This window comes from Ursus arctos, unplaced genomic scaffold (genome assembly GCF_023065955.2).
Source record: "Ursus arctos isolate Adak ecotype North America unplaced genomic scaffold, UrsArc2.0 scaffold_21, whole genome shotgun sequence".
NCBI lineage: Eukaryota > Metazoa > Chordata > Mammalia > Carnivora > Ursidae > Ursus > Ursus arctos.
The window spans coordinates 41,292,053-42,366,541 of record NW_026622886.1 but is presented as its reverse complement, the minus strand read 5'-3'; the positions used below and the strand labels follow the sequence as shown (position 1 = coordinate 42,366,541).

General features: G+C 40.8%; 6 protein-coding genes, 2 long non-coding RNA genes and 2 pseudogenes across 18 annotated transcripts; 3 read left to right on the top strand and 7 right to left on the bottom strand.

The window, feature by feature from the left end:
• Positions 1–42,425: 42,425 nt before the first annotated feature.
• LOC113256209 (ribosomal protein L18-like) lies at positions 42,426–43,075 on the bottom strand (annotated as a pseudogene).
• A 2,551-nt stretch (positions 43,076–45,626) lies between these two features.
• Positions 45,627–80,431, bottom strand: LOC130544464 (uncharacterized). The gene is made up of 4 exons (XR_008960747.1): positions 80,298–80,431; positions 78,811–79,069; positions 78,330–78,464; positions 45,627–49,030 (listed from the first exon to the last, which is right to left on the bottom strand). It is a non-coding gene; the product is annotated as an uncharacterized LOC130544464 (long non-coding RNA).
• A 60,966-nt stretch (positions 80,432–141,397) lies between these two features.
• Positions 141,398–148,848, bottom strand: LLPH (LLP homolog, long-term synaptic facilitation factor). The gene is made up of 3 exons (XM_026500095.4): positions 148,740–148,848; positions 146,606–146,825; positions 141,398–142,034 (listed from the first exon to the last, which is right to left on the bottom strand). The coding sequence occupies exons 2-3, from the start codon at positions 146,808–146,810 to the stop codon at positions 141,856–141,858; spliced, it is 384 nt and encodes a 127-aa protein (XP_026355880.1). The 5' UTR covers positions 146,811–146,825; positions 148,740–148,848; the 3' UTR covers positions 141,398–141,855.
• A 2,712-nt stretch (positions 148,849–151,560) lies between these two features.
• TMBIM4 (transmembrane BAX inhibitor motif containing 4) lies at positions 151,561–180,602 on the bottom strand. The gene is made up of 7 exons (XM_026500094.4): positions 180,506–180,602; positions 166,115–166,223; positions 165,015–165,120; positions 162,780–162,813; positions 160,728–160,845; positions 154,357–154,402; positions 151,561–153,821 (listed from the first exon to the last, which is right to left on the bottom strand). The coding sequence occupies exons 1-7, from the start codon at positions 180,600–180,602 to the stop codon at positions 153,615–153,617; spliced, it is 717 nt and encodes a 238-aa protein (XP_026355879.1). The 3' UTR covers positions 151,561–153,614.
• Positions 180,603–180,682: 80 nt separating this feature from the next.
• Positions 180,683–241,765, top strand: IRAK3 (interleukin 1 receptor associated kinase 3). 2 transcript variants are annotated; one of them, XM_057316260.1, is made up of 13 exons: positions 180,683–180,768; positions 183,073–183,229; positions 208,261–208,443; positions 211,467–211,531; positions 212,150–212,204; positions 213,444–213,595; positions 217,465–217,529; positions 223,460–223,574; positions 224,521–224,639; positions 237,088–237,286; positions 237,555–237,617; positions 237,706–237,870; positions 240,104–241,765. In XM_057316260.1, exons 2-13 carry the CDS (start codon positions 183,157–183,159, stop codon positions 240,617–240,619), a joined length of 1,770 nt encoding a protein of 589 aa, XP_057172243.1. In that variant the 5' UTR covers positions 180,683–180,768; positions 183,073–183,156; the 3' UTR covers positions 240,620–241,765. The 2 variants fall into 2 exon arrangements, with proteins under 2 accessions (XP_057172243.1, XP_026355877.2); XM_026500092.4 differs by lacking the exons at positions 180,683–180,768; positions 183,073–183,229 and adding an exon at positions 193,901–194,359.
• Positions 226,361–276,652, bottom strand: LOC123001150 (uncharacterized). Of its 5 annotated transcripts, XR_008960720.1 has the most exons (7): positions 276,277–276,630; positions 273,495–273,652; positions 270,739–273,099; positions 251,091–251,637; positions 250,149–250,409; positions 235,286–235,359; positions 226,361–233,801 (listed from the first exon to the last, which is right to left on the bottom strand). It is a non-coding gene; the product is annotated as an uncharacterized LOC123001150 (long non-coding RNA). The 5 variants fall into 5 exon arrangements; XR_008960719.1 differs by lacking the exons at positions 226,361–233,801; positions 235,286–235,359 and having other exon boundaries at positions 249,353–251,637; positions 270,739–270,857; positions 273,005–273,099; positions 276,277–276,652; XR_008960723.1 differs by lacking the exons at positions 226,361–233,801; positions 235,286–235,359 and having other exon boundaries at positions 249,353–251,637; positions 270,739–270,854; positions 273,005–273,099; positions 276,277–276,652.
• Positions 276,653–276,774: 122 nt separating this feature from the next.
• HELB (DNA helicase B) lies at positions 276,775–307,473 on the top strand. 6 transcript variants are annotated; one of them, XM_026500090.4, is made up of 13 exons: positions 276,777–277,024; positions 278,430–278,840; positions 279,726–279,895; positions 281,929–282,807; positions 286,227–286,404; positions 287,753–287,894; positions 289,780–289,934; positions 293,300–293,381; positions 294,113–294,172; positions 295,591–295,819; positions 296,591–296,734; positions 302,543–303,037; positions 306,187–307,473. In XM_026500090.4, the coding sequence occupies exons 1-13, from the start codon at positions 276,838–276,840 to the stop codon at positions 306,289–306,291; spliced, it is 3,237 nt and encodes a 1,078-aa protein (XP_026355875.1). In that variant the 5' UTR covers positions 276,777–276,837; the 3' UTR covers positions 306,292–307,473. The 6 variants fall into 6 exon arrangements, with proteins under 6 accessions (XP_044240567.1, XP_026355875.1, XP_048073914.1 ...); XM_048217957.2 differs by having other exon boundaries at positions 276,801–277,095; positions 278,722–278,840; XM_044384632.3 differs by having other exon boundaries at positions 276,775–277,024; positions 302,543–307,473.
• A 3,069-nt stretch (positions 307,474–310,542) lies between these two features.
• GRIP1 (glutamate receptor interacting protein 1) lies at positions 310,543–958,764 on the bottom strand. Its single transcript, XM_057316325.1, has 25 exons — positions 958,610–958,764; positions 488,526–488,606; positions 455,787–455,922; positions 453,254–453,399; positions 445,970–446,053; positions 441,554–441,629; positions 439,327–439,472; positions 407,474–407,621; positions 405,399–405,568; positions 399,458–399,613; positions 398,617–398,769; positions 389,232–389,418; positions 388,502–388,647; positions 378,299–378,379; positions 368,001–368,070; positions 365,997–366,142; positions 355,186–355,330; positions 352,892–353,031; positions 352,548–352,742; positions 339,042–339,198; positions 338,134–338,245; positions 337,971–338,015; positions 332,583–332,816; positions 313,256–313,402; positions 310,543–312,113 (listed from the first exon to the last, which is right to left on the bottom strand). The coding sequence occupies exons 1-25, from the start codon at positions 958,665–958,667 to the stop codon at positions 311,886–311,888; spliced, it is 3,387 nt and encodes a 1,128-aa protein (XP_057172308.1). The 5' UTR covers positions 958,668–958,764; the 3' UTR covers positions 310,543–311,885.
• Positions 824,972–825,545, bottom strand: LOC113255918 (60S ribosomal protein L9-like; annotated as a pseudogene).
• An 18,904-nt stretch (positions 958,765–977,668) lies between the features above and the next one.
• Positions 977,669–977,914, top strand: LOC113255917 (40S ribosomal protein S24-like). Its single transcript, XM_026499630.2, has one exon. It carries the CDS (start codon positions 977,669–977,671, stop codon positions 977,912–977,914), a length of 246 nt encoding a protein of 81 aa, XP_026355415.1.
• Positions 977,915–1,074,489: the final 96,575 nt, after the last annotated feature.

Genomic DNA, 1,074,489 nt, shown 5'->3' with positions numbered 1-1,074,489 from the left:
TTCATTGTGTATCAGTTTCCGTGAAAGACCTAAATACCACTTACCTCAAATCAAACGTATGTATTACTTCAAGTAATACGTTTTGACATAGGATGGTTGACTGAGGTGCTTGACTTTTGGCTTCAGTTCACCGTCTCTTCATTCAAACTGCACTTTTAGCCAGAGATGCAATAATATATCCCCACTACTCAATACTACCTCTGAATGTTACAATTAATTTACAGTCTAGTACTTATTACATGCTGCTATACACAAGCAATGCAAGAAAAGAAACGTAACGGGCAAGTGATGTCCATCATCGCGGTTCTTTTTCTACACGTCCTTACAGTTAAAGCAGCAGTCTCCTTACTGTGTTTCAGCATGGCTATGTATTTTTCTATTTTTTTTTAATTAAAATTTTACAAATACTTGTTTCAGCTTCTCTGCTAGATTTCTACGTTAACTTGAATATTGTTGTTGGTTTTTTTTTTTAACCAAGTCGCTCCTAGGTTCTTAAGGATAATTTTCCTCAGTCACACTACACAGCACACAAAATTTGACTGTAATGTTTCAATCTTAGCCTCCAAGTTTGTACCTCAAAATGCGTTGTTTAAGGAAATGGACTAATTGACTTGCAAAGACCTACCTCCAGACTTCAAAAGGCATGAACTTGTGAAACTTGCAGCACTCATGTTTGTCAATGTCTGAAACTGTTCAGACTGCCGCTAGCCCTAGTCCAAACTATTTTTGTAAGAGACGTTTGATAGAAAGAAACGCATTTTTTACATACTTCCTGCAAAGAAATAGATAAAATAAAAGCCAACCCTTCAAAGAAACTTGAAGCTTTGTAGGTGTGATGCAACCAGCTCAGCTTTTGCATGATGCAATCAAAAAATATGTGTTGTTAAGATTCGTCGAATATGAGAAAATGCTTGACAGATATTTTCATGTATTTTACACAAATGTGATTTTTGTAAAATGTCTCAACCAGATTTATTTTAAACACTTCTTATGTAGAGTTTTTATTGCTTTCTCTCCTAGTGAGTGTGCTGACTTTTTAACATGGTATTATCAACTGGGCCAGGAGGTAGCTTCTCATGACGGCTTGTGTCGGGATGGCTTTCAGTACTGAAGCCAAATGAAACTCAAAACCATCTCTCTTCCAGCCGCTTCAGGGAGGTCATTTCAGAGGCCACATACCTCTCTGAGACTGGCAGATGGCTCACGGTTGTGAATCACCAAAGGAGCTACGGAGAGAATTAAAACTCAACCTTACTGTTAATGTGCATTAAATAAGCAAATAAACAGTGGCTCATAAAAATAAAGGGTCCCATTCCATATCCTCGGTTGGGCCTTTTCGAAACCTCATTGGCCAGCTCATAAAACTAAAGCAAGTTGCGCAAGCTGGCCAAACTCGGAGCACCGAGCGATTTCCATCTCTGATGAAGTTACTCTTTTATTTCTTATACGTTGTACAATCAAAACACACTACTACCTCTTAAGCCCCAGTATACCTCATTTTTCATACTGAAAAAAAAAAAAAGCTTGTGGCCAATGGAACAGTAAGAACATCATAAAATTTTTATATATATAGTTTATTTTTGTGGGAGATAAATTTTATAGGACTGTTCTTTGCTGTTGTTGGTCTCGGCTAAGTAAGACTGGACATTTAACTTTTCTACCATTTCTGCAAGTTTAGGTATGTTTGCAGGAGAAAAGTATCAAGACGTTTAACTGCAGTTGACTTTCTCCCTGTGCCTCTGAGCGTCTTCTAACTTTATTCTTTGTTCTTCATGTAGCATTGCTGTCTGTGATTGTACTTTGAATCGCTAGCTTGTTGAAAATATTTCTTTAGTGGATTATCACTGTCTGTTCTACACAATAAACATAACAGCCTCTGTGATCCCCATGTGTTTGGATTCCTACTCTTTGTCATAATGCCATTAAACGCGTAATAAAGTTTGGTCAAAACAGGTCATGGAGAGAGACATTCATTCACAAGTCGTTTTTTCGCACCCCCCTGCACGTTGTGCGCCCGCACCACTATGAACACTGACGTCACGTTTTCAAGTATTGTACTTCTTAAATCAACTGCCCTAGAGTCACCTTCACGGTCTGGCATTTAATCCTACACAGGACCTTAGAATAAATGTAAAGGAAGAAGACACTGTAGTTCAAAACTAGAGAATTTCTACTGAAGGCTGGCATCTGCGATGTTGCTAAGGGGAAATAGCTGGTGATATGCTAGTTATCTTTCAAGTACCATTTGCAGGAGAGCCAAAAGTTTGGTGAGGAGTATAAGAAATGAAAGACACAGAGTTTCTCTGGATAGGAGTCTCTTATTTTATAAGAATCATAAATAAGCAGGGTCAGAATGACTCCACCAAGTTCCAGGTCGCCTTTACATATCAACTGCTGATCGTGAATAAATCCAGGATTCTTCCCAGGCAAAAATCTTCTGCTTTGGGCTGCCACCACCACTGCCACTAAAACCCTTCATTTAGCTTCTTCAGCAGGACTTACCCACATGAAAACATCTCCTGTTGGGGAATTTATTGTCAAATTTATTACCTGACTCTTTCATTCATTTATTTTCATAGCCAGTATTCTGTGAGTGCCTACTTTGTGCTAAGCCCCGCACCAAGAGGCCCTTCAAAAGATCATCTCCTTGGAGAAAATCATGCAGGTGCAGAAATCCAGGCAGCATGTGCAAAGAACCAAATATATTGCTTAGGAAACAAATTGCAAGGATTAGGGGGAGGGAAAGCCATTTCCTGCTGGAGTGGATCATTAGTTCAGCCCTATTGATAGATAGACCAAATGTAGCTAATACAACCCATATTTAGCCTCTTCGTTTTTATTATTATAGAAAAACACATAAGAAGAAATTACTTCTGGAAAATGAAAATACACCAACAGAGAATCTTTGGCTTGAAAAAAGAAAGAATAAGAAAGGAAGTGCCACACCCAGAATAGAATAAGTAGGTGAAGAGGGTAAAATGTTTACCATGGTGTAGAGTGGACACTCATTAAATGATCCCTGAATTAGGTTTTCTTTTTCATTTTAGAAAAATTATGTTGCTTTCACACAGTAAACAGTACACTTATGAAAGTTATTATGTGAAGAAGCATTTTAAGTTTAAACCTAAGTTCAAGGAGGGTGTCCATAAAAATCAGCCAATGCATTCAAATCACAGTGGAGCCCCTAGTATGTGCCCAATATTGTTTGGGGTGATAAAGGTAAACGAGATTTCATCCCTGCCATCAAGAGCCAGAACTTCTCACCGGGGAGCTGGACCCAAGGGGGAGGGGAGCTGCGTAAATAGAACCTTACTGAGTTACCCTGAAGGTGGTTGGAGGCATCCTGACCTCTCCGCCAATACCAGAGATGAATTGCTGGCCCTCTCACAAAAGGGGTTTTGCGTTACCAACGGGGAGGGATCCCGCGCTATGGGAACAACGAGTCTCAGCCTGTGTAGCATTTCATATGTGGGGTGTGGGTAGAGGGGGTGGTTTTTCAACAGGGCTAGGAGTACTCAACTCTTTGGTGAATTCAGGAATGGGAAGTGCTTTCGAAGTATGGGCAGTAATAAAAACAACCAAAGAATGAATGACATTGCCATCTGCGCGACGTGATGCGAGCTCACGCCACAGATGAGTGAATGAAACTTCAGAAAGGGAAAGCGATAGGAAGCTCAGGAGTGGAGAAGAGGACCGAATGGACATGCTTCTTATCAAGCGTGGTTTACATAAGATAACTTTTGATTGAATGAGACTGATTCTCAGAGTTAGGTAGGGTCACCCTTGAGCAATCACTCTTCAGATCTAGGAAATCTGGCGTAAAGGGGGAAGAGAAGTTGAAAAGAATCAAAGTTACTTGTGAAATATGGAATTCAGACGGGTAATGTCCAGACAGTCAAAAGGCAACAACAGAGGTCTACACCCCCAGTCTGAGTTTAGCCATCCGTGAAACTGGGCGGTCTGCACTCTGCCTGCCGTATGGGAAATGGCTGTGGGCAGGACCCTCTGCCTGGCTCGCTGTGCCTCCATCCTCTCCTCCTCATTCAGGACCCCACTCACGCTCAGCCAGCCCAGCCTCTGCCCTACTCTCATACCAAGGCCCGGGTACAGGTCAGCGAGCAAGAGTTGGGTTCTCACCTTCTGCCTCTGTGCTGGATTCACAACCTTGATAACTCCCGGCCACCCCATCTGTCCAGTGTTGACAGGAGTACAGAGAAGGGATTAGGGCCCTGGGAAGGCTGGTGGGAGGAAGGCGATGCCCTTGCCTTCCCAGGGCCCAAATCCCTTCCCTGTACTTCCATCAAGACTGGGGCTGACCCCTTGTGACCGGCTACTCCCGTGTCCTCTTCTCCTGTCATCTGATTACCTGTTTTCTCACTTTGGATTTCGCCTCTTTTGTGGCTGCCCTAATCCTGGCTGAAATATACCTTCTTGGAAATGTGGGATAACACCATTTGAAAATGCTCCTTCGCCAGACCCTAGACAGTGGGGTGCCTACTTTGGAAGAAACTCGCTGGAGTGGGGGTTGGGGGCAGAGGAATGGTAGCCGCAGATCAAGCCCTGTCCTCGGCTGCCCTAGAGAGATGGGAGGAAAGAGGAGCCCTATGAAAGCACGGCCACAACTGTCCCCGGAGTACTCGAGGTCTCAGAACCACCGGGGTCCTCTCAAGCCGTGTTCCTGATTGGTGTGTGCCTCTGCCGGGCATGGCAGCCACGTCTTAGAGGAACCTAAAGAAGAGGAGTTCCCGTTTAAGCAACAGCCCTCCGAGATCAGCTGTTCACTTCAGTTAGCATTGAAATTCAGGTAATTCAATCGCCTTTCGAAAGCGTGTGATGGCTGACGTCCAGGGACACTGGACAAGGCATCCCATGCCCCGGAGCTGCAACAGGTGTGAACCCTGGAACTCGACTGCCTAGGTGTGAATCCTGGCTCTGCCCCTAACTAGCTGGGGCAGCTTGCACAACCCATATAACAGTCGCGGGATCCATTTGTTCATTTTTCAGGAGAAATAATAACCTCTGCCTAAAAAGGCTGTTAAGAGGATTAAATAAGTCAGCACATGTGAAATGATTAAGAGCACTTGGCATATAGGAGATGCTCCCCAGTGCTGGCTATTATTTCTTTTAGCCTGCTTCTGGCTGCAGGGTGGGCTTAAAGCTAACATTTTTTCCTCTGGTTTCTATCATTATTTGAGCTTTGGCACACAAAGGATATCTAGACATCGTGGGCAAAAAGGTATCCGGGTTTTCAAACCCCATTTTTGGTTGTACATTCTATGCACAGAAAGCATTAATATATATACAGACTCCTTTTTCCCACTGGGGTTTGCACTGTATTTGACCTCAGTTGATTTGCTCACTGAAGAATCACCAATGAAAAATCAGCAAAATGCAAATTGCCTCCATTACAGCCCAAGTCTTGGGGATCCCTGACGCCCCACAGCTTCGTGTGCTTAAGGGGACACTCACTTTCTGCCATTGCAGTCCTGCCATCAGCCCTGGTCGCTCCAGGCGCTTGTCTTTGGCGTTGGTGAAAGTATCACAGTGTTGGGGTCCTGACCCTCCTGGTCTCCCTCCTCCTGCCTGGTGCATAGCACCCAACTCCTATTAATCCTTCCAATTCGAGCCGCTAACTGTAACCACCCACCTAGAAGACCTAAACCCAATGTACTTCTGCAGCCAGCCTTCACACCTCCTCTTCCGGCTGCCTCATTGTCTTCTTCTGCCCTGTCCTCTTCCCCCCGATTCTGCAGCCCCTTAGATTTCCCTCAGCTAAATCTCAATGCATTGGCCTCCTTGGACCTGGAATAACTGACTACTTCCTGGCATACTGGAAGGGAAAAGGAGAGTGAACAAGGAGACAGATTGTTCCTGCTTTTTATTTTCTCTGATGACGAATCAGAGCCGGGATGAGATGAGGGGGCTCATGCCCATGTCCACCTGCACCGCCATAGCCCAGCGGCCCCTGCACCGGAGAGGAGTGGCTGGATTAGCCAGGGCTCCTTCAGCTGCAAGGAGTATGAGCCTAGTTCACAATGGCTTAAGCCAAAAAGAAAATATTAGCTGACATAGCCGAGACATCCGGGCTACCGGATCTTTAGCGCGATTTGATCCAGGGACCCACGGGATGCGGGCAGGGTCTGATTTTGTGGAGTCCTCAGTTCGGCTTTTCTCTTTCTTTGGTGCCTTGTCAGATAGCTTCTGCTCTAGGCCTGGCAAGGTGGCTGCTGGAAGTCACAGATCCACATCCTGGTGGCCTAGCAACCTCTAGGGCAGTTGTGTTGTGTTTTGTTTTCCAGGATTTCCAGCAAAATCTTGGGGTTGAGTATTTTGGGGGTGACCTGGATCATAGGCTCATCATGTACCCATCATTCTGGCCAGGGGAAAGAAAACACATATTGGCCAGATGTGGGTCACATATCTGCCCCCCTGAGCCGGTCTGGGAGGGCTTGGCAGGGAGAGGTGGGCCTCCCCTGTGTGAAACATGAAATGGGCGATGCCCCAAAAGAAAAATCCACGTGCACTTCCAGAAGGGAAACGGGAAGGAGGAAAAGCGCAGCTGCTTGCTCTGGTGATGCATGCAGCAAGGCTCCCTGAAGACGCAGGAAGGGAGGTGAGATCCGTGCGCACAAGGCCCCACAGAGTTTCAGGCTCTAGCATCAACATGAAGAGAAGCCTGGGACCCCGGCAGTGGACGTCACAGGGCCAAGAAAGCAACGTTGTTTTAAGGACCCAAGATGTTGCTGCTTTTTACCAGGGCACAACTCAGCCCATCGTGACAGAAACAAAGACTGACAAATCTTTTCCTTCCTCATTTTTCACTTAACAAAGCACTTCTACAAATTTCATTTCTTTTCATCTTCATCACCAAGAATGGCATAGCAGGTATTATTACTATCGTTATTGTTATTATTATTATATTTATATTTATTTTACAGGGGCTGTTAACTGAGGCTCAAAGAGCATAAATGACCAGCCTGGGGAGACAGAGCTAGGAAAAGCAGAGCCATTATGGAACCTGAGGCCCCTTGACTAGCTCCATGCTCTCTCCTCTGGACTAATGCCGATCTGGAATATCTTACGCAATCGCTGCTCAGAATAAAACTGCTCTTGGGTGCAAACCCCGAACATCCTTAATTCTAGCTCCCCAGACTCCAGTGTGATTTAGCGAAGTCGGCTTTCTGGGAGATCACTGTAATTACAGCACGCTCGGTCTCCGAGCCTTCACTCCCAACCACCAGAGTTCTTTCATCCCACGGCACAGCATCTATCTGAACCCGACTACTTGTCCCATTTATGAATCCAAGAATATGCCTCAGGAGAATGTGAGCTCCAACAGATTTAAGGAATTATCCAAACTGCAGCAAGCAAGCTGGCTGGAGAACCCAGAACATTCTTCGGGGCCACCAGAGTTTAAAGTCCCAGTCCTTTATCTTTAGTTTAGTCACCCAATCTGTAGGCTCAACCAAGTTCCCTGTGGTCTTGTACTCTTAAATCAGGCACGTGGCAGGCTGATATATGGCCATTATTTATTACAATGGGATACATTTAGCCATAAAACAATTATGTTCGGCCTAATCCCCAGCTGATTTAATACTGTCATGGAAAATAAAAGCCACAATTCAACCAGCTAATGAAAATGTGAAACTTTCACAAATCCTCAGTTATATTGTACTGCCTGTCCAACGATTGCAGAAGTCATCTTTGCAAAACCAAGATTTCCAAATACCTCTCGAATGTGGCTGTCCTCTCTTCATTTCCATTGTCACCACTGCAAGCCAAGCCACCACCACTCTTGGGCGCTCTGACTGTGTAGTGGCGCCCCGTTTAATTCTTTCTCTACCCACAGCAAGTGAGGGCTTTCTAAAAGCACAAATCTAAGGCTGTCAGATAAAATTCAAAATCTCTCCTACGGCCCAAGTCCTGTAGCCCGGTTTGGCTCCTGCTTCCTTCTCCGGCCTGAGCTCTTACCAACCCCCCTCACTGGCTGACCTTCCTAGGAGAGCTTGGAATGCACCAGTCTCTTCTCTGTAACCCTGAACACTCTCTCAGGGGCTCTGAACACCCTCTGCCTGGAGAGCTTTTCCTTGTCCTGGCCCCTCTCCTACCCTAGCAAACCTCCTCCTCGTTCTTCCAGTCTCATTTTAAATGCTTCTCCAGGGTGCCGTTCCTTCAGTCTCATTTTAAATGCTTCTCCAGGGTGCCGTCTCTGCCTGTCTCACTGCTTGCACTCTCACCTCCACGCAGCCAGCTTCTCCAGGGTATGTTCCCTTGGCACATTCTGGACTTCTCCCTTCTGGCAATTACCGCTTTGATCTTTGTGTAATGCGCTGCGGGGACAACACAAGCATTGCCTCACCATGTCTGCATCCCTACCACCTGGCACAGTGAATGGCCACACTAGCCCCTCTGAAAGTACTCGAAGGAATGAACCATGCTCGGTCACCCCCGGGACTGAGCAGATAGAGTCTCCCTGGCGGTTCATCACATGGCCTTTGTCCAGATCTCTCCAGCCCTCTGGCACCCCACTGACCTTCATTCAGGTCTCACTTTTCCTCCCCTATGCAGGGCTCTGCACCCCAAGCCTCTCTCTGTTGCCTCCCCATCACTCCCTCAACACATCCAACATAATCATTCATCTGCTCCATTTCTGTTCATTCAACTTTCTGCCCACATGCTCATTTTGAAAAACCAACTGATTTTTTTTAAATGGATTAACAACAAATGCTACACAGACACCCAGCACAGTGTCTCAGAGAGAGTGGGTACCCGAAGCAAACCGTGGTTGCGTCACACTCCTCAGCATCGATTTTATTTTCCTTTGCTAACAGGGCACCCGAACTTCTGTTTGGTTCAGGGACAGGCGCATAGTCCGTCATAAACCCAGGAGGCTTACTGTCAGCACTTTTCTGGGGCCAACTAGGAAAGTGAGCCTTTCTCACTCTGGCAGAACTAAAGCTAGGAGGACGCACGCCTCTAACTTCGGAGGGAAGAATGGTAAGAGGGGAGGCATGTTGCCATCCATCCATGAAGCCAGCACGGGAGAAAGTGGAGACAAGATTGGGAGACAGACCAAGTGCTGAAGACCTTATTTGACCCACTGGATTCTGTTGTGCTGGAAGGCTCATAAAGTTTCCTTTCTTGAAGTGTGTCAGAGTTGGGTTTTTTTCACTTGCACCCAGAAGAATCCCGACTATGGCGTAAGTTAGAGAACGAGTAGGTGAAGGAACACAGGGGAAGGCAGGAACTGCCCTTCAGTAGGCCTTCCTCCTCGTCTTGGTTCTCCAGCTCTCAGAGTGAGACCTTGGACAAAGCTCTGAGTTTCTGTTTCCTTATCTACAGACTGAGGATAGTGGTTCGATCCACCTTTAATTTTCCTTCTAGGTTTAAAAGGCTAGGATTCTAGGGGCACCTGGGTGGCTCAGCCATTAAGCATCTGCCTTCGGCTCAGGTCATGATCCCAGAGTCCTGGGATCGAGCCCCGCATCGGGCTCCCTGCTCGGCGGGAAGCCTGCTTCTCCCTCTCACACTCCCCTTGCTTGTGTTCCCTCTCTCGCTGTCTCTCTCTGTCAAATAAATAAAATCTTTAAAAAAAAAAAGTCTAAGATTCTCTGATACTAAGATATCCCCAAAACCTAACACAAAGGAATGAGTTCTAAGTGGAGCAAATCTGCAAGAGAGGCCTATAGTATTAGAGGGGGGAAGGCTTCCTGGCTCTGCCACATCTCACGTGTGCACAACTTCCTATTATAGTTCCAGGTTAGAGAAACAAGCAACTTCCTGGGCTGATAATAGAACCTACTGGAATTTGAAGCCAATAGACAGCAAAATAGCAACCTCAGGGTCAGCAGCAGTTTCACGAGAGAGACTGTCTACCTCACAGCTGCTGGAGATGGTGTGCACCTGTGTATATATTACTCTAAGTTAACCATGCCTGGGAGATACGGCTTTTCTTAAACTTAAGATAATATAAAAATGCAATCAGTCATAATTAAGCATAAATAATAATCATTATTATAATAACAATTATAACTCGAGCCAGAGACTAGTTCTTAAAGTAGAGTTAGTAAAGAAAGTGAATGAGGGGCACCCGGCTGCCTCGGTCGGAAGAACATGTGACTCTTGATCTTGGGGTTGTGGGTTCGAGCCCCATGTTGGGTGTAGAGATTACTAAAAAATAAATAAACTTAAAAAAAAGAAAGTGAATTAAACATAACGTATTATCACACTTGGATAAATGAAAGATAATGTGTCTGTTGTTCTGGTCGTAATGGATAACATGATAAAGATTTGTGACCAACACTGTTTCAACTTTTAAGTCTATGTGTCTCTGGAACACCATTTGCATCAAAGATACATTCTGTTTGAAAGCAGTACTTTGCTTACAGAAGAAACAACTGCCATATAAAAATTGGCATTGAGGCAGAGTCTAGTCTTACATATCAATGAAAAATTTCCTACAATTATTGTTAATAGCGTCCTGATTTATCCATTGTCTTTCAGAGTTACCTAAACTGAAAATCCAGCATCATACATAAAACACATAAGCCAAGTAGAATAATTCTTTCTTCTCACTGCTCATTTGCATGTCCAGAAGGCAGTTCCAAACCATGGTTTTCTTTGATTTGTTATTCCTTAACCTGTCCCATAACTTGCACTAAAAAAATGAAATCTTGCCCAGCTTGGCAGTAATCACAGAAGGACCACACCCCCTTAAACCATCGTCTTGCCACTAGCCTTAGCTTCAAATTTTAAGACAACCTTTAAAGTTCTCTTTCAACTTTTTCATATCATTCGTGAGGGCATTCAGTGCCTATTAGCTCTGGTCCAATGAAGAGCAATAGAAAAAGCAGGAAGTAACCATGATGCTTCCAGGGCAACTCATGCCCCAGTGGGTGGGGGGGGGGGGGGGAGGCTGCACAGGAAACATTGCTCTTCACGTAACCCAGAACCCGATCGCCTGATGAGGCAAATTCATTTTCCACGTGGTCTTCGTTAACTATTACTCAAAGGCTCTGAAGAAGTAACAACTTTCCCTCCCCTATGTGTCAAACCCTGAGGACGAGGCTAGGTTATAGCAGGAGGAGCAAACCGTTTTGAAAATATTTTTACTTTCTTCTTTCGCGGGGCTATAAAATTATGGGGTGCATTCTCACTTGACTTAGGAAAGTGCTGGAGAAAAAGAGCTTAGGAAATACTCATTTCCTACCAAGCACAGGAAAGAGGCACAGCCTTCTATCTCTTTTTCCTCTGGCTTCGGGATTGAAGCCAATATTCTGAACTCATGAGCCTTTGACTTTGTAACTGTGAAGCTCAGCTATGCAGTTGTTCCGGTTGTGAGTGTGGACACACACTCAGTCTCTGCAGACCACGTGGGAACCGTATACAGTGACAGTTGCTTTCATTCATTCATCCGTTCATTCGTCCACGCGACCATTCATCCTTCCAACGGATGTTTACTGAACCCCTACTTTGTACCAGGGCTCTCCGCCACGTCCCGGAGCCAGCAAGACGAATAGTTCGGTCTCTGCCCACCGGGAGCGTCAGATTCAGCAGAGACGAAAAATAAACGGTGGTGACAATGCAGTATGGGAAGCGAAGTATTAGGGGGGTGCTCCAGAAGCTTCGGGAAGTACAGGAGTCCCATTTAGGTCGTGTCATGGCCCAGAAAGTCTCCTGGAGGGAGGACACATCTAAACTGAAGCCTGAAAGGTAGGAAGGAGTTGAGCCAAGGAAAAGGAAGAAGGGGAAGGAGAGGCGGCTCCCAATAGATCCCTGGCACAGTCTGAACACCAGAAACATCTAAATAAAAGAATCGTGCTTAAAAAATGTTTTTAACACCTAGCAATGTTAAATTTCACCTTTGGAATGATTGAGGAATGACTTGCTGTGGTGACTGGCTCCACATGTGTCTGAACAACGGGTGGCTGACCGCATAGCAGAAAATCCCGGCCCAGCCAGGAGGAGGCTGACCAGCCGAGGCCCAGTATGGACTCTGTCAGGGGTCATTTCATGTTGTGAAAACCACATAGATTTCCTGAATCAAAGGTCACTTACCCTCCAGATGAAGAGACTGCAAGAGAAACGTGGAGTGGAGAGAAGAGTGGCAGGAAAGTAAGCAGATGACACCGACAGATGTTTCCAGAAGAGTTTCCACACAATTTTCCCTTCACCTTCTACAGTTCCGGTTGCAACAAATCCCGTTGGCAGGCACGTTGGCAGTTCTACAAGCATTTCCTAGAGAATAAAAACTTTATTTAAAAAATATTTGTGGGATGCTTTTTTTCTTGCATTTTAAGGACGTGAGGAGGCATATCAAATTTATATCTTTGTTATGAGGATTGATAAGTGGAATTTATTCAACTGAGTTTGAGTTACTAAATATTTATATTTTTGGACTGAGGGTAGGTTTTTTCCTAGTTTTAGGTTAAATCCAGATGTTTTCAATCCATGCAAAATGACAACAGATATATAATACATTCTCCAATAATCCATTGTAAAGCTTAGCACAATGCCTGGCATGTAATAAGTGCTCAATAAATTTTAGCTATTATTATCATGGATATGACATATTTACAGTAAATAAATTTAAAAAATGCTTTTTAAGACATACACTCTTTTTTTTTTAATAAAACTAACTGTTCAGGCACATGGTGAAAAAGCAAGTAGTTCCCCCAAAATTATGAACACCGACAGTGACTGCCTGCTTGCGCTCCTGTCGTCCATCCCATCCCCGAGATGCCGTTCAGGGCCTTTAATTCCATTAGTGGTGCCTGCAGGTGGTTGCCTCGGATTTCTAAGTTCTAGGCTTTACATCTTTTTATTGATGAACCAATTGGAGGCATTATCCACGGACTTCTTTCCATCTCAGATGAGGCTCTAGGTCTCAGGCGTCGTTGACTTATGTATTCGCTCAACAAATAATTACCGAAGACCTACCGTGCCAAGCACCAGCCAGGCACCGAGGATGCCACCGTGAACAAAGGTGACAGAGCTCCTTGCCTTGGGGGCCTGACATTCCCGTGGGGAAGGCAGAGTTTAGATAAACACGTACAGTGTGTAATAGGTCAGGTGGTTACAAGTTCAATGGGGAAGAACCGAATAGGGAGGGAGAACACGGCGCTGAGCGGAAGGGCTGCGGTTTGAAGAGGTTGGTCAGGGAATGTCTCACTGAGAAGTTGATTATTTGAACAGACTCTAACCTTGGGAGATTTCCTTTTCCTTTGATACTTTCTTCACCTTCATTTTCTCTCTTCTGTCTTTTAGGATACTCCATTGGTCAGATGTTGACCCTGCTGGTTTAATCCTTCACACCGCTGGGATTTTCTTGTATATATTTTTCTGTCCTTATCATTTTGTTGTGTTTTCTGGGACATTTTCTTGATTTTATCTTTTTAACTCTTCATACACCAGGTATGTGGAGGTTATTTTTTTCTGAGATTCTTCAGGTCTCCTGGGAAGTGACCTCTGACTTCTTGGCTCGGTACAGAAACGAGGCTATTGATATCTTATGTCCAAAGAAATGGATGGCAGTCAAATGACTCATATTATCTCCCTGTGCCAGTTCTATGCCTAAATATCACTTGCCATCTGCCTGGCATTCCAAAATGCTTAGTCCTTCTAGGATTCCTCTGGGAAAATCTGATTTCTTTTGTCTCTGTCTCCCTCTGTGTGTAGTCAAAAAGACAGCCTCCCCTACTTTGCTAAATTTGCTAAATCGGTATTCCAAGATTGTGTAGAAATCTCGTATCTGCCATTGACTCCAATTCCATTCTTTTTATTCTCATGGATCCATACTTTTTATATGGTTTTACTAAGATTCTAATGGGGTCTAGAGAAAAAGAGGAAGTTAGTGTGTTGGTTAATCTACCATCTATAATTGGACATCCATGTATAATTTTTAAAAGCATTCATTGATTGTTATACTTTCCATCATATATATACACATTTACATACATTTTTCCATATATTTAACTCAAACATTTATTATACTTGCATATATGTATGTAAATATATGTATATACAAATATAAATATATGTATATATGTATTTGTGTGTGTATATATGTGTGTGTGTGTGTGTGTGTATGAGCATGTGTGTATAATCTTTTTTCCATCCTTCCACTCTTTGGGAGTTAAGATATGTAAACTCAAGAAATATCATCAATCTCAAAGACATAAAGCTCTACACACCATGTTTCAAGGTGACAGGGCATAGCCTCTTTTAGATCCTGCCAAGAATGGCTAGAGTGCAGATTCATTTTGGGAAGAGAAAAAAAGATCACAGAAGACGCTGGAGAGAAATTTTCAAAAAACGGGTTTAGATCTTGAAGCGTCCTGTAAGCAGAGTTAGGAGGTTTGAAGGGTGTTCTATGATCTGTAGAGCACCACTGAATGAGTTGAGCAGAGAATGATGTCATCAGACTTATATTTCAGAAAAATCACTGACTCCAGCGGAAAGAAGTGAGTAGGGGGTAAAACAGATAAGGACCAGTCCACAGATGATTGCAGTGATGCAAGCGAGAGATAACAGTGGCCCGAACAGAGAGGCAGAGGCAGAGGAGACTGACAGAAGTGGACCAAGGTGAGAGATAGTTGGGAAGTAGAGTTGATGAGGCTTGGTGTGTGTTAGAAATAGGGGTGGACGTAGGAAGGGGAGTCAGGGATAATTCCCACTGCTGGCCTAGGCAGGTGCATGCTGGTGCAAAGAAGGAACAGCAGGTGAAGAAGAAGCTGGTGAATGGAGAGAGAAAAACCGAGGATCCGGAAGTCAGCGATACGCACCAAGGCCGGGGACTGGCAACTACAGACGTTAGCGTGGAAGGAGGAGCGATCTCATCTGAACACAAACGAAGCATTGGTTGACATCTCCTGCAGGACCCTGCCCAGAGATGGGGATTTGGGGACCAAAGTGAGAACAGGACTATTATTTGGGAGTTCACAGAAAAGACATCACATTTTCCAGAATTTACATCCAGGGACAGAGGAAGTTTACTCCTGCTGAGTCAACTTAAAATTGCATTTTTGTTGCAGGCCATGCATCATGGATTCAATAGGCTAATTACAGCTATACGAAACTCTGTACTCCCCAAATTGAAGACACACATCCTATTCAAGCACATACAAAACGCTGATTATCACAATTGACGTACTAGGTTGCAAAGGATAACTCAAAATCTTTCAAAAATTGGATGTCATAGAGATTACATTACTTTAACCACATTCTCACTAAATGAGGTATCATCGACAACATAGAAAGGGAGGCACAGCACATTTTGATTAAATGCATCTCCAAACAATCCATGAACTAAAGAGGAAATGACAATGGAAATTATACAATTTTTTAACTTGAACAACCATAAAAGTACCACCTATCAGAATAATGGGGTACAGTTAAAATGATTCTTAGATATAAACTTATGGCTCAAATATTTCTTTAAAAGAGTATTGAAGTGAATAAGCATTCACTTCAAGAATACACATTAAATCATTCAAAATAAGGTCTCAACTTTTTTTTTAATACACAAAACATCGTTGTGTATATTTTACCACAATAGAGAAAAATGGGACCATTAGGTAAATAAATAAACACCTATTTGCTCCAAGTAAAATTTTTATCGGCCAAGTAATAAAAATGCTGGTTTTATTAACTCTGCCCTCTTTGTCTTTTTTATGTCTGTATTGGTCAGAAACTTCCGTGAGTTCGTGGGTACTTGGCTTTCTCATATATAGTATGTATATACTTGGCTTTCTCATATATAATATGTATATACTTGGCTTTCTCATATGTAGTATGTATATACTTGGCTTTCTCATATATAATATGTATATACTTGGCTTTCTCATATATAGTATGTATATATTGGCTTTCTCATATATAATATGTATATACTTGGCTTTCTCATATGTAGTATGTATATACTTGGCTTTCTCATATATAATATGTATATACTTGGCTTTCTCATATGTAGTATGTATATACTTGGCTTTCTCATATATAATATGTATATACTTGGCTTTCTCATATATAGTATGTATATATTGGCTTTCTCATATATAATATGTATATACTTGGCTTTCTCATATATAGTATGTATATACTTGGCTATCTACATGTATATGCAACATGATTCTCTGTGTGTATATATCATAGTGTAACTTGGACATTTTGCTGCTAAATAGAAAACAGCTCTGAGAAAAGCAGATGAAGGGATGAAAAAGACCGTGGGCCTGAGGTCAGGCAGCCCTGAATTCTGTCTCCACTTTCCCTTGTATTAGCTGGGCGGACTCCAGCACGGGCGTGCAGCCTCCGAGCACCTCCGTTCCCTACTCTGTAAACGACAGTTGCTGTAACACTGGTCCCAGCCACAACCGATTACTGTGATGATTACCATTACCACATATCGAGTGCTTTACCTTGCTGCCCAGCAGAGCTAGTCATCAGAAATAGATTCTTAGCATTAGAAAAGAGAATAATCATACTCTACCATGGACGGGCATGTTTAATCTTGATAAGCACTTCAGTATGCATAAAGGGAACCTGTGTCCTCCTTGAGCTAATAAAATGAAGGTCATTTGTCTTTTGATATTCATAATGCTCCATTAAGTAGTTTTGATCAGGACTTATTCCCATTTTACAGATAGAACAGCCAAGCCCTAGAGAGCTTAAGTGCTTTGTCTAAAACCACAAAACTAGGTAGAGGCTCTGTGGTCTTCTTGGAACCTTGATTTTCTGACCTCTTCGTGGGCTGTTTTTCCCATGATGTGTTTCAGCAGGGATGCTATTTGGAGATCTCTTTCAAAAGAACCTTTATTTCATCAGCTTAAGTGGGATGCAGGTTCACCTAAGTACTCTTAAGATAGTAGAAGAATAATGGGGCGCCTGGGTGGCTCAGCCAGTTAAGCATCTGCCTAGGGCTCAGGTCATGATCTTAGGGTCCTGGGATCGAGCCCCGCGTCAGGCTCTCTGGTCAGGTGGGAGTCCACTTCTCCCTCCCCCTCTGTGATCTCTCTCTCTCTCGCTCTCAAATAAATAAATACAATCTTAAAAAAAAAGAAGATAGTAGAAGAATTAATACTAGATAAAAATATAGACCTAGGATGGGGCCTTTTTGGGGGGACAAAAAGACCTGTAGAATTTGTACACATCCTTTTTTAAAAATTGAAATATAATTTACAGAGAGTAAAAATGGACCCTTTCTAGTGTAGCTTTGTGAGTCTTCACAAACACCTTCAGTCATGTAACCATCACTGCAATCAAGATCTAGAACAGTTCCATCGCCCCAAAAATGCCCCTGGGTCACCTGGCAGTCAACTCCTTCCCCCACTCCCGGTCCTTGGTAACTGCTGATCTATTTTCTCTCCCTATAACTGCATCTTTTTCAGAATATCACAAAATAGTATACAGTATGTAGCCTTTGGAGTTTGGCTTCCTTCTCTTAGCATAGTGGATTAGAAATCCATCCGTGCTGGGGCACCTGGGTGGCGCAGCCGTTAAGCGTCTGCCTTCGGCTCAGGGCGTGATCCCAGTGTTCCGGGATCAAGCCCCACATCAGGCTCCTCCACTAGGAGCCTGCTTCTTCCTCTCCCACTCCCCCTGCTTGTGTTCCCTCTCTCGCTGGCTGTCTCTCTCTGTCAAATAAATAAATAAAATCTTTAAAAAAAAAGAAAAAGAAATTCATCCGTGCTATTGCATTTATCTGTTCTCCCTTCCTTTTTTATTCCTGAGTAGTATTCCACCATATGAAAGTACCACCATTTGGGGGCACCTGGGTGACTCAGTTGGTTAAGTGTCTGCCTTTAGCTCAGGTCATGAGCCCAGGGTCCTGGGATCGAGCCCCACATCGGGCCTGCTTCTCCCTGCTCAGCCGGGAGCCTGCTTCTCCCTCTCCACCCCACCTGTGCTTTCTCTTGCTGTCTCTATCTCTGTCTCTGTCTTTCTCTCTCTCAAATAAATAAAATCTTAACAAAGAAAAGAAAAGACAGTACCACCATTTGTTTATCCATCCCCCAGGGAAGTGATATTTGGATTGGTTCTGATTTTGATGATTACAAATAAAGTCAATGTGACACTCACACGCAGGTTTTTATGTGTAGTATTTTTCTCTCGGGTAAATACCTAGAAGTAGGATTACTCTGTGTTTAACCTTCTGAGGAGCTGTCAGACTGTTTCTCAGAGTGGCTGCACCATTTGCATGCCTCGCAGGAATGCATGAGAATTCCAGTTGCTCTAAGTCTTGCAAGCACTTGGTATTGTTGGGGTGGGGATTGTATGGTTGATTTTGGATTTTTTCCTCATTATAATAGGTGTTAAGTGATATTATTTTTTTACTTAAAAAACTGTTATAGATGGAATGTTTATGTCCCTCCAAATTCATATGTTGAAATACTAACCCCCAATGTGATGATATTTGGAGTTGGGGCCTTCGGGGATAATTAGGTCATGACGGCGATGAAAGTGGATGAGAGCTCTTACAAAAGAGACCTCAAAGAGATCCTTCCCCCTTGCACCATGTGAGTTCATGGCAAGAAGATGGCCATCCGTAAACCCGAAAGTGGGCCTTCATCAGACACCATGGAATCTGCCAGCACCTCGATCTTGCACTTCCCAACCTCCATCATTGTAAGAAATAAATTTCTGTTGTTTATAAGCCACCCAGTCTATCGTATTGTGCTAAAGCAGAACAAAGGGACCAACATAGAGACATTCGTTATGATAACGACCTAGGGATTCCTGTGCAAATAAACAGCTATTCTAGTTGACGAGAGAAGTGTAAACAAGTCCCTAACCAATAACATTGCTAGTGGCTTTTCTTCCTTGTCCAACTGGGTGTGAGCGCACAGTCACATCAGTAAGTCTCACTACTCTGGTCAAGTGCCACCCTTTTGGGCCATCAGACAGGACTTCTTTCTAGGACGTGAGGTGTGGTGTGCACTCTTTTACACTTTTCCAAAGGGGAATAAGCAAGATTTGTAAGGTTTGGTGGGTAGATAATGACCCCCCAAAAAGATGTTCACATCTTAATCTACTAAATTTGCGACTATGTTCTATACCATGGCGAGGGAGAATTAATGTTTCAGATGGAATTAAGGTTGCTACTCAGGAGCCCTTAAGATAGGGAGAGTATTCTCAAATATGCAGGTGGGCCCCAGGTAATCACAAGGAGTCTTTAATAAGAAAAGATGGGGAGAAGAGAGTCAGTGTTAGAGTGACGCAGCATGAGAAAGACTTGACCTGTCACTTGCCGGCCTTGAAGATGGAAGCAGAGCACAAGCCAAGGAATGTAGGCAACCTCTAGAAGCTGGAGAAGTGCAAGGGAACAGGTTCTCCCCTGAGACTTCAGAAGGAATGAAGCCTTGTCAATGCCTTGATGTTAGCCCGGTGGAAACCATTTTGGACTTCTGACCTCCAGAAACTGAAGAAAATAAATTTGTGTTGTTTTTAGGCACTGAGTTTATGGCAATTTGTTGTAGTGCCAATAGGAAAATGATACCTAAGAGTACCTTACAAGAGGAAAGACTGCATGGCCATTAACTAGATTAATTTCTGAAAGCCTTTCTTTCCATCAGCCCACAACAGCCTCAATATTAAATGATTGTTACAGCTCCTTGGGACATCTTCTCATCCCTCACTCTTCCTTGCCCCTGTATTGTCATCCACAATCATGGCTTTGGATGCTACTTGCAGACGTGGATGATTCACAAGTTTGTATCTCTCACTGACCCTCCCTTCAGAACTCCACTCCAGAATTTTTCCATTTGGATATCTCGACTTAATGTGTCCAACACTGAACTCTTGATTTTCTACTCCCCACCCTCCATGCTCACATCACCAGCTTGCCTTTCCCTAGTCTTTCCCAATTGCTCATGACAGATACTAGTCAAAAAACATGGCACCTTTCCTCAACCTCCAATCACCAAGTCTCATCAAGTCTCTCTTCATATACAACTCAAAGTTACCCAATTCTCTCCATCTTTTGGCCCCACCTAGTCCAAGCTAACATCATCCCTGCTCGAGGCTACTTGAACAGCTTCTTCCTGTCCTGCCTCCCCCAGGCCTCCTCCAATTCATTCTTCACACAGCAGCCACAGTGAACTTTTAAAACACGAACAAGACAATATCACTCTTCTGCTTAAAACCCTTTAGTGGCATCCCCTTGTTTGCACAAGAAAGTCAAAACCCTTGAGCATGACTTAAAAAGCCCTGCATGGTCCTCCTGCATTTCTTCTAATCTACTCATACCAAATACTCCCTCACTGCTTCTGGAAAACTGTGTGGCCACATCAACCTTCATATAATTCCTTGAACATTCCAACCTCCTTCCAACCTCGGGGTCCTCATACAAACTATTCCTTCTGCCTAGAACATGTTTCTCCTAACTTTTCACATGTTTCACTAACTTTTCTCTTCATCCTTCAGGTTCCACCTTATCAGAGAAATCTCCCCAACTTAAAGTGGTTCTCTTAATGTCTATTACTTTCTTCCATCGTTCTTACCCAAATCTCTAATTACACATGTACTTATTTGTTAAGTTCTGTAACCCTTACTAGTCTGTAAGCTCCCTGGGGCAGGGAATGTCTGTTGTGTTCATCTCTATATCATTTGTCCCAAGCACCATGCCTGACACATACTAGGTACTCAGTAATGTTTGATGAAGGAATAAATTAATAAGTTAATGATGAGCTTGAATAAAGTAAACAGAATTTTAAAGATCTCTTATCCTATCCCTTTCAGACTATCTTCGCCTCCAACTCCTACCTCCCCCAGGCAGTGGCTGATGCTCTGAAACCTTTCTGCACCCGAGATACTGCTATCCTGTCACATTCTCACAGGGATCCTGCCCTCTTCTGGCCAACATGGGAACCTATTCTCTTTTAATGGATCCTTAAGGACTAATTTATTTCCCCTCTCAGAATTTTTCTCAATCAGCAACTTCTGGGCAAAGAGCTTGCCCCATAATAAAGACTCCAAATCCATTTCTATTTAGTAGTGTATAAGAATCAAGCCAGTTACCAAACTCTTGAGAGATGCACCCATAAATATAACCATGACAGTCTTCGTTCGTTAACCCAACACCTATTTATTGACTACTTTGGTTGACACCTGAGATTTTTCACGAAGCTCCAGATCCAGTAGGGGAGAAAGATACGGTAAGTGAAAGAATGAAACTCTTGCCTCTGGAGACGACTTCCCATCTCAACTTCCCTAGTCCAGATCACTGAGGAGAATGATCCCCGGGCTATAAATTTAATCAGCAACTACATCATGGCACACTACTAAGATTCTCTCGTATTTGATCATGCCTCAGAGAGTATATTTTGTGATAAAATTTAGAGGTAGGATCAAGCAAAAGAACTAATGGTACTCTGCAAGACTTCAGGAGTATGTTTGGGAAACACAGGCTCAGACTACACTGTCTTTGAGAATCATTAGTGCTTGTATGTGTGTAATCTTGCAGTTGATTGCTGGACAAGGGGAACCACTTGTTGGACAGGGTGTCTGCAACTCACCCTAGTAGGAAGGCCTGAAAAAACCAGTCTGGGTTTAGATTATGCATACTCACCTCCGGCTACTTACGAGGCACTTGGAATGCCAGAGGCCACCTCAGACTGGCCTCCCGGAGCTGCCTCTCCCCACCTCTCTTCCTCACGTCACGTTCGCCCTTAGTAGGATTTCCCAAAAGCTAGGTGGAGTTTCCCCATGAGAGTTTAGAAAGAAGAGGCACTTTTTTTAGAGAGGCACGCATCTGAGGACAGGGCTGTGAGGTTGGGTGTGGAACATCCCCAAGGGAATACCTTGTGAATTGTTCAACTTCTTAGATTAGTTTCTCTTAGACTATGGGAAATGCCATAATGTATTATTTTAGATATTTATCATTTTATTATATAATTATTATGTTATATTACTAACATAATCATAATATTAATATATTATATCCTGTTATTACTATAATCCCCCATTCGGTAATTCTCTTTAAATGCATCAAACCTTCAGTAAAAATCTGACTTGTGTGTACATCCGTGTGGAATGTGAAGACAAATATAGAAGTAATGCAGTATAAAAATATTCATCAGAATCTTTTGGTCACTGAAAATCAAATTGGCCTAAGGGAAAAAATGAATTCACTGGATCATTGAACTGAAAATCCAAGTGTTCAAACTACGTATTCAAGAATCTCTCTTTTCTTCTAGTGCTATTTTTCTCCATGTTGTCTTTATCCTTAAACAGTCTCTCCCACAGATTGGTGGAATGGCCACACATGGCTCCAATTTAGCAACTCCAACGAAGTCAGAACTTCTCTTTGCAAAATGTTTCAGTTACAGTACTAGCCAGGTACTTAACTTGCTTCACTGGTCCAATCCCAAAGCAATCACTGTGACCAGGCATGTCCAAACCTGGGTAAAAAGCAGGACAAGGTCTGCTTTTTAGAAAAGGCCAGCAGGGAATGAGGTTCAGGAGAGTTCCGGATTTGGGGAAGGACAGATGCGAAGGCTCTGAGGGTGGCTGGTGCTGAGAGTATCTGACAGATAGTATAAGACCCATGTGGCTGGAGTACAGAAAGCCAGGAGGAAGTGGTAGGAGATGAAGAAAAAGAGGGAGACAGGATGTAAATTAGGAACAGCCTTGTAGACCATGGCAAGGGAGAGTTTATTCTAAACGTGACAGGAAAGTACTGAAGTAATTTGAGCACAGGATTGACGTGACGTTTCTTATATTCTAGGAGGACGACTGCCTGCTGTTACAGACTTTAGGGGGCGTCAGGGGAGGGCAAGAGAGGAAAGAGAAGAGTCAGGAGGCACAGTGTACCAACAAGAGATGAAAGTAACAGTGGCTTGGGCGGCAGTGGTGGCGGTAGAAGCTGGGTGCACAGTCAGATTCAAGGGCGAGCTTCGAAGCTCACACCAACAGGATTAGGAGATGGATTTCATAGAGGATGTGAGAGAGAAAGAAAGAAAGAAAGAAAGAAAGAAAGAAAGAAAGAAAGAAAGAGAGAGAGAGAAAGAAAGAAAGAAAGAAAGAAAGAAAGAAAGAAAAAGGAAGGAAGGAAGGAAGGAAGGAAGGAAGGAAGGAAGGAAGGAAGAAAAAGAAAGAAAGAAAGAAAGAAAGAAAGAAAGAAAGAAAGAAAGAAAGAAAGAAAAAGAAAGAAAGAAAGAAAGAAAGAAAGAAAGAAAGAAAGAAAGAAAGAAAGAAAGAAAGAAAGAGAGAGGCCCAGGGTAATTTCAAGGCTTCATGCTAAAGGAACTAAGGGTTCTATCTAGGGAACACTATGTAAAAAATAATGGCAGCACGGGGTGCCTGGGTCGCTCGGTCCATTGAGTGCCTGACTCTCGGTTTCAACTCAGGTGGTGACGTCAGGGCTGTGAGATCGAGCTCCACATTGGGCTCTGCACTAAGAAGCCAGTCTGCTTGAGATTCTCTCTCTCTCTCCCCCTGCCCCTCCCCCTGCTCAAGCACTCTCCTGCACTCTCCTCTCAAATAAATAAATAAATCTTTAAAATAAATAATGGAGCATGTCACAACACACATTCACACATCCACACACATTTTATTAAAGAGCTTATGGACTCCGTTACTTAGGGTCTGGCACTCAGTGCCTGCACATGTCTGGTAATCCTAAACATCGCTCTCAAGACTAACATCCTTCAGGCCCCCAGGGAAACACTTCTCTCCATCTCTTGCCCCATATCCTTGAACTGTAAGCATATGTGCGTCCGGAAGGTATACAGATTGTACCATTGCCAAGGCTGGAAAGGAAGCACTGCTTTCATCTGGGAGACACTGAGAAGAGGACCTGAGCAGTGCAAGTGCTTAGGTAAGAGAGAGAGACAAATGAAGTGGTCACGTCTTTCCTCCTGCTTGAAGAGCGTCATTTCCCAGCAGTCCTGAAGATCAATTTTCCTGCTTCTCTTGATATCCAATTTGTGGCCTGGGAGATATTCTTCAATCGCTCATTATTCAACCTTGTCATACATGGCTTCTAAAGAAAACAATTTGCAACATTTTAAAAATTCAAATCACTCTTAAATTTATATCTAGATCTAGTTAATGCATGAAATAGAATACTGATTATTTACACTGGTAATTAGATGCCTACTGAGAACTAGATTTTTCCATACTTTTACTTTTATAAAAACATTTAATAAGGCTTAATTAACTTTTCAAGATAATGAATTTAAATATATGAAAGTTAGGAGAAGAAGGCAGAGCCCTGCAAAAGCAAACCTTGAACTTTACAGTCATCAGCTTCATTTCCTTATCCCTGGTCAACCCATCATGACAATCTCAGCACCAGTACATCAGTATGAACATTTCTGGGAGAGGAACTAGTTTTATTTTAATAATTATTTTAATAATTTTGATTTAAACTTTTGATATGCATTAATTTTCATGTGTGTTTTGCCTCCTAATTTTGTAGACAATTTAAAATATTTGGAAGAAATAGCTCTCTGGAAAACAAAACAAATTTTTAATTTTTAATGTAATATAGACACTTAGAAGATACATTCAATTTTGTATCCACCGAATACTACATTTTATTGTTTAATCCCTTAGATCATAACTGCCAAATGAAATGAAAATCTTTATTATAACATAATAAATGATTTTGCTGAAGTCAAGAAAAGTCTATTTTGTAGAATAACTATGTAAAAGTATACACAATAATTTACAATAATGTGTGAATTCTGTTTATCTTTCTTATTACTCATCCAAATATTTCCAGCCTATAAATTAAAGAACGTTTAATAATGATTGATAAATCAAATTCGGTCATCTTCAATATTTTGCCAACTTTCAGTCTTATAAAAATAGTATTTTCTCGTATTTTTTTTCTATTATGACGATGATATATTTGACAAGGGAGGAAGAGAGAACATATTTTATTTTATTGATTGATTAGCTTGATTTATAACTTCTTAAACATTTGGTCATTTGGTATGCAGGCCTCCATTCATGCTCTTGTCAGGGTCCTACGAATGTCAGGGGCAGCCTTGTTCAAAACACCAAGAGAACACCGAGAAGAGTGTGATTAACTCCCAGAGGCCAGAGAAGGTTCCACTGGGGAGACATACATCAGCGATAGTTAAGAGCTCATCAAACACAGTAAAAAGGGCAACCAGAGAGTGGGAACAGCACGTACAAAGCTCAGTAATCACGCACTGTGAAATGCAGTTAGTTTTACATGGTTGGACGTAAAGCTGTGTGAGGGTCAGGGAACGGTTGGACATGGTGCTAGAATAGGACCCAAAGAAAGACATCTAGGACTGATACACGTATTTCTTGTTGGCACTCACCATCTACTGCTTTTATTTTTTTATTATTATTTTTTAGATTTTATTTATTTGAAAGAGAGAGAGCTCAAGGGAGTGTGGGGGGAGGAGCAGAGGGAGAGGGAGAAGCAGACTCCCCACTTAGCAGGGAGCCCGACGCAGGACTTGATCCCAGGACCCTGAGATCATGACCTGAGCCGAAGGCAGATGCTTAACTGACTGAGCCACCCGGGCGTGCCTCATCTACTTCTTTTATTCATTCAGAAATATCTTTCTCGGCACTTATTATGCATCTAGGCTATGTGCTAGGCTAAATGCTGGAGGTCCACCTACAAACCCGGCACCATTTTTGCTCTCTGGGAGTCTGGTAGCGCAAGGTGTCGTGTAAGTCACTGTGCGGTAGGAAGGTTCTGCGTCTTAGGAAGCACCTTGAGTGAAGGATCCTGGTACACGTATTTTTACAAGCCCAGGATCTGAAACCAAATAAATACTCTATGAATATGGCTGAATCGAAGTGAAAAAATTACTTCCGGAATATTTGAATTTATTCTTAAGACTACGTTGCAGGAAGCTCATGTGTGAACTATTTCCCAAGTTCTCAAGTCCGAGGGATGTTTGGAATCCATTAGCTAATGAGAAATGCTGTGAGACAGTTGAAGATTTATGAACAACAAAATATTACAAATGTTAAAATAAGAACAAATTATTATTACCCATAATAATAGCTGCCATCTGTCCGTCACTGACAGATGCTGATTTCTGTGTTAAGTGCTTTGCATGAACGATCTCTAGGACCTCTTCATTCTTACACCAACCCTATGACAGAGATGAAGATACTGATGGGCAGCAAAATGAATTAACCCGCCCTGATACAACTAATAAGTGACAGACTAGAAGTTTGAACCCAGATCTGCCTGTATCTGGAGAGACTTGGAAGGTGTCCCTTAACACACACACACACACACACACACACGCACATACATGGAACAGACAGTGCTTTTAAAATAGTCCAAAGAGCTGTGATCACCCTCGAAATGCACAGCCTTGTGGTTTTTTTCTCTCTTGGCGATTTTATAAGATTTGGACAATGGCCACATCTATATGATAAACGGATGGAGTGTGGACGCTTCCCATCTGGCCCATCTCTAAAATACACTCATCTCAATAGATTGGTCCTGGGGTTTCTGTGGTGAATGAAAGGATTCTCTAGCCAAGGTGGAAACACAGTCACTCAATTGATAGAGCTAAGAGACAAGGGTTTCATTTGCAGGGTTCCTAAGTCCTGTTAATGAGAATCTGTTGCCTCATGAAGGAATCAGTTGAGAGACACAGGGTTTTTTTGTTTTTTGGGTTTTTTGATTAGAAGCATTTGCTTCTATCAGAAATGTTTAGAAGAATGTAAATATTAAGAGAAGGGAAAGAATTACTTCTCAGGATACCAAAGCTTGAGGAAGCTCTACAGATGAATCTTGGCCACTAAGGGCCAGAAGATGATTGCAGAGTTTGCTGAAGGTAAGGAACTGGGCCACCATGTGTGGCTGTGCGGGTTGTTCACTGCATAAGGGTTCCTGTCAGAGGTGGTAAGTGAGACTAAAATTTAGCAAGCACTCTGCTTGCCAAATCAAGCACCCTGGGGCAGGCTGTGTCTACCCAGGTGAAGGAGAACTTTGTTCAAATCTGTGTAAATTTACCAAATGAACTAGTGGCAGCCCTGCCTTACTTTCCTTCCATTTTAAGGGTGTTAGTGGTGACACCAGGTGTTCATCTCCACTCTTCCAAATCCCTCCCACAATCTGAAGCGTTTGAGAAACCATACGGTTTGGTAGACTGCAGCTCTGGGCTACCTACCCAGTTCAGTAGCCACTGGCCGCATGAGGCTCTTAAGCACTTGGAATGTGGCTGATACAAATTGACATGCTCCGTAAAGGCAAAATACAGTCTCGTATTTTGAAGACTTAGTGTGGAAAAGAATGTAAAGTACTCATTAATAATTTTTATACCGATTATGTGTTCAAAATCACAATAATTTAACATATTGAGTTAAAAATAATATATTATTAAAATTAGTTTCACTTGTTTCTTATTACTTTTTAAATGTGGCTATAAGAAATCTTAAAATTACATATTTGGGGTGAGGGGCTGGTGCCAGATAGTGGTGTAGGACCACACCTCCTCCCATGGACACATCAGATCTGTAACTACATATGGAATAATCCCCATTGAAAAAGAACATAAAACTAGCTGACCAGCTTCCTCCCCAAGGGGGAGGAGATGGACAGGAGGGGCAAAAATGTGGTCTTACCAAAAACCGCACCCCTGGTACAGCAACCCACAATAGGGAGGGATCTCACAGGCCGGGAGCCTCTCCCTAAGAAGTGAAGGGTTTTTGCTCCACATCAGTCACCCCAACCCTCAGAACCTATACCAGACAAACAAAGCCCCCAAAACGTCTGTCTTTGGAAACCAAAAGAGCTTACATCCCCAGGATCCAGGGGGGGATCTGAGACACTCCTTTTGAGAAGCTCGCCTGTGGACTCAATCATCCTGGGAACCAGCAGCACAAAGGCCGCAGTTTGAGAGATAAGGGGATTCTTTGTGAAGGTCATTCATTTGCTATCTTCAAGTGTCTGCTGGAGGCCAGAATTAGTTGGGATCTTCCTCAGGCACGGAGGTTCTGGTGAGCGCCAATTTTGGTTTCCTCACAACCTGGCTAGCACAGGCAGGCACATATGGACACCACCTTGCTAGAGCCAAAGGCATGCCCCACTTCCAGTGCCCTTCTCCAGCATCATTAAAGCATGGTTCTGCCCAGCCCCCAGTACTGTTTCCTGGCCTTGCTAAAACCACAGTCACATGTCCTCCTTCCCCAACACTCTCCAGCAGCTAAAGCCAAGGGACAACCTCAGTCCACATAGGGAACAGCTCTTGACTGCCTGGCTTTGGTGGCCAAAGAATCTTGTGTTCCTGGCCCCACAGAACCGTAACAATCAGAAAGACAGTTCTAGGCGGGGCACCGCACAGATGGCAGGCTAACACATACCTCCAGTCTACATGTGAAAAAGGCCCATTTAATTGTCCTGGAACTTCAACTTGAGGAACAAACTTCAAGTTTGCCACACATATAAAGGCTACAGAGGGGCTCTCAGGGAACATAGGCAGGGAGGTACCATCTATGTGCTCTCCTTGCTATAGCTTGCTGCTACTTCCCAGAAGACGCCACAATTCTTGCACCTGTCACCCAAGGGACACCTCCAGATCTCTCAGTCTGAAGGTCAGCAGGGTCTACAACTGCAGCCCCACAGAAGTGTATATATTTGGATACTTTAGAAGCTGCTGCCTGAGGATCTGGCTGGCAGCCTGAATCTATTGCTGGCTGAAATCTCTCCCTTTGGAACACTGACAAGTCCTGGCACACCCTCAACCACTGGGACCTATCAAGAACAAACCAAGCTAAAAATATGGAAGCAGCACAAATGAATGGATAAAGAAGATGTTCCATATATATATATATATATATATATATATATATATGAATATTACTGAGCCATAAAAGAAAATAAAATCTTGCCATTTGCAACAACATGGTTGGATCTAGAAAGTATAATACTAATTAAAATAAGTCAGTCAGAGAAAGGAATACCAAGAAACAAAACTAACCAAAAAAAAGGATAAAAAAGAGAGAGAGAGAGACAAACCAAAAAACAAACAACAACAACCCAGAATCTTAATTATAGAGAACAAACTTATGATTACCAGAGGGGAGGTGGGTAGGGGGATGGGTGACATAGGCCAAGAAGACTAAGAGTTGTTTATCTTGATGAGCACTGAGTAATGAATAAAGTTGGTGAATCACTGTATTGTACACCTGAAACTAATATAACATTGTATGTTAACTATATTGGATTTTTTAAAAAAGAATAAATCAGGCTATTTAAGCAATCACAAAAGTTTGAGAAAACACCAAGAGTTAGGTCAAGGTTGAACAAAAAGCATCATCACCTCCCCAAGGCCACTTCTTCAAGACCAGGAGAGGTAAGCTTCACCTCATACATAGAGAGTCAAACAGAGAATTGAGCAAAATGAGAAAACAAGAGTATGTTCCAAATGCAAGAACAAGAAAAACCTAAGAAAAAGACCTTAATGAAACAGAGATAAATAATCTACCTAATAAAGAGTTCAAAGTAATGGTCATAAAGATGCTCACCAAACTTGGGAAAAGAATAAATGACCACAATAAGAACTTCAAAAGGAGATAGAAAATACAAGAAAGTCTCCGTGCTGAAAAATATAACTGTGCTCAAAAATACACTGGAAGGGATTGATAGCAGACTAAATGAAATAGAAGAATGGATCAGTGACTTGGAAGACAGGGCAGTAGAACTCACTCACTTGGTATAACAAAAGGAAAAAATGAATTTTAAAAAGTGAAGATAGTTGAAGAGACCTATGGGACAACATCAAGGAGAGTAACATTCACGTTACAAGAGTCCCTGGAGGCGAAGAGACAGGAAAAGTGGAAGAAAAATTCTTTAAAGGAATTATGGCTGAAAACTTCCCTAATCCGGGGAAGGAAATAGATATCCAGGTCCAGGAAGCACAGGGAGTTCCAAATAATATGAACCCAAAGAGATTGACACTAAAATACAATATAATTAAAATGTCAAGAGTTAAAGATAAAGAATCTGAAAAGCAGCAAGAAAAGCAACTTGTTAAGATGATTTTTCAGCAGAAACTCTGCAGGTCAGAAGACAGTGGGATGATACAGGCAAAGTGCTGAAAGGAAAGAACTGCCAACCATGAATACTCTACCCAGCAAGGCTAAAATCCAGAAATGAAGGAGAGATACAATTTTTCCAGACAAGCAAAAGCTAAAGGAGTTCATCACCACTAAAGCAGCCTTGTAAGAAAGGTTAAAGGGACTTCTTTAAGCTGGAAAGAAAAAACACTAACTAATAACAAAAAAAAACACTGAAAGCAAAAATCTTGCTGGTAAAGATGAATATGTAGGAAGGGTAGTGAATTAACCACTTACAAAGCTAATATGAAGGTTAAAGCAACAAAACTAACTATAATTACAATAATCAGTTAAAGCATACACAATATAAAAAGGTGTAAAATGTGACATCAAAACCATAAAATGTGGGTTGAGGGAGTAAAAATGTAGAGTTTTTAGAATAAGTTCAAATTTAAGTTCCTACCAACTTAAAATAGAGTGGCATATACACAGGGTGTTATATGTAAAACTTATGGTAACCACAAAAGAACCCACAGTAGATACACAAAAGATAATAAGAAAGAAATCAAAACATAGCACTAAAGAAATTCATCAAACCACAAGGAAAGAGAGCAAGAGAACAAGAAAGAAGGATGCCTGCGTTGTTCAGTCAGTTAAGGGTCTGCCTTTGGCTCAGGTCATGATCCCAGGGTCCTAGAATCGAGTCCTGCATCGGGCTCCTTGCTCGGTGGAGAGCCTGCTTTTCCCTCTGCCTGCCACTCTCCCTGCTTGTGCTCTCTCTTTCTCTCTCTGACAAATAAATAAATAAAATCCAAAAAAAAAAAAAAAAGAGAGAGAGAGAGAAAGAGACAGCAAGAACAAGAAAGAAACATAGAGGAACTAAAAAACAGCCAAAAAACAATGAACAAAATGGAAATAAGTACATACCTTTGGATAATTACTTTAAATGTAAATGGACTAAATTCTCCGATTAAGAGACATACAGTGGCTGAATGGATTATAAAACAAGACTCAACTATATGTTGCCTACAAGAGACTTACTTCATATCTAAGGCACACACAGACTGATGTAAAGGGTTGGGAAAAGATTATCCATGCAAATGGAAACAAAAAGAAAGCTAGGGTAGCTATACTTATATCAGAAAAAATATACTTTAAAGACTGTAATAAGAGTCAATCCAACAGATGATATAGGATTTGTAAATATTTACACACCCAACATAGAAACACCTAAATATATCAAATGAATACTAATAGACTTAGAGGGAGAAATTGACAGCAATGCAATAATAGTAAGGATTTTTAATATTCCTGTTACATCAATGGGTAAATGATCCAGAAAGAAAATTAATAAGGAAACATCAGCCTTAAGTGACACATTAGACTAGATGAACTCAGTAACTATATACAGCACATTCCATCCAAAAGCAGCAGAGCATGCCTTCTTCTCAAGTGTACATGGAATATTCTCAGGGATAGATAAAATATTAGGCCACAAAACAAATCTCAATAAATTTAAGAAGATTGAAATCATATCAAGCATCTTTTCTGACCACAATGGTGTGAAACTAGAGATCAATTACAAGAAGAAAAGTGGAAAAATCACAGCTATGTGGAGATTAAACAACATGCTACTAAGCAACCAATGGGTCAATGGAGAAATCAAAGAGGAGATCAAAAAAATACTTTGAGAGAAATGAGAATGGAAATACAATAGCCCAAACTCTATGAGGTGCTGTAAAAGCAGTTCTAAAAGGGAAGTTCATGGCAAGACAGGCCTACCTCAAGAAACAAGAAAAATCTCAAGTAAATAATTTAATTTTACAAAAAAAGAATTAGAGAAAGAAAAACAAATGAAGCCCATAGTTAGCAGAAGGAAGGAAAAACTAAAGATCAGAAAGGAAAAATTAAATAGAGACTAAAAAAATAGAAAAGATCAATGAAAATTTGACAAACCTTTACCTAGACTCACCAAGAAAAAAAGAGAGAAGGTTTAAATAAATAAAATCAGAAATAAAAGAGAAGTTATAACTGGCATCACAGAAATTTATATAAAAGATCACAAGAGACTACTATGAACAATTATATGCCAACAAGCTGGACAGCATAGAAGAAATTGATAAATTCCTTGAAACACTACTATCTTTCAAGACTGAATTATGAAGAAATAGGAAATCTGAATAGACCAATTGCTAGTAGGAAGAGTCAATCAGTATTCAAAAACTTTCCAAAAAAAACAGAAGTCCAGGACCTGATGGCTGCAATCGTAAATTCAACTGAACATTTAAAAAAATTTAATGCCTATCCTTTCAGAAAATTGGAGGGGCGCCTGGGTGGCACAGCGGTTGGGAGTCTGCCTTCGGCTCAGGGCGTGATCCCAGCGTTGTGGGATCGAGCCCCACATCAGGCTCCTCCGATATGAGCCTGCTTCTTCCTCTCCCACTCCCCCTGCTTGTGTTCCCTCTCTCACTGGCTGTCTCTATCTCTGTCAAATAAATAAATAAAATCTTTAAAAAAAAAAAAAAAGAAAGAAAATTGGAGAGGAAGGAACCCTTCCAAGCTCATTTGACAAGGCCAGCATTACCCTGCTACCAAAACCAGACAATGACACTACCAAAAATAAAAGAAAATTATATATGATCAACACAGATGCAAAAATCATCAACAAAAATACTAACAAACTGAATTTAATAATACATTAAAAGGATCATACACCATGATTAAGGGAAACTTAATTTAGGGATATTCAACATCCACCAATTAATCAACATGATATACCATTTTAATGAAAGGAAGGATAAAAATTATATGATTATCTCAACAGACACGGGGAAAGCATTGGAAAAACTCAACATCCATCTATGATAAAAATCTCTTAACAAAGGGGGGAGAGAGGGAACATACCTCAACATAATAAAGGCCATATATGACAAGCCCCACTGTTAACATCATACTCAACTATGAAAAGCTAAGAGCTTTTCCTCTAAGATCAGGAACAAGAGAAGGATGCCCACTCTTACCAGTTTTATTTGTCATAATACTGGAAGTAGTAGCCAAAGCAATTAGGCAAGAAAAAGAAATAAAATGCATCCAAACGGGAAAGGAAGAAGTAAAACCATCACTATTTGCAGATGATAAAATTCAACATATAGAAAACCCTAAAGACAAAAAACCCCTAGAACTAATAAATGAATTCAGTAAAGTTACAGGATACAAACTCAATACAATATCTGTGATGCTTCTATTGAGAAAAAGAGAAATTAAGAAAACAATCTCATTTACAATGACATCAAAAAGAATAAAATACCTGGGAATAATTTTTTATGGCATCTGAAAATAAATTTAACCAAGGAGGTGAAAGACTTATACACTGAAAACTATTTGATATTGATGAAAGAAATTGAAGAAAACACAAGTAAGTGGAAAAACATTCCATGCTATTGGTTTGGAAGAATTAATATTGTTAAAATGTCCATACTACCCAAAGAAATTTACAAATTCAATGCAATCCCTATCAAAATTCCAATGGCATTTTTTTTAACTAAAGCAAATAATTTTAAAATTTGTGTGCAATCACAAAAGACCTCTAATAGCCAAAGCAATCTTTAGAAAGAAAAAAAAAAAGCTGAAGTATCACACTTTCTAATTTCAAACTGTACTACAAAGCTATGGTAATCAAAACAGTATGGTATTGGCATAAAAACAGACACATAGGTAAATGGAACAGAATAAAGAGCCCAGAAATAAATCTATGCATATATGGCCAATTAATTTATGGCAAAGGAGCTATGAATATACAATGGAAAAAGGACAGCCTCTTCAATAAGTGGTACTGGGAAAACTGGACATACATAGCCACTGCAAAAGAATGACACTGAACCACTATCTTATACTATACACAAAAACTAAGTTGAAATAATTTATAGAGTTGAATGCATGAAAAATTCAGAAGAAAACAAAGATGGTAATCCCCTTGACATCACTCTTACATATATTTTTTGGATCTGACTACAAAGGCAAAGTCAATAAAAGCAAAATAAAACAAGTGCAAATACATCAAGCTCAAATCTTCCTCACACTGAAGGAAACGACCAACAAAATAAAAATACACTCTTCTAACTTGGAGAAGATATTTGCAAATCATATCTCTGCTAAAAGGCTAATACCCAAAGTATACAAAGAACAAGAAATCAAATAATTTGATTAAAAATGGGCAGAAGATCTGAATAGACATTTTTTCAAAGAAAACATACAAATGGCCAACAAGCACATGAAAAGATGCTCAACATCACTCATCGTCAGGGAAATGAAAATCAAAACCATAATGAGATATCACCTTACACCTCTCAGAATGGCTGTAATCAAAGAGATAAGAAACAATAAGAGTTAGAAAGGCTGCAGAGAAAAAGAACCTTCATACACTGTTGGTGAGGCTGTAAGCTAATGCAGCCTCTATGGGAAAACGGTACAGAAAGTCCTCGAAGAATTAAAAATAGAACTACCATATGATCCAGCAATTCTACTGCTGGGCATTTTACCTGAAGAATACAAAAACACTAATTAGAAAAGATAAATGCACCTTTATGTTTGTCGCAGCTTTATTTATGATAGCCAAAATACGGAAACAACCTGTCTATCAATGATGAATGCATATAGATGTGTTATATCTATCTATATCCATCTATATCTATCTATCTATATATCTGTAGATGTGTATATACATATACAATTAATGCAATCTACTTAGCCAGAAAAAAGAAGGAAATCAGAAATCTTGTCGTTTGTGGGGCGCCTGGGTGGCACAGCGGTTAAGCGTCTGCCTTCGGCTCAGGGCGTGATCCCGGCGTTATGGGATCGAGCCCCACATCAGGCTCCTCCGCTATGAGCCTGCTTCTTCCTCTCCCACTCCCCCTGCTTGTGTTCCCTCTCTCGCTGGCTGTCTCTATCTCTGTCGAATAAATAAATAAAATCTTTTAAAAAAAAAAAAAGAAATCTTGTGGTTTGTGACACCATGGACGGACCTTAAGGGCATTATGTTAAATGAAATCAGCCAGAGAAAGACAAATGCCATATGATTTCACTTACATGTAGAATCTAAAAAACAAAACAAAGGAACAAACAAAACAAAACTCATAGATAATGAGAACAGATTAGTGGTTATCAGAGGGGAAGAGGTTGGGGGGTGGGCCAAAATGGGGAAGAGGGTCAATTGTACGGTGAGGATGGCAGCTAGACTGATTACGATGATCACTTTGTAGTACATTCAAACATCAAATGATAATGTCGTACACCTGGAACTGATAAAATGTTGTATGCCAGTTTTACCTCAATAAATAAAATAAAGTAAAATAAAATAAAATAAAATAAAATAAAATAAAATAAAATAAAATAATAAAATAACATATGCGGCCTGCATTATATTTCTGTTAAAAAGAGATGTTGTAGAGTCAGTCAGAGAAGACTTAAATACCCTCCTATCCGGTTACCAGTTCTGCTTCTTTGGGCAAGTTCTTTAATCACTTCTTTCATATAAAAATGAATTTACCAAACAAAAAGCAGAAACAGACCTATAAACTACAGAGAACAAACTGATTGTTGCCAGAGGGGGAAAGGGCAGGGAAATGGGCAAAATGGGTGAAGGGGAGTGAGAGACACAGGTTTCCAGTGATGGAATGAGTAAGTCACGGGGACAAAAGGCACAGCATAGGGAACACAGTCAATGAGGTTGAATGGCAATTTATGGGGACAGATGGGAGCTACGCTTACGGTGAGCACAACATCATGTATAGGTTTACGGAACCACTACATTGTACACCTGAAACTAATATAACATTGGGTGTCAACTATACTCAAATTAAAAGTAATAATAATAAAAATGAGCTTATAACCTCACGGTGTTAATTCTGGCGAGTAAGCATTCCTAAAGCAGGTGGGTATTCTCAGCTTCCAGAACACAGCTGAAGTTTCATGCCAGAATCAAGCCAGAGCCTCTAGCCAGGGAAAAAGACCTTGCAAGGGACCTTGCCTTTGAGCATCATTTGCATTTTTCAGAAACCCTGCCTTTGTTTCCGAGAAGGCTCCCAGCACCAAGGACCCATTCTTGCTGGCATTGTCTGCAACCACCTGCTTGCAGCACACTAAGCACAGGAACCCGGATGACAAGGATCTCAGGGCGAAGATGTAGACCTAGCCCCTTCACCAGGATCTCTACACCTAGGTTATGTGTTGCCATCAGCACCATTCATTGTACCATAATTACCCTGTTCTTTTCCTCTTTCAGGGAACTAAAACCAAACAAACATAACCCAACTCTTCTGCAACCATAATACTCAGAGCTATGTCTGTATCTAGCTTTTTCTGGGATAGGTGAAGTGAGGAGAGAATATTCACCATTTTCATTTTTGAAAAGACCTCAAAGATCTTTATGTCTTGGCCTGGATGTGTTTCCTTGTGGGTACATTTCAATGTTTTTATTCACAAATTAGAAAGCTAAGACAGATGTGTTAATATAAATGCCCAACTTCTGACCGAGCCTTCGTCTACTCATTCCATGTTTCAGGGGAGTCAATACCAGATACCCAGGGGCCAACAAGTCATAACCTGAGCCAATTGCGTGTATCACAAATATTTGTTTCTCAACCACAACCTCATATGCCTAATGGTGATTCATTCGGTTCAGTTTCCCACTAAGGCTTGTCCCTGGAATGCTACAACTGCAGTTTTCCACTACAAATAAACTGACTAATTGATAAACTCAAGTCCAACTGACAAAGAAAACAGCAATTAAAAAAAAATGGGTTACTATCTGTTGATCAGATCTAACCTCAGAGAATCATGCAACTTTCCGAGTTTTATGATTTTCTAGCTAAAATCAGAAAGGAGAGTAAAACTAAGTGCCGAAGTCTTTGGGAGGGGATGAGGAGGGGCAAGTGGATCAGAATAAAAGACAGGTAACAAGTATCATTTGTTTTAAGAAATCTACTCAATTAATCCCCGTGATCTTTGGGAGTTCTGGAATTGCCTAACATGGGACCTAGCCCTGGTTGTAATACATCAGTGGCTCCACACCCCCTAATGAAAACCAAACAAACCCAACTCCTTAGCATGAAATTTGAGGCCCTCCATCATTATGCCAGCCCATAGATCCTCTTTTCCAATCTTGACTCTGTCCCTTACCCCTGCCTCCTCCCCTCCAGAATGATCTCACTGCTATGGCTCCGTCCACACCATGTTGTGTCATGTCTCCGTATCTTTGCACGTGCTGTTCTCTTGGCTTTTCCCACATTCTTATCTGCCAGCATCACTCCAAACCCTGCTTAATCATGGCCTCTTCTACAAATTTTCCATGGCACTGACCCCACAACAGACCCCCTAAGGCTCCTCTATTTTTTACTTAAGCATTACAGAGATTACAGACATGATTACAGCTATGACACAGTGTCCACTGATCTGTGTAGATGGCTGTCTCCTCTTCCAATATGTCCATTCTTTGTGGATGAAACTTTGTGATTCAATTCCCTGATCAGGCTGGGCCTTGTACAGCTGTCTCTGCACCATATGGTCATTGTGATGCCTCCTTAAAAGGCATTCTCTGAAGGGTTTTTCCAGGCCTCACCTCCTGTACCTGTTCTGGGCCCAGTTACTCACTCTTCTTCCAGCACTTGATTTTATTCTTTGTGATCTGCTTTGGGCTTAATGTTTTAGATCCACCCATGTTTCCAGCCCCAGACTTTGCTTGAATGCCAAAAGCTTACAATCTTGGGTCTGTTTTGATCAATCCCGGGACCTGGACCACCACCAAAGCCAGAGTCCTGTCCTTTGGTTCAGCCAGCAGAGAGACACTGCTCATCTCTGTACATAACAGCTGTTCCACATAGGATTGCAGAACAAAGCTTTGCAGACGGGGGATAAACCTTCATTCTTCTTCACTTGTGTGCCTCTTTACCCCTGCCAATGTCTATCTCCATAGGAGCAGATTTTCAAAGTTTGAAGGGTGAGTGGCAGCAGCTTCCCAAGCAGATTGGGCGGACCCACTAGAGCCCATCAGGCTTATCTTACCCAGCCTCCCTCTCCCCGTCCTTGCCTGTCTCCTTTCTCCCTCAAGTTGCTGGAAATGCTTTCGGAGCCATGACTTACAATAGAATTAGTAGAATTTGTCCAAGCCTGTCTGAAATGGGGTACAAAAACCATAAGAATGAAGTTGTGTGCTTTTTAAATTTAATACTTGGCAATTCTTCTCAAATATGTATCCTGATATGGGAGAGGGGTCAAAATAAGTTATACTCCTTGTCAGGCTCTGTTATGTGAGTATGAATCTCCTCCTGGGGCCATTTTGCCTCAAAGAGTGTGTTTTGAATCTTCTCCGTCTTGGAAAAAACCCGCAAGAGTTGTGAGTAAGAATGGTGGCATGCAGGGGCCTGGGTGTGGGCTGGGAAGTCTCCAGAGTTTCTGGGAAAGCAATATAATTGTGGTAGAAAGAATTTCTAGGCAATACTGATTTCAGGCAATAAAGGTGAAAGTAAAGGGAAAATAAAGCTCAGAAATGCAAACGAAGGATCAAGTGACCTTCCTTTTCAATGGCCCGATTAAGCCCATTATTCCCCAGTTGATGGAAAGAAGATCCAGTGTTGGGATTGGTTAGGAATTTGCACTGTCCATGCTGCTTCACATCTAGAAGGTAAAAGGAGTTTTCAGGTCCCCAGCTGGAGGAAAAGGCACCTAAGAAGGTCAGAGATGGCATGGTGAGTTCCAGATCTCACAAAGGAAGGGGAGAACTGGTCTTGTCCATGCAGCCTCTTCTTTTGGAAGCCTATGGTGGCCTACAAACATCTGCAAAGAGCCCTCAAATGGTACAAGACTGACCCTGTGACGTCTCCTCTACTTTCTTGTTTCAGCAGGGATGAATGGCTCATGATATTGCTCGAGAGAGCTTTATTAAAGCCAGAACTAACTTCCCTTGGATTTTAGATATGGATAACGTTTATTCAGACACCACTGAGAATGGGTTGGATTCCAATGGAAAGGTATAAAAGCTTGTTTTCACATAGAGCCCATTACTCTCAATGTTTGAAATAAGGCCCTAACCCCACAAGAAGGCAATTTGCAGTTCACTTCACTGAGCCATGGAGAGACAGGAAAAGCTGAGGAGAAAGTTCCTCCGAGAAGTCAGAAGGCTAGGCCTGTGTTTCTCAACACATTGAGATCACCTGGAGTTTTTTAATTCCCAGAGAAAGAAGATAAGCTCAAAAGGTTCTAAAAATTGAAAACTAAGGCAATTACTGGGATACAGCTGCTGCCTCAACTGTAAGATAGAAGAAAATATTAAATATTAAGTGATATTCACTAAACATATGAAATATTTTAACTTAATAACTTATATATTAAGTTATATTATCAATGTATAATTTAGTGATCATATTAAACATTATTTTTATGACTTATTAATATAATCACAACTATTAATTTAATAGCTATAAATATTAGATTTATTAGGTACATGTTTGATTTAACATGTATAAAAGGTATGGAATCAGATATCACCCAACCTTCAAAGAACACTCAACTCTTATATAAGAGTTCTAGAGATTAAAAAAAGGGAGTAGTTCCCCAATTCCTTTTGTGAAGCTAGCAAAACCTTGATGTTAAAATTCCACAAGGCACAAAAAATAAAAATAAAACTGATTGTCCTCATAGTGAAAAAAAAATCCCTACAGACCTTCTATATAAAAATGAATTCTGTGCTAACTAAGGGTCTGTGAAATGCAAAACTTTAAAATTATGAGAAGACAACGTGGAGAGTATCAATAGAAAGAGAAATATCTTTATGACTTTATGGTACAGAAGAATCTCTTAAATAAGACACAAAATTTGCCTCATGAAAATAATTAAAATTTTCTGTATGACAAAGGCCATGTAAACAAAATGTAAAGACACACAGTTGGAAGACCATGTAGAAGATATTACTCAAGAAAATATCAGTATATTATTTAGTATATGGAATGTACATCTTAAGAATTTATACTAATATAAATATTAGTATACAGAATGTAATCTTAAGAATCTATAAATTAATAGGAAAAGGGCCATCAAAAAAAAAAAAAAGCAGGTAAATGATCTGAACAGGCAATTCACAGCGAAAAGAAACCCAATGGCAAATAGCCACACGGAAGGATTTTCCCCTTCCCTGTTAATTAGGAAAATGAAAATGAGACAAAAGCAACATAGCAGTCTATGTGAAGTTTTCTGGCAAAACTTAAGAAGTCTGACAACACACGTGTTCGAGCGTGAGTTATAGCACTGTCTGTGAGTTCATTGTTAGTGAATCAACAGCATATATTAAATAAGATGTCTTTAAACGGACACACACATAAAACAAGGTTATGTGTTGACAGGTTGATAAAAATGTTGTGACCAGAGGTTCACGGGAACCTAATTCTGTATTTTCATATGCTCTTGGTATGTCTCTTCCATTGAAACCAAATTATGGGTGGGGTGGTCCATCCTCTTTTTACAGAATGGCTCTAACACTTCCAATTCAGAAAGTCGATTCTAGGATTCAAAGAAACTAAAATGATCAAGGGCCTTGGGGGAAATAGATATGTTGAGAGATTAAGAAGACTAGGCGTAAATTTTAGAAAAACTAAAGCAAACCAACTTCTCTGGTGAGTGATAAATCAAAAAAGCCTCATTTGGTTTTGGTTCTTTTCTCAGTGCACTACACTTTAACCTGAGCAGAGTCTTATTTTTATGTTCTGGTAAAATATAAGTAAGAGTCTTTCTAAATTTATCTAAACCATTCCATTATTTGCCCAGTGCTCTTACTTTTCTTATTCATTGCAGAATCCCATAGCTGTGAACAAGAAGATAAACATCCCCTGAAGCTTTCTCTTACTCTCATTGTACCTCTTTGGCCCTCCATACCCTACAGCTATGGTTCACCTGAACCAGAGAGGAATATAGGACTCTCTGCCTTAATGGGAAAGCTATAAATTACCATTCCTGCCATAGGACCGGGCCCCCTTGCTAGCACGGAGAAGGAGGTCGGCGAAAGGCCTGTCACACTGCATTGGAGTTAGAAAACACTTCCTTATCTTCTCTCAGAATAGAAAGTGCAGCTGTAATAAAAGGCCTTTACTTAGAAAAAGGCCATTAGCTAAGTATATTACAACAATTTATTTGTGGGGTAACATTAGCTACCATATTCTGAACATTTACCGTATCCAAAATCACCTCATCTACGTCCAGGCTGTGGCGTTCTCCAGGGCCCCTTCCTGAGCTATGATATCAAAATGAATGGTAAAGAACATACTTTAATGAGGGAAAGAGATAAATAACAAGTATTTAGAATTTATAAAATAGTATCCCCTTTGTATTTTCCAAAGTACAAAGGGCCAGGATTTGAACCTAGATACGGCTGACTGTAGAGCTTGCCCTCTTAGGCCTTATGAACTCTACCAGGCACCACTAGTCACGCACTTAAGAGCCATTCCCCATATTCTTCTTTGCTAATAATAGAATCTTGATTTTTCTCAGCTGTCAGGTGGCCATGTGCTTCAGAGGAATTTGTCCCCCTTCCAGGCCAGAGACGAATCTTGATGTTAAATCAAATAGGGGAGTTCCATTCCTATTCTAGTAAACAATTGAGCAATGGGCATGTGACCCAGTCCTGTTGAATAAGACATGTGGCAAGTCTGATGGGAAGCCTTTTGAGATCTTTTTCTTTCTCTTAAAAAATAATGACACAAAAAGGTCATTAATTTTATTTATATTTTTAAAGTGTGGCTTGTTTGCTTTCACCTCTGTGATGTGATGTCCAGAACTTTAGTAGCCATCCTGGGACCCTGGAGTAAGTTACCCTAAAGGATACAACAATGTCCTGAGAATAGCAGAGTGGGAAAGAGAAAGAATCCAGAACCCTAACAAAATTGTTGACTTGATTTAAACCTGTACCTCCACTTTTCCCTTCAAATAAGACAATAAGAACTTCTGGTTTACATATTTTGGATTGGATTTTCTTTTACTTGAGGTCCAAAACTACCTGACATTTGGCTTATGAAATAAGATTTGCTTGTAGATGGTTTGAACACCTAGAAATAAATTTTCTTGTAAGTCAAGAAATAGGGTTTCTGGCTTCATATAGGAAGTAGGAAATAGGAAAGAACATCACTCCATACTTACGACCAAAAAAAAAAAAAAAAAGCTAGATAATTTACAAAATTGCTACTTTTCTTGAATCTATTACAGAGCTGTGGTCACAGGGCAAACAATTAACTTAAGAAATGCAAACAAAGATGCCTCCAAGGAGAGCACTTGCTCAGCTGCAGCAAAACACCAGATGCTATACAAGCTGGTAAAAAAAATTTTGGCTAAAATTGTTTTTTTTCAGCACGAAAATCTTTTTAATAACAAAGCAGGATCTGGGGTTAGTTTTTGTAGCCGAGGCTGGCCTTGCGGCGTCTGGCCTGCTCCAACTTCCAGCCCTTGGATTGCACATAGGGTTTGGTGTGGCTGTGCGGGGTTCCTGGGGCTTTGCCAACATACCTGTATACCTTTCGGTCCTTCCATGGGCCAGCGAACAAGATGGTGCCACAGCCCTTGGGAGAGTCCTGGCCAACTGGTCAAAGATGAGCATCTTGCTCCCAGCTTTGAGGATGTGGCTACAGGCATGGCTGCTCACACGCAGCGCACACACCAGTTTGGGCACCTCCTACCACACACATCACTGGTTATAGTCCCCACAACCACCACTATTCTGTCTTTCTGGCCAGGCAGCTTCCTCTTCTGGTTCATCCAGGAGAGGGACAGAAGCAGCTGGTCAGTGTGACTCACAAACAACCTCTTCAACACAACTTGGTTAAAGGTGGAGTTAGTTCATTTGGCCAGAAACCTATACAGCTTGACTAACTGTCTCAGGAAGAAGATAGAAGGTAGAACCCCCGATCTTGGGCTTCTTGCGCCAAACCTTTTGGTCCTTGTTGTGGCAAATGTAGGTGACATGGTGGAAACTCCTATTCAGCCAGGTCCAGAAAACAAACAAACAAACAAAAACTGACTGAAATTGTTGATAAATCATAAAGGTCCAGTGGGAGAGTATAGGGTATAGAGTTTAAAGTGAAAGCATAGAACTGCTGAGAGCCACAGACATAGAGAATTCACACCCATTTGCAGGCCCTTCTCACAGACCTCACTGAGTGTGCATGGGAAAACTAGAGACAGAATGAGTCTGGAGAAGCATCCTTGTGGTACAGCCTTGGAGAAGGAAAGAGCAGCCAGTGGGGTGAAGGCAAGATCTGCCCATATCCTTCTCTCCTATGTCTCCTACAGAATAAAAGCCTTATCCCACTGGAGGAAGGGCATTACATTCTGTTACCCTCAAGGTACAGGTGAAGACACATTGCAGGTGAGAAAAGGAACAGAAAAACCCCTGGGGAAGGGCAGGAATACATGTAGGCTCAGATCATTAGGGATTGCTAGGCCTTTAGTGTGTGGAATTGTCAGCCCAGACAGAAGGGCTGGATTTGGGTTATTTTCTTGCTTTGGTTACAATCACTATACTACAAGCTTTGGCTTCCAGCATTGCCTTGTGTTTAGGGTAGGGGGTGATTTGCCAGAAGGTCTTTCTCAATGTCTGCTTCACTCTAAGATTTAGGTCTTCCTTTTATGCCTTTGCCTCCAGAAGGACTCTCTCCATACTTTTGAAGACCACTGTTACTTGTTTCTAGAGTTTGCTAGCCTGGTGTTGGGAGTGGCATGGAGGTGTGTTTTGTTGTTCTGCTTCAATCCCAGTCTTAGATGGGTGCTCCATCCCTGCGCCTTAAAGGTGGGGCCTTCTCAATGATTCTTCTCATCCAGAAGTTGGCAATCCCTAATGATCTGAGCATTACTCTGATGCTGAAATCAAACAAAAATGGTATAAGAAAAGTACAAACCAATATCCATCTTGAACAAAGATGAAAAAAATCTCTAGCAAAAACTGAGCAAACTAGGAATAAAAGGGAACATCTAAAACCAACACAGGGCATCTATCAAAAATTAACACCTTATGTCTACTTAATGGTGAGAAACTAGATGTCCCTCCTCACACCCAAGACTGGAAACAAGTTAAAGATGTCCCTCAAACAGCTCCTTTTCAACATCATACTAGAATTCTTAGCCAATGCAATAAGGCAAGAAAAAGAAATAAGATGTATATAGATTGGAAAGGAATAAATAAACTAGTCAAGAATCATATCAACGGTCTGAAATTTTACCCTACTTGCAAATAAACAAGATACCTGCCCTGGTTTCACAGATGCTGGCAGAAGGCACAAGATTTCTGAGTCATAGAAAAGGATGTTATTACTTATAGCAATAGTAATCACCAGAATATCAGTATTTTCTTGTGCTAGTAACTCTAACTCCAGTTCCCACAGGGAAGCATAAAGAGGGCCAGATAATATCACAAATGGTTAGGGAATCCAAATATTCTATACTAGTTGTCACTAATTGTCAGAGACTGGGGTCAAGGGTAGAATTTGACTATAAAAAGGCACAGAAAATATTTTGGTGAGATGGAACTGTTCTATATTTTTAATTTGGTGGTAGTTATGTGACTATCATTTGACATCTAATAAAAATTTATACAAAAAAGAGTTAATTTTACTGTATCTAAACTACATCACTTTTTTAATGAAAAAAGTATGGAGAGAAATACAGATAAAACTGTTATCTAAAAAAATATGGATCCTACTTCCAGAAGTTTTTCAATTATTTCACCTTAATGGCCATCATTTTCTACATTTGCTTCAATTTTGATTCTCCATTTTGGGTTTCACAATTATTTGATTTTTTTAAAATTTTTTTAATGTTTTTTTATTATATTATTTTAGTCACCATACAGTACATCCCTGGTTTCCGATGTAAAGTTCGATGATTCATTAGTTGCGTATAACACCCAGTGTACCATGCAATATGTGCCCTCCTTACTACCCAACACCGGTCTATCCCATTCCCCCACCCCCCTCCCCTCTGAGGCCCTCAGTTTGTTTCTCATAGTCCATAGTCTCTCATGCTTCATTCCCCCTTCTGTTTACCCCCCTTCTTTATCCCTTTCTTCCCCCACCAATCTTGCTAGTTTTTATGTTCCATAGATGAGAGAAATAACATGATAATTGTCTTTCTCTGCTTGACTTATTTCACTTAGCATTATCTCCTCCAGTGCCGTCCATGTTGCAGCAAATGTTGAGAATTCGTTCTTTCTGATAGCTGAGTAATATTCCATTGTATATATGGACCACAACTTCTTAATCCAGTCATCTGTTGAAAGGCATCTCGGCTCCTTCCACAATTTAGCTATTGTGGACAATGCTGCTATGAACATTGGGGTGCATATGGCCCTTCTCTTCACTACGTCTGTATCTTTGGGGTAAACACCCAGTAGTGCAATGGCTGGGTCATAGGGTAGCTCAATTTTTAACTTTTTAAGGGACCTCCACACTGTTTTCCAGAGTGGCTGTACCAACTTGCATTCCCACCAACAATGTAGGAGGGATCCCCTTTCTCCACATCCTCTCCAACAATTGTTGTTTCTTGCCTTGTCTATTTTTGCCATTCTTTTTTTTTTTTAAGATTTTATTTATTTATTTGACAGAGATAGAGACAGCCAGTGAGAGAGGGAACACAAGCAGGGGGAGTGGGAGAGGAAGAAGCAGGCTCATAGCAGAGGAGCCCGATGTGGGGCCCGATCCCAGAATGCCGGGATCACGCCCTGAGCCGAAGACAGACGCTTAACCGCTGTGCCACCCAGGCGCCCCTATTTTTGCCATTCTAACTGGCATAAGGTGGTATCTCAGTGTGGTTTTGATTTGAATTTCCCTGATGGCTAATGATTTTGAACATTTTTTCATGTGTCTGTTAGCCATTTACAATTATTTGATTTTTGTATATAAAGACTATTCTTGTGTTATTCCTACATAATTATTTTTAGATATAAATTAACAGAAATTTAGTTTAAAATGTTATTAATACACTACCTTGAATTCATGAGCATTTTCAATTAACAACTTTATAAGCACCGTTAAAGCTGTTCCCACAACTCCATGAAGAAGAGAGGAAAATGTATTCATGAGACACAGAAGTTAAACAACTTTCTCAGACTCAAGCTATATTGACCAGTTCAGATGAGTCCAACTAAAGTCAAGTGTCTTGAGTCTTGTGTGCTACACTCCTATGGTTGGATCAACTGGATCTGGCTACTGTTCAAGATCAAAAATACATAACCCAAAACTGCTAGGCTAGGGGAGAAATCAGGAGTTGGAACAAAACTACCAGGCCAGAGGTAGACATCCAAAGGTGAAGATCTGAGACAAAACAGACACAACCGATCGGAAGCAAGGAAGGCCAAAAGCTTTGGGAGTTCGACCAACCTTTTAAGCTATGGTTGCACAAACCAGAGGTAAAGGGGACACCCTGAGAAAATTCAACCCTTTAGACTCTCCATCTGAAAATTCGTGGCGTCAGGAAGGCCAACTGCCAGGGGAAAGGAGAGAGTCTGAGGTTGAATAACCAGTTCAATGTGGGCAGTCTTGTAACCTTTCTGATCCAGGCTCACAGATCAACTCTGGCATCCTCAGTTCACCCAGTTCCACTGCAAGGGCCAGAAAACAACCAAATGGTTGATTTTGTGGAATAAAGAGCCAAGCCAGTTGACTAAATAGACAATGTCAGCAATTTGTCAGATGTTTTGGTGTTTTTTGGACAGAACTCTTTCATCATCACTTTGCTTAATGTTTCAAAATATGGTTTTATGTTTAAAAGGAAACACCGAGTAGCAGAAAGAGCATATATTTTGGAGTCAAGCAGACTTGAGTAAAAAATCATTGCTGTTTCTAAGTATGTGACTTCCCATGATTAAAAATCCCTGAATCTCAGTGTCCCTACATATAATGGGTAAACAATACCCATCCCACGGAATTCCTGTGAGAAATAAATAAAATGGAGTTTGTGAAGTACTTAACACATAGAAGGCATTCAGTGAACCGTAATAAAAATAACTGTCATTTTAAAAACTATTTCCTATTTAAATTGAAGCTTGCACATTTCATAAATAATCCAACTTTTTCATTCAAGAAATATTTACTGAGCACCTACCATAGGCCAAACAGTCTTCTAGGTACACAGAATTTGACAACAAGGAAAACAAAATCTCTGTCCTCCTGGAACTGGCATTCTATTGGGAATTTGTATATTACATGCCACCCACATAGCAAGAGATGCTTCTTACACCAAGCCCAGAATAGAACTGCTTACCCCATTGAAGCTGGGCTGCCAAGGACCAAGGCCACTGAATTAGATCTATTGAGAGAATGGTTTGTAGATTTCCCAAACAACTTCTGCATCAAACATAATGTCCTGCTAAAGAAAAGGGTTCGGTTCTGCACAATGGGTATCTATTGAGAACAGAACTTAAATTTTGCAGACTCCCTCATACGGACACACCAGTAATACTGTTAGTATTTCAGAGTAATCTTACTACAGGAGTCACAGACCCGAATGTCAACTGAAGGCCACAGGTAAATGAGTCGGGAAGCCCAATGTCATGGTTAAAGAGTAGAAAATATTTTAAAAATTAAACTGTCTCCCAAAAAAATGTGCAGCCACTACTATTTCCAGTTGTTGTTGCTGAAGAAAATGCTAATGTTGCCAGAACTGATTTTTCAATAGAAGCTGAAATCTGAATTTTAACATGAAATTAAGTGATCTTCCACATAAAATCAGTACTGATTCAGCATAGGAGACATCAGTTTGCAACTCCCGTAGAACTCTAGAAGACTCCATTTTTGAAAAGCAAAAGCATAAACAATCTTTAATCCTTTTTCACGTTTTATACTGAAAGATATTTTTAGAATTACAAAATGCCAAAGGGCAAAGATTTCTAATATTGTTTGTTTGTTTGATCCGAAACCACAACTGTTATCCAACATCTAAGAGTGTAGAGCTCAACCGGCGGATCCCCTCATTTGTGGAAAAGCTACAATTAGGTTGGAGTAACGATGGATTAGGGCAAACAGGAGGCTCTCACGCTGACGTGTTCTAGCTACTCTGGCCCTCGCAGTAAGGGGGACTTGTCTGTAGTTGCAGATCTTGTATTCTCTCGACATGGCTGCAGTGGAAAAGCACATCTGTGAAGTGTTTGCTGGCATGTCAAGAGTAACAGGACTCTTGAAGCCATTTCAAATGTCATGCCAATCCTTGTGCATAACATCTTTAAAAAGATTGTTGCTTTAGAGATCTTAATATTTAAAAAAAAGAAAAAACCTGAAATGCAATACTTTTAGCCACTTAAAAGTGGAGTTTTTTTCACTAAGCAAAGTTGAACTTTTTAAGCTTCTTTTTACCAAACAAGCCTTTCTGGTGGTGAGCAAATAAATTAGCATGTGAGTCCTAAGTGCTCTTAAAATCGTTTTGCTATAGATCTGTCCACTGTTTATAATTCTTGAATAAATCTAAAAGTACAGAAAGCCATTCTCTAAAGGTTTATGAGCATTTTTCCATGAAGCAGAAGTCAAACAGAAGATCAAAGACATCTAACAAAATGCTTCAAGCTCGGGGTAGGGTGGGCTGAAGCCTGGCGAAAAGAAACCAACCTCTCCAGATAGATTGGAAGATATGTCTTGTTCTTTCAAAATAAAAGGAAACTAAAACATGATAGTCTAAGTGTATCAAACTGACGTTTTTGAACAATGTCGTTAAAAGTATCAGTCTTTGATATTTTACCCATAGTATCAAAGGCATTTTAAAAGAGGTTAGACAACTGTTTTACCAAGTGGCAAATATGAACAAAACCAGGTGAATTTCTTCTCTATTCCTACCAGCCATTCTTCTCTGGCTTCTCTGAGTCTTTCGGCACAGACTTTTCCAGGTTCACCAAGGATTAGTATACAGTCTTGAGTTATCTTGAGCAGTATAATGAATTCTATATCTTGGACACTAATTATTTGATGCTTCAGCTTTTGATATGGTACCAATTTACGTGCCTACAAACCATTCACTGTAAAAAAGAAAAATAAAACAAAAGAAATAAAATGAATATATTTGCTGGAAAGGCATGAATCTATCCAGTCATGATTAAACCCTCAATAAATCTGCTTCTAATCATCCACTGGTATTTAAATATATAGCAACTACTCTATTAAATTTAATTCTCCTTATTTAATGACAGTTATTCTAAATTTAATGACAGTTGTTTAAAATGTATATCCACAGATTATTAACAACATTTTAACAAGATTTTGAAACCAAGGAACGCAAGTATGAATCCATCAAATGTCAATAAATCAATTGCTATTTAATGTAGAATGCCTGAATTGTTAATTTGAAGCATACACCAGTGAGAATACTTTGAAAACACTTCAATGAAAAGTAATTTGCTGGGCTGTGTGGCTGGGGGTGGGGGGAGGAGGGGCAGAGGAATCCATCTGTGAGCCGCTAGTACTATTTCAGCCTAAAATTAAGGATATATAACTTTAAAATATATTTACTTTGTATGAAAATATGCATTTGGTGAAACACATTAAATTTCTTGATTGGGAGTTGATTTTAACCAGAATACCATTTTAACATTATAAGTCAAGTGGTTTTAATATTTCTGTTGCCAATTAAATACGTGCTAAAAATATTACATACTATTTTATTCCGGGATTCACAACCAAGTCTATACAAAACATTCCTTTATATTGAATATAAGAAAAAACCTTTTTCAGGTTACAGTGACCACCAAGTCACCAACCCTCAGGCAAAACAAAGTCCTTAATCCAAATAATTCTGTTTCTGCCTGCTGGTGGAATTTGCTTGCTGTCAGGACTCTGGATGGCCATACTTTCCTGGTGAGCATGAGTGAGCCATACCATTCTTTCATGGCCTTGCCCTTCCAGCTATCCTCTTCCCCATCACTGGGGCATTTACTGGGATCAGAAGTGTAGACTGCAAGTTCGTGTGACGTAAGAATACTAACCTATAAAGCACATCAGTAGACACTTTGTAGCATATGCCGTTTATTAGAGTTTCCATTAAAAGTATTATGTTTCCATATTTTACAACCATAAAAGGGTAAATAATTTCAAAGGATTGCTTGATAGGAGACTTCTGTTTTAAATGGAACTTGGAAATATCTGGGAAATCACTAGAATAAATGTACTTAATAGACCCAATGCTGTGAAGTTCTTTTTAACTGTTTTCTTAAGCACATAAAAAGATACACCATTTCCTCCAACATTTTTTGAAATGGGTTTTGGTTTGGAGTTTTTCTCTGTAACATTTGACTTATAAATATTTCTTACAATGCTTCCTTTGTTCTTTCTTTCTTCCTTTCTTTCTTTCTCTTTCCTTTTTTTCTTTCTTGCTTTCTTTTTCTCTTTCTTCTACTACTGAGACTTCTTAACACCAACAGATTTTATCCCACTTCACGGCTCTACCCTATAGGATAAGTTCGAACTTCAAACCAGAAAGTAACATTACACGCCACTCAAGAAAACCTGCTCTACTACTTGATAAGTTGGCAAATGTATACTAAGTGCCCCTATTGAGATACTTCCTTTTTTAGAGGAAATAAATTCCATCCATGACACCAAGAAAATATTTCATCAATCTGGGCCGTATGGGAAGCCAATATGCCATTTATTGCATGGAAAAGATGAAATCAGGTTCGTTTCGGAATAAAACTATTTTTAAAAAATATTGCTAATACCAACCATTTGAAGAAAATTAAGTAGTCCCACAAGCATTAACGTGTTATAATGTAGACGGAATCATCTACATCAGCTATGTCTAGGTTCCTATGCTCCAGGAAACTATATGAACTTCTGTCTGGTTTTGTCTGTGTAGACATAGCATTAGATAGAGCACTTGCTTTTTTACAGGATCATTATTTAAAAGGTGAAGTGAGACATCTCTGAACACCAGCAACCCTAGCCATCAGAGACAAGCTGATGAGCAGATCATACCGACAGTGAAAATCATTTATCTAATTGTACAAATTAAAGGTCTCAAAAAGGTGGAGGTTAACTTTTTTAAACCCCAAATGGTAAACCCTCAGTAACAACCCTTGGAACTAAAAAAGAAGATGAGCATAACATGATCAGGTGAGTTCCCTAGACTTGGGGAAGAGGGTACGAGTCATTGAGAACAGCAACTACCAGATTTGCACGCATGCCACGCACTACACTCCATTCTTGGCTCACATCATATCCCTTCATTCTTACCACCTCTCCTCAGCTTCATTTTACAGATGAAGAAATTGAGTCCCAGAGAGACTGAGTAACTTGCCCTAGCTCACAGAGTTAGTAGTGTTGCTGCGTTTAACCCAAGTCTGGTTGAATCCCCTTGACTGCCATACCATTATCTCTGCCAAGCAGTATCTCCTTCTTCTGAGTGAGGTATGGCCAGAGGATGGAAGCCAGAGACAAACGCAGAGAGAAGCTTGATTCTTCGGAGGTGAGAATGCAGGGAAGTCAAGAAGGAAGTCACCCAATGACTGTGTACAGAACCAAGGCCTCCTCCTGGCACCGTATATCTAGCTGGCAGGGGAGAATACTGGGAGACACAGGGATGGCCTTTTGGATCTGAACACAGGATTTAATTTCTGTACTTTCTATCTAGTGGGAGATGAATAAAAGCTATGTCCTCGACCTGGTTCTGAGCCAGGCCTGCCTCTCTGCATGGTGGAAAGTGGGAGGATTCATCTAGCTGGAGTAGGCAAAGAAAGAGGAATAAAGGCAGAGAATGACAACCCAAGGCATTTCTTAAGGTGATCAAGGCCTTGTCCTTCCCATCAGAGTCATGCAGCCTCGTTGAAAGAGGACATGATCTGGGAGAAGCTGGGAAATGGAGAAGAGGAATTCAAGGCTATGAATCACCTTGCCTGCCAAGGAAGTACAGTTCAGAAGCCAAAAGGAAAAACAGGGCTCCATTCCACAAAGCACTCAATCTCCTGAAAGCAACAGCATAAATAGAGTCATCTATGCCAATGAAGGTTTCTAAATGTTTAAACTAGCCGGTAACACCACACAGATGGAGAAACTAATGCTTGCGGAAGTTAATGATTTGTACCATAGTCACACAGGGAGTTGGAGATAGAGCAGATGTGAACCCCCAATCTCTTGATTCCCAGATCTGCACATAAACCTTCAAAAATACAAAGCTTCGAGCCCTGAAATCTGCCCAGTCCTTTGTCTACTGTGTGGTCCCCTGTCAACCTCAACATTGCACTACGCAGAAGGGATTGTTTTCCCCTCACACAGTAAGTCTTGGTGATCTACGTAACTGGGTCTCCATGCTTTCTTTTTTTAGCCTTTCCTTCACTTGACAAATGTTTGTTGAGTGCTTACTATGCATCAGGCACTGTTCTAGATGCTGGGAATACGTGACGAACAAGACAAAGACCTTGTTCTCCCGGAGTGCAGATTGTAAGAGGGGCAGACAGACCATAAACAATGAACAATCAACTAAGAAAATATCAAAGAGTGTAAGGGCCATGTGGAAAATAAAACAGCTAAGACAGAAAGTGACTGCAGGGAACACGTTTGATTGAGTAGTCATGGAAGGCCTCTTAGAGGAGAAGGCTTTTGAGGTGAAAGCTATATGCCAAGAAAAGCCAGCCAAGTGAAGACTGGAGGAAAGCAGATTTTTCCAACCCAAACACACTCTTATAGACTTCCCCAGTTAAGGTTTCTTTAACCTGTTCTCTCTCTGTGTCTCTCTCCTCCTCCTCCCCTCTGAACAGAGGAAAGGTTAAGTGAAGTTACAGTGAGAAGGCCATCATCTGCAAACCAGGAAGAGAGGTCTCACCAGAAACCAACCCTGGTGTCACCTTGATCTTGGACTTCTAGCCTCCAGAACGGTGAGAAAATCACTTCCTGCTGTTTCAGCCCCCAGCCTCTGTTTTTGTGTTGTGGAAGCCTAAATACACTGCTACCTGGCTATTCATCATCTGCCCACCTCATTTTCCTCTCTCACTCATCTCCGGCCGGCCTCCCTTCTCCCATTTCATCCCAGCCACGTGAGTATCCTCCTTGTTCCTTATGCTTGAAATGCTCCTCTCCAATTATCCACATGGCTTTCTCCCCCTCGTCCTGCAGGGTTTTACTCAAATGTCCCCTCCCAGTAAGATCTTCTCTGACTACCTCTATTTAAAGTTATAAAAATGTCCCCTCCCCATTGGTTCATTGCATTTCCTGGCTTTATTTTTCCTCAGAGACTTATCACTTGCCAATATAATTGATGACTGACGTATTTATGTTGGTGTATTTTCTATCTTCACATTGTTATGTAAGCTCCATGAGGTAGGGATGGTTAGCTGTTTTGTATTCTGCCAAACAAGGATAGAATGGGGAGTATGTAGGCATGAGGAAGAGGAGAGAGACAGAAAGAGACAGAGAGACTGGGGGTGGGGGAGAGAGAGAGAGAGAAAGAGAGAGAGAGAGAAAGACAGAGAGAAGGGGGCAGAGAGAGAGAGAGAAGACAGATCAAAATTGTGCCCATAGGGGAAGTTCTATCGAGTTTTTTCAAAAATTTTGTAGGGGGAGGGGCAAAGGAAGAGAGAGAATCTTAAGCAGGCTCCATACATGGAGCCCGGCTCGGAGCTCGATCTCACCACCCTGAGATCATGACCTGAGACAAAATCAAGAGTTGGGACACTTAACCAACTGAGCCACCCAGGCACCCCTCTATTGAGTTCGTGGACCAAGTTCTCTAGATGTTGACTTGTAAATGTTAATAAAGTAAAATAACAAAAAATAATTTTAAAAGTTCAAAATGCAATGGAAAGCACTACTTACTACATAGCACCTGGCAGAGAGCCTGTTACAAAATAGATCTTCAATCATTACTTTTTGAACTGAATATAGTCATTGTTACCAAGACCATCATCTCCATAATCTTGTGACCCCCAATGACTACTGTCTGATTATGGAAAAGTTTTTCATCATTTGAAAACATATGAGCTTACAGTGGCTAGAACAATGCCTGACTTTTGGTGGACACTCAGCAAATATTTGTGGAATTAATTGAATGAATTTTAACACAGTAGAGCATCTAAAACTCATCTGTGTAGCCCATTATAAAGTGTCTTACAATTCCTTTTGGTAACTGAGCTTTCTTTATTCTGCTTGGCTCCAAGCATAGTGTTCAATTCAGTTCACATGCCAAAGACACTATGTTTTTATCTTTGGGACTAAGAAAACTCAGAGTTGCTTCCTTGGTAGGATGGGAAAACGTTGCCACAAAATGTAATAACAGCATTTCACAGTATGCCTTTCACAAGTTGTACAAGACACAGAAAGTATGTCTACCAAATCTTTGTTCTAAAACTTAACTTTTAAAGTGAACTATTTTTTTGAGATTTTTTTATTTTTAATTTCATTTTATCTTTTGGCTTTTCTTTTTTCCACCAGCTTTACTCAGTGAACTTTTTTTAAAAATTTTGATTTCAGTACAGTTAACATAGAGTGTTATATTAGTTTCTGGTGTACCATGTAATGATTCAGCAATTCTGTACAATACTCAGGGCTCATCATGATAAGTGTCCTCTTGATCTGCTTTACCTAATTCACCCATTCCCGCACCTTCCTCCCCTCCAGTAGCTATCACTTTCTTCTCTGTAGTTAAGAGCCTATTTTTTGGTTTGCCTCTTTTTTTCTTTGTTCATTTGTTTTGTTTCTTACATTCCACATATGAGTGAAATTATATGGTATTTGTCTTTCTCTGACTGACTTATTTCACTTAGTATAATATTCCCTAGCTCCATCTCTAGCTCCATGTTGTTGCAAATGACAAGACTTCATTCTTTTTTATGTCTGAGTAATCTTCCATTGTGTGTGTGTGTGTGTGTGTGTGTGTGTGTGTGTGTGTATCTCACATCTTCTTTATCCATTCATCTATTGATGGACACTTGGGCTGCTTCCATAATTTGGTTATTGTAAATAATCTGCAATAAACATAAGGGTGCATATGTTTTTTTCAAATTAGTGTTTTCATATTCTTTGGGTATGTGTCATACAGTACTTCTATTTTTAACTTTTTGAGGAACCTCCATACTGTTTTCCAGAGTAGCTGCACCAATCTGCATTTCCAACAGTGCAAGAAGGTTCCCCTTTCTCCACATCCTCTCCAACACTTGTTGTTTCCTGTGTTTTGGATTTTAGCCATTCTGACAGGTGGGAGGTGATATCTCAGTATGGTTTTGATTTGCATTTCCCTAGTGATCAGTGATGTTGAGCATCCTTTCATGTGTCTGTTGGCCATCTGGATGTCTTCTTTGGAGAGATGTCTGTTCATGTCTTCTGCCCATTTTCTACTTGGTTCTTTGTTTTCTTTTGGTGTTGAGTTGTATAAGTTCTTTATATATTTTGGAGAGTGAACTATTTTTTAATGCAATAGAGATTGCTGAGTTAAATAACAACAAAAAGATTGAGAAGGAGCTTTGCATAAAAAACCTATCTGCAAATAATCATCCTTCACTTAATCCTGAGGATTGGGAAAAGATTTCCTTTTTGTTATTGTTGTTGGCTTATTTTGTTGTTCCTGTTGTTTTATTAAGTGATTTTCTTTTTCTTTGGATTGAGATAAAATTGACATACAACATATTAGTTTTAGCTATACAACATAATGATTTGATATCTGTATTTATCGCAAAATGATCACTCCAATAAGTTTAGTTAATAGCCATCACCACGCCATAGTTACAAATGTGTGTGTGTGTGTGTGTGTGTGTGTGTGTGATGAGAAATTTTACGATCTACTCTCTTAGCAGCTTTCAAATATATAATGCAGTATTGTTAACTACGGTCATCTTGCTGCGTATTATATCCCCCAGAGTTATTTATCTTATAAGTGGAAGCTTTCATCTTTTGACAACTTCACCCACTTTGCTCACCTTCCATTCCCTCCCTCTGGCAACCACCAATCTGTGCTCTGTATCTATAAGCCTGAGAGACTTTTTTAGATTCCACATTTTTAAAAATACTACACAGTATTTATCTTTTCCTGTCTGACGTATTTCACTAAGCCTAATGCCCTCAAGATCCACCCATGTTGTCACAAATGGCAGGATTTCCTTACTTTTTATGGCTGAATAATATACCATGGAATATATGTACCACATTTTGTTTGTCCATTCATCCATTGATGTGGATGTTTGTTTGTCCATCCATCCATGAAACTTATGCTGTTTCCATATCTTGGTTTTTGTAAAAATGCTGCAATGAATGTGGGGGTGAAGAGACCCTTTTGAGTTAGTGATTTCATTTCCTTCTGATAAATACTCAGAAGTGGAATGCTGGATCTTATGGTAGTTTTATTTTGAGTTTTTTGAGGACCCTCCATACTGTTTTCTATAGTGGTCACACCAATTTTCATTCCCACTGACAATTCACAAGGTTCTCTGTTCTCCACGTCCTCACCAACACTTGCTATCTCTTGCCTTTGTGATACTAGCCTTCCTAACAGGTGTGAGATAATATATCAAGTGATTTTTGTTACAGTAGAAAGTTTAATATTAGAATCGACTTTGTTGCATATATCATAGTCAGTTTTCAGATAATTTCCTATTCATTTAAGGGCTTTTGTACTCTTATCCTATCTCTTAACCCCATCCACTGCCAGCCTCTGACTAAGCTCTTGAGTGTCTCCACCAGAAAGCAATGCAACCAGTCAACTCAATTCCAGGCAAATAAAAAGTACGTGAGGTCGCCAGTCAAAAATATTGTCAGAAATACCATGTTGTTGGGGCACCTGGGTGGCTCAGTCAGTTAAGCATCTGTCTTTGGCTCAGGTCATGATTCCTGCTCAGCAGGGAGCCTGCTTCTCCCTCACCCTGCTCTTGCTCTCTCTCATTCTCTCTCTCTCAAATACATAAATAAAATCTTTGTTTAAAAAAAAGAAATATCATGCTGTCATATTTTTCTGCAGACTCCCATAAACCTGGGGCCCTAACCCACTGAGCTGGATAACTGAGCCACATGGTTACGTCTATCTTTGCCAAGTGTAGAGTGATTTCTTAGTACATCTAATAGAATTGTATTACTATCTTCTCAATATGAAGAACATAGTAAGTTTATGTTTTTTACCTTAACAGATTGCAGGTGTAGATTTTAATGTGTTTCTTTTTCTGTTTGTTGCTTAAGAAAAATCAATACACTGATTTTATCAATTTGGTATTTGTTTGAATTTTGTTTTCCCAGTAAACATTTCCTCAGTGGTGCTGATATTGAAACATTAGAAAACCAAAATAAATATATGTAAACACTTGTCCTTTAAACATTGGTTAGGTAGCAGAAAAGGCCAACTTCTACATCTAGAAGGCAGAGAAATGAGAAAGAGAAGCAGCAGGGATGTGAGTGTAGGCTGAGACCATTTGAGGGCACTTGGGCACCTTTATATCTCATGTCAGTGAAGTGGTAGAAGTGAAAAAGTTGGCTCTCTTTGGAGACAGAAAACCATAACAATAGAGGAGGTTCCTTCTATATCCGTGCCAGAGTTTACTTTGGAATTTTTTATATCTTCCTGATAATAGTTTAGAAAGAGATCAAAGTTGAAACTATAAGAAAATAATTGAATTAAGTCACTACATTAAGTATCGCATCCAAATTACCAAAAATTGAAGTATATAGGGTTATTTTTTAAAAGATTTTATTTATTTACTTGAGAGAGAGAGACAGCCAGCGAGAGAGGGAACACAAGCAAGGGGAGTGGGAGAGGAAGAAGCAGACTCATAGCGGAGGAGCCTGATGTGGGGCTCGATCCCGGAACGCCGGGATCACGCCCTGAGCCGAAGGCAGACGCTTAACGACTGAGCCAACCAGGCGCCCCTGAAGTATATAGGGTTAAAAAAAGAAAAGATACGATACACGATGGGATTATACGAATCTCTAGACCCCCATTTTTGTAAATTACTCTCCAAATACTCATAAATCTAAGTAAATTCCTGCAGGACATCTCCCAAACAAAATGTGGCTGAACACAGAAAGCTGAAATACATAAAAAACAGGCTTTGGGCATATATTTTGTCTGGAATTTATTAGGAAACAGAAATGCCACCGAAATGGAAATTGCACACAGGGAAAAAAAATTCCATCATGCTTTTATCCAGATAGGTTGGAAGTGATGTAATAAAGGCACCATAATTTATGTACATAAATGTGTGGGCAACTTGCTCAGGGAGTGACAAATGCAGTATTCTAGTAAAAAAAAAAAAAAATAGTGAGCATCAAAGAAATTTGACCAGCTGCCAACAACCATGAATCTCTTCACAACCTTTTTACTACATAGATGCCAAATCCAGCTTGCCATTTTATTCCGTCCTCAAAGACATTCTTATTGATGAAGTTATGAGAGAATATACCATTATACTTCAATTGACATACATCCAGAGTGTATGGCAGCCTCGAGAAGATTTCATTCTTAAAATGAGGACATTGATAAATCAACAGCCGTACACCTCGAGGATAATGGCTTAAGTCTGACCATACGCCTCAACTTAATGGGACTGTGATCTTCATGCATCTTGCCATGGTCAGTAAACCACATCACAGAAACCACTGTACGTGATACATCACCAACAGCCTGCTCACTAACCAGGAGGGACTTCAAACAGAGACAGCACTGAATTGTTTCAGATGTGGAGGCATGCGAAAAACCTTCAGAATTAAGACAGAATACATTAAATATCGCACTAAAAGAAAACATTTGTGTCTTTGTCCAGAAAAGCTAAGAGCTGTTGGCTGCAGTTACCACAGAATTATAGCATTCCATGTGCTAACATTGTTAAGTGATAAACCTTTCCAATGATGTGGCTTTACCAGAAGCCACTTAGCACTCTTCAAATTCATAGCTTGATAGGTTTCCATGGAGAGCTTGCCATAAAGATATTTCCTTCTTTGGATTTCTATAATTTTATATCTTACACACCTCAGCAGTAAAACACAATGTGTTACTTATTACCCCTTCTGAAATGAATAACCACTATTTCCCACCTTGAAACATTACTTCAACCAAGTCTGGATGAAAACATTTCTGCTTATTGGGACATGAATGGAAGAGGCCTCACAAATAATCATTTAAAATTCAGTCAAGTAATAGGATAGCCATAACAGTGTCCCCCTCTCTGCAACCTCGATAAATATTTAGAATGAGGAGTATGTGGGTAGCGTGAGAGAGAGAAAACAGACAGACAGACAGACATAGGTAGTGAATCATTAGATCAAGATTTATTGAGTTCTTTAAGCAAGTTCCCTAAATGTCGACTTACAAATGGTAATAAAATAAAATAACAAAAAATAGCTTAAAAAGTTCAGAAAGCAACAAAGAGGTACTACTGCCCAGCCCCTGGCAGAGGGCCTATCACAAAGTAAAGGTTCTAGAAATACTTTATGAACAGATGGGTCATTGTTGCCATAACCATCCGATCCTTAATCTAGTGACCCTTCTTGCCTCAGCAACTATCCTCTGATTATGGAAAAGTTTTCCTTTGGAAACTTCACAGGAGAGGCAGAGCAAGGTTTTATGTGCTGACATAGGCCTGCTCATGGCAACCATCCCTGCTGGCCTTGAAAAATGAATTTCCCCATCTTCTTCAAAATGGTCCAAAACAATGTTACCTGGCACCTTATAAGAAAGTTATGAAGACATATAACGGGCCCCATTCTCCCCAAGTTGGTCCATTTGAAGAACAGACCAGAGTCAGAGTACATAACCTGATCCCAAGCCTCTGACAACATGCTAATATTGGGTCTGAAGAGAGAGAAGACCAAGTGACAGAATTCACAACCATCCTTCCACCTTCCTCTCTGCCGGCACCAACCTACTCACAGTATCCTCTTCGTAGATCTGTATTTCCGAGGGAGCAGAGACAAATGAAGCCAACAAAACCAGCATCACTTACCAATTACTCAGGACTGGTCCTTCCTCTCTTTCTCTTAATTACTGGCTCTTTCTGACAGTTCCTAAAACCAAAGCGGCCAACGTCATCACTGGGGAAATGGGGGTCAAGACCAGCGCTAAGAGAGCAGCCAGCTAAGGCTGTATCTTCACAAGCACAAGGGTGGGAGCGGAAACAGAAGACAGAGCAGAAGGGGCACAAAGATGGCAAATCACATGCTGGGATCGAAAATGGATCCAACCGAGACAGAGAGCATCCCTCTCCGAACACAGAATGCCTCAGACTTTTGGATGGGTCCTGCCACCCTGGAACACTGGAAGGGTCCCATAAGGGAGGCAAACAATTTAAATAGGGAGAAAAAAAAAAAGAAGAAGTTTTAGCAGTCCGAGGTATCCAAAGTGCAGTCAAATGTCACACCTACACCTTAGTGCCCCTGGACCCACAAAAACTCCCACCCCAGCTCTGCCATTCTTTTTTTTTTTTTTAAAGATTTTATTTATTTATTTGACAGAGATAGAGACAGCCAGCGAGAGAGGGAACATAAGCAGGGGGAGTGGGAGAGGAAGAAGCAGGCTCCCAGCGGAGGAGCCCAATGCGGGGCTCGATCCCAGAACGCCGGGATCACGCCCTGAGCTGAAGGCAGACGCTTAACGACTGCGCCCCCCAGGCGCCCCCAGCTCCGCCATTCTGTCCTGTATCTAATTCAACTTTAAAAGAGCCACTTCCTCTCAGCCACAATGAAGCCAATTCATGTCCGTTTGTTGCCACTCGCTGACTTTTAGTTCCACTTTTAAATTACATATATATATGAACTCGTCTCATGTTCATCCCCCCAAATTTACTTAGTCAGTGATTTTTTAAGATCCCAAGCTTATAAACCATTGAATTCACATGGTTTGAATACTGAGTAATTCTTAAAATCTCATTACTAGAGTGAGACATTTATCTCAAGTTAAATCTACAAAGAAAAAAAAAGATGTGATGGTAATAAAAACTATTGGAACAGAATCATAAAGTTGGATGTCAAACAATAGGGTCCTGTAAATGATAGCCTCCCCAGAAGGTTCTCTCTGATAGCCACAGCTACAGAAAACATACGCTAACAATAAATATGACTTCCACAATACCACAGCCCTTTCAGCACTTGGTCCGTGTGCGGACGATAAGTAATGGCTCTGCTCCGCATTTTTTGTTCAATAAGAAATTCTTCCTCGCAAATAATAAATTTATAGCAAGAGAATGTCTTTGCGACTCAAGCCTCCATTTCTTTAGCTTACTGCTTTTCTGGACATAAATTCTATTAGCCTACGTGTGGAAAGTGTGTGAGGGCAACCTGGAACCAGTGGGAATTGGTAAATGCCTCCTAGTTGAAAAGGAAAACATACAATTCACTTTAGAATCTTTGTAGCTCTCCACCATCTTCCTGGCCGTTTCAACCCAGCCTGTGACTTAACACCACTTCAGTCAACGGTGGACGAGGCAAAGGTCTACATTCATTCATTACACTGGGGTAAAGAAAGATCAATTGAAAACAATAACATGGCATACATGAATGTGTATATCATGTCAGTTAGCTGTATATGTATTTCAGAATACCATACCCTTATTTACATTGTAGAAATGGTTTCATTCTAAAGACGATGTCAGTGTTAAAATAGATTCATTCTTCCAGTCTTTGAGTACAAGCAGGGCCCATGTGACACCAGAGATACTCCATGTATGGAGTTTATTTTACTTAAACAAACACTTCAGTGATTTTTGTAAATCAACAGTGCCCAGGCAATGACATATTTTCTTTCAAAAGAAAATAACACATAATTATATAATGGAATCAGTTATTTGAAAAATACCAGAATTTCTCTCTCTGTATTTCAATAGCGATTTAACAGCTCTGAACTTAATCTATTATCCTTTTTCTTTTGTTCGTCAGCCCTGAGACCATCTACACTGGCACCACTCAAACGGTATTGACGAATAGAGCTGACCTCCGAGCTGACGGGCACACACCGCACTGAGTTAAGAACAGAAACTGAGAATAAGCACTTAGAAACTTTTTACGGCAATTTGACAGGTAAGTTTTGCCTGTTACGTTAAATCTAATATTAAATATTAGAGGCTTACCTTCTGCACGATTTGGGGTATTTTTTAATTTAATTTTTCTTGTAATTCGTTGTTGTTGTATTTTACAAAAATATCAATCATGACCAATTGGAAATTTTTTGAACTGGGGCTTTGCCAGTGTAGTTTGAGAGGCGTCGGCATGACTACAAAGTGACCGCGATAGTCACATAGTGGTCTTTGGAATTAAATGCACGACATCATATACATATATTTCTGTGTGGCCATGTATATGTGTAAGTTTTAGAAGTATAGATCCAGGGGCGCCTGGGTGGCGCAGTTGTTAAGCATCTGCCTTTGGCTCAGGGCGTGATCCCGGCATTCTGGGATCGAGCCCCATGTCAGGCTCCTCCGCTATGAGCCTGCTTCTTCCTCTCCCACTCCCCCTGCTTGTGCTCCCTCTCTCGCTGGCTGTCTCTGTCCAATAAATAAATAAAATCTTAAGAAAGAAAGAAAGAAAGAAAGAAAGAAAGAAAGAAAGAAAGAAAGAAAGAAAGAAAGAAAGAAAGAAAGAAAGAAAGAAAGAAACATAGATCCAGGGCTTATCTATGTAACAGAACAATTAACTCGACAAAAACAAAGGTCGAAAGTCTGTGAATTCATTCCTTCAATCTCTTCAGACGTGTTGCAGCTGAAGAGATTATTCAGAAATAGAAGTGGTTTGATTAAATGACTGAAATAACTGGATTTGCTATGCCCTGATCTTTTTCCTTCCTTCTTCCCTCCCTCCTTCCCTTCTTTTCTATGTAGAGACAGTGTCATCTTCTTCTCTCTCTTTAAAATGTAAAACCAAGAGCCCCTGTCGCACACGTCAATAAAATGCATCAATAAAATTCACTGCGGTGGGGTCAGGAGGAAAAAAGAGCACAGGAATATATGGAGAAACAAAACTATGGATGGGAAATGCAGTTACAGTAGGATCTAGAGAGAACCGTCCACCACAAAAGAAGCATTTCTTCATGAATCCCTCGAGGGCTTTTTTCCTGAATTAAGTCACTTTTTATTAGTGTATTTTAATTGTCTGGAAGAGTGATTTCTTTTTAAATCTGAATTTTTGAACAGCTCTGCTTGGTTGTTTACCTGTGAACAACCAAAGAAATTTCTTCGAAGTCGTTAATGAACATTCCTTTGGACTGTTTTAGGAAGAGAACTGGTGAATCCATTTCCCCTGCTGCTTGCCCCCTCCCCCCAGCCCCACACTGCAGACCCAGGACTTTCATTAGGTCCAAGTCATTTCTTCTCCTTTCTGAAATATGGATGGTTAGAAATAGGACACCAAAGCAACCATATTTCCTCCCACGACGCTGCCTCTTTCTATGTACTCAAGACACTGCAGATTTGTTCTGCCTCACCTGTGTCTAATGCTAGACACATGCCCGAGAATCTCTAGCAACTTTGGTGTGTCATTCCACAATCAAGGAAACGTATGGTGCAGGCTCACAAGAAAACAGAGAAATTAATCTATATCCCTTAAGCTTTGCAATCCATTTTTCTTCTCTGTCTGCTCTGAAAACTGAACTCCCCGGGTTGGCGTTTTATCCTACAATTTTGTCTTCTGCCCTTTTCTCTACTCCACCCCTCCCCCATGGGGTCTTTGGCTCCAAATCAAAACAGCTTTCAAGTGGCCAAGACCAAGTTCCAAAGCTCCTACGTCTCCTAGAGATTTTCCTTCTTTCCCAGATTTTCCCGAGTCCCCATCTTTGTAGGAGGGCATGACTCAAGGCGGGGCTCTGACTGTAAGTATTGTGCCTCGGCCCCCACCCCAACTGCAGAGTTTTATTTGAAGTATGTTACTCTTCTCCTGCTTCGTAACTTGAGGCCCAATAGTCTTACAACGTCATTTTTTTCCTCCCTACTGTAATTCAAGAGACAGCTGTCTTTGGAATAAATTCTAAATAGTTGGTCTGGAAATGAACTTCGCAGTTGGTCCCTCCTCCATTCTGGCTGATGTTTCCCCATTAATCTCTTTTTCTCTTTCATCCATTTATTGGCTGATGAGTCTATAAATACACCTCATCTGCTTTTACTTTGTTTTTTAAGAATAAACTGATACCAAACACACTGTCTTAATTACATCCACAGGCAAAAGCACAACAAGTTTAAATGTTGTCACAATATAGTTTAAAACACTTGACATCCTTAATTACGCCGGCTGTGATAAAACTGGCAAAGGAAAATCCTAATTTGAGTGTGTAAAAGAGTAGTTCATCTGAAAGGCATTCTTAACATTAATAAATGAAAATAAACCAGTAACCCACTAAGCCAAAGAAGACAGTCTGGCAGTGAACTGATAAGTGGATTGGTAAGGAGGCAGGGAAACAGGAGGCAGGGTAAGGAGACCTGCCCTCAGGTCTCAGGGTCACCACACTTCTAATACTGGGCAAGTCAGTCCTTCTCAATTCAGATCAGACTGGGAGAACACGAGTGTCCACATCACGTGCTGGCCACACGTTCGTAAGGATCGGAATCCTACGAGCTCTTCAGGAAGGAAGGCCCAGGACAAATTCTCAGAGGATGGTAGGTTTTGGAAAGTTCTGCTTGGGAGATGTAGACAAAATTAAAGGAAAGGATAAGGAAAAGATAAGATAAATGTCTTGGCAGGATCTTCCCAGAGAGGCTGCCCTATACCCAAGCCAGTGTCCCAAGCCATCTTTTTTGCGGTTATATTTCCATTCTATACTTTTTTTTTTTTAAAGATTTTATTTATTTATTCGACAGAGATAGAGACAGCCAGCGAGAGAGGGAACACAAGCAGGGGGAGTGGGAGAGGAAGAAGCAGGCTCACAGCAGAGGAGCCTGATGTGGGGCTTGATCCCATAACGCCGGGATCACGCCCTGAGCTGAAGGCAGACGCTTAACCGCTGTGCCACCCAGGCGCCCCTCCATTCTATACTTTTTAAAAAATACTTTCTATAAATGCGCCCATGAAATCATTGTCCCTTCCTTTTCTCTCCACCAGACGCAGAAAGGGAAGACGATCTCACTATCAGCCCAGAAGAAAAGCTACTAATCTACAAACTGGTTAAATAACTGTGGTCCATTATAGGACTTACTATTTGTCACTCAAGTCCAATACCTTCCAAGTTATTAAACTCATCAGGATTCACTTTTTTAAAAAAATTTACTGCTAATGGGATAAATAATGATCACAGTAGCAAGTATTACTTATATGCTCTTATAGAAAATAATGGTTGTGATGGTATGGCTACTAATTTTCAGATACTAGTAGGCTATTGGGATCAAGTAATATTCTGAATTTTGTAAAAAAAAAATCCTTGTTTTCTTGAGATATGCTCACATAATATATAATGCTTATTTGACAAAAAGCGTTGGAGAAATGAATATCCATTTTTGAATGGGAAATAAAAGTCAATGGGAACTTTCTCAGGTATGAAGTGATTATAATGCTCCATTCTTCACATACAAAAATGCCACAAGAAAATAGCAGTTGAGGAGCACCTGGGTGGCTCAGTCAGTTAAGCGTCTGACTCGTGGTTTCGGCTGAGACCATGATCTCAGGGTCATGAGATCAAGCTTCACATCAGGCTCCGTGCTCAGCATGGAATCTGCTTGAGATTCTTTCCCCCTTCTTCTCCCTCCCCTCTTTGCCCTCCCCCTGCTCTCCCAATAAATAAATAAATAAATAAATAAATAAATAAATAAATAAAATCTTCTTTAAAAAGGTAAAAGAAAATAGCCGTTGATCTGTTTTGAGTCATGTGTAAAAACTGGTAGACAGATCAAAACGGTTTTAAGTGAACCAAAAGAAAAAAAGACTTACAGATGGCCAAATGGTCTTGACATTGATGGAGAATCATACGAAGAGTGATGCTCAGATGTTTTACTATTTCAATGAGGACAACTCAGAATGAGTATGATTAAACTGCAGAAGAATCAAGTTTGGCCACATGTAAGAAATGTCAGACTAGCTGAAACCCTTTCATCACTATGAAAGCTACTAAAGGAAACTGTGGAAGAATCTATTTTCTTTGAAAAGAATGTTCCCCTTCCTTGAAAGAAAAGAAGAAAATCAAGGTCTATACCGGTAGTTCCCAACCTTCATTACGTCAGAATCACCTAGAAGGATTGTTGGCTCCACCCCGACAATTTCTGATTCAGTCGATCTGGGGTGCAACCCAAGAATTTGTATTCTGACAAGTTCCAAGGTGATGTCAGTGCTGTTGGTCTGGTGGCCACACTCTGAGAACCAGTGGTCAGTACTAACTCTGTGCTAGGCATTGTCACATAACTACCTCACTGACTCTGTAACCACTCAGAAGTAGATGTAACTCTGATAGATAGTACGGATATTCCACAACTTCCATAGGTTTCCTATATCATGGGGGGACAGCCATAAACTGCTTTCTATATACCCAGACTACCCTTTTGTACATCAGTTGATGAGCAAACTTCCTGAAAGACCCCCCCTGGTCGCTGCCTGGCAGCTACAATTCGGTTTGGGCTGCAAAGCTGACAGGCAAAGGCAATGTGATAGGTTCACCAAACCGTTTTGTTTCTCTCCTGGGCAAACAGGAAAACCACATCTCTCAGTTTTCTTGCATTTAGATGGGATCTTATACCGATTTATGCCCAATGGAATATGAGCAGATGTGATGTATGTACTTACAGGCCTGGCCCTTAAAAAGACCCAGCAGATTCTCTTCATCCTTTCCATTTGCTCATCAGCTAGTTGAATATAATGGACACACCAGAGGCCACCCAGGGAGGCCCTAATTGATGGCAAAGACACCAGGAAAGATGCCAGGATCCCTGAGTCCCCATCTTGGAGAAGAGCTGTGCAGGCAAGATCAGCCCCTTTGGACTCTGTGTGAACAAAGAAATAAACTAAGCCCCCGAGTTTCCGATATTCTCTGCAGCAACAGCTAACAGTAGCTACCCCAATAAATAACTTCTACAGATAAAGCAACCTAAACAAAGTTCAATATTTGTGCATAAGTCTTTAACTTCAGTGGGATTCTCACTTAAGCAAGTTGACTCTATGTTCACTTGCAAAGAAAAAGAAACTTAAAGAACATGGGTTAGATGCTAGAATTTAAATCACTCAAATGTTGTGTCTAAAAAGCAAAACTTACATGGAAACAGGATCTCTCCCCATTGAATCCATTGTTTCACTATCTTACAATCAACTTGCTGTCACGTCTTAAGGATCAAAAGTACAAAAGTGCCTATTCCCTCATTTTTGAATACTGGAAAATTAAAAATCAGAGAGGCTGAACAATTCCCTCAAAGTCATGTTAATAAATAATAGAATTAAGGTTCATTCCGACATTTGCATCAGCCTACACCCTCATTCTTTCCACTGTACCTCACTGCCTCTCTTCTCTAAAAACTTGGATGTCTGCCTATCTTGGAAAAAGAAAATATATGAAATGATCTTACAGTACCCCCTTTTAGCCATTTGGTTCTATGATAAAGTTATTCCCATACCTTTCTGATCTTGTGAATGCAGGAACCCTGTGAAAAGTGTCCCTTTGCCACCCACGCGGATGAGCCCCCAGACACAGGACTCTGGTCAGCTGGCCACGCTCACCATGCTCTGCAGAACATTGTTTCTATGAAGTGCTTCTGTTCATTTAATGTAGAAAACAAAGTTACCACCACATGAATGAGTATGCTACAGTTTGGTGCTCGACACTGTTGGCAGAAGAGTTGGCCTGCGTCCCACTTTGTGCCCCAACCACATCTCAGGGGGAAAGAATTGCTCACATCACTCCAAAGCAGCCCATTCTGCTCAACTCAGACCCCCACAGATGTGTGGTGATGAAGACAAAAGATTTCTGAAGACAGAACTAGCGAACAAAAACCTTGGAGACTCCCTAGCTCTTGAGAAGAAGGAAATAAATAATTTATTTATTAACATCACAATGGTCCTTAGAAGAATGTCATAAAAAGCATCCTCTGTCACCACTGCCATATCAAAGCAAATGTGTGTGAGATACTTGAACTGGAAAAATTATTTTTCATTGACAGTCCAACAACTTTGACCTCATGCAGTATTTTGAGAGCCCACTTTGACCATAAATCAGTTCTACAATCTCTTGGGCCCTATAAAATATGTATGTAGTGGTTAGACATTTGCGTGTGGATGGTAACAATGTAAAGATAAGCTTTAACAAAGTTATTACCATCTATGTACCTCTGTACCCATAACCACTTCTGTGCCTCCAGTTCTGCCAAGATCCTTGCTCGATGGGTGGTTCCTGTGAAGATTCCCCTGCCCTCCCATCCAGAGGACTTCCCAATGGACTGCATGGTGACAGAAGCAGCCACTGGGAGAAATTATTATTCAGGTGGTCCTCCAGAAAGACTCTACATTGGTCTGCGAACCTCCCAGCTCTCCTTGTTCACATCTTTGAGCTGTGTCTGAAAGTGCAAAGTGAAATATTATGATGGATGAGAGGAAGGTAGAGATCTTGGGGTGAGTATTCATGTCAACACAATGGAATTCTACCAACAAAACTTCTGCTGCTTACATCACTCCTGAAGAGGCAGTTGCACGCACTAGGAAGTGGACTGGGGCTTTCACCACAGAGTTTGGGCACTATCAGGAAGTATGTCCCGAACAGAAAGGGGTATCATGTAGACCAGTGTTTCTCAAATGTTAATACGCATTTGAATCACCTGGGATCATGCTAAGATGCAAGTTCTGACTCAGTAGGTCTGGAGTGGGACTGGAGGGACTACCTTTCTAACAGATATTGATGTGATGATGCTTCAAGGAACCAGGGTATAGAACGCAAGAATACAAAATTTAATTTCTGAATACGTGAGCTGTGAAACCTTGGGCTTCGGTTTTCTCACCTGTGAAATAGAGATCAAGTACTATCACGTAGGATTATTGTGAGCATTAAATGACATGATTTCATTGACCCAATGCGTAATAAGAACTCAATGCACTGACTACCATCAATATTGTATTTTTACAGCTCTGACATTGGAGCAGCATCCAAAAATAATGATACCCATTGTCAACTTGGTTTTCTAATAGTGAGACCAAGGTGTGCATAATAAGGTGAAAACTGGGTGTGTAGAAGGGTGTGCTGGGTAGGTAAAGAAGGGGGCTAAAAAGAAAATTGGGGATGAATAAAAGGAGACATCCCACCTATACTTCCATTCATGCTTAGATAGAAACTAGACCAATAAGAAATGCATCTCTGGGGCGCCTGGGTGGCTCAGCCATTAAGGGTCTGCCTCCGGCTCAGGTCATGATCCCAGATCCTGGGATCGAGCCCCACATCAGGCTCTCTGCTCAGCGGGAAGCCCTTTTTTCCCTCTCACACTCTCCTTGCCTGTGTTCCCTCTCTCGCTGTCTCTCTCTGTCAAATAAATAAATAAAATCTTAAAAAAAAAAAAAGAAATGTATCTCTGTGAAATTACATTAGAAGAAGTATGAGCAGTTATCAGGAGAAGATAAAGGACAATGTTTGTGGCTTCTTTTTTTTCCCAGAAAGCAAACGCATTAAGGCAAGACTGCAGCTACCAAAATAGCACATCACTTTAACCCTCCTACCTGCGATTCTCACAAACATTTCCACCGTAGGGATAACATAGACTTCACAACTGAATAAAAGAAAGTAAATTAAATTACTGTGATGCATTCCCAGAGCACTCTACCAAAATTTTAGTCAAGTACTTAACTCCTAAACCTTCCTCCAGTTCTCTGAGCTGCACATAAGATGAGCTCATTGGTATGAATAACACAATACAATGACCTCCAATTTAACAATCATATGTTAAGCATTTCCTATGCCAGGCTATGTATTAATCACTTGGAATATAAAAATAAATAAGACATGGGTTCTTTCCCATGACCGGTTTTAATCTAGTTGGGAAGCCACATATATCTACAAAAAAATTAGAATATCCTAATGACCCAAAGGCCAAATATAGCCCATGGGTATAAAATAGATATAGGGACTTTGGTTTGGATTTAGTCTAATTAGTTGACAACATTAAAATAAAGGACAACAATAAAATAAAATAAATGCTCAGTTTCTTTCCAGAAACAATCAGATGAAGCTGAGTAATGGATGCTCCTTTTGGATGAGATATTCATGATCTAGTTTACCACTGTCCTCATTATTGACCTAATCATATACAGGCTTCATTCATATACCTTACCAAACTGGACTGTATGGGGTGTTGAGTTTGGCCCAATGAAAGATGGTGAAGAAGTATAGAATTTCTTCCTAAAGAAATGGATACATGTGCATGGGTGGCTCAGTCAGTTAAGTGTCCAACTCTTGATTTTGGCTCAGGTCATGATCTCATCCCTGTGTTGGCCTCCATGCTGGGTGTGGAGCCTGGTTAAGATTCTCTCTCTCCCTCTCCTTCTGCCCCTCCCCTGCTTGCTCTCTCTCACTCTTTCTTTGAAAGAAAGAAAGAAAGAAAGAAAGAAAGAAAGAGAAGAAGGAAGGAAGGAAGGAAGGAAGGAAGGAAGGAAGGAAGGAAGGGAGGGAGGGAGGGAGGGAGGAAGGGGAGAGAAAGAAAGAAAGAAAAGAAAGAAAGAAAGGAAGAAAGAAAGAAAGGAAGGAAGGAAGGAAGGAAGGAAGGAAGGAAAAAGAAAGAAAGAAAGAAAGAGAGAGAGAGAGAGAGAAAGAAAGAAAGAAAGAAAGAAAGGAAGGAAGGAAGGAAGGAAGGAAGGAAGGAAGGAAGGAAGGAAGAAAGAAAGATGTGAAAAATGTATGGAAAAAATGACCCAAAAAAAACCAAAAAAACAAAACTCCCCCCCTTTTTTCTTAAGTATTTCCCACATACTTGCCATTTGGATTGCTCTTCCTCTATTTCTGTAGATCCAAATTACCATCTGGTATCATTTTCCTTCTGCTGAAAGAACTTCTCTTAACATTTCTTACAGTGAAGTTCTCTTACCTTTTATTGACCTGAAAGGTTTTTACATTGCCTACAGTTTTGAAAAATACCTTCGCTGGGTATAGAATTCTAGGTTGGTTTTCTTCTTTCAGCACTTAAAAGATAGCATTCTATTGTCTTTAGGCCGCATGGTTTATGATGAGAAGTTTGCTGAAATTATCGTCATTCCTGGGTACAATGTATCTTTTTTCCTCCAGCTGCTATTTAAATTCTCTGTTTGGCGTTGGTTTTGAAATCTAATTATGACGTGTCTTGCTGTGGTTTTCTTTATGTTACTTCTGTTTGTAGTTTGAGGAGATTCTTGGCTCTGTGGGTTTATATTTTCATAAAATTTGGGTACTTTTCAGCCACTATGTCTTCAAATAGGGTTTTCATTTCCCTAAAACACATTTCTAGGACTCCAATCACACATATGGCTTAATATAATCCCAGAGTTCACTTAGGCTCTATTTGTGTGTATTTATTTTGGGTTTTGTTTTTAGTTTTTGTTTTGTTTTTTTTTTTAATCTACACTTCATTTTGGAGAGTTTCTGTTACTGTGTTTTCAGTCATGGTGATCCTTTTTTTTTTTTTCTGCATCATTTAATATGCTGGTAATCTTAACTATCCTATTTTTTTATTCCATAAATTCCTGCAAGTTATATTTGGGTCTTTTTTTTATATCTTTCCTTCTCCTTTCACTATGTTTGTGTTTTTGTTTACATCCTCAAGCATAAGAATAAGCTTTGTAATGGTCCTGGTAAGGTCCTTGTCTACTAATTATCTCTGTCATTTCTCAATCTGTTTCTATTGATTAATTTTTCTCTTGTTATGAATCATATTTTCACACTTCTTGGCATGTCTAGTAATTACTTCTGGAATTTCACATGTTGTGAATTTTATTTCATTGGGTGCTAGGTTTTACTGTCTTCCTTTAAAGAACATGGGATTTTATGGCAGTTCAGTTTGACCCATGAGAGCCTCACCTTTAAGCTTTTTATGGTGCGTCCACAGTGGCTTTTATTCTAGGAGTAACGTAATCCCTCACTAAGGCATGACCTTTCTGAGGACTCCATCCAATGCCTGAAGTATTTTGAAGTTGCTTCACTCAGGCTGATGGAAGCACAAACTCTTCAGTCTTGTGTGACCTCTGGGTATGGTTCAGCCCCATGCATTCTGGGTAGTCCTACCCAGTCTTGGTAGTTTCTTCACTTGCCTGTGCAGATGACAATATTCAGCCAAACATTTGGGGTGAACTCTGCAGATCTCCACAGTTCCCTTTCCATTTAGCTCCCTCCTTTCTGGTAATACACCTTGCATATGCTAGCCTCCTGCTTCTTCCCAGACTTTGATCTGTGCCTCTTCAACTCTGTGAGACCAGCAGACCCTGATCTGGTTCCCCACCCTAGGAAGTGGCCTGAAAACTCTCTCCAAGCAGTAAGCTGTGGCAATCATAGGGCTCATCTCTTTCACTTTGCTACTCACAGGGATAAACCTTTTGTCTAATATCTGACCTTTTGTCTGATTTCCAGTTGTGCGTGGTGAGATGGCAATTGTTGTAGTAGTTAATCGATCACGAGCAGAAGCAGGAGTTAGCATAGTTAGGAGAAAATGAAGACGAGAAGAGGCAAGAATTTCAGGCAAGAGTGACCACGTGAGCCAAAGAAATAGGTGAGAGACAGCAAGCACGAGTACCAACAGTGACAATTTGGTGTTGCTTCTCCATAAGGTAAAGGCAGGCAAGGGGCTCGGAAAACGTGGGTCCAGAGTTGGTGTGTAGGCCAGAATTTGGGACCTCAGATGTCATGAGATTTAGAACTGTGGGACAGGAAGAAAAGCAATGGACAAAGAGGAGACCTGGGTTTGAGTTCTAGCCTATCATTAGCTGTGTAAACTTGAGCGATTTTTTGTGCTTTAGTTTTCTCATTTGTAAAACAAGAGGCCTTCACCAGTTCTTACCCAAGACTGTATTTCAAGGCAAAATTTCTCTAATTGAGCTCAGTGGAGGTAAAGGACACTTCAGTCTGGGATTTTTAGAGAAAATAGGTTATCAGCAAGTAGTATTTATTTATCACCTACCATACACCAAGATTTATGCTCAGTTTTAAATATATTATCTTTCATTCTTAAGAAAACCCCATCTCGGGGCGCCTGGGTGGCTCAATCGTTAAGTGTCTGCCTTCAGCTCAGGGCGTGATCCTGGCAATCTGGGATCGAGCCCCACATCAGGCTCCTCCACTAGGAGCCTGCTTCTTCCTCTCCCACTCGCCCTGCTTGTGTTCCCTCTCTCGCTGGCTGTCTCTCTCTCTGTCAAATAAATAAATAAAATCTTTAAAAAAAAAAAGACAACCCCATCTCACCGATTATGAGAAAGAGAAGTTAATAGCTTGTCAAAAGTCATATAGGCTAAAAATGATGGAAACAGGATCTGAAGTTTGGGTGAGTGCATTTTGCTGCTTCTGTCCTGGGACCAGGAAGCAGTATGTCCTTAAAGTGCCCTGGGTGATTCTAACATGCTTCCAGGGCCAGCAGCTGTCCATTAAAAAGGCTAAAAGCAAGCTCGAGACATCTACCTGATAATAACAAGTAACACCTTCAATAATGTTTCCCCTCCCCCACTACACCAATTCAGACAAACTGTGATTACACCTGTACTACACCCCAACTCTGTAAGGGACCGAGAGGTAGGTGGATAGAAAAAGCTTTAGGGGCGCCCGGGTGGCACAGCAGTTAAAGCGTCTGCCTTCGGCTCAGGGCGTGGTCCCGGCGATCTGGGATCGAGCCCCACATCAGGCTCTTCTGCTATGAGCCTGCTTCTTCCTCTCCCGCTCCCCCTGCTTGTGTTCCCTCTCTCGCTGGCTGTCTCTATCTCTGTCGAATAAATAAATAAAATCTTTAAAAAAAAAAAAAAGCTTTAATTTTCTGGAAGAGGGTGCATTCAAGAGGTGTCCACTTCATGGACCTTCTCGGCTCAGTGAGTGGTCAGTTGTCCTAGCTTGTCCTCCCTGTGCTTTTTGCAACAGTACTAATTGACTGAAAATATATTATTTTAGAATGTTGGAGTATATTGACCCATATTTTATGCAATTGATTTCTGGAGCACACTGATGGCATTAGGGCAAGATTTTCCTGTACTCCTAACAAACAACTGAAAGCTTCCTCAGGTCTAGCTGAGCACCCTACCTGTATTATCTCAGCTCATTCACGCCACAGTGGGTCACCCAGAAATGAGGCCAGGCAGTCCAGCTCCAGAGCCACAGGTCTGCACCCTGCGCTGTGCTGTTCCCCCCTTGCCGTGGCTGCTGGTGGAAGGGAGATGGTCTTTATTTCTATTTCAGCTATAAATAATGAAACTAGAATAAAAAGCATTTTAAAATGTTGTCCTACCACCCTTTTAAAAGGTAAACTACAACAGAAAAGGAAACTCTTGATACCCTGAGACCAAACTCTTACATTCTTCTGGTCTATTGTGGGTGAAACCTCATTTTTGGCACACGGGTCATTGCTCAAAAGCAATGTGTGCCTTTATCTTTTTAATCTGTGTGTGGTCTCAGTAATGTACGTGTGTTATGGGCCGTGCCACGAATCTGGCTCTCCCTTCACTGGCAAGGATTTTACTACGCAGACCACGTTAACACGAAAAACCTGGAACAGAGAGCAACTCTGACTAGCAGCATTGTTTCCACGGCTAAATGGGCTGCACGATGTACATCACCCCTTGATAAGAAAAACAATTTCAAAACATTTTCTTTCAGTAAGAGAACCAGCAACATCTAACTGAGAGATGAGCACTTAGAAGGGCCAGCGAGGTAAGAAGCCAGCGAGCACAAGCATGTCTCTGTACGCCGGTCTCTGACAGGAAGCAAAATGTTTCACAGAAAGCAATTTTACCTGAGACAATTTTGACTATCCAGCAGGCAACGGGCTTCGGTGAACTTCTCCAGAGACAAACAGGCATTTTCCCCCCATAGGAGGTGACTTTTCACACTTCCAGAAGAAAAAAGATAGGGGAAGAAGTTGCTTTCCTAGTAGCCTCTGATCGTACATATCCACCCCCCCAGCAAGATTGGCAGTGAAAACAGTGTCCAGAGGAACAATGCACAGATGACTCTATTGTTTCACTGAGGTATTAGTTCCCTCAAACAAGCAAGCAAAACTCTTTGATCAAGCTTACTACAAAATATGAACCTTAACGTACCACTCCACACATACTCCCAGCTCCAAACGCAGAGGAGCTAACAAATAACGGCAGAAAGAGAAGCCAGATCCAACGTGATGGCAAACCGGATACTGGCCCAGAGGACAGCTGGTCAACCTTACGTTTCTATCATTTTTCACTTAAGAAACTTTTGACCCAGGGTAGAGATTCTCTATTGTGTGGACCCCTGACAGTAGTGAGTGCTCCACCCCGGGGCAGATTCGGTGTCAGTCCTGCGGAAGGGAAGGCCCCGCTGGGCGGGAGACAGGCCGGAAGGATTCTGGATGTTGGATAGCATGTGCTGAGTTGGCTGACGGAACACATCCATCCAAGAAGACAGGAACGCCAACGCCTGACTGGAGCCACCGCCTACGTCAACAAAGTTTCCTTGTGGCAACTGGAGATGGGCTAGGTCCTTCTGCAGTGAAAACCCCACACAGCCCTGGGTGTGTTCTAGTGGACATTCGCTACATGGAGGGCGGGTGGGTAAAGGGGTCTCCACACCCCCCAGAGACTAGGCAGCCGCTTCTCTTGGCAAGGGTCAACTTCCCGAACTCCACTGAGGCGTCAATGCCTTCAGTAACTCAGCCCCTCAGATTCTAGTTTCCACCCAATGAGGAGGGGGTCTGGGACTGGACCGTGTGGAGTTCAAGGCAAAGCAGGGCCCGCGACCGCAGAACACAGTGATGCTGTGGGCCCCAGAGAGGAGGTCCCAATGCCTGTCGGCACCACTGTAACAGCTGGACTCCCACAGCACCCTTTCTCACCTACTGGTGAATCAGAAAGGCCTGCCAGCGGGACCAAAGTGATTCCAGTTTTCCAGATTAAAACCTGAAATCTCTTGGGGCGCCTGGGTGGCACAGCGGTTAAGCGTCTGCCTCCGGCTCAGGGCGTGATCCCGGCGTTATGGGATCGAGCCCCACATCAGGCTCCTCTGCTATGAGCCTGCTTCTTCCTCTCCCGCTCCCCCTGCTTGTGTTCCCTCTCTCGCTGGCTGTCTCTATCTCTGTCGAATAAATAAATAAAATCTTTAAAAAAAATAAAAATAAAACGTGAAACCTCTCTGAACAAAGTCCTGCGGCCATTTTCTTCTAGTTCTAAGTTTTAAAAAAACAAAATCACTATTGAAAGAAAAACCTAATAACTGCTTTATTCTTTCAAACTGCTAGCCTGAGTTATACAACTCACTCGATCACAATCAACACATCCGAACCCGAATTGAAATGCAGCTAAGACCTGCACAGAGCCTCGGACTTCACGGCCGCTAGCGCTGGCCTGGCAGCTGCGAGCACAAGAGACTAGAATTCACCCTCCTTCCCCTGTGCAGACAACTTTTGCAGGGCCGTGAGCAGAGCAGTAAGTGTCCAAGCCGGTGATGAGAGCTTTCCCGTGCGCTTCATCAAAACTGAAGCCGAGTCCAAAGGGTTATGTCAAGGAAATCACGTTAGACAGCGCCCTTTCAACATCTAAACACCCGCGCCTTTAAGACACTGAATAGAATTGATTATTTTTTTCCCCCGGAGCCATTTGCTCTAAGTTCATAACAACACCAGGAAAACCATCTCTCTTTTCTCTTATTTGCAAGAAGTATTGGATGGAAAGGACAGGCTAGAATCGGGGGGGGGGGGGGGATGCATTATTAGTAGACAATGCTAATGAGACGCCGTAAAAGTAAATGCGAGCTGTCGTGCTCCTCTTATTTTTGGCTGTCAGTGGTAGCATTGGATATCATAAAAATCAATACATTTGGTGGCGGTGAGTGTGGCTGGGGGCGGAGTGGGGAAGGAATTCCTTCTGGTGCTTTCCTATTGCTAAGCACCTAGAAACTGCTTCAGGACATTGTTTCTGTCTTTTCTGGCAGCATCCTCTCCTCTTACATTGGTGGTAGAGTGATATGGTTAAGGGAAAAGTTGCCCGAAACTTCTGAAAGACCTGAGTTCTAGGCTTGGCTCCACCACCAGCCTGTTTACAGTTGTGCTTACTACCTTGGGCAGTCAGAAAAATAAGTAATATTTATAGAGTACCTATGACATGCCAGGTTCTCCCGTTAATGTTTGGTGTCTATTCATATAGGTAATCCTCACAATGGTAGTGGGTACTGTTTTCATGGCACTTTATAGAAGAGGCGGCAACGCCCAATGTCATGCAGCTCAGAAATGGAGGACTCGGGATTCAGATTCAGATGCCCGGACTCGAGCGCAAGCGCCTACCGACTACACTATCTTTCATCTTCCCTTCGCAACACATGAAGGGTGTAAACCTCATAGATTTATTGTACTAGTTACTTGGCGCATATCCATAGCACAGGGCCTGGGGTATAAGAGGCAATCAAAAATGCCAGCCATGATTTTTGACCTTTCTTTCCTTCCCCTTTCATTCCAGACCCAAAGAGGCGGAACTCGCAGGGAGGACTTGAAGAAATCATGCGAGTTTCTTTTCTTCCCCACCCAGGGCGTCCTGTGTCCATATACCATTGTGCCGCACAGCTAACACACACAGGAATAACAATGAGGCCACTGGGTGCCAAGAACATGGTAGGCATTATACGGAACCCGTCATTCTACAAAACCTGTGTGCTTCCCAAGCCTGTGCGGGCTCTGCTGAGCAGGTTTAAGATTACTAGCAATATAGCCATTGCAAACCCCTTTAGTCAAGAGGGTCTGCTGCTTTGTCTTTAAAGCTTTGTGTCTGCAAGAATACAGGACTCTTTTATTTCAGCTGCAAGGGTGTTTGGGTAGCAGCCAGAGTCTGTAACATTTGGGGTCCTTAAGTCTTTATGCATCTGTTGTTTGGCCATCACAACTGACTGCATTGACTTGGTTGGAATTACAACTCAATTTACACCCTATATTTCCCCTTTACTTACTCTGCATCTTACAGGACTAGAGATTTAACAGCATTTCTCTGACTTTCTGGCCTCCTCTCAAGACTTTATTTGATTTCTACAAGCCGTATAACGGTGTTCTCTGCAGCCAATCATAAGTCTTCACTTGGACGTTCTAACGAGGCTCTTTTCCTTAGCAACAAGCTCTAGCTGCCTCCTCTTCTCTCCTGCCGGCCAAGAGAGACGACGCAGCAAAAAAATGTGCGCCATTTTTAGAACGAGGCTAAAGCTAGCTCAACAGGTAAAAGAAAGCCGACTATCACCCCAGTGGGAAGGCGGCTTCCCCTGAGAGAAAACTCTCCTTCTGCAGGCACGTGATTCCTCAGAAAGCGATGAGGCCAAAATACCTGTTTGTAATCCAGGGCATGGAGCGTTGTTCCGCTGCTCACTTGACACATGATTGAAGGCAAGCTCGTTTCTTCATATGTTAGCTCGTCTTCTCCCAATCCTGTAAGTCAGGCACAGATACTTTGCTTTAGAACCTGAAAGGAAGCAGAGGAGCAAAGAAATTTAGGGACCTGCCCAGAGTTGCAATATAGCTGGGACAGGAATTCACATTGTTTATCTTAATGGTAAATGCCCTTGTTCTCTAGAACTATCTTTGCCACAGAATGGAATTCTTAATATAGAATCAAACTGTCTTGCTTGCAAGTCGCCTCATCTGGGTATTTAGATAAACTTACAGGGTTTGAAAAACCAACCTAACAGAAAACATTAATGTTCAGTCAGGAAAAGAAAAAGAGGTTTGCCAGAGCTTCACGTTATAGAAATATTTCATACTCAGCGTCTGCCACCATGAAACACTGACTACTTAATCTTCACAGTTACCTTGTGAAATACATTCTTAGTCATTATTAGTTCCATTTTACAGCTGGAGGAACTAAGGAAGAGTGTTCAAATGGCTTCTCTGGGGCCTCAGAGGAAGTCAGTACTGCACGGGAGAAATTCTTGTATTTGCTCTCTCTCTCCCTCACACAGATAGAGAAACCAGGTTGTCTGCAGAAGTTCTCACAGCTGAAATTTTTCCTGCAACGAAGGCACAGTCACCTCACGCCAGCTTTGGGGTCCAGTAGCAGCTCTAGGATTTCTAAAAATACAAAATAAAAACAAATGTGAGCTCCAAAGCGGAAAAAAGCCTTTGAGGTTGTGTTTCTCTAATCGTAGTCACTGGGCCATCAGGAATGTGGGAGGACCCTAAAGCAGTCCCAGAGGAGGACACTTACTGGGGTCCTCATGAATTAACAATATATTTGATGGCATTCGATGAAAAGCTGATGTCTTTTGTACATGTGTGCCGGGCTTTCCATTGGTTTTCAAAACGTGGAGTGTTTGTGTGTGGTGGTGAAGTGTGTGTGTGTGTGTGTGTGTGTGTGTGTGGTGTCATTTCCTGAGCATTAACCACTTATCAAGCTCTGTGCCTACCTGTGGGAAATAGAAACAAAAATATTCTCTCTTCCCCTAAGGAATTTAGAAGTTAGGTGAGGGAACACAATATCCTAGATTCTAGTAAAACCTGGAGTTTAAATATATGTTGCTTTAAATTTTGCTGAATCCCACATTCCTTTAGCTTGTCGAATTCTGAAAAAAAAATTTTTTTCCGAAAGCACCTAATATCACTATCATGAGTTCTTTACATTTGAAAATTAATTTTTTCACCTCCCAATCAATATTCAGGATTAGAACTTCCTAAAAGGTCACTGTAACTTAAGCTCCCTTATAAAGCAATTACATAATTAAATGCAAACCAAGGCTGTTTAAGTCGCATTTATATTCCCTTGTTTAGGTGGCATCTGGGACCTCCTTCCGCCAGGTGCTACGCTGTGTGTCGAGCACAGAGGAATCAAACGTGAGCCCGACTCAGGGGGCTGGCTGGAGAGACGTAAAGCGGTGACTGCAATACAGTAAGGCGGACGCCGGTTAACATCCCAACGATATACGAGCATATAGGAGGAGCGCCCAGAGAGCAGCCCAAGCACCACGTGGGGCGCGTGGGGGTGTGCCGAGGGGAGGCAGGCTTTCTTTACGGAGGAGGTGATGTTTGAGCCATCCCGAAACAACAGCAGGTCCCCCAAGAGGACGAGGAGGATTTTTCCAGGCAGGAGGAGAAGCATGTGCAAAGGCAAAATGGCATGATTTGGGAGTCTCCGGGGGGTCTGCCGATCAAAAGAAAACCTCCTGAGAAGGTTGAGAAGTGGGGCTGTGTCTGCAGGGGGCTTTGCACAGCGAGCTGAGTCAGACACCAGACTGCTTCAGCGAATGGAATCTGCTGCCCACATCTGTTTCCCCGCACCCCGCGGTCTCAGAGACACCCCTACCTCCTCTCGCGTCTCCCCTTCTTCCTCTGTCAAATAATGGTAGGGTCTGCTTCTAACTTCCCAAGCGTGTGAAAAAGGACCTGGAGCTCCACCAGGGAGACTCCCGGAGGAGCCGCCTTGCCTGCCGGGCGGTGGTGTCGTCTTGGTCAGTTTCAGGAACTAGCTCCCCCCCCCCCGCCCCCCCCCCCCCCCCCGCAGGATCGTGTAGGGAAAATTCCAAAGCGTAATTGCTTAATATGTGTATTACGCATGCCTCCAAGACCTCTTCCTTGTGTTGTTTGCCCTGGGGCTGTCCCCCTGTTGACACGGATGCACGCAACTGGTTGCACCATTCCTCCCTCAGCTGCTGTGACTTCTCAGGGCGGCGAAAGTTAACGCAGAGGAGGGTGATAAGATTTGGGAAAGATTCGTGGACTGTTTTCAGTTTGCTCTGCATCACAAGAAAAATCGAGATTTTTTTATTTTGTGGAAAATTAACATGACTGTCAAAATGTGCTTTTACAGTGTTTTTCAGTGAAAACCCTTTTCAGCTGGTCTCTAAAGTCACTGGACAGCTAGACTGCTGCTGAATTATTTGAGCCTTAAAAGAAGTCCCCATAGCGAGCATAGGGTTTTGACATTACTAGCAAGGGAAAACACTGTATGGAGGTAATCATGTTGTGGCTAAACACCTATCTTAAGCTAAAGTCCTTGAACAGAAAACAGGTACAGGCATCTGGGTTTGAAGTTTTGTAGTAAAATAATAATTGGAAGCTTATGTAGATATGCCTTGATTGATAACTGTCCTATGAAAATATTTTTAAAAGGCTGAACATTTGCTAGGTAATACAAAGGACGTTTTAAAAATTCCATATTGGCAAAGGTTATGTATCTTCACTCAGCAAAATCTTTACTGAGTTACTTCATTTGTATAGATACTCTCAGATATAAAAGCTTGACATGTCATCTTGAAAAGAAGTAACAAGTAGGGGCGCCTGCGTGGGGCAGTTGGTTAAGTGACAGACTCTTGGTTTCTGCTCAGGTCATGACCTCAGGGTCATGAGATCAAGCCCAGGCTCCGCTTAACAAGGAGCCTGCTTGAGATTCTCTCTCCCTCTCCCTCTGACCCTCCCACTCACTCTCTCTCTCTAAAATAAATAAATAAATCTTTTTAAAAAAGAGTAATGGTTATAATTACCCAAGGAGAACTTACCGTGGTTACTACTGGCAAAGACAAAAATGCAATAATATTCTATTACTATATATTGAGCAATTACTAAGTACCAGGCACTATGCTTATCACTCAATGTATATATGACCACATTTAATCCTGTTGGTAACCCTTTGAGGTAAGTTTATTATCCTCTTTCTAATACGTGGGGAATCTGAGAGCCAGAAAGATAAACAAATTGGTCAAAGCTTGTCAAAGCTAATAATACCACACAGAGCTAGATTTTGAACTCTGGAATTGTCGAATTCCAGAGACTTTCCTCTCAACCACTATCTCTTCCTTGTCTTAGGCAATTTGCTTCCTAGTAGGAGAGCTACTTACAGTACATACTTACCCCTGGTTGGTAATATGGTAACATTCTCTCACAACAGTCTTGACGTAGGTATTATTAATTCCTCCTTTTCAGAGCTGAGTGCATTGAGGCTCAAAGAAATTAAGGAACTTGGGGCACCTGGGTGGCTCAGTCGGTTGGGCATCCAACTCAGGTGGTGATCTCAGGGTCATGATCCCAGGGTCGTGGGATCAAGCCCCAAGTCTGGCTCTGTGCTCAATGGGAAGTCTGTTTGAGATTCTTTTTCTCCCTCTCCCTCTGCCCCTCCCCTGCTCATGTGTCGACTCTCCCCCAAATAAATAAATAAATAAATAAATAAATAAATAAATAAATAAAATTAAGGAACTTACCTAAAGTTTTACCACAAGTATGAGGCAGAATGAAGACTGAAATCCAGGTCTTTCCATCTTAAATCCTCTGCTTTAATTATGATTGCCATTTTTATTCCAAATAGGTAGGAAGAGAAGTAATAGAAAGTTTGTTCTATACAAATATATATGCACATACACCCAACAAGTAAGGAGGCATTCCTATATATTTTTATATGAAGAAAATGATAATTCAAATTACAACGCATCAGTTTTTATTGTTTTTACCACAATTTAGTGGCAATTAAAACTTCTAACAATCCTAATGATAAATGTCAAGAGAATCAGATATTTATCAATCCTCGTGAAATAAGATTTTACTAATTATAAGATATATTTTTCTTAGTTCATCTACTTAATAACCTTTCAAAGACGGAGACCTATTAAAATTATAAACAATGATTAAAGTCTTTTTCATGGTAGGCCAAAAAAAAAAAAAAGGAATAACTCACTATCTACCTGTTTTAACATGAAAAAGGGGAAATTTTTCCAAAATGAGCTGCTAATGAAAGCTCTGAAAAGATGATGGTCCAAGAGACCTTTGGATCTTGTTAGTTCCTGGAGTTGAAATTTTTACATTTAAGATGGAGAGCAAAGAGTAGAACTTTAGCCCTCTGAAGGATGTTTAGAGGATAATATCATTCAGAAAGTCGGTGCCAACAACAATTTATACACAGCATGAAGAGCAACAAATTCCGCTTCTGTGGTTTGTATCTGGAGAGGCAAACAAGCCAAAAGGAAAAATTCCAAAGAAGGTTCAAATTTATTCTCCAACCTCAGAACCTAGTTCAGGTTCGCCTGTGTGGTTTTATTGCTTAGTTCACACACACAAATTAGCTCTGGAGATCCTAAAAGCCAGCTTAAAAAAAAAAAAAATCTTTTGCTCCTGGTGTTGATGAAAGAAAACACTCTTTCTCAAAAATGTGATTATTTGGTTCCTCACAAGTTCAAGATGTGTGAAAAGAGAGAGGGGAATTTCTTTAAAAGAACTTCCTTCTGCCACATTTTAAAATGTTGCTCTTTCGTCAGTGATAGGCGATCAGGGGCTTCTAAAAGCAAAGAAACATAATGGTATCTTTCAAATTAGTCAACAGGGAACTTAGTGTCAAATTATGTATATAACCAGAATACCTTGGAGTTGCTTTCTGTAGTTATTTCTTTACAGGGAAATATATATATATATATGTATACACCCATACATATTATAATTTACATTTTAAATCATTGGAACTTAACAGTGACCCTTACTACAGTAAAATCTCATTGAAACAAAAAATCTTGCTACAGCATTCCCTCAAGAATAACTTTTTATAGTTATAGCCAGATAAAATATGATTTACTTGTAAGGTGAAAGCTACTACTATACCCTACCATCTGCATTACATATTACTGTGAAATTATATTGAAGTTACATTGAAACAAGTATTAGAATAAGACCAATTGTCTAACCAAAGAAAACATTCACAAATCTAGCAGTTAAAAAAAGGATATGAGAAATGTAAGTTACGAAATGTGTATTTTGCTCAAGTCCTATAACACAACGATCAGGGAAAGAGTGTGCAAACTGCCCAGAAGGCCAGGAGTTCAGAGTTCTGCCTTGAGCTCTGAGATGAGAAGAGTCTCTGTCCCGGCGTAACCATGTGAGTCACTTGTAAACACACCATGTGCATTAGCGTTTGAACTTTATCTAATACCTTTCAACACTTCAGAGGCCACTGCCAATCAAACTAGTTTTTAAAAATACATTGGCTTTTTTTCTCCTCGTCAACCTAGTGACGTTTTTGTGATTTTGCTCTTGGTGGCGTGACAATGTTGTATGGATCTGTGATAAGGAAAATCTCAGAACTCATTGGTTTACTCCTGAAAACAGACACCAGCTTCTAAATCTGTGTTTTCATTCAAGTGTGCTCATTTCCAGTTATTTTTATCTCAGCATCTTTTTACATTTCGCAGATGAAAGTTTTCTTCTTGATGTACCATTGTCAAGAGCTAGGACTTCGGTTACATGTGAGGATTTCAAAGCTGCCTCCTAAATGGGAAAGTATTATTTACATCCTGAATGTTTTTAAAAACTAAAAATGCTCAAAAAAAACCCAAAAAAATCCAAGATGCACCAATATGCCCATTTAAATATTTTGAATAAATCTAACTTTTAAGTGATTAAAAAAACTAAACCAAGTCCCTTTGGCTGAACCTCCAATGACCACCTAGTCGGGGTAGATGTAATGAAGCTGAGGTATTGGGGTACGACATCTGGCAAGGACTTGTGAATTACAATTTTCTTTTACAACTGAAAACCATATCCTGGTCAGGCCTCGGTGGGGTTTAATGCTGTCAGAGCACACAAGGTTTGTTTTGATCTGTTATGGAGTAACACACATAGCTTTCAGTTCACACTAATGACATCTCCGCGTCTGGTATACGCCAGTCCAGAGGCTACTAATTAAAGGTTGGAATTGACCAAACAGTTTCACTACAAGACATGTGAAACTTATTAAAACTTAAAAGTAACTGCTGATTCTCAATACCGGCAGAACTAAAGAAGGTGGGAGTCTTGTGAGGTTACTTAAGCAAAAATTTTAAAGCACATTCAAGATGCTTTGGGTCTGCCCATTCAGTACACAATGTGTTAACATAATAGGAAAATGTGCTAAACTTTTAAGATTACTGAAACTAGGAGATGAAAAGGATTCAACAAGGAAACAGACCATTTCCCTCACCAGGGTTAACTCCTACTCTGAGTCTTTGGTCTAACAAATAATTCTATACGCAGTTGTTGGAACAAATACCTTACCATTTTCTCACCAGAAACTGTGTGTTGGCTTGGAAATGAAGGGGGAGTGGGGACCAATGGAAGATGGCAGAGAGGAGGTGAGTTTCAGCAGTTAAGTTGCATAATTCAATGTAAAACTACAGCTTTATTTTCTTTTTTTAACGATGTGTAATGTACAAATAGGAAGGTGCATAGTACATGAGTGTTCAGTTTGTGGAATTTTCACAAATTGAATTTATCCGTGTAACAAGTACCCAGATCAAGAAATAGAACATTCTTGGCACTCTTACAGATTTGTTTTCACTTAGCAGCATATCTTCACCCACAGTGGGCATTTAGATCTCACTCTATATGTGATTGAAAGAATAGCAAACCTCCAACCTGGAAAGCAGTAGGGAATGACAATAGTGTTGGGTTTTCTCTGCACGTAGTTTTTAATAGGGCTACTGGGTCCCAACAAAGCATGTGTGACACCAGCTGCTCAGGCTGGATCCAAGAAAGGCATAACAGAGGGGGAGAAGGCTTCCATTAAAGCTCTTTCCCTGGGAGGTGCCCTCAGTGCTGAGGCTTATGAAAGTTGTGGAAACACTGTGGTTTGGGAGGCTGAGACCCCCCGCCATTTCTGGAATCAGAGATACCATCCCGGCAACTTAGTAGAAAGAAGACCCAGTCCAAGAAATGTAATCTCTCTGTGCCTCAGGGGCCTCATCAATAAAATAAAGATGTGCCAGTCTCCTTGAGTTACTGAGAGGATCCAACGGGAGCCCCTACAGTTGCACGTGGAGGCGCAGAACACGAAGAAGTCATCAAAAGATGGCATCCATCATCGTTATCATCAGTACGTTGGCCCAAAAAAGCGATTCCTCCATTGGAGAAGAGACCTCCAGTTTTCTCCTCTGTTGAATACCAACTCATCCTCCTTATGCAGACGTTGTCATCTATCTCTTAGCCTTTAGAACCAAAATCAAGACAAAGAGTGAGTGATCCCTATTGGTGAAAGAACCTAGTGTACTCCATCCCTTCTCTCCTGGACTTACCTAGATCTTCAAACAAAATACCTCTTACCATTTACCCTACCCCAGGTTTTCAAAGTTTGGGGTGCATAGGCATCACTTGGATTTCTGGGACTCCGCAGCTAAATATTCTCTTTCGCCAGATCAGGAGTGGGGCCCAGGAATCTGTATGCGAATCAGTGCCTACGTGATTCTGACATGGGTGGTGTCTGGGCCACCCTTTCAGAAACACAGATCCTCTGAGTCTCAGGACCTCAGAGATTATAAAGAACGTCTGAGAAAGCCGAGGAACACTCACTGATTCTATTTTCTTTCTTTTTTTTTTTTAAGATTTTATTTAGTTATTCGACAGAGATTGAGACAGCCAGCGAGAGAGGGAACACAAGCAGGGGGAGTGGGAGAGGAAGAAGCAGGCTCATAGCAGAGGAGCCTGATGTGGGGCTCGATCCCATAACGCTGGGATCACACCCTGAGCCGAAGGCAGATGCTTAACCGCTGTGCCACCCAGGCGCCGCACTGATTCTATTTTCTATGCTGAGTAGACAGTATCCACAATTGACACATCCCAAACATTAAAGGAATGTTCCAAGGAATAAAAAAAAAAAAAAATTCTCCATACATGTGGGTTACTGGTCTTTATTTCAAATGGATTATTTGCGTATCATTTAAAGTCCTAAGCAAAAGTGAGATGCGAGTGAAATCAATGCAACTTTAAAATTCATGAGAGCAAAACTAAGATTCCTGTTCATATATAAATGTAGTATTTTTCTCATTATGGTTTTCTATTTCTTGGGCATATTTCTTGGTAGTGGATATTGCCTATTTTTTCACATTTTCGGTTCCTCTTATATTTTTCTAAAAATAGGACCATCGGCACCACAGCCCAAGACATTTTTGTAGAAAATTTTATTTGTACATATGCACTTAGAGATACATATTTATAGATATTCATTGAGATAAAAATAATGCTTTGTTGAATGGATAATTCTACCTGGCTTTCACATTTCCTGTTTCCACTGGCATCCTCATCACCTCATTCAGTGCATATTGAATTACGTCCACGTTTACTTAAAAGATATATCCTTTAAATAAGTTCAGTTACAGGTCATTGGCAAAAACAATGTGGTTTCCTTCAGTGAGGTTGCAGTCCAGGTGATAAGTTTCAATTTCTTCGATTGTGCTCCAGAAGCATTTATGTAGGACCTACTACGTGCTCAATTCTGTTTGCTGGGCTGCTTATTCTCACAAGTTGATAGGGAGATAAAAACCACATCGTGGCAGAGCACGCGTTAGAATAAGGACCTGGCATCACTTCTCTCTACCAAAGAAGCACTGTTAGCAAATCTGAACTGTGGATAGACAGATCATTCGGCACCCAATACATTTGAATTTGCTCTTATGGAACAGATCATTCTCATTTCCCTTCCTAGACACTCCACCCACAAATTCCTGCCCAGAGAACACAGTTGTTGGAAACTCCTCCCTCACACAGTTCTTGGCTGCCCAACCCTAGTTCATGGCCTGACATTGTCAAATTTGCCTGCCTTTCTAAGACAACCTGTGCCAATCCAGCCCTAGGAAACCACCTGCTGAACTGAGAAAGAAAAGCTTTGGGACTGGGTGAAAATATATCGATAGCAGCGCTTATCTTGAGAAGAAGTAGGGATACTTCAGAGTGTTTTTTTATGTCCTCCAATTTTTCCATAATTAATGTGTTACTTTCATAATTGGATAAAGCAACTTAGAAAAAGAATGAGGAAAAGTGTATCTTAAGTTCGGGTGTCCCACCATTAGAAAATAGGGTACAGAGCCATTGTAATCGGTGCTATTAGCAGATACACTCTTACTGGTATTTTATTTTATTTTTTTAAAGATTTTATTTATTTATTCGACAGAGATAGAGACAGCCAGCGAGAGAGGGAACACAAGCAGGGGGAGTGGGAGAGGAAGAAGCAGGCTCATAGCGGAGGAGCCTGATGTGGGGCTTGATCCCATAACGCTGAGATCACGCCCTGGGCCGAAGGCAGACGCTTAACCGCTGTGCCACCCAGGCGCCCCTCTTACTGGTATTTTAAATTCAAGCACATAGTAAGTTCAAAATATTGTTGCTTTGAAAAAGGACCCTCAATAGAATACACAATTGGGTTTTTTCTTGGATGTCAAGATTTCAGGCATGAGTAAGATCGAAGATAGTTTTGTTTTCTTCTTTTTTCCCTTTAAGTTTTCTAAAATAAGCATGAATAACTTTTATAATTAGAAACATACCAATAAATGTTATTATTTGAAAAAAGATTTTAGACTTGCTGAAGCCCACAGATATTTAGGCTGTGCCCACATTTATTTCTACACTATAGGAATTTGCCCAACTACTTTCAGTGTGGTGGACGATTTCTTAAAATAGCACTCAATGAATTCATTTGTTTTAATGATTTTATAATTAGATATCTTGTAAATACTCTTGATTTTTAAGTCTATCTGGTATTGGTATAAGGTGAATCCAGGAAACTGTACAATTAACAAAATTCAATCTCCTTTGGATATGGCCTTTTAAATAAGCAAGCATCAGATTTACAATGTGGGACTTGTGAAAATGTCTCATTACCTAGGATTATCATAATCCTGGAAATGACAAATTTTAAAATTTGTAGATTCATTTTAAGACCACAGAGAAGGCTGAAAGAAGGAGCCTATATTTATTGTGACCAGGTGTTCCTGGCCACTATCTTTAACAGCCGAGACCACATTGCTCTATCCCCAGAGCTCTGTTCAGGAAGGCATAAAAGGTATGAACGTTTAAGAGGGCCTGGTAAACTCTTCACCCTAACTGCTCAAAGTGTACCTCGTTCTTGGGGTAGAACTTAGCAGCTTCCAACTTAAGGTGAGAAGTGCTGAGATTTCTGAAAACAGATGTTGAAGTCAATAAACTCAGTCTATGTCTAACACTTGATCCCACTGGACCACATAGGAGTATAAGAAATTGAATTCATTAAAACAAACATGAGAAGGCAAACAAACAGGAAAAGACAAATGCTAGACCTGCCTGATTCTAGGCTCAACCTGAGTGGACTCAGCCCAGAAATCATTTTTATTCTTATGTGTCTTCTTGGAGGCAATATTTCCTACTGAAAACAAAATTTAAGACATACAATATTTTAAAAGAATACCAAGCTGAAAAAAGGAGAAAGAAGTGCACATCCGTCTGGTTTAATTTACAGTGTCCACAGTTGCAAGACTGAAAAGAGATTATATGTTTTAAATACCACCAAGGATAATTTTCGTCAATGGAACCATCACCGAAAAGGAAGTTGCCTTATTATTTTATCCTGTAAACAACCTTTGGCATAAGGATTGAATCGATCCTTAGAGGCTTCATACTTTAAGCAGCAAAGCGTTGAATGGCCTCTAGCGAAGGGCACAGGACCTGATTGTTCTCCAACATGAGACCCAGAGGCTACTGGTCACCCCATAAGTTTCTTCCGTAACTTCCGCAGTCGTTGGGTGTGAGCTATTTAGGCCCTCTCTGTGGTTCACTTTGCATAGACCAGGGCTTAAATGGCACTGGAGTGTAGTAGGCAAGGCTAGCATTACTCCGGGGCCAGACTGCTTGGGTTCAAATCCCGGCTCCCTTACTGACTAGCTTGACCTTGGGTGACTTATTTTAGTTCCTTCTACCTCCATTGCCTTGCCTGTAGATGAGGATAATACTACTACTGTTGCACTGGGTTGTCATAAGGTGTCAATAAACTTATCCATGTAAAGTTCTTCGATCAATACCTAGCACCGAGTAAATTACAAGTATTAACTATATCCATAAATAGAGTCAGTGTGAAGCTGCAAATGAGAGAGAGCTCAAGAAGGAAGAACAATTGCCAAAGAGAATTGTGAACATTGTTTTAGAAAAAATAGAGATTATATGCAACGCATTCATTGTTCTAAGTTATGCAGTTGGGGAATTTTCTTTTCTTTTCTCTTACATCCAGGTGAAAGTCTCCAGGAAATATGACCGGAAACTTCTATATTATCATCCAAACTACGCCATAAACAAACACCAGTTTCCCACGAGGCGGAGATTGCATTTTTAAAGGAACAGCAGTCACTTGTGAAGCATTTTCACCTGTAAAAGTAATGGCCAAAGCTTGTTCTCAATTTCACTTAGAACCCATTGTGTTAAGAAGTGAATCTCTCGGGGACTGAACATCAGTTGCATGTCGGTGTAGAAAGTATTTTTAATTGCACACCACCAGTGGGAAATAGTACGGAAGAGTAAGGAGGCTATCTAAGGAACGGGAAGCACAACGACGAGTCTAATTCAACAGATTTCTCGAAGGCCTTTCCAATAGCTATTACAGCGGTCAAATGAGGGGAAGGTAACAGTGGATTATTACCTTTCACTCAGCACTTCTCCCTCTGCCAAGGATTTTTTTTTTTTAAAGATTTTATTTATTTATTTGACAGAGATAGAGACAGCCAGCGAGAGAGGGAACACAAGCAGGGGGAGTGGGAGAGGAAGAAGCAGGCTCATAGCGGAGGAGCCTGATGTGGGGCTCGATCCCATAACGCCAGGATCACGCCCTGAGCAGAAGGCAGACGCTTATCTGCTGTGCCACCCAGGCGCCCCCCTCTGCCAAGAATTTTTTAAATGTCACAGGAATATAATTGACATGCTTCACAGATTGTGAACTATTTTCTCTAAACCTTCAACCACGTATCCAGCAGCACCCAAGCTCAATATAATCCAAGCACGGAAGTGCCCTGCCCTGCCCCTCCAAAGCCCCAGGATAGGGAAGAGAGGACTTCCTGTGACAATTGCCCTCAGGGGTGGGGGACAGGGTGCAGGAATGCTCCCAGGAGTGGGGCACCAGTAACATCCTGAAACATCTGAAGAATTGTGAGCCGTCATGCACCGTGAGTGTGATGAGAAACTCTTGTTGATGGTCATTTTGTCAGCTCGGCTGTTGTAGAAAGAAAGGCAAAGATACTCTCCGGCATTTCTGTGCCAATTATTCCTAAGCCATGAACTCACAAGAGTGAGAATTACCTCTTTTTAGGCTTGGATGGCCAGTTTAACAGAGTTCCTGTTAAATAAAAGCAAAATAAAAAAAGCAAAATAATGATAATCACTAACATTGTTAGTGATAATCACTAAATTAGATCAAAAACTTACTATATGCCAGGCACTGTGCTCAAAGGTTTACTACAAGTATTACCTCATTTAATCCTAAGAACCCTATCTTACACTTCAGCAACCTGAGGCACAGAGGTTAAGTATTTCACTCCATGTCACCCACAGGCAAGCATGACTTACGTCATCGAGACCCAATATGAACTTGAGTGAATAAGTGAAGTGAAGCATTTCCAAGTAGGAGTCTAGATTCCCAACACACGAGTTCACTAAACATGCACATATTACTAGAACTGAAGGGCAAGGACACCAAAAAATGGGTGAGAAACTTTGAAAATGACTAGGATTGCTGAACACAATTGGGAAGAAGCATTATTGCCTGCTGCAGAAAAATAGAGTGATCATGATACACCCTCCTCCTCGTTATCTTTTTTTAACAATCCAATTTCTTACGAATATGCTTCACTTGGCTTTTAACTGTTCTGAATAACTGTGATTATTATTGCTGTTTTGTTTGGAGCTAACAGTTTATTGGTCTCCAATGAATGGCAGCCACTTCTTCCCTCCTCCGGTCGCAGCAGCGAGCGCCATCACGGTCTTGTTCGTTCATTCATTCTACAGATACGCATGGAGCATCTCTCCTATGTCGGGCTCAGGGGATATGGTGGTGAACCAGACACAATCCTGCTCCCAGAAACTTACAGTCCAGCTGGGAAGCCTAATGTTAAACAAATAAGTGCTCAGAGAGTTAGCAAATTACCACCAGGATACATGCTATCAGGGACATGAGGGACGTAGTCGTGGTACCGCCCAGCCTGAAGGAGACGATGAAGCTGCACTGACGTGACATTGAAGCTGAGATCCAAATAGAAAATATGGAAAATGAATGGAAGCTTGCTGCCTGTGACAGCTGTGACAGCCTGTGACAGCACATATAGAGACCTTGAAGCAGGAAAGAGCTGGATGCGGTATGGATATTCATTTTCATTATTAAATAATTAACACGTCACTGGTTGGCAACAGAGCAGTATTTTCTAGAAACTGCTGTGTAAACTGAGCACTAGAAAATAGGATACTACCAGACAGACCAAGGGAAGTATCCAAACCCTAAACAATCACACCGCCAGCCTTGGTGTAGGAAATTCTTGGGAACTGTTTGCTCTGAGAGCAAGCTCTGGAGCGTTCACGAGCCTACCAGAAGATCCTATTGCCTCTCTCAGGCTCTGCCTGTCCCATCTCCCACCGTCCGGAATCAGCATGAGAGAGAGAGAGAGATTCCTACAGAAGAACCTCTTCCAAAACATTCATCGGATTCAGGTCTTCCAGCAAAGCAAAACTGGGTGGCAGCTGGCCCCACCGCATTTCCATTCTCTCCCCCCACACACTTCCTTCCCTGAATGCCTCCACCCACCTTTAACTTAGACTGATGCAAGTGCCAAAGTAAACAAGGTGCCTTGAGAGAAAGAGAGAGAAGAAGGAAAGAAAGAAGGAAAGAAAGAGAATAAGAAAGAAAAGACTATGAAGAGGAAAAAGAGGAGAATGAAGAAAATAAATCCCTTGAGGACTTCTTGCACTTCGGAATTCATACAGCAAAACTATCCGAATGCCAACCTGACTCCTGTAGCTTTTCAAAGTACACAACAACCCGGTCACCCAGCTTAAGTGGCATAAAAAGCAGACCCACCGACTAATTGCATTCATGGTGTGTGGTCCCGAAAATCAATCCGGTAGGAGGACAAAGCCCACACCTCTTCTTTGCAAGTTCATTCGGTTTCCTCACTTACTGTTTTCTCCAGGTAATGCCTGCAACCTAAGTAGGATCAGTCAAGTAAGGAGCCCTTGATAAAGTGCAGGAAACATGGGCGGGAGGGAGAGGGTAGATGGAGGGCAGAGGGGAAGCAGGAGAGCCTCCATTATCCTGGGAGCCAAGGAGAAGTGGGATCAGAGCCTTCAGAGGCTTCAGTATACTCTCAAGGTATGAAGAGTGTAGCAGAGAGCTCAAAGTGACTAAATGTTTACTCACAAATTAGCATAAAGCTCAATCACAGGTTACTCAGCATTTTCCTAATTTTGAATCCCTGGAGACCACCGCTACTAAAACAGCTCCACTTTGGCACATGGAAATGGGGTACGTGCCTCCCAGCACACCTGGGCTTTTCAACAATGACAACCCTTTTTCAGGAGGCCAGGCAGAGATTTAAACTTGCCCACCTCTCTACACAGAGTCATTCACGGTTCATGACTGACTCTTAAAAGTGAATTCTGACAACCCAGGTACTGGTTAAGCTTATCTTTAGTTCTGCTTTGAGTTTTAGAACAATCTGATTGTTCTTTTTTTTTTTTTTAAAGATTTTATTTATTTATTCGACAGAGATAGAGATAGCCAGCGAGAGAGGGAACACAAGCAGGGGGAGTGGGAGAGGAAGAAGCAGGCTCATAGCGGAAGAGCCTGATGTGGGGCTTGATCCCATAACGCCGGGATCACGCCCTGAGCTGAAGGCAGATGCTCAACCACTGTGCCACCCAGGCGCCCCCAATCTCATTGTTCTAACCAAACAAAACAAGTTTTGACTTGGACAAAATAAATAAATGTTACCTGAGAGGGGAAAGAAAAAAAAAATATATATATATATAGTATAGGGGCTCCTGGGTGGCTCAGTCGGTTAAGCAGCTGCCTTCGGCTCAGGTCATGATCCCAGGGTCCTGGGATGGAGCCCTGCATCGGGCTCCCTGTTCGATGGAGAGCCTGCTTCTCCCTCTCCATCGCTTGTGCTCTCTCTCTCAAATAAATAAAATTTAAAAAACACATATATAGTATATATAAATAAAAATTTAAATACATATAAATTACAGATATAAATATAGATCAAGTTCTCTCTTTTTCAGAGGAGTTCCTCCTTGTCAGTAGTTCTTAAAGCAGGAAAAGTTAGAGCCTGCAGGGTAGTGGTCTGGTTTTCATTTGGTTCCCCTCAGTTTCCACAAGAGATAAAGCCAAGCTACGATGTTGGGAGGCAGGGAGCAGGGAGCGCTGAATTTTTGTAAACCGCAGTGTGAATGGTGCAAGGTGAAAGAGCTGTTCCACAGAATATTCTGTTCGCAGAATATTCTAGAACATTGGTGAGATGCCTACCAGCTTCTTCTTTTACACATGGCTTCTCCCAAAATGATGCTTCTTTAAAAAAAAAAAAAAGATTTTATTTATTTGTCAGAGAGAGAGAGAGATTGAGAGGGAGAGCACAAGCAGAGGGAGAAGCAGTATCCCTGCTGACAAGGAGCCCGATGTGGGACTCAATCCCAGGATCCTGGGATCATGACCTGAGCCAAAGGCAAACGCTTAGCCCACTGAGCCACCCAGGCATCCTCAAAATGATGCTTCTTTTCGTCACAAATGTCCTGTGCAAGGGAGGAGAAAGAGAACTGGGGAAGCAGGGCCCAGTGAGAACCGAGTTTATAAGAAATGCACATTCAGTCATCTGCTGAGCTACTCTTGCTCCGAAGAAGCCTAAAATCCATTCGTTTTCTGCATCTCCTTAAAATGAAGTATTTTCCACAGAAGTGCCACCTCAGCCAGCCCTCCCTCCTTTGTGAACATTGCACAAAGTTTCACACAACTCTCAGAGCCTCTCACTATGGTTCACTCTGCAGCTGAGACCCTGAGCTTCTCACTCAGTTTCCAATTTCCCCGAAGCTTTTGCTCTTCAAAGAGGGACATCTCTGGGCAGCAGCACAATTTTACTGATAAAGCTAAACCGACCTTAGCCATCCAGGACAATTTGAGTTTAACAAAGGATTCAAGCCGGGCAGGATAAGGGAAGGTGCTTGGAAACTAATGGCTTGGCTTTTAAATGCTGGGTTCCCAGGCCGTACTCCCGGGAGTATCAAGCTTCGGGGACACTCAATATGCTGGTAAAGGGACAGTGCCTCCGTGATGGGCTGGTTACTGTATAGGGAACCAGAGAGAAACCCTCTGTCCCCCGGAAGCATTGGGAATACAGAGATACATGTAATAATAGTAGTTGATGGGGGTGGAAAAAGGGCTTTTTTTTTTTTTCAAGAGCTTTCTGTGGCATCACAAAATTAAAGGATTTTCTAACCCTGTCTTCTTTGCGTCTTTCCCAGAGGAGGAAATTGTAAAGGCCGGCCCTTGAAAAATAATATAGTAAAATCTAACTTTATTCCCCTAATCTCTTAATGATGCTGCAGCTGGCCACTATCTATTTCGCATCACACCAAAAATAATGTATTTGTACCAAGCAGCTTTGAAATGCTTTAAAATAGTGAAAGCTATTTACTTGATTGACTAAGTTAAAGTGTTTACATAAAAGTGTCGTATTTTGACATCAGTCATACAACACCACATCTGGTACTTCTAATTAAATTGTGTGAAAAAGACTACGTTTTTTACTCAGTCACAACAATATGGCTAATGGGAAGTACAAACGTATTCGTCATGCCTAGCCTGGGATCTGCCGTTAGGGCATGTGGCTGCTAAAATCCCCAGATCTGGATTTTGCAAAGCTCTCATAGCCTCCAACACATGTTTTGCCCGAACAAAGACGAAGTAACTGGGCCCCACCTCTGTGAGTCAACGGTTATTATTTTTCCTATTTTGATTTAAACCTCTCCAAGCGCCCTCAGTGAGCTAAAATGTAACAAGAATTAGAATGAAGTTATCTTAAGGAATTGGTGCTCAGAGCCCAGGTAAGGCGCTTTGTTTTGTTAAGCTTTAGTCCTGCAGATTAGACGTAAACTGGAGAAACCTTAATGGGGGAACAGGGGAGGGAAACCCTATTCTTCATTCAGAGCTGGAGTTCATTTGTATCTTTGGTGAAGTGTGGAACCCAGACGTACCTTAAAGGCGGCCTGCTCCTTACTGAAGCACTTGATTTAAGCCACTGGTGTTTTTTTTTCTTCCAGAATTGAGATGAAATATTTTAAATATAACAAATAAAGGACAAAATGGCTTGGCTTGTTAAAGCATGCTAACTTCACTTTTAATATAGACAAATAATACTTCAAAATCCTCTTCTTATTTTTTTAAGTTAAATTATGTCCACCCCATGTGCAGATTCAATTTACTGACTAAGTACACAACCAAATCTAGCTTCCCTGGGAACCATCCATTTGCCTAAGAAGGTAGAGGAGACACTGCTGTATTTTCTTAAGGAGATTCCTGGCATTTTTTTCCTCCTTCGTTTCGCCTTAAAGACTACCTTGAGAAATGTTGCCCAGCAGTAAAAGGAAAATGAGTTCAAGCTTCAAAATCAGGAAATTTGGGCCGTGAAAATATAAGCTATGAAGTCAATGTTGATCGGAAAATAAACCGAACTCTTTTAAATGGGTTAAGTGTCAGCCATGAAAGGGAAAGACCATCGGACTTCCTATGGAATTATTCATCCTTCCTCAGGCCAAGGCTGCCTCCAAAGGGCTCTGAAAGCTGCAAAAGGATCTGTTGGCCCAAGATGGGAAAGTATTTGAACGCACATATGGGGTATGCACTTATTTACCATGTACTATGTTCAATTTAAAGAAAATAAACGTAAAGGCAGGAACCGTGAACAAATGGAGGGCATGGTTTTCCATAATTGCAAGGAGGCTTAGGTAATGCTCTCTGTGGTGTTTGATTTAAAATGTTAAAATATTAACAGAAGTTTTCTATAGCAGTGTTCCTATCACAGTGAAATGACTCATAAGAATGCTAAATTCAAACCAGATGGGCACAAACATTAACCGAAAAAAAAAAAATCTGAATTTTAGGGGTCAGCATGGGCCTTCATAAAAATGAAGACCTTGTCTGAGTTCGTGAAAAATGAACTTGCAGTGATAAAAAAGAAAACAAGAGAAAATATTAGTGACTTTATTTTAATTATACAAGCCACTGTCGATTAGAAGAACTAACATTTACGAAACTTTACATTGCCATTTTTAATTTGAAAAAGATGACGAGGGTAATCTTGAGACTTCAGACAAACAGGGACCTCGGTGTCTCCTGGTCAGCCTGAGTCAGGGACACAGGGGTTCAGCTGCGTGCCGTCGGCCCGCAGATCCTGCAAGAATCTCCGGGCTTCCCACCGAGAAGGAACCCTCATTGAAGATTTGTGCGGTAGAGAAACCTCCAGCCGTCTGCCCACGGCATGATACCAGGCTCTGCTCTTCTTTCAACAGACCACAGAGGAAAATTCTCATTGCCGGGTCAGACACCCCCCCAACTCTCTACTCTGCTCTCTCGTTAAAAATATGTTCCCTCGCATTTCTTCCTTTTTGTTTTTTCCTCCAGAGCTTTTTACCATTTGAAGATCGTCTGCAACGTGCTGTGTTTAAATGTGTACATACCCTACAAGAAGAAAAATATGTGGGCTCAGAATTAATATTGTTTTTGACTTATAGGGAAATTCCAGTTGTGTTTAACTTGGACTGTGGGATCCAGGAACTTTACAGAGAGGAGAAACGAATATGTTTTGCGCAAAAATGTGTATGGGGAGTTCCCTACTGTTTTGTTGCTGGAATCTTGGACAACACAGGGAAAAATGACAAGCACATAATTTAGTCTGGCAGCCACACGGCTTTGTGCTGGGAGCCCGTCGGTTCTTACCAGCTAAGTAAGGGCTGAGCTGCTCTGGAGCGAGGATGAGAGACCTCCCAGGAACAAGAAGGTACTTCAGGAAATGGTGTTTCTCGTTCAGTAGGTGGCCTCTCCTCTCCGGGTCCGTGTGAATCGATGCCCCGCGTGGTGTTGGGGGCACTGCGCTGCACTGAGCTGTTTACCTTTTGGATGAAACCTAAAACCACAGACCTAACCATTTGTGGTCACCAGAGATCTTATGGCAGACTTTCTAAGAGCAGTTGTGTTAACTCCGGAATCCTGGCGCGAGGCCAACTAAAGTAATTACATTCTGCCTCCCTAAAATTCCCCCTGCAGTTTCCACTGAATCCGACGGTCTCGAGCCTCCCGGCTCACAGCGTCGCCGGGCAGGGCGGCTGGCGGGCCACGTCGGCGCGGGGAGAAGGGGGTCCCCGGTCCCCGGACTCGCCATGCTGCGGCCAAGCTTCATGCATCCGTGCGCGTAAAAGCGCGGGGAGAACCTCTGCTTAAAAGCGCTCGTGGTATGCGAAGGGGCAGGAACGTTCACAGGTCCATTTGTCCCTAAGAGCCAGGGGGCCATGTGCTCGTGGGCTGCTCGAAGGGAGTGCAGACTGAGGACGCGAGGCCCAGGGCTCTCGGGGCTGGAAATCGCGTGTCTGGCCTAGTGCGTCCAGTGCCGGGGATGCGTTTACAAGAGGCACCTTATCTCAACATAGTATGTCTTCAGAGATACACTGTAATGAAGAGGGATCTCGAAATGCTGTCATATGAGGAACAGGACTAAAGGAACTGGGGATGTCTAATTAAGAAGAAAGAAAGGAAGGAATGGAGGGAAGAAGCAAAGAGAAAGAGGGAGGGAGGGAAAGGAAGAACTGAAATTGGAAGAGCAAACAAACTTAGCGGCCTCACAGAAAAGAACCAGGACCAGTAAGTGGAACTTCTAGAGAGGCAGAGGAAAGCCCTTCCTCTCAGCCCCTGCCTAGACTATCTTTACCCACCCCCCACCCCCACCCCACCCCTACCCCCACCCCCACCCCCACTCCACCCCCACCCCCCGGCATCAATTCAACTCTTATCCATTCTCAAAGACTAAATTCGAATCTATCACCAGATGAAACTCATGCCGCGGAACACTTAGCTGATACCAAACTCACTCGCTGCTCACGGCGTGCAGTACTGAAGTGAGCACAGACGCTCCATGGGTGACTCATTCATTCTGCATATCTTTTCTCATCAATCTGTCTCTAAGATTTATCAGAGCATTACACCTCTCCATATTTGCAGTAGCGGTAAGCAAAGTACATTCCACTCAGTTCTTCACAGGGGCTATTTACTAAGGGACTGGGACATATGTGCTGGGTATACAAATATGGATAAGACGAACCTACCCTCAAGGGTGGACTCCCACTATAGGCCATATATTATTTTTAAACTAAATAAAGAAGAGGGGGAAAAAACATCATATTGGAAGGTTCAGGAAAGTTTTTCACGAAGAAGTGGTATCTGTGGTAGTCCTCAAAGAAAGAATACCTTTCTAACAGGTTGAAGTGTCAGTGGGAGACATTTTACAGGGAAGGAATCGTAGATGCAAAGGCTCAAAAGTGGGAAAACAGAGTCATTTCTTGGAACTATGTAAAAATGTTTCTTGAAATAGAGGAATAAGTTAGGGAAGAGCAGCAAACGAGAGAAAGGGCTAGTCGGAAATCTATTTTGGAGGGTCCTGAGAAAATAGTATGTAATCCAGCAATTAACAGCTGGCAGTGAAAGATTTTATCTTCGCGTTCAGTGGGGAAAATATTAAGATGAGATGTATCCGTTAGGATGTTGATATACTGCTGAGGGCTGGAGTCCAGGTTAAGGTAATTGCAGGTCTAACCAGGGTGCTAAAGAGGTGCTGGGAGGTGGGGTTGGAGGAAATGGGGAAGACTCATTGCACAGGACTTCAACAAGTTTGCCGTGGGGATGTGAAAGGAGATCTCTAGGTTGGAAACCAGATTTGAAAGAAAGAAAGAAAGAAAGAAAGAAAGAAAGAAAGAAAGAAAGAAAGAAAGAAAAGAAGAAAGAAAGAAAGAAAGAAAGAAAGAAAGAAAGAAAGAAAGAAAGAAAGAAAGAAAGGAAGGAAGGAAGGAAGGAAGGAAGAAAGGGAAAGGAGAGGAAAGAAATAAAGAAATCAGGATTCGGACTTGGTTTCCACGGAAAAATGATTCATTTTGTTTTTTATATGTTAAGTTCAGGGACTATTGCCAAATCCAGTGAAGAGTCCTAGCATGCCATTGGAAATGCAATATTGCCCCCAGGAATAAAATACACAGTGGTGGATCTATCGCCTCCATCGACAAAGGATAGAGTGTTTGCAAAAGTAAAATTCTCAAAAAAGAAAGGTGATCTGCCCGACCGTCTGCTGTAGAGGCCAGACGTGACAAAATGACACGGGACTTGATTACCACTGGTGACCTTCAAGGGTTCAGTAGAAAATTGAAAGTGCAACATCTCAGAGGAAAATAGGAATGGGAATGAATATAATAAATATTGGAGTTCTAGGAAATTTAGAAAAGCTTCCGTAAAGCATATGATAAAAAACAGAATCAACAAGAGTTGGATTTGGTAGTGTTGAGCATAGTGAGGGACCAAAAAAATTTCATACACACCAAAATCAACCAAAACACAGGCAATACACACTGGCTTATAGTTTTTCTTGGCAGGTGCACTGAGAAGACAGTAAGTGAGGGCTGATCTGGATGGGGATTTGATGGTGAGGGAGGCAGGGAGTACAGGCCGATGGCAAGTGCAACATGAAATTGACTCCTCAGATGGAATCTAATGAGGCTGGTGGTGAACCCGGCCACATGGTCTAGTTACGTAGAAATGAGAAGGAAGAAGTGGTAGACACACTCACCGACACCTGCCCGGCACCATTGGCGGGACTCTCTGAGGGAGTGTTCGAAGCGGGAACATTCGTGTTGATGATGATGCAAGGGCATGATGACCAATCCCAGACTCCACCACTTATTAGCTAGGTCATCCTCAACCTCTAAGCCTCAGTTTCCTATTCTGTAAAATGGGAGCGGCAACCTACCTCACAGGGTTGTTATGAGAATTAAAGAAAACACCCTTGGCTCAAGGTAAGCACCTAATAAATGGATTTCCCCATGTTGCCATGTTCTCTTTAACCTATTCCACTCTGTAGCCCTCTAATGTCCCTTTCCTGTGGTGTCACCATCCTGACCTTCTGTGAGCGGCTTGCCCTGATTACTTTCTCCTCCACAGGCCAACTGTGTTGTTACCCCGCAGGGGAATAGTTAAGAATCATGAGTCTCAACCCTACCAAGTCCTGGTAAATTTTCCAGCACTTTATCTCTCTGTCTCTATACCCCACAGCCGCTCAGATTAATAGTTGAGGGACTACTGGGGCGCCTGGGTGGCGCAGTCATTAAGCGTCTGCCTTCGGCTCAGGGCGTGATCCCGGCGTTTCGGGATCGAACCCCACATCAGGCTCCTCCGCTATGAGCCTGCTTCTTCCTCTCCCACTCCCCCAGCTTGTGTTCCCTCTCTCGCTGGCTGTCTCTGTCAAATAAATAAATAAAAATCTAAAAAAAAAAAAAATAGTTGAGGGACTAAACCCCAATAGGGATGGGATGTATACTGAGGGACACGGATTCACTCTTTAGTTGCTGGGCCTGTCTCCAAGATTTCTCTTTCCTCAGTGGAACACCTTAGCTACAAGTCATTTCCCAGGATCATTTCCTCAGGGAATTTGGTGAAGAAAGAACGTTACGTAGCCAGCTGGTTAGAGACAGCGATAGCCTAGGAATAGAGAAGAAGGAAGGAATCAGTGCATGGTGGGGGAGCCAAGTCCCTGCACTCTGTGCTTCTCTTGGGCCCAGACACTTTCTCTTTGTCAACAGTGTCATCTACACATCTGGTGGGTAAGAATTTAGCTCTTTGCCGCACTTTGTGGAGACCACGGTATATTTTGCCGTAAGAATAAGTCGAACATTTTACCAGCTTTGCAGTCTTTATATTTCATTTCCAACACCAAGGTAAGAGAAAAAAAGAGAAAAATAAAATTTTTTAAAAATTGAATGACATCAACAAGTTTTTCTTTCCTTTCTTTTTTTTTTTTTTTTTGGCATTAATTGTGACTTTCCCCAATGATTTGGCAAATTACTATGTCTAAATTCTAGGAATGTGTTTCTGCAGCTCCCCTGTTTTCAGGAGACTATGGATAGTCCAAAGATACAACCGACCATATGTCTTATCAAGAGAAGAGAGGGTGGGGACATGGAATAAGGGTCTTACAAAGAGGGTTGAGACCAGTAGGAAAAATAACCCCGAGTCGCGATCTGTCTTGGACCAGCGTTCAAACCTGGCCAGTTGTCAGCTCCTCTTAGAGAGTCCCTAGCAAGCTGGAAGTCCCCCTCATGCCAATACTTTCACTTTACAGGTGAGAAACGTGAAAACTGAAAGAGAAATTTTCATTAAGTCCCGTTTTAAGAAATAAACATGTAGAAACAGACTGGATACATGGCAACCTTTACAGTCCTAGGGTTTGGTTCATTGAACCTCTATTTTGTTGATCTACTAACTAGAAGTTCTTTTTTTTTTTTTTTTAAGATTTTATTTATTTATTTGACAGAGACAGCCAGCGAGAGAGGGAACACAAGCAGGGGGAGCGGGAGAGGAAGAAGCAGGGGGAGTGGGAGAGGAAGAAGCAGGCTCCTAGTGGAGGAGCCTGATGTGGGGCTCGATCCCAGAACGCTGGGATCACGCCCTGAGCCAAAGGCAGACGCTTAACGACTGCGCCACCCAGGAGCCCCACTAACTACAAGTTCTAACTCAAGAGGCACCACGACCTAAAAAATCCATCCTTTCCTAGATCCTTGAACAGGCAAAAGTATTCAATGATTATGAAAAGAGAAGATGTTAGGATTTATGTGTTGCAAACTGTCATCTCATTTCAGTCTCTTAGTGTCCCTGTAAGGCTGGAATGATCACTATGTTGTTAAGATGAGGAAACCTATTTGCCTGAACGTCTCACAACTTGTAACATGTGAAGGTCAGACCAAGCTGGCTTCCAAGCCCAGTTCTTTGTTGTTCTGTTTTTCACTCATGACACATTGTTTCTTCTGCATTGATTTCTGAGTTTCCATGTTAAAATTCCATTTGTAATTCCATTTTAGAAATGGCTCAAAAAAAAAAGTAAAAGTGAAAAAGAAAACCTTCTCCAAACAAAGTGACCCACAAATCAGATCTAGGGATGAGGGAAAGGGGGACAGAGGGGAGTCCATTCAATCCCACTTTCTTCTTGCTGGATCAAGCCTCTTCCTTCACTCATTCGGCCACGCCAAAGACACTTCGCTCGGCTTGAAAATGGAGGTGCAGCAACATTTCTTTCAAAAAACAGCTGAGGTAGGGGCACCTGGGTGGCTCAGTCGTTAAGCGTCTGCCTTCGGCTCAAGGCCTGATCCCAGAGTCCTGGGATCAAGCCCCGCCTCGGGCTTCTCCGCTGGGAGCCTGCTTCTTCCTCTCCCACTCCCAAATAAATAAATAAATAAATAAATAAAATCTAAAAAAAACCAGCTGAGGCAGCTTCTGTTATTTTTAGAAAAGAAGTTGAACGCAGAAGTTCTGTAAGTTTTCCAACACTTGTTCGTGGAGGCTATCTTTCTTTTTAATTGTGAACACAAAGGCGATGACAAGGAATATTTTCTTCAAAGTGATACAAATTGTTTCTAATGAAAAGATACGTCGCAATGCACTCTGTAATTAATACACCCATTCATTCTTTTAACAAATACTCCTCGAGTACTAATTATGGATTAGACACTATAGAACTTGCAATTTAGCCTCATAATTGAGATCTGAAATAAACAAAGATTTAGGAACCCTTGCCTCCCTTACTAGAAATACGATCCTAGCATTAAGGTATGTTTCCATCTAGTAATGTAAATCATTAGTTAGCCTTTTCATTTAAAAAGGGGGGGAAAAAGACAGATTTTATTATGGAATCTACATGTATTGATGTTAGTTGCAAGGAAAAACAACACAAAACTTCTGAAATTGATAATAATGCTCCAAGCATTTCTTGCTTCCCACACAAGCATATATCCGGCCACTAATATAAACACAATCCTCCCACGTCGTCCTGGCATTGCAGAGGGGAGGCATAAAGCAGGAAGGTCTCACCTCATGACCTCTTTGTTTCTCAGCTAACATATGGTAACAGAATTCTTTCTGATTTATTTTATTGAAATCCCGATGAACTGTCCTTAAATGATAAATATTTTTTCAATATCAAAAATATTTTCATAATATTTCCAATTGGGTCTTTTAGAAAGAAAATGGATTTTAAAGTTTGTACTCGCACCATTATTATTACTGCCTTGGACATAAATAACGTCTTTCTTAGAAAAAGTTAGAGGGTTTCTGACAGAGAAAGTAAAATTCAGATGATTTAATTAATTTATCCAATCATACAGATGGTTTCTAAAGGACTAAAGTAAAAATAAAACACTGCTATTGGAATTGCTACACCTATTTTCGGACACAACAATTTCACTTTCAGGATTTTACTCTGTAGATACGCTCACATGTGTGAAATATGATTTGGGGGGTGAGAGCAGAAGGAGGAAAATGCCTTACAGATGAGTTTGAGGCAAATATTTAATAAATCTTGGATTTAAATTAAAATGTTGAATGCATTCAATTTTCTTCTTAAATATCTGAGCCATTGTTACTTAAGTGTCCATATTACCAGTAGTATCCAGTCACTGCATCCAAAAACAAAAACAAAATTCATAGAGTAGAAGGATAAAACCAATTTGCCTTAGAGAAAAAGAAACTGAATTTCTCTAAATGTTGAGGAAATGGTGTAACAGAATGTACCCCAGATGGGAAAAGTTTTCACCTTCAATTTCCCTGCCTGGAGAAATTCTCTTCCACTCCTGCCTTGGTGCCATGGATGCCCCTGCTTTGCTCCTGGTGAGGTTGGGCTGTAATGGGCTGCAGTTCTTGCACTGTCTGTGCAAAACCTATGCAGCTAAGATTTTTATGAGGATGACATTGAATGCATCATATTAGTGGTTAATTGATTAACCATTTAATTCAAATGTAGGGCAAGTTCAAAAAGAACACAACTATTGGCACCCTGGTAAACTTTGGTTCCAAGAGGGCTCTCTTAGGTTAACAGCTTCGCTTAAGAATAACCCCAGGTCCTTGGTTTCCCCTGGGTTAGTTTGCAGTGCACCTGATTGAAAGGCTAAGCCTTTGAGACCGCACTTTGTTGGCCCTTTGATGCTAGATACATTAGCCACAGCATGACGCCAGAGTGTGGCCACGATACACCTTTCCAATCTCGTGATCACAGCCTAACCTCAAACCTCTGCTCCACCTTTCCTCCGCTTGTACTTTCCCCTCTTTCCCTGCAAGATAATGTGATGAATGACACTGTACAATCTCTGAGGTGCGGAAGGCAGAAACGGATCCAAATTAGCTTAAGAAAAAGACAAGACATTCAATTGGCTCATAAAAGTGAAGTTACCAGACACTCTTGAGTCAAGGAACCCTGATAATATCATGAGGACTTGTTCTGTCTTTTGACTCTCTTTTCCTCAGACGTATCTCTATTTCTTTTAAGATTTATTGATTGATTGATTGATTTGAAAGAGAGCATGGGGGCAAGGGGGCCAAAGGGGAAGCAGACTCCCCTCTGAGCCGGGAGCCCCGAACCTGACCCAGGCTCAGTCCTGATGGGAAGATCATGACTTGAGCTGAAACCAAGAGTCGAAAGGGCCACCCAGGGGCCCCGAGTTGTCTTGATTCTTGTGCAAACTCTGCCCTATGGTGGCGGGATGGCTGTCCTTGTTCCAGGCTTACAGCCCCATCTTTCCTCAGCTGTAAGAGATTTTTCTTTTTAGCTGCTTTGGTAAAAATTCTGAAACTGAGGTTTACTGATCTGCTTGGGTTCCAAGCCCCCATTCACAGTGTTCGCTCTGACCCAAGGAATGCAGTGTTCTGATTGGTTAGACCTGCGCCACTTGCCCACCCCTGAAGCCAGGAGTGAAGTCAGCTCCCCACAATGGACATGGAGTAAGAACGGAGGTGCTGTTATCAAGAAAAGGGGGAATGTATGCCGAGGGCGTGAAACAGAAACAGATGTCCGCTACAAAGATCAGCTTTCCTTGCTCCAAATGCCAAATTCTTGTGAGGGAGCTGTACATATGAATAGATGATTACCGATCTTGTGAAATTTTGCAGTTCTTAATATTTCCCAGAGAAATACATCTGTGCAATCATGATAAACAAGAGCTTATTTTACTTCGCTGCCATTTTTATGAATTACTGCTGTTTGAGGCAGAAAAACTAAAACTGGTTTGTCTCCAATTCGATAAGAGATTGTTTTATGTCGGGGGGAAAGAATACACATAATCCCATGCCTGAAAACTGTTTTCTTTTTTTGTAACTTTAGGTCCTTGTTTTTTAAGCATATCTTTTCATAGTTGAAATCTTGGTGGTAAACAACATGTTGCATTCATTTTTCAAGTTATATAATTATGAATATGTTTCTATATTTTTACAAAATAACCTAATGACCTGATTCAACGATTGCATAATATTCCATGGAGCAAATCTCTTCCGGTTTCCTCAGCCATTCTCTTATTGTGAGAAATGTAGGTGGTTTCCGGTATTTGTTATTATACAATCCTCTGCAACAAACATCTGTATATATGCAGTGGGATTTCTTTGTTGTTTTTGTTTTTTTAAGAACTGCTTCCTTAAGTTACATATCCTAGAGTAACATTACAGTGACAAAAAGTTTAAGTATGCAAAGAGGGTTAAAAACATGGGATTTGAAATCAGATATCCTTGGATTCAAATGCCAGCTCTGCCACTTAGTATGTGACCCGAGACAACCACCCAGCCTTTATGAATTTCTCCTTCTTATCCGTTAAGTAGGGATGAAGATAACTATTATTCTAGGGCTGTTGAGAGGATCATATGGAATAATTTATGTAAAGTATTTAACACAAGGTATATCACACAGTAAACACCTCCAAAATTATAGTTAATATTGGAATTACTGTCCTAAGTTTCTTGATGATACAGTGTCATATTGTTTCCTAAAAAAATTTACTAATCGGCACAGAAATTTACCCAGTTTTAATGCATTTGCAAAACATATTCGTAAGTCCTATAGTTTACCAATTTAAATTGGTACTACAAGGCTATTTGGGTTGGAAGTTTTATGATAACTTAAATAAATTAACTTTCTCTATGTATTTTAAAACCAAGTTGTTCTCAACTAAAAGGACACTATCAGCTCATACCTCAATAAGTGAGCCACTTACAATTAGTGGTTCTCGAGATTTCCCCAGACTAAAATACCTGAGGGATGCAATGTACTTCATCAATAACAGTGACATTTTATGGCAGAGTTTTTCCATCTGGAGACCATATCCCTTGGAAGTTATACTAGAATTAGAAAAGAGATGGTTTGAATAAGTCTCTCAGGTGATTTATCTCATTCAATTAGGAATCACCAATGTAAATAAACATATACATTTAACTGTATTAAAGGTTCAATCTACCAATACCCACAACTGTCATCAGCCTTGTTTTTCTACCTGTTAATATGAGATTGCACTGTCTATAAGATTGGGGAACTGAGAAACAGGCTATGACGTAGGAGTGTGAGAAGAGTAGATGCCCCTTAAATGGGACCTCAACAGCATACTTGCTCTAATTCTCATCGGTATAGAGGCTTAATCCTACACCCGACTCCCAGGGCTGCCGTGAAAGCCAGCAAGTGATGGAGAGGATGGTGATGTGGTGCAGTGGGGGACTGAAAGCTCATTAACACTTGGTGACAGATTGATTGATTTTCCCATTTCTTCCCTGACAACGGTGACAGAAATGGACTGCAACCACACAGGACCATGGATGGCCCCAATCTCAAAGGGCCTCTCTTCACATAGAGTCAGTATTTTGAGCCCACATAAGACAGAGGACAGGATTTTGTAAATTAAAAACCCAGCAGAATAAGCAAGAAGTAGGAGAAGAGAAGCCCATGGGAAGAGCGGGGGCAGAGGGTTTCTAAACAAAGTATAACAGGGCAAATTATTAAGAAAAAAAAAATAGGTAGCTTTAGCATCTTCTTTGCCCATCATCATCCCAGAAAGAGAAATCTGGATTGAGTCTCTAAGCTAATCAATAAGCCTTAGAACACTGACACTCATCCCCCATCACGACCACCAGCCGCCCTCACTCAGGGTGGCGAGTAAGTAGTAGATGCATGGATCATGCACACTGAAGACTAATCTGAGTAGCCTTTGAGGTAAAAGTGGTGGAGTTGAACCATTAGGGGAGTTGGAGTTTCTCTGGGCCTGGGGACAAAGTATCAGAGGAAGCATCCCTCCATAGAGAGGGACAGCTCTGAGAAGCTGATTCCGTGGCCAGGGGAGGCTTCCTGGGAGGAGCATCACGAAGCCTGGCCGGAGTGCTGGGCTGAAGAGGCAGAGGGCAGAGACTAGGACGAAGCAACTGCAGTGGGCGGCACAGGGGTGACAGGAAAGATGGCGTGCCTCCAGACTGCGGCCAAGCCCCGCCTCTTGTTTTTACTTAAAACCAGGATTCCTGCCTGACAACATGGCATGAAAGGAGCTTTCTAAATGAGAACAAATCCGTGGCCACTCAAACAGGTAATGGGTTTGAAGCAGAATAAACTTTATCTAGAAAAGTAAGGTAGGCTAGTGGTTAAAGAGGGCCATAGCCTCTGCTCTCTCCCAAAACCCAGTTGAAGCAACAATAAAGAAAAAATGTTTAAACCATATACCCACAAGGACAAAGAGAAGGAGAGAGAACACACCAACACTTGGAAAGCTAAAAAGCTAATGGACAAGGGGAAATGCATTTAGCGGACTTAAGAGCTAAATCCTAAGCCAAAAATTAAGAATATTGACAAGCAACCTGAATTACACTGGGGACCCACAAAGATTCAAATATCCATGGTACAATATCTCTGGTTGTAGGGGTGAAGATAGACTCAGAACGGAAGGATTCATTGGAAGTCGGCTCATGAGGTAATTAACTCCTCACCAGATCCTTCTCTCCGACTCCATGCAGTTGGGCATCTGCCCTTCTTCTACCCCAGCAGAAGACAGGAGGCTCAGTCTCTACAGACAGGGAAGTGGAGGGCATTCAGACTGGGGGAGACCAAGCTCAGTGGAACACAAAGGTATCATGTGGAAAACATAATGATGAAGTGAGAAGTGACAGTCTTTATGTTGAGACCCCTGAACCTTCTTCCCCATGATATCCAGGCAGAAGATTGGAAGAGTCTTCTCTAGGTCATGTGATTAAGGAGAAAATCCTCAAACAGCCTGGCCAGCTAACAATCCACGTACTCCAAGCCCCTCCCACAGGCACAAGGTTCTAATTGTCTTTTTACAGCTCAAATTTTAAGTATGAGCAGACAATAGGATCACCAGACATTTGGAGAAAACTTCTCCTGTAAAAGAGAGGGGTCCAATCCAACAGAGAGCAACAGCAATAGAGTAAATGACGATACTGCAGGAAAAAGAAGTCAAAGATAGTCATTGACATACTAAGAAAGATAAAGCATTCATGACACAAGAGTAGGAATTTTCTTTTTTAAAAAAGAAGTACATAGAATATTCAGAGACTAAAACAGGGGTTTTGTGTATTAAAATATACAATAGCAGAAATAAAAACTAAATTGAAAGAATCAAATTTTATTTAAAAAACTGTTTCAACATTATTAAGATCATATTAACCACTTGCTATGTCTGTTAGAATATGAAATACTTTGAAAGTATTATTTATCTAAAAATAGTCTAAATAATTGATTAATAATAGCTAAATAATTGATTGTCTTTGGCAAGTAGGAGTGAATGGAAAAGCTCTAAATGTCAAATTACCACCAGGATGGAGGGCTTTCAGAAACCTTATAGAGGGGCACCTGGGTAGCACAGTCGTTAGGCGTCTGCCTTCGGCTCAAGGCGTGATCCCAGTGTTCCGGGATCGAGTCCCACATCGTGCTCTTCTGCTGGGAGCCTGCTTCTTCCTCTCCCACTCCCCTGCTGTGTTTCCTCTCTCGCTGGCTGTCTCTCTGTCAAATCCTAAAAAAAAAAAAAGAAACCTTATAGAAACAAGGTCATTGAATTTTAGTACTTGGAAGCATGACTTCACATCACCAAATCTGTCCCAAATACTTGCTAATTTGTAAACACTTCCCAGCATCTGGCAGTTCATTGGAACACCACCTTAGGGCAGATTAGATGATTTTTCAGATTCCCTCTTCATCTTACCAATGTTGGGCCTGGATACATGATTTGCTTTGCTCGGTGGAATGTGGGCTGAAGTGACAGGGCAACAATTCCTAGCAGAGGTGTTAAAAGTCATCGCTTGTATCCCCTCCTCCTTCTGGGACCGTCTGACTTCTGCCACAGGAAGAACGTGCCCCAGTTAACTGCCATTCCTCCTGCTTGGGTGCTAGAGTAAGACGTGAATTCCACCTACACCCTAGACACACACAGACCCATGCAAGAGTTACACGCTTCTCACTGTCAGCTGCTGATGTATTGTGGCTGGTTATTGCACAGTAGAATGATAGACTTGTGGATTTTTTAAATACAGTGCTTCTAAATTCTACTAAGAAAAAACAAACCTAAAATTCCACACTGTTGAGAAGCTATAAACAGGAGAAGAACAGGGCTTCACACTCCCTTCTGCTACCGCAGATCACTTTCCATGTGTATTCAGTTGTCATTTGTGTATCGCTTTTCATGTGTATTCGGTTTTCATTTTACAGATAATCGTTTTCTGACTTGAGCACATATTCACACCCACTTCAGAACTCCGTTATTTAGAAACTATTAGCAATCCTTCAAACATGGCAGAACGAAGTCTAAATGGCTTCCCACTGAAGAAAACTAAAAGAGCAGACGTATCTTCTTAAAAGCATCAAAGAACTAACAAAATAGTGGAGAATCGCTGGGCCAAAATCCAGGTGAAGACGAGACCCCAGAGAGGTAAACCCAGGATTCAAAGCTGCTCTGCCCTTAGGGCATTTGCTGCTGTGTAAGAAACAATTTTGAAACTTAGCTGTACTTTGAGTGGGCTTCAAAGGATCAAAAGGATGAAGGTAAAAGCCTAGGGCTCGCCAAAGGCAAAGACTCTGGTAAACTCTTTCTTAAGATCAGGAGAAGGATGAACGGAAAATAACCCAGTCTTCACATGGATTTACATCTAGCATCATCTGGCTTGTTCAGGAAACTTTAAGCCTTAAAAGGAGATTAAGATATTCCCAGATTGGTAGTGTTCCCAGGCTCTCAATGGAAGCCAAATAACATGCTGTGGAAGAAGGCTTTTTGGGCTTCGGAGTGGTCCCGAATGCAGTGTCCAACACACAGACAAAAATAATCAGGCACACAAGAAAGCAAGACACGTCAAGCGACAACTGGAACAAGTAACAGCAGACACATAAACATTTGAGAGATTGAAATTATCAGACGAAGACTACAGAACAAATATGCTTACATTTTACTGAGAAAAGTGAAGCCTAAAAATGTCACTGGAGAACTGGGAACTATAAAAAGTGACAGAGCAGATTAAAAACGAACCAAATAAAAATGCTGCAAATTAGGAATACAATGGGAAAAATAGACAAAATCCAGATATTAGACAAACCAAAGGAGCCACGTGTATCAAAGGCAGGACAGATTACGGTACTACTCTTCTTCCAGCTCAGCCAACTTCGGCAGCAATGATTCTTGCAGTTAAGAGAATTCATTTAATTCTTCCAGCTATCACTAATAGTTGGTGCACAGCCAAGTCCATGAGAGAAGAATTGCCTACATGCAAATATGGGGTGTATTCTGTTGAGTCCGGGCACCTTAGCTTACTTTAGTTTGCATTTCTCTCCCCCCACCTCTCTCTCTCATTTAAAGACTGAATTATTTCTGTTGACGAGGGTAGAAGGCCAAGCCCGCAACACTGATCTGACCTGTGATTTGAGGCAGTGGCTGGCAGTTGTAGGCCCTCCAGATACACAGTCACTTTAAGCAGCGGGTCTATGATAAGATGTTGGGCCAGAGTCTCCACTAATTATTTGTGTCTAGAAGACATTTTATTTCAGAATGTAGCGGAAACAAGTTCAGAAGAAAACTGAGAAAGAATAACAATGAAAACACCAGGGAAATCCAATAATACATCTTGTTTCTTTCTCTTTAAAATGACAGTGATAATCCTTTCCTTTCCCATGTTTTCGTGAAGGGAAGAATAAGTCTGTCTTCAGAGGGCCTTGCAAAACAGCTCTTGCACTTTGGCTTCCTCGGTCTTTGGGGGAAACAGCTTCTCCCCCATGACACCAAGTTCTAAACCAGCGTCTACGGCATAAATAATTCTGAAAAAAAATTGTATAGAGCATCCATGTTTAGCATATAGTAGGCATTTGGTAAATATTTATCAATGTGAATAATAATAATAATATTTCTAGATTCATGGTAACATGTTTCCATTTAGTCTTTGAAGTAGATAAGATTGTCTTAACTCAGAGAAGTTAAGACACTTGCTGACGATCACACGTTACTACGTGTTGGAGCACCAATCCAAAATTAGGTCTGATCCCAAGACTAGAACAGTACAAACCATATAATAACACTCCTTTGTTGAATGAACCGAATAAACTCCCGGACTTGCCAACATCACTAGCTCCCCTGTGAAGTAGAAAGCATCAGACTTAGCTTGCTTTAGCCATTTAGAAGCAATTAGGTATATTTGCTCTCTGGGCTCTCTCCCTTTGAAAGTCTGAAACATGCCTGTGGACACTAAAGCAATATTGCTCTTGTGATGACCTGTCTGCTGGAACAATGGCCCAGTCCCTTTTTGTGTGTTTCAGGCAATTCATCAGTAGTCTTCATATTACTCTTTATGGTTTGCCATTTGAAATATCTCCTTGGAAGCCTGAAAGTAAAACTGCTTTTCCCTCAGACTAGTCTCTGTTTCCATTTGGTAAACTCTAATGATTTCTCTCTCCGCATATTTCGAATTCAACTGAAGTCAACATGGCTTTGCTCTTGGCCTCCCTTTAACTATTTTCATCCTTGTGCATCAAGGTCAATGAGCTCGTAAATGTACTTGCCTCGGGGAAGAGTGATACGAAGACCCTTAAAGCCAACTGCATTTGAATCTGCTTCCAGACACGGCATGCATAGAGCAGCACCCCTGGGGACACTAAGACTATATGATCGCTGACATCAGGCCTTGGGCATGGGTGCCATTGATCAGGATTTCTCCCTTCCAGCAGTTCCTGCGACCTCTTCTCCCACTCAACTTCCTGAGGCATTTCCTCAAACCTACTTGCAACCCAATGATTGAAATTCCCACAGAAACCCAACACCAGCTCACCCTTTCTGGACATCCCCAAGACTCCAATTCCCCTTTGCTACCAGCTTACCTCAAAGAATAATTATTTTATTTTCTACAAGGTATAAATCTATGTCAAAGCTAGAAAATAAATAAACTAGGACTTGATGATAGAAGTCAATATTGGGGATTAAAAAGAGATCAGTAAGTCCGCCAAATAATGCATACCAAAAAAAAAAAAAACAAAACAGGAGTGCCATCAAGAAGGGCAAAGAGGCAGCCTTGAAGGCAGATCTTGCATCTTCAAGTGGAATAAAAATAATTTTTTTGAAAGATTTATTTATTTATTTATTTATTTGACAGAGAGAGAGACAGCCAGCGAGAGGGAACACAAGCAGGGGGAGTGGGAGAGGGAGAAGCAGGCTCCCAGCGGAGGAGCCTGACATGGGGCTCGATCCCAGGACTCCAGGATCACGCCCTGAGCCAAAGGCAGACGCTTAACAACTGAGCCACCCAGGCTCAGTTATAATAAAATTATAACCAAATAATATAATAAATTATATATTATATATATTATATATATATATTAATTATATATATTATATATAAATTAATATAATAAAATTATAACCAAACGATGTTCATGATCCCAGGAAGCTAACTTTGTACTCTTGCTTACAAGTGTTGGTCATCATGTGTATACATTTTTAATCTAGACTCTTGAATGTTCCCATGATTTCTCCTTTTATATGTACCTTTGGGACTTTGGTATCTCTCATTAACACCCTTCTAATAATTGTCCCTGACTTTGTTTCTACTCCAAATACACTGGCGGCATTAGACTGGAGTATTTCACCCTCTACTCTGCCTTATACGTTTTGCTTCATCGCTACCAAGTCTTGTTTGACTGCTTCTCTGCAGGGAGAATGTCGGCAAAGAGATAGTTGAAGGTTTTGTTCACACTTCCACCCAAGACAATGGCTTGTTTAGTTAAGAGATAGCTTCTCTTCCAAATGCCGTATCTACCACTGAATTCTAAGTGTGATTTCCTACTCCCAAGTCTTCAGGTTTGGAAGTGGAGTGGAGTCGGAAATAGGGACGGCACCCTCTACAAAGCCATGTCATTTACTTGTTCATCTTGGTCAGGAGCTGGTGTTAGTGTTACGCGTTTGTGTACATGTCTCCAAATAGACACACTCATTGGAATAAAGACATTTTTTACGCTGTTCTTGAAAAAACACACACAGTGTGTTACACTGCACTTCTGCTTCTTCCGATAGGAATGAGTTTCTTTTACAGGGGTACTTAGATCATGAAAAATATTCTCCTGAGTTTTCCTGGGCAATGGTATGACACAGAACCACTAAGCCTCATATTAGGAAAAAGTTAGCTTAAATAAGAAATTGAAAAATCTGCCTGCAAATAATACTGCAAAAGTTTACAGTCCATCCTAACCATCAAGGATACTTTCCATAACTTTAGGGTTTGATAGTAAAATATATACACACACATATGTATGTTTCTAATAACAAAGCACTAAAGTAAAATAAACCTGCTTGTCCAAATACGGTTGCGTTTCAGTCAAAGTTTTGCTTAATATTTTGAGAAGAGCTTTGAGAAGATAAATGCTCTCAGCCTTGGATATGATAGCAGATGCTCATGGTGCCATCTACTGGCTCTTTACTGCATGACTCTTGATTGAGAGACGGGGATTCGGAAAGTTCTCAGCACAAAGCAAACGCCATGTTGCCATTAGGCCACAGCTCCAATGGTAGCCCAATTAAGATAATGTCACCTGTGTTGATTTTCTTTTTTATAAAAAGATATCCAAATTGCTGAGTGTTATCAGAATCATAAGGCATCTCCTTTTTGAACAGCAACGTGTCCAATAATAAAGAGCCTAAGCTCCCTTGTGCAGTAGCAAACACAGACGGCCGCCTAACTGCAGTGCGAGGCTTGCTTTGCCTGAGAATCAGAATGAGGAGGGGGAGCACACCTGGCCAACTGTGTCTCTATGGAAATACCACCTCGGGAGCATAGAATGTTCCCAGGAGGGTGAAACTGGAAAAGAAGGAAGATATTGGGTGTTGGTGCTCAAGTGAGCATTCCTCTGTAAAGACAGGAGTGGATAGACCTTGTCCCCCTGAACCCCCCCTTGGAAGTCATGAGATTACGGCAGGCTGAAGGAGAGGGCCCCCCTTCACCACGGACTTTCTGAGCAGGTTCTCTCTTGAGGGCCGTTCCTGGAGAGCAGTCCAATGTCTTCTTCCTTCGTGACCTCCCCGTTGAATGCATGCTCTTTCTGTGGTATCTTTCAACTTCCATTTGCCTTTCAGAAGCTAAGCTTGTTCTCCTCTTTAATACTTTCTGGGTCCCCCTGCAAGAGACCTTTAAGGATATTTTACACTATATCACTAATGAGCTCATTTATTATCCCCTACAAACTCCTGGGGAGATACTCTAAGTTTGGCGCTCCCATGGGCCTGGACGCTTTCAAATGTAAGTCCGCATCAGCCACAGCAGGAGGCCTTCAGGGCCACCCCAGCTGTTGGTTAAGCCGGTTGACTGAGCAGCCGTGGTCTTCTTACACGAGAGGTCACACGCAAATGAGGAAGCGGTCTGTAGGTCTCTGTGTGGAGACCACCTGATCAGACTTCTGAAATCTCTTTTTTATTAAAAAATCTATGAAGAAACTATTTTCCAAGAAGTAAATTAAATTCCAAACCTGATGTATATTTTGAGGCTAGAATCCAAGATTCTGAGAGGAGGGTAGAGTCCTGAAGCAAATATCAACCTAGCCCCTTCAAAACGCTATGATTATCTGAGGTCTCTAAGAAAAGACGAGGTGAAAAATTTCGTAGAAAGAGGAATCAAAAGCAATTCCTGGGGCGCCTGGGTGGCGCAGTCATTAAGCATCTGCCTTTGGCTCAGGGCGTGATCCCAGGGTCCTGGGATCGAGCCCCACATCAGGCTCCTCTGCTGGGAGCCTGCTTCTTCCTCTCCCACTCCCGCTGCTTGTGTTCCCTCTCTCGCTGGCTATCTCTGTCAAATAAATAAATAAAATCTTGAAAGAAAAAAAAAGCAATTCCTTCATCCTTTCACAGCAAACACAGGTCTGTCTGCGTGTCTTTAAAAATACTGGTATGACTTATGCAACAATATTGGAAGTATATTGATGATTTTAGCAATTATCCTCTCCTCCCGAGAAATAAGAATTGGAAATCTTGCAAGGATCTAAGTATTTACAAGAGCAAACAGTAGAAAGGCCCGGACCAAAACAAATATTTTAAACAACAGGTTTTATAAGCATGAGCGATTTTTAAAAATAAAGGTCGTACCTAAACATTGTTTTGCTTTTATGAAGCCTGTCTTGATCCAGTTGGCACAGAAAAGAGACCTAGGAAAAAAATAGTTGTTTCCTGAAAGATCATGCAACACTAAAGACCAACTGACATCTGTGTGTCAGTGGGGTAAATGGAGGGTTCATTACAAGAAACAAAACAGCAGGGGCGCCTGGGTGGCGCAGTTGTTAAGCGTCTGCCTTTGGCTCAGGACGTGATCGCGGTGCTCTGGGATCGAGCCCCACATCAGGCTCCTCCGCTATGAGCCTGCTTCTTCCTCTCCCACTCCCCCTGCTTGTGTTCCCTCTCTCGCTGGCTGTCTCTATCTCTGGCAAATAAATAAATAAAATCTTAAAAAAAAAAAGAAAGAAACAAAACAGCAGTTTTTCTACCTAAGATATCTGGGCTATATAAGAAGGCTTTTAGAAAAGGGTAAGTCCTTAATAATTTAACTAAAAATGAAGGGATACAAAATAGATTTGTGAAGCACAGAGAAAGAATACAGGATAAAATATTGACATCAATAACTGCATCCATTCAGCTGATATAATTTGTGAATTTTCTTTCTTTTTTTTTTAAGATTTTCTTTATTTATTTGAGAGAGAGAGAGAGAGCACAAGCCTGGAGAGCGGCAGAGGCAGAAGGAGAAGCAGGCTCCCCGATAAGCAGGGAGCCTGATGTGGGGCTCGATCTCAGGACCCTGGGAATCACAACCCAAGCTGAAGGCAGTCTCTCAATGGACTGAGCCACCCAGATGTCCCTAATTTGTGAGTTTTCAATCTGATATGCTAAAAGAGGAGTAAGATTCAGTCTGGGTGTTCTGAGGATCATTCTTTTGTTTCAAGTTTTCTGAAGAAAACTAGTGATTTGTAAGTGCCATTCTTACTATACGAAGGAACCCGGGTTATTCCAGAAAGACACCAAAAACGCACAACTCCCAAGGAAAAATGCTCCTGTTGAATTAAAACTTCAATCATATTTGCAATGACAATGATGAGATTATCAGCACAGAGAAACTAAGATAACATATTTTCTTTTTTTTTTTTAAGATTTTATTTATTTGAGAAAGTGAGAGAGAGCACAAGAGCAGGGTGAGGGGCAGAAGGAGAAGCAGACTCCCCGATGGGCAGGGAGCCTGATGCAGAGCTCCATCCCAGGACCCTGGGATCATGACCTGAGCTGAAGGCGGACGCTTAATGACTGAGCCACCCAGGCGCCTGAAGATAACATATTTTCAGTGCCCAAACTTCTAGCTATCCTAAATGTTCATTCCTCTTTTTTGAAAGAAATGCATCACCCATTCTAAATTTCCTTTGATGAATCCTTCTGGTGTCTTCCACGGATCTACTTGTATCTAAACAGTGCTGCAAAGGGAAAATAAGGTGGGTTGAAAGAAAAAAAAAGGAAAGTGTGAGAAAGCAGGATAGATGACAATATTCAGTGAAAAGAGATACTAAAAAGAGAGAGGGAGGAGAGTCCAAGAGACAAATAGCAAGAGAGGGAAAGAGGCATAGACAGGAAATCAAAGGAGAGAGCAAGGAAGGAGAGGGGTGTGGCCAGGCAGGCACAAGAAAGCTGAGAAAATGGGGGGGGGGGGGAGCAGGAGAGAAAGGATGGAAGAAGAGAGAAAAAGGGAGACAAAATTACGGGGGGGGGGGGGGATAAAAAGCCAAAGAAGGGCTCTGGTGGTGTTGGATTCCTAGAGAGGTTGAGCAAGAGAGATAAGAAAGTAGTCGCCCAGCCATTTACAAAGTCAGCAGGTTCGAGCTGGAGGGAGTATTATGGAACATCTCCTCAACCCTCCGGAGGACAGATTCAGAAATAGAGCCCAGCAAGGTTAAATAACTGGACGGAAGTCACAGAGCTAGATAGCACTGTTGGAAAAAAGTCCTAGAAATAGGACAAAGGAGCTCTGGGCATTTCTGCAATGAACTGCGTGCGCGCAGCCCGCCCCTTAGGCAGGTGGCGGGCGGGCTGGTCTGAGAAATGGGACCGGGCCCAGGACCGGGGGGGGGGGGGGGGCAGGCGCGTCCAGAGGCTTCGGTGTCCTCTGATGTCATTTCTTGGCTCGACGTGAATTCCCAAGGCAAGTGACAGATCCACAGTCAAACAGAAGTATCAAAAAACAAAAGAGCAGTACTAACAAAACTCTAATCCCTCTGGTATTCAGAGGAGGACGCGAGCTTGAACTCCAGGGTCAGGCTGCCTCCGTGTGAATCCTCACCGAGCCACTGCCCCGTGACCTTGGAAAAGCATTTTCTTTACCTCGCTCTCCTAGTCCGTAACTTGAGATAACAGTATTTACCGCCCAATCCTGCGGTGCGAATGAAATAACATGATCCGTGTCCTGCGTGGACGGCAGTGCCCCGCGCACGGACCAGCGCGAACGGGTTTGGCTCCCTCGTTGAGCCGGTCGAGCGGCAGCGCCACCCAGCGGCGTTCAAAGCACTGAACCGACTGCATTTCTTTTGGGTAAAATACTTGATTCTGAAATGCCTTTGGCATTTATTATGAATGTATGAGGAAGGAGAGTACTGGGCTGTGTCTCCGACGCTACTACTTGGTGCACTCCTAACCTGTTCTGGAGGACCCGAATTTCGTGTGTCACCAGGCTTGGTTATGAAGGATAAACCTCATCTGGTGCTGGACTTGCTCGGCTGCAGACCTACTGAACGCTGTTTGTTTTGAATGCAAACAGAACGTTTAAAACTAAGGCAGGACTTATGAACGTGCCAGCATTAATGCGGACCTGTGGCTTTTCCTCTTCAACAGAGCCTTCCTCGTGGCCATCTCAGCCAAGGTGCTGATCCCTCAGGGACCACCTCGCCGCTTGCTGTCACTTCTGAGTGCTCTTTCATTACAGGAAGTGAAGTCGATCAGTGGGGAGGCTGATTAGAATCCCTGCTAGAGGCAAGCGGATAAAAATGAGATTAGGCAATGTGAGTGCATCTCTAAATCACTGCACTTGACCAAACCAATTACATGGCAGTACGCCTTCTCCTTCAGTCCGGACGAGTGAGCAGTGATCCGGGAAAAGAGAGACTCAGATTCGGAGAGTGGTAAGCAGTCGTCACTGGCTCGCTCTCTCTCTCTCTCTCACGCACAGACTCACACACACGCGCGCGCACACACACACACACACACACACACACGAAAGCGTGCATGATTTTCCTCAGGTGAAGTGGTATTTTCCTTCTCCAAAACTTCTCCAGATGTTCTTAAATCTGCTTTGCAATAACCACCCTTCCTCTTTCCGGCGTGCACTCCGAGCACCCAGCCCCGGGCTGAGGGTTTTCCGAACGCAGCTTCACTTCATCTTCACAACAAATCTGGGACGTGCATAGTGTTGCCCTCTTAAAGATGAGGAAATGGAAGCTTAGAAAATAATAATAGCAATCCTCATAGTTACATTTTTCAATACTTACGTGTGCTAGATGGTTTTACATATGCCGCTTCATATCTTTTGAATGATTCTGTGAGATAGATTTTTGTCCCGTTCCAGTTTTTACAGGGGAGAAGAGTGTGGCCCATAATTATTTATGATTACTACCATGTTCTGCATATCAGTTGTGTACCAAGCACTGTGTCACACCTCTTAATAAACACATAACCTTTTGTAATTCCGACAAGCTAGAAACCTAGTAATACAAGTCTTATCATCTTCACTTTACAAATAAGTAAATGAGGGCATTGCAAGGCAAAGAACTTGCCCAATATCATTCAACTAAGACAGGACTAGGACAGGATTTTAACCAAGATTTTGCTGATTTCAAGCCTGATGATTTAACCTGTGCCATGAACCATTCCTACTTCATTGCTTTTCTAATTTTGCATTTATTTGTTCCTCTATCTCTATGTAATGTAACATAAAGAGTATAATGAAAGAAACTCCAGATCTAGAAGACATGGATTTGAAATCAATTTGAAGGGGCTCCCACTGTCCAAATCTGAAAAAATCTGAGTATCAAAATAAATAATGACAGTAATGGATTTTAATCCACTTGGTAAGTAGGAATTCATGGGCCCACACTGATATCAATGAATATAGGAAGGAAGGAAGGAAGGAAGGAAGGAAGGAAGGAAGGAAGGAAGGAAAGGGGAAAGCTCTTCCTTAAAGCAGAAAGCCAGACAATAAATACAAAAAAAATGATGGAATTAGAAGACCACCACAGTGACAATTATCATAGTAATAATTAACTCTTGCAAGAAAATCAATGGATGCCAAAAGTAGTGGATAAATGTGGAGTAGGGAATGAGACTTCATAATCTCAAAGTATCTCCCCACAAAATATTTGTCAATAACAAGGGAGAAAATAACTTTACAGTAGAGAGACAAAGGCAGACACCACAATCTTAATCACGAGATTAAAGTTAACACTACCGGTAATAGGACAAACAGACACATGCTTCTCGATGACGTACAATAAAAAAGATCATGAAAAGGCATCAGAAAAAAACACAAACTGAGACACAGTCTACAAATCACAGGTGTATAATCATCAAAACTGTCAAGGTCATGAAAAGACTGAGGATCTGTTCTGAGGATAAAGAGACTGGAAACTCAGCTGAGTGCAACGTGTGTCCGTGGATTAGATTCCTTGTTGTAAAGGACATAACTGGGAGCATTGGCCAGTTTTAAGTAGGGTGTCTGGGTGAAGAATGTAGATTTCTTTGTGCTATTCTTGCAACTTTTCTTTAAATCTGAAATTTGTCAAATAAAGAATATTTTTGAAAGAATTCAACCACTTTCTATGTGACCTTGGGCTAGTCATCAAACTTCCCTGAGTTTGTTTTCTGTTCTGTAAAAGTGGGGAAATAATTCAGTAGTTTTAATGGGACAACAAATGAGATGGTCCATACAAAAACCTTGGTGTTTATTAAGGGTTCAGTAAATACTGGTTCCTTTTCCTGTTCAACCTGCTTACTAATACTTTGAACTTGATCTATTGGTGACAAGAGGGGATTGGAAGGAAGAACATTATTTATGCTTTGTTTCACAAGGTGAACATGTAACATCGTAAGAAACATTCCATGAGCTCCGAGCTCACTGCTTTCCTTTGAGTGACCTTAAGATCTGCTAAAAAATTATCATTCCATAGAGCTGTGATGCCAAAATCAGGGTCCATAGATCATTCTGGGAGGTCCAGAGAGTTTTCTGAAGCAAGTTTTGTGTGTTTTCATTTAAACCAAAATAAAAATTAACATAATCTCATCAGCATAATCATATTTAATTGAGTGACTTTAGTGTCCATATTTTCAATTGTTTTTGCAATTTCAGAGCCCAAATTTACAATGGTGTTTATAATTGCTTAGAAACCAAATAGTCCTACTTTTATGTTCATGGGCTAATGAGAAAAAGAAGAGGATCCTATAAGTAATTGATGAATATATACCAAGAAAAGGTCACCGCTAGCGATCCCAGAACCCTTGTGTTAATACAAAAAAGATGTCCTGTCCTCAAGACATCTTACCTCCACCTGTCGAACAAATTATCCTACTATAAATAATAAGCATAACAGGTTAATCAATGATATACTGTCAGAAGGTGGTAGGTGTTTTGGAAACAGAAAAAGTGGAGCAAGTTAAGGATAATCAGGAGTACTGAACCAGGATTGGGGAGAGGCATCAGGTTCAATATTAAATATACTGACCAGAGTTAGTTCCATGGAAAGGTAACATTTAAGCAAAGACTAAACAGAGGTAAGGGAGATGTCTGAGGCAGATGTCTGAGAAAAGCAGGTATCTGGAGGAAGAGTATTTGAGAAAGAGAAAGCCAGACCACTAAGGCAGGAATAGGCCTGGTACATTCAAGGAACAATAAGGAGGCCAGAATGGCTGGAGCAGAGTAAGTGAGGAAGGCGTTGGTAAGACATGGACTAAGGAACAGATGATGTATTGGGTATCGTAGGGCATTGCAAGGATTCGGGCTTTTAGTTTGGGTGAAAAGGGGTTTTGAGCAAAAGAGTAACTTGATGTGAATTACATTTGGAAAAGATTACTCTGAATAAATTGTAGGTGGCGAAAGTAGAAGCAGGGAGATGGGTCGGGAGGCTGTCTAAGCAATCCACGGGAGGAAATGACCGGTTCAGACAGAGGGTGGTCAGTGAGGGTGGTAAGAAATAAGACTCTGGTTCCGTTTTGAAGGTAGAAGCAATGCATATGCCTAGAGATCAGATAACAGCGTGAGAGAAAGATAAGATTCGATGATGAATCCGAGGTTGTTGGGCTGGGTGCCTGGGGAGAGAAGGCTGGAGGTAGAGCAGTGGGACATACATACTGAGTTTGAGATGTCTGTTAGGCATCCAAAAGGATATATTCCGGGCCTCAGAACCGGTGGAGATGGAACTGTGGATGTCCTCAGTATTTATAGCCATGAGTCTACGGTGTGATGAACTAGGGGATACAAGCGAATAGAAAAGAATGCAAAGGCAGGCGCCCCAGGAATCTGCAGTGTCGAATGCTTGGGAAAAGAAGGATCCACAAAAGGAGCTCAGCGGGAATACGCAGTGGAGCAGGCAAAAAACCATGAGTACAATGTCTGGGAAGCCAGATGAAGATAGCAATCATGGGTGCAATTCTTCACCTGCCCGTAATACACCCACACCATCTGCCGTTAACTCTCTAGCGCCCTCCCACTGCGCTGGGGCTACTCCCCCGCTTCCACTGTGCCCGGGCACACAAACAACTTTGGGGGTGCCAATACAGCAGAGGCTTGAAGTGGACTTGCATGGTTGACTAATCTCTTGCATTCCTGGCGTTTTCCATGACAAGAACATGTTGTGAGTAGCTGCTGGTTGAAGGAAAACGAAAGACTTGTGCAGCACACCTGAACCCAACCTATAGCCTAAGCAGATCTGGCCCCCGTAGCTCGCAGCCCTGTGAGCGTAAGAAATAAATGTACTGTTAGGAGCCACTGATTTTGTGATACAACATCATCGCGGCAAGAGCTGACTATTATAGTCACACGAAGGTCCCCAGGAACATTTATACAACCCAACGAGAAAGGGAGTCCCCCTTTCTTGGTCACAACTGCCTTCATTTGATTCAGATAAATGATGTGACATTTCTTGCACCTGCATGACGTGGTGTAAATTCATTCCTGCCAGTGCATGTGTGTGTGTGTGTGATATTTCTCAGTTGATGCCTATGACCAGCCTCGGAAACCACTAGACTAGATGACCTCTGAGCTTTCTTCCAAATCTAAAACTCCACGAGTCTTCCTGTTCAGCTCACTCCATGTTTTCACTGTGCCACAATGTAGCTCCTTCATTGTGACAGCTTTTTCTTTAAGTCAAACGTGGGTCACTCTCTGTCCCTACGCTCTAGTACTGTTCCTCCTGAGGTCCTTCGCAACCGGCAAATACGAGAGGCCTCTGCCTTCCCCACATCTCGAACCACGGCCTGTGGATGAGTGACATGAGCATGGAGATTGGGTGGGAGGCGGGGTAGCTCCTGCGTGCTATGGAGAGGACCGTCTCCACGGTACCAGCCTCCGGATTCCTGGACTTCCACATCAAATGGCTGCTTGCCGTAGACTGGGAGGCATCCTGGAAACAGGGCAAAACTCCTTTAATAGCACAAATGTGGAAATAAAAGTATAATACTAGAAATATCAGATCAATATTAACACTTAACAGATCCTCAGTAGATTTGCCATTTTTTTGACAGATATTACTTTATTTTTTTATTAATTTCTTTAGGCTTATAAAGCTCATACAAACACAAATAAACAAACAAAAAGTCCTGTTTCCATTTTGGGGATTACTAGGAAGTTCTTAGCATTTTTATATTATAGTTCAATGGAAAAAAGCTACACATTTGATACTTTCTCAAATGTATACAGAAGACAGAAATTGAGTATTTAAATACTAATTCAAATAGTTAATAAAAAATAGAAGCGAAGTCAAACAGGTCATGCAAAACCCTGCTGACTGCAAGGGAAAGAATCTCCATCACATTTCAGGAGATTTTGCTGTGAACTGTAGGCTGTGGGTGCCAGTCTCATGTAGCAGAGCTGTCTCAGAGGTGGTCTGATTTCAGGCAATTTCCACTTTGGATTACGGAGCTACATGCATACAAATGATGAGAGAAAGTTTAAGCAATGGTCGACAGGTGAAAAAAGATTATTTCAATTTGTATCAAATCTCCTTCAATCCCATTTCATTTGAATGGTCTGCCCTTTGCTTACATCCAACATTCAGGGCAAAACCAATTATGTTGTATTTAGATATTCTAAAAGCTTATTTAAAAATTATTTTAAACAGCACAAACATTATGAAACTCTAAGGATAATTGTTCTTCCAATCTCTGAGCATGGAATGTCTTTCCATTTTTTTGTGTGTGTCCTCTTCATAGATTTGCCATTTGAACAGAAAACCTAGGAGGGAAAATGAACCTTTGTGGAATATTTGAAAGTCTCATCATCACGGATGTTCCACTGATAGACTGGGAACTCCTAGACAGGGCCTGACCTTAAATGTAGGTGGATTGGGGGGGGGGGGTGTTGTGTTCTCTCTCTCTTTCTCTCTCATTCTCTCTCTCTGTTTAAGTAAGCTCCCCGTAACTTCTAGAGAGCATACAAAATTAATGGGAGATGAATTCCAGCTTTTGGGGGAACTCTCGAGCACTTTTAAAGTTGTAATTCATCTTAATAAGGTGTCAACATAGAAAGCAGACCAGTCTTTACATCAGCTGCAAAAAGAATTTTCTCTATCCAAAGACATTGAAGTTTTCCTGGATTAGAAAGGAATTCCCCTCTTTATCTTCAGAGATTTTAGAATTCTTTCTTCTGTTATTTCCTTCTCTTTCTTTTCTGGAAGGTTGATCTATTCCTACAGTTTTCTTACTGATCCACCTCCTCCTTTCCCAAAGAAAGGGTTGAGGGTTAGACAGACCACAGACTACGTTTTATTGTTCAATGAAAGAGGCATAAGGATCCTACAAGCACTGATAACTTTTCTTGCATATCTTTAGTATCTTTCTCCAGGAATCTTTCATTCTATTCCAGTGGGGGGGGGGGTGTATGTGTGAGCACACCTATTAGAGGTGTGCTCTATATTTTTAAAACACAAAACACCCTTTCTTTGCAAACGTACTGGCTATTTAGTGACTCTGGGAGGCCATAGGCTTATTCCAGTCTTGAGACATTTGTTCCTCAAGAAGTTTTGAAAGGCTGGCTACACTGAGAGGAGTATAGTCATTTGACAATATACTTTATATTAGATTCATCAAACTCATTAAATAAATCAGTTCAACTAAATAAAAAGTATGGTGTGTACCTACAACGGGAAGTATTTCCCACTCTGCAGCTGTTAAAAATAATTGTTTAGCTTACTTCCAGGATTCATTATTAAGTGAAAAAAAAAAGATGCAACAGTGTGCAGAGTGCACTACCATTTATATAAGGGGAGGAAAGATTATATATATGCATGTTTCTAAAAACTCAAAATATATCTGAAAGGATAGACAGGAAAAATTAACTGTGGTCGCCAGGGGGAGCGTGGCGGCCGAAGGAGGCAGGAAGGACAGAGACTTCTTTGTGACTATGTACTTGAATTTATCATGCATATCCTTTACCTGTTCAACAAAAAAGCAAACACAGTAGGCACTCAGAAAACTGTAGCCCCGATTTCTTCTCTGCATGTAGGAAGAGGCCTGCTTTGGCTACATGACGTCCTTCGCAAGTCTTTTTTTTTTTTTCAAGATTTATTTATTTGAGACAGAGAGTGAGGGGGGAGGGGCAAAGGGAGAGAATCTTTGAGGAGACTCCCCATGGAGCACAGAGCCCCACGTGGGGGCTCAACCCCATGACCCACGGGATCATGACCTGAGCTGAAACCAAGAGTCGGTCGCCCAACCGACTGAGCCACCCAGATGTCCCCTTCACAAGTTTTAAAGAGTTAACTGATTGTAGCCTGTTCTTTTCCATCTGTCACATCCAAAGGAACAAAACTTTAGTAAGAAGCTCCTGACTCTGCCACAGGGAGCAGTTCTGGGTGCCTCAAAACCAAGATCCCATTGCCTTGAGGGGAACGTGCATTTGGAGAAAAAAGAGGGGAAGAAACTTTACTTGTCTTGGTACATGAAACTTCACCATTCAATGGCTCCCTTTTATATCTTGGTAGCTAGCAAATCCTAGCAGCCTTAGTAGAGATGATATTTAAACCTCATCTGCTAACACTTTGCTGGGAATTAGTTTAAGCAATTAAAATCTCCCCCTTCTCCAAACATCACCACCCATAAAAGAGGATTTGTGAAAGGCGAGGCCCACCAGTCTCCAGTCAAGTCCAAACCAACTTGGTGAGATTTTACAAGTAACCGTCCGTTCCCACCCCCCGAGACCCTTTACCGCCACCTGCTGGAGAACTGTGGGTATCAACTATGCAGATGTCCCCGTGACTGCGAGACCATGGCACCCCTTGGAATTGTGCAACACAAAGCCTGCACAACCAGGAACGATGTCCCCAAGCAAGCTTCACGGTATTGCCAAGGGCTGGCCCCACTCCTGCAGCGCAGGCCCAATGGATAAGTAGCTGTCACCTTCAGATGTGTGTCCCGCGGGAATTCTTGCTCGCGAGGACTCTCCTTGCCCATCCATGGTATCAGACTGCATTGCTCCTCCCTTTCCCCAGGATCTCTCGAATGGAATATCTGTAGGCCCCCTCCAGGCCATTTCTTAAACCCCTTCAGGAGTCCATGACCTCCCCAGGTGAAAAAGTTTTTAAGGCGTGTGAATTCATCTTTCGATCGTTGCTCCAGGCAGCGCCATAAATTGTGGCAGCCAGGGGAGGTCGAACGAATGCAGCATCGCATGCAGGCTCTGCGGATGGGAAACAGATCTGACTAGGTGCCATCAAAACAAGGCAACTGGCCATTGGAAACTCTGCTGAGGTCTCGGGTGCTGGGGAGTGGGAGCGGAGAGGAGGGGGAAGAAGTCCTGTGGGGCTCACACAGCCGGCCAGCTCCTCATCTCAAAGACACAAATGAGGTTTGGCTTCATTTCAGCCCACTGATTGCTTTATTTCAAATTACCCTAACTACTTAGCATGGTAAATCAAGTTGAAACCCCCAAAAGTTTGCAGAGGATGTCATCTAATCTGATTAAAAGGAATATTCCCGTCACAAGCAAGGGAGGAAATGGAAATTACTCTGAGCGCACTGCTATTAAATAATTTGCATAGACTTGCATATGCTATACATCAGAAAAGCATATGCTGTTTAGATTTAATGAAATAATTTTCCCTCTCTAAAGACTGTTACAGTTTCTGTCCTTCCCTATCTGTCTTTTTCTTTTCCCATCTGTCTCTTTTTTAATGTTAAAACTATTTCATGGGAAGGGTACATAGCTATGCACAAATTACATGAAATATGCTAATAATCTTCCTGCTGGCAGGGCTGGGAGGTCCTGAAACTGCATGGCCAAACTTCCCGTGTACCCTCCCCCACGCCCCCCTCACATAATTGAAGGCTCCCTTTACAACCCTTAAAAGACCCAAGTTGATTCATTTGGGGCTTCCATTGATGGGGGGGGGGGGCAGGGTGGTTAAAACCAATCCTTTGGCTCTAGTTTCCGAGTGATGTTTTCCTAACCCTAAGGAATAGCATCTAAATCAAAATGAAAATGAAAGGAAAAATCCCCATCAAGCTCATGTCATCCATATCCGTTGAGTCTATGATGCTGCCATTGTGGTTACACGTGTACAATAATCATCCTTGAAAGATTTTTGTGCCTGCACTGCTTCTCAAGGTTCAAAACCCTTGACAAATGTTGGCTGCTGTTAAAGTGTCACCCCTATTTTTATCAATGGAGACAAGGAAGCCCAGATAGACGAACATGAAGCAGGGGGGTGGGATGGGGGGTGAAATCTATCTATTTTTGTATCCTCTATGGATATTCACTAGTTTTTGGTAATATTTTAGCAGATCTCATGTTCAGTTGTAACGTAGCCAACAGAGGAATTCTAGTGAATTCCCCAACAAAATTACATTAGGATCAAATGTGATCGTTATAAACACTATCCAGATGTTGGGGATGGACTGGATATAACTCTTTAAGCCCCAAATTACAGTATAATAAATGCAAGCATGGGGATCTGCCAATACATCTGAACTTCGTGTCGGAAACCAGGTCTGACCTTAATTTAACTCTATAAGGAACTGAGAGTTTCCCCACTTGTATAGTTAGGACGCATCCAAAGATCTCCAAGTGCGATACTGTCACAAGTTTTATCACTTACTTGAAGAATGACCGTATCAGATTCTGGAGTCAAGCCAATCTTCAGGCAAGCATTTTATTAACACATTTAGAAAGGAAACAGAATTGCAAATAGAAATAACTACTGAGGTTATGAAACAAACCTGCGAAATGAAATACAATAGAATACTAAGATCACATTTGTCCTTGGTAAATCTCAGGGAGTTAAGATACTATAATAAGCACTAAAATATTTTACTACATAAACCAGGGATGCTAACTAACACAAGCCCACAGAGAAAGACGAAATGTAGCCAGGAAAAACTTCATCCTATGCCCCTGAAATTTTTTTTTCCATTGGTAGGGCTGATACAAACTGATAACTTTGTATTACGGCTCAGGATCAGTACTGAATGTATCCTAATAAGAATGTCCGTGGTTATAAGGGAAGATGCATATTTCAAATATTCTGGTGTCAAACAAAAAGAAAAACAGGTACTCTGAAAAGCTGGAATCAATAAACTAAACAATTTGTTAAGTAGGACACTACAGCATGCCTACTAGCTGCATACTCTTGTTTTGGATGTTGCTGGAAGAAACAGAAAGTAAAAGGAGGGGCGCCTGGGTGGCGCAGTGGTTAAGCGTCTGCCTTCGGCTCAGGGCGTGATCCCGGCGTTACTCAGGGCGTGATCCCGGCGTTATGGGATCGAGCCCCACATCAGGCTCCTCCGCTATGAGCCTGCTTCTTCCTCTCCCACTCCCCCTGCTTGTGTTCCCTCTCTCGCTGGCTGTCTATCTCTGTCAAATAAATAAATAAAATCTTTAAAAAAAAAAAAAGTAAAAGGAAACGTTTTAAGGAGAGCCAAATATGCATCAAGTCGTTTAAGAGATGTATGTTCTTTATCTGGATATGCCAAACTATAGAATGGTCTCCTCCCTGGAGAAACTTAAAGCATAGCGCCAAAGACATGAGATGTACAACCCCCAAAATTCGGAAGTTAAATCACCAAACAAAATCATAAATGTCACAAGTCAGTACTAACTACAGCATTGAGGGGCTCTGTGTATCACCCACCACCAGCTTTCTAAACAAACAAAAAAACAAAAGCTATTTGTAGCAGTCAAAAAGGATTGAAAAAAAAGAAAGAAAACCATAAAATCAGCTACCAAAAATGCGACACTTAAACAAGATGATAATTGTTGACCGCAAGCAGTTTTTTAAATCATATTTTTTGTAAAAAGAAATAAAAATCTATCACTATTACTTTTATATAGTCTATGAACTCTCCCTCTGCTCCTTCCCGATCGTCTTCCCCATTATTTTCGTCTCTCAGTACATGACTTTAAGGCAAAGGAGTTCAGACAAAGGAGTTTCAAGAAGGGAAGTTTGTCGGAGAGTGGAGACTTGGATGAGACGGCACCGTATTGAACCTCAGGATATTCTCAGTAGAATAACCCAAGTGTCGACTGACATTTTAACGGAAAAACAGAAGTGGTACATCCATACAAGAGAATATTATTCAGCCATTGAGATGAATGAAATTCTGATACATGTAGCAATATGGAAGAACCTTGAAAACATTATGGCAAGTGAAAGACACAAAAGGGCAAATATGGTATCATTCCCCTTGTATGAGGTATACTTACATTCATAGAGACAAAACAGAATAATGGTTACTGGAGGCTGAAGGGAGGATGGAATGGGGGGTTACTGTTCAATGGGACAAAGTTTCTCTTGGAGATGGCGAAAATGTTCTGGAAACAGTGCTGATGGCTGCACAACATTGTGAATGTACTTAATGCCACTGAACTGTACACTTAACAATGGTGAAAATGGGGGCGCCTGGGTGGCACAGCGGTTGAGCGTCTGCCTTCGGCTCAGGGCGTGATCCCGGCATTATGGGATCAAGCCCCACATCAGGCTCCTCCACTATGAGCCTGCTTCTTCCTCTCCCACTCCCCCTGCTTGTGTTCCCTCTCTCGCTGGCTGTCTCTATCTCTGTCAAATAAATAAATAAAATCTTAAAAAAAAAAAAAACAATGGTGAAAATGATAAATTTTATGTTATGTATATTTTACCATAATAAAAAAAATTTTTTTTTCCGGGCACCTGGGTGGCTCAGTCGGTGAAGCTTCTGCCTTCAGCTCAGGTCACGATCTCGGGATCCTGGGATCGATCCCACATCAGGCTCCCTGCTCAGTGGGGAGTCTGCTTCTCTCTCTCCCTCTGCCCCCACCCTGCTCGTGCTTGTGCTCTCTCTCTCTCTCGCTCTCCCTCTCTCTCAAATAAATAAATAAAATCTTTATTAAAAAATTAAAAATAATGTTAAAATTGAAATTTAAAAAAAATTTTAAAATACGTAGTCAGGAAAAAAGCCAGTGGAAACCCAGGTGCCCTGGCAGTGATAGAGCTGGAATACGCAAGGGAAAGATCAGTGAGGATTAGCAGAGAAGGTTGGCCGAAGGCAGACTTCCTCCCAAGGTCAGTCAATTAACTGTGTAGAAAACAGTATGGAGCAGGGATTACTGCAAGAACTTAGAAGGGCCTGGGGCACCTGGGTGGCTCAGTTGGTGAAGTGTCCCACTTTTGGTTTCGGCTCAGGTCCTGATCTCAGGGTCGTGAGATCGAGCCCTGGGTTGGGGTCCCTGCTCAGTGGAAAGTCTGCTTGAGACTCTCTCCCTCCCCCTCTCTGTGCTCTCTTGCTCTCTCTCTCTCTCTCCCTCAAATAAATATATACAATCTTAAAAAAAAAAAAAACTTAGAAGTGCTTGACCCACCTAAAGGCAACAATTCAACTAAAAAACAAAGCAAACACTGAGCAAAGTGTCTTTGGGGCGAGGGTACTAATTTTTCACTCTGGTTAGACATCAGTGTGACGTTAGAGCCACAACAGATATTTGTCGTAGGGCTTCTACTTCTAAGGACGCCTTCCCAGAAACCAGAGGTAGCCCTTGAGGAGTGAAGGGGGGAGATAAGCTACAACAACGAAACGGCCACCGGCAGGCATCGTAAGCTGTGCACTGGGTAAACACTAGACGTGTTTTACCTGTATTTTGTTTAATCCACACAACCACCTGGGAGGAAGGAACTACAATTATCCCCATGCGATAAACGCAGAAACAGAGGCACAGAGAGGTTAAGTCTCTCCCAGGTAGATAAATGGAAGAGCCAGCTGGCCATCTGGTTCCAGGCTAGAGTCCCAGCCCTCAAAGTATTAAAAAAAAAAAAAAAAAAAAAAAGAGTAGACCAGTGATTCTCAAACCGGAAAACTGTTCCAAGCATACAGTGTTAAAAGAGACATAATATTGAAAGCTGTGAGCGTAAATAAAGTTGGCAGCGGTAAGCATAGACCGAAAGGAGATGATGAGGTCAGAAGCGCATCTTATACCCACGTGTAAATGTAAAATGAAGGAAGAGAATGCACTGGAGACTGGGGATATGTTAGAGACAGAGAAAAACAGCAGGAGTGTTAATGGCACCAACACAAAAGAAAAGGAGCCTTCAAGACCCTCCGTGATATGAAATTCTGCAGAGGAAGGAGCACCAGGAGTAGGCTCAGGCCACCAGATGAGAGCACAATCGCAACAAGCCCCACCCTCAGGCTTTAGAACAGCCAAGTCTAACTCTTCCTCAAGATACGTGTCTGTCTCCGGTGGGCTGGGGATTCCTCTCCACACCGATGTTCTCTGTCCAGGAGCCAGGCTCCAGGAGCGACCACCTCCAGAATTACCCTTTGCCATGGGAGAGAGAACGGGACAGCGGCTGGCTAAGGACTAGCTCTTACAAGGTTTTGCCTGTCTGTGCACCGGTCACTTCCATTCCTATTGTGCTGGCCAAAGTCAGTCACGTGGTCACATCCAAATTAAGGGGGGTGGGGAAGTGAAATTCTACCGTAAGCCTAAATGAAATCAGAAACATTTGGTGAACAGCGCTAATAACTACCACGTTACCCCCAAGAGTAGTCTCGACAGCAATATACCCCCTAACATTTATAGATTAAAAACATTTCTTGCATATATTATCTCATAGAAGCCCCACGGTCTGTTTTATTATTTCCATTTTAAACCTGAGGAAAGCGCTCGGAGAAATTAAGTTACTTGGCCCAAGGTCACATACAACGAAGTGGCAGGGCTGGGGTTTGAACCCTAATCTCCTGACACTTTGTCCAGTCCGGGGCTGCTTCTTCAATGCCTCCAGGCAGACAGATGGGAGCAAATGCCAGATTGCAGTGGTTAAGAAATCAGTTGCAAGTGAAGAAATGGAGAGTTTCACTAAGAAGTTTAGACTTGAACTCGCAGCCATGGGACGTTTCCTAGCTAGAGAGTGACATATGAAAGGGATGTTTCAAAAGGCTTAATTTACAGCTCTTCACACGTGCCTCAGAAAGGCAGACACACACTCCAGGAAGAATTATTAATTGTTTCAGCCTTTTGGGAAAGTGGTTTGGCAATATGGATGGAAAGTCTTACTAAGGAAATTCATTGTCAAAAAATATATATAAAGAAAGGGAGGGAGGGAGGGAGGGAGGAAGGAAGGAAGGAAGGAAGGAAGGAAGGAAGGAAGGAAAGAAAGAAAAGAAAAAAGAAAAGAAAAGAAAAGAAAAGAAAAGAAAAGGAAAATTAAGTTTGTTCTCTTCTAGAATTCTCCTACAAGAATATAATCAGACAAGGATTAGTAAGACCATTAATACTACTGGGAAATATTTTTATCGAAAAAATTTTTTTCTGAAAAAATTTAAGTACCGAAAAATAGGCAAACAAGAAAATTTACAGTTTACCCACAAGATAGACTACAAGGGAGCTTTTCAAACAACACTTCAAGAATTTTCAGTGGCGTGGGAAAAATCCTCCTAATTCGAAATTAAGAAAGCAGAATATAAAATTATACAGGGTTAAGACAATTATGAAAATATATACACATGCATATATTCTCTGGGTGGCTGGATTATGAATAATTGTATTTCATCAAGACTTCCCTGGGTTTTTGAATTTTCTATGACAGGTACATGTTACTTTCATGCAGATGAAAAAATTAATAAAAGTTATAATAAACCATAGAACCTACACAAAATAATAAAAGTCACAAAAAGAAAATAAAATTGACAACCACACAGGTTGAATTACAAGAATAGAAACAAAACAAAACAAAACAAAACAAACCTTTTCTGGGGGCACCGGGGAGGAGGATGGTTTGTTGTTGTCCTGTTTCAACTAAAAGATGTGGCACCACATGTGGGTAAAGAGATGTGGCCACCGATGGGAAAGGCTTGGTTCTCAACCACAGCGGAAGTAGACCTGTGGAAAAGGCCACCAGTCACACACCCTCGCTTCATTTAATGGCCCCTCTCCTTATATATTTATTTTTTTAAAGACTTGTTATATTTATTTGACAGAGAGAGAGAGAACGCACACAAGCAGGGGGAGCAGCAGGCAGAGGGAGAAGGAGAAGCAGACTCTCTGCTGAGCAAGGAGCCTGATGTGGGGCTTGATTCCGGAACCCCAGGATCATGACCTGAGCCGAAGGCAGACGTTTAACGCATTGAGCCACCCAGGCGCCACCCCACCCCCCCCTTTCTCTTAGTGACCCCTCTCTTTAGAGAAAAAAAAGGAACAGAATTAATCTTGTCATTAGTCAGAATGTTACACTAGCACAGCCGGGTGTCACTGCATTAGGGTTTAGAAAAAGCCTGGTCTGGGAATAAAGAGACTTGGGCTCCTGGATTTGGGTTTCTGGTGAAGTTGGGAATATCTTGGGAAAATCAGGACCTCAGTTTTCCTCACCTGTTGAAAAGCACAGGGTTAAAATAAATGATCTTGAAAACATTTTCAACCTTAAATCCTATGGCCATTTTATTCCGTATTCATTTCCTGTCAACGAAACTAACCGGTAAGTGTATTGTATACAAAACTGTCAAAGAGACCGCCCGCCAAATCAAACTAAATTGGAATGCTTTTCTATGTGCCCCTATTCTAGGTGCCGTGTTAAATTAAAACAGTCTTTTCTCTAGCATCTAACATTTCCAAAAACGGTTTGTAGACATAAAATTGAGCTGTTAGATTTTTTAAAATATTTATAACGGAATTTCCCCCCCAAAGACTAAAAAGAATCCGGTCAGAGGTGGAAGGTGGGAGACACAACTCAACACAAACACACCACAAACAACAACGTTTGGTTGGTTGTAGTCGGGATGAGCTTTTCTTTTTTCCTTTGGATACCATTGCCTTCAGGTAAGAAATTCAGGGGAACGTGCAAATATAAAAGATGGCCTAATTTCACGAAGTAGAGATGGGAGATCTAAAACTGATCCAAATCACCTGAATTTCCAAATAAAGAACAAAAGCCTTCACTTAATACGCAAATGTTTTAAAGCAAGATTCAGCAAACTTCTTAAAAGGCTAGATAGTAAATATTTTAGGCTTTGTAGGCCAGAAGAGGGTCTCATTCATGACTACTCAACTCCGCCTTTGTAGCACAAAAGGAATCATAAAAAATATAGGAACGAGTGAGGGTAGCTATGTTCCAATAAAACTTTATTTATAAAGACAAATGGCCAGCCTGTTTGCCTGCCCCTGTTGTAAAGCATATTTTCCAGTCATGCATCCAGTTCAGGTGAGGAAAGGGGGGTGAAAAGGAAGAGGAAGAAAAACATGAGGAGCAGGAAGACTGAGATGACAGGGGAAGAACCAAAGGGGAGGAAGACAGAGGATGCAAGAAGGGTGGTGATTTGAGCCTGAGGAGGAAATTAAATAATATCCAAATAGAAGAGGAGTGTAGAAATGGCCGGGGCCGGGGGGGGGGGGGTAAAACAGAGGAAGAGAGAAAGACAAAGTAATGGAGAGAAACAGCACAGAAGCAGGAAATCAATTTCTACTATGGTCACTGGTCCACAGAGAAAAATGACCTGGCATCATTTATAAACAAGAAACAGAACTAAACTTAGAATTTTTTCCCTAAGAGGTAAATTAAAAAATGTTTGACTCACAGCTTTAAACTTTTGTTAAATAAAACAATTAAAAAAATAATTTGCAAGAAAAACAGACCGAAGGAGAGAGGTTCAAAGCGAAGATATGCAAAGAAAATGGAGGCGCAGAAGGGAGTGCCACGTGGGGACAGGGGCAGGGTGGTGACCGCCAGCAGGGAAGAAAAAAAGGTCAACTTTCCCTGACATTTGTCTCTGTCTCTGGAATTCAAAGTGCCAAGTTAGATCTGAAACCTCTGGTCTTGCTGGAGACTTCCTGGTAAAAATATCCTGCTGGCACAGGCCCCGTGGTGACATGGTAGCCCTAACTGCTCCCCAGGCCTCCCAGCCCATCCCACGCCCAGCGGTCTCAGCCTACCAACCACTTGCCTTTCTGGAAATTGCTCGGTGTCAAATTCCCCCCTGGCACACTGTGAACTCTGTGTGTGCGCTGGTCTTTAATGATAAGGGTGGAAAATTAACCATGGGTCCACTTCCTCATCCATTGGTCACACCTTAGCATTTCCTTCCAGTTCAGAATTATACCAAAAGGACATCCAGACCTCGGGGTCCTCTGGCATTTTAGTTCTAATGACTGAAGTCTGTCTATCCTTCAGGTCTGACCTTCTAAGCCTCATAACCTGAAATGTGAGTGTGAAAAAAAAGAATAAAGCCCTCATACCTATTGGGCAAAATTACATTTAAACCACCTTGATTAAGGGGGGATCTCCCACTCTACGGCCCCCTTCCATTTCTTTCTCTAGCATGCTCTCTCTCCTCCAGAGACAATTCGACAGCCTCTTTTCCATCCATACTTGGCTTTGAATAACACTCACATTCAGGAAGTTCTTCTTTACATTTAACCTAAATCCCTTCTGCTACAGTTAAAACCCGTTTCGTCAGTGGAGATTTGGAACAGCTGGTTCCCATTCTCTTTATGGCAACTCTTCTTAAAGATGCATAGGCTTATGCAGGACGTCCATACCAACTTCACCTAAGGCATATAATTTCCTTTTCTTTAGCATTTTCCACGCATGTTTTCCTATACAGTTACTAATAACCAATTGTCTAGCTTGTGGAGAGCTCCTATCCGATTACTCAAGGGATTACCTGAATTATTAAATACCTCTGTTTCGTGAAGACACTGTCAGAAGTTTGGGACAAACAAAGACTCAAACTAGGGCAGAATGCTTATGGCTGCGTTGGGAAGCACGTGGGAATGACCAATCTTTGGCCAACTGCCTCCAGTTCTGCTCGAGAATACCGCCTCTTGGCATAAGGTGAGGCATTGAAAATGTTGACGAATAGCACCCAATGTTGGTCTCTCACTTAAATTCGTAACTCTGCCCCCCACCCCGCCATCACATATCTCAAACTCTCTCTTCTCTATAGCATTAAAGAGCAAAGCAAACAAACAAGCAAATAAAAAACCTGGAGCAATAACAAAAGATCTTCGGCTGATCCTCAGGAGCAAACAACATATGTTCCCGAACATCTGTGCTTTTCTCAAGCTCTTTTTTCCCCATTATTGTCAAGAGAAAAGAAGTTTAGTGGAATGTTTCTCCACAGAGGCACAAGTCTATAATACTCCCTGTTGATTACATATAAAAGACACAAAATATTAGTTTATTAAAAGCAGCTTCAACCATTGCTGTACAAAGCAGTTCTCCGATGGAACAGATTTATGAAGTAACAGCTGAAAGGTATGCAGATCACAAGATACATGACAAATGTACTTTATTACACGGATCAGAAATACCATATGTATTAGCAGTTACTGTACAATGATACACAACAGCCGACTAAGACGATTTAAAGGTTTTGCCGATATTGAAACCTATAAAGACACAATGTGAGAGTGAGAAAGTGTTTCATAAGATAGCATAATGCCAAGACAAGTCGTCGCTTTAGGAAATTAAATACATTCTGCATATTATAAACAATGTATTATAAAACTCTGCCATTCTTGAAATTAAAATGCCAACAACTTTACCCCATTCATTGTTTAAAGCAGATGGTTATAAAAGATTTCCATACTTCAAAGTGGAACTTCGAGGAATAAAAACCAGACTTAACAACATTAGCAAATTTAAGATTTCAGATTTTGTTATTTCCACCAAAAAGATACTTAAGCCTGTAATCGTGGGCACCAACAGACTGGAAAGTGAAAGAAGCACAACACATTTCAGACATGACAACTTCCTGCAAGGCATTTCTTAGCTAAAAAGGGCTTTTGCAGCTTTTTTCCCCCCAGATTTTATTTATTTATTCGACAGAGATAGAGAGACAGCCAGTGAGAGAGGGAACACAGCAGGGGGAGTGGGAGAGGAAGAAGCAGGCTCCCAGTGGAGAAGCCCGATGCGGGGCTCGATCCCAGGACCCTGGGATCACGCCCTGAGCCAAAGGCAGACGCTTAACGACTGAGCCACCCAGGCGCCCCCTTTTGCAGCTTTCAACCCAATTTCCAAGTACCACGTTTGAATCCACTCTGCTACGTTCCAACCAAGTGGCTGTCCACCCTTAGTTTGACAGGACAGTGCCCCGAAGACTGCCTGTTCCATTTTCCAATTCGGTTAGAAGTTTCTTCCTTAGATTGAAAGAAGTGTGTCTCTCGGAAACTTCCCACCAAGGACATTCATTCTACACTCTAGGACAGCCTTGCTCCCATCTTAATAGGTGCATAACTTTGGGCAAATATACTTCCTTTTCAAAGCTGTTTCCTCATCTGAAAATTGGGTAAAAATATTGATCCCACAGCATCATTTTAAAGATTAAATTAAATAATATAGGTATGGCATTTAACACCACACGCCCTAAACATCGGTTATCATTATTACTATTATCTGCCAAATGAGTCTTATTTGACATCACGTATTTTTCTCCTGCTCTAAAATAGGTGACACCCGTTGGCATTCAATTACGTAAAATTTAGGGGGCTTTTGGTAAGTAGACACAAATCTGGCCCTGCCTCTCCTGCTGCCTCATGGGGCCCCGGGAATAGCAGAGTGGCCTTCGACCTGGCATGAGTCCTTAATACCTCTCCAGGCACGCCCTGCCCCACCCAACATTTCCTTGCAAAATTCGCACATATCTGCTGCAGTGGCCTCTCAGGGGAAAAGGATTCTATCTCGAGGCTAGCACGAATTTCAATCACCCTGCCAGGTGGCATCAGAAGTCAGTCACTTAGCTAGTAAACTCCGTCAACAGCCCAACACCTGCTTCTCGACTGCAGTATTTATAAATTTGGGAATTCCCTGATACCTCTTTGGATTCCTCCCATTTATGCTGTGGCCAGCACTTTGCTGATCTAAATTATACACCCCCAACCCTCACGGTCACAAGCAACCCATTTCAGGTATTTAAACCAAGGCATTTATAGCCCATTATTTTGAATTCTCCAACTCCCAAAAATCATATCCCAGATAGAGAAATCAAAATTCTGAAAATACCCAAATTTCCTAATGAGCAAATATATTCCGCTGCATATTTATTCTAGGCAGCATGTGACCTAGTAGAGGAACAAATAGATTGACATCAGTGCGACACTAGGAAAAAAAAGATGGGCTCAAAGTCACTACTTGACTCCACCTCAGGGCTTCAACGCAGCTCACATGACTCTCCGACTGGGAGCTCTGGCACCCCTGACTGGGGGCCATAGTTTTCGAACTGGGTCGGCCCATTCTATAGGAGGACTACCTAGGGAGCTCCAGTCCGGGTTAGGCTGAAATTTGAGAAAAGGTCTATAAATCCTGAGCCTGCAACATGGATTGAATCCAACGAAGGTATTCCTGGGAGGATTAAGTGAATGAATACTTTGGAGAGTTGAGGATTAAATAATATAGGCCAAGGCCTTTTGAACAGATAGCATATCAATGAAAACAATTTTGAGTCCCCTTATTTTAATTTTAAATTTAATTTCTTAAAAAGCAAAAATGAAATGTTATAATCAGTTCCTACTGGGGTTTAGCCCACTCTAATTCCAAAAATGATTTGGTGCTTAGCTTGAGCTCCATCTGGTGGTTTTTATAGCAATTCTCTGGAAGACAGGAGTCAAATAAATGACAGTTCTAAAAAGCTAAGCTAATTATGTAAAAGATGAAAGGACTGCACTATACTTACTGTATGACCTTGAAGAATAAAGCAACAAAGAAGTGATCGTACTCCTGCACTCATTTCGGCATGTTAGTCTAAATAAATTTCCTGCCAAGCTTTGGAGGTGGGAAGAATCTTGCTGGCAGTACAGTTCAGGATGCCTTCGAGGCCCCAGTCACACCCTCGTGCCAGAGAACTTCTCTCTCAGGGCCACCTTTCGAGAGGCCATAGGACATTTGAGAGCATGTTTCCCAAATAAGTTTTTCAACAGTGGTGTTTTGCTTCGTTATTTTAAGTGAAATCCTGAACAGACAAATTTTGTCACTGGATAAACTTCAGGGAACGTCCTAACATCAAGAGGCCCTGGATGAGAGCTCAGAGCTCCTACCAATGAGAAGTTATCGGCCACAGAACGCATGAACGTATCCCTGGCATTCGCCTCTGATATCAACTTAAAGAAAATCCAGCTACGTAATACCGGACAATGTTGCTAAATTCTAAGTAAGCACCAAGTGCGTAACGTCACTAATGCAGTCCGTTCGTACGATGGCATAACAAGTACTGAGCTAGTGTATTTAGGCTCATATTGCCAGTGGCTGAGATAATGTTAGCAACTTTTTCATTTCATGGATACGTATTTATGTATTTACTTTTCCTCACAAGCTATTTGTTGTTCATAACTATATACCAAAAGGCAAAAAAAGGCCATGGATAACATGTATTTTCCAACTAATGTCTTTCTACTAGCTTCTGTCGAGAAAATCTATGTTTTTAAAAATTATCTACTAACGTTTCGGTGAACTAATCACTGAGTAAATTGAGAAAAGTCTATTATATAAAATCATCTTAAGATTTTACTGGGATTCAATTTTATAGATTCAGATCTCCTCAAAGACTTAGATCATGTCCTCCTATTTATCTCTACATGGTGTCACAGCCTAGCAGCGTGCCTGGCATAAATCTGTGTCTTGGTGACCAAGTGACCTTATTCTAATAGATTTCACTTGTAACTTGGTTTTCCTCTGAAGCTAACAGCCTCTTCTGAGTAGATGCCCAAAAGGTCAAAACTTAACGCTGTCTCCCTCCTTGTGTCCTGAGCACCTGGAAAAGTTCCGAGCACATAGTAGGCACTCAATAAATGTTATTCCAGTGAACACACAAGAATGGTTAACAGAACTACAGTAAAATTTCAGAGCGAATACCAAGTTTAAATTCTTTAACTATAAATAAATTTAAACAAGAGTGAAATTAGTAAACTGTAGCAAGACAGACTTAACAAAAATCATCTCATTTTACCAGCATTTCTGAGAGTATATTCTATTCTTCAGAACACGAGTTTGAAAGAGTCAAAGTTGAACAGGCTTCTTTACTGATAGATCTCTAGAATACTATACTAAGCTAACACGTTTTTGTGAACCTTCGAGTATGTACCATTTCCCAAATTCATGTGACTACGAAATGTATTTTTCACCATGCATTCAGAAAAATTGATTCTGAGAAAGATACTCTGGGGAATGCTGTGTTACATTAAGCTACATAGTATAAAAACTGAAGATCGTTAAACTAGTTCCCAGGATGTTCTAGCTCCTAAAAAGATGGAGCGTACTAATTTGTAGATGTTAATATTCTACCAAAAGACGTAAGATTTTTTTTTAACAACTTAACTGAAGAAGGTGGTCTTCTCTATTACTAGGAAAACTTAAGGAGAGATGAAAGAAAAGCTCTTCAAGATCTTGACAAAATATCTTTTATTCTGAATTAAACAAAATTAAAACTCCAAACACGTAGTGCTTACAAGATCCACTGACATTATATTTTATATAAAAGTTTTCTTTAAACCTGAATCAACTCAAATTTGTCAGTGTATCTTTTTTTTTTTTTTTTTTTTTTTATCTTTACGAAGCCCAAACAGTTACCACCACAGTTAACAGTTGATAGAGTTGTGATGTTTGAGAATCCCTGTATACTGGACAGCATCCAATTAAAGTATCGGTGTAGCTTTCTTTCATCAAAGAAAATATTTTATTCAAGCTCCCAAGACAAAGTTGAGGAGTCAAGTTGGGTTTGAATTGAAGAACAAGGCCACGTTAAATCTGGAAACAACGTTTTCATTTGGTGGAAGCTGAAATCCATGTATACATTCTAATCAGAGACCTGTCCCATGTAGGAGTTTCCAAGTTTTTAAGAGTCTACCAGGCCAAACCCTTCGCTGCCTTTGCTGCTTCTCCTTTGCTTTTCCCCTTCCCTTTCTCTCGCTTTGCCTTCAGCCTTTTCCTCTGTCTCTGGTTCATCCATATGGGGTACTGTCCATGCTGGTCTAGAAGACTCTTCTTGTTTCTCTTAATTTCAGTCTCCATCTTCATGTCATCTGAATAGAAGACAGAAAACTGTTAAGGCTCGTGAATGAAGAAACAATCTTGTAAAAAGCACGTGAATGCAATGAGAACATCAGAACTGAAAGTGGTCTGAAACTACAAAAGAAAAAAATCCCTTCTTCTGTGGAATGCTCTTTGACTAACACTGAAAACTCCTCACAGCACATTCAATGGACTCAGACATGCTCCCATGTATTCCTACCACCATGAGAGACATAAAAAAAAGTATTTATAAGGAATGAGAGATGTCATCAATTTAGCGACTAAGAAACTTTCTGAAGAATATTGTCATGAGTGTCCGTCTTTGGAACAATAAAAGTTAAACAGGAAACATAGTTTTAGGATATATGGGTTTGAGTCACTGCGTGAAGGACAAGTGTACAGCTGTGAGCACATGTGAGTCAGAACACTTCTCTGATGAAGTGCTTTCTTGAGCTAAATAAGACAGCTGAGCCTATTAAGAGCAGCCACACTTTTAACGGACAGGCCTTAGAAGCAAATGAACTATTAGGGATGGCTGGCCACTTGCAAAGAGGTGTACCTGGAAGAAGTGGAGTAGTAAGCACCAAGCTTGTGATGACACAGATGGGCAGATGACAAAGAAAAACCTAGATGGGGCCTTGGCTGGCTCAGCTGGAGGAGCATGCGACTCCTGATCTCAGGATCCTGAGATCGAGCCCCATGGTGCGTGCAGAGATTAAATAAATAAAAACCTAAAAAAAAGAAAAAGAAAAAGAAAACCTGGATATAGGGGCACCACTGGCTCAGTCAGTAGACTGTGTGATTCTTCATCTTGGGGTCATGAGTTTGGGCCCCACGTTGGGGGTAGAGTTTACTTAAAAACAAAAGTATATTAAAAAAAAGGAAGGAAGGGGGCGCCTGGGTGGCGCAGCGGTTAAGCGTCTGCCTTCGGCTCAGGGCGTGATCCCGGCGTGATGGGATCGAGCCCCACATCAGGCTCCTCCGCTAGGAGCCTGCTTCTTCCTCTCCCACTCCCCCTGCTTGTGTTCCCTCTCTCGCTGGCTGTCTCTATCTCTGTCGAATAAATAAATAAAATCTTTAAAAAAAAAAAAAAAAAGGAAGGCAGGCAGGCAGGCAGGGGAAGGCAGGCAGGCAGGCAAACTTGCATACACACCAGGCTGCCACTCTCTCTTACCAGGTAACACCCAGAGATCCGGCTCCGCTAAGCAGGAGACTGGGCAGGAAGCTCGGAGCAGCCATGCTGTGGTACATCTATCACCAGCCTTATCTGCTGTGAATGGTTTGCCCAGAACATCCCTCCCTGGGAACTTACCAGGGTATATGGGTGCTTCCATGATCTCTACTGCCTGACATTATATTAATTCATTTATCTGGTTTACTTTTGGTCTCCTCCGGTGTAATGTAAATCCCATCAGGATGGAGGCCATTTCTCCTGTATTTATCATGTTTCCTCAGTGCCTGGAGTAGCGCCGGCTATATTCCAGCCATTCAGTAACTAGTTGTTCAATGATTATTTTAGGTACTGTTCTAGGTTCTGGGGATGTAGTGGTCCAAATGTGCTCCTTGCTGTCATGGAGCTCACAATGTTCTGTTGAAGGGAGCATAACAATGCCAACTGCAGCCTGTTTTAAGTGGCTTTTTTAAAAGAAGTACCAGAACCAGATTAAGTAGGACCTGGTAAACTCTGATGAGCACATGGAAGGACAAGGAGATGTTTTAAGCAAGGAAATGCCATCATTTGCCTTACATTCCAAAAATATTATACTGGTTGATATGTCAAAAATGAATCAAAAGGGAGCAAGAGCTAAGGAGAGAAGTAAAAAGGCTACCATCTCTGTTCAGGCAAGAGATAATGGTCATTTTAAAGTGAAAACACGAAAGGAGGAGGAAAATGGATAGATTCCTGCTGTATTTTAGAGATATTAAAGATGTGCTAATGGTTTAGAGGAGGGAGATAAGGAAAAAAGAGGTCAAGGTAACCACTAGGTTTGTGGCTTAAGACTGGATGGGGAGTTGAAGGAAATGAAATAAAGGGAAACGTGAACCTGAGGGCAGAGATGAGCAACATATTGAAAACAGGTACATTACTAAACGGAGAGACTCCCTCACCCCCAGGTCTATCCCTATTGAGTTCCTGAAATACTCCAAGAAGGAGGGTAGCCAGACATTGACGTGGGCAGGAGAGGAGAGAATTCCTCTCTGAGGATGATGAGAGAAGAGAAGAGACCTAGTTTCTGATCTAGATCCTCCACAACAAAACCTCCTAGGTTCAGCCCAATCATTCTGCAAGTCTAACACCTGATAAGCCCTCCCCACACCTCGTCCCCTCCCCGGAAGGCTTCCATTCATCATTTTAGTGCTTCACTTTTAAATATAAACAACCATTGATCACCAGACATTGGAGAAAGCCTCCAACATGAAGGAGAAAGACAAAAATAAAGGAATGGAAGGGGGGGGGAGGGAGAAGAACTCAAGAGAATAGACAGTGCACAGAGATCGAAATTTCTCAAACTATAATTAAGACCCTCAATGAGATCAGAGAAGATATATCCATTAAGAACCTCAGGCTGTAATAAAGAAACAATAGAAGAAAAAAAGAACTTTTAGAAATTAAAAATACAACAGCAAAACTAAACAAATCAATATAAGAAAAAGGTAATAAAGTTATGAAAATCAGAAAGAGTAACAAGAGAAAACAGAAAACAGGAGAGAAAACTAGAGACTAAATCTAAGACTCAAAAGTGAACAGGCATCTAGCATCCAGAATGTATGAGGAACTCTTACAATTCAATAAAAAGACAAACAATCCAATTTAAAAATGGCCAAAGGACTTGAAAAGATCTTTTTGTAAAGATGACATACAAATGGCCAACAAGCATATGAAAACATGTTCAACAGCATTAGGCATTGAGGAAACCCAAATCAAAACCACAAGTACCACTTCATACCCAACAGGATGAGGCAATTATCCAAAAATCCAAAAGAAAAAAAAAAAAAAGGAAAGAAACAAGTATGGTAAGGATGTGAAGAATCCTCATTCATTGCTGGTGAGAATATAAAATCGAGTGCCTGATACACAGAATTATCAAACGACCCGGCCAATTTCATTGTAAGTACAAACCCAAAAGAACTGAAACCATGTATTCAAGCAAGAATACGTACACAAATGTTCACAGCAGCACTCTTCACAATAGCCAGAAGGGGAAAGCCAACGCAAACGCCCATCCACCAATGGGTGGATAAACAAACTGCGGTACGTACATAAACTGGAGTATTACTCAGCCCTAAAAAGGAAGTACTGATACACGCTCCAACATGGATGGACCTCAAAAACATTACCGTAGGTGAAGGAAGTCAGACACAAAAGGTCACATGTTATAGGATTTCATTTATATGAAGCATCCAGAATAGGCAAATCCACAGATACAGAAAACACATCAGTGGCTGCCAGGGGCTGCGGGAAGGGAGAAACTGTTTTATGTGTAAAGAGTTCCCTTTTAAGGTGATGAAAATGTTTTGGAAACAGAGTATATCATCAATGTACCAAATGCTACTGAACTGTATACTTTAAATGGTTAATTTTATGTTAATGTGACTTTTACCTCAATGACCAAAAAAAGAGCAAATGGGCGGAGGCAGCGTACATATGAAGAAACAGAGACTCAAGTGTGCAGTGCCAGGGAGAGCTGAAATAAAGCGACAGACTGAGAAATGTGAGATCGAGGGAAGGCTTTTTCCTTCTTCTTTGAGAAGGGGCATTCCAGAACACATTTACGCTGTCTGAGCGACCCAGTGGAGAAGAGGGATTGGTAAGCAGGGTGCAGGAGTATACAGCCCTTGAGAATGGAGAGGATTCACAACACAAATGGAGAAACTGGCCTTTGAGAGGGTATCAGCAAGAGGGAAAACTTCTCGGATTGGAAGGCTGAGGATCACTGCTCTCTTCCTTGGACACCACATAAATTACTTCTATTTTAAGGGCCTGATTACTATGTGCGCTTGTTTCAGTTTGCTGCCAGACTGTTCTATGAGGATGTGAAAACCCAGGAGTCTTTTCCTGTGCTGAAACTAGCAACATACACAGCCTCCGACTGTAGACCGTGATGAAGACAGAGGTTGCTACAGTCTGTCAAAATTGAACACAGGGAAACTCTGATTTTTCAGGAAAATAATATAATGGCATATAAGGATTCTTTGAATGGGCACTAGATGTAGAAAAGGATAAAATGAAGAAAGATCTCCTATCTGGCCTAGTCCCGGACTGAACAGCGTACCCTTCCAACAAGGACGCGTCTACGTTTGTCTACTCCTGTTGTGCTGGGTCTGAGACACTCAGGCTATCGTACAAGCACCAAAGACACGCTCTGAATAATCCAAAACACGCCTATTCACATGAACTGGCTTTAAAATAGCTTAGCATAGGATCTCTAGCAGCACTATAAGCCTTCAAAAAATTATACGGGCATGTCAGGAGGTTTGTAGGGAAGCATGCGCAGAAAAGAATGGAGGACAAAGAGGGAAAAAGAGTCACAAAAGGAAACTGACAGAATTATTATTTTTAAAATGAAGCACATAAACTCACCTTTTTCATCTTGTACCACACATTGAGTTTTCTCTTGACAATGTTTGGGTACCACCACGGTGGCTATCTCTTGGACATCTTTCATTAAAACATCACTATCTACTTTAAGAATACTTTTAAGTCTGCTGAGTTCTCTTGGGGCATTCTTTTTTCTCTTTTCTGCACGCATCTTCCTTTTCCACTTACTCCGTAAGCTTTTAGCCATATTTTACCTGGAAAGCTAACAGAAATACAGAGACAAAAGCAAAAATTTACTATTAAAAAAGAAGGGCAAATCCTTGGAAAACCAGGTCAAAAGGTATTTCTACAAAACATGAACAAACGGAAGGTAAAACTCTTTACTCTGTTCACGATTTATGATGGCATAATGAACAAATTATGTGAGGGTCAACATGGCATATACAGCCGTTAAATAACAAGAGTACTCAATCAAATTCCCTGTGGTCACTGGCAAACCGTAAGTCAAGCCAATTCTGAAAGCTCCTGGAGTTTCCATACAAGATGCAGAAATTTACTTTCCCCCAAATGCAATGAGCATCATCACCTTATATTTATGCAACAACTTCCAAATTACAAAATGGGTGCTTTTTTGGGTACTTTTTAAGTAGGCTCCACATGGGGCTTGAACTCAGGACCCTGAGATCAAGACCTGAGTGAGATAAGATCAAGAGTCTGACTTAACTGAGCCACCCAGGCACCCCCAAAGTGTTTTTATAAATATTTTTAAACTTGATTTCCTCCATGCCTATAGGACATCTCACCTGTCTTCATCATTATCCTCCTCTCAATTTAATCTAGCTATTTTAAACTTGTCTATTTCCACTCTTGCTGCTCTTCACCCCTTAGCCTCAGACCTGAATCCTCCACAAGGCAGTTAGTATGAGCTTTAAAAAAAAAAATTTTTAAGAGAGAGACTGAGAGTGCCAGCAGGGGGAGGGGCACAGGGAGAGGGATAGAGAATCTTTACAGGCTCCATGCTCACAACCCTGAGATCATGACCTGAGCTGAAATCAAGAGTTGGACGCTTAACCAACTGAGAGCCACCCAGGCGCCTGTAGTGTAAGCTTTTAAAAACTTGGAGCTTTTCCTTCTTTCATGAGACTCTTTAATGATATCCCACCTCATATTCATGATCCACAAGATTATTTGTGACCTAGCCCTGCCTCCTTCAACTGTTTCACCTCATGTTCCAAGCTCCATCCCATCCCCAAGTACGAATTACATCTGAAAAAAGTTCCATCAGTGACAGCCTAAGGGCAGTGTGGGGATGAGGGAATGGGAAGGAAGGAATTCTAGGTTTTACAAAGGGTTGGGAGGAAGGCTTTAGGGAGTGATTTATGACATTATCTTGACTGTGCTGATGGATGTTTGTGTACATATATTAAAACTTACATTACACACTTTAAACATGTGCAATTTATTATACGCAATCAAGCAGTTAAATTAAATATTTAGACATGATTTTGGAAAAAAAGAAAGAAAAATTTAAGTCCCAACTGCGTCCACTAGCACCTTTGCAATTTGCTGCTCCTATGCCCGGGAATGATCTTCCTAACGCCTGCTCCTTCACTTAGGTACCCCTGACCCTCACCCCTATCAACTCCCCTTCTTTTATTCTCCACATATGATCCTTCTCTTTCTCTTTAAATAGGTGTTACAATCTGAAGTTATTCATTTCCGTCATCCCCGGTGGACTGTGGGCTCCACGAAGGCAGGGGCTAACTAAATAGACCTCGTTCACCGTTGGATCCCCCAATGTGGTGCGCGTTTGCTGAATGAATAACTAATGGAACAGCAGTTTTTGGACGCCAGCAATCACAACTCACTCGGTTCTCCCGTCTACAACAACCCAAAACTTCGAGGGGCAGGGACAGAAGGTGTGCGGTAAGCAACCTTGAGGGCCCAGGCCGGAGCGAGACTACCGAAGGAGGGCTCCATCTCGCACAGAGCAGGGGGGAAGCCCGAGGGCCACCACCAAGACTATGGGAGGCCCTCGGCCCTTAAGCAGGTCTGCGTCTCGGCCGAGCTCAATTTCTCCCAGAGAAGGACCAGCCTTGAGACGAGATTCTCTACGGGCGGCGGGCTCGAGCTCCACGTTCCATACCCCACTGGACCGGAGAAGCGGCGAACTCACCGAGAAACTCAGAGACCGCGCTCACAACCACGCTGACCGGAAGCCTCCGCACTTCCGCCTTCCGGACAGCCCGGTCCACAAACTCCTGGGAGTCCCGGTAGGGCGCACTGCACGCCGGGAGCCGAAATGCCCCGGAAAGCCCCGAGAGGCGGGGTCTCCTGGAGTCCGGCGCTGACGTACTTCCTTCGATGGGAGTGCGACTGTGGAGCTTGACTCCTCCCCTGTGAGTTCCCAAGTGGGATCTGGACAATGCGGAAAATAGCGGCGGAAGTTGGGCCGCCGGCTAGACCAACTTCCCGAGCGTGAGCGGGTTAGCCGCGACGCTCTAATCCCAACAGCGATCCTGGCCAGGTGACTCTGCCTGCCGAGTAGTGGGCTCAGAGCCGACCTTTACATCTCAGGTCCGGCATCAAGGTTCACATGGTACTCATGGATTTCCGTAGACTGAGTCTTCCGAGATCACGTGTTCTTCGAGAACCCGAACTGAAATCATCTTAATTTGAAGCCTTTAAAATTTCCCATCCCGGGTGATGATCTCACGGGTGTACGCATTTGTCAAAACTTACCAACAGTACACGTAAAATGTGTGCGACTTATTGTCAGTTATACCTCAAATCTGTACCCCAAAACGACCCTTTACCAATCCAAAGACAAATTCAAAAAGTAAAATGACCAAACTGATTCTGTTCAACCAATGTTTACCTGGCTAATAATCAATATAAACCAGACATAAATCTAAGCCTACGGCAGTTGATTTAGGTGACTGTCACATTGGTCACAAACACCAGTTCTTTTTATTTTACATATGCTAGTAGCATACGCTTTGTTTTTCAATTTTTTAATTTAAATTCAATTTAGTTAACATATAGTGTATTAGTTTCCGGGGTAGGATTTAGTGATTCATCAGTTGCATATCACACCCAGCTAATAGTATAGGCTTTGGAACCAGACAGGTCTTATGTTGCATTTTTGGTTCCAGCACTTCCTTATGACTTATAAAAGTATCTCAGAGCCTGGAATTCCTTCTCCATAGACCCAAGCTAATACAAGCTAATTGATCCTAGGCAGGTGATGAGAGCTCAGCAAATGGTAGCTTTCATCGTTTTTACATAATTTCAAAATGCACATGCTTGTTAAGCTGTATTTTCCAGAGATTTGTAACATACAGCAAAAAAACAGTAAATTGTCTTTAATGATGCCTAGTAAATTCCTGGCTGGTTGCTAGTAAAGGAGTTCTGAGATAATTTGTGTGTACCTTTTTTCTTTAAACTTGTGTCCTTGAAGAAACCCTGCATCATATGGAAATTACTGTATTCGAAACACGGCAGGGTTTTTTAACACTGGCTGGAAAAAATCCCTAACGTGCTATATAAAAAAGCATGCATGAGAAACCTGCTTTCTTTAAATAAGAGATTAAGCTTTATAAATTTATAAATATATGTGAATTTTCACATATTACCATATATTAGATCTTAGCTGCCTCTCCCAAAAATACATGTTCATTGCATTTTAGAGAAAGCTCACTTTCTGATAGTCCTAATTAACTGCATCTCGTTTAATATACCAAGCCAAGACCCGAACAGACACCTGGCACCAGAAAAGAGAAAAACTTATTACGAAAATGTCATGGCGTTAAATATATGCCAAAATTCTGCATTATTAATACTTTAAAAAGCTGAATCATAAACGGTATTAAAAAAAAAACTTTTAAACTTATTTCACCAGATTGTATAAATGCAGTTCTCAAAATAATTAAATGGCCTTAGTATATTTAAAAATCCTTAATTCATTCCCTCATTCATACATTTGAGTATGCAGAGTATGCACTCTGTTCAGGCTCTATGTTGGGTATACAAAGATGACTGAAAGTAAACTAACGGCTTCAGGAAACTTTGGCCCCTGATGGAGGGACGAGGCTTAGAAGTCACACCGAACATTGCTTCAGCTCCCTCACAGAGCTGGAAGAAGCCCCTGGAACTGGAGGCAAAGTGGACAGCACTGAATACGACTGGGAGTGCACTGGTTCCCACCTTAATGGCATGCTACACAACACACACCAGCCGGTAGAGCCTCTGCAGTTAGGCCTGTCCACGGAACGCCGAACCTGAATAGTCACTCATTCCGGACTACAAAGACTTCTGGGCTTCAGATGGTGACCCCATGCTGTCCAGGCCCTAGGTGTCGGGGACTTCAAGGCAAAGCTCTACAAAGATGAACCAACAAAAAGAGCCTAAGTTCCCAGCTGTTCCAAAAAGGCACACAGTTGGCTGCTGACATTACTAATTCTCCAAAGTGCATCAAGTGTACTGCGGGAAAAAAATGTGGGCAGGCAGCCAGAGCCCACTGCACCTTTCCCAAAATTACATTCCGTAAAAACGGTTCTCAGATACTGCTCTTTCTCTGTTTTCCTCCTACCTCTGGCTATACTTTGTTCCTCGCAGGTGGAGCTGCCAATCGCTCTGTCCAAGTCCTGCTCATTCCACTTTTTAAAGTATTTCTGGAGTCTGTGTATTTTCGCTTTTACTTGTAAAAAATTGAAGTTGCGTGTACCCTTTTATCCAGCAATTCCACTTCTAGGTATATTCCCCTACCTAGGCAAACTCATAATCTATGCACACTGGGGCACATGCAGGGACAAACATAGCAGCACTGATTTTGCCAGTAAAAAAGAAGGAACAGTATAAAATTCTTTGACAGAAGAAAATATGAATGATTATGGCTCACTGATAAAATATAATAGTCTGCATCAGTGGTTTTCAAACTTCTTGGTCTTATGATCTTTTTACAATCTTAGAAATTACAACATTTGTCATATCAGAAATTAAAACAATTTTTTAAAAATTTATTTAAGTCCTCTAAAAAAGATAAATGAATACATGTCTACATTATTTTTATTAAAAAAACTATTTTCCAAACCAAAAAATAATTTACTGAAAAGAATGGCACTGTTTTACATTTTTTAAATGTCAACTCTGTTTTTGCTTATTTAGAATCTTTAGTCACAATTCAGTGCATTCTTCCTTTGGACTGCCAATAAGAATTAATAGTAGCTGACATTAAGCACTCAGTTTATATGACATATCCAACTCATTTAATCCTTCTAACAGTCCACTAAGGTAGGTATTATGATTCCCATTATAAAGATGAGGCAAAAGACCTAAGTAAGAAAGGATAAATAACTTGTCAAAAGTCACATCATCCATCAGCTGGTAGCACAGCAAGGATTCCAATCTAAATGCTCTTACCCACTATACTATGTTAAACTTGAGTATAGCATCATGCGACAGAGTATTCAACAATTAATTGATAATGATGGAGTCAAATTTACATCTAAAACTCACCAGAGGCTAACTCTATAGTATTAATTTATTTCAACTTAATAGCTGGGGAATGATGCTTAGTGGGTGTTATGGGCTGAGTTGTGCCCCCAAAAATTCGTATGATGAAGCCTTAGCCTATCTGGGCTGCCATAACAAAATACTAGAGACTGGGTAGTTATAAACAACAGAAATTTCTCACAGTTCTGGAGGCTGGGAAGTCCAAGATCAAGGTACTGGCAAATGCAGTGTCTAAAGGCTCTTTCCCTGGTTCGAAGATTGTGTCTTTTCACTGTTACCTCATGTAACATAAAGGGTGAGGGATCTCTGTGGGGTCACTTTTTTAAGAGCACTAATCCCATTCATGAAAGCTCCATCCTCATGACCTAAGCATGACCCAGAAGCCCCACTTCATACTATCACACTGGTCATTAAGTTTCAACATGTGAATTGGGGGGGGGGACAACAAAACATTCAGACTATTACAAGGTCCTAACCCCTAGTACCTCAGAAGGTGACCATATTTGGAGACAGGGTGTTTAAAGAGGTAATTAAGGTAAAATGAGGTCATTAGGGTGGGCCCTAATCCAGTGTGACTTGTGTCCTTGTAAGAAGAGGAAATTTGGACACAGACAAGTACAAAGAGAAAACCATGTAAAAACATGGGGAGAAGATGACCATCTACCAGCCAAGAGAGAGATCGCAGAAGAAACAAACCTACGATCTCAGACTTTTAGCCACCAGAACTGTGAGGAAATAAATTTTTGTTTAAGCCACCCAGTACTATGGCACCTTAGCAAACTAATACAATGAAGGAATTCGCGAAAGTTTGCTTGGCCACTGGTACAACGTTATAATTTTTATATGGAAACTGTACTTAAAAAAAACTAATAATGTCAAATTTTATGTCAAAATATCTGACTTTCAAGAAGACATTTCATTTTTAATACATTTTATAATGAAATGTCATTAACATTTTAATAGAATGCTGAATAATTCAGTGGAATTTATCTTTTATGCTTTTTCTAAGTCAGATCAAAATCTTCTAGTAGAAGGAAATTTACACTTTATAGTGATAAGGATACAAGTACTCTAAAATCAAAATCAATTCTAACATTAATTAAGGAAAAATTTAGATAAAATCACTAGACACAGATAAACTGACAGTCTAATCTACTCATGAAATTATTTTTGAATTGCAGATAAACAATCTATATATGGCAAGTTTAGGACTGAAAAAATGGAAAAACAGAATTTTGGTATCTCCTACCTGAGATTCTAAATCAAGGATTTAGAAACGAGATACCATAAAGAATAGTAAGATTTATATTATTAGCATATAATCTAGTAATTACATCATATATTTAATATATTTACATATAATCAGAATTATTATTATTATAATCACTTTTATACAATAGTAACACAGATATTACTATTATACTATATAATAGCTCAGAAGTACATAGCATATGAAGAAAGTCACAAAAGTATTTAATAGTTAATTATATCTCAAACTTTATTACTTAATGAATCAGTTTCCATATACTGCTTTCAATCACTTTTTCTGAACTGCTTCCAAAAACCGCAACAGGTGCAGGAATAGGTTGATGACATCCAAGTAGAGGCTGATGGCGGCTAATACATACTCTTCAGGTGACAGCCTATGCATCAGTGAGTGTGTGTCATAGATGATGAATCCACAGAAAAGAAGGGCTCCCACAGCAGCCAAGACCAACTCCATTGTTTGACTATAGAAAAATAACTATAGGCAAGAAATAAGTTTATATTTAAGAACTGTATTAAGAATACTTAAGTTACTCGCTCTTGAGTTACATACGCTATAAACATATTTCATAATGCTTTACAACTCGGAATGCAAATGTTAAAAGCAGAAAAAGGCAAGGCAGGTCCATCCTTTCTGCTGGATGAAAGGATGAATGGATGAATCAATGGATAGCCTCCTTTCTATCAAATTACCCACAACTTCAAACAATAGCATTCCAAATATAAATTATTTAAAAATGTATTTCTTTTTTAGAATTATATGTGCCACTGGGAGGTTACCAATTACAAGTGAGGGCCTCTTTCTCTATAATTTAAGTCATATGTTCATCTTTCTTTCGATTGAGAATATTAACATAAGACCCTGATTTTTTAAGATAATTTTTTAATTATTCTATATATAAATGTTCCAGATAATTATAACTAAGTGTCCTATCATAAGAGTACTTCTTACAGCTTTTCAAGATTATTTTGGCCAGAATTATATTTCAAGTTACCATTTTAAAACAACTTACCTTCAAGATTCCTGACAAGCACAAAATCCACAAAACAGCGAACAGTCTATAAAAACAAAATATTAGTAATTTAAAATATTGTTCCTTTACCAGCTACGTACACTGATGCAACATTTTCTGAAGAAATAAATCCATCCTGATATTTGCCAAAGAATAAGTAAAATAGGGGCGCCTGGGTGGCTCAGTTGTTAAGCGTCTGCCTTTGGCTCAGGTCATGATCCCAGTGTGCTGGGATCAAGCCCTGCATCGGGCTCCCTGCTCAGCGGGAAGCCTGCTTCTCCCTCTCCCACTCCCCCTGCTCGTGTTCTCTCTCTCGCTGCCTCTCTCTCTCTCAAATAAATAAAATCTTTAAATCAAAATTTAAAAATTTTTAAAAGAATAAGTAAAATATAAGAGTTCATAAGTATACAATGAATACTGTTGAATACTCAGAAATTGGAAAAAAACCAGCCATCAACTCATTCGTTTTTATGGTGAACAAAACTAATTGAAAGTACTGTTTTTAATGTTTTCAATTTCAATTCGTGTTCAATTTCAATTCCAAAAGAAAATATTGATATAAGCAGAAATATCACTAGAAGCATTTAAAACAGAGACATATAAGACTTCTAGAAAATATATACATGAACAAATGAAACATAACTGCATTTTTAAACCAAATAACTATACCAAATTAGTCTGTGAACATGCATATCCATTAAAGTTCCCAATGTACTTCCTATTTTATTCTAATGTATTATAGAAATTAATATATGCAAATAATAAATTTGCCACTGCTATAATTTTATGAGTTACCATTCATACATATTATATATAATATATAGTTATAATATAAATATATGACAAAGGACATCAAAGCAGTCAGTCCTTTGTTATCAAATATGAGACTTATAAGCCCGAATACACATTTGCTGCTTCAGGGCACAAGGAAGTACTGGGGTCAAATTTACTGTCCCTCCTTAAATAAAAGCCACACAAAACCTACGACTGAACAGCAAGCAGCACAGCACAGCAATTCCTGACATAAGGGAAGCGAAGGAGGTATGCTCTGTAACTGACCCAGCTAGAAAGTGTTTCCAGACCACAGTGAGGTGACGAGAACCCATATGAAGCCCCCTAGTCTCCCTGAATTGAGATAGTGAGAATTCAGAGGTCAGAGAGGCCATGATGGCTAGAATTTGTGGAGCAAAGTTCCAGGAAGGAGAGAGCTATAAAGAGAGCTAGCTAGCTCTGGTGATATGCAGAGAATTCCCTTCAAGTCTTCAGCTGAGCACAGATCAATGCATACATATGAAGAAGGGACAAGGCTGGGGGAAGAAACACCATGGAGAAGCAGGCAGAACACTCCTCAAAGCCCACACAGGGCCAGGAATAGTTCACATTCACCCCAGCCAAAGTGGAAAGACCTCCTAAGACATGGGCTTTGAATAATTCTTAGAAAGGTGCTGTCTCAATAGTGCGGCCAAATTAGCCCTAACCTACACTCTGTTCTGGACCCACTTAACAAGTGCTTAAAGGCAAGCATCAAAAGGTTCAGACAGTTTCCAAGGAACTTAACAGCTTACTAGAAGAATAAAACCAAAATATTTAAAGGAAAACAACAACAAAAAAATTCACCACCCAACAATATAAAATTTACAATGACTTCAGCATCAAATAAAAAATAATAAAGGCATGCAAAAGAACCAGGAAATATGACCTATAACAATGAGAAGAATTAATCAATAGAAACAAATTCAGAAGTGACACAATGATAGAATTAGTAAACAATGACATTAAAAAAATATATTCCATATGTTCAAGAAGGTAGAGGGATGCATCACTATGAGAAGAGAAATGGAAGACATATATTTTTAAAAGACACAAACTAAGCTAAATTTCCACAAATGAAAAATATATTATGTCAAATGGGAAATATTCTGGTTGGAATTAATAGCAGATTATAGACATCAAGAAGAAAAGATGATCAAACTGAAAATAGAAACAGAAACTAACCAAAATGAATCACAGACAGAAAACTGGGGGGAAAAAACCTGAACATCCCTGAACTACAGGACGACATCAAGAAGCCTAACATATATGCTGAAGTCTCACCACAGAAGAGAAAGAAGGGGATACATAAAAATGTTTGAAGAAACAATTCCTGAAAATGTTCCAAGTTTGATGAAAACTTTAAACTGATAAATCTAAGGACAAGAAACATGAAAAAACCACACCAAGGAATATCATAATCAAATTACTAAAAATGTTAATTCAATAACTGAAAATTACTGAGAAAATATGAAAAGCAGCTGGAGGATAAAAGACATTATGTACAGAGAACAAAGATAAAGACAAAAGACTTCTTGTCAGAAAATACATGAACCAGAATACTATGGAATGACATCTTTAAAATACTGAAAATAGAAAAAGAAAAAACAAAAACAAAAAACCTAGAATCCTACACTCAGCAAAAATAACATTCAAAAACCAAGGTGAAATAAAGATTTTTTTCAGACATGCAATAGCTGAGATCAAGAGACCAGTACTATAAGAAATACTGAAAGGGGACACCTGGGTAACTCAGTTGGTAAGTGTCTGACTCTTGGTTTTGGCTGAAGTCATGATCGCAAGGTCATGAGATAGAGCTTCTGGGCGGGCTCCTCACTGAGCATGGAACCTGCTTAAGATGCTCTCTCTCCCTCTTCCTCTGCCCCTTACCCCTTGCTTGTGGGCACATGTGCTCCCTCTCTCTCTCTCTCTAAAATAAATAAATAAAATCTTTTAAAAAACAAAGTAAGAAATATTAAAAGGAAATCGCTCAGGCAGAAGGGAAATAGAAGATGGAAATTTGGGTTGACACAAGAAATGGAGAACAGAAATGACAAAGATGTGGGTGAACATAAAAGACTTCATCGATTTTTAAATCTCTTTAAAGGATAATTTAATGTTTAGAACAAAAATAATAGTATATTATGAGGTGTATAACATGTGGAACTAAAAGTTATAGCAACAATAGCACAAAGGTAGGGGAGAGGAGATGTAGCTATGTTCTACAGGAAATGCTGTATTATTTAGAGATAGACTACGATGATGGAAAGATGTACATTGTAGGGGCGCCCGGCTGGCTCAGTCCTTAGAGCATGCAACTCTTGATCTCAGGGTCATAGGTTCAAGCCCCATGTTGCAGAGATTATTTAAATAAATAAATAAACTTAAAAAAAATCTGGAGTAGGAAGAAGGAAGGAAGGAAGCAGGCAGGCAGGCAGTATACTGTAAAACCTAGAGTAACCCCTATTAAAAGAGCTGTAGCTAATAACTAATAAAGGAGATAAATCAAATAATCCAAAGGGAGGAAAAGAGGCACAAAGAAAAGATGAGACAAACAGAAAGAAAACGAATGGCAAGATAGTAGGCTTAAACCCAACCAGATCAATAATCACATTAAATGTCAATGGTCTAAACACTCTAATTAATAGCAGAGATGGTCACATTGGATTTTTAAAAAAAAGCAAGAGCCAACCATATGCTGCCTATAAGAAAACTATTTTAACTATAAAGCTGCAAAGAAGCTAAAAATAAAAGGATGGAAAATGATACACCATGTTAACACAATCAAAAGACAGCTGGCGTAGCTAGATTAATGAAGTAGGTTTTAGGGCACAAATATTACCAGAGATAACTACTTCAAAATGATAAAGGAGTCTTCAGGAGGACATGACAGTCCTAAATGTTTATGCATCTAAAAATAGAACTTCAAAATAACATGAAGCAAAACTTACAGAAATGGCACAAGAACCATAATTGTAGTTGGAGATTTTAATAACGCTTTGACATTAATTGATAGACTGAGCATGCAGAGAAGATTACAAAGTGTGCAGAACACTTAAACAATACTATCAACCAACTTGACGTCACTGGCATTCACCAAACACTCATCTAACAGCAGCAAAATATACATTCTAGTGCACAAAGAACATTTATTAAGTATCTAAAATGAATCTCACTAAATACCATGGGACGGAAATCATGCAAAATATGTTATTTAACAACAAAAAAATAGAATTAGAAATTAAGTATACATAGTATTATAATCCAGTGTGGTGAAATGAGGGCATGGTGAGATTCCAGCTCTCAATTCTCGTGCTGGAATGGCCACAAAATTTCTCTGGATGCATCGGGAATACCCAAGTTAGAATGAAGTATCATGCCACCATATAGTATAGACCCTCTAGGATTAAAGTGGACTCAGGACTTACTTTTCCATACTTAAACCTTAGGAAACTCCAAAGCTTCTGCCCCAAGGAATGTGGGGAAGGTGGTATGAAGAACTATAATGCATCTACGGTTTTACCCTACTCTCAGGCTAATAAGTTAGCCTGATATAGTTTCATGGATGCCTGTAGAAGACATGAGATGCCCAGGTCTGAGATGAAGAAGTTTATCACAGCAATAGCAGTTGTTAGAGAACAAGCACAATAGATAGGTGTTGTGGGCACAAAGAAACGAGAGAGCTAGTAGAAGGCTTAAGAAAGAAAGTCAGACATTGGCATTGAAGATTTCTTCAGTGGAACAATCTCTAGTGGCAACAAGGTCCCCAGTGTAGTCATGGCAGGGAAATGAAAAGTTGCTGAAGAGGTCCAGAGACACTGAGAAGCTAAGGTGATAGATGGGCCTACCATATGGTTCAATGCTAAAGTCTTTAAAGAATGACGAAGGCTTGGGGCACCTGGCTGGCTCAGCCAGTAGAGCATGTGACTCTTGATCTTGGGTTGTGAGTTCAAGCCCCACGCTGGGTGCAGAGGTTACCTAAAAATTAAAAAAAAAAAAAAAAAAAAAAGAGGGAGGCTTGAACAAAGCGAATCAGTGGCAGTAATGAGGAAGACTGGGAAATGGATACCCAGATACTCAAATGTTTTTTCAGCTGAGGGGTGCCTGGGTGGCACAGCGGTTAAGCGTCTGCCTTCGGCTCAGGGAGTGATCCCGGCGTTATGGGATCGAGCCCCACATCAGGCTCCTCTGCTATGAGCCTGCTTCTTCCTCTCCCACTCCCCCTGCTTGTGTTCCCTCTCTCGCTGGCTGTCTCTACCTCTGTCGAATAAATAAATAAAATCTTTAAAAAAAAAAAAGTGTTTTTTCAGCTGAAATAAGGAAGAAGAAAGAATACATTATGAAGAGGCTGAAATATAGGGAAGACTGTTTACCAGAATGGATTTCTAGAGACTATACTAGAATGGATGGGGAGGAGAGGTGCACTTGGGAGACTGGGATGGGAAGAAGCGAACAGCAAATCTTTCATCATATATACCACACGAATCTGTATCCCCTCCAAAACACAAAGAGCAGGAAGCGAGAAAAAATGTTGCCTCTCCTGAAATCACACCCCATTCTAATACAACTAGTTAAGCACCTTGCACAACTGTCAGTGTTGGTTGACCAATTATATTATATCCCCATAGAGATTTCTGGTAATCTGGATTACAGGGGGAAAGGGGGGGATGAAAGAATGTTTTGCAAGAGCTTTTGTAAATTCTTAGTGTTGTAACAGGAAAAAGAACAGAAGACGTTGATGATGTGTCAACAAGAAGCCACTGTGAGTTTAGAAAAGAGTATATACATTCCTACCAGCGGAGAGCAACACTGTACCACTATCCTAATATAAAAAGTATCATTCCATATATTTAGTAGTTTGAAGAAGAATACAGCTTAATCTACATAGGTCAAAAAGTTTTTAAAGTTCATGCAGATATCACCAACACCTGGGTCATTTACCTTGCTTCTGCCACGAAGAAGTGGATGGTCTTGGTAACGTTTATGTTAAGACAAAGACCTAAATACTGTAGGTAAGTTCCATAACATTCATAGAGCATACAAGCCTAGCCTCTCTAGAAAACTGGGGGGGGGGGGGGGGGGTGGTATTCCCCTTCCCTTTCAATATAGAGCGGAAGCAAATGACTCAAAGCCACTTTCCATCTCCTTCTATGTTCTGGAAGAGTAGAGCCTGGCTTTAGTACTTAGAGAGATGTCCTCTCATCACCCTCCATTTTATTTATTTATTTTTTTTAAAAAAGATTTACTTATTTGAGAGAGAGCACGCAAGAGTGAGAGAGACCACACGCCAGTGGGGGGAGGGGGAGAGGGAGAAAGAGTGAATCCCAAGCAGACTCCCCACTGAGCACAGAGCCCCACTCGGGGAGCCATCTCAGGACCCATGAGTTCATGACCTGAGCCAATATCACCAGTTGCACATTTAACCCACTAAGCCACACAGGTGCCCCTCATCACCCTTCATTTTAAAAGACAATACCCAAGCTAAAGGTATAGCACTTCTCTTAAGATGACCTATAATGTAAAAGATATTTATCTATCATAGCCATGAATATGCAACTTACCCTGCTCCAAATTTGCTGAAGTCTCTCTTAGATTGTAGAGTATATCCAGTCAAACCAAGAAATACAGCAGTAGTCAGTATAAATGCTTGCAGAATAATATATACATCATAGAAAGTAACTGTAAAATTAAAAAACACTGATGAAAATGCATTTAAACATACTCTATACAAAACAGCTTTTTTCCCCTGGCATTTAACAGAAATGCTATATTTTCTCCTTGCCAATAAAAATAATTATGAAAAGATTCTTTATTCAGCCTTTAATACTGGTACAGTAAAACCACACCCACACGGCAATAAATAGTCACTCATACAAAATAAGGTGGTCACCTCATTATGAAGCTAAAGAAATGACTGGAAAGATATGACACAGCTAGCAGGTTTGGAGTTTGAAGGATATGGTAGAATGACTTTCACCTATCTCTGTCCCAGCTTAGTTTTATCACCATCTGTGGTGATTGTTCTTATGACTTAAATATCAATAGGGACGACTCTGGGTCCTATGGCTGGCTGGAATTTCTGCGCAGTAGCAGCAAGTCTAGCAATCACCTGGTTAGCTGCATACCCAGTTCATCAGTCCAATCAAAGACACTAGGCAAGAAAAATATTGGGACCGTCTGGGGTTGTCTGCCATTCACGAACCCGGCAGAGAACAGGAACCAACCACTAATTGCTTTATACCCCAAAATGCATACAATGAATATAGAATTGGGGGTTTCCGGAATACATACCAAATTCCCTTTTGAAATTTTAGAATGAACACCTAGACTGACTGTGCCTATTGCAATTGTAATACAACTGCTTAGCATTTTAACAAAACACTGAATCCTAACCCATTTAAAGGAAGTTAAGTGCTTTGAACCCCAAACCATTTAAGTAATTTTTAATTTTTCGAGGATTAATTTCTATTCCTAAATACTACATTATTGGAATTTCGCTATTTCTATCACTACAGTTTTAGGAAGGTGAATGCAGAAATGAAAAAACCACAAGATTATTTTGCTTCTTGTCAACAATTTCAGTGTAAGATTAGGTGGAAAGGATATTATAATTAATGAGGAAAATAATGTTCTCAGATTATCCAATCTATGTATTTCTACCCCGATTCCAATAACTCTGAAATAGATCTCCCATCTATATCTGTTACAAATGGTGGGAGCCAAGGAGGACAGAGATGGACTTGATAATAACATTAATAGACAGTAACATTAATAATAAGGAAATATTAGTAATACTTCCTTTCTATGTTGAGAAATTTCAATGCTATTTATTTTAATAGTTATTATTACTTATGATTCCTTTACAAAAGGGAGAAGTGAATTACTGAACAATATATAGATTTAATAAAACTGGCATAGAAAGGTTAAAAGCAGTAATGACAAAAGGAAAAGATAAATATATCAAACATAATTAAAAATTTCTGTTATTGACAGTAATAGTTCATTCTAACCTTTTTTGTACCCCATGTTGATCATTTTGAGACAATCTAAATTTTTATTGTTAATAAGTCATGAAATTTTTTACTTGAGGCAATACATACAGTACATCAAATAATTATAACAGATACTTCTTTTCAAATATATTTTTAACATCAATTATAAAGCAGAAATTACCAAGTTTTTTGTGGGGCCATTTGATGAAATATGAGGCTATAATAATAAAACACAGTTCAGTGCAGCAACTTGAGAGGCTCGGCTCATGTGATGATAGTACATGGCTCAAAATAAATTTTATCAGTTCCTCTAAGATCCTCTAAATTAGGGGGGAAAGATTAGCTACAGTTGTCTTGTTTTTATAAATGGATAAACACACATGAATATTATCCTCGTTCCTATTGTTTTCCTAACTCTCTTCCACTTCCTTGAAGCTTAGTTGACCTATGTAAAGTATAAACATTTAATTTTGCTTATATTTTACGAATTCTTCATCCTACGCTATATATTTGAAATATGACATCCCATGATGTTAAGCTTTAGTCCCAAACACCTTTTAACTCAAAAGACTTATCTACATTAAAAAGTTACTGTAACATAGAAGCACAATTATGACTTACCAACAAAGGCCACAGTCAGAGCTTCGAATAGTGTCTAAAAAAATAAACTAAAATTACATAAATGCCCATAAAATTTACCCTACGTCACGTATGTGTTCTAATTTCTAAGAGTTCCATGTGATTCCATATGTATGATCTCATTTTAGCTTCAGAATAGCCTTGTGAATTATATGGGACACATGATAAGCCTACCATAATGAAAACGAGACCTCAGTGTATTGAGTGAGAAGATTTAGATCCTAATAGTGATGCTATTACTCTTCAAACCCCAACTAGATTTTTTTATTTTTGTAATAGGAAGATACAGAAACAGTACGGGAAATTCCATTTTTCTCACTCTCTGTAAGTAAAAATGAAATTGCAAATGACATGCACATTCATAAAACTTCAGTATCACACACAAACACAGGAAGAATAAAATATTTACGTAGCACTGTAGTGTGGCAGTCCTGAAACTGTCTCCCAGTATTCATTCTCTCTTTCTTTCCTAGTAACAGAGTTTTTACCTGGACACATAGCTGTTCAGATTAAACATTACATTTCTCAGCCTCCCTTGTAGCTAGGTCGGGTCATAGGACTTTATTCGAGCCAAAAGAACATGAGTGGAGAGGTGTACAATAACTAAAAGCAAAGGCGCTTGCTCTCCCTTTTCTCATTTTTTTAAATAACTGGATGGAATGTGGATATGGTGGTGAGCTCTCTTATGCCACACAATACTTCGGATACTTGAACCACAGCAGGTGCCTGGGCCCCTGACAACTTCACTACACAGTCACGCAGATTTTTACATGAAAGAGATGTAAACCATCTTGTTTCACGCATTCCCATGTAGCTGAACTCATATCCTAAATAAAATATCTTTAAAAATAAATAAATAAATGCTTACTCTAGTTAGATTTTAACAACTATCTGATAGGGCATATCACAAAGGCAAAGCCAGAAGTAACGTCAGTGGCTGTATACACATACTCTTGGTAGAAGGACTCCTTATAACTCTCCCCACCTGAAATCAAGAAACCTATCAGAACTAGAGCAAAAATGGCACCAGAAATTGTACATAGATGTGGAGACAATGAAGGCACCGACTGCCACATTTTGTTATAATGTTGTTGGCAGTGTCAGGGAAGTAGTAGCAAAAGATGATAGAAATATTTTTTCTGGAAAAATATGATTAAATCTCATTCTTGATATTTGTGACATGATTTTAGGTAAGAAATCCTACCCCAAGGAAAGAGGAGGGTATGAACAGGAGAAAAGATAATACTAGGAAAACATAACACCACCCCAAAATAGTACTCAGGAAACATAAGAACCTAAGATTTAAATGAATAAACTTTCCTATAATTGAAATTTCCAAAGTCATGAGCTTTTCTTTCATCATATTAACATAAACTTGTTACCAGAATTCACAAACTTTCTTTAGTTTAAAGCAGTTGAATCTGGTAAATAGCATTTTCACACTTATTTGACTATAAATATTATTACTAGTTTGAAATGTTTTGAAGTCAATTTTTGATTAGAACCCAAAGTTATACTGGATAAGACAACAAGAAAAATAATTTAAGAAACATATACCTTGAGCCTTACCAACTTATTCTGGTCATATTATAGGTTTGGGTTTTTATAGGTAGTAGTTTGGGTTTTCATTTTCACAAACATCTAAACAAACATGACCTAAAGGTAAGTTCCCCACTTACGATTTTGAAACATATTAGTAGTGCACATCAACTGGGAAAAGTGGTCCTTCAAAAGAACTGAGTACTAATATAAAAAATAACACTGAGGAGTTAATCATAAGAATTTTAATTTAAGGTCTATGAAATTAAGGCTATAATGTTTTCCCAAGAAAATCATAGAATATTAGGGGTCCAAAGTACCACAGAGATAATCTACTTTAATATGTTCCTTTTACATATGAGCAGACTTAGGTACAGAAAGGCTAACCACTCTGCCAAATGTCACATAAACAGAAAGTGGCAATGAGATTCCACTTCACTATTTTTCCCACTATACCATAATATTCACAGAAAAAAAAGAAAAAAAAAACACAAACTCTGAAACTGACAGGTGTTAAAAATTCTAAAATCACTTGTAATTTCCTAAAATATCTGAATTTATTAAAAACATTAATTTTGTTCTGCTACTATTATATATGTATTTGCGTTTGATTAAATAAATAAAATTAAAACACAGGAAAGTAAGTGTTAAAGTAACAGATATTGTCAAAATACTCACAAATCCAAAAAGCAGGTACAGGTTAAGGGGATGCTTATGTCTGTTTACAGTCAATGCTAAAATCAAACCCAAAGATCCAAGGGCAAACACCAAAATTAAGGCAGGACTGAAAAACAAAATTAAAAGCATTTTTAAGTTTAAAAACAGTATAAATAGTATTAACCAATTTAATAAAATTTCTCTATTTTATTTGTTTGTGAAGGTAAGAAAAGGAAATCTGGAAGGAACTACACCAAACTGTCAAAAGAAATGATTTTTCCATTCAGGGAATCTGAGGAGCGTGAGCCGGGGAGGAGAAGCAAGACAAAGAAAAGAGCCCACAATGAATGAGGAAGACTTTTCCTTTTTACCTCATGAACTTCAATCATATTTGAATAATTTTTGCAATTAGCATACTGTTTTTAACAGAAATACAATAAAGAATAGCTATTAGACAATAAGCAAATTTTATATACATTTACTATATAGCTGTAATCTAAATTAAAGAACTTTACCCCAAATAGCAAACTCATTTTTTTTGTAGGGGGAGGGATGACAGAAATTGTCTACTTCCAAGAAAATACTCATTCCTTATTTTTCCTTTAATATACAAAATCTATATAGCTTTTAGCCAAGGAAATAATTATTTTGGAGGTCAGATCTTAAACAAATTAGGGATGAACCAGATGATGCTCCTTTTCTCAGTGGTGAAATTTCTCAGTGAAATTATCCTCGTCATGAGCCAACACTAAGAAAAACTACACATACATTAATTAAGTACCTTTACTTTTCAAGCATTGTCTTAGGCTTTGGGCACTAGGCACGTGTAATAAAAGCAAAAAAATAAATTAATAAAAAAAAAGCTGCATACAGTAAAGATTCTTAATACTATCTAAGGAGATGAAGGTTTAACCCTACAAAACCGTAAGCTATAAAGTTCAGAGGTAAACACCATGTTGCAGAACGTTTTCTCAAAATTCGTCTTATTTATAAGAGTTAATGATGAACCTTTTTTACATTCTAACCTCAGAAGGTAATAGGAAAAAAAAAAGAACTTTGCTTATAATACGGCCTTTAGATCATAAGCAGCAGCTGAAAATGTTGCAGAATCATCACCTTACCTTTCATGTACAAATGTCCGTATAGACTCAAAGTATAAAAAAAAAGAAGCTGTCACTGTAGTTAAGAGAACTTGCAGAGAAAGGATGCTGTAGACTTTTCTTAGAAAGGCTGAAAAAGAAAAATAATTACACATGACTATTTTCTGAAGCATTTATCATAGAACAGCAAGATCAAATCTGTTCTTAGAAACATTAAATTGTTATATATAATCTTTAAATCTTAATACAAATAATGTAGTCTGTAACTTAAACTAAACAACAACAACAAAAACACTTCCAAAGAAATCACAAATTGTAAATGATAACTATTCTTCAAGAAGCATGAGTTTAAATAAAATTAATAGCCCGGGGGCACCCAGGTGGCTCAGTCAGTTAAGCGTCTGCCTTTGGCTCAAGTCATGACCCCAGGGTCCTGGGACTGAGTCCCACATCGGGCTTCTTGCTCAGCAGGGAGCCTGCTTCTCCCTCTTCCTCTGCCTACTGCTCCCTCTGCTTGTGCTCTATCAAATAAATAAATAAAGTCTTTTTAAAAAAATTAATAGCCCATTATGAAAATGTTTTCAGCAATGGGGCACCTGGCTGGCTCTGTCAGTGGAGCATACAACTCCCGATCTCAATGTTGCTGAGTTCAAACCCCATGTTGGATGTAGAGCTTACTTAAAAAAAAAAAAAAAGGAAAAGGCAAAGAAAATGCTATCATCAAAATAAAAAGAAAGTATGAAACATATATCTGTACACAGCAACATACAACAAAGCAAAAGATTAAAAATAGAACATTTTTTTTAAAGATTTTATTTATTTATTTGACACAGAGAGAGGCAGCGAGAGAAGGAGCACAAGCAGGGGGAGTGGGAGAGGGAGAAGCAGGCTTCCCACCAGGCAGGGAGCCCAATGCGGGGGCTCGATCCCAGAACGCTGGGATCATGACCTGAGCCGAATGCAGACGCTTAAGGACTGAGCCACCCAGGCACCCCTAAAAATAGAACATTTCTAAACAACAAATCTATCTTGAGACCAAAAACCAGGAAGAGAAAGCATATGGTTCAATAAAAATTTTTAAAAGAAATCTTAATTTCCAAGCAGTATAAAGGCTTCCTCAAAATGAAAACTTATCCCTAAAAGGCAAATAATATATAAACTTACTTTTACTCACCTGCTTCTATTTCTCACTTATAGTACGTCTGCCTCTAGCTTCTTCTATACAATAAGAAATTCTTACTTTCAGCATATTTTATTAAAATCTATAAATCAACTCCAAGGTTTAATGATTAAAAAACTTATATACTAAGTCATCTGACATACACATGATATAAATACAGTGAACACACAACTCACCACCAGTTTCAGAAAAAAAAAAACCATTGTTTCCACCTCCTCTATATACATACACTGATAATAACATCCTTCTCCCCTCACCCCCTTAGCTGCTAATCATCTTTCAAGATTCAGCCTTTCTCATTTCCCTAGTCTGAATTAAATGCTCCTTCTGTTCCAAGAGGCCCTAAACATACTTCTAATCACTTCATTTTATAATTAGTAAGCCTACTGGCCCTTCGTTCCCATTAAACTATAAGGACTAAAAATCTCCCTAATAATAGAGAGCATGTCTCACTCATTTTTATACCCCAAACACCCAGCCAAGTGGATAGCACACAATACTTAGTATATTTTATTTGCTTTTAAGTAATTTATACTGAATTTATGAAAGGTGAATTTTGCCACTCAATTGTATTACTCTAAAACAATAGTGGAGCCATGTGACTTTTGTAGAGCACTGACTGTGCTTAGGCAGGCAGTAAAAACATTGTTGAATGACTTTTACCCAACAAACAAGACGAAACATTGTCTCTTGCTTCTCATGACAATGCTCATACAATAAATATTCTCTTTGAAAAGAATTCCTGCTAAAGACCTGGCTTCCCAAGTGAGAATGAAGTACTTTTGATGGCATGTCAGCCAAATTACAAGTAATAAATATTCCATAAGAATAAAGGAATTTTCATAAATACCAAAGATTTAATCCTTAAAATGACCCCAAATTAAATCTTAATTAATGTTTCCTTCTGGTCCCTTTTCCAAAATATACAGTGAGTTTTTCCCGATGTCTTAAACAGGTTTTACTGAACATATAATTTAACCAATGACTCACGGTAACACTGATTATCGGTTGTATTTTGGCCTACATGCAGGTATATATCTTGAACGGAAAGGAGATAAATAGTGCTAATCTCCACAACAGATCTATAACTTACTTTCTTAAAAAGGCCCTGCTGTCTGTGTGCTGTGGAAGATCATTTCCACCTTTTTCACAAAAGCAGAGAAAAGCACATATTACTGTCATGGACAATGTTATCTGGGCTATCTTTCTGCAAATTTAATTACTAAACTAAAGGCCAAACTATTATTCCCTCAAGGGGTTTTCCAGAATGCCAAAACAACAACAACAACAACAACAACAAAAATATTATTTGATTTTCATAGCCTATTATGTACCCCACACAAAAAAAATCATATTATTTAATTTTGATACCCTATTATGTACCTCACATACCTCAAACCCATTCCATATATTTTCTCAATTAAGCGGTGAAAGTTAACGTTTATTTTTACCATTTTATGGAACTGTTCCATAGTTCAAAATAGTATATTTAAGGTTTATTCGTACATGGGTGTGTGTGCACAAGTGCATATGTAATAAAAGACTGGAAGGTAATAATGGTCTTCTCTGAGCAACATGACTGAAGATGATTTGCATGTTCAGCTCCTTGCTAATCTGTGTTTTTTATATATCACCAGTAAATATTTATTACTTTTGTAATAGAAAAACATTTTAAAGAAACCTGTGCTAAGCTGGGGTACCTGGCTGGCTCGGTCAGTAGAGAATGCGACTCTTCATCTTGGCGGCTGTAAGTTCAAGCCCCATATTGGGTACAGAGATTACTTAAAAATAAAATCTTTTTTTAAAAAAATTAAAGAATTTATTATGCTAAGCCAATAAATTCATCATAAAAATAATCCTTATGCCAATATTCTAGATTTCTAGACCCTTTTAAAAAAGGACCTTAGGGGCGCCTAGGTGGGTCAGTCAGTTAAGCTTCTGACTCTGGATTTCACCTCAGGTCATGATCTCAGGGTTGTGAGATTGAGCCCCACATCAGGCTCTGCAGTCAGTGTGGGGTCTGCTTGAGATTCTCCATCTCCCTCTGCCCCTCCCCCCACTCATGCATGGGCACTCACTCTAAATAAATAAATCTTTAAAAAATAAATAAATAAAATAAAAACTAAAAAGCACTTTAAATCAAATCCAAAGAAAAAGCAACACTGGACACCCATTTTGAATAACTAATATAAAACGTGGCAAAGTCTATATATACTTAGCTCACAGAGAAAAATAAAAGAGCCGATAGGAAAAGAATATAAGCCAAACAGCAATAATCTTTCCTTTTTTTAAATCCTGATTTCTACCCCTTCTACTTTTACTTCTCCCTTTTCTACTCAAACTTAACATGGCCAAAGCAGCAACTCTTCATTTCTACCCAGATCTGTCCTTCTCCCAGTCTTCTCATCAGTAACCAGCACCAACATTCCCCACACCAAAAATGTGGACACCATCTCTGATTTGCCTCACTTCTCCCAATCCATTCACAACTATTGGAGCTTCTGCTCAGAAAGTACAACGCATCCACCTCTTTGGTCTCTGCTACCTCTCCAGTAACAGGCTGTAGGACCTCTCACCTACTACTAAAGTGGTCTTCTTATCGGTCTCCATGCTTCTACTCCTGTCCCACCTCTTGTCCCAATCCATCCTCCACGCAGCGGTCAGAGTCATCTTTTTATAAAATGAACCATGTCATGTGACTCCCTGCTTAAACACTTAGAATAAAATTAAAAGCTTCTATGGGGCCTTTGAAAAGGCCCTACTTGATACACAACTTTTCCAACCTCATCTCACTCCACTCTTCCTTGGTTCACTAGCTTTACCCACACTAACTACCTCTCTGTTCCCCAAGCATGCCAACTCCTTCTTGCGTCTGGGCCTTCGCCCTTGCTGTTTCCCCTGCCTGGAATGCCTTTACCTTTCTTTACAGGAATGGTGGTTTAAAACATCCACACTTTTTGACACTCCCTTCAAGGGACTCACTTCCGACAAAAAGAATAAGGCAGAAGTGACAATGTGTGTTATTTCTAACACTGAGTCATAAAAGGCAATTTTTTATACCTCAGTTAAAAAAAAAAAGTAATACAGCTACCTACTTGCTCTTTCTTAGAGGACTCACTCTAAGGCATTGTTTCTCAATCTTTTTTCACTGGGTACTTAAGGAGCCTTCTGGACATTATTTTCCTAATAGTCCTCCAATAAAATTTTAATGCCACAAACATACTGTACATCTGTTTATGTATCATGGCTCTTTGGAAGGCTACAAATCATTGTAAAATCTGAGATTTTTTTGCCTTCCACCTCAAGAACTAGTTTTCACCCTCTTGGAGGCCATTACTGGCCCCATTGAGAATGAATGCTATAGGAGAAGCCAGCTGCCAATGTTGTGAGGAAACTCAAGCAGTCCTATGGAAAGAACCATGTTGTGGGAAAGTGAGGTCTCTTGCCAACAGCCAGCGAGAAAAAGGTCTTTTGCTAATAGTGATGTGAGTGAGCCTTCTTGGAAGTATATCCTTCAGTTGACTTCAGCCCCAGCCAACATTTTGACTAGAACCTATGACAAATCCTGATCTAGAATCAGTAAAATGCCCGGCTCTCAAAAACTGATAAAAAAAAAAAAAAGTGTATTCAAGCCACTACGTTTTGTGGTAATTTGTTACACAGCAATAGAAACCTCATTTAGATTTTGGTACCTGAAAGTGGGGTGCTGCCACACCAAAAACCTACAATATGGAAGAGGCTTTGGAATCAGGCAGTGGGTGGAAGATGGCAGGTCTCTGAGGTAAAAGCTCAAAAAACCTTGAAGAAACTACTTATAGAAGGATGATACCTTTGAGGAGACTGGGGGTCACAGCTTAAAGGAAAGTGAGGAAAACCTTATTGGAAACTAGAGGTAAGGGGCGCCTGGGTGGCACAGTTGCACAGTCGTTAAGCGTCTGCTTTCGGCTCAGGGGGTGATCCCAGCGTTCTGGGATCAAACCCCACATCAGGTTCCTCCGCTAGGAGCCTGCTTCTTCCTCTCACACTCCCCCTGCTTGTGTTCCCTCTCTTGCTGGCTGTCTCTCTCTGTCAAATAAATAAATAAAATCTTTAAAAAAAAAAAAAAAGGAAACTGGAGGTAAGTAAGAAAATCCTTGTTTTATACCGGCAAAAAAAATTTAGCAACACTGTCACCTGTGGGAACATGGAAAGTAGAAAATGTACCTAACAAAGTGTGGGATCAAACTAAGATTTCCAGACAAAGTACTGAAGGTATTGCTGGCCTCTTGCTGCTTATACTAAAATACAAGAGGAGAGACAGAGGATGTGACTGTAAAATCCTTTGTTAAAAACTCACAAATATCCAGTTTTGCACCTCTGACAAACCATTCAAACAATAGGGCTTCTGAGAAGCTTGAGGAAATCGTCACTCCACTAAGCTCACTCTAAGACATTTCTGGGTGTGGCTTATATCTAATGGAGTGAACCATAAAGAACCACAGGAAACCCACAAAGTTTTCTGAAGAATTTTATTGGAAAAAATACTACCACATTATGCCTGTCTTACCACTGGACACTGGGTGTGTGGGTACAGATTAATTTGTCTCTTTCGTTACAAAGTCTTCAAGAGGAAATATTCTCAGAGGATATACTTAAGGAACTATACCCAAGAGCCCTCATCCACATCTGAAATTGATTTAGATGACAAAATTCTAGATTTTGCAGTGATGCTATACTGGAATAAGACTTTTAGAGGGTATTAGCTTGCAAGTGGAAAACAGAAAAATTTGTGACCAGAGGAAAGACTGTGGTAGTTTAAAACATGCCTACCAATTATTTGACACTTACCTTCAAAAGCTGGAGCCAAAATCCCCTCCCCTGGAGTGTGGACTGGACTTAGTGACTTGCTTCAAATGAATACAATAAGGGAGATGTGATGGTGTGTGATTACCATGACTAGTTCATTAAAGACACTGTGGCTTCCTCATTGCTCTCTAATGGATCACTTGCTCTGGGGGAAGCCTGGTTCCATGCCATGGGGACACATAAGCAGCCTATGAAGGTCATGTGGCAAAGAACTGAGAGGCCTTCTGTCAACATCCACAGGAGTAAGATTTCCGGGAAGATCCTCCAGCCCAGTCACACCTTCAGCTGACTGCAGCCACAGTTCCCATCTTGAGTAGAATCTCATGAGCCAGAACCAAGCCAAACCACGCCCAGATTCCTGACTCTCAGAAACTGTGTGAGATAATAACTATGTGATGTTCTAAAATACTAAATTTGAGAGTAATTTTTAATAAAGCAATAGATAATTAATGAATGTAGCTAGCTGCTTCTCATACATCACAACTTCCATCTTCTTTAAGAGCTCTTTCCCTGACCATTCCTTAACTAAAACTGCTGCCACTCGAAACCTTAGTGTCTATTCCATCACTGTTTCTTTTCTTTGGAGAACTTATCAAAGTCAGTAATCTATTTATTTCTTTAGGGTCTGTCTCCCCAGCTCCCCCATCCAAATTACAATTCATGAAGACTGAAATGTTGTCTGGTCACTACTATATCCTTAATATCAGTATAAGTCCCAATAGTTTTGTAAATAAAGGAAAATGTGCTCGCCTTTGTTTACAAAGCTAAAGAAATGCAAATTAGAACAAGGCAAAATTTTTTACCTACCAGGAGAATCAGCAAACTAAGGCTCATGAGCTAAATGCGAGCCACCACCTGATTTTGTAAGTAAAGTTTTATTGGGCACCACCATGCTTTCCCATGTATGTTATCATCTACAGTTGCTTTTGCACTACAAAGGCAGAGTTGAGTAGCTGCAACAGATGCCTCAAGGTCCCAGAAAGCTGAAAACATTTACCATTTGGTTATTTGTAGAAAATATTTGCCAACCCGATCCAACAGACTGTTAAATATTAAAGAGTATGATGATATTCTGTGTTGGTGAGGGTGCAAAAAAGGTACCCTCATATATTGTTTGCTAAGAGTCAATAGGTACAATCTCTTTGGAGGGTAGCTGATGACATCAATCACATTTAAAATGCACATACTCTTTAGACCCAATAGTTTCACTTCTAAGAATTTATCCTAGAGCAATATTTGAAGAAATTCACAAAGATATGGGGGGATTTTCCCTAGAGCACTATTTGAAGAAATAAAAAAGTAACAGCCTAAATATCTACCAAGAGGAGATGATTAAATAAATTACAGTACATACATACTATAAAAGACCACTGTAGTTACAAAGAATATAATAAAGCTATAAGTACTGCTATTTTTTAAATAAAAAATTATAAGTAAAAGTACAAAGTTGCAGTAATGTATAATATAATCCCATAGATTATAATGTTGTGCTTCTGAGTCTATAAAATAGTATGTTTTAGTTATTTCACTAATATACATACAGCTAAAATAGACTAGCTTAATAGACTATTGTATGTTAGATATATATTACAACTACTTATATAAACTGGGTTAATTGGTACTGTAAAGAGCTCAAGATAGAGACTTTACTCAGAAATTCGTTCTCACATAACTTGTCTGTAGCTTCATGATTTGTGTTTTCCACCAATGAGCCATGACATTTTAGATGTAATATTCCAAAAGTATTTCCCCAAAAACCTACATTACATTTTTAAAGGAACTTCTTTTCACTGCATCTAAAGGCAAAGAAAAAGTAAAAGTTTTGAAGTCACAGTTGTTTTCCTGAAGGCATTAAGTTAGCCAACTTAACCTGCTTTAAAAAAAAAAAAAGGAAAAAGGAAAAAAAAAGCTTAATTTGCTTTAAAAGTGGGCGGGGGGTAGATTTTTGTTTTACCATTTATTTAGTAAAGAACCAGAGACAGATGAGAACCAGTTTTTTAATACGGATGTAGTCAGCTTAATTACCAGCCCAATTATCAGAGCTCCTAAGTAAAATGTTCCTGCATAATTTAAATATTCATGAATTATTGAGTTTCTGGTATTTTGATCAGCATTGTTATAGTGAAATGAGACATATACGGAGGTAAATCAAGCATAAGGCAAATTATTTCTTTAAAAACAGTCTACATATGCAGAGAGGTAGAAAGAACATTCACCTAGGGATTATGAAACCTGGTTTCTAGTTCCCCAGCCTCACCGAAAGAACTATGCTATTTTAGACAAGTGTTTTTAAACTTAGTTTTCTGTAAAACATATGTGTATATTATGTTAGGGATTGTAATTCCGGAGAAAATAACAATATTGTTATTACAAAATTTTTTCAGCATTTATATATCCAAACCCAAACCTCCACTGGGATTCTACTTCCTCCTTGAAGCTTTCCTAGATTATTCTGGTTCACACACTCTCACTTCCTGCCCTAAATTCCCTCCACACTCGGCACTTTAGAATTTCATTAAGTTGCTTCACAGATTAGTTTGACCACTGGCCAACCCAACTAATGCCTTAAGGACAGCAACTGAGACTTTCAAAACTTTTATTTCCTCACTACCTTTACATTCAATAAAAAGGGTTGCTTTTTTCAAAATGTAGTTTTAAAAAATGTAGTCTATCTACTAAATGTATATTAATGATTCAAATTTTTCCTTAATGGCAGTATCCTAACTCAGTAAGATTTCTCTAATAAATGCCTTCTATTCACACATCTAATACTACCTCCACAGAAATGTAATTTGCTGCATAAGCTGCCATTTTCTATCCCTGTCCTTCCCTGAAGCAACTGATTCTCTTTATCACCTTTGGGATCAGCAGAGACCCTCATTTTCCCTGGTATCTATGAGATAGCCAGGAGTTCTAATCCACTCTCTGTTCTTGCAATAACAGTTCTTAGTTACTCTAATGTATCACTTTATAGATGAATGGAATCTGACAGTGCCTTATTGGTTTAAACAAACATATAGTAAAAAGCTGAGTTTGAAAACCAATCCTCCACAAACAATCCCAAAAAGCTGAAGAGGGGATAATACTTCCAAATTCATTCTATAAACCAGCTTTACCCCAATATCAAAGCCAAAGACACTACAAGAAAAGAAAACTACAGACCAATATCCTTGATGAATACTGATGTGAAACTCAACAAAATATTAGCAAGCAGAATTCCTTAGCAGATTAAAAGGATCATACACCATGACCAAATGGGTTTTATTCCTGGAATGCAAGGATGGTTCATCATACAAAAATCAATCAGTAGAATACACCATATTAACAGAATGATGAAGGAAAAACACATGACATCTCAACTGATACAGAAAAAGCATTTGCCATTATTCAACAACCACTCATGATAAAAACACTCAATAAGCTAGGAATAGAAGGAAACTACCTGAACATAATAAAGGCTATTTATGACAAGCTCACAGCTAACATTATACTCAACAGTGAAAAAGTGAAAACTTTTCCTCTAAGATCAGGAACAAGTCAAAGATGTATGTTTTTGCCACTTCTATTCAACATAGTACTGGAAGTCCTAGCCAGAGCAAGTGGGCATGCAAAAGAAATAAAAGGCATCCAAATTGGAAAGGAAAAAAAAGTGAAATTATCTGTTCACACATGACATGATCTTACATGTGGAAGACCCTAAAGATTCCACAAGCTGTTAGAACAAATGAATTCAACAAAGTTGCAAGATACAAAATCAACATGCAAAAATCAGTTGCATTTTTACACACCAATAATGAGCAAGCCAAAAAGGATAAGAAAATAAATAAAAAAAAATTTCAGGGGCGCCTGGGTAGCGCAGTCGTTAAGCGTCTGCCTTCGGCTCAGGGTGTGATCCCAGCATTCCGGGATCGAGTCCTACATCGGGCTCCTCCGCTGGGAGCCTGCTTCTTCCTCTCCCACTCCCCTGCTGTGTTCCCTCTCTCGCTGGCTGTCTCTCTGTCACATAAATAAATAAAATCTTTAAAAAAAAATTCCATTTACAATAGCATCAAAAAAAAATGAAATACTTAGACATAAATCTAATCAAGAAGGCAAAAGACTTGTACTCTGAAAACTACAAAACACTGCTGAAAGACACATATAAATGACATCCAATGTTCACAGATTAAAAGATTTAATATTGTTAAAATGTCCAGACCACACACAAAAAGAGCTACAGATCTAACGCAATCCCTAATGAGGGACAGAAACAGATAAATGTTCACCTTTAGCCCAGAAAGCTGACCTATAGCCTGCACTGTTTTGATAAGGATCAAGTAAGCGCTGGTTGCTACATCCTTAAAGGGTCTCAAGACTGCCTGTACATCTCACTGCTAGTTAATACCTGAGCTGAGTGACAGGCACTGGAGAAATCTTGAGAAAGCAGTTTTACAAGCAGAAATTCAAATAAAACATTTCTGATCTAATTCTCCCTACATGTCCCCTCCCCCCGAACAGGAAGCATATAACCACCAGCTTCATACTGCAAAAGTGCAGCTCTTTCTGCCCATGGGCCCTGTCCTTATACTATAATAAAAGCACCTCTTTGTGCCAAAAAAATCTCAAGAATTCTTTCTTGACCATTTGCTCCCAACCCCACATCAATCCTTATCAAAATCCTTTTTTATCAAAAGCCTTTTTTTCAGAGATAGAAAAATGCATCCTATAATTCATTTGGAATTTCAAGGGACCCTGAACAGCCAAAATAATATTGATAAAGAATAACAAAATTTGAGGTCTCATATTTTCTGATTTCAAAACTTATTATAAAGCTACAGTAATCAAAATAGTGTGGTACTGACAAAAAGACAGACATACAGAACAACGGAATAGAATAGAAGACCAGAAATAAACCTTCGCATATATGGTCAAGTGATTTTCAACAAGAATGCCAACACCGATCAATGAAGGAAAGGACTGTCTCTTCAATAAATAGTGCTAGGAAAACTGGAGAGCCACATGCGAAAGAACCCTTAACTTACATCATATACACACATTAACTCAAAATAACTTCAAGGCCTAAACCTAAGACCTAAAACTATAAAAACCCCTAGAAAAAAACACAGGGGAAAAGCACAGGCAACAAAAGTAAAAACAGATAAAATGTCCTACATCAAAATTTAAAACTCTGTGCATCAAAGGGCACAATCAACATAGTGAAGGGGTGTCTGGGTGGCACAGCGGTTAAGCGTCTGCCTTCAGCTCGGGGTGTGATCCCGGCGTTCTGGGATCGAGCCCCACATCAGGCTCCTCTGCTAGGAGCCTGCTTCTTCCTCTCCCAATCCCCCTGCTTGTGTTCCCTCTCTCTCTGGCTGTCTCTTTCTCTGTCGAATAAATAAATAAAATCTTTAAAAAAAAAAAAAACATAGTGAAAAGGCAACCTACAGAATGGGAGAAAATTTGTAAATCATATATATATAAGAGGTTAATATCTAGAATATATAAGGAATTCTTGCAATTCAATAACAAAAAAATAAATAACCCAATTAAAATATGGGCAAAGTCAAGAAATGAGAAGACAGACTAACAGAAAATATTTGCAAAGATGCATCTGATAAAAGGACGGTTATCCAAAATATACAAAGAACTCTTCACACTCAACAATAAGAAAATGAACAACTCACTTAAAAAGCAGGCAAAAGACCTGAACAGACACCTCACTGAACAAAATATACAAATAGTAAATAACATATGAAAAGATGCTCAGCATCATAGGTCATCAGGGAAATGCAAATTAAAATAATGAGATACCACTACCTACCTATCAGAATGCCCAAAATACAAAACCTGACACCACTAAATGATGAAAAGAACATGGAGCAACAGGAACTCTCATTCATTGCTGGTGGAATGCAAAGTGGTATATAATGGTATATAATTTCCTGGGTGATAGGTGTGTCTTTGGTTCTACTGAGGTGACCCTACGTGAGCTCTTGGATGAGGGCCGGTCACCAGAAAGAACAAGCCATAAGTAAGTTTGGAATTTTCAGCCGTGCTGAAGTGGGGAGAAGGAAAAAGGCTGAAAATGGAGTTAATAATTGATCATGCTTAAGTGAGGAAGCCTCCATAAAACATTATGAGTGGGGGTTTAGAGAGCTTCCAGGTTGGTGAACACGTCCACATACTGGAAGGGTGACACACCTCAACTCTATGCAGGCAGAAGCTCCTTCTCCCAGACCTCCCACTGTATCTCTCTTCATCTGGCTGTTGATCTGTAGCTTTTAATAAACTGGTAAATATAAATGTTACCTTGAGTTCTGTGACCTGCTCTGGTAAATTAATCAAATCCAAAAAGGGGGTCATGGGAACTTTCAATCTATACCCAAGTCTGACAAGTTATGGGTAACCTGGGGACCTATTACTTCCAACTGGCATCTGAAGTGGGGTGGGAGCAGTCTTATGGGACTGAGACCTTAACCTGTGGGATCCGATACTATGCACTAGGAGACAGCATCAGAATTGAATTAAATTGTAGGGCACAGAGCTGGTATCTTGGAGAACTGCCTGGTGTGGAAAAAAACCCACACTTTTGGTGACCACAAGTATCAAAACTGAAGTATCCTGTGTGAGTAGTCAAGGAGAAACACAGGGGGAAGAACTGGGTTCTTCCCCTACTCAGGGGGGGGAATACGTTTTTCACTAAAACAACTATGATCCAGCAATTCCACTTCTGAGTATCCAGACAAAACAACTGAAAGCAGGATCCCAAGGAGGTACTGTACACACATTTATAGCAGCATGATTCATACTGAGGTGTCTACAAGTAGATACACAGATGAACAAAACGTGGTTTTGTCACACAATGAAAAATTATTCAGCCCTAAAAAGGAAAGTCTGACACATGCTACAAAATGGATACACCCTGGGGCGCCTGGGTGGCTCAGTCTGTTAAGTGTCAGACTCTTGATTTTGGCTAGGGTCATGAATTCAGGGTTGTGAAATTCAGCCCTAAGATGAGCTCTGCGCTGGGCATGGAGCCTGCTTAAGATTCTCTCTCTCCCTCCCCCTCTGCCCCTCCCCTGCCTCCCTCTCTTAAAAAAAAAAAAAGGATACAACCTAAAAACATGCTAATTGAAATAAACCAGTCATAAAAAGGCACATACTGTATGATTCCACTTATATGAGGAATCTAGTGAGGCCACGTTCATAAAGCAGAAAGTAGAATGGTCACTGCCAAGCACTGGGAGAGGGGAAAACGGAGTTCTTTGATGGTACGGAGTTTCAGTTTTACAAGATTAAAAAGTCCTGGAGATTTGTTGCACAACAATGTATCTTAACACTACCGAACTGTACACTTAAATATGGTTAAGATGGTATATTTTTAATGAAACATGTTTCACCACAATTAAAAATTTAATTTAAAAAACTATGCTCATTTGCCAAAATCATTCCAAAATTCAATTCCAGAAATATAGATGCTAGGGATCAAGATTCTTAGTGCATCAGATCTTCATAATTCCTTTTCCAGAACAAGTTCCAGCCACTGGGATAGGATGAAAATATGGGACAACTTCTGTAATCAATTGGCTGAACTAGAACGGACAATGAATTCCACTTACACGAAACTAAGCATTTTAAATTCAGTAAATACTGCATAATAACTTAAAACTAAAATTGCATTTTGATTGACCTCTAAAGCTTCCATTTCCAACAACTGCCTCAATTAATACTCAAACTCATGTTGAGTTCCAGGTCTTGTAGACACTATAAATAGTGAACAAGAACAGATATGGTCCCTGTCCTCACAGATCCTACAATCCAGAAAAGGGCTCAGACAAGTAAATAGAAACTTGAAACGCAATCACAACCCCTACACCAAAAACATGCAAGCAAATAACTGCATTCAGGTGTAAGTCACAATGATCACATAATAAACTTATTTTCACATTAAAAAATAGCCCTTAATTTCTTTTAATATAAAGATGCCAAATTAAGGCTGTCGAGGTTTTCATGTCCCTTTCTACGCGGAGGAAGGCAGGATTAAAGCGGGCTGGGCTCCCGCTCAGGTTCCCGAACGCTCGGGGCGCACAGCTAGGTGACCACCACGCCTCCCCGGAGGCGCGCTCGCCCTGGGAGCGCTGGCGGAGCCAAGCGAGCGCTTCCCCCCACCTCCCGGGGGAGGGCGCTCTTCCGCAGAGCCCGGGGAGCGGGGGCGGGGAGCGGGAAGCAGGGCTTCGCTCTGAACCTCTGGGGGACCCGCGCTCCGCCTGCGAGCCCAGCCCCGGGAGGAGCTGCCGGCGGAAGCTGAAAGCCACCCCCAGAGGCCAACAGCGCATCAGGCTCGGCGCAGGGCGGCCCGCAGAGACCGGGGCGGGGGGTGGGGGGGAGAGGGGGTAGGGGGAATGTACCCATTCGGATGTGCACACTGGCGGAGGCCACGCAGCTGCCATAGTTGAAATCGTCCTCGATGGAGGAGCAGGGGTAGCGGGGGTCGGGGTCGGCCATGTCGGCAGCAGCACCCCAGCGACCCCGCGGAGCTAGGGAAACGACTCGGACTCAACGGCCTTCAAGCCACTTCCGGGATGAAGCGATCCAGCCCCAACTAGCCGAGCGCAGCTCGCGCTCATCGATGCGCTCGCCTCAGTGCTTCCGTGAGGCTCAGAGGAAGGAGGTGGGTTCAGGTTGGGGCGGGAGAGAAAAGTGAATTACGTTCTCTGCGTCATGTGAAGTGACACTTCTCTCAGATTTTTCCTCAACAAGGTTTTTATTTTATTTTTTTTAATGATTTTTTATTATATTATGTTAGTCACCATACAGTACATCCCCGGTTTCCGATGTAAGGCTCGATGATTCATTAGTTGCGTATAACACCCAGTGCACCATGCAATACGTGCCCTCCTTACTACCCATCACCGGTCTATCCCATTCCCCCACCCCCCTCCCCTCTGAGGCCCTCAGTTTGTCCATAGTCTCTCATGTTTCATTCCCCCTTCTGATTACCCCCCCTTTCTTTATCCCTTTTTTCCCCTACTGATCATCCTAGTTCTTATGTTCCATAGATAAGAGAAATCATATGATAGTTGTCTTTCTCTGCTTGACTTATTTCACTTAGCATTATCTCCTCCAGTGCTGTCCAGGTTGTAGCAAATGTCCTCAACAAGGTTTTTAAATCCTCTGACCCAGAGAGTTGCTGAAAGTGATAGAAGAGAAGTCCCATCCGTCCGTCCTTTTAGCAAACACCCATCTCATTCACATAGTCCTTCAATAATCATGCGGGAGATACACTTTTAATTATTTTTAATATTAATAAAATTCCCTAAATTTCTTGAGCACTTTCTGTGCTCTGAATGAGATAATGCCCCATGAGCACAGAAGACAAGCGCCAACCAGAGAAGACCGGAATGATGCAGGTAGGTTCAGATGGGGGGCAAAGCTTAGTTAGGATAAGATACAGATGACAAAGAATGAGACTGGATAGATAAACAAAGGCTGGGTCACTGTGTGCCAGATGGAGAATACATGAGAGAGTGCCATGACCAAAGGCAGGGAAGAGGGAATATCATTTTAATCTAAAAGAAATGATGATGGCAAATACGATGGAATCAGAGTGAATACTCATGCCATTGCTGTCATTCTGATACAAATACCGGGTGTAGATATGCCCAGAGAAATATCATCCCAGGGTTCCTTGGAATTCTTTGATGAGTTTACTTTGACCCACCCACATTTGCCTAGTCCCCACCTTAACCATAACGTTCAAAAGAGTTAGTAAGTGGAGCTCAGAATAGCTGTGGGATTGTCTATTCTGAAACTAAATCCTTAAATTTGATGTTATTGGAAGATTTGTCAGAAGAAATAAACTCGCTTCCATAAAGATGAGCAGAAAAACCTTACCTTTTATGATTTTCATTTTATAAGCATATTGCTCGTGTCAATATAAAATCATAAAAGGAATTTTTTTTTTTTTAAAGATTTTATTTATTTATTTGACAGAGATAGAGACAGCCAGCGAGAGAGGGAACACAACCAGGGGGAGTGGGAGAGGAAGAAGCAGGCTCACAGCAGAGGAGCCTGATGTGGGGCTCGATCCCATAACGCCGGGATCATGCCCTGAGCCGAAGGCAGACGCTTAACCGCTGTGCCACCCAGGCGCCCCATAAAAGGAATTGTTAAATAGGACAAACTGGAGTTAAGCTGCAAATCCATGTTTGTATAATGAACAAAAACAGCACTAGTAAAGTTTGATCCCCTAACTCTTACCAATTACAAAAAATAAATTCTAGATGAATTGTGGAACTAAATGTGAAAGGCAAAACAAAATTTTAAGATAATAATAGGAAAATATCTTTATGATTTGGAGGAAAGCAAAGGTTTATGAAACCAGATATAAACTAGAGTTAACTTCAAAGGAAAATATTGACAAATTAAACTATATTAAAAGTTTGAACTAGTAATCAAAATATTTATAAGAGAGTGAAAATAGAATGGGTGAAGATATTTTACACATGTAATCTACATAATGCTCTTTTCCAGAATATAAAAACAATTGTTACAAATCAAGAAGAAAAGAAAGAGAGGCAGCCAATAAAAAAAATGGGCAAAAGCCTCAAACAGGCACACCACACACACACACACACACACACACACACACACACACACAAACACACACATGCCAAATGGATAAAAAACTTAAAAAGATGCTTTCCCTCATTAATGATCAGAGAAATGCAAATAAATGCCACAATGAGGTATCTCTACACAGATGGCTAAAATTAAGAGGTTGACAATTCCAAATATTGAAAAGGTTGTGGATTAACTGGGACTCGAACTAGAGCTGGCTTCATCGACATGCAACCTGGGAAATTGCATAGGGTCTTGCTCTCAGAAGGAATTTGCACTTGGTTTAATGCTCAGTGGTCACCATTTTGAAATGTTTAATAATGTTGCCTTTCAACTTGTGTTTTATGAATGAAAGCACGATGGAGCATGAGCAGAAGAAGTTTACACAATATACAAGTGTCCATTCTTCTTTGCCAACCATTTGCATTTAGCATCCAAGATGCCCCATGTGCACAGAATTCTATTGGACCTACAATGCATGGGAGTTAGAATAGACTCAAAACCAGTACAAGGTAAGTGTGTTATACTACAACTTAGTAAAGGAAAGGGGTGGGAGGGCATAGACAGTGCCAAGGGCTGTTTTACCAATCTTTCCTTACCTATCAGAACTTACTGTGAATGCAAAAATAAGGCAGTGGTGCTCTAAGAAGCATGAATGTCCGAGGAATCCTATCATATCCTTTTTCACTTGTGTCAGTTCCCAATATTAGCCAAGCACGAACACTAAAAATGAAGCTATTGAAGGAAAGGGAAAGAGGGGCAATCATGGTTTCTTCTCTTGTCCATCCTTATCAGTAAGCTGAAGGTAGAGAGTGTTAGTAGATTGTGCACATCTCAAGAAGTGAAATAAAAATATGTTGACCTAGTTGTATATGCAGCTGTTCCACAGTTCTAGTAAGAATGAAATGCATATGTATATACAGGCTATGAAATACAAACTGTGTAATTTTGGTGATCCACATATGAATTTGCATTTAAAACTGGTATTGCATGATATAAAGATCAATGATAAAATTTGTGCTAGTAATTTTAAATGACATTTTCCCTTTACTTAAAGGACAGTAAATAGCAAGTAAAGGGGCGCCGGGGTGGCTCATTTATTAAGTGTCTGCCTTCGGCTCAGGTCATGATCCCAGCATCCTGGGGTCGGCCCCCCCTGCCCCCCCCATCGAGCTTCCTGCTCAGCAGGAAGCCTGCTTCTCCCTCTCCCACCCCCCCCCCGCTTGTGCTCCCTCTCTCACTATCTCTCTGTCAAATGGATAAATAAAATCTTTAAAAATAATAATAATAATAATAAATAGCAAGTAAAAAAATCATGCAAGTAAAGAGACTGCAAAAGAAATGAGAGCTTTGGGAAGGTTGTAAATGGCTTCACAGAGTGTTTTAGTTTGCTAGGACTGCTGTAATAAATTAGTACAAACTGGTGGCTTCAAACAACAGAAATGTCCTCATTTACAGTTCTGGAGGCCACAGTTCTGAAATGAAGCTGACAAGCGGGGTTAGTTCCTTATAGAGGTTCTCAGGGATGATCTGTTCCATGCCTCTCTAAGTGGCTTCTGGTATTTGCAGTGCTTGGATTTCCTTGGCCTGTGGCTGCATCACTCCAGTCTCTGCCATCATCATCACTAGGCCTTCTTTCCTCGGTGTTTCTGTGTCCAAATTTCCCTCTTCTTATAAGGACAAGAGCTCTAATCCAGTATGGCCTCATCTTAACTTGATTACACCTGCAAAGACTTCACAGGCATACCTCATATTATTGTACTTCACTTTATATACTTTGAAGATACCATTTTTTACAAATGGAAGGTTTATGCAGACCTGCATCAAGCAAGTCTGTTGGCATCATTTTTCCAACAGCATTTGCTCGCTTCTCGTGTGTCTGTCACATTTTGGTAATTTTCACAGTATTTCAAACTTTTTAATTATTATGATGTTTTCTGTGGTGATCTGATCAGTGAATACTACCCTGTGAAAGTTCGGATGATGATTAGCATTTTTTCGCAATATTTTTAAATTAAGGGATATACTTTTTTCCTAGACAGGATGCTATTGCACACTTAATACACTACAGTATAGTGTAACACAGTATCGTGTACTACAGTATAAACTTTTATATGCTTTGGAAACCAAAAAATTTATTTGACTCACTTTATTACGATATTCGCTTTATTGCAGTGGTCTGGAACCGAATCTGCAATATGTTCCATGTATGCCTATATTTCCAATTGAGGTCACATTCAAAGGCATCAGTGGTTAAGACTTAAATGTATATCATGGGAGCCCACAAGTCAACCTACATCACAGAGGTGGTGCCTTTTCAATAGGATCTTGAAAGATAATTAGGGGTTCCTCAGGTAGGAGATGCTGAAAAAATCCAAACATGAAATAACTAGTTCAGATAAATTGGAAAAGACCCAGACACTCATGAGAGACATTACAGAAGAATAACATTTTTTTTTTAAGATTTTATTTATTTATTTGACAGAGATAGAGACAGCCAGCGAGAGAGGGAACACAAGCAGGGGGAGTGGGAGAGGAAGAAGCAGGCTCATAGCGGAGGAGCCTGATGTGGGGCTCGATCCCATAATGCTGGGATCACGCCCTGAGCCGAAGGCAGACGCTTACCCGCTGTGCCACCCAGGCGCCCCCAGAAGAATAACATTTGGTGATTCATTGGATGTAAACACCACCGAGCATGGTATCTGACATAGCAGGAGCTCAGTAAATCCTTCTGACTATATCAGTCGATCAGTCAATCAGAATTACTAAGAGTTCTTTTGGCTCCTGTGACCAGACACAAAGAAGCTGGTTTTCTAGGAAATGATCAGTTTGGGGCATGCTGCATTGAGATGAAAGAAAGACATCAAAATGAAATTGTTGGTAAATGCTGGAGGCGGGAATGAGAAGGGAAGCTGTGGAGCAGGTTAGGGCTAAGGACAGAGATATGAGGGGGGTCCACATAGAGATAATAGACGAAGAATGAGATTATATGAAATCTTCAAGACCTGGAATAAAAAGATCAATAGAATTCAGGGGCGCCTGGGTAGCGCAGTCATTGAGTGTCTGCCTTCGGCTCAGGGCGTGATCCCAGCGTTCCGGGATCAAGTCCCACATCGGGCTCCTCTGCTGGGACCCTGCTTCTTCCTCTCCCACTCCCTTGCTGTGTTCCCTCTCTCACTGGCTGTCTCTGTCACATAAATAAATAAAATCTTTAAAAAAAAAAATAGAATTCAGCCTGTGGGCGCACAGTACAAAAGGAAGCGTCAGTTGGGAAAACAGAAGAAACAATCAGTAACGTAGGTAGAAAACACTAAGTATTGTCAGAAGAGACCTCAAAAAAAAGGCAAAAATTCACGAAAGATGGTGTGATGAGGGACTGATGCTATGGAACTGTCAGAATAAGCCCTGAGGAAAGGCCATTTGATCTGAAGTTACTAATATTTTTAGATCCAAATATGCTGGATATTTTCACATACAGACTTACTGCCTTCATTGTCAAGGCACCAGATTAGAAATCCAAGCTTTTCTTTTTCTTTCAAAAGTTCGGAACAATGAAACAAATTCAGTACGGAACAAGAGGAACCATGGCCACCATGGAAGGCCAGAAGATGTGGATAACTAATTACCAAGTGTTGTTAGAACATGTACTCTGAAACCCAGTGATGTGACATTATTTCTTGAACTTCTGTGCAGAGGGTTTGTCATGGACTGAATGTGTGGCCCCCGTTTATATGTTGAAGCCCTAACTCCCATTGTGGCTGAACCTGGAGAAGGGGCTTGTAAAGAGTTAATTAAGGTTAAATGAGGTCATAAGGGTAGGGCCCTGATCAGACAGGATCAGTGTCCTTACAAGAAGAGACACCAGAATGCTGGTGTGTGCATGCTCGCTCGCTCTCTCTCATTCTCTGAATGTGTGTATGCACACACCCAGGAAAGGCCATCTACAAGCCAGAAGGAGAGCTTTTAGCAGACACTGGACCTTGTGGACACCTTGATCTTGGGATTTGTAGCCTCCAGAGCTGTGAAAAAATAAATTTCTCTTATTGAAACCATCCGGTCTGTGGTATTTTTAATGCCAGCCTGAACAGACTAATACAGGATTTACCTCGGGGATTTACTAAATAACAAGGAAAAGAGAGCCAAATCCTTGAGAGGGAAAATGCACAGGATTTGTACTTATAAGTTGACAAGAAAATTTGAAAATCTCGAGTGAGACTTTTTTTGCATGTATTTCTCCAGCAAACACTGCCTGCAGAGTTCACAGAGCCAGCAGCAGTTTGGCCATCTGTAAGATGCAGTAGTTGGATTCGGGTCTCTAAGCCATTTTCCATTATCAAACTGCAAACAGTCTGAGTAGAGTCTTGACTGCAAAAGAAAACATGGTGCCATATTCTCAGATTTATTTCACATGTATGGGGTGCTTCTAGAGATAAATAAATGATGGCTTCAAAAACAGGACTTTAGCTAATATTGAAATTATCATGAAAAGCCCTTGATTGAAAACTATTCAATTATAAAAATCAGATTTTAGAAGTCAGTGGTGACTAGGCAGAAGTTATTATAGCAACACACTCCAGGGTGAAAAATACTGTGAAAATGATTTTAAAAGAAAATGGTGAAATAGGACAAAGCTTGAAAATGTTGAAAGAGGGGTGCCTGGGTGGCTCAGTCGTTAAGCGTATGCCTTCGGGTCAGGGGGTGATCCCAGAGTCCTGGGATCGAGCCCCAAGTCAGGCTCCGTGCTCAGCTGGGAGTGTGCTTGAGATTCTCTCCCTCTGCCCCTCCCCCCTTTCTCTCTCAAATAAATCTTTAAAAATACATACACATTGGAGGAATCATTATTGCATGTTACTATTATTAAGTCATTTTTTTTCTTTTTTAAAACATTTTTTATTTAAATTCAATTGAATTAACATATACTGTATTATTAGTTTCAGAGGCAGAATTTAGTGATTCATCAGTTGCGTACAACAGCCAATGCTCCTTACTTCAAGTGTCTTCCTTAATGCCCATCACCCAATTACTCCATCCTCCCACCCATCTCCCCTCCAGCAACCCTCAGTTTGTTTCCTATAGTTAGGAGTCTCTTATGGCTTGCCTCCCTCTCGTCTTATTTTTCCTTCCTCTCTCCTATGTCCATCTATTTTGTTTCTTAAATTCCACATATGAGTGAAATGATATGGTTTTGTCTTTCTCTGACTTTTTTTGCTTAGCAAAATACCCTCTAGTTCCATCCACATCTTTGTAAATGGCAAGATTTCATTTTGATGGCTGAGTAGTATTCCTATATACACACACATATGTCTATGTCTATGTCTATGTCTATGTCTATGTCTATGTATATATACACACATACATATATACATACATACTACATCTTGATCCATTCATCCGTCAATGGACATCTGGGTTCTTTCCATATTTTGGTTATTGTGGACATTGCTGCTATAAACATTGGGGTGCATGTGCCCCTTTGAATCACTATATTTGTATCATTTGGATAAATACCCAGTAGTGCAATTGCTGGGTCATAGGGTAGTTCCATTTTTAACTTCTTGAGGAACCTCCATACTGTTTTCCAGAGTGGCTGCACCAGTTTGTATTCCCACCAATAGTATTATTAGGTCATTTTAATGAAAGCCTAAACCCATCCAAATTTTCCTTCTTAAAATTACCAAGTAATATGCACCACAAATGTTTCTCACCCCATTGCTGATCTTTATCTCACCCCTGAACCCCAATGCACCTAGGACCTTCTAAGGCTCAGGGGTGGGATAAGGCTCAAAGATAGGATAGGTTAGTGATCTTTGTTTTGGAAATTATTTCCCAAACCAGAAGATCTATGTCCCACAACTGGTTGTCCTTTGAGCATCCATCCTTAGGGATGCTGGATAAACAGCTGCCACCAAGATAGTTTTTCCTATCTACAAAGAGCTGTTACCTAACTCACCTGATTTTTTATTTCTTAGTCTTCAATGCCTGTGCTTAGCTGGGACTTTATCACTGATAATACTATGTATCTGTGCCATTATGTCATCTGTGCCACAGCCTTCAGGGTTCCCTCAGCATCTCCATTTGTGATTCTTTGCAGTTTATTACTCTCTTGCCTCCAGCTGGGATGGAAACTCATCTCCTAGTATCTGAAATTTGGGGCAGGGGTGGGAGGGTAGTGCGGAGAGGAGTTAGAGATTATCCTAGGGCAAAAAACACAGTGAAAGAGTTTGAGGGTTAATCACAGCCATGTTTTCGCCAGAAGCATGTATGCTGAGAGTGGGTGCATGGGGTGCAGTGCAGGTCTGGGTCTGCCTGGATTTTTAGTGCAGTCTCATGCACATCTAGGACTTCATACTGCTCCCTTCCATGCTGCCAGACCATTCTCTACTAACACTTGTTTTCTTCCAGGGGCCCAGCTATCTCTCTCTACAATGCAGTTTCCATGCCCATCTGACATTCCAGAGATCTAGCTGTATAGATTTGAACTCCAGTTTTGGACAGAGGTTTGCTTCCTTCCCATAGTTTTATGGCCATCAACAAACCAGGAACTATCACCAAATGTCTGTTCGGTGTATCTGTTAGGATGCATGTGGCTGCAAATTACAGGATTCTTTTTTTTTTTTAAAGATTTTTTATTTATTTATTTGACAGAGATAGAGACAGCAGGCGAGAGAGGGAACACAGCAGGGGGAGTGGGAGAGGAAGAAGCAGGCTCATAGTGGAGGAGCCTGATGTGGGGCTCGATCCCAGAATGCCGGGATCACGCCCTGAGCCGAAGGCAGACGCTTAACCGCTGTGCCACCCAGGCGCCCCAAATTACAAGATTCTTAGTAAGGAATTTCTGTGATAATTATTAGTCCATAAGCAGGACGTTCTCCAGGTATAGAACAAAAGAGCTGCTTAATGCCATTATGAAGGATCTGGTCTTCTCTCTCACGAGACCATCCCCAGGACTCACTTCATTCTAGTATTTATATCCATGTGGTTGCAAAATGGTTCCAGAGACAACCAGAGCTGCTGCACGTTCCTATTCAGATTCAGAGAGGAGAAATTTGAATGAGATTTGGTTTCCCAATCCATATATTACTGCCAGTTCCAGTCATGTGCCAACCTGACTCTCAGTGCATGGACCACTGCAGTTTTAAATATGGAGGTCAGGGTAGACTATAGCAAGATGGAAAGAGCATAGCAGGCAAGGGAATAGCAAGTGCAAAGGCTTTCATGTGGGTCTGCCTGGTGTGTTCAAGGACCAGCAAGGAGGCAGTGTGGTTATGCAGAATGAACAAGGAAGCAAGATCAGAGGGCAACAGCAGAGCGGGAGAGGGAGAGTGAATGCAGATCATACAGAGAGTTTGACTTCTATTCTGACTGAAAGTAGAAGCCATTGCGGGCTTCTAAACAGACCAGAGACATAATCAGATTTGATTTAAAAGGATGCATCTGGCTGCAGTGTTGAGGAAAGTCTATAGGAAGCAACAGTGGAAGCTACTTTAGTTAGGAGACAACTGTAGTAAACCAGACAAGACATGCTGATGGCTCAAACCAGGGTGGCAGTAGTGGAGGTGCAGAAAAGTATGATTGTAAACATATTTTGAATAGAGTCGACAGGGTTTGCTGGTGGATTGAACGTGGGCTGTGAAGAAATAGAGGAGTCAAGGATGACTGTATAGGTTTCGGTTCAAGCAACTGGAAGGATAGAGTGACCTGGATGGGGAAGAATGTCGAAGAGCAGGTTCAGGAGGCATGATCAAGGGTTCAATTTTGGACATGAGTGTGAAGTTCAAGGGAGAGGTCTGGGCTAACCATATACATTTGGCACACCTTGGTAGGTGGATGGTATTTAAAGCCTTGAAACTGGTTGAGATCACCAAGGGAGTGGGTGTACATAGAACTACAAACCGAACCTTGGGGCTCTCCAACATTAAGTTAAGGGAGATGAGAAGGAACAGCAAGGGAAGCTGCACAGTGAGCCGTGAAGTAAGCTAAAATGTAAGAGAATTTGGAAGATAAAGTGTCCAAGAAGGAGGGAGTGATCATTGTGTCAAAAACTACTGATGGGTCAAGTAAGATGAAACCTGAAAATCAAGTGTTATATTCAGTGATGGTGTGGACATAGAGGACTCTGAGAGCCGTTTCAGTGGAGTAGGGTAGGAGCAGTGGCTCTAGAATTGGTTCAAGAGAAGATAACAGGAGAAAAGTTGGGAGGCAGTGAGAATATTCAACTCTTTACTATGAAAAGGAGCAAAGAAAAGGGAGTAATTATGGCATCAAAGGGGGGAATGGCATCATAGTTTTTGGTTCATTTTAAGGTGGAAAAAATAACATCGTATTTGTATCCCAACTGAATTGATACAGTAAAGAGTGAGAAATTGATGATGTAGCTGAGAGTGAAAACAACTGCCCTCGATGTCTTTGAGTAGGAGGCAAGAAGGAGATCAGATCGAGTGCTCAAGTGAAGGGATTAGACTCAGATAGGAGCCTACATAATTGACCTATAGAAAAGGAGGGAGGCATGCATGTCTATTCAGATACTGGTAGGTAGATAGATGTGATGCTGAGATTCTGTGGAAGGGTGTTTTTGTTTTGTTTTTCTTTTTCTGATACATCAGTACTCTTAATACTTTCAAGATCATTGGCTGAGCACAAGGATGGAGGAGAGGGTAATGGGAGTTGAGAAAAGAAAAGGCTTAAAACAGCTGTCAAGGGGACCAGCAAAGTAAATGGACTAAAGGCATGTAGTGTGATAGCCTGGCAGCATAAAGGAGCCATTTGAAAGTCATGGTTTTGATTTTAAATTGAGTTCAATCAACAGGTTTTTATTCCCCACCTCACCCCCAGCCACATTCTGGTACACGGGTGTGAAGCCCAAAATTAGAAAATTGTATCTAATCAGGATGGTAGATTTGTTAAGAGAGCTCAACAAAGCCAGAGAGGAGCAAGAGAATGGAAAGTATATGCAAGAGAGGGATTGTAAAAATTGAATGTGGACTTTACGGATAAAGAGAAAAATAAGGACATCAAGAGGGTGGGGCAAGAGAAGAGGTAGCAAGATTTTGTATTTGGTACCCTGGTGATGGGGAAGGATTGTTGGGGTCAGAGTACTAGAGGGTATGCACTAGAAGGACAGGAGGTATGGTCAGAGAGTGGATTCATGAAATAGAAATTACAGAAGGGCTGGTTATTGATAATGACAAGTTCTAGGGAATGATCATGGGAGTGACTGGCTGAAATAGGGTAGAAGGTAAGATTACTGGAGGAGAGGATGAATCAAAGAACTGGGAGGACAGGGTATTGGGAAGATCATCATTTGCTCAACAAATATTTCAAATCACGGAAGATTAAGATAGGATTAGTCCTGGAGAGAATTGCAGTGAGCAGGAGCTATATAGTCTGAGAGGGAAGAATTAAGGTGGGGGAGAGCAGTGGATGACAGCAACAGTGAACAGCAGTGAGTGATATAACCTGATCATTTAAAATTCAAAAGCCAAAGGCAGTTTTAAGGAACAGGGAGGGAGCATGGTCTGATACTAACTGCCAACATTGAAAATACAAGAAATTTCATATAATCCATATACATTTCACATAATCTGGCTTTCACATAAAATTCTTGCTTCTCTGTAAATCAGAAGATCTGGAAAAGCGGGCCATGTTGACTGCTTCACTCAGTGACAGTGATTCCTGGTTCCTCTGCGTAGGAGAGTTTAAGTTTTGATCCCCTGTTCTACCAGTTCAGCTCAATAGCTGTCAAATACTTGTATCCCGCCTCTGTTGCTTGGTTTATTCAGGTAGTCCCTTTGAGAGATATAGGGCTTTTTTTTTTTTTTTAAAGATTTTATTTATTTGATAGAGAGAGACAGCCAGCAAGAGAGGGAACACAAGCAGGGGGAGTGGGAGAGGAAGAAGCAGGCTCCCAGCAGAGAAGCCTAATGTGGGGCTCGATCCCAGAACGCCGGGATCACGCCCTGAGCCGAAGGCAGACGCTTAACGACTGCACCACCCAGGCACCCCAGAGGTATAGGGCTTCTTAAGCGTGTTCAGATCGACAATGAAATTTTAGCTACTTGAACAAAGGGATAGAAACCTTCACCCCAAAAGTATTGTCTTTATCCATTTTCAAGTGTATTTTGTGGTATACTTTAGCTGAGAACGGCTTGGAAATTCAGGTAGTACCGGGGTTACAAAATGATAGTGTCTCATTAAATGTTGGTCTCTAGGGGGCACCATTGCCAAAGAGTACAAATCTGAAAGCTCTCAACTAGAGTTGCTATTTTTCAGTTGATGGCAATCGTCCACTCTACAGTCATTAAGGTTGGGATTTTTTTTTTCTCACCACTTTCAAAGCATCTCCTCTTTTTGTCAGTAGTATTTTTATCATGCCGGTGATGGGATATTACAGCATACACGATAAAATATTTCAAAACAGTCAATTTTACTTAAACTCCATGTTGAAAGCAAATGACTCTGTCAAACACTCTTAAGAAGGAAAAAGTAGTGGAACAATGTTTTACCAAAAAAGCCCAGGGAGAGGGGCGCCTGGGTGGCACAACGGTTAAGCGTCTGCCTTCCGCTCAGGGCGTGATCCCGTCGTTATGGGATCGAGCCCCACATCAGGCTGCTCCGCTGGGAGCCTGCTTCTTCTTCTCCCACTCCCCCTGCTTGTGTTCCCTCTCTCGCTGGCTGTCTCTCTCTGTCAAATAAAATAAAAAAAAAAAAAAAAAAAAAAAAAGCCCAGGGAGAAAAAAGGATGTAGTAAAACCAGAGAATGGGCAGCCTCAGGAAGAAAATGAACACAATTTTCTTCTGCTTTGTTCTCTCTTTTGTTTTCCTGTTGTTGGTTTTTTTTTGTTTGTTTTTTGTCTTTTTGTTTCTTTTTTTGGTCTTTCCCAACAATCCCTTCATATATGCACATTTATCTGTTCAACTTCGGTAAAAGTTGGAAGACGTGCCAAATGATTGTCTTCAGCTGAGTGATTATTTTCTTCTTGCAGTTTTTCTGGGTTTTCCAACTGTTCCTCAATAAACACGTGTTGCTTCCTGGCAGGGCAAAACAAAATGCATTTTTAAAAGCAGGATTGGCAGGTCGTCTGTCCATCCAGGCCAGGAAACAGCCCATGCCAGGGCACGCAGAGGGGGCAGTAGACTCCCCTCCGTTAGTTCTGCCCTCCTGGTCTTTCCCCAGTTCTCGCTCTCTGCTATGTTTCTCCAGTCACGTCCCAAACCCAGAGCAGCGAAAGGACTGTTCAAAACTGAAAGCCCGTGAGAAGGACCGCGCAGAGGCAGAGACACCCCGCGGCCAGGCCGGGCGGCCGCAGGGACATCGCTGCCGGGCAGCGCTCTGCGTCATGTGGGGACCGCCCCTTGTGGGGCTCGGCAAATTCTGCCGCTTTGGCCGCGGTCGTGGAAGCAGGATTTCCGCGGTTGTGAAATCGCACCTCACGGGCGCGGAGAGGCCCGGGCTCCGCATCCCTCCTCCGACGGGCCCCCGGTCTCCGGCAGCCGAGCCATGGCCTGGGCGGCGACGGGGAGCTCCGGGGCCCGCGGCGCCCTCACGCCGCACACGCTCCTGTTCGACCTGCCGCCCACGCTGCTGGGCGAGCTCTGCGCGGTCCTGGACAGCTGCGACGGCGAGCTGGGCTGGCGCGGCCTCGGTGAGTGCGGCCCGCGGAGGCGGTGGCGGGCGGACGGGGCGGACGGGGCGGACGGGGCGGACGGGGCGGACGGGGCGGACGGGGCGGACGGGGCGGACGGGGCGGGGGGGCCGCGGCGCGCATGCTCAGTCCGACCTGACGCGCTCCTTCCCGGGCAGCCCTGCGGTCTCTGGCCGCTTCCGACGGGGAAGCTGCCCCTTCCTCGTCTTGGGGAGTACACAAATACTCCCCGAGACCCGCAAAAGAGCTCCCCGTTCACTTTCAAAGACAGGGTACCTGTGCAAGATTAAGCGAGCGGGGGCTTGGGGAAAGTAGCTACCCTTGTGAAACCATGAGATCTTTATCAACTGTTCCCGCCTTGCTTGGTTCAGAATATTTTAAATCAGAACGCCTATGTGATGTCTTCTTATTGCAAAATTACCCTAGAATATAATTCTTTTATTAAAATATATTTATGCCTTTAAATTTATCCCTTGGTGTTTTCGGTGCACTTCCAAGTGCCCATCTTAGTTAAATTTCAGGTGAAATGCTAAAGTAAAATACTATTTGTCATTAATGTAGCTTCCAGTTTTCTTAATTAAGTATTTCTTGCTTATTTATCCAATTTGTGACATGAAGGTTTTAGCTAGATGATGTCTTTTTATTTCAATCAAGAAAGTTGCCTTTAAAACCATTTTAAGCAGTCATTGAGTAGTTGAGCAACTGCCTTTTAGAAGTCTTGAGTGTGATCACCGGAAATAATTCAGGGGAAAAAAATCTTTGTTTTGTTAAGTACAGGCATTTTTGTTAGACTTGATCTTCCATGACGACACATTTAATGTTAGTTGAAAATAAACACAATCATTTCAAAACAACTTAGCCTTAATTCTCTGAAATAGCCTTTGTTTTTTTTTAAGCAAGAATAGCAGAAGACCTATGAGAAAAAGTTTTGTTGTTGATGAACAATATGGTCACACTTTGTGGAATGTGGCATTGGGCTTCTAGGTATATTTAAGAAACAAAACAGAGGATCATAGGGAAAGAGAGGAAAGAATAAAACAAGATGAAATCAGAGAGGGAGACAAACCGTAAGAAACTCTTTTTTTTTTTTTAATGTTTTTTTTTATTATATTATGTTAGTCACCATACAGTACATCCCTGGTTTCTGATGCAAAGTTCGATGATTCATTAGTTCCGTACAACACCCAGTGCACCATGCGATACGTGCCCTCCTTACTACCCATCACCAGTCTGTCCCAATCCCCCCCCCCCCCCGAAGCCCTCAGTTTGTTTCCCAGAGTCCATAGTCTTAATCATAGGAGACAAACAGGATTGCTGGAGGGGAGGGAGGTGGGGGCATGGGGTAACTGGGTGATGGACATTAAGGAGGGAATGTGATATAATGAGCGCAAGGTGTTATATGCAACTGATGAATCACTGACCTCCACCTCAGAAGCCAATAATACATTCGTGTTAACTAATTGAATTTTAATAAAAAAGTGAAAAAGAATGGTTTATATATTATAAGCTCTGTAATTCTAAAGTATAACCCTTATGTAAAAATGTCAGAAAAGAATACTTGACTCTTTGACTTCTGGAAAACATAGAGTATTCATTTGAGGGATAAGATCCTTCCCACACCAGGTCTTTTTGATATGGAGGACGTGGGCAGTTTTAGCACCCATTGGTTTCCTAGAATCACCACGTTCTTGAGAGAAGAATGTCTTTATTTCAGTCCACAGGTAGTCAATGCGGCCAGGTGGCTATCATAAATGAGTAAAGCAGGATGAAGACAGAAAATGGAAAAGCGTATGCCCCATCTAAGAGGGGCAGTTAGTCCTCAGTCCCATGTCACTGCTGCTTTTCAGGAAGTCCAGCCCAGTATTGCTGCACTCTCTCTCTCTCTCTCTCTCCCTCTCTCCCCCCCCCCCTCTCTCTCTCTCTCTCGGCATTGAAATCCAGACATTCACACTTTACATGGATTGTCTCATACAGCACTTAACAGTTGCCCTGTGAGGCAGATGCTATTATCACCAATATGTTATCAGATGAGGAAACTGTGGTACATATTAGTTAAGTTACACTTGCCCAAATTAACAAAGCTAAGGAGTAGCAGAGCCAGGATTCGAACCATGGCACTTTGGATCCACTGCCTGTGCCCTTACCCACAGCCATGCTACATTAATGACTTCCTTAAGTTCACAAGTACTGACTGCTCTGCTTTCTGCTACATCTCCTAGCCTCTCTAAAGTACATTCATTTCAGCCATGAAAGAACAAGCCGGTGAGCCATTTCAAACATGCAGCCCCATTTTTCTAGTTGTAGAAATAAATGAAGACCATCCCAATGAGAACAAGCAAAGGCTATTTATTCAAAGCAAGGGAGTCAGCCACATCACTTGCATTTGACAGAGACCCAAAGGCAAGCGAGGACTGGAGAAGCTTTAGAGTGGAAAAAAAGAGAAGGCTTCAGGTCTGCCATTATTGGAGGCAGTTAGCTACGGACAGGCTAACTAGCAGGGGGGCATTTCCACGTAACTGTTGAGGGTGTATATTTGGTTTTTTCCAGATGGTTCTGAAGAAATCAGGGAAGCTGGCAGTTGTTCATTAAGTCCTAACTATTTGGGACTGATTGCTACAGGGATTATAGTTTGGCTTCTGGGACTAGCTGCTACAGGTGCTAGTATGACTTCCCGGACTGGTTACTGTATCTAGTAGATTGGCATCCTGGACTGGTTGATGCCTGTTGTGGGTTACATTTCCATTTTCATGTATAGTCTGGCCATTATTCCTTTGTCTATTCTTTCACAAGGGAAGAATGTAAAATGTCTGTTCCTCGATTCCCTAGCTATAATTTACTGTGCACGTAGCTAGACTACATAGCTCTGAAAGGAGACCTAGAACAGAGCAGCTGCTTCATGGATTATTGGCTCAGCCAGAAGGGAAGCCTGACTCAGTTCAGGGTGGTTGAGGGCAACTGCCCATGTTAAATATGCTGAGTTTTCCTACTAGCACGGTGAAAGGAGAAAGACGGGAAGTGGTGCAGGGAGGGAAAATTGACCTTAGAGAATGAAGGGGAGAGTGCTGGAGGACTGAATCAGGGATCCAGCTCCTTTTATGCTCAGGACAGCAGAGAGCCTGAAGATACAGAGTGTCCAAAACTCCATGTAGAAAACAACTGCAATAGTGATAGGTAAGACTGTCTCAAGCTGAGTATGATTCCTGATGATGGTGACTATCAGACTGTATTTGCAAAGGCAGCTCCAACAAAGGTAGATCATACGGCAGCCTAGTCGTTCGCAAACTGGAATCATCTGTGCAGTCTTTTAAACATACAAATGCCAGGGCACCTGGGTGGCTCAATCGGTTAAGCGTCTGCCTTTGGCTCAGGTCATGATCTCAGGGTCCTGGGATCGAGCCCCACATCAGGTTCTCTGCTCATGTGCAGCCTGCTTCTCCTTCTCCCTCTGCTCTTTATCACCCACCCCCCACCACTCATGTTCTCTCTCTCTCAAATAAATAACCTTTTTTAAAAAAATAAAGATACAAATACCTAGGCCCCACCCCCACAGCTGTTGATTCAGAAGGTCTGCTTTAAGGGTCCAGCATCTTTCTGTTTGTTTGCCGAGCTGAGCCTGATGCACACCTGGTTTGGGAGCCATTGCTTAGGCCAATTCTCTTCTTGAGTAGCATCTTAATAATAACCACACTCTTTCACTTCTCCCCGTAGTTGTTTTTTTATCTTTAAGCATAGTCTACATATTATTCTTCAAATCACTTTTATCACATATGGTTATAGGAATAGTAAATCACAAGATAATACAGTCTCTGGTTGATGATGATTTTATGGCTTTGTAATGAAAGGAGGAGCCCAAACGGAAAATGTTATTTATCTTATACTACCTTACAGACGGGGTCACAGAGCCCCTGGTGACAAGTCATTTCATTACATTACCATAGGGTGGTATTCGAATTAAATTATTTGGACACATTTGGAAATGTGTCACCCCATGACACATTTCAACACTTACGATACGCTGAGAAAGAAATCCTTTTATAGGTAGTCTGTTAATGGGTTGTATGCAATTTCCTTCCTCTCCAAAAAGGAAATAAAATCATCAGAGAAATTATTAATCACCTAAATCAAATTAAATATAAAGTCACATTAAATGTGTCTTTGAATATTCAATAAAGAATCAAAATAATATAATAATAATAATAGCTGCCATCTATCGAGTGCTTACTATTTGCCAGACACTCTGTGCTAAGAACTTCACATGGATTCTGTCATTTATCACAAAAATTCCGTGAGGTTGGTACTTTTCTTATTTCCACTTTATAGATAGGGAAACTGACTCTCAGAGAATTTAAGTAACTTAATTCAAGTCACAGTCTAGTAAAGCACAGACTAGCATTCTAATCAGATGGTCAGACTCCAGAGCCCATGTCCTTTTTTAAAAGAATGTTTAAATAGACGTTATTGTTTAGAACAGTTTTAAATTTATAGAAAACTTTAGAAGATTACACAAAAAATTCTCATCTTTTATATCTTTCGCATGTACTCTGCACTCAGCTCCCCTGTTATTAACATCTTACGTTAGTCTGGTACATTGTATATTTGTTACGATATCATTATATTTTTATTAAAGTCCGTATTTTATTCAGATTTCTTCATTTTTTCCTAGCCCCCACCCCTTCTCTCTCCCAGGATCCCATCTGGGGATTACATGTAGTCATCATGTATCCTTAGGCTCCTCTTTGCTGTAATAGTTTCTCAGACTTTTCTAGTTTTTGATGACCTTGATAGTTTTGAGGAGTACTGGTCAGTACTGGTCTACCATTTTGTAGAATGTCTCTTGACTGAGATTTGACTGATGTTTTACTCATGATTAGACTGAGGTTATGGATTTTTGAGAGGCAGACTGCCTTGGTGAAGCGCCATTTTCATCACATGAGGGGGACCCGCCGTTGACATGACTTTGCACTGTTGATGTTAACCAGAGCTGAGACAGCGTCTGTCGGTTTTCTACGCTGATACTCTTGCTTTTCCCCTCTCTGCATGCAGCCCACACTTAAGGAGTGAAGAGTGATGCTTCCCCTCCCCGAAAGTGGAGTACAGCCTGTGTTCTTTCGACGACCATGGAATTTCTCCCATCTTACAGTCTTCTCTCTAGATCTTACTTTTAGTCTAAGTTACCACCCCATTTCTCTGTTCCCTTTAAGATTCTGTAAAAGGGCTATTTATATTCCAGGCCCTCCATTCTCCCTGGAACCTGCTCCAATCAAGCTTTCACCCCCCACTGCTCTGTTAAAATACCTCTCATCTAGGGTCACAGAGGCTGAATCCAATGGTCAGTTCTCAGTTTCCTCTTATTTGATACAGTTGATCACTCCTTCCTCCTCGAAGCACTTTCTCTACTTCTAGAACTTACACTCTTTATTTTCTTCTCTTCTTGTAGGTTCCTCTTTATCTCTCTGACCTCCTCAAGTACCCCTGGGATTAGTCCGCAGACCTCTTCCTTCTGTTTACTTGCTCTACCCACTATCTTGTCAGTTCCGTCTACATGCTCATAACTGCCACGTTGCTAGCCTGGGTCTCTCTTTCCAACATCAGCACCATCTCTTCTATTTGCCTACTTGACAGATGTCTCCAACTTAACAGCCCAGAAATGCTTCCCTCAGAGAAAGTGTTTCCCCATCTTGGCTAAGGGCAACCCCATCCCTCATTTGTTCAGGCCAAAAATATTAGTCTTCTGTGACTTTTTGCTTTCTCTCACAAACCACATCCTGTCTCTCAGTCTATGTTGTTGACCCTGCCTTGAGGCTCTATCTAATAATCTGGCCTCTTCTTACCACTGCCGCCACCACCATCCTGGTCTAAACCACCATCAGATCCCACTGGATAATTTTAGCAGCCTCCTAACTGGGCTCCCTGCTACTGGTAGCCCTTGCCCTCCTCGAGTCACTTTTAAGCACAGTGGCCAGTGAGCTGAAGTCTCCATGCAAAGGATATTGTGTCATTGTCCTGTTCAGAACCCTTCAGTAGCTTCCCATCTCACAGTAAACCCCAAAGTCCTACATGGCTTTTCTCACTTTCTTCTTGTTTGCTCCACTCCGGCTACATTGGCCTCCTGGGACACACAAGGAACATTTTTCCTGCAGGTAACACTGAGGCTTGCTTCCTCACTTCCTTTGTGTTTTTAACTATTATCCACTCTGACCACCTTTTAAAAATTGACACCCCCATGCTCCTTATTCCCCTTTCCTGCTTTCTTTGTCTCCACATCACTTATCATCACTCACACACTTTATGTATCTTTGTTTTTTGCTCATCTGGAAATAAGCTGCAGGGGGCCAGGAGATTTTTTTGTTTGCGTTGTTTCCTGCTCACTCCTTTAGCATCTAAAACAGTACCTAGTACAGAGTAGGCATTCAACAAGTATCTGTGGTTGAATGAATAACAAACGGATGTCTGTTAAGCATCCAAAACCTCTTGGGGCAGAATATTAAACAAAGGGCTGTAGAGATACGAGTTGTGGTCCCTGCTTGTAGGGATTTTCCATTTGATTTGGCCAAGTTGTATAGGTAACAGGCCTAAACAAATTATATAAAGAAGTTTAGTGAAGAAAGTGTGGGGAAACAGTACTGATCATTACCTGGGTATGGAATCACACAGCTTCTGAGCTTCAGACTGAAATGCTGGTGTTGAGGATGAACTGTTCTTAAATTTTTTCCGAGAGGTAGTTAATGTTAAGTGCTTACCTGAATCTGGGATTGAAGGAGCAGGATCCATGGAAGGATACCTGAAAAAGCATGCATAGCCCTGCAGTGGATATAAGTCCTGCTCAAGTATGGGTAAAAAGTAAACATAAGCTTAAGTATGGCTAAGAATTACTTCTCATAAAATTTATTGGCTAGTGGGTGTTTGTTTAATGCTATGGTCTGGTAAGAGGAGTTGAGCCATGTTTGACTTACATGTTTGACTTTTGTTTGACTTCTTTTGGAGTTAAAAATATCTTCAGGTGATTGTTCTTTTAAAAGAAGGCCTGGCAAAAATAGACAAGGCAAGAAACAACAATTGTTGGAGAGGATGTGGAGAAAGGGGATCCCTCCTACATTGTTGGTGGGAATGCAAGTTGGTACAGCCACTCTGGAAAACAGTGTGGAGGTCCCTTAAAAAGTTAAAAATTGAGCTACCCTATGATCCAGCCATTGCACTACTGGGTATTTACCCCAAAGATACAGACGTAGTGAAGAGAAGGGCCATATGCACCCCAATGTTCATAGCAGCAATGTCCACAATAGCTAAATTGTGGAAGGAGCCAAGATGCCCTTCAACAGATGACTGGATTAAGAAGATGTGGCCCATATATACAATGGAATATTACTCAGCTATCAGAAAGAACGAGTTCTCAACATTTGCTACAACATGGACAGCACTGGAGGAGATAATGCTAAGTGAAATAAGTCAAGCAGAGAAAGACAACTATCATATGATTTCTCTCATCTATGGAACATAAGAACTAGGAAGATCGGTAGGGGAAGAAAGGGATAAAGAAAGGGGGGGTAATCAGAAGGGGGAATGAAACATGAGAGACTATGGACTATGAGAAACAAACTGAGGACTTCAGAGGGGAGGGGGGTGGGGGAATGGGATAGGCCGGTGATGGGTAGTAAGGAGGGCACTTATTGCGTGGTGCACTGGGTGTTATACACAACTAATGAATCATCGAGCCTTACATCGGAAACCGGGGATGTACTGTATGGTGACTAACATAATATAATAAAAAATCATTAAAAAAATAAATAAATAAAAGAAGGCCTGGGGCATCTGGGTGGCTCAGTCAGTTAAGTGGTTAAGCGTGTGCCTTCCGCTCAGGTCATGATCCTGGAGGGATCGAGCTCTGCTCTGAGCTCTGCATCAGGCTCCCTGCTCACTGGGGTGTCTGCTTTTCCCTTTCCCTGTGCCCCTCCCCCTGCTTGTGCTCTGCTTCTCTGTCTCTCTCTCAAATAAATAAATAAAATCTTTAAAAATAGATAGATAGATGCCTAATTATGTTGTTAAGAAAGAACAGAAGCATCTTTTTCTTTTCCCATCATGTTATCTCAAAACAAACCATGCAAGAAGGCAGTCTTAATTTACTAGGGGTTTTGGCATGTGGTTATATGCAAATACAGTTTCCAAACGGGGGTGTGTTGCGTTATTCTAAAAAACCCCTTCAGAGACGTATTTGCATACGGAGAGTGATTCTTGCAGTTGAATTCCCCAGTGGTTAGCACTACCTAGATAGTTCTGCCCTCTCAAAACAAAGCCTAAAAGGAACTTTGAACATTAAATGATTATTAAGCAATCAGTGCCTTCAGATAAACTAATCTCTGAACTTTTCAGGTGGATTTTTTGGCTCCTATTATGCCAAGATGCCTTTCAAACAAAAGATTTGCCTTCCAAAAAAAACAAAAAACAAAAAAACAAAAAAACCAATGTTTTAAACAATACTTTACTACAGCGTATTTTTCTTAATTTATCTTTTTCTTTAGAGTGCTCAAGTTTAACAATACAATTAGTCATTGAGAAGTTTACTCTTTGTTTAGTTAGGAAACTCAAGCCTCAGCTCTTTTGGCATTTGTTATGCCTCCAGACAGGATGAGAGGGCCCAGAATCACAGCCTGTTGCCCTTTTAGAAGGGACATTCAGAAAGTTAACTATGGGGAATAGAATTATGTGGGAAATCTGACTTGAAAAGTTAAGTCCAGATCTCCTTAGCAGTTGTAAACTATTCCTTTTCTACTATGAGAATTGTGAGCCATGAAATGTTTTTACCTCTCTACGTGCAAATACTGGTTGTGAGGCTCCTGCTACTGTGGCCGCCAGATGGATCCTCCCCAAACTGAAGCTTCCATCTTGACGCTACCTCCTCAGCAGTCTTCCATTGGCCTTGTTTGCTTTCAGAGAAGAGTTCCAGTTTGTATGCTAACACTCAGGGCCTCTGTCTGTCGCTCAGCAAATACGTACTGAACGTTTACTATGTGTCAAGTGCATTCCTACGAAGGGAACAGGGAGACTCCATGGGGCTCGTTCGCCTTTTCTCTAACGTGAAGTCTCTGCTCTGCGCATACCGGCCTCCTCTTTGCCCTCTCAGGCCCTTTCCTTCATTTCTGGAACAGTTCCTCATCTGACACTCTTTTCTCATCTTTTAGCCCTTAAACCTTGCCCCAATCCACCTCTGTCGTAAAGTGAGCTGCTGTTGTAACCGAACCAACAGGAGTCCACGCCTTGGTGAGTCAGGCACCAGGCTGAGTTGCCCCACAAAGAAAACTTTCATTTGCAGCAAATGAGGAGATCCTGGAGAATGACTTCTGAGGCCATGACTCCCAGAGAGAGGGTGCATGGGCTCCCCTTGTTTGGGGTTGGGATGCATATTTAGCTGGGGAAGCCCTGTCATCCTACGGAGAGGCAGGCAGAAGGTCGCATGCATATGCCGATCTCGTGTGCTATGTAAATGAGGCTGAGGCTCCTCTTCGGGCAGAAATGTTCATATTAGAATGACGTAAAGGTCATTGTAGGTCATTCCAGAGGTCACTCCATGGTCCGTCTGCGCAGGCTCAAGTCAGGTTTAGCTCAAATGATCTGGGTGGTCTGGGCCAGCAGGAGGTCTTGTGAGGGCAGAAGCCTTCACCTGGAGGGGTGGTTTGGGGGATTCACGTCTCTGAGTTAAGGGGAAAACTGGAAAGAAGAGCTTAGGGAAAAATATAAGACAAAGTGTACAAGCAGATGGGCAGTAAAGGCCAGGTCTCGGGGTCTAACTGGTGACAATGTCACACCCTCATGCCCCTCCCTGACTGTAGGAGCCCACAAGGGTGTCCTCTCTCTTCATGTCTTATCCCAAAGTTATGTCCTGTCTTATACCAAAGATTCAAGTGGAGAGGGAACTGGGGGCTTTTTTTAAGTTTTTTTTTTCTTAGTAATCTCTACACCCAATGTGGGGCTCGAACTCACAGCCCTGAGATCAAGAGTCACATGCTCTTCTGACCAAGCCAGGTGCCCCTGAGAGGGAGCTGTTTTATTTTATTTTTTTAAAAAGCCTATTGTATGTTGTTTAAATATCATTAGCTGATATAGTACATTATACCTACGTTATGCCTAATACTCTGTAAATGTTAGTCAATTAATTTACTAATAGAAAAAGTAGGAACCTAAACTTTCACTTTGCTGAAATTTGATATTTAGTGTTCCCCTGTTGGAATGTTAATTTGGAGACCGGGAAGTGTTCTAAAGACTGGAGATATTTTAAGGTCAGTACTCCTATAAACAGCAGACTACAGAGAGGCAACCAAACTTAGTGTCTGTTTTGGGAGGCATTTCAAATTGACTTCAAAGGGTATTTATTAATGAGAAGTTTGAAACTGCTCAGTGACTTGCCTAGATTTGCACGATAGGTCAGTGGCAGAGTCACCACTAAACCCACATGTTTATATCCAGGGGGCCACAGGGGCTTCTGTCTTGACTGGCGACTTTATCTTTTGAAGACAATAGAACCTCAGAGTTCATTCTTTTATCTTGTTTTCCAACTGAAATTCAGTGATTTTCTTTTTCCTTCCTGGTACAGCATATGCCATCCAATAATTCTCTTTAGAAATACTTACAGTTTTAAACTTGGCTCGGGCTCCAGAAACCACTCTTCTAGGAAGCCTTCTATGATGCCCTCATCTTTTTTTTTTTTTTAAGATTTTATAAGATTTTATTTTTAAGTAATCTCTACACCCAACGTGGGGCTTGCACCCACAACCCTGAGATCAAGAGTTCCATGCTCTACTGACTAAGTCAGCCAGGTGCCCCCATGATGCCCTCATCTTTAATTAGGGAACCCTCTTCTTGCTCCACACATGCTGCTTGGGTTTTTGTTTTGTTTTTTGTTTTTTTAAGATTTACTTATTCATTTGAGAGAGAGAGAGAGAGTGCATGAGTGTGGGGAGGGGTAGAAGGAGAGGGAGAGAGAGAGAATCCCAAGCAGACTCTGCACTGATCGTGGAGACCAACATGGGGAACAATCTCATGACCCTGGGATCATGACCTAAGCTGAAATCTAGAAACAGGCACTCAACTGATTGAGCCGCCAAGGCGCCCCTCCACTCACACTTGATGTATGCAATTACTGTACTGCTAGCACATTAAACAAATATTTGAACTTGTTAAAAAAAATGAAATTCAACCAAGTAAATCTGAAGATCTAACAGGCTTTATTTAATGATTCATGAATCAGTCCATATCCCATCTAGCAAATAGAGGGGAGTTCAGGGAGTTGTACAAAATGGAAGGTTTCTGTAGGAAAGATGGTGGGGCAAGAAAGTTATTAGCAGAAGAAAAGGATTGTTCCTGGCAAGATCACTTTCTCTAGGGAGAAGAGCAAGGTTTCTTATCATGCAGATGACCCCATATTCCTTTGGGGATAGAGAGGGCCCATGTAACAGATGACTTCATTGGCACTGATCAGAAAATTCCTGACTGACTGGTTATAATTTATATTTCTGGGGGAGGTTGAAACTACAGTTAGATTAGGTATTAAGCCCTATTTGGTGACTTGGCCTAAGTGATGCCATTTGGGGCCTGTGGCTTTCTTTTTAACAAACTATGCTGATTTGCACTATTTCTGCTAAGAGCTTCTAGAAATAGTTAAAGTGTTTATGAAAATTGTGCCTCAACCAAATAGGCAGATTACATCATCAAAGAAGTACATTAAAATGGAGTTACTAGGTCTTGCCAAATATTTTTGCTTTGAAGGTCCCCTTCAATTTTTTTTTTAGTCATCAACTATCTAAAATATATATTGACATTTGGATAGTCCTTGTCTCTTCATGAGATATCATCTCTTCAAAGAAATAAATAATAAAAATATTCTTGCCAGAACTTAAAATACGGAGGAAAGGCAAAGGCATTCCAACGTAACTATGTCAGATACTCTATTGTAGCTGTTTTTTCCTCTGCAGCCTAAGCATGCATTCGTGTGGAATGTCTCAACTTTATCATCCTTTGAAATGTAGTCACAAGAGCTGCCACTTCCTTTCACTCTTTTCTGCTACAAGATGTGACTGAAGTAACAGAACACCCAAGATAAAACTTTGTGTGTATTAATCAGGATAGACCTACGTTAGACTTCAGTAACAAGCACCACCAAAATCACTGTCCATGGTTAACATAACAGAAATTTCCCTTTTGCTCGTGGGAAGAGCACTGAGAGTCCAGGACAGCCAAGCTCCATGTGGTGGCCCAGCATTCCAGGCTGCTTTGATCCTGAGGCACCCCCGTTATCAACATGTGCTTCTACCATTGCTCTGGCGGGAATGAGAGCCCGGTGAATTGTGCCCTGGCTCTCCCGTGTTTCTGGCTGAAAGAGACACATATGCATAACTAACCCAAGACAGGACCTAACTAATCCTCCATCTCTGATGGGGTAGAGGACTGGAAATATTGGGAGGCCCTGGTAATATCTACCAAGTCAATTTTTGGTTCACAGAAAAGAAGGGCAGTTATGATTTCATATTGTGCTCTGTCAGCTTTCAGGATTTACTTATACTCTCAGCAAAAACATGAAGTTAGAGGAAGTTGAATAGCCCAGCAAACCCTTGAAGGACTGAAAATGTGGGGAGAAGGGATGCCATATTAGATCAGAAGATGTTTGCCTTTCTGATGTCTTGATTGAAATACTACAACTGGTGTACTAGCTTCCTAAGACATTTTTTAAAACTTTTGAGTCTGAAATAGACTGAACACAGATAGTTCTATAGGGGGCTTATTACACTTCTCTGATCTGAGCCCCTGTTCGTCTTTTAAAAGGACACCAACATTTGGAGAATATCATTGGTGAATAGGTGAGTCCTTCAATGAGGTTATCTTGGTTCCTGCTGGAGGGGAGCTTCCAAATTTACGTGCAACAAAGGAAGAGAAGGCTGATTTCCATAACCAGTTATGGTGATATGTTGGGGTTCCCCTATGACCACACTCAGATGATAGTTGGATTTTATCTATCGATGTGTATCTGGCTTCCTAACTGTGTTAGACTTTCCAGAAGATAAAGGTATGAGAGGATGCTGCCATCCTCATCACTGACTCCAAACCACATTGCTAATTTTAATACTTGAGATGACTGGGCTAATCTGGGAGTATTGTCCCAGGGGCAAGAAAGACACCCATTAGATCTGTCATTTGGTTGCTTTCTCCTTCCTTTGCCTTAAAATACACTTCAAAATTTGAAAGTTGTGCAGAAAGTCAGTATAATTTTTTACCTGAGGAATCCCATTAACTCAGGGTGTCATAAAAACTGATATGTTTTCAGTAAGTACAGCTTTAAGATATTTATACCAGACCTTAAATAAGTCATATACACTGTTTTTGAGCAATTAAAATCCTAGTCTTGTAGGATCAGAAAATAAGAAAGTGTTCCAAAAATGATGGGGCTTGTCAGAAGAACGTGGGAACCAACCTGAATGGACAGAGCTGGAAAAATTGTGACACCAAAATCAATAATAATAATACTGGATTTTTATCTGTAGAATAAAATAAACACTCATCAGTCTATACTGATATAAATAAGTTAATTAAAGGGGAGAGAATGGATTGCATTTTCGTACAGAAGAATTGTCTAATAATGAACATAGGAAGAGGAAGGGGAAATAGAAGATCACCATTAAGCAAAGACCACAATGTTTATTATGATAGACAAGATCCACTGGTGAATGAATGCAGATGCTTATGGGCAAAATCTGAGGAGAAGCAGCATTGAATAGTTGGGTGGGCAGTATATGCTAAACAATTTAATTACAATAAAAATTGTAAATAATATGAAATAGAACATATAAAATACCCCCAAAGAAGTATTCCAATAAAAATAAATTATTTTTTGGTTTTTCCTATTGCAATTTCCACAGCGGAGCGACTTTCAAGCAGCTGGCTGGATGTTCGTCACATTGAAAAATATGTAGACCAAGGTAAAAGTGGAACAAGAGAATTACTTTGGTCCTGGGCACAGAAGAACAAGACCATCGGCGACCTTTTACAGATTCTCCAGGAGATGGGGCATCATCGAGCTATCCATTTAATCGTGAACTATGGTAAACATTTATGATTCTTATGATGTGGCTCTCAGTCCACTTTATAGAAAATGTAATTTGTAGATGTAAATATTGCATTTTATTTAAGACATTGACTGGTCATGCTATGCCATTGATTCCTTATCTGAGGCAAGGCTTTTATTACTTTTTTTTTGGCGACATTTTCTTTCCTTATTGCCTAAGTTATACAACACATTCCTTTCTACCACTTGTTCAGTTTTTTAAATTTTTTACTTAGAAACTACACTTTTTAAAATGTTTCATTCTTAACTAGGAAAATCAGCTCTCCATCCAAAACTCTGAAACTACTTGAATCATAAACAGAATCACAATATTTGAGTAAAATATACTTTCATAATTAGTTTTATCATATGATTCGAAGTCAAAATATAATTGGATTCTACCACCTGTATTTTTTTTTAACAATTTATTTATTTATATGAGAGAAAGAGAGAGAGAACGCACACGCACATGCATGCTAGAGTGGGCCGAGGGGCAGAGAGAGAGGGAGACAGAATCCTTGAGCAGACTCCAGGGAGCAGGACTCAGGGCTCCATTCCAGGACCCTGAGACCATGACCTGAGCCAAAACCAAGAGTCAGACGCTTAACCCACTGAGCCACCCAGGCATACCCCCTGCCCTGTATTTTAGTGCAAATGTTACCTGCAGAATAACCCTGGGATATATCTTTTATCTTTACTGCTGTTTTTTGCCATGGCCTCTAACTCTACCTTACTTGTCTGTTATCCATTTCATAGTGGCTTAGTACTTCCCTCTTGTCTGTTTCTGATGCTGTGTCTCGCCTTCCGTTTAGTGCAACCAGATAAGTAAAGCTCATGAAGCGTTTTCCATTCATCTTTATCAATAACATAATTTTCTTTTTTTTTTTAAGATTTTTATTTATTTATTCGACAGAGATAGAGACAGCCAGCGAGAGAGGGAACACAAGCAAGGGGAGTGGGAGAGGAAGAAGCAGGCTCATAGCGGAGGAGCCTGATGTGGGGCTCGATCTCAGAACGCCGGGATCACGCCCTGAGCCGAAGGCAGACGCTTAACGACTGCGCCACCCAGGCGCCCCAATAACATAATTTTCTAATGTTATCTGTTCTGTGTATTCCACTTTAGATCTATTCACTTCACAAGAATGATCTTGAGTGACCTTGGGTCTTATGTTCTAGACTCAGGGCTCTGAGGCTGGAAATTCTTTTGAATCAGTATCCTTATTCTTTTGGCTTTTTCATCCAGACATATTTTTAGTCCTTGGTCTCATCGAACGATTTGGGAGTTGTTACTTCCTCTTCTACTTTGAAAGAATTTGTAAAGCACTGATGTTAAATCATGCTTAAAAGTTTGGTAGGATTCACCTGGGCTTTTGTTTGTGGGAAATCATAGATTATTAATTCAGTCACTTACGGTACAATACATCCTTTCAGATTGTTTATTTCTTCTTGAGTTAATTTTGGCAGTTTATCTTTCTAGGAATCTGTCTGTGTCGTTTCAGTTATCTAATTTTTTTATATACGGATGCTCATCATATTATCTTATAATTCTTTTTATTTCTATAAGGTTGGTAGTTGTGTCTCCTCTTTTCTTGTTGGTTTTAGCAATTTGAGCCTCCTCTCTTTCTTTCTTGGATAGTTAAGCTAAAGGATTGTCAATTTTGTGATAATTCCAAAGAACCCACTTTGGTTGCATTGACTTTCTCTTTTGTTTTTATATTATCTATTTCATTTATTTCCACTCTAATCTTAATTCTTTCCTTCCTTCTGCTTCCTGCGGTTTAGTTTACTCTTTCTTTTCTAGTTCCTTAAGATAAAAATTCAGGTTATTGATTTAAGATTTTTCTTCTTTTTCAAGGTAGACATTTACAGCTATAAATTTCCCTTTAGGCACTACTTTTGCTGCATCTCATAAATTTTGGTATATTGTGTTTTCATTTTCATTCATCTCAAAGTATTTTCTCATTTCCCTTGTGATTTCTTCTTGAACTCATTGGTTATTTATGGATTTGTTGTTTAATTGTCATGTGAATTTCCCAAATTTCCTTCTGTTATGGATTTCTATTTTAGGTCCGCTGTGGTCAGAGAATATGCTCTGTATGATTTCAATCCTTCCAAATTTACTGAGGCTCATTTTATTGCACAAGATATGGCCTATCCTGGAGCTTGTTCAATGTACACTTGTGAAGTATGTGTATATTCTTCTGTTTTGGGGTGGAATGTTCTATAGAGTGTCTGCCAGGTCTAACTGGTTTGTAGTTTGTTCAAGGAGGTCTGTTATTAATTGATTACGTTTTGTTGCCAGTCTTCTAAGCAAAATAATTTTTAAAACATTAGAATACAATCTAAGAAAAAATAGAAGATTGAAATAAAATTTTTCTGAAGTCTGAATGAAAATGTCAGATGTGACAGCAAAATATTTCAGGGTTTTTCTCTTTTGTAGGAAGCTACGTAGACTACCTCAATTCAAATAGAACAGAGAGAAGTTACAGTGTGCATTTGGAAAGGGGTGGTAGGTGTTTGTGGTTGACCACAAGCGCGCGCAAACACATACACACACACACACACATACACACACAAACACACACACGCACACACACACACACACACACACACACACCTCTAATACTTTATGGCATAAGTTGGGATAAAAAATAAACTAACCTAGGGAGATATGATCCCATGATTGTAAAACTTCAAAATATATGAGCAAAAAGCTGATACAATGTTGCTTTTTCCTTTCAGTTTTCTGCTTTATACTTTAATATTTTTAATGGTGTCTAACAATAATCTACGGTAGGTATTTATGTGTTAAGTGAACAAAAGCATGTTTGCATAATATTTGATCCTTAGAAAGCTATTCACATATGCAAATTTGTAACAATTCAAAGAGAATGAAACTGAGCTTTAGAAATTAACATTACTTGCAAGGTGTTTATTTTCACAGTCTAAGGAACAAAAAAAAACATGCTTATTAGAGACATAAAATTTTTCTGTACCTGGCTCCCCTTATTTCTCTTTCAGGAGCAGTCTTGAATCCTTCAGAGCAGAGTCATCAGGGAGATGGATTTCCAAACATGTTACCCAAGGTAGAGTGTATGTGCATAGTTAATGAAGCTTGAACTCTGTTGCAAGTATAATTGAGCATGGGGAATGAAATTGTCAGACAGAAAAAAGCTGGATTTGCAGGTACTTTTCTAAAACCAGAAAAGCCTCAGCTCTCTCATTACTCTTGTTTAGTTGGGGATTGAGGAAATTAGAGATTTGTGAGTGTTTGAAGAGTGAAGAGCTTTCTCTTCACAGTGATCTGTCATAGATGAGGCTTAGAACTATTAAGAGCGCTGTGAGCTCTGTATTTATCTTGAGTTTTTAATTTTCCTGTTCTAGTTGGCGTTTTGCATGTTGCTGTTGGTTTTTATTGGAGCAAATAACTTGACAGTGATCATTTTTTATAGCATTAGAAGTCATTTAAAATTGACTATAACCATGACATTGAGTTTCTGCAGTGGTATGGAAGACTTAACTGTATATGGCAATGAATACTGTTGAATTAAATAAAGTAACTTTGCTCTCTACTAGTTTTCTTCTAAATTAGATTCTACTCTATTGCACTGTATAGTCCAAGGGGAGCTTTGGATTTCTGTTAAGGTTCTGTTCTTTCTAGACTTATGAAATAGAATTACTTCAGTATGTATTTCCTCTCTTAGGAAACAGCCAATGTCACAGCGGATAATGTTCTTATTCCTGAATGTAATGAAAAAGGTAAAAAAAAAATTTTTTTTTTTTACTTTAAATCATGCTTTGCTTTAAGTTAACTTACAGGGAGAAGTAGCCAATAAACCTATTAACCATTCATTAATATGCAGGTTTAGGGTAAAATTTTCATGCATATCGAAATGCTTGCAGTTTTGACAGACACAGAGCTCTGATGGATGGTATTTTATAGTGATATTTAAAAAATCCATTGACCAGTGGGGAACATAATGGTGGTCTCTTCCCTTAGGGGGATTTCATATTTTCCATTAGTGAAATTTGCATTTTTATGTGTCATTGAAAAACATTTAAAAATTACATTGGGTTTTATATAATTTTAGAAATTTCCATAGTCCTTGCCTAGATCTTTAGAGATGTCTGTAGAGCAATGCTGAAGGTCACTATGAAAATCCCATTATTCTCCATATCAACTTTATTACTTTATTAGCAGGGAGAATAATTTGGTTCTACCTGGGACTCATTCTGATAAAATTTAATGGCTAATGAAGGCTGCATTGCCTCATCTTTACCACTAGATCTGTACGTTCTTTTGTTCAAAAGAGAATTAGAAAACTTGGATACGATTTTGGTCCTTTAAGATTTAACAATAAGATCTAAATCAAACATCAAATGTGGAAATAGAGTCAAAATTGGGCTCTGAAGGATTTAACTAAGCTTTTCCCTTTGGATATGTATTTGATTACCTTTTAAATGTTTTCTCCCCATCTCTGCTTTAGGTGATTTTTTGAAAAGCTGAAGCATCTTCCTAATTTATTCTGAGGAAGTAAGTTAGGAATAGAGAGGATTTGCCTCATGAAAAATGTTCCTATCAGTCATGCTTGGAGAACATCACTTAGTCATAACAAAATTTCCACTTCTATAGTTTTTGGGTTTTTTTTTTAAATGGTTTTAGGTTCATAGTGAGTCAAAAGCAACCCATTGATCTACTGACAAAGACATCGAATCTTGGAAAAATTTCCCCAATTAAGTTCTTTGGCTGACCTCTTTGGAACGGTGATAGAATCGCAGTGCTATTGTTCAGATATCTCAAAAAACGTTTGCTCTGTGCAATGGTGGGTGCCCGAGCGCCATGGTGGGCTTCAGTTTGGGTTCTCGGGCCTTGCCCTGCTGGCTTTCTGCTGGGCTCTGATGTATTTCTAATATGGAAGTCCTGGTTCTTTATCATGGTGGCACCGATTCGTAAGAAGAGAAAAAGTAACTTATCTTCTCCCTCTTTTCCTTCCTTAGGAATATTGTTTAAATCCTCCATCAGCTTTCAAAACATCAGAGACGGAACCAAAAATTTCCATAAAGACTTCCTCATTGGAGAAGGGGAGATTTTTGAAGTATATAGAGCGGAGATCCAAAACCGAACATATGCCATTAAATTATTTAAACAGGTATGGAAAGAATTACTATCACAGGATATCAATTCCATTTATTTGCTCATATTTCATGCTAGAATGTGTCATTTTTCATCAACATTGAAAGGAGGTATATTTGAAAATAAAGTTTCATAAATGGAAATAAGATATACGAGCTCAGGTGACTGGAGAAAAGACTATGAAATGAATGCCTGTCTTGCAGGAATGTGGAAGTGAAATTCTTCCCATCGCCAGATGTGTCGAAGGAGGACTTTCTGAAAAGCCTTGCAGGACCTTTGGCACTTTGCTTGTGCTGGTCTGCCCCGGTTTTCTTGTTCTTTTTAGGATGGGCAGTATGTCTTCCAGGATATTCTGTGCTACTTTATAAAGTATCATGCATCACAGTTCAGGAGGGCTGGAAGGAGGAGGCTTCAGGTAGGAGGAGCAAGGCAACGATCAGAGTAGGAGCTTCGGGAAAGCTGAGTGGCCAGAGCCAGTAAAGCAGAAAGGGTATTGGGAGTCAAACTCAGGAGTCAGGAGGAGTTGGGTGCACACAGATACCCCAAAGAGCTGCTCTTCATGTTCCTCATTGTTAGTCAACAGTCAATAAACATTTATTAAACTCTTGCTGGGCTGGGTGCTGAGCAAGGATGTATAAGGCGTAATTCCATCCTCAGGGAGCTCAGTCTTATGGGGCAAACAAACGGTCGGGGAAAGAAAAGATGAACCTGCTTGTGAGAAGTAGTTGAGCAGAGTTTTGGATAAAAGGTCATGGGAGCACCGGAAAGACAGCCGGAGCAGGGGCGCATCCAGCACCCGAAAGAGTGCCTGGCACAGAGGAACTGCTCCATAAACGCTTCTGCAATACGTAAATGGAAAAGTGGGTGAAAGGAAGAGACCTTTCAGCTGGGTTTTGAAAGATGAGTCGAATTTTGGCAGGCAGTGAGGGACAGGAAGTGCTTTCTGGGTGGACGAAAGAGCAGGTGCAGCGCCTGGAGGTGTGTGCGTGACAGCATACGTCTTATGAATAACAGATCATTCGGTGGAGGAGAGCCTGGGGCGAGGGTGGCAAGGTAGTGGCAGAGGGTCCTGGAATGATGGGTCAAGTCTGTGGGTGCTTTGTTTCTAAGTGGGAGAGTGAAAGGACTAGATGCGTTTTTGAAATAGAACCTTGATTACAGGTTAGATGATGGGTTGGAAGTTGGCAGAGGCATTGGAGGAGAGATGGCAAGGGCTAGATTGGAGATGAAAAGATGAAAAGAAAGATTTTTTTAGATGTGTAGCGAAGACACGAATGGGGCTTAAGCCAATGTCCTCAACCCTAATAATAGAGTCACCTCGGGAGCTTTTTTGAAATGATCCCGTCAGCGTCAGGTTAGGTCAGAGTAGTGGTGGTGGTGGCAGGCATCAGCCTGGGTAAAAAGCTCCCCAGGTAGTTCAGATGTGCGGCCAGTGTTGAGACCCACTGCTGGACGCTAGGGCAGAGGCAAGGAGAAGGTATGTCTAAGAGCTGGGGTGAAATGGACCAAATCTCGTGATCAGTCAGACAGGGCTGGGGAAGTAGGGGAGAGGATGGACCTAAGCCATTCCTCCTCTGCAGCTTAGATTACGGCCCCCTCCGCTTTTTTTCTTTTATTATTAACCTGATTTTTCCAGTTCCCTAAAGTGGATTTTACCCCACTAATTTTATACGGGTACCTCAAGATTCCTGGGGAGATGAATGTTCTAATAAAGAAATGAAACTATTAGGGCACCTGGATGGTTCAGTTGGTTGAGTGTCCGACTCTTGATTTCAGCTCAGCTCACTATCTCAGGGTTGTGAGTTCAGGCCCCTGTGTTGGGCGTGGAACCTACTAAAAAAAAAAAAAAGAAAGAAAAAGAAAAAAGAAGGAAGACTATCTACTGGTAAAACCATTCAACAAAGAGAATGTGGTTACTCTAGAGGTGGCCTAACTGAAGCCTGTTGCCTGGGGCCACGTGTCCCTACCCCATCTGTATGTTCTTTCAGCGTTGAGCCCCAGGGCCACCTCCCCCAAAGGCTCCAGCCGTCTACTTTCCTCTTCTCTGCGTCGCTGCCACCAACTCACACTCCCTTTTGGGAGGTTTTGGGGTTTTGGTTTCTTCCTTCCAGGAGTCTGGCTTCAGAATGGAATGTCATTGCCTTTAGATCTCCTTTGCTTCCTGTCCCAGAATTCCTGTCCCACAGTGATCGTTTCCTTGATTGCCTTCCGGTAGAGTTTTGGTGACCTCCAATGTGCAGCCACAGCATTGTAGCATTATTTCCCAGTACTGATTTCCTCATCCACCTCTCCCAATGGACTTGATGGTTTTCTTTAAAGAGTCTTATTTATCTTTGTGTCCCAGAGCCTTATTACAGGGCCTGGTTCCTGGAAATTGCTCAATAAATGTTCATTAGGTGAATTGAATGAAGCGTGTACATCCTTTTCATGAATTTGGCTGCTAAGCTCCCGGAGTAAAAAGACAGGAGCTGGCAAAGTTACCGAAGACTTAGTGACTGTACAAAGTCCTAAATGCCCGTGCACACACGTCAGGAAAGATGGGATAATTTAACTAACACTTGGCCACAGAGCATTTGTTTTTAAAGAAATATGGTTTGGTAAAATTGGGACATTAACTTCAATAAACTGTCTTCAAGGGACTGAAGTGGGGAAACGTACAAGATGCGTTAGGTGGGTGCGCACAGATCACCTGGAGATCTTACAATACGGATTCTGGTTCACACCTGGGTAGGGACCTGAGATTCAGCATTTCTCACCAGCTCCTAGGGAAGCTGCTGTTCCTCATGCACAGACCACATTTTGAGCATCAACAGTCCTGGGTTAGCAGGAACACAAAAACTAACCCCTTCATTTTTCAGATTAAGAAAACAACGACCTCAGGGATGTTAAGTGACAAAAAGTCACAAATATTGAGTGTTAGAAATGGGACCGAGACCCAATCCACCTGGCTCCCAGGACAATGGCTTTTTAAAATGTAAATTCTCATAAAACGGTTCTTGAAAATGATTTGTTAGCCTGGTTTATTGTTTCTGACTTCCTGGACTGACTTTTGGAAAATAGCTTCCAGAATTCCTGTTGGATTTCTCTCCCTTTCTTCCTGAGAACAGAGCTCTAAAAACCCTGCCCTGTCTCGCAATTTACAAATGATAGAAACTTACAGCTAATAGAGCCTAAGAATATTTAACTCTTTCATGGTAGAAGTTAGGAACTGGAGATGCGGAGACATGAAGTGACGTAAGGTGTATAAAACCATCAAGAACAATACCAGGTACCGAGTAGCTGCTCATACAATATTATTGAATTCATTAATCTATTCAATAAATATTCTTGTGTCAGGCACTGGGCTAGCTTCTGAAACTCCTTTGAAGTAAGGAGTTATATTTCACAATGTCTTAGTAAGCCCACTTTTTCAAAATTAATACAAAGGTAAACTTGAGTCGTCATCTCCAAATGACCCAAATCCAAAATGCCAAATTGGTGAAATAACTTCTCACCAGAATACAGCTACATCAAACTGGATTCTTTGTGAGACCAAGTGAGGAGTTTCTGTTATGGGATTTTCCTTAAATACATATATAACATTTTTAAATTTATGTACATATGTACAAAATATGGTAAAAGAGTTTGAATATAAAATATGGCAACACGATACATTGCATGAAAAACTTCTAACTCAAGAGCAGTGGTTCTCAATCTGTTTGGGAGGTAATGGGTTTTTGAAAGTCTGATGAAAGTTAAGGATCCCCTCCCCAGAAAAATGCTTCTAGCATTTACATCAAAAAGGGCAGCTAAGTTTTAGGAAGCCTTACAGACTCTGGGTTAAGAATCCCAGAAATAGAGATCCTTTCCTTAATTGTTTCCCTCATTTTTCTGTATGATATTTAGGAGAAAAAAATGCAATGTAAGAAACAATGGAAGAGGTTTTTATCTGAGCTTGAAGTTTTACTACTGTGAGTATATTTTGTCTGGAATTTCTCCCTCTGTGCCTGGTTTTCGGCTTTGCGCAACTTTGGTGCTTGGCATGGCTGGCATGTAATAAATGTGGGTTGGCTATGAGAACACTGGGTACGCTTCTGACATCTGCTTTCTTCTATTCCTTAGAACACATTTTAAAATAGACCATTCACATAATTCACCTGAACATATTTTAATAAGAAACTGTCACAAGGAAGTGGGTTAAATCATGTGTGACTAACATGGCTCAATGTCAGATAACTCCTAGAACATTAGAATTGTATATATTTGACCATTTCCCCCTTCCTTAGAGACATTGTAGTCAAGAAACTGTTTCATCAGTATAACCCTCTTCAGGAAGAGAGTTTAGACAAAGAAATCAAGCGCTTTTGATGTGCATATTATTTTCTGGGAATTCATTCATGAGCCCGGGAGTCCTCGGAGACAAACTAAAATGACTTCATTTTCATATATATTCATATCTGCAGCTGTGCTGTCTGCTCATCGAAGACCCTTAACCCTATAGAGCTCACTCATCACCCTTTATGAAAAGAAAATGTTCTTTTCAGATGTTTTCTGAAGCAATCAGTGCAGTGGGTGGTGATGGAGGAAACATTGTACTAAATCCTTCTTTTATCCCAGGGACCAGAAATCAAAACATGAGAAGACTAATCATAAAAACTTAATGCATGTCATTTAGTCAACCAACAACTAAAACCAAAATTGTAATAGTAGAGGGTTTCTATATTTAAGCTTTCTTTATTGGCTAATGAGTAGTAAGTTGGAAAATTTCAAAATTCCAAAAGTGCCAAGGACAGATTTTTTTCCCCCACCTTGATCTTTAACCACCCAGCTGATTTCCCCAAGGGCAACAGTTACCAGTTTTCTGCATATCTTCCCAGAGATACTTAATGCATAAGCATGTATGTATTTTGTTTTCTCATTTTCACACCAGGGGTAGCATAAATACATTGTTCACTTTGCTTATTTGAGTATTGCATTGTGTGCTGTTCTGTAATTTCATTAACCATTCTCATATCGATGGATTTTAAGTTTTTTTCTAATCTTTGAATATTAGAAAGTAATGATGCTGCAACAAGAAAAGCTCATATATATGTTATTTTGTACCTGTTTGAGTATATCTAAGTTCCCACAAATGCAATTACAGGGTCAAATGATTATATGCATTGCATGATACCAAATTGTCCTCCAAAAGAAATACCAATTTACACTTACAGCGGGCACATATACCTGGCTCTCCATGTTTTTGCCAACATAGTGTTTATTCTTAACTTTAAAAAAAAATTTTTTTATGTATTTCTTTGTCAGTGAGAGAGCACAAGCAGGGGGAGCAGCAGGCAGAGGGAGAAGCAGGCTCCCTGCTGAGCAGGGAGCCCCGATGTGGGACTCAGTCCCAGGATCGTGACCTGAGCTGAAGGCAGACACTTAACTGACTGAGCCACTCAGGCGTCCCTATCCTTAACTTTTAATTTTTGCCAGTGTGCTAGGTGAAAATGGGTTCTCACTGTGGTTTAAATTTTTCTATTATTAGTGAATCTTTTTACATATTAAGAGTTCTATGAAATATCTGATACTATTCTTTGCCCATTTTTTTTTTTTAAATTAGGCTGTTGGTATTTTTCTTTTTTTTTTTTAAGATTATTTATTTATTTATTTGACAGAGATAGAGATAGCCGGTGAGAGAGGGAACACAAGCAGGGGGAGTGGGAGAGAAAGAAGCAGGCTCATAGCGGAAGAGCCTGATGTGGGGCTCGATCCCATAACGCTAGGATCACGCCCTGAGCCGAAGGCAGACGCTTAACCGCTGTGCCACCCAGGCACCCCTGTTGGTATTTTTCTTAATGATTTGTAGGAACATTTTATATATTAGAGAAAATTAGCCTTATTCTTATGTTATGAGATAATTTTTTTTTTAACCAGATTGACAATTTGTCTTTGCTTATTCTAGTTTTTGCTATGTGGAAATGGTTTTAGTGTGGTGAATTGTTTTTATTTAAATTCAGTTAATTAACATATACTATATTATTGGTTTCAGAGTAATGTAGTGAATTTAATCTATATTTCCTTTTGATTCTGGATTTATATATATATAAAAATATATATATAAATATGTATATATATATGTATATATATATATATATATTTTTTTTTTAGGCTCTACCCATTTATTTGACAGAGAGAGAGAGCACAAGCAGGGGCAGTGGCAGGCAAAGGGAGAGGGAGAAGCAGGCTCCCCACTGAGCCAGGAGACCGATGCAAGACTCCATCCCAGGACCCTCCAATCATGACCTGAGCCAAAGGCAGACGCTTAACTGACTGAGCCACCCAGGCGCCCCAGATTGTGAATTTTATATCCGTTTCAAAGTCCTTCCCCAGTGAAAGGTTATAAAATAATTCTACCATGGTTTTATCAAGTACCTTTATGGTTTCATTTTTTACATTTATACATCTGATCCATTTGGATTTGTTCTGATGAGGTATTTATGTATGACTTCAGAAAGAATTAACAGCTCTAGGATGGTGAATCTTCTTGGTGTGCTATTATTATTATTTATATTGCTAATATTTAGTTTTAGGCTTTATGCAACAAGTACATTACATGTATTAATTCTTTACTCCTCACAACAATCCTGGGGCGCCTGGGTGGCACAGTGGTTAAGCATCTGCCTTCGGCTCAGGGCGTGATCCCAGCATTCTGGGATCGAGCCCCACATCAGGCTCCTCTGCTATGAGCCTGCTTCTTCCTCTCCCACTCCCCCTGCTTGTTTCCCCCTCTCTCTGGCTGTCTCTTTCTCTGTCGAATAAATAAAATCAAATCTTTAAAAAAAAAAAATCCTCACAACAATCCTGTGAAGGAAATACTGCCTTGTCCCTATTTTGGAGATGAGGAAATTGAGATAGCTCCTGCCTTTTTGAGAAGATCCACCTCATTTCCTAAATCGTCTTCAGTCTCCTTCTCAGATATTTATTAATGAATAAATCCGATGGAGCCCTCTCCTCTCAGAGCATGCTGCTTGGTGTGGGGTTAAGAGAGAAGTGCGTAAGTCAACAGGCACTTTCAGTAAACGAAGTGGTAAGGTGGAGACATAGCGCAGAAGGAGGGGAACACAGTAACCTGGGGGCTGGGCAGCAGAACAGGCTTCTCGCAAAAAGTCACGTCTAAGCTGAGACCGGAAGGTGAGTTTTTTTAGTTCAATATTAAGGGAATTGCTTAACCCTTGTCCCTTAGAATTGTAAACTCTTTGGGATGTGGCTTCTGATTCCTTTTTTCCCTTCTTTCCCAAGGAAGGGGAAGGAGCTAATAATTTTTGAGGACCTGGCACTTGGCTAAATATTTAACTTTCCATTTAATTTTCATAAGACACTTGAGAAGTGGTGTCTTAATTTTGGTTTACAGTTGAAGCATATTCATCTGCTAGGGCTGCCGTCACAAAAGAGACAGGGCGACTTGAACAACATTTATTTTCTCGCATTTCTGGAGGTTGAGAAGTCCAAGATCAAGGCAGTTTGGTTCTTGGTGAGGGTGCCCTTCCTGGCTTGTAGACGACTGCCTTCTAATTCTATCCTGACATGGTGGAGAGAGGGAGCAGATTCTCCAGTTTTTCTTCTTCTAAGGGCAGTAATCCCATCATGAGGGATACAGTCCTAACCGTGACAGGCTCCCAGAAGCCTCTCCAAACACCTTTTCATTGGAGGTTAGGGCTTTAACACAGGAGCTGGGTTGGGGTAGGGGAGGAGGGGTGTGGGGGAGAGACACAATTCAGACCATAGCAACGATACAGCTCCCAGAGATTAAATCCCTTTCCCAAGTTCACAGAGCTGATGAAGAGTACGGCAGAGAGTCAACCCCAGGTCTGTCGTTCAAGTCCGTCTGCTCTCCACACTGTGGTGCCTGCGTGGTGTTCTGGCTGCAGCAAGCACTCACAAATACTCATGGAATTGATTTTAAAGCATCGTATCTGCAGGCCTTCAGATCTATAGAATCTAAAATCTCACTGACTTAAAAGTTTGTAGTGAAAGGATGGGTGAGAAGGGTCCACAGACTCAAAGTCAGGAGGCCTTCTCCTGGCTGCTCCACGTTCCAGACCTCACTAACTGGTCCAGTGTCCGTTTTTCTGCTGGATTGGTAATATCTAAAAATAAGCAAATGGCCATTTCTGCCCTGTGCGCAGGAGAGCAGAGCGCCAGGCCATGGCTGTGTCTATGTGAGGTCTGCTGTCTGCTTTCCAAAAAGATTTCTATCTCATCAAATTATTGTACGGTGCAGGACTCCCAGGTAGTGGTATAGGTCAGTTGTTTACGCAGCCGAATACGCCAGCTTGATTCCATTTCAGTCCCTTGCTTTTCATTGTATCATGGTGGTCTGAATTATAATAGGTGTAGGGATCTTGTGTAACAGGCACTTTTGACGTGTTTAAAAGTAAAATATGCCTGTGTGTATGTACACACACACACACTTCCTTCTTTAAGGAAGAAGGAATAAAAGAAATCTGAAGCCGTGTGTGTATGTGTGTGTGTGCATTTTATAGGAAAGTTTTGCTATTGAAAAAAATAATAATAAGTCTTTATAAATAGAATGCTTTTTTAAAAAAAAAAAAGCTTTATTTTAATATCCCCAAGCATGCCTAGAACATAGTAGGCATTCAATAAATAATTAAATTGAACCGAGTTCATAGTGCAGGTGAATTTCACGTTTTATATTTCATAGTTTTTACCTGGGTTTCACTGTTTTTCACAGTGATACAGGCATTCAAGAAATAGAGTCTGGGGCACCTGGGTGGCTCAGTTGGTTGAGCAGCTGCCTTCGGCTCAGGTCATGATCTTGGGGTCCTGGGATTGAGCCCCATGTCAGGCTCCCTGCTCAGTGAAGAGTCCACTTCTTCCTCTGCCTCTGCTCCTCCTCCCCACTTGTGCTCTCTGTCTGTCTCAAATAAATAAATAAACTCTTAAAAAGAAAAAAAAAGAAATAGAGTTTCAGGGTGCCTGGGGTGGCTCAGTTGGTTAAGCATCCGACTCTCGGTTTCTGCTCAGGTCATGATCTCAGCGTTGTGAGATCAAGGCCCACATCAGACTCCATGCTCAGTGGGGAGTCTGCTTAAGATTCTCTCTCTCCCTCTGCCCCTTCTCCTGCTTGCATGCCCTCTCTCTTCTGTGCTCTCTCAAATAAATAATTTTTATTTATTTTTTTTTAAGAAATAGAGTTTTAAAGGGAAGGAGCCTGAAAATGGGTGCTACACTGACATAGAACTCTGGCATTTAAAAATCAGTGATATGTTGTACAATATCAGACTTTGCTAATCACATGAATTTTAGATAACTGTAAAGCTTTATGAAGACACTGGAAGACACTGGAAGACACTCCTTCAGCTGTGTGACTGGTGCCTAACACAGTATCTGACATAGTAATGCTCAGTAAATGGATGAATGAAAACAGTCTTCTGTACTTTTCTATTTTGGTGACTTATACAGTATACTTAAAGCAATGAAATAAATAGTTTCAGTTGTATTATCTTTATTTACTTAATAAGTAAGTTACATTGGGTCTCATATCGATAAACATAATTTAATATCAGATAGTGTTGTCTATTTATTGTAAAGTTCCCAAGACTCCCAAATCTTAAGAAATCATTACTTTCTTAAATTTTCTGTCTTATATTTGGATATTTTATTTATATTTGCATGATCACAATTAATCAAAGAACGGCTAGTATTTGTGAGAGCTCTTTAGACCAATTTGGGAAACAAATCTGTGTCATGTGTCCAATGAGATTACTTCTCCCTTGGCCAAATTTATGGTCTGCTTTAGACCTAGTCCCCATCCCAACTTATCACCCCCGAACCACAGTGCTGTTCATTTCCGTTTTGAATAAACAACCTGATGGATTTAAAAATCTTTTCTTTCAAGGTTTCATCATCCAAACATACTGGAGTTGGCTGCCTATTTTACAGAGAGTGAGAAGTTCTGCCTGGTTTATCCATATATGAGAAATGGATCCCTTTTTGACAGATTACAGTGTGTAGTAAGTCATACCTATGACTGTCCCTGACGCTCTGACCTCCTGAAGCCCTGAAAAAGCTGCTGAAAGCTCCTGTGGGATCCAGGAGGCCAACATGTATTCACAGGAAGGGATAGCCGACAATGGGTTTCCCAAGCAAGGGGAGGACTTTTCCATCAATTAGTATTTTACTCTAGAAAAAGACTGCCTAAATACCTGAATTATGGTGTGTTGTACAGCACGGTGGCCAAAAGATTGGCTGGGTCCTTACTCCTTAGTGATTCTGTATCTCAAATAAGTTTAAATTAACTACTCTTACTTCTTAGACAATTTTTGTTTGCATAACTTCACACAAAGTACCATTCAATACAAAGGATAGACATAAAGTTGATACGGACTGCTTAAAGAGAAAGAGGTTGAATAAATGCCTTGATTTCTCATGCTTTTGAAAGATCGGTTTAAAAATTCATTCTAAGTAGGTGAAGTTTCAGTTAGGATAAGAATAAAAACAGATTATCTCAATTACCCACACTATTATGCCACAAATAATTTTTAAGTCTTATTTAATGAACTTTTTTTTAAGTAGGCTCCACACCCAGTGTGGAGCCCAATGTGGGGATTGAACACATGATGCTGAGATCAAGACCTGAGCTGAGATCAAGAGTCGGATGCTTAACTGACTGAGCCACGTAGGTGCCCCGTATTAGTGAACTTTTAAACATAGTTACCTTACCGGCCATATTTTGATTAAGCTAATGTTAAAATTATTGGGTATTTCGATTGGCTATAAAAAGGCCTACTACCATTGGTAGCAGAGGAAAATGTATCTTGAATTTCAAATAGGTTGTGGGAAACCAGAATGTTCATTCCCCTGCCTTACCCCACTTCACCATCTGCTTTTCTTCTGGCATACTCCTACGTAATGAGTGCCCACGTTTCACTCCCAAACCAACTACTGTTGTCTTTTTAGGGCAACACGGCCCCACTTTCTTGGCACATTCGAATCAGTGTTTTAATAGGAACCTCGAAAGCCATTCAGTACTTGCACAACACGGAGCCGTGCTCGGTCATCTGCGGCAGTGTATCGAGGTAAGTGATCCCAGAGCTTTAGGGTGTACCTGAGAGCCCCTTTCATCATCACAGGTGAGTCAGACCTCACACTGTTTTCTGCCTGTAGTTTCCCTGGTAGATGTGTGTGTTTAAGGATTAAGGATTCTCACCTAAGAGGGGTGTCTGGGTGGCTCAGTCGGTTAAGCTTCTGACTCTTCGTTTCGGCTTGGGTCATGGTCTGGGCAATAGTCTCAGGGTCGTGGGTTAGGGTCGTGGGATCAGCCCGTGTCGGGCTCCATGCTCAGTGTGGAGTCTGCTTGGGATTCTCTCTCTCCCTCTCCCTCTGCCCCTCCCCACCCACCTCCGTGGGCACGTGCATTCGCTCGCTCGCTCTCTCTTTCTCAAGATAAATAAAATCTTAAAAAAGAAAAGAATGCTCATCTAAGTATTTAAAATCGTAACTTTTTTTTTTAGTGAAGTATAATTGACATACAATATCCAGTTAGTTTCAGGTGTACATTACAGTGATTCAATTTTTTTTATTAATGAAAATTGTATCTACCCAATTTAAAAAGCTACATTTATACAGCCAAAGGGAGAGTTTGTGTTATCTTTGGGAATTATTAATGAGCAACGTAGGATAGACAGTTTTGTGTATTTTACTAATTATACCTGACACTAAACTTTGACATGAACCTGTATTAATCTCCCTTTTTTCTTTTTAGTGAGTTTTAAGGAAAGCTTAAGTGACTTATACCGAGATTCCGAGCAAGATAACAGCAGTAGACAGTAGACGGTAGTTAAAATTCTTTGTCCCTGGGGCGCCTGGGTGGGGCAGTCATTAAGCGTCTGCCTTCGGCTCAGGGCGTGATTCCGGTGTTACGGGATCGAGTCCCACATCATGCTCCTCCGCTATGAGCCTGCTTCTTCCTCTCCCACTCCCCCTGCTGTGTTCCCTCTCTCGCTGGCTGTCTCTATCTCTGTCAAATAAATAAATAAAATCTTAAAAAAAAAAAAATTCTTGGTCCCTGAGTCTCCAGTGTCTTGCTGATTCCACTGAGCCTGCAGCCTCTTAGCTTTACGTGTTCATCTGTGACAAGCCAATCAGCAACTCCCGTGTTCATTTTTGAGACATGAGAACATTGGAAGCAACATCTTCCATCTTTCTTTTTTTTTTTTTCCAGTAGACCTAAAGAATCATTCAGATAGAGAGTAGGTACTCTGTAGCAAAATCCCCCTGGTGAATTTTTCCTGTGTGCCCTTCATCTTGATCTGTCTAAAAGTAGGTAAATACACCTTTGCAGAATAGCAGGGATGCCTGAATTTAAAAGGCTTCTACCTCTTCTGAACCATCTCCTGGTATCTTGAAAAAGCTTTTAGTGTACTTTTGAGTTGAGCAAAAGAGGGACTGATTACTGACTTCTTTGTTTTTCTGGTGGAATGAACTCTTTTTATATAAAAGACTCGATTTTTCCTGAGTCCTGGGCGTGTGCGGAAACAACCCATGGGTGTCTGCTCCTGTGACACTGTGGTGATTCATCAGCTCTGGTGGCCCCATAGAATCGGCACAAAGTGGGTGCTCCCTCAGGGGACCCGGGTCAAAGACGCACAGCAACGGAGTCAGGGGTCTACTCCGAAGGGCTGAGGTGGCCACCCACAACCGGACACAATCCACCTAGCTCACCGCCAGCTCAGCACAGTAGGTGCTCAAATATATTTTATCCGAGTAAATAAGTCTCTGGAATTTTGCTGTCCATATATTTTTCTTTTGGTTTAAACTTCAAGTAAGCCTAGCTTCTTTTCCATCCCAAGCAGTAACACATTAATGTTATCAGTTTTTCTTTTGTGTGACTGAGTTCATCACATCCTCTCCCGATCGTGGAACTTGATGGGAGAAAGGGGTGAGAAGCAATAAAGTGTCAGGGTTCTGGTCCCTGACGGGCGAGGGGGACAGGGAAGGCCACCAACTGGAGCAAAGGGAGCGTCAGGGGGAGGGCTACGGATCCAGCCTCTGCCCGCGTCCAAGGTTTGCCGCAGCTGTGGACATGCCCGCCCACATCTCCCTCCGGGGATCAGGTGAGAGCTCGGGCCGTGGCCCTGATACCAGCTTTCTCATTACCGATAGGTGTCTTCAGTCAGGTTCCCAGGAAATGGGCTCAGGAGAGATTTGCCCACAGGAGGTTTTGAGCTCTTGGAAACAGCAGGAGTAAGAGAGGGCAGGAGGAAGGTGGACCTGCGCAATTGAAGGAGCCGAGCTGAGATAGGGTAGTAGAGTCTGACCAGCCCTGCGTGGGGCTGTGACGGGGACTGTGACTTGGACGAGGCGGCTCCCTTCTACCAAGGGCAGGTTCCAGGGAGGGGTTCAGCTGTGCGCCCTCAACAGCCATCTGGCCCTGGCTGGGGAACTGTGGTCTTCCCAGGGCCTGAATGAGGGATCTGGGCCACACTACTGCGGCCACTGCCGGCGTGGGGAGAGATTTGACTGTCCCGCGCTCTGCAAAATGGGACCAAATGATTTTTCTTTTTCATCTACTTTCCTCCCCACCATCTTCCCATCCTTTCCTCTTAGCTCAGTATCCCCTAATGTTTCAGAGACATCCGATATAAGAAACTGACTTTCCACTTAACGTGATTCTGAGCAAATTGCTTAATTTCTGTAAGCCTCAGTGTTTCCCTCTGCAAAAGGCTAATAGAAGAATAATAGCAGCTATCTCTTAGGATTAAACAGCATAAACTAGATACGGTGCTCGGCAAAGAGAATGTACTCGTCAAATGGTAGCTTCTCTTACAATTGGTGAAGATGTGGTAGGAATCCAGTGGCAAAGGCTAAGAGGTATGATGGCCTATCTGTCTTATTACTTATCGCTCTTAATCCATTCAGGATGCTGTAACCAAATTACTAGAAAGTGGGTGACTTATAAACAACACACTTTTATTTCTCACGGTCAGAAGGCAGGAAATCCGAGACCATGGCGCCCAGCTGCTTCTGTGTCCGTGACGATCTACTCTCTGACTCATAGATGCCCATCTTTTCTCTGTGTCTTCACAGGGTGGAAAGGGCAAGGGATCTCTCTGGGCCTTCTTTTGTAGGGGTACTAATCCCAGGCGTGAGGGCTCTGCCCTCTTGACCTAATCACCTCCCAGAGGTCTCACCTCCACATACCATCCCCTTGGGGGTTGGGATTTCAGTATATGAATTTGGGAGGGGGACACAAACATTCTGTACATGGCCCGTAATTACCTCTGTCATCAACTTACCGTGTTTGAAACGTAGGTCCCTCACACTAAGCTCTGTTTTAAGAAAAATCCTTTCTGTGTCAACGTATATTTATTAAACATTTTGAAAATTATGTTGGAATTTACAAATATTTTGGAACATCTGTTGTATGCAGAGCATTGTCTTAGACCACATGGGGTAGATGCTGGTGATCGTAGTCTTGTCCTTGAAGGTCAACCTGGTGACCAGAGGGCTAACACAAACACGGAGAATACATAGTATGACACTAAGGATGCCTGACACCTGCCTGGTCTGAGAAGGCTCGTTCTAATTGCAGGGCTCCAAGCCCAGCCTTTGAGGAGTGGGTCATGGCAGTGGATTGGTTGAAAGAACAAGAGAGAATATTGCTAGTGGAGGCAATCATTTATTCAAGGGAAAGAGTCAAGTAAAGAGTTGCCAAATGTATAATGAAAGGGAGAAAAATGGGTTGACTGGAGAGGAAGGGACGAGACTGGAGACGGAAAGGGCTCCTGGGAGGGATGAGGAATGTGGGGGGCAGGGGTGCAGGGGGCTTGCATGCTGACCAGGCTGAGGACCTGGGTAGAATAAGCTAGGCCCTTGCAAGGGACTCTGAGGCATTTCCGGGACTATAGGTGGAAACAGAAAGGTTCTGGAGTCTCTTACGATGTCTCACACTTAGAAGGAGGCTATTTCTTCCAGGCCAGTGTCCCAGGGACTTGTCTGGATGTGGCCAACTATAAAATAATTTCAGTAACCCTGCTAGACAGAGTGCCCAAGAGTATCACAGATACGGAGCACCAAAAGAGATCTGGTCAGAGGCAGAGAATTTCATGGAAGAGGCAGGATTTAAACTGGGATATGCGCCACCAGTATACTTCATTTTTTTTAGTTGGTGAAGGGTGTGCTGAGGATTGTTGCCTTTCTGGGTTTTCCAAAGAGGTCGAGGACTAACCATCTATCGACTACGCCCACCCAGGCACGTGTCAGGGTGTGGAGTTCCGGGGCTGTGCGCATTTCTTTGAGATTGTGGTTTCACAGGGCTCATCAGTGTGTCCCTGTCTGTTCCAGAGCAAATCAGGCCCTTCTACTGCCAATGAACTCTTGGCCTTTCTGCTGAGCCTGCCAGCAAGGATGTTAATTAGTACCAACTATAACAGGAGAGCCTCCCCACCTTTCCTTGTGTGCACCTGTTCTCTAGAAACTGGAATGAAACCAACTCATTTCATTCAGGGCACTGAACATCTGATGGTAATGACATTCAGCCTCCAGCGGTCTTGACCAAATGTGAATTGGCTGACCCAGATTACCCTCTCGATTCTCCTAAAGGAACTCCTCACTTTGAACTTGGGCCTCCCTGATTCTTGGTCCCTGTTTGTACAGTGCTAGTGCTTTGAGGAAAATCTGAGATTCCTATTCTTCTGCCCGTGTCACATACATTTTCTCATTCTTTGTAAGGAAAGGCGGCTTCTAGGAGAGATGTCATCTTATTGCACGGCCCTGATAATTGGCTCGAACAAGGACATCTCAAAATGTGTTCAATAGTGACCTTCTCTAGGACTAAGTCAGGGCTGTTTGTGATGGCGTAAGAAATGGAAGATATTGTGACCTTGATTTTCTTTTCTGCATTTGGACCTCAGACCGATGAATCGCAGGAGAGTTTGTCATACATCAGTTGACATTACTAAATAATGTTTTAATGGTATGAGATAACATGGAACAATGTGCGTAAAGTAAGAGTAAGTGAAAAAAGCCAAACTGAACTAGTATACAGTATACAGTTACCACTTCGTAGAACTACAAATTCATGAATTTTTCAAAAAGATTAAGGTGTGCCTGGGTGGCTCAGCCAGTTAAGCCACTGGCTTTTCCTCTCAGCTCAGGTCTTGACCTCAGGTCATGAGTTCAAGCCCTTTGCTGGGCTCTGTGCTGGGCATGGCGCCTACTTAAAAAAAAAAAAAAAAAGATTAAAACATACCAAAATATGAATAAGGTTTTATTTAATTGGAGAGACTATGGCTTTTTAACTAATGGTTTATTTTTTACTTTTCTGTCATGTTTTAAAATTTTTTGGTTAAGGTTATGTTCTACTCTTATAATAAAATAAAACTCCTTGTCCGGAAGCGGGCAGGTGACTTCTGCACCTCCTCCCAGCGTTGCGGGGTGCAGTGAGTTAATGAGTGTGAAGCCCAGGCCCGGGCTTGGCAGTGAGCTGTCATTCCTCCCACGTCATGGAGACTGTCTCCAAGTGTCTCATCCAGCCTGGCCTTGGATCTTGCGCAGCGCGCCGTTAGCGCTCCATTTGGGTGCAGCTCTAACGATTGGAAATTCATTTATTTTGAGCTAAAATCTGTCTTCCTGTGACTCATCCATTAACCATTGTTTTTGCCACTACGATTATCTGTATATACCTGAAGGAAAGAAGAGATAAATTTCATTTTACGCATGCTCGGTAATCAGCAGCTTCTTATCTTTTATGAGTAGCTGAATAAAAAAGATGTTTCTTTCAGTTAACTGTAGTAAATTGAGAGAGGAGCAAATGGGAAGAGGAGGGTTAGGCTTTAGTCCTGGCTTGGCCACTAACAAGCTATTTTGCAAAAAAACAAGTCATTGCGGCCATGTGGGCTCATTTACCGCATCTGGAAAGGAAGCGATGATACTATAGCTTCGATGACAAATGTTTCATTGCACATGCCATCGTTGATTGATTGGTAATGACTTCCCACCTGCAATGTTGAAAGGGAACCTGGGGTGGGTGCATTCTGAACTCAATTAGTGATGTCTGCCAGGAAACGGGGAAGATGCTTTGGCAGCATTTGGGCCTTCTCTTTGCCATATGTGGCGGAGTGGTCTGGGTCCACTTATGGTTTCAAATTCTCTTAATTAACAAACTGATTATATCAACTGATTATACCAACTGATTATTTGGTATCTTCTATAGCTCCACATTATGCTTATGTAAAACAACATAAGCTGGTTTCTGGGTAAGTGCCAGAAGGTATAGTGCAGGCTGCACAGTGGGAACTTGGAGAAGGGAGCCCCACTGGACTTCAGGGTAGCGGAGGGAGAACTTCAGGGAGGAACTGAATCTTGGACTGCAAAGAGGATTTGAATGAAAATAAGGGAGGGAGCAGTACTTTGCAGGTGAGGGGAACAGGATGAGGAAAGTCCCCAAACAGGACTAAGCGCTGTCTATCCAGACTGCATTGGTAAGTGCTGATGCATTCAGGGAAGCTGATAGGCTGCAGACAGATTTGGGAACTTGGTGAAGGCCAGCTTGACTTTAGACCTGACATAAAAGCCCACTGATGAACGTACTCCTCCCAACAACCCTGAGTTTGGATATCATTGGTCTTATCTCAGTGTGACAGAGGAGAAGGCTGATTTACAGAGGTTTGTAATCTGCCTCTATCCCATGTCTGTAGATGGGGAAGGAGGTGGGGTTCCATGTTTGTGTGGGTCCAACAATCATGGTCTTATTAGGCAAGTAAGTGTTTCTAGCAGGGATTCCTGGGAGTGTGTTGGTTTCCTGGCAGAGACAGGGAAATTGGGCAGAAGAGACCATCAGGAGTGCAGATTTGAAAATGCTGACATTAACTTCTAGTGAAAATGTCAGTAGGCAGTGATTAAGCCTGGAGGTTGGTATTCGGAATCTTCATCTTGTTCAAGCAGTGAGAACAGATAGTCTTCTAAGGAGACACTGTCAAGGACACAGCTGCAGAACACCCAAGGAGGAAGCCAAGCCACATTTCAAAGGTATTTTCAAGAAGTCTGGTGGGTTAGTTAGCCCAAAAATGTCTTAGTAATTTGAACTCTTCAAAGAGAATGTTATAAAAACAAAATTCACTTCCAGATGGTGGAATTTAAGGAGGAAAAGGATTTAAAGAAAAGAATCTTGAAGAGCTGAAGTCTCTGTTCTTGGCAAAGTCTCTGTTATTTGGGAAACGAAGATGTTTTTGAATTATAGGATCACAAGAAAGCATCTGAAAGCAGTAAACCTTCTTGTTATTTCCATCCTATCCCTTAGCCAGCTTAATTGTTTTCACATTTATGAATGATTTTAAATTGAAATGCATTTTATCCTCGGCATTTTTCATCCCAGGCATTCATTCCTGTTAATGTTTCCAAAGCCGAGATAATCTCGGTGAACGTTTCTAATGTTTCCTATAAGATCATGTTCTCTGTCCGTATTGCCATGTGTCTCCTGCCAAGTGAAACAGCCTTTCAGACGAGGGAGGTGGTCTAGGAAAGAAAGGAGGGGAAAGCCATATGCTTAAAAATGAATTCTTAAAAAAGGGAAATTGATCAGAGATGTATGGTGGTAGTGAATGCGTGGAGAATTTCCTTTGTGAGGGACTAGAAACATTGAGTGGCTGGGAGGGAGGCTAGGAAGCCACAGATCGAGCCCCTTCCTACAACCGTGACACCCTTGCCTGAGGACCCAAGCTCCGCCTGCCTTTACCCCCCAGAGCTGATGTGTGTGGCAAGCACTCCCGCTCAGCTCTGTGTTTAGCAGGGGTGCTAAACCTGCCCGGAATGCAAAGTCTGTTTGTTTGTTTGATTGGTTGATTGTTTAGTTAATGAGTCCCCTCCCTCTCCTCACCCACCTCCCTCCCCGCCCCCCCCAAAGACGTACTTTTGTTTTTCAGAATCATTTTAGATATAAACAATTTCTTTTCCTCAGATTTTCCTATTTTCCCTGAGTGTCTCCCTTCTTCCAAAATGTCCAGATAGGTTCATTTTTTCGAAGGGTTGCCAGCACAATTAAATAGTACATAAATTTAAACTTTCTCTATTAATTCTGTTTGCCATCACTATCTCTAAAGCCCAACATTCGTTTATTTATACACGTGTACATACATGCATGCACACATATACGTCAAACAATTCTTTTTTCTCTCCATGATCTTAGAGTGTCTGGAAATGTTACTTTAGTCAGGTTCTTCCAGAACTTCTCTGGAACTATTCTGAAACTCAACAGACGCCCTGAAACTCATTAAGGCAAGGATCCTCAGATCTCCAGGGTCGTCGTGCAACCCCCTGTCCCTTTGTTACTTCGGACTGGTGCCTTGAACTTCCAGAACTACCCAGCCAAGTTTCTTGGGATTTTAGGGTGGGTGTAGGATGGACGAAGGCCAGCCTACATCCTTCAGAGTACATTTCAGGGCCCTCCCTGTGTAGCAGGCACTCTGATTACACTTTCTCATTTAATCCTTGTAACAACCCTGAGAGGTAAGCCTTCTCAGATCTTTTTACCCACGAGGAAACTCAGCCTTAGGTAAGTTGTGCTAGTTTGGTTAAAGACAACGTTTCCCACTTAACGCAAGAATATGCCTGATTAGCCGGGCCTTTACACAGAGAGTCTAGGACTCATAAGTCATCAATAAAGCAATAAGAACCTTTAATACTGTCTCTGACAGAGTCCTGCCTGGGTTCAATGGAAAAGAAAGAGAAGGTTGTTACAGTCGAAGGGGGAAGAAAGGGCTTCAGCTTCATCAGACGCAGGGCATGCTGAAGTGGGGGAATGGTGGGTATGCCCTTTTCCAGTAACCTGTAGGTTCCCTGAGAAGTTGGATCTTGCCTCATCTGGTGAGGGGTATCTTGGTGTCATAACAGCAGTGACACAGACAGCAAGATGTCCTGTTGCCTCAGGCTGTCACCAAAAGGCCGGTGGGTCCTCTTTGTCTCTGGGACCAATTTGTTGGAGTCCAGACTTTTCCAGAGAATTGCCAGGCACTCTCAGGGACTGGGCTACTTTGTACCAATAACTCCCGCTAAAATCCTTGAAAAATATGTCTTTTTAGGGGCGCCTGGGTGGCTCAGTCGTTAAGCGTCTGCCTTTGGCTCAGGGCGTGATCCCAGAGTCCTGGGATCAAGCCCCACATCAGGCTCCTCCGCTGGGAGCCTGCTTCTTCCTCTCCCACTCCTCCTGCTTGTGTTCCCTCTCTCGCTGGCTGTCTCTCTCTCTGTCAAATAAATAAAATCTTTAAAAATATATATATATGTCTTTTTAAAAACCAGTCACGTGCTTACATGTCAAGTGTGTATTTACTCTTCCGTTCAAATTGTGCATTATAATCTAGATGCATCATCATGCTCTATGTTTATATTTTAGGCCCAAGGGCTTCAACTAAATTAGGAAAAAAACTGGTGTGCAAAGCAAGCAATTCTTGTAACCTTTGGGAGGTTCAAGTCCCCCCAGAATATGTGTCATGGAGACCCTGCAATAGAGACATAAAGTATGTTACTCCCCAGAGTCAGGATACAAATTGACCACTTTGTGTGGGATTTTCCCAATCTCCTCACTATACCACCACTGATCCTTGTACTAGAAGAAACGGCGATAGTCTGTGTGACAGGAAGGAGCTTTGTGGGGAAGAATAGCAGAAATAGGTTGTGGAAACCCTAAACTGAAGGTGTGGGCCATTCCATGCGTCTCGTCTATCTCTTTGGTAAGCACGATAGCTGGCAAGCTGCCCTGTTGTTCGATTACGGTGTTACATGACTGCAGTGAGTTGATGTTGTCTCTGTTCGTCCGTTTTTACCCCCATAGCATAAACACATCCCATTGACCTGCATCATAGTTGAAGGCACTGCGTGAATGTTCTATTTAAAGCTGCAGCAAGGGAAAGGTTAGGGTAGACCTCATTGTTGAGGTGGCTTTTGCAACTCCTACTTTCTTAAAACAGAACATTCTTCTTCCTCAGCTCCTGTTGACTTTATTTAGAACAGAGTAAATCACTGCCCTCAAAAGCTGTGTCATGCACTAAAAAGTCTGCCGGTCTTTTCACCAAATATCATCATTAAAAGTGTAAATGCAGCGTCCCCAGAACGATCTCACATTCTTGCAGACGGCCTCTCGCTGACCCAGAGTCCTCTGTGGGTGTTATTGTGTCACACGTTGTGGTCCCCGCTCCCCCGAAGCCGGTCAGAAGCATGAGTCAACAGTTGCTGAGAGCTTCTCACTAGCTTTGCTGAGGCTCAAATAATGGGATTAGATGATGATTTTGTTTTTGATGCTTGTCTTTTTTTCTTTTGTGCTTAGAAAAGACCTATTCCTCAGGAATTCGAAGTGTTTTACAAATTCAGCTTTTGCATCCTCAGGGGTCTAGCATTTTAAGTTATGTTGTTATACCTTCCTTAGAGCTGGAGTTGAGGAAGAAGAGGGCAAGATGTTTGACACTGAAACTCTGGCATTCGGAGTGTGCCTGTCCCTCTGTGCTGAAATCCAGCGCGTGCGTGCAGGGGAAAGGGGTGTGTACAGAAGAGAGCTGGGCCGGCAGCGCAGCTGGAGGGGCAGAAGGTGGGGTCCTGCTAATGGGAGTTAATGAACCTCTCTGCCCATCTCACCTCCTGGCACATGAAACGATCCAGGGCTCTCCCGGAGCCTCCCTTGACGTGTACAGGTAACGATGGAAGAAGGAATTACGAACAAAATGCCTGCTCTTACCTGGAGCTGGAGCGAAGGTGGGATCCGGCTCTGGTGGACTCCACATCTTCAGGGCTTTGTCAGGGTAGTCGACACTGTTTTCCAAGTGAGACGAGTGAGGAGTGACCTTAGCACTGAGGGCAGAGCCCATCGCGGGGCTCAATCTCATGCGCTTGAGATCACAACTTGAGCTGAAATCAAGAGGTGGACACTTCGCCCGACTGCACCACCCAGGTGCCTCGCTGTTACCACTTTTAATAACAACGTGTAGTACTCCAAATATACCATTTGGCATTTTGGCTGGGCAGGCGTCGTATTAGAAGCTTTGGTTTCAGGGAACAAAAAGCAACTCTAAGAGCCCCAAGCAAAACTGAGAAATAGATTACTTTCTCTTGGCCCACCCGCCTTTTCTATCAATGTCCATCTTCTCTCTTCTGATTCGTTACTAATTTTCATCTTCCCTACCATTTATTGGACGTTATTGTATGCCGGGTAGTAGGCTGTTTGTATTCAGTTCTCCGAGTTCTGTTGTTTGCCTCATCCTACATGTGAGGAAAACAACACTGGGGCATATGGCGTGAGGTAAGCCACCTGCAGTCATGAGGCCAGGGAAGGACAGAGCTGGGACTCACGCCAGGTGTGGGCCATGTGAAATGCATGGGCTTAGCCTCTTGCATTCCTGCTGTGACAGCCCTTCAAAGGTAAAAGTAAGCTGATGCTTACCTTACTGTCAAAATGTTAAGTGATTACTAAGGTTTTTATGAGATGAGTAGCTAAAACTGACTCTAAGCACTTTGCCTTTACCTCGGCAGATAGTTACATTTTAAATAAGACTCAAAGACATTTTTGTCTTTACTCCCTAGGAAGTCCATAGAGATGGGACAATGGACTAGGGTTATCCTTAAGGTGGGGCTACCAAAGACTCCTCCCCTCACTGCAGGTTAGTGGCTCTCTGCTGATGGGCTGGGCATTCCACAGCACAGCTCTGTGCACGTAACAGGTACTTGATTGTTAGCTGATTAAAACCCACTTCATGGGGGCGCCTGGGTGGCACAGTGGTTAAGCGTCTGCCTTCGGCTCAGGGCGTGATCCCGGCGTTATGGGATCGAGCCCCACATCAGGCTCCTCCGCTATGAGCCTGCTTCTTCCTCTCCCAATCCCCCTACTTGTGTTCCCTCTCTCGCTGGCTGTCTCTATCTCTGTCGGATAAATAAATAAAATCTTTAAAAAAAAAAAAAAAAACAACCCACTTCATGTTCTCATTGTGTATCAGAAGAGCACCAGGAAAGCTGCTTTGGTTAACTTCAGTTTCTCCTATTGGCAAAGCATCAGCTTTATCCACCAGTTCCCTATGTGTATCTATAAATTTGAAAAGCTCACTGTTCCAAGGTCAGGTTTTCATTTGTTTTATTTTTTTGAGATTTATTTATTTATCTGAAAGAGAGAGAGAGACAGCATGTGCATGAATGGGGGGAGGATCAGAGGGAGAGAGAGAATCCCAAGCAGACTCCCTGCTGAGCATGAAGCCCAACAGGGCTCCATCCCAGGACCCTGAGATCACGACCTGAGCTGAAATGAAGAGTCAGTTACTCAACTGACTGAGCCACCCAGGTGCCCCAGGTTTTCATTTGAGAGTTTTATATAATACTTGTATTTATACTTTAAGAAAAATGAGAAAATACCGTCTAGTTCATGGAAAATTATGTATGTCTTTGTGTTGTCAGTGTTTGGAATTAACCAGATATGAAGGTGAGCTTGTCATTTTGTTTTTCACCGGAAAGCCTGTGTGTTTTTGTCTTGTTTGTCCTCCATTACAATTTTAGTGCAAACATACTTTTGGATGATCAGTTCCACCCCAAACTAACTGATTTTGGCATGGCACACTTCCGACCGCACGTGGAACATCAGAGCTCTACCATCAGCATGGCCAGCAGCAGCAGGAAACATCTGTGGTATATGCCTGAAGAGTACATCAGACAGGGCAAACTTTCCATTAAAACGGACGTCTATAGCTTTGGAATTGTGAGTACCAAGTACCAGTCAACAAAGGAGGAACACGTATTGCCAGGAATGCTCTAAATTCGAAGAATTTTTTTTAAGGGCTTTCACTTTTAGATCTATTGATTTCCTGTTACTCATTGTCTTATACATTAATTTTATGTAATCAGTCAGATAGTAAAATATAGTCATTAGTCAGAACGAATGATATCTATTATCAAGGTTAATCGCTGCGACTAAGTCTATGTCTGTATTTAACATATGTAGCTGACTTTCTCTATATTCCCTATAGGTAATAATGGAAGTTCTGACAGGTCGTAAAGTGGTGTTAGATGATCCAAAGCATATCCAGCTGGTGAGCATTATCTTCATCTCTGTTCCTATCTCTCCATCATCTGGGGGGTAGAGGTCTGAAAGATAAAGTTGTCTTCTTCTCTTCCTAGAGGGATCTCCTTATGGAATTGATGGAGAAGAGAGGCCTCGATTCATGTCTTTCATTTCTGGATAAGAAAGTGCATCCCTGTCCTCGGAATTTCTCTGCCAAGCTCTTCTCTTTGGCAGGCCAGTGTGCTACCACGCGGGCCAAGTTAAGACCGTCAATGGATGAAGTGCGTACACATGGTTTTATTCAAAACCAAGCCCGCAGAACCAAGGAAAATCCAAGTTGGATAAATTGTGTGTCTAAGTGAATTCTTTACCAATGAGGCAAATCCAGCCCCTAACACAGAATTCTAACCTCATAGTTTTTCCAAGTTACCAAGTCACATTATTTGGTACTCTGGTAGAGGTCATTGTTGGGTGGGACCAGGGCACCACAAAAAATTTAATGAAAAGACTTAAGTGAGTAGTTTGGAGAGAATTGTATTCAACACTCATTTAGAGATCTGGTCCATTAAAAATGCATTACATATTTCCTCTATTGATTTTTTAAATTTACTCATCAATTTAATCATCCATTCATTGATTGGCTTCTGTGTTCAACAAATATTTAGCTAGTGCTTACTTTGCATGTGCCAGACTTGGTCCTGGGTGCTGAGGGTACAACAGTAATCAAGACGCAGTTGCTGCCCTCAAACTCACAGTCCATGGTGAGAGCCAGATTAGTTAACGTGGCATTTCAGTATGGAGAGATAAGCGTAATGGTAGAGGAAGCCCAGGTCAGTACGGGAGCATAGTATCAGAGCACATACTGGCCGAGTCAAGGAAGCTTCTGGATGGAAGTGACAGCTGAGCTATAGTCTAAAGAACAGGGTGAATTTAGGCAGCCGTAAGGATAGAAGGACATTTTAGTCTGAGAGAATCTATACCTGCAAAGCTCAGAGGTGATGGATTTTATGGCACTAATATTGTGGGTAATTCATGGGAGTGGGATGTGGAAAGGGAAAAGCTGGAGTGCTTAAAATAATAGAAGGTTCCAGGTGAGAGAGGGACACGAATTCCATTCTGGGATTTGGGATATAATCCTGAGTCTATCGTAGAGCCATGAAAGAGTTTTAAACAAGAGGTCAACATAATCAGAACGTAAGGAGCACTGGCCTGGGAGTCAGGAGAGCTATATTTTAGGACTGGCACCACCAGTAAGAGCTACATGACCTGGAATCTTGGGCCCAAAAAGAGCTGTGAGATATATAGTGGAAGAAACATGGAATTGGGAGCCAGATCTGAGGTCAAGGAACAGATCTGCTCCTTACTGGCTAGTGATATTTATTCCCTTTTCTGAGCCTTGGCTTTATTATCTGTAAAATGGAAATAATAGTGTTGTTTGTGCAGATTAAATGAGGTAATGCGTGTGAAAGCACTTTGTAAATAGTAAAGCTTTCTAAATGTACTTTTAGAAATTACATGTGTGTGTGACGGGATGTTACATGTTCTTTTCAATCAGGTCAGCAGTTCTCAGTTTGGGCTGCATATCCAAGTCAACTGAGCAGCTTTTAAAATACAGATTCCGGGGCACTTGGGTGGCACAGCGGTTAAGCGTCTGCCTTCAGCTCAGGGCGTGATCCCGGCGTTATGGGATCGAGCCCCACATCAGGCTCTTCCGCTATGATCCTGCTTCTTCCTCTCCCACTCCCCCTGCTTGTGTTCCTCTCTCGCTGGCTGTCTCTATCTCTGTCGAATAAATAAATAAAATCTTTTAAAAAAAAAATAAAATACAGATTCCTGGGCCCCTATCTTCATATTTTGTCAGTGACGATCTTTAGGTTGGGGCCAAGGGATCTGTATTTTATTTTATTTTATTTTTTAAAGATTTTATTTATTTATTTGACAGAGAGAGACAGCCAGCAAGAGAGGGAACACAAGCAGGGGGAGTGGGAGAGGAAGAAGCAGGCTCATAGCGGAGGAGCCTGATGTGGGGCTCGATCCCATAAACGCCAGGATCACGCCGTGAGCCGAAGGCAGACGCTTAACCGCTGTGCCACCCAGGCGCCCTGGGATCTGTATTTTAAGAAAGCTCCTGTAGGTAATTCTGACATTTGACAGCTACAGATTGGGTCCCTTGTACCCTGACCCTTTCCAGTACTCCACCTATTAAGGTTGAAGTAAAAAATGTACAGAGACTCACCCCAGGTCACACAGTAGTTGGTGGCAAATCTAAGTCTCAGCTCAGGTCTCGCGATACTTACTTCAGTGCACTTTCTTTTATTCTTGGCTTCAAGTCTTTTAATTTACTCATGAAACAGAAAGGGTTTAGCTAATCTTGAATAATACCTTCCCATTCAGAACTCTGTAGTTGAACTTATTTCATGAAAATAAGAAAATATTCCTTAATGGGTAGATAGAAAAAAGGTGAGAGGTTATGGAAGCTTAACGCAAATGTTTCTTTGCTCCCCGGTTGACTAGGTCCTGAACACTCTCGAAAGTACTCAGGCCAGCTTATATTTTGCTGAGGATCCTCCCACCTCCCTAAAGTCCTTCAGGTGTCCTTCTCCTCTGTTCTTGGAGAACGTACCAAGTATTCCAGTGGAAGATGATGAAAACCAGAATAATCGTTCACCGCCTCCTGATAAAGGTTTGAGAAAAGATAGAGCGACTCAGAAAGTTCCATTTGAATGTAGCCAGTCTGAGGTTACGTTTCTGGGCTTTGACAGAAAGAAAGGCAGTGAGAGAAATGAGGATGCCTGCAACAGGCCCAGTTCGTCTTGTCAAGAAAGTTGGTCTCCAAAGCACACAGCTCTATCCCAGGACCCAAGGGCCTGTGGTACGGGTACGGAGCCTTCTGCGGAAGCTCCAGGCCATTCTTACAGGAGCAGGCCGGTGGAGACCAGCTGTTCCTGCGAATTTTCCTGGAACGAATGTGAACCGTACAAAAGGGAATCGATTTCACCAGAAGATAAAGAAGGCAGCAAGTATTGCTAAGGGACCTGAGTACAGGTGTCATCTTGGAAAACGTTGTCACCACAAGTCATGCTAACAGGACTATGGATGGTGAATTTGGGTAATGCAGGTCAACAATCTGGACATCGCTATTCCTTCCTTCCCAATTCCTAGGCTTAAACCTAGGCTAAGTTAGAGCTGTTCAGAATTACTTAAGATCATGATCTCTGACTTCAGACAAACAAAGACCTACCAGAAAGGGACTGGATTCTAGTGTCTTGTTCAGCACCAGGAGCCCTCGGAGGCTCCAGCCTGCTAAGTAGGTTCGGTTCAGTTAGACCCCATCGTTCTGTTTAGCTGGCTCTCGAAGGTTGTAGGACGTGTCTAAGTTGTAAATGTTAACCGATGCCTTTTTAAAGAATTACCTTTTTGTTTATTTTAATTAACACTTCGTATTTTTTTCTGTTCATCCCTGTCACGCCTGCCTGCCGGAAAATGAGCCAGATTCGCTCTTGACTGTGACATGTTCTCTGTAGAGAGGGGATTCTTGCCCAAGATCTGCATTTCTGTATTTAAACTCTTAGGATAGTTGATCACATATCATATAGTTTTTGGCTATTATTACGATTTTTTAAATAAACTTAGAGACCTATTATATCCTGAGTAGAATGTATGAAATTTTAATCAAGTAATTTTTGTTTCTGAGAAAATGGCTGGTCACAAGGCCCTATGTCAGCTTTTTGTTTGATCCTATACGTACCAACTCTGTGCCTTTCCTTCTCCTGTTTACTGGGTCTCCCCCTGTTGAAATCCTACCCAGTCCGCCCTGGCCCAGCAGAACTGTGTCGTCCTCGAAGCTTCCCTAATCTCTCCAGTCGGAAGTCCTTGCTTCATCAGCATTTTCCATAGCATTGTTTTTGTGTTTCTGTTTTATACTTGTGACTTTCTGAAGTGTACCAGAGTTGCCCATGCCATCCTCTGTCTCTTACTAGATTGTAAACTACCTGTGTTAATGTCCTGTTGTTGCTGTAATAAATTATGACAAACAGTGGGTTAAAACAATCTAAGTTGGGGCGCCTGACTGGCTCATTCGTTAGAGCATCCGGCTCCTGATCTCAGAGTTGCGAGTTTGAGCCCCACGTTGGGTGTAGAGATTTCTTTAAAAAAATAAAAAAATAAAAAAATAAATGTCTGTATGTATATGTATACACGTTAATTATTTTACAGTTCTGGAGGTCAGAAGTCTTTGGCATTCTTTCTGGAGGCTCTAGGGGAGATTCATTCCCTTGCCTTTTCTAGTTTCTAGAGACTACCTGGATTCTTTAACTCGTGGCCTCTTCATCCTCAATTCCAGTGATGTGGCGTCTTTGAATCTAGATTTCTCTTTCTTTCTTTCTCTCATTGACCTTTTCTTCATCACCTCTTTCTCTTACTTTGGCCCTCCTGCCTCTTGTAAGGATCCTTGTGATTGCGTTCAGCCCACCGAGATAATCCACAGAAATCTCTGCATCTCAGGACCCTTAACTTAATCACATCTGCCATGTCTCTTTTCTCCTATAAAGTAATTCACAGGTTTCTGGAATTAGGATTTGGAAATCTTGCAAGGAAGTGGGGTAGTGGGGGGGAGCGGTGCAGGAGGGGCGGTGTGGGGGTTGGGGTTGGGGGGGAGACATTATTCTATCAGATTCCGAGTGTGTAGGGGCCATCTCTTCAAGGCCTAGCATGTTAGCCTGTACAGAGCTGTTTTTTCCTTACAAGTGAAGTTGAATTAAATTATCTCTAATAAGCCACATAATAAAAAATTCAGCTATAAACATTGCTGAATAAAGTGGGGATAAGGACTGTCTTTATAACAATGGATAGAAACACTCTAAGAAAACCATTTCCATGGGGTTAATGGAATTTCCCTCTCTAGAACATTTATAATAAAAGGGTAGACCTCTAGTCTTCTATGCATCAAAGGCTTAGGCTCATGCACGTTTTTTTCCCTTCCTTCCTTCCTTCCTTCCTTCCTTCCTTCCTTCCTTCCTTCCTTTGTCAATTAGTATGGTTGGATTAATCATAGTCAGATTGGAGTTCAGATTTAAGAACAAATGATTAAAGAAAGAAGTCCTCAGGAATCAGGGTCAGGTTAACAGACCAAAGTCAGAAACATGAAGCTACAATTCTGGGGAAAAGGGCCTCATGGTGAGGTTCAAAACACAGTAAGCCTTAGTCTGACTGGCAGGCCGCATAAAGGCCCAGGTAAGCAGCTCGGAGAGGTCATGCTCAGGCTGGTCCTCAGGGGCCCCGACCGCCCCTTGCTGTCTTCCCCATATGTTCATGGCATGGATTGATAATGTTCCCAAACTGCCCACGTGCCGGAACTAGTAGGGGCAAAGGGTTGGACTAGAGTTTGTATGATTTCAATTCTTGTGACCTGTCCTCGTTTGGAAACTCTTGATTATTATACACATTAATGGAAAGAAGCATAAAAGCCTTTGACGTTTGGCTTTATATATTGTAAGCCATTATGAGGCTGATTTAGCTTATCTTGGAAATATAGTCTGAAAGTATTTGGGCTGAATTGGGGAAATTAGCCCGGGATTGTGTGAAGTTGCCACTAATAATTCAAAAGAGGTCATCAAGACAATCAAGAATTGACTTTATGTGAAACTGTTTCTCACTTTGAATCTGGACCTCCCGGGACCTTCAATGAGAGGTCAAAAAGGAAGCTGTGATTAACAAGGGCCCACACCATCACTCAGCCCATGTGTCGTCTGTTGGAATTCTGTTGCTTTCGATTTGCTTATTTGACTTAAAACAGTGTTTCTCAAACTTCAGTGTGGATCCAAACGATGTGGAAGTCTTGTTAGAAACACAGATTGCTGGGCCCCGCCCAGGGTCTGGTGCGGTCGTTCCGGGGTTAGGGATTTGGCTTCCTGACAGGCTCCCGGGTGCTGCTCGCGCTGCTGCTGCTTCGAGAACCACCGCTTTAAAGGGTTCCCAAGTGGCTATGGATCAGCAGATTCTACTTTTCCATCTAGGTGTGTGTTTTTTTAGAGTAAACATTTTTAGAAATTCTTTTATATTTACCCTACTACTTAGGATTTTGCTTAATTGGAGTAGGAGCTCTAGAAATATTGTTAATCAATAATCTTTTTGGGTGACGTCACCTTGCTCTAGGGTATAACTACTTTGGACATCTTACAAAAGCAAGGCAGATTAGCTGGCAATAACCTGAGCGATGATACGGCAAGCAGATGCCACTGTGGCTGGACATGAAAAGAATCTTCTACTGAGTGATCTAGTCCTCCTTGATTTGCCTTCTGGTGGGTGTGTTAATAAATGTTAATTGGTAGGAATTCAATCTTGCATCCTGCTATGGGCAATCAGAGGGCACCTCCGTGGCTTCATGAAGTGGAGACTCGGGTACACGAAGAAACCAAGAATGAGGCTCCAGGTGTTCCCTTTGATCAGCAAACATGAATTAGTAAAGAATTTCACTCATTTTCATCCTGATAATGCACCATGGACAATCCTCCAGGCTGATCCTATTTACTTGTTAGGTTTTCGTCCCATTTTATAAGGCCCCAAAGCAGAGAGAAAATATTTTGTTGTTTTTGAAAATAGGCATGGAATTTCTGGCATTATCGCTTTTATTGACTTCTTGAGAATTGGTACAATGATCCACGACTCCCGGCATAATGGTATAGTTTCATGGGGTGGTACGTTAGCCTGTGTAAAACAGCTTTTATGCCCTGAGGTGTGGTGAGTATAGGAAGTGAGGGTTACCATGAGTAGCATCTATTAAGCACCTGCCAACATCAAGGCACTGCATTGGCTCCTAAGATACCGAGGAAGGAGAAGCCACTGGCCCACTCAACAGTTGGGTGAGATCTGTTATTTGAACCCCAAACCAATGGAACTGAAAGTAAAAGGGTGAGGAAGTTACTGCACACTTTTGAGAGGGGAAGGAAGTCTTTTTGGAGAAGCTTGCTGGAGAGAGAGAGGGAGAGGAGTAGAACTAGCATAGGGGGCCCAGGATGGACATCCAGGGATTGGGGGCCCAGCGCTCTCACAGAGTTCTGCACAACACTGGCTCTGGGGCTGGAAGGATGGGTGAGGAAAAAGGGAGCTGGGTCCAGGGCTTTCCGTGTTTTTTCCTGTTTATCCTTCATAGCCATCCCCAAGGTCCGAATCCCATTTTAGAGATGAGAAGACTTAGAAACATTAAGGAATGTACCTGAGGTCCTCCCAGATTTGGAAGAGCCAGGATTTGAAGGTCTGATTTCAAGGCCCACGCTCTTTCTCGTACTCCATACTACAAAGAAGCCCCCCCCAGATTCAAGCTCTGATGAAAAGGGATAGATGTGGAAAGTCATTCATTGATTCCACAAGTGTTCAGTGAGCACACAAGCCTTGCCAGGTCTTCTGCCGTGTTTCACTATCCCGCTCCTTTGTTAAGAGTTGCCCACTTCTACGGTCCTTAGATGTGAGTTAAATATATTCACTGATCCAACCATTCACTCATTGAATGAATATTTATCAACAGCTTCCTTTGTGTCAGGCACTGTTCTGGGAGCTGGGGACACAGTGAAGATCACACCCAACAAAGATCCCTGCCCTCACGGAGCTTATGTTCCAGTGAATAAGTGAATGAATGGGTGAAAGGAAACTACCATGGGAGAACTTTAATCTTGATTCGAATGCTCCCTGGTGGCGCTGGGAGACCAGCCTCACTGAGCTATCCCAGAGTGTAGACTCTGGCTTCTTCGCCAGCTCCTTCTAGGGATTCACAGAGGTTTCTCCTCATCCTCTCGTACAGCTGGCGTCTCCCTGGTAGCTGCTGCTTTGCTATTAGTGTGCGCCAGGCGGTGTGACATGCCTTGTGGCAATCATAACAGACCCTATTCTTCCACTGACCTGTGATTGCCACAGGACATTTATTTGGCTACTATTGGCATCTTCAACTGGCTTCTTCTAAGGACGCTAAAGCCCCTACTTGTACCTCGCCTCCCATCACTCCATCATGTCATTGTTGACTTCTCTCTTCTCCACAAAACTGAAACTTCCTTGAAGGCAGGGGCTACATCCTGCTCCTTTTTGTACCTCTAACAACTAGCATGGTAGCCGGCACCTAATATGGTCCAGTAACTATTTGTAAAATGAATGAACCAAATAGTCCTTTAAAACATCTTCGAATCATTGGTATTTAGTATATCAAGGCTGTCATCTACTTGCACCCAAAGTGCATCTTTCTAGCATCCACGCTACCAGCATTCATTTGCTTAGATGGTTCCATTCTGCCATTCATGGATAAAAAGTTATTAATATCAAATATTAATATCTGAGATATCTTTGAAAAGAGGAATTAGACATTGTGTACATTGCTTATAAATTTGCTTCATGGTGGAAAGATTCCCAAACCATTTTTTAAAAAAGATTTTATTTATTTATTTATTCGACAGAGATAGAGACAGCCAGCGAGAGAGGGAACACAAGCAGGGGGAGTGGGAGAGGAAGAAGCAGGCTCCTAGCGGAGAAGCCTGATGTGGGGCTCGATCCCGGATCGCCGGGATCACGCGCTGAGCCGAAGGCAGACGCTTAACCGCTGTGCCACCCAGGCGCCCCTCCCAAACCATTTCTAAGCAATGATAAGCCAACGTTTTGATAGGGGATGAACTGATATTTGTCATATTTTGTTTCCGTCTTTCTGTCAAATTATTTGTATGTATTTGATGGTCTATTGAACTTGACATGCAAGTAGTTTCTTGGGAAACATTTTTGCTCCAGAGATCTGCATTGCCTACCAGACCTTCACTTCACAGCCGCCTTATTGATGTCATCTGTCTCACTGAAAACTTTGTGGTTATCTCTATAAATAGCAAGGGAATATTTCCAAAGTTTTTTTATTGGCTCCTTAATTTTAAAATTTCCTATAGAGCCACATTGATTGCAATGGAGGGTAAGCAGGTAGACGGAGCTTACTTGTGGGGGATTCAGACTCAGTAACACTGAGGAATCTAATCGTGTGGCAGGTGCATTCATCACTTATGCTTTGAATGCCTACTGAGCTGGGTTCTGTTACTATAAGATCAAGGAAAATGATATCACGAAAACGGACACTTATCCGGAGTCACACCAATATTGGAATGGGGATGCAAACTGAAAACTCTGTATTCAAATGCAGGAAAATATCTGCTCTGAAAACGGGTGACTTAAAAATTAACGGCACACCCATTTGAAAATATAAATGGTAATAAATATACGTGTTTATTATTTTATTTGTATTAATTGTATCCTCCCAGGTTGGCAAATTAATATTAAAGTAGTTGACAAGAATGTGAGCAAAGGGGCATTCTTTTTTTTTTTTTTTTTTTTAGGTCTTTCCTTTTATTTTTTTTATTTTTATTTTTTAAATGATTTTTTATTATATTATGTTAGTCACCATACAGTACATCCCCGGTTTCCGATGTAAGGCTCGATGATTCATTAGTTGTGTATAACACCCAGTGCACCATGCAATACGTGCCCTCCTTACTACCCATCACCGGTCTATCCCATTCCCCCACCCCCCTCCCCTCTGAAGTCCTCAGTTTGTTTCTCATAGTCCATAGTCTCTCATGTTTCATTCCCCCTTCTGATTACCCCCCCTTTCTTTATCCCTTTCTTCCCCTACCGATCATCCTAGTTCTTATGTTCCATAGATGAGAGAAATCATATGATAGTTGTCTTTCTCTGCTTGACTTATTTCACTTAGCATTATCTCCTCCAGTGCTGTCCATGTTGTAGCAAATGTTGAGAACTCGTTCTTTCTGATAGCTGAGTAATATTCCATTGTATATATGGACCACAACTTCTTAATCCAGTCATGCAAAGGGGCATTCTTGTTCACTCTTGGCAGGAGTGAAAATTAGTACAACTTTTCTAGAAGACAGTATGTATCAAATTTGGCACTATGTATCAAAAATGTAAACGATACTTTTGCCCAGCAATTTGTTTAGACTTTATCCTAATGAATAAAAATTACACAAGTATGTAAACATGAGGGCAAGTAAGTACTTTATGATGTTTATGATATTAAAACTTTTTGGGGGGGAGCCTGGGTGGCACAGTTGGTTAAGCGTCTGACTCTTGATTTTGGCTCAAGTCATGATCTCAAGGTTGCGAAATCAAGCCCTGCTTGAGATTCTCTCCCTCTCCCTCTGCCCCTCCTGCTTATTTTCTCTCTCTCTCTCAAATAAATAAATAAATCTTAAAAACAACAACAACAACAAACTTTGGAAACGGCCTAAATATCCTTTAGAGATCTTTGCCAAAAATGATGTCTCTTTCCAGGCTATGGTACTTGGGTGATCTTTACTTTCTTTAGACTTTTATGTGTTTGAAATTTTTATAATGAGCATGTATCATTTCTGTTACCAGAAAATAATAAAGCTATTTTTATTTTGGAAAAAATATTCTGTACATTTCTACATCTGCCTGGCTCTTTGCTTTCGTTGCGCCTCTGATAACAACTGGCAACTACCAGTAATCTTCTAGTCCATTGCCCTTTATTATTTCTGTCTGCCAATCTTAGCGGCTAAAGCCCCCACGTAGACCTGTCTGGAATCCCCTGAATAACAAGTTTTGAGAGGACTTACAGAAAAGCAATCCAAGATGCAAAACCCAGACAAGCTGAAATACAGAAGAGTGGAGAACAAATCACAGTGCACAGCTGACAATGCTTTATAATTAAATATTAGTTGATTTTAGTAAAATCTTTAAAAATTACCCTTAAGCTCTATACTTATAAATCAGTACCTCAAGGAGTAGCCTGCGGTTAAATTAAAAAAAAAAATTAAAAGATCTTTGGAGAGAGAGATTTTTAACCATGTGTATCCATTCCTCAGACTTGTGTCCCACTATCCCTTTTTAGACTACGTAAAATTTTTAACTTGCTGAATTCAGCAGACTCGGGGCTGTAGTTATCAGTTGAAAATAAAACTTGCCACAGCGGAGAGGACATGTGACTGAATATAGTGTTTTTCTCCAGCAGGTAGAGCTGGAGCCTATGTAACAATGCTAATGGGGCCCACAATACATTAATTATAAAGGGAAGTAGCAAAGTGGACTCCAGGGTGAAATACCAATTCTAATGCATTCTATCTGGAGGGACTGTTCTGTGAGCATGAGTAACAGAGGGTGTAAATATGATAAAAACACTTCCTAGGCAAATCCAGCTAAAAGATTAATTAGTGCTGGCCACAAATTTTGTTCTCTTGAAACCAAATGAATGTGCTGCTGCTCTTTTTGTGTTTCCTGGAAGAGAAATGCCAGGTAATACCCCTGTACCATCACTGCAAAGATAACAGCAAAAGAGAGGCTAAGGGGGGCGCCTGGGTGGCTCACTCAGTTAAGCTTCCGACTTTTGATTTTGGGTCAGGTCTTGATCTCGGGGTAGTGAATGGGAGCCCTGCATCGGGCTCTGTACTGGGCGTGGAGCCTGCTTGAGATTTTCTCTCTTCCTCGCCCTCTGTCCCTCCCCCCTTCTCATGCATGTGCACACATGCTCTCTCTCTCTTTCTCTCTCTCTCTCTCAAAAAAAAAAGAGAGAGATGTTAAGGCATCTAGTACAGAAATATACTGTAAAATGAAGTCATTCTGACAGTACATTTGGGAGAAGCATGCGTAACTTCTGGTACTCTTCTTCTTAATCCCATTATTCACTACTGATAATTTCATGTCATTCTGAAAGCGTATCGGCTAATTATAGTGCACTTGCTGGACCATTAAACATCGGATCTTGTGATATTTCTTTTTATTTTACGTTTGTAGCATGGGGTGTTTTTTTTTTTCAGGATTTTTTTTCTTCAAGAGCTGTGTTGACTTTAGCAGAGAGCAAATATTAATCTGTGACCTTTATTATTTTTATTGTATGTACCCCGGAGGAGAATGTAAGATTCCAGCATGCTCAGAAAGCCAAGTATGCATGTTTATATTAAGTCACTGCCAGCAGCTCTAAGGCTGTTGCTTGAGACAGGACGCAGGGCAATCTCTGACATTTTCATTATGCATTTGTCTAGCAGTTTGAAGAGGGGGAAATAATTCGTGTGATTACTGGTATCCTGTCTTGGCTGTTAAAAGGTATTTCTCTAGGGGCGCCTGGGGGGCTCATCCAGTGAAGCATCCAGCTCTTGATCAGGTCATGATCTCAGGGTCCTGGGGTCGGGCCAGGGCTGGCTCTGTCCTTGGCAGGGGGTCCGCTTGCGGATTTCTCTCCCTCTCTCTCTCTGCCCCTCCCTCCACTCACACACTCTCTCTCTCTGAAATAAATCAAATAAATAAATGAAATAAATACATAAATAAATAAAAGATATTTCTCTAATAAAAAAATTATTACCATATTTTAGAAGGCATGGTCTGACACGTCCTCACCTCTCTCCCTATCTCATATCCCAGCATCATTGGTCCTTGTGTCAATGGCCATTTGAATGAACCAAGCAGCGACCCAGCATCATAGTTAAACGATCTCATCAATCCAGTGAAACTACACCTCCGCTCTACTTCGGCCACTATCTCCAAGGCACACTCTGGGCCCCATTCTTACCTGAAGCTGCTACACATCAGAAACCGTAGGCTGTCGTCCTGGACTTGATAAAGACATCCTATCATCTAATCTCTCCAGTTTTTCCTGGCCTGTCAATGACCATCCTTTCCTCCTCGTCTATTCTGTGTTTTTCTTTGCATAGGTTAAGCCATGGGTTCATCTGTATCAGTGTTTGTCCTTATGGAGAGATAGAACCCCTACTAGTTATTTCAAACAGATGGAATTTAATATTGGGAATTGGTGATCAAAGGGTTGGAAAGGCTAGAAGAGAAAAAAAAAAAAGGGAAAATGTGAGGTTATCCAGAGACTAGTAAATACAGGAAGCCATTCTCACAGTTACGGATGCAGGAGAAAAAAGAGAAAAGGTGTAATTAAGAGCCCATGACTGCTGTTCTGTGGAGGCTGCAGAGAGCTTGCTGCTGATGCTTCTGGAACGGGGCCGCCACAGAGGAAAGCAGGAACGTGGATCAGACCACCGCCTGTGCAGCTCCTATGTTACTGCCAGGGGCCCAGTAAGAAGCAGAGAAAGAAAAGGCTTCTCCCGTTCTTCTATGGTCCATAGTGAGGCGCTAGCTGTCGGGGGCATCCAGGAGATGCAGTTTTCTCTAACCTACCAAGGAAATCAAGGAAGGGCAAGAACAGATAAATCCTGCCCTTTGGCTCTCCAGCACTTACTCTCACCCTTCTACCTTACATTAAAACCTCCAGTAACAATCACGGTATCGCACAAATATCCCTTAAATAATTGAAGATGCTCTCACTCTTTCAAAAGAGGAGGCACAGGATCTCATCAGTCCTGATCTCTGTCTCCTCCAGGTGACTTTAATCTATCTTCTGCCTAAATTTTCTAAGAATAAAGACAACCACCACCAACATTTCTTACATACTATAGGGGAAGAGAGAGGGAAAATCAGTAATTGGTGAATGTACACAAATACATACCACACAAGGGAAACCAGCACGGCTGCTCTAGGCTTTGTTTCTGTAATTTGTCACAGGCTGCAATGTCATTCTCCTTCCACGTTCCCTGGGGCCTTGGCCAGCATGTTTGTTGTGCAGGGTCCCCTCCCTGATGGTGGGCACCAAGCCTCCATCCCTGAAGGGCGTGAGTCGTCAGCGGTCTTCAGGAGCACTATGACTGCGTGCTAGCTTTCATCACTGGATGTGGGACGGCTAGTAGGCAGAGTCCCCGGATTCCAGTCGTAAGCCTTCCTGTCCTCCCTGTGCTCACCAGTCTCATCTCCTCCCTGGAGAGCTACAGTCAATACCCGCACCCGGTGTAAGAATCTACCTCTTTCTTCTTGGCTCAGGGGTACGCGGAGCCCAAAATGACAGTCTTGACCTCCTGGTTGGTAAAACCATCGTGTCCACATGGGATCATTTCTCACTTCAGATCTAAGAGTCTTCAATTAGCAGAGCTCAGGGGGCAGCTGGCTGGCTCAGTCGGGGGAGCATATGACTCTTGATCTCAGGGTTGTGAGTTCGAGTCCTACGTTGGGTGTAGAGTAAGTACATATATACGTAAATACATGAATACATGAATAAGCACAGATCAGCACTGACAAGATGAGAAGCCAAAAAAAAAAAAAAAAGAGAGAGAGAGTTGGTATTTTTATTGTTCTCAGCATCCTTGTCATTGAATAATGGGAAACATTTAAAATCATCAATAGCGCTCTTAAAATTTATCATACCAAATCAAATGTAAGACTTTAAATACTGTATGTAAAAAGAATATTAGTTTATTCTGTTATTTAATTCGGGTATACTTCTGTTACTTTAGTCCAAGTTGGTGCTAAGTGTGGGTACGCACGTGTGTGAAAGCCATCACTTCATACCAGCTCTCACACAGCTTGTGGATCTTGAGATCTTTTTCACGTAAACTGTTGATAGCATATATCTCCTTCATCTCTTCCTTGTGTGTTTGATTTTCACAAAATAAAACCCAGAGCTTATTATATTTTTATTGTCCTAACACTGTCCAACTATTTTTAGATGACTTCATAGACGTTATGGTTCAGGGCCGTCTTGTTCGTCTTCAATCACTGATCCAGCATCTTGAGGAGGCCCCCGCCTGACTCCATTTCTGATCACTCTCCCCGTTGTCCGTCAGCCGCAGCCACGCTAGCCTGTTTGCATGCCAACCCTGCTCCCACCTCAGGACTTGTGCATTTGCTGTTCCTCTGCCTGGAACTCTCTTTCCCCAGAACTTCTCTCTGCCATTACTCCCCCTCCCCTCTGACAATGTATCCGTTTCCTTCAATTCACGTTGTCAGTGCATGACACTCTATTCTACGCTTACTTGTTTATCATCAATTTTCTTCCCTAGAATAAAAATTCCATAAAGCCAAGGACTTTGGCATGTTCACCACTAGATCCCCAGCACTTAGAAAGTTTCCTGAAACGTATTAGATGTTCAAGGAACATTTTTAGAATGTTTAGAATTTTTGAATTAGCTAGTCCTTCAAATTTTTAATTCAGTCATCCAAACTTTTAGCTCATTTTTACTGCATTATTGGCCAGTTTGATGAAGTTACTTTATCCACAAAGTTGTTGATAAGAAGTGCTCTACAGGAGAAAGTCACCTTCAGAACCACAAGGGACTTCACCGAGTATCCTCTTTCAGCTTAATGTCTTTCCAGTAATTAAAAATCTTCAGGAGGGACGCCTGGGTGGCTCAGTGGGTTAAGCATTTGCCTTTGGCTCAGGTCATGATCCTGGGGTTCTGGGACTGAGTCCCACATCAGGCTCCTTGCTCAGAGCCTGCTTCTCCCTCTGCCTGCCACTCCCCCTGCTTGTGCTCTCTCTCTCTCTCTGATAAATAAATAAATAAAATCTTAAAAAAATAAAAATAAAAAGTCTTTACGAATAGATCCAATTGACTGATTTTATCTCACTTTCAAACATATGTTTCTCTATTTTGAATACAAGATACAATCCAAGCTCCTTTAAATAGGATAGTGATTTGCATAAACTGGTTCCAGATTACCTAGCATAAATCCCAACCTCCTTCCTGCTCCTTTCCATTGATTTTGTATCTTTTCTTCTAGTCCCACTAAATTTGTCATGATTCCTAAAGCATACCATGTCCCTTCTCATTTCCATACCTTAGCATATGCTGGTCCAACTGTCTGGAATGCTCTCCTCTCCCCACCCTACCTTCAGCTAGGTACATCCTTATATACCATTTATGATCTAGCCTAAATATGACTTCCTCCATGAATCCTTCCCAAACTTCCTCTCCTCTGTTCTCACTAATTTAGACATTTATCCACTTTCACATTTTTCTTATTGCTTGTAATCATTACCATATTATTTGTGTCTCTTTTTGGAGTTAAGACTGTGATCTCCTCCAGGGTATGACATACTCTTTGATGTCATTGCTTGTGAGAGTTTAAAGAAAGTCATACCCGATAGGACTGACTGATACCCCAGACTGGCTTCCACCAAGGTGAACTGACCTCAGTGAGTTTTTGAGAATCCATCTTAGCCTTGCCATCTCAGGGACTAGAATTCTTCGGTCTCCTTGGAATGGACTTACCTCTCAATGACAGATCTGCAGTGATCAAGTTCATGGAGGTTGATAAAAGTAAGCATACCAGGGGCGCCTGGGTGGCTCAGTCGTTAAGTGTCTGCCTTCGGCTCAGGGCGTGATCCCAGGGTCCTGGGATCGAGCCCTACATCGGGCTTCTCCACTGGGAGCCTGCTTCTTCCTCTCCCACTCCCCCTGCTTGTGTTCCCTCTCTTGCTGGCTGTCTCTCTCTCTGTCAAATAAATAAATAAAATCTTAAAAAAAAAAAAAGAAGCTCTTTAAATTTATTAATCACTTGTATTTCTATCCATATAAATGCAGACAAGATTTTTTAGTTGTCCTCTGGGAGAGACTAATATAAGAGTGAGGATAATGACTCGAGCGAATATACAAGGGACTAAGCTTAATTTGTTAGAGCTCTACAGCGATTGATGACAATTATGATTTTGTTTCCAGGGTGGGAGAGTAGGCTATATAATGAAGCTACACTTCTTCATAATCTATCCTCTGCAAATATTGCCTTGATTGGAATGGACACGACAAGAGAGCGGGGGTAGATCAGCATGAAATGTTTTCCATGGTTGATCAGTAGTACCACGTTTGTACATGAGGTCCGGCAGCAGTTGGATCAAGGAATGTGAATGTTTAATTATAATTCAATTCAATTTAAATTTAATTTCTAAATTCTGGGAATTTAAAACCAGCATCATGAAAAGTAATGAAATGTAAAGTCCTTTGGTATGTATTCTCTTCATACTCCCATCTTTGTTTTTTTTTTTAATATTTTATTTATTTATTTGACAGAGATAGAGACAGCCAGTGAGAGAGGGAACACAAGCGGGGGGAGTGGGAGAGGAAGAAGCAGGCTCCCAGCAGAGGGGCCTGATGCGGGGCTCGATCCCAGGACTCTGGGATCACGCCCTGAGCCGAAGGCAGACGCTTAACAACTGAGCCACCCAGGCGCCCCATACTCCCATCTTTGTGCACTTCTCTTCCCTCCAAAGCTTATTTGCTCCCTGTCGACCTCCCTTCCAGACATTTCTCCTCTGTTCAGTGAGATGTTCATTTGCTTGCAAAGAGACTTTTCTTCATCCTCCACCCGCTCAAAGGCATTTTCACTCTCTCTATTATCTTAACAAAACCTGGCTCTCGTCAAGTGCACTGCTTTGCTTCCTTTACAATTCCATCCAGAAAGGATGCTCAGCCATGAACCTGATCCCTCTAGGTCCGGGTGGGGGCGGTCCGAACCTTCCAGCTCCACACTGCTGCGTCTGTACCACGCATCTCCCAGCCCAGGGCTGGCTTCACGGGCATGTGTGTGGTGCCGTCACCCGGCGCCCACGCACAGAGGTACCCCTGCTTGGGGCTCAGCACTCTGTAGTTGCTAACTTGAAACTCTGAACAATTGTTACGGGGCTGAATTGTGTCCCCTAAAATTCATATGTTGAAGACCTCACACTTAGTACCTCAGAATGTGACTGTGTTTGAACAGAGGGTCTTTAAAGAGGTAATGAAGGTTAATGAGGTCACTGGGGAGAGCCTTAATCCAAGATGGCTGGCATCCTCATAAGAAGAAGTTAGGACACAGACAGCCCAGAGGAAAAAGCTGGTAAAGACAGAGAAATAAGCTGGCTGTCTACAAGCTGAGGAGAGAGGCCTCAGATGAAACCAAGCCCCCACATTTTCATTTTGTACGGAGCCCTACAAATCATAGAGCCAGCCCGGCCCAGCCCCATACGTAAAAGGCACCACTTTTAGAGCTCAAACAACCACGCTACCTCACCCTCTCTTTTCCCGTACCCTTGCTCTGTGCTTCCAGTTTACTCCCTTCACTCCGATCTTCATCCCTGCTCCTGGCCGTCCAGGTGGTAATGCATTACTAGTATGTCAGACCCATCTACATCGAGCTCTGTCGCTCCGACCCTCGAATCCAGTCTAGGAGAACATCTCACCCTTATGGCCACCCTTGTCTTTCAACACCCATCCTCACCACCTCTCACCCTCAGCGTTGGGATTTAGTGCATATGCTGTAGCGATGAATCAACTTGTAAAGGAGAAGAGTAATGTTTTTTGTTTGTTTGGTTTTGGTTTTTTGTTTTTTTTTAAAGATTTTATTTATTTATTTGACAGCGAGAGACAGCCATCGAGAGAGGGAACACAAGCAGGGGGAGTGGGAGAGGAAGAAGAAGGCTCCCAGTGGAGGAGCCCGATGTGGGGCTCGATCCCAGGACTCTGGGATCACGCCCTGAGCCGAAGGCAGACACTTATGACTGAGCCACCCAGGTGCCCCAGCGAAGAGTAATGTTAACTTTATAGGTTTGCTGTAAAGTTTAATAAAATAATATGTAGGATGTGCTTAGCATGGTGCCTGGCACACAGGCCTTCTCACTAAAAGGCTAGCATTTTCCCCTTGGATCACAACTTCCAATTCTTCTGTTCCCACTCTTTTCCTTCCACCAAAGTGGCCTCCAACACAGATCTCCGCTTCCAATTTCCCCCTTTCATGTCAGTCTATCACGACACCCCTCTCCATCCCCAGGCTTCAATCCCAACACCCCCCCCTCCATTTCTTCTCCTCCTCCTCCTCCTTCTTCTTCGGTTTTTAAAGATTTTATTTGTTTATTTGAGAGAAAGAGAGCACAAGCAGGGGAAGGGGCAGAGGGAGAAGCAGGCTTCCCACTGAGCAGGGAGCCTGATGCAGGGCTCCATCCCAGGAACCTGAGATCATAACCTGAACTGAAGGCAGACCCTTAACTGACTGAGCCACCTAGGTCCCCCCGCCCCCACCCCCCGCTCCGTTTTTTTTTTTTTTGTAATGCTGGTAGTATTCTCGTTTGTTTTCTGCCATATCTGATCCTCAAACTATCTGCCCTGTACAAATTTATCTAGTTCCTCTCTAGTTCCCTGTGGTCTGCTATCTGTGCTCCGGGCGGCAAGCACTGTGGTGCTGGTCTGGGCCTACAACACCAGGGCAGCCGCTCCAGCCAGCCCCCTCCTGCCAGTCACCGTGTTCATGAGAAGGCTTCTCTTCAAGCCTCCTGTCCTTTCTTATCGTCTGACTCTGAGCCACTGCCCCTGATTTCTACTTCAGAGGGAAAAAAGCAAGCATTGGACTTGACTCTTCTTCCCTCTTCTGCTTACGGATAGACCCACATATGGTGGGGTCCTCCCTCCTTCCCTCTCTTCCTCCATCTGTCTTCTTGCCCGTTTTCCTCTATGCTCTGGATCCCCTGTTTCTCCCAAACTCGGTCGGTCATTCTTTCTGCTTTACCTTCAACCTCTTGTCTTCTATGTTTGCCTCTCCTTCATACAGAAACTGAATTCTATCTTCTTCAATATTTAGGGGGAAACACTTCTCTTCTCCTCGGCCAGGCCCTGGATAAAGCAGACCGCACTGGCTCGCTCCCTCCTCCCCTTCCGGCCTCTTCCTCAGCTCCCCTAATAGACCGTTGTCCTCCATTCCACTAACATTGCTCTCTCTGAGACCCTCAGTGGGCCCCTAACTGCCAATCTGTGATCAACGTTTAGGCTTGATCACACTTGTTTTCTCCGCAGTGTCTGACGTTGTTGAATTCTACTTCCTTCTGGAATTCGAATTCCTTTAGGTTCTCTCTCTATTTCTGCTTTCTTTACCTTCTCCTTTTGCTCCTTCTCTGCCGTTCCCTCAGATTATGCTTCCACATTCCCCTCTTCTCTTTTCCCTCTCAAGCCTCCCTTGATGAATTCATTGGCTCTCATGGCTGTGTCGCCCTCCCGTTTCTGATGACTCCCGCAGCGCTGGGGGCCAGGCCCACCGGACCACATCGATCAGTCGCACTGCTGACCCGCTGAATGGACTTGGGGCAAATCATTAACCACGCAAGTTTCAGCTCCCTCCACTGTACAATGAGACCAATAATACATGGCTTATGGGCTTATTGTGAGGGTTAAAATAATGCAGATAAAGCCCTGCTCTGGGTACATATCAACGACTCCATACACCGTCGTGACCCTGCTGCGGCTCGCGGCCATGATATTTAAAGGTGGCTGTGACTCAAGCCCTGATGGGTCTCTGTAAGGGCTCACCTACACGTGCTGCCTCCCAGCAGAGAGCAGTAGTAACCGCACACTCTGTGTTTGGCCACACTCCTAGCATTTCCAAGTGTTGTGTGGTCTCTGCTCCTCTCATGTATAACCCACTTCCCACGTCTCTCTTTACTTCCTGACTTGAATAATCTTCTGTTCTAGCTGACCTGGTCTTTCTGAGGTCTGCAAACTTAAAGAAGCCCATTTTTAAACAGTTTCCCACGCCTACGTAAGGCCTAGTTAATACTAACGTTCTCCATGTGTCTTCGTGCAGGATTTGTTAAAACTCTGTTAGTATCTAGCAAAGACAGCACGAGCGACACTCAGCAATAGGATAAAGACCAGGTCCTTGCCTACTTTTCTACCTCCTCCATTCTCCTGTAAGGGCGCATGAACCAAAGGGCGCTGACAATTTCTGGAAGGTACCATGCTGCTCCAGCTTCTCTGTTCCAAAAAGCTTGTCCCTGTTGCTACCCTCCTCTAGGCAGCCACCCCTGACCATCTCTCCCCCGGCCCCTTGCCAAATTCGCTACTTCCACTAACTCCTGCAGCTCTGATCAGCTTTTTCTAGAAAGGGTTGCCTCTCAACCATACTGCACTTCACTTTTGTCGTGTCTGTCTCCAGAGCCTAGCGCAAGGCCTGGCACACAGACCTTCAGCAGCTCCACAGTGGGCGAATTAGATAAATAGAAAGCAGTAGAGAAATGCTTCATCAGAATTCCACTAGGGGTCACTTTCTTTACATTTTCGGAAGAAACCGTGCAGGAACTTAGTAAATCAATTCTTTATGAAAAATTTAGCTTTGTGTTTAATTTTTAAAGTCATTTATTGTTTCCTTAATGGAAACTGAAATTCTGCCGCGTCGTACGAGCCTCGAAGCGCTATACGCTCTGCAGCTCTTTCTGGTTTTATGGATAATGTCAAAATTCACGTTTGGGCAAACAACAAAATTGAACGTGGCATTTAATTTTGCATATTAAGAGTTCAGATCACTGAATTTATATGAAAGTTTCTTCCATATTTTTTAGGTTAATATCTTGAGATAGGGATATTAGTAGTTCATTAGTTCATTTCAAATGTTTATAGTTTATCCCAAAGACCTAAAATCTAAAGCTTTATTTCTTTATTCATCTCAGCTGCAAAATTAATGGTGTGTTCCTACCGGTCACCTTGATCTGTCTGGCTTGCAGTGGGCACTATAATTCTTATCATTACCATTATTATCTCTAGGAGGAGTGACTACACAGAATGAGAAACTCTTCTAGGAGGGGCAGGGAAGCCTCCCTCGACGAGGCTGAACTTGTACAAAGATGTGAAGCGAGAGAGAGCACCACATATGGGTGAACTGCATAAAATTCAGTGTGGCTAAAGCTTAGGATGAAAGAGGGCAGTGGTGGGAAAGAAGATAAACTCAGGGGTGACCTGAGCGACCTCAGTAGTTAGCTGGCACAGGCTAGCTCAGAAAGAACCTTTAATCATGTCATGCTATGAGCAATGAGAAGCCATTGATGCGGTTCATTCTACGATGACTCTGATTGTGTTGTGGAGACTGGATCAGAGAAGCACAAGAAGGGAGTCAGCAAGACCTGTTAGGAGGCTGTTCAGGAAGACGTAATGGTGGCCTGGACTGGGGTGGTCCAGGGAAGTGGACACAGTAAGCATATTTTTAGGAGATAAAATTTATACAACTTTATGAGAAATTGCCGGGGTAGGTAGGGCGGAGAAAGCCAGGAGTTGAGGATGCCTCTAGGGTTCTAGCCTGGGCGATCGGGTGGAGGAAAGCAGCATTCAAGGAGCTGGTAGAGGAAGGCCAGGTGCGATACACCTCACGACGTCTCTTCATGATCCCAGCAGCCGGTACGTGCCGCCCATTTCTCTGTGCTTAGTTAGTGTATCATTTCTCCTTTGGTTGGAATATGTGTAAGAACCAGAGACTGCTGGAGCAGTACAGGAACTCACAATTAGCAACAACATCATTTTTTAAAAAATATTTTCTTTATCTACTTATTTGAGAGAGATTGAGCAGGTGGGGGTGGGTGGGGAGGAGCAGAGGGAGAGGGACAAGCAGACTCCATGCTGAGCACGGAGCCCAGCGCTTGGCTTGATCCCACAACCCTGGCACCATGACCTGAGCTGACACCAAGACCCTGACGCTCAACGGACTGAGCCACCCAGGTGCCCCGGCAACAACCTCATTTTACAGGAGCTTTAAGAGTCACAAATTCTTCAGCCTTCTGTGGTCCTCCTGTACATGTAAAACATCTCAGGTGCCTATGTTGTGTAACTTTAGGAAATACAGTGAACACCCAACCATTTCTAGGTATTTCTAGGAGGATGACATAGCCTCTTGTCATCTAGAACCACTAACCCTCCGTTCTTTCCTTAATCCCTTCTGATTGGCACTTCCTTGCCTCCCCTTCATGTTCTGGCTCTCTCTCAATCCCGTCACTCTAATTTGGCTATATAGTCCCAGACGTTTATTTCTAGGACCTATGAACCCAGCACTGTTGTCCATAACTTGCTTTATAAAAGTAGGTTTACTAAGCAAATTAAGGAACTTTAGACTCAGATATCAGACTGTCCCTTATTCCTACTGATCCTATGGGCCAGACTCCTTGGCCTGGCCAGCGGCCATACTGCTAGACATGCTCTCATTTACAAGAGGTGTCTTCATCTGGCTCCTCTCCGCCCTATCTTTTAGAACCCCAGTCCCTTGTCTCCAACCCCTTTCCCAAATCAGTGATCATCCAAAGAAGTCCTCTAAGGACAACACCCTTTTCCCTTTTATCTACATCAGTTTTATCAGTTTTATTTACTCCTGTTTAATTTTTCTCATCCTTGCTAGACTCTGGGTCCTGGCTTTGCACGGCCAAGGGTTTCCCCAAAGCTGTTATCTCCAGAGGAATTCTGCTGCACTTTTCAAATAGTCATTATTTCCTTCCTCTGTCTTCTATTTTTTTAAAAAAGATTTTATTTATTTATTTGACAGAGAGAGACAGCGAGAGAGGAAACACAAGCAGGGGGAGTGGGAGAGGGAGAAGCAGGCTTCCTGCCGAGCAGGGAGCCCGATGCGGGGCTGGATCCTAGGACCCTGGGATCATGACCTGAGCCGAAGGCATTCGCTTAATGGCTGAGCCACCCAGGCACCCCTGTCTGTCCTCTATTTTAATGAGAAAACAGAAGCCCCCCAAATCTAAGTGCCTAGCTTGTCAGTGATGGATTTTAGAGCAGAACATCTTTTTCTGAGACTTCTGACCTTGGACCCAGTATGCTTTCTGTACAAATTTCTCCTGTCTTTTAGTCCGGGGCTTCCTTGAGGGTGTGGAGTTGCCAGCTAGCTCAGCACAGTGCCTGGGACAAAGTAAGATCGTGCTCTGTGAATGCTTGTTGAATGCAAGCGCTTCATCCCGGTTCCCTCAGAATTCTTTAAACTCCAGCCACCCAGCCTTTCTGGTGCCAGTGACCAACTGTGACCATTAGAGGGCAGCAGAGGTACAAAAGCGCCCCGGAGGGGATGCTGGAATCCCTCAGAAACCTCCAACACAGAAATGTCGCGGAATACAAAGTGCAGGGTTAGGCAAAAACACAAACAAGAAGTAGGAAACTCTGGGAATACATACACTAGAAAATTCTCCTTGCTTATCTGGAAAGTGGAATGATCTGGTGTCCTGTATTAGACCTGGCAACGCTAACAAGTGCCATCGCACACGAACCTCACGTTCGAGAGGTGGCTTTGGTCCTTCTCAGGAACCTGTTGGAAGGAACTTCATGGGGAGGTGTACGGTGAGCTCACAGAAATCAACCGTGGGTGCTTATCACACAAGTGATTAACGTGTTAGCTCAGCCAGTGCTCGAGTCTGCCCTGCAGGAGAAAACCGTAACGGAACCTGGAGCAATCAGGGTGACAGATCCTTCCTCTCCATCCCCTCCTGCAAGGGACGTGACTGCCTTTGCAACCAGTGCAACAGATGGTAACGGTTGAAGGAAGATGTGCGACATCTCTGTATGTGGGCGCGGACTGAGCAACCATTGTGTAACTGCACCCGGTGACAGCTGTACCTTGTGTTCACCCCCCTCCTTGATCTTGGCATCTTTCACCTCGCATGACAACCAATTCTCTTATTCCAGAATCTGCCATTTTCCACATATGTTTCCTATGACGCTTCCTTTCCCCAAGGTTCATTTTCTTTTTGGAGACCTCCCGAAATTATGCTTCTTAAATGTACCTTTCTCTAATTAAGCAGAGACATCCATTCTAAGTCCAACTGATAAATATAAACATTGAATAAGTTGCGGCACGTTTGTTTCAATACACATTGATGGAGGGCCTCCTAGGTAGGAGAAAAGACTTCACCATGAAGGAACTTGTAATGTAAATAAAACATTAGAAACCAGAAGGGAACCCCTGTCCCCTGTAAGAAGTGATTGATCCAGTTTAGACAGAACAACTGGTTCCTCTATAAATCACTGTTCTCATATTCCGATGAATTTACTTTTGGAAGTAACTTCAGGGTAAGAGAATTCATGAGTATGTTATAATTGATCTATGGAATTAGGGAAGTTATCAGTAGAGGCCTCTTTTTTTTTTTTAGGATTTTATTTATTTACTTGAGAGAGAGAGCAAGACAGAGAGAGCAAGAGCAGGGGGCAGAGAGAGAGGGAGAAGCAGATTCCCCCCTGAGCAGGGGCTCGATCCCAGGACCCCAAGATCATGACCTGAGCTGAAGGCAGAAGCTTAACTGATTGAGCCACCCAGGTGCCCCAGTAGAGCTTTCTTTAAATTCTTTCTAAATTCTTTCTAAAGAGAGAGCAGTTGCTTGCTTCCTCTTTTCATGTAGGCAGAACTGACAAAATCTAGCCTCAGTTATCATTCTGTATACAGAAGCAACTGAAATGCACACACACACAGCCGCATGGCTTCGGGTTGCACGGGTAGTAGTGATAACCAGCTGCAGAAGGAGGCGCCTAAGAACCCTAGAATGTTAGTCCTTCAAAGACTAGGGATCCATCACCTGGCCCAACTTCCTTACTTACAGATGTGGTAGCTGAGGCCCAGATTTTTTTTAAAGATATGTGTGAGGTCCAACACCAAGCTTGGACCGGAGCCCAAGACTCCCATCTGTGTCTAAGATTAGGTTCTGAAGGACTAGGTATGACGCTCAGTGACGTTTAGCTACTAACTTTTTCTCCAGGGCAACTTTCTTAGGTCCTTGGCTTGTATGATGATTTTCACCCTGGACGGTCTCCTCCGTCTCTGGATGTTCACTCTCTGCCTCCTTTGCTTGTCCCTTCCTCTAATCTAAAAGGAATGTTCTTCAGAGTTCACACTCCGACCACCCCTGCACAGTTTCATCAACTATCATTGTTTTAGGCACTAGTAAAACTACCTCTTCAACCCCCAAATCTTTCTCTTTTGTTTTGACCACTTCCCTAGGAGCCATATGTTCAACTTTTACCCAGATATCTTTTCCGGATGTTCCACAGACATCTCAAACTGTCCAAAATGGAACCCTTATCTTTTCCATTAGCCTCCCACAAACTGGGTTCTCTTTTTGTGTTCCATGTCTTAGATAGTGATGTCATTATCCCTCCAAACCTCCTTGTCCCTACCCCCTTCCCACATGCAAACTGGTCACCAAGCCCTCTCACGTCTGTCCCCGAAACAGCTCTTAACTCATTGCTTCCTCTGCATCCACACAACCCTGCCCTCGTTTGGGGTCAGGAGTTACAGATTCACATGCACACAGGAGGTAAACAAGTGAGAGGGGACACATGCAATTAATAGGGGACAGCGAAGACTGTGACCAGTTCGAGACAACGGGCCTCATGTAAAGGGGGCCCAAACTATGTGGTTTAAGTGCATTCTGTCTACGAGGGAATGCAGGCCCTGTATTGCCAGATAGTCTAAATTCAGAAGCCTGACATTTTAATAGAAAATATTCTGATTTTTAAATGGGGCAAGTCATTTAACTTCTAAAAAATGCAAATATTGGATGGAAAATAAGCTTACCCTGTCTCCCCACTGCCTCAACCATCACCATGCTTTACCCACCCTACAGCTCGTGATCAGCAGGTGCTTAAGTGAATGAAAACGGACTGCGAGGTTGTAGGAGGCAAGCTATTATTGAGTTGTTTGTAGTTTAAACTTAAAAAAATAATTGTAATTACTGGACCATTATGTGCACATTTTAGTGAATGAAACAATACAAAGGTATTCCAGGAAAAAGTCAATTATTTTCCTCCTCTATTCCCGTATCCTGCAGGAAACTGATATTAACAGTTTAGGGTTTATCCAGTGACACTTTTCCCATGGCCTTAAGACAATTATGTGAATTTTTTTTTTTTTTAAGATTTTATTTATTTGACAGAGATAGAGACAGCCAGCGAGAGAGGGAACACAAGCAGGGGGAGTGGGAGAGGAAGAAGCAGGCTCATAGCGGAGGAGCCTGATGTGGGGCTCGATCCCATAACGCCGGGATCACGCCCTGAGCCGAAGGCAGATGCTTAACCGCTGTGCCACCCAGGCGCCCCTGTTTTTGGGTTTTTTTTTAATGCAATAATACTTTACATATCACACTGCAATGTGCTGCTTTCAGTTAATTACCCAGCATCGCCATCCTTTGGTTTAGTAAATATCCATCTAACTTCATTCTTTTTAATAGCTGCATAATGCTCTTTAATATGATTGACCACAATTAATTCAACCACTTTTCTATTGATTAGCAATCAGATTGCTGCTAGCTTCTTTTTGGTCTAAGAAAAATGTACAATAAATACCCCTATAAATTTATACAGGATGCCTCTATCCTTTCTATTTCTATGGGAGAGATTTGCCAAAATGGCATCACTGTATTAAAGGATGTGTTAATATATTTTAAAAGACACTATGCAATTACTTTCAAACGGTTGTAGCAATCCACATTCCCACCAAGGCCTTTGGCAGAGTGAACGGGGAAGGTCTCACTGAGAAAATGACATATGAGCAAAGACTCAAAATGGTGAGGGAGCTAGCCACACAGATCCCTGGGCAAGACAATTCCAGACAGAGGGAACAGGTCGTGCAAGGGCCCTGAGACTGATGTGTTCAAGGAACAAGAAAGAGGCCAGTGTAGCTGAAGCAGAATGAACAAAGGGAGAATAAGAGGAGATAGAGTCATTGAGATTGATGGCAGGGCAGAGCATGGAGAAACTTACAGGCTTTTGCCTTTACCATGAGTGTGATGTGGAGTCATTGCTGGGTCTTGAGCAAAGGAGTAATATACTAAGACCTGTTTTAAAAGGATCACGATGGTTCTTACATTAAGAAACGCTCTATAGGGAGAGCGCTGGAAGTGGGAGAGCAGTTAGGAAGCTATTGCGATAAGCTAGCACAGAAAGGAAGGCAAGGATGATACTAGCAGGAAAGCGGGGGGGATGGTGAGATTTGTTGGATTCTGGGCACATTTTGAAGGGAGGGTCGGTGGAATTTGCTGATGGATTGGTGATGTGATATAGGAGACAGAGAGAAGTCAGGGATGAAGCCAAAGAGTTTGGCTAGAGCAACCAAGAGGATGAAGTTGCCGTCCATTGTGATGGGGAAGACTCTAGGTGGAGCAGATTTGAGGGGGAAATGTCAGGAATTCATATTTGGCCATATTAAGTGTTAAATGTCTATTAGTGATCTAAATAGAGGTGTTGAGCAGGCAGCTGGAAATACAAGTTTGTAGTTCAAGAGAGGAACAAACAGTAATACAAAATGTAAGAATCATGGCATATCAGATGCTGTTTAAAGACGTGAGACCAAATGAAGAGAGTGTAGAGAGAAGAAAACCACAGACTACGTGGTCAGGGGGAATAGGGGAGACCACAAAGGGAGACTACTCAGCAGCAGCAGCCACAAGAGGGGGAGACCATCAAGAGACTGTGGTGTCCCAGAAACCAGGGGCCCCAAATGTATCAAGGCAGGAGAGATCAAGTGCGTCAAATACAGCTGACAGGTCACGTGAGAGGACGGCAGAGAACTAGCTGGCTAGGGGCCCCTTAACACTGTTAAGCCTAGTCCCCAGAACCTGTGATTATGTGACCTTCCATGGCAAAAGGGATTTGGCAGATGTGATCATGTTAACGATCTGGACATGGGGAGAGTATTCTGGATTGTCTGGGTGGGATCAACGTAATCACAAGCATCCTTAGGAGGGAGAGGCAAGAGGTTTGGGGTCAGAGGCAGAGAAGGAGATGGGACAGTGGAAGTAGAGGTTGGAATGATGTGTCCCCTAGAACATCCAGAAGGAAGGCAGTCCCACTGACCTGTTTTGAATTTCTGACCTCGGATCTGTGTGATAATACATTGGTGCTATTTTAAGCCACAAAGTCTGCAGTACTTTGTTATAGCAGCAATAGGAAACAAATACCGACCATTGGATTTACCCATATGAATGCCACATGGTGACCTTGAACCAGAGGAGTTTTAGGGGAATGATGGGGAAGTCTGACTGAAGTGGGCTAACAAAGTCCAGGAAGACATGCAATGTTGTTTCTCAAAAACGACAAAGTCCCGTGTCAAGCATTATGCAAACAGAATGAACTAGATTTCAGCCTCTACCCATGCCTCCTCTACCAAATGCCTTTGTGCAGAGCACAAGTTAGCACTGGAGGAGAGGAATCAAGGATTCCTTTCAAGTGGTTTTGCTGCAGGAGAGCTACGAAATGGGTTGGTGGCTGGTGGGGGAAGTGAGGACAAAGAAAGGATTTTTAAGGTGGCATATTTGCGTGATGATGGAAAGAATCCCTCAGAGAGAGAAAAATGAATGATACAGGAGAGAGGGGAGGATGGCTGGACTGATGTTTTGAGTCGGTGAGAGGGGCTAGGATCTAGACCATAACCGAATGAGGACTACAACTGAGGGCTTCATATTTGATAAAATCAATAAGAAGGAACCCAGCACAAAAGAAGACAGTGAAATATTAATAATAGGTTCGCATTACGAGGACAATGAACACAAAAGGAGAGAAAGTGGAGGATGTGAGTCCAACCAAGAGGGAGTTGAATGAGTTCGGTGAGGAAGGACAGAAGAAGGTGTTGATGCAGCTTTTACACTTGTAACTCAGGGCTCCTGACAAGGGCCCCAGGCATCAGGGGTTCTCAGTCTTTGAACGGACTTCCTTTAGTCTTCTTAGATCTTCTCTGGTACCTGGGACCCGCTGTGATTGGATTGCCATCCATCTGGATGGGCCCATATGGGCCCAGTCAGTACCAGTTTCTCTTTTGGGGGGATGATCTCCCACCTCCTGTCCAATGAGTGGACTTGACCAGATTTCCCCAGTTGCTCCATGCTTCATGCTTATGCGGTCATCCTGGGGTTCTGTAGCTAGGTCCTCATTCTGGGAGGGTGACCTGGCAAGCCAAACACACTGCTGAGCTCTGCAGGGTGTTTAGTTTTGTTTTTGTATTTAGGATTGTGTGAACGTGAGATTGGACCGCCAGAATGACACTGCTATGCTATTTAGGGTGGCTTAAATTGTTTATCTAGACAGGGCCCCTGCAAAAAGTATTTGCACATGGCTCCACACACCCTAGGAATGGCCCTGAGTGTGACACAGTCATAATGAAGGGGCAATCAAAGAGATATTTTAAAGGTAGAGGAAGAGGGGCACCTGGGTGGCTCAGTCGATTGAGCATCTGGCTTCGGCTTGGGTCATGATCCTGGGGTCCTGGGATCAAGCCCTGCGTTGGGCTCCCTGCTCAGCGGGAGGTCTGTTTCTTTCTCTCTCTCTCCCTGCCCCTCCCCATTGCTCATTCTCTCTCTCTCTCTCTCAAATAAATAAATAAATAAAATCTTTAAAAAAAATAAAGGAAGAGGAAGAATACACACAACTTAGGGATTAATTAGATGTTCTGATATCTGAGTGTCATCTTTTTAGGTGAACCCCCCCCAGAACTACAGCATAGCTTAAACCCTGGGCTCACCTCCATCATTTGGCAATGATACGATTTAACAAAGAGAGAACAGGTGAAGCATTTTTAAGAGCAGTGCGGGAGCTGTAAGGAAGTGGTTTTTCTCAAAATATGAAGTAGTGGTCAAATATTATGGGGAAGGGGTCAGCCAACAATCATCTTCCCCAAACAGAGCTAGCCAGGGAAGAGGTAAAGAACATTCATTTCTCCCACGTGGACTATTGACCTTAAACCACTGAGCATGGAGTTCTTGCAGGTTGATCAGCAGCTATGTGAAGAATAAGAAGCCTTCGTGCAATTTGAGTTATTGATCACTTATTGATGACATCACCATGCGGCTATCTTTATAATTGTTTTAAATCTACCGTAGGAGCACAAAGAAATGTATGTTTCATAGATCTCAAACACATAAGAGAAGGCAACACATCAAGGAGTTTTATTTTGCAGCCATGTGTGTCCCCACGCCGCCGCCCCCAGCCACTGTGCCCTTGCTGTGTGTGTAGATGCTGAGAACACAGCGCTGTGCCTGAATGCGTAGCAGTGCAGAACACAGGCATGGGAGCCAGACTCCCTGGGTTCGAATCCCGGCTGGGCCATTTCCAACCTTAACCCAGTTATTTAACCTCATAGCTGGTTCCTCATAAGGAAAGCAGACATTTTATTGGTACCTACTTCACAGGGCTGCTGGGAAGAGTCACTGAGTTCATTCGCTAAAAGCACTTCATGGTTGACGCATCCTAAGAACCCAAAATTAGCTATTATTTTTCTTCATAAATAAAGGGAGAAGATAAAAATACATAAATGTTCTATTTTTCTCAATGTGAAAACGTTCTCTGTGCCCTCTCCAAGTTCTGTTTTCTTCTATTAAAAAGGCAATTTCACAGATTTTATATCCCTGAATGAAATAAGCCATTGGGTAAAATGAGCTGTTGTTAGAGCATTACGGCTTTTTTTTTTTTTTTCCAGGAGAATTTTCAAATTCTTCTTTCTACTGCCCTGCACATGATTGCTTTATCCGCAGTGTACTTCTCTTCCTGCACGCTACTCCCTCCTTCCCTTTTCGCTCCTTATCATTCCAATCTAGTTCTTTGTATCTTATTTTCCTCTAATGCTTCCTGAGCTGGGTGATTTCTTTCCCCCTGTCTTTGGCCAGAAGTATGCATCATTTGTAGAATCTTCTCACAAATGCAGGGGATTTTCCAGCCTTTTAAAACGAGCCTAGGAGGGGCGCCTGGGTGGCTCAGCGGTTAAGTGTCTGCCTTCAGCTCAGGGCGTGATCCCGGCGTTCTGGGATCGAGCCCACATCAGGCTCTTCCGCTATGAGCCTGCTTCTTCCTCTCCCACTCCCCCTGCTTGTGTTCCCTCTCTCGCTGGCTGTCTCTATCTCTGTCAAATAAATAAATAAATAAAATCTTTTTAAAAAACTAAATAAAATAAAATGAGCCTAGGAAAACACACCTGCTAATCTGAGGGCAGGTTGACTTCTGCAACCGGGCTGACCCTGTGGAACACTCAAATAAATTTCCATTCCGTGAAGTCAGTCTTCTTCATCTGCTGCTGATTATGGATTGCATAAGCGCTACATTTTTCACTTGTTCCTCGGTGTGCCTTTCCTCTGTTCAATAATTCACCCCAGAGCCAATATAATACACTATCTCATCAATGTCAGTTTAATAATATCTCTGCCTCTATTTCCATCAATCACTATTATCTGAAATAACAAACCTCCAGTCCGGTCACCCTCTCTCCCCTTGATCGCTTTTATCTTAGCCCCTCAAACTCATCACCACTTGATATTTACATTTACTTGCTCTTTAACTATCTCCTTCCACTAGAATATGCAAGGACTTGTTCTGTTCCCTGTTCTCCTTCTGTGCCCGAACAGTAACTGTCTTCAAATATGTATTGACTGAATAAATGAATTGTAACCATTTGCTCTTCTCACTAGTACTTTCCAAACGTTTGCTGCTTTTTTTTCACTTATTATACAGAATGAGATCAACAATTTTCATAAAACGCCTAACAAAGACCAAGATGGCCAGTGAGGGATCAATCTGCAGCATGATACCGCTGTGGTAGCAGAGTTGATACACTTTTGCTTTGGTGCTTACCTCGATCGTGGCATATTTGTTAGGAAAGGAGTCTCTAGAAACTATATTTAACAAAGCAATAATTTTTAAAATCAACATATTCTCCTATAACTTATGAACTTATATACTGGAATAGAAACATAAGGGCACAGATGTAGCCCTACAAATATTTTAGCTTGAGTAAAAACTTACCTAATAATGCAGACTAAATTGAATCGTAATTGAGGTAACTGGGGCCATTACTTTGTAACATTTAGACAGAAGGGCTTAACATCAATGGCAATTAATTGCATCAATATTTCCACCAAGGCACCCATGTGGCAAAGAAGAGGGCATGAAGGTTTGGGATCTTGCGGTATTACCAGCCTGTCTTCTCAGAGGGAAAATTATCTTTTACCTTAAAAATCTATGTCATTTTTTCATTCTATGTATCATTTTTTAAAAAGATTTATTTACTTAAGAGAGAGAGAGAGTGAGCGAGCTTACGAGCCAGGGAAGGGGCAGAGGGAGAGGGAGAAACTCAAGCAGACCTCCCACTGAGTGCAGAGCCAGATACAGGACTTGATCCCACGACCCTGAGATCATGACCTGAGCCTAAATCAAGAGTTGGCCACTTAACTGGCTGTGCCACTCAGGCACCACCCTATATATCATTTTAATACATATATATAAAGACATATCTTACATATTAAATAACAATATGAATCAACTAGACATTCCTGAAAGACTTGAATCTTCAGTCTTTTTGTCCCTTTTTGGTATATCACTACTTAACCACTAAGAGTCTGGATTCCTGGTTGGAGAATTATGGAACTAGGTATCAGCTCTTTGTGGGTAGGGCTTTTCACTTCCTTGAATCCATTTTCCTACTGCACAATGCTGTCTCAGTGTTTCAGCGTTCAACACTCCACTGAATCATGCCCCCAGTGCAGTTTTCCAGCCCCTTGGCCCATTAACTCCCAAACTACATACCTTAATTAATTTGCAGGAACATTTTGTTTGTTTGTTTCCTTATGTCCCTCACTGTACCCACCAGCACAACCATCCAGTATGTGGCCAACCTCATGTCAGGAAGGACAGGCTAGGTTCTGCTGACAAGACAAACAACTCCATAATCTTAGTGGATCAACACAACCAAGACTTATTCTCATTTACTCAAAGTTTACTGCAGACCTACAGAACTCTCCAGGGCAGTTGTCCATTATATGATGGCTCATTGTTGTGCCTCACACTCCCACAATCACCAAGGTGAGGAATAATGAAGGATAGAGAGCCGAGCACCCACAGTTAAATACCGCCACCTTGAAGTGACATGCTGCTCTTATTTCATTGGCCAAAGCAAGTCAGATGGCCATGACTCACTTCAGATTGGCAGGGAAGTACAGTCCTACTGTGTGCTTAGAATGAGAGGGGAACTAGATATCAGGTGACAATAGTACTACGTGCCACACACATGCCTATCTGTTGTTGACTAAATGAAATCGAACACATTTTTATTATAATTTCTACTCTGTATATAATCACCAATCTTTCCAGTTATCCTATTATTTAACTCATTTCTTGTTTTGATTCTACCATTCCCCTTCAGACATTACTTTAACAAACAAAAGAGACAAAATGCTAATTCAAACACTCATCAGGACAAATTAATCTGAAGTGCTTTCAAATAACTGTGAAACCATCATTATCATGACTTCACGTTAATTACATGCTTTCCTTCATCACATTAATTAAACAGGTCACTAAACCTTATTACCTCTCTGCTCTCCCGATAAAATGTTTAGGTTTTACTAATGATAACTTCACGTTACCTGCCTTGACACCATCCAGGCATTCTAAAACAAATATGTTTCCAAAATAACCAGAAGACACGTTACATATAACATGGGAAGAAAAACTTCCACATGAGAAGCAGTATGAATGAGATACTGAAATTTAGATTGATTTATTTAACAAGCATTTCCTAGGATCTATTTCAAGGGGACACTGAAGTGAGAGCTTGATTAATATGAGATGCCTTGGTTTCAAGAGAAAATGTTTAAGCCTTCTAAAACCTTCTGTGGCTTCTCGATACCCTTACTGTGGCCTCTCAAAGCGTGTTCTGGCTCCAGCCCAGTTCTCCAGCCTCATCTTGTACCTTTTCCTTATGCTCTTGACTTCAGCTACTGGCCTCATGTCAATCCTGGAATCCCTCTTGTTCTTTCCTACCTTTTCCCCCATGACACAGACTTTCTGGAAAATCCAGGTCAGCTGTCTTATAGAATGTCACCCATGCCAGGTCAAGTTGAACATATTATGTATGGCCTGTTTTTGTGCAGCACTAGAGCTAAGAATAGTTTTTATATTTTTAAAGGGTTGTAAAAAAGAGAAAGAGGAGAAAGAAGGAAAGGGAGGAGGTAGGAGAATTATGTGATAAAGACCATACGGCCTGCAAAACCTAAAATATTTACTATCTGGCCCTTTACAAAATAGTTTTCTGACTTCTGTTCTCAATCTTTCTGTTTCCTCGTGGTATTAGTCTGTACCTCAGTTTCTTGGATTTTAGGCAAGTTGGAAATTAGATCTGGAAATGTGCTATCCAATATGGTAGTCAGGCAGGCACGTGTAGCTACTGGACACTTGAAATGTGGCTAGTCCAAGTTAAGACGTGCAATCAGGGTAAAATACACACCAGATTTCAAAGATTTAGCATGAAAACAAGAGAGTTAAATATTTCATTAGTGATTTTTATGTTGATTACCATATGGAAGTAATAATATTTTGGATAAATTAGATTAAATAAAATGCATCATTAAAATTAATGGTACCTGTTTCTTTTTTTAATGTGGCTACTAGAAATTTTTAAATTAGATATGTAGTTCACATTATATTTTTATTGGATAATGCTGGTGTAGAGCCTTAATTAAAATCAGGTTAAATGTTTTCGGCAAGAATCCTTCATAGCTGATTTTATGTACATCATACCACGAGACACAGAACATCAGTTTGTCTCATTAATGACACTAAGTTTGACAACCTGATTAAGGGATCACTGACAAATATCTTCATTGTAAAAGTACATTTTTCCCTTTGCCATTTGTAATCAAGTATAGCCACAGACTATTGAGCCATGGTTTCTCATTGACTTTTCACTTAATGGTTTTAGTATCCTTTGGTGGTCCTTGCTTGAATCAGTTATGACATCAGGGATTGTAAAATGGTGTTCTATATGTTTAGAATTTCTTTTTAAATTTCTTACCTGGCATTCTTTCCTTCCTTTCTTTTCCTCCCCTTTCTTTCTTCCTTAAGAAGGTTTTGTTTTTGTTTTTAGTGAGTATCACAAGGGACACATCCCTTAAAAAAAAAAAAAAGATTTATTTATTTCAGAGAGAGACAGAGAGTGTGGTGGTGGGAGGGAGGGACAGAGGGAGAGGGGAAGCAGATTCCCTGCTGAGCACGGGGAGCCAGTGCTCTGTTAGCTCTCTGGACCTGGAGATCAAGACCTGAGCCAAAACCAAGGGTCAGATGCTTAACCTCCTAACTGACTGAGCCACCCAGGTGTCCCCACATCATTTTCTATGTAGTCAGTGTGTTACAATCAAGTGCAGTCATTGTTCTTTTTGATACTCAAATTTCCCTAAATTTGGCCAGTGGAAGTCCCTTCAAGCTGGCTCCTGAATTCTTTCCTCATAACCCCATTGGTTGTTGAGGGCTTCCTCGTCATCTGGTATAAGAAGCCCCAGATCTACCTCGTATTTTCCTTGTTTTGGAGGTAGAAACGGCCGTTCCTTAAGAAGCCTCCACTTCTTTGAATGAGAAATGGAATTCCAAAACCAAGATCAGGGTGGTAGATGTGATCAGAGTTACTGGGGTGACATTATAATCCAGGCCCTCTCAGTAGACAGAACTAGAAAATATATTTTAAGAAATCACAAGATCATATTGATGTTTCTTGAATTAGTTAATATTAGTTTAATATTATAGGAGTTTTTCTTATTTTGTTTGTATTTCTTTTCATGTACATTAAAAACCTTCATTTGATGAAACATAAAGACATTTATTTATTTGCTTTATCCTACAACACATAATTTCAAAATTTTAATAACATTATTTAAACTTACATTATTAAAACTAACACACCATAGTGTGTGTTGAAGTTTAAGATTACTTTGTAGACCTTTTGTCCCCAGCATATACCTTACTAAAGGCATATAGTCCAAGTAACCTACAATATTTATTTGAGGGGCACCTGGGTGGCTCAGTTGTTAAGCGTCTGCCTTTGGCTCAGGGCGTGATCCTGGCGTTCTGGGATCGAGCCCCATATCAGGCTCCTCCACTGGGAGCCTGCTTCTTTCTCTCCCACTCCCCCTGCTTATGTTCCCTCTCTCACTGGCTGTCTTTCTCTGTCAAATAAATAAATCTTTAAAAAAAAAATTTATTTGAAGTATTCAAAAGTAACTGGAAGTAATTATTTTCCCTGAAAGGTTATGTTATACATTTGAGAGACACTTTGATTTGTTTCTGTTTGTGTTCAATTTTAGGTTTGCTTTTGGTTTATTTATTTTTGAATATATGAAACATTCGCATGGTTCAGAAGTCAAAACCATTATAAAAAGTTAAACTCAGAGATCTTATCTTATTCCAATCCTTGTCTCCTCTATCTTGTTTCCATCGTACCTGAAGTAATTATTTTCATTAATTTCTGGGTTTATCTCTCCTGTGTTTCTTTTCCTTCCTTCTTCCTTTCTTCCTTCCCTCCTTACTTTCCCCAAACAAGCATACCCACATACACATAAATAAAACTATATGCACTCTTTCTGTTTTTGCTTTTTCTTATTTAGTATATCTTGGGAACCACTCCCTATCAGTTCATAGAAATTTTCCTCTTTCTTTCTTGTTTTTTAAAATTACTGAAGAATATTCCCTTGTGTGGATATGCCATAGTCTATTCAATAAGTCTCTTACTTAAACATATTTCTGCTGTTTCCAATCATTCGCCACTATAAAATTCACTACACAGCAGATAACCTCATGTCTGTGTTGTTTTGTGTTTGTGGAAATGTACTTTCAAGGTAGATCCAGGAATCTCATTTTTAGAAACATCCCACACGATTTTGAGCCAGATTTGAGTACTGTTGCTTACTGTGTAAAAAAGGTAAAAATGGTATTCAGGAACATAGAATTGTTACCATATATTTTTTTTTTTAAGTGAAGAAACAACAGGTAAAGAAGCAAAGTTCTCACCATCCTGAATCCTCACCTATAGTACTTAGAAGAATGCAGCTGAGTTACATAAATAGCAGCTTAACTTCTGGAGTCTTGTGCCCAAAGCACCATGTTGGTATCAAGAATATCCTATGTAGACATACATACGTGACCTGGACTTGGGCAGCAGATATCTTTCAGTTTAGACACGCTGCATCTGAAGTAGCCATGGGCCATCCAGGAGTGGTGTCTAATAAGCAATTGTGGGCACCAGTATGCAGATCAGGTTAGGAGTCATTAGCATGTAGATGACTGAGTAGGTGAAAGACAGATTGAGGGGAGGAATACAGAGTGAGAAGGTGCTCAGGATGGAACCCTGGGGAATGCTAGTGCTTAAAAGGGCAGTAGAGGAGCCCAAAGAAACTATCCATGGCTAGAGAGGTAGGAGGAAAACCCGAGAACACAAGACACGAAAGCCCAGGCAACACAGTGTTACAAGAAGAAAATAGTTACCAGGGTCAAATATCGTTGAGAGGTGAGATAAGACAGAGGCAAGAAGGTATCCACTGGATTTAGCAACAAAGAGACCAGTAGTGTGAGGGAGCCGATTCAGTGTTGTGGTGGAAACAGTAGCCATTGTGAGTGTTAAGGAAGGAACTGAGGCTTCCATAGAAGATGCTTGGAAACACTGGTGTTCTGTGAGCGGCAACACAGGTTTTCTAAAAGCAACAAAAGGAGCTACTTGTACCCAAAGGGAAAAAATCAATTTTAGTATTTTCTCCCATAGATTTTTCTTAAACCTTTCGTGCTGGCTGTTTTTTTATGTATATTAGAATCTATCGTAAAATGGTTTGGGATTTAGCAAAGTGCTTAGTTATTCTGGGTTTATTACTAATAGACTAATTTCAGAATAAACAGTATAAAAATAGTAAGGTAGTAATATACTTTATGGTGTTCCTCAAAGAGTAACAAGGCTTTCAAATAGTATCCCCACCACGTGTGGGAACCATGGCTCCACAATAACTCTTTTAAGCCACTGTGCTTCTCTTCTACTTCCCTTCCCCAGTCCTCTCTATACTCTTGGCTATAAATAGATGCTTTTTTGCTCACAGCACGTAACAGTCCAGCTTAAGGAAGCTTGGGAGTCCAGTGTGTACTCACAGAGGAAAAGACGAGAAAGACTTTGAATGTCATGTGATCCAGCAGTTCCCCAAACTGGCTGAGCATCAAACGAATAACCTGCGACGTGCATTAAAAAGACAGAATCCTGGGTCCCTGCCTGGATCTCGATACAGTGCGTGTGGAATGGGGCCTAGAGAACCGTACCTTGAATAAGAGCCTTTGATGTTGTAAATTCAACTCCTTAAGGAAACGGAGGACAAAAGCAGTCATGGGTAAACGGGTCTCCCGACTGGAGATTCGCTGTTCTGTGCTTTGAGTGGTGGTCGATTGTCCTGAAGAGCATCTGGGTTTTCGTTTTAGGGTGTTGGGGAGGGCTTGCTTTTCCAGGCTCTTTAGGCTCACTAGACATGGCCTTCCCTCACGTTTCTCTCTCCGGAGGTGCTAGAGGTTCCGCAGGTGCCACAGCTGACGCGGCCCAGCCGGCGGGTTAGGTCCGGGCACCGCGGACCCTCAAGTTTGGTTGCCCGGCGCGCACGCTCTTCTCCAGCTCCCCCAATCATCCCCCCATCCCGCCCCTGCTGAGTCTTATCCCCGCCTCCCGCGGGAGACTTGGGGCGGAGCCTCGCCGCTGCCCCGCCCCTCCGCACGCGCAGGCCGCTGTGGGGGCGTTCCCGGAAGTTACTAATTCGCGGAGCTGATTGGCTGATCGTGGCCGTGTACCCTGCCCGGTTTTCCGGAATTTGGGGAGAGTTGCAGGGGAGCAACATGGCTTGTTCGAGTCGACACTTGCGGGAGCTGCAGGGACCTCTGCTCCCACCCAAGGACTTGGCAATGGAGGACGATGACTGTCTGAAGGAGGACGTAGAGGAGGATGAAGACCTGGAGTTTGTCGATGCCGAGGAGCTCTGCAGTGGGGGCGTAAAGGCTGGCACCCTCCCCGGGCGCCTCCGCGGTGAGGAAGCTTCCTGCTCCCTGGGGATGGGATTGGAGGATGCAGTGTTTCCTGTTCTGGCCTTGTCCTAAGTAAGGCGCGCCCCATTGCTGCTAGCCGACATCTTTTTGGGATGGCCTAGGTGTTTCATCCTACGTAGGATAAGATTATGTAAATAAGTAACAACAGCAGTGATTTGAGTAATACCATGTGTTAAGCTTGTGCTCAGAGTGTGTTATGTTCACAACTCTTTGAGGTAGTTTTACTTTTATAGTCGAAGAAACAGTTGGATGTCGATCCTGTATTCACACCCAGAATTAGAGTTTAAAACTATTTTCCTCTCCTGCCTGGAATCAAATATTTATTTTTCAGCTACTTAGAAAATACACACACACACGAAACACCTCCAGGCGTTGTGGGTTCATTAACTTTGTGTGAATAACGTTGTGATGTTCGTTTATCTTGTGTAGTTTCCTGTGCTATAAATAGTACATTGTGACTGTTATTTAAGAAAATTTCAGTGGTAAGACCAGTAGAATGTTCTGTGCTGATGGCATTGTTCTATATTTGCGCTGTCCAGTACAATAGGCACGAGCCACACTTGGCTATTAAGAACGTGAAGTGCAGCTAGTGCAGCTGAGGAGCTGAATTTTAAATTTTGTTTAATTTTAATTAATTTAAGTTTAAATAGTCACATGTGAGTAGGCAGCACAAGTTTAGACAGAAAGTTTTCAAGTATTTGTAGAGGGTTTACTCATTTATTCTAAAAGTTTTAGTAACTGGATACCATGTTCCAAGCAGGGTGGTGTTTGTTGCTAGGGGGGTATACCCGGGAGAGATAAGATAATGAGGTTTCTGTCTTAATGGGGCTTGTTCTTTGGTGAATTAAACAGATATTACAGAAGTAACTATAATATTACTTAGTTCATAGAAGGAATAATAACTAGTGCTATGAGAGGTTATAATCTTGAGATTCAGGGAAGACTTTCCTGAGGAAGTGACGATTAAATTTAGAGGTCTGTAGTAAATGGGGGTAAACTGCAAGGAAGAGAATATTTGAGGCAGATGGCATTGCTTATGCAAAGGCCCTGTGGTGGAAGGGACCATGTCATTTTTTAGAAACTGCATGAAGATCATTTTTGGCTTAGGTCAGAGTAGCGGAGAGATGACTGTTTTTAGAAGACAAACAGCAGACTTTTGCCATGTACCATACTTACCTCTCGGAATACAAGGACAGGTGAAAACACTGTCTTATTCTAGAGAGCTTACAGCACAGCAGAGTGAGACTGATTAACGGGTAAGTGGAATGTAGATACCCTAATAAACGTCTGTACAGGGTGCTGTGGGGGGAATAAAGAGAGTGGTAGATTTGGTAAAACACTGAAAAAGAGGTTTTAAAATTTCTTAAATTAACTTTTTTTTAAAGTTGTAATTTCTGATGAAAACACTCAAGAGCAATGTGACGTGTTTGGACGTTTTCCAGTAACGGGTCCTTGGTGGCGAGTGAAGGTGCAAGTGAAACCGATGGGATCAAGGAGCTACCAAGTTCAAGGATTTCCATCTTACTTTTTACAGTCTGATATGTCACCACCAAATCAAAAACAAATCTGTTCCCTGTTTCTTAAAGACTGTAATTTCCCCAGTGATTATGTAAATAAATTTTTAGAGTGGGTAAATGCTGTATCAAGCTATAAAAACCTCAACTTTGAAAATCTTAGGGAAACATTAAGAACTTTCCAAAAGGCAACTGGAAGGAATGGTCAAAAACAGTCTACACAGAATGAACAGGAAGAGTCTCTACCAGAAAATGAGATGTGCCTCCCTTTGGAAAACACAAGTAGGTGTGATTTTATCATCCAGTATTATGATAGTGTGTTTAAGAGGTCACCACTGTAGTATCTTGGCCTACTATTCTTTTTTAAAATGTGTTTTTGAAAATGTGTTTCTGTTGCTTTTGGGTTTGTCTTTGTAATTTCCAGATTCCTCATCACTAAGGTGGAGAGGTTGGGTGAGATGATCTTTAAGCTCCTTTCAGTTCCTCCCCAGCTCTAAAACTGTGTTTCTCTCTCACTTTTGTGTACATGGGATTACCTTGAGTCATTAAGAAAAAGTTCAGTTGTTAGTTATTCAGTTCCAATTATTACTCTGTTTAAGAAGGCAGAGGAGAACGGTAGGAATATGAGTATTCCATTTGGAAAGATTTCAGTCCAAAATGGTATAAAGTAATTTTTTAGTATGGTTTGTTATCTGGACATTCACGTGAATGGAATATTTCATTTCTTAATTATATCAAATAAATTTGGCAGGACATCACTGAATGACTTCAATGACAAAAGAATCATGATTACAGTCAGAAAAATGATTATAAAGGTTAATATGTCAATGATTTATTTCTTATGCTTAGCTTTAAATTTATCTTTATATCACAGAGTCACAAATTTTACTCTGATTATATTGTACACAAGGAAACAGAAGGCTAAGAAGTGGTTGTCTAAGCATTCGAAGAGCATAAGTTTTGGAGTGAAACACAGTGAAAACCACTTCAGTACAAAATCAATTGTTACAATACGATCAATTTTCTTGCTGGTTAAACTAAATTTATTTCTCTCTCTCTGATTTGGGTTTTTGGAACGGGTTGTGCTTCCAGGAGAATGTCCATCACATCGGTGGTTCTGTGAGCTCATTTGTATGTTTTGATTTGTTCTTTTCTATTATCCTGCAGTTCCATTTATAAGTGTAATGACAGCTTTGCAGTTTCCAAAAGTAATGGAATTCCTTCCAGTTCTTCTACCTCGACACTTTAAACGGCTCATAAGCTCAGGTTCTAAGGAGGTGTTGGAAGACATAGAAGAGATGTTAGGTACACATCCGTGGAAACTTGGATTTAGTAAAGTAAGTAAGACATTTACTCACCATTTAGAAATCTTATGTAAGGGTGGATTTCTCAAACTTGACATCTCTTTCAAAAGAAAAAAGTCATATGGACCTCCATGTTGATTTTTCTTTTAGTGTTAGAACCAGCTGTAAACTTCGTATACCTGTAGCTCTTATGCAGTAAATTTATGAAGGAAAACACACTGCCAGCATTGATGACATCGAAATTGTCAGTCCTTTAATTATATAATTTAATTTAGGAAACATCTTTTTGGTAACTAAATGGCCATTTGCTGTGTGAATGTAAATCTCATTGAAGACACAAGTTCCTATGAATTTGGCAAATCCATTTTAACCCGCACTTTCCTGTTTGCACTTTTGGAAACTTTCATTATTCATGTGGTACATCATGATATCATTAGAATATTTCTTTGGCACAATAATATCACTTCTATACGATTCCACTTCTGTTCTTATCATTAGAGACCAAGAGTAGGAGTGGCACTATCAGGCTTCAGTGGTGTTGGAAACCAAACGCGGCACTAAAATGTTGGCCGTACTTGATTATGGGTGGTTTTCCAAATGAAAATACAATTTAAAAATTCTGAGAGAATTCTCGAATCCCCAAGAAAGTTTACGGAACCCCTTCCCCTCAATTTGAGAAATACGGGAATAATGAATTTGTTTCCTACATAAAATGATGATGATTTCAGTATGTTTTGCAAAATGAAATTCCAGAACAGTAGATTATTATGTATATTCAGTAGAGAAGAGAGGCAGAGCAATGTACATCCTGGGACTCAAGTAGGAAGAGGAGACTTGAAGTGCCACTGTTTGGTGTGGAAATCACCATCAAGAATAAAGACGTTACTGAGATATTAGATGGCTGGGGCTGCCAGCCCTCTAAATGCGTGCTTCACACCGTAGTCCGGATGGCTTAAACAATAGAGATTTATTTTCTCATGGTTCAGGAGGCTCTAAGTCCAAAATCAAGCTGTTGGGTGGTTGGTTTCTCCTGCGTCCTCCTTAGCTTGTGCATGGTGGTGAGAAGACACTTCTCCCTGGTCTTCACATAGTCTTCCTTTGTGCCTGTCTGTTGTAACCTCCCTTCTTATAAGGACACCAGTCATACTGGATAAGGGCCCACCCCTTTGCTCTCATTTAATACCTATTTAAAGACCGTATCTTCAAATATGGCCACATTTTGGCATACTGGCACATTAGGATTTCAACATATGAATTTCGGGGGCACATATTTCAGCCCATAAAACATGTATGGAGCGCTCCAGGTAGGATGTCTCTGTGGAAAAAAAAAAATGGAGCTGGTGGAGAACCTACTGAGTGGATCATGGTGAAGGAAGTTTAGTGCCCCTTCTGTAGAGTTTGGGCAGAATTGTTGAGAGGCACGTAGAAACCTAAACAAGCCAAGAAAGTGAGGCGGTCATGAACTTCACTATACACACAAGAGTTTGACACAAAAGTTAATATAATTGTAGTATATCATGTTCAGCTGTGAATCCTATTTAACAGCGATTTAACCAAAATGGATTAACAAAATGTATTCTATAGCTTTTTTTCAAAGTGGGAAGAGGAGAAGCAGGTGTGGAGGTGATGGTATGAAAGAGAGAGAGCTTTTGTAGAGAAAGACTTCCCGTAGGAGGGAATTAATACTAAATATCAAAAATTAAAAATAAAAGGGTAGTATAAACAGTACTTAGAACAGTGTTGACTCTATAAGGCATGGAAAGGGTGAATCAGGGGATTCCTATCTTTTGCGATAAGCTTCGTAGTGTTATTTGACTTTGAAAACTGTCTGTGTATTGTTTTGAGAAAATATTGTTTTAATTAAAAATTTATATAGATCTTTAATCACAGTACAACAAAAACTTGGTGCTGTATTAGGGACTCAGTTTTTTCTCCAAATTTAGTTGATATACATGTCCTCTGGGACTTAAGCAATTATTAACGAATAACACAGTTTTGTGTAATTCTGATATATTCATCAACATTTATGATTTTTATAAAGCAACTCGAACTTTATTTTCTTACAGATAACCTACACAGAACTGAAGCTGTTGCAATGTGAGGCAAGTTGGACATCATTTTGTCAGTGCCAGTCTCTCCTCCAGTTGATGAGTGATTTGGAGAAGAATGCGTTAATAATATATTCGAAACTGAGGCACATATGTCGAGACCAAGGGCACACGTGCATTGAAGAAGCTGACTTAACTTCTAAGTTGTCAGACCATATGTCCTTCCAAGACGCTTGGCAGTCTCTGAAGTTTTTGAAGGACATTGGTGTGGTGACATACGAGAAGGGGTGTATCTTTCTTTATGACCTTTACCAGGCTGAGCGAGGCATTGCCTCTTCAATATGTGACCTGATGACGAGGCCTCCGTGGCACTTACAGGTCGATGTCAAGAGGGTGCTTGCATTAATTCACACCACAAAAGCTGAGAATTCAAGGAGTGACGAGACACTGAATGGAAGTCAATGGGACGAAACAAGTTCAGAAAATTGTGTGGACGTTCTGGACCCACAGGACGGTGGCGACCATGTTTGGAACGACGGTGAAAATGAAGTGAACGTAGAAATAAGTGCCGCTCAGCTGGATCGGGGTCAGGTGGCTGCTCTGGAAATGGTTTGCTCCAACGCCGTGACGGTCATCAGCGGGAAGGGCGGTTGTGGGAAGACCACCATTGTTAGCCATCTTTTTAAGCATATGGAGCAGCTGGAAGAAAAAGAGGTAAAAAAAGCCTGTGAAGATTTTGAACAAGACCAGAATGTCCCAGAAGAATGGCTCACCTTTACCGAGCAGAGCATCCTGAAGGCAGACAAGGCCATAGAGGTGCTACTGACGGCACCAACCGGGAAAGCGGCAGGCTTATTGCGAGAGAAGACTGGTTTCAACGCTTACACGCTGTGTCAGGTAAAACTTTTTCCATTTTTTTCTACAGAGAAAACATTTGCCTGAAAGGCAGGCTTTCTTTAAGTGAGTTTGTTTTTCATTTCTTCCTGATGACGCTCAGTAGGTACTTATCGAATGTCTCAGGGATCCCTGCTTTGTAGTAGCTGAACATTTAAATCAGTGCCACTCAGAACAGCTGGTCTGTAAACTGTGGCCAGTTTGCAGGGAGGCGGGGGCCAGTGCTGGGAAGGCCGTCGGTACAGTGCTTCTTCCATGGAGAAAGTCTCGCTGTGGAAAAGAAGTCAGCCAAACTGAAGTGTAGGCTTCATGATGTAGTTCGTTTAGGTTCTGGTCCAAGCTTTATCCTGGGTGGGACTGGTTCCAAGCGTGTTCCCGTCCGCAGACCTTATTTGAGAAGCATTTGTGTTGGAAGGAAAAGGTTTTATTCTATTTTACAGAAGGAAAACTCCATAGAAGGGAAGACTTTGATCATCTGGTTTAGTTCTGTATCTCCTTCACCCGCAACAATGCCTGACCAACAGTCATGTAATACAATTTTCAAATGATATGCTTGAAATATAGTTTTGGCTGTAATTAGAAGTCATGAGATTTTAAACTTCTAAAGAACTGGAGAGGTTTTTCTAGGTCTGACCTGCCATTTTATAGATCAAGGAACTCGGTTGTTGGAAGATTTCTGGAGGAAATAATCATTGATTTGGACTCTAAAGGACAGAGAGGCTCAGGTGAAGAGAAAGACATTTTATTTAGAGGGGAGGCCTTTCCACAGGCCTTGAGGAGAATGATCATGGTGTGTATAGATGGTTTTGAGGTGACTGCATTGGTTAGAATGAATTCTGTGTATTGTAAAATCATGGAAATTGAATTTGGTTCAGACTGGGAACTAAGCTTTAAAGTTTGCAAAGTATCTCATCAAATCCTTGATAAACCAATGAAGTGAGTAAGCAATATTATCTCCATTTTACAGAGGAGCCAGTTGAAATTTGAGGGTATTAAATGACTTGCTCAGGGCGCCTGGGTGGCTCAGTCATTAAGCGTCTGCCTTCAGCTCAGGGCGTGATCCCGGAGTTCTGGGATTGAGCCCCGCATCAGGCTCCTCTGATGGGAGCCTGCTTCTCCCTCTCCCACTCCCCCTGCTTGTGTTCCTTCTCTTGCTGGCTGTCTCTCCCTCTCTGTCAAATACATAAGTCAAATCTATAAAAAAATAAAATAAAATAAAATAAATGACTTGCTCAAGATTGTAACCAGGTGTCGAGCTAACACTTGGATTCAGATCTGTGACCTCCCCCCTCATTGCTCTTCCTGTAGTGCCATAATTTCCTCCTTTATTATGGATCTTGCACACCTAACACAGAAGCTTGGACGTGGTTTACTGGGGAGCCATTTAGGATCCTAAGCAAGAGAGTGAAATGAAGAAAGCAGTTTTAAGGAAGATTACACAGAATCACAGAGCCGTGAGCCACCTCAGAAATGACATTATGCATTACCTTTATTTGTCACCCAAATGAACATAGCCCTAGAGAAGTTCGGTGTAGCTCACTGATGGCTTGGCTTGGAAGAGGAGAGCCAGAGAGGCATTGTTACTAAGTTTCGTCTTATGTTCTGACTCTGATCAATGGGTGGTATCTTAATATCTGCTTGGGATGCTGGGAGAATATTTCTGAAGCCACATATAGAGTCGAGAGAGAGTGTAGGGCCATAGGAAAGGCACTGATGTGTGGCACTTATGCCATTTATTTATCATCCTTATGCTAGGGTCACCCAGTTACCAGATGGAGCAGATAAAAATAAAAATATTTTTTTAGTATAAACATGTACCAAATATTGCATCAAACATACTTGCACTAAAAGGCCCTTTATTGTTTATCTGAAATTGACATATTTTATCTGGCAATCCTGTTTGGGTTAGCATGTAGGGGAATAAGGTTGTAAAGCTGTGGGAGTAATCTAGGCTCATAGGTGGGGCCTGTATTGCGTTGGTCGCACTAAGAATATAGTGGGAAGTGTCAACCAGGCATTTCTAAGATCACCGATTGAATCTGTAAGATACAAGGAAGCAGTTAGCAGTGATTCAGATGTTCTTTTGAGACAAGGCCTTTGAGAGAATGGGGGTTTTGCTGAAGGGAATTGATGCATCTGGGTGGAAAACTTGAAGGCTTTTACTTAATAGACATCTTGAATCTAGCTTCAATAGAAAAGTAAAGATACGAGAACGTTTAAGAAATCTGTGTATGTTTATAGTGTCTCTATGTATATACTCACAACATAGAAACATTTTGGGAATGATGTGTACCAAAATATTTCATGTTCTCTGGTTTTATTTTCCAAAATTTTCTCATCTCTATTTTTTAAATAGTAAATATTACTATATCTTTAATAAATAGTTTTTTAAGTTGTTTTGTTGTTGGTGATGGTGGGTTTTTAAATGTTGGGGAAGTAGGGAAGGTTAGAATATTAGAAGAGGGGCGCCTGGGTGGATCAGTCATTGGGCATCTGCCTTTGGCTCAGGGCGTGATCCCGGAGTCCTGGGATCGAGCCCCACATTGGGCTCCTCTGCTGGGAGCCTGCTTCTTCCTCTCCCACTCCCCCTGCCTGTGATCCCTCTCTTGCTGGCTGTCTCTCTCTCGCTGTCAAATAAATAAATATCTTTTTAAAAAAAAGAATATTAGAAGAAAAATAATATTTTCATAGTTAGTTTGGGAAAGCAGCCTTTTATTTCCAGGATGGAATGTTACGGTTGGGAGGAGGGGAGGGCTGAAGTGACCGGGCCACCTCAGAAGGCCAAGAGAAGGTTTATTTAGGAATAGAAAAGAATAGGGAGCTCTGTCTTGTCAAGAGCAGTAAGAGAAGTGTTGAGATTTTTGCATTGCAATAGTGGTGTGTACGAAGATTGTTAAACACATGTAGTACTTATCAGGAAACTTTTTTTTTTTTAATATTTGATCTTTTTTGTTTTTAGATTGGTTTGATCTGTCTTTTCTGTGTATACATCCCTTTAGGGTTTTAAAAAGTTTTAACTTTTGGGGCGCCTGGGTGGCTCAGTCGTTAAGTGTCTGCCTTCGGCTCAGGGCGTGATCCCGGCGTTCTGGGATCGAGCCCCACATCAGGCTCTTCCGCTATGAGCCTGCTTCTTCCTCTCCCACTCCCCCTGCTTGTGTTCCCTCTCTCGCTGGCTGTCTCTCTCTCTGTCAAATAAATAAACAAAATCTTTAAAAAAAAAAAGTTTTAACTTTAAACAAAATCTTAAAAAAAAAAAAAAAGTTTTAACTCTCTATTTCTTTAGCCTGTTTCCCTGTGTGGCTTTACCTACATCCTCCCTCCCCCCCCCATTTAAGAGTTTTGTTTTAAAATAACATGTTATTAAGATATTCGTTTGTAGAATTTGTAACCTGAATTTAGAAATGCCATACTTTGCTTTGTAGGTCAATTATAGCTTTTATTTATGGGAGAAGAAAAGCCCGGCCAAGAACCGTCCATGGAAATTTTCTTCAGTTAGAGTTCTGGTTGTGGATGAAGGGAGTTTGGTATCTGTCAGAATCTTCAAATCGGTTTTAAAGTTACTGTGTGAGCACTCCAAACTTTCTAAGCTTATTATCCTTGGTAAGTTAAATATTGTTGGAATCCTAATTGTCTAATTCAAAGCATGGCAGTTGGTTGGTTGCTTGTACCATTTCACCGTTTTAGTATCCATATTCCACAGGTGGAAAGCCGTTTCTCAGAGCCCGCACCCCAGCCACCCTGAGTTCAGTCTGACCTCTCCCTCTGTCAGCGTGGGTGGTTCTTGGTGTGGGCCAGGAGATAGCAGACCAGGCTGCGAAACAACGTAGAGTCGTAAGGGGCTACTGCTAGTCACCTTAATGATGACTGTTAAAATAGTAAAATTGTCACACTTAGAGTAAATAATGATGTAGATCGTTTGGAAATAATAAAAAGTCTGAATTATAGGGGCGCCTGGGTAGCGCAGTCGTTAAGCATCTGCCTTCGGCTCAGGGCGTGATCCCGGCGTTATGGGATCGAGCCCCACATCGGGCTCCTCCGCTGGGAGCCTGCTTCTTCCTCTCCCACTCCCCCTGCTATGTTCCCTCTCTCGCTGGCTGTCTCTCTGTCACATAAATAAATAAAATCTTAAAAAAAAAAGTCTGAATTATAGACCACTTAGGAGTGAAATTATGATTTTCAGCTAATAACTCAAGTCAGACATCAGTAGCCTCTTAAATTCTTTCCCATTCTGGTGAGATTTAGTTAGATTCTGTTGGGTACTACTGGTCTATAGACTATAATTTCATGGAGAATCATATTGTGAGAATCAAATTGTATGCAAATAATTCTCTTTGGTCTTTGAGGATGTGCTGTAAGCAGTTGATTCTGTTAATGGCTTAAGCATTCCCCTAGTTTCCACTGAGAGAATAGTTTGTTGTTGTTGTTTTTAACTCCATGGTTGGTTTGTTTAAAGAGATTTCTAATAGAGCCAAACATTATCATTATATTACAGGAGTTTATTATGAAATATGTTGGGTTTGTTTATTTTGTATTTTATATATTTATTTTATTTATTTGAGGCCGTAAATTCTTCCAGGTCTACTAAGACGTTGAGCAAGATTGAGTAGGTGACTGAATACCATGTAGCTAAGACTGTAAGGCCTGTTTTTCTCTAAAATATATGCCCCTACACAGTTTGTCTGGGGTTGTAGGTATGAAGGAAATTCAATTCAGGTTTCACCTTACTGTGTTATCACTGTTTTTTTCTACCTCACACTGTTTACTCTGAATGCTTTGTTGTTGTTAAATATTTTTAAAGAGTTAATGTTCTTAAGTAATTTTGGGGGGGCTTTCTTCTTAGAATAAATCTTTATAATTATAGCATATAGCAGTAGGGAGAAATAAAAACGACTTCTAAATTTCAGGAACCCTGTTCCTGCAAGCCTACTATATCTTATTCTCCTTTCAGGTGATATTAGACAGTTGCCCAGCATCGAACCTGGTAACTTGCTGACAGATCTTTTTGAGACTCTTAAGTCAAGAAATTGTGCTATTGAGCTAAGGAAAAACCATAGAGCAGAATCTGAGCTGATTGTGAACAATGCCACAAGGTATAGTATAATGAAAAATTTACATTTTCTCTCTGTTGTATTAGAAATAAAAGGTATAAAAATACCTGTTAGCCTTTGAATAGGGCACTTGAGTGTGGTACATTTACTGTGCCCTTCTAGCAAACTTATTCTAGCCTTCAGGTCCATATGTACCTTTTGCCCCACAGTTAGAAAAACAAAGGTAATATTTTTCATTACTGGTCCAGCATGAATTATTATGGAAATTTAAGAGTGAATGTGTTTTCCTAATTTAAAAAGTATATATGTGAATCAAAGTTGCATCAAGCTTAGAGACTAGAATAAGCCCAAGGGGAACAGAAGACTTGGAAATGAGTTCATTAGAGTTCAAGGGAGAATGAGGAAGAATTATCCCCTAATTTTGTATGGAGAGCTCCAAGCCAAAAAAAAAAAAAAAAAAAAAAAAAGGAATATGGTATTTTGCTCCTTGATGAATCCTGGTGGCACCCATGGCATATTGCTCCCCTTAGTGTAGAAAAGAATCCTTCTTTTGCTTTAGTCTTTGCAACGCCTACAGGGTGATCCTCCGTAATAGATCTAATGGGATCTCAGAATACTAAGGGGCTATTCTATTCACTGGGCCAAAATTTATCTTTGTTTTTTGACACTCTTTTATGAATGTTGTTTTTGTTGCTTGAACATTTTCTTGGTTGGATTCAGCAGAAATTAGAACATTCAGAACTTCCTTTCTCTATGCCCCTGTCTGCCCTGGATAGGACTGTGAGATTATAGGAAGGATTGACAGCGATAGGGTAGGATGTTGTAGGTTCATGTTAAGACGTTAAGCAGATGAATGCAGTTGGATGATTGGTCACTTTAAAGTCTGAAAATCTCAGAAGGATCTAAAGCACATTAGATTTCTTAGAAGTCAGTTTTATCTGAAACTTAGGAATTCCTTTTACTAACCCTTTTGATGTCATTTGAGCTGTGCTGCTTTCTTCATTCCTTCTTAATTGTCATCACCAAATATTTAATGTCACAGGATCCCAGTGATAGCTGGGAAGGACTCCTAGAGTTAGAAGTGTGTTCCGTATTCTGGGTCAGAAGCAAAACAGGAAATCCATGGTGATTCTCAGCACCGCCACCATTAGATCTGGGATATTCCAGCAAGGGCAGCCTTCTTCCCTTTCCTCCCCTTCAACCCTGTGGGGAAGGGTTGAAGATGACAGTTGGGTACCACTAGCTTTGATAGCCAGGTTGCCGTTAGGTCTTTTCAGGGAGTTGGTCTTCTTCCAGATAACCAAGGAGAGACTCTGTTATAACAAGGCACCTGCCCTGCGCTCTGTTTTCTGATAGGATTTGCTGGTCTTGGGAAAAAGCAAAAGAAGTTTGAGGGCATAGAAGCAAAGAGATGTGGACACAAAAAAAGGAAAAAAGACTGATGTAAGCCAATGGAAAAGGCCCCAAAGAGTCCAGATTAATTGAAATAGAGAGGGCTTATGTGAGCCAGAAGGGCCCAGATTTGCCTCCTAGCTCCTCTGCTTTCTACCTGTGTGGCCGTGGGCAACCCACTGCGGTTGCATAAGCCTCATGCTACCCACCTGTGAAATGAGGGTAATACCTACCCTGCATAGTTCTTTTGTGATCTGGAGGAGAGTAGGTCAAATTCTCAGAATGGTAAATTCCCTGGCAGTTTTTTCTAATGCTTTTAATTTGCTAGGGGTAGAGGACTGTTGGTAAGTGTAACATTATGGTCTTGCTAGTTCTATTTTTAAACGCATTTACTATTTATAATGCCTATATGGGTAGCCTATTCATCTTATTTATTATCTATTAGCAGCTATTAGTTATTGTAATGACATCTCTGATATGAAGACACATTTTTGGGTACTAATATTCTTGCTGTGTTATTTTATCTTCACTTAAGAATCTCAAGGCGCCAATTTCCAATATTTGATGCAGAGCTGAATATCTCTGATAATCCAACACTCCCTGTCTCAATACGAGATAAAACATTTATTTTTATCAGACTCCCAGAAGAGGATGCCAGCTCTCAGTTATCGAAAAATGATCCTCACTTTTGTAAGTATAAACTTCTATATTATGTAGGGTTACGATTTCGGTTTTATAATGTACTTACTAAATGACTCGTTATAATTTTATTTGATGGTAAAGATAAATATTGCTAGTAAAAGTTTAGGTACTGAAAATAAATATATTCAGCATCAAATGCAGAGTACCTTAGAATTTTGTGAAGTAAGCTCTCCCAACCCAACATACGTAACCAGATCTGCCTTAACGGAGCATTTGTATACCATCTCATGCTGGAAGGCATTTGGAAGGACCAATGACACACGTAAACACACACATGCACATGTACATACGCAAGAAGTAAGCTCTTGACACATACATACTAAGGGCCCAGTAAGTATTTGTTGAGCGAATAGATGGATGTAGATGATTAGTTTAAATGGAAGCAAAGCGCCAGGAATCCAAGTTCATTCAGAAGAAAGCATAGCCTAATTAATGAAGGTTTTCTCTTATAGCAGTTGGAAAAGTAATTACATTTGTTATTTTGGGTACATTTGTGAACCAAAAATAATGGTCAAACTGTTGCCAAGTTGAGTTCCTACTCATCCTTTCTGTTTCTTATAAAATGGACAGGCATTGCTTCTAATTATGGGTCTTAGGATGACAACATTAACAGGGGCAAAAACACAGGAAATACACAGCGTCTTTTCCCCTCCGTGTATGACCCATGTCACATCACTTTACCATTTGTAAAATGGGAATCATAGGACGCTGCTCGTGGAGCTGTTGTGAGGGGTGAGGGCATTCGTCCTTTTCGAGGCACTATAGAACTGTTAGTTTTTTGTGAATAATAGATATTAAATGATCTATTACAAATTGATTAAATCTTTTGATCTTTATTTGTATTCTAAACATACTTAGCAAACTTTTTTTTTGATAGCGTAATGGTTTACTCGAAATGAATTAGTGAAGATTTACATGATCAGTACTGAGACTTTATCATTCTCAAGGGTATATCCTGACTACTTAGCCACTTCCACTCCAGTGTGCAATTAAGGGACACCCTGCTCTATGTGTCAGCCTCCCCTGCCTTGTGGGTCGTAGTCACAGTTCCCTGGGGTTGGGGTCCATTCACACGTTATAATAATTTTTTCTCTTTCGAAATGGGATCATATAATACATAGTATTCTATAAATGCCCTCTTGATTTTTTTTTGATTGTAGAAATAACTTCTATTCCTTAAAAAAGGTCAAATAATTCAGAAGCGTCTGAAGTAAATGAATATTTCCCTGTTATCTTCCTCTCCGTTTCCCCCAAGACAACCCCCAAAAGGCCACATACTATTACTCTTACTCATCCACTGCTCTTACTATGTGGTAGGTTTGGTGTTGGTCCTTTTAAACCTTATTATGTTCATACACAAACATATATTATTTATTTCTGTCTTATGTAAATGGGATTGTAAGCTGCGCATTGCTTTGTGATTTTATATTACATCTATTGTGAATAATTAATAGGTAATAATTATTCTCACAACAGTTCGGTTAAGAGTAGGTACTAGTACAGATGAAAAAGATGAGACTTAGCTGGTTAAGGAACGTGCCCTCCTTGCCACTCCATTTAGATCTACCGAAAATATGATTGGTTTTATTTCTGGTGCTTTTCTTTTTGTTAATGAGAATGTACTTTAAGAAAAAGAGTGGCCTGTTTCAGAATGGCAGCAGAGCTCAGCTGATGCTGTTTTTCCATCTCAATTACAAACTTCAGCTAGAAAATTAGTCCCTTCTTTAAAGAGAACTGAATAAATATTCCTTAGAGAGAGGCATCTAGTACTTTTCCATTAATAATTAAGTTACCGAGTAAATTATTCCCCTTATTACAAAGTACAGAGACCGAAGACAGGCTTCATAGCTGGGCTGGAACTTCAGAGATGCGGAAGCGTGAGAAAAATGTGTATCTTAGAATCAGTGAAATACAGCGTATGTATTGATCTGTAAGATGTCGAGAGAATGGGGGCGCCTGGGTGTCACAGCGGTTAAGAGTCTGCCTTCGGCTCAGGGCATGATCCCGGCGTTATCGGCTCCTCTGCTATGAGCCTGCTTCTTCCTCTCCCACTCCCCCTGCTTGTGTTCCCTCTCTTGCTGGCTGTCTCTATCTCTGGCAAATAAATAAATAAAATCTTTAAAAAAAAAAAAAAAAGATGTTGAGAGAATGAAGAGAGCAAGCAGCAGAACAGTGAGATCCCGTGCGTGTAAATGAAAACAATATCCTGTGATATAACCTTTGGAAATTCCTGCCCTGGCAGGCCAAGGGTTGGCTGGGGGTGAGCTGAGTAGTGGCCATTTTTTAGTGAGACTCTTCCCTTCATCTGAACGATGAAGGGCTCAGTAAGCAACTCATTTCGTCTTCCTAGAGCAGGGCATCACAAGGCCTGGGCTTTTTCATTCGCCTCTGATTCATCTGCTACGAGGGGAAGGCACAAAAGCCTAGAATGCTCTTACCCATATTTTTCTCTCTTCTCTGTCTCATGGGAAATGTTCACTGTTGTGTACTATTGGTAAGACAGATTAGAGGAAGTCTATTTCTCAGCGCTTTGAGGGAGGTGATAAGTGGATGTCATCATTGTCAGTGATCTGAGGTCTGAGAGAGGGAGGCCAGCCACCCCTGCCATTTGGAAAATGACTTTTACTTCCAAGAGCCTCAGCTTCACATTTGTATCTAGAACGTAATCGGTGTTTGTGGTCAGTCTGTTTCATAGCGTGTAAGGTGTGGCCACTCTCGGGATGGCTGCCCCTGCTGTGCCAGGGTTAACCTTCTAGTTGCTGGATCATGGGGAGGTCTGGGGGTCCCCGGGGTAGCAAACACATGGTTGGGGTGGGGGTGGGGCATTGCAGTGTTTGGAGAATAGCTATTTTCCATCCTTCATGGAAGTGTCTCAATATTTTATACTAAATATCAACCTTGGATATAATACCTGCCTCCTGTAATGTTGTGAAGATTAGATTCAGTGAAATAACGTGTGCAAAGCATAGAGAGCTTCAGATTATAACTCATCTACCACCGAACTTCAAACAGAAAGAAGTCTTACCTTCCGGGAATTCTGGTGCATAGTTTGTCCTCTTGCTCATATTTTAAATTCAGCATTCACAAACCGTCAGTGATAAATGGTTGAAGTACAGATTCGGAGCTGTCCCGGCTGGTGGCTGACATCTCCGTTGAGGACAGGGTGTCTGGAACCCTCATCGTTCTCTCTCTGGTGCTCTGGCTGCTGTAGAAATGAGGTTGACGTTCCCGTGGCCGACCTGTATTATATTTCCCAGAGCCCCCTTCGCAGGAATGCTGAGTTAGTGGCTCCATCAAAACACTGTTGTAATTTGGTGCTTTTCTGTGTTAACTTTTTTCTCTTGAATTACCAGATTTATATTCTGCAGTTCAAACCTTACTCAAAGAAAATGACCTACAAGATGCACAAACATCCCAATTTATTGCATTTAGAAGGTAAAGCATTTACAGCATTTTAATGTTCTTAGTCCAGCTTTTAAATCTCATAACTTACATAGATGCTGTTGAAATGGGCGACTCATCATTCATCACTGCTGATTCTCTCTCTGATTTTGAGGTATTTCTTTGTTAGACATGGCAGAGGGCAGCTTTTAAACAGGGTTCTTTCGGGGCACCTGGGTGGCTCAGTCGGTTAAGCATCCGACTCTTGATTTTGGCTCAGGTCGTGATCTTGGGGTCATGGGGTCTGGCCCACATCGGGCTCTGTGCTGAGTGCCAAGCGTGGAGCCTGCTTGGGATTCACTCCCTCTCTCTCTCTGCCCCTCTCCCCACTTGCATGGTCTTTCTCTCTCTCAAAATAAATAAAATCTTAAAAAAAATAAAGAGGGCTCTTTCTACCAAATATTATATTTGGAAACTCCCATGAAATCTGAGTAGTGGAACAAAGATTTACATGAAGATAAAAATTACAGAGGCACTTGGCTGGCTCAGTCAGTGGAGCGTGGGACTCTTCATCTTGGGGTTGTGAATTCAAGCTCCGTGTTGGGTGTAGAGATTACTTAAAAATAAAAACTTTAAAAAAGAAAAGATAAAAATTACAAAGTGCTTTTTCCTGGAGGGATTCCTGGAAACTTTTTATAGCGTGTAGTACATTGTCATCATCGGTAACGAGAGTAAGTACAAAACAGGTACCATTAAGGTGACCCTTGCTCGTTCATGTGTTTCAGGCAAGACTGTGACGTCATCAACGCCTGCTGTTGCAAGCACTACACGGGCCACCTAATCAAGTGAGCGCTAAAGATCTGAAAGCTCCAGGAGTAAATAGCTCCTGGAAGGAATAAAGTCCTTCTTTACTCACCGTTCTTTTATTTGTCTTGACATTTATCACTGTAGCCACATATTTAAAAATCTTTTTCACTCTCCTTTGTGAAGTCAAGTGCTCTCTTCAATTAAATATAATATGTAGCTTAGGAACTGACTGTAAGGGTAATCAGTGTAATAAAAAAAATAAGGAATACAGTTTCCTTGTGGTTTTCAGATTGGCAGCCTGCAGCTTCTCCAAGATGAGTGTGGGGAATTCAGAATGCTTTCCCAATACGATACGTGTGTAGATGTGTCCCCGAACCTTAGCAACAGGATGCCGGCAGAGAGCACCTCTGTGGACACCCGTCAGAGAAAGATGAGTGTGGAGACTCGCTCTGTTTACACGCAGGAGGAAGTAACTCACTTCTCTTGCTTTTATCACCACCTACTATTTATTAAGTGCAGAGAAGGTAGAGATGTGGAAGTTCCAGGAGAAGCTCCCTGTCTGTTGAGGGGAGACACACACGAAAACCACCCGAGGTGGCCTCACAAAGGGTTAGAGAGCGCCAGCGGGAGGTCATGCAGTCTGTGTGCCAGTGACGGTGATCTCGGCGGGCAGTTTGCTTTTCCACATACGTAAGAGAGGACACTGACGCAGCAGTCCCCTCTCGGAGTTGTAGTGAGGATGAAATGAAATGATATCTCTAGAGCACTTAGCACAGTAACTGGTGTATCATCAGCGTTTGTTCAGTTTGCTGCTGTTATTCCGATATAAGGTCATAATTATTAGACTAGAAAGACGTATACGTGGGGTCAGATGTGAAACAGGGTAGCGGTAGAAGAGATTGGAGAGGAGAGGATGAATTTAAAAGGTAGACTCATTAAGATTTTGGATAACTTTGAGGGGCGCCTGGGAGGCACAGTGGTTAAGCGTCTGCCTTTGGCTCAGGGCGTGATCCCGGGGTCCTGGGATCGAGCCCCACATCAGGCTCCTCCGCTATGAGCCTGCTTCTTCCTCTCCCACTCCCCCTGCTTGTGTTCCCTCTCTCGCTGGCTGTCTCTCTCTCTGTCAAATAAATAAATAAAATCTTTAAAAAAAAAAAAAGATTTTGGATAACTTTGAGAATACAAAAGGAAAGACAGACGTCAGCATTTATGCCAAGATTTCTAATTTGAGAAGATTTGGCTGGCATATGTCATTGGGTTTGAAGTGCCACAGAGGGGAGGTAATCAGACCATGACTGTGGGGAGCCTGATTTCTTGTTGCGTTTGGAGAATAAAAGGGAAGTAAAGAGTGTGGAAATCATTTTGAAAATGGGATGTGAGTAAGGGTTAGTGCTTAAACAAAATGAAGTTGCGGTTTTTCCAAACCTTGACGATGTATTCTCATTTTCTAACCCAGAGACCATCGGAATAGACTTCAGTTTGGAGTTGGTGATAAAATTTGTTGTACCAGGAACGTATATCTCTCGGAGTTACTCCCCCAAAATAACTCTCCCAGTCAGGAAAGTAACGAACGAGAGGCCGGTGGTGAAGACTTTAATGGTACTCCTCATGATTTTGCCAAAAACAAGCATGACTTTGAAAGTGATATTCGACTCTGCAATGGAGAAATATTTTTTATAACAAAGGTAAGCGATAACAGAAAAATAGTACCGTTTTACCTATTAGAGATAGGTGGTTTTTTTTTTTAATTGCCCTAGGTTTGATTCAGAATCTAATCATATCAGAGTGGACATTCTTCCATCATGTTTTGCTAAGGATTTTTGTATCATGTTTGTGACTGTATTGGTTTGTCGTTACCTAGTAAGTCTTGTCTGGTTTTGGTGTCAGAGTAATGCTGGCTTCATAAAATGAGTTGGGACATGTTTCTCTTATATTTTCTGGAAGACTGTGTGAAGAAACATGTTTTTAATAAGTTCGAAGAACTTGGGTAACAAAGATGAGGGACAAGTGACACACTTACTCTATTTTGCATAGCATCATTTCCTTGGTTGCTGCTTAACTATAGAAACGAGAAGTTTCCTTGAATTTGTTCTCATTGTATAAACGCCCTCTTAAACTTAAAAGCTTATTCTTTACGAGCTGTGAGGAGAAATAAACTTTTTGCAAAGAGTATACACAGACTTACATAGCCAGTGCGAGAAGTGAAATATATAGACTTCAGAATAAGTCAGACAATACAGACTGTTCTCCAGAGAGTCAAATTAAGGTCAGGTTTCAAGTTTATTAAAATTTGGGTGTGCGTGTATTCAGTTTGTGCCCAAGTGTAGGTTTGAAGCCTTTGCAAGTTCTTAATAATTTTGGACATACATGCTATTTTATGTTCAACACCAAAATAGAATATTTCTACAGTGTGCATATTTGAAAACATACCAAATAGTTCTTTGTTTTGGTAATAGGATGTCACCGATGTAACTTTTGGAAAGAGAAGATCTTTGACCATTAATAATGCAGCTGGCTTGGAAGTAACTGTGGACTTTGATAAACTAATGAAATATTGTCACATAAAACACGCCTGGGCAAGAACTATTCACACTTTCCAGGTAACACTGAACATTTATGAGGCTTTTTGGACAGGTTTCCGAGCCATTGAGTACCTTCAGTGATTTTCTTCCTAATTTTGTTGCCTTTAGTTGTTTAATAAAATTTGTTGCCTTTATTTAATGTAAACCTTTATCAAGGTTTATATAAATGGTATTGTGATGTTTATTTATTTTTGCAGCTTATTTTTTTACTGTTATATAATCAGCATGTTATATATAATTGGGGCACAATTTGCATAGGCATTTGTATTGATAAAGCTGGCAGGTTTGACAAATGATCCCCTTCCTCTGCTCGTGTGAGGCAACTACTTTCTACTTAGGAATAATTTTAGTTTTATACAAGAGTCGGAAAGGTAGCAGAGACTGTTCCCATGTACCCTGCATCCATTTTTCCCTAATGTTAACATCTTTTTTTTTTTTTAAAGATTTTATTTATTTATTTGGCAGAGAGAGAGAGAGAGAGAGGAACACAAGCTGGGGGAGTGGGAGCAGGAGAAGCAGGCTTCCCGCTGAGCAGGGAGCCCGATGTGGGGCTTGATCCCAAGGACCCCGGGATCATGACCTGAGCTGAAGGCAGACGCGTAAGGACTGAGCCACCCAGACACCCCTCCCTAATGTTAACATCTTACACAACTATGGCGTTTTTGTCAAAACTAAGAGATTACCATTGGAAGACACTATTAACTAAGCTACACGCTTTATTTGGATTTCACCTGTTTTCCACTAATACCCTTTTTCTGTCCCAGGATCTAATCCTGGACACCACATTGTATTTAGTGCAATTCATGTTTAAACTCTTTTTTGGGGGGTGGGGGACGAGGGGGCAGAGGGAGACAGAGAATCTTAAGCAGGCTTCCCACTGGGTTGGGAGCCTGATGTGGGGCGTGATCTCACAATCCTGAGATCATGACCTGCGCTGAAATCAAGAGTCGGATGCTTAACTGACTAAGCCACCCAGGTGCCCCTTAGCTCTATTTTAATACTTCCGAATTCTTATCAGTTATTTGTGGTTTTGTTATTTAACTCATTGTTTTGATCGCCCCTCTTTGATGTTGGTATGTTGCTTTAATCATGAAGCTGCATCAGCCTACATTTGCATGTGGAAAAATTTAGGTTAGCCTGTACCCTCTACTGGTAGGCAAAAATCAATTAGCATAGGGATTTTTCTTTTTTTTAAGTAGATGGTGTTTTATTTATTAACCTACTCCATCTCAGTTCCAAAAAGAGTTAGAAATGACTTACAAAAAATGCTCACAATTCAGCCTGATTTTTTTTTTAAAGATAAAGAAATGATGCCAAGTGAAAAATAAAGGTAAGGGTGGTAAAAGGATTCTCGCTAAGAGTGGGATGGAATGCCGATATGCGCACTGACCTATTTGCTTGCTGGTGTAGACCGCAGATGTGGCTTTAAATTTTCAAAACAAGAGAGTGCGGTTGGTGGACGGTGTCTGTTGGATAAAAAAAGCAAAAAGAAACAGCCAGTTGTTAAGAAGTACCAATATTCCTGGCTGCAAGGTCCTGGCAGAATTTCTCCCATGGATCTTTATGATGGGCTCTCTGTAATTGTGGAAACTCGTATCATTCAATTTAGGGGGATTTTCGTAAATAATTTCATTAAGAATTCTTGTCCTCAGTTTTCTCTGTTTTGTCTTTCTAAGATTTCTATTATGTTCGACCTCCAGAACTGATTATCCAAATTTACTCTCTCTCTCTCGTTTTCCATCTCATTATCATTTTGCTGTATTTTCTGAGACATTTCCTCAAATTTATAATCCAGTCTTTGTTTTTACATTTCTGAAGGATGAAGGGATCTTTTTATTACTCGGTTAAGGTTATAGTAACTATCTCTAAATGTTCCTTTTATTGAATCTGGCTCTTATTTTGTGGTTGAAATAGCATCTCTTACGTCTAAGAATATTCGTGATCGTTATGTTGTATGAGTGTAGTTAGTTTACTTCTTCTAAGTTCAGTTCAGTTCAACAAATATTTATTGAGTCAGACTGATCATGATGCTTGGTTTAGATCAGTCCATGAAACAAAGATACCTGCCACTGTGAAGGTTACATTTAGTGGGGAGGAGGAAGGAGACAGACACAGTCGTAAAACAATAAGTAAACTACAGTGGACCCTTGAACACTGGGAGGGTTCAGGGCACAGACCCCTCCTTGTAGTCAGAAATCCATGTACCATTTTCGATTTCCCAAAGACGTAACTACTAATAGCCTACGGTTGACCAGAAGCCTTACCGATAATGTAAACAGTTGATTAACACATATCTTGTATGTCCTATGTATTTTATACTGTATTCTTAACAATAAAGTAAGGTAGGGGCGCTTGGCTGGCTCAGTCAGTAGAGTGTGTGACGCTTGGTCTTGGGGTTGTAAGTTCGAGCCCCCCATTGGGTGTAGATGTTACTAAAAATATAATCTTAAAAACAAAGTAAGGTATAAAAAGAAAATGTTATTAAGACAGCCATAAAGAGGGGTGCCTGGGTGGCGCAGTCGTTAAGCATCTGCCTTCGGCTCACGGCGTGATCCCGGCGTTATGGGATCGAGCCCCGCATCAGGCTCCTCCGCTGGGAGCCTGCTTCTTCCTCTCCCACTCCCCCTGCTGTGTTCCCTCTCTCGCTGGCTGTCTCTCTCTGTCAAATAAATAAATAAATAAATAAATAAAATCTTTAAAGAAAAAAAAGACAACCATAAAGAAGAGAAAATACATTTGTGTACTATACTGTATTCAGAAAAAAAAAATATGTGTAAACGGACCCATGCAGTTTAAGCCCATGTTGTTCCAAGGGCAGCTGACGCGTCATGGTAGAAGGTGGCAAATGCTATGGACACGGGGTGGGGACAGACGTGAGATGCCGCTGTCATTCTAAATAGCAGTCGATATAGGCCTTATTGAGAAGGTGGCATTTGAGCAAAGACTTGAAGGAGGTAAAGAAGTTAACCATGTGGGTGTCTGGGAGAAGAGCATTCTAGGTTGAGGGAACAGCCAAGGCCAAGGTTCTTAGGTGGGAGCCTGCCTAGCATATTTGAAGAACAGGAACAGCAAGGAGGCCACCGTGGGAGAGTGACAAGAGATGAGGTCAGAGAAGTAACATGGGGGAAGGGAGGGTAGAAGGATTGGGGGCCGGGTCACCTCCTAGGACCATCTAGGACGAAGTATCCAATATAATATCCACATCTGGCCCACTAACAGTTTTTGTAAATAGTTTTATGGGAACACAGCAGCGCTGGTTCATTTACCTATTGGCTATGACTGCTTTTGCATTGCAAAGGAAAACCTGAGTAGTTGTGATAGAGAACGTCTGGCCTGCAGAACCTAAAATACTTATTTTTTGACCCTTTGCAGAGAAAGTCGTTTGACCCCCACTCTAAGGTCCATGTAGACTTTCACATTCTAAGTCTGTAAAATCACGAAAGGAATGAATGGTTTGTGTTTATTATTACAACTGTTGAGTTTCAGGACACACTTAGAGAAGAGACCTATACATAATTAAAAGTAAACGTACAAAAACTTGCCTCCTTTGAGAAGTCTGATAGTTCGAATGACTCAAGGAAGGTATGAAAGGGGGACAAATAGGGGCGCCTGGGTGGCACAGCGGTTAAACGTCTGCCTTCAGCTCAGGGCGTGATCCCGGCGTTATGGGATCGAGCCCCACATCAGGCTCTTCTGCTACGAGCCTGCTTCTTCCTCTCCCACTCCCCCTGCTTGTGTTCCCTCTCTCTCTCTGGCTATCTCTGTCGAATAAATAAATAAAATCTTAAAAAAAAAAAAAAAGAAAGAAAGGGGGACAAATAATTTCTAGCAGGTGACTGAGATGAAGCTCGGTGTCCTGTCCTGCTTTCTGAGCACACCTTTGGTGTGAGCATTTGATTTTTAGCATCCTGCATTCAGTGAGACACCGGATAAAGAAGAGTGAACAAGAAGCTTACAGTCCAGCGAGGAGGACAGCTAAGGTGGACAGTTCCATTCCAGCTCAGTGAACATTCTGTGACAGAGGAAGTACAGCGGGCTGGAGAGGGCATGGAGGGGGATGCTAGTCTGGAAGTGGGCCCGCCCTGGCAGGACCACAGAGAGGCTCCTCGTGTCCGATGGAGCGTGGCTTGGGGGAAGGGAAGAGGAAAGGAGGAGGGAAGGGAGCAGGGTCACGGTTGGCTTTCGAAGGACCAGATAAGCCGTGTGAAGGAGTCAGGACTTTGTTTTGAGAGCTTGGGAGCTGTTTATCAGCTCTAAGCAGAGTCTGATGTGACTGGAGTTGCTTTTCACGAGTGTCACTGTAGATGCTGTGAGGACAGTGGGTCGCAGCAGCGTGACTATGAGGGAGACTGTGAAGCTGTTAAGTTTTTCCGTGTTTGTTGAGGATTAGGAACTCCGTTAACTAAGTTTAGGTTAGGCATTTACCTGCTTAGGAATAGCCAATATGAAGTCCAAGGGGAGAAGTGGAGCTGTGTGTCTGTAAAATGTACTTATTATTTGTATGATCAGCGGTCATTTAAGTACATTTCTGAGACTCAGCAGCACCTGCAGGAAGTGTTTGTCACACTTTTATAATCCGAAGAGTTGGTTCCAGTTCTCTGTGTCCAGAGAGATAGAAGTGCTTAGTGTGGAAGAGGGATTTATTTATTTATTTATTTATTTATTTATTTATTTATTTGACAGAGAGAGAGACAGCCAGCGAGAGAGGGAACACAAGCAGGGGGAGTGGGAGAGGAAGAAGCAGACTCCCAGCGGAGGAGCCTGATGTGGGGCTCGATCCCAGGACCCTGGGATCACGCCCTGAGCCGAAGGCAGACGCTTAACGACTGCGCCACCCAGGCGCCCCGTGGAAGAGGGTTTTAACTGTGGATCTGTATTTTCTACATGCCTGGTCTTGTCATTCGTCTTCCCACAATTCTTCTCCCACAAAAGAAGAGATCATGGTTCAAACCACTTCTTAGTTTATGTTCGCATTGAAAATGTAGGGACTGAGAATAGCCCCGAAATTTGAGGTTGTTTTCTCAGTTAATGGTGACATTGGGCATTTTTCTTGCCTGTATAATTGTTAGCTTGCTAAACTGCAAAAGCAAAGGTTCGTTGTCTTTTGCTTTGTTTATCGTGATGAAAGTAACAAAATGGTTCGACAAGGGGAGGCTACAGAAAAGTCGAAGAAAAAAAATCATCCAGGGCCCTCCAATTTGGAGACAGACTTAGTTAAATTTTTGATAGAATTTTTCCTCCTTTTTTGTGACTTGTTTTGTTAGAGATTTATGTTCAGTTTGTATTTACTTTTTTGGATCCGAGTGATCTTATTTTGTGTTACGTAGTCGTGATCATTCTTTACCTGAGAGTATCCGGTTTGATTTCAAGCATCTTTGATGTTTGCAGAATAGCACATCAATTGTCTCTATCCAGATACTTGATATTAATGTAAACAAAGAAGCAAATTCATCTACTCTCTTCGTCTTGAATATTTAAGGTGTCTATTTTTTGCTGTGTAAGTACCAGTGGGATCACACATTTATGCATAGAGCCCATTCGATCATTGAAAATTCTTTGACTAGGGAGACCTGGCACTGCGTGCCGTCTTTCAAGCGTGTTGTTGGGTTTCTACACAGTTGTGCCTCTGTAAGACCTTAACTTCACCGCATAATTAGGAAACGTGAGTTCTTGGGTAATGAATAAACTGGAACTGTAAGGTGGCCTTAGAGGAACTCCTGGCCAGGTCGCACTTCGAGGACCCCACTTTCCGGGCTCGGTAGACTGTGTGAAGACGTGCACCTGTGATGCGGTATTAACTCTTCTTGCTGCGTTGTTCCCTCCCAGGGCTCCGAGGAGAAGACGGTCGTGTACGTGGTCGGGAGGGCGGGCCGCCAGCACTGGCAGCACGTGTACACCGCCGTGACCAGGGGCCGCTGCAGGGTGTATGTCATCGCGGAGGAGTCACACCTCCGGAGCGCGATTATGAGAAACGGGGTTCTCAGAAAAACTCGCTTGAAACATTTTTTGCAAAACGAGCTCTCCATGAGCTGTGAGTCTCCGGCAGATTTCGCCTCCCCGTCGAGGAGCTCTGGAGAGAGCAGAGGCCCGAGCACACAGCCCTCAGCATCCCCGCTCCCTCCAGTCACAACCACCCGGGTGACAGACCGTGTCCCCGGAAGCGGGGCTTCTGCGGCTGATGACTGGACGTTCGCCTTCCCCGGAGAATGGAAATTATCTTCATCCGATGAAGTGGATCCGGAGGAAGATCCATCAGAGCTTCGTGGGTCCAAAAGAGCCTGTGGCCTGAGTGATGCCGAAAGTCCAAGCAAAATCCGGATGGTAGGAGTGATGTTCTCGTGCGCGCCACTGCTAAGTGTCGCTCACTTCAGTGTGCTTACGCGTGGCTGTGTGTTTTTCAGTAGTGTTACATTGTGCCGTAGCACTTAAAACCAAGTGTTTTCCCACCTCTGTCGGCTGTCCTCTCCTGTGCCTGGTCGATCTGTCTGTCACTTGGCTTGAGGCCTGCACTCTAGGCAACGCCAGTCTGTTGATGCGAGGGGGTTTGCGGGGAGAAACTGGCCGTCCCGCACCTTCTTTCTACAAATCTTCCTTATCCCCCTCCCCTCCCTTTGGTGGGCCACAGCCTCAGTTTAATTCCCACTCTCCACTGGAGCGGCTGGTGAATTATCCATGATCTCCAAATGAAGTTCCAGTAGAAGCTTTAGGATTGCTTTATGTGCTGGCGTGTAGACTTGTTCCAGTGTCCTCGGGCTTTCAAGGCTGTGACAGAGAGAAGGGGCCATGGTGGGAGCCCAGAGGAGAACATGCTAATGGAACCTGCCAATGCCAAGCGGAGTTCTAAAGGGAGAAGACGTATGGCCTGTGACCCCACATGGCATGGAGACAGTGAAACAGATTCTAAGAGGGGCCGGGCAAGCGCAGCGTGTGACATCTAGGCGTATTAGGCCGTCATAGAAATAGGGTATTGTGGCTGGAGCACAGCATGCAAATAGAGGTTGAGCTGAGGACCCTGGAAGAGTCGGGAAGACACAAAGGCTCTTCCAAAGAGATTAGATATTTCCCTGAATGCGATGGAGAACGCTAGGTGCCTTTTAAGGGCTCTGTGAATTGGAATTTATGAAGGTCGCTTTGGAGTTTAGTAGATTATGTTTTGGGAGGCCATAGCAGATGAGCTCCTTACAAAAAGATGATTTCAGTAGTTTGAGCAGAATGATTAGGTATCTGAAGTCAGGTGGCGACGGGGTTGGAGAAGAGTTGCTTAGAGGTAGGGGTGCGTGGGATTTAATGGTCAGTTATGTGTAGGGGGGTCGGGCCTGAGCTGAGTCTCAGGCTTCCAGCTTGGGCATCCACGGGGATCCAGGTACCATGAATCAGGATTGGGAAAAGAGGCTGAGGGACAGGTTTTGTAAGGAAAGTGATAAAAATAGGCATAGTGTAAGAAAAGTTTTTTTTTTTTTCCTTCTTGGAAGTAATAGGATCCCTGCTGATTTGGGGCGTCGTTCTGTGCTCCACATCAGCTCTTCGATGTGCAATTTCCATCTCAGCAAAACATCTTTTTCTGAAGTTGAATGTGTTCCTCTTACAAAGACCCAGGGATAATAAGGCGTTTGGCCTGGAACAGGAAATTCCAAAGAAAGTCATTTCCTAAAAGTTTCTTGCCTTTTATTTCTTCGCATCAGCATGGAATGGGCGAATTCTGGTTTCTGTGGTGGCACAAAGAGACAGTGACAACATTAAATCACTCTGAGCTTGCCAAGGCTCTGAAGCTCTGCAGAAGGTCTGTGAGCACGAAGATCCAGCACTGGCTGATGTCACTGTCCAACGGCTCCAGTGCGGGCAAAGTTCTCTAACTGAAGAGGATCAGTTTTCTCATAAGGCTTGCCAGAAGCATGTGACAGCTACAGAAATCCCTAGAAATGAGGAAACTAAGAATTCAAAGCCTCAGGCCTGATAAATTAGGGACTTCTGTATCTAGACTTTCTAGTGCATTGAGATGTGTGATTTCTGAAAGCTCAGTTTCAATGACCAGGGCTGTCCCCCTACCTTTCCTTCATACCCACATGGCTACCTCAGAGCCAAATCAGCATTTAAGTTCTGCAGGTACTAACGACAGAGCCCCTCCTTGATGAAAGCTTTTGCTTTTCTGCGGGTTAATAGCTTTGGGTTTTGAAAAAAAAGCTTTGAAAGAGAATATTGTCCTGATTTTGTTTTTTGGGTTATTTTTGGCCTCATGTCCCACAACCAAAAAGGGAAAAACAAAAATGTCCCTTTAAATAAAAGCATATGTATAAATATTCTAAAATTTATCATATAAAGCAGTGATTTCCAGAATATTTTAAAATGACAATGACATTTTGTCATTAAAAAAATCTAGGAAGGATGTAATCATAAAATCCCCCCCCAAATAGTTCTTGTATCAGGGTTCTCCAGTGAAACAGAACCAATGGGCTGTGTCTGTATCCCTCTCTATTTACCTACCTACCTACCTACCTATCATCTGTCATCTATCTGTTTAGATTTATTTAAGGAATTGGCTCATAATTGTGGAGGCTGCCAAGTCCAAAATCCTGGAGGCTAGGCCAGCAGACTGGAGACCCAAAGAGTTGATATTACAGTTTGGGTCCAAAGGCAGGCAGAATTCTCTTTCTGGGAGGCGGTCACAGTCTCTTTTCTGTTAAGGCCTTCAGTTGATCAAACGAGGCCCACCTGCATTACGGAGGGTAATCTGCTTCCTAAATCTACTGATATAAATGTTTCTCTCTTCTAAAAATATGTTCAGAGAAACATCTGGAATAATATTTGACCAAATACCTGGGTACCATGGCTTAGCTAAGTTCACACATGAAGTGAACCATTACAGTGCTCTAAATTGAACAGATTTACATCGTGAAAGATTGACTTGTGCTAATTTTTCTCATTTCCCTATGGTGGCGAAACTTCCTTGTGACCGTACTGGTCCCTTGCCTTGTGCTTGGGGATCGCTAATAGTACCAAGGACGCTGGTATTGTGGTGTCGTGTCTGAGGCTGGCATCACGGATGTGCACACTCTGCAGTCAGTCATACGGGGCTTTGTGCTGAGAACCACTCCGTACTTGTTTTAATGTTTTGCATTTGGCATCTTGAAGTTCCTACCTTTGAACAAAGGGCCCACATTTTTACCTTGAACTGGGCTGCCACAATTATGTAGTGGCCACACCGTTAGAAATTATATATATGTACTCATTCAGCAAGAAGTCACTTCTTCCTGCCCGTCCCAGAGCTGGGTGCTGGAGCTACCACAGAGGGCAAAAGTAGACAGGATCCCACAAGGAGCTGGTGCCTGATTGCCTGCGTCTGCTCAAATCTTCCAAGGCGGGGGTTGGGGAATGTATTATGTCTTCCATAGAAGCAGTCAGAGGGAAGGGAGGTACATAGGGTAAACTGTATTTTCACAAAACTAACTTTATTTTTATTGCTGTCCTTACAGGTGGAGGAATCCTCTCCACAAGTGTCTTCCAGATTTCAGAATTTGAGACTAAGTCGCTTAACCCCCAGGCAACTTTTCATATCCACAAAAAATCAAGAAACTTAATTTTATTTCAGATTGCTCAAAAGTAATTATCTCTCTTTTTTTTTTTTCCTACTCAACACAAAATGAACCTCATAGCTTCAAAATATCAAGATATAAAACAGGATGTAACTGGAGTTTTAATTTAAACTGTCCGTGTTAGCAGATACTTTAAATTCATTTGATCAGAGAAAACCATAATGATTTCAACATCTGTTGTCATGAGAACTGGTAGCACTGGACAGAAATGCAGGCAAAATTTGTTGTGTAGTGTTTGGGTTTTTTAAACTCTGTACTTTAGAAAGTGTCCTATTTTTACAATAATGCCTTTATTGACTTCCGTGATCGTTGTGGGTGCTCTCCGCCGATGACTTGAAGCCACGGTCAAGAGAAACTGGAATTATGCCTCCGGTATTACTGACACACATTTCAGGATGTGGGGTCTTCTGCCCATTGAACAACGTTGCTGCTCGCTCCGTCACTGCTGGCCAGACCCACTTCCCCCGGGCCTGTTTTCCTGGACGTGACCTTCTGAGTTGGGAGTACTTTTTTTTTTTCTTAATTGGAGATGTAATTGACATATAGCACGGTGTACACCGTGTTGACCTGATACATTTACATAGTCCTAGGATTCCTGCTGTTGCGTTAGCTCACGCCTCCATCATGTCCCATAATCATCACTTCTTTTAGGAATACGTTGTTTTGAAGATACTCCACTTGGGAAAATTATTTTCTCTCAGAGTGATTTTTACTTTTTTTAGGGTTTTATTTATTGTTAAACAGTAAAAGAAAAAGTTAAGAAAAAAATTTACCTGTTATTCCAATATTTGAAAAAATAGCCTCAGTGAGATATATACAATTCACCCATTTAAAGTGTACAACTCAGTGGCTTTTAGTAGATTCACAGAGTTGTGTGTTCAAAAACCCACCGCAATGGGTTTTCGAACATTGTTATCACTACCACCCCCCCAGGAAACCCTGTATCTCTTGGTTCTGATCCCCTCGTCCCCTCCAGCCCGAGGCAACTACTAATTTATTTTGTTCCTTCTGATTTGCCTGTTCCAGACATTTCCGAAAAATGGAATCATACGTGGTCCTTCGAGACCGACTTCTTTAATCTAGCAGAATGATTTCAGACTTTCCGTTGTGGCGCGTAGAGGTGCTTCACCTCTCTCTTTTTAAAGATTAAAAAATGTTATGTACAAAGAGCTAGCATTGTTCCTTTTATTGGGTGGATGTCTTGGAGAATCCATGCAAGGAAGCTCACTCAGTCTAACCCGATGAAGCCTATATCCTTGGTGGACGGATGGAAGAACTGGCAGCATCTATGGAGACCGCCTCTCTGATCAGACCATGTCGGTTTGAGCTGATGGGGCAGAAATCAGGAAGCCTGGCCAAGTCCTTGCGGGTACCTCCCGCGGAGCTGCTGCCGACCTATCTTGCTTTCATTAGTGCGTGAGGCAAAAGACCTTCATCTCCTTTTATTCCCAGACAGCACTCCATTGTGTGGATATAGCACATTGAATTTCTCTGTTCATCAGGTGAAGGACATGTGGGTTGTTTCCACTTTTTGGCTATTATAAAATGCTACTATGAACATCCGTGTACAAGTTTTTCTGTGGACATATATTTTAATTTAATTATATACCTAGGAGTGGAATTGTTTGGTCATATGGTAACACTCTCTAGTTAACCTTTTGAGGAACTGCCAGATTGTTTTCCATAGCAGCTGCACCATTTTCTATTCAGACTTGGGATGTGAGGGTTCCAGTTTCTCCACATTCTTCTCTAACACTTGTGATTATCTGACTTTTGGATTATAGCCATTCATTAGGTGTGAAGTGATATTTCAGTATGGTTTTTTTTTAAAGATTTTATTTTATTTTTTAAAGTAATCTCTGCACCCAGTGTGGGTCTTGAACTCACAACCCCAAGATCAAGAGTCACATTCTATTGACTGAGCCAGCCAGGTACCCCTCCCTGAGTCTTTTTTTGACTTGCATTTTCCTTATGGCTAATGATGTTAATTATCTTTTCATGTGCTTATTGGTCATTTGCATGACCTCTTTGGAGAAATGTCTATTCCGATCTTTTACCCATTTTTAAATTGGGTTATTTTTCTTTTTATTGTCGAGATGTAAGCATTCTTTATATATTCTACATACGGGTCCCTTATTAGAAATGTTATTTGCAAAAAAAAAAATTTTTTTTTTCCTGATCTGTGGATTTTATTTTCATTTTTTTTTTGATGGTGTCCTTTGACGCACAGGTTTTCAATTCTGATGATGTCCTGTGTATCTCATTTTTGTTGTTGCTTATGCTTTGGTTTTAGATCTAAGGAACTACTGCCTATCCAAAGTCATGAAGGTTTACTCCTGTTTTTCTCCTAAGAATTTAAATAGTTTTAGGTCTTACATTTAGCACTTTGATTCCTTTTGAGTTGATCTTTGTGTATGGTGAAGTAAGGGTCCAACTTCATTCTTTTGCATGTGGATATCCAGTTGTTCCAGCTCCATTTCTTGAAGAAACTATTCTTTCCTCGTTCACTTGTCTTGACACCCTTATCAAAAATCAATTGATCATAAATGTGAAGGATTTATGGATCCTGGATTTTGAGTTTCTGATTCTGTCCCATTAATGTATACATCAATTGTTATGCCAGCACCATGCCCTTTGTTAGCTTTATTTTGAAATCAAGAAAAGTGAGCCCTCCAATTTGTTCTTCTCTTTCAAGATTTTTGGACTATTCTGAGTCCCTTGCACTTCCATGTGAATTTTAGGATCAGCTTGTCAGTTTCTGCAAAACAGCCAGTTGGGATTTTGAGGTGTGATTGAATCTATAGATCTGGGAAGTACTGCCTTCTTAGTAAGTCTTCTGATCCATGAACATGGGATGTCTTTCTGTTTATGTCTTCTCTCATTTCTTTCAACAATGCTTTGTTTTGCATTTTTTTATTTATATTTTTTAAATTTTTTAAAGATTTTATTTATTTATTTGAGACAGAGAGAGAGAGCACAGGCAGGGAGGAGGATCAGAGGGAGCGGGAGAGCAGACTCCCCACTGAGCAGAGAGCCCGACATGGGGCTCGATCCTAGGACCTTGAGATCATGACCTGAGCTGAAGGCAGACACTTAACTGACTGAGCCACCCAGGTGCCCCTGTTTCGCATTTTTAAAATTTATTCCTGGGTATTTTATTTTTGATCCTAATGTCAATGGAATTTTTTCCCCCTTATTTTTGGTTTGTTCATTGCTACTATATAGAAATACAGTTGATCTTGTATCTTTCAATCTTGCTAAACTCATTTATTAGTTTTAATATGTTTTTAGTGGATTCCTTGGGATTTTCTATATATGAGGTTATATCATCTGCAAATAGGGACAGTTTTACTTCTTTCCAATCTGGATGCCTTTTATTTAATTTTCTTGTTTTGAGGCTCTGGCTAGATCCTTTAATACATTGTTAAAAAGAAGTGGTGAGAATGGATATCCTTGCCTTGTGCCTGTAAACTTACAAGACCTGCAAGATAGTCTGCAAAAATGAAAACGCTGGGACTACAGTGTAGTTTTTTTTTTTTTAAAGATAGCATACATTAAAATTGGTACATCTTAATAGTTTATATAAATGTATTTCATAGAATACACTAATGTCCTCTGAGGGCAGATGTTATTATGATCTGAGTTAAAGATCAGTTAAAGATAGAGTTAAAGTCTATCTTTGTTACCTAAAATAAATGTATAATTACTGTGGGAGTATTTCTGTCTGCAGACTGTTTTAGGACTTAAACATATCTTTTATATCTGTCCTTATAGCAGTCCTGGAGTGCAGATAGGACCTTCAGTACCACAGGTGGGGAAACTGACTCACAGTTACTAAATTTTATACCACCAGTGAGTACCAGAGCTGGAATTCAAACCCAGATCTGATTTTAAAACCCATGTTCTTCCCACTCTTCCATGCTGCTTTTCAAGTTTATGGCAAAACCTACCCCCTTTAGAAAATTCTATAATAATAAGCATCGTGTAGGGCTCATCCAGAACAATGAAATATAATCAAAGCACCAAAAAAACCGCACGCCATAATTTTTGGCTTTTTAAAATCACTGTTTATTCCATTTGGTAGAGGGTTTTTTTTTTTCCATACAAATATTTGCAACAATTTCGAATTCCCCAAAACCATACATAGACGATAAATACCATGCTATTAAAGTATTAAATTTGTACAAAAATACTTTACAGCTTAATACTTGTTTGTTACAAATAAAAATACATATTTAAGTGACTCATGATCTTTTTTCTCTTAACATGATTCTGCTTTATACTCTCTTGCCCTGGCGGGTTGTGAAATATGGTTGAAATAATATATTTCTCTGCAGAAAAAGAAAAGTGAGCTTTGTCCTTAAACAAAGGACACAGTGTTCAAATGCTTTACCTAAGCAGTTGTTGGAATCATTGACCGAAATGAAAATGTTTGGAAAATAATCATTTCAATATGGAGATTCTACAATCAATATACAGATCTATTTTTCTTTAAATATTCACCAAATAACAGTTATTAGCGTAACTATTCAACAGATCTGAACACATGAGAACAGTTGCTGACAAACATCTTAAAAGCAACTGTCACAGTTTATTGCTTTGAGGGATGGTAATAGTTGGCAATGCATTTTGCGAAAGATGTATTTACAATTTCAGTAAAGTAGCATGGCTCAGAACAAGATAGTCCAGCGTCGTCAGAAGGTACATGTGCTGTACACCCCTCTAGAACCAGTTTCAAAACATGGCAAGCAAGATGCGTTTGATTTGTCTGTCGGTAAGATAAACCTCATTTTAAGTCTCCTCCTTCTCTCTTAAATTCTTAGTCTTGAATTTTAAAAATAACTAATTCTCAGTGTTACTAAGCACTCTAATTCATTATCAGAGATTTGCAGCTATTAAAAGTGTGTCCTTAAAAAAAAAACAACAGGTCACAAGACATATCCTGTTTGTTAATTTGTTGCATAGGGAATAGCATACATCATTCCTATATTGGGGCAAAACATTTACCACCACCTATTATGGTCTCCTACGTGCATCATCGCTGAAACATTTTAAGATAACTTAATGTTACACCTGGACCCCTCCCATGGCAGCAGTCCCAGCCACGTCTCAAACTCCAGTTCCCCTAGGAGAGCCAGCTTTGTGACAAGCCTTGTTGGTCAAGTTCTTAACGTTGACTTCATGGTAAGAAACTCCGATTTCAAAGTGAATTAAGGAAATTGTCATAGAGAATAATTTCAAACAGACATTTCTCTTTTTAAAAAGTGATTGGAAGATGAACTTGTAAAAATTTCCTCTGATGTTAATTGGGGGGGAAGGGGCAGCCTATGTATTTTTCTTTTTCTCTACCACTGGGCCCAGCAGGGAACGGCCTGCCATATACCATTGCCGTCACCAAGAAAGAAACATCTTCAGCTTGAAAGGGGAAGTGAACATGAGCCATGAGAGAGATTTAAAAGACCCCTGTGCTTGCAGTTAATGCCACGTGATATCTGTGCTTTCAATGCCACAGAAATCTTAAAGGGATTTTTTAGCACCATGTAGATATTGTCTTTTGTCCTGCTTTATAAAAAGCATTGCTATAATGTGTTAGTGGGTTCTCGTATCTCCAAATTACCACCATGACTAGGCTGTTGGAAAAAAGCACTGTTCTGTTCACTCCATTCTCCTCCTGGTAGAGTCTGTTCTATAGACTTCTGTGAAGCCAGTGGGTTTCTACTAATAACCAAGTCCAGCTTATTACCAGATTCTGCTATGAGGGGCACAACAAGGCAGCAGTCAAAGTCTCTCGTTCGGACATGATTAACCTGGAAAATCAAGAAGAGCCGTTTTGCATTTTCGTTGTAATTCTCAACACCCAGAGTACGGCTCCCGGTGTAACAGGTGTCCCGAGGTGCCTAAACGAGCAGCCTGCAGAGGTCTATCCCTTCTCTGAGCACACCAGGAGGTGGCCATCGTTTCACTTAGTCTTTACTACTAACTCCTAAGGCCCTTGAGAGCAGGAAACAGGGACACCCCAACACCCCCAGGCTGGGCGCACAGCCCCGCTCGCGGCAGGTGCTCCAACGGCGGAACGTTATCCTCGGTTTCCAGGTGGGGTAAGTGAGGCACAGAGTGGTGAAGAGATCTGCCTCAAACAGCCCCGCTGTTTGTAAGTGGCCCCGCTGGCACGTGACCCAGGCAGTCCGGCTGACTCCAAAGCCGTGCTCTTGACCACGCTGCTGAACTACCCCTCAGAAGTGAGCCCAACCGCCTCTCAGCTTACGTACATGCTCGTCTTTCCTTTCTCCTTCTTCTTCCGCAGCAAGGGTTTTAACCCATCTGCGAGCTGCTTCCGCTCTCTGCCTTGCATTCTCAATCTGCTCACGTCTGGAACCTGACACTTACGTTGTACGATTGACCCCAGGTGTCCAGTACAGGAATGGTGTCTCCAGGTCTCGTGCACTTTGGCCTTTAGCACGGGCTGCACTTGACGCCCACTCATCATCCTTAAAGCTCTCCTTCCTTGGCTCTTTATGACACCGTTTGCTTTGATCCTCTTACCATTTTAATTCACTTTCAGTTCTTTCCTGCCTTTATCTCTTCCTGTCCTTTAAATGTGTTTTTCTCAGGATTCGAGCCTTGGTTCTCTTCTCTTCCTCACTATAAGCCCACCATAGGCGACTTTATCCAAACACACGCCTTCAGTGTCCTAAATCTCCTAGATCTGGGGCTAACACCTCTTCTGAGCGACAGATCCAAACGGCCCCCCACCTCCCAGACTGCTCTGCCAGGATCCACTGAAGAAGAAAGGACTCGGGTCTGACACAAGCATCTGGTCTCCTTCCCTGGGGTCTCCCCCTGCCCTAGTGGCCCCTCATCTTGTCTTGAAGCAAAGAAAGGTGGGTAGGCATTGATCGAGTAAGACTTTGAGGAGTGAAATGAATCAAAACTTCACCTGCAGTCTTACCTGTAAGAGTCTATCATAGGGCTTTAAGCCACCGAGATCTCCTGGCCCAGCTGGGCGAATATTTTTGACATACACTCCTTTCTCCAGCAAGCCGTCTGCTACACTGAACCCAAAGTCCTCCATATCAGAGCTCTTGTACAGGGTCACCTGGAAAGTGAGAGAATGTGAAGGAGGCATTCAGCTTGGCTGCAGACTTTTGTGGGTGAAACTTCGTGTCCAACAATCTTTTCAAACTCATTTATTCAGTAATAAAATAGATTTGTAATATATTAGGCAGCTCCCCCCTCTCCTGTAGCTTTTCACCTTCTCCGAGAACAGCCTTGGAATTTGTGAAGTCCCACCCAGAACTGAAAAGGAAGGAGAAGGTGAACTGCTGGAGAGTTCCAGTCTTCCTTGTTGTGATTAATGGCAGCCCTCAGACACAGTTGAGAATTCCCACCCCGCCCCTTCCCCCCCACCCCCCGGGGCAGGTGGACTTCTCTGTTTTCCTGGAGCAGCCCGTTGCCCCTGCTGGGTATCAGGACGAAGCCAAAGGCCTTACCTTCCTGCCCACCATGCCTGATGCTATGCTGGGTACAGTGCTCAGCATATCATCTCCCTTAGAGCAACTGCCAGCCCGGAGTCCATCATTTTATAGGCTATGGTATCCCAATCAGAACAACAGTACTGACAGCAAACATGAGTTAAAAGACCTCAAAGTGTTCTTGTAACCAACACCTTGCTCTGGGGTCCAGCTTGAATAGCAACCGGGCTTTGGTTTAGCAACTCAAGTCCTTCACCCTTCTCGGCTACAGGCCTCACCGGTTCCCTCTGCACCTATGGCCACCTGCCAGCCAAAGCTTCCCCCGATCCTCACGCCTCCATCTTCCTGCAAGAGTTAGTCTGAGGTTCAGACATTCGGCCAATCACGCTTACATTCACCAACTGTGTACCGAGTCCCTACCCTGTTCTAAGCATGGTTCTGGGTGCTGGGGAACAGGAGTGAACGACAGAGAGAAAAGGCTGCCTTCCAGAGGCAAATCCATGTATGTGTAACATGTACTGAGCACCCCCTGTCCTGGACCCTGCCAGGTGCCATACTTAGCACTTGGCGCTCATTGAATGTTTTCAGCTGGCCACTGATAGCACTAAGTTTTGCCCAATGCCCTGCATACGGACTGATGCACTCTTCGAGCACCGATCTGGGCTAATATATCATTTTACTTTAATTGTTTTAAAAAATATTTTATTTTATTTTCACACAAATACATGAATATGTTCTTGTAAAACAGTAAAAACTTCAGGGCTACAGAGGGCAAAAGGTAAAGATAAAACAGGTCTATTTTTTATACCTAGTTACTTTATTTCAGAGAAGTAGGGAATATTGAAGGAACTAGAAAAAGTGGTGTTTGTGGTTTTTTATTTTACAAGGCTGAGAGCTAAAATGCCAAGCTGCCCGAGTCTATACTATTCACCAGGCAGCCCTCGTGGTTATTGCCATCTTAGAGGTGAGGAAATTCAATTTTATAGAGGTTAAGTCATTCGCCCAAGGTCACAAAGGTAATGAATAGTGGGGCCCTGATTCCAAACACTAAACTCTCAACCATTACGAACTACTGTCACTCAAAATGCCCTATGTCATAGGCTCTAAGATAGGCTTTATTTTTCCGATTTTAAAATCCCTGAGATCAGGTGTGTTGCATAATCCATGGCACCTTAGATCCTCTGGATTAAGATATATACACATTCTACCACTACCTGCCTCTTTCCACAAGTGCACTAGAAGGAAAGGGGCCAGAATTTCCTTGCAACTTTGCTTTAAGAGGAAGAAAAAAATGTGCCTTGCAAGTTAAAGTGAGGTCCTGACCAGAAGCATCACCATCTCTCAGGAGCATGTTAAAATGCAGACTCTCGGACCCTGGCCAGACTGACTGACTTGGCACCTGCCGAACCCTGGGAATCCCTGCGCGCGGTGCAGTTGCTCCGGGTGGTCCTCCGCATGCACCGGGCTATTCCACGCTCTGAAAAGAATCGAGGGAGCTAATGTTTAATGGGATGATACTCTCTGCAGGCTCGTTCCCTCGTGTGTGTGTGTGTGTGTGTGTGTGTGTGTGTGTGTGTGTGTGTGTCTGTGCGCACACGCACATGCCCTACCATGTGCCAGGCGCTCTTTTAAGGACTAAGGATACAGCAGTTAAAAAAACAAAAAGATAGAGCTGTGAGCAAAATATAGTCTTCGTGAGTTTATGTCCAGTGGAGATATCTGATTTAATCCTCCTAACAACCCTGCAAGGTGGGTAAGAGTCTCTGTGTTAAGTGAGGTGGTGTATACGAAGTTTGAAGTCTGAAATGACCTGATTTCTACGGGAGGATCCCGTTGTCGTATAGGTATAAAGGAGAAAGCCTTACCTCACTGTGGGAGGGGGCAGTGTGTGTGTGTTTGCGTGGGTGTGTCTGCAGATGCGTGTGTCACTTAGTATAACCCAACCCCCCATCCGACAGGCACCCTGATAATGCACGGGGAGAGAATTAGGTTCAAACTGCATGAGTGAGAGAGCTCCCTCCAGACCGACGCCCCTCAGGAGGTAGGGAGGAGCCTTTATTGGTGACCTGGGCTCAGAGGGCCTTAGCATACTGAAGATGCACCCGGCTCCCAAGCTCCTTGAGGTGGGGAAAGAATCTTCGTTTAGTTCACTGATATCCTGAACCCCTAAACCAGTGTTTGTTGAGTAATGAAATCACTAGTTCGTTTTTTTTTTTTTTTTTTTTTTTTTTGACAGAGCTGATTTTTTTTTTTAAATTAGTTTCAGAGGCGGAGTTCAGTGATTCGTCAGTTGCAGACAACACCCGGTGCTTGTTACATCACGTGCCCTTAATGCCCGGCACCCAGTTCCCCATCCCCCACCCCAAACTCCCCTCCAGCAACCCTCCGTTTGTTTCCTAGAGGTCAGCGTCTCTTACGGTTTGTGGTTGAGTTTGGAAACCATCAGAACTGGCCCAGATGTGCCGTGAGCGTGCACTAAGACGGATTTAATTCAAGCCGGGCCCCACCGTCTCCCGCCCCAGGGCTCCGCTGGGAATTCGCAAGGCTGCAGGGGCCGGGTGGCTGGAGGCGGCTGGGGGTGGCTGGGGCCGGGGCAGCACGAAGCTCCAATGGCGCCACCGTGTGGCCATCAGAGGTGAGACCACCGCTGACATCGCAGTCAGGCTGGCCCTGCCTAAGGGCGGAGGAAGCTCCCTTCTTGGACAGGAAGGGAGGTTGAGATGGAGGGACCAGCAGGAAATACTGGACTTCTTGCCAACAGGTGATAACCCTGTGGGTCTCGAGTGAATAGATTAGAAAGTAAACAGGACGTTGCCGACTCTGTCAAGTCTGTGGAGCCGGTCACGCAGGGATATGAAAGCTCGTGGAGGGTTAGGCACTCGTTTACAGAGAAGCGGTTCAAACCCGAGTGGCCGTGGCTGTGAAGCTCAGCTATCCCCACGCACGCTTTCTCTTTACCCAGCAGGTGCTTGCTTAATAAGCACTCATTACAGAGGAGAATTTTTAGGTCCCTCAATAATTATGATTTGGCCTCAGGCCACAGGACAGGAAGAGTTCTGCCCCTTTCCTAAGGTGGGGAGGGTGGGTATTGGAAAGAGCTATTAAAAAATTAAAAAAAAAAGATTTTCCAGTTGTGTTGAGATATAATTGACATACAGCTCTGTAAAAGTTTAAGGTAGACTGAATCATGACTGGACATATCTATATTGCAAAATCATTACCACGATAAGTTTAGTTACGAGAAAGCTATTTTTTAATGAAAAAACTCAAACGTATTCATGAGTAGAGAAGTTAGAACAAACAATGAATCCCCATAAGCTCATCACTCAGATCCGACAACCATCAAGAGCTTGCCCCACCCCCACTCAGTCCCCCTTCTTTCTTCTTCTTTGGGGGCTTATTTTAAGGCAAATGACAGTCCTTAAGTCATTTCACTCCCGCATACCTCAGGATGAATCTAAAACACCAAGATCACTGTTTTTACATAACCTCAATGTCACGAATTCATTCCCAAATTCATCCTGATTCCCTGATATCCTCCAACAGCTAGTCCATAACAAAATGCCCTGTCTCAAAAGTGGTTTTTAGAGTTGGTTTTTTCAGATTGGGACCCCATCAAGGTCGACACGTGAATGTGAGGTCTCTACACGTCCTCCTGTCTAAAGCATGGCCCCATGCTGCTGACTTCTTGTGGGAACTGTATCTGTCCTGCACTGTGTTCTTCTAGCCCTCGTGCCCCTCCACACGAATGTGACCCTGGGTCCTCGACTGGAGGCAGGGTAAGCTTTGTGGGGAGGGGTGTGAATGGATCACACTTGCTGCAGGGTGCTTCCCACGACATCGCATCATTCAATTTCTAGTTGTCCCACTTTGGGTGGGTTCAGGGGAGGACGGCTAATGTCTTCATTGTAAGGTTCCCCATCAACCTCTCATCTAAATGTTTTTGACCACTGATGACCATTGTCGGAATAATTTCATTAGAGGTTGCAGAGTGATAGTCTTTTTCTAATCCTATAATATCTTCCATATTTGTTAGCTAGAATTCTTTCATAAAGAAGAACTCTCCTTTCTTCAAATAGGGCTGTTTGGTTACTTTGATGTGCATGTTGAACCAGAGACGCAGAATGAATGCCGATTCTCTCCTTTGCTTTTTAGTATAGGGAATTAGTACACTAAACACTTCTACTGGTGTCCCAAAGACATTTTTTTCTGGAGGGATGACTTTGGTGAAGTATCACTATGAACACCTGGGTTTACATACAGATGTCATATTTCAAGTAATTTCATCATTATTCTTTTGGGTGCTCAAATTTTCTCATCTTTGGCCAAGGGGAGTCTTTCATGTTAACCTCTGTGTCCTTTTGATATGACTCATTTGTTTTGATAACTTCTTTGCTTTCTGGCTCATGATATCATGACTCATCCTGAATATTTCCTGCTCCCAGTCTGGAATCAGCCACTCCTCCAAGGTACCTTCGTTGGAGGAAACATTTTTAGGAAACATTTTATATTCTAGTTCCTTTCCTTCCATCCTCATGCTCCTTTCGCAAAGAAAGGAAGAAGAGGAATAGGGAGAAAAGGCCAAACTGGAGAAGGAGGAAGGAGAAGGGGGGGGGGAGGAGGAGGAGACTGAAGCAAATAGCTAACAGGATTGGTGAGAGTCTGCCATTTTGAGGCCCTCTTTATTAGCAGATGAAATCTCTTTGCCCAAGGTGCTGCTTCTGTGCCCCTCTTTGGCTTTGTCTGTGCCTTCTCTGTGGGATTTCTTGTCCTTCTGCCCCCTTTGCATCTTTGTTTCTCACCATGTGACAAGTAGCCCACCTGGGGCAGGGACCATCACCACTCCTAGAGGGCTGTGCCTCCTACTTCTCTCTTTTCCACTTGCAGCTAGGCATGGGGGAAGGTCCTAGAGACCCATGCTAATGGCTGGTGGGTAGGGGGACTGGCATCTGCTCTGCAGCCCCAGGCACGCTCTTTCCGTGTACCCGAATGTCAGCGTTGCAAAGCCTATGCTTGCAATGGACATTAAGAAGCCCGTTTCTGTCTTCTATCTGAGACAGGTTTTCCAACACAGTGAACCAGTATCTGTGCATTGGGGGGAACATTTGGTGTGGGCCTAGAATAATAGTGAAGCTCTTCATTGCTCAATGGGCCTATGATTCTTGGATGTCAGCTCCATAGCCAGAACTCAGGCGAGACGCCAAATAACGCCAACACCAGTCCGTGGTCACACATTAACCAAAATATTCAAGTGGGATGTCAGCCAGAGCAGGTCAGCAGATTAGCTCATTTCAGGTCAAAGTTGCTGCCCAAGAGACATGGTGTTTCGGAGCCTTAGACGGGATGGCAAACTCTTCAAGATGAGAGGCTAATCAATGGTTTACATGTGAGATTAATCTGTTTCTCTGGAAAGATTTCCTCAGGTTAGAGGACACTGAATTTTAATAGCCAACTCTACGGGTCTCCTGGAGATAGCCAATAACAAAAAAATCACTTCAACGTGACACAAAAGCTAAGATTCCAGGAATCCATAATTCACAAAAAGAGAGCATACAGCTGGCTGCTCTCACAGCAGCAACAATAAATTGTGCCGTGTCACTGCTGCCCTCCTGCTTGCACGGAGATCCGTGGTAGTTACTTCTGATTTACTTCCTGTCCACAAAGAATTTGAAGGATTCCAGGTCACTTCTTTTTTTTTTTTTCCCCCACAGATGAATTCCTTACCCAGGCACTTTCCTCCATATGATTGCTTTTGAACTCCTAGCAACTCTGGGCAGCAGAATTATTCCCTTCCTGCTAATGAGAACACCGACTCTTAAACAGGTTGATGGACGTACTTGTCTTCCTCGGAACGTATAAGCTGTAGGATGCAACGCTTGAATATCTGACCTCATTGATTGTGTTCCTTCCACTAAATCATGATTTTTTTTTCCTGGACATATAATCTCCTCGCTGGTCAGGCAGCCTTTATCCATTTCCAACTGCCCAACAAGCTAAAGATGAATAATTTATCACGTCTGCTGTGTTTCTTCTGACCAGAGCCCCTTTGTGGCTTTCCACGAACATCTGCATCAACTCCTGCTCCTAGAGCTCTTCGGGGTCCACTCTGGCTCATGTGAATCAAAATTTCTCGTGTGGGGTCTCTATTCGGGGCTAACGGAAGGATGCAGCCGGGGAAGCTGGATTATGAACACAAGGCTAGATTTTTCTCTTCTATAAAGGGCCAGTGAGCCTCTTGAAACGTAACTCTGAGCAAGAATACAGTTCTACAAAGCTCAGTTCAGTTTTAACTATTCGCCAGCACACGCTGCAATTGTTTCTAACCCTCCTGGAAACAGAAGCTTTAACACGAGGCGGAACGGTTCACCACAATTCAAGTTGTGCCTTGTTTTCTATTTCTAAGCAAGTCTATCCACATGTCTGAACAATGCCCTCAAGGCAAAGATTAGAAACCGAATGTTTCTGTTTTCAGTTTTGAAATATGTGAAAATCTTTAAGCAACAGAGGCAATGCTCCCCCCTTGGATTTTAAAGGCAATTGTGTCCACTATCTTGAGCAAGTCACGGCAAGTGACAGCTATCCCAGAAGCAGTTTCTAAGCCCTGGCAGCCTTCCTATCGTTCAGCCCCTGGCCTGATGGCCTTAAGGGCCAAACCAACACCTATTTCTCAGAGAAGGTACTAGTTTCCCCATAAATCACCAGGCACTTGGATTTATTCTTACAGACATCACTGGAGCAGCTCTCTTCCCTTAAACCTGATAATTCAGGTATTGTTGGCTTTGAGGATAATCCTATACTCCTTGCGGGGCTGGAAGAAAACAAAGGTATGGCCTTCCCAACTGCATTCTTCCAGCCCAAGAGGAAGTGATTTCAGTTTATGCCACTCAAACTGGGCTCCAAGACAAACTGGGTCAGGAAAGGCAGCTGCTGCCCTCTCGTCTGGGGAGGCTCCTTGGCAGAGGAGAAAAAGGGACAGCTGCTTCATACACTGCTTCCTGCTGCTCCTGGCCAGCGTGCGGCACCACGGGCTTGAAAAGTAGGGGCTCAACAAGGCGAGAGTCAGTAGCGTGGATTCTGGCTCTAAGTAGGAGCAAGTCAGGACTGACTTGGCCCTTGGGGAGCTGAGTCCCAAGCAAGGGAGCACCACAAGGCCTTAAGACCTGAGGTGGATTTATGTGCTGCTTCCCCAATTCATGTCAGAGCAACTCCACCTCTCTCAGTTCACAGCACATCAAAGAGAAAAGAGCTAGATCAGTCTCCAGATTCTCCAGCAGATCAAACCAAGCCACGGGCACCTCGGTCACCTAGTTATTGCCAGCTCTGCTGTCAGAGAAGGCCATTAGTTCAGTTCTAACAGGATGCCTGGTGGCCAGCAATGAGAAAGTCATGGCCAGCTATCAGGAAAGTCAGAGGCCTGTCCTGGCAGCACTCCAAAGAAGCTGGACCAAACTGGACAGGCCCAAGATGGCGGATGCCATGACAGGAAACCCCTGACCAAGGAAGGAAGGAGACGTATGAAACTCTGCATCTCCGCCCCAAGTAATGAATGTTCTGCTCCTTATTAACAGCTGTCAATAAAAGACAGAAACCCAAACTCCAGGGTGCGCAGCTCTCTCTTGCGCGCGCACGCTCTCTCTCTCTCTCTCTCTCTCTCTCTCTCGCTTACCCAATCTCACACCTCCAGAGTATGCTTTCACTTTCATACACTTTAATGCTTGTGTCACTTGTCCACCATGTTGTGTGTCTATCCTTGAATTCTTTCATAAGGAGACCAAGAACCTTTGGCAACATCTTTGGGATGAACTGAGTCCAGGGCCCAGGGACTCTCTCCCCAGTTCACCTGGCAACCCTGCCCCCAGCCCCTTTCCCTTGCCACAGCCACCGCCAAGTTGGTCAGCTGACAGAGTCTCTGTTCCAGGGTTTTTCTCAGGACTGCCCACTGGTTACTCAGCACGTGCTCCCTCTGCTCCGGCTTCTGATTTCAGGCTCCCAGGTCTGCCCTGGCCTGGCTCTCCTCCAGTTCTTGACCCTTCCCAATTCCCTCTGCACCCTACTGACCTCCATTCTCCTCAGGTCTATGTGGGCCTCCTCGCTCCAGGGGCCACCTGCATCGCTGGGTGGGAGGCATGCCCTCTGCTCACCCCCTGGGCCTGTGGGAATTCAGGGCTAGGCTCGCTGCCATTCAGGAAGGATGACAAGTGACATACAACGGACCAAACCCCCGCTGCAATGAGTGCTGATGGTCTCGATTTTATTTCCTCATTCCACGTGTTGCTGTGGTCAGACACTCCAAAGATCCTCAGAACAAGGAGAGAGCTCTGTGTCTATCTAAGGGAAAGAAAAAGACAAGCCCTGGGCAAGACCATTATCAACGTAATCCTTAACGATAGCCAGCCAGGTAAGAGGACAGAACAGTGGGGAAGGAAGAGGTCCGGCAGGCTACCCTCCAAGGACCAGGGGGAACAGAGTGGCCCTCCGAGCGTACGCCACTGGAAGTGAACATCCTTTGGATAATATGGTATCTTACAACCTATAAATGAACATATTTGATCACCACAGAGAGACATAAAAACATCAGGATGAGATGAATGGTCCCCGGCCAGAGCTAGACTTAAGGGAAGCTGTTAACATTTCTGAAGAGGCGTGGTGCTGGATCCTGGACCAAGTGACAAGATGAAGACGGAAAACTAAGAAGTAAGGCATACTGGAGCCCTCACTCCACCCGAGGGCCATCTGAGTCTGGGGGCTGCAACTTTGTTGGGACTCACATTTCTAGTGCTCAGAGCTCAGGCCCTGCAAAGGTAGATGGCAACTTGCTGGAAAGTAGTAAGATGCAGACTGAGCTCGGCCGGGTAGAGTTGCAATGAAGAAACGACCTTGAAGGCTTGGCTTTTATTTCCCTATAAGTCATTGGGCAGCTTTACTCGTAACTTGGAAATCTTATTCTAGCATTCTTGCTTTTTCTCCCCCTCCCTGACTGAGACATAGCCCCCCTTTGAACAAGCTCTATCGTCCCATTGTCATTCCTCTTCATAGGGTTAAACTAGCATCTGAAAATTTTTGACACAAGCCCATTATTTTCATAAGAATTATATTGGGGCGCCTGGGTGGCTCAGTCGGTTAAGAGACTGACTCTTGATTTTGGCTCAGGTCCTGATCTCAGGGTCGTGGGATCGAGCCCTGTGACCAGCCCAGGCTCAGCATAAGAGTCTCTCACTCTGCCCCTCCCCCTCTCAAATAAATAAATAAATCTTAAAAGAATTCTATCTTTTACATTTTAAAAAGTATGTTTTTTTAATGTTTTTTTTATTATATTATGTTAGTCACCATACAGTACATCCCTGCTTTCTGATGTAAAGTTCGATGATTCATTAGTTGTGTATAACACCCAGTGCACCATGCTATACGTGCCCTCCTTACTACCCATCACCGGTCTATCCCATTCCCCCACCCCCCTGCCCTCTGAAGCCCTGTTTGTTTCTCAGAGTCCATAGTCTTTCATGCTTCATTCCCCCTTCTGATTACCCCCCCTTTCTTTATCCCTTTCTTCCCCTACCGATCTTCCTACTTCTTATGTTCCATAGATGAGAGAAATCATATAATTGTCTTTCTCTGCTTGACTTATTTCACTTGGCATTATCTCCTCCAGTGCCGTCCATGTTGCAGCAAATGTTGAGAAATCGTTCTTTCTGATAGCTGAGTAATATTCCATTGTCTATATGGACCACAACTTCTTAATCCAGTCATCTGTTGAAGGGCATCTCGGCTCCTTCCACGATTTAGCTATTGTGGATAATGCTGCTATGAACGTTGGGGTGCATATGGCCCTTCTCTTCACTACGTCTGTATCTTTGGGGTAAATACCCAGTAGTGCAATGGCTGGGTCATAGGTTAGCTCAATTTTTAACTTTTTAAGGGACCTCCACACTGTTTTCCAGAGTGGCTGTACCAACTTGCATTCCCACCAACAATGTAGGAGGGATCCCCTTTCTCCACATCCTCTCCAGCAATTGTTGTTTCTTGCCTTGTCAATTTTTGCCATTCTAACTGGCGTAAGGTGGTATCTCAGTGTGGTTTTGATTTAAATTTCCCTGATGGCTAATGATTTTGAACATTTTTTCAATGTGTCTGTTAGCCATTTGTATGTCATCATTGGAAAAGTGTCTGTTCATATCTTCTGCCCATTTTATGATTTGTTTGTTTCTCACACATTGAGTTTGAGAAGTTCTTTGTAGATCTTGGATACCAGTCTTTTATCTGTAGCATCATTTGCAAATACATTCTCCCATTCCGTGGGCTTCCTCTTAGTTTTTTTGACTGTTTCCTTGGCTGTGCAGAAGCTTTTTATCTTGATGTAGTCCCACAAGTTCATTTTATCTTTTGTTTCTCCTGCCTTTGGAGATGTGTCATGAAAAAGGTTGCTTTGGCCGATGTCGTAGAGGTTGCTGCCTATGTTCTCCTCTAGGATTTTGATGGATTCCTGTCTCACATCGAGGTCTTTCATCCATTTGGAGTTTATCTTTGTGTATGGTGTGAGAGAGTGGTCATGTTTCATTCTTTTGCATGTAGCTGTCTAATTTTCCCAGCACCATTTATTGAAGAGACTGTCTTTTTTCCACCGGATGTTTTTTCCTGCTTTATCAAAGATTAGTTGCCCAAAGAGCCGAGGGTCCATTTCCGGGTTCTCTATTCTGTTCCATTGGTCTATGTGTCTGTTTTTGTGCCAGTACCATGCTGTCTTTGTGATCACAGCTTTGTAGTACAGCTCGAAATCCAGCATTGTGATGCCCCCAGCTTTGTGTTTCCTTTTCAACAGTTCCTTGGCGATTCGGGGCCTTTTCTGGTTCCATAAAAATTTAAGGACTATTTGTTCCAGTTCTTTGAAAAATGTCCTCGGTATTTTGATCGGGATAGCACTGAAAGTGTAGATTGCTCTGGTAGCATGGACATTTTAACTATGTTAATTCTTCCGATCCATGAGCATGGAATATTTTTCCATCTTTTTATGTCTTCCTCAATGTCTTTCAAGACTGATTTGTAGTTTCTAGAATATAGATCCTTTACGTCTCTGGTAAAGTTAATTCCAAGGTAACGTATGATTTTTGGTGCTATTGTAAATGGGATGGATTCCCTAATTTCTCTTTCTTCAGTCTCATTATTCGTGTATAGAAATGTAACTGATTTCTGAGCATTGATTTTGTATCCCGCCACATTACTGAATTGCTCTGTAACTTCTAATAGTTTGGGAGTGGATTCTTTTGGGTTTTCCATATAGAGTATCATGTCATCTGCGAAGAGAGACAGTTTGACTTCTTCTTTGCCGATCTGGATACCTTTTATCCCTTTTTGTTGTCCGATTGCTGTTGCAAGGACTTCTAGTACTATGTTGAATAATAGTGGCGAGAGTGGGCATCCTTGTCATGTTCCTGATCTTAAGGGAAAGGCTTCCAGCTTTTCCCCATTGAGAATGATATTTGCTGTAGGCTTTTCATAGGTGGTTTTTGTAAGATTGAGGAATGTGCCCTCTATCCCTACACTCTCAAGGGTTTTAATCAGGAAAGGATGCTGTATTTTGTCAAATGCTTTTTCTGCACCTATTGAGAGAATCATATGATTTTTGAATTTTTCTTTCTGGATAAAATCTAAGATCCCGATGGATTTGCGAATGTTGAACGACCCTTGCATCCCAGGGATGAATCCCACTTGGTCATGATGGATAATCCTTTTAATGTACTGTTGGATTCTATTAGCCAGGATCTTGTTGAGGATTTTGGCGTCCATGTTCATTAGGGAAATCGGTCTGTAATTCTCTTTTTTGATGGGGTCTTTGCCTGGTTTGGGGATCAAGGTAATATTGGCCTTATAGAATGAGTTTGGTAGCTTTCCTTCTGTTTCTATTTTTTGAAATAGCTTTAGGAGAATAGGTATTATTTCTTCTTTGAATGTTTGGTAGAATTCCCCAGGAAAACCATCCGGGCCTGGAGTTTTGTTTTTTGGAAGGTGGTTTATCACTGACTCAATCTCTTCATAATTAATTGGCCTGTTTAAAAAATCAATTTCTTCCTGTTTCAGTCTTGGTAGTTTATAGGTTCCCAGGAAGGCCTCCATCTCTTCCATATTGCTTAATTTACTGGCATAAAGCTGTTGATAAAAGTTTCTAATAATTCTTCCAATTTCATTGGTGTTGGTTGTGACCTCTCCTTTTTCATTCATAATTTTATTAATTTGGGTCCTTTCTCTATTCTTTTGGATAAGTCTTGCCAGTGGTCTGTCAATTTTATTGATTCTCTCAAAGAACCAGCTTCTAGTTCTGTTGATCTGCTCTACTGTACTTCTGGTTTCTAATTCATTGATTTCTGCTCTAATCTTGGTCAACTGCTTTCTCGTGCGTGGATTAGGCCTGTCCCTCTGTTGCTGTTCCAGCTTCTTGAGGTGAGAATATAAAAACTGCATTTTAGATTTTTCTATTCTTTTGAGTGAGGCTTGGATGGCTATGTATTTCCCCTTAGGACTGCCTTTGCAGTATCCCCTAGGTTTTGGACTGTTGTGTTTTCATTCTCGTTGGTCTCCATAAATTGTTTAAATTGATTTTTGATTTCCTCGTTTATCAAATCATTCCTGAGCAGGATGGTTCTTAGGCTCCAAGTGTTTGAGTTTCTTCCAAATTTTTCCTTGTGGCTGAGTTCCAATTTCAAAGCGTTGTGGTCTGAGAATATGCAGGGGATAATTTCAGTCTTTTGGTATCGGTTGAGACCTGTTTTGTGTCCTGAAAAGTATGTTTTAACAGAATCACAGACAAAGGAAGCTGAGGGAATGATCCATTTTGAGGACTGTCAGGGCTGAATGCCATTACTCATTTTAAACATGTCATGCAGACTCCAGCTCACATTCTACAATTCCACGTTTCCCCAACAACCTTCTGATTATCTGCTGGCCCTGGTTTTACACGGAGAGCGTATGGTCTTCGGGCTGAGGCAGTGACTGGTAACTAGACACGCGTCCATCTGTCTGTTCACAGATTCCCACTCTGGTTTACATCTCCATCTCGGGGGCTCTGAGGCTCAATCTGCTTTGCAGGCTGGGAGGCCGTGGAGACCTCATTTTCGGGGTTTCTGACACTGCACGGCTGAGGCGAGACTCTGAAGGGCGGCGACTTCCCCAGGGGAAATGCTATTTGTGAAGGCTCCGCTCCTAAGCAGGATCCTGCCCCCTCGTCTGCTAAAGGAGAAAACCATGGTTCCGAGAAGTGACACGGCGGATGCGCGTCAGACTGTGAGCAAACCTCGGTCTGCCTGACGACAAAGTCTGTGTTCTTTCTAATTCACCCCTCCTTGCCTGGAGGAAGAGAAACTGGAGCTAGCGAAGAAGGGTAGGCAAAAGCAGAAGGTGCATATATTCAGTCTGTCATTTTTAGCTGCTCGTGACTTCCACAGTAAGACGATTCTACACCAGCTATTTGGAGAAGGTCGAGGCCTGCCATGTGCACTCGTTTGATCTTGAGAACCAACTCCAAATAGCTGGTGAAGGAAGAGGCGTATGTCTGAATAAGATATGTTTTTCCATTGCATATTTCCTCCTAAGGCTGAGCCTCTCTTCCTGACGCGGAGAGAAGATTGCAAAAGAAGTTGCCATTAGGCACTGAAAGTGACACTCCTTACAAGGACAAGAACAACTTTCTCATATCAAGAAAAAGAAAGCTTCCCCCTCAAAGCATTCAGATACATTAGAAAATGCAAAGTGAAGTTGGCTGGGGAAAAAGTAGACGGCAGCCAAAGCAGCTATGAGAAATAAAAGGGGTCCTAGCAGATGACTTCAATGTCCCAAGGTCGTGCCACCAGCAGCCATAAATAAACCATAAATAAAAGGAGATGCTGAAAAAGGACTGTCAAAACCTTTCTGTAAAATGAGAAATACAAATAGCTGCATACAGTAAAGGAATATAATTTTACTTAAAAACATAAATGACAGGGCAAAAGGAAATGTCAATACGACAAAACAAAACAAAGTCCCAATGTTCTGGATGCGGGGAAACTTTCTACTCTACAGAAAAAAACAATCTTTTTGCTTTAAAGTATGCAAAGAAGTGGGGTGCCTGGGTGGCTCAGTCGTCAAGCGTCTGCCTTTGGTTCAGGGCGTGATCCCGGATCCCAGGGATCGAGCCCCACATCAGGCTCCTCTGCTGGGAGCCTGCTTCTTTCTCTCCCAATCCCCCTGCTTGTGTTCCCTCTCTCACTGGCTGTCTTTCTCTCTGTCAAATAAATAAATAAAATCTTAAAAAAAAAAAGTATGCAAAGAAGTGAAGCGAGACTTCATCTCAGAAATAGATTAAGTGGACATAAAGGACATTTAAGCATCAGAAGGGAAAGAAGGGTTATCAATGAACTATAGCTCAGATCACAGGCTCCTTATCTGTAAAGAGAAAGAATCTGTGATAAGCTATAGTACAAACCAGAATTCATTTTAAAGATAAAACCCAGAAGCTGCAGGGCTGAGGATGTAACCTCATTTCCTTTTTCCCCTGCCACCCCACTGCTTCTAATGATTTCACTGAAACAGCATCATCACCTCCATTAGCAAAACCTAAACCTGTGGGGCGCCTGGGTGGCACAGCGGTTAAGCGTCTGCCTTCGGCTCAGGGAGTGATCCCGGCGTTCTGGGATCGAGCCCCACATCAGGCTCCTCTGCTATGAGCCTGCTTCTTCCTCTCCCACTCCCCCTGCTGTGCTCTCTCTCTCTCTCTCTCTCTCTCTCTCTCGGTAGCTGTCTCTATCTCGGTCAAATAAATAAATAAAATCTTAAAAAAAAAAAAAAAAAAAAAACCTAAACCTGTGATCCTCAGTCTTCCGGGTGCAGCAGAATCCACTGAAGAGGTTGGCCGGCACTCCCAGAAAGTGCTGACCAGGCAAGTCTGGGTGGGGTTTAGGAAACTGAATTTTAAGAAGCATGGGGGAGATCATCAGAGGCAGTAGTCCACAAACTTTTGGTTAAGACCCATTAATAAATTTTGAAGTCAGCTAATATGATAGTATTTGAAAAAAGAACAAAGGAAAAATAGAAAATGTTAGCATAAACCATGCAGTCAAGTTTTGGATGTGTTCAGATATGAGTGCGGATGTTCGCATGTCCTGAGTTGTGAGGTAAGATGTGTTTCAGATCGTCTCAGCCAACAAATACTGAGGGAATGTGAGGATCACTTCCCTGTGAGCTCCTCCGCCACCACCCCCCCCCCCCAATATCAAATCATCTTGCCAGCTCTCACTTCCTCCCCCACCCACACAGACAAAAAAGGAAGTGGGGCTGTGTTTCTATGTTGGTTCCAAGCGTCATGAAGGACAACTAGCTTTTGGGGTCCAGGAGTGAATGTAAACAACTAGAAGGAAGACTTGCCCAGACCCAGAAGGGCCTCAGACACAGCAGATGGGGTGAAATGAAAGAAAACCGGAGAGTCCCTGACCCGAGCTTGGGACTTTCTGAAGGTCTGAAGGAAGAGAAGGAATGGCGAGGAGGACTGGGTGGTAAGTCACGGGTAAACAAGGGAAAGAAGCTGAAACCCAGGAAATTGGAAGATAAGCCCACACTGCATTCTTCATGTTTGAAGATGATGTTAGTAACCCGTCACTCAGAGATGGAGCTGTTTTTGCTTTTTGTTTTTTTCTCCCCGGGAATGAGGATGGATCCTTGCCCAGTCATTCACATCCTCTTGATCAGCTTCTTGTGAACACAGTGTGAGTTTGTAGTCGCTGGCTGGGACATGAACAGGTCTGCCCCCTGTCCTCAAGGAGACAGATTTCCCCAAGTAGCCAACAGCCACGAGAAAGATGGCAGCCGGAAAATGACACCAAGCCTGTGTGCTATTTCCCTCATCCGGCCTCTCTGCCCCCGTCTTTGCAGCCCCTTGGGAATTCCTCCCCCAGACACATTTGGAAATGTCCACCAAGGGGGCTCAGGGAACTGAAAACCAGCCCTCGTTCCACTCGTCAAGCTGTGCATCTGGTCTGGGATTATCTTCAACTTGAAGAAGGAATGTTTTTCTAATTCCCTGACCCCTGTCCACACCACCACCCGCCAGAGTGCCTTTTCCCCACTTTTACAAAGGAAAAATAAGCTAAAAAAACCCAACAACAACAAAAAACCCTATAGGCTAGCAGCACCCCACTGGGAAGATAACTCAATTTCATCGACAAGTCACTGCGCTTTTTCATGGCGTCTGGCAATCCGGCAGTGTTCAGTCACCCACGGGCAGGACACGAGCACAGCCACCAGGCCGAGTGACTCTTCCTCTCACACACTTCAACACTGGAGAACGTATTTAACAGCCAGCACGTGGATGCCCGACAGAATCACTGAACTCACTTACAAAAGGAAATGATACCCAGGATGTGAGCAGACACACTCCCAGAATTCCCTGTTGCCAGGCTGCGCACTCCTGGCTGCCCTTTCACTTTACTAGACCTTGTTTTGTGCCTTAGGATGCCCGGGACACCATCTGCTTTCGAGAGTCCTCTATTTTGTTTGGGACTAATTCAAAAGAAAAGTGAAGCTACACGGGAGACGTATTTATTGCCACCACTGAGGGGAGACGTCTGAAACGAAGCCAAAAGAAGAATCCTGCGGATTAGGTCTTGGCCCATCCGTGTGCGTGATCCTGTGGCCTCCCAGGTCACACTCTGCCACACACATGTTCCAACCAGGCCACACGCTGCCACCCAATGTGCTGGCATGTGGAGGGGGCCTTTTTAAAAAATAAGATAGATTTTCAGCACAGGCACTTTATTAAACCTCAGCTCTAATGACTTGCACAACCAATTTCTCATCATTATCTTTGCTAAATGCTTTCAGCGCAGGAGGGATGGGCCGACGGGTCTTTGTACCGGTGGGCTATCAATAATCTCCCTTTGAGGCAAGTGCCTCACTCTAGAAGGAAAAATGACTCTATTTTATCCCTGCTATTTCCCTGTCCTGTAGATGGGGATAATACATATCTGCTAAGAAGGGCTATTGTAAGGGCTAAAATATAAAGAGTATAGCAAATAATAGAACCCCAATACATGCTGGTATCATTTCCCTTTGGGGCTGAAGGAGAGGGGGTTATCAAGCATGCTCTGCTCTGCCTGGGCAGGAGAATTTTTGAGAAGAGGGGTGGGCAGTATTCTTAGACACCCGCGGGAATCGGGTGAGGCTCACTTCTTCCTGGTGCGGCTGAATTAGCACAGACTGGATAGCTTCTGCCATGTAACCACCAGAGGGGACCTTACAGCCTCCTCGTGGGGTTTGTCAATTAGCATCTTAGGACATCTGACAGGCTGGTGTGTTCCAAACAGATGCCTCAATTCAGGGAAACCGGATAAACAAGCTAACTTGTGACATGGGTCGAAGCCTGCGTCCCCACCCTAAAATATCAGACACTTCTTTGCTTTTTTGTAAGTCTGTAACGCCTCTGAAGGCACAAGGCTCTAATTCCAGGCTTTGGTCACTTCGGGATGTTTGCACTCCCTCAACATGTCACCATCCCTGACATCCCTTGGCACAAGCTTCCTTCTTGGCCTGGAATGCCCTCCCATCCTCCACCTTTCTGCAGAGTCCACACCTACTTCCCAGAAGCCTTTCCTGTCTCTTCCATAGTGGGTGAGGGCCCACCCTCTGTCCCCCAAGGCAGCCTAGTCTTGCCTCTCTCATTGTACCTACCTCACCGTCTTCCTACTATTTCCCAGACGGTCTCCCCATTAGACTCCGGGCCCCATGGGGATGCACAATATACGGGGTCAGTGAATGAACATGCAGGATATGTAATAAATGAGCGAATGAGTGGTAAAAGACAACCCAGGATTGAAACACAAGGTTCAGAACTCAACTTCCCGTTCTAGTCTCTCTTTCACCACATCCTTTTGCAGCTGCAAAATAAATAGCTGCAAAAAGATATAAAATATCTTTAATAGGGTGCTTAGGGAAATTGAAGACTTCAGAGGAAAAAGGGAGTGGCTGGCCTGTTACCTCCTCTCAACCCAGCATTTGCTTGCTTTTCTGGGAAAGACAAATTACTAATTTCTCATTAACGGAGTATTAACTACGGAGAAGGTCTTGGTTCTCAAGAAAAGTGGGGTGAGATTATGGCCATCTATACATCTTTACGTATTAATTAAAAATAAAGCATTAGTTCTACAGAAGAAAATCAGAGACACTCCCTGACCACTGCTCCCCTCACCCTGGGATTCTGCAAACACTGTCATTTGCACCTGCCTTGTTCAAACTCTGCCAACACATGAGATGCTGCTCTGTGTGGCACAGTGGACTCTCTTCCCTGAAGTCAAGTGAGGCATCACAGGCTGAGATGGAACATTCCAGGACTTGCCCTGTCCTGACCCACGACATCTAAATTATGTCTCGGAGAGAACTTCACGTCTTCCGCATCATACAACCATCTGCTAAGTCGGTCATTAAAGATGAAACATTCCTACATTGAAACCGAAACTCATTTTCAAGGAAGCGAGGAGTGTATGACCCTTAGAAGGTCCTTCTCCCACTTTGAAAGACTAACCAACTCATCTAAACTCCTTGGGATACTGAAGCCTCCAACTTTTATAAGAAGATATTGGCCACACGCATTTTTAGTCAATTCATTGTTTCAAAGAGAATTGTCTCTGACCTACAGGATAACCTCCCAAACACACCATTTTGGAAACAGAGTCTCTTGATGGTCTGCCTTTGGGCTCTGGCCCCTGTCCCTGGCTGAGCTCGCACCCGGGCGCTGACGCTGGGCGGAATGGTGGCTAGCGGGACACGGGGAAGGGAAGAGAGCATGCTGACCTTGTGCAGTTCCACAGGGGTTGGAGACATGACCTCCTTGATTTCCTGTTTCATCTTCCTCAGGGTGACGGACTTTCTGCCCACATCCGAGGGCAGGGTGTTGCTCCGAGTTGTCTGGCTATAATGCGGCCGCGAGCTGCTCCGTTCCTGGAAGCTGGCCTGTCGCCCCAGCTGACTGCGAGGTGTGGGGGCCTCATGATTCAAACTCATCGTGCTCCCCGACATGATTGTCGCCTGTGGCATTGACAATTTTCAGAAACAATTAAGCTGGGGACTAAGAAAAGGGTTTGGTCGCTCAACACTAAGCACATTTCTCCTTCTGCCCAGTCAAAATACACTGTCTTCGGGGCACAACCAAAGGCCAGAGAATGGACGTACTAAGTGAACCATGAAAGTCTGGGAAAATGCTTTCCAAATGACATTTATAATGCACGTCTCAAATCCAATTTAAGTACTTAAGCCATTGGGTTTATTTAATCAAATACCACCCCTGGCAATTTTGAGGCAAATTGAAAAGCTATAACATTTGCTTACTGCAAACTACGTTTTAAGCATTAACTTTCCACTGAGTGGGCTCTAAAGATGGGACTCAGGAAGCAAAGGCAGTGGCCAATGCTGCCCGCCTACGACTGGTACACTGTCTTTCCTTTGGCCATGTGGCCTGTCCCAGAAGCTTGTAGACCGGCTAGGTCTCCGTACCGGTTGGCGTGGGTCCACATTTCTTAGAAGTGGTCTTTGTGGGAGGTCCTCAGAGAGGTCAAAGAGTAATCATTTATTGTGCTCCTGGATTCAACCCTTTGCTCAAAAGCTGGGAAACTTGGATTGGGTTTTACCAGTGAACTGGGAAGTTTGTTCAGTTTCAAATATGTTCATATGTGGGACACCTGGGTGGCTCAGTCAGTTAAGTGTCAGGTCATGATCACAGGACCCTGGATCAAGTACCACATTGGGCTCCCTGCTCAGTGGGGAGGCTGCTTCTCCCTCTGCCTGCCGCTCTCCCTGCTTGTGCTCTCTCTCTCTTCCCAACAAATAAATAAAATCTTTCTAAAAATATGTTCATATGCAAGGAAAGGCAAGATTAGACCCCAAATATGACTGAATCTTGGAAGTGAAACTAAAAAAGCATCTGAAACCAATGTCAGCTAAGGATGTTCATTTCTCGTGGTTCTCTAACTGAAAACCTGCCTGTAGGCAGCTCCGTCCTCCTCGGTAGGACGGTTGAAAACCAGCATTGGTGAGTCTGTCTGAGGTCGTGGGACCAGAAAACAAACTCCATGTGCTATGTTGTTGGCTACACTGTAATCTAGTGGTTTACACGCCTACTGATGCTAAAAGGAGCAGAGTGCCATTTGTGTTTGCCTCCTTAAGCCTCACAGCAACTTTATGAGATGGACGCTGTTCTGACTCCCAATTTGTAGGTGCAGAAACTGAGGCACAGGGGCGCCTCGGTGGCACAGCGGTTAAGTGTCTGCCTTCGGCTCAGGGCGTGATCCTCGCGTTGTGGGATCGAGCCCCACGTCAGGCTCCTCCGCTATGAGCCTGCTTCTTCCTCTCCCACTCCCCCTGCTTGTGTTCCCTCTCTCGCTGGCTGTCTCTATCTCTGTCAAATAAATAAATAAAATCTTTAAATAAAAAAAAAAGAAACTGAGGCACACAGAGGCTGACTTACCCAAGGTCACCCAGGTAGTAACTGAGCCAAGGGCACCATCTAAAATTATTGATTAGGAGGAAACCCTGCAGAGTGATAAGAGTTTTCATTTGTTATCTCTCTAAGATTTTGTCATTCCAAGAGTCACCTGATGTTCGGCTGCACACACACCAGTAATGAGATCTTTGAATTGCAGCCAAATATTGGCGCACATGTAAATATATCTATGACTGTTGAAAAAGGAACAAAACCAGTTATCTTATCAATATCCTGACTAGATCAGTTATCATATTGATAATTTTGAAAAAGAAAATTTTAATCGTAAGAAAAACCTTACTGGTCATTGACCATTAACACGTGCTCAGTACCATATATATGTGTGTGTAGAATGTCAACAATACTTGTGATAAGTCTCTCTGATACGTATTAGAGTTATCATACCTCCCCACTTCGGTCACGGGAAGGGATGCCGGGATGAGGTGAGCAAGCTGCCCAAGAGTCTGGGACTGCAGCCCTCACACTCTGATTCCAGAACCCTTATTCTTGATTGACTACCAGGCTGGCTTGCTTCCCAGTCAAGTATTCGGTTGAAACGTAGAAAACTGACTTTTTAGGAGATTAAAAAAACCCCTAATATTTAAACCAATGTGGATTATCCATATTATGGTTTGTTTCAGCTAAATCCCTTTTTAAAATGGAAAGCTTCTGACTACTAGCTTTTTTGGTGTCATGGGACATCCTTTATTTTACGGCACTTAACTCGCCGATAGCATTTCTCTGTCCACTGTAAGTGAGAGCACCCAGTGATTATTTTCTTGCAGTGGTGACCATCCATCTATTGTTTTTACCTACTTAGACAAGTTATTGGCTTTGTTAACATCTATATTTTATATTCATTCTTCATGGGTCCAGCGGGAAGTATTTTGGAGGTAAAATACTTAATCACTACAACAGGGAGATAATGGTTTGAGCCTTGGCCACTACAGAAGTTCCAAACTGATCTAGAAAGAATTCTGATGGAAGCAAGGTTTCAAAGCACAGCTTGATTGCTTTGTTTAAAGTGAACTTCGGGGGCACCTGGGTGGCTCGGTCCTTAAATGTCTGCCTTTGGCCCAGGGCCTGATCCCAGGGTCCTGGGTTCAAGCTCTGCGTCAGGCTCCCTGCTCTGCTGGGAGCCTGCTTCTTCCTCTCCCACTCCCCCTGCTTATGTTCCCTCTCTCGCTGGCTGTGTCTCTTTCTGTCAAATAAATAAATAAAATCTTTAAAAAAAAATGAACTTCAATTGAATTACTATGAAGGAATATAAAAATGAAAACATAAATATAAAAACTAAAATAAAGTTTAAAATAACTATTTTAAATTACCTAAGATTTGTTTTCACATCTGGATTATCTATTGCCTGTTCCCATTTTGCACAATTCATAATTTATAGTTATAATCCCCCCCCCCAAATTATCAATGAGACAACTGATACACATAAAACTTAGAGGGATATGTTCAAGGGCTTTCTTTTTTTCTTTTATCTCTTTAATTTTTTTTTTTAAAGATTTTACTTATTTGTTTGACAGAGAGAGAGACAGCCAGTGAGAGAGGGAACAAAAGCAGGGGGAGTGGGAGAGGAAGAAGCAGGCTCCCAGCGGAGGAGCCCGATGTGGGGCTCGATCGCAGGACTCTGGGATCACGCCCTGAGCCAAAGGCAGCCGCTTAACGACTGAGCCACCCAGGCGCCCCTCAAGGGCTTTCTACCTGATATTTAATCAAGTCTTCTTCCTATATTAAAAAACAGTTAAGGCAGGGTTTATTAATAAAAATGGCAAAATAATCATTTCTATTGAACAATTATTAAGTGTTATGTTCTGTGTTAAGTGCCATATAAGCATTAATCATTATAATCCCCTTATTTTGCAGAAGAATAAATATCTGATAAGACAGATTAAGTAACTTGTCCAAAGTCTTAGTTTGAATTTTTCTCTTTTGTTAAAACTCTACATTTTTCAGTGCTAAAGTTGAACCTAAATAATTGCTAGCTAGTGGGGAGAATGCCAAGTATAGCCTTCATTTCCATTTCCATTGTAATCATTTTTCATCTTAGCTAATCTTCTACATTTATTATGGTTATAGTATGCTGTAACTTTTAATACTGGACATAAATTTCAGATGCAGGAAACTAGCTCCAATAATATTTTTTGCATAGTAACATTTACCATCAAGCGATCAGAGTTCATTTAAACCAGTAAATGAATCCTCTTGGTGATACAAGTATAAGTAAGACTCTCCTTTCTAGATTTGCCAATCATTCTTCTTTGTTGAGGGCTTTAATGTCCTTTTGGCTTATAAATTCAACCCACTGCCTTTCTGGAGTTATAATTTCAAGGGCCACACCTGCCCGAAGCTATGTTAGAAAAAGTTTCTAGGCTATTGCAACATAACTTCTATGTTCATAGATGTTGTTTTCATTAGATAGCTCAACTTCTGGGTGAAAACCCAACCTCATTGTGTTACTTTTTACATCACCCTTGTCTTACCTGCTGTAAAAGAAGCTATTAGAAGAATAGCTGCTTCTTCAAAAGAGAAATATCAAAATGCAAAGCGAAGAAGGCCTATGAGCCAGACATGCTTTCAAAAGCAGGGGTATGTTCAAGAATCGTGAATTGAGCTCATTATCCAGTTTGGGTCCCTTGTGCTATCATTCTACATACAGGAAGTGGTAAAAGTTTAAATAAGCCAGCTGATACTTCAGCATGTGACTCTTTTTGAAAGTTGCCTAAAAAGGAATCAATTGCTTCTGTCTGAATTTATTTAAGTTTTATAGCATTATCCATCTCCAGGCCCTTCAACTGTGCTCTGAAGTTTCAATTCATGCCAGGTAATACTATGATATTTATAAATTCAAACTAATATTTTCCTTCATATTTCTCTTTGCAGATTCACGAACATTAGAATCACATCGAATATCCAGACATGCAGTTGAGAAGCAAAACAATATAAAGACGAGTACTCGTTTTAGAATTGCCATTTCACCCACTTAGGCCATTCACATTCCTTATGGGGACTTGGGGACCTCATATGACATCAAAATAAAAATGAGACTTTTGCCACTCTAGTGTTTTACAGCTCCGAAAATTTAAAAGAACATAAAAGGAAACAGTCCAGGACCTCCTAGACCAGAGTGTGAATATCGTCAGCAAATTCATGGCTTTGATTAAAGAACTCGCCGGGAGTCCAGCTATTATGTTCCATCTCGCCACAACTCCTAGAATTCACACTAAGTTAATATGGAATCAGGATTTGCAATTAACAGCAAAGTACTGTGTAATATTTTGGCCGCTTTTCACGCAGACTGGCCTTTTTCACCAGCTGCATTGTCAGCTACTTTAAGGGCAAAACAAAACAAAACAAAATAAAATTTCCTCTTATGTTCCGCTTCACGATCAAATTAATTGCTATACCAGGTACAAATGAAAACATGCCAAAGAAACCTTTCTAAAGCAGCTAAGAGAATGAGATGCGCCACTGCTGGGGGCTTAGCTCCCTCCCCAGAGACTCGGTGGCAAACAGGTTCAGTCAGGGTTAGCAGGGAGCAATGGCAGAAGCCACAAGTCAGTAAGCTCGGGGTGGGGGTGGAAATGGGGAAATAAATACTTTCAACTGCACTGAATCAAATCAAATTGCTGTCCGGAAGGCAAGGGGGCAGGGAAGGCAGCTTCACAAGCAAAAATATAAACATAAAGGGTAGCTACCAAGAGAGTCATGTTTCTCAAAGACACACGCCTGTCAGCTTTCTCCTGTGGAAAGGGGTTAAAGCTTTTAAATGAACTGATGTGATAAATGCAAACTCAAAAGGACCAAAAAAAAAAAAATGAATGTAGAAACAATAAAAGTCAGTAGCAGGACCGAGGCTACCTCAAGTTCTCTCAGAATTCCCGACTGTCCACAGGTTTCCAAATCCTCCAGCGCTTGGGACCAGAAGTTCTCCTCTTGTTCAGCCTCCGAACTGTCGGGTGCCCCTGTAAAACTGTCATCAAAAAGCACAGTCCAGGTCGAGAACTTGCCAGACATAATCCAGAATCTCTCTCTTTCCTCTCTCACACACGTACAAAAATGGGAGATCCCTTTTAGATCTGGCTTTCTTCCAACTGGAACCGCCAAGTGAGGCTGCTTTCAGAAATGCCAAGTATCTCCAAGAACCAACGAACAGAGGGAAGGACCATGGTCTTACTAACTGAATCTGAGCGTTCATGGCTATTGTGGAATGAACCACATCAGCAGGGCATTGTGTGGGAATATCCTTCGGCTGCTCTGCCTGGTCCAAGAGAAGTCAAACTTCCAAGAGAAAAATCTTTTCTCACTTAGAAATATCGGTATAGACCATTTAAGGTGCTGTGCGTTTTTACGAATTTCCTTAAAATATTTTGGGAGAGAACAAAATGCTAAAATAGATCTCAATTCAAAGTTTGGGATCCTCGATGTATTATTTTTTAATGTAAATTAACATGAAGCAACCTTTTAAAGGAAAGGAGAGGAGACTAGTCAGAGTGTGAGGACAGGGTTTACAGATAAAGATCTTCCCATGCGCTATTCCTGTTTTCATCAGGGGAAACTGAGCTCTTGCCATGCTGTGGGGTGATGCCCAGGCTCCTGCCGGGCAGGCACAGGTCCCTGAACCTTGCCCCGGGGCCAGCGGTGTGATGACAGCGGTTCCTGTTGTGCTCCGGATGCTGGCAACAGGTGCCACCGGAAGTAGAGAGAGTCACATCGGGGTTAATGGCCACAAAGCAGTGTGGACAGGCAGCAGTTGATGAAAACCTTACCCACTGACTGTGGACCGGTCCCAGTCTTCATTACTCAGACCCACGTCTGGGTAAGTCTGGCTTCGCGGCTTAGTGACTGGGGACAGGCTGCCTCTCTGTTTTGGACCCCTCCACTCGTAAGTGTTGAAGTTGTAGCCCGAAGCCTGAAAGCCAGAGCCTGAAACAAAAATCAGGTGTCACCTTCTGTTTCTGAGAAGGACTCCAGAGGGTCTGTTTGGTAATTTGTCTTTTCCTGTGGTTTCCATTAGTTCGTTCAAGGCAGCTGACCGTTAACTCAATTTGCGATCAGAAAGGCCATCAAGATAATACTCAGGTTTTCCATGCAAAACACATTCACACATATTCTGTCAACTGATTCCAACAACAACCCTGAGGTACGATCTTTAGATCCAAACCGGAGAGCCCACCGTGTTGGATCTGTTTTTATTAGGGCTTCTGCCCTCCTCTCTCTGGGCAAGAAATCTGCTGGGCCAGGGGGAAGTGCCCACAAGACCTGTCTCCAACTCTTTCTACAGCAAGTTCTAGAAAGTCAGAACCCTGAACTTTCTGCCCAGATACCCTGTGTCCACCCTACAGGATACGTGAGGGCTTCTCACCCAAGTCTGTCCTTTTGAGAGTGGAATTTGCCACCAGATGTGGGTTCCAGGCCCAAGGAGTGGCTAAGCAGCTGCTGGCTGCAGGAGTGTGGACGGAGCGAGGCTCTGCGGGGCTGGGGCCCACGAATGTTAGGGATGGGCCCGAGGATGACTTAATCCAATGAGAAATGACATTGTTAGCAAGTAGAGGGGTGGAGTAAGAACGGTGACAGCAATAACAATAGGGCTCATAGAGTGGGTGCTTAGGCACCTGAAACTTCATTAAGTGCTTGATTTGCATTGCCTTATTTACTCTTCATAACTGTCTTTGAAGGTAGTACTATTATTATTTGCATTTCACGTATGAGCATACGGAGAAGGCTTACAACAGTGGTTCAAGTGTGTAGGGGTATCGGCAAACTCTCCCCGGGGGTTCCAGTTATAACCTTAGGAGAATCAGTTCTTAGACCCTCAAGTTCCTTAAGCACCTCTTCCCAAAGTCAACCCCACCAAAAAGGACCAGGGGTCTGAGATCTGTGGGCTCTCCCGTCTTACTTCCCTCTTCAGAGTTGTTTTTCTGTCACTTTACAAATGAAAGACACATTTCTTATGTATCTCAAACCTTTTGAAGGAGCTCGGCCGGCGGTAGGATGCAAAACCCCCAGGTGTCAAGTCAAGGGATAATTTGGGAAAGCCTTGCTCCTGAGTGAAGGTCTCCTGGGAGCAGCACCTTAATTCAACCAGGCACAAACTCCTGGCAAGCCTTTCCCCCTCCTTCATCCACCTGTCTCTTGGCATCTCAGAGTTAGAATTCAAAACAGTTGTCAGTTAGGAGGTGGGCACATTATTGTATTTATCTGAATTGCAAAATGAGGACTGACTTCCTTTCCGACAGGGAGTTAAGTCGTATTAGCTTGATAGGTGAGGCAGTGAGGAATGGCTTTGGCAATGGGGTTATATAATGGACATTTTCCACAAATGTGATCTAAATCCGTGGTTCCAGATTTTGACAAAAATATAGTTAAGGCATATTAATGACCAACTGGAAATTATAGTCTTTGGAAGTATTTAAATTTGGGGAGAAAAAAATTAGAAGACAATTTTAAATGTGTGATGAGGTATGCGGTTTTTCAAAATTCTTTTGGGAGGTTTAGATAGGAGAGCAGGGGCTTGTGAGCAGGTCTGACTCTACAGCGTGGGCTGTAACCATGACAGCTCCATCCACCATTTCAGGTTGTGACTCACTGTGTGTGTGTGTGTGTGTGTGTGTGTGTGTGTGTGTGTTTACATGTGTGTACCGGGTTGCAATATAATATGTATTTCTTACTGTGTTTAAAAACCATTAAGATGAAAGGCAGAGAAAAAACCCACGAACAGTTAATACAGCAAAGAGGCCTTGGCCACCATTTTCACATACAATGAAATGAGCGGATCGTGTAAGATGATTGTCACCACGGCATCCCTGTTTTCTTCTTACTCACTTTCCATCCACTTGTTAGAACCCACAGTGCCATCCTTACTGCAGAGAAGCAGGAGGCCCAAGGGATAATGCTCTGGTCAAAAGGACTTGATCTCACGAATGCAGGGGAATGCCCACGCCTGTAAGAACCTTCCATGAATCTTCCGTTTTAGGATACCAAGGTGCAGAGAAAATATTTACAGTTTGTTCTCTCATCTTCTTCCTGGGTAACTACAGAAGTATGGCTAGCCATTTGGTTAGAAATTTTGTGTGATCGGTGTGCTGTTTTCTGTTGAAAGTGCTGAATTAAGGAAATGCGCGGGTCTCTTCTTGAAGGGGAGCGACTGCACGTGACTGCATTTCTCCTGACTTCCTCTCACCGGCTCTCCACTTTCTCCTTCCCAACCAGATAAACCAACCGCCCAAATAAGTGAAATCTCCCTTTTTGTGATACAAAAAGAGTTAGAGGAAGACCGTGCCTCACTTGCCTTAACTAGCTTTCAATTTGCGAAGAGCCAAATGCTAAATGGTGGAGTCCTCCGGACCGAATCCTTTCCTGACAAGCATTAACCCGTGTGATCTATCAGCTCCCTGGGGAAATTCCAACAGGCTTTAAACTGGACAGATTTAGCTCTCTGATTTTCCTTCCAGCTGTTGTTTGTAAGTAGTTCTTGGTGACTGGGCGGGAGCGTAAGGATGGCCTCGAGCAGGTGTGCAGCATTGGTCCTTACTCGGGAAATGCCTCTCTCGAAAAGCATGTCTGTCTACACCAAGGGTGCCCTGTGTTCATAAGCAGTATTAAATGATTATTGCATTACAACAAAGCGGGGCATGAAGAGGGGATAAAATTCAAATATCCTTGGGTTAGGTGTAGACTCCAAAGACCTGGGTCTGGACCGCGCTGTGCTGGCACGGGGACAGAGAGGTGGGTCCACATCCCAGCTTTGCCACTTCCCTGCTCTGTGGCCTCGACCATCTCACCTCAAGGTAAGATGGGATAACCATACGTAAGTGCCTCAGCAGGTTGATGTGAGGACTGAGAATAACATACACAAACTCACACATAATGAGGTTTTAATAAATGCAGATGCCGGGGCACCTGGGTGCTCAGTCAGTTAAGCGTCTGCCTTCAGCTCAGGTAATGACCTCTGGGTCCAGGGATCGAGCCCCGCATCGGGCTCCCTGCTCAGTGGGGAGTCTGCTTCTCCCTCTCTCTCCCTCTGCCCCTCCCCACTGCTGCTTCTCTCTTTCACTCTAATAAATAAAAATCTTAATAAATAAATAAATAAATAAATAAATAAATAAATAAATACAGATGCCCATTACTTTTCTTATGTGCTAAGCCATTCAACTTCTCAAGATCTCAGTTTCCTGATTATAAAGCAGGGAGAGCAGTAAAGGAGGAAAACCTCAGCACTACTGATTCAGGGAACATTCCAGTACTTCTTACGCGTCAGGTACCCTATGAGGAGCTGAAATGCAAAGATAACAGTACTAGCTTCCTATCTCAAAAACTGCACAGTTTAGTATTGTCTGTGACAGTTTTTTTTTTTTAATTTTATTTATTTGAGAGAGAGAGAGTCAGAGAGAGAGTATGAGCGGACGGCAGAGGCAGCGGCAGAAGCAGGCTCCCCACTAAGCAGGGAGCCTGATGCGGGGCTCAATCCCAGGACCCCGGGATTGTGACGTGAGCCCAATGCAGACACTTAACCAACTGAGCCACCCAGGTGCCCTCAAAGTGACAGTTCTAATTGCAGCTGAGAGTGTTGTCCCTCTCATGGAGGGACACAGATCTGGAAGAACCGAGACCTGCTGGAGGGTTGGAAAGCGGGTCATGAAAGATGGCAAAGGGAAGGTGTCCTCTAAGGTTAGAGTTAGACGGTGAGTTGGCATTTCCTTGTAGAAGTGTTGGGTATGACAGCGTGCGCCTAGGAGGAGAGCCTGGTAAATGTGCAGTCACGGTGGGTCCTGTCCTCTGTGTTCCATCAACGGGTTTGAGTCACTCTCAAGGAGGGAGGATTCCAGAAATACTCTGGTCCCTCTTACCATCTGGGCTTCTGCTTCCCCGTAGGAAGAGCAATGATTTACCTAACTGTGGAGTTCTGGAAGAGAATAGGGGAGTGTCAAGACCCTCAGTCTCTTCTTGGCTCTCTCTGGACTCATTCTTTCCCACTGCTGCTGCTCTGTAAGGCAGGCACACCTGGAGCCCACTGTTGGCGCTCAATGAGCTCATGGCAGGGGTGGGGGCCAGCAACGCCTAGACAGTGCAGTTTCTTTCTTTTTTTTTTTTTTTAAAGATTTTATTTATTTATTTGACAGAGAGAGACAGCCAGCGAGAGAGGGAACACAGCAGGGGGAGTGGGAGAGGAAGAAGCAGGCTCACAGCAGAGGAGCCCGATGTGGGACTCGATCCCGGTACGCCGGGACCACGCCCTGAGCCGAAGGCAGACGCTTTAACGACTGCGCTACCCAGGCGCCCCTAGACAGTGCAGTTTCTATAGCTGCCTATTGCAACATCCATTCTTCTCTTTATCCTTTTACCAGAATACCAGTTTTGGGGGTGGGCCTATTAATACTTAGGATAAGCCTGCACTTCCTTAGCCTCCCCTTGAAGTTAAGTGTTAACTATGTAAAAAGCCAATGACATGTAAATGGAACTTCTGGAAAGGCTCTTTACAACACTCTTTCCTGCAGCCTGGAATGTAGATGAAATAGCTGGTGCCCTGGTAACCCTCCTGGATCATGTGGCAAACCCGAAGATGGAAGCCAAGTGGTAGGTATACTAAAGAAGAAATATTTAAGAGGTCTTTGATGACACTGTAGTTATACACCAGCTCTGAAATGCCTACTTTTTAAAATGATTTAAGTCACTGTAATATTAGGGTATTCAGTTCTATTCAGCTAAGTCAAATCCAGCTGATATGCTGGGTTACAGTTAGCTTTGTAGATCTGACTTCCCCCTCATTTAAATCCCAACATCTAGACTTGGGTTAGGAGTAGGGAAATAATAACTGATTCTGGCTACAAGTCCAACCCAGCTTTTCTAGCAAAACAAAACAAAAACTCTTCCTCTCCAGAAAACAGAAATAGTTGATAGTTTAATGCATAGCTGACTCCATTTCTACTTCTTCACTGATTTAGAACGGATCAAGGCAGGGACTGATGAACATATCAAAATACCTGGTGCTCTGCGGTACCAAAGAGCGAAGCTTGCTTGGCAAAGAGCGAGAAGTTCAGGATGTGTGGAGTAAAAGGTACTACAAGGAAATGTCTGGAGATGAGACTGATAAAGCGGCGGGGAAACAGATTACAGAGAAATCTGCTTTAAACTAAGCACCTTTGACGTTATCCTAAACAACAGACAACCATCAAGAGGGTTTTTTGTTTGTTTTTAAGGGAGTGGCAAGATTAGATTTAGTTTTGTTTTTTTTTCCCCAAAGATCATTGATGGTAATATACTCAAAGTAAGGAAGTAAATATTTCAAGCCTGATGAAGGTTTTAGAACAAAGGTGTGGTGTCTAAATGTGGTGTCTCTCCCGATTGGATGCGGGGGGGGGGGGGGGCTGGATGTGGGGCGACAACTGGGTGGAGGCAGACGGTGTGGGCAGTGAGAGGATTCACCTGTGGCAGAACAAAGGAGATAGAGGTTTACTGAATACACTGCAAGCGCGCAGAGGCTGTCTGCCCCAAGGCAGTGGGTGGGCACTGCTTTTAAAGGGAGAAGGTGAGGAGGTATGGCGATGTATGGAATTCTCCCTTTTTCAGCCACCGTGCCTGGTTGTAAGCAGCCCATTGGTCAGTGAGGGCCATGGGTATCTTAAGGTGGGTCCCCTGATGGGCCTGTCTGTATGGGGGGAGAGGGGGGAGGTGGTGGTGTCACTGTGGGCCCTTTCTGCATTCCATCGCTCAAGCCCATGTGCCTAGAGGCCTACTCTACAACAGGCAGTGGCAGTGAATGGAGAGACGGGAGAGATGTGAAGCTGGAGGTCGGAGACGCTGGGTCCTGATGGCACTGTGGGGCCACCTGCCTCATCCAGGCTCTTTACTACAGTGGGAGAAAAAGAATTACCTTGTTTAAACCCCATCATTTGTATTTTCTTTCATATGTAGGTGTATTCAATCCCTCACTGATGCCGGTGGAGGATGATTGCATAATTTAATATAGGGAATGTTTGACGGAAATTAAGTAAAGATAAGCTGCTTGCCATAGTTGAGAAGTTAAGGGCCCTGAGGAATATCCCTTTACACGGGGAATCAAACTTAAAAGCCATTGGAGGAATGGAATTAGTGAGGCAGCCCACGTGTAAGAAAAACGAACTGCCAGAAATAGAATTTTTACTGAATGATGGTGCGAGCACATAAAATTAAAATGCAGGGATGATACTGGAAGCTAGACTTTAAATTCAAAATTGATAAAAGAAACACAATGAGGAGTGCCTGGGTGGCGCAGTGGTTAAGCGTCTGCCTTCAGCTCAGGGCGTGATCCCGGCGTTCTGGGATCGAGCCCCACATCAGGCTCCTCTGCTGGGAGCCTGCTTCTTTCTCTCCCACTCCCCCTGCTTGTGTTCCCTCTCTCTCTGGCTGTCTCTCTCTGTCAAATAAATAAATAAAATCTTAAAAAAAAGAAAAAAGAAACACAATGAAAGACAGATGTAATTTAAAAAATGTATTTCCTAAGTAATTCCTCCTTTTATTTAGAATTGGAAAGCTTTCTTTTTTCCTCCTTCTTTCTTTCCTTTCTTCCTTTCTTCCTCTCTTCCTTCCTTCCATCTAGGCTTTAATATCTGGTTTTATCCCCTGTATCACGATGTGAGGTGTGTTATGGACTGAATCGTGTATGCACCTAAGTTCCTATGTCGATGCCCTAGGCAACAATGTGACTGTATTTAAAGACAGAGCCTTTAAAGAGGTAATTAAGGTTAAACGAAGTTATAAGGTGGGGCCAAAGTTTAATCTGATTGGTGTCCTTATAAGAAGAGAAAATTTGGACACACATGAGATATACCAAGGATGAGCACACAGGGAAGAAAGGCCATGTGAGGAAGGGAGAACGCAACCATTTGCAAACCAAGGAAATAGACCTCAGGACAAACCACACCTGATACCTTGATCTTGGATTTCTAGCCTTCTGGATAGTGGAAAATGAATTTCTATTGTTTAGGCCACACAGTCTCTGGTATTTTGTTACAGCAGCCAAAGCAAACTGATACAAAGTATAAAAATCGGTCTGGATTCCTTTCACTGAGAGTAATGTTTAGTTGTGTTCATTAGTGTTATGGAAAGTAGGTCTTCACAAATGTTGGCACTTCTAATAGCATATGGAATCTTGGTACAGTGATTTTTATTTTGAGGGTAACCATACTTCAGATACTTGTAAAATTCTCATATTCCAACATTGTACTATTTGGTTTTCAGTACCACAATGTTGTGCAGATTAATACCGTACATTTGTAGCTCTTAATTCACACTCCGTATTAATTTTAAAAAGCTAACTAAACAATGTTGGTTCATATTCATAAAATGTGAAATCAGAGACCGGTTTTGGAATTCAGTCTTCAACTCTGCAATTTTGGGATTGTAGCTCCTGCCATTACTTTCATTTTTGGAAGCCAATTTTTAGCATAGGAAAGCGAGCCAGATAATTCCCTGCCAAATTTGTTTCCTAAAAATCTAGTTTTGTTAAGAATGAGAAAATCCCATCATACATTTATGTAACTATTTGTGATTGTTCTAGCCAAGAAATATTCAAAGTGTTTAGATGAGAATGTGGTTTTAAAATGGCAGAGCAAAATAGTTCTCTACCTTCTCCAGAAATCACCTCAAAACAAAAAGGGTTGACAAATAGCATAAGCTACATCTTCAGCAAAACTAGAATCTCAAACCATAAATACATAAAAAAAAGTTACCAAATTCCACAAGTCAAACAGGGGGTGGGAGGTGGTGATAAGGAGCCAAGAGGAGACACCTATAACCAGAGATTTCAGAGAGAGCCCAGTCGTCCAAAGCAGGGACCATGGCATAAAGCAAAACAACATTGCTTTGTGTGGAACACTAGAATGGATTGCATAGGCTGGTGGCAGGAAGTTCCCGGGAACCAGTGGACCAGGGTGAAGCCAGGAAGGGGGTAGAAAGACAACACCTACAGATAAACCACCAACTGCAGGAAGCAATCTATCGGTGAGGCAGGCTAGCAGAGAGGAATTCTGTATTGTTGGCTGCTTGCAGTTACCCATCTCTGAGCTGAGGAAGAACGCACTCATCACAGGTTGCTGTGGACTGCGGAGTGATTTTTTTCTAGCCTGGAGCACAATGTGGGCTCTTCTGTCTCAGACCTTCTTTCAAACTTCCAATGTAGAAAGGACTCCTCTTGTTCAAAGATGAGCAATCATTCAAAAGGAACTCGCATTAGATGTATACCAAGTTAATATTAAAAAAAAAAAAGCAGAGAAGGAACGGAAAAACAAAGCAATAGCTGATGAAGGATACTCATGAGTAGAAGACTGCCACGGAGCAAATGATAAATGTGACGAAAGAGATCATCACAAAATGTTAAAAATACACACTGAAACCATCATCTCTATAAAGCAAGGGATCAAAACAGAGATATAAGAGCTCATGGAAAACTGGGCAAGCCAACATGATAGAAGGAGATAAAACATGAGCTTGTACAGATCAGAAGAGATATTAATGAGAAAAATAAAAACACCACCACCACCACCAATGGGGTGAATACTGCTCGGTGTCCTGCTCTGTGCTACTCTTACATATTATGTTGTGTTCCCTAACTATATCAAAGGGAATCTGGGCTCTCTGATGGTACATGTTGGTGTCTCTCTCTTTTTTTTTTTAAGTTTGTATTTAAATTCTAGTGTAACATTAGTTTCAGGTGTACAGATAGTGATTCAACACTTTCATAATGTTGGTCTCTTCTCAGCCATCAGTATCTTTAAGAAAACTACAAGGAAGCATGGAAATAGATGAAGTATGCGTCCAATTCTAAACAGAAAATCTAAGAATGGAGTAAAGTTAATAAAATTAAAAGCAAAAATTTATTTTAAAACACAAGAACAGAACTGATAAATAAATGCAAGGGTTAGTTCTTTGGAAAAATGCTAAATAAAAATAAACCATTACCAGTATACTCATGGGAAAAAAGAATAAAAACACAAACGTACCAAATATGGAACAATATGTGTGCATATCAAAATCATCACATTGTACACGTTAAATATATACAATTTTATTTGTCAATTATACCTCAATAAAGCTGAAAAAAGTAAACTTGAAAGAGAGAAATATCTAAAGACTACGGTGGAATGAGACAGAAAACATAGCTATCTGAGTTGAGAGTCTAAAATGACAGACACCGGAAGAGCTACAGCCTCCATGAGAAGGACAGAGTCCGGGTACCAGGAAGTGGTCAGTCTCCCCTTGTATTGATTGACCTTTGCTAAATCCAAGGAAAGGGTTTTCTGAGTTAGAAAGAGGAATAAATAAGACACAAGGGGGCCAATGTCTAAGATTTTGATAAGGCAGAAGGGCATGAATAAGGGTCAGGAGAATGGGAACGGAAGCAGCTAACCCAGAGGCAGACTAGAGAAGGTTTGCATCCTAGAGCTGCACAGTGGAACAGAGAGTCATTCCACCGTGAGACTACTTTAAACACCCCCTTTCCCCCCAGCTTTGATCACTCCAACCTATTTTTCTGCATTAACTAATACTTTGCATTGTAGGTACTTGCTAATTGTCTGGCCTTCAGCTGGGTTACCTCTTCCATGAGAACAGGGACCACAACTCTTTTACCAATCATTGTATATCCATTGCATCCTGGCCTTATGTTGTGCCAGCCATTACATATTTGTTGAATGAATGAATGGGGTAAGTTTGACATTTTGGAGAAGCAGCAGAGAACAATAAGGAATGTGGCTGCAGAGACACCGGGCCCAAGGAGGAAATGCGCATCATGGAGGTGCAGATACATTACTGGGAATGGGACAGCTATGGTGGACCGCAGGATACAGTAAGAATGTGCAAGTCTTCCTGGTCTATGGTAGAGAGTCCGCTGAGAGGCTGGAGAGATAGGTTGAAGAGGTCATCTACATCTCACAGCATAGTATTTAATGGGAAACAAGTGTGGTTCTGTGCCTTGCATTTTTTTTTTTTAAAGATTCCATTTATTCATTTGAGAGAGAGAGAGAGAGACAGAGAGACAGAGAGGACACAAGCAGGGGGAGAGGCAGAGTGAGAGGGAGAGGCAGACTCCCCGCCAAGCTGGGAGCCCAACATGGGGCTCGATCCCAAGACCCTGGAGATCATGACCTGAGCTGAAGGCAGATGCTTAACCATCTGAGCCACCCAAGGGCCCCCTGTGCCTTGCTTTTAAAAAGTCAACTGCATAAGCACAATCTGGAAAGACTTGGTTTAACCTAATAACACAGGTAAAAAACCCCAAAAGCCAGGCTTTGAGGTCTTCGTAGACAGTAAGCACAAACTGAGTGACAAACAGGACTCAACCACCACAATTGTAGGTCGAGGTAGACAGGCTGCTTTCATAGGTTCTAACATTTTCCGTGATGAAGGTGACAGGCTTGAGTTGCTCTGGGCTGTCAGACTGTTGTACAACCTTCCTTCCTGAGTGCTACACTTCAGCAAGTAGAGAGTTAAACTTGAACATACTCAGAAGAGAGGCCCTCAGGATGATAAAGATACTCAAAAGTAAGTTTTATGTGAGGAACCGTTAAGGTCCTGGGGCAATTTTGCTTGGAGAAGGAAAGACCTCAGAGAGGCACGAGAGCTGTCTTTGAGTTATCTGAAGGGCTGTCGAGGTAAGAGGCTTTAGTCTAGTTCTGAATGACCTCGAGGGTCGAAGGGAGACTAATAGGCAGGAGCTACAGGCAGCCAGATTTCCACTCAATGCAAATGAGAACTTTGGGGCTGTCAGAGCTCCGGGCTCGGGTTGGGGAGATCCGCCTTGGCCGTCGGGGAGCGCCTGGTCACGCGGGCGCTCGGGCCCACGTGTGAGCTGACTTCTAAATTCTCTGCTAACACTCAGATCCTGTGACCAACCAGCCTTTCGACGGCCACGTTTGTGATGAGTGCTTGGGAAGCGCTGTTTTACAAATATGAGGTATTGTTACTGCGTTTCCATCGTCTTGGAGGACTTCGATTCTCTCACAACTGCCATCTTCTCTCTCTTTAACCCCATGAAGATTTCTAACTTATTGATGCTCAATTTAATACTACTATGACTACAATTCTCTGTCTAGGAATTCAAATTTGCAAAAGCTTCATGAATAATACATGGTTTTTCATTTTTTATTCATGTGAGAAAGGCTCTGTATTTGGTATGCTAATCAGGGTCCTCATCCTATGGTGTGAAAGGACAGAGTAGCTAAGTTCTTTTTTTCAAATTATTTTTTTTTAAGTTTTTAAGTTTTTAAATGTATTTCTTCATTTTAAGTATTCTCTACACTCAACGTGGGGCTCGAACTCATGACCCCAAGATCCAGTGTAGCTCGCTCCACTGAGTGAGCCAGGCAGGCAGCCTTGAGAGTAGCTAAGTTCTTACACATTACCTTATGGGCAGAACTCACTAAAATCAGTAACATCCTTACAAAAAATCTGTGTAACAAGAGAGTCACCACATTTAGAAACAATAAATAAGCAAGCACGTTAATAAACAAACCTCGGAGTCTACTCTGATAGAATTTGACTTCTGTCCTTTATCAGAGACCTCTGGTGGCTCATTGACTCCCAGGCAATGAGAAATCAAGAATTTGATCAACGAGAAATTAATACACGAGTTATCTGGTGGCATAGCTATCTTGTCACAAGGTATCATGACTTGGAAAAATTAATTGCCAGATAAATAAAAGCTCCAATTCTATTTTGGGTCTTCAAAATTTTTTCTCCACCAAACTCCAGTATCATCTCTAACAAGTCACTACTTGATGGCTTTGAAATATCATTTCTTTTCCTCATCCTCCCCTCTTCATGGGACTTGACAAGAGTGACATAGGCAAAGGCAAGCTGAGAGAAGAAAACTAGCAGAACCAGGGAGAGAGTGAACTGGTTACAGACCGTCCTAAAAAGCAGTTAGCTAAGTTACAAAGCAACCCCCGCAAGCAAACATGCATGTGTTCTCCAAACTCTTGGTTTATGCATTTTTTTCTGACTAACTTAACTTATGTATTTTTATCTGACTAACTTGAATCAGAGCAGAAAAGGGATTTGGAACTGGAATTTATACCAGGCAAAAAAAGAGAAGGTAAACTTTTTTTGTGTTGTTATTGTTATTGTTGTTGTTTTGTATAAATACCCTAAATTTATTTAATTCCCTGTCACTTGATATTTTTGTTTCCCTAATATTTAGACATTGTAAACAATGCCTGAAACAACATCTTTGTACGTCTGTCTCTGGTATAATTACTTCCTTAGGATAAAGTCCTAGAAACGGAATTGTAAGGTGGAAGAGGTTATGAGCATTTGAAAGGCTGTCCGCTGCTGTCTTTAAGGTGTGTCTGTCATGTTTTGCTTCCAAACAAACTCCTGTGTGTCGCTAGTGCCCCACCTACAGCTTTCAGCACATGAGACGATGGCCAGGATGCCTCAGTCAGCACCCTGCCCGGCCTGTCCTCGTTCACGTAGGCCAGCAGCTATGGCTTGACCTGGAATTCAAATACTCTAGGCACCACAGGGGCAATCTGGAACCTCCTTTTCTGGAGGGATATTTTCACCAGAGATCCAGATCGGGGCACTCACATCTCAATCCCATATAAGAGAAAAACTGACACACGTCTCTATGTATCATTGGAAGGAAACAGATGTTTAAAAGAAGCTTTTAGCTTATTAGTCTGTATTCAGTCTAATACTTGCTGTATGTTTACGTTCTGTGAGTGAGGTTTAACTTCTAACGGAGGTTATACTTCTTCACATGAAGCTGACGCCTATGAAGAAAAATCTACGATATGCTTTTATATATTGCAGTCCCAACTCTCTCCTAGTGGGTATTCAGGAAACCTGTGTGAGTTTCTATTAAAAGTCAGGGGGAGGCAAGAATAAATGGGGCCACACATCATTGGCTCATCTCTTAAAGCGCACCTTCAGCACTCCCCAATCCATCTTTGTGCAAAGCCTGCTTAAAAAAGTAAGAATGGGGCCCGTCTTCAGTGAACCACTTTATTGTACGCTTGCCTCCTATTAATCTAAGCATGAAGGACAAGCTCTGAATTGAACACTTAGACATCAGTAGCCTAATGGGGGCTTGCTCGCGTTTGATAAATGTTCCTGACTTGTCAGTACTAAGGAGGAGAAAATGCGAGGCCACCATATTCAGTGTGTTCCATCTGGTTGCACTGAAGCCGACACAAGTAAACTAAATAAAGATTTTTTTCCCCAAAGACCAGAGGATAGCTCCTTGAGGAACACAGGCCTCAACAGCAAGCCCTCTGTTCCCCAAGGCTTGGCCATACCTTGAGTCCCATAGCTGGAATCTATTCCAGAGCTGTCCCACGAGTCCACTGCACTGTCCACGCTGGGCACAGTGGAGGGGTATGTGTCGGTGAGCTTGCCCGGCTTCTGTGCTGGAGACGGGTCCTCCTCCACATCTCCCAGGTCACTCAGGTGGCTAGCAATGGGGAATTTCTTGGGACTTGATGCTGACTGGGCTTTAAAGACAGAGAAGGAGTTTAATTCTGAGTAAATTTCAATAATAAGATATTTCAATTCTCCCTCTGGAGAGTCATTTCCCTAGAAAGACACACATAGGGATAGAAATGCACTGAAAATCCATAACTGTGGCTCTCGACCCACTCACCATCTGTCTGTTTCTTAATTTTCAAGGTGACAGTCTCTCCTGCCATCTGTAACAAATGGATGGCTTCACTCAGAGGCTTTCCTTTCAAGCTGCTGCTGTTGATGGCCAGGATTCGGTCTCCTATGTGGATCGCGCCGGTTCTGGAACACCAAGTAGTAACAGGAAAGGTAGAATAAACCCTGGGTGCCACTGAATATAAATTCCCTGCCATACTTTATATATTCATAATAATAAAGGCTTGGCAAAGGTCTCTAGAAGCCACTTCTCTCTTTCTCCTGGGCAATGTTACAAGATAACTGCATCTGTTGCGAATAACTTTTTAGTTTCAAATAAAATTAGAAAAATTGTTTTCATTAGGATGTAAAATGGACTTGTGTGATTTTAAATTCTAAGAAAGCAGAGTCATTTGGTAACCCTCTTAAAAATCCCAAGGAAATAAACAATGTCGGACAATAAATGCAGTGATATTCAGTATGGAGCATTCCTTCTTTGTACGGGCTTAAAAGGTTGAACACGATCCTGACCCCAGCTCACCAGAAGTGAGGCTCAGCGAGGTGGGGACCCCCACGAGACCCTGGTGTGGCAGGGTCCCTCTGTTGGTAATTCTATGGCTTGAAAAGGCTGAATTCAAAAATCAATTCGGGCTACATTTTAATCCCACTCTACCACTTTCCAGTTGTATGACCTGGATATCTTGTTTTAACCTCTCTGGGTATCACTTTCCTTGTCACTACAATGGGAATAATCATCTCTCAGGGGAGCCCTGAGGATTAAATAGGAAAAAACAGGTAAAGGGCTCACCCTGCTGCTTGAAATGTGGAAAGAGAAAATTTATTGATCAATGAACTAATGAACCTTTGGCCTTGTCTCTTCTCTTTCCATCCTCACCCAATTCTGAGCAGGCAGATTGGACTTTATAATTCTGATGTTCACCATATCCATCTTTGGAAGCACGGGGTGGGGAAGTAGTAGATTCATAAGCATTCAATCTCAAAAGTCTAAAAACTCCGATCTCTCCAACCGGGTTACAGGGTGTAGAATGGGAGTCCCAAGCCCCAGCCTCCTGTTATACTGGCTCGGTTTAAGTACAGTGAGCGAGGGAAGGAGCCCAGCTCACAGGGCCACCTGCAGCTGAGTGCGCTGACCACAGCTTGCTTCTTGGGTAGTGGGCAGCAGCGACTGGGGTAACAGAGGTGACATGGGGTCACACGGGTTGTGAGGGACTGTTTAAGGAGTCCACCCATGCACCTACTCTCAAAGAATGTTTTTTTTCCTTCGAGAAAAAAAGATCACTTCATTCTTTCATAAAGGATCTCAGTTTAGGAAAGATCTATGTCGTAAGCCAAGGAACCCTTGACCAGTAGGATCAATATTGATCCAAGAATTGGATCAACATTGAACTTTTCTTGCTGTCTCCCTAATAGAGATACCTAGGACTTCTCTCTAACAGAGGAAGCTAGGAAAGGAGAGTATCTGAAGAATATCACATCATCGGTGTCTCTGTGAATATCACAGCATGACATCCCAACAGGGGAACCCTTTCTGAGCTGCCTCAGTGCCCTCATCTGCTGGATGAAGATCTTGGATGAGCCAATTTCCAGCGTGCCTTGCAGCTCCAAGATCCTGCAGTGCTACATCTCCATTCTGCAGACCATTCTCTGCATCAGCACGAATGATGTGGGTGCATTCCTGAGCTAGGTAACTGGAGGAAGCATTTGGAATACGCACCACAGCAGGTCCCAGAGAGAAATGAATTAACAGGGGCTGGGGGTGGGTGTGCATCATCGCCAAGAGAACAAATGGACATTAAATTATGAGACATTATGAAGATGGGTCACTGCACTTTGTTTCCCCAAATCTTTGAAGACAAAACTTGTGTCATCCTCTTTGGAAAATACAGCAGCCAAGTCCAGCACCTGTCAGGTAATACAGGCTCAGTAAATGTTTGCTGAATTGAACCGGACGAGCCTTTTAACCTCCCTGAACTTCAGTCTCCTCCTCTCAAAATGGACACAATATAAACCCACCTCCAATCCACTGTGGTCAAGTGTATACCTTTCTGGAGGGTAATATCAATGCTAAGCCCATGACATCTTTTACTGCCTGTAAGATGTCCCTCAAAGTCAAGTCGGAGCTCTGCCTGGGAGTTCTCAAGCTCGAGGATTGATCCTTTGTGCATATTTGAAAAAGTTAACAGATAACTGAGCAGGACAGGGGAGCATGTTTCTATGCAGCTGTGTGGAAGGAAACCCATCTCAGACACAGGTCATTGTAGCAGTTTCTTGAAATTTTACCTTTCAGCTAATCCCCCTTTAGTGAGGCTTGAGATGATTATAGGATCAAACGGCTCTTCAGTTCCTGAAATTGTGATGCCAAGGGGCCCCCCATAGCGCTTAAGCTCCACAGTGTAAATAATTGCTCCGGAACTTTCTTGCTCATCTGCAATAAATGCCAAGGAGTCATAATTGGTTTCTTTGGAATAAAATCAAAGTAATAAGACACATATATTCATACATAAAATAAGAAACTCAAGACATCATCATTGGAGCATTATGTCTCAGGAAATAATTATTTGGGGAAGTCGATTCTCCTTAGGAAGATATTACATTCTAATACAGGGATGTGGTCGTCATTAGTGTCAAGGGACAGGTTCACTGCCTAATGACCTATGTTTCAAATCAGGGAGTAACCCGGCCAGAGGCACCATAGGCCCTTTAGCCTGTGTCCGTGCCTAGCACAGGGCTTGCCCGGCCCCTCCTCAGTGTGCCCTAAATACCTGTGGGATGAGCACAGGGCTGAGGAGACAATGTGGGAGGAGAGGGTCATGCAGTGACAGAGACGGCACCAGGCCATTCTGATTTCCAGGCCTTCATAAGCCAAGCTAACTTTCAACATAGAGCAGATTTTACTCAGGGTTGGAGCAAACTTTAACATATATGTGGTTAAGTGGGGCTTAAAGAAGTTGACTTGGAAATCTAGAATCCCTTACACATTATCCCACTGACTGTATCTTAAAACGTCAATTCTATTGATGAATTCACAGATATTGAAACACAGGTTTGAATGGTTCTCTCTCCTCCGTTCTAGAGATGAAGAGCCATGTCAGTTATGTTTCAGGAGAATATACCAGGCTGCCACCCTGTCATGAACTAATTTTCACTATTTAACATTTGTATGAAGGAAATCGTCTGTTAACGAGGTCTGTCTAAAGCACTGGCCCGCAAGATGTCACGGGACACCTTCGACATGGTTGGGTGTTTTGACTGTGTCAGGATTACAAATATGCAGTCTCAGACTTCAGAGTGTTTTATTTGCTTATGACATGCTTGAAGTTCTTGAGCATTTCTTGTCTTATTCCTTGAGCCCGGGAGCTGGGAATGGTTAGGGAGCTGTTTCATTTCTGTACCTAAGGATACAATGAAATGGTCCGGTAGCTACTTTACCAAAACAGTCAGCTTTTACAGTCAGACTGTATCAAAGTTAAACCTTAACACTGTCACATTTCTGCAATGAGCAGCTGTTCATTTATGACACAAAACCCCAAAATAAGGAGGAAAAGAAGAGCTTGAATTAACAAATCAATTATCTGCGTGTACAGTGAACAATTACAATGGACATAAAATGAAAGGTCTATAGAGTAATGTAGGAAGCGATGTGTTCTCTCCTACCAGCATCTACTTCATTTCTGCCATAGATTGGGACTTCTGGAATGCACCCGTCACTTCTCCTTCCTCAATGCTCTACTCCTAATAAGCTCCACACGTAGAATTAAAGACCATCTGCCATATACTGCAACGCTTAAATCAACATCTTATGATATAAAAATATTCAATATTACACTCAAATATATATATATATATATATTATTTTATTTGAGCAAGAGAGAGCAGGAAAGGAGCACTGCCCCCCCAACACAGGGCCCGATCTCACAAAGATGACAGACTAACACCTGAAATGGAGTAAATGGGTTTAGGGACCACTTCAGGTGGGGACATTTTAAATTATGCAGCTGAGGCCTCACAATAACAAGAAGGCAATTTTAAGGCATTCAATGAGTTTAAATAGTGATGGGGACGCAAATAAAAAAAATAAATAAAAATTTTAGAATGGCAGTATTTTAGTGAGGAAGGACATGTTCCTGTTACAACATTGCAATGGAAACAGGAAGAAGTGATGCTGTATTTAAATTATGACAGGGGCACCTGGGTGGCTCAGTTGGTTAAGTGTCTGCCTTCAGCTCAGGTCATGATCCCAGGGTCCTGGGATCGAGCCCCATGTCAGGCTTTCTGCTCACTGGGGAGCCTGCTTCTCCCTTTCCCTCTGCCTGCTGCTCCCCCAGCTTGTGCATGCTCTCTCTGTCAAATAAATAAATAAAATCTTTAAAAGAAAATAAAATAAATTATGACAGAAATCAAAGCTGATTTCTGATTTCTTCAACAAATTGTCAGAAACAAAAATCAGAAAGGGAGAATTTAAGAGACATTACAACCAAAAGCAATGAGTAGATCTTTTTGGACCCAAATTAAAATCAACTTTAAAAAATCTCTCTCTCTCTCTCTCTCTCTCTATCCATCTGCCTTCCTAACTGTATATGTATATGAAAATCAGGGAAATGGCACATTGAGTAAATATTAGATGATATTAAGAATTATTGATGATATTTTGGACTGAGCTGATAGGGAGTTATGTATTTTAGATATCCTTTAAAAAAGTATCATTTAGGGATACATTAATACTACTTACAAGATGGAATGATATGTCTAGAATTTCTTCAGTATAATTCAGTGTCTGGGTGGGGTGGGACAATTAGGTTGGGAACAGAGCTGAAGGAAGATGGATCCTAAGTTAATAATCGTTGACGCTAGGTGATGTATGGTGGTTCAGGACATCATTTTTCTCTATTTTAAAGACATATTTGAAGTTTTCCTAATACACTTTTTTTTAAAAAAGAAAATATTGGGGCAACTGGCTGGCTCAGTTGGAGGAGCATGCGACTGTTAATCTTGGGGTCCTGAGTTCAAGCCCTACCTTGGGTGTAGAGATCACTTAAACAAATAAACAGATAAATCAACTTTAAAAAATAAAAGAAAAGATATTAACTCCCTTAGAAAACCCTAGTGGATACCTTGAGTAAACAGATTATTTAATTAGCTCGGCTTCCATACTTTCACAGATGATGGTGGTGGCTGGGAATACACAGTCTCATCCAGACCCTTCTGGCCCATCTGCCACCAGGCAAGGTTCCCAGAGCTTCCCACTGTCACTGGCTCTAGAGGAGGTCCCCACCTCAGCTCTGCCCTGTTTTCCATAGCAACAGTTTCTTCCTAAATTGTTTTTCTGGTGGGGCTCCGGCCTTTGCCCCTACCCCACATCTATTTTCACCAGTGCTGACAATATACAATTCTTCTCTTCTTCCCAGAATATTTTTAAAGCATAAATCTGAATATGCTACTCGCTCACTTGTCGCATTTTCAGTAGTTCCCAATTCTTTAAGAGTAAAATACAGCGTCTTTGCCTGAGCTGAGCTGGAGCCTCTGTGTCTCCAGAGGGCCCTGTCATCTTCTCCCCCAAAGGCCAATCTCCTACCTTCTCTCCTCACTGAACCACTGCAGTTCCTTAAAAAGCGCTTTTCTAACATGGTTAACCCTGCATGCGTTACTCCCTATGCACAAATACCTTTTTCCTGTGTATTCTTCCAGCGTTCTCAACTTCTCTCAATTTTGTTCCCCTTGCCAAGGAGAAACGTGAAATGAAATTTAAATTCTCCCTAACAAGAAATATTAAATATGAAGGAACAGATCCAGTCAAGTAGGGTTGAGCTCCAAAGGGCCGCAAACCATTGTCACGTAATGTCTAGCATTCTTTGCTCCCTGAGAACCAATCTTCGCCCCCATCAAGAATGCCTGTTCTAGTATACGCTTTTCCCTCTATGTTTGAATGATTTCTCTACTTGCCTCCTCCATTCCAACAGGATCATCTTGAAAATAGACAAAATTATATCTTCATGTCCCCAGGACAATGTCTGGCACCAAAGAGAGTTTTGCCTGGACAAATGAGTGAGAGGATGAATGGATGCTGTCAGCCTTAGTCACAGTTCCAAGGGAAGAGGTCTCTAACAGAGCTTTGTGAGTCACCCTCCTTGCTCCTCTGAGGTCCAGTTTCCCTCTGCAAGCTGAGGCACACCCAACAGGGCTCACTCAAAGAGTGACACCAAGACCCGGGCTGCCACTGTGGGAACCAGCAAAGCTAGAGCACCCTCCCTCCACAGTGCCAAGAGTGTCTGAGTCAGCTTCAGGCACTTCCAACTCCATCTGCCTTCTCGGGCGTTAGCCCAACTGGCAGTGGGAAGGCCCTAAAGCTTAGGAGGGTGATAACCGCCATGTATGCTCAGACCATTTTGGAGGTGGAAGCACTCCAAGCCCCTCTCCCCTTGGGGCTGCTCCAGTTTAGAAAGGAGCAACTGGAGTGTGTAACCAGAACAAAAACTTTCTGAGAAGGAAAAATGCAGGATCACCACTAAGTTTCAAAGTGAGCCCAAACAGATGTTAATGATATTATAAGAAGCTTTTATATCACAACAGAAGGTTTACAACTATTAGTGAAAGACATGAAAAGGGGCCAGCCTACTTGTTTGCTCTGCTCAGCTCTAGTTAAGAAAATTAATGGGACCACAGAACAGATGCAAAATTGCAGCATTACTTATCTACGATGCTATTTTCGGGCTTCTTGAGTGCTGCCTGTTTAACAAAATGAACGCTATCTGGCTGGAATCCATAATGGCAGCTGCTTGTGTGGACCAAATAGGAGGCTTGGATTTGGGAGCCTTTGGAATGCATACATGTGCAGGTCAATCAAAGTTCACCTCAGCTAAAAGCGATGGAATTCATTTTATGCAGTATGGCTACATTTCTTGGAGGACAGGCCTGAGAAAATGAACCATTTAGAAGAACACCCTTAGAACTTCCTACTGTGGTGTGGGCATCTTATCTGGCCGTGTCAAAACAGTCTACCAACGGAGTTCCAAGGAGCAGCTGAGTGTCTAAGAGTAGAATTTGAATTTATGTTAGTGATCTTTCACAAGTCTCCAAGTTAGGCTGCTTTGTGACAGTGCTTCTCAAAGTCTAGTCTTCGGACCAGGAACTTCAGCATTATCCAAGTACTTGTTGGAAATACACCTCAGACCTGTAGGAATCCCAGACTCTGGGGGAGGGGCCCCGTCACCTGTGTTTTAACAAGGCTTCTGAGTGATTCTGACTAGAGTTTGAAAACCATTACTTTGAGATCACGCATTAAAAAAAAGAAGATATTCTTTCTGTCTCTCTTTCTTTTCCTTCCTTCCTTCCTTTTTTTTTTTTTTTTTTAAATCTACTGTAGCTTCTTTTTTGGAGCCAGGCTTTTGCCAAAACCATCCCTATTATTCCACCTACACAGCTAGGATCATTCTTCCTTGCTTGTCATGGGGTCTTTCTGCTACTTCAACCTAGATTTGAGGGGGGGAAAAGCTGGGGCAAATTATTTAGCTGGCTTAGCAATGATGAACTGAAAAAAAAAGAAAACCAAAAACGAAAGCTCAAATCTTTGAAGGGCAGATTGAACTGGTACCAAGGCTGTATGCGCGTACGACTCTATTTGGAAACGTGTCACGGTAATTTGCTTTGAATGGGACAAATTGCAGCCTGGAAATGTTTCTCTACACAAATTAGTGCCAATGAAGGTAAAATACTGAATTTATAGTCTCTAAAACATCCTCTATACGAGAAGTGCGGTGTCTAAATCAAGAGAGAAATCATTAGCAGCTATGTATTTGATTGGCGCGAAGGCAGTCATACAAAGCAGACAGACCCTTAGGAATTACCTGGGACAGGTTTGGAAGCCTCCCTCTACTTCTTCCTACAACTCCCCAGATTCTCAACTGTTTTGCCTCAGGGCTGCTTCTCCGCTATCCTATCCCTCCCTCTTCATTTACCTCGGATCTAGGTGCAATCAAAGAAAAACAACAGATTTCATGTCAAGAGGGTTATTTGCATCTTTGGGACCTAAGGACTGGGTGACAACCCTTGTTTTAGAGCCTCAGACCCAGGCAAGAACCATTTGGCTGTGCTTGGTTTGTCATCCTATGGTAATGAAAGATGACAAATACGGAAGCTCCTGAAGCCAGAATGATCGCTGAATATTGAGAGGTGGGGGATGGGGCAAATCCCTATAATCCCAAGTGTTCCAAAAGATTTGGACACTGTAAAATAAAGCTAAAATTAATTTTAAAAGCATTCTAATAATAGCAGTTAACATTTAGGATTCATTGGGCCTTACAGGGCACCAAACATCATTGCTGAGTCCTTAAATCTATTACCTCCTTTAATCCTTAAAACTGCCATGTGAAATAGGCATTAAATGGACATTTATGGATGAGAATTTCATTTTCCCATTTCCCAGCTTGTCAGTTGTGAAGCTAGCCTAGTGTTCTTAGTCATTTCATTCTACTGCTCCCTGAGGCTGGGCTAGAAACAGAGTTGATTCGGACTCTTGAATGCTCATTCTTCAGTAACCAATTACAACCAGTCATCACTGACCAAATAGTATGGCCTCACTCCCCTGCTTTACGTCTTTCAATGGCTCCCATTGGTTTTGGGAGTAAAGTTCAAATGTCTTAACACGGTTTAGGACCATAATGATCTGGCTTCAGTGTATCTTTCTGCTCACCTACTACCGAGTCCTTACACATAATTTTTGCTTCAGCTATGTGTGCTACTAGGATGTGCCATGCTTTCTAATCTGTTTTAGCCCATTCTGTTCTTGTTAATTTTAACACCTTCCAAATACTTTCAAGACCAAGGTTGTTAGAAGCATTTTCTTGGGCTGCCCAGGCTCAAATGGATGCCTCCACATTCTCTTAACATTTTGTGCTTACACCTAGAACATTCATCATATTATTACTTATTTATTGTCTGCTGTACCTCACATAAAGTGGTAACTGACTTGGGGGCTGGGATTGTATCTTTTTTAATCTAAGACCTGGCTGACCCTAACACCTCATAGACACCAAACAAAGGCTGATGGCACGACTGAACGAAAAACAGTAACAACTTTTGAGAGTAGTTCTACCATCTCTTTGGGTAAGGGACAAGGCAAGACAATGCAGTTAGTATAACTGGAAGATGCTGAGGCATCATCTATTAACCTAACTGCAGTACTGCCAGCTTAGGAAGCCAAGTTATATCGAGTATGGTTATGAACATTCTGTAACTGATGAGAGAAGCAAGATTGAGAGAGGCAGAGAGTTAAGGAAAGAACTGGAAGACTTCTGGAGTACAGGAAGTCCGATATTAGGATGAACAACATTTTAGGGAGTGAAGAATATATACTGAATATTGCTGTTTAAAAATACTGAGACAAAGGATGGTGATAATTCATATCACCAGTTTATTTACTTATTTATTTTAAAGATTTTATTTATTTATTTGACAGAGAGAGACAGGCAGCGAGAGAGGGAACACAAGCAGGGGGAGTGGCAGAGGAAGAAACGGGCTCCCAGCAGAGCAGGGAGCCCGATGAGGGGCTTGATCCCAGGACCCTGGGAGCACGCCCTGAGCCGAAGGCAGACGCTTAACCACTGAGCCACGCAGGCGCCCCCCATATCACCAGTTTAATTTCAGATTAAGCACAGTATCAAACTTCGAAAATCAGTGACTGTTGTAATGATTAGTGTGTATTTCCCATTCATTTAAATCTTGATGAAGGGTAAGAACAAAGGCGGGGAAAGGCATTTTAGGATGTAATAGTAATGAGAACAGCCCCCATGTATTGAATACCAACTGTGCCGGTAAACATTTCTATTAATAAGTTACAACTGCTCCCTAAGGTGGGTATTACTACGTGCGCATTACTGAAAATGGAGCTGAATCTCAGACTGGTTAAGTAACTTGCCCAAACTCACATAGCTCAAATGTGGTAGAGCTGGGCTTTAAACTCACGTCTGTAAAGCATGTGCTCTTTGACCACAGAGTCTGCCCTGAACGAATTCATTTTGAATAATTTCCTCCCCCACTCCTTGCTCTGCTCTGAATAAAAGAGAATTCATTTACTCAAATGATACTTAGAGTCTCATGTTGGAAGAGGATATAGAAACACTCAAATTCTTCCAAATCAATGATCAGATGGCAATTTTCAAATAGTGGTCTGTTTTAAAAACATATCTGAATGAGTATATTATTTTTAAACACCAGTTTGGGGAAATCTGGTTTGGGTAAATATGTACCTCACACCTACATTCACAGTCTTATTTTGGGTAGGTGCATGGTTTTCAATGGAAGGATTTAGTATTTTAAAGATAGGACCTCTTAAAAATTAAAAAAAAAAAAAACTTAATAAGCAAGAGAATTACCATAGTATTAGACATAGGGATTGTAGAGGGAAAGGTCTACAGGGGAAAAAATAAACTAAGGAAAGAAGCAATTGAAAGTAAGGTCTGGCTCTCCAAGTACTCAGTTATTATTTCTGAAACTCTTCCTGCCCAACATATCTGCACAGCCTGGCTTTGGAACTGGGAAAATCGCCAAATGTGGGCACTATACATATTCATCTCTGGATTGGCTTCTTTACTCCGCATGGAAGGTAGCTGAGATCTGCTTAGTTTGGCAAATCATGCAAAATGGGTTTCTCCACAGAGCTTTGCCTCTTCACTAGGATAGAACCCAGACTGATGCTTGAGGCTTTATCCTTTTTTGAAATAAATCCCCAAAAGAAAGTGCAACTGAAGCATGCTTGTAAGGAGAAGAATGCAAATGTTGGTACAGAAAATCAGTTGCTTGAGAAATAATGAGTGGAAATTTTTCAGCGTTGGTTATAAAATACATTTGGATACAATCATCCTTATCAGCTGTACCGATGGATCCAACTACCAACCTGTTTTGACTTTGAATAGGAATCCAAAACACATGGCCTGACATGACCATAAACTCTAAATCTAGATGGCGTAATTAAAGAAGATTCCAGAACACTGACAATAATTCATCATTGGTTGGAATTAAATTATATACAGTAGAAGCTCTCTTAACCAATCTCTCTTTAGCCATTACTGGATTAATTGTGGTTCTCTATCTTCTTTGTAAAATATACCTACCAAGGCCATTGAATGCCCCAGGGTAATAGGTCTTTTTTCCTAGTACTTCTGTGCACCTCTGTGACTGCCTAACAATTGAGTAGTAAGCTTAAAAATTTAGGGTCAATTTTGTTTATTCCCAAGCCCGTTTATGTCAGTTTTACTGGTTTTTGTAACTATGTAATTTAATGAAATCTTACATAACCTACGAAACATGAGTATAGTGGTTCTATGAAAACAAAATCAAATGCTTTGGAAAAATTCAGTAAGGGGAGTCATTAGGCAAAAATCTAATTCTGTAAAGAGAAAACTTGAAAACATTGGGCAAATAAAAATCTAACTGGAGTAAACATTCAGATTACTTTAAATTCTTCAAATTTTCATTGTTATTAAAATAAAACAAAACAAAATCAAAACCGGAAAACACAAACTATATATTATATGTAAGGTTTAGGCCAATAAACAAGTAAAACAACTTGTAACTATAGTCAGCAGGATGATATTCATAGCAAAGAAGTTGGCTTCACCCATGATATTGGCAAAATTTTAAATTAAAGGTTCATGCTATCCATATCTATCAATTTCTGTAATTCCCCACATTAGCTGCATCTTTCAATTATGGACTTTTTTCAATTAGCTCTAGGTTCTTATCATAATCAGATAAAAGAACTTCTACTGCCGGGCTGCTCAGATTGTATTTCTTGGACCACAGGAGTATCATTAGGAAGTTTGTTAGAAATGCAGAATCTCAGGCCTTCTGGGGGTAGTATCCAGGAACTGTGTTGTTGTTTTTTTTAAATTTTTTATTATGTTATGTCACTGTACAGTATATCCTTAGTTTTTGATGTAGTGTTCCATGATTCATTGTTTGCCTATAACAGTGCACCATGCAATATGTGCCCTCCTTAATACCCATCACCAGCCTATCCCAATCCCCCACCCCCCTCCCCTCTGAAACCCTGTTTGTTTCCCAGAGTCCATAGTCTCCCATGGTTCATTCCCCCTTCTGTTTACCCCCCCCTTCATTCTTCCCTTCCTTCTCCTACCGATCTCTTTGCTATTTCTTAAGAGGAGCTGTGTTTTAACAAGCTTTTCGGGTGATCCTGAGGCCTAAGAAAGTTTGAGAAGCACTGCCCCGTATTCATCCATTACTGGAAACCCTACAAATGGATACGGCCCTTTTAGAAACATGGTACAAGACTTGTCAGGAATCCTGAGAAGTTCCTTTTTATTCTTACTCAGCAACTCTACTTCTAAAAATATTTCCTAAGGAAATAATTCAGAAGAAGAAGAAAAGTTGAGTAAAGATATCCATACATAAAGATGTCCTGATTGTACTGTCTATGATAGCAAAACAACTGGAAGCAATCTCAGTAAGAAGAGAAAAATGATAAATTACAGGAAACAAAAATGATAGTTAAGTGTTTGAAAAGTGGTAATGTGCTTCTGAAGTTATAACATGCACTGTGACTATAATTATGTAATATGAATATCAACTAGAGAGCAACTGGTTCTGGGGTCCCTGGGTGGCTCAGTCGATTAAGCGTCTGCCTTCGGCTCAGGTCATGATCTCCAGGTCTCGGGATCAAGTCCCATATCAGGCTCCCTGCTTAGTGGGGAGTCTGCTTCTTTCTCTCTCTCTCCCTCTGCCCCTCCCCCCTGCTCATTCACTTTTTCTCTCAAATAAATAAATAAAATCTTTAAAAAAAATGACTGGCTCCATTATATCAGGGTGGTATTGGGTGATGATTTTCATTTTTGAACATTAATTTGATACAACCGAAATAATGTTTTATAATAAAAATATCTTAATTATATCATTAAAAGCACCACTAATTAAAATTCATACTACACTCTTAACACACAATTTAAAGACCCTTTTAACTACGGAAAACACTGCTGCAATGTCACAAGCCAGCTGTTGTCTGGAAAACATCAAGATCTAATATCTTCTGTGACAGATGGGCAGTTAGAGAAATCAGTCTTAACTAAGGAAGCTATCAATACCTGAATTATCTTCATCTTTGCGGATTTTGAGCTTCACCAGGTCTTCACACTGCTGGAGGATCTGAACTGCATCTTCCATTGAACAGTTGTCCAGCCGGATGTTATCTATTGCAAGTAATTTATCCCCGAGTTCCAGGGTGCCAGTCCTGTTGGTAAATGCAGAGCAACACATGATTAATGAGCACTTACCCGGGTCATTTGAGAGGCATTAAGAACAATGCAGCATTATGGCAGTCTTTAGAGGAGGAGAGGTTCTTCAACTCTTTTTAAATTGCCTTTTATTAACAAATCCCTTTTTTTCCAGTCTTAGTTTGGATGGCTGCCATGACATTACATTTCAGAGTGTTAAAAACATTTTTTTTTTTTTTTTTTACTGGTTTGTTGAATTAGTCCAGGACCACCATATAAGCTTGACTCAGGACTTCTAAGTTTCCTAGAAAGCGAGGTAATGGTGCACGGTTCACAGACACTGAGCGTCCTCATGCTTCTCCACGTTGTTGCACTATTTTTCACCCTTGGCAGTCTAGGTACTAGGGGAGGGCCGGGAGTGTGAGGGAAGTCATGGTAGGTTGGACTTAGTGGAGGTCTGAATCTTGGTGTCCCTGCCATTTTCACCCGCACCGGGAAAACCATGGCCATTGAGAGTCTAACACTGGTACTGTACCTCTGCAGGTCTGTTGAAAAGTTTTAAGGTCCATCATGAACTGAGAAAAATAATGAGAATGTGTATGTGTTTGCAGGTGCATATATGTATACACACACATATTTGTAAAGAAGGTTATGTTTTGGTAAGAACTATCCTTTAGGCTATGTCTGTGACAGAGATTGCTAATTGCTTTCAGCCTCTATTCTCCTCTCTCTTCTTCTGGGTCATTCCCTAAAGATGCACACCCTAGACTCTCTTAGCACCACACCCACTTCCCTTCTGCGGCTAGAAAATTGCAGTGACTGGAGCAAACTGGTGAGGATCGCAGAGTTGCTTCCCCAAGCCCCGCATTGCCTGCCTACCTGCCAGCTGTTATGTGAGACACGCACTGCAGACTTGTTTGTCCCAGTCTATATATGAGTCTCCCTGTCATGGCATCCGAGCCTATAACTATATACCTAAACTCATACAATGTCCTTCCTACTTTTTGAGCGTTAAGATATTATTTTAATGAAATGACTGTGATAATAGATGGGATTTAAAAATATTTTTGATCTAAGAGAACCTGGGTGGTGCAGTTGGTTAAGCGTCTGACTCCTGGTTTAGGCTCAGGTCATGATCTTGCAGCTGTCAGATCCAGCCCTGCTCAGGCTCTGCTCCAGTCTGCTGGAGATTCTCTCTCTCTCTCTCCCTCTGCCCCTCCCACTCGTGCTCTGTCTCTCTAAAATGAATGAATAAATCTTTAAAATAAATATTTTTGATCTGTGAAATCAAAAGTTTGAGACTCTGATTTTGACGGTATACGGACCAAATAGAAGACAAACATTGTTCAAGGCTCAAGGATCTGGCTTGGCTAGGGAGGACATTCTGGCATCTAGCAAAGCTCTTCCACAAGCTATTATCTCCACGTGGGGTGTGTCTCATAATTGGGGCCACTTCCAGCTTTTTGGCTGGAAAATGAAGGATGTAAGATGATCAGTGAAGGAGAGCCAGTGATGGACTCAGGAAGGACCCTAAAAGAGATTTTCAGGTGATTGTTGTCTGCAGTGGGTACAGAAATTAATAGACCTGAGATGGGAGAGTTACAAAGGCACTGCGTGAGGAATGTTGAATAGGATCACTTAATAGTGGCTGGCCGGAAAATACTAAGAATACATGATCCATTAGCAAAGCTCACCTTGGGTGTGGAAAGGATCGTTTCTACTTTAATTAAGGAATGCCTTACACCTGGCTGGCTCAGTCGGTACAGCATGTGACTCTTGATCTTGGAGCCATGATTTCAAGCCCCATGTGGGGAGTAGAGTTACTTAAAGAAGAAGAAATGCCTTGGAATGAACCAGAACATTCATTTTCCTTACCTGTGCGCCACGCTTCCTTTCTTGATATCTGATATGACAAGGGGATCTCCTGGTTTTCTGCTAGATGGTGCTGTAATAATGAAGTTAGAATAGTCACATCTTTATACCCATGATCCACCCACACTGTTTATACAGCAATGGCTAATGCAGGTACGGTTTGTATGCAAAGCCAAGATGCTCGGCAAATGAATTAGAAAATGGGCACCTTACATCTCCTTGATATAAAAATGTTTGTGTTGAAGTATTTACAAACTTAAAAACTAAAGCAAAGTCATTTTAAATTTGCAATTGGAGAAAGCAATTGCAGAGCTGCCCATCAGGTTTAAATCTATTTCCACTTGTGATTCCCAAGAGAAAGGTGGAGGGTGAATACCCCAATAGGAGACTATCAGAAGCAACTGGGGGCTCCCCTTACTGGTATTCATATGTGCTCCCTTCTCCCGCTTCTGTCTTCACTTCTTTTCGATGAGGAGACACCACTTTTTATGGAACCATGCCATATTACTCAAGCGTACGGGGTTGGAAAGTGGAGATGCATTGATTCCAGGTTCTTTTTTTTTTTGAAGGAAATCTTTTGCTATGTAGACTGTAAATCTTAAAATTTTGCTCACACATTCATACCTAGAATGCTCTGAAGTGTTCCGGAATGTGAATATTTTATTTTATTGACAGTAGTAAATATTTGACTTAATTATATTTTTATACATATTCATATTCTAACTATGCACATATAACTTTTATTGAGTTTACAGATTATCCTATTATCCTGCACAGTGGTCAGTTTTGGGCTTTATAACTTCTTTCAGGGATATTTCCATTTGATGAGAATGAAAAGCAATTAGTTTTGAGTCTACCGTAGAATTAATCCTGAAAATGAGCTATAGTTCACGTAAGTACAAAAATATCATCTTGATCTAGAAAGTTTACATTTAATTTAGGTGTTTGATAATTAAAATAACCCATACTGACATTTATTAAAAAAAAAAAACAATTTCCCTCCGAGAGATGTTTTGCCAGTTTGAAGTCTGTAGTGATTTCCTTTTAAGGATCATTAAAAGGCCCCTAAAGTAAGATTTTATTATAAACAGGCTGATCACCCCATAATAATCACAGAACCATATCATATCCCACAGTCCCAACTGAATCCCAGGAAAATGTTTATGCATAAGAACAGATGGTTTAATATCTCAACACCACATTGAAAGAAAAAGCAAATATATAGACCAATACCTTACCCACTGTCTAAATTAGCCCATAGTAAATGTTAATGGGACTTCATTCAATCATTATTCTTAGCTTCTAGCAAAGTATGCAAAACATTCTATTCACTACAATTAATTCATAATTTAAACCTCCACTCAATGATTTGATATAATTCCTCCAGAGAAATATAAATATTTAGCATTTTTACACATGTCATATTTTACAACTGCAAATTGTTTTGGGCATAGGGCTCAAAGACAAAAACTTTGTTATTACCAGAAAATACAACTTTTTTAGCATCTGCCTATGACTTTATACTCTATTTTGCCAAGCTGTATTAACCATCACAGAGCACTCAATGTTTCCCCTGGTTTTTAATAAAATCCATGTTCCACTGAAATGGTCTGAAATGAAACAATAGTAGAGGCAACAAAATACATCAAACCCATCCCTGTCATCTTTGCAACAGAGGAAAATAGTACTGGGGCTTCTTGGACAAACCCACACAGCTTTGCAGAGAGGTCTGAAAGTCATTATGGCATATGGACACATACGGTGCCCACTCTCACATTTACTAGATTCTTCTCTTTCCCCTTTAACCAAGACCATACCTGAGGCTTGAAAAGCTCATCAGGGTAGATGCCCATTGGAGTGATGAAGTTGAACCCAGAAGCGGGTCCAAATCTGTACGAGGTCCTGGCACTGTGGCTACCGTGCCTATCAGGCACATTTAATGTGGCTCTGGAGGCCCAGACATTGTTTGCATACCCTAGTACCTGTTTTAATTCTCCACTACCTGAGAAGTCACAAACCAAGCATGCTTTGCTTGACTTGTAGTGCTTTAAACAATTAGATTAGTTGCCAACATTTAAAAATTAGTCGATTTCACGCACATGTATAGCTTCTTTGAAAAAAAAAATTGGAGGGGCGCCTGGGTGGCACAGCGGTTAAGCGTCTGCCTTCAGCTCAGGGCATGATCCCGGCGTTCTGGGATCGAGCCCCACATCAGGCTCTTCCGCTATGAGTCTGCTTCTTCCTCTCCCACTCCCCCTGCTTGTGTTCCCTCTCTCGCTGGCTGTCTCTATCTCTGTTGAATGAATAAATAAATAAAATCTTAAAAAAAAAAATTGGAGAGGCAATATGGTAGAATGATGAAGAGCTGGGACTTGGCAGCCAGAATGCTTGGGTCCAAAATCCTGGCTCTACCATTTATCAGCCACGTGCATTTGAGAGCATAGTCTTTAGGCACCTGAGTTTTCTTATCTGCAAATGGTGGTGAAGAACAATAATAGGCAAGGATTGCATTTTCACATTAAAGCAATCTGATCGGACCAGTGCACATGCAATGCGTTACGTTAAGTGTTTACTGTTATGATTAGTTAGCAACACTGGATACTTTCCAACTCCCCCCTTTGGATGGAGCCTTCAATTTCCCATTTGCCACTGTCCTCCCTGGATGGATCTCATTCACTGACTTGCCTCACCCCTGAGGGCTTCTGAATGTGTGACCCTTTGAAGGAGAATACACTAGCACTTAATGCTTCAAATTTGATTGAAGTTCTCCACGGAATCATTTGTTTAATACATATTTATTGACACTAACTATAAAGCTAGGTAGCTCTGCTCTGAGCACAAGCCATGAAACCTTACAGAAGTTGCATAAAATGGAGGGGGGGCAGGGATGGTTAAGTCTCATGAAGTTATTAGCCATGAAACTCTCTCTTCTGCCAAGTGAGTCCAGCTGGGAAGGCCATACAGACCATCATTTGGCAGGGAGGTTACCCTAAATGGGTCAGGAGTGGGGGTAGCACATGGTTATTGAGCTCTGAAAAAGACAAAATAGTTTCACAACTGCTTGAAATCTCAATATAAACTGATCAAATGTATAGAACTGAAAGGCTGACAAAGGAGAAAGAACAATGACACAAATCCCATGTTATATGATGTACATGAAATTTAAAATACTGCCTTTTCTTTAGTCATAGTTCAGAAAATAATTTTAATTCAAACTCTTCAATCTCTATTAGTTGTTTTTGTTTTACCAGAACTACATTTTTGAATCATCTACAAGTTTTTTTCAAAACTCATTACTTTCACGTCTTTTACAGCTATTTTGTAATCCAACAGGATGATGTCACTAGAAAGTTTATCCTAAATCGCAAGTACCCATTTGTATAACATCACGATGATTGATTTTTTCATGCTGCTCTTGGATGTACATTCTGGATCCTCACAAGAAAACTACCTACTATATTATTTTTTTAAATATACTTTCTTAACCTCTTTACTTATATCAAAATTATATATGCATCCAACTTGAAGAGTCAAATTTCTCCAAGAGCAGCCCTTCATTTCTTACTTCCCCAGGTACTGTTGCTGTAGTGCTAAATCACACATCACTGTTACTATTTAATTACTTTTCAGTGCTAATTATTTACCTTTTGTTATGAAAGATGTTATACCAGCACCATATGCACATATGTTTCTTGCTCTGTGGGCTCCCCAACACAGTTTTGTCTGAATTTTTTATAAGATCAATATTTGGTATTTTCCTTGGTATGACTATGTAAACAGTATTCACAGACAAGTCATGCAGCATACCATGTCTTTTCCTAGGGTATATTTCCCCTGGAGTTGTCTGTTGTCTTGGTGTCTTTGCTTAGTTTTCTTGGGTTTATCATGAATTCAACTCCTCAGATCCCAAGGTATATAAATCTTCTCTTAGTATGATAAATCATATCAGGGTTTCTAGCAGAGGTTTATAACCCGCCTGGACTGTTTGGTTTCTAGGGTTGCTCCACAGATCTTGGGAACTTCCTTTCCACAGACCCTGGAAGATGTTCTCTTGACTTCTGTTAACACTATTTAACCAAAGAGGCCATTAGACTGAGGTGGCTCTAAAGCTGTGATGAAACAAACCAAATCTAAGCCTGTCAATGCCTCAAACTTACAAAATCAAAACGCTAAGGAAAACCAATCACAGAGAGCGAAGGAGACTTTAAGCTATGGCTGATCAATAATTTCCTTTCTCTGTGTCTGCACTTTCTCTACCTGTTTTCCCCCAGACTCCTGTGGGTAGAGCACTCCTAACTCCTTCCAGTTTGGCGCTGCCTGATTTGAATCTATTTCTGCTTAAATAAACTCTTAAAAATTTTAATATGCCTCAGTTCATCTCTTAACCCTGCTCTCCCGCATCCTTGGAGCCCTCACACTTTTCTCTCCTCTTTCACTCTGTAATGGCTATTATTTGTATATTGTGCCCTTTGGACTCAGCCTATATACTTATTATCCACCCTAGATTCCTCATTTATTTGTTGTTTTCTTCTAAGTTCTGGAATTTTCCCTCACCTTTACTTTCTAATATTTTAATTTCTGTCATGTTCTTAAGTTCCAGGAGCTCTTTGTCTCCCTTGGTATGTTGTTTAGACTACTACTCATTTCCTGCCTCCCATCCACACACTATCTTAGGTTGTTACTGATGTTAATGAAATCTTGTTCCTTTTTAAGGTTTTCTTCTTTCTGAATGTGCTGCTTCTGTTTTTCTTCTTTGTTTTTGGTGATAGACTTGCGTATCAGATTCTGCCCTCGGGTGTCTGCTTTTTTTCTTAGCTGTCTGTTCACACACAAGATGCAGCCCTACAAAGCTGTTAGAAAGCTTGGTGCACCTGAGAGGGGTCTGCAGCCTCTGGTCTTTGCTGCATAGTTCAGACCAGGGTCAGAATGGCTCTGATGTTCCTCCCATCCGGAGGGTGTTAAGCTTGGCTACCTGGCTTCCCTGAGCCTACTGCGGGGAAGACCACTAGCAGTCTCGACAGTCAGTAGGTACACTTTCCTCCCATCCGGTTCTGTAGACCAGTACAGCTACCCTCAGCTGTGCTCTCCCAGGCCAGAGCCCCTCCGTTTCCTGCTTCCCAGAGAATGAAACTCGGGTCTGCCAGGGAGGGGAGAGGTGCTTGGCTGTGCTGGCCGGGGGAAGGCCTCTAAGGGACTAATTCATTCTTCACTTCTTCACAGGCTTTCCACCATTCCTCGTGTCTCAGCTCTCCCATCTCTCTCACTTCCGGAAGTTCCTCATTCAACCAGTTCCTGATCCTGTAGGGAGTTTAGGATGCAAATCCGGCTCCCTGTCAGCTTTCCCTTCTGCTTCTTTAAACTCACCTTTCTCCATCTTCTCTGCTACTTCCAAATTTGGTCACTGCTATCTATTTTCCTTTTCTTCTTCTTCTTATGGGTTTGTGCTTTTGAAAAATCTTTTCTTTTAAAGATTTTATTTATTTATTTGACAGAGAGAGAGACAGCCAGCGAGAGAGGGAAAACAAGCAGGGGGAGTGGGAGAGGAAAAAGCAGGCTCCCAGAAGAGGAGCCTGATGCGGGGCTCGATCCCAGGACTCCGGGATCATGCCCTGAGCCGAAAGCAGACGTTTAATGACTGAGACACCCAGGTGCCCCTGCTTTGCACAATCTTACACAATTGTTTTAAAACGGTATGGGGTGGGAGCAGTGCTAAATGCCAGGGCTCAAACTACCATCTTTTGACCCTGAAGATTTAAAATCACTAGTCCTCTCTCACTATCGGAAACTGATTCTTAAAGTGAACCTGGATTCTTTGCTGCTCAAATAGTCATTGGAAAGGTAGAAAATGATGTTCTCTATCTTTGGCTTAAAAAACCGTGCATCAGAAGACCGGGAAAATCTTCTGGATTTTGGAGCTAATTAAACATGAATCAACAAAGTGTTTCAAGAACATTCGATAATATCTAGCCAATCATGGATCTTACTCTGCTAGTCAAGGTACTTTGCTCAAAAGGCCTGATAAAGTGTCCAAACTACACTGGAGACACACACACACACACACACACACACACACAATCATTCAGCTTTACTTTACTTGCAACCATATATATGATACTTGGCAAGTGAAACAAGTTATTTGATTTGAAATGGAGCAGTGAGTAGAATTTTTATTGCAAAGTTGGCAAAAAACTTGAGCCATTCTCTTCTAAATACGGTTAAGACTTAAGGGAAAAATGACAGATTTGTTGTGCTTGTCATAAAAGCTGCTTTATGATTTTATATATAAAAAGAAAGCAAGCCTTTGTTCCTGAAAACAATTCAGTCACAACTAAAAAGGAAAGCCAACAAATTAACTCCACTCATAAAATGCTGTCTTTTGCTTTTCTGATAAAGGATGTGGGGAGGGTCATCAATCATGCAGAGGCAGTGATGAGTGCCGGTGTGACAGCAAAGCCCATGTTAAGTCGGACAGAATGGGTTTGAATCCCGTGCAGCCTTTATGAAGCTGGACTCTGGGTCCTGGGGCGGGTTACCCAGCCGAGGCTTTCTTTTCTATAAAAAGGGCATAGATGCCACAGGGCCGCTCTAGGATTAAGTGGGAAACACACACATAAACTGCTTATTGTCATGCCTGGTACAAAGTAGATGCAAATCCTTGTAGTAAAACAGCAAAAGAAAACATCAATATCGAAGTGACTTTACTGACAACTGTGCATGACAGAGGCAACCAGCGTTCTCTGACTTGACAGGCAGGTGGGCTGCACGGCTGGGTACGTGTTCTGGTTTCGGATTGGCTGAGGTCTGAGAGCTTCAGGAAGCTGTTTCCAGCGTAAGGCTATTTCCCTTTATTTGCTATAATAAATTGCTCCACATTACAGCAATAACATCAATAAAAGTCATGCCTGATGCTAATGTGCTATGAATGTCTCATCAGGAACTTCAGAAAATTAGTCTAAAACTGCTCACCACATCCAAAATCAGAGAGACTCATTTCTCAGTCAATTAGGTATGAAGAGTGAGTGAGGCTTCAGCCAAGTGTGAAAGGCTCTGGTGGAACGTTTCCTGAAATGAAGGCCTGCTTCTTACTACTCAGGTTCTCACAAGGTGAAGGAGATGGAAGACAACTTTGTAGAAAGATAGTGGGAAATGTCAGTAAGCCCCTGCATGGCCTCAGTTTCGCTAATAGTACCTGTGGGTTTGAGAAGAGTGTCCCTTGGTTTCCTCCCTAAGAGCTATAATTGCAGTTGGCACCAAATTTTGTGGGGTAGAGCTTGGATTAAGCTATTTCACGAAGCTCTATGTGTAAAAGAAACAGCAATCATCATAATAACTAACACTTGTTAGGGTTCATCATTGGTTCTAGGCACTTTACATATATTAGCTCATTTAATCTTCCCAACAATGCTACAAGGAAGGGAGCAAGTGTGCTGTTTGACAGACCAGGAAATGGTACTGAGAGGTCAAGAAAGTTAGGAGTGGAGCACTGTGGGCTCTGAGGCCTTGCTCTCAATCACTTTCCAAGTTAGTGCTTCTTTAGTTCACATGAGGGCCTTTGCATAGACATCTGTGTTCATCATCTCCTTCAAAGGCTCATTTTCTGGAGTGCACAGTGGTTAGCAGAAGATGGTCAGTAGAAGATTGTTTCTGATAGACTCCTTATTCATCCACTCCACAAAGGCAGGGATTAAATAACCCCCTTGTACATACGCCAGGAACCGTGCTAGGCCTCAGGAGTTCATGATTTCATCACAATAAAAATGGATTCCGGCCCCCCCTCCTTTTTTTTAAAGTAAATTCTGTTTTCTCAATTGGGAAAATATGAGTATTTTCCACGAGGAGACACAAATTCGGTACGGGGATGATAAGCTGTATAAAGGGAGCTGCAGCTCTAGACGGGCTGACAAGCAGGTTTGACAAGCTTATGTATCATACCTCCATCCAGGAACCGCAGAACCCTTCTAGCTCCCATGAACAGCTGTAGCTTACGCTGGCCCGCAGTCAGGCCATTCTTGTGGGGGTTTGGGAGACGTTTCCATTGTTGCTATTAAATGTAATATTTAGTTCATACACAAAACCATCATAAAGCATAATTTTAAATGGTTCTTCATATGAATAAAATATCTTATAGTTGTGTATACATGAATACACTTCAAACAAATTGAGCATCTAAATATTGACTTTAAAAAAGGAATATATCACAGGATTAGCTTTTAAACGGATACTTTCCTTTATAGTTATATTATTATGTGTATAAATTTTTTCTTTAATTTTTCTTTAATTGAGGTATAGTGGATGCACAGTGTTACATTCATTTCCGGTGTAAAACATAGTGATTCGACAAGTCTACGTGCTATGCTGTGCTCACAAGCGTAGCTACCATCCGTCACCGTGCAATGCGATTACAATACCCAACTCTATTCTCTATACTGTCCCTTTTACTCCTGTGATGAATTCGTTCCGTAACTGAAGCGGTATCTCCCTCTCCCCTTCACCCATTTTATCCATCTCCCTACTCTCCTCCCCTGACATATATCAATTTTTAAGAATAAACCTATTGTAAAAAACATAAAGACCATTTCCCACTTAAAATTTGGAAGTAAAATGACTACGTGACAATAGGCTTCTGAGCTGTGGACGTCTTCAGCAAACGCTCTAGCAAGAAGTATCTCTAAGGACAGGGAGTGTGTTTTCAAAACTTAGCATAGGCTCTAGGCACTCAGAACGCATTTCTTTCATGCAGGCAAAGGGAAGAAAGAGTGGAGTGGAAGGCAGGGCCCCTCGGCACAGCTGGAAGGTTATACACTCCTCCGAGGGAGACCGCATTCGCAGTCAATTCCGGTGGAATACATCAATGGAATGGAATAAAGAGAATAAACGAAAGCAGCCTTAAGGTTACGTGGGGGTTGCTGCAGCCACCTTGAGCTACAGATATTTTCAGAATAGTAAGTTCTGATGAGCTCTCCCTTAATTTCAGTAACCATCGCTGTGGACAGAATAATATAGCGTACTCCTTTTGTTTCATAATGAGGCTCAGTGATCCAGTTAAGGGTATACACGACTTCAGTAGTACCTAGAATAGGTCTGGAGTCTCCAACATCCCATCTCGTCTTTCTACTTATCAGAGAGAGACGTGGAGACACATCAGTGCGACTCTTCTCTCAGTTGAGGCCACACTGGGGTTCAGGGGGCACAGGCAAGAGCTCTCTTGTGCACATAGCTCCCTGTTCTTCATATTTATTCTGTAGTGTAGTTCCACTATTTTTAGCACAGCACTAGCTCCGTCTGATGTATTGGTTATACCTAAAATTTCATTTTCAGCATTACATTTATATTGTCAAAGTTGAAGCCGACGGCCCCATTTCATACTGCCCAGTTGAGAACTCTTTGTGCCTTAACCACGGACATAAATGCGATCCAACAGAGTGTAACGAGGCATGTCACGTGACCTCATTGCTCTTTCTCGAAGGCACCGCTCCTTGGTCACAAACATTGCCTCTTTGGTCTTTATACATTAGTCATTTGCTTCATTTTCTTGGGGGCATTTGTGGATGAACCTAGTTTATGGATATTAAAAGCATAAAAACTTCAACTCACATTCTAGAAACGGGGACTGAAATTTTCAAAGCCGTTTTACCAAAGCAGTTATAAATCTAGAGCCTGAGGAAAGGAGGGAATTAAACACATTTATATGTTCTGCCTTTCTTTTTGGTTTGGTTACCCAGACATCTTGGACCATGCAGGAATTCTGAAAGTGACTAAATTAAGAGACATTATTTTAGTCTTGCGAAATGGCTTATAGATGCATAGTGGACAGATAGGAGCATAGTCTTAAAAGGAAATAAATGCGATTTTTGTTAGTTAAATGGATTATTGTGAAAACTTAATCCACAATATACTAAAATGTAGAGACCCTCTAAGCATTTCTAAGCTCATCTAATTATTCATGGTGGGGGTGAGACACATTTATTGAGTCCTTATTACTTGCCTGGGACTATACAAGGTATAATAAATATGTTCTTTTATTTATTTAATACTTCAAATAATCCATAGTGAATGGATACCCTTATTTCCATTTTACAGATGAAGAAACCTAAGATTGCAGAGAGATTAAGTAACTTGCCCCATTCACACAGCTGTTAAGTGCTGGAGGTGGGACTGGCTCCGCCTATGTGTAACATGACACAGGAACTTGGCCATGACACTTAAGACACTTTTGTCACACCTGTAAGCCCTTCGACAGTACAATTTTCGAATGTCTTTTTAAAAATTCTACATTTTAAAAAAAAGTCATTTTTACTTACAACTTATGGTTATTCCAAGTTCCACACTGTGCTTCTTAGGGAGTTTCACGTGAAAAGTCCCACTACTTGGGATGACAGACTCTGTAATTGCAAAACAAAGAAGAGGATGTCTGTTGGTGACCAGGAAGAATGGAGCACCGATCAATGAAAATACATGAGGAATTCTATTACCATGAGCGTCTGAATGATGAGGGAGCAGAAGGCTGGCTGAAGACAAAGCATCAGCTGACACCCCGCTACCTCCCCCCCACCCCCACTCCTGGGTGGGACAGGTGTGACATTCTTCCAGGAAGCCCCCAACCATCTTAATGCTAATGTCTTGCTAGAGGGAAAAACAACCTTAACTTGACGATGGCAAGGCCTCCGGTACCCTGTGAGTCTTCTTTAACATATGAAAGTATTTCCTCAACCTCCCTTTTTCTTACCTCCCCCAACCCCATAGTATATAATCAGCCACCCCTCACAACCCAGGGCGGCAGCTCTTTCTGCCCACGCGGCCTGTTCCCCGTGCTTTAATAAGCCACCATTTTGCACCAAAAGACATCTCAAGAATTCTTTCTTGGTTCTCGGCTCCGGACTCCACCCCACTGAACCTCACCTATATTCCACAACCACATCATGAAGTTAAAGTTGAAGGAACTGAAGTAAGGCGAATGCCTGTAAAATCCTGCTAAATTATGCTCCTGGTGAAGAACAGGTGTCCTGCCCAAGGACAGCTGTGTGTCATTCATAGCAACACCTGAATTCAGTATGACTGAGGTGTCATTCGGGCAACCTTTGCACCAAATTCACCTGGAATGCAAGTTACAAATATAGATTCCATTCATTCATTCATTTATTTATTTACTCTTTTGTCAGAGAGAGAGAGAGAGCATGAGCACCCAAGCAGGGGGAGCAGCAGGCAGATGGAGAAGCAGACTCCCCGCTGAGCAGGGAGACGGATGCGGGATTCGATCCTGAGACCCTGGGATCATGACCTGAGCCAAAGGCAGATGCTTAACCAACTGAGCCACCCAGGCGCCCCACAAATACAGAATCCTGATGTATGGGATCAGAATGTCCAAAGATAAAGCCTAGAAATCTGCATTTTAAGCACATTCTCCGGGTGATTCTTAGGCATAACAGAGTTTAAGGACCATAGGTCTGGTTATCTTCTTTGTTTCTCTTCAACCATGTCTCGCCAGGGTTACCTATTCAGCAATAATTTTTTTTCCCCAACTGTTGTTTGAAGGTAGCTGGGGGAATAGGTTTTAGGAGAAATTTCAGTTTGATGTGATGGTTGTTGATTTGGGGGTCAGGGAGGTGCCTTAATTTGTAATAAAAAGAGGGAAGAGTATACTTCGAGTGGTAGAATTAAGAGTGATACTCAGAGTATTTCTCAACTGGAATGGTATTGGCCACAACCAGTCAGGCCGGATGCTGCCTGGGGGGTTGGAACAAGGGACCTCAGGAGGTCCCAACTGAACCACCGATTGCCCTTTGATTCCTGGATCCTGGGGAGCTCCAGGAGGTCCCAGGAGGAGCCGGAGGGCAGGGGGCACTGAACAGGGTGAAGGTGGGCTCAGACACCAGCCAACCGGCACAGAGGTAATGAACACTGTTGCGACAGAAAGACAACCAGTGTGCACTGGTTGAATCTCAACCGTGGAGAGAACTAAGGTGATTTTACCAGGGCTTGACTAGTATTTGAGAAAAGGAAGAATGGCTACAAATTCTTAAATACACTCTTCTTAAAATGCCTTTAACAGTCTGGGAAACCTTCAATTAGAGATAAGGTTAAAAAGAAAATACCCTCTGAAGAGATAACATCTATTCCCACTAAGCTGCTAATGACGGTAATCCTTTCTTGAAGGTTTTGGAAAGGGGTGGAAGGGGCACAGGAAGGGAAAGGAAACATTAGCATAAGGGGAGGGTTGTGGGGTGGTGGAGCTAAACTATTTTTATTGCTTGATTTTGCTCGATGCTAGCTACCCAACTTACACACACCTCTAACGACAACGACGCGGCCCCTGGTTCAATTTGTTAACATTTCCGGTCTCTGCGAAGCACAGGTGAAAGTTGGGACGGCCTCATGGAAACAGAGGCTAGAATCCGCCCTTACTCAGCAGGGAGTCTGTGCCCCCCCCACCCCTCCCCACCGCTTGTGCTCTCCTTCTCTCTCTCTCTCCATCTCTCTCTCTCTCTCTCTCTCTCTCTTGTGCGCGCGCAAAAATAAATAAATAAAATCTTTTAAAAAAGAATTTGTACCCTTCCCATTTCCCAATAGGAGCTGAGATAGATACAATTATTTCCCCTAACAGATTTCAAAAAGACTTGTAACTACATGTAGGTGAGCTTTATTTCCTTGCTTTGGAGACTGCAGGTGTCATACTTACTTCCAAAATATTCCTCAAATCTGTGCCTTCCCTCTATTTCCTAAGTCCTCTACGTTCCCCCTTCCAATAATGGAGGCTCATTGCCATATTCTTCCCACTCCTAACGCGACAGTTTACGAATGTGGAATTAGCACGCAGACTGGGGGCAGAGAGGGCATTTGAAGTGGCCCCATTTTGCCCATCCGTACCAACAGCCAGTCTGCAGAGAGAGGGAGAAACAAGCGCACAAGAGGAGCGTGCATGAGGCCTTGGAGAGGGCCTGTGCTTGGCCTTGACAGCCCTGGTGTCTGGTTCTAGGCCTTCCTGCGGCTGCCTGCATATCCTGTCCTCGAGGGCTGTGAAACTCCTGTGTGCTTCCAGCAAATGCCCCTTCTCTGAATTAGCTCGTGCATGTCTGTTGCTTGCACCTGAATGATTTCTGATGAACACATTGGTCTAGTAGAGGACACAGGATGGGAGCTAAGCAGAAAGCCTCCACAGAAGTGTTCATGGATGTGGTAGGAATTTGATTACCCAGAGAAAGCACGCAAGTGGCCCATAAGTGAATGCGTCAGACGCTTTAGAGGCACAAACTGCTTCCCTTGTTATGGAACTCATTTCATGTATGTTTGTTTTAGTGTTATGTGTTTTTTACCAAAATTCTCTGCGAAAGGGGAGGGCAGAATAGGGCATGCTTGTATGTATATATACGTGTTTTCATGTAGGTATGTAACAGCTTGTCCATGATGCTATACAAATGAGATCTTGGAAGCCTGAGGGCCAGGAATCATTGATCTAGAATAGTTCCCATAGCAACATTTCGCTTTTATAAATTTTTAATGCAGGGAACCTTGACCAAGATTAACATTGTTAATGACACTGGAGGAGATATTATCACTTCCTGGAAAACAGTAATGAATCGTGTTTGAATACATAAGACTTGAAATATTCATAATGACGAACAAATATCAACAAATGAATCTCTCTGATCAGCTGTGGTTTCATTTTAATCTTTAAATGCCAACATGATTTATTTTATATTTGGTAATTTTTTTGCCTACCCAGTTATTTGGTGGTTAAAGCAAAGGCATACTGAATTTGGTGTTTCTTAAAGAAATACTAGTAAAGAGGAAAAAAAGATATTTGGAGAAACAATAGGTTTAGAATAAGTAAATAGAATGTTTATTTTGTTAGAGTCCCATGTGATTATTTTGTACTTCCCTCATTTTGCTTTATTTTTGTTAATACTATAATTAAAAACACATTTGGGTAAACAAAGGCTCCCTTCTTTCCAATTGGCCTGTTTTTTCTGCCTGAAGCATTCCTTGTTGGCACAGTAAGATAATCACCACATCATAATTCATTAACCTGGACACCCTTGTGAGATTTGAAAGATTAAGAGATTTTAAGGGGGGGGTGTTAAATGTAAATGCTTAACTCCCCCCCACTCAGAGGAAAGCGCTGGAGGCTCTAGTAATGATGGCAAACATCATTTGACAGGATTTTCACTGGGACTTCTTTCCAGAACAAAGCTGTATCTTTCCCAACAAAATAGCTTCCGAGTTAAAGCAGAATCTTCAAGTAGTCACAATTTTTTAGACTGGTATTTAAAAGACAGTATTGAAAAAAGGCAAAATGTAAACTGTGCATATATTATGAATATAGCTTTATAAAATTATATGGTAAAGGACATTGATAAAGAAATAAAAAAAATTAAACTTCTGTTTTTTAGAGTGATGAGGCTATGAATCATTTCAGCTTTAAAAAGAATTCCGTAAATGTTATTACGATGTTGTTTGTACAGTAGTGCCCATTTAAAGAGAGAGATTTAGGCAAGAGTATACTCACAGTCAAGCTTTTTAAACATTTTTTTATGTCACTTAAAATATTTGTAAAATAGAGGTGGCTTATCTCTGAGACCAATAGCTTGGGAATTAATATCTGGGTATAGTATATTTTTTGAGGAAGAATTTTAGAAATAGGGGGCCCACGTCTGTATAATTAGGCGTGAATCCAGAAGGAAAGGGCAGTCCTGAAACAGCTCACGTCCAGAGATTTCCTACCAATGTCCCAAGTTCTCAAATGGCTAAAAAAGAGCTTTTGGATTCCAGCAGTTTCCAACAGATGCCAGTAGATTGGTAATGACTAGCTGGAGTGTTTTATTGGAGATTCTGACGTTGTGTCTGGGCTCAGCAGGAAGATACTGAAATCAATTAGTGATATCAGCCATGAACAAGGGAAGAGAGAAGGTTAGGATGGGAGCATATTTTTTTCTGGCTCTATTCTACATCATTTCTATTCATTTGAAATGGGTCAAATTATGGAACAACCAGGGCAGGGTTAAGACCTTAAGTCCCTTTTTTCCTGTCTCTTATTCAAGCAAGCCCAGTACTGAATAAAGTGAGTTTAATAGACATAGTTTCTATTTCTTAGGAGCCTAAACCAAGGATATTAAAGTATTTAATCAACAAATATTACAAGATACATATATATTAAGGATGGATTAAACAAGGAACAAATATTGAGGATACACATAAAATAAAAATGCATTTATAGCACAAGCAAATACTTAGATATTGCTTATGGAAGAGGTCAAATTGTGCAGCAGGTGTTTCAAGTAAATGTTACTCCACAACCTAAGTGCACAGGAGAGTCACCTCCCCTCCACAAACAATGACAGTAGCGCAGAGCTTCAGAAATCCTGCTCTTTCATGCTGGAAACTCGGTCGTCTCTTTGAAGAGGCAGTGTAACACGACATGAAAAAGACAGGTGCAAGTCCACAGATCTGGGATCTACTATTCATTTTGCTGTATGACCTTGAATTTCCCCACCCAAACTTCAGTTTCTCCATTTACAAATAAACAAAGGTATTGGGTTGTAAGAGTCACCTCACCACTAATGTTGTGTGCTTGTAGTAAGTACATTCTGGGGCTTCCTGACAGCCTTCTTTGAAAACCATACCCTCACCGACATCTGACTGGTTCTTACAGGGTCCTTCTACCAGATTCCTGTTTGGTTGCAACTAACCAAATCTAAGAATAAGAAACTTGAACTGGTTGGGACTGGCTGGGCACTTTAGCAAAGATAGGGCAATCAAGTCCAGTCCAAAGTCAGAAAAATCTTGGGCAGAGCAAGATAGAGCAGATCTGCAGAAGCACGCAGCACGGAGAGACCAGGAACCCCAGAGAAACAGTGGGTACGGAATCAGTTCTTGATGCAAACTGAAGTTCCTGATTCCAGTCCCTTGGGAGAGGCAACTGCACTTCGTTCATTCCTTCACCCAGTCTTGGCTGAGAGTCTCCTGCTCTCCAAGTGCTGTTCTGGGTGCTGTGATACATTCATGATCAAAAGGCACAAAGTCCCTGACAGCACAGATTTTTTTTCCACTGAAGAAGACAAGACAAAAATAAATCCGTAACATAACATTGGAGCATTAGAAAGGCTAAGAAGAACCATACATCTGGGCAAGGGGACAGAGTGATAGATAGTGACGGAATGAGTCTCTGAACAAGTGGTATTTGAGCAAAGACCTGAATGAAGTGAGCAAACCACCTGAACACGGTGGGGAAGAGCTGCCCAGGTGGGGGAAACGGCAGAGATCCTTTGATAGGATTGCATTTGGCATGGCAAGGGCAGCTAGCTCATCCTCCCTTCCTCATTCCAAGTCCTGCCCTCCTTCTGAGAGATTCCACTGTGTGCATGGTCTTTCCATCACCCTGCATTCCCAATTCCCAGAGCTCTGGTTGAAGAACATTCACGTCTGCTCCATATCACTTCAGGAGCTCGCTACCCTGAGCCTTACTTGACCTCTGAAAATCTAAGCTCTAATATGCCACTTTGACCTCAGTCTCCTGCCATCGGCTCCCTCCTCAACTTTCTCTTGCTATGCCCATTTCTCTTCCCGAACACTCTTAGATTCTTCAGGTCTCTCTTTCTTCCCAGTCTAACATGCTGATCCATATTCACTTCTATCCCTCTGCAACCTAGATTCCTTCAAGGCAGTATGTCTAGTGGTTGGAGCCGTGGCCTTTGGAGCCAGACAGCCTAGGTGAAAATCCCAGCCCTACCATTAACTACGTGGGCCTCAGTTTTCTGGGGATGTAATCATAGTAACCTCCATCGCTGTTATAAGTGAGCTAATACACACACAGTGCTTAGAAGAGTGACACGCCATAGAGCAAGCATTTGATAAATATTATCATGGTTTTGAGGTTATCACCATATTTATTCATTTGCTCTTCCTGCAACAATTTGAACTGCCGTGACTTTAGTTTTCTTCCTGTTGAACCTTCTCTGGAAATCTCTGTCTAATCACCTACCACCTATGCTGTTATTCCTCAGCTGAGGTCACCTGACAAAAAACAACTTGACCACGCAGGTTGACGGGGCTAGCCACTCAGAGCTTCTGGACGCTGCCTGGTCTACTACCCAGCTTGAAAATCCCTTTACAAGAGTCTGGTTAACTTTCTCACTCATTTCCCCATTAGCTCTTCCAAGCTATCATTCTTTTCAACTCCCCAAGATGCTGATCCTTTTACCTTCACTTGACAGTTCTTACATGAAACCCTAAACACAGATAAAAATGTATTTATATTCTCATGTCCTTCTCTTTAAACTCAGAAAAGGCAGCTGCCAGCCTTCTGTCTTAGACCTACCTATGTTCTAGATAACTTCTCCTCTCATCCCTTTAGGGACCCATACCCATCAATTATCCTTTTTCTCCCTCATTCACTTCAGGCCACAAACATGCTCAGATCTCTCCAATATCCACAAAACAAAACCACAAAACAGAATAACTCCCCTCTGGACTCGGAAGCCCCCTCTATCGTTTACCCCATCTTTTTTCATCCACAGCTACACTTCCTAACATGTGGCAATGATTTTGATTGAGAACCACTGGTTGGAGCATAAAGCAATATAAAAGAGTGTCCAGTATGTAAGTAGATGCTGGAGCAGTTCTAAAAAGAGAAGTCCACAGTGGGCTCCATCTTTTTTATCCATTCACTGCATTTTTCTAGCCATACCTTGTTCCAAAACCCAGTTCATTGGCAGAAAGCAAGCATAGCTTGTCCATAGTTCTCCACCCTTTCCTCGCCCCTCAGCTTACTACAGTCTGACTTCTGCTCCCAAGTTCCCTGAAACTACTTTGCAATGTGTTTTTTCCTAATTGTCAAATACAGTGGACCTTTCCTGCCTTATATGACTTGACTTCTCTGAAGCTCCTTTAAGCTATTGACCATGACCTTGAAATTCTTGCTTTGGCCTCCAAAATGCCACCTTTTTTGGTTCTCCTTCTACTTCTCAGACTGCATCTTCATTATCTCCTTTGCTAGCATCCTTCCCTTTCAATTTTAGTTTAGTCTCTCCTCAGGCAGAGTCCCCTCCTTCCTGCCACTCGTTCCTTCGTGCTCGCCTGTATTCCAATGACTTTACCGATCACTGACATGGTGGTCCCTCCTCAGGGCTACTCTCCGGCCCAGACCCCCATCCTAGGCTCCAGGAGGTATCGCTCGCGGGCCCCTGGGCACTTCCCTGTACATTCCAGGAGCAACACACATGCAGTAAGTCTGTTTCTGTCTTGCAGCAGTGCTTGCTCTTGTATAATTGGTTCTGAGCACTTTGAGAATATTAACCCTTTCTATTTTCCCTTTAGATGACTTGAAGGTAACACAGTGCCTGGAATTTAGTGACGGGTGCTCGATAATTGTCTTTTGAATTTAGGAATGGATATGCTTGTCCTTCTTCCACTAGACCTGGCAGTGGATTTGCCGATTCAGGTCTAAAATAGAATTTGTCGTTATCTTCAGATTTCTGTTCTTCAAGTCTTCCTCTTCTTAAAGTTATCACTATTTACTCAATTACTGACCCTTCCACCTCAGGAGTCATCCATGATCTTCCCTTTCTCTCATCTTCCATATTCATTCCATAAGCAAGGTCTGCTTGCCTCAAGCCACGTCCTAAATTCCACTCTTTGTCACTGTCTCTAGCTCTACCACCTGTCCAAGCTGCCATCATTGTTTACCTATCCAACCACTGCAACTTCCTAACTAGGATTTCTGCCTCTGCTATTGTCTCTTCTCATTTCAGAGGGCTCTCTAACACACCCATCAGGATAGCTCACTGCCGTTCATAAAATGCTCCATGACGTCATTACACTTGGAATGTAAATTCTTTATACCAAGGCACTGGATTAATTGGCCCCTTCCAATCTCTCTCACCCCATCTCCAATTCCAAATCTAATCCCCATCCCCAACTTCCTTTATGCTACAGTAAGAGCCCCCCTTTTTAAAGATTTATTTATTTACTTGAGAGAGAGCGCACATGGGAGTGGGGGGAGGGGCAGAGGGAGAGGGAGAGAGAGAATCTCAAGCAGACTCCCCACTGTGTGTGGAGCCTGATGTGGGGCTTAATCCCATGACCATGAGATCATGACCCAAGCTGAAATTGAGAGCTTACCTGACTGAGCCACCAAGGCACCCCCCCCATAAGAGCCCTTTTTGCTGTTACTCAAAGCCACCCAGCTGATTATTCTGGCTCAAGTCTTTTACACTGGCTGTGCCTTCTACCTGGAGTACCTGCTCCCAGATGCCCACAGAGCTGGCTCCTTCCCCAGCTTCAAATCTCTGCTCAAACGTCACTTCCTCCAACAGTCATCCCATGAAAATAGCTCCCCACAGCCATCCTCTAATTCCCCACCCTGTTTCACTTTCCTCAGAGCACTTATTACTGCCTAAATGTATATTTGTTAACTGAAAAATCAACTTTCTGTAATATCACAAGCTTCACGAAGAAAGGAATTTTTTTCCCTCTACGTCTATTATTGCATCTCTAATGGACCCACAGTGAACACTCAGCAAGTATTCGTTGGGATAATGCAATCTCTATGTCCAAAGGCACACCTTTAATGATTGGTAAAGATTATTGGCTCTTCGAGGTAGTATTTCACTGTGTGAAGACAATTTTATTAAACAGAAACTAGCACCAACCCCTAGAACCCACACACCTGTTAGCTACTGACGAGGATTCCCTTCCTGACCAAACTGAAGTCAGGCTCCTCTTCTCAACGAGGCCTTGTCTTTGGCCTACTCCTTGGCCTGCTGAGCCCAGTTTTAGTGAGAATCCTGCTCAATCAGTTTATGGAGAATCCCTCGACCCTTGAACAGACAATCAAATTCCTCACCCCCACACCCTTGATATCGAATCAAGTTCCTGTAAGTCAGTTTCCATTCCATGACTTCCTCACCCTTACCTTGCTTGGTGGCCATACATTCCCGGCTGCCCTTACTGTTTTTGGACTTAAATTTAATTTCTCTTCCCTATTCTAAGTCTTGATTTCTCTTGAAAAAGTCCTGAAGAAAGCCTTCCTTGTTTTTAACAAGCGTCTGTTGCAATTTTTTTTTTTTTTAACACTAGAGCCCAAATATTTACCCGCTGGGCTTGTATTAATCTACCTAATGAATTTTCATTGTTCCCTACCAAACTTCCATATGTTCTTTGCAGTGGAAAGGGTCAAAGAGAGGCTTTTCTTGTCTGTGTGACAGAAGAATATGGTTTCCCTAGCATATAAGGGCAAATCAGGAAGAATAAAGGCTACATGATTTTTTTTTATCACCCTTATAGTAGCTATAACTTAGTCGTTTTGTCACATTTATTTTCAACTGTTCTTATGGTGACACTTTGATGAATAATACAAAAACAGTGCTCAATACAAAATGACACCCCAAATCTCCTAAACAAAAACGTGTTCAGCATGTAAAAAAGTCGTTCCACTTCTGCCACATAATCCATATAATTCACATGCAGTCCGATATTGACTCTGCAGCCGACTTGCGATCGTATGATCATACCTGCAACATCAAACTCGATTTCCAGTGTGACCTTGCTCGTGATTGAAGAGTCTCGGAGGAGCTGGTTGGCTTCCTCAAAGGTGCTGTCTTCGGTTGGGATCCCATTAATGGCCATCACTCTGTCTCCGATCTGTAGCACCCCACATCTATATTTAGAACCACATGTTAGAGGTTGTAGACAGAGCAAATAATTATCAGGTTGACGTTGCCAAATCTATTTTGTTTGATCCCTGTGAAATAGCATGCCCATTTGGTCTTGTTTATTCAATGCGGTGGGCATCATATTAGGTCAACTGCAAGGTCTTGCACTCTTGCATTTGCTGGCTACAAATGTGAGCAAGGGAATCTTGATGGATCCCAGAGAAGAGATTAATAATTTAGCACTGTGGTATTCTTATAATCGGATCTGGACCAATATGTAGTAATGGTGAATGTACCGTCCCCCCACAGCAGAGAAATTATTATAATAAAGGTTGAACTTCAGAGATATTTTTCCCTTTTAATTAATATGGCCTCCAGTCCCTGATGGACAAAAATCTGCTAGATAAAGGCATCCGTGCTCGTTATTCTTCTCAAACCTTATCAAGAACATAAAATTTTATTGTTAGAACAGAGAGTTCATTACATCCTGCATTTCCTGCATTGAGCACTGTTCCATAATTTAGTAGCTATTCAAAGATAGTCGGCACAAGAAATGCACAGAAAAGGACTCTGTGAAAGAGTGTCTTACCTCTCTGCTGGGCTGTCAGCTTCAATATAGGAAATCAGAGGTGGAGAAGAGAGCGTCTCCGTGGCAAACACACTGCCCTGCAGTTGGATCCCAAATCCTGTGACAGGATCTGCTGTCAGCACAACTTCTGTGGTTTCTGTGTGAACAACCTGCCCAGCCAAGCCCACTGTGCTCGAGGCTAAAGACACTAGGGGAACAAACACACAATAAATGACTTTAGGTTGGAGCAAGCACTAGGAATACCAGCATTTCTTTTTTCTTTTTCTTTTTAATTATTAGAGAGAGAGAGAGAGAGGCAGGGGGAGGGAGAGAGAATCTCAAGCAGGCTCCACTCCTAGCACAGAGCCCAATGCAGGGCTCAATCTCACAACCCTAAGATCATCACCTGAGCTGAAATCAAGAGTTGGACGCTTAACCGACTGAGCCACCCAGGTGCCCTGGACTACCAGCATTTCTGACACAGACCATGTCTCTGAAAAAAAAAAAAAATAAAAAGAAGAAAGAAAAAGAAAAAAAAAGAAAAGGAAAGAAAAAATAAAATAAAATAAAATAAAAAAGCTCATTGGCAATGGGGGAGGTGACACTTTGGTCTTCTAGACAAAGATTTAGTCAGAGCTGAACTAGATAAAGGAATCTCCCGATATCTGTCACATGTTAGTCACAACACCAGTGTGGCCTCCTCCCCATACTCAGCCCCTGAACCAGGGACAGTTGTGGGAGCTGTAGGAAGAGGACAGCCTTGGGACTGAGTACCTGGCTCCACCAGGAGGCAACCAGCTGTGTGACCTTGGGGGAAGGCATTCATTTCTTTCTTATGAAAAAAAGCGTTGGGCTAACTGGTCTAATATGTTTTATCCTCTATCCATTTGTGCCTAAGCTTTAAGGTTTTTACAGACAATCTGATCTTCAGCCTTGAAGAAAAAGTCTGGCTCCTGGAGTGGTGAGGACGTGCTTGCCATCAACCTTAATCTATCATTGGGTTGGCATGATGGAATCGTTGTACTTTACACGTCTCCTTTCCCCAGATTTGGGCTCTTCAGCTTTTATTCTTTCATTCTTCATTCAGTGGATCTCCAGCCTACTTTGTCATCTTATTTCATTCATTCCTTTGATACTCATCTAAGCCCCAGGTACCCATCTCTGTCCTGTTCCTATCCCCAGCCTGGGTCATGGAAAGGCCACTCTACTCCTAGATGCCTTTCTCTCAGCATTGCCCACTGGACTCCTGCCTCCTTTACTCTCTGTGAGCAAGCTCTCTGCACAGTCCGTTGCTGGAGTGTCACTTCCTCCAAAAGAGGTCTTTTGGCCTCTTTACTGTAATTGAAACTTGCTGACACCATATATCTCAAAACCCACTGTAACCAGAAGTCATTTTCTTTTCACTCTCCCTGCAGGGGGGCAAGGAGAGAGAAGAGTTTATAACCCTACCTGCTCCACACATGCAGTGCTTTTTACCATAGACCACTTCTATTTTAAAGTTCTATATTATGTACTCTTTATTATGTACTATTTCTGCCTTGTGTCCTCTTCAAACTCATACTTTTCTACTTTTCCTGTCCCCCCCTCCCATTTCCTCACTGACATCAGGGCTTGACTCTTAATTTGTCTCGTCTAATCTGTAGCTTTTCTAGGTCCTCAGTGTCTGACATCACGGCAATAAACAATGCACTGGTTTTATGGTTCTTCAGCTCTCTCAGGGCTGATTATTGGCTATCCCACCCAACTTCAGCTCTCTATCAGCAGAGACCTGTGCTGGACCCCAGCATCCTTCAAACTGGAAAGCGCTCCAGGATCTTCATATCTGAACTCTCCTTGTTGATCACACAACCTTATTAGCCATCTCTCCCTGTCCTTAGGCCCTAACTTTCCCTCCTTGATGACTTCTAGCCCCACTCTCTCTCACTGGTCTTCCAGCCTAGTGGTTTTCAAATGGTTTTGTCAGCAATACATTTCCCCCTCCTTCAAATGAAAGTGAGTAAGGGATGCCTTTGTATTCCAAATAAAATCAGAGCTACTGAAGGTACTGAGGTAGGAAGAGGAAACCCTAGAGGAGGCTTCCCCATCCCTCAGGTGTGAATCTGGGGAACCCAGTTTGAAAGCTATCATCTTCACCCTTTTTACTGGCGTCATTTCCCTCCACACTCCACTTGGACCCCTGGTGACCACTTTAATGAGGCATCTTCTGCAATCAGAGATGCTTAAACCTCATGACATTTTCTATACTCTAATACACTTTACTCTTTGATAATGCCTGCTCGACTCCACTGCTCTTAACTAAGTTTGCTGAAAGGTGCTAGAGAAAGTCACTATGAATTCACACAGTTCTCTATGGAGCTCTGGAATCTTCCATTATGTAATATTTGATTTCTCATAGGATCTGTCTCAAACATTTCTACCATCAGAAGGATCAAATTTTACTCCTTATTTCTTTTCCTTCCTTGACAAGAGTTCCTTAAAAACATTCTTTTCAACCTTGATTTCTCTGTATCATTATCTGTTCTCACTTCCTTTTTCTTCTGCTTCAGGAGGATGTATCCTTCTTTCCATTTCAGGGCCAGCTCCTCCTTTCTGATACAAACTGTTTCCACTCCCTGTGATTTTGTGCCATAAAAACTTTTCTCTGGCTTTTTCCAACTTTCCTGCTTACTCTCCTAGCTTTCTGACCTCTCCCTATAGGTTTGTACTGATTCCAAAATTGCTTAAAACTTGGCCTCTCCCTTCACCCTTTACTGAATCTACTCTCACTGATGACTTCCTGATTGCCAAAATCAATGGCCTCATCTGCTCTAACTACCCTGCAGCAACTGGCTCTGGGAACCATCCTTTTCTTTCTGAAATTACTCTCTTGGTTTCAGTGAAGCTTTGTTCTTAGTTTCTGGCTTTTTTCAGCCCCTTTCAGTTCCTTTGCCTCCTCAGCACTGCAAACATAGAATTGCCCATGGTTCTTTTCTTAGCTTTCTCTCCTCTCCTCTCCCTCATTCACTTCTCATACCTCTGTAATATGACCTCTGCACTTATCTTCTCAAATCTAACACTCCATTTTCTCCCAAGCTCCAGTGATGAATTTCCTGACTTGGATATCCCATCCACAAGAATGTCTCATTGACTCCTCAAACTCAACATTTAAAAAATTGAGTTAATCATCTTCTCTTTTTCATTCCCGCTACTGTATCTATGAATAGGACCATCATGCTTCTACTCCACCAGGCTTGAAATCTCCCAGTAGCCTTTGACTCCCAACATCCCCATTGTCTCAAATTCAATCAACTGCTAAGTCCTTTCAAGATGACCACTGAAATATAACTTCTACATAATCTCTTTTCCCTTCTTACCATTAATGCTTCAGGCTTTTATTATTTTTATTTCAAATATTTGAACATGCATCCTTCTGGTCCTTCTGTGCCCACATGTTTCACATATTATTGCCAGATTAACTTTTTCTTCACCAGGAGGCCCCCAGTTTATCTACTCTCTGCAGTAGGGCCTCCCCATTGCTAATACAGATCACTAGATAGACTTAGAACCTGTGTCCTTGCCTCTTGTCTTATGCTAACAGCCTCAAAATTGCTGCCAGAGTGGGCTTTTCTCATATTCGAAGGTCATCCCCCAATTTAGAATCTTTCAGTGCCTTCCTGTTTCCTGTAGAATAACATCTTCAATGCTGGCAGAGCTCACAGGACCCTTCCTAAATTCGTGTTCTTGGGCCTATCCAGTCTCAAGCTCCTCGATGCTCCCTCCATGTGCCATGTGCTGCAGCCCTGCTTTCATCCCTCTGCCCCTCCCCTGGGTTTTCAATGTCCCTTTCCCTGCCTTATCCAGGTAGAGTTAGGTACTCACTTTTTATTTATTTATTTATTTTTTTACATTTCCACCTTTCTAACACACGGTCCTATTTCAGCATTTATCAGGTTCTTATTTGCTTGCTTTTCTCTCCCCTTGACCCTGAGTTCTTGAAGGATTGGGACCCAGATCTTTTCCTCTTTGAAATCCCAATGCCTGGACCATTCAAAGAACACTAAATAAACAAAGAAAAAATTGGTTCTTGTGATATTATCCACACTTTCCTTTTCGGAACCAACATCTCAGGTAGGTTCTGCTGACTTAAGGAACTGGAAGTTGTTCCTCAGCCCCAATATCTCTACCATGTGGTTCATTCCAACATTGTAGCTGACATGGCGGGGGATGGTGAGATGGATCCTTTGTCTAGGAGGAGGAAGGAAAATCACCTTCTTCTTAAGAAGCACCATCTTTGTTCTCACAACAGGATTCATATTGAAGAGATTAAAGTAGCCTGCAGTAGGGGGTGAAGTCAGCTTCCAACCCTGAACTTTTTACAGGCCTGCAATTCCAAGATCTGACACCTGGGCTATCCCATATTGATTCAGATCACACTTTCTAGTGTGTCTTTGTTGATGTCAACTGTACTTTGGCTGTTCTTCAGATCACACATTCTCTTATTGGTGGCACACAACCGCTAGAGGTAGTTAGTAACGATCTGGAGAGCTGTGTTTCTTTCCGGTCTGTTCTCATGGCAGGCAGGAACATCATAGTAGAACATCACCTATTGGCAGATTACTTCCATTCTATCCTCTAGTGATGATTTTTGAATTTCAATAGGAATACTTTATTTTCTGTGAATTTTTCTATAGGTTCACATTAATATGTATTTTTTTTCCATTTGAGATCTTGGTTTGGTATTGATTTTTGGATTACTTAGTTGGAGTTAATAGCCATTTCTGAACCTTATGTCAGCTGATTGGCATTTCCACTAAGAGAGAATTAAGAAGAAATGGGTCAATCATAATAGGAAGGATTAGGCTGGATATAGTAAAGACCTTCTCAAAGGAGAGACTTGCTACATTTTTGGAACAGTTAGACAAGATAGTTGAGACACTGAAGTCTCTGGAAGGTTTTGGAAATAGAAATAAGTGCTCACTGTGGGCATCATTAAATTTGTAAGCTTCATCCGAAGGCAAATCGAGGCAATAGAAATTGCTAGGACATTTAATTTAGGATTAAAAATGTTAAACGTTGGTTCTATAATTATATAAATTTATAATGTCTCTAATAAACATAGGATTATATTAAATAGTCTAGGTTTTTATAATAAACTCTGAAAGTCCTCTGATATACTGAAATCTGTTCTTTGGAACAGTAAAATTTCATTTGAAATTGTAGGTACTGATCGCTCACACATATTAAAGTCTTGCAAATTATTACCAGATATGAAAAAGATAAATTGTAAATTTAAAGATGATGAGCCAGGAGAAAAAACAACCAATATTACTTGGAGGAAAAAAAGATGAGCTTGATTATTCTGCTTCATTAATGTGGCCGACCAGCAGCAGAAAATAAAGGTGATTTATTATGAATTATAACCCCGTAGTTTAAATATTTGTATGATGGATTCTCTCTCCAGTAGCAGATACTCCGGCAAGGTACTGGCTCCGGCCTGAAGCGTGCCCATTTCTACGCACAGGTGAAGAAGGGACTGGCTGAGCTGCTGACATAATGTGCGTGCAGACTGCTAACTGCGGTGTGCAAGGCTGTGTTCCAGCTTTGCACCTGCTCGGTCCTGTTCCTGCTCACACTTGGAGGGTTCTGTTCACAACCCTTCAGGTGTGCAGGAAATGACCCTGGGCGTTTGTCACTTTCTTGTCTTTCCTAGCGTAAGTCAGGGAGGAAAACTGATGACGACCTGTTAGCTTCCGAAGTTTACAAATCTGCCGAATGTTTTCACTTAGAAGTCTGTGAGGTTTATTGTCAAACAAGAAAAGCATTTAAAAAGTATCCAGAGCAATAGACCACCAAAGTTCATGAATATACTGTGCTTATCACTATCTGATCCCGCAGCTCGAGACCTCTAGCTCACCAACGTGTTCCCATCAGAGCGGGCCTGCTGTGGAACCAGCACGCTGTGCATCACGGCATCCAGTTCTCCAAATGAGGGTGGGCTGGGGGGTAGCTCGGAAGCCGCCTCCTGGAGGGCTCCCTGCATGCTCACTCCTAAAAGCTTACCATTAGCTGCCTTTGGCTCCCGTCCTTTTCTCAGGGGTCGGTGGCAGGGACAGAAGTTGTTAGGCTTCTTCATTCCCTTCCTTTCGGCTCTTTCCAGTGTTGGCCTCCCTGCTGGTAAGTGGTGATGGCACAAGAGGCAAAGACTGTTCTGGGAATGTGATCTAGCTTGCACGCTTGGCTCTGTTCAGGCAGACTGCGAACAGACAGAGTCTACACTGGCTCTGTGTGCGGAAGCAGGAAGCAGGGGGAATGAACCAGGTCCACCGCTCAGTCATGCTGCCATCACGGGGCACGGGGATGATAAGGTTCTGGAAAAAGCCTTGACCTCTGAGGCAGAAACAGGGACAGCCCAGGCAGTGGGGCAAAGGTCAGTAAGATTCCAAAAGAGGTGACGAGAGGGTTCCCTCTGTGACATGGCCCTGCCACCCTCCCAGGGCTTTGTGACACTCCTCCTAGCCCAGTGCTGGGATACTCATCATTCTTCCTGTGAAGGGAACACGGCACTTTCCTATTTTAATTCTTGTCACGTGTAGCTACAGACTTCCTGTATTTTCCCCTTTGGTCAATGATACAGAATGTTTTAATATTTATGGGAGAAGATTTAATTCTTTTCTGGCCTGTCTTTCTCTACTAGAAACATATGTGGGAATTTTTTGTTTTGCAAGCTCTGACCTCACCTCATCACCAATACAGCATAGAGGCTTTTTATTATATTTGTTGTGACTGCCATGATTCACCATCCATACAAATGGCCTGGTTGCCATAGAAACGTAAGTATTAGAAAGGGGGCAGGAAATGGTGGCATAGAATAAAGACATCAATAAAGTGGTGGAAGTAAAGCATGGTACAGTGAGAGCGTAATAAAACTTTTATTATCCGTTATTTGGGAAAACCTTTACATCTAATGTGACCATACCAAGAAGCAAGGAAGGAGAGGGGGGGGAGGGAGGCAGGGAGGGAGGGAGAGAGAGGGAGAGAAGAGAAACTACAACAAAAACAAAACAAAACAAAAAACCCCAAAAATTTCATTCCTTTTTTCCTGACTTTGGAATACTATCATTCTTTTTATAGGTCTCTTTGGAGTAAGAATCAAAGTTTTGGACCTTATTGTTTGGTTACAGTATAAAATGTCTGATCTCTTGAGACCCATTTAGAAACATTCTGGTAGGTATATGGCGAGTGATGGTCTAGTGGCTAATGTCTCCAGCAGACACAAAGAGCTTGAAATTTCTTGAGCCAGGTTTCCGTTTCTGTTTCTACTATGATGGACCATCACTTGCTGATTCAAAACAGAATTTATGAGTTGGTTTTCGGTGTCAGTAACAGCCTGGCCTCAGCTTTGTTTCCTGCTACAAAATTCAAGCGATGTAAATATTACGCTGAGATAGCCAAACATATTACCACTCATTTGTAGCCACTCATGTCTTTACTCAACGTAGTGAGTCTTACCTAACACAAACAAATATTTAGCCACTGAAGCAGAAGTACAAACATTAGTGAATTTGTTTTAATTGCTCTTCCCTGCTGAGGGCTGTGAGCCTGTTGCTGTCCGTGAGGGATGCCGCACATGGAGATATTATATATAAAAAATTTCATATACAGAAATACACCACAAACCCTTAAGGTTCATATGGAAGACTCAAAACCAGTGTATTAAGCCAAAGTAACCACTGTGAAAAATGCCTAAATTTGAGAACACTGTCAATAGATTTTCACACATGACAATTTAGATCCAAGAAATAATAACTAACACTTAAACTATTCTAATGGCTAACAGTTAAACCGTGTTGACCATTTACCAGGTGTTCTAGCATATATATACATATATATATATATATATATATATATATATATGCTAGATATATAATTATAGTACTTATTTCATTGGGTAATTGTGAAAATTATATATGAAATAATACATACATATATATGTGTATAATATGAATATACATATATATGTATATGTAGTTAGCATATAATATTATTATCATACACACAATATATATTTAATCAAATATAATACATATATATTCTCATCATAGCCTGGAGTGTATTTCTTGTCCCATATGTCCCTTTTGGTGGCAAGAATATATATATATTCTCTCATATAATCTTCACAATCACCCAATGAAGTAAGCACTAGAATTAATCCCCATTTTGTAGGTAAGGAAGCCAAGGCATAGAGAACTTCAATGACTTGCTCACGGTCCTACAGGAATGATACTGCGATGAGAACACAGGCAGTCTGGTTTCCAAGTCTATGCTCATCGCCATTCACTCTACTGCCTTCAACTAGTTTCTTCCAAGAGGGAATAGTTTACTTTAGTGTCAGCTAAGAAACATATGAGACTCTACAAGCTGTTTATTCTCATTTTAACTAGACTTGATCTTCCTTCTCTTTTCCTAATTTCAAATTTACTGTCATGTACATATACTAAAGATGACAAGACCCCTTATATTTGAAGGGATATGCAAGTCAAGATCACGAATTTACCACAGTGGTGATCCTATCTTTTGCAATGATTTTCTTTGTAAGGAAACGGTCAGCTTCCTACAACACAAAGAGACCGTTTCCCAGTGTGGGTGATGGCTGGTCTCCTACACCGATGGTGGCCTGATGGGTCCACTTGTGAGGATGAATCTCTGGCAAACAAGCTGAAGAGACAATAGGTCCAAACATCCCTTCTCATCAGAACATTCTTTCTTCACTTCCAGCCTTGAAGTATCTGGGTTTCATTTTATTTAGGTAACTTATGGGTATTCCTTATTTTATTTTGACCATAAGCACAGGGAGAGAGCCCATCTTCTTTGAGGTTCTCTATAGGAATCATAATTACAGCCCCCAAAGGGGACAGATAGGTCAAGAAATACTCACACCTCTCTGGACTACGATTAAATCTCATTGGAAAGATAACTGATTAAATTTACAATCATATTAAACAAATGCATGGGATTCTTATATTTATCAGAAGGGGGTCATAGTTTACAGAAAATTGCTTTAGCGTGAGAACGAAATTAAGAACAAATGTTTCATGTCCGAAGCTACCCAAAATAGAAGGAAAGAGTCTTGAAGGAAAGAAAAATCACCTCTTTGGTTATTTTCTCAAATCAAAAAAGCAAGAAAAATTTCAGAGACAAATCTGTAGGCAAAGGCAGTGTGAACTAACAAATTCAGTCTGAAAATGTATTCCGCGCAATCACTACCATAGAGATAACAGGTATCATTTCCTTGAGCTTTGGCAGAGAACTGTGAGCTTCTTAGCCTCCACACCTGATCTTTCAAGCACCGTAAAACATGCTTGCCACTGACGCCAAGAGGCCCACGTGCTTTCCCCAGGCCAGAGACAATGGTTACCGTTTCACTTACGTGAGCTTTTGAAGTCTTTCTTTTTCAGTCTCCTCCTCATCATGGTTCCACGAGGGCTAGTAGAGTAGAGGCTTCGAGGTAAAGTCCCCATGTTCAGGGAACTCAGGCTGTATGCACTCATGGAGGTAGGAGAGAAGGAGGACACCAAAGCTGCTGTAAGAGAGTAGATACTTGGCACAGAGCGTTCTCGGGGAAGGTGTGAGCCTGCTACCCTTGCCAACCAGCAATGATCCAGAAAGACACATAGGTCACACAGCAACGGAAGAACCCCAACCAGACAGAGAGCGGGTCTTGGAGGCCATGGAGATAGCGCTTCAGAATCTCCGAGTTCCAAGAGCCTACAACTGCCCGAGGAGCACCACAGTCCTCGGGAGCACAATGCAACACAGAGACGCTCTCTGCACATTGCTTTAGACACACACAAAAATAAGCATTAAAACGAGTTTCCCCATAAACGACAACTCCATGCAGCAGGTACATGGGCTCATTTTCATAGATACATTCTGACATGAATTCCACAAGCGGTGCCAAATACACAAGGAAGAGCTGAGAACACTGTAGTCTACATGATCTTTGGAATCGTTATCTCAGGACCACATACAAAGCATTCTGAACAGTGACATCCTTCCCTAAGGACAAACGCTTTCTGACGGGAAAAAAAAGAAAGACTCAGATGTCAGAAATGATAAGTTGCTACTACAAAAAAAAAAAAAAAAAGAAAGAAAGAAAGAAAAAAAAAAGCACATAACACTCATGAAGCCGAATATGGTATGAATTAGATGAAGAAGAGGCAGAATATCATTTCAATAAAAGAGCAGGAGGAGAAAGTCTGGAACATTACGAGGGCTGTTTGGAGGAGGCGCTTTCGGGCCCGCCAGGGCTGGCGTTCTGCAATGGTCAGGGTGGGGCATATAAGGGCGATGGCAGGTGTGAAGGCGGCAGTGGTTGCTGGCCCTGGAATCCCACGTAAGTTGCCTGTCGCTCCTCTGAATTTTCACTGCCCACATGAAGTGATGATGAGAAATAAGAAAAACAAACAAACAAACAAAGAACCAAAAAAAAAAAAAAGGAAAAAGTAACTGAATTGTACAAATAAAAAGAGTAACAAAAAATGAAAGCTGCTTGCAAAAAAAAAAAAAAATCTACTGGCTTTGCCCTTTCTTAGTGGTCAGCAAAATACATGATTAACCTCAGGACGGAAGCCTTTCATCTTCCCAAGAATAATGCATGTCTTTCCCCAGCCCATTTTTTCTCCTTTTAAAATGACTATCCAATCAGTTTCTAATCTCCCCCTGTGCTTCGCAGCAGAGATTAAAAACATTTTTTTAAAAAAACTTAAAAGTCAACCCCATAAAGATCTATGGCATACAACTAGTAATTAAAGATTTGCACATCTTGGCCAGTTAGTAGCACTGGTTTTGAGAAAAAGAAAAGAAGGAACAATAAATCACATTGGCTCATAATTCAAGTGGTTTACCAGTCACACACCACAATTTACTGTTCTGACATTTTAATTACACTCTGATCCATCACTTGGACTTGATTTTTCTTAACCTCCCCGCAAAAAAAACAACCCCCCCAAAAAAACCCATTCTCAATTATCTATCAATATCAGAATCTTTTTTGTATCCTCATAAGGAGAAAATAAAAGTCTCAATATATTTTATACTTGTTTGTAATTTTGAAAAAAAATATGTTTACATTTGAAAGAGTGAGTTAATTCCCACAAGATTTCACATATTCTTATATTTGAAGATGCTGTAACGTTTTAATAAGGCTTATTCAAAATTTTTCTGTCCCCTTTATTGAAAAAAATGTATACTGTGTTTCCATTCTAATTTCAACATTATTTAGATTTTATTTTTTACCCAGTGTTCTCAAAGAGGGGCAATGTTATGTTTGTTACTATGACTGATAAGAGATTTTTCATTGAACAATCTTAAAGAGTTAAAAATAACACAGGAACTCACATCTCCCTTTAGTGTCACGATTCTAAAGTAAGATGCCTAATGTGTGAATTATTTAACATGTATTCGTGTAGAGGGTCAAATCCTCTGTGAGTATGTAAAGGAGGCTCATCTCGATAAGGGCTTCCGTTGTACCGTCTGTGATATCGGCATCGTCAGCCACCTGACAGCCTTTCTGCAGCGAGACCGCTCCTGGAACCAAAGCCCCAGCAGGGAAGAGTACTGAGGGCTGCGGCCGACCCGGCTCAGTTCTGGCCACGGCCCTGCCTCTCTATAGGACCCTGGCCAGGTACTCAGCCTCCCTAAGCCTCAGTTTCCTCACAGGTCAAGTGGAGATGGCGAAAGCATCTCCCCTGCAGGGCAATTGTGAGAATGATGCACGCGGTGCCTCACACAATAGAAACAAACGCGCTCTTCCTACTAATATTGATTCTGCCCCCTTTCTATCTCCTTGCCTACACATAAAGCATCTTTTAAAGGAAAAAGACCTATCTCTCACTCAACAAATTTCACTCACTGGACACTTAGGTTGGGGGACTCTCTCCGGAAACCGCAGAACACTTGCATAGGCACCGCAATTTTATATCTCTAAGCCCTCTGACCCTTTCCATATGTCCCGCCGCTGTTTCTAGTTGGGGTTCTGTCTCCCTGTCCACTATTCTAGTATCAAGCCATTATCTACCTGACCCCTGCGACACCTGTGGACTTGGCTTCCCGATTCTTCTACTACATACCTTCTTCCCAGTGTGTGTAAGACAGGGTAATCTCTTAAATATACAAGGTAGATCATGTCACTCCCATTTAAGCTGTTTCAATGAGTTACAGTTACAAGGAGAATCAAATGTGGCTCCTACTTCTCTCTCTGGCTTTACCCCATCACTCTTCCCACCAGGTTGGTCTTACAGCCATTCTCAGAACAAGCCAGGCTCCTTCCTGCCTCAGGACATTTGCCCTTGCTACTCTTTCTGCCTCACCTATCCTCCTCCCAGTTGCCTGCAGGGTCGGCTCCTTCCTATCACCTCCTCAGAGACAGTGCTCTGACCTCCCGGGCTGCAGAGCTGCCCTATCCCACGCTATCCCATTACTACTCTCTATTCTTCATAGCACTATTACAGTCTGAAATGGCTTTAATTATTTAACATACTTTAAATATTTGTCTCTCTATACTGGAATTCCATGAGAATAGGAATCGACTTTGCTTGTCTTGCTCGCTAGACATATGGTAGCAGCTAGAACAGTGCCTGGTCCATAGTGACGGGTGAATACATAAATGCATAAGTGAATAGGAATCAGCTGGAGTGCACCCGTCCACACCACAGCAGCATCTTCCTTGTGATAAAGAGTGTTGCGGGGGAAGTTCATCATGGATTCTCCTTCCCCATCCTCCTTCTGTTTGGGGGAGTGCAAGAAGACTTCTTAGCAAGATGCCATCACTGCTGGGTCTGGCCAATTCACACCAACAGCCGCTCTTTCTAGTGAACTTCTTACATAGTATTGTCTGTGTTTCCAATGAAGGCACAGTGTGTTGAATGGACTTTAGAATTCTACACTCACTTTTTGACCCAGCTCTTTAAGGAGGACTTTGAAAATTACTGGGCATTTTTTATGACTATAGCTCCCAATTAACAAATCAGTAAGAAAGATATATTGACCACTATTGGGTGCCCAGCCCTGTGCCAATTGTCACAGGTAGATTAAGTGTAGGTCATAACCTTTACCTTGACTTTGAGCTGTTCTTGATGACTAAATCTTCATACATATGAAATAGTAAGGGACAAAAATGACATAAGATAATGCATGAAATTGTATGCCATGCATAATGAATGCAAAAGGTGTTCAACAAATAATGTAGGCCAGGGAGCACAGCTACTGCCTACTTGGAACGTACACTCCAAGTCTATTCGGTTTTATGGTGGTGCACTTGATACTCCTATGCTCATTAGGCAAGTGTTTCACGAGTTCAAAGATAAGATGTTACACTTTGCAAAAAACATTTCTATACATTCTCCCATTTAATGGTCCCAGGAATAACAGCCAACTTTCACTGAGGACTTGCTATGCAACACGCATTGTGCTAAATGCTTCTTCATGGCTTATCCTAGATAATTCTCAACATACACTCAGGAGGCAGGTATTGCTGTTATTATTATGCCCATCTTACAGATAAAGAAACTGAGGAAGAGAAAAGTTGGGTAGCTTGCTTAAGGTCCCAAGTGGTGGAGCCAGAATGAAGTCTGGAAGTCTGATTCAAGGGTCCCTGCCTTCCGCCACCACACACTGCCTCTTCCTGGGGTGTTGTTCCTGGATTTGATACAGATACATGCACAGCGAGCTAAAAATAAAATGCTTTTTACATCTTCCATGATGGCATCACTGTTGGAGTCTTACGATGTAGCTGACATGGAGGGGACTTTTGTCTGTTCTCTCACTGTACCTCCTGCCCTGTCCTCGATGTCTACCCGGCTGCTTTTGTGGTTGCTTCTGGAGTTCACAAATGGAAGGTCCTCCAGGCACTGAATGCACTGAACCTCACGACTCTACTCCCATGTTCTCTTCCAAAGTTTCATTAACTTCCATCACGATTATGTCTCCCAAAGACCCTCAGTGGGAACAATTTCTAACCTTCTTGGAAACTCATCCTTGTTGGCATTTTTAGTGCTATTTCTCAGCAAAAGGCGCAGTTAATCTCATTCCTAGCTGATGTGCCCCTTTCTTTATTTCTCTGAAAACACCGTGGTGGTGAACGCCTTTGTTGAAAAGCAAAATTTGGGAAATGTATCACCATCCATCTTGGGATGAGAGACACGCTGTTCAGGCATCAGAATTCCTGAAAAAAAAAATAACTAGAACTTTCTGGGGGAAAAAAGGGTAAAACTATGCAAAACCACTCTACCACATTAAAAAAACAGAAGTTTGAGAATTATAAACACCATAAAATTTGGGGGGTATTTTTTCCCCCTTCTTAACTGTGATATAATTATATTTTGGGCCAATAATTTTGTTCTCTTGGAAATGCAAGTCTGATTGTAATGTAAAATGTACGGAGATGCCTTTAGGCTAGATAAGAAAGCTGGTGCTCGACTGTCAGCCAAAGTAGATGATAAGGTGGGAAGTGGAAGCTAGACTTACTTCAGTAACCAGCCCCTCGTTCCACCCCGCTGAAAAATCACAATGACATCAGGTTTTCCGTAGTGAAAAAAAAATTTGTTCTTGGTCTCCATGCGTCTTAGCATATAGACTCACCCTCTCAAATTGTCTTGACAGGTAAAAATATTCAATATTTTATGAGCTGGAAACTATTCGGACTACTTATGATCTGTACACAGGGCCCGTAAAGAGGGGAAAACGGGGCTGCTCAAGACAATGACATTTTGCAAGGGTCCGTCCGTCGTTCGGATTCTCTGACAGCAGAATTTACCAAGGCGAAGCTCACGCTGAGAAAGCACTACTCTGTGTGCGTTCTTAGACCCACAGCGCTCCAGATCCAGGGACGACTCAAGCCTAATTTAGAAGACACTTGGTTTTAGAAATCTCTCGCCTCTGCCAGAGTGCCCCGTGGGGTCTCCTGAGCGAAACGGGGCGCATTCCCATGAACCCTTTACTGTTTCTAGTCAAGGAGGCAGAGTTTCCTTCCGTAACCTGCCTCTAGCGCTACCCTTCTCTGCTCCATTGTGTCAAATTAAAATCTGATAAAGGTAATGCTGTACTAGAGAGATTTTCACTAGCTCCAGGGCTAAGCTCCATTTAATTAAAAAAGGTTGCATCCAGCTGACTCATTCAGTATGAAAATGATCTGGTCCCTCTTTTTTTTCTTTTTCCCAAACTGTGGCAAAGTGCGGTGTGTTTCCGAAGGTGGGAGACACAAAAGACAAACGATCTCCTCACAAGCAAAATTTCAATTCCAGAGAAAATTGTTCTTTCTCTAAAAATACAAAAAACCGCTCATTTCCAGTAGGGCCCCCCTGACAGCACTGGTGAAGCTTCAAGGAATCCATTTCAAGGAAGAAAAAAGGAGGGCACTTGGCGTGAGGGGAGAGGGAGGGGAGTTGAAACAAAGACTCCACTAGAGCGTCTTTCTTCCTGTGATTTGGGGTTCCAAGTCCTTTATCTTATACCAAGTTTTGTTTAAAGATGTCTAAGTGGAGGTATATAAACACTTAGCAAACACTTCTGTGAGTTTCCACACAGTGAAAATGTGGGTCCCCTCAGCTGACAGCCATTATTGAATAAAGGTGGTCAAATATCCTGATACTCCCAGGAAAGATACTTGGTCACAGAGCTAGTTCTCCATCCTAAGGAAAAAGCTATTCTGGCAAATAGACAAAATATAGAGAAAGTCAACTTTTCCTATGACTGTTCTTTTTTCCCCCAAATATTTGAAGGGTCTGCCATTAATACTCACTTCATAATTATTTTTAAGAAAGTGAGGGTTTTACAATTTGCCTTTATTGTCCTTCAAGTAGAGTGGAAATTCAATATGCATAAGAAGAAGTCAAATTATTTCCCTTCTCTCCACAATTTGCACCAAAGCCTTTTAAAAAAAATCAAATAATACAAGCCTGAAAATTCTGTTTCAAACAATGTTTCTTTCCTCAATTTTGAGGTCTCAAATAAATTATGTTTGGCTTGGGGGTTCAGGGACGGGGGGAGGATCTGGAAGATGAAGAAAAGCAAACAAAGGTAACCTGGTGCTTTGAAAGATATGATAAAGCAGAAGTAGACTCTGTCTTTCTGCCTCTGACTCTGCTGGAGAGGCCGTAACGAGGCCGTAACTGCTAGGGGAAGATAGAGTTTTATCAGGACGGATCCTCTCACCGTGGTCAGGTCCCTTCAGGGCCAGGCGGGTCTGATGATGGGGAAGAATCTCAAGCTTGACCTGGTCGGTGGTGTTTGCCAGGAACTGGGTGGCCTCAGCTAGCGTACAGTACTCCATGCTCGTTCCGTCGATGGACAGGATGTGGTCTCCCACGTGCAGGGCACCACATCTGCAGAAAGGGAAAGGAGAAATACTCAGCAGGATGAGTGCCTTCCTCTTTGGAATGACTTCCACGTCCTTCGTAGTTAACATTTCACACAGTTTCAATTTACTTAAAAAAGGAAAAGTTTGAGTGTTACAGGAAATACCATCCGTCAAATGTTAAGTACCTTGCGTATGAATAAAAATGGAGAAAATACAGAAAAACTCAAGGAAATGTTTTTCTCTTGTGCTTCTTAAAAATATATATGTATTATTTTGGGGTGGCGGTGCCAAAAGTTGAAGGGAAGTGAGTGGGAGGGAAGAGAAGAACAGGATAATTTCTCCCCTTGGCTTTTTTTTTTTTCCTATGACTTTTTTCTTTGTTGGTTTTTATATCTATAAATATGAGCTGATAAATATTCAGAAGGTCAAGATGTGACTCACGTAATTGGAATGGGATCGTTTACAACTATTTTATGTGTGAATGGGAATAACTGGGGGAGATTCAGCTAATGCTGTTTCAGAATCCCTCACACTGCCAAATCACCGGTGCTTTATTATTATATTTTATTGTGTTATTCTGGAGTTAAACATCAATTAGTACAAAAGCTCTCGATGGCGATGGAAATTATGCAGGAGTCAAAAGAGTCAAAAAGGAGGCCTGCGTGGTGAGTGAAGGGGAAAGCTGGTGGGGGGGAGGGGCTAGCTGCTGTATCTTGCTGAACTCAAGAGACTGGGTACTGGATGAGTGGAGAAAAGCAAACACAGCAGTCAGCATCCCGACATACCAGTCAAGTGGACAGCTCCTTAAACTGGTTACCCCCTGCGGAATGGGAGAAAAACAGGGAGAAAATTAAAGCATCCTGCACCATTGAACTGGAGAACACCCCTGGATCAATGGCCGTCAATGGTAAAGGACCGAATGTAGGGTAGGACCACAGTGGAGCTGTAGACTGACCACTATAGGGGTTGCTGTGGGTTACTGCATCAGAGTGGGGGGTCTCCCACGTGGGGCGAGGGCATATGGAAAAGAGGCTGGAAACATGCAGGGGAGGCTGGGCCTCTCTGAGTGTATTGAGCAATTTCCATAGTGGGAATTGTCTCCTTCTCAAGACAAAAAAGCATGGCAAGTCATCCCTTCCACCTAAAAATAAAATTCCATGTGGATGCACTTGGAGAGCTTCCGTGACAGAAGGGGGGGTTTTCTTACCAGGAGCTGGGAAATAATTTATTAGGTGGTGAGGTAGTCTTTTTGCCCCCCACCCTTCTTACCTTTTAAGTCTAAAATAGGAATTAGGAAAAAGAATTCAGGAAAAAGGACTTCTGTTTTTATTGTGTCCTAGGCATGAATGCCGTTTTCAGGGGCCCTTGAAGACTGTGAAACCCTAAGATTAACATTCTACGACAGTGTAAGACCTTTCTTTAAAGACTGCATTATTTCAAAAATACTGTTTTACTCATTTAAGAAAAAAGAATGAGATTTTTATAAGATTTTGGCAAGATTTAATTGTTAACAGTTCAGGAAAACGTATGACTTCTCTAAAAGGAGCACATTAAAGATATGCTTAGCTACCCTACACCAAAACCAATCTACCACTCTAGAACATGGTAGGGAAACTTGTTCAGTTGCTTCACTTTCTTTTTTTCCTATTTCTAAAGGCCACACCAAACATCAGGACGAGGCAACATGACATTATGGGGTGGCTGATAAGGTAGGTGAATTTTTAAGCCCTAGAACTGTAACTTGTTTTCTTGATGAAACTTGTATAAACGGATAGGAGAGCTGTTTTTTTAATCATGTATGTATGTGTCTGAATGCATGTGTACATGTGTATTACATATGTGCATGTATATACATATAGAAATACATATATATATATATTTTTTAACACTCATGCAGTTTTGAAAAGTAGGCACTTCCTACAACACCCACCTGTCTGCAATACTTGCAGATTTGATTTTGTCTATGACAATGACCTGTTTGTTACAGCACATCGAGGTAGTTAGGGCAACCCCAAGGCTGGCACCAGGAGTTTTGGCAACTTCAACTAGCAGTGGCCCGGATGCTGTTGCCACAGAATCTATGGAAGAACAAATTTCAGAAAACAAAACAAAATAAAATCAATAAGTAAACAGACACATGAAAAACGTAGAGAATGTTCAGTCTGATGTTGGTCTGTTAATGTTATCGCTGAAACTCACGTTTCCCTCCAGGGAACATCCCCCCAGCCAGCAGTAATTTCTTAGGGCACCTTTTAGGACACCTGTTCTTTTTTTTTTTTAAATAATAATTTTTTATTATGTTATGTTAGTCACCATACAGTATATCCTTAGTTTTTGATGCAATGTTCCATGATTCATTATTTGCGTATAACACCCAGTGCACCATGCAATATGTGCCCTCCTTAATACCCATCACTGGCCTATACCAATCCCCCACTCCCCTCCCCTCTGAAGCCCTGTTTGTTTCCCAGAGTCCATAGTCTCTCATGGTTCATTCCCCCTTCTGTTTACCCCTCTTTCAATAATCAAATCAAAAAATGGGCAGAAGATATGAACAGACACTTTTCCAATGAAGACATACAAATGGCTAACAGTCACATGAAAAAATGTTCAAAATCATTAGCCATCAGGGAAATTCAAATCAAAACCACATTGAGATACGCCAGTTAGAATGGCAAAAATTGACAAGGCAAGAAACAACAAATGTTTGAGAGGATGTGGAGGAGAGGAAGGGGATCCCTCTTACACTGTTGGTGGGAATGCAAGTTGGTACAGCCACTTTGGAAAGCACTGTGGAGGTCCCTTAAAAAGTTAAAAATAGAGCTACCCTATGACCCAGCAATTGCACTACTGGGTATTTACCCCAAAGATACAGACGTAGTGAAGAGAAGGGCCATATGCACCCCAATGTTCATAGCATTGTCCACAATAGCTAAATTGTAGCAGGAGCTGAGATGCCCTTCAACAGATGACTGGATTAAGAAGATGTGTTCCAGGGGCGCCTGGGTGGCACAGCGGTTAAGCGTCTGCCTTTGGCTCAGGGCGTGATCCCGGCGTTATGGGATAGAGCCCCACATCAGGCTCCTCCGCTATGAGCCTGCTTCTTCCTCTCCCACTCCCCCTGCTTGTGTTCCCTCTCTCGCTGGCTGTCTCTATCTCTGTCAAATAAATAAATAAAATCTAAAAAAAAAAGATGTGGTCCATATATATAATGGAATATTACTCAGCCATCAGAAAGAACGATTATCCAACATTTGCAGCAACATGGATGGGACTGGAGGAGATTATGCTAAGTGAAATAAGTCAAGCAGAGAAAGACAATTATCATATGGTTTCACTCATTTATGGAACATAAGAAATAGCAGGAAGATCAGTAGGATAAGGTAGGACACCTGTTCTATCCAGCTTGCATATCCAGTAATATATACACAGGTCTATCTCTTCAATTAAAATTTAAGCCTCACATTAGTTGGGATAATGTTTTGTGTATCTTTATTTCCTCTTTATCACTTGGCACAGTGCCTGGCAATACTAGGTTTCTCAATATAAGTTTTTTAAACAGCACCTACTGTGGATGGATGGATGGATGGATGGATGGATGGATGGATGGATGGGAGAGAAGGATGAATAATGAAGCCCTTCAGTAGCCAAATACTAGGAATGCATACACTAAGTTGAATTTGTCGATCCTTTGGGTCCTTCCCTATTCTGGACCTGATCTGGGGTCACTTCACCCTCAGTAGTGACTTCACACCACACATGCTTTATTTTTGGCTTGGAACACTCTTTATTCCTTCAATTCCTGCTCACCTTGCGGACTCAGTGTAAACATCAGTTCCTCTGAGAAGCCTCTCTTGACTCGTGATTTGGGGAGATCCCTTTCTCATGGGCTCCTAGCCTGCTCCATTCCTTCTGTTGGGGCACACACCTCACTGTTTCACAGCGGCCAGTGTGGATGACATGCTTCTGTCCTTTGCCACACTGCAAGCTGGTTGCAAAGGCAGAGGTGATGTCTTGTTGATGTCGACATCCTCAGTGCCTGGCATAATGACTGGCCCAGAGGAGGTGAGCGATAAACAGTTGTTGAATGAATGCACGACTAAATGAGAAAACTCTCGGAGTCGCATGAAGTTCAAAAGAGGCAGGGGTCATACGGGTGAGAGCCCTGGACACGGAATTAAAACACCTGTGTTTAATTCTTTTTTTCACAATATTTTGATTATGGTACCTCGGACAAATTACTAAAACCTTCTAAGTCAGCTTGCTTGCCTACAAAATGGTATCCTTTCCTCAGTGTTTATTTTGATGAAATCAACATCTTGTTGAAGCGTTTTGTAATTTACAAAGTGCTATAGAGATGATGAGATGATGATGATTGCCATATTATGACCTCAAGCATTTTTCAAGACTATATTATAAGTGAGAGAACACAAACAGAGGGTAGGTTTGGGAGGGGCAGAGGGAGAGGGAGAAGCAGACTCTCCGCTGAGCAGGGAGCCCAATGCGGGGCTGGATCCCAGCACTCCAGGATCATGACTTGAGCCGAAGGCAGATGCTTAACCAACTGAGCCACCCGGGTGCCCTGTACTATGTTTCTTAAATGATTGGTAATGTCGCAATAATTTAGTCCTGAAAAAGGTTAAGTGAACATTAGGGCCTGTATGTCTTCCTGTCAATTCTAGGGCAGAATCTCATTAATAATAGCTGGGAGGAGCCAAAGCTCTTAGTCTGCTAACAGGACTTTTTGATTCTGGAGTGTTAAGATTTTAGTTTTCCCACGAACCTAACTCTTGTGGTTGTGACTCTCTCTTGTCTTGCTCACCTCGCTGTGTTAGCACCCCGGTCTAGGGCCGTCGACAGCATCTGGCTTCTCCTCCTTCTCCCTCATTGCCTGCCTTGTTTCTCTCCAGGGCCTCACTTGGTCACGGTGCTGCCCACGTCCTGCTCTACTCTCACCTCTCAGTTTCTAGTCAGTGGTCCCCTTGGCTATGTGCAAGAGTGGTCTGCACCTCATTTGCCTCCATTGGGATCCCCTGGTAAAGAACTCTGGTCAGTCCTTATAACCTCTGTTTTAGTGGTCCTTTCTTCACTAGGGTAGTCGATTCTGCCCACCTCTCAACTCTCACAGTCCAAGTTCTGTGACTAAGTGCACAAAATCTGGTGCCTTGAGCTTCACCCCCTGAAGTCTGCTGTCCTCCCCTTCCTTGAGCAGGCTCCCTAGCAAGGTCCCTTCTTGCTTCAGTTGACCCTCACGTCAGCTCTGGCCCAGCAGGGACTTTTCTTTACATTATCTTTCTAGAACTTTAGAAGGACTTAATTAATTAAGGTATAACTAACGGATTACATTAGTTTCAGATATACAGTGTGATGATCTGATAGTGATACAGGCTGTGAAATGATCACCACAATAATAGAAGGAAAAATTTTAGAAGGACTAATTTCTGAAATCACTTCCCATAGACTGGTTGGATTTTAATAGATAGCTTTGTGAGGTGATAATCACATATATTCTTCCACTTGGTTTTCTCACGTTGAAAGATAAATTTCTTTGGCTTAACAGATGAAAGTTATAAAGTTTCTCTGTTACTTATAACTTAATTTCTTACAAATGACAGAAACTGGTAGTTGTTCCTTGGTATCGCGTCTTCCCTTCTTTCTTCAATAATAAGCTGCCCAGCTAAGGACATTTCCCAGCCTCCTTTGCAGTGAGGAGCAGCCACGTGACCAAGTTCCAGCCAATGGGGAGTGAGAGGAAATGAGAAGTGAGCTGTTCTGAATGTGCTCTTAAAAATGATGGCTGTGCTCTCCCTGATCTCATTCCTCCTTGTTGCTGTTGCTGTGTGGGCCCAGCACTGGTGACCCATCTTCAATCATGTAGACAAGAGCAGGGAGCCACGTAGAGGAAGCTTAGGTTTCTGAAACCCTATCTTGAGAGATCGGTACTCTCCCAATAAATACACTTCTATCACATTTAAGCTAATATTTTAAGCTTGGGTCTTTGTTAAAGGTAAAATCTATATCCTGATAGGTCTTTTCACTGAGCCTATCCCTCCAATGTATCTTTCTTGAATTGTTATTCTAAGAGGCAGCTATTTATAGCCAGGTATTTGCAGATGTAAATTTTTTATAAAACCACAATCAACCATTACCCAGTACACATGATGTATTCATTTTTCTTAAAAGCATTACATCATGATTAAAGATCAGAGTTTTTAAAGAGGTTATCAGCATATGTGGAAATTGTTTAAATATAAACTCTTACATTGTTACTCTTTTTTTCCTGGCCTATATTTGTCAAGGTCCTAAAAATTAGATTCTTGCATGGTTCTAATGCTCCAGTTACAGTGAAGAATGAATATTAAACTTTTTTTCCTGTAGAAAGAAATGAGAGGAACAGGGCTATCAAGAAATACAAAAATATTGGCAAACTTGCAGGGAATTGATTACCCACAAGAAGCTTTTAACTTTCTGTTCTTTAAGGATCTAATCAGTGCTTAAGAACACTTTTGAGATGAAGGCAAAGGTACTATATCAGACTACAGTGTCCTAGAAGAATGGAACAATTAGGAGAAATTGGTGGTAGGAAAAGAGGCAGACGGAAAGTCACAAGGGAAGTGCTACACATTAAGTGCATGTGAGTAGCTGACAAAAAAGGTTTAAGGAGGTCATGGGAGACCTTTGCTCTCCTCATCCCTTCAGCTTGCCCTTGCCTGTTAGCGCCCTGCTATCACTGAATTATGGATCCTCCTGTTTGGAGGGGGACCTTGGGGTTAGACTGAGGAGAAGGGGGTGGGTCTAGAACAAGTGTCAGGTTCTCTTGAAGTAAATGATGTGCATACAATTAAAGTGGTTTATGGGGGGGAAAAAAGAATGCCCGTCACCCAGTTACCCCATCCCCCTGCCCACCTCCCCTCCAGCAACCCTCAGTTTGTTTCCCATAGTTAAGAGTCTCTTATGATTTGCCTCCCTACTTTTTCTTATTTTTTCTTCCCTTCCCCTATGTTCATCTGTTTTGTTTCTTAAATTCCACGTATAAGTGAAATCCTATGGAATTTGTCTTTCTCTGACTGACTTATTTCACTTAGTGTATGTCCTCCTCATGACTGGTTCTCCAGTCTTCAATATATATGTATATAGTAGGGGCTCATTCCATCCAAGTCTTTGCAAATGGCAAGATTTCATTCTTTTTGATGGCTGAGTAATATTCCAGTGTGTGTGTGTGTGTGTGTGTGTGTGTGTGTGTGTGTGTATACACACCACAAGGATGATCAGGGATTGTTGACAACAGTTTACTGAATATGAACTCGGCCTTCTATTCTTTCTCCTTAGTTGCCCAGTTTCACTTAACCGCAATCACTCTTAAATTTATGTGTCCAGCACATATCCTTCCCCAGAGCTCCCACTGTTCCCACTGCCACCTTGAACAATTCTTGGATGTTTCATGAGCACAACAAACACAAGATGTGCAAAACTGAGAGTGAGCCCATCACACTTCATTGGTTCTCCCCCGTGTTTCCTTCTCGCAGTGACTGACTCCTGTTATACTCAATCATGCAAACCAGAAACCTAGGAGTCATCTCAGTTCCATCCTCTTCCTCATCCTCAAAAATTCCTCTTGACTCTAATTCCTAATAGCTCTCAACTTCATCCTTTCCATCTCCACAATCACTTTTTCAGTCTAAATTACCATCATCTGATAGCCCCTCATCCTCTCCTGGCTTCCCCTTTCCCCAAGCCAGTGATCTTTTTAAAAGTGTATATCTCATCACGTTAATGCCATGCTTAAATCTTTTCAATGACTGTTCACGTGGGGTAAAAAATTTTAACACAATCTACAAGGAGCTACATCTGGCCTGCTTACCTCACCAGTTCTATTTCCCACCATTCTGCTCTTGTTCTCTCTGCTCCAGCCCCCTTCTTTTCTTTCAGTTCTTCAAAAATGCCATGTGCCTTCTTGCCTCTGGTCCCTTATGTCTACCTGGAATGCTCCAACTCTCCCCCATTTCTCCTTCACCTACTTCTTCACCACTGCTTTGCTCAAATGTCACTTCCTCAGGGATTCCTGCCTTTTCCTGCAAACCATGTCAATCTTCCTGAGAAATGCATTAATAGAACCCTGTGCTTTTCCTTCACAGCACTTCTGATAAATGTCATTCAACAATTAGTTGTTTAATTAGCTATTTAATTAATTGTTCTTGGATAAAAATGTAAGTTCCCTGTGGCAGGGATTGTGTATGTCCTCCTCATGACTGGTTCTCCAGTCTTCAACATATATGTATATAGTAGGTGCTCAGTGATATTTGTTGGTGAAGCAAGCGAAAGCATGAACACCCATTATTTTATTCAAGGTGATGTGCTAAATATATGGATGATGCAGAAATTTAAGTCATATTCTTTTGCTCGAAGTAGTTCCTAGTGTAGTTGGGATCATGTTAACCCTATGCTTAAATCCTTTCAATGGCTGTTCTTGTAACAGGCTGCATATGCATACATAGATGATGTTGATGATGAAGAGTATTTTTCTTTTGTCTAAATTCTAAGCCTGCATAATGAATTCCATCTAATGCTTCATAAGATCAGACTGAGAAGTGTGTGAGTTTATCTAGTACTGAAAGAACTAGGGAAGAGTCTATTGGCAGAAAGGTATCCTACCTTCTTCCAGATGGAACTTGAGATCGTTGGTCATTCCACCTGTAAAGTGGGTATTATAGCAGCTGAAATGGTCAAGTAAGTAAGCCACCTCCAGGATGATGAGCTCTTAAGGAAGACTTCTATCATTTAAGGATTGACACAAAGGTCCTGCACCTTAAAACCATGAAGAGATGTGAATGCTCTGGATGTCTGGGAGAGGACATTGTCTGGCCCCAGGAGAGTCTGTCAGACTAGCTTATCTGCAGAGGACTCTAAGCAAATCATGTTGACCTGCAGCTAAACAGAACCACAGAGTAGAATATGCTTATTTGAGTCAGGGTCCTCACAAGAAACAGATGATACACTCAAATTAGGATAACGTGATGAGGATTTAATAAAAAACTGGTTAGAGGGAAACCACAGGGATAATACAATACTCTGGGGCCAGAAGCAAAAAGCACCTTACTACACTATCCTGAAGAAGCAAAGGATAGAGCTGTTAGTGAAATGGGGATTCAGGAAGGACTGTGTGGAAAGGGCTACGTGACAGGAGCTGGCACCTTCTGTCAAAGGATGTAGCCAGCTCCAGTGAACCCATAGCGAGGAAGCCAGGGAATAACACTCTCCATCCCTCTCCTCCCTCCCTCTCATCTCCTGCCATGATTCCCTATTAGCTAAACCCAACTGGAGACTGAGGCCATGAGAGCCCATTATCCAGGCTGTGTAGGTCAGGGCCACAGTAGCATGGAGAAGGGTGGGAGCAGCTCTAGAGGGAAAAAGGAGGATATCCTTGTTTGTGTGTATCTCCACTCAACTTCCTTCCACAAAGTCTGGAGGCTGCTTGCTTTAAACTAAATATGTAATACAAAGGAATAATCAGGAAGAAGAAAAGGAGTCTACAAATGCCTTGCCCACAAGGATTAACAGAGATGCTCTGAACTGCAAAAATGACTCCGAACTACAGGTAAATTGAAGGAGACAGAAAGTAGATTGGTAGCTGCCAGGGCTTGGAGGCAGAGGGGAATAAGGAGTGCCTGCTTAAGTTTTGCATCCAGACAGAGCTGATGGTTGCACAATGTTGTAAATGTACTAAATGCTACTATCAAATTGTACACATTAAAGTGGTTAATTATAGATAATGTGAATTTTGCTTCAGTAAAAAAAAGAAAATATGACTGTGAGTTTCCTGGAAACGGGAACAATAAAGGGAACATGATCAATTATGCAGTTATCACCAGTGCAAAGGGGAAGGCTTCTAGTCCTTATATGGGAAATAGAGATTCTTCCGTCAGGGAGAAAGATATCCCATGGGATTTTATATATATGGTGCTAATTGATATAATGGGGAATATCCTCAGCACATTTTTATAATAGGACACAGAGGTGGTTTCCAATGGCTGTTCCTTGATCAAGGTTGAGGAATAAAACTAAAAAGCAAATCAATTATCATTGTGTCTCTATAATGGAATAAGCTAATATGGTGGTCAACTTGATCTAAAGGCAGATCCTAGGGTAGACAAACTAGATGCTTCTCTGGGGATCTTTCCTAGATATCAATCTTTTCTCTCACTTGGGTTTCCAACAAAAGTTGGATATCAGACATTTCAAGAAGGTCCTCTGTGAAAAGACTCTGGATGTCGGTGTTTTATATACATGACTGAGACCAGATCCATTTGCTTTAGACATCAGATGAATCAGTGGCAGGATTAATGTACTTATCAGGAGATGAGAAGCCTAACCAGATTCTTGCCATGTTAGAAGATCACCTACCTCACATTCCCACAGAACTGAGCTTTCTAAATCTGTAGGCTAACTCATCATTCTTGCAACAAAATGAATTTTAAAAATATATTTATTGAGTGCTAACTATATGCCAAGAACATCAGAAGGTACTGGGGACTCAAAGATGAAAATGTATTACCTCTTCCTTCTAGTAACTCCTGGGGATCCCTTGCCAAGAAGGTGGGGGAGTAGGATAGAACTCCTGGATTCCACTATGGAAAATGATTCTGTTGAACCTCCTGAAGTTTAGTTACTTTTTTTTTTTTTAAATGTGGGACATGCAATGCTTGCAATTCCCCCCACCCCATGAAATCTTTAATATAGTAGGGTCAATGTGTTTTTAAAAAATGATGGGTCATCAAATAGGATGTGATTTCTAAGTTTCCAGGAAAATGATTCAAATATGTCAAAAGATCTGCAGAAGGTAACCAAAGTTCCCTGTCCATAAGGACTGTCTGTAGAAAGGCAATTGGTATTACCAAACATCTATGGTACGTTTCACGGAATGGCAATGACAAAATGAGACCTACTGGGATCTGAGGAGTTCTGAGCATAGTGAGTTAGGATGCTTGGGATAAGCTTTTTAGACAACACAGAATTTGATCTGAATGTTTCTCAGCTGCCTTTATTTTAATGGGCTCTAAGAAAACAACAAAACTATTTTAGCAAGTAAGCTTTCCAGCATTACCCAAGTGGCAGTTACTTTCTGCATCGCAGAAGGGGATCTACAAATGCTAACGTTTAATTGATCATTAGCCTTTTCTGGCAATTGCTTTCCATAATAAATGTTTCCCCACAACAACATCAAGAAGCTCATACTGCCTTGTGGTATTAAGCCTATTTCCCTCGTTGCCACCTAATTCCATTTACAGAAGGCCTTATGAAAAGTAGGAGTCCAAAAGCCCTGGCTTTATTCCAAGATGTCTAAGATGATGCATAGCAAAAGTAAAAGCAAGCAGACAGGGTGGATGAATGAGGCCCCCTTGTTTAAGAAAGTGCAAGAGGGAAAAATGGAGTGTGTCAAAATGAGAAAAATAAACAGAAGAAAAATCAGGAAGAAATAATCAAGAGCCCATCCCCTGACAGAAGATTAGTTTGTCCTGCCTAAGTGAAGCATAGTTGAGAAAAATGGATCATGCAGATATAAATTATTCATGGTTAAAGACGGCTCAGTCATTAAGATATTTACACTACGGTTGAAGCCCTTGCACACTGTGTTGATTTACGGGCTACATAATTACATAAGATACGCTGATGACTGTTTGCATGGGAAACGCTCTGGATTTTTTATTTTGTTAATCAGTTTTCCCACTCTGAGCCCTGCATTTCAATCAGAGCACAAGGCTTGATTAGAACCTCCCGGGGTGGCAGAAAGACTGCATATGGTATTATTAGCTTTGCCTGCCTTACATTCATTCCAATAAAAAGTACCTTTGGGGTGCTTTTCAATTTACCCATTAGTTAAAAGTATTTTTATTAGTGATAGCCTATTCAAATAATGCTACTAATAATTTCAGTCTCTTTCAGATGAGCTAAACTCTAATAAGAATTTTTTTAACTTTCAAAAAAATTGCCAATTTATTTTTGCTTACTGAAATACACTGCTTGGGAAATATTCCCAATACAATGGAGTGTACCTTCCATGTTCAAATGAGCTTTATCTTAAATCCTGTTTTTCCTAGGGAGTTAAAGGAGACAACTGGCATAGTTACTGCACGGTAAGAAGAGTCCAAAGTAGGTGAAACTCAGTAATATGTCCCATGCTAACTTGAGTTTGGCTAAAGCATGGTTGATGATTGACTTTTGTTCTCTGTAGCAGCTCAACCCTGGGAATTTTATTAACTCTAGACTATCTTGGTCCCATACTCCGCATTTTACATGACTGCTATTTTTTGTACCCTGCTTATTGGCTTATAGTGTTTTGTAAACTTTTTTTGAAGTGTAACAAACATAACAGAGAAATGCATAAATCATAAATTAGCTGCTTGATACCTTTTCATAAACTGAACACATCTGTGTACCCGTACCCAGATCCAGAAATAGAACAGTACCAGCATCAAAGAATCACCCCACTGTATATTCCTTTAAATCACTCCCTTGTCCCACAGGTAACCACTATCTTGACTTCTATCAGCATTGGGTAGTATCGCTTATTTTTGTACATCTAAAAAGCAGACCCAGTTTTTACTCTTCTGATTCTGGCTTTTTCTGCTCAATATTATGTTAGCGAAATTCCTGCATATTGTTGGGAGTAATTTTAGGTCATTCATTCTCATTACTATATAATATTCATTGGGTGAATATGCCATAGTTTATCCATTCTTCTATTTAGGTTTGGGGCTGTTACAAATATTGCTGCTATGAACATTCTACCATGTCTTTTGATGAACACAGGAATGTATTTCTGTGGAAGTCATAACTAGGAGTGCATTTTTGGGCTGTAGGGTATGAAAATGTCAACTCAGGTAGATACTGTCAAAGAGTTTTCCAGAAGAGTTGTATAAATTTACCTTGTAACCAGCAGGGAATGAGAATTTCAGTTGTTCCACATCTTTGTCATCTTGTGCCGTGGTTAGTCTTTTCCACTGTGGCCATTCCGGTAGGTGCGGTAGTGGTATCACAGTGTGGTTTCCATTTGCATCTACCTGATGACTAAGGTGTTGAGCCATCTTTCCTAGCTTATTGGCCACTTGGACACTTTTTTAATAAAGTGTCTGCTCAAGCCTTTCCTCCCAACTTTCCATTAGGTTGTCTGGTTTATTGACTTGTGGGAATTTAAAAATAACATATTCTGATGAGTCTTTTATTGGATACATGGTTTGCAAATACACTTTTCCCCTCTACGGCTTACCATTTCAGACTTTCAATGGTGCCTTTTAATGAAGAGAAGTTCTTAATTATTCTTTTTTTCTTTTATGGTACTTTCTATGTTCTCTTTAAGAAATCTCTGCTTACTATGAAGTCGTGTGATTTTATCCCATACTACTTCTTATGGGCTTTATTATTTCATTTTCACATTTAGACAGGGAATCCATCTGAATTGATATCTATGTATGGCATGGGGCAGGGTCACAATATATTTTTTTTCCACATGGATATAACTGACCCATCATCATTCTTTGAAAAAAAAACATTCTTTCCTCACTGCATTGCGATGTCACCTGTGTCATAAACTAGGTGACTGTATATGTATAGTTCTGTCTCTGGACGCTCTTTTCTGTCACATTGGTCAATTTGTCCTTCTTATGCCAGTACCACTCTGTCTTAGTTACTTCAGGTTGTTAACAGATCTTGACATATGGTAGTATCAGTACTCTGAGTTCGTTGTTCTTCTTCCAGACTGCCTTGGGTTTTCTTGGCCCTTTGTAGAGTGATGTTTCACCATGGATTAGTTCAGGGGAAACTAGAACCTGGTAGCTAAATAAATGAAGGATTTTAGGTCCCCAGCTATGGGAATAATACCATACGAAATAATCACGTTAGGATTTACATGGCAGTTTTCAGTATTAAATTTTATAGACCTATAGTACTTATAGATATTTAAACATGTTTTGTAGGATACTAACAGAAGTTTTCCAACTTCGATTTCTCAGGCTCTAATCTTATCCCACATAGATAAATAATAAAGAGTTTTTAAACTTTTAAAACAGAAGATGAGGAAAATCAGGTCACAAAATTTTTTAAAGAAATTTATGAGCTCAGACATATTGAGTTGGGGTGCACAGTGCAGACAATGCCATGTCTCTAACTGCACAAACTCCAGAAGCTTCCATTTCCACAGTCAGTACTAATTGATGACTTTTTAAAAATGGGCATAATTCTACCAGGAGCAAGCTTTCAGGAAACTCACAAAATTTATATCCTGTTTGCTTTAAAAAGTGTAAGCAGCCAAATGAATCTGGCATTTAAGTGACCAATGCCAATGGGAAAGTAGAAATATTTGCCTCCAAGTGAAAAATTCTTTGGCCTGACTGTTAAAAATATTTGGCATTTACACAGGGCCACTGTGTAATCATACTCCTTATCATCATTCTCCAGAAAGTCTGATTCTTCCTCAGCCTAAAAATAGTCACTGTCAGGTTGTCTGAGCTGGATAAGTGATCCACACAAAAAAATGGGACGGATCTCCATCAGATTCTGCTGAGGCAGAGAAGCTACTTAAGTAGGAATAAGTGTCTGCCAGCCTGAAAAAGAATTCCTACTACTCAGGATTCTTAACCTCCCAAGACTAAGGAACAGTCAGTCAGGAAGAGCGAAAGGCTCACTAGCAAGATACGGACTCTCTCTGGCATCCTGTGCTAGATTTGGCTCTATGTATGCAGTTTAAAAAAAAGGTATCCTAGTTCCCTAGGAAGCAATCTGAAATAAGACAAAAGAATACCAACCACACAGACATCCTAAAAGCCGATTTACTTGTACGTTGCCAAAAATATACTTAGAAATATTTAAAGCATCTATATTTCTGACTGACCTTGGGTTTTTTATAGGGGGTAAAGATAGTATTTAAAGAAAGCAATGTTGGGCAAATGTACAGACCTAAAGACATGGCTAGATAAAAAAAGGAAAACAACTCAACCATCATGTAGTAAAACCATAATGCCTTGTCAATGAAGACGCAAACGACGTTTGACCAGGGCATCAACGGTGCTCCCTTCACCCCGCCCCAGCCTGGGCCAATGGTGACCACTGGAAAGGAATAATAAGCACAGAGTCTATTGTTTTGAATTGGGTGGGTCCCCAATAAATGCTGATTTATTAATCATAAATAAATAAAATTTCTAATTAAAAAAGTCTGACAGAGTTGGAAAAAATAGAAATTGGTTGGATGTCAGATCTAAGAAAGTTTAGATAGCTTGGAATGATGGGTCAAAATATTTAGAAATTATTATTTAATAGCATAAACGATGATATGCCTTCCATTTTTGCTGCGAGTTATAGTTTACAAAGTGCTTTCATATATATCATCGTGTTCTCTTTCTCACAACAACCCTCTGGGATGGGATGGTCATTTTAAATGCTCTCCAGGTAATTCCATTGTCCATCCTGCTTTAGGCTTTGGCAGGAAGTCGTCTGCTATTAGAAGTGTTCAAATAGGGGTGCCTGGGTGGCTCAGTTAAGCGACTACCTTCAGCTAGGGTCATGATCTCCTCTAGGTCCTGGGATTGAGCCCCAAGTCGGGCTTCCTGCTCAGTGGGGAGTCTGCTTCTCCCTCTCGCTCTGCCCCTCCCCACCACTCGTGCTCTCTCACTCTCTCTCTCTCAAAAAATAAATAAATAAATAAATAAATAAATAAATAAATAAATTAAAACTAAAGTCTTAAAAAAAAAAAAAAAAGAAGTGTTCAAATAGGGCTTGGTAAGGAAGGTCCTAAAGGGATTCCAGCATTGGATAGTGGTCCAAGCAGATGCTGCTGAGATTTAATTGTGGTGTGTTAACTTTAGAGAGTACCTTCTCCAGGGAGCCTTATATGTCTTCAGAAGTATGTTTTGAACATCATCTTTTCACTTATACAGTTAGAAAAGTCTTCTATAGGCATCTGTTTCTTGACCAGAGAGGGCATTTGAAGGTGACAAATAGCCTTTTATGCTACTCTAAGATATACTACTATTTAGAGAAATTGGAACAACTCCTGAAATATTTCAAAAGATGAAAGTAGAAAAGCTCCCTAAACCAGTACACACAGCAGAAAGAAGAGCCAAGTAGTTCTGCAGTGAACTTGAGAACCTATGGTGTCCAAGCACATTTTGCACATGACTATAGAATTAAGGAAGGCAAAAGCCTTTGCCAAAAGGCAAGAGCTAATGAACTTGTTCCATTTCAAACCCTTCATTACGGAACCCTGAATTAGGTGATGGTGCTATAATATCACTCATGATATTTTTATTATGTTAGGAAGTGAACACAGACCCTACTGTGGGGGTATACTTGTGTTCTCTCCTGTCTTTGGAGACAAGCTAGATCCGAACACTTCGTTGTGGAGGTTTGGGCTGTAGACGCAGTGCTTGGGAATCTGTGAAGATGTCTCTGGATATGCACGAGATATTAAAAGATCAAAGAAAAAACAGGTAAAAGGATTCCTGGATTCCTATGTCCCACTCCCTTAGTCTGAGTAGCTTTACAATAATTCATATCAATAAAAATGCTTGAATGATTAAACAGTGGTAGATAATTAATTCACTGTCTCACTTTCTTCCTCTTATTCAGAACTTCAGGTGCTTAATGTTAAATATTTGATGTTCTGGGATTTTTTTTTTCTCAAGAATGCACTTAGGCCTAAAATGATTACATTTTATTATTAAAAAAAAAAACTAATTAATTAGGGGTGCCTGGGTGGCTCAGTCGTTAAGCATTTGCCTTTGGCTCAGGGCATGATCCTGGCGTTCTGGGATCGAGCCCCGCATCAGGCTCCTCCGCTGGGAGCCTGCTTCTTCCTCTCCCACTGCCCCTGCTTGTGTTGTCTCTCTGTCAAATAAATAAATAAAATCTTAAAAAAAAAAAAAGAAAAAAACCTAGTTAATTTACGTACTTTAGGGAGAGACAGAGAGAGACAGCGAGAGCATGGCGAGGGGCAGAGGGAGAGGGAGAGGGAGAGAATCTCAAGCAGACTCCACGCTGAGCACAGAGTCTGACCTGGGGCTTGATCTTATGACCCCGTGATCATGACCTGAGCCGAAACCAAGAGTCAGATGCTTAACCAATTAAGCCAGCCACCCAGGCACCCCTAAAATAATTAATTTTAAATAGTAAGATTTCACTTTTATTTTTAAATATTCCCTGTAAGGCTTTTATTTTTGAAAGTATATTAACTGAGTCTTACATTTCAACTTTAGAATTTTAGGTTTAGAATATACAAAGATGCATTTCATTAGTTTTTCTGCTGCTTTCAAAGCTTTCATCCATACTTAAAATATTTACTGTTTCATACATTGGCTATAATGACTGTCATTCTTCTGTGGGCACATAATCAGATCTGTGAGGTCAATCTGGGTTTAATCCTAGGTTTTACACAATATTGTCCGTGTGAACTTGGGCAGTAAATATAACCTCTTCAAGACAGTTGCTTCACTTATGAAAAATAAGGATAATGATTTATATGTCACAAGATTGCTATGACAATTAGAATTGATAAAATAGGTAAAGTACTTTGCACAGTCCTTGGCAGAAATTAACCCCGCACATTAATAGTTCTCTCCTTCTTTGCTACTTCCTGGGATAAACCCAGGACATGCTGATGTCATCTAGGCTGCTTAATTCACTTTCTAGTTGATGTGAAGAATTACTTTCTCTTACATCAGTAAATGAAATCATTATTTATATGCCCCCCAGAAGTTTATGTGAGTGTTTGCCTAATGTACGACATAGTAACGTTGTCATTAAGAGAAAGTTTTAACAGAAGAGAAAGGAGGGGCAGATGGCAGAGCTGGGCAGTATTCTAGTATATCATTAGCTAGATTTTCATTTGTCTTTCCACTTAGCTTCAAGTGCTGTAAACGATTTCAATATTCCTCTCTCTGCAATTTCAGATCATCTATGCTGCTATGGATTTAATTTTATCACCTATAACTAATGAATCCATATCTTGGACAAGGTACTCAAGAAACTCACATGGAGCCTCTGAACTATACAATTGTGAAAATCAAATTAATTTTCATTTTTTTCACAGATGGGATATTTAGTATATCTGGCAAATGATATCTTCAGCTTGAATGACCGCACTAAAACCGACCTTAGGCCCCCACATGCCCTCCTGAGTTTGAGAATTCTGCAAGTAAGGCCTGAAAACTTGTACTGCAATTCTGTTTGGATAGGAAGTCTCAGGTGAAGCAGATTCTGCAAGGTAAATGTCCCACTCAGCACAAAACTATCCTTTAAGGGACTCCACAGATGCATTCAAATAAGGAAATCATCTCTGAGAAGAGGTCCCAGAGTAGCCCAAAGCACGTCCCCACAGTGTGAGACATCTCAGATAGAGTCTGTAGCAAAATTTGAAAGGGATCCTAAGAAGCAGCCAACCAACAGCCAGGAACCAAAGTGCGTGAAGCAAAAAGGCTGGTGAGATTTTCCTTGTGTGCTGCTGAAATATTGCTGGAGTACTTGATCCGGTTTTTGTGAATTAATGACAACCACTACTCCCTCCCCTCTGAGAGAGAATGTGTGTAGCTTAGTAGTATTTTTTTTTAACCTCTCGATAGTCACAAACTTAAACATGCCAGGATGAAAGGCTCCAATGAATCCAACATGTCAGGTCTCAAAAACTTGCTTGTTCAAATATGTGATGCTTATCTGGAATCACACTTACGAGTGTCTAAGAGAATCTTCCTTTTACCAGTGTCTATAAGGCTCAGCCCTCTGTGGAAGGTATGGAATATGACAGAGGCTGGACAGTGAGTATGGATGATATAATACATCTACATTCCCAATTAATAGCAACAGCTATCATTAAAGAGAGGCTGAGGATCCTAAAATGACCTCAAATGCAGAACACCGAGCTTTCAATCAGCAAGACCCCATAGCAGGTCAACTCACAGAAGCTATGGAATTAGGAGCTTTGATCATGAAGACTCGTATTTGCTACTTTGTTAAAACAAGGGTCTTCTAAAATAGGAGGGCTGGACACAAGGTGATATAGGCCACTTTGTACTCTGTTTCCAGCACTTCCCAATCTTCAAAGAACTGTCGAGAAATGATTTGTTGCTTGTACACAAGTGTGCCTAATTTGGGGTCTATTCCCTGAAAGTCTGGATCTCTGGACTAATGTTTACTGTTAGACTCTAGAGCTATGGTGTTCCGGGAATCACTGAAAATAGCTAATGAAAATTTGGGCAAGAAATCAACTGCGGGTATGGGCCAGTGAATCACCAGAAACCCTTCCAAGTGGCTCTCTGGGATTCAGGCACCCTGATGCTTTTGTCTGTTACCTAGAGGAAATGTTTCTTGAATGGAAGGGAAGGAGAGGGCAGGTGGTGATGAGGGAAGGGGAGGGTAGAGATGAGAAGGGGAGGGGAGAAAGTAGGAGACAAAGGGGAAAGGGGAGGAGAGGGGGAGGTAGAGAAGAATGAGTAAGAATATTAGAATAGGAATATGAGTTGGTTACTGAAGACTTTATTGCATCGTTTACTATTAACTTTGGAGTTCTTCAGAGATGAGTGAATATTTATTCTCAATTCTCTAACTGAAACAGGGTGCCACAGAAGTTTTCTCTGAGGAAGTGACACTGAAGCTGAGACATTAAAGGATATGTACAAAATAGCTGGGTAAAGGGCTGGAGAATCACTTCTGAGGCAGTGGGAACAGAACTTGCAAAATCCCTGAGGATGGGAGCCTGGTACGGGGGAGGAGCTTAAAAAAAAGAGCCCTGGGACTCCCAAGAGAAGAGAGCTTCTGGGAAACCATGGCAAGTAGAGATGGCAGCTCTGGGACAGAGTATACAGGGATTCCCAGGCACAGCAGAGAATTTAACTTTCTTGGAAACTTAGTGGGGCCGCATTGCATTTTGGGGGCTATCAGAGTTAAAGGTCTCTGGGGCTTCTGTGGGAGCACAGATCTGAGTGGGAGTGGGGGGTGAAGAGGAGACAGACGAGCTGGGAGATGACTGGGAGAGGAAGGACAAAGATGCAGAGGACTTAACAGCATCTGTGAGTGAGAGGCAAGGACAATGCACGGAAAGCTAAATGGGACAAACCGGATGATGGCAGGAAGAAGAACCGGCTGGGTTGAAGAAGGGTGAGGGAAAATGAAGGAGGACCTAGGGCTCTGGTTTGAGAACTGCGCGGATGGCGGCACCACCACCCGAGATGGGGAAGATGGGAGAACAGCCCGGGGGGCAGGAGTCAGGTTCAGCTCTCAACATTGAGGTTTAGGATTTATCGTATAAATGTGGCATTAAGACTGCTCTGGTGGTTAAATGGCTTTAAGCAAAGGTTCTGGAATCAGACATAACAGTTTGAATCCTGGCTCTGTTATACTCTTCCTAGGCAAATTATTTTATTTTCTGTTTCCTGAAATGGGGATGCATACACGCCTACCTCTGAAGGTAAGAACACGAGATAATGTTTATAAAATGCCTTGAACAGAATAAGTACTTAGTAAGTGGCAGTTAGTATTACTATAATTTGCTAATAGCAGCATATGATGTTAAAGGCTGAATTTTGACTTTGACATTTATAAACTGTGTCATCCAGGCAAATAATGTACATTAGATTTCAAATTTTTAAAACAGCCAAAATCCTTCCTTTCCTACAACACAAGGCATATAAAAACAATAACAATAACTCTAACATCCTTGATTTAGTCTTGAACCTATAGGTCCCACCAATAGGTGATGAGAAACCTGGAGTGAAGGATTCTTTCTTTGTACCACAAGGAAGAGAAGATTAGGACTATTTAGTTTGTGGCTACAGGAGCTCCGTAAAAAACAGCAGTGCCTTGGGGGAAAGACCTTATTTAAGGTCAGTCTCATGTGCATTCCCTGAGAAGGAACAAAAAGTTGCTTAAGATATGCAAACATTAACTGCAAAGTTCTTACCTAATATTCTGGAAATGTAAATATTTCTTCAGCTTTTTTTTTTTTTTTTAAGATTTTATTTATTTATTTGACAGAGACAGACAGTCTGGGAGAGAGGGAACACAAGCAGGGGGAGTGGGAGAAGCAGGCTCCCAGTGGAGGAGCCTGATGTGGGGCTCGATCCCAGAACGCCGGGATCACGCCCTGAGCCGAAGGCAGACGCTTAATGACTGAGCCACCCAGGCGCCCCAATATTTCTTCAGCCTTAAACAGTGTGTGATGACCATGAAGCCTATGTTTTGATTTGCTCACTTAAAGTGCAAATGAATTTACTAGCTTAGTGTGAACTGACCTATATTGCAGAAGTCGTGTAGAATCGTGTATTAATCAGAAGGCGTCAGACTCTCAATATAATCCTTTCAGGCTTTCTCAAAACACAGGAGGAAGCATGGTTTAATAGAGGTAATAGGAGGATCAAATAGGATAGTGATTGTGAAGTGCCCTGTAGGCTAAAAGTGTTCTCAACACATGAGAAGTTATTTTGAATATTATTAAATTGAGGGGAAAGGCAGGCTTAACGTGAATTACTCCTTGTTTATTTGTTCAGTCAACCAAGAGATAAACCGGGCACAGCAGAGGATACAATGTTGGTATGGAATAGCCCCTGCGCTCGAGTTTACAATCTTATAGAAGAGAGATAGTCACACACACAAACTACTACACGATTCTACTGAGTGGTGTAAAGACTATAGAGAGGTGTATAAAAAAGATATCACAGAAGTTCGGATGACAGAGGGAGTACTGCCAGCTGGCTTTGCTAGGTCTAGCTTCCAGAAATAGAAGTAAAGTTGAAAGGCTGTAATAGAGTGGGAAAGCTCACAGAACAACAAAAATAATAACAACAATAAAAGCAGATGTTTTACTTCTATGTGTGCCAGGAATATGCCAAGTGCTTTAAATGTATTAACAACTTTAATCACCACGATAACACAGGAAGGAGCTGCTAGGATGAATCCCCATTTTACAGCTGGGGAAACTGAGGCTTAGAAAGGTGACACACCTAGTAAGTTGGAGAGCCAGGAATCAATCTTGAGTCCTTTTAATCACTACACTGTACAGGTGGGATGAAATCATGAGGAAACACACAAAAATGGTAAAACATCATTCACAAATTATTTAATGTCTGGTGCGGCTGAATGAAGCACAGGATTTTCCAGGGATATGACCCAAAAAAATTTAAAAAAAATTAAAAAAAAAAAACTACCTAGAAAGGTAGGTCAGGAAAAGCTGAGTCTCAGAATAAAGACTTTGGACTTTATTTTATAGCTAATGGGTGGAGAGATGTCCAAATAAAGATGGTGGTAGTTGTCGGAACAGATGATAACATTGTGAGAGAGTATGTTTAGAGACAGGAAAAGTAAAGAGGTTGAGGGAAGAATTTTGGAATGGCTCTTTGCATTTTACTTGTTTTAAAATAAAATAATTCTATAGGAGGTGTGGTCCGTTTAGCAGTCGTTCGATGTTTGCTGTGAATTACTCCACCAGACGCTACAGTGATTTCAAGTGGGATTAAGGCTGGGTAGTACTGCCCTCATAGAGATCAGGTGACAAGCTGCTGGCTTTTCTATTTCCTATTTTACACCAACACAACACCTTCAGGTGATGAGAACTAGAATCTATAGAGAGAGGATGCTGGGTATTAGTGTGTTTCTGAAGGAAATGAGTATGAAAAGTTTGATCTCAATCTGCTTCTGAGAATTCACAGAAATTCTTCAGTCATCTTAAAGTAAACCAGAGCGTCCTCACAAAAATGCTCTGACCTCCTGACTTCATGAAGACAGATTCAGGGCAGTTTCTATCATTATAATTGTGGATCATATAGAAGATCCAGGAGGCAGGGGACTACAGTGGGTGCTAGCATACCGAGCAAATGCACATTCATGGGTGATAACTGACAGTGGCATCCGGTAGCCATATTCAGTATCATGGCCGCAGAGACAAGTAGAAATATCGATTATTCCCTATGTATTTACGACTGTTGGCAGTCAACCTGATACTTTAACACCTACTAGTATACCATAAATAATGTTAAAAAAATAATAATTTTACCATACACCAGGCACTGAAGTGGATGCTGTTGAACAAAGAAAACTAAAATATGGAGAAAAGAGGTGTCGTGTCTCACAGGGAGTTTGTGGTCTTCTGTTTCTTTGGAAGTTATAGCCTACAGTTATACGTAATGGTTAATGGAAAGTATAAAGATATGAAAAGATAAAAAGAGGAAAAATTTTACCCTGGTAAAAGATGGTTTGGTGCTCATCTGACAGCAAGGAATTAAAAAATTAGTATCCAATCACAGAGGAAAGTAATCTTGATTAGAACTTGGGTAGTACTCTAAGAACTGACCTTATGATTGATAGAAGTGTTTATCTGCTACCCTTCTTAAAAGGAAGTCCAATTCCAGCCTCCCTAATACATGTACATGACCTTAAAGAAACTTACCATACAAAGAGATTTCCCCTGACAGAATTCAGTCAGTTTTTCATTTTTCTAAAACACACTAAAATTAAAGGCTAATTTTCCCCTTAAGGGACATGTTTAATTTTAGAAGCATAATATTCAATCTGAAATTGAGGGAATTTTAACCCATTTTCCATTAATTTATTAATGTCTCAGAATGCCAAGATCAAGATTCTTGCAGATAATGGCTTCACAGCAGCAACTTGGCCTGATGCCTATTACAGAAATGTTGGGAAGAAATCTCAGGGAAATTGTAATTGTCAATGAGATTGCTGGGTTTGTTTTGATTGACAAGGGAAATGACCAATTTTCCTTTTTAGATAGTGTTTGAGCTGTAACCATTTTAGTTCAGTTTGAACTACAGCTAAATGCTACTTTAAACTATTTTTGTTTATAGTATTTTGCTTTGGAGTTACATCATTGAGAAAAGAAGTGGTCATAACTTCTTAAATCTTTCATGAGAAGTTACTAAATTCAAAGACCCAGAGTTTTAGAGCTAGAAGAACCTTTGAGATGATGTGGTCTAGTCCCCTCATGTCACAAGTGAGGAATAGGGGTCCACAAGACTTAAAAGACTCTTCTGATTCTATCACAATGGTTTTCACCTAAAATTTAGTAAAATGTCTCAACAAAAAGGTAGATATTAAATTGCTAACCTATATTACTCCTACTCTGATACCACTACCCATCTCCTTAGTACCTAATATGACACTAAACTCCTAGAAGGAGTGAACTGACTGGTATTCTACGGTATTTTCTATTCTTATGTTAGCATTACTGAGTTACTTAAAAATGTGAATGAGTACCTCTTACACTAAAATCAGACTATCCACATTACTTCAGAGACCCAGAAACTAAAAACTAACTTACTCAGGATGAGCTTTCAATGTCCATATCTGCCAAGCCCAAGGAAAGAATCAGGGTGTAATGAGCATGAGGAAGCAGGCCGAGCAGGGAGCAGAATGGGGAACCAAGAGTGGCTCAGAGGAGAGGGACCGAGACGGGGCTGTGCTGAGTTAGGCTGAGCATCTCCGCTCTTATCCCTACTACTCTGCCAAACATGTGAGATGGCAAACAGTTGTAGTTTTAAGCCACTAGTTTGTGATACTTTGCTCCCTAGTACTAGTTAATACTAAGATTTTGCTACCTGGCGATGGCTAATACGAATATAGGACTAAAATCCAATGACAACACATTAATATAGGACTAAAATCCAATGACAAAATCCAATCCAATATCATTCAATAGATGAATATGGTAGAACAAACTAGATGGAATTTTACATCCTCCTCTAGGCTTCTGTATGTCTAAATCTTAGGACATTTCCTAAGACATTTGCTAGTGGGGTTCGAAAGGGAGAGAAAATGAGAGAAATTGAGTGAACTAAATAAGAGTAGGATCAGGGAAGGGGGTGGATTTAATTTGGGAATATTTCTACATGGACAGTATATTTTTGAAAGATCTATGCATGGGAATAGTAGATATTAGGCACAACAGCAGGAAAATACACAGTATTTGAGAAAACATTTTAGTATCTTTCCATCTTATTATCAACTACAACAATTTGTTGGTTACAGTTGACAACTACTAAAATGATAATGATTACTGTTTCTTAGTAAGAAATCTTATTTAAATTATACTACAGAGAGCCTTGTTTAATATGGCCAACAAGAAATCCATATTAACTGATGGCTCTCCACAGCACTTCCCATGGAAGAAAGAGGAAAGTTATAAAATAAATAATTATTAGAGGATCTTATAATTTTTAAAAATCCTGAATAAATTATGTCAGTACAGATTTGGTATAATCTTTTAAATCTCTTGACTCTGTAATACTGATCTAAAGATTGATATTCAGAACAATGTCCTTGAGATAACTGTGTGCTCCTCTCCCAAAGACGCAAGTATCTTTAATTTTAAGTACATTATTGGAAACATATTTTAGAAATATTTTAAGAAAAGTTTTAGGCAAAAGAAGTGTTTTGATGAATTTTAGAAAATAAAATGATCCAGAACACATTATTTCTCAAATATTCTTTTTATCAATGACTCAGTGTTATCACAGCATAAAGCTTCAGCTGCTTCTTAATCAGGGTAATAATGGGAGACCTGAGGTTCATTTTAGGGAAGTGGAGCATGGAAATAGTAAACTTTAATTTCCCAGGATTCAATAATAGTTTAGTTTAGTTATGGTAAGCACTTTACATACATTCACTCAATCTTTCCATCAAGCCTTTGTACAAGTGTTATTACCATCCTTATTTTAGAGATAGGAAGGTTGAGACTTGGAGAGGCTCAATAACTTGTCCAAGGTCAACAGAGAGCCAAGACTCACCCAAGTCTGTTTGACTTCAGAAGACACTACATTTAATGAAGTCATTGTTTTCAGATGTTCATGCTCTCCATGCATTTTAAGTTACTTGGTTTCCAATAGCAGAACTCTCAGATCCAGTTGTCATATTTACTAGGCACATATTATGTGCCAAACACTGCACATATATTAATCCTTTTGCTTCTCACAGCAATTTGTGAGTGTGTTAGTACAATCACCACCATTTTGCAAAGGAAAAATCTATCCTCTGTGACTCAACACTCAACCTTGGTTCTCCATCTCCATCGCTGGATGCCCTTTCTCAACTTATTCTACAGGTTCCTCTTTACTCTCCTCACCTGTGGCTTGTCACTTCTGGAGAGCCCCAGAGCTTAGTCCTCTCCTCTGTCTCATTCCCCTACAGTGCCTCATGGTTTTAAGATCCATCTCTGTGCTGTTGACTTAAAAATTCATATCACCTGCCCTAAACTCTGCAGTGAAATCCAGGCTTAAATACCCAACGGCACACTCCACACATCACTTAGACGATAGACAGACATCTCAAACATAACATACCCAAAACTGAACTCAGTTTTTCCCCTAAACCTATTCTTCTCAGTCTTCCTTATTTCAATACATTTTTCTTAAAATTTTAACACAAACTACATTCAATTTGATTAATAAAATCTATAGCTTCAACAGTTTTCCTAAATAGACTACTGAATTCACTGACATTTATATTCTGAGCTTTACTGAAAAACATATCTGATTCCAAGGTTGAGATTTATGGTTGTATGCATACACACACACATACTTACTTAGAAATAATCTGTGTACTTTTAATAGTATATAAATAAATAAATTCAGTACTGATATCTATGATTATAGATACACTCTTCAAAGATACAATGTGTCACACTTTTAATAGTATATAAATAAAAAAGTACTAAAAGTAAAATCAATGCAACAAGTATGTCCCACCGGCAAATGAAAAGGTACTCCACATGGTTATTCATCAAGGCAATGTACATTAAACTTAAAGTGGGGTACCACTACACATCCATCAGAAGAGTTAGCATGGAACAGACTGAGAATACCAAGTGCTGGGAGGATGTGAAAGGAAACTCTCATATTAGAGGGAATATTAACTCCTGTTAGTGGGACTATAATACTTAACATTAAAATATGTCCTCAAAAGGGAGTCTATTACTCTCATTATGTCAACACCATCTGCTTTGGGGAAGCGCCATTTTTCTGTCTCATTCGTTTGGGGCTGTTCAACATATATTCCTGCTTCCCCTACCAAAAGAGCAAAGAGTATATTATATCCCTGGACATAGTGATTAGTGTAATGGTCAGCATTTGCTTCAAGCTAAGTCACTAAGGATCTTTTAGGGGTGATCCAGTCTCATTTTTTTCCTCTGGCATCATAAGCTTTCAAGATAATGTAGACTTGTGGTTGCTGGGCCATCTTATCATAAGGTAAGGAGAGCTTTTTCTGGGCCAGGAAACTGGACAGACAGAGTGCCTATGACATTACTGAACTTGTGTTTGAAGCCAGGATACACCTTGGACTCCTGACTTTTGTAGACTAATAAATTCCCTCCTGACGCTAGGTTACACTGGGTTTCTGCTATTTGTACATGATGGTGTCCTCGTATACAGTTGAGCTATTGCCCCTCATTTTCTCAACTTAAGACCTTAAGTTTTCTATTGCATTTTTTTGCATCTATTTAGCTTTATCTAAGAGTGATAGGAAGGTATCTGGAGGCCCATAAACTTTGAGTTTTATACATTCTTTCCTAAACTTATTTTCTTTGTATTTCTAAATACTTCCTAGTTCCTAGCTTCCTTTAAAAATGAATGTCTTTCTGTTTTAAATGTTTAATTATTGAGGACTTTAGTATCTTAATGAGCCGAATAGGGTAAATATCATTATTCTTATTTTAGGGAAGGAAAAGGTAATATAAAGAAATGAAGTAATTGGGTCTGGCTTCAAGGGAGATTGGTAAAAAGTACAAAATAGGAATCGATATAATCTAATGCCTATCTCAACACATTTTCCATTAGGATTTGGTGAATATATTATGTATAAAAAGAATTGATAATCTTCAGGCCAGTGACTGACCTAGACTCATAAGGGTTATAGAACATGTTTAATTCTTATATTCAACAAAGAAAATATCAGTGTCTTTGGTACCAAAATTCTGGTTGACTGAATATTTTCCTATTAAAAAATCTTTTCTGCTCATATCCTGTTAAACATTTGATAAAATTAATTTTTTTGGCTTATCAAATATGAATTCTCTGAATGTTAGAATTTTTTTCACAAAAAAACAGAGTGGTAAACTATTTTTTAATGGAAATTTGACTTACAAAGAGTTTGAAATGGTAATTGGGCCTCTTAGAGCAAACAGGCTGTGTTGTGTAAAAACTCATTTTATTCCTTTTGAGGAAGAAAAGCTCCAAAAGTTGCAAAAGAAAAAGTATTACAAAAAAAGGAAAATGTGTTTTTTGTTATAAAAGAAAGTTTCCATTAATATTTGACGAACAATTCTAACTGAAGGTATCCCATATTCTAAGGCACCATTTTTACTTCCCTTTCCTCAAATTGTCACTCTCCATTATTTGACCTTGTGGTTACCTAATCCTATCTTAACCCAAATTAGGAGAACAGGAATGGAGAAAAGCAAGAAAGACAAACAGAGATAAAAAGAGAATGACTACAGGGAATACTAGAAAAACATCCAAGTAAGACAATTAGAATAGAGTAGTACTGACAAGTGAGAAACTGAGAACAGAATATAAAAAAGAACTGGGTGGCTGGAAAGGAAAGGAGGAAGAACCGAAGATTGACGGTGAGGAACAGAGTGGGAGAGAAAAGTGAGAGAGTAAGCAAGTGGGTACAAGAGAGGTGAAAAGAAGAAAAGAGAGAAAAAGGAATTTATTTATTTATTTATTAAAAAAATTTTTTTTTTCATTTATTTATTCGACAGGATAGAGACAGCCAGAGAGAGAGGGAACACAAGCAGGGGGAGTGGGAGAGGAAGAAGCAGGCTCCCAGCGGAGGAGCCTGATGTGGGGCTCGATCCCATAACGCCGGGATCACGCCCCTAGCCGAAGGCAGACGCTTAACTGCTGTGCCACCCAGGCGCCCCGAGAAAAAGGAATTTAAAAAGAAATTGAAAAAAAAAAAAAAGAGAAATTGAAAAACCCAAATCAAAGTTTGCTCATTTGCTATATACTTAACAAAGCTTAGAATAATACAATAGATATAGTATACAGATAAATAATTTTTTCAAATATAAATGTGTGTCCTTTTATGGTAATAAGAGCTTTTATGCTAAGACTTCAATTCAAAAGTCTGATCCTGAATTCTTGTGTGAAACTAGATACAGAGATCAGAACAACTAACTCAGATGTAGAAGTTAGTATATTTAATAATTTAATGTATGATTAAACAAATTAAAAATCAGTGGATATGTGATAGAGTCTTTATTAAATGATTGGGATATTAGGTAACTGTTTAGAAAAAATATTTAAATTCTAAGAAAAATGCTGAATCAAAAAAAAAGGAAAAAAGAAAAAAAACTTCTATATGTTAAAAAGGGGAAATACACTATTGACAAAGGTTTTCAAAAAACTGGTAAGGATGAATGTCTTTAATATATAGTTTATACAAGCCAATAAAAAATTTAAGAGCATATCCAATAGAAAAATGAATAAAGGACATAAGCATACAATAAAAAATGAAATTGGCTAGTGTTCATATGAAAAAATAGTCACGGGCACTAGACATTTTTTAACAGTAAATTAGAACATAAATGCAATTTTCACTTAACAAATCAGATATATTAAAAGTGATAATATCCAATGTTGACTAGCTCTGGTGAGATAGGTACACTTAAAATATTGCTGGTAGTAATATAAAATACTGTAACATTTCTGAAGGACAATTTAGAATGATGTGTCAAATATTTAAGTAAGAACTACATACTTTTATGAAATCAGAAATATAGACAAAGATTTGGGTAAAAGGATATTCATTCCAGTTATTTGTAAGAACACTTTTTTGGGAAATGATTATGCAAACACAGTATTTATTTTTGAGTGGGGTATGAAGTAGGAATTTAATCGAATTTTGCCCATGTGGCTAACTAATTGACCCAGCATCACATGCTGCCTAGTTCAACCTTCCCCACAGATGTGACTACACCTCTCCTTCCTTATCCACAGTGGTTTGTTCCTAGGTATTCCATTCTCTTCCATTGATATCTTTATTATCCCATGGCTAATATTGCATAGACTTAATGGCATCATTTTAGAATGAGTCTTGATAATGGGTAGAACAAGTTTGTCTGCTTTCCTATTGTTTCAAAAACATTTTGGTTCTTTTCACCCTCCCGCTTTTCTTACTCCACGTACATTTTAGAAATAGCTTATTAAGGTCCCCCCCAAAGATCCTTTTAAGATTTTGAATAGAATTGAATTCATGGAGGCATTTGAGAGAAATGACATCTCTTAGATATTAAGACTTCCCATTCAATAATGTGACACAGGTCTTCATTTAAGTATTTTTTAATGTATATGCCTATATCTATATGTATATATCTATTTAATGGGTACACATAACTTTTGTTGTCTTTATTCCTTTTTATTGCTATTATAAATGGTATCTTAAAGTTCTAACTTTCTGGTTTTGGCTGGTATAAAGAAATGCAACTGATTTTAGTATACTGATCTTCTATCTAGCAACTCAGAGACTTTTTAACGTGTTTCCTTCCCTAAATTAGGGGGCTATTTGAGAACTCTGAGGTGTGGAAACTACCCAACATCATTCAGAATGTGTGAATTGGGGTGAAGGCAGACAGATGGGTCACCCCTTCCCCTCCTGACTCTGGCAATAATGGAACATGGAGGAACTTCTTAAGTGGTGTCCATCCCCATGGGAGAGCCCTTGTCTCTTTGAGGTAGAGTGCTCAGGCCTTACAGGCTATTGTTGTCTTCAGTTTGGGATCTGGTTCGTTTCAAGCCTTTAGGTTTTAGCCCACCCATCATCTTTTCACTGACTACCCTATTGGCATCTGCTAACTCTTACCTGTACCTTCCTTTATTCCTTATCACAGAATCCAGTTCATACCCTTTATAGCAGGTAATGATCACACTTCATGAGTGTCTGTTTGATCAGGTTCTTGTTTACTGTCTGACCTCCCCATCTATTGCAAGCTTCATAAGGGCAAGACCAGGTCTGTTTTGTTTACAGTATTCCTGTATTTTTTTTTTAAGATTTTATTTATTTATTTCACAGAAAGAGACAGCCAGTGAGAGAGGGAACACAGGCAGGGGGAGTGGGAGAGGAAGAAGCAGACTCCTAGCAGAGAAGCCTGATGTGGGGCTTGATCCCAGAACGCCGGGATCACGCCCTGAGCCAAAGGCAGACGCCTAACGACTGAGCCACGCAGGCGCCCCAGTATTCCTGTATTTTTGATACCTGCCACTTACCTCAATAAATATTTGTGGACTGAATGAATGATTAAATATGTTAAATATCTGTTTTAATTTTAATGTTAATAATATATTGTATCATCATTTAAAGTATATTTTACTGTATAATTTAATTTTAACTCACAGCTACCTTTAAAATAGGCATTGCTAGTCCCCATTTGACAAATGAGGTAACTGAGGCACAGGGAAATAAGTAACATGGTCCAAAATAACAGCTAGAAATCAGTGGAGTGAAAACAGAGCCCAAATCACCTAACTCCAAATCTAATTCAAAACTATATAACAAAAGAGAAAGAAAAAGAAAAGGAGGGAAAGGATACAAGAGAAAGGTAGATGAGGGAGAAAAGTTCATTTATTTCTAAATTTTCCATGTCAAGGGCATGTCATACCATTTATTCTGCTAAGAACTCCTTAAATCTCATACTTTGAACCTTTTAAGAAACCTCATACCTCATTAAAACATAACAGGCCAGTAGACATATTAACACTTTCAAGCAACACTGTTCTACATGAATTATACAGAGTGGGAAATAAGGGAGTTTGCAGATGAAGAATAAATCTTTTATCCTCTGCTACATTTCACCAGTATAAAACTTACTGGAAAAATCCAGCCAGATAATCATGTCTGATAATTTTAAGGAGTACTTACAACATGATTTAGCTTCAATTTTAAGTTCCAATCCATTATCTCATAATTTTCTGCCTTAGTTAAGATTATACAAAACTTTGGCTCTCTTGTAACATTTAAAAGCCAGATGAGAATATCTTCCAAGTTTTACCATCGTTGTGAGGATAGAAATAGAATTAATTTCTATTGGAATCATTATTGAAAGAAAGAATACTACAGTACATTTTGCTAGATATGTCTCCCAAGGCAAGGGAAACATAAACAAAAATAAACTATTGGGACTACATCAAAATAAAAAGCTTTTACACAGCAAAGGAAACCATCAACAAAACAAAAAGGCTACCTACTAAATGGGAGAAGATTTGCAAACGATATATCTGATAAAGGGTTAATATCCAAAATGTATGAAGAACTTACATAACTCAACACCAAAAAAACAAACAATCCAATTAAAAATGGGCAGAAGAACTGAGTAGACATTTCTCCATAGTAGACATTCAGATAGAAACAGATACATGAAAAGATGCTTGATGTCACTAATCACTAGGGAAATGCAAATCAAAACCACAATGAAATATCACCTTACACCTGTCAGAATGACTAAAATAAAAATGACAAGAAATAACACGTGTTGGTGAGGATGTAGAAGAAAAAGAACCCTCACGCACCATGGGTGGGAATGTAAATTGGTGCTTTGGTATGGGAGTTCTTCAAAAAATTACAAATTGCAATACCACATGGTCCAATAATTCTACTATTGGGTTTTTACCTAAAGAAAACAAAAACACTAACTTGAAAAGATACATGCACCTTTATGTTTATTAAAGCATTACTTACAATAGCTAAGATATGGAAGCAACCTAAGTGTCCACTGATTGATGAATAGATAAGGAAGGTATGTTACATGATACAGCCATAAAAAAGGATGAGATAGTGCCATTTGAGACAACATGGACGGACCTAGTGGGTATTATGCTACGGGAAATAAGTCAGACTGAGAAAGGCAAATACCATGTGAGTTCATTCATATGTGGAATCTAAAAAAAGCGAACAAATGAATAAACAAAAAAAAGCAGAATCAGGCCTATAAATACAGAGAACAAACTGATGGTTACCAGAGGGGAAAAGGGTGGGGGGCCGGGCAAAATGGGTGAAGGGGAGTGGGAGATACAGGTTTCCAGTTATGGAATGAATAGGTCATGGGAATGAAAGACACAGCAAAGGTAATATAGTCAAAGGTACTGTAATAGTGTTGCATGGTGACAGATGGTAGCTACACTTGGGGTGAGCAGAGCATTACATATGAACTTGTCAAATCGCTATGCTGTACACCTGAAGCTAATGTAACATTGTGTGTCAACTCTATTTAAAAAAAAATACTACACTCAACAGTATTTTGATTTTAATCAATGATTCTCCATGTCCCCTTTTCTTTCTTTCTTCCTAAATCTAATGATAAAATGAGTGGTAAATTTCAATTGACTCTGATTAGCAAGATTCCTACTGTGAAGTTACAGGAAAGAAAGAAATCTCCTATTTTTCTCAGTCTCAGTGTAGTAAAAGACAAAGAACCAGCCCTTAAGGTAATAATACTATTTTTGTGATTTGGCGGGGAAAATACTTTGCTGCCAAAGGGTAATCCACACTGAAGAACTGATAGCGAGGTGAAACACTCTGACAGAACAGGACCTTATTATAGAAGCTATTGACACGAGAACTCTAAATCGCTGCAAAGTACCACTCACCTCTTCCTGAACCCAACAGAGTAATGACAGAGTACTGATGAAATCTGTCTGCTGCGGGAGGACAGAACAGGCCGTTCTTAAGCCAGAGTGGTTTATCGGGGATGGACAATGACACGACCCAGAGCTTAGTGAGAACCACCCCAGGACCCTGACATACCCATCACTGAGACATCATATTCTATCAGCAGTGTTGCTTCTTGTCCACACTGTTTAAGAATACTCATGGCTTCAGCATGCGTGGTTCCGAGAAGCCGAATTCCATCCACACTGAGCAACCTGTCGCCAGGTTTGATGGTGCCCTCTCTGAAAAGAGAACAGAGACACGGTCTTCATTAGCGTAACATAATGGGGTTTAGCATTAACAGTCACTTAGCCGAAGCACGTTCGGCCACCCATCCTATTTGCATTTCCTTTTAAGCATCGAGTGTGATAGTAGGAAAGGAAAGAGCTAACCCTGAACAGAAATTTGCTACAATATGACTGTCAGTAATAAAGAAATAAGTGCACAGCAGTCAACCCCCAAGTCGCCCACACTTAACTCTTGGGGAGCAAAAGTACTAAATCCACACTTTCCCTTTTTTAGGTTTTTGCTGAAATATCTAAAATTGATTTTATTAGAGCCCAGAAAGTAGCATTTACTTATTTTTCCAAAGCCAGGTGAGCAGAAAAGCCTGCTGATTCCGTTCAATTTATTACCAGTGAACCCAAGCGGGACGGGGAGCACTGGTGAAAAATTTCCCTAGTCTATACATTTCCCTATTGATTTATCAGGCCATTTTGGCAATCATTAAATTGATTCAGTCTCATATTCCCTATGAGACAAGGAAATGCTATTCTTTCTGCTGTGACCACAGACGCGGAAGGCACTGGAAGAAGATGCCTCAGGACGTTAGGGACACCACTACAATATAGCAGATCATAACCTCCCTGCCTTAGAGAAGGTCATGGAGATGAGAAAACCAAATGGGGGGCTTACAAGTTTAGGATCTGAAAGGATAAAAATCTCTTAAATATCCTTCACCTAGACAACTCTTTAAGAATTTTGATTCTAGATTTTTATCTTAAATTTTTAGATTCCATTTCATCCTAAATTAATTCAGTTATATGTTGCTCACAAACTAGTGGCCTGCTCCTGACATTTTTGTCAACCCCAACTTAAATGTGACTAAGGAACGGGAATATTCTTATTTACTTCTGGAAGAATAATTCACAAGAGAAGCAGGGGAAAGGCAAAAGGCAAGACGTCTGTGAAAATTTTCACTTTGTATTATCTTCCGCAAAGGCAAACAGACCATAGCACAGGGGAGAAACCGATATCTTCATATTCTCTTATTTTATATCAAACACACACTTTTTAGAAAAGTAAGCTAACAGCATGAGTTTTGAATTCCTATCCTAGTTCTTCCATGTATAAGCTAGCTGGCCAGTCACTTAACCATACTGCACCTCAGTTTTGTCACCTGTAAATGTGGATAAAAAATACTTCATTGAGTAGGCAGTGGTGAGGATAAAATAAAATAATGTCTGCCAAAGCACTGAGTACATTTCCGGGCACATGGTTAAGTGCTCAATTAATAATACGTATTATTACTATTTCTACTGCATAAGAGAAGGTTTAAAAATTGTATTCTGGTTTGAAACATAGTGCAGAGTCAGCGGTAATCAGGACAGTTTTCTCCGAGCCCTCAACAATATTGAATGGCAGAAGTTGTGGTCCCCTGCCTTTATGGAATGACTTTTGCTGTGGGAAATTAATACAAAGACAAGTATCTCCCGAGACAGCTAAGTTGTGAGTTTAATGAGGACCCTCCCCCACACCATGGTTATGATGTGAAAGCTGAAGCAGCTGCCCTTTCAAATATTCCATTTAGTAAGGAAGAGATAGTTCTAGACACGGACAATGCTCCTTCCCTTTTATTAAAAGTCACTTCCATTCTGACATAGGTAATCATTATCAAAAGGTAGTAATAGTCATAACAATGTGGATAATAGTAACAATCAAAACGCTACCACCTATCTTCCCAGGTTAGGAGATTAGCAATTGGAGATGACGCTGTAAGGCGCCTGCCTTAAAAAAGCCAGCTACCTTTTATTAAGTATCTACTGCATGATAGGTCCCCGCAAGGCACTAGCTAGTCTTTGATAAAACTGAAGACCTTGAAAGGCAGGGAATGTTATCTACATTTTACAGCGGAGGAAAGTGAGCTCAGAACTGTTAAGTCACTTGACAAACACGTAGGGTAGGTAAGTGTCGAGTCTGGAGTCAAACCTCCTTTCTTCTGATTCCACAGCCCAAACAATGTCAGTTTTCACATTCCAACATATTTGCTTTCCCCAGCTTCGTTTAATCTACTTGGATAGTGACACAGAGAGACAAAGTTTACCTGTCAGCAGGTCCTCCAGGACGAACGCATGTTATTACAACCGGACGAGATTTATTTCTATCATCATGTGCTCCCCCTAGCAAAAAAAAGAAAGAAAGAAAGAAATACAGCTTAGCAAAGAAAGAAAGAAATACAGCTTAGCAATGCTTTTGTTAAAAGAATCACTTACTTACAAAATGCCAGCTGAGAAACTAAAGTACATTTTGTTGATGTGTAGAGGAAAACGTGTAAATTTTTTCCAAAAATCTTATTCATTTTATATAGAATGTGCTTTTGGAGTCACAATGTCTCCACCTCTCAATAAATACATGGGTGTATTCAGGGGCGATATAGAAAATATTTAACAACTAGTGTCACAAGAGCCTTATAAGTACTTGCCTAATTAGAACAACAGCCAGTTATGAACAAAGTGCAGGTGGGTATACTTGGGGCCAATGAACCTGGGCTATAATACAGGGGAGTAGGTCTACAACCTGATATAAAGGAAGCAAAAACTGAAGAGGGAAAAAGTATGTAAGTATCTAAAATAAGAAAGAAAAAAATTCAAGTGGCCAAAGTGCATTCCATTAAAGTTGGGCTGTTCAAATATTGGCGGCAAATTTGACAGACTATTTCAAAACAACTGCAATGCTTAAATGGAGATTTTAATTCTGTATGAGGACAATTTCTGCTCAAGAATTCTTGGAAACAGAGAAACTTCAAGACGGAAGGTAATTTACTACAAATTCTCTTCTAAATCCAGGACCCCTCTGTAAAACCTCCATAATCTGTACTTTCCCGACCTCTCCTGGAGACCCACCAGATGGCCTACTTATTAGATGGGAGGAGCCCATTTCACAGTTGGACACATAGGGGTGTCAGAAGCTTCTTTCTCATTACTCATCTGATATCTATCTTCCTTCGACTTTCATCTCCTGGTCCTTGTTCTATTATTTAGAGCAGTGAAACAAAAATGGATGCTCTCTACTATAAGAAACATTTTCTGAAAGTTGGAAACAGTGATTATACACACCTGCAAAGTCTCATCTTCAGGCTGGACATCTCCACTTTCTTAAACTATTCCGCATCTGACCTGATTTCTTTATACACACCATCCTGGCTGCCCACCTGGAGGTCCCTAGTTTGCCAGTACCTGATAAGTATGAATATTACGATCAAATATTCCTTCCCTAATGCCTGCCTGGTAGGACAGACTGGCATTTCCCAAACTTGGAACAGGTAGAGAGGTCAACTTAAAGAATCAAGCCTCAAAGAAAAAATCAAAAGGCATTCAGTGTTCCTGATGAAGGCAAATGCTTCCTTTCTGCTCACTTCTATTACAAATGATTTATTCAGTCTGGCTGATTGATAAAAGCTCCATTTCAGTATCTCACTTTTTCCCTCAGTTTGATGGCTTCTTTCAAATTCCTCCTTACTTACGATAGGAAATTCACAACTTCCTCAGAAAACCATCTTAAAATGAAAATCATGACAATAAATTACAGCACATACTTACCCATATTTATATAAGTACTGTTACGTAATTTCTCTTTTTCAAGGTGATCACAAAAAGACAGATTTGTTTTCTCCTGAAGGGATGTTGATTTAGAAAAGGATGGGGGCTGAAGACAGTACAAAACTTGCCACAATTTTGATCCGTTCTACATTTAAATCCGTAACAGTGAATGCATGGCAAAGGGTGATGGAGCTCTAAATTTCTCAATATGTGACATTTTATCAGTATTTGAAATAACGAACCAAATTTAGCTCGTGATTTACTTAGGGTCTAGACGTTTGGAGCTGCAAAGCAAAACAGAGACCACTCAGAGACCGGTGGTATTCTCAATCCTGGCTGCACGTTAACATCACTCACCTGGAATGCTTTTTAAAAATATCAATGTCAGGGCCACAATGCAGACCAAATCTGAATATTGGGTTCCATGTATTAGATGAGTAGACCTTATCTACCATTTTCTAGGTGAGAATGACTGATAGAGAAAGTTTCCTTGCTCAAAGAGAAAAGGAACTTAGTGGCAGAGTGCTTTCCCTATTATTCCAAGCCATCTTCCTTAGCTTGGTGGCAAGGCAATGAACTCAAATTTAACTCTGCAAGATTCAGGCCAGAACATCATTTTTTCATTCTACAGGTGCCAGGTTCTGTAGGAGTCAGGTCAAGGTTTAGAACCTGTGACATATTGCATTAGAAATGCAATTCCATTCATCAGGTAAAAGTCTCTTTTATTGTTCCAACACCCACTCTAACACCCATTTTTGTTCCTAATGATAAATTACTGTTCCAACACCCATGGTTCAGAAGAAATTCACCAATACTAAATGAATGTGCTCCATCTGTGATACTGCCCTCCTCCTTCCTGAAAGTCCTGGTGTTCTCACCGAAATAAGTTTAGCTCAAATTCCATCGATGCCATGATGTCTTCTCTGCCGTGATAACATTAACCCACAGCACTTTCTCATTCTGAACTCTTTTTGTGATTAAACGAGATTCTGAAGGGAGGGATGGGGGCCACCTTTCGAGCATGGAAGACCCTTCAGGTGGGCCTCAAACTAATCTAAAAATACAAATGCTTTATTTGATTCTCATGAAAAATGGTGCAAATTGCCACAAACTTGTATGTTCAACTAATGTACACTAAGGAAGTTTTTAAGGCCTACAAAAATGTGGTATTCATAAACTAAAATCCGTTCATTATTACTTAGGTTTTAAAATCAGTGTAACACTAAGAAGTCTATGTCCACACAAATGCAGGCAACATTCAATTATGTATTCACTTATTTATTAAGCACCTAAGATGTTACCAGGTAGTATTCTAGGCTTATAGTAGAAAACTCTTATTCGGCATGCCCATACAGATATTTGAAATTCCTGCCAATGGTGGGACGGATGTTTTGTTGACACTATATCACCGGTTGTCTTGAGGTGGTTGTAGATTTCAAATGCTTCCATAATTTCTTTTGTTCCTAATGATAAATTACTGTTGTTTTAGCTCTTTCATTAGCAATTTGATTTGTTATTGATTAACCAGACAGCAACTAGTAATGAATATTTGCACCAGGGTATTTTTTACTGCAGCTTTTCAATAATTAGGCTTGTAGGCATGTAACTCAAGTGTGTCTCTCTATCATACCTATATTGCCAAAACAGATTTGTATCTACCACCCGCTGAGCCAAAATTACTTGTATACTGACTTTTTATTATATTCATCTAGTTCTTTTATACAGAAATGTGGGAATGGTTAAGGTAAATGATTAAGGTAAAATGCTGCACCTAAAAATAGGAGCTGGTCAGAAAAAGGTAATAATTGCTGGTCTAAATTTATCACTCAGTGAGTTCCTCATTTTCCATTTTCTCTACAGCTCACCTGGGTACTTTATCAACTAATGTCTTAAATTCACTGGATTGTAATTCCCTGCAGATAGGGAGCTGTCTTATGGCTCCCTAGTACTTGGCCCTCTGCTGACATGTTGACATGTCCTTAATAAATATCTGATTGATTTGCTAGAAAATTGGCGTGGAATGGAATCTAATGTTTAAAGCTTAGTCATTTAAGACAAGTCTATATAAGTGAACACATTTCTTTTATTCCTTGATGCATGTATGTTTATTAAGATGCTTAGTTAATTTTAACTAATGTTATAATAATTTGGGTAAAATTTTGACCCTGGTGAAGTATAAAATATAATAGGTAAAAACAAAAAAAATCAAGTAATGTGAAATGTTAAAAAAATTCCTTGAGGCCTACATAGTTCCCTACTGAATTTTATTATCACACTAGGAATTATGAGTTGTTTATCTGTACTCTTTAAGGTGTGAAACAGCTAATAAGAAAAATAAAATATTAAAAGCCAGAATTACAGCTCAGAATTAATGGTTTTATAGACAAGCTGGAGTCACCCGAAATCTTTATGATTAATGTCCTCCCATAATAAAATTAAGCTGATGCACGTAGGTTCCAAGGGATTAAATTATCTTCAATCCATTTTTAGAAAGTTACAATAACAAAATGTATTTCAGGAGAAAATAATTTAAACAAAGTTGCTTAATGCTACTGTATTAAATCAAATCAAGCCATAGTCATCAATATTTTTGACTCGGAGATATAGAAAAATATAAAGGGAAAGCAAAACACATGTTGAAAAGTGGTAAATCAGTAGGTCAAATGAACTGACAAGGTTTATAAACAGTGACTGCCTGCTCTGCCTTCATGGGCTGAAAACAAGCCTAGGTCATTTGAATTGCACTCTGATTCCCACTCATTGCTTTTCTTTTTAAAAAGATGGGTGCAAATATTAAAATATTTGCATTAGAAACATCTGTTGTTGTTGTTGTTTGGATGACTTTGTAGTTCATGCTTAATATTTCATAGACGAATTTTCCAAGAATATCTGATGGTTCATATTTTCTAGCCACCACCTACCTCGTATTACAAAACCAAAGGTATTGCCTTCTTTATGTAATGTGACCTCCACCGTTCGGAAAATAACACTTGATCCTTGAACAGCTGAATGCAGAGAAGAGAGAGAGAAATGTAAATCTTACATCGTGAGAACATTTCCATTTTTTTTGATGAGGCATAAGACACTACAGATCCCTGTTGCAAGTAATTCTTGTTATGAGTAATCAAAGGGCGATAATTTATTTTCAAAGACAGTGTTAGAAAAAATACTTGGACTGTCATACGAATGCCATAAAATAGTTGTCTGCATAAGTGATTTAGGCTTAAGCCCAGTGGAATCAAAATCATAGGTACTTCCTTTCTTCTTATGTGGCCAGCTTATAGGGGGAACATAACAATGACATTGTTAAAACTCTATATAACAGGAGGGACAATCTTCATATAATCAATAGAATTATTTCCCCTTTGTAAAATGTAAAAATGATAGGATTTTTGTAAAACTTGAAATAATTGATGTACTTATATTTATTGTTGCAGCTAGTACAGGAAGAAAAAGTGTTACTCTCAAATTACCATTAACAGATTAGGCTGATGCAGAGAGATCTTCTGACATGGTGCATAGCAATTAACAAAGACAACCCAAATCAAACTTGGAGGGCAAAAAATCTTCTATGTACATTCAGAATATCCCTGCTGTCTAATAAAATACAGATTTACTTAATTTTACTTGATAGCATCATGTGTATGTTGTGTTTGCCTGCTTATTGCTTCTATTTCACAAAATAAAATTGCATGACCAAGTTGATATATCTAATTAATATGACACACAGTATATGTGTGTAACACAGGGTATAAGTCGCAAGAAGGTATAGTAACTAAATTCTTTTTTTTAAAGATTTTATTTATCTATTTGACAGAGATAGAGACAGCCAGCGAGAGAGGGAACACAAGAGGGGGAGTGGGAGAAGAAGAAGCAGGCTCATAGCAAAGGAGCCTGATATGGGGCTCGATCCCACAATGCCGGGATCACGCCCTGAGCCGAAGGCAGACGCTTAACCGCTGTGCCACCCAGGCGCCCCAGTAACTAAATTCTTCTGCGGGATTGTTTTCAGGAAAGTGGGAGTAATTCTGGTTATATAATACACCATTGCTGAATTAAAAAAACAAACAGATTTCCCACAAATTAATATTTCATTGTTATGAAGGCAGGGATGTTTTTATTCAGAGAGACAAAAGAATTTGCAAACAGTAGAATTTGATGGTCTAAGATCCTTATCTTGAATTTGTACAATGATAATTATCTAATGCTGTATTTATGATCAATGGCACACTTTTTACAATGCTTTAGGTCTTGAAAAGTTTATTAATAAAACTATCAACAAGAGGGGCACCTGGGTGGCTCAGTTGGTTAGGCCTCCAACTCTTGGTTTCAGCTCAGGTGATGATCTCATGGGTCATGGGATTGAACCCCGAGTTGGGTTGGGTGCTCGGCCTGGAATCTCCTTGAGATTCTCTCCCTCTGCCCCTCCCCCTACTCGTGTGCATGCTCTCTCTCTAATAAATAGATAAACCGTTAAAAAAATAAAATTATCAACAAGAATTATATGGATAGAATAAATATAGGTATAGATTCTATAGACAGAATTTAATTGCATCTTTTTAAAGAACGTTTCTTACCACTTACAGAAATAGAAAGTAATTTTAACTTAGCATTAATTACAATTACTTTTAATTATCAGAAATTCTGAATCCTCAAAGGAATAAACATGATTATGAAAAGTACACAGTTAAATTCACAAAACTGCACCCATCCGGATGGGATATAAAGTACAACATGAACTTGGATCTGCTGAAAAACAACATAAACGTACAGCTGAACAAATGTTTTGGTATACTGCTGATTTAATTAAATGTCATATTCTTGCTATCAGGGGAATTTCAGTTCATTTTAATCAGCTAGGAACAGTACATAAAAATAGCCGAAAGTGTTGAGGTACAGTTTTAATTAAATGAAAAAAAAAATTGAGTTCAAACCAAATGTTTTCTTATTTCCATGACCCAACAAGCCACTTGAAGTAATTGGTTAAGAACATGATCTTTTTGCTCTACTGGAACAAACAGAAAGGAAAGGAAAAGATATGGGGAGAAATAATTAATGAGCATCTACTGTGTGCCAGGAAATCTGCAGAGTGGCTTACAAATATTATTTCACCTAATCATTAAATCAACTTTCAATTATATACAACCAAATTCTAATTCTGGGCCACCTGTCCTTGTTGGCTGGGTGTCTGTTCTGGTAATGAAAGGCACTGTAATTTTCACTTTGTTAGAGCTAAATCTTGCTGACCACAAAATCTTGCAATCAAATCTAGAGTCAATATAAAGACTTTTAAGATTATCTACAGCTTTAGATTGCCCACACTCTTGCTGTTTATCATTTACAAAAATAATGTGAATGTTCACTACATTTTGATATACTTAATGAAATAGATTTTATCTTCATAATTTTTATTTGCATGACTGGATCTTGGTGACTGGATTTTCATAATCACTAGCTGGACACCCTATAGTGCCATGTGAATTTTATTCATTACTTTACATTTGCATACGTGGACATATCGATCCAAAACGGGGCTTCCCCAAAGAATCAAATCCAGTACGCAAAAGGGCTAGGTTGAAATGAATTTCGCAACGCAAAAGTTGTTGTACTGTTGTACCTTGTTTCCCCATGTGAAACCGTATTATTTTACTATGGTAGATTAGATTTTTCTAAATTATGTACTACTCCCTGCCTCCCCAACTTCTACCTCAACAGCAGAATAGGAGTTGGATACTTTCCCTCCTCATCATCTCATTATGTTGGGCTTCCGTGTGACTTGCTTTGGCCAATGGGATGTTAAGAGATGTAAACAGAGGTCGGAAACATGCTCAGGTGGTCGGGCTTGTCCTGTTTTTCCTCTACCATTGTCACAGGAAGAGCGTTCCCTGGGTACCTGTCTGTCTCTCTTAGAATTGGAATTGAGAAGTAAGGAGGTCAGGACAGGGACATGCTTTAACACATTTATTTGAATTAAAGAAGGACCCTTTCGGATAGAAAGTTAGTCTGATTTAGCTGATGGTTTAACAGTCAGGACTGCCTTTGCCAATCAGAGGCGGCGGCAGACGTTTTCCACAAAAGAAATGAAGTAAATATGTAGCTCCAAGGTCTGAATGGAAACACCATTTAAAGACAAAAACATTATGCTAGAAACTACAACCTCTCCAACGATTTAAGCTCATGATAAAGAATGTTAGGTGCTAACTAAAAAAATGAATGAGGATTATGTAATATTTCAAAATCCTTTAGGGGTTATGTCACCGAAAAATAGGAAGGCAGTGCTCTGAACCAAATTTAATACATAAATACCTAAGATACGGATTGGTAATAGCCTTTCTAAATACAGTCTCGAAACACCACACAATTTTAAAGTCAAAAAGAACGTCAGAGCTCATGTAGGTCAACCATTCCATTTTCATAAAGAATCTGAATCTTGTAAAAGGTAAGTGGTTTGCTCAAGGTCCAAGTTCCAGTCTTCTCGATTAGATCACATACACGCAGATGCATGCACACGCGTCCCCTTCCTCTACTTCCTTCTGGCCTCTGGGGGGGGTGGAGCCTCAAATTGCAGTGATCCTTGAGAGAGTTACCAGTCACGGCCTCGCCTCGGGCGGCTTATCTCTCAGCAATCAGCTCTCTCCCCAGGGCTTCACGGCAGCAGCCTGCTCCTGCTAGCTGTCTGAGCTCAGCGAAGGGGATGCTTATTAATCCCTTCAACCTCCCTGAACTCAAAGATCTTATTAATTTATCCAAACATAATAAGAGACAGAGATAATCCGCGGAGAACAGATCTCTTCTATCTGATTTCTACCATCAAGTTCACACTTTTGTTTTTAAAAATATTCTTCCCCTTTTCCCGACAGCTTTAATGCATGAGGAAGGAAAAGCTGGTATAATCACCAAGTCGGGATAGGTTTTAACCCCTGAATATGTCTGATGCCTACGCTCGCCTCTTTAACTTTACTAAAGCTATATTTATTCAGGATGTCACCTCGCTTTTGGAAAATTATAACACCTTTGGGCTTATAGCTTCTTATCTATTCTCCATGTGGCTCCCTAAAATGATAACTCTAAAAACTCAAATCTGATGATGATGATGTTCCTTGGCTTTAAAATTAAAGCCATTAAAGGCTCCTTACTGCTCACCTGATAATATCCAAGCTCCACCAGTATGGCTTCCAAGGCCCTCCACCATTTTGTTCCTATTTACCTCGCTGGCCTTATCCCCCTCCAGGTCTTCACTTTCCCTTTGTGCTTCAGCAACTCCAGGCTGTTTGTGGTTCAAACCTGTGCACTGGGCTATGGTGTTACTTTCCTTGCTGGACCCTCTGCCTAAAATGTTCCTCTTCTTACTGGACCTGCATAACCTCCTTCAAGTCCTCCGAAACCCCTAGTTCTAGATAACCCCTAAATCGGGAAATCTCTACCATTGGCCTTGCACTGGACAGCTATTCTAAGAGTTCTTTTAAGGAAGAGGTTGTGTTTTATTGATATTTACATCCCCAGCGGAATAAAAATAGTTAATCAAAGGGCGTTAGCTCTAGATATCTGGATTCTCTTAACTCCTTGGCGATCGTTCGAGATAATGATTTCAAAACAAATGGACTCTTTTTAAGTTCAAGAAAACACAGTACTTTCATTGTAATACTATATGTTGGCTAATGGAAAGTAATTTAAAAAATAAAAGACAGAAGCAACTGGAAAAAAATGGTAATAATGGCTAACAGGCACTATGGTTTACTCAGTACATGACGATAATCTAAATACATGATTATAGCCTTGAATTCTTACAAAAATTCTACACCTTCTATAGCCATTTTACAGATGAGAAAGCTAAGGGTCAGAGAACTTAAACAACATGCTCAAGATCACAGAAGGGGAAAACTGACATTTAACCAGTGACATGGTCTAAGCTCTCAGTGCTCGATTCTACTGCCTACCCTTGCTGAAAGTGAAAAATGTTAGAGCAAGGTTTTTGAACACAGACTTCAATGGATGTTGTTATAAAAACACCATTATATTTTTGGTGTTGGATTTTATGTTAAGAATAAGCACTCATGATTGGTCATATACACTCACTCCCCGAGTGCCCTCGTCTGGCGCCAAAGCTTCAAACCCCTTCTACGTTCCCACTGCTGTACATGTGCATTTCCAGCTCAGATCTTTCTCCCAACCCCATCTGCAGTTCTTTTCTTGACATTGCCTTTCTGCACGTCAAATAGATACCTCCACGGTAGCATTTCAAACAATGAACTTCTGATCTCACAAATCTGCTCTGTCCACATTCTTGCCCACCCCCCATTAATGGCACAAAGAGGCTCAGGCTCAAAATCCTCAAAATCTCAGGTGGTCCTTGACTCCTCTATTTCGGCACAACCCACATCAAATCTATCAGGAAAGCCTGTCGGCTCTACCTTCGAAGTGATCAAGGATGGAATTGCTTTTTCCCATCTCCCCCGCCATCCCTCACCTGGATCACTGCAACAGCGCCCCCACCCCCAACCTGGACTCCCAGCGTCTCCCCTTGCCACTGCTTGTCTTCTCAACACAGCAGCCAGAGGGAGCCTTTGAAAATAGAAATTAGATCATGTCCCTCCTTTGCCCCAAATCATACAATGCCATCCTCTATCATTCAGAGCAACATTTAAGGTCCTTCCAGTGGCCTACAGACGTACCTCATCCTTCACGTGTCTGACCTCCTCTCCTACTTTTCTTCATGCTCACTCTGCTCCAGCCAAATCACCCTTCTTAATGCTTCTCCCACAACCCCAGTATATTCCTGCCTTTGATCTCAGCGCTGGCTGTTTCTCTTTCTGCAGTCCTCTTCCCCCGGAAATCCACACAGCCACCTTTTTCACCTCCTTCAAGTCATCGGCTAATGTCACTCTCTCTGTGAAGCTGTTCCTAATCACCCTATTCAAAATGGCAATCCTACCCCTCTGCCAGAACTCCCAGTCCCTCTCCTGTTTCTTTTTCCCATAGCAGTCATGACCACTAGCATTCCTACTATCTAGTTTACTTCTCTGTTGTGGTCTTGTTTTGTTATCTGTCTTCCCCTATCAGAATGTACAGAGTAGTGGCTGGATTGTAGCGCATGTTCAAGAAGTCATTGCTGAACAAACAAGTTATTATCAGTTATTAATATTCAACCTGAGTTCTCACTGGTAGAGAAATGCAAAGAGCTTTCTCAGGGTAGCATCCATGTTAATAGCTTATTAACAGGAGAGATGGTGCTGGGGCAGGACGGCGGTAACACATAGCATATGTATATAGCACAATGAATAAACGTATGGACCTTCGAGTCAGGGAGCCTGGGTTCACATCCTGACTTTGCTGCCTGTTTATTTGGGAAAGATGTTTAATTTAAGCCTCTGTAAAATGAGAATAAAATGATAACAATGCCTGTCTTGTAGTGCTGATTGATCTGTGTATTTATTATTTATAAAAAATTGTTAGAGTGCCAGGCACTGTTCTCATTGCGTTACAAACACTAACTCATTTAATCCTCACAACAGATCTATGGGTAGGAACGAATATTATGCCCATTACCCAGATATGGAAACTGTGACACAGAAAACTTGCGTGATTTTCTCAAAGGCATGCAGTTAGTAAAGGGAAGCTGGGATTTAAACTATGACACATCGAAGTTCAGCTCAGCTATGCTGACTCCCCTTATGGTGAGGATTAAGTGTATCCGTGCACGTCAGGTTCCTTATAATGCTGGACATTTAGTAAGCTCTGAAAATGTGTGGTTCTATTACTATTATTGTTACTTGATGATAATGTGTTTTGAATCTATTTTCATGTTTCAGAAATTAACATAACTATACAAGAATCAACATAAAACACATTAAACACGCTTTTCCTAACCCTAGTCACTAAGGACGAAGCCTGGATGGAAGTTAATGCACGGAACTTATAAATATGTTGACTGTTTATAAAAATAGCTTAAGTGGCAAATATGATGTATGTAGATCACCTTAATGGAACACAAATCCTATATAACTTTATTGTTATCTGTGCTCTTTTTAACTCTTCTGGAGTGGGCTAGAGGTTTATCAATTCAAATAATTCCTGAATATCAAGAAACCATGCTCTGTCATTCCCATAATGAGACGATGTTGGCAAAAGGGGGGAAAAACGGAGAACTCATTGTTTTAGGCAAAAATGTGGCCCAGCTGTTCTGCCCCTGAGTTGTGATTACTTACAGACTGGTGGCAGCTCATACTCGACTTCGAGGACCACTCTTTCGCCGACATTCTTCAGCAAGCTGATGATCTCATCATGGCGGAATTTGGCCAGGTTGATCCCATTCACTGCTTTGATGTAGTCACCCACGTCCAGCTGATCACTTCTGCAAAACAGGCAACGTCCCTTCAGCGACCCGTCCTCTCTACAGGCCTCACTGTGTTTTCCACTTTCCCTTCGTGAAAATGCACGCAACCCCCGAAGGCCTGTGTGGCAGGAGCCTCCGAGGCTGTGGCCGGGCCCCGGGAGTAGGATACAGGTGAAGGTGCATGAGAGATACAGCCATCCCTCTCCTGCTCACCGGGGTGCTTTGAACGCTGCTACTGGATCTGCTGTGGTAGCCGATTTTTTCCTAACCCTTTGCCTCTTATTTTTAAAGAGACCACAAAACAAAATAAAGAGGGTTTTGGTGGTTGTTCGGTTGCTCTGCCCATAAAGAGCTGGTTCTCTAGGAACAGATGACCCAGATCTTGGCACGCCAGGACTTTCTCAAATTCTTTTTATTCTCTCTCATTTTTGCTGCCTGCCTCCTGGACATTTCCTTTTTTTTTTTTTCTTTTTTCTTTTTTTTTTTTTATTTTATTAATAATGATTTTTTATTATATTATGTTAGTCACCATACAGTACATCCCCGGTTTTCGATGTAAGGCTCGATGATTCATTAGCTGTGTATAACACCCAGTGCACCATGCAATATGTGCCCTCCTTACTACCCATCACCGGTCTATCCCATTCCCCCACCCCCCTCCCCTCTGTAGCCCTCAGTTTGTTTCTCATAGTCCATAGTCTCTCATGTTTCATTCCCCCTTCTGATTACTCCTGGACATTTCCTAGCTCTCAATATCTTCCCTGGGAGTTTGTTGAGGGCTAAGGAAAGGGTCAGCTCATTCTGCTATTTATTGCTTACAGCAGGCCTGGTAAGAAAAGAGAGAGAACAAATTACAATGAAAGCACTGGGTCTCAGTACCATTCTCACCTCTTTCCGACACCGTAATAGAACTGTGGCTGCTTTGAAGGGTTCAGACAGACTTGGCTCCTAAGGCAAGAGCTGGCAGTGAGACCAAAGACAGTACTTAAAATGTGCATCACGGATGAGGATCTTCAATAATAGTCCGTCCCCAAACAGAAACACCTAATGCATTAATTTTATAGAAGTCCAGCTCTAATCATTCCTCTTTGGCGAGCTCTCCTTATCCGCTCCAGCCTGCAGTCCATGCCGTCCCTCCTCCCGCAGACAACTTAACCACTTCATGCCCCGTGACAATGCCCACGTTGTGGCTTTCTGCTGTTAGGCAATGCTGTTACTGCTCCCAAGCTTTTCACGCTTTTTATACCTATCTCCTCTAGTAAATTACAAGCCCCCTTAGGGCAGGGATCTTATCCTTAATTAATTTAGGTCACTACTTGTAAAATGGTAGTGCCTTAAACAATGAAGAGCTGGTCACTGATCATGTGACTGGCACAAGAGAGCTTTTAATTACACCATCAATACAACTGAAGATTGCATTTCCCGCCTATTTACTCTCGCTTCAGGGCTACGTAGGAAAAAGTTCTGGAGACATATGAAGCCCTAGCCTCACAGATTGGCCATGACTGTTATAAAATAAAGGAGGCTGTGGGTGTGGAAAGAAGTCTCTCTCCTTCTGAAAAAAGGAGATTAAGGTGCTTGTGTTGACATCAGCCTATTTTATAAACAGTCCCTCAGATAATGAAGCAATCAATTGGATGAAGCTTATATATTGTACAAATAGGCTGATCATCCAAAATAATCACTATTTTTGATGCTGCTTTATAAAGCAAGAACTCTAAAACTTAATTTGTGATTATGTGGGCAAGACTATCGGTGTCCAGGATTTAAGACACGTGAACCTCACTTGTAATGAAACCTGACCATCCCATCTGAAGTACTTGGTGACTCGGTCTGTAAAGCGAGCCCACCTGTACCCAGCATGCAGGACTTTCTGCCTTTGGCCATGACTAGTGCAATTTGCCGTTCATCAGAATAAGGACACAACGAGACCTCTTCATCTAAGCTTTCTATCCGTTTGGAAGCCTCATCTTTGTCCTGATGAAAGGGAAGCTCCCGCCAAGTATGAAAGCAGAGATGATGTTACTTGACACTTGGGGCTGGCCTCCCTACTCCTCCAGGCTTACCACTTCCCCCCACCGCAGGTTGCCGCAGGCACATGATACGGGTCATCTGCTCCATGACCGGAGCGTCTCATTCCCACCGCAGCCTCTCTGCTGTTCAGCGGCATATTTGGGGACGAGAGCCACACAGGCGTTTTAAAATGCAGGTCTTCTGAGGGCCTGGTTGCTCCCTGGTGACTTGGCTCAGGCCAGAAAATCTTCCGAAACATGCCGCAGTGTGCTTCTGTCCAGCAGATGGGAGCTGTCATTTATTTATTAGTGACCTTTCCAGATGGAGCTTCAGTTTTTGCATTAATTACCCCCCTGTGTTCCTTTTCCTACATTTCCCCGAGATGCAGTTACCTAGCAGCAATTCCTCCTTGGCGAAGGTTCGAGACTCTGGGCTTGCCGTCCTTGTCAATTCCGCCTGATACCGTCAGCCCAAGGGTGGTGCCCTCCTTCTTCATCAGTTCGACCACGGTGGAGCCCTTGAATTCCTCTGCGAAAAGAAAAGCATTTGCCTTATTAAATGAGAGTCGAAGCACGCGATGGCGTTGTGCCTGGTGAAGGGACTCCTTCCCAGAAACTCTTTCCACTTTTTCTTTTACGAGAAAAGATCAGTGGGCTCTTCTCCATCGCAATTTGCAGAGTATCTCATAAAGACGTGCATGTAGATAAAGCGGAAGCAGATATTCCATTATAGGTTATTAAAATGGGTACCAGTGGGGTAGTTCACTCTAGGTTCGCAATAAAGAGTCCAACATGGCTTATATGCAAATGACAATATTTGCCCTTTGTTTTCTGCCCATTCTCAAGTGACTTCCTCTCCTTGCAACTCCAAAGGGAACAATTGAGAGTTGTAATAGAAGGGCCTAGAACAGAGTGTTAAGTAATAATACAACAATACTAATTTTAAATAATAACATGTATCATGCAGCAGCAAACTCCAAATTCTTGGTACATTTCAGCTGAATAAGCCAACAGACACAAGAGAAGAAAGCTTTCTACAGGTTTAAGAAACACGTTACTGACTCTACTGGTTTTTTGTCTTTCAGGAAACAAAGTACAATGGCTTCACGCAACAACTCACATCACTTCTTACAGCACGTGTCACAATGTGGTAAGGCAGGGTTGGTCCTCAGAATCTCCAGGTAGCTGCCATAAATCCCTCATTCTCTACTTTCAAAATTTGAAGATCTCACAGATCTTGTCCAGACTGTGTCTATATACCAAGAGGGAACCCAAATCTTCTGATTTTAGGCACAACAGAAGGTGAGAAAACTTTGAGAACATCCTTTCTTTCAGAAGTAAAAATGAGTAGAGTCAACACTGACCTATCCAGAGGTTAATTATGATAAACACTGTTTTCAAATTCTCTGTTATGTTATTCCCTCTCTGCATACACACTTTCTGGATAGGGATGGGGAAACTCAAGTTTTCTAATTCCTCCTGAATCACATTACAAATTTCAGGAATTATGATCTTCCAGGACATCAAAGACACTCATATTAAAAAGCAAGAACGGACTTTCTTCTTCCAAGTTAAGAAACCAAAAAAGGTTATTGGCACACCTCTTCCCCTTCCTTAATTACACATTACAGAGTTAATTATTATTTCGAAAATCTATACAAATGCTTACCATAAAAGTTTTTAAATTGTTGCTTCTGATATACTATCCCACTAGCCAAAGAAAAAACTCAAATCATGTTAGGGAAGGAAATCATCACTCATGTGATCTAGGAAGGAGAACAGAGTATTCCAGGAAGGAAGGCGAGGGGGAAGGCCGCTAATTTCCTCACCAATGTATTGAATATCATTCCAGGCAAGGCTCTCAAGATTCCTGTGACCTTAGCACCCCAGAACACCACCTTTTTCGTGACAGACTCACGATCCTGCATATGTGAGCAGTATTGCTTTTTAAAGTAGAAGCCAAGGAAGAGTCTAGGAGTGTGAATGATGTCAGCTTCATTCACTGCATTTTGTATGAGAGACCAAATCACGATCGAAATTCAAGGATCAAAATTCTTGTCATGTGCATAAAAGCACAGGGCCTTTTCCATCATTTACCAGAAGCATCTGAAACAAAATTCCATCACTGTGTGCATTTAACCTGTATCCCCTTAAATCAGAATAAAACAGCCCCTTCTACCTCCCATAACAACATAAAGAGGCCCAACTGATATTTAAAGAGGTCGACTTAACAAACAATTCCTGTAAGTCCCTCTTGGCAGAAGGCTAGGTATAAATTATTTTAAAAATTAGGTTAAATAATTAAAGTAACGAGAATTACATAACTCATGATGACTATTCACATTATAGAGACATAATGTGCTCAACGATTTTGCCCAACAAAAGAATTCTTCACATTTTCTTTAAATACATAGATTGATCCTGTATATTTAAGCATTTGGTCATAGATCTTTACTCGAAGAATTGGAAGCATAGTTTTTTAAGGGCCTATCTCAAGGGTCGATCAGAAATGTACAAAGAGGCAAGGCAACTATAAAACGGTAATAACTGGCAAGGGAGAAATAAGTTTTAACTAAGAAGACCATTCCTACTCAGGTTTTCAAGAACATGTTTCCTGCATAAAATGGGATACCAGTATATAGGTACAGACTGATGAGATGTGGACAATGCAGTTTTCTCCAGAAGGGACCCAGGCTTCTGGCTGAATCCTGGAAATCTAGAAAAAGCTCAATTCCTTTAGTTTAATTTGTTCTCGTTAAAATATAAATCCACCTGAGCTTCTTTTTAAACTGGTAATAGTCAATCACCCTCTTATTTTAAAATGTTTCAAATCTTTCTCCAAGTGCTCGTTTTAATAACATGAAGGAAAGAAAATATTGATGCGTCAGTTAATTGAGTAATTTGGGCATTCACGGATTCAAGCATTTATTGAGCGCCTACTATGAGCCAGACAAGAAACTCAAAGATGAAAAAAAAGTCACAGATGCTTCCAGCCTAGTCACAGAGGCAAATGAGTCACAGAGCACCATGCCCGAGTGTGGTCTGGGGTAAGGTGGCCACACAGGAGACGGTCCTGGCTACAGTGTACAGTGAAGACTGGCTGTTCCAAATGCAACATCTATTCCACAAATTGTCTCCTGTCTAATCTGTCTGTATTTATCGATCAGGATTAGCTGAGCAGAACAGACTAAAGGAGGAATCTAAATTAGGCAAAGCTCAGGAGTAAAGATAGAATATTGTTGCAAGAAAATGCGCTGAATCAGGAGAATGTTAACTGCCAGTAAGTATCCCTCGACCCTAAAAGATTGACTAGATCTTTTACAGGTATTTCGAAGGAACAGAAGAAAAGCAGCAGCTGGGAGAGGGAGGAACATGCTTCTGGAGTTTACTTCCTGCTAATCTGCACTCTCCATCAAATGAATCAATCATTTTATGTATTTTTTGGTGTTTAATGTTTGCATAATGGTCTAATGGCAAAGAGAAATGATGACAGATGCATTCAATTGCATGAGTTCACTTATATATCAGAACTTACCGAACCAAACTCTGCAGTGAAACACTGGAACGTAGGCAAGTCAATATGTAGTGACAATTTCTTTCTTTGTGATTTAAATTGCAAACATCCCTCCCCAAATTAAGAGGACCATGTACAGAAGACTGTAGCATCCCCAAATTAGCAAGCAGCACAGGGAACAGATGATGCCCAATTGGCAAGGAATGAGATGGTTCTGGATTAGACGTTTTCCTTCATCACCATATTTAATTATCTTAGCGAAGCAATTGCAGGTTTACATCTGTATCTGTACTCAGTCAACATAGCCAACAAGAATCACACTGATAGAATGGGATTTAGTTGTTTGCTGTTTTTCCTTGGATTTGTAATGCAATCCTCTTAATTACTGAACTCCAGAAAGCTTTAAGGGAAGTAACAGTGATGCCTGGTGAAAGCAAGAGAATTATGAAAAGTTCTTGCAAACAAGAAAATTCAATAACATAGATAGTTACAAAATTAATGGGCAGAAAACTATATCTTTTATATAAACAAATAGCTGGTTAGAAGTTACCATAGAAGAAAAAAAAAAACCATTTACAATAGCCAAAAAAATAAAATTCCTAGGAAAAAACTTAATGAAAAATATATAAGATTTACATGAAGAAAACACCAAAAACACTTCTGAGGAACATAAGATCAGAGCAAATGTAAAAGCACCCCAGTTATTCGTTCAATAAAAAATGGAGCACTTACTATATATTAGGCATCATTCTAGGCTTTGGAGATATAAAACTGAACAAAAGATCAAAAATATGTCAATTCTCCTTGGGGCGCCTGGGTGGCACAGCGGTTAAGCGTCTGCCTTCGGCTCAGGGCGTGATCCCGGCGTTATGGGATCGAGCCCCACATCAGGCTCCTCCGCTATGAGCCTGCTTCTTCCTCTCCCACTTCCCCTGCTTGTGTTCCCTCTCTCGCTGGCTGTCTCTATCTCTGTCAAATAAATAAATAAAAAATCTTTAAAAAAAATATGTCAATTCTCCTTAAATTAATCTATGAAGTTCATAATACCAATAAAATGCCAATAAGATTTTTTGGACACAAGATATATTTAATATTATTGCAAAAATGGAACATGCATCCTTATAAAGATTCTGTGAAAAACTGTGGTCCCAAGGTATACCTGTTTAATGTTGCTATGAAAGGATATAGACAGCCTGTCCATGATGCCAACCTGAATGAGGTATTGGAGTCATGACTGGATGCTATGCTACTAATTATATCTCCCCAGATACCCTGGAAGCATGAGCCTGGAGTGGGAAGGCTGGCAAAGCCTCTGTGTCTGCCTTCCAGACTTTGGTCAGAGTCTGGATCTTCTTGGCTTTACCAAAGGGAAGGAAGGAAGGAAGGAAGGAAGGAGGGAAGGAAGGAAGGAAGGAAGGAAGGAAGGAAGGAAGGAAGGAAGGAAGGAAGGAAGGAAAGAAGGAGAAAAAGAAAAGAAGTAGCTAGCATAGACATAGAGCATTCAGAACCCATTATGAGACCATCTTAGTGTTTTGTAATACTGGTTTGCATAAAATAACGGTATGGCATAAGAATCATACTTTGTTCTGTAAAACTCTTGGCGTCTGGACATTCTTGCTTCATGGCTTATTTTAAAAAATATAATTAGGCTTAGACCAAAAAAAAAGACTTAATCTAATTTTTGGCAGGTTTCTAAAATTCAGGGACTAAATGAACAGGGAATCACAAAGTGGACAATTCCAATAGTTGCTGAAAGCGGGGAGAGACAAAAAGGGATGATAACAAAGAGTGATAAGGGCTATGATAAAAGTAAATAAAGGGCTGTCATGGTGCAACCTGGGAGGACCCTTAATCAGACTGGGCAAGTAGCGCTCTGGATGGCTCTTTGGAAGAGTTATCTTGAAGATGGCCTCAGTTTAGTGAATGGAGAAGGAAAGGTGTTAGAGGCACAGGAACAGTAAATGGTAAGTGATTACATGGGTTCTGGGGAGAGACTATCCATCAGTTCAATTCGCACTTTGTCCATCTGGCTGCATGTTAGAATCATGTGGGGAGCTTTTCAAATACCAACGCCTGGGCCCAACCCAGAACAAACCATCAGAATACCCCCTGAGGGGAATTTTTTAAATTAAACTTTCAATTTTGAGATAATTGTAGATTCTTATGCAGTTCTAACAAATACTATAGAGAGATCCTGTATACCCTTTATCTTGTTTTCCCCTGTGGTAACATCATGCAAAACCGTAATACAGTATCACGAGCAGGATATTGACATTGATGCTGTCAAGATAGGATATAACAGGTTCCCTCATTTACCCTTTATAGCCACACCCACTTCTCTCCTCCCCTGACACCTCCTTAACCCTTGGCAAACCCTAACGTATTCTTTATGCTTATAACTTCATCATTTAAAGAATGTTAAATAAAGTGAATCATATAGCATGAAAACTTTGTTGTTGACTTTTTACATTCTGTATAAATTTCTATACTTTTTACATTCTGTATAAATTTCTAGCAATAGTTTTTTCCTTTTATTGCTGAGTAGTAGTCCATGGCATAGATATACCACAGTCTGCTTAACCATTTACCTGTTGAAAGATGTATTGGTTGTTTTTAGTTTGGGACTATTATGAATAAAGCTACTATAAACATTCATGCACAGGTTTTTGTGTGAACATATTCATTTCTCTGGAATAAATGTCCTGGAGTACAATTGCTGGGTCATACGGTAGTTCCATATTCACTTTTCCAATAAATTGCTAAATTGTTTTCCAAGGTAGCCATACCATTTTATATCCCTACCAGCACTGGATGAATGATTCAGTTTTTCTACATCCTGTCCAGTACTTGATGTTAGTGATACTGATAGATGTGTCAGTAATATCTAATTATGGTTTTAATTTTTGTGTAATTTGAATCATTTCCCTAATGGGAAATTTTTTTTTTTTTTTTAGATTTTATTTATTTATTTGACAGAGATAGAGACAGCTGGCAAGAGAGGGAACACAAGCAGGGGGGTGGGAGAGGAAGAAGCAGGCTCATAGCGGAGGAGCCTGATGTGGGGCTCGATCCCATAACGCCGGGATCACGCCCTGAGCCAAAGGCAGACGCTTAACCACTGTGCCACCCAGGTGCCCCCCTAATGGGAAATATTGAACTTTTGTGTGTGTGTATGTACTTATTTGCCATCTGCATTCCTCTTTGGTGAAATGTCTCTTTATGTCTTTTGTCTATTTTCTAGTTAGATTGTTTACTTTTTTACTGTTAAGTTTTGAGAGTTGCTTATATATTCGAGATACTAATCCCTTGTTGATTATGAGGTTTGCGAATGTTTTCTCCCAGTCTGTAGATTTTTTCATCCTTTTAACAAGGTCTTCTGCAGGGGTGCCTGGGTGGCTCAGTCATTAAGCGTCTGCCTTCGGCTCAGGGCGTGATCCTGGCGTTCTGGGATTGAGCCCCACATTGGGCTCCTCCACTGGGAGCCTGCTTCTTCCTCTCCCACTTCCCCTGCTTGCGTTCCCTCTCTCGCTGGCTGTCTCTCTCTCTGTCAAATAAATAAATAAAATCTTAAAAAAAAACAAAAAACCACAAGGTCTTCTGCAGAGCAAACATTTTTAATTTAAGTCCAATTAGTCAATTTTTCCTTTTATGGATCATGCTGTCAAGTCTAACTCCTTACAGAGCCTTAGATCCTGAAAAATTTCTCCTATATTTCTTCTATAGTTTCTAAAAGCTATATAATATTATGGTTTACATTTAAGTCTATGATCCATTTTGAGTTAAATTTTATATAAAGTGTAAGACTTACTCAAAGATTCATATATTTTTTTGAGGGCAAAGGCCTATAGATGACCAATTGCTCCGATACCATTTGTTGAATAAGCTGTCTTTCCTCCACTGAATCGCTTTTGCACCTTTTCAAAAATCAGTCAATTCCCAGACTCTTTATTTTGTTCCACTGATGTACGTATCCCTCCACAGTTACCACACAGTCTTTATTACTGGGTCTATATAACAAGTCTTGAAATTGGGTAGGCTGATTCCTCCTACATTATTGTTCTTTTTAAAAATTACTTCAGCTATTCTAATTCCTTTGCCTGTCCATATAAATTTTGGAATATTCTTGTCTATATCTACAAAAAACTTTTCGTGGGATTTTGATAGGACTTGCAGTAAGCCTTGCCAATTTGGAAAGAATAGACATCTTTACTATGTTGAGTCTTCAAATCCATGAACATGTTGTGTCTCTCCAGTTACGCAGACCTTCTTTGATTCATTCATTAACATTGTGTAGTTTTCAACATACAAGTTCTATCCACACTTTATTAGTTTTACACCTAAGTATTTTATTTCTGGCGGAAAAACTGCAAATGGTATTATGTTATTAATTTTTACATATAAATTAAAATTACATATATTTACATATAAATTTATATTTACATATAAATTAATTTACAAAATAAATTAATTTACATATAAATTAAAATTACATATATTCATTGCTAGTATATAAATATACAATTGATTTTTGTATATTTATCTTGTATCTTGTGGCCTTGCTGAACTCACTTAATAGTCCAAGTAGGTTTTGTTGTTGTTTTGGTGTTTTTTTTTTTTTTTTTTTTGTGGATTCCTTAGGGTTTTCTATGTACACCATGGTGTCATCTGCAAAAAAGGACAGTTTTATTTGTTTCCAATCTGTATGCTTTTTATTTTCCTTTCTTGCCTAAAGCATGAGCTAGAACTTCTAGTACAATGTTGAATGAATGGTGAGAGTGGATATCCTTGCTTTCTCTCCTGTCTTAGGGGAAAGACATTAAGTGCTTCATCATTAAGTATTTGGTTAGCTGTGGGTTTTTGTAGATACTCTTTATCAAGCCAAGGAAGTTCCCCTCTATTTCTACTTTTCTGAGATTTTTTTTTTATCATGATGAGTATGAATATTGTCAATTTTTTTGCACTGATTAGTTGATGTGATCATGTGATTTTTCTTCTTTAAATTAAAGTGATAATGTAGTGGCTTACACTGATTTTCTAATATTAAACCAATTTGCAACCCTAAAATAAATCCCACTTTCTCATTATATATAATTCTTTTTATACACTGATGGATTCTATTGCTAATATTTTGGTAAAGATTTTCTTCACATCTATATTCATGAGGGATAGAATGTGTAGTTTCTTTTTGTACTATCTTTGGTTTTGATATCAGGGTAATAATACTAGCTTCATTACATGAATTGGAGAATACATCCTTCCTTTTCGATTTTCCAGAAGAGATTATACAGAATTGGTGTTTATTTTTTTTAAATACTTGGTGTAATTTTTCAATGAAGCTATTTGAATCTGACTTTTTTTTTCTTTTGGAGGTTTTATTTTTTTATTATTTTTTAATTTTTTTAAAAGATTTTATTTATTTATTTGACAGAGAGACAGCCAGCGAGAGAGGGAACACAAGCAGGGGGAGTGGGAAAGGAAGAAGCAGGCTCCCAGAGGAGGAGCCTGATGTGGGGCTCGATCCCAGAACGCCGGGATCACGCCCTGAGTCGAAGGCAGATGCTTAACGACTGAGCCACCCAGGCGCCCCTCTTTTGGAGGTTTTAAATTACAAATTCAATTTCCTTTATAGTTACAGGACTATTTAAATTAACTATGTCATATTGTGGTAAGTTGTGGTAGTTTGTGCTTTTCAAGGAACTGGTCCATTTCAATTAGATGAAAATCCTTGCAGGTGGGAAACTGGGCATAGCTATTTTTTAAAGCTCCCCAGGTGATTCTAACACATAGTCAAGATTGAGAGATACTGATTTAAGGTTTTTTGCATGAGGAAAGATTGGTAGAAAACAGACTGGGAAGCAAACAAAGGAAGTGCTCAGATTTAAGTTTTAGGAAAGGTAAGCCTGTTATTAGTATAAAGCAGTGGACTTGGTAATAATGGCATGAAGTATTGGGGAGAAAGGTATTAGATTTGGGTCAAGAAGAACCATTACAAGCCACTGCAGTAAAATAATATATTAAGTTAGACTTTGTTGTGACAACAAATAAAAAAATGAATAATTGCTCAACCACAACAGAAGTTTCTTCTGCTCATATACGAGTCTAAGGTGGGTGTTAGTGATCAGCAGCCAGCTCCTCTCCATATAATGGTTTGGGGATTTATGCTCTTTTCCATTTTATGCCTCTGTCATCTTCTAGGGCTCTGGTTTCCAAACTATTCACTAAGATGCCTCAAGGTTCCATAGTGAACTCACAGGACCACCATGGACTATTTTAAATTTTTGAGGAACATAGAGCCATTCTTGATATCTGTTGGACATAATACCACCTGCTAGCTGGAAGTAGTTTTGCTCAACATTGGATAATACTACACTGCTTTTGTTGATGTCCTATCTTTCCAAAGTTAGGTTTTGAGTTTTACAAAAAGGGAGTTCCATGCAAAAATCAATGTGGAACAGGAAATAAGAATATCAATGTTTAATTTGATTTGAAAGTTTGAGAAGTTGTGCAGTGCCCAACAAACACACACATACCATTACTAAGTAGTTCTGATTCTTTCAATTTATAAGTATTATTATTATTATTTTTTCAAATTGCTAGCAAGTGGTTAGGATACAATATGTACTATGTTGTTTGGACTTAGCTACTTAATAAATGGAATTATTGATATTTCATTTGGCCTAGACCTCCTTTAAAAAAAATTACCAAGACACTAAGGGGTCTATCAACTGAGAAAGTTTGGAAACTTCTGCCCTAGGACTTTAACTTGTCTTCATTCGCCTGGGGGAGGGGGAAAAGAACTTTCTTAAAAGCCACACTGCCTGCTTCTGTTCACTTTCCAATGGCAAGAACTTGTTCCATGTCCACACTTAACTATAAGGGAGGCTAGGAATTGGAATGTGGACAGATGGCAAAGCAATAAGGGTAGGGTGGGTTTTTAGGGACAGGTAGGCAATATGTGAGAGACTGAAATCCATCAATAGCTATATGGATGGTATGGATTCCAGATATATTGAGGAATAACTGCCCTGAGTTAGTGACAAATCGGTGTGTGGAGAGCGAGGAACTGTGAGGGGCACGAGGACCTCAAGGATTAAAATTCGTTGATTGGGGGATATTGATGTCTGTCACTAAGAAAGGGAATCTGGAAAATGAGAAGTTTGTATTGTTGTTCTTCACTGGAGAGGAGGCAGTCATATGATATAATATCATATAGAGAGAAGCAAAATGTGATTTAAATACCAAGGGAAAAACCCAGTGCTAGGATAGTTTTCGTCAAACTTAAACAAAGTGAGTGGTCTGTAAGACTTTCACCCTACAGCCGTAACATAAAAAGAGAAAGTACATTTTAAAAGCAACCGCCACAGGCACATTGAGCAAAATAAGCATTAGTGAAACTCTTAACTTCTTGAAGTTCCATGAACTACATAGATCTTAAAAAAGATATAAACAGTGCAATGAAAATAGTACCGATGAAAACTATGCCATAAGGCACAAATTTCCCAATGCTAGTGATAAGGATAGTGGTTTGTTTTCCCCCCTCTGCATCCCCAGTGCCTAGAATGGTGCTTGGGATATTAGTAGGTATTCCTGGTACCTGCTGAATGAATGAGCGCATCAGTCCCAACAGAGGGAATTATGACCTGGCAGCGAGCATGGATTGGCTTGCAGTGAAAAGAATTATCATTGGATGGTGCAGAAGCAAAAATGATAAAGGAGCAGAATTTGAACAGCAGTAGACAGGGTTATTTCCCTAAGCTTACTTGGTTGATCATCATTATTATTATTATTTTTACCATTTCTTTAGTGAGGTGGATTGAGGCCCACACCAGAACACTTTAGCTCTATCTGTGTATTACTTTTAGAGAGAATATTATTGCTCACACTACAGTTTTATCTATATATTACTTTTAGTGGTGCCACTAGGAAGTTTATCCCCCTCAGGAAATAAGCAGATGCTTTTTCCAATACTCATTTCAAGTTCCTTCTAACAACCCCTGGTTCAGCAAAGCTGCTGGGATCAAAGCTGGGTTTCTGTGATGAATGGCTGTATTTTCAGGCTCAGTTCTTGCCACCCAGACTTGCAGAGAAAAGTCTTCTGGCACTTTCCACCTCTGTGTAGTGATATGAAGGATGTACAGCACATAAATATTACCCAGCACAAATATTCACCTGAAACAAAATTATGATTGGTATTTATCTTACACAGTGATAGGGATGGCTGGATTAACATCCGTATGTTTCTTAGAGCACCTCAAGAGAAAGAGAAGACATAAATACGCAGCACTGAATATAAAACCCTGAGCCCCCTGAAAGTACATGATAAATAGATCAGGATTTAAAAATAGATAAAGCTGAGATGTGGATTCTAGTGTAACTGATTCAGATACGATATGTCTCCTAAAGCATCGAGAAAAAGTATCACGATTTTAAAATATGGCAAAACTAGAATTCTTCCAGTTTCCCACTTTCTCAAAATCAGTGATTTAATTGTCAAAATTTGGTATTAAGTTTCCCAGGGTCACAACTTATTAACAAATTATTTAATTTTGCTGGGTCTTAGTTTCCTTCTCTCTAAAGCAGGGGCAATAAGAGTACCTACCCTTAGTGTGTTATGAAAATTAAGTGATAAAATTCTTATAAGGAATTTATTAAATTACCTTATTATAGTATCTGCCACATTTATAGTATGTGGCACATGGTATAATATATATTTATTATATTAATATATATTAATAATTATTGTATTTATTATAATACATGTTGCCACATACAGCACAATATGCCACATATTAAGTGTTCAATATATATGTTAGTCATAGTATTATGGTTATGATTATTATTACTAGGATATTAAAAAATTCCAGGTGTGCAGATTACTAATCTTCTACTGTATTTTGATTGTTACAAATAGAAGACAAAACAATTAGCAGTGGTATTTAACCATTTGTTGAGTCATATATTGCTTTGAGAATCTAATGAAAACCATGGGCTCCCTCCCCAGAGAAGTTTTGTATACAATTTCAGGGGAATTCATGGGCGCTCTTGACCACATCCCTGTCCTCGAGAAACCATGAGGATCTTAAGTCACATCAGATTTGAGCAATGTGAAAATCAAAGAACACCTGCTGTTAGGCTGGCATTTTATACTCTGTGCATGTATCAGGTAGGAGTTATGAAATAGCAAATAATGCCCAAACCTATCATTCCTATATTCCTATGTAGTCATTTAATAATCAAAATGAAACCATATGCAAGCTATCGGAAACAGGAAGTGACTCACCTCAGTAAAACTTCCCCTCTTCCTGAGCAGGATGGTCTGTGTGGTGGACATTTATGTCCAAGAATCAGTAAGGACCAGCAAAAGGCACTGGGCAGAGAATCCAGTGATTGCACTTGTTTTAAGAGCCCCAGGCAATTTTTCTTTGGGAAAACTCTCTGTGACTTTTTACTTGTAGGTGGTTGTAATCACATTTTCAAAGTTGTTGACCCAACTGAAAACTAGATTCTACAAGTTAATCTTAAACAACAGGCACAGCTAATTTTGAAATTAATTTGATTCTAATGGTCTCCTACAGGAGTTAACTGCATTCTTACAGCTACTTGTGGACCATTTTGGTTCAAAAATATTTTTGAGCTCTAGCATTTCAAAGACCAATAATCACTGTCTCTACCTTTTGCAGCTCACATTCTACATGTCTAAGGGACAGACGTCTATACTAATAATTTCAATTAAGTGTGTTTGGTCCACAGCATGGCCTGAAGCCTGAAGAGTAACAGTTCAACCTGTGGTCCTGGGAAAGTCTCCTGCAGCCCACGGATGTGTTAGAGGTTTAAGTTCATCCTTGAGGTGATTTACTTGTGGTATTACTATCATTTCCATCTTATAATTGGAGAAACAGAGGTATCAAAAATTGCTTAGCAAATTAATGAGATATTGTTGGGTTTTTATGTGTCTTTCTGGATATCCTTTTGGCCAGTGTTTGAAGTTGAATAACTATTTAGATATAAAAAGCCAGAGCTACTGTGTAGGATTGGATTAGAACGATCAGATGGTCTGGTCTGGGAGTTCAGCTGAACAAAAGGGATGACAGACAGGTCTTGTTCAGCTGCGGCGTGAGAAGAAAGAAGCACTCTGGGAGGGAAGGAAGACATGGAGACAGACAGATGTCAGGTGAGGCTGCATAAGCAGCTAGTGAGAGCTAGTCATCAGGGGGTTACGTAGCTTAGCTAGGGCCCAGGATGGAGGGCTAATTGCTGCCAAAGCATTGCTGCTTCTTCAAAGATAACTGGAAGGACAGTGTTCATTCTGAGTGAAAAGGAAGAGGATGGATGATAAACTTCAACAAGAAATCAGACTTCTTAACTAATCAGGGCAAAGTGGGACTGAGAGCTAAGCTTGTTTGCCTTCCTCCTTCCATGGATACCTAAGTACCCATGAGTCCAGCATGAGGCAGACAGCCTGACTGAATAGAGAATTCAAATAAGGAAATATTCTGATACCTTTTAAGATGATCCATCCTTTTAAAGCAGTTAATACTTTTCAAAATGTTCTCACATTTCATGATTGTATTTAACCTTTAGGACAACTCTGTGAAGATAACACTTCCATTTTATAGACTAGGAAACGGAGATTTGAAAATTAGTTTGTTATGCAGAATTTTGTACCTGTTTTAGGTACATGAAAACTGCATCCTCATATAACTGAATGCTATAAATGTTCAGACTCATCATAAAGTAATTGCTAAACAACAGACACAAGAATGTAATGAAATGCCACTGAGAAAAGAGCTGAAAAATAAGGCCACCCCCAGGGTGGGCCACTCCAAGCCACTGGAGTAACAGGAAGCCAGGGACTAGTCCCTCTCATTTTGTTACAGCCGTCATAGGCATTTATTTGACTTTCTCTTGTTTTACGAGACTTGATCCGTTTCAAATAAAGGAACAGATGGAAAACTAATAGTGTACTGGGTGCAGACAACCAAGAGGCAAGGCATCCAGGGAGCCCTGTAGACTCTCCACGGAGAAGCCAGGCAGCAGGGCTGCAGTGATTTGAGTTTTATTGGAGCCCTCTTGAGACCTCACTGAAATTCAGAACAGGAGGAGGCTGAGCTGCTCACATCAAGGACAGCTCCCACATCCTACCTTTGACTTCCTCCACCCTGATATGGACAATAGACTTCTCTCCTAGCCTCTCTCCTGGTCCGACTCTTTTCTTCCACTCCACATGAGAAACAACTATGTTCTTGTCCCGAAGGAACGGTTTCCCATTAGGGTGAGCAGCAGGGAATGAACAGACAAACCAGAGTCATTACTACTTCCTCTCTGTTCAGTCCTCTGTATTAGTACCTCGGTCACCGTAGGGAACACAACCTTACCCAACTACCTTGTAGCTTCACTCTGAATATGAAATGTGTTAGTCCTTTCTGTCCCTTCCATTCTCCCTCCCTCCATCTTTCCATTGAATAGTTATTGATAATTTGCTAAATGCTAGGCACTTTGCTATCTAGCAGTAAACAAGACAGACTAAGCCCCTGCCCTCAAATAATTTATATTCTAGTAAGAAATACAGGAAATACAGATCCTAAACAATTAAAAGTCATAACAAATATGATTAGTAATAATAAGCGAAACAAAGGGCAAGGGTTCTAAGCCTGGGGCTAATTAGGAAACAACTGCTTGAAAAATATTTGCAACTGGTTCATTGCGGTCACATGGTTTTGTAAAATTTGAAAAAGATATTTTTGAGTTCTTTTTCTTAAAGAGTTGCCTCCCCCCCAATTGTAAAAGCTTTAGGTGCCACAAAACCTAGATCTTCCTCTGGTAACACCACCTTACATCTGAATAGAGCTTAAAGAGTTGCCTCACATGGAAACCCAGGATCTTAAGGACGAAAACATTGAAGCTTTCCAAGGTTAGATGACTTGCCTAAGGACACCATATCAGTCAGATCATTTGCTAGAACTTAAAACTAGGTGCTCTAATCCTAAATTCAACCTTCTTTCCACTACATCATTTTGCTTCACTTGGGCTGTCTTGGCTTGGCAAGTTGCCCAAGTGACACTTACCAAAAAAAAAAGTTCCAAATTCTAATAAAAAAATTCTAAGACTACTTTTCTTTTTCTTCTTGAATGAAAGTATGAAACATTAAAACAAATTGTGCCTCAAATGGATTGTGAAAGTCACTTTCACACAACAGATAAAAGAATATTTACTGATTTGTATCAAGTTACAACCTGCCAAATCCTCATTTGGAAGGCCACACCAGTTCCAGAAAATAACAACTTTGTGCTGAAATTCATGAGAAATACGCCCTGCTGAATATCTAAAGAAAAGGCTTACTCTTTTTTTATTGTTTTAATTTTTGTTCAACTCAGTGATATATATATATATATATATATATATATATATATATATATATATATACACACACACACACACACATACATATGAACATATTCTTTTCATATCTGAAATCTGGATACACATTTCCTAGAAAAAAATCACTACTCTCTTTTTTTCTCCCACTACATACTTTCCGTTAACAGATTCATCATGTGGTCTGAATACAATACCCACCCATGTTATCAAGTATGAACAGAGCAAAGGACAGTTTCTTTTTAAAAGCACAATGCCCTACCAATGCCTTTAAAACCCATTAAAGAATATCTCACCAAGCCCAGGAGAGCATTACAATAATTGCTTCTCTTACCCAGGTGAAAAAGGACACATCTGTCAACTAAAGAAGTGCAGAAGCAATTAACACCTCAACACTCTCCTGGGAAATTGCTTAAATTAAGGAAATAACAGGGATGCTTTATGGTTATTGTATTTCTAATATTTAGCTACTAGCATGGTTGTAGAGTGCCTCAGTCATTCCCGAGTACTCTCCCCAGAGCAACAGGGTCAGGAGCCAGTGGGGGCACGACTCGGGGTGTATTTGGACGTTTGCATGTGTGGTACATATGGGTTCTTCAGTTCCTTCATTTTTCAGAAGCTAGGTGCAGAAGTAGGGCTGGCAGATGCACTAATGAAATCAACATCCAAGGCTATATAGGTCTTAAATTGGTAACTTCTCAGGCATAAAAAACGCATTTCTGAATTCTGTTCTACCACAATGGAACTGCTTTACTCTTTCTCTTCCAAAGCTGGGCTACCAACACAGGAAGTTCATGTTTACCAAACCTTCTATACAAATAGCAGAGGCATGTGATTGAGCTGGGTAATGAATCAGACAGGTAAAAACCCTTGTTTGTCAGCAGCATGATCTAGAGAGAACCTAGAAATCCAATCCATCATCCCTCCCTCTTCTGGGAAACACCCAGTAATGTTATATGGCCTTTATTGTGCAGTCTAGGTACACAAATCTGCTTAGGGCTTTGAGAGAAGCTGAAAATAGGGCCTGGGATTCTACAAATCTTAGTAAAGGTAAAATATATTTCTTTCTTTCCTCCCCACCCCAGCCCCAAAGCTTGATTTTTGAAGAGGAACCAAAGCCACTCAGAATTCCCAGAGAAAATCATATAGGATGTTGTAGTTCCCCCCCAACCTTTTCTTTCCTTTTTTTTTTTTTTTTTTACAGGTGAAGTCAGGTAAAAATGAAAAAGACAGCATGCCAGAAGAAAAGCAGCAATGAACCCAGGAAGATGCTGGAGAAGACTTTGAAGGAGGAGGGCAGTTCTTCACCTTGCCTGGTGGCTGAATTATATCACAGACAATCTTAGAGTTCAAGACCTACTTTCACTTGGTTTTCTTCACTTTGTGCCTATAAACACCATCCAGCACCTGTCTGAATACCCAGTGTGAGAAACTAATATTCTCGGAAAGCTACCTATGTCTCCTTCAGATAGTTTCAATGAATAATTACTACATTTATCAAACTCCTCATATGGACTCAGACTGACTTAGTATGCTGTGGCAGACAGAGTCCCGGGTGGTCCTCTATGATCCCTAACTCCTGATCATGAACGCTTGTGTTGCTCCTTTTCTTGAATGTGGGTGTGACCTTTGACTTGTATCTTACCAACAGAATATGGCAAAGGTGCCAGGATATGTGTGATTACATGTATGTGATTTTGCACACACAGCTGTAGTGCTCATCTTGCTAGAGACTTTCCTTCTCTTGTGGGCTTTGAGGAAGCAGGCAACTGGGTTGGGGCTGAAGGCAGCATCTGGCTGATGGCCAGCAAGAAACTGAAACCCTGAATGAATTCAGCCAACATCCTGTGTGAGCTTGGAAGCAGATCCTTCCCCAGTCAAGTCTTATATGAGACTGCAGCCCTGGCTGACACCTTGACTGCAGCTTTGTGAGACCCTAAAAGGAAGGTCAGAGGAGCTGTGCCTAGATTACTGATCCACAGAAATTTTTAAGCTACTAAGTTTGTGGTAATATTGTCACACAGCAATAGGAAACCAATATAGACACTCTCTATGCATTAACTTCTTTAGACTTCATTACTCTCCCATTTCACACAATCGGAAATTCGATACACAAAGCATGACACTTAACGTAACCAGCCAAAGTCCCCACAGCAGTAGGTGGCAGGGCTGGAACTCAAACAGGGCAGGCTAACTCCAGAGCCTGTGTTCCTAACCAGTGAGGTATACTGCCTTCTGTACTTCTTACAAAGTTCTACCTTCGGTTGCTTCCAAATCTGATTTCCTATAACTTACCCTTATATCAGGGGTCAAAAATCCAAATACAGGTACTAATCAAAAGTCATAAATGAATGAAACAGGCTGTGTGCCACCTGATCTGTAGGGTGTGGTGTGGCCATGAAATAGAGTGCAGAGCAACAGTCACTGCCTCATGGTATTTGCTGGCCAAAGAAATGCATCTAGAGGCTTCCCCGAGCTCATGGGATGATGCTGGTTGCCGACCCCTGACATACAAGTTCCAGTTATACCTCTGGGATCATGGAGAACACATTGACCCTTTTCTATAAGACTTCAGATATTTGAAACCAGTGATCATTTTTGTTTCAAATCTTCTGTTTTCTCCTACTTATATGAACGGTGACAACCTCACCTTTGTGTTGTTCTCTCTTGCAGATCACCTTGACACATGTAGAAGTATTTATAAGGTCGCTGACTCTGTAGTAGCAGCTGGCAAAGATGCCTCCTTCTTGTCTCCATCTGTGGGGTTGGGTCTGGTATGCCCACCGAGATACGGCTCTGCCAGGTAGCTCTAATCCACTAATTTTCCTTCTTGTCATTATCGTACTTAAAAAAAATGACTCAGGTGTTACCCATTTTAGTATAAGATTGAAATCACACATAAGTATATGGAGCAAAGCCTGAGTTGAGGGTGTCCTTCCACACTGTCCCTCTATTCCTCCCGGATCTCATCCCAGAGGAAACCACTGTCAACATATATATCTAAACTTCCATTCTCTTTTCAGACACTAACATTGAACCTAAATAGGATTAAACAACACAATGAGAACTTGCTGTTTTCAATATAACACGATATCTTGGAGATCTTTTCATGACATGGCCTATAGGTCATACTTTCTAAAATGATTTGTGTGATTGTTCCTCATTTGATAGATACTTCTGGTTGTCTCTGCTGTTTCACTAATAAGCAATGCTTCAATAAATAGCTCTGTATATATGGATTTGCTGGCACATTTTATTTCTAGTCCTGCCCATTTTCAACCACACCCCACCTGTCTACTCAGCACTCTCAGTTCCCACTTTTCTTTTCTTTCTTTTTCTTTTTTTCTAAGACTATTTATTTGACAGAGAGAGAGAGACAGCGAGAGAAGGAACACAACCAAGGGGAGTAGGAGAGGGAAAAGCAGACTTCCTGTTGAGCAGGGAACCCAATGTGGGGCTCAATCCCAGGACTCTGGGATCATGACCTGAGCTGAAGGCAGATGCTTAACCGACTACACCACCCAGGCACCCCTCAGTTTTCACTTTTCAACAGTGAGGTGCCAGAGTTGGGAGAGGTCTCTTCCTATCCCCAGAGCCACCCTCCTCCAGTGCTAATAATGCTCTATCTCCAAGGCAGTGAGTGATGGTGATAGTGGTTGTTGGGAGGCTACTTACATTTTTTCAAAGCATTTCTTTATAGAATGGGGATGATTCTCAAAAACTACCACATCTTTTAAGTAGGCAACTTACGGTTACATATTTGTGCACAAGGATGAGGACTGCTGTAGGATATATTCCCAGAAATGTCGGGAAAAGTGGATGTATTTTTAAACATTTTGATTGATGCTAACAAAGTGTCTTCTAAGAAATTTATATTCCTATCAACAATATATGTTCCTATTATCCTGTGTCCTTGATATAACTTAAATACTTGCCATTTCATTTTTTGCAAACTCCTAATATTTTCTTCCCTTCATCTCTTGCTCCTGAGAGCAGTGGATGAGTTCTTGCCACCAAAATTACTACCACCTTCATGTGGGCTCCTAGAAAGTCTAGTTCTTGGCTATACTTTTTTAGAAAATGGATAATTTTTTTCATGTGAGAACTATAGGAGATGATAAGGACAACTAGAAGAATTTCTTCAAGTTCTCTAGGCCAGAACAAGAACACGGGAAAGAAGTCTACTGCTGGTAGAAGCTGGGCGAATGTTACTTTTAGCATGGTGAAATGCTGGGCTACTGAATTCCAATGATGCACATCTCCAGCGGCTTCTAAGGAGAATGATCTTAAACTAGAAAAGATAGAATTTAAAATTAATGTATGAGAAAACTTACGCTGAAAGAGGTAAAATGATATTAGAACAATTCCTTGGCTGTTTAAAATCTACTTTAAGCAGGTTTCTAGAGTCAGATAAGTTACCTCCCCCAGCATTTAAAGAATGTACAGATATGACCATGAAATGAAGATAAAAATAAAAGATACACTGAAAGACTAGGAACGAGTAAGCATCTTAATTTCTACAACGAAGGGCTCTGGAAACCATAGATCTCTAGGATTAACAGCATGTCCCGGCAAAATTTTAGAAAGGATTATTACACCACTGAAGAATAAGGCATACAAATGAACAGTGTATATACAAACAATATAATGTAAATATATAATTGAATCTTTCAGTGGGCTTTGAGAAAGATCTCTCATGATAACCTGTGGACAGAACAGAGTACTGTGAACTCAAAGCCTGTGGTTTTAAAGCTCACTGAGGATGATAACCAAGGCCTGCAAATCAATATCAATGGGGGGAGGGTCAAGGTTTCTGGTGGGGTGCTTCAGAGTTCTGTCCTTGGTACTGCTTATGTCCAAAATTCTTAACACTGTTAGATGCTTATCAAATTTGTGGTTAATTCACTGTGAAGAAGAGTGGTAAATATATGTGATGAGCAGGAATAGAGACTATTTCTACCATGTTGCAAAGATGAGCTGAGTACCCAGCTGAAAGATGAGGTGCTCTGGATTAAGGTGATTCTAAACTCAAATACCAGCTTTGTTGTTGCATAAACTTGGGCAAGTCACTTAAGCCTCTGTAAGCCTTAATTTCTTCCTCCATAAAATTGAGATAATTAACTACCTCTTTTGAATAAATAAGACTGGTACATGATAGATGCCCAACAATTGTTAGTACCCTTCCCTACTCTTCTCAAATTTTACTAGCTGAATAGAATAGAAGTAAATGTGCAGACAATTGAACGAAGGGTCCAGTGTTGCCCAGCATTACACAGAGTGCTGCTGCTCAAGGGAGAAAGGCTAACTCTTAGGAACAATTCATGAGAAGAAGACCCACTGAGTGCCAGTTCAGGATAAACAAACATCACTATTTCATGTAAAAATACAATCTTAATCTGCATGAATGCAATAGAGAGCATCCAGATCAGGGAAGGAAATGGTTTTCCCACACTGTTCTCTTTAGCTAGAGGAAGGTTCACTTTCGGCTGCCACGTGGCAAAGAGCATTGACAAACTTGAGAAAGACTACCAGGGTGTGGTAGTCTCACAGAAGGCAAGGTTGAAGGAACCGACATGCTGTACCTGGTTAAACAACAACAATGACGACGACTCAGGGGAGAGATGGGCAGCGCCTGGAAGTACTTGAAAAACTTACTTTGGGGAAATTCAGGAGAATTAGAAGAACCAATGGGAAGAGGTACAAGGTGGGGAACTTCAATCCATTGGCATGAAGAATAGTTCCTAACAAGTGGAGATATATAAAAAAAAAAGTGGGGGCTACCTTGTAAGGTAGTAAGTTTTCTGCCTCTAAAAATACTGAAGCAGAAGTTAAATGTGGAGTTTCCTATATTGAAAGAGGAAAACAGACAAAAAGGTGCCATGTGTGTGCACACGTGCACACATACAAGTGGGTGTGGTCAGTTTAAGTGTTTATTAGAGGAAGAGGAAGAGTATTATGAGTTGTACTCATCATTCCATCCCATTATTTTATAATGTTTGATTTTATAATATTATTTTATAATATTATAATGTATAATAGTGATCAGATCCTAATGGAATGATGAAAAGAGTCTTTAACACAACCAGCATGGACTTCACTGAGCTATGAACCCTGCTAGGCAAAACTCTGTGTGTGTGTGTGGGGGGACATTTTAATAAAGACATATTTTCTTGAATTTAAGGGACTCTAATCTCAAATTAGAGATAAGTCTAGCATCCAGAAGAGTAATTGCAGAGCAGCTTGAAACAGGATGAGTTGAACTGCCAGAAAGTTTAATAAAAACACATAATATTCTGGGTATTCATAAAAAGAGATGACCATGGAAGGGAGAAGTTGGAGGAGAGCTCCCAGAGGAAATGGAATATAAAGCAGCAACATGAGGTATCATCATGATAGGTGGAAGTTCATTTTATCCTTTTTTGATTTGAAGAGGTAGGGTTTGTAAGAGAGAAGAGAGTTCTATTTAGTTAGAGATAGACAGGGCTTCATGCTAATCCTTGGAAATTGCCCTAGGAAATCCATTCTCCCAGGCTTTGAAATGACACCTCCTCTCTCTACTATACCATTCCCTTCGTCACCTTACTCTCTGTCATGATCTCAACTCCTATTTCACCAAGAAAATAGTCCTCAGAAGAGGGGACACACACACACACACACACACACACACACACACACACACACACACACACAAGAGCACTCACACATGCTCTCAGCAGGAAATCTACCACCTGCCTGCCTTTGTGCCTTGCACTCTGTTTGCCTTGCCTCCTGCTGACATGCCCACTGAATGCTGGATGGTCTCCCTCTAGCCTCTTCAAAGACTTAGTGTTTGCTTTCATCCCCCCCCCTTCCCTCCTGTGTCAATTTCTCCCACTCCACTGGATCAACCATATTAGTACACAAACACAGTTACCTCTCCCATATTATTTTTTAAAAAAGAGTCCCTCACTCCCAGGATCACATGTCCTCTCCAACAACTGTCCCATTTTTCTGCTCCTCTTCACAGGTTTTGGTTTTCTTTTTTTTGAGAGGTTGAAAAAATTGTCTATCATTTCTGCCTCTGTTACTTAAGTCCTATTCTTACCTCAACCCACTCAAATCAGGCTTTTGCTCATACCATGTTAATGAAACTAGTCAGAGTCACTAAAAACTCCCTTCTTAGGGAATCTTACAGTCAATTCTCAGCCCTCATCTTATTCATCTTATCATCAGTATTTGACCCAATTTCTTTCTCCCTCCTCAGCGGCACGTGCTTCTTAGCTTAGATTCTAGGGTAGTACATTCTCCTGGTTCTCCTCCTACTGCCCCTGTTTCTTCATGTCTCCTGCTGCAACTTCCTTCACTGCTGACCTCTGAAGGCTGGTGTGCTTCAGCCTCAGACCTTGGACCCCATCTTAACCTGTCTGCACACCTAAACGATCTCACTCATCCCCAGGGGTGTACATACGGCTGCTGACCCCAAAATTTGTATCTCCACTGGCTTCTCCTTTGAGTTCTCTACTCCCTCTGCGGCTGATCAAGGCCTTCTTCAGGGGCTATCTCGGTAAATGGCACCTCTGTTTATCCAGTGAAGAGCAAAAACCTTGCACTCATCCTCCACTCCTCCTTTCCTCTCACATTCCACATCTCATTTTTCAGTAGGTTCTTGGAGGTCTTTATTCAAAATTCAACCGTTTTCACCACCTGCACCTTCATCATCCTAGCCTGACTCACCACCATCTCTTTCTTTTTTTTTTAAAGATTTTATTTATTTGTGTGTGTGTGTGTGCGTGAGAGAGAGAGAGACACAGAGAGAGAGAGAGCATGCACACAAGCAGAGGGAGTAGCAGCTAGAGGGAGAAGCAGGCTCCCTGCTGAGCGAGGAGCCCATTGCGGGACTCAATCCCAGGACCTGAGCCGAAGGCAGATGCTTAACTGACTGAGCCACCCAGGCATCCTGACTCATCACCATTTCTTGTCTGAAATACTGCAATGGCAACTGATCTTCCTGTTTCCACCCTAGCATCCTTCAATCTATTTTCCATATAGAAGCTAGAGAGATTTTAATAAGAAAATTATATCATATGTCAACTGTTCAACCTTGGCAGTGGCTTTGGGTCACAGTCAGAATAAATTCCAAACTCTTACCTTGGCTATAAGCTCTACAGAACCCATCTTTGTCTCTCTCTATTCAACCTCCTTTCTTCCTTCCTTTCTTTCTTCCTCCCTTCCTCTCCCTCCTCCTTCCTTCCTTCCTTCTTTCCTTCCTTCCTTCTCTTCTCTTTCTTTCTTCCTTTCTTTCTGATTTTATTTTTAAATAATATCTACACTTTTAAGTAACCTCCACAATGTGGGGCTCGCAACTACAACTCTGAGATCAAGAGTTACATTCTCTACCGACTGAGCCAGCTAGGCCTCCCCTGACTTCATTTATTACCACTCTCAGTCTTGCTTCTCCCTTTCTGGCCATGCTGGCCTTCTCTCAGTTTCTTTAACAAGCCAAATTTGCTCTGACCTCAGGGCCTTTGCACTTGCTATTCTTTTGGTCTAATTCCACTTCCTGCAGAACATTTTATGGTCACCCCTCATTTTAGGCTCCCTCAAATGCTATTTCTTCCCAGAGGTCATCCTTGGCTTTCCTCACAAACCCAGAGCCCCTGTCTTTCTGCACCCACTACTTTCTACCCCTTATACTAGTTTATTCCACATTATTGTACTTAGCACAGTCTGACCTTATGTTAGGCACTTGTTGAATGTATGTCTCCTCCACTAGCAGGCCAACTCCAGGAAGACAGAGGCTTGTAGGATATTCCTAGTACCTGGAATAGTAATAGGCACATAGTAGGTGCCCAAGAAGTTGTTGAATAATTAAATGTTGAATGACTGTATAAGGGTCAGTTTTGATAAAAACTCAAAATTAAAAAATGAGACATCATGTTAATTACAATGGATTTAGGGAGCAAATGAAAGCTTGGCTGGAGAAAAAATAAAAGCAATGCAGCCAAGTATGCAAGGGGAGAATGCAGGGAATCGATGTGTAAACAGTTTACATTCTATGCAGAAAACAGGAAGAAGGTGCCATCAAACTCCTAAAGAGAAAAAGAGATCTGGGAGGAGCTGTAAAGTATTTTCCCCCAATTATGAAGAAGAAATCTTGTAACATCAGTTTAACATCTAATTCAGTAATAGGCTTTAGGAATGTGTAAGAATGTCTAATTTTAAAAGAATTTAAAATGTGCAGAGAGAGAGAGAGAGCGAGCACGCACATTGCCTGGAGTCAGTCTTTACTCATTTAGTCTGATAATGGGGGATATATATGAACTGATTTTAGAAACCTCTTTGCAAGGTTAAATGCTCTGCCACAGAACAAAGTGATTGATTCCATTTATTCAGGGTAATCCTAAAGCTCTTTATTATTCCAAGGTTTTAAAAGGGAAACATGAAGTATAGAATTATGGTGTTACCAGTTTAAGAACAAGTATTTACAAGCCTGCTTGGCCAATTTTAGTTTTTTCCTTTGAATTGGAAGCCCTGGAAAATCACAAATATATAGAAGAAAGTATAGCACACCCTGCAGCACGGCCAGTTTCCCTCCTCGGGTTCTCCTAGGCCTTTGTTACTCAGAGAAATCATGGTATGAGCCCCATGACTTGTGCCTTCACTCACTGACCCGCCCCAATGAAGGGCGCCAGTCAGTTATGACTGAGATGGATACCTTACATTTTCTGGATACTTCTGAGCAGAGGTTCAGTTGGCCTGTGGAAGTCAAAGTCTTTACATCTCTTACTCATTAAGGATTGTCTCCACCATCTTCTCCTTTTATGCACTGCTCAGGATTCTGGTTGAACTTGATTTTTATCTAGGGTTTGCCCAAGCTCCACTATTTTCCAGGCCCTGTGACTGTGGGCAAGTTATTCTAGCTCTCCAAACTTAAGTTTGCTCATCTGTTAGAGAAGAATAAATAAAACTTACTTCCTGAAGGACTTCCAGGAAGAAAAAAACAATATTTGTCAACATGGTTAGTCCAGTACTTGAAGGATAGCATGAAATGAATGACAATTAGTATTTTTATAATTATCTCTAGCTTCCCTCTCTCTCTAGATTAGGTTACTATGATCAATGCATTCTTGTCTATCCCTAAGCTCTTGGATTAGTACTATTCAACCTCCTCTTTCTCTTTTAGTATTTCTTCTCATTTTATAGCAAAAGCCCTACATGCCTTCTACTCCCACTCAAATGACACATTTCTACACTATGAATCTACAACTGCTTAGCAACATATGAACAAAGTACATGGCATTGGGGTTCTTGAAGTCTTTTCTTCTGACAAGAACGTCATTCCAAGAAGGTGCTTCCTGAAGTATGGTGTAGGTAAACATTAATGGATGTATTTGAGAGGACATATGGCCTTTAAAAAAATTGCAGACTTAGAAATTTTAAAAATTTATGTTAGAAAATATAATTAGTATATCAAAGCACAGATAACAAAGGTTTGGACAAAGCTAAGAAAAAAGTGAATCAATTGATGTTTACTGGAAACCACATTAATTAGAGTACAGGTAGAACTGAGATATATAACCAATATTATGAGGATGACATGTGAGTGATGGAAATTTGGGAAGCTATTCCAAGTCATGTAATAAGAGAATATTGATGGGCCCAACTGCTCTATTCTACAGTAAATTCTGTAAGATGGTACTTCACTTTCCCTAGTGCCAGGCAATCAATACAACTTTCACCCAGCCTAATTCTGTAAAGTCACTTGATTTAAAAATCCTGATTGAAGGTCTCCCTAACTTGGAACCTGGGCGAATTAATTTTTCTTCAGTGCAAAAGTTGCAGAGGGAAAAGGTTTTCTCCTTATAGTTCTTGTCCACATATCCTTGAGCCTCCTTGTAAAATGGTCTTCAGACGCTGGGAGGCTGTGCGGGCCATCACAGTCACTCTGTCTGATTACTGTGTGTATCCAGAGCATGACATTGACTAAATGCCACCAGTCCTGGAGCACAGGGGGGCTCGGGAACTATCGAGGCACAGTACTAATTCACTACAAATAATTTCCCCCTAAATGGCATGCTGGGAGAATTATTGTTTAAAAATTGTTTGCTGCATATGTACCACTTTATTATATTTCATTCACGTTTACTAAAGTGTGAGAGAAGTTCAAACATAATAGACTGTCATTTTTCTGAATTGCTAATGAAAGTGGCAGCACTGAACACACAAATCAAGCCAACGGTGTTGCCCAGCGTTGTCTGAGGACTCAGTATGTACGACCAGCCACACAGCAAAACGGATCAGTTCTCCGGGGGAGATCTTTACTGTGCACCTGCCATAATAAGTAATAAGTTCTGCCTTGCACCCATCTATTTATAGACTCTGGCTATTTTCACATATTCTTTAGCCTTTTTTCTATAGCAGAACACTCGAATGACTCATTCTCATCTTGTCGATTTTCTGGTTAAATTCTGCTCGCGCTTCCAGCATTGTGCAGTGGTCTAGGACTGCACAGACATTTTCTGCTCAAATGGAAACAGATAAGGCTGGTGGGAGACCTCTGGCCTTTTAAAATTCTCTAGCTTCTAGCTGACCTATATTTCACTCATTAGTCTTGGGCAGCAGGCGATTTCCTTAGAAATGTCGTATTTGGTGCAGCCTCAGGGCCCACGTGAACAGCTGCAGCACAGCATTCCATGCATCAGAAAATATATAGTAAGGACAGACTGTTAGACTTGTTTTGTAAGCAAGTATACTAATCATAAGGTAACAGACTCTGCCCAGAGCAAAGCTACCCGCTGCCTTGTGCATGCCCATTCATTCCACAAGTACTGACCAAACACCCGCCAACTGCCTAGCACTGCTCTAAGCACTGGACACACCCTGGTGGACAAGACGTGGACAGTAACGGACCTCCAGCAGCTTACATGGGAGGGAATGAGAAAGAGAAAACAATAAATTGATTCGTTAATTTCAGAGTGATAGATACAGTACTATGGACAGAATAAACAGGTAGGGGTGTGGACAGAATCTGACATCGAAGCAGCTACCAACAGTCTCAGCTTTATCATCTTAGAAATTTCTCTTTAAGGATGTGATATAGTTTTGCTAATTTCTTAACTATTCAATAATCAGAATGCTGGTAAACACGGCTGTGTTGTGTTCTGAATGTTGCCTGTGAGGGGCTCTGGTAAGACACACCTGGACCGGAGTCCCCTTGTCCTTACCTTGGCCCTCTCCTTGCTTTTGAGGGGACACAGGGACAGCCTGACTGAGTAGCAAAGGTGCTTGTCTTTTGCTATTTTCCTGCGTGGGTCACTCCCTCAGTAACAGCAGAGTTCGATGCAGTATCTTTGGGCAGCACTGGCGCACACAGCACCATTCTTTATTTGTTTTTTGGTTTTTTTTTTAAGATTTTATTTATTTATTTGACAGAGAGAGAGAGAGACAGCCAGTGAGAGAGGGAACACAGGCAGGGGGAGTGGGAGAGGAAGAAGCAGGCTCCCAGTGGAGCAGGAAGCCCGATGCGGGACTCGATCCCAGGACTCTGGGATCACGCCCTGAGCTGAAGGCAGACGCCCAACGACTGTGCCACCCAGGCGCCCCGTGGAGTTTTTATCTCCAAATAAGTTGAAAGTTATAAAAGAGTTGTAGGAACATTATGCAGCACTCCTTCATACACACACACACACACACACACACACACACACACAGGGAAACATCAAATTTTGCTTTCTAAATCATTTGAGACTACATTGGAAATATAATGGTCCTTTACCTCTTTCTCCCCAGCTTTACCGAGATGTAATTGATAAAACCAGAAGACACTTTAAGTGAACAATGTGATGACTTGATATACGTATAAGTTGCACAGCACCTTTCTTTGTGTGACATTCAATCTGTGCTTGATTCCACTGACCTTAGCTTGCCATCAGTGAGACTCGCCCATTTTTTGGAGGAACTCAATGGTGGAACCACACAGAAGAAAGGAGAACCAGTCCCAAACCAGAGTATATGCCCTTCATACACATGAACAGTGTTACAGCTATAAATCCGAGTACAAATGTCACACTCTATGTAACGTAATAATGAAAATTTTGACCAATGAAGCGTCAAATTGTGTGTTAACACAAGACAGGAAAATGCTGGACAGAGAAGGCAGAACCTTCCTCCTTAATTCAAGGTTGCCAGCTTCTCTGTGGTGCCAAGGACCCTGTAGTATTTTCCAGACTGATTTTTCTGTAGGTGTTGACCCTTCCTGGATGTATTCTAAATGGCTTGGGCTCATGGACATTTCAGACTCAGCTCCATATTTTTACTCCCCCACCAAATACCCAAATGTGAGAAGCAAAAATGACTGATACAGACTTCATTCCATTATGGCCAAATTGATAAATGTCTTTTTATAAAAAAAAGGAGGAGGAAAAAAAAATCCCACACAAACTTTTTAGCTCATTCTGGCTACAGAGTTAAGATAATTTTCCTGGGGCACCAAAGTTTGGAAATACAATAGATGTGAATGCTTGACATATTCTCGCATTTGGGAATTGCCCAGAAATCTTTGTCAAGACTAGCATAATCAAAGAAAGCTATCCTACCTGGAAAGAGGAAGCATGTGAAATAAATAATACACTAACTCTAGGCCTTGAGGTCTATAGTAGTATCCTATCTTTTCCTTTCATTAATATTAGACATAATTAAATCCTTCATCTCTAAGTTGGTAATGCCACAAAATATTGCAAAATGTGTTAAACTAAGAGTCAGTAGAGATTTCCTCTACTAATTTGGACAAACCCTTCAAGTGGCCAAATCTCAGTTCACCAGTAATCTGTCAGATAAATGGGAACAGATCAAGAGATTCTTTTTAATAAACACGGATGTGTGGTAGACTCTGCTACTTCAAAATAGCTTTGTACTTGGAAATCATCTTCTCTTTGATAAAAAAAAATGGGCAGAAAAGAGATTAAAAATATGACTCCTTAATATTTTTTAACAGACTTAACAGGTCTTTAATCTAAATTTAAGCTTCAGTGTCATAGAGACACTCGTGTCATTTTTTTACTATCATTATTAAAATTTTACAAAACTTTATGAAAGGCTAAAAAAGTCTTTTTTCCCACACATTTAGTGTCATAAGAGACATGATTAAAATGACAAATTTCCAAATAACATGAATAATGCATTTCCCCTTTATCCAAAGCAAATGTGTTTTGCACCTAAGAGATGCTTAATCCATTCCTTTTTTTGAGAAGAGAAAAGGAGGAGGATGAAAGGAGTTCCAGTTAGAATTGTCACTTAATAAAAGACACATATTTAAGTTGTGGGTATAAAATAATTGCTGCAGTAATTTTGAGTTTAGACAGGGGTTGTGGATCTTGATATGAATGAAAAGCAAATTATATTTCTGTTAACATTCAAGGTTACCTCTTTGGGACAAGTTGCTCTTCATTATGTCATGAAAAATAGTGGAGCCCATGTTAAGACATCTTGCCTATGTAGATGTGTATAACTATTTACTCCAGGAAGCACCAGGTCTACATTTGTAGAATAAGTTTCAAAGAACGAAGATTTCATAAAACCTGGATCGAGAAGTTTAATATGCCTTCCATAACCCTATACTCTTCCTCCACTACACTCTCACCCCTTCCACCAGAGAAAGCGCTAACACGAACGATCAAATTCAGTCACCACTGTTGGACTTGGAGAGCAGAGTTTGGGGGTAGATGTGAGGAAAACCATAGCCCCTTAAGGTTCCAGCTTCCTTGTGTTTGCTTACGGTATCTGGGGCAGCAAAATGGCTGTAGGGCTGCATCTGCCCTGAGAGCTACCTTTGCACCGAGAAGATCCATGGTCTGCTAGATTAGCCAAGGAAGACCTGTTTAGGCCTTCTTTCAATTCTTTGCTGCCTTCTTCTCTAGACACAACCTTCCTTGCTACCAAGGCGGTAAAACACCTTTGAGGAGGATGAGATTGGGAGGGGAGCACAGGAGAAAGGAACGAAGGCTGTAAACTTGTATTGTGCTCTTATGGCTCCACGTGGTCCAAAGGAGCTCAACAGGAGAACATTTCAGGATTTTTCAGCTAAAGCTTCTGCAATTAATAAAGAGTGTGCATTTTCCCAGACTGTTCCTCTGTACCTTTCTTTCTCATGGACTTAGTAGGGGTAAAGGTAGTAAACATAGTAGGTGACTGATCAAGACTTCTGGAAGCTGGGTTAGATCCCTCCTTAAGTGACTTCTTGGACATAGATCAAGGGAGGAACACCCCCCCGCCGGGTTTTTTTGTCAAAATAAGAATTAATAGGTACTTTTAAGTAAGACAGTAAAGTCAACTAAGTAAAGGTTCAGAACTCCAAGTGTTAGAAGTCAGTCAGAAAGCAGTTTCTAAGAAGTTCCTTGATTTTCTCCTTATGATAATAGTAAGTAATAATTAGCTATTAACCACTTTGGTTTCTTAGCCCTCTGGCTGGTGAAGTCTTTTTTCTTGGACTGTTCTAAATAAGAGGATTTTCAGGACCCCCAACCGTTCTGGCTGCTACCTCATTAGAGATGAACGAAAAGGTGTTTGCCCATGTTTAAACCCTAAGAAAATAACCTGTGAAGCCTACAAAAAAGGTTCGTGATTCTAATTAAATTGATTCTAATTAAATTGATATAAGGAGGACCAAAGGAAAAGTTATGTAATGAAGAATCACTGTGTGTCATGAACTAAGGATTATGATGAACGACTTCTGTGTACCTAGCACGTAACTTAAAAAACTACTTAATGACTTTAGGGAAAAGTGTAGCCCTCAACCGTGTTATATTTTAGTGACACTAGAGAACCCATGAAAGGAAAACATGATTATAGTCAGTGCTTTTGTTCAATATCACATAGAGCGGTAAGGACACTAGGCAGTCTCTTCACTCTTCCCAACAGAGGAGTAGTGCATACCAGGTAAGGTAGAGAAGCCAAGAACGAATCGATGGATAACTGGCATTCTTGAACTTCAAACTTTGGGTACTTCCTTACTGCTGACAAGGAGAAAGTAGAGAACACAGCCCACAGCTGACTACAGTAGTTTTTCTAAATGCGACTAGCATGAAGAATGATGTTTTTCACCTAGATTCATTTTGAAGGATGGAATAGAAGAAATCTCGGCATTGGGTGATGCCATCCAATTACAGAATTCAAATTACTTTAGAATCTTCAAAGCACACAGACAAGGATGTATAACATGTTCACAATACGCCTCTTTATAAGCCACGTACCTTCATAATAAATCCAAGCCTTCAGAATAAGAATAAAAATAAACACATGTCATTCTTATAAAAGTAAATAATCACGAGCAGGGTTGCTCAGAAACTGGACTCATATTGCTCTTATTCAAAGGGAAAAATTCCCCTTTTCAGTTGACAGACTTGGCCAAACCATTCAATTTAATGTTGGAAACACTGTTTTATTTCTCCTGAATTGTTAAATTACTATGCTCTAAAATCCCATTGCTAAGGTTTAGCTGTACTCAATTTACTTGTATAAAATATATAAAGACATTATTTTTGATAAATGTCTAAATGCTTTAATGGTTTTAACCCTTCTCTTAAGTACGGTTGCTTCCATAAGAGGTTTCCCACGAATTAACTAGTTTACATCAAGCTTGAGTAGTATTTTGAAGTTTTTTCCTCCTTTAGAACTTTTGTGACATTCTCAAACTCAAAGCTTCAAAATATTAAAGTTTTGGAGTGAAGACATTTTAAGATATCTGTCCAAAATGTTTTGTTGAAAACAGGTATCACTTATTGAATTACAAGAATCCTAATCACAGCTTCCTAAGGAGACAAAGACCCAGAATTTTACAAAAGTTGCCCAGTGAAAGTAAATCCAGATTCAAAGAGCTAAGAAGAAAGGACCAATTTGTTATTCAGCAAATATATGTTCTGCCACAGCAATTTCGAACCCCTTTATTCTGCCTTGTATGTCTCAGTAAAGAAATAGAAGCGCTGTGAAAGTCACCCCCTGGAAACAGAGAAGAGAGTAAGTAAATGAGTGAGAACTGACATAACTTCAAGTCATTTTACAAAGGATTTGCACGTAAGATGATTTCTCACAAGCTGGCAAGCTTTTCCAAAGTCTAGATGTTACGAATGTCCTTTGAACAAGTTGTGTAGAATGCAGTCTACACCCTATGAAATAGCATTGATTTTTATCACCAAGTTGGAACTATTTAGGATCACCAAATAACAGGGTTCAAAATAAAACAGCTGAAAAATCCAACAGTCTGGTCTAACCTGGGATGCTCTGTCTCCTCACAGCCAACGCTCCATCAGGCGGCTTTGTCTGGCTGGCGGATTTAGTGTAGGGGCTCTCATCTGCAAAGGTACAACGAAGCGTTTGGTTAATTTCCATCCAGTTTCTAATGCAGTGAAGATCTTTCAATGGATTGCAATCCTTCTGCCAGAAAGAGGTGATATGGTATGGGACAGGAGAAAGAGTCGGGAGATCTGAGTCTTCACCTTGACTTAGCTGTGGGACAAGTCATTTAAAATGCTCTGAACATTTGTTTTCTCACCTATAAAAGAGGGAGATTCTTTCTCATCTACCTCTTAGGGTTGTCAGGATCAAGCTATGGTGTTCATGAAGGCATAAAATGATAAGAACTATGCAAATATAGTGCACAAATTATTTGCCATTCACCTAGATTCATTGATAAATAAGTATTAGTGAATATCATAAGAGGAAGACAAAAGGAATAAAGTGGCTCAGTGGGCACTAAGAATAATCAGGTAGAAGAACAAAGAAAATGAAAAGAAATGTTATATTTCAGATGACAGAGCATTATAAGCAGATGACAGAGCATTAGTACTGCAGGAAAATAAAGACACACAGAATTAGTAGGTTCCCCTTGGAAGTGTGAAATGACATCCAGAGCAAAATGAGAGGGACAGGGACATTTAGAGTAAGACCAGAGAAGCTATGTTGAGAACAGGGAAGGAATGATGGTTTGGCAAAAGAAGACGTATACTGCAATGGACTGATCCACCCTCTTTTAGAAAGAGATAAAATAACCTGCAGAACCATGAAGAGAACAATTGAAAAGACAGAAGGACTAAAGCTCAGCATATCTGTGACAGTTAGGCAAGAAGCTGAACGAACAAAACACTAGGTGACAAGATCATAGAGGTGATGGATCCATGAAATTCTAAGTAAAGTGACTCATATTTGAATATAGAAAAGGATTTAATCTGGCTTGGAATACAGGATAATGATTTAGGATGGCAAATATTAGGGTTAAAAAAGAAAGGAAGAATTCTTTCCAGTTTTCATGGGGCATTTGAATAAAGTAAGAAATGTCTAAGTGACAACCTTAACCATTCTCAAGAATTAGATGTATACGGCCTGAGTAGACATAATGTAAAATAATTATCTAGAAAATCTAGTCAAGCTAGATGATCCAAATGGTACTTCTGGTCACACTGTAAGGTAGGTTTGCTGTGGTTACTGTTGTAATAGGAGATCATTAACTGATTAAAAAGAACCATATTATACATTGTAAACTATAAATACAACAGTGATTTAATTCAGCAAGTAGGCTTTATCATCTGAAAACATTCATTCTCCCCAACTAAGTGGTCTGTGTTTCAAAACTGAGGAACTCAACTCTGTTCTAGGATGTACTTCTGGTTGAAATGATTCACAATTTCTTCATAAAACTAACAAGGCCTTTATAAGCAATGACAAAAAGGAAAGATTAACACTGCTGTAGGCTGCAATTAACAGAAATCACGCTGTTTCATATTTATATCCCATTTTTCATACAATTCTTTGTTTTTCCAACCTTGGATGTAATCTACCAACTTTCAGATACCAATACAATCAACAGCATCATTTTTGCTTATGATACAGTATGCTACATCTCTGACGCTCTTCCTTGCAAATGCAGTTTTCAGTATAATCAGAAACCACAACACAAAATGTAAGCATTCCACTACAAAAGTCTCTATTTGCCCCACCATTTCCACTTGAATAGTTGAGGGTTTTTCTCACAGTACTGATTTAATAACAAGGCAATATGCTTTATACAGCACCTGTTAAAACAAACTCACTATACGTGAAAATCTGGATTCTTTATAAAGCCAATTAAAGATATTTTTTCTTTCATAATCCAAAACTCTGAAACTGTATGAGTACAGAGCACTGAGCCAAGGAGACATAGATCATAACAACCAGTTTTAGGGACAGCGTCTTGGAAGCCTAAAGGCTTTCCTCAGTTTTCAATTTGTCAAGAGTCCAGGCAATTAAAGTCTTGGGTTGAATCCAGCGTTGGATTTTCTTAAAGGGCAATAAGAGATTTGCTCAGAAGACTCTGGGGGTTTTTTGCACTCAATGCTCTATTTCAAGGAGGTTTTTTTTTTCCCCCTTTTTTTTAATTTACCACTTTGCACTACGTAAGTAGTCAACCTTGGTAAAATTGTTTTCTCATGTATATTTGAAAACAGTCTCCCTGATTTAGAGCTGAGATAGTCTAGTTATGCACATCCTTATAAGGTTGAAACACATTACAGATGATCACCTCGCCAGCCTCTACATATCCATTCCCCAGCCCCCACCCCCACTCCCAGTATTAAGAGTGTCCTTACCGAGAATAAACAAAAATCTAGAAGCCAAAAGTTGTATTGGTTCCGGACTGAAGTAAGTTTGATATTATCTAAAAATAGATTGCCAAAGTCAATCAGGTTGAAAGCAACAATTCTTAATAGAAGTGAGTCAGAATCCTGGTAACATTTATCATGAGAGTTAAGGGGAGCACAACAACACAGCAGTCTGGCACCATTTAACATTTGTGTGTGTGTTTTTTATATGCGTCAGAGGTAGAATTTAGTGATTCATCAGCGCTCATTACATCAAGTGCCCTCCTTAATGCCCATCACCCAGTTATCCCATCCCCCCACCCACCTCCCCTCCGGCAACCCTCAGTTTGTTTCCTAGACTTCAGCATATCTTAGGGTTTGCCTCCCTTTCAATTTTCATCTTATTTTATTTTTCCTTCCCTTCCCCTATATTCGTCAGTTTTGTTTCTTAAATTCCACATATGAAATCATATGGTATTTGTATTTCTCTGACTTAATTTCACTTAGCATAATAGCTTCTAGTCCCATCCATGTTGTTGCAAATGGTAAGACTTCATTCTTTTTGATGGCTGAGTAAATTCCACTGTATATATATACCCCATCTTCTCTATCCATTCATTTGGTGATGGACATCTGGGTTCTTTCCATATTTTGGCTATTGTGGACATTGCTGCTATAAACATCGGGGTGCATGTGCCCCTTCGAATCACTATGTTTGCATCCTTTGAATAAATACCTAGTAGTGCAACTGCTGGGTCACAGGGTAGCTCTATTTTCAACTTTTTGAGGAACCTCCATACTGTTTTCCAGAGTGGCTGCACCAGCCTGCATCCCCACCAACGGTGTAAGAGGGTTCCCCTTTCTCCACATCCTTGTCAATTGTAGTTATTCTGACCAGTGTGAGGTAGTAGCTCACTGTGGGTTTGATTTGTATTTCCCTGAGCTGAGTGACGTTGAGCATTTTTTTCATGTGTCTGTTGGCCATTTGTATGTCTTCTTGGGAGACATACAAATGGCCAACATTTGTTTCTAAAGAAACTTTTCCTAAGAATATCTGTTTATTTTAAACCTCTGGAAGGCATCAATGGGCCTTTTATAAAAAGTTACCCATCACAGAATGGACATGAACTCTTGATGTGATTTACTCAAAGCCAACTCTTGATTCAAACTCTGCTTGCAAGTAGAAGTGGAGAAAAGACACTGAATAAATCAGTGGCTGGTGGCTCCATAGTAGTATCCTAAAGGATAAGAATGTCTGGGGTACATTTTAATACTTGAGCATAAAGTCTTGGAGAGCCATGGAGTCTTCTATTGTGGTTTTCTCATGTGTTCCTTGATGGAGATTTGTTGATATATCATTAGAATTTCATGGTTATAAGGGATGATTTAGACCACTCTTTCATTTTATAGTCAGGACTTAAAGCCCAGGGAGGTAAATTTATAGAGCACACATCTAGAGTGAGTCTGGATTGATTTTCTTTTATTTTTATTCCCATGCTCTTCCTCCTTATGCTGCTTCCTCTTTGGTGAATGATGATGAGCTTTGATAGGCTCTCAGCTGCATGCTTCTGTATCACACAGGTAAGTGTTTGGACATACCACTCCAGCAAGAGCTTGCATAATGTAAGTTAATTCCTATGGAGAAGGCTATGAAAATGAGCAATCACAGCTAATTCTTTTTGTATCTATATAAATTTCATTCCACTTCCTCCACATATGTTGTTTGCCTAAAATGAAGTATACTTGAATTGTACCACAGAATGAATCTATACTTTTTTTTTTTTTTTAAGATTTTATTTATTTATTTGACAGAGAGACAGCCAGCGAGAGAGGGAACACAAGCAGGGGCAGTGGGAGAGGAAGAAGCAGGCTCCCAGCGGAGGAGCCCGATGCGGGGCTCGATCCCAGAATGCAGGGATCATGCCCTGAGCCAAAGACAGATGCTTAACGATTGTGCTACCCAGGCGCCCCGATTTCTGTTTATGAATCTATACTTTCAAGTTCACTTTTTGGAAGATACAAACTTAAAATAAATGCCAATACATTTCACTGTTCCTCAGTGAGGGCCTTAAAAGTTTCACTGAATATATAAGATCCATGTAATACTTCTTTATCTTATCAGGGAGACACTAAATAGACTTTCAAGTTCCACCCAATTACATAAATGAATTTAAAAAATAGATCAAATAACAAGGAAAGGCATCAGTGGAAAATATCTCCAGAACAGTGTCTGACACATAACATGCATTCATTAAACATTCACTGATAGATGACTGAATTATACTCAACTTTTCAAACCAGAGCATTTATTACAAATAAGCAACCTGAAGAAAGTCAAACATTTGTTATGAGCTATCCTCCTTCCTACCTTTGATTTTCTTTTTCTAGGTTTATAGCCTATTGCTTTTAATGTCACATCATCACCCAACACCTATTAAGTACTGACTTAACATGCATGTTAAAAATTTGACTCTTTGTAGGGGCGCCTGGGTGGCTCAGTCGTTAAGCGTCTGCCTTTGGCTCAGGGTGTGATCCCAGTGTTCTGGGATCGAGCCCCACATCAGGCTCCTCCGCTAGGAGCCTGCTTCTTCCTCTCCCACTCCCCCTGCTTGTGTTCCCTCTCTCGCTGGCTGTCTCTGTTAAATAAATAAATAAAATCTTAAAAAAAAAATTGACTCTTTGTAAAACTAATACTAAAATATATTTCCTTTAATTTTCATTCAGACTACAGAAAGATTTATCAAACAACCTTTAAAATAATGCCTTTAAGCAGAAGAATTCTGATTTTCACACAGGACTTCCAGCTTTGACTTTGATGGTGGATCATATTAAAAGAGATCCTTATTGAAAGTCACCATAGGGGCAAAGCAGACATTCAACTGGTGAGCTACTGCTCACTGAAGTGAGTGCTATAAGTAATCATTAAGGGCATCACAGGGTGTCAGAACTGTCAACCTTTTCTAATGACATCTCAGCTGCTAAATAATCACTGTCACACTTGATGGCCGCCCACTGTCACAGGAGCTCTATATTGGTTATAACAAGGGAGAGCACAGGTTGCCTTTAGAGTGACATCCCATGAGGCTAGGGAAAATGCCTTCCATTAAATGGAGAATTGACACTGTGACAGAGGCACAGAAAGGGCTTAGTCAAGCATATACTTAAAACAGAAGTGCAACAATGGGGAAGACCATCTGTCGCTCTCATTCCCCCAGTTTGGTCAGTCTCCTCAAGTGCCAAACACAGGAGGGGCAAACAGAGATCATTTATTTTGATCACATAGTCCAAGTGAAGCTGGTGTTTATAAACCTGGAAAGCTAACAGCAGGCACCTAAGGAGTAATGCTTCATTCTGGATCATGACCAAAGCCCATGCTGGAGCTGAAAGAACCCCATTTTGAGGAATGGACTCAGGTCCCCTCCTGTTCTCATAACTTTAAATGGTTGCCTGACGTCAAATAGCATCCATGTGTAATCAGGCTGCTTCTTGTCTCTCCATCTCCTGCCTCCCCCATTCCCAGTGTCTGGGCTTCCCAGAGGGAGCGGATAGGACTATGGTTTCAAGAATCTCTAGCTATGTTCATGGCTTTGTTGATGAAAAAAAATTAACATCCTCTGGCTGAGACTAATCAGTCTATGCTAAACAATTCCTAGCAACTAATTATGCACAATGAGGCACCTGCTAAGCCAGCGGATCCCTTATCTTCTTGATTAGGGGGAAAAAAAGGCATTTTGTGCAATTAAACATTATGACCATTTCCTAGCAGCGGGGAGATAGGCAGCTCATGCCACAATGTTCACGCACGTCATTTCGAACTCGAAAGAAAACCCTGTTTTTCATGAATGAACAAAATGAAATCCATTGTTAAGGGAATAATCTGTCCCTTGAATTCAATTACATTCCACAGATTTTAGTGCCTACTATGTGCAAACTAAGAATCAAAGTGGATAAAAGATAATAAAACTTTAAGTGGAATGGTGATTGAAGAATCCTTATTGCTTCGTGGGTTTGAGACTAGAATATGTGCTTCATTAGCTAAGGGGGGAAATAAGCACAGGCTTAAGGTACTGGTGGGGAGGGGGGGGGCGACACGGGAAGACAATGTCTCTACTGCAATGAATGTATCCAGAATTCTGCAACCAGAAAAATCAAGAAACAGGCCACTTTCATCTTCAACTAACATGGAAGTTTTGTGTGATGTGGGACCATAATCTTTTCAGGAGCTGGGTCTTGTGAATATTTTATCCTATTCCAGAATGAGCATATTGTAAGTAGGCTGTTTCTCTTTCTTGGACACTAGACCTCCAGTTTAGTTTGCTGCCTTGGTGGTTTGATGGCACATTCTAAAATTTAATCAAGATTTCCTGAAGGATAGTTGTCAAAGGGTGTTGACAATAGACTTTATATCTTATACTTATTAAAATGTATAAATACAAGCACCATGCCCCACACAATTTAAAGAAAAACACATTCAAAGATACGGCCCAATACTCCTCTTCAATCCCAAATAGTTCTTAATCTCTGATAAAATAAACGCCCCCCCCCCCCGCCAAACAAAAAATGCACACTCGATCCTTCCTAGAGTCAGAAGCTTCTGAGTCGTACATGGGCTTCAGTTCTATTACTGTGGTGTGCCGAAGCGATGATATGGATAACTGCTTACGTCTAACCGTGAGAACGAATTAATTTAATCTCCCTGCCTAATGGATGAAGTATTCCACAAACTAGGTTTAAACCAGAAGGGAGCGGGAATGATCTGAGCTTGATGGTAGAAAGCAGAGGCACTGTGCTCCTCCGGTCCAGTCTTCTTCCCACGAAGAGATGGTTTCCCTCCTCTCTTTTGTTAGTTGTTTTGCATCTGCATGACATTATTGTCTATCCTTGACTCTGCAGGTTTCTTTTTTTTTTTAATTTTTTTTATTATATTATGTTAGTCACCATACAGTACATCCCTGGTTTTTGATGTAAAGTTCGATGATTCATTAGTTGCGTATAACACCTCTGCAGGTTTCCGTACAGTTTTATAAATCAGACACAGATGTGCTTTATATTCTTAAAGGGGACCAGGTCTGTTGCTTTTGAACATTAAATAAAGAAATCATCCAGGGAGTGACTTCATTTTAAAAACAAATGTACGGTGGTTTCTTCACAATGATAGAATGTCCTCTGAAATTACATTAATCACAATCACATAACCATTTCAGGGATTAAATATTACAGTTAAAAACAATGCCAACAGTAGAGTTCATATTGCTGTAGGCCAGTCTTACAAGACCATTTTTCTCCCCACTGCTCCACTAACTAAGTCCTTGCTACTCAAAGTGTGATCCATCGACAAGCAGCATGGGCATCACCCAGGAGCTTGTCAGAAATGTGGAATCTCAGGCGCCACCCCAGACCTATGGAATTGGATTTAACAAAATCTCTGGATGATTTGTATGCACATTAAAGTTTGGGAAGCCCTGTTCCAATTGATTTGATCAAAAGCAATTGCACGGGTAGTGAGGGTGCACCTGTTCTGATCGTCACCTGATCGTGTCAGTAGCAGCCCCAAAGAAGCTGTCAGAATAGCTTCAATGGTATCCCCAGTTGTCAAACACTATAATTATCAAATGACTTATGGAATGATTTCCTCAAATGGAAATGAAACTGTTGCAATGTTATGATTCTGAGTGGATTCCATCTTCTCTTGATTCACTTTAAACCCTCGGACAATCCTAAAATGGCTAGTTTATGGGGGTAACTGGATACATCTAAGGTCAGATTACTTATAGCAGTTGACTGATTAAGGTGGAGACAGGAAACAGTATGGTGTTACTACCCCCGAGCCAGTAAAAGACAACTGAAAATGAAAAGTTATGTCCTGTCTCATGGTAGGGACATGGGGGAAAGAATCTCCTTTCTTCAGACACAAAGTTGCCTCCTTGCATGCACACAGTTCTCTTGGAACCAGGAACTTCTCCAGCACAGAACCTGGCCTATGATCTTCCTGCGGGAATGCATAGGACCACTGTGGCCCCCGAGCATCTGGTCAACCTTGTGGAAGTGGTCTGCAGTAACTGTGCTGCTTGGTGATGCCTACAGGTTTTTTGGAAGAGTAATATCTCAAGCCAGGTTAATTTGTAAATCCTCTCTGAAATTAATGAGCATGAAATTGCACATTTTCTGCCTCTGGCATTCCCATTGCTCATGTGTTTGAATCATAAATGATAACTCCTATGCTTCCTCTCAGTATTGTTTCCAGTAAGAACAGATGAACAAGAGTCACAGCAGTAACAGACTGGCCTCATCGCCAAAGAATTGACATTTCTAGAGGGATGGACACTATGCCATGAGGCTTATTTTCATTACCATAACAGATCCCAATTAAAAACTTTGAAAAGTTAAATTCAGTACAGTTCCTACATATATGTAGGGAGGGCTATATGCTTTCATCCTCTGACTTAACTACCAGATTATGCCAGCTAATATTCTCAGTATCTTAACACTATGAAATACGTGTAGGTTCAACAAAATGTTAGCATTAGAATAGTAATGTAGTGAAAAAATACGAATTTCTGCAGGGTAACAAGTATTGGCTATCTAAACCCACATTTGCTAATTCTTATTTAAAAAGTGCACCATTATGCAGGAAAAAGTATTTGAGTATAAACTGGCTAGAACATATCTGAATATTATTGGAGGGTCATAAGAATCAATGATTATATGTAATAGCAACTAGAGCTGGGTGAATCAATAGAAATAAATAAAACATTTGGAGAAATTAAGATTCCTCCCATTTTTCTGACCAGTAAACAGTATGAAATTAAGAAGTTACTTTGATAAATACAAAGAACAAACTGGTCTTTGGTAGAGGGGGGATGTGTGGGGGATGGGTGGGGAAAGGGTAAAATAGGTGAAGGAGATGAAGAGTGCTCTTATCTTGCTGAGCACTGAGCAATGTATAGGATTGTTGAATCATTGTACATCTGAAGTGAATACAACACAGTATGTTAATTATGCTGGAATAAAAAATAATTTAAAATAAGTTAACTTTGATACATATTGATCACAATTTCAACTGGGGTAAATTTGGGGAAAATTTTTAAAAAGTACATAGATTTCCTAGAGATAATTCATGAAACAAAATGTTCAACATGTTTTCATTGAAAAGATTGAGATTTTTAAAAACATTCCAATAACAATGGTCACAGCTTCAAAAGTGGATCATTTAAATGATTATATCTCTTGATTACTCAAATCTCTTCGTTTTTTTTGTCCCTTTGTCTGCGATGCTTTTTGCATTTCTAGTATAAGCTGTAGAGAAGAAGATGGAGCTTTTTGTAAAAATCAGGGCTCTCCAAGAACTCTTCTTTTAGATGATATTACTACAATGCTTTCTATATTTAGAACATTTCAGTATGAAATATCAGTTGCAAGAATGAGGTTAAAATTTATGGAAAAAATAAGAGGAAGCAAAACGCAATCAGGATGACTTCATTTTAAGAGGTCTACATCTTGTGCCAGTGAGTGAATAAACACTGGCTATCAGTAGATAAAAGAACGATTAGCCTATATTTGTGGGGTGGAGCATTCTGGTGTAGGTTTGATGATTGAAAAAACAGCCTTTAAAGCCCTCAACTGTTGCTGGCAATCAGTGACAATTTTATAACAAAGGCAACTTTCCAATCTGGTTCAGTGGCTCAGTATTTTTCCTCCCCCCATTAACCAAGTATAGTGTAAGCTAAAACAAATGTCAGCTTCTGCCATGAGTCTTAGTCCTTTTTGTGTATAAGCTTATCCTCACAACTCAATAATACTTAGAACTGCACACACACACACGTACACACACACACCACACACACAAAAGATAAATTTGTTTTACAAAAGGAGTTCTGGTTTTAAGGAAGAATTTGCCATTGTTCATTCTAAATAGTAGATTCCAGGGGCGCCTGGGTGGCGCAGTCGTTAAGCGTCTGCCTTCGGCTCAGGGCGTGATCCGGCGTTATGGGATCGAGCCCCACATCAGGCTCCTCCGCTATGAGCCTGCTTCTTCCTCTCCCACTCCCCCTGGTTGTGTTCCCTCTCTCGCTGGCTGTCTCTATCTCTGTCAAATAAATAAATAAAATCTTAAAATAAATAAATAAATAGTAGATTCCATGGTGAATTTAAATGCAGCTACTATCATATTAAAGCTGAGAGCATGGTGTATACTATGTGCCCAGCACTGTGCTTAGTACCTCATACACATTATCAATATTCACAACAATATAATTGTGCAGGTACAATTATATTACTTGAAACATGAGGATATAGAGGCTTATAGAGATGAAATAACACACCTGAGTGTTCCCAGGGAGCAAAGTGCAGAAATGAAGTTTTAACTTACTCGTCTTTATAGGGTCGGCTCTTCACCACAATGATATACTATTTACCAAAATTTGATTCACATCCATTTTTATAATTTGTGTGTGTGTGTGTGTGTGTGTGTGTGTGTGTGAAAAGAGAGGCACATTTTCATACACTAGTCACTCCTGGGTGTGTTCTGGGGGACTACATATCACTGACAGAGGATGAGACATCGGGCTGCATTTGAAGATTTCCTGGAATTTCAGTTTAGAAAAGAAAGTATCTTCTCCCAGTTTTTAGATCTCACTTCCTTGCCATGAATTCTTAGCTTAATTTATGATATACGATTCAAGTTTTTTTCTGGCACATAACCATTTGAAAGAATGCCTTTTAGCCAAGAAGCCCCAAGCATTTTAGCAGATGAAATCTGGCTGAATTTATCTCTCTAACTCCTACTCTGTGCCAACCATTCCCCACTGATAGAGCATTTATGAACTAGTTCCTACAAGTGGTTTATCATCTTAAAATGAATAAATAGTGGGACACTCTTTTCTCCTTTGGTATTCCAGACACCATGTTCATAGCCTGCTGCTTATAATATTTCAAACCTTTCATTAGTGTTCATGCAGCTAGAAGGGGAAAATAAATCTTGGAGCAGGCAACAACTAGCAGTACAATGAAGAAAATGGTGGTATGCCTCGTGCGGTTGGCAAAGGAGCTCATTGAAGTCTGTCTTTCCTCTTCCTCTGGCTCCTGCAGCCCATATCTACAAATAGCCAGGCTCCAGAGTGAGGGTGCTGCAATCTCAGCTCTCAGACTCAGGAATGGCTCCGTGCAGCCGCGTTACTGGACAGAGCGCAGACTCTGCTAGACCGAGCAATGTCACAGGGAGCCTATGAAACCCAGCGACTAACACCTATTAGGTATTCTTTCAAAGACTGTCACCTCTTCTGGCCTTGGCTCATTTTAGGACCTATCTCTGAACTCACTTTTTTTTTTTTTATAGCTTGTAGTTTTAAAAAATTCCCAGGTTTAGGCTCAATTTGCAAGTGTGAGCTAGTATCGTTATATACCATTTTAGAGCCAACACCTTTTTGCCCGTTAGGTGAAGGGTGAGAAACACATTTGGATGCCTTGGGAATAATATACTTCATACATATGCCTTGAGTTGCCACATGTTTTGCTTTATTAATTCATTGCTAGGTCAAGCAATAGCAGATGACTGCTTATCAAACAGATGACATGTGTTTTTAATGCATGGTTAAAGCAGGATTTATCATGGCTGTCAGAATCCAGGGAGTCTGTGATTTTTGTTATTTAAAGCCTTACTTTGGATACTCTCTGGTTTTACAGTGAGAGGCAGTTGATTATATAGACAAAACCTTACAAGGCTGTTAGACCAGAAATCATTTTTGCATGCAAAACATTAAACCCATTTAATACACCAGAATTTTACTGTAACGCAACTTTCATAGGAAGTAATGTAATTGTCACAGTAAACTGGCTCTGTCAGTTACTGTGTGACCTTGGACAAGTTACTCATTCTATTTGAGCAACAGTCTCCTCACCTATAAAATGGAAATAGTACTGTACCTACCTCCTAGGATTGCTGTGAGGGTTGAATAAACAGTGTAAATAAAGCACCAGGATTGACCTGAGCTCAAAAGGGGTGGATCCATTCTTTAACCTAGAAGTTGAGGGACAGACAAGAGCCAGCAGGGATCCCTCAGCAGCAAATACGTTTTCACGATAGCCCTTACCATACTATCTTGTAATCATCATCCTGTTTTTCTCTGCAATAGGAACTCCTTTGGGGGTTTACTTTTACAGTTACAGATATTATTATCCCCATTTTTACAGATGAGAAAACTGAATCTCAGGGAAACCAAAAATCTTTCTAAGGCTAAACAACTAATAAGTGGCAGAGGGGGTGCCAGGGTTCTAACCTAGGGTGCCTGACACCAAAGACTATTCTTTTCCTAATACTGCCACACTGCCTCAATAAAGAGAGCTTACACAACAAACAACCTTTAGTGGAGGGGGAAGCGTGTTCTTTCAATATTGTAAACCAATAGGGGTGTTGTCCAACCTGTCCTTCCATTTCCTTTCATAACAAAGAGGCAGATACTAGACACGTCATTTTTTCAAAGCTATGGGATACCATTTGCAGAGTTTTCAGTGGGAGAAATTCACTGATATTAAGTGGTCTATTATGATTCAATCTGTCAGTGGCAAAATAAAAATTAAAACCCAGGTACCTAGATTTAATAGTCCAAAGATGATCAAATTATCTTCATTTGCTTCTCAAATTATTCAGACATACAATTTCCTCACGAATTACTTGCTTGTCTAACTCTTGTTGGCTTATGACTACTTCATCAGCTTCGCTACTTTTTCACATAAATCTTGTCTGAACAAAGATTCAGCTTTTATAGTTAATTAGGACAAAGAAGGAAAATGCAATTCAACTCTACAAAACGTGAATGTTTAATTTTGAACTGATTTTGTAGCATTATACTCACTAGGACTCTTCCAATTTTCCAATTAACAAGTTACTGACATGTACAAACATCTAGAATAAAAGAAACCTTTTCTTCCATCACTGTTTGTCAGTTTCATTACTGAATTTGGGTCTGCTTTGGGATACTTCAATCATGAAAGTAATCATGGAAAACTATATTGGATTCTATTAGCAATAATACCCTAGAGGGGGTTCATTCATGATAACTAAAACTTTCTCTGAGTCACTCTCATCTGCCATGCAATCTGCCTTAAGGTATTTTAAAATCACACTGTCAAAGCTTTAGAAGGGTTCTTCTAAGCACTTAACGGAGCCACGGTGTATTTTGAAACAGAGATTTTTATGAAATCCAATGTTGACAAATCATTAAGTATTTTTTCAATGTAAACATTGTTTAAATTTTCTAGGTCAGTGTATATCAATGCCGTATGAGACAATCAGCAAGATGTATATCTATATTTATGTATGTGTATCTATATCTACACACATATACATAAATACACACACAAATACATACATATATATTTGATAGATGCATATATAGATATATATATCTATACCTATGAGCACTGGTAAGAAAAAGTATTCATATGAACAAGAGATCTAAAAGGACCTTTCAACCCCAAGACAAGCCTCCTCTCCTATCCTATAGGGCAAATGCCATGGGTAGAAGTTGGAGGCCATCACCTTTATCCCAGTGACTTCCTCTTGAGTCCTGCAGTAAAGTGAGCAAGGCCTTAGAGCTAATGGCAAGAAGCAAGATGGTATGGAGCATCTAGAATATTCAAGAAATGTCAACTTTTAGAAAATACATGCAAATTTGTGCTTTAAGTGATATAAATTCACAGACTTTGGAATTCTATGTTTAGGACTGCCACATTAGAACAAGAGATGCTTTCACAGAAATTGCCATTTAGCTTGGAGACAGCCCACAAATACGTAATGCAGGTCCACAGCTTATAGAAGAACAGAACAGTTATGTGAGAAGTTAATTTATCTCAGGGGTCCAAAGAGAATAATTCAAGCACAGCATAGCAGACATCGTAGAGGTGGTCATGATGACCATTTGATATGTACCATCTATACTGCAGAAAGACACAGCTTAGACACGGTATGCATGTGTGTGTAGATGTAATGAACAATCCGGGTCCTGATTTTAAGTATGGTCTGCCTTCACGTTTCTCCACTGTATACTGCAGCTTTTATTGGCTTCTATTTTGCTTAAGACAAGCTTAACAAAACATTTGCTATTTATTGTGATAGAAAGAGTAAACAACACATAATGGCTATGCTGGGTACGATAAAGCTCGGATATTTGCTTCTTTGACAATTAGGGATGTATTGCATGAAATAAGTACAAGCATTTGTACGTTATCTGAAAAACGTCACATTTATGTAAACAGAGATCATAAAACTGAAATATGAAAGCACCGCTGGCACTAGTCCCGTCAGCATCTTTCCTCCAGGAAACCAGTTCAACGGATACTTATCAAATTCCAATTATGGCAGATTTTAGCTAAAAATGTATTAGGTCACACAATTCTTTGTTAAACCAAGTAGAAAGCTTTACCACCTTTCTTAAATATCTACACACTTAATTGGGGGGAAAAATGAGGCTAAATTTGGTGGACAAATACCAGAAAGCCTCGAGCAACTTGCATAATTAAATCATCTTTCCCCATTTCCTTTAGCTTTTTCCTTTCGATCCCAGAACTTCTTGCATCGCATATTTGCATGTAACTGAGGTGCAAGCACGAAGCAGAGGCTGGACTCATCCCACGGGCCCCTAGGCTCAGTGGAGGGCGAGCTGGTCGGCGAGTAATGCCTATCAGACTTTAGACCTGGATGTCCATCCGCTAAATGATGTCTTCTCCTCTAGACTTCAGATCATGTAGGCCTCTTACAAATTTCATAAATAGAAAGGAGGCAAACATTTACCCCATTTGTATTTTCTGCCACCAGCAAAGATAAGCCGACTGGAGGTAGGTGAGAGAAGGCAATTCTTTATTTTTCTTCTACAACTTTTCTCCTTTTTTTAAAAAAATAATTTTTATTTTTTTTTAGATTTTATTTTTAAGTAATCTCTGCACCCAATGTGGGGCTCGAACCCACAACCCCGAGATCAGGAATCGCATGTTCCACCGACTGAGCCAGCCAGGCGTCCCTCTCCTTTTTTTTTTTTAATTGAATATAATTGACCTACGATACCCTATTTGTTTCAGGTGTACCTCAAAAGCATTTGATATTTTTATATATTATGAAATGATCCCCACAAGCCTAGTTGCCATCTGTCATCGCACAAAGTTATTACAATATTATTGACCACCTTCCCCATGCTGAACATTACGTCCCCATGACCTACTTCAGCTCCCACTCTGGCAACCAACAATGTGTTTCCTGCATTTATGAGTCTGTTTCTGTTTTGTTTTGTTTGTTCATTTATTTTGTTTTATAGATTCCACATATAAGTGAAATCATATTGTATTTGCCTTTCTCTGTCTGATTTAATTCACTTAGCATAATACCCTCTAGGCCCACCACATTGTCACAAATGGTAAGATTTCATTCTTTTTTATGGCTGAGTAATATTACATTGTATATATAACACATCTTCTTTATCCATTCATCTACAGATAGATAATTGCTTCCATATTTGGCTATTGTAAATAATGCAGCAGTAAACACAGGAGTGCATATATCTCTTTGGATTGTTGTTTTTATTTTCTCTGGATAAATACCCAGAAGTGGAATTGCTGGATCGTATGGTAGATCTATTTTTAATTTTTTGAGAAACCTCCATGCTGTTCTCTATGGTGGCTACACCAATTTACATTTCTCCCAAGAGTGTATGAGAGTTCCCTTTTCTCTACATCCTCACCAACAATTTTTTGGCTTTTTGCTAATAGATAATCTGACAGGTGATAATTTGCCTTTTGCTGATGATTATCGATGTTGAGCATATTTTCATAGGCCTATTGGCCATCCGTATGTCTTCTTTGGAAAAATGGTTCTTAGAGTCCTCTGTTCATTTAAAAAAAATTTTTTTTATTATAGAGTTTTTCTTCTTCAGGCTTACAGCAACAGAGTGTATGTGCATACTACCTTTATATTATATTCACCTGATGCCTAATGTTGCTCAGCTAATACGACCGCCAAGAATTCAAACACAGAAATGGGGCTTCTTTCGTGGAGAGTTAACTTGGTAATGTGGAAGGCACCCAGGCTTTATAGTCATAAAATGTTCGACACTTGGTTTCTCCATTTACTTTGGGCACATTGCTTAAATCCTCTAAGCCTTAATTTTCTCATCTCTCAAACAGGGATAACAATACCTATTTTTCAAACTTGTGAGAATTAATTGGGGGAATGTAAAGACCTTGGGATATGGCACAGGCTCAGTAATTCTAGCTGCTTTGTTCCACTCTGGCCTGGTGAGGTGTCAGGGACCTCTTGGACTCTTGATGAATGTTAACTGATCATATTTAGTAGAAATAAAAATCGCGCAAATGGGGATTTTTAAGGACCTTGACTTTTTTTTCCTTTGTTTTTATTTTATTATGAGGGAGCATCAGAACACTGACAACTGAGAACAAAGACACTGCTGTTCACACATAATTGAATTACTTGGAGATGAGTTCTGAGAGGGCTAAAAATGGCTCCTTAAAAACACAGTTAAATAATCCTAAAAATACACATGAAACCTATTAAATATAAAACATATTTTTAAAAAATAATATGGTAAATCCTCCCAGAGGCACAACTCAGTCCCCTAAAACAGACACGTCAGGTGGGCAAATGCCAATTCTTTTATGGTACTAGAATATCATTTATTAAATTACTTCTTTTATAGTGCCCTGGTGGCCCTGGAACTAACGCTCCTCGTAAAGGTTTAAGTTAGAATGAGAAAAATGACTTGCTCGTCTGATCCTTTATGTATAATTATCACTAATTGCACAAATCTGGTTTGCATTTGTTCCATTAACTATCTCCAGTGCTATTGTTTTGTATACAGCCCAACTCTGGAATGCACACGCTGTCTACACATAGAATGTTTTTTAGGTTATAATTCAGTTCAGAATTTTAATTAAATAAATGAGAAACAACTGAATAACAAGGCAGCCACAGCTTTTTAAATAATGAACATGCACTAGTATCCTTGCTTTACTTGCCAAATGATGACAAAGGACAGGGTAGTATCATTATCCAGTCTGGCAACAACTATGAAAAAAAGAACTTTTTAATTCCTTTCTATAAAATTTTATTTTAAAAAGTGAAATATGGCAAAAGGTGAGTACTCTTGGGTATTATAAATCATCTCCTAGCTAAAAGAGAGATCTGCTGGAAGGCTGCCTGGGACACACTGATTTGTTCTCTTTTCCTGAATCACTATTAGGGGGCAATTACTTTTCATCAGATTTAAGTTTATTCTGTGCAAGCATTAAAAAAAAAAAAAACCTGCTTCTGTATCCTGGAGTTTAAAACGATAAAAATAGTACACACTTAAAATGCAGTATTGGTAGCACTGACTTCTGATTAGAAGGTTATCTCATCATTAATGTTATTTTAAAACTATTTCTTGACCTCTTCATTCTTGACAGTTTGGCAACATCACGGGAGTCAATCTCTCTGTGTGCATGGGTTTAGGTATACCAGATGGTCCTAGCTTTCCACTTACCTTACCAATCAGACCTTTTTTCGGCTTCCACTGATTGATGCCTCCCTTCCCTTCTCTCCTCCTCTTTCAGCCTATACATATGGATATGCCTCTCCTTCTCTTAGCTACCCCCCCCATCTCCACCAGTTCCATGTCTTTAAATGCTAATGACTCCCATATTTATATCTGCAGCCACGGCCTCCCCCTGAACTCTGGACTCAGGATATACAACTGTCTATCTATCATTTCTGCTTGAATATTGAAAAGGCATTTCAACCTTAACATGTCCAAAATAGAATGATTGATCCCCCCCCACCAGTACTCCATGATACCCCCATTCAAGCAGTTACCACAGCCAAAACCTCTGAATTATCTTAGATTCTCTCTTGCCCTTACATTCTTGAATTCATAAAGATGTTCTGCTGGCTCTTCCTTAGAATATTATCCAAACCATTCACTTATCACCACCTCTACTGCTACCATCCTGATCTAAGTCACCACCATCTCCCTGCATTACTGAAACAGACCTCAAAGCTTGCCCACTTATTGCCCATATGTCTTCCCCAGTTTATCTCTTAACAACCCCCCTTCCCCGCCACAAAAGTCACAATACTCTTGGGTTTCAAGTTCTCCAGAGGCTTTCCATTATCCTTAGAGTAACATGCAGATACCCAACCATGGTGTCAGGTGTAATCAGGTCCTACTCATCTCTCTTACCTTATGTTGTATCTTCCCATCTTTCTCCTCTCCATTCACTGTACTCTAGCCACAGTGGCCTTCCTCTGGCTCTTTGGTCATGGTAAGGTCATTCTTACCTTAGAGCTCTTACTCTTGCTATTCCTTCCACCTAGAACATTATTTCCCCAGGCCTTTGTACAACCAGCCTCTTGTTATTCTGATCTTGCTTAAATGCCATCTCTTCATCCTTGGGCATCCTTTCCCAATTTGGCCGTCTCTTCCCAAGCCACTCTCTATCCATTAACTTAATTTTATTTCTTTCCCAACACCTACAGCTATCAGCAGTGTCTGTTTCTTTACTTGTCTATTTCCTCCACTAGAATATGAACTGCATGTGAGCAGGAGCCTTGCATATAGTCTATGTGTCTTAGCACACAGGTATTTGTTGAATGAATATTTTGAATGCATTCCTGGCCAACACATTTACATAATGATGTATAGACATACCATATAATAAAGTCAAATACAGCAACTATAATCTTTTATAATAACTTAAAGTAATGAAATCATGCTCTTGGCCATAGGGCTCAAGAACTGGGAAGAACCTTAGAAATTATAGGGCAACCTCCTTACTTTACAATGTCCTGAGGTTCTGAGAGGGTCAATGAGCCACTAACAGTTCACAAAGGAAGAGAGAGGCAGAGTCAGGCCTGGCCAGGTCCCTGGATTTGCAGCATCAAATACAGTGGGCTGCTCCTTATTATATATTACACGTGAGCAATTGTATAGAACTCATTGACAATATAAGCAACCCAAATTCAGCATCAAAATACACAGACACTATGCACCAGTAAAAGTATGATTTTGAAGCAAAAATTTGATTTATTTTAAGTGAATATGCTAGTGTTAGTAATAAACGGTAATCTTTTAATGAAAAGTACGCTGCGTTAGAATTTAGAATACCTTTTCAGGGACTGCTGAATGACACTTCTCTAGAAATATGACCAGGAAAGTTTAAATGACACTTAGTTTCTCTCCATAAATGTCTATAAATATCACTTGCAAAAATCTTCATAGCTGCATCTCATTGTCTGGGTGGCTTTAGTTAAGAGACACAATGATGTATATAACTCAGCCCTTTTGAGTACCCAGGGATTTCATAAAATTGAGAGAGGCCTACACTACTTAAAATTTTTGAGACAATTGGTATTTTTTTTCCAGTAATGAAATAATTGAAACTGGGTTACCCAAATTATGGAATACTTTAAATATTTATATTGAACAAATTAACATATTAACCTCCAAAGAGTGCCTTACAGTTAGTTATAAGATTTATAAAATATGTTTATCTCTCATGCACTTAGAGCTCTCTGATCTACTGCAGGGACATACACTGTGAAACTGTAAGAGGAACACCTACACTTGCAATGCTGTCCATGACTCTCTGGGACACGTATATACAAATAATGGTAAAAACCTAAGTTTGAAGGTCTTTATAAAAGTGAGACCTGAGCCAAATGGCCCTCTTAGCGCCCATGACAGTCGTTGTATATGTGATTTTCTTTGCTTTCTACCTTCATTCCAACCACAAGCAAGAGGTATGGGGGAGAGGATGGCGGGGATGGAGGAGACATTAGCCTCAAAAGGCAGCTAAAATCAAGTGTACAAAAAAGTGAGGGAGGAACAGAAATGTTTTGTCTCAGAACTTGAAAACCAACCGACTAAATAAGGAGAAGTAACTGATGGGACTATCTGCATTTCTCTCGACCCACTCACTCTCTGATTCTTAGGGGGAAAATGAGGGGCTGTTTGGGATTTACAGTCACTGTGGCCTAATCCCGAATGAGGACAATCTGGTCTGGCTAAATCCTGACATGCACATGCCAGGCATGAACTTAAATTAAAGCAAAATATCCATTAATTAGAATAAACCCAAAAGGCCTTATCAGAGCTGCAAGTGGGTGTTGTGAAAGGTCTATCCGGTTCCTGAAGAGTACGTCACAGAAGAAATGAAACCAACCTTGTCTCCTCAAGAGCTAGGGAACAATTTGACAAGCAATCGGTGTGTGTGTGTGTGTGTGTGTGTGTGTGTGTGTGTGTGTATTTAGGAGGTAGAAATGTATAGTCTGAAGTGCCTTTCAACTTCAGAAACCAGCTCTACAGCGGGACTGGGACATAAGCCAGCTTTAATGACTCAAAGAGACCCCATCTCAGATCTGGCTCTTTCCTTCACCAGCCAAAGGAAAAAAATGCTTGTAAATTGGTGCATTGGTGGGCCTATTCATCTTTTTTAAACTACATTATCCATCTAATAAGCTTTAGTTCTCAACTGTTTTTACAAGAATGATGTTTAATCAAAGCTAATGATATCAGGGTACTTGAATCATCACATGAATTAATTGAGCACTATGAATGCTTCATCACATTCTCTTTTTATTTCTCTCAATATTAATTAGAATCATTTCCCAAACAAAGGGGGGGGGTCCCAGGGATGACTTGGATATCCAACTTTTCTACTCACAGTGGGCACATTCCAAGTCTGACAGGCCACAGAAAGATCGGTTTTGGTTAGAGATCAGTTTCTAAGATTTGCCCAAATCTGGGATATTTACATCTATTTGATTTTAATACACTATAAGGCCAGTAGAAAAGGGACTGTGATATTAATAGAAATGCACAGAAAAGGAAATAGTAAAAGTAAAAAAAGTTGTTCAAACTTACTCATAAGAAATGCAAATTAAAGCCATATGAAATACCATTTTTTTCACTTCCCAGATTAGCAAAATCCTCCAAGTTGGATAACATACATATTGGTGAGGCTGTGGGGAAACAGAAACTGTCACACACTGTAGGTGGAAATACGATCCACTATAAGCTTTGAAGAGGTCAATTTGACAATATTTATCAACATTATAAATGCACATGCCCTCTGACCCAGATTTCCACTAACGTGATTTATCTTACAGATACACTTATGCATGTATAAAATAATATATGTAAAAAGATATTCATTATAGCAATTTCATAATAGCAAAATATTGGAAACAGTTAAAATGGTCATGAATAAAGACTGGAAACAACTTACATGTTCACAAATGAGGGACTAGTTAAATAAATTAGAATGTACCCATACAATAAACTATCATCCAGCTATAAATAAAGAATGATAAATCACTCCTTGTGCCAGTATGGAAAGATCCCCAAGATATATTTTTTCAGTGAAAAAAGCAACATACAGAACAGTGTGCACAGAATGCTATATTTTGTTTTATAAAGGAAAGTTATGAATATGAATTTATATTTGCTTATGTTTGCATAAAGAACATCTGGAGGAATTCTAAGAAACGAGTAAGCATGATTTTCATTTTGTGTATGTTGTGGTGGGATCTGGTTCGCTGGGGGTTGTGGAAGAGAGTGAATTTTTTCACTAGATACCTTTTTATATGTTTTGTGTTTCAAACCATCTGGTTATCCCAGAATCTACCTATTTACCTATTAAGAAAACAAAGTAAAATTGATTAAAATGTTACAGTTTCTGGTTTTCCCAAAAACACATTGCATCTATGTTACTGAATACACTTAAATTTTTCTCTAGCAGCTTTCTTTGCCAAGGAAGAGTCTTAAAATACCAGAGGATAAGCATTAAAGACATTTCATGAACACACGTGCATAATGAAACACTTCTAAAGATCCACTAATGCATCAGGAATTAAGTTTCTTGAGAATTAGCATTGATTAAATGTCATACTTGTAAAACAATTAGGAACTAAAGCTTATTATTAGATGGAGACCAACTGAAAAAAGGCAAGCACCACTATCACCTGGAGTAAAAGACAAAATGTGATGTTCAGCAGCTATCCTATAACATCTCGGTGAGATAAGTTAAAAATCTGTTTATTTTCTTTTTTACAGGTTTCGAACACTGGGAAGTTAAACTCCTATTACTCTAATACTCTTAGACTAAATGACGTTCAGGCCAGTACGAACCAATGGTATTTAAAATAATCAGATATAAGGAAAAAGGGCATTTCCTCCAAGTTTGTTGTTGCAGTTATTTGAGGTCTTGCCCGGATACTTAAAATACAAAAAGAACCCAAGGCATTCATATCAAGATAGAAGACAAAATAACATAAACTAAAATACACACGTTAAATTCAAAGGAAACGCTGTGAATGGAGAAGCAGTTCAGGAGCCACAGGGCAAGATGTACGTTTAAATGGACTCATAATGGTCACAATTCACAATTTTAAAATGACACACTGGGGACTAGGTCCTGGATCACAGGATCTCATGGGGCCATGTGGAGTAGGAAAAAATGGACGTAAGGAGAGAGAGCCATTCTGGGTGGTTTTCCTTGGTCTCCCTGAATCAAGAGTACACACGAAGGATCTTTTGCTGTCTTCCTGGTGGCACCTTTGACAAAAATAGCAGCTCACAGTGTTTGTACTCAAGACCCATTTCAAAAAGAACGGAACAGGAAGCTTCTAGCATTTGCCATGTATCAGCTAATAGAAATAAGAGCAATAAATGAACATTGAAGGTGAAATCAATAAAGACAATAAAATGGTCAAAATGTTAAACTTTTTCATCTTTACCTGCTTTGTCCAAGAAAATCAAAAGAAGATTTTGAAAAACAAAGATTTGAGGGTAATTATCAAGCAACAGCCTTCTCAAAATGGTTACAAAAAGCAAGTGACTAGATAATTTTATTCTCCATTGAAAGAGCAAACATCTGAGGAGAAATCTCCAGGTACAGAGGAGAGAAAAGAAGGAGATTAAGAAATACTAGTTTACTACTATATGGTTTTGATTGTTGAAGGAGGAGTAAAAGTAATTCACTGTTCGGGGTTGACATTGTTGCCTCTTGCAAAACTGCTAATAGAAACAACTCTTATTTAGAAAGCACTTTACGGGGGCGCCTGGGTGGCACAGCAGTTAAGCGTCTGCCTTCGGCTCAGGGCGTGATCCCGGGCGTTATGGGATCGAGCCCCACATCAGGCTCCTCCGCTAGGAGCCTGCTTCTTCCTCTCCCACTCCCCCTGCTTGTGTTCCTTCTCTCGCTGGCTGTCTCTCTCTCTGTCGAATAAATAAATAAATAAATCTTTAAAAAAAAAAAAAAGAAAGCACTTTACAATTCTAATGCAACTTTACATTAACTCTTCCATTTGATGAGCTGGTATTATCATCCCTGTAGTATATAGAAAGAGACCAAAGCTCAAAAGGCATTAAGCAACCTGCACAAATTCGCACACATAGAAAGTGGTGCAGCAGATTCAAACTCAGTTCATGACTCCACAAATTCTGAGCTCTATGCTTCACAGACCCTCAAGGAGTGTGTGCAAGTCATGATGCCCTAGTAGCCTTTACAAAAATGAGGCATTCAGTTCCCCTCTCGAGTAACCAGCCAGGGGCGAACAGTATTCTGACAGTCTGTGCCAATGGTGTGTGAGGGTGCTCTCAAAAATAGGTTCAGTGTTAGTTACAAAGATACATTGATTCATTGTCACCATCCAGGATCCTCAATTCCCTGCACCCAAAAGGCCAATATAATTTTGAACCGTGAGTTGAGCAAGGAATTGATTTTCCTTTGATTCAAATTCCTGAGTAGGCTGCTCTGGAAACCTGGGAAAGCTTCGCTCTCACCTTCTGGACATTCTACTTCAGTATCAGACAGATGTTAATAATTAGAGTTGTTCAAAGAACAATAAACAATTAAGGAGCCAGCATGATTGATCTCATACTTCAGGTAATCGCTCTCTGAGGATACTGTGCCGTTCTTGAGAGCGAGAACAACGATAAGACCCTCACGAAGCTGCAGACCAGTGCTTTTAAAAAATTTCGGTCTTCTCCTGACCGCCTCCATCCCCCACCCCTCCTGCCACCACTCACCTAAAGCCTCTTTGCCTCTTCAGCCGGGGAAAATGGCGTAAGGGGCTTCTTCTGCCTCATCAGAAATTAAGAGTGGGGTTGTAGAAGTTTTTTTGAAGTTTGGAAGCTGCAGCACGAGGTTACTCACTCAGAACATCTCTAATTGGCTCAAACTTACACATTCCCAAAGTCCCAAAGGCAGCAAGTAGATAATGAGTGAAATAAAAATTCAAAGAGATTATTGTGTTTAGAAAAGTTTTATCTTTGGGAAAATGTTTTATAAATTGCAGGGCAGAGTAATTCCATCAATATTTTTTTGATATTGTGGTAAAATACACATAGCATAACATTTAGCACCTTACTCATTTTAAAGTGTACACTTTAGTGGTCTTAAATACATTTACAGTTTGGTACAACCAAACACCACCATCCACGTCCATAACTCTCTTCATCTTGTAAACTGAAAGTCTATACCCTTTAAACAATATCTTCCTATTCCACACTCCCCTCAGCCCTTGGTAACCTCTATTCTACTCTCTCTCTTCCTGAATTTGCCTTTTCTAGGTACCTCAGGTAAGTGGAATCACACAACATGTGTCCCTTTATGTCTGGCTTATCTCACTTAGCATACTGTCTTCAAGGTTCACTCGTGTATTAGCACATTATCATAATTTCATTCCTTTTTATGGCTGAATAATACTTCTTTGTATGTATATACCACATTTTGCTTATCCATTCTTCTCTCGATGGACATTTGGGCTGTGTCCACCTTTTGGTTATTGTGAATAATATTGCTATGAACATTGGTGTGCAAATATCTGTACAAGTCCCTGTTTTCAATTCTTTTGGGTATATACCTAAGAGTGAAAGTGCTGGATCATACGGTAATTCTATGTTTAACTTTTTGAGGAACACACACTATTTTCCACAGTGACCACACCATTTTATATTCCCACCAGTAATGCAAAAGGCTTCTAATTCCTCCACACCCTTGCCAATATTTGATAATTGTAATTTTCCATTGTTTTTTGTTTGGTTTTGAATAATGGCCATTCCAATGGTATGAGGTGGTATTTCTTTGTAGTTTTAATTCCATGGCCTTAATGATTAGTGATGTTGAGTACTGTTTCTTTGGCTTATAGGCCATATTTATATTTTCTTTGGAAAAGTGTCTATCCAAGTCCTTTGCCCATTTCTCAATTGGGTTGGTTTGTATTTTTGTTGTTGTTGTTGAGTTGTAGGAGCTCTTTCTATATTTTGGAATATATTAATCCTTTATCAGATATATGATTTTCTCCCATTTTGTGAGTTGTCTTATCATCACTCTATTGACAGTGTCCTTTGATGCACAGAAGTTTTAAATTTTGATGGGGTCTAATTTATTTATTTTGCTTTTGATGCCTGAGCTTTTGATGTCATACCCAAGAAATCATTGTAGTGATCCCATTTGATCAGTCTCTGCTACCATTTTCAGCAGCATTCTTGGATTACTCTACAAGCCACCTATAATAAATTTATTTATTTATTCCCAAACAAATTGTAAAGAAATACAATGTGATACGCTAAGGAGCAAAAGATGCATGGGTGATTTCAAATTGGCTCCCAATTGTCTTTAAGGTTCAAACTGTATGGCATTGGTTTTCCTTCATGACCTGATTCCCTGCCTACTTTTTTAGCCTCATCTTACCCTTGCCATCAAACTTCGGTAATCCTGAATTCCCTATGCTCTGGAATATTCTACATACGTCCTCTTACCTGCCTAATTATACTCATCCTTCAAGTCTTAACCCAGTCAGCACTTTTCCCAGAGAGTATCCCATGATCTGCCCCCATTTCTAACCAGCTTCCAGCTGGCCAGGGGGCTGATGTTCTAGCTTTGAGATCGCACGGCACCCCATGTGGTGTCTATCACAGGATTTACTATACAGAATTATTATTTATTTAGCTCCTCCCTCCCAGATCATAAATTCCATGAGGACAGTAACCATATCTATAATTTATTTTTATCACTATATCCTAAGTATCTAGAGTAATTCCTGGTCAATAGTAGATGCTCAGTAAATATCTAATGAACGAATGAATAAACCAGACCAACATCTTTTCCAACCCAGTGTTCTGTTTTTAGTTAAAGAAATCTGTTCATGAGGAGGCATAAAATTTAAAGATATACCCAAATATCCTTGTTTTTCTCAATAATTTCTTCTCTGTGAAGTTTATCTAACAAACCTTTAAGTGTTTTAAGCACTTTAAAAATATTAATTCATTTAATCTTCACAACAGCCTGATGAGGTTATCTGCTTTTTTCAGGGAATGAAACAAGAGCAGAGAGATGTTTAGTAACTTGCCCACGATCACATAGCTACTAACTGGGCTTGTGTCCATTTAGAGTTAGTCACCTTGTACCATCTCTTGGTTGTGATAAGTTCTAACTAAATGTGAAACAATATATACTGGAACATTTCAGACTTACAAGGATGGTCAAGTTCATGATATTTATGGTATTGTCAACTTGGCTCACGTCCTCCTCAGATTTATGGTCTGATTTACTTGGTAGGAGCCCCAAGTTTCCTAACTGGTACTCATGTACCCATCAACGCTTCACTCCTTTAACTTCCTCTCTCAGAACCTAAGCTCACTTCCTCATCCTTTCTGGAGGTTCAGCTGCTAGAAACATTGCAAGTACAGGTGGACCATATTATTTTCAGGATTAAAAACAATATTTCTTACTTGGTTTCTGATACCTCTTTGTTTTCAATTTTATCAAGGTATTAAAACAACTAACTAAAATGACCCTTACATTCTTTTCTCAACCTCAGCTGATAGTACGTCAGCTTACCACTTTAAGGGATATTCAAACTATTGTTTTTCAAATTTATTATATTTTGGTTGCCTTCAGTAAAACTAATCTTCAACCACATTATTATTATTATTATACAGCAAGGTATCTCTTTAAACAGAGTTCCTCTGTCCCTCCCTCCCTCCCTCCCTCCCTCCCTCCCTCCCTTCCTTCCTCCCTCATTCATTCATCTGTCCAGCTATTGATTCAGCACTTTCAAGGTGCCAGGCACTGTGTTAGATGATGGAAATATAACTTTTACCCTGAAGAAGTCAGTGTTTTTCCTGTTTAAAAAGGTTTGTTCGATACCATGAAAGTTAAATAATTCAATGATTTTGGATATTAAAAAATATATTGTAAGAAAATAAATGATTACAGTGGCTTCTCTTTTTCCATATTCATATTTGTCCTCTCAAAAGGCTAGAATACAGTTGCATAGAGGTCAGTACCATTAGCTTGGTTTGAATAACTCAAAACATCCCATTTCAGAAAGTACAAAAATATGTAACAAGATGATTTACAACTTTAAGGTAAAGTACATAATAGGTAGCTATCGTTAAGAGTTAATCTCCTTAAAGAGAGAGAAAAAAAATTAGAAGTAAAGTAACATTTTAAGGCAAGATGGATATATTAGAAATTTATCATTGGATAGACTGCAAAACATCTCTTGCATCTAAGTAATAAACATAATTTATTGATTCTCTCTAAATATTAGAGAAATAAAGCATGTAAAATAATCATTTATGCTAAGGACATACAGTAAAGAATCAAAATTATTCTCTGCAGCAAGCACTAGGCTGATGGTTAATAGCACATACATTCATTTTTACACCTCTTGCCCTTTTTAATCTATCTCTAAGGAAAGACAGTGGTTATTATTTGGTTTTCCCCGTGTGAAATTTCTCATATAATGCAGTAAATCTTTAAAAGTTACATGAGAAGTACATTTTTCTTTCAGGATTCTCATTCGTAGTTAAGAATGCTTGGGGGTATATTTCATTTACCATGGACAACATTTCCACTTTAACTTGTTCCAGAGGATGTAACATTTGCAACTAATTTCCAACATAACATTTAGAAATAGCTCAAAGTGAAAACCCATTATTGGTTTTTGCCATGTTTAAAAGCCAAATGCAAATGAAAACCAAGGCAAGACTATATTTTGCTTTTGGATCAGATATTTCAGTTGCTTTTCCAGAAAACTGGGTTTGGTGGAGGTGGTAAGCTTGTAATGTCATTCTTTGTTTAACACCCAAGTCACGAAGGTCTCAAGGAGGAAAGGACCCATATTAACATGTCATGACCTTATTCTTAGGAATCTGTCATTTGAAGACAGGCCTTCAAATGACCAGATGGGTGGCTATCTTCTCTAAATGACATATATTATATTAGCTTCATTTTTTGTTAACCAATATAGTTCAAGTCCTGGCTTTCCTATTTTTATAAGCTTCTCACTATGGGTAGCTTACATTATGTTTTGCCCAAACTGAACTGACTCTCTGATGTGGCTCATGCATCTCCCTTGTAAATGGACAGATTTCCACAAATGTACTTTCCCATATGAACTGATGACCAGTGGGTCTTAGGACATTCTTGTTGAGTATTTCTAATGCTAAAAATTACTACACTAATTTTCAAAGGGACTTACAAAGTAATAAAATATTTACAAATTGAGATCGAAATGCATTCATTTGAACTATTATATAAAGAAACCATAGTTGGTATTAGTGATTTTTTTAAACATAATTACCCTCTGACAATGTGTATAAAATGAAGAATTCCAAATGATGGAACTAACCTTGGAGTTTGAGGCACTATATAGTTTTATAACTGTTAGAGTTTAATGGAAAATGTCGCTGAGGTGGAAAAATTTTGCAAACATATAGTTTAGATGGAACTTCTAAAAGGGAATAATTTTAAGATAACCTATCAAATTTGAGGAGTCGGGGATGATATAGATAAGAAGTTTGCCAAAAATATAAATAGCATAAAGAGTATACAGAGAGACTTGCAAGTATCTCTCATATGGTACTCAACAAATATTTATTTCATGCCTACTAAATATTTCAGATACTGAGAGTCTTGAGCGGGAGGAAGGAAGCACCATGGGGTGGGGAATGCCTCTCTGTGAAGGCGACATGTGCTGAGATTCAAATGAGGACGAGGAGCCAGCCCCACCTCTGGGGAGGAGGGCTCCAGACAAAGGCAAGAGCAGGCACACCATTGTCAAGGGCAAATTAACAGGATATTTATTTTTAAAACCAGATGCTGAAAGAGTCAAACAAAAGCTCAATTACAAATTAACATATCCCTAGAGAGCATATATATTGTGTATTGACAAAAAAATATATATATATATACATATGCACATGTATATACAGACATATATGTATACCAAATATGTGTACATACGTAGTTTTCAATAAAGAAAATTGAAAGTAAATTTCTTAAATGTCTTGAATATAAGCCAGCAGATGCTAGGAATAGCTGGTTAGTCCATATCCTGAAAACATTTGCTTACATTTGCCCTAATAAATCTGCCTTGTCCTTATTTCTCTTCGCCTTTCTTTCTGCCAGGGCCTCGTGTTCTGCCCCCCTATCCTGTGAGCTGGGGAAGCTGAGAAAGCCTAATGCCTCAATTAAAAAGAGGTATAGTCAGTGTCACAAATCCATGTTTCACAGTTCTGGAAATGAGCACAGAATCCTGATGAGACAGTGCACTGCTTTTTTCTATGGAGGTGACTCTGCAGGTGGCAAAAAGAAAGGGCACTGAGCCGGGACACCCAGGGACTTGGCATGGATGCTATTTTGCCAGGATTCATGCTCTTGTGCTCTCTGACCATCTCTGCCTGGTCCAAGTAATTCATTTGCATGGACATTAAGCTCCAAATGTCATTGCACACTGTGCCTTCCCATTTCCTAACCACAGGTGCTTACAGATCATGCTCTTGCTCAACCTGCCACTGGCTGCTAAACCATTATCTGTCCTACAGAGCATTAGGACAGCTGTACTCTTCCCTTTGATAAAGGATACTTAGATGTTCTTTGTCATCACTCGGGACAGCTTAACAACTGACACTGTATTACTTTTGGTCTTCATCAGATGGTTTCTTTGTGGCAGAGCCCAGTGTCTAATCTCAGGACTTTATTTTTCTGTACTAGGAAGGAGACTGCAACCCAGAAATTTAAGCACAATCACCTAGCCCACCAAATCTCTTATCTTGGACTAACAGACTCCTAACTGGTTTTCCTGACTCTTCTTCAATCACCAGACCTCTATCTGTACAACAAAATGAAACGATCAGTTCACTTGCTTATTCACTCATTGTTCAAGAAATATCCACAATATCTATTGAATGTCAAGCACATGTCTTACAAGTTTCAAAGTGACTATATCAGGACTTGCGGTAGTCAGAGAGGGATGAATCAGGGAGGTTACCATAGAGAACAAGTGACATTTTTGTCTAATTAGCAGCTATTTCTCCCTTTATTAGCACCTCCTAATAGACAGACAGACATAGATATACATATGGATACCTCTATCTATCTATCTATCTATCTATCTATCTATCTATCTATGTGCTAATTCCAACATTTGTGCATTTATATCTAATTGTGGCCCAAAGCTCTAAGACCAATGATGGAAACACTGTCAAACCACAAAAAGAGTACTGAGGAGGAAGCAACCAGTTCTGTTGTGGAGCAGCTGGGGAAACGCACATTCACCTGGCACCTGCCTATTCTTTACTATTCTTCAAATGTCACCTCTTCAGGGAACACTTTCTCTCCTTCTCCCTAGAAGGATTACTTGCTTCATTTTACTCTGTTCTTAATAGATTATGAGGTCACAGGTACCAGAGAGCATGGTTTGGTCATATTTATATCTCCTAGTGCTTAGCATTGTGCCTGTTCAATTGGACAGAGAGTATGCCTTCAACAAAAATTTCTTGAGTGCCTCTATGTACCTAGCCCTAGATAAGCACAGGGGGTTCAGACAGGAAGAGAAGGCTGGCCCTGTACTTGAGGAATTCACCAGGATAGCTAACATGTACAGAGAACTGGCCTTCAGAAAGAAACCTGAAATAACTTGTTCGATAGCTCATTTTCCCCTCCTCTCCATGTCCTTTTCTGTCACTGTACTCTAGTCTAGTTAACTCCCCATCAGAGCTTAATACAAATGTTACCATGTCACTTTTCAGAGAGCCTTGCCAGTTTCCTTGTTACACGTTCTCAAAATACCTTGTATTTCTCCTTTATATAAAGGAGTTCTTCTCAACCAGGGGTGATTTTGCTCCCCTTTCCTGAGGACATCTGACAGTAGCTGGAGACAGTTTTGCTTGTTACTACTGGGAGGGGGTTTGCTGTTGACAGACAAAGGACAGTGATCCCACTAAACATCTCATAAAACATAGGACAGCTCCCCACAACAAAGAATTATCTGGCCCCAAGTGTCAGGAGCTTGAGAAACTCTTACAGTAAATCGTCACAGTTTAGAACTAATGATCTACCTTTGTCATTATGTGGTACTGTCTTTTTCCCCACTAAACTGTAAGTTCCAAAGGGTAGGAACTAAGGCTGCTTTGTATCATTATATTCCCAAAGACTCTCAAGTAGTAGGGACTCAACAATCATTTGCTGAACATAGTCTTTAAAGAAATGTTAAATCTACTCCCTGAAACAGAATATAGTATTCAAGTAACTTATCCTTTATTGCCAGTATGTATATTTGCATGCAAAATTAAACTCTTTCTACTCATTTACCATTTCCTAGAAACAAAAGTTGTTGGCTGCATGGCTGTATTTTGGTCTCATGGAGGAGGCGCCATTCCAAAATGAAAATATCCCATATGAAGCCATTTGTTTTATTAGAAATTCTTTGGAGGTTGAAAAGTTGTACAAAATGTATGGCTCTAGATGCAGCAATGCTTCATAAAATTCTCAGCACATAGAACTGACAAGCTTCAATGACACAAATGGCAGGAAGCTTAACATGCATGATGACCAGCATGTCACAGAGTGATCAGAGTGGCATCATCAAAATATCCCTGAAATAAATGATAACACAGATTCTTATACTTCTTAACTGCTACCTAGTAACAATAAACTTGGATTCTACTGAGCTGCGTCTTCAATGACTGGTAGTTCTAAACCCTCTAATTATAATCTTGAGTCATAATATTTGCTTTAGAGCTTCAACTCAAGTGAACATTCAGATGTGATTTTTATATAAAAGTCAATTTCTGGAAGAGCTACAATGTAAAAACATTTGGAAAAGGACTAAGTTAATTATTAAACTGACTCTGAAACAATTACTAAAATACGCTATAAAAATAAAAGGAAATTCATTCATAAAGGACACCAGCCTTAAAAGCATGTTATAATTGCACACTGGACCTATTTTCATCCGGATATGTTTACCTTCTCCGTGAGGCAGTGAATTATTTAAATATACACAGAACCTTCATTTGAAACCATGCTAAACCATTCATCTTTTATATTTCCCTGTTGACATTCTTTATAGAAAGAACACTTCAAGATCCTAGTTTCAAATAATACAAGCTTAATTTTGACTTTAAAAAATGGATTTCTCCCCCTGAAAAATCTCAAGGCACTGGTAGTCACTCTGTCAAATACAGGTCATGGCTTTGGGGCTTTCAGGCACCTTTCTGCTTTTGTGTTCGGCAACTACAATGTACAAGGCCCTTTTTGCTAGGTTCTGAAGAAGATGTAAAAAATTCCAGAATCGTTATCTTCAAATACCAGCTCAGAGTCTCCCTGGATATGTTTTCTTCTGCTCTCTGCCCTCAAGGTGCTTAAACTCTGGTGAGGCAGAAAAATGTGGACTTCAGAGCTCAACTTGTGCAAAAAAGATATTTTTGAGTGAAAGAATGGATCTCATCTGACAGATGAGAAAAGTAAGGCTTAGAGCAATTAGTTGAAAGCATCTTAAAATAGAGGATGCCTTCCTGCATCTTTTCAGACTATATATTCAAGATTTAATTGTTCTTTCACGGGACTACAAAGCCCATGAGGGCAGGGAGCAGAGACTTTTTGAATGGGTCACCGAGCAATATCTGCTTTTATGAATCACAGAGCAACATCTGCTTCCGCATCTCATCGCACTTTTAGTGCAGTAAAAGATGTTCTCCAACAGATTAAAGTCGCTATTGAAGGAGAAATGTCTATCCTTAGGATTTCATTGGGATTGCCCTATAGAGAAAAAAGGCCAGAAAACAATCCTGCTAAACCAAACTTCCACCTGTGTTGGCTGCATTTATTACAATAATTGGGAATAGCAGATGAGGAAAGTAAAATCTCCTATTACTGTAGTGATAGTAAGATAATTGGAAAAACGATATTTCCTTGGTCATGGACTTGACAGGAAAATCACTGGAGCTGGGGCTATTTTTTATTCATTTGTGTTCCCCACACAGTATCTTGTACATTCTAGGTGCTTAATAAGTATTCCTTCATTGGCTTTGTTTACTGTTTGGGTAAAAGGAATATTAAATGTGCTATTCAAATAGAACAGGGAAACTTACAAGAAAAATAAACAGTACTTTAACTCAACCTTTATTTTCATCACTATAACAGCAATGCTAAAGACCTGTGTAGTGTATCACTGTTTTCGTTATTATCTTTCTCTATTCAGTAAGCATTAGGAAGAAGATTTTACTCTTTGTCTTAATATAATGCCATCCACTGTAGCCATCTGACTTTCTATGGAACAAAGGGAAAAGGGCGAATGAAACTATCCTTGTCATTATTATGGGAGACTGGTGACAAATTATAGAATAGTGGTCCCACCATGTGAATCGGTGATACAAAAATTTCTATCTAAGCAGAAGATCATCACAAAGTGTCTTAAGGTGACAGAACTACAGCAAAAATGGAATGAACATGTATTACCACTGAATGTGTGTCAAGGGCTGGTCCCAAAAGGCAAATACACAACCACAAATGTATATTATTTCCAGAATCCTAGAAACCCATACTTGAATCCAAGGTTTAAAACCATTGTTTACGATAAAACTGCATATTCCTGCTCTGAATCATTATGTATTGATCAAGTGTAACACTCAGAGTCTATGGGAAGCCTATAATCCTTATGAACTGGTATTAATTCCATTTAACAAATAAGAAAGGTAAAACTCAGGGTGGGTAAGTGACTTGTTCAAGGGACAGTAAAGGGTAGGATAAGAAATCTACCTGTTTGTATAGCAGATACAAGAATGTCTGTAATTTTTTTTTAAGTAAGCTCTATGCCCAACATGCAGCTTGAACTCATGACTCTGACATCAAGAGTCGCATGCTTTACCAGTTGAATGAGCCAGGCGCCCCGGAATGTCCTAATTTTTAAGATGACTCTATATAAGTGAAGACTTCATCTCAAATTTCAAAAATCACAAAGGGAAAGTGGAAAAAGAGGGAAATGGGTGTTTTATAACTTTTGAATAACTAAAGATGACCACAGATTTTAATCAGTAAAGACATGGATTAAATTACCACTATCCCCATTTTACTGAAGAGTATTAATTACCTGAAGTTAAATAACTTGCCCAAGTTTTCTTAGCTATAAGTGACAGAACTAGAATCTGAATGAGGAAGTTAAGTTCTAAGGCCGTGCTATTGCCCACTGTGCTATGTGGTGTCTGGCCACACCCTAAGCAGTCTTTGGCTTCATCCATCCTTACTAGCAAAGTCTTAAACTGAAGTTGCCAATGGCAGTCAAATAACATACTATAAGCACACTTGAGAGTATGATCTGGAAGGAACTCTGAACCTTCAAGTTCAAGAGATCAGAGTCCAGGGTAACCCTCAGATAAATGGGAAGATTCACATGCATCAGATTCATATGCTTTCATTCAGTTTTTCAAAGAGGTGTAAAATGGTTTATGTTTTCCTTCAAAAATGGTCCATTTCTGCACTTTCCTTTTGCATTGTGTTATATTTCATGAGGCAACAAAGGCTTCATTTCTTCCATTCCTGGTAATAAGAAGTGATTAATCACAATCACCTGTCACACTTAATTTAGCATTCATTCCATGAAAAGATTTTCCACAAGCTCCAAAGAGAAATTTACATTTTAATGTCCACAGATAAAAAAGTATAGCAGTATGTGTTACTTTTTTTTCACTATGAAAACCATTTTCGAGAATTTAAACTGTTAAATAATCATTCCTTTTATGAGACTAGCTCCAAAGATACATATAAATTTTGAAATCTATAGTATTACTTAGCAATTTTAGTGCTTTACTTTTTGCAGCCGATCATGGAAGACTTGCTCTTACAGCTTTCTCTGCAGAGTCGTCTTAATTATAAGGAAATCCCTTTACAAATGGTTCTCCATTTACAGTGCTTCAGCTGGAATCTCATATTGGTTTTATTGGAAATGATGAAAAATTACTCTGCCTGGGACATAGAGTTAAGAATCAGGATTGGAAGTGAACTACACTCTTTCAGGTTTAGAAAAACTTAAACTTATCATATTTGCTTTTAAACAGTTTTTCCCAAAGAGGTTTAATAAAGCAAAAACCTTTTAGAATCCTAGTGAATTTTTCAAGGTGAAAGGATTCATACAGGTTATCTGATTTGATCTGCACATTTAATTGACAAATAAGTTGCACCCAGTTTACAGAGTAAAAGAACCAGGACTAGAAGCCCTGTGTATGGGCCACGATTGTACCTTCTCCTTGTGCTTTTCACATAGCTCACATGGGTGGGAGGATACTCTGGTCCTAATGACAGTAATTTCTTTCAGTCTTTCTTCATCGCATTTATGACAACCTGGCATGTGTTGTATATTCATTTGGCTATTGTCTTCCTCCATGAGGGCAAAGAATCTGTGGCCTCTAAGGGTGTGTCACAGAGTAGGACTCAATGAATACTTCATAAACGAAGTTTCACATTTAACATTAAACATCCCCCCATCGTTTACATTTTATTTCCTAAAATATCCATGTTTGCTTTAACTAGAAGTTTAAAAATTAAATATCTTAATGTCCTCAGGGTAGAAGACTTCTTAAATAAGAAGTCATGAAAGGAGAAAATAATAAATCCTGCTACATTAAAATTAGGGATTTCCTATTCAAAACCCACCATAAAGAAATTGTAAATAAGAGTCACATATCAAGAGAAGAAAACTGCCGCACATACAAGCAATAAAAGATTAGTATCCAGAATACACAAATAAGTCCTAAAAACCAAAAAGGAATATAAATCCAAATTACATATTAGATAAAAAAATGATAACAGATATGAATGTATATTTTAAAGAAAAGCAAACAAAATGGCTAATAATGGCCAATAATGATCAATAAAAATTAGATCGATATTCGGCCTCTCCTAATAATCAGGGAAATAAAAATTAAAAACCACAGTGATAAAAAAAAAAGAAAAAAAAAGTAAAAAAAACCCCACAGTGATATATACTCAAAAGAATTGAAAGCCAAGACTCAAACTGTACACCGATATTTGTACACTTGTTTGTAAATCCATGTTCATTGCAGCATTATTCACAATCTCCAAAAGGTGACAGCAACCAAGTGTCCATCAACAAATGAGTGGGTAAATACAATGTGTTCTGTTTACAGATGGAATACTTACGATGGGATATTATTCAGACTTTAAAAGGAAGGAAATTCTGACAGATGCTATCACATGGATGAAACTGAAAGGCATTTATGATAGGTGAAATAAGCCAGGCATGAAAAGACAAATACTGTATGGTTTCACTTACATGAGGTACAAAGAGTAATCAGATTCATAGACAGAAAGTACCATGGTGCTTGCCAGGGGCTGGCAGGAAGTAAGGATGAAGAGGATTGCTGAATGGGTATGACGTTTCATTTTGAGAAGATGAAAAAGTTCTGGGAATAGATTAGGGTGATGGTTGCACAACGGTAAGAACGTACTTACTATCACTAAACCATACACTGAAAATGGTTAAAATAGTAAGTTTTATGTTAGATATGGTTTATCACAATAGAAAAAGAAAGAAGCCATAATGAGATATAACTCATACCCACTAATTAACAAAACACAAAACAAAACAGAAAAACCCCAAACTTCTGACAATATCAAGTATTTATAATTATGATGGACTGAATTGTGTCCCCACACAATTCATATACTGAAGCTCTGAGCCTCCCCCCAACCTTGTGATTGTATGAGAGACAAGGCCTTTCAGGAGTTGATTGAAATTAAATGAGGTTGTAAGGGTGGAGTCCTGACCCTATCAAACTTACGCCCTTGTAAAAAGGAAGAGATACCGGAGAGCTTGCTCCCTCCCCCTCTCCACGCGGACACAGCCGGAAGGCAGCCAACTACAAGCCAGGAAAAGAACTCTCGCCAGAAACGGAACCCTGGTCTTGGACTCTGCAGTCTCCAGAACAGTGAGAAAATAAATGTCTGTGGTTTAAGTCACCCAGTCTACGGTACGGAAGCCCAAGCAGCGTAAGTGGTAGTGGAGAAATGGGAGCTCACGTGCTGCTGACACGAGTGTGTGTGGGGATGGTCTGGTCTGGTCTGGTCTCGCCAACCCGGGGAGCTTGCGGACTCCCATCCGGCGACGCCAGGGCGCGCGGTGCACTGCAGGGGAGCTCGAGCACATGCGCAACAGCACATTAAGTACCCGGAAGTTAACTGGCACAGCTTTTGAATTAGCAAAATCTGCACGCGGCCGACATAGACACTGAGAGGAGGATAGACACTATAAGGAAAAATAGCGGAATAATAAATTGAAAATACAGGATGGTATTACTTTGGGGAGATAAAGAACAATGACATCCTTAAGGGGAGTACAGGGGCTTCACATGGTCATCAATATTCTGTATTTTCAGCCGGGTGGTAGGCATGTCTTTTTTTTTTTTTTTTTTAAAGATCTTATTTATTTATTTGACAGAGATAGAGACAGCCAGCGAGAGAGGGAACACAAGCAGGGGGAGTGGGAGAGGAAGAAGCAGGCTCCCAGCAGAGAAGCCTGATGTGGGACTCGATCCCAGAACACCAGGATCACGCCCTGAGCCGAAGGCAGACGCTTAACCGCTGTGCCACCCAGGCGCCCCTAGGCATGTCTTACTATTCTTTCAAACATGTATATCCATTCTGCATACTCTTATTTTACATATATAGAATATTTATTAACAATTAAATAAATGAGGGGCATCTAGGTGGCTCAGAAGGTTAAGCATCTGACTTTGGCTCAGGTCATGATCTCAGGGTCTTGGATCGCCCCGGTCTGGGCTCCCCACGGAGCAGGGAATCTGCTTGTCCCTCTTCCTCTGTGCCTCCCCCTGCTCGTGCAGTCTCTCTCTCCCAAATAAATAAATAATAAATAAATGAAATTAATGACAATATGCAATACCAAAGGCATACAGCTTAACTACATTTGATTCATGTTGGTCCAAAATTTTTGATAATAATTTTATCTCTTCCCTTGTTAGGTTCTTATGCTCCCCTCCCCCCCCAATTAACAAAAGACGATAAAGAGTTAAAGAAAGTAACTGTATTCAGTTTAAAGATCTCAACTTTTCATTTTGCCCATTAAAAAAACTGAGCATCCTGGGACCAAATTTCCCATGAAGACTATGGAATCCTCCACTGATCTCACAGCCCTCCTGGTCCTGCTTAGGCCCATTATACAACTTCCCAGCACAAGTGTCTATCATATGATAATGCAGGAGAGAGAAATGGAAGGTCATAAATAAATAGCATATAAAACTTCAGCTTTCAGGGCATAACTGGGACAGATAACAAAGCAAGCAAAATTCTGATTTAATAAATTACTTGAACTGCCTTAAAGAGTTGGCAACATAAGTCACAATTTTACCAGAAGCGCTGCACAATCTACCAAGTGCACTGTGAATGGTAAAAAAATCCTCTGTATGTTGTCAGCCAAGACTCCACATCAGCTATGTAAAGTCCAAGGGCCACTTAGAGATATGCCCTGAGGTTTATACACACAATCATCAGAAGCAGCTTTCTCCCTTCAGAGTGAGAATGTCATTGTCCATGTGAAAGCATATGGTGTTCCGTTTTTGTTTTGGTTATGGCTGGAGGTAGGAGCGAGGTGTTAGAATGAGAAGAATGAGGGCAAAGAGTTCAAAGAAGAATGTTGAAACCACTAAGAAATGCTATATTTTACATTTTATCCCGCCAGGGTAAATAAATTATTCTGGGGGCACAGACATGTGACACATAAACTGTTTCAGGTGCATTCTCATTGACCATTTTATTTAATCCTCAATGTATCATCCTAGATAGGAATTACTTTTCCCATTTTATATATGAAGAGAGAGACAGAGAGAGAGAGATTAAAGAATTTGACCAGGGTTACAGCGCCGGTAAGTGAGAGTGTTGGAATTCAGACCTAGTTCTTACTCAAAGGACAGTACTTTGGCCACTGTACTATTTCTTTATGACTGCCTTAAAAATAGTTTTTTAAAATGACAGCAAATAGGCGGAGGGGATTAAGAGGTACAAACTTCCAGTTATAAATAAGTCACAGGATGAGATGTACAGCATAGGGAATATAGTCAATAAGATTGTAATAACTTTGTAGGGTGTCAGATGGCAACTGGACTCATCGCACTGTGTAATGTATAGACTTGCAGGATCATTACGTTGTGTACATGAAACCAATATGACATTGTGTGTCAACTATAATAAAAAACAATTAGCAAAAAAAAAATGGCAGCAAAAATAGCAAGTCAAGAAGTATTCAGCCAGACTCGTCTCTTCTCTCTCCTGTTTAAGGGCTTTTCCTATCTTTTTGGTCATATTTCTGCTCATTAGTTAGTTACTAAGAGGAATCATGGAAATAAAATATGGAACCAAGTTTGTCAATTTTGGTCCTTCTTTAAAATTCAGACCATCATGTCTAACATGAGCCTTAGGATTTCTTTTTCTCTTTTTTCTTTTTTGTCTCAGCCTTATATCCTGTGGTTTTATTTATGGCACACGTAAAGTGTACGTGGTGCAGTGTTGGCGCAGGGTGGGAGCTTTGGAATGAGAGTGCCTGGGTATACATCCAGAGGCAATACTTGCAGCTCTGCATCCTTGGGCATCTTATATAACCTCTCTGTGTCTCAGTATTGTTGAAAAATGAGGATATCCTCTCATAGTACGGTTTTGAGAGTTAAATAATATAATGCATATAAAGCATTTAATGGTTCCTGACAGATAACAAGAGCTTAATAAATATAGGCATTACTATTAGCAGCAAATATACATATACACATACTAATAAATGTTAGGTATTAGTATTATGCTACACTAAGAGCACAGCTTATTACTATTAAGCATACTTAGGTGCCATGGGGTGGGGGCAGGAACACAGAGGCAAGGCATCCGGGCAGAAAAGGATGAGGAAGATCTTCCGGCAGAGAGGCTGAGCTTGAGGTGGGTTTTGAACGGTGAGCAGGAGTCAGATATGAAGAAGGTATGTGTGCTGGGGAGCGAGGGTATCTCAGGATGAGGGAATGGTGCTAGTGAAATAGCACAATGTACACGGTAGACCGGTGGGCTAGAACACCAGTGTCAAGGGACCAGTCACAGCATAGTAGGAGGAGTGGAGATCACATTGAGGGGGACCCACAGGGACTGGATAGTAAGTGGAAAATGACTCTTCCAGGCAGGTAGGCTGTGAAGAGATTAAATGTTCTAGGAGTTAGAAAGAACCATAGAAAAGACATAAATAATCCAGAATAAAATGTCCACTTGAACTGTGATCAAACTCTTATTGCATTTACAAAATTTGCATTTTCTAATATGAAAATAAAAAATTTCAGGGGTACAAGTTGTAGAAAACATCTGCATCAAATATCCTCATTGCTATTTTTCTATTAAAAAGTGCCACACGTGAGAAGGAGTAAAATCTGTTTTCTCATGACACATATAAGCAGCTGGATGAGTTATACTACTATACAGTCATACTACTAGAATTAAAGCTGAAGTTGAGACAAACTTGAAGGAAATAGAATTAAAACGATGTTCTTCTTTCTATCCATCCTGAGCTACCGGTAACCTCTTGAATGCATGATGTGCCTTTCCACATAGCCATGCCTGCCTCTAGAATGCTCTCCTTCTTTTTCCTTTTGGTCTGCTATCTTCTACCTTGGCCCTCAAAATTTAATTGAAGGGTCATTTTCTCTGGGAGCCTTTTCCAATCCTCCAATCTGCTTTAAATGCACATCCTTTTGCTCCCAACCTTCATGCATATTCCCATCTGACCAATTACTGCATCACACGGTACTACAATTGTGGGTGTTACATTTATTGGCAAACTATGAGGTCGTGGAATGTAGGGACCATGGTTATTCAGAACAGAGACTGAATAATTACAAGCACGTTACTTAGCACATATTTGGCACTAGATAATTGCATGTTGTTCATTAATTGAACGCCAGACAAGCGTAGATCAAAAAATAAATTTATCACCCTTAGAATAATAAGATGACTTTAAAACAGATTTCTTGTTTCTCTACCTGAAAAACTACAAATAGAAAACATGGCAAAATGTCCCAAAGGTACCAAGGCAGTATCGAAGTCTCAGATAATGTCTCTCAAAGTTCCTTTGGGCAGTGGTATAAATATGAATTCTTTCTTTCTCAGGTCCATTGAAACTCTACTTCGGTTTCCAGATCAGTCCACCTTCAAATCAATAGTTATGATTTTTCATTATTGTGAAAGAAGAACAACTCTCTCATCCACAAAATAGGCTGTTACAGCATTGCCGGACCATTTTCTCCACATATGAGCATAAAAACGAAAAGAGGAGTATTCAAGGGATTAATGTGTCAAGTTAAAGCCATACGGGGTTTTGCCACAATCTTTCAAGAGAATCTCCTCTCTGGTTCTCCCAAAGCACATTTTCCATGGCAAGACAAATCACTTGAATTTCAAGGCAAAAACAGACAAAATAGTGCCTGGAAATAGTTTGTAAATCCCAGTGGAGGGAGAAGTTCCTTACAGAACAAGAACCGAAGAACATTACAGTGAGTTAGTGAAAAAAAAAAAAAAAATCCAATCGAAGCGTGTCAATAACTTTTTTAGAGGATCTTCCGAATTTGAGCTCAAGGCCTAAGATCGGCCAGAAGAGGCCAAGTGTAAGAACACACAGTAGGTAGACTCACATTTCCCCCCTTGTCTTAGATAAGTACAGCTTTATCTGACATCGAGGTGGTCATTCTTCAGGGTTATTTGTCAGTCTAGCTCCGTTCCTTCAACCACGCCAGGCTCTGCAGAAATCAGAGTAATGAGGCAGCGCTGGTGCCTCTCAGAACTCGCAGAAACAGACACAGGCAGCCACCTGTGGTGAGTGCGAAGCTCTGTGCAGGTGACATCACTGCTCCAGGGCAACGGCTGCTGCGGGCTCTGCAAAAACGGTGTAGCATCTGGGGTGAGTCTGAGCCATGAGCCTAAAGGAGTCCAATCAAGTGAAGAAGCACTGGGCGTGGGTCTCTGCGAAGCTGACCCAAAGAAATCATCAGCTGAGAATTTTGTAAAGAAGGGAAAGGATCCCCAAGAGCGTTGACAGTACGGGCCATCTCTCTCTTGGGATGTATCTTGTGAGGTTGTTGGTGTTATCAACATGGGCATCGTGTAGAACACATTCGTGTTGGTCCAGTGAGAAAGGGAAATAAGGATCACCACTGTCTCTGAGCACAGAATCATAAGCTAGATTAACAATGAAAAAGATGCAGAGAAGGGCAATAGGTTCCATAACAGCCATGCTGTCAACTGAAGGAACAGACTAGAAGGAAAACAAAAAGAGTCATAGACGTACACAATAGGACCACAGCAGGAATGCTTCCTTCGCTGCTTCATTCTTCAATAAGAATGGACTGTGACCCTCAGTGCCAAGCTACAAGGGTAATTACAATGGTAAATAAGACATAGACCTAGATGGCCCTGCCAATCCAGTGAGAGAACAAACTGGCGAACGGGTTCTTACAATACACTGTTAAATGGCATGCTGGGGGACTTTACAGGAGCAAGGGGAAAGCACAACGGGAGCAACTAAACTGAACTTTGTTTGAAGAGGGAGGGAAGGGACATCTAAATCGAGGCCAAAGGATGAGTTTACCAGAAAAAAGGCGGATGGGGAAGAGAGAACTCCAGATCGAGGGAACAACATATGAAAAGTAGAGAGGCCACACGTAGAGTCCATGGGATAGAAGCAGCTCCGGACAACCGGAACAAGGACCCCGCTGGGAGGGCACACGTGTGTGCACGTGCATAGCAGCAGCAGAGAAGAGAAACTGAGGCTAGGCTGTTAAGTAGGAGTCAGATCACCACTAGCCTTGAGAACATATCGGGGAGTTTAAGCCTTATTTTTAGGCTGGGGGGGGGGCGATTACAGCACCTGCAGCACAGAATGACAGAGGGGATCTTCATAAAGATCCCTCCGGCTGCAGGGTGGAGGACAGGCTGGAGGGAACCATGCAGCGCCCAGGAGGGCAGTTAGAAATTTAATCTAAGTAATCCAAAGACCAACATTTGTAGATTGTTTAGAATAATTTTAGAGTCCATTTGGAAGAGTAAATGAATGAGAAGAGATGTGACTCCCTGTAAGCTCTCCATCCTCTGTCCTAGCCAAGACATTAAATTCACTGTAAAACTGTCATTGACATAGAGTGATACTAGTGCAGAAATGGTACAGACAGGTGATTGGAACAAAGACTCAGGAAATATATGGGAATTTAGGTCATGATAAAGTGGCAAGTGGAATTGTTTTAAAAACTAATTAAGCTTTAACCATACCTAACAACAAAATAAATTCTAGATGAAGTAAAGATTTAAATGTACAAAATAAAAACAGGTAAAAACCAGTGCTAGGCAGGTCACAAAAGGAGGAAAGCAAATGTTCAGTAAACACAGATACCGATTTTTACCCAGCAGATTGGCAAGGATGTAAAAAGATAATATTCCTGGACAATGCGATTATAGGAGACTAAGGGCACTCCCACTCGCTTGGAGAGAATATAAAATTGGTATGTCCATTCTGGAAGACAATTTAATAATATAAATCAAACCCTTAAAAATGTGCATGTTGTTTGATCCAGAAACTCTATCCCTAGAAATTTATCCTAAGGAAATAACTGGAGAGCTACCAAAACTAGTCTGTACAATGGGGGCAACTGCAACATTTTGAATAGATATTAGTGACAACTAAAATGTCCTGACAGAGACAATGAAGTACTGTGGAGCCATTTAATGTAAAGATACAGAGCTATTTTATTTTATTATTTTTTTAAAGATTTATTTATTTATTTGACAGAGAGAGAGACAGCCAGCGAGAGAGGGAACACAAGCAGGGGGAGTGGGAGAGGAAGAAGCAGGCTCATAGCAGAGGAGCCTGATGTGGGGCTCGATCCCAGAACGCTGGGATCATGCCCTGAGCCGAAGCCAGATGCTTAACTGCTGTGCCACCCAGGCGCCCCAGATACAGAACTATTTTAATGACATGAAAAGATATTTGCAACTTATTGATAAGTGAATAAATAAGATTATGGAACAGAATGGACAGTACAATCTATCATAGGCATTTGCATTGGAAAAAAGGGGGAAGTTTATATAAAACTATTGACAGTTTTCTCCATTGAGATTATAATTGATCTCTGTTTTCTCATGTGTTTTCTGAAATTTTATTGCCATAACTACTTTTATAATCAGAAAAAAACAACCCTCGATTTCCCTTTATAAAGAAGAGTCAAGAATACGACTGATGGTGGAGTTAATAACTCAAGAGGATGCGGAAAGAGCAAGTGCCTGTATCACATTCCAAGTCATTAACAAATGCCAATCTCTTCTCTAGATCCAAGGAGAAAAACAGACCCAGAAAGACTTTTTACACCGAATCTTAAAAAAAAGGATGAAAATCCTTGTCAGAAAAGCCAGTACGGGCCATCTCTCTCTCGTGGGATGTATCTTGTGAGGTTCTTGGTGTTAAATAACAATATATTTTGCACTTCGATCACATAGATAATCTAGACACTTGAACCACACTTTCGCATTCAATCCCCCATTTTCTTTTTTTTTTTTTAAGATTTTATTTATTTATTTGACAGAGAGAGAGACAGCCAGCGAGAGAGGGAACACAAGCAGGGGGAGTGGGAGAGGAAGAAGCAGGCTCCCAGCAGAGGAGCCTGATGTGGGGCTCGATCCCAGGACCCCGGGATTACGCCCTGAGCCGAAGGCAGACGCTTAACAACTGAGACACCCAGGCACCCCATCAATCCCCCATTTTCATGTTTGCCCATTAATCAAACGGTGTCAAATATTCTATAATACAACTTAGGTTAAAGAATCATAGTTTTCGGGTCCCTAGGTGGCTCAGTCAGTTAAGCATCTGCCTTCGGCTCAGGTCATGATCCCAGGGTCCTGGGATCGATTTCTGCACTGGGCTCCCTGCTCAGTGGGGAATCTGCTTCTCCCTCTCCCTCTGTTCCTCCCCTCTGCTCATGCTCTTTCTCTCTTTCTCTCTCTCTCTCTCGCAAAAATAAATACATAAAAATACTTTTAAAAAAAAGAATCATCATTTTCTCTTGTATAGGGCTATGTCACGTTTGCATGAATTCTCACACCACTGTTTTTTCACTTATGAAACAATAAAAAGCTGATTAATGTACTCTCACCTTGCCTATCAAAGCATAGCATTCATTAATATGGTGAATGTTGTTTTCATAATAATTCAAAATCAATAACCATACATGCCACCTTACTTTTGTAATGTATAGCTTTCCACGTTTAGTGAAGGAAAAGGCAGTCTTACTATTAGGGTTAATATTATTATTCCTACTTATACAGATACGAGAAGTTACTATCAGAGGAGGTGATATCCCTAAGGGTTTCATGGTCAATCAGTCACAAATGCAGATTCATACCTGGTTTTGCTTTCATGGTGGAATTTTTCTTCAAGTTCTACAAATAAGACTTTTTAAATGAGGAATACTGGAGTCGAACAATTTCATTTTTCTGTAATCTATATAATATAGAATTTTAAAATTATGGAGCTCATAAATTTCAGTCTCCTGATCTTATTGAGAAAGAAACTAAAGCCCAGGGAGAGTGAGTGGCTCTTCTCGTATCTCAACTCATTAGCAGAATGGGAGCCAGACCTCAAGTCACCTACCTGCATTATAGTGTTCATTTCGCTACAGAGAGAACCCGAGGACCCTACAGTCATGACGATTTACAGAGCATTTCACATACATTTAGTTCCCACAATAACCCTGCGAGGTGTTACTACTGTTATTCTCATTTTGGAGAATTTAAGGGACTTTGTAACACTTTTAGTCATACAGTCCAAGGCTTTATAGCCAAGGCCAGAGTTTTTCCACTCAGAAATCAAGGCTGGGGGCATGTGTTCTGTAATTAACTCTCAATTCAAAGGGATCCATTGCTGAAAAAGTTTTGGAACCTTAAAATTATATAACAATCTTATAAAAAGATTCACAAAATGAAAGAAAATTATTTTCCAAGACATAATCTTTTAGATCACAGATCTTCTCAAAGCATCAGCTTTCTATAGATAATTGAAAATTGAACTCAGAGAATAATGAAAGCTTACCACTGTTTAGTTTAGCAAGAAATTCGAGAGGGCTCTGATCCAGGTTAACCTTTGTATCATTAATATCAGGCAGCTTACAGCTTAAATAAAAATCATCAATGTAAGCATCTAGGGCTTCGGAGGCAGAGAAATATGGCTTTGCTTTATATTGGATGGAACCATCAATATTAAAGGTGATGCCGTTGAAGACTAAAGTTGCTGGAAGAGAAGGTTCGGAAGTGCTAACGTGGTGTTTCTTAACTGACTTTGCCATGGCTTTCTCAAACTGGGCTGCAATGTCCATTCATCTTTCAAAAAACTCTAAACACAGAAAAAGGTAGACAAGCTTTCAGTTAAATAGGAATGGGTGGCGATACAGAATCCGTGCTAGTCTTTGTATCATGTGTATTTATTTTTTTACACATGCAATTGCTTTTTATCCCCTTTTATGCTCTATGTATAGTGAGCTCTCAAGCCATGTTCATTGATTAACAGTTTTATTGACATGGCCAGAAGTATAAGCTGTACTTGAGAAACATATTAGGGAACTAGAATATGAGCCTTGCCAGGTAAAGCATAAAATAGAGGTATTACTTTCCTTTGGTTTTAGTTTTACTGGATTGGATTAGTTATCAGGGAGTCTTGAGATATTTTTATTTGCTACATTAAAACAGGACAAGCCTCCAGAATCATGTTATAGTTTTTATTCCCTACACCTGTTCCCACTCCATTGATGAGACAGGGGAAGCCATGCATGAAGGCAAGAAAACAGGAATAGAGGACCCTGGCACAAGAATGATGACAGAGACTAGGAAGCAGGATAAAGTGAGTGCTAAAAGGAGTAGATTTAGTAGGGGGCATTGGGTCCTCTCATCTTCTGGCACTCTGGCCTTGGTGCAAGAGTTCAGCTTCCATGAACCTTTGTAGTCCCACCTCATATCAACCTCTTCCTCTCCATAGCAACTATAAAAAATAGGTGCTATCAGTACTCTCATTTTTAAGATAAGAATATAGTGGCACATGGAGATTAAGTAACTTGTGTGAAGGTATAGAGTAGGGAAGTAATAGCCAAGGTTGAACTCCAGTGGTTGGATTTGAGCTTGAACTTAACCACTGCACTACACCACCAGCCCCACTGTCTCATGTGTGCTGGAACTGCCAGTGTGACCTGTGATCTCTAAACGTCAGCCACAGGTAACATGACGGAAGTGTCTGCCAAGGTTGGGTGCCTGAGTTCCATGGTGTCTCATTTCTCTAAAACGTTTAAGAGCATTCACTGGTACATGCAAGGGGAAATGCCATTTATTGGATAACAATATATAAGTAATGCCAAAGAGAGAGTACTCACTTTTCAGTCCTTTGAAATTCAAGTGGATATGTTGTATTTTCAGAATGTTACATTACATGACATCATAATGCCTAAAATATCCATCTGTGGAATATTATTTAGTTTCCTCTAATGTAATGAAGTTACACAGAGGCCTCAGAACTGGAAGAAAACTATGGATCATCTTCCCACAAAAATGCACAATAGCAGACACAAATACAATGGGTTCTAAGATTCTGGAGGCTCATTCATGGTCCCCCCACATCTGAACCCTAGATTAAGACTTTTTATCTAAAGGAAGTGATAGATGTGGAAAGAAAGGAAGGGAAAGAAGGTTAACTAGGAAAAGAACACTAAGGAGATTCTTACCGGGAATGAAACAAGCTAACCTGGCATCACATACTCTTGGAAATATGACGAGAAAATATCTTTTGATATTTTAAAGGCTCGGCTCAAAAGGCACTTTCTCTGTAAATCATGACCAAGGTCATCTTCCTCTTCCTCCTTCTCTAGATTTGTCAATATGATTTAGTTACTAAAACAGACAATGGGCTGTAGAACTAAGGAAGAAGTAGGTTCAACTCAGTTCTATCTTTTAATAGCTCTGTGCCTCTATCCTCTCCCTAGAACGTGATTTCTTCATTTTTAAATTCTGCTTAATAATAATTAGCTCATAGAGTGGCTGCATTTGATCTTCTGCTGCTTTGTACCAGAATGGTCACATCAGGGGTAAAATATTGAAATACTTTCCAAACAGCTGGTAAAAGCTGCTGCCCTTTAGATGAATCCCCCCATCACCACCCACCCACCCACACCTCCTCTACCAGCGCCTTCTTGCTACCGCAGCCCTGATCTACTTCACCCAGAAGCCCTCAGACCTTCCCATAATCCAACAAACTAAGGGGTACCGTCTGGCTCTTTAGGACTCTGCTCCAGCTATGGCTGATGTCCCTTCTGTCTGGCCAGTGCCTGGCCATGCAGATTATTAAATGTGTTGGCTATCATCCCTGAGAAGACATGGTACGCAGTAAGTGTTCATGTTTTTCCTTTCCTCATCCCTGGTGCTTTGCCTCACCCTATTCATACTAATCACAGTTTGACGTACATGATAGCTGGGTGTGTGTCTTATTCCCTCTCTAAGCGCAAACAAAATAAGGAATGGATGGGTATCCCAGGCTTTCCAGCCTGTGGCAGTTGCTCGATAAATGTGTGTTGAATTGAATTTCAGTCAAAATGTTCCTTTTGCTATAAAGCATTTCAGTGTGATTCCTGCAGTCGTGAAAATGTTCAGAAAGATCAAGTCCTGTGGGTTTATTAGTAGCTGCTGAGAAGAAACAAAACAGGCGAATAAGATAATGTATTAAGTCAAGGATTTAATGAGAGAAGGGTTGAATGCACAGAGAGCAAGAAGCTGATGAGGGAGTTGGGGAGATGATCACCCACCGTGGCAATATATATATTTTTTAAAGATTTTATTTATTTATTCGACAGAGATAGAGACAGCCAGCGAGAGAGGGAACACAAGCAGGGGGAGTGGGAGAGGAAGAAGCAGGCTCATAGCGGAGAAGCCTGATGTGGGGCTCGATCCCAGATCGCCGGGATCACGCCCTGAGCCGAAGGCAGACGCTTAACCGCTGTGCCACCCAGACGCCCCCCCCACCGTGGCAATATTTTTGAGGTTCATTTACAGCAAATCTTCAGCACCAGCCTATCCTATGTGCATCGACAGCTCCAAGTCCAGTTTTAACTGGAAATTTAAAGGTGTTTTCTCTATCACCTAATTACATGAACAACACTGTAAAGGAAACTTGATAATTGCATATTTCTAGAACAATACAGAGAGGGAAAAATCAATGTATTAAGGCATGTTGATAGTCCTGGTAAGTGAACACTATTTATAAACTTAAGTTTATTTTGTGGCTTCCATTTTATCATACACAGGGCAATGTGCAAATTCATTCTCTTGGTTTTTCACCTCTTTTTTACTCATAGGGGCTAAGCAAAGAAATACATGAATACTCCGGTAGTTTCAAAGCAAGATGACCATATGCAATAACTAAGAGAAGAAAAAAAAATCAATAATTTCCTAACTACAAATCAAATAAAATGCAGATTGTCTGGATATTTCCCCTGGCAATTTCATGTTTGAAGTTGGTCCAGCTTCATGCTCTCTGATAGTATTTTAAAAATGTATTCAATCTATAAAACCTTGGAGTACATTCATCTACCAAGAGGCAACAGATTCCTGAAGAATATAGAAGAGTTTAAGTAGGACTAGAAAAAAGCATTAGCTCTGTCTTCCTTATCACTTCAGGTTATATCAGACTCAGTCAAAGAAGCGGAGTCCCTCAATCCTGGGCAGGGAGAAAGGTTCGGAGATTTGCACAAAGTTAAGTTTCCCTCTCTCATTCAATTCAATTAAACACACAATTATTGACTGCCCACACACAAGGAACCATGCTAAGCACTGCACAGGGATACGGTGACGGACTAGACTTTATTTCCCTCTCAAGAAGCTTATAGTCCAGTAGGAAAGATAAAAGCAGCATATAAATGCATGCAACCCAAGAAAGGGCACGCTAGTGCCGTCGAGCACCCCCAAGGGTGGCTGGAACACAGAGAAGAGAGAAATTACTTCTGTTTGATGGAATTGCAGAAAGTTTCATTTTAGACAGAATATTTAAACTAGGACTTGCAATAAGAGGTAGGAGCCAGACACACGGAAATGAGGAAAATAGACATTCCAGGAAAAAGGAACAAAGACAGTGAAAGAGAAAAAACCCCACATGCATGTATAGATGGAGGAATAGATCTGATTTTCTTGGGTTGTCAGGTAGTGAGAGAAGAAGATGGAAATACCATCTTCTGACAGCCAAAGTGGGCCACGTATAATATCTACTTTACAGAAGAGGAAAACTGAGTCACAGAGAGCTTTTAGAGTGCTCTCAGGGAGTAGATCCAGTGAGTAATAGATCTGAGACTTAAAACTTCAAAGCTCATATTCTTTCCACCACATCCCATGTCCACCATCTGCCTCTCTTCTCCCAAGAACAGCTAAGTAAAATAAGCACAGATGTTCCTGGCCACTCCTTCCCTCTGCACCTGGTGGTTAACTCTAAATCCAGGTGAGAGTATCCCACACCACCTGTACAGCAAGCAGAAATCTGTACCCCAGCTTAAGTCATTAAGAACTTATGCTTCTGAAAGTCTACTTGGGTCGTCTGGCCCATGAGGTACCTTACTAGCCAGAGTCCATCTACGCCAGCTGTATCTCAGGAGGCTTGAGGGGGACAAGAAGCATCAGGGCGGAAATAGTCCTTAATCTTATGGGCTTTGTCCAAGAAATTTAGTAAGCAAATAAAATGTATTTTACTAAAGAGAGATTATCTTCTCTGTGGTCAGTCTGATTCCGATAAAGTTTTGAGCCCTCGAAGATCAAGTGTAAACACTTGATACACAGAACGTGTAAACACGTTATGCTTCAGAATTTGAATTTTAGTAGAATATAGTCACTGCAATGGAACTTGAAGTTTCTCAGTACGAAGGGCCTAATGGGAATACTTCACACATTACCTTCATTGCCAGACACTGTGACAATACCTTGTACCTGTAATACCTTCTTTGAAGGATAGCTTACACATATGGTCACTATTATTAACTATTCAGATTTTAAACCACAGGCTGATTCTTAATGAGAAAGAATTAGAGAAGAAGCCAGTGTTTGAAACACATAAGACGTTACAGATCAAAAATACTCTCTTTGAGGTTTGTCTGCGAAGTAATTTGGTACATGGTCCGCCATGGGCAATGCATAAACTGGTGCTACCCTTGTGTTCTGTAGTTTGGGGTGTGTAATATATTATTTTATTTATTTTTTTAGAGATTTATTTATTTACAAGAGGGGGGAGAGGCAGAGCGAGAAAGAGAGAGAGAATCTCAAGCAGACTCCCTGCTGAGCATGGAGCGCAATGCAGGGCTCGATCTCATGACCCTGAGATCATGACCTGAGCTGAAATCAAGAGTCAGACCCTTAACCGACTAAGCCACCCAGGATCCCTGGGGTATGTAATATTTTAGATTAACAGTTTATTGCAGCATTGTGTCACATTCTTTTACAATCCCAACTAGAAACGCCTATACACACACATAAGGAATAAATACTTACTGTAAACGCAGAAAGGTAATGCAGAGCAGTGGTCAGACGTCTGGCTCTGGTACCACACTGACCAGTTTCACATCTAGCGGCAAAACTTTGGGCAAACTACCTAACTTCTCTGTCCCTAAACTTCCTCATCTCTAAAATGGTAATAATAACCAACTCATAGCCCTGATGTAAGGGGATAATATGGGTAACACTTAGAAAAATGCCTAATATACATGGAAAGTGTTCAGTAAATGTAGTTTGCAGTTGTTATTATGATTGCCCAGTATATGTTAGTATATATCACCTACGCATGATAGGTCCTCCTGCTAGAACATTCATTTCCTATTGGGATGCATATATTTTATGATTTTACGGGATTCCACCCTGCCCAGTCAAGCGGTGGTGTAGCAACTTTGGAATACTAAGCACCAAAATAAGAAACCTAGAATTTCATTCATTGTATCCATTAATCTCCTTAAATTCACATTCCACAGATAAAAGGATTATCCTAAAGCAGGATCGATACTTGATTCATTCCACATCCTAGAATCTTCTGTAGAGCCCAGGAAGCCTGAGGCTGGAGGAGAGGCATCAGCAAAATTTAAATTATTTCCTAAATCTTAAGCTTTAAGAGTTACTGTGTTCTGCTCTAGGGACTGCTTTTCTCTCTGTCATTTAGCGTTTTTTCCCCCAAAACATATTCAATTTCTCTTTATTTCCAAATCAGAATACTCACAATTATTGTTCTTCTAATGTGGATGTGAGCACTTCAGCAAAAATAGCTGCCAAAAGACTTTAAAAGATTTTATTCACTTTAATACGCCATGACTAATTGGGGAAAACAGCAAACAAGCACATTAGGATTATATCTGTAGGCCTGTAACCACTCACCGGCACACGGCGACACGTTCAGTGGAATTTTACTATATTGGGTAATGAAGAAAAAATTCCTTTGCTTGGTGGAAATCTTTATGGATGTAAATGTAAAAAGGAGGAAAGGAGAGTTTTTACTCATGCTTTTTAAATTAAAGAATATCACCCATCACCTCTGAATACATTGTTTTTATTAAGGAAAAAATATTAGACTCAGGAAGGGAGCACATGAGGCCACCCAGGTCCATTTTCCTACTACAACGCACTCTGTATATTAAGAGTTTTCTTGGCAAAGGCGGTGGCATCTGGAAATTATTGTGAGAAAAATTAAAACACTAGGAAGTAAAGGGGGTTCTGGGTACTATGTTTAAATTTAATGAAAAAGAAGTATTCCACCTTTTGGGAAAAATGAAAAAAATTTCTTATTACAAAATCAAATGGGGTGAAACAAATTCTTATTCCACTACTCCTATATGTAAGCCCTACCGTGGAGGCTATGGAGAAAAACAGTATCAGAGACGCCTTTGTCTTCATGGAGATTCCAATATAGTGGGAGAGAGAAACATGATTTTGAGATTTAGCAGTTGGCATTGGGCAATTAGTGTCAAGGTGTCAATGAGTAGAGTCAACAAGTGGAGCCTTTGCACTGGGGGTGCTGAGGAAAGTATCCCACTAGCAAGCTGATGCGCCATGCGTGTCCTTATCTCTCCACATGCTTTTCCCTCGTGTGACCAAAGCGGATTTGACTAATGTAAAGTCTAGCCTTTCCTCTTAGAATCTGATGAAAGATTTCCACTTCAGAGACTCTTACTTGGGACTTTCTTTAGAGCCTACGTCTGTCTCACAAATAGCGGAAAGGCATAGATGAAGATTATAAGACAGGCTACAAGCTTTTCATCTCTAGTTTATTTGATCTATGAGGTAGAAATGCTAGTTGCTTTACTTGAAAGATTCCAGAGGCAAAGAATATTAAACAAAACAAAACAAAACAAAAAACTCCAACACTGAAGTGTTTTAATTTGATTATTCTGGGGATAAACTTTATTGTGCTCACAATTAATTGTGTCAGATGAATTGTGGCTGGTGAACGTGTGATGGCTTTGCCACTCTTGGTATGAGCTGGATCCTTGGTTCCTTGATAGTGATTCTACATCACAGGTTCTCAGTTTTCACATACAATTTTCACTGAGTTTCCAAATTGACAAGGAATTAAAAAGCCCCATGAATGTCTTTCCCACAAGTATTAACATGTAACCAATCTAACTACTTCCCTATTATAATTTTACAAACATCTGTTTTGCCAAACACGAAGCTACTAAAACAGGGCATTTAATAAACTTTAGGTACCCCTGTGAGGTGAGCAGCCCACATTTGCACAGAATATTTAACAATTGTATACTAGCCTACCTATCTCCTAAAAGTATCACCTAATGTGAACACTGATTTGGGAATCAGAATCAGAGAACAATCTATCATTTCTGGGTTAGCAGTTCCTCCATTTATTAATCTGACGTACTAGAAGCTTTATCCCAGTATTACCTTTTCTTCAGCTTCTTAGACACCTTGACATGTCAGCATTTATGTCACTGAGAGGATATTGAACCCAAGAAATTGTTGACCCACACTAGACCTAAAGGAAGAAACTATTTGTAATGTGGCAGATCTGCTGTAAGTCCCATTCAAGAAAATTGTTTCTCCTGCTCATACCAAACACATGAAAATTTAAAACAAAGGTAAATTTAAAACAAAGGGAGCATAGCCACACTTCAAATCAAGATAAGTATCTCTGTGGACCAAACTTTGAACTGGAATGTACACCATTGGGTGGAAATTGGAGCGGCCTCCTGGGCTCAGGACTGGATAGACTGCAGTGACCTGATGTACACATCGAATCAGAGAGACTGGAGACGAGAGGCCCGTGGATGCAGGATGTCAATGGATGTAGGATCATCACATGAGTCAGTGAGCTGGGGCAGACATCCCTGCTAGTGAGCAGAGCTTGAAAACACTGTGACCACTGCCCAGGGCTGTGAGGTTGGGGAGGAGGGAAGGAGCAGAGCTACCAGGCACCAGACCTAGGCTCTAGATTTAAACTCTCTCAGTCATAGGAAAAGAATCCCTAGCAGTCATATAAAAACCTGCTTCTCAATGGTTGAACCCAGGAGGACAGAAAAAGACAACTACAAGAATTCGGGACAAGAAGAAGTGATCGTGAGGAAGGGGGGGGGGAAGGAAAATCAAAACAACCCAAACAACAACCAAAGCAAAACTCCCACCTCAGATGACCCTCCAAACAAAAGGCGTAATACGGTACCAAAGTGAATACAATCCATGTCAAAAATATAGTAACAACAGAAATGTAGGTCAAGTTCTACAGAAGAGGTGGAATTTGAATCATACTTGTAGGACGAGGTTTTGGAAAAGTAGAAAAGGAAGGGGCATTTTGTGAAGAAGAAACATATGCAAAATCGTGGAAGTTGGATGTGGAAAGGTGCTTGCCTTCTAGAAGGCACTGGAAGGTTGAGGAGAGAAATTGGAAATTGTGGGAAAGGGAGACATGCTTTATAAAGTGAGATGGGGCCAAACTATGGTGTGCCCAACTGCCAGAAAGAGAAGCTAAATGTGACTTGTGAGCAATGGGAGCAGGCAAAGATGTGACGAAGGAGCTAACAGCATGGCAACAGGATGGAATCGAGGGGGAATGTGGTGATGGCCAGACATTGCAGGAGGTGCTGAAAGTAGTTAAGACGTTAAAGGAGGATGTTTGTGCCATAATGATACAATAAAAATGGTTTGAAGGTAGATTTCATAAGTAACAGATTGGGTTAGCCACTGGGGATAAACAAGAGGGAAATTTTCAGTATTTTAAGTCTGGGAGGCTAGTGTCACTAAAGCAATGGTGAAAATTAGAAAAGGCATTCCCTTAGGAATCAAGAAAAAAAATCTACTTTAATGGTGCTGGTATTTTACATTCTTATTTTATTTTTATTATCTATTTAAAATATTGTAAGCAGGAAGACGGGGAAAACATAGGCTTCCTGAGTACCCATCATCAAGATTCAACAAATGTTCATGAAATTGCATCGGATATTTTTAAAGAAATAAAGTGCTGCAGATACAACTACAGACCAACATCTCCATCTCATGTCCCTCTTTCATCCCCTAGAGGCAACCACTATCCTCGGCTGGGTGTTGCTATCCTTCAGCTGTGGAGATTTTTATACTTTTCCTATAATTGGATATTCATATAATATATGCTATTGTTTTGCGTGCCTTAAAAATTCACATAAAATCATTCTGCATATTTTTTGCAATCTTTTTATTTCTTTTTTCCCCTCATGATTATGCTTTGAACATGTACTGACGTTGATACAGGTAGACCTACTTTATTGATATATCATATTTGAAGGAAATTAGATATACTGAAGTTCAGGTGAGAGATTAGAGCTGTAGGTGCTGATTTGAAGCCTATAAACCTACAGAGAATAATTGAACTGTGAGTGCGGCTTTGTTTTCCAGGCTAGGACAAGGCATCCACTAGATTCTGAGTTCTTGGAGTGCAACAACCCTGTTTTACTCATCTTCGAAAGTCCCATAGCACCAGTTATGATGTGATACTCCACGAATGTTTGCAAAATGAAGGAACGGATGAATAAACACCTTTCCTCCCCCCCTGCTCTTTTTTTTTGCTGTAAAATAGGCAACGCACAGTTGGAAAATTGGCAACCACAGGCAAATTTGAACTATAAGTAAGCTTTATTAACCAACACAGTATTATTTTTTTCCATAGAATCAACATTTTAAAATTGTGAGATTTCCCAATAAAAAAACCAGACACCTGGCTTTATTGCAAAATCTAATTATCTGACAATGCCTGGCTTGTACTTCTGCCCGGCAACAATCAAGGTGAGTAGCTGCAGCCCCTTTAAACGGGCCATACGTTTCCAGCATGACACCACTCTTCCTATTGCAGCTCTGACACCAAGGCCAATTGTCAGTTACGACGGATTATTGCTTGCGCTGTTGTTTTCCCAGTGGTAGGAAATATTTCACTGTATCCTAGGCTGAAAAGGAAGGGAAGAAGAATAGAGATGGACTGATAGGGCCCAGTGCTTCACACAAAATTGGAGAGAACACATTTCTTTGCAAACGTGAAGACTATATCCTTAGATGTTTAACACACAATGGTAGACACAAACAGCGTGTCTAGGTCGGACAGTCTAGATCACAGGGAATGGCATTTATTTATTAAATAAATATTAAAAACCTGGATTCTGTTGGCATTTCAGTGAGCAATCCAACCCTCTCTTCTCAAATACTTTTAGAATACATTTTTACATGAACTGCAAAGAAAGAAACTTTTTAGTGTTTATTTTCACCCCAATAGAAAATCCTCCCTCATAACCTGGAAACCTTCCTGATCTCTATTTTCTCTATTAAATTGCCCCGACCCGAGCAGTCTTAACTCTGCTAGAGCTTATCATCAGCACACATAATGATTCTAAAAACTGAAATGTGTATGATTTGATTGAAGTAAGAAAATATGGGAGTGGTTCATTTTAACTCTAGTTGTAGGGACCTGCCTCATCAAATCGCCATCTTTAAATGATGTGAGACAACTCTTTAACAACAACTTCTCAGTCAAGGATTCATCACCAGCAAGGCTCCTGGAAGGAGGAAGATGACGTGCTGTCAGCATGCAGTGTGGTCCCCAGGAAAAGTCACTCTCAGACTTTAGGAGGACCCCCAGTGAAGCAGAACACGTCTGTCCTCGGGAGTGACTTTGGTGCCCAATCCTCCCAGCTGGACAGAGTACAGCATCCGAAAAGGTGGTGAGGACAGGGAGGCTTAAGGTTCTAAGTGGGGTGTCCTTGAGGCTGAAAATGATACTTTATTTGAGCTTTTTTCTGATCTTCTGCTCAAGTGAATTAAGTCTTGCAGGTGGTCCTTTACATCAGTAGAAGGTTATTTTTGTTGAGGAAGAAATGGTGTTTGATTAGGAAGTAATTTTTTCCCCAAGCTTAGAAGTGGAGGAGAAGCAGATTCCAAAAGCCGTACCGTCCCTCATCCCATGTTTATATGGGTTTAAGGGGATCTATTTCCAGCTACAACAGTTCCTTTTTACCGCATTTTAAAGATTTCCTCCCTACATTTCGCATGTATCAGATGGCCATGAAAATTAATAAAATCTTCATTATTGGTTAAGAGAAAGACAATACACAAAGCGTGCTAGCCATAATGTCTTTGAAGCAACAGGAGGCACTCTATTTTAGGTGATTTTAAGGTTTATTCTTAAATATTTTTTTAAAAAAGCATTTGTTTTGGGGTTTCAACTTAAATTTTGGCTCTTACAGAAACAAAAGGTATTTTAAACTTTATAAGTGAGTAGTTTACCATCCTCTCATCCTAATAAGGTGATACCTTCCTGGGATGGCAAATTCTCAATTTTAAAATGTACTTACTACTGAAATAAACAGTACATAATTATTTCAATAGTTAATAGACAATATTATGATGAATTTTTATTTGATTGGTATGTTGATGCAGAAAAAACCCCAGAGAGAGAGAGACAAAAGAAATCAATAACAACAATGGAAACAATGCACATGATTATAGCTACTCTTAATGAGCAAATTACTTTGAGAACTTAATGCAGCTGATGCTGACTGTCAGTCTGGATGAAGCCTCTCTTCGCAGCTAGAAATGGTCCTGATAAGCGTGAAGAGATGCCTGGTAAGTATGGTACTAAATAAACTTGTAGTCTTATATTCTTGTATTCCATACCCCTATGGAGCATCTCGGAGGTGTGACTACATTTGGACATGATAAGCAACTAACTTAAAATCCCTTGGTTAAAAAGCAGCTCCTGGAGCTACCCTATGATCCAGCCATTGCACTACTGGGTGTTTACCCCAAAGATACAGACGTAGTGAAGAGAAGGGCCATATGCACCCCAATGTTCATATCAGCATTGTCCACAATAGCTAAATCGTGGAAGGAGCCGAGATGCCCTTCAACAGATGACTGGATTAAGAAGTTGTGGTCCATATATACAATGGAATATTACTCAGCTATCAGAAAGAACGAGTTCTCAACATTTGCTACAACATGGACGGCACTGGAGGAGATAATGCTAAGTGAAATAAGTCAAGCAGAGAAAGACAACTATCATATGATTTCTCTCATCTATGGAACATAAGAACTAGGATGATCGGTAGGGGAAGAAAGGGATAAAGAAAGGGGGGGGGTAATCAGAAGGGGGAATGAAACATGAGAGACTATGGACTATGAGAAACAAACTGAGGACCTCAGAGGGGAGGGGGGTGGGGGAATGGGATACACTGGTGATGGGTAGTAAGGAGGGCACGTATTGCATGGTGCACTGGGTGTTATACACAACTAATGAATCATCGAGCCTCACATCGGAAACCGGGGATGTACTATATGGTGACTAACATAATATAATAAAAAAATCATTAAATAAATAAATAAATAAATAAAAAGCAGCTCCTGGGGCGCCTGGGAGGCTTAGTCAGTTAATGGTCTGACTCCTGATTTCAGTTCGGGTTATGATCTCAGGGTTGTGGGACTGAGCCCTATGTCGGGCTCCACGCTTAGCGGGGAGTCTGCGTGAGATTCTCTCCCTCTCCCTCTGCCCCACCTCTCAAAAATACATAAATAAATCTTAAAAAAAATAAAATAAAAGGTAGCTCCTGAACTCTTTGCTTTGCTTACTGTGCTCTAACAATATTATCCCCTTGATGAGACATATACACCAAGCTCATGCCAACCTAGGAGCCTTTGCATTTGCTATTCCCTCTATGTAGAACACTTTTCCCTTAAATAGATATCCACATGGCTTTCAGGTCCTGGCTTTCAAATGTCACCTCATCAGAGAGGCCATCCCTCAGTATCCTGCCTCAAATACTGCCTTTCCCCCATATCTTCCTTTAACTTCCTGCATAACAGTACAGGTATGCATTTATTTGTATATTTGTTTATTGTCTGACTCTACCATTAGAAGTTAAGCTCCATAGATGTAGGGACACCTGTTTGTTCACTGCCGTGTAAACCCCCGTCACCTAGAGCTTTATCTCACATTTAGTAGGTGCTCAGTAAGTTTTTGTGAATGAATGGAACTGTCATTGTACTTTCCTTTTTAAAAACAACTTTGCTTTATGTCCTTCAAAACAAAACATTGAAGAAGCTACACTTCCACAGGCATGTAGTACAGTGTCACACAATCCTTGAGGATGTGAATATTAATGTACTATTTCCATTTTATTCATTTAATTTTTTTTTAAAGAGAGAGAGAGCACGTGAGTGGGGAGGGAGGAGCCGAGGGAGAGGGAGTGAGAGAATCCCAAGCAGGCTCCACACTCAGTGAGGAGCCCAACCCGGGGCCTGATCCCACAACCCTGAGATCACAACCAGAACCAAAATCAAGAGTCAGACGCTCAACCTACTGAGCCACCCAGGCGCCCCAATGTACTATTTCCATTTTATAGGCTACTAAAAAAGAATACATGTGCCAGTCTCTGTACAGATTCTAATTTAATATAAACTGTATACGCACACTGAATTCAATCTAAGAAAACAATTCTTTCTCCTTTCAAATGGTTGTTCATTCTGATGGTATATCTAGTATGTGTTCTAAACATGGATATTTAAAAGATATATTCCTTGAAGAACCCGGTTTGTACCATATACTCACTAGAGGCTCAACAACTGGTAACTCTTGGTGAATTGTTGCCATGCAATCCTCCTGTAAAATCTCTCTAGTGGGAAAGGAAAAGAAGTTCTATCTTGCTTTTAGAACAGAAAAATGGTCTTATACAGCATAAACTCCCCAAATATATCTCAAGTTAATACACAAGTTCTACACACAAAATAAACAAAGGCTTGTCTTTCTATTAAAAAGACTCCATTTGCTGTACAAAGATAGCCATCACAATAAATCAGTGTTCATGCTTCTCCAGAGAAAAAAACTAAACTATCCAATGTTTTCTATGATCGTCATCTGGTGCCTAACCTGCATATGATTCAACAGCCTCAGTCCAACTTTTCTCTGGTACACTGTTGGCCATTTGTCAGGCAAAGGTGTCATTATTGTGTCCTCATTACAATTGTCCTCATCTATCTTCAAACCTTAATTCTGTTACTAAAATGATCTCCAGCATTCATACCCTAAAATAAGATCAATATCATAACATACCACACCACCTATTTTTTTTTAAAGATTTTATTTATTTATTTGAAAGAGAGAGAGACATAGGGCGAGCATGAGTGGGGGGTAGGGGCAGAGGGAGAAGCAGACTCCCCGCTGAGCTGGGAGCCAGACGGGAAGCTCTATCCCAGGACCCTGAGATCACGACCTGAGCCAAAGTCAGACGCTTGACCCACTGAGCCACCCAGGTGCCCCTACCACACCACCTACTATAATGATGTGCTTACATATTCAAATGAATGGCAATATCCTGGTATTAGAATATTTATCAAATTTTTCCTATGTCAGATAAACATTTAATGCTGTTTGAGGCAAGGAAGAAAAATAATTAAATCCATGAATTATCCTCACTGATATTTTATTTTATTTTATTTTATTTATTTTTATTTAAAGATTTTATTTATTTATTTTACAGAGACAGCCAGCGAGAGAGGGAACACAAGCAGGGGGAGTGGGAGAGGAAGAAGCAGGCTCCTAGCAGAGGAGCCTGATGTGGGGCTCGATCCCAGAACGCTGGGATCACGCCCTGAGCTGAAGGCAGACACTTAACGACTATGCCACCCAGGCGCCCCTCACTGATATTTTAAATCAAGAACTTATTCCTCAGCTAATGACTTGTTAACGACAATTGCTTATTATTAATCCAGGGTCTACTCCTAAAAATATGTTTATATTGTACAACTATAACACTTCAAATGTTTATATTTCATAGGAACATAACATTATACAATATTTATGTAAAATTTTACAAAGCATTTCACATACATTTCTCATAAGCCATTTTCAGCTCACTATTTCATACGATAACACATTCTAACATATTTCTATTTTCTGGGGAGACCTGTGAATAGAAGCTAAGTTATTAATTTATTATAAATTCAATTTTATTTATTTATATATTTATATTTGCTGATTGCCTGATTTCTTCCAGGCATTTTGCTAGGTGCTGGGGATACTGAGCGGAGTAAGACATGGGCCATGACCTTTACAGTCGTGGCTGCTTAGGTACAGGGAAAGTCAACGTATTTTTGCAGAGCATCCAATAAATTTGCATGTACATGTTTGTGGGTGTATATGTGTATTCATAAATATACTAAATCATATATATATGTATTATGTATCTACATATATATTACAATTATACATACATATATCATCTGATCTCTCCACGTAAGTCAATAGTTAGTTACACTCTGAACACACATAAATATTGAAGTTGGAGTGGATGTTATAATTTGTAGGAAAATCAAAGCTTAATATGCAGATAAATGGTGACTTTCCTAGAAACATAGAAATATGCCCAAGGTTCCAGCTGTGATGAAAGATTCATGGCCTTATAGAAATTGAGTAATATTTGGGGGGGGGGATGGCTTCTTTATAGTAATCTGAAAGCAGAATTGCCCTTAAGGGTTGGAAGCAACCTATGTAGCTGATTTGAACTTCCTGTGCTGATTATCAGTTGGGCAGAGAGTTTAAAGTTTTGCCTCTGGAGAACTGAGTCTTGAGGAGATTTTACTCATTTGGAATTCCCAATGAAAAAGGTCAAGTCCTGAAACAACGCAACAACCGAAGTCCCTAGGAGTTGATTTCTCAAAGCAGAGACTACTTCTCTCAAAAACAACCTGTTTTCCAAAGTGGTTGTGCTATTTTATATTCCCACCAGCAGTTGAGAGTTCCAGTCCTTCCACACCCTTGCCAATACTTAGTATGGTCAGTCATTTTAATTCATAACATTCGAATAGACGTGCAATGGCATCTCATTATGCTTTTAATCTGCAGTTCTCTGATGTCTAGTGATGTTGAACATATTTTCATGTGCTTATTGGCCAACAGTATAATCTTTGGTGAAGCGCTTTTTAAATCAGACCATTTTTAACTGGGTTATTTGTGTTTCTATTATTGAGTTTTGATAATTCTCCATAAATTCTGAATGTAAGTCCTTTGTCAGATTTCTGGTGTGCAAATAAATTCTTCCAGTCTATGGCTCACTTTTTTATTCTCTTGGGAGTATCTTTCAAAGGGCAGAAATTCTCAATTCCTATTTGTCAAGTTTATCTCTTATGGATCATATTTTCTTTGTATTGTATCTAAGATATCTTTCGCTAACTCAAAATTATGAAGATTTTCTTGTTTTCTTTGAGAAGTTATATAGTTTGGGAGTTTATATTTATGTCTATCATCCATGTAAAGTTCTTTTATATGGTGCAAGAAATGAATACAAGTTTTTTGTTGTTTGGGTTTGTTTTTTGGGTTTTGTTGGTTTTTTTTTTTTTTTTTGCCTACAGATATACACCTATTCCAGCACAATTTGTTTAAAAGACTATCTTTTTTCCACCAACAAAATTGCTTTTGTTGAATATCAATTACCCATATATGTGTAGTTTATCTTCCGACTCCATTCTGTTATATTGATATATTTGTCTATATGTATATCAGATTGTCTTAATTGCTACAGCTATGTAAGTCCTAAAGTCAGGTCATGACAAGTCCTCCAAATTAGTTTTTCTTTTTTAAAGTTGTTTCAGTCATTATAGTTCCTTTGGACTTTTCTACAAATTTATGAATAAACTTATCAATTATCACCAAAAAACAAAAAACAAAAACAACCAACCACCACCACAAGAAAAACCCTACTAGCTCTGAGAACAAGGTCCTGTGGAAGTGAAACCCTAGTTAGCCTATGGAAAAAAACAGGAGTGGTGGGAAAGAGACCAACACAAATCATTGTTACCACTGTTTTCAGTTTGACTTAGGGACAGCCCTCTCTAGAATAAATTCATCATTGTCTTTATCAGAATTCCAGACAATCTTTATTTCAGTATCCCACACTACGTAACATATATTTTACACTCAGTTTTGCCTAAAATTTCACTGAAATGATAGAAAAGATGAGATCATCTATACATTTTCCCTCCAAACTAATGTTTTTCTGAGTCCTCATTCAGTTTTACCTTAAGCATTAGTCAAGTGCCAACTCAAGCCTTTACAATGGCCAGTGTCCTATTTATAAAACTACCAAGCTATTTTTCTTTCCATCTCTGCCCTTAAGACAATTAAATAAAATTCATCTTAAAATTAATCTTTAGCACTCAATATAACTATTCTAAGATTTCACCATACGTATCATTGAACAGTGAAATTTTGGCCAGGTAAGATGTAGATAAAGCAAGGATCTTTTCCTTCCCATAAATCACACTGCACCTTTCTCACTCTAGGTTTAGTGAGAGATTTAAGACCTAATATTCTAAGACAGCCATACTCCTGTGCGTGTAGAATGACATTAATTATGTATCATCCTTGGACGATTTAACAAAACAAACACCTCAAACATGTTCAGTGTTCTGTGTTTCAAATGAGGAACCAGGCAGAGAAAGATCTGGATTTATTCCATTCAAAATGTCCTTCTGAAGAGGTTTTCCTTTTAACTATGGTCAACTAATATCTACTAATCTTGATGGCCTGTTGTTCTTTTCCATTTCAGGAGTCCTGCTTCCTCCTTCTCCCTCCTCTTCCTCTCCAGGTTCCTTCCCCATTTCCCCATCTACTGTCCCACCAAACATCTGTACAAGTTAAACACAGTACGGAGGAAATCATGCATAAACCATTTAACTTCCAGTCTTTGCAGAGTAACGTATTCCTTTGAAGCAGGGAAGGGTTCTGATAAATTCCTGCAAATAATTTTAGCTGACAAGAGACGAGATTCTGGCGCACCGTAATCTGAGTGATAAGGTCTCCAGGAGGCAGAGCAGACGCACACATTTCTTCAGGTGACTAAGTGAGTTACTTCATGATGCTTTTCCCACATTTTATGGCTTACAGGTCTGCCTCTTCCTCGGATTTGATGAAAACAAAACCAAAACAAACAAAAACCTACAAAACTCTTTAAAAATTTGTCACTCCCCTAAGTGTTGAAAACGATCTCAGGAAAATACCCCTTCCTCCAAGAATCTGTCCCGTGTGGCTGTGCCTTTTGTGTCAGGCCACTTACTGTAAAGATTTCCTTTGGCGTAATTCCTTCATGGTAGGCTCCCCTTTCAAAGAGGGAAACCACCTTACGTTTCATTCAAAGTGCAAAACTATGACTCATTTTCTTCATTAAAAAAAAAAAAAAAGGTAAGTCTGGGTCCCTCAATCTACTGTCTTATGTTAAGGAGCCAGTTTTCCACTGTTAATTACTGCTCTACCCTTGCTTTATCACACTAAGACGAGGTAAGACTTTTTGTCGTGTTCATTGATCTTTTTTGCCTTTGATTCTATAAACAGGAACTATCTGTAAGTCAAGCTGTACACTCTTGGATTAAAGCCCAGGCTATTAACACTTTTTCAAAGGGTATGCCATATACTACTGTCAGAATCAGTGTGGATAAGAATGCTTGTTTGACAGATCAAGTTCTAATTCTAAATGGTGCAGCGTCCCCTTTCTCGTTAACCTTTATCAAGAGAACTTGATCATGTTTTGTGCTCAAATGGAATTCTGCCCATAGGTCCTAACAAACTGAAAGATGACTATATGCCCTTGTTTTATTATCAGGATATATTGATTAATTATTGCTGTAAAGAATTTGGCATAATATATGCTTACAATAAAATATTTATATTTGGCAGACATTCTCTAATATACAAACGAGAAACTAAACCTCTACCCCTGCCCAAATTTACTTATTCAGCCATCTGGGGTGGGGGGTGCTTACTTTGTAGAGAACAGAAGTCGTCAGGCTCCTCTGGAGGTAGTTGTATTGAAAATGAGATAGTATAGGGGGGGTCTGCTTCTTTCCTTGTCTGGGTTGGCCAGTTTACAAACTGGCCTTTCAAATGGTATGAATTCAAATCCTCTTTTTTGTGCGTCATGGCATAGAACTTAGACGTTACATAGGATTGACCTGAAATGATCTGACAGGTTCAAACTCTGCACTGTGGAGGTGTCGGGGGTGGGGGAGGGAATTTAATCTAGAAGCAGACATCCCTGTAGTTATTTTTGCGTGAAAGTGGGAGGCTTATGTCTAGGATAGAATATGTCGGACTCATAAGTTTTTGTAACAGGACACATACTATGCTTTCTGCACTTCTAAACTCTAAATCACGAGTCTAATTTTATAAACAATACCAGAGAATACTGGCACTTGAAGCAATTCTTAGAAAATTCGCCCTTCAGTATTTGCCAAGATTATATTTGAAACAACTAGCTTTGAAAGCTACCGTCTAAGGATTTACTAATGACTGGGGCTTCTATGCTGGCTATGCTCCAGTGTGTATTGAGGCAAACGAATGTTTCCCAAAATCTGGTTTCTGCAGTTTAGTATTAATTGATAAAAGGTCCCATCATCAAATAAATTGGGAAAATACTGGGTTAAACAAAATTAATTAGCTTTATGTAGTATTGGGCTTCTAAGGATCTTTAATATGCTAATATAGTTTTGAAATCTACAAAAGAGAGATTACAGTTTGTTGCATTTTCCATTTCTTGAACCCGTTTCTGATGGAGTAACTATTTACATCTAGCATAATTAGTTTTCTGAAGAACAAAGGTTGGGAAATGCTCCAGAAATCAATATGTCCAGATCCTACTACATGCATTTCCTGAGGAAATCACTTCTCTGCATTATGATATAATATTATGACTTTGGGTTTTACAGTGGGCCAGTAAAGGAAAGAGTTTCTGTTTATTTGGGTTTTTAAAAAAGATTTATTTATTTGAGAGAGAGAGAGAGAGCATGAGCATGAGCAGAAGAGCAAGCGGGGAAAAGGGTAGAGGGAGAGAATATCCAAGCAGACTACCACTGAGTGTGGAGCCTGATGGGGGGCTTGATCTCATGAGCCATGAGATCAGGACCTGAGCCAAAACCAAGTCAGACGCTTACCCAACTGAGCCACCCAGGAGTCCCAGTAATGGGAAGAGTTTTTAAAGTAACTTTTCTATCTTTTTGCCATAACATAATTACAGCATCTAATATACATTAGATAAACATTTATAATGTGTATTTTTAAAAAGATTTTATTTATTTATTTGACAGAGAGAGAGAGAGACAATTAGAGAGGGAACACAAGCAGGGGCAGAGGGAGAGGGAGAAGCAGGCTCCCCACTGAGCAGGGAACCCAATGCGGGGCTGGAGCCCAATGCGGGGCTTGATCCCAGGACTCAGAGATCATGACCTGAGCCAAAAGCAGACGCTTCATGACTGAGCCACCCAGGCACCCCTATAATGTGCATTTTTGCTATAATTTGTTGCCAGGTATTACTTATCTCTCCAAATTTCTTAATAGGCATTGAGATTTATAAACACAATAAAAACTTATTTCCCCCCCTTGACTGCTAGGGGAATATCCTAGGGGAATATTGCACAAATGCAAATGTGTCTTATTATAAGAACATATTTTGGGTTGCTAAAATTTTTCCTTCTGAATAATGTTTTATGTCTTTTGTGTTGTAATTGGGTATCTTGATGTTTAGCTTATATCCTAACTGGGTTAATAAATTCCACCCCAATAAATGTGGTGAAGAATATCAAGTATGAAATTTAATAGAAATCAGTTATGTGGTATATCTGCTTCAGTATTTCAATAATGGTAAGCATGAAATAAATGGTAGCTGTTATTATTAATAACAATGCTAGTTTTGTTTTGTCTTTCTCTCTTTAATGTTAATAGTAAAGAAGAATAAAAGATGAAAAGTAAAAGCTTCCCTCCTCCATTATTTCTCACCCTCGATCCCATTCCTCAATAGGAAACATTTTAAGTTGTTTCTAGTCTCATGTTAGTAGGAACAGTATTGCAATGATTGCTCTTGTACAAATTTATGAGTCATATATTGTGCATTTTTGTTGGGTATAAAACTAGCAGTCTAAGGGCACCTGGGTGGCTCAGTTGGTTAACCGCACAACTCTTGATTTTGGCTCAGGTCACGATCTCAGGGTCGTGGTATTGAGCCCCACATGGGGCTCCTCTCAGTGGGGAGTCATTTTGGGATTCTCTTCCTATCCTCTGCCCCTCCCCCTCCTCTCTTGTGCGCACTCTCTCTCTCTCACTCTCTAAAACAAACAAACAAACAAACAAACAAGAATAGCAGTGTAATTGCTGAGTCGTATGATATGTATATGTAATCGTTTTCCAGAAGTAGTAGCTCCATATGATACTTCCATGAGAAGTGTATAAAAGCGTCAACATCCAGGCCAACATTTGATAGTATCAGTCTTTTTAACTGTGGTCTTTTCTTCTTATTATGTCAACTTCACATAGTACCTTAAAATATATTCTACAAAAATTGAGGACATTAACAGCCCTATAGTTTCTTCCATAAACCTCCAAGCTTATCAGGTATATAATTACCTTTATATTATAAAAGTTTATTACACTTACATTGTCTTCTTTAATTATAATTTAGTTTTATCCTTCCTCTGTACAGAGAGACTATAAAAATAAAAAATCCAATAAATGACAATTACAAAATTATGATTATATAAATATTATTCACTGCAAAATAAAATAATGTGATGGAATTCCTAAAGCAGGAGGTGCAATTCTGTCACTAGATCTGTACTACTCAACGGAGAATTTTCCAAGTGTAAAGGTCAAGATCATTCTCCAACAATTATTCAAAAACATGACATATTTTATATTGCTTCCTATTTGAATTTTTACTTTTTTGCCCAGCTTTTATACTTCTTAGGGTTTCTAATTGGCTTTCTTTTTCCTGTTGACAAAAGAATACTTATATTTCTACTTCATCATCAATTCTACTCTATTTATTTATTAATTGTTTTAAGACATCCATGTTCTTTGGAAGATATTATTCTTCAGGCCCTGACTCTGGTCACAGGCTCTAATTTGGAATGACTGCTCTCTACTACATAACTGCCATTCTGGGATATCTTTTCACTGCACTCTTAAATCTATTGCTTTTTGATTCTTATACTTTTCATCTTTCCTAGATTACGTGTGTGTGTGTGTGTGTAATTTTTCTTAAGTATATCCTCAAGTAGTTTTTTCTAAAAGTGCATTTTGTACATAAATTGTCTGAATTATTGCATGTCTAAAGATGTCTTTATTTTATGCTCACCTTTGATTAACAGTTCAAGGTTTAAAAGGATACTTTCTCAGAACTTTGAACGTGCCAAAACTGTTTTTCTAGGATCTAGTGTTACAAAAGGTCTGACACCAAGTTGATTGTCATTCCTTTATAGGAAACCTATTTTTATTTCTCTTGATAGCTCTTAGGATCTTCTCTTTTTCATAATGTCCTAGGGTTTTTTTTTTTTTTTTAAAGATTTTATTTATTTATTCGACAGGATAGAGACAGCCAGCGAGAGAGGGAACACAAGCAGGGGGAGTGGGAGAGGAAGAAGCAGGCTCATAGTGCAGAAGAGCCTGATGTGGGGCTCGATCCCATAACGCCGGGATCACGCCCTGAGCCGAAGGCAGACGCTTAACCGCTGTGCCACCCAGGCGCCCCCATAATGTCCTAGGGTTTTAAGAGAATTTGTCTAGATCTTTTTACAGTCATCCTGCCTAGGGCTCAATGGGCCCTTTCAATCTGAAAATATTCTTCAGTTTCAGGAATTTATATCAATCATTTCATTATGACTTCTCTCTTTTTTCTTCTGCCCAAGTCTTTTTAGGTTGCTGTTGTGTCTTCCTCATTGATCTTCTATCTATGGATCTACTTTCTTCAAATATATGCCTTTATCTTGTCAACTTTTTCTTTTAGTGAATCTTTATTTCAGTAGTCCTTTTATATTCTAAGAATTCCATGTATTTGTCTTTTATTCCCTTATCATTATAGCTGAGCTTGTTTTATCAATGTAATACCTTCTTAAATGTTTCTGAGGCTACTAATAAGAATTTTTAAAAATGTAGCTTTCATTCCCATAATGCCTCTTCTTTCTTCATGGCACCTGTTAGCCCTCAAACGTCAGTAATTACCTGTTTACATTTATTAATAAAGACCCAGGTTGCTTAATACAAGTAGTTAGTGCAAGTTAAATAGGTATGTTTTTCTCAACCACCTTTTCCTCAGAATGACAGAGCACGATAACTGGCAGGCTTTACGTGAAGGACTGGGGCTGAGATCAGACAGCAAACCAAACAAGCGTGTTATACCTGCCTATTCCTTCCTAACTCCACCTGAAAATGGGGAGAGCTTTCCTCTGAGGGTCACCACCATTTCAGATCCATAAATTCCTTAAAAGATTGGTTTTTTAGTTTTAGATTAGGGAATAATACTATAATGGAGGGTGGCTGAAGGGGAGGGGATTGACTTTCCGAGCAGCTCCATCCTTCAAGAATATCACCTTATTTTCGAAATCCCTTCTTCCTCCTCATGTCCCAAACCAACCACAAGTTTGGAGCCTGTTTGTGCTCCGTTGCCAGGAAGCATGAGTTCCCCCTCTACTGTTCTTATATTTGCTCTGGACTGTAATGTCTGCTTTGGTTTATCTACTTTCCATCTTTCAGAAATTTCTGAAAACCTCTGGTCTCTTGATATCATCCCTTCCATTTTTAGAACGGCCCTGTTTACTTTCATGCTGACATTTGGGATGTAGCTGAGGGAAAAGTTTCTGGTCAGTGTGCCTTGAGCCCCTAATTCTTACACAAAATTTAACACTAGGGAGGCACACGTTTAAAACGAATATCATCTGCATAAGAATATCGTTAGGAATTAATACTCTTGGAAACTGTCTTGATTCTGAGACTTTATAACTAAATTTTCACAGTTTATGAGCCAAATTTACTAACAAACCATTTAGAAAACAAAGGCAATAAATGAAATTCATTTTTGATCTGTATGAAGTCACCTAGCTTTAGAGAATGGGAGAGACTCAATTTAATCAGAAACTCTGTGGGGTCTTAGATATTCTCCAGATTGAATTCAATTGGGAATTTTGTCATGCAGAATTTAACAACAGTTTGTCCTTCAGCCTCCAGCTCCCGGGTGCTATTCCTGGACTCCTGCCAGTATCTTCCCCTAGACTGCCTTATGCGGCCTTCAGGCGGGGGAGGGAAAGGAGGAGGGCATAGAACACCCCTCTTGTTAAAAGGGAAATTGGAAAATTAGCAGGTGTGAGAGAATGCTGAACCTCCTTGGAATAGTTCTGGGGCTTGCTTCCTGATGTAATATGAAAATGTGAGAAAATATTTTAAAAAAATCAAGAGCTCTGGTGAAAGCAAAGGGGTTATCTGAAACATTTCAAGTCCAAAGTAAACATGTAAGATTGATTAATCCAGGAGATCATTAGAAACTAACATTATCCATTCAATATGGCAGTTTCTTTGCACCAAATATTGTGTAGTTGCTGGTGATAAAATGAGCAGTAGAGCATTATATATTAACCTCAAAGAATTCATAGTCTGATGGTTGTACAGAGATTAACATATAATCACTATCCCATTTAGAAAGCATAATGAAAGACATCGACACTGGTTTTATTATGAACACAAAGAGCAGAATTATTTCTCCAATGGTGTGTTGGTAAAAGTTTAACAACTGCCTTTCTGGGGCGTAGGCTTTGCCAATTTCTGTGGTGTAAATATCCAAACCATGGCCAGTTTCAAGCTGATGTGCGGTAGCACACCATTTTGTAGTATTTTTTACCATACGGATACACCATACTTTAAGAGTACAAGTAAGAAAATGTAGTACAGTAATAATTAGGTAATAATTCAGAAGCGATGAATTTTGAGTATTTGTTACCTTTGTTTTTAATATAATTTATTTAATTGTAAGTTTATATAAAATAATGTTTAGTAATAGATGTGCTTCACAACCAACTCACAAAACTCTTGAAAAAGTAGCTATTGGTTCCTAAGCCAGGGCAAGCTGGCTCCAGCCAACCCACAACCGGGGGAGGGGAAACCGACATCCTGCAGGACACAAATGAGGATGGAACACTTCACCATAAACAGGTTTATGTCTGTTAGAATTGGAAGGAGAAAGGTAACAAAAGGGAAGAGGGAGTAAGAAGAGCTGATGATGCCCAGAAAAACAGTGCAGTCCGTGGAGCCAAAGAAACACCACTTTATCACCCCGCTTTTTAAAGTATGTTCTCGTTAAACAATCACCTTCTGCTTAGCCGGGACAGGATGGGAGGCGTCCGTTGGCCCTCAGTTCCTGGAACAGTAAGGACAGGAAAATCACATGGAAATGAAATCTTCCTTTCCATCCCTACTGGGACATTCCTTCTAGTTTATGATGATGTGGACCACCAAGGGGGCAGTGGCAGTGGGGAGGGGGGGCACTTATCAATGACCCCCTAAACAGAATGACCCGGTGAAAAATCTTAAGTTAGCAGTGGTGCTCATTACTCAACCCAGAGCTGGGGGGCCAAGATCTGCTGAGACTATGATGGCGTCCTATGGAATACGAGTGATCTAGGAGTCCACAAGTGGTTGAGTCAACTGTCATTTTAAAGCTATATTTTAAAAACTCTTATCAAAATGTATATACTCAAATATGTTATAACCCATATCAGGCTTCTTTGATTGAAACGGACAGAAAACCTGTCTCTAGTTTAGATTAGATGTTGGGGAAAAGCTATTAGCCAATGTCACTAAAGAAGTCTAGGGGTAGAGCTTAAGCTCACTTAACGTCGTTCTTGACCAGAGGCTCAAGTGATGACACTGGGACCTAGTGTCTCTTTCTTTTGGCTTCATTTCCATTCTCAGATGGGCTTTGCTTACAAAGTCACAGAAGGCTAATCTGTTCAATTTCTCTCTCCCAGCAGTTGAATAAAATTCCTGGGCTTGTCTCTGGCCAAAACATGTCTGATTCCAAAGGAGTAGTTCGGAGTCTCTAATTAGGTCACCGGCTCCCAAACTCATCTGCACAATACAATCACCCAGGACATTTTTTAAAATTCCAAAGCACAGACCCACCCCCAGTCGATTAAATCACAATCCCTGGGGTCGATGCAGGTGTCACTCTTTTTTTAAGCTCTTCGGGTGATTCTAATGCAGAGACAAATTTAGAAACCCCTGGATTAGGCGATCATAAGAATATGAGTTTTTAGAATCTCCTTCTGATTTACTAAGAAAGTCAGGTTAGGTTAATTTCCTTAATGCCTACCTCAAAACCATTCTTCCTATGCTTTCCATCTCTGTGGTAGAACGTTCCTCTACTTGCCCAGCCTGGCATCAATCTGCATCCTCTATCAGCATTCTGTTCTCCCTTCTCTCGTCCTGCCTTGCCTGGCTCCAGGAATCATCCCTCGTCTCCTTTGTATCTTGAAGTTTATCTCTCTGCTGGCTTTTTCCTTGAGACCTCGAAAAACATGCTCAGATCTCTCCTATTCCATAATACCCTTCCCTATTCCCTGTGGCCCCACCCTTTACTCTAGGGGCTACTGCCCAGCTGGCCTCACCTCTGCTGTCCACCTTACAAGAGTGGTCTGCACTGACAGCCTTATCATCTGGCTGTGGACAGCACTATGCTGCTGAAACTGTTCTCTCAGAGGTCAGCAATGACCCACTTACAAAAGCAAATGCCTGATTCTTTCTCTCTCTTTCTCACTGAAGGCTGCTCTTTGTCCCCTTTATGAAATATTGTCCTTGCTTTGCTTTTTTGGATATTACGGCATCCAAACGCTCCTTCCCTCATTGTTTTTCTTTCTGCCACTTTTGTTAGCTTAAGAAAGCCTTGGAGAAAATGGATATGTGTCCCAAACACGTTTCGCAGGAAATATGTATCAGGAGACTTAAGAGTGAAAATGCACTAAGGCAACAATTTAGAACACAAAAGAAATTCTTTAAAGATGCTCAACACCACCATTTATCAGGGTGAATATTTGGAAACAAACTAGGGAGATATGCTAATTATGGTAATCCATATAATAGAATACAGTAAACTTTCCTACCACAATTGCGTGCCAACGTGCACAAACGGGTAAAATTTTAAGAAGAAAACGGAGGGGCAAAAGTATGTATTGCACATTCACTAAAACTTCAACTCTTATTAAAAAGCATGTAAGTTGTAAATCAACTTGACCCCTCCCCAAGGTTTCCATTGTAACACTGGCAACATATCTTCAGTGACATTAGATTTTACCTTATTTTGAAAGGAATTCAGTTTTGTTTTGAAAATCAAACAGAAAATTTCCTTGGTACAAATTTTAGTTATTGTGCTTTTTAATAATTGAGTTTGGATTATGAATAAGAAGTGTTTTCCCATTTTCTCAGTGCCCAAAAGCTTTGTCTTAACTTAGGTGGTCACCATTGACTAAGAAATATGAGATCATTTTGTTTTTATTGCTTTTATAATGGCAAGGTCAAAGTGTCTCTTTCCATTTGTAAGGCGAAGTAACATCCTTCAAGAAGCTAAATGTAATAAACATCTGGTTCAGGGGCGCCTGGGTGGCACAGCGGTTAAGCGTCTGCCTTCGGCTCAGGGCGTGATCCCGGCGTTGTGGGATCGAGCCCCACATCAGGCTCCTCCACTATGAGCCTGCTTCTTCCTCTCCCACTCCCCCTGCTTGTGTTCCCTCTCTCACTGGCTGTCTCTATCTCTGTCAAATAAATAAATAAAATCTTTAAAAAAAAATAAAAACAAACATCTGGTTCATGGCTTTTCTTTTGAATACATGTGGTATTGAAACTTTAATAAAGTAATTACAAAAGAAATTGTGCAAACCAATTTTCTTCTGTAGATTCATAAGGCATAGATGATTAATTTTTAGTTTAACATACAATTCTCATGTATGTGTACAAAATAGTGCCAGGAGACTTAATAAAAGAGAGAAAAAGTGAAAGAAGGATCTAAACATTGACTGCTCCCTTATAATCCTAGAAATTTTCAGAATACTATATCTTTTCTCAAATAGTGGGAGATTACCAGAAATATGTTTTCTGCCAGAATAAATGGAATTTACTAAGATAAAAACTTTTGAATAAATCAACTGCAAGAGTAAATTAAAATTAAATTATTTTGTTATTGCTAACATGAGCATAAACCATATGAAAGTCTTCACGTATGATTTTTAACTTATAGATGGAAAAACTGAGATTCAGTGAGGGAGTTCATTCTTGTTTCAGCCACACAGGTGAAAACAAGAAGAGCTGGGACAGGATCATGTATCTTCTTACTTCCAAGTCAATTCTATTTCCCCTACACTGTATGGAACGCTAAGGGATTAGAGATGCATTGCCTTAGTTGGTTCTAATAGTCTAGATGGACAGGTATACGGTTCCCATCCCCTCCTCCTACTCTAGAAAAATGTGGTGGCAAAAATGAAACATTGAATCTCATTTTCCCAAAATGCACAAGTTAACCCATAAGAATGACTATCCTAAATTGGTCTTCCTTTTCCCACCAACAAACCAGTTTTTCCTTCCTGATCGGCCACAATTATCTCAGAAGGGTATGGACTCCTTGGCGTTCACTGAGAGCCAAATAGTCCCTCAGTAGGACAGGTGCCTCCTGCAAGGGGATAAAGCGTTTCTAGTAAGCAATTCCTATGCAGAAGATGGGGGGAGGGGCGGGAGATAAACCTAAAACTATGAGAAGTCCAGCCAGTTTACAAAAGAAAAGGTTGAGACAGCTAGGAGTATTGTGGTCTAAGTCACTGTTCAATGTAAACGCTCCAGAGCACTGGACCAGGAGCACAGGAAGAATTCCATCACAGTCACCACTAGAAGCACCTGGGGGAGAACGCCAAGACACACCAGAGATCTGGTTGCAGAATTTTCCCTTTCAGATACAGTCTCTGTACTTGTGAGAGAACTATGTCTGTGCTCTAGCAACAGCTCAAACTCCCACAAAATAAGCAATTTTATTTTTTGAAACAACTTTTAAGTACAAGGGGTATTTTTAAAAGTTTATAGGCTGGAATGATAAACTAGCTTTGATAGGATGAGATGAAGTGGTAGAGGCAAAGGAGAAAGGATATGTTTTCAGGTGAGGTTTAGAAAGGGATGGAAAGTTAATGAGGTGGAGAGATACAGTCAAACTGTTCCAGATGGCAGGGTCTGACAGAGGAGGCCAGCGAGCGTTAGCCAAAGGAATGAGGAGAGGGAGACGGGAGAATGAGGGCCAGCAGAGAGAGGGCATTCTCAACCAAGATGGTAATCAATTCCGAGTCACGTCGCGGAGTGGATGAGGAGCCATTAGAGGAGAATGCTGGAGGAGCTGGGGGACCAGACACAGACAGATGGGCAAGTGCAGAGGGACCTAAGCAGAATATTTGAAGCTATCAGAAGAGGAGAAATCATGTCCAGAACACTGACATGAGCCTGGTGAGTTCCCTGGATTAAAAGAATGTAGCAGAAAGGGAAGTTAGGGTAAGAAGTATTTTTCCTCTTCCATCAAGACAAAAAATTAAATGTATTGTTGCAGTTGATTGAGATTGCATATGGGAAATGAATTTCTGAATAGGAAAAAAAATTAAACATTGGATGAGTGTCAAAGAATCTCAGAGTTTAGAGGGACTCAGAGGTCACTTGAATAATCCTTTGGAAGACTATCAGACACGTTGCCAGATTGTTCTTGTTGGGGAGAATTAAGAATGAGATTGCTGGCTGTCTAAGATAGTTGAGTTTCAGTTCTCTCAGGAGACAAGTCCCAGATTAATGTCTGACCTTCCCTTTCAAGCACGACGAGTCTGTGATTGGGGAAGTGTAAGGAGCAAAGACTGAAAGGAAGAGAATGCGGGTATGATCGGAACAAATCCCTTTAGTCCTGCTCAGTGTCAGTGGATAAAGTAATGCCCATGAATGCTCAGGCTGCAGAAAAGAAGAAAGGATACCGAGGTTGGGAGGAGACATCAGGAAGGAGAAAGAGGCAGAGATAAAGAAAAGGTGCACAGCAGGAAGCAGCTGGATGCCAGCCAAAAAGGTCTCGCTCGGATCGTCCATTGGGATGCAGGTCAACAGGGCTGCCTGTATAGTAAGCTAATGGGACAGGGGTAGAGACAGTAAATTCTAATTCTAGGCCACATGTGTGTGTTTGGGAAGAGAGAGGAAGGGAAGGCAGGTAGGAAATAAAATGACCCTGAGGCTAGCTCTGATTTTGGAATCTGTAGTAAAATGAAGGCAGAGAATTTTGGACACGAGTTTTGAGCCGGGAGAGAGAAGACAGGAAGACAAAGAGAATGGCAACAAAACACAAAAGGTGACCAGAGCCCCACTCCCTGTGGAATGTCAGTAAATATTTATTGGCTGATGTTGACTTCGGTAGACAGTGAAGCCTGTGAAAGGAAAACCCCATTGCCAGTGGGGCGTGAAAGTTCAGGTCTGTGCACCCCAAACAGTGGCCCCTGAGGAGGGAGTAGTCACACCCGTTATCACTACAGAACGAGACGCTGTGCACGTGAGGCCAAGCAGTCTCAAGGAGAGAGAAATGATGAAACCATGACAGGAGAGAACGCACAAAGGCTGTTGAAGCTGTGAAAACATACTCCCTTCTCAGAGAATATTCTCTTGAGGACTGTAGCCCCTGGCGGAGAAAGCGGGACTCTCAGAGGTAGCAGCTGTGGAGGTAGGCTCCAAGAAGCCTTGCTTTACTCACTCAAGAAAACTCCTTTGTCAGATGTGGCTAGAAAGCTGAGAAAATGTTCTTTTTGAATTTGGCTCCAAGGCCGGGTAATCAGCAGGCAGTCTCATTCTGAAGGAGAGGACAGGTGTCATGGCAGAACACAGCATCTCTTCTCCAGATTCCAATGCTAGGTGGAAAAGAATGCTTTGGACAGTGTTTGGTCTTTGAGTGGCTCAAAGTTCCTGTCCTAATGGTAGGGGCAGGTCTTTCAAGTTAAGGTTATTTGATTCTGGTTCTACCTTTGTAGGGGACCAAGAAGGCAAACAAATTGAAAGCTGCCTGAAGGCTTAATAAGAAAAAAAAAAGACTCGATTCCCAAATCTGAGAAGTGTTAAGTTCACCAAAAACATGCTCTGCGGTAATACTGTGGGCCATGCTTCTGTGTGGGATGATCCTTCAAAATTATTCTCACATAAAGAACTACTTATTTATTGTTAAAAATATATTGCTTAAAAAATGCTTGATACACCTATAAAAACCCCAGCCTAGGATTCCAGTGCATAAAATGGCAGTGCCCGGCACACATAGTAGGTCCTCAATAGCTATTTGTTAAATGGACAACAGAGAGATGGATGAAGAAGCTAAAAACCAAGCCAGCTACAAAGAGTGTAGGTATGTGTAGAAGATAGTTTTCCTCTAATTGCACCCTTTTCTCCTTAAGAGAATTAAAAAAAATATTGCAACTGCCATACTACTTGTGGGGGACATCAACCACAAATAGCAAGGTAGTTTCGGAAACACGAAGCTCATCTCCCCTCCCCCTGCCTAAGATCTGGATAAGGTTCTAGTCACCAGGGGTCTAGCAGAGAACTTGAAACGTTTGCTAAGAGCTCATGGATAATTGAGAAGTCCTACCCATTTCAACTATGCAAATCCCATTCATTTTACCAGACATCACTCTGAGCCTACTACCCTGGGCTAGCACCGCGCTAAGTATCTCGAGAAGGTGGATTGGCCACGGTCCTCAGGGAGTGTAAAAAATGCATGTGTTTTGGGGGTGGAGAGTGAGGATGTGGAAACTGTGTGGTGAGGAGGACGAGACAGCAAAGAAGGAAACGTCATCCCAGTGAAAATCCACACACATGAATCCTCCCCCCTCCACAAAAAACAAACAAACAAACAAACAAAAACCCAAAGAAGGAGCATTAGGATTGCGATTACTAATATTTCTTGGTTTTATTATAACAGTCTAAGAAAAACAGCACCACAGGTAGGGGTGGGGTTCAAAGAACTCAATGAACAACAGGTAGCATTGGAGGGCCTCGAACCTGGTTGGACAGAACTATAAGTGGACGGCAAGGTAAGGCATCGCACCACTCAGGCACGTCCCTGCCAACATTTTGACATCCAGTCAGACACACAGAGGAGTCAAATTATGGTAAACTGTTTCCATATATAGATTTTATTTTGGTCATCAATTGGCAGTCTTAAGCTAAGTAGCAGATAGAAAACAGCAGATATAAAGATTTTGGGTGGAAAAGGTGAAATGGCAACTACAAAGAAGGCATCAGGACTTTCTCCATTTTTCTCGATTTTTAGCAACTGCCTGAGTAAACATTTAAATCTCCTTTCACTGCAGGAGACCAATGCTTCCAGAAGACTCGGAAAACTGGTAAAAGTTAAAAAAAAATGTTTGTAATAACATTGCTTGGGTCCAGTCTCATTCTAGTATGTAGGACTGATGAAAGAATTTCTGATACACATGAGTAAAAATTATTGTTCCATGATTATAATGTAAGAAGAGCATCAACTTTGCAACATCGAGATAGGTAAATGCTAAAATCAGCTAAGAAAAGAACTTTTCAGAATAAGAGTCCTTTCTTTAAAAGTCTTAGCCAAAAGCAAAACATAAAGGATAGTCTTTTAATGGTGATTCATAAGCAGAAATTGTACATTTATACCAAATGCAGAGGATACAGTCAAAACAGAATTTACTACCCCATGCTAACAGCCTAATTTAAAATGGATAGTCTTTCCTATATTTTCCCCAAAGCACCTTTTAAAAGACTTGCTCTGCTATCCAAACAACTTGCAAATGCATTCGGTGAGTTGGGCTATAGTATTTATTCTCTTTCCTGTTATTGACTCAAGATCTATTTCTCACTATTTGCTTTGTGCTCATTCTTCTGCCAAATAAAATAGTAATTGCATTTTTAGCTGCACTGCTGGTGATCAAAGAACTCTGATATGTCAAGCTAAACTGATAGAAATAGCATCCATTAACATATTTATAGGTTCAGAGCTTCTAGAGCATAATTACACCCATTAATTACTTGACAGTACTCTACAGGCGAAAAAAGAAAGACATTTGCAGGTACACAAATGAGTAAAGTTTTGGTTTTTTTTTTTTAAATAATAAATTCTCTCTAAAGAAGATCCTATCTAAAGGAAAGAAGGCAAGAAGGCTCACGTATCTATATACGTAGCTAAGGCAGAATGTTTAAGAATTCACTAACTTTGGGACAGAATGCACACAAAGTAAAACGAGATGGCACAGAGGGATTTCGAAGAAAAGCATAATTTAAATTTTACAGAGAGATTTAATTAATATTTCAGAGTTCTAAGGGAGACAATCTCAAGCCAGTAGTTCTTGATGACAAGATACAGAGCCATGATTTTTACTTTCAAATAAACTTCTTCGAATATCACATAGGACCAAAGCATTGCAAATTACCTACATTTCTGAACATGCAATTCTAACACATAAAAAAAAAAATAAAGCTGTCCTTGGAGAAAGCTCCTGAGATGTTAGAAATTAATAGAATAAACAATGATTCTGTAGCTTCACCAGCTGTGCGAGTCCTGAAGCTGCCAGCTGCATTTAGTCCGTGTATCATGCAAAGGACGGTAACACACACTTGACTCCTCTTGACCAGTTAATCAGTATGCAAAATGACGGTTTCTCATAATAACTTCAGCACCGGACCCCAACACATTTTCTTTTCAGCAATGAACGAAATCGTTAAGAAAAGAAAAGAAAAGGGAAAAGAAAAGAAAAAAAACCACATATGCCAGGTTTCTTCCTAATTTCAGCATGAACACAACCAGGACGTAAGGACGAAAAGCAAAGCCGACTCTACCTGTACATATCTATCTATACATATTTCACCGAGTTCTTTGTTGCCTGACAATAAATTGTAAAGGCAGTCATATTTGAAAGTAAAAACCATTAAACTGTGTTTATAGGTTACTGCAACCGACTCGCAGAGTGCGTAACAAGGAAATCACGGTACCTTTAGTAAGTCGTCTCAGAATCTGACAACGGCATTTAAAAGAGACAGCTATCATTCTTGCTCACTGCCTTCTGTGGCAAAGTGTACTCAGGGCTCTGCTCTGGTGGCTGGCAGCAGCAGCATATGAATTCCTTGCGCACATACCAGGAGAAAGGTAGTCCCAGTGGGGAGTGACAAAGCTTAATTCCTCTTGGCTGATGCAGAGGTCCGGTACATGTCATCCGGCAAAGCTGTGTCATTCACTACTACTACCACCCCTGCCCGCCACAGCCTCCTCCCCCTGCACAATCACAATGGCTTAGAAAGTAAGGCTGTTTCGATAGCAACAAAGCACCAAATTGTGGAAAGCAGGGACAATGCTGGGAAGGAGCCGTTCCATAAATCTAATACTAAGCACTGAGCAATGCATTCAGTTTTAGGCAAAGGGCTATGTATTCCAGCCGTTTCAGCTCCCCCCACTTCCTTCTATCTCAGCGTCCAGTCCATGTGCTTTATGTGTCTCATTTAACTAGAAATGTTAGTGAAATGCTTGCACTCTTACTTTACAAAGAAATGCATATATCATATCCTGTGTTTCCTCAACAAGAATGGAAGGCAAAGGAGGGAGGCAGTTTATCTTTGGGATTCAGGACAAAATAGAAGTGAAACAGCCCTAGAACAGGGTCAGAAAGACCTATTTGGCACTTTGCAAATCTGTGAGGGCCAAGGCAGTCTAGGTTTGGAGATGAAATGCAAGAAGGGCTAAAGGAAAGGGTTCAGGCAAGGCAGACCATCAGGCAGATGGAGTCCCAGCCCCCTTAATTACCCTTTCCAAAAAAAAAAAAAAAAACTTGGCTGGAAAGCAACACAGTCAAGACTGGTATCTAAAGATACCAGGAATAAATGCAAACAAGGCCAAGTACTTCTATTTTTAATGTACTTTATTATCCTATTTCCCAAACAACCCTCCCCCAAACCATTCTTCTCGTTATGCAAATAAAACAGTCTTGCCACATTGCAGATATTTGGGAGTATCTGCTCCAGTGGAGTGAAGAGGAAATTAACAAACCCTTCACAATCCATTCACAAAATGACAAGAAGGCGGAGCACATTTCTTCATTTGCTTACGCCAGCCTACTCACCATATAGTCAATACAAACTAACATCTGGTATGGAATTTTCATCAAAATCCAAGAATCTCCCACAGGAGTTAATACAAACATTTAGAACCCCTCTAAAAAAATCACGGTTAGCCAGGAACTTAAAAAAAAATCAGCAATTAGTCAAAATGAAAAGATATATTACTGTCCACACTATTCGATTAATATTTCTAGGGCTAAGTGAATTATTCATACGGTCTTATTCTCTACTCTAAGGCTGTAAAAAAACCTTTCAAGCTGGTTTCTAAAATAACTTCCAATATTCCAAATTTAGTGATAGAGCTTTCTCCTCGTCATTCATAAATTCCATATTAAGTCAAACTATTTCAATCTGCTGATATTGAAATGCATGTGCTTTCTATTTGGGGGTCTAATAGAAAAACAATTTGTGTAAAAAGTAGCTGAAAATCGTAAGCATCTACTTTAAAGGTTTTTGAAAAGAACACAATTCTCTCACCAAAGAATGTCTAGCTAAAGCAGTCAGCTACCACTAATCAATAGGAAAGTACATTAAATGGATTGTATTGCAGAATCAAATTTTTATAACTGTTCCAATTAGCATAAATCTGTTTTTGCATTTCAACCCATCTCATTTTCATCTTTATTAGGTCATCCCTAGTAATCTTTTAGCCTCCTTGATATTTTTTTGCTTTAATAGAAATGTACCTTAGTGCTAGATAATTGGGTTATTAGCTAAAGTGAGATAAATATTTATAGTTAGCTCTTTAAAAGAGCTTTCCCTAAATTTAACATCTTTCTTTAAATCGAGGTACTCAGAATATGCAGTTGTCAAATAGCATTAGTAAAGTCTTGCTCGTGGAATATCACCGCTCCAGCCCATTTTATTAATGCCTATTCAAATAAAACTCAAAATCATACAGGAATCTCTTGCCCCCTGCTATTATGCTTACTCAGATCTAATTTGCTTCTTCCTTAAGGCTAAAGTGATCAAATATTTCCTCTTTTACTAGAATGCTCAATTCTTTTTTAAAAGTTCTGTCTTCTGGTCCTAAGAAAGATCCTCAGAACTACTAAAATATCTTATTTTTCTGGCAGTAGAAAAAGCCCCATCCTGGAGCCCTTTGAAAGGCTCCTGAAGGCTCAAATTAGGGGAAATTATTTTTTTTCTCCTTAGAAATTATGGCTGCCAATCCATACATATCCTATTAGCCAGCTCAGGCTCAGCTCCAGGAATCTTACAGAAATAGAACCATCTTGGAGTGACCCTTTTCTAGGAAATGAAGGAATCTTCCATGTGTTCCTACCTCCTTCCATTTTTGGCCTCTCTGGTCATCAGAGATTTCCCTAGGAGCCTTCTTACGCAAAGCCCTTCCTCCTCTCTTCACCTGATTCTAGCCTAGTCTACATCCTGGACTCTAATGCTGGCAGAACGACTTCCAGCAGGCAACCTTTCCTATCTCAAAATTTACTGGCCCACAGGACAAAGGTCCCAAGAAGGCAAGGCAAGTGGACCACAGTCTCCTAATGTAAGCTACCACTGGGCCGAGCGACCACCCACATTTCTCAGCCACCAGTTTAATGTAAGTATTTGTCTTTGGAACCCTACAATCAACTGTGTCAATTGCGGTGGCTCGGCAGCGGGGGTCTAGATAACCCAAACTTAACAGCATGCTCTTTGAGGGTCACCAAGTGGGAACTGTAGAGATATGAAGCAGGCAAAACGGTATAAAATATATATCTGATTAAGCTCCAAAGTGATCTGGAAAAGAGACAGGTGATGAAGCTTACTCTTTTTTTTTTTTTTTTTTAAATCTCAACATATGAAAACATGTGCTTGATGGATTCAGGGCTGATTATTCCCTTAAAATGATAAATCTTATTTCAGGGTTTCTTTAAAATATTAGTTTTCTGGGGCCTCTGGGTGGATCAGTCAGTTAAGCATCTGACTCCTGATTTTGGCTCACGTCATAATCTCAGGGTTGTGAGATCGAGGCCTACATTGGGCTCCGCGCTTAGTGGGGAATCTGCTTGAGATTCTCTCCCCCTCTCCCTCTGCCCTTCCCTGCCCCCTCACCCCATCCCTCTCTAAATAAATAAAATAAAAATAAAATAAAATAAACTAGTTTTCCTAAGTGTGTGTGTGTTTGAGTGTGTGTGTGTGTGTGTGTGTTTGTGTGTGTGTGTGTGTGTGTGTGTGCATGCATGTGTGCAAGCACGTTTACAAAGCACTTTCACACACAATGTATCATTAGAGTGACTCTGTTATGGAGTTCGGCTCCCGGTAAGGAACTTGATTCTCAGAGAGAACATTTTTCATCAAAGTAGCTCAGCTTGTAAATTGCAAAGAACAGGAAAGAATCCAAGGCTTCTCACCTGGGCTGAATATTCTTTCTACTCTTTACCTTTTCGCTATGTCCCTTTTCTACTGATAGAAAATGTAATCCTGATTAAAGGGGGAAAATCCAGCTAACAAAGAATGTTTCTATGCAGTTACATTTTAAAATAGGAGGCGAATCTAGAGTCTACCACTTCGAGCTCCCCTTCTCCCCTGCCCCCACCCATGCCCCTCTGAGGTGTATCCACAATCACGGTGACCCAAAGGACCCAGAATTGGTTAAGACCAATTCCTCCAGGTTCCAGACTATGATGAACCAAGTGTTTACCATAGGAGTCCATTCTACCTGGACAGCTTGTCCATTCTGACTGGGTGGGATTTTTGTTGTATTTGTTTTTAAATATTTTAGTATCCCTGCCTGTGCCAGTATGGTACAAATTTCATTATAGGATGGAGAATGGAAGTGTGGACCAAAAAAAAAAAAAAAAAAGATTCCAATATATGTATTATTTATTTTTAAGTAGGCTTCATGGGGCACCTGGGTGGCACAGCGGTTAAGCGTCTGCCTTCGGCTCAGGGCGTGATCCCGGCGTTATGGGATCGAGCCCCACATCGGGCTCCTCCGCTATGAGCCTGCTTCTTCCTCTCCCACTCCCCCTGCTTGTGTTCCCTCTCTCGCTGGCTGTCTCTATCTCTGTCAAATAAATAAATAAAATCTTAAAAAAAAAAAAGTAGGCTTCATGTCCAACATGGGGCTTGAACTCATGACTTTGAGATCAAGAGTCACATCTTCCACCGACTGAGCCAGCCAGGTGCCCCCCAATATCTTTTCCAAACTATTCCGCAGCACCATCAACAGGTGTGAACAACCCCCTCTGCCACACAGGTTATCTTATTCTGCTGATTTTTCTCATCTCCTTGATTCTTCTCTATTGTACTCTTTCTTCTGTGTAAGATCTCCATCCCCCAAAATAAACACTGCCGTTTGCATTCTTCGGATTCTTAATAAATCATAAGCCACAAGTTTTCTGCCATATACCTCTACCTGGGAAATTCATTTATTTTTAAGATTTTATTTATTTATTGGGGGGGGGAGAGCATGAGCAGGGGGAGGGGTAGAGGGAAAGGGACAAGCAGACTCCCTCCTGAGGAGGGAGCCCATCGCAGGGCTACAGTCCCAGAACCCTGGCATCATGACCTGAGCCGAAGGCAGATGCTTAACCAAATGAGCCACCCACTATTTTTAAATTCATTAAAACAGAACAAAAAACCACAATGGCGTCAACTCCACAAATACCTATCTTGTAGCATTAGAATCAATTTGATTAAAGTACTAACATAATGTGCGCCTTCTTCATGTCCGCTGATTTTGTGAATCCGTTACAAAATACACTTGACAGATCCCATTTGTTTGAGTATTTGGCTATTACCTTTCTTTTTCTTTGAATGCAATTGTTTCCAAATGTTTCGCATGGTTCGGTCATTATTCCGATAGCACGGGACATCTTGAATTGGCTAGTACTGAATCGGTATACTGATGTCCCCCCTCACACTTGGTAACTGTTAGGCATCTCCCAGGTCTTGACGGTATTTTCCAACACGGTGTTCTGGGCCGTTTCAGAATGTGACCAGTACCTCCTTTTCGACTACTTAGGGACAATCTCGTTGATTCATCCTTAGCTTATTACAATCAGTTGTCTTTAGTTTCCTTTTCAAAGATGTTGAAAGTAACTATGATCCTCCCACATGTTCTAATTCTTGTGACCTCGGCCTGCCGCTGAATTCATGAGCGTGTTGGCGTGAGACCGAACACTCGGATCGGGCTCCGCACGGAACCTGTCCATGCCCAGCTGCAGGGGAGGACTGCCGAGGAGCAGGAAAAGCAAGACCTCGTTTGCGGAGAGTTCTAAGGGTGTGGAGACTTGGTGTAATTGCCCGAGACAGGATTTATTAGGCATTTTTTACAAATATTTTATGAGAAAACATTTGTGTAGAAGTAATGATGCCCTTTAGGAAGTGTCATTAGGACATACTCTGGCAAATCTGGGGTGATTAAAAAGCACTTAGTGGCTCTGAGCCTCTGGTGTGCCGTGCTATCGGAGGGAGGGTGTAATGCACACTCCGTGGGGTATTTGCTTTTCTAGTCAGGGCTCTGACGCTCTTCATGGGGCCAAGGCAGGAAGATTGCCTCCACATGAGAAGCCCAGGAAAGCTCCCACGAAGGTAAGAACCTTAGGAATTTGTCAGCTAAAAGCATCTGGTGGGAAATATGAAAGAATGGAATATGTAGAAAATGAGAAACACAGTACACGAGGAAACCTGCCAGGAATCAGCCCCATAAAGGACCAGGTAAAACTGACTATTTACTGAGGCCCCATGGAGAGAGAAGATGGTGTAGTGGCCAAAAGCCCAGGCTTTAGAATCAAACTGATGGGCTCTGAATCCTGCTTTTCCCACTAAGGGGCTGTGCGACTTTGAGCAAATTAGTGAACCTCTCTGTTCTTCATTTGTAAAATGGTGAAAATCATTTCTCAGCTTGTTTTAATAATTCACTGAATTATTTGTGTAGAGTGCCTAGAACAGAGAATAGTAAAGAGTTTCATTAATCACTATCTATTTAGTAGGGAATACAATCATACCATCTGGCATTTGGTTACAGAGCCCAGACTCTTGAGGTAAGGCAAGGACTAACAACTAAAATGATCCGTTTTCTATGAAGTCTTCCATGATTGTAATGGCATGAAATAATCTCCCCTCAACTCCTGAAATGTTTCCTGCCCTCATGTAGCTTCCTGTCCTGTTCCCGAATGATGGCATTGCCCCAAGTACGGTGAGAGCACCTTACCCCCCTCCGCACGCAGCATTGTAGCTACGCCAGGCTCCAGCAGTCACCTCTCTGCTTTGACTCCCAAATCTTGGTCTACGTCTCAGTGTTGCTCTCATTCCAAACCACGTTCCCTAATCCTCGATTCCCAGATCTGTGTCGCCTCCCATGGCCATCTCCGATTAGCCAGGAACCCAGTTTAGTCCCTCCCATTGTCCCCAACAAGGTACTTTTTCCTCCTGCACGAACTCACTGACATCAACACCGTCTTCGCCAGCAGTCCGTTCCTTTCAAGCCCACATTTAAAACCCCTCTCAACACTTTCCCATTCCGACCACCAGCATCTAGTTGAAAGCTGAGTAGTTGCTGTACACAGGAGTTTTCTCTTACAAACATTTATTGACTGTTCTGTTCTAGGCCCTGGGGCACTGGGCCCTACACTGGGTATGCCAGCTGGCTCATCCCGCAATTAGTGGCCAATACTTTAAAAAATTTTTACTGATATCTGAGTAGACCTTTGGGGACAGCATTACTCTTTAAATTTTGCAGTACTAGGCAAAACTAGAGTTTTTTTAAGGGCAAAATTAAAGGGTACTTTATATAAATAATCTCATGCATTAGGACAACAGATAGCCCAGGATATGTCAGACACTTTGACTAATAATTTGCAGCCCACCTGGTAAGTATGTTATTTGAAGAATGAAGAAAAGTGGACTGTCATACAAAAAAAACTTCTGCACAGCAAAGGAAACCATCAAGAGAATGAGAAGGCAACCTACTGAATGGGAGAAAATATTTGCAAATCATATATCTGATAAGGGGCTAATACCCGAAATATATAAAGAACTCAAACAACTCAATAACAACAACAACAAAAAAAAACAAAAACAAAAAAAGAACAACTCCCCCAACCCCCCCCAAAAAACTAACTAAAAATGGGTAGAGGATCTGAATAGACATTTGCAAAGAAGATACACAGATGCCGAACAGGCACATGACAACATCACCAATTATCAGGAAAATGACAACCAAATCTACAATGAGTTATCATCTCACACCTGTCAGGACAGCTATTCTAAAAAAAGGCAAGAAATAACAAGTGTTGGTGAGGACATGGAGAAAAAGTGTACCCTTACACACTGTTGGTGGGAATGCAAACTGGGGCAGCCACTATGGAAAACAGTATGAAGTTCCTCAAAAAATTAAAACTAGAACTACCATATGATCCAGCAATTCCACTTTTGGGTATTTATCCAAAAAAAATCTCAAAACCACTGATTCAAAAAATAAATTTGGACCTCCAGGTTCAAGCAGCATTATTTACAATGGCCAAGAGAAGAACACAGCCTAAGTTTGTGTCAATGGATGGAGATATATATGTATATATATAGTATTATATACATATAATCATATCATGAACATTATTCAACCATAAAAAGACTGAAATCTTACTATTTGTGACAACATGGACGGATTCTGAGGGTATTATGCTAAATGAAGTGTCCGACAGAGAAAGACACATACTGTATGATCTTACCTATATGTGGAATCTAAAAAAACAAACCCAAGCTCATAAATATAGAAAAAGTTTGGTGGGTAGCCAGAGGCAAGAGAAGGGGAGTGAGCAAAATGGGTGAAGGGGGTCAACAGGTACAAACTTCCAGTTAGAAATTAAGTAAGTCCTGGGCATACAATATACAGCATAGTGACTATGGTACTGCATACGTGAAAATTGCTAAGAGAGTAAATCTTTTTTTTTTTTTGGTACAAACTTTTTTTTCTAGGAGAATACATCTTAAAAATTCTCATCACACACACACAAATTCTGTTAACTATGTATGGTGACTGACGTTAACGAGAATTACTGGTATGAGTATGGTGATGATTTTGCAATATATACACATATCAAATCATTATACTGTGTATGTGAAACTAATACAATGTTATATGTCAATGATACCTCAATTTTTAAAAAAAGGAAATCCAGTAGGAGAGGCTCCATATTAAAAGGACTAAGTGTAGGAGCAGGGACTAAAGCTGACGCAAAGGACTGTTAAATTTTCCACACCTCCGGGATGCGTGCAGGGGTTTCTGTGCTACTAAGAAGGCAAGAAACAAAACTAATTCAAAAGCCTGGCCGTAAGGAGAGGTGGTGTGTGCACGGAAACGGGATGAGATCAAGGGCAGAAACAGGATTTCTCAAAGAGTTTTGGATGAAGTGCTCCTACCTCCATACCAACCTATTACAACCTATTGATTTTTTTTTTTTTTAAGATTTTACTTATTTATTTGACAGAGAGGGAGCCAGAGAGAGAGGGAACACAAGCAGGGGGAGTGGGACAGGAAGAAGCAGGCTCCCAGCAGAGGAGCCTGATGTGGGGCTCGATCCCAGAACGCCGGGATCACGCCCTGAGCCGAAGGCAGACGCGTAACGACTGAGCCACCCAGGCGCCCCAACCTATTGATTTATTTTTTCCCAGATCACCAAACACTACCTAACACACTATTTTAATTATTTGTTTCTTGTCTGCCTTCTGCCACCTGGAGCTTTTTTTTTTTTTTTTCCTTTTTCCAAATTTGAGATTTCTTGGTCTGTGTTCATTGCCTAGGACTGCACCTAGCATATGGCCAATACTCAATAAAATTTTGGGTGGATAAATAAATTGGGCATGGGGATTCCCTTCTAGTGGACTTCTTTTATAAGCAATACTGTTTCTAAAGCTCTTCCACAAAAGATGAAGTTAACAGCTGCAGGCGGGGGTGGGGGGAGCTCTGCCACTTTAAGAGCAAATGCTTCCAAATAACAATATGTTTCTTGAAGACTACCTGTTTGTGGAGGGGGAAAAAAAGAGAGAGAGAGAGAGAGAGAGAAAGGTGCCATGTACCTTTCTTTCTAGAACACACCTCAGATTTATTCCTGGTGCTTCTGACAAGATGATTCATAAGGACCCTGTGGTTCTCCAAATATGAAGAAACACACAACACAGCTAGTTTTTCACTGAAGTCAGAGGCAGCAAGAGCAACAAAGAAAAATCCAAAGGAAAAGATGCTAAAATTAAGAAGAATTCTCTCTGGCTTGGCAGAGAAAAAAGAAAGTAGCGATGCAACTCATCCTGATAGTGGATTCTGGTCTAAGGCCCATAATTGTGGGCTGTCAAGGATATAATGTATCTCTGAAACTTTCTAAATCCAGTAGCGCATAGCTAAATAACTTTGTGATTCCATCTTCAACGGGGCTTTGTACTATAACAGCTAACCTGCAAACTAACCTTGTTGCTGTTTTAGTTGCTGTTTTGACAGTTTTCATTTTGTTGATACAGGAGTTACACTTCCCACGGTAAGAACCCGTGCGTTAAAAGACAAACTACACCTGCAAACCACCTCAGTGCTAAGACAATCTACTCATTCAAATAACACTGAACCACCGATATTTTAAGATATCCTATAGACACGTAACATCTAAAAGAATTCGAATGCAATGAGGGAAAAAGAAGTCTTGATATTATCATATTTGATACAATGAAATGGACAAACGCCTTCACCCCTCCAAGCCACCTGTAATGCAATTGGAGGACCAGTGCCACCATCCGCTATAATATTTTGATCAAATGACACTGAAATGATGGTGGAAAGTATGAGAAAGGAAAATTACATATGGGAGATAGGACGGCAGGAAGGAAAGATGTCCTAAGAACACAGAAGTCTCAGGTTAAAGTTTGGATGTGGTGCAGATTGGCTGTTCGATGTCGGGTAAGAGCTCCTGAGCACCTCCCTTATGCTGACCACCACCACGGGCCCTGCAAGCACAAAGGTAAAAAAGATCACACTCTTGTTGCTGAAAAAGTACACTTGTGGGAGAAATTTTGGCGCAGAACACTATAGACTCTACATCAGAATTCCAAACAGCAAACTACAGAACCACTTTCCATAAAAGGACATACAGCTTTATAAACTGCTTACGTCTGTGCAGCGTCAAGGCTCACCTCCTCTTTGAAGAAGAATAACACTTTAATTGTCTTTTGAGGACCCACTGCAGTCCATGTGGTGTGGGTGGGGTGGGCACCCCCCCAATCATCCCTCCAGGGCATTAGGTGTGACCAAGTGAGCAAATGGTCCACTTAATCACAGGGATTGGTCCAGAAAGAGGCAGTCGTACAAGCCTGCCTGATGAGATGCAATCCCAGGATTTTTGTTAGAACTTCTGCAAAGGAAATATTCTTCCAGCAAGAATTAGGTGAGAAGCCGGGAACTGCCATCTTACCACCACTTTGGGAGAAATGACCCTTGACCCATGCCAAGACAGAGGAAAATAGTCAAGCGATGGAAAGTGATGGATTCCTGAAGATATTTTTCGAATATCTAGATCCATCCATTCCTGAAGCCATAATAGACCAGATTTTTTGGTTATATTTGTCAATATTGTTCCCCCGTTTGCTAATCCAGCTTGAGTTGGGTTTCTGTCACTTGGGATCAGAAGAGTCTTGGTTACTACTCTCTCTCTTTTCTTTTTAAAGATTATTTCTTTTAGGCACGGGAGGAGGGCAGAGGGAGAGAATCTCAAGCAGACTCTTCACTGAGTGCAGAGCCCGACACAGGGCTTGATCTCAGACCCTGAGATCATGACCTGAGCCGAAACCAAGAGTCAGATGCTCAACCGACCTCGCCACCCAAGCGCCCCGATTGGCTACCGCTAAGCTTCAGATTCTTGATCTGTAAAACAAGGTTGTCTCTCTAAAATCCCCTACAGTTCTGCCATTCTATTATAATACTGATATTATATCAGCATTATACTGCAAATGAGAAAAGAAGAAGGCACTTTGTTGATTTTAAAGTGCTCTACAAGGAATAGGAGGGTTTATGAAAATAATAATATTCAACTTCAAATAGCTATATATGTGTGTATAATGTGCAAATGTGTGTGTGTGTGCCCTGAAAAAAAGAGGAGGCTCCAGAGTGCAAACCATTTGTAATAATCCAGTTATATAAGTACAGACTCCGAAAACAAGGAAGAAAAAGGTCTGGCTCCTTCTGTGCTTCCTTCATAGGAAAATCCCCATTTTATCAAATCTCAAAGGTTTCTACTAACCATTACCTAAGCTGTGTTCCTAAGCTCATTACCACACCCCAGAAGGGCTCTTTTCACTCAGTTAGGAAAAAAATAGTACCCATTATTTTTCACTTTTTTCCCGATAAAAATAACATTAAGGGCTCCTTGGAGATATTTTGCAAACACTTTCGATCACTGATCACTGATTCTGACGGGGGAAAAAACAATGTCAAGGTGTTTCTTTTATTTTCCTCTAAAAGAGGACCAACCGTCTAATTAATGCCTAGAGGAGGAAAAGGCTTGATAAAGACGGAAGGAGAAGAGAAACGAGGAATAGAAGAAGACAAGTTGGTGTACAGGGATATTCTACGTTGGGTCTCTTTCTCTCATCAGGCATCTTCTTAAGAACCAGGTAGGTGAGCCCCTGACATCCAGCAAGAGCCAAATGGGGGTTTTGGACTCTGGCTGTGCAATGGGGTAGATAGCTACTAGAGGGCAGCAAAGAATCAGAAGTGGGAGGTGCAGGGTGCAGGTAGGTTGCGGGACAGACAGGGGACTGGGAAACTAAGTCTGGCTTCCCATCGCGAGACAGGAGAACTAACTAGCACAGAGCCCCCAGGAGTTGTTACACAGCTCATGGCCCATCTGGGTGCACAGCAATGCAAGGACTCCCCTGAGAATCCACGATAGGGTCCCCGGTAGAGACGTACCAGGAAACCAGGAGTGTAGGGGAAAGCCAAGAGGGAGCCAAAATCAAGAAAAGGTAGGCAGGAGGTTAGAGGGACCTGAGTTCTGACTAGAATTCAGGGAACCCATGAGGCCTGTGGGTTATCATGACTGTTGTCATGTTTTCCATCATCATCGTCATTGCCCGCGGCAGCAATGGCATGGCTATCATTTATGTGGAGCTCTCTAGGTGCTGGGCATGGTCTAGCCTCGACATACATTTATTTTCTCAGTGAATCCTCACAAAAAGCCTATGCGGGAGAAACTATTATCACACCCATTTGGCAGCTGAGGGAGTTCCTTCTCCTATTTGCCCACGGTACTTTGGAGCAATGAGCATAAATTTGCATGGTCAACTCTCCAGGGGACAGAAAGCTTCCGGAGGACACAGGCAGTCTTTGCATTTTGAGGGTCTCAGGGCCTAAGACTTGGAGAACGGTAGGTTCTTACTGAGTTTCTTTTTCTTGAATGAAAGAAAGCAAGAACGAAGGGGGCACAAGAGGAAAGGACTAGGAGAACAAGGGTGTCCTATTTCTAAGTGTATTGACAGTATATGTGGGGATGTAAAAGGCTGGGGACTAATCCCACAAGCGCTGCACCTCTCAGACTCATGTGTCCAGAAGGCAGCCCTAAAGGAGGGACCTGAGCTCCAGGTGGTGGGGTCCTGCCACAGCTTTCCCTTGCAGGAGGTCCTTACTACTCCTGGATTTTTCTTCCTTAGGACTTTTCTTGTAGAAGAGAAGCTGAACATATAGACATTTTGGGAAGCATTATATTAACCACAGCTGGCAGTAGGCACTGCGTGTGTCTGGCATAAGCATTCTGGAATAGGCTGGGGCTTTCTGGGGTGAGGTCACCTGAGGGGTCCAGATGCTTCTGGGGGATGTTGGCTAAGCGAGCTCCACTAAGCAGTGTCAGGCCTCGGGCCTCTGTCTCCATTTCCGAATCCTCTCTGGGTTCCCAGAGGTTCCCCTCGATCTTCTACTTCTCCCTGAGCATCCATCTTGGATGCAGGATCCCAGTCTCTTGGGAGTTTTCTTAGAAAGTTTTAGAAACTCCTTGCCTTCGGAATATAGAGCAGAAGTACCTCAAGGGCCAGCAGATTCCAAATATACGCAGACCACTTTGGTCACAGAGAGCTCTAAAAAATATCCTGAGGGACACTGGGAAGCCCGCTTCATATAGGAGGCAGAGGGGGGAAGCTTCTGTGGGGCTGCTCCCAAATCCTTGCTGCCCTAAGCCTGTTTAATATCTATTAGATACGGATTTTTAAGGCAGTGTTATTCAATATAATACGGGCTACAAATGCAAGACCATATGTAATTTACTGTTTTCTAGGACCCACACTAAAAAATGTAAAAAAAATCCAGATAAAATTAATGAGCTATTCATTAATAATTTATTTTATCTAATATATCTATATTATCATTTATCATGTGACCGATGTAAAAAATTATCATCAAATTATCAAACATTTTTTCCTCATCCTAAGTCCTTGAAATCTGGTATTTTATACTTGTAACACATCTCAATTTGGAAAAGCTGTATTTCAAGGGCTCACTATGCACACTGAGCTACCATATTGAACGGCACAGGCCTAGGACGCTCTATAACAATTATGAAAAGAACTCTCGCCATGATGCAGCATTTTGTTGTGGGACAAATTCTGCTTCCTGTGCTACCCTTTACTTCCTGTTCTGATAAATGACACATCATCCATCCAGTTTCCTCCAGTCCAGACACCTGGGTGTCATTCTGGCCTCCCCCTTCATTCCCATACCCAACTACCCACTAGGTCCTTCACCTCCCAGTGGCTACTACTTTGCTTTAAAACCACATCCTATCTTGCATTATTCTTACCATTAATATTGCATCAATCTTCTCTATGCTCATCTTATACCCCTTTGAGTCATCTTTCTGACTTATGCTTTTTAAAAAAAATGGTTGATTATCCCTGTCTGAAACCCTTTCGATCTCTGTGGTAATGCGGTGGTCCCTACCTGCTTCTCCAGTCTCACCACTCCTGTTTGTAAAGATCCAGTCTTACAGAATGACAAGGAACACCCAGAACACACCAGCCTACTCCAAAATCCATGCTTTCACTTGTTGTACCACCCTTGCCTGGGATTCTATGAAATGTTCTTACTACTTACCTCTTAATCTCTTCTAGTGGGCTGTGAGCTCCCTGTGGAAGAGATGGGTCTTGTTTGCCCTTGACTCTGTAACACTGACCATGTAACTGGAACACTGAAGGAACCTGATGCATGAATGGATGAATTAAGAGTAAAATTCAAAAGACCTTAGTTTGAGATGTGACTTCATCAATTTCTAGCTACAGAGCCTCAGAGAAGTCTAACCTCTCAAAACGTCAGATTCCTCCCCTACAAAATGTGAGTTGTTATACTTGCCCTGCCCACCTCATGGGCTTGTAAAATTGTTACATAAATTATTATATAAAATTTACAAAATATTTACAAAATTTATATATACTAATGTTTAAAATATACGGTTACACACACACACACACACACAATGGCAAATCTCTCAAGCCATTCCCTTCCTCCCCAAAATCCCCCCAAAAAGGCTCAGATTTTACAATAAAATTAATCAAGAAGCATTAACAATCTGAAACATTTACCTGTTACAGATCATTTGCTTCAGGTCAAGAGATTTCTCAATATAGTTTTCAGCTGTAAACTGTGAATTACAAGCCAATGAGAAGTTTTCAGGTACAGAATTTAGTCTACATGAAAATACGAATTAAAGCAGGAGATGGAGGTAGCTAGCTTTACATGCACGCCAAAAACTAAACGGATTCGTTCAATGACACGTAACGCCTTGTGATAACCGTGTTTTGGATACTGTTAGAGATACGAGAAGGAAGAGATGGGCACCTGCTTTGAGGAGCTTCAGCTCTAGTTGACAAAGTACCCAACTAAATGAATCATGAAATAGGTCTTAGCAGTATAGGCACTGTAGTCATTCAGAGTGAAAAAAATGTGACTGGGAGATCAGGGCTTTTAGGCAGCCTTCATGGAAGAAGCAAGCCTTGGAAGAAAGAGCAAGACTTGGATTTGTGGTAAGAATAAAACACATCACGTTCTGTGTCAAAAATGCGAAAGAGTGGAGTCTGTACACATTTAAGTGATTTCAGCCCTTTGGGTCCCTCTCTCCTCCTTCACTCTCTCTTTACACACACACACACACACACACACACACACACACACACACACACACATTATGCCATATTTTATATAATGATATTCTCTATATTTTCATATTCCACAAGAGTTCTCAGTTCTTGGTTGATTCTCATTAGATGAGCCTTTTGCCATGTTGAAAATGATTCTATGTTTGCATATGACTCAGCACCTATATTTTGGCTAGCTGTTCTATCTGCTCAACCCAAGAAATACAAGGATTGGTCAAGGAAAATTCTGACTTTATGAGATTTTGATTCACCTAACTTTAGAATTACCCTCCACATGCTAAACTCCCGTGCTACTAAATTCACAGACTTTCTAAAGCAATTCTGATGTCATTTCTCATAGTAAGAATGTTCTTTAAGCAATAAATCTTTAGTCATTTATATCCATGGTCCTCACTAAGGACAATAGCATGAACTGAGAAACATTACATTTGTGCAAATTCTGTGATGTATGTTTGGGCCAATAAGGAAAACTATGAAATGGACACACTAGAATTTTCTTCCATAGTACCAGAAAAAAAGTCAAAACGTTTACTTAAAAATAAAACAGAGAAAAGCTTACTTTCAAGTTTTAAGGGTTATTAAAAAGTACATATATTTTTATTTATTTTATTTTTTTAGAGAGAGTGTGAGCGTGGTGGGCAGGGGCAGAGGGAGAGGGAGAGAATCTTAAGCAGGCTCCATGCCCAGCGCAGAGCCTCACTCTATCTAACAGCCCTGGGATCATGACCTGAGCCGAAACCAAGAGTCAAGATGCCTAACTGACCTAGCCACCCAGGCGCCCCTAAAAAGTGCATATACTTTTTAAAAGGTAGTTAGCTCCATCAACTTTTATCTTTCTCATTGTATAGATCTTTAAATGTTTTTAAATGGTTGGCTGTATTATCAAGGCTGGAATTCTACAATGCTCCCAGAATGCCCTTGGTCACTCATTCTTCCATATTTTTGGTTGTGAGTCCCAGTGGTCAATAAAAAAGTTCTTTTTACAGGCAATTTTTATTCCAAAGCTACCTTTCATTTGGCTTCATATCTAATGTTTTATTTTCAGGACTGACATTGAAACTAGTCCCCAGGAAGAGAGGTCTTCCACAAATCTTCTCTGCACTGGTGCAGGGAGGGAGATACAGGGCTTAATTGATCAAAAGGGAGTCACGGAAGGATGAAATATTTTGCAGAGGCATATGCAAATGGAAATGCACCAACTGCTAAGACCCACTGCTTACAGGAAGCATCATAAACTGAGTGAGCTGATGGAAATGCAAAGCTGTAAAGTAACAGCCAAATCTACTTTTCTTTTTTCAAATGAAGGGCATCTTCTAAATAGGCAATTAGAGTACCATTTGATAGAACTCGTGGCCTAAGACAGCTCTGGAGAAAATTCACACCCTGTCCTTTCCTCTCTCCTTCTCTCAGTTTTTCATTATCAATCTCTCAGCGGGGTTTAGATTTCAGCATTGGCACCAGTAGACAGAATTGGAAACGAGCGCATTCTGCAAATCACTGCATGCTTCCATGTTGTAATTCCATCCTCGTCCATCGGACACAGATTTCCTGTTGCTGCTACACTTAAAGTCAATTCTCTGTCATTACAACTGCAATTTTTCACTTATTTCAGGAGTTTATTTTGTGCAAACCTTTGGGAAGCCTCCCTCATTCGAGGTGGCTCAGATGGAAAAGGAATTTGAATGGAGAACGAAGCGGTCACTTTATCGGCACTGTCATTTTATTCTAATACCAACCCTTAGACTGCTGTGATGATGTTGGGGCCAAACTTGTTAAGAGATGAGGCCATCTATCCCCATTATTTGGAAATCTCATCCAGCAAAGGATTTATGATCTGCTCATTTCAGAGGAGATTAAAAAAAAAAAACAACAACCCAAGATTGAAAAAAGCATGTCTGGTGATGCATGAAAATGAGATGGATTCCCCCAGAGACCTGGGGCTAACTACACTCGGTAGTCAGCCGCATTGCCATGCCCATGTGGACAGGGTTTGTCGGAGGCCACTAAGCGCCACAGCTAAGAGGTATTGGAAGAGTGGTCGGCACCCAGAGCACCACAAAACAGTCTGAACAGCACAGTGGCTGAGAGCGCAGGCTCTGGAAACAAACCTCCTGGGCTTGCATATAGGATATGGGCTAAGGCAAGTGACTAAACAGCTCTGTGCCTCAGTTTCCCCAGCTCTTTATAGATTGTTACAAGGATTCAATGAGTTAAGACTTGTGCCTAGAGGGGCGCCTGGGTGGCTCAGTTGTTAAGCGTCGGCCTTCGGCTCAGGGAGTGATCCCAGAGTCCTGAGATCGAGGCCCGCATCGGGCTCCCTGCTCTGCTGGGAGCCTGCTTCTTCCTCTCCCACTCCCCCTGCTTGTGTTCCTTCTCTCGCCTGTGGTCTCTCTGTCAAATAAATAAATAAAATCTTAAAAAAAAAAAAAAAAGACTTGTGCCTAGAAACCCCTAGAACAGTGCCTGATGCACTGGAAGTGCTACCTAAATGCTTATAAAACCAGTAGTAACCTATCTCACAGGGTTGTTGGGATGCTCAAAGGAGCTACCATAAATAAAGTACTCAGAATAGTACATGGTACGGACTAGGACACTCCTGGAGTGTCAGCCATGGCTATGATGAATGTTGTTATTGCAATAATAACATTAGTTAGTAGTGATGGTAGTACTAGGATTCCCTGACATGGCATGTGTCGCCATCCCAAGACAGCCAGGTCTTGAGCTTATCAGTCACAGGCTGATGTCTTAACTCAGGTTGTCAAACTAGCAGCTCAAAGTCACATAGGGACTAGAGGTACATCCTTTTTGCCTGAGCTGTTTAAAATGTTAACTAGTTGCACATTCTAGAAATTTCTGCAGTACATTTAAAATTATGGATTTGCGGGTTCTTTGGAACACTCCAGCGGTCATGCCACTCTCGGCCTGCATTCCTGGATGGCAACTCTCAGCAGTGGCTGGGCAACGGCTGCCTGTTTAGGTATTAGGGGCATAGCTTAGGCAGCTCCCCCCACTCCCCACCAGGTTTAGTCCATTCACTATGCTATCTGCCCAGTTCTTGGCAGCACTCGTGTTTGCGGTCCCTACCTTCCCCAGAATCTATTCTAGGCCTCCGTGGGTGATATGCCCTCAGACAGAATGTGTTTTTAATGGCCCTGACCCCACTGAAACTCCGATGAGTGTTAGAGAAACTCTCCCCAGTCAAACACACACAAATTCATATGCTTACAACATATGATAATCCAGGGGTACTATGGACCCCCTGAAGCCCACTCATGCAGAAATTATTCCCAGATTGAAGGGTTTATTCACGAACAGGAAAATTCCATTAATCTTCATGCCCAAGTACTTAGGTGACTATTTTATGTCACAATGTTGCAAGGACAAGGACACAGTTAAAATAAGGTAATCGTGCAGGTGCACAAACTGCAGGACACGGCAACATACTCGAAGGGACAAATGTGGTGGCTGATTTGGTGTCAGTGAAATTTTACAACTTTAAAATAAAAATATCATATGGACTTGCTATCTCATTTCACTTCCTAGGCACTTCTTGACTTCTTCCCCTTTCCTGCACATCTCACAGCCAGGGTCAGCTCTCCCCAGGATGGTCCCACAGCGAGCAGGAGAAAAAGGCAGCCCTTTCTCAAGAGATTTTACCGCCATCTGCTGGCGGAAACATGCCATACTAAGCGTGTATGGTCCTCAATGTCTAGGAGAATGGCACCCGCCTAGACAAGAGGTCCTTGAGTAGTATGAGCTGCACAAGAGTTTCCAGCATGACTTGGTTTGTATCCCTGACATGGGCTGACCCTTACTACGAAAGACTGTTATCCAGATGAGGCAACAGAGAGCAGTCCTTGCAAACTTCGTTGTTTTGAGCTTTTAGAAACTTCCTATTTGAACTACCCTTAGACTTAACGGAAAGCTGCAAAAATAGAACAGTTTCCACATATCCCTTACCCAGACTCCTCCAAGGAGTTTTGTTTTCGTAGCCCTAAAAACCACGGTTTCAATCATGATTCTGACCAGATCTTGGCAGATGGGGACCGTGCCAGCACACAGAAAATGCTTGATATGTATTTTACGTCGTTGCTACCATCTGCTAGCATAGTTCTCCTTAACTGTAAAGGAAAATAATAAAAATACAGAGTGTAAGGACTATATTAAGTTATATGTAAATTATTAAGCACAATGCTTGACATAGAGTATTAATTTTTGCTGATATTGGTGGTGATATTAAAGGTTGTTATTTCTGTGGTTTAATGTCTCTCTCAACCAGTTAGCTAGTATACTGTCACCCCAGTTCCTAGTAGTCACTCCTAATGAGGTGCCTCCGTATCCCAGGAGGTAGATGACAGTGGCCAAGTCCAAGATGAGCACACTAGGCATCCCAGAAGCTAAGGGCAGAAGCAGCTCCAGGATGAGGGTATGACTAATGGGGACCTTCTATTTTTGTATATTTTCTGAGAACTGACAGCTCTCTGGAGCACTGAAGTCTTCCCTGTTGTTGTTGTTGTTTTAATTTCATAAAAGAAAATCAACTCTTTTTTAAAATAAGGGAGAAAAGCTTTCCACTCTCACTTCCAAATCATCTGTCCCTAACCAAGTCGTAAGGACCATTGGCTCCCCTTGCAGTGAGGTGTGTTAGATTTTCAACGGGAGAAATGAGCAGTTTAAAAGGTCTTGGTTCCTAGAACAGGCTCTGACTTTTCAGCATGGAGAAGGTGGGCAGGGCACGTGTGAGGAGGAGCCTTGCTCTTAGAAGTGGAGACACTGCTCAAAGCACTCTTAAACTGCTGACACAGCATGCAATGTAAGCTTTTTCTTGACAGCATCTGTTTATATAAATTCTAACCAGGTGGCAAACTCTTCCCCTCTGCTCTCGGCAACAGTGTGGAGGACAGAGAACACCTGTTCTAAAAATGGACTGATTAGCCTGAGGTTGGCATACACAGCACAGGCTTGGGGCCACACGTGGGGAGGAGATCCTGCCACCTTGTCAGCGGTTGGCTCTGCTTCTCCACTTGGCTCTAGTCCATGTCCACTGCTGATGGGACTGATCCATGGGCATACATCTGAAAGACCTTGCTAGGCATGTGGGAGGTTATTCTATCCAAAACTGCTCCTATGTGCAGTTACTAGTCAAAAGCAAATGTCTCCAGCATAGGGTAGGGTGCTGGAGGTAGAGAATCTACCTTGTCTTTAAGGATGATCCTTGTCTTTAAGGAGCTTCTTGGGCATTAATGACTACAGTAGAATGGAATGGAAATACCACAAAATGAATGCCTTTTCTGGAATGTAATTTACATTTGCAGGATCACTTTAAACAAGTAACAATAATCCAACTGGATATAGGTTATATTAGTACTATTCACAGAATACTGTAGAAGCAAAAAGGAGGGAACAAAATAGTGAGGTGAATGGATAAGTGAGGGAGTGAGGAAAGTGTGGGTAAGTTTTTCAGAAGAGATGGCACCGAAGCTCGATCTTGAAGGGAGAAGCAGAAGCTTGCCCGTGGACGAGAAGGCAAATATTCCAGGCAGGACAAACAGCATGCAGCATGGGGCGGATGGAAACAAAGCTTGAAAGAAACTGAAAGAACTAAGTGAAGAGAAAAGCAAATTACAATTTAGCTAATGAATTTTGGGGAAGCTAATCATGAGTAAAGTTACTATTATTTCAAAACACCATTTCCTTATGAGGACAGCACATCACCGCCCTCCCCATATATGGGGCTGTGTTCAAATATAGGGTTCTTCCATGCTCAGGAATGGTCCCTCCACCCAGGGGGCAGACAGAAATACAAGGGAACCCATTCAGCTTTCTAAAGCTACAGACAGCTCTAGCTTTCCATGCTCCTTGTCATTTTTAAAATTTGTTTTCTGATGAGTAAGATGCAAGCCTAAAGTCGAATACTTATCTAAACATTATTATGGATGAAGTAATAAAGAAGAATTTCTACCAGTTCTTTATTCCCAATAGCCATTAAGGTCAGAGGATAAAAATAACATAATTAAGACAAATGTACAATATACTCAATATGAAAATGACATTTAAAAATAATTTTCGTTATAAAAATTTAGATCTGGGGGGATGTTAAGCAGCCTGCCCCAACAGAACACGGCAGATGCTCAAGAAATACTTGTTAAATAAATAATTGAATAATTATTCTACTTCAGTGGTTTAGAAACTGTGCCTCCTGGAGGTGGCCCTGGGTTCTGTAAACCCCAAAGTAATTTCTGTAGAGCAATAAAGGTTTAAGCAGCTATGTAGACAAGTTTGACCTGGCACCTGACACACAATGGTGCTTTAGGAATACTTGGCAATGAACAAATGAAGGACTAAGCAAATACATTGACAAATAGAAGGATGGAGTTTTTTGAACATCACCAATCGTGAAATAAGAGTAAAATCCAAATGAAGAAGATGTAGACTGAGTCTCATTCTCTGCTGACCTGCTTCAAACTTCACCTTTGCCATATCTTACTCTCCTTGGATCAGGAAAAGCATAAAAATGACCGTTTCCTCACTTCAGAGGGATGTGGGAAAGATAAATATGCTACTGTGACACTATTGGCATTAATTTCATTATTATGAGCGTCTTGTGAAAACACACCTCTCGTACCTTTAAACAAACCATTTTTGATGACATCTCAGATACCTTCATTTAGAAGAGGGACTGGGCTATGGGGCCATAGGGAAAATTGCCAACAAAACAAACCCACCTGGTCCTCAGCCCTGGACTCACCCAGGACTCAGTTGTGGGGCAATCAGAAATTTAAGCCCTTGCTTTTGGCTGTGGGGCGAAGCGCGGGTTAGTGCACACAGTCAGCCTGCGCTGAGCTGGTGGGAGGCAACTGATAAGACAAATGCATCTTTCTCTGCCCAAGGAAAGCCCTGATTTTGAACTAAATTCCAGGAAAGTAAATGTGAAGAAGATGAAAAACAGTGGATTTGAAGGTATTTTAAATGTTGCTGGGGTTTTTTAAAATTTTAATTTATAGGTAGGACTGACCCTATTCAAGCTACATTTCTCATGTCAACACTGCAGACGAATTGATCTAATCAGCAGATGCAAATTAAGACCCCTTCGGTCAAGGGAAATGGAATAAAAATAAAAGCCTATTGATCTTCTCATTATTGATCTGGCCCATATATCTAGATTCATCTGGATCCTAGAACTAGAAAACATCTTCAGTACCCAGAATTAAATAGAGAAAAGAATATCAAAAGCAATGGTTTCCGCAATATTTAAAATAACCAGAGATTAGAAGCTGGGGAAAGAATGAAACTCATCACTACACAAAACTCATTGATACATGCCATCAGTTATGCAGGCTCGTGAGATCTGTCCCAAAATTCTTCTCAATCACCGTGCTGTCAATACACACGTGGACTTGAATATGCCCTGGAAAGTTTCAACAAATCAAAAATGTAACAGGACTGAGCAAACATAATTACGATCACAATTAATTGCAAGTGATTTAGAACGAAAATTTTACTTGTCTACCACATCATATTCTTCATGAGAATGCCCGATATTTTAAAAACACAGGTCATTACTGAACAGCAAGGACTGTACTCGTGCTATATTTTCAACACAAGACGTCAAACCTTGAAAATCCCATGATTCTCTCAATTCCACATGTGCAAAGCAGAACTTAACAATTCTCCCCAAGATGGTTCCATCTCAACTCTCTCCTTCCTGTCAGTTTGTCAGTCTTCTAGTCTCCTAGCCTAGAAATTTAAGCATAAACATTTTCTCTTCTCTTGTTTCCAGCCTCTGGAACTTTGCCATCACTAGAATCACAGAAGGAAAATAGGCAGATTTGTATCAGGAGGGAATGCATTTAACTTCTGAGTCTTTGCTTCCTGATTTGTTCAGGGAAGATGATAATCATTGCCCTCCTAACTCCCCAACCCGCTAGTTGACTCCAGGACAGTCCTCCACCCTCTCCCTTCCAGGGGTTTAGTAGGAGCCTGCTGAACTGATCTGGCTTCTTAGGAAGTCCAAGACAGGCTCAATAAATGCCAACTGTTGTCGTCGTCGTCATCATCATCATCATCATCCATTGTTTGCTCTCCATTTTCACCACAGTCAGTCCTAGTGCAGGCCCACTGCACACTGGGTTGCCATATGCATTCAACAAGCACTCCATGACTATATCCACCTGGCGCCATGAGTACTGGGTGCTGTGCAAAGATAAGATAAGCTACAGTCCTTAGTCTTACAAAGATAAATCTAGTTAGTGTCCAAGATAGACACATACAGATGATTAAAGGGCAAAAATGCATCAAGTTAGTTCTGATGGGCCCTGAGTGGCTCAATAGCTAACACTTCTTTTGCCCTTTTCGAGGTCAGACGTGGGAGAGATGCCCAATAGAGTCAGGCAGGTGGAAAGCAAAGCATCACCGTTGTCACTAGTAAACCCAACACTGGAAAGTGGCTTAATGTGAGAATCCAAAGGGTTGACTAGCACATTGTGAGTCAGACTGACACGGTCAATGTCACAAACATCGCCAAAGAACCACAGCCCCCTGCAGGAGGCCTGTGCCTTGAAGAATGTAAAGGCATGAGGAAGTCAAGGAGCACTGGTCCCAAACAGAGGGGAGAGGGAGGAGTTTAAGACAGCATGCTCGATTTCCTACCCAAACTAAGCTGATCCATCCGTCTGCCCCCGTGAGGAAGCAAGCCGGGGGAGAGTCACACGGCAAGGGGGCAGAAACTTCCCACCTCCTGCCCGAGAAATATTAGAGACATGCACAGAATATTGCAGGGGCAGTGGAAGTGAGAACATCATCCAGGCTGTGTGGGGCTCAGAGGAAACCACAGCAAGACTCCTGGCGGAGTTTGTAAGAATAAGCAGGAGATAGGGAAAAGAGGGGAGAAGGGAGAAAGAGCCTCCAGCAGAGGAAAGAGCCTCAGTGAAGGCATGGACCCGCAAGCCTGATGGCTGCTGAGACAACAAGCAGTTTGCTGTTGCTGGAGCTCCAAGTTCAGCCTGGGAGTGGCACGGCATGAGGCTGGGGAGGTAGGCGGGAAAGGGCAGGGCTCTGGAGGGCTCAGCGTGGCGTGTTACGGGGAGTGGACTTCATCACGGGTGATAGGAGCTGTTGAAGGCTTTCCATCAAGGCATGACATGGTCAGATTTGTGTGTTTTAGGCAAACTACTCTGGTGATTGTTGAGGATGGACTGGCGGAGGAAAAAATCTCAGTTCATTGCGAAGGTAATCAAATACTTCTAGGAGCCTGAAGTGAGATGATGCTGTCAGGATCCAAGAGGAGAAGACGAATTTGAGAACTATCTTGGAAGCATGACTGATGGAACTTAGGAAATACTTTGCTGCTGCCTGAGTCCTCCTGCCTCCAAGCCACCCTTTTCCAACCCATTCTGAATCTTTCACAGGTCGTGTAAGATCCCGCCACGGGCCAGGCACTGTACTACGTGACTGGCCTTTGTGATCATCCTCAGATTACCCCCATGTACGTATCAATAGCTCCTGTTTAGCAGTCGAGGAAACAGAGATTCAGAGGTAATAAGACCCAAAGAGTATGGAATTCACAGCTAGGCAGTCTAACTCTAAAATGAGTGCAATGAACCAAAATGACTCTCCTTCTTTCGACACACATTCATACTGTCCCACACTACTGCTGATATTCCCCAATGTCCTCCACGTACCAAAGTGCTCTCCTTGGTCTCCTCTGCCTTGCCCCATCCCATCCTCCCTTTTCATAGCTGCCTCATGCCATTCCCTACTCTGATGCTTTTCCACTGAGGACTCCTTGAGCTACCTACTTTAAATTATTCACCAACACACATTTTATTTTGTGAATAGGAAATAATATGCACAAGGTGAGAAATTCAAACAATCTAATTAGAACACAATAAAAAGTAAGTCCTCTACCAAATCCTTTCTCCCGAAGCAACGACTGTTATCAACTTAAAGAATACTTCTGAAAAGATATGTAAGACCAACAGAACCATAAATAGATACATGCTCTTCAGGCTGCCCACAGGAACGTTTCTCCAACTCCTGTCCTCACTGCTGTCTTCCTCCCATGGACGCCTCCTATTTATCCATAAAGCAGTGTCCCAGACTTCAGCACACAATTAACCTCAAGTTGTTTCCTAAGTATTAGTCTTGTCTCCTTGAGGGCAATAGCGGTTACACACCCATCAGAATGTTAGACACACAGTAGTTGTTCAATAAATACCTGCTGATTAATTAAACCTCCTTGAATTAACTTCACGCTAGCTTAAATGGTGTATTTCATGCAAACCTTTAACAGAACCCATTCACAAGCTTTTTACATGGTTACTTCTGCAATAGCTATCTACTTAATTGGTCATCAATCTCTTCTTAGAACTCCAACTGTACAAGTAGCCAGGAAAAAAACATTAGTATGGATGCTGACATTAGAGTGAATGCAGTCATTTAAAAATCTAAATCTCAAGACATTTAAGTATCATAGAGCTGGTCATGCAACACAAATTCCAGTTCCACTCTGAGAAGTCTGGGCTGTAAATGCCGGGGAAAGGGAAGCACAGTTTCCCCCTGCAGTCCCCAACCGGGGTGTTATTTCTGCCATTTCTACCCATTTACACGAGGCTGAATTTTAAATTTTGGATGGTGGCTCTATTACATTCACGATATTGCATTAAAAGGAGACCACCAGGCTCATTTAATTTACTCTTCAAGGGAATGCATCTCAGATAATCTGTCAAAGAAAGACCAATTGCTTCTTTTCACTGTGATTCAATGATGTTTTCATTTAATAATGCTCTCAAACTACACTTTCCTCCCCTAATTTGGGATCTCTTATGCTAAATTCACGTCTTTTGTTCTCTTGACAGTTTCCAGTCATGGTTTAGATTCTGCTTTCAGGGGAGTAATTTTTGATCCTTATTTTTAATGACAGCAAAAATTCTATGAACGGGTTCATGTGGATGGCTTGCTCTGTACATTTCACAAGCCCAAAGAAAATTACATTTCAGAGAAGGTACATATCCAATTACTAGGAAATGAGTTACAACAAAGTGGCCATACGAGGCAGTGTAATAAAGACAACCTCAATTAAAAGTCACCATAGCAAAGCAAAAGAGAGAGACACAATGTAATGCACATTAATAGCTAATTCAGAAGCTAAATACAGAGTAGGTGGTGGAAGCATGAAGTTTCCTTCACGGGCAAGTTAACGACTCATCCTATTTAACAAGAGGTAGAGTGGAAAAGGGTGAGGGTCTCTTCTGCGATCAGCAGGAAGCAGTAGTTAGAATTCAAGGAATAAAACAACTCTCAGTAAGCTTGTGAAAAGTTATTTCAGACAATTCTTGTGAACTTCAATCATGAAGTGCCAGTGAACACAGGCACACACTCAGATCCGAATTTCGCTCCCATAAATATTATTGTGCCATAAACCGTGCTGGTGCAAGACGCAGGTCCCACCTTCATGGAACCTTCGGGGAGAGGACCCCTAATGACACTGCAGTGGTGTGACTTCCAGGGTAGAGAGGGCAATAGTGCTGGAAGCTCCGTGGAAGAGACCTTACAGTCTGGGGTGGTGGGAAAGGAGAGGGGAGGAAGCTGGGAGAAAGAGGAGCAGGTGAGGTTTCTGGGCATGAGCAAAAATACGGAAACTTGACAGAGACTGGTCTTCCTGGAGTCTGACTGCAATTCAGTGAGGCTGAAGCTTGCAGGCTGAGGGAGTGTGTGTGCATGTGTGTGCACCTCTGAGAGTGTGGGTGTGCACACAGCGGGGAGCATAGAGCCGAGGTGAACAGTAGTGGATGTCCATGGTCTTGCCAGATCCTTAAATCCTTCGAAGAATCGGAACTTTACCCTGAGAGTCAGGAACTGCAGAAGGGCTTCAAGGCAGCACAATGGCGGGATCGTATTTGCTAGAAAGACAATCGGGTGGCACCAGCTTGGTGGACGGATGGGAGAAGGCAGAGGAAGAGGAAGCAGGATCTGCTGGGAGGCTGCGGCAATAAGCCCCGTGGTGGGTGAGGAGGCCCTGAACGAGCACGGGCCAGGACGGGGTAGCCAGAAAGTGAGCAATGGAGGAATATTAATGATAGAGGACCAACAGGATGAGTGATGGACGGATGTGAGGAGAGAGGGAGAGAGAAGCGCCCAGGATCTCAAGTCCGGGCTCCTGCTGGAGGAGGGAGCCGCTCACGGGAGAGGAGATAAACCAGGAGGAGCACATGAAGCGACACGACACGCATGCAAAGTGAAGAGTATCGCCTTTAAAGAAGAATGGCCTGGGTGCTTTTATGGCTATCAGACACTAGAGTATATCACAAATCTACAATAATTAGAGCCATTTTCAGGGAGAGAGGAAATGAGGAGTTATTGTTTCACAGGTACAGAGTTTCTACTTAGGACAATGAAAAAGATCTGGAAGAGGACAGTGGTGATGGCTGCACAATATCGTGAATGTACTTAAGGTGTTGAAACAGACACCTAAAAATGGTTAGAGGGGTCAGAAAACTCAAACACCATATAACAAAGGTCTGAGGAGCACACATGTGTCGATGAAAGGAACAGACAGCTCTAAAGCAGAGCCCAGCGCAGAGAAGGCTCCAGATGACAAGGGAAGCTACATCCACACCCAAGCAGTAGAGGGTGAAACTAGCAAACTCCTCTGAAAAATGCAATTTAGGTACACTGCACAAACATCAAAATAAACTCCAGTTTGATAAGCATAGCATGTAAATAAAGAGCATAAAATATCTAGAAAAACATTTTATGTGAATATCTGATCTGTGGATAGGGAAGAACACTCAAAGCCATAAAAGCAATGGAAGAAAGAAACTATAAAGAAATGTGTACTATAAGAAGGAATTATAAAGAAAAATATCAACAAATTCTCATTTAAAAAAAACTTAATATTAAAAGAATTAAAAGATAAGTCAGGATTATAAAGAATTTGACAAGAACACAAAAAAGTTAATATTTTTCCATGAAGAACACATAGAAATGAATCAAAAGGTCACTGAGATCCAAATAAAAAGATGGACAAAAGATACGAAGAAACAGTACAGTAAGGGACGAATTCAAATGTCTAACGGATGAAAAACTCTTCAGCACCGCAAATAATCACAGAACTGTAAAACTGAATAATGAGATGGGACTCCCATCTATGAAATTAAGAGTTCTGCAATGCTCCTAAGCACTCGGTAGTGCACGTACGTGCCTCGGTACCCCAGGCAGGAGGTCAGTTGAGTACCACTTTTCCAGAGAGCTCCCTGATGACCTGCAGCAAGAGCCTTAAAAATATCCCTTTCCCTTGATCCAGTAATCACCTTGTTGGGATCACACTGGAAGAAATATTTGGAAATACAGCCACGATTTTTGCACAGCATCATAATCTCTCTTTTTTTTTTCCTACTTAAAAATAAAGGACGTGTCGCTAATCTTTTTGTTTGTAACACTTTCCCCCATTACTCCTCTAGATAATTCCTTCTTTTCCTTCAGGTCTCCTTGGCCCCTGACCACACTGCTATCCCTGCCTTGGCATCCTGCAGCCCCCTTTATGACACTCGTTACGCTGATATTGTTTTCTTCCCCTCTTTGGATGTCTTGTCTAGAAGATAAGCTCCATGAAGGTCTTCTTCTCTGGTGTATATCCATCACCCAAAGAGAGCCCGAAATACAAAAGTGCTTACTGAATGAATGCATGAATGAGTGATTGCTGAGAAAGAGGACTGTGATCATTTTTTCCTTTTTTTCTCTTAAGATTCCACAATTGTCTTATGTGACTTTTCAATTCAGACTGACTACAATCAAAGCTATTTAAAACAGCATCCTTTCTTTCAGTTCACCTAGTACATTATAAGTCAACATAAGTAAATTGTGAAATACCACATAGGATTTAAAACCAATAAAACCATCTGCTTCCTACTTGTGCTTAATTTTTCAGTAGGGGAAAAATGAAAACACACAGAACCACCTTGCAGCTTCAGAGCTGGCTCCCCATGAATTCAGCTGTTCAAGTTGTGTCCACCCGTGACCTTTGCTCCGTCCCTAACGTCCACATGTTCTTAGAAATGTCCAACATTAGAACCTTTACACCGTAGCCTCCAGGCTGTAGCTGCTGCTCTCAGAGTTTCCTGGCTGTGCCACTTAGATTATGAGATCTAAGCAATTATTTATCACTACTGCAGAAGTACACACTTCCTTTGACAGGTTAAAACACACCACGTAAATAAGCAATGTGGATAAAAAACGTGCTTATACTCTGCCTCTAAAGTCTGATTAAAAATAGTAAACACTATCTTTCTTCTCTGAGCAGCAGCGATAGGCCTTGTGATTTTACTGCCTGAACCAACCACCGATGTAAAAAAAGTTCTGAATGCACTGGGTCTATTTAGAGGCTCTGATAATGTCCTTAATGACCCTCTCTGAGCACTAATAACTTCTTTTAAAAAGAGAGGGCTTTTTTGACATTGGCAGGAAAAATGGTGGCATCTTCCTTCCTCTACCTTCTTCCTGTTTATTTCTTCTTTACAAAGTTGAAACCTGATGAATGTCCCCATAATTCACTCTAAAAATACCTTTCAGTGCCCCGTAATGCTAATTATTGAAAACCCATGCATTTTTGCTAAAACAGTGCTCTATCGGTTTTAACATGTTACATATTAATGTTATACTACAGAATATTACGATAAGCGAAATTAGTCCATCATACCATACGATTTCACTCATATGTGGAATTTAAGAAACAAGGTAAATGATCATAGGGAAGAAAAGAGAGAGGCAAATCAAGAAACAGACTCTTAACTAGAGAGAACAAACTGATGGTCACCAGAGGGAAGATGGGTAGGGGAAGGGTGAAATAGGTGATGGGGAAAAGGGGGGCACTTGTGATGACCACTGGGTGATGTACGAAGTGCTGAATCACTAAATTGTACACCTGAAACTCATATTACATTGTATGTTAAGTAACTGGAATTTAAATAAAAACTAAAAAAAGTGCTAGTGTCATTAAAGATAACTTTGAAACAGTCTACTATGCTAGGGTTTGTCTTTTTGTTTTTTGTTTTTTTAAATAAGACAAGACTATTCTAAGTATGTGTAATACTGAATGTTAACTGAGGGTCCATCTTGCCTGAGAGGTTATTAACATTTTGTTCTAAAAGAGAGAGAAACAATGTATTTGCATAACAGTCCCTATCCCAAGAATGCTGTTAATAGTCTAAAAGGGCATATTTTCAAGTTCCCTTACTATTGTCTTTTGAATATTTAAAGTGAACTGGCCCATGAAGTCTCTGAAGCCAGCAGCAGCCCTGGGATGTGTCCTGGCACAGAGAGCACGAGCAGCACACGCGCCCCGTGGGAAGAAGGTAACGGCAGGGTTCATAACGCTCTTTTACATCAATACTTGATAAACAAAATTAAACATAGCTTCCCCAGAGAATTGAGTGTGGCAAGTTAAAGGTAATTTTAAAAAGAAAAATGAGAAGGGAACAATCTCACCCCTGGCTAAAATTTTATTTGTTTGCATGTTGGGTATTCACAATGAAAGGGGTGTCTTTTAAGATTCATTCAAGGTGATGCTGCCAGTCTACAACGCCAGAGCTCATTTGTTAGTTCAGTTTTTTTTTTTTTAAGATTTTATTTATTTATTCGACAGAGATAAAGACAGCCAGAGAGAGAGGGAGCACAAGCAGGGGGAGTGGGAGAGGAAGAAGCAGGCTCATAGTGGAGGAGCCTGATGTGGGGCTCGATCCCATAACGCCGGGATCACGCCCTGAGCCGAAGGCAGACGCTTAACTGCTGTGCCACCCAGGCACCCCAGTTTTAAATTCTTTTAGGAAGCTTTAATTTGTAATGCTTATTTTCTTAGTTCAAGATCAAGGAGATCGATGTCAATCCTGTGTTTCCAAGTGATGGTCAAATAAATTATTTTAAAAAGAGAATAAAAAATAAAATCCACCCCTCAGTGATTCTCTCACTGAGTAAAGTTCTCAGCCTTCTCTTTCTCCTCAAAACTAAGCAAACAATAGCAATCACAATTTAAAAAGTATGCCAGGGAGAACAGCAGCCTCTGGTTGGGGTGGGGGGGAGGTGTCAACCACACCGAAGGGGCAAGAGATGGAGAAAGTGGGCACTCGTCCATATTTAATGGCGCTCCCCTTGTGCAATCCTTTGGAAAGGATAGACTCTTGACACTGGATCAGGGATGTGTCCCTAGACCTTCCTGATCACCAGATTTGCCAATGAAACTGCTGCATACACTTCGCCACCAATGCAGCAGAGTAAAAGAAACTCATCTTGAGGAGGGCTCCGACATGATAAGGCTGAAAGGAGAGTAGCCAAGGAGCAGTGAGAAAAAGGCAGAGCTGATGGCTCTTCTCACTGACGGGATTATGTAAGTAGATGCTCCCTGGGGGCAGCCTGTGCTCACCACACACGGTCCACGACCCGTGTCTCAGGGAAATGATGAGAACATACTTATTCATCTTAAGATCCTATTTTTAGTTTTAAAAGTTTTAAAGTTCCTTTGATAATGATAAACCATAGGTTCAAAAGATATAATGCGATATAATTATACTTTAGGGCTATAATATTTTTACTTCTTTAGAATTAAGAGAAATTCATCTTTTTACAGTTCTTAAATATAAACACACGTCTTAGGTGTTCAAGTAAGACTACTATCCTTTTTGTACTTTGCATTAAAAGAGAATTAAAACAATATGTCAGGTAGAAGAAAGAAGATAGAGACGAATGTTTACAGAAATGAAAAAACAAATTTGTGGTCTGTCCACCATGAAAATACATGAAGTTAAATTATATTTATGTTTAGATTATATATATATATATACTTAAAAACACATGCTTATACATTTTAAAATCCACAAATTAAAGTCTATACTCTTTTTCTTTGAATGTCATAAACTACATTTAGTTGTAGTTGATGCCCTCTGCTGGCTAAAAACGATACTTTTTGTGAAAACACTTTTGTCAAGATTTTGACACATGAAAGAAACAAGATTTGTAGACTCTGACAACTAATAACATTACCATGCGACATGATTTTTATAACCAGAGGGAAATTAATATAAAAGAAAGATAACAAACCATCATGAATTAGAACAGAATGAAAAATAAGAAAAAAGTTCCCAGGGTATTTACTAAAGGGAAATACTAAAAAAAAAATAAATTAAAAAAAAAAGCATTTTGAAACAAATTTTAGAGCTTATCCAAATATTTGGTAATCATATCGAAGGACAAATAACTTTTTTAAATGAACAAAAAAGAAAACACCTCAGAATCTGGTCAGCTCTGTGAGAAAGATATTCTTTGCTGAGTTTTTTATCAGTGACTTGCAAGATTTTTCAAGTATATTTATAAAATTGTCGGTAATTCAGAAGGAGGAGGACACACTCAGGTACTGTTGGTAAACGGACTAGGACTCAACATGATCTTTACAAGGTGGCTTGACTTACTTATGTGAATTGACTTACTTATCTACAGTCCCTGAACCAAATGCACCGAAAATGGAAAGTTGCTGATTTTGCTCTTTTGATGGCAAAAATTGGACCTGAGTTAACAAGAGATTAGAAAAATCCTTATTAGCCCCACTTAGTGTGAATATCCATCCTTTCCACTGCAGAAGCATTAGTGTGCTTGATAACCAGAAGCTGTTCCAGGATAATCCTGGGCAGTGGGCCTATTTTGTAACCTACAGGTTATCCAGGGGCCACCGCATGACCTCCTAAAGGCTGATAGTTCAAAAACAAAGCTGCTTCATGGATTTCTGATAAGAGATTGTGAATATGTAACAAAACGAAACTAAAAGGGGCAAATGCCAGGATGCACATAGAACCCAAAGTTCAACAGCACGCAGGCAGGAGAGGCACTTAAGCAGCATGTTTAATAAAAGGAAATGGGCTAGTGTATAGTGGGCGGCTAGTTTTTGAATACCTACCATTTACTCAGCCCTTTGTTAGTCATTTTATATAAATTATTTCTAATTTTACAACACTTGTGTAAAGTACAAATATTACTCTCATTTTACAGATAAGAAAACGGAGGCGAAGGGTGGCCCAATGATGTACGCCCAGACCACAGCCGTCATGGGGCAGACCCAGGAACTGACTCCAGTTCTTCCTGACTTCCTGACTCCAATCCTGCTGGGATTGGAGTGGGTGTGGAATCTAGAGACACAACAGCTATCCTCAAACATTAGACTTTTACGTGGAAAAAAATAATTTTTTTTTTTCTAATGGGAGCCATAGGGATTCAGATTTTGGCTCAAGATAAGGGAGGCATTTTGTAATTTTCAGAGACTGTGAGCTTCCCAAGGGCAGGGGTATTGGTCTGCGTTGTTCACTAATGCACCGAAGTGATTAGAACACAGCCTGTTACATAGTCTTTACTCAATAAATATCTGTGGAATGATTGGATGAGCTGAAAGAAACGAGGAGTCATGAGTCTGTTAGCAGCAGCGGTGGCCTTCCAAGGGCAGCTACGGCTTCCACTAGTTACTTGCCTACCTTCCAGGCAGTGTTGTCTAACTCTCTTCTTTGTCCACCACCACCAGGGGAAGCTCGTTAGACCAAGGATTCTTTTATCCTCAGTCCCTAGGCCAGCGCTAGCTCAGAACACATGCTCAAGAAAGGCTGGCTGAGCTGACACTATGTAATGAATGATAGATCATGGATACCCAGACTTGCTATATAACACATTGTATTTGAATAAAAAAATCTTGCTTTAGAACATGCACATAATACCATTTCTTTACGTACAACAGAAGGGCTAACACCTGACACCACACTATAAATAAAGTTGAGCCCTAAGATTTTACCTCTTGGTCTAGAAATATAAATTTGGATAATCAGAAATGACAGCATCACCATCTAAAGATGACACTGGTCATATGATACAGAGTACTAATTCTAACAGTTAGAACCAGATATGGCTCCTTCAGTATGAGAGGAAAATCCAATAACCCCCACACAAACATGATTCCTCTGCGTAGACAACGGCTATATTGCAGAGTTCATGTACACAACTTTCTAGGGTGTTTTTGTATAAAATTGTAATTTTAGAATAGTTTTAGATTTTCAAAAAAATAATGAAGACAGTACAGAGAGTTCCCATATACTCCACACCCACTTTCCCCCTTTAACAACATCTCACATTAGTGTGGTACGTTTGTCACCATTAGTGCTTAAAGATTGAAACATTATTCTTAACTAAAGTGTGTGTTTTATTCCGAGTTCTGTAGTTTTTACCCACTGTCCTTTTACTGTTCCAGGACCTAAACCAAGATAACATACTGCATTTAGTAGTCATGTCTCCTCAGCCTTCTCCTGGCTGCGACAGTTTCTCTGACTTTCCTTGGTTTTGATCAACTTGACAGTTTTGAGGAGTACTGGACGGGTATTTTATAGAATGTCCCTCGATTGGAATTAATCTGATGTTTTTCTCACAATGAGATTGGGGCGATAGATTACTGGAAGCTCGAAGCCTATTGTATCAGCATATCACGTGAAGGATGTCCTGGCAACATGACTCATCCCTGCTGGTCGTCATTTCACTGAGGTGTTATTTGTCAGGTTTCTCTCCTGCGAACTTATTCTTTACCTCCCTTCCATACTGTGGTCTTTGGAAGGCAGTCACTCTGTGTAGACCACACTTAAGGAGTGCGGAGTTATGTTCCGCCTCTCTAGAGTGTTTTTAAAAGTAAAAAAGAGTAGAATTATGTCTTAAGAGAGAAAAGAAATAATCAGATAAACAAAATACACTCTATTCTTTGGGAGACCATAAACCAGCTGTGGAAACTCTTGGAATATTAAATAGTCTCTTAAAGAAAGAAGTGGAGCTTCACTGTCTAAGACTTCTCCAGCTGAGCAGTACTCTACGAATTCTCCTTTTCATGCAAAACACATACGTCAGCCATTATGCTCTTCCCATCTTCTGCAAAGATAATAAGAATTATCTTATTCTTGAAGGAAGTTAACATTTATTTGTGAAAACATATGACCATGGTATGTGGGGGTGGTATTTCCAAACCCGATCAGTTGGCTTCCAAACCTTTATATGAACTTCCTCACATCCATAAACAAGATGCAGAGAAACAAATGCACTTACCTTGAAAATTTACTGTTGCTATAACCCCTGGGTTAATGACCCCAAACACAGAGAAGAAATTTAACCCAGTCCCTCTGTCATATACTTTGCAAGGCCTTATGATTAAAGACAATCTTAACATAAATAATGCACGATCAATAACACAGTACACCAAATTGTATTTAAAATATTCATGCAATTCTTTTAAAAAATAAAACCACAAATTGCAATTCAGAGCAAGACTTCTGAAGAGGAAGGGAACAATATATGAATAAGTCTGAATATCTCTGAAATGAATCTATCGAAGAATCTTCCGTAGGTTTCTACCTTTCTGGATCAATGCAGCATGTTTTATGACAGTAGTACAAAGCACAGGAGTTTCTGCAAATACTAGATAATACGGTGTGTTTAGCTCAGATATGGTACATTCGTCTTCAAGTAATCTGTTGTGACTTTATAGAGGATATCTTTTCCTTCATTCTTCCAACACAGTGATATAATTTACTAGACCAATATAGAAATAGCTTTGGGTATTGATTTAGGGCTCAGATGGATAACCTGCTTTGGAGCGTGTTTGCTCTGATTCCTGCTTTAAGGAAAAACATTTTCAAAATGTTTGGTTAAAAATGTATTTAATAGGAAAATAACGAGAACACAGGATTTTAATAAAGGCTATTCTTAAAAGCTTCCATTTAGAAATGAAAAGTAAACGGTCTAAAAATGGATTTAAAATTGATGCAGCTCAGTTGTCATTAAATATATGTGTCTGGGATATATTATTTTGTAAATGTTTATGCAAAAAAACCTAGAGATTGCTATGAATTTATGAGCATAATTAAATCATCAAGAAAGTTTTCTGAGAATGGTAAATTTTATCTCACTGTAGTTCAACAAAAGGTCTTGACATCAAGAAAATTAAATTTTGCCTAACTCTTAAAATATATTGATAAAACAAAATTCACTGTACCCTTAGATATTAAAAAGGCTAAAATATGACAGGTATAACACATATTTATATTCACATATTTATATTCATTTATATTTATATAGAGATTTTTCTTAGCAGAATAACTGAGTTCACACTGATCCCAACCTTGGTAAATTCATACATCTTACAAACTGAACAACTATAAAGCCAAGGGCACGAATACACAAATAATGGATAAACTAAAAATCCACCTACCAAAAATATCCTTTCGGAACTCAGAATTGGCCTGTTTGGGTCTGCCACAATGAGTTATATGTGAGAATGCATGATTAATAGCATTACTAGTTTATAGGCTGAGTTTGAGAACACCCAAACCGTTACTTGTCAAGTTGTATAGAATACCGAGTCATACATCCTTGATGGGTAAATCAAACCTCGCCCACTAGTTGGCATGAACAAAAAGAATCTCAAGTGGTTTTGAACTAGTATCATTTTTAAAAATAAATATTCATGTAAAACTACTGTATCTGTGAAAAATCGGTTGAATTCAGTTATCTCACAATTGTACTTTACTTTTTATGTTAGTGACAAGTTTTTTTTTTAAATAATAAGTTTTATGTTTTTTGATTTTGAGAGAGGGACAGCATGAGTGGGTGGGGGAAGGGCAGAGGGAAAGGGAGAATCAAGCAGGCTCTACACTCAGCATGGAGCCCCACACAGGGCTCGATCTCATGACCCTAAGATCATGACCTGAACCAAGATCAAGAGTCCGATGCTTAACTGACTGAGCCACCCAGGCGCCCCAGTAATAAGTTTTTTTGTTGTTCATTGTTTTTTATTTTTAGAGAGGGTGCATTTAAGCCGTGAAATCTAATACCATTAAATTTAATAGATTAAATTCCTCTGGGATGTCTTTCAATTTTGAACTTGAATTTTGAGGGAACTTAAGATGTCAGTGCATCTTACATATATAGCTCGATTATACTTCACGATTATACAGGCATGAACAAATAGAGCCGAGCACAGGCAAAAGGACAGTACGGTGATTGAGAAATGCAGTGAGTAATAACATGTTTTTACAGACATTGAGTTCAAATTACAGTTTCACCCCTTGTTATTATGTGAGCTGAGTTAAATCGCTTAACTCCTAAAACACAGTTTATCATCTGTAAAATATTTGTCTGATACAGTCCTTAGGATTAAGTGAGATGATAATGTATGACAAGTCTTTGACCACGTACTTGGCACCCATTCTGCAGTCCTACCACTTAGCACCATGGAGTTACCAGCGTAACTCAGTTTTGCTTGTTTGTCTTCACCTCTACATTGAGTGCTCCCTGAGGGCATGCCGCCTTCTTCATCTGTATATATTCCTAGGACTCTATCGGCAGATTAGTAAGTACAAAACATGGTGGCTAAAGCATGATGGGTGATCACTGGATATCCAAACAGTCGAAAGTACTTTCATAGACCTCTTCTATTATCTTTATGTTAAGCTTTTGAGGCAGAAAAGACAGAAAATGAAGCAGGAGGCTTTATTTTATATTTATTACATAAATTTACTTACATAAATATATCTTTATTATATATCCTGTTTTTCTTCCATTGAATAACCTAACAACCTTCTATCAGAACTTTCCTTCCCTAATTTCTGTCTTTATCACAGTCAACTATTTATTTATTTATTTATTTATTTATTTATTTATTTATTTAATTTTTAGAGAGGGAGGGAGAGAAAGAGAGAGAGAGAGGGAGGGAGGGGGCAGGAGCAGAGGGAGAGGGAGAGAGGAAATCCTAAGTAGGATCCCTGGGGCTTGATCTCACAACTCTGAGATCACCGTCTGAGCCGAAATCAAGAGCGGGTGCTTAACCAACTTAGCCACCCAGGTGCCCCTAAAGGTCAACCCTTTTACTTTCTCAAAATGGGATTCGGCATTAGTAAACTCATCTACTCACAGTCGAAGCAGAAAGTAGCTAAGAAATTGAGCAGGAATTATTTCTTATGATTCAAATGTCTAGCAAGTGGTCTCATTCCTCAAAACACATTCATTGATAACCTACCATATACCAGTAGTGTGCTAGGTACTGAGGATATAGTAATAAGTAAAACACTCTCTACTCGTGGAATTTAAAATTTAAGAATGACCACACTAAGCAACTCTGGAAGACAGTACAGAGGTTCCTCAAAAAGTTAAAAATAGAGCTACTCTATGACCCAGCGATTGCACTACTAGGTATTTATCCAAAGGTACAAACATAGTGATTCGAAGGGGCACTTGCATTCCAATGTTTATAGCAGCAATGTCCCCAATAGGCAAACTATGGAAAGAGCCCAGATGTCCATCAACAGATGAATGGATAAAGAAGATGTGGTACATGTATACAATGGAATATTACTCAGCCATCAAAACAAATGAGGTCTTACCATTTGCAGTGATGTGGATGGAACTAGAGGGTATTATGCTAAGTGAATTAAGTCAATCAGAGAAAGACAATTATCATATGATTTCACTCATGTGGACTTTAAGAAATAAAACAGAGGATCATAGGATCAAGGGAAGGAAAAATAAGATGAAAACAGAGAGGGAGACAAATCATAAGAGACTCTCAACTCTAGGAAACAAACTTAAGGTTGCTGGAGGGGAGGTGGGTGGGAGGATGGGGTAACTGGGTGATGGGCATTAAGGAGGGTGCTTGATGGAATGAGCACTGGGTGTTACATGCAACAGATGAATCACTAAATTCTACCTCTGAAACTAATAGTATACTATATGTTAATTAAATTGAATTTAAGTAAAAATAAAAATTAAAAAAAAAATAATGACCGCCCTAAGATGGACTGTACTTTGCCTGAAAGTCACCTGAGAATACTTGTCAAAAACATAGGTTCTTGGATTTTCCCTCAGAGCAATGGAACTGGAATTTCTGGATGTCAGGCCCAGAAGCCAGCAGGCTTATCTCCTGAAACCCCCATTCTCAGAGCATTTCCCAGGCTCTGCTGCTTGTCTGAACTATCTTGGATTTATCATTACCCTCCCTACTCACCCTTCAAATTCTACTCCAAAGCTACTTCCCGTAGGAACCTCGCCTGATGATCCCTGTCTCCCATAGAGTTAATTGTAGAGTTACTTCCTTCTTTCTCTCTTTGTTTACCTTGCACTCATTCCTATCAATGATAGACTTATATACTGTTGTGTGACTTACTGGTGTATGTCTGCTTCCCTTATGGGTCTAGGGGCTCTGTCAACAGAAACTAGGTGCCGTTCACCTCTGTATCTCAGTCCCTAGCACCGAGCCTGTATATGGTGGACGGCCAGGAAAAATTTGCTAAATTATAAATGGAAAAATTTTAAAAGCTCCCTGATAGATAAAGTTGAGAATGTCCTTAGTCAGAGATACGTAGGGGTAAAAAATTCATTTAAATTTCACCCTGTTGCCAGTTCAGTGACCCAACGCAGTCAAATTCCCCGAATTGCAGGATTGTTTTGACAAGACATCGAATTCTATTATTATTTTTAAATTTCCTACAAGATGTGTTCAGCTGTAATTTTTAAGTTCAGGACTTAGAATTCTAAAGCAATGTGAAAAAAAAAAATCTTTGTTTTAGTCTCTAAATCTACCCATCAGTTCAGTTTGGTCTGATATATTTAATGAAGATTTTTTTTTAGATCCAATTCATAAAAAGGATTTGGTGATTTGAGATGTGAAATATTTGAAGCAAATGTTTTCTATTTTCTATCCACACTGTATTTCACTGAAAATAATAGCTTAACTCTTTAAAATACTATGAATATAGGAGACTATAACAATGAAGGGAAATACAGAAGCACAGAAGATCAGTAAAGAATATGAACTGGCTTAATCATCAATTTTATCGTGAAATGTCTCCTCTAAGTCTTTCATCTTCTATTCTGTTACTGTAAAGGTTTGTATCAGGATCTATCAAAAATAAATATATCACATAATCTCAATTTGTATGTAATTACACTAAATCTCCTCAAAGGAGATCAGCATAAAATTTTTATTCCTTTTATAGTTTTGAGCTATCAAAAATAATTATTAACTAATCACTGTATTTTCATGCATGGTTTACAATGAACATTTCTTTATTCAGTATACTACCAGAAACTGTATGTTATTTGATAAGCATTTGTTAACATGACTTCTTCAAAAGTGTTACCCGTTCTATACACTTAGTAAATGGTGTCCCCAATCTTCCAGGTGACCAATCCAGAAAATGGGGAGTCAGCCTAGATTCTTCCCTCATTATCCATCCAATCCATCCATTCACACAACCATCCATCCATCCATCCATCGGGCAAACCAAGATCCCGTAGACTGTATTCCACACCTGTCTCTTACAAACCCTCCTCTTTCCTGTGCCCACTTCCGCCGCCCTAGCGTAGCCCTTCAATTCTGTTTGCCCTCCTCCCTCCTCAGGTGTAATCGGTGATCCTTCTAACTTCCCAGCTGAATAGCTTTCAACGATTTTCTATCGCCAAGGGCGTAACACTCTGAAATCTCAAGCAAGGCACACAGGGTCTTTCATGATCTGCCTCCCAGGCCAAATACAAATGTGGCCCTCAGACAATACCTGCTATACTGTTTATACTTTCTGGAACTTGTCATGTGGTCTGGCTCCTCCTTAGACTTTGCTCATGCTATCCCTGTCCCTAGAACCTTCTGCTTACTTATTGGACCCACAAACTCCCATTTCGACCTGAGCTTAGGCACCATTCCTCCATAGACACCTTCTGATTATCATTTGATTTTTGTTTGGTTGGTTGTTTTCTTGTGTGTCTCCCCTCTGGGTTAAACACCTTGTGAACAGGAGTTCTTTTGTTCAACTTTGTTGCCTTCGTGACCAGAGGAGTGCCTGGCATCAGCAAAAGAGCCAGTAAGTATGTTCAACAGTGAACAGTCGAATAAACGAATAGTTGTCTACTTCGCCTACGCCAAGACTGGTCCTGCTCAGAGCCGTGCCAGAAACAATGAAAACACTAAAACATGGCATAAGTGGGGACACGGGCAGAATAATTAAGATACACAAATTGCTGCTGCCCCCCTCTCCCACTTCTCATTGTCTCTCTCCTTCTCTCTTGTCTTCACTGATTCTGCTGTGGGAACTGTGACGAAAACACTTTTGATCTAGAAGTTTAAGGAGGAGAGAAATGGTGACTATTTGGAAAAACCTCAGAGAGTTTGCCTGGAGAGGATGTTTTAATGTGGCTCAGTCGGTCTCCAGGTGCCCCTGGACCAGAGAAGCCCTGCTCAGCTGACATGAAGATTCACTTGCTCATCTGTAACCCTCTCATTGAACATGCTTCTGAGGCTTCTTTATACCTGTTCTGTCCTAAGGAGGAGTTGCTGCAGCTGATGCATAAAGTCAGTTTCCTCATCTAAAAACTGATCACCACCTCCCCTTTTTCTCTGTTATGAAGTTCCAACATGATGAAGTGAAACTTCGAGAAGTATAAAAAAAAAATCAAATAAATTTCACTTTCTATTTTCGGCATATGCAAATTTATTTAGTTTGGATTTTTTCCCTAGTCAGGGTCAACTGCCTTGTGGAAACAGGCATTTTCGATTAGGAGAGAAAGGATTCACACTGTTTTGATTCTTGGTTCCCTGGCCTGGCTGTTCATTGGAGGCTCCTGGGGATGTACAGACAGCCAGGCCCACCTCTGAGCTGGGAAGTCGGGGGCTCCAGGGGAGAGACCTGGAATCTGCACGTGGGTTAAAGCTCCCTCAAGGACCCCAGTAATCACCTGGGTGGAAAACCACTGTTTTAGGTTTACATCTTTTAAGAAGGTATTCCTCAGGGTGGAATCATGTGTTAAGAAGACAGACATGTGGGCCCTGGATGGACTAATTAAACTCTAGATGCTACTCATGCCCCCCTGACTTCTGGCCTCTGTCATCATGGGAGCTTGGCGGGAGCGATGCCCCAGGTGAGAAGCATTTCAGAGCGGAAGAAAAGCGACAGCCTCAGAAGCTCTACGGTCCCAACTCTCAAGATAGGAAACTCGGGCTCTATTTTAATAGTCTCCCCTCCTGACCTTCTCCAACCGAGGCAAGAGATGGATAAAACTGCTGAGAACCTGATTACTATTTATCTAACTCTGTTTTTATGACAGAATCTGTTCCAAGTTCCCAAAATCTCGGTCACAAGTGATCTTTAGAGACACAACATATTCTTAGATCAGAAGCTGTCTCTTACCCTAGAAAGAAAAGTTACAGAACACACAAATTTATAATAGCCTGTTCTCATTACTAGACAACTTATGACAAAAATTTATTTTACTTACATTTTGTAGACAGAAGGCAGCATGCACAAGCCAAGTATACAAGCTTGAGCTTATGTGCCAATTTTACAGAAAATGCTTTTTAAGCATCTTTGTGTAATGGTCCTTTTAAACTTCAAACTACTGCTTAGTCATTTACAGTGGGCTGGCATTTTTGCTCACTATAAAAAAAAAAAAAAAAGAAAAAAACCACACCAAAACGACCCGGGAAGGTGTTTATTTCTTTGGCTCAGAAAATGTATGCATGTGATGTCACCACGGCTTGGAAAGGGGATACACACAGATGTGGTAACAAGCACTGTGCCAGAAAACTCAGTAGTTAAAGATGATAACTGATCTTGTCATGCTCTGTCATTATGCAAATCCAATAAATGTATTGTCCAAGTGATTTATATTAGTGCAGTTGAAAGACAATTAAAAATGTAATCTTCAGCAGATCATTTTAAAACTGACTTTCTACGACTGCCTATGCCTTATAATGGTGATGCATATTGAACAGTAATTGTATTGGTCTTTTTTTTTTTTTTTTGAGCATAAATGATATTGCACTTAAGTCCAATGTACCCAGTTGACAAAATTAAGTTAGCAGACTTTAAAAGTCTCTTTCCCAATTTCATGTTTTGGTTAACAGCTATTTTTGGACTAGATAACATGTCTGTATTTCTCTTGTGTAGGAGATAGCTGGTGGATGACACCCTGGGTCCTGGGAAGATGTTTCTAGAGGTTGCAGTGCTAGTAGGGTCATCACAACACAGTTTCCATGGAGATCTGTCTCTGACATCATATTTCAGTGATCACGCTTCAATTTTCTTCAAACCCCTGATGAGTTTCCAGATGTAGATTCTTCCAGCTACCATTCACACAATGGCTAGTCAGTCCGCCCAGGCTGCAGCGATATCCTTCGTTAATGCCAAAGGATCCCCACCACTCCTAATGCCCTGCTGATTCTGAGCTGCCGCGATTTACCAACACTGTAGAAATATGAGGGAGGTTCGTCTAAGATGGTTGCCAAGAATTTTTTCCAATTTGTTGAGCCTCAGAGCCCACTCTAATTCTCTCATGTTACAGATAGGAAACAGAGAGCTCTGTGGTTAATATTCAGTGTAATCTTTCTAACAATTTGGAAAAAAATCTTGAAATAATTGGAATTAAAATTGAAATTTACCTAAGCTATTTTTCTAAAAGAAGGAATTTCGAGCTGTATTTCTTGGAGTGATAGGTATTTTCATGATTAGATAAGTTTTTAGAAACGGTAGGATAAATAAAGTAAAGCAGATTTCCTTCCTACAAAAATTTTCACTAATGTTCTTGGTGAATCTATAGGAAGAGTGTTCCCTAAACATTTTTTTCCCTCTTTTCTCACAGAACACCCTTAATATCTAGGAATCTGCAGAATAAATTTGGTAGACACTATTATGGAGGCATAGAGGGACTATGTATTTTATCGACCTCTTAGGAAAATTTTGAGGTTGAAAAGAGGTGCCATTACTGTTTATGCTGTGAAAACAGGCATAAACTGTGACTGTCCTGGATGGCTGTATGGTCACCACATAGAGCCATAAAACAAAGCAAAACAAAACATTTTGAGGGCTAACAATAATAGAAAGGCAGGCATAATACTGATCCCCAACTTGACTGCTTTAACATATAAAAGGATGAGTATTATTCTGTGTTCCTAGAAGACAATAATAATATCAACAACAATAATATGAGGGAGAAATTGCATGGGGGAAGATTTTTACACAATATAAAAAAGAAATTTCTAGCAATTTGATCTGTCCAAAAAGGGAATGGCATTTGTTAGGAAGATGTGGCTCCTTCCTCCCTCGCAAGAGGTATTCAGAGGCTAGCTGTTGACCAGTGAGGGATGCCAGATGAGCTAGGAGTACATGACTTCTAAGAGCCAGCTCATATTTTTATGATTCTATGATTTCACTAATTGGAACTTATTACAAAGCCCTGAGACATTACTGCAATTCAATTCAAGTAAATGTGATTGTTTCAAGGGAGAACTCAAAATGTCTTATAATCCAACTTTTTCCAATTAACCAAAGGCACATGAAGAATACACTACTGAACAAATGAAACATCATCAAACTTGAGTAACTTAGCTTCACCCAACTTAAACCACACTGAACACCGCCATGAGCCTTTGGTCTCAAAGAGGTCTTTGTATTTATGTAAAAATTAGTGCCCTGGAAATTCCCAGGGGCAGTGCTGTTAAAACTAAAGAACTGGGAGGTTCAGGCTGAGATACAATTTATAGATGAAAAAATGTAGATAGTAAGGAAACTTGTAGGTCATTCTAACTTGGTTTATTCATTTCCTCATAAGAACCTAGGCCCAGGGATATAAAATATATTGCCCCAAATCACACAATAAGTTAGAAGCAGAGTGAAAGTCATAATCTAGGTATGAATTCTGAGTAGGCCATGTATAGAAGGTAAAAATTATTTTAACTTTTCTCACACAAGAAAATAGCATAGATTAACAAATTAAGATAAGTTTTCAGGCATTGTGAGGTGCTGAGTTCCCTAATTCTATCAAAAGAGGTAGTTATATATATGGTTTCTGAAATAAACCCCTAATCCTTCCAGTTCCCAGAAAAAGAAATTCAAAATAAGGATAAAACAGAAGGAATCTTTTCAGCTTTAATTCCTTATTAATATAATGATGTAATATACAGTAGTATATATTATACAGTAATATATAATTTATTTATATTGTTATAATAAATGACGTATTATTTAATATATACTAGTATATAATATTGGTATATAATATATACATATACATAACATATACTGTATATTAATACATACTAGTATATATATCCATAGAGAAAGACTAGTATACTAGTACATACACACTATATACTGATATACAGTAATACAGGCTCGAAATTTCCCATTCTACTGGTGGGAAGGTAAATGACATGCCCAAAGTCAAACAGCTAAAGTGGGAAGAACCAGAATTTCAACTCCAGTCATACCCCTTGAAGACAAGTTCAGTAGTATTTCTATTGTTTCCTGCCCCCATGGTAATTTTTGTTTTGCTAAAGCTATTTTTTGATTTTTCATTGTACTACAGCATCTTAATCAAATGACAAAGGAAAACAGAACAGAAACTCTACCTTTAGAGGACCCATGTGCCCTCAGGCCTTTGCTCACCCTAAATCAAGCCACTGGAAGCACAGATCCTTGGGCGGCTTTCAATAAGCATCTTTTGGAAAACAAAGGAACAAATGAACATAATCGGTTGGATTCCTATACGTGGGGATCCTCCATCAAAGAGGAGTGTCTCATTTTCTTCTTGGCTTGACAGTGAAAACAAGGCATTGTGTACACACACCTGGCTTCACCATGCAGCTTCCTAAGCTATGATAACACCCCACAACTGCAATGTGTCTGTGCAAAACAGTCTGAGACGCTTCATACCACCACCTCCCCTAAAAGGGGGGGATGGGAGAAACAGAAAATTAGAAATGATCTGAGGTAGCCTCAACACGAAGAATCCAGGCACAATGACCCAACAGGGGGTGGGGGGGTCATTTTTCTTTTCTTTTCTTTTCTTTTTTTAAGATTTTAATTATTTATTTGACAGAGAGAGACAGCCAGCGAGAGAGGGAACACAAGCAGGGGGAGTGGGAGAGGAAGAAGCAGGCTCCCAGGGGAGCGGGGAGCCCAATGTGGGGCTCGATCCCAGGACCGTGGGATCACACCCTGGGCCGAAGGCAGACGCTTAACGACTGAGCCACCCAGGCACCCCAAGGGGGGTCATTTTTCAAAACACACATGTGATGACTAAAACACAGTGGTTCAATGACATGAGCATTTCTTTCATTAGATCACTGGGTTATGGATTAAGCAATGAAGTGGTAGGGAAAAAAAAGACGGGTTAGTTAGGAGAGAAAAACAAAGTGACACACAGAATGGTGCTTTATAGAAATGGTGGGGGTAGGAAAGCATCGAGCTCTCAGGCTGCAACAGCTTGACATTCCTCTAGTCCAAAACCAGAGGCTGGGAGTTGAATTAGTACACAGTGACTTTGAGTTAGGAGACGCTGGGCAATCACACTTGAGTAGCAAGAGAAGATGGGTTGTACGCAGCTCTGTTAGGCTGGTAATACCTTTTTAAGGAGCTTGCTCTGGTTCTTCTGCAGTAGGAAGTTTCTGACATATCTGAACAGAGCGCTGGCAGTCATTTCTGGACACCTATCAGCACTCTTAGCAAGCTGCCTCTATGCTACTCTCATGAAAGAGGAGCAGACGGGGTGCCCCTGTTACCCCGAGGAATAGAATACTAGCGTGACCTTTTCTCAGAGCCTGGGCAGAAGGCTTAGAGGTGCTGAGCTGCACTGAGCATTATGCGTGTGTTTTCCGTAACTGAGGTAGAGGAAATTCACAGCTCCTTATCTCTCAATTATCCAACATCACACTTGCCATGTAAGCATAGAACATCTCAGTGCAAAGATAGCCAGCCTTTGGCTCTGTTTACCTTAAAAACTGATCTCTTGATTCACTCAGGGGCCTTTGGTCATCGGAAGTCTAAAATGGACTCAAGACAATGCCGACAACAGGTAGCCTCGCTGTGATTGGTGACTAAGTGGTGTTCTGTATCCTAGAACCTTTCCTTTAGAAGCTATTTCTTGTACTGGATGGATAAATAAAGCTACTGCTACCCTGGGATTCTCACCTCACTATTTGCTCCTCCAAAGAAAACTCTGGGGATACAGAGAACCTTTGACTGCAGAAGTGGAAGGGACGTTGTCAAAGCAGAGTGTGTCTAAGAGCTGACCCTGTGTCAGAAATGCTGTGTGGAAATGTCTGTTCATGGCCAATGGACACATGAAAAACTTCTCAACATCACTCGGCATCAGGGAAATACAAATCAAAACTACAATGAGATACTACCTCATACTGGTCAGAATGGCTAAAATTAACAACTCTGGAAATGACAGATGTTGGCGAGGATGCAGAGAAAGGGGAACACTTCCACACCACTGGTGGGAATGCAAGCTGGTGCAGCCACTCTGGAAAATGGTATGGAGGTTCCTCAAAAAGTTAAAAATAGAGCTACCCTATGACCCAGCAATTGCACTACTAGATATTTACCCCAAAGATACAAATGTAATTATCTAAAGGGGCACATGCACCCCACTGTTTATAGCAGCAATGTCCACAATAGCCAAACCATGGAAAGAGCCCAGATGTCCATCGACAGATGAATGTGTAAAGAAGATGTGGTATATATATACAATGGAATACTACTCAGCCATCAAAAAGAATGAAATCTCACCATTTGCAATGACATGGATGGAATTAGAGGGTATTACACTTAGTGAAATAAGTCAATCAGAGAAAGACAATTATCAGAAGATTTCACTCATATGTGGAATTTAAGAAACAAAACATGGATCATAGGGGAAGGGAGGGAAAAATAAAACAAGATGAAATCAGAGAGGGAGACAAACCATACGAGACTCTTAACTAGGGGAGCCTGGGTGGCTCAGTCGGTTAAGCGTCTGCCTTTACATCAGGCTCCCTGCTTATCGGGGAGTCTGCTTCTCCCTCTCCCTCTGCCTCTTCCCTGGCTTCTGTGTGCTTTCTCTTTCTATCTGTCTCTCTCTCTCAAATAAATAAATACAGTCTTTTTAAAAAAGACTCTTAACTACAGGAAACAAACTGAGGGTTGCTGGAGGAGAGGCGGGTCAGGGGGATGGGGTAACTGGGTGATGGGCATTAAGGAGGGCACTTGATGGAATCTGCACCGGGTATCATATGCAACTGATGAATCACTAAACTACCTCTGAAACTAATAATACAGTATATGTTAATTAATTGAATTTAAATAAAAAATTAAAAATTAAAAAAAAAAAGAAGTGCTCTGTGACGGCAGGCATGTCTAGCCCCTGACTAAAGAACTTTTCCCCACGTAGCCCACCTTATTTCTCTTCATTACCCAAATGAAAACCTTGCCACTTAGGGATTCTTTTTAAAATAAGAGAATCTTGTGAAGTACATTTTAAAAAGTAAAATACATGAACATTACATAATGTAAAGGCAAACTAACAAAAAGATTTTTAAACCTCATCCAGAGCTAATCTTGGTATTAACTTTACAGTTTTTTTCTATTATGTATATATAAACATATATTTTAGATTGTATATATGCACACATAAAATAGATATGTATATGTATTGCTTTTACAAATGAGATGTTTTTCCCTTGGTATACTATGAAGATCTTTAAAAGTCACTAAATTGGGTGTAAGTGTGAAAATTCATAGACTCATAGACTATAAGAGCTGGAAAAGATGTAAGACACCATCTATTCAAACTCTGACTACAATCCCACACTAAAAATACATTTTATATTGCAATTCAGTACACACATTCACATTTGTTATATATACACACACACCAGAAACAAGAGTTTCACGTAACAACACTTATCCTTACTGTAAGAAGCATTTTACTAATTTCTATTTTCCTTTCATTATATTTTAAAAGTGCCACTGTTAATACCAAACACTGGCAAGGATGTGGAACAGCAGGAACTCTCCCTCATCGCTGGTGGAATGAAAACGGTACAGCCACTTTGGAAGACAGTTTGGCGGGTTCTCACAAAACTACACTTACATACGATCCAGTTACTTAACTAGATCCAGCACTCCCTGGTATTTACCCAAAGGAGTAAAAACTTATGGCCACACAAAAATCTGCACTCCGATGTTCACAGCAGCTTTATTCATAATGCCAAAACTTGGAAGGAACTAAGATACCTTTCAGTAGGTGACTAGATTAAGTAAACCATGGTACATTCAGATAGTGGGATATTATTCAGCACTAAAAAGAAAAAAGGGTAGTCAGCCATGAAGAAACATGGATGAACCTTAAGTGCATGTTACTAAGAGAAAGAAGCCAGCTTGAAAAGGCTACGCGCTGTATGAGTCCAACTATAACATTCTGGAAAAGGCAAAGCTATGGAGACAGTAAAAAGATCAGCGGTTGCTAGGGGCTGGGTGGGAGAGATAAAAAAGCAGAGCACAGAGGACTTTTAGGGTCGTAAAAGCATTCTGTATGATATTATAATGACGGATTCATGTCATTGTACATTTGTGCATAGAACGTAACCACCAAAAGTGAACCCTAACGTAGACGATGGACTTTGGATGAGTATGACGTGTCACCAAAGGGTCATCAACTGTAACAAATGTTCTACTCTGGTGCAGGATGTTGATAGTGGGGGAGGCTGTGCATGTGTGGGGGAAGGGAGTATACGGGATGTCTCTGCACCTTCCTCTTAATTTCGCTGGGAACCGAAAACTGCTGTAAAAAAATAAAGCCTCAGGAAAAAAATAATGCCGGTGGAGATCTTCTGTGGATTTATAACTCACTACTGGGTTGGGATCCAACCCGGTATATAACTCACTACTGGGTTGGGATAGAAAAAAACTCTTCTAACAAAACCTCTTCTTTGAAGAAGAAAACTGGGGCTCAGAGAAAGTACATGATTTCTGAAGATCACACAGTGAGTAGCATTGTTAAAATCAGGATCAGATCTGGTAGACAGAGGAGTGCGTGTGTGCATGTGTGTGTGTGTGTGCGCATGTGTGTGTGTGTGTGTGTGTGTGTGTGTGTGGTACACAGAGTACCCCAAGATATATAGGCAAATGCTCAACATTTTCCATGGGAAAAATAAAAATCAATACATTAGCTAATTTTTGACTTGTGAGTTAACTTCCTTACACGGTTTTATAATTTTCCAAGGCCAGCAGGTCCAGTCACCTGAATACAGATGAAGCTTGACAGGTACAAGCCAGTAGTTCAGGAGAAGTTTAAGCCACAGCACTGTAGCGTGTATAAGATTATCACTCTGTGTGTTGGCAGAAGTTCTGGACTTTATGAACTTCGGTTACTTTCTTTAACTGTAAAATGGAAATGACTACCCTACCCGTCTGAAAGAATGTAGGATAGAACTCCAAAAAGCTTGATTTCTTTGTTTGCCAATTGCAGTGCAGGCTGAGGGAGAGCTGGGGCTGGTAACTCCACGACCCTGGCTGCTTCAGTCTTGTGGTCCCAACATCTCCACCTGTGCCTTCCAGGCCAGTTGAGCAGGAGAAGAAGAACCAGAGGGTGCCCTGATGGCTCTTAAATGCAATGGCCCAGCAACAGGACAGTAATATCACAGCTCGTTGTCTAGAGCCAGTGACTGGCCCTAACTACAAGCAAAGGGATCCAGAAAATGTGGAGGAATGTAAGTATATTCCATGAGCAGTAAATGTCTCTCCTTCTTCAGGGACTGATACCAAAACTCTTAGAAACCCACCAACGATAATGAGCTATATTAGGGCACATTCTTCAGCTTCGAGAGTATAAAACTGTAGCATCCGACCTATCATCATGATTAGTGTTTCTGTTTTTCAAACCGTGATCTGGGGGCATGAACAATAAATTGTTAAAAGCTTAAGCACCTCTTATAATTGGCCCGACCTCTAACAACCAATGAAGCAGCCTGTCATGGAGCTATAATATTTTATGTCCACCAAAGCCCCAAACTATATTACAATCATATATAGAAACTACACTCTGTTGAGCAGGGTATTTTTAGCGCAGTTCTCAAAGCATCATTGAGCTGGAAGAATTTGAGGCAGTAAAGTTGGCCACTATCTTCATTTTGTCCATTAAGTACAATCAGCCGGATCCTAAACGGAAGTGACACCCGTTATCAGAAGCAAAAGCAAGTTTCCTCAAGAGACCGGATGTGCCTTTCAGGATATGGGCTGACAGCTCTGGCACTTAGAACTGAACCACACAGTTTGGTTAACTTGCCAACGCATTTATACTGTAATACTATGAAATGTAAACATCTCTCTAAAGACGATGGATATAAAGAATTCTCTAACCTACAGCTTAAGCCTCCCAAAGTACATAAACTCCGTTTGCCTTTTTGGACTTCACCCCATCTAGACTTAGAAGTCAGAATTAGATGATTCTATACTTGTGTGTGTGTGTGTGTGTGCGCGCGCATGTGTGTATGCAAATGTGTGGGTGGTGGGCATCAAGAGAAAGCATACATTCACTCACGATGGTATGTGCTAGAATGAAGTATTGCTTCAGATATGTCAGTCCCCTGTAACAGGATTATAGATTTGCACCCTCGCCATGTCACTTTGCAATGCTTGTCAAAGGAACAGGCAGAGTAGATACCCCCGCCTCACAACCTCTGGCCAATGGAATCTGACAGAAGGGACAGAACGATAGTTCTGAGGAGATGTCCCAAGAGACTCAGTCTTCTTGCTCTTCCACCACCTGCCAGGAGAAGACTACGATGGGTAGCTGTCAGGTGTAGAATGAGAGACACATGGGGCAGATCTGAACCCAGTCCACATGAGGCAAAGCGGACCCAGCCATCCCATAGACCCAGGAGAGAAAACAGATAAATGGAGGTTGTTGTAAGCACTGAGATTTGGGGTTGTCTACTACGCTGTATTAATGGAGAAAAACCTAACTGATACAAATGAGGAAAACACAGAAACAGAACCTTTTTCTTAAGTAATTTATTTCCAAAATTACTTCTATGAATTCCCATCTTGAGACACAGAGACCTCCTGAAAGAAGGTAGAAAAAGAATAGAAAGAAATGCCATGGAAACTAAGGATAGTTGTCCTATGAGGATCTATAAAATAAAATGTAGAAGCTGAAATAGATTAAATGGGTATAGATATATGCATATAAATTCTTAGGAGCTGGGGCGCCTGGGTGGCTCAGTCCGTTAAGTGTCTGCCTTCGGCTCAGGTCATGATCCCACGGTCCTGGGATCAAGTCTTACATCGGGCTCCCTGCTCGGCAGGGACTTTGCTTCTCCCTCTCCCTCTGTTCCTTCCCGTTGCCTGTGCTCTTCTTTTCTTTTCCTCTCTCTCTAAAATAAATAAATAAAATCTTTAAAAAAATAAATTCTTAGGAGCTGCTGATATATTTAGAGAAAACTGGAAAAATTACAACAAAATCATAATAAAGAGAAGGATTTTTAGCTTGCACAAGCACATGGGCAGGAAAAATCTCAACTCTTTAAACAGTGTTGTCCTTGATGATGAGAAATCCTGACCTACGTTAAGTTTTCCTTTTTTTTTTTTTTAAGATTTTATTTATTTGACAAAGAGAGACAGCCAGTGAGAGAGGGAACACAAGCGGGGGGAGTGGGAGAGGAAGAAGCAGGCTCATAGCGGAGAAGCCTGATGTGGGGCTCGATCCCATAACGCCGGGATCACGCCCTGAGCTGGAGGCAGACGCTTAACGACTGCGCCACCCAGGCGCCCCTAAGTTAAGTTTTCAAATTCAGAAAGGCTAATTAACACTTAACAGATTTTATAGAAGACACAAGGCGCTTGAGAAAGAAAATCATATCAGAGACACTGCCAAGACCAAAGTTCCACCTTGAAGGTGAGTATTTTATGACAAGGAAACGGAAGAAGATAATTCAGATTTTAACGTATTACAAATTCTACTACCTACAAAAATTTCTTTACGTTACTTTTAATTTTTAGGAATAGGTCTGGCTAGGAGTTTCAGCTAATCTAAACTAATAGTGGCTTAAAGCTAGGATTTCTTCTCTCATAAAAAATATTCCAGGGCAATCCATACAGGGTTGAAATGGCTCATTATTATGCCACAGGCCCAGGACCTTCCTATTTGGCTGTTCCATATTCTTAGCACACAGGTCCCCCTTTTAGCTCTAAGATGGTTTCCTGATCTCCAGCCATCACACCCATATTCGGGAAGCAGAACAGAGAAAGAGATAAAGGAAGTTATGCGCCTTTTTTTTAGGTTGCTTCCCAGACATCCCATGTGACATTTTAGCTTTTATTCTATTACCTAGAACTTAGATTCACAGGTAGCTTTAAAGGAATGCACCCAGGTGAGAAAAACAGGGGTTCTATTATTAAAGAAAAAGGGAGTAATGGATATAGAAGATGTGTAGCCTCTGCTACAATTTTTTATTGTGTTGAGAGTGTAACATACAAGCAAGAAACAAGCAGTCCTTCAACAGCCTGCCCTAAATCACTATGGCAAGCAAGACAAGAAACTTACAGAGAAAAAACAATAGCATTTCACTTCAAGAACGAAAGAAAACGCTAACAACATTAACACAGAATCCCAGCATACATACAACTAAGGTGAAATCTATAAATGTTCCTTCCTTCCTTCCTTCCTTCCTTCCTTCCTTCCTTCCGTGGTGCTGCTGATTAAAATCCTAAATTCAGTAATCTTTAACATCATTCAAAACACCTTACCAGTCGGATCAAAAAGGGTTGGTGGGTTATGTGGATCAAGGAAGCTTGTTTTAGACAAAACATGTTCGTCCTCATCACTAGCATTAATGGCCTAATTTGGTGAAAAGAGGTACACTGTCTTTTTCCTTCTGATATTTAACTTTATCTCAAAGGTTTGGTTAATATTAAGATAAACCATGTTGACATTATTCTTCTCCTGCATATATAATATGTATTTTGAATGTGCATAATTATTTATATATATTATACACATGTTTTTCCAATTCAAATTATATGGCTTATCAATGACAATGTAAATAGTGAGCACACAGCGAACGCTTGTGATGTGCCAGGCACCATACTATGCGCCTGACATTATCATTTCGTTTGATTCCTTTATCAAAAATAAACCTAGAAGAAGAGACTATTATATCTTCCAAATTACAGAACAGAAACTCAAAATGGGTAATTAGCTCATGGTCACACATTACTCAGTGATGGAAGATGAAACCAGGATACAAATTTAAGTCCCTCTGAGAAGACTCATGCTTAACCACTGCTTTATTGCAGGACTCATATTAAGGAAAATGGCACATATTTTGGAGATAACTAGCTAATTACATATTTGCCTTTATTTGTATACTTCCTCTTTGTCTTATCATCATCTTATAGGTAAATGAATATTCAGAAAATTCTGTCTCTGATTCATCACAAAACCAGTGTCCAGCAGAGTGACTTATATATAACAGCCACTTGATAGTTGTGGAATAACTGAATGAAATATGAAATTATTACACTTATTAGTAGTTCTTTTTCATCTATTTTCTAATACGTATAAACCATATTAGTGGGTTCTGTTTTTACCATAACACTTCAAAAGTCACAAACATTTCCCATATCACGCACAATTCCACCACTCTGAATTTTTGTTATAAAATATCTTCTCTCACTAATGGCTAGTAGTAGTAGTTTTAGAATATTGCAAATAATTGCACAAGTAGTCTTCATGTAAATATCTTAGTATTAGAGCTATGTGGGGGCGCCTGGGTGGCTCAGTCAGTTAAGTGTCTGCCTTCGGCTCAGGTCATAGGCTCGTGTTGGGCTCCCTGCTCAGTGGGGAGTCTGCTTCTTCGGCTGCCCTTCCCCCTACTCATGATCTCTCTCTCTTTCTCAAATAAATAAAATCTTAAAAAAAAAAAGTCACTAATGAATCCCTTCCATAAACCTTGCACACGGGTTCTGACCAAGGAGAAGAGGTCTCCTCCTCTCTGTGCAGTCACATCACTGTGCCTCCTCCCTCTGCACCTCACTCCTTTCTCCTTGGTTTATGCTACCCACCCTTCTCTTTCAAGGCACATGAGGTCTACCCACATTCCTGCATTATGTCCCTCAATCCTTGAAGATTTTTGCATTGTCATCTTGTCTCATTGCATCGTCTTGTCACCATTGGAAAAGACAACATCCAACATCAGGCTCCCTGTTCAGCAGGGAGTCTGCATCTCCCTCTCCCTTTCCCCCCTGCTCATGTTCTCTCTCTCTCAAATAAATAGATACAATCTCAAAAAAATATTAGACCTATGTGTATACAGTTTACTGAAGCATTCTGGAGCAGGAACAAAGACTGCGAAGTGCATTATTTATTGCTTATGATTATAATTTCTTTTACTAAATTAAGATCAACAGCAATCTCCTGATTTTACAACACTTATATAATTATCCATCCAAAGAAAAGTCTCAAATTTCAAAAACCTATGAGAATTACACATCCTTTTCCCAAAAGCAGGTTACCCAAAGAAGACACAAATTGTAACCTAAAATATGCCTATTCTTAACAACAAGGCCCAGACCCTAAATGGATGCTAGCCCAAGAACAAGATGCCAGGACAGTCATCAACAAGAAAAAACTCACTTCATTTGTAGTTTTTCCCATGCCCACTGTGCATGGGGGAAAGGTGCCAGAAGACAGCACTGAGCCGGTATGCAGAGGAAGTGGCTTCTTATTTCAAATTTTCAAAAAATGTATATGTAACTTCCATTTCTCTATGTCACTTGGGTTGTGTCAAAATATGGTATTTTGTACTCTTGGGAATAAAAAGCACTAAGTAGGTGTGGAAAGCATAATTATTAATGATAATATTCAAGTTGGTTTTATCTCCTTTGCTGGTTAAATAATAAAGAGAGACTGTAAGCCCACTCTCCTTGCTCTGGGGTCATTAAGAGCCCATGAGATCTTCTATACGCATGCTGTTTTTACCCCGAGCAAAACAAAATCAAATTTAATGGTCTTAAATGTGGAAAGTAAAAACAAACAAGAAAAAAAAAAAACAAAAAAGCAAAAGAAAATGAACAGAACAACCCAAAATGTCAAGGCAGTTATGAAGAGAACCCAGAGGGTTAATCTTTAAAATGACAAATCAAAGGATTTTTTGTTAGTAGATAACTGGCAAGAAGTAAATACTTTTCTGCTGAGTATTCATACAGAAGCAACGTTTCAAAACAAAATCCAACTAAAATAGAAAAGAAGTCTAGCACTCACAAGAAGGGATGTGAGAAATATCGTGTTCACATGTTTGTGTGTTATTAAAATATAGAGCTATCAGGGCGCCTGGGTGGCTCAGTCCGTTGAGCGTCTGCCTTCGGCTCAGGTCATGATCCCAGGGTCCTGGGATCGAGCCCCGCATCAGGTTCCTGGGATCGAGCCCCACATCAGGTTCCCTGCTCAGTGGGGACGCTGCTTCTCCCTCTGCCTGCCTCTCCCCCCGCTTGTGCTCTCTCTCTCTGTTAAATAAATAAATAAAATCTTTAAAAAAATAAATAAAATATAAAGCTGACTCATGCATTAGAGTTATGTCAAATGCTCTTGGAAACTGGAAAAATGGGAACAACTGTGCCTGATGGGTGGGGCACTACGCATGCAATGTGTGAGCAAAAATTTGGAATGTCTGAGTAGCAACATATCTTCAGGCATGCCTGCAGCTTAGGTCCAACACTGGTATATACTGGAGTTCCCTGAAATTCTTTGGACAGTTCCCACTGGCATCTTTGGGGAGACACCATTCGATATTTTCTCTGCTGGTGGATTTCATTATTTTAAGGAGAACCATTGAATTGCCCAAGAAGAAAAGAATAAATTCTACAGATTAAAGCAAAATAGAATGAAATAGAATATAAAGACAAAAGAGATCTCTATTATAATTGTCATTCAAAAGATTAAAAATGAGAAACATTTTTGGATTATCATTAAGCTAGTATTATAACACACTGGACTCAGAGACTTCAAATTACTCATGTCATAAAAATTATCTTAGCCATTCGGAATTTAACATGCCTTACATTTAGTTTTAGGGACTGTGGGATGACGGTACCACATAAAATCACTTGTGCAGTGTTTTGGATAAAAGGTTCACTGTTAAGTTGTATATTGTCCAATCAGACTTGTTTATGTCCATTTACAAAGTACGTGCCTCACGTAATCACTGGAATTCCAAATAAATTTGAAGACATGACTACTTAAAAATTCATCCGCATGAACAAAGAGTGATAGAGGACTACTTTGCGTCAGATACTACGGTAGACAAGAAAATAATTAGATCATAATAAAGAAATAAAAACAAAATGGGGAGTTCCACAACAACGTCAATGTACTTAATGACACTGAAATATACACTTAAAAATAGTTAAATTGGCAAATTTTACGTTATATGCTTTCTGTATATTTTACCATGATTTTAAAAAAACGTCTTGAGAGAATTATTCATGTCAGTGTATATCAAGTGGTCTATGGTAGGCTAGTAACAGAGGCGGGGCCTATTCATATTAGGGCATGAAATGTGTTGAGGATCCGATTTTTTTTTTTAAAGGTTTTATTTATTTATTCGACAGAGATAGAGACAGCCAGCGAGAGAGGGAACACAAGCAGGGGGAGTGGGAGAGGAAGAAGCAGGCTCATAGCGGAGGAGCCTGATGTGGGGCTCGATCCCATAACGCCGGGACCACGCCCTGAGCCGAAGGCAGATGCTTAACGGCTGTGCTACCCAGGCGCCCCAGGATCCGACTTTTAACTTTTTAAAAATATGTACTGGATTTTAGGTTCAAAAGAAACTCGCTTTAATTCAAAGACTTGAGAAATGTAATACAGATGAGAATTAAACATTCTTTTTATCTGGGACCCAAAGCGTCATATCCAAATGGTCCACTACCAGATAATTTAAAATGCTAAAGTAGAATGAAATGATACTTAAAAAAATAGAATTTTGATGATTCAGAAAATTAAGGACGGTGCTGATATTAAATTTTATTGTGATAAAGAGTAATTTTTCTATCAGCAGAAAAATATTCCTTATTATTTATATGCTGAATAAATAAGTATTTTCTGTGGATAAACAACTCAACATGGAAAGAGGGGAATCTACTGTTTATGTTTGTTTTTATACATTGCCAGTTGTGGCAAAGACTGCTAACTGCCAAACCAATATCCCTTCTCTCCTTTTTCCTTAATAAGGAACACTGCTTTTTTTGGAGAGAAGGCTGATACACTATATATTTTCCAAGGGACTACATTCTGGTTAATAAGATGTGGGTGGAAGTTTTTGGATGGGACTTCCGGGGGAAACTCCTTAAAAAAGAAGACTGACACCTTAAGAAAGAGGGGTGTGACCCTTTCCCTTTTCCTTCGTCCTCCCTGGGGTTTCAGTGCGATGAATGAAGATCTGGCAGCCGCGGCATCATCATATGTGGATGGACCAACCTCTAAAATTCTCATCCAGGAGAAAAAGAATCAACTAATCTTTTAAAACCACTATCTCTGGGTCTTTATAACTAGCAACCGTATACAATTTCTAATGAATCTATCAGGTAATAGGACTAAAATGTATATGACATCCCACTGAAAGAGGAGAGCCCTTTTCAAATTTCAACCACAATGTCTTGTAGGATTTTTAACCTCACTGCATGAGATGTATACATTTTATTCCAGGAGAAATCAAAGGAGAAAGAGTAGCTCCTTTTATGACATTTCTGAGTTGAGTATGTTGCAAGGCAGGGCAGCACCCCTGCAGGGCATTGTTCTAAACACAGATGCTTACTGCTGTTCACCAGGAGAGAGCTGGTTTCTACGTAAGCTGCAAGGAGGCGAGGCACAAAGGAAGCCTGTGGCCCACACAGCAAAAACAGCAGGAATCAAAGTTGCTTGCTTTGTAAATCCTGAGATCTGAATAGTATATATGCTAGGCTCTCAGAGGTCTAGTAAAATAAAATTCCTATTTTAATTACAGCAGCAGACTTAAAGTGCTATCATTAAGGTGGTGTCAGCAATTACTTTTTTACAACCTTATTTTCCAGAGAATAATAAAAATGTGTTTGGGACTGATACCTTGGCCTGAAAGGTGGCATTCAGCTCTCTACCTACATGCCTTTTCTTGCTTCTGACAAATTGGAAGAGAGCCAGAGCTGTGCTTTGTGGAAATTGTGGAAGAGAAAATTCTAAACGAACAGACCTCCAAATTACTTTGCCTTTGATTGTCTGAAACTCAGGTCTGTGAACTGTCAGGGGTGATCACTGCTGTCATGTTTCAGGATGAGAAAGGTGGTTTCTACGGTAACAAAGGCTCAAAATGATTAGTGCTTAAAAATTAAAATCACCTCTCTGAACTGTACTTTAAAGTGGGAAACCAGAGTCATGATATAGAAGTGTTAATTTTCTTGGCGCATAGATGGAAGGATCTGCAAGGAACAAAATAAGCAAGAGATTTAAAGAGATCAACTCAGATGACTGTGAGAATAAGATTTTCTTTCACATATGGAACTCTCCAATGATGGATGAGAATAGACTCCTAAGTTTGTGACTAGTGGAAAGAAAGTTGTAAAAACAAGAGCAAAAAGGCAATATTAGAAGATTCCTTATGAGAAAGAAGCATCACTGAAAGAATTAAGGCTCAAAGAAGAGTCAAATCTCTGTATGAGATTGATAGTGTATAAAAGCTAGATATGATGTCAAGCTTCAGTTATAATAACACATATAATTAATAACTAACATGTATTGAGCATTAACTACGGACAGGCCTCTTGATCACATTTTAACATGTATGAACTCTTTTAACACGAATGGCAATCCTATGGGGTACGTACTTTCATTATTCCCATTTCACAGATGTGGAAACTGATGGAAAGAAGCGTGATGGGCCGGAAGAGGCAGAGACTCCTGTGTTCTTCTTGGGACTATTTAAAGGAGCATGACTTGCCCTGAGTGGTGTGCAAATCTATTGAGTAGTCAGCTTTACAATAACGGACTTCGTGGCTTTATGAAAGAAGGATAAGCAGGTTTTAAGATACTCACCCAGAAATTAAAACCTTGTGTTGGTAATGATGAACTGATAATAGGAACTTTCCAAGGCACAGTGAAAAGACTGGGAAGGAGACCAAACTCTGAAGTAAAGAAAAGCTATGGGAACAAAGTCCCTAAAAGAGACCACAGAGGCAATAAAAAAAACCTCCAGCTGCCCAGCGGCAGTGGTGACAGTAGAGCCTGGCAGGCTAACAAGCCCAGAGTCCAGACATGAATTTCTGACTCACTCCATAGTGCCTGGAGTCATCCTAAGACTCCTTTATGACAAAAGGGAAAGTCTGATCAAGCTTGGGAGAAAGATAAAACGTTTGAGTGGCAGAAGGAGAAAAAGGGAAAAAAAAAAAAAAAGGAACAGAAGTGACAGGGGTGGAGAAAACCTAAGAACAAAGGTGGTGGGAAGGGTGAAAGGAAGGTGTCAGGGGAAGGAAACCATCAAGAAGCTGCCTGAGAAAATAGGCCAAGCAAGGAAGGCAGAAGAAAGAGAGCAGCCATCGAACCTAAGTGGCAGGACTTCCAGATACAAAAGCTGCCATTACGAAGACAAATCTTTTCATAATCCTGTTTCTTATCAATTTCAGCATGAATCCATCCTCCAGGGAATATACTTCAGCACCAAGCAGTAAGTACAGGCTTCCCCCTCCACTCCTTGCTTACCAGTAAGCAAAGATGGCCCTTAGGATATGACACGGTTAAATGAGAAGAGGAATCTTGAGACAGACATGCGATGCGGCATCCAGGAAAAGGACAGAGAAGGTGAACATATATTCTAAGCATTTGAATTGATACTTATCTGCTGCTAAAAATCCCTGGGGGGGGGGGAGCTATATGAAAAATGCAAAGAGATCTGGGAAAGAGGTTTGTTAGGCAGATGTACTGGGGTCATAAAGATGCATTGACATGAGATCAGATTCACTATGGCATTTTCGGGGAAAGAAGTCTTCACATCGAATACACATCAGTGCACTCCTTGGCATTTGGTTGCTTTCCAAGTCTTGTTGTTGTTGTTAAAACACTTACATCCTAGCATTCGTGGAGCCTTGCCAAGTGACAACTCTTCATCAGGAATTTTCAGGTATAGCTGCAAAGCAGCAAGGAAGACGAATCTTGGAAAAGTTGACCATGATCATGCGTGCATCTCATCAGTTAAATAAAGCACAGAGCTAAACAGTGGTCAGTTTCCTTCCCTTTGGTACCAGAAGGTTACTAAGTCATTACCCTAAGTGCACGAGGTCCTCGCCTGCTTAGCTTGCAGTTCACTGTGACTGACTGAGTTTTTTTTTCCCCCTGGGTTCTGCAAATCGTCCTCTATTTCACCTCTAGCGATTCCCAGGATACTCTCTGTCTGTTTCTTTTATACACCCTCACCTCATAAAATCACCTCATTACTCCTTATCTCTAGTCTTTCCAGCATAATTTCTATCTCCCTCTTCCTTTCCCTTCAACCTAGTATCCCTTTTGAGGTTATTGTTAAAAGCTAACAATACTGCCACATCTCTTTGTTCTGTCTTGGACCTATTTCTTTACTCTTTTGTCCATCCTTTCACCAATACTTAATCATCACCCAGCACGTGTCAGGGGCCATGTTAGGCATTCAGGACACCACAAAGGACAAGGCAGACTGATTTGATGTCCTCATGATGTTTAAATTCTAGTGGAGAAGGCAGACAACAAACAGGTGATGATTTCATACAGTTGGGATGGTGTACTACATACAAAAGAGAAGGGCGGAGTGCAAAGACGGCACCTAACAATGGGAGCTGACCAGCTTCAGGAAGGAGAAGGGAAGGGTTTTCGGGGAAATCCATCTCTGGTGCGCAGGGCCCCTTGACATCAAAATCTCACAGCAGAGACAAGTACAGGTGTTTGAGCACTGGAAAGAAGTAGAGAGACAGAATGAGAGGGAGCAGAGCAAGGAAAGAGCTGGTGAGGCAGGCAGGGGTGAGAACAGGAGAGCCTTGCAAGTTCAAGACTTGATTTTTTTTTTTTTTAATTCCAAGAGCAAGCCATTGGAGGATTTTAAACACGAATGAAAGGAAAGGTCCACTGTATATTTTGAGAAAGACCATTCCTGTGACATGAAGAAGATGGATCAGAATTAGGAAGAGGGGACGTATGGAGACCATTAGGAAGCTGTGGTGGTAAGTCCAGGGGAGAGATAACGGGTGCTAGCAGTGGGAATGAGTGGAAATGGGCGGGAGTAAGTTATATTATGGGAATAAAGATGACTAATAAATGCTTTTGATGTTTCTCCTATTGCAATAATATGAAGGTGTTAAATTGTTAAGATGGAAGCTTACTCTCCCATGTTGCCTTCTCCACTCCTGCTAGAAACCCATCCTGCCCAATTTCTCCTTTATTTATTCAGTGTTCTTCTCTCCTTTATTTTGTTTAGAAGTTCCTCAGGAACTTTGATCCTTGACCAAAAGAGCCTTAGATATTTGTTCACAGATTGACATGTTTAGTAAATAGTAAGTCCGAATATGTCCTCGTGACTACAAACACAGGCTCTACAATTTGCTTGGGTCTCGATAAATTTCTGAGCTAAAAGGCTCATGATATTGAAGTCATCGAAGAAACACATCGTCGACTTGTAAAACCCGCCAAAAGGAAAACTAAGATTAGTAAGTAGATAATAACAATAATTATTAACATCTACTGAGTACTTAGAAATATGTCAGGTGTTCTAGGTTGATTATCTAATTTAAACCTCACAGAAATTATAAGGTGGGTCATGTAATGTATCTCCATTGTACATACCAAGGCTCAGAAAAGCAAAGTAATTTGCACAAAGAAACAGCAAATGGTGGGGCCAGTAGTCTGACTCTGCCACTTATTTACCTAGCTAATCACAAGAAGACACTTGATCTTCTAAAGGAATCACAGGTTCCAAGTCCCACATACCAGGGAAGGGTATTACAGAGATTCTGCACAGTCTCAGTGGTACCCACATTTGTCAAACTGACTGTTGGGATTATTGTAACTTGACTACTTCTCTGTATTGGTTCTCTTCCTGGGTCAGGGGTCACTGAATAGTCCCTAATTTCCACCTCTGGTCTATAAACCCAGGCCTATATCACGTTCTGGAATCGAGGCAAGAAAGATTTACAGAACAATATTGGATCAGTTTTGTTGATCCAGCATCAAGCCAATCTTACTACAAGTCTGCTGAGTCTCAGTCCTCAGAAACTAGTCTTACCTGTTATGGGAGCCCCATCTTCCTCACACATGAATTCTTGTGACTGATTCTTTCCTGAGCCTCTATCCTAGTAGAAATCCCAGTATTTCTATGACTGAGATCCTCTCCTCTGCAGTCCTGAGTCCTGGCATGTTATCTAGGCTCTTAGAACAGATGCCCCGGATGTGAATTGAGTAGATAAACACTGCCATGTCAAGAGAATCAGTGGCTGGGCATGGTCTGGCAATCAGATGTTCTTGTTACGATGTCACTCATGTTGGACCCCAATGATGAATATGTTTGTGGCCATAATCTCTGATGTGTGTTCTGCTTTCTCTTCCTATCCCCACCACCACCCTATAACAGGAAAGACCTAATCCCAGGCCACTGTCTCTCACTTTAGTCACCTGAGTTTAATTCGATCATCCCTAGCCCTGTCAGTGCATACAAAACATAAGGGATACAAATGACCATGTCAGGATCCACGTAAGATTCCTGACTTCAACAAAGGGATGTCAGGACTGTAGTCACCCAGCTTCTCTCCCAGAAGCTGAACTGGGGCCAGCAAAAATTTCTGGCTCCTGGCCCAGAACATAGAAGGGTTGAAACTTGAGTTCTAATGCCAAGAGTGCTTTTAACTCATTAAAGATGTTGGAAAAATCACTTAGCTTTCTGTTGATTCATCCCATTAGAAGAATACAGAGCCAAAATATGGGGAGGTAAATTGAGGACTCTATTTTCACAATCAAAGTTATACCTATAAGACCCATTAATATTTATTGAGCACTAATGTGCCAGAGATTGTGCTAAATGCTTTGGATAATTATCTCATTTAATTCTCACAACAATACAATGACTAGCTATTATAATTATCTTGCTGCTACATGAGCAAAATTAAGCTTGGAGAGATGAAGTAACTTGCCTGAGATCAAGAACTGGCACATGATGAGCTCAGGAGCCAGCCAGAGCCATCATTCCCAACCTGGTGGAAGGGCTCCTATATTCTCTTAGCATAGCCAGATGCATTAAAGACACAGATACGGACACATATGTTTTAAATGTATGCAAATTTAAATTCCAAAGCTAGAAATGTAAAGAAATTTGCTTTTTAAAAAGCCCAAATTTGACCAAGGTTTCTTGAATCTGTAAGGAAAAGGTTTGGTGATGAAGAATGATGCTCAGAAAAACAGCCTCCCCTCTTTTGTTAAACTGTTCATGGTTCTCTTTTTTTAAAGAAGATGCAACACCTATTCCTCTAATAGGAATAAAAGAGGATTATTCTGAATCAATTTATTCTCTTAGGTGCTTTTTGTGTAGTATATCTATCAATAATGAAAATTTGACAAGACTTTTTACTTAAGAAGTACTTAAAAATCCTTTGTTTCACAAGAGTGTCTCCAGAGCCTGTCTATAAAAATAGTTCTCTATGTTGTTCATGTTCTTTATTCACATCTACTTCTTATTTTAAAAAATAAAATTTTCAAAACAAATAAAACAACTACCTAAAAAATTAACAAATTCACAGGAAAATGTGAGGAGAAAGTAAAAATCAATCACACAAGAAATTAACCATGGTTAAAATGCCAAAGATACAAGATAGTCATACTAATAGTGCAGGGCTAGACCCCCACTGTCCTATAGAAATGTGAGCCACATACGTAATTTTAAATATTCTGTAGTCATATTTATAAAAATTTAAAGGTGAGTGAAACTCATCTTAATAACATTTTATTTAATCCAATATCAAAAAGTTATCATTTCAACATGCAATCAGTCTAAAAGTCATTGATAAGATATTTTGTATCTTATTAGAGATTATTAAAATTACATATATCATATAATACACATAGCACATATATTATATATATGCTAAGACTTGAATCTGGTATGTATTTTTCACTTAGATCACATCTCGATTTGGACCAATCACATTTTGGGTACTGTTATAGCCCCATGTGGCTAGTGGCTATGGTATCAGACAGCAAAGAGCTAGACTATCACCAAGCTGAATATTCTTCCAGTTTCTAAAACATCATGGCTTCCTATCTTCAGAGAATAGCTAGCTCCCGCCTCATCCTTTTCTTTTCTGGCACTTTTCCCTTTCATTGCTTCCCATCCTCTCTATCAATTCTTTACTAAACTCACACTAGAAAAAACGATTTTCTGTCAACAGATCACAATACAGAAGAAATTATACGCCATTGTACTTTTCCCTCTGCTTTATACAGTACCTAGGTTATTTCCCTGCTCTTGTATTATTTTATTTTCAGATATCTTGCCTTTGATTTATAAGGGCTGCCAGTTTTTTACAGGTTTACTACTGAAAACTCCAGAAAGAGTTTCTTCTATGAGAGGGGTGACTTTTCTGATATTAACTGTGTCCATTTGCATTTTTTTTCTGGAAACTTCCTCAACTCATCTTTTCTTTCAAAGAAGTTGGGATGTTTGTTACAAATGAACTGCTAATGAAATAGTTTCCGTGGGGCACTTGGGTAGCATCTGACTTTGGCTCAGGTCCTGGGATTGAGCCTCAAGTCGGTTCCCTGCTCAGTGGGGAGCCTGCTTCTCCCTCTCCCCTTGCCCCTCCCCCTGCTCCTTCTCTCTCACTCACTCTCTCAAATAAATAAATAAAATCTTAAAAAAAAAAAGAAAAGAAAAGAAATAGTTTCCGAAGAAAACCTGCAGCGTGGGGTGGGGGGGGGGGAAGGTGGGAGTTACAGAACAACAGAAAGAGACCGAGAAGAGTCCAAGTAAAAAACAGACACCAGACAGACACGTTTGCTTACAATCAACAAGGTGCTGGTATGATGTTGCCTAAAGGAGCTACGCTGCCCAGAGGGGGTCCCGACCAGACCACCAGCCCCTCTGCAAGGAGAATCTGTTATTATGGGAAGGTGATTAGAGAGTCAAGAAATAACAACCGTAGCATTTCCAAGATCATACTGAAGAAAGGTTAACTGCAAACGAGGTGACAAACAGAGTTACACTATTTGGATAAAACGGATCTGTGGTCATGTCTGGTGTTTCACTTGATACACATCTGACCCACAAAAATACAACAACATTACATTGTAAGTGCGAGATGGCATGGGAAATGGAAAACAGTAACACTGGAAGAAATGGCTGCTTTCCCTCAGATGGTAAGAGGAGGAGACTGCAAGCTGAGAGAAGAGAAGGGCAAGGGAAACATGACATAAAAATAAGAACAGAATGTCAGCCCAGGTTATTATCTATCCATATTTTGACAATTAAAAATAATAGTTAATTCAAGGCGGTTTGGGACTAGCAGAAGTAGGCGGTAAAACAGTCAACTTAAGAATTAAAACCAGGTTGTGAAAAGAACAGTAGACACCTTTCTGTGGACGGAACAGTTAATGTCTAGGTGACAAGCTTTTCAACTTACCCCTGTGTTAGCAGACTTCCCCGATTAGACTTTGCAAATAAATAGGCCAATAAGCGATGTCAACTTCTCCAGGCAAACAAGCAGCCCTTGAAAACACACCGTATGAAAAAGAGGAATGAGAAAGAGATCTGGTCTGAAGCCAGATCGCAGGGACTGCATTTAGCCACCTAATATGCACCCTTGGGCTCAGCAGGTACTCATTAAATATCTGTCAAAAATATTTTTGGGCAATGGCCACAGCTGCAGGTTACTGCTAGGTATATTTCTATCCCCAAACATGTTGGGGTAGGAAAAAATGTTGAGAACCACAGGCTTAGTGTCAACTTCCCCCAAGGTGGAAGAGTGAAGAGTCAATAGCAACAGGGGTCCTGCAATTATCTGAGCTGGTCGAGTGACCAAAACCAGAACAAAACAAAAAACCTTTGTCAGAGTAGGGCTCAGAGTAGAAGAACTCTATCAAAAGCCAACGTATGACTGACACAAGTAGATCTGAGGATCAGAAACCATGGGACCTGGAGAAGCCAATGCAGCAGCCAGTACAGAGCAGTGGCCATGCTGTCCACGGGGCAAGTGGAGTAAATGATACCCATAATATACACTTCATGTAAATCAGGCACTTGACCTTTACCAGGACTTAGAGGGATCCTGTCCTAGAATGTCTAGGATGTTGTGCAAGCTCCCCCACCCCACAGCACGGCATAACAAGGCGGGGAAAGAAAGTTAACACTCTGTAATAAAACCAGACAGAGGAAATCGTGGTAAAATTAGTGTGTTAACAAATTAATCCATCTTCTATTCAAAATCATCAGTTCCCAGTGGATTACCACAAGAGCCACGAGTATGGAAAGACTGAATCACTGTGGAGGGCCTTTTCTCCCTTACATGTTTAAGTGGAAGGAGGTAAATTATCATTACCAGTAGTTTCTTTACCTTCCAGGAAAAAAAATATAGACACTATAGCTGTGTAGGCTTTCTTGCTCTTACCTATGATAATAGCTATTTCTTTCTCAGGTGCCTTTAGTGCTTTTCCGTTGCTTTCTACATCATAATTAAAATATTATCTTCATTTCATACACATGCTCCTTAGAGACCCACCTAGGTCCTTCTTGCTCTTCCAGGTGCGGCAGTGGAAAGTTCCCGAAGTAAACAGCATTGTAAAGTAATATACAAACAAATGCATAAAACATTAAAAATGAAATAAATTAAACCTTGCTTAGTTCCATTCTTACCTCATGTCCCACTTTCCCCTTCATTCCTCACCAATGCATTTATCAAGATGGTCCTCTATTTCTGAAAAAAAAAAAAAGTGGTCCATTCCTACTGTAAGAATAGCCCTTGCCTTCCTCTTCACTCCTTCTCCAGTCATTTAATTCTTTCTGCAGTACAGAGCTTACCCCTTCTTGGGAAATGGCGCCTGAAAGACAGTAAAGAGCATGGGGCCCCATCTGCGCTAGACAGAATTGCTTTGTTGAATTTCTGGTTCCCATGCTGCTAGACCGCTCTGTAGATTCTTGCTGTCGTATTTGTCTTCTTGGTTCAGGGCCGTACTATACATTCTGACCTCCAAGCCTGGCGTGGATGAGAGTCCCTGATTGGGAAGCAGTCTGCCCTGGATGGTTAACCTCATTGCAGACCTCCATGCTGACGCTGCCTCGCAGCCCCTTCTCCTTCCCCTCCCAGGAGAGGCCTGGCCCCCCTAGCCTAAGCATCTCCTGTTTCTGCCTCAGCACCTCCTTCTGTGTAGACAACTCAGGACCACCCAGACGCTGATACTATCTAAGGGTTATTTCCCCTCATCCTTGAGTAACACGTCCATCATAATTTAGTTTCATACACAGAAATCCTACCCAATTAGATTATAAACAGTTCTATTAGTGCTGCTGACAATTACTAAATTCATAGTACCGTATGGCTATATATCACCAGCAGGAGATTAATGAATTGGGCTTCCAGTTCTAACACAGTCATTTTGGTCCTTTATAAAAGGCAAAAGTAGGAAGCACTGCATTGCAGGGACCACTTGAATGTCAGGGACAAAGCATTCCATGCACCACCTGACAGCTGTATCTGAAGGGATCACTCCATCACATGAGGTTCCTAGATAGTGAGGACCATCAAAAGCTTCTATTGCTCCCAGGTGGCCAAGCTACCAAATTACCTCTACAGGAAATCTGACCAGCACATCTATATAAGCTAGTCTGTAAGAAGGATTGCAGCGTTACACAATCAGCATTCAGGAATAGTCAGTAAAACCCAGCAGAAAATATACAAATGGCTTCCAGATGATTTATATAGAGAACACAAAGACCTCATTGGTTTGGCCAAGGCTGTAGATAAATCAAAGCGGAGGAAAGGCAAGTTATGTGGGGGTAAAGGATCAGTTAGGAATCATACAGAGTGCTTGAGAAGGAAAAACAGGCTGGTCGATAAATGCATTCATTCGACGTTTATTTTGTACCCAGTTAGGTCCCAGGTATTTCACTAGGAATTACAGAAATAAAAATGAACAAGCCAGTATTTTTCTTCTTAAGAAGCTCACATTCCAGTGCTGAGACAAACACGTGAAGTGTTGTAATAGATGGTGAGTGCTGTCACACGATAATGCGAAGTCCTTACAGAGCAGAGCAGGACTTAGCGCTCGGAGCAAGTGGTAGCAACCTTCAAACGGATCTTAAAAAGCAGTAAGACTTGTCATGCTGAGGTACGGGGACATTTCAAAGTGCCAGCAAGGTTGAAAACACCAAAGGAAGGAGGTAAAGATAATAAAGTGCACTGGAAAGGGCCAGTTCGGAGCAGGACACAGAGGCATCCCAGAAGCCTAAGAGGAGAGATGGTCAATGATCACGGTGCAGGCAGCAGTGTCAGAAGCAGCAGCGCTGGGCCACTGGGATCCTGGGCTCCGGGAGCCAACCACACCCAGGGACGGGGGGTACTTCGCCGCTGTAGAGTAAACCGAACGCTTAAAATTGAAGAAGGGCACATTTATTCACCTGAAGGGAGTTCTCAAATGTATGAGCTGAGACTGTCTCACAAAATAACCATCATACCAAGGACCAGTCCAGCCAGAAGAAAAGACAGATCCCTCACTGGCAGGATTTGCTGGCCGTCGCGTGTCCCAAATTTACAACAAAGATAAAAGGGATGGAAACATCAGCAATCTTCTTGCTTGAAAAACAAATAATGCTGTTGAGAGTAGAGCTTAGGAGAGAAAGGGATCTCTGTAAAAAGAGCTAGAAGAAAATTTAGAAATGGACAAACATCCCCAAAGTCACTTATTTCCATCTCTTTGATGGATACATTGGGTATTCTGTAGCCTTGCCAGAAGGTGGTTCTCGGACCAGCAGCAGCACCCGGAAGCCTGGTAAGGGATGCGGAATCTTGGGCTGCACCCCAGATCTGTAGAGTCAGAATCCGGAGTTTATTAAGATCCCGGTTGTACACTGATGTTTGAGAAGCACTGTTCTATAGAACCGGGGGAACTGTCCATGCTACGAAGAGGGCAGGGCAGCTACTGCTAAGGCCCTGGGGGGGGGGGGGGGGAGAACCGCCCCCCTCCACCGCTGGGCCTCAGCGCCCTCTTGTGGCTCTCTCAATTTGAACTCCTGCAGGGCTGTCCGCTGTTTCCCTGGACCGCCTCTGAACACCTGCATTACCTATATGCCTACACCACTGGGGCTGAGCTTAATTAGGTACTAAAGAAAACAGAACGTGATTATCTTCTTAAAGTAATATCTCACTAAGGTGTAAAAGGCTGACAGGATTAACATCCTCTGCAAGTATTGACATTTTAAGGGTACTTGTTAATCCAAATGGATTTCTAATTGGTAGTCTACGGGAAAGAGTTATTCTTGAGCTAGGAAGGCTTCCAGGTATGTATTGTTCCTGCCTCCTGCAGACTACTGCTGGCGGAACAATAAATTATTAGAATTCACTTAGGGGCCAAATAGAGTTACAGTAAATTAAACTATGCTCATCTGAGTTATGGAAATGGTGGTGACGATAGGCTAAGCAGACTAACTGAGATGAAATTATTTATTATGGGGCAGGGTGCTGCTGTTGGCACCGCTGGAGTCTGAGTGCCAGGGGAGGCATCCCCGCTCTGCTGTGTGTCTCCATGTCGTAAGGCAAGAACAGGAAGCGGCCCCATCAATGCTCAGAACTGGGCAGCCACAATCTAGGGTGTCAACTATTTCTGTGAACAGTCTGAGAAAGCCAAGCAATCTGGATGCTACAGTCCACTCATCAAGGGAAGGAAACCACAGGTCCTGCAGAAAAGTGAGCTTACGTATAACCTCACCCCTGGGAGAAGAAGGCAGGCCCTCCCCCTCTGTCCTAGCTGGCTTATTGTCCAGTCAACCCAGACTCAACTGGGTCAACCCAGGTCTGACACTCCCTGTGCAACTCTAAGGACAGTTAGCTGCTTATGAAAAACAACTTTAAATAAGTCTGTAAATCATGTCCGAGTGCCCAGATACCTACAGACGGTAAAGGGAATACAATTCCTAAAATCAGTCTTAAATGATATATACTAACAGCAATGGAGGTTCATAGAATAAGCAAAAGACTTGTGAAATAGGGGTTACGTCACCTGACTACAGATATCAAAGAGACTTTAAAATAAATTCTTTACGTGTGATCATTAAAAGAGCATAGGCAATGAACTTGTAATTCATCTAAAGTAATCGGAAGATTGATTTTAACCAATAAAGCCTAAAATATTCTAAGGTTGCTATAACTTTATTCTCTTTCATCTTCAGATATTTATTACAGTAGTCTGCTTCTGGGGGGATAGCATTAATTAAAAGAGGTTTTAAGTTAAAATAGAAATACTACCTAGGTGAGAAATTAAGAAGGAATTATAGATACAGCTGTGGAACCCTCCAGAATTCTTGTTCTTTGACTTTAAGGTAGGAACGTTGGAATGGTTGCCCCCAACAGCACTATGCATTCTATCTCTCATGGAACAGTTTTACCTCTATCAGCTCTGGCAGTGATGGAGACCAAAACGAGAACTGGACGATGAAAGATTAAGAAAACTAACGCACGTAGAGGAGTAAGGTAAGTGAGGAACTAGTTGAGGTGTGAGTATCTATGGAAGCACAGAAATATGAACAGAAAAGTAAACTGCATGACTGGCAAACTATTCTCTCCCCCCATATCCTGCGTGCTGCACCCATCCTAACCCCCACCCTAGTCCACACACTTCGTAAATAAAGGTAAAGGAATATGCAGGATCATCGTCCGTAAGAGCAGGGTGGAGCCCATGCAGCAAGGACCGAGTGCTCGGTTTAGCGTACTTTAACTCTAACCGGGCTCAGAAGTCCCCTCCTCCCTGAGGTCTTCTCCCCCCACAGGAGCAGGAGTTCGGAGCTATCCTTGGTATTCACGACTGGCTCGTTGGCAGACGCACCACAAAGAAGCATTGAGTTATGTCAGAATATAGATTTGGAGTGGTGCTTTCATTAACCCCAATGAGAAACGATTCAGTTTGTTTAGTTAAAGTGAATAGATTTAGATTTCTTACCAAATTGACCTCACTTACAGACTTGGCAAATTTGCTTTTAAGTTTCACATATAATCCAAAAGTGCTGACACCGTGTGTCACCGGTGTAAAGTTTACACCATGATCCAGTGGTGGGAAGTGAAATCTAAAGTGACTTAAGTGACTCTGCTGCAATTTCACATAAAAGCAAAGCACAGGGGCGCCTGGGTGGCACAGCGGTTAAGTGTCTGCCTTCGGCTCAGGGCATGATCCCGGCGTGATGGGATCGAGCCCCACATCAGGCTCCTCCGCTAGGAGCCTGCTTCTTCCTCTCCCACTCCCCCTGCCTGTGTTCCCTATCTCACTGGCTGTCTCTGTCTCTGTCGAATAAAATAAAATAAAATCTTAAAAAAAAAAAAAAGCAAAGCACAGAGCCATAATGAGCAGCAATCACATAAGCATGTCACGAATCCAAAAGAGCAATGCAACAGGTGCAGAGAGAGAGAGAACACTAGACTATCGTTCTCATGGGCAGGTCCTCAAGTTTTCAACAAACCACTAATGAACACTAGTGGAAATATCTCAACATAGAGGAAATATTTATCCATATGATAACCATAACAAAGTCTGATATTAGAATTTATTATGGTTAGAAGCTTCCATTTAAGAGACAACAAGACCTTGACTCTAAGGACCATGGCACAGCATGAACAAAGGGAACTGGCTGGAACGCAGAATATTTTCATCAAACACCTGCATAGTCCTTCATCTGAGAGCTCCCCTGATCTACTACTTCAGGGAGACTAAATTCGCATGTCTCCTGAAATGTTTTTCAGTTTGAAACAAAATGATATTGAGTTTTTTATGTATAGTAAATTAAACCAAATATGTTCTGATATAAGACTAGAGTACCCCCAAAATATGATAAAGATTTTCCAAGGATAATCACACATTTTTTTAAATTTGAAGACTTAAATGCCTAGAGCACTTGTTCTAACTATTACGTCCGAAGCCATATATATATATATATATATATGATTAACATATGTGATTTAATGATTTTAATAGAGGCCCCTTAGTTGCTAGTAAGTATGAACTCCTGATTTATTTAGATATAGTACCATGGTGTGGTGACATTGCTTTTTTATACCTTTTTAAATAAAAGTCATTTCTGTGAGGCTGTTATTAAGCAATAAGCTGTTCAATTAAACACTAACTAGGTACCTTTGTACCTCAGTGGTCTTGGGAAACTATAGGGAAATACATGAAGTAAAAATGTGGCCCTTACCTATAAGAAGGTTATAATCTTATTGAAAAACAAAACTTAAATTTAAAAAAATGCATCATCAAAATATAATGCCTCAGATCTGAGGGAGTAAATGTAACATCTACTTCAAAAAATAAATTTCAGTCCAGCAAATCGTCAGTTAATATTTGTTTACGTTAAGACAACAATGAAGAACTTTAAAACTGGTGGACACTTCTCAGTAAATTATTTATGATCCTTTATAATCTGGCCCTGAATTACCTTTCTAGGACTATTTCTCACTGAGCCCTCCCTGCCTACCATGCTGTGCACTTTAACCAAAATAGAATATTCCCTCCTCTTTCATGTCACTATGTGTTTCTCGTGCTCTTTTCTTCTGTTTATATGGCTATCCCCCCTTCCAAGAAATCTCAAAAAACAAGCAAAACAAAACCCCTCACAGGAGCAAGAGGACGACTACTTACTAATATCCAAAGTCCTTTCTCCACCTCCCCTGCAGTTAGATGTGGCCAAATGTGTCTGAGTCCCAGGAAACAGAATGTGCATGGAAGTGATGGAGGTTACTTCTTGGTCTAGCCCCTGATAACTTCCCCCTGCAGACCTCTTATTCCAAGGTTCTGGAAGAAGGGAAAGCAGCAATGGGAATGATCCATGGCCCCCATATCACCCTGTGGAGCAGAGCCCCCCCTTCCACCACTGCTGATCCACTTTGGACTGCTGGCCTGAGATGAGTGGGATGGGGGAGTTGATACGTCATAGCAGCTAGCATTACTAACTTTAACCAACACACCTACCTCTCTTTCAGCCATGGATCAAAGATTCTTCCTTTGCGAAGCCTTTTCCACCTCCTCAGGCGGAATTAATCACCTTCTGCACTACACTCCCAGAGCATTTATTATGTGTATTTACTATTCATTGCTACCTAATTCATCAACTAGCAGGTGAGCTCCCTGAGGGCAGATACTGTTTTATTCATCTGGGAATCCATAACCTAGCCCATAGTAGGTAGTCAATGAATGTTTACCGAAAGTTCTTGAATCCTTGATGGCATCTAAGAAAGTTATATGAAATTACTAGAATGCTTATACAGGAACTTGATTTAGAACACAAGAGAAAACACTTCTCTTTTTTCTTTTTCTTTTTTGGTTACTGAGAAAACACTATTTGGGATCCAGCAATGCACTCAACTTACACTTAAATGCCATGCTTAAAACAGTAACATTTCTCTGGGTAGACATGGTTCATGTACCCCTCTCTACGGTGCTTAGCAATGTGAGTCATCAAACTCAACTACCATAAATGCACTTCCTCTTACTCTGACTTTTAATAACCCTTAGGGCTTAAGTGACAACATGCTGGTGAATAATTATGATCTGTTGTGATTTCTGAGAATAGTTGTGACCAAAAAAAAAAAAAAAAAAAAAAAAAGGATATCTCTGGTATTCATTCAAGAATAATCTAGCCAGAAATAATTTAAAGGGTCTGCAACACAAATGTTAATGTAAAACTGAAAATAGGCAAAGGATCGATTTGTAGTCTCTAATATCAGATATTGAAACAAAACTCATACATTTCTGAGTTCGTAAGTATCATGTGCCTGCTTCTCTCCCCAGGCTGCATTACCTCATTATAGGGTATCCTGAGGATTGTGGATGGCATGGAACAGCCACACAAGCACACCCAGACACACGCACACAGAACACGACTAGACTGACTCCTTCGTTTTATTAATGAAGAGACATAATATCATTCCCAGGCAGCTTCTATTGGCCCTCAGTACTCTTATAGGGGCAGACAGCGGTCTCTACACTGCCACCCAGGCTAGGGTCTCACAGGATCTAAGAGCACAGTTCTTCCTAAACCAGGGCCCTTCTTATTATTATATCATTATTCCAGAAGCAAGACTAACATGGAGTTCTCTTGATTCTCAAACCAACATCAGCCTGAGAGAGGCCCCATCTTCATATAGGGGCCATGGGAAAAGGAGGATAGAAAACAGTGGAGGGTGGGGCGCCTGGCTGGCTCAGTTGGTTAAGCAGCCGACTCTTGGTTTCAGTTCAGGTCATGATCTCAGGGTCTTGAGATCAAGACCCAAGTCAGGCTCCATGCTCAGCACAGAGTCTGCTTGAGATTCTTTCCCTCTTCCTCGCCCTCTGCCCCTCCCCCCATTCTTGTGGGTGCTCTCTCTCTCAAATAAATAAACAGATCCTAAAAAAAAAAAAAAAAAAGAAGTAGTGGAGGGTAAAAAGCCCAAATGCCCCCTAAAAATAATTCTACATGTCACACTTTGGGAAGCCCATCTCCCAGAGTTTGCCTACCTCATTCTGACTTTTTTGGGGGAAGGTTTTAATAAATCATCTAAATCTTCACTCTGACCCCAAAGCAACCCACCTTTATTCTACTGTTGTTTTTTTTTTAATATTATGATCCCCTAATGAGGCAAAAGGACAAGCTGGAAATGAAAGCTTCAGTTTTTAATTTTTCTCAGAAGGAATTACCCATCATTCAATAAAGGAAGAGAGGATGTAAGACGTTCCTACAGTCACTGCACATGTCCGGCCTTCCTCTTATGTGATCTCTAATAATACACAATTATGAAAATAAAGACAAGTAATAATAAAGGCTGCCCTTATTTAACACACTTTTATCTAGTTGGCTGTCACATGAGTTTGCCTCTCTCCCTCTTCCCCCTTTAAACACTGGGGTAAAAAAACACATGACATAAAACTGACCATCTTAACCATATTTACATGTTCAGTCCAGCAATGTTAAGTATATTCACATCCTCCTGCAACAGATTTCTAGAACTTTTTCCCCTTTCACCTGAAACACCGTACCCATTGAACAACTCCCCATTTCCCTCCTCATCACCCCCGCCCCTGCAAGCACCATTCTGCTTTCTGTTTCTAAGAGTGCAACGGCTTGAGATGCCTCACTTGTCTTCTGGTGACTTCCTTCCCTTTTTCTTCACCTCACTGGCCTGGATTTGTATATCCCAAATAAAGTACTAGTATTTTGATCCTTGCCTCAGGTGAGTCTCTAGAAAATTCTGGCTAGAACACAGTGTTCTCGGGAAGCCTTGGGTGGCTCAGTCGGTTACGAGCCTGCCTTTGGCTCAGGGTCCTGGGATGGAGTCCCGCATTGGGTTCCTTGCTCAGTGGGGATCCTGCTTCTCCCTCTGCCTCCTGATTCCCCTGGTTGTGCTTTCTCTCTCTGACAAATAAATAAATTAGATCGTTAAAAAAAATAAGAACACAGTGTTCTGCATAATTGAGAATCAACTCATCGGAGCAGTAAACCTGTCTCTTGAAAACAGATCCTTGGTTTGCATATCAGGATTAGTCTAGAAACTTGTACCATATAATAACACTTCATGTCATGAGTACCCTTTCTGGTAAGCACCTAGTTTTTACCTTAATTTATACTGTAGCTATTACCCGAGCTACAAGAGCCCCAACAATGGTGGGTGGCAGGGCGTTAGTGAGGGCAGAGGTGAGAGCAGCAGGTAGTAGTAGAGATCGTGAGCCATTATTGAGCACCTCTGGCTTGGCACTATGTACCATCCCATTAAATCCCATCTGTTAGGAGGCAAGTCTCGTCATCTCATCATCACATGACAGATGAAGAACTCAGGTTATCAGCATGAACGGAGAACTTACCCTGGGCCACAGAACCGGTAAGCGGCAGGCAGAGGTTTGCACTGGAGCCCCTCCCCCCTCAGAGCCTGGCCCCTCATCACGTGTGCTACGGACACAGCCTTTCTTTCAGGTCGTCAAATCAGCCTGAGCCCTTTCATGTGCCAGGAAATTTGCTCATGCTTTGCCTGCATCTTTTTCTTGCTGTTAAATCCCCAAAAAGATCCCATGAAATGAAAAAGCTTCACTGATGCATAAAATCCTCTCCATTGTTTTTCCCCAAACAAATCTAGGAAGAAAATAAAACTTTCCCATATATTTTATTATAGGAATAAAACAGAAAATTTATGAAATCTGTGACAAAGAATACATACTTACAAAATCCAGTTAGTTCAGAAAAACAAAAACTAAGAAATATTTCTGAAAACTAGAAGTATTGTGAAATTAATTTGTGAATGAAGACGGCACACTCTCAATATTTCGTACATCCTTCATTCGATGTGGAACTTGTTTTAACAACGGGAGTGCCCCACCCTGTTAGCGAGCATCCTTTCTTGCTCCCCCCGAAGTAGTCTGGGGCACCTCTGTCCGTGACCATGATTCTAGATGCCAGATAGAAAGCATAATTCAATGCAAGTTGTGAGCTCTATGAATCCCCTCAAATTACTGCCCAGTGCAAGAGGAGATGGAATGCCAACTCTAATTGATTCAGGTGAGTCCCTCCCCTTCAACCGACCTGGCAAATGACCCATGCTGCCCTGCCTCTGTGTCCCGGGAGTACAATCAGCCATTGGCTTTCACGCCTTTCTTTCCCGTGGCCCCCACCTCATCGCTTCCTGTTTGACGCCACGGATAGACCCTTACACCGATCCCGCCTTTGCTGCATCCTAAGCATCACTACAGACACATTTTTCTGAAGCACAAGTCATCTCCCTACCCCAAAATGTCCACAGACTCTCCCTTTTGTCTTCCAAATTAAGCACCTGCCATCTCGTCTGTCCCCAGGCCACACGTGCCTCGTTCCCTAGCCAGAGCTGGGCACGTGCCCTTGTGCACCTCCATCGTGCCTTCTGCTGTTTCTGCATCTCTAGCTTTCCTCTGCACGAAAAACGAGGCCCCCACATCATCACTCCCAAGCCTTTACTAATCCTTCAGAGTGCTTCTCCAACATTCCAGCCTCCCATCTCCCCTCCTCAGCTACATGCGATCTCTTTTCTTCTTTGACCCCCACCACACTGGGGGTTGGGCCTCACCTATGGCACCCAATTAGCTATGCCACGTACCTTCTCCTTACTCAACTAAAAGCTTCCTTTTTTTTAATTTTAGAGAGAGAAAGAGAGAGAGCACAAGCAGGAAGGCGGTGGAAGGGGGCGAGGGAGAGAGCATCTGAAGCAGATTGGTGCTGAGCACAGAGCTCCACTCGGGGCTCTATCTCACCACTGGGAGACCGTGACCTGAGCCAAAACCAGGAGTCTGATGCTTAACCCACTCAGCGCCCCAGGTGCCCCGACTAAATGCTTAAGGACAGGTATGTCATACGTACCTTGGCTTTTTCTTTCGAGTGTAGCACGCGGCGAGGCTCAGTAAGTATGTTTTTCATGGAAATAGGAGCTTTAAGGCGTCAATCTCAAAGGCTCTTGGTGTTTCTAAGCTGAGTTTTGAAGGAATCCCAGAGCTAGAAGATTCAAACCTCAGCTTCCTCAAGTCTTTGCGTTTCATTACATGACTGAACAAGAGTGAGGCGAGTTAGTGGAGCAGGGAAGGGCATCACCCACAGCCAGACGGCCTGGGGTTGAGTCCTGGCTCTACCACATGCTAGCTATCGGGTGACCTTGACAGGTTGCTTTCTGTCCCTCTGCCTCAGTTTCCTCCTCTATAAAATAAGGATAATTACATTGCTTAACCTGAGGCTTATGAAGAAAAATACATGAGTGAATATTTGTACAACACTTAGCTCAGTGCCTGACACATCATAAATAAGAATAATGTTAAATTGGGTCTCCATGTTCTTGCTCCTTCTATGATGACCACCTTCTATTTGGAGGGAATGGTTTTATGAACTTGGAGAAATTTGCTAGCAATTTATATTTACTTAGTGTGAGCTTTACTTAACATTAAATGTCCAAGCATAATTGTCAACAGGGAGCTTCTAGACATGCAGGCAGCCTAGCTGGCCTGGAGGAAGTTTTCTGCTACACAACGGTGGGAGTCAACAGCCTCATTGCCCTCTGGTCAGAGGAGGCTGTGGCGCAAACTCCACCCGCCCGTCCCCGTTGCCGGCAGTGAAGGAAAGGGACTGGGGGCTGGAAACATGTCTGTACTCTTCCTCTCCCAGTTTCATTTTCCTGTGCCCCATTGTCAATACCCTTCTTCATTCCCCCATGGCTATACAACTTAAAAGTTGTAACTAAACATATGCTTAAATCTTTCAGCAAACAGATGCAGTATTTAGTTTGATATTGGGCTCAATTCAATTCCCCAAACACCGCTAACACCATTCATGCTAGGCATTGGCCTTATGATGGGGAATCAAAGAGAAATGAGGCAAGTTCCTCACCCTCCAGGAACTCACATTTATTTGAAGGAGACAGAATGAAAACACACAACTGTAAGGTAATGTGTTATATGCCTTAATAGGAACATAGACAATATGTAGTGGTTACACAGATTGATTCTGCCCTGGGGATTGGCTTTATTAAAACATCTAACAAATTCATGAGCAATACTAGTCGATTTCATTTCGTCATTGCCTGTGTTTAATGTGTTCTGTATATGAGGCAGTTGCCAGCGGCTATTGAGCTGAAATATAGAGAAGTGTCACTATCATCATATTCTTGAATATTCTGTTTACAGAGGCCGTGTCCCCATAGTTTGTTCTGATACAGCAAAATGCAAATAAAAGTGATACGACGTACTTTAAAAAAAAAAATCATAGCTTTAGGACGCCTGGATGATTCAGTCAGTTAAGCGTCTGCCTTCAGCTCAAGTCATGATCCCAGGGTCGTGGGATCGAGCCCCGCATCGGGCTCCTTGTTCAGCGGGGAGTCTGCTTCTCCCTGTGCCCCTCCCCCTGCTTGTGCTCTCTCTCTCTCTCTCTCTTTCTCTCTCTCTGTCAAATAAATAAATAAAAATCTTTTAAAAAATCACAGCTTTGGGGCGCCTGGGTGGCGCAGCGGTTGAGCATCTGCCTTTGGCTCAGGGCGTGATCCTGGCGTTCTGGGATCGAGCCCCACGTCAGGCTCCTCCACTAGGAGCCTGCTTCTTCCTCTCCCACTCCCCCTGCTTGTGTTCCCTCTCTCGCTGGCTGTCTCTCTCTGTCAAATAAATAAATAAAATCTTTCAAAAAAAAAATCACAGCTTTACAATTGGATCATTAGATCTCTACTGCTACACTAATCCTTGCTGTACTCAGAACAGGCCATGGTGCATTTTTCTCCGTGCTTCCACCCCCAGAGTTAGACGTGGACCCCTGGCCTACGAAGGCCACCGAAAACAACTGTGGTGACTGTGGGTGGTCCCTCCAAATCCGCCCCCCTGGTGGCCCATTCTTTTTTTCCAGGCTTGCCGCACATCAGCTTGTCATTTGCTGGTCCAGTGGATGTCCCACCCAGGCCCCCCTGGGCAAGCTATCTAGTCCTTTAGAAACAAGCTCCACCTCAGAAATGGGATCCGACATAAAATTACAAACAACTATGGGTCTGACCGCAGTCGATGATAATTCCCCAGGACTCAGCTTGACAAGGAAAAAGAATGAAGTGGAAGAAAACGAGATGCTTGCCAGCATGACTGTTAAATGTCAGCTATTTTGGAGTTTATCCCCACATGAGAGATTTCCTTTGTACTGTGAGGGCGATCACTGAAAAAACATGACAACATAATAAAGCCACAGACGACAACCCCATCATTACTGCTGCAGGAAATAAAACACAGATTAGTGTCACCAAAGCACACGTCAGGAGGGATAATGATGATGTATACAAATGAATCTTCTCATCCTGGACAAAGGGCTTAAGTACCACCTAAAAGTGAGTAATAATTATACACAAATCACCAGTGACAATGCTATCTGCTAAGCATGTATTATGGCCTCGCATTTTCAAAGAGTTTGTTTTATATTTTTCTCTGAAAATTCTCTCAAAGTCTTCCCACTTGGATTCAAGTGACACAAATTACAAAGCGGTGTGGCGAGCACTTACACTCCTAACAAGGCGAATGCAGCCTGCCACGGACAGCTACGGGACGGCATGCTTCCCCACACTATTCAACGTGCCAAGAGGACTGTACAGCTGTGAACGAGCAAGACAAGAGCGCTGTGGACCATGCAGAGAGGCCATTTGGCTGTCCAAATCAAAACTGGGTATAAACAATCATTTGGAAAATAGCCTCCATTTGTATTTCTGGCCACAGAACAATGGGGCAGAGAGTAAAAAATAAATGGGGAAGAATCTGAGGCCAACGGCTGACCAATATAAAGAATGCAAGATCTAGCGTGAATATGAAAGAGGGAAAGGAGGTAGGATTCCTTTATCTTGGCTCCTGGCTGTAGTCATTTCGCTATTAATTAGTCTTGATGCGGTTGGCTGGAACATCATAATACATCAGCCCACTGCAATCTCAGGGTACGCCTTAGGAAAACATAATAAATGACAAAACCATTTTGCTCATAATTATTACTTTATTTATACTGAAATCCTCAACCAAAATTAATTGAAGCTCAACTTTTCAGGGATATGTTTTATTTCATAACCAGAAGTCTACCTACACTTGAGAGCAAATGAAAGGGTTATAATTACTCAAGTCTCATCTAGTCATGAATACATTCTAGAAGGTTTATATATTTGTTAAAGCCTATTAACACTCAATTATTTAAAAGGATGAGGGATGGAAAAGGAGATTGTGTTTTCTTCGTTTTTTTCCCTTATATTGTTCCCTTTGGGGATAGAGTATAATCAGGCACAAAAAATGTCACTTGAACTTGAGCAAAGTCCTCCATCTGTTGCCTGGTCTATGGGACCACTACTATGTTTCCCTACCTATGAGAAGGAGGGCAGCTTATGTAGACTGCAAAATATAATAACAATATTACTAATAGCTGCTTATTTAGTGTTTCCTATGTTCCAGACATTGCTAAGGGATTTATGTGAAGTGACTGATCCAATCCTCACCAAACCTTATGAAGCAAGCTGTACTATCATCCTTATCTGATATATAAGGAAATTAAAGTATATAAATTTATATTAAACATTTTATATTTTCTCATAAAGAAGGTTACCCTCTTGCAAGCTCAATACAATACATAGCTAGAATTGATCTTACTAAATAGGAAACACAGAACTAAATACAGAATATACAACTATAACATAACTTATCTTACTAAACAAACACCCCTCGCAGAAAGCACATTTGGTCTTCCTTGCTGATGGGACAGGCCTCGGCCGCAGCCGGTTCATCTGATCCAGTAATGATATTTTATAGATGCAAACAGTCTTAAACATGAAGAAGACCTTGGAATTATGTAGGGCAATGTTCAACCTACTGCAGGAACCATCCTTTCTGAATGTATTTCTGGCCCTCATCTGAACGCCTCCAACCTATCTTATTAATGGAAAGCTCTGGATACCAAAGCTCTCATGTTGATTCACACTCATGACAGTCTTTGAAATAGTTCCTTTTCAGTCAACCAAGAACCTCCTCTTTTTCAATGTTTCTCTATGTGAGTGAAATAGGAACAATGTCACTGTTTGTTTGTTTTTAATAGATAAGGAGCCAAAAATCAAGTGTGTGATATTAGAGAATTCTACATAAGGAAATGAAGGAGGCTGGTCCCCATCTGTGTGTTGGGAGATCTAGTCTTCAGTCCTAGTGGTCCACTCCTTACTTCAAACCCCCAGTGGCTTCATCTGGCTCCTCACTGTGGAATGCGCTAAGACTCCTTCACATCGCCTTGATGGAAACACACTAGAAATCAATGATATGTAAAAATTTTATTGAGTGGGAAGTTCTAGATAAGTAAAGCTGAAGCAGTTTTTTAAATCTCTTATAAATGGTATGAAAGCTCACTTTATTTCAGCGAAAGAATAGTACGTTAGATTTGAAGGAAGAGGGAGAGAAAAGAGGGAGTAGGGGAGGAAGATGAACAAGGAGGAGGCAATGGGAGCAGATAGAGGTCATCCTTAGGAAAAGTTATCTTCAAGCTTTTGGACCACCCAAGACAGCTCTGATACTGATTCCACCATCCATCCTTCTGAGCCCCTTTCTCCATCCTTCTTCAGGACTCCCTACACTATGGCACTGATTTTTTTCTTTAAACTATGAAAACACACTCAGAAAACAAACAACCAGAAGCTCATCCATACTGAATATAACTGACGGATGACAACTTGATGTTAGCATCATCAAAGGAGCATTTTTCACAAGAATTAAAGTCTTATATTAGAGGGCTGAAGCTCTAGGTCCTGAATTTAGTACATCAATCGGCAAGTGGCAGAGATACTGGGGAGGGGGATGGTCAGTGGACCTTTCAAGGACCAGATTCAATTCTTGGACCTCCCCTTGGAGTCTGTATAAAAGCTCATCAAGGTTTTCTAGATCTCTGCACATGGCACCTCTTTTGGGAGGGCAGCTCATGTTCCAGGCCGAGCTGTCACTCCCTTCTACAAGCTTTACAAGCACACAGCACACACACCTCCATGAAAGCATTTGCCCTATTGTACTTTAACTCTGAGTTCACACATCTGTCTCCTCCACCAGATCGTGTGCTCCTTAAGGACAGACACTGTATCTTGGTCATTTTTATTTTCTCAGCATTTTATATCAGGCCTGCACTGTCACCCATTCCTCTCAGATGGCTGCCCCATGAGGAATCAAACACACAAGGAACAGCTCTGCCTCGGACAGTCTTATATTTAGGGAGATGCAGTAACAGTACAGGAGGCTCCAGGTATTGACAAGACTTTGACTTAAAGGGATCAAGGCCAAGTCTGGTTAATCTTTCAATTAAATTATAAACTTGCTGATGGCATACTTGTAATTTTTATTTAATGGAGTCCCAACTTGCTCTTTCTAATTCAATGTTGATGCAAGCATATTCTCAGCAACTGAAGTTTTGAGTACTACCTACTGAAAAATAGATCCACTCTAGCATCAAGTATGAAGGAACAGAGAATGAATAAGTGAATAAGGAGATCACCCTGACTTCCCTTTTTCCACTGGAATTTGCTACCCATGAAAAGTAGGTTGAGTCTGGTCATCTTTAAGTGATAGAAGACTCAAAACTATAGTTCAATAGTTTAGTATTAGGGCATTTAAATAAAAACTGAAATGACTTCAAGGTGAACCAGATACCATTACCTAAACAAAGGTAAGCCTGATGATAGAGCAGATCAGGAGACCTAATTGCTTTGGTAATTACCCAAAAAATGGCTAGCAAATACTCAGATACTAAAGACTGAAAGTCAATTCAGCATGTCTGTGTGTAAGTACCAGATAGTGGAGAAACAGAATAAGATCTTTTTAATACTTGCCTCAAATTTGACAAAAATAAAATCGTTACTTAAAATGCAAATAATGCTCAAAATGAACAGTTTATCTAACAATAAGAACCCAAAATATAGTTGTATAATTCATCAGTGGTACAATACACTAATTATAGCAAATACAATTCCCATGTCAAAAGGAATGCTGATTTTTAATAGAATGACATCATGAGAATTGCAAATATAAAAGCAACACTAACAAATTAGTCTTAAAACTCTCATATTCCTCAAGGAATGAAGAAGCCCCAAACAAAACCATAAGTTAGAAATCACTGTTTCAAAGCCAGGTCAAAACACATCTTTACCTAAGTTTCTTCATCCATGACATGGGTATTATTTTGACAAAATCTATTATCTGACGAGGTATAAATTAGTAAGCAACTGCTTGCTGTGTTCTTGTATAGACATCCTTCGCTAAAACTTTTTTTGTGTTTCTAGGTAAAATGCATTAAACAAAGCGGAATTTCACAAAATGATCTGTAATTTTCTGGATTGATTCCTTTAATCCTGCTACCAATCTAATCAACTTCAAATCTCAGAAGGTCATTGTATAGCTTTTGAATATAAATGCTTTAATTTGATTTACTTCTACAATTCCAGTTTAAAATACTCTGTTTGCTACTTAGAGATACCTTTAAGTCCAGATTGCTTTTACATTAAAAATACTTCACGTTAACAATCAGAAGAAACACTCCCAATCAGAAGAAGCCAATCACCCCTGGGGATGAGGAGTGAGAAGGGGCAGAAGATGGGAGGAGGGAAGGAATTCTCAGAAGCATCTCAGGATAAGGGACTGAGAAAAAACAAATGAACAGAACTACTTTCATTATTTATACCTTCTACACTTAGATGTTGAAAGAGTTATTTCAACCGAAAGGTCTGGGACAGGATTAAAGGCACTAGAGTTTTCTGATACATCTAATTAAACAGCACAAGCTAAAGAAGAATGCTATACATCATCGTTTTTGCCTTCCCAGCAAGTGGCTTCTCTATGGTAAAAAAAATAGCTTTCATCAGTATCACTGACCTTTGACGGGATTAATAGGCTACCAAGCACGATTTCTCACAGTAGGCTGAAAAATGGCAGCTAACATGAAAGAAAATTACATAATCACTGAAGCGGAAGACAAGCAAATAATTTATACATGAGTCAATTGAGATGGAGCAGCCCTGCCAGGACGTCAGTTTGCCTCTGCTCAGCTTTATCCGCCAGAGACATCACACGCGTGTTTCGGTGCCATAGTGAGGTAATGTCTTATAACAAGATAATAGCCTTGACTTTCCCCCTTCGGAACAACGTTGAGGTCCAACGACTCATTTGTGATGTATCTCGTTAAAACAACCACAGAGCTTGTAACAGGAAGAAGAGAGGGTTAAGAATCAACACAATTCCTGTCAAATGTTTGTATCCTACAGGCTTATGAAAGGTAGAAGCAATGCGCTTCAGCCATGAGTAGTACCTTCTACGTCCTTGAAGAAGCACTTTGAGAAATGCCAGAGTCACAGAACTATACCTCCAGTGACACTGATTAAATGCTCTATTTGCCATATATTTTACTGAGGGTGGAGGCGGGGCGGCACGTTCATATTGCTCACTCGTACTTAGAGGAGCAACATGAGAAAGCTGGAGTCAGGGACGCCATTTGCAAATCGCTGGCATTTTCTGATGAACGTCACTGGAATTCATAATCTCATAACCTCGGCGTAGCAGGCACCCACTTCCCCAAATTACATTTCTTATTGTCACCAATCACCAAGCGTTTGTCTGCAAAGGCAAGCACGCATACAGTTGGGGATGCTACAGATCTTGTTGGTTGGGACTCGCAACCTTGCCAATTGCTTCCACAGCAATAAAGATGAGAACTGACCAGCACAGGGGCTGCTATCCCTGAAAGAAGTGAGGAAGTTAGTGATGTGACAGTTGGTGTGGCCCAGTGGCTGGCCAACAGGCCAAAGGAGTGAAAGCAGAAGCACTGTGTTCTCATCTCAACTTTGCCTCTGATTTTCCCAATGGCTTGGAGGAAGATATTTACCTTTTCCATGCTCAGGTGATAGTTTAAATGTATATTACAGAAAATAAACATGTCAGTTAGACACTGTTTATACATAATAACATTTATCCTTTTCTTGATTCAGTGGCATTTCATTATTGGTGACTGGGGACCAAGGCAATGCTTGTGTTGAAGTTTTCATGTTACAGAGTGAATGAGAAAAAAACTCAGGTAACCAATGCTAGAAGACAGCGGTTCTTAAACTTTGCTGCATATATGAGTAGCTTGGGGACCTCTGAAAAAAATCCCAGTACTCACCCCATATCCCAGACCAACTCAATCAGAATGTCTGGGAATGTGACCCAGTTTATAAACCTCCCCAGGTAATTCAAATGTGCAGCTGCATCGGAGAACCAACGGTATGGGATTCCACAACAGGGCTTCCCCTAGTCCACCTGGCGTTGCTCTCGAGTGTGCCTCAGAATCCCCTGAAGCCCTTGTTGCTGGGACCCACCTCCAGAGTTTCTGGCTCGGTACATCTGAACTGGCATTTCTAACAAGTTCCCAGATGATGCTGAGGCTGTCCAGGGACCAACTTTGAGGATCACTGCCTCAATCAAATGTGTTCAGCTGCATGAATGATTCTCTGCCTAGAAATGGTCTTTCTTACTAGCCTTTTTGAGGGTGTGGTTTTCAAACCACTGGTATCACCATCCCCTGGTGTGCCTGCTGAAAATGCAGATTTTCAGTTCCCATTCCAGATAGACTACTTCAGAATCACTATGGATGGGGCCCCTTTCTTTTTTATTATCCCCACACATGATTATGCTCAAAAAAGTTTGAGAACCACTTCTTTACTTCTTCTTCCTGTATGTGTTTGAGATAGTTCTCCCCTAATCACCAAAATGACTCCAGCATGAAAAGGCCACCTGGCCCTGACCTGAGAAGCAAGAAAGAGTGAGTTCCCCGTGGTGCAGCTTCTTCACTGCATTATTCTACGGGGCAGGGGTCAAGGACACAAGTGCCATTTTCAGAACAGTGTCTGAGAAATTGTCGTACAGAAAAGTCTCCAGTATACTGAGCACGCACACTTCATTATTTTTCTTACTGCTGCAAACCCTCTGAATATAGGAGGAAAAAAAATCTTCCTTTCCAGAAAGTTTTCTGTAACAACTAATGATATATATATATATATATATTTTAGCAATATCTCTTTATTTTTCTGTCTGCATCCATCCCTATCTCTGTGTCCACTCCTGAGCTCACAAAAAATAAGACAGTATTAGGAAAGGAGGATATTTTCTTCCCCATTCCATCTTGCTAACACTCTCAGATTTAATTAATGAGAAATAAGGGAACTGGACAATAGAATGCCTTGATTGTTTATAATTTAAAACTACGATGGTAACTTGTTTGAAGGATGGGTGTTACAACCATTCAAATACGGGATTATATCTCAAATCTGCTACTCACCGGCTGGTGGCTCTGGGGGAAATTATTTAACCCTTTATGCTTCCAGTTCCTTGTCTATAAAACTGAGGTAATAATACTGCCTAACTCATGGAGTTATTGAAATGAACTAAAGCATATAAGCATTTAGCACAGTGCCTAGCGCATACTAAGTGCTCAGTAAATGTGAGCTCTTGTTTTCATTATGACATAATGGACACTCTGTGAACGCTGAAGCAAGCATGCAATAAATGAGTAAACAAATGACCAACCAAATAAACCGGAGGAAAGGCTGTCCTTTAGGTCTGTCAAACTTCAAACTCAGACTATGTTATTGCTCAGGGCATCTGCAATTTCAGAGTGCCTGGATAGGGACCATGTTTCAGTACGAAGTTCATTAACAGAAGTGCTATGAAATTTATGTTTTATAGCTGGGTCAGGCCCAAGTTTATTCTGTGAAAGTTACTTTTGCCAAGAAAAAGAAGAGGGACTCAGGCCTTATAAATGATGGAGCAGACAGCTAGCCAACACAGAATGACAACTAGCAGGGCTGGAGGCAAAGCCCTGAGGCTGACCCACTGGCTCAGCCCATGAGAAACTGAGGCAGGTCAATGCAAGAGGGCCACTGGTGGCCCAGAAAGAAGCAGGGCACTGGGGAGCGTATGGGCAAGGAAGCTTGAAAGGGGGAGCTGGATGGATCAGGAATCTTTTTAAATTTTATTATGTCTTATGAATTTTCTCCTATTTATATTGATAAATATAATAATCCATGCTCTCTCTCTCATGGTACCAGCAACTCCGATTTACTTTATCAGTTAAACCCATAATAAAAACTCAGCAGTTAGCCTACGTGTTGTGGTTTATTATTCAGAGACAAGCCGAAGACTCAACACCACAGACCATTTCATCTTTTGGAGTCCTAATCTTCCACTTAAATTCAGAAAATGCTTTATTTAAAGGAAATCCATTTTTAATGATAATACTTTTATTCCCATTATTACATTATTCCAACCTGACACTCAAAAGTAATACAGTAATGGACCATTAAGTTTCAACTATATTTACATGTATATATAGAACCATAAGCATACAAGATCTTACACACACGATACACATAGATGATGCCACTCGTACCAAACACAGAATCCAAGTATAGAGTACCTCATTAAATAAGACCCGCTCACTTTCTGTTGCTACAGATATGTGGAGTGTATGTTAAGGCTGAATTAAATTTGGGGTACACCTTTGGTCTAAGGAGCCTTAGATACAATCTACCTTCAGCCAATCCCAGGCTAGAGGGTTCCCAAAGACCAGGTCAATTCTAAGACTCACTGAAATTTGCTTAGAGGGTTATATAACTGACCTGGCTTTTGAAGGGGCTTTTGTGAAAAAAGGCCACCTAGAGGCCAGAGAGTCTTCTTGGGTTGGTTTTGAAAAAAATAATTCCTTTAAGCCTGAAATAAATAAGAAAAGTTATTTCATTAGCTCTGGAAAGAACCCAAATCCTTGGATTTAGGTCACATACAGCCAAGTCTAGGATCTACTATGGAAGGTAAGTCCATGGAGGTGCATTGCAAATGTGACAATTGACAGTAGAGTCTTCAACTTACTAAAACAGGACCTACACATATAAGTGACACAGAAAAATGAATGGCACGGGGAAAATTATAATAAAAATGACATTAATAATTATTGAGAGCTGAAGAAATTCTAGATATTTTACATAATCATCTTACTTGATGCTCTAACAGCCCCATGAGATAGGTACCATTTTATTCCATTTATGATTTAGGGAACTGTGGCTTAGTGACAGTGAGTAAGTTGCTCCAAGCCATGTGCCGAGCTCGCATGGACACACACCTGGGCCTGTGACCTCCAGAGCTGAAGCCCTCAACCCTACCTGTCCACCTCTCAGTACAGAGCACTGAGCAGAGAACTCCTCAACGGTTTTAGATCTTAAATGGGAAATTACACAACATGGAAGAATTGGCACATAGTCAAGAAAGAATACTAAAGGGTGATCCCAAAGGGTGAGCTAAAACCCCAAAGAAGCCAGATCGTTTGGAATATTACTGGAAATCACACACACACACACACACACACACACACACACACACACAACATTTTATTGATGGAATTTAAGATTAAAAGCACAAATCGTGTTAGTATCAAGCTTTAGCCACAGCTGGACAGTCTGAAGGACTAATGGGATATGTCTTTTAACAGAGAAGTGAGAAACCACCAAGGGAATAATACATCCTAGGAGAAAAGTCTGATGCCACATGAAAGCTTGGTCTAAAAGGATAATGGCATCAAGTTAGAGGGGTGCCTAATTCCCAGTCATTAGTGTATGTTACCCCGACTCCCTAAGCTCATGCCAAAGCTCTGGGGACGGAGATAGAAAAACACTGCCTCTTTAAAGCCCCTTAGGCTTTGGAGAGCAAGAGCAGCCTGCTCTAAGGTCCACACAACAAAGTATAGCATGAGTGAGAGGGAAAAAGCTTTGCCCATCTGGGTGGGAAGTCCAATGGAGACTCCCATGGGGCCTGAGCACTACCTGGCGAGGGGCCATGCCCCAGAGCATTAGGAATTGGAAAAGACACACAGAGCCACAAGAGAGGCCGCCTCAACACATGGCAGCTGGCAAAACAGAACTTCCTAGACCAACTGAACAAAAGACTTCCAAAATAGGCTGGAAAGCTGGCATGTTAGAAAGACTGAAGAGGAGAAGGAATTCCTGCAATTCCGTTCGTGGTGGGGGACACCCAATGCACTTGGTGATGGGAGGCAGAGCCAAGGAAGGGCATTTTAATAATTACTCACTTATCCAAGGTCAGTAGGACCTTCAGAAGCTGAGGTTGTTTATATTAGGTCTGATCTTGGAAGGAAGGAAGGAAGGAAGGAAGGAAGGAAGGAACTCACTTTTGGTCATTATTTTTGTTCTTGTTGGTGCGATGCTTTTCCTGGAGTAATGAGAAGAAAACATCAAAAACAAACAGAAGTTCTGAGCTGCTTTTCTGCATTCGTATTACATTCAAGTTTACCATGACTGTGCAGAGGTAAGCCACAGCAGCTCCTGAATCCAAGAATTACTAGACCAGTGATCCAAGAACTACCCTGGTTAAATTCAGCACAGGCTTGGTAAACTTGAATGACGTTAGAAGACGGGGGTAAAAAAGAATATACATCAAGGTTCAAAAAAGAACAGTATATTTGAGAACAAGTTCAATGGGATATTGTCATGTAGCAGAAAAAGGACAGAATAAATGAGCAGAGTACGGTGCAGAGTCATCATTCACTCATAGCCTTGTTGCCTCTATTTTGTCATCCATAGAAATGAAAATCTTTAAGATCATTCGTTCAGTCCCCAGTTTGAGGGATCCTCAACTGAGATAATGTTTTCTTGTGAAAAATCCTCTGAAAGCTGAAGCTCTCGAAGCCGTGATGCCCCATGTTTCTAGCCACAACTTATATAAAGGCATAGAAACAAAACTAACCCAATATGAAAGTGACATGACTGGGTGAAAACTAACGCGTTGAAGAATGACTGAATGAGGATGAGTAAAGCACTCCACTTGCATCAACAGAGAGTCAAAACCAAAGGAGATGGAATGTAACAGGCAGATACTTTCATTAATACAAGACATTTTAACTGCACAGGTATAAAAAGTGGGGAGGTACAGCCCCACCCTTGGAGCATCTGACATAAAAAAGCCTCAGAGGTTTCATCTTACCACAAGCTGTAGAGGAGTCGCCAAGAAGATCCGGACGCTAAAAGGGAATGCAACCGTAGCCGCACTAACGGAAACATCAGTCCAGGAGAACAGAGTAGGGCTGTTCCTTCTCTTCCACTGGAAATACACTTGTACCACTGCAGGTCCCATGATCTAACTATCTGCAGCGTGACTTAGATACACTAGGAGTTAATGGGCTTTGAAGGGCTGGTCTGGGATCATAATAACCACGAACAACATTTTTCAATAGAAGGGGAAAAAAGGGTTCAAAGTTCCAAGCAGTCGAGTTACAAATATACTTTGGAACACAACTCATTCACGAAGCGGGGCGGGGCATGAGAGCCCAAGTGCTTGGGGCCTGGCCTCACACCCAGAGCCACCCCCTCCCGACTGTGAGCCTCACGATCCACAGGAGGTGCCTGCCTGCTCTCTGAGATGATTTGGAAAGATGGAGGTAAATTAACATATTGATTGCCCAGCACTCTGAAGGCCAGGAGCAGCACACACTCGGTCATGTTTCAGATGATGGAATGCGAAATTAAATTAAAGGATGCATCTGCGTTCGGCCCCTAATTGCCAGCCTCGTGGATGTTTCTGAGGAGCAGACAGAGGGAAGGGAGAGAAATGAGAAGCGGGAGAAGCAAGGTGAGTACATCAGAGAGCCTGAAAAACACAGGCTGTAACAGAAGCGGTGGGGAGGGGCATTGAGGAATGCCTATGCAGGGACTGAAGTTCCCAGTGCCTGTTAAATAAATCCCCACAATTTAAAATTCAAGCAAGAGCAGTTATCAGTTGGTATCTTTGACAATACAGATAGAAGTTTTAGAAGCATTCCTCTGACAACATTTCAGGTATCCAAAAATATTAGGGCGTTAGGGGAAATGAATAGCTAGGTTTATTTTTTTAAATCAACACTTTCTTCAGTATACCAATTTTCAGACTTAAACTTGCTCCTAAACTCTCAGGTTAGCTTTAATGTTTTAATCAATCCTAAGATGGCATCTGTTAAAAAAAAAAAAAACAGATCCTTAATTAAAATGTTCAGTTCGTCTGTGGCCTATTTCTGTGGTCAGCTGGCTACCACCTAGCCAATACTAGATAAGCAACTCTTCACTTCATAAATACATGCTAGGAACTTAAAATACATATACTTCATAATTATCTGTAAACGTATATAATTAACCTCTATCGGTACAAAAAGAAAAACTATTGCTCTTGTTTTTCTCCAGTCTTCTATGGAAAACTGGTATTCTGTGATATATTGATAGGTGTTGCTAGGAAAGAAATAGTTTTCTGTGGTCAGATCAATTTGAGAAACACTAGCAAAGAGCTGTCTTTACTGCAGGGCTTCTCAGAACCTTTACTATGCTTATGTGCATGGAGGAGGAAGTGTCAGTATAACATTTCCAAAATGGAGCATTTGTTCTGCTCTCCAGGGACTCGAGTGTACAGAGACACCCAGCGCGGGAATGCTGCTCATCTTCCTGACCCAGAACACACTCCTCTGTCCAAATCCATTTTCGAATCCCATTTCCACGATTCTCAGAACTAAGTGATGCTGTAGCCATTGGCCCCATGACCTCGGCAGCCAGATGCCCAAGGCTACGAGCCAGAAATGGCTGCTCCGTTTCAAGATGACAAACCACAGAGAAGCAGACGAATCTACAGGCATCTGGCTAACTACCCTTACCATCACTTACACAGGTATCCAATTTAGTCCTACTCAGGTTTTTGTATATTTAAAGAAATGCTTACTTTCAGGATTGGAAATAAGATAACAACTTGACTATTTCCCTGCTAAACACTACAAACAGAATACATAACTGTTCTCAGCTAGCAGTCAAAAAACATGTAATCCAATAAATCTGATAGTTTCAGTGACAGTTATTACTAGCATTTTAATTATTACACTGATACCACAAGTATAAGATTAGATAGCATAATTCAAACAGAATTAAGTCATTCACTCATTAACCAACAAAGATATAACTGCTTATTATGTGTTGAGCAAAGTTCTAGGTGCTGGGGGAGGGTATAAAAAATAAGAGCTTAGCTCTGTTCTTGAGACGCTTATAGTAAAAAGCGGGGTGTAAGGACATAAACAATGAAAAGACAGAGCAATATATGTTACACTAGACGTAAAGTGCAAAGTTGTTCTGGAGCCCTGAGAAAAGAAAGAGGAGTGGAATAGAATCCACATGATTATACGATTTAGAGTGGAGGAGGGATCCCCCCAAAATGACGCCAGTAAGAGAATGCATTTGCTTATAGAATTGGCAAAAAATAAAACTGTTGATTGGCTGCTGTGTGGTAACAGGAAAACAAGCACTCTCACGTGGCGTGGATGGGAGTACAGATTTGTACGACCTCTTTAGAGGACAATTTGGCAATATCTAGGAAAATTAAAAGCAAGCATTCCCTCATCGAGCTTTTCCATTATGAGGAATTTATTCTCTATGTCATTTCACACACATAAGCAAAAAGATGTAGATTCAAGGATACGGACTATGTCATCGTGTAGAATATAAAACAGACCAGGAACAACCTAAGTGTCCCTCTCAACGGGGACCCTGGTAAACAAATCATGGCGCATCCATGTATCATAATGCCGTGTGGCTGCTGATGGGAACAGAGCAGACCCCCTCACGCAGCAAGAGTCCCAGTGCTTACGGTGGCCTGCAGAGCAGACAAGACCCGCCGGCCCCGCATCGGACCTCACCACACCCATGCTCCCCTCCCCACTCTACTCCAGTCGCACCGGCCTTCTCACAGCTCCTCACACATGCCACGACCTCCCACCCGGGCCTTTGCACGACCCCTTTGCACGACCCTCGCCCTGCTTGGGACACCTTCCCCCCAGGTTTGCCCACAGATGCACCCACCTCCTTCAAGGCCCGGAACAAATCTCTTAATGAGGTGTACCCTGAGCACCCTATTTGAAACGGAAGCTCCCGCCCCCACACATTTTCCTTTTCTCTCTCTCTCCGTAGTACTATTACCTTCTAAAACGCTATCTAGTATATTTAGGTATTTATTGTCTCTCTCACTCTAAAATGGAAAATCCAAGGGCAGGGGAGTTTATCAATTTTGTCCACTGATGCAATCCAAGTGCTCAGCACAGTGTGTGGAACATGGTGAGTTGTCGATATATATGCGTTAAATTTAGTTGAACACGCACACACACACACACACACACACACACACGTATACCTACACACATACGTAACCATACACACTTAGACCGCACAGAAAAAATCTTCGAAATATAGTGTTTAGTGAAAAAGAACCCTAAAATATACAAGCGTGAATAGTGTGCCTCTGTTTATGTTAAAAAAAAAAAAAAAGGAAAAACGGACCTGATGTACAAGGAGAACTGAAAAGGACATCAGAAGTTGTGTTCCCCTTGGAGGAGGAAGATTGAGGAGTTGAGAGAAGTGTAGAGAGTCTTGCTTCACACTGTATACCATTTTATACACTATTACTTTCTTCCTCCTTCCTTCCCTTTCTCTGCACAATATAACACAGGAGCCACGGGCCACTGATAGCTAACGAGCACTTGAAATGTTGCTAGTCCTCATGGAAATATATTGTCAGTGAAAAATACATACCAAATTTGGGAGGACTGCCCCCGAAACAGAATGGAAAACAGCTCATCAACAATTTTTACACTGATTGCATGTTGAAATGATACTATTTTGGATACACCGGTTTAATAAGATATATCACTGAGGTTGTTTTCACCTATTTCTTTGGGCTTTTAAAAACGTGGCTACAGTGAAATATAAAATCAGGAAAGTGACTTGCATTTGTAGCTCATATCAGATTTCTATTAGTGCAGCTCTCTGCCCCCAAACAAATCAGATAAATAGATAAATAGATACCCCCCCCCCACACACACAGACTTTAACACAAATGGTAGGGAGGCTTAGAGTTAGACATAACAGACCTGGAAGAAAACCAGTGTTGTTTTTACTTAACTCTTCTGAGCCTTAGTTTCCTTTGGATCATCTACACGGATCATCTACACCGCAGGATTAGAGTGGAAAATAAATGAGATCAATGGACACAGTGTACGTGGTACACAAAAGTGTACCACAAAATGGGAACGTGATGGAATTTTTTTTTCCAGAGGAAATAGTTCATTAGCCTAGTATGAAGCCATAAGTCCTCCCACTCAGCAGTGGGGCAGTATCATTTTTCTGAATTGTCGCAGATTGTATTACCTATGAGAAAGGAAAAGAAAGTGAAGTCACCCAATAAAGACATGAATCCTTTGCAGAAAAACATAAGCAGGAGATAAATGAAGGAACAAAAAGCTGAATTTTCCATGCAGGCTGCTACCATATTTCTGGATGTAGTTTCACGGTATTCGGTAGGTGCCAAATTGCTCATCAGTGAAAACTTTAATCGACAAAAGAAAAGGAAATGAGAAGCCGTGGACAGCCGCAGAGTGGGTACCACACCATCCAAGACAGGAGGGCAGGGTCTGAACGGACCTCACCTCCAGACGGAGTCAGTTTGGGAATGTGAGGAACAGTTCTATCCGGTGTGAGGTTGAGAGGGGAGCACATCAGCTGACCCTGTCGCTCTGGAAGCAAAGGAATTCCGAGAGGAGAAGAGGGAGAGCCCAGAACACCTGTTCAGTAAAGATCAAGTGCTATATTTGAAGGAAATAGCTTGGTTAACATACAATTTCAGGGGCGCCTGGGTGGCACAGCGGTTAAGCGCCTGCCTTCGGCTCAGGGCATGATCCCGGCGTTATGGGATCGAGCCCCACATCAGGCTCCTCTGCTGGGAGCCTGCTTCTTCCTCTCCCACTCCCCCAGCTTGTGTTCCCTCTCTCGCTGGCTGTCTCTATCTCTGTCGAATAAATAAAAAATCTTTAAAAAAAAAATACAATTTCAAAGAGAAAAAAGTGATACCAGATTTAAGGTACCCAAGGACAGTCTGTCTTTCCATTCCAGGTCAGTACAGAAGGGTTTCAACTGAGGCTGGACTATCTGTCAAACCACAGGGCCTCAAGGGGAATCATACGGACCTCCTGAAAATAAGAAGCTTGTGTAATGTAGTGTAGCCTTTATTTTAGAGGCCGAATTTATTTGAAAGGCTTTAGAAATGATTTTAGTGCTGCATTCAAAGAAACATTAAGAGGTCACTTAAATTTTTCAGTTACACTTTTCTGCATTTTATGGAAGAAATTTTGCATTACGGTATTTGTGAATCTGTGGAAACAAGAAGGCCCCCTGGCCGTATTGCTCAGGAATGTCACAGGTTTGCTGAATCAAAGACTATCAGAGATGGGAAAGTTCTTCAGGAGGCTGAGGCCCACAAGACAAAGCAGCTCAGAGATCATAGTGACAGTTACCATACAATCTGGGAACCTGGCTCAGCCATTTCCAAGCACAGGCGATAGGGGAGGAGCGGCAGATGAGGGCACGGAGGGACCAGGGAGAGCCTGGGGTGCCCAGTGCACGAGGGGAGACATCTGCGTTTTATTCTGGTTGCAGTGGGATGCTGTTGGAGGGTTTTATGCAGCGGTGTCATGTTTTTAAAAGATCGTTCTGGGTGAGTTCTGGTAAAATGGTGGTCATGGGGCAGCACAAATTTGGATCTTCCCAAATCCCCACACCAGAACAGGCAGAGTAACTAACATCCAAGACAAAACCCGAGCGACAATATTTATACAAAATTAGGAAATAAGGTAGCTGAAAAACTCCGGATTCCAAACTGGTGACAAAGCACCAGGAGACCCAATAATAGCGTCTACGCAGGAGAAGCAGGCACAAGCATAAAGGTCTCTGGCAAAACGGAGAACGAGAAAACCCACAAGAGCCAACAGGTAGGCATTCGCTACAGGACACTGCAGGCCAGTTTAATAACAGGGGCTGAAGCTGCCCAATCCAAAAGCCAGCGAGGGCAAGGGGTCCATGGCAAGGCCTAAACGGTCTGGAACAGTCTAGCCTCTGTGAACTTCTGCATCCAATCCAGCCAGGGCTCCCTTCCTGGACAGGACCCCATACCGAGGAGAAACTACTGGGGGTGAAATCAAAATTGAGCGGGACAGGAACAACTGCGGTGAAGGAAAGAAAAGATCCAGATAGAGGGGAGGCATATTTTCCAAAGCTGCGCCCCACAGTATCTCCCATTCTACATGTTCTTAATACACTATGGCCTTGACGTCCCTCCCATCTCCCCTCCCCCCACCCCGGAATCTGGGCGGAATTTTGTGACAAACGGAATCAACAGATTATGGCAGAAGTGACTCTAGGTGACTTCTGAGACCAGCTCCTACAATGCCGTGCCCTTCCACCTTGGCCCCCAGGGCAGCAGCCTCTTGGAGCCCAGCTGCCACACTGAGAAAGCCCAAATTCACCTACAGGGAGAGGCCATGTGTGTGTCTTCCAGCAAACAGCGGAGCCGAGATCCCAGCCAACAATGAGCTGAGGCCTCAGACAGTGGAGGACACAAGCCATCTCAGCTTGACCCCCTGGATCCCTGATCCACAGAATCCAAGAGCGTGGCAAGACGGCAATTTTTACCACTGACTTCTGGGGCGGTTTGTTACTCAGAATAGTGACAGAGATGCCATAGTTTTAATCAAAATTTTTGATCTTATGGAAAACTTATAAGGCATGTTTATTTCAAAAGTCTCCTTTGTTTTTGAAAAATTACAAAACAAATTCAATACAAGTGGAAGGATTCCTCTTTCAAAAGTGTAACTTAATGGATTGTAAATTTTCCTTTGCTTTGGATGGTAACCTCTTGTTAACAAATGCTTCAAAACCCATGCCAGGGAGGTTTGTTTTTTTCTAAAAGCAGCAGCCAGACTCATTCTGGGTCCCCCCCCCCCTTTTCTCTGTTTTTAAAACTTGTTTGCAAATGGCAAAAATGGGGTCAAGCAGGATGACCACATAATTTACCATCCAAACTGGGATAATTTTTCAAAACAGCTTTATTGAGATATAATTCACAAACCATAAACTCTGTCCATATAAAATTTACAATTCAATCATTATTTTTTTAGAATTATAGTCACAGGGTTCTGCAACCATCACTACAATCTAATTTTAGAACATTTTCGCCCCTCCATATCCCTGGCCAATTTGAAAGTAAAGGGAGCGCTCATAGTAAGTATGCAAAGACAGCAGGTATAAACTTGGAACCTCCAGGGTCTGTCCAGGGCAAACCAGAGTGTATCATCACCTGAAGTGGAGGTGTTGGAAAGACATCTGTATAACCTAATTCACAACAGTAGCCTGCTTTAAGAAACGTGGCTTTACAAGAGACAGATAATCAGAAATCGAATTCTCATTTCCTGCTGGGGGTAGGGGACGAGTATATACATTAGTGGGACCATTTCTGAAGACTGTTTGGCAGGGTCGGTTCAAGCTGAACATACGCAGACCCTATGCACTAGCAGTTCTACTCCAAGCTAGTGCGCAACAGAAATGACTACTTGCCATTTAATTCCCTTTACGCCAACTTCAAAAACATGCACCAGTCATCTACAATGGAGCCGAGCAGGATCGTGGTTAATTTTGGACAGGACTTAGTGACTGGAAAGGGCACAGGAAGGAGATCCCGAGGCGCTGGTAATGTTCCATTTCTTGAGCTAGGTGCTGGTTACATGGGTGTTCACTTCATAAACATTCAGCAAGTTGTGAGCTTTTAATGGGTACGCTTTTCTATATGAATGTTAGACTTTAATAAAAAGCTTACTTAAAAAATGGATAGGTTTATGTTTGCTAGCAGAATATTAAGAATCCGGATTGAGACAGGATTTCCAAGCCCATTAACCGTGAGCTATTTTAAAGGGAGTAATTAAGAACAGTTAGTGTTCACACAGTAACAAGGTGTTAATTTTCTTTTTAACACCTTTCCCTTGAACTAGAGGCAATGAAATTCCTAGGGAAAATAGAGGTGGGGAAAAGCAAAACTTCCTTCCCTTACAAAAGGAAATGTTTAAGATGGGAAAATTAACCACCACTTAGGAAGAGTGGAGGCTTTTTACTTTGAACTTTTAAGTGCTTTTGCGAACTAGGATAGTATTTTAGAATTGGAAGTACAATTCAAAATAATTTGATCAATTTCTTTAAGGAAAATTAAGGAAGTGAAAGTCCAGAGAACTGATAAAAGTTTCCCCAAATTACGTAGCTAGTTAGTATTAAGATGAGTTCAGAACCCATGGCTCTTGACTCTTCAACCATTATTAACTATTAATAATGATAGTTCCTCTTATGGCTTCCCATGCAGCAGTCTCTGTGATAACAGCATTGTTACTGATCTAACATAATTTCTGCAAGAGACAACAGGTATGAACAGTTGTCCCCATTTTACAGAGGCGGAAGCTAGAGCTGCTTAGAAAAGTTCACATACTCTGACAAGGTTGAACATCAGTTTAGTAGACAATCCGGGATTCTGATTAGTTCTCCCTCTACAGTCTAAGATTTAATCAGAGGACAATATTACTTCTTTGAATTAATAATACCTTGTCATGTTTCTAAGCTGAAGGGTAAATAAGTAAGTACATGCATTGTTTCTTGATCATTATGTCGTGAGGGAAAAAAGTGAGTAATTTATTTCTATGTTATAATCCAGCTATTCTCACTTATTCATATCTTAGGAAAATACACCCATCCCCTGGACCAATGCTATCTTCAATCGCAATAACACTTTCCTCTTGGCAGCCACCTATATATGAAGTGGCTGTGCTCAGCTTTCTGGAGTTATTCAACACCCAGGGAGATAACCTTGAAACATCACCTCTTTTAATGACACATCTTTATTTCCTTAGTAATGTTCTTGACAACATACAGTAGGTAGTGTTAAAGATTCACGGCCAACACATCAATTTCACAGTTTTCTTCTTAAGTATCCACGGATATATAAGATAAGATACTCCAAGTAGAGTTCTAAGTAACTATTCATACCCTAAAGTGTGAACAAAACACTTATTTTGAGTTCAATACAAATATAAGAAAAGTACGTTCAGATAAGACATATTAGATTTGGTAAGAGATAGCTTGCTTTAACATTTGATTTTCCCCAGATTCTTTCTAAATATCTAATCTACAGTAGAACTAAGACACTTAGGAAGCATAGGCTCATTTCTTGTGCATTGCAAAGTGTATTTCCTTTCAATTCATTCACACAGGAAGACTAGCAAGGTTAACAGAATGGTAGAAAAATGTCTTTTCTTTCCATATAATTGTCATATTTTTAAACTTCTGATATACAAGATGGAAGAAAGGAAAGATGCATGGCAAAGGCTCCCTGATTTAAGCTAATGTTCCCTCTCATTTACTTTTTAAGTTGTAAGTAGATAACTATGTAACATAAAAAATAAAATACAAGGACTGAGTAGAAATGATCATTTCGTTTGACTACACCCGAAAGATGATAAATATATGGCCTACTTTCTTTCACTCCCATGACAGACACCACTAATAGATCAGCTTTGCTTTCCCACCCAGCATGATCTCATAATCCTTCTTTGTTCGACCTCACAATCGTTCTCGATGCTAACATTTATCACTTATCATGTGTAAGGCTCGGTACCAACTGCTTTATGTGCCTTATCTCCTTTCATAGCTTCACAACATCCCCAGTGAGGTAGGAACCTACTATTATTCCCCTTTTAGAGACGTAGACACTGAGAATCAGATGTTAAGTCACAGTATTGGAAGGGGCTGAGCTGGCATTCAAAGCCAGGGACATTTTACTGCTGTGTCTATGCTCACAATGACTACACTATCGGAACCACATTCCACCGACTGACTGGATTTAGAGCATAAAAGATAAGCTATTTTCCATCCGGCTTCTCTAGGCATACATTCCTTCTATCACATCGCTAACAGGAGTCACAGAAAAGAAGTGTTAATGCTTTCAGGGGGAAAAAAAATCTTTCCGCAAAGCTCCTCATTGATTTTAGCCTTGTTTTTCATTAAAGGCCACACAAAGCGCATTCATGGGTTGCACATGGTAGCATTACTGTCCCTCAAATCCCGTCTCTGCTATGTTTCTGAGAAGTCTCTTAACTAAAGTAAACACATTCTGTTCTTTCAGGCCGTCTGTACACGCGTTTCATGTCATTCTTCTCTGGTAGTGCTTTAGTTTGCCCACATTTCTCCAAAGCAAATGGCATGTTTCTAGTGAGGTCTAACCAGCCCAGCGTAGAGGGGTTATCTCTACCTTCCATCTTCTGGCTGTCTTTATTATCACCTCTGAAGGCTGATTTTAATGCCAACTTCATATCTCTATTGACTTATGCTGACTATTTAATATTCTACTAAGTCAGTATAGGCCTCAAATTCCAAAGCAGCAGCAGCTAGATATAAGAAAAGGAAAGTAGAAGAAAGCTAAGTATGGGTCGAAGACGAAGGTTTAGGAAATGCGACTATTTCTGATAGGTGAGGCTGCAAATCCCCGTATCAGAGTAGATCTCGAAGTGGGATTTGTTCATATCTAAATAGGATATGCTTAGAAGCAAAATTCGGTAAAAGCAATCCAGTCCAAAATGTTCTCTCCTACTTTGCCTGAAATCATTTAAAGGTTTATTGTGATAAATACGCAAAAACAAACAAGCAAAAAACCAAACCAAAACAAAAACTCATCAATAATCCTATGGATTATCGGAAAATCATACACCTTGTGAGTTTTAAAAAGAAAGTAATTTGGTTTAGTAAACGATCTAAGGTTTGGTATTAAGATGATAACTTTTTGACTGGGACAAAGCTGGGAGGAAGGTGAAGAAAACTGGGAATCTGGGGATGGGTGTTGCAGAGGAGAAACGAAAATCCATTCTGGGGGATGGATATGATAACCATGTTTTGCAAAATAAAAATTAGGACTCCCAGATGAATAGAGGTCAGAGGATTTGGAACTGGCACAGTAGCCAAATGCCTGAGACACACTGAGACTTCACTGATGGGCAGGCCTGGAAAACATCACCATGTGAGCCAGGTGGCAACCAGCAGGCAGCGGGAGGGCTGTGGATGGTTTCAGAAGCCAAGTTCACCCTCGTGGCTTTTCAACCCAGGACCAGTTAAGGTGTTGCTTTCTTCTCCTCCAAAACCCAAGCGCAGATGTCATTTATCTCTAAATCACACATGGACATGGACATGGACATGGACCATGTTCTGTTTTTCTCAGCATCCCCCGTGCCTCACACAATGTCTAGAAATGAGAACAAAAGAAGGAATGTTGCTGGAACAGTTTCCCCACCCAATGTCCAGCCTGCAAGGTGCTGCTGCTGGAAGAAGAGGGGTGAGAACCTTAGTTGGTGGCTCTCCAGGACACACTGACTTCCAGGGGTCCTCCTGGGGTTAGGAAGAGGAGAAGCCCTCAGTCATGCTTATGCTGGCAGGGCCCCTTTTTCATGGAACCACAGGGGGAAACTGCACCAAGTCTGACAAATGAGCTTTGGTTTTGCTATCGACCTCAACAACATTGATTTAAAATAAGCCTGTAGGAGCACCAGGGTGGCTCAGTCAGTTAAGCCTCTGCCTTCCACTCAGGTCATGATCCCAGGGTCCTGGGATCGAGCCCTGCATCAGGCTCCCTGCTCAGCGGGGAGTCTGCTTCTCCCCCTCCTTCCTGCTCCTGCTCTCTTTCACTATCTCTGTCTCTCTCAAATAAATAAATAAATAAATAAATAAATAAATAAATAAATAAAACGTTTTTAAAAAATAAAAAATAAAAAAAAAATAAGCCTGCTTCTTCAAGTATTTGACTCTCTTTTAGAACTTACTAGCTAAAACTCTAAAGTCAGGGCTCCTGGGTGGCTCAGTCAGTTAGGTGTCTGATTCTTGATTTCATCTCAGGTTATGATCTCAGGGTTCTGGGATCAAGCCCTGCGCCAGGCTTCCTGCTCAGTGGGGAGTCTGCTTCTCCCTCTCCCTCTGCTCCTCTCCCCTGCTTGTGCTCTCTTTCAAATAAATAAATAAAATCTTTTAAAAAGTGAAGGGGAAATAACTACAGCCAGTTTGAGTTGGGTTTCTTTAACTTCCTCCTTAAAAAGTTTGGACAAGGTGGAGGTCAGTCTGTTGGAATTTTATTTCTTCTGATTTTTCTATTTGAGCAGCAGCATTTAATATAAATGTCGTACCCAGCCCTAGGATGGCCCCAATGATTCTGACCTCTTAGTATTCACAATCTGCTGTAATCCCATCCTCCTGGATTTGGGCTGACCCAGTGACCGAGTCTCTTCTAATAAACAGAAAAGCAAGAGTGATGGGTTGTTAGTTCCAAGATTAAGTTACAATGAGACTGTGGCTTTTGTCTTGCTTGTCCTTTCTCCCTCTCTCGCTCTCGGCTCACTTACTCTGAGGGACACCAGCTGCCATGTTTGAGCTACTTAGTGGAGAGACCCACGTGGGAAAAACTGATGTCTCCAACCAATAGCCAGCAAGGACCTGAGACCACAGCACCTAAGTAAGCTTAGAAGGTGGTCCTCCCCCCACCCAGCCTCGAGATGACTACCACCCAGGTCTAAACCTGGATCACAGCCTTATGAGACACAGTGAGCCCAAGCACTGAGCTGAGCTGCACCAAGACTTCCAACTCACAGGACTGTCATATAATAAATATTTTCTGTTTTAAGCTGCTATATCTTGGGGTAATTTGTCATGCTGCAATAGATAACTAATAGAATGGAATTAACCCCAGATAGATTAACAATAAAATACTTATCCTTTGCCTCTTTGTTATGTTTCCCATGACAACTCTCAATTTATAAAAAGTACTTTGTAGGACATTAAAAATGCACTGTCAATATTTTCAAGGGCACAGCATAATTCTCTGAAGTTGATACAATACTGTATTTGAGGGGTAAGATTCTTTAAGGGACTGACAGCTGAAATTCCATTCTAGTACAGGCTCATCTAGTCAACAAACACAATGCGCACCTGCTATGTTCCAGGCACAGGAAGATAAATAGGACAGGTAGCCTGTTTCAAAGAGCTCAAGTCCATTCAGGACAGTAGAAAAGCCCAAAAGATTTGGAAACAGATGAATCATGAGGAGTGCCACAACTCACTGTTTGTGTGACAATGAACAAGCCATTTAATTTTCCAGTGCTTTTTTCCTCAACTATAAAATGGGGAATAACAATAATAACAGCTGATTTATCAACTTACAAGATTGCTAGAAGGGCCACAAAGTAAAATGTGTATAAAAGCATTGCAAAATTCTAAAATTAAAAAAAAAAAGCTATCATTATTGCAATGCTTATTATCCAACTATAGTATACAGGCTGTACTATAAAAATAGCTAAGAATGATTCATAGTTAATTTGTTGTTTAGTGGCATGTGACATTTCTTTTCTATTAACTATTTAAATATGTCCTTAAATTTGAAATTTGCACTCCAAAGGTTGTTCAGTCTTTATTCTTTTCAAAACCATGCAATCTAAATTATTTCTCTTCTGAACTTAAACTTCTCATAATTTCATTTTAATTTCTTTTCTGTGAGAAAATAGTTATTGTAATGGTTTAAAGAAAAACTCAATGCAAATCACAAAGAACATGAAAACTAATCGTTTTGGTCAATTAAAAACTATCGTAAGCAAAAAAGTTTGTCCTATAAAAAAAGAATTCTCTTTGATGTTAAATTTAAACAATGTTAAGAGCTACCATTTAGAATTAATTAAATGTTCTCATTACCTCTTCTGCCTCTCTTCACTAACTTCCTCTGATATACTTTGTGATTTATTAGACCAACATTTTAAAGTGAAAAACACTTTTTTTTATATTCAATATGCCACTATACTTCAATTCATTATTCTAATCCAAATAGCCAGTCCATTAATAAAAATGCATGGGCAAGAATAATTGATTCCATTTTAGGGAAAGATATCAACAATAAACTGCTTTGGACTGAGCAATCAATGGTTATTGAATTCGAGACCCCAAGCTAATATTTCCAGCTACACAGGTCCTTGAGACTTGAGCTGCCCACTTTGCTTTTAATGAACAAGGTCAAAATCATGAACTGAAAATACTATGACACTAATAGAATACTTCACCTCAGAAAAATGTTAGCCTCGAGGCATCATAAACTGCCAAGTATCTTTCCAGTAGGCCTAAATATTAATATATACATCAAAGTTGAAGACAGATATATCCCTTGGAATCCACTATTCTAGTTGTCTACAGTTTGGTGTGAAATAAAATAAAATTAAACATTTATTAAGCTCCAACTAGGGGCTAGCTTAAGTGGTGAGGGAATACAAAGATGAAGTACGAAGTGGATGAAGTAGATAATATATAATTGAAAAACTCAGAGAAGCTCGAATGAGGAATGATTTTGAGCTTCCTACTTTGGACAACGTTTTAGAGGACAATGCCTTTAAAAGAGAGAAGGAAGGTGGGTCAAGCCTGTTTGGGGTGGGAGATAAGGTACTGACTTCAGTTTAGGAAACACTGAAGTCTGAGATGATAGAACCACCAGATGAGGGGGCGCCTGGGTGGCTCAGTCGTTAAGCGTCTGCCTTCAGCTCAGGGCGTGATCCCGGCGTTCTGGGATCGAGCCCCACATCAGGCTCCTCTGCTGTGAGCCTGCTTCTCCCTCTCCCACTCCCCCTGCTTGTGTTCCCTCTCTCGCTGGCTGTCTCTATCTCTGTCAAATAAATAAATAAAATCTTTAAAAAAAAAAAAAAAAAGAACCTCCAGATGAGAGTTCACCAAATGGATCTAGCACATATTCATGAGATCTGAACTACAAAGAAGAAAGAACCAAAGGTTTCCCAGGAAGAGTTTATAGATGGAGAAGGCAAAAAGCCAGGACTGAACTCTGGGGAATTCAAGAGTAAAAGGGGGAGAAGTAGAAGATGATTGAAAGGGAGAAGAACCAGGAAGAAGATGGGTCATAGAAGCCAAGCAAGGAAAGACTCAAAAACCAAAATGATGACCAATGTTACAGAAAGATCAACAATATTAACAACATTTTCAAGACCACTAAATCACGATGTACTGCATGTTGGCTAACTGGACATAATTTTATAAATAAAATAAAATAACTAAAAATAAAAGACCACTAAATCCACATCCCGGAGGTCACTGGTGATCTTAACTATATCAGTTTTTGTGGACTTGCTGGTGTGGAATCTGGAGGACCATGAGGAATTGTTCCATCGGTCTAATATTAGCCGAACACCTGTTTTGTACTTTGGGATGGGAAAGTACAGCCTGTATATATAGAATCCTTTATAAAAGATACTTGGGAGGGGATGGGGGGAGCAGAGAACTTGGAAATATTCTGTATCTTCAGTTGAGAGTGTGTTTAGGGAGGGGAAGAGCAGGTTTAGAGTTCAGAAGACAGGTACAATTTGAGAATAACTGCTCAGGGAAAGGGAAAGAGAGCAACTAGGGATAAAGGCAAAGACTGATGACTAGTGTTGAAAGCCCAGCTGAGGCTGGAACTCCTCAGTTTGTAATATGGCCAATCTCCACGGTTGTATAGGCTTTTTCTTCCAGGAATGTCAGTAGCCTAGGAGCAGGAGTAAAGATCACAGATGGTTTGGTGGCAGTAAGGCCAAGCACTGGCAGGCATGTGAGGCAGAAGTCCAGGGAAGATAGCACTTGAGGGGTCTGGAGATTAAGAAGGGAAGTGGACGCTTCACGCTTCATGAAAGAATGAGAAGTCAGCAACATTGTGACAAGTGGAAAAGACAGGTAGGAACTGAAGGTCATGATGAGTTTAACATTTAGATTTGATGGTGAGGGAGAGGTTGGAAAATGGGATTTTATGAGATTTCTGAAGAAAAAGATACAAAAATAGAGAAAACCTGCTAAAATTAAAAATTACCAAATGTCTTAACAGAGCAAGAGAACGGATTCTACATTTTGAAAAATGATACACACCATCATTTTTCTCTATACAACTTAAAATTTATACTTTGCTCTTACCGTTACATAATGCCAGGTAGTATCAGGTCACTTCTGAAGCTTGACATTACATTTCAAATCGAGAGACCCCTGTGAGATTAATAAAGTATTGCAATTTCTAATTATTTGGGAAACTTGCAACTTTAAGAAGGAAAAAAATTTAAAAATAAAAATAAAAAACAGATTTTCCACGTGAAAAGAATAAATAACTAATCACCTGAGACAATTACAAAAATCCAAGTAAGACACTTTGAAAGTGAAGTTCAAACTGGGTAATATAAATGACATAACCTGCACTCAGAGTTCCTTGATCACTGCTGTCAAGAATCAGAATAATATTCACTCTTAAAATTTACACTTTATAGTAAATAATTTCACTCTACTTGAGAAATATTCCCCATCAGCCAATTATTTTATTTGGCAGGGGGGATATGATTCATGTGTGACTTCGTAATAGAGAACATAAATAAAACTAATTCCTATACCTTTTCCAATTCTCATGAACTCAAGGATTTATTTGGAACCTCTAAGAGAACTCTTACTTTTTACGACAGATTTATGCCCGTATTCACATTTTTGTTCATATAGCTGCCCTCGTTTTTTACAGTTTAACTTTTAATAATTTGAGTTTTAGGTACCACTGACACAACATGCATTCACATTCAGATATTTAGACAGCCAGATATTCACATTCCTCCTGCTCCACTTCTCTGTTGCTGAAGGACAGTGAACAAGGCTTAACCTAGATCCCCACCCCAGACTGGGTTTGTTTGTTCATCTTGGTGATAAGAAATTTTCTTCCAGTCTAAATATGCTGTGAATATACATTAGTTCCTAATTTCAAATTTAGTGGGGAAACACACATACACATGCCACAAAGTTATGCCAGAATCTAAAGCAAATTGTCCTGTTCAAAGCGCAACTGAGTTCAAAATAACTGAATGAAGAGGATAGAGAATAAAATTTATTTCATTACAAAAATGGTTAGACATAATAGCAGTGGCTTTTGCTGCTTTTTCTACCTTTGGAGACATGAAATTATATCCAAGATGACTCAGGAGTTCAACAACCTGTCAGCGGGGCCGAGGTTCCCATCCAGATAGCAACCTTGATTGGCAGAATGAGGGAGGAAGGCACACAGCACTGCAGTTGGGAGATACGATGCACTTATAGTTCTTAACATATAGTATGTGCTTAATGAATATTGGTAATAAGATCTAACAGCTCAGATAATTGTATGACACTGGGAAATTTAATTAAGCTCGTTTGGCCCCAGTTTTATGGAAAATAAGGACGATAATATCCGTCTCACAGAGTTGTGAGAATTAAACGAGCTAATGCATGTAAAGTACTTAGCACAGATCCCAGCATGCACTAAACTCAGAAGACTGCGCATTAACAAGTGTGTTGAAAAAAACAAGGTCGGTCTATACAATATTATAAAATATAAACACTTCCTTTCCACTTCTATTTTCTTTGCATTTAGATTCTCTAAAAAATCTGTTGTGAGAGCTGTGTTCTCTTATGCTACTGGGGTACCAGAAGGGAGAGGGACAGTATCAGAATAATGGATATAGCAAACTCAAGTTCTTACAGCCAAAGAGTACTATTTGCTAACCCTCCTAGTTATTTCAGATACATGAATAGTGGCTATAAAGTAATGAGGTAGGTTTCTGTGAGTTGCTCATGAGAATCAGTCTCCACAGATTCCTAAGCAAGAAACATCTATGGATGGCCCAGAGTGTGCCAAGGCAGCCAGGAACTGTCCTAGGTGCTGGAATACAAAGATGCCTATGTGGACCAACAGGAGAGGCAGACACAACAGCAATCACAAAACAAGAGTGTTGGGAAGGCATCATCCATTCGAAAGCACCCCAGATCTGAGCCTTGGCATTGGCGTAGGGGGGAAAGCTTCACATGGAAGCAGTCTTCGAAGCAATGGGAAGGGTTTGAGGGAAGATAAGATTAAAAATACACCAAGTTCACAGAGTTAAATACTTGTGTCAGTATTCTTAGCTGACTATAATCCTGAGTTAGATTTTTTTTCTTTCTTTAAGTCTTGAAAAAACAATTACTGAGCAAATTACAATGTTGTTAAGGATAATGATCATATGCAAAATCGGAGAGCTGATTGGAAGATCCCAATAGTTTTTCTTAGCTGAAGGTTCCTTTTATGCCTGATCATGTTCCAAATGGTCCTAAAACACCATTACACAAAAGTTTGGGATTTTTAAGAATGAAGGAGGCACTTGTCACTATACATCATGAAAATTTGGTACTGATAGATAAAACCAGCCATAAACAACAGTTCTCAGGTGCCGGGAATTCCCCAACTCTACGTCAATAATGAAAGACCGCTGTAAGTCCATAAAGTGGACATTTAGAACCAACTGCTGAACATCTGTATTTCTCACCCGAAATTTTGACAGCTGCTCCCTTAAAAGTGATCATGACTCCAGGCAGGATGACATGTACTGAGCAAGGTATTTTCAAAGTATAAGTTTGTGTTTATGCCTTGAAAGCACTTGCAGAAATGAATTTTTCCATGTGCCGATCACAGTTTACAAATACAAGTGTTAACCCAACTGTAATTGTTCATAAAACTCTCCACTGCAGCTATTTTGTTAACCTACATCCAATTTTTAGAATAAGCAAGATGGCCACTGTTGGCTTCACATTCAATACTGGTTACATTTGACATGTGCCTAGTTTTATCTCAGTAATGGGGCTTCACAAATCAAGTGTTATTTTCCGCACCTGCAAATTCATGAATCACATACCAACACCAGCAGAAGGGCAACATGAAAACTAAAACCAACTCAGCAGTAATCAGAAGCACCTGTTTTCACAAAACGCAAACCACTGCACTGAAATTAGGCATACATTTTAAAAGTTTATTAGTTAGATGAATCTCCTGAAAAGGAATCCAGACATTCATCAGAAAGCAGAAAGATTTTTAATCTCACACTGAATTTATTTCTAAATATAAAAAAATAATACTCTGAATCATATTTAACAAACAGTAACTGTTCTAGAAAATAGCTTGACATCCCAACAAGCAATGTGAAGTTTCCCTGGTTATCTATTACTACTAAAATAATAAACGACAGAAATGTAAGGGGTCCAATTATCCATAAAGCACAGAGAATGGTGATGCTGTGGACTGTAATCTGAAAGAACATGTACAACTTTGTTCACTCTCTGGAAAAGAATTTCTTTGACATATAATCTTTCGCCCAAAATGCACAAGCCTCTATAAGACTTTGACAGTCTCTACAATGTAGTGATTTCAAAGTATATTTTTGTCCTACAGAAAATGAACAAAAAAACCCCACAAAACAATCATACATTTTAGTATCCTCTGATTACATTGCAAGCACATTTTTAGCTTAAAAGCTATGCTCAATGGATATTTAGAATCCAAGTGTAAAGAAGACCAGGACACATTGTACTAATCCACAGGTAAAATAAAACATTTTCTCATTCCTCCAAAATACCACTGCCTTTCAAGCAACCCGTGGAAGTATATGACTAAGAGGAGAGACCTATATATGAATGGCACCTATATATGAACTTCATCTCTATCTTTTTTTTTTTTTTAAGATTTTATTTATTTATTTGACAGAGATAGAGACAGTCAGCAAGAGAGGGAACACGAGCAGGGGCAGTGGGAGAGGAAGAAGCAGGCTTCCAACGAAGAAGCCTGATGTGGGGCTCGATCCCAGAACACCGGGATCACGCCCTGAGCTGAAGGCAGACGTCTAACGACTGAGCCACCCAAGCGCCCCTCTATCTTTTTCAGCAAAATAAAAGTTTTCTCCAATAACTATGCCTCCTTTGGCCACAGCCACACTTTACCTGTTAGTGAAATATTGCAAAGACCTTGATGGTCAGGTCTGGCTTGAAATCTGTATTTTCCTAAGAAGAAATGCACTTGCAATTCCAAATAACTGATTTTGCAAATGAACTTTCAGGAAACAGCCCATTCCGAAGATGTCAATACACGTGTTATATTAAAAAGAATAAGTACATTTCTAACTCCAGAGGGTTTTATGCCCTAGCCTTCTATATGAACCGCCACACCGTGGCTCTGTCTCTTCAGTCAGGGTCAGCTCAAACATCTAACATCAGTTTTCAACGAAGGATCACTTTAGCTAAAACACTCACCCCTCTCACCACCTTCAATACTTTCTTTTGTAACTTTGATCTGATTTCCTTCATTACACTTCACACTATTTTTTATTTTCTATTTCCCTGTTAGATTCCTGGTTGCAAGAAGGCAAAGATCACCTGTGTCTTCTACACCACTCTATCTCCAGCATCTAGAGTTATCCCTGACATGTGATGGGTATCATCAAGTATTTACTGAATTAATACAAACTGTGAAATGCTTACTCTAAATTGAGTCTTCCTAAACTTGACAGGGTACAAAAGGAAAGAATATTTGAGCATTATATCTTATATTTTAAATATTACTAATTATGAATAATTTACTTAGCCATAACCTCAAAATATTTTGGAGTCGGTTCAGTTTCTAGAACAGAGATCTTTGGAGGTTTAGAATATTAACTGAAATTCAACTCAATTTCTACATATTATAGGCTTAATTGCTAATATTTAATTTAGATCCACACATTTCAAAAAACTCAGTTCTATGGTTCAATGTTTCAGGAAAGTTTTTGGCTCTAAACTTATGTGATAGTTGACATACTGGGGTACAACTCCAATACTTCAAATAAAAAAGCATATAAATCAATTCTATTATACATTCTAAAATACCACTGGGAATAGTTCTCTCTGGCATCATGGTGGATCATTCTGTATTCCACTTTTTATCTGACTTTTTTTTTTTTCCTGAGTTGGTACTTAAATACTTCTTGACTGAGCTAATGCATAGACTTCTCAGAGTGGAGAAAAAACCTGATTGCCCATTTGGGAGCTGTAAAACAACAACAAAACTCTACACATATTCATTTTGAGCATCTATCCTTCTATATTAAAAAAAAAATTAATGATGTTTAAAAGTAAGACTGAGGAGTTATGCAAGCATCATCAGTCTACTTTTCATAACATTTTCATCATCCCATAAAGAAACCTTATGCCTATTTGCATCAGAACATGGTCTGTAGAGTCTAGCTTTTTTCATTTAGCGTATTTTTGAAGTTCTTTCATGTTGTGGCATATACTAGTCTCCTATCTTTCTAAACTCATTCTGAAGTAGCGTTATCTGAATATGCACTAATAAAAATCCACCTTTTGAATCCTAATAGTTATTTTGAGTTTCATTTCCCTTTAAATGATCACCTTTCATTTAATCTTTTATATCATCATTATAAGAAATTAATCAAATGCGCAAGCCATGCAGTACTCATTACAAATTCCCTAAGGTATCTTCTATCTGTTGAAACTCTCTGACATCATCAGAACTGTATGTTTAATCAGTTTTCCCGGTTTGGCCCCAAGAATAGTCGGCATAAAGTTGAGTCACAAGACCCCTCTTTCCTAGTCCCCTGATTCACCCATCAAATCTATGTACACATCTTCCAAGTCTCTTGAGCCCTATTCCCTCTCCATAACCCCAACTTCCACATTTCAACCTACCTCTTAAGAATTCTCTTTGGACATCTTGGCAACCCAAACTCAGTATGTGGAATATATTTCTTCTGTTCAGACCGAGTTTTCCCACAACTGCTATATCTGCCCTTTTATTTATGTCTCTCCCTCTAATCCCTTTTATACACTAATACCACACTAATCTTCCTGAAGTACAGCTCTTTCCTGGTTATACCTCTACCAAAAAATCTACAGTATTGCCCCAGTGCCTACACAATGAATTTAAGCTTCTTAGCCTGCCATTCATAACTATCCAACATGCTTTACTTAATATCTTTATGAATAAGGTTTTCTTCCACTAACATTTACTAAGTACTCACTATGCGTCAAGCACTAAGTGCTGTATTATGTCATTTAATTCACAATAACCCTAAGTGGTGGGTAGTTATTGACTCAATTTCACAGATGAGGAAACTCAGGCACAGACAGATTTACTTGTCAAGGTCACATATCTATTAAGAGAGAGAGCCAGGATTCCAACTTAGGTATTCTCATTCAGGTCCCACATCCTTAACCAGCAGGATACAGGGGTCTCTATAGAAACTGACATCACCTTACAGTAAAGAAAAGGTGTTATTTTGGGGCACCTGGGTGGCTCAGTCGTTAAGCGTCTGCCTTCAGCTCAGGTCATGATCCCAGGGTCCTGGGATTGAGCCCCGCATCAGGTTCCCTGCTCGGCAGGAGGCCTGCTTCTTCCTCTCCCACTCTCCCTGCTTGTGTTCCCTCTCTCGCTGTCTCTCTCTCTCTGTCAAATAAATAAATAAAACCTTAAAAAGAAAAAAAAGGGGTGTTATTTTGGATCTCACAAATAACTATATAAGTGCTGTGTGTGTGTGCGTGCACACACGTGTACACACATACACATGCATGCACATACCTGTAATTTTGGTGGAGTCTCACTCTGCTGTACTTGATATTCTAAAGCACTTTGTTTCAGGGCACATGGTGGTAAGAAAGAATTGTCTTGTATGTAACAAATCTCTTAAGCTGCTGTAGATACTGGTGGAAGAACTCTGGTGAGATGTGGATGGGGAAGTTGTGTGAATCTCTAAAACAAGATTAAATTCTGAACTGAAAGCGAGGGCACAAAGTGTTAAATACACAGCAGTTACACTGCTAAGAAATCTGCTCAAATTTGCCCACAGGCTCTTTCCTTCCTCTACCTGCTTTGGCTGTGCCCTGCATGAGAGATACAGCTCTACTGACTAGACTTGTCACTGATTCCCTCTATCTGGGTCTTTAGCACTAGGCATCGGTGTGTAATGCCTTCATTTTATAAATAAGAAACTGAAGAAGCATAGAGTTCCAAATGACTCATCTAAAGTCACATAGCTCCTCAGTCCCATTAAGAAAATTACATTTTTGGAGGGTAGGAACTTTAATTAAAAAATCTAGTTTCCATCGCTGGCACTTCTTAGTATCAAAAAAAAAATAACCAAATAACCATATTTTCCAAATTCAAAAACTAGAAACTAGCCCATCTAAGTTTCAATCCTGGTTCTGGTCCTTTCTAGCTATGTAAACTTTGATTTGGGCAACCTTAGAGACATCAAGGACTAGGGTTAGTAACCACAGAACTCTGGGGGGTCTCTTGATCTTTCCATCCCCATCTCCTTTGCATGTTGACTTGATTCTCTCCTATTCCTGACTGTTTTTTATTATGCGATAGAGGGCATCGTCTTGAATTTTGCCAACTCAAAACTCAAAAAGAGGAGTACTGATTGGCCCAGTTGGTTTTTATGTCCACTGTCACACCAATCACCACAGCCAAGGAAATGGTATAATACGTCAGCTTTGATCAATCAATAATGACTGAATTAGAGTGGAACAGGGGTATATTAAATATGAGGATTGTTCTTCCCAGGGAAAAAGAAGAGTTTCGGGGCATACATATAATGTCCACAACATCACGCAAACAGAAAACACTAGAATGTGTTTTTCATTAAATACAAGGCAGGTTTGGTGACATTTTAGAAATAAACACACACACCAAAAAAAAAAAAAAAAAAAAAGTAAGAAAGAAAAAAAAGAAGAAAAGAAAAGAAAACTTAACACATGGATGTGCGCCCAATAGAGTTCTTCTGGATTTGTACAGTTAAAACAAAAATAGCACTGAAGGAATTACTCACCTCCACATACCATATGTTACCTCGATGAAAAACTAATATGAATAGAGAAGAGGCATGAAATCTCATTGCACATCAAATCTAATAGAATCCATATTTGTTTGGGTCAAGATGAAATTGTAACCATACATTGCATTTGTTGGAATATGCAAACAACATATAATTCAGAATTTGTTTAAAAGAGACATCAGTTTATTCAGTGACTTGCCTGATTTGGAAGTGAATGTGCTCATACCAGAATGATTTAAACAAAGGTGGAGGTCCACACAGTAGGGATGCTGAGAAAGGACTTCCTGTATGGAACAGCAGGCTTCCCTAACTGAACTCCAAGATTCCTCTAATACTTTCCGATGAAGTTATGCATTTGCAGTCTCCCAAAGGAATAATTATTAATAAGAGTGACTGTATGTGCAAACCACAGAGCAAATGGGAGGTGATACAGTAAACACTTTGTTTGGTTTTTGAATCACTGACAATCACTGTCATTAACATCATCTACAAACACAGCATCGTGTTAATTTGACTTGGAATACTGTACTCGGAGTTAGCTTTTGTTCGGGAGTTTAGTTTAAGATAAGGTGACCCACTGCTCAAAAGAATAAACCTACCTAGGCGGGAAATTAACACTTGTAATTCATATGCAGATGAATCCCAGCCCTTAAATATCAGGGGAAGAGTCACCAGAGAACTAAAAGATGAATGTGGAACGACGGATGGAGGACTAGACCCTATCAGGAGGTCTGCCTCCTACTCCCACTTCTAAAGAATTACTGGGGCTTGCATATTTACGCAACATGTTTGCACCCAAGTTTATTCATCTAAAAAAGCACTCGAGGGGCGCCTGGGTGGCACAGCGGTTAAGCGTCTGCCTTCGGCTCAGGGCGTGATCCCGGCGTTATGGGATTGAGCCCCACATCAGGCTCCTCCGCTATGAGCCTGCTTCTTCCTCTCCCACTCCCCCTGCTTGTGTTCCCTCTCTCGCTGGCTGTTTCTATCTCTGTCAAATAAATAAATAAAATCTTTTAAAAAAATAAATAAATAAATAAATAAATAAACACTCAAGGTGGACAAAGTGCATTCTAAAGTCCCTTTCAACTTTATTTATTCCTTTAAATTATTCCATGTGGGAAACAACACAGCTTGAGATAATAAAGCTGATGACACAGAATACCCCAGACAAATGGAACATGGTAGCCAATCAATTTTCAACGAAATGACTATACTAGAGATGGAAAGCGATTCTTAGGAAAGAAAGATAAGCAACAGAGTCATAAAACAAGCAAGTTTGCCCTGTTTCTATATAATCCATGTTTCTCCCAATTCAATGGGGATTTCTTGAGTCAAACTAAGTACAGCTAAGGTTTGAATCATCCAGTATCTCATATCCAAGACCTGTCAGTTTGATGATCACTGTTTTTAACATAAAATAAATGGCTTTTATGCTTTTAAACCTTGGAAAAGTAAGGATAACTACTGCATTCTCTCCTCTCCCTTCCCCCTTCCTTTCTCCAGCTCCTCTCTCCTCCCTTCCTCCAGATCCCCTAGCTGAGGAAGGCAACTTTCCCTTTGATTATGTGCTCAGTTTTTAAACGAATTACAGCAGGGATCAGCTATCTTTCTAAAGTACCTATAAAAGTCCTTACTCTATCCTTTTGGCACACTTATCAAAAAAAAAAAAAAAAAAAAGAATCCTAATTAGATGTCAATTCCAGGAAGTAGAGAGGATGTGGTTACTGAACTTACCAAAAACAAAAACATAAACAAAAACACACTAACCAAAGGAACTAGTGAGAAAAAATTATTTGTACTAATGACCCACACCAATTCCTAGAAATTTTCACACTACAAACATGCACTACCAATATTGTTTCATCTCCAAGAAGAACAAGGCAGGGCATTTTTCAATGAAATTAAAAAATAAAAAGTAAGCACTCCTCTTGAAATACAGTTTGAACATCTAGGCACTGGAAAGCCTGAATTCCCTAACTAGGGATTTTAGATGCACATATTGCTTAATAAAATAACTTAGCTAACAATGTTTTTATACACCCACATCACAATTTTTGCTCAATATCTATTAGAATAGATATAAAATAAAATAAAATAATTTGTAAATACAAATGACCTTTTCTCAAAAGGTCTAAACCATATTCTTGTTCCCCTCTTTCTCGAGCTTCTCTGAGCTAACTTCAGTAGGAAAGGTGAGTAGACCACTAATGACTGCCCTGAGCCGCTTTCCCACATAGCTCTTCTCCTGCCTCGGTGAGTCAGGATGAAAACCGTGGTTACCATGGAGGAGCTCCTTATCTAATTCAATGCCATTACCCGTGTGCAAAACGTGCTAGGGCCAGAAGGGAAATTGACTCACATAACTTTCATATATATAAGAGAGAAACAAATTCTTCCTTCTCAAGTAATTCAGTAACCCTCCCCTTCCCTGCACAGTTCATGGCAGGTCAGGATTTCCATCATGGATATGAACCGTGCTAAGAGCATGCTTATAAAATGTACATTATCTCTTTTATAATTTGAATATTATCTAGTGTGGTTAAATAAAAATATAGATTATGATAGGGCCAAAGGGTTTATTTTTTGTGTGACAGATTAATCTACATATGATATGCCAGAGCATTTAAAAGGGCATTGCTATAATAGTATTTAGCGAAAAACAAATAAAAGCACCAAACACAATAAAAGTGAATTTCAGGACCCTTTTCTAGCTTTTTATTACATTCAGGTTCATGAATCAGTTTTGGGATCAATGCAAGTTTTTCTTAAGGAAAAAATACCAAATGAGTCATCTATGTGAGATTTTTCAGAGCAAATGGTGCTTCTTGGCAGATAAGATAAAATAAAAAATGAAGTCTAAGATTTACCAATATGTTCAGAATTTCATAGGTATAAACATTCTCCAAAGCTGCTTAATATTCAATGATAGATTACTGTCTTAAAGGAATAGGAATCTCTCTACTGACAATTCCTGCCAGAAAAATAAGTCCCTCCGGACACCCAGGTGAATTTTTTCATTGAAATCCCAGTTAAAATCCTTCAGCCAATACCTTTATGTAAATTGTTTCAGAACTAAAAGTCTACAATCATATAGCTCTTGAACTTGAAAACTCTTAAGATATAAAGCCACCAGTTGTCACATTTTAGGAAACAAAAACCCACAAAAGTTTGGTGATTTGCCCAAAGCATCTGTCTAAATTATTTAAACTCTAACTCCAGAATTCTGAAAAGATAGATGAGTAATGAAAGCAGAATTTAAAAACTCAAATATAGTCATCCCATGTACAGTGATATACAACAAGTCCATATAAAATCAGGGAAGATATAAAATCAGTCTGTTATCATTGCCATCACTGCTAAAACTCAGTTTTTGTGTTTTTTTTTTTTAAATTTTATTTATTTATTCGACAGAGATAGAGACAGCCAGCGAGAGAGGGAACACAAGCAGGGGGAGTGGGAGAGGAAGAAGCAGGCTCATAGCAGAGGAGCCTGACATGGGGCTCGATCCCATAAAGCCGAGATCACGCCCTGAGCCGAAGGCAGACGCTTAACCGCTGTGCCACCCAGGTGCCCCTAAAACTCAGTTTTGATAGAGTTACAGAAAAACCATCCATTTTAAGAATAACGTCTCTTCTGTAGCATCAGACCCCACTGACATTTTAATTCAGGCTTTGACATTTCAAGAGATTATAAACTGTGTTATATTCAAGATGAAGGAAAGGATGGAGAGATTCTAATCAGAGCCCACCACAGAAGAGACATTATTTAGGATAAAGTTAAATACCAGTGAGCACTTGAGAATGTACTAAAGGAAAAGCAGACTTATTGGAGAGTGTTCTAGAAAGGTTTCCCCAGCTCAATCTTCCACTATTTTATGTCTAGAGTCCTGGTGTTAATCTGAACCACTAGATAAACTGACAAGGCAGAGAATTAAGTTTATTTCAAGAGAAAAAAACCAAAAGAAAACTACAGGGAGAAAAATAAGAATGACACTTCTGGTTTATCAACAGCACCATTAACTAAGATGTGAATGTCCTCAGTAAATTCCACCAAGTTTTGAGCCTTAATGTAAATAGTTTTTCTAAGCCATCTAGGGAAACAGAGGGCATGCACTTCCAAATTATGCCAAAGTCTAATTAAAACAGATACGCTGTAGATGTAATTGAATTCAACCATATTACCCACTTAAGAGGATTAGTTTTAAGGATCAGTCTTACCCTTTAATACATTTCTACAGCTGTAAAATATAAGTGGATGTCTTCCCTACCCAGTACTAATAGACCCCTGAAACTGAAGCCAAAAGAGGCACTGAGAGGTCATTATAATATATGACATGTCTTCTTTAAAAGCCCTGGCTCTTTGACATTTGATGACATGTCAAATCCCAAGTGCCTGAGTCCATTGAGACACATTCTGTTTATTATGTAGCAGTTGGAAGCTGGGGGACTCAACATGCATCTAACTTCACAAAGTTAAATATTACATAATGGATGTTTCCAGATCAAGCACGGGGAGAACATGTTGGTTTTGATGTTTGGCATCTTATCCTTAGTATGACCTTCACAAACCAGATCAGTTAAGACATGATTCTCTATAAGTTACTGCACTTGATGTCTAAAGACTAATGCCTTAGTCTAATATATCATTCTCCTAACTCTAATTCGAGGGTATTTCTTAGATATCTTCATAAATACTCCTGCTTACAGGCATATTTTGTAAACTTATAAAGTATTTATTTTGTTTTAAATTCGTACCCAAACTAGGAGAATGCAGGCATTTGAGAGAGATTACTTGATTCTATCTGCACCAGCACATCCCAGTACAAACCCAAGAAGGTGTGAATTTGACTCAACATATATTGGTTGTGAGGAATTTGTACAATGCACACCGATGTAATTAAAAGTTCCTAAGCTTTTCTTTTTTTTTTTTCAGTCTCCAAGTTTTCAGAATTATGCATGCAAGCACATAGTATTTTTTTGATCTAACATGAACACTAGTTAAATTTTTAAGTATATTATGGAAACTAAGTTTAGGAAACATATACTGTCACTACATTCGAACAGACTGTTAATGTAAAAGCATTATAAAAGAAAAACATCTCAAACTCAGAGATTACTCTGTAAAAGCAACATAGCCATATCAGTCAAGTCAAAGAATTATATTTTTTCATTATTATGTTATTGCCACCACATGACTTTTCAATCCTCAACTTTCATCAATCACAACAGAATTTTTGGCATTAAAGCTAATTCTCATGGATCTCAATATCACAGATATAGAATCTAAATTATTTATTAGTCAACACTCACAGGTTGTAAATGGGATATATTCATGATTAGACATCAAAAGGCCAGAAAGAATTAGAATTGGAATACGAGTTTATAAAGATCCTTATTCAAGAAGATTAAAAAAAATAACTTTTAATTTTGTAAATATAGAGTATATGTAACTGTCAGTTTCCCACATTTAGGGCACTTCACAAACGCAGTGATCTCTGCATGTAGCTGCTTTCTCTCTGTACCCTTAGGCATTTCTGGGCATTATGAATCTATTGGGACGCGTCTAAATCTCACCAGGAATTTAAAGCACTGATAAGTACAAGAATGATTCTAGTTCTCTGCTGTTTATCTGCTAATTTACAAATGTCTTAATGTGGATATATTGTTTTCTTCTACAGGTATCACTGCTTCCAACTGGCAGCAAATAAGTGTTCCCTTAATTTAATAATAAAATGATGAACACGCATCAGAGAAAATCATTTGGATTTCCTTCTACAAACACCACCTCAGATTAACCGCAGATAACTGTCTAAAAGTCTGTATCAGGAACATTAATCATCAACAGCAACTTGAACATTTTGTTCCAAATAAGCTAGTCCTCTCTATTCAGAATGAAACAAAACAACACAACAAAAACAAAACAAAACAAAACGGTTATTTAAAAACAACTACAACAGCACATATTCTAACCACCACATTGTCTTGCAAGATACTTTTTTGGATGGGTCCTTAAAATGATAACATAATCAATTAATTGCACTTAAAATATTAACCAGGCGTAGAACTGGACTGGTTATACTGGCTAGGTGCTATCTGATAAATGTTCTTGCAACAGATCAAGCAAAATGTAGCACTTCAGTACTTACAGACTGCTCACAGAGAACACCATCTGGGAAACCTTTTGCATTTAAGATTAAAGCTCCATACAAGGTTTATTGTTAGCCCAGCACGCGAGAAGGAACAGGAGGGTGGAGGGAAGAAGTGCTTACTTCGAAAATGCTCTGAAGCGTAATAATAGACATCCTCATAGCCCTCGTGGTAATCCTCTTCTGGTCGGTACTTTTTTCCCTTTCTTCTCCTAGATCTTCTTATCTGCTTGACAAAACCCAGGAAGCGGTCCATCTCTCACTCGCCGTGCAGCCTGGTTCAGCCAGCACCAGAGCGGAGCAACAGCCCAGTGGCTTGGGGGCTGGTGGAGCATGAATGCTCAACCCCAAACCTGGGGCTGGGAACGCGCTACTCTTCCATCTGCCGCTATGCTACCATCAACGCCCAGGCTTTAGCCAGGGGAGGGGGGAAAAAAAGCAACGATATGGGTTTACCTTAACAAGATTTCTTATTTGCTCACAAAACTGTCAAATGTGCAATTAAAAAAAATAAAACTAAGGAAGAGAGAGAGAAAGTGAAATAATGAAGGACTAGGAGAAAAAAAAAATAAACAGCAAAGCTTTGGACTTCAAACAGCTTCAAAACGAAACAACAAAGTTCGACAAGAGATTCGGCTGAAGCGAGAGGAGTCCCGGCACTAGAATTTCACTATCCAGCATCTCCCTCGTCAGGGGCGGGGGTGTAGGAGATGAGAGGGGCGGGGAGACGCGTTAGTCAATGGACTGAACCAAAGCTGGAGACTGAACCGGCTTCTTCTTACCTGCTAATCCCACCCCCTAATGCTAGCACCCTTTATCGCAAAGGCACTAGCTTGGGAAACTTCTCAGAAAGCTATTGTTTTGCAATGAGCAGATTCATTAACCCTTTGCGCTCTCGTGCATATCATATTAATGAGCCCTAAAGTGGTTTCATCCGTATGCACTGCCTCTTGCTGACAAAAGTGTGCTCTATGTGTTAATTGGAGCAGCAGGGAGAAGGCTCAGCAGCTGCTTTCAAATGACACATTTACCCACTGGGCATTAATGTATTCCAATCACTGTTTGATCTAAATATTAAAATGCACTTCACAGAGAGCCTTCTCATAGGCTTAGTAACGGCATACCATAATCAGCAAATAAAAGAAACTGCATGGTGTTTTGGGAAAAGAAATACAAATAATCCCGATCTGCTTACACTGAACTCAAATACAAATCTGAGTTGTTACACTTTTAAAAAAAAAAAAAATATGAAAACAGATGGGCTAAATAGCAAATAAAATTTAGTACTTCCTGGTGAAAATGGAGAGAGGGGCAGAAGTATTAAAAAATGCTCACTCACACCCTGTTCATTCTTTGTCTCTAAAATCACAACCCCCCCCTTTTTTTCTTTTTTTTAAGTACGACAATCAGAAACACTTCAGACTAGACGAAAGAGGTACTCTAAAGTCTAGACAGGTCAGCGTTAATCGTGGATAATCTTTTTCTCCTTAGCTTCTTTCTTCGGGTCTTTAAATGAATGTGATTTTTTTAAGACCAGGAAACATTCAATTTGTTTATAATATAATTAATAAACATGTCAGCCTATCACCTACGAAACTAATATTTTTCAGCTCCACATTCCCAGAAATGCAATTTTCGAAAAGCTCTTTACTGTAGAAAGGTTGTTCAGTATCTATGTAATATCAGTTTGTAGGACCATCCTAGAGGAAAATGATTGTACTCTGCATTATCTGTTGCCAGATTCACAGAAATTTGTGTCTCCTCTAGATTTAGACAGTTCTCTATTTGCAGATATTAATTGCTAATGATGGAGTGGGGAGATACTTACACACAGAGGTAAATATTCACCAACCAAGAACATTTCAACTCTAAAATGTGTGAAGTGAGATTCAGTGGTTTTATAAATTTCCCCATTCCTTGAGAATTCCAATTTTTATGCTTTATGAGTGAGTTTGTGAAGAGAAACACAAACTTAATGATGCGGACAAAAAGATACTATAAAATGTTTTATGAACATCTTTAAACAAAAAATCACTTGTCCTTAGGTTCCAAATCTTTTCTTTATTATTCTGACTCCCTCAACCAAAATAAACGAACAGTTAAAAAACAGTGAACTAGAAACTTGAAGATCGGGAGTCTGGACCTTGAATAGGTCACTAAACAAATGACAATAATAATAATAATCATCTGTTGGGGTGCCTGGGTGGCTCAGTCGGTGAAGCGACCAACGCTTGATTTTGGCAAAAGTCATGATCTCAGGGTCCGAGATGGAGGCTTGCATGGGACTCTGAGCTCAGTGCAGAGTTTGCTTGAGATTCTCTCCATCTCCCTCTACCCCTCCCCCCACCCGCACCTGCACGAGAGCACTCTCTCTCTCTCAATAAATAAATTTTTTAAAAATACATCATCTGTTCATTGAATCCCTGTAACAACATTGATAAGGAGGTGATAACTCCATGAGTGGGAAAGAAGGTTCAAAGATGTTTTAGTGGTTTGTCCAAGCTCATAAAAGTAACAAGGCCAAGTACTACCTAGTACCATGTATTTTTTCATACAGATTCAGAGACTATCTTGTCTATCTAAGAATTATATGCATTCAGTGATTCATTGTTTTCTATGCAAGTTTGCTATTGAAAATAGTTGTTGACTTTCATTTTTAATTGGGATAAACATAAAATCTGGTTTATATGTGTCTAATTTGTCAAGTACACGTGTCCCCCAGAGATTATTCAGGCAACAAATTTAACCCAACTACTCTTGAATTATTATAACTCTTAAGTTGGTGGAGACTGCAATATTTAAGTTTTGTAGGTCTAAGCTCCTAGTTGAATCTGAAAGGACTGATGTTATAGGACAGCTGATATTTTAATAGAGAAAAAATCCTTTTTGCGTAGACCAACTTCACATTCTACTACAGCTTACTGATTATTAATTTTAGTATTGAAAGAAACACATTTTCTCAAGCAGTGGTAAGCAGCCAGTTTTGAATAAGAACCAATACAAAGTAAAATTACCTACACACCAAACAGAACTTCTGCTTTACCTTCCTATTATTTTCATAGGTGTCAAAGGAATCTATTTGGAAGGTTAGCATGTTGGGACCTGATTACAACAAAGTGTTTATGGAAGATGAAGTTTGGCTCAGCAAGAGTTTATAATTCAGCTATATACTTGAGGGGTACGGCAGAAGAAGGAACAGCCCTATTAAAACAATCACAGATCCTTGGGAGGCAGGAATAGGGAATCTGCTATTTAAAGGAGGTGTACTTGCGTCACAATGAAAGAAAGAATGTGGCAGTATACCGTGTGAAGGTCGGGGAGCATGTGTGTATGTGTCCCAATACAAAAGACAGGGGGCAAGACACTTGCCTCCCTGCCTGAGGGGTGGCACAGGTGGATAGGATCCTTTCACCCATCTTCCTGGGTCCAACCTCTGATTTTTTTCCCGTCTTCTACCCTAACCCTTCCACGGTGAGCAATGGAGGAGCAACCTTAAATCTATAAGGACTTGTTAGGACACATTAAGCTAATACCTTACCACAACTGACAAATCAGGGGCATGAAGTTCAAGTCCATTCAGTTAGGTGTACTACTGTTTCTGTAGAGAACTACCCATTTGCCCCATAGCACAAACACCGGTGAGTGGCGCTATTCACCAGTTGCTGCACTCCTAGTTGAAACACATGGCATAGTTGAGAAGCTGCAAAGGGCAGTTCACAGAATAATGATCTCCCACAAATGGGTTTTGTTTGGCTCACATAGGTGTATTTGTTGTTTTGGTTTTTGTTTGTTTTTAAACTGGGTCAATTTCTAAAAGTCAGGAATTTCACAACTAAATGTGACATTTTTTTTTCTTGAAAACTCAAAAGATCTGGCACTCTGGGCCCACTTCCAACACGGCAACTCTGAGAGCTGAGTGGTGGCTGCCGCCCATAGATAAACATGTGCTTTCCACTTAGTCACAGTCTCCTCCCCGGGGCCCAATTCTCCCCGTCAGTTACCACCCTGTCCCCAGAGGCACTGACGCCTATGAACCTTGTTTGAGGTATTATCCTGACGAGCCAGTTCCAAAACACCAATTCCTTTAAATTTCAGCTCCCCCACATTTTCATGTAAAGAAAGCAGATTACTATCACAAATTGGTTTTAATTGAGCTAAATGTTTACTAAACTATAAAATTAAAATTCTTAGAAAAAATTTGTTCGCAAGAGAAAATAAAGCAGGTTGAATTATTCAACAAAATGTGCTTCAACCAACAATAGCAAATATGTTGGGGGTGGGAAGCTAATTTTTTTTCCTTTTTTTTTTCCCCTTGGGAAGTAGGCAACTGCCTGAACAGCAATTACATGGCTTCCATAGTCTTCTGAATTAGAGTCTCCATCCCCTTTTAGGAAAAGAGAAATAGACCAACAATTGAGATTAAATTTTCAATTTACAACCTTCCCTAGATCACTGATTAAGCAGTACGCTTCCGTGTTTATTTAGATTGAGTATTGGCTATAGTATTTTCTGAGTTGCACTATGGAGAATCTGGTCTCAAAGAAATCTTTGAGACATTAAATCAATCTGGCGTTTTTAGATGCTATGGTGCTTGCAAATGATGCCAAGACTATGGCAGACTCCCCTATGACCTTAGGGAAGACACTCCAACATACTGAGATGGCGAGGAGGAAGGGAAAACACTCTGGTTCCTGGAAATGGCCCCTGGTATTCTTAATCAGACCCTATCAGACCCAACACTACTATGTTGTAGCAAAGGATTTCTAATATCCCCCTTTACTAGTCTAAATGAAATTTATATATCGTGTGATGCATGAATATATAATTTAAATGTAAAATAACATCATCATATGTATTTAAATATATGTTTAATAATATGCATTTAAATTAGTAAATCTGAGGATGCAGTCGCACCAGAAGATGTAGTTAGTTCCTTGTACCTACCTGCTTTTTAATTTTTTTTTAACTGCGGTATAGTTGACACACAATGTTACATTAGTTTCAAGTGTACAACATAGTGATTTCACAAGTTTCTAGGTTATGCTATGCTCACCACAAGTGCAGCTCCCATCTATTGCCATACAAAGTTGCTACATATTATTAACTATATTCCCTGTGCTCCACATTACATTCCTGGGTCCTATTTATTTTATAACTGGAAGTTTGTACCTCTTAATCTCCTTCGCCTATTTCATCCTTCTCCCCAGCCCCCCTCTCCTCTGCCCTCTGGCAGCCATCAGCTTGTTCTCTGTATTTATGGGTCTGTTTCTGCTTTTTTGTTTGTTTGTTTATTCATTTGTTTTGTTTTTTAGATTCCACATATAAATGAAACAATTTGGTATTTGTCTCTCTCTGTCTGACTTTTTCACTTACCATAATACCCTCTAAATCCATCCATGTTGTTGCAAATGTCAAGATCTCATCCTTTTTGAGTGATATATGAAATCGTTGAATCACTATATTGCACACCTGAAGCTAATATGACTTCATACATTAACTACCCTGGAACTAAACTAAAATTTAAAAAACAAACCATATCCTTTTTTTATGGCTGGTAACATTCCTGTGTGTGTGTGTGTGTGTGTGTGTGCGTGCGTGCGTGTGTGCTGTGTACCTTGCCACGTCTTCTTTATCCTGATGGGCACTTGAGTTGCTTCCATATCTTGGCTATTGTAAATAATGCTGCAATAAACATAGGGGTCTGCAAATCCTTTTGAATTAGTGTTTTTGCTTTCTTTGGGTAAATACCCAGTAGTGGAAATAGTGGATCATATGGTAATTCTATTTTTAATTTTTTGAGGAACTTCCATACTGTTTCCTGCAGTAGCTGCACCAACTTACACTCCCACCAACAGTGCACAAGGGTTCCTTTTTCTCCACATCCTTGCCAATACTTGTTATTTCTTGTCTTTTTTATTCTAGCCATTCTGACAGCTATAAGGTCATTGTGGTCTTGACTGGTATTTCCCTGATGATTCGTGATAGTGAGCATCTTTTCACGTGTCTATGGGCCATTTGGAAAAATGTCTATTCAGAATCTCTGCCCATTTTTAATTGGATTTTTGGGGTTTTTTTGTGTTGAGTTTTATAAGTTCTTTATGTATTTTGGATACTAACCCCTTATTGGTTATATCACTTGCAAATGTCTTCTCTCATTCAGTAGGCTGCTTTTTCACTTTATTTATGGTTTCTCTCTTTCTTGCACCTACTTATAATGAACAATTTTAAATTTAGGAGATGATCAGAAGCCATTCCATAAAATGTACAGAAAGTAAAAGGGTAGAGTCACAGATGGACCCCACAGTAAAAATTAGTATGCCTGTTATATATTAAAATGTGAAATACTTCATGTCAAGAGAATGAAAAGAGACTTGAGAGAATATTTACAAAAGATCCATCTGATAAACGACATTGTCCAAAACATACAAAGAGCTCTTAAAATTCAACAATAAGAAAATAAACCACCTGATTAAAAAATAGGCCAAAGATTTTAACAGACACTTCACCAAAGAAGACATACAGATGGCAAATAAGCATATGAAAAATATCCAACATCATATGCCTTCAGGGACATATAAATTTTTTTAAGATTTTATTTATTTATTTGACAGACAGAGAGAGAGTGCACAGTGGGGGGGGGGGGCAGAAGGAGAGGAAGAAGCAGACTCGCTCGATCCCAGAACCCTGAGATCATGACCTGAGCCACAGGCAGACGTTTAACCGACTGAGCCACTCAGGGGCCCCAGTGACATATAAATTAAAGCAACAATGAGATACCACTACACACCTATTAGGATAGTCAAAATCCAAAGCAATGACAACACCAGCTGTTGGTGAGAATGTCAAGCAACAGGAACTTTCATTCATTGCTGGTGGGAATACAAAATGGTATAGATGCTTTGGAAGCCAGTTGGGCAGTTTTTACAAAACCAAACATACGATTACCATACAATTCATCAATCACACTCCTTGGTATTTACCCAAAGTTGTTGAAAACTTATGTCCGCACAAAATCTGCACTCAGATATTTATGGTAGCTTTATTCATAATTGCCAAAATTTGGAAGCAGCTGAGATATCCTCCAGAATGTGAACTGATAAATAACTGTACTATATCCAGATGATGGGAGATAATTTATCACTAAAGAGAAGTGAGCTATCAAGCCCTGAAAAGACATGGAGGGAAATTAAATTCATATCAAGTGAAAGAAGTCAATATGAAGAGGATACATACGATGTGATTCCAACTATATGACATTCTGGAAATTGCAAAGCTATGGAGACAATAAAAAGATCAATGGCTGCCAAGAAGTTAAGGAGGGGTGAAGGATGAGTAGGCAGAGCACATAGGGTTTTTAGGGCAGTGAAACTACTCTCTATGATACTGTAATGGTGGATACATGTCAATTACACGTTTGTCCAAACTCAGAGAATGTAGAATAGCATGAGTGAACCCTAATGAAAACTAAGGGTTCTGAGTAATGATGATGTGTCAGTGTAGGTTCATCGATGTAACAAAGGTACGACTCTGGTGGGGGATGTTGATAACGTCTACCCATGTTAGGGGTAGAGGCTATATGCGAAACATTTGTTCACTCTGCTCAATTTTGCTGTGAACCTAAAACCACTCTAAAAAATGAAGTCTATTAAAAAATATTTTATGTCTCTGTGTATAACCGTATTAGCTTCTAGGCTCAAAAATTATAAATAGGTGTTCACTTACAGGAATATTTATTCATATAAAATATTTGCAAGTTGTACAAATGCAGGACAAATTTTCAGCTTTGTAAGAGTTTCTCCCTCATTTCAATACTTCTAACACCCTAGCCCCCCTTACACAAAATTCTGGTAGCCCCCTTTTCCCTTCCAACTTGCCTAGCATTGTGGTAATCCAAAATGCCCCTATAAATTTCTAATAGGGGCATCTGGGGTTGTTCCAGCTGATGACCCCTGAGCTAAATTAACCAAGCAAATGCTGCCCTACCCTTGAAATGCTTCCTCTGTGCTCTCATACCTCCCCGCCCCTCTTAGTTCTCCTTATTGAAGACACTTTGTAGTGTGAAGACTAAGTGTATCATTCAGCTACTCCGGTAGCCAATATTCAAAAACAGGTAATATCCTAAGAATCTAAATTGTATAATCCTAATATTTTCCGTCTTCTTGCTCTTCGCCAACTGGTACAAAATGTAAGAGAAACTAAGTTCCAAAATAAATGCTTTGAATTAAATGTAAGTGCTTCACACCAAGTCCAAGGCATTTAAATTATTGTTCTGCCATTAACCTCACTTAGATTTACTAGAAGGAAAACATTGTCTGTTGGTATACTAGCATTAAGTCTTTCTAGATAAAGAATCGCCAAAGCCCTGCAATCAACAAATGCTCCAATTCTTACATTCATTTAAGTAATGAAAACACTTGTTTTCACTGTTAAAAAAAAAAAAAAAGAAAAGAAAAGAAAGAAAAAAACCAAGACACTAGCTCATGGTCCAAACTGGGATCATCAGAGCCTGAAGTAATCATGTTTTCAAGTAAAATTATATCTTTCTGAATTCTCCTCCGGCACCCATGTCTGTGGGTAAGTAAACATAATCATACAGAGACAGGTGCTCAATACTTTTGTTTAGTTTTATTTTGCCTTCTTACGTTAGCAATGCCAAGATACTTTAGTTAACAAAACAGATAAAATCTAATGACCTATTTTTAAGAAGTTAGATTCACAAAATACTGATATTAGAAAAGATTTCAGAGATCATTCTCATCTCTCTAGTCCCCTCTCTCCACCAACATGGAAACCCTAGGTTCCCACCACATTCACACGAGCAATCCTACAAGACCCAGCCCTAAAGCTCTCTCTGCTTGATGCATCCTGGCTCTACTCTGGAGCAGAATGGGCTTTTCCTATGCGCACTAGTGGTACTTTGCTTCTGCCTCTTTTAAAAAAATAATTCTTTCCCCCATCCCAGTGCCCCTTGACTCAAACACCTATTTAGTTAATGTACAGAAGCCACCATTACTAATTTGAGATATGCAAATGGTATGCATATTTTTATTTGATGTGCTGTCTTTGTTTTATTTCAGGGAAAATTATAAATATGTATTTCTTTTTTAAAAATATTTTATTTATTTATTTACTTTAGAGAGAGACAGAGAGAGAGCAAGTGAGTGGAGGGGCAAGAGGGGAGGCAGAGGGACAAGCGGATTCCCTGCTGAGCACGGAGCCTGATGCCTGGGGCTTGATCTCCCAACCCTGAGATCATGACCTGAGCCGAAATCAGGCACCCCATAAATATGTAATTCATATACTTCTGACTTTTAACTCTCTTTGCTATTCTTTCCTAGAAGGCTCTTTTCATTCAGTGAACCGATGATAACAATAGTAGCAAAAACAGATTTAAATATTTCTTGCTATGTCTCAGTCTTCAAGAGTCTCATGGACTCATTTAATCTTCATGGCAATCCTATGAAGTTGGTACTATCATTTATCTTCATTTGTACATGAAGAAAAGAGATACAGAAAAGTGAAGTAACTTGCTATAAGCCATAAGCTAACAGTGGCACATCTACTAGTCTGAAATGAAATTCATAGATTATATAACCTACATATCTATAATTTAACATATATATGATCTCCTAACAATGAACCAGGCAGTTTAGAGTTTGTCCTCTCAGTCATCATGCTATGCCGCCTCTCAAGAGTTATTCTACTCCAGCAGTATTTTTAAAATGATGATTATAAAAAATGGCTGCTATCTGGATGCACTGTATACATTCAAATGAATGATCTAATGGATTTATATAAAATGTATAATATGCTAGAAATGATACATTTTGCAAATATATAAATGATGAAAAGTACGATGAAAAACTTTAGACGTGAAGTTGAAAATCTATGAGGGGAATGCATTTCTTTTTCAAATTCCCTTAAGGCAAAACATTTTGAGACCACTGACTAAAGGCAGCCGTGGTTCCTTGTCACCTTTGTAGCCTGAGCTGGGAGAGCATGTTACACGCTCAATGAGCGGAAAGATAGAACGAAGAGTGAATAAATGCATGAATGAATAATTGATTGAATGATGGCTGAAGAGACAAGATTGGCTTAAGATTGCTCACTAAGAGTGGGAGGGCCATCATACAGTGGAAATAGAGCTGCACCCCGACCCACAGGTCATGGAGACGACAGGAAAGTTAGAGGAAAAAACAGAGAAGATGAGGCTGTGATACTCCGAGAGACCACAGCCAAGAAGCCACTGTTCCTTTAAGTGGACATGGACCTGAATCCTGAGACACATGGAGCAGACCTAAACCGACAGCCTGCAAGTCTTGTCGCCCGCAGCAGAGCAGCCAGGTTGAGGCCGGCCTTGATTAGCCCAAATGCAAACTCCCTGCAGACCAGTGAGTGGAGCATAGAGAGGACTGCTGCTGTAAAGCCCAGATTGGCGGAGTGGCTCGTTATGCAGCTGCATCAAGACGTGCTGGTTAGAGCCCCACTGCAGACTTGGCTGGTGCAGTTCCTGCTGTATTACACACGTCTAGGTATTTTTAATCTGTCTTTCTGACTAGACTAGGAGGTACAAAGAACAAGAGCCATATTTTATTTTAAGGTCTTTGGTGTCTGGCACAGCACTGAACTCAGAGTAGATGTTACATGTTTAAAGATGGAATGGATGGAGGAAAGAATAAAGCATTATACAATTTCTGAGGTTTCTTTCGATTCTGACTGCAGCTGCTTGAGCACCCAGCCCCAGGTGCTGAGTGGGCCCAAATACACACTAGGGGAGCCTCAGAAAATAGACTAGTGACCACATAGGAAATACCTAGGAAACAGTCCCGGAATGAGTCTGGCACTGATCACTGCTCCTGATGTTCCAAAAATGTACAACCTGACACACAATGGACCCATGAAGAGGATTCTAGCTGGGCCCTCCAGAAACTGAGATCAGGATGGGAAAGATTCTGTTTAGTTTGAGAATCAGTAATGGCTACTTGTTAGAAATCTGAATTAGGCTTGTCCTTAACTCTTAAGGGGGAAAAAAACCCAACTCCTTACTTTGTTTGGACGTTGAAAATCCCATTTCTCCATTTCTCCATGATATTTCTTTTAAAGCCCTGGCAGATGGTTTTAAAATTGGATGTTTCCAGAATCTTGGATTATGGGAGAATAATCCAATGTAGCCCAAAGGTCAAACCAAAGAAAGAAATCTGGTCTACCTAATTTAAGTTTCATTGATTCTTTTTTTTTTTCCTTTTTTAAAATTTTTGTTTAATTTAAATTCAATTAGCCAACACATAGTACCTCATTAGTTTCAGATGTAGTGTTCAACCATTCAACAGTTGATTCTAATTGTTTCGTGTCAGGAAATTTAGTCTCATGATGAGAACAAAATGCAAAATGCTATCAGGAAAGACTGGAACTTGGAGAGTTATCCTCAGTCGGTCAACTTTAACTTCTATTATTCTGCTTTTGTACAATGATTAAATACACGTGAAAAAAAGAACAGAAACGACTGGATTATTTTTTCAACAAGAATGACATGAAGTATCGAGTTTATTGACAAGTCTTTCAAAATATCCACATTAGTTTTACAAATGTGCATAATATCCAATATTTGCCTATATTACATTTTTCATGCACTTATTTTTTTACAAGTGGACATACTCCATATTGCACAGGTATGTGGCACATTATGCCATGTAAGTATGTCATTGTTGGAGATGATAGGAGGCTAAAACATAGAGGAGTATCTTAGTCCAATTTATAATTGGTACGATGTATTTAGCTGAAAGAAAGCTATTCTGTTTATAGTCTCACCCAGCACTACTTGCCCCTACCGAGCTCCAGATTCACATAACCATATCCAGCTTCCTATTAAGATACATAAGAGGCCTCCCCAGGATAACCAGGTCAGGAAGCAGCACAGTCGTCAAACCTGCACCTCCCACCATAGTTCCCATCTCAGTAAACAGCATTATCCTTACAATTGCTCAATTAAAAAACCAGATTCATCCTTGATTCCTTTCCTTTAGACTACCCACATCCAATCTATTGGTTCTACCTTCAAAATGAATCCCTAATCGACCCGCATTTTTCATGTTCCATTGCTACCCCCATAACCAGTCAGTCTTCTTTCTAACCAGGCACCCTACCCTATTTCTACTCTCATCCTATTTTCCATACATCAACCAGAACGATTATATTAAACATACATCAGGTAATGTCATTTCCCTGCTTTTAACTCTGCAACGAGTTCTATATGCTCCACAAACCTTATCAGGGCCTTTAAAGCCCAGGTCCCTGCTTACTTCTTTAGCTTCTTCCATATTACTCCCTACAATGACCTTCTTCTCGTCCTCGTCAAGCTCAGAGTTCTTGTCCTTCCTGTTTACTCTGCACCAAAAGTACTGCCCCCAAATCTTTGCATAGATGGCTCTTTTATTGTATTCTTTAGGTCTCAGCTTAAATTTTGCCTCCTTCTGGTGAGGGCTTTCCAGATGCCCCCATAATAACATAGCCTCCGTCATTTTGCATCATATCTCCCTGTCATGTCTCACTGTCAGAAATTACTTGGTTTGACAGTATGCTTACTTGTATGTTACCCGTTTCTTCTCTTCTAGAATACGACCTCCCTGAGAGTTGAGACTTTTACCCTCATGCACACTGCTCTAATTCTGGGCCAAGAGAGGTGCCTGGCAATACAGACAAACAATAAGCACTTGTTGAATGAATGAATGAATCAGATTTAATATAAGCACATACTGTTCATGGTTTATTTAAACATACTATTTAAATTACATAAGGGCCTTTAAAGTTGCCTTCCTCAAAAAGTATATTAAATATTAGAATCAGCCAGCAAGGATAAGAAATAGGACCAGTTCTAAAGACTGGTCAAAGCTGGCATGGATTAAGCAAGTTGCATGTCACGGGCACTAAATACATTTTATAGAGTGAATAAATGATTCTTTAAAGCCATAGACAATCTCAAAATCCTTTCAAGTTAATGGTTTTAAACTCTTCACTACTCTTGTAACTAAAGCTAATATGAAGTAGAAAGATGGCTTAGAATTCTCCCCATGACCTTGTTTTTTTTTAAGATTTTATTTATTTATTTATTTATTTATTTATTTATTTATTTATTTAACAGAGAAAGGGAGAGCACAAGCAGGGGGAGCAGCAGGCAGAGGCAGAGGGAGAAGCAGGCTCCCCAGTGAGCAGAAAGCCTGACATGGGGCTTGATTCCAGGACCCTGGGATCATGACCTGAGCTGAAGACAGACACTTAACTGACTGAGGCACCCAGGCGCCCCTTCTTCCCATCTCCTGGTACAAACCCCCTGCTTAATGAATACTGAGTGTGCAGCGTGTATGTGGGGAACAACTGAGTGAATAAATGCACAAATGAATGAACCAACAGAAGTTCAATAATAAAAGTAGAGAGGCAAGAACTTAATTTAATCAAAATCACATAAAGAGCCTCTAAAAAGTCAACAACTCGTAAATTCTTTGAGAGCAAACCAGACAAGTGTGCCTGTAAGTGACAGCAAGAATTGGGAGCTAAAAAACGGCTTTGGAGAAAAAGGTTAAGAAGGTAAGACGAATCATATGGCGAAGCACTTAGAGGAAGGAAAAGAAACTTAAATTAGATTACTCATCACAACTCGAAAAAGAAGTGAGACTATAGGAAACTATTTTAAATAACAAGCAAATGTTCCTGTAGCCAAATGAATCAGTTAACAACAACAACAACAACAAACCTAAGCTTTTTGAAATGCAGTGCTTTGGTAAAATGAATCAACCAATCAAGAAACATAAATAAACAAATAAGTGTGTGCCATTTAAAAATAGATTTTTCATGCTCTCTCAGCCTGGAAGGACAATGGGGGGGGGGGGTATGGGGAGAGGAGAGGAGAGGAGAGAGGAAGAAGTATGAATGAATTCCCAAGCAATAGAACCACGAGGTAGTACGTTGTTCAGAACCATCCGTAAGGAGCTTAAATGAATCCTGTGAAGTCTCACAATTATCTAAAAGAACTCCATAATCAGCACTATTTTTTCCACCACCACTTGAAAGCATCTAGCTGCACAAAAATAATAACCTCTTGCAGCTAGAAGAGACTTTCTAATCTAGATCTTTCTATCTATGATATATCTTCGGGGAAAATATGAATTGTGATACTTTCCACGCTTTTCAAACCTCTATGATACTCAGATGGTACGTTTAGCATTTCAATGTGGAAGTGATTTTTGTTTTTATTTTTAATTCTCATATGCTCATTCAACACACAGTCTTGACTGAATATATTAATTAATTTTACATGGTGAAAAAAATAGAAAATATTTTTAAAATCTGAAAGAATTATCTCAGTTCTTCAAGCTCTTTGAAGCCTGATATATTTGGGCTCTCAGAATGACTGCCTGACATTTCATTTTGCAAGAAGTGTAAACAACTACAATAAATTTACAAATGCAGACATGCCACAGTTAAATTTCATTTCACGCTCAGTAAGCAAACATTATCAAACTATAAGCACTGTCCTCCACTGTCTTTTTAACTCAAAATCTTGTAGCCAATGGATGGCCGACCTTGAAATATTTCCTAGATGGATGAATTGGCTTATTTTATTTGTGAATTTGCAGACTAGCAAATTTAAGCTATATGTATTACTGTTTGGGCACGTGGCTCTATACTGTATTTAATAAACAACACAAATAATTAGTGATCAGACAATCAAATTAGAGGACCAATTAGGAATTATTCAGGGAAAAAACGTCTACTAAAAATAATGAAGATCTTTCTTCTGCATTCAAATTTCTTTAGAAAGTTGACGCCACTTTAATTTCTTAATGGTAAACTTCTTTAAACAGCTTGCATCAATTTCAATGAAAGCAGAAAAATATGTCCATTGAAGAAACCATCAGATTACATAGGGGTTTGGGAAGCTAAATGAAGACTGAGTGCTATAGAACGCTGGGTAATTTCTTGTGTATCAGTATTTACTTGCAGTTTTATATATACTTAAAGAGGAAGCTCTCTTTATTTAAACATGTTTGGTTTAGTAATGCTGCCAATTCATTTGTCATTCTGCATTTATCAGTTACTCGGTAAATGTAATAAAGATACAACACGAAAATACGTAAAAAAAGAAAACATAATGTACTTTATAATTTTGATGCCAAAATCCCGTATGTGAGAACCTTCTGTTCAGTTTTTATTAATTCAGTTTAAAAATTAGTTCAGGGGCACCTCGGTGGCTCAGTTGGTTAAGCATCTGACCCTTGATTTCAGCTTAGGTCATGATCTCAGGGTCACGGAATCAAGTCCCATGTTAGGCTCGGGCTCAGCGGGAAGTTTGACTAAGAATCGTTCACTCCCTTTCCTTCTGCCCCTCCCCCCCTGCCCACTCTCTTTCAAATAAATAAAACTTTAAAAAAATTATTACACAGTATCAACTTCCAATTACAAATTATTGGAAAGGCAAATTATTGATGGAGATTTGCATCGGTGAAAATTTCTTTGATTAATCAATCATTAAAACTGACATATGGAGTGCCTGGGTGGCTCAGTCGGTTTCAGTGTCTGCCTTCGGCTCAGGTCATGATCCCAGGGTCCTGGGATCAAGCCCCACATCGGGCTCTCTGTTCAGCAGGGAGCCTGCTTCTTCCTCTCCCTCTGTCTACTGCTCTGCCTACCTGTGCTCTCTCTGTCAAATAAATAAATAAAATCTTAAAAAAAAAAAAAAACCTGACATATGAACTAAAGACATTTTCTTTAAAGTTGTGGTACACGTTACTCACCAGTAGAGAAGCTTTATCCTGTAGAGCCCAAGATTTGCATCTAATCCTAGAGGGCAATGCAAGTCAACTATCCACATCCATATTGACTTTTTCTTTTCTGTTACTGGTGCATCACTGAGTAAATTTCTTTCCGTTAGCAGTACCCCCAGTTGACTTCAAACTCGCAAGAAGTGATGTAGTTATTTTAGCGATGTAGTTAAAATTGAATTGTTCAAAGCCCACCTCTGGACAAGGATACCTAAGTACTCTTTTTGTAATGCATTACTGGAGAAATAAAATTCAATTATTTTTGTGCAGTAATGACTGTCGAAGTTTAACTTGCCGAATATGTTCACCATTCCTATCATAGCTGCTCTAACAGCCTGCTCATCACCTGCTTTCTTACCTGGGAATACAAGGGCAAAACTGTCCTTTCTGTTGTTGTAGCCGAATGTCTAAGCACAGAGTTCTCCCTTTATTTATTGATTCTTTCAACAAAGAATTCATTGATTGCTTACTATGTGACCAGCTGCACTGAGTACTAGTGATATCATAAGAAAAAGAAAAGCAGACAATAATTATCTTAATGAAACTTATATCCTGGGTAAAGGGGAATGATAATTTGTAGAAAAAGTAAATAAAGAAAATGAGTAAGAAGGACTTAGGACTTATATCGGGTATTTATTTCCTTTATATATGTGTATAGTAAGTGCTCCATACAAATTTTTCTAACACATGAAGTAATTACTATTTAATTCGATCTGCCATTGGATTACTAACAAAGGAAAAGTCAAATCTCATTATAAGGCATCACATCAGTGACTCTCAAGGGGAGGGGTTCATAAGAGGGGAGTGTCAGAATTACCCGAGGACGAGGTTTCCCCAACTCACAATGACTTTTCAAGAGCAGGTCAGGGACTCGCTCCTACCGCAAGCCTTGCTGATGCTCACTTCCCCCATCTCTTCCGAGGAGTCTAGGCTTGGGAGTTACAGCACCCTGAGCTTACCCTAGCAGGATACGGGTTCATGTGCTTTAACAATTCAGTAAATGTGCTTAACCAAGAGGAGAGGTTTATTTCCTTCTCACGTTAAGGTCTGAGCTGGTAATCGGGCGGGTAGAGACTGGAAGAGAGTAGGTGGTGTTGCTATATAGTCATCCAAGGATCTGGGTTCCTTCTCTCTGAAATGTTATGAAGTTGAAGTGTCGTCCTTATACTCAGGAGTGTGACTCATCACCACTATAGCCAAGTGCTAGCCTGAAGACAGAGGAAAATAGATAGTAAAGTTTCCTTTTAAGAACAGAAGCAGTAAATTGTACATATTACTTCTACCTGATACCATTGTCCTATGGCCACTCCTTACTAATCAAGGAAGGGAAATGTGGTTTCTCTAGTTGGGTGGCCAGATGTCTAGCCAGAATACGGAAGTTGCTATTACTAAAGAATGGATGGACAAGTATTGGAGGATAACCAATTTGTCTCCCCTCACTTACTTAATTACAGCATGATCATTCTCTGTCGTAATTGAGATTATCTGGTTTTCCTTGGGGCTGATCTCAAGCTTTGTTCAGCAAAGAGCCAGTATTCTATTCATTTTTGTTTCCCTGGTACCAAGCATAGAGCGTTGGCCTCTAGTGGGCACTCAGGTCCTGTGTATTGACTCTACTATGGGTTCTGTTGAAATTTCATTTTCTTTGTACAACAACCTAGTAACACAGGAATGATAATTTCACTTGATAGGTGCTGATATTTATATACTTACCACTTAAAGACTCAATAAATTATAGATTCAGTATTTAAAACCAAATGTGCATGACTCCTCAAATCCCATGCTCTTACAACAAATCGTGCTGGTATATTTTAAGTACGCACCAAAACCCGAGGCGACTATTTTAAAACATAGCCTCAAAACCTTACGTTAGACATGTGTTAGAATTTTCAGACAATATTCCAACACCAACAGCCTTATTTTTATCCTACATTAGTGCAAATTTTTTAAATGACAAGAAACAAGAATTCTGACGGTAAAGACTTTGAACTTCTTACAGAACCCTGAAAACATTTGGAATAAAGCAAAAACTAGATTCTCAGCCCCTTGAGCTCATTAAATAGTGTGATATCATTCGCTTCATGATTAAGGTTGTCAACCTTAATATTCCACACTAGAAAGCTGTAGGGCTTGTATTAGCTTTTAAAACTTTTTATTTCTATTTTACTGTGGTAAAAGCACTTAACATGTAATCTACACTCCTAACAGCTTTTTAAATGCACGACAGAGTATTGTTAACTAGAGGCACAATGTTCTACAGCAGATCTCCACAACTACTCATCTTACATAACTAAAACTTGGTGGGAATGAAAAACAGTGCAGCTGCTGTGGAAAACAGTATGGAGGTTCCTCAAAAACTTAAAAATAAAACTACCATATGATCTGATCCAGCAATCCCACTTCTGGGTCTTTATCCAAAAGAACAGAAGTGAGGATCTCAAAGAGATATTAGTATATTCACTGCAGCACTCTTCACAAGAGCCAAGATGTGGAAACAATCTAAATGTCCATTGGTGGGTGAATGGAAAAAGAAAACGCGGTATATACACACAATGTAATATTATTCAGTCTTAAAAATGAACGGAACTCCGTGATGTAATAACATCTTAACCTTTGCAAGGCACTAGATCTTTGAAGCAAGATGCAACTGAACCAATATTTGCAAAATATCATTCCTCAAACATCCCCTCTTCAGAAAACAAATAGGATTTTATCCAATTGGTCTGAGAAACACCAAGTTAAAATTATACAGTTTTCAACTGCATGACCACCATAGTCCTTTGGCATGCGACAGAAGTGCTTTCAGAGTACCGAATCGTTGAACACTACGTCAAAAACTAATGATGTACTAGATGCTGGCTAACGGAACATAATAATAATAATAATAATAAAGAGTACTTCCCATAGAATATTAAAATTGTGTTTACTATCCAATCAAAGACATTCTTAAATGAGGGGTTCCTGGGTGGCTCAGATGATTAAGCGACAGACTCTTTTTTTTTTCCTAAAGATTTTATTTATTTATTTGACAGTGATAGAGACAGCCAGCGAGAGAGGGAACACAAGCAGGGGGAGTGGGAGAGGAAGAAGCAGGCTCATAGCGGAGGAACCTGATGTGGGGCTCGATCCCATAACGCCGGGATCACGCCCTGAGCCGAAGGCAGACGCTTAACCACTGTGCCACCCAGGCGCCCCTAAGCGACAGACTCTTAATTTCAGCTCAGGTCGTGATCTCAGGGTTGTGATCTCAAGGTCCTCAGACGGAGCCCTGCGTGGGGCTCTGTGCTCAGCGGGGAGTCTGCTTGGGATTCTCTCTCCCTCTTCTTCTGCCCCTCCCCCAACTTGTGCACCCGCACATGCTCTCCCTCTCTAAAATAAATAAATAAATAAACCTTTGAAAGAAAAAAAAAAAAAGACATCCTTAAGTCCCGCTTTTTGCTTTTCATTATAAGTGTGCGGCAGTGGAGAATATAAATGTCGACTAGTCCACTTTGGTGCCACTGCCCTGATGCGAAGTCATTAAAGACGTTATCTGCCATTTCGTGCCCCTACTATACAGAATCACTTCCGAGTAAAAACACACAAGAGCCTCAGTCCTCTGTTATTTGCTTCAAGTCCTCACAAAGGGTTTCTCAAAACTCTCAGTGCAATTTAAAGCTTTAGTAATTTCAGAGGTATAAACGCTACTAATTTAGTTAAATGTCTTTTACACAGATTTAGTTTAGTGCATTGGAAAGAATAAATTTTTAATTTTATATTTTGTCTGCAAACTGTTTCCAGATGGATTGGGAGAGGAAGCCCGAGGCTTGGCTACCTCAGCCGGCACATCCGCCTCCATTAGATTTTTGGGGTTTGTAGGTAATATCCAAACTACTGTGTGTATAACAAAACCGTTTTTTAGTGATTTTAAAGCGAGGATTACGAATGTAATCCTTTCAGCCAATAAGCTTAGCTGTGAAAGTTTTCACAAAAATCAACTAGAGCAATGTATAGCATAAGGTGGGAATTATGTCGAATTGTAATAAGAAACATCAATATTTTTAAATGTTAAGTAATCAACCTTTCAAATGTTTCCTTTAAGTAATTACACCAAATAATTCTTAGGTTATTTGTTTCACAGAGCAATTATGGTAAAAAAACAAAAAAAAAAAAACCACATGAATTAGGGGCGCCTTGGGCTCAGGTCACGATCTCAGGGTCCTGGGATCAAGCCCCACATTGTGCTGGGCACTGAAAAACATTTAGTAAAGAAAGTTACATAACATTCACTGCTTTATTGAAACTGTTCTTTAGAGTGCCAGTGTAAGGTAGCTTCTGAGATTTATTTGCAAAAATTGTCAAATTACACTGATAATCTTTAATATTCCCTGTCAAAATTCAACCTAATCTTAGTCTAGCGTTTACAGTTAACATTATGAACCTGATAGAGGTGAGCAAGATGAACTTTTACTTGACATTGTTTTTTAAAATTTATCATAAGATAATGAGTACTATAAAATCGTGCTAAAGATTTTGCATCTCAGGCAAAATATAGAAAGTTATAGTTAAATAAAGGTCAATGACTTTTTTCTTTATGGGTACCATGAGTCCTCAGTTCGGAAGCACCATAACACAAATTATGTGGCTTTCCCTTGACTTCTTGCTTTCTGACATAAGAAACAAGGAGTATTTGTTTAGATTATGTTCGTAATTTTCTAACTTAGGTTGAGAAAAAAGTGAAACAAACATCAGCCTACAGAAATAAAAATATTACCCGTGTCAATACAATTTAGCCTAAGTTGTGTTTTAATTCTTCTTGGTGCTAACCAGTCTCCCTAGGGAAATGGAGCCAATAGGAATTAGAAAAATCTCTTACACATATTCACTCTTCCACGTTTTGGAAACAAACCACGGAGGTCTTACCCTCCCTCCCTTCCAAAGTAGTCTTGGGGAAGTAGATGACTTCTCATGGAAATGAGTAAGACTGAATGCAGGATGTGGATCCCCATTGGAATGAGGGCAACTTGGGTACATTCCATCACAGAACAAAAAGGGGAGGCTCTGCTGCCATCCATTGTGATCTAAGAGGGGTTGTGAACCATCACGTCCTCGGCCAAGCACATTCCTTCCAGAAGAACTCCTGGATGATGAGTGTGTTTTACCTCGCACACGAGATGGAACAGTGACTAAGAGACAGTGCCACTTCTGTCTTTTATGTATATGCGCACAGCATCTCATTAATGTGACTCCTTTTCTTTTCGAGTACTTAGTATTCAGAAAGCATCATGCAGCTGAAACATGTAGGTGGGCTAGGAAGAAACTTATTTGACTGGAAGTGACATAACAAAAGCCCAGAAGCAATACTGCAACATAACTGCCTGATTTTCCCCCATAGTGCTTTATGGCTAACAAAACCTTCCACTTTTTCAGCATACCTGTGAAAGTTCCCAAACAAAGGTCAGTATGCCATTTCACTTACAAAACCAAAGTTAGTGGCGCAAAAAGAGGGCTCTTCTTGAAAACAGACCTGGTTACTAGTTCCGGCAGAAATGGCCAACCAACTGCATGACCTTGGGCAAATGACCTCACCACTCTAGACTTGTTTTCTTATCTGTAAAATGAGGGGACTGAACAATATGATGGTGTATGTGTTTGACAGCTCCAAAATTCTACAACTATTTGATTATCTATCCTCAGACATGTAAATATCGTGAATATAAAAATTCCCTAGGAAATCAAGAGAGTATCACAAAATCTTGCTGTTTGCAATGATGTGTTCTTTGGTATGTGTTGGTAAATGGTTCTCAAGTTGCTGCCTTTGTTCTTGTGTGGGGTGATTAAAATTCCTTGAAGATGGAGATCTCTTGATTTCTATTTGGTTAATTACCCAATAATGTCTAGTAAAGTGCTTTGCACATTAACGTGCTCACGATAAAAATGATCAATGATCATTTAAAGCTTCTCTTGCTTAAGTATTAGTTTATAAGAAAATTATACCTCCATTAAGATTCATTTTTTTTCTCCCTTCATCAGGATTTAGTATATACTCTGGCGTCTAACAACCATATATACCTATCCGGGCAGCAGACAAATTAAGATTGTGCACTTTGACCAAAAAAATTAGAGACGTTTAAAAGCAACAGCACTGGAAATCAAGGATTTACTGAGTAAGGAGCACCTTAATACTAGGGAACCATCTCTCTGTACGAATGCTTTCCTATATCTGAGAATCATGGTACTAACTTACAGCCCTCATGGGGTGCTGGACTCCTGGGGAAAGTGTTCTGAAAGGATTCTGGGGAGACAGCACAAGCCTCCCTCCCTTCCTGGCCTTCCACATGCTTTTTACTGTCACGTGTGAACTAAATTTCTCATCAGTTGGACAATACGTAAGCAAGAAAATGTAATGCCATCCTTCGCTCTGAAATGGGGAGTCTGATAATTCCCAGGTATAACCAGTTCTCACTCTGCTGATAGGTCTGTCCTTTCCAGGAGAGTAGTTAGAAGGGGGCTCCAGCTGTCATAAGAACCTAATGTTTCATTCTGTGTGCAAGCCTGACAAGCTTGCAAATGTTAATGACATTAGCAGTGATTTCCATAATATAACCATGGCCGGAGGTGCCCCGAGTCTGCCAGGATTTTAAACAAGGTGGGTGGGGCACAATTCCTAAATGCTGAGATTCAAGAATAAGGTATTTCAATCATCAACCAGAAAATCACACACACACACATACACGACCCAGGCAGTAAGTAAAGAAGCAAGAGTTACTGGTTGAAAGGTGCTCTCAAAGAGGTTGTTTTGGGGTTTGAAAAAGGTAATGTGGAAGAGTGAACAGAAAGACCCATAAAGACACAGCACGGCTGGTGGCGTTCCAGACCCAGGTAAGTAAGGCCTTTGTAACACAAGGCCCGCCGCCTGCGAACGGCACCAAGCACTAACTGAGCCTCTGAGTTTCTACGGAGCGAGTCCTTTTGATTTGACGTACCTCAGAGGATTTCACAAGGCTTTGGCATCGCAAGTGGCCTTAAAGGTCAGGAAGTCCAGACAGTACCTCCTCCCCACCAAACTGAATCCCCTTTGCATAATCTGGACAAGTGGTTGTCCAGTTTCTCCTTCAATTCATCAGAATAAAATAACTGTGCTTTGTCTACAGAAAGCACAAGGGGACTCATTATTCAAGGATAATTTGTACCAAGAAAAGGCCACCCAAAGAGAACCCACTTAACACAGAAGCTAAGTTTCATAGTCTAGAGCAGAAATAAGAAGGCTAGAAAAATGAACCCCCCCCCCAAAAAAAGTACCAAGTATTGACTTCAATTGTTTTGGGAGGGTGTGTAACTTAAAACATTTTACTGGGAAGTTGGATGACAGTGTGTATTATGTGATAGCAAAATTTAAATCCTTCGCTTTAAATTGGACTTTCACAGACCAGACTGAAAAAAGGTGTTTGTTTTGGTTTTTTTTAGAAAGAGAGGGAGAGAGAGAGAGAGCACCCGAGTGGGAGGAGGAGGTGGAATTGGGGGGTAGACATGAAGGGAGAGGGAGAGGGAAAATCTCAAGTAGGCTCCACGCCCAGGGCTCACGACCCTGAGATCATGATGTGAACCGAAGTCAAGTCAGACACTTAACCAACTGAGCCACCCTGGCGCCCCTGAAGAAAGGTCATTTTTTATAAAAGTTTTTAAGATCTTTATTAACTTTCCCAAGGTCTCTCTTAATCCCTTGATACACAAATCATTTTTTTTAGAAGTGCCCACACTGGCACTATTGTCTATTTTTCATCTTCAATTTTTAACTAGTCCAATTCTATCTTTAGATTTGAGCTGGTTGTCCACCACATCCCCTTAGCAGTCTCACGAAACTCTGAGTTTTGGGCAAGATTTTGAAATTCACATTACTCTTCATCGTCAAGAAGAGTCATCGGTAACCGCATATATTTGTGGATCTCTTAAAAAGGAAGGGAGGCTGACTGAAAAAGACCAGAGATGACGGGAGGAATGTTCTCCTAAGGACAAGCTTTAAAGGGGTCAGTGCATAAGTGAATGTTTTTCATGTTACCACAATTTTTTTTTTTAAAGATTTTATTTATTTGACAGAGAGACAGACAGCCAGATAAGGAACACAGGCAGGGGGAGTGGGAGAGGAAGAAGCAGGCTCCCAGCGGAGGAGCCCGATGTGGGGCTCGATCCCAGGACTCTGGGATCACGCCCTGAGCCAAAGGCAGACGCTTAACGACTGCGCCACCCAGAGACCCCAGTTACCACAATTTTTGCTTTATAAATCATTTAAGATTCTTATAACATAATTATTGCTTTTCTCTGTGTGATTTTACATACAACGCAGAAGAAGTTACACACAGTCTGCTTATATTGTGCACGCTCATACTATTGAGTTCAAAGGCACCGGCTGCCCTTTCTCCTGGGGAAGCTAGCTGCCTGGAGAAATGCCTCCACCCTTATTTTCAGGGACTCGTATGTAGGAAGAGCTTAGGTTCTGACATTCGTCCGGTTGTCATTCTACTCTTCCGACTGCTTCATCTGAGACCTTAGGGAAGGCATTTACCGTCTTTATCCCACTGTCTCATCTGCGGAACGGACACGATACCAGCACCTACAGCCCCAGCCGCCGGTGAGGACTGTTGCAGCGACAGCACCCAGCACACGTCAGCCACCACTCGCCCGCTGCGGCTCCTAAGAAAGTGATGAGGATGCCCTCCGGCGACCCATACATCCCTTTTCCTTTGTCAAGGAACAAAACTGTGTTTTAAGATGCAAAAAAGCATCCTGTGTCTACGGAATAAAAATCTTGACGAGGAATTAAGGAATTAACCCTTCCACTAATATGCAGAGCTTTTACGATCCCGAAGTCCTTGCGGAGAATGAGGCTGATTGAAATGAAAACTTAGCGAAATGTTACTTTACGGCAATTGAATCGAAGTCCTCAGTTCTACTGCTACTTCCGATGCTACTGGGGTTGGAGATTTAAAACGCCAACCGGAGAAATCTCCGCCCTGCACCTATTCCATGAACATAAAGTCGCTGAAAAGAAAAACCAACAATGTATTAAATTCTACCCAGCAACAACCACAACAAAAACCTGCAGAGTGAGGAAGGAATGATTTTCCTCCAAAGTTCAAAACTTTAAATGCCACTAAACCAAATTAAAATTGGGGTGAAGGTGGGGAGAATTCTCATGTTCTGATTACACCCACCAGCTCGACTCCTTTCAAAATAGTCACAGGGTATGGCGTCTGGTTTTTTAAAAACACATAAAAGAGTATGAGTGGAAGGAAATCAATATATAGACAATATACACCCTAAATATATTTTATCTTTTCCAAAATAATCAGCAGTTTGTTTAAAGTCTATGGCCTGGACTCGTCTCTCTCCTCCTGGAGGCAAGCTTTTGGATGTAGAGAAAAATCTAAATTCATTGTATCAGCATCTGTTGTTAAATAACAATATCACCCAAACTCTGTGGCTTACAAGAACACGCATTTACTGTCTCACAGTTTCTGAGGGTCAGGAGTTTTAGCAAGGCTTAGCTGGGTCCTCTGCTTAGGGTCTTACAAGACTGCAATCAACATGGCTGGATTCTCCTCTGAGAACCAAGCGGAGAAGGGTCCACTTTCAAGCTCAGTCAAGTTGTTGGCAGAATTCGTTCCTTGAAGTTCTAAGACTGAGAGTGTCAGTTGGCTGGCCATCAGGCCTTCAGCCTTGTACAGGCTGCCTACAGCTCTTTCCCACATGGGGTTCCTCAAGGTGGCTGCTTGCCTCCTCAAGACCGGCAAAGGAGAGGGAGGAGGAGAGGGAGAGGGACTGGGAGACTCCAGAAAACAGACACGGAACTCGTAGGTAACATAATCACATACTTAGTGCGTGTAATCACATGTATCCCATCACTGTTGCCCTGTTCTATTGGTTGGAAAGAAGTCATAGGTCTCGTCCGCCCTCAAAGGATGGGAATCTCACAAGGGCAAGAATGCCAATAGGCAAGGGACATGAGGCCATCTCGAGTATCTGCCACACTCATGTATTTAAATTCCTACTCACAGAGTCATCTTCAGGGCAAGAATGACAATATTGATTTTCAGAGCCTTAAAAAGGCTCTGTTCTCCATTCCACGTTTTCCTTTTTTGTCCTCCCACAATAATTCAGAACTGGCTCTTTTGAGATCTTATTTTGAAACGATTATGAAAACCAACTAAACCTTTGCCTATATATCAAACTTCAAAATAGATTCCTTTTCATAAAAACGTATCTTGCTTATTTGACGGAGTACAGAGTACAAGTCCCAGAACTTAGAGTTCTATTTTTCTCAGTGTTTGTTCAGTGGCTGGAGGCTGCTGAGAAGGAAAAACTATGACAGACTTTCAATGGATCTTTCACTGGAAAACAGTTCAGCCTGGACCAGGAAGCAGGGACATCCTCGTGGAACACATGGCTTGCCCTGAATCTGGCACTTCTATGCCCCAGGGTCCCAAATGGACGAAATATTCGTCCAAGACGACATAATTCACCAGCATTGTGGTAAGACAATACTTAGTTTAACATTTATGCAATACCACTTTTTCTATAGGCTTTAATAAATTCAAAATCGTCCTTGAGAATTGTAGATGGCATCATCACAATTATGGATAATGCCACATGTGATAACATGAGGTTAAAGAGATCATCAAAGGCTAAACTAAAACACAAAACAAAACAACAACAAAACGCCCTAATAGGTAGGATTAACACTTGGAATTCTTGACACTGAGTTCACCCTTGAAAATATAAGGCCACACCATCCCCTTCCTAACCTACTGATGTGCCGCACTTAAATGATATGATTTGGAGATTACTGGCAGTATTAATAATCAACACCTCACACCCCCATAGCTCTTACATTTTCAAAGCCTATTCATAGTTATTTTCTCATTTCCGATAAGTAAAAATAGAATTGAGTATGATTTACCCCCACCACTTTTTAAAAGTCTGACTTTTATATACAATGAGTTTTCTCTCTCTTTTGCAATGAGAATGTTATTAACATTCTTCTTCAAAACGCAGCTCCAACTATTCCTCAGGTGAGGAAGCCCTCGAAGAGTCTTCCGCACCCTTTTAGGTCATCTTTCTGCCTCGGAGCGCATCTCTGCGTGGACGATTTCAGTGTTACTTTGTCTCCTACTCCGAAATCTGAGTCGTTTTCACTTGCGTTTTATATTTCGTTTGCTAGATGGGAACCTCATCAAGGAAAGGGATTTCACTTGTTTTTATTTTTGTTTGAGGTTGCTTCTATAATGCCTCACAGAAGTGCTCTCGCCCAGGGAGGTATTCAACAAAGTGCATCAATGGTCTGACATTTAGCGACCTATTGAAAGATCTTTACCCTTTCAGAGAGGGCTGCCCCCTACTTTCCCCATACCCATGTGGTAGGCTAGAAAAAATGACCACCTTTGTTCACCACTACTTACCAGTACTCACTTTACAAACCTATTTGAAGTACTTTATTCATATTCTAAAGCCATATAGTCCAACATATTTTCTGAGGCATGATTTTCAAACTTAAAAAAAAAAATAGAACTATTTTTCAAAATCTTATATGGAATCATCAATATATAAAAGAAATCAAAGCAATTTTGCTCTGCTGGAAGTGATTGGGGGTGCCAGGTGGAAGCAGGTCTAGCCTGTTTTCCCACTTGCCCTCCCACCCGCATCCCAGGCCCCTGGTCAGAGGCCTCACGAACCACCCGAAACTCTCTGTCCAAGGAAGTAACTTCTGAATCACATTCCCCCCAACCACTGGTGAGCTGGGCACCTCAGCAGGTTCCTACAAGCACATGTTTTCCCTCTACAAGGTGACACTTGGCTCTGTTTTTCCAGGAATGCTGATTAGTTCATGTTGATTTATTCCCATTAGCATTATGTTAATGTTATTGATATTTTCAAGGACTTGAAGATATCTTACACTAGCAATTTCTCTCAAGAATGATAAGAGAAAGAATGAGTTGACTCGGTCACCCCAAGTTTAAAGGTAGAACTAATCAAGGTCCTTTCAAAACGTCATTATGTTGACACAACCAGGTTCCCTGGACATGTTTCAAAATTATAATGGCTAAGACTTTATGCTCTATGTGTGTGCTTACAATCAACACTTCAAAGCAGGTATTTCATTCTCCATTTTAAAAACTGAGATTTCGAGAAGCCAAAGAACTTTGCTGAGGACACACAGCTGGAAAATGGCAGTACTGGAGTCTGCACCCAGGTCAGTCTATCTCTGAGACACGCTCTTTCTAGATTTCACACCAGGGAGGCATGCGTTGCCCTTGGAAGGAGCATGCTATAAAATCCATCTTTACCTCTGACTTACCAAGTTACTTAACCTCTCGAAGCCTCAGTTTCCTTTCCTGTGAAACCAGGACAATGGCACCTATCACACTGACCACAGTGAAAACGATACAAGTTAACACATGTCTACCGCTTGGCAAAGTCTTTGAAATAAAGTACATCTTTTTAACCATTATTATTATTTATTAATAATTTTGAGTTATAATTTTGAGTTCCTCAGTCATTCTGCATTACTCCTTGTTTTACCTGGAGTCATATCTGGAGAAATTTTAGCCTCTGCAGAAGATCAGGACAAGTTGTGAATTGACACAAGTTACCTCCGAGACTTGCTTTGTGTACACTTAAGACCTAGACATTCCTACCGAATTAGTTTCATGCTTAGAAAATATCAAGAGGTCACTGAGTTCATCTTCAAGCTGTGGCCCAGTCCCTTCTGAAATTATTCACCTCAGTTTGAAATACCTCCAGAGAAAGAGATTTTATAGCTTCCTGTGGTAATTGATTCAAACGTCAGACATGGATAGACCCAAAGTCATGAGCACACTGCCTCATGGTTCACTTTGGGCTTGAGGTCACGAATACATAAAATGCAATCTAGAATTTCCTACAGAGACCTGGGCTATTTTACAAAGAGGCTTCTTGAACTTTCGCCGACATTCTTGCTTCCAGATTAACATTTAACACATTCTTCCTTCTATCTTTCCTTGGAACTAATGAATATCTCAGTTTAAAACCTGTATCATCTGCTTATGGAAAATTTTTATTTTCCTGTGGAACTGCAGAACTCAGTAAGAAAGCAATTTACTGCAAACCGAGCTCTGTTAACAGAGCAAGTTGGGGCCAGGGGCAGTGAGAACTTAACTAGCTGTAGCGAAGTGTCTAAGAAAATCTCTAGACTGGAAATGAGAAACAGATTCCATACCAGCCGTCTCTCATTTACTGTTTATCTGCTCTTAGGCAAACCCATAAAAAGGGTGTGATGGCAACTACCCTGTTTATACTACAGGCATGCTGTGACAATCAAGTAAGAGCATGTTAAGTGAAGTGCATCAGTGACCGTCAAATACTGGGTAACAGGTGGCTTCCCCAGGGGAAGATCTCTGATGCCACCCAAGTTCAAATCTCTGACTCACAATGCTAACAGCATGATCACAGGCACCCCCAACTTTCTGAGTTCTTCCCACCCCCTGCAGAATGCGGTTTGCTTTGATCTGCGTCCCTCCTGCTGGCTCTCTGGGTAAGTCCTTCCAGAGACAGAGAGATGGAACTCAGCCAACTTAGGGGCAGAATTTGACCCTGGAATTCCAAATTTCACGAAACCAGTTTCCTCCTTAAGCCTGGGGTTCATCGCTATACAGTGCAGCCCACTTTCCTGGGTACTGCCACAAGCACTGGTGTTAAGGAGGGGTTCCTGGATTAGTCTGGGGTGGGGCAAAGGCTGTCTTCTTTACGGGGGCCCCTAGCTGTGGTTCTGAGGTAGGGTGTATATTCTGTGGCAGTCCTTCTAGAATATTCAACTGCTGCTACCTTTTTTATTCTGGCACAAGAGTGGGGCTGCTTTTCTCTTTCTTCTGAAGCATTGCCATATTGTCAAACATTCTCCCCTGGGCCCCAGGTGAGACCCACAAAACCCCTATCTTTTCTCCACCATATGGGCTCTACCAGGTGGCCTTGCTCTCTCCAGGGGAAACAGGCCTCTCTCCTGTGTCCCTGGGCCCGAGCTTCTCCCATCTCTTCTCCCCTCCTTCTCCTCCCTCCCTGCCCTTCTCCTCTAGTTCATTCATAACCTGCAGGTTTTTACCCCTCCCCGACCCAATACTGTACCTTTATGATTAACTTAAAGTGACTTATTAGAGTGCCTACCATCATTATCGCAAATTAAAAATCACCCTGAAGCTAGACACTGTGCAGCTGAGTAAAACAAGTCACAGCATTATTTTTCTATCTCCTAGATTTTAAAAAAATGCAAGCACGATAATCAGGAGTAGAGAGAAAAGCCTTAATAGACAAGAATAGACAAAATGTATCAAGGGCTTACTGTGTGCCAGGCATCAAAAAACAGTTTTAATCATTTTTATTTATTTTACTTACTGAGCACTTACTCCTCCATTACAGACCAATGAGTTAGGTCTTACTCTTATTAGCTGCCTTTAACAAACGATCACACCGAGGCAAAGAGATGTTATATCATCCCTGTTACAGAGTCAGTAGGTGGCGGAGCCAGGATTCAAACCCTTACACTGAACCGCCACTGTGAAATCATTATGCAGTGGCCTTTTACTCCTCACCAACAGTTTAATATGTGCATGAGGAGATAGTGACTCGGAATTAATACAGATACAAGATAAAGCAAGATAAGGGCTTACAATCCCAAGGGGAAAATGAAATTAAAGATCTTCCTTAGGATCAAGGAAAAACTAAGGCTGAGTTAAGTAGCCATTAGTAATAGCCAAAATAGCAGCCAATATTCTTTATATCTTATTCTCCATTGTATTTGCCTCAAAAAAGTATTTGAGGCGTGTGGATGATGATATCATTTTAGTAGAAGCGTGCAATCAGCTGGACTGTATGTATAGGTAGAAACACCCCTTTTATCGAAGCCTGCTACTACTCTTACTAAGGGGTTAAGGCCCTCAATGCAGTAACAAATAAGGCATGATTGTTTTACCATCCTGATGTGTCTAAGATCCCTGTCCCACCTAGGATATAATGAGTAAGTATTTCTCATAGATAACAATGTCACACAAAACTCAACCTTTCTAAATGCTTGGAAGAGCCCCACGACCTCACTTCCTCCCAGAAGATGCCTGCCTCCCCTATGCCAGACTTCCTGGGCCTTTATTCACGACCCTTTTATATAAGCCTGCTACTAGTTAATGGAAGCTTTCGGGCAGTGACACAGTGGCAATTACATTAGCGTGCTCTTCCATACGTCTTTTAAAATAGGCCATAGCTCTTGGAATAGAAATGTCGTTAGAAGGATCCCCACAACCAGCCTCCCCCACATTGATTTCCCTAAATATGGAGAGAAAATACAGCAAATATAGTATTTTTGTTTCTGCTCATGAAGCTCTATTTTTAACCACACATACCTTTTAACTTGTGAACAATGAAATAATGAGAACCCTTTCACTAGAAGGATGAGAGACTGGCATTGATTAAAAAAAAAAAAATGCCTCCATTAATAACACGGATTAATGGCCAGCAGCAGTACTTGGGGTCCTCCTTCCCTTGTGTTTACATACTCGAAATTAGTGATATCATTAATAGGCCTCATTTGTAGGCTGGCAGCAGGTTGCCCACCAGGAGTAGGAGTGATGAGTGGTTCATTTGAATAGGAGGGTGTTTATCGCTCACAGTTAGGAAGCTCAGCCATCAAAACAGCACACTGCTTTTGCCAAAAAAAAAAAAAAAAAAAAAGGAAAGGGTGCGTTCATGTTGTTTTTCTCTTCAAAGACCATCTTCCAAATGGGGGTTATAGAGGAGGAAATGTACGCTTTTATCCAAATGATAATTGCTGTCAAACAACCTTTCCATTGTGCACCGAATCACTGATCTGTCACTTCCATTTCTTTCCCCAGAATCATGACTCATGGCTTTTGTCTTTCCAAGAAAAAGTTAGTACTGCCTTTATTCTCTCATTCAAATTATTTTTAACACATATTTACTGAGTACCTACTATGAGCCACACCAGGCCAGCAGGATGCCAAGATAAATAAGACGTTGTTCTGATCTTTAAAATCTCACACTAGGTAAAAAGCTTCAAGTCCTTCCTCTAAGATCAGGAACACGACCACAATGCCCACTCTCAGCACTTTCATTCAACATAGTGTTGGAGGACCTAGCCACAGCACTCAGACAAGAAAAAGAAAGAAAAGGCATCCAAACTGGAAAAGGAGACGTAAAGCTGTCACTATGTGCAGGTGACATGGTACTATAGATAGGAAACCTTAAAGACTCCACCAAAAAACTATTAGGAGAAATGAATTCAGTAAAGTTGCAGGATACAAATTAATATTCATAAATCTGCTGCATTTCTATATACTAATAATAAAGTAAAGAAAAAGAAGTTAAGAAAACAATTCCATTTACAATTGCAGCAAAAAAAAACAAAAACAAAAACCTAGGAATAAGTTTAACCAAGAAGATGAAAGACCTGTACACTGAAAAGTATAAGACACTGATGAAAGAAATTGACTGGAAGAATGAATATTGTTAAAATGTCCATACTACTCAAAGAAATCTACAGATTCAAGGCAATCCCTATCAAAATACCAATGGCATTTTTCACAGAACTAGAACAAATGATTCTAAAATTTGTATGGAACCATAAAAGATCCCAAGTAGCCAAAGCAATATTGAGAAAGAACAAAGTTGAAGGTATCATGCTCCCTGATTTCAAACTACAGTACAAAGTTACAGTAATCAAAACACTATGGTACTGGCACAAAAACAGACACATAGATCAACAGAGCAGAATAGAGGGTTCAGAAATAAACCCGCACTTACACAGTCTTCAACAAAGGAGGCAAAAACATACAATGGGGAAAAGACAGTCTCCTTCATAAGCGGTGCTGGGAAAACTGGACAACTAACAAGCAAAAGACTGTCTGGGTAGTGCGTCAGACTCTTGGCTTCAGCTCGGGTCATGATCTCAGGGTCGTGAGATCAAGCCCTGCGTGCAGCTCCTTGCTCAGGGCAGAGTCTACTTAAAACCCTCTCTCCCCATCCTTCTGTCCCTTGCCCCTGCTCATGCATGCTCTCTCTCTCTCAAATGAATAAATAAATCTTTTTTTTAAAAAATGGGCAAAGGACTTGAATAGACATTTCTCCAAATAAAACATACCGATGACCAACAGATATATGAAAAGATGCCCATCATCATTAATCATCAAGGAAGTACAAATCAAAACCACGATGAGATAACACCTCACACCTGTCAGAACAACCAGAATTTAAAAAGGACAAGAAATAACAACTGTTGGCAAGGATGTGGAGAAAAGAGAGTCCTTGTGAACTATTGGTGGGAGTGAAAAATGGTGCAGCTGCTATGGAAAGCAGTGTGAGTTTTTCTCAAAAAATTAAAAACAGAACTACCATATGATCCAGCAATTCCACTCCTGGGTATCTATCCAAGGAAAATAAAAACACTAATTCAAAAAGATATATGTACCCCTATATTCATTGTAGCATGATTTATAATAGCATATATATATATATATATATATAAATACACATACACACACACACACATATATGTGTGTGTGTGTGTGTGTGCGCGCGCGCGCACATGTGTGTATTAAATGGAATATTCCTCAGCCATAAAGGGATGAGATTTTGTCATTTGCAGCAACCTTGATGGACCTAGAGGGTATTATGCTAGGCAAAATAAGTCAGACAGAGAAAGACAAACAGTATGATTTCACTTATACGTGGAAGGTAAAAAAACAAAACAAATGAACAAACAGAAATAGATTCATAGATACAGAAAATAATCTGGTGGTTGCCAGAAGGCAGAGAGAAAGGGATTGGGGGGGGTGAGATAGATGAAGGAGATTTAAATGTACAAACTTCCAGCTAGAATATAAAGAAGACACAAGGATATAGTGTGCAGCATAGGGAATATAGTTAGTATGGAATAACTTTGCATGGTGACAGATGGTAGCTATATGTATCATGGTGATCACTTCATAATATACATAAATATTGAATGGCTATGTTGTACACCTGAAACTAATATAATATTGCATGTCAACCTCCATAAAAAATTCTTTTTAATTGTAAATCTCACACTTGAGTAAGGGAGAGGGAGATTTAGAGAGGAGTTGCGTTAACAAAGGTATCTAAAACATATGGAGAAAGAACAAAGAAGCGAGTGATTGACCCTACTTGGGTGGGTCAAGCAAGGCTTCAGAAAGAAGATGTCTAAGCCCATCACTGATGCGCACTTGGTATACTTTCAGAAAAGAAAAGCATTCCCGCAGCAGGAGCAGCCAGCACCAATGCCCAAAGGCCTACTGTCGTTAGTTCAGCGTGGTACGTGAGCAGAAAAAGCGAGATGAGAACGGAGAAGTTGGCAAGGACAAAGCAATGGTGGGCACATTAAGGAGTTACTGTTTGATCTTGCAAGCAAGGAATGGCCACAGACTGAGTTTTAGAAAAATCATCTTGTTGCCATACAGAGAGTGGACGGAAGGAGGGTGGTAGGGAGATCGTTAGAAACCTATTGCAACCATCCAGGCACTGGGAGGTGCGGGTGTGAACCATGGCAGTAGGGGAGGGGTAAAGAAGAAAGGTCAAACGTTTAAGACTTCGAGACAAAATCAAAAGGAAAGCAGCAGGGATGAAGATCCAGTTTTAAGCTTGGTGCTTTGAGAAAGGGGTTATGGAATCCAGTCGGTCTGGGGAGAAAGGCAATGAGTTCATCCTCCCCACAGCAGCGAGAGCTGAGGTATAAGAAATACTCTTCTTCATTCCTTCATCTGTTACCGGGTACCATTTCTACTTCCATGTATTTTAGAGCACTAATTCTAAAAACCTTAAATATTTCAAGTGTTTCAGAGTGAGGAAGCTTAGTGAGCAATGGGTGGAATCATTAACAGATAGAAAGACGTGGTAGGAACATCAGAATTGCATTAATAAGACAGGACTGTCTGCCTAGAGGGAACACAGGAGACGCAAAACCCTGATCCAACAAGAATCCTGCCAGGAGCAGAGGTGTGACACACTCACTCCTGCATGGGCACAAATCGACTTAGACATCATAAAGCCAAAGAATCTGATTAGGAATGTTTGGGATCAGCGACTGGGTTAAACTAACAGGAGAGGGGAAGCCCAAGGACAGAACGTCAGCTGGTAAGAGGGCAGGGAGTACTTTGGTTTGGACTGATAAAAATAAGTGAGTGAGTCAGGTGATTCTTTCTGCTTTGGTAACAGCAGTGATTGGGTAAATGAGAAAATAGAAGAGGTTAAAAAAAGAGAGGGCAAGAGAGAGACCCACTGAATAAGGAAAGGATGACAGAAGAGGCATAGGATAACAGAATTGTCGGAGTAAAATATTGGGGTCACAGATAAGGGCAGCTTCCTATGTATAAAGGCCAATTTTCAACTTAGCAGTGAATAAGACATTTTAAAGGGCAAGTCAGAGTGGAGGCAGAAACGATGAGCTTGCCTCGGTCACAAATATTACAAGAACTCTACCGCAGACGTGAACATTTGATAGCAAACAGTACTGAAAGCTAGACGCTAAGTGCTGGCCACTGCCATAATGAGCATTACTGTAAAATGATTATTGCTTAGAGAGCAAAGTAGACTAATTTGGACTTAATTCGCAATATTTGCGGTAAAATACAAAAAGAAACATAGAGAAAAATGGAAAAACTTGCATTTACTGAACAGAAATAATGCTCCCATTCACTGCCAGTGGATAATGGACAGGTGGAGTAAGTTAGCAGGCAAAATTGCCAAATCTACTTCTAGAGTCCCTAATGAACCTATTAGAGGCCACTGTGGGCAAGTAACACAAGTACAGATGCCCAGATGACTCTCTCTCATGTAACTTGCTTATGAAGTCAAACCATAATACACACAATTCTATGGGATGAGAATCTTCCAAAGCGTTTAATTCTGCAAGCTAATTGCATGTAGTATTCATGTGTCAGTTTGCTTTAAATATATATATGCATACACACACAAATACCTCCGTCTATGCATATATGTATGAGACTATAGGAAGACTCACAGTCACATAAGAAACATCTGAAAAATTCAACTCCGTTTCAGCAGCTGTGTAACATGAGAAACGACGAAGAGATGTATCCCCAAAGGGACAGGTTTGGGCTTCGGAGGCCAAAAAGAAAACGGGCATTCACGGCACAGTGGATTCCTGAAACAGCGCGGGTAGCTAAGTGACAGCTTACTTAAGGAGAATGGGTATCCGACCTGGTCAGACTGGGAGGGGGACATGGAGTTCACCTCAACAGGTGTTAATTTTGCACTTACTCGGTGCAAGGCTCCCTGCCAAGTGCTTCAGGTTCATAGAGAGTCAGGTGAACTCCCATTCAATGGCCCCCTGCCCCCAGTCTCCTCCCCGACCCTTGTATTATCACCACTTGTATGTGACAGTGTGATCAGTTGACACTCTAGCTAGCAAATATAATCCATAAAGCTGCAAACTCAATACAATTTACTCCAGGACCAAAATGGGAAATTACTTTAATTTAAATATTGGTATTTCTAGGCTTTTGGTCCCGCACTGCTGCTTCATAGTTTAGGCATACAAATTCTCTCCCAATCAAGCCAATAAATGCCTCGATCTTTAGCAACCTCAAGCACAAGGACAAAACAGCCCCTCAATGTGTAAAGGAAAATCTCTATTACTTAAGAATTTAAAATAATAATAATAGTAATAGTCATAATAAAAGGCTCCTGGTCTTGACTGTCAACTAAAACAACCTTGAGGGGCCTTTAATCTCCAGGCTATCATTTCAAGTATAAAGCAGTGGAGGTTATTCTTACCAAGGAACAATAAAAAGCTACAAGTTTGGGGTGGTAGCTTTTAACCGCTAATGAAATTGCAAAAATTTAACATTTTCCTAATGTTAATCTGCCCAGGAAAATGACTAGGAAACAATGTACGAGGCAGCTTTAAAAGCAGAATGTTTGTCCTAGACAAGAGCAGGGAAGAAACGCGATCATTAGACAATGACTGTGAGGGCTGCCTGTTAATGAGGCGTATGTACAATTTTTCCTCGCTGATTGGCTGACATTTTTCTTGCCAGTGATGCTATTATTCACCTTGCAAAGTGAAGTCATTTTACAACATCAGGGCAGAATATTAACTCTGAAATATACAAGTTTTTTTTAAAGATTTTATTTATTTATTTGACAGAGAGAGACACACACACAGCCAGTGGGAGAGGGAACACAAGCGGGGGAGTGGGAGAGGAAGAAGCAGGCTCCCAGTGGAGCAGCCTGATGCGGGGCTCGATCCCAGGACTCCGGGATTACGCCCTGAGCCAAAGGCAGATGCTCAACGACTGAGCCACCCAGGCGCCCCCATACAAGATTCTTCACGCTACTGAACAATCTATGGTTTAAACTGAAATGTACTGACCTCCTACTGTGTGCCAAACTTGATAGAAAAAGAGCCCCCACACCCCTAACTGGTCATATGGGCTGCCTGAGAGGCACGAAGGGGTAGGAGTTATGGCAGCTTCGGGTCCCCCAGCACCTGATCAACAGCCCTTACTGTCACATGTGCACAGACGAGCCTGATGAGTCTTTTTAAATTTTAACTGGCTGGTCGTTCAGCGACTTTTTTCCAACTAGCTGAAATACTTTCTTAAATTCTTTAAAAATTTAAAAGACTTGTCAGGTTAAAATACAGGACAGCCATCTAAATTTGGATTTCAGAGAGCAACGAATAATTTTTTAGCATAAGCATATCCCAAACACTGCAAGGGATATACTTCCATTAAAAAAAAAAAGTACTTGCTGCTTGTCTGAAATTCAAGTTTTAACCCAGCATCCTGTATTTTAGTTGCAAAACTGGACACAGATGAGCTTTCAAAGACATAAGGGAAATCCCCAGGGTGTGGGTAGGAAGCAAAAAGGAACCAAGACTGAAGATCTGAGGGACGGACATATAGCGAACGTTTCCCATAGTTTTGTTCCTTGCTCCTTTCCTCTCTTCCTTCTTTCCTTGCTCCTCTGCTAGGTCTTGAAAGAATACCAAGAGGTTTATGTCCTGTCCTCAGTGAGCATACAACTAAAAAACAAACACAGTCTTATAAGAAAATATGGCCAGTGCTAGTGCCAAAGAGGAAGCCAGGAGCAAGTTCCTATAGAAAGAGAGAGAAAGTCTAGTTAAATGTGTATTCTTATCTAAGAAGCAAACACCCTTTAAAAGTCTTCTAAAATACAAAGACATGAGATGCAGCAGGAAGTTACTTGGGGCTCTTGCACTATTTGTCACATTCCTCAATACATACTTTTGAGACGTATCCTTGCATTCCCTCAATTATTTTCTGTAGGTACCAGCTCAGTCCCCTGACTTTGGAAGTTGGGCTCAAATCTCCAGTCTCAATGGGTCATAAAGGTGGCCACTGTTAGTCAGCATGACAAAACAACCAGACCAGACAAATGGGGAAGTCACACCAGCAGCCCAAAGAAGCCATTAGTACTTCTGGGAACATCTGGGGTAAATACGCTCCTTTCATAAATGCCAAGCACAAGGCTCATATTTCCCTCTTCTGCAAATCAGATTTACAAAGGCAGAGTAGGCAAAGTAACTAAACACACACGTGTTCAAAACACAGATTTTATTTGTAAAATATGTACGGGACCAAAATCTTCTATCATCTTCGTAGCCCTGGTTATTTTTGCCAAAATAAGATGAGCAGTGATTTCTCTTGTTGCCCCTGTGCTATGCCACTCCCGACATGGAGGTTAGTTTCAAATGCTTTGATTTTAGTCCTCTCATTAAGAAGAGGCATATTGAAAAAATTCTTTTCCTAACAATAAAAATGCATGCCGGCTGTAGGAAAAAAAACTTTAAGTACACCTCACACCCCTTAGGATAACTACTATAAAAACAACAATAGCAACAAAGGTACCAAACGTTGTTTAGGATGCAGAGAAACTGGAAGCCTTACGCACTGTTGGTGGAAATGTCCAATGGTACAACCACTACAGGAAACAATACGGTGGTTCCTCAAAAAATTAAAAATAGAATTACTACATGATCCAGCAATTCCATTCTGGGTATATGCCCGAAAGAACTGAAATCAGGATCTTGAAGAGATGTCTGTACACCCATCTTCACAGCCGCATTATTTACAGGAGCCAAAAGATGGAAGCTGCCCAGTGTCCATCGGCAGATGAATGGATAAGCCAAAGATGGTGCATACATATGATGGGATATTATTCAGCCTTAAAGAAAAGGAAATTCTGAACTGCACTACAACATGGATGAACCCTGAGGAAAAACCCAACTCACAAAAACCCAACTACTGTATGATTCCACTTATACAAGGTGCCTACAGTAGTTAAATTACAGAGAGAGGAAAGAGAACGGTGGTTGCCAGGGGCTGGTGAGGGAAGGGGGAATGGAGAGTAATTGTGTTTAATGGGTGTAGAATTTCAGTTTTGCAAGATGAAAAGAATGCTGGAGATTGGTCACACAACAATGTGAGGTACTTAATACTACTAAGCTGTGTACTTAAAAAAGGTTAAGACAGTGAAATGTACATTGTGTATATTTTGCCGCAATTAAAAAGAAATACACAATAAAAGTGTTTAAGGATAACTACAGGAATGTTTCACGATATATTCTTTCTCGCATTCGTTTTTAGGTTCCACTTCTCTCTTTTTAAATCTCTTTTTAAAATATAAGTTCTGTCTCCCCAACATAACTCTAATTTCCACAAGATCATGGTCTGGGTCCCGCGATTTAGGTACACGGTAGACTTATAATAATCTTCAGTAGTTGCCTGAAATAAAATTACCATAAAAATGTTTGGCTAATCTTCTTTTGAGCCTCAAACATTAATACTCTCTACTTGAGCTAAGCATGATCAGCAGGAAAAGGAGAATCTCTACCCTGTAGAAACATCTATTCTAAAAGACAGAAAGCCTAACAAAAGGAATTCTATTTAATTCTCTTAATTAAGTACCCAGAGGACTACTGGCACTTAATAAACTCCTTACCTTCAAGGACTTCAAGGGCTGAATGATTGGGAATCTACGTACTCTATACCTTTGCTTCCAACACCCCCCCCCCATACAAATCACCTGCTTTTGTTAAGCTGGACTATTCATTGTTCAAATTTGGAACACACATTTTGCTTCTGAACCTGTGTCACTATTTATTTTTCCTGCTTAGTATTCTTCTGCATCAGCCCAACAATGCTCACAACTGACCCCCTGCAGGAAGTGATTCCTCATGAATAGCCTTCGGAGACTGCCATCTTTGTTATGTGCTACCATCTGTAATTCTCACTTGCTGGGATTTTTAAAAAGTCTATTATTCATATATCCTCCTTTCTCAATGAGACCTAGTCACCAGTCCTAAACTATAGATCTGCTTGTCCCCTTGACATTCCCACTTGAATATCTCAGAGTTACCCCAATATCAAAATACCCCAAACTCAACTCAAGACTATCCCACAATCAGAGCCTTTTCTAGTTTTCTCAGTCTTAATGAATGGCCCCTAATACCCAAGCCGGAAATCTAGGAGTCCTCTTCATCACCTCAATATGGACCTATCATGGACTTCTGTTAATGTTCGCTCTTAAATATCTCTGCATTCACCAGCTTCTCACTGTCTCTACCACTGACCTAGACTTAGGTATGGTAAGGCCAACCAGATCAGGAGACAATGCCATTGAAAAGACAGTTTATTCTACTCACGATTCCCAAAGGAGGGAGTAGACCTCACACCACAGAGAGCCACCCAGGGAATCACTGGGGTCTGTGACGAGGCAGAGGGGTAGGGAGCAACTGCGGGCAAGTCTTTCTTGTGGTTTTTATGAGAAGGAATGGGCAAGGCCGGGTAAGCCCGTTTAGGATTGGCTAGTTTAAATAATTTCAGTGGGCTCTGGGGCATAGAGACTGTCCCTGGTTGGCTGGTATCTGGCCGTGGAGTGGTGAGAGCAGGTGAATAGTGGCCCACAGTGTGACAGTCCAATAAAGAAGGTGCTTGGTGATGAGGACTTAATCGGCTATTCCAGAAGAGGAAATGAGTGGCCTCCAGTCAAGATGTCAAAACAGGGGCAAGCCAGCATTTAAACGACTATGTTTCCGGCATTTCCCCCACACTGTTTACTTCAGTAGCTTCCCACAGGTCTCCATCAGTCACTCTCATCCACCTCTAACTCCTTCTCTCTCCCCTAAAAGCCTTCAGTTTTCCTATTTTCTTAGAAGAAAGACCAAGGTCACTAACATGGTTTGTGAACCCCTGAACACACTGGTCCCTGCTTACTTCCCTGGCACGGTGGCACCTTGTTTCCTGTAACTAAATACTCAGTTCTTATCTCCTTATATAAAAAATTTGCCATTTGCTCCACAAAAAGGTACTTCTTGCTGAGAAGAGATCAGTTGCAAGAACTCTGATAAACATCTTAAATGAAAACCATTTATAGGATTTCTTTTTATTGGGCAAATTACATAACATTATTTAACTTCAATGAATCAGATGTTGTTATCCATTATACATACTTATCTCCATCATTAATATAAGTCCTGAAGTTAAAATGGCGGAATTTATTTCCCTATAAAGATCATGATTCAGGTAGACATCTTAAATTTGGTTGTTGAATCTTGCAATGAAAATATTCTATTCAGAAAATCCTTGTTTCTAGGAATTTTATGAGCTAATATCGCCACAAATTCTGCTTTCGAATGTGCCTGACAAGTCCATCAGTCTCATACATACCTTCAAGATCTAATGGTAGCATGTTAAAAACTCACTTAAAAAATCACTTCAGGATAAAATTTTTTCCTAAAGCATTTAGATTACAGAAATAGGATATGAGAATGTTTTTTACTTTCTTTTTTAATGATGCGTTATCGTCATTTTAAATACAAAATGTTTTTGGGGTCTCAAGTAAGTTTATTTGATCCTTGGATTTGTCATAATTTCCCTAACTTGAAATGTTTTAATTCATTTCACTAGGAGGCACAATCAGACCTAAGAGTTGCATCCTATATGACTTTCAAAGGCCGTGATGCCAAAATCATATTAAATCAATATTAATGGGCTTTGTGGAAAGACACATGAAACCTAGTTGCAACAAAGTTCTTCTGTAAACCCTAAATTAGTTCTTTTATCTCTAAATCTTTAATCAGTTCTCCTTTTCCTTCCTTCCTTCCTTTCTTCCTTTCTTCCTTCCTCCCTCCCTCCCTCCCCTCCATCCTCCTCTCTCTCCTAGTATGACTCTATTGTTTCAGCTGGTCAGTCACTAGTCATTCAGTAGGAACTTACTGAGCACTTTCTTTTTTTTTTTTAAAGATGCCATTTATTCATTTGACAGAGAGAGAGAGACAGCCAGCGAGAGAGGGAACACAGGCAGGCAGAGTGGGAGAGGAAGAGGCAGGCTCCCAGGGGAGGAGCCTGATGCAGGGCTCGATCCCAGGACCCCAGGATCAGGCCCTGAGCCGAAGGCAGACGCTTAACGACTGAGCCACCCAGGCGCCCCTACTGAGCACTGTCTGTATGATGGACATCATACCAGGCCCTAAGGATGAAACAGTGGACAAGACAGAAAATAGTCCTGTTGTTGGGAGGCTCACAGTCCAAAGAAGTGACCAACCATCAGGCAATCATAACCCTGCACGGAGGACACTGTGGTAGGTCAGTGTAAGGTGCTATAAAAGCATGTAGGAAAAAGAATAACCTGAACCCAGGGATCACAGAAGGCTTTCTGGAAGAAGTGACATGGAAACTGTAGCACACAACAATTAGCCAGATGGACATTCCAATGAAATGTCAGTTCAAATGGAAAGATTGAAATAGTTATTAGACTGAAAGTCTGACTATAAGGATTCTGGCTGCACCCAGTTTCTGCACTAACCTCGGCCACCTCCACTTCCTAGGCCTCACCCCAAATCTTATGAACCAGGGGATGGCACTTGATAAACTCCTTCCAGGCCAAGATTCTCATGTTCAGCCTCTGAGTCTTCCTAGTCTGGGTCTTCATTATCTGCTGTCTCTTGCCTGCCTGGTTCCCCTCAACTCCAACCCATCGTGCACACTGCTGCCAGATTCAGCTTCCTAAAGCACTGCTTTATGCCAGCTCTCTGCCTCCAGGATATTTAGTGGCCCTCAAGATAACATCTCATCTCACCTCTGTTACCTCGTCTCCCCAGGGTGAGCCCTCCACCTTGAACAGGTAACAATGCACACCCAACGCTGGGATCGCTCATGGCTGCTCCTTCCTGCTAAGGAGCCCTCAGTCTCTTCTCCCCTCTGCTCATTCCTACACATCCTAGGAAGCTCATCCCACATACGCTAGCCTTCTCCGGGACACCTGCCCAGGTAACTCCAGCCTGCACGGACTTATTCTCCCTGAACAATTACCATGCCACTTATTCTGAAATCTCCTTTTCGTTACCCAACACTGCAATCCGTGTTATTTTTCTTTCCCTGATGATATTGAAAAAGTTTTTAGCTCTTAAAATCCTTTTATTTACCTGCCCTCCCTACCACCTTGGGTGCTCACGTAAAGCCCATACTACATGCAGAACCGAACGAAAATAAAACACCTAAATTTTTACCTACTTCCTAAAAGGCATGTGCGCTAGTCCTAGAATAAGAAACAAAACACTCTGACCTCTTCAACTTACATCTGTTTTTCCTTCCCAAGGACCAGATACCTTCAGCTAGCAGACACAGTCCAGTGGGGGAAGCACTGGACTAGAAGCCCAGCATTTCAAGTTCAATGTCTGGCCCAGCTGGTCTCCAGCTGGATAACCCTGACCGAGTTTTCCAGTCTCTCTGTGTCACAGTTTTCTCAGCTACAGAATGAAGGAGACTGGCTCCGGATAATATTTAAAGTCCCTTTTCAGTCTCAGCCTCACGGAGACACTTATACTCTAACCCAGGACACACAGTCAAGCAGAGGGGTACCTGGTTATCCAGGGAGGCACCCCTCAACGTAAGGCAGTCCGAGACAAGAGAGGAGATGAATTGTATTACAAATTCAACAGACGAACAGAATTTGTAAAGCCACTGTGCGGGTGAGGCAAAAGCCCATCCTTTGAACACACTGGCCCTCTGGGGAGTTAGCTAACAACGCCAGTCGATCGCCAAGTGGATCACACTTTCCTTCTTTCTTCAAGCCTTTCTTACAGACACAGATCGGAGTTCTTGAAGTGGCTGCACAGCTGTGAAGACCCTGGACCAGCTCCTGATTCACAGTTCGAACAGCCCTCTGTGGAAGCATGAAACCGTGTTACGAGACTTGGGAAACGATCACCCTACTGTGTTTGCAGGTTACAGAGGTTTTAGGTTGTTTTTTATTGTTTGTTTGTTTTTGTTTCAATACTTCGTAAGAATGGATTTCAAACTTTGCATCTTGGAGTCACCATCTTGGAGATCTGGACACGTTAGCCTGGACCAGGAAAATGAGGCGACGAAAATGAACACAACATTTTCAGTGACACCGTAGGGTCTTCTCAGGAACACCTAGAAGCGCCTCTTGGATGCCTAGGACACCAGGAACACCCTTGCAAGAGTTACTACAGAGAGGGAATAACAGGAGAAGAAATTCAGAGCCCGTGCTCTAAAAGTATGCCTTTCTGATGCAAAAATTCTAGAGATATATTTATTTATTATTTCCAGATTGCTGGCACCCAGCAGGTAACCATACTCCTTCCTTCCTTCCTTCGCCCCTTCCCTCCTCGTCTTCCTTTCTTCCTTATTTTTGTTCAGCACTCGTTTTATTAATGAGGAAAGGGAAATGTGACCTCTCTCGGTGATGTCTCTCCTTTTGGACTTACTGGCATTTTAATTCTTCTCCCTGGCTTATTTAACATCTCTGAGCCTTGATTTATTCAGTAATTAATAATGTAGGCAAGGTATCTAGCATGATAGGATCTTTTATTGATTTATTTATTCATACTGACCTCATTCCGAAAGCAATTTGAGGCGAATACTTGGCAAATAGTAGGTGCTGAATAAATGTTAGTTTTCTTCTCCTCTTTCCTCTCTTTAAATTACCCCTGGTTTTCTTAGGAGGGAAGATTAACTGAAAATCAAGAGGAATTTAGGACTAGAGAGGCTATGGATGGGAAGTATTAGTGAGTGGCATAGCTAATCTTTTAGAAAAGCTCCCGCATCCGAAAGAACGACATTCTTTCACAAGACATAGGACATCCAGAAGTGGCAACAGGAGGCTGTCCATGAAAGCAGGGACACAGGCAAGTGCTTCTGTTTACGACAGAAGAAGTGATAGGCAGGAAGATGAGCGGGTGTCCATCCGAGGACTCAGCAGCCCAAAGCCAAAATACAGGGTTTTATTATAATTACATATGAAATTTATATAGTCTTTTCACACTGCAAACAGCTACCAAATCTTCATCATGCAGGCCTCACAGCCGTCCCGTAAGAACGTCCCAGCTGAGCCTTTCCAGAAGTGAATGCAAGGCGCTGGAAATCAGAAGCTTGACGCTGAAGTGTGCTTGGGCACGCCACCTTCACCTCTCTGGACTCAGCTTCTCCATCTGTAAAATGGGCTGATTTAAGCTCCCCCTTTAAAATCCCACAATTCTACCTTTGTAGCCATGGCACGTGGGCAATTCCACCAAGCCTCTGACAGGACTTGGCCGAGCAAGGTCTTAGATCCTCTTCCTTTATTCTCTGAAATGTCCTCTCTTTGTCAAATTTTTCATATGAAACAAGAAAGTGTTAAAAGACTGAGCACTCTTCTCCAATGCCAAATCATTTGCGATTTTTAGGTTAACTCCGCCTTTACAAATACATACATAATCATAAAATTCTATCAAAAGCAGATCGATCTGTCGTGCCAATTCACACCATTTACAATTCAGGCTTTGCCATGATTAATATTCCTTTTCCCCATCACGTCATCATGCATTAAAGCCATAATCTAAAAATAGAGGGTATACAATTTCAAAGAAAAATTCAATTGCATTTCAGGTCTTCCATAAATCGAGCCAGTAAATTCAGAAGAGAAGGACTGTGTCAAGACAGTGAGAAGCGCTGTCTGTACAAACACAAACCCCTTCTCCCATTTTTGGACACCTTCTTGTACCTACTTCAGTTATGAAAATGGTACTTCGCATGAGCCATGCCAGGGAATTTTCTTTTCAAAAGTGATCTGATGCCTTCCCAAAATTGCATATGCTTTGCCTTAAATCAGTAAGGTTGGCTCTGTGATAAATTAGCAGCCCTCCCAAGGAGTTAAATTTGAGGTCTGATAAAAAGAAGTGTCAGGTAGAATGAGACCACAGGAGAAGGCAATCTCTTAGTGCCTCCTGAGTTCAGTTACGATTTTTAATCACCCCAAACAATAAACGATTTAAAAAAATGCTTATCCACGCAGATAAATGTCACATAGTATATATGACATATTGTATCCATTAAGATAAACTTGGGCATTTTTTCAAATCAGTGTAAGTTGACATAAATCTTATAAATCTATATTTTGATAAATAAAATGTATTTTCCAAATACCAATTAAATAGAGATATCAGCTCTAATGATTTTGAAACGTTTACTTGCTACATTATTAATGGGAAATCTGGGCCAATTCCCATGTATTTCAACTAATGCCAAAAGATATAAAATGATTCCATTTATAATTCAAAGCCTGGAGTCACTGCAAGTAAAACAGTTTTACTGTTAAATATTGCAAATCATTAGTGCTATCAGCATATATGTCTTTGGAGAATAGACTCCTATCCTAACACAGACGAACCTCCATTTATTGCAAGCATAAGAGTAAGTAAAACATGCCAGGCTAGCAGAATGCGTCTTAACCCTCCCAGGCTACTACTCTCCTTGTTAAAGTTTCCCTTGATAAATATGAAAAGCAACAGACAACTAAGATGCTATTAGCTTAGAGTTCACATCTCATGGATCAAACGTGGGGGGCTTTTTCTTCTGATGGGGGGAATTCTCGAGCAACCGCAAGAGAGTTCTTTATCTGAAGAAGAGGAAAAGGAGACTTTCAATCTCGCAGTTGCTGGGGAGCTCATGTACTTTGAAGAGACTCGACTTCTTCTGTAAATATCCCCCAACCCTTCTTATGTGAGGCAAGTTGGGTTTTTTTTTTTTTCCTTTTCTTAAGACTTCATCATTACCTGTCAGCAATCGGTGATGCATTTGGTATTTGGCTTCATTCCTAGACCACGTAGAGAGAGTCGTCCCCGACATGAATTATGGAGTCACTGGCACTGCAAACTGTGGGACTGGGCTTCCTTTTTGAAATTATCTATTTTTCTCCTTACATAATCAAAAGCTCAAGTATCTGGGGAAGCCCTTCTAACAACCTTGCTCTTAAGCAATTATTAAAGCTGCTGCCACACAGAAGCTTTACGTCTTTATAGACGTCGGTCTGAGTCTAACAAATCTAAGCTGCTTTCAGCAGCTCTAATGCCGTATCTATGAAGAAACACAATGCTGAAATGTCTTCTTGCCGTTTAGGCATCTGTAAACCATGGACCAAAGTTAAAGCCCAGGCCGAGTGTGTACCTTTCCCCGATGCTCGGGCCAACAGTTCCCGGCGTGCCTTCGAGCAGCACAACTCCGCCGGATTCCTGAGAGCAAGCGGGCTGCCGAGGCCCGCGGGAAGACTGCCGTGCCCGCGCCCGAGGACCTAGACTGCCGTGCCCGCGCCCGAGGACCTAGACTGCCGTGCCCGCGCCCGAGGACCTAGACTGCCGTGCCCGCGCCCGAGGACCTCCACTCCGCGAGAGTAGCATTTGAGAATTCACGAATATTACCGCTTCCCGTCTTTGGAGGGTTTTTTTTTTTTTTTAAGATTTTATTTATTTATTTGACAGAGAGAGAGAGAGAGACAGCCAGCGAGAGAGGGAACACAGGCAGGGGGAGTGGGAGAGGAAGAAGCAGGCTTCCAGCGGAGGAGCCTGATGTGGGGCTCGATCATAGGACCCCGGGATCACGCCTTGAGCCGAAGGCAGACGCTTAACGACTGAGCCACCCAGGCATCCCTAGAGCCGTTTTTTAATACACATACTAATTTATCTTTTTTTTTTTCCCTAAGTAGCCATTAAAAATAGGTTCTTTTTTTTGGTTCACAAAATCACTAAAATATGTCTGGCTCTATTAGGATTAATAATGATGAATCTTTTCACTTTCTTGGGGTTGACCGGCACAGGGGGAACAAATAAGGTGGGGGAGAATCTACAAAGCAAAGATGTATTGAGGACTTACTGTATGCCAGATATTGTGCATGGGAATATAGATATGAATAAGGTACAGGGTGCACCGTTAATGTGTGCCAGGCTATGAGGGAACAGACAGATACACAGATAGGATTAAAATGAAAAAGTGTAACAAGATCAAGAGCACAGAAGAGAGATACTCATGCTAGACGGGTGGGGCGGGGGGGGGGGGGGGGGAGACAGGGAAGGCCTCCTAGGGAGGAAAAGAAATGCGTGACCATGACGGAACCAGCAAAACCCTAAGCAGAGAAGTTTAGGGTGACCGGTCATAAAGTGTGAAGATGAGAATGTTGGGAAATGGGTTTGGAAATAAACCAGCTCGTGGGGGGGCCCTGCATGACTGGTGAGGAGTCTCAGTTTGATCGTGGGAGCCCCAGAAACTACTGAAACATTGTAAACAGACGAATTCAGATAAATATTTTATATTGGTGACTCCAGGAGTGGTATGGAGGAGAGCTCTGTGGGAACCAGCATTTATGAAGCAGCTAGTACACACCAGGTTCTTTACTTCTAGCATCACGGAACACTCACGACAATCTAGGTAGCATTACCTCCATTTCATGGCTCAGGACAGGAGACGAAGAAAAATGAAATGCTTTGGTAAGATCACGCAGGTGGTAAGTGGTAAGACTGGCATTAAAATGCTGCCCCATAGGCAATCCCCAGTTTTCCCAACGACATCAACATGTTGCACAAAATGCAAAAGGGAACAGGAACAACCAATGTGAACCTACGTGTCATGACCAATACACGGATACCACTATAAATTAAAACATAGTGTCGACACAAGAGCGGAATCTGTGAAATGAGGCCCAGGATAGGAACATCACTATCCACACTGCCCAATAAGGCAGATAACAGGGAGAAACCCCCAAATGCTTTCACTATGGACTTTATATCCCACGGCACTTTATTAAGAGAAATTACTTATTCCTAAAACATAGTATCGACCTTTGTCAACTTCATCATTATTCGAAGTGATGTTTTCAGGCTATACTTCCTCTCCCACCTGCTTTTCTTGGGGGGGGCGGGGGGTATATGTGAGGGCAGGAGGGGGATCTGGGGAGAAATGACACTGGTAACAAATATCTCAAACTATGTTATGCAATCATTAAGACTGAGTTGGAAGTAATAGGCTTTACCTGCTATTACTACACATACGGCGTGTTATTAATGGGTCAGGTGTTATTAGACACTTTCAAGTCATCTCTCCCTTCTGGAAATGAAACTGCTCCCTAAGCAAACTGGCTTAAAAAAATATCCATAAGAGTGTTACATCTGGAATCAGGCAGAGAGCAAACACAATGTCTGCATTGTTTATTCTGTGCTGTATTCACACTTCTGGGATTCAATATCCCCACTTGGTAGGCAAGGAAACTAAGGGTCCTGAAGAGAAACAACAACACTTTCATGGCGTCTGTGAATGTCAGACTTGGGGTCTTTGAGTCCATGTCTGTTGACTCATCTCTCACTTACCACTTGAACTTCATGCTTCAGAAAGAAAAAATGAATAACGTATTTTTCAAAGGTCAAAGCATTTAGAAATCAACAGGAAATTAGAGGGAGCCATCATTCCCACTATTTCTACAAGGATGTTGTAGACCACATCATTCAAAATAAGCAAAAAGGAAGCCTGTGGTTCTCATTATTCCCAATACTGATAACTAAATAGAAATACATAAGTAACACAGGGTGGGGAAGACATGAAGAGAACTGTCTAGAATCTGCTACACAGTGGGTCCTGGGGAATACTCGCCCCATAAAGCACTCCTTCGTTGTTTGAATACGTCTGTGAAACGCTAAATATTTTATTCTCTTCACACAGATTCCTGATGCACTCTGGCGTAGAAGGGACTACTTGGTAAGTCTTGTGATGTGAAGGAGCCTTTTCACTCTATTTAACTCAGAGCATTTCAAAATAATGAAAGCACAACACCATAATGACTGAATAGCAGTGACTGGGATACCAGCGAGTTTTATGACATGTCTGGACTCAACTCCAACAGAATACTTAAGCCAAAAGCCAAAGCATGGGTTTCATATGATTTCCATTTAATATAATTTTTCACATCAAAATAACAATGGCTGCTTACTATGAGCCAGGTGTTCTGCTAGACCAGTGGTAGCAAGGAGTCTCAAACTAGTGGGTCAGTCACAATGAACCTGTGATAAGTAGAGGCCTGAAGGGTGGTGTGCAGACGTACTCCGGGGCTAGGCCCGGTCTCAGAGAGGAAGAGTGCCGAGACTGAAGAACTGAAGAGTGGAGGCCTGTGTAGCACCATGAACGAGGCACTGAAGATACATAAATCACTCACATGTGGTTCCTGACTTCGAGGGGCTCCTCTGGGGGTGGGAGGAGGGCGAAGCATCTCATCACATCATTGCAACATAGTGAGACAAGAGCAAAAGGAGGAGGCCCTAACAGAAAGAGGAGAAAAAGAGTGATCCAAGGAGCTAGCTTCAAAGCCGAGAGGACACTTGATCTGAGTCTTGAAGGACACACACAGTCTCATCCCACGTGCACAGAGGTGGGGTATCGAAGTTGGCACCTACCGGTTAACAGCACAGCACACCCCGGGGCTCTCGGTAACACAGCCCGGCTGGACCTTGGCGCTGTGGCAAAAACACTTAGCACCTCTTTGATTATATTTTCCAGGGCAACCCTCCCAACAGCTTTTATTATGGTTTTTTGTTTGTTTGGGGATTTCTTTCATTTTCAGTACTGTTCCATTATTTAGCATAGCAAAGGAACAGATACTCTGTTTAATCAAATAATATGGTAGTAGAGGATTCCTATATAAACAAGAGACCATTTTTATTCTAATTTTCAACATGACCCATATGCTCTTAACTAAAACAAAGCCCAACACATCTTATAATACACATGGCATTCTTGTTGCTTCTTTGTGATAATTTACTATCACCACCATGATATGCTGCTTAACTCTGAGCTTTGTATGTTTAAGAAATTAAGGTAAATATGAATTGACTTTACAATATATTCCAGAACTACTCTTAAAAACAGAAGCATGAAATACTCTTAAAAATCACTCAAGGGGCGCCTGGGTGGCTCAGTCGTTAAGCGTCTGCCTTCAGCTCAGGGCGTGATCCCAGGATCCTGAGATTGAGCCCCGCATCGGGCTCCCTGCTCTCCGCTGGGAGCCTGCTTCTCCCTCTCCCACTCCCCCTGCTTGTGTTCCCTCTCTTGCCGTCTCTGTCAAATAAATAAAAAAATAATCTTAAAAAAAAAAATCACTCAAAATCACTCCAGTTGACTTGTTTTCCTTGGCATGTTTTTCCTCTTTCGCATATCATAACTACTACAGCTTTCCTGTGGATGGAATACTAGGTAACAATGTCTACTGTTTTGCTGGGCAACATTTCATTTTCTTATGGAGAAAGGTGAGGGAGAAATGACATGCTCAAGAGCCCGCTTTTGAAAGCGTCGAGACAATAACCAGACACAATTCCTAACAGTCTTCTTTCAGAGTTGCTGTACCTCACCGCTATCCTTCTTACATTTAAAATAAAAACCTCTACTCCAAGAAGACACGGAGTTGAAGCAAGATTAAAGGCGGAAAATGATCTAGCGCTGTTGAGGGGCACTTGATGGGGGCGGGTACCAATGAGAGGAAGGAAAAGCTCATCCTTGGACAAGAAGCACGTTAGCATTAACTCAGTGTCTTTTGTGTTGTTGGCTATGGAGACACTTTGGCACATCAGGGTTACTCCTTCCAAGAATGAGAATACTGTGCTCATTGACAAATTCTCACTGTGGCCATCATGGCTGACCATTTTGACCTGGTTACACTATCTATTCCCAACTCCTGTGAACTGGCGCAAATGTGTTTTCCCCTAACAATTTCTGCAATATCCTACACCACTTTGTATGTGGGAATATGAGCCATATTTGGAATTGCATTCACCACTCTTAGCCAAGTAACATAGAAGAAAAACTATTTTGACTCTAGGATACTAAATGCAACAAATTGCCTGGAAATGACAAGTTGGGGTTTAAAAGATTAGGATAAATATTCCCAGCATTTTCTGAAAAAGACCAATATTAGCCATCAAAGACATAGAGGCCAGTTAGTCCTTTAGCATCAATGCGTGATCCATAGGTTCCTCAGAAGAGGCAGGTTTTATTTTTGCCAACTACGTATGGTTCTGTTTCTAAACCATCATTCAAATTTAATATTCAGTTTTGCTTACAGGTGTATATATAATACATGAATTAATAAATGATAATACAAAAGGAAAAAAGCTCTGAATGAAATAATTTCCTCAGACTGAGCAACAATCCTCCCACATACAGTGACAAAAAATAGATATAATTTCCTTATCTTATTGAGATAGCTAATTTCATTCTCTATGGGAGACTCGTCAATGAACTTAGATAAAACCACCAGGCTCATATCAGTGCAGGTAATTACAAGTAGGTTCACCCCTGAAAATGGTTTTGAAGAGATCAGTGTCAATCTGGCCAACTCCTAAAAATAGTGTTCTGGGGGCTAAGCAGGGCTCCGGTTACCCAACATCCTGATGAATGCTGACTTGCAAGCAGCCCCCCATCGGATGTAGGAGAGAATACCTGGTTCTTAGTTCTCCTAAGCTCAGCAAATATAATCCCACTCTGTTACAAATTCTCCACCTAAAGGTCCCGTAGGGCCACCCATCTGCAGCCAGCCTCTACCTGATCATGACGGCAGGACTCCAGTAGATCTCCAGAGGTCCCGATGGAGGAACTGAGACCGCCCAGTGCAAGGTATTAGGTGATCGCTGCCTTCATTTGGGAAGTCACTCTTAAGTGCTTAACTTACAAACTTCCCAAAATTTACATTTTAATGTGTTGAACGCAAGGTCCTCAGTCAGATCCTTGGTCTGGAAAGCAACACGTTCCTTTGTAATCTATAACAGAGATGACATAGACAGGTAATTTACTGAAAAAGCCTGGGTTTCTAGGATGCAGTGTGTTGAAAACGCTTGGGCTTTGGAGCCTGACAGAACTGGGTTTAAACTGGAAGCTTCTCCCTCTCCCCCTCCCCCTGCTTGTGTTTCCTCTCTCGTTGTCTCTTTCTCTGTCAAATAAATAAAATAAAATCTTTAAAAAAAAAAAAAAAGAAAGAAAGATGAAATGTGAACCTCAGCCGATGCCCACCAAACACATGCTTGCAACTCGGACATACCCATGTTAGCACCTACATCACTGTACTGGCTTCGTGTTTGGTTTGTTTGTTTAACACGCTGTCTATGCCCTGACTGTCAGCTCCTTGATGGCTGGTATCCAGACTTGGCCATCTCTGCAGCCCAAGCCCAGGATGCCCTGCTTGACATAGAGTGAGCTCTCAGCATCTGCTTTACATTAAAAGAAGAGGAAACACTTGTGAATAGTCGGTGCTTGTTAAACTTGAAAGTGCACATGATTCATCTAGAATCTTGTTCAAAAGCATATTCTGATTCATTACATCTAGGGCGGGCCACAAGACACTGCATTTTTGCCGAGCACCCAGGTAGACCCATACTTGCAGGACACACTTAGAGTAACGGGTGCTAGTTTCCTTTCATTTCCTTCCTTTTTGGCCACCACAATATTCCACAAAGTGAGCAACTCTTTGAGGGCTGTTACCCTTAGCCCAACCACATCCCTTCCTCGACTCAAACGCAGGGCAAGGGCACCCACGATGATATTAGTGTGGGGATTATTTGCTGATATATCTCTACCCTATTAGGACAAGCTATTAAGTGAACTCTAATGTTAATAATCAGAAAAATAAAAATCTCCTTAAGGAACAATTGAACAGTTTGATTATATTTGTAGAGAGCAATACTACAATATTACAATAATAATGAGCCGGTATAAGATACAAATTTACAAATCACGGACAGTTAATACCTTGTATTTCAAAAAAGTGTCATAGTCTCCACTATAATATTAACAGAACGAGTATTTATAAATATATACATGGTAGAAATGCACACTGCCATATTTGCAAAAGGAAGCTGTCATCCTATTACTACACAGTGCCATCTGCTGGACAACTGCTGAACAGCAGAAAAATGCAAGATACTGTTGGGAATAATATGAAATTTTTTGTAGTTTTTCAAAAATATTTATGCAAACTAAGGCAACTTCCTACAGTTCTGCAATGGCTTATTTGTTGAGAATATTGTATAGTATCTATGCCCTTTGTGCTTAGAGAGTAGAACAGTTTTATAGAGATACACATATTGATGCAAGACTAAAGGCTGAACACAGAAATTCCATATGCCATGGATAAGGAAAAAAAAAATGTTTCTTTCTCCCAAAGAAAAACCTGGTTTCTGGGACACCAGTGGAGTTTACATGACTCTTAATCAATAAAATGTTAGTGCACATTATTTTGCAGCCCCCCTCACCAACAAAAAATAGATATAACTAAGCAGAAATACAAATTCCTAACCTAGTTCACTTCCGAACACAGGTTCCTCTCGAACCCTAAAATTAGTCATAACTCTTTAGTGCAAATGGCAAGAACAGAGTAAGTGGGAAAATCGTACGGCTTATGTAAGACCTTCCTGCCAACTTCCTTCGAGGAAAACGCAACTTGCTCTATGATAGAAGTGGTATAATTTTGAAAATGATTTAACAATTTCCTGCCTGAATATGCACTCTGTCTAGCTGCAAGAGCTGATCACTTACGTCTTAGGCAGTCTTCGGTTTTAACGAATTAAGCAGATGTGTGGGTTTAACTGGACATTTTACAGAATAATGATTAGTGCTATGAAATATCTACTTTGGGATGTTAAAAAATATATATGTAACCAGGCCCTTTTAAGCAATTTTCTGTGGAGGATCTCAAAAGAGAGTACTGGCTTTCACTCAATGACCCTTTGAATGGCTCTACTGAGGTTTTCGGAGATTCAGAAGTGAAAAGTATGAATAAAATATGGACCAATAAAGTACCTTATAGGTACTTCAGAGAACGTTAAGTGAATTGCCTGAGGTCACTGAGCCCTAATGGTGAGGGAAAAAAGAACCTGGGACTCCCGGATCCTAGCTTAAAAAACCTAGAGCGCTGCCTGCCACGGTATGTTTCTTGGGGGACAATCCCATAATTAATTTAAACGGCTTTCTGGGGCATATTAATTATGCATGCTATCTGTACGCCAGGCTATTCTGAAAGCAGAAAATGGCTTCCCTGCTACTCATAAACGGATTGCTTTCCTCTTAGTGATACCAAGGTGCTCTGCGAGGCTCCTGGAAGGAAACAAAAGCAGTGCCAAAAGGGCTGGGAGCACAGGTGGGGCGCGGATTTCTCCTCCGGCTGTCTTATCTCATCTTGGAGGATCTCCTCCATCGCCCAGGAACACTGACCTTTCTTTCCAACTGTGAAGCCCCACCCCACCCCCACCCATCACCCTCCACGGGATGAATCCCAACTGTCAATCTTCATGAAGGGTAAGCAATGCCTGAGGGCCCAGCTGGACGGAAAAGAGAATGCTCCCCACATTCCATCTCTACAAATGATGATGGGCAGCATTTCTCTCCCCTGCCCGCATCCATAATGACTTCAAATATGCTGCCGTTTCAGGGGACTTAAACCGGAGTTTGGGGAGTAAACTCTTCCACGGCAAGATGATGAAAATTAAAATATCAAGTACTAAGACTGAAATATGAAAACAAAACAGGCACATCTGAAGTTGGTTAGGAAAAGGATCTTTGATGGTAATATGACATCTGGTAAGGCTCTTGAAAAAAGAATAATGTTCTTTTATTATCTGTGCTGGAGTCTAGAACCAAAACATGAACTGAACTGGAACTGGAACTGAAACTAGAGCTGACCAAAACTCAATTTCTCTTTTCTAGCCAAATTAAATTACTTACTGTTCCCTAAAGGACATCTGCAATTCTGAGCCCTACTGCAGTTGATCCTGCCATTCATTCATGAGCAAATATTAAGGACAACTATGTGTCACCTAGGTGGTAAGCATATAGCCCTCCACACTACATTCCTCCCTCCCGATCCGCGGGGACTATTCAAAGACTCCTAGTGGATGCCTAAGACCGCAGATAGTACCAAACCTGTATATATCAGGCTGTGTCCTAGACACACATACTGACAAATCTAATGTATAAATCAGACACAGTGAGAGATTTAAAATAATAATAAAAGAGAACAATTGTAACAATACTGCAATGAAGGTTATGTGAAGATGGGTTCGCTCCCTCTCTCTCTCAAACTATCTCATTGCACTGCACTCCCCCTTCCCCTACGGATGTGAGAGGATACAATGCCTACACAGTGAGATGAGGGGAGGCAAAGGATGCAGGCATTGGGATGTAGATTTAGGCGACTACTGACCCAACAAGGTGTTAGAAGGATCAGAAGCTTCCCGACTGTGGGTGACCCAGTGACTGTGGATGACCCAGTAACTGAAACCGCGGACAGAGAAACCTCAGATAAAGAGGACTGCTGTACCAGGATAAACCAGTCCCCGCTCTTGTGCTCTTGACTTCTACTAGGACATAAACCAATAAATGTACGCAAGGGATTAGGAACTTACAGGAGGGAAGATAAGCAAAGTAAGGAGACAGTGACAAGGCGGTATGTTTAAGTCATCAGGGAAAGCACTTCTGATAAGGTGACATCTGGACAGAGAGGTCTGGAGGAAGCAAGGAAAGAAAGCTGTCCTTATAGGGAGGAAGTGCATTCCAGCCGAGGGAACAGCAAGGGCGAGAAGTGGTTCGGCTTGGCGTTTTCGGGGAATAGCTAGGAGGCCCGCTGCTGCGCCCGCGGGAAGATCATATGGCCGGGTGTTCCTCAAACACTCTGTGGCCAAAAACCACTTCTCCGTTTTGCACAATCCATCTCAGACCAATTATTTTATTAAAAAGCAATTTAAATGTCACAGCAATATCTGCTGCTATGAAAGCTTCTGGACTGATGTCCTCCCAGACCCATGGCCGTTCTCAGACCAGCAGCGGTCCGGAAGCCACACTGCACAGCACTGAGATGGGGTCAGGGAGGCTGGGGTCGGAGCTCTGAATTTCACTGAGGGCACTGCCCACCTCTAGAAGGCTTCAATCAGAGCGACCTTTGTTGCTTTGGACTGAAATGCCCTTCCCTCACCACCACGTATGTGCAAGATCTCGCCCAAGAAGATGAACTTATTCACCATTTACAGAGAATCATTCAGGCGGAAGCCCTCTGAGCACGTCACGTTCTCCTATACTGACCTGATCCCAGGCCTCCTCCACTCCCACCAAAAGTAATCACTTTCAGTGAAGATGTCCCTTTTTCCCGTCTAGTCTCCATGGCATTTATCTACACTACATTATGATTTTTGAGTATAAGGCGTATCTCTCCAGAAAGTCTGTAAACTCCTAGATATCAGAGACTATTTTATAAATCTTATATTTATTATATTAACCTGACACTCAATACATACTCCTGAATTAAATTCTAAACTAGATCTATAAAGATCAGTCATCAATAATGTGATATGAGTAGATGAAACAATTTTTTAAAGGCCTGTTTATAGCATTTTGGGAAAGTGCGGACATTTTTCAAGCTCCCTGTTACACTACAGATCAAATCCAGAACATGATTACTGGATAAAACTTTTGTAGTTCTAATCTTTTGTCTATAGCATATTTCTTGAGACACATGGCCAATTGGCTGGAACTTGTGACCATTTTTGTGCTATATAGATCTCTTTTCTAATGAAATGGTTCTAATGCAAGTTTGACTTATGAAGTTGGAGAATTTAAAGGCTCCCTGAAAAAAAATCAGTGACCAAGAAACAGCACTCTTTGTATAGGTCCCAGACCTATAGTTAATTTTCAAATTGGAAGTAATGATCTGCTATGTTAAATGAATAAGAGAATAATTAAACATCTGGATAAGGGAACTATAAGATAAAAACCCAGCAGCAAGTTGAAAATTCATCTTTCAATATTTAAGCTCAAAGAAGCATGGCAAGAAGATTATTGCTCTAAAATCCAATATGAAGAAGTTCATGGTGATTCTAACTTTATTTTTATTAGTACAAACACATTTGGCTGCACAGTCTTCAGTGTTTGTATCTTTGGACTGAATCATGATTTGTGATGAAATTCTTGGTTAAAAAGAGCAAAACAAAATGCTTGTTCTAATCACAGAATGTTATTATGTTTCTCAAAATTACTACTTTTTCCTTTATAAAAGAGGAAAATCTCTTAAGAGTAGGTAGGCAATAAGAAGGACTACCTAAATAGAGCAGATCTTTGCTGTAGCTTTTTTTAAAAATATTCATTTGTTTTTTATTTAAGAGGGAGAGGGCTGAGTGGAGGGAGAAGCAGAGGGAGAGAGAGAATCTTAAGCAGGATCCCCGCTGAGTGTGGAGCCTGACGTGGGGCTTGATCCCAGGACCCTGAGATCATGACCTGAGCTGAAATCAAGAGTCAGACGCTTAAATGACTGAGCCACCCAGGTGTCCCTTTGCTGTAGCTTTTTTGCATGGACAGAGATATGTTCATTTCTAGCTGCCAAGGGACCTTCTTAATTTGACACATATAGTCTAAAAGGTCTTAGTCCTTTCAGGCTGCTAGAACAAAATGCCATGGATTGGGTGGCTTATAAACAATAAAAATTTATTTCTCATAGTTTTGAAGGCTGGAAAGTCTAAGATTAAGGCACAGGCAGATTCGGTGTCTAGTGAGAGCCCTCGGCTTGGTTTATAAATGGCACCTTTTTTCTCTGTCCACACATTGCAGAAGGGATGAGGGATCTTTCTGGGGCCTCATTTATTAGGGTACTGATCCCATGCATGAGGGTTCCACCCTAATGAGCTAATCACCTACCAAAGGCCCTATCTCTTAATACCATCACCTTGGGGGTTAGGATTTCAACGTAAGAATTTGGGGAAGACAAGCATTCACTCTACAGTAGTCAGCAATTTGGTCTACTCATTACTGCATCCATCCACCCATCCATCCTGTCCATTACGATACACAGCTTTCTGTCTGTCGATCTATCCATCCATCCGTCTGCCCACCCATCCACTCACCCAGATAGATCTCTCTATCTATCAACTGAGCAATCTCTCTCTCTCCCTTTTGTAAACATCAGAGTGAAACACAGTACTTTCTTCCTCAAAATCACAAGACTTAAAACTAAGCACTAGGCATATCCTTAGGCTTATCTTCCTATCTCCCTGGTTAATCATCTTTCTTCAGCAATTTTCTTATTTCTGCCTTTTTCCCCATCCCCCTTTTCTCCTTTACCCAAATTTAATCTTTTTCTTCTATATGTAACTCTCCATTTCTTTCTGTCAATATGCAGAAGAAAATTTCAATGAATCTCATACCTTTTGCTCAGGGATCCATGTAAAGCAAGAAAAGAACAAAGAGCCAAGGCCTGCCTTTCCTGGGCATTCTCTCTGGACCCCCTCCTAGGCTTATGAGTTTATTTGCTGCTCCCAACAGACTTCTCACTGGGTGGCTTTTGTTCTAACACTTTGCCCAGAGAAAACGCATGAAATAACCTACAACTCTACGAAAAACCTAAAAGAAATAAGAGAAAGACCCACTTCTAAATGAGTTTAAAATTATTTTAAAAATAAAGAGCAGTTATTTCATATTGTACATTAAAAAACCCATGACCAAAATCTGATCACCCTGGACAAACACTGGTAACCTCTGGCAAATGATTCGATACCTGAGCAGCCAGAAGCACTCAATTAACACCACTGTTTTCACTACAAATTATAAAATATAAAGTTTAAGTATTTGGAGATTATCTTTAGACAGGGTTGGAATAGGCATAGGGTAGGCAAGGGGCAAAGAGCTTTCAAATGGACTTAATATGTTTCTTAAACTGGTTGGTGGATACACAATGTTATCTTATTCTTTATACATACATTACAATTATCTTGTCTACATTCATTAGATAATAAAATTATTAAAGCCCATCCTCTGGAAAAAATGTGATTTCTAATGTTATCTGTTTAGAAAATGGCAGGAACAACACCTATTTTCTGTAGGTGTACACTTTTAAATAAAAATAAATCCATCGGAAAACCACATGTGGTGCTAAAGATACATCACATGACAAAGATGCCTCACAACTTTTTGTAGAGTTGCGAGATAATGAGTATAAAAGTACTTAATACATTGCTTCACACACAACAGGTGTTCAATGAAAGTCCTTGAAGTCAAATACAGATTGCTAAACAAAACAAAAATCTTCCAGAGGAAGACATGAAGTTGATATTAAGCAAAACTAAATTTTCAACTCCAGAGGAAAAGAAAAATATGATTCTTTTTTAAAAGATTTATTTTTTTATTCCAGAGAGAGAGAGAGCGCACACATGAGTGGGAGGAGGGGCAGAGGGAGAGGGAGAAGCAGACTCCCTCCTGAGCATGGAGCCCAATGCGGGGCTTGATCCCAGGATCCTGAGATCACAACCTGATCAGAAATCATGAGTTGGCCACTTAACCGACTGAGCCACCCAGGTGCCCCAAGAAAAATATGATCTTTCTTTCTTTCTTTTTTAAATAAGCCATATGCCCAACATGGGGCTTGAACTCACAACCCTGAGATCAAGAATCACACGCTCTATGGACTAAGCCAGCCAGTTGCCCTAGGATTCTTTATTTTAACACAAATATAGGAATAGAAAAAAGGAAGCAGTGATGGGTGAGAAATGGGATAACAACAAGTATCACATGATCAATCTCAATGTATGTGCAATAGGAAGCAAACTGCTGAAAAATCCAACCTGTCGATCACTTAACCTAAACAAAGGAAACTATGGTTGTCTTAGTCCATTCGATCTGCTATCACAAAATATCACAGGTACGGTACCTTATAAACAACACAAACTTGTTTCTGCCAGCTCTGGAGGCTGAAGTCCAGGATCAGGAAGCCAGCACACTTTGGGTCTGGTGAGAGCCCTCCTCCAGGATGCAAACTGCCCACTTCTTGTGGGGCCTCACACAGTGCATGGGGGCAGGGAAGCCCCAGCACTACTTTTCCAAGGGCACTAATCCCACCCATAAAGGCTCCAGCCATCACGACGTAGGCACGTCCCGAAGGCCCTGCCTCCTTAATGCCACTACCTTTGGGAGTCAGGATTTCAGCATGCGAGTGAGGGGGCGGGGCACACAAATATTTGGACAATAGCAATGATAAGATAAGGAACTACTCAGACTTTCACAATAGAAGATGAGATGAGGGTGATGTTGATTATGCTGTCGATGAGAACGATCAGGAAGAGACGGGGAAAAATCTGTACTGGTCAACAGTGAACCAGCAGAAGGCACTACTGAAAGGAAGGACAAGGAAAAGAGAGGTCCCTGGAGAAACATTATGGAAGTGAGGCATTTTTTGGCAAGCATTTTACATGTCATCTCAACTAATATTCCCTAACTATTATGAAATGTAGGTGTTATTAACCCTGTCTGTACATGTGAGGAAATCGTAGTTCTGTCCAATTAGAAGAGTGACCTCAAAAGACACAAAGTTAGAGCAAGGACTTAAATCCAGATATATTTGACCCAAAGCCTGTAATTTTTCTGCCACGCCATCCCAAGTATAGAAAAGTCCACCAAATATAGTTGGGGTGAAGGGAAGAGAGGACCATCATCCATCCAAAAGAAAAAAAAAAATGGTGAAAGAACACAGAAATTAAACAAAATTTTTGAGTCCTCATTGCAGCAGTTATTGGGAAGATCTGAAAGCTAAAATCATCTTTTGAAGCAGAGAGGTCAAACTAACGTTAAGAATACATGATGTTCTGCGTCTAATTGACACACGAGACATAACTAAATCACCAGGAGTGGTTGTTATACACTTTAGAGATTTCAAGGAACTTCAGGATGAAACAGGGAAACAGCGGGCCAAAATGTACAACTTGTCACTTATAAAATTATCCTAAGGTGAGCAGTCTGGAAGGTTGCCAGCATGATTCTAATCCAGGATGTGGGTTCCGGAGGTCTGGATCAGGAACTTGAACTTTCATGCATGACTGGCAGGCAGGCTCTGCAAGCCTGATGTTTTAGGCACAGCACAGAAAGTGTGGCTCTCACACATCTCTTTCTACAGTTATTTATGTACATATCTTGCCCTCCTAACAAGGTTTCTAGCTGTTTAGCAAGGGCTACTTCGTATTCATTTTCTATGCCCTGCCAGCCTGGCATACTAACCTGTACGTAACAGACACTCAATATTTCGTGAATCAACCCCTGCCCACATCAGGAAGCACCACTGCTGGGTGGAGAAGCCACTGTGGTTTCTGCTGGGGGAAATACTATGTCACTGATCGACTAGAATTCTTTAAGAAATTGACCTCAGTTTGTGGCTAAGAAGAACCCGTGGACATACTTTTCCAACTGAATTGCATGGTAATTGGGAAAATGCTTTGTCAAGGGAAGAAAAGCGGTTCGAAGATATAAACAAGAAGGAAGGATAAATGTATAATCTCTCTAAATGAAAAGCCACTAGCAACAAAGAGTCTGTTGCAGCTGACCTTAATTAACATTTTAAAAAATATAAATCATCTGGCTGATGAAGCCATAAAATGTTCCAGATTGCAGTTAAGAAGTCAAGCCGATAAGCATAAATGGCAAAGAAATTGGCAAAGAGTTGAGTGGAATGAAAAGTGACAGATGTGCTTCATTGAAGACAAGTACAAACTAATGATTAAAATAGAAAAGGATCATATAGGATGATAGACTCCAAGCCATTAGGAACAATGAGGAAAGCAACGAAGGCCCTCAACTCAGGCATTTTCTAAACACACAGACCCAAAATTTCCAAGGCAAGGTTTGGAAGAACAAAAGGTATTATTTTCCTTTTGCACCAAACCTGGATTTTGTGACTATTCCTGAAGACAGACACGCAGGGTAGAAAAGGACCTGGAGAGATGCGTCGAAAGCAGGGTTCTCAATGGCAGCATTGTAGGTGTATAATTCTTTGTTGTGGGGCGTTGCCCAGTGCCCTGCAGAATGTCGAACAGCATCCCTGACCCCTACCCACGTGATGCCAGGAGCATGCTCCCAGTTATGACAGCCAAAAATACCTCCAGACATTACCAAATGTCTCCTAGGGGGCAAGCCTGTCTGGCTTAAGTAGTACTGCTCTGTAGCGGTCAGGAGACTCCCCGGCTAGAGATGAAATCTGATAAGCACATGACAGAAATAGACATTCCACGAGAGAGCTGCTGCAAATACCCGTATATCTGCCAAGTCCCAGGACTGTGGATGCGGTTGAAGGGAGGCACTCTTCAGTGCCTTTTAAAATCAGAGAAGGATTACTAACTGGCATGCAAACTTACGAATGTCGTCTCAGGAAGTGGAGCAGATTGAAAAAAATGGGTTGAAGAAATGTCTGGCAAAGCCACGTGGGGACACACCCCACATCTTTTTTTATGTAAATCTTTTACAGGGCAATGGTGCTCCTCCACGAAACATTTCACAAAAAACACTGGTGCAAAAGAAGACTATCTGTGTAGTCTAACATCAATATTTACAAATGTTGGGTTGAAATTTGTTGTGTTCAGCAGTTCTGATTTTGAAGTATTCTTCCCAATTATTTCTGCGTTTCACCTCATGCACCTAGTCTCACTGCAGAAGTTATTTCTTGGGTAAGGTTAGCTGAATGTGGACACAGACGTGGAAATTACAAGAATAGCTCTCGAGTTCGTGCTTCTGATAGGATTATTGGCAGGTGCTACCAGACTAGAAAGACTGGTACATGACCAACAGGACGTAAGCTGTCCATAAATGCTAGAATTTAAAATCATGGACTTTGCATGTTGCGTTTCAGAAAGAGCCACCCCATTTCCAAAGACTGTATGCCCACGTGGTCGCCTTGCCCCTGTGGCTTTTTGGCTTTGTCTCGCTGTGCTAAGCAGTAGTCTCCACTTATCTGGGACTTTGTTTGCCATGGTTTCAGCTACCTGTGGTCCACTGTGGTCTGGAATCAGATGAACCTCCTTCTTCTGTATCATCAGAAGGTCCACAGTAGCCTAACGCCATGTCATAATGCCTGGGTCACTGACCTCACTTCATCTCATCATGCGGCATTGTATTATCTCACATCATCACAAGAAGAAGGGTGAGGGCAGCACCATAAGATATTTGAGAGCGAGAGAGACCACATTCACAGAACTTTTATTACAGTATGTTGTTATAATTGTTCTATTTAATTGTTAGTTATTGTGGTTAATCTCTCACCATGCGTAATTTATAAATTAAACTTTATCATATGTATGAATGTATAAGAAAAAACATAGCATATATAAGGGGTCAGTAGTATCCACGGTTTCAGACACCCACTGAGGGTCTTGGAGTGTCTCCCCCACGGGCAGGGAGGAACTACTATATTGCATTTCACTGAGAACCTTGACAGGATAGCTTATACAGTAGTTGAGAATGTGGGATTTGCACTGAAAGCCTAGTTTTTACCATCTATGGTCTATGTGATCTCAACCATAACACAACATTCTGAGACTCATTTTTTCCTGTGTAAAAAGGAGGTATTAATGACCAATCTCTCAGCACAGATGTGAGCATTAAGGAAGGCAAAAGGTTGGAAAGCCACCACTGGAATTGTTGTAAGTGGAGGAAGAAGGGTTTACAGGGGATCAGAGTCCAGAGTGAAGACTCTTGAAAAATTACACAGTGTTGCAGTTTCTTAACTGTTTCTCCTTTTTTTTTTTTTCAAACAGAACCACCTAATGAAAACCTGTGATAACTGTTTCAGAACACTTTTCACTTTTCCCCCTAGTTAATATGGAGTGCTATATGCTTCTGGAATTCGCTCAGAAAAAAAGGGGGAAAGCACAACCACCAAGATACCTAGTAAAATCCCTATCTATCTAGGGTCAGAATACCTGAGTCCAGAGGCCAGCACTGTGCTTATTAGTGGTCCCTTTGTGCCAGTTTCCTCCTCTGCAAAATCAGATAATAATATTACCTACTTCATAAGGTTGTTGTAAGGATTTAAAATATCTGATACCTCTAAAGTACTTACGAGAGTGTCTGGCACATAGTAAGTACCCGTCAGGGTTGGTGGTATCATCACCATCATCACCATCATCACCATCATCATCATCATTTGTCCTCAGGATCACACTATGCCAAGAGATAGATGCTGATGGGCAGGGGACCCCCCTCCCCAGCCTAAAGTGTAGAGATTGCAGAGTTAGGCTTATTTATTTCATCTTTTCTGATAATAAACCTCTTATCTCCCTATCATGCCAGGTAGGGGTTTTGCCGAGAGACGTGAAATTAAGATAAGATTGAATAACGTTGTGCTGGGGCAGGGGATTTTTCTTGAACTATTTATATTGGTATGAAATTTAACACCTGGCCTGCTGGTACGCCTGCATCCTCCATCAGCTGTCTCTAGTTTTGCCTTTTGGTGCCGCCAGAATGATATAATCTTCTGAGTTGCGGTCAGCAGGACTTCTGTTGTCTTCTTTTAATATGTCCCATCTGTGCATATCTGTCATGCTTTCAAGCTACCTGGCATCAGCCAAACACTTTCACTATGTTTGAGAAATCAGCAGCCTTATGGATCTGGCTTCATCAGAGCAGAATCCAGAAAAATCAAATTCCCAGACTCCCTTGCAGCTAAGATATAAGCATTTGTACTAGATTTCACTTAGCCAGTCACATGCTCCTGAATCTTTGGTTGAAAACAGGCAACTTAAGGAAAGAAACTTCGAAAGGAGTCCATTTTGCAGGCTTTGATGGCAGCAGAGGCATCCAATAATCAGGACAGCTCGCCCAGGGGTTTCCTCCTGTGTTCAGTGGGTAGTAGTTACAGTTGACCCACCAGGCTGGTGCTAATGCATGCTTTAGGATTGTTCCTACAAGTTTAGATTCAACTATTCTTGTATGTTTGGACTCCAGCCTTCACCACAATTCTATAAGCTACCTAATATCTTAATCATAAAATCCTTTTCTGGTTGATCAGCCAAAGTTGGTTTGTGTTGCTTCCAGCTACGTCTATGAGTAAGTGTGTGTGTGTGTGTGTGTGTATACACACACACACACACACACACACACTCACACACACACACTATATATATATATACATACATGATAGACAGATAGGTAGATAGGCAGGTAAGTAGGTAGGTAGGTAGATAGATAGATAGTAAGATAGAGAGATAGATTGATCTCCTGTTATAAGACCTGTTATTTAAAAATGACAGTTGAGACAATTATGTCTACCCTAAATGTGTAAATTTCTTCTTCTCCAAATTTTTCAATAAATACTGCTTCTACAGAGAAGGAACTAATTTGTTTAGGCCTTTGCAGTTGATAATAATGTTTTGCCATTGTAATATCAAGGTTACCTTACCACTATTTTCCTAGTTAGCTATACTACAAAATAAACTACCCCAAAACTTAGTGACTTAAAACAACAACAGTTTTTTGGGGCGCCTGGGTGGTGCACTCATTAAGCGTCTGCCTTCGGCTCAGGGCGTGATCCCAGCGTTCTGAGATTGAGCCCCACATCAGGCTCCTCCAGTAGGAGCCTGCTTCTTCCTCTCCCACTCCCCCTGCTTGTGTTCCCTCTCTCGCTGGCTGTCTCTGTCAAATAAATAAATAAAAAATCTTAAAAAAAAAAAAAAAGTTTTGCTATGCTCACAGGTACAGTGGGTCAAGAATTAGGATAGGGCTCAGAGATGTCTTCTTTCTGTTCCGAGACCTGGGAACTTAGCTGGGAAGAACTGAAGAGTGACACGTGGCTGAGAGTTGGAATCCTCTGGAGACCTCCTTTTCCTTGATCATCTCAGCTGCTTAGCCTTATCTACTCAAAGACTAGGACTACTGACTGGAGCACCTACAGGTTTCCTGGACCCCTCACAATATGGTGGCCTCAGGGCAATCAGACTTGTCACTTGTCAGCTAAAATATAAACAAAAGGGAGAGTGCGTTGCCTTTCGTGACCCATCTTGGAAGACACATACCCTATCGTTAATTCCAGCATACTCAATTGGCCAAAGCATTCATGAGCCTGCCCAGAATCAAGGAGAGGAGAAATGGATTCCACCTCCTGATGGGGAAGTGACAAAGTCAAAGAGTTTGTGGGATCAGATGTGTTGTGGCATCCATTTTTGGAAACAAAATCTGCCACAGTGATGCTGGAAAAAATGGATTTAGAATCTGTTAACTTAAGGATGTCTAGGAGTCATAGACATTTAAACTACTGGGGTACTTTGAGGCTTGATACTATCCTAATACTCTGCATCTGGTATAGGTCCCGAAAGGATAAGCTGACTTTCTCAATTTCGCTATTTTTTGTCCATCAGTACATAATTAAACTATGGGATACTCATCTGGAAGAATCTGGTGACTACCTATATTGCAAATACTAAAATATCTCAGTAATAGTCCAAATTAACATATAGTTTGTTTTCTTCCAGCTTATTGTAAGTCCCTGGTGCTATGGTTCCTCCGCAAAATAAAGATCCCTTGAAAAATCTTGTTTTGCTTTCACAGCAATGTCATGAATATAAAGTCCTTTTGATGCTAAAAGGATTTTTATGATGCTCATGTATTTCCTCTAGTTTTATAGATGGAAGATGATGTTGATAATGGCATGATAATTTATATCATACTCACTGAGCAGATCATTGCAACTGAGTTTTTCATTGAAAAATTCAATTACATTTCTCTACATTTTAACACCACTGCCAAAGGATGCACTGAAACCTTTCCTAACTCCCTTCCAGGCAAAAAAAAAAGATTCTGCTACAAAGAGCCTCTTAAGATTCTTGAAGGACATTTCTTCTCGTCAATATGTGTTCTGGGGGAGATACATGCTGTTTCAAGATACAGGCTCATCAGTGATTCTCTTGGTAAATGTAAAAGCTTTGACTGTCTGATTGCAAAGGTAACACCTGAGAGCTATTACTCTCAGGGTACCAAACCCTTCCAGAAGAAAATGTATCCACCATTCTTTAAATGTGATGTGCATTTGTTCCTCAAGGCTAGAGCTCAAGTCTTACCCACTGATGCCCAGTTCAGTACACTTATGTAGTGGTTGTTCAACAAATGTCTGTTGGCAAGAATTTTATGATTACACATTACCTCCGTGAATATATGGTTCATGTACCACAATACTGACTTTTTTTTATCTTTCACTAGGATTTTAGATGTTTAACTTTTTTTTTTTTAAAGATTTTTTTTTTTAATTATTTATTTGACAGAGACAGCCAGCGAGAGAGGGAACACAAGCAGGGGGAGTGGGAGAGGAAGAAGCAGGCTCATAGCGGAGGAGCCTGATGTGGGGCTCGATCCCAGAACGCCAGGATCACGCCCTGAGTCGAAGGCAGACGCTTAACTGCTATGCCACCCAGGCGCCCCAGATGTTTAACTTCTGATGGCTGGCATTTTATGAGATGGTCATTATATTCACATTTGAAGATATATTACACTTCATACATACACACCTTCTCTGTATGCTACAAAGTAAAATCCATCAGAATTGGTAATAAGATCCATGAAGATAGGAACCATGTCTATCTTAACATATCTCCTGCACCTAGCACAGTGCCTCATACAGAGTAGGTGTTCAGTAAACATCTGTGAAATGATGCAATGATTGATTGAGTAAATGAAAGAATGGTATGTTTGGATCTTAGGTCTCCCTGTCTTGTTCATTCATTATCTCACGAATTATTCTCATCCGAAAAATTAAGTTGTAATATCCACACTGTTACAAAATAGGACCTCAGCTTCTTTAGAAAATAACTGGCTCAAATCCTAGACTGTCATCACCAGAAAGGTTTTAATTTCTATCAGCAAACTATTAAATCGAGCTAGCATCTCCAGGAATGGTTCTTAATTGGACTGAACAATTGAAAGTGTTGCACTGATGTGCTAGTGAACAGGAAGTAACCAGAATGTAGTTATCTAGCTGCGAAATTCCATTTTCATACGAGTTCCTCTATGATTGCTAGAGCTTGCCCATTCCATAGACTACTTTATAAACATTACACATCGACTATAAAAATAAAACCCTGGCATTGTTGCTAGTTAGTCAGTAATTAAATTCTATGCACATCCAGAATTTTGCTACTATGTACATTTTAATAATGAGGTTGTCTTAAAGGCTGTTGAAAGGTAGTGGAAGACTTCATTGCTTAACCAAAGTCTGCCAATTATCCCTTAACTTTGCAGTTTTACTAGGATTAATCATCCATCATATTGTGTAACCATTAACTGGTTACAAATTAAACAGAAAAAGTAATAAGAAAAGAAAACTAATTTTCCTAGACTACCCTAATCCTGCAAGCATAAAAATGCACTTAACTGAGAAAACTGCTGAGAGATTAATATAGAATTTGTGTGCTACTAAAGAAATCATCACAGCAGCTAAGTTCTGGGAATATAGCCTCTGCAAAAGTGAAGGCAAATATCTTTTTCAAAAACAGTGGTGCGGTAACATTAGATATTTATTCTCTACCCAATGTAAAAAGGATTTTATTAGCATTACTTCATTTAAAGTCACGTATGCAAAATCTCCAGTGTGTCAGTGAAGAAAATGTTTCAATGGCTAGGCAATTTAAATTATAATATTAGCTAAAAGGAAAAGGATGAACATTTAACTTAAAACAAAGAAATCTGCAAACGTGATAATAAGGATCAAGCTGAACTAAAAAAAAAAAAAAACAGGCTATCTAGCTGCTTAAAGAAAATAATTCTAGTTAAGTTAGAAAGAAAATCAAAGATAAAGAACATCTTTATCGCAAGTATAATTCTTTATCACTGTACTTATTGTCATCATTGTCACCATCATCACCACCACTGCCACCACCATAACTATCCTTTACCAAATGTCTGCTCTATGAAAAGCACCTTATATACATTTTCTAACTGAATCCTCAAAACAACTCTTGAGTTCAGTTTTATTATTACCTGTTCTTGACTCTTGAAGAAACTGAGGCCCAAACAGGTTAACCAGCACAAATTATTTACCTAAACCTTGTAAGTTGTAGGTTCAAATTCCAAGCAGTCTGATCTCCCATGTCCTCATAATTACCAAATGTCTAGATATTTTTGACAATGTGTCTGACAGAGCAAAGCTGTCCAGCAGCTCATGAGCTACAGGAAGCTTAACAGGGTATGTGACTAGTTTCAGGTAAATGAAACTTTCTGGTTCCAAATTCCTCAAGGAGGTAGCAGGACTAAGCTAGAGATTTGCAACTGACCGGTACCAACTGTTAGGGAACAACCCAGACATTTATGGGGAGGTAGGATCACAATGATTGTGGACCACTCTTGTGGGCATTTGGTGGGCAAGGGTAGGTCACAGAGGTTGTAAAGAGAGAACAATTGCACTAAAGGAAAAACTGTCCTATAGTCTGCATGATTTTCCAAACGTTCCACCAGACATTCAGATATTAGATAAACCCTTTTTATAACTATTTGAGCCTGTACATTAACTCCTTTTTCACATGCACACAAAAAGTATTTTGCTATTTTAATACACAATGATTTTTTCCAGGAATGCAGCCATAAGGTATGTGTATGTGTGCGTGGACTGTGTGTATATGAATGAATCTTGCTTCATTTTGGACTTTATCAATAACAGTTCACCATCAGGGAAAATTATACCATTGACATCATGCCTATTACGGTATTTGAGTTGCCAATACAACACATCCGTATCTGAAGGCATTTGTGGCTATTCCATTTATGGTACTTCTACGATATAGATGCAAACATCTGACTACTCACATGTCTTCCAGAGACGTCATGCTCAAGCCTTTATATATTGACGCTGATGGTTATATAATGTGTATATATTATAAATATAATTTATATGTAAATTATATATAATTTAAATATAGATATGTAATTTTATATACATACATTTAATTTTATCGTATATTATTTCCTTTTTATTTTTCCTTTACATCTCAGTAGGAGAATGATATTGATTTTTTTAAATATGTGTGTGTTGATTATATAACTGGTAAAATTTAAGTCACAAAATCGCTGTTACTAAATATTTGTCAAAAAAGAGTGCACTGGTTGTGATAGGATAAAGAAATTTTGGATCAGGTGGTATCTAGGGTCTCAACCAGCTTTTAAATTCTACTCCCTCCTATTAAAGAAAGCCATAAGCAGTGATTTTCTCCATAAAAGGGACTATAGTCAAAATCAAAACTAAATCACACACTCCTGCTTACTTAGCACTACTGCTCAAAGAACACACACTTATATTTCTGGAAATTCCCTAATTTGCAAATTTATATAATGGGAACTGCCTTTCTTAGTCTATGAGGCAGAAAATGGCATTCCACATACCTCCCTGCCTATCCATTCTTTCCTCTTAACCCATACATAAAACACACCTGGCAGAGAGTCAGGTGAATTGAAAAATGAAATAAGACTATGTTTATGAAATAATTTTTAATGAAAAAATATTAAAAAGCGAGTGAAAGGAGTAACAACAGAAACAATGAATGGCAAATGAGAGAAATGGTGTGGAATGAAAGTAATTTGATTACTCCGCACTGTGGGCCAACGTAATGGAAACATTCAAAGGATTACAATGAAGTATCATATTTTAAATAAGGGAGAGTTTAAATTTTCCCCAGTGCCTTGCCATCTGGAAAGTTCCCTTAGTCAAAGCAATCATTAAACAAGAGTTCAGAACTCTTTCCAGAGGGATATGAACGGCCCTTCTGAAGTCCCTTCACACCTTCAGGGTCAGCTGACTAAACAAAGATTTACTGAGCACCCACTGAGCACATGGGGAGAGTGCCACACTGGGTGCAGGAGAGGGCGGTGGAAATCAGGACATCCCTACATTCCAGATTCCAGCCAGACACACACACATACGTAAATCTGAAAGAAGGAAAACTATGAAAAAAGTTATAAGAGGCACCAAGTGCTGAAGGCCTGGGAGAGGGAAAGATTCATTTCCATGGGGGAATCTGAGAAGGCTTCCTGGATGGGGTAGGATCTGAACTGAGCTTGAGGGAAAAGAAAAGCTTTGATAAGCAGAAATGACGGGGGCAGGGGGGCGGGGGGAGACGGGGGTAGCCCAGACACAGGAAACAGGTTGAACCAAGGCTTGGGAGAAGAGAAGATATAGGACAAAATGAAGTGATGGTATTGGGATGGAAAAGTGACACTGGAGAGGGCCAAAATAAAGATGGATGTGAAGTCCAGGTTGAGGCGTTGAGACTACAGTCTGTATATTCAACCTTCATTAAACCAGCATTACAGCGCACCTACTGTGTATCCGACTCTGTGTTGGGCAGTGGAGACAGAGCTGAAAACAAGGCAGGTGACAATTTCATGGAGCCGACATATTTAGTTGGAGAAATACACAAGATAAATAAGAAAGAATATATAGTATGTCACAGTAGTATTGGGGAGTACTGGGGAGACGGATGAAGAAGGAAAGAGAACTTGGGGATTTCCAATTTAGAATTTCTAGGAGAGGCCACCCTGAGAAGGTGGCATTCCAACAGCAGCTTGTAGGAGGTGAGAATATATGGAATGGGGATTCAAGAATAGATCGTGTACTCTACGTTGGCTAACTGAATATAATAATTTAAAAAAAAAAAAAAGGACTAGATCATGACCACCACACAGCTATTAGAATGGCCAAAATCTAGAACGCTGACAATGCCAAATGCTGACGAGGCTACTAGAAACTGCTGCTGGTGGAATGTAAAATGGTGCAGACACTTTGGAAGACCGTTTGGCACTTTCCGACAGAACAAAACATACTCTCAACCCTAGAATGCAACAATCACACCCCTTGGTGTTTACCCATAGGAAGTAAAAACTTCTGTGCACACGAAAACCTGCACACAGATGTTTATAGCAGCTTTATTCACAGTTGCCAAAACTTGGAAGCAACCAAGACATCCTTCGTTCAGTATCTGAATGGATAAACCATGATGCCTCAGATAACAGAATATTATTCAGCACCAAAAAGAAACGAGCTACTGGGCCATGAAAGGCCACGAAGTTACCTTAAATGCATATTACTACTTGAAAGAAGCCCATCAGAAAAGGCTGCCGACTCTATGATCCCAACTCCATGACATGACGGAAAAGGCAGAACTAAGGAGACAGTAAAGAGATCTGTGGTTACTGTGGGGGGTGGAGGGAGAGAGATGAAAAGGCAGAGCCCAGAGGATTTTTTAGGCAGTAAAAATACTCCACATGATATTATAATGACTGATATATGTCATTATGCATTTGTCCAAGCCCACAGAATGTGCCACAGCAAGACTGAACTCTAAGGTAAACTATGGACTTCAGGGGATTATGATACTGAATTGGTTCATGGTTGGTTAAAAAATATATATATATATATCATTCTGGTGAGCAAGTGATGTTGATAATGGGAGAGGCTCTGCATGGGGGGGGGCAGGAGGTATATGGGAGATTTCTGTACCTTCATCGCACTTTTGTTGTAAAAGAAAACTGCTCTAAAAAGAGTCCTTAAAAAAGAGAGATTGGGAACACTTTTACAGAGTCAGATTTATGTTTCGGGGTGAAAACTCCAGAAACAATATGGCTCATGGGGAGTGGGTAACTAAAGCAGCAGCAGGATGCATCGTACATCAGAGAGTGTTCATGGTCTCCAGCTGCATCGCAGCGTATAAAAACACGCCTACAAATGATAAGCGCCAAATACAGATCAGTGGTTATCTTTGAGAAAGAGGAAGGGAGAAAAGGAAGGAAGAGGAGGAAGGTGATACAGGAAAGGGTCTTCAAGTAGCTTTTACTATCTTTATTGTTCTCTTTCTTAAACCAGTTGTTAAATATAGTTGTTTGCTATATTAATCTCTATTCCTATCTGTATGTCTGAAATACTTCACAAAAATTTTTTAAAAAGACAACTGTAAATGTGGAAGCTAGAAATTATTAAATTAATTCCTATGTAATTAAATTACTACGATTACCATTTACTACCACCAGGCGCTAAGTGATACGTAGGAACTACTTCAACTAACCCATACAACGACCTTGCGGAAGGGAGTCTTGTGATGATCTTTCTTTCACAGGTTAACAAAACATAAATGAGGTATGGAGACTAGGTAATTCAGGCAAGGCCACGCAGCTAGCAAACCAAGCCAGACAGTCTCCAAACAGAGGCAGCAAAGTTCCAAGACTATACTTAAAATCACTGAACTAAACAGCCTCTCCAAAAGCAAATAAAAGCTTGTGCTGGAGGAAACTGAACAGTGAGGGAAGGTTGACAAAGATGGCAACAGAGTTAAGAGGCACTGTCAAGGCAAAATGGATCAAAAAGCAACTAGTTATAAGATTCATTCATTCATTCATTCATTTTTTTCAGTGCTCAACTTTCAACCATATTTCTTGAAGCTTATATGCCGGCTCTATTCTAGATGCAGCAGTATAAGAGTAGATAGGGGCACTGGGGTGGCTCAGTCGGTTAAGCGTCTGCCTTCAGCCCAGGTCACGATCCCAGGGTCCTGGGATCAAGCCCCGCATCGGGCTCCCTGCTCAGTGGGAAGCCGGCTTCTCCCTCTGTCTGCCTCTCCCCCTGCTTATGTTCTCTCCCACTCTCTCTCTGTCAAATAAATAAATAAAATCTTTTTTTTTAAAGTAAAAAAAAAAAAAGAGTAGACAAGGCAGCTTTGGGCAACTGGAATATGGTGTGATTAGTGCTATAATAAAGACAGGCACAGAGGGCATGGGACACAAACTTCAGAGACAATTTCAGATGAATACGGGGGAAACCAACTGAGCAGAGGCTGAGAAGTCTGTTTGTAGTATGCGGAGGTGTTTACACCAAGGCTCACTTGAAGAGAAAGAGGGGGCTGTAAGTGTTTGCAAAAGATAAAGCTGGAGCAGTTAGCACAGACCAGCTCATGAAGGGCATGGTCAGCTATGCAAAGGTAGGAAGGAGCGAAGGATGGGTGAAATTGAGAACAAATTCAGTGTGCAAGACAGGGAGAAGATGAAGCCTGAGAACCTCACATTTTCTAGAATTGTGGGTGTGACATCATCTGCTAAGAGAAAGGGAGGTGGGGGCAGGTGAGAGCTTTAGGACAGAGAAGGTCAGAAATATTCATGTTAATTAAACTGACAGGAAATTAACAGGGGATCCAAAATAAATGTATCCTGACAAAACGGAGGATGTAGTGAAGGTAAAGCGCCTCGACATTGAACTTGCCGGTCAGCGCACACGTCGATCAACATCACAGTTGGGAGACCGCGATCCATTCGCAACCATTTAGGAGCGGAAATGAAGAGACTGCAGGAATAACCAGGGAATGAAAACAACCAGGGTGCACATGATGGATTCCTGGACTAATTTTTACGTTATTTATAAGGATTCCATAGCTAGTAGTAATAAGGAACTAGACGATACTGCGCCCAACTCAAAGAGTTTATATTGTAATCGGAATAGAGCAAAAATCACAGCAAGAAAATGCCAGCCACGGACAAGAGGTAGCGGGAACACAGTGGAACACATATAACAAGTTTATAGTAGCCAAAGATTAGCCAAATGAATCCCCAAACGATGCTGTGCTGATTAACTGACCTGTGCCATTACATAGGCAAACCCTTAAAAATTAAAAAGGCTTTTTGTTAATGTTCCTTAAGGTTCATCCAATATGTGTCCGCTACAGGCACTATTTCCAAGTAAGTGGTGAGATGAGTCAGAAAAACATCTCCAGTTCGCACCTGTGGCTCAATATGAGCAGTCAGGTTTTCAAGCATAATTTCTGCTGCTCTTCTGCTCTTCTCCTTTCCTGCAAATTACAGGTGTCTCATTTAAGTGGGAAAAGGAAGACCGAAGGGGAGTTTTCACTACCATTCCCTTCATTTATTAATTCCTGCAGATATTGCTCCAAATAGGCTATCTGATGAATGGTAAATAGACTTCCCTTAAAAAAAAAAAAAAAAGAGCCTAGTGGGTAGAAAAAAAAGAAGAAAAAGAAGAAGCAGAAGCTTTTGCGTATGGTAGTGGGGCAAGAGAGCCACAGCACGGAACTCCCTTTTTCCTGAATGCTAATCCCAGCAGACAGTTTTAAGCCTTGGTCTGTAAAGATGTGCTCCAGGGTTCACAAGGAAAGTAAAGGGTAAAATTCTTAAAGCATAGATGGAGAAGCTGAAGCTGCTAATTAGCTCTAATGATCTGAATGCAAATTAATAAATCTCTATGCTAAAAATTACATGCATATATAATTGTGACTTTTATAACTTCAGAGCTCTACTTAACCCATCATTCACTTTTTCCTTCATAGGATCTGTTAAGGATGGAGGACTATTTTTCTCTGCATTCACTTTTTTTATTATTGAAGTAAAGTTGACAGGCAATATTTTATTAGTGTCCGGTGTACAACACACCTGTATTCCCTTTAAATTTTCTTATTCGAGTGTAGTTGACACACAATGTTACATTAGGTGCAGGTATACAACATAGTGATTCCACATGTCTGTAGGTCATGCTCCGCTCATCGCAAGTGTAGATCCCGTCTGTCCCCATACGACACTACTACAATACCATAGACTGTGTTCCTTATGCTGTGCCTTTTACCCCAGTGACTTACTCATTCCCTAACCGGAAGCCTGTATCGATAGCGAACGTTTTTTACTACCTTTCCTGCACCATCCATCGCATGCACCATTGAGCTTTACAGCGTTCGAAGGTCTTGTTAAAAGAATCCAAGGATTGCAGAAATGAAAGCTCCAGACATTTTTACAAAGGAGGGAAAAAGGGTCAAGCACAAAGCTGTGGAAGACTGAGCGGCTTGAAAAATGCCCAGCAAAGTTGTCTCCTCGAGAACTGCTGGACCCAGCAAGAAGAGAAACTTGACATTGCAAAGCGTGGCTGTTGGCTGTCAGAAATAGAAGGCTTGTATAAGAACACAGCTATCCCAAAACGGCCAGACACCAGCATTTTCTTCAACAAAGACAGGAGTAATTGTCAGGATTAACTGAGATAATTGGTATGAAAATGACTGCGTGCCTGATACACAGCCGGTTCTCAAAAAGGTCCTTTGATTCATTCCTCCACTCGATCAGTCAGGGAGCATCTAACTCCTGTTTCCAGTCCCTATTAATTCACTCTTTGCTTGCCTTCTTCTGTGTGTTTTTTCTTTCTTATGTATACTTGCCCCCTTTTCCCCCTTTTCTCCCTTCTTCTTCTCATGCCTTCCATCGCCCGCACGGGTGCCCTTTAGTTCCTTTGGGGGCATGCAGAAAGAACAAGTATTGAACCTCAACATCAAACACTCACCAAAGACCCGGACCTTGGGCCCCCCTGCCTGCGCCCCCCGTGGAAACATAGTCTGCCATCGCTTACAAGGCCACTCTTCCCTCAACGTAGACATTAGAGCACCTGCGTCGACGCTGTGTTAATAAGTGGAAAGGGGAACTGCGCCTGGAAAGTTGGCAGGCAGGAAACCTCACAGTCACCAGAGAAACCCTGCCTGCAAATGAATGGCTGCATGTACTTGGGGTCTGACAATAGTGGTGTAGGAGAAAAAAAACAGTAAGAGGGGCCAGTACATCTGAACCAAAATCCATTTTAGGTCATTGAACAGCTGTGATCTTGAATCATAACTGCCTAACTTCTCTGTGCCTCAGTTTCTTTATCTGTAAAGTAAGGTTACTGCAAGACTTGGTCAATACATCTAAAGCACTGGGAACAGTGTCAGGAATGTGTTAAGGGCCAAGCAAAATATTTAACTACTCTTATCAGCAGCACCATCATCATCATCATTTTCTTTCAAGGTAAACCCAGAATGAATGTTAGAATCATTAATATTAATCATAGTAATATTCTGCTCATTTTATATTTTGCTTTTCAGTTCCAAAAGCACCTCCCTTGTATTCTCTTCTTGGCTGTTTTACATACTTGCTGGACTTTGCCATTCTCTGCAAGGGTCATAACTAAAGAAACACCTATACCAGATTCTGGCTCCAGAAAGCGGGTAGAGAAACACGCAAGCAAGGTAAGAAACAAGAACTGGGAGGAGAGATCTTTCCCTCTCTCCTCTTACATCCCACCTTGGATCACCAAGTTACATGTGACCTTCATTTTCCCCATCTGTGTCCTTCATTTCGTCTCCATCCCATCCTCACTGGCCTGGCCTTTGTCATCTGTCACTCGGATAACTGAAACCACCATCTCCTGTCCATCCTGTCCCTCCTGTCTCTGGTCCTCGAGGCAGTCTCCACAGGAAAACCCACCACATCACTCTCCCCCAGGGGGCTCTCCTCATCTGCCCCGAATGGACTCCTCCAGTCTCGGTCCCACGGCATGTGTGCTCCCCTCCTCCCCTTCACAGCTCTGCTCAGCCTATTTCACAGTTGTTGGCTTTCATCTCCATGATAGATTATATGTTCCTTGGGGCCACGGACATTTTTGTTTTCCCAGTACCCAGCAGAACACCCCACCCATGGTAAGGGCTCAACAGATGGGTGCTGTGCACAAACTGAGACTCTATCATGCAAACACGGAGGGACAGGGGCGCTGGCCTGACCACACTTACACGGGACTGAGTCAGGCACATTCATGGAAAGCTGCCTCCTTTGAGCAAAAGCTGAGTCTGATGAGAGACTAAGGGCTTTCCCACCTTGGGGGAAGGATGTTGGAAAGGGCTCCAGAGTCTCCCTTTACTGCCTCAATGATTAAAAGCTCCCCACCAGGAGGGCTTACAGTTAGGGTAAATACGTGTCCTGTCTGCATGGAAAAGCTCTGGTTTGTAACTCTCATCCGCTATAAATAGCAACGGGGTCCCATTTCACTCTGAAAGATGTCCCAGTTCAGATGCTATATTACATGACTGGGAGAAAGGGCAGACTGGGTTTGAGCTCTGTCATCTTCCAGCTTGATGACCTTGGTCAACTTCTCTAAATTTCTTGTTCTCCATCCACAAAATGGGTATCCACTTCATGGGACTGTGAAAATTAAAGGAGACAAAGCACGCCAGGTCATGGTGTAACGCCTGGCACGCTGCTCAGATGGCAGCTACTACTGTTATCACTGATCACTCTGCTGTGCCTGTGTGAACAGAAAAAACGGCAATTACTACATGTTAACTCCCCAACACGTTCCGGTAACAAACTGATCAGGTTTTGGACTCAAACCACGTATGAGTGCCTTTTGTGCAACATTACGATAGCACTTTTAAGAGTACAGAAATGGGGAAAAGCAGGACAAAAGGCTTCATGCTTGACCTGTGTATTTTGTTAATAATTTAAGTGAGACCACTTAGAGCTTCTGCTTACGAGAGGGAGCAGAGATCCTCACCTCCCGCTGATCTATCAGAACTCGCCAGCCTCAAGGGAATAGAGGCTGGTTGAGAAACTGCCTCTCTCCGGCCTCTAATAATAATATAAAGCATATCAGTGAGGATCTATAATTGGTAAAGAAGGCTAAGACTAAAAGTAAGACTTCTTCTTTCTAGAATCTTCTTATAAGTGATACATTTCTTTCAAAGGAATCAGAATCAAAATACATAGAAATAAGAAGAAAAGGGGGCACCTGGGTGGTGCAGTTAAGTGTCCGACTCTTGGTTTCAGCTCAGGTAGTGACCTCAGGGTCCTGAGATCAAGTCCTGCGTTGGGCGGGGGGGGGGGGGTGTCTGTGCTCAGCAGGGAGTCTGCTAAGGATTCTCTCCCTCTGCTCCCCACCACCCCCCACTCATGTGCTCTCTCTCTCTCCCTCCCTCTAAAAATAAATAAATCTTTAAAAAAATAAAAACAATAATAATAATAAAATCCTTCAGTACATACATTATATGTCCAATCTAGGAACAATTAAACTGATAAAAACTTTGTTATCAAGGTTAATCCTGGAAAGATGATCAGAGATCCAACCCAGAGCGAAATCGAGTTCCTCCTGACTCCCTGGGAAAACTCTCCATTTTAAAGTAAGAAAAGTAAGAAAAGTGGGGCTGGGGGTGGGGTCACAGTGGAGTCAAACTGTCCTGAAGGCCTTCTAGAGCCCTGCTAATGCACTACACTCTTTATGCAGCCCTCCCAACAACCTCCTGACATGACGTGTGCTGCCATCCCCCACTTTATGAAAAAGTCCGAGGTTCACAGAGGTGAAGGAACTTGTACAAGGTCACACAGCTGAAAGGTGGCGAAACTGGGATTCAAACCCAGCTGTCCCTGACTCCCCAAAGGCCAGGCCCTCTTTTTGTTGAAAGCAGAATCAAACTTGATGATGTCAGCACATGAAAATTAGAGGGGGAAAGGCTGAGCAACAGAATTCTCGTGTGTACCCCACCGTATGCACTACGAACATGCCTGACACTAATTTAGATCTCAGAATACCTAAAACTGAACTTTCTCAACCGTCATGAAGCAATATTGGAAATAAGATTATTTTTATTTGCAAGGTTCAGTTTGCTTGCTACCTCCTCTAAGCAAATATCGAGCACGTGTCTGAGTGCCACAAGGTATTATTAATATTTTAGTGAGGATTCTTTCAAACTCAAGTGAGAATACTCACTTGGAAGTAAATTATTCAGCTGAGAGTTAATTTCATAACTGAACATGGGCCGTGATATAAAATAATGGTGGAAAGAAAAGATTATCCTTACATCATACAACAGAGGCTTTAAAAAGATGACAATGCTCATAATAAATAGAATAAAATTACTAGTGTTAAAAATGAAAAACTGTGCATTTGGACTGGTAAATTAACAATGGTCGATATCTCGAATGGCTTCTAGTTTTCAGTTTCCACTGACTCCTCGAGCCCAATTACAACCTCCCCCATTTCTACTCCCCCTGACGTAAAACTTCTCTTTTTTGAAAGCAGATGTAACTAGGACATTTCCCTACTGAAAATATGTTCATGTTCCTAAGCTTAAAATCTCCCAACGGTCTTCCAAGGGTAGATGCCCGAGCCTGGCTCCTATCCCCAGCACTCATTTTGGGCCATTTTGGGTTTGTGGTGATAATAAGCAAAAATAACAAGATAATAACAGTAACAATAATAACAAGATAATAGGAATGAGAAAACCTAATATCTGTATATCATTATGTAGCCCAGAGCACACTCTGACAAATAATCTCGTTTGACCGTGACAATAACACTGTGAAGAGCCACAGAGGGTGGTGGTGTCCTTGTTAATTACTGCTGTTCCCACTACTTCTCTTCTATTTGACAGCATATACATGAGGTCTCAACAGGTTCAGGGAGTTTCGCGAGATAACACCCCTCAGTGAGAGTTGGAACAAGAAGTCCAAGTCTCCCTGTGTTCTTTGCACTTACTTCACTATCACCCAGGATCACTTGCTGGATAGGAAATGAATTTCCAATCTTGAAAGTTGGGGAATTGAGAACGCAAAGCAATTAAATTGTGGTGTATGAACCACCTGATCTTACCCTTTGTTTCTCTGGCTTTGTTAACTATGTCGGCATAAGAGATTAAACCGCTTTGAAGACTTTGCCTTAGGAGTACGACATATTTTAATAAAGGTTCGCGTTTCAAATCTGGCAGTGCTCAGAAATAATAAGGACTACTAAGGTTTAGAACTTTTTGAGAAAGAAGGCGTAGAATTCAAATTGTAATGACTAATGATAATATTTATATGGCATTTATAAATGTAGAATTGCTCCTTGTGGTCTCGGGGTTCTCATGGGTAAAACGTGTTAAGATGGTACCTACTTCATAGACTGTGGTGAAGATTGAATGAGATCCTGCCTTAAAGTGCTTAGAATACTGTCTGGCATACCAGGAGCCCATTAATGTTGCTAGCAGCTCATCATTTTAATGATAGAATAAAAAAACTATAGATTATCTTCTCCCGGTCTTTTGTTTTTCTTTTTTTCTCGGTGTCAAGGATATTTATATCTGATATTTAGTTGCCTCTTAGCTACCCTGAAAATTCTACATACATTACTACAGACTGAATGTTTGTGTTCCCCTTCAGTTTATATGTTGAAATCTTAACTCCCAAGGTGATGGTACCTGGAGGTGGGGCCTTTGGGAGGTGACTGGTCATAAGAGTGGAGCCTGCATGCGTGGGATTAGTGCTTTTATAAAAGAGACCCCAGAGAAATCCCCTGCCCCTTCCACCACGTGAGGACACAGCAAGAAGACTACCATCTATGAAAAACGGTGTCTCACCAAGACACCAAATCTGCCACTGCCTTGATCTTGGACTTCCCAGACCCCGGAGCAGTGAGAACTAAATTTCTGTTTTTAATAAGCCACTCAGGCTATGGTATTTTTCTTATAGCAGCCTGAATGAACTAAGATATGTTTGACAGTGTGTTTGCGTTATCCTATTTTATGTATTGTTATCCCAACATATAAATTTTTGAATAAACTAATCATTAAGATGTGATGATGGCAATTATAAACATTTCTTTATAAACTTTAAAGTTCACTTTACTAAAAGAAACAGAGAGGTGACTCCCAATTAAAGTGCTTCTCCTGAACCAAAGATTTTTACTGTGTGCAGATATTTGTTCCTCAATGCCTCCCTATCAAAAAAGTGCTACTTTAATTAAATGTAAATTTAATTTAGATAAAGACAGGCCTAAGTCAGCAGTTCTCTGTCCTCTGTGTGCATCAGAATCATCTGGGTTCTGGAGAGTTGTTTTTTTTTTTTTTTTTTTAATTGCAATGTGGTTGCATACAATATAATATTAGTTTCAGATGTATAACATACTGTGATTTGACATTTATATACATTATGAAATGATCATCCACAATAAATCATGACCATCTGTCCCATACAGAGTCATTACAATATTATTGACTACATTCCCTAAGTTTTTAATAAACCCGGAGCCCAGGTCCCACCCCTGGTGATTCGGATTCTATTGGTCAAGGGCAGGGTCCAAGGACAGAAAAATCTGAAAGCCTATTCAGGTTATAGGAATATGTACTCAAGGTTGAGAACCATGGATCAAAATTAGATTTCCAAGTTCCTGTTTTGCTAATAGGAATGAGAATCTTGTTTCTGTGATGTTTTTCTACTGAGCAACAAAGTCGTTCTCATCAGACTTTAAAAGCCACATTTAAACAAATCAAGCCATATTTTGATCGGAGGAATAGTACCCTAAAAGCTCTGAAGACCACATTTGAATAAACACTCGAGTCTTGTATGACTACAGCGGGGTGTAGAAGCAGTGCTAGGAAACACAGTTGATCTGGAGAACGGTGAAGCTCTAAGAAGGAACAGGATTCGTCCACAGGAATAAAGCCCGCGGCAGACTCTTGTATCAAACCCGTGTCTTCCGCTCCTGCCGTACTTCTTCTCTTGGAGGTCTACTTGTTTCATGCGTACCGAATGCACACAGTAATTTTTTTAACCATGTCACAGATGTCGAAAACTGTGATCCAATACTGAACATTATCTGTTCTATGTTATACATGTTGAATATTTAAAAATATATCTATAAAACTCAAAGTGACTATGCTACATGGTCAGTGATGTAAGCTAAAATATATCCTTTATATATACATATATATATATATATGATCAGAATAGATATAGTTAACTGACTTCTAAATTTTAATAAAGTTACACAGTACTAATTTTCTCAAGTTTAATTTATGCTATTCGTATAATATTTTAAGCACAAATGTGTGACAGTTATGGGGCTTGGGCTATGTTCCTGGGTAGAGAATGATGGCAAGTGCTATCATACATTATGATGTGCTAACCTATTTCATATCATTGAATTTGGAACCACGTTTGCAACAATAACAACAATATACTGAAACAATATTATTGCAACAATAATAACTGCCATTTATTGAGTGCCTATCGTATACCGTGGATTGTATTGTTTTACATACACAGCCTTTGAGATTATTATATAAATTTCACAGATGCATAAACTGAGGCTTAGAGAACTCAAAGTGCTCACAAGCGCAGCCATTTGGTGGCAAAGCAAGGATTCCAATGCAAACCAGTTTTGTTTGGAAGCCAATGCTTGATCCACAAATTTATACCGCCTTAAAATAATTACTTTGAGACCATTCAAAATTCAATCTTGTTGGATGTAAAATTACGTTAAATTTTTGGATAAATTTGAATTTGGTATAATTGAGGTTGAAAAACTCTAATTGAGAAAATACTGACGATGATGAAGATTAACACTGATAAAACTGGAATGTAATAATGTTAAAGAACCTCCTTATTAGTCTGAGTGACGGAGAAAGATTGCACAGGGTTCAACAGTGATACACCTGTAACTGGATACTATTATCTGCTCTGTACCTGAGAGTGAGCACCAGGGAATTTCAAATTAGAAAAGCAGGTATAGAGAAAAAATTTGAAATGCAAATAATCCAGATGACTGTAACTGGAATACAAATAAGTTTATTATACATGTTAATGGCTCGACCATCTTTAGATCTGAAAAATAAATTATCTGACTAAAGATAAATTTTAGCAGGAGGGTAAAGAATGTAACAGGATAACAGAAGGGCCACGTCTAGAAAGAACTGCATCAGTGTGGGAATTGGCACTAAGACTGTGGATCTTTTGTCTTGTTGGATTACCAATGGATGCTCAATGACTTTATGATGTGTTTCTTAGAGACTTAAGTTAACCTCACAGAGAACGTATGGATTTCAAGGGGAAATGGGGAAACAAGTAAAGTGTTGCTATATGTTAATGTTGCTCTAAAAACTATATAGTTGGTTTCCTAGTAGCAATTTCATGATTATTGTAAGATGCCAAGAAGTCATGCATACCTTGGTGAAGAGTTTGTTTTAATGGGATAAAAGTTGATGGATCTCAAAGCAAGCTAAAGCTTTTATATTTCTGCATAAAGGTTGAGTCTATGTTTGGAAAGCAACTGGCAAAAGTCCCAGTCTTTTTTTTTTTTTTTTGAGATAATGCCAGTGATGATTCAAAATTCATACAAGGCTTCCCATAACCTTACTAAGAAATAGGCTGCAGTTATGATTCACTGGTCTAGAACCGCTCAAGGACTTAATGTAAATTTTGCGTATCAAGGACCTGGCAGGACTGTCAGCCCTAGAAACGTGTTCATATCTGAGTGGCCACAAAACCTTCAGCATATGCTTCTAGGAGGCTGGGAAGGTAGAGGGCCTGGCTGCAGCCAGAAATAACAAGAAGAAATTTATCTCTCAGCAGAACAATGCACCAGAAGGGTCTGGGGCAGTGTGTTGATAGTAAAATGATGTTTGAAGGATTGGTTGCCGAAAATAGAAGTGGGGCGACTGCATCCTCCACATCATAGGGGATGGAAATTGGGCTGACTGAGCCTCTGCAGATCATTGAGCTAGCCATAATCCTAAGACAGGATACATACCATAAAACTAGATCAGTAGGAAGGAAAATGCTTTCACACAGAGGTTTTCCTTCCTTCTCTCACTTGGGAACGTGTCTTGAGAAAGAGCTGAGAGATGAGGACCCTCATTGGAAAATATACCCAAGGTGAACTCCTCCCTATGGATGCAGAAAAGGAATTAGAAGCTTCCTGAGAAAGAGGGAGTGGGAAGAGCAGAATATGATCCACCTCCAGTGGGAAACAGTCCAGTTCAAACCACATGAGGCAGGTTGTGGTCTCCCTCCTAGTCGATAAGCAGAGAAAATACAGCTCAGATGACAAAAGTCAAGGACCTGGGAAGGTTCAGGCAATTCGGGCACAGTAAGGCAAGAATCCATGGTGTCACAAAGGGCAGTGGCCCTCACACTGGCTGTGAGGCTCAAATGTCAGTCACAATGGCAAAAGGTTGTGCTAGGATCAGCAATGGGTAGAAGACTGGATCCGGAGATGATGGTAGAGATGGCAACAGAGTAGTGAGAGGCTGGGAGTCTAGCCCTTCCGAAAGTTGCTCTCTTGCGCAGCCCAGAAGGGATGGGTAGGAGCTCCATCATCAATCCCATGCTGGCCCCAGCCACCATCATCTCTCATGTGGACGGTCTCCTTGCTGCCCCCTTCTTCCTGCAGTGTTGACTCAACATAATTGCCATCGAGACCCTTTTTTAACTTTAGTTAGAACTAATCTTAGACTCAAAAGAAAGTGGCAAAAGAAGTATAGAAAGACTGTGTACCCTTCACCCAGCTCTTTCAATAATAACATCTTATATATCCATAGTATATTATCAAACGAGAGAGGTTGTTGACATTGGTGCAATACTATTAATTTAACTACAAACCTCATTAGAATTACCATTTTCTTCATTTTTTACTATGTAGTCCTATGAAATATTGTCACATGTACAGATGTGTGCAAACGCCATCATGATCGGGATACAGAACTGTTCCATCGTCACATAGACTCACCCTGTGCTACTGTTTACAGTCGCAGCCAACCCCAAACCTCACCCCCGACAACCACTCACCTGTTCTCCATCTCCATAATTTTGCCATTTTGAACATGTTATATAAATGGAATTATAGAGTATAAAACCTTTGGAGGTTAGCTTTTTTCAGAGTAATGTTCTTGAGCCCCATCCAAGCTGTTTTAGGTGTGCTCAATTGTTCTTTCTTTTTAATCTTGAGTAGTACTTCACAGTCTCGATGTACCAAAGTTTGTTTTTCCATTCACCCATTGAGCAATGAGTGACATTTAGGCTGTTTCCAATTTTTGGCTTTTACAAATAAAGCTGCTGTGAACACGAATGCATAGGGTTTTGTGCAAACATAAGCTCCCATTTCTCTATAATAAACACTCAGGAGTGTGAATGCAGGGTTGTAGTGTTAAGTGCATGTCGAACTGCACTGGGAATGGCCAAACTATTTTGAGGATCATTTTAAACCAAAGGTCATGTTACATCACTGCTTGCTCAAAACCCTCTGGTGGCTTCTTGTCTTAGTCCAATGAAAGCCAAAGCCCATTCACGAACCGAACCTTACACAATCTGCACCCCCTGCTTACCTCCCTACCCTCACCTCTCATGACTTGACTTTTTGCTCATTCTGCTCTGGCCACACTAAGCCTCCTCTCTATTCAACTCACCAACCAAGCCACTCCCCAACTCAGGGCCTTTATATCTGCTGTCCCCTCAGCCCAAACTACTCATCCCTCAGAAGAAGTCCTTGTCCCTTGTTTCATTTCCAGGGCCCAGTCTTTAAAATTATAGTACCTCCCTTTCCTACTTTATTTTATCCAGAGAGGAGACTTTTAAGATTCTTTCTCCAAGCTTTTCTGTGAGTGCCCATTAAAGCTCCTGGAGAAAAACCATTAAAAGAGCAGCTACTGCCCCAATTTCTGCCACCCCTCAAGGGAGGTGTTTGAGGAAATACACAACCTTGCAGTTTAATGTGCTTTTTAATTTTTTCACTGTAAAGACTGGCACGATGCTCTTTCCAGCTGTCTACACACCAGAAGGAAAGCTAGGTTCTCCTGTTATCCTACAGTGTGTTCTAAACGGTGCTCTGTGATCACTGGCCCCGCCACCTTTCTCTGTCCAGGTCCTCACAGTCCAAGCCTGCCCTGGTTCCTGAGCTCATCACGAAAGTGGCCAGATTTAGAACAGAAGACACAGACGGCCTCTCAGACAGAGCTGGTAATTTAATTATATTGTCAGACCTCGCCAGGGACAGCAGTACGGATCCGTGAAGCCTCCCAGTAGCAATTTTTCTAGCTAGTGTGACAATGTTTATCCATAATCATGGTTATATACTGACCGATAAGCAAGGCTCCCACTAGGACTGGAACCCTAGCCACTGGGCTTAGATACTGCACCCTACGTAACCCCCTCCCCCCTTCAGGGTCCCGCTGCTCTCCTGCAGTCCGTGGCTATGATTCTACTGGGAAGGAACAGGGTCTTCACATGTGGCTGTGCCATGTCTGACTGTGCCCTCGGTGCTCCCCCTGCCCCCAACCCCCCCCCCCCCCCGTACTTGGGCCACCAGACGGTCGACTTCCGGGACTACGGACTGCCTGAGCACATGCACTCTGTGGACACACCTTCCGACTGCTCAGATGTCCGCACAGCAGTCGGCGGTCACAGCCTCATTTGGTCTGAATCCATTCTCTCTCCTGTTTCTGCCTGAGACCTGTATGTCTCAAGCTCCCCGCATGCTCTGCTGAGCACCATTAATAAGCGAAAATGAGATTCGATTATCAACCATTGCCTTCTTCAAGGATTTGTCCTCAAAGGGAGTGGTCGCCCCAGACCTGCCACTACCTCCTGCAGTTAATGTAAGTGGGCTACTGGTTTCCTATCACATCAATGTTCATTTCTCAAAAAGAAGGGAGGCGACACACACCTTATAGTACCCTGTGGTTCCTATTATGTGTCTTAATTATAATGTTAATAGTTCTTTGTTGCTACTTTAGCCCAAAGAATAAATGTATTTAAAACTCAAACTGACTATAGTCAATTTCTGCCATCTAATGGGAAAGTCAAACTTCAGATCATTGGGAAAAAATATGTTTTCTCCTGTGATCTTTCCCATGTTCAGAAACTGAGCGGAGGTGAAGAGATGGGACGGAGAAGGGAGAAGCAGGCTGAAACTGCAAAGTCACGGCCAGTTCCCCTACACCGATAGAGACTCCAGGGACGTTTTGTTGAATGGGATAGTAATGAACCCCTTACACAGACAACGACAGGCACGGAGCTGAGGAATGGGCTGCAGCTAGAGACAACGCTGCATAAAAAGTGAAACTGAATTTGAAGTGGAGAGAGAACTGGAGTGTGGTGAGGCTGAGCAAGATTCTGGAGCGGCTGACGAGGGTGACTGGCGATAACATTCTCCGGGATAGAGTGGCTGAGGGACACGTGGGGGAAAGAATGTCTAAATTCAATTCTAGGTGATTTGTGTTGTGATGATGGAACTGCTGTCTCCCATTGCCCCCAAACATTCAATAAAGTCTAGTACACCTAAAAATGCCTTGTATGAGGAATCAGGGAAATCTAGAGGTGAGAAGCCAGGTATAGGTTAACGTGGAGCAGAGGGAAGAAAATATCCAGGGAGACCAAGACTTCAATAGGAACTGAAGTTCAAAGCCAGAAGTGACTGGAAGAATATCACCTCTCAGGAATGTGCCTCCCCCACCCCAGAAAAAAGTCCTCGGTGTGCCTCGATTCCCCACAACATACAGAAGAGAGAGCCTAAGTCAGTGTTTTGTGAGTTCCAGCCAAAGAAGGCTCCGACGCGGTCATCTGGGATATTTGTTTGCACGTGTGTGGACACCCCTCTGAAACAGGTGGCTGTGGAATAAGGTGCAGTCCCGGTGACATAAAGAAAGGAGGGAAGGGGTTAAAAGACTGCCAGGAAGAACAGCGTCTGCAGACTGAAGACTAAGTCTGGACGCTGTTTTTAGAATCAAGAGAGTTCTGAGTTAACCAGCCATAATAAATTCTGTCTTCTAAGCGAAGTGTCATGAAACAAGGATTAGGAAGGCAGCGTGGCAGTTTTCTGGTTCCAGAATTTCAAAAACATTCCCTCGATAAAGGCACAAATAATTAGAATGTGTCAAGGCATTTTTCAAACCCTTCCAAATGCCTGCTTCCCCAGCAACTGGGAGCTAGCAGCTCCGACGGAGAGGCAGGGGAGCACGGAGGGTCACTGCGTGGGCTCGAGATCCTGGCATGCAACCTGTATTCTCTGTCTCCGCACTCGTATCTATAAAATGGGAACAATAATCATGAGAACAAATTCACGGCGCCATTGGGTAAGATGACATGAATTAATGCCTAGAAAGCACATAGATTGTCACCTGGTCCCTAAAAGACACTCCATCGGTATTTGCTCTCTTTATCATATAAAGGGAACAGCTCACTCAGAGTGCTAGAAACCCCTGGCCTCAGAGCTAGGAATCCTGCTCTGAAACGGAGCGAGAAAAATTAGGGTCCCAGCCTAAGACTCTTGGAGGTCAAGGCACAGCAACTTCTAGAGTTTCCAGCACTTCTTTATTCACCTCTGCCAATACAGAAAACTGACACTATTTTTGCATCTGCACACGCTTAAATATCATTTAGGTTAGAAAAATATACTCTGTTCCACTGATTACGACCCAGAGACTACAGCCAAGGCAGGCAATCAGCAGCTTCGGAATGCTTGCCTCGAAGACCAACATACAAATGAACAGGAGGGAGTTGGCAATGATGGCAAGCGAGACCAAAGAGACCAGTGCTTCCGTGACATAGACATTTTTACCAGGAGTTGACAAAGCGACAACAACCCCGTTACTGTGAACAGATCCAGCATGGCCAAACAGGGGAAATTAATACTGAGCCTCAGGCATGTAGTGTTCATTCTAGACCAGTGATTTCTTTTTGAGACTTAAAAATTCCTAATTTTCTGGACACTGATTTTGAAATACCTTTCTTATATTGCTTTGTTCATGGTGTAAGTATAAATCCAAGCACATACACATATACATTGGCTATGGCTTTGCAAAACCAAGTAATAATAATCTCCAGCTACAAAACGCTAGGATCCATTTCTCCATAAAAGCCAGATCCTTGCAAAACAAAGAAAAATAATCAAAACTGACAAGAACACATTGGCTAGCCCTTGAGCTGTAAAATCTCAAAGAAATAATAGTTCAGAAGTTAAAGGGGGAAATGATGTTTCTTTATCACTTTTATCACCTAAATGCTTGTTCAAATACTATATTCCTTAATGCCCCCAAATCCTGCAAAGTGGAGGAACTTGAAAGATCATCTTATTTATGTCAGCTAAGGCAAGGGCTGAGATTCAAAACCAGTTCTGAGGTCAGAGCCTGTGCTCCGTGCAGCACACTAACATCTTGAGACAGAGTCCCCACCCTTCCTCAATAACTGGTTATAGTTTTTGACAGTTTTTTCCTTTAATGATGCTCACTTTCAAGAGATGCTTCTACTTAATCTAATTCCCTCTCTTCTCCTCTATTCTAAACAATTCCTTTTACTTATGTTCTCTATGGGGAGAGAGTGCATCGGTCAGTGACCCCTTTAATAACAGTTCTTTAACAATTATTAAATCACCTCTCCTCCAGGCTAAATGCATTCAACTCCTTCAACCTGGTGCTGAAAGGCCTGATTTTTTTGATAATTGCATCTGCTCTTCTCTGGACCTCTTGCAAGCTCTTGATGTTGCCTCCCAAATGCATATATATTACATATACACACCCCTCTTATAATGAAGTCTATGACAAGTAAGGCCAACTTAATCCTCCCCCAACCCTGTTCTTTTATATGAGAGATAGGGAGGGAGGGAGGGAGGGAAGGACGGAGGGAGAGAGAGACTCATCATTTTAGTAAAAGCTTTGTCTTGTTAGGATACTCATTATCAACTTACAACCCATTATCATCACAGATTTCTTTTTATGATACCCTTCCCTAGTCCAGCTTGTGGCCAATGTAGTGTGTTTATTATCAACAATAATAATCTACCTTGAAATTACTCTCTACAAGCATGCCAAGTGCTTCGGTGCCTAGAGGGGTAACAGACTGTGCTTACAGGGATTGGGCTGCTGAGAAAGGACATTCATGTGAGGCCTCAACACCAAGCATCCTGATAGTGGCAGGAGGAGACGGCAAGATGACATACCATGCATGTGACAGCATCCTCCCTCCCCCAGAGGCGCGCGGCACAGAAAGGCATCGGGTCGTCTTGTTTCTCCACGTTGCACCCCTGCCCCTCCCTTCGTGTTTGTGCCCGACTAACTCGCTCCACCTTCCCAATTCTGTCCATCCTGTTTCTTTATGAAGTTTTATTTTCCATTCACCAAATAACTCCTTTAACTTACCCTGGGCTGAATATGACTTCTGTTCTCTTTGACACCGACAATCCCACAGAAAGCTGCAGGAAGGTAGGGAAGGGACCCCGGATACAGAAAGGCAGAAAGTGGGCTCTCTGTTCCCTAGTCCATGAAGCACTCACCCAGGGAAGTGCTGCCAGCAAAGGCACACTCCACTTCCTGGAGACACTACTGGAAAGAAATGTGTTCCCGCCCCATGTGAGACTCTAACCCTGTCCAGCTACAGGATAGATTCTGGACATCAATGGCTCACCCTGTCCCGCATGCCCCACCCCACAACTACTGCCCTGAGTGGTTCTCTGCAGTCTCTGTGTCTCGTTGAGATCTTTGTGTTCCAAGGAGAACAAAGGAAGGAACAGCAGAAATAGCTGTGCACACGTACTGGGGCAGGACTGGCCTGGGTAAGGTGATTTTCAGACGGGCACTTCCTGTCTGAAAACGTCCTCTTGAATGCTAGTAGTAAATAGAAACAGAGGGAATGGGAGTTAGGAGAAGAGAAGAGGCTGGTGCAGTGCGACCAGATGTTTCTGCAGTATACCTCCGGAGAAGCTACGGAAACCAGTATCGGGCATGACTAGGTTTGTCCGCATAGAACAGAGACCTCCAAATCGGTGACCTGAACAAGACAGAAGTTGCTTTCCCGTTCCGATGAAGGAAATGTCGTAGGCAGTAGACGCTGCCATGTCAGCTCCCAGATCACCCACAACTCGGAACCCTATCTTTCTACGTGGCTTTCATCCTTGAGGCCCAAGGTGGCCGTGGGGTTCCAGATACTGCATTTCTGGCACAAAGAGGAGGAAGAAGGAAAGAACCAAAAAGGCGTGCCTCTCCCTTGGTTGGATGAGTCAGTCTTCTGTAGTCTTCCTGACAGCCCACCCAGTGCCTTCAGCTTAATCTCACTGACCACACAAGGGAAGCTGGGCCATAAGGGCATATTGCCAACCGGGGATGGGGGGGCAGATTTCTGGGAGTAAAAGTAGAGTAGATATTGGGTAGATAACTAGCAGTTTCTACACTAAACGCTAAGACAAAATACTTTTGGTCTTGGTTCTCAAACCCTGCATATTTTTTTAAAGCAGGGAGGACAGGCACCACCATTTCCCCGACACCCACACTTTTCCCAGGGCCGTGGAAAGAACACAGGATGAAAACAGACCAGGATATTTAAATCTGTTGCATGGAAATTTGTCACTCATATCTTTTAGATCATTTTTTTAACTTTAAAATGAATGGAAATCTTGGTTATGTAAGTAAAATGACAGAACTTGATCATATCAGAGGGAGCTATTCAAATTGAAATGCAGAGCTTCGTTTTGAAAACAAAAAACATCCATTAGAGGGGGAGTTAGTTCAACAAAAGAAAGAATGAAACCAGTAAACATCTGCAATTTTACATGATGAGGGAAAATAATATAAAGCTCAGTTATTTTAAGCAATATGCAAAAAAAAAAAAAAGAAAGAAAGAAAGCAAGCAAGCAAAATGGAGCCTAACTAAGACTTGTCATTCTTGCTGACTGGAGGAACGGCTTCATTCAACCATGTGTGTGACACATCGGGTGGAAAGGGAGGTCCTCCGTGTTTCACTTGGTTGTCCTTATGCTTCCTGACAGCCTGTGGATTACAGTAAACATCATCTCTCAATGGAAAACTCAGGTTGTATGGGTGACGGGGGAGTCAAGCTATGGGATAGCCTCGCAAAGGTAAGATGATGCACATTGAAGAGAAAAAGCACTTGAACTCAGGGCTATTTCAAGACAGCTGCGATATACGCTAAACTTCATAAATCTGGACTGACCTTTCCAATCAGCAACTGAAACGCTTTCCCTGGAGCAATAACTGTCCTGCCAATACCACCTAAGCCACAGGTCCAAGCCTTATTGCTGGCCTAAGGGAAAGCCAGTGCCTGACAAGAGACAGGGAGCAATGGGAAGGCAAAGACCTTCCTATTTCTTTGCTACCTTATCACTACAGTAATGAACCGAAGGTCCACATAATGTTCCACAACTGTATTGTAATGTTTGGGGATCACTGCTGTACATAAAGTCTTCTCAAAACTGTAGCGCATTCAATAACAAAAATAAAGTACTTCTTCCTGAGATAAACCCCCTGAGCATGCACATATATAGGGAAAAACAAGATTTAGAGCCAAAAATACCTGGTTGGCAATCCAAGATCTATGATTCGCTGGTCAAGAGTAACACTAGGAAAGCAATTAATATTTTTCACAGGCAAAGCTGGGGAACCAGTTCTTTACCTCCTCACAATGATGCTGCAATGATTCAATGAGATCATACACATTAAGCATACACCCGACACTTAATAGGTATTCAACAAATGTTAGAATCTTGCCCTCTCTCCCACCTCCCTATCCCATCCCTTTACCCACTCTCAACAATTCCTGGTTTTGGATTTAGGTTCACCTATTTAGCACAATTTGATCATAATAATAGATTGTGAGGCTAAATGAGGATGTTAATAACAGTAGAGCCATGGATAAAAACTTCTCCCTTGCAACGTGACATTAGGCACAGACCTCCAAGAACTAGCTGGCCTGAGCAATGATTTTGGCAAAGGCTCTAGGAAGGTACAGGGATGCGGGAAGGTCACCTGAGCAGGCTCCCAGACATCATTCAGGGATCTTCATCCTATGCCCAGTCCGTTGTTCCAGGACTAGGCAACAACATGTAGAAACTGCCAGTCCCATTTATCAGCCCAAAGTTAGTCACCGAATAAGACTATTTGGGGATGCTGCAAAGGAGATGTAGGCAGATAGTGAGAGTGAACTGGAGTTTTGGGCACCCATGACCTCCTGTAGGAATAGTGACAGTCTTCTGGGAAAATTCATTTAGAAATCATTTAACGTATTTGGATACAGACAAAGAAATAGTATTGGTGTTTTAAGAGCTTATACGTCAAAATGAAATATAAAGACCCTAAATGTATATTGTTTTTACCGCTTTTGAATTATTTAATAGTAAAGATACATGTTCTGTCTGATTTGCTCATTTCTTCAATGCTCACAATCGAGCCTCCTGTCTACGTGAAAAATTTTATTTTTCAAGCCATGGAGTTCTGATCTGTTCACCTTTGAATACTCGTTATTTACACAAATAACGAAGTTATTTTTCAGAACAAACGCAAGAGAAAAGTATAGAATTAAATAACTGGCTAAAATGTGAAATGAGACCAAAATACCCATTAAAAGCCTTTCTTGTTAATTCACACTTAATGACTGGGAAGTCCTTTGCCTATTACTATGCTATGCAAATGAACAAACAAAAAAAGCATGAAAACAAATTAGGAGTGCCATACCACAATCCGTAGTTACCATTTGTTTTGACAATTCTAGTTCTATTTTAATTATTCATTACAGTGCTTTATGGCAGAGTGTAAATGTGCTACGATTTATTTAAGTTAAAAACTATATGTACTGCAAACCTCAAGAGTGTTTTTTTTCCCATTAAATATTTTCTATAATCAGGAAAGAGACTGCCTTTCTAGAAAACGTCCAAGGTTATTTAGTGACAGAGCAGAATAAATTATGTTCTACTGTTCACCTATTTTTACAATTTAGAGATTTTAAAGATAAAGATACTTTATTTTTAAAAAAGGTCCGAAGAAATTCTTAGGGTGAAAGTTTTAGTTTTCCAAGTTTTCTCCTTGAAGGGGAGGTGAAGAAGAAAGCCATAGAAAACAAGTAATCAAAGACAGATTCTAGGAAATACTGAATTTTCTCTTTAAAGTCTATTTATTGAACTTAAATCAACATAGACAGGAAGGCTTAAATCTATAGATTTCTTTTTCTTTCCCAAAATAATATGAAGGAGGAGAATGTGGGTAATAGAAAATAATGAGTTAGGGATCAATGATAATTAGATAGCTCCAAGTATGCCTGTCGTTGCCATATGCAAAGATACAGTTTATGGACTGCTGCTTTTCCCTGGGGACAGGAGGCAAGGTGGGACATGAAGCTCTCCTCTACTCTTACGCACTCAAGCAAACAGCTCAAATGATAGAACCCCTAGATGCAGTAGTTCTGGGTTTCTCCATCTCATGACACTTTAGAATATCGGATACTTCTTCTGCAAGAAGGCAGTGGCTCTTCGAGAAAGTGACTTGATGTCTGCTATATTAAAAAAAAAAACATTTTAGGAGGTACTTAATAGAAGGTTAATATCTTTTATGTAACAAATATATTTAGCCTGCTTCTAGCTAAAGATTGTTGCTAAATAATGTACCTCCAGAACCGAACAGCAGAGAGGGGAAACATTTTTCTTCCTGCTATATAGGCTAGGGGGCACTGTGGTATAATCTTAATAGACACGTCTTCAACCTTTCTATAACCCAGACTTTTGCACGTCAGTTATAGAACAAATACTTCAAACCACTGCATAGTGGTGTTGCCTGCTGGCCAAGACTTAAGTTGGGACAGTGGCACCATCTTGAAGTGAGCAGCAGGGCATATTTGAATATTTTGGCACAGTCTCTCTTCTTCGTCATAGGAAATAGCATAGAAAAAAAATGGATGTCATGAAAAAATCGGTCCTGATGATAAGAAGCAAGGATCTCATATGGAAAACCAGTTGATCCGTGTGCCGACTGATGTTATGAATTAAAACAACAAAAATAAGGAACTGTACAAAATGCTGGGGATTTAAAATCTAAGATTGAGCATAAAAATATATCTAATTAAGGATTTTATCATCTAGCTAGGTCTTTGTGTAAGGAAGCCCCATGCCTTTAAATACTGAAAACTTGTTAAAATGTAAAAGATCCTAAAGATGTAAAATGCAAACTATTGTGTTTTGTTCATCTTTTTAACGGAAAAGCAAAAGAGAGCTTAGCAGGTGGGCCGGGTCTGCAGTATAGTCGAGAATGGCCATGCCGCCATTACAGTCCTCAGACCCAGCAAGAGTCACTGAGTCTCTCTACACCCGTTGACCCCGCAGAAGCACCGGTGATACCACACCAAGTGGGCCGCGTTTGGGTATTCAGTGTTTCCAAAATGGCCACGTATGTGAAAACGGGGGCTCTCTATTTCGCTTTTTCTTTTGAATTCTAGTTGACATGGCCCCCCACTCAGTGACCAGGATTTTATGCTAGAGGACCAAGAGTGGGGCAAGCTGCTTTGTTGCATTGTAAAAAAAAAAGTAGGAAGCTTCTGCTCCAAGCGCCACGCTTTCCACCCGTGGGTGTTTGTGTTTGTGAGGTGTGAGTGCCTAGATACAGAGACGGTAGATGCCACAGAAAGACACAGGTAGGCAGCGGTGCACAGCCGAAAGCCCTGGGGGAGGATGCCGAGAAACAGACAAGAGGGACTCTGCCAAGACGACTTTAGCTCTGTCGTTTGTAGCGCACGGTTGATGAGAGCAAATGGCAGTACAGTGGTGGTGGGAATGGAATGCCACGTGTTTTCAATAGGAATGGCTGCAAGTCAAAAGTTTAATAAGCAGGAGGAAAAATAACTACACACTGACCCTACATTTCTATAAATGATGGAACCTTTAGAAGATCTGACTTAATTTCCAGCTGATTAGAAGGTCTTCTAGCTTTTATTAATTACATGTGCTATTATATAGTCATTTTGAAGTAATGGGCTAAGTTTAGAGTGCTCTTGGGAATGCTCAGGGATGTTTTCACAGGATTTCTGAGGCGTTAAACATTTTGTCAGTCTTTACAAGTTATCTTCATAAACATAGTGTTTGGATTTCTATCGCAATGTGTAAGCACAAAGATATTCTTTAGTAGGTTTCCAACATTTTAGAGGGACATTTTCTTCCCAGAATTTCGGATGAGATACTACCAGCGAAAAGGTCATCAGTCCTCAAATTGTAAAATAAAATAAGAATACACTAAATCGTAAAAAAAAAAAAGAAAAAAGTTCAATTGGGAATCTCGCTGGAGTATCCTGGTATTCAATATGAATAACAATCTTAAATTCAAAGGTAAAACATATACAATTTAAAATCAAGGTACAAAGAGATCAGATTCCCCATTTTTATTTCACTTTCTCTCCAGGACAACTCTTCTTTCTTACCCTCAATCCTGATGGAAGCAAATTACCAATATGTAGGATGAATATAGTACAGCATCATTGCCACCAAAAGGCAGGATTCTGGCCTCTCGAGCACACGCACTCTGGGACCAGGTCCTCCCTAAAGGCACCAAGCTGTTGCTAGGTAAAGCAGGAAGGGCAACGAGAAGACACAGACTGCAAATAACCAAAGGAGGAGCAAGTAACGTAAATTAATTTGGTGTTTACTGAGCACCTACTAGGCTGAGCCATGCTAGGGGTTGGAAATCTAAATATTAAGACATGGTGTCTGTCTATCGAAAGCTCCTAGTTGATTTTTCCCTTAACTGTTTTATTTTGAGATAATTTTTGATTTCGAGTCTTAAGAATTGTACACAGAGTCCCCAGACACCCTTCACCCAGCTCGCCCTAATGTTAATATCTTGCATAATCTCCATGCCAGTTATCAAAACTAAACAACTGACCCTGGTAGAATCCTGTTAACTAACCCACACGCTTTATTTGTATCTCACCAGTATTTCCACCACTGTCTGTCTCTTCCGGGATCCACTACGGGACCCCACGCTGCATTCAGTCATCATGGTGCATGAGTCTCCTGCATTCCCTGACAGCTCCTCAGCCTTTCCTGGTCTGACATTTGACTGACATTTGAGTTCTGGACAATCATAACGGAAAATGTAAATTCCATGAGGGAACTGTTTTTGCCTGGGGAAGGGGAGGCTTCATAGGAAGATGACATTTGAACTGGGTCTGGGAAAATGAAGTGGGACTTTGCCAATTCATTATTTACATCTCATCTGTTCAATTCAACATATATTTATAGTAATGGGAAGAATAGTAGGCATTGTGAATGTAGCCTCCAACAAGACAAAAATGGTCTCTCCCTCAGACAGGGTGACTCTGCCCTACGACAGAGGTGCTAACTTAGTCTAGCACTAAATACCCTCCTTTTTAGCACATTCCTTGATATTTTTGCCATTTTCCTTTCTTTTCTTTCTTCCGTGTTTTTTGTTCTTGTTTTTGCTAATACTGTTCACTGTCTTATTTTAAAATTTTTCCTTGCTAACAATGTTTTTAATTGCCTTTACCTCATTCCTTTTCTCCGTCGTTGTTATCATTCACTTTCTTTGTTTTACTGTTTTGCCCTGTTAGCACGTTATGATGCATGAGCTTCTGGTACTTCCGTCCCCCACCTCAAATGGCCTCTCCAACACCAGCCACCATACCCTTCCAATATTCTTCTCTACAAAGTCTGAGAGAAGGTCGTCTGCTGAGGGATGGGGAGGTGACGTGGAGCACACAGCTTGCGGTGAATGCTAAATCAAGAATGGTTCAGACAAATAGGTTATTCACCTGTTTGGTACTGATAAGAATTTGAAAATTGTTCCATATGCAAAACCAGTTTCAACCTAAAACCTGCTTACAGAACATTTCAACAGGGATGTTTCATCGGCAGCTCACAAAGTCATTTTAAGGCTTCTTATCATCCCCAACCTTGTTACTGGTAGCCCATTATGTCTTTTACTTCTTTCCTATTTAAACCCAACTAGGGTTTGCTGAGTGCCTACTGAATGCATTCCTTTGGTCATCCAAGTAATTATATGTGAAAGCTGCTATACTGGTGGTGGCTACAGGGTGCATGGGAACAAAGTTTATGATGTTCTTCCAAACATCCTCTGGCTTCCTGTGTTTCTCTTAAGCCCTTCCTCTACCTTCTCTTTCTCTTTACCCCACACTAGTTCTCTTCTAATATATCTAAAATACCATCTCTAGTTAGCTGACCAAACACAATAAAACGGCTCCAAGTTATTTCCGTAATGGTGTCAAAGCTCCTAAAAATAGGATCAAAGACCTTCTATAAACTGATGGCATCAAAAATATCTCATTCCCATCACTGCAGTCTCTTACTTCATCTAAGCAAATCATACGCAATCACAGGATTCTCCTATTTCTGGTCAACGCATTTAATCAAAGTCTTTGTTTAATGGATGCTCAAGGTTGAAAAGCACTGTCATAGGATGACTAGTATATGCAGTACATGGAATTCCACACATAGAAGCACTGGGATTTTGAATATCCCTTGCTGGGAAGTAACACTCAGGTCATGAACCCATCTCTCTTCTTGCCATTCATTCTCCCCCTTTCCTGTTTCCTTGACCAGTTTGCTGACAGAGCTCATCACTAGCATGAGTCCTCGGTTCTCACCCTTCTCCCTGGCTAAGTACAAAGAGGTAGCAGGGCTGTAGCCATTACCACATCTGTTTCCACCTGCAAGGTTGGGCGACCCCTTTCCTTTATTTCCTTGGCTTCTATGAAATGTAATTTCATGTTTGAGTAATGACCATGGGCTTACCAAGCTCCCAGTTCATCCACAGTCAGAGCCAGGGGCCAGAACACGGAAGACATGATATTACCACCCAAAATGTATGGAAACCAAAAGGCCATAGCAAAAATGTCTAAGCAAGACCTGGGAAATGTGTCATATAACAGCCTTTCCAGCTTAAGAACCCTATGAAATTGTGTCTGGAGGTGAATACAAGCACACACCTCTCCTATTTAGCATCTGGCTCTTTATCTCGGAAAACATTTTGAGGACAAGAAAAGCTTAAGAATGAAACACAGAAAACCTGAAATAAAAGGATTAAGAATCAAAGAACTAGAGATCAAAAGGTAAACTAGAGAAGTCTTCTATGTTCAAGTTTGTACATCAAACTTGATGGTTTGGTTCTGAACCTGTGTTCTTCAGAGGTGTTTAAGGGCAGGTCTCGAGGCCCTAGAATTCCACTTAACCAGAACAGATCCACTTTTTTTTTTTCTCTTTCACACAATAGATCTCCATATCAGCCTTCAATTTGAAGGACAGCTTAAAAAAAAGGTTTAAAAATCATTATTTCAAACTATAGCCATTCAACAAACATTTGTTCAGCATCTACTATGTGCCAAGCACTGTGCTTTAGGGTGGAGATACAAAAATAAGTAATCCGTGGTTGCTGCCTTCAAGGGGTTCTTCCTGGAGATGGAGAGACAGATAAATGACACAAAACACAGAGCAGACTGTGAGCAGGTGCTGACAGGGGAAAGAACAGGAAGCTTTGAGATTCCATGAAACAGATGTTTGAACATTTGGAAACCGGCTTTGAAGCTCTGCTTAAACATATCCAGTAATTCTACAAGGTAGCCGATTCTATTTTTAACATTGTAATTATTAAAATTTTTCTTTTTAGGGCTGAAATCTACGTTCCTGTGGCTTCAGTCCATTGGCTCTAGTTCTGCCTTCACATCGACACAGGCTAGATCCATGAGCCTTTCCCAAAAGATTGCACTTTAAGATTTGAGTTCAGTCATCATCCCCTTCCCGTGACTTTCTAGTCCCTAGGCATACAGCTTTTATTTATACCAATTATGTTATGGATCCATGTAATCCAGACAAAAAAGGAGAGAATCTTTTTGAGAACACAGGATTGAAGGAATGGCTCCTTCTGTGTGATACCTTTGTTTTAATTGGGATAATTGTAAGAACAGTCCTGTGCTCTCCTGGAATCAAGAAAACATAGGTAAATGAAATAAGACATAATAAAATGTGACTACGGATCTTTAAAGCTCACTTTTCTTCATTATTAACATTGGAAACATTCTAGAGGGTGGCCAAAATCATACAGGAACATACATAAAAATGGCTTATTGATGTTACATAACAATACATGAAATGCTCAATGTGTTGTCCCTCATTAAAACGCATAGTTCAGGGGTACCTGGGTGGCTCAGCAGGTTGGGTGTTCAACTCTCGGTTTCGGCTCAGGTCATGATTTCACGGGTCATGGGACTGAGCCCCCTGTTGGGCTCCGCGCCCAGTGGGCAGTCTGCTTGAGGATTCTCTCCCTCTGCCTCCCCACCCTCCTCTCTCTCTCTAAATAAATAAATCTTTAAAAAATAAAAATAAAAATAAAGGGGCGCCTGAGTGGCTCAGTCGTTAAGCATCTGCCTTCGGCTCAGGGTGTGATCCCAGAGTCCTGGGATCGAGCCCCACATCGGGCTCCTCCACTGGGAGCCTGCTTCTTCCTCTCCCGCTCCCCCTGCTGTGTTCCCTCTCTCGCTGGCTGTTTCTGTCAAATAAATAAATAAAATCTTAATAAATAAATAGACAGATAGATAGATAAAATAAAAAACAAAAAATAAAAATAAAACGCATAGTTCAACATACTCTTCAAAACTGAAATGAACACAGTGTACTACCAGTTTCCATCAACACCCGCACAAACATCTAAGAAATGTTGCTGCAGATACAGTACCTCTGATTTTCACTGACTACACCGACACCTTTAGCATACTCTAGAAGTCATCAAGGAAGATTAATTTTAAAAAATAAAGTAATATTACCTACACTTGTAGATTTCATGGCCAGCATCTACTTTTCATTATATTTTACTATTTCACTTATTAGCTACTTCTTCACTACTGAACTCTTTAGAAAATCATTGCACTTAAGTAATATTCCAAAATGTTTTATATACCTAATTTTATAAAGCATTTCAGTATTTCTCTTTTTTTGTCGCAATTTCCATAAGCTGGAATTTTGCTATAGAATGAAATAAAAGGAGTTTTGAAAGCCGGTGTGAAACTTAACACACAAAACATTCATCTCTATAAAAAAATTATCAGTTAAAATGATTTGAAGGTAAATTTTCTGGACACAGGCTTTGCACAAAAAGTATGTTTCGCTGTCAGTATAAAGTTTAAGTACCACCTCTTTCCAAAGGGAATTGAAGCAATATATATAAGACTGTTTTTCCTTGTTTTTTTAGAAGCCTGTTTTTTTAAAGAAAAACATATGTAGATATAACTACGGTGTATATTAAATTTGACTTTGATCTTCCTAGCAGCCTAGACAAAAAGGAAAACATGAAAGAGTACTTAATTATACTTAATGCATCTGATAAAATAAAATAACCACTATGGTTTTTTTAAGGAAAAAAAACAAACATTTTTACCACTAAACTCAAAACAGAATTCATCAAGAAGTACTAATCAAGGGAATTTAAACCAAGGACATACAGCAATACCATGTCTTCAACACAGATACACAGCAGAAGACTGGAAAATGATCCTAATAATGTCAGACATTACACAGATCTATAGAATTTGAGGGCACAGTACGAACATAATTTAGTAAGGGTGTTTTATGGAAAACCATCCTGAAGAAGCCAAGGAACGTCGCTCTCTTGTGAACTGTGATCAGTAATTCACGAGTGAAACAAACGAATAGAAAAGAGAGGACTACTATCTGCTGTATTCCTCTCTCCCTGTCGCAACTGTTACCTGTTACAGAGGGAAGCTACCTCCAGTTTAAACTCTGAGGAAAAAGCCTGGCAGGTAGGTACCTTGTGTTGGTGCCCAAAGGAAGAACTCAGGATGTCAAACATGAAAGCCCAAAGGTAACATTCCATTACAGAAGCGGAAAAACGGTTTCTAATCCTTGCCTGGGTAAAGGATCACGCGGTGTCCACACGAGTCTGCCACCGCGGCATTTAGGGCCAAAACCGGCCTCGAGACACAGCCCTGGAGCTGCTCAAGTATTTGAAAAAAATCACTTGTTTAAAATTCCAAAGTACTGTACCAAAGATAATTGTTTCTCCAAGTGTTTCTTTTTTTTTTTTTTTTTAAGATTTTATTTATTCATTTGACAGAGAGAGAGAGCCAGCGAGAGAGGGAACACAAGCAGGGGGAGTGGGAGAGGAAGAAGCAGGCTCCTAGCGGAGGAGCCTGATGCGGGGCTCGATCCCAGAATGGCGGGATCACGCCCTGAGCCGAAGGCAGATGCTTAACGACTGTGCCACCCAGGTGCCCCTCCAAGTGTTTCTTTGGTCCAAGACTTCTCAGAGCTTTGAATTAGCTAACATGCAGTGTGGACCTCCCAAAGTGGGCACAGAATAAACAGTAAATTTGTCTGACTACAGTGATACCCTTGCTCAATAGAGCATCTTGCAAGGCTAATGTACCATAGAACATAGTCTGGCCAATACCATCAGAAATGCCGTAAGCCATATTTTAGGAAACAGGTCTCCCCACCTCAGCCCCCCGTCCGCCCCCAAAAGACCCTCAGGCTGTTCCAATAAAATGTTTGGTCTTCGGGAGCACTGACTCCTCAAAGAACTTCCATACAAAATTAATCTTAAGATATGCCCCCAAGCAAATGAACAAGTCAAGTTTCGGGAGGCATCGCTTATCACTGTTGGAGAATTATTAACAATATAACAATAGCTTCGGCATAGATTATATAAAGCTGCTCCTTTCGAGAATAATGTGACAACGAGATCAACTGCTTTCTAGGGCTGGAGAGGGAAATTCAATGTCATCAGCCTAAAGAGGAAGGTTTTTCTATTCAATTATGTCAGGAGATCATTTAAATAATAAATCTGAGAGTTGTAATAGTAAGATAAATTACACAGGAAGGACATTTACATTTTATGCTGCTTATATCGTTTGGTATTGAAATCTGGTCTATTAGTAGATAATTCCTTTTCATTCCTGTCATCAAAAAAAGTATAAAAATCCTGATTTTGAAGAATCATTACTAGCCTGGGCTCGAGATTGATAACAGCCAATACTAACTGTACTGTAGGTCATGGTATAATCAGGTCATTAAATTCTTATGCCAGTCCTATGAGATTGGTATCATGGCCATCCCTGCTTAACCAATGACAGATGAGACTGACAGACAACATACTGTAAAGCCCAACCTGTTTTTGACAAAACCAAATTGTGATGAAATCAACTGTGAGAGAATTTTTGCCATAGTATTTTTTTAAAAGATTTATTTGAGAGAGAGAGAGAGAGTGGGGAGAGGGGCAGAGGAGAGGGAGAGAATCTTGAATTAGACTCCCCACTGAGCACAGAGCCTGACATGGGATCAACGTGGGGCTCAGTCTCACAACCCTGAGATCATGACCTGAACGGAAATCAAGAGTCAGATGCTTAACCAACTGAGCCACCCAGGTGCCCCATGCCATAGTATTTACAAAAATATTTCGTAAGCATATGGGTCAGGAAGCCACAATTTAAAAGTCCTAAAATTTTTGTCATTTTTTGTGAAAAAAAAAAAAAGAACATAGTTGCTTTTATCTCAAATACTTTTTTTAAATGTGAGTCTTTTCCCAAATGCTATTCCACAGGTAAGGTTAATTAAGCAAAAGACAGGCATTACTGAAGAACAAGCATAAGAATATATTAGTCATTGTTGCAAATTACAGTACATAGAATTTACAGATTTTTAAATTATAATAAATGTGAATCATGTTATTGCAAGTTTTATTTGCATCATCATCTTTTCTGCTGATTTGCTAATGGCTGTGATGTAGATATTAATATAATTGGCAATTATCAAAACTTTTACTAGCCACACATCAACAATGACCACAGCAGATCCGCTACTCCTACTTCTCTTCCACCTGAGAAAGGATATCATAAGGCAATGAGCAGAATTCTAGGAATAAATTAGAATCTACTTTAAACTGCATGAAAAAGGAAATCATCATCAAATCTGGGGATCTGTTAGTGTATCCAGCATACCACACAACTGATCAATTAGTGTACCATGTTGTAGCATGTAAGAACGGACTATATTAAGAACCGCCCTTGGGAGAGGCCTGTCCATTCCAGTGTTTTCCTGGTAAGAGGTTTGGAAGGTCACAGAGGAAATAAAGATCATGACCCAGAGACCTGAAAACCAAAGAATCTGCGTGCACCTTAGCAGGAGGAAAACAAATACGAAGATACTGCAGGAGGGTCTAATCAGAAAGCTGAATTAAAATCAGACTAAAGCTGAGAAAGAAATAAGCTCTCCTGTTTTATGAGATGAATCATGCCTCTGGATGGCCCAGTTTTATATCTTCTCAATTTATCTGATCTTGAGGGAATTCTAAAATCCAGGGCCCCTGTAGGCAAAGGACAAGAAATTTGACAGGAGCTTTGGCCGACCAGAGAGCCTTGCTTTCGAGATGCCCAACCTGACATGTTCCAAATGAAGGGCCTTCACCGCCGAAAAGAATAAACACCCCAAACAATTCACTAAAGGAGGAAAAATACTGTCATTTTCATTTTGGCAAAGGCTTGCTTATTTGGCATATGCCCACTCCAGGAGTAACACCTCCAGAGTCAGACTAGCCTAATTACCTATGCATCCTGGGGAAGTTCGTGGTAGAAAGAAAGTCCGGGGGCTTCCCACACAAAGCCATCTGCAGATGCAAGGGAGGGGTTGTCTAGACAAGGAGACAGCTAGCTTTAGGAAAGAAAAAGAATGTGTCGTGACAGCGGAGAGTAAGACAGAAAGAGTAAGAATCACGCAGAGTCCGGTGCGCCTGGGTGGCTCCGTCGGTTGAGCATCTGACTTTTGATTTCAGGTCAGATCATGATCTCAAGGTCGTGAGCTAGAATCCCGCATTGGGCTCCCTGCTCAGCATTGAGTCTGTCTGAGATTCTTTCCCTTCCCTCCCCCTCTGCTCCTCCCCCTGACCCCCTCCCCAACCCTCTCTCAAAAGAAGAAGAGGAGGAGGAGGAGGAGGAGGAGGAGGAGGAGGAGGAGGAGGAGGAGGAGGAGGAAGAAGAATCAGGCCGAGTCCATGTTCTTGCAGACATTAGATACAGGTAGGCCCCCAGCAGTGGGACAGAATGGATGGTGCTCTTTGCGTTCCGTCACTGTGAGCATCCCCCAGGCAGGTTCTGGGAATGGTACAGATCTTCCACTGGGAAGCTTCTCCATGTAGGGGTTTCAGTTAATGAGAAACAGTAATAATATTAAGTGGACTGGATTCGGGTGGGGCCCACGTCTTGTATGCCGCCAGGCCTCAAGCCTGACTTTTCCTCAAGACTGTTTCCTGATGTTCACTAGACAAATCAGGGGGCGAGGCCCTGGGTTGAGACGAAGGAGAAAACACAGTTCTACCGTCAGATGGCTCTGTACCTACGAACATTCCTTCAAAACTGGAAGCAAAGTGAGAGGAAGGGTTCGGCACACTCCTCGCGGGAGCTGTTTGTGAGTGAGCACCAGATCATACCGGAGGCACCCAGCAAGCTCTGTGCAGGAAGGGGAGGTGGGCTATGAGCCCCTGAGCTTTGGCTGGATACTATGGCACCCCAGGCACGTGCAGGCTTTCACTTACGTGCACTCAGGATAGTGCAATGTGGCCCTTAGGAGTCCGAAGTACACCCACCTCTGCTCGCCAAATACAATGATTTTGTAAGAAAGCCTAGTAAACAGGAAAACGGTAAATGAAATGATAGTTCAAATTCACAATTAAAAGACAGTGTGCTGCATGATCTACAAGGTTTTGGCCCCTACAAAGAACAAGGAGCAATCTGTCTATCTGCTCTCTGGGGCTGGAGTCCATAGCACGGCACTCTAAGAGGCTGAGATGCTCCTGTTCGGACAATCCGAGAGAGAGAACCCTTGTGTTCATACTCCCCTCCACCCACACACAGTTTATAACTACTCAGGTTTAGACATGTACACTTCCACTCTCCTGGGAAGTCCTGATTTTGTACAGACAACAGGCTCAGCCCTTCGCCTTCCAGCAACCCCCTTCAGAGGCTGCCAACCTGCCATAAAGTGCCTTTCATGTTCAAAAAAAAAAAAAAAAAACTTCACATAAAAAGTATTAGAAGCACTATGTTTTTTAAAAAAGCAAAATGCACATACTTCAAAATCTTACATTCCAACAAGTTTCTTAGGGGATTAAAAAAAAAGTATTTAAATCTTCGTCTTTCTTTTTGTACAAATGTTAAGGGAGCCAGCATCAGGAAAAACAGTCAAGAAAATCTAGGAACGGAAGATTTAGGTAGAAAAAAAAAATCTTAACATAAAATACTTACAGTTTCCTATACTATGCCCTTTTGTCTAGAATCAAAAGACAACTGCTTTACGCGGAGACCTAATATTCTAAAGAGTTCACTTGTATTTCCATTGATGGCGTAGCACTCTTTGGGACAACATACAGATCACACAGTGCTAGGAATGTATCGTTACATAATGAATCAGAATGGATGTTTGTTTGTTTGTTAAAGCTAGAGAGTAGTTTTTCCCGACAAATGTTGCAAGTTTTAAGACCTACTTTGAAGTCATCGGTAACACATTTAGAATATTTAAAAAATTTAATGTGGACAGGGTTGTCTCAGTCTACCATAATCTTAAAATTGTATCCCATACATTTAAAGAATATTTTCAAGTTCCTCATCTCATGTTTTATCTATGCTTATTTTCAACGTTTCTGTATTTTTATCATCATAGTTCTAATTTAGAACACATTCACACGTTGCCTCTCGGTCAATAACAAAAACAACAAAACCCAGTGACCAATGATCTCTACACTTTCCTAAAACATGATTTGAAACACAGAGCATTCTGCATAGCAAAATGGTGTTTTCCTAACATGGTGAAGCCACTTTCCTTAATCCAGAAAATCACTGCTGAGTAACAGAAGAAGTAGCAAGGGAAAAAAATCTTACCAAAGAGGACCTCTTCTTAATTGCTTATGGTAAAACTATGCCACGATGCATATCAAGCATAAATTAGGGTTTATAGCTGTATATTTTCACGAAAATATAATTACAGCATGAATTAATTGATAATCAAAAGGTAAGACATGATTTCCTTTTATCACATGCCAAGTGTAATGTTTCATTTTAATCATTATTTATCCCATACCTAAAATATGCCAGAGGCGAAATTTACTGCAGTAATTTCAAACACTAGACATTTTAAAGAATGTTCTAAACCACTTTTAAAACATTATTTCAATTTCCCGTTTTCTCAGCATCATTCTTTTTAAATCGGATGTTCTAGGAAACCATGAAACTGGACAAATTAAGTCATTTTATACAATGTTCCCTCTGGTGTTTGTAATTTTCAAAATAATTACATTCCATCATCTCTGTTTTTATATCTATGAATCAAAACTACTGAGTCCAACTGCATTAGTCACAGCTCTCCAGAGAAAAAGAACCAATAGGATGTGGATAAAGACATAGGTAGATAGATAGACAGGCAGACAGGACATCTAGATAGAGAAAAATATTTTTTTTAAATTTTAATGCCAGTACAGTTTACATACAGTGTTATATTAGTTTTGGGTGTACAATATAGCGATACTACTATTCTATACATTAGTCAGTGCTCCTCATAAGTGTCCCCTTTACCTATTTCACCCCTCCCCCTTTTCTTTGTTCATTTCTTTCATTTCTTAAATTCCACATATAAGTGAAGTTCATATGATATTTGTCTTTCTCTGACTTATTTCACTTACCATTATGCCCTCTAGATCCACCCACGTTGTTGCAAATGGCAAGATTTCATGCTTTTTATGGCTGAGTAATATTCCATTGCATATATATACCACATCTTCTTTATCCATTCATCAATCGATGGACACTTGGGGTACTTCTCTAATTTGACTATTATAAATAATACTACAATAAACATAGAGGTGTGTGTATCTTTTTTAGTTAGTGTTTCCATCATTCGGGTAAACACACAGTAATGGAATTCCTGAATCACATGGTAATTCTAGTTTTAATTTTTTGAGGAACCTCCATACTGTTTTCCACAGTGGCTGCAACAGTTTGCATTCCCACCAGCAGTACACAAAGGCTCCTTTTCCTCCACATCCTCACCAACACTTGTTTCTTGGGTTGCTGATTTTAGCCATTCTGATAAGTGTGATTCTGAATTGCATTTCCTGATGATAAGTGATGATGACCATCTTTTCATGTGTCTACTGGCCATCTGTATGTCTTCTTTGGAAAAATATCTGTTCATGTATTCTGCCCATTTTGCAATCGGATTATTTGGTTTTTGGCTGTTGAGCTGCATAAGTTCCTCATATATTTTGGATATTTTGGATACTTTATCAGCTTTGTCATTTGCAAAAATCTTCTTCCATTCAGCAGATCTTTTAGTTTTGTTGGTGGTTTCCTTTGCTGTGCAGAAGCTTTTCATTTTGATGTAGTCCCAATACTTTATTTTTCCCAAGCTTCAGATGACATACTCTAGAAAGATGTTGCTATTGCTAATGTCAGATAAGTTACAGCCTGTGCTTTCTTCTAGAATTTTTATGGTTTCAGGTCTAACATTTAGGTCCTTAATCCATTTTGAATTTATTCCTGTGTATGGTGTAATAAGGTGGTCCAGTTTCATTCTTTTGCATGTAGTTGTCCAATTTTCCCAACACCATTTGTTGAAGAGACTGTCTTTTTCCCATTGCATATTCTTGCCTCCCTTGTTGGAGATTAGTTGACTATATAATCATGGGTTCATTTCTGGGCTCTCTACCCTGTTGAATTGATCTGTGTGTCTGTTTTCGTGTTGGTACCATACTTTTTTGATTACTACAGCTTTGTAGTATATCTTGATAACTGGGATTGTGATACACCCAGTTTTCTTCTTTTTTCATGATCGTTTTGGCTATTCGGGGTCTTTTGTGGTTTCATATAAACTGTAGAATTATTTATTATAGTTCTGTGAAAAATTTTGTTGATGTTTTTATAGGGATTACCTTGTATCTGTAGATTGTTTTGGGTAGTATGGGCATTTTAACAGTATTTGCTATTCCAACCCATGAGCATGGGTTGTCTCTCCATTTGATTGTGGTGTCTTCAGTTGTTTTCATTAATGTTTTCTAGTTCTCAAAGCATGGGTCTTTCACCTCCCTGGTTGTTTATTATTGGGCATTTTACTATTTTGAATGCAACTATAAATGGGATCATATTCTTAATTTCTCTTTCTGCTGCTTCATCATTCGTGTATAGAAATGTAATGGGTTTCTGTATATTGATTTTGTATGCTGCAATCTTACTGAATCCATTTATTAGTGCTAGTAGTTTTTTGGTGGAGTCTTTAGGGTTTTCTATGTATAGTATCATGTCATCTGCAAAGAGTGAAAGTTTGACTTCTTCCTTACCAATTCAGATGCATTTTCTTCTTTTTCTTCTCTGATTACTATGGCTAGGACTTTCAATATTCTATTGAATAATAGTGGTTAGAGGAGACATCTTTGTCTTGTTCCCAATCTTAAGGGAAAAGCTCTTAGGTTTTCATCAATGAATATGATATTAGCTGTGGGTTTTTCATATATGGCCTTTATTAAGTTGAGGTATGTTCCCTCTACTTTATTGAGGGTTTTTATCATGAATCGATGCGGTATTTTTGTCAAATGTTTTTTCCACATCTATTGAAATGATCATATGGTTTTTATCATTTCACTTGTTGATGTGATGTATCATGTTAATTGATGTGTGAATGTTAAACCACCCTTGCATCCCAGGAATAAATACTACTTGATCAAGGAGAACGATTTTTTAAATGTATTGTTATGTGGTTTGCTAAAGTTTTGTTGAGGATTTTTACATCTCTGTTCATCAGAGCTATTGGCCTAGTCCTCTCTTTTGTAGTGTCTTTGTCTGGTTTGATATCAGGGTAATTCTGGGCTAATAGAATGAATTTGGAAGCTTTCCTTTCTCTTCTATTTTTTGGAATAGTTAGAGAAGAACAAGTATTAACACTTCTTTAAATGTTTGGTAGATTTCACCTGTGAAGCCATATGGTCTTGAACTTTGGTTTATTGGTTGTTTTTTGATTACTGATTCAATTTCATTGCTGGTAATTGGTCTGTCCAAATTTTCTTTTTCTTCCTGATTCAGTTTTGGGAGGTTATATGTTTCTAGGAATTTATTCATTTCTTTTAGGTTGTCCAATTTGTTGACATGTAATTTTTCATAATATTCTCATTGTCCTTCGTATTTCTGTGGTGTTGGTTGTCATTTCTCCTCTTTCGTTTCCGAATTTGTTTCAGTCCTCTCTCTCTCTCTCTCTTTTTTGGATGAGTCTGGCTAAAGATCTATCAATTTTATTGATCTTTTCAAAGAACCAGCTCCTGGTTTAATTGATTTGTTCTATTGTTTTTTTAGTTTCATTTATTTCTGCTTTAATCTTCATTATTCCCTTCCTTCTACTGGTTTGGAGTGGGGGTTGTTTTTCTTTTTCTAGCTCCTTTAGGTATAAGGTTACATTGTTTAGATTTTTCTCTACATTGTAGAGATTTTTCTCGCTTCTTGAAGTAGGCCTGTATTGCTATAAACTTCCATCTTAGAACAGTTTTTACTGCATCCCAGAGATGTTGGACTACTGTGTTTTCATTTTCATTTGTTTCCCTGTATTTTTTATTTCCTCTTTGATTTCTTGGTTGACCTACTCATTGTTTAGTAGCATGTTACTTAATTTCCAGGTACTTGTGTTCTTTCCAGATTTTTTCTACTGGTTGATTTCTAGTTTCATAGAATTGTGGTGAAAAGATGCATGGTATGACTTCAAACTTTTTTAATTTGTTGAGATTTGTTTTGTGGCCTAACATGTGATCTATTCTGAAGAATGTTCCAAGTGCACTCGAAAGGAATGTGTATTCTGCTGTTTTATGATGGAATTTTCTGAACATATCTGTTAGATCCTCTAGTCCAATGTGCCATTCAAAGCCATTGTTTCCTGGTTGATTGTCTGTTTGGATGATCTACCCATTGATATAAGCAGGGTGTTAATGTCCCCTACTATTATTGTATTACTATCAATTACTCCCTTTGCTTGTTATTAGCTGCTTTATGTATTTGGGTGCTCCCATCTTGGGTACATAAATATTTAAAATTGTTAATCTTCCTGTTGGCTTGGTCCCTTTATGATTATATAGTGTCTTTCCTTGTCTCTTGTTACAGTCTTTGTTTTAAAGTCTATTTTGTCCAATATAACTATTGCTACCCTGGCTTTCTTTTCACTTCTGTTGGCATGATAAATGTTTTTCTATCCCTTCATTTTCAATCTGCATGTGTCTTTAGGTCTGAAATGAGTCTGTTGTAGGTAGCTTATAGATAGGTCTTGCTTTTTTAACCACTACATCACCCTATGTATTTTGATTGGAGCATTTAGCCCATTTACATTCAAAGTAATTATTGATAAGATATGTACTTATTGTTACTTATTTTGTGGCTGCTTTTGTAGTTGTTCTCTATTCCTTTCTTCACTTGCTCTCTTGAATCATGGTTTCCTGACTTTCTTTAGTGATATACTTGTATTCTTGTCTCTTTATTGTTTGCATATCTATTACTGGTTTTTTTATTTGTGGTTACCAGTAGGTTTATATATACATCTTATCATAGAACAGCCTATATTAAATTGATGGTCACTTAGGCTTGAGCCCATCCTTCACTCCTCTCCCCCCCTCAAGTTTTAAATATATGGTGTCATTTTTTACATTCTTTTATTTTGTGAATCCCTTGACTGATTTTTTTTACAGATATACTTAATTTTACTGCTTTTGTGTTTCCTACTCTTCGTACTCCTACTTATGGTCTTGTCTTTCCACTCAAAGAGTTCCCTTTAACATTTCTCGTAGGGCTGGTTTAGTGGTCATGAATTTCTTTAACTTTTGTTTGTCAGGAAACTCTTATCTCTCTTTCTATTCTGAATGATAGCCTTGCTAGATAGACTATTCTTTGCTGCAGGTTTTTTTTCTTTCAGCACTTTGAATATATCATGCCACTCTCTTCTAGCCTGCAAAAAAATCTGCTGGAAAATCAGCTGATAGCTTTACGGGCTTTCCTTGTATGTAGCTGTTTTCACTTGCTGCTTTTAAAATCCTCTTTCTCACTACTTTTTTGCTATTTTAATTACTGTGCGTCTTAATGTGGATCTGCTCTTGTTGATTTTGTTGGGTGCTGTCTGTGCCTCCTGGATCTGGATTTCTGTTTCCTACCGAGCTTCAAAAACTTTTCAGCTAGTATTTCTTCAAATAAATTTTCTGCCTTTTCTCTCTCTTCTCCTGGCATCCCTATAATGTGAATATTATTACATTTGATGGTGTTGCGGAGTTCCCTTAGCTTATTTTCCTGTATCATTGTTATTATTATTTCTCTCTCCTGTTCAGTCTGATTGCTTTGCACTACTCTGTTTTCCAAGTCACTGATCTATTCTTCTGCTTCCTCTAGTCTACTATTTATTCCATCTAGTGTATTTTAAATTTCAGTTATTGAGGTCTTCATCTCTAGCTGGTTCTTTTTTATGTTTTCTGTCTCCTTTTTGAGGTCTCACTGAGGTCCTCCATTCTTTTCTCAAGTCCAGTGAATATCTTTATGACCATTACTTTAAATTCTCTATAGGGCATATTACTTATCGCCATTTCATTTAGCTCTCTTGCTGTGATTTTATCCTGTTCTTTCATTTGGGACATGTTCATCAGACTCCTCATTTTGTCTCACTCTCTATGTCTGTTTCTATGTGTTAGGAAAGTCAGCTACATCTGTCTCCTCTCTTGAAAGTAGCAGCCTTATGAAGAAGTCCTGTAGTGCCCTGCAGGGCAATGTCCCCTGTTCACCTTCAAGGGTTCATGTTCAGGGGTGTCACCTATATGTGTTGCATGAGACCTACTATCATGACTAAGCCATGTTTCCCTCGGTCCAGTCATCTACAATGGCTCTTTTTGCCTGCTGTGGGCACGGTTTGGTCCCTGTGTTGTTAGTGGGTCGGTCTGGGGCCAACCTTGGGCTTGAGTTGAGTCAGACCAGGTGTTTGTCAGGGATGCAGTAGCACTGAACTGCAGGGTGCTTTCCCTGGGTTGTCTCCTGAGAAACTTTCATCTGTGGGCAGGTCCTGCAGTCAAACCCAATGGTTGCCCTTAGCCCAGTGCTGGAGCCACAGCTGGACTGGTCTGTGTGGGTATCATCCCCTGTCCTCAGAGCAGGAGTCACTTTGGAGTGGTACTAGCCTTTGTTGGGACTGCTTGCACACTGCCAGGCTGGCAGCACAGCTTTGGATGGGCTCTAGCCAAGGGCATATTGGAGGGGGCAGGTCCACAGAATGTGGGGGCAGGGTGCCAGCAAGGTCCATGCCAGTCCACTTTGGGAGGGGACTTGTAGCCATGCCTCGGAAAACTCCTGCTGAGGCTGCCCAGGTTGGAGGGGGCAAATCCACAGACGTGCTTGGGGGAAGGGCATGCTGTTAGTGAGGTGGGTAAAGTCTTAGTGCTGAGCTGGTTGCCACAGGTGTCCACATATCTATGCTGGGGTCAGGGGAGGGAAACGGTGCCTGCCAGCTCTTTTGTTCTTGGAGAAGTTTTTCAAAGATCCTTGCCCCTCTAGCACATGCTCTGAGGTTAGTAAATAAATCTCCTTCCCATATACCCCAGGTGTTTTTCAAACTGCTGCTTCTATGCTGTATCTCAGTGGGACTGTTTGTTGTGCTGTCTCTTCAAAGGCAAGGACTCACCCTCCAGGTTCTCCCAGAGCTCAGCCCTCTGATTTTTAAAGTTCAAGGTGTTAAGCCCCCCTGATTGTCAGGCCCCACTGGTTTCCAAAGCTAAGTGTTATGGGGATTCATCTTTCCTGGCTGGGTCCCCTGTGCCTGGGGTGCCTGGCATGGGGATCTGCTCCTCTTCCCTCTCCATGCCAGCTGATCCCTCCTTCCCAAGGCTAGTCCTGCAGATCCATTCGGCTCCCAACCACATCTCTGCCCTTCCCACCCTCTTCAGTATGGCCTCCTCTCTACATTTAGCTGTGGTGTCTGTTCTGCCAGTCTTCAGGTTATTTTCTGGGTCATTTATACTGACGTAGGTGTTATTTAGTTGTATCCATGGGACAAGGTGAGCTCAGGGGCTCCTACTCTGCCATCTCCCCCAGAAGCCCCAACAGAAAAAGATTTATTATAAAGAACTGGTCCACACAAATATGGAAGCTGACAATTCCCAAGATCTGCAGGGTGGGTCGGGAAAGTGGAGACCCAGGAGAGCTGACTGTGTAGTTCTAGTCCAAGTCCAAAGGCCTGAGAACAAGGAACCGATGGTATAGTTCCAGTCCAAAGGCCAGGCTCAAGACCTAATAAGAGCTGAACCTTCTCTTTGAGTCCAAGGTAGGAAAAAGCTGATGTCCCACTTCAAAGGCAGTCAAGTGGAGGGTGTCTGGGTGGCTCAGTTGGTTAAGCATCTGACTCTTGATTTCAGCTCAGGTCATGATCACAGGGTTGTGAGATCAAGCCCTCATCATGGTGCCTGCTTAAGATTCTCTCTCTCTCCCTCTCCCTCTGCCCCACACCCCAACTCCACCCACATGCATGCTCTCTCTCTCTCAAAAAAAAGAAAGAAAGAAAGGAAGGAAGGAAGGAAGAAAGAAAGAAAGAAAGAAAGAAAAAAGAAAAAAGAAAAGGTAGTCAAGTGCCAAGAGTTCCCTCTTTCTGTATGGAGGGGCAGCCTTTTTGTTGTATTCAGGCCTTCAACTTATTTGATTGAGGCCCACCCACAATAGGAAAGGCAATCTGCTTTACTCTGTCTAGTGATTTAAATGTTAATCGCATCCAAAACACCCTCACAGAAACATCCAGAATAATGCTTGGCCAACCAAATATCTGGGCACCCCATTGCCCAGTCAAATAAAATTAGCCATCACATCAACCAATGATATTGCCAAATGTACTTTTATTCTGTACTTTCCCCTAATTCTCTCAAATTTCAGAGTTTTAGAGGATTAATATGTTTCCAAAAAACAATTAAATTCTAAAGTACTCCGAAAAACCTCATCAGCAGGAATAAGCTTTCTTCTCAAACAGAAAAATGATCCTTTCTTTCTCATATTTTGTAAGAGTTGCATATTTATATTAGCTTTCCCAATAAAAGAGCGCTATCACCAAGATAAACTAGAAGAAAATGTTAAGCCTCTATTCAAATATCAGTCTTCATTTGGTAATTTCTCCCCCAAATTCTCAGAATATCATTAATGCTACAAGGTAAAGTTATTTTATAAAAATGTAAGATGAAAAGTAAGAATACATGAATAAATTAAAACAAATGTCACAAAATCTAATTTAAATTTTCTTCAAGGTTTTTGGAATAACCTTAAAACGTGCATGAAAAAATAACACACAAATATTGAACATCCATCGTGGATGGTTTGGAAATGGGTGAGGCCAAAGATCACTGGAGCTTCAGGCTCACAGTGGGGGGTGGAGGGGGGGGACAGTGCCTTTGTCATCACCATAATTCAGCATCTGACTTTTCTGCAGTTTCAGAAAAACAGTCTTATTTGGTTCCCCAAGGCTGTAACAGGTATAATGAATTCACAATAACCTAGTGAAAAAGAAACCTATTTAAATCCAAATTATTAACTATTCAAGTGGAAGATGTTATTTGACCCAAGAACTAGGGATATGTCTGTATGGAATGTGTCCTTCCTGGGGGCTGAGGGCTGGGGCGGCAGAAGGGAGGGTGTTCACATGGACGCAAAGTTAGCAACTGGCAGCTGGCTTAGTGACAACACAAGAGAGCCAAGATTATGATACCCCTTAGGGAATCCGAATGGTGTAGTTCAATGAGCCACCCTTCTCTACCTTGGGGATGCTTTGGGATAAAGAGCAAGATGACTCATTAACAATCAGAACACCTGCCCTCTGGGCAGTGCTGGAGAAAAATTGTAAATTCTTTCTCAGCAACTCCTTTTTTCTTTTCCAGACTACACAGGAACTTGTTTGCAACTATCATTACATCATTCTCTTTTTTTTAGCTTACATAATAGACTGTTGTCTGTTTCCTAATGATATAAAGGGAGGCACCTCAATGACACCAGTGAAATGAAGCAAGAATTTGGTTTTGGACTTGAATTGCCCCCCAAATAATTACCTCAATTATCCATTCCAATGAGAGGCATAGGAAGTGAAGTAAGCCAGAAACCGTGTGTCACGGTGTATAACGTTGACTCACCGCTCCACTAAAATAGAATAGGGTAGACATCTGAATAAACAAAAGAGCTGTCAATGTGTTAAGAAGATATCACAGATTCTTTCTTAGGTCTTACACACAAAAACTTTACCTTAAGTTTTTACACTGGTAAAGCTAAAATACTTCGAGGTGGGAATATTTATTTGTATATTGAATATAATATATAAGTACATCAAGAAATGCAGATTAACTAGAAAGACTAGGAAAGCAAACAATTGCCAAAAATATAAATACAAAGGAGATGATATTTTAGAGGTATACCAAGAACAGTTATAGAAAGAATGGATTGTTGATGCATCTATTTGTGGCAATTATAGATCAATTTGAATCATAAAACCCATAAAGATTAGCAATAATTAGGATAAGGCAAAAAAATAAAAAATAAACTATGAAAAATGCCAGAGTTTGACTAACCTGTATTAAATAATAAAATCTCCCTTGTCCCACATTGTTGAGCTGTGTTCTCGTTGACCAGTGTCTCTTCCACACACGCAGTTGTCAAGCCTTACCCTTGGCCTCCCTCATATCTTCACCCTCTGCTTACTCGGCTGCATGTCTCACGGCTTATTACTGCAACCACTCTTTGCACTCATCCTGGTCCTTCTTCCTCAATAGCATGACCACTTGATTTTACCCAAACACGTGCCTTCTCTCTACCTTCCCCCAAACAGCTGAATGGAGCTTAAACAAACAACAAAAAGCCACACTCACAATGACAAAGCACACATTATATTTGTGTCCCCAAAGCTCAAAAGAGCCCTCGGCACCACCCAGTGACTCTCGAAGGTACCAAGAAAAGTTGTCCAGAGTGGAAAGTATCATCAAGGAAATGATGGAAGAAACACAGGGACTAAGGAGACATTTTAGAGTCTAGTTCAGAATCACCTCCCTATCGTTTATCACTCTTAGTCATGTGTACATGATTCCGGGAAAAAAAAGAAGTTATGCAGTTCATACATATTTTAGTTACTAGTGGACATCATGAGCCTTAATCAGGCCCAGACCACAAAACGCTTTCCTTAGACTTTCAAAACCTTGGAGGATCGCTATTCAGCTTCCTCCTGGTCTCTTCTTTACTCGAGCATTAACTTCTGGACATTCGGATCCATTCAACTCCTCTTCACACCTTATCACCTTACGGTGAAGACCATATCTGCTGCCCTGCTAAGAGTCCCACTGATTTTGAATGTAACAAGTCTCTACTTCCCCAGCACCCCTATCTCGCCACCAAATAATGAAAATGCAACAGTGGAATCCATTCATTTAGAGTAAGGCATAAAAGGACTTCTGAGTACCTTCTGGCAAACTGTAACATGAGGAGAGAATGCTTCCTGTCACTCCCTTTCACTTGGGATGGGACAACCCACCCTCTGAATACAGGTATCCAGATGACAGGAAATTAAAGTTGCACTACTGGGAAATGAGATGCCCTGATGTTACCGTTAAGGGCAGGTGATATGTCAGCCTTTGTTACCAATCATGAGACACCACTTCCCACCCAGAGGGAAATAATAGATGTGCTCAGAAGCCTTTCGGCTCAGACAACTGTTTATAACAGCAAAGAAAATGCTATGATAGCCTCCGACCTGATAATGCCATCCCGGGAGACAAATGAAATAACCAAGGAAACTGTTCTTCATAAACCCAAGATGTGTCAACTGCTTAAAGCCCCATGCAAGATTCCACAAAAAGTACTGAGAAAGGGGGTTGCTCCTGGCTCCTAAGTACTGACGTATACATACACAACAACAAAATATATAACAACAAAAACAACCATCTGGGTCATCTGAAGGCATCTGGGCTACCTTCCAGCTAGTCTCCTGAGCAATTCCTTCACCTTGTTCTTTATTTCTAATTCCCAGCTGAACTTACCATCTCACCCCCGACCCCCATCCCTGTGCTGCAGACCCCTGCTAATCAGCCCAGCACATTGTGGACCCTATGGGTACCTCGTTTGTGCCCTCACTCATTTGTGCTCTGGGAGCAGGACGTAACACTGAGTCAAAGGTCAACCAGCAAAGAACCAGAACTGGAAACACAAATCATTAATCTGAATCTGCTTAAAACCACCCAGTGAAACTGGGAGCTTGATCTGGAGGCACTTAAATGTTGGAAGGGTCAATTCTATAGATCTGAAGGCATTATCTTTTGCTAGGCTCTGAAATTTCCTCTTCTACAGAGCCTTGTAATTTCGGGCCATCTTTAATCTCTTCACTTTGTTATCATAAAGTAGCTCCTGCTAATTTCTCCACTTGCTCACAATCTGAAAGGAAAGAGAATTAGAAAAAAGCACGGAACAGAAATACAGAAAGTTATTAATATGAAACAGATCATGTTTGTTTCAAAAGTGTTTCCTCTACTTTATCGTTTTATAAAGGATGTAGCTGATTTATATTTCATTTAGAAACCAACTGTTTATAAGAAGAATCAACAACTGTGAAATCTCTTTGGGAAAGAATGAAAAAAACCAATTAATAAATACACAGAATAATCAGCAGTAAACACTTTTTTAATATATCCAGCTTCCTGCCTCTAGAACACATAAGCAACCCCAAAACAATTTACATGATGCAAGGCTTGCCCTGGGGGGAAAAAAGAGGAAGTGTCTTTTTTTTTGCCTTTCCCCCCACTCTTTAAAATCATAACTTCCATGTTCTTAAGTCGTCTTAACGTATAAAACAATGGTGGCTATTTATATTCTAACCTTGTGACAGAATTCCACAGCGTACTCATTTGATGTCTAATTTTCATCTAAAATGTCTAAACATTAAGGGTACAACAGAACCTTTGGGTACAGAAAGGTGTTGCAGAGACTGCAGCTGTCTATTCAATATCCAGTTTTATTTGTTCTTTAAAAGCAGGTCCCTATATTGTATAGGCAGCTATGTGCCTGGGTTTAAAACAAACAAACAAACAAAAAACCACACACAAAAGCCAAAAAAAACCCAAACAAACAAAAAAAAACACTGTAATTTCCAAACTCCTCTGTATTTAAGAGTATCTAAAGATTCGAGCAGATGTCATTGACAGGCTTCTCAGAGAATGCTACAAAGGAGCTGACTCAGCTGACAGCCTCTGCCCTTCCTCCCATCTGGAATATGGGCACAATGGCTGGAACTCCAGCAGTTATCTTGTGAAGATGAGATGGAAAGCCTGGCCTAGGAAGAGTGGAGCAAAAAGAAACAGCTGAGCCACTGGTGACTGTATAGATATCATACAAGCCCTTGACTACCTACCTTAAGATTTATTTTGCATGAAAGAAAAATGAACCTGTATCTTAAATGCCTAGAATTTCAAGTTTCTATTACTAGCCGCTGAAACGAATCTTAATTGATACAAATAATTATTAGGTTGTTTGACTGCCTTCTTAAAAATGTGCCTTGCAACACTGCACATTATTTGCCGCATTGATCGCACCACTAATTCATGGGCCACAGCTCCAGCTGATTCCTGGGGAATGCCTGCCACTCCAGCTCACTGTCCACCATCACCTCACCCTCCTACTTATTGAGAGTTCCTCCAAGTCTCCCCGGCTCTCCATGAACCCCTATCCTCTCCCTAACCCAAGTCAATACTCAGCAGATATCACATTTTACTTCAAGAAAAAAAAGTAGAAATCATCAGGTAAGGGCCATCACTGCTCCCTCTATCAAATCCTCATATCTCCTTGTATTTCTATGAGTCCTTACAGTTTAAAAGCTCAAATCTGGATTCAGAAAGACCTCTTTGGAATCTCAGCCACTTGCTGAGAAATGTTGGACAGATCCCTGACCCTAAGTTTCAATTCCTCATCTTTTAGAAAATGGGAATAATTATTGTATCTGCAACCTTATGAGCTTTTGAAAAGTTGATTAAAGGAGATAAATGTTTAACATACTTTAACACAATGCCTAGAACATAGAAGACACTGAAAAACAACGCTAGTTCATACTGTAATTAAGTCTACCCCATATCTGTCACAGTCACCACAGTGCAAAGAGCCTGACACACAGCAGACACATATTTTTGCTGAATGCACTATACAGTAAACAAATTCCATTTAAAATCTAGTGAAAATCCCTGAAAAATAAATTGAGTCCATGTTGCAGGTAGAGATAACATATTCAGAACTCTGAATATCAGCAGAGAAAGAGGATCACATTCTCTGAATTCCTTTTGTCTTCTCTGGGCAACACACACACACACACACACACACACAACAAAACAAAACAAAAAACTTGGTATGGAAATGAATTTGGCTGATTTGAACAGTGATCTTGTATTGGACTGACTAATTGACGGAACACTGAGAGGTATCACAAAACAGATGCTTAGCTCCTAAGAGTAAACAGATAAAAATTAATACAGCAAGATAAGAAATATTTTCATTCGAAATATAAAAAAAAATATATACTATTAAGTGACATTTCACTTTAAAAGAAATGATGAGATTCTTGCTTTTCTAATAGATTTTGGGCAGTTGAGATTTGGGGCAGATTTGGGGCAGATGAGATTTATAGGAAGAGGAAATAAGTAAATAAGTCCACAGGACTGTAAGACGAGTTCAAGAAACAATGCCAAAAGAACTCTTTTTCTTTTTTTCAAAGATTTTACTTATTTATTCGACAGAGATAGAGACAGCCAGCGAGAGAGGGAACACAAGCAGGGGGAGTGGGAGAGGAAGAAGCAGACTCCTAGCGGAGGAGCCCGATGTGGGGCTCGATCCCACAACGCCGGGATCACGCCCTGAGCCGAAGGCAGACACTTAACCGCTGTGCCACCCAGGCACCCCCAAAAGAATTCTTAAATATCCAAGTCAGAGATTTTTTTTTTTAATAGCTAAGTAAAGACCTCTACATACACACTGATGTCCACAAGTGAAACGGAGTGCAGAAGCACTAATGAGACGGGTTAGTGCAGACGGCCAAGCAGCACGCAAACTACCCAAACCTTCCGTGAGTCAGGCCAGCAGTGATAACCGGAGCATAAAAAGTCTGTGGAAAAACACCAAAAGAGGAGCGCCTGGATGGCTCAGTCGGTTAAGCGGCTGCCTGTGGCTCAGGTCATGATCCCAGGGTCCTGGAATCCAGCCCCGCTCCCAAGCCAGGATCCCTGCTCAGCGGGGAGTCTGCTTCTCCCTCCCCCTGCTTTTGGTGCTCTCGCTTGTTCTCTCTCTCTCTCCCTCTCAAATAAATAAATAAATAAAATCTTTTAAAAAAAAAGACAAAATGAAATAAAAATACATTCTCGAGTATGAGAAGCATAGTACACTATTCCTCTTACATTATATAGAAGAATGAATGAACATACACTGTTTTCATTTGTCCGAAGTCAGATGGAGGAAAATACAGAACATCAGGGACTTCTAAACCCGGAAGATACCCTAAAAACCACACACATTACGGTCAAACCTGTTTACAAGAAATTTTCCGAACGATAAAGAGAAAAGAGCACGAAAGTATGAATTATGATAAATTAACAGACTAGGCTGATTAGACATGTTAATACAGGAATAACGAGAAGACGCGTATTGACAGACTCTCCTCAAACACAGGCAAGGAAAACAGCATTCTCAAAGGAAGGGCTCCTTTCTCAATGTTAGCAAAGTCATTACCTCGCAATTCTTCAGAAAGAGTCACTGAGGAGTTTTTGTTGAAATTTCTCAGTGTTTTACAGTCAATGTTACCAGTTCCTCTGATAATAACTGCAGTCTTTTACATGTAATAATGTTCCCCACCACCTAAGGAGACTGCTACTGTAATTTTTTTCTCCTCTTCCAAATGGCCCATTAGCAAAAGAAAGGTCTATTCAGGACTTGCAAGGCCCCCATCGCTCGAAGCCAGCTACTGCTGAAAATCAAACTTTTAAAATAAGCCTGCTGCTCTCAATTATCCCTTAGCTCCTCCCGTGGTCACACTAGTGCAGTTCAGCTGAAAAGCCCGAGTTCGATTTCTGCCTCTACCACGGACCCGGCACTGAAATAGCAGGCCATCACCCTGCTTGGCTGAGCTCAGGTTTTCCACCTACAAAATGGGACAGCTGGATTAGATGGTCTTTCCAGTCCTTTCCAAATATGTCATCAAACTCTTCTTTACAATTTTAGGCTTCAATGTGCGTCCTTGGTTGGTAGGCCTGGAGGTTATTTGCTGTCAGACACTAAGAAGGCAGGCTGGTTAGGTGCAAAATCTACGCGCCTGTGCTCCAAATAGTCAGACTTTTGTTGGATGTGGACCCGTGAGTCAAAGCACATGGCACTAAGCTCCATTTTCCCATTAGAAATATAGCACTCCATTAAAATAACAAAGCTAATATGACCACAAATCACACCACTAAAAGCAAAGAAAAAAATAAATGCAGGAAGGCACAGTTGCATACGAACGATTTAATCTAATCATAATATTTTCCCAAGTCTGATTAGAAAGCTCACCGTTCTTTCATTATTTATTGAATATGTACTATGCGTGAGGTGCTGTGCCACATAGTCCTGTCAAGTAAAAAGCTTCCTTCCACACAGACATCACCCAACTTGTTCCGATATGCCCAGGTCTCAGAGCTTTCCCGGCATCCGAAGTCCTTCGTTACACGCTAACACCCTCCAAGTGAGGAAGTATCAATTTACCTCCTCAGACTTCTTACCTTACAGAACCTTCCACCCATTCAAGCGTGTGACTGAGCTTCTGTTGTACATGCTCTATTATTCAACTATCCTTTCAGAAATCATTAATGATTTTGGCTCCGATAAACATTATTTCAATAACTATGCGTGGCATGCTCAGCGTGTGTCAAGCAATATGTTAGGGGCTGGAGATACACGGGGAGCAAAGCAGTAGGAAAGTTCCCACCCCCGGAGAGCTTAACACTGAGCAGATACTGATTAAAGGCGAGTAAGATCAATAAGCCATGTCCCTGTGCTCTTGGCCATTCCTGTCACTATCATTAAGCGTTTATGTGGTTACCTCATGGATTTCAGTTCTTGAAACACAGTATGAACCCAGTAAATATTTTCTATAGAGACAGCCAGCGAGAGAGGGAACACAAACAGGGGGAGTGGGAGAGGAAGAAGCAGGCTCATAGCAGAAGAGCCCGAAGCGGGGCTCGATCCCATAACGCCGGGATCACGCCCTGAGCCGAAGGCAGACGCTTAACCGCTGTGCCACCCAGGCGCCCCTGAACCCAGTAAATATTTTCTAAATGAAACATTTCAGTCCCTCTCTTTTTCTGTTCACAAGAAGGAAACTGATGCTCCTTAAAATTTGGCTGCCACCAGTAAAGAAGAAATAGAACTCCCTACTAAAAGATCTTTAGTCATTTCTATAGACTCCTACTTATAGGAGTGATCGTCACCCACTATCTAACCTCCTCCTTCCTCTTTCCTAATGGAGCCATGACTTAGGTCAGGGTTTTCCCCTCTCAGGGCAGCCACAGTTCTCAAGGGAAATAGATCCTACCCCCAGATCCAAGGCTGAGTCCAGGCAGCCTACAATTCCCATGCTCACGTCATTAGGCTTCGTATTGATGGCTCAGGGGTGAGCACATGACCGAAGTTAACCAATCAGACTAGAGGAAAGAATTTTCAGACCACGGCTAGAGAACATGCCCTTTCTTTCACTACGATTAGGGACAACAGCTGCCAGAATTGGTGATTATCTTGTGACCGTGGTAGAAGCCAGCTTGAGAAAAAAGGTGGACACATGGAAGAGAGCAGAGCTGAGATCCTAGAAAAATGGGAATGGGGGCTACCCAGCTTCTGGCTGCTGGTTATGTGTGATAATATCTCTGCTTACTGCTTCTGCCAGCTTAAGCGGGGTTATCTGTTACTTAGAATTAAATATAATCTGATACGATCCTCTGGAAGCTATTGGTTGAACCCCAAACCAGGAGAGAAGAAAACATGCTTCTGAATACGTTCTATTTTCAAATATAAATTCTGATCATAAGGACAGCATATTTCTTCTGAGACCCAGTTGGGAAGTGAGGCATCTGTGAAATAGTTGTGAAGCAAAAACAATATTTACAACAAATAATTTATAAGGTGCTTTTCCCTCCCTACAAACGTGATATTTAATACCCTCCAGCCACCTGGGTGGTGTACTCGTTAAGCGTCTGCCTTCAGCTCAGGGTGTGATCCCAGGGTCCTGGGATGGAGCCCCGCATTGGGCCCTGTGCTCTGCTGGGAGCCTGCTTCTTCCTCTCCCACTCCCCCCGCTTGTGTTCCCTCTCTCGCTGGCTGTCTCTCTCTCTGTAAACAACTAAATAAAAGATTTTTTAAAATAAAAAAATAATTAAAAAAAATAAAGTTCTTTCTCTGAATTGAAAGGAGTTCCCTTAAAAGCAATAGGAAACAATCTACATTGGGTTACTCATTCAGTCATAGAGGAAAAGAGGTTAACAATAAATAACCCAAGAATGAAGAACTTTTAAAAGGATAGTGGATCACAGAATTGTAGCTGAAAAACTTCAGTGTCTAGATTCATGTTTCTCAAACCTTTCCACTGAAATTCATGATGGAAGCGTTATCATGAGTATAGAAATAAAGTGGCCTATGAAAAGCATGAAGTACCCTTGACATTTGACTTTTTAATCTGAAAAATACAAGGAAATTTTGTGTTCTAGCCCATAATATCATTTATATATAATTTCCACCAAACCCTTGTGAAATTAATAGCCCAGAAAGTTGCCCAGTGTCTATACTGTGGCTTTGGGTTGACCTTACCGACACACCACTGTGTATCTCCAGGGGTAGATGGTATGTTTACCCAAATGCAAGCATACTGCCACTGACCATTACCCTCCTATCACAGATCAGAGAACTGAGGCCAAGACAGGTTAAATAACTTGCCCAAAGTTCTGAAGATAGCTATTGGCAGAGCTGAGAACAGAATCAAAGTCATTCTAACTCTCAAGACCAGTACTCTTTCCAAATGCTTCTGCCAATCCTTGAATGAAAATAAGAACAACCCGAATTTCAAGTTTAATTAGAGCTACAGCTCTAATCAAATTCATGAGGCTGTGGGTCATTTCCTGAACATGCCTAGCCTCAGTGCCTTTGCATTTGCTATGTCTTTCCTCTAGAAGGCTCTTCCAACTCTCTGTATGGTTGGTTTCATCCCAGCATTCCTGTCTCAGCTCCAATGTTACCATTCCAGAGAAGAGGCTTTCCCTAGCCACCCTACCTAAACTGGTTCTCCCACCACCAGTTAAGCTCTACCTTACCATCTCATTTGGTTCCTTCATAGGCTATATCACAAGATGAAATGATCTTATTTATATATTTGTTCCCTTGAACATTGTTTCATTTCCTCCCTCTTGAATATAAACTCCACAGAAGAACAGACCTTTTCTGTCTCGGTCATTGCTCGCTACCACAATTGGGGGTTCATGATGTTTGAAAGATATTGTTTAATAATAAATGAATACCCTGCACTCTCCCACCTCTCTAGCTCTGCCCAAGCTGCCACTCTCCTAGATCCCTTTCCTCCCTCACATCTGCCTGCTCAAGTACTACCCATTCTAAGAACAACTCAAACTGTACATTTTTCAGGAAGCCCCCCCTAGGTCTACTTACCCGACTTGCTTGTGAGGACACTGAGGAGAGGAAACCTGTTTTATTCACATTAGTATTCCCAGATCCTAGCATAGGGTGGACCTCCGAACCCAGTCCTTGCCTTCAGTCACCTGCCTTTCTCATCTCAGTGCACTTTTTCTCTGTGCTCTAGAAGACAATTGTAAAGGTACCCTGCTTGTGACTGGCTATGTTTTCCCTTATGTCAATTCTATTCCTTAAACACTCCAATGCAAATTTTAATTCTGCCATATCATTCGTTTTTTCTCCTTGTCATCTTTTGCTCATGTCATCCAGGTTCTCTTTTTCACCTCAAAGCATTATGTCCTCTGAGCTTTAGGCCTTTCATTGAGTTTCTGCCTCCTTGTAGTCAATGTAGGATGCCTAAGCTATTCAAAATAGTATACTGATTCCTATAATAAATTATATTCTCTGATCAGCTTGATACTTCTTTCCTTTAATCTGCACTGCTACGTTGTGGGCTATGAACTTAGGGGTCCCTATGCTTTCAGCCTAGAAGGAGGGGAGTTCTATCCAGATACTGTATTGACCAAATAGGTAACTCAGAGAGCTCTTGGCACTTCTCACTGTCTGCCAGAGAGCAGGTCTAATCTCAAGTGTAAAGCAAAGGGAAGAGGAATGTGCCAGATCTATTCTGGCTCTAAAAGTCTTGGCTAATTCAGAGTAGCCCTAGTGGACCTAGGTGGAATCTTCTCCCAGTTCTGTCAAATGATAGAGTTTAGAAGTAGAGGAAAAACCACATCCACCAGCACGCACAGGGTAAAAGGTCTCCTAAACTGCAATGCATTCCTCCCCCACCCCCCTACACTATGTTCTGCCCTGTTGCTTCCTGAATTCATTGCCTTCAAATGGACATTGAAAGTGGAGGGAACAGAATTAAAGTCTCTCTCTTTTTTTTTTTTTTTAATATTTTATTTATTTATTTGACAGAGACAGCCAGCGAGAGAGGGAACACAAGCAGGGGGAGTGGGAGAGGAAGAAGCAGGCTTCCAGAGGAGGAGCCTGATGTGGGGCTCGATCCCAGAATGCTGGGATCACGCCCTGAGCCGAAGGCAGACGCCCAACAACTGCGCCACCCAGGCGCCCCCGGAATTAAAGTCTCTTAACCGGAAATAGAACAAAAGGACAAAGCAAGGGGTCAGGAACCCTTAAAAGTTGCTAAATTAAAGGACTGGAGTAAGAGAGAGAAAGAAGGAGCAGTCCAAGTGCTAAACAATAACTATGTCACGTCACAGAGATGACTTGAGGAGGAGGGAACGGTGAAATACTGCAGGGGGTGACCATCAACGTCAATGATTTCATCAAGAAAAAAGAATGAATATTGCATGATTAGGAGTTTCCTGATGTCCTTGAAATTTTCAGAAGGATAACAAAGAATATCACTCTGGCAGGTGATGAATCAATGAGCAGAATGATGACGAAAACCAGGGCTTATTGTGGAGGAAGATTGACAGTGAAATCCAGGGGAGAAATAGGGAATAGTCATCGATTTTAATATTTTAGGAGAGATGTTAAAATCTGCAAGCTCTATTTAAATCTGTAAGTAAAAGTAATTGTCATAATTTCCTTTTTTGAACTTGGGAAGACTATCTCGGGGTTAGAAAACTATGAGCATAGCCATTATGCACATCCTTTTTAAAATAAAGGGGCACAAGAGGAATGAGGAGAGAATTCAATCCCAGAAATGAGAAACAGGAGAATATGAGATAAAATACCAGTGAAGAAAGGCTCCATGAGTTGTCTAACACTGTATCCTTAAATTTCTTCCTTAATTCTGCCAAATCATCATGGAATTTTCGGACTTCTCTTTTTAGTATTTTGTTACATTGTTACATGACCCCAATATCAACTATAGATTATATGCCAAATTCTGAAGGTTTCTTACAACTAAATAAAGCAGTGAATTTGTACGGTTTGCTAGCTAGACATTATCATACCCATTGAACATGAAGATTACTGGAGAAGAAAATATATGTATTCTTATAAGTAAGGAAAAGTCATTTAATATTTCCTTTCATATCTTACACTCTGGAAGCATCAAAAAGCTATTCTTTTGAACTACAACCCAGCAAGACTAGGTGAAAACATAAAGGCTCTTAGCCATAAGCAAATTTGGTAAAGTGGAAGCCAAGAACTAGGAGTATTGTGTGTCTCAGTTAAAATCTACAACCCCAAAGAGAGCCTCATGAGGATTCTATCCACCCAGGAGCAAAAAAAGCACAAACTAGCAGACATTCACCCCATCATTCTAAGCATCTACTGGTACTTAATTGTTTTTACTTCATTAGTCATTTGAGAAAGGTACCAAATTGGAAACTCTTCCACTCTAAGAATTAATTCCCACCCTGGAAATGAATCATCAGAATCATCCAGCAACTGCTTAAATATTTTAACTTTTAAAGGGATACACTCAGAGACACCTGGGTGGCTCAGTCCATTAAGTGTCGGACTCTTGATTTTGTCTCAGGTCATGATCTCAGGGTTGTGAGATGGAGCCCCACATCAGGCTCTGCTCTGGGCACGGAGCCTGCTTAACATTCTCTCTCTCCCTCTCCCCCCACAACCATTTCTCTCTCTATCCCTCTCTCCCTTTCTCCCTCCCTCTCTTAAAAAAATAAATAAATAAAAAGTGGGGGGAGGGATACTCAAGCAAGTATTTATTGAGGACCCCTATATAGCAGGTTCTGAGACTTAAGCAAATAGGTCCCTTAGTTGGACATTCAATTAGATCTCTTAGTCAATTGAACAGAAGAATAAAGATTATATATACTAAAGAAATAATATCCAAGACATTAACTCAAGGGGCAAAACTCAGAAGGACAGAAAGACTCATAGATTATCCATGTGGTTTAGGGGCAGTGAGCCTTGCAAGGGGTGATATTCTAAAAGGCAGCGACTTTCATTTTTATTAATAATCCTTCCTCCTACATGTGGCATCTTTTAGCCTTTAGTCGAATTTTCCTTCTGGACACTGGACTTGCTGGCTGAGCGTAAGTTTCCAAAGCAAATTAACTTTTGGTGATCCGACCTAACCCTTCTCTTGGGTAGTCGATACAAACGGAGGTGGGTACCACTTTGCCAATCTAAAAGCATGACCGAGATAGTAGCTCTTCCCAGAGGAGCCGTCCAAGGGTTCGGGATCATCAACATGTGAATTCTCCAGAGAGATCTACAGCAAAAGATGAGATCACTGTGTGTAATTAAACTAAAAATAAATTCTGTCTTATGTTATATGGAAATGACTGCTGACATTTTCCCCAAACATAACTCTAGTCTTAGGATAGCTTAGCTCTGCTTAGCATTTTGTTGATTTTAAAATTCACTTATCATATTAAACAAATAATTTCTGTTATTTACTTCTTCCTCTATGCTGTTTCATCAGAGTATACATCTTAGTCTCTGCATATTCGGTTCATTCAACAAAAATTAATTGGGGCCCTACTATGTACCAGCCACCGTCATAGGCTCTGAGGACACCATAATGCGATGAAATGAAGAAAGTGACATCTCTGACCTCTTAGATTGCACATTTCAGTGGATGGATATCTCATATACAGTGTGGCAGTGTACATTCATTGAAGTGAAATCGGCTTCCCTTCTTAAAGCTGGAAATATTTGAATAGTGTCAGGGATCTAAACGTGTCACTAAGCAACTTCTATTCTGCACAGTATTCAACAATAGCCCAGACCTAAACCTTAGCAGAGTCATATAATATTCCTTGGACTTTTTTTTTTCCTCCTTATGGCAGTTTGCTCCTTTGCAGACCTTGGTGCCTTCAACGGATGTCTTCTTTCTCCATTCCTAACCCCACCAGCCTTTCTCAGTGGCATTACTCCTTGTCCCAAAGTGAACGAACACATCCTCGTTGAGCTTGCCTTCTTGCATAAGACCACTTTGTTCTGAATGGTGCTTTCTTGTCCTAGGGCTCCTCGTCTAAAAAGATCTTCAAGATCTGCTTACTGTGGCATACGATGTGATCACTTCTCACCTTTCCAGGTCATTTCGCACAGCTCACTCTCTATTTCACAGAATTGTTCTTGTTTCTCTATTGCAGCTCCGTCTCACCTCCAGGTCTTTGCTCTTGCTTTCCACACCACTTAGCAGCGGCCACTCTGCCAGGCAAAGCTCTTATTCATCCTTTCATACTTAGTTCAGGCACTACCTCCTCCAGGAAACTTTCTCTGACCTTTGCATCTCTACTCCCTGGGGGCCTTTCAGCTCTCCTCTTCTCCACTTGCACGATACAGAAGAAAGAACCACAGTAACTCCATGTACAATGTATCGTAATCATCTAGCAGGAGACCTGAAAGGGGCAATAGAGTCCTGGTCATGTTTGGGGACCAGCACCTCACACAGTGCCCTGCAAGTGGCAGATACCAAAAAAAACATGTTCACTGATACACGCTTGAACGTATTTAAAAGACATACTTCGAGACATTTTTATAGTAAAAATTGCAAGTGACAAATTACCAAGTTCCTCCTACACCAAACAATGTTTCTTCACCCGATCTAATGTTTTTCTTCTTCTTTTCGTAATTTGTAATAAAGTTTTATTGTCAGTGTAGAAGAACAGTAGGGAAAACATCTTAGTAGCTTTCAGTGTGTAAAATTTATAATGTGTTTCTTCTTTTTCAACACAAGTTTATGTAGTTTTTTGTTCTAACTAGATATTAAACACAAGATGAATGCTTGTTTAAACTTGAAAAATCCTACAGGGATCATGGAAGTTGATAGAGGAAACACAGTAAGCAACTGAACACATATTTGTTATGAGATTTACCCTCTGCCCAGGAGACACCAGAAAGAACTTCATTAGCAAAGCTCTTCCTTCGCCTATGAGGTAATGAAAGGGGAATTGCCAAAGCCCTCGAGCCAAGGAGTGGGTGACATCAACTTCATCCTGAGCAATTTAAATCCATCTTCAATGCCCTGGCTTCCAGAAGAGGCCTGGACGAAAGAGATGAGCTAAACACGCTTTCATTTACCATGACTTTATGCCCCTCTAACAAAGAGATGAACTTCAGCTTTGATTGTGGCTATCCCCCTCGGAGTCGGGATGTTCTCATCTCAGTTAGCTGCTTCTTTCTTATCTCTGGGCAGGCTATAGTTTGGTAAGATTCATATGCCAAATTATTCTTGAATTTCTGTCTGTTGTATAATAAAGAATGTGTCTGGTCTCTGTCCCAGGTTGCTGGGACTGAATTTCTAAATTCGGAATTGAGAGACAGGAATGTCTTTGTTCTTCACAGTAGGTCCTCAGACCACAGGAGAGTTTATGTTAATGAAGCAGCTCCAGTGGGCCCCAGGACGACTGCAGGGGGGGGGGGGCTGGCGGTGCTAGAAAGACCAACCATGTGATTAGAGGGTTGGGACTTTGAGCCAAGGCTCTGATGAGCTTCCTGGTAGGTGGCCACATTAATGTGTCTGGAGGGCAATGTGTCCAGATTCCAAAGGGAAAACACATGAAAGTCCTGTGTCCAAGACCCTTCCAGACCTTGCCCTGTATGTCTTTTCACTTGGCTAGTTCTGATTTGTATCCTTTATAATAAAAATGTAACTGTAAGCACCATGCTTTCCTGTTTTCTGTGGGTTGTTCTAGTGAATTATCAAACCTGAGGCAGTTGGAAGATACTCTGAATTTGTAGTGGCCTGGGGACCCCCAAATTTGCAGCTGACATCTGAAGTGAGGGCAGCCTTGTCAGGAATTCTGCCCTTAACCTGGGGAATCTCCTTGGGGTGGTTAGCATCACAACTGTATTACATTGTTCTACTATGGTAACCCCGGGATCACCATGTTTATTCAGCATGAATACAAAATGCCAGGCCTGGTGTCAGGGGACCTGGGTCCAGAGTCAAACCTGCCATTTAATAGCCCTGTGATCTTGAGCAAGCCACATAACTGTTCTGAGTGTCAGTGTTCCCATCAGTGAATGAGAGGGGCTGGACTCAGTGGCTTCTGCCATTTTCCAACTTTCTACTGCTCCTCAATCTGGAGAAACCAATGATCACTTTTTCCTCTGAATGATTTTCATCTATATTCTTCTCTTATTAGCAACGGCTTACGGATGGCTTTAAGGCCTTTGCACCTGCTGTTTCCTCTACCTGGAACACCCCACTCCCAGATACCTGCATGCCTTACTGCTAACTTTCTCCAAGGCTTTCCTGCACAAATGTCGTGTTTCTGTTAATCCTCACTGGCCATGTGATTTATAATTTCAACACCCACCCGTCACACTCGGCCACTCCCTTCTCTGCTGTATCTTATTCCATGACATTTATCATTAACTAACATATTATATATGACAATGGCTTTTTTCCCCCTCAAATCACTACAGCTTTTATTGCATCTTTAAAGTGCCACAAATAGGGGCGCCTGGGTGGCGCAGTTGTTAAGCGTCTGCCTTCGGCTCAGGGCGTGATCCTGGCGTTCTGGGATCGAGCCCCACATCAGGCTCCCTGATCCACTGGGAGCCTGCTTCTTCCTCTCCCACTCCCCCTGCTTGTGTTCCCTGTCTCTCTGCTGTCTCTCTCTCTCTGTCGAATGAATGAATAAAATCTTAAAAAAAAAAAAAAATACCAGAAATAAATCTGAAAAATCCTCCAGCATCTTGCTGTTCCTGTAGCTGGACAACTTAGATCTTATTCGTCAGCCCACTGAATTGTTCCTTTTTCAGAAACATAGACACCATCTCCAAATTTTCTGATATCCTTGTTTTTAACTGTTGTGGCTTGCTGAATCAAAGCAGCTGAGTTCGATACATTTCCTTCAAGAATTAACTTATCTTTCCGGGCTTGAGATACTGAACAGGCAACATCTGGCCTCATCCGAACCCTGCGGATGTATTTTTGTATTTTTCACCCAAGAAATTTCAGATTTCAACAAGAGAACCATTCTCCTGAATAACAACATTGATGGGGAAGTGAGCATACACAGACGTCATCTCGTAACAGATGCCCAGTGTAACGTCCTTGATCGTGTTCAGTACGTGACTACAAGACAGTGCGAACAGTAGCCAGTTCTCCTCTGTTTCCCCCCATTGTCACCTCGGAGCCTCTTCTTCTTCCTTCCAAGGAGACTGAGTTCTACAATGATGTAACTAAAGTCCGCCCACAGAGTTCCTCTGGGGCCCTTCACAGCAATGACGCGTCCCTTCAGAGCGATGTCGACGTTTTCTGGAACGTCGACGGTCTGACTGCTGAAAATGGTCTTCATTTTTGCAGTAGATGTAAAGAGAGGACACAGGCTTCTATTTCATCTATTTCTTCAGTAGAATGGAAGCTCCACGAAAGCAAGGACCTTTACTGTTTGTCCACAGCTTTACATTCAATACCTAGAAAAGTGCGTGACAAAGAGCTCACAAATGAATATTAATAAATATTTCACAAATGAATCAAGGATTAGCTTTTCTGAGATCGGGTAGGCACAGCAGCTTGATTAAGTAGTCCATATGCTCATGCCCAAAATAACTGTAAAAATTACTCCCCTACAGTTCAGAATGACTAGGAGCAAGGGTGTGGTGATAGGTAATAACAGAATGCTAGGAACTGTGGTCAGAAAGAGGAACTTTGGAGGTTAAGAGATTTGAGGATGATAAGGATCAAAGAATGGAGATGATGATGATGAGTGAAGTGGACATGACATAAGACAACTGAAAGAGAGAAAGAAAGATCATAGATATTAGAATCTACAAAGATGACAATGGGGAAAGGCATAGGGAAATCGTAGAGCAACTGATGCCACTGTAACTCTGAAAAGTGAGAAATTATTTTCTTGGTTCCAGCAAAGGTTATGGGGAACAGGTGATATAAGAGAAAGGGAACAATAGTTTAAACTGCCCAATATAGTAGCCACTGGACACGAGAGGCTAGTAAGCACCTGAAATGTGGCTAGTCTGAATTGGGATGTGTTGTAAAAGTGGAATATGAATGCCAGACTTGAAAGACTTATTGTGAATAAGAAAAGTAAAGCATACCATTAAAAATGTTTACGTTGGGGGTGCCTTGGTGGCTCAGTCAGTTAAGCATCCAACTCTTGACTTCAGCTCAGGTCATGATCTCATGCATCTGGCTCTGCACTGGGCATGGAGCCTGCTTGGGACACCCTCTCTCCTTCTCTCTCTCCCCCTCCTCCCCTCCCCTGAGCATGCTCACGCACTCTCTTTCTCTCTAGAGGGGAAAAATGTTTAGTTACATGTTAAAATGATAATTTTTGAATGTATTAGACTAAATAAAATGTGTAATTAAAAATAATTTCACCTATTTCTTTTTACTTTTTTTTTTTTTTTTTTACTGTGGCTAACAGAATGTTTAAAATTACCTATGAAGGCTGGTATTACATTTCTATTGGTAGCACCAGTCTAGAAGTGTCCAAGAGATGTATGAAGAATTCTACAGGTTTGATACCAGCCTCTACGAATCTGGAGAAACGAAATAAGGCATGACCTCCACTGGAGAAGTTTGCTAAAGAAGTGGTGTCTTCAAAGGAAGGCAAAGTTTTAATCTCAGGGAAGAAATAAAGATTTATTTATTTATTTATTTATGAGAGAGAGAGAGAGAGAGAGAGAGAGACTGAGCTGGGGGAGGGGAAAGAGAAAGAGAGGGAGAGAGAATCCAGAAGCAGACTCCCAGCTGAGTTCGCAGCCCGATGCAGGGCTAGATCCCAGGACCCCAAGATCATGACCTGAGTTGAAACCTAGAGCTGGCCACTCAACTGACTGAGCCACCCAGGTGCCCCATCTCAGGGAGGATATAAAATGATTATTTGAAAGAAAGGATATGCTAAAGGTGTTAACTGACATGCTAAAGGTTAGAGGTATTAACTGACACTCTGGCCATAATCATACTGCAATATACAAATGTATCAAATCGACATGCCGTACACCTTAAATTTATACAGTATTATAAGTTAATTATAGCCCAATTTAAAAAAAGAAGAAGAAAAGGGATAGTTTAGGTGTCAGAGGCAGACTGGCATATCTAAATCACAGGAGAGATAGGGACTTTGACGTTCACCTAATCCATGCTGGCTCCAAACCCAACAGTACTTCCTTTAGTCAAGACCAAATTCCCTTTGGGAGATGGGGTGGATGAACAAGGCATCCAGTTATAATGCCGCCAATCAACAAACATTTATTAAGGACTTAATACATCCTGGGCTCTAGGGATCTAAAATATGAATAAGTTCCTGGCTTCAAATTGTTCTCAGGCCAGTAGGAGAGACAGGTATATAAAAATCGATAAATTCCAATACATATCCTGGCAAATACAGTAATTGAGTATAAACTAGCCCTCGAGGTCAGAGCCAAGAATGAGATGTACACAGTTTAAGTTCTGTGTAGCTATTTCAACTAGGGCAGAGAATGCAGAAATAGCCCATTCAGCACAATTTTAACTCTAGCTACGAAAGGGTCATGTCTCCTTTTACTTAAAAACATTAAAGCTTTTGTCTGGGGAAAAAAGTAAGACTTTGCAGTTATAAAGGAAAATAACTGATAGTTTACAAATGTACTTCACTCTCTCTCATTTAAAGTATAACTATAACTTATTCAAAAACTTTAAAAAGACTGGGGCACCTGGGTGGCTCAGTCAGTTGGGCATCTGCCCTTGGCTCAGGTCATGATCTCGGGGTCTTGGAGTCCAGCCCCACGTCAGGTTCTCTGCTCAATGGAGAGTCTGCTTTTCCCTCTGCTTCTGCCCCTCCACCCACTCATGCACGCACTCTCTCTCTCTCTCAAATGAATAAAATCTTAAAAAAAAAAAAAACTTTAAAAATACCAGCTTATATTCTGCAATATTATTTTCAGATGTCTTTACATAAAACAAGATGTGCATATAACTGCTACCTGCTTTCACTATCTTAAGATGCCAGATGGTTACAAAAGAGAGTAATATTTCTTTCATTTTCCTAATTTCCTTCAAAAATTATAATACAGTTTGTTTGGTATAGTTAGTTTCCAAAAGGTATAATAAGAAACAGCAAAATCTCATTAGTAGAAACAAATCAGCCTGTGTATACCTTTTTGGTTCTTCTCATTTTCTCAAAGGCACCACAGGAAAGGTGAAGATAACTGCTGGTAACAACGTGTGTGTGTGTGTGTGTGTGTGTGTGTGTGTGTGTGTGTACGCGCACTGGGGAGGGGTGTTGCACGTTCATGTTTGGGGCACGAACCAATCATCTCTGGAGCTCATCCGGTTAGAAGAGACCCATGGCAGAAAGAGAGGCATGGCCATTAGAATCAAAACAAAACCTAGATCCAAATCTCACCACCGTGGCTTATTAAATTTAAAATCTTGGGAATGTCAATCAACTCCCAGAACTTCAATTTCATCATCAAAATAATGGAGGCAATGTGCTATGCACCCCCAACACTGTGAAAATAATATGAACATTCCGGCACACGGTAAGTGCACAGTAAGTGTTAGTTCTCCAATCCTTTTCCTTCCCTCCTGGTTGTGGCCCCGTAGCCCCAAAAGAAGGACAAAATTACATCAATCAGAGTAGTAATAAGCATTGTTTTCCTACAGGTGCCAGCACATCAGTGAAGCCAGTCAACCATATCTCATGTATTAAAATGGAAGAACATGTTTTCAGAATAAAAATGTCATTAATTTCTGTTAAAAATTAACTGCTGCTAGCAAAATTAATCCAAGCTAATTGAATAGTCCTTGAAAAGCAGGTAAATCACCATGGCCATCATAGACTATTGACTCGGTTTCTACAAAGCTAAAAAGCAAATTATAGAAAGTTGAAATGAGAATCTTCTCCTTATCAACATGAATAAAGGCTCGTAAACGTCACCTGCTAAATTCCAACAATCTAAGATTCAAAAGAAGACTAATGTCTTAAAATAACCCTAGGAGGATGTGTTTTTATCAGTAAAATCACTTGCCTTAAATCTTCTGTGGGAAGAAGATATAAATTTATTTTTATTTAGTACCACTTTCCATATTTGATATCAAAGTCTCCTTTTTTATTTGAGTTAGTACAATCCCCACCAAAAAAAGGTTCTAAGGAAAACAATCACACATTTGATTAAAGCACAATGCTGAGTACAATCTTCAGTGAACAGAGCACTCAATGAATACACAGCAAATGACCAAAAAAGCAGAAAAAGCAATCACGCCTTAAATATAACATGTTACGACAAGATGGTACATGAATTCATATGACTTTTTTTTTTTTTAAATCCACTCAGGACAGGTAGAGTCAACTTTGTGGATGAGGAGACTCAGAGAGGAAGACTTGCCCAAAGTCACACATCCTAAGTGGACTAGAAACCACATCAGCTGATTCATCTTCCCACCTTTAAAATCTTAGTGTTGGAACACCCCCACAGACCCCACAGGTCTCAGTCTCTCTGGTGATACAGGAATCCTATCAATAACATTCTTGACACATGGTTATTTGGTCTCTGGTTAGCAGTTCCAATGACTCATTCCTTTTATAAGGTCACCATTGCCATTTCTGAAATGTCTTCTTTACAATGAATCTAAATCTTCTCCCTAGTTAGTTTTAATCCCAGGTCCTGAGCTACAGGACAGAGCGAATCCTCCCTCCATAAAAGAGCTGGTTCCCCAAAGCTCTTTGGATTTCAAAGCTAAATAGTCCTTCCACCCATATGGTTTTACCATGAGGTGCTGCTAAGGACATTATCAAACTATCATGTCTGAAAACCCTTGCTCATTCCTATCTTCCCATCTCTTCCCACCTTTTGATTTTCATTTCATACTACCCTGAGGTGTTTCAAACAGAATCAAAAATAGACTGATAAATAAAAGAATGTACAATTAAATGAAACCCAGCCACATAACCATGACCTTCCTCAATTACTGATCTTCCTGAAATATCTAGCACTCTGCAGTAGACAATTATTTATCCAGAGAATCTAAATCTGCAAGGATCAACCGAGTTATCAAGTCTTCATCTTTTACATTCAAAGACAGAATTCATCCAACCACCTATACAACAAGCATTTAATGAGCACCAATTACACACCATGCCCTATCCTAGGCTCTACGGCAAGTTCTACCAACAGAAGAACCGGTAAGACAGAGTTTCTACACTGAAAATGGGTATAACACTATTATTATCAAATAACTTTCACTGAGCCTTTACTGTGTGTCAAGCACAGTTCTAAATGCTTTCATGGATTAATTCACTTAATCTTCACAAGGACCATAGGTAGATGTTATTGTGATCCTTATCTTCTGATGAGGAAACCAAGTCCCAGAGGGTTTGGGGAATTTACCCAAGGTCTCCTAGCGAAGGAGAGCATACAAAATTTCAAAGTAAATAGAGCATACAGAATTTCAAAGTAAATAGTTTCTTTCTTTTCCCAGGCTTCTTCTTTTTTTTTTTTTTTTAATTTTTCCTTTCAGCTTTTGTATTGCTTCCTGGCTACCCCAGCATCTTTACTAATGCTAAGTAATGTGCGGTTTTCTTCAGTCACAAATTACAATAGTATGTAGATAACTACCAGCCATAACACTACTACTTTTGCTCTTCCTGCTTTCTTTGACCCAATTCTTCTCCCCTGTACACAAATGACCAAGGTCAGCAGAAGGGCACTCCAAATTGGACTTGGCACTTGAACTGAATAGTGAGGTGTTTTGTTTTTGTTTTTGAAGATTTTATTTATTTATTTGTCAGAGAAAGAGAGAGAGTGAGAGCACAAGCAGGGGGAGGGGCAGAGGGAGAGGGAAAGGCAGACTCCCCACTGAGCAAGGAGCCCGATGCAGGACTTGATCCCAGGACCCTGAGATTATGACCTGAGCCGAAGGCAGACGTTTCACCGACTCAGCCACCCAGGCATCCCAGTGAGGTATATTTTAAATAGTCTGGGGGAAAGGGGATATATTATTTCAGAGTGTCTATTACTAACTATGTCTGACATCCTTCATTCGAAGCAATTCCTGGTAAGAAAGGCAGATTGGAATAAGCAGTGTGTGCTGTAACACCAAGACTCCTTCTGCAGATGGTGCTTCGTGACCATGTGGGTTTGTAAAGAGGGGCACAAATGTGAAACTTCAAAGATTCCTCTGTTGATGATTTTGTCCTATAATCTCATCCAGAACTCTCCGTCTTCCTTATTGTCACATCTAAAATGATCCTGGATTTCCCTGCTTAACGCCCCATCTGAAGGTCATCTAAGAGTTATGCTGGAGAGGGGAAGGGCAGAGTAGAGAGGGCACAGCATATACAAAGGCCCCAAGATGGGAAGGTTCTGGGGATTCCAAGAACAAGTGCCAGGTTGGGAAGGAAAGGGAGGGAACATGGTCAAGGAAGACCTCTCTGATGAGAGGATCCTTGAGTGACATGAGGAACCACAGTCTATATAAACATACAACTGATATTCATAAGCTGATTTCCTCTATGAAGTGTTATAGGTATTAAAGACATCTTTATTAAAAAGGTAGCATTACAAATATTTGCCTTTAATGTTATCTATATTCCCCTTTTCTGTGAAATTGCTTCAGTTCATGACAAATGCAAAAGAAAAGCAGTATGCAGGTCCCTGACTTTTTAAAAGGGAACTAGCATTTCAGCAAGTACATTTACAGATCCCTCTGTTTGTGAATTTTCATTTGATAGATATCATAATCATCTTTTTAATTTTGGGACCATAGTACATTTACAAGGGGTTCGGTTTGTGTGTCTTGTTTATTTCATTAAAAAGGATCTTCATTGGTCCCTAAAAATGCCATGTAACTAAAAATGTACTGAAACAGTGGGAGAATCTAATTCAATATATATATTCTTAAAGTTTCCTTTGTCTCCATTTGAAGCAGACATCTGAGACCTATCTAACAACCTCATAGGTTAAGTATTTATTAAGGTTCACCTTGACCCAGGTAATCTGAAAAAAAAAAAAAAACTAATACTGCTGAAATCTATCGTCTTCAATCTTTCTCTAATACCCTGAGATGATTCAGAATTCCAACCTCCAGGCTTTCAGGGGTTAATCCGTTCCCACGGATTCTCCCACTTAGAGTTTCCGTGCCAGAGGTGATCAGATGCCCTTCTCCACACTGTGGACAGAAAGGCTGGAGAGAAGTTGTTGTGCTATGAAAGAGCACTCCTTCCTCAGCCCGGGAAACTCATTTACCCCTCAGGCTTTTGATCTGTTAGATAAAGAGGTTAGACTCTATAATCTCGAAGGCCCTCAAATGCTAGGCTTCTGTGAATTGTGAAAGACTTGATTTTCTCCTTTATAAAGTTTTAGCATGACAGAGAGCCTGACCCTGAGGCTACTATAAAAAGTCTATCTTTCTCCTGTAAAAGGCTATGTCCTTCTAGGTAAATGTGAGGTACAGCTGGAAATTCGCATCGATAAAGTGGAGGACTGATTCATTTTAGTGAGAACACCAAACATTTTCAATGGGCACTTTGCTGTGCAAAGGCCAGTGTATCTACTCTCAGCGTTGAAGGGGGGAGGAACTCTGTGAGGAAGTGTGCAGTTAGAGAACACTAGGATGTGCAAGAAAATCCCGTGAACTGATGAGCTGATGGGGGAGGGGAGGGGGAATGACAGGAGAGTGACACAGAGGATCAGAAAGGGAACGGTAACTGTTTTCTCCTGGACTGCAGGGCCCAGATGTCACTCAAAGGGCCGCCACTGAGATGTTCTGTACTCATTCTTTGTCAAAGGTTTTAAAGTCAAATTATGCAGGAGGTTTTTAATACAGAGTTGCCATTCTCTCTCATGGGATAAGAAGATATACTATGGAAACATTCATCTAACTGTTATAATAGAAATGGAGCCCAAAGGTCATCTTCAACCATGATACCCTTTAAAATCCACAAATGATGGGTATTAAGGGGGCATGTGTGGTGATGAGCTCTGGGTGTTGAACGCAACTCATGAATCGTTGAACACTACATCAAAAACTAATGATATACTATATGTTGGCTAACTGAACATAATAATTTAAAAAATCCAAATATGTTTGGCTCAAACATCCATCAGATTAATTCACCAAATTAATGGGTTAATTAACCAATTATTTCTGATTATTCTAATAATTCCATATCCTCCTCCGTATTTCAGCAAGCTTTGGAGACTTAGGTGCTCTGGCTCTGGTTTTCTACTTCAGCTGAATTCTCATCCACTGTTAGATGCCCTCCGCCGTTTCTTTTCCCTGACCTCTCCACGGACCCAGACTTGGAACTCCCCAGTATCCCTCCCTTCTTCCCGCTATAGATATTTAGAATTCTTGCACTTAGCAGAGCATTTAGAGGAAGATGGTGGGTCCGGGGGAGGTGTTACTGCATAGAACTGCCCAGTCAACAATTTAACTTTTTCCTAAAAAACGTTTCTACTTTCTTCCCCGCAAGAATTTCATGGGGCCATTCTATTTAGGTCCCTCATTTTTGCTTGCTCCTCTCTACCCCCTGCTTCCCACAATGTCCAAGAAAATTCTACATAATCTCCCTCTATTATTTAGAGCAATTCAATCCTCTCCACTCCTATCTTACAAATTTAATTGCAGGCCTACCTTTGAAAAATCCAAACCCAGAAGAGAGCCTGAGATTACAGTCTTTCCGTAAAAATGATTGGCAGTTCATAGATAGTAGTTATGGTTTTAAATAATAACATTTTCCACTACAAATATATTCAAATACATGCTCTAAAGGATGGATATCAATTCTAAACAAGAGTTAGTCGAAGTATATTATCATGAGTTCTGAAATTGGCATCAAGAGTGTATCATTCTTTATATACTTAAATACAGTTATTCTCAAATTTTAGCATGCATCAGAATCAACTGGAGGGCTTGGTAAACCACAGATTGCTGGGTCCCATCTCCAAGGTCTTGGATTTCAGTAAGTTTGCAAATTTGCACTTCAGCCATGCTCCAGGCGTGACTAATACTCTGTCCCTTTAAGCAGCTCTGCTTGAACAGAAATTGTCACCCCCTCCACCCGAGGAGGGCAGGAAGAGCAATAGAGTGCTTTTACTAACACAACGGCTGGAGCTTGCTGCTGAAGGCGTAGGTAGCGAATACCTTCACCTGTCCCCTCTCAGCCCACATATGGTGATGAATCACGCTGTTCCCACGGAGTCTATTTCCTGTAAGATCTACTGTGCGAGGGCTGGTGTGGTCTGCACATTCATCACCGCTCCCAGACCCCTGTCACCACAGTAGCGAGAAGGATATGCTTGGGCCTTCCGTGATAAATGTGGAAGTGTTTAAAAGAGGATGCTCATTTTCCATCACCATAGTTTCCCCTTAATCACCGTGATTGTTGCTGATTACTCCTGAATGCTGGCGGAGGAGAATATGTAAAGAGTGAGAAGTTTCAAGGAGATGAAAACAGTTGACACGGTACCCAAGGCTTCATGTGTTTAGCTTTTAGACGCGGCGATAATTTCCGTGCTCTTCCGAGCAGGTGACAGATGGGCGACTTCTGACGTCGGAAGGACTGAGCTCTGATTTGATGGCGGCTCCCACGACATCACTGACAAAGCATTGTGAACGAGCACTGTAACCACAACTGGAGCCACTGTTCAGCATCAACTACTCGGTGTCGTCTCTCCAGAGAGATTTCTCCCGAGACAGGCTACTTCCGCAGGGCTCCTTAAATTTGCTGGCCTAATCAGTAGCCAAGCCTAAGACATACAGCCGCGCCGTAGGAGGCTCTGTAAGCAACATCTGCAGCCGAAATTGAAGAACCACCTCCACGCCTCACTGTAGTAAGGGGAGCTGCTCCTACGCGGGTATTTCTGTCTCCTTTGTCACTTATTTAGTTATTTACAGAGTCATCTCAAGGATGCAGGACCTCGCTGTTTATAAAAGAATGGCCCACAAAACCCTTCCGTAAAGTGAGCTTACTTCAGAGCGTCAGATCACGTCAAGACATACAAACCACTCGGGGCGCCTGGGTGGCACAGCGGTTAAGCGTCTGCCTTCGGCTCAGGGCGTGGTCCCGGCGTTATGGGATCGAGCCCCACATCAGGCTCCTCCGCTATGAGCCTGCTTCTTCCTCTCCCACTCCCCCTGCTTGTGTTCCCTCTCTCGCTGGCTGTCTCTATCTCTGTCGAATAAATAAATAAAATCTTAAAAAAAAAAAAAAAAAAGACATACAAACCACTCTCACTGCAGCAAAGAAAGCTTCAAACTAAAAATCTCATGATGTGTTTATTCCCAAGGCCGGGTTTTAAAGGCTTACATTAGAAAACTGACTTATAAAGTTCATGTTTCTATACATCGGAAATATTAGAGTACTTTAAATTGCCACTATAGATCCTTGTGGGTGGGGGCAGACTTTACGATTTGTCTTTAGATAGTATTTAGTCAGTTTCTCAGACATGGGGTCTGTTATGTATCTATTTGCTCTTTGTTCTCTTCCCTCTTCTCTACTTCATTTAGCTGAGTGATCTGGGGCAGGACTATGTAAAGAGCTCTTGACATGAAAACGTATTCAATCATCACACTTTACTGGGCAGATCCTATCTTAAGGACAGTGTCACACGAAGGGGAGCCCAAGACAAATAAGTGAGGGTGCCTGTCCTAAAGAAGCCCACAGTCCAGGGGGTGGGGAGAGAGAGATATGCCCCTAGATGAACTCCTGTAAAACAGGGTAGGAAAACAAATGTGTAAGTACAGCACACTGGGGACAGCAGGTAAGGAGAGATGAACTTCTCAGGGACGTGAAGAAGGAAGGCTACAGATGGAGGCTTTGTCTGAGCTGGGTTTCAGAGAACACATCCATAAATGGAAGAAGAGAAAGGGAGAGAATGGAAAGATATTCATACAGGTTCTACCTTTTCTTCAATTTGCATCAAGAACAAATTCCTAAATACCTAGCAGAGAAAGTGGAAATTGTAGAATTTTATTTTATGTCTCCTTTCACTTCCATTTTTAGCCAGTGTTAGGGAATCTCTCTTATAAATTACTAAAGATGTGTTACAACTAAAAGCATAAACTAGAAGCACATAGATGACCTGATAAGGGAGAGGAAATTAAAAAAAGAAATAGAAGAACTTTTCCTCCAATTCAGCATTGTTTCCTACTTTTCACCAAAATAATCTAGTTTAACCAAAAAGCAAGTGGTTAAATTTAGTTGAAAGTGTTTTGTAATGGGGACTTCGGCTCTCTAAGAAAATGATTTAAGACATGATTATGGGCACTCTATACTATAATTTTAAATTACTGATTATTTAAAAAGCTGTTACGAAAAAAAGTATGTATATTAACCCTAGTTGTATCTGGTTCCTAGAGAAAAAGTCCTGAGACTTTTCTATAAAGGGAACCAAATCATAAAACAAACAAACAACAACAACACAAAAAGCAAGTAGAAATATCCTTCTAACTGGGGGAAGAGTCATAAACCATTTTCCTCCAGTTTTACTCCGAGCAAAAGAAGTCAAATGAAAGGTCTGTTTTTACAAAAAAACTGCTGGTCTACATGGTCTGAATGCAAATCTTGGCTACGATAGGACTTAGCGAGCCCAACGGCTAATGGTTGCAATGAACTGATAAAGAATAAAAGATGAATGGAAAATATATCTTTCTCTTTCTTTTATAAACTCTTCTAGAAGAATGTCTGCCTTACTAAAGTTGAACTGTCTTAATGGCAAACTGTGTATCTTATTCTTAAAAAAAAAGGACATCAGTGCTAACCATCCTTACCTCTCTGACTGGCCATGGCATGCCATCAACCAGGTCTTTTAAGCACCCCTCAAAAGTTGGCTCTCCAAATCTAAGGTCATGAACTAATAACAGATGTAAGAATTCTGTTCCCTTAGACTTTCCTTCTCACATGTTTCTTTCCCATCTATAACTTCATCAGGAGCCACCTGGATGGCTCAGTTGGTAAAGTATCTACCATCTGCTCAGATCATAATCCCAGGGTCCTGGAATCAGCCCACACTGGGGCTCCCAGCTCATCAGGGAGCCTGCTTCTCCCTCTCCCTCTGTCCATCCCCTCCACCCCCAGCTTGTGCTCGGGCACATCTCTCGCTTTCTCTCTCAAATGAATAAATAAAATCCTTGGGAAAAAAAAAAACCCACTTCATCAAAACATTATCAAAACCTTCCTGACCCTTCTGATTTCTGAACTCAAAACCAAATTTAATGTCCATATTGTACTACATGTTTTTAGATACAAAAATAAAGGGAATTCCACAACAGCTAATAGTTCTCAAAAGTAATATTTCAAAGTGCTAGCTGGAAAACAATTTTGGTATATTAACTCTCCTATATTTTAAGTGAGATAGTGTCCTCAACCCTCAAAAAACATTTTCCTTTCTTCAGTCAAAATAATTTTCTTGAATTAGGGGTGCCCGGCTGGCTCAGTCAGGTAGACCATGCAACTCTCGATCTAGGGATTGTAAATTCCAGCCCCACATTGGGCATAGAAATTACTTAAAAACAAAATTTTAGAAGCCTAAAAAAGAAAATGCATATCCAATCTTAATCAATTCACTATTCGATTTTAATATTTATATCCACGAAAAGGCCACAGCTTTAAAAATAAAATATGCTCTAACAATCTTTTCCAACTGTGAAATCAATTAAGTTCTAAATAATATTGATAAATAAATAAGATAGATCAGGATAAAATAGAAAAGAAGAAAAATTAATAGAATGTACTGCTGGTAGCAGTAGAAAATATCAATTTCTGAACTTTTATTTCAGTTTTGTGTGTGTGCCTGTGTATATATAGGAGATCATGAGGTAAACTGGGTCATGGCCAAAAAAATTGGAAAACTATTCTAAAACATGCTGACAAATTTTATTGCATTTATTAAGAAAAGTATTGAATGTTGATGAATAGACAGGCATTCATTTCCATATCTTAGAGACCATGTGCAATGTGTATGTTGGCCACTATGCTCACCCTGCAAGATGAAGGAAGCTGCTTCTACAGAAATTGCTTATAATCTGTTGAATCTAAAAATTGTCCAGCTGAACACTTGGCAATTTGCTGGTAGAGCAATTTGCAAATACTTGAGTATCTTTAGCTTTCATTCAGCCATATGGCTTGCATTTATGAAGACTAATTTATAAAGACACCATGATAAGCACAGGGAGGAAAATGGTGAGCAAAAAAGTCATGAGTTCTGCTGCCATGGGGCTTATAGTCTAGCAAATATTAGTCAAATAAACACACAATGAGGTCTAATTATAGCTGTTCAATGCTACGTAGTGTAACAAAAAAAGATAATGAGTAAGCTTCACTTGGTGAGGAAAGAAAATAAATTATTAATATCATGACACTATATATAATATCTTATAATAATATATTTAATGGATAATAATATTTAAGTGATATTAACAATATTTAAGTGATATTAACTTTCACGAGGAAATGATATTTTAACTGAGATCTTGAGGATGAGTAGTAATTAACTACATAAAGTAGTCGGCCGTGAGGGCTAGGGAATGAGAATAACATTCCAGGCAGAGAAATAGTAAGTGCAAAGGTCCTGTGACAGGAGGCAGCAGGGCACACTTCTAGTTACTGAAAATATGACAATATGGCTGTAGCAGAGACCACAATACGAAGCATCTTGTAAAATGAGGTTGTAGGGGTAAGTGAGAGCAAGACGATGCAGGAACTTGTGGCCTTGTTAAAGATTTTGATCCTAATGATAGATAATCAAATTTCTGTTTTGAAAAGATTACCCTGGCTGCATTGGGAATAAAGCTTAAGTGAGGAACAAGAATGGATGTGACAAAATAAGTCTGGAAATTATTCTAGCCTGTAATAGCAATCCCCAGTGTAGCCCACCTGGAAGATTCTGCTGGCTTGGCCTAGAGTGACTGGCCAGGTGCACTTGTGATGAAAAGGAGCTATTAAGGGGGTAAAACAGGTCAACTGAGTAGACTTGAAAGGGTAAAGGAAAGAGAAGCACTGCCAGGATATGACCTAAGTCTCCCACTTATACAGACTTGAGGGGACACTGGAGATGTGGAAAAGGGCTTTAAATTGGGCAACGGACATGTCCTAGAGGCAAAGGGAGATTTTTGGATAGGAAGTCTTGTGTTCAGAGGCAAGGTAGGGGCTGAAGATTCCAATGTTTGAGTCAGCAGCATAGTTGCAGGTAATTGACAATAGAGCCATAGCTGAGATTACTTAGGAGATGAGTGGGAAAGGGAGGGGCATGGAGAAAGAGAGGTCAGGGGAGTAAAAGGGGGAAGGAAGAAGCAAGGGACTGACTGAGACCACAGGATGAATGGCTAACCAAGGCAGAGAAGGAGCACACAGAAAGTATGAAGGAAAACCACATGCCGAAGTCAAAGGAAGAGACCATTTTAAGGAGGGGGTGGCCATCGGGTGGAACGCCGTTTAGAGGTTAAACAAAGTAAGGACTGAAAAGTATTCTTTAGATCTTGGACATTGAGGGCAACAGAGATCCTGGTGATCAGAAAATAGAGTTTCTCCTATATCAATATTGAGAGTTTCAAAGCTCAAGATTATGAATGAAAATCACAAATAGTATTCTGTATCAATGGCCTATTGTTGGTACCCAATGAAAGGGTAAGCACCAATCTCCTTTCATAACAAAAGTACAAACAACAACGCCAACATTTGTTCATCTTTTTTTCCATGATTGATCACATCGTCTCGCCCTTAGTTATTATGGTAAAATGGAACTTAAAAACAAAATATGAATGGCAGATAAACATTTACTTTTTCATTTTAATACAAAGCACAATGTTTCATCTCAATAGAGTTCAAATTTCTCTGACTTAATATATTCAATGTCTTTCATGACCACAATTCAATCTGATTTGACAGCTCATTAAAAACATTCTCTATTTGCTGCTGGATGAATGATTTCATAAATTGCATACATGATCCAGACCCTAGAATACTGAAAAGGACATGATTCTGATGAGCAAACATATGCCATTTTTAGTTCATTTTTATTGTGCATAATTGCAAACTTATTCAAGTTTATGACTAGAGTTACATGAGGACTTTTATAAATATTCTGTATAGCCGGACTATGTCACACATAGAAATTTAAATTCCAAAGTTGGTTGAGCATAGCTGCAACCCAAGTCAGAAGAGGAAATGTTTACTGGAGTACATTTTCAAAGCACAGAAATTATACCCCGTCTCAAAAGAAATCATTTAGCCAACAACAAATGGAAAATTACTTTTTTTTTTGAGAATGCTCTTTAATCTAAAAAAAAAAAAAATCCAAAATAGTCATGTATTCATCGATTCCTTTTGTCAATATTTATTGAGTGTCTACCTTTTGTTGGGCACTAGGCCACAGGTGGGAACAGACAGAATGCTCCGTGTGTGAGGAAAACTACAGCTGTGCCAGGGCTATGAAAGAAAACACCAGGAGGTAGGCGGAGTAATCTGACTCAGACTCGGGGGCTGAAGAATGGTTATTCGGGACCTACTATTGAGCCCAACCCTTTGGAAGCACCGTAAGGATTATCTCATTTGATCCTCTTAGCAATTCTCTGAATTGGGTAATAATGTCATTATTCCCATTTTAAGACAAGAATACGAATACTTAGAGTGATGTTTTGGTTTTGTTTGTTTTTAGCATAAGTTAAAATGCTCATCCAGAAAATTTAAACTCTGCTCAGCAAAATGAGAAAGGAGGCTATCACAAAAGTAGGGTTATGATTTGTTACTGGGTTGGTGCTCACAGGTACCCATGGCTTCTGGTGAAGACTCTATTCCCTCCAAGGATGACAGATGAAGGAGCCGGTACTATAACAGATTAGAAACAGGTAAAGAAGAAAGAGAGAAGCAAGAAGAAAAGTAGACAAACCTGAATAACACTGGACAACCCTGCTTCAGCTACTCCATGACAGATCAGAGAGGAAGTGTGACACACATGTCAGCTACAACCTAAATAACGAGGATCTGGCCTTCCTCACCTCCTACAACAAAACTTCACACTCCAAATCCGGTCTCTTGCTCAACAGATTACAGTACTACTTCCCGACTCCCAAATCTGTTAAAAAAATATTGTCAAAACTCATCTTATTTGCAGCTGTCACAACACTTCTCTCTCAGAATTCTCTGCTGATTCCCCCGAACAAAGTTCACATTTCTCTTACTGGGTTTCAAAGCCTCCTCTTCATGTGGCTTCGCCTTTATCACCTCTCTGACTTTACTGACCACGATCAGAGCATCTGCCTGGTCCAGCTAAATCCCCTCTGTCTCATTTCTTCCCTTCTCCTAATTCTTTCCTCATGACATCTCTACTCACTTCCCTCCAGCTAGGAACAGCTTCATAGCTCTTCACTGTCACTCTTACCAATAAAAAATGGCTGCCGAGTTCAGCAGTACTTGGGAACACAAACTTGTTCTAACTTCATGGTATAGAGAAGTGAGTTTCAAACTCTTTTAGCTACAAAGTTCTCTTATCAGTGAAATCCCTCCCAGAATCCAGTCACTCAAGGACTCCTAGGGGAAAGGTACGTGTCTGCGGCAGCCAAGTGGACTGGGACCCCACTCTTGCCCCAACCACAGCAGCTCCCCAAGTGGTTTCAGGGTGTGGAGACCATCACCCAGTGCATGCCAAAAGCATGGCCTAATTAGGGAAGCTTTTCGTAAGTCAAATCACATATGCAGAACACCTAAAGTGCTTGAAGAGTGCGTGGATGCCCAATTTCATAACACAAGAATATTGACCATTGAAACAAATATTAAAGTACGTAGCTATGTGCAGGGCACTGATTAAAGCACTTGGATTACCCCCGTGAGAACAACGGTCTCCTGCCCTTGAAGAGTTACAACTGAGCATGGAAAAGACACATAGTTTAAAATGTGCATAATGAATGTACAAACTATATAATTTATGAGAAGGTGGTAAGTGCTACTGGGGAGTGGGAAAGGTGAGGAGAAGAAAAGAAGATTGGGAGTTCCGGGTAGTGAGGCAAGAGGGAGAGGCATGTCACAATTATAAAAGGGCAAAGATAAAGTGCCATTTAAGCAAAGCTCCATAGGAGGTAAGGGGGTTGGGCATACGATATTTGAGGGGAGGGGTGGTGCTCTCTGGCTTTAATTGGTACCTTTTCCCAAACCACTTACAATGTTCCAGACAACTTGCCTGATTGTCTCGCACTACACACTCCTGTTATACCTGAAACTGTTCAGAGACTGGTATTACCACTGTTTGCATTTTACAGATAAGGATACTGTGATCTGGAGCCGTGGAATCACCTGGAGGGCTTGTTAAAACGCAAGACTGCTGAGCCGCATCGCCCAAGTTTCTAATTTGGTCTGACTAGGGCTCAGCCTGAGAATTCACACTTCTAACAAGTTCTCAGGCCACGCTGATGCTACTGGTTCCCAGAGCACACTTGGAGGACCAGTGACTTAAAGGAACAAGGTAATCTCTGCAAAACATTCAAAAAATCTCTCCAAACCCATATATTCTGGTCTCTGTTATATAGTTCCTCTTTCAAACGTTTCTTCCAAATGTTCCTTCTTCCAAATGTTTCCATTTACCATCTCAATAAACCCTAAAAGCAAAATGTATATCATATATAAATTATATATTTATAAATCAATATGCAGTTCTTTTAAAAAAGGATCAATTGATAATAAAACGAAAGTGCTACAAGGGCAAGAACGCTGTCTATATTATTCACTGCAGAATTCATAGCACATGGAAGAGTGCTTGGCATGTACTAAGTACTTAGTAAATAGCTTTTGCATGAATACTATCACATATCCTACATTTTTTTATCTTTAATTTTATAATAATTTAGGTTTACAGAAGAGTTGTGAAGACAGCATAAAGAACTCCCAGATACTCTTCAAGCAGCTATTCCTATTGCTAACATCTTCAAAAACATTTATCAAAACTGAGAAATTAACACTGATACAGTAGGACTAACATTCAGACTTCATTCAGATGTCGCAGCTTTTCCACGAATGTCCATTTCCGGTCCAGAAGAGCCTACTGCATTTGGTCATGGTGCCCATTTCCCCTCCTCTAGTCTGTGATGGTCTCTCGGTCATTCCTGGCTTTTCATGACCTTGACACTTTTGAAGCAACCTGCTCAGGTATTTAGTAGAATGTCCTTCAAATTGAGTTTTTCCTGTTTTGTTTTTACTCCATAAATAAACCAGAATTGTGGATTTGGGGGGGGGGGGGATGGGACACAGGCGAAGTGTCCTTGTTTCCTCCTCTGAGTGACAGGTGATAGGAACTGGACTCAGCACTGGTGATACTGAACTTAATGACTTGGTTATGGAGGTGTGGTCCAGCTTTCTCCACTGTAAAGTTCCTATTTCTCTCTTTCCATAACTTCAGAAGGTGGGTCACTGAGTGCACGCTCCAGGGGAGGAGAACTGAGCTCCACTTCTCGAAGGGAGGCATGTAAAGGAGTTTGTGGAGATATGTTCAAACCGCCACGGTAATTAATAAATATTTGGGTGGGGTGATAGTTTGAAGCTAGGTACATAATCTTATTTCTCCTTAAATCTTCTGAGACTGATCTTGTACTTTTCCTGTCTGATCCCAGAATAAACTGTTCCTCCTTCATAAGACAATGGTATTTAGGAACTCTGCGGGCTAGGTATGCTTGTTGCTGCTAAAACGTCACACAGCGGATGATCTATGTCATACGTGCAGATATACTGCATATCTCCGTATTTATTTCTGTATCTGTACGTATATTTATTAAAGTAAACAAACACAAGTTCCACTAAGATCGTTGACTCAAATCTGTTACCACGAGGTTCATTCTAGACTTCCTCTCTTGCTTATTTGTAACTTCTTTCTCTGACAGTGAGAAATCTGGTGTTGTGGGTTGCACTGTGTCCCCACAAAAATTCGTATGTTGAAATCCTAACCCCTAAAACTTTGGATTGAAACCATATTTGAAGATAAGGTCTTTAAAGACGTAACTAAAATGAGGTCACTAAAGGAATTAGAATGAGGTCATTAGGGTGGGCCCTAATCCAATAGGACTAATGTCCTTAAAGGAAGAGGACATTTGGACACAGGTCCACACTGAAGGAGGACAATGTGAAGGCAATGGGAGGAGAAGAGCGCCTTCCGCAAGCCAAGTAAGAGAGGCCTGGAACAGACCCTTCCCTGTGGCCCTAGAAAGGCCCCGGCTCTGCTGACACCTTGATCTCAGACTTTCAGCAGTTACAACTAAATAACCAGTATTGATACATTATTATTAAGTAAAATCTGTACTTCAAGATTTCCTTAGCTTGGACCTAATGTCCTTTGTTATTTCAGAATTCTATCCAGTTTAACATCACATTTAGTCATTACATCTCCTAAGGCCACTTGTGGTTGTGAGAGTTTCTTAGACTTCCCTTGTTTTTTGATGACCATGACAATTTTGAGGATTACTGATCAGGTATGTTGTAGAATGTCCTTAAATTGGGATTTGTCTGTTGTTTTTCTCATGATGAGAGTAAAGTTATAGGTTTGAGGGAGGAAGATAAAAGAGGTACATGTCATCACATATCAAGGGTATGCACAATCAACATGACTTATCACTACTGATATCTACCTTGATCAAATGGCTGAGGTAATGCTTCCCATATTTCTCCACCGCAAAGCTATTCTTTTTTTAATTAAAGTATAATTGACATACAATATCCAATCAGTTTCAAGTGTACATCATAGTGATTTGATATTTTTATACATTATGAAATGATCCCCATGATAAGTCTAGTTACCATCTGTCACCATACAAAGTTATTACAATATTATTGACTATATTCCCTATGCTGTACTTTTCATCCCCGTGACTAATTTATTTTATAACTGGAAGTTTGTACTTCTCACGTTGTAAACTACTCTTTTTCCCCTCCCCGTACTCTTTGGAAGGAAGTCCCTATGTGTAGACCACACTTAAGGATTCGAGAGTTATACTCCACATCCTTAAAGGTGGAGTAAATTATTCAGAATTTTTCTGCATGGGAGACTTGTCCCTTGTTCTCCATTTATTGATTTATTCTATCATGTATTTATATTAGCATACTCATGAATATTTATTTTATATTTTGGATTACAATCCAATACTTCTATATTTTGTTACGCAAATCTTCCCAGCTTTGGCTACTGGGAGTGCTCTCTTTCAGCTGGTTCATGTGTCCCTTTGAATACCTCATCATTGCAGGGTTTATGTTTTGGTATTTTGGTAGAGTTCTTCTGTTTGCTTTTTTAAATACGTCCTTACTTTCTGGCACTACAAGACGCTCCAGGCCCATTTTAGACTTTTCCTGACACAGTCCTAGAAGTGGCTATTTCTCCAAGAAGCCCCATTTTCTTTTATTGGAGAATGGCATTAGGAACCAAGATCAAGGTGCTAGAGGTATCCTATATTTTTGATCTAACAATTCATCATAAATATTTTCTGTGTGAATAAGCACTTTAAGTTATAATTTTTTGAACTGCATAATATTCCACTGTCAGAATAAACCATAATATCAGCTATTGATGGATATTTATATTGTTTCTAGCTGTCTTAGTATTATAAACAATGCCAGAATAAAGTTTCTTCTATCAAAATCATCACGTTTATGACTATTTTCTTAGGATAAATGCCTCAAATTGAAAAATTGTGAGTTTGGGGCTTTTAATGCATATTATGAGTCTTCCTAAGTCCCACTTACACAGAACGACTGCCCTTCTCCCACATACTCTCCCAACATCAGGTATCTATCATTACTAGTTTTATATACTTTTTAACATTTCTTAATAGATAAAACTTACTTTGTAGTTGTACTTGACCCCTAACTAAAATGAACAATTATTTGCCACTTGAATTCCTTTTCAAAATTTTTTCTCTATTCTGGTTTTTTAAAATTTAATATGCAACAGTGCTTGTGTACTAATAAAATTAACCCTTTGTCTATATATATATATATATATATATATATATATATATGTTTAACTATCTTCCACAGTTTGTCATTTGTCTTCTAACTTGGTTTATGGCCTCTTTGCTTCTAAACAATAACTTTCCATATTCCATATTCTACAGTTTAAACTAATTTATAGATTTTTCCCCTAAGCCACATTTACATTTCATAATTTTGCTCACAGACTTTTAAAAAATGTGTTTACTTTCATATTTTTGCATTATGAGAGCCAATCTAAAAAAGAGCTGATGATGTATTATTGATTCTGACACAGTCATGAAAACACAGATTATGCTTCTATTAAAACTTACATTTTATGACAGGTTTGTCAGGTTTAATTTATGACTCATACACATTTCTGGCTCAGTAGCCACAAATTATCTCCCTTTGAATCGTTATGATATAGTACATTTTCTTGCCAGAGCATTTTTTCAAACATCTTAATACTTAACACAAATAAATAAGTAAATACAAAAAACAGAAAACACATACCAACAAGTGATAAATAAGAATCATCATTTCTTAAAGCAATTCTAAATACAGTTGACCCTTACGCAATATGGGTTTGAACTGCACAGGCCCACTTACATGCAGATTATATGTATAATCTATACTGTAAATGTATTTCCTCTTCCTTATTATTTTCTCAATATTTTCTTTTCTCTAGCTTACTCTTTTGTAAGGATACAGTACATAATACATATGTCATACAAAATATGTGTTAACTAGGTTATCGATAAGGCTTCCGATCAATAGTAGGCTATTAGTTATATTTTGGGGAAGTCAAAAGTTATATGCTAATTTTTGACTGCATGGGGGGGTCAGCCCCCCAATTCCCATGTGGTTCAAGGGTCAATATATGAGCATATGTGTATATCATTTAATCTCCACTTCCTTATCTCTCATTCTAGTTGTCTAGACAGTCTCATTCTATCTTTATAAATATATTTTTCTCATTTTTAGAAAAGGATATAATAGAGACATTCATGTTGTCATGTTCATTCGTGTCGTGTTGGAATTTTCTGAATATAAGAAACATACACATCCCAAAAAGAAAGAAAAGAAACAGATGAAGCCATCTTCCTTATAGTGGCATTAGTGAAAGGAGAGAAAAATACATACACTCCCAATATTAGGAATTACAGTGGTGGGGTTGAGGGAAGGCTGGCTGAGAATATTCTAGTCATGTGCAGAGACATGCCATTGGGAAGATAAACGATATTTTCAGGAAATGGAAGGAAGGTAGGCAGGATCCAGACCATACAGGCCATCTAGTCTTATTAGGGATTTGGGTCCTCAACCTAAAAGCAGGTGGAAGCACACGTTAGTGACTTATTCAAGTTTATCGTCTTACTCTTATTCTATCCTCTGAGTGATACAGAGAATGGACTGAAGGGAAGGACAAAGTCCTGAAGTCCAGAGTTGAGCCTTGTCAGTGGTCCAGGCAACAGATGATGGTGACTTAAGGTGCAGCAGTGGGGTGGTAACTATGGAGAGAAGGGAACGGATCTGAGGTAGAGTTGGACAACTCTTACGGACTGACTAGAAACAGGACATGAGGGAGATGGGTGGATGGTACTACTTATCATGAGACAGGAAACCCCAAGAGAGGAAGTGTGGTGAGAAGAGTAGCATTTTGTATTTCCAGCTTTGCAATCTCTTTGAAATATCCAAAAAGACATGTTGTCACTGGAGCTCAGGCACAAAGTCTGAACTGAGGTTATATAACGAGCACGATTAACATGGAGATCATAACTGAATCCAAGTGTGTTGGTGGGGTTGCTTAAGGACAGAATATAAAGCAGTGGTTCTCAACCAGGGGCAGGGGAATTATTAGTTTGACCCTCCGGGGGTATTCGATGTCTTCAGACACAAATGGGACAGCTTGTGAAGAGGAGACAGGGACACTACTGAACATCTACAAGGCACAAGACAGGCCCCCGCAACAAAGGGTTACCAAGCCCAAAATGTCAATAGGGCCACGATGGAGAAACCCTGACATACAGCGTGATGAAGTAAGGGCTCTTTGGAACTCTGCCTGAAGATGAAGATGGGTCAGGAGCACAGCCCGAGGAGGGGCACCTACAGAAGGAGGGGGAACACCAGGAGTGCCTGGTGCCTGAACATCAAGGCAAGAGAGTTCTCAAAGACGCAGGCAACGACCATGTCAAACGCTGCGACTGCACAATGAGGTACTGTACTAGTTCAGAGTCTAATTCATGCAGAAAATATTTTTAAAATAATTTCCCCCCAAAGTACGTTCAAATCTGTACTATTTTTTCAGCAGGCCACAAAACAGGCGTCCAAACACTCCATCCAACAAGCAATGGAATTTTGCATCACTTCTCATTAACCCCCAACCCTGGTCCCCTTCCCGAATTTCTCTAGTTCTCAGAGGCTTACCTCACAGGGGAAGGAGCAACTGCTGTTTAAGAAAGAGCAAGACTGGGGAGGGAAGAAGGAGGCAGGGAACTGGGGAGGAGAAAGGATGAATGACCTACAGGTTTTCCAAGCAAGCCGCACTTACAAATATGAAACATTCCGAATGATCGTTTCAAGTTTTATTTGGAATTCGTATGCGTCTTCCCACAGACGCGATGTTAGGAGTCAAGTTTAAGGGCAAACTACAAAAGCCTGTTTCGCCTGTGTTATCTGCTGACACTGATGATAGGCCAAGAGTTCAGGGGGTTCAGGAGGGTTAGAAAAAAATCCCCCGTCTTTTCCTTTCTTGGGAATACCCCCAATCCCGATATTTTAAAAGCTCATTTGTTCATCAAATATTTATTGAAAACTTATATCGTTATCTGTTGAGATCTGTGTCCCCTACTAAATGCTAAGCTCCTTGACAGCAAGCACTCTACTCACAGCTGCAGGCTAAGAAAATGCCGTTACTCCCTGGCATCCACAAAATAATGATTGATTGATGAATGAATAATGAACAAATGAATATATTTCTATATTTAAAATGATGTTTGTTGACTCTAATGTATTTCAAAAGGGAGAATTTTTATGCAGAATTACCATATTAGAAACATTTTAGAAAGTAGCCTGGTAGTGTGAAGAATGGTATTTTGATGCAGAAAGGTCACCCACAAATAGGCCAGTCCTGCCTGAGAGCCTACCCTTGAGGTCGGCCTGTTCAAATGGTACATATATATTTATAGTTATATTTCCCCTCCTCCTTTTCAGATATTAAAACAACTATTTTTGCCCCAGCTGTGGAAGTGATGAGGCAAGCACAGCTCAAGCTAACAGTTTTAAATTTAGGGAGAAACAGTGCATCCCTTTAATAATAAAAGGAAATCTTCAGGAGAGGCAAGTTTTTGAAATGTACAAAACCTACTAACAGGATTAATGTATTATCGTAAACAATTTTATGCAAAGAAACTTTCACTTTGGACTTCAAAGGGGAATGGAATTAAGACAAGAAAAGTGGGTCAGGTGGAGAGGACTTTTCTGATTAGGAAAAGATAGTCATAGGAGAGCGTTTTACAGTGAACTCAAGCATGAGGCCTTCGTAACGTGCTTTTCTTATAGCTAAACAGCACCAATTAGACCAAAGCATGATATTAGAGAATGAAAGCCACTTTTCTACAGAAACCAGGCAGGAAGCAGGAAGAACTGAGTACCCTGTAGGAAGCCACGCCATCAATATGTCAATTAAAGAAGAAAACTGATTTTTAAAAAACTGCAAACACACACTTTAATGAGCCAATAAATGTGTACGGTTCCAGGACTTTCAGATACTCAAGGTACTAATATAGAGGTCCACCTGAAAACAAAAAAGAAGAAAACAGTACGATCCTGATTACACAAACGTGAAGAAGGTTTAGTCAATAACACAATTTTATTCTAGAGTTTGTATTTTATTCAATGTTGCTTTAAGTTTTGTATCATTTAGTTTACAATGTAATTAGTAGCTGGTAGCTATACTGCGTATTTTAATTATTCACATACACACATATCCGCAAGCATAACATGAAAGCGTGCTCCATTACTCCACCCAGACAACAATCCACCTGGAGAAACTGTCTGTGATTGATCTTAGAAGCTGTATGCACTGATGTTCCAAACTGGAAACAGAAGAGTATAATTTTAAATGGTACTGATAAGAGCTAACACTATATGCCAGAGGCTATACATTCTCTTATCTAGTCCTCACAACAACCCATGATGGAGGAAGGTATTATACTTGGACTCCTTCTACACACGAAGAAGAGTAAGGCACGAAGTGGTTAAGTAACTTACCAAGACGGTACTTTCAGAGCTAGAATTTGGACTCTGCATTCTTCTTAAAGTTCTATAAAGTAACAACAAACATAGCAATAAGGATTTCACGGAAGTTTGGGAAGGGCACTAAGCCGCTCACGGCGTGCTTTGATTTCCTGTTTCCATTTCACTCTCAATACACCACGTTCTTATCCTCGGTGTCTACCCACTCTTCTGGAATAACCGCATCCATTTCCATGGCTTTAGTTTTGCCTCTAAGTGGAAGATTCTAACTCTAGATTCAGCTCAGAAAGCCCTTCTCTACAGCCACAGACAAGCAGACATGTCGACGTGGCTATCATTCTACCTGAAGCGAGACAGAAACTGAACTACCTCCAACCAACCCGCCCCCCCAATCCACTTTTCCTCCTCTGTTTCCTGCCTCAGGAAATGACCCCGTCTTTCTTTCAGTGCCTAAGGCAGAAATGTGGACGTGATCCTGGACTCCCCTCTTATCCCTCAAGCCTTACCACCTGCCGAATTATAAGTTCCCGCGGTACACCTCCCAAGGAAGTCCCCCATCAGTCTATCTGCTGTCCACATCTCCCCCATCCACTTCGACAGGACCACTCCAACAGCCTCCTAACTGTTATGCCTGCTTGGGGCCACAAACATTCTCCACTGTGCTGCCAAAGTGCTTTTTTAGAAGAACAAATCATGATTTTACTCATTCACGTATTTAGTAGTTTTGTTTTGTTAACACCTTCTATGTGCCCGGTGCTATTCTAGCTAGTGAAAATACAACAGTGAGCAAGACACAAAAAGGCATCATGGAGCTTACCTTCTCGTGGGGAGAGACGGACTGTCATTAAAACAAAATGAGAGAGAGTGTGAGTATGTGTGTATGTGTGTTTTTGTTAGAAAAGAGCTTAATACTCTGGTGCTGAATCTTCCCACTCCCTCGTTCACACACACCCTAGACTTCACCCCTTTTGAACTACTTTTGATTTCCCAAATATGCCATGCTCCCATCCCCAGGCCACTGCCCATGCTATTCGACTTAAAATTCTCTCCCCCTGCCCTTTGCACCAGGCTAACTCCCACCTAGCAAGTCTTCCCTGATTGCCCCAGTTCTGGTTTTGTCACCCACCGCTGGGCTCCCAAAGCAACTTCAGCCTTCCCTTTATCACTTGCTGTGCTCTACTGGTATTGCACAGTTACTCATCTGTCTTCCCGTCTACTTTTTAAGTGCCCGGAGAGCAGAGAATCTGCGCTCTGATGATGTCATAGGTATTTGTATCAGAGCTGCCGTAACAAAATACCGCGGACTGGGTGCCTTAAACAACAGAAATGTATTTCTCACAGTTCTGGAGGCTGGAAGTTCAAGATCCAAATGTCAGTGGCTTGATTTCTTCTGCGGCCTCTCCTTGGCTTGTACCTGGCATCTTGCTATACCCTCGTATGGTCTTTCCCCTGCATGCACATCCCTGGTGTTACATTAGATTAGGGCTCATTTTAACTTAATCACTTCTTTGAAGGGCCTATCTCCAAATATAGTGATATTGTGAGGTACTAGAGGTCAGGGCATCAACAAATGAATTTGAGGAGAACACAATTCAGCCTATAACAGTATTCTATAATCAACTCATGGCCAATCTTGTTTTGCCTACAGCCCTAGCCACTTCCCCCCATTCCTGTATTATTTTGAAGCAAATGCAAGATATCGTATCTTTTAATCAGTAAATATTCCTTCAATGTATTTAGAAAAAGACAATATAGTGTTCTCTTGGGGACAAAAGACATGAGTCCCACTTAGACTCTGATGATTTCCTAACATCTTTTCAGATTTGGAGGAACAATGATATTTTAACCAAGAATTCTCTCTTCCTGGGGAAGCTTTCCCTTTAAGTAAATCATTTACAAAACAAAAACAAAAAAAAATGTTTTAAATCTTCAGCTGGTAGATCTCAGTCTACGCTCTAATGATGGAGGAGGAACTATCTATGGGTGGTTTTAGTTGAGATTGAATTTTTCTACATGCTGCTTTAGGCTACCGAAAAATGAACTGTGTGTGTATGTATACGTGTGTTCCCATAAAATATTATGCCTAAAATGAAGGTAACGAATGTTCAAGGTGCATTTTTAGAATCCACCCGTGCTGCTCCTTGCATCTTCAGCAAGATCCAAGAAACTAGGCTGTTTTCTCTTTTCATTATGGATGCTCTTTACAGCATCTCCACTCTCTGAACAGCTGTCATGGCAACATTCTCCTCTGTCAGGATGAGAAAGCGGCAAGGCTCATCCTCTTAATGCATGAATGAACCAGGGAGACTTCTGAATAACAGAACTCCCCAGAGTCTGGATGACACCATTGCAAAATGCAGCTTCTGCCACGCAGTCTGCTTTCAAAGCAGCGCCTTCTCCATCCTGGCGCTTCATAACGTGATGATAAAATAAGGAAGAGATGAAAGAGAGGGACTGGATTTTGCATTTGTGACTCTACATATTTTGTCCTTAAATAGTAAGCTGTAAAGTGACAATGAATAACATGAACACTGGAAAACATTTGGAAGACACAGGATTTTAACAGCTGAAAGACAAGTTTGTCCTTGCAAATGTTTGTAAGGGAAAATAAAAGAACTGCTGTATTCCAGAAATAAGCTGAATATCATAAATACCAAAAGTTTTATCAGCAGAAACTCTTGGAAGTGGAACAAATGGCCTTGGGAAAGAGTTCTACAAAAGAAACAGTTGTAGGTATACTTACATTGTTGTTGTTGTTGTTGTTAACTAAAATATATTCTTAGAACAGTTTAGATTTACAGAAAAATTGTGAAGTTGGGGAGCTTCTATAACCCCAGATTATTAACATCCTACATGTGTCCTAGCTACAACGAATGAGCCAATATTGATACATTATTATTAGCCGAAGTCCCTACTTTATTTGGATGTTCTTTGTTTTTACCTAATACCCTCTTCTGTTCAGGATTCCATCCAAGATAACACATTTCATTTAGTTGTCATGTCTCAGGCTCCCCTGGTCTCTAACAATTTCTTAGACTTCCCTGTTTTTGTAGAATATCTCTCAACCAAGATTTGTCTGATGATAAGACTGGGGTTGTGGGTTTGGGGGAGGAGACCGCAGGAGTAAAGTGCATTTTCTTCACACGTCAACAGTAGATAGCATCGACACCACTTATCACTGCTACTGTCAATCTCGATCACCTGCCTAAGATAGGTTCGTAACTACTGCAACCACTGCAAAGTTCCTTTTTCCTCCTTTCCATAATATATTCTTTGGAACAAAGTCACCGTGCACATCCTACCCTTAAGGAGAGGAAAGTCATGTGCCATCTTCTTGAGGGTAAAGTATCTACGTATGGGGGCGCCTGGGTGGCACAGCGGTTGAGCGTCTGCCTTCGGCTCAGGGCGTGATCCCAGCATTATGGGATCGAGCCCCACATCAGGCTCCTCTGCTATGAGCCTGCTTCTTCCTCTCCCACTCCCCCTGCTTGTGTTCCCTCTCTCGCTGGCTGTCTCTATCTCTGTCGAATAAATAAATAAAATCTTTAAAAAAAAAAAAAAGTATCTACGTATGTATCTGGAATTCTGCAGAAGAGATGGTCTCTTCCGCCCCACGATTTTATTGTTTCTATGGCTGTGCCACAGTTGGTTGTCCATTTATCTGCTGAGAGACATCTTGCAGAGAGTGGGGTCTGTGTTTTTAATCTACTCTGATGATCTCTGTCTTTTAATTAGATAATTGGTATATTTTAGACCATTCACATGTAAAGTTGATTATACAGTTGAATTAATATCTACCATGTTTTCATCTGCTTTCTATTCATTACGTATTTTTCTCTTTGTTCCTTTTTCCCCTCTTATTCTGCCTTCCATTATTTTAATGAGCATTTTGTATGATACTACTTATCCTCTCTCTCAGCATATCATTTATAATTCTTCTTAAACTTTTTAAGTGGTTGCCATTGAGTTTGCAATATGCATTTGAAACTAATCCAAGCCCGCCTTCAAACACCACTATACCTTTCCATGAGTAGTGCCTGGGCCCTACAATACTGTCAATACCACCTCCTCCTGTCCCTATGATACTGTTGTCATTCCTTTCACTTTTCCAGATGCTGCCATCATTTCATACATCATGACTAGTATTAACAGTTTTCTTTTTTTCTCTCTCTCTTTTTTTTTTTTAGATTTTATCTATTTGACAGAGAGAGAAAGCGAGCACAAGCACGGGGAGCGGCAGGCAGGAGAGAAACACGCTTCCTGCTGAGCAGGGAGCACAACATGGGGCTCACTCCCAGGCCCCTGGCATCATGACCCATGCCAAAGGCAGCCACTTCACTGACCAAGCCACCCAGGCATCCCTGAACAAATAGTTTTCTTAATTCTTAAAAACAAAGATTTCCTTTTACCTTCATTTACTCCTTCTCTGGGGTACTTCCCTTCTTGATGTAGATTCAAATTTCCAAATTACATCATTTTCCTTGGCTCTGAAAAATTCCTTTTAACATTTCATGAAGGGCAATTCTGCTGGTAATAAAGTCCCTTACTTGTGCTTGTCTGAGAATGTATTTCTCCTTTACTTTTGAAGGATAATTTCTCTGGATATAGAATTCAAGGATGGCATGGCTTTTTTCTTTCAACATTTTAAACATTTCACTCCACCTATGCAGTTTCTGATGAGAGGTCCACGGTAAGTCTTATTCTTGTTCTTCTAAAGATAAAGTCCCCCATCCCTACCCTGGTCCTATGGTTTCTTTCAAGATTTTCTCTTTGTCTTTGGTTTTTTGCAGTTTGAATATCATATACCTAGGTATAGATTTTCTGGTGTTTATTCTGCTTGGTGTTTTCTGAGCTTCCTGGATTTGAAGTGAGGTGTCTATCATTAGTTCTAGAAAATTATCAGTCATAATTACGTCAAAGATTTTTTTTTTTGTTTCATTCTCTCTATTTTCTTCCTCTGATATTCTAATTACATGTATGTTTCACCTTCTGAAATTGTAGCAGAGTTCCTGGGTGTTCTGTTCTGGGTTATCTTTGTTATCTTTTTGTATTTCAGTGTGAGAAGTTTCTATTGACCTATCTTCAAGCTCACTGAGACCTTCTCAGTCTCAGTCCAGTCTACTGATGAGCCCATCAGAGATACTCTTCATTTCTACTACTTTGTTTCCTATTTCTGGCATTTCCTTTACATTCTTTCTTATATCTCCCATCTCTCTGCTTATATTACCCATCTCTTCTTTCACATTTATACAACATACATTTGTAGACAAATTAGTTTGTAAGCTATGAATCAGTTATTTTTAATTCCCTGTCTGATCAATCCAAAACCTGTGTCACATCTAAGTCTGGTTCTGATGCTTGCTTTGTCTCTTCAGATTGTGTTTTCCCTTGCCTTTTAGCATGGCTTGTAATTTTTTGTTGAAAGCCAGACATGATATATTAGATAACAGGACCTGAGGTAAATAGGACTTTTATGTGAACCTGTCTGGGAGCTGCACTGTTTAATGCTTGCTGTAAATACAGCTGCCAGAAGCTTAAAATTCCTCTAGGGTCCTTATGTTGTGTCTCCTATTATCTTTGGGGTTTCCTAGGAATGATTCCTTGGATAGAGTCTGTATTCTGCAGGTCTTTCAGCTATAACCTACTGTTACAGGAGAGCTCTGTTGGTGTGGTGGTAAGAAGTGGGAAAGGGGAAGCATTCTAGAATCTTATGATTATATCTGTCTTTTAGTGGGCTTGTGTGGCTGTGTTGTGACCTTTACAAGTGTTTCTTAGCTTGTTTCCTTCCCCCTTAGGGGATACAGAAACACTAGAGAGGGCTCGAGTCAGAGAAATGTCCTTTCACCAGGTGGTATAAGACTGGTAAAGTCATGTCGCCTGGAGAGTAGACCTTTATTCTAGAGAATGCTCTGGGAGTATTTCACAATGGTTTTTTTTTTTTTCCCCTCTCCTTGCCAGAACCAAGAGAGAGTCTTTATTGGCTCTTTACTGTGAGAAACTGATGGGGTTCTTAGAAGCAAAATCCATGTGTGAGACCCCTTCTGAAACTGCTGTGACCAGGAATTTGTCAATCTCAAGCTAAACTATACTCAGCCTCCGGCAATTCATCAAAATCACTATTCAAGTAGCTCCCCCTCCCCCAGACCCCAAGTTGTGACTCCTTCTACTTCAGCTTCAGGCAAGCAAATCTTATTTGTGACTGTCTGGATTTACATTTGTCCAGACTTTGGTGGCATTTATTCTGTGACTACTGATGCGTCCAAGAAAAGTCATTGATCTCAGTATGTCCAGCTTTTTCTGATCGTAAGGACAGGAGTGAGGACTTCCAAGCTCTTTATATGTTGGAGTTCCTTACATTCTTTTCATAATCGTATTTTAATATTTTTTTATTAGAGAACATAAATCTTCAGGTGCGAAGTATTTATTGAAGACTTATCACAAGCATAGCACAGTGCCAGGCACTCCGGAACATAAAAATTCATTCACTTGGGGCCTGGGTGGTGCAGTTGGTTAAGCTTCTGATTCTTAGTTTCAGCTCAGGTTATGATTTCAGGGCTGTGAGACTGAGCCCTGCGTCGGCTCAGTGTGGAGCCTGAGGCAACTCAGTGCAGAGTCTGCTTAGGACTCTCTCTCCCTCTCCCTCAGCCCCTCCCCTGCTCTCTCTCTCTCTCTCTCTAAAATAAATAAATAAATCTTTCAAAAAAATCATTCATTTAACGAATATTTATTAAGCACCTATAATGATAATAGGCCATGTGCTGAACAGTAGGGATATGGTGATGAAGCAAGCTATGGTCCTGGCTCTTAGAGAACTTACATTCCCGTTAGAGAGATGGAAAAAGTATATACACACAAAAATAGTAACCTCAGCCTTTAGGAAGCTAATCAGAGTGACAAAACAAAATGTAATAGTCATAAAGAGCATCTGTGTTTGAGTACACTGTAATAAGGTGGTTCAGCAAAGAAAAGAAATGGTGTTAGCTGAAGTATTCTGGGGCTTGAGCAGAAGTTAGAAAATCAGTAGAATAACGGTTGTAAAGAAATGTCACTTTGATAAAGGGCACAGCAATGGCAAAGACTTGAAAGCAATAATGAGGAGAACACGTTCGAGCACAGCCAATACAGCACAATAGTATGTCCCATTACAGCCTGGCTGCAGTGTAGCTTTTGTTGCAGAGTAGTACGAAAGAACAGCAAAAAAGTGGGCTAACACCAAAATCAGAAATGTGCTGTTCAACAAGATCCATGAGGATCTTGTTATTTCAACATTAGACAGTGAGTGGAATGGAAACAAGTACTGTACTGGGACTCATGAGGACACAGCCTCTGCCATCAACCAGCTGTATGTCCTTGGGCAAAATCGCATGGCTCTGAGTCCATTCTTCATCTTGATTAAAAAAAAAAAAAAAGAAAGAAAGTTCCATCAGTGAGTAGATTTCCCATCTAAATACCCTAAGATTCTATGTGGGAATCTCTTCTACATCATTCCAGATAAGTAGTAATCTAGTCTCTGGATGAGTCCATCCAATGACAGGGAGCTCACTGCTATTTGAGGCAGCCAGTTCAACAGAACCAGCCCTAGACAGTTACGCTGATAGAATGCTTTTGTTCATAACGAGCTCAAATCTGCCTTTCCATAATCCACTCTGTCTACGGCTTAAAATGAGAGCAGCTCTGTCCAACACATCCTTCTGCAATGTTGAAATATTCTGTGTCTACTGGCCACGTGCAGCCACTGCTCACTTGAAACGTGGCTGCTATGTCAGGAGAGTTGAAATTTTTATTTTATTTAATTTGTTTTTAATGTTTGCTTTATTTTAATTTAAATGGCCACATGTGGCCAGTGGCTACAGGATTGGACTGCCTAGCTCTAAAGCAACCCGAATAAACATATTCCTTCCACATGACAGCTCCTCAAATATGTGTGATAGCTCATTGTCGGCCTGTCTCCTAAGCTCTTCTTTTCTAGTTAATTACACCGTGATGCTCTAACCATTGCTCACATGGCATATTTTACGGCCCCATGTTCTTACTGATACATTCTAAGTCACTCACATTCAGTTGAGGTCCACAGATGGTTTCTAGAAACCGTGAAACACTCCTGAATTTACATGTAAATCTGTTATGGATGTATGTGCATTCTTGATGGGAGAGCTTCCATGGCTGCCTTCAGAGTCTCAAAGGAATCCCTGACCCCCGAAAGGGGGCTCCAGTGAGAGGGGAAGATAAAAGAAAATGAGACACAATAGAAGTATTAAAATTAGATCTGAAACATCATGTAACTATGAAGAGGCTAAGTGAAAGCAGACCTTAGGACCCCCAGAGCCCAGTCTTATTTCTATTTCAATCCCACCTATGTATTTTCACACAAAAGTTGCTTCAATTTCTTTCTAAAAACATAGCCCATCATTCTTCTTCTATAAACACAGTAACATGTAATTTTCATAAATCTATGTGTCATGTAAAACTATGTTATTTTCAGGAGAACTACGGTTGGAAGTATTTTTTTTAAGGCATTCTTTAACACCACTAACAACGGCAACAAAAAATATGCTCTCTAGTTTATTCAGAGTCTTGGGATACTTATTTTATTTATTTATTTTTCTGACTGAGATGACAACTTTTTTTAAAAGGAAAATGCACTTCAAAACCCTTCCTGCAGTCTCCTGGAGACACGTGCAATTCCCTGGGTTCAGATCCTGCCGCCTCCATATTAGAAGAGCATATTTTCAAAAGATTTTTGAATTCTGTATGAATTCATCTTATTAAATCAAAGGACCTACGGTCTGTCAAGTAATCTGACCTCTATCGACCTAAATTAAAACATCACAGCTATGCTGATGTTTATCCTACTTTTAAAGAAAAGATCATCTTATTACCTTGAATGGCAATTCATTCCAATGCCATTCAATAAAAGACCTGGTGTAACATAACACTAAATTAATTTTATAGATAGCATATTGCTATCTATATATCAAGGGTATATATCAAGGAAGAGTACAGCATCTATTCGGACAGCTGTGGTTTTTCTTTACTATCATCCTAACTTAATCTAGGCATTAGAATTATGTAAGAAGACCCTATGGTATATAGAATATTCAAGTCTAGAGTTTTCCTAGATTCCAGGGTTTGAGGGCATTCTTTTTTCTTTCTCTTCATTTCTTTTTCTCTCTTGTTTAAATATTAAACAAGCAACTACAGTGGCTACAATATAAAAATTTTAAACAAACAAGCAAAAAAGAATACCCTGTCCCGACTTTAACTCCATACTTGCAGGTTACTTTTTAATTACAATTGACTAAAAGACAGAGCATGCAAGATCTGAATCTATCTTCTTGCAATTAGATCTTTCTGCACAAACTTGAGAGCATTTATTTTTGTCTTCCTAGTTCTAAAGAAAGAAATAACCATGAGACATGAACAAAAGTCCTTCTAAATCATCATGAGTGGCAGAACCTGCAGTCAGCCTGACTACTGCAGTCTGGAGGTGGCTCTTAAGAACTATGCTGAGACTGCCTTAGAATCCCCCACTCAGATGTCTATTTTACTATGAAAGACCAAACACAGAATCTGGCTTCTTCTCACCACCTCCAACACTGCCTCCCTGGACCATATCTCCATGACCCCCATCAGACCCAAGCTAACCCATCTCCCTCTCCCTATTCTGCTCTTGACCTCTTTTATTCTCAACCCAGCAGCCAGAGAGATGCTTTCAAAACACTAGTCAGATCATGTTATTCCTCAGCATGTCCCAGATGCTTCCCATTGCACTCAAAAAAGCCAAAATCCTTATTATGCTCCACAAAGCTGCCCAATTCCTTCAGGTCTTACTCAAACGTCACCTTCTCCATGCATTGACCCATTTAAATCTCAACCCTTACCCCCAAGACACAGACATGTCTTACCTCCTCACCTGCTACACTGTTTTTCTTTAGTACCTAAAACTATCTAACATATTCGATACTTTGCTTTTTCATGTTATTTGTTGACTTATTTATGTATCTCCCCCAACTAGAATATAAGCTTCACGAAGGCAGGGATTTGAAGATCCAGAACACTGCTTAGCATTTAATAAGCAGGTGGTGCATAATCCAAAGAACAGGTTCATACACAGGATGAAGAAAAAGGTAAAGCAAAAATGATCATAATTTCCACATTGTCTAAATTCAAATCCTCATTTAAATACTGGTATTATCCTCTGGAATTTTTAAAAAATAGAAATATAATTTTTTGTTATAAAGCAGTCAAAATGCTCATTATAAAAAATCAAAATGAAGTCTTAACAAAGTGTCCGGTACACAGTAAGAACTCAACAATTATTGGGGCGCCTGGGTGGCTCAGTCTGTTAAGTGCCCAACTCTTGGTTTCAACTCAGGTGGTGATCTCAGGGTCACGGGATTGAGCCCTGCGTTGGGTTCTGCAATGAGTGTACAGTCCGCTCAGCCCTTTCTCTCTGCTTCTCCCTTTGCCCCTCACCCCCACTCATGCGCGTGCTCTCTCTCTCTCCCTCTCCCTCCTCAAAAAAGAAAAAAAAAACAAAAACCCTCGACAATTGTTTTCTATTATCGATTCTTAGTACAGACTTTCCTTAGGATAACCTCTTGAAAAGTGCTATCACTGGTCACAGAGACAGATGTACCGATTAAGTTCCTAATAAAGCGTATTCTTCAGGGCCCATCATCTGCTAGAGCCTCTTCCAAGACATGATAGAGTCCTCAAATTATATTCACATGGCCATATGTTTCTGTAAAATTTGTAAAAATAAGATCTTTAGCTGCATCTGTTGTGACTGCTGTTTCCTTCTTCTCCACTTTCCCTTTCATCAGGCTTTCCCTTATATTGAGTGGCTCTGGGCATTTTTGGATTCCAGCAAGAGTGAATTGAGTTGGGAATTATATTTTAGTTGACTTTAGTTTATAAATGGACTTTGAGGTCCCTTCCAAAGCCAGTGACAGCTATTCCAGACTAGAAATGAGGAGTATTCCTACTGCCCATCATTCCAACTCACCCTCCAGAACTAGAGGTCACAGCACAAAAATGCCTCTTGCCCAGCCTGGCACCAAAAGTATGTGCGTAGTGGAGGACAAACAAAATTTGAAACGTACAGAACCACGAAGCTAATATGTAGCCAATTCTTCCAATCATCAGGTGTCTAAAATTGCAAGCAAAGGATTCGATTCCCTTTTCGTCAGTGCTCAGACTAAATGGAAAGAATCCTGTGTCTGGGATAGACTCAGGAATAGAGTATTTTCGATTACAAACACAACAAACCTGCAGCAGTACTACAAGTAGCAAATACGTGTGTGTGTGAACATTCGAGTTTTACGAATCCCAGCTACTAATGATAAAAAGAAATTTCCACCTACCATGCTAGAAAACTTAATTATCTTTCTTGTGCCTTTGTAGAAAATTACACAAAATCAGTGTCCTATGAAAAGACAATCAAAGAGTAACCAAAATAATGTGAGGGATAAAATATGACAGGAGAATGTCAGGAAGTTAATTACTAAAAATGAATAAACATAATCTGTACATTCCGTTCAAGGGCGAAACACAGAGACCAGTTAGGAGGGTACGCCAATGATTTGAGAGAGAGAGAGACAAGATGGAGGTTTAGGCCAGGGCACCAGCAGGGGAAGTGGCAAAAAGCTGCAAAAACATTTCGGTCTTTAGTACTCAACAGGCGTACATAGTGATGCATTCTGAGGCAATCACAGCAAAGCTGGTATGAGCCAAGCCCTGGACCCAGACTGACTCAAGTCTGCCACACTGAGATACATTATGATGTTTAGGGTATTTACCAATTTCATTAAAAAAAAAAATGTTACTATGTTTTCCAGATTAAAACCGTTGACTTTCATACCCAATTTTGTATTCATAACTTTAGAATCTTTTTTAACATAATCCCCCCCAAAAAAAACCAAAATACAATACAAAATACCACCACCACCCCCAGGCTCCACAAACCTCACATCTGCCTTTGCTCTTAGCGTAGGTATGTTTCAACTTTTGATAGAGGCTGCTTAACTTCCCACTAAAAAGATTATAGCAACTGACACTCCAGTTTCTTAAAACGTCATCAACATTAGCTACTATTAGTCTTTCGAAACTTGGCCAATTTGATAGATAACACTTCAATCTGTGATTCTTTGATTACTAGTAATGCTGAACACATTTCCGTATATGTACTGCCCATTTGTAAATCTCTCCTTATAGACGACCTGGTTCAGTCCTTTGCATTGTTCTACTAGAAAGGAGTCTTTATCACTTGACAGGCACACAATGCTCGATTAAGTGTCAAATATTGTTACTGTGCTATCCGCACCACTTATCTGGCACATATATTTCATTTCAACATTTTAGCTCTAAATGTCTTGTTTCTCCAACTACAGAGTAAGTTCTTCATAGGCAGGAAAAGTCCTTGATGAGCAGACACATATTATACTATATTATATTTTATATCCCTTATCTAGCACAGAACCAATGTATTTTTTAAATTGTAGTAGAGTTGACACATAATACTACGTTAGTTTCAGGTGTACAACATAGTGATTTGACAACTCTGTACATTCTGCTATGATCACCACAAATGTAGCTCCCATCTGTCACCATGCAATGCTATTACAACACCACTATATTCCCTATGCTGTAAATTTGATCCTGATGTCCTCGTCATCCCACTACTGGAAGCCTGTGCCTCCCACTCCCCTTCAACCAAAGTTCTTTAAACGAGCAGCGTTTGAAAGAAAATCAAAACCCCTTCAACCACCACCACCACCACCACCACCACCCGTCACTATCATCACCACTTCTGTAGTCTGAACAGCTAAATCCATTCACTCAGCAGGAGTTAAATATAGATGTCTCACTGGATGTGTCACATGTCTGGCTAAAAGAATATTCCACTGTCATGCTTTTCAATGAACATCAGAAGACTGCGTCTTCATTATTTCCACTCACCCCCACTCTTCTTGAACTCTTCCAAACCTTCTCCATATTCACATATTTCTCCTTTGTCCAATCCTCAGATTCCTAAAACTCACATACACACATAAATACATTCATGGTTTATGAACCAAGAGCTAATGAGAAATTTGAGAAACAACTTCTATGTTTTGAATTGAACATGAATTGTAGCTAATTCTGACCCCCCACTGAGGCCTCTGAATACACTTAGACGATGATTGAAAGTAGAATTTCAGAAACAGAAGCAGGTTGCTAATTACAAGGAACATCAATGGACAGCTCCCAGAGAAAGATTCCTCAATTTTGATGCAATTATGAAAAACAAAATATAAACATGAGCATTCCCAAATCTCCCATGCTTAGGATTGGGTCAAATTTTCATCAAGATACATCAGTAAGCCTACAAAATTTAAATTTCTTCAGGAGAAAATTATCTTAAGAAAAGTTTTGAAAGCCCATTAAGTTCTATAACATATCATTTTAACTTCATGTGTAACATAAATGTAGCAGAAAAGTACACAAGTGCTTAAGTACAGAGCTTGATGGATTTTTGCAAAATGAGCACTCACAGATCATTAGTTCCCAAATTATGAGACAGAGCACTACCAGAAGCTGGGGAGCCCCCATTGTGTCCACTCCACATCACCCCATTTCCCCAAAGTACACCACTATTCTTATTTTTAACATTATAGATTAGTTTTGCCTATGTTTGAACTTTATATAAATGGGAGTTATTCAATATATACTTTTCTATATCAGGCTTCCTTATTCTCCTAATTATGTTGTTGCAAATAATAATAGTGCAAACACTCAAGTTGTTTAATACATCGCTAAAGAATGCTTTCCTTTAGTCACTAGAGTTATTTCCAGCAATGAGGCTCTTTTTTCAATAAAATTTTATATTTTAGAGTTTAAATCCAAATCCAGAAACTATCTCAACAGAAGTTCATGAATAGGTTCAACTGGGGGAGGGAGGAGAGGAGTGATTAGGATGATTTTTTGAGAAAGTACATATTCACACATACAAAAAAGTAACTAAAAGAGTAATAATAAAACCCTATACTCTAAGATTTCTGAAAGTTTGGGGTGCCTGGGTGGCTCAGTCGGTTGAGTGTCCAACTCTTTGTTTCAGCTCAGGTCCTGCTCTCAGGGTCATGGGATGGAGCCCCATGTTGTCAGGCTCCATGCTCAGTGGGGAGTCTGCTTGAGATTCTCTCTCTTTCCCTCTTCGTCACCTCCCTCCTCCAAAAAAAATAAATCCATCTTTAAAATTTTGGAAGTTTGATTGAAAAGCAATTCTCCACTACCCTATGACCCAGCAATTATACTACTAGGCATTTATCCAAAAGATACAAACATAGTCATCCAAAAGGGCACATGCACCCCAATGTTTATAACAGCAATGTCCACAATAGTCAAACCGTGGGAAGAGCCCATATGTCCAACAACAGATGAATGGATAAAGAAGATGTGGTACACACACACACACACACTCACACACAGCAGAATATTACTCAGCCATCAAAAGGAATAAAATCTTGCCGTTTGCAACAACGTGGATGGAGCTAGAGTGTATGATGCTAAGCGACATAAGTCAGAGATAGACAAATACATGATCTCACTCATGTGTGGAATTTAAGAAACAAAACAGATGAACATAGGAGAAGGAAATGAAAAATAAAATAAGATGAAAATTGAAAGGGAAACAAACCATAAGAGACTCTTGACTAGAGAGAACAAACTGACGGTTGCTGGATCGGGGAGGTGGGCAGGGGATGGGCTCAGTGGGTGAGGGGTATCCAGGAGGGCACTCGCTGTGATGCGCACTGGGTGTTATGTATAAGTGATGAATCACTAAATTCTACTCCTGAAAGCAATACTCCACTATGTGTTAACTAACTTGAATTTAAATAAAATCTTGGAAGATAAATAAATAAATAAATAAATAAATACACACAATTCTACAGAAATGAGTGTAGGAACTTGTGAACTGTAGGTCAAACAAATACACATCTATCAAAATCAGGTCATTTTGATTTACCTATTTCTAGTGATGCAATTTGAAACGACCACTCCTTGTCCCCCATCGACCTCTGTCTTGGGTAATTATGTCAACAGCTCCAGTCTCCCTCAAACTGGTGGTATTTTTCCCGAAGAGGCAACGCATCACGCTTCAGCATTCCTTTCTTTCATCTGTCTCAGACCAGCTGTTTTCTATTTTCCCCCACCAATTAAATGCTACTAGATTAAAGCCAAAAAGTATTTGCCTCAAAAGCTAAGATAAAATATAAACAAAAACAACGAGAGAAAAACAAAAACCTCTATTTTTAAAATACCGCAGTTCCACCAGATTGCTCATTTTTCTCTGGTGCAATGACATTTTCATTTTCTTTAGCTTGATTTGACTTCTCACCAAGTTCACTCTTAAAGTACAGGCAGCTCAGCCTTTGAAAATTTTATCTGCAGCTTTCAGGATCCACGGGGACAAATGGCAAAGTGGTAGACCGTGACACGGCCACAGCTCAGCCCACAGAAGCCGGCCAAGCTTCGTGCCTTCGGCAGTCTGCTTCCACTCTTCTGTGCTATGCCGGTAACTTTACACCATCTGGGTTGCTGCCCCAGGATACGTGATTTACTAAACCCGCTGTGATCCCATGTGTGACTCTTCCCAAGGAATTAAATAGAAAATACATTGCCCTCCCTAAACAGCAATAAATTCCAAACATTTTGATCCCTATTACACCACTTGAAGATTCACACAAACCCCTAAAGCCACAAAGCTTCTCCTCTATTAAAAAAAAAAAAGGAAACAAAACAAAACAAAAAATGTGTCATTTTGCAGGTACCATCACTACTAGATAATTCTGGAATGGCTTTTGCTTTTATATGAATTCAAACATTTTGGAAAGGTGGAAAGAAGCTCAAGGAGTGGACCCAGGAGTGAAAGTGACTTGTTAACCTGGTCTACATGCCTGTACTGGGCAGCACTAAACAGTCAGAGCTCTGCAGCTCCTGTCTTCATGAACTCATAAAGACCTCTCCCAATGTGTTCTAAGGCTCCACATCTCAACTTTGAGAGACACAGTGTTATGGGCTGAACTGTGTCCCCAAAAAGATATGTACCTGTACCTATGAATGTGAATATGACTTTATTGGGATATGGGTCCTTGTAGATATGAATCAAGTTAGAATGAAGTCATAAGGGTAAGCCCTACCCCAACAGGACCTACACGAGAAAAATGGCATGTGAGACACACACAGAAATGCCCACGTAACCACAGAGACAAAGACTAGAGCAAGACGGTGCCAGCTAAGGAACACCGGGGATGGATGGCCAACATCAGAAGTGAGAAACAGGCAAGAAAGGATTCTACCCAGAACCTCAGAGGCAGAGGCCCTGATGTCACCTTAATTTTGGAATTCTAGCCCCCAGAACTGTGAGAGAATGCACTTATGTTGTTTTAAGTCACCCAATTTGTAGTCCTTTGCTGTGGCAGCCCTAGGTAATGACAGCACGCTATGATGAGCCCATTAAGTAGAGCACCAGCAAGGCTTCTATGATACCCCTTCTTGAGATGTCTTGGGGGGCGCAGTCAGTCAAGCATCTGACTCTTGGTTTTGGCTCAGGTCATGATCTCAGAGTCGTGAGATCGAGCTTCACATTCGGCTCCAAGCTCAGCACAGAGTCTGCTTAAGTCTCTCTCCCTCTCCCTCTGCTCCCCCCCCCAACTCTCTCTCTCTCTCAAATAAATAAATAAATCTTAAAAAAAAAAAAAAAATATATATATATATATAATGCCCCTTCTTTTACAAGAATCCAGGCTCCAATCAGAACAGTCACAATCTACTATCACTCACTGAAGTTGCTCAACTCTGAGTTCTCCGTGATGAGATGAAATACTGAAAACAGTTAATCCATTTGCTTTTGCAAAGCATTTTGTACTTATATTTGAATGTGAGTGATTGGCATTCTAGAAATTCACCAAACTTCAAGAAATAATAGCTACCGTACAGTGAATGGTCTACCATGGGCCAGGCACTCCTCTAAGAATTCATATGCATTACCTCATTTAATTAATACAACCCTATGAAATGCTAATACTATCATCCTTCTTACATAAAGGAAGAAACCGAGGCAAAAAACAATGCACTTGCTCGCGGTCACACAATTAGAAAGCGGTACAGCCACAGCCTGATCCCTCGCAGTCTGACTCCAGAGCAGTGACCAGCTTGCAATAGTCTCTATTACAAATTCACACTGGATGAAGTTTTGGCTGCTTAGCTTATCCATGTTACTGTTTCTACTCAGTGCCTTTTGTCTTTCTCCATTCTTCCTGCCTTGTTCTCCATTATCCCATTTTGGGCATTGGCCAAATTACCACTAGGCAGTGTAAAGGACCTATGCATAGCAAAGCTGAGTCCTTCCTCCAAATGTGCACTTTCCTACTTTTCCTAGGGCAGAGAGGTTAAGTATTTTGATTTAAAAGGCCTTCTATCCCAATTGAATTATAGTAAACAAAACTCCTATTTATGTCATCCAAGCACTTAAGCAGAGAAGGTGATAATGTCAGCAAGTCTTCCTTTCAATGCTTAATGTACATACTGCCTAATCAGGAGTTGGCCATACACTAGAGTGGTTTTCCCAAATCCACAAGCTGGAAATGGTCCCTTCCTCTCTCTAAATCCCCTTAACCTTTAACCTTTAGCACTTCTCTTTTTGTTTTAAGATTTTATTTATTTATTTGAGAGAGGTTTTGTTTTGGGGGGGGTAGAGGAAGAAGGAGAGGGAAAAGAGAAAATCTCAAGCAGACTCCACCCCAAACATGGAGCTGGACACGGGGGACGGGGGGTGTCTCACGACCCTGAGATCATGACCTGAGCCAAAACCAAGAGTTGGATGCTTAACTGACTGAGGCCACCCAGGCACCCCCACCTTTAGTGCTTATGATGTTTATCAGAAACTACCTTCTATTATAATTGTGTTCACGTTACTTCCCTTTTTGCACTAAAAATTCCTTAACATCAAAACTACATTTTATGTTTGTCTCCCCCACAGCAACTTCCTTGGTGTTTTGCATAAAGCAGGAGCTCAAAATACATTTGTTGAATGAATAACTGGATAAATACATAACAACCACAACATTAGGCAAGTGATCCTACTAATAATAAGCTGAATTCTAGACATAGATTGATTATTCCATCCACTGAAAGTGATATAAAGGAATTTCACCTAAAGAATCGGTTCCTAGCTACTATAAAAGCTATAAGTTAGATTTAAGGTTGAAAAGCAGAAAAGACAAAAATTGAGCTTTGCAGCAAGGTCCTGCGATATCTTTACTAACCCAAAGACAAGTTAAAAAGATAAAGACTCTATTTAAAAAGACAAACAAAAAAATTATATTTTTTTCAAAGATAAGGGAAGCATATACTTTGATTGATGCAGGTATTCTAATGGCTAAGCCTCTGTCCTCAACCATGGAAACTGGGAGATAATAAATGTTTGTGGTTTCAGCTTCTAAGGTAGGGTAATTTGTTATCCAACAATAGATAATACCATCTCTTTGAAGTTGGTAGGGACTATATGACCTCTGAGATGTACAGAGCAGTCTAATGAATGGGACTACTGGAAAAGCTAGTGTGCTCTTGATAAAAAGGGGCAAACAGCTGTCACGAGCTGTTAGCATTTTTCTCTTCTCCTTCATTTTTCCTGGATTCTAAATGTGATGCCTGAAGTTGGGGCCGTCATCCTGTAACCAGGAGCACGAAACCTACATGCTAAGAAAGCAGAGAAGAAAGTGGAAAAGAACTGGGTCCTTTGTGGCATCAGAGATGCCATCCCCTTGACATTTTGTTACAAAAGAAAAAGAAACCTTGTTTGAGTCTTGTTATTACTGAGAGTCAAATGTGATTCTACCATATTCCTTTTCCAGCTTTGGCTAGATCTTGTTTTCTCTATCAAATTGGAGGTGAATAACATCTCCCCCTTCCTATACAGATAGGTGTGTTGAAGTGCTTTGTTCTCATAAAAGGTAATATAAATATAAGGCATTATTATTATTTTTAAGAATTCAAAATAGTATTAATATTTAATGACAAGATCAGGTATATATTAATGACAATATAGAGATAATGTTTAATTTTAACTTAATGATATTTTATTTTATTTTTTTTTTAAGATTTTATTTATTTATTCGACAGAGACAGCCAGCGAGAGAGAGAACACAAGCAGGAGGAGTGGGAGAGGAAGAAGCAGGCTCATAGCAGAGGAGCCTGATGTGGGGCTCGATCCCATAATGCCGGGATCACGCCCTGAACCGAAGGCAGACGCTTAACCGCTGTGCCACCCAGGCGCCCCAACTTAATGATATTTTAAAAAGACAATATACTAATAAGTTTTTGAAAACTAAAGTAAATTATTTGTAGGTAATTATTTTAATAATCTTATCATAATAAAGTTTTTCATTTAATATAACTCCATAATAAAGCCAACATAAAGTTTTATATCCCTCCCTTATGCGATATATGGATTTGATGAGGTTGTGTCTATGCTTTCTAAATAATTCACAAAAAATCTGAAATATAAGCCAAATAAGTAGCAAATTAAATTCAATACCTATAGCTCATCAGCCAGTATCACCAATGTAACTTACAGGTTATTGTGCATGAAGTACTTAAACAGTACTGCCCTTGGCTGCTGTTATCAAGGGTATACTTAATGGTGTTACCCAGGAAGTCTCATGGTGTCTGTGTTTTTGCACAATGGGGTATCTATTTTCAAATCAGACTCCAGGCAGGAAGCACTGCTTCCCACCAAGGGAGATTTAAAACCCTCCTCTATCTTTGCAGCACACAGAAGACATCGATTACAGCAAAGAAAACACAGATGGGGATGTTCAGGTTAGAGATCCAGCATTATGTGACCACAGCCAGCAATTTGCAGAACAAACTCAAGAGAAGCAAAGCCACACTTAAGAAATCCACAGATAAATCAAACCTCTAGTCTATACTTAAAGCCTGTATTTCAAGACCATAAGAAAAGAGAAAGATGTAGTTATAATGAGCCTACAGAAGAAAGCAGACATCTCAGCAGATGCAAAAGCATGGGGAGGACCTAGTCTGGACCAAAACAATTTCCATGTCCCCCCTGGTTACAGGCTCTCGCCAGGGCTCCTTACTAAGGAGAAACCTAGGACTAACATCAAAAGCCATTATATGGCATATACACTTTATCATATGTAAGAACATGTAGAAAAAGATGAGATAATCATAATCAGTTGTAGGTTCGACGGTTCTCCACAAATCTTTGAACTGTCTTCACAAACTATCAGAATTATAATGATGCTAACACTATGGAGTGCTTACTAAGCGCCAAGTGTTGTTCTAAGTGCTTTACATGCACCAACTCCCGTAATCCTCACAACTCTATGAATTAAGTGTATTAGTATCATTCCAAATTAACAGATGAAGAAATCAAGTAACCTGCCCATAAACTAGGAGGTGACAGAGCTGTGTGGATGGGTTGGCTCTCAGCCATCACACTAAGAATACACTGATATCTGTTAACGAGATCACATGGACTCCATCTGGCTGTTAGAACCAAGATACTGTTCTCGAGTGTAGGCAGACTAAGTAAGTATCGATCAAACTCTAATAGAAATTAGATTGATAGGACTTACTGAAGTCTGGGTAGGCCAGCCATGTAATCTGGTTATCTACTGCCCATGAAATAGACTATTTCAAACTACCCCAAACTTGGTGGTTTAAAACAATCATTTTATGTTGCTTATGAATCTGCAGTCTGGGCAGCATGTGTCTCTGCTCCACATAGTGTCAACTGAGGGGGATGAAAGGCTGCTGGGGCAGAGCGCGACTCTATGCCGGCAGGCTGGAATCATCTGAAAACTCACTCATTTAGTGGACTGCCAGCTGTCACACAGGACCTCGGCTTGGGTAGTCAGCCAGCATATCTACCTACATGCTTCCTCACAGCATGGTAGCTAGATTCCAAGAGTAGGGATCCTAAGAGAATAAGGTGGAAGTAGATGGCATTTTTATGACTTAGCTTCAGACATCACACAGTATCACTTCCAACTACTGGTCAAGGCAATAATAAGGTTGGCTCAGGTTCAAAGAGAAGAGACATAAAGCCCACCACTCAACGGAAGGGGTGTCAAGGTCATATGTAACAACAGTTTGCAATACGAGATCTATTGTGGCAGCCATCTTTCGAAAATATAATGTCACAACAAGGCAATTATAGCTTTTCAAAAACTAAACTGATGGACGTACATAATAAATAAAATAAATAAGTGATGTGAATACAGATGGCCAAAAGACACATGAAAAGATGCTCAACATCACTTATCACCAGAGAAATGCAAATCAAAACTATGAGATATCACCTCATACCTGTCAGAATAGCTAAAATCAACAACACAAGAAACAACAGGTGTTGGTGAAGATGCAGAGAAAGGGGAACCTCTTGCACTGTTGGTGAGAATACAAACTAGTGAAGCCACTCTGGAAAACTGTATGGAGGTTCCTCAAAAATTTTAAAATAGAGGGGCACCATGATGGCTCAGCTGGTTAAGCATCCAACTCTTGATTTTGGCTCAGGTCATGATCTAAGCATCATGAGATCAAGCCCAGTGTTGGGCTCTGCACTGGGCATGGAGCCTGCTTAAGATTCTCTCTCCCTCACCATCTGGTCCTCTTCCACACTCTCTCCCACTCAAAATAATAACAATAATAATAGTAATAATAATAAAAGTTAAAAATAGAAAAATAGAACTACCCTATGATCCAGCAATTGCACTACTAAGTATTTACCCAAAGAATACAAAAATAGTAATTTGAAAGGATATATGCACCCTGATGTTTATAACAGTATTATCTACAACCGCCAAATTAGGGAAACAACTCAAGTGTCCATCAACTGATGAGTTGATAAAGAGGTGGTATACTGGGGCACCTGCGTGGCTCAATTGGTCAAGTGTCCAACCTTTGATCTCAGTTCAGATCACTCTCAGGATAATGAGATCGAGCCCTGTGTCAGGCTCTGTGCTTAGTGGGAGTCTGCTTGAGGTTCTCTCTCTCCCTCTCCTTCTGCCCCTCCTGCCACGCTCTCTCTCTCCTTAAAATAATAAATAAATAAATCTTTAAAAAATAAAAATAAAGAAGAGGTGGTCTACACACACACACACACACACACACACACACACACACACACACACAGGAATATTACTCAGCCATCAAAAAGAATGAGATCTTGCCATTTGCAACAACATGGATGGAGCTAGGGAGTATTATGCTAAGCAAAATAGGTCAATCACAGAAAGACATATACCATATGATTTCACTCATATGTGGAATTTAAGAGAAAAATGAGCAAAGGGAAAAGGAAAGAGAGAGGGAGGCAAACCAAGAAACAGACTCTTAATTACACAGAACAAACTAATGGTTACCAAAGGGGAAGTGGGTGGGGGGATGGATTAGCAGGTGATGGGGATTAAGGAGCGCACTTTAGATGGGCACCGAGTGTTATACGGAAGTGCTGAATCACTACAATGTATACCTGAAACTAGTATCATACTGTATGTTTACTAACAGGAATGTAAATAAGAACTTAAAAAATAAAAAAAATAAGTGAGTGCAACAACATCCTAATTAAATACCTTATGAGTTACTTTAAAAATAAAATTTTCACCATTTACATTTCCTTCTATTATAAAGCTCCATTTCATTTTACAACTTAATTGTATGTGAACCAATTTCAACTTCCTGGGGACCAAATGGGGATAGTTAGGGAAATAATGTCTCATATCATGAAAGATTGGGGTTTTTCTTTCATGTTAAAGTGGAAGAATAAGCACTGCCACTCAGGTTTTCCGGGATAAAATGTGATTTTCTGTAACACCTTACTACCTCTGAAGCATTTCATCCTGCCTTAAAAAAGCACTGTAAATCAAAATCTCAATTCGCTTTACCAAGATGGCATGTCATTTGTAGATCCTTCACTGAGGACACTAGAGAACAGCTCCATCACTGTAACTCACGCGCCTCCGGTCAACAGTCAGCAACAGCTATTGATTTCATTCTGACTACAAGTGCTCAGTATTTTTTGTGTCTGAAATTCAGGGTCATCTTTTTAAATGTGCCGCTTACTTTTTCTCTTCATCATCACTTTCACCCTTGAGATACGCTGTTTTGCAACCTTAGATGCCCTTCCCCCAACTGACCTAAATCTCATACATCACATAATTTGATCACAAATCTCGATTGCTATACTCCTGAATATGCACATATCCACAATCCATGCAAGAGGGACACCTGTTATTAGCAACATTCTTATCTGAAAATGATTTGGAGACCTATAGAAATTCTAAGAAGCTCAGAGATACCATGTAAATGCAGAGAGACAATATACAAGTGCTTTCCCTAGTCAGGGTTTGTTAGGCACATTAATACAGGGTTCAGCAAGAGTATCTGAGCCTTCTGGCTTCACACTGTGAAGCTTAACAGGGGCAGAAGGAGGTAAAACAAATTGGAATACTACTGAACTCCTGCATGTTTCCAGAAAAGAGGGAGAAATAAGAACCTATGGGGCATGATATCAAGGTGAACAGCTTCGGGAGAGGAGAACTATAATTGTCTCCCTCAACCAGAATGTAAGTTCTGTGAAGACAAGGGTGGTTGTTGGTTTGTTGAGTGGGAAGCCTGCAGCATGGAGAAGAGAACCTGACAAGTAGCAGATACTCAACCAGTATTTGTTGAATGAATAAATGACACTGCTAGATAGTAGTAGTCCTCGAGATAAAATGCAATGAGAGATGAGAATCCAGGCTTTCACTCTTTTGATAGCTGACTCTGCTTTTTAGACCCATGCCTTCTTATCAACCTCCCCATTCTCTCTCTCTCCTCACAAGTCTCAGCCAGAGTAGAATGCTAACCTTCTCCCCTGGAGAGCTGGAATGCAGGGTTGTGTCTCCCCATTACAAGGCAAAGAAATATCTGCAAGGCAAGAGAAAATCTGTCCATATCAACATAATAGGTCATCATTGCAGCCCCACTGCAAGTATTCCCACTTCTTAGAAAGGAGCTTGGTCTTTTAAGCTGACTTTCCTTTTACAAGGTCAAAAGGTCACAGAGTGGTCACCAAAGAGTGATACTTGCACATCTTCCATTCTTCCTGGACCCACTAAAAATTAGTAAATAAGAGGTTTCTCCTTCATTTAAAGTCTTCTTAGAAAATTCCTTTCTATCAGCTCCCCTGTTCTCTGCCCATCCTGACAACCATTATTGCTTTCAGAAATGCCCAGTCAATAGCACTAATGCGTGGTAGGTCGTGAGGTGGGCTTTTCTCTACCTTTACGTCCTTGATTTCCAAGGCAGCCTCAATCACTAGGTAGCTACCTATAGCCAGGTCATTTAAGTCCCAAGATCTCTGTTTCTTCATTCATAAAACTAGAGGTTGGGAACAGGTAAACTTAATGGTCTCTTCTAGACACAAATTCTCTCAAGTAATTAACAAAATACTCCAAACAATAATCTTTCTGATGGTGTAAAATAATGGTGTAAGTTAATTCTGTCTTATAATCTAATGGGGCCACTTACTTCTTTGACCAAAAAATAACTAGTTAGTCACTATATACATAGTTCTGTGCTACTTCCCTGTTATTCCAGAACTTGTATGTATGAATGGTATCTGCTTGAGTTTTGATCCATGTTTTGGAAATTTAGTTCTTGCTCCAAACTCTGATAAACTGTATGGTTTGTCACTCACCTAGTTATTCATGAGATAGTTAAAAGCTAAGTGCTTACTGATTAACTCTCAATAAAGAACGATTGATTTGACTTCTTTATAATGGAAGATGTTTAGTTTTTAGAATCTTCTTAACTCTAGAAACTAGAATAATGGGCAGGCTAATCTGTGATCAGAGCCTTCATTTATAAATACCCGCATAAGCCAAATGTCATCATAACTACCATCTGATGAGCACTTACTATGGATCACTGCTTTATATTCCACCTTCAAAACAGCCCCCTGGGAAAGGTATTCTTCACCCCGTAGAACAGATTACACAAGAGACAAGAGCTTGTAGAAGACTGTACTGTGAACCACAGCTTCCTGACTCTGCAGCTCTCATTCCCAAGAGTCATAAGCAATTTCCAACCAATGTTCCAACATTTCTTAAGTTTTTGTTCGTCTGATACTCTTGTGTGAAAACTTGCCGCAGCTTCACAATTAAAATGCAAACTTATTCACTGGAGACCCTTTTTTGTTGCTACTCTTGAGTACCCTGTTGTGGCACGGCAGAGGAAGTTTTTACTGAGTAAACACAGTGAGTTTTTTTGCCTTGTTGAAAATGATCAAATTTGAGAGTTATCACAGTGAAGATCAGCGTGTCCTTGGGAGGGAGCCATGGCCATGGATTTCTTCCCCAAGCAATAAGCAATTAAAGGGGTGTCTGATCTGTTTGCCTTCAGGGTTCAGAATAAAACCCATCTGCTTGTGCCCTTATACAAATGGCCTAATGGCAAAATTATCTTCAGTTCCTCAGATGAATACATCTAAATAGGTTATTAATCATCATTAAACAGAAAACCTTTATCTCATGCTCAGAGAACTTTTCAGTCTAATATGGTCAGATTAAAATACAATGTTTCTAAAGTTAAGCTTCAAGGTTGCTGTGGAACAATAATAAACACTGTCACTACATAAGGAAGAAAAATAATGGAAGATATCAGTTTATGAGTGAGAAATGGGATCCCTGGCTCCAGTATGATCTGGCTGGCAGCACCCAAACTTTTCGTGGAATTTTAGTTACAAGTAGAGAAGTAAATACAATCAGCTCTACTGACTGTGACAACGTGGGAGGCAGGGCAGAAAAGTGTAAATGACTAAAAAAGAAACTACACATTCCAGGGAAAATGATAAAACTGCCAATATACAGTTAGATGTTTTTTTGGCAAGCTTTCATAGAATTAAAGTAAATGAAAATACTGCTGATAGTTCTAAGCTCATTATATTATGCTTATTCCTGACTAGCAGCATATTGAATATATTTCATTAAATGCATGACCCATAACAAGGATGAGGGAAACACTGCTTCAGAGTCTGAAAAGTTAGAAACCTAGGGAGACGTGGATTTGTTTTGAATATCTGGGGAAATGTTGTTAAAGTTGTAAAAAATAATGTAGTTAAGACAAATTTCTTCCAGCTCTGGGATAGATTTGAAAAATACAGAGGTAATTAATATAAACCTACTAACATAAAGGTCTTTATCTACTACTGGAAAGGAGAGACAGGAAGGAAATGGAAGCTAACAAGTGTCGAGTATTCTGTATATCAAGCATTATAATAGGCACTTTGCAGCCATGAGCTCATTTAACACTCGCAACAACTTGGACAATTATTCCCATGTTACATTATTTTCCCAGAATAATTCCCATTTTACCCAGGCTCAGCTCACCAAAGCTCAGAAAAATTGGGTATCTTGCCCAGGATCACACAGCAATGTGGTTAAGCTATTTAAAGCCATTGTATCTGTTCTTTCCACTACTCAAACAAATGTATCTAAATACAACATATAACAGACTGGGAGGTAAGGGTTGCTTATAAGACAAACCATGCTCAGGAATAACCGGCTTTTCATTTATGTGAACTCTACAGAACATCTGCAGTAGAAAAAAATGGATTAGTAATGATTAGAGCTGTGGCTTCATTTCCAAATTAGGGAGAATAAGGCACTGGCACCGTCGTCAGGGGAGGAAAGAAATATTTCTTCCATATAGCTGAGTGAGGGGAAATCAAGATGTTATCTACAATAACCTCAAGTGTTGAAGTCAACTAGGGAATTATTAGCTAAAATATTTTATTCATTTCTGTAAATAATTACTATCTCGAACGAAAGAGTTGAGGAAAACGTGAAGACACTTGAAGAAAGCTTGGGCACAACCAACTTTTTTCAATAATGGGCAGCATACTCACAGTCCTATTGTGAGAGCCAAATGACATATTAATAGCAATGTTGAAATAGAGCCAGTCTGATTTTTAATGGTGATATAAAAGCTGTGCAAAGCAATTTAATTCATCCCAAAATATACTTAGTGATAATAATAAGTATATTTTAATCGATACTAACTAATCAATAAGAACACTGAAATTTGTCAAAGTGCACCATTTTTTTGACTCTCTGGGGTGTATTTAGACAGAGCCCATCTCAATTTGGATTCCACATTAACAACAGTAATGGGAGCTCTTGGCCTCAATTTCAGCAGTTTCATGAAAGAGAAAATGCTTTCACCGAACAGGACACATTCAAACACAACTCAAAATATCACTGAAATAAATAGAAATCTCATGGTAGTACTAAGATACTTTTAGCCATATTCACATTTCCAAGAATGTTGTGGGTACATTTTCTTAGGCATAGATTGAACTCAGTTGAAAATTTTTTTTTAAGAGAAAGAGGGAGGGAGGGGCAGAGGGAGAAGAAGAGAGAGAATTTTAAGCAGGCTCCACGCCCAGCACAGAGCCCAATATGGGGCTGGATCTCACAACCCTGAGATCATGACCTGAGCCAAAATCAAGAGTTGGAAGCTTAAGTGCAGCAACCCAGGCACCCCAAGAACTCAGCTGAATCTTAAATCCCATGCACACTAATGGCTATGGTCTGCTAATGCGATATTCAGGGACAACGGCAGAAACTTAAAGTATGATTTGTGTTCATCAAAATCTGTGAATTTCCTCTAGACCTGTGAATTTATTCTCACTGTGTTGCACAATTCTTAAAGATTCAATAATTCTATTAATTTTAAGACAATTCAGTAATAGAACATGAATAAGCAGGCTGCACTTAGCAACCACACCCTCACTGAAAGCCTAATGCCTACATCCTAGAACAATAATTTTAAGATTTGTTTTAAATCTTCCTTTTTGTTTGGCTTTTTAATACAATTTCAAATTCAGTGTGTTTGGATATATGTCAGTTCAGAGAGAAAGTGCAACCAAACAGGCAGCTGGCTCTTTCAGAGACGTTTAAATACCAATAAGTCCCAAGTAAAAGTTTGGTAGATCTACTCAACAAATGTTTAAGATAAGACATGTCCTGTAAACTAACTATACCCAACACACATCCATAGAACACTGCATTCAACAAACAGTAGAATACATAGTCTTCCGAGTGCCCATGAAACATTCCCCACGACAGACCATGTGACGGACCATAAAACAAGCCTACAAATACATTTAGAGGAACAGAAATTATACAAACTATGTTTTCTGGCCACAACAGAACAAAACTAAAATTCAGTAACATCAAGAAATTTGGAAAATTCAAAAATATGTGGAAATTAAAAAAAAAAAACACTTCCAGTTAACAAATGGATCAAAGGAGAAATCACAAGAGAAATTAGAAAACATTTTAAAATGAAAGAAAATGAAAATAAACATACCAAACTTACAGGGTACAGCAAAGGCAGTGCATAGAGGGACACTGAAAGCTGGAAACATCGATATCAAAAAGAAAAAACATCTGCAATCAATAACCTAACCTTCCACTTTAAGACATTGGGAAAAGAAAAGCAAACCATACCGATAGCAAGCAGAAGGAAGGAAATAAAGATTTGAGCAGAAATTAATGAAATAAAAAATGGTAAAAAAGAGAGACAAAGCAAATCAATAAAACCAAAAGTTGGAACTTTGAAAAGATCAATACAATTTACAAACTTTAGCTAGACTGACCAAGAAAAAAAAAAAGAGAGAAGGCACAAATTACTAAAATCAAGAATGAAAGCAAGGACATTACTTAACAACCTTACAGAAATAAAAAGGATTATAAAGGAATACTACAAAAAACATACAGAGGCCAACAAATTAGAAAATCTAGATGAAACAGACGAGTTGTTAGAAATATACAAACTACTAAAACTGATACAAGACTAAAAAAAATTAAATACACCTATATCAAGACTGAATTAGTAATTTTAAAATCTCCCAAAGGAAAGAAAGCTCAGGCTCAAATGTCTTTACCAGTGAATTGTACCAAACTTGTGCACAAATGTCTAAACTAGCATTATTCCTAATAGCTGAAGGAGAAACAAGACAAATGTCCATCAACTGATGAGTGGATAAATAAAATGTGGTATATCCATAAAATGGAATATTTTATTTGGCAATAAAAATGAATGAAATGTTGATACATGTTACAGTATGGATGAACCTTGAAAACATTATGCTAAGTCAAAGAAGTCAGTCACAAAAGACAACATATTGGATGACTCCCTTTATATAAAGTGTCCAGAATAGGAAAATCTATAAAGACAGGAAGTAGATTAGTGGTTGCCTAGAGCTGGGGACTTGGTGGGGAGGCAAGGGGCTCATGGCTACTTAATGAGGATGGGATTTTTCTTTTTGGGGCAATGAAAATGTTCTAAAATTGACTGTGGTGACAACTCCATAAATATAGTTAAGGCCGCTGAACTATATACTTTATTTTTTTTTAAAGATTTGTTATTTAATCATTTGAGAGAAGAGAGAGAACGAGTGCACAAACTTGGAGGGGGGGGCTGAGGGAGCAGAGCTACCCAGGCACCCCTGCACTTTAAATGAGTGGATTGGTGAATGGTATATGTGAATTATGCCTCAAAAACCTGTTAAAACGTGAATTAGCAATCTGAAACTCCTTGACAATTGAAAAATAATGAGACCTCTGACTACAAAAAAGTTCTAGAGGTCAGCTAAGCCAAGGTAGTAGGGCTAAGATACTCTGATGGCACCTATGTTACCTAATGGCCTTGAAGTCTCAAGAGCAGGCACGCTGAATCATCCCCTCTACACCACCATCACCTCCGCCTCACCAATAGTTCCCTTGGTACATGAATGAATAGAAATGCCCAGACCAAACTCAGTGATTCCCCTCCCCCTGACCACAGTGAAAAAAAAATGGCATGAGGTAGAGGAACAGGTCCCTGGTACATAGAGATTTGTCCATCCTGGAAGATACAGCAGAGCGAAATTAGGGGATCACCAAAAATTATATCCTTGTGGTTTCTATTATCCCTTCTGTATTTTGGAACTCCGTGGATTTCTCTCTTTCCCACTTCTTTGAATGAAATTCCATCTACTGAAAGAGGGTCTTGCACTCTCACATCTCACTCCTAACCTGAGAAAAACCTTCACTCCCAGAAAGATCTGCTAAGGCCTGCCCACATAAAAAGAAGGAAGAACCAGCACTGACTTGTCATGCCCCAAGAAGTGTGGCAATAGTTCACCACACAGTTTCCAGCTGCAGACCGAAGAAGATATACTTGGCAATCCCTGAACAGAGAGACTGACAGAGGGGGGAAAAAGGGGAATCCTTAAATCTTGACTGTTCTCCAATATTGGAGTTTGGCCTTTACTCAAAAACTTTTAAAACTGGAACCTTTGCTGGAGCATTTGGGTGGCTCAGTGGCTTAAGCGTCTGCCTTCAGCTCAGGTTGTGGTCTTGGGGTCCTGAGTTCGAGCTCTGCACTGGGCTTTCTGCTCAGTGGGGAGCCTGCTTCTCCCTTCAACTCTACCTCTGGGCTCTCTCCCTCTCTCGAATAAATAAATAAAATCTTTTTTTTAAAAAATGGAAACTTTGAAAAAATCTGCAGCACAAGAGTGACATTTCTTTAAGAATTGAATGCAAAATCCTCTTCTTGAGTATTTTTACAACCCGGCATGTACGACACAAAGCAAATGTAATACATGGCGCTGCTCCCACCAAGATTCAAGAAGATGTCTCTATTAAATAAGAGTAGGCAGAATAAGAAAAGTAAGCAGTAAAAGAAAAAGTAGAGCCGGAGTAAAATTGCAGAAGCCCTGTAAAACAGACTTGACACAACAGAAAATGCAATAAGGACAAAGAACAAACGTGAGCAAGTACCCAAAAGGAGAAATAAAAAGATGAAAAGTATGAGTCTGAAGGTAACCATCTGGAAAGTCTGATCAGAAATCCTGCCTGGGGGGGCTCCTGGGTGGCGCAGTCGTTAAGCGTTTGCCTTCGGCTCAGGGCGTGATCTTGGCGTTCTGGGATCGAGCCCCACATCAGGCTTCTCCACTAGGAGCCTGCTTCTTCCTCTCCCACTCCCCCCACTTGTGTTCCCTCTCTCGCTGGCCGTCTTTCTCTGTCAAATAAATAAATAAAATCTTAGAAAAGAAAAGAAAAGAAAAGAAAAGAAAAGAAAAGAAAAGAAAAGAAAAGAAAAGAAATCCTGCCTGTGAATAATAGGCATTCTTGAAGCAGAAACCAGAGCAAATAAGTTAACCAGAGTGGGGAAAAGGAGGGACTCCTCTACCTTAACCTGATTATCCCATGCACGAAAATAATTCTGAAAAAAGGTAAAGCCTTTTCAGCTGGGATGCAAACCCCTAAATGTATGTTTTTGTCAATTCATAGCTTCCGAACGATATACTAAAAGAAAACTTTCAAAACCTGGAAGAGAACTGGCAATGGCTGTGTGCTCAGCAAGTTACAGTTTTAAAAAAATCTAAAGGCCATACCTATCGTTTATGAAATTTCAATTTTCTGAAAGAAAGACTGAGTTTGGATTCTCCTCTGCAATAACGAATGCCAGAAGGCGATGGGGTAATGTCTGTAACTAGGTCGTAACCGCTAGCTGGATGTGGCTATTTAAATTAATAGAAAGCTAATACAATGTAAATTTTAGTCCTCCAGTGGCAGTAGCCACATTCCAAGTATTCAAGAGTCACATGTGGCTACTGGCTACTATCTTGGACAGCAGACATACAGACCATTTCTATCCCTGCAGACAGTTCTATCGAACAGGCTGAGCCATCAAGTTTTGAATGAAAGTTCTTGGAGGAAATAATTGCATGGAGAAGTTGGAACTTCTGTTTGAAGGTTAGAGAAAAATATTTTTTAGATCTGTACAAATCTCAGAAAATATACCATCCCTGTACCTTTCTGAGAAAAATGCTTGTTTATGCATGCAACCCTGCTTACTAGTCTCATTTTAAATTCATGACCACAAATCCCAAATGGACAATAAGAACTGCCTGGAACTACAGTATATATCCCTGAAAAGTTCATTTTACACATTCTTCTTTCAAAACCCACCTCCCCACCCCCTTCCTTGCTCATCTCTCTTCTCCCAATTTCCAAAGGTCCCTCTCAACCAAAGACATCACCTCATTTTCCAAAGAGAAAATAAAGCAACTGAATAGGAACCCACTTGCATCCAGTCCAAATAAAGAAGAGCCCCAGCTGCTATCAGAGACCAACCTCTTCAGCTTTACCTTGGCCCTCCAACCCTTTCAAGGATGGCACTTCTGCCATTATTCCTCTCTCTCCAGCAGCATGAATGTCTCCCTCTCTACTGGGTCTTGCCCATCAACATTAAACCATGCTCCAAAACTTCCTTTTTTAAAAAAGTGGTGTTTACAAGCTCACATACACAGAGAACAGATTGGTGGTTGCCACAGGCAGGGGTTGGGGGGTGAGTAAAGTGGGTAAAAGGGGTCAAAAGGTACAAACTTCCAGTTATAAAATAAATAAGTCCTGGAGACATAAACTACAGGATAGCAACCACAGTTAATAATACCGTATAGCTGAAAGTTGCTCAAAGAGTAAATCTTAAAAGTTCTCATCACACGCACAAAAATTCTGTAGCTATATATGGTAGCGAACATTAACTGGACACTGCGGTGATCATTTTGCGATATATACAAATACCAGATCATTACACTGTACACCTAAAACTAATATAATGTTGTATGTCAGGTATACCGCAAGGGTTTTTTAAGTAAAAAAAGAAAAACAAAAACAGTGTTTGGACACTGAGTGCCTGCCAGCTATAACCTCATTTTTTCTGCTCTCCTCACTCAGGTCTCGGCTCAAATGACATCTCTTCAAGGTGCCCTTCGCTGGCCATCCTATGCAAAGCTGCCCACACCTCACATGCCCATAGTCTCTATAACATTAGGATGTCTTCTTCATAACACTTACCCATCAGGAGGAAAAAATAGTTCCAATACTACAGACCTCGTCTGCTGGTTTATAACCCACATCTCCAATGGAGCAAATAATAACCATAATAAAAGAACAATAGTTAGCGTGCCATGGTCCAAGCATGGGTTCTTATTCAATTTTCACAGCTTTAAGGAACATACCATGAATACTTTATTTTATAGCCCAGAAAGCTAAGGCCCAGGAAGGTTGTATAGCTTGCTCAAGGCCACACAGGTAAGGGGACAAGGCAGGTCGAAGCCCAAGCAGCTGTCCTCACAGCCCACGCTCTCAACCACTATATTTTGCAGTCTGTCTACATGATAGGTACACAAATAGCCTTTTTGTTTGCTGAATGAAGTTTTTGACCAAGTCATCACAAAACGAGGTGATAATCCAAGAATGAGGAGATTAAAGAAGTGAACCTTGAAACCAACTAGAGGTGTAAGATAATGGTAAATGGCATTACCCACCAATAAGGAAAAGCAGAGTACAGAACTACCTAATTAATGCACATATGGGAGCAAAAAGAGAAAGCTTTTTGAAAAGAAAAAAAAGTGCAAAAGGAAATTTGCAGTAAAAAGAGCAAGAAATAAAAATATAGACTTCTCAAGACTAAATTATATATCATGGATCCATCTGCTCACAGTTTTTGTTAATTTTTGGTTGCAACGAGAGCTGTTCTGATAATGACAGGTGACCACACGCGCTCCACTGAACCCTCACCGCCCTGCATGTCTGTCCTATCCCTCCCTTCAGCCATAACTGTCCTCATGCCATTTTCACATCAAAGCCCCGACTTTTATTTCTTCCCTCCCATTATGTTTTTCCAGATTTAGGAACTCCAAGTTGTCTCTCCCTGGTGATTTCAAAAACTTGCTACACCTCGCAGGGTATCAAGCTAAGTGACAGCACACATTTATATCATGTATTACTCTATCTTTTCCCAAGGTTGTTGTCACCTCAAACTAAACTGGTACCAAATTTGGGAGGAGGCAACTCTGTCATCTATATCTCTTTTTTCCCTCAGGGCCTCTCCCAGTATCTTATACATAAATTGGGTAAACAGTAGAAGGCAAGGAGAGTACCATAGATGTCCAATTATCTAATTTCTAGGACAGTATTATCAAAAAACAAATAAAAGGATACATGTTTCTCTAGAGCATATAATAGATAGGAATTGCTATATTTCTCTAAATCTTTATTTCTTTCATAGCCAAATAATAGGAATTAGATATTGGCCATTACGAATATCTAGTCACCTCCCATTATTGTGTGTCTGCTAATATGTCTAACCAATGATTTCTATCAACCTCCAAAGCATCCTTAAAAGTATCACTTCTCTGGAGAGCCTTTGACCAACGATGGACAAACATCTGAACTGTTTTCTCCCATAAACTTCCATGTTAGCTCCACACACACATAGATCGGTCTGCCTCCTCCCCCTGCAGCAGTTTTAGTAAGGTCATTTTAAAAATCAGCAAGTTCAGGGGTGCCTGGGTAGCGCAGTCATTAGGTGTCTGCCTTCGGCTCAGGGCGTGATCCCGGCGTTCTGGGATTGAGTCCCACATTGGGCTTCTCCGCTGGGAGCCTGCTTCTTCCTCTCCCACTCCCCTGCTATGTTCCCCCTCTCGCTGGCTGTCTCTCTGTCACATAAATAAATAAAATCTTTAAAAAAAATAAAAAATAAAACTAAAAAAAATAAAAATAAAAATCAGCAAGTTCAACTAATGATGTACTGTATGTTGGCTAACTGAACATAATAAAAAATAAATAATAAAAAATTGCAATAAAAAAAATCAACAAGATCACAAGGACACGTCAACACCAGACCATCAGTCCAAATGCTGTTGAAAGAATTTGTTACAGTTCTTTGCTATATTCCAGCTTGTGAAGTTTGGATATTCTGGCCCAGACTCTGAATTTTGCCCTGGCTTGTGGTAGAGGATTGCCAGATGGAGCAAACACAAACATACAGAAACAAGATGCTAGGTTCAATTTGAATTTTATAGAAAACAACAAAAAATATTTTAGTACAAGGACGCCCCTTGCAGTGTTTGAGACATACTTAACACTTTTTTTAAATATCGCATAGGACGTATTTATACCAAAACAGTATTTGTTGTTTATCTGAAATTCACATTTAACTGGGTTTCCTGTATTTTATCTGGCAACTCTACCCTGGAAGACAGAAATCAGACTTCTCGTATTTCTGGAACCACCTTCACTTAGCATTGATGTCACGTTCCCTAAACTGGTATTTCTGTAAAAATGTTTCCTGGCTAAGCCAATGTATCCCTCTCTTACTCTACTTGCTTACCCTAGCTCTGTTCCTACTGGAGATTTTAAAATCAGTTCTGATTATCTCTCCAGACTTTGCTCTAGTTCAGCTGTTTGCTTTAAAAGAGCCAAGTCTCCCCCAGTGTTTCCCAACATTAATTATACTGTGAGCTTATAAGCTACCTCAAGTCTCTTCCATGGGCTCAGGAGTAAAACAGAGAGGGAAAAAATAATCAAGATACATCCTCAGTCACAGAGAAGAAGTAGGCAGCAGATTCGAGATACTGTGGTGTTTCTTAGAATTTTCAATTAATAACCCAGACTTCAAACTCAGGATAGTACCTAAAAATTCTCACTGTGGTTTCTCTTAAGGGGGAAAAAAAAAAAAGACCCAGCAACTCTGAGCCTGCATTTCTATAAGATAACCAGAGACTGGAAGTCCAAACCAAAGACCCCACCACTCCCGACTGTCTCACTTGCATCCCACCATACACATGGCTGCATTTGATACCCTCTCATACAAACCCTTCGCTTTTCATATGTCCACACGACCAACCACCCTGGTTTCTACCTTCCATCTTCCGAGGTTTCATGAGCTACTCAGGCATGTCACACCTAGCAGGTCCCAATCTTCCACTGTTCCTACTAGTGGTCTGTACAACGTCTGCCTGGACAGAAAAGTGGGTTTGCCTAGATGTAAAATAAAACTGAATTCCACCCAAGATAGAGAGTTTTGCACATGAGAGGAGGAAAAAGATATCCAGAGGAAAATACGTGCCAAGTTATAAATCAAGAAAGAAATGTAAATCCGGCAAGTACTGCACAGTAAACGAACAGTATTGATTCAAATTCAACTGGAACGAATGCAGTACTTTCCCTATTATTAGAGCAATGATAAATGCAACAATGTGCCCCATTCAGAAGAATTGTAGCACAACCCGTTTTCCTGCTCAAAACACGGCGTTTGTGAATTGCATAATCTGTCAAAAAGTGAAGACGACCTGAAGCAAAGCACTGAAATCAGCAAATCTTCACGTTGAAATTCACCGACCTAAATATTACAGAGAATGTAAATGAGACACTGCCACAGATTACACCAAGAGAACAATTGGTAAGCACTGTGCACCAGTAACAGAACAGACTGAAACACCGAATCCTGCTGTAGTGCGTTATCTCACATTTATCTGGCAAACTCCCTCGACTTGCAACCTCACAAAGGTTCTGTCATCCAACGTGCTAAATAGGGGCCAATACTGGCTTTTATCACAAGGCAATGCATACAACAAAGTAAATTAAAATTCTCCAATCAGTTTCAAAAAACAATTTGATTTTATTATAACAAGCATATATAATTAATAAGGTTCATGACTCAAGACCCAGTACGTAGATCTACTTCCTTTTCTCATTTTTAGCCATGCAGTCATTTTTAAGAGAACTCAGACATACATTTTTCCTTTTCCAGTAGAACTGTACCAGACTCACGGTTTTCTACTTGTCTTTTTCTTTATTAGTTTCTTCGCCTTCCCTTCTTTCTTTTCCTCTTCTTTTCATCTTTACCTTTAGAGACTTCCCTAAAGCAAGAAGTCCTTTGTCCCTGTCAGGGTTGAATCAGAGTTACAGCTGGCTTTTTGCCATCGGGAAATAATATTTGGGGAAAAGAGAATCAGTGACCCATCATGCCTCCACCTGCCCACCAGCACCTTGGTATCTCCCTACCATTTGCTTTTTTCCCCTCTCTTCATCACCTGTTTTAGAATGAAATTATCCAGAGAGAGAACAGATGTGTATTAGTTTCCTGGAGCTGCTGTAACAAATTACCACAAACGTGGCCGCTTAAGATGACAGACGTTTACTCTCTCCCAGTTCTGGAGACCAGAAGTCTGGCTCCAGCATGGCGCTGGAAGTCTGGATCCAGGCGCTCCGGGGGGGTGGGGGGGGAGCATCCTTCCTTGCCTCTGCCAGCTCACAGAGGCTGTCCTGGTAGTCCTGGGCTGCGGCTGCATCATTCTGCTCTCCACCGTCATCTTCACATCACCTTCTCCTCTGTTCATGTGATCTCCCTCTGCCCTCTCTTATGGGGACACCTGTGATGTCGTTTAGGGTCTACCTGGCTAATCCAGGGTAATCGCTCCCTCTCAAGATCCTTGACTACATCTACAAAGACCTTTTATCTAAATGGAGTAATAGTTACACATTACAGGAATTAGGGTTTAATTTCTTTGCATGGCCATCATTCAACCCACTACAAGATGAGTACAGTACCACATGGAGAATATATTCATTGGCTGAAAAGTATTAACCAGCTACATGTTAGCTTTCAATTATACAGCATATTATGAACATTCTTACCTAAAGAGCCCCCGTGGTAGCAGTCAACCTTAGCACTTAGTAGCTGAAAGATTCAAGATTCTTAATCTGGAAAATCAGCAGGATGGCAGAGTGAGTTGGATTAAATGAAGAAATTATTCAGTGGGTAAAACTATACCTCTCATAACTTGATGAAGACCCAATTCAGAAGGCAGTTCCTGAACAGGATAACATTCTATTATTACAAAACCAACAAGCCTGGCTGTGGAGTGGAGAATATAATACATTGAAATATGATCCACCCATGATCCACCCAACTGTAGTTGGATGGGAATGAAGAAGAAGAAGAGAAGCAACAAAACATTCTTTCTGGGACACCACATGAAAACCCATGAGTGTTGAGCACTGCATGAGAGCAGATAACAATATTTTGGCCTTAAAGGGAATGAACAAAAGTATAATAGAGTTGGGAATGGAATTCATTTTTGAGAAAAATGAACAGAGTATATGACTAATTTCACCAAGCTTTATCTAAGATAGGAAAAAATCTGTGGACATATAAAATGTGTGCATACTGGAAACAGAAGAATTTAAATTATTATCAAAGGATTAAAAGCAATGAAAAAAAAGCCATCTTCAAGTGAAACCATGAGAGCATTTTTTAAAGGTCAAAGGCTGGCCTTGTTGCATTAACCTTAAAAGAAGACAAATAGGGGCACCTGGGTAGCTCAGTCGGTTAAGCGTCCAACTCTTGATTTCAGCTCAGGTCATAATCTCGGCTCAGGTCATGATCTCAAGGTCATGAGATCTAGCCCCACATCAGGCTCCGCACTGGGCATGGAGCCTGCTTAAGATTCTCTCTCTCTCCCTCTTCTTCTGCCCCTCCCCACCTTCTCTCTCTCTCTCTCAAAGAAGAAGAAGAAGAAGAAGAAGAAGAAGAAGAAGAAGAAGAGGAGGAGGAGGAGGAGAAGGAAGAAAGTAAAATACCAATTTATTTTCATCACTCTGGACAGGAAATATGAGAGTAAAAATGTTTAATTTTTTATGAAAGGCTGACCAATGCAGTCTTGTCATAACTATGAGATGGGGAGAGATTCTTCAGCCCACCCAGAAAGTCTACCTAAAAACTTGCTGTACTCTCTCCTTCACAAAATTCAAATAACCTCAGAAAACAAAGTCAAGTATTTCAGAAGCTAGGTTTCCATCCCATCTTCTATACCTGACCTGACTCTGCAACCCAGAGAGAAAGCAGTCTGGTGATAACATCTTCCAGCCACCACAGACACAGCACTCACGACTCAAAACCTATGAGCAGTCCTGAAATATGAAGACAGTAAGGGACTTACCAAAAATTCACTACAATGATAATATCAGCTGACATTCACTGATAGCTTGCTACCAGTCAAGCCCTGTGCTGAGCACTTAACTTGGATGATTTCTTTACGTTCTCATAAAAAAGGTGATGAGAAAGGTACCATTTGCACAGAAATTTTACAGCAAAGGAATATAAAGTCAAGATTCCAAAACCAAAAGTAGCTGAGCCCGGATTCAAACCCAGAGAGCGAAAATCAGAGTGAGACTCCCACCTATTGCCGCCGTCATGCATTACCTACTGGGCACCAGGCACCACCTAAAGTGCCCTGCGCGTGCGCGCGCGCACACACACACACACACACGAAGACATGCCTCCCAACCTCCCTGGGAGGGAGGGACTATTATTAACCCAGCGAAGGAAACTGCCGCACAAAAGATTATGTAAAAGACAGATTAGCATTTAAACACAGCAAGGAGAATTCAATAGGCAGCATACTTGACAAGTACACCAAGAATGAAGACTTACACTGCATTTCATAAGACTTTCTCTGACCAAGTACAGAAAGGGAATCCAGTCATCTCATCTGCCTATTGAGGGCTGACTACCTTAACCACCCATCCCCCCCAACTCCTCTGCATAATACCCAGATGCCAGTTCCTCAGCCTTCAAAGGTAAGGATTAGGTAGCATCATCACTTTTCATACATTTTAAAACAGTGCCAGGGAAAAAACAGTGCCAGGTTTCCTAATGACTTGATACTCTAGGGGGATATATGAGGAAAGGACTAGAAAGAGACATCCATAAACAAGGCAGAAAAAAATACAAGTACCAAAAGCAAGTCAAAAATCTCTTTCCCGCTGCTGCCTATATCCAGTCAGGTACGTACCAACATTTCCAAAAACAAAAACAAAAACAAAAAAAAGAAAGAAAAGAAAGCAAGCCACACTGCCAGCCCTCAGCTGAAGGGACTTTCAGGTGCATTTAAGAAGTTGCTGGCTGGCACAAACCTAAGACAGAGCAAACAGTCTCCAAAAGGAGGGATAGAGGAAATAACTTGGTCCAAAGCAGAGATAAGCAACAAGTAAACCAAAAAGGGTGTGTGTGTGTGTGTGTGTGTGTTGTGTTCTTATTTACCATAAGAAACTTCATAAAGACAATTCATTGCCTTGGTTTGCAGAGTCAAGGACATGCAAGGGGAATGTTTCCTTCAGTTCTATGAATTCGGAGCTGGGATCACTGCTCCCTTTTTCAGTTTCCCTTTAATGTCTAGAAGGGGCAACAGAACCCTGGTGGGGAGAGCACAGTGGTGATAGGCAGGGAGAGGGAAAAAAGGCTTTAAATTGCTAATTAATTATGATTTTCTTCCTGCTGTCTCACACACACACACACACACACACACACACACACACACAAGAAATATAAAAGGGGATGCCTGGGTGGCACAGTCAGTTAAGCATCCAACTCCTGGTTTCAGCTCAGGTTGTGATCTCAGGGTCATGAGATCAAGTGCCGCAGGGGGCTCTGCACTCAGCACGGAGTCTGCTTGAGATTCTCTCTCCCTCCTCCTCTACCTCTCCTGCTTGTGCTCTCCCTCTCTCTAAAATAAATAAATCAATCTTTTTTAAAAAAAAAAAAAAAAAAGAAAGAAAGAAAGAAATACAAAAGGACGCTTTGTACCAGAGTTCAATATGATTATCTGCCAAAATTCAGGGCAACAAGATTCATATGAGAGAAGAAAAGAAATCCACTCAGCATTTATTCAGAGAAGTAATATCCAAAATATGTGTGCCCAGCAGATGCAACCTATCTTCTTCTTTCATCATTTTTCATAATCCACTGCATTTCTTATATGAGCAGAAAGCCATGCAAAGCAATATCCCTCCCCCCACCAAAAAAAAGAAGAGTAAGGCCAACAAAAGAACAATGAGCAAATAGGATAACTGGTTTCCAGATGCAGACATGTAAATATCTGATATTTAAAAGCTGATTAGGGGCGCCTGGGTGGCACAGCGGTTAAGCGTCTGCCTTCGGCTCAGAGCGTGATCCCGGCGTTATGGGATCGAGCCCCACATCAGGCTCCTCCGCTATGAGCCCGCTTCTTCCTCTCCCACTCCCCCTGCTTGTGTTCCCTCTCTTGCTGGCTGTCTCTCTCTGTCAAATAAATAAATAAAATCTTTAAAAAATCTTTAAAAAAAAATAAAATAAAATAAAAGCTGATTAGACAGATGAGTTCACTCACATACCTTATTCCTCTTATCATTATTACTAGCGACATCTTTTATTTCCCAGGCCAACCCCACCAACATCTCTGCCACCACAGGAAAAGTAGGGTCATGGTATGATAGCGGTCTTGCCACATAAATCAAAGATAAGAATTTCTTGCACAATCAATGCTTTTGATATCTATACTATAAACTCATGGAGACTTAACTGCAGTCAACAGTCATTAAGTTTTACAAACAGCTGTGTTCCAACCCTACAACGTGTATTAACATCTCAGAAATAACACTGCCTATATAAGGATAAATTTAACAAAAAAAAAAAAAAAAAACAAATCATGGCATATTCAGCCAAGGAAAATGAATAGGAACCCACAGAGTTTTTGCAGAAATAACAATTCATGAATAAAACATCTGCACAGTATATGGCTTCAGAAAGAATCAATCATAATAAAAGCTTCTATGACATAGGATAATATGCATGTATTTAAACTTTTCTTTTTGACAAATGACAGAATATCATCAAACCCTTCTGTCTCCATTGAAAAGATATTGCCAGTCTAAAAGCTGACAACATCCAGTGCCTCTTTGTATGTGTGGTAGGGGATGGGGGGGCGGGAGGCAAGGGGTACTGCCCCATTAATGCTCAAAGTACATTTTGCACACACACAAACGAAATTTAAAAAGTAAAAAAAATCTGCAGAAGCAGCCACTCTTTGAGGAAAAATGTGGAGTTTAGATAAGCAAGTCTCACATGCATCCACCATATTGCATATAAAAATTTATCTTAAAGACTTTCCAAATTAAGGCTCTAAGTTCATCTTAGCAGAAGGCCACTCGATACGTTATTATTTACATTCTGCTTACTTTCAAAAAGGAATTCGATTTCATGTACAATAAAAGGCACATCAAATTGGAGACGGCAGAAATAGCAGTTTGGCACAGTGGTTATGAGCCCAGACTCCGGAGGGAGAGAGGATGGGATCGCAACAACTTCCTAGCTGTGTGACCTTGAGCAAGTGACTTCACATCCCTAGTCCTCAATTTCCTCATCTGTAGAACTAGAATGATAATACCTACCTCTCAGGAGACTATGTAAAATAACACACATAACGTAACAAAGTGGCAGCACTGTGCTGTGTTCAAACAGTTAAGTGTTCAAGAACGATAGATGCTGTTAATTGTAATTAATAAGGATAGTGGAAGATTTTAGAAGGACTCTCCAAACCACCAGGTCGTCCTTATTAGCCATTTTAAAAAAGAAAAAAAGAAATCTGTATGCTTCCACCAACACAAATATGCATGCCATACAGTCATAAAAATAACAGGACCTGACCCCTTCCCATCCCCTGGAAAAAAGTCATTTCATCTTGACAGAAAGATGGCCAATAAGAAAACCTGCAAATGGGAGAGAAAATGTGACTCAGGAAGTAATTCTGCATTTGTTTCAAGGGCCCAGCAATTGAGACACTAGAGTTTTACATCATAAAACAGACAGCAATGACTTGGGTCTGGAATATTTTAAGAGCAGGAACTACCAGCTGGCTACTTTAATTATGATTTCTATTTTTAAAAACTGCATCCTCTTGTGTCCCCATACTGATTCAGCTACAAGTTGTTTCCCCTGAGAATTAAACAAAAGGTTAATTTATTTGATATTGTACATCTGATCGCTAAAGATTTTGACCGAGAGGATTACTGAGCTTTCTTTTTTGAGAGTAATTAGCCGCTGCATTCACCTGCCTTGCTAACAACATGGAGGAAGATGCTTATCTTTCAATTAACTTTGACAGGAGGTCATGCATACAGCTCATCTAAAAGCTCTATCGACTTAGTTGATGCTGTTGGAAGTCAAGATGGCTAAAAGACAATTCTGTTTTATATTATTTAGGATTGGAATGTGATCTACAAAGAGCACATTCTTACCTACTATCATTCTCAGAATGGTTTTACAGGACACACACTCTGTAGAAGCATTAACACAATTCATGTGGAATTACAGTTCTGCTTGTGGATTAAAGCCTGACCACGGATACAGTGATCAATCTGGTGAGAGTCTTTTATTGCTCCTGAACTTCTAACTGAAATAGACTGCAACCTATCAGTCCTCACCCAAGAAAGATGGTAAGACTCAGTGAAGGGTACTGAGAAGGCTGTGCATTTGGAATGTGCACCTAGCCAGGGGGCAGATCTACAATTGGGGGAAACTGAATGCTAATTACGTACCTCAGTCTACATTTGAGTCCGTCCTAAAGAAACTGCAGCTGAAGAACAAATATCAGGATCCATCAGTCAGAACAGGATTCCAACACATTCTCGTGATACCCTCGGGTAGCGGTTACTTCTCTTTCGACTTTGTTATTTTGACAAATAACACCTCCACATTGAGTTTTTACTAAAGGGAGAGATGTGAGGAAGGCAAGGAGGTATTTCTAGGCTGAGGACCCACAACCTCATGGGGTTTTTTGAATGGTCTGGTGTCAACCAAAGTTTCCAAGGGTATATACCACAGGACTGTCTCCAAACCCTCCTTTTCCATGGTTTTCATCTGTGATTCAGATGAAGATAAAAAACATATATACTTATCAAACTTGTGGATAATGCAAAGATAATATAAAAGAAAAAAAAAAAGCAGGATTCAAAACGGTGACAAGGTTTTAAATAAATGAGCCAAAACACTGAAATTAAATTTAATTCTCCATTCCTAGTTTCAAAAAATTGATTGTGCAAGTATAGGATTTGACTTAATCGCAATTTGTGTTTAAAAAAAAAAAAAGAAGATATAGGCATTTTAGTTGCCTTCAAGCTAAATGCGAGACAACAGCATTACAGCTGCCCAAAAAGCTAAAGCAATCTGAAATTAAATTTTAAAAGAATAGTGCCTAAAGCAAGAAAACACAATCGTCCTTTTCTATTATGAACAGCTACAACCACACCAGTAATTGATGAGTTCAGTTCTGGGCGCTACTCTTAAGGTCACTGACAAGGTGGAACATACCTGCAGAAAGTGATAAGAAAGTGAAGGAGTGGCAAAACCAGATATGAAAAAGGACTAAAGAAAATTAAGATATTAACCAGCAGAAAACACTTTAGAAGAAAGCCAGTGGTGGCGTGGGCACCCCCTCACAGCAGCTAACCCAAGGGCTGTCAATGAGAGCTGAGTGCAGAAACAGGGAACGTAGGGCCCCATACTACAATTCCTGAACCTTCAGTCCAGGCCACAGATGAGTGAGTCATTTTATGTCATAGGGAATAAGGACTTCTGAGGAATATCAAAACCAAATCCACTGAGATGCCTTACATTCTCTGCTTTTCTTGGTTACCTCCCACCATGCAGGCCTCTCTTCCCAAATATCACCCCAGTTATTTCTTGTTGCTAACAAACCACCATAATATTTAGGGGTTAAAACAATCTTTTTTTTAAAATCATGATTATGCAATTTGAGCCAAGCTCAGCTGGACAGTTCTTCTTTGACCTTGCTAGTAGTCACTCGGGGCTATCTTCAGCGGGCACACTGGCTGGTGGCTAGGCTCAGCTAAGATGACTTGGGCTCCTCTCTCTCTCTCTCTCTCTCTCTCTCCCCCTTTCTCTCTCTGCAGTGTTAGGCAATCTCCCTCTCCACATGCTACCTGCACGTGGACTCTCAAGTACTCTCTCCAGCAGGCAGCCAGACTTCTTTAATGGCATCTAAGGACTTACGGAAGAGTAAAAGCTTAGTTCTAGAACTGGTGCTAATTCCCTACTGCCATGTTCTATTGGTTAAAGCCAAGTCACAGACTCAGACAGAATTCCAGGGAAGGGGATTATACAAGGTCATGATTCAAGAAGGCATGGTCATTAGAACCACTGATGGTGCAGTCTACCACAGCTGTCATCTCCCCAACTACTCAATAATGCTCTCTGCTCTGCCAACCACCACTTGTCCCATCCACCCCCCTACGCCCTCAATTGTGGCCTCTGGAACTCCAGAGACCACTGCATCCCCCATACCCTCAGCCTCTTTTCTGAACTTTTAGTTTTGCTTCCTTGCCTTCACCTCCTTACCTGAGCAGAATCCTGGCTATCTCCAGAAGATTCAGATCTGCTGCAGCTGTCTAATCTCTCATAACTTGTTTGCTTTAGGACCTGTATTGGGAGTCTGGTCTGCTAAGGCTACCTCTGGACCACTGCTCCTCTAAGATGCATATTGAATTTCCCCTTTTCATTTTTTTTTTCTATCAAATCTTAGACCTCACCATCACCAAAATTAAAGTCACTAATGCAAACATCTCATTCTCTGCCTATAGTCAAATATTCTTCCAAGTTGGTAGCTCAAATGCCAACACAGGGTGTGTATGTATGTGTATGCATGCATATTTGGGTACACACATGCATCTCACAGGCACCTTTAATCCACTGACTCCTGTATCCCTACCCAGGAGTCCCCTTGTGTATGCATTTTCCTCCCTATCCATCTTAGATTCCATAGTTTGTCATTACACTAATGCCCTTTGGGACACCATAATTAGCCCTTCCATCTCACCCTTATGCCTAACCTCCCTGTTTGCTTCTCAATTCATGAACCCAAGTATGGAGCTCTTCTGCAGAAAAATCACAAAACCACAGATTAGTTCACGATAAAGTTATAATCACTGCCCTCAGCCAACTAGCAATCCTACTTCTTTCTCTGAGTAACATGCTCTCCTTTTCTCAGCAACAAGTACCAACTATGTCATATGTTCTGCATTTTCATGCTATTTCCTTTCTGATATCCACCCCCTCCCACTTTTAGCAGGTGACTTTGTTTCATATTTCACAGAGAAACTAGAAGCCACCCATGGGCATCCCCCTACTTCTGCCAGCATATGGGCAAACTGACCTGTCTGCGCTCCTTCCTATTATAATGGAGAGAGTGTGCTTCCTCCCATCCAAAGCCAATCCTGCCAGGTAGACTTAAGATTCCCTCCCTTCTGGGGAGCCTGGGTGGCTTGAGTCTTTAAGTGGCTGCCTTCAGCTCAGGTCATGATCCCAGGGTCTTGGGATTGAGCCCCTCATGCGGCTCCCTGCTCAGCAGGAAGCCTGCTTCTCCCTCTCCCACCCCCCTGCTTGTGTTCCCTCTCTCACTGTGTCTCTGTCAAATAAATAAAATCTTTAAAAAAAAAAAAAAAAAGATTCCCTCCCTTCTAGTAACATCAGAGACTTCATCTATAATGCTTTAACTCTCTGTCTCTTCACTCCTCCCACCCTGCTCTTTCCTACTCTTTCCACTGAGGTCCAACGTCTTAAAAACAAAACAACTTCTCTCCCTTTCCTCTCCTACTCTAGCAGCTGCCTTCTCTCCTATCCTTCCCAGCTCGAAAGCTTGAAAAAAATGTCTTTATCCTTAAATCCTACTCATGTACCTCTCGACCTACCCTAATCTGGCTTCTGTCCTCATCACTTGACTGAGTCCACTCTTACTAAGCTTACCAGTGCACTGCATGCTCCCATCCTAATGGACACTCAATCTTTACATCAGCAGCAGCATGGGGCACATGAAACCCACCCTCCTTGAAACACCCTCCCTGCTTAGCATAAGGATACCAATCCTCCTAGGTTTCTTCCTACTTCTCTAGCTGCTCCTTCTCAGTATCCCTTGAAGTCTCCCTCTCCAACTCCACCCAAACTATAAATGTTGGAGTCCTCAGGACCTGAACCTGGTACTCTCCTCCCTGTACCCATGTCCCTAAGCAATCTCACCTGCCGACATGACCTCAAGGAACCCTAAATGCCAGTGACTTCCCAGTTATGACTACCACACGCGTCTCTTTCCTCTCAGCTCCACATTTGCACACCCAACTGTCTTCTTGACATTTCTACTTAGGTATTTCACTGGCATCTCAAACTAAACATCTCCAAAATTCAAATCGTTATTATCTGCCACTAAGCCTGCTTCTCCTCCAGGGTTCCCCATAAATGGCAACTTCATTCACCCAGTTGCTTAAATTAGATGCCTAGGAATCACCCCTGGACTCCTTACCCCCCTCACACATCAAAGCAACTGGTTCGCCAAATAGTTAATCCAATGATTTCTCTCCATCTCCATGTAATTGCTTAAAAATGCAAATCTATTTAAAACCCTTCAGTAATGTCCCAGTGCCCTTAGGAAAATGACAGTATCTTTAAAAGACGCTGCCTGATTTAGCTCTAGATTACCTCTCTACTTGGACCTCAAACCACCCACCTTGCCTCACTTGGTTCCAGCCACGCTGGCCTTCTTCAGTTCTTCAAACACGCCAAGCTCTTTTCCTTCTGCAGGACTTCGTGCAAGATGTCCCTCTGCCTATTTGTTCCTCACACCCTCGGAATCTTCTAGATCTTCCGTTTCTCCTCCAAGGCCCAGCTTAAACGTCCCTTTCTCGAGGAGGTCTTACTTACTGCCCAACCTAAATTAGGCTCTCCCTGTTAGCTCGTTCATAGCACCCTGGCACTGCAGACATTTGAAATGACATATTTATTGATAGATTCAAGAACTGAATATCTACCTTATCCACCAGGCCAGGAGTCAGCAAAATCTTTCTAGAAAGTGCCAAAAAGTAAATATTTTAAGCTTTACAGGACACAGGATCTCTGCTGCAACTTCTCAACTTTGCTGTTGTAGCACAAAAACAGCCATAGGCGTTGTGTAAGAGAATGGGTATGGCTGTGTCCCAATGGAGCTTTATTTACGAAATCAGGCAGCGGGCTGGATTTGAACGAGAGGCTGTGGCTGGCCGGCCTACACTAACTACAACTTCCAGGGAGGCGGGGCCATCACCGCTTTACTCTTACCACTAGGGCTCTGTCGACCAGTGAGTGCCTGGCACATAGCAGCTGCTCAGACACAGGTGTTGAATGGACACACAATGATAGACTATCACAACTAAATTTGCTCCGTGGAGCTCTACAGATCAATGAGTACAAGTTATAGGACAGCACATTTGGGTTCAATGTGAGGAAAAACTTCCTAAAAGCTCTACCAACTATACAGAATGACCATGCAGGTTAGCTAAAATAATGGATCTGAAAGCATTCTGTAAATTATAAACAAAATGGGTGTTGTTATCAATAATAATTAGAGATATCCAGAAACATGTGCAGGCTGTCTTCTGAGGCAACGGGGTCCTTGGGTTATTTAATGAGAGCCTGAAGACCCATTTATTTATCAGCAGCTCTCCAGGACAGATTTTTTGCATTGACAGGAGGTTGGACCAGAAGACCTCCAAGACGGGGCACCTGGGTGGCTCAGTTGTTAAGCGTCTGCCTTCGGCTCAGGGCATGATCCCAGGGTCCTGGGATCGAGCCCCACATCAGGCTCCTCCACTGGGAGCCTGTTTCTTCCTCTCCCACTCCCTCTGCCTGTGTTCCCTCTCTCGCTGGCTGTCTCTCTCTCTGTCAAATAAATAAATAAAATCTTAAAAAAAAAAAAAAAAGAAGAAGAAGAAGAAGAAGACCTCCAAGATACCTTCCAACTTAAAGAGTCTAAGCCATCACTTAGGACCTGCTCATTAAGAGCAACAATGTATTGACTGAGTCCCTACTTTGTGACAAGAGCTTTATATGCCATGATTTATGTAATTCTTGAAACAACACTTCAGGTTCAAGTGGCATTATCCTCAGGCTGTAGAGAAGCTGAGACTCTAAGATGTAAAAGTAAAGGGGTAGAACCAGGACCAGGAGCTCATGCCACACTCTCACGGCCTCGCCCAGCCACACCAGTCCCTTCTCAAGCACCACACTTAGACCCCCCAAATTACAGACATGTAATTCCTAACATGTCCCTATATATTTAGGGCTGAAAGATAAGCCCTTCAAAAAGTAGTCTGCATCAAATTCATGATAGGGCTCTGAGGGAATGAGGAAGAAATGTGTGTCTCAAAAGTCATTTTTGAAAACAATTTTCCTTTAAGATACGCTGAATAAATATAACAGCTTTGTATATAGAAAATAATTTATGTCTAAGAGAAACGTTGTCACCTTTGTGAGAAAACTATTATTTTTCAACCTACATTTCACAGAAGAGAAAACAGATAGCTAAAGTATTAGGTAATACTATAAATTACTACATCACATAATTTGGGTAACATTTGTTGGGAAAAGAAAATACCAGGTACGGCGCAGAATAAATACTGCTTTTTCTGATATTCAAAGACAGAACAGACTTTCCATTTCCATATACAAATGCTTGTATAAAAATAGGCAGTTTTTATTTCAGAAGGAGGTCAAAAACTAATCTGGTTTTTAAGTCAGAGCAATGGGATTACAAAGGCTCCTTATTATCTTCAAATGGCTTATCTATTTTCCTATATTTTTAATGATGAACATATATTACTTGTGTCATAAAATGACCAAAAACAATCTGATCAGCAGATGTATTTCTTAATATTTTCTCAGTAATTCTATTGACCAAATCCTTCTTAAATACTCCATCTACTCACTTCCTTGGCCTCATCTACCTGGAACACCACTGAGAATAAGGGAGTAAAAACTCCTCTAAACAGCCCAACAGATGTGACAAACCCAGTGTTCATGCACATTCATTACAGGGGGACCTTTTGAGCCCTTCTTCTTATTTCACAGGGAATTCTAATAAACGTAGATAGCTAGTTGCCAAATCTCTTAAAGAGTCGGGGGGACAAATAAAAAGGGATATGGAGTAGACGACACAGTTATCTCCCCAGCATCCACTCTGTCTGATCTCCAATGTGAAACAGCCATTCTACCTGGGTGGGATTGAATCCCTCCTCCAGGAACATTCTCTGACAACCACGGGAATATCAGAGTATTCCCATCTCCTTTTCACACTAATCGCTGCATCATGTTTCAACCAATAAGCAGTTCAAATTCCTCAGGGATTGGTTCAGGAGTTTGACCAGTCAGTGCAAAGCTCAGACTTTCTTTCTACTAACAGGTCTCAGCAAAGATGTTCTATTCTGATGGCAAACCACAACGCAAATGACAAAATGCAAAACCTCAAAATACTACAATTATTTTGCACCATGATACAGGTGAGCCCGAGGATAAACCTTACACATGGAGCCAGGTTAATGAAGCCAGATCTCCGATCAAGCCACATCAGAGGCCAGCTCAAGCCACTGAGGATTCCAGGTACATGAGCCATTAAACCCCTCTATTGTTGAATTAAATTAGTTTCTACTGGATTTTGTGTTAGCCATAACAATCTTTGCTTCGCCCTGTGGTTTACAGTTATTGTCCTCGTATAACTATTAACAGAGTTCCTTTTTCCCTTCCAAAAGGATCCTGGTTTGAATGACCAATTATATGGAACCTAAATCATAACTGATGTGGGATGAGGGGAGAGTGTTAGGCAGTTAGGGGAGGTCAAAACACTCACAGTGACACCTGAAAACAGTAAAAAATAAGAATGCACATAAATGTCTTTTAAAAGGAAACATAAAAATTCAGCAGCGCTCTGAGCCATTTGATGTAGAGTCAAATAATTCCATATATATTGATAGCCCTATTTAGAGGCTATCACACTAAAACAGCACTTTTCCCCGAAAGTTCTAAAGATTTTCTTCAGGAACTAAAACAAATGTAACACATAGGAGGTTCTCTGGTCCATTGTAATTGAGAAAAGCTCCATTCTACTACTCCCCTTGGAGGCTTAAAATATATGAGAAAGTGCTAAGGGCTCGGAGTACTCCTGGAAAAAAAAAAAAAAAAGAAAATTACTTATTTTATTAACCCAGTATTTACCCAATTTATCTGATCACAGGGAATTATTTTTCTAAGATACCTATTAATAGGCAGTAGAGAACTTTTCTGCTGACACCAATTCGAAAAAAGCTATAGTCAGTGATTAATGACTCTGAGTCATCCAAAAAAAAATCATCAAATTACATTTACTGTTTTTGATTTTTAAAGTTGAAAAGTACTTAATATAGTCTAGAAAGATCTCCTTCCAAAATGATTAAAATTTTAAGTATGAATAAATAAATAAATGGGAAAACCTCACCTCTCCTAGTGACTAATAGAATAAGAATGGGGGGAAAAACTAGTTTCTAGCACATTAGCAAAATAGCACCTTCAAAGGTGCTATGACTTTTTGAAGGTCACTGGTCCTATTATCTAGGAGAGACCAAAAAAGCTATGAAAACAGACACACATACATCGTACATATCAGTAATTATGTTTAACTGGAGAGTTCTACACTGATCAAGAAATGTATAAACTGATATTCTCCAACATTTCAAGATGGGTATTATCCCAGAGGTCATATCAACCACAACGACTCTACAAGGGACTTGAGAAATTGCAATCTTTGCTAGATAAATTCTCAGCAAGCTTCGGGGGCTCTTTCATGCTGAAATATAAACATGTGCTCAGGAGAAATGTGCCAGAGCATATTTCACTGTCCCCAAGAGGGGTTCTCTTGACTCGGAGTAGAATAAAACAAAAAGCTTCAGAGCTGCCCTAAAATAAATCCTGCTTACAGCAGACAGACCAGCATCTTCGTGACAACTTGAGCCTGGTGAATTCTTTTTTTTTTTTTTTTTACTTGAGCCTGGTGAGTTCCTACAATTCAGGAAGTCCTCGGAGCTTTCAAGAATCCGTCTAAAAAAACTTCTGACAGATATTCCATGCTGGGCATCTGAAACTGAGAGACTGAAGACAGAGGGAGAATGCATGGCTTGATGGGAACATCAAATACCCAAAGCTGTACAAGGAGGGAAACACATAATCCGCGTGAATTCTGAGTGTGAACAATCTGGCTTAAGGGCTTCAACCAAGTTGTGATGGTCGGAGAGCAATCTCCCTTCGATTTCTACAGGAGAAGGGCTCATGATCTATCCTTCAGAATTCCTAGCAGCTGATGATGCAACCATTGGCATAAAAACTGGAAAATTCACTGCTGGGCCTCGGAAGCAATATCATCCCCACATGAGAGGCAACAACAAAGTTCCATTAGACGAGGGCATGAAGTAGAAATGACCCTGACTGCTAATTACAATGAGTTCGGGTCACCAGGAATCCCAGCTGTGGTTCGCCACTGCCCCCACCACCAGCACCACTGCTGCTGTCATCTGCTTCTGTGGGCCTCTCAGGGGCTGGAGGGAGGATTTAAGGGCACAATAGCTTATTACTTACACCCGGAACCATGTAATTCTGGGTTACCGGGAGGTCGAAGGTCCTCCACCCAACTTGTACCGCAGTAGTTTTCATTGTCCCTGTGCTTAAGATGCACACGAGACTATCCCTTGAGAGAGAAAGGAAATAACACTGGGCTTCAGTGTGTGTTTGTGTAAATGTAAGAAATTAGGTTAAAATAGTTCCTTTCTCTAAAAAAGATAGAAGAAATTCCAAACACTTCAGATATTAAAGCATGTAAGACACTCAAAAGTTCCAAATATCTGATAACTTCAAATTCACAGATAGACACATGAGGATGGGTGGATGGATGGATGGATGGATGGATAGATGATAGATAGATAGATGATAGATAGATAGATAGATAGATAGATAGACAGACAAACAGATAGGGAATGATAGCTAGAGAGCTAGCTAGAAAGATAGAAGATAGATGATACATCAATACAGAGACAGATGCAGAGATAAACAGAAGGCAGGAAGCCATAAAACAAAGGAGATTCTGAAACAATCACGAATACTGTGATCCTTTACACTTATTTCAGAAGGATTTTCACATACATTTAATTTGAGCCTGTCACCATCCCCTTGGACAGAGTAGCTATTATTTCATTTTAAAGACATGGAAAAGACTCCAAGAAGCTCAGTGACTTGCTCACATGCACGACAGCAGATGGAAATGGCCTGGCTAAGACTCGTATCTGGTTACTCCTGACCTGCACCTTATTTTAACCGGAGTTAAGAATTTTGGGGGGGGGGGGGCACCTGGGTGGCACAGCGGTTAAGCATCTGCCTTCGGCTCAGGGCGTGATCCCAGTGTTGTGGGATCGAGCCCCACATCAGGCTCCTCTGCTATGAGCCTGCTTCTTCCTCTCCCACTCCCCCTGCTTGTGTTCCCTCTCTCGCTGGCTGTCTCTATCTCTGTCAAATAAATAAATAAAATCTTTAAAAAAAAAAAAAAAAGAATTTTGGGGGGAAAAGGAATTAATACCCGAACTTCCACTGAAAAGAACAACTTAACAACTGGCAAAGAGGTTATGTGGACCACTCAACTGGAAACAAATAAACGAACTGGAATAAGAATATTGCCTTGTGGGGTGCCTGGGTGGCACAGCGGTTAAGCGTCTGCCTTCGGCTCAGGGCGTGATCCCGGCGTTGTGGGATCGAGCCCCACATCAGGCTCTTCCACTATGAGCCTGTTTCTTCCTCTCCCACTCTCCCTGCTTGTGTTCCCTCTCTCGCTGGCTGTATCTATCTCTGTCGAATAAATAAATAAAATCTTTTAAAAAAATTAAAAAATTAAAAAAATTAAAAAAAATTAAAAAAAAAAAAGAATATTGCCTTGTATCTATAGAGGCCCAGGTACAATTTCCCCCATTTCTGAGATGAAGAAATACAGATACCTAGATATTAAATCACTTACCCAGGGTCATAAGAAAGGTTAGTGAGGAGGGTGGAATTACTAGACCTTAGATCTGAGGGTGGCTATTCAATTCTGTAAGACTTTTTTAGTGACCTAAGAACATCAGTGTTGGTATTTTTTTGTCTTCCACTCTCTTCTTCAGCTCACAACCAAGTACTTACTGTATGCACAGCACTGTGCCAAATGCTCTGGGAAAGGCAAAGAAATAAGACGGTGAACCCGCGTCCTAGGAATTTACAATTTAAGAGAGCACTGACACTTCCTTGCACTCTAACCACCAGGAAGAATAAAATGTATCCCATCAGAGATACAAACAAATTCATCAGAAGGGAAAGATCATTCATGAATGGAAAATTCAAGGAGAGGCTCATGAATAGTTATTGTAAGTCCCAATTTGCCAGAAACAATCCCAGTTTATGCCTGTTCTCCTTTTAGTGGCCTTTTCCTCTCAAAGGCGCCCCAATTTGCTTGATAGATTATGTGATCAGCCTTTTCAAGAAGGTAGTGAAATTTAGATTGGGCCTTAAAGGATGGGGTATATTTTAATGGGTGGAGATCTGGGAAGAGAATATTAATAGAAAGAGGGAACAAGAAAGCCAAAGACAGAGGCAGGAGGGGAAAAAAAGGCAAATTTAGTATAAACTGAGTATAGTGTATAATCTAGAGATTCTTCCCCTCCCTGCTTGGGCTTACTGCTCTACCCATCAAGAGGCAGCCTGTCTTTCCCCTGAATCTCGGCCGCCCCCCTAACTTGCCCTCACCACAACGCACTGGAAGTCACATGGTGTCCACTCCAGGTCTAGCCTTCAGGAAGCTGGGCCCCTTCTGCTTTTTTCTCTTGAAAAGAGCAACCAAGAAAACCAAAGACAGAGGCAGGTGAAAAGCGCATGCCCAAACCAGCCTACATCAGTTCCAGCAACCCCACAGACGTATCGGTTTACGGATGCGGAAGCCATCGTGGCGATTTCAGTGCCAGCAGACCCCGCATGGAGCAGAACTGCTCCGATTGCCTGGTTTGCAGAACTCTGAGAGATAATAAATCGCTCCTGTGTCAGGCCGTTACATCCTAAGGTGGTTTGTTATGCTGCGATAGACACCGGGAACACTGAATGAGCAGAACATCAGGATTTGAACTCGGCTAAGGCGTGCTTGGTGAGGTCGGTGTTCTCTGTTGTCCTGTGCAACCCCGATCTTAGGAAAGCCCTGTGTCCCTGTGTCTCAGAGGTGGGCTTTCCAGTGATTCTGATCCTTCTGCCGTGGTGGAAGACCCCTCTAAGTCTTCGGCCCAAGACGGTTTCCTCTCCTCCTCCCGCGCTACACCATCGAGACTTCTCGGGTCTCCTGCCCTGTCTTCAGTCTTTCTTATGAGCAGCCAGGGAGGCCTGTGGAGGAGAGCCTTCAAGGGGCTGCCAGCTCCCCTAGTGCCGAAGACTTCCATGGGTTCTATACTGTCACACTTCCGCTTCTCGAAATTTAACGATTATAGCTGGATTCAGTTTACCTGCTTCTCTGGCAGAGCGGCCTTCCTCCTCCCTGGGTTCTACAACAGACAGGCCAAAGTCTGCATCCAGTCTCCCCTGGGAGGTGCCTGTTTGTCCTTGGATTTTATACTAGCTGTTTCCTGCAGCCTCAGCTCTCTGATGGGCTCAAGAAAAGTTATGATTTGGGACATTACTTCTTGGGTCAGCTTTCTACACATCAGGCAGAAGCTAGAAGCACATAGTTGCTTTTTATGCTGTGATCCAGTGAAGTCCACAGAGCAGCCTCAGGGCAGCCCCCAGGAAAAGGGGAGGGTGAATAAGTAGCCTCTGAACCTCCCATTTCTGGCTCCGCCAGTCAGCTCCATTTGTTTTAAATCCCACTACAGTGGGACTCCTGGGTGGCTCTGCCTTTGGCTCAGGTCATGACCCCAGGGTCCTGGGATCGAGCCCTATGTCGGGCTCCCAGCTCAGCGGGGCGTCTGCTTCTCCCTCTCCTTCCGACTCTCTCCCTGCTTGTGCCCTGTCTCTCTCTCTCAAATGAATAAACAAAATCTTTAAAAAATATAAAAATAAATTCCAGTATAGTTAACATACAGTGTTATATTAGTTTCAGGGACACACTATGGTGATTCAACAATTCTATACCTTACTCAGTGCTCACTGTGGTAAGTATACTATTAATCTCCTTCACCTATTCCCCTCACGCCCCCACCCACCTCCTCTCTGGTAACCATCTGTTTGCTCTCTAAAGAGTTTGTTTTGGGGGTTGTTTCTTTTTTCCTTTGTTCGTTTGTTTTGTTTCTTAAATTCCACATATGAGTAATATCGTATGATATTTGTCTTTCTCTGACTTATTTCACGTAGAATTATACCCTCTAGATCCATCCATGTTGTTACAAATGGCAAGATCTTGTTCTTCTTTATGGCTAGTCAGCTCCATTGTTAAAAACCAAGTATATATACTGAGCTTCAGCAGAAAGGGACGTGTGACTAAAAACACCTGAAAAACCACTGACCCACAGCCGATTTCAGATGCACCAAGCTAGCAGTCCCTTCCCCAAACCTCCTTTCCTCTACTTGGTCCCCAAAGCCTGAAGGGCTCCTCAGGGGAACAAAACCTGCACAGGACACTCAGAGATAAAGTTTCAAACGCAAAGACTTCAAGAGAAGGTTGACTTAAAGTCATATTAAATGGAGCTGATGACAGGATTTTTGGTTCCCCTCCAAGCAGGTACTAATAGGACAACAAAGCCCATGAGCCTGAAAAGAAGTAAAAAGGGAACCTGAGTTGGGGACAGAGAAATAACTTCAAAAATGATGGTTCAGGCACAAAAGGCAAACTTTCTACTTCGCAGTTTGGCCCACAGCTAGCCTGTCTACATACATCTCTCCGTCTCTCTCCCCCTCACCTCAGGAGAAGCAGGTGGGCCCAGAATCTGCTCAACTGTTGCACCACGCAAGCAACCATAGTTGGCGCCTCAGGAGAGCCTAAGTGATGCCCAGCTGGGACTGCAGACTTCCTTCTCAGCCACCCCACCTCGGAGCCAGCGGCGGGCCTCCCCTGACCCTGAGGACACAGAGCTGTAACAGGACAGAATGAAATACCAACAAAGGAAGGGAAATACGGTCAAGATGAACAGCATGAAGTACGGCCGCGGGAAAGCCACCCAAAATAAGAGCGATAGAAAAGGTAGGGGCCTCTCCAGAAAGTACGTTCAGCTTCCAAGCACCACATGGACCAAATAAGGAAAATCTTCACATCTAGAGAAGGAATGTTTGTCAAAATGCTAATAGGAATGAATGTCACTGCTGCCATTTCCAAGGAGGATGACTAAGCCAGCAACGGCACTGACAACTTTCAAATCGGTTCTTGGGTAAATATATTTAAAAGGAAAATAAGGGGCGCCTGGGTGGCACAGTGGTTGAGCGTCTGCCTTCGGCTCAGGGCGTGATCCCGGCGTGATGGGATCGAGCCCCACATCAGGCTCTTCTGCTGGGAGCCTGCTTCTTCCTCTCCCACTCCCCCTGCTTGTGTTCCCTCTCTCGCTGGCTGTCTCTATCTCTGTCGAATAAATAAATAAAATCTTTTTAAAATAAATAAATAAATAAAAGGAAAATAAATGCAGAATTAGATTCTCTTCTAATCCTGAACTATAATTACTAAAATAAAGACAGGTGGTTCATGATAAAATATATACACATGAAAGATTGATGTAATGACAGGAAACAGGAGAAAGTGTCGTGATTTTCTGCAGAAGAAATCTGGTCTCTCAATCAAAACCTGAAAAGGTAAGCGTTAGAGAAACAAATGTCAACCACCCTATTTTTGATCTCAGTGAAAATCTTCCTTTAATGATGCCTATTTGATTATACTTAAATCTCGTCTAGTGGAGATGAACCCCTCCAACACAGCTCTTTTCTTTTGTGACCTCTTTTTTTGCACCTTGTACATAAAGTGAACATAAGGAACTTAATAAGGAAATACCTGAGGAATGATTACATTGTACTTTCCATAATGTTCTATGGAGAAAGTTGTGACTTAATAAGTCATTAATCTTGCTTTATTTCACAGTTCCTCTCATGAAATTTTGGCCCTTCAATGTTTGTCATTTTGAGTCTGTGCATAACATTTGAAATCTAAAAACATTTAAATGTCACTAACACTAAAGGAACTGTTGACTTAAGCTGTCAGAAAGTGTTAACCTAAGAGCAGAAACTTTTAAAAAGCACATTTAAATGAGTAAGAGTAAACCCACATTAGTGGGTTAAATTTCAGATAGTTTTCTTCTTTTTTTATCCACTTTTCTAAAGTTTAACTGACATACAATAAAGCTGCATATATTTAAAATGCACAATCTGATATGTTTTGACTTATTTACATACCCAAGAAATCCTCACCACAGTCATAATCATGTCACCCCTGAAAGCTTCCTCGAAACATTTTTGTTAGTCCCTTCCTCCAACTTCACCCTGTCTTCCTCCCTCCCTCTTCCTGCCCCTAGCCAGGGGCTTGTCCTTTTTTTACATTTATACAAATGACATCACACAGTATATACCATTTGGGGGGAAAGGAGCAGGGATGTCTGGCTTCTCTTAGTCAACGTAATTATTTTGAGATTCATCCATATTGTAGCGCGTATCAATAGCGTATTCCTTTTTTACTGCTGAGTAGCGTTGGTTACATGAATCTACCACAGTTTATCCATTCACATGTTGATAGATATTCTGGTAGTTTGCAGTCTTGACTACTCTAAATAAAGCTGATGTGAACATTCATGTACAAGTCTTTGAATGTAGAGGCCCACCTCAGAGATGGCACAGACCACCACAATAAAGCAAATATCACAATAAAGTGGGTCAGATGAATTTTTTGGTTCTCCTGTGCATGTAAAAGCTGTTTACACTACACTGTAGTTTATTAAATACGCAATAGCATTAGGTCTAAAAAACAATGTACATACATTGATTGAAAAATGCTTCATTGCTGGGGCGCCTGGGTAACACAGTCGTTAAGCGTCTGCCTTCGGCTCAGGGCGTGATCCTGGCGTTCCGGGATCGAGTCCCACATCGGGCTCCTCTGCTGGGAGCCTGCTTCTTCCTCTCCCACTCCCTTGCTGTGTTCCCTCTCTCACTGGCTGTCTCTGTCACATAAATAAATAAAATCTTAAAAAAAAAAAAGAAAAATGCTTCATTGCTAAAACATACTAACCATCATTTGAGCTTTCACCAAGTCTAACTTTCTGCTGGTAGAGGGTCTTGCTTCAGTGGTGATGGCTGCTGACCGACCAGGGTGGTGGTCGCTGAAAGTTGGGGTGGCTGCGGCAATTCTTTTTTTTTTTTTTAAGATGTTATTTATTTATTTGAGAGAGAGAGAAAGCGCCAGCAGGGGGAGGAGGCGGAGGGAGAAGGAGGGGGAGACAATCTCCAGCAGACTCTGTACTGCGCTCGAGCCCCACGCGACTTGATCTCACCACCCGAGATCACTACCTAAAATCATGACCTGAGCTGAAACCAAGAGTCGATCGCTCAACTGACTGAGCCACCTGGGGCCCCCCACTGTGGCAATTTCTTAAAATAAGACAACAATGAAGTCTGCTGCACGGGTTGACTATTCCTTCCAATCTGATAGTATTTTACTCACCACAGAATTTTTTTTTAATTGGAGTCATCCTCTCAAACCCTGCCACTGTTTTATCAACTAAATTGATATAATATGCTAAATCCTCTGCTGTCATTTCAACAATCTTCGCGGTATTTTCAACAAGAGCAGATTCCATCTCAAGAAACCACCTTCTTTGCTCGTCCATAAGAAGCAATTCTTCATCCATTCAAGTTTTATGACAAGATTGCAGCAATCCAGTCCCATTTTCAGGTTCCACTTCTAATTCTAGTTCTCTTGCTTTTTATACCACATCTGCAGTTCCTTCCTCCACTGAAGTCTTAGACCCCTCAAAGTCACCCATGAGGGTTGCACTCAACTTCTTCCAAACTCCTCCTAATGTGGATATGTTGCCCTCTTCCCGTGAATCATGAATGTTAGTAGCATCTAGAGTGGTGAATCTTTTCCAGAAGCTTTTTGATTTACTTTGCCCAGATCCACCAGAGGAACTGCTTACCTATGGCAGATATGGCCTTATGGAAGGTGTTTCTTAAACAATGAAACTTGAAAGCTGAGTGGTTCCTTGATCCATGAGCTACAGAACGGATTTTGTGTTAGCAGGCATGAAAACAACATTAACCTCATTGTACATCTCCATCAGAGCTCTTGGGTGACCAGGTGCACTGTCACTGAGCAGTGATCTTTTGAAAAGAATCTTTTTTTCTGAGCAGTAGGTCTCAAATGTGGGCTTAAAATATTCAGTAAAACGTGCTTTAAACAGATGTGCTGTCATGCAGATTTTGTTGTCTTGTTTACACAGCACAGGCAGAGTAGATTTAGCGTAATTCTTAAGGGCCCTGGGATTTCCAGAATGGTAAATGAGCACTGGATTCGACTGAAAGTCACCAGCTGCGTTAGCCCCTAACAAGAGACTCAGCCTGTCCTCTGAAGCTTTGAAGCCAGGCATTGACTTCTCTCTTGTGAAGATCCTAGATGAAAGCTGCTTCCATTAGAAGGCTGTTTCGTCTACACTGAAGATCTGTAGTTTACTGTAGCCTCTTGCATGAATGATCTAGAGTCTGGATAACTTGCCACAGCCTCTACGTCAGCCCTTGCTGCTTCACACTGCACCTCTGTGTTATACATATGGTTTCTTTCCCTAAACCTCAGGAACCAACCTCTGCTAGCTTCTAACTTTTCTTCTGCAGCTTCCTCACCTTGTTCAGCCTTCACTGAAGTGAAGAGTTAGGGCCTTGATCTGGATAAGGCTTTGGCTTAAGGGAGTGTGGTGGCTGGCTCGATCTTCTATTCAGACCACTCAAACTTTCTCCAAATTGTCAATAAGGCTGTTTTGCTCTCATCACTCATGTGTTTACTGGAATAGCACTTTTAATTTCCTTCAGGATCTTGTCCTTTGCAATCACAACTTGGCCACCTCTTCAGCACAAGAGGTCCAGCTTTCAGCCTATCTTGGCTTTCAACATGCCTTCCTCACTAAGCTGAATCATTTCTAGCTTTTGATTGAAAGTGACAGACATGCCACTCTTCCTTTCACTTGAACACTTAGAGGCCATTGTAAGGTTATCACTTGGCCTAATTTCAATAATGTTGTGTCTCAGGAATAGGGAAGCCCAAGGAGAGGGAGAGAGATGGAGTACTGGCCAGTTGGTGGTGTAGTCAGAACACATGCAGCATATATCAGTTAAGTTTGCCATCTTCCATGGGCATGGAATGTGGCACCCCAAGACGATGATAATAGTACTATCAAAGTTCACTGATCACAGATCACCATGATAAACGTAATAATAATTAAGAAGTCTGAAATATCGAGAAAGCTACCAAACTGTGACACAGAGACATGAAGTAAGCAAATGCTGGTTGAAAAATGGTGCCCATAGTCCTGCTCAATACAGGGTTGACACAAACCTTCACTTTGTAAAAAAGGTGGTATCTGGACAGCACAATACAATGAAGCACAATTAAACAAGGAATGCCTATACACATGTTTTTCTCTTATACAAACACCTAGGAGTGGAATGGCTTGATTTGGTAGGTGAAATTTTAACTTTTTAAGAAACTGCCCAACTGTTTTCCACAGTGATTATACCATTTTACATTCTCATCAGCAGTGTATGAGGGTTCCAACTCCTCTACTCCCTTGCCAACACTTGGTACGGTCAGTCTTCTTAATTTTAACAATTCTAATAGGTGTATATGAATAAATCACTGTGGGTTTAATCTGCATTTCTCTAGTGATTACCTTGAGGATCTCTGTATGTGCTTAACTGCAATCCACATATCTTCTTTGTGTGTCTGTTCACAACTTTTGCCCATTTTTAAAAAATTGGGTTGTTTGTTTTCTTATTATTGAGTTTTGAAAGTTCTGTATATTCTGGATACAAGATCAGACACATGCCTCGCAAATATTTCCCCCAGTCTGTAGCTTGTCTTTTCATATAGAACAATGTCTTTCAAGAGGAGACATTTTGTATAAAGTTTAATTTATCAATTTGTTTTCAGTTTGTGCTTTTGGTGATCGATCTAAGAAATTTTTATCTAACCCAAAGTCATAAATGTTTTCTCCTATGTTTTCTTACAGAAGTATTATAGTTTTAGGTTTTACATTTAGGACTATGACACACTTTGAGTTGATTTTTTTTAATATGCTATAAGATACGGACTGAAGCACATTATTTTACATATAGATATCCAATTTTTTCTGCACCATTTGTTGAAGACTCCTTTCTCCACATAATTGCCTTTGCAATTTCATCAAAAAGAAGCTGTCCATCTATGTGTAGATCTATTTCCAGATGCTCCACTCTCTTCCATTGATTTATTCATCTAATACCAATGATACCAATACTACACTTCCTTGATAACCACAGTATTATAATAAATGCTAAATCTGTTAACTAATCATAGAAGTTTATTCTTTTTTTATTTTTGGTTGTTTGGAGCTATACTAAGTCCTATGCATTTCCAAAGGAATTTTAGAATCAGGTTGTCAATTTCTATTTTTTAAAATGTCTACTAGGATTTTGATTGAAATTGTATTAAATCTATAGCTCAGTCTGGGGAGAAGTAATCTAAGATGGTGGAATCCTGAAGTTCTGCTCTCATCCTTTCCACCCTCCCTCCCTTTCAGCCTCCCATCCATGGGGGACTAGGTGTAGAGGGTGAGGAACAGAGACCCAACAGAGGTAAGGTGTCTCCAACTAGTATGTCTCCATGGAGACCCAAGGCTAGTTCCCTCACCTTTCCTCTCCTTTTCCTTTGCTTTCTCTCCTTTAATTTTTTTATCCTTTTCCCCTCCTTCCCTTCTCCCCCAACCCTTCCTTCCTTGTGTAGATTAGCTCCCCTGCTTCCCTTCCCATTGTTAACACTCTCACCTTCCAGCAAGGGCTGGAAACAAGACTTTACAATCTTTCCCAACTCTCAGGTCCCTGAAGCAAGCAAATGGCCCTTTTGAGAATGTCCACATTTGGGGATCTTTGGGTCCCTTCTAAATAAATCATCAAGAATAGATTTTCTTCCCATCGCTCATCACTGTCCCTTTCTTTACTTTCCACGATTCTAGAGAAAGACGAAATACAAAGGATGATGGCCATGATGGCCCAAAGAACTGAAGAGTCACGTGCATTTCTGAGGAAGAAACTGTCTCAAAGGAGTTTCTGGCTGGGGCAACAGTGGGTCGAACACAAGAAAGAAGGAAGAGAGACAGACCTACAGCAATAGAAACTAGAAGAGGAAAGCAACAAAAACCACTGGAGAAGACAAGGAAGAGTGTTTTTAACCAGAGCAATGAAGGGGAAGTGAAGAAGAAAGGGAGGAAATCCTGGCAGAGGCAATATATCTGAAACAAGGCTTACTGGGGCACCGTTCTTAGGAGCCCTTTGGCCAAACAGGACTTATCTGTAGGTCAGGGTCTGCTTCATTAGAGAGAAAATTTCACCACCTTTTTTACTTTGTGTTCTAAGTGCAAAGTGTAAATTATAAATTGTAGAGATGAAAAGTGTTATAACCCTGATCACATCACATATGGAATTTTTAATTTTTATTTAAATTTTAGTTAGTTAACATACAGTACAATATTGGTTTCAGGAGCAGAATTCAGTGATTCATCACTTACATACAACACCCAGTGCTCATTACAACAACTGCCCTCTTTAATACCCATCACCCATCTAGTGCATCCCCTACCCACCTCCCTCTATCAACCCTCAGTCTGTTCTGTATCATTAAGAGTCTCTTATGATTTGTTTTCCTCTCTCCTTTTTTTTCCCCTCCCTTCCCATATGTTCGTTTGTTTTGTTTCTTAAATTCCACACGAGTGAAATCATACGGTATTTGTCTTTCTCTGACTGCCTTATTTCACTTAGCATAATACACTCTAGCTCCATCCACATCATTGCAAATGGCAAGATTTCATTCTTTTTGATGTCTGAGTAATATTCCATTGTATATATATACCACATCTTCTTTATTCATTCATTAGTCAATGGACATTTGGGCTCTCTCCACAGTTTGGCTATTGTTGATAATGCTGCTATAAACATCAGGGTACACGTACCCCTTCAAATCTGTCCAAGTCTTTATATCTTCTAGAAACTTACAGAAGATCAGAAATACAAATGACTACTCTTCCACATTTAATTTGACTTCATTCCTGAGACGATCAAAGAAATAAAATGATTGATTGCTACACATGTATTTTAACTAATAGATCTTTAGAATAATATGTTTGTCATAATTATTTGTAGCCAGTGGTTCTGCTACCAAGACTATTCATAAACTCATTTCAATTTGAAGCAATTATGACATTTTCCTCACTGCCATTTTTTTCTTTAATTTAGTCCAGGATATTCTTCCAGAAGATGTAGTTGAGAACCTATGCCAGTTTCTGATAAAGCCCATCTCTACTTGACTAGTAGAAAGCATAAAATCCCCTCTATAAGAATAAGCGAAAAGAATGATCACATGGCCTGTGAAAAAAGTTCTGCAATTCAAAAAACAGAAGACTGCTATAAGAGAAACTGAGAAATTAAGGAATTCTAAAGTCCATATTTATTTCAGTTATAATTATTTTTTCTTTTAGGCAAGCTTACACTTTAGCTTCCTATTTCCATAGAAATATGGGAAAGAATAAATAAATGTACATTACAAAGACAGTCCTAGCACTTTCAAATGTTCATCACCTTTAGTTTCACTTCATGGGTTTGAATTTCTTTTTTTTTTTTTTTAAAGATTTTATTTATTTATTCGACAGAGATAGAGACAGCCAGCGAGAGAGGGAACACAAGCAGGGGGAGTGGGAGAGGAAGAAGCAGGCTCATAGCGGAGGAGCCTGATGTGGGGCTCGATCCCATAACGCCGGGATCACGCCCTGAGCCGAAGGCAGACGCTTAATGCTTAACCGCTGTGCCACCCAGGCGCCCCAATGGGTTTGAATTTCTAAGGATGGACCCTCCCCGCTTTATTTTCTCCCCTGGGCTTTACCTTGCAATTTCTACACCTACCACCAGGTGGTATCATGGGTCATGATGACAAGGGTCGGTCCAAGAGGTTTATACCCCAGGTGTGGGTAAGTGAAAGAACACATAATCCAGGCAATTATGCACATTCTATTTTTAAAAATAAATAAATTATTAAAATTGCATGCATAAATTATTAACCAGCTTCTAATTATCATATACAGCAGTGCTTCCTCAGCACTCTGATCTGAATTCTCAAAATACTCTTAACTAGGCAGTGCTGTGCTTTTTCCTTGTTTATGCAGTTGGGAGAACGAGAACGCACAATCACGGTGAATCTCTCTGGTTTCTTTTCCCGATTAGGAGGTTTACTTCCTACCTGGGCTGCTTCACTCTTGCCTAACTCCCTCAACACTGCCTCGAATGCAATTTAATTTTCATTGAATTACTTAAGATTATTTATTGAAAACCTTAGATGCTTTCTGCCAACTCTGCTCTCTGTTAAAAGAACAGTCTTTTAAAGTTCCTGCTGGGGGTGCCTGGGTGGCTCAGTCGTTAAGCACCTGCCTTCGGCTCAGGGCGTGATCCCGGAGTCCTGGGATCAAGCCCCACATCAGGCTCCTCTGCTGGGAGCCTGCTTCTTCCTCTCCCCCTCCCCCTGCCTGTGTTCCCTCTCTCGCTGGCTGTCTCTCTCTGTGTCAAATAAATAAATAAAATATTAAAATAAATAAAGTTCCTGCTAAAACATATTGAAAAGTATGGAGGAAAAAAAAAAACCCATCCCTAACCTCACCACCCAAAGATAACACCATGAAAAGCGACTGCGGATGTCCCTACACCTCACGTTCTATATTTCCGTCCCTTCTCCCTTATGTTTGAAATTTTTCCTCAAGGTTGTTTTCTACCTCACTGCTCGTGATATTCCTCAGTGTCTCATTTTCTACTAATTCCCCTACAAAGGTTTTCCGAATGGGCTTAATAACTGTATGTCGCTCATAGGGCTGTTCCAAGGATTAAATGAGATAAAACATGGAGGCCCTTAGACCAATGCCTGGCCCCTAGCAAGTGCTCAGTAAATGCTAGCTCTTGTCCTTATTTCCACTGCGGCTGGGTTTTACATCTTGCAACTCTGTGTACTCCTGCCTCTCCTTCCTTTACCTGATGGCCTGCTTAGCTGCCATTTTACCCATGCAGCATCCTCTCAAGTGCTGTTGAAAGCAAAAAATATATATTTTCTAAGATTGTCTCATATCTCACGGTCAATCTATTATAGAGAAAATAATTCCTCTGAAGCCTTAGGAAAACAGTGATTACTTTCTTTTGACTAACAGAATCTCTTAAGAGAATCCATGAGAGAGCCTTATTTTCTGATAAAATAATCTCCAATAGGAGTTCCGGCAAAATTTGTTGTGGATTCCCGCTCATATCGTTCTTAGAGATATATCTTTGTATGGATTGAAGGAAAATGGTCTGGAGCAGGTGAAGGAGGAAGAAGACAGTGTTTTATCAGTAAGGACATCCGGCAGTTCACGCAAAGGGACAGTAAAGTGAACATCTCCGGACCTCCAAGATGGATTCTATTCCTTGGGAAACACCCCTTTTTCTAAAATGACCACCTGACGTGGCAGCCACACTAAGAGAAACCAGAAGAGCTTTCCTATCACCATGCCTGGCCCTTCACTTGTGGCAGTTGTCTGTGTAGGGAGCAAAGGACAGGGGTGTCCCAGACAGCTGCTGAAATCCCACTGTTGCCACCCACCAATCCAACCAGCCATTCATTTATTCCATAAATATTTACTGAATAATATGTGCCAAGTGCTGTGCTAAATGCCAGAGATACAATGGTGTATGAAACCGTATACCACCCGTGGCCTCATGGAGCTCATAGTCTAACAGGGCAAATACTATGTGAATGAATGATTATGAAAATGACTCTACAGTTAGAATCACAAAGTGCCACGAGAGCACAGATCTCTCATGATCCCTAAGGAAGTAACAATGGAGCAAGGCCTGAAGGATGTCTAGGAATGAACTAGGAAAGAGGAGCAAAAAAGGATGTCGAAGCAGTGGAGCTAGTTAAGGGTCAGTGCAAAGACCCAGGGCCAGTGGTGCCCAAGAGATCAGTGTGGCTGCAGCACAAAGCATGGCGTGCATGAGACTGGGTGGCAGGAGAGATCCATGTTCCCAGTCAAATCCCCTGGATCACATGACAGACCTGCCTCTTGAAAGGATCATGTAAGTCCAGTGAAAAGAAGAAATTGGAAGGGGGCAAGATGGCTGCAGAGAGATAAGAAGAGGTAATTTCGATCTCAAGATGCTGTGGCCACCTGTTCACCAGTCATCCCTCAACCTGCCCTCAGCTCTGAACACCCGCTCACTCAGGTCACCTGTTTCTTTTCTCAACCCAGTGAGGGGAAGGGGCTCTGGGATACCCTTCAATCCAGATCCACTGAGGAACCACAAACAAAAATTCTCCTTACTTTTTGCCACAGGGACCGTGTCCTTTACTGGTTTCTCTTGTTAATGCGGATGTCCCCCCTATTTCTTGATCTTTTCAGCTATTCCACTAGCAATTTGGAGAGAACTGGAGTCTGTGCTTTCACCAACCATCAAACACAGAGGTTTCAAGTATTACCTTCTGAAAACTCAACATTCCAATTAAAGAACTGTGTTTGAACAGAGCCACTTTCATACAGATGTATTTTTAGTAGTCTCTTCATAAGCATATTTTGGATCAAATGGATAGTTGTAATTATATCAGCAATTTTCAGGCTCATATAAGTAGAAATTGTTGGGAAAGATGGCTGTAAAAGGAAACGTCACCCATATCCCTATTATCTGCTCTCATGCAGAATACAGCTAGCATGCCTGATAGACATTTATGAATAATTTTTAAGAACTTTCTTTATTCAATAGTTTCCACTTCTTTCACATCTTTTACCAAAAGATTAAATGCCAGGACTCCCTCTTCCTTTTTCTCCATACCATGTTTTTAATGTCAATAATGTAGGAAGCAATATATCCCAAATGTAGACAGCAAGGAGTCCTCGGAGTAATCCCCAGGGTGTTTACTATAATCCTAGTAAATGTACTTTTTAAACTTTACAGTACTAGTACTTTACAAGTCAATTTTTCTAATTAATTTGTCAATACCATTTGTGGAGAACAATGGTTATAGAATTTCTCAAGTCTTTATAATTGTTCTTTTTTGCAGTACCTAAGATAGCAGTGTAGATTTCATCACTGGGGAGCTCATAATGAGATTCACCGGTATTCTCGTTTTATAAACATGGAGTCTTGGGCTTAAATATTAAATAGGTTTACATAAAATTTAATCAAGGCCTAATAATGAACCCTTGGCAAATCCAGAAGTAAAGCTGATATATTTTGATTACCAAACTGAAATTCTGGCAGCCACATAACATTGCTTTGATTTTTCCGTCTATTTTTAGAATAAAATTTCCTCAAAAGCCATAACCGACGTGTGCCAGTCATGCTGACTGAAACCTTGACTATCTAAACTGCTCGCAGTTTCTAGCAACCGTGTTTCTATTCTTGGATTCTTCTGTAGTTTCATACTTTAAAACATTCAAGGTCTTCAAATGTGAATTGCTTACGTTTTTATCTGCTTGTTCCCAATAAAAATAATATAGAAGAAATCAAGGCCACACACGGGGTGTAAAGCTCAAGAGAAGACTGAGATGTACCCCTCCCCAGCCCACATGGAGAAACACCCAACTCTCTGCACCACCTGAAATGACGTTCGTGTAGAAAAGAACAAAATTAGCCATTTCACATGTTTTTTTATATTCAGAATAAATGGCAAAAAGTTCCCCATTTGGAACTATACTATTATTTTCTCTCTCTGATTCATAAAAATCTATTCTGTTATCTCCTATATCCCCCCCTCAGTAATAACTATTACAATGAAGCAGTCAGGCCTCCGTTTTCATCAAGCCTGAGAACAGATAAAATTAATTCAAATCACCTCTAACTATAAAAAGGCAAGCTGTGCTGGGGTGAGTTTACCTATTTTTAAATGCCCCCTGCACTCCCCCTCACCACCAGCTCATCATACCAATTTTATCCAAAACGTTCTCCTGAGCCAAAGCTGCGTAAGGGCAAGTAGAATTAGACATGATCTCTTATTTAGGATATCAACTCCTAAGACAGTCAAGAGCTTTGATAGGGAAGAAATACGGACAACTACAAAGTTCTGGGACTTCAGAGCCTAATTACTAAAAATTTTCTTCTGTCATTTTGCCCAAGCAATGACCTTGTTCGCTCTGTTCTCTTGTGCCCAGAGAGGAGATTATAGAGATCATATCTTACCTTTCTTTATATATACCTACTCCCACTCCCCATGGTAGGTCAAATAGCAAATACATGCTCAATGACTATCTGCTGAAGGCATGAATGACCCAAGAGAAAAAATGTCACAAAACTAGCATGTGCCTTTCTCCCAGCTGAGGCTCTGGGACGGTCCGGGCCCACAGAAGCAGTGCATACCCTCCCTCCTTCATTCCAAACCATCTGCTTCCTGTCCCCTGCCCCGTTGCTGGAAGGCCACCAACAGCCTTCTGATGGTGAAATCCAAGTGCTAAACATGTTCTCAGCTTCCTCCTCCGTGCTCTGCCGGTGCTAATACTGTGGAACATTCCCATCTGAAACTTTTCTTAACTTCTATGATGCTAAATTACACAAAGCCCTGCTTCTGGGTCTTCTGCCTCATCTTTTATGTCTTCCACTGACTTCTCCTCCTCATTTCATCACCTAAAAACAGTCCCACCCAAGAGCGTGTCATGTCCTTTTTACTGGACACTACCTTCCTCGAGTACTCTTATCCATCCTCAAAACCTCAGTGATCACTCTTCTTGAGATGATTCTAAAATCTCTATTTCTAGTCCTCATTACTCTCGCAGCCCCAGAGCTGATTCCCAGGGCGTCCTCAACCTCTCCACCATCTGAATCATGTACAATTACCTCAAACTCAACAAGGTGTTTCTGAACTCATCATCATTCCATTCTTGTTAAACCAACCCATTTTCCTGGCCTCTATTCCAGCCAAAGTCCCCAGCATCCAGCTTAAAACGCCAGGATCATCCTTGACTTTTTCCTCTCCTTCACCTACAGCCAGTCAATTGCCTACTCCGACACATTTTGCCTCTATTTGCTGCTCTCATCTGCCTGTTTTTCCACCTTGCCAATCTGTTAGACACGATCTCAGTCTCATTTGTGTTTGTTTTGTTTTGTTGGGGGTTTTCATTTTTTCGTCTTATTTCCAACTGCTTCCCACATGATTCTGAGTCAACTTGACAACTGAATACTCCCCAAACACACCCCATCTGTCCCATGGACCGTGCCGTTCCCTCTGTTGTGTATGCCTTTCCACATCTCCATGGGTTGTTAGCCTGCCCACTGAGGACACGTTTCAAATAGAATCTTTTCCATGAAGCTTTGACTGATTTCCCCGACCAAACATGGTATGTTTTCCTTTGAAAGCCGTAATTTGTATTGCTGCTGTGGCTTTTCCCATCTCTCTTCCGACATCACATGTTACCTTGCAAGACAGTGTATCTCTCATGCCATCTCCTACTAATCTAAAGGTTTTCTAAAGGCAGGAATCATAACTCTATTGAATTTCATTTTCTCTGTAGAAGCTTTGGATACAATCAGAATACAATATTTGTATATGTTTGTACATATGTACTTAATCTTCCCTCGTCTTGTTCCCAAAACAATATGTAGTCACTCAAATATTTGTTGAAATAATTAACAAAACCTGTTGCTTTTCTGCTTATACTCTAACATTTTCCAATTTCTTTACTCTTTCCTACAACAGTAGTCCTTCTCTCATGCTGCTAAGTACTTAGTCATTATAATATTTTAAATTAAATTAACCTAAAAGCAGTTTTGGTTCCCAATCCTTTTTCTCTACTTCTTCTTTCTGAACCATCTATACCAGAAGTTCTTAACCCCAGCACTACGGATATTTTTGACCAGATAATCCTTTGTCGGAGAGTGGGAAAGAGGGTCTGCCCTATATACCACAGGACATTTAACTGCATCTCTGGCCACTACTCACTCACACTAGGTGCAATAGCAGGCCCAGCTGTGACAAAATAGTGTCTCTAAATATTGCTAAACATACCTTGGGGCAGGGGGTGTGGGTGGAGGAAGAGTCTCTGTGGTTGAGAATCACCAATCTCAACCAGTACTACCATATAGAAATATAATCAAAGTTATAAGCGCAAACTACATATGCAATTCCAAATATTCTAAGAGCTACATTTAAAAATGAAAACAAACAGGGCACCTGGGTGGCTCAGTCGGTTAAGCCTTGGACTCTTGATTTTGGCTCAGGTCATGATCTCAGTGTTGTGAGACTGAGCTCCATGTCAGGCTCTGCTCTGGGCATGGAGCCTGCTTAAGATTCTCTCCCTCTCTCTCCCCCACCTACTTGTCTCTCTCTCTCTTTTTCTTTCTCTCTCCCTCTCTAAAAAAATATAATAAAAATTTTTTTAAATGAAAAGAAGCAGACTAAATTTGTTTTCATAATACATTTTACTTAACCCAACATATTTGAAATATTCTCATTGCAACATGTAACCAATATTAAAAAGTTATTGATAAAACATTCTATGTTCTTTTTCCTTACTAGACTTCAAGACGCAGTATGTCTCATATTTACACACATATTAGTTTAGACTAGTCATCCTTCATTTATTTCACAACCATATGTGGCTCGTGACTACTGTGTTAGCTCAGATCTAGACAGTTTTCTCTACACTGAGAACTCATTTTTCAAGAACAAAGAAATCTGGGGCGCCTGGGTAGCGCAGTCGTTAAGCGTCTGCCTTTGGCTCAGGGCGTGATCCTGGCGTTCCGGGATCGAGTCCCACATCAGGCTCCTCCGCTGGGAGCCTGCTTCTTCCTCTCCCACTCCCCCTGCTTGTGTTCCCTCTCTCGCTGGCTGTCTCTCTGTCACATAAATAAATAAATTAAAAAATCTAAAAAAAAAAAAAAAAAAAGAACAAAGAAATCTTCTCTTTGCTTGCCTCCTAATTATTCATAGCTATAATTGAATATAGCATAGTTCAGGATCGGTCATAAACTCAGAAAATTTCAAAGGAGATAGATGATAGGGAACCTGGGACAGGAAAGTAGATGTGAAAACAGAAAAGGAAAATCAGGAAATGGCTGTAAGAGAGTTCTACTCCACTAGCTCAGCATTCAATCATTAGGTCACAGACAGATGCCAGTTTCTTTTTACCTTCCTCACCCCAAATTCCCAACCCAAAATAATATCTTCATTATTATATAACATATATCTATGTGCCCTACACAAGGGGCTCTCACGATGCTCGTGAAAACTTACTAAGTACTGATCTCTCTCGTTTCCCCCAGGTCATACATTCCAGAAATGGGAGAGAAACTTACTCCAAATCTTCTCATCCAAACCCCTTCACTCTACAAATAAAGAAACTAGGGTCCACACAGGCCTAGGAATTGGCTTGAGACCTCAGAGCTCATTAATGGAAGTCTAAGATAGAACCCAAGTTCACAGCCCTGGTTCTGAGCCCTTCCCCCACCCTTTCCTAGATGTGCAATTTTTAATGATTGACTTCACCTCTTAGATCATTGGTTTCTTTATATCTACAAAGGAAACAATGATATCTACTTTGCATGTTTTTGTGAGCGTTACGGCAAATGAATTAATATATGTGAAAATGCCAGGCACAGTGTTCTGTGATCCTAAATACTTGTTGAATCTGAAAAGGATGGCACATAATAGAATCGGAAGGTAAGAAGCCACTTGGAGATTTATTTTAATCCATTTTTACCCTTCAGGAGTATTATGCCTAATCTATCAAGGCCGATGAAAATTTAAATTGTTATTTAACAGCTTTAAGAAAAGATTTTAAGACCTCTCTCAACAATACATTCCAATAAGGGACAACTCTTACAATCCAAAAGTTTTCCTATAGGCCTACGTTTTTCAGTCAACGTTTCAAGAACCAAAAAGAGCTTAATTATTAGCTTCAATCCACCTGGGCAAAGGAAACCTGCCCAAGGACACATGTCAACCCTGGAGGAAGAATTTCCTACTACCTAACGGGGTTAGGGTCACAACCTGCTTCCTGTGCTGAAACTTACCATGGAACAAGGATTGATTTCTATTTCCTAAATACTCTATCTTTACTTGGTTTGGCTAATAGGACGGTTTACTGTGCCAGTAAGATAAAACCAATATTACCAAATTCCCTCTCTCTCAATATAAACATAAACCCAATTACTCAGGGAAAAGAGAGCTTCCCTTGGTTTCTACGTGGTAACAGCTTGACACCTTCAAATACGTGAAAAGCGTGATTAATTGCCCCTCAGCCTTCTCTCCTTGGAAATTTTAAATGTTAACTTTCTGGGTCTGCAGAAAGGTAGGCACGTGAATAACACCTTATACCAATATTCCAGTTTGGTCCCATTTGAATTTGGTTGCAGTCCTCATCTGGGTAAAAGGGAAAAAAAAAGCCCCTTTTTCCCCTCCATGCAGCTCCAGAAAGCTCTGGTTTCATGCAGGCTCTTTTATCTAAGGACATCCCTTTGAATTAGATCCTTCCTGCCTGAGCCTTCCCTCAGCGGGGTGTTGTGAAGGAGGGCTTGCAGTTTGGAATTCAGGCCCTCCAGTGAGGAACAAAGTCTGAATGTGCCTGTCCTTCAGGACACAATGAAACAGCCAGCTGTTTGCTTAGACATTTGTCTGAGTAGTATTTTATCAGGCTATTATTAGTTTTAATGTTGTAATTAGATGTGCAAATGTACCCTGAGGCATGTTTGGATGGGAACATCATACAAATCTGAACTGACGATGATGAACACAGCTGCATTGCTGCCAGTGATTAGGCATTTAAATAAGTGCTCATGGTGTGTTTGCGGGAAAATGTGATCCCATAGAGTGGAGAGGTTAGCAATGACGTGAGGCTGCCAAGGGGACATCAAAATATCATAAAAACAAGAGAGAGTGAATAAATTGGATTCCACTTGGAAACTGGAAACTAACTTCTCTAACCACCTTGTCTAAAACAGCTCACTTCTCTCACCCTGACACCTTATGTATACAAGTAGGTTGTTTCACTTGCCAATAGAACATAAGTTCTAAGACAGCAGGGACAATGTGAGAGCCTCAACACTAGAACAGTGCCCCCATCCTCCACGTGGGAGATCCTCAAAAAAATTTGCTGAGGGGCACCTGGGTGGCACAGCGGTTAAGCGTCTGCCTTCAGCTCAGGGCGTGATCCCGGCGTTGTGGGATCGAGCCCCACATCAGGCTCCTCCGCTATGAGCCTGCTTCTTCCTCTCCCACTCCCCCTGCTTGTGTTCCCTCTCTCGCCGGCTGTCTCTGTCAAATAAATAAATAAAATCTTTAAAAAAAAAAAAAATATTTGCTGAAGTTGCGTGTCAACTATACTTCAATTTAAAAAACTAAATAAATAAAAATAAAGTATTTGCTAAAGAAATAATTGGATAGAAATAAATAAAAGACAACATACACTCACAAAAGCTGGTATACATGACTTTTGTTCATGTTAAATTTTCATAAAAATCATTTAATATTTAAATATGTGTGAATGATATCAAATTTAACTCGAGCACTAGAACTGGAGGCTTGGATTGGCTAAGCGACTTGCCCAAAGGCTTATAATTAATTAGCCTGGACTCAGACTAAACATTGAGAAGCCAACTTTGCACTTAAACTTTATAGTAAAGTTTATCAGAGTAATCATCATGAGAATAGATGAATGTTCTCCCCTGCTCACCTTATATTCTACTAAATGAGTATAATCACAGTAATAGAGAATAAAGATGTCAGCGCTTCGGTACCTTCACAGCACTTAGCCATGGCATCATAATTAAACCTCTTTCACAGACTGCAGCCTCTAAATCCAAGGCTCCCAATCCAAGGCTCCCAGTATCTTTTCTGCTTATCATATCAAGTCCTAAAGCCTTCACTTCTTTCAACAAGATATCCAAGTTATCTCCCTACCACCTCCTGCCCTACTCTTCCTAACCCCACAAAAATATGAATCCAATGATAGAAACACACAAAATAAACATCGTATCTATTTCTGGAAGCATGAAGACCCCGCAGCCTTTGACAAGCGTGTAAGCCAGGATGGTTTGGAGGTTAACACATAGTTAAATACTGTACCAATGTTCTATGAATAAGAATAAAATACCCGAATGCTGATGCTATACTGAAAAATGTAATCTTCCTATGGAGATTTGGAAGCCAATTCTTGCAGTGCCTGGAGGCCACTATTTTGAACATCGATTCTCTCTATACATCGCTGTAGAAAGAAAATATGATTATTTGAGCTCTAGGATGCTGAATAAATGGAACTTTATAGCATTTTGGCAAAGAGGAATTACGATGTTCTTCATATGAAGCAAAAGCAGATATAAAGGAAATGAGCTGTATTTCAAACAAAAACAGTCAAAATAGATATTTATCATTTCTTTATACATAAAAGACTAAATCTAGGTCCTAAATCATTAAAGTATAATTGTATTTTCCATGGGTTATGACCAGAAAATTTTACTCAAACTTTTGTCCTCAAGCAAAATGTTAAAATTATAAATTTTATTTTATATTATATTTCTGCCAGGTAGTGGGATTTTTGACCTACACTCTAGCACATTTGATCTAGATTGCTAAACACTGGGTCATCTACAACTTCACACAGATTTTCTTTAAATAACTTTTCAAAGAGGGGATTTAATATGACTAAAGCTACTTTATGCATTAACCCAAATATACTGAAATTGGTAAAAGCTATTTATCAACTTTAAATATTTGTTTATGAGAAACATAAACGCATCAATACAATTCACGCTGACCATCTTGTATCTGTAACTCTTGTCTGACTACCCAGTACTAACCTAGCTAATGAAAGACTAACCAATGACTTTTTTAAAGCTTCCTACATTGTTTTAAAAGCAGAAGAACTTCTAAGGAGGGTCACTACAGAAGGCTAACAATGGAGACAGGGAAGAAATAGAGCAGAGGCACTAAGAAAAAGCAAAAGTAAGGACATGGGGAGAGGCTCCTGAAGGTTTTCCAGACCATTCTTGTGATCCAGCTTCATTCCCAACTCCACACTCCATGAGACATCTCTGAGTCCTTATAATAAATTCTCTCTCTCTTTTAGATTTAATTCCAGTTGGTGTCTGTGGCTTGGGATAAACACCTTCAACTATTAAAAAGAGTATACTCCTTCCTTAGAATTTAAAAGAATATGCTCCCTCCTTAGAGTTTTACAATATACATTAAAATAAAGCATCAGAAAACTCCCACAGTACTTTTGAAACTTAGTACACCAGTAAAACTTTTTTTCATAGTATCATAGTATCTACTAACAACATTTGAGCCAGTGCCTCACAGAACGTATTTTGAAAAACAACGATGTGGGGCACCTGGGTGGCTCAGTCGCCTGCCTTGGGCTCAGGTCACAATCCCAGGGTCCTGGGACTGAGTCCTCAGTCGGGCTCCCTGCTCAGCGGGGAGCCTGCTTCTCCCTCTCCCTCCGCCCCTCCCTCTACTCGTGCTCTCTCACTCTCACTGTCTCTCTCTCAAATAAATAAATAAAATCTGGGGGGGAAAAGCCAATGATGTATACATCAGTATAAACTTGTACAATGTGTTTTCTCCAGTAAGGCTTTTCAAATTTAACCTCCAACTACGGCTGTGAAAGGGAAGATTTGAGGAAATCCCAGAAATAATATCACACAGGCATCTGCCCATTCCATCTCAGCAAAGGCAAATTCTGTACAAATCAAAAGGGCATTCCCCCTCAGAATTAGTTCAATTACCACAAATACATATTTCAACTTAGATGACCCACTATCGACTTTGAAAAATATGATCAATCAATACTTGAGCGTAGCACAACTCTCTACTTGGTACAAATCAATACTACACATACACCCTGAAGTCCTAGGCAAGGCCTTAATACGCACAACAGTAATATGATCAAACTTATCCCCAAATCTCTATAAACACGTAACAAGAAAAAGCCACAAACCACATACACATACATATGCTCTCGGCAGTTATCCCCCAAACAATTTTACAATGAAAAATCGAGGTCCGGAAAACTTGAAGTCATAAATAACCTTACTGAAAAATCAAGCGTTAGATAAGATTTACATTTGGGTCAGGTGGGACATCATATTTTGAACTGTTTGGGAAGTTCCCCCAAAGCACAACTGGTAAACACCACTGCAATTCAATTACTGCTTAAACACCATGCTCATCCTCAGACATCTGAGAAACGTGTTCGGAGAAGGAAGCAGGCCCTGGGTCTTTTTTACATGCCACATTCTACCAGACATGGACAGAAAAAAACGAATTCTAAATAGTGACTCTTCTATTACAAGCATATAAAACGAAAATAAATTTGTTTCAGACAGGATAAAAGGCAGTCAGGCTAGCCGCACAGTCAGTAGGAATTCGAGTTCTAACACTGGAAAAGAATTCTGCACAGCTGGGCTCTCTAACTCTATTTAAACTACAGCCAACACGGGCGCTAGTCAAAAGTCAATTAAGGCCGAAAGCTCTGTTTCCAAAAAAGCAGCGCTACACTGGTTCTGGACCACTAGGAGGAATTCAAAGGAGTCTCATAAAAATGATTATCATTTCATAAAGATATCTAGAACCCTTGGAGCCGGAAATATTATGGAGAAACCTCTTTCTAGATAACAGAAAGGTTTGTTCCTTTAAGCACTAAACCTTACCAGTTCTCCAAAGGATCCTTCCAGAATGTACTGCACACTTTGAGGGCTTCTAAGCTAGAGCGTTGAAAACCTGATGTGAACTCCTAGCGACTCACTATGCATGACAATTAATATCAATGGGCTTTGGTGTAAAAGGGTGCTTTAATTTATGCTGCCTGGCCCTCGGTTCTGGTATACTTCAGATTTATGTTTGCTTTCCTTTTTTTTTAAGATTTATTTTATTTATTTTAGAGAGAGAACAGCTGGTGGGGGAGGTAATGGGAGGGATAAAGGGAGAGGAAGAGAGTCTCAGGCAGACCCCCTGCTGAATGAGGTGCCCACCTGGGGGCTAAATCCCACAACGCTGAGATCATGACCAGAGCCAAAACCAAGAGTCAGACGCTTAACCGACTGAGCCACTCAAGTGCCCCTGTTGGCTTTCATTAAGCTTTTCTCATCTGCTCAGTTTAATCAACCTGCTATTTGTTTCTTCCTACTCTCAAGCTGTTTGCCCCCCGCAAAGCCCCGCCTCCCTCCTTTCTGACAGACAAGCCTCTTGCACTTCTCTAAATGTAGAAACCAGTAAGAGCAAATACGTAAGAGCAAACAGGCTAAATCGAGGCCCAGGTTACAATCCATGATTTTTATGGCATCTATGGGCCGTTTTCACATGCTCTCTGGTTATTAGCCAAGTTCCAGATAATTGCAAAGTAATTACAGCCAAGGTGGATTCTAGCCCACATTGTCCCTCTCCAGCACGGTGTAATGCAGGAGCTCCAACAGTGCACGGCCAGTCCTTACTGCAGCAAGTTGAAATAACCCTCGATTCAATAAAGTAGAGAAAGCACCTGCCTCAACCTCAGACATAAAATACACCCTGTCTAACTTGTGCTCTTTAGTCTGTCAATAACATTTTCAAACGACCTTTCTGAGTCTTGCCCTAGACTCCATTCCACAAAGTCATAAACCCCTATTTCAGTCGCTACTGCAGAAACAAGTCACAATCTCAGTAGGTGAACAGACAATTTGAAGAGAAAGCTCTTTGTGCCTCAATTCAGATGTCCCTTCACAGGACTCCCCAAAAGTTCTCAGCCCACCTGTCATTTTCACATTGGAACTGAGAGGTAAAAACATGGGCTCCAGCACCATCACCACTACCTGCATGACCTTGAGCAGGTAATTGACCCACTTCATCCCTAAGGTTTCCTCAGTGTGAGATGGAGACACCAAATTGACCAAGTTAATAAAAGACTTGAATAAGATAATGTTTGGAAAGAAGTGACACTCAAAATGTGTTCAATAAAGGTTAGTTACTATGATGGTTCATTTTATGTGTCAGCTTGGCTTGGCCATGGTGCCCAGATATTTGGTCAAACATTATTCTGGATGTTTCTATGAAGTTGTTTTTTGACTGAGAAAATCATAAATTGGTGGACTTTTTATAAAGCAGATTACCCTCCATAATGTGTATGGGCCTCATCCAATCAGTTGAAGATCATAAGGGAACAAAGACTGACCTCCCCCAAGCAAAAGGAAATTCTGCCAGCAGACTTCCTTTGGACTCGAACTGCGGCTCTTCCCTGTCTCTAGCCTGCCAGACAACATTGGACTCACCACGCCTCCAAAATTTCACAAACCAATTCCTTAACATCTCTCCCTCCCCCACCAATCAATCGATCTCTCTCTCCTTCTCTCTCTCCATACATATACGGAAAACCCTGACTAATACAGTCGCTATTGTAATATTTATAATCACCATCATTATGTTATTAAACCAAACACGCTGGACATCCTCTAATTTCAACCATAAAGGAGATGGAACAAAAAGTGTAATGTCCTCAAACATCTTCAAATCAAAAAAGGATGAGATTATCCTCAGCAAAACCAGATCTCTAAAGAAGTGTCCCAAAATAGTTCACCTGCTATACAAGCATGTGTTGGTATCAAAATATCACTTTAAACCCATTTGCAAATAAATGTAACAACTTTAATACTTCTGTCTCTTTTTTTTTTTTTAAGATTTTATTTATTTATTTGACAGAGAGAGACAGCCAGCGAGAGAGGGAACACAAGCAGGGGGAGTGGGGGAGGAAGAAGCAGGCTCCCAGCAGGGGAGCCTGATGCGGGGCTCGATCCCAGAACGCTGGGATCACGCCCTGAGTCGAAGGCAGATGCTTAACGACTGAGCCACCCAGGTGCCCCTCTGTCTCTTTTTTTACAAGAAATTTTAAAGAGGAAAAGCCACAGCAAAAGATCTTCAATTAATAAATTAATAGTTTTATGTCTTACTATCGTATTTATGTTACACCATAAGCCCCTTAAGAGCACATACAATGCATGTGTCTTCCTAGCAAAACCACAATAATGTTAACAGGATTATTCACTTAGTGCCTACCGATTTTGTAGGCATATGTTTCTATGACCTAGGTTTTGCTCAAGAAACTATCACAAAATGAAACCCCTTTGTCTATGAAAAGTAATAAAATAAACTGGCTTCATGTCTTTGAAGTATGAAATCTTTCACAATCTCTTTTCATATTTTTTTCTTTAGCAGAGGGTCAGAGGATATCCCAAAACCCTGTAATTTCATTCTATTTCAACTCACAGGATATAAATATCTTTATTTCTCTGCCAGGCATTTTATTTCTTTACTTGTTCATTTCTCAAAGCTCTATATCCTAAATTTCAAGTCTCCTTGGTTTTTGGCTTTAAATACCTTTACTTCTTTAATCATCAGAAACACAACTCTGTGAGAGAGCAGGTTGCAAGTTCTCGGGAGTCCAGGACTGAGGCCAAGTTAATGGTGAAAGCAATTAGGAAGGTACCAGGCTGGAAGACTGAAGAGACAGTTCTTATGGGGAGAGGTGTACCATGACTATGAATCATGGAAACAAGTGACGTCAGAGCAATGGGAGCTGAGACAGAGGGAAGGCAGAGTTAGACTCTAAGCATGAGTGAGAAGGGAAGGGTCAGTGTCCAGGGGGCAATCCGGACAGGAACAGAATATATCTTTCAGGCAAGTTGCAAGGAAACAGGCAGAGAAGAGCCTCACGTGGGACAAATGGACTTGTCCACATGACAGCACAATTTGAAATGACAAAGGATCCCAGGGCAAAGCCATCTGCCTGCTGTCTTGGCTTTAAATGGCCTCACTCCTGTGGGGAGATAAAGGCTAGCAGGTGTGTGCCATTCCTGGACAGAGGCCAAGCCTGGCTCCATAGATGCCAGGGACTACAGCTGAGAGGGAGGTCCTCTGGGGAGCCCTTGCAGTTCCATGGCCATCACTGAAATTGATAAAGCATAGATTCTTCCTTTGGTTTTCATCCTGCTAAAAGCCAAGAATTACATATTCATTTTTATTACATAGAGTTACCGTCTGGAGCCTGCAGAAAGGAGGAATGGCTAACCTCTGGAAAAAGTCCCAAAAGCTGCAAGGAGAACTTGGAAAGAACCTGAAAATCTTCCCACTTTCCCTAAAACCATTATTGCTCAGTCCCCAAACATCTTCTTTCCTTTCAGAGAACAGGAGACTGATCTCAAGCTCTTAATCAAAAGCAAATTATATCAACCCCATTAAAGATACAACTAAAAGTACTGAGACAGAAAGAGAATTTTATTTGTTTACTCAAAGATCAAAAAAGAAGTCCTAGCCCAGAGCAAAAGGAGGGAGCAGGTGACATTTGGCTTCCTGTCACCCAGCTCTTCTTTTATATGCTCCTTCACCCATTTTCACAGTGGGGGTATCACTCTCTTACTCTCCCACCCCTTCCCCCAACAACCAAGAGTCATGAAGCCCTCTCCCTACTCACTACTAGTTAAGGTCAAACAAAACCCCCAGAATCCAGAAAAGAGTTGTTGTTGTTGTTGTTGTTGTTGTTGTTGTTGTTGTTGTTTGAGAAGGGAGGTGCAGAGCAAGAGAAAGAATCTTAAGCAGCCAAAATCAAGAGCCGGACGCTTAACCAACTGAGCCACCCAAACACCCCCAGAAAAGTTTCTAAAGCCACAAGCATGTTACCATAAGGTTGAGCATATTAGTACTTAGAGATGCCTGTAATATCTGCATTTCTAGAAGATATAAAACTTGCAGTTTGAAAAAAAAAAAAAAGCAAAGATGGAAGAATCTCTAATGTGGAATTTCAAACAGTGAATAGATAAGCTATTTGGAGGGAATTCAAAGGCATTTCTCAGCCTGAAATGAAACAACTTATTTAGGGCCCACTCCACCCACGGGTAAGACTGACCCTGCGAGAACCCTTTATAATACAGCAATGAGTTTTAATCTTAGGGGATTTGCCCATAAATTCTGAATATTCAACTCTAAAAGCACTGGAAATTTCCCCAAGAGCTATTTCTGTCAGTTTGTTCCTGAGGGATTGGGGGTTGGAGGTGGAGAGGAGGGGTGGAGAGCGTTTCTTCCACCAGTTAAATATCTCTGCTGAAGGAAACCATGTTACATTTTTCTAAGAAATTTAATCCAAAGAACTTTTCTCCTAAATTTCACATGCAAATTGCTCCCATCTTGAGAGAACTAGGATTTGTAGGTACTAAAGAAGTAAATCAGAAATTAAGCTGCTTGGATTTACCCCTGATCGATCTGGTATTATTCCCCAGGGAAACCACTCGACCATTTTCTTGCTCAAATTCACCTTCTACAGAAAAAAAGTGATTAAAAATTTTTTTCATACAGATTTTTCTAAGTGGCTGTACATTTCCCTTGAAAATCTTTGAAATAAAAAGCTACTGTGAAAATCTAGTAAAACTGTTGTCATAATCATAATGACTGTAAAATTCCCGTTGATTCCCAGGATGGGTTATGTATCACGACTGCTCTTTATCTCATTCGGCTGTGTGCAAGCTGACACTAGCTACTTCTAATTCTCCTCTAGTGACTGTCATAATGTTTCTGTTTTAGAATTTAAACTGATTCCAATCCAGACTCGTAATAGAGTATTCTGCAGAAAAAATAAAAAACTCAAAGAATTCAACAACAAAACCTATGCCCTAAGGACCTATTTTTTTTTTAAGATTTTATTTATTTATTTGACAGAGAGAAACAGCCAGTGAGAGAGGGAACACAAGCAGGGGGAGTGGGAGAGGAAGAAGCAGACTCATAGCGGAGGAGCCTGATGTGGGGCTCGATCCCAGAACGCCGGGATCACGCCCTGAGCCTAAGGCAGACGCTTAACCACTGTGCTACCCAGGCGCCCCCTAAGGACCTATTTTTAAACACAGTTTGCATTGTATTAATCCAAAGGAGACACTGGGTTGGTCGGCACCATAATATTTCTGAGCCCTTACTATGTGCTAAGTGTTTTATGTATGTTAGCTCATTTAATCCTCACAATAGCCAGCTGAGAAAGACATAATTATCTCCATTTTAACCATTCGTAAAACTGAGGCACAGAGGCATTAAAAGGCTTGCCTCTGATCATACAGCTAATAAAGGGCAGAGCCAGGATTTGAACGGAAGCAGACTGTCTCCAGGGTCCGCGCTCTCAACCCAGCTTAGCTCTGCCGATGGAGAACATCAAACGGCACAGAGGAGATAGAATTTAAAATCTTATTTCTGGGGGGAAAAAAATCAAGATGTGTCTAACTACACGGGCAAGAGTGGTCCATTTTATTCTCAGATTTTTTTTTTTTTTAAATTAGCAAGCTAAACACTGTTGATTCTGTGTCAGGGGACAGAGAGAGGAATAAGGATAAGGATGCAGAGGGAGAAAGTGAGCGACAAAAAAAGACAGAGAAACTGCATCAATTTTTGCACGGTTTTGAGGAAGCAGGAAAATCCTGATCGCTCTACAGCTTAGATCCCAAGTAAGATATGAGGAAAGGCTGTCTTCTTGGAGAACGTTTTCTTTCTGCTGTCCTGCTCTTCCAACCCCACAGCAAGTCTAATGCAGGCTGCAGCTTTCCAATAAGGGCCGTTATGAATGTCATCTTTTCATTTTAGTTACCTGAAGGGAAAGGGAGTCGCTGCACACGTCCGGGTCTGGGGCGGCAAACTCTACACTGCGAGTGGGCAGCGGAAGAAGCCAGTGTGCGACCGAACAGGATTCTGAGCACCCTACGGAATGAGTCTCACGTTTCAATGCACAGTTGTAGCTACACTAAGAAGAGCTGTGGACGCTTCAACCACAGCCAAGACAGCAATGAGACCTGCGCCCATGACAGGACTGACTGTGCTCACCCCGGCCAGGCCTGAGTAGGTGGGCTCCTTAGGAGATGGACGTTAACCTGAAACACAGACAACACACTTTCCAATACGAGGATACACGTTTCCATGTCTGAAGCACACCCCTGTGGTGAGGCTGTCTTTACTAAACTCTTCACGGAGAAAAGTGTTCCGCAGAGAAGACATGGAGGTAGGGGGCAGCTGCCATTTAATTTTCTGATCAGACTGGGGAAAAAAATAACCTGAGCTCTCTCTAGTTGACCTCTCCCACCCAAATGAGGTCAGCCTCATAGTCAAAGCCAGGAACTCTGCACCTCCTGTTGCATGAGAAGGGGCAGAAAGGTGTGCAGGATGGTGGTGTGAAGAACAGGGGCTGCGGAGGGGGGCTGTCTCCTCCAAGGCCACATGACCTTGCGAAAATCCAAGAACGGAATCTCCATGATGGAATCTCATGTGAAGAAACAATGCTGATAGACCTAATTCACAGGCGTCTCGTCTACCCCAGATTCTGAAAACCACATAATCCTCTAGCAAGGGTTTTTGCTTTACCACTCTTACCTGACTGAAGTTCATGCTAACTTTAATAATTCTGAGCCCTGAATATCATTTTTTTAATTAATTAATTTATTTAAATTCAATTTAATTAAAATATGGCATATTATTAGTTTCAGAAGTAGAATTTAGTGATTCATCAGTTGTACATAACACCCATTGCTGATTCCATCAAGTGTCCTCCTTAATGCACATCACTGAGTTACCCCATCCCCCCACCCACTGCCCCTCCAGCAACCCTCAGTTTGTTCCCTAGAGTTAAGAGTCTCCCATGGTTTGTCTCCCTCTCTGTTTTCATCTCATTTTTCCTGCCCTTCCCCTCTGTTCATCTGTGCTGTTTCTTAAATTCCACATATGAATGAAATCATATGGTATTTGTCTTTCTCAAACTGACTTATTTTGCTTAGCATAATACCCTCTAGTTCCATTCACATTGTTGCAAATGTGAGCCCTGAATTTTAAATCTTACTGTACATTTATATAAGAGACAACAAATTCTGACACAACAAAAATACAGTTTTCTGACCTATGTTCAACATCTTAAGCTGTTAGTAAACTCTTTTGTCGCTTTAAATTAAATTTAAAATATCTTTATTTTTAATTCAAACCAATTTTCAAACACAAAGTACAAAAAACAATTCCTAAACTTAAGGGAATCTATCTAAAACATTTCAAAACACAAACTAATTACACAAAATAAATTTACACACAAGTATGGAACATAATTAAAGTTTACTTAGAACCACAGTAGCGGGATCCTTTACTATATAGGAAATAATGCTTGAGTGGAAATGTAAATTCCCTCATCTTACTTTAAAAGAGGAAAAGGGAAAAACACACCATTATCCTAAACAGCCATTTTCAGAATTTTAATTATATTATCCCACTCTTCATGGCATGTAAAATAAGAAGACTAAAGAATTACTAGGCTGTTAAATTTGCATTTACCTAATCAAATTGACATTGTGTTGGACTTTTTGATCTGTTGAATGTAAGTTTTTATCTATTCAATACACAATTACCATTTCCTACAGAAGTGTTTTAATGAAAGTAGCATCTTAAAGGCTTTAAACATATCAGTAAAACCAAAGATGTTTTAGGAGCTCAATAAAATCACAAGTTCTGGTCGTTTTAATTAGATCTATTAAATTCCCATCATTGCTTAGATACAAGTTCCTCTTTTCCTATTTAAAAAGGATATTACAAACATATAATAAATAATGGCAATTAAGTTTTATGCTTATTTTGTTCACTTAAAAAATATGTTTTTACTGTAGAAATATTGGGACATACTGAAAAATATTTTTTTTAAAATTCATCCACAATCCAATTACAAAATAACTGTCAATATTTTCAAGCACCTGTTTATTTTTCACACCTTGGAGGTCAATACATTTACAACTTAATATCTTATTTTTTATACCTAACATTAAACAATGCTACAGAAAACCTCTTTTTAAAAATTCTTTGGGGGAGAGATGTTGTTCACTGCTGTGTCCTTGGCACAGTGTGTCCTGGAAACAGTGGATGGCACAGTATAGGCAATCAATGGTTATTAGTTGAATAAATTAATCAATAAATGATTTATCCTATCATTTATTACTCCCTGATTGTAGTGCTATGCATTTAGGTTATTTCCATTATTTCCCTATTCTGGGTAATGCCATGTATGTTGGTGCACGAAGATTTTTCAGTATTTAGGATTATTTACTTAAGATCAAATTCTAGTAGTTGATCACTGACTGGGTCAAGGTTTGTATAAACAATTTTAAGACTTCTTATATCAAATTGCTTTCTCCAAAGCAGTAACTTTAGAGTACCTGTTTTGGCACTCTTTTTGAAAAAGCTGTCCTACCCTCACAGTAAAAACAGTGATCTCATGATGGTTTTACTTGTAGGTCTTTAATTACGAATATTGACTATTTCTCCAAATATGTAGCAGACTTTTGTACTTCCTATTCTCTCTGACTTGTTTAGTCACACCATTCGACAATTCACTCATTCACTCTGTATGCACAAAGAGCATGTACTCTTCCATTCCCTGGGTATGCTTTCTCTTTCTTCTTCTTTTGGGGAAAAAGTTAACTCTTTCTTATAAACTTCAAAAATATATTGTCATGTTCATACACAGACACAGACACACAAATATGGTAAGGCTTTTAAAATATTGTTGCTTATAACACACTTATATATAAATATATAGCACACTATATACACACTGTAGAAAAATTAGAAAAGTATAAGCAAAAAGAAAATAAAAGTCACAGATAAGCACTATTCACAACTTAGTATATACCTTTCCAAATTTTGTTTTATGCTTTAGCATTTTTAAAAGAACATACGTGGGATCATAGATGCAAACTGTTTTGTAATTATTTTTTACTTAACTCTTTCATAAGCAACTTTCTACATCATCAAATACCCTTGCTGATATGATTAATGCCAACAGAATACTATGGTAAATAAGAGCACGGACTTTAGACACATGCAGGTATGAGCTCAAATGTTGCCTCCAAAATCCTAACTATTCTACAGGACTTAACTTCTTTAAGTCCTTTGCTCATTGGTACAATGAGGATAACAATACTTATTTCAGATGAATTGTTGTTTAAATTAAATGAAATAATTTTTTTTTAAAGATTTTATTTATTTATTCGACAGAGATAGAGACAGCCAGCGAGAGAGGGAACACAAGTAGGGGGAGTGGGAGAGGAAGAAGCAGGCTCATAGCTGAGGAGCCTGATGTGGGGCTCGATCCCACAACACCGGGATCACGCCCTGAGCTGAAGGCAGACGCCTAACCGCTGTGCCACCCAGGCGCCCCTAAATTAAATGAAATAATTAACTTACAAAGCAATTTATTGGTATGGTGAAAACAGGTGCTTAATAAGCACTTATCAAATTAACAAAAGGTTACTTTGTTTTAATTTGCACTTCTTTATTTTTGATATTTGGATTTGTACTTCTGTGTGTGTATATCTATGTGTGCCTTATGTGTGTGTGTGTGTGTGTGTGTGTGTGTGTGTGTGTGTGTGAGAGAGAGAGAGAGAAAGAGAGAGAGAGAGAGAGAGAGAGGGAGAGAAAGGGGTGCTATGACAACCCTTCACATCTTTTTTCTGTTTCTATTAGGGTGATTTTTTTTCCTTACTGCTTTGAAGTCATTCATTCAGTCAGTCATTCTGTCCTTCATTCAACAATGACTTTTTATAAGGTATTATGTGCTCATTTTATTAAGGATAGTAAAATTTTGTCTTTTATGTTGCAAATGTCTTCCGAGTTTACTATTTGCCTCTGAATTTTGTTCATGGTAGGGTCTGACGTATAGAAATATTAAATTTTCATGCAACTCATTCTCCCTTCTATTTTTTGTAACATGCTCAGAAATTCCTTTTCTGCCCTAAGGGGATCCTTTATCATCTGGAGTAGAAAGAGAATAAAGGCCTGTTAAGTAAGTCTTGGGCCTGAAAGAACGAAAAACAAAATAATTGGCTTAATGTAGAACCAGCTTTATAAAATGTTCATTTTATCCTATAATTTGATTTTTAAAGGCAGACCTAACTTATTACATTTGGGTTTCAAGCAACTGGCACAACATACGACACACAGTAGGTTCTCAACAAATGCTGAATCTGCTCAACTAAAGAGAAAAGAGCAATCAGTAAGGGCAAACTCAATAACCAAACATCAAATTGAGAGGGAAGATTTTAATCAGAGTGACACTTCAGTACTATACAGAAAACATCTAGAAAGTTCAAAATCAAATATTCTACAGCACTGATATTCTTCTGTTGTTGAGGGAATAACACCTGCTCTTAACATTTTTTTCAAGCCCCAAGTATCTCTAACTACAGTGTCTGGCAGTCTTTCTCTAAGCGTGTTCAGAACTATACCCAAGATGCTCCAACAGCAAGTGTCCCACAGTCAAACAAATTCGGCAACCACTGCACACAGCTGTACCCCTTCTCCTCAACTCACCCCCACACCAGAGCCACAAGGGACTTTTGCAGAAATAAACACTCTGAGAAATTCTGCAGGTACTAGTTTTCGAAGGATACAAAGAGGAAACTAAGGTCAGAGTGTGTTTGGGGTGCCCAGACAGAAGAAAGGAGGGAACCAAGGAAACATTGGGTCCTACCTAGTAAAAAGTTAAAATCTGGGATTCTGGAAGATCTGGACAAAGCACACATTTGGGACCCAGGAAAAGACTGATGACTGGAGGAGACACAGACCAGGCAGGAGTCGTTCAGGGAAACTGGCAGGACTCAAACCATGTGGTGGTATCGGCAAGAGGGAAGCATCATGCCACAGGAACCCTGGCAGAGCCAGAAGAGGGAATGAAGGGATTTGACAGTAATGTCAAGCCCACCACCAAGAGCTGGACTGGACCACAACATGCGGTGGGATTCCTATGGACGCCAACCATTTGCTTCCCAGGCAGGCCTGTTGGTTATTCAGTTACTTTTACAGACACTCTTAAAAAATCTACTAGACATTTGCAACTAGAGGCAGGGCCAATGCACTCTACAGACAAATTTTTTTAAAAATTTCCACTGTACGGTCTGTCTACTATGGTAGAGGGAGTTCTGTGTGAAGGCTTGAGTTAACTTGCACCATGCTCCTGATTTATTTCAGTGATGTACAGCACCCATTCAGACGGGTACCCCTGCCGCAGACCCCTTGCGCCTCCCGTCCCTGGGACTGAGTCCAAGTGGGAGGAGCCATCAGCACTGATTTCAATAACAAACCAAGTTTCCCCAGGCAGGAGTTCCCCTGGAAGACTTGAACTGAGCGAGACAATGAACAAGGCGGAGTCAGAGATCTATCTAGCCCTCCGTGGGAAGCCCAACAGCTCTGAGTAGCTACAAATAATGCGAGTTCGGGGGCAGAAGAGGTCTGAGCTGGCAAAAGGAATCCCTCCGCTCCCAGGTTAGGTTTGACATCACCTCAGGTCAGAGAGCATCCCTGTGGGGGATTTTTGCTTGGGTTTGTTCTGTATTTATCTGTAAGTCATTAACTGAAGTGTTGAAACAAAATCCAAACATCATATCTTTGTAGGTTCCCTTCACTGAAAGATAATAGTTTGGTTGGTATGTTTATTTTATCGTCTTGGTTTAACATATACTGAAAGCCTTACACTGAACAAAGCTATTGTTCAAATGAAGTCACTGACAGGAAGAGAACTGAAAAACTGTGATTCAAGAACTTGATGTCTCTGAACCACGTATCAGCCACAGAATAAACGGAGGCAGGTGATTTTATAATCAATCCTTTTATCCAGATATGTATAATTCCACAATGGCTTCAGGGCCACCCGGTCTGATGCAAATTAGCCTAGGTAAGTTTCTAGGCTATGCTGATAATTACTTTTTCAAATATTTGTAACCAATTGTTAACATCACCAAGTATTTATTTCAGCTTGAGACATTTGTGAACAACCCCTCCTCTCCTCATGAGATAGAGGGATCTCCAAACACCCTGGAACCCACCTTCTAAAACAATCCTCAGGTAACTGCATCTCCCACAATAACCTGAAAAGCTCAACTTCTCTTGCATGTGATCTTGTAATTAGTACACTCCTCTAGATTTCACAGTTCTAAATATAGCTGCCATCACAGTTCTATATATAGCCGACAGTTACTTTTACAGACACTCTTTAAAAATCTACTATCACCATGCCAAGTAGGTGTTATTATGGGTCCTTTTACAAAGGAAGAACCTGAGAGGTCAGTTTGCCTAAAGCCAAAGAGCCAGTTAAGGTGGGAGTTAGCATTCAAATCCATTTCTGATTCTAAAAGCTCACATCTCTAATTATCTTACAGTAAAATCAAGTTGCCCAAATTGCTTTTCCATAATATAAAGTATTATTTTGATCACTGAATATTTTTCCCACACCTACTGCATACATTCCAAACCTAACTGATAAGATAAGGAATCCATGGGGGGCCTTTGATTCATTTAGATTCTTCTGTAGGTTAAATTTCTAGGAGGAGTAGGGGTAGAGATCAATCAATCAACAAGTGTTTATTGAACGCCTGAGATTTTTCATGCCAGGCATTACAAAAAAACACACTGGATATCAGAATTTATTGTTATTCTGATATGCCAATGTTGGGGGAGAAAGGAAGACACCAAGCAGTTGGGAATTTAGGAAGAAACAGAGAATGGATCTTAGGAGGACAGAGAAGCACTGATAAGCAGTCAAATGACAGTTTATATGAAATAGGAGCCTGGGAAAATTAGTTGTTAAACAGATGCTTTCAGGGGGGAAAACTATTCCATTAAACCAATGGCCTTAATCTAAGTATGATTCATGATTATGCTGAAATTTGAGATTATCTACCATGCAATCAACCGTATCTAAAGAAAAAAATGATGTAGTTAAGAATGCATGTATATATGAGATGCAGCCTTAGAACAAAGAACAATGCTATATAATAATATTATAAATGTTTTCCTAAGAAATATATAAGCATTCCCTAATAGGTTTGCCATCTAACTATGCAGCCCTTTGGTTTCAGCAATAAGCAAGGAAATTGATTAAGTACTTCTTCCTGTATTTGATATTAAGAAAAAACAAATGGCATAATAAATTATTCAATTAAAGGCTGTTTTTTATTTCATTTCATTAGAGTGCAATGAATTGGCTTAGAAAAAAATAGGGCAAAATATACTAATCTTCGTTTTACTGGCATGTTATTACACACTAGTAAAACCAACTGGACACATCTAGGGCCAGAAAAAGGCTGTTAAAAGGATGTTGCCTTCAGAACTTTTTTAAAAATCAAGAAATTAAAAAACCAGTATAGATAAGGAAATGTGTAAACTATTCATATTTATTTTAAAAAACCACCTTGTCTTTGGCACAACTTCTTCAAATGCCATGCATAACAAAAACAAAAGTTTTGTTTTGTTTACTTGAAGCAATTGTGAGATATAATTCAGTGGTATGTCCTAGTACTAAGTGCTAATATACTCACTCGACTCTTGACTTTGAATAGCTTTTGCCTCTAGATAAAGGAGAGAAGATAGGCCTAACTCTTTCCCACCATGATTTTTCATAACGCCAACCCATTTTGTTCCCTTTATTCATTCAACAAATATTAAGTATCTGCCCAGTGCCTTGCACCATAGTAGGCAGTGTGAACACAAATTAGACTATCACACAGGGGATGATACAACCACCATCGGATTTCCAAATATCAAGGAAAAGATTCTCACTGTAAAACATTCCTCTAACACTTCTGCTTTAAAACCATCTAGTATACCATCCACAGAGGTATATTTTAGCAGGAAATATTTGTAGCCTTAGACATGTAAGAGCACTTCACAAGGGCCAGTCCACAGATTGCCAATGATTGAAGAGAAACTCCCTGGTCATCTGCCAGCTACCTTTCTCGGGGTGGGAATAGTCTATTTAGGTCCCCCATTCCTCTTCAGCCCCATAGGGGAGACGAGGAATGATATGGTACCAAAATGGTTCCTGGTTCTTCTTCCCCTAGAATCAAAATCCTTAAGTTCAAACATAAGCCCCGAAAAGCAATGGAAAACCTGCATGTGAACATACTATTCTATCATCTGAAAATCATTTCTCTTGCTCTCTTAGTAACACTGCCTCGGAACCTCAGTTTGTGAGAACTTACTATGAGCCAAGGACTCCTCTGTGTGTTAGGGATAGAGCAGTAACCAAACAGACAAAACTCCCTGCCTTCTGGGAGCTCCCATTAACATAAACAATAGGAATATACAGTATACAAATAAATAAGTAAAATAATTAGTATGTCATAGCATCCTATGGGAAAAAAAATTTTTTTTTAAGATGTTATTTATTTATTTGACAGAGACAGCCAGCGAGAGAGGGAACACAAGCAGGGGGAGGCGGAGTGGGAGAGGAAGAAGCAGGCTCCCAGCGGAGGAGCCTAATGTGGGGCTCGATCCCAGAACGCTGGGATCACGCCCTGAGCCGAAGGCAGACGCTTAACGACTGTGCCACCCAGGTGCCCCCATCCTATGGAAAAAATTAAAGCAAGAAAGAGAAGGAGTGTTGAGCAGGTTGCAATTTCAAATGAGGCAGTAAGGGAAGGCCTCACAGGAAAGCGACATTATGCAAAGACTTGAAGAAGGTGAGAGAGGAAGGCATACAAGCGGAGGGAGGAACGGGTACAAAGAAAGACCCTGAGACAGGAACAAATTGGGTGTTTCTAAGACCAGTGTGACTGCAGCAAATTGAATGAGGGAGCCAGGACAGGGGAATAAGGATAAGTGGGTAAGAGAGACTATATAGGGCCTGGTTATGTAGGGCCTTCTGCTTTGGTTTTCACAATAGGTGACATGAGGCACCATTAAAGTGTTTTGAACAGATCTGACACGTTTTTAAGGTCTCACTCTGGCTGTTCTGCAGCAACTTGTTATGAGAACAAAGGACAAGAAGACAAAGAGAAATCCAGCTGGGGGTAAAATGCAATTATCTAGGTAAACACAGATGATGGTGGCTAACTGAGTTGGACATGGTAGAGGTAAGTGAGGATGACCAGATTCTAGATACATTTTGAAGGTGGAATCAACAGGATTTTCTAACACACTAGATGTGAAGGATGAAGAAGTAGAGGAATCCAGGAAGATACCAGAGGCTTTGCCATGAGCAAGCAGTAGGATGGATCTGCCACTTACAAAATGACCAACACCAGAGAGGAGCAGGTTTGAAGGAGAAAGTCCGGAGCTTGGTTCTGGATATTTTATGTGTAAGATGCCTGCCTGTTAGACATTCAAATGGAGATGATGAAAGTCAGGGAATCTGGGAGCTGGGGTTAAGAGAAAGGAGTAGGTTGAAGATGCAAATTGGGGAAATGCCAGCATATCAATGAGACTGAATGAAAGCACAAAAGAACAAGAGGTACAAGGGACCAAAGGCTGGTACACTCCAATATTTAGACATCAAGGACCTGAGGAAAAAACACCAAGACAGACCAAGAAGGAGTGGCTAATGAGGGATGAGGAAAAGTAGGACAACGTGAAAACCCAACAACCCCATGAATGAAGTGCTTCCAGAATGGGAGTAGTTAATTACCTCAGATTCTGCAGACCAATTGAGAATTGGCTACTAGATTTAACAATATGGAGGTCATTGGTTATCTTGGTAGAAGATAGACTAAGGCAAAAAAACTGGATTGGACTCAGTTCAAGAGAGAATAAAGAACTATTACAGAGTGAAAATAGGGGCATCTCTCAAGGGATTTTGCTATGAAGGGGAGGAGAAAATTATAGAGGTAACTGCAGGGATTGAGAGTCAAAAAGGTGAAAAAGTAGGTGAAATAACATCACAGATGTACGCGGAATGGCAATAATCCAGTAGAGGGGGAAACTGATAACGCTGGAGAGAGGGGGGGATATGCTGGAGCCATGTTGTGGAGTGGGCAAGAGGGAATGGGATCCTGTGCACAAGGAGAGTGCTGGCCTTGTGTAGGAGCACAGAGCTCAACCATAGTAACAGGAGTGAAGACAACACATGGGCAGAGACACAGACAGAAATTCTCTTCTAATTGCTTCTATTTTCTAAGTGAAATAAGAATAGCAAGCCAAGTTTTCAGCTGAGGGTGAGAAGGGAAGAGGAGGTGTTGAAGACTCGAGGAAACAGGGAAGAGTAGGAAGCATCAGTCATCTAGGAGGGCAGAGGCATGAATGAACTGACCAAGAAAATGCAGCCTGATAAGCTGGCAGCACTAGGGGCCCACTGGGGACCAGTGATCCCAAAAGTTAAAATGAAACCAGTCAGCGTGACGGAGTGTTTTTCTTCAACCACATTAAATGGCACAGGAAGAAACCAGAGTGGCAGCGAGTGGAGTTTTAGCAGGTTTTCCAGATGCGCTCTACAACATGAGAGAAGGATGAGGAAACTAAGAATCCGCCAGAGAGACTGGTCACATGATGTAACGGAACTTAAGCCGGGAAGAAGGGAGATGAGGACAGGAGAGGAGCGTGGATAGTACACACACAGAGGGGAGAGTCCACAGATTCTAGGCCCTCCTGGGATTGAAGATCCCTGGAGTCAGGATAACAGAAAGACAAGTGCCACGTGGAGAGCAGAAAGCCTGAAAACGTGGTAACGGAGGGTGGCATCGTGATTAATGACAAGTTTGAGGGCAGCTAGTCTCAAACACGTTGGTCTCAGGATGGCTTTACATTCGGAGAAATGAGCGAGGTTCTCAAAAAGGTTTTGGTTACGCGAGTTATGTCTACTAGTATCTACCTATCAATATTAAGACATTTTTAAGCACAAGAATATGCAAGTATGCATCCATTAGGGGCCAAAATGAAGATGTTCGTCGCATCAGGCAGCTTCTGGAAAACGACACTGTGCACTCCCAAGACAAGGAAGTTAAAAAGGCAAATAATGTCTTCGTGTTACTATGGAAATAGTTTTGACCTCACAGACCCTCTGAAAGTGTCTTACAGCCCCCAGAGGCCGCTGGCCTCTCACTTTGAGGACTGCCGGTCGAAGACGTGGCCCGGGAAGCGAGAAGCTGAGGTACCGTGGCGGGTATAACCGCGGAAAGATAGAAAGACACCGGATGGAGAGACCAAGAAACTGGAGGGGCAATCTATATGAATACTGAACTCACAAGAATTGTGACGGAAATCGTACAGTACAACTGGCGCAGAGCCAGGAGCGAACACGGTCACACGCTGCAGGGAGAAGTGGCTTGTAGGGTGCCGTGGCATGAGATTCAAAATTAGGCATTTTTAGAAAGGAGACAAGGAAAACAGACTGCAAAGAGCAAAGAAGAACAAAAAAGGCCTTCTCCCCCTCCTCCAGGAGAAGGTGAAAGAAAACTGCCACCACCCAAGCGGGCGGGCCGGCACCAAGGAAAGCCGTGTGTCCGTGAGATCGAGAAAATGCGGGGGGAGGTCACGGAGGAGGCTGAGGGTATAAAGGATTTTGCTGATGATAAACAATGAGTTCCAGGGAGTGCAACAGGACAGGAGGTAAGGGATCCAGAAAGGGCCATACAGCATCTGTTCCACTTACTACTGCCAGGACACAAATTACCCTGAAACTTAGCTGCTTTTTAAGAACCGTTTAATTATGCTGAGTGTCTGTAGGTCAGGAATTCAGACATGATGCAGAGAGAATGGCTTGTATCGATTCCACGATGGGCTGGGGCCCCAGCTAGGAAGACTGGGAGGCCAGGGCACTCAACGACGGAGGTCTGAAATGATCTAAAAGCTCACTTACCAGGCGCCTGGGTGACTCAGTTGGTTAAGCGTCTGCCTTCGGCTCAGGTCATGATCCCAGGGTCCTGGGATCGAGCCCCACATCTGGCTCCCTGCTCAGCGGGGAGCCTGCTTCTCCCTCTGACTCTCCCCCCTTTCATGCTTGCTCTCTCTCTCTCTCAAATAAATACATAAAATATTTAAAAAATATAAATAAAAGCTCATTTATGCACCTGTCTGGCGCCTGGGCTGGGAAGACTGAAGACCGGGATTGCCAGCCAGAGCACCTACATGTGGCCTCTCCAACGGAACTCACTTCCTCTTCAGAAGCAGGAGAGCTCCCAACACAAGTGTTCCAGCCAACAAGGGGGAAGCTGCCTCGCCTGTTGAACCCCAGCCTCAGAAGGAACACGGAATCAGGTCCAGCGGACCCTATTGGTTAAAGCAGCCACGCGCCTGCCCACATTCAAATGGAGGAGACACAGATAAGATACTCAATGGGAAAACTGTCAAAAACTTTGGAGGCTGTATTTTAGAACCATCTTCTAAGTACAACATCTTTTGTTCCAAAGGAGCAGTTTTCAGATGCTAAAAGATGAAATGTATAGGACATAAAGCATTGACTAATTTTCTGTTCCTGCCTGTTATGGACTGAATGTTTGTGTCCCTATGTTGAAGCCCTTACCCCCGGCATGGCTGTACTTGGGGACGGGCCTCTAAGGAAGTAACTAAGGTTAAATGACATCATAAGAGTGGGGCCCTGATCCCACAGGATTTGTGTCCTTATATGAAGAGACAGTAGAGAGTTCTCTCCACGCCCTCCACCGGCACCTCATGCAGACTCCAAGGAAAGGCCAGGTGAGCACACACAGGGAGAAGACAGCTGTCGGCACCCAAGGACAGAGCTGCCACCAGAAACTGACGTGGCACCTTGATCAAGGACTTCCAGCCTCCAGAACGGTGAGAAAATAAATTTCTATTGTTGAAGCCTCCCAGTCTGTGGTATTTTACAAAATCCCAAGAACACTAAGACACTGACTGTCCTCCTTCCTTTTTCAGTATGATGAGTAGAGACTGCAAGGGTAGGGTTTTGAGTAAATGAAGTCATTAAATGGAGAGCCCAGATGACACCCAATAATATTATATATTGTTGATGAGAAAACAAGACTACTCCTCATTGGTAGGGCTTTGACACACATACACACACACACACACACACACACACACACAGCAGCAGCAGCAGCAGCATTATAGATTAGTTCGAGTTCACGAACAAAGCCCCACGAGGTGCTTTCTCAGCAGACACAGCGCACTACAGGTGTCCGATTCTGGTCTGGCAAATTTTCATTCTCCTAACTGAAATTACAGGGGGAAAAAAGTGAAACAGGAACAAAAAAACTAAATTTATATTGCCTTGTTCAAGGTTTTCATTTAATGAAAATGTGCTCTGCACATACTAGAAAATTATACATTCTAAAAAGAAACACTTGAATTCATCTGAAAAATCTAATTTTAAATGCCATTCGCTTTTAGTCAACAATCCTGACGCTTCTGAAGAGGGCAATGTAGAAATTCGTCTGACTGTCAAAATGTGACTTCATGAGCATGGGAACGTACTCTGCTCAGTCTTTGTCCTGGAAGTCACGAATATCAGTAATAGGAGATATAAATACTTGACGTCAGAAGAGATCAGGAAGGAAAGCTATTCACAGATTATATATCAGAATAAACACACAAATACTACATTATGATCTGAATATTCACCTACGTTATTTTCTACTATTTTGTTGTTTCTATTTAAGGTACTAACAGGTAAAATCTATATTCCTTAACTTTTTCTCAAATGATGAACTGTACCTAAAAAACACACAGACTACTAATTTATGCTGTCAAACTCTCTATCAGATTTGCATATTGTCTGCTATATTCAACAACTGTGAAAACAAAATAAACATTTAGTAAAAATAATTCTAACATTGATTCATACAAGAAGTCTTAAGTATATCTAGTGATCTCTTCTAAACATCTTTATTCAAAATACAAAGTAAAACTTTAAAACACATCAATATCTAATAGCTAATGCACGTTGCCATTACACTCCCAGTCGTGAAAAGAAATATGTCGGTTCTCATGTTCACACATTTGCTGATGCAATATAAAGGGCAGATTTCTAGTAACGCTATTAAGTGAGAGAGGTGTGCATACCAGGGAGACCAACAGAAGGTATTGGTCAAAATTACTTGTCAGCTTCAAGCTACATCAACTCTGGGCTCTTTGTTCCTTTCTTCTCTGACATTCAGATCTTAGGGAGAGGTGCCATCTAAAATGGCAACAGGACTCTTCCCTGTGATGATTCACTCACTCTTCTGACTCTTGTCCCTTCTAGTTTCAAGTTTTCAAGGCACTGAAGCCACTCCAGATAGCTGGTACAGCAGAGAATGGAAAAAAATAGGGCCACAGGGACAAATGATCAGATAAAAGTGTCCAATACTCTGCAAGGACTCAACACTCCTTGACAAGTGTAAAAAGACAGAAAAACTAACACCTGTGTAATTTTGTGGGCATTGGTGCACATTTGGACCAATGACCCTCATCACCTAGCATGATGGTTCTTTGGCACAGGCAGCATTCCACATGGCATTGGAGCAAAACAAGGGTGATTTCTGCAGAAGGTGCTATAAGATAGGTGCAGATGAGGGCGCCTCCCAAGATCCCACACCCTCCACCATGACTCAAGGGAAAGAGTTAAGTGCTTACTGGCTCCCAGGAGGGATGCAGAAATCCTGACAGGACTGGTACCTAGAAAAGGCCTGGTTTTGACAAGAAGGTCACAGGCTACAAGGATCTCACAAGTAGACACAATGGCAAGGTCCGGGAAGTACAAATCAGCTGCCAGGATGACATTCAAAGACCAAATAGGAACAGTCTCATTTCAGTGGAGACCAGGGCACAACGCCCAGTCACCAAGCATGCCAAGTCCAGAGCAGTGGACGCAGTGAGGGTCACACAATGGATAAAATGCCCTTCACCCAGTGCCATGAAGATCCTAAGCTTTCCCCTTCAGAGAATGAGGGAAGAGAAAACCCTTGAGAAATGAGAGCAATGACCAAAGAGTTTTTAAATTGAAGACTAATATGCTCTTAATTAATAAGACCAGATGTTTTCCATCTTCAATATGAATGGGATCTCAAAGGCAAGGTGCAAGCAGCTATAGAAAATAAATCGTTTCAGGGTGCGTGAGTGGCTGTTGGTTAAGCGTCTGCCTTCGGACTGGGTCATGATCTCAGGTCCTGAGATCGAGCCCCACATCAGGGTCCCTGCTCAGCGGGGGGCCTGCTTCTCCCTCTCCCACTTCCCCTGCTTGTGCTCACTCTCTCGCTATCTCTCTGTCAAATAAATAAATAAAATATTTTTTTAAAATAAAATAAAATAAAAAATAATCCAGGGAGGTAAGAAAAAGATTCTGAAAATAAAATAAATCATTTCATTTGTTTATCTTAAAACTAGTGTGTACATTTTTACACACACACCTTTCTTCCATCTTGGTGGACCTTCTTCCCTAACGCCAGCCACATAAACATATTCTAAATCAGTGCTCTTCGAAGTGTGGTCCGTGGTCAGTGTCAATCAGGAAACTGTATTACTCGTCCACTGTTACATAAATACTGAAAATGAAGATAGGTGTTCAGAAATTCATATAGTAGGGGCACCTGGGTGGCTGAGTCGTTAAGCGTCTGCCTTCGGCTCAGGGCGTGATCCCAGGGTTCTGGGATCAAGCCCCACATCGGGCTCCATGCTCTGCTGGGAGTCTGCTTCTTCCTCTCCCACTCCCCCTCCTTGTGTTCCCTCTCTCGCTGGCTGTCTCTCTCTCTCTCTCTGTCAAATAAATAAATAAAATCTTTAAAAAAAAAAAGAAAAAGAAAAGAAATTCGTATAGCAAGCTGGCATTGCCCCAACATTCAAGTCTGGGACTAATGAGCTCATCTCAACGAACAGGGTATAAACAAATACAGGTGTGGTCGGACTCAGATGACTCAGGTGAGACACAGTACACTCACTGTGCTATATAGGACCACATATCAGACTGGGATAGAAAGAGCCCTTCACCAGGAATAGTTTAAGAAGCTCTAAGGCGCCTGGATGGCTCTGATGGGTAAGTGTATGATTCTTGGCTTCCACTCAGGTCATGATCTCAGGGCCTTGAGATTAGCACTTTCTCCCTCACTCTCTCCCTCCGCCCATCCGCCCGCTTGTGCTCATGTACTCTCTCTCTCAAATAAATAAATAAATCTTAAAAAAAAAAAAAAAAAAAAGGAAGAAGAAACACTAAAGTAGATCAGCATGCAGCCGAACACTGCTACCAACTGCAATGCCAACACTGGGTTTTGTATTTAGGATTACTTCGATGCAAAACAGACCAATAAGAATGGAGGACTTCACATGTAAACGATGTGTTTGTGCCCAGGAAAGACCAAGTGACAACAGATTGTTAAAAATCAAGGTTCCAAAGGAGCTCAGCCGGGGTGGGGGGGGGGGGGGGCTGATGATGTAACTTTCCAAAGCAGCACATGACAGTTTACTTTCCACAGCGGCAGGCACCATATTCACACTCCAAGAGCGAATTTAGTTTCAGGCAAACAACATCAAGTCACATGAAGTAAATGTCATTAATTTGAAAGTTATTGATTTTTTAGTTTTGTTTGTATTTCATCTGTAAAATCTATCTTGGTTCTGTGGTTGTACGAGAGCTATAAGCATCAGGAGTTTACACCTAGTTTTATATTCGTACATATTTAAGTAGCATCATAAAAATGAATTCAGCAGCAGAGATCTGCAAGACATTTTTTCTCTCATAAAAAGGTTCCATACATGATTTCAATCTGAGAAGTAATCGTCCCTTGGATACTGGGTTGAGATCAGAAGCCTGGACTGGTGAGACCCAGAAACCGAACAACAGGGCGCAGGTGGCCAGGGCTACTTGGCGCCGCAGCTGGATTTTTCCAAGGGCAGTCAGGAAAGAGGCTGTCTTGACTGTGCAGCTTTGTATGCATTGTAATTTAGTTTCATCACTTTAGTTGTTTTGTAACAAATGGGAGCCTGATGGAGAAACCTCGTAACATAGTCCAACTTCATTTTGGAAGACTGAGAATTAAAATTTTTTTAAGATATTTTTTATTTTCAAGTAAACTCTATGCCCAACTTGGGGCTCAAACTTACAACCCTAAGATCAAGAGGCGCATCCTCTACCAACTAAGCCAACAAGGTGCCCGGAGAATTAAGATTTTTCTTTTTACTTCTCCCCTTTGTAATATAACAGCTTTTACCCCCAAAACATAATCCCAGGAGGTCAGTATGCCAAGTATCATCCTAGCTTCAGAGATGAGAAAAGGGAGGTTCAGAGGGGAGTCTGTGGCTAGGCGAAACAATCAGGAATATGGCTAAGAGACAACCTGAACCCCAGTTCTCTAATTTTGAATCCTGTATAAGCAGCATTTTAAACTTTATTCACACAGAGCATTTAGCTGTTTTCAGAAAACAGTAATATAAAAACCCCACCCAATTCTATTACTAGGAAAGACACAATGTAATAACTACCACTTTTCTCTTTCAATTAAAAAAAAAATCACATAAAATTCCATATTAGTAATAGAAGATTAACACACAGAACAATAATTACTTTTCCTTTAGGATTAAGCAGCATATGAATTTTACATAATTTAAAAAAAAACAAAACTAATATGCATTAAGCTATCACCATGATCCAATCACTTTGGTGGCCCTCTATTTTCACATTGTTCTATCAGATCGAGTTTACCCCCCAACACATACATTTGGTGAAGAGGAAATAAAGAAAGGCAATATGAGGTAGAGAGAATACTAGTCTCTGAATCAAGGCACTGGGTTTTAAGATGCGACTCTGATTCCCATCACGACCTTAAGCAGCGACCTATACCACCCCCCCCTCGCCCTGTTTTCCACATTCCCCTGCATACCAAGCCCTCCTCCTGAGCATCTCCGCATGGCCTGAAACAGGGCATAGCCTCCTAGTGACCCCACCCCTCCAGTCCCTCCCTTTTCCGATATCTTCTCCTTGCCTCCAGGGTGACCCTTCCAAGATATAAATCTGATCCCTTCACTTCTCTATCAGAAATCCTTCACTTAACCCAACACCTGATGGAGACGAACTGAACTCTTCAATCGGACACAGAAAGTCCTTCCAGATCTGGCCCTCTCTAGTCTCATCTCCTCCACCCAGCTTCCCTACCTCACGGGGAAATGCATACTCTCGTATTCTACACTTCAGCCCCTTCAGAAACCGATAGTGGTTGCTGGCATATTTTATTCTACCATGCTTTGGAGCATGCCATGCCCGTTGCCTGAAATTTCTACCCTCACATCCCTGCCCAACCTTCTAAGCTCCTCTCCTTCCTTCAAGTCTTTTTTTTTTTTTTAAGATTTTATTTATTTATTTGACAGAGAGAGAGACAGCCAGCGAGAGAAGGAACACAAGCAGGGGGAGTGGGAGAGGAAGAAGCAGGCTCCCAGCAGAGGAGCCTGATGCGGGGCTCGATCCCAGAATGCTGGGATCTCGCCCTGAGCCGAAGGCAGACGCTTAACCGCTGTGCCACCCAGGCGCCCCTCCTTCCTTCAAGTCTTTTAACATTTCCTCTGTACCACCTTCTCAGCACAGTCAATCCCTCTTCTCTGCTCCCTCAGTACTCATCTTGACGGAAGAGAGGCTGTACTGAGTTATTTGTCAGACCCATGACTCTAACTATACATAATAACTCCTTAAACATGGGAACCATGATTTTCTCATCCCCACTACCCATCATGGCCATTAGTGGTTAATAAAAGTTTGTTAAATGTATGAAAAGAGTGGCTTTAAGAGTTTCTTCATCTTCATGTCAGCCAGACTAGAATATATCAATGACCTAGCCTTCATAATGTTCTGTGTTTTAGGACAACTTTTCACAAAATGCTGGACTTTTTTTTTTTTACTAGTTTATGACGTTTTTAAAGAATAAAAATTCATCGTTTCATCAGGAGGACACCTTGAGGTGTTAAATTTACATATCTATATCAAGATATCATAAAAATAATGAGTTGCTCTTAGTGAGCCCGGAAGTATACGAAAGGTACTGTCATAAATTCCACATCTGTCAGTTTCATGTAATCCTCCCATAAGGTAGGTGTTATTTGTCCTCATCTTCAAGAAGAGAATACCAGGGCTTTGAGAACTTAAAAGACCACAGAGTTAGAAGTGCTGACGGGATTTAAACCCACTGTTGTTTGACTTCGAGTACCTTGCTGTCCACCACCGTGCTGCGTGGAGCTAAGGAATCCATCTGGGATACTAACCACGTCTTCACATTCTTTTCAACACCTAATTTGCTGCTTAAAGTTTAATCGCTGTTGAAATGAAAGGTGGTAAGAAATTCAATGGGGTGCATTTTAATCAACAGATAGATAGATAGATAGCTTTTTTTTTTTAAGATTTATTTATTTATTTGACAGAGAGAGACAGAGATCGAGAGCACACAAGCAGGGGGAGCGGCAGGCAGAGGGAGAGGGAGAAGCAGGCTCCCCAAGGAGCAGAGAGCCCAATGTGGAGCTGGATCCCAGGACCCTGGGATCATGACCTGAGCCGGAGGTATTTGCTTAACTGACTGTGCCACCCAGACACCCCTAATCAGCAGATATATTTAAAGAACATTAACTTTCCCATAAAACTGAGAGTACCCTTTGGTCACTGACATGCCTAAACAAGTAGGTTTCTTGAATAAGGAAATTTGTATTGATAGGTTTTTATATTTATATTTAGGCAACCTTTGAATTTATAAAGATATATACTTTAATAAAAGATAAAACAGATTCAAACACAGGTTTTGCTTTTGCATTTGAATACCGTTATGTTAGACGTGTTACTTTGTATTACTATTACTTTTGTATTTTGTATTACTAACTATGATTACAATTTAAGTGAAGATAAGCTGATCAGCCTAAATGCCTTAAACCACCAGCCATCATGCCACATTTAATATAACAGTTTTTAAAACGATGATATTCAATTCTCAATATCCTTTACCAGCTTAAGTTGATACTTCCTTCTCTTGGTGAAAAAAACCAATCAGGTTACTGCACAAGAAAGCATTATCTTAAGTCCCTTTGTTTGGCTACAGGCCCTTCTGATAGATAGCTAGGCTGAGAGTTCAGATGGATGGCTTTAATTAAATAAAATGTTGGCGAAAGAGCAAATACACAATGGCTATTAACGATACAGTAGTTTCCCAGTTCGTCGCAGTGAGAAAAAATACCTAGTTCTTGTTAATTCTTGCCTTCGTGGCAAATACTCTTTGCAAAGAAGGAAAACTATGGAATTATATATATCAAATCTTCAGTGGAAAAGCCATTCACTTAAATGACGATCTTTAGGTGTAGTCAAATAATTCTCCTTAAAAATATGTTGACATTTCAATCCTTATTGTTAGAGTTAGTAAAGCTATGTGGTCAGTTTGTCGAAAGCCCCGAAATATACTTAGGAAGCTTTGTCTCAGTATACGTAACTAAAAACTCTTCTGATGAATTCTTCATGAAAGATTTAATGTCAGTTTATTAGGTCCAAAAAATCCATGTTTATCTCTATGTGTGTGTGTGTATGTGTGTATGTGTACGTATACAATGCTAAAAATTTCATCTCAAGAAATGTAATTTAACTTCTTTTTTTGCGTTATCTCTTTAGAAACTGGTGCCCTAAGTCTTGGCTTTTTAACTTTAGGCATTTTTTTTTTTCATTCTGTGAGCATCAGTTTCTTCATCTGTTAGGGGAAATAATACCTACCTTACAGGCATGTGGTAAGGATTGTACCAAATAATGCATGTGAAGTGTCCAACGCCATGCCCAATGCATAGCAGACTATCCATGCATTTTGATTTCTTCTCTTTTCCCCACAGCACTCCCCAGTCAAAAGACAAATTTCAAACTGGAATTTTTGATACGTAGGTTGTGTAGAATAGGGTCACCAGATCTCCTTGAGGTGTGGAAAACAAAAGGGACCAAAGATATAATACATGCACACGACTTAAGTCCCTGTTCTTTCTCATAGATATTGTAAAAAACTAAATTCTTTGTATCTAACGACATCCAAATACCCTCAGTCAACAAAACAGAAGCAAAACCCCAGATATGATCATTTCTACAGAAGTCCAAAGGGAGGTTCTCAAGTTTACTCATACACTTCCAAAACTTAGGAACAGAAACACAAGAAAGAGAGCTACACAAATACATACACTTTCCCCCGGTGAATTCACACACACATACACACACGAACGTTTACTAAGGAAAGCCACGCACATCAGAACGGAAGCTACAAGACAAAGGAAGCATCATTAATTACTAAGATTTTCCCTAACAGCTATATTTCTATTACACCCGATAAACTAATAAGCAGATTAAAACAACTAATACATTACTTAATTTAATTCGAGTGGGATATTAAACAATTTTCATAATTGTTTCTCTTTTCCTAAAACATTTACCCAAAAGTGCATTAGGTGACTTCTAAGTGGATTGGGTTTATCAGCTCAAGCAGAAAATCAGGGGAGGGGGAAGACAGAGAAATGTGTCCTGAATTTTAATAGTATGTCATTGTATGTGGGTGAATCTTAACATGTCATTGTGGAAGTGACTGCATTAACCTCAACAACCCATATGTTACAGTTTCTCTGCTCAGCTTTGCATGCAGTAGCAATAGTTCACTCAATATCATCTTGACAGAAGCCTTCAAGACGAAACCAAGTTATGAACGGTGTGTAGCTATGGCATGAAATCATACAGACTGGCCAACTCTCTCTTTGTATGTGATAATACTAAGGAGGCAGTTTCCCTAAATCTTTGAGTTGAGATCAGCATTTTTTTTAAAAAGAATAATACTAAGAAATACTTGTTCAAATATGTGGTCCTTAATGAAGCTAGCAGTCTGTATTAATTTGCATTAAGTTTCAGGAAGAGATTCAGCCAAACAAAATCTACATGAAAAAATGTTATGCTAGAGTAGTCTCCATAATGGGCTTTAGAATGTTTAAATGTAAATTGCAGCCGGGTGGGTGGGGGAGAATGTGGAAAAAGCAATGGTTATGTGAGCACAACCAACCTTAGAATCTAACAATAAGATATTAGAAATTGGCATTTTGGGGGCGCCTGGGTGGCACAGCGGTTAAGCGTCTGCCTTCAGCTCAGGGCGTGATCCCGGTGTTGTGGGATCGAGCCCCACATCAGGCTCCTCCGCTATGAGCCTGCTTCTTCCTCTCCCACTCCCCCTGCTTGTGTTCCCTCTCTCGCTGGCTGTCTCTATCTCTGTCAAATAAATAAATAAATAAAAATCTTTAATAAAAAAAAAAAAAAAGAAATTGGCATTTTGGCCAATGTTATCCCCAGACAAAATTTAAAATGTACTTATTCCCTCTATGTTCATTATTTTCCTGACCAACCTGATAGTTCAATACTTTTGTTTATATTTAACAAGAACTAATTCAAAACTACTTGAATCATTTAAAGTTGTAAATTCCAAGGGGGAAAAAACAACTAAATACAACCTGATTACAAATGCAAATAGAAAACATTGCTCATTACAATAATATTCTCCCCCAAAAATAAGCCAATTACAAGCAGTGTCCTTTGACATATGCATTAAAAATTATGCAGGCAGCTCAGTTAATTAAAATATGTATGTCTATATGTGCATACATACACACAACAACTGAAACACAAACACCAGCTAGGAGATTTTAAAAGAAACAAACCACATATATTTGTGCATTCCCAATGAATCAGGACCTCAAAAAGAAATACAACAATCAAATCAGAAACAATACTAATTAGAAAAGCATCACATAACATAAGCAAGAAGAAATCCTTAAGGTGTAAAAAAACACCAAGTAACAAACATCCCTGTTTCTCCTATGAGAAAAGATAAAGTAGAATACCCAATGTCCAACTCAGATTTTTATGTTCTGGAAGAAATTCAGAATTATCTCCACGGAGCAGATTAGGTGATCATCTTTCAAAGTTACCATATATTTCTAAAAGACATACAAGTACACTTTGTCACAATCCAAAAATCTACCCATTTCAGCATTCAGATAAAACTTGCTGGCAGTACTGCAATGTTTTTTTTAGCAAACAGATCCATTTAGCCCCAAGTTCATCGTGACATTTAGTTGATAGGACAGACACTCCATGCTTGACAGAATGCTTTCATTTAGTGCTTTTACCTGGTTATAAATTATTGGTACACTAATTGCAACTTTTCAGGTATGACTTACTAAAGGGAAAAAAGCAGGAGCATTTCTAAAGCCGGGGTGCCTTTTGAGTGGGTAAGCATAAGGTCGCCTGCCAGAAAGAGTGCTAGAAAATGAATGCACATATCTAATAACGAAGTGGTTAAAAAGGGATGAATTCCCTGAGTCATTAAACAGGATACAAACCAAAGACAGGTTGTGCCACCTAGAGAAAAACTGGAAATCGTACATTGGCTCTTCAGTAGTAAGCATTATTTCAAAAGCCTGAAACTTTTGGCATGCCCAAAAACCAAACCACCCTCCATACCAGCCCATCAAGCTGCTGAATTTAAGCTCCCCTGACAACTCTGCCTTCTCCACACACCAGATTTGCCTCCTCCTGCTTTCCTCACTCACCCACCCACACAGCACCGTTTAACCTCACACCGACTGTTGCCACAGCCCATGCGGACCCAGCATCCTGAAACACATCCAATTCTAAAGCGTTTTCCTCGAAGCCAGGGCCAGCAGGGGTGGGGGGGAGCAGGGAAATAAACCCTGGTGGCCCTTGCCAGCCAGGGTCCCTCTGGATGCTAACACAGCCACGGCGCACACCTCTTTAGCCCCGGGGGGCCTGTATAGGAAATTCTCGTGCACTCAGTACATCATATCCAGGTTACCGAGATGAACTCCCTGGTCAACCTCTGCACAATCCAAACAGCACGGAATGACCTCAACAGAACCAAGCCTTTGAGGTGCAACGGGCTTTCAACTTTCCCCTCCTCAAGTCACTTAGAAGCAACGTGCCCAGCACACTTTGTCAGGCAGAAGCACAAAAGGTCTACAAGCAACCTGGCATGGACAGCCGCCTTTACAAAAGAAAACAGACAGTAATTATGAAAAGCCCGCAGTCCTGCGGTATTAACTTGACAGCGGGGACTGCGCTAGGGCATAACTCATCTCCCAGGCATCACTCCCAGCCCCAGACCCTCAGCCTAGGGACAGCATTCCCCTCCTCCCCTCCCCCTCCGGAGACCTGCGGCAGCGCCCACTTCCCGCCCCCAAGCTCTTCCTCCTCCTGCTCCTCCTCCTCACTGAATCTCCAACAACTTTGGGCACCGTAGCACCATGGAAGCCCAGCCAGAGGCGGGGACACCGCGAAGGCGGCCGCGGGAGAAGGAAAGTTTGAAAAGTCACTTAAAACACTGCAGGACCCCCCACCAGCACCCACCCCACAGACAGACGCTCGGGGCTCCACGTGCGAGCGGGCCCTGGAGAAGCTAGAGTACCCCCTACGTACCCCCCCGAAAAATCTTTCCCCAAGCGAAAAGTTCCCTGCCGCTGCACCCCCCCCTCTTTCCCCTTCTTCCCGACCCCCCCCCCAAAGAAATCTCTTCCAGTTCGCTCGGCGCCGCCTCCATCCGCCCGCGGCCCCGGAGGGCGCGGCGCCCCTCCCCCGTCGGCCGGTGGACAGGTCGGGGGGAGCTGAGGGAGAGGGAGGCACCGGGGGCGGCCCCTGGCCCGGACCCCGCTTCCCTGCCTTCCCCCGCCCCGTCGCCTCACTCACCTCTCTCCTGCTCTTCCGCCTGCAAGCAGATGGGGATATTCTTCTTCCAGCCCGGCATGGTGTCTGCTCCCTGCGCTCGCTCTCGGGCTCGCTCTTCCTCGCTCGCTCGCCCCCTCTCTCCGGGGCTCGCCGCGCCTCCTCGCTCGCCCTCTCGGGCCGGCCGCTGCGCGCTGGGGGCTGCTCAGCGGGGCTGGGGCGCCGAGGCGGCTCCCGGGCACATCGAGGCGGCGCCGCGCGCCCCGCGCTCGCCTCAAACTCGCCGGCGGCTCCGGGTGGCGGCGGCCGGGCCGGGCGGGCCGGGCCGGGCTGCCTGGGCTGCAGCAGCGGCCGCCGCGGCGTGGACGGGAGGCCGGGCCGGGCCGGGGGCGGGGGACGCGTGCAGGCCGAGAGCTGGGGACTGCGGAGCCCTCGGGAGGTGGGCGCCGGCGGGAGGAGTGGGCTCGCGCCGCCGCCTCCTGCCCCTCCTCCTTCTTCTCCTTCCCCTTCCTTGTCTCTCCGCCACCAGCAGGTGGGACTCGGAGCCGCCGCCACCGCCGCCGCACAAAGCTCCGCCGGCGGCAGGACTGAGGCTGCGGGCTCCCCGGGCGCCTCTCGGCGGAGCCTCCCCCGAGACGCGCGCGAGGCTGAGCGGGCACGGAGGGGGCGCGCGCGCTCACACCCTCCGCGCCCCGGGCTGCCGGCCTGCGAGGCGCGCCCGGCCCGCCAGGTACCGAACTGGCACCGAGCCGCGGGTGCGGAGCCCACGCCGCTCCGCCGCGGCCGCCAACTCCTCCCTCCCAAAACCCAAACCGGCGGCTCCGGCGGCTTAGGCAACGACCTCGATGAAGTAGGGGGCAGTGTCCTTTCCTCTAGTCCCTCCTCCTCCTCGCCGCTCTCCCCCGCCCTGGCTGTCGCCCCCTCCCCCGAGTTGAGACTTCGCAGCCATGGATTCGCTAACTTCGCCCTCAACTAAGGGAAATAGCAACTTTCGGGATGGCCAGCGCTGGTTCCAGAAATACGTCTTCTGGTGGAGTGGGAAGGGCGTGAGTGGAGAACCTCTTTTGTTTTAAATGAAGCAAGGAGACCTTGGCTAAGTGAATATTTAAACGCTGTCTTCAAGTATAAGAAGGGTTTTATGATCAGGTTTTATGATTAGTTTCTTTCCGTTGTCATAGGCTCATAGAATATCGGTGGAAGAATGGATATGGGGGAGGGGGACAGCTTTACTGTAGCCTGGAAGATTCTGCCCAGACATGGGGGCGCTTGCTTGTGATTTCAAAAGGATAACGCTAGGAAGGGCTCCTGACAGTCTTCCAGATGACACTTGGCAACTGTCTGCCCTGTGGGGTTATGACATCCATCTGCTTCAAAGCTGGGGGCCTGGCTAGATAATACCTATGTCTTCACCTCCTGACTGTCTGGTGTGGACTGACGAATTTCGCCCCTGAGGCTGTAACTACTGGTTTGTAGTTGTGGGGGACCAACCACTGCACTGTTAGGACTCTCTCTGTCCTGCAGTTTATTTTGGCCTCTGAAGGAATTGCAGGTTCTCTCCTAAACTGAGGACGTTGGTTCTTGACAGACTTCCCTCTCTCTTCTCTTGGAAACATAATCATACAGCCAGAGAAATAGAGTAATTAAAAAAACAGAAAGATAGGATTTTTTTTTCCCTTGCCACTGCATAATCAGCCTCATCAGGCTGGGATGTTTGTTCCTGCCACTGTCCCTTGGCTGGGTGGCCAGCTGTCATTCCAGAACTGTCTAGCTGCCAAAGACGAGTGGCAGTCTCTCTTAAGGAAAGGAGAGGCCCAGTCCCAGGAGCTTCAAAGGTAAAGGAATTGAGGGCTGAAGGGAGGGCAAAGTCAAGGCATCCGGCGGGGGTTATCAATAGAAATCCAGTCTGAGCTGTTCAAATCTTCTTTCCAGACTCTTTGAGAAGTAAAATCCAGAAAATCAATATGAATGTAGCACCTGTTACTCTTAGATGGTTCACTCTCCATCCTGAAATAAATAATACTGCTTGGATAGCTTTGTCTTATCTTAATCTTATTTCAGGATCTGGTCCTCCAATCTTATGTAGAGAAAGGCATTTGCCATTGATTCCCCCAAAGGAACAGGGCAAACCCAGCTATAACCAGGATAGCAGGTATATTGGCAAAGATCTAGGTTTTGACAACATAGAAATGACCACAACATTGGCCGTGCTTGCTTTTTGTTTTAATGGCATCTTATATAGCATTTTATATGTATGTGGTTGTTCTAACAAGCATAACGCAGAAGACCTTGTTCACGAAGGTGTGGATTGAATCATGCTCGTATAATTACCTCACAGTCAGTGGTGCAATTGTTCTCCTAAGATGAGTGACAGATTATAGTTGATAAGTAATTCCAGCTCACAACTGTTAAAATGATAGTATTTTAGGGGCGCCTGGGTGGCACAGCGGTTAAGCGTCTGCCTTCGGCTCAGGGCGTGATCCCGGCGATCTGGGATCGAGCCCCACATCAGGCTCTTCTGCTATGAGCCTGCTTCTTCCTCTCCCACTCCCCCTGCTTGTGTTCCCTCTCTCGCTGGCTGTCTCTATCTCTGTCGAATAAATAAATAAAATCTTTAAAAAAAAAAAAATGATAGTATTTTAACTCAGGGAGACAAAATTCCTACTATGTGTTACACTTTGGGCTAAGGCTAGAGATACAAGAAGAAAATTATAGTTTTGTAGTGGGAGATCAATTTAATACATTCTACTGTGTGTTAGGGTCAGATATTACTTACAGATTATACAACTGAAACTGGTAAAGAAACTCTTAAGGATGGATTCGTATCTGCCCCCCTCAAAGTACTTATCATCCAAACAGTTGTTCATCAGTGTCCAGTGTCTGGTATCATCTTTATCTGTACATGTAAGTCATCAGTTAGGCTTTAAGCTCTGTCAGGGGTAAATATGGCTTATCTCTTTGCGTCCCCAGATCCAGGGATGGTAAGCGCTTGTCAGTGATGGTTGATGATGATGGTATTTAACCTCACTTGGGCTATGTCTAGCACATCACCCCACACCCCTAATGAATCCTATTCATGACACTATGAGATCACTTGCTAATATCAAACCAGAAAGAAAAAAAAACTAAATCATTTAAAACTTAGTTCCATTGTCTGAAGTCATCTCATATTCCAAGCATTATATATAAAAATCTATTCCAAGGAAATTGTAGTGCTATTGGGACCTTTATGAGGAAGATATCTACCAGCCTGTAGGATATGAACTATAGTATTTTTCTCCTTCATTAAATTTGAAAATCAATGCCTCTTAAAGACTGCAACTACAATGCAATGTCTGTTTCTAGACATCAATTTACTTACATTAAGAATTTGTGGGAGTGCCTGGCTGGCTCAGTCGGTAGAGCATGTGACTCTTAATCTCAGAGTCTTGAGTTCAAGTCCCATGTTGGGTGTGGAGCCTGCTTTAAAAAAAAAAAAAGAAGTTGTGCTCCTTTTTTGAACAGAAAATTTTCCAACCAAGTTATCTGTGCAGTTTGAATGGTTTTACAGTCTGGGGTTACAGAATTCAGTTTATTTTTTTCAAATATTTTATCTATTTATTTATTGAGAGAGAGAGAGAGAGCACCCAGGTGCAAGCAGGGGTGGGGGGCAGAGGGAGAGAAAGAATCTCCAGCAGACTCCACACTGAACAGGGAGCCCAATGCAGGGCTTGATCCCATGACCCCAAGATCATGACCTGAGCTGAAACCAAGAGCCAGACACTCAAGTGACTGAGCCACCCAGGCTCCCCAGAATTTAGTTTAATTGTTTTACTTTACTAGTTAGTGTGCACACTTGATTATACAGGTCATAGGACACATTTCTAAACATGGTCTCACTTTATCTACTCTTCTATTTATCAACTTCAAAATAAAAGGAGGATTCTCTTATTACTAGTACCTCCCTCCCCTGATAGAAAAGGGAAACAAACCTGTAAACCCAACGCTTTAATTTTCGTGTTTGATCACCTTTTCAAGTTTACGTGGGTCCACCCAGGCCGTTAAAGAATTGCAAGTGTGTGTGATAGACAGAGCAGCTTCCCTTTCATTTCCTTTGTGCTCTGACAATTGAGCTACCAGTCTCCCGAGCCTTCACTCTAACAGAGTGTTATGACTTCTTGGGACTGAATTTCATGAGTTTGAGGAGTCCCCTGGGAGACATAAAATCCCAGCTGTTATTTTGGATTTGCTCCAGGGCCTAAAACCATCCACAATATATTCTTTTTAATCGTGCATTGACTTTTACAACACACACCCTGCATACTAAATAACCACCTGAAAGTTTCAATCCCGCTACCAAAACCAGCACTTCTTTGCTATCGCATGCAGGGAATTTGAAAACTCTTTTAACACCTGATATGCACTTCTAGTGGGTGCCCATGGAGTCTTTTAGATGTTGTTAACTCACTTCTAGCAGCAAAACCCTTTTTGAACCTTTAAAATGAAAGAAGCTTCCTTGGATAGTTTCTCTTCTTGGGGGAAGGAAAGAGCAGAAAGCAGACAGAATGAATGCAAGTGTTTTTTACTTTAAAATGTTCAGTTAGGGGGCGCCTGGGTGGCACAGCGGTTAAGCGTCTGCCTTCGGCTCAGGGCATGATCCCGACGTTCTGGGATTGAGCCCCACATCAGGCTCCTCTGCTATGAGCCTGCTTCTTCCTCTCCCACTCCCCCTGCTTGTGTTCCCTCTCTCGCTGGCTGTCTCTATCTCTGTTGAATAAATAAATTAAAAAAAATCTTTAAAAAAAAATGTTCAGTTAGGGGAACGTAACTGGGGAAAGGGAAAACATGGGAGAAGCAGCTCTAACATGAATAATTTAGGTAAGGCATGTGTGAAAGCAATAAAAAAAAAAAAGAGTTCATCTAAGAAAAACAGAGTGTTTTAAAATGACAAAGTAGTTGGAGTCAGAGAGACAACAATGGTTTTTATGTTTCAATTTGCCTGGGCTACCAGGTGCCCAGATACTGTAGTCAGACATTATTCCAGGCATTTCTGGAAGGGTGTTTTTGGATGAGACTAACATTTAAATCAGTAGACTGAGTAAAGCAGATTGCTCTCCCTAATGTGGGTGGCCCTCATCCAACCAGTTGAAGGTCTGAATACAACAAAAAGGCTGACTCTTCTCGGAGTGAGAGAGAATTCTTCCTGCCTGGCTGCCTTTGAACCAGGACATCAGCTTTTTCCTGCCTTTGGACTTAAACTGAAACATCATTTCATCCTGTGTCTCAAGGCTGCCAGCCTTTCAATGGGAACCACACCCCTGGATCTCCTGGGTCTCAGACCTTGCGACTCGGACTAGAACTGAAACAGCAGCTCTCCTGGGTGACCCGCCTGCTGACTGCAATCCGTGGGACTCGTCAGCCTCCATAATCACATGAGCCCCCTTCAGTAGAACAAAGCTCTTGATATACGCACTCCCTATTGATTCTGTTGCTCCTAGAAACCTGACTAATACAGAGACCTATCCAATCCCTGCCTTCACCACACACTAACTTTATAACTCTGGGCCATTTATTTAACCTAATTCTGTGTTCCCCCCTGTTTAAAATGTAATACCTATATGGAGATATATGAGTTGATATAGGTAAGGCCCTTAGCACAATACCTGACATGTGGTTAATTATAGTTGGAAAAAATATTAATGCATTGGTAAAAAAAAAAAAAAAAGAAGAAGAAGAAGAAGGAGAAGGAGAAGAAGAAGAAGAAGAAGAAATGCAGAGTAGACTTGTGTTTCTTGGGCTGGACCTCAGAAAATGCAAGGACTCCCTAACACTGTATGCAAAATTGTGTATGTATGTTTATGACTCTCCCCTCCCCCCCACACACATGCACATACACACTTGAGGATACAAGAAGGTCTATAGTCTTCATTAAGTTCTCAAAGGAATGCCTCATCCAAAAAGAGAAAAGTCCCTGATAAGAATGAAAAGAAGACTCCATAATATATAATTAATTTTTGGTTTTGCTAAATAAAAGTATTAATCCAAAAGAGATCTACCTTCCCAAATTAGCTTTAGGATTACTGGCACTCAAAGTTCCAACTTTCTCCTTGCCTTTGCATTCAAACTCTGCAAAGTCATCTATACTGCTGACACCCAAGTTTTCAACTCTGATTCATTCCAAACTAACTGCAATTTCTCTCTGTAAAAGGCATTATCATCATTTCAGGCCCCTGGGGCGAAAATCTGAGGAACATTTTGACTCAATCCCAAAACCCCAATTGGTTACCAAGTTCTTTCAAATCCACCTTTGAAATTATTCTGGAATCTCTCTCCTTCCTTTCCATGAAACTTGCCCTGATTCGTGCCTTTATTATCTCTCATCCGGGCGATACCCATAGCCTCATCTGGACTCACTTCCTCAGCCTGTCCTTACTCCAAACCACAGCACCGCTAACCTTGTTGTTTCCTTCTTTTAAAATGATGACAAGTTATCTTTCTTCTGTCTCAAATCTTCCAGCAATTCCTCATACCTACTTCATTTATCTTCAGCTACCTCTGCTCCCCACACATGCCTACCCATACTGCCCTCCCTCACTCACTGACCTGCCCCAAGAGCCCCTTGAACACGCTCTACCTTTTGCTATTCTCATGCCATAAACATATCATATGTTTCCAAACTTTTATAACCTTGCTCATTAAAACCAAAATAGGTTGCGTGCCTGAGGCTAGGAGAAGTTGCCTTATAACGAATAGGTACTGCCGTCAGAAGTTGAATCCAGGGGTATTGGGTTCTAGAGTTTATCCTTCCACCCCATGTTAAGCCATCCACTTTTATTTCTATCCCAAACCATACTGTTTCCATCTTTTAAGGTCCATTCATATCTCCCTCCTTTTTGCATCTTGATTTCGCTCATCTCCCCAACCCCCTACATTGCTGTATCTTCTTGTAATAAAATACTCTAAGTATTTTATGGCAACTTATGTATAACCCTGATCTATGCTACTATACTCTAAGTTTTTATAGGAAAGCATGTGCTAAATAAGCCAATACTGACGTAAAATATTTTAGGTTCAAATCCATCTGTATGATCCTGCTTCTTCCTGCTTTATTTCCTGATCTATAAAATACAGATATTAATAAGACCAATCTCATATCATTGTTGAGTGGATTAAGTGTATTTGTGCACATCAAGCACTTAGACCAGTGCCTCGCACACAGGAAGAATCTAATAGATTTTACCTATTATTATCACAGGGCCAGGAAGATGTTGTGGGCTTCTTGGCATTGCCACAGGCATCAAGCATTACATGTTATAGTGTGTGCTCAATGGAGGCTTGCTGAAAGAAGGAATATTAAGAACAGTTTTCATTTCTGAATAAATATCCAATGATCATGAACACATGGCCCGTAAATGTGCTAGTGATGGATTTTACCTAGCTTATTTCAACAAGGCTTGACAATGCTTCATAAAGAAAACTTTTAGGTCAGGATAGAGAGCAGTGATTTTTATTAGTAGCATTAATATTAGTATTATGAACAAGAGCAAAAATGACTAATTGAAGAGAATTCTAGACATAAACATTTCATCAAGAAAATTAAATAGATGGTTCCTACCTTCATAAAAAAAAAAAAGTTTCTAATAATGAATTCAGGTTTAGCCCCTTGAGTATCTAAAAAATTAGAGCATGAAGTGATTAAGGAAGCTGACTTCAGAGGGAAAATTAAGGTAACTAGCTACCTTTAGTATAGATTGGCTAAGCAATGACTAAGAGCTTTTTGGTGGAGATTCATAGGATCAGTAAAGGTTTTATAAATACTAAAAAGGGAAAGGAATTATTTATCATGTTGGCAGGTGATAAATAAAAATAAAGGACGAAATGAAAGGAAAGGGTAGGTTGGTCAAGAGGCAAGATTTAACCTGTATGTACTGTTGGTGAATAGTGAAAAACATTGGTTAGGTAACACATATTCCACTGGTTAGCATACAGATTGATGCAACCATTTTGGAAAAGCAATTTGGCAATATATGGGGAGTGCAAACTCATATCATTTTACCTAGTTATGCTATTTTTAGAACTCTCTCTTAAGGAAATTATCAAAGATGTAGGCAAAAGTTTATCCTCAAGGATGTTTGGCACATCTTTATGATGGCAAAAAATTGAAAGGGTCCTAAATGTCCAATAATAGGGAATTGTTTACATAAATTATACCGAGTATTGTAAAGCCCTTAAATATCATGAATTTAAAAGACAATAGTAAATTCTCATGATACAAAGTTCAGGAAAAAAAGTTCATATGCAATATTTCATAGATTCTAAGACACATAGTTCTTCATATTTTTACATATCTAAAGTATTCTTTAGCATTCTTTATATTCTTGTAGTTCCATACGTATTAAAACTTGCAGATGGGGGAAATCAGCTTCAAGGCAAGTTTTAGACCCAATAGCAGAATATTTTCAAGAAATGCTGCATCACCAAAGCTTAGGGGAGACAGAATATAACTGTGTAGAAAAACACACACGCCGAAAAATCTGAATCACAGAGTGAATCATAAGAGTTGAAATTTGAATATGAAAACATTTTAGGAATGCCTAACCAATTAGTGTCACTTAATTTTTATTTATATAAGCTCAAGAGATTTGATAGAACTATGTTTAAAGAATTTCTTTCAGCAAGCCTAAGATAACGACTCTAAATGGTAATAGTACATAAAATAATGGTAGGGGTCAACATAGATGACCTACTAGATTAATTATATAATGAATCCAATTTTTTTAGAAGGGAAGAGATACATCAAAATATGTTTTGTCTGAGTATTAACATTAACCATGAACTTTATTCTCATTTTTTCATACATTTTTATATCGTTCAATTTTTCTAAAAAGCAGTATTTGTATTTCCAATTGGAAAATCTCAGTCAATATTGTTTTTAAAAACAACAGTGAAAACAAATGTTTGAAGAGTTGAGATTTTTTTTCCCCAACTACTCTGGAGTTAGAGTATCTATCAGCGATTGTGAAGTAAAAGACTACGAAATTGAATTTGAAAAGTTTGAGTTTCATTCTTGCTTCTGCCAGCCTAGCTATTTGTGAGTGATTTGAGTCTTAGGGAGTTTTTGTAGTCCCATGTGTAAGAAATATACCATAATGCTCACTCGCCTACTTCAAAGTAATGGTAAGTGAACATCTGGGAAGAAATAAATAGATTATATCATAATTGCAGGGAGTCCCAGCAAAGAGGATGAACAAAGCACTTTGTGAAGACAAATCTATCTCCCCTTTAACTTATCACTAAGCAGAATTCATTTCTACATAGCTGTAGGGCCCAGCCCAGCCAATCTATTGAAATCCCAGGAACACCAACCTCAGAGCAGTTTCTGTCTGATGTACCAAAAGATTAAAAAAAAAAAAGTCCTTTCAGGATTTGTAAGCTTATTTATTTTTACGGCCTGAAACAGCATTGAACACAAAGTGCCTGACACATATGTATTATGCATGTTTGAGCATTTGTTTATATTCTCTTTGACTTTAAAAAATCTGTTCAATGAGCCTTTTTATTCCACACTTATTATATATGATGTTTCATTAAGATCCATGGATAGATTCACTTCAGGTTTATATTTACATTATTTAAGCACTACAGTGGTATTTGCTACTGGTTATGTAAATGGAAAATAACTTACGAGATTTATGACGTGATTTTCCTTCTTGCACTCAGTGACTGGGTTGCCTTCTGATTTTTATTTATGCCCTGAATGATAATCAGCACCTTCCTTTTGCCCACCCATATAGTAGCTTAAGCTTTAAGAAACTATGTGGCTGAAAATGAAGGTGGGGAAGAAATAACTGCACTCATTTCAGAATGACAAGAGCTCGCTCCTCCTAGAAACCTGAGGCAGGTCAGCTTCCAAAAAGAAATACCAATCCACTTTCTGTAAACCGGAAGCAGGAAGTGCCAGGGCTTGACTTACAAGCTACCCTCGCACTAGGAAACCAGAAAAGACCTGTGCTCTGGAAATGCCTATAGATGATTAACAGGTGGACAAAGGAATTCCCTCAAAAGTTTAATAAGCAATGGACTAGATGAGCAAAGAGAAATGTGGCCGTCCACAACCACCCTGAAATCTAACCGGAAGTAGACCAAATTGCAAATTCATCTGTTTCATGGTTGTGTGTGAGAGAAAGTGCCTCCTCCCTGTGAAAGAACTAAAACAGATCCAGTCTCGTGAGAAGAGGAAATTATAAACCAGTTAGACTCCTCAAAACAACTTCCCTAAATTCACCAAGTTATTGAATGAGATTTACATGATAACCCAAGTGAAAAAAGGAAACAAGTAAGAAAAACAAAAACAGAACATAAAAGCCTGAACAGCCCCCAGATGAAACACCGTGATGGCATCGTCTCAGGATCACAGAAAATGTCCTCATGCCCAAAACAAAGTGAATTTTGTCAAGCAATCAACACTTCCATTCCAGCAAAGTACAGTCCATAGTCTCTTAATGAAACAGGCTAGGATGTCCGATCAGCCTGCAATTTAGTCCTATTTTTAATTCATTTCACAATTCCAATTACTGTTTCAGTGTTTTATCTTCTTGGACATAGAGCAGTCTGAAAGAGATTGTACTTTGAGGCAGCCTACAGCCTTTTCAAATCCTGACCCTTCCCAGTATCATCTTCTTTTCCATCACCGCTCTTGGTTCTCATTCTCCAGGGAGCTGTCCACGTTGTCCCTTCAAGACAGAGACCTGCCCACTTCCTCTCCACCATCCCCAAACTGTACCTGTCTCCATCTCTGTAATCTCTGCTTTCTCAGTGATGCTTAACTAATCTGATAAACGATTCCATGCTAATATCCTGTTGGTCACTATTGTGCAAATGAAGCATGTTAGCTCCCTAACCTCTTTCCCTTCCAGGGATTTTTACTGTGGCCTTTTAAAAAATGCCTTGTTTCATAGAGGTGGTATGAGCAGTGGGAATTCCAGGTGAGATATGGACCTGTGGGAGAAAGTAGGACAGCCCTTTTTGTTATTCTTCAAATCACAACACAGAGGAACGGTGTCGCAGGGGTAGTAGCCGATGCATTTGATTATTATATTAATTTTCTGCAACGGTCCTGTTCAGAGCTGCTGTGGACTCAGCATCAGGCTAAACCCTAGAAAAATGCCATGGAAAGCGACTTGCATTTTCATGTCTATAATAAAGGTTAAAACATTTGAACTCTCTACTTAATTGGTATATATTTAAACTTTTCTTGCCATGGTGAAAGAAAGCCTTTTTGCCATTAAACTGCTGCTGTGTAGATCCTAAATGTCTGAAAAATTCATTAAAATAGCACTTTAATTTTGACAGAGTTGAACTACTGGGAAAATTAATTGATTGTTTCTCACTTGAGCTTTGGAGAAGCCATTAAGGTTTTTATGGTTTATGGAAAATTGAGAATTGAAGTACACTAAAATCAATATGCTATCTGATGTACAGAGCAAATGGCACTTCAGATGAAAGAAAGCATAAACAACTCCTCCGAGCCTTTTCTTTCTTTCTCCTGATTCGACAAACGCATTTACATAGAGCTTCTATATTTGCTTGTATTCAGAGTCCTTAGTCAGTCATTCCATTGTGATGCACATTGTGAGGACAGAATAATGAGGTCTGGGAGATGAACCACTGCGTTTTAGAATCTATTCTTTCCTGGTAATTTCAAAAAAATATTAGGGACATAAAACAAAACTCCAAACATATCCATCTAGGTCTGTGGATCTCGTAATGACTTTTAACAAGAAGTGAGTAATTGGGCTTTCGTGTTAGGGGCAATGGAAAATACTTCTGTGTTCTGTATTGTGCTTACATGTATCCTGGAGAAAACCATCACGCCTTGAGGAAATGATGAACAATGAACTGGGTCCTGGCTGGTGCCACTAGCAAGATTTAGGAGCCTGTCCCGTCAGATTAAACGAAGCTAAGGAGAGGAGGAAAAAAAAAAAAAAGAAAGAGAGGACTGGTAAGAGAAAAGATCGCCATGCCATTTGTCTTTAGTCTTCTGAATATGTCCCTTCTGATATACACACCAATAATCCTGGGGAGATTTGGCCTTGCTCAGTTTTTGCAAACATTGAATGGATTGGGGATTTTAAGAATAGCCGCTTCTGCATTTATGCGCTCCCACCACCTCTGTTCCAGAAAGAGATATTTTCCTTTCTGAGCATTCATTCATTGCTGCTTTGAAACTCCTTCCACCTCAGACTGACCCTTTCCTTCCTCCGGTGGTTAAAATCACTTCCAATTCACCATCCTCCTACATAGTTACATCCATGAAGCATGGGATATGGGGAGATCAGTAGGAGTGGGTTAGAGATAAAGTATTTGCTAGCCTAAGCCTTATCTCAGAAACACTAAGTAAATAAAGCAGGCTTATATAAGCAGCAGATTGCTTATCTTGGGTATCATTGGAGACTTGAAAACCGGGATGGCTGTCTAGTAAGAAGTTACTCTAGACCAGGTATTTTGGGTAATTAAGTGGCTGCATGAGGAAGCAAGGGTGTGCCCATTAACTTTGCCTTTGATACTTGCTATGGTCACTGTTCACTTTCTGTAGTTTCAGACTTTATCCAAAGGAGTTAAATCATTGTTTCCTTCGTGGGGAAATTAATAATCCCTAAGGAATATGCCATGAATAGAGAAACTCTTTAAAGCCTCCCTTTTAAATTATATTTTAAACTTCTTCCTTCTGCAGCTTCATTAACAAAGTCTATGGAAAACTCTTTAATTCATTAAGAAATAAGTGCCCACCCAAACCAGGGCAGGGTGCCAGTTCACCTCCCTACTGTCAGGCTGATGTGCAGTTCTTTACCTGGTCTTTACGCTGCCAACCTGTGAGTGACTAATCCCTGCCTTCTTCTCCCACAGTCAATTTATCCTATTATATGTTCCTATGATAGGCATCTCTGAACGTGTTCTAACAACTGGTTCAGAGGAAGGCTTTCAGTTGGAAGGGAAGACTAGCAATTTTTCCTGCTTCAAGGGGCACTCATAAGAATATAATTTATTAAGTTATACCTACTAAACCAAGACTAAAAGTTTCTTGTTCATGACTATACAATACCTATAAATTTCTTGAAACACCAAAAGGGAAAAAAAATTTTTTTCAAAAGACTCACTATGGCATGCATTTTTTTAAAGGGGGAAAATTGTTAAGGAAAATATTGTTGGGGTCAGGAGATTTAAGTGTTATTCTGCTTTTCCACCTGTTCTGTTCAACGATCCTAATCATTTGACATACATACTCAACAGTGCACTTTTCTGAGCAATAATTCTTTTTTTCTGCCTCTAAATTTAATCCTACAGGCTGTGAGACCTGCAGTGTTTTGGTGGTTTTTTTTTTTTTTCTATTACTGAGATTATACTTCCCACTCCTAGAAGGAGAATCTTTGGGTCAAGTCATGGTCTCATGAAGTCCCCACTGAAACATACCTGGGGTGTGCCACAAATTAACTTATTAGTATCAATTATGACATAATCAGAGATTGATTTATTGCATTCTTCACCAACTAGCAACCAGCCGAGCAGGTAAAAATTGCCAGGAGACTAGGGAGACAGCAGAAACCAGACCTGGAGTTGTTCTTCAGTAGGCAAATTTACAAGGAAGGGTTGGAGAAGGTTCCTGAAGAGGCAGCAGGAGGACGCTGCCCAACCAGGGAATGCAGGATTAGCTAATACTGAAAGGGCCGTACAGAGACTAACCCCATTCCTCACAATTCTTCTGTGGCTACTGTTTTCCAATCAGTTGTTTAAATAAAATATTCAAAGTCTGCAGCAAAAAAGACAAAATATTATTGGCTACAACTTCACAACATTTCTGCGTTTTTTTTTTTTTAAAGCTCTATTTACAAGTTTGGAATTGCATTGAATGCTGATAGCAATTTATCAGTAGACTGATCGGACTTTGAATCCGATAGAAATCGTCGGTATTTATGAGGCCCCAGATCATGCTGAAAAATCCGCAACCTCATTTTCTTGGTACACTCTGAGGTCACCGATGAGTAGGGTTTATATTCACGGGCTCCTTTAAAGCACAGACGGTCACAAAGATGGAAAACACTTCAAACATGATCAGATAAATTTAAGGAATCAAGGACAACTGATAGCCACTTCACTCCTTTGCCATATGAAATCCTTTCCCACAACAGTTCATCCTTTATTTCTTTTAATTGGAAAAACTTAAAGTTGAGAAATAGAAACATGTTAAATGCATAAACATGGAGCAAAGAATAGCATAGCAGTTAATGGCATAGAATCCAACAGAACTGCATTGGAGTTCCAGCGCCCTCACTATCTGTGTGAACTTGAGCAACTCTGTTGAGCATCAGTTTCTCTGTCTGTAAAATGGGAATAATAATAGTACTTCATGGAACATTGTAAGTTCTGCATAAGTTAGCTTCTACTCACTTTTTAAAATTAAATACTATTCTACCAGAAGTTACTTCTGTGATATAAGGGTTTTATACATTATAGTTATAGAGACAGTTACCACTAAAATTTCTAAACAAACAAATTGTAATCAAGGAACTATGTGACTGCAAGGTATTTAGTGCTGGGACAGGAGCTTTATGAATACAAAAGATATATAAACCCTAGTCTCTTCCCTGAAGTCACATACCTCAAAGTTAGGGAGATAAGACTAATTTAGGACTAGGTAATCGAGGGTAAACATATGCAGTATTAGTAAATAAAACATTACAGTATTTATTTAAAAGCTCAGTTTGGGTGCAGATTATTATGGTATCACATGTAAATCAGTCATGTAACATAGTCCTTCGTCTTTCAGTGCCTCAAGACAATGATATGTAGTGATAAAACAGAGTAACCAATGAAATAAATTCAGAAGTTGCAGTGAAACAGTAACCCATGCAATTTTGCATTTCCTGATTTTACCTTCATTGCAAGGGCCGGTAGCATTTTAACCTCTGCAATGGGTAGTTAATACAGCGCTCTCCCTATAGTGCAGTGAATACAGACTGAAAGGGGCAGGCTCATACCCATGCTTTGCGTATCAGCTAAATCCTCATTGCTGCTTGGAGACCCAAGAAGCATAGCCAGGATGGGGAAAAGTGATTCTGCTAGCCAATCAGGGTCCAAATGTGCAACTGTACCAAACGTCATGCTCTACTCCTATCAAGGAGGCAGCAAGAAAATATTTCCAATACCCCACTTCCTTATACATCCCTCCAACTTAACATTGCTACACGATGATACCCAACATCTATTTAGAAGCGAGTAGGACTACATTAAAACAACAACAGACATTGGGAAAGGGGTCTTCCAGGCTTTACTGGCACCTAGAACTACCTGGACATCACACTACTCCTAAAGTGAGGAGGGAAGGGAGGGGATAGGACGGAGATGCGGACACAGGCTTGCTTCCATAGGAACATTTCCTTTGTTCCAACACGAAGGCTAGAATCGCCTGACTCTAGGAGGCCCCACCTGGGAGCTATTTGTTTCATGGTTCAAAAGTTTGTTTACTGCGCTTTTTTCTGATAATGATCTGAAAGTCAGTTTTACTTTAGAGTGAATGGCAAGTCTAACTTGAATTTTTTATTATTCGAGCTGCGCTGCACGAGGTCAAAAATGACCGTATCACTTGATCCGTGGAAAAACACAGAGCTATTTTCTGTAAAATCGCCAAGCTTATCTCCAGTTTAAAGTAACCTTTCAGGAACACACACACACACACACACACACACACACACACACACACACACTCACCTACACATTTTGCTTCTCTCCACTAAAGTAAAGAAGGTGGACAGTTTGAAACAATCAATTCTTATCTAAATTGGGTCAGTCAATTTTTACACACTTTTTTTTACTTTAACCAAGAGTGTGACAATCATTCCCAAGAGCAAACAATTCTAATGGATGCTAGCTCCTTTCGTTAGAACAGTGTGGGCAGTGGTTACAGAGTAACTCAGGTCTTCAGAAGAAGTGCCACTACCATAGTAAGACATGTTTTCAAGCCTGGCTGGAGTTTATGTAGCTGTTTTGTAATCATATCTTCTACAGATAGGTCATACCTTATTTAAGAGATTTCATATCCAAATAAGTCATATCTTATTTAGATGTAAAAACTACTCCAAAATTATTGGCTATTGGTGTTTAATATCCCCACAATGTAGATAAAATATATTATGATTTCTGTTAAAATAAGGACAGTGAGGCATGCAGAATCTGTCTGATTTCTATTTGGGTTTTTGGGGGTTTTTTTTAGATTTATTTACTTATTTGAGAGAGAACATGTGCGAGCGTGAGGGGAGGGGCAAAGGGAGAGACTGTTGACGCAGCAGACTCCTCACTGAGTGGGAAGCCGGATGTGGAGACAGGGCTAGACCCCACGGCCCAAGAGATCATGGCCTGCGCCGAAACCAACAGGTGGTCGCTCGACTGCTCCACCCACTGAGCCACCCAGGCACCCTTGTTTTATTTCTATTTGACTAGAACATTCAATATTTGTGGCTTCGTCTGACACACACGCAGGAACAACATTTGGTTCATTTAAGCTCACAAGGGTCTGCACAGCATAATTAAAATTATATTTTAGAACTATCGTAGGGGGAGAATTTTGTTGAGGCTAGCTTTGGAATTCTTCATTTGTATTCTCAAAATAATACCCCATAATATTGAAATGGTTATTCTGGTTTCATCTGAGGACACACACACACATACACACACACATATACAAAATTTGAAGAGGTAATATTGCCTTAGGAGATATCCATTAAAATGGTTGCCCCAAATACATTCTTTTGATTCATATGTGTTATGTTTCAATGCATATCTTCAGATTTATAGATGCATTTACTGATGTTCCTCTAGCCTTTCCCTAACAATAGATTGCATATCTAGGGAAGACTGTTGGGGAAGAGTCAGCTGCAACTTCATGTGTGAACTTGCCCTGAAAGACTCCATATTAATAATGAGGATTTGCCTTTTTAAGAACGTGAAAGTACTTTGAAAAGTAAAATTGTGCTTTATTAACCATTAAATGTGATTTTTTTTTTTGGAGGCAATTTTGAAAAAGTTGCTTCCTTTAGCACCTACAAAGTAGAAAAAACAGGCCAAAGTTATGGCCATGACCATTCTGTCATAATACATGTCACAAATGATCACATTTACGTGAAAATATACTATGTCTCGTAAGCTTTTTTTCTCAGTGGCCTTATGTTGTATTTCAAATAAAAGAACAGATAAAAATGGCCAAAAAATAAACATCTTTCAAAAACATAAAATTTCTAAAAAAAAAAAAGAAAAAGCCAGGGTCGAGGATCCTACTTAAAAAATAATAATAATAAAAAGAAATAAAAAATAAAAACACAACACGTCTCTCTTCTAGTTAAAGGTAGATTATTGAAGCCATGTTTAATAAAAATAAAAATATCAAGTAGCTATAATCTTACCCAAATTCATGTTTGATTGTCTATTTCAGTTCAAAATACTTCTGTATTCATGCAAAATCCTGGACTCAATATTAATATTTTGCAGGTTGGCTCGGAACTGATTCTAAAAGGGAAATCAAGTAGGCAATCTGCAATTTCATAAAATATGAGAATACCTCTTGCAAAAAAATGTACTATAGTTGTGAGTTATGTTTGTTTTTCCTTTTACTTTTTATTATTAAAACTCTTTCATAAAGCTGTTATTTCTTCTATGCCCGGAAGGCAAGAGCTTGGCCCTCTGTTGAATTAGTTCATCTAAATGTCAACTGTTTTTTTAATAGAATGAGGTTTTGTCTTAATATTCTCATTTAGGACTACAACTATCTGACCTTTAAGATCCTTGCCTACACTATGATTTCTGATGATTTTATTATAACTTTCCTTAAAATTAATGGTAAAATTTTTCTATCATAATTGTTAAGTAGAATTCACTGTTCTATTAGCTTAAGGCAGAATATGAAGATATTTATGTCAACTATGGCTTTCTTTTGGGATTAATATAGATCCTAAGCAATGTCTAAAGAATTTTCCTAGTGTCTTTGGGCTGCTGCCTGAGAAAAAAGAAGCACTGAAAAATTTCTCTTCCAAAGATTGTTTTCTTGAACCCAAGCCCTTTCCCTTTCCCTTTCCTCCTCTTTGCTTTGCCCACCCACCCCCCTTAACATCACTGACACATGCCCAGCAGGACCGCGTAACAACAGCAGTGAATACATCTTCGCTCACACACTACATGTGGTTGGTCAACGTACAGATGCACAGTTGCTTTTACTTAAATTGGTTTAACCCCTTGTTCTCATTCAAAAGCTCCCTCTCTAGGTTCCCTGCGGGGTTTGCTGGCTCACATTCTTCCCTTTGATCCCACATTTATTCAAGACTTTCTCCCTGGCTCCCAGCCCTACCTGTTTAGTTCCACTTTCAAAGTAGTCTTCCGGCAGTCACCCCAAGGCTGACTCAGTGGCTCTCCATTCTCTTTAGTTGGCCCCTCACCCATCAGACTTCCCCTCCCCGTGAACCTGTCTCCCTGCTTCCTGGGATTGTAGCCTCAGCTAACTCTGCACACTCCTGTCTGTTCTGCCTCAGTTATTTCAGGGTTTTTGTTGCCGTTGACCACTTTCCATAGTTTGATTCCATTTCTGCCAGCAGTCCTTCATAAACTTTCAGAGTTTCCCATTTTAGATTAGCATATAGCCCTTGTCTTTCCATGGTCTGTAATGAAAAAAGTTGATGAGGGAAAGTTTGTTTGTTTTGTTTTAACACATTGCAGCTAATCAATGAAGAAAGGACAATAGCATTCAAATAGTACCATTTTGCAATCTCTAATAAAATAAAGAAAATGAGCAATGACCATTGATACCTTCTAAACCATTAAGTGAGAAACTAATGGGGAACTTTATAAAGATTGGATCAAGGTGACAATACCAGAACCCACTGATGGAGGTTAACATTACAAAAAGGGAAACAAACCACACACTCTGTGTGTCCTCAGATGACACAGAAGTATATACATACAGCTCTCTTCCTCCCTGGCTGCTTGAAACTTGGCCCCCATCGTGAATGACATGTACCTATCCAGACCCAGAAGTTCATGACCAGCTGACTACTTCAGCAGAAACAAATGATCATTGATGTTCTGCAAAGGCAACAGTACCTAAGACAGATTTGGGAAAAACTAGCCAAAATGGGCAAGACCACACCAGATGTCATCTTTGTATTTGGATTCAGAACCCATTTTGGTGGTGGCAAGACAACTGGCTTCGGCACGATTCATGATTCCCTGGACAATGTAAAGGAAAACGAACCCAAACATAGACTTGCAAAACATAGCCTGTATAAGAAGAAAAAGACCTCAAGAAAACAGTGAAAGGAACATAAGAACAAATGAAGAAAGTCAGAGGGACTGCAAAAGCCAATGTTAGTGCTGGCAAAAAGTGAGCTGGACATTGGAGAACAGGAGTGAAGATCCGCAGTGACTTGACCTGTGGTGATTGTGCAGATTTTTCACGAGAGGATTAGTAAACTAAGAACATTTACGTGTAAAAAAAAAATTTTATATATATATACCCACAACACTGACTATAAAGTATTCTTGTAAAAAATTGGAAGAGTCTTACCAAGAGCTCTAGATCTAACTGCCAATTTTATAGGAAACACAAGAGACAGGGTATCACACAAAGGCAAACAGCAAAATCCAGAATGCGAAAAATTCTACAGGAAAAATTATCGGCTTTCTTCAATAAATTGCAAGAAAAATTTAAAAAAGGAAAGGAGACACATATATTACAAAAAACTTGAGAGACATGTTAACATGTATCCATTTTGGCTCCTGATTTGAACAAAGCAAAGCAATTGTAAACAAATGATCTCTTAGGAAACAATCAGGGAAATAAATTCAAAGACTGGGTATTCGATAATATTAGGGAACTATTATTAACTTTTAGGTATAATAATAGTATTATGGTTATTTTTTTCAGAAGAATCCTTATCTTTAAAAGATATATTATAAAACGTTCATAGATATAGTGATATAAACTCTTGGATTTGTATAAAAATAATCCAGGAGACAGAAGATGTGGCTAGGGTAAAGATGAAAGGAGATGGGCCATGAATTGACAAGTATTGAAACTGGTGATGGTAGTTCATCATACTATTTTTATACACTTCGGTATATGCTTAAAATTTTTTGCAATAAAAAAGTTTTAAAAGATTCAGCAAATAAGACATTTCTCTGCAGATGCAATAGGAACTCTAGTGTCAAGAGAGAAGCTTATTCTAGAAATTACAGCCTATCAAATGGAATCTATTCTGTAGGTGTGTAGTGATACTCTCAACCCACTTTCTTCTCCTTTTCCTCCAAAAAGCTTCAGAAAATATGATACTGTCTGTTAAAATGTAGACATTGAGTGACTGGTGGGTGGGAAGAAAGGTGTTCACTAGGGAAGTAGCAGGTTTATCTGTTAATTTTGGAGAATCTCTGCTTTGTCCTCACCACGGTAGAAAGGAATCCAGGCTGAAGGCAAATTGTGCAAATCCCAGGTGAGTGCAAGTCCCTTTAAATGCCCAGTGCAACCCCGTGTGTGTTCCTGGGCTGCCTCAGAAGTGATCTGGGGAGCCACAGCCATATAGCTGGTAGTTCCTTGCTGGAACTGGGAGGAGAGAAAAAGCTACATGTGAGAACAAAGGGACTGGAATAGTCCTAGGGAGGGATCTACAATCCAAATCAAGAAGTTCAAGCCACGACAAGTCCAATTCTAATTCTGGCTAAAAATTAAAGGCTGAAAACTAGGGAAGTTGGGTGTAAGATGCCACCACAAAGATTTCTCAGGCCTGGAAGGACGAGGAAAGAGGCGACGGAGCCCACCAGTAACCAACCTAGTAAGCAGGAGAGACTCAGCCTTAAGGTTGAATTGGAGTGGAGACCAGGAGTCAGGTACACAGCCTTGGGAGGGATAGATGGATGCAGTAGATTTAGTGGAGAGGCTGTGGTCCATTGATTATGTGGTCTCCCAGGAGTCTAGTGTCACATGTAACTGATTCCAGGTAGAAGATGTCATTCAGTAATAGCGGAGAAGGAATTTGAACGCTGGTCTGAGTTCAAGACCAGTTGTTTCCCCTTGTACACTCTGCCTCTAAGCTCTTTGACCAGCCTGAGCATACAGGGAGGCCTCCAACGAGCAGCTCTGTTCTATCCACTAGGTGTTGTTCTTGTCTTGGCATCCCTCCCAACCCCTTGTTAGATGCCAACCCCAGCGTAGGCAACAGTAGAGGAGACAGCCAACAGGACACAAAAGGAGGAAGGTGGAAGAGTCAGTGGGAAAGCTTGAGATGCTAGAGGCAAACCCACCTGGATCGAATCCTGGTTTTATTTCTTTCCAGCTCACTAGCCTCTGGCAAGTTTCTTGCCCTTTAGTGCTTGTTTTATCACCTGGAAGATGAGCAGAGTATTATCTGTTTTGAAGGATTGTTGTGAAAATGAAATTTAAAATGGACCATAAAATAGCATATTAAAGTAGCCAAGAGCCCCTTTTTTCCCTTTTAAAACTGTTGTTTGACCATTCGGGGTCCTGGAATAAATGGAAACCAGGCCGACTGTGGGATAGCAGAACCTTGGGAAGTTTTATTAGCATGTGGCAGCCCCACACCAAGAAAGTCACATACTCAACCTGTCCAAACTTGTTTGGGAAAGAGTTGTTTTTGTGAAAATTTTATGAGTCAAAATATTATAATACCTTGCCCAGTGTCTTTCCAGTAACGGCCCATCCCACCACCACAGAAGTAAAGGAGCTGGGAGTTTCCTGCCAGTGTCATCTTGTCCAAAAGATTTATGTCTTTCCCTATTTCATGATTTTCAACACTACCAATCGATTGGGCATGAGACCTCCACAAATCAAGTTACCCAAGTGATACGTATCAGAAGGTTGATTCCTTTGGGCAAGGTAAGGATATCATTCTAAAGCAATTAGCTAGAGCATTGCATCAGGTAAAGTCTCAGATGCTTTTTCAGAGAGATCCAAAAATACAGAGGATTAGGGGCACCTGGCTGGCTCAGTCGGTGGAACGCACAACTCTTGATCTCAGGGTTGTGAGTTCAAGCCCCATGTTGGGTATAGACCTCACTTAATGAAATCTTAAAAAAAAAAAAATGCAGCATATTAGAGAAAGGTAATGTGTGAGGAGTTTCTTTCCTTCATACATTGTATTCCTCAAATGAGAAGTCCAGGTTGAGGAATGGCTCTGCTCTGCCTGAGCTAGGGTATGTGAAGATAGTGGCAGGTAATGGGGGAAGAGAATAGACTGCAAAATTTTTTGCTTATGTATCATAAAGATCTTTATCCTTTTTAATATTCTTCCTCAATATACAGCTATTGCTCACTGAATGGTAACTCCTTTCTTCTTTCCATATCATTCATATCAAGTATGTTGGAGATGGCCAAATCCTTCACAGATAATTTTAATGAAATTTTTAAAAAAGATTTATTTATTTATTTTGAGACAGGGACAGAGATAGAGACAGAGTGTGTGGTGGGGAGGGGCAGAGGCGGAGGGAGAGAGAGAATCTCAAGCAGACTCCCACTGAGCATGGACCCAGACATGGGGCTCAATCTCATGACCTTGAGTTAATGACCTGAGCCGAAACCAAGAGTCGGATGCTTAACCGACTGAGCCACCCAGGTGCCCCTTAATTAAATTTTAATTAAATTTGCAAATAACGTTCCACTTTGACAGTAAAGAAATAGCCCTATTTTTCACAAGAACAGTCTCCAGAATTGTTATTGACTTTGAGTCATGAGCTTTTATGCTTATTTTTAAAAAGATCATTTGACTAATGTTTAATAGAATAGAACTTCATTATTGTACTTAATTTTAAATGTCTTACTAGGTTAGCTGTTGACAATTCTAAATTTTGGCTGTTTTTTTTTTTTTTTAAACGGCATCAATTGTAAAGATACAGAATTTAAGGAACAGGGAAGATAAATGTTTAACTCAGGAGCCCCTTTAACACTTTTTCAAGATCCTCTTTGATCAATAGCCATCCAATCAAGACCAAGTCTCCAGGAGAATGCTGTAATTTTGTTCATTTCAAGCTAAGTCGCCAAAGACATTTCTACTGTATTTGTTGTCTTTATTTTATAAAACCTTTTGGGTTACCAGAAGACCATTATAGAACCTTCCCTAACATTGATCTTCTGAAGCCCTTCTCTGGCTCAAATAATTAAAACTTTTCTTTTTCTTAGACTCATGGGACTTATTTTAGATCTGCTGAACAACTTCTATTCTGATTAGATTGGGAGGGTTTATACTACTATTCTTTAACTAGTGATAAAACCTTAAGGAACACATTTTTCCATTGTTTACATGACCCCAAAATATCCAAATGAATAAAGAAATTTATCAATTATCTGGGCTTCTTGTTTTCCTGACACACACACACACAAAAAAAACCAGGTAAAACCAGGTAAATACTATCATCTGGAACACTGAAATTTTTATCCCACCTCTAACCTAGCAGTTTATGCCTGTAGACAGAGTTTTAGACAATAGGTGGAATGAAAAGCCAGACTGGAAGGATCATGCTCGTTTTCTTGAATTCCGGACAATATCCCAACATTAAAATGAACTGTTCTCAGAGCTACGGGGAGTGGATATCTGAAATCAGTCCTTTACAAGCTGCAGGAGGCTTGGGAACTATGAAATGGTAAAATGTCAGCTGGAAGGAGATGAAAGGTTTCAAATCCTGAACTTGACCTTAGAGAAAAGGTTGATTCTTGAGTAACCGCAGGGGGGAAACATAGCCACAATGGATCTCAGTGCCCATTATCTAGAGCGCAAACCTCAGAGGCCCCCAAACCAGTGCAATGCTGGAATAGGAAAGAAAGCAGTGCAAATAAGTCTCGGTTCCAGTGTTGCTGCTTCCTGGTCACTTATGTTCTCTTAAAGCCAATGGCCGATGGTGCAAGTGGTTTAGCATCTGCGCCTTGGAGCCGGACTGTCTAGCTTCACAGAGCTGATCTTTCACTTACCAAAGGTGAACTTGGGAATTTCAACCTCTCTAAGCCTCATCTGTAATATGGGAGTAACGATAGAACCAAACTCTGAGGAGTGTCGTCAAGAGTCCATGAGTGAGGGGCACCTGGGTAGCTCAATCGTTAAGCGTCTGCCTTCGGCTCAGGGCGTGATCCTGGCGTTCCGGGATCGAGTCCCACATCGGGCTCCTGGGCTGGGAGCCTGCTTCTTCCTCTCCCTCTCCCCTGCTGTGTTCCCTCTCTCGCTGGCTGTCTGTCACATAAATAAATAAAATCTTTAAAAAAAAAAAAAAGAGTCCATGAGTGAGGATATATACAGTTGGCACACAGTAAATGCTCAGTTATAGAGCTCCATTTGTTATTCTTCCCGTGAGCTGCTAAAAGGAGCATCTGCGATAAAAGATGTGAAATGTTGTGAAGACTGCAATGGCCATGCTAATTCAAGGTACTGTTACTTTGTCAGTTCTCCATCGGACTGGCCCTGGTAATTCACCAGGGCTCGATGAAATCGCAAACCCTAATGGGAATGAGTACTCCTTCTACATCCTGCTAAGGACCTACAACTTGCATTTGCAGGAACTTGGAAGAGAAAGCCACTTCTTTTTCGCATGTGTCAGGTCAAGTAGAGACCTAACACTGCTGGCAGCCATATCCTCACCTGGATGATTGCCTATTATTTTAATAAAGTCCAGCTCTATCCCTTGCCTTTAGAATTGAGAAATGCTGGGAAAAAGACGGGAATAGGAGTCAGACTCCTTCCTTCTACTTCATCTTGCCCTAGACAGCCCCCTCCTTACGTTTTCTGGCCAGTAGATTTACCATACTTTGAGTTATCCCATAGGTTCATGATCTCCCTTCATATATGAGACTGCCTGAGTCAGGAATTCCGAGGTCCAGCTTTCTGCCTCTGCACAGATTGAATTTAGTGCATGGAGAATTGGACCATTAATTGGGATGAGTTAACTTGAAATGAAATGGATTCTGCTGCTTGAGAAATATTCTTGAAAGAAAAAAAAAAAGACTAAATGTTGCTATGTACATGTTGCTACAGGGGTGCCTGGGTGGCTCAGTCAGTTAAATGTCTACCTTTGACTCAGGTCATGATCCTGGGGTCCTAGGATCGAGCCCCACTTTGGCACCCGGCTCAGGAGGAAGTCTGTTTTTCCCTCTCCCTCTGACCCTCACCCTTGCTCGTGCTCTCACTCTCTCTCTCTCAAAGAAATAAATAAAAAAGATTTTTTAAAAAATGTTGCTAATACCTAAATGGCCAGTTTCCTGTGGAAGCATAGAACAGAATAAGAGAAGGGGGTTATCATTTGGGGAGTTGCTTTGAGTTCCTTTATACAAGATGTTATCAGAATCCTAGAACTTTTGCTAGCTGATAACAATCCTATCAGAAAACAGACCTTTCCTCAAGCACCTGTGGTATCATCACTTTAGAGCCCAGGGAGAAAAGCATTAGAAACAAGTTTTTGGATGAAATAACACACGGAGCTATATACGGTTAGCAAAATACACGGTATTTTGACAAATAACTCTGAAACCAAGCTCCAGCTTCAGAAAAGAGGAGATCAAGCATTAATAAGATTCTGCAATAGGAATTCTGAAATCTGTGAGACAATTTCTTCTTTCCTTTAAAATGGATGACATTGGTATATATACTATGACTGATATCATTAACATTTATTGGGTGACTATCCAGTCAACCAAATAAAATTTACTCTCTCCGTATCCCTGCAAAACACGCATCCTCTTGCATTCCCTGGGGGAGTCTCAGGAAAGGGGTATTTTGCTTAGCCTAATCCTCAAAGAAAATCTGAAGCTGCCTTCATGGTCTTTCTTGCCACAAGCAGTACACGCCCTCTTAGCCTGTTGACCAAATCACAGCAAAATGGCCCAGATCTTGTGTAATTCCTCTTCCTATAATCCTCTAAAGGGGGAAGAGATGAGGGGCAGGCAAATGCCAGGCTATAGCAGGGGGCTATCTGCATGCTGCTCTTTAATCACCACCCCCACAGCACCAGGTCACAGATGAGGATGGGTAGTAGATAAAGCCTATTGATTGGAACATGTCTGTTTCAGTTTGCAATGCACCAAGAAAAGTACATTTGGTTATAAATTGCTACAATGAGAGGTGAGCAGCGCAGTCATTGTTAATGTTTGTGCTGCTGCTATTCCAGGCAGAGGTCAACATTGCCACATGAATGAGTGACTCAGCATTACAAAACTGGGAGGTATCTCCTCTGCAATCAAATCTAGCTCTCTCTGAAGTAATCAAAACAAAGTGCCCAGCAGGAGCAAGGCTGGAGAGGAATTTGGCAGTATATTGTAGTGACGGCTATTATTTTATCATATTCATGGTGGAAACTATTCACTGCTGACCAAAATCCACTCTCCTCTTCTTCTGGGCATAGGCCCATCCAACCCCGAGATTGCGTTTTCTGATCTCCCTTGAGACAAGGTGTGGCCGCAGGACTAAATTCTCAAAAACAGAGTGGGAGCGTGAGTGATGCGTATGGCACCCGCATCATTTGCTTAAAACGAAATCGATGCTTGCAACCCGGTCTCTCGTACACTTCCCCATGTGCCCAGGACTTACCTCGACCCTGCTGATGAGGACAAGGCTCCTTCTGGGGGATTTCTAGGGGGACAGGATGAGAGAAACATGAGCACCCGAAGGCAGGTGCAGAGCAGAACCGCCCAGGACCTGCACTGCTCACTCAGGACTGCCGTGGGTGAGGGCAACAAACTTCTATGTTCTCGAGTCCTCTGTCTTTTTGGATCTCTTAAAAAGGACTCTGACACTTTATCCTGATGCAATATATTATGCAATACATCCTTCTAGAAAATACATGTATATTTATGTTGGTTTTCTATAGCTACGTAACACATTGCCATAAACTTTGTGCCATAAAACAAGAGAAATGTGTTATGTCACCGGTCACGGTTAGGTAGGGTCTCTGCTCAGGATGTCTCCAGGCTGAAATGAGGGTGTTGGCTGGGGTTGCGTTCTCATTGAAGCTTCAGGGTCCTCTTCCAAGCTTGTGTGTTGTTGAAGAATGCATTTCCTTGCTGCTATAGACCGAGGTCCCTGTTTTCTTGCTGGCTGTAGGCCAGCGACCCCTCTCAGTTTCTGGAGGCTGGCTGCAGCTCTTTGCCACATGGGCCCCATAGGTAGTTTACAGCATAATTGTCACTGCTGCTTTCAGGCCATCGGGAGCACATTCTCTGAGTTCTTGCTCGGACGTTTGCAATGTGGAGAAAACTCGGCTACAGGAAGGCTTGCCTGATTAGGTCAGGCCCACCCTGATAACCTTCAGTTATCAAAACCGTATTAGATAATATAATCATAAGAATGATACATCATCAAATTCACAAGTTCTGCCCAAACTCGGGAGGGGACTATATAGGGCTTGTACATCAAGGAGTAGGAATCTTGGGGGCATTTTAAAATTCTGCCTACCACAATTATATTTAATATACATATGTAATTTCAACATTCAAATTATATATAATAACATAATTTTCTTACTATGTGTCAGGAGCTTACAAACGAGCTTGTGTGCATTTTATCATTTCAATCTCACAACAACCCTGTGAGAGAGAACATTATAGTCACCATTTCACAGATTACCAAAGTAACTGTGGTTCAGTAATTCGCCCAAAGTTACATAGCTAGCAAGTGGTAGAATCTGCAGTGTACCCAGTTCTGTTCCCAGACGACATAGACCCCAGAGATGGACAGACCTGTTATACATGCTCCCAGGGCCCTGTAACTCTCCTTCATAGCATTTGTCACAATGCCGTTAAATAATTGTTGTGATATAGATTGCTCGTATCTGTCTCTCCAGACAGAGCGTAAACCTCATCAAGGAAGTTCTACCTGTTTTGGAGTACATTCAGGGACAAGTAACAGAAACCTAACAGTGGCTTAAACAAATAGGGATTGACCTTCTTCATCTAAAAAGAAGTACAGAGGTAGTGGCTGCTGGTAATGTCCCAGAGGCATAACAGTATCAGCACATCTCTGACTTTTTTGGTCTTCACTCCATGGGTTCAAGATGGCTGTTGCAGCTCCAACCATCCCATTCAAATGAAGGCTGGAAGGAAGGAAAAGAGATGAAGACAATCACACCTGTCTCATTTTAGTGGGAAAGCAAACCTTCCATTCTGGAGCTTGGTCGTAACTGGGTGCTTAGAATTCTAAACTGCAAGGGAGGCTGGGAGAGCGAGAGTGTATATTTGGTAAGTAAAAAGTAGTGTCTGCCATAGACCGGGATTGTATCTGCCTTGTTCATCATTGTATCTCCTGCACCCAGTTTAATGATTGGCACATAGTAGTCTCTTAGTCACTGTCGAATGAATGTTTGCTAAATAATGCATGCAAAATGCTTAGCACAGTCTTGCGTACCCTAGGTAATTGATAAGCAATGACTACTAGTAACTAAGTTGTTTAGAGATTCCAAGTGTGTGTGTGTGTGTGTGTGTGTGTGTGTGTGTGTGCGCGCGCGCGCATGTGCAACGTGGCAGATGGATGCTTTCCAACACTACTTTGGTTGATTAAGAATAAGCACCAACAGCTGACGATTCTGCCAGGCGTATTAGCCCCACAAGGGCCCTGAATAGGGTGGGGGGAGGTGGGGGGATGTTGAATCTCCTTCTAGCCTTCCTGGCTCTTTAGAGGCTAAGACCGGCCTATAAGGGATTGCCCTGCAGCGATCCTTCAGCTGCTGCTGGGGCAGCTCAGCTTACACAGTTTACAAAGGGTGAACGCTTAAAGCCTCCTTTCTTTTGGTAGGGAGAAAAAAAAAAATCCCCGCCTTCATGGTGGCGAGATTTCTCTTCCTGAAGCTGAGGCCAGGAAAAACCTTCAAGACCGCTGTGCCTCTACCCTCTTCTTGGCAACTTTACAACAAACTTGCTGGTCTTCAACCTAACTTCTTTTCCTCTCCAGCCGGAAGCCAGGCAACGAGGTAAATGTAGATTGCCAGATGAAATACACACCCGGTTCTCCGCTCACCGCCCCGGAACTAGCAGGTGAGCACCTGCGCCGCCACAATGCGGAGAATAGCCCACCGCCCCTTCCCTCTTCCCTCCACAGCTACTGTGTGATTTGGGGGATGGTATTAGCTCGCTGGGACTGCTGTTACAAAGTACCACAGCCATGTGGCTTCAAAACAGAAATTTAGTATCTCATGGTTCTGGAGGCCAGACGTCAGAGAACCGTGTGTCCGCAGAGTTGTTCCCTTCTGGGCTGTGAAAGAAACACTGTTGCAGGCCTCTCCCCTGGCTTCCGGCATTTTGTTGGTAATGTCTGGTATTCCTTGGCTTGTCTTCCTTGGCTTGTAGAAGCATCGCCCTGATCTCTGCCTTCATTTTCAGATGGTGTTCTCCCTGTGGGCCTCTGCCCCTGTGTCCAAATTTCCCCTTTCTATAAGGACACAGTCATTCTGAATCAGGCCTATCCTAATGACCTCATCTTCACCTGATGGTCTGCAAAGGCTCTGTTTCCAAATACGGTCGCATTGACTGGGATTTAGAACTCACACATCTCTGGGGAGACATCATTGAATGCATAAGGAACTGGTACATATGTATGTCCCTTCGCTTAAACAAAGACAAATAGTGATCTCTGGTCCTCCTAAAACATTGAAATCACTTCCAGGGGTCAGGCAAGAATCAGGACCTATAAAGACAGTGATTCTACGACCTGGATTTTTAGGATAACGCTGACTCTGTGTAATGTTTTCAATGAAAACAGTTGGTTAAATATACTTAAAAGAGAGTTATCTTTTGTGCCTTTGTAAAATTTCTCAAATAATTGTCCTGATGGTCAAGTCGGACAAATTCATGATTATGATTATAATTCATAGCACGTAGCCTCCACGTGCCAGGCACTACTGGAAGGTTAACCTTAGTAATACTGCAAACTGGGTGTGAATAGACTCATTTTATGGATGAAGAAAGTGAGTCTCCTGATAGAGAGAGCACATGCCTAGGGTCAGGCCCAGCCTGGGAGGGGTAAATCCAAAATATGAATCAGTGTGTGTTTGGTTCCCCCAAGTGCTACAGCATGTTTTTGTTTCAGAAAATATGGTCTTCGTACATTTGTGGCTCAAATCATCTGTACAAGTTATAATGGCTGAACATGAAAAAATGAGAGTTGAGACAAACTCAACTTTTAATAAAAAGAGAAAATTGTGACCAGCAGTGCTGAAATGGCACTTCATTGACTTACTGATTTAATTCCATCAGATAGATCATGGTTAGACTCAAAGTGAGCAGACAGTGGTATGTTTCTAATGTTGTTAAGAAAAATGTGGAATGGTGTTTAAGTAACTCTTCAAATCTTTAGAGATATTTGTACCCTTTGGGGGCACGGGCAGGTGAAAATTGAGGCAAACATTCAAGTCTTGCCCATGTCACTACTAAAAACACTTCAGAAAGAGACAGGCATGGTTGAGAGTTTCATAACAGCAGAGTTTAAGAGGTGCCGTTCGTTTAATTTTTTTGGTTTCAAGTTTTTATTTAAATTCCAGTTAGTTAACATACAGTATATTAGTTTCAGGTGTGCAATATGGTGATTCATCACTTCCATACAACACCTGGTGCTCATCACAAGTGCCCCCTTCATCCCTATCCACTATTTCACCCGTCCCCCTACCCCCCTCCCTCCCTCAACCCTCAGTTTGTTCTCTTTGGTTAAGAGTCTCTGGTTTGCCTCCCTCTCGTACTGCCATTTGTTTTTAAATTACTCTTATGGTCTATAAAACGTAGATTCCTCATCAAACTATTTAATTGAAGTCTTCTTAATACCCAGGTTAAGTTACATCAAAGAGAAGATGAAGAATCTCTTTAAATCACTTTACTGTAATAGGATTTTGTGGATAAGAACCTAATTTAAAATAAATGGGCCACTGGCTAGATTTAGACATTTCTGTCATATAAATTTCTGTTCCAAATATATTTGCAGTAATGGATTTTGATCTATTATAAAAATGGTCAGTTGTTTTGGACGTTACCTCGCTTCCCATGCACATAGTACCTGATGAACAACTTCTGGAAATTTTGCTAATTACCAGTGGCCTGTTTTTATGGTGACAAAGTGAAAGAATTTAGCAGAGCACAGATGTAAGACCTGCGTTAAGCCAATAACTACCCCCCCCGCCAACTATTTCTGCCCAGGGAATTCAGAGGTAGAACCCTCACACATTCATTCAGCATATTGATTAAACACTGTGGGCCAGGCGCTGTTCTACGTGATTGAGATGCGTCAGTGGACAGACTGAGAAAGATCCCCGCCTTATGGAGTTTGCTCCTGGTGGTGGGGGTGGTGGGGGGAGTGGGGAGGCAGGCACCAAACAGAGAGTCAGGGCATCCGAATAAAAGTCGGAATAAAATAGCCAGAATAAAAAGGTGAGAAGGTGACAGTGCCATGAGGAGAAAGGAAAAAGGACAGTAAGGCAAGAGACACTGGGAATGTGGACAGGTGACATCCCCATTTCACTTTTTTTAAAAGATTTTATTTATTTGAGAGAGACAGAGGAAGAGTGCATGAGTGGGGCGGGGAGGCAGAGGGAGAAGCAGATTCCCCGCTGAGCAGGGAGATGTGGGGCTCGATCCCAGGACCCTGGGATCATGACCCAAGCCAAAGGCAGCCGCTTAACTGGCTGAGCCACCCAGGCACCCCAACATTCCCATTTTAAATAGTTTGCTGAGGGTAGGCCTCACAGCAAAAGTGACATCAGAGTCTCAGACTGGAGAAGTTGGAATCAGAGTTTCCATTAGATGAAATTGAGCAGGTCCACGAAGAATATAATGCATAGATGTAATCCATGGCCAGGTTTGGATGGCATTGCCAAACCAAGGCCTGGCTGAGAAGAGTTCTGGAGACAAATCACATTCCACTTCCTCCCTCACTCCCTCCAACTTAGCCTCATAATTTAAAACAAGTGTATGTAGAACAGAGAAGAGGAATCACAGGTTTTCCCTTAGAAGTGATGGGACCAGGGATGGAGGTAGATGGGAATGGGACGATTGTACGATGGAATAGTGAATTACTCAGAGGTGGCATTCTGAAATCAGCTCAAGACCTAATGGAAATGTGGAAAATTATCCTTGAAAATTCCTCTGCTAAGCGCCCACTGGAGACCAGCAGACAATCTCTCATGAACTCGGCATGGCCAGGTTTTCTTCTGGTATTCGAGTAGATTTCTGTTTCTTTAGTTGAGCCACAGATAAAATGATTGATTTGCATCATGGGGCCGCCTGAAATATTTTTTTTTTAAAGATTTTATTTATTTATGTGACAGAGAGACAGCCAGCGAGAGAGGTAACACAGCAGGGGGAGTGGGAGAGGAAGAAGCAGGCTCCCAGCAGAGGAGCCCGATGTGGGGCTCGATCCTAGAACGCTGGGATCACGCCCTGAGCCAAAGGCAGACGCTTAAGGACTGAGCCACCCAGGCGCCCCTCACGTCTCTCTCTTCTAAGCAAGCATGGTTGAATTTGCATAAATTATTTAAAAATAATTATTTAATGTAGTGACAGTCTACCTACCAGCCTCAGATCTGGTGTCGATCAGCCGTTATCAGCATGCCTATATCTTTCTCTGCCTCTCTGAGAGAATGACCTTCATTTGCCCATTTTCCACGGGTTTACCGAGTCAACAAAGTTTACAGCCGTGTGGCATTTACCCTTTTTTACTGTTCCACAGGATTATCTTTACTGAGCTACTGAAACAAACACATCACTTGTACATTCTTCTCTTTGTTTCATTTAGTTCAATAACAATGAGCGAGAGAAAAAACTTATGCAAAATACCACAATTCACTTCTATGCAGTTACTTCATTCAGACAGGATCCAAATTAAGAGAACTGCTGGAGACAGTGAAATAATTTCGGACAAGTTCACAATATCATGAAGCTTGAAGACCCTTAGTTTAATTATTAGTCAGGATTATTCTGATTACATATGCATAAACTTTTCCTTGGGGATAAGAAATAAGAAGATTAAGTTGTCTTTTTCTAAGCAACACATTACAAGCTTAAACAAGATTAGCCACATTAAAACAACTAAGATTATACATTCAAGATTCCAGTTACATAATTTAAATATTTCAAAAATTGAACTTAACTCCTCAAAATGCCCAAAAGAAGAAGAAGAAGAAGAAGAAGAAGAAGAAGAAGAAGAAGAAGAAGAAGTTGTTTCTCTCTGTGTGTGTGTTTGTGATTATTTTATGTATTGTTAATTGTGGTTTAATCAATTACACACAATTCTAAAGTAGTTTTCTCTTTTTGTGGGGGGAGGTGTGGGAAGGAATATCACAGTTATAGGAGAAACAATTGAAATTTAGTTTTCCTTTTGGTAGTGTTCCTAATGTGGAGACTTTTTCAAAATTCTCAAAGGTAATTATGCTTCTCCGATTTTCATCTTGGCCTCAATGGGAATACAATTAATCCCTTTTAGTCGACTTTTGAGAACTGCCAAGTTTAGACCCTATTCCAAAAGAAGAAAATAAAGTCTTGAAGAGCACTGCTCCCTCCTGGGTGACTGCCAAGTTTCCAGTTTTCAGGAACTTTTTTCATAGATGACACAACCCTTACTAATATCTAATTTCACATGTATTTAGGATAAACTACTTAAGTCCAGTGAATTTAATATCAAGAATTAGTTGCTTAAATCATTTAAGGATGACTTTTTAAAATAGAAATTTAGGAATGAAATCATTTTCTAAACAGGAGTCCTATGATAGAACCTGAAAAAATTCCAAACCCATTTATAATTCTCACATGGGCAAAGGGAATGAGGAGTGATTTTTGAGAGAGCAGCACCCCTGGGCACACAGAAACCGTTAGAATTCATCCCTCAGAACGGCCAAAGGAAGCCAATGTCTAGCAGAGTTCCAGAGTGAGACCTAGGGTCTGGGCAGCCCCTGCCAATCCTGCTGTTCCACAAACATGCCTGAAGGATCGGCAGGGAGATATTTACAAGAGGAACCACGGAGCCTTGTGGGAAGGATTTCGCCCAAAGAAGGTAGAGGTGTGCAAGCTCGGTCCAAGGGCAATGGGTCATTGTCAGAGGGGAGGAGCAGTCTGAGGTTTACAAGGTCTATGTGGCTCTTATTTCCCTTGGGCCCTCATTGCACCCAGAGATCAGGGCCCACATCCCAGGAGGAAGAGTGTCTGCTAAGCATCATTGTAAAATACAGGTCGGGCAGCATGGCTCTGTGACCTGTAACAGCGGATAACCCAGGCGAAGGGTGCGGTGAATTCCTCGCTTTAGCTGGAAGGCAGTTGGCACGTGTTCAGCACTTACGTGCTAGGAATACCATTCGGATCGGCCACCTGGGATCCCCCTGGCCATGTTGTCACCTGGGATCCCCCTGGCCACGTTGTCTGAGTGAAAGGCAAGGACCTCTGCCACCTGGTTGCTGGATAGGGGAACGACAACCAGACAGCTAAGCGGGGAAGAGGAGGGCAAAGTCTCCTGTGTCCCAGCCAGGAGGAGTAAACCTGGGAGTCACGAAGTGACACAACCTCTAAGGATTTCCTTGGCCGCTCCAGCAGGCCTGAGACGAGGCTGGAGTTTCCTAAGAGTCGTCTGGACAGACCAGACAGATACCCTCTTTGATCCTGTCACCTTACTAGACTCCCCAAGGCTGCTGGGACCTGGGGAGATACAGGTCATGTATGTAAGTGGCTTTTATTCAAAAAATCCCAGCTCCTCTCCCTGCTTGCTCCCCTCCGTCCCCCACCGCCACCCTCGACACACGCACAGGGCTTCGAAAGTGCTGGTATTTAATGAGCACCTACGGAATTCAGTGTGGATACCAACAAACCTGAAGAACGACTTTTACTTTTAGAGCTGTTGAATCTAGTTCGGGAGTCACCATATGTTTCAAACTATGCAGCAGAATGAAACAAGGGGGACCCATGGAGATAAAGCATTCCGTAGAGCCATCACAATGAACGGCCCGGGGGCTTCACCCAGGAAAAGCAGCTTGGGAGAAGCGAGTGATAAAGACATTGGAGAGAAATAGTGCCGTTTCTACTTATGATTGTGAAATCTCAGTCCCCGCTGTGCAGTGTTAGTTCAGGCAGTAGCACACACACGCACACACACACACACGCACACACACACGCACGCACAAGGAGGACTTACCTGAAGTGGAGCGAGGTCACGGAGCAGTACTTGGAGCAATTCTCCACGGTACAATCCACGGTTCCGTGGCCCCCCTCAGGAGATGATGAAGTAAGGAATAGCCATGAAAACTTTAAGTGCTCATATCTGAATCTCTTGGGCACTGTGAAGAGGGAGGTAGGCCCAAGATTCATTCAAAATTCATGCCATAAAAGCCGAGCCCCTACGAAGTGGGAGCTAGAAGCAGCCTGGCTGTGGGAGTCAGACTCCCAGGTAGAAACCCGACTTCTCCCACGTGTGATCAGGGAAAAGGTACTTACCTTCTCTCTGCACTTGAGTTTCTCATCTGTAAAATGGGCCTAACACTCACCTTAAAGAGTTGTGAAGATGGATGATATGTATAAAATCTAGCGGGGTGTCTGGCGTGTAGAAAGCTGTCAATACGCAGGCGTCTCCCCAGCCACAGCACTGGGGAGACACGGCGGTGTGTGGTCACGGGAAATGTAAGAATTTAATGCCGTGAAGGGTTCCTGACAATGCCCAAAGAATCCTTCTGGCCTCCTGTCCCCTAATCCTAGACCCCTTTATTTCCTTCTGAATCGAGAAGTAGGTCATTGGCTCCACCCGCCGCAGCCAAGAGCTGACATCAAGGTCATGCTCATGCTCACTGCCCTGAGCGCTGGGAGTTGGGATCTGAGGAACACTGCTCTATCTTCAGAATCTTCACTTCTTGGGTCTTGTCAGCACTGCTGGTGCTGCGGGCCGCTCCTTTGTCTTTGATGCTTTTCCCAGTCACGGTCACTGTCAAGTGCTAGCCACTGCTGCTAGCTCTGGGCCTGGGGTCTGATGTGGGCAAGGATGTGGAAGGAATAGGACTGATTTCCTCCCATGCTGGGCTGGGGTCCGGCGTTGGGACCACTTCTCTTGTCTTGGGCGCTGCTCAGTAGCTGCTTTTCATTTCCTTGAAAGGGAAAAGGTGTGTTTCTAACTGAAACAGAGGAAACCCTGGGGTGTTGGCATGCCCTCACCTTCCCTTCCCTAATCCTCCATTCAATGATGCTTTGAAAATTGTATCATTCAATCCAAACAATAACACTAGAACATAGGTTTTGTTTCCCCATTTTACATATGAAAAAAAAACCGTAAAGAACTTCAGGTAAAACCCTGCACAGCTGGTTGGAGAGAGAGCCAGGATACAAACCCAAGTTTTCTGGCTCAAAGCTCCTCTGCTTTCTGTAACTCTATAATTCATACAGAACTGTTGGTCAGGAAAGACCCAAGCCAATACATTGTTCCTCCAGGACGTTAATAGTCCCTAATACCTATGAGGTACTCCATTATAAATAAGTGAATGCATAAATGAATATTGAATGCGAACACAAGGCAATAATCAAACAGCTCACTCGGTGATAATAGGCTGCTCTCATTTCAATAAACCGTGTTCAGAGATATGTAACATGGAGAGCATGTTGCTTATGAATGATGAGGGCTCCCACTAATTTTGCAGTGCACAGCAGAAGGTGATGGACAGGCAATTTCTGGGCATAGTAGTGCATGCATTCTGGAACACAATATACATCAAAGGCCTGAGCAGAGACAGGTATGGCTTTGTGCAAGTCTGCTTGGAACTAAGGATGCGCTCACATAGGAATAACAGCAGCAGGCAGGCTTGAAAAGTGACATCTGCACTTAAGCACATTGATACTAAGCAGTGCAAGAGAGTTGAAACTTCGAGAAAGCACTGGTGCTAAATATGAGAAAGGAAATGAAATAGGTCGTGGAGGGAGGGCAAAAAAGCAGGAAAAAAGCTCACTGTGTATGAAGGAAAGGACATTAATAGATTGCTGAAAAGATCAGGAAATGAAAATTTTTTCCAGAGGCTCTGTTCCATTGTCCACAATACAAAGAAATGATAAGTTCCCCCTGAGCATTGTGGACCCGACATTCTCTTCCTCTTTTTTTCTTCTCTAATAAGTTACTTGTTCGTAAAAGATACCTTAACAACAGTTTAAGAAGATAAAAGTGTTTCTCCGCCAAAAGAAGACCTGCCATCCAAACTGGATTACAGGCACAAAAGAGCTCAGGGAAAGGCCCAGAAATCTAAGTAACAAGAAAAAAGATAAAAGAGAGGAAGTACCATGCTCTCTCTGGTTATCGGCAACTATACGTCTTAAAATTTTACCATATTGTGTGACATTGCAACTCATTCATAAAGTCATCGGTCACCCAATATTTATGAAACCTTCCTGAGTAACAGGTGTAAGGCTGGGAGCTGGGGACAAGTTACACTGTCTTGCCTTCAAAGGGCTCATTTCTGTTAGCGGATATACTTACCTGTCTTATTACAAATGAGATATAGAAATATTCTCTGAAAGCACTCTGCCTGGGAGACAGCTAGGAGTGGAGGCTGAAGGGTTTCACAGGGTGGGCTACGTGTGAGTTACATCTTGAATATTAAGTAACAAAAGGGGGTGGTGGCAGGCCCAGGCACAAGCAACAGCATGAGCAAGCCTGCTTGAATACTATAAATTCTATAAGGGGCCTAGAGATTATATATTTGGGAAATTCTCTTTAATAAAAATAATAAAACTTATGGATATGAAATAAAATATTAAAATAAAGATTTATTTAGAATGAGAAGGTAGATGACGACAACTTACAAAGATAAGAGCTGGCAAACATCACTAACCTCACAAAATCTGCAAAAATAAAGTAATACTGAATCAATTCACATAACTCTGTAATACTTTCCACTATCATTTGGTGAGGGGTGGGGTGCTAATAATCTTTGACAGGCTCTTCATATAGCAACAATTTTACAATTTAGTATATATGGAAAAAGGAAAGATAATTCATTAATTTTTCTAGGGTGATTGATAAAGTTGAATTTTATTGTTACAGTTTAGAAAAAATGTTTCAATTTCATAACTCTTTGTTGTTAAAACCGTGTTAACTTTCTAGGGCTGCTATCGAATTTGGGGAAACACTATCCAGTTTCTTTTATACACGAGCTGTAAGATTGTAGGGTGTTTCCATTTCTTTTTCACAATGACTTGTCTTTACTTCTTCTTGAATTAATGACATTATTATCCTGTCGTCATTAATGTTTTCATTATGGTGGTATATCATGGGTTTTATTGTATCTTCCTTGATGTCAGCTATTTTATGTCAAATCAGCAAGAAATTTAACATTTTTTTTTCACTGTATTCACATGCTTCATTCCACTTCATTAATTGGATTATCAAACAATTATCCATGAGCTTTTTTATTACTTTTATTCAAAATTTATCTCTCCCTATGAATGACTTTTCGGTGTCAAAGCAATTTCTATAGATTTTATCACTCATCTTTATCACATTTCATAATCATATCACATCATAATCAGGAATCTATAAATTCTTACTTGTTCTATTGAGATGTTCATAAAATGACTACCAAATTACAGTTGTCGTATTTTTGAGTTTTACTTTTATTTTATTTATTTTTTAAAGATTTTACTTTTTATTTAGAGAGAGAGAGTGCGCATCCGAGCCTAGGGGAGGGGCAGAGGGAGAGAGAGAGTCCCGAGCTGAGTCCCCGCTGAGTGCAGAGCCTGACATGGAGCTCGGTCCCAGGATCCCAGGTTCCCAGGACCCCGAGTTCATGATCTGAGCTGAAATTGAGTCAAAGCTCAACCAGCTGAGCTACTTGGGCTTCCCGAGTTTTTCTAACTTTTAAATAAACTTTTTGCATCTTATTTGTGTCCATGTTGCAAGTCTTGAAGAGCTTTATAAGGCGCAGGTCACATTGTTACATCTGGACTAAAGAAAAGAAAAAGCCAAATTGGTAGTGAGTTTAAATACTCTATCTAGGAGATGAACCAGAAAGCATAGAACTTTTTTTTTTTCTTAAAGATTTTATTTATTTATTCGGCAGAGATAGAGACAGCCAGCAAGAGAGGGAACACAAGCAGGAGGAGTGGGAGAGGAAGAAGCAGGCTCACAGCGGAGGAGCCTGATGTGGGGCTCGATCCCAGAACGCCGGGATCACGCCCTGAGCCGAAGGCAGACGCTTAACCGCTGTGCCACCCAGGCGCCCCCGAAAACATAGAACTTTTACCAAATATCAGAGCAATCACCAATCTTGGGAACTGTGGGGCCTGTTTTGTTTTTGTTTTGTTTTTTGTATTTTATTCCAGCAAGACTAAAGTGTGAGCTCCTAGGGCATATATTCTGCGAACTTGTTAATGACCAACAATGAGATCTTTTCACTCACTGTTTATCGCAGCTGTGCTGTCACGGCTGATTGTAAATGTTGCCTAATGGAAGGTCATAATCAGATTTGTTTCACTTTGTTAAAGTCACACATAAATGCTTTTCAGGTAGCAAAATAAAGCTAGATATAAATATATAATATGTACTCCACGCAAATATATTCTACTATATCCAAACTGAATATAACTCCAGGCCACGTTCTCCTTCACTAAATCCCAAAAATGCTTATGTCTGCTCCAGTGCCACGCAACACTGGGGGTCACGTGACAGGAAGGCTGCAGCAGGAAGAGACGGTGTTCCTAACTGTAGTGCTTAAAAATATCTTTTCCAAATTTATGAAAGCCCATTTATAAAATATCCTTATTTTATAAAAACATTAAAATCCTCCTCCCTCCGCCCTTATTTTCTGAACAATTTAGTCCCAAAAGCATTAATTGGGACCAAAGTCGGTATCTGTCAGGAGCAGTAGGGGCAGGGGTGGCAGCATGAGGTATCGGAGCCCGCATGGAGGGGGTAGGAAGGCGGCATCTTCTGCGGGGAAGGAATGGGTAGATGTGGGCTGTCAGAGCCCCAGAAGACTGAGGAGGTGGTCCAAGAAGCCAGTGGAGGACTTTGAAGTTCGATAGTGGTAAAGAGGAAATCTGAACTCAGGGTGAGGTAGGATGGGGGTAGAGGAGTAGAGGCAGCCCAGAGAAGGGCTTATTTAGGTGAGGAGAAAGCCAGTGCACAGTCTGGTGGTGTGTGGCATGGGGTAGGATTGGGGGGCATCCTTGTGGCAGGTACTGGGGAGAAGCTTGGTTATAGAAAAGGGAAATTGATCTAATAGGTAAATACATTGAAATTTTGGTAGCCAGGCTTCTCACTGTCAGAGAACAGAGTTCTAAATATGCTAAGGAGACAGCTAAAATGAACCTTGTGTTGGATTGCAAGAGGAGGTATCAGTGTGAACTCATATATAGAAAGATATAAAAACAGGCGTGCCTGGGTGGCTCAGATCATGACCCCAGGTTCCTGGAATCTCAAGCCCCACATCGGGCTCCCTGCTCAGTGGGGAGTCTACTTCTCCCTCTCCCTCTGCCGCTCCCCTCATGCTTTCTCACTCTTGCTCTCTCTCTCACGAATACATAAAAATAAATTTTAAAAAATCTAAAAGAAAGATATTAAAATAAATATAGATGTAAACGTACATATATATGTTCTTTAGCTTCTCCACTGAGAAGGTTTGGGAATAGCAACACCCCAAAGCAGTGAGCACCCCTAGGGCTCAGATCTTGGTTTGTCAATACTATTGCAGGTTTGGACCAGGGAAATTGTAAGATAAGCTCGGAAACATTGCTCTTTTAGAACGCAAGAGAGACTCAAAGAATGATGGCAGTGTGTCAAAATTCACAGAAGCCAGCTTAAAGGGGTTCCCGCTGGCCAGATCAGGGACAACTTGAGGTCAAAATAAAGGATGCTAATAATAGATTATTGCTCATTGAATAAAACAGCAATCATGAATCCACGCCACTATAAGTCAATTCGTGAATAATAGATGCGGAAAAGAAAAAGCTTTTACTTACAACAGAAAGCCAACTAATAAATGTAGGAGGAATGAGGGAATTAGGAAATCATCTTTTGGCAACCCCTATAGTAATAATTCAAGTCATTAATGAATGCTCAAACTAGCGAGTGAAATTCACAAAGTCTCCAAACCCCTCCCCCAAATACATTCATTACAAAGGGAAAAGGTAACTTTAGAGACACCCAGCAAACACCACCTCAATCATGACGAAGTTAACATCACCACTAACTGGACAAATGGAAACCCCGTACCCCCTGAAGGGCTGCAAAGAGAAGAACAGAGAATTACTTCTGTAATGTTCTTGCTAGAGATGGATAAGCTGGATCTAACTTTGAGGAAACATCAGATGAACCTGATCTGAGAGACATTTTACAAAGTATCTGGCCTATAATTTTCAAAAACATCAAGGTCATGAATGTCAAGGAAAAGCTAAGGAAGAGCTCCAGACTGAAGGCGTCTAATGCACTATGTAATCATAAAGGGAATCACTTTGCCATAAGGCACATTACCGGGACAACTGGCAAAACTAAATTGGGTCTCTGGATAGTAGTGATGCATCTATTTTTGCAATTTTCCTGTCACTTTAAAATTATTTTTAAAAATACCGATACAACCACGTGAACATATAGCTATGGTCCTGTCACGGCACCTCAGAAAAGACCTGTGCTGGTGAAGGTCCTTATACTTAAGATTCATTGGCTTCAGAATAAATCTTCTTTTGCCTATAAGTATCTGAAGATGGGATGCAGTCCTAGAAATAAAATCATGTTGTTATTGCATAAATTTGGGAAAATGTTTTCCCAGTATCATCCACCAGCTATTTCTCTTCATTTGTCTTCAAATCCCTGGAGTCATGATGTGTCTCCAACCTAAGCATCTTTGAACTTAAATAATAGATGGTATGGTTAGTCCTTCTGGTCTGCAGTAATATTGTGGTGCTTCTGAGATGTCAAAGAACTTTCACTCATCCCTAGTTATCTGATGATTGCTACTTTTTTTTTTTCATTGTCTCTTTCTTCAAACTGTGTCTTGACCCTCCTTGGAATCTGCATGTATACATATGATGTCACATATTGAAACTAAAATAAATGAATGAACTCATCGAAAGATAGTGGACTCTGCCATGGCAACCTCATCCGGAAAACCAGAAAACTTAGGAGCCTAGATCCCTCATCCTTTCATGGAGCTAAGACGAGTGTCATGGATTTTCTTGCTCCAGATTCCTTTAAATATGCAAGACACTGTTGAGTTGAGTGTTTGTCAATAGCAATCAAACCTAATTATAATTGGGGCACCTGGGCGGCGCAGTCGGTTGAACATCTGACTCTTGGTCTCAGCTCAGGTCTGATCTCAGGGTTGTCAGCCGGGCTCTGTGCTGGAGTCGGCTTGAGTTCCTCTCTCCCTTGTCCTCTGCCCCTCCCCCCTGCGCACTCTCTCTCTCTCTCTCACTGAAACAAATATTTTTTTAAAAACACCTAACTATAATTGATTCAACTATCTTCTCTCTTTTCTAACAGACCCCTGACTATTCACATACCCACCATCCTCAGGGCAACATGATGGCGCAAGAGAGGTGGGCCTACCACAGTGGCCCCCCTCTGTCCATTTTATAGTAGATGATTTTGGAAAGTGCATGTAGCACAATGCTGGCCAATAGGAAGAGGAGAAGTCTTCTAAAGGGCTTCTGGTAAAGGTTTTCTTTGTTGATTTGAAGACCCACAGGAAAAGAAATAGTCCCTGTCTTCTTCCAACAGACACTGCTTGTCTTTTTTTAAAGATTTTATTTATTTGTTTGACAGAGAGACAGCCAGCGAGAGAGGGAACACAAGCAGGGGGAGTGGGAGAGGAAGAAGCAGGCTCCCAGCGGAGGAGCCTGATGTGGGACTCGATCCCACAACGCCGGGATCACGCCCTGAGCTGAAGGCAGACGCTTAACCGCTGCGCCACCCAGGCGCCCCGATACTGCTTTTCTTGATACGGTGTCTGACGCTGCTGCCGTGATCTCAATGAGAGACCAGCCTGAGGATAAGCCAATGGGCTGAAAGTGGCAGGAAGTAAAAATAGAAGGGATTGGGTCTCGTTTGATGTCATTTAGCCCCTGAGTTAATCAATCAAGGGACTGACCTATCTTTAGAATTCTCATTATGTGAAACAATACATTTTCCTTATTATTCAAACCAACTGAGTCTGAGTTTTCTGTTACTTAAAGTTGAAAGCATCCTTACTGATACTAAATCAGAAATGGAGAAATGGGCTGGAGGGGACTACTTTTTAAATGGTGACTTTGATGATTCACCATGACTACTAGGAGGGTTGAAATAAAGGTGGAGCAGAATATGGGTATCGGAGATCATGTACAGATGATCTCCAAATCCTTGGAGCCGTGATTTAGAAGAATTCCTCAGGGAGTATATGTACAGTGAGAAAAGGGTCATGGATGAACGTCTGAGAAACAGTTTCATTTAAGCACGAACAAATAGAGTCTGGGGAAAAGACAGAGAAAGAGGAGACGAAAGTAAAGAGGGAACTCACTAAAGGGTGGTGATTTCAGAAAACAGGAGGCTAGAACTTTAAGAAGGGAAATTGCTGCAGAGAGCATTGAGAATTTTAGTAATGAAGTAGCGGGGGGTGGGGAGCTTGCTTCCAGTGGACTGAGGAGACTGGGAGTATTGGCTACTTTGGTGGTTCTCTAATGTTAGAGCAGCTTTAATTTTAAAAGAAAAAGAAAAGGTTGCTGCACAAATTTTGATTCAGTACTTCTGGAGGCAGAGCCCAGGAGGCTGCATTTTAAACAAGGACTTGGGTGACAACAAGGACTTGGGTGACTCTGGTGTGAGTTGTTCATGAATCACACCTTAAGGAACATTGGGCTACTCTCACTATAAATTACCTGGGAGGAAGAAGAATGGTAGAAGCTTGAAGCTAGGCAAGGTCGATGGAGGGCATTTCCATTGGGGAAGACTCGAACATTATTTTTTTAAAAGATTTTATTTATTTATTTGTTAGAGAGAGAGAGAGAGTGCACACAAGCAAGGGGAGCAGCAGGCAGATGGAGAAGCAGACTCTCCGAGGAGCAGGAGCCTGACGTGGGGCTCAATCCCAGGACCCTGGGATCATGACATGAGCTCAAGGCAGACGCGTAACCAGCTGAGCCACCCAGGCACCCCTCAAACATTATTAAAAGGATATAGGAGAGACAAAAATACCAAAGAAAAAGAGATGATATCTGGTCGTACAAGGTCCTGGAGAGAGATGTAGTTGGTAAAGGATGAAACAGTCTTCAAGACCTAAAAGAAATAGATAAAGAGATGGTGAAGTTGGCCATGCCATCTACCCCCAAACTGCTTGCAGCTTGGCTTTCTGTGCTTTTTCACATACTGCTCTTTCCGCTTTCTCTGTCCACCTGGAGGTATGGAACCCCTCTTCTTCTGGAAACCCTTAGAGTTACCCGTAAGGATTTTGCCCAGTTGTCCCCTCCTCAATATATAAATGAATGAATAAAATGCTGCAAGTAGAAACTAACAGGATTTTTGGTTCAATGGGAAACTCGTTTTTAATCAATTAGATTAAAAGTTAATCTTTTACAATGAGAGGGGCTATTCCCTTCTCATTTTAGGAGATCTTAAGCAGAGGCTGGAAAATATGCTGGCAAATGTTATAGGCAGGATTGATGCCTTGGATAGAGGTTTGAACCACAGAAGTTTGTCTTCTTTTCTATCACTGAGATTCTAAGATTCTAGGTGATATTGGAATAGAAGAGCCTCCTTGGGGGAAGAGGAAAAAGCAAGTGGGGCATGGAGCTGAGAAGAAATCAGGAACTACGGACAGCATGAGAATATTGAGATAGAAAAAAAACAGAAGGTAGGAAGACAGCGTTCAAAGGTTTTGTCTTCGTATGGTTTTTGGCTCCATCTTTCCCTCGCCCCCAGTGAAGTGGTGATGCCAACGTTTGATGTAAATTCTAAGTTCAGTCTTGCACTGAAGAGTATTTTCAGTCCATCCCTGAGGCCGACCTTAATGTTTTCAGGGCGAATGTGCTGTTGCAGAAAGCATGAAACAGGTGACTGAATGCTGTTGGCTTTCAGATCGCAGCTTTTTATGAGCAGAAATGGCAAGAACAATGATCAACATCCGTGGTACTGAAGCACGGCAGAGAGTAGAGATTGTTTTGCGGGGGGGGGGGGGGTTCTCCAAAATGAAGGAATTTATTTAATGACTGGTGATGACTAATGTGTTGCTTTTTCTGTGAGTGAAATATATATGGTTGATTACTGCCAAGTAAAAGGCTAAATGCAAATAATGAAAAAAAAAAAAGAATAAGGACAAAAGAGGTGCTGTGCTCATTGTGAAAGACAAAGTTGAGTCCTACTAATTATATTAATTAATTGACATGAATAATGCATCAAGAATAGAGGCTGATTAATATCAGTAGTGATGAACTTTAATTATGTAACAGTCTCTTCGAAGCAGTCCATGGATTTCATTGACACTCTTACAGGCACATACCTCCCTCAAGCCATCAATTTCTAGATCATTGAGGTGTGGGTGGTCACGTGTCTTGTGATAGGCACACAGCAAATGGCTGGCAGAACCCAAGCGAAGCACAGAGTTCAACCACTGTCCTGTCTAATCCTTCAAATGCCAATTTGTATCTTAAACTCTTTTCCGAAAGGCTTGGAAGAATTTCAAACATTTGGCTGAAATGGGAGCGGTGGAAATACTTGAAACGACTTCACCGTGCCTGACTGAAGGAAACGATTTCCGGGTGGAAGGGCTTGTTGAGGTAGTGCTGAAAATGCTCGGTTTGACTTCTTGCCCGTCATTGACAGTGTGAAGCACGAGTACACAATGGGCACAGCTGGACTCAATCTATTTTACGCACCCATGCCTGACATCACAACAAGGGACCTAGATGCTATTATTAGAATATGTTTCTAAGTCTCCAGGATACTTCTCTCTCCCTCTCTCTCATTGGATTTCAAATATCGCCAGAATCCTTGAGGGGGCCGTTGATGAACTTCCTTGGACCAAATGATTGTACGCTAGAACACCAGTCCAGGAAGTTGTTGTGTAGACTATAGACTGCTGTGCGGGGGTAGCTTAACAGCAGAGTCTGAAATGAGTTTTAAAAAGACAAACCAGTTGTAAAATCTGGCCAGGAAAATATGGCCCCCAAACTTTGTTGCTAGGCTAGAAGGAAAAGCTCCCTCTGTCTGAAATATTGCTTGGAAATATCGATGGCTCAGTAATAGGAAGGAGAAAGGGATTCCCAGATATGTACTGTTCTAATCTAGAAGAAGAGAGAGGTTTTATAACCATATCAGAATGGGTAATCCATTCCGGTTAGAGAGTTGGGTATGCAAGGGGGAGTAGCAAATATACAGTAAAATACAACAAAACAAAAACAAACGTGGGTGCGATTTGAACATGGGGAGTTTGGGAGAAAAGAAGTTTGGACTTTATCTCCTCTGGTAATTTTTCTCTGATCTTTCCAGACCAGGTTAAATGCCCCTAATTAAGTGTGATGCTGGGCAGCTCCCAGTCAGCCAGCCATTCTGTTCTTCTCTTTCAGTATAGTATTCAATTGATTACATGAGCTATTTGACACTTTATTATAAAATAGGCTTTGTGTTAGATGATTTTGCCCAACTATAGGCTAATGTCAGTGTTCCGAGCATGTTTCAGGTTGGCTAGGCTAAACTGTGATGTTTACCTGGGCATAACCCCATCGTAAGTCGAGGAAAATTTGTATATGTGGCCACGTTTCGTTTAATGCAGTTTTGTGGTTGGCAGCTTTTAAAATGGTTCCCAATGATCCCTTCTGCAATTGCTTCCTCTCAAGAATGAGCTAGGCCTTCTAATGAATGGAGTATGACAAAAGTTAGGTCTAAGATTAGGTTACAAAGAGACTATGGCTTCCATCTTGTGGTATCCTCTCACACTCTTTTCCTCTGAGGGAAGCCAGTTGCCATATTGTAATCTGCTCTACAGAGAGACTCAGGGCAAGAAACTGATGTCCCCAGCCAACAGGTAGCTAGCACTTGAGGCCAGTCAACAGCTTCATGAGAGATCTCAGAAGCATATCCTTCCGAGATAAGCCTTCAGATGACTTAGACCCAGCTAACACTTTGATTGCAGCCTGGTGAGAACTCCTGAGCCAGAAGTACTCGGCTCAATTGCACATGGATTCCCAACCCACAGAAACTGAGACAATACATGTTTAAAGCTGCAAAGTTTTGGCATAATCCACTACACAGCAACAGATAACTAACACAGGTTTTAAGGAAGTGCCATGAGGTATGCATAGAAATTCTCCTAAAAGGAAGAAGCAAAACCATCATGTGTCGTGCTGTTTGGAATATGACTGTGCTGGTTGGATCTCCAGCAGCTATCTTGGGTCATGAGTCAAGGACATTCAAGGAGTGCTGATAATATTGACTCCAACTTTGGTGCCCCATCTTGCTCACACCCATGCAATGACCCCCCTTGGGGCTCCCTGCAAGGCTCCTTGGAGGTTAATGTATGCCCTAACTGGGATGCAGGAAAGCTTGATCTGAGTTTCCCTAAAGTGGTGCACAGAAGATGCTGCTTGAGGTAACTAGTCGAGATGACTGGTACACAGATGGTGCTACTTAGGTAACTACCCTTTGACCTCACCACGACGCCTCCCCCTGTAAAGGCTGGGGATGAAGGTCTGGATGTGATGCAGGATAGCTGCGTGGCACCTGGGTCTTTTACTCGCCCTCTGCCTCCTGTCAGTAAGTTACCCTGAGTGAAACTGTGTAAATGTATGGAGTGGCTTGCTTCATTTTTCTGTCTCAGGTGCCTTCCCAGTCTGGAGGATACTTTACTGTCCCTCCTCCACCTTCTAATAGACACTGTCCAGGGACGGCAGAAAGTTGAGTTGGAAGAACCCTGTGAAAGTTTCTGAAGGCACTATGGGACTCCCTTACTGGTCGGAGACTGCAGACCTCTTGTTTCCTTAACTTAAACTTCCCTAGAACAGCCAGTGCTAGTTTGTGCTATGTTTCCTGTTACACTGGACCAAACCTAATCCTGCCTGATACAGGTGCATAGTGATAAGAACAGGTGTTATATCAGCGGTAAGAAGTATGAGCCACGCCTAAGAGAATGAGCAGTGGAGACAGGGACTTTTGTAGGATGAGCAGAAAATGCAGGGGTATTTATTATAAAGGGGAGTAAAAGTGTCACTAACTGCTGTTGTCAAGGATGCCCTAACACTAGCCCAGTGACAGTGTTAACACATAGGTCCCCAAGTCCCTTAGGCAAGTTTCACGGACTCTTCTCTCAAAAAAATAGTGAAATACACATCATCTCTAAAACTTAAGAACAGTTTAATACGTTCAGTATGAATAGTTTGTACACACGGCTGGTACCTATTTTAGTTCTATTTTATTAAACAAATATTTGTTGATCACGTATTATGTGCTCTACTTAAAATATTATCATTTTATTATTATCAACACTATTTTATATTTGTTATTTAGGCAACTTAGTTAATATTAAAATGTGCAAGTAGATGCTGTGTTGGCTTTTTTTCTAACAAAGGAAAAAAATGTCTTCTGAGGATCGGCAAATCAACAGTGTCTTTATACCCTTAAACCTACCAAGGTACAAAGGGGAAAAGAATTAAAACACCACTTTAAATGTGACACTGGCATTAAACCAGCTATTACCAGGAATATACATTCTTGACATGCCTTCCTGATAATTCTATCTGCCAAATGACAAGGAAAGCAGTGAAAGGAAAATGCTGCTTCGGATCTAATCATAGCCTACAAGAAAGAATTTGTTGTTCAAGTATGAGTGCTAGAACTTGGGAAGAGTGAAATGATGTTGCATGATACTTTGTGACAGTCGAGGAGAGGAAAGCTGGACATAGTGAACAATGTATCAGATGACAAGTTTATTTACGATTATTTTTATTACAAAATAGGTGTTCATTGCAGAGAAATGCAGAAAATGTAGAAAATTACCAAGGAAAAAATAATGTAGTAACCTAGAGATAACACTGTTAACATTTTTTTTTTTTTTAAGATTTTATTTATTTATTCGACAGAGAGAGAGACAGCCAGCGAGAGAGGGAACACAAGCAGGGGGAGTGGGAGAGGAAGAAGCAGGCTCATAGCGGAAGAGCCTGATGTGGGGCTCGATCCCATAACGCCGGGATCACGCCCTGAGCTGAAGGCAGACGCTTAACCGCTGTGCCACCCAGGTGCCCCAACACTGTTAACATTTTGATGTACATTCCCAGCTTTTTAATACCTGTATTATGCTTCTATTGTTATACAATTTGTATTAGAGTTTATATAAACGTTTATACTCTTCTTTCTCCCATTAACAATACATCATAAACACTTTCCCATTTTATTACAAGGCCAACTGCGACATTATTCTTATGTCTACGTGATCTATTAAGAGAAAATATGAAGTTAATTTTCATAGGCGTTCTGTGCGAGACACTAACTAAGGGGTGCGTTGTCGGATTATCTCATTTAATGCTCATTTCTATCATTCTGTTAAGCTCCTTTAGGATTCCGCTTTATACTGACATTTAGGGAAAATAAATAACTTGTCAAAGTCTCTAAAGATAAGAATTATAAAATTCAGATTCAAATCCCACTAATTTGAAACTAGAGTCCATGTCCTTAACTATTACATTATGGTATTTCTTTTATTGTAGGAATTTATCAAAATTGGTTTAACCCCATCTTCTATTGTTAGATTTCTGAAGAATTTACATTTTTAGCCTATTACGAATACTGCTGTCATTAACAACTTTAGCCAGACACATTTATGAATATCTAGGTTTACTGCCTTAAGATAAAGTTATAGAAATGAAATTGCTGAATAAAAGAGTATACAATAATTCTAAGACATTACATAATTAAAAATATTTGCCAATTTGACAAAAAAATCATTTTTTCTTTAAATTTATATTTCTTAGATTACTAATGAGGTAATACATTTGTTGGCTACTTAGATTGATTTTTTAAATACCCGATAATATTTTTAACATAATTTCTTCTGGCTTTAAAATTTTTCTTATTGATTTGTAAGAATTCTCTATATATTAGTGATAGTCAAAATTTATCATGAATTTTTCAAAATTTTCTTCTGAAATTTGGCCTTAAAATTGTCTTCTTGGTGTCTTTATGAGATTTAAAATTTTAGGTAATAAATCAATATTTTCTTTGTTTTTTTTTATTTGCTGTTATGTTAAGACACTGTGTTCTCTGAGTTCAGACAAATATGTAGCTTTATTTTTGAGCAAATTTAAAAGACTTTCTTTTAAAAATTGAATTCATTTTTTAGCTATGTGTATCTTACATATATAAGTACTATAGACCCTTGAACAACACAAGTGTGAACTGTGTGGGTCCATTTATACATGGATTTTTTTTTTGGTAGTTTGGTAGATACAGTACTGTAAATGTATTCTCTCTTCCTTATGATTTTCTTAATAACATTTTATTTTCTCTAGCTCATTTTATTGTAAGAATACAGCAGGTAATACATATAACATACAAACTATGTGGTCATTGACTGTTTATGTTATTAGTAAGGCTTCCAGTCCATAGTAGACTATTAGTAAAGTTTGGGGCCGCTGAAAATTATACATGGATTTTTGGCTGCACAGGGGTGTTGGTGCCCCTTCCCCTGTGTTGTTCAAGGGCCAATTGTTAATGACCTGTGAATTAAATCATACACAGCAGTCTAGGCAAGAAAAGAATTGACTTGTATCTTACAAACTCACCGTACCTTTCAATTTTTAAAAAAGATTTTATTTATTTAAGAGAAAGAGAGAGTGAGCATGAGCACGGGGGGGTGGGGGGAGGGCAGTGAGGGACAGAGGCAGAGGGGCAAGCAGACTCCCCACTGAGCAGGAAGTCCAACATGGGGCTCAATCCCAGGACCCTGGGATCATGACCGGAACTGAAGGCAGACCATTAACCCACTGAGCCACCCAGGCACCCCATCCTTTGAACTTTTTATTAGTGGTTCAGGAAACATAATTAGGTTTATAATATTGTTGTGGTTTATATACGGTTATTTCATTTGTTTCTGAGAAATACTATGGAATATCCCTGGAAAGATTGTTTGTAAGACAACTCTAACTTTGTGCTATTTAGAGTAGATGTCTCAATGAGTGACACACCATTTTCTTTAGCAAAATCTCTTGCTTCACCTATTGGGACTGCCTGGAGAGGAAGGAAATAATTCCTGTTCCTAACAGGCATTATGATGTGTCTCTTATCATAATCTTTTCATTCTTTTAGCTACCATTCCACATTTTTGCATATGATATATTTAGCATTATTACAAACCACAAGGCACCTATTTCCCTGGGGTGGTATGCTGATGTCATGGACCAGCATTATTGTTACCCTCCTGCATGTTCCTATCTGTGCCTTTACTGTTTTTCCATGAACCTGGATGTGCCTCGTTGAAACTTTCTTCCACATTAAGCTCCTTCAAGGGAATTGAAAGAGGACTCTCTTCTCCATCAGAGTCCTACTTGTTGTCATAGAGGCTAGCAAGTGGGGTGGCACTGGGGGCTGTGCTGCATTGGTGACACCAGGAAGAACTGATGCAGTAATAAATAAAGGAGCAAGCTCCCCTAACTTTAATTTTTCAATACCCCTGAAATTTATTTTTGTGTCTGGTGTGAAACAGAAATCTAACCTTATGTTAATTCCATTAATGCTAATTTTCCCCAATGATCTGAAATGCTGCCTCTTTCATACATTAAATTTATATGTTTATGTATATGCACATACCTGTTTCTGAGCTTTTTACTCTTAGTCTCTTCCATTAGTCAGTTTCTTAGACTGGTGCGACTCTCATATTGTTTGCATTATTACAGTTTTAAAGCGTATTTTAATATAAAATAGTGGTAATCCAGGTCACCTTCTGCCAGTAATCAGTTTACTGCTTCTCACCTCCAAATTCACCCTTCATTGGATGCTCTGGGAAAATAGAGTTGAGTCCTTCCCCTCTTTTCCTTTGCCAGCTGGCATGACGTTCATCTCCTGTCAGTAGAGGGCGGTAAAGAGACATTGCAAGAGGAAGAGCCTGCCCTCCGTTCTGGAGAGCTGCTGAGTGGTCTGCGGCAGGCAGGGGCTCTCTAGGGCCCACCTCCTGCAATGCACAGTATCTGGAGGACCCAGCGACCGGTAAATGCCTCCAGCGCTCCCCTTGGGCAGGTTTATGGTAAAATGCTTTCAGCAGGACATTCGCTGAGCAGCTTTCCCCAGCACCCTAGAAAGCAAATTTCAAGCAAGTTCCATGGGTAGGACCATTGTGACTTCTTTGCTGTTCAGTGAGCCACAGCCGGGCCTTCGACAAGGTGTAGATCTCAGTCCTTGGGAAAGGTCCTTTCTTCTGCAGCCCTGGAATTAGTGGCTCTACGCTATGACATTCTTTAGCTCTCTTTACTTCTTACGAGCTAAACCCTCATTACTCCAATCCTCTTTCATAGTTAATACTCATTAATATTAAATGTTTCCTGTTTGAATTATTGTTTTGCTTCTCTCTCCTGATTGAACCCTCAATGATACCATACCTTTTCAAAAGTTTCATAAATCCTCTTTTTATTTTTCCAGATGAATTTTTGAATTAATATGTAAAATTTAGGAAAAACTCTTTTAGATTTTCCATTATAATTACATTAATCCTATACATTAATTTGTGAAAATTAACATATTTTCAACATTGCATGTTTCCTTCTTGATAAACCAGTCTCTTCTATGTTCTTTAGAAGAAAATTTGTTTTCTTTATTTAGGCCCTACAAGTATCTTGCTATTTTCTAGATATTTTGTTGCTGTTAGGATGAATGTAGATCTTTTCCCATTATATTTTCTACATGGCTCAGAGGTAATGGTTATCCTGACTGATACCCTGAAATTTGGCTCCCAGGAAATTGGCCTTCTACAGAACTCCATGGAACCTGGATAAAGCCAAATGTTAAAGCAATCGATTCTGGGATAACATCAAGGCAGTGGATCAGGCCACTGGTCAAGTAAGCTACATATATAAGACTTCACTTTTGTGGCTGTTCTATGTTTGCACGACAAATCACCCCAACATTTAGTGGCACAAAACAACCATTTATTACACTCATGGGTCAGAAATTTGATCAGGACACAGTGAGTACAGCTTCTCTTTCCTCTTAATGTCTGAGGCTCAGCTAGACTACTTGAAGGTTGGACCTGAAATCCTCTGAAGGCTTGTTAACATGTGTCTGGCAGTTAATGCTTCTGCTGGTTGGTGCGGGGGCCTCCATTCTTCTCCACATTGGCCTCGCCATGTGGTCTCTCCATAAAGCCTAGTTTGGGCTTTCTCATAGCATAGTGGCTGGTCTCCCAGTGCAAGCCTCTCAGAAAGAAAGTACCAGTTAGAAGCTGTGTCCTATTGTTGCACCAGCCTTGAAAGTCACATAGTATCACTTCCTCCTTATTCTATTGGTCAGAGGAGTCACATGTATACTCTAGCTCAAGGGGTTGCTAGATAGACCCTACAACTTGACGGAGTGTGGCAAATTTCTAGAAGAGCATCTACAGTCAGAAATATTGCTGTGGCTATTTTTGGATAACAGAATCTGCCACAATCCCCAAACAATATTTTAGGAAGGACTGGTGTTTCCCAAACAGTGACTGCTAAAGTGGCAGCGTGGTGATGGGAATAAGCTTCTGTCAGATTCTTGGCCATGCTTGGCAAGGGGCTGGTGTTTCCCCAATTGAGCAGTTTATCAGCCTCATATCCCTAGGGCCAGGATTCATCTCCTAGTATCTGACACCTGACCCTGTTGGATCTCTTGGTGCTTTCTCAGAATGTGAAGAACGATGTTAAACTCACAGACCAAGCTACTGCTGCCATCTTTATGAGTTTCCTCAATAAATGTTGTTGCAGGGGTCCGTTGGTGTGCTCTCTGGCAATCTGCCTTTGTTCACAGTTGGATTTTGCTGGCATATAAAAATCCAATTTTTATTCATTGTCATATTGCTAAACTTTTTTCATTGCTTCTAAAATCTTTTCAGTTGATTCTCTTGAGTTTTCTAGGTAACAGATTCTGACAGTTTCGTTTTCTTGCTTTTATTGTCTTATAATGGCTAACATTTGCAGAAAAATGGTAAACAAGAGTCCTGATAGAGGAAGCTTTTGTCTTTCATAATTTCAAAAGAAGAAATGTCTGTGTTTAGTCATTAAGCATGATCTTGGTAGTTGGTTTGGGATAGATTTTTCATTATAGTTTTATTTTATTTTTTTTAAAGATTTTTATTTATTTATTTGGCAGAGAGAGAGACAGCCAGTGAGAGAGGGAACACAAGCAGAGGGAGTGGGAGAGGAAGAAGCAGGCTCACAGCAGAGGAGCCTGACATGGGGCTCAATCCCAGAATGCCAGGATCATGCCCTGAGCTGAAGGCAGACGCTTAACGACTGAGCCACCCAGGCGCCCTGAGATTTTTCATTATAATTTTAAAGAACCACTTTCCTAATCCTCATTTGCTAGCAGTTTTTTTTAATCGAATTAGAGTTTTCTGTTCAGCATTTTTGAGATTATTTTTCTTCTTTAACCTTTAGGTATGGATGTTTAATATTTTCTAGCATTAATCATGCTTGGAATACACTTATTTGGTCATGGTGCATTTTTTTTTTTAAGATTTTATTTATTTATTTGACAGAGAGAGATAGCAAGAGAAGGAACACAAGCAAGGGGAGTGGGAGAGGGAGAAGCAGGCTTCCTGTTGAGCAGGGAGCCCGATGCGGGGCTTGATCCCAGGACCCTGGGATCATGACCTGAGCTGAAGGCAGATGCTTAACCAACTGAGCCACCCAGGCGCCCCATGGTGCATTTTTTAATATCAAATTCAATCACCTATTAATAATAATTCTTTGCATATACATCTTATTAGATGTTCTCACTGTCATTATTTCCTAAACAGTTTGAAATAACATTTTCTTTGCTCCAAAATTATTTTGGAGGGGCTTAAAATATATTGTTGCTATTGCCAAGTAGTTGAGATTTGTCTGAAATTCTGTTATGACAGCATAGATATTGAGAAAATATATTTGTTTGTAGAAAAGATGTGTATTATTTTAGAATATGTTATTCATATTAGGCCGTATTTACTGTGTTAACAAATTAACTCCCAGATCCTAGTGGTTTTACACAACAAACATTCATTCTAAGTCATGCTACATGTTGAATGGAAGTTTGGTAGGGAGCTCTACTCCAAGCACTCAGACTGATGGAATGTCTACCATCTCTTGGTACTGCTATCTCAGCTTGTGATTTCAGCCTTCCTTACCATTGAAGAGAGTGAATGGAGAACTCACTCTCTCTTTTGAAATCTTTGACCTAAAATGCACCTGCCACTTTCAGTCATCACCCATTCATTAGAAGTAGTCTCATGGCCCACCCTAACTACGAAGATATGTGGCCCAGCAAATGGAAATTCAGAGGACAGTAAATGTCTGTCAACATATTTATGACTTTATTTTTTTTTTTAAGATTTTATTTATTTATTTGACAGAGATAGAGACAGCCAGCGAGAGAGGGAACACAAGCAGGGGGAGTGGGAGAGGAAGAAGCAGGCTCCCAGCGGAGGAGCCCGATGTGGGACTCGATCCCAGATCGCCGGGATCACGCCCTGAGCCGAAGGCAGACGCCTAACGACTGCGCCACCCAGGCGCCCAACATATTTATGACTTTAAATGGAAGATAGTCGCAGGGTATTTTACTGAAATTATAATGAAGTTACATTAAATGTTAGAGTGAGTAGTCGCAGAGATATTTTACTGTAAATGAGGAAGACAAGTGGGAGGTGTCTAAAAGACCAAAGTGACTACAAAGTGACTACAAAGAAAGGTCCCTGATGAGTTACCAGAGAACATTTTTAAAATATAAAGGAAAGGATGGAATAACAAGGACTAGAGTTATTCTCTCACCCGAAACAACCAAATGGACACAATATATGAAAAAGCTGTCTTTAAGAAACGGGGCATCAGGCAACTAAGGATAATGATCCCTAAGAGATGGGTAAAATATGAGCCAGGCCCTACATTTGCCCCAGATTGCTGCCTTCAGAGTATTTCCAGGTTGCAGTTCAAGAAAGGGAAGCCAGGGGCACCTGCGTGGCTCAGTCGTTAAGTGTCTGCCTTCGGCTCAGGTCATGATCCCGGCTTCTGGGATTGAGCTCCTCATTGGGCTCCGTGCTCAGCGGGAAGTCTGCTACGCCCTCTCCCACTCCCCCTGCTTGTGTACCCTCTCTCACTGCCTCTCTGTCTGTCAAATAAATAAATAAAATCTTAAAAAAAAAAAAAAAAAAAAGGAAGCCAGGAAAAGTCTGAATTGGCCAAGGTAAGGATTTGGTAGACTTCGGGTGGCTGGAATTCACAAGACAGAGTAACAGGGAAGAGAAATCAGCACAGAGATTAAACTTTGGAGGCCTGCAGAGAGTTCCCTCTCTCTGGAGAGTACTAATCAGCCCACCCATGTAAGGAAACTGTCTGAGGATGGGAAAAAACCACCCACAAGGTTAGAGGGAATGGTACCTATTATCAACACAAGGCTGAGAATAGTACCTGGCACCATCAGCTGGACTGGAGAACTTCATCATTATGGGGCATTGGTAGACACTCAGAAGAGTTTGCTTAATAGTGAGGAATAACTAGCCCTAGACTAAATGCTGTTCAGTGCTGCCTAACATATTTCAACAACAAGAACCAAAGGATCAAACTCTTTCCAAGTAACTTAGTTGCATCTGAGAATAAGGCTCAAGAATATTTATAGGGATACACACATATCCAGTGCCCAAAAAGATAGAGTTCATAATATCAGGCATCTGATAAATAATTACCAGGCATGAAAAAGCAGGAAAATACTGCCCATGATCGGAAGAAAAATCAATACACTGAAATTGACCCAGAACTGATGCAGATATTAGAATTAGCAGACAGGACATTTAAAGAGTTATAACTATATTTCATGAGTTCAAAAATTAAGTAGAGACATGGAAGGTATATAAAAAAAGAAGGCCCAAATAAAATTTCTAGTGATGAAAACTATGGTGTCTGAGATGAAAAATATACTGAATGGGACTGAGAATAGATCAGACACCGTAGAAGGAAAGTCTAATGACTTTTAAACATAAAGCAATAGAAACTGTCCAAAATGAAACACAGAAAACTTTTTAAAATGTCAAGCACCAATAAGCCGTGGGACAACTTCAAGCAACCTAATGTGCATATCACTAGGGTTTCCAAAGAAGAGGAAAGAGACGGGGGAACAGAAAAATACCTGGAAAAACAATGATCAAAAGATTTTCAAACTGATGAAAACTATAAACCCACAAATATAAGAAGCAAAATGAACTTCAAGCACAAGAAACATGAAGATAACCACACCCTGGCACATCATAATTAATTTGCTCAAAACCAGTGATAAAGAGAAACCAGTGATCAAGAGAAAATCTTAAAAGCAACCTGAGGGAAAAGACACATTATCTATGGAGACACGAAGATTAGGAAAACAGTAGATTTCTTGTTGGAAACAACGTATATGAAAAGACAGTGGAGAAAAATCTTTAAAGCAAAGAGAAAAACTTTCGATGTAGAATTCTATACGCAGCAAAAATATATATCAGTAAATAAAGACTTTTTCAAATACAGAAAAGCTGAAAAGTCTCATCTCCAGCAGACCTGAACTATAAGAAATGTTAAAGAAAATCCTTTGGGCAGAAGAAAAGTATGGACAGAAACATGAATTTACACAAAAGAATGACCAGTGCTGAAAACTGTTAATTATTCTCATGGACACAAATGGCTGGAACAGCTTCTTGTATCATATTCAGAAAAGATAAAATCCAGCCAGCCAAAGTAAAGGATCTTTATTTTTTCGTCTTTTCCAGTGTGATTCTTTAAAGAACAGGAATCTTGTCTCAGAAGCAACCCCCATACATACCCACGGACTTTTACTTAAGTCACACTGGCCAGAAGTATGAGAAGAGAAATACCATGATTGGCTTAAATTTAGGATTTACTCCAGAGTCAGGTGGGAGAGGAGTGGAGGAAGGAACAACTGAAGTAAACTGGGAGTCCGCTATAAGAAAAAGAGGAAACTGTTTGTCAGGTAGGCAAACAGCATTGTCCGCTACTGAGACCATATTTTATATATGTATAAAATGTCTAGCTCAGGGTCTCATGAATGAATAAACAATTTAATTATATATATATATACACACACACACACACAAATATTTGTTGTAATTAGATCATAGTATAAATACAGGTTTGAAATCTGGGTTTGTGTTATACACAACTAATGAATCATCGAGCCTTACATCGGAAACCGGGGATGTACTGTATGGTGACTAACATAATATAATAAAAAATCACTAAAATAAAAAAAAAAAAGAAATCTGGGTTTGTAATATGTTGTGAACATTTCCTCCATCATTAATTTTTTTCCACAACGACATTTAAAATTTAGTAGGTTTATAGAATTCCATAGAATGAATGTACCACAACTCATTTAACCCAACTCATAATCCTTGCTGTTGGACATTGAGATTGCTTTGAATTGTGAACAGCCCTGTAATAAAAAATCCTTCTGGGCATGATCTTGTGCACATTACTGATTGTTTCCTTAAGATAAATTATTTGAAAGGAAAGAGCCAGATCGAAAGTACACATGAAATGCTGCCTTCTGATAAAGTTATATAAGTTTATTTTCCCCCCGCCAGAATAGGATAGTTTCCATATCTCCTGACCCTTACCTACACTAGCTGTTAAACTTCTCCAATTTGATCAGCAAAATGTGTCCTTTCATTGTTTAAACTCGTATTACTTTGACTACTAGTGAGCTACATCTTGTATTCGCATGTTTCATCCACATTCATATTTCTCCTTTTGTGAATTATCTATGTGATAACATTTCCCTCCCAAAGAAAACGACATTTTAATGCAAACAAAACATGAAAGGAAGGACAAATAATTTTAGACGCATTAAGGGATGGCATGTACCAAGTTATGATATTATCAGAAAGATCAATGTCTAGAAAGAATTGAAATTTACAAAAAGTAATAAAGGGTATTCTTAATGGATCTAGTTTGAAGAGAAAAATAAGAATATATTGATTTTACCTCATATTCTTTGTGATGGTGATTGATGGCCTGACCACAAATGTAGATTAAATATTGGTAGGAAAGAATTGAAATCCTATTGAGATTATCAGAGTTTACTTTCAAATGAGTTTAACCTTGTGGGACTCATTGAATTAATTGCCAAAATACTAGTACTATGGATTAGTACTGATCTTTAAGAAATCTTGCAGAATAGGAGGGTTTCTAGATATCTGGAAACTGGTAAATGTTGCCTTGAGTTTTACAAAAGGAAAAAAAAGGTAAAATTTGCATGAATTATAAGCTAGCATAATGAAATTTAATGAGAATATATGTGCTAATGGAAAGAAATCATCTAAATAATACAAGCTACTTATGTACAGGACTCGGGATAGAAGTATAAACTACAAAATGCTTTAGAAAAATTAGTGTTTCTTCTTCAAATTTAAGTAGGGCAGAGATTATTTAAATAGCAAGAAAAGTCATTTTAGAAATCTATCTTAAAGTTACAAATAAACAATTCCAACTTAGAACGGGAAAGGGACTTCAAGAATATCTTGTCTAAGCCTTCATTGTACAGTTGTCAAAACAGACATCAAGAGAGGTATAGTGCCTTCCCAGCCTCCCAACAAGTGAGCTGGATGATTTAATTCTGCATCATCTGTCATTGGCCTCTCTCTCTCTCTCACCATCTCTCATAATCTACCCTTCAGGGAAAGGCTGAGGTTTCCTCCGCTAAACATAATGGATTCTTCAGAGGGAAAATATAGTGAATGTCTTAGATTGAAACATGGATTTTTAGCTTTAGACTTCCAACTGAATTTAGGACTTCTGTAAAAGAGACGTAAATCAATGATTGGCCCTGTTGGTCTGACAGTTGGTGTTTCTTGATCCCACATTTGATACTTTTGACTCTTCCCAAGGAGAAAGACCACTGCCCTGTAAGCGGCATTCCTTCCTCATGCAGAAAAGGTGTTCTCCTTTCCAGATAGACTCTTCCTCTGCCCAACTCACCTCTCTTACCTCAGGTCCAATAAGTCTCCCATGAGTCATTACACTGCAATGACTCCGGCATTCAGTCTCTTCCTCCAACATGCTAAGCCTTCTTGGAAAACCTTTCTTTACACATGCTACTCCCTTTGCCTGGAAGCACTGCAGCCAGATCTTTGTATGACTGGCCAGAGGGCTTAGTTTAGTTGTGACCTCCCCAGAGGAGCCTTGTTCGATCATTCATTTTAAAATACCTGCTCATTTTCCTGGCTACTTTCCATCCCATTTTTCTGGGTTTTTTTTTCTTCATTGTATTTGTCACCATTTGAAGTGGTGTTTTTCCTTTAATATCTTTATGTGTTTGCTGTTTGTCTCTCTACACATACTAAAATGGAAGCTTTTGTAGAACAGAAGAACAGGGTAGAACAGGGTAGAATAGGGTCCCTGAACATTCTTGTTCGCTGTTGGATCTGCAATGCCTAGAATAGCTGACTCGTGGAGATATCTCAAAAAATATTTGATGAATGAGTGAATGAAGTTCCCACTTGGACTCCTTGTCCCACTTCCTAAATGGGAATCATCATATTCAGCTTTATTTGGGTGCCATATTTATGTGTATACAGATGTATATCATTATCAGGCAGAATGGACTGATTGCTCATATTAAACTGGTTACTATTAAACTAGTATGTACCTTTATACTACAGAAACCAGAATTTCAGAGCTTGAATAACTTTAAGGATGATGATGATGATGATGGTGGTGGTGGTGGTGGTAGTGGTGGTAGTGGTGGTGGTGGTGGAGGAAGACTGAAACCCAGAGAAGTGACTGACACAAAGTGACAGAGATATTTCTAGATAAAGCGGAAACACAATCCAGGTTTTCTGTCTCCGAATACTGTTTTTTCCTATTGAACTGCACTCCTTCTATAAACTCTGAGACCGCATATGAACTAACTGTGGAGAGGGAGTGTGTTTGGAAAGGATGATGAATAGTGGGAAAAAGTCAGAAAAAACAATCAATGAACAATGGTTGCCGCAGAATCAGGAAGTAGTGATACACACTACCTGTAGTCTAAATGAGGGAAATAATAGCCAACCGCTCATAATACTATAAACCAGGAAATCCTAAAAGAGCACAGCTATTTCAGTTATAAGGCTATGAGGTGGGTTTTTTTTTCCTCAGAGGAGGGCCATAAGTCTCCTGTAAGCTACTCCATGTAAGAAGCTCTGAGGGGTTTTGTAGTTGCCCCTTTATTTAAGTAAATCAAATCAATTTTCCACACTCATGGGAGATCGCCAATTAGGAGAAATGTCCTGCAGGTATAAGAAGTAACGATTTTTCACAACTGTCACATAAAATTCTATCTTTCATATACATATCAAATTTATAAACTAGAAGTAAACATGGATATAGGACCAAATTAATTCAACCTGACTTGTGTAGCGATAATATAATTAGATAAGTGGTACATGTTCTCTCTGTAATAACATGATGCTCTGAAGTTATGATTTCCAAGTGTCTGGGACTATTCTTAAAAAGTAACGTTTTCATAAGTTGGATTTTTGGCTGGGATTCCTTAAGTTCATAAACAACTCAGCATGGAATCTTTCCGATAAGATTTTGTAAAGATGTAGACTGTCTGCTTTTCCATCTATGCTATATTTTCATTAGCTCTGGAGTGGTTTAGTTGTTTTCAGAATGATGGATTTAGGCACGTTACTTGTTTACCACATTATTTTGGACAAAAACTAAGGAGGAGAAACTATATTATTCAAGCTTAGGGATAAACAGCTGGTTTCTCACACATCATATGTGCAGGTGTGGGTTAAGCTAGGAATTGAGTAGTCAGATGGATGTGAAGGAAACTCCTGACTTTCTTGTATGTTACCTATACTGAAGAAGTGTCTAGCCATGTTCAGGGACCAGTGAACTTTCCTGTGTGGAAAGAGATGTGCAAAGTAAACAACATTAGACTCGGGATTCTAGCCCTTATTAACAACGTGATGTGAAGCAGTCACTTAACTTTCACGAGATTTAATTTTCTCACTATAAATTGATGATGATGATATTTCCTTGGCTCTATCACAGGGTAGTTATGAGGATCAAGGGAGATAATGTCCGTGAAAGTGTCTCATAAAGTACAAAGAGCTATATAATTGCATTTGTGTATGATGCGAAGACCTGGCTGGGTATACTAGGGGCAAGGTTAGGAATTCAGGAAGCCCTGTTTGTTTACTCAGTTATGCTCTCTCACCGCCAGATGTGAATGTGTGTGTACACACAGGTGGGTGTAGACGTCTTCATCTGTTCCTCAAACGGGTCGGAAGTAAGGCCCCCTCGTAACAATGACCACACCTGGGACCCAAATTTTGGTTTCTCATACCATTTTTTCACTGAAAGCAACCAAAGAACTTTGGAGAAAGGGTGATTTCAGGGCTGGGGCAGGGAAAATAAAATATGAGCCTAGTACATCTTGTGTGAGAAGTTAAGGAAGTGATCAAAATTATGGATTGCGGAAAAAGACACAAAGGCAGTTTGAAAGGACTTCCATTGGCCAAATTTGGGGAAACTGAGCATCACAATAATTAAGGATAACGATGAATTATTAGTCATTGAAAACTCATGAGTTCATACTGATAATAAGTAAATAGATAAATGGAGAAGAAGGAGGGAAAATGGTGTAAAGCCCTTTATTTAGAAAATTGATAAAATATAGAGTGTGGCTAAATAAAATTCTTGTATTCATGTTGAATTTCTAGAATTTGGTAACTGTACTGTGGGTTTATATAAGAATCTATTTTCTTAGAAAAAACACATGGGAGTAGGGAGGGATAGAAGCGCATGCTGTGTAAAATCTATTCTCTAATAGTCCAGAAATATATGTATAACAGCCTGAAGTCTTGTATTAGACAAATACGGGACATGGATCTGCTTCCTGGATTTAGCACTGACTATCTGTTTTCATTTTTTCCCTACCACTTTCTTCTTTTATACCACAAGTACAAAAGGACAGGTGAGTTGGATCTAACCACAAAAGGTTTAGAGAGGTTATATAGAGGAAATATTATCTATAAGCAAACCTTTTAGTTAAAGTATACCATTTACACAGAAAAAAAGGACACGTATAATGTTAACTCAATGAATTACCACAAGGTGAACACAGTCCTGTATCACAGCATCCATATCAAGGAACAGAATATTGCTGGCTCCAGGAAGCACATCTCCTGTTCCCTTCTAGTCGCTACCCCCACCAGAATAATCACTATACTGATTTCTAATAGTGTAGCTTAGTGTCGCCTGTGCTTGAACTTTATATAGACCATCAGCTTTTTTTTCTCTCCACATCATGTTTGCAATTTCCGTGTTGTGTGTATTTGTAGTTCATTTATTTTCATTGCTATACCGTGTTCTATTTAAGAATAAACCACAATTTATTCTTTCCTTTGCCTGACCATGGGTATTTGGATTGTTTCCAATTTGAGACTGTTACAGATAATGTGACTAAAGACATTATTGCGCATGTCTTTTGGTCAACATGCACACATTTATTTCAGTTATATAGCTAGAAATGGAATTGCTGAGTCACAGGATACATATATATATTCCGTTTTAGGAGATGCTGTCAAACAGTTTTCTAAAGTAGCTGAACCAATTTACACTCTCTCCAGTAGGATATGAAAATTCCAATTGTTCCAAATCCTTGTCAATGCTTGGTATTTTCTATATTATGTTTTTGCCATTTTGGTGGGTTTATTGCTTTTCTATAACTGCATAACAAATTATCACAAACTTAGTAACTTTAAACAATACAAATTTTTTATGTCACAGTTTCTGTGCATTAGGAGCACAATTTAACAGAGTCCTCTGCTCAGAGTGTCACAAGGTGGCATTCAAGACATCAGCCAAGCTGCATTCTCATCTGGAGGCTTGACTGGACCAGAATCTGCTTCCAAGCTTATTCAACTTGTTGGCAGAATTCATTTCCTTCCTGCAGTATGACTGAGAGGCCCAGTTTTTTGTTGGCTGTTATCTGGAGGCTGCTTTCAGGTCCTAGAAGTTGTTCACGATAACCAGACGCCCCCCTTAGTTCCTTGCTACATGGAGTTCTCTAACTCAGCTAATTACTTTATCAAGCTCACAACATTACTTCCAGTATTGTAATACAGGCATACTTTGAAGATATTGCAGGTTCAGTTTCAGACCACTGCAATAAAACAAATATTGCAATAAAGTGAGTCAAAGGAATTTTTGGTTTCCCAGTGCATATAAAACTTACGTTACACTATGGTGTAGTCGATTAAATATGCAATAGCATTAGGTCTAAAAAAAATGTACAAATCTTAATTAGAAAATATCTTGTCACTAAAAAATGCTAACCATCATCTGAGCTTTCAGCGAGTCATAATCTTTTTGCTGGTGGAGGGTCTTCCCTTAATGTTGATGGCTGCTGATTGGTCAGGATGCTGAAAGTTGGGGGCTATGGTGATTTCTTAGAATAAGACAATGGATCTTGCTGCATTGATTGACTCTTTCACAATTTCTCTGTAGCATGCCATGCTGTTTGATAGCATTTTACCCACTGTAGAACTTCTTTGAAAATTGGAGTCAATCTTCTCAAACCCTGCCCCTGCTTTATCAACTAAGTTTATGTGGTATCCTAAATCGTTTGTTAGCATTTTGACAGTCTTCACAGCATTTCACCAGGAATAGATTCCATCTCAGGAAATCACTTTCTTTGGTCATCCATGAGAAACAACTCCTCCTCCATTCAAGTTTTATCATGAGATTGTAGAAATTCAGTCACATCTCCAGGCTCCACTTCTTTTTTTTAAGGATTTTATTTATTTATTTGACAGAGAGAGACAGCCAGTGAGAGAGGGAACACAAGCAGGGGGAGTGGGAGAGGAAGAAGCACGCTGCCAGTGGAGGAGCCTGATGTGGGGCTCAGTCCCAGAACTCTGGGATCACACCCTGAGCCGAAGGCAGACGCTTAACGACTGCGCTACCCAGGCGCCCCTAGGCTCCACTTCTAATTCTAGTTCTCTTGTTATTTCCACCAAATCTGCAGTTATTTCCTCCACTGAAGTCTTAAACCTGTCAAAGTCATCCAACTTTTTCAAAACTCCTATTAATGTGGATATTTTGACCTCTTCCCATAAATCAAAAACGTTCTTAGTGGCATCTAGAATGGGGAGTCTTTTCCAGAAGGTTTTCAATTTGCGCAGATCCATCGGAGGAATCGCTCTCTATGGCAGCTATAGCCTTACTAAATGTATTTCCTCAAGAACAAGACTTGCAAGTTGAATTACTCCTTGGTCCATGGGCTACAAAATGGATGTTGTGTTAGCAGCTTGAAAACAGCATTCATCTTCTTTCCATCTTCATCAGAGCTCTTAGGTGGCCAGGTACATTGTCCATGAGCAGTAACCTTTTGAAAGCAATCTTTTTTTCTGAGCGGTGGGTCTCAACAGTGGGCTTAAATTATTCCATATATCATGCTGTAAACATATGTGTTGTCTTTGAGACTTTGTTCCATTTACAGACCACGGGAAGAATAGATTTAACATAATTCATAAGAGCCCTAGGATCTTCAGAATGGGAAATGAACATTGGCTTCAACTGAAAGTCGCCAGCTGGGTTAGCCCCCAACAAGAGACTCAACCTGTCCTTTGAAGCTTTGAAGCCAGGCACTGACTTCTCCTCTCTAGCTATGAAAGTCCTGGATGGCATCTTCTTCCAATAGAAGCCTGTTGCATCTACATTGAAAATCTGTTGTTTAGTGTGGCCCCCTCGTTGATTACGTTAGCTAGAGCTTCTGGGTCACTTGTGGCAGCTTCTGCAGCAGCCCTTGCACTCTGTACTTTCATGTTATGGAGACGGCTTTTTTCCTTAAACCTCATGAACCAACCTCTGCTAGCTTCCAACTTTTCTTCTGTGTCTTCCTCACCTCTCTCAACCTTCCTAGAATTGAAGAGAGTTAGAGGCTTGCTCTGGATTAGGCTTTGCTCTAAGGGAGTGTTGTGGCTCGCTTCATCTTCTCTCCAGTGGGTCTTCTAACCACTCAAACTTTCTCCAAATCATCAATAAGGCTGCCTTGCTATCTTATCACTCATGTGTCCATTGGAGTAGTTCTTTAAATTTCCTTCAGGAACTTGTCCTTTGCAGTCACAACTTGGCTACTTCTTTACCACAAGAGGCCCACCTTTCAGCCTATCTCAGTGTTCAACATAACAAATATAATAATAATGAAAAATTTGATGTATTGTGAGAATTACCAAAGTATGACACAAAGATACAAATGGAGCAAATACGGGGTGCCTGGGGGGGCTCAGTCAGTTAAGCGTCTGTCTTCGGCTCAGGTCATGATCTCATGGTCCTGGGATTGAGAGCCACGTTGGGCTCCCTGCTCAGCGGGCAGTCTGCTTCTCCCTCTCCCTCTACCCCTCTCTCTGTGCTCTCTCTCTCGAATAAATAAATAAAATCTTTAAAAAAAAAAAACCAAATTGAGCAAATGCTGTTGGAAAAATAGTGCTGATAGACCTGCTTGACACAGGGTTGCCACAGATCTACAATTTGGAAAAAATGCAATATCTGCAAAGCACAACAAAATGAAATGATAAAATGAGGTGTGTCTATACAGGGTCTTATAAAACATGGTGTAATAACAGGAATGCTATCCCACCATCTCTGCCATATTCTATCAGAAGCATATCACAAGTCCTCTTTGCAGTCAAGGGGAAAGAGTTATACAAAGGTGTACACACCAGAGGTCAGGAGCGGGGGGGGGGGGGGAGGGGGGGGAGGGGCATCTTGGAGTCTGTCAGCCACAGTAAGTATATTGTGGTATTGCACCATAATCTCATTTTCATTGGAAGACAATTTTCTCTCTAAAACTAACAGAATAAGAAAATACTGTTTACTGAAGAAGTTTATTCTAAAATATCCAAATATTTTTTCCTGTCCATCTTATGAATTAAATTCTCCATCTGACTCTACCAGTTTAGAAACAGGCTCAAAGGGGCGCCTGGGTAGCACAGTCGTTAAAGCGTCTGCCTTCGGCTTAGGGCGTGATCCTGGCGTTCTGGGATCGAGTCCCACATCAGGCTCCTCCGCTGGGAGCCTGCTTCTTCCTCTCCCACTCCCCCTGCTGTGTTCCCTCTCTCACTGGCTGTCTCTCTGTCACATAAATAAATAAAATCTTAAAAAAAAAAGAAAGAAACAGGCTCAAAATATAGACTTCAGCTCTCATGTCCTAGGTAAAATCTAGCTTTAATATAGGTTTGAAATGCAGCCAGCTCTGATACCCATACCATTTCAGCTGGACACAAAGGACAGAAACCTGAGTCATAGCCAGAGATACTCCAGAGATTCTGGATACATTACTGAAATATAACGAATTCTTATTCAGTTGCCTGGGAATGGGACTTGGCCTCTTCTTGCTTGCTTGCTTCCTCTAAACAGCATGAACCATCACTCTGCACTATTAAGCAGTGGCAATTTCACTCTAGGGGAGACATTTCAGGAGTGAATGCTGTGATCTCTGAGATTTGTTTATCACTTCTTTTAACGTTATAGAGTGGCTGGAACCTTCCCCAGGAGGAAGATACTGATTAACCATCAAACATCATTATGGTTAATATGCTTGCTGAATCACATATAACGGAATCATCAACATTGACCACAAAGAAAAAAAAAGGGATAATTAGACCTTCAAAGTAAAGAATTTATAAATCACTTTGCTAATGAGAACTGCATTTTAAATGTTTTATTCACTGTAGAGAACACTGTCACAGATGAGTTTTTGAATGAAATTATACCAAAGAGATTTGAGAAAATAATTGGGTGAACTTAAAGATTCAATACTTTCCTCAATCCAGAAAGCGCAAAAGCTCCTCTGTCTTAGTGATTTTTTTTTTTTTTTACCCCAATGATCTTTTAATCTTTTGGAAACTTACTAACTGAAATGTATAGAAGGAAATTAACATCATTGGGAGAAATTCCCCCCAATATAGCAATATATCCATAGGAGAGCGATTGTATCTAACACAGAAAATGTTACAGAGATAATTTCACTGAGACCTGTCTTTGAGTCATCATCATAAGACTAAAGAGAAATACATTCAGATTTGAATTCCCTTGCAAGGAAATAGAAAATGTATGCCAAAATATTCAGAACTCTGAAAGAAACACCTGAAAATTATTTATAATGAATAAAATTCAACTACAATGAGCACTGAATTAGAATTTCTGCTGAATAGAGAAATTTTTATTCTTTAAATCTAATTGTATAAGTAAAAGGCAATGGTTTATCCATGCAACAAACTGGAGGAGTGGCCTGAGTGATGAAAGTTCCATTATATTTATTATAAAACTCACGTAGACAGTCCATTCTAGATTATGTATTCTTAGCATCTTACTTAAAAAAAATTTTTTTTGAGGGTCCTTGAAAATAATTTTTTAAATGCATGTATTCTATTCTGTTAGGATATGCAAAAGCTAAAATTTTCCCTTGAAATAAAACTCTTAAGACTACAGTGGTAAAGCAAACAATTTTGACTTAACCAGAAAAAGTCATATCTCTGGGGAATAAGATAAATACCAAATAACCAAATATCTAGTGAGATAAATATCTAATAAGATAAATACCAAATAACTCTTTTAAAATAATGATTTTTTTTATTAACCCTGGCATAGTATATTAAGCATTTTGCTCTGATACGGTGTCAGAAAATAGAGCCTGGGAATTTGAATCCTCTCATTTTCTAGTTGAAGGCAAACTAATGTTGTAGATGACCCAATATGCCAGGATTATATATATTCTGATCTATTTTAAAAAATCTATCTATCTATCTATAATATAAAATATATATAATTATATGCTCATCTAATCTTATTAAGAATTTTGCAAGATAACTATTATCTCCATTTGCCAGATGAAGAAACCAAAACTTGTGAAGTACCAGAGTCCCATAACCAGTCAATGCTAGAGATAGAATTCAAACCCAGCTGTGCATGATTCTAAAGCACGTTGCATTCTCCTGCTCAGAAAGGTTTTTATTTTACTGGCATGCATCAGGTGAGGTCCCTGTAGAGGTAATCCCCCGCCCCCGCCCAACCTGTGGATCATCATCCTATTACTAGAAGCCCCTGTGATTGGTTTAAACCAAGGAGTATAAATTCCAACATTGTTACCAAAGTGCACTCAGGGTGCGGTCATGTTTGCAGGGTCCCTGAGGCTGAACTGTGCCAGAAGACACGTGCCAACCTGGCTTTGAGAAGGCTCTTTCATTCTGCTCCAATTTCTCTTATCCCTATTTAAATATGGTGTGAGATAATAGAAAATATATATATTCATCTTTGCCCCAGGTTCCTGGGGCAGTGCTCCTGAAACCCTTGTAATTTCCTGGATGCTAGGTTTGTCTTTTGTTTTAAAGAGGCAATGCTGGGTGGGCTCCTGAACGTCTCCTGGATGATGACTAGTCACCAGAAAGACCAAGCCATGGTCAGAAGCTTGGAATTTTTAGTCATTCCCCACCCCCACCACCTTCAGCCACACTCTTTTTTTTTTTTTTTTTTAATATTTTATTTATTTATTTGACAGAGAGAGAGACAGCCAGCGAGAGAGGGAACACAAGCAGGGGGAGTGGGAGAGGAAGAAGCAGGCTCATAGCGGAGGAGCCTGATGTGGGGCTCGATCCCATAACGCCGGGATCACGCCCTGAGCCGAAAGCAGATGCTTAACCGCTGTGCCACCCAGGCGCCCCTGAGCCACACTCTCTTGAGAAAGGAAAAGACCTGAATGATGAAGCCTCCATAAAATCCGAGCTTCCAGGTGGGTGAGTACATGACGCACCCTGGAAGGGTGATGCACCCCAATTCCTTGGGGACAGAAGCTTCTGTGCTCAGGAACGTCCCAGACCTTACCTTGTGTATTTCTTCACCTGGCTGTTTATCTCTATCTTTAGTAAGCTGGCAAACATGTCTCCCCGAGTTCCATGAGCCACTCTAGCAAATTAATCAAACCTGAGGAGGGGGGTCATTGGACTATCCAATTTATAGTCAGCTGGTCAGAAGCACAGCTGATCACCTGGGCTTTCAACTGGCGTCTGAAGTGGGGACTGAAGGACAGTCTCGTGAGGCTGAGCCCGGACTTGTAGGATCTGACACTATCTCCAAGTGGATTGTGTCAGATTTGACTTGAATTGGAGGACAACCGGCTGGTTGTGTTGGGGAGGAAAAAGCCCCACACATTTGGAGACCAGAGTGCCAGAAGGGAAGTGTTCTGTGGGAATTGTAAAGGGGGCACGCAGGATAAAGAAACTCGGTAGAGAAGAACCAGGTTTTTCCTACATAGGAGGTGCAAAACTGCAGGTTTTCCTTTGCCCCAGGTCCTTCATCAATCATGAGAAGAACGTCATCACTTGGTCCAGCCTCTCTCAACACTTTTCTTTCTTGCTTCCACTTCTTCTAGAACCAATGTGTGAAATTCAGGTAGGAGAGATTCCAATATTTTTAAGTATTTTTTCCCTTTGGGTTTTAGCAGTTTATGATGTGCCAGATGTAATGTTGTATTTGTGTTGTTTTGGATTCGCTGACATTCTTGAGAGTAATGTATTTTTTAAAGCTTTTATTTATTTATTTATTTGATAGAGAGACCGTGTGAGAGGGAACACAAGCAGAAGGTACATCAGAGGGAGAGGGAGAAGCAGACTTCCCACTGAGCAGGGAGCCCAATGTGGGGCTCAAACCCGGGTCCCCGGGATCATGACCTGAGCCGAAGGCAGATGCTTAACCACCCAGGCGCCCCATGCAGATGAATATTTTTTAACAGTTTCACAAAATGCACAAGTATTTCTCCAAATATTGCTACTGCTACCTTCTCTTTGTTAGGTCTTCTGGCCTAGTCCTGCATATCTCTTTTACTCTCTCTGTTATTCTTTTTTAAAAATTGCTCTTTGTACTAATTTTGGACATGTTCTATTGACCAGTCTTTTTGAGTTTACGAATTTTGCCTTTTGCTGTTTATAATATGCGTTTAAAAAAAATCTTTATGGAGATATAATTCACATACTACAAAATTCACCCATTCCGATGAGGTCAGCTGGGGAGAGAATGGCATGGGAGAAGAGTGTCCAGGACCAAGCCATGCTCAGAGGCATAGCTGGAGGCCTCGATTAGCAAGTGAGTCATGTCCAGTGACGCATCTCTGTTCCCACGTACAGTGTTGACATGGTTTTTACGCCTTTCCTAGTACCTTTACCTTTCTGATCCACCAAAACTTCTCCTTTCCAGACAATGCCTGCTGTACACTCTAAATTGATCCCTATGTCTGCCTTTCACTTCAGCAAAAGGTATTTTCCCAAATCCTTTTCCACCAAGGATCTTAAATGACTAGCAAAGCTGATCATTGATGACATTAGTGTATAATGTGTTACTCTGCTCTGGAGTGTTTTAGAACTCAACAGAAAATCCTTAGAGATGGGGGCGCCTGGGTGGCGCAGTCGTTAAGCGTCTGCTTTCGGCTCAGGGCATGATCCCGGCGTTCCGGGATCGAGTCCCACATCGGGCTCCTCCGCTGGGAGCCTGATTCTTCCTCTCCCACTCCCCTGCTGTGTTCCCTCTCTCGCTGGCTGTCTCTCTGTCACATAAATAAATAAAATCTTAAAAAAAAAAAATCCTTAGAGATGAAATAACATAACCTACATTTTCTCAAAAAGAGATTCATGGACCATTCTCACTAGGAGTGCATGTAAAAATGCAGATGCCTGGCTCTCATTCTTAACCTACTGAATTAGACCCTTTACTCTTACAAGCGCTCCAGCTGTTTCTTATGGACCCTAGAATCTGAAAATGAATGCCTTCACCCCTTAGTATGAATCTCAAATATCATGGACTTCAAGTCCAGAGCAGACTGGCACAATGTAATTGCCAAGCGTTTCCAAGTGTCTCAGCTGTGCCTTTCCAGCTATACTTGGTGCCCTCACCAATTCCAACTTTAAGCAAAACTAACCTAGTTTTAAGTAAGGGAATATTTATATAGTATGTGCACAAAATCCAGCTTTATGTGGACTCCTGAGTGAGAGATCGGGAAGCAAATGAAGATACTCATTTTTATTTTAGTGGCGGAAAGGACCTGCAACACCAGGTTTCCATTCGGGGCCAAAACAGATACGGCAAGAAGTTTGTGTCATTCTAAATTAATCATTTCCAATCCATTCCAAGCCTGAGTCAAGAGCACTGATGCAGTGGTTAGAGGACATCATGCTGTCCATGAGCAGAGTGGGAGCAAGGCTGTTGGCAGCTTTGAGCCTCCAAAGATTTTTCTATGCTGCTCCTTCATTCTGTTCTTCACCCTGCAGCCTAGAATTCCCTTAGGAGAAATTAAAATTAATCTTAGCATGACATAAGCATGATCTCCTGATTTGCTGACCTCTAGTTAGATAGATCTATCTAACACATGTGTGAGGCATGCTTGCGTGTAATTGGAAGGGCTTTTAAAAAGAGAAGGCCCTAAAAAACTAGACTCTCATCAGCTCATACGATCAGTCTTCCCTAATAGTCTGCCTCTTTGCTCCCTGTGTCTTAGTAAAATGGCTCTGCAATTTCTGAACAGACCATTCTGCAGCCCTCATTGATAAGCGAGCAGCTGAGAAATAATGGAAAATTATTATTGCTATAACCTCTTTCATAATTTATTTTTAAAAATCATGGTCATTATAGTATAAACACCGAAACATTAAAAAAAATGGTTTCAACCACTTAGAAAAAAATAGGATAATATATTTATGACCTCAGGATAGGAAAGAATTTCAATGAGTCACAAAAAAAGCCTAACTGATCAAAGAAAAGCTTAATAAATTGGATCTCATCAAGATTTACAACTTCAGCACAATGGAAGGCACTGTAGACAAAGGCAAGCGGCAGACTGGGAGAGGATATTTGCAACACATAAGGCAAGGTTTGGTATCCAGAATATATAAAGACAGCCTACAATTCAATAAGAAAAAGAAAAAGAACCCAATAAAAAATGCACAAAAACTACTAACAGGCGATTCACAGAAGATGAAATTCAAATGACCAATAAACAGGAAAAAACCAAACAGCTTAGATCCACCAGCATTGAGGAAAACGCAATAAAATCCATAAGATATGATGAGAATCATGGTTGAGAATCTACGAAATTAGAAAAAAACATCTGAATAGATCACACATGGTTTTGTAATTGCAAACTATAGAAATCAGCACAGTTTAAGCAGCAAAAATGTATTAAAGTAGCTAACAGTTACTGATTGCTCACTACGTGCCATCACAATTCTAAATGCTTATATGTATTTGCTCATTAAATCCTCGCAACAACTCTTCAAGATAGGTGCAATTATTTCTCACTTGTTATGGAACAGGAAGCAGAGACTGAGAGGTCAGTCTCCCTGAGGTTCCACAGGTCGCCAAAAAAGAAAGACTTTTACGGAGGCAGCCTGTTTCCAAGCAAGGCCTACCCTGTTATGAGATGCATTCAGTGACCTATCTGAAAACTCAGTCTAAGGGAGGGCCAGGAGCCAAGCCCCAGCTCACAGGGCTCTAGGCCGCAGAAACTCCACAACCATTCAGAAACCCTAAATACCAACCACTGTTTGTGTCACCAGTACCAGCACAGAATGTTGCTTCTGGAACCTCTGTTTCTGAGGCCTCTGAAAAATGGATGTAGCTGCTTCCAACAAGAGTGGTGTTAAAAAGAAACAGGTCCAATTTGGAATCACTTAAGCTAAGCCCCAGAAAGACGAATTCCTAACCTGATTGCGGTTTCCACTTTACCCAGAAGTGGGATTTCAGACCAACCAGTCTGGAATTTCCTGATCAGCACAGTGAGGTAATCTACATGATAAGCCTCTGGCCCTTCCTTCTAAGGGAAAGTGATCTTGCCTGAAACAATTTTTTCTTTTCGTTTGCTAATAACTTCCTTGCCCCGCCCCCACCATTTCTGCCTATAAACGCCTCCCAATTTGCACAACTCCTCAGAACACCCTTATATTTGTTAGAGGCTGCCTGACTCATGAATCATGAATAAGGCCAACTAGATCTTTACATTTACTCAGTAAATTTATTTACTTTGTTCTTTAACAGTGGTTTCTAAGGAGCACCCATTTCCGGTTAAGTCCCCGGCTTTCCATTCCTGATCTGGTGTGGATGAGTCTGAATGGCAAAGTCTAGGAAGGATGGAAAAGAGAGTGTTGATGTCTGTTGTGGGAGGTAGAGACTCATGATTGGAGATTCTCCAAATATAAAAGCATGTTCAGGGTGCTGGGTAGCCAAAAAGCACGACAAACGTTCACTACATTGACAATACCATATGCTGGAGAGTATGCAGAGAAACAGGAATTCTGGGGTGGAGCTGTAATTGGTACAACGGATATGGAGAGTATTTTGGTCATTGCACCCACCTGATAGTATATTTTTTGGAGCAACTTCACATGTGTACGAGAAGGCATGTAAAAGATGTCAGCTGCAGCAGTGCTTAAAATAGCAACATGTTAGAAATATCCTAAGTTTCCATTAGTGAATAAGTGAATTGTGTGAGGAAATGAAATGCTATACAGCATTTAAAGTGAATGACCTAGACCAAGACTAGTCAACATGAATGGTTCTCAATAACAGGATACCAAAAAAATAATAAATTCAAAGATGATAAATACCATATGAGGGCATTTATGTAAATTAAAAACAAAAAGAGTACATAAATATAGTGAGTATAAAACGTGGGCTAAAGGACACACATCACATTCTTGATCAGTGAGGTAAAGATTGCCTCTGGGAAGGAAAAGAGGAAATTAGAACTAGGGGAGGGGAGGGAGAGACAGGGAATTTTAGCTTCATTTGAAATATTTTATTTCCTTTATCAAATTTTAAAAACTGAAGCAAAAATGTTAAAATGTTAATAACAACTGTTAATTTTTCAGTGATGAATACATAGAAGTTGGTGGGTTTTTTTTTTTTTTTTTCTTGAAGATTTTATTTACTCCAGAGAGCAAACAGGTGGGGGTGGTGGGGAGGCAGAGGAAGAGGGACAAGCAGACTCCGCTCTGAGCATGGAGTCCAATGTGGGGCTCCATCCAAGGACCATGAGCTCATGACCAAGGGTTGGACACTTAACTAATTGAGCCACCCAGGTGCCCCATTTTTTCCCTATATTTTAATAACTTTCCAAAAAAGGGGAAAACCGTAGTTCTTCAACTATGTTGAGTTTTGGGGTCCTACAAATTTAATTCATTTTTCCAGACATTTTTTATTCTCTTTCATAGGCTCCTCTTTTGGACAAATAAAGGGCACAACTTTATTAGTAATGCTGAAGCTATATAATTCATTTGATTAGCATTTCACTTTGATGACTACAGAGATTTGTACATTTTCCAGGCTATTTAATATTAAAGGTTCAGATATAATCTTTCTCAAGGGTATAAACTATATTTAACTCCTTTCTTTTTGTATAACCTGCCAACAGTGATTTGTCTGCTGCCTTCTAGCTAATGAAGATAGAATCCATTTGGTAACAGAAACTAAAGCCATTTTTCTTTAATATGGAAAAAATACTTTTGGAATTAGTTTGATTTCAATTGGAACAGCGTCTAAATCAAACATTATTTCATTGAAGAGTCTATTTTAAACAGCAGAAAGCTGAGAATATTTTCTTCTAAAATATATATTCTGAATATCCTTGAAGCTAGTGTTAAAGACAGATCTTGAGCTGTTTATCACCTCCCTAGCCATTCTATTTTATTGATCAACTCCTTTGAAGAATGTGTGATTTCAGTATAATCACCAGTCCCTAAATATGGGGAAATTTAGTCAATTGCTGCTAGCTTTGGAACAGACAATATGTTATACATGCAATCCCTTAAGTTCTTTCAGGAAAGCTCACAGATATCTGCTAGATCCAGCCGGAAGATTAACTTATTGATGACTTACAGGACCACAGAGATATAGGAGAAAATCTAATCTTCCCAAGAGAGGCTCAGACTACCAAACTAATATCACCTTGATAATGGGAAGCGATTACAGTTTTCATGGCTCAAACTTTCTGAGAAGAAAACACAAAGTGGTCTTATTTAGTACCAACTCAGATTTGTTAACAGGTATTTGCACAGAAGATTTAAAACATGTCTTCAAATGATATGAAAAGATTACTTCAGAAGATGGAGAACAAGTGTTCTCCATTTCTGCTGTTGTCAGTTCTAGATTTAATCGTAACTGATAATAGTAAGAATTTAGGTTAAACATTAAAAAAATCATTGGGAGAAATGATAATGAAAAGCTGGGAACCCAGATAAAGAGCTATTGCTTATACTAACTCTCTTCTGGAAGGTTTATATAAATAAGATTGATAGTTATTAGTTTGAGATGGCATGAGCAGCAGAAAGGATAATTTATAATGATCTTTGGCATAAAAAATGCATTGGCTTGGTAAATAGTGATTATCATTCTGTTCATGATAATGGTGATATCCTCCAGTGATTACCTCTGGAGGATAAGAGGAGGTTGAAGGGAAGGTTATATAGGAGGCTTCTTCAATTCAATAACATTCTGTTTAAACTTGATGATAGGTATATAGGTGTAATATTCTTTATTCATTTTGTCTCAAATATTTCATAATCATGTTTAAAAGAAAGATGTGTTTCAAGGTCCTAGAGAATCATGTGCTATTCTAGACGCCATACTTAGGGAGAGATTTAGACAAACCAGAGAGTAGTTAGAATGTAATGACCCAAATGAGACCAGAGACCTGAAATAAGGGAAAGTTGAATGGACTGGGGAGGTTTAGCCAGATTGAGAAGACTTGGAGGTGGGAGGAGTAGGACTTGGCACAACAAGGAAACTGACAGATGATAAAAATATTTGAGTAACAGCACTATGCAAAAAGGAGTAGATTCGCTCTGTACAACTACAAGGAGTTAAGAACGACAGCAACAACCACAGCACCAGCACAGGACAGATTTAGTAGAATCCCACTGTAAGTTAGAGTTGTCTACAAATGGAGTGGCCCACATCTCCACACTGGTCCGTAAAACATGTCTTGGAGGACAACTTAAGATGATTGTTACCATGTAAAATGCAAGCAAAGTTGAACTACTCCAGAGTTTTCCAATATAATTAGGTTTTTAAAATGGTGAGTTATGTAAATTTTTCATCTGATCAGCACCTTCCCTGGTAGGGAAATTGTTCCGAGTTGGCCAGGCTAGTCATTTCCACAGTACTGAGGGTCTAGAAATGTGACTTAGCCACCGGCAAGGTGCTAGGTGCCTGAGGACAAATGCCAAGATCCGAGGGAATACGCTGGTCTGGCCAAATTAGAGTAGTCAAAGGGGTTAATATAGAATCAAACAGAAGCTGGGGAATAAGATTAGTTGAGCTGTTGATCCAAATAGATGGCATAAGACTAAGTCTAAAAAGTTCTAGCTGTATTAGTCAATGAGCTCTTCTTCCACAGCTAATACTTGCACAGCTGACCCAAACTTATTTAAAGGGCTCATGATAGGATGGAGTAATTGCAGAGAGAAGCTGAACTAATACACTAAATCACTAAAAAGTGGAATGACTTTGTAAAAGCAGCCAATGCAGTATTTTTTGTATTCATGAGCCTTAACCTCAGCTTGAATCCAAAGCCCTCCAGTTACCAGATGTTTGACCTTGGGAACGTTACTTTACTCATTTGAGCATTAATTGCCCTATCTGTAAAGGTATTAATTTTACATGCCTCGTCTGTTATTTGAGAAAATGTATATAATCCATCTGTCTAGTGCCTGGTACATAGTAAGTGCTCAATAAATGGATTCAAGGGGTGCCTGGGTGGCTCAGCCATTAAGCGTCTGCCTTTGGCTCAGGTCATGATCCCAGGGTTCTGGGATCGAGCCCCGCATCAGGCACCCTGCTCAGCAGGAAGCCTGCTTCTCCCTCTCACACTCCCCTTGCTCATGTTCCCTCTTTCACTGTCTCTCACTGTCAAATAAATAAATAAAATCTTAAAAAAAAATGGATTCAAAACTGAGGTAGGGCAAGAAGGTATAATCAGCTTTATTTATTTTTCTCAGTGCTGGGTAAATACTAGGTGTTTAACCAATATTTATAAAATAAATCAGCACTGAGCCCCCTGAGGGCTCAGTTGATTAAACATCTGCCTTTAGCTCAGGTCATGATCCCAGGGTCCTGAGATCGAGTCCTGCGTCAGGCTCCCTGATCAGTGGGGAGTCTGCTTCTCCCTCTTCCTCTGCCCCTCCCCCCTGCTCGTGCATGCGCTCTCTCTTTTGTTCTCTCTCAAACAAATAAATAAAACCTTTAAAAAAATAGCACTGAGAAGACAGAGTGCCACAGATGTGACCCAGATATCTGAGCACCGAGAGATAGAAAATAAACAAAATGGCAATAGTGTTCTGTTAAGCCAGGGGTATTAGATGGGGGGGGTAATGCAGGAAAAAAAATATTTTTATAGATAGGGCACCCCATCTATAGGCTGGAGTGTGGCTAGGGTTAGTCAAGCCTAAAGTTGAAAATGAAGGATGATGCTGTTGCAGGAGTATTTGCGTTTGTGAGCAAGTCCCGTGGTCCCTTGACTCATGGCAGATATGGCAGGGAGAGAAGGGCTGGAACTTTTCAAATCAATAGAGCCCACCAAACATCCTGGTGGACTGCATTATATATTTTAAGTGGTTTCTATGTACTAGATATGTTCCGTCTGGATGTAGGGGTTTACCAGTACTCCACGGCTTTAGGACCATCCCGATGTAGAATTGGATTTCTGCCTCCTCAGGCACATTATCTTCACTGATTGCCATGGTGTCAAAGGATTGACTGGGATTGGGTCTTTCTTCTGTCCCCTGATATTCTGCCTTCCACAGCGAAGTCAGGCAGGTCGTTTGTATAGCATGTAATGCAGATACCAGCATAAAGTGGTCCATTTCAATTGGCATGAAATGAGTTTACAGGTGTGCCTCAGTTATTCAGGTTTGTCTCAGAGCATCATTCAGGGTCCCTTAGAAAAAGGTCTACACATTTCAAAGGTGGCCATGACCCCTAATACCACTTGTTCCCACACAGAGTAATTGGCTCCGGCTGGGGTCAACTTCTAGAAGAATCAGAGAGCAGGGGCCACTGGAGCTTGGATCTGCTTCTGAAATAATATGCTTTCCTCCAAATAATTTTGGATGTGTCATGAAGGTTGATGAAGAACAAGAGTAGGTAAGGTTTAAAGCTGAGTTGAATAAGATTTTAAATGACTGTGAGACCATGGCCACATCTAGGTTTCCCCATATAAAGAATTCCCAAGTGTAGTCAGGTTAGACCAGTGGTTCTCAAATTTGAGCATCTATCTGGATCATCTGCAGGACTTGCTAAACACAGATTGCTGGCCCTGCTCAGCAGTTTTTGATTAAATAGTTCTGAGGGTGGGGCCTGAGAGTGTGAATTTCTAACGGGTTCCTAAATGATGATGCCAGTGTGGGAATACACTTTGACAACCGTTGGATTAAAGAAATGAGAGCTAAATGACCAGGAAACCCTAGAAATCATGGATAGCCAGAAAAAAAAAACTTGAAATAACCTGGAGTTCTTGATTTTGTAGGTTACTCACCTATTAAATGGGCATTCCCTTTCTCCGGCATCATTGAATCATCGACTTTAGACCAAATATGACCCAGCTACAACACTAAACCAAGAGTTCTTTGAAAGTCATATTCATAAAGAAACCTTCTCATCCAGAAACTCAGGCAGTATCCCCTTCATGACTCATTGGAAAGCAGGGCTGTCGTAACCGCTCAACAGTATCACCAAATACACGAACTGGTTGAGATGTTCCTGCAAAGCTGTCATCACTTATGCTTCTTCCTGTTTTGCCCAAACCTGTAGATTCCATAAAAGTCTTAATTTGTCAAGCCCAAGGTTTCACGGAGCTGGTCTATAACAGGGATTAGCAAGAGTAATGAACTATCTCAAATGGTATTGTTAGGCATTAGTAATCCTAACAAAACCCCAATGTGCTTATAAAGCTGGACAGAGGGGCCACTGCAACAGTCAGTGCCTTGGAACTTGCAGAAGGCCCTCATTTTGAGCGATGAGAGTAAACACGTCTGCTTCGCTGGAACCTAGGCACTGGATCTAATGTTCTTATTGCACATTGGAACTCACTGTACAAGAGCAGGTCCCCTGCCTCTTAGTTTGTTGCAAATTTAGATAACTTTAGTGAATAGGGAGGAGGTGAAGTTGAGACTTAATAAAGTTATTACTAGTGCCAGTGACAGAGTTTCAGGGGAAAGAAAAGGATATAGGGGCCACAGAGCATGGATGTTTGGTCCCTTATATAACATATATTTATGTGCTAAGCATTTTTCTAGGAATTTAGAATACAGCAGCAAACAAGCCAAAGTCCCTGCCCTCAAGTGGCTAACATCTTTAAGCATGAGACGGTAGAGATAAAGGGGACTTTTGGTAATGGATAAAGGACCCCATTAGCTTCTTGATATCTTGACAGGCTTTCCAGCATGCAGCTCATGTGGGGGGATGGCATTTAGTAACACACAGTAATAGCACTTAGTCAAGTGTCCTTCTTAGCTTCCTGGGTAAGGACATGATTCATGAAGCTACACGATATTCTTGAATTGATCAGTCTCCAACTAAATGTCTCCAACTAAATCAGTCTCCAACTAAATTTGAAATCCATGGAACACAAAAATCTCCTTTTCCAGAAGGGTTCAATATAGATACGGAGAGTGGGACTAGAGGGTTGGACAGAGACAGAAGTAGAAGTGAGTGGTACCAGAGGGCAAATATCATCACTGTTTCCAACAGGCTGAATGTGTATCGAGCATGAAAGATCAGAATTTGAGCTAAAAATCAGGAATGGGCAGTAAAGTACCCAGTGGAGGTTGTACAGTGAGGGAACGTGACGATAAATATTTATGCATGGGAATGAAGATGCTAGGATATGTTCTGGATGAATTCCAGAGACCAAAGCTAATATGCAAGATTAGCTTTTATAAGCTTTTAGTGCATTCTTACATGGGCAGGGAAATTTCCTTTAAATACCCTGGAATGGAGCAAGTATTCTCTGCCACATACACTAGGAATAAAAGCAAACAGAACTGAGGTAGCAGAAAAGAAAATAGGGTTTAATTGCTGCACTTAGAAATAGAATGAATGTATATTTATTGAACAATTAATATATGTGTAATAGGGTCCTCCAGAGAAACAGAACCAACAGGACATGTATACATGTATGCGTGCGCACACACACGGAAAGAGATTTATTGGATCACACAATTACGAAGACGGGGAAGTCTCCAGATCCGCAGTCAGCAAGCTGGAGATCCAGGGGAGCCAATGGATCCTGGTTCTAGCCTGAGCCCAAAGGCCTGAGACCAGGAGAGCTGGTGGTGTAAATTCTAGTTCAAAAGCCAGCAGGCTGGAGATCCAAGAAAAGCCAACGTTTTGGTTCAAGTCCAAAGGCAGGAAAAGATCAATTTCCCAGTTAAGTATTTAGGCGGGTTGAGTTCCCTCTTACTCCTGGGAGGGTCAGCCCTTTTCTTCTATTCAGATCTTCACTTGATTGGATGAGGCCTGCCCACATTTAGGGAGAATTATCTGCTTTCCTTGGTCTACCAATTCAAACGTTAATCTCATCCAAAATCACCGTTACAGACACACCCAGAATAACATATCTCACAAGTATCTAGGCACCCTGTGGCCCAGTCAAGTTGATACGGAAGGTTAACCATCATAATACACTGGGACTGTTTTATTTCATTTAATCCTCCCAATATATAGGCTCTTAAAATTACTACCATCTCTGTAATAGAGTAACACTAGGCATCATAAGAAATAGACTTAAGGAGAAGGAGGGGAAAATGAAGGGGGGTAAACAGAGGGGAAATGAACCACGAGAGACTATGGACTCCGGGAAACAAACTGAGGGCTTCAGAGGGGAGAGGGGTGGCTGGATGGGCTAGTCTGGTGATGAGTATTAAGGAGGACACGTATTGCTTGGAGCATTGAGTGTTATATGCAAATAATGAATCATGGAACACTACATCAAAAACTAGTGATGTACTGTATGGTGACTAACATATCATAATAAAAAAAAGAAACCTAAAAAAAAAAAAAAAGAAATAGACTTAAAAGTTTAAAATAACTTAAATACTATGGAAGTTAGTTTCTCACTCAGGTATCAATACAAGGCAGAGTTCCTGATAGATCAGCAGGCAGTTTTCCCTATCTTGTGGTTCTATCATCCTCTAAATCCTCATTGTTATTATCTGCATCTGGACAAGAGAAGGGGAAAAGAAGGTACACCCACTTCTTATAAGCCCTGGCCCAGAATGATACATATCATATCATTTTCACAAATATTTTTTGGGGAGAACTAGTCATCTACCCACACTTCGATGTAAGAGGGACAGAGAAATGCTGTCCCTTCCTAGGGACAACTCGGTGCTCCAAAAAGGGGAACTTCAAACTGGTGTACACCTAGCTTTTGGCACAGTCTGCCCCTCTAGCACTGAATACGCTCGGCTTTCTGTGCACCCATAGGACGTGCTTACTCCTCCCTAAGGAAATTATGCATCAGTACCGTGCACTTTCTGCAACAAGCTCAAACTCCATGATCTCTTGGTGATACCTAGTCTTCTTCACTAGGTCTAATAATGGTTTTCTTTTGGTCTGGCAATCTATAAATTGGAAAAGAAAATATGCAACGATAGAGTACGGGTGGGATACATGCAATTGAAGTTCTCATTTGGATAAAGAAAGAATGGGAAACCAACAGCAGTGATAGACCCGTAGCAGTGATAGAATCTTGCTGGGGAGGCACCGTGAAGAATTCAGTGGGAGTTCTTGGGAATGGGGAAAGTTCCTTCATTAGACCTGAGTTCTGCTCTCAAGGAACAGAGGCTGAGACCTTTGGCTCTTTTTCTTCTGGAGGTTCTTCCCTGTTATCCTCCTTGCCCACATCTGACATAAATGTCGGGAAGTATGCCATTCTTGGGAGTTGTCCAGATTTCACAGTCTTCTTTCTGTCCATGCAATTTTGGAACCTGGCATTCTTTTTGGAAGCTCAAATGGTCTTAGATTTTGGGCTAAGGTTACCATTTCTTTCTTTTCTCTCTCTCTCTTTTTTTTTTTTTTAGATTTTATATATTTATTTGAGAGAGAAAGCACAAGCAGGAGGAAGGGAAGAGGGAGAGGGAAAACCAGACTCCCCACTGACCAGGGAGCCCAACATGGGGCTCAGTCCCAGGACCCTGAGACCATGGCCTGAGCCAAAGTCAGATGCTTAACCAACTGAGCCATAGGGTTACCATTTCTTTACATGACAGGCAGCTATTGCTAAGTTTTGTTGGGGTCATAAGCAAAACTCAGTAACTTCCAACAATAAAAATTGATTTTTTTGCTGATATTAAATGTCAACTCTAGTTTGGCAGAATTTTGTTCTATGTTACTTCATTCTGGGATCCAGGCTAGGGGATCAGCTCCTATCTGGAGTTAGCAGAACCCTGTAATGGCTCCTAAGGCATATGATAGAACATGGTGACATTCATTATTTCTTTTTACATTCCAGGGGCCAAAGTCTGATATTGATGCGATAGGGAAATATATTCCTCCCTCAGGGAGGCACTGCCAGTCGTAAGGCGGTGGAAAGAGCCATATAATCTTATTAGAAGGAGAGGACAATAATAAACCTAGCAGGTCCCCCCAGAAACTTAGTAGGCTTCAATCTATTTGCTTCCAGTTAGTTCCAAGTGTAACCACACCCAAGTTCTTTCCCGCATATAGCTCTCAGCTCTGGTTTGTTTCTTAGCTCCCTTTCCCGGAAGCCTTTCTCGCTCAATTTGACGAGAATTATCTTGAGGCCTCAGAAGCCATAGGCGTCAGTAAGCGTCAGTACCCTCACTGGTATCTTGGCTGTAGGGCTGAGTCACTTTATTTGACTGAGGAGTCTTACTGGACCTTTGTCACTCAAGATCTGTTTCCAACTTATCTCCTCTTGTTTAAGGTCTAGAAACATTCTTTAACACTGGAAAACCTCATAGTTTATCTTTTACTTCTTGCTCTCTAATCAGACATTCTTTGCCTGAGCTCATAACTTTCTTGCAATACCTTACCAAAGGCAGCAGGCAAGAACTAATGCAACTGTCAATACGCACTAAGGTTCTGGCTTTTTCCAATCCTCTCCCCTCCCTACCGCCCACCCACACACGGAAAGCTGCAGACTCAGTAGGCACTTCATCTCTTTCCAAGCTATTGCAAATGACAGTTTTACCAAATGTTTTGCCACTTCATATCTCCATTATTCATTCTAGCATTAGGCATCTGTTTCCTTGGTGCCCACCACCTGCCCTTTAAGCTGGTACCATACATTTTTAGGGGTTTCTGTCTTGGTTTTGGTTTTGGTTATGGTAACATTGAACTTCAGTTTATCAGTTTTTGTTTGATAGGTTGATAGGTGCTGTTCCAAACAGATCCCCCTAAAAAAATTTATCAACTCAAACTAAATAGAAATTTATTTTTCACTCAAGCATTTCTCTCTCAAATCCAAAGTGGGTTTCCTATTGGGAGACTCTCTTCCGTGCAGGGATACAGGGATTTAAATTTCTTCAATATTGTGGCTCCATAATCCTGCAGGACAGGAGTTAGCAAATTACAGCCAGTGGACCAAGTCTGAACTGCTGCCTGTTTTTGTAAATAAAATGTTATTGGAACACAGCCATGCCCATTCATTGACATATTGTCTGTGGTTGCTTTCACATTGTAACATTAGATTTGAATAGTCGTAACAGAAATACTGTGGCCTGCAAAGCCCAGACTATTTACTATCTGGACTTTAAGAGAACAAGTTTGCTGACGAATGCCTTAGGATTTAATTATCATCATCCAAATCTAACAGGGAGAAGGTACCATGCTTCTTAAAGCCCTGGTCCCGAAGCGCCCCACAAATCTTGCACTCACAGGCCACCCTCACAGAGCCTCATGGAGATGTAAATGGGGCTGAGAAATGTCATCTGTGTCTGGGCTGTCAGTCACTTTGCCACTTTCCAGCAACTCTGCTATGTAAAGGGGAATAAGAATTTTGATAGACAGCTGGTCAACTCCACCATAATGCCTATGCCTACCTTGTGGATTTCTAAAAAACAGGTATTTGTAGGTAACTTGACTCATGACTTTAAAACCTGTTTGGAGGCACTATATCAAAATGGTTAACAATTCTGTCTCTAAAATCAGAAAGGCTTGGGTTTAAGGACTCACAAAGTATGGGCCCATCACTTGGTGTATAAATTACCTTTAATTTCAAATGCTTTCAAGAGGAGCAGGAATTTAAAGCCATATGCCATCATTCTGATGTCTGACCTCTTCATCCAGGTTTTAATAGCTGTTATCATTGACATCTATGCTAACAGGATTTTGTAGTAGCTTGCCTTTATCAATAGTTTTTAAATCATTTTTTAAAAAGATTTTATTTATTTATTCGACAGAGATAGAGACAGCCAGCAAGAGAGGGAACACAGCAGGGGAGTGGGAGAGGAAGGAGCAGGCTCACAGCAGAGGAGCCTGATGTGGGGCTCGATCCCAGAACGCCGGGATCACGCCCTGAGCCGAAGGCAGGCGCTTAACCGCTGTGCCACCCTGGCGCCCCCTGAATCATTTTTTTCATAGAAATGGCTCCTTTTGTATCTATATTTTATTAGTGCTTACAATATTTAAAATACATAATTGCAGTATCAAGTACAGTCGGATTATAAAGCTTTGGGAACCAACCCGACTGACTCTTGGTAAGCAAGCAGCTCACTGGTGTGGGTAGGTGAGGGCATTTTGAAGAGTAGAATCTTCAAGCACTAAGTGTTGTAAGCATCAGTCAGCATGTTTTATGGACAGAATGGGGAGCATCATCTACTTTGGCAACCTGATTAAACAGAAGTCAGTTTAAAAAAAAAACAACTTCTGCACAATATAATTAACATGAAAAAAGATTTAAGCACAGAATGCTATGGAAGCCCAAAGGAGGGAGAAACTATGATTCCAGATCTTTTCAACCTTAATTTTTTTCTAATTTTTTAATTTAGAAATTAACCTTTTTTTTTTTTTTTTAGTGGTTTATTTATTTACTTGTCAGAGAGAGAGAGAGGGAGAGAGCAAGCATGAATGGGGGGAGCGGCGGGCAGAGGGAGAAGCAGGTTCCCCGCTGAGCAAGGAGCCCCATGCAGGACTGGATCCCAGGACCCTGAGATCATGACCAGAACCGAAGGCAGATGCTTAACTGACTGAGCCATCCAGGCATCTCTTTTCAACCTTTCATTAAACAACAGTGGAAACCAAAAATAATATTTAAAAAATTTATTTCAATATCTTCACTAATTAAAATATTAATGAGTTATTCTAACACACAAAATGTTAATCTGAATTTTATATTTTTCTCTTAAATTTGGGGGACAATATACACATGCTATATTTTCTCTTGTTTTGAATTATCAATAAATAATATATCAATTATTGTTTTTAATGATCTGACATCCTGTGTTGTGAAGAATTAGAATTCTCAGCAAAATAATTTTATCCCCACAGAAAGGGCAAATTCTGGGCTCCAACCACACAGGTCTCATTGTGATTGGTTTCTTTTGTTAGAGTATCCAGTTACCTTCCTTCTTTTTACCCATCTTAGTCATTGATCAACTCTCTTCATCTTGTTCTCCCCTTCTGGCTCCAGTCATTGCTCGTCTCCTTATCAGAACTCCAAGAGCACTGTGATATTTAATGATACCCTGTCTTGGATCATTCCCTGCCCATTCCATGTGTTTGCCTTTTCTTTTTAGAGCTGACTACAAGTGTCTTGGCAGAGGACCTAATCTCCCTTGTCTTTTCTCTGTTCACAGTACCCTTACATCACAGGTACAAATAATTGCTTGTTGAGTTGAATTGAAACAACAAACAGGCTGCCAAAAGAAGTGTAGGTATATTTAATAAAGTGACTAGAATTTTCTGAGCAATTTTTAAATATTTATTCTGTAGTAAATGCTGTGAAAGATAAGGGCAAAACTTTACCCCCTACCGCAACCCAATAAACCAATTCTCCATAGGACCACAGAGGAGTTGGTGAAATTCACGATAGACTTACTGAAATAGAAAATCAGAAGGTTCATTTGTCTACATACCGGGTTAAGTGTCAAGAATAATTTGTATACTACTTCTGCATAAAGAAATGTGTGGAAAGCCATTGCATGCTTGCTTATTTGGTTAGAATAATACCTAGTACATTACAAAGTGTTTGTTATCAGAAAAATGTTTGTTATCATTCTTATCATCATCACCACCACAACCATAATTGGAGCATCAGAACATGAGATGATTATTTGCTTTCAATCCACGGCAAGAATACTTGAGCTTGGGTTTGGGATTCACAACAACTAAAACTCTAAATAAAATTTTCGCAATGAAAAATTCTCTTTACAAATTCCTTCTCCATCTGTTTCACTTGATTGCTGAAATGAAAAGGATTTTCCTCTAAAATTTTCTTTTGCTTCCTCCTCTTCCTTTCAGAAGCAATTTTCTCCTAGTGGGAACACTGTGTAATATAGCCTAACATATCTTCAGTGCAAACTCCACAATTTAATTAGACTTTCTGATAGAAAGGTTCATTTCTTCCCTTCTCTCTGTCACTCTGCAAAGCCTTCCTATTTCTTAAGCCATTTCTAAGATGGCTGTCTTTTTAATATTTGAGTATTCTAGCTCAACGTCACTGGGCATGCTAATACACAGGGAGGACAAACATGCATTTTTCTTTCAGTTTTTCTTGTTCCATGTGGCAGGAATCAGAAACCAGCATGAGAATTTTATTTCCTATTTCAGAGCAAAGCTATGTGTTTTTCTTTTTCCTCTGGATAGGCGCACCTCTGGGGAAACCATTAGTATTAGTCTTTGGAGCGAGTGCACCATTGATTCTATGATAGAGGTGTCTTAAGGAAGAGACATGTATTAGCATACATGAGATGAATTTCCTCACCGCGAGTCTCTCTCACACCACTCTGAGAAACCTTCTCAGATGGGAGAACTTATTGAAGATTTGGGCAATTGGAAAGGGAGTACCTACAGATGAGAACACAGGATGCTCCCAGCTGCAAACGGAAATAGAGCTAACAAGACTCCTCCAGAGAGGAGAGAAGGGAGAATCACTCAAAGACAAAATGAGTGGTTTGCAGGCTTGATTCTTCTTCACCTCACTTCCTGGTGCTGACACAGAGGTGCGTGGGAATCTATGGATGTTGGCTTCTGGGATACCGTGATTTGTAAGAAAAATATATAGTTGCTCATTCAGATAACTGTAATGTATTTCTCATATACAGTTGGTCTTTGTCTATACTTCCTAGTTCACAGCTCCTAAAACACTCAAAATTTCCTGGGGTGAGAGTGGTAAAGATGTCTTTTTTAATGGTAATGAGACTTTTGGAAAGCCCTTTGGTAACTTAGGGATGGGGGGCTGGTTGCCAAGGGAACCAACCAAATGATTAGTCCCTCTCCCCCATCTCCAGGAGAGGAGAGGGGCTGGAGATTTAGTTCGATTGCCAGTGGCCAATGATTTAGTCAAAGCCTCCATAAACTCACAGGATTTGGAGAATGTCTGGGGTGGTAAACACGTGGAGATTTGGGGAGAGCGCATCTGGAGAGGATGTGGGAGCTCCTCGCCATTTCCCTATACCTTGCCTTATGGGTTTCTTCTGTTCCTCAGTTACATGCTTTTATAATAAACAAGAAATCTAGTACTGTGAGCCGCTCTAGGAAATTCGTGAAACCCAAGGAGGGAATCTTGGGAACCTCTGACTTGTAGCTGGTTGGTCTGAAGAACAGGTAACAGTCTGAACTTGGGACTGGCACCTGAAGTGGGGCAGGGTGGAGGTCAGTCTCATAAACCTTAACCTGTGGAATCGGATACTGTCTCCAAGTAGATAGTGTCATAATTGAGTTGAATTCTTGGACATCCTGCTGGTATCCTAGAATTGTTTGGTGTTGTATGGGACGCACCCTCCCCAGCCCCCCCCCCCACTTACACATGCACACAAACCTGCACACACCATGCGTTCTTCTCTTTCTCTGACCAAGAAATTCTAATCAGAAATTTTTGGAGACAATATCACCTACCCTTCACTTCTGTTTTCTAGTGGTTCCATCATTGTTGCAAGTTGGGTACTAAACCTGAGTTAGTGTGCAGAATATTTTCACGTGGGTCCTCTTGGGATCTATACTTGTGGCCAAAAGGGAAGGAGGCGGGATTAGGGCAGAAAGAGAAGTGGAGCTGTGATGCAGCTCGATGATTGCCTAAGCTGACATCCGGGTCTAAAATGGCTGGTCCTGGCCATCCTGCAATGGGACAAAAGGACCAGGTCCCTATACTCCCACCTTTAGCAGCCTTTGGATGTAGACCATCTCACAAAGTTGTCACCTTAGGTGAGGTAGCTCTCTGTACCTGGGCAATTCCTGAAGGAGCTGACAGCTGAAGGCTCTCTGCTGATGGTGCTTCTAGCTGCTGGGGCAAGTCCATCCTTGGAGGGAGATCTGGGGCACATCCCTTGTCCACCACAATGATTATTGTTTTCATGCTATGTCCTGCTTTCCTTAGGAATTTCTCTTTTGATGCTTAAAAGTTTTTTCTTTTGAAAGTAAAGAAAAACTTAACATTTATCATTTCTCTTTGTAGTCATGCCATAACAATTTTTTTTCAAGGCAGTAGTAACATGTCTTAATGACCAAAAGAATGGTCTATATAAGAATGTGCTTAACAAGGCAAAACTTGACCTAAGATCAGTATTTCAAGACAGTAAAGAAACATTCTCTTTTACAGTCAAAGTGATTTGACTTAATTTGAGTCTCACGTTTTTTATTTTGTTTACTTGCTGGTTTGCTATTCCCAAGGCCCTGATTTGGCTTAATTTTCATTCTAAGCTATAAAAGAGTCCAGTTTTTGTGAGTTTGCCCTCACAAAATCTATGGCAGAGCTGAGAGTCATGGTAAAATAATCTCCATCCCAGTTAAAAATCTAATCTCCCCAAACAAGAACTTCAAATCTTTGGTTTAAAAGTGTCACCTTACCCCAGTGCCAGGTCTGACCTGATTTGTGAGCAGACTCAATGTAGGTTTCAATTCCAGATGTCCTGCTTGGTAGCAAAAAGAAGAGATTAGCCAATTGAATTATATTTTAATATTTTCTATCCATATGGAATACTTTGGGTCTAATAGCAGAGCATAAAAGCCCAACTCAGCTGAAATACGAACTACCATTTGTTATTATCAATCCTGTGTGTCATCATTACCAGCCTCATATTTCAAGAGGACAGCTGGTACTTGCAAGGTCAATGACGGTTTTATATAAAAACCCCAAATGAAAGGACTACAGACATCAAAGATTTGGGACAATCATTTAGAAAAAGACTGCCATATGCTAACTCATCCATTCCAAAAATTGGGTTTTTATTTTTGGTACCTATGATGGAGAGATACAAGGAAACTGAAAAGGAGGATTTAGTAAAAGCTATCAATATGAGACTTTACTCTCTCTCCAACAGAAGTCAAACATTCCATAAGAGAAGTTGCTAAGGAAAAACATGCCCAGATGATTGTTACTACTGAATATTCACTCCCCGTTGGTGAACTCATTTTGAGAGAGCTTGATGCTAATACAGAACCATTCAGTTATACATCAGGACAATAATGATCTCACAGACTGATGAAAACAAATCAAAATCAGCTCAGCGGTACCAAGGAATAGATGTGGACGTGCTGTGCTAGGCTTTCAATGACCTTGGTGTATTTACGTTAATGAAAGAGGGATACCAAATTTTCAAAGCTTTTTGATTTTCAGAACTAAACAGGAATCAGAATTATGGTATCTACCACTGCTGTGTCTCCCTTTGTCTTGCTTCAGGGGAAGAGTGGAGTTATTGTGAGAAATTATCCAAATCCAGGCTATCCAGCCCAGATAATGACAGCATTACTTCAAAGATCTCGATCTTGTCCATGAATGAAATGCAGTGATGCAGGCATTTGGGAGCAGTAAGGGGACCCGCACGATGCTCCCAATTATGTCAACTTTCCATGCTGCCCACCCCACGTATTTACTTTCATTTTGAAATCATGAGTTGAAGCTGTTTGGAGAATATTGTGGAAGGAGAAGAGTGACTAAGTTGGGAAAATGGAGGACATTGCCAGGACCTATATTTGTACATAGAAAAAACACGTAGTAAGCAAAATTTTATTTCAAGCCTCTAAACTTTCTCTACTGAATGTTTTCTTTCCTGGATAATATCTGGGCCCTACTTTCAGGCTTCATCAGCATTTGTGTTCATTCTTTGGACCTCCCTCTCTTTTTGTTATCAAACTGGATGCTCTGATTTGCTAGGAAGTTGAAAGGACACATATACACAAGAGTCCGTTTTATTGACAAAAGCAATATTTTACTCCAAACATGGAATAAACGAATTGAAAATTGAGTTATTCCCCACTCATGTCAGAGATTCAGCAGTCTGAAACTCAACTGATCCAGCTTTGGGTTATGGCTACTGTACAGTTGAGATTATGATGACCTCAGTCCCAAATCATCACACCTACGATACGTGAGCTCGTGGTGGGAGAGAGTTCTCCCAGGTGCGCACTAATGGGCAGAATGGCTCAGTTACTGCAGATAATTCCTCCTGCCCCGCAATTTCTTCCCAATTTCTTTTTACGTTCTCATCTCAAATTATCTCAGAGTAAATTTGGATGCCCTGCTTCAGCATCTAACTCCAACCCAGCCCCAGCATCTACCCCACACATTCCCAGCAATGCGATAGACGGACACTTCCTAGCTGAGTATCTAGGAACTGGAAGCTGAATTGCATGATCGTTCATTTCTACAGCTCTCCTATTCACCCAACACCAGAAATCAGTTCTTACTTGTGTCTCCTTATAAATTCTCAGGAAACAAAGTCTAAGAGGTAATTTGAAATTAAGTGTAAATTCCATACATGTTACCTCTCTAAGGCATCTTTGCCTTTTAAAAGCTTTGTTTCTTTTTAAGGAATTACATGTAACCACAAGAACGGAGTGAATTATGGATGTGTGTGCACTCAGGGGAAGGTGTGGACACATGCACAGGGGAGGGGGAAGGACGGGAGGGGTGCAGTAGAACACCTTCCCCAAGCTTATGTAGATCTTACAGGTGGCCCAACTTATCCCAGACTTGGAACATTCATTTGTGAATGAATGGCAATGTAAGTGTATGTTTACTGACAACAAATACGATGCCCCTTTGCTGTTTTTTTTCCCTTAGACATTGATGACTGTTTAACACACTACATATATTTTATCTACCTTATTTTCTCTGTTGCTATTAGAATATATTCCCATTACCTAGACCAATATCTGCTATGTAGTAGATACTCAACAATTTTAAATGAATTTTTATATGAATACTACACTCATATATACCTCTGTCAGTTAAATGTGTTATAATTATATTTTCCTCCTATGCTTTCATCTTTTTACTGTTTCTATAATTTTTTGGTGAATAGAAGTTCTTAATTTTAATATAGTTGCTTTTAATTATTTTCCTTCATGGCTATTGTTATTTATTAAATAATTCCTTCCCTCTTCCAAAGCCATGAAATGAAGATATTCTCTGTGTTGCCCCTTTAAAGTGTTATTACTCCCCCCGCCCCCAACTATAGGTCTTTGATTTTGTGTATGATGTGAAGTAGTGGTTTAATTTTCTTTTTGGCTCATGTGAATAACCATTTTTAGCATCATTTATTGAATATTCCAACCATACCCCTGATTCACAGTGCTTCTTGCCATGTATCAGGCATTCATACATATACTTGCAGGTGTTTTTGGACTCTATTTTGTTCTACTGGACTAAGTATCTTTCCCACCCTTCTACATATACATTTATAAAGATTCTATTTATTTATTTGTTTGTTTGTTTGTTTATTTATTTATTTATTTATTTATTTATTTATTTATTTATGAGAGAGCACAAGCAGTGTGGGGCCGGGGAGGCACAGAGGGAAGGGCAGAGGGGGAGGGAGAGAGAATCCTAAGCAGACTCTGTGCTGAGCCTGGAGTTACCTAGGGGCTCAATCCCACGACCCTGATTTCATGGCACAAGCAGAAACCAAGAGTCTGAGGCTTAACCGCCTAAGCCATCCAGGCACCTGCCACCCTTTTATATTAAGTATTGCTCTCTGATAGAGCAAATCCTCATACTTTCTTTTTCTTTTCTTTTTTAAAGATTTTATTCATTTATGTTAGAGAGAATAGGGGGTAAGGAGCACAGGGGAGGGAGAGGGATAAGCAGACTCCATACTGAACATGGAGCCCAACAGAGGGGCTCAATCTCATGACCCTGAGACCATGACCTGAGCCAAAACCAAAAGTTTATCGCTTAACCAACTGAAACCCCCCAGGCGCCCCTTTATTTTCCCTTTTTGAAAAGGTCATGACAGTTTTAGCCCTTTGTATTTCTATATAAATGTAATATTAGCTAATAAATTTTCCCCTTACATACCTACCCACAAACATCTATTGGGGTTTTTATTAGAATTACACTGAATCTATAAATCACTTAAGGAAAGATTGAAATTTTAATAATGTTGAGTTCTGTCAGTCTATGAACATGGCATACTTCTCATTTTATTTAGGTCTTCTGTAATGTCTCTCACTCAAACTTTAGTTTTCCCTTTAGAAGCATGAACATCTTTTGGATTTATTCCTGGGTGCTTCATATTTTTGATGCTTTTGGAATTTTTTTTTTGTTCTTGATGTCAATCATGAGTATTGCCTATATGTGAAACCGCAATTTAGTTTTACATGTTGTGTATACAGCAAACTTGTCAAACTCTACTATTAACCCTAATAATTTATGAGTAGATTCTTTGGTATTTTCTATGCAGATAGTCGTATCTATGAAAATTATCAGTTTGTATTTTCTTGCCTCATCTTTTCACCATTTATATAACTTCATTCTTTTTTAAAAAAGATTTTGTTTATTTATCAGAGAGAGAGAGAGAGAGAAAGCACAAGAAGGGGGAGTGGCAGGCAGAGGGAGAAGCAAGCTCCCGGCTGAGCAAGGAGCCCAATGCAGGACTCAGTCCCAGGATGCTGGGATCATGACCTGAGCTGAAGGCAGACACTTAACCCACTGCGCCACCCAGGTGCCCCTATATAACTTTATCCTTTACTATGATATTGAAAATCTTCACTACACTGTGGGATAGTAGTGATAGAAAGCATTTCTGGTGACTCATTTCTACTATCAAAGCAAAACTTTTCATATGTTGCTATTAACTATGATGTGTACAGTAGGTATTTTTTTCAAAGATTTTATTTGTTTATTTGACAGAGAGCACAAGCAGGGGGAACTACAGAGAGAAGGGAGAAGCTGGCTCCCCAGTGAGCGCGGAGCCTGACATGGGGATGATCCTAGGACTCTGGGATCCTGACCTGAGCCGAAGGCAGAGGCTTAACTGACTGAGCCACCCAGGCGCCCCTACAGTAGGTATTTTTGTAGATACTTTCAGTGGGTTAACAAAGCACCCTTCTATTTATAGATTGCTAAGAATATTTATCATGAAGTGATGCTAAATTTTATTAAATACTGTTTCTGCTTCTTGGTTTGATGGATTATATTTTTGCATATTGCTGTATTTCGTTTGCAAATATTTTGTTTAGGAGTTTTGCATACTTTTTCATGAGTGAAATTAGTCTATAATTTTTTTTATATTATCCTTTTAGATTCTGGTGTCAAGGTTTTGCTGACATCATAAAATGAGTTGGGAAGTGTTCCCTCTATTTTAAATTTTCTCTAAGACTCTATATATGATTGGACTATTTCTTCTTTAAGTTTTCAGGAGAACTCAACTTTGAAGCTATTTAGTCCTAACTTTTCTTGGTAGAAAATTTTGACTATACAGTCAATTTATTTAATAGTTATAGGACTACTCAGGATTTCTGTCTTCTTTTCCCCCAGTTTTATTGAGATATAACTGTATATAACATTGTGTAAGTTTACAGTGTATAAATGATGATTTGATACATGTATGCTGTAAAATGATTACCACAAAAGGGTAGTTAACACATCCTCAAATAGTTACTATTGTTTTTTTTGTGCGTGATGAGAACATTCACGACCTACTCTCAGCATTTTGAAGTATATATTACAGTATCCTTAACTACTTTCACCCTGCTGTATATTAGATACCCAGACTTAATTCATCTTATAATTGTGCCCTTTGAGCAACAACTCCCCAATCTCCCCTCACCCCCCAGCCACTGGCAACCACTGTTCTACTCTCTATTTTTATGAGTTCAGCTTTTTATTTTACTTTAAGATCTTATTTATTTATTTTTGAGAGAGAGAGGGCGTGCATGAGCGGGGGGGCAGGAGGGGCAGAGGAAGAAGCAGACTTCCTGCTGAGCAGGGAGCCCAATGTGAGACTTGATCCTAGGAGCCTGGGATCAGGACCTGGGCTGAAGGTAGATGCTTAACCAACTGAGCCACCCAGGTGCCCTTATGAGTCCAACTTTTTAAAGCAAGATGATACAGTATTTGTCTTTCTCTAACTTATTTCACTTGGCGTAGTGCCCTCAAGGGCCAGCCAAATGACCACAAATGCCAGAATTCCCTTCTTTTTATGGCTGAATGCTATTTGTGTGCATGTGCGTGTGTGTGTGTGTGTGTGTGTGTGTGTGTACCATATTTGCTTTTTCTACTTGTCCATTCGTGGACACTTAGATTATTTCCATAAGGTGGCTATTGTGAATAGTACTGCAGTGAACACGTGAGTGTACATATCTCTTTGCTCTCCTATTTTCATTACCTTTGAATATATGCCCAGACATACCCATATCTTTGAATATATACCCTCTTTCATCCTGTTTCATTATCTTTGAATCCAGGGATTGCTGAATCATGTTGTAGCTCTATTTTTAATTTTTTGAAGCTCCTCCATAATGTCTCGCATAGTAGCTGTACAATATATATTCCTACCAACAGTGTCCAAGGGTTCTCTTTTCTCCATCTCCTTGCCAACACTTGTTATTTCTTATCTTTTTGACAGTAGCCCATTCTAACAGGGATGAGGTGATACTTCGTTGTGGTTTTGACTTGCGTTTCCTTGATAATTAGTGATGTTGAGCACCTTTTTAGGTATCTATTGGCCATTTGCATGTCTTCTTTGGAAAAATACCTATTCAGGTTGTCTGCGCTTTTTAAAATAAGGTTATTTGTTTTCTTGCTATTGAGTTGTATGAGCCTCTTATACATTTTGAATATTAACCTTTTATCAGATATAGGATTTGCAAATATTTTCTCACATTTGGTAAGTTGCCTTTTCATTTTGTTGCTGGTTTCCTGTGCTGTGCAAAAGCTTTTTAGTTTTGTGTAGTCCCATTTGCTTGTTTTTGCCTTTGTTGCTTGTGTTTTGATGTCTTTTCATAAAAAAAACTTATTACCAAGGCCAACGTCAAGGAAGTTTTCCTCTGGGTTTTCTTTTAGGAGCTTTATGGTTTCAGGTCTTATATTTCAGTCTTTTTTTTTTTCAATATGCATCTACACTTATGTTTATTTTTTCAAGTTTTTATTTAAAGTCCAGTTAGGTAACATACAGTGTAATATTAGTTTCAGGTGTACACTTTAGATATTCAATACTTACATACAACATCCTGTGATCATCACGTCTTTAATCCATTTTGAGTTTATTATTGTGAGTGGTGTGAGATAGGAATCCAATTCCATTCTTTTGCATGTGACTGTCCAGTTTTCTTAATACCATTCATTGAAGACATAATCCTCTCCCCATTGAGTTGTCTTGGCTTCCTTCTTTCCAATATTGGTTGACCATATATGTATGAGTTTATTTCTGGGCTTGTGATTCTGTTGCATTGGTTGATGTGTCTGCTTTTATGCCAGTACCATACTGTTTTTATTACTATAGGCTTATAATATAGTTTGAAATCAGAAAATGTGCTATCTTCAACTTTTTCCTTCTTTCTCAGGTTGCTTTGGCTATTCAGGGTGTTTCATGGTTTCACATGAATTTTAGGATATTTTTCCATTTCTATAAAAAAATGTCATTGGGAATTTGATATTGAATCTATAGATGACTTCGGGTAGTATAGACATCTTAACAATATTAATTCTACCGATCCATAACCATGGGATGTCTTTCCATTTATTTGTGTTTCTTTAGTTTCTTTTATCAATGTCATAATTGTCAGTGTGCAGATCTTTCACCTGCTGGGTAAAGCTTACTCCTAAGTATTTTGTTGTTTTTGATGCTATTTATAAATGGGATTGTTTTCTTTATTTCTTTTACAGTTCATTGTCGATGTATAGAAACATAACTAATTATGCCTTCTTGAATGATTTCTATGATATCTATGTCTTCTTGAATCTCTTTTGATGAGTTCTAATTTCATCTGATAACATGATTTTGTCATAAAGTTGTTTGTTAAATCAAATTTATTATCTTTTAAGTATCTGAGGGGCATCTGTAATTATTATTATTATTTTTAATGTTTTTTATTATATTATGTTAGTCACCATACAGTACATCCCTGGTTTTTGATGTAAAGTTCGATGATTCATCAGTTGCGTATAACACCCAGTGCACCATGCAATACGTGCCCTCCTTACTACCCATCACCGGTCTATCCCATTCCCCCACCCCCCTCCCCTCTGAAGCCCTCAGTTTGTTTCTCAGAGTCCATAGTCTCTCAGGCTTCATTCCCCCTTCTGATCACCCCCCCTTTCTTTATCCCTTTCTTCCCCTAACGATCTTCCTAGTTCTCATGTTCCATAGATGAGAGAAATCATATGATAATTGTCTTTCTCTGCTTGACTTATTTCACTTAGCATTATCTCCTCCAGTGCCGTCCATGTTGCAGCAAATGTTGAGAACTCGTTCTTTCTGATAGCTGAGTAATATTCCATTGTATATATGGACCACAACTTCTTAATCCAGTCATCTGTTGAAGGGCATCTTGGTTCCTTCCACAATTTGGCTATTGTGGACAATGCTGCTATGAACACTGGGGTGCATATGGCCCTTCTCTTCACTATGTCTGTATCTCTGGGGTAAATACCCAGTAGTGCAATGGCTGGGTCATAGGGTAGCTCAATATTTAACTTTTTAAGGGACCTCCACACTGTTTTCCAGAGTGGCTGTACCAACGTGCATTCCCACCAACAATGTAGGAGGGATCCCCTTTCTCCACATCCTCTCCAACCATTGTTGTTTCTTGCCTTGTCAATTTTTGCCATTCTAACTGGCATAAGGTGGTATCTTAGTGTGGTTTTGATTTGAATTTCCCTGATGGCTAATGATTTTGAACATTTTTTCATGTGTCTGTTAGCCATTTGTATGTCATCATTGGAAAAGTGTCTGTTCATATCTTCTGCCCATTTTATGATTTGTTTATTTGTTTCTCACACATTGAGTTTGAGAAGTTCTTTGTAGATCTTGGATACCAGTCTTTTATCTGTAGTATCATTTGCAAATATCTTCTCCCATTCTGTGGGCTGCCTCTTAGTTTTTTTGACTGTTTCCTTGGCTGTGCAGAAGCTTTTTATCTTGATGAAGTCCCACAAGTTCATTTTATCTTTTGTTTCTCTTGCCTTTGGAGATGTGTCATGAAAAAGGTTGCTTTGGCCGATGTCGTAGAGGTTGCTGCCTATGTTCTCCTCTAGGATTTTGATGGATTCCTGTCACACATCGAGGTCTTTCATCCATTTGGAGTTTATCTTTGTGTATGGTGTGAGAGAGTGGTCAAGTTTCATTCTTTTGCATGTAGCTGTCCAATTTTCCCAGCACCATTTATTGAAGAGACTGTCTTTTTTCCACTGGATGTTTTTTCCTGCTTTATCAAACATTAGTTGCCCAAAGAGCTGAGGGTCCACTTCTGGGTTCTCTATTCTGTTCCATTGGTCTATGTGTCTGTTTTTGTGCCAGTACCATGCTGTCTTTGTGATCACAGCTTTGTAGTACAGCTCGAAATCCGGCATTGTGATGCCCCAGCTTTGTTTTTCCTTTTCAACAGTTCCTTGGCAATTCGGGGCCTTTTCTGGTTCCATACAAATTTAAGGACTATTTGTTCCAGTTCTTTGAAAAATGTCCTCAGTATTTTGATTGGGATAGCATTGAAAGTGTAGATTGCTCTGGGTAGCATGGACATTTTAACTATGTTAATTCTTCCGATCCATGAGCATGGAATATTTTTCCATCTTTTTGTGTCTTCCTCAATGTCTTTCAAGAGTGATTTATAGTTTCTAGAATATAGATCCTTTACATCTCTGGTTAAGTTAATTCCGAAGTAACGTATGGTTTTTGGTGCTATTGTAAATGGGATGGATTCCCTAATTTCTCTTTCTTCAGTCTCATTATTCATGTTTAGAAATGCAACTGATTTCTGAGCATTGATTTTGTATCCTGCCACATTACTGAATTGCTCTATAACTTCTAAAAGTTTGAGAGTGGATTCTTTTGGGTTTTCCATCTAGAGTATCATGTCATCTGCAAAGAGAGACAGTTTGACTTCTTCTTTGCTGATTTGGATACCTTTTATCCCTTTTTGTTGTCTGATTGCTGTTGCAAGGACTTCTAGTACTATGTTGAATAATAGTGGCGAGTTTGGGCATCCTTGTCGTGTTCCTGATCTTAAGGGAAAGGCTTCCAGCTTTTCCCCATTGAGAATGATATTTGCTGTAGGCTTTTCATAGATGGTTTTCATGAGATTGAGGAATGTACCCTCTATCCCTACACTCTGAAGGGTTTTAATCAGGAAAGGATGCTGTATTTTGTCAAATGCTTTTTCTGCATTTATTTATTTGTTTGTTTGTTTATTTATTTATTTATTTTTGATTTTATTTATTCGACAGAGATAGAGACAGCCAGCGAGAGGGAACACAGGCAGGGGGAGTGGGAGAGGAAGAAGCAGGCTCCTAGCGGAGGAGCCTGACGTGGGGCTCGATCCCATAACGCCGGGATCATGCCCTGAGCCGAAGGCAGACGCTTAACCGCTGTGCCACCCAGGCGACCCTTTTTCTGCATTTATTGAGAGAATCATATGATTTTTGAGTTTTTCCTTCTGGATAAAATCTATGACACTGATTGATTTGCGAATGTTGGACCACCCTTGCATCCCAGGGATGAATCCCACTTGGTCATGATGGATAATCCTTTTAATGTACTGTTGGATTCTATTAGCCAGGATCTTATTGAGGAGTTTGGTGCCCATATTCATTAGGGAAATCGGTCTGTAATTTTCCTTTTTGATGGGGTCTTTGCCTGGTTTGGGGATCAAGGTAATATTGGCCTCAGAGAATGAGTTTGGTAGCTTTCCTTCTGTTTCTGTTTTTTGAGATGGCTTTAGGAGAATAGGTATTATTTCTTTTTTTTTTTTTTAAAGGTTTTTTATTTATTTATTTATGTGACAGAGAGACAGCCAGCGAGAGAGGGAACACAGCAGGGGAGTGGGAGAGGAAGAAGCAGGCTCCCAGCAGAGGAGCCCAATATAGGACTAGATCCGCAACGCCGGGATCATGCCCTGAGCCTAAGGCAGACGCTTAACGACTGTGCCACCCAGGCACCCCTAGGTACTATTTCTTCTTTGAATGTTTGGTAGAATTCCCCAGGAAAACCGTCCGGGCCTGGAGTTTTGTTTTTTGGAGGGTTGTTTATCATTGTTTCAATCTCTTCATAATTAATTGGTCTGGTTAAAATAATCAATTTCTTCCTGTTTCAGTCTTGGCAGTTTATGGGTTTCCAGGAAGTCCTCCATCTCTTCCAGATTGCTTAATTTATTGGCATAAAGCTGTTGATAAAAGTTTCTAATAATCCTTCCAATTTCATTGGTGTTGGTTGTGACCTCTCCTTTTTCATTCATAATTTTATTAATTTGGGTCCTTTCTCTATTCTTTTGGACAAGTCTTGCCAGTGGTCTGTCAATTTTATTAATTCTCTCAAAGAACCAGCTTCTAGTTCTGTTGATCTGCTCTACTGTACTCCTGGTTTCTAATTCATTGATTTCTGCTCTAATCTTGGTCAACTGCCTCCTCGTGCGTGGATTAGGCCTGTCCCTCTGTTGCTGTTCCAGCTTCTTGAGGCGAGAATATAAAAACTGCATTTTAGATTTTTCTGTTCTTTTGAGTGAGGCTTGGATGGCTATGTATTTCCCCCTTAGGACTGCCTTTGCAGTATCCCAAAGGTTTTGGACTGTTGTATTTTCATTCTCGTTGGTCTCCATAAATTGTTTAAATTGATTTTTGATTTCCTGGTTTATCGAATCATTCCTGAGCAGGATGGTTCTTAGTATCCAAGTGTTTGAGTTTCTTCCAAATTTTTCCTTGTGGTTGAGTTCCAATTTCAAAGCGTTGTGGTCTGAGAATATGCAGGGAATAATTTCAGTCTTTTGGTATCGGTTGAGACCTGTTTTGTGACCCAGAACATGGTCTATTCTTGAGAATATTCCATGGGCATTAGAATAGAATGAGTATTCTTTGGTTCTGGGGTGTAGTGTTCTATATATATCTATGAGGTCCAACTCGTCGAGTATGGCATTCAAAGCCCTTGTTTCTTTGAGAATTTTCTGCATGGGTGCTCTGCCTATTTCTGATAGTGGAGTGTTGAGGTCCCCTACTATTAACGTATTTTTATCTATATGTCTTTTTATTGTGGTTAAGAGTTGGCTTGTGTATCTTGCTGCTCCCCTGTTGGGGGCATATATATTTATAATTGTCATATCCACTTGTTGGATACATCCTTTAAGAATAATATAGTGCCCTTCTGTGTCTCTAACTATAGTCTTTCATTTAAAATCCAATCTGTCTGATATGAGAATTGCTACCCCAGCTTTCTTTTGAGGTCCAGTGGGGTGAAAGATGGTATTCCATCCCTTTACTTTCGGTCTGAATGTATCTTTAGGTTCAAAATGAGTCTCTTGTAGACAGCAAATGGATGGGTCCTGTCTTTTTAACCAATCTGCAACCCTGTGGCATTTATGGGAGCATTTAGGCCATTTACATTGATACTGATTATTGAAATATATGATTTTAATGATGCCATGTTGCCAGTAAAGTCTTTGTTTCTATAGATTGTGACTTTCTGTTCTGTATCACTCTTGGGGCCTTTTTACTTTTATACAACCCCCCTTAATATCTCCTGTAGGGCTGGTTTCTTGGTTACGAAATTGGTCAATGACTGGCGATTCTGGAAGGTCTTTATTTCTCCATCAATTCTGAATGACAGCCTTGCTGGATAAAGGATCCTTGGCTGCATGTTTTTCTCTGAAAGAGCTTTAAAGATGCCCCCCCAACCCTTTCTCTCATTCCAGGTCTGTGTAGACAGGTCTGATGTAATTCTGATACCTTAGCCTTGGTACGTGAGAAATTTCTTTGCCCTGGCTGCTTTCAATACTGTATCCTTGGATCTAATATTTGCGAATTGCACTATGACGTGACGTGGTGTAGGTTTGTCGTGGCTGAGCTTGGGAGGGGTCCTCTCTGCCTCTTGGACACGAATGTTTGTTTCCTTTGCTAGATTAGGGAAGTTTTCAGCTACAATTTGTTCAAATATCTCTTCTAGACCTCTGTTTTTCTCCACCCCCTCGGGGATGCCGATGATTCTGACATTGGAACATTTCATTGAGTCAGTAATCTCCCGTAACCTACATTCTTGGGAATGGATTTTTTTGAGTCCAGATTCTATTTTAGCTTTCTCTTCTACTAACCCATCCTCCAATTCGCTGATACGTTCTTCTGCCTCATTCACCCTGGCCGTCAGAGCCTCTAGTTTTGACTGCATTTGGCTCATAGAATTTTTAATTTCTGCCAGATTCACTCTCATTTCCACCCTTAGAGATTCTATATTCTCATTAACATTTTCGTTAATACTTTTTTCAAGTCTACACATCATCTTGACCACTGTTACTCTGAATTCCATTTCTGATAATTTGGTTATATCCATATCCATTAGTTCTGTGGCAGAGGCCACAGACTCATTGTCTTTTCTTTGCTGGGGGGGTATTTCTCCTTCTCGTCATTCTGATGAGGAGAGGTTGTGGGGTTGTCCAAAGCCAAAATTATTGACCGGGACCCAGGCAGTGCGCACTTGTTTTATAGGGACCTTAGGGATGTGGGCTTCTTGATTTTTCAGCCTGCCTTCTGGGGGAGGGGCCTGCCGCGCCAATACTCAGGCAACCCTGTTTGGTTAGAGTGTCCGTGTCCCCTGCGAGGGGGGATGGGGATGGGCACTCTCTGAGTCGGTATTTCCAGGCTTTTGTTCTCTGGCGGCTTTCCCTGGTGGTTTGCTGTGCCTCTTCTGAGAGTCAGAGCAGCAGCGGCCGAATCCCAGCCTCTGTCTCAGAACAGAGGGATTGCGGCCCGTTCTCCACTGATGTTCTGGCCACTTTAACTCTGTTTCTGTTGGTGCTGCTCAACCCTGCAGCGTCCCGGGATGTGCGCCCCACACCCGGCGTCCCAGCCCTCACTTCCAGGGCCGGCGTGTCTCTGTCCTTTGTGTTTCTAACGCCGCCAGCCGCCAGCCGCCCTGCGCGCTCCCGGATCTCCCGATCTCAGTCTGGATCCCGTGAGCGCACCGGGATTCCGGGGTTCCGCGAGATGCCTGGTGGCGCGCGCACCCGGCTCACGGTCTCAGTCTGCTGTTTTGCGGGTGCCGTCCGCGAGCCCCGCCCGCTCTCCCGTGCAGGTGGCTGCCGCTTCCCGGCGCCCGAATGCGGCGGCTTCCTCCCCCTTCCGTTTATCTTCCGATATCTGTGCACAGTTTCATGGCTCCCCGCTTCGTACCTCAATACTCAGAGCTGGGGATGTTCATTTGTAGAGATCCAGATGCGTCTTCCTGCGTCTCAGGCTGGTTCCGTGGTTGTTTAGGCTGGTCTGGTACCTATCCAGCTCGACTCGGGGGACCGGCTGAAAAAGGGGTCCCCTACTCCTCCGCCATCTTAACTCTGTCCGAGGCATCTGTAATTATACTCACTTTTTCATTCCTGATATTGGTTAATAGCACCTTCTCTTTTAATTTCTTGATCAATTTTCACCATGGTTTGTAATCTTAATAATTATTATTTTCAGAAAATCAATTTTGGCGTTGTTGATTCTCTCTCATATGTTTATTTTTAATCTCATAGATTTCTACTCATCATTCTATTCCTGCTTTCTTCTTTCTTTGGGTTTGTTTTGGTCTTTTTAATTTCTTCAGATGTATGCTTAGCCCATTTTCAGCCTGTTTTCTTTATTAATATTTGTACTTAAGAATATACATCTCTCTCCTATATTGCTTTGTCTACATACTATATAGTATTTTTATTATCCTTTAGTTCAAAATATTTTCTGATTTGTATTATGATTTCATTTAAACAATATTGTTGCTTTAGAAACATATTTTTTAAATTTCCAAACTTAAGAGGATTTTCAATTCTCTCCCTCATTTTCATTTCTTGTTTAAATACAATGTGGTCAGATATACACTGTATGATTTCATCTCTTTGAAAATTGATGGGTCAGTAATCAATTTCATAAACTTTTTGTGTCTTCAAAAATAACATATATTCAGCAGAGGTTGTTTATTGTGTTCTATATATGTCCATTAGGACAAGTGTGTTAATTATGCTGTTCAAATTTTCTATTTCTATGCTAAACTCACGTCTATTTGTTGAAAAAATAACTAAAAGAAATGTGTTTAAAGGCTCCTACCATGATCATAAAGTTATTTTTTTCTATATTAATCTTTGATTCATAAATTTTGACATGATATTAAATATTTCGTACCAATTTGAAAAAGCAATATTTCTGGTATATTATCTTAATCTCTAGTAATTTTTTTGTCTTGAAATACATCCTCTGTAATATCAATTTGTTATATCAGCCTTTTTAGAGATGAGGAATTGTGGTATTTATATTTTTTTTTAATTTTTTTTTTTTTTTTTTACTTTTAACCTTTATGTGTTTTTGTATTTCAGGCATATCCCTGGTAAATAGCATATAATTAGAATTTTTCAGGCCATCTTTATCCTTTATTCAGAGTATTTACTGATAATTTAGCTTTTTATCTATTTTATTATTCAAAAAGTATTTGTCCTGTCTATGTCTACTTTATTTTTCTCTCTGTATTGCCTCATTTGGACTTTCTTCTACAAGTTATAGTATTATTTACTTTATTTGTATTCATTTAGTTATTACTCTAGGGTCACAACATATGTACTTTAACTTATAAATGCATAAAGTTTTAATAAATACCTTTACTTTTTACATTAACTTAAAATACTTCATTTAGCCCCCATATGACCTTATTTTGTTTTCTTAATGTATTTTAATGCTATCATCTTATTAACCCCCAAACACATTATTACTGTTGCTTATAACATTCAATGGTCATTTAGATTTACTTCCATTTAACACTTTCTTTGTTCCTCATTTCTTCTTGTACCTCAGATGTTTCTCTGGGATTATTTTCTTTCTTCCTGAAGTATTCCTTGAGAATTTTCCTTTGAGAGGCCTAATGGTCACACACTCTGTCAGTTTTTGTTGAACCGAAAATATTTGAAAGATCATTTTGTGTGTGGAATCTGTCGAGTTTTTTCCCCAAACATATCCAATACGTCGTACTCCTGTCTTCTGGCTTCCAGTATAACTCTTGACAAGTTTTCAGTATATTGGATGCTGTTATAAATTAATTTTGCTTTAAAAATTTATCTGTTTTAGGGGCGCCTGGTTGGCACAGTGGTTAAGCGTCTGCCTTCGGCTCAGGGCGTGATCCCAGCGTTATGGGATCTAGCCCCACATCAGGCTCCTCCGCTATGAGCCTGCTTCTTCCTTTCCCACTCCCCCTGCTTGTGTTCCCTCTCTGCTGGCTGTCTCTATCTCTGTCAAATAAATAAATAAAATCTTTTAAAAAAAATTTGTCTGTTTTAAGATTTTCTTTGCTTGGCTTTCTGCGCTTTACTCTAGTGCGTTTAGGTGTGAATTTCTTTTTATTTACCCCACTCAGGATTCACTGGGCATTTAGAATAGGTTGATTAGTGGCTTCCATCTCTAGAAAAATTTCAGTCATAATCTATCTAAATAGGCCTCTGTCTCATATTCTCTCCCCTAGAACTCCAATTAAATATATATTCAATTTCTCACTTTATTTCCCATGATTTTAACATCTCTTCCCTATTTTTTATCTTTTGTTGTGTTCTGCATTTTGAATAACTTCTTTTGACTTATATTCTAGTTCACGTATTTCTCCTCAACTGTATCTAATCTGCTATTAGGGCACCTGGGTGGCTCAGGGGTTAAGAATTCAACTCTTGATCTTGGTTCAAGTCATGATCTCAGGGTCCTAAGCTCTGCGTCAGGCTCCATGCTCAGTGGGGAGTCTGCTTGAGATTCTCTCTGTCTGTCTCCCTCTGCCCCTCCCCTGGTGCTCTCTCTTTCTCTATATAAATAAATAATCTTAAAAAAAATGCACACACTCACTTTTTCTCAAATCTGCTTGATCACTTTTTATCATTATCTGTTTCTTCTAGATATTTTCAAGTTTACTTTTTATTTCTGTAAAGGTGGAGACACAGTTGTTTGAAAATATCTTACGATTTATCTTTACACTAAGTGTGTAGCAGTTTGGAATCCAAGTTGTACAGAGGGTGGATAGGTTTTGAGGGCATACTGCTTCCCTGTGCCATCCAAGCAGTGAAAACTATACTTATTTTCTTCTGCTTTAAGCAAACGTCCTTAAGATAAAAGGGGACTTTGTCCTTGACTTACCATTCTTTTTTTTTTTTTTAAGATTTTATTTATTTATTTGACAGGGAGATAGACACAGAGAGGAAACACCAATGCGGGGTTGGGGGCGGGAGAGGGAGAAGCAGGCTTGCCGCTGAGCAGGGAGCCCAACGTGGGGCTTCGTCCCAGGACTCTGGAATCATGACCTGAGCCAAAGGCAGACGCTTAACAACTGAGCTACCCAGGCGCCCCTTGACTTACCATTCTGAGCTGTTTCTTCTACTTAAATTTTAATCTAATAATCATTTACATTTTGCTCTTAAGGTAAAAAAAATTTTTTTAACTTTATTCAGTGTTTTTAGTTGTTTTCAACAGGAGAGTTGACACGAACCTAGTCCTACGAATTACCAGAATACACACACACACACACACACACACACACACACAGGCTTATTGAGAATTTGCAATTTATTGGGGCATAAATATGTGCATTGCTGCTCCTTCCATAACTTTTTAGTTACTTTCAGTTTCTAGAAAGATCTTATTTTTGTATTTAAGATGTAGTTCTTAATTCTCGGTTCAAAGCTCAACCTCTTTATTTTAACCTGCTTGCTTAGAGCAGAGATTGGAGAGTGTGATAGTATAGTTAGATTCTAAGACATCTTTTTTGCCCTTCCTCTCCCAGGCATGAATTCCTTCAGTGTTGGTGATTCAGAGAAGAGTGGGCAGAGGTCTTCTCACCTAAATGTTAACTAGACCCTATCTTTGCTCCGGATCAGTTTGGTTTGATCTGATATGGGGGACCTCTTCTGTTGTTAAGAGCTCCTCAAAGTCTGTGAGTGTGATTTTCCTTAGGGAGACCCTTAGACTTCATCTGACACTTTCCATTGCTCAAGAGCCTTCTTCACAGAGCAAGAATGTCTCCTATTGGCCCACTTACTGTAGGTATTCCCAATGTCCTCTCAAACTTGAATACCTCATTATGTGACCCTCAAAATACACATCTGGGCAGCCTCAAGTCTCCTGTCTCAAAATGCCCATGCTCCTTTGTGTGGAACCAGGCAGATTACCAGGGTCTTTTGTGCCCTCTAAGGCACCTAGAAAACAGAATTGGGTAGGATTTGGCCTGTTCTTCTTTCCATCTATCTTATACCCAAGCACTGCTGACTGATGTGGGCTTCCAAAAGTGGTCTCTCCAAAAATGGTTCTCTTTGAGAATGTTCCAAACTGAGTGCACCTCCAATCCTCAAGAGACATACAGCAAACAAACCATCTTTTCCTCATAGATGGAAAGAATTGCTAAAATCACAGTACCATATTCCTTGATCCTCAGAGCCCCCAAATGCCAAATGCACATATAAGGGTCTGTTCCTGAGTCATCGTCCAGCTGGAGAATAAGATGCTAGTTCCTCACCTTACAGACACCCCTAATGTTCAGCGATGATCCTTTTGGAGTTCCCCTCATTGAATTTCAGAGAGGAGAACAACCTCCTCTTCTTCGTGTGAGAGAGGAAGAAGTATCCTTCCGCCTTTTCTCTTCATCTCATATAAACTGTCAGTGGGGAGGAGGTGATGTTGGTGCTAGGTGCTGTATTGTTACTTGCCAGCAAGGCTGCAGGGGGGGAAGGCTGTCCTCAGAGGATGATGGTTAAATTGTGAGGTGATGATTGACTTTCATCTTCAATCGCTCTTGGCCTCCATTGTGGGAGAAGAGGAAGGATCTAACTCACCTTGTTAACAGTACACATATTCTTCATGGGCACACCCCCAGATGTCAACAGTTGCTCTTCTCTCCTAGGGTGATGGGCTCTTGGATGATCTAAAATTATTTCTTTTTTTCTTTTTATTCATCTGTACTTTCTGTTTTTCCCTAATAAGCATACATTCATTGTATAATAAAAATAAAGAAGTTTCTCTGCATGCTCCACCTTTATTAATGGACGTTTGCAAGACTTCCTTAAAAATATTCATCAAATTATTACAAGTTGCATTTTAGTTTACTGGCAAATTGCTTTAATTCTCAGATGTGGAAATGAATTTGTTGCCTTTTGACTCTTTTTTTTATATACTTGAATTGAAAATTCTGCCACCACCTTTTGTTTTGACTTTCAACTCATACTTTAATAAAAGTAATTTCTGTTTCAAAGCTGTAAAGGAAATGGAAAACTGAAAATTAAATTAAATGTTATACTTAATCTCTGACTTAGCATGAAAACACCTCCTCCAAACAAGAGATAGGTGGAAATTATAATTGTTCTGTGCCAGACGTTCTAAGAAAAAATTTTAAATATGCACATGCAGGCTTCTTCTCAGATGGCAAATTCAGCCTTTCGCCTCCCCCAGGTAGAAAGAAGCTCACTGGCATTTAACTGAAGTACTTCTTTGATTGGATTAAATAAATTCTTTGGTCAGTGAAGGAAACAGAGAACTTGGAAATGGTTCTTGACTAGCGTGGTATTTTTCCATTTCGTCTCTGGCTAGCTATGTGTTCTTTTCAATTGCACTTGTCTGTTCCAGTACGTCGAGCTCATTGGGACACACTTGGAATTTTCAGATGAAAATTCGTGATTGATTATCACTTGAATGTTTTTTGTTCTGGCGGCATAACCTAAACAAGGCAAAGAGTTTCAATTCCATTAATCATGGTTTATTAGGCCTCTTCTCTGGGCCACGTTCTGTGCTAGACACTATTCGAGATTGGAAAATGGGAGGAGCAACCCTTACTGTTCTCAGTCTAAAGCAACAAAAATGGTATTTTTGTGTATGTCATGTATATTGATCTAATTTGGACATTCCTTTAAAAATGGGGTTTCTTCTTTCAAGGATAAACAGTTTAGTGCAGAGGATGAGAATTCCACATATTAGACAACTAGAAGGCAAGATAAGGAGGAAATTATTCAGTGTTGAATAATTTGGTGTAGTTAATTGATAAAGTAGCACAGATATGGAAGAATCTATGAGCAGCCTTGATGGAGGGGGGATACTATGGACTAAGGAAATGGGACGAGCTTCAAGAATGGACATGCTCTGGGTAGGCAGTTAGGCAAGGACTTCCTGTGCGTGGAAAGTAATAAGAAAAAAATGTACAGAGTAGGGAAAGAGCGAGTCCACAGCCTGATCAGAACAGAGTGGGTGATAACTAGAAATAAGTACTGTGACCCCATGCACTTGTCCTCAAATGCCAAAAAAAGAAAGAAGGAAGGAAGGAAGGAAGGAAAGAAGAAGGAAAGAAGGAAGAGAACAGAGGGGGCAGTAGACAAGTAGGAAAGGAGAGTTTGCAATTATTTATGATATGCATTTGTGAAGTAATAACATTTAAAGATATTTGTCAACCTCACTTGTAGTAAAAAAAATGATAAAATGACAGTGTTTTATTCAAAATCAATATCCCGAACATTAATTACTTACTCCACAATTAAGTCTTTTAATTAATAGTATGAAGAACGGATAATAGCCCATATATGGACTTCTTCTATATTGTCTCAATTTATTTAACAATTCTGTGAAGTAGGAATTGGATTTGGTTACTACTAAAAGAGATAAGAAAAATAGTGACTGAAATAAGAAAGTGTTTTTCCCCTCCTCACATTAGAAACCTCCAGAGATAGTCCTGATTCAGTTTCATGGCCATCAGAGACCTAGGCTTCTTTCATCTCTGTGTTCATCAGACTTAATGACTGGCTTCTAATCTCACAATTGCCTCATGATTACAAGATGGTCACTGTAGCTCCCATTGTCACATCCATGTTCCGGGTGGGAGAAGGAAGAAAGGAAGCTGAAAGGCAGAAGGGCATACTTCCTAGCTCTTTTTAAAAAATGAGTCCATGGGGGCGACTGGGTAGCGCAGTCGTTAAGCGTCTGCCTTAGGCTCAGGGCGTGATCCCGGCGTTTCGGGATCGAGTCCCACATTGGGCTGCTCCGCTGGGAGCCTGCTTCTTCCTTTCCCACTCCCCTGCTGTGTTCCCTCTCTCACTGGCTGTCTCTCTGTCACATAAATAATAAATAAAATCTTTAAAAAAAAATGAGTCCAAGTTTTTAGTTCTCTTTAAAGAGATTTCCAAAAAGCCCACCCAGTTCAGTGATTTCTGAACCATGATCTCATCCCTCTCTGCAAGGAAGGATGGGAAATGTACCTTTAGCTGATCATATTCTGCCCCCAATAATAAGAGTTCCTATTAGAAGGAAGAGGGGGAAATGTGTATTAGCTAGGCTGCTAGCAATCTCTGTCACAGTAATCTTATTGCCATTTTACAGCTGAGGAACCAAGCCTCCAAAGTGCTAAGTAAACTGCCTCAGTCACATAATCACGCCCTAAGAGCAAGCTCTTTCATCAGACTTTCTCATATACATTTTGAACTATTATTCTCCTCTCAGGATTTATCACTTTCCAGCTGCAAGGAGATGCCTCAGTATCATTAAGAGAACAGAGAACTTGGACTAGACAATTTCTGACATGTATACATTGGGATCAGTCTTGCTACAGTTGAGGTTTGTGGAAGTCTTGGAAATTAAGCTTCTGCACAGATACCATATCTGATATCATATATATTTAATTTCAACTTTACTGCCCAGGTCTCTCCCTTCATCCCCTTCCATTTAACACTTATCCATTTGTCATTCCTTCCCAAATATCCACATTTCTGCCTCATTCAGATCTGACACCCAGCTACTAACACCATTTTTAAGAGAAATTGTGAGCAAAAACTTGTATAGGGGAGCATTTTACTCAGCCTCAATCCTCAACCTACAAATTATTTTTTGAGCATTTACTCTGTGCATATCACTGTGCCAGGTAGTACCGGGTTTATTATGAAACATAAGGTACAATCATGCTTGATCTCAAGGAGTAAACACTCCCGTTGGGGAAGTAAAGTTCATTCACATTAAATGACAGCTAATAGTGCAAGCCAGTATATATCGGTACAGGTCAAACGAGAGATAGGAAACGAATGCTCTAAGTGTTGAGAGAAAGGAAAAATCCTTTTGGCTTCATGAGACCAAAGGGCATTGATTTCATCCCTGCACAAATTAGAAAAGTCAAAAGGAGGTGAGAGGTTTCCTTAAGTGGAAAGATCGAAGTCACAGCAATGGGAGACTACTGGATGTGTCCAAGTGATGGGAGTGGGTGGGTCTGGCTAAGACAGCTGGTTAGTATGGGAAAGGAGGGAAGAGTAAGGCTGGAGAAGTAGTTTAGGGTCAGATAATGGAGAGCCTTAAATGCCAGGTAAAGGAATGTGGAGTGGATATACATTTGGATTTTATCTAAATCACATATAGGATTATTTTTAATTTAAATTTAATTAACCAACATACAGAACATCATTAGTTTCAGATGTAGAGTTCAGTAATTCCTCAGTGCATGTAACACCCAGTGCTCATCACATAGGATTTAGAAAGCCCCTAATGGAAGCCCGGATTTAAAGGTATTAACTCCAAGTCTACATAAACTGTGTTCTGTACAAGCAATTTCCCCCACACTGGTGTTCTTTTTCTGATCCCATGGCCTCTCTTCTCCTTCAGCCGGCTTTGCATTTACACTGGCCTCTTCATCAGCGCTTTACAGGATGCAAGAAAATGGACCAAATATCAGTCCATTTTATGAATTGGTTTTCCAATTTTGCTAAAAGGGTTAGAGAAAAAAAATCTGAAAGAAATCTCTAGAATATGGTCTTTGATTATTAAATGATGGTGCCAGAAAACAAGTGGTGACTCCAGGAACAATGTAGGTACAGATTGTCTATACACTGCAACTAGGGGAGCGGTTGTGGTTCTTTTCTTCTGTGCCTGACTTCGTGTCATTGGTGCTTGCAAATGAGGTAGCTTGCAAAATAATAGTTGTAGTCTTGATTCTGTCCAGTTCTAGAAAGAGAATTAGGTGAGGAAATTGTAGTAGTTTCTCTTCTCAAAAGACAAATTCCTTCAGGTATTCTAATAACATTATCTTATTTGAAGTTACTGAGGATATTCGTGGGTTGCAAGTAACAGACAGTCTAACCCAAATAGGCTTAAGCAAGAAAGGAACTTATTAGTTCACAGAAGTTACAACGGACTGAGTGTTTGTCACCGCCCCCCCCCAAATTCATATGGAGGTGGAGCCTTTGGGAGGTCATTAGGTCACAAGGGTGGAACCCTCATGAATGGGATTAGTTCCCTTGTAAAACAGCTATAGAAAGCCCTCTCCTCCCTTCTACCATGTGAGGATACAGGGAGAAATCTATAACACAGAAGAGGATCCTTACCAGACCCCAACCATGCTGGCACTCTGATCTGAGTTCTAGCCTCCAGGAATATGAGAAATAAATTTCTGTGTTTTTAAGCTACTCAGTCTATGGTACTTTGCTATAGCTGTCTGAACCAAGGAGTCATGCGTGGCTTCAGTATGACTGGATCCACTGGGTGGACTAAAGTGATGCTATCGGTGTCTATCATCTCTCAGTTCTGTTTTCTAGTACATTGTGTTATTTCTTATACTCTTATGCTAGCAAGATGACTATCGGTTGCTCCAAGTGTCAAGGTTCAAATCCAGTGGAAAAGAGCACATGCTTCCTCTCCACAGTTACAACAGAGCTTTCCAGATCATATCTCTTCGGATCTGATGAGATATTTGATTTTCCAAGTCTGAGTCTCATGCCCCTTCATGAAGTTAGGTGTTCAGTCAACTCCATTCAAAGCACTTGGACTGAGAATGAAAAAGACAGTGATTCCCATGGCACTATCACCAGAAGAAGGGAAAATGGACACTGTGGGGGGGGGGGGGGCAGGGATAGCAAACATCTACGACTGTCATATTCTAAAATGGCTATCTTTTTAATAATACATTACACATTTTCCCCATTCTTTTCAACTTTCCAGTACCATTGTCATATGACATTTATAAAAAGAGAATATGTATAGCCCCAAAATATCCACTGCCAGATCCTAGCCTATAATTTTATTTTAGACCAGTTTTTTGAGAGTATGGGGAACTAGCCCTTATGGAACGAATGTTCCATGTCCAGGGACTCATCTTTATTATGATAGTTCACTTTCACAACAATGCTTTGAAGCAGGCATATACTTATTTTTTAGATAAAGAAACTTCAGTTTAAAGAGGCTACTCATCTTGCCCAGTATCTCATAGCTAAAGGAGAATGGGTACTGGCTCTAGAAATCAGGTCCTTCTGGCTCAAAAGTCATTGCTTCCACCATGCTATGCTACCCCCAAATCTGAGTTATTTCCCAGAGCCCATTCTTATTTCCATGGTCATAAAATTATGCTGAGTATGATCACAGTTTTTTTTTTCCTCATTAAATTCCAAACCATTGCCTGTTTGTAAAGATAAAGAATCCAAGATGTGAGAGCTGAAAGGGACCTTAGAAAGAATCTAGTTCAAAACTAAAAATCCTGCTTCAAAAGACAAGGAGCCTGGGAACAGAGGAGCATTGGTGGTTCAAGATCTTAAAAATAGACAGTGGCCCTGGTTGGGGCACCTAATTTCCAGATTCATATCCTGGCTCCCCTACTTTCTTTCTTTGCCTGAATATGACCTTAGGAAAGTTACAATAATCTCTCTGGCTTTCGTTTGTTCCTCTTTAAAATAAGGGCCAGAGTATTGAATTTCATTGACTCCCAAGTGCACATTATCTCACATTTTAAAAATCTAAATATGGCTTAAATGGAAAGAAAGTTTAATTGTTTTTACTTTCTTAACAGTGTATATATAAAACAATGGCATGTGTCACAGTCAATGATGTCCTAGACTCTGTGAAATATGGAAATACAACCTTCATGGGGTTGTTGCAGAGATATAATAAAATAATAAAATTGTATCATTTAGAATAATGCTGGCACATAGCAAAGCTGAGTAAATGTTAGTGTGGTGATGATAGTCACACTAGACATAAATCAGAACATGTGTATGGCTTAGCTCAAGTATTCTCTTTAGGACATAAAATTATCCTTGGGTTTTGTCACCATCTATAATTTTGTCTCTTTGGCTTGTGGGTAACATAGTGGTTTCCCTTTCTTGTTCTTCATTTCTGAGTGCTGTACTCCAGAGCTTAACCACAGCCAAATCCATTTGAACTAAAATATCTAGATTAATTTTTTCCTTTGTTCAAATCATGTGGCAAAGTGACAAATTGTCACTCGTGTTTGTATTATATAGATACGGGGTATAGCTTCTACTGTCTTTCCTGTTCTTTACAGTCAGTTGATAAAAGTGGGTTTTGGGGGTTTTTTGGTTTCATTTTGTTTTTTGTTTTTGTTTTTTCACGAATAGTTGCACTTAGAACTCTCAGCCTCACCTTTTTATGACACAAAAATGTATCGCAGTAGGTAAATTGGCATGAGATTTTTTGGGGGTAGAGATTTATTCTTGCTTAGGCTAGTAATGACGGCTTTCTCTATTAAGAAGGAAAGTCCGATAGAACGCAGATGTAAGCTTAAATTGTCACAATATCAATAGAAATCAAGTTTTATTGATTTCGGAGACAAGTTTCTATTTTGTTCATTGTAGTTCAAGGCATAATTTTGAAAGGCATAATATTCTTTAAAAGATAGGACATTCATGAAAAGACATTTTATTTCTTTCCTTTAGTTCCCAAAAGTTCGTTGTCTATAGATTTGAGATCAAAATAGGTGATATCTTTACTGATCTTGTAATTCAAAATTCACAGCTCTTCATATTATTCTTCTATTCCTCTTTTCCCCCTTGTCTTTCAGAATGTCTATAAAATGATGGGTTATTATATCCACTACTTCAGTTAGTGTTTATGCCAGCAGAGGGAACATTATTTTATTATTTTTAGAGAATAAAAGCTATTTCTTGAACCAGGAAATTGAACTTGCTATTTTAGAAAAATAAAGCAAAGACATGCTTCTCATCAATCTCTACTTGATTTCCTCTAGGGAATGATTTCCTCATTCCCTAAAACTACCCCCTCCAAGAGTCTGAAGCCTTTCCAGCATATACCGTGCATCTCTCTATTTATTGCCATGTTACATTATAATATCTATTTCTGTTTCTGTCTTCTCTCTAGGCAGGATACTCCTCAAGCACAGGA

What these genes read in the sequence shown, in the direction of transcription:
- LOC113255917 (XM_026499630.2), top strand. Translation starts at nt 977,669, where the DNA reads ATGATCATTGATGTTCTGCAAAGGCAACAGTACCTAAGACAGATTTGG.
- LLPH (XM_026500095.4), bottom strand. Translation starts at nt 146,810, where the DNA reads ATGGCTAAAAGCTTACGGAGTAAGTGGAAAAGGAAGATGCGTGCAGAA. An exon ending in TGTGGTACAAGATGAAAAAG is followed by an intron (nt 142,035 to 146,605) that starts GTGAGTTTATGT and finishes TCTTCTATTCAG; the next exon opens with ATGACATGAAGATGGAGACT.
- GRIP1 (XM_057316325.1), bottom strand. Translation starts at nt 958,667, where the DNA reads ATGCCGGGCTGGAAGAAGAATATCCCCATCTGCTTGCAGGCGGAAGAG. An exon ending in AATCGAGTTTGATGTTGCAG is followed by an intron (nt 378,380 to 388,501) that starts GTATGATCATAC and finishes TTGCAATTACAG; the next exon opens with AGTCTGTCATCCCAAGTAGT. An exon ending in AAAGGGGGATTAGCTGAAAG is followed by an intron (nt 353,032 to 355,185) that starts GTAAAATTTCAA and finishes TTGGTGTTCCAG; the next exon opens with AACCGGCGCGATCCACATAG.
- IRAK3 (XM_026500092.4), top strand. Translation starts at nt 194,215, where the DNA reads ATGGCCTGGGCGGCGACGGGGAGCTCCGGGGCCCGCGGCGCCCTCACG. An exon ending in CCATTTAATCGTGAACTATG is followed by an intron (nt 208,444 to 211,466) that starts GTAAACATTTAT and finishes TTTCTCTTTCAG; the next exon opens with GAGCAGTCTTGAATCCTTCA. An exon ending in CCATTAAATTATTTAAACAG is followed by an intron (nt 213,596 to 217,464) that starts GTATGGAAAGAA and finishes TATGATATTTAG; the next exon opens with GAGAAAAAAATGCAATGTAA.
- TMBIM4 (XM_026500094.4), bottom strand. Translation starts at nt 180,602, where the DNA reads ATGGCCGACCCCGACCCCCGCTACCCCTGCTCCTCCATCGAGGACGAT. An exon ending in TTCAGCAAATTTGGAGCAGG is followed by an intron (nt 154,403 to 160,727) that starts GTAAGTTGCATA and finishes TTGTTTTTATAG; the next exon opens with ACTGTTCGCTGTTTTGTGGA. An exon ending in GCTTGTCAGGAATCTTGAAG is followed by an intron (nt 153,822 to 154,356) that starts GTAAGTTGTTTT and finishes TCTTGCCTATAG; the next exon opens with TTATTTTTCTATAGTCAAAC.
- HELB (XM_044384632.3), top strand. Translation starts at nt 276,838, where the DNA reads ATGGCTTGTTCGAGTCGACACTTGCGGGAGCTGCAGGGACCTCTGCTC. An exon ending in CAATTTATTGCATTTAGAAG is followed by an intron (nt 293,382 to 294,112) that starts GTAAAGCATTTA and finishes CATGTGTTTCAG; the next exon opens with GCAAGACTGTGACGTCATCA. An exon ending in TACACGGGCCACCTAATCAA is followed by an intron (nt 294,173 to 295,590) that starts GTGAGCGCTAAA and finishes TTTCTAACCCAG; the next exon opens with AGACCATCGGAATAGACTTC.